Here is a 1,153,433-nt window from a genome sequence, read left to right on the forward strand (position 1 = left end):
TGTCATCAGCATATTTTTCACTTAGCTAGCCATACCTCATAGAGTGTGGATGTTAGAATGTGTTCTAACACTCCATGTTCAGTGTTTTCTGTAACAATACATTAAACAAGTATTTTCCAACCAGAGTGTCACAAAACTCAAAGGACTGCCTAAACAGGGATAACTGCTGTGACTGAACACCAGCTCATCCTTCTCTCCTGGAGTTGTTAAGTCTGAGACCTAAAAGTGGGAGAATAAAAGCTAGTATTAAATAATAGCTAATATATATGGAGTGCTTATTATGTATTTTATATAAATTCAATCTCACAACAACTTAATGGGGTTATTTCTCTATCATCAGTACATAGAATACAATGCACTAGGTCTCAACAAATGTCACATAAATCTTTACAACTCTATAAAAGAGTTAATATTATTCTCATTTTATAAATAAGGAAATGAGGTTAAAGAGTGGTAACGAATTTTCCAAATATGTGAAACCCATTTGTGGAAGAACAAAAATTGTGGTCCAAATTTGTCTGACTCCAACACTGAGTTCTGCTATATCCTAATGATTCTCAGAAAGAATTTCAGACAAAGTTTTTCAAACTTGGATTCCAGTGGGGGTTTACTGATTCAATTAACTTTTCTAATACCATCTTTTTTTTTTTTTTTTTTTTTTTGCATGACTTTTTCTTTATGACTCTCAACACCAAATTCCCTATTATGGACAATTACTGACCTGGGTCAAATTGTCTTTCTTTATATTATCTCCTTCTCTATTATTATTACTCAGATAAATCAATTCCTCCCTTTTCAGGCCAGGTCTATCACTGTCTATGTCTGTATTAGCTATGATGCCTATCCTTAATCTTTCCCATTAGTTCTTTATTGGAATAGCTGAAATTCTAGGGTCCCTCTGTACTAGTTTCCTAGAGCTGCCTTTCCTAGATTTTGAGGAACTTACACTCAAAATCTGACTAGAATCTTGAATCTGGTTATCTTTCATGTCTCTTCGCTCCTATACTGTGGTTTTCATTCTTAGTATGACCTCTGTTTTCTCACCCCCACCCCCCACCAGGTACTTTAATCCTTTTATTTATTTATTTATTTATTTATTTATTTATTTATTTATTTATTTATTTATTTTGCTGACTTTTTAACCTCTTTATTTTTCTGGAATCTATGATCAGACACTTGAGGAAACTTTTGTTTTCCTATATACAAAAGTTTGGTTTAAGCATTTCACTTGCTAAACATATCGTGAAAGTATAAGGATCAAATCATATGAAATAAAAACAAATCAAATTTAGTTAAATGTCAACTTCTATCATTTTGTCCCTCTGTAATCTTTAAACTCTGCTGAAAAGAAAGTATTCAAGTTGTTTTACACAGCTTCCATATTTTAAAAATAAATGTATTTCCAAAATTATTTCTACTTCTTGGAAGTAGAAAACTTCTTCCTAGGAATGTAAATGATGATCTTAATAAAAATACTAGTACAAAAGGCAAGTATATGTCTGTGCGCGTGTGTGTATATGAGAGAGAGGTTTATTATTTATAAAATGCATGAGTTTTTTAAGTTTCTCATGACTTTTATCAACATGCTTAATATTCTGAGTCCTAATTTTGCCTAAAATAGATAGCTGGCTTTAACTTTATAATTCAGCAGGTTTTAATTTTTTGGTATTGAGTTTTCTGAATAATACATCACAATATGTAATAAAATGAAATTTTAAAAGTTTTAATGTTTAAGTGGATTTTCAAACCCATTTAACTCTTATGCTCTTTTATAGGTTTTCAGAATAAACTGTCTTCTTCATTTTATCAGTTTTATAACTAAAACTGATCTATGTAACATAATTGCATGTATTAGTGTATTTATGACAACAAAAATAATAGTAAATAAAATCAAAGTAATTATAACACTAAATAACAATAGTAATAATATTTTATCAATACAACTTTCGGTATGTACTAAGGTTTTTATATATCCATAAATCTACACCAAAAAAACCCCCCAAAACCCACTGTAGAATGCCTTGTAATTTCCCAAGTATACAAATGAGAAAGTAGGTACAAGAAAATTAATTGCTCAAGATTACTAATAATTTAAGAAGTGGGGTTTGAGCTTCGGTTTGCACGACTATAAAGCGTAGACTGTTCATCATGATACCTCACAACAACCTAAATTTGTACTGATTTTTAATTTTTAAAGACAACGTTCAAATAAATAAGTTTCATGTCATCCTTCTATTAGTAAGTCACATCAATTTGGAGGTATGATCCTCAGATCAACTCTGAGAGAACCAAAACTCATTCCTTCGTGAAGCAGACTGATTAAAAAACATTCTTACAAATGTTCTTGTGAAATTCTTTTTGACACGGACGCACATGCACACAATCAAATTCATGTTCCTTTACCATTCATCAGACTATTGAGACAAGAAAGCGCTGTATTTATCTTATTCCGACATTTTTAATTAAATTTATTGAAATGAGATTAGTTAAGTTATATAAGTTTCAAGTGTACAGTACATTTCTATAATGCATCATATATATAGATGTATGTATATTGCATTGTGTATTCACTACCTAAAGCCAGGTCACCTTCCTTCACCATATGTTAGAGCCCCTTCACTCTCTGCTACCTTCCCCTCCTCCCCCTTTACCCTCTGATAACCACTAAAGTTTTGTCTGTGTCTACGAGTTTTTGCTTGTCTTGTTCCTTTATTGCTTTCAGTTTTATGTTCCACATATGAGTGGAATCATATGGTTCTCTACTTTTTCTGTCTGATTTATTTCATTTAGCATGATAATCTCAAGATCCATCCATGTTGTTGCAAATGGCAGTATTTCATCTTTTCTTACGGCTGAGTATTATTCCATTGTGTATATGTGCCACATCTTTTTTATCCAATCATCTATGGAAGGACACTTTGGTTGTTTCCATGTCTTGGCCACCATGAATAATGCTTCAATGAACATAGGCATACATATATGTTTTTAGATAAATGTTTTCAGATTTTGGGGGTGTATACCCAGAAGAGGGATTGCTGGTTGTATAGTAATTCTATTCTTAACTTTTGGAAGAACCCCCATACTGTTTCCCATAGTGACTCTATCAATTTACATTCCCACCAGCAGTGTATGAAGGTTCCTTCCCCCCACAAACTCTCCAACACTTGTTATTACTTGCCTTGTTGATAATAGTCATTCTAACAGGTGTGAGGTAATATCTCATTGTGGTTTTGACTTGCATTTCCTTAGTAGCTAAAACATTTGAAAATTTTTTCATATTTTTTTGGCAGTTTGTATGTCTTCTTGGAAGGAGTGTCTGTTCAGGTCCTCTGCCCATTTTTTAATTGGATTGTTTGTTTTTTTTAATGTTGAGTCGTATGAGTTCATTATATATTTTGGGTACTAGTCCCTTATCAGAGGTGTTTTTTTGGAAATATCTACTTCCATTTGGTTGTTTGCCTCTTTTTTTGTTGATGGTTTCTTTTTTGTTGATGGTAACCCTAGTGCTTACCAGAGGGTAAGGAGGGAGGGGGCAGGTGGAAGAGGAAAAAGGGGGTCAAATATATGCTCACATTTTTTAACAATTTAAACGTATTTCCAGGTGTAGCATTATAAATTACAGCCACCCCCTAAGTGTGATACTTCAAAGGATCTCCTTTTAGACTCCTGGGGGGTTGTAGCCTTACTCTCTGCCTCTGAAACCAGTTTCACAGGGATTTGATCACAGGCTACTTCAAATGAAAATAAGCACAATACCACAGCATTAGTGAGGTGGGATCTACCTTGGTTCAAATCAGAGTTTTTTTCATCGAAACTGTGTGATTTTAAATGAGTCACTCAATCTCTCTAATCATTTTTCTCAGTTGCAAAATCTAGTCTAATCATACAATTTAATATTTACCTCACAGAGTTTTTGTGCAATTAGCAATAAGAGAGATATGGCACCTAGCACACTCCTTTGAATGCATTATAGAATATTTCTCTTCCATAAATCCTATTTTAGTGATGACAGAAGAGCAAGCCATTTTTCTTTTTTCTTTCTTAAATCATTTCTCCCCATTGATACTGCAAACCATTTATTGAAAGGTGTTCCGTAAAACTTAAATTGTGGCACAAAATAAGAATCTGTTAAGTAGACATAAATTCATGCAAAACAGGTAAAATAGGATAAATATCATATACCTATTAGTGTACTTCATAAAATACATATCTCTGTATTGTTTCATTAATTCTAGTCATTCATTACCCTATTCAACTCTGACTTCCAAGCACAACCTCCAGAAGGGACCTCTATTAATTAAATAGAAATTTAATTATTTCAGAAATAAATTGATCCTTGTAAAGTTAGTGCTTATTGGTCTAGATTTTTTGGAAAAATAAAAGAAAGAAAAAGGGTTTAAGAATAAATGTGATTAAAAGGACAAACTGTGAGTTGCAGATTCATCATATACCTTGTGAACAAGATTTGGCTTGAAAAGATCTCCAGTTTTCTCCCCAAATCTTGTCAATCTCAAGGATGATTAGCCTTAAAATTTCGTATTTCCTTTTAGCTACCTGAAAGTTTGTGTTTAAGAAAAACACATATCTTTATAATTAGCATTTCTTTGTAATCACTTGATAAAATGTAAAACTTATTTTTTTTCTCCCAAATGAATAAAATTACTTTCCCTGGGATTATCTCAAATATTTTTGTTTGGATTTTATGCCTGGTAAAATGTAATTGATGAAAAATTATTTTTTCCAACAACTAGAAATTTTAAATCATGCTTTGTCAGATATTTCTTTTATAAAACTTAATTATGAGAATATAACCAACTATAAAAAATATTTCTTTTATGAAACAATTTTATGTATAATTTAACACCCACTTACCTCTTGAAAAAGAATCAAAAGCATTTAAGATCATCATTAAACTGCTCATCTTCAAATATGACTAATTAGTTTAACATTATCCTTCAGGTTTTTCATTATGTGATTCTGGAAAAGACCTTAATTGTGCATTTTCCAGGCAAGGGAACTGAAAAAATAATGTAAGACTAGCAGTGGGTATAATAAAATCATTTTGTTGATAATTTGACCTCAGTGCTAATAAGTAAGATGATGTGTTTTGTTTCACGTTCTTTCTTTCCTTTTCTTTCTTTTTTTTCTTTTTCTTTCCCTTTTTTTTTTTTTTGCCGTCACCAGTACTACAATTGTATTTCTAAAAACAATTTCTTAAAAAAACATACAAGAATTTTATTGCTTAGCTTTCTGAAAGACAATTTAATTGTGAACTTGGACTCTGAGAAATTGTCAGACGCCAAGAACTAAGTTTTTCAGTGAAGGGTGAAACCAGGGATCATTTGAACACCTTTATCCCTTTTCAGGTTGAGGGATGGTGGGTCCTAAGAGCTTTTCGCTAGAAGGACACTGAGTTGGCACAATTTTCCAGAGTTCCTGATCTCTTGTCAAATTGTAACCTTGTGATTATCTATTGATCCCATCTCAGATTCGCCTGTAAAAGTCTGCGTGGTGAGTATCCTCCAGAATTTTATCATTTAAACCAAACCAAGGAGCAGTTAAAACACTTTAGGGTCAATTCCTTGGGTCCATTTTTTTTTTTTTTTTTTCCTGCAGGGAAGGGGTCAATCTGAAGACCTATTAGCCTACTCTCTTCTTGTTCACTCTATTATACCGAACTGGCTTCTTCACTTTTTGTCATGAACACCAAGTTGGCTCCTGCCCTAAGGCTTCTGCATTTGCAGTTCCCTTTGACTAGAATGTTGTTCACCAAGAAAGCACTATGTTTCATCTCCTCCCCTCCTTCAGGTCTTTACTCATGTGTTGTTTTTACTAGAATATAAGTTCCAGGAGAATGTTAGATGTTGTTTACTTTTGTTGCACTAGTCCTTAGAATACCACCTAACACATATTAGATAGCAAATGTATGTTGAATGCACTGAATGAATTAATCTCAAATTTCCACATCGATCATGTCTTATTATTATTTCCTCCACTTTTATCATGAAGTCCCACTTCATGAAATTGAGAGTCTGAACATGGAAGAATGGGAAACTAAGAATGGGTGAAAGAGAATAAGAAACCCAAATCAAAACAAAAGAATTTCATTAAATTAAAATTCCTCTTCCAAACCGTATATCAACCTCTGACTTATAAATCTACTTCAAATATTGACCTTTTTCTACATAATAGTATTAAAACTATAAGTTTGGTTTATATCTTATATTAAACGATTAAATATTTAAGAAATATGGCTGACTGATTAAAGAATGACAGTAAAGTTTAAATCTAATCAAATTAAAGCATGTCCTTGTTAGAGTTTGGAGTTATAATGATGCATCATAAAATTCATGATTATCAAGGTTGAGCCAAATTCACAATTCAAAACAAATCTTTACTTTCGCTTATAAAATATAAGAAAGTATACAGTTTGTATTTTCATATTTTTTTTCTCATATTTTCAGGCCTAACATTACTGCCCTGTGTATAATATACATATAGAGGGTGCCAAAAAAAATGTATACACATTTTAAGAAAGGAAAAAACTGTATTAAAATTGTAATACTCATTATATACGGATAATAAAAGATGAATACAAATTACATTTAACTTCTGCAATTACAAGAGGTGCTCAAAGTGGTTACTATCAGCATATTTTTAATGTTTTTTTTTTCCTTTCTTAAAATGTGTATACTTTTTTTGGCACCCTCTGTATACAAGAGCTACAAAAGTCTAATACTCGATTTTCCTTGAGGGCACCATGGTTCTAAAGGTAATAAAACACCATTGTCTGCTATACGTAAGGCTGAAGTATTTTAGTTCCTGTGATTCATATTAATGCTGAATCAATTTATGATTAATAGTTTGTGGAGAACATCACTAGAAATGAAAGGATTGATGGATTTTACAGAGAATAGTTTTTTGTTTTTTTTTTTTAAATATCACTCTAGTGCATTTCACTTCATTTTTATTTGAATGCTGTATAATCATTAAAAACATGCTTATCTTGGAAGGAATACACAATACAACATCTTAATCAACTGAATTTTTAAAAATTCCATTTCTGGTTTTATTTTTTTCTTGTCATATATTGAAGGTAACAATCCAGGTACCCGGGAAATAAATATTAGTGTCATTTTGACTAATCATATAAATTGTTGCAAAAAATCCAAAAGTTGATTAATAGAAGGATTAAATATAATAGCTTACATACTTAGTCAAAATCATACTCTGTCTTTATAAACTAAGCTTGATGAGATTTTATGCCTCAGCAAATGGATAATTATCCTCAAGGATCTTTTTCTAATTCATTATGTATTTAAAATTTGTGTCAGTGTGTAATGACCAAAGTTGCCATTTCATTGATTGATGTTTCTAAGCAGAGTCATCAGCCACAATCATTGCAAGAGTTTAGCTTTTGTTTTTCAGTACCTGAGAAGTAGGAGATGTCAGTTGTCTAGGGGTGAGGTGATACTTTCAGGTTCAGTTCATATTCTCTTAAGATGGAGCATGAAGTCATGTTGCTGGTCACATACTCCGGTTACAGTTCTTATTACTAAAATATACAATTTTACCTTTTCTAACATTTTCAGATTTTTCATGTTTAAAATTATTTTAAAATAACTGAAACACTTCAATGGGAAAGGTAAAGATTTTCTATTTTCTATTGAAATGAAGATATGAAACTGTATTCTTAGAATCTAAGTACTGAATCAGCCACTCATCCTAAAAGACGAAAGTAGCTAGGCCACATGACAGAACAGCAATTTTTATGATGACATTGAACTTCCTGCATTCTCTGAACTGCTCTTTTTGACTCTTGAAATACCTACCACAAATTCTATCAATTCATTATTATCTAGTTCATTCTTTTGAGTTAATGTATCTATCTACTTGTGGAATTTTCACTTTCTGAAGACAAAGGCCATTTGTTTCTCTTCATACACCCAATTTATGCAATCATAATCTCTCCCTCTGTCTTCACTTGACAGTAAAATGGTAAAACATTTTCAGAAAAATTTCTTATGTTACATATCCGTATTATTGTTTATGTTATTACTTATTCTGATTACCTGAACATTAGACCTCTGTATTTCTTTATTGTATTTATAACAACGGTTTGACTTCTAGCAGAACGAGAAAGAATACTATTGGATGGTGGAACAGGCAGATAAATCACCAGACCAGATAAACAATTGCATGGTTGTTGAGTATGATTCCTTTTTCTTATATTTAAATATAGGTAGTATATTTTGAACATTGTTCAATTTAACAGAATTTTATTTATCCATTATTTATTGCTATTTCAAATGCTAAAAATAATTGGATGCTAAATATTTTCATAGAATGATATGCTAAAAGGGACCTCTACAATTTTACATTTCCCTTTGCATTCTGATGGATTTTATCTAAGCCACCCCAGGTAGATACACACTAAGATATATAACATGTAAACATATTTATATATATGTATTTGTACAAATACTACATTTAAAAAAAACAATATAATATTTATAATTCTAGTGAAAATACATTAAAATTTAAGCCTATTTCAATGGAAATTCTCATATATTGCTCAAAGGAGTCTAAGGTAATGTAATGGTTATGATCTCGTGGCTATGATGGTAGAACAACAAGTTATTTTGTTCCAAGATTAAAATATCTAGAAGTAATTACAAAAAATCCTTTGGAACTTCAGGCAACAGAACATTCACCTGTGAAACTTATAATGATTTCATAATACTTTCCCTTAACAGCTGATTTTTACTTACATTATTTTACTATAAGGTAGCTATTTTTTTGTTAAGATAATCTTTCTATAACATAAGTCTTATTTCATAAATATTATATGACCCTGAAAATGTTACCAAATTCCTCAAACATTATCTTTTTTAATCTACAAAGTGTAAATAATAAGGATCCCATTTAGAATTTTTAGTGATCTTGACAACCAAATCTAATTGTCTTCCATGGCACATGGTACGATTGCCCTTCCAGTCCCCTTGAAGTTAGTTGGGACTTATGTCTTCGATCGATAATCACATCCATCGGAAAGACTGAAGAGCTTGTGTGTAAATTGCTATTCTCAATGTTCCATACTGTACTTCTTCCATCAGCTTGGATTTAAGTGGATAGTGTAAACAGAGCCCCCAACCAAACAATCATATACATGTAGTAAGAACAAGATATAAATCTTTGTTGGTTTAAACCACTAAGATTTAGGGTTACTAAATAATGCAGTACATCTAGTAAAAGTATGAGGCAATGCGTATAAAGTGCAGAACACAGTGTTCACCACAGGTATTATTAATATTATTAATATGCAAGTTTCATATATGACTAATATAGAACAAATGAAATATAAACACTATTAACTAGTTGGCATGCATTAAACCTATCTACTAAGGGTTGATTATATTTCCCTAATACTACTTTATAATAAGGGAGACAGGCATATTTTCTTTCCTTATTGTGTGCTGTCTTTAATTATATTAATATATTAACATATAGCCTATAATTAATAATAGTTAATTATGAATATGAATTATTATAGTTAATATGATTATTATAAAAATATTTATGGGGGAACTTTTTTGAAAGAGTACTATATGTAAGGATACTGATACTCTAAGATAATATAGAAAACAGAATTATGAGAAAGACAATATATATGTTTGTTTACTGTCTGAAGAATCCATTAAAGCCATAGCTTCAGCATCTAGAAGACCCACTGATTCATATAAATTTGTTGAATGAATGAATGAATGAGTGAAAGAATGCATTGGACAATTCATACCAAAATAATATTCTTTTATCATCACTTTCAACTTTATATGCTTGTTTTTGTTAGTGGGATTCTGTATTATTTAGGTTTTTTTTTATTTCTTTATAGCAGGGCCATATCTTTTGCAGACATTAAAAAGATATCTTCCTTGATTGTGCATATACCTCGTATCTTTAGCTTAAGGATATATCCAAAAATTCTTATCAATGAAAACTGCAAAGGAATTTGTAACCCATCTGTTTAAGTGATACACTTTCATTACACCTGAAAGAGTTTTTGTTTTGTTTTGTTTTGTTTTTGTCATATGGGAACTGTAAAAGTTAGTAAGACAAGTAACTTCGGAAAACTTGACACATAGCATAGAATTAATTACACTAAATTAAACTCAGCTACTAATTGGGGCAGGGGTAAATACAAATAATAAAAATAAATCACAAAAATTGTCATCTTTAATCACTAATATGTCTTCAGTAAGAGTTTGGGAAAATAAAAATATAAATATCAGCATAGAGATTTGGAAAATGTTATCTTTTACCTCAGTCATAAGGACATGGTAATGGAAATCGATAAATCAAGAAAAAGAAATATGAGCTCATTTTCTGAAATTATGGGTTCACCATCAGAATTAATAATATTAAATTAAAAAAAAAAAAACAGAAATGGTTAGAAGAGTTTGCTCAAGGAGAGGGAAATAAGAGAATTGAAAACTATTGCTTTTAACCATATACTCTTCTGTACTACTTGATTTGATAACATGTGCGAGTATTGTTTTGATCTAACTGCCTACTTGATATCTCCATCTGGATGTCTCAAATGTACCTCAAATGAAAAAAATATCCAACACTGAATTAAATTCACAGGCCTGATCTTCTTCCAATGTCTCCTCTATCCGTTAGTGTCATGATCTGTTTATCCAGATATTTTATTCATCCTAGATATTTCTCTCTCCCTCATTCCCCTTGTCCCATTTTTCACTAAGCCTCATCAGTTTTGTCTCTTAAGTATCCCCTGAATACATAGGCATCTCTTTCCTCCCCCCCACCCCCACGGTCACCTTTATGCTCTGCTCTTTTCCATAAAGCTTCTTAATACTGTTCCCTAAATCCACTCATCAGAGCTTGAGTGATCCTTTCAAACTGCAAATATGATTGCGTTTCATACTTTGCTTAAAACACACAAATGACATCCAATTGCTCTTAGGATACAGAGTAATTTTTTCTCCTTAACACGATCTAGGAGGCTATGCATGGTGAAACCACAGCACCATGTTATACCACGGCGTCCTTCACTCTCTGTGCTCTGGTCCACTTTCACTTTTCAACACTCACATTGTCCATCTATTCACAGAACATTTGCACATGTCCTTTCTTCTACTTAGTGTAACTACCCTTACTGCAACCCTCTCTCACCCTGTTCAATCGTAGTCATTCTTCAAATCTTAGCGAAAGGGGAGCCAACCCTGCCACACCAGTTCCAATCATGTCCCTTCATTATATGCTCTTAAAGAACCTCATTTATTTGAATTATAATCTCTCTCTCTCTCTCTCTCTCTCTCTCTCTCTCTCTCTCTCTCTACCTCTCATTTATTTTCTATTCAATATCTACCATCTCTGAACACTTAACTTGAATAAGAAAGTAACAACATAGGTTTTGGCTCCTTATTACAAATCCCCTAATTAATATAGTGATTGACAAATTGTAGGGAATTAAAATTATTGGTTATGAATTACTGTATGGCCCACTGGTCACTTATTCAAACAATAATGTAAACTTTCTCAATCTTCTTTTCAATATTCCTCCAAGTTATAAGCTGTTTGCTACTCTATTTCTTGTTAGACCCTTGTTTCTATTCTTAATTGTTATCACAGTTTCATACAATGAGGAAACAGCAGATTACATGAAGTGTGCAATACACTGGAATACCTTCTGCTGCTTGAGATTTGCTACACCACTGTGGGTTTAAGGAGTAGAAATAATTTCTTCCATATTTAGTGCTGATTGTCATTTTTCTCTTTTTTCAAATGTTTTTAATTTTTGTTCATTTTCTCTGTATTATATATTTTTTGAAAAATAAATAACTAGTTATCTCCTGTAGATAATATTTAACCAATTAAACCAACTTTTAATAATTACATTTTTCTGATAATTATATGTAGGCTGTGTTCCCATGGACAGAAACTTTCACAGTTCACCTATAAACTGTACTTGGTGTCATTGTCAAAAGCAGAATATTATGTTCTGTGAGCTAAGAATTTATTATTTTGTAAATTCTGAAACAAATAAAGCACAAGGCTAAAGACAGCAGGTGATTAATGAAGATTTGCTTAATGGAAGAAAATTGTATCCTGTTTGGAGAGGAAAACCAAATAGAAGTGAACATTAGTAATGCTTGAGGGCTTGTGGTTGTATTTTGGAACAATAATGGTGCTGGACACCCTTAGCATCCCAAATAAGAGGTGGAAAGAAGATTTTTGAGTTTAACAATTGCCTCTCTATTTTCAGATGGGAAAAAAAAGAAAAAAAAAACCTCACAATATAAAGAGATTTTTAGTTGCCAAAGTTAGTAGTATAAATTTTAAGCATTTTTTAAAAAAATTCTTTTCTTCCTGTCTGCTCCCTATTACTGTCCCACATCAAGATTAATTCAGAAAAGAAGCAATCTCAACATTTTCTGTGTTACCAATTGGCAATCAATCTTTCTTTTTAATTCTGACACAAACTTATGGATTAATTTTGATTAAATAAAATTGTTCCCAGGAGATAACTTGGGAAATAAAACTAAATTATGCTATGTCAAGATTTTCAGTTAATTTGAAATTGAACAAATCACAAAAGAAATGACAAAGTTTCCCTCAATTTGAAAGATACGGTATTTTGATATGAAGAGATGAAAAAGATAAAAGAGACAGTGATAAATTTCCATTTTCTCTTGACTTCTTCATCAAATTGCAGTAGAGTTTGACAAAGCTTGTTTCTTTTACTAATTCCCTCCTAAATTTGAGCTGAGAATTCTCAATAAATGTCAAGGTAGGTGCAACTTGCTTAGTTTTCCTTGCATGAATGATCTAATGAGGCATTTTCCAAACTAAAGGAAAATGCTATAATCTAGCTATAAGTTAAAAGATTATTACATTGTCAAAATAGTTCCAAAATGAGTGCTAGAACCTGTTTTGAGTGTTGCTTTAATTCTCTGGAGATCTCAGTAGTTACCTTGCAGACAGATTTCATTCTCTGAAATATCATTAAAAGTTACAATTTTATGACAAATGTTCAGTGGTGTTCATGTATATAATGCTTCTTTATTACTTCTTTCTTTCATAAAGATGCTAGGATCAGACAACCTAAAAATTAATATCTAAATCTCAGTTACATATAAAATCATATTTCACTTGTTAATAAATGTAGACTGTCTTTACATCTGATCAAATAAAAATTCATTATATTTGATTTAGTAGTTCAGAAGGAAACACAGAAATGTTTTGCTTTATTTTTAATTGCCATCGTACTTGATTTTGGAGTTCTGACCTTCATGACTGTATGATAATGTGTTGTTTTAAGCTGCTAAGTTTGTGGTGATCTGTGACAGCAGCAACAGGAAACTAATACAAATACTATAAATGGAGTTATACCTATACATGTAGTGTATAAACTTCTCCTGAGAAATGAGTCATGTATAGTTTAAAAACTAATTCAAGTCATCTTCAGGTTCCTTTTTAAGGAGGCTTGTTGCTACCTACTCCTCTTCCAATTCTTATAAGAATCAGAGGTAGAGTAAAACAGAGATAGAGAGTATAAGCTTTACATATATATACTCAGTGCTTTACATATTCTTCCTGTTGCTTCAAGATCTTGAGTAAAATGACTTAGGAGCCTTCTGGGAACTATTAGTAGGGCTTGAAACTATCTTCATCATCACTAGTAAATACAACTCCGAACAGGATTTTCTTTGCCAAAGTACTCTAAATTAGTTGAATTCTATAGACTTTAAATTTAAAGCTGGATGATGTAATGTAGTTCAAATTTAGGCATCATCGCAATATTTGAAATGCAGAAATGTGGTTGATGGGTATTTTGTGCCTGAACAGTCCAATACCCGAATTCATGATCACTCTGAGAAGAACTGAACTTACAGATAGACCCTCATGGCCATAACTCCAGGATAACCTGAGGCAATAGACATAGTATGTATTCTCTTATTGGACAAAGAAAATCTTTTTTAAAAAATGTTTTCAACTCGCAGGCTTTTTAAACAACCCCACTCACCTTCTTCTTCACCATTTACACAACTCTATCATGCCAAGAGTACTTGGACACCTTGACACTTACCTCCCTCTTTGACTAAGGATTCTACCTCCCTCCCCGATATTTATTTCTATCTTCTTCTGAATATAAAAGCTACATTACATATCAGAAATTTTCTGTAGAAGTGAGAAAAATAACAAAACCTGCTTTGTACTCCACCTCTCAAACTGAGAGGATTCCTTTAATCACACAAATTCAGATTTCAGTGATTTGTTTCTTAAAGCATAACTGGATAGTTTGGAAAATCAAATTGATGCAGTATAATCATCTGCCTGGATGGATTGATTCTAGACTTTAAGATCCATAAATCTCATGTATGTATGAGGTGTGATCACAAATTACTGTGAATGCTGCTGCCAAGTGCCATCCAATGGAAAGGTACGGATCTTCAATACGGGAAGCAGTGCATCGAACCTTAGTAACAGTGTGTGATAACTTTCATTTTGTTCCATGGAGTCAGTCAGGTGTGAGCTACGGTTGAGAGAAGGTGTGTTTTAAAGTGTGCAATAAATCATCCTCCATCATGATCACGCTTCGTGTCACACATCATTTCTGGCATACAGCAATTTCTGTCAAATAAAAACATTATGATGTGTCCTCTTTCACTTTATTCACCGGATCTGGCACTGTGTGACTTCTGGCTCTTCCTCAAAGTCAAAATGAGTCAGGACATCGAGGCAGCCAGGACAGTACAACTAAAGACACTCACGAAAGAGGACTTCCAGAACTGCTTCAGAAAGTGGCAAGAACGATGGGACAAGTGTGTTTGAAATGAGGGAGAGTGTTTTGAGAGGGATTAATGGCAATGTGTCTTTCACTGTAATAAATTTTTAAAATTAAACATTCACCATATATTGTGATCACATCTCGTGCCCTGAGGACAAATTACTTAACTTAATATTTGGTGTTCCATTTCATGCTTAAAAAAGGGGCAAGGCAAAGTTCATGGATTTGTACAATATAGAGAGGGAAAAATCCTGAGAAAAGGTTTATTCCATGAGCAGAAGTACTCATCCTGATGTTAGGAAGTACTGATCAGCAGAAAATTGTTCAAATTTCCAAACTAGAAAAAATTAACTCCTAGATTTTTTTTCATTTAAAACAAATAGAAATAAACCTGATATACAAAAATTAAAAAAAAAGGATGTTTTTAAAAGTCAATAAAAACAACAGGAGAGAGAAGGACATTATTTTTAAAGGATTTTTCACCAACCAAGCTCTGTGAAGAAGAAAGAGCCTCACTATAGCGAAAATAGTTAATGTTTAAACCTACGTAATTTTACTAACCAATGTCATCCCAATAAATTTAATAAAGATAAAAAATTAAAAAATGATAAGAATTATGAAACCAGATACTTTGAAAATAAACACGATTTTAGAAAAGAATAGAATCAGGATGTACACTGGGATTCAATAAGTGGACAAAACACAATTTAGATTATAGCCATAGAGGTTGGATTGAATGTAAAAGAATCAGAAGTCTTGTATGAATGAACAGTTATAGCAACTGTAAGTTTTCTAAATTCAAAATAATAACTAGAGACTTTTTATTGTTCAATGGAAATGGATAATAAGGTGTGCTTCAGTGGATTTTAGCAGGCCAGACTGGAAAAACAAACAAACAAACAAACAAAAATATGTCTCTCGATGCCAATCTCAAAAGCACATAACTTAAGGTAAATTCCTGCTGCTATCAAGTAAAAGACCAGAAAGTATTTCTTCTTCAGTGGTGGTGAACTTAAAAGTCCTGGGGAACTTTATTTTAATAATCATTGTTCAGAAAAATGTTGATAATGGGGGCTTCTCTGATACTTGCTGGTACCAGTGATATCCGCTGCATCACAATACTTGCTGTATCTGTTTTAAAGAAAACAACATTTTGAATACAAATTGGGATCTAAATTATATACAGACCAGATTGTGCATGTGACGTATAGCGCTCAGGGAAGAGTGAATAATGGGTCTGAGTAGAGGAAACACCTCGTACAACATATAACTTATTTGACTGCTTAGTAAATTTGTGTACTGGATTGATTTATTGGTTTGGTCCTAATTTTACACTCACCTATAGTTGTCTTATAAATCCACATTCAAGTTCACCTTCCCACCTTTTGACTTAGAGCATGGCCATGTGATTTGCTTTGGCTAATGTTAGCAGATGTGATACAGAGGTTTAAACTTTCTTGCACATTTTTGTTTTCCCTCTTGTACTTTTGCTATTGCCAGGAAAATATATTCCAGTAACCCTGGGTGGGTTCTCTTCTACCATCCCTAAAAATGACCCATGGAGCAGAGTTCCCCCAACAAGCCCTCAAAGCTACAGCCTGAAACAGAGCTTTCCAATTGACCTGTGAGTGTGAGAATGCATGATTACTTTTTTAAGCCACTGAATTTTGCAGTGGTTTGTTATTATACAAAGCAATCATGTGCCGCTGACCCATATAGCATGCATGGTGCTCATGACATGTGTCATCCTTTAGAAATTCTGAGTTATTAAAAGAGCACTTTGGATAAATTAAAAGATAGGACTACTGAAACTGAGAGAACCCAGCTGATTCCATGGTCATTATCTAACATTATCCTGATGTCTACTCTTAAGTACTAATTTTAATTTAGTAGCTGGGACATTGGGTTAGAAAATCAGTGCACTGATACAAACCTGTCTTGCATGAATTCTTGCAGAAACAATTCTTATTCTTTTTTCTCTCTGTATTATTATTTATTTTATTAATGTAATATTTTATGCTTTGCATAAAAAGTATTTTATGCTTTTATACTGTGCATCCAGAGTTGTATATTATACTTATAAAATAATATTTGACATGTATGTAGGATGTATGCATAGAAGTATAATTCTATGGAACCCTTTTCCCAATGCACGTACTAGTCTTCCCATAACAATATTATGTATTGTTAATACATAATGCACTAATATTGTCTTCGCATAACAATATTATGTTAAACATAGTCTCCAGGTACTTCAAAAAAATATATGTTTCTAAGATATATTTATACGGTTTCTTGTTGCTCTACTTCATTCATTTTCATCGTTGTATAGTGTTTAATTATATTTGTACACCATAGTTTATTTAATAGTTTTCTTGAGAATGGATATTTCCAAACTTTGCTTTCCTTGGGCACAATCTTGTATGAATGGATGTAATCATATGGCAAAAAAGGTAGTATAATTAAACTCACTGATTTGTATCATCCCCTCATGATGTGTGGGATCATGATTACCATCTCTAGAAAATGTGAGTTATTCTAAGAGTTCTTGGACTACTATGATATAGATTTTGAGTCCCATAGTCTCTCCGATTATAATGAGTTTAATAAGATTTCTATGAGAAACAGATAACAAATCTGGCCCTTGAGAAATTAGCTATGTCTATCTAAGGAAATAAACTAGCATTTATTTAACACTTACTAGGTACACAGGATATTGAAGTGACTTATACTACAAGTGTGATGAAGAACTCTTAACGGGTACAGAATACATGTTGATTTTTATACAATAGAAGAAGCTATTTTTTGCTTGTATCCCCAGAAAGGAAAGTGATCCTTTCCATAAAAGCAGCTTAAAACATCCCTAATCATTGCCACAGTGCCTAAAACTACAATGAAAAGAAAAATGTACTTTGCAGAAAGCTCAAGCTCAGTTCAGAAAAAGAGACAATGACCACCCACAAAATTTATCCATTTGTATTAACCATCAAGCGTATGTTAGAGGAAGACAAAAATCTTCCTGTAGAAATCAACTGACAAGAATTCAGAAACAAAGACTGCATGAGATCACACATAAAAATCTTTCTGTGATTAACAAAAAGAGCCCAAAAATAAGTGGCTCTCCTAACTATGGTAGTTTGGGACAAGATAATGTGGGATCTCAGGAGAGAATATTTTTATGTTCATTAATAAGAAAATACAAAGTTTACAAAATGAGTTATCAATAGTTTTTTATCTGATGGAAATGAGATTGACATCATATTCCCTCTATGTATTTTTTATCCTTTATACTGTCATTCATGTGGATATGCTTTAATTCCAAAAATCAGGTTCAATCACTATCAGAAAACACTTCAGTCACTTTTATAAAGCTTCAAGTAACAACAAAAAAGGCTCTAGACATAAAACACACACACACACACACACAAAAACAAAAAAACAAAACAACAACAACAACAAATCATATATAGGGCCGTGGATGGACTGGGTGAAAACATTCTGATAATTAGAGTGAAGTTCTAGTGCTCAGTGCTGGGCATACTAAGGTAGGTATCCCCTTCTGACACAGTGCTATGCCTCTCTCTAATGTGCTAGAGAACAGTCACATAATTAGCCAGGAGCAGAAGCTACAGAGCTTTGAACCATTGGTTTAGTTCTCTTTCTGCCACATCTTGCTGCCTAAGTGCCTTTCCCGATAGTTAACAACATTTCCTAAAAGTACAATGTTGAGACACTTTCATCCTAAAGCTGTATGTCTATTTAACTTAGATAGCTTGAATAACCACCATGATAATTAAGATAAAGTCCCCTCCAAAGAGAAAGACTGTACTTTAACCCTAACTAGCTATCTCTAAATTTTATGCCATTGGTCACAGCATAGATGGAGTGAGAGATTATGAATGAATGAAAGCACATCCACAATCATTAAAGGTAAACCAACTCTAATGCAAGTTATATTGCTGATAGACAATCTGTAACATCTTTGTGTCCAGAGTTGTGCACTACATTATATGGCATCCTTGCCAAGAACAAATAAGAGTATTAAGTATATAAGGGATTATTATACCAAGTAAGAATGCTGTTTAACTGCCAGCCATCTGGAGATGAGCTTAAATTTTACCTGATGGGATTTAAGATGCTCATGATCACTTCTATTACTATTGATGAAACATTCCTGGAGTATGGGTCATTGGACAAGGGTTGTTTGACATGTTGATGTGAGATTACGACCACTGGCAGTATAACAGGTTTCCAAGGGAGACTTGTAAGTCTCCTTTCCGAGAAATGGTTGACAGACGCCTGACAGTCTGGCATAGTGAAAATCTGTAATGCCTCAGTTAGAGCCGATGATCTAATGTCTAGAGGTCCCTTCCAAACCTTTGACAGAGAACTAAATTGAAGACAATACAAAGAACAAAGCATATGTCAAATTAATTTTTTGTATTCTTCTTAAAGCCTCTCTATTAGCTGTAGCCACAGATGAATCTGAACACCAGTTTTATGAATACAATAAATCATCTCAAAATTATTAGGGTTCATATTGCACGTCATTAACCTGACGGCTAGCCTCTTTATCATTTAATCATAATTTAAACATTTAAAAAGAAAAAGCAACAGATCTGGTAGTAAAAGTCTTGTTATAACAATTACAGTGACTTTCTGCGGGGTATTGTAGGATGTGCGTGATGATTTTACAAGATAAAATACTACCTGTGAGGAGCTCTTGGCACCTGTAAGAGTAAGACTTCTCTAGCAAAGCTTCCCCTTCCCTATCCTTGATTTGAACACAAGGGCCTAGTTCTACTCTATTTTTGGCGTCATGTTTCACACACTATAGAAACTTTTAACAGCAGCTGCTTTAAAAAAGCATTCATACCACAAGCTCTCCTACTGCTTCCACCCCAACTCAGAGCTTTCATCATTTCCTTTCCTTTGACTTCTTTGGTTCAACGGTTGTTTTATCACCTGCAAAGCACATTATATCATTTGGAAAACAGGTACCATGCTGATTCCGCTTCTGCTGAAATATGCTATATTGTAGTCGCTCCATCAGCTCTTCAACAAGACACAATGCTATGAAACCACCTTTGCTCTCACAGTTTCAAACAAACCTTTGCAACTACACATCAAGACTTTTAAAGTTCACTTCCTGAGTTGCAGCAGTTCGTTTAATGTTTTGGGAGCTTAAAACATCCTGTTGCAAAGGAACAGTGAAGCTTTTAATGTTTGAAAAGCAGCAAGGATTCACTTCTTTCATGGAACAAAAATTCAAATTTACAGTTCGAAGCTGACAATGTGGGGTGTCACATTGCCTACAATCTGTCGTGAGGCCTGCAGGTGTAATAACCCTGCCACATGTCTCAATGAGCATAATTGCTCCTCCTATATGCTGCAGAGTTCAGAATTTATCTCCTCATGTTGCATTTGCTTGCTACAAATAATTTTCAGAAACCCACTTAGAAGGATGCCCTGTAATCCAGCATTTGTGCTGTTTTTGTTTTTCTCGTTGTGAATCTCCTGATATCCCTGACCATTAATAGGTATTATTAAATTAAGTATAATTCCCATGCATTCAATAAAACTGCATCACATTAAACACAGACCAGAAATCAAATCTCTACTTTCAAAAGAACACTACAGATACAGCTTCTTTTCATTCACTACTACCTCATCTTTTAGCTCTCCTCTAAGCTTATACAGGGGATAGTAAGGCAGTAGTAATATGAATAGTAATAGCTTGGTCAGCTATTTTATTCGTGATCTTGCCTAAGCCTTCTAACTTGTCAAAGCTTCTATGTTCTTCTCTACAATAAGGAGAAAATTGGGTTAGTATGAGGAATAAATGGGATTACATCATCTATCTATACAGTGAGCCACGCAGCCAACATTTCTCAAGGACTGATTTATTCTATGGCTAAGAATAAAGAGTATGATAAAATGCTGGTCCCAAGTGAAAAGCAGTATGTTAATCATAACACATACTTTTCTCAGACACTGTGGTTACAACTTAAGGTGGGAGTTCAGAAGTAGCTAGTCAAGGAGTATTGATAATCTTATTATTTGTAATTATAGAGAGTAAACATGTAGTGACATACTTGTAGGTATCAGAAAGTATGAAATTTGGCGAAAATTATATATTGTAGTAGAGATTCTGGGGAAAAAATAGTATGATTTTTTAATTGTTTTAATCCTGGAAAATATAAAAAGCAGTTTGTGGGAGTCAAATTATTGTTTATAATGACAGATAATAGCTACAAAGTTATATTGTTGCTTTATTTCCAATCCTGTTATATAAATATAAAACTGCCTAAATTTGTCAAATAAATGGAAAGGAATATGTTTTCAATCTTCAATTGTAGCAAAAGAAAATTTAATGAAATTTCATCTTTTTTTCTTCACAGTGAAGGTATAATTCATGAAATTCAAAGGAAAATTATTAAACAGTAGTTGGGTCCAGCCTGTACTCGGCCTTGTGGGAGGTATTAAAGTACGTAAAGGCACAAATTTATTTTTAGACAGTTTATAATGTCTTTGAAAGAAATAGTCCCGATATGAAACAACTTAATACTTTGTTACATTTAGGATAGGGCACAAACTTTACTAGATTACAAGCTCTGAAATACTTACACGATAAAAAATTATCCTTGTAAATTAGAAATTGCAAGGAAGACTACTCTGAACTACTCTGCTTATATATTCTATAAGCAACTCACAAAGAGGGACAATGTTTTAGTTTCCTTTGTATCTCCCTAGTACTTAGAAAACAATCACATCTGTGTATGTACTATGTAAATGTTGAATGGAATGTATTGTCACTCATTGTTCACATGTAAATTGACTCATTTGCTATGAATTAGGTTATGAGGATATCAAGGCAAAGAAGTTACAGTCCAGATGGGAAGAGAGACACATAAACAAATAATCATGGCAAACCTGTGTGAAGGCTGTCAGACTAGTGTTATATATAAGGAATAGCAATGACACAATGGAGAAAACAAGCTCTTCTGTTCTGCAAAGACTCTCCAAGGCGGAGATCTTGTGAGATGCTGGGATTTCTCCTGGAGAGTCAGTAACAGAATTTCTAAATAAGTAAATAGGTAGATAGATGATAGATAGATAGATAGATAGATAGATAGATAGATAGATAGATAGATAGATAGATAGATAGATAAAGTGGCCCAGAAATGTGAAATAGTAATGTCACATTTATGGGATATAAGTAACTCAATATGACCAGGATATTGAGCAAGTTTACTATATTTCAGGATGAGACCCAAAGTTGCAGAGTTCAGCAGTACAGCAACGGTTTCAAATACACAAAAAAGCATTTCGTGTCTGGCAACAACATGGGTGAAGCATTCAAGTGATCATGATGAGGAAGGGAGTGGGACAGGAGCAGGGAGGTATCAGGAAAGAGCAGGTACCACCATGGAAAATATCAGTGGTTCTCAAACGTTAGTGTGCATCAAAATCCCCTTGTTTAAGCAGATATTGTTTGGCTCTCATTCCCAAAGTTTCTGATATAGTAGGTCAGGGGTGGAGCCCAAACACACATTGCATTTCTAAGATGTTCCCAGGTGATGCTGATACTGCTGGTCCAGGAACCGCAACTGAGAAGCCCTCGTATAGAAAAATAAAATTGCATAAGCGATCTACAACCAGCTGATGAAAGGTTTCAATTCTGAGATCAGGAGGGTGAGCTGAATCTTACAAATGCTGATCAGCCTCGTGGTTTCTTAAACTCTATAATCTTCAGAATTAAAATATAAAAATATAAGGCAAGAATGAGTTTGCATTTCAGAAACAACAACTGTCAAAAATATAAAAGCCCACATGTTCAAATTTCAGAGAGGGTATGGAAAAATGGAAACTTTCATACACTGCTATATAGAAATGTAATTGACATAACCCTTTGGAAAGAGATTTGGCAACACGTAGGAAACTTGAATATGCTCATAGCTTAAGATCAGGAATTCTACTCCCAGACATATTCCCCAGAGGAACTCTCACAATTGTGCTCATGGAGACCTGAGCAAGAAAATTTATTATGGTGTTGTAATAACTATCTATATATCCACCCATCTATCTAGGTAGAGCTATCACATGTCATGTGAATGTGTTTGTGTGTGTGAAAAACATTCTATTCAACAAGAAAATGAATGAATACGTTATTATATATGGGATTCCATTGAATGAATTTTTAGTTAAAATTAATTAAAGATGTATACATTACCATGGATAAACCTCAAAAACAGTGTTAAACAAAGAATACATACAATATGGTACCTTCTCATAACATATAAATGCGTAAAGAAATTGTACATATTAGTTGTGAATGCATACACATATTGTCAGTGTATAAAAGTACATGAAATGACAAATTTCAAATTGAGAAGAGTGAATGGCTCTGCTGCCAATGGGGAATTAAATTGGAGACAAGTAGTGCATTATATTTTGTCAGTAATTATTTTTTCTTCAGCTAGGTGGTAGATACATTTTTTATAGTGTTTTCATTTATTTATTTATATTAATTTTATTGGGGTGAAATTGGTTAGTAAAATTATATAGGTTACAAGTGTACAATTCTGTAGCACATCATCTGTATATCACGTTGTGTGTTCACCACCCAGAGTCAGCTCTCCTTCCATCACCAAATATTAGACCCCCTTTTCCCTTTTCTGCTACCTGCCTCCCCCCTTACCCTCTGGTAACCACTAAACTGTTGTCTGTGCCTATAGTTTATGTTTCTTTGCTTGTTTTCTTGTTCCTTTGTTGTATGTAAGAATTAATTTACGATTCCAGTAATGAGAATATCGCAATAAAAATGATGCTTTAAAAACAACAATATAATAAATTGAACCTATTATATAGAATGGATTGAAGGGAGTGACAGGATAATAAACAGGCAATAGAGATACCTGTTGAGAGGTTATTGTTCAGATTTCCTTTATAGCCACTGGATTACTGGTTATTTTTATGACCTTTCTAAACAATGTTTAGCACAGCACTCCATTTGAAGTTAATTGTCAGTAGAGTATTTTTCAACCGTATATACAAAGTTAAAATTCATTGACCTTTTTATTAGTAATTAGCCCCATTCAATTGAAATTGTGTTTGCTTGCTTGATAAAACTAGCAACGCTTAATGTATGAGGCAGGATGGAAGGGTAAGGGTTGGGTAGAGGGAGAAACTCAATCACACTTGACTCTATAAAGTTTTCTGCAGCTAATAAGTTAAATATTATCTTTGAACACTCAATAATTTTCCTCCGTATAGGCACATCTGGCCAACATTGTCAAAAAATGTCTTCACATGTACAGTTAATTTTATTTTTATTGTTTGGGTTATATTATTATCCTGATAGCTGTCTTTGATGAAATAAGCAAGCCATGTAAGAATCACTAGGAAGAAATGAAGAAAATATTTCAGTCAATGAATTCAGTATATGTTTTCAGGTGTTTCTGCTCTTATGCCTTCCTATCGGTCTCATTATTTGCAGTTCTCAATGGTTTAGTCATATTAAGAATGGTAAATATTACACAGTCAATTATCAGAATTCAATGATTTAAGTCTTGCCAACCATTAATCAATAATGATGTCAAACATAGAGATAATTCTTGAATAACTAGTTTATATTCTGGATTAATGTCACTGAGGCTTTCTTACCTGTATCAATTTTTCCACGTTAAACCAACTTCCACATTAGAGAAAACAACTTCTTCTGATTAGTTATTGTTGAAGTTGGTGGTGGAGTAATTTTTATTTTAAGCCTAGCAAGTGGAACACTGGGGAAAAAAAAGTAAATTTCGTGTAACATAATCACATAATGCATTTCTACATCTAACAAAATTACTTTGGAACCAGCAACTATTTGGGAGTAATTGCAGAGTTGCTTCCTTACTTGAATTTCCTCTATGCTTTTAGAGAAAGTTCAAAGTGATGATGATACATGTCAAAGTAATTTCAGTGCTTAGCAGCTAGTGAATGTGTGAAAACTCTTACTTTAATAGGACCAACTGAAATACACTTAAGATGTTATGAAAAATGATGATGATGATGATTTGAATGCTGAAACTGGAATTGGTAACTGAATATCTAGGCCAAATTAAAGACAAATTGAAGTGCAGACTTTTATTTGACCAAATGTTCAATAATTGAGAATGAATAATGAGAAGCAAATCCTAATACATGGTAGCATAATGTGGAGGTTAAAGAGCATGGACATAGGGACCAAACTCCCAGGGTTCAAACCTTGATTCTGCCATTTAAGCTGTATGACCCTAGGCATATAACATAGCCTTCTCATGCCTCAGTTTCCTCTTATGTAAATATGAGAATAATGATAGGGTTGATTTGAAAGTTAAATGACTCAATGTCTGAAAATTACTTTACAACAGTGTCTGTCAGGTAGTAATTACCCGATATATATTTTCTAAATAAGTAAATGCACATTTAATAAACCAGTATGGATAAAATTAGTGCTGAGATTATAAGTCCTGTTGAGGAGCAGTTTATTGAAGTCCCTATACGCATTTTTCATTTGCTTTCATAACCCCCCTCTAGTTCCAGCTTTTTCTCCAAATTTGGACATAAACTCTGTAGATTGATAACAGAGGGAATTAAAGGGTAAATAATTAACATAGCAAAATATTTCTTGCCTGATAATTATTCCAACATTGGCTTCTAGGAAGTGTAAATAATAAACTGTGATTCTCTCTCCATCATAAAATATGTAATGTTGGTATATAAACATTTCATGTTAAGTGGGAACACTAGTCAGTCACCTGCTTAATTTTTTGTAAATGAAGAAATCATTAAAATTGTGTTGTCTTTAACAAAATTCCTCCCTCTATAAATAGGAGTTTATCAAATTTTAGAGTTCCATATCCCCTCTTATCCAAGGTACAGCAAGGGGAATTGTGCTAACAATCAGGTGCAATGTCCTCTGTACGGCTGAGTCTATGCTCAGAAACGGACCTTTTATATGGCATCATGGACACTTCATACAAACCAGGTCTTGACTCTTAGGATTTGTAGGAATGGTGTCTAAGAGTTTCTCCCATGGCTTCTTCAGCTTTCCCATCTGCACATGTTATCGGGACTAACAAGTATTTGGTCATGGTTATGTGCTGATTAGTGTTTAAAATATTTTGCATATATTAAATCATGTCTATCTCCCCAAAACCTTTTGAAATACCTATTATCGTTGTTCCAATTTCACTAGTGAAAAATAGTGACAAAGAACAAGTTCAGTAACTTGTTCAAAAGCATGAAGAAAGTGGCAAACGCGATATTTTTAATCAGGGCAGTTTAACTTCAGAAAGCATGCATTTTAACCAGTAGAACACATTAATACTATTCTCTGCCACATTTCATGAATGGACTTAAGATGCAACCAACAATAGTTAGCTTTTGAAGTGGTTGCTTCAAAGTCCATCTTTAGGAGCTGTCATGAGATAACATGTTTGAAAGTACGTGTACAACTATTAATACCCCTAACATCGTAAGGGAATAAAAGTTCAATTTTGTAGTCAATGTATTTTAGTTTTTCATATGAAATAGTAACTCAGGCGAAAAAGAAGGTAGATTTACTCACATGATATTATTTTCTTTCGGTATCTTATAAATCTCACATTATTGATCCCTAAGATATTATGCCTTCTTTTAACAACCTAACTTTATTTCTTTAAAGACTTAAGGGTATATACTTTATTGTATTACCAACCGATATTAAAAGTCATAAAAGTGTTTTCTTTAAATAAGTAAAGCCGTCAAGTATCTATAATGAGAAAAATGTGAGAGACTGTGGTTTAAGGTTTTTTCTTTCTTTTTTAGCTTTTTACAAACATCTTTACTACATATTTTTTAAACACTTCACTGCACATACTACAGAATGGTTATCACCTGTAAGCTTCTGTCAGCAACTGGCTGTCCTTTTAATATGTCTCATCTGTCTTTTCTTCAACTGATATTCTTCACTATTTCTTCAGTCTTGACATATGTCAAGGTATAACATGGCAAAAGAACTAAGATTTCTTATAACTTATTTTTGTTCTTTCAAAGAACTCCATTATATGAAAGAATATATTATCATTTCAAAATATTTCAAATATATGCCATACCAAAAAATTTTGAGAAACATTGCTATTTTCCCTTTTATGGGATATGAATAAGAAACTATATACTTTTAAAACTGAAAGTGAACAGAATTACCTAGTCCAATCTCCTGATTTTTTTTTTAAAGGAAACTAAATTCCAAATAGATCAGGTTATTTCCCATTGCTATTATCCCAGTTTGTGATACAAACGAGAGATTTAACTAAAAGATGTCATTTTGCATTCACATCTGGTTGATATTTTTACTCCAATATTTGAGAAGACATCATGAATACATTTTCCATGATGAAATATATAATTGTGTAATCTTCTCTAAGAGTTAAAACAAAAACATGCTTTGGAATAAGATGAAAACAATTTAGATTAATTGAGTTTTCCCGGTAGTCCTGGGAACAGCTCGAAGATGTTAATCTTAAAATATTTTACCGCAGGTACTGCTGTGTTATAGGAAACACTGTCCTTATATACCACAAAACAGTATCTATTATAGAATACTTTTCATGTGAAATACACATCCAGAAGGAAAATTATTCACATTAGTGAGCACAAATAAACACATTATTTAATTTTGATATTTTGAGACATTGTGGTTTTCCTTTAAGTTTTAGGATGCCCGTTTTGTTTATGAAGATAAAACAAAATTATAAGTTACTAATAGTGTTTCACAGAAACAAATTTTAGTGTGTATTCTGTTTTTATGGACTTTAAACTTCTACTGAGGAGAGACCCAAAACAAATAAAGTTCCATAATAATATATCTCGTATGTCTGCACTTAGGCATTATAGAAAGTATTTGAAGAAAGATTACAATGACAGTCTTTCATTTTTGGCTTTGTAGGATACATAACTTATGTTGGAGTCATATAAAAATATCAAGAAAAGAGTCAGAAGAAATCAGAAGTAAATGTGAAAATTCTACCTGGTGCATAAAAATCACAAGATTATAAAGGGATTACCCGAACATAACACTCAGGAAGATTAATCTCATCAATCAGATTGCTGCACCATAAAATTTACATCAACCAAAATTACCGAGTAAAACTATAATTATACTTAAGTCAAAGAAAAACAGCCCTTAAGAATACTTTTAGAAGTAGATGACATTTATAATCAGGATGAAAATATTGTTTCTTTGAATAAAAATCTAAAAACAGTACTGGTTGCATTGTAACTCTTTTATTGGCAGAGGCTAATAAAAATATATGACCAGAAAAGTCAACATAGACCATAAGGCCATTAGAAGGAGACACAGCATAATTTTGTATCGTGTGCTCTAAAGTATATTTTAAACTACATAGAAGATTATAATACATTTTTTTCTGCTAGTGAAGATGCCATTTTGCTTTAAATGTTCAGTAATAGTCCAGTGATTTATCAAATTTAAACTATAATTGGAAGTAAGGAAGCTTAACTACAAGCTGAAGAAGTAGACAGTAAATTTATTATGTAGAAATTAGTAAAAATGAAATGACCTGTTTCTTATCTTTTATCAGCTAAATAGTATTATGCCTATCATCTCCATGTGTTAAAGTGTTATGCCTTATGAAGATAATTTAATTTTCTTTACCTAAGCTAAACGGACATATAAAGTTAAGCTGATGTATTTTTTTTTCTTTCTCAGAGACCGAAATCATTACGTACTACGTTGTTCTTTTGAGTAGATATAGTTTGAGTGACTAGAAAGACTAGACAATGCTTGATTCATACATAAGTATTTTAAATGGCTGTCTTTTTCTTGTAAGGAGAGAAACTTTTGCACAAGAGACATTCTTGTTAAGTCATTGTAACAAGTGAGTGCAAAATTTAAGGGCATTTATCTGGGAAACATCAATAATAATGAAAACAACCCCACTAATGTTGTGTATAAATTCTTTAGTGTACACTTCAACAACTTGGCACACGTGAATTGAAAACATAGAAGCTAAAAGACTCAAATATGTACAGTCATACACAGTTAGAGATCAGATCAGATAAATGTGGTGATGGCCTAAATTATTTCAGAATGCAGTCAGCCTAGCTTCATCCAGAGAGGAATATAGGTTTTTCAGGAAGTTCAAGATGAACAGATTATAAGACAGTCACTTAATGTGAAATGTGTCATACTTAGCCTGGAGAACAGGGAGTATTCACTGAATGAAGAAGAAAACAAATATTAGAAGATAAATAATAGTGGGATATTAAAGCCCATTTCTTTGAAGTGTTTTCCCTTTGAATTTTCCTCACTTTTAGAGACATCTCATTCGTCATTATCTATTAATATGACACTTTGTCCTCTTTATCAAAAATGTTTGGGATTTGGAGAATTTCATATTTAAGATCTAGCCAGTATGTTTATCATCATACACTAATTCACAATTTAGCCCTGGGCTTTTTCAGTTATTATGAAAGCTCTGATGGATAGAATAATGGTTTTATGTTCTGTTATTAAACTGCAAGTGGTCACATTATACTCAGTATATAATATGAGAGATTCCATTTACAGTTTCACTTTCGACAGTAATATTGAAACCAAGCTAGTTAATTCATGAGAGTTGAGTAAGACAATCATGACTAAATGTTTTTCAATATGATAGAAAGAAGATGTCCTAGAACAGATAGTTGTAGTCTAATTTCCAGGTATTTCTATTTAAAATGATCTGATTCCCATTTTTTTCTATTATAGGATATACTGTTTTTTTGTTTTTTTTACCTTGTATTTGACACTACTCCTGATTCTAGTAATAGAACACTGATTTTCCTTTACATGTAGTGTTGTTGGCAATGTCTTCCCCAAGTTTGTATATATGAATGGCACTGCCAGAGATCATGTTCCCTAACCAAGGTGTAGTCAGATTATTTCACCTGGAAATATGAACTTTGATCCAAATGTAGATGTAAGATTAACCATTTTGTTTCAATGAGATTATCCGATGGTTCCTGCCACCAAGATCTCAAGAACCGTTCTAATTCCTATCCTCTCCAAAGCTAGTTCTTTAACTTCTTTTATGATATAATCTGTTTCATTGCAATAATTTCTTTTTTGCTGAATTTAGCCAGAGTTGATTTACTTTGCGGTCAACTACGAAACAAACAAGCAAAAAAAAACAAGAAAAAAAAACAAAAAAACAACCAAAAAAACAACAAAAAAAAACACCATTCACTTTGATCACGGTACACTCATTTATTATTTTTTCATTAGTTCACTCATTCATCTACTAATCATATATGTTTGAAGAAACGTACTTCCTCCCTTAAGGAATGTGTCATATGAGATACACTAGCAGTTGGCAAACCTTTTTGTAAAGCATCAGATAGTAAATATTTCAGGTTTTATGGGCCATATTATCTTTGTTGCAACTACTCTATGGGTGTAGTATAAAAGCTGTAATAGACAATATGTAAATGAATGGGAGTGGATGTATTCAATAAACTATTTAAAGATAGTGAAATGTGTATTGCATAAAATGTTCATAAGTCCTGAAATAAAAATTTTCTTCTGATTTTTTTCAACTATTTTAAAAAGTTAAGAAACATTCTAAGCTTGTGCGCCAAATGAAAGCAGGCAGTAGTCCAGATCTTGCTACTCCTTGAGATGGACAGTAAAGAAATCGGTTACTTGCAAGTAAGTAGTATAGTTAAGTAGTAAAAGTTGGATAAGGAGGGCTGTACAAGGCAGCATGAAGTTGTAGAGGTATGACCCTGGCTCAGTATTTGAAGGAATAAAAGGTGGGGAAAGTCTTTCTAGAGGAAATGCACTAAGCTGTGACTTGAGAGTAGAGCAGAAATAGGCTAATAAAAGAGGAGATAAATGAGTATTCAAATCAGAGCAAACAGTAATTATGAATGCCCATAGGAAAGGCAGACAATTGCAATCTAAAATGGCTGGGCACATAGCCTGGAGAGTGTGGGGGAAGCAGCTGGAAGAAGGACTTAAAAATAAAACCAGAGTCTCAGGAATGGCCGTGGTGGTTAGTTATCTTACAGGTATATTGCACCAAAAGGAGAGGCAATTTCAGAATGAGGGGGAGAGAGAGAAAGAGAGACTGCTTTTGAAGGGAAGCTATTAGGAATTAAATAATAAGAATAAAATAAATATAGTTACATTTCCTAACATTTCATGTTTTCATTTTATACACTATTTATTTTAAATTCTTATGGGAAAGAACATAAACGTTTTGGTGCCTCTAAAATTTAATTTAAATCAATTTGTGACTTAGGTAAACTGCTTTGCATTTTCATTTAAGAGTAATGGGGAGCCGTTGAAAGCCTTAAGCAGGGAAAACACATGATCTGATCTTCATTTCTTAAAAAACACTTCAGTTTCCGTGTAAATATGAATTAAGAGACTATTTCTCTTACTTTCCATTAGAGAGACAATGATGGCTTAAAAGAAAGGAATGACAGTGGAAATAGAGAGAAATAGACACACCTCAACTGCTATTAAATCGATAGATTAGCAAGCCTTTCATGAGTCAATGGATATGGACAGTAATTATGAGGGCTGAGGCAAGAATGACACCTGGGTTTCTGATTAGAATAAATTTTATGAACAACTTCACTACCTAGGAAACATAGGAGGAAAAAAAGCAGATTTTGGAGGGAAAGAGTTTGGATATGTTCGTATTACGTCTGGTGTGCGTTGAGACTTCCAAATAAAGATAACAAGTAGGTTGTTGTATATATAAAAAAAGACATCTGGATTACTGAAGTTGCTGTGACACACAGTATTTTGGAAATTCTTTATAATTAAATTTGCTAAACATATTATTTGTCAAGTATTTTACTAAGAGCTTTGCATACATCTTTAATTTTCACAAAACCTACAGGATATTATTATTATTACTATTATTGCTATATTATTAATGAAGTTTTACAGGTTATGCGACTTGCCATAATTATTGAAGTTAGAATTAAATGGCAAAGATGTGATTCAGGTGTTCTATTTGTTAGTTTCCAGAAGTAACACTCTTAATTACTATGCTGAATCAAGCAAGGAAGGAGAATATGACAAATGGTGTCCTTCCAGATCAAAGGAAATAATTCAGGGGAGAAAAATCAGGCAATATTTTCTCACTTCTGGGAGACAACTTTTCTAATTGTCTTCCCCATAGTGATGCAACTTGTCAAGTCTTTTAAACAGTTCTAGTAGGTGAAGTACACAATACAATAATTATAAATGTAATCCCGTAAATCTCCCTAAAGGTTGTCATTTTAGATTCCATGAAATGTTAATGTACTTGTGAGTACTTTCACACATTGTCCATGAATTTGTCCAAATTCATTAGTATGCCTAATAGACTTTCTCAACCTAAATCATGACTGATAATAGATATTTGACAATTTGTGAGCACCCATATTTCATAGTCTACAATTAGGAGATAGGTGTAGTAAGTGTATGACGTAATGATGATGAAGTAGCTATAATAAATTATATTCTCTTGGGTTAGTATGACAGATCAGCTTAGACAAAGATTTCCCACAGAAACAAGAAAATGTATTTAAACAGAGTAAGAGGAAAATAACCATCCCTCATTTTTGCCATTAAAATTGAAGCAAAATGTGTTGGATGCTAAGTACCACATTAATGTGCGAATTATACGGTCTATACTCATCTTTCCTGTTTGCCCACTGATATCATTTATAATGCAGTAATAGCTATCATTTATTACAGATATGATGCCTGTAAATGCTTCCCATCCTTTTCACTCTGTAGATACTTTAGAGTGGTCCATGCCATTAGGTAATAGACAGCTTTCTTGTTGTATATACTTCATACAGTACATGATGTGACTAAGTGGAGAACTGTGCACCTCAATTTGGGCTAATGTATAAAGGAGGTATTGGAACTAAAAACCAAACGTAGGACTTTTGATTAAGGAAAAAATAGCAATTTGACAAATGATGAAAATTATAAATTCCCTCTATATCAGGGTTTCTCAATTTGACATTATTATTAACATTTTGGACTGGGTAATTCTTTGTTTGGAGGATTCTCATGTTGGTTACAGCACACACACATACACACGCACACACACACATTGAAGGATATTTAGCAGCATCCTTGGACTCTACTCACTAGATTCTAGTAGTATTTCCTCAGTTGTGAGTATAAAAAATGCCTCCAGGAATTACCAAACATCCCCTAGGAAGCAAAATTGTTACTGTCTGAGACCTACTGTTTATAGAAAATATCTTAAATTATAATAGTGCCTGTAATGTATTTACTTACATATATTGCCTCATTTATTAATTAGCACCATTATCTAGTCAGATGATAAGGACATATACAATATTTATGGGGCACATTTTGTAGGTAAATAGGATGGAATTAGTTAGTGAATATGAGATACAACTATATCAAGCTACATTAAGATACTGGGAATTCTGCCATAATGAAATTTGGTGTGTGTATCTGATTTAATGCAATTACTTATGAGAATTTTTTTTCCTTCCTGCATAAATGTTAAACTTCAAATGGATAAAGTGAGAGGATATATTTACAGAAAATGAAGGAAGAATAAAAATAAAATGGAACTAAAGTTTAAAGTAATTACTATGCAAAGGAACAAGGAAAATGATTGGAAGTTTGAGAAAGCAATTCTCAAAAGCTCTTTCTTCCAAGAAACAATTGTCTCAGAGCTCACTTCAGAGAAAAATTTAAGTCGTATATGGTAGAATAGACTTTTTTTTTGTCATACAGATTGAGTATTCTACTCTAGATCAGACAGGAAAATTATGCAATCTTGTTGAGCATTTAGAATACTTGGAGAAAATAGCAGTAAAGTTTTACTAAGATAGTAAATTGCTAACATGAGAGATAGTTGTAGTTCTTTTATGTAAAAAAAAACTCTCTGAAAAACTATTCGGTGCTGAAAAACCTTCAAATTTTAGATGAATTTTTTTTCGAGATGAAAGGAAATATGTAGTTGGAATGATATGATCACATTTTTTAACAGACTGAAATTAAATTAAAGCTGATATCACAGTTTTAAATTCTCAAATGAAAATCTCTGCATTTCAAAAAACTAAAATCCAGTGGCTAATGGACATCATTGTGTCGCATTACTTATTAAAGGCATATTAATTTCAAACATGCTTTTTATGCGTGTCCAACCATTTTCCATGATAGTTTGGAGCAACTAAAAAGAGTTTTTACCTGAACATGATTTAATCTTCTTTATGAAAATCCACTTGCAAAGGTACTTTTCTAGGCTCTAGTGAATTCATTTTCAGAATTGGAAACTGACAACATTCCACAGGGAAGGAATAAGCCAGAAACGCTGATTACTTCACTTGCACGTTCATAAAAACTTCTATTGCTTTTAAATTGTGTCTTTGTACATTATTTTGATTTCTCTATTTAAAAAATTGAATATGTGTATATGAAAACACAATTTAGAATTAATACGTAATAGCTTACCTTTTTAGTATTATACACTCAAATTATGATTATGGCATAGAGAACATTTTTATGTGTAGTCTTATATAACTCTCACAAATTACCTTAGCAAAGGAAAACAAAATTACTGCAATTTTGCAGATGAATGAATATGAATATGTGTTTATTTATTCACCTTAAAGTCCAACTCAAATGAAAGTTCAGCACAATAATAATTGTACTCCAACAAACTTCTAAAGAAAATATAGGAGTCTTTTCCTAATTTTTAAAATACAAGATAATACATGCTCATGAAGAAGGCCCAAGCTGTTTCCTAACTACCTAGATAATAATATGTTACATGATGCCTGAGGTTTTATTCAAAAGATTGCCTGTCATTTTCCAGAAATGATCATCACTATTGTCACTAAAAAAATAATATATTCTCATTTTTTGAGTTCTCTCAGGGAATATAATATTACTTATAGGAAGATACAAATTAAAAGCAACCTTAGTTCTATTTTATATTATAACCAGCTTTTACAATAAAATAACATGCACATAATAATTAAAAGATCATAAATACATAAAGTGTTACTTTTTAAAAAATACTGACTCTTCCCTTGGTCTCTAACATATATATTACTTTTTACCCATAAGTTGTTCTAGTAATAGAAAGTGAAAATGTGCATTTAAATTCAATATGAATTACTATTTTTCTTTTGGAATTGCTACAGTAATATATGTTCATGGTAGAAAATAAAAGTGAAATTTAAGATATAATTTGAAAGGTAAATGTTATTTGGCAAAGTCCAGGTTCAGAAAGAATGTTTCAAGCAGAGGGAACAACATGGATGAAAACCTGATGTGAGATTGCATGGAGCACCTGAAGGACTTAAAGCAACAGGATGCTGCTGCATGGTTTGGTGGAAGGCAGGGATTGATCCCACATGGGAATGGTAAATAAGTAGAACCACTTATTCTGGGTCTCAGCAGTCATTTAATATCAGCGTTTGCCATAATTTTGCTTCTGTGTGGACATAGATTGGAATAAAACAAGTCATGAAGCCACGTGACAAGCTAAGAGGACATTGCAATAAAACATAATGAAGAAAACATGTTTCTTTGTTTTACATGAAGCTCAGAGATGAAGCCCAAGTTTTTTATTTGGACAATAGTATGGCTTTCCCTGACATTTCCTATGATAGAACGCAGAGGTGCAGACCTCTATTGGCAGTGTTGAAGGGACAAGGTGTGGGGACAGAGCCCCAGAGAGCAGTTTCCAGGCGCTTGGCCTCACGTGGAAAGGTGCTAACTTAGGTAGTAGATGGTCATCAGCTGTGACTAGTTGGCCATCGGCTGTTACTGGTTAGCTATTAGCCATGGATATAACTGCCGTGGCTAAGCTAGCAAGTCGTCGTGGTGTGGTGGTGTAGTGGCATGGTGGTGTGGCATCCTGGCATGGCATGGCATGACGGAGTGTGGATTGCAGATTACAGAGAGGCGGATTGCAGTTAGCATGTGAGGTCGTTTGGCAGAGACAAGTGGACGGAGGGTTGCAGATCGTGTGGCTCCTGGTTCCTGTGTCTCCAACCCAGCCGCCAGTGAGACTATAGTGGTATCACTCCCCTATCTATGGCTCCGTGGGTGTTCCTTTTTGGCCTCGCCATATCCTGCGTTCTTATGCTTGGAGCAGGACTAGAAACCTCAGAAGAGACCTCACCTGACACCTTGTGTGACACAAGGATTGGGAACAGAATGGGTTTGGGAGTTTGCTAGTTTGAATTACCTTTGAGAAAACAAATTATTGATGTTCAAAGGCAATAGGTACCATTTCGAGTACAAGAAACCAGGGCTCCTTGAAGAAATGATTGATTCTAGCACTAAGGCATATTATGCATATAGTGCCAGACAGTAAGGTAAAGCTAAAAAAAAAAAAAAGAAGAAAAAGTATGGAAGCATCTCAGAGCATCACAGGAGACAATTTGAAATCACTCTCAATGACCAAAACTGGAATAATTCTAGCAACAAACTGAGCAAAGTAGAATTAAATTGTAACTCAAAATATAAACGAAATAGACAGGAATACATATTTATGTAAATAGATTATTGATTAAATAAATAGACATAAGAAACATACCATCCTTAAAGAAGAGTCTCAAATTATACATACACAAACATATATGTTTCAGATTAATTATTTAGAAATATAATTGTACATCCAGAGCTCTTGATTCTCATGCAACAATTTTTCTAAAAAGATTTAACTTAGTACAAATTAATTTCACACAACTGAATTTAATTTTAAATTTAAATTTACACAATGATATTTTAATGCTTCCTCTGACATTTCCTGTAATTTAAGAGTCAATTTAAGAAACCAAAAGTAGATTCATGATGTGTATGTAATTCAAAATACCTGTTAATGCGTTTTATCTCTGTATCAACAATTATAAGGGAAAATTAAATTTAAATTTGACTCCCTTATTAATAATTGATTTATCTAAAGCTTATATGGAAATCATGTCCTTTTCTGTCCAATGTGATGATCCTAGGCTTAATTTTTATTTTTAATGCTGTGGATATTTGCTTTCTAGTATCACAGCAGTTTTCAAAATTGGATATTCTAAACTCTTTGAAGAATTCTAATCACTTCCTGATAAGCTTTGTTGAAATGTCTATGCATACCCTGTTATTTTATTGTAATCTACTGGCATCATAGAGAACCCAAGTACGTCATAAGGTTAATATTTGTGCATATGCACGGGATGGGCTCTGGGAAGAGATGGCCAAACCATGCTCCTTACATCTGATCCTCCCAGTGCTGCCTACAGGTGGGGTGTCTCCTCTCTTTTGTGTCTGTGGCCACTGCTGTTGCCCTGCTGCTTCTCATTATGGCTGCCAGTCTAGACCCAGGTCCCCCCTCTCCACTTTGGGACCCGAAGTGTCCCAAACTTCCCTAAGGCTGGCTCCTGTGTGCTGGGCCACCAGGCCAATTGCTCAGTTCCCCTTTTCCTGTCAGGACCACGACCCGAGCCAGAACTTGCGCGTGCACCTTCTAGGCCCATCTCCACTGCTTACATGTAAGCTCCATGGACGCATAGACTTCACTTGAAGTTTCAAGACAAAATTAAGAGTTTCCAAGTTCAGGATGGTAACAGTAGAACTGTAAGCCAAATACAGGGGCCTATTGAGAGTTGAGGCCCTTTGTCTCCCCAGTCTGTGTTTGCTTACTAAACTGAAAGATTAGAATTATAATATAGGGTGGTGCAGAAGTAATTGCAGTTTGAAAGGTTAAAAATAATCGCAAAAATCGCAATTACTTTTGCACCAACCTATTACTTCCTTTATAGTGCTGATGATGATACTAAATGAAGAACTTACATCAGGGTCTGTTCCATAGGGAATATTCAATAGATATTAGTCTTTGTATTATAATGACATAGAAGAGTCAGTTACCTACTTGGATGTGTACATAATCCAGTTAGAGACACAGGCATGTAAATAACTTATTACAACCATAGAATAAATAAATACCACTAGGCACCGGGAATATAAAAATGCCCTATTTATAAGGGATTTATAGAGATGAAACTGACATGTACATAATTATAGTTGAATATGATTAATGTGATTTCCACTTCTACTCAAAATGTAGATCTCAAGAGAATGTTGAGAATGTCTACTCTAACATTCGAAGAAAGATGAAAGGATGATCTACAAAATCATAACTTGTCTTGAGCCCATCAGACAGCCAACGTCGTAAGGTCACTACGTGAACTGAATTCCAAAGGGTGACAAGTGCCTCCAAAGACACATCGAACATGCACACTATTGTGCCTTTGACAGAGTATGGGAGGGAAAATGAAGAGACATAAACATGACACAACAGAAATTTTAATGAATTTTTTAAAAGCTAAGTGTGCATTATCAAGAGAAGTTAGCATCCCTAGAAACCCCAAACACAAAGGTCATCTGTACTTCCTCACTGGCCTTTTAACACTGGGTATTATACCCAGGCCTCTGCTGGGTATATGAGAAAGATTTGGATTAGGAAAAGACCTGAAGAAGCAGTTGCTGGAGGATAGGTGTAGAATACAGACTCTTCTCTCATAGGAAGCAAACTCTTTCCACTGCTGTGGCAGAGGCAAAAATGCTCAGGGCCAGGCTTCTGAACTTTTGTAGAGATACAAAGCAAAGCTGCTGGGGAGGGGCAGGAATCTCACTCTTGCCCAAGGACACCCACTCCCACCCTCCATTCCCCATCCGTACAAGGCAGAGGGAGATGAAGGAAAGCTGAAAATTTCTACCCAGTAGGTGAAGTGCATTGTGTTTACCTAAGACTGAGTGAGACTGGAGCAAGAGAGCTGAGAAATCTCTCTGCCCCCAATATGAGGTTTGCACCAAATAATAAGCAGCCACAGTTAACTTTTGGGGTAGCAGCACGAGTACAGAGACCCTTTCTGTGTCACTCACACACAGGGTCTGCTCGAGGCTGAGGGAGGAGGTGCAAATAAGGTTAGGAAAGAAACTCCTGCACTCTGGGCTTCACACTAAGCAGGAGGTAGGAACGGTCCTCAACACGAGGACCCAGAATCATGTCTATTGGTATTTAGGCCACTAAATACCAATTGGTATTTCCATTGGTATTTAGAAAACTGCCACTAGATGGCACCACACCTTAACCAGGCCCTAAACAGTCTGGATGACTCCGCTGGACTCATGCTAGATGGGCAGGCAAGCCCTAGTTATTTCGTTAACCTTATCCTATTGCAACCCTGTATTTAATATTAATGTTTTTTCTTAATTACCACTTGCCATTGTGACAGTATCTTTTTTGTCTCTTCTGTTTCCAAGACCATGTATTACTTTAGGGGTATTCTAGATATGCAACTGCTTGGGAGGTAGTGATTTCACACAGACACACACACACACCATTCTAGGATTAAATAAATGTCCTAGTTTGAGTTGTCAAAAATAATTTTTTTTTTTGAAATACTGTGGAACACAGGAAAGGAGAGATGTGACATGTTTTTGTGTTGTTTCTCTTGATCCTTGGGGATTCTAATGGAATACGGAGCAATCATTGACAACATATGCATGATAGTATTGGCTGGATCTGGAAAATCAATTCTTGCTATTCTGTGGATAACCAAGGGAGGGTGCCTGCCAGATTTCTCCAATGTAACAGTGTTTTTTTTTGTTTTTGTTTTGTTTTGTTTTTCTTTCTATTTGAACAACATTTTACTTAGCATGCATTGATGGTCTTGCCTAAATCAGTTATTACAGTGGGGAGTGTAAAATGGTGATTTGCTATTTCTAGGTTTATGCCTTTTAATTTCCTGTTACTTTATTTTGGTTCCAAGAGAGAAAACATAACTGCAACATCAGCGCACTGGTTTAGTCCAATGACAGATCAGTTTGGAAGTCATTAGGAGAAAGAATGAAAAGAGAAATTTGAATTGAAATATATTAAAAAACAAAACAAAAATGTTTCTCATTGTATTTTTAACGAGTTTCCAATAGGCAAGAGTTTATCTTTCTTATTCTCTTCATCATTTAGTTAGGAGTTGGGTGCCTTAAATAAAATTCAGCAGGCATATGTTTTATTTATTGCATTTCTTACCCTGACCTCCAATGTTTGACATGAATTTGCCTGTACTTGGCCTTCCAACCTCTTCTACAATTCTCTTCTGTGATTCACAGAGTATAGATGCACTTGCTTCTTCTTCTTTCTCAAAAATATCCAACTTTGCTCAGCTTTTCAAGTGAGATTTGTCAAATGATTTGTTTCATCTTGTCTTTCATTTCTTAGCTTAAGTGTCCTCTCCACATAGAATACTTCCCTGAAGATTCAAAATAAAGTAGCCACTACCTGCTCTAGATTATAGGACCCTTTTTAAAATCCGTCATAGTACTGGTGATATCTGAGTTATGTTGGTCTTTTCTGTCTTCCTCCAGTACAGTGTAAGTTTCGGGAGTGTAGGTATCTTGGCTATTTGTCTCCTGTTATATCCCACCAACTAGAATTGGATTGAAAACAATATTTTTGAGTAAAAGAAACACCTCAGTTTATGCACTAGGTAAACTTCTATCTTTCTACCTTCTTATTAGTATTAGGTATAAAATATGGATTTAAAGCTGCTTTAAGAATATAACAGCTCAGGAGTTTTGCTTCCAGTAGTGGCAATGGTAATTTGGTTCAACTCTAGTACTAAAATGGATTAAGAAAGGGTGTAATTGTGTGTGTCTGTGATATTCCACCGGGATGCTAACTAAGCAATTACAGTGCCAAATTCCAAAGAAAAAGAAGTAAAACTCAGCGATGTGAGCCTGGTATTTACCTCCACTTTTCCTGTAGGGCATTCTACCAGTTCTGAAAGAGGTGATTGACCGGTCAGGAAGCTGATGAGAGTTTATGAAAATTTTGCAAGAATAAAAATTAAAAATGGGTACAAGCTCACCAGAGGGTATTGGTAAATCACCCAAGCTTTTGGTTAAGATCCTAACAGTCCATATCCCTAAAATAAGAGTGAAACACACTGGCAGGGATTAAAGTGTGACTTCTAATTTCAATCCTTGATAGTGTTAAGGTCATTCTAGCTTGCTGATGACTCTAGCTACCTGCATAAGCAGATCTAAATCCTCCTTGACCTTAAATCCTCTTTCGGTGTATTTGTATATGAAACCTAGCAAACACTAAAGAACAGCCAGGCAAAAGAAGAAACAGATACTGTGGCAGAAAAGCAAGAACACCAGAAAAATAACAGCGGTAAACGAGAGCTTCAACCAACACCTGCTACAATGGTTTTAGAAAGTAATGCATATATTAAATGCTGAATAATCATTTCAACGTCACAGGTATAAAAGTGAACTCTGACTTAGTCATTTCCCCTAAACCTGTTCGGCCCTGGCCTCCCTTAGCACTGTCAATGGCAACCTCATGGCTCAGTGCTGAGTCCAAGGCATTTTGTTACACCACATATACAACCGGTGAGGGCATCTTCACTCATCTAAAAATACCGGGAAACACAGAATCTGATCATTTCTCATCACATCCACAGCTACAAGCTTGCCACTCTGTACATCCTGACTTGCTTGTGTCTCTGTTGTCTCAACACCGCTGTCAGAATGATTCTATTAGAGCAAGCACCAAACCAGATTCTCTTCTGCTCACAATTTCGCAACAGTTCACCCTCGGACTCAGATTACCAGACAAAGTCTTCACGATAGCTTACAGTGTTCTATCCCTTTTTAAATCTATTGAAGGCCTTAGAGTCAGTTTTATATCTGTACCATAAAATACATAATCTCACCCCAATTTTTACTTATGGCATATGACGTCAACTTCTGCATTTTCCTATAATATACCTGTTTACATTTTGCCAACAAGTACTCTGTTGGCACAGGAAAACTGCAATGAAAACTTCACTAGAAGCTTATATTAATCATTTAAAACAACACACAACAAAACAACTCATTATTTTGGTAGCAGAGCGAGGTTTCAATCCTCAATAATGAAGAGTATCTTATGTTGATTAATACACAACTGCTATTGTAAATAAGTGATGCTGTAAAAATATCTTGATCAAATAACATTTTTTTTGCATACGTTTGACTTACTACTTTTATCATTTCCCTTTCATATAATGCTTTCTGACTAAAGTAACCATCTTGAGCAACAGATGGCTCTTTTATTAACCTATTTAAATAAGCCTAAGGAAAAATAAAGTTGGATATGTAAGGCTATCAGTCTTTTTTGTTTGTTTGTTTGTTTTGTTTTGTTTTGCCTTTGTGTAATGTTTCATGACTAAAGCAACCTCCCACTGAAGTCCAGTTGTATCTTTGACTAATCTATTCCAATCTAATGATAGTTGAAAGTAAATAAACTTGGGTGTAAATAAACTTTGATTTTATTTACTGCATGGCGCAGAGATGCTAGAAACTAGCACACAGCCGTAGTCACCATATAGTTATTTCTTTTGTCCATAAAGTTAACTTTAGAGCTATGTTTCAATTCAAGATTGTTAAAATTTGAAAGTTGAAGTTTTACTACAACAGTTTCCACTGGCCTTTTACTGGCATCTATTTTCTTTTTCTTCTTCTTATTTTAATCTACCCAAATGCAAATTATAACTACTCTTTAACTATAATTTATTTCTTGGATTCAGTCAAATTAGATTACGTAATTGAAGTAAAACCAGAATAGTGAAATGGAAGTTAAGATAATGATATACGCCCATTTTGTGTAAAGTTTTTTAGCAAGATGACTAATACATTAATAAATCTAACAACTTTGGTTGCTGTCACTGTGACCTGGACCCTCCTAGTCCATATCCTGAATCAGGATCACGGACGTCACCCGGAGTGGAACTTGTGATACGCTAGTGGAAAAATGGAAACCATATTTTGATACTCAGTTCTGGGGAGGAAACTGTTTTGCCAAAAACAATTTGCTTTGTAATTTTTTTATTTCAATTATCTACAGCACGTTGGCTAAAATGTGTTTTCTTCTCTTTTGTTCTGATTTAGTAAGGAAGCACAGATCAGTCAACATAGCCACCTGAGCACAGCTGCCAAGACCATTCCTTATACATAGGATAATTTATGCACACGAAGAATGCAAGCACATTTCCTGCCCCTGGGAATAGGACTAAACCTCCCAATCCTGCTTTCCCAAATTAGATAATATTACATTTTTAAAAAGAAGGAAAATCATATCTTTAAATGTCAAGCATTATAAGAAAAAATATTTATAGTGGACATTGATAGCAATGTTTGATTTTAATCAAATGTTTTTAGACATAAGCACATCTTATGTCTAAAGACAGAGGATCTTATTATATCCTCTGTCTGTGTATTTCTCTTAATGATTACTTATCTGTGTACATGCCTATAAAGTTACTAACTTAGTTTCACAATTTATAATAATAAAATATTGTTTAACAATATTTTGAATATTTTGAATTCAATATTTTGAATTTTAGAAATATATATATATTTCTTTGCAAAATAAAGACACATGACAACATTTTATATAGAAAAATCTATGTTCTTATAACATTTACTAAAATTCTAATCTCTGTATACTTATAAAGCTTTAGATACTCAGTTTAGGGAGATATTGATACAAACTGCATTAGGCTGGATTCAAGATTCTAAAGTTTAGAAATACTTTGTCAATAGTATCTTTCATTTGCAATTTTTTTCTTACCAAGGAAAGCCACCTCAAACTCTTTACAACCACATGCTTGCTTAGTTTATTCTAAACAATCTTGATTGATTGCTGACTTTGTACTGGGCAAACTTCTTTTTTTTTAAATTAAAGTTTATTGGGGTGACAATTGTTAGTAAAGTTACATAGATTTCAGGTGTACAATTCTGAATTGCATCATCTATAAATCCCATTGTGTGTTCAACACCCAGAGTCAGTTCTCCTTCCATCACCATATATTTGATCCCCCTTACCCTCATCTCCCACACCCTGCACCCCTTACCCTCTGGTAACCACTAAACTATTGTCTGTGTCTATGTGTTTTTGTTTCTCATTTGTTTATCTTGTTCTTTTGTTGTTTTTGGTTTACATACCACATATCAGTGAAATCATATGGTTCTCTGCTTTTTCTGTCTGACTTATTTCGCTTAGCAAACTTCTTTAGTGCTAATGACACAGCAATAAAAAAAAGGAAGAAACATCCTGCCCTCAGGCGACTTAGGACAGTTGGATGTAATTATATGGAAGGTATTGATTGTTCTGGAAATGTATTGACTTTGCTGTGTACATTAGACTTTTTCTCAAAATGGTTAAATATAGTGTTTGTTTTTCTCCCCCCACACACCTTTTACCTACACATTAAGTTGATCTTTTTAAATTGAAAGCAAACAAGGATTTGTCGGAAATGGTTTCTTTTCTCATTATACAGACAAAACAGGTGATATACATTTATAATTCATAGAATTCTTATTCCCTTACCCCTTCCCTTGTGACACCACCTATTTTAAATAAGTCAGTGCACAATACCTAAACCATTCCCATAACCTGTGAGCAAATCTAGAAGTCAGATATGTGTAAAATCATAATTATTTTTGTATTGTCCAGAAATATTGATACAAGTTGCCAAAGACGATGCCAGGTTAAACCTCTAACATCGCTGAACCATCTTACTTTTTCAACATATGTTGTTCACGTATTTGCACTAGTTTGAATGGCTTGCTTGACAAGGATGGCAAAATCCTAACCCTCTAACTCATTTTCTTACTTATTTGGTTAGAATTTTCCTGAGGGCAAAGAGCATGCCTTATTCATCACTTTAAAATAAGAGAATCCAACAAAAGGAATTGCAGTAGTCGTTAAGAAATTCATATCGTATGTGTTTAATTACTTGTTGTTGACTACGTAAGTAAATTGCAGGGAGATGAAAACAGTGTTGTGCTTTCAGGTGAACTCACAAGAATTCCTTAAGTAATAAATCCTAGTGAAGAGTTGCCAGTTCCACGTATATGAAAGCTAAAGCAAGTGCATTTGGTACTCAGTCCAAGTATTAATTCCTTCAGTAATTACTCTCTGACCTATCTTTTCTCCTGGCCATACTGCTCACACTCTGTCCTGCCCTCAGACTGTACCTCCTCCATCCTCCCATAATATCCTATCATTGCATTTAACACATGGCTTATAGTTATGAGTCTTAGTCCCACAGAGACAATGAGCTTTTTGAGGGCAGGGAGTATGTTTTATTCTTCTTTGTGGAATTGTTGCTTAGCATTTGATAGTTTGAGTTAGCTACCATATCCCTATGCTTTGGAATATTATTTGAGTGAATTTAGTGACTAGATGAGTCAATGAGACGGTTTTGTCTGGGAAGTCCTTTCCCTCAGATAACCCAACCGATTCTCCAGCACAGTTCCCATTCTACTGCCTCCAAGATGGTTTTATTTTCCAGCCTGGTTATCTAACAGATAATATAAATCTGAAACACAGAGAAGTTAAGGATGTTGATAGAGAAGATCACTCAGTAGAGCTAAATCTGAAATTCCAGATGAATTGAATGAATGTGACAAGCGGCATAATGGCTAAATAGTTAGTCTTTTGTGTCAAAAATACACAGATTAGAATATGGGTCCTCTTATTGACAGGTATCCATAGGTAATATACATAAGTTTTCAAAGTATCTGCTTTTGAGTAATGCCTATTACACAGTATTGCTATAGCAAAATAATTTAATAATTTAATATATTTAATAATTATATATATAATTTAATAATTTTATATATGTATATATAAAATTATTGAATTATTTTGCCATAGTAGTATTGTAAAATATGCATTACTCAAAAGCAGATGCTTTGAAAATTTATGTATATTACCTAAGGATATCTGTATATATATATAAGGACTAAAAGGAATGCCGTAAGATAAAGGACACACAAATAAACCCAATGGACGTTCATATGACAGAGTGTATTAACAAACAGACTAAACAATAATAATTCATGTAGTTATGGATCGTGAAAGGTCATTTCATGATGGGGTAAACATATTTACAAAATAGCTGTGGCTATTGTGAGCAAATATACGTGGGACAGACCCACTTTATAATTCTTGTCTTACTTTAATTATTAATAGCTGTCCTTTTCACTCTTAAAATTGTCAGGGTTTGGACAAAGAACTGTATGGTTAGTACATGATGGGCCATGTGATAATCTGGAAAATTTTAAGAGGAACATTTTGAAATATCTAATAAGCATCATACAGTGAAAATATGCACAATTGTGTGTGGAAGAGTTTCATCTTGAGTACACTGAGATCTAGATTGGTCAACGTTTCTATTCTAGCCAAGTCATCAACTTTTATTCTCTCCAAATAATCAAGTTCATCTTGAATGCAAATGTCTTTTCAGCAATTCACCTTAGTGTTTTCTCACTACACATCTGATAAGAATGTAACTTGGATGGCTAGAAGTGAAATATGCCAAATGACTACTAGGGTTTCATTTTTATTGCCATTTTTTTTTCTTTCACCAGCATCTAATAGCTTACTTCCACATATACTCATTTAGAAAAGGGCTTTTTAAAATTTACTCTTATGATATGAGATTCAGGAAGTTGGAAGATGTAGTGAGAAACGTCCATTTTCTTTCTGTCTCCCCTTTCTATAGGAAATAACACCCTTTCCAACAATTATTTAATAAAGGAAAGGGTTCTGATAGGAAATTCTTTGTTTCATTTATCAAGCTTCTTTGTTAGCAACATGAAAACAGTTGTGTTACCTCAAGTGACTTCTACAATTCTTTTTCAGCCATCATATAAAAAACGGAACAAAGAGAATAAAACTAATATAAACAAACTGCAGTTATTCATCAATACAAAAATATTTGCTATGAAAGATAAAAAAATTAAGAAAGCAAATATGCAAATTATCTTTCTTAAATAGATCAGTTTCTGAAAGTACATTTCTTTAAAGTATTTGGTAGCATTTTTCTCGCTATAACTTTTAAAACATTGTAATAAAGAAAGTAATATCAGACTGATAATGTACAAAGGAATAGGATTTTAAAAATGTATTCATGGGAATACAGATACAGATTCAGATCACATTGTTAGAAATGTGATCATTTTCAGATAATTTGCACGTTATCAAAATTTTGCAATTGAAAGAGCTGTGGGGAATTTGCTTGAAAAGTTATAAACACAAATTTACAATTATTATAATTCTAAGAAAATTTAGAAGAGTCAATAGGATTTTAAAAGACATTTTAATTAGTGATGATGGCTTCTTGAAGAGTGAAAATGATTGTGATATATTAATGTACTAACCTATATCCCTAAGCACAATTAAAATTATACTAAGAGTTGAAAATTGAAAGATTTGATTTTCTTGTCTTGCAGCAACTACCTACATTCTGTTTAAGCACAAAACTCAGTAAAGATACAGGTTTACTTACTCATTAGTAACTATTTTATTATATTTTGACTAATTTTAATATTACAGGTATGCAGACCATTTGAAATTACAGCATTATCATAGAAATATACGTTAATTTGTTAGAAAATGTTACTTTTAGAGTTTTAATCAGTTATATTGAACAATGAAGTGAGATATTCTTATTTTAAAAGCTATCCATCTCTGACTACCTGGGTTGGTTTTCAGTTTTGGATCTTTAATGTCTCTCATATCACAAATTGGATCTAGGTCTGTTGACCATTTCTTAACCAAAGTGCAACTCTGGTTTATTCTATGTGGCACTGTGCTGAATAACCATTCTTGGCAGACCAACTCTCTATAGAGGATTAGAAAAATCTGAAATTCCCAACTGAAATTATCAAAGGGTTGAATTCAGTGGTGGGACAAAGTTTTCCAATATGGCTCCACATCCTTCTTTGGATTATTCAGGGCACTGAGTCTGAGTATACACAATGGGATAAGTAAAGATGGCTGTGAGGTACTAGCATGAGATAATAAGGGGACCCTCCCTTTCTTTCATTTGACCAATCATCCAAATAAATGTAATTCAAGGAAAAAATAATTAATTCTAAAATAAACCACCATTTCCAGTACACTTCATCATTTAAATGCTTTTATGGCAGTGAAAGGTAATTTTAGACTACTTGAAATATTTGAAGTAAGAGTTAAAATCCATATCTTCAGTCAGCTTAGTTTGCAATTTTGTATGTGTGAAAGATTTGCAACAGAATATGTAGAAATTTGTGATTTCTACTATCATCTTCTAAGGAGTGGGAATTCTAGTATCCTAGTAAATGTGGGAATTTTTATCTGTGGGTATACAAACTTGAGGACCTTGCACAAACTTGAATACACAGGTGGTTAAAGGGATGGATAGTTGGAGGGAACTGATGATGGCATGTTTTGTCAGTGTATGAAAGCAGAAGGATATATTTGTAGTAAGAATTCTCTCTGAAGGTCACATGGGGGAAAGGACCAGGAAGGAGGCAGGGAGGAAGAGAGAAAGAGAACTAAGGAAAGAAAGAGAGAGAGAGAAAAAGAAGAAAGATAGAGGTTATCTTTTAGAGAAAGATAAAACTTTGTGTTTAGAGTGAAAACCTGAATCATGGGAAACAATGGCCCTCTCCCTCTTCTGTCTTCTGTAAAAAATCTTCTCACAAATTGACTTTTAAAGTGGACTTTCTTCAGAGGAGAAGGAAAAGTGCTGGTCCGTCATCCAAAGTTGACCTAAGCAAAACTTATGGATATTCAGGGGATCTACTACATGTTTTTGTGTTTGTCTGCTTATCTATCTATCTATCTATCTATCTATCTATCTATCTATCTATCTATCTATCTATCTATCTTATCATCTATCTATCTATCTATCATCACCTATCATCTATCTATCAAAGGAGAGATTGAGAGGGAGAGAAACTAAAGCTAAAGTGGCATCTTTTCAAACTTGACTACAAAGCACATTTTTAAATAAAAGAGAATACTTGATTTCTATATTTTGTTATAATTACTGAAAAAGTCATGATTAGAGTTGAAATTTAAGTTAAATAAAATTTGTAGGCCATTATTTTATAGTGTACTGTATGCAACATACATATGAAAACAATTAAGAAAACAGGAAACAAAGAAAATTTAAAAAAATAATAATAATTGAAAGCCTGTATCAGTTAAGGAACTGAAGCGTTAATGTCCTGAGAGTGATCACTGTACATTTTATTTTCCGCTTTGATCTTGTTTTCATTCTACTGAGATGTCCATTCACCTAGCTTATATTTGGTCTACCTGTTTTTCTTCCTGAACATCCTCTACTCCTCCTTTATAGTGCTCACTACAATTGTGATTAACTAATATCTGCTGGCATCTCTTTCCTTCTATGGACTATTATCTGTGTGAAGGTATACCTAAGTTCAAAATAACATCCTCCTACTCCAAACATGCCCTTTTATAGTGTCCCCTTTCTTAGTAGATGGTGCCACCAAGCATCAAAAAGCAAAACTCAGAAACCTCGGGGTCATCATGGACATATTCCCCTCTCTCACTCTGTACATATAATCTATCATGTATTCTTGTTTTTAATTGCAAGGTGTTCTTTGAGTCTAGACATTTCTTCCACTTCATCACAACACCTCCTCGAACCCTCTCTTTGACTTCTAATTGGTTGGTTTGCAGCTGCACCCCCATCCCACAGTACCCAGGCAATTTCTACACTTTTAACCAGAGTCACCTTTACAGAATGCAACTCTTACTTGTATCTCCCTTTCCTAAAGTGAAAGCTGGTTCCCAGCTCCCTCTTTAATCTACTTTCACACCTTTGACATCCTCCAAACTTCTACTAGAGCCACATGAATTATTTTATTCCTCTATATTGCCGTGCTGCATCGAGACACCAACTTTACCAAAAGTGCTTTTCTCCCCCTCTTTCACCTTCTTATCTGCTACCCACCCTTCAGATCTCACCCCAAGTGGTACTTCCACAGGAAAGATGCCACTGACTTTCCATTCTAGGTCAACACCTCATTTTACAGATTTCCTAGCACTGTGTACCTCTCATTTATAATATTTGTCAGAGTCATTTGTATAATTTTTTTAATTGATGCCTAGTCCCCCCAGTAGAGAAGACTACAAATGAGCCGGGATGGTATTGGCGTTTGCAGCTCATGCAGTGCCTGGCTCAGTAAATACTTCGGGAAAAAATAAATGAATAAATTTAAGTCTACATGTTTTGCAGAGAAAGGAAAATTTAGGCTACAATATTTGCCTAGTTAAATTGGGATATTTTTTGATTCCAGAGGTGAAATGCTGGAGAAATAATGTATTGCCCCACATAAAACTTCAAAGTTGCTTGTATAGGTAAAAATAGAAAAGTGACAGACACACAAGACAAGAACTAACAATTGTACCTGCTCATGAAGAGAATCCTAGCCATACAGAATGGTTCGTGTTACATTCTGGGGTAGAATTAAAGTGTTCTTTTCTATTTTTCTCCTCAGAACTTCCATTAATTCTTTACAACCTGGTTGAGTCATGACATTTTCCCCAAATCCACCCCAAACTATGTAGTATTAATACTGTCACAATCTTTGAGCACAACTCTTTTCTACAAGAGTGTCTGTGTGTGTGCATTACGGTTAGCATGATTAGAAAATATTGTGTGAGAACAGTCCTTTAAAGTAGCTATCAAAATGAGGTAGACAGCTGTTTCAGAGTTGATAAGGCTGAACATATAGATGACACACAGGCATTGTGGTCAATGGTTAAAACAAGAGATCTCGAATATTATATTTTCAGAAAGATAATTAAAAATACCAGGCAGATCCATCTGTAAGGTGCACACTGCACACTAGCAATCCATGAGAGGAAGAGAAAGCATACCAAAATAATTATATTCAAATATAATAAAAGTCATTGAATATATAACAAGGGAGTTCAACGGATAAAGAGGAGGAGGGAATAGTGTGGAACAGAGGAAGAAAATGGAAAAATAGAGGAAAGGAAACTAAAATTAGAGGAAGATAAGAAAAAATGAAAAGAGGAAACATTCATGCCTTTAAAAGACTTCATGTCAAATTTTAAAAATAAATATGTGGTCACATCCCATCAGTGAAAGAATAAAATTGTATTGCCAAGTGCTATAATTATGCCTTGATTAAATCAGGCCCTACCCCTCTCTCTGGTGCAAAATTAATGACTAACCAGTTGCTAAAGGACCAAATGGTTGAAAGATTTGTAAAGCTTCACAGATTATGTAACTCCATATATTACAAATGTGCAACTTTCTAAAAAATTATAATGAACTTAGCCTTTTTTATTTTAAATTTTATAATCTTAATTCAGATATACATTTATAAATCAAATACTTCATATGGTAAACTAAACTAATCCCATCTCTTTCCTTTGTGTGGTCATGAGAAATTATTTACATATACATGTATACATGCACTAATTAAATTCCTTACACTTTGAATGTATTTAAAACTCCGACTTTTTTTTTTTTTTTTTTTTTTTTTGCCCTGAGATATTTAATATTCAGGAATCACTTGAATCTTTATAAGACAATTATATATATGGTTATGGACTGAATTGTATCCCCCCATATTTATATGTTGAAGCCCTACACCCTAATGTGACTGTATTTGGAGATAGGGCCTTTAAAGAGGTGATTAAGGTTAAATGAGGTCATAAGGGTGGGGTCCTAATCCCATAGAACTGGTGTCCTTATAAGAAAAGGAAGAGACAGCAGAGATATCTCCCTCTCATCTCATATATGAGTATACATGCACAGAGAAAAAGCATGTGCGGACACAGAGAGAAGGCAGCTGTCAGTTAGCCAGTAAGAGAGGTCTCACCAGAAAACTGACTTTTCCGGCATATTGATCTTCTAGTCTCCAGAACTATGAGAAAATTATTTTTTGTTGTTTAAACCACTTAATCTGTGGTATATTGTTATGGCAGCCCTAGTAGTCCAATATGTATAGCACTCTGTTTTATTTTATAAACACACTTGAACTTCAGCCCTTACATTAGATCTACCATATTTAGCACAGACATGCATACTTAATTAAAACAAATAGATAAATAAAATTTTGCAAATATAGCAATGGATTATATATCATAAAATAAGTATAGATAGATAGATAGATAGATAGATAGATAGATAGATAGATATAGATAGATGTATATATGCACATATATACACACATATATGGTGTTTAACATATTTTTAACCAAAAATTTTAGTTTCTTTGATGAAAATCTCTGGTATTTTTGCTTTAGAAATGTTTCCTATTAAATTGCTTTTAAGTGATATCTATGTATAACATATGAATGTCTTTCCTCATTCTTATTTTGGCCATATCCTTATGAAAGTGATGAGACAGAGCATCAAGGAGCAAGAAAATTAAGATTTATTGAGTATCTGCTATAATTTGATAAGATTTTCCTTAAAAAGAAAAAAAATATTATATCTTAGGAGAAATTATGATAGTTGCCATTCAATATTATTTATATTAATTTCAGGTGTACAGCATAGTGGTTAGACATTTATGTAATTTATGCAGTGATCCCCCCATTAGTCTAGTACCCACCTGGCACCATACATAGTTGTTGCAACATTATTAACTATATTCTCTGTGTTGTACTTTACATCCCAATGACTATTTTGTAACTACCAATTTGTATTTTTTAATCCCTTTACCTTTTTCACCCAGCTCCGCAACACCCTTCCTGTCTGGCAACCATTAGTTTGTTCTCTGTATCAATGAGTCTGTTTCTATTTTGTTTGTTCATTTATTTTGTTCTTTAGAGTCCACATGTAAGTGAGATCATATGGGATTTGTCTTTCTCTGTCTGACTTATTTCACTTAGCATAATACCCTCTAGTCCATCCGTGTTGTTGCAAATGGTAATATTTCATTCTTTTTAATGGCTATGTAATATTCCATTGTATATATGTACCGCAATTTCTTTACCCAATTGTCTATTATTGACAATTGGATTGCTTCCATATCTTGGCTATTGTAAACAGTGTTGCATTGAACATAGGGGTTCAATGCAACACTGTTGCATTGAATTAGTATTTTGGATTCCTTTGGGTAAATATCCAGAAGTGGAATTGCTGGGTCATAATGTAGTTCTATTTTTAAATTTTTCGGAACCTCCAAACCATTTTCCATAGTGGCTGCACCTATTTGCAATCCCACCAACAGTATACGAGGTTTCCCTTTGCTTCACATCCTCATCAACACTTATTGTTTATTGATTCCTTGATGATAACCATCCTAAGAGGTGTGAGGTGAGTTTTAATGCAGTACAAAAACTTATTTTCAAACAAGAGAAAATTCACTATGTTTGGCTTCCAATAAAAAAAAAAAATTACCAGACATGTAAAGAAACAGGAAAATGTAACATAATGAGAAAAAATCAGTCAATAAAAGTGGACACAGAGCTAACACAAATTATATAATTGGCAGAAAAAGACATTAAAACAATTATCGCTGTATTCAAAATGGTCAAAAAGTTAAGGAGAAGTTGAAATGGTAAATGGAAATATGGAAGATATAAAAAAGACTAAAAATCACACCTCTAGAGAGGAAAACTATAATGTGTGAAATGAAAAATGCACTGAATGGAAATAAAGTTAAATGAGATGTTGAAGAAGAAAGGATTTGTGAATTTGGAAAGTAGCAATTGAAACTATGTAAAATGATACACAGAACAAATACTTAAAAGGATGAAAATATCAGTGAGCTGTGGGAGAACTTAAAGTGGTCTGATACATATGTAATCTGAGTTCATGTAGGATAGGGGAGGGAGGAGGACAGAAAAAATTTGAAGAAATAATAGCTAAACATTTTGCAAATTTGATGAAAACTATAAATCTACATACCCAAGAAGTTCAATGAAGTGCAAGAATAAGAAACATGAAGGAAATTACACCAAGGCACATAAGCAATTACTCAAAACCAGTGAAAATCTTAAAACAACCAGAGGAAAAAAAGCATCAGAGGTACAAAGAGGTACAAAGACAAGGAAACACTGAAAGCAAAAAGAGAGTAAAGCAACATCTTTAACCTATTGAAATTAGAAACAAAAACAACTATCAACTTAGAATTCTACCAGAGAAATATCTTTCAAATATGAAGGCAATATATAGACATTTTAAGATACACAGCAGATGATAGAGTGTATCAGCAGTAGACATGCACAATAAATGTTAACAGAAGTCTTTCAGGCAGAAGAAAAATGATAACATGTGAAAATATGAATCTGCAGAAAGGAATGATGAGTACCAGAAGCAGTAACCATGTGTGTGTGTGTGTGTGTGTGTGTGTGTGTGTGTGTGTGTACCAAAACTCTTTAAGATCTAGTTGATTATTTAAATAAAATAATAACAATATAACATGGAGCTTTATTGTACATGTAGAAGTAAATTATTTGAAAACAAGTTCAGGAGAGGAGATACAGAAGAACATTTTTATACTCTTTGAATATATGTGATCTAGCATCATTTGAATATCAACTAAGTACTGGACATGTAGTAATGAATATGATAGACAATAACCCTTCGCTTATGGAGTTTAAAATCATGGATACATATTTACTTGAACCAGTTTAAAAAATAAATTCTCAAAACTAAAGGGTGATGAACATGATGAGAAGAAGGAAAATAAATACTATAACAAGTGATGTGGGCAAAAACATGAATTTAACTTTTTATTGTTAATGAAAGTCATTTTCTATTTTTATTACATATTTTATCTGTTACAATAGCTGTCATCAAAAAAACAAGAGCTAAGTGCTGGCAAGGATGTGGAGAAAAGGGAACTCTTGTACACTATTGGTGGGAATGTAAATTGGTGCAGCAAATATCAAAACAGTATGGAGATTATTCAAAATGTTTAAAATAGAACTACCTTATGATCCAGTAATTCCACGTCTGGATGTATATCCAGAGAAAATTAAGGCACTGTCCCAAACAGATATCTGTACCTCCATGTTCATTGCAACATTGTTTAGCCAAGACATGAAAACAAACTTAGTGTCCATTAATGGATGAATAGATACAGAAAATGTGATTATATACATATACTAGGGGTGCCAAAAAATGTATACACATTTTAAGAGATGTTATCTATGCTTAAGCAGTAGTTCACCATAATCAGAAGTGTCTGGACCCTGATGGTAACCACTTTGAGTACCTCTTGTAATTTGCAGAACTCAAACGTAACTTGTATTCGTATTTGTTATCAGTGTATATTATTACAATTTTAATACAGTTTTTTCCTTTCTTAAAATGTGTATACATTTTTTTGGTACTCTGTATACACACACACACGCACACACACACACTCACTCTCACACACATATATATAAATATAATGTGATGAAAATGAAACACTATTCAGCCATAAAAAAAGGTATCTTGCCATTTGTGACAACAGGGGTGGACCTTCAGAGCTTTATGGTAAGTAAAATAAATCAGAGAAAGACAAATACTGTATGATCTCATTTAAATGTGAAATCTAAAACAACAACAACAAACAAACAAAAAAACACACACAAAAAAAACACCTCACAGGAACTCATGGAAAACTCAAAGAAACAGAGATCAGATTTGCAGTTGGCAGAGACATAGGGTGGGGATTGGGGAAATTGGGTGAAGGTGGTCACAAAGTACCCATTTCCAGTTTTAAGATAAATAAGTGCTGGGGATGTAAAGTACAGCATGGTGACTATAGTTAACAATACTATATTGATATTTGAAAGTAGTTAAGAGAGTAAATCTTTAAAACGTTTCATCACAAGAAAAAAATGTAGCTATATGAGGTAATGGATGTTAACTAAACTTATTGCGGTAATCATTTCACAATACAGGCATATATCAAATCATTATGCTGTACACTTTAAACTTATGCAACATCATATGTCAATTACATCTCAATAAAACTAGAAAGAACATTATGGCTTTTAAAAATCAAAACTGACTTTATGCAGTGAATGACTAAATTAAGAATATGCTTGCATCCCTCTATACAATGCGGGGTGGCATCACCTGTTCACTCCCTGCCTGAATATAGGAGTAAGTATTTAATGATGATAATTTGGAAACTGTAATCCGTATTTATCTTTAGGATATTATGCCCTCTAGCCTAAAAAGATTGAAAGAACATTTTAAGGATCACTACATACAGATAAACCGCCCAGTTACAAGTTGTTGAATTTGTGGATTCTCTTTTCTTTGTTTATTCAGATAGTCAGTAGGAAGCCTGGATTTGATGGTCCGAAGAGACAGTTGTTCAGAATTTATTACCTCTTCAGAGAGAGAAATCCGGTTTTTATAGTCAGATACAGATGCCATGAAGACTTCAGTACACTTCATTTTCAGAGGGAGTAAACCGTAAACAGAGTAAGTGATTTTTATATTTCCTGTATTGATGTTTTAAAATATCACAAGAATATTATTGTAGAAAGTGAATTCATTCAGGCGAGTCCCTGAAATCTGTATAACCAGGAAGTTCATTCACTCATTGAAAACATATTTGCATTTTAGGTACAAGTCACTGACATAAAAAAGTCCCTAACTTTGCTTGTGCTGTGAAGGATAGCAAGATGAGTGAAATTCTTATCCTCAACAAATGCATAATCTACTAGGATTATTGAAAAGTCTCCATAGTAAACTATAGTGAAAGGTCAAAAGGAAGTAATGGCAATAAAAGAGGTATAACCAATAATTTAGAAAAGCCAAAGTGTTCCATTGGATTAAAAAATGATTTCATACTACAGGTGGCATTTGCATTAGATATGATAGATTAACCATGAACAGGAAGAGATCATTAGAAGCATTAAAGCTGAGAAAAAATGATCAAATTTAGGGAAGAATATTTGAGGGAAAGTACTTAGTTCCTATATAGCTGAAATATAAATGCTTTAAAAATGTTTAACATCTACAAGATCATGATTTATGAAAAACAGGGAAACATTATCTGTAAGGTACCTGAGATAGAGTTACAAACAATCCTTTAAGAACTAATAGTTAACAATGGAGCATGAATCAGTTCGAGAACCACCCCCCTCCCATAATTTTACTGCTCTCAAGCCCGACTTCTTCAGTTCAGTCCCACATGCTGATAAGTTCTGAGACAACACAGTCCAGTGTTAAAACATGAGGGAAATTGGAAGCTGACCGTTAGAGTAAAGAAGTAGACATATTTCCCCGAATTATTCTATGAGTAAATTACTTGGGAAACATGTACTATCTCTAAAAATATATCTCACAGGGAAGTATTTTTTAAATGTCATATTTCCTAAAAAAGGGCTCATGTGATCCTCTACCAAATCTATCATGAAAGTCTTCATCAATGGTCAACTGTAAATGGAGTGATACATTTTTTAAAGTTAAAAGTAAGAACGTGCCTCCTTAACAACTATTCCATACCTTTCTTGTGCCCCTTAAATTTTATACCCCTCTCCTTGCAACTGATAATACTCCACATCTTTTATTATAAACATATAAATCATCACAAAGGAATTTCTTTTTATTTCTATCAGCAAATCTATAAACTCAGTTGCATCTGAATCAATGCTCTCCAAGTGCCCATCTCTTCTGAGTGTCCATGCTGGTAGCAAAGGCTAATGCCCCCATTTGTGGCCTGTATCACATTGCCTCTCATCTACTCTAGAACTTTCTTCCACTGTTAAACACTTTTTCTCCAGTCTTCGAATCTATTCTTCTCAATTAATTATTCCTGTTAACATTCAACCAACCTCTAATATCTCCCATAAAAAATGTTTCTCTTGACTTCACATCTTCCTCTAGTTACTGTACCATGTCTCTGTTCCCTTGAATTTCTAAGCTTCTTGAAAAACAGTGTCTACATATGGAAAATGTATTTCCTTGTCTCCCATTCAGTCTTCAATCCTCCAGTCAAGACTCTGACTCACTCTCCATGTTGTCAAAGGCAATGGACACTTCCTCTCATCAGCACTCATCACAATTGTTCACTCCTTCCTTTAAATACTTCCTTTCTCCATCCATACATTCATCATATACTAGGTATGATCAAACAATATGGTGAATGTTAAATATATATACATATATATACATATATTTGTAATATATATATTACAGTGAAAGACACATTGCCATTAATCCCCCTCCAAATATTCCCCCTTGCTTCGAACAGACTTATCCCATCATTCTAGCCACTTTCTGAAGCAGTTCTAGAAGTCCTCTTTCGTGAGTGTCATTAGTTTGTCATTCAAGGTGTCAAGCAGAAGTTGCATGGTGATAGTTCATTGAATAAGGTGGATGAGGATACACTGTAATTTTTTTTTTTTTTTTTTTTTTGTGACACAGATTGCCATACCAGAAGCAATGTGTGACACGGAGCCTTTCCGTTGTATCACAAAATACGGTGAATGCTGCTGCCAAGTGCCATCCAGGATCTTCAATACAGGAAGTGCGCATCAAGGCTTAGTAATAGTGTGTGATAAGTTTCAACTTGTTTGGTGCAGTCAGTCTGGTGTGAGCTACAGTTGAGAGAAGGTGTTGTCATGCAGGGTATCATGCGGGGTCTCTGGTCCCGCTCCCAACATAAGAACGCAGGACATGGTGAGGCCAAAAAGGAACACCCACGGAGCCATAGATAGGGAAGTCATACCACTATATTCTTGCTGGTGGCTGGGTTGGAGACACAGACAGGAAGCAGGATCCACAAGATCCGCAACCCGCCGTCTGCTTCTCTGCCAACCCACCTCAGTTGCTAACTGCAATCCGCTCTTGCTAGCTCAGCCACCATCTTCTTGCTAGCCCCCATTTGCTGCTAGCATAGCCACGGCAGTTATATTAGTGGCCAATAGCTCACTGGTTACAGCTAATGGCCAACTAGCCACAGCTGACGGCCATCCAATCACAGTTAATGGCTGTGGGGACAGAGCCAGGAGTGCAGTTTCCAGGCTCTTGCTCTCACATGGAAAGGTGCTCACTCGGGTAGTAAATGGCCATCAACTGTGATTGGATGGCCATCATCTGTGGCTAGTTGGCCATCGGCTGTAACAGGTGAGCCATTGGCCACTAGTATAACTGCAGTGGCTACGCTAGCAGAAAATGGGGGCCAGCAAGGGCAGAGTGTGGATTGCGGATCGTGTGGCTCCTGCTTCCTGTGTCTCCAACCCAGTTGCCAGCAAGAATATAGCGGTATGACTCCCCTATCTATGGCTCCGTTGGTGTTCCTTTTTGGCTTCACCATGTCCTGCGTTCTAATGTGGGGAGTGGACCAGAGACCCCGCATGACAATGGCCATTTACTACCTGAGCCAGCACCTTTCCACGTGAGGGCGAGAGCCTAGAAACTGCACTCCTGGCTCTGTCCCCACAGGTGTGTTTTAAAGTGTGCTGTAAATCATCCTCCATCATGACAACGCTCCGTGTCACACATCTCTTCTGGTTTGGCAATTTCTATCAAAGAAAAGCATTATGGTGTGTCCTCATCCACCTTATTCACTGGATCTGGCACTGTTTGACTTCTGGCTCTTCCCCACAGTCAAAATGATTCAGGACATTGAGGCAGACACGACAGCCCAACTAAAGACACTCACGAAAGAGGACTTCCAGAACTGCTTCAAAAAGTGGCGAGAACGATGGGATGAGTGTGTTGGAAGAGAGAGGGAGTATTTTGAGGGAAATTAATGGCAATGTATCTTTTACTGTAATATTTTTTTCTTTTATTTAAGCATGCACCATATTGTTTCATCATATCTCATGCATCCACTTTCTCCCTTCCTACCCCAACCCTCAGTTCTTTTTTTCTCTCTGGCTTTGCCTTCTTACACTCCTTCACTAGCTCCTCTTGTCATAGCATCTTTGCTTGTGGCCCAGGGACAAGTGGACAATGCATAATTCTGCTACCACAATTGCTTTCCTAATAATCAGGGTGCTGAAATGTCTAAAATTTTAATGATACATGATTGAGTCTCCTTCCCTATGTAGACAAGGCTATCGTTTGTATCCCCTGAAAACCAGATGAATCGTTTAGTTGTAGGGTATCTTTTCTCAAATTCTTAGATTATTCACTCACTTTTTCATTCAATAAATATTATTTAGCACCTGCCACGTGTCTGGCATTGTTATAAATCCTGAGGATAAAACAATAAATAAGATTGACAAAACCACCCCCAGCCTTATTCATGAAGTGTGAAGGTGTAAAGGCTGGTTGAGGGGGCAGAGGCTGTTATGTAGAATTAAAAGCACCATCAATATGGATTAAATATTAATTTGCATTTTCTTCAAGTCACAGAGACTCTGAACTTTCCAGGACAGTGTACTGTTTTCACCTAGGAATTAGTATATACTCGTACAAAGACCTGATCGACTTGAACTTGCCATATCTCTGTATCTTAAGGAATTCTTGTAGTAAAAACCCCAGGGAAATCCCTGTTTGTTCATATTTAAATCTACCCTTTTAGATAGCCTTGGAAAGAACAGGACTTGATGATTGAAAAGAGACACCATCAGTAGGATAATTCATTTCATTGAAAATCTATTTAGAGCAAAAAATACGGTTCAAACTCCAGGATAAGCCCTCCCACCCCCATCATATTTACTGCTAAAAATAGAGGTGGATCATTCTGGTAATGAGAAATTGAGAAACAACTTGTATAAAATAAATGAATGCCAGGACTCCAAATACAGACTATTTATGGAATTAGGTGCTATTAGAGCATATCAGGAGTGTGAATGTGCCTGGTGTGTCCCACCACCGTCCATCTCTGGGCTTGTGGCATACATGTGAATGACACGATTTCTTTCAAATCAAAAGGTACCTTTAATTTTGAAAAAACTAAAGTATCAATATACATACAATGAAAGTTTTCCTTAGTGTGAACCTAGCTAGATCTTTCAATCTTTCTTTGCCTCTCTTTTTTAATTGAAAAATTTTGTGTAACTCATCAGATTGTCTTGAAAGAATTATGGGATAAGGATTAAACATATGAGTTCTTATTAAATTATAAAATATATTAAAATATGATTTACAACTATGACAATTTCTATTGTAATAGTATTAACAACAATATTACATGCCTTCCAGATAAAAAATATTTAAATTATTCAAAATGCCTTCATTTGTACTTATGCCTTGCTACTGTTTTTATGTATACTTGGAAACTGCCTTAAATCCTTTGTGTTATGACATCTTAAATTGGCTGAAACAGCTCATTTGAGCATGCATATATTGTGGAGAGTGAAAGTTAATTAAATATAACTATTTGATTGAGATTTTTGACTTCAAGTTGTCATGATAGTCAAATTAGATAGCCCTAATTTAAAAGATGTTATGTCTCTTTAAAAGTTTTTTTGTGAATTTCACAAATAGCAATTACTAGCACAACACCTACAGTGATAAATACTCCAATCGCAGTCTGTCAAAAACTAAAGACTGAGAGGAAACACATGATAGGAAACATCTGTTCCCTTTTCAGGCCTACATGCGGATACACCTTTTAACAATAAATCAAATTGGGGATTTTTTTTTTTTCACGTTGTTGAACTAAAGAGTGACTCTGTAATTAAAAAAAAAAAAAAAAAAAGAGATGGATGTTCCTCAACTGTTACAACTCACTAACAAATCTTTGAATAATTCCATCTCCATATTTTAATGAGAAACAGATTAATGAGAAACTGAATGTAGAACTTGAGTTTAAAGGCAAAATAAAATTGCTAAGTGATATCTATGAGGAGTAAGATTCTCACTCATTGTCTGGTGACTTCTTTATCTTTAATATTAGGAAATCTTTTATTTAAAAGTAAACTTAAACATTGAAATACCTTTTTACTGAAAATTCAGTTATTTTTAAGTATTCCATATTAAATAAGAAAATTATACACCATTGTTAGAATTGTGAAAAGTTAGAATTGTGAATTTGTTCCTTTGTGCCTCAATCAAATAAAGCTGCTGAAGGTTTTCCTTTCTACACCACCACTTGTCTTTTGTACCATCATTGCCTTTCTGGGTCTCCAGGCTCTCTGTTTGGTTGGAGGTGCAGGAGTGAGGGTGGGAGGGTTCAATAACATCCTGGGACATTGCTAGAGAAGGTGGATGACATCAGTGTTTCCCACAAGGTGGGGTTGGGCATCACTCTTGCTTAACTGATTAGCAGATGGTGCACAGCACTTCGAAGCACAAGAATTCTTATGTCCGTACCTGTACCTGGGATGATGTGCTATGCTCATTAGAATGATAACAGGATGGCCTCCTGAGGCAGGCTCAGTTTACACAGGAGTTCCTTTGCATGTCTGATGTGGAGACTTGACAGTTCTCAATGCTAACTCAGGATTTTCAGGTCTGGTCCCCTCACCACAAGCCCTTCTCCTCGATCTCATCTCTTCTTTTCTCTCCCTGCCTCAGCTTGGGCAGCCCTTAAGTTAGATGGTTTGGCTCTTTTGTTATTTTTTTAATAATTTGTCTTAATTTATCACAATCGTCACGCTCTGCTCCCATCAAGACTTGGCCTTTAGAATTTCAAAATACCCAGCTCTTGCAAATGAGAAATTTACTTTCAAGATTATTGTCTTTGCTCTAAGTTTTAAAAGACTATTTGGCACCCAAAGCTAGATTTTGAAAATTCTCTATATGTACTCCATGTGGAAACTCCATATATTCTACGCTTAAGGTCTATCTTTTAATAACTGGAGGGAATAATAGTAAAATAATAATAATAATAATAATAATAATAATAATAATAAATAATAATAATAAAACAGAAATAATAAAAGGGAGTAGAGTGATAAATTAGTTAATGTATCAAAAGTATTCTCCCACTACACATACTGGTTCACCTTAGGAAATGAAACAGGAAAAACAAAACAAACAAACAAACAAACATAAATCGGTTAGCAATAAGGCAGTGGATCATGTTACTATTATTAATTGCCACATTGACTTTTTTGAATTATATTTAGTTATCATTCCACTTTCTTTTAAGTGTATAACTCTCCTAAACTTCATTGTAAGTTACACACAATTAAAGATGAAAAAGATAAAAGGAATTTTGAACAGATAATGTTCAAAATGAGAAGAGTAATCTACACTATTTCACATGTTTAAATAATGTGAAAGAGTAGAGGTCCTTTTTCTTTAAATTGTCTAAATAATTCTCAGTAACCCAATTTTTGGCAAATTTGATGGTTATGAACATGGCAAATGTCACAATATTAACACTGTGAATGGATGTGCACAGACCAATCCAAGGATAACTGCTTCAGTGTTGGAGTGGGGTCCTGCGGCTCCAGAGGGGCCAAGTATTATTTACCTTTTTAGTTGCTGGATTGAGAAAAGTTTAGAGATTCCAGACAAGTGCAACCTGAACCCGGGAAGCTGAAACAGTGGGAAAATAAATTTGTGGGCTTGGAACTACAGCTGTTTACTAACAGGCCATGCCAATATCTACTGGTTGACCATAGCCTTGTTTGTCAGCCTGTGACAGTGAGGTTTTTCTCAGCCTCAGATGTTAGCACTGTCATATGTCCTCATTTTCTAAATCAGAAGTATCAGGCTCAATACCAGCAGTTCTAGGGATAGGCAGGAAGGTCATCTCAGTCTCTGCATGTGTGGGAAAAATACGCTCACACCATTCCTTCGTTTCTCCCCTATCCACTCCCCACCGTTCTTCTCTCTCTGGAGTCTATATGACTGTTGTGGGGTGGGCGGAGCTAATCCTCTTGAGATATCTCACCACTTTGAAAGCCATAGCATTGAATAGCGTTTTCATTGCTTCATTCCCTCTGTCCTGTGGATTTTAGCTCACAAGGTAGAGACTTGCCCATCCTTCACCTCAAAGCTTAGCATCTTTTCTAACCTTCAGGGAGTAGCCAGCTTTATTTCTCCTGCAGTGGGCCTGTAACAAAAGACTGTTACTCACTGGGGTAAGGGTTTGAGTTACTCAGTGTTTGGACCTTCAAGGAACTCAATACTGATAAATATGGGAAGAGTCTTTGGGTTTGTGAAAAGGAAAAACACAACACATAGAAAAAATGTCTTTATAATTCCCCCAAGTACAAAATAACCCCCTTTAGTCAATAAATTATTTGTCCTCAAGATCAAGGATTATATTTTATTTATGTGTATCTTCTCATAGAGTATTGCCTCATACATGTGGCATTCAGTAAATATTTGTTGAACTAATTAAATATAGAACCAATCTTACCCTAAAATTCCTAACTGGTTTATTTCCTGGCAATTGTGAACACTTGTTTTCTTTTAAATCAATTGTTAATTTTTAAATGCCATTCAATCAAAGATTAAAGTTGTTGCGATGAAGGATTATTTGATAAAAAGGAGTTAATAATTCTAAAACATTAGCATTATAATAAAAAAATTATTAAAGGCCCTTGTTCACCTAAGTCCTGAACTGGGTTTAAATGACTCAATTTCTCATAGTCAAAAGTATTTCTAAAAATAATATGTGAATATATATAGACACTATAATTGCCATGAGGGACTTTATGGTAGAATCAGGTAACAGTTAAATTCATAATAAATTACTATCACATGATTACATGATTTGCCTTTTTTCTTCTTTGATTGTCCTTATTATTTACCAAAATGAGAAGAAAACTGCACCAAGGAAAACTAAAATTTAAAACACAAGTAATTATTTTGATTTACTCAAATGCTAAAAGCTCTATCATTAATAACTCAATATATATATTCACTAATTCATTTATTCATCATCATTCACTTGATAAGAGTAATTGAGTTTTTATTCTACAAAAGACCTTAGAATGTTTGTAATATCCTTCCCTATCCCACTTATGATAGCTTAAATTGGGGTTCATGGTACTTATAATTAGAGCATCAACTATTAATAATATAAAAGGAATAGCATAGAGGGTTTTCTAGGTACAGACATGGATTTTGACTTTCCTTTAATGGAAATTAAAGGAGAGAGACGGAGGGAAATGATGGAAGTTGGAGAGGAGCGTGGGAATGCTCTAGGATGTGCAAAGTGACACAGGCTGAACCTAGAAAAGGCAAATCCACTGTCCAAAGAGAGTTGAGGAAGAGCCTTGAATATGTTAGGCCAGAAACATAAGTATGATTATAGAAATATAATTCAAGCCAACTAAAAGCATTTAAATATTTTAGTAGTTGAAAAGAAGCAAGTGAACTCAATTTTAATAATTTTTAACTCAATATGTAAAAAATGGTATCATTTCTCCATGTAATAAAAATAAAATTATTGAGATATTTTATATTTTTTCATACTAATTCTTTGACTCTGGAGTTTGTCTTTCACTTACAGACTATCTCAATTCAGACACTAACTTTTTATCAGAAATGTGTGTATTGATTATTTAAATGTCATAATCTTTACAGTTGAAAAGTAGTTATACATACCTAGGTTATTCCAAAAACCAAATTCAGTTTTCAAAAGCTGATTTGAGTATAACTATTTACCCCAAATTTAATTTGTTTGAATTATTAAATTAATAACTGAATAAAAAGTATTGACAAATAATAAGTTAAAGGTTAAATAATTCATTAAAAATTTAATTTAATTTAATTTGTGTTCAGTTGCACTAGCTGCATTTCAAGCAGGAAATAGGCACATGTGTCCACTGGTTCCCGTAACAGTTAGTGCAGCTCCAGACTGAGAAATTTGAAGTGACAAAGCAGGCTTGGACAACATGGATGGATCTTGAGATTATTATGGTAAGCAAAATAAGTCAGACAGAAAAAGTCGAGAACAATATGACTTCACTCGTATGTGGGATACAAAACTGAAAGCAACAAAAGAATAAGAAAAACAAATAAAGAAGCAAAAACTCATAGACACAGACAATAGTGATTACCAGAGGATAACGGGTGCGGGGGTGGTAGATGAGGATAAAGGGGATCAAATATGTGGTGATGGAAGGAGAACTGACTCTGGGTGGTTAACACACAATGTGAGATATAGACGATGTATTGCAGAACTGTACACTTGAAACCTATGTAATTTAACTAACCATTGTCATCCCAATAAATTTTAATTAACAACAACAAAAAAAGGCAGCCTTAGAAAGAAAAATGTGAGGAAATGCCAGGAAGATAGAGAAAAGGGCAGGATGTATAAAATTTACAAGCTAAATAATCAGAGGCTGAGTAATTCAGTGTTGACTGTTAAAATCCACTTACTCAACATTCAGCTCTTTCCAATTACAATGAGATTTATACCAATAATGGAATGTGATTTGAAGGAAGTTTGCAAATACATTTGTGAATCTACTCTCATTTCCTGAACGAAGCTAAGTGAGAAATGTAGTGTTTCCCTGCTTGACTTTACAGGTGAACTCTAGTCCCAGTGGATTGAATGCATACGTGATACAATTATAATTATTCCCCAATTACTTCCACACCTTGTAATGTACTAGACTAAAATGTCACAGTTATTATTTTTTTGACTTTAGAGAATAGTCATTGGTGTGTCTTCAATATGTGCCAAATTGAACATGTTCAAACAGTTTAATTATTGCTCATCGTTGAATCTACGCTCTGCTGTCTACATTATATACATAAATAAAGGTTATATAAGTTTAGAGTTCCATTGTAAATAAACTGTAGAATGGTTACATGTATTGAGCACTTATGGTTTGCATAGATTCAGCTGTTGGAAGTAAACTCAGAAAGAGCCACTAGTTTTAAGGAGTTCATCCTTGGTTTGCCTCTTTTCCTTGAAAAGTTTATATAAGAACAAGCAAAAGTTGTTTATTCAAAGCTTGCTAAAGCAAGATACTCAGCATCATCACTTGTGTTTAGCAGTGACTCAAAGGCCAACAGATGAGTGGGAAAGTTTTATGAAGGAGAATATTGAGGGTCTCAGGAGTGCCTTGATTACAGTCTGTTGGCTAACTCAAAGCTAGGAATCCTACGTGATTGGGTAAGGGAGCATTATTTGGCTTTCTCTGGTTGATCTTAAGTTGGAAGTGGGGACAAAAATTGAGGAAGCTGTCAGTGGTAAATCAACTCCTGACCGTTTTGAGCCAGTTGTTACAGGAGTTATTATTTAGCTTCCTAGATTGTTACTAGAGACTTCTTACAAGTCTAATAGATGGCAGGCTGGTTTCCTGAGCCAGTTCATGGAGAGAATTGGTTGGGTTCCTGGGCTTCTTGCTGCAGATTGTGGTCAGAATTTTATTTTTGTATATGGTCTGGCCATTGTCCATTTCTACATTCGGTCTCTCAGTATCTACACATAATGATGACTCACTGTGACACTTTTAACATGAATCACCTGGGAGATTTTGTTTTGTAATTAATAACATTGATTTTCTTATACTAATTAGATTTTCATTTATCTTGCTTTTGTTTTATTATCCTGTTACTCTGAGGTTATATCGACTGCTCAATTCTTGTTAAGTTTTCTTAAAGAATAAAAAGAACAAGATATGTGCTTGAACGTAATTTTCTAAAATCAACAATCATAACCAGATATTTATTTGCGTTATATATTACTATTTAAGACCAAGAAAGGAATTCAAAAGTAGAATAAAACACTTAAATAGAAGTACAATCAAATACTTGGTCAAGAAATTGACTGATAGTAATATTTCCAAATTTTAGTTTCTTTTTTTCACAAAACAGGAAATATTGTGATATAAATTTCTTTTTAAAAAAAAAATCTGATTTTTTTCATGGAATAATTCCTAGGGAATAAAAATGTATATGCAATGTTTGAAATTTAAGTAAAGTATGGTCTTCCTCTTTTGTTATCTAAACATGATTAAAAAGAGGACATAACTTAGATAATAAAGTGCATATAAGAATTAAGTCAGTTGAGAAGAATTTTTGTATCTTTCTTTTGCATCTATTTCAGTTGAGAATCATAGACTTCTAAGACTGGAGATTTTATTTATTTAGTTAGTTGGTTAGTTATTCATGTATTAATTAATTTATTTAAATGATTCGAAATTAAGTACTAAGTACCACAAACTGAGTGGCTTAAAACAACAGAAATTTATTATCTCACAGTTCTGGAGGCTGGAAGTCTGAAATGACAGTGTCCACAAGACCGTGATCCCTCTGAAGGATCTCAGGAAGGATATTTTCATGCTTCTTCTAGCTTCTGGTGGTTGCCAGTGAAGGGGTTCAGAACAAGTCTCCCCAGAAAGTGCCATTTTGACAGGGACTATTTTGAACTGAAGACAATCAGGGCCCAAAAGACTCAGGAAGAGTTTTGTTTGCTTATTTGTTTGTTTTTTTTAACTTCCCCTTTAACTGCATACAAGAATTCAGATAAGGTCCTGGTCCAGGATGAGAACTATCATTAGAGATAACTATGAAAAATGTAGGCCAGGTGTGGTAGCTAGAGTAAGCTTAGCAGGGCCTGGAGATCAAATTTCTCTCTGTGTTTCATTGTCTATGCATGGCACAGTAAACATTTGTTTACCAAACATTTGCTTTTCCCATCTTCCTGTACATTTTCTCACTACCCTGTGAAATCTCAGGCCCTTACCCCTTCTCCTAGGCTCAGGATGGTATATAAGCTTTAATTTCCTGACCAGCTGTGGGTTTCAGATTCTTATGGGGTTGCGGGATGTACATACGTTATTAATTTTTTAAAAAATTTCTCTCCAGTTAGTATGTCTTATGTCAATTTAATAGACCAGCAAAAACAAACAAACAAACAAACACACAAACAAAAAACTGAAAGGGTAGAGGGGAAAAAAATCCCTATATCTGCAATCATTATTCCTTTGTGGTACCATAGTTCCAATCTTTGCTTCAGTCTTTATATGATTTTTCCTCCCGTGTCTGTATATGCCACTATGTCCAAAATTACCTCTTCTTATAGGGACAGCAGTCTTTGGATTAGGGCCAACCCTAATCAGTGTAGTTTCATATTGATTTCATCTACAAAGACCCTATTTGCAAATAAAGTTACATTCACAGGTATAGGAAGTTAGGACTTCCACATATCTTTTTTAGAGGACGCAGTTCAACCTACAACACGGCCCAAAGTCTTAGCATCCGCTAATATTAGATTTCCTATATAGAGCTTTATCCTTTCAGCTTAAAGCTTTCATCCTGATTAGCTTTCTGACAGTTATAAAATTTTCACCCTGGAAGAGCCCTAAGAAATAAGTAGATAACTGTATCATCCTTTATTACACTTATCAAATGCCAAGCACTAGTTCAAGCAATACACACTGTTTTAAGCTGCCTAGTATTCCATAAATTATATATATATAATCTCCTTTAATCTTTACAAACTCTGTTCAGTACCATTATTACCCCCATCTTACATAGGAGGTAATTGAGTATTGTGAAATTAAATCAATTTGATTGTTCACAATTATTAGATTGTTTTAGGTAGCTATAGTTAAATATTGTTGAGAATCAAATTTGCTACAGGTGACATGAATTACAATGAACTCAAATCTCCAAGTGAATTTTGCCTCATAATTAATTGTAAGTAGGTACAAAAATAGGCATATCACCTGTTATGTTCCTTGATGAAATAGCAACTCGCTATTCTTTTAAGCACTCTCATAGCACATATCATGAAAGATTTATTCAAGGCAAGAGTAGCAATATTACAGAAAGAATAGAAATCAGCTAATGAGAAAATCCTCCAATAACTCTCTTAAGTCTATCAGAAGTCTTCCTAGACTGGGACATAATTCTGGTGGGCATAGACTCTTAGACATGCTATATCTTATATCTGTTCATGGGAAAACATGTATATTTATAAACTATTTCTACACAGTCTACATTCCTTAAACACTATTCATTCCACCAAAGAAACTCACTTCTAATCGATAATTATTTCTCTGATGTCAACAAAAGTAAAACAAAACAAAAAATGCACAGGATATTGTAAGCACTTATAAGAAACATGACCAATGTATAAAAAAATCAATTTTTGAGGACAAGATTTGAACCACTAAGCTACAGTGACTATTACAGAAATCAAAACACAATGATTATGGGAAGATAATTTATAAAAATACCTTTATTTATAACAGTCTTAAACTAGAAAAAAACTCTAAAAAAAGGTTTTAGAAAAAAGAAACTTCATCAGAAAGGTAAATAAATAAACAATATGTGGTAAGTGTCCACACAACGGAATACTAGGCATCAATAAAAAGGAAATAACCTATCAATGTTCTCAAAATATGGTGAATGTCAAGATCATTATGTTGGATGAAAAAGTAAGACAAACAAAAGAGGACTTACTCTATTATCTATTTACATAAAATTCTAGAAATCGCAAAGTAACCCATAATGACAAAAATGATCAATTATTGCCTGTATGACAAAAAGGGACCATAGTGAAGGAAGGGATGGATTACAAAGGGGCATGAGTGTACTTCCGGGAGTAATAGACATGATTGTTATTCTGATTGTGGTGATGCTTTTAAATACATACATATTGTACATGTGTAAGACTTCTTCAAATGGTACCCTTTAATATGTTCACTTTACTGTGTGTAAATTAACCCTCAGTAAGTTGTTAAAAAATGTAGTCATTATTAAGAGTGTTGTCTCTAAACCATAGAAGAGAGGGAGTACAGGAAAGAGATGGACCCCTGCGACTTTATTTGAACGTGAACTCCAGATGCACCTGGAAATGCTTCATGACTCCTGGATCTTAGAGTATGAGATAAGAAATTTCCCTCTTATTGCCAAAGAATTTGGGACAGGTATTCTGTTGGTTGTAACAGAGAGAACCCCAGTTAACACAGATAAATAAAATTGGATACACTGAACGTGGGCATAAAATAAGTTTAAAAAATAACTATTTCAATGATTAGTATGTCATGTAGCACTTTTTCACTTACTGAGTGAAAACATTTAGCCCAAAGCAATAGCTCTTTTAAGGGTATTGATGATCCTTGGAGATTTGTTTATTCTCTGGTAGGTTCTGACCAATATAGGTTCTACTAGAGGTTCTACTAGATTTTGGGATGAGTCCCATAACCTAAATCTCCTTTGTCCCAGAACAATAGGACTTGTGTCTCAGTAGGTATGAATTTTAATAGACTGGGTCTCAGTATATATTACGGCTTGAATGACAACAGTTAGCAGTTTTGCCTAACAAAAACAGAAAAATAGAATATCCCCAAGGTCCAAACGTCAGTTCTCCCATGAAGCCTTTATTATTTCTTCCTTTCCATCTACTTCTAGAGAATGTAATTGCTGTTGATAGTGATATTTATGTTTCCTTACTTCTGCCCAGACTCTATATTTTCTAGAGCCTTAGTTACTTAGTAATGTAAGGATCGATTTAAATGTACTCTAACCAATTACATTAGTTTGTTAGGGCAGCCATAAAAAAAAAAATACCACAGTCTGGGTGGCTTAAATAGCAGAAGTGCATTTTCTCATAATTCTGGAGGCTAGAAATCCAAGATGAAGGTGTCAACATGTTTGGTGTCTCCTGAGGTCTCTCTCCTTGGATTGCAGATGGCCAGCTATTTTCTGTGTCCTCACACCGTTGTCCCTCTGTCGTTGTTGTCTGTGTTCTAAGCTCTTCTTTTAAGGAAGTCATACTGAATTAGGGCCCACACGAATACCAACATTTTAACTTAATTATCTCTTTAAAGGCTCTATCTCCAAATACAGTCACATTCTAAAGTATTGGGGGTTAGGACTTCAACATATGTATTTTGGAAACAATTCAATCCATAAAAGAGGTAATAATACATGTTTTCTGCTTCTTCCTTATTCTTCTCTCAGAAAGTGAAAGCTTTGAGAGAATGATCCTCAACAATCACCATATACATGATGTAATAAATATTTTTGAATTTCTAATAATATCAGGTATTATTTTAGAATTAGGTAATGATGCTATCATCAATAATCATATGTCAAGTTGAAATGCCTAAACAGATATATCTTATCAATTATACTCCATTACACACATCAAAGTCATTTGATTGAACTGAATTATCAATGCTTGCTTTCATATTTTCCCAGCATAACAAGTTATCAACCTGATCTAATAAAATATCCCTACAGGGGATTTCCTCTTTTAATACGCCTCCACTCTCAAATATTTAAGCTAATGTATGCATATTTCCAACTACCTGGTGCTTTTCTGCCTTATGTTACTTCTTGTGCAACCACACATTATCTCATCTGGTATTTCCCTTGGCTTTAGGATCGCCTTTGCAAAATGCAACATGAAACTCCCTTGAACTCCCCTTTTACAGTTTTCTTTGCTGAATGTGTACGCTGCCCTCTGATTTCTACTCTTCTCCTCAAGTGAGAAAATATCCTTGGCTCCTATTTATATAAGAGTATAATCCGTGGACAATCCTTATTAAGCCACTGCCATTACTGCCTCTGAGAAAATTCCGTAACTACTGGGGTACTATGACACAAAAGCATGTGCGCGCACACTCTCTCCCTGAAACTGTGCATTTAGATAAACTCTGAGTCATTTTTTGCTGTTGTTCAGCACATGTCACCCTGTCATTTGCCTGACTGACATGTCAAGCTGTCCTGAGGCCAGAATTCTCAGAGACATTTATAGAATAATCTCAGTATGTCCAAAGACTAAGGGTTTTTTCTAAAATATCTCAATGCCTTAGAAAAAGAGCATGAGTAAAAGATAGAGGATTAGTAGAGATAAAATAAGTCTCAAAAATTATTTTGTACTGGAATCAAGATTGCAAAACTAAACTGTTATTTGCTTTTTCCTTTGCCGCTCACTACCTCAACATGTTTTATGCCTCAGTTTCCTGAAATGATTTATTGACATTCCTGAAAGAGTATATCACACATAACTAATGATGGTAATGACCTTGGACATATGAAAGTTTATTATAAATCCTATGTGGAAAATAATAATTAATTCCCCATTAACGTTTCTATCACATAGAATCTCAAAGAATTTCAGTTCTTGTAGTCAGAAGCTACCAGTGGCAATTTTATTCCAGGTTTATAAATTAAGCTAGGAGGTGAGAGCTGAAATATGTTCAACTGTCAAGTTCTCTATCTCTGAAATTTGGCTTACTATATTTACTTTCTTACAGTTCCCCAAATTTCATAAAATAATTTTGAGCAGATAAGAAAAGCTTTATGGTTGATATTTTACGTAACAAGACATAAAATAATTCACTATACATAAAATTTTACGTATGCGTATAAAGGATTTTATTTAGCCATATTCTTCGCCTTTTTCCCCTTTGGTTTTCTTAGATGCTAAGAGGAGTGAACCAATAAGACTTTGATGAAAACACCTCAGGAAAATAAGTTAATTCACTATTAGAAGTCCAAGACACCCAAACATCTACTGTTTCTAGATTTTGTTTTTCTTGTTGCTATTTTTTAAAACTTTATCTTTCATATTCACAAAAAGATACTAAAATCAGAATGTAGACTATTCTAAGTGTCCAAAATTTCAAATTTATTTATTAATTTAATTCATTCATTCATTCATTCAGTTATTTATTTATTAAATTTATTGGAGTGACATTGGTTAGTGAAATTATATAGGTTTCAAGTGTACAGTTCTGTAATACATCATCTATATATTGCGTTCTGTGCTCACCACCCAGATTTAGTTTTTCTCCCATCACCATAGTTTTGATCCCCTTTTCCGTCTTCAAATTGATACCACACTATTACCCAAAGGAGGTGTGATTGATTTGAATGGAAGTGTATATAGCATTTCACTTATTTATGTGTATGAAGTCAAGGTAAAGTCCTGATTCTGAGAGCAGCCGCACATCTATAGGAATGTTGCTAACACAAAGTTTAACTATATATATATATCTATTCAATTATATGCATGAAGGATTGAATATGATTGAGAAAGGTTAGAGTGGCATCGCTCCCCCAAAATGTATAACTTTTAAGCATTACCAGTCGAAAATGTCATGATTTTTTTTTTCTTACAGAGTAAAAGTGTTTCATTGTAAACTTAGTTTCGAGTTCTAAATAAACCTAGGGGATAGGGAGCATCAGAAAGGAATTTTTAAAGAAGAATCTGAAAATTTGTTAGTGCTGCCTAGCAATTTCAGTGTATTTCTGTAGTCCATTCAATCTCCCATTTTCCAGACTATTTCATACCCCCTTTTGTTCCCCTTAAACCTGAAATACTTCTTACCTCTTATTCTTTGCTGAAGCTATTGATTACTTTTCCATTTAGAAAATGGAAGGAATCAAAAAAGAGCTATTTTACACTCCAGCATCTGCTGCTTCCATCTCCTGGATGCATATACTGCATCCATCTCCTTCCGTATACTCCTGACTTCCCTGAAACCAGTGGGTGAAGAAAGGACCAGAGCTCTGACCTAAGACTAGCCTCTTCTTGTTCGTGGCTGCACTTCTCCCCCACTGAAGGATGTTGTTCCGTGACCTTCTCCTTCTCTCTCTTCCACTTAATTTTCCACTCTTCACTGGTTCAAAACACACACATTCTACAGGATATCCAATCCTAAAAGACAAACAATTTATTTCAATAAAATCAAATTCACCCTACTTTCATCTTGTGCCCCTGTCCCATTTTTCCTACACTTTTACACCAAACCTCTTGAACAGTATTGGCTCCTTTGTTCTCTCCCCTTCCCTTCTTTTTGTTCTCTAACTCACTGCAATCAGGTCTTCATACCCACCACTCCTTTGAAACAGCTCTCTACACCACCTGGCATATGTATTCATTTAATTCACTTACTATGTGTCACATCTCTCAAAGGTAATGAGTAGAGAGCTTCAGAATCACATTTTTCTTTCCTTCTGCCCTGAGAATAAAATGTTAAACTCTCCAAGGGAGCATAACTGGATAAATCGTGGTATACTTTCAGCAAAATTGCACAGAGGAGCAAAGCTTGCGCCTCTCAACTTCTTGTTTATCAGATAACATGGGAAACACAGCCATTCCAAAACAGACCCAGAGTATCTTGACCAGTGAGTACACGCAGTTGTGCAGTTCTTCCCTTGGATTGGACGAAGCAGTCACACTTTTAAGTCTGGGCCTCACACTCTAATTTTCTTTTAATTACACAGAATTCAAACATGCAAAAATTCTCAATGTACAGATTTCTTTTAATCAATTTTATCTTTATCACTGTCCCAACCTCCAAGACAGAATAATTAAACGCTAAATGGCTTCTAGACATTTACTGTTCCATATTATGTAACATTGTTTTTCTTCCCATTTCTCCTTTCAAGTGCATTGATCATATAGACTCCAAAAGATCCCTTGATGATTATGGCTTCACTTCTTTTCATCACCTTTTATTCCTTTTCCAGAAAGTGCTTATCGAAAACCTTTCAGTGGTTGATCTAGAGAAAGGAATGCTGACTTCAGCATCAGAATTTTGCTTTAGAAGATACTTATTTTCTTTGTCAAAGACTGACTTTGCCAAGGAATTTGCAAGGTGAAAGATAGAAGGGCATTATTTCCCCTTCTGCTTCTCAAAGGGATATCTCTTTCCCAAATATATTTTATAAAATCTTTTGTAACAAGTCAGTTGAGTCCTAAGTCTCAAATAATCTATAAAATAAAATGTAATGATTACTTTTGTACTCTACCCTCAATTGATAAGTGGTTTGTAGTATCAGTGACAGAAGTATAATCTGATGTATTTTAGTTTCCTAAGAAAGATACTCTGTTCAATAGTAGTTCAGCAGTCCAGTCAACTTCACGAGAATAGCCCTATTTAGATTTTGCCCTGAAAAATTTGTCTGAAGAACATCCTCTTTTTAAATATTCCAAATTCAAACCACTTATTTGGCCAACTGGTTGTCTCTAGCTATTAAGTAAGAACATAAGGTGGAAGCTTCTCAGGAGATATGATAATGAACCAAACACATACAATGTAATAAGATGATACGTGAAACAATCAAGAAACACTGCTTTGATTAGTTGAACCACACACAAAAATAAAAAAAAAAACTATTACAGAGTTCCTTCTATTGTATAACCTCAATGCCATAGACCCCCATTAACAATACACTTTCCAGTTCGGTACTTATCTCTAGGCTGGATGCCTATAGGTATACTCTCAGTGCTGTTTAATCTTAGTTCTTTTTTAACTTCCTCAAATGGAAACAAGTTAAGCATTTGATATTAAGCAAACTTTAGGAATGTGAATGTTTAAAACAGCTTTTCTCCGCTGCAGGGTAGTAACATATTTGAATCTTCCTAACATACCTCTAACAGTTTATGCTGGCAACAATGCAATTTTAAACAGCAGATGGTTCCTTGCATAGCATAGATAAAGGGGGTGAGGGAAGCTAGTGATACACCAACTGGGATTGCAGCTCTGGGAAAACTTGCAAATTTCAGCAGAGCTTATGGAGATTGAAAGTTTATGAGCAATAAGGAAAAGAAAAACTGAACAGGAAGCAGAAACCTTAATACAAAAAAAAAAAAGAAGAAGAAAGGTTAATGTGGCAGATGGTGTGGTGCTTTTATTCTTCCCTGAGGAGAGCATAAATGCATTTGATAATTTTGTTGCTGCATAAGGCGTACACCATCAGAAGAGTGCAACATGGACACAAAGTTCTGTAATGAGGCAGGTAAGACTCATCACATGTTCACTGCTGAGAATACCTTCACAGTGCCTTCCGTGATGGCTCCCCTCTGCATATACAACTAAGCCCATACTTCTCATCCAAGTTGCCCTTTCTTCTCTGGTGTCCCAGTGGCTTTTCCCCCATCTTCTCATTAATCTACACCAATGATACAAACTTATTAATAAATAGTTCACCTCTGCAGTTTGGGGCTAATGGTCTAATTTGCGCACAGCTTTCACTGACATCCTAATATGTGAATAAGATTTGGAACTGATTATAGAGGCTGTAGAGTTCATTATATTTCAGCGCAGGGCAGAATACTCTTTTATAGCTCATTTGATATCTGATGCTCATGAAGATAATTACAGTACCTTCCTTGCAGGTTTGTTGTGAGGATGTAATGAGTGAACACAAAGCACCTGGAGAGGAAGCACTCTGTTGGTTAATCAGTGTCATTTTTAGTGTTATTGTGTTAATATGATTTACTGTGATAACACTGCAGAGAAGTCACTGCAGACTTCACTCTGTCTTTAAAAATTCTAATTTCCCTCCTTCTAACCTCTCAGTGCAGCAGATGACTTTTAAAAATAATTATAGCTAACATTTAGTGTTTATCATGTACTAGACACTACTCTGAGTTCTTTACATATATTAACACATTTAATTGTCATAGCAATGCTATGATAAAGATCCTAGTATTAGTCCTATTTTATATGATGGAGGCACAGAGAAATGAAAACTATTGTTGGAGAGCAACGTAGTTAAAAATGGGTAGAGCTCAGCTTCAGACCCAGGCTAGCTGGCTCCAAGTCCACACATTTCACTGCCTCACTACCTGGCCATCTATGTTTATTCTCACATTACCCACCTCTGTGTCTCAGCGCTCTCATGCTGGTCACTAACATAACTGAGCTTCTCACCTTCTGTTTGATTTGATTACCTCCCAGGGGCTCTGGCCCTATAATTCTCTTCTTCCTTTCAAGTATTTTGAATGTCTCCCGTTCCACTGACTTTTCAGCGGCTTTCCAAACAATCAGCTTTGTTTTTGTCTTTAAAATCAATACATGCAACCCTTTGATTAATGCCATCATGTTTTAGGAATACTCCCGTTTCTCCGTTTTCTATCCTTATTGAAATCCATGAAAACAGGTCTGCACCTGCTGTCAGTGATTGCAGCCACGTTCTACGTGCTCTTTCCTCATCTCCTGCCACTACTCCACAGGAACCTTGCTCTGGCAGGTACTGTGTCCCCGGCAAATCAAAAGATCTCCCTTGCTTCGCCCCTCCCTGGGAGTTGGAGGGGGCCTTTGGAAATAGAGCCCACAGAAACAGTTATCCCAGACAACAAGTGAAGTAGGACAAATACTAAGGAAAGTAGTATAACGGACTTCCGTAAACATTTGTGTTCCTTGCTTCACTTCTATTTATTAGCTCTTCCGGAGTCACTCTTGATTATGTAGGATTTCGACAGTCCATTCTTTTATATAAATTTTATCAATATCTCTGAAATAACTAATTACTTTTCTATATTTAAGGATATATTTTCTGTTCATTCTTTTGGCATTTTATAGCATTATTCCGTTGCCTTAAACTCTAACAATCTTACAAAAAAAAAAAACTTTACAAATCAACTAGATAATTAGCATAATATCTGTGACCATCCATTTGTTAAAGCAATTGACGTTTAAGAACTAGTAACACAGGTGGCCATTAAACTGTAATTAATAATTATGTATGGGCTTTTTCAGATAATTGCTAATTTAAAAATATCTATGGTTTGATACTGTGTATTGTTTAAAAGTACATACTTCTTTTCTTTTTTAAAGTCCCTAATGACTTAAATCCCGAGTTAAATTCAGCATCTATGAAAGAATATTTTTTGATTGAACTGGCATTCATGCAATGTCATTTCCTGACTGTCCTTTAGGCTCAGCTTTCTAAGGGCATCGTTTTATCCCTCACAGCACATAGCACAATGTCTGATACAGAATAAGTCCTCGATAACTGTTTGTTGAATGGACACATAAATCCATGGTGGGTTGAAAAGGAATAGGACAGCACTTTCAGAGCCTCTCTTGCTTCTCATCCTTGTGTTTCGTTTAATAACGATGTGGCATTCCAAGAGAAGAATCCAGAAAGTTGAAATAAAAAGAGGGAAGAACAGAAAGTCTGTATACACAGTGTTTACACAATGGTAATATTCCCCTCTCTCACCAAGCTCTATTCCAGCCAAACTTTAGCAGGAAACAATAGTTACATAGCATATGGGCTAGAACTACATTGGATTCTGTATTAGGGTTCTCTAGAGAAATAGAACCAATAGGAGGGATATATCTATATCTGTACACACGCATAGACAGAGACACATATAAATAAATAGTTTTTTTTAATGAGACACATATAAATAAATAGTTGTTTGCTTTTTTTTAATAAGAAATTGGCTTACACTATTATAGCGACTGATGAGTCTCAAGATATGCAGAGTTGGCAAGCTGGAGACTCAGGAGAGCCAGTGGTGTCGTTCCAATGCAAAGGCTGACAGGTTCAAGACCCAGGAATAGCTAAATTCTCAGTTCAAATATGAAAACCAAAAAAAAAAAAAAAATCCAATGCCCCAGTTTGAAAGCAGTCAAACAGGGAGAATTCCTTCCTGCTCGAGGGGTTCAGCCTTTTTGTTCTATCCAGGCCTTCAACTGACTGGAAGACACTCACCCTTATTAGGGAGAACAACCTGCTTTGCTCAGTCTACCGATTTAAAGGTCAATTTCATTCAAAAACACCTTTACAGAAATACCCAGAATAATGTTTCACCAAACATCTGGAAATCCCATGGCCCAGTCGAGTTGACACATAAAATTAACCATCATAGAGTCTATCAGAGTGTAGAATATGATGTAGAGGAGCTAAATACAGGGGATGGGGTGAGGGGAGTTAGAAATTCGAATAGTTGTTAAGCAAATAGATAATTCCAACAAATATGCATCAGAAGTTAGCAGTATAAACATTTTTGAAACTCTGTATTAGAATAGTTTGCAAATATGAGATAGTATAAGTTTAGAACAGTGCCTTGCATACCATAAGCACTCAATACATGTCAGTTACTATTTCTCATATATTAGCATGCTCAATTATTTTAATTTGTCCTTTATTTTAATTATGTCTTTATATTTTATATATAAATGACTCAAAAGTCCTCAGTTTTTAATATTAAATAATTGATATTTCATATAAACTGAGAATAAATTGTGTATGGGGTTCTATGAAGAGGATTAAAAAAACAACACAAAAACGACTTATTGTCAGTTCCTGCAAAACACCATGGTGAATTTTGAAAATGTGAATTTTGAGATCATAAAGAACTAGTTCAAATACTAGACATCTCTTACTAATGCTGAGATCTTATTTGTGTTATTACACATGTAGTAGTCTCACTTTATGAAATCAAATAGTAACACCTACCTCAGAAGTTGTGATACAGTCATACGGCTTTAATGAATTTTGTATGTATACCCAGCTTATAGATACAAAATGTTTTCAAAGAGTACTAATTCTTTTTATTTCTTCTGAGGCCCAGAGAGGCTAATTAGGAATATACATATTCCTAATATATATATTAGGTCCAGGGCAAATTACTTAGCCTCTCTGTGCCTGTTTTCTCATCTATGATGTGAGAATAATCATAGTAGTTGTCATGAGTGCTGTGAGAATTAACTAAGTGAATATCTGTAATGTATATAATGCTTTTAAAGCAGTCCTCCCATTAGTCCCACTAATGGGAGCATTTAAGTATGATAATAATAGTAATAATAGTACCACAGTAATAACCATTATTATTGTGGTATTGTTTGCCTCCAGAAACACTATTATTAGCCACAACTAAAGGAAATCACAGCTTCTATATTTTGCATCTGACGTTGTAAATAAGTCATTTACAGACCAGTCTTTTCCACTTTCAGACGAGGCACTAGAAGAGATCAGAAGACATGAGTCTATTATAAGAAATGCCTAAGAAAATGTAATTGGACATTGGATGCTGATAGTGAGGGATTTTTACGGAAAGATTTGTCATGATGTGTATATTCTATTTCCTTTCCCACTTTCCCAAAGCGAGGAACTCTTTAAGAGAAGAATTCTGAAAGTTTATATTATGGTCTTAAAGTCAAGAGACAAAGACTGGTTCATAAAATCACTCCTCAAAAGCACTTTTAAACAAAAGGCCATCTGAAGAGGCCTGATGAAGCAATATGTAAAGTGGTGTGCTGGTACATATTTAACAATTGCCAGGCCTTCTTCCTTGAAAAAAAATATATTTAAAAGACCTGATTTGCAGTATTTTCCAATTGCCATTATGTAAATATTCCTACTGTGGTAGATGTCAAGTTGCCAACATGAATTGCAAATTTCTGCTATCAGTTTTCATGAGCCCTAGAAGCATGCTGCATTTCTATAACAAGCGTTACCTTTTAACAGTTAAAATTCCAGCAGAGGAGGCTACAGATGAAACCACAAAAGCATCTCATAAGCAAAAAAAAAAAAAAAAAAGAGACAGAAAGAAAGAAAGCCAGCATCCAATACAAAAACCCAGCATTAAGTTGTAACTGAACCCAAGACCTTTTTTGTCCCTTTACCACTTCTCTATTCCCCTATACATGACACTGTAGAGAACAGAAATGTGAGGTAAGAAGTGCCAGAGAGTAAGGTAGGAAGTGGATCAAGATAAAAAAAGTCAGCCATAACTTTCTTCCCCATTAAAGCCTGTGACAGGTGTGAGCCGAGGTAGAGAAATAGCTTTAAATTGAATATAATATTTTGTTGTTGTTGTTGTTGTTATTTGAAAATTTGCTAAAAGCTGTCAAATCTACCCAATTTCATCTAGGAAAAACAAACTAATAACAAATCTATAGATACAATCCAAAAAATAGAGGTGAAAAAGAATAAAGTTGCATTCTACTTGTGCCCAAGCTAGTCTATCTGGGTCAATAAATTGGTTCTATAAATGAGATCGGAAGTCAAACAAGAATAAATGTCTAACAGAGATATTATTTTAATAAACAAAAATAATCAACAACTAAGCCCATCCTTACCTGGGCTACTTAGCCTCTGCTACCGTAATCGCATTATCAGAATTAATCACTCCCTCAGACCCACGATGAAACATATTCTTTCTATAAAGCTCTTATTTAGCAGGTCTTTCTTGGGTTTCCTCTCAACTACCTAATCTCTGACTGTGAGCATTTGGAGGATGGAATCATGGTGTGTCTATTTTTGGTATTATCGCATTGCTTAGAACAAGGTACACTTTTTACCTGTATGTAGTGGTGCAGCAGTACTACAATAATGTACTTGGGAAACATTCGTTCACTTTAGCTGATCAAAAAGGTTATTTGTTTTATTTTTTTTAATTAAAATTTATCTGGGTGACAATGGTTAGTAAAATTACACAGGTTTCAAGTGCACAATTCTGTAATACATCATGCGTATATCATATTGTATGTTCACCACCCAGAGTCAGTTCTCCTTCCATCATCATATATTTGACTCCGTGTACTCTCATCTACCAGCCCCCAACCCCCTTACCCTCTGGTAACCACTAAACTATTGTCTGTGTCTGTGAGTTTTTGTTTCTTTATTTGTTTGTCTTGTTCCTTTGTTGCTTTCAGTTTTATATCACAAATATCAGTGAAATCATTTGGTTCTCAACTTTTCTGTCTGACTTATTTCACTTAGCTTAATAATCTCAAGATCCATTGACAGATGATTGGATAAAGAAGATGTGGTATATACACACAATGGAATACTACTCTGCCACAAGAAAAGATGAAATAGTGTCATTTGTGACAACATGGATGGATCTTGAGGTCATCTGTTCTTTGTATAGGATTCATTTGCTCAACTGGTCATTTATATATTAGCGGTGTAAAAGTCAGTTTAATCCCAATTTCAGTTAATAAAATAATAAACTCTACTGAATGAAAATGAAAACTAATGGCACTTTATTATCCAGTGGGGAAGATTCACAGCTCATACAAACCTGATAAAGCAGCATCAGTTGGAAAGAGCATAGTCAAATGGTGGACACACTGAATCCTTAACTGCAACACCAATAAGTATTCAACCCTTTGAAGAGTTCCTTCCCTTAGGAATTTAATGCCATAAAAAGGATAAATTCTTAATTGCATGTATGATACTATTGTTAAGAAAGATACAGAAAAAAAATGTTGTCAGACATCCTATAATTTATGTGAATTATTATAAAATATATGTTAATTACCATTTTGTGATAACTAAGGAGAAAAATATCATTATTTTCCAATTCATTTGAACAAAGTCTGTTAGTTCTTGTTCAGACTCATTCTGTGGTCTGAAATCTATGAATCATTTCACCCATGTAATGGGCTTATCCTTGGTCATTCTTTTGGAATTTCCTAATTTCTGCTCTTGACATACTTCCCAAACTTGCTACATGCACAGCTTTCCACAACTGAGTTGTCTAACACTTTATAGTAATTCTGGCTCAGAACCTTAGCATTATTCATGACTCCTTCTTGTTTCTCACACTTCATACCTCTTCTGTCAGGAATCCTGTTAACCTCAAAAAATGTACATTGAATCTAACCCTTGTCCTTGGTCCAAACTACAGTCTGAAATAGTCACCAAACTGGTATGCCTGTTTGTACCTTGCCCCTTTATTCTTTTTTCTTCCATAGTGAACATTACCTTCTCACGAAAAATATTAAGCACTTTTTAAAATGTATATTTATTGTTCAATGGCTATTTCCTCTACTACAATGTAAGCTCCACTAGGACAAGCATCTTTATTTTCTTTTCATTCACTGATGTATCAAAGGCACTTAAAACAGTACCTGGTAAGCAGTAAGCACTCCTTAAATATTTGTTGAATGAATAAATGATTGGTCTAACAAATATATATATATATATATATATATATATATATATATATGGATAATGAGCTGTATTTTACATATGTATGTGTATATCATGCTTTTTACATAAACATATATATATATATATATATATCAACACACACATATATGTGTGTTTCTGTATATTTGTATAGGAAATGTGTGTACTATTTGTATAGGAATATATATTTTTTGGTGAAATTATTACACGTATATTTATTTTAGATCTCATTAAACATAATACTTGTTCATTCACAACTTCATTCTACAAAAAAAAAATCATAGCTTAACGTTTATGTATAAATTTTAAATCAACGCTGTGAACGATGACCACAGAAAAGGAGCACCTCAGACTATGGGGAAAATAGTAGAGTAATGGCTGATATCATTTATGGATGCATCCACAAAAACAGCATGTCACTCGTTTTATTTAACAGAAAAGGCTGAACTAACTCCCTCATTCAAAAATATTTATTTAATATGTACCACGGGAATGTTATTGTAAATAGTTTTGTGTGTGCACAAAAGTGACATTGTTTTTAAGGATCCAATAAGTAGTAGAATTTTAGTTAATGTAAAAATAATTATAACATGTGAGTCATAATGTAATTATCAGCATACCAGGAACATACACATACATAATTTTGTAGGTACTCAAAGAGAAAAGAGATAAATATGGAGTTTTGTGTTTTTATTTCCTTATTGTGCTGTTGTGATGGAGAGTAGAAAGGAAAATTTTCACATTGGAAAAGTTTCCCTTCCTCATTGAAATGAAGTATCTATAAAAGTTTATTAAAATTTCACATAGCAATTACCTTTTTTTTATTTCAAAACTATCACAGTTTGAAATGTGGGATGGTTAATTCATTATTACTATTATCATTATTTTTAACATGAAGGGCTACGAGAGCTTTGTTTTCACAGAACATTTTAATGTGGCTATTTCAGCAAAAACATTCAAGTCAGGCACTAATTAAGTATATATCAAAAGGGCCACCCATATGAAAAGAATCTTAAATACCCCTGGAATTAAGATAATTTATGTTTATGATTAAATGTAGGAATAATTAGCCCATCTCTAAATTATAGAATGAAGAATATAAATTCATGTTACAGAAGCAGTGATCTCATGTAGCGTTTACATTTAACTCTGAAAAACACAGTGAAAGTATATTTTCGTTTTTGGAAGATAGTCTCATTTCTTAGATTCGAAATATGTAGTTAATGCATTTGGCAATTTCTGGATATAATTTTATCATTTGCTCCTTAATATATCTATCTCTAAAAGAAAAAAGAACAGATATTATATCTTCCTCCCAACAAGGAAGCACATTTCACAATCGCCTAATTCAAAATATTTAGAAAGTTCTCCCTCATTCTTTTTTTCCCCTATTCACACAGAACATAATCCACTGCCCTAGTGTTTATTTTTCATTTATTCTTGCCATTTTACTCCTTCACTAATTCCCCTGACTTTATTACTCGTATTATATCCTTCTTTTTTTTTTAAATTTTAAAGTCAACTTATATTCTGCTACTTATATATTAATATAACCATAGGTTTTTAGATTTGGAATGATGAAAACTCTGTCCATTGCCCTCACCTCATCTGTAACAATCCAGTTGCGTGATAGTGCTTGCCAATGTCTCTAGTGTAAATATTCCCATAGTTTGCTGATTTCAGGCATATACAGCTGGCAAAATTCCTAAATATTTAACAGTTGGCTTTCATAAGCTGGTAGTAGCTGAGTCAGGCACATATTCCTGATCTCCAGCTATCTCTATCTGGAATATATTTAGTGACCTGCAACTGCTTCGTGAAGTAGCCCATGCATTGATAGTTCAAATTTTAAAAAGACCTCCCGTATATAAACCCAGCATCTTTTTCCCTGAAATGTTTCTCTAAATTGGCATTAATCACAATTCAAAAGCTACTTGTCAAAAATAGAAACTCTACCTCATGACTGTCATTCAAAAACTTGAAGGCAGCATCTATAAAGAATGTCTTCTTGCCCAAGTGAAGCACAACAATTTTTTTTCCAACTGTACCTCATATGCCATGGTTTCCATAGTACTTAACAACTGATTATATTCCTGGGAATATACTATAATTACCTGTCATTGGGGTCTGGAAATTAACACATAGCTTCAGTTGTGGTCTGGGCAAAGCAGAGAGCCAGAGAATTATTACTTTGCTTTCTCTGGCCTCTATAATTTTGCTAATGCAGTTTGAGGATTTGTTAGATATTTTGGCTGCCACATCACACAGTTGGCTTATATAGAATTGTAAAATCAACTTTATCCACCCAGGTGGTTTCTTTTTTTCTTTTTTTTTTTACCCCAAAAGCGGTTACGCCAATTTTCTATCATCCCGTACTTGTCAAACTAATTTCTGTACCTAAGTGTAGGAATTTACATTAATACTGCTTGTATTTCATTCTATTTATTTGGCTCTTCTTTTAAAATAGCAATACAATTGAATTCCTAAATTATCAACCCCTCCTATATTTATGTTTGTGATATTTTAATATATAAAAGTGTGCTTTCTCTCTTTTCATCCAAAGAAAAAATAATCTAAAATGAGAAAGGTGACAAGAATGAATAGAAAGCCTTCCTATGGGAAGCAGCAGATGAAAAAAAACCTTAACTTTAGTTCCTTTCATTTTCTCCTGAAATGTTCCATTTTCCTTCTCTGACATCCATCATTCTGAAATGAGGAGCAGTAGCTCAGAAAATACAATCACTCTTTTTTACTTTTTTTTTTTTTTTTGTATCATCTGCATGGCCTGAAATCCAAATGCTTCTTTGTCTCCAAAATGCACTTTTCAATTAGATAAAGATATTACTTGATCTGTACAATCCAACTTCTCTGCCCTGAATCCTTCAGACATCAACCTAAGACTTCAAAGTAACTAGAGATGTAATTCACGTTCCCTCCTGAGATATTACTCATTTTCTCAGGAATCAATGGAAGAAAGAAAGAAGCTGTCAGGGCTTTTTATTGGTTTTGGCAGATTCCTCCTTATCTTATCTCAGATAAGAATTTCTTGGAAGGTAACACCTTTCCCAGTTAGCTCTGGGGAATGTAACTCTATGTACTTCAAGAGAAGAATCACTATTGCTTACTATACATCTTTCCTCCAGGGAACAGTACTGCTTTCTCTGCACTTATTTGTGCTTTCTATTTATTTTGTATATGTCAATGTAAATATAGACTTGTATCAGCAAATGTTGTCACATACTTCTATGTGTGGTAAGCTTATCTCCTTTACTCACTTCTAAAATCAAAGTCTGTTTTAATTATTTTATGTCTCACAAAACACTGAAATTTCTTACCAAGTTTTTGTTAATATGTTTACACATGTGTATCTTAAGTGAGAATTTTCTCAAGGGGTTAATTGATATAGCCACATGATTATAAAATTGATTAAAATCTCTGAAAACATTACTGTTTCTTTATCAAAATAATGACACAGATTTTTTTCCCTATCATTCCTGAATGAATTACATAATAGAAATAATTTCATCTTTCGTTCTCATACAACCCCACTCCTTGTCTCCCAATAGAACTTCTTCCTCTTGCTTCTTGGTTTTATTGCTTCTACTTATGATGCTTCTTTCTGTCCTTATTTTATTTCTCCACGTCTCTCTCATATCAAACCTGGACTCCAAACAAACCTCTTCCAGGTAGCCTTTCCTTATTAACCATACCTGACCTTCATCACTCTTTTCTATGCTTTTTCTCAAGCACTGATGTACCCAGCACACTAAATCAAACTTATTTATACGTTGTTGCTATATCAGTGCTTATTATTTTCCAGTCTTTGTATATGCCTCCCCACTTCTGTGACGGCTTCTTACTGGGCAGAGACGTTGTCAATCTCATCATATAACTCCCTGCTCAGAGTCCTTCCAGGGCCTTTGAGATAAAACCAAAGCCCCTTAGAACAGGATGTGAAGCTCTTCATCTTCCAGGCTCAATCGATACACAGTTTCTCTAACCCTAGTCTCCTGAGTTGCTCCATAAAATTCCCAGAAGCTGCTGTACTCTTCCACACCTAGCGTACTCCTGCTGCTTTCCAGAATGCCTGAAACCTCTGCCCCTTCAGGAGAAAATTTCTTTTAAGTGTCAGGCAGCTCAAGTATCCCTCTTAATGAAATCCATCCTCTGCCCATAACCTCTGTGTCCCACTTTCCCACTCAACTGTCTTTCCCACCACTTATGGGTTTCTGTAGATGGTAATCAATAGAGGCCAAGCTTTAAAGTACATAGACTCGGCATGAATCTAGTTCCACCACTTTCAAGTCACGTGAGTTCTGTCAAGCTATTTATCATCTTCAACCTCAGTCTCCTCATGTATCTGTGGATATAGTTTCTCCTTCCTAGGGTAGTTGTAAGGATTGACTATGTGAGGCATATTCAGTGCTAAGCACTTAGATTGGCACAGAGTGAGCCCTCAATGAATGGTAGCTCCTATTGGACGTAAGGTCCCGAGGCCAGGTCATCATTGAAATCAAGGGTCTAACACTTAAGGGTTTGATTTCAGGCTTAGCAAACCAGCTGGCAAAATTCCTAAATATTTAACAGCTGGCTTTCATAAGCTGCGAGTAGCTGATTCACTTATATGTTGCAGTGCTCAGTAAGTGTTTACTGAATGACTGAAGTGAACACCTCTGCCACAGGGATGCAAAGTGTCCCTGAGAATAAAATAAAGAAAAAGTAAAAGTCAGATTATTTAAACATCTGATTTATAATATGACCTCCAGATTTTTACTAGGCCTTCAGCACATTCACTAGAATTTATATAAAGAACAGTGGAAAAATTAGTATTAAAAAGAAAATTCTAGGTATGACTATTTTTAGAGTTCTAAGGAAACCAAAGCTTTTTTTCAGAGCAATTATTTTTTTTATTAATTTTCAGATCTATGAAATGGTAGAAGGGAAGCATTATTATGCTTACATTACAAGTTTCTTAGTTAAAACACATGACCATTGCAATTTCAAAAGGCCATAATATAAATCAGCACAGTTGTTTAGAACCACACATGGCAAACTCATTGTCATGTTACAAATTGAATGAGGCTTAAGTTAAAAGTAACAGCAAATAAAAATAGTTTACTCTGGGATAATGTCTATAGGTAAAAACTAACCAATTATATTTCATTATGAAAGACAAAAATACTGCCACCTATAAGTTCAGAAATATGTCTATTTCATTTCCACAGAAACTATTGTAGAGCAATCTTCATCTTTCCCTTATTCATTGAAAAGCCTTCTAATGGTTCCTTCCACTTCAGTCTTGACCTCCAATAATGACTCCTTTGAAAATTTGGTCAATGTAATCTACCTAAACCATAGTCCTGATCGTATCCCATTGCCACTCAATAAATTTAAAAGTGAACTGAGAGTAAAATTTTAACAGTTAAGTGTGACATTTGATGCTCTTTACAATCAGGCCCCAAACCCAATTTACTGTGCTTTCTTCTATGTATTCTTCACTAGAAAAGCAAGCAAAACTATTAACTATTAACTATCCTGAGTTCCTTCTAGTATTCCATTCACTCTCATCTCTACCATTGTTTTGTAGGCAAGCTATGAAGCCATTCCTGGTGGAGTTATTCACACCCTTCTTTTTCTTTCCATAATATATAATTTGTGTCTCTATTAAGATCACCATTTAATTTTCATATGAAGGATATTCTTAAAAATTGAAACATGATTTAAAAATGTAAATTGAGTTGAATTTTCTCAAAAGAAATTTTAAAATGGTAGCAGAATAAGAGAACAGCATTTTGTGTTATTTTTCCGATATCACATTACCTGATTAACAGAAACATTTATAGCGAAAAGTAAAACTTCATATGGCACCAGTCTATAGCCATGGATTTATTATCCTGTTTCCCCTTTATAAAAATTTTTCTGTCCAGGTTTTGTCATGCACATGGGTGTTGCAGATTTAGCTTTTTCTTCAGCTGTACCACACATTGTCATGTACTGTTCTGATTGCATTTTCACTATGGTGAACCAAGATGAGAGCAACAGCAGTATATTCTCGTTTGCTTTCTTTCCTATGAATCCCAGTTTTCCTGTGTGGTGATGACCTTCTAACAATTATTATTCCTTTAAAATGATTAGATTTTTTTTTTTTTAGTTTTGATATAACTTAAAATAAAAATAAAAGAAAAAATTCACTTGGGACAACTCTAACTTAACAGATTATATTATCAAACATTTGAATTCAGTGTCATCTAGGAAGGTCATTGTCACTCAGGAGATCAGCTGCCATCTTAGTAAGTAGATATGCCGTTCCTTTTCTTCACTGTGGCGCTGCGGTGGGTTCCTAGAAAGTGCTGATGCTCAGTTATCAAGATGTTGGTGGGGTCTCTTATTATCATATTAATCTGAATGTACATTTGAAGGAAAGGAATAAATCCCAGCACCATATTATTTCACAAAGCATAACAATCATCTATACGTGGCAAGCTGATGTGTTAGGATTTCATTCTTTTCTACTTGATTTGGAGCTCCATTGAAAAATGAGTTCTTTTAGCACTGCACGGACCCAATACATTGCCATGTTCACCAAAGTAGATGCATTAAAAAAAAAAAATGTTTGTAGAATCAAACTGCATTTGATTACATATAAGGACAGAAGAGACATTTTGAGGAGGGAAAATTTTATTTATTTGTTTTTATCATTGTTTTGTGATTATACACTGTAACGTTCATTAAAAAGCCCAAGCAATTTAACTTCAGAGACGTTTACTCCAATCTACATTCGTCTGCATCACAAAGATCCTTTTACCAGTTCCACACCTCTAGTCACAAATGCAAGAAACATTCACATAGAAACAAATCATAAGAAATATCCAGCACCTGGTGCCGTGCCTTTAGGCAAAATCTAAATGAAAGATTTCTATGTTTAGAAATACTACACATCTAGCTAGCAGAGTATAAAATCATTTTGTTTGGCAAGATTTTCCTACTTCATCTTCTTGATGTGTAGAATCTATGTGAAATAAGTCAGTCACTTTCAGTGACTATGCAACAAAATCTTTGTACCTTCCAATCAGAGGGTTCACCGAATTTATTGATTAGACTTACTAGAGTTTTCTTTTGAAAGCTTCTAAGTTATAATTTTCAAAAAAGGTAAAATGTCTCTCACATAAAATAAACATGGGTCAAAGATTTTATTTAACTCATTAATTAAGGGAACCAGTAAGATGTTATAAGCAATTCAAAGGAGAATTGGGACTCCAGAATGCTGAAATTAATTTGCTAATAAATGCAAAACTGCTGGATTTTCTATATAACAGCATTAGGTAATATTTGGTATCATCTCTTCTACAGGGCAGAAATCAATTTTAGCTTTTCTTACTGGGCCATATTGATTTGGACTGCTGCCATTTTTTAATAAGCTACCTTCTACTCTTACAGAGCTGTAAAATGGCCTAATCAACAGAAAGCCGGTTAAAGCTACACACACTTGGAGAATCAGATAAAAGCCAGAGTGCCCACTAAAAGGGTATCCAGTAATCAATCTCCTTTCCCAATTTGGGCAATTTTCTTTCTTTTTTCTTTTTTTTTCCCCTGAAAGGGTATCCGATTTTGGAATGGAATCTTGACATTTAACCTTTTCCAGGATTTTTTCTCAATAGTGGAACTTATTACCATTTATTAAAAAATATCATTTAACAGTATGATAAATGTTTTAAGAGTATATATTTTTGATGGGCAGCAGATTGGTCCAGTAGTTAATTAGATACCAGAATCATTCAATTTAGGAGGGAACTCTTTTAGAAATGTCTCACTCTGTGGCTTTGCGGAGCTCAGTCCTTTTAAGTCAAAGCTATACCTTGCTTTCTCTATCCACTAAGGATTCATGATCTGGTTTAAACTACAGGCCCAATGTCCAGATTACATTCAAAGCTATTTCCAGTGTCCAAAATCAGAAACTTATTCTATTTCCTCCTTAACTTCCATATTCAAAAGTTATTTTAGTCCTGTTGTTCTTGGGCCAGGGTAAATGTCTTTGTTGTCAAAAGGAGCCAAGCGCAGTAGTGAAACAGAAGTTTAAACAGATTTTCTCTGACAGTGTATGTCAATGGATCATTTATTCCCTTATGAAAGCCAGTCGTAGTTCCACTTGTTGTGATGGTGGTAGTGGGTGGCTATATTGCATTACAACCATATGTGAGGAACTTAAAAATTTTTTTACAGACTAATCTTATTCTATAATTAGCAACCTGAAGAACAACATGCCAGATCATTCACCAAGTATAGAAATAATGTTAATTGCTCTTTGAAGCTACTTTCAAATATAGTTAAATCAGACTCTGTTTATGTAAATCAAACATGCTTTCATGTTCTGTTACTTAGCAGTATAATCAAAGGTAGATTAAAGGCAGGTAAGAATGAAGGTAAGCAACCCAATTAAATGGTTAATTCAGTAGTTCAAGTAATATATAATAATAGCTTGGAACTTTAGCAGTTGCTATAGGAAAGGAAAGCAGAGACAGTTAGAAAGCATAATTAGCAGGATTTCATTAATTAGGTGTGAGAGGTAAAGCAGGGTCTAAGTTTTCTCAAAGGTGTCAGGAATCAGAATCTCTGTAGACAAAAGTTTCGTTAACTGAGGTTTTCTACATAAATAGTAGGTATGGGACCTGGAGATGATACAAAATTTGGCATTGATCATATTGTGTTTAAGATACTACTAACTATTCTGGAAGGTAGGTTCAGGGTCTAACATGGAAATACCCAGTTTGGGCTAATGAATTTATATGTTTTTGTTAAAATGATGAGTGATGATATTGCCAAAGAGGCTGTGAGCATGGAACTAAAAGACTGATCATTCAAGGACAGAAATCTTATGACAGAGCCGAAAGAGAGACTAGGAAGCATAAATTAAGAGACCATTGCAGAACTGTGAAAAGATAGGTTGGTATCAATTGAGTCATTGGAAAGACTGCTTAGAATTGAGAACCTTGAAAATTACATGTATATATATATATATACATATATATATATACACACATATATATATACATACACACACACACACACACACACACACACATATGGAAAGAGAGAGAGAGAGAAGAACCAATAGAAATGGGAAAAGTTAAATATATAAGAGAGAGAAGGTAAACTTGAAGGATAAAGATCCTAGAAGAGACTGAAGATGATGGGTAGAGATAAGTTGTTTAACTTGTACAGGATGAGCACAACCTCATATTGTGATCCTGGAAGAAGAAAATAAAAGCATGTGCAGATATAAATCATTTTGTACAAATGATTTGTAGCTGAGTTAGAACCTCAATTTTATATAAAAATGCATGTGAAGTTGTTAAACATGTGGAGATGGACATTGTGTATAAAGTGCAAAAATAAAGGTGCTGAAGAAAAAGGAAAAAGTAACTGACCAAGAAAAATATAATGGTTAAGTGTTCCTGTAGTCCAGCTGAAATTGGATTTAATTAATTTATAATGCCCTAAATCTAGGCAAGTCCATGTTTTTCTCTAGTAGTAGAAGACATGTGTATCAAGAGGTTGAGAGTACTTGTGAGAATGAGGCTCAGTGATTAACTAAGTATCTAGATAATTCAAGATCAGGCTAATATAATGGGTTATAAAAGATTAGAGAACTCTGTGAGGTCAAAGATCAGGTGAGTGTATGAAAGATATAGAATGTTAGGAGATGCAGATTTTGAGGTTTAGAATTTCTGTTGAGAAACACGTGCATGCGTGCGTGTGTGTGTGTGTGTGTGTGTGTGTGTGTGAAAAAGGTTCTGAATGAAATCTTTGACACAAAAGAAAAGTAGATTTGAACTGAAGCTGACTGGGTTCAAAGCAGTAAGAATCTATGAAATCATATAAGTAGGTTTTTCTTCTGGATTTCGAAATTGCCATAGTTGATTATAGAACATAGGATAGATAAAAATATTGATTCAAATGCCAAAATTTTTTATCAGTGTGAGAGAGTGGCTAAACTGTTTTCCGATGATTATAAAGAGGAAAAATAGAGAATGACATGTTCAGAGGTTGTAAACTTCCCTTAAGAGAGATTATTACATGAGAACCAAGAGTAAGCGTTTGGAAAGTAATAATGGTAATCACCCTTCCAGGCCTTATATAGCATATGAGGAAAATATTTTCTTCTTGGGAAAGATTTAAGAGAAGAGTTTCATTCCAGCAAGGCAGTTAGATAACAAGAATTGGGACTATTGTTAAGAAAGAGGTGGCTTTTTGTTTTACTTTGTTTTGTGAATATTTTTTAACATTAGACTAGAAATTCATTGGGCATATTTGAAAGGTATGGGGAGTGGGGAGGAGGGTGAGAGAAAGAACAGTCCTGTGTGAGAGTGAGGTTGGGTAGACAGTATGTAAAAGAGAGGTTTCCATAATGAATGATGGTCAAGCTGTAAGGAAGAAGGTTACAAAGCATATTGCAATGAATTTGACTGTAGAGTTTGCAACTCTAGTGTCAACGTGGGCAGTTTCCTGGTGTCACAGCAAAAGAAGCTTGGATGGTGGCTTCGAAAGGCTTATGGAGTCTCAGGTAAAGGGAATTGTTGTTCGAGGTCTACAGCATAGTGTTTGCCCTTACGTAAAGCTTTTAGAGGTTCCCCTTTTCTCTACAGAACGTCTTCATATAGCATGGTTTTCATTTTATCCCAGATCTCTTTTGAGACACCTCTGGCTTTTTCAGTGCCCTTCTCGGTATGGTGTTATTTGGCATCATAAATCCACTGTACCAATTTTCCTTCCCAATATTGTGTTTTCAAAAATTTTGGTAAGCTGGGATCACTAAAATTAATTACCAATGTGAAATAAGACACAGTCAAAGATAAAGGCTGTGGCATATTAGAGATCGCTTTTCAAGTCAACATCCATTATGTGTAGGGGTTTGTTCACTTCCAAAACATTTCATTACACTATCATCTTTTGCACATTTCTGTGTTATCTGTGAGTATACCATGAAAATGTTGCAGGTAGCTCAATGAGTGCTGCACAGTCTCTTCACTTGAGTCCAATAAACCCACAAAGCCATCTTCCAAGAATTTTTAGGATTTTATGAATATAATTTGCTAAATCCATCCTCCAAAGACTCTTGTTTCCGTATTTCCCCAATCCTCCTCAACACCTTATACAACTCTAAATCTTTAGTGAGTTAGTTTTCTTGAGAAAAGTATTTTCAACTAAAGATTTTTTTTTAGTACAGGTTTCTATAGTGTCTGTGACTGAAGAGACTTTGGAAGATTTGGATAATAATAGAAGCACGTACCTAACTTATAAATGACCTAGGCAATAAATATATTTCATCCCTCAAGACTCAATCAAGTCATTTATTCAACAAACAGAGGACTCACTATGTCCTATTTATATTAAGATCACTTTTTGTTAAATATTTTATATACCAAGCACAGGACAGATATTGGCTATACAAAGATAAATAAAATTCGGTTTTTCTCCTTGATGAGCCCACAGTCTAATAATGGGTATTTAAATGAATAATATTGCCTGGTAGGAGGTGTAAATACAATAACATGAGAATAGAAGACGTGAAACGTGCCAGCTGGAACCTAAGTCTAAAGAAACTCACCATTAATGCTGTTTATATAGTTTTATCTGAAACTTTCTTCACTATGTAAATATTCTGTTTTTAGGCAAACTGTTCAATGAAGCATTTCGTCAGACCAGTCTTGGCTCACCAACATGAAACTGACACCCACACCTATATTCATCAACCAATTCTTTTAAATGTATATATTTTTGCTGTGTACTTGGGCTCAGTATAACACAGTCAGAACATCCAGGGCAGATGAATCTGCCCTGGAACATCCCATAAGTCAGAATGCTGATTAGCAATCCATTCAGTCTCTATTTCACATGAACCTGGGGTCTATTTCTCCACATCTATTGTTCATCACAAAGGAAAAGAAAATAAATTCATTGCTTTCAGGATGAGAAAGCAGGCCTAGGCTTGTTGACACCTGTCTGTGGCTCCTTTTCAAGGGCTTATTTTCAAAAGCCAGACCTCTTTCCTTTTGTTGAGTTTAAAAATCAAAGACAAATAAAAAGCTATAGGAACTTCCTTTGTGGAGGAAGAAGCCATGTGTGAAGAATTTTCATCCACCGTGAACTGCCAATGTTATTCAGTCCAAATATCTAGAGCATCGCCTCGTGATTAAATTTGCCTATAAGTGATTAAGGCCATAAATTACACAAAGAAAATGAGCATACTGCTAACAATAATTGCTCCAGCACTAATTCTACCCTGTTACGTCTTGCTAAGAATCCTTTGCCATCCATGCAGCCCCATCATGTTTATTACCATTTTCAAGCCTGACTAATTAAGATTTTTTTTTTTTTCACTGAAACCTACTCCTTTATTACCTTGAAGAATCATGAGGACTGGTTAATGAAAACTTTCAAATTACCCCATTTGTAATGCCGTTGCTTACAAGGTAGTCAAAAGCTACCCAATTTTATTGGTACATTAAAAAAACCCATATGAAAGAATTAAATTTAAATGGATTTTTTGCTAGCAGCTCTACTATAATGTCTTTTTCAGTTTCTATAGAAAGACCTTTCATCCATAGAACTACGAATTTAAGAGACATTCTTCAGTGAAATAAATTCCTTTTATGTTTTAAGTACTAGACTGATTTACAGCTCCCCATTGAGACGAAGGTGCTCAAATTATCCCCCCACCCATCTTTCTTTTCAAGTTTAAAATGAACTAAGCAAATTTGCTTTGGTGTTTTATAATGCCAATGAACTTTAAATAGTTTTGAACAAATGGATTGCCTAGATAGCCACAGGGACTAGATCATCATTTTCTTTGTGTTTCTATCCAGTTGAAACTGTCTCACTGATTCAGGCTAGGGTTCCCCTGACCTGTGTGCGTAGGTACTTCAGGGTATCACTAACATTGTGAAACTTGCCCAACTGGCCTGTCCTTGGAGATTAACTCTCTTGCACTCCTCTCTTGTGAAGAAAGATTACTACCAGCAAAGTAAGTCAGACAGAAAAAGTCGAGAACCATGTGACTTCACTCATGTGGGATATAAAACTGAAAGCAACAAACGAACAGGACAATTAAAACTCATAGATACAGACAACAGTTTCGTGGTTACTAGAGGATAAGGGGAGAGGGGAGATGGTAGAAGAGAGAAAAGGGGATCAAATATATGGTGATAGAAAGAGAACTGACTCTGGGTGGACAACACACAATGCGATATATATATATATATATATATAGATGATATATTATAGAATTGTACACTTGAAACTTATATAATTTTTCTAAATACTGTCATCCCCAATAAATTTAATAAAAAAAAAATAAAAAAAAAAGAGATTAGCACCAGAAGATAGGGTTACTACTACACGGGTAATTTGTCCCGTCCTTCAGGTTAAGTCTCTACCCTTCTCAAGCAAATCTCTTACTAAGGCTCCTGTTGTGTACTTGAAGTTTTCACAAGAGCTCTTCTAAGCCCTGTCTTTTCACAGTAGCATGCGTGCCCACCACCCACGTCCCATTCAAATTAGCAACTGTCTCATTCTCTTTCTTTCCTCAGGCATCAACAGATTTATGGACTACCACTGCTACTTGAGTTTCTCTGCAGCTAAATTGCTTTTAATAACCAAAAAGTGAGCTTGCTCATGAAGCAAGACTTTGAAAGCTTGAGCCTTAATTCACCAAATAGAAACAGGGCATAGCTAATATAAAAATAATAGTTCTTTTCAATTCTGGGATATTATTAACTGTCACAAACAAAGCAGGCTAGGGCCTGTATCTCTCAGGAATGAGAGACCTTGAAGTAAACACATGCTACTTCATGAATATGTTGTTGAATATTGAGAAACATTTTTTTTTTTTGGAAGAAACTAGGTAGCACTCTCTTGAAAGTTTTAGCTATTTATAGGCATGTTACTTTAAAAGGTTATTTTCATAAGAAAGCCTATAATAAGCGTCTCTGAAAAGGTACAGGCTTCTCTAAACAATTATACTTCAAAAAGTTTCTTAAAAGTAACATAGAATTTATTCTTTAACACACTATTCAAATGTTTCACTCTGGTTTTCTCCAACATAATCAAATGCAAGTTCCCTTGCTCACCTATAGAATATGTGTTTTTTAGCCTCTATTATACCTTTTATTGTATTCAATTTTTTTGATGCCAATAATCATTTATGCTGAATAGAATCTGATACAAATTGGATTTGTATCCTGGATATTTGAATAAATAATTGAATTGTATTTTATTATAAATAACTACATTTCACCATTTGGCAAATTGTTTTTTTATGCCCCTAGCTGTTTATATACTAATTTGTGGAAGCTTTAGAATGCTCTGACAGTAAGTTTTTGAATTTAATGTAACTATAAGTAAAGCTATAATGGTCTGTTAATCTGTTTTCATGCATATCTTATTAAGCATGTCATATTTTCACAAATAAATGTTTCTTCCTGAATCCAAATGTGTGCTAAACATATAACGAGCCTGAAATCTACATTGTTATGGCTGAATTCCTAAATTACAGTTTTTAAGAACTGAGCTTGAATGGCAAAGTATTTCAATTAAGAAAAGGTCACAACATATCCCTAAATGAATATGCTAGTATACACCATAGATTTAAAAGTTGTTTCTTACTACAAAGGCTGACAGACATGATGAAAATGGCCTAGACAAGTGGAATTTCAGTAAGCTCCTAAATGGCTCTGATCCTTATATTTACCTTTTCATATTTTCAACACACTGAATCGGCTGATGGCATTTTAATTCAGGCTGACAGTGTTATTGTCTTCTGAGATTATATGCGTATTTTATAGGGATTTTTTTTTATTTATTTATTTCAGGGCAGCCCATTAGCAAATTGAATTGGGTTACAGGTTATTACCACTGGGAAAACAGGGAATGTTAGCTTCAAACTTGTTTTCTTCTCTATACTAGAGAACATATGTGTGCTTGTAAAAATATCATTAATCCCTGAAAACATTTATTCAGCTAAAAAAGAGTTCTTCTCATGTTACAATATGCAGATTATAGCTTACTAAACAGACATCAGGATATTCACAAGTAAACATTAAAAGTACACAATCTTTAGGGAATGAAAACAAAAACACATCAACCAAAAAAAAAAAAAAAAACACTCAATTGAGTTAGATATTTCTGTCAACCAAGAAATATATATATATATATATATATATATATATATATATATAATTAAAAATTCTAAATATAAATATGTCATTATATTCGCATTGATCCTCTTTGTATGTGGCGTGGCATTATGAATTCTGTCCAAATATGTATATTTTTATTTAAAGTGTGGTTGAAAACACTAAATATGAGACTTCCAGATTTCTCAATACAAGGTAATAATTTAATCTGATCCATGAAAAATTTAATATAAGAAAATTCAGAACAAAGAAAAATATTGACTCTACTTTTTTTTTAAAAAATTATATCTAAATTATCAACGTAGCGTGATTATTGCTGACTCTTCAATTAATTTTTCTATAGAGACAGATATACCAATGTCAGTAAGTTCTATCTATTTTATTATTGGTTTAATTTTTAGCCAATTATCAAACACTTTAGGCCTTTAGTTTAGTATATCCTAGACTTGACCATCAACTCACTTTGTGCTAATTTTATTCTAAATAATGACAGCAAATTTTCTTAATGTATTTTCCACACCATGTATGTGAACTCATTCGTGCAGACTAGGCCTACGTGAAGGCGAGTGGGTATATTTTATTTAGAATAAAATATATTTTTGTTCTTCATAATAAGAAATTGTAAGGTGCTATACTTAATACAAATAACCTATTCACTCATTAATTTATTAATTCCTTCGACAGATATTTATTGTTTTTAATTTTCTGAACATGTAATAATTAATAAATAATTATTCCAACTTCAATTTCAAATCATATTAAAAGAGATCTACAAATCCCTCTCCTTGGTAAACCAGATTACACAATTCAATCTAGATGTATTTATTAGTCGTATATTAAAAAATGGTCTCTCTGTCTCAGCAATCCAATAATCCCTACGAAAGCAAATTTCTGGTTCTCTTCTAAATCTTATTTAACCTTAATTATCCATAATGTACACCTATAAAAAATATCATGATTATTTATTATGTATTACATTACTATAATTGATACGTTAGTTTTGTTTAATATGACAGCTTGAATAAAGATTTGAGGTGTTATATCTATGTTTATAGTTGAACTTATTTTATTCTGAGAGTTTGTAAATATCTCTTCTAATCACCGAAACCATCATGTAACTAAAGTTTTTATACATTATTGTAGGGCCAAGCTTCATATGTTTTTATATTTACTATTATTTTAATTAGGAATAATATTCAAATAATAAATATTCTGATATATCAGATAACTAATACCTGCATCATTGTAGGCTCTAACATTTCCTAAAACATTTAACTATAATAATATCAAATGTGTTCTCACCACCAACATCTTGTTTATAATTTCTGTTATTGTTACACTTTAAAAAAAAAACCCAGATATTTATTATTGTTTTAAAATAAAAGTAACATAAATCACTCAAATGGCTCAAAAATCATAAATGGAAAGTTAAAGTACTTCACCCCTCTGGCACCACACTGTCTTCTCTCAAAAATAAACCATTATCAACAACAAGTGCTGGCGCGGATGTGGAGAAAAGGGAACGCTTGTGCACTGTTGGTGGGATTGCAGATTGGTGCAGCCACTATGGAAAACAGTATGGAGGTATCTCAAAAATCTGAAAATGGAACTACCCTATGATCCAGTAATCCCACTCCTAGGTATCTATCCGGAGAAATCCAAAACTCCAATTCAAAAATCTTTATGCACTCCTATGTTTATTGCAGCACTATACACAATAGCCAATACATGGAAACAACCAAAATGCCCATCGGTAGATGACTGGATTAAGAAACTGTGGTACATTTATACAATGGAGTATTACGCAGCCATAAAGAAGAAAGAAATCTTACCATTTGCAACAACATGGATGGACCTAGAGAACATTATGTTAAGTGAAATAAGTCAGACAGAGAAAGATAAGTACCATATGATCTCACTTATTTGCGGAATCTAAAGAAAAGAATAAGTGAATGAACTAACCAGAAACAGTGTTGGAGACAAAGAGGAAAAACTGAGGATTGCTAGATGGGTGGGGGGGGGGGTGGGTAAAGGGATTGAAGGGCAGTCGGTGACCACAGGATGGCCACGGGGTTTGAAAATTAATCTGGGGAACGTAATTTAGCGGTTGCCAGAGGGTAAAGGGGTTGGGGGTGGGTGATGAGAGTAAGGGGGATCAAATATACGGTGATGGAAGGAGAACTGACTCTGGGTGGTGAACACACAATGTAATTTATAGATGATGTGATATAGAATTGCACACCTGAAATCTATGTAATTTTAATAACAATTGTCACCCCAATAAATTTAAATAAAAAAAAAAGAATATATGAAAATGCAAAAAAAAAAAAATGAATTATTAAGTTTCCAAGTGGGAACTCCCTGCCAATAAAGAACAATACCTTAAAAAAAAAAATAAATAAACCATTATCAAATTTCTTATGCATTCTTCCAGAAGAATGTAACTAATATTTTTTAAAAAGTATACCAATATGTTTGCAATGATTCAATTATAATTTTGTATGAGATCTGACTATATCAACAACACAGACGTTGTTGATAATATAATATTTATATAGCTATATAATATTATATTTATATATTTATTTATATATTATATAATATTATATTTATATATATATATTATATATTTAATATATAATATTATATTTAGCTATATAATATTTCATTATATGGGCACATTATAAATCATTTAATCAGTTACCTATTTATTGGTCATTGATTTTATTTCCAGTTTGCTCTTAATTATAATGTTGCAGTGAGTAACTTTGAACATATGTTTTGATATATTCTTGTGTGTCTATCCAAGATCATATTAACAGATGTGATATAGTGGAATAAAGAGTACATGCTTTATACATTTTGTAGATATGGCCAAATTCCCCTCAAAACATTTGCCTCCATTTACATCCCCACCAAAAATTTGTGACAGTGCTTATTTCCTTACCCTCTTACCAATACTGGATGTTATCTAATTTTTCATATTTGTCAATCTCATGGGCAAAACATAAAATCTCATGTTTTATTTGCATATCTTTATGTATGAATGAGATTGACAATCTTTATATATTTGTACTTTTTCTTCTGAAAGCTACGCTTTTTAGTATTTTCTGATTTTAATTGCTATATTTTTCATATTATTTTACTGTGATTTTTGTATACATATCATTTAATCTGAGGAAATTAGCTATTTGCTCTTAGGGTTACTGTGGGTGCTATATGTCCTGCCAATACAAGTTCACATTTTGTCCATTTGTTAACTGTATATTTTTCCGATACAGAATTTTTAACTTTTACGTATCAAAGTTTATTAAGTTTTAAAAATTATACATGGTTTTGTTTTGCCTGGCAAGCTAATACTTACTCGAGAATCATATTAATTCAACAAATTATTATTCTATAATTTTATTTTTTCATTAGTAACATTTAATTATCTGATAAGTTTATTTAATATTTTGACTTAATAAGGTAGCAATACACTTTATCCACATTTTAATGAAGTGCTCAATAGCAATATGTGGCTGTTTCTATATTATAGAACATTTCTGTCATTACAAGTGTCTTATTGAACAGTGGAGGTATAGAGAGTGCCCTAATTTAATATTCAGATTTCTCTTTCTGGCTAGTCCATTAGATTTATTTTACAAATAAATAGAAGCACACTGTGATGAGAGAAGAATATATACCTGCATTTCCAAACTTTTCTAGAGCTAAATGGAATGTTGGAACCTAAAAGGACTAGAGCAATTGTGCTGCCTGAGCCACTGAGTTTGCAGACTGATATAAACATATTATTGGGCTTGTTGTGAATAGAGCTAAAGAATTCTTAGAGATTGGCTAGTTCAAGTGTCTTATTTGTGCGGATGTTGAGACAAAAGCCTTCAGAGATTAAGTACTTTTCCTACCCAGTTTGAAAAAGAACAATGGAAAGATTTCAGGTCTGCTCCCTCTCAATCTAACCCAGCAGTGCACATTTGTTATTAATGTATATCAATGTAGAAAAAAATAATTTAGTGTACTCAAGGAATAATCAAGTATAAACACACAGAGACAAAAGAAATGGCATTAACACCTAACAGTCTACATTTAAGTATGTTTGTATCCTAAGTGTAAACTGCCGAGTGTGCTCTCGGTATCGTCCCTTGCCATATACAACGCAGAAATCAGTACGTTTTCACACTCCTAAAAAAAAAAGTAACCCACTCCACAACATGAGTGAGCAATGTGTATTTTTACCAATGATTCCATAGCAGAAGAGGAGGTAGTTTAGATCACATCTTGCACAACAAATGCCTTAAAATTCCTCAGCATGTGTCTGCTGTTCAGTCTCTTCTTCCTTTTCCTGTAGCAGTGAAGATTCCTGTTCTGTTTTTTTCCACATAGCTTCCAGCTCTCCAGTTGCTGTCTCCTTCTTTCTAAACACTCCTCATCTTAAATGTTCCCCCCTTTTTCTGCAGTACAATCCTTTCTACAATTGTTTCTATATTCAAACATGCAACCACACCTTTCAAGGTGATCACCAAGAGAAGAAGCTCTGTGAAAAACTGACCCAAGCCAAAAAGGTCATCAACAGCTCTTAGGTCTTTCATTAACAGCACTCTAAAAAGTTTGTGGTAGTCAGAGTTCAGTTTACTGTGTAACATCACTACCAGCTTTCAATGAAAGTAAACAAGTTCTCAGACCATCTCTGCCACATATATAGACATGTACTAAATAATCATTCATTGGTAAGCAGGCATAAAACGCTTTCATACAGACTGGTAAGATTTGCGATATACTCCTGGCTGTTTGGGACTATCTCCCTGACATTTTCACTTACCATTCTTCTAAAAAGCTCACTTGGAATTATGCCAGAAGCACAAATCTTTTAGCTTAGCTGTCATCAGCAACCAGAAGTTATTTCAATGATGTCAGGACATAGAATCATTTGGAAAATCAAATCTTGGGCTCTATTCCCAGACAATGGCTACAGACCTGGCTGCGGTCTTACACACTGTTCATGGAAAGGAAGTGTCTCTGAAAAATTTTAGCAAATCCACAGATCTTGAATACCTTTAATTTCACCCATGAGAACCCATTTCTAATATTCATCATGCTAATCAGTTAAAAAATCAATTATCATTTGTTGTTCTAATTATCAAAGCATCTGGTTTACATCAAGATATGAATAATGTGGGATCAAAATATGAATAATTTGTGGATTAAGATCTTTCTGATATAATGCTAATCCATCACCCCTGGGTGCAAATTCTCCACTAGAATATTCACTGCATCAGTTTGTCATTTTAACTAACTAGCCATACATTACACCTACTTCTTCAAATTCTTTTAATAGGATGGGTGTTGTAAAGACTGAAATTTAAGTACTTCAGCCTTTGTAACACCCATCCAATTAAAAGAATCTATTTAGGAACAATGAAGAATAAGTAACAGCAATGAGTAACAATTACAATTTTTCTGTTACGTATTTTATATATGAAATTACCTTAGGTTTTATAAATTGAAATTGAGAAATGTAAAGGTCTGAGTTCAGTGAGGAGTGAATGTTAACTGTATTGTGTTGTGTTAAATGTGACACGGAAATTAAACTCCAGGAAATTACTGAAGCCAGGAAACATGATTCTTCACAATTTAGAGGGTGAGGATTTTTATGTTATTCGGTAATCTGTGAAAAAAAGTAGTAGTTCATGAGGTAAGATAATCAGCTGCAGTAGATTCACTTGGGTAAAGAGAGTTTTATTTAACAGTTGCCAGGACAGGCAGGAGAATAGCCCTATTTGCTGATAACTCAATGTCTTTATTGAAAAAATAATTTTAAAGGATTTAAAAGTAATTTAGCTTCTCGATTTAAATAAAAATGGAAGATGGCAGAGTTTTGGTAAGATGAATCTAAATAGCCACATTATATACATATATATATTCGAATATATATATATTCGAATATATTCAAAAATATTAAATATCAACTGTAATCAAGAAGCTAAAAAAGAGGGGAGAAAGTAAAGGGGAATAAGAGGTTCAAATCTCCAGGAGTCAAACAAATAAGTCATGGGGATGACATATACAGCATAAAGAATATAGTCAGTAATATTGTGATAGCGTAGTACAGTGTCAAATGGTTGCTGGACTTCTGGTGATCACTTCTTTAGGTATATAAATGTTGAATAACTATGGTGTACACCTGAAACTAATATAATGTATCGTAGCTATATTTTAATAAAAGTCTTTAAAAAATAAAATAAATTGGAAAATAAAAAGTAAAAGTTTAGGACAGAAGTCTAGTGGGGACTTTGTTTTATTCACCATCTCAGAAAGGAGTAGAGAATGATATAGATCACTTATTGCTATGCTTATAAGTACTTTATAATCATTGTTATGTATTTATGTTTGTAAGTTATGTAACTTAATATCCATGCCCCTGCAGTTTTTGTAGTATAGTCCTTAAAACAAAAGGGGATTTTATATTTATTTTCTAGAGTCCCAAAGAGAGGCATTAAGTAAACAGGAATCTAAAGAGGCAACTCATTCCAGAGCCATGCATAATGTAGGGACCTGGGGGACGAAGGAAGAATTTGGGAGTCAGAAAAAGAGAAAAGCAGAATGCCTATCGCAGAAAGACAGTGGGATATAAATAACTTATCTAGGCCTTCCAAGAGGTGCTATAGAAAAAACTACCTGAAAAGAGGCTTCCCATTTAGGCAGGCACATCACTACTGATGGTAAGTACATTAGGCACGCCTGAGGCCATGTAATTTTTCCACCTCCACAAATCTTACTGAAAAATTTAATGTGGGAATCATTAATCTACATAATATTTCTTGCAAAAAGATTAAAGCAAGTTAGAGTTTCAGAAGTCTGGAAACTAAATGACATTCTGAATCTTTCATGATGGACTCATTGTTGTGAAAGAATAAGTAACAAACAGCTCCAGTCATTCTGATGAAAACGGGGCGAGGGGAGGTAAGAGGAGATTCAGTGACTAAGAGAACTGTGATAGCAGAAAGAGGGTGGCAGCAAATTCACGTGCAAACTTTGGCTTTGTAATAAGTGTAGTCTATTTTTGTACTGTGGGAAGGTATTTGACATTGGAGTAGGGGCAGAGCCTCATCTTTATGGTAAGAAAAATAATATTATCTTCACAGTGTTGATTTACTAAATAATGAAATGACCTCTCTAATGGGTCATTTTCAAAATGGGAGCTTTTCAAATTTGTCTACCTTTTTATTTATGAGTTTTGAACCTATTGTTTATGGGTTAGTAATTTCAGATCTCCCTCTTAGGGTGCAGTTATTTGATATCTACTGAAATATAAATGTAAACTATTTATGGAAATGTAAGACATTTGAAAAGTTTATAGAGATCCAATAGATTCTAAGCTATAGTATCTCTTCATGTATCTCCTCTGAGCCATTCTTTCTATCTGGCCCACACCACCCACTCTCTGCCCTTCTCCCCCAGGACTCCCTGAGGTAAAAAAAATATTATCCCTATGTATCACCAGTCTCAATTTTTTAATTTTTTTTTATTTACAAGTAAGATGTAAGATTTGTACAAGATGTGTACAAATGTCAGTAAGATACCATTGCCTCAGAGGGACACATACATCTTTCATTGTAGTTATTCTGAGTTAATCATCTCTTATATTATGTTTTTGGTGGTTTGCCTATATTCTACCTCATGGGAACCACACATATAATAGAACAACCATATAATTTATCATGGCAAATGTTGCTTAAGTAGATTACAACATTCTACTTTGAGATTTTTAAAACATTCTCAAATTAAGGTAGATCATTATTTTAGTTGCCTAAGATAAAGAATTCTTGCCAGAACTCCAAGACACTTGTTTTCGATGAGGTTCTGTTCTTTAGACTCATAATTAGCTCACAGTTTAAATAGAGTAAAAATGGGGTCTTTTTCTTAAGATTACAGACTCCTGGTTCTTCTCTGAACACTTTTTCTAAAAATACAAAAAAAGCAAAACCAACAAAGCAATTTTGGACCTATTGCAACTTTTATGCAATTTATTTTTTTTTAAATCTTATAGTACTGAAATGGTAAAATAGAATTATTTTTTGCTTTTTTGAATTCACTGTCATTGTTGAAATAAAGATCGAGGAGGAAATAATTTTCTAAACTAAATGCCTTGTTTTTTAATGATCAGTGATTAGTTTTTTTTCCCTTGTTCTAAATTCTTTTTTTAAAAGATACTTTTTTTAAAAGTATCAATGATTATTTTGTTGCCTGTCTACAACTTTTAAAGTATTGTACTTTATTAGTGCTACAAATAATTAATCGTTATAAAACTATATTGTCCCAATTTTAAAATAAACTTTAAAGTACCAACTGAATGGTTTATGATTTTCAATAATGTGCACCCAAGTATAGTGTTATTGTAGCTTTAAATTAGTCGAACTTTACAACGATTTCTGTAATACCATGTTTGTTTTATCAGACCAAATTTAGGTCGTTATTACCACCTATCAAATGAAATAATTATGGTTGTTAAATACTAAAAATAATATTTCCTATAAGTTGATTAGTTCTTATTTTGAAGGAACCATCTTTTTATTCTCAACATGCTTAAGTTTTGTAAATATGATGTCTTTATTTTTTAACAGATCAGTCAATAAATGAATAATTGATAACAATATTGGACAAGCAGGTAATTTAGTTATTAAATTCAATTAGATTTTTTTTTGATGGACCCTTATGCTTTCGTAGTTTTAGTACATAAAGCTCCATTCTCTACATAAAGCTTTAGTACATAAAGCTCCGTTCCACATTGGACTTTCCCTTTCTTCCTTAGATAATTTCCATATCTCATTTTGCATAGAGACCATTTTGACTTAGACTTTTCTCTGATTCTTAGGTTTAACTTTCCACTGACTGCTTAACGCTTACTTCTTCTTATTTTCTGAACTGGGAATTTCATTACCTTTCATGTTCTAATAGCTTTCCCTTCCGTCAGACTCTGCTTTTATTTTCTTCTTAGTCAGCTTAGTCATCTTTGTAATTTGGTGCAGAAAAATGCCAATCGTGATGATTTTACTGTAGAACTTGCACTCCACAGAAAGTTCATAGATCTGATTTGCACCCACTGCTTTCATTAAACTCTGGTTGGTTGGGAGATCATATACCCTTTCAGGGACTTAGCACTGTCCCTGTTAGATGGAGACTCTAAAATAGGTTGTCTTTGAAATCTTTGCAGCTTTCAATATTCTCAGACTACGAATACTAATACTCTTCAATACATTCCTGCTTGCTCAAAGTAAATGTAATGGATCAAAAAATCATTTATTCTTTGAACAACTGTGATGCTACTATATTATAGGAGTCCGTTAGGAAAATTCTTTAAATAGGATGTGAGAACTGCTCTCCAGCCCTAGTAACTAGTATCGATTCAGCTAATATTCTTGAGCACTATTCTCTCCAAAGTATGCCAATGTCACTGGGCCCTAGGGGAAGATTGACTGAAGTCAGCAAATCAATTGTTTAAAGTCCCTTTGCTTAAAATATATATGTTGCCATAGATACCTTGGGGAGAATTTTAACCTTTGTGTCCAAGATTAAGCAGAAGGAAATGTACCTAGATTTCATCAAGAACTTTAATTTCTACCACAGTTCAATTAATTGCAAACATCAAAATACTTAATCTTTTTGTTGGAACAGTCAACTGGTATTTCTTACCATGACTTTTTAACTTTTTAATAAGTGTGGCAAATCCTCTCTGATTTATGCCTCAATGCTGAAGAATCCAGCTTTGGGTTAAGAACTATTAAAAGAGTTAGAGTAAGGAGTGCCTCCTTTTGGGGCAGAGGTCAACTATCAAAACAAATAAAATCTAAATATGTCTTACCTTTTTATTTGATAGGAGAATAAAAGCTGAATACCTTGATTGTTCTCGAACCTTTAGGATAGAATAGGATTGAAGAAAATTGTCCGGTTTAGGAAGGGGAAACACCCCTGAATGTATATATATACATTCACACACACACACACACACACACACACACACACACACACTCACACACACACACATGCACACACAAGTATGTATAAAATACCCTACTACATCCTCTCAAAATATCTAAAATTGATTTTCTTCTACCTCACTGATGGTAATAGGAAAAAATACACACACACACACACACAGAGATAAAAATTATGCCTGATTTAGAGTTTGGTATTGTACTGAGAAACCAGGGAAGACTTTTCTGATAATAATCAAAGGTTATTAAGATAATTTATGGAATGTTATGATGAATAATGTATACCTGAATATTATTGTAAGAATTATATAAGACAAGCTGTATAAAGAACCAGGAAGAATGAGTGACACATGAGACTGATTTCTTCGCCCTGAATCAATACTTGAATATATATATATATTTTTTTCATCTGAATATTTTCGTCTTATGAATATATATTTATACATCTAAAGAAGCGATCACCATAAATCCAGCAACCATCTGACACCATACTATGCTGTCACAATATTATTGACTATATTCTCTATGCCGTACATGCTATCCCCATGACTTATTAGATTTATAACTGGAAATTTAAACCTCTATTCCCCTTTATTCTCTTCCCCCTTTTTAACTTTTTTATTACAGTTGACATTCAATATTTTTTATATTAGTTTCAGGTGTACAGCATAATGATTAGACATTTGTATAATTTAAGAAATGACCCCCTAACTAGTCCAGTACTTACCTGGCACTATACATAGTTATTACCATATTATTGACTATATTCCCAGTGATTTATTTTACATTCCCATGACTATTTTGTAAGTATCAGTTTGTGCTTCTTACTCCCTTCACTTTTTATACCCTGCCTCCCAACACCCTTCCATCTATCACCCCAACCAATCTAGTATCCATCTGACATCATACATAGTTATTACTATATTATTTACTATATTCCTTACAAAATACCCTACACCCCTATGACTACTGTGTAACAACAAATTTGTACTTCTAAATCCCTTCACCTTTCTCAGTCATCCCCAACTCCCCTCCCATGTGGTAACGATCAAAATGTTCTTAGTGTGTATAAGTTTGTTACTCTTTTGTTTATTTTGTACTTTAGATTCCAGATATAAGCAAAATCTCATTACATCTATCTAACACTCCATTCAGCACAATAACCCCCAGGCCCATCCATGCCACCATGGATGGCAAGAACCCATTCCCTTCCATGCCTGAGCAATATTCCATTGTATATATGTACCACCTTCTCTTTATCCATTCTTCCATTGATGGACACCCAGGCTGCCTCCATATCTTTGCCGTTTTGAACAATGTTGCAATGAACATAGGGATGCACACATCCCCGTGAAGTAGCATTTTTGGTTTCTTTGGATAAATACACAGAAATGGGATTACTGGGTCCTTCTTTGTCTCTTGTTATAGCCTTTGTTTTAAAGTCTATTTTGACTGGTATAAATATTGCGTCCATTCTAGCCTGCAAAGTTTCTGTTGAGAAATCAGCTGACAATGTATGGGATCTCCCTTATAATTTACTAGTTGCCTTTCTCTTGCTACTTTTAGAATTATCTGTCTTTAACCTTTGCCATTCTAATTATAATGTATCTTGGTGTGGGGCTATTTAGGTTCATCTTGTTTGGGACTCTCTACACCTTCTCTACTTGCACGTATATTTTCTTTGATAGGTTAGGAAAATTTTCGATCATTATTTCTTTGAATAGATTCTCAATCTCTTGCATTTTCTCTTCTCCTTCTGGTACCCCTATGACGGGAATGTTGTTACATTTGATGTTGTCCCAGAGGTCTCTTAGACTCTCCTCATTTTTTGGATTCTTTTTCTTTTTGCTGTTCCAATTGGGTGTTTTCTGCTACCTTGTCTTCTAAATCACTCATTCGATCCTTTTCTTCATCTAGTCTGCTGGTGATTCCCATAGTGAATTCTCCATTTCAGTTATTATATTCTTCACTTCTGACTGGTTCTTTTTTATGGTTTCTATGTCGTTTTTTATGCTTGCTATCTCTTTTTTTAAGCTCTCTCTAAGTTCTGTGAGCATCCTTATAACCATTGTCTTGAACTCTATCTGGTAGGCTGCTTACCTCCATTTTGTTCAGTTTTTTTTCTGGAGTTTTCGTCTGTTCTTTCACTTAGGGTGTATTTCTTTGTTTCTTCATTTTGGCTGCCTCTCAGTATTTGTTTCTACTGATATGTATTAGGTAGATCTGCTATGCCTCCCACTCTTATGTAGTGGGTGCCCTGTAAGCCCCAGTGGCACAGTCTCGCTAGTCACCTGCACCAGGTGCTCCAGGAGTGTCCCTTGTGTGGGTTTTGTGTTCTTTTCTGTTATAGTTGAGCCTTGATTGGCGTGTCAGTGGGTGTTATTGACCCTCATGCTGACTGGCTGGGGGTTTGACAACATCCACAGCTTACAGGCTGCTATGCAGGGGGCTTACCCCACTGAGTGCCATTCACCTCAGCAGACTCTGGTACCATCCCTGTTGAGACCATCCCTTTTGTGTGCCACTTATAGGGCTAATGGGGAGTGCTCTATTGTGGTCTGAAGCCAACCTCCAAGTATGTTGATTCTGGGGCCTCTTGTGAAGGGCTCCAGTGCAGGCCCAGGTCACCTACTTCCTGTGACCAGCCGAGGGCTACCTGATAAGAGCTACAAAGTGATCTGCAGTTGTTCACTGCCTATGCTAACCCTGGAGGCCATGGGAGAGGCCACACTGTGAACCGAGGGTATCTGCTACCCAGGTACCAGGCCTGGGGTAGCTCTGCAAAATGACAGGACACTGAAAGGCCTGCTGCTCTCTGCGAGGTCTTTTAAGGTTCAGCCACTGATAAAGCCTCGTGCGCTATGTAAGTTGGATAAAGCATGGTCTCAGTGAGTCACTAGAGTAGGAAGAGTTATGGCCACCAGGTTAATGTAGACTCTGGTTTAGTGCCAGTGCTCAGCCTGAAGCTACTCAGCAAAAGTCTCAGAGCACACCAATGCCAGTTACCACCTGCCTGGGGCCCCTAGACCCTGATAGTTTTCCAAGAAAGAGTTCAATGCACGTGGGACTGGCTGTTCTTGGAGAAAATGCCTTTGGTCTTAGGGGAGTTGGGTGGAGTGGGGTCCTAGTGAGTAAGCAGGATGGAGCTGTGGAGCTCAGCAGACCAATCAGATTCAAATTTGGCTATAAGTGTAGGGGGAAGGCTCAATACAGGAAAGATGGTGTCAGCCTGCTGGCTACATGGGAGAAGGACCCATCACAGGGAAAATGCCAAATATCCTCCAACACCCAACCCTTCAACCCTCTTTGCAAAGCCACACAGCTCAGTCTGCCCCACCCCACTTGTATGTCTCAGACATCCCCCAAGTTATCGTCCCTCTGCTGGAGCGCAAGATGAGTGCCTGGGAGTGAGAGAGTCTGTGTGAGGGCCCTTTAAGATGACACCTGCTTTTCTACTGCCTTCCATCCCACCCAGATGGTTGGAACCCCCATTATTTTTCAAAGCCAGATGTTATGGGGCTCCTATTCGCAGCACCGGTACTCTGGGCTGGGAAAGCTGGTGTGGATCTGGGGTCCCTCACTCCTCTGGGGGAAACCTCCACAGCCAAGATATCCTTCCCTGTTCTGAACCGCCACACGTTCTGGCTAACTGATGTTAGCCAGTTCCACGTCTCCGCCCCTGCTTCCAGTCTCAACGTGACTTATTTATACATATCCTTAGTTATAAAACTTCTGTTCTCCAGATTGATTGTTCATGCAGTTCTCCAGGTTGATTGTTCTATAATGTAATTGAAGTTTTAATTTTTTTCATGGAAGGAAGCAGTCACCATATTGATCTATTCTGCCATCTTGGATCTCCCTCCTAAACGTTCACTTTGAAGGGTGGGGTTCAGCTCTGCCTTGCCATTGTCCACCCTGTGCCCATAGCCACCACTGTCCAACCGCCACTTCTTACCACTTACCACTTGCTGCCACCAATCACTTCCTACCACCAACCACTGCTGTCTTCTGTGTCATAGTGGGCTTCATAGATGTTTCTCTCCAGATCAGCCCATCTTAACAGACTAATGCTATAAATCAGCACATACAAATTAAGATGCCTCCTTGTGAAAAGAGAAAAAATGCAGATTCTGAAGGCAACCATTTCCCATAACTGATGTTGCCAGAAAGGATTTTATTTGTGATTTTTTTTCTCATGGTTCCTAGGCCTTATCAGCAGGGACAGCTGAATTTTACTCAGGTACAAAAATTGGGAAGAGGCATGGTATTTGCCAACATACTTTTAAAAATTCAACCTAGTTCTCCTTGGTACAGCTGAGATTAACATGCTATTTTGTTGCTTCAAATTAGTCATACATTTAGATATATTAATTACATAGTCTAACTTGATTTAGATAAGGTGATAAAATATTTAGCAATTTACTGCCAGGAATAAAAATATAAGAAGACATATATTACAAAAATTTTTTCATTTTGTATTGTTTTTCATTTATATGTTTAAAAATGTTTCCTGAGTTTCTATCTTTTCTGTAAGTAACTTTTCACTTCTCTTAAAGCCTATAAACTTCTTGATCATTCAGATTATATCCCATCCAATTTATCTTTGCATCAGTTTCCTGGGGTTTATTCAACATCCCATCAACATTTAGATAGTTATCACATAGAGTCTAGCTCCAATGCAATAATATCTAAATGTGTATTAATTATTACAGTTCTTTATTATTATATATGTCCAAATATATCTGTGTTTCCTACATACACACACTTATTTTTTTGGTGGGTGTGTGTGGTGGGGGTGTTGACAGACAATTTGCTTTGTAGCTGAGCATGGATTTCAAAGAGACTGCTGTTTTTATAGCTTCTCATACTACATAACTGAATGGATGTAGAGGCATTCAATCATCATTCCATTACTTCTCTTAATGTGTATTCAAAAAGCACACTTCTCTTCATTAGTAGCAATGTTAAACATTAAGCTGGCACAACTTTTGTACAAAACTGTCTCACAGGAATTTTATATTACATATTTTACTTGCACTAATGTGGTATTTTATCTTTATGAGAAAAAAAGCGCACATCTTACTTGAAATGTATTGAAAACAATTTTTAAGACCCCTTTTTTTTCAGCTTGAGGTATAATTGACAAATAAAATCATATTTAAAGTGTGCAAAGTGGCGATCTGATATACATTATGAAAAGATTCCCCCCATCTAGTTAATTCACACATCTGTCACCTCACATATTTCTTTTTTCTTTTTTGGTGAGAATGTTTATGTTCTGCTGTATTAGCAAATTTCAAATATGCAATAGTGTTATCAACTGTAGTCACCATATTATTCATTATATCCTCAGACCTTTTTTCATCTTACAACTGAAAGCCTGCACACGTCTACCAACCTCTCTTTCTTTCCCCTACCCTTCAGTCCCTGGCAACTACTTTTCTACTCTCTATGAGTTTGACCTTTTTTTTTTAAAGATTCCACATATAAGTGATACCATACAGTACTCATATTTGTCTTCTCTGTCTGCCTTATTTCATTTAGCATGATGCCCTCTAGGTTCACACATGTTGTCACAAATGGCAGGATTTCTTTCTTTCTCATGGCTGAATAATATTCAATTATATCTCACATTTCCTTGATTCATTTATCCATTGATGGACACTTAAGTTGCCATTGTTTTCATACATTGGCTGTTGTGAATAATGCTGCACTGAATACAGTAGTACAGATATCTCTTTGAGATAATGGTTTCATTTTCTTTAGATAAATACCCAAAAATGAGATTGCTTGGTCATATGGTAGTCTTCTTTTTTTTTTTTATAACCCATCTATAAATTTTAAAAAACCTGCAAATTGTGAAAAGAGCTATGAAGGAAAAGTAACAGTTTTATAAGTGCTAATAACAGAAGGACAAGACCCTGTCTGGAAGGTGAGGGGTTTTCCCTGAAGAAGTGATGAGAACTGAAGGATCAATTGATAGAGGTGGATGAAGGGTGGGTGGAGGAAATGAACTGCGTGTGCAGAGACCTGAAACTAGAACATGCTAGAGCTGAGAGGTGTCTCTTATGAGAAGAGCATATTACACAATGCAGAGAATATTGTGAGCTGAGGCTGGACGGCAGGCTCACTCCCTTAATAATTTTGGGTTTTACCTTAGGAGCAATGGGGATACTCTTATTAAAGGGTTTTGATTAAGTGAATGACATGATCAGATTTCTATGTATTTGTGTGTTTATTTCTTTTCCCCTAGTTTAGACACAATTGATATAAGACATTGTATAAGTTCAAGGCATAAAGCATAATGATTTGATATATGTATATATTACAAAATGATTACCACAATATTTCTTAAGTAATGCATAGTTATATGTTCATTACAAAAATAAAAAACACGAAAGTATATAAATTGTGAAAGTCCAGTTTGTATCTTTGTGTGTGTACATTATAATGTATATTGCATATTATAATGTATATGTACACACATATATAACTCATAGATGTATACATTATTATGTATGTATACAATATAATTATATTATATATACAATATGGCAACTAGCTTTTTTTACAATGTGTCTGACTTTTTCCATGTCTTTATTTCTTAATTACTCAATAATATATAAGTATTTTCACAGTAAAAGATTGAAACATTATATTTTTATGAATTTTTAGTGTTTTGTATTTCTTTAGATAAATACCCACACGTGGAATTGTTGGGTCATAAGGTAGTTCTATTTTTGATTTCTTGAGGAAACTCCATTCTCTTTTCCATAACAGCTGTGCCAATTTACATTTTCATCAATAGTGCACAGAGGTCCCTTTTTTCTCCACATTCTCACCACCAATTGTTATCTCTTAGCTTAAAATTTTTTTTTCAGTTATAGTTGACATAAAATATTATATTAGTTGCACATGTACAACATAGTGATTAGATATTTACATACCTTACGACATGATTACTCTGATAGTACCCACATGGCACCATATATAGTTATTACAATATTATTGACTATATTCCATATGCTGCATCTTACATTCCGGTGATTATTTTTATAATTAGCAATTTGTAGTTCTTTTTTTCACTAGTTTTATTTTATTTTATTTTTTTAATTTATTGGGATGACAATTGTTAGTAAAATTACATAGATTAAAGATATACAATTCTGTATTAAATCTTCTATAAATTCCATTGTGTGTTCACCACCCAGAGTCAGTTCTCCTTCCATCACCATATATTTGATCCCCCTTACCCTCATTTCCCACCCTCCACCCCCCTCATAGACATAGACAATTTGTAGTTCTTAACCCCTTTTTCCTCTTTCACACTTTTCCAAACATTTTTGGTGTTTTGATAATAGCCATTCTAGCTACTGTGTGAGATATCTTATTGTGGTTTTGTTTTGCATTGTGATGATTTAGTGATGTTGAGCCCCTTTTCATGTACCTGTTGGTCATTTGTATGTCTTCTTTGGAAAAATGTCTATTTAGGCACTTTGCCCATGTTTTTTTTCTGGGTTATTTGTTTATTTGTTATTTTTACTATTGAGTTGTATGATTGTCTTTTATATTTTGGATGTTAATTCTTTTTTCTGAATATATGGTTTGCAAATATTTTCTCTTATTCCATAAGTTACCTTTTTATTTTACTGACAGTTTCTTTTGTTGTACAGAAGCCTTCTAGTTTGATATAGTACTGCTCTTTTAGTTTATGTTGCTTTTGCTTTTGGTGTAATATTTTAAAATATCATTGTCAAGATCAGTCAAAGAGCATACCCACTATGTTTTCTTCTAGGAGTTTTATGGTTTCAAGTCTTATGTTCAAGTCTTTAATGAAATTTGAGTTGATTTTTGTGTATGGTGTAACATAAAGGTCCAATTTCATTCTTTTACATGTGGCTGTCCAATTTTCCCAATACTATTTATTGAAGAGACTATTCTTTTCCCATTGTGTATTCTTGGCTCCTTTGTCAAGAAATAATCGATCATTTATACATGGATTTATATCTAGGTTCTGCATTCTGTTCCGTTGATCTACGCATCTGTCTTTATGCCAATACCATATTGTTTTGATTACCATCGTTTTGTAATATATAGTTTGAAATCAGGATATGTGATGCTTCTTGCTTTGTTCTTTTTTCTAAAGATTGCTTTACCTATTTAAGTTTGTGATTTCATACAAATTTTAGATTCTTTTTTAAATTTTTGTGGAAAATACCATTCAAGTTACAGTGAATTTGTAGATCTCTTTGGATAGTATAGACATTCTAACAATATTAATTATTTTAACCCATGGGCATGAAATATCTCTTCATGTATTTTTTTTAAATTTCTTTTATTAATGTGTCATAGTTTCCAGTGTGTAGATTTTTCACTTTCTTAGTTAAATTTATTCCTAAGTATTTTACTCTTTGATACTATTGTAAGTGGGATGTTTTCTTAATTTATCTTTCTGTTTGTTTGTTGTTAGTGTATAGAAATGCAATTAGTTTTGAATATTGATTTTGTATAATGCAACTTTACTGAATTTGTGTTTTAGTTCCAACAGTTCCCCAGCCCCACCCCGCCAATGGAGTCTTTAGGTTTTTGTGTATATCATGTCATGACATCTGCAAATAGAGAAAAGGTTACTTATTTTCTGATTTGAATGTCGTTTAATCATTTTTCTTGACTAATTGCTCTGGTTAAGATATCCAGTGTTATGCTGAATAAAAGTGGTGAGAGTGGGCATTCTTGTCTTGTTCCTCATCTTAGAGGAATAAATATCAGTTTTCACCATTCAGTATGATGTTAGATTTTCACATATGGCCTTTATCATGTTGAGGTACTTTGCCTCTCTACCCAGTTTATTGAGAGATTTACGATGAAAGAATGCTGAATTTGTCAAATTATTTTTTGCATTTATGAGAAAAGTATATGATTTTCATTCTTCATTTTGTTAATATGATATATCACATTTATTTATTGAATTTTGGATGTTGAACCTTGCATCCTTGAAATAAATTCCATTTGATCGTGGTGTATGAGTTTGTGCCAAGACCTGTCAAAGGCCCAAAAGAGAGGACCGCATTCAGTACATAGAGACAGGCTGCTTGGAACCCTGACCCTCAGGCTGTGGCTGGAAAAGTATATAATTAAGCCCCTTCTAAGGAGAAATGGGGAGATAGGTGCTTTTGCATTCTTGCTTTGTTCTGGGCCCAGGCATATAGCCACAGAGGAGAGGGGGTGCTCCTGCACCCATTATGAACTTCTACTTTGTTTGCTAAGGATCTGTGGGACTTATGAATGTAAGTACCATTGGCTATCAGAGTTGTATGATCTGGGATCTATCTCTAAGGCAGCAGTGGAAAAGCTAGGATATAGACATATGCATAAGTTCCTTCTGGGGAGGACCTTATGACTCCTACTAGTGACTGGTAACAGGCTAGAGGGAGACAGCAGTGGGGAGGTCTACCAGCTGATATCCCCATTCTCAAGAGAAGGACTACTGCCACCCCTAAATGTGTGCTATATCAGAAGCCTGACCCTGAGGCAGCAGCTTTCAAAGTGCGCAGATGGGCCTCTTTCAGGGAAGTACTAGGAGATGCCCTTTATGCCTATTCCCACTGTAATGAGCCCTAAATCCGTAGCTATGATGAGTGCTTGCACGCACTTTAACAACTGCTGCGTTGTTTGCTAGAGTCTTGTGTGTCTCATGAACACAAGCCTCATTGGCTTTCATAGCTAGGTGTTTTGGGGATCCATACCTTGAGTGGGAGTCTTAAATGTTGAGGTACTAAATGTAGGATGCACACCATTCGCTCCTTAGGGAGTAGCTGAGAGTTGGGAGTTCTCTCCTGATTGTATGGCATTGTGCTGGGGGTGGGGTTTCTGGAAAGAGTATGTCACACCCTTTCCTACCACTTTCAATGTGGGTATTTTCTCATTTGCTCGAAGTGTAGGAGTCACTCAGCTACTTTGTGGATTTCTTTCAGAAATAATCACTCCCTGCATAGGTATCCATTTGGTGTGTCAGTGGAAATAGGGGAATTCAAGAGCCTCCCATGTCACCATCTTGATCAACACACCTTCACAATTTCTTATTTATATCCTTTTCCCTAAGGGAGAGAAAATAAATCATTAGTTTAGTGTGGGTTATAACTGTAAAGGGAATTTGACTAAGAATTTCTTGGAAATATATAATCATCAATAAAATTACTAATCAACTTATTGCTTCCTGCACACACACGCAACACACATAAATACAAAAGCAAAAATAAAACAGAGCAAAACAAAACAAAATATAGATTTAATTTAAATATAAAATCTAATGTAATATATTATCTATGAAACATCCAAATAAAATCAGTAACCTCAATTACACCTTTATTTACATGTACAAAAAATGAATATCTCTCTTAATGAAGATTCCAGTATGTTATGTAGGTAACAAGGAAGGTATCACCTTATCCAGATATTGGGCATATTAACCGAAGTTATCAATCTTAAAAAAAATTATCTACATCTGTTGGACAATAGGGATTATCTTTTAACAGTTTAAAGTACCATTTTATTTAGCACATTTTATTTTAAATCATGTTTTGCCACAAAATATTTTGAAGTTATTTCAACTTGTTTGTTTCAATAGCTTTCTGAGAAATACAGAGGATGTGTATGAAGAAATCCAATTGATAATAATGTGTGTACATTTTTCTATTCATTATTAAAAATTTAATTGCAATATATTAACTTCCGTGTTTATTTTCTTATAGAAAACTGCCTGTTTTAATAATGTCTTACAGATTTTCTTTCCTCTGTATCTTTGCTCTGACAGTAGTGAGCCAATCCTCTTGAAAATATACATTCACACACATAATCAGGACAAATGTTTATTTTTTAACTGAAGGAGTTAATAGCCAAGATTATGGACATTTCAAATGTTATTTATAGGTGTTGAAATCCAAACTTAATTTGTGATTTTGAAATTAATTTACTAAGATCACCACAATTGATATGTTTGAAGTATATTATCAATTCATTTTTCAGAGAAAATTATTTCTGAGGCATATAAAGTTTTTTTTGTGTGACAACCTCATAAAAGGCAAAGTCTCCTTTGTATTTTTCTAATACTGTAATGTTGTATTTTTCTAATACTGTAATGCTCTGTACAGCTGAACTTGTGGTAATTACATCAATTGCTCAGTGACCTCGGCTGGTTTTCCATTGCAGTGCATTTTGAAAGAAACTTACTGACCTGGTTTCAGAAAGGGGTAAATTGATCATGCTGTTTCAGTCACTTTGCTCTTGAAGGTGGGAGATTCATAACAGAAACCAGTCTAAATTAAAGTCATTACACTTTCACTTTACTAGTCTCACCAGATCCTTTTTACTTGCTGAGTTCTCACACCAAGGAATTTTTCTGAGTGATAAATAAAACTTTTATTTGCCTTTCCCATAACTTACCTCCAAGTATCCCTCTAATTATCTTGTTTCCTTACCCAGGAAATAACCTGTCCATAATTAGTGTTAATAATTTTATTTGGAAACTTTCATTTATTTTTTGTTTATACAGGAGTGGTGCACAAAAAATATTGGGAAGTGATTTCCTATGTATTCATTATGGGAAATGGTAAAGAAGGTGCTCTAAGGTTTTACATATTTACTTTTGATGCCATAATGTTTTTTCTGGACATTGTATTTCCATAACAATTTTTGCTTTTATCTTATGAAAAATATAGTTACAATTTCAGTTTGTGATTTACTGCAACTCACAGTCTTTAATTAGATGTAAAATGGAATGACATACAGATTTTGAAGTTTGTGGGAGTTAAAACTATTAAAGCAAAGTGATTGCGTATATGCAGGGGGTATATACAACATTTGACAATTAAGTTCGCGAACTTGTTGCAACGATGTTGCTAAACTTTTTTGATATCAGAGGGATTATTCGTTATGAATTTGTACCAACTGGGCAAACATTTAACCAAGTTTACTATTTGGGAGTTCTGAAAAGGCTGCGTGAAAACTTAGATGACCTGCACTTTTCGCCAACAATTCATGGCTCTTGCATCATAATAATGCACCAGCTCACATGGCACTGTCCGAGAGGTAGTTTTTAGCCAGTAAACAAGTACCGCATTGGAACACCCTCCCTACTCACCTGATGTGGCCCCACTGACTTCTTTCTTTACCCAAAGATAAAGGAAATATTGAAAAGCAGACATTTTAATGGCATTCAGGACATCAAGGGTAATGCAAGGGCAGCTCTGATGGCCATTCCAGAAAAAGAGTTCCAAAATTGCTTCAAAGGGTAGACTAAGCTTTGGCATCAGTGCACAGCTTCCCAAGGGGAGTACTTGGAAGTTGACCAGAGTGGTATTCAGCAGTGAGGTATGTAACACTTTTCCTAGGATGAGCTCATGAACTTAATTGTCCCACCTTTCACATATGCATGCATTCCAAATAATTCAGTATGACATCTGTTTTCATAGGAAATCCAGATACGAAATAGGTCTCACACAAAGTGGCAACCCATTTTAGGGGCTCCTTAAGATATTGCTCCCCACCCAAAAAAAGTACATGTCAGTGCATTAAATGTAAATGTCTTTATTCTCAGAGAAATTTCATAAGAGTTCATTTAATTGTGTTATATATCCTTGATCTATATGATAATTGTATTAAACAGTAATCATATTAAAGGGCAGAAGAAATTGGTTTTAGAATATGCAGAAAGCAATACTAAATAATTTTGATTGAAATGATCCATTTCATAACTCAGTTATATTGATTAACAATGATTTTAAGTAATATCACACTAAAATTGAAATTTTTGCTGTCATTTAATTGGAATTAAAATGAAAACTTCAGGGAATTTTATTGTACACTAGTTATTGTATCTGGATATACAATATAAATTGAATAACCAAATTGTCATAAAATATTAATATCTGTTACATTTAAATTTTGCTTTCTCTGGTTAAGATCTTATCTGAAGAGATTTTCCCGAACGTCCCCAGCTATTAAATTAGTTTAAAACATTTAAATCAAAAATACTTTTGGAAGCAAAAGAGCATGTTATTTTTGGAACAGAATTCTGCTCGCATAGAGCTGTATATGTTGAGTCTCTACTGACATCTTTTCAATAGAATCACTTAAAATACAATGCCAATTACTAACAAAAGCTTATTGATAAAAACTAATAAAGAACTGTCTGACTTTCTGCTATTCTTTTAAAAGACATCCATTGAAGGCCATCCAAAAGGTATTATACAGCTAATCCTTCAGTCAGCCAGCATTTCTTGCTTCCTCAGGTTTCCTGGCCTTTGGAAAATAGTGCTTGTGTTTACACCATTCACACTGAGTTGAAATTCTTATCTGTACTCTATTTATATAAACTACAATCCCTCTCCCCTGCCCCCAAATTGTATTGATCAGAGTTAAGTCATCTTTGTAAAATTAAATGTTTTTGCAAGTGCAGCAATAAACAAACAAAAAGACTTTAAAATGGTCAATTATTTTAATTTGAGAAAATTTAGCCACATAAATTGTCTTTCAAACTTAATAACAAAGATAAAAAGCTAGAAACACTTTAAAAATTGGCCTCTATAGGATCAAAATATGATTCTGGTACTCACTGCATGGCTGAGTTAAAATATTGATATTTTGAAAGCTGAACAAATAAGAGATGATTGTAATTGACATTTAAAAGTCTCTGGCTGAATAGGTTTTATAATTGGCTATGTATAAATAAGGTAGTTTTCTTCTTTCTTTGTCTTGAATAATATAATTTACCTATCAGGTTAAAGGTTATCATCAGGTAGGAAAAGAAAAACATGTATTCGATCTGTTAATCAATTAATATCTACAGTTTTCTACGACAAAGTATATTTAAATACAGAATTCAAAAATTAAGGATTTAAATAGTACAGTAATACTACTGGGGATAATAGAGTGACAAAGAAACTCATGGGTAAAGTGAGGAAATGCCAGAAAAAGAAAAAGACAAGATGCAGCTGCAAGTTATTATTTTACAACTTGTTGAAACTATAAAACTAAATGCCTAGGTCAGTAGCTGGCATATAATAGGTATTAAAAAACCTTCACTGGATAAATGACAATCTGAACTTGTTTGAATATTCAGTGTGATGTGGAACTCTTCACATACACATGCAATTACAGAGTATGTGTTTTTATGTGACTTTTTTTTTTCATTCAAAATTGTATTTATGTGATTTATCCATACTGTTTTATATATGAGCAGTTCAGTCATCGTTATTGCTCAGTTGCATTCCATTGTATGAATATATCACAATTTATCTATTTCCCAGTTGATAAATATTGAAATGTTTTCAGTTTTTATTTATTATTAATAAAGCTGCAATGTGCATTCTTGTACAAGTATTTTTATGAATATGAGAGTTTGTTTTTTGGGGGTGAATTCCTAGAGGTAGAATTACTAGAATTTTTTTTTTAACTTTACAAGAAACTTAGCAACTTTTTTTCAAAGTGTTCACACCATTTTATGCTCCCAATATTAAACTTTGAGAGTTCTAATTTTTCGTACTCTTACAGATAACTTTAATCTTAGCCATTCTAATGGCTGGGAAGTGGTATACAACGGCAGCTTTGTTTTTGTTTTTCTACATGGCTATCTAGTTGTTCAGGAAATTTTCTTTCCCCTATTGAATTATATTTTTGCCTTCATCAAAAATTAATTGACTGTATATGTATACTATATTTTTAGACTTTCCATCCCGTTTCATTGAACAATTTGTCTATGCTTATTTAATACCATACCGTCCTAACTACGGTTGCCTTAAAGTAAGTTGAAATCAGGAAGTGAATGTCAACCGTCTTTGTTCTTCATATTGTTTTGATTATTTTAGGATCTTGCATTTTCTTATAAATTCTAAAGCCAGGCTCCGATTTTATAAAAATACTACTTGGCCTTTGATGAGAATTGCACGGAATCTATACAAATCATTAAGAACTGATTTCTTAATAATTTGTCTTCTGATACATTATATATTTCTCCATATATTTAGGTCTTCTCTTGTTTTTTCTCTCAGCCATGTTTTATAGTATAAATATTTGCATATATTTTCTTAAATATGTCATATCCTTGAATGGTATTTTTAAATTTGATTTTCTACTTTTCAGTCGCTAGCTAATGCAAAGAAATACAATTAGTTTTTATATATTTACTTTGTATTCTGTAATCTTGCTAAATTCACTGTTTAGTTCTAGTAGGTTTGCTCTGAAGAGTCCTTGGAGTTTTATACATAATGTCATCTGTGAATGAAGACAATTTTGCTTCTTCCATTACAATCTTAATTCTTTTGTTTCTTTTTTCTTGCTTCACACTGGTAAGGATTTCCAGTTAAATGTTGACTAGAACTAACACCGGTGAATATATTTTCCATATTTCTCAGTCTTAAAGGTGAATGTTTCATTTTTTACCATTAAGTATATTAGCCCTAGGATTTTCATATATGTGTTTCATGAGATTGAAAATCTTTTTTCTTTCTTATGTCTGAGTACATTTATCATCGATAGAAGTTGATATTTTTCCTAATACTTTTTCTGCATCTATTGAGATGCTCGTGTATTTTACTTTGATATGTTAATATAGAGAAGTTAATTTGATTGACTTTCAAATGTTAAACTGACCATGTATTCATGAAACATATCTCACCAGTTCATAATATGCTTTTGTGTATGTATATAGGTATTGCTTAATTCAATTTGTTGACACTTGGTTAAATATTTTTGCATCTATATTCATAAGGAATATGAGTCTGTAATAGTATGTTTTATGATGTTCTTGTCATCAGAATTCATTATCAAGTTTGTGCTAATGTCACAGACAAGTTGGAAAATGTTACTTTCTCTTGTATAAAATAGTATATACAAAGGAAATATTTGTGGTGAGGATTTAATGTGTGAATTAATTTTTCTTTAATATATAGGGCTATTTTATTTAGTTTTCCTGTTTTTCTTGTGAAATGAATCAATTCAGAAATTCTATTTCCCTGATAGCTGCTAAAATAGTTTGAAAAGTGACAATGTGGAGGCTACAGATAACTTAGCACTTTTTAGAAGGACTCTTTATATTGGTTGGATGTTTGAGAGCTACAGCTCCTGAGGAGGAGGTAGGAGAAGGCAAGAAAGAAGTGATCAGGATCTCAGACACACAGCTGCTTTTTGGGGTAAGCTCTCATTCCCTATGGGGAGACCAAAGCTGATTAAAGAAACAGTGGGAATCTCAGTTACCCACTGAATGAGAAAACACAGCAGAGATTAAGAAAACAAAAGTTATATCGTGGTGATTGTATCAATTGGATCACAGGTGGTGGTGATACAAAATCTAAACTGGCTTTACTATAAAGGGGAATCAATCTCAAAAAGTTACGCAGTGCCTCCATACCCAGTTGATGGTTTTCCAGAATAAAGAGACGGGGCGGGGGTTCCCTTAAAAAAAAAAGTTATACACTGTATGATTCCACTTAAATAATATTCTCAAAATGATAAAATTATAGAGAAAAAGAATGAACGAGTGGTTGCCAGGGGTTAAGGAAATGGGGGATGAGAAGGGGTGACCATGAAGAGGCAGTACAAGAGAGTTCCTTTGTAAGAATGTAACAAAGTAATGACAGTGCTTTATCATGATATTAATGATGGTTGTATAAATTTATACACATGAAAATATACCATAGACTTATACACAATAGCATAAAAATGAGTACATGCAAATTATGATAAAACTTTAGTAGGGTCTATAATCTAGTCAATTTCTCAGTTTTGATAATGCACTACAATTTCGCAAGATGTCACCACTGGAAGAAGTTGGGTGATAGATACAAGGAAACTCTCTGTACAATTTTTGCAATTTGCATGAATCTATCATTATTTCAACATAAAAGTTTAAACAAATTAAAAAATAAAAAGGAAAATTTGTTGGCTCTCCCAAATTAAATGTCCAAGGTTATACTGGTACCAGGGTTTCAAATTATATTACCCGAACCCATTCTAAGAATATGTCTTAATTATGCTCTTTCATGTTGGCTTCTGTCTAAGATTTAATGCGACGGCAGTAGCTTCCCAGTGTCAAGTACATTTTGTGAATATGAATGTGTTTGTGTGCCAGGAGTCAGGGGTGGGCAAGAATCTTTTTCTAACAATTCAAACAACTATCCCATGTTTAAGTGTCATTGGACGAAATTTGGATATATGATTGTTCTTAAGCCAATTACAGTGCCCACTGAGTATGTTGTTGAGTCAATGCTATAAAAACCATTGTGATTTGAGTGATTTGAGACTGTGGGAAAGGTAATTAAAAAACAATTCAGGATATTGTTATCAAAACAGAGAACAGATTCAGGGTGCCCTTCAAAACCACTAAAAGGGTATGAAATTACTCAGGGCTCATTCCAAGAATTCCAGACACTTAATAGAAATGGTGGGTCACTATTCTAGAATGCATTTGGCATTTAAATAGAAATTCATTTTTTTCGGGGTTGGAAAATTATTTTATTTTTTTTATTCATGATCACTATATCTTTTTAAAATTAAATTTATCCGTGTGACATTGATTGGTAAAAGTATATAGGTTTCAAGTGTACAATTCTATAATACATCATCTATATATTACATTGTATGTTCACCACACAGAATCAGTTTTCCTTCTATCACCAAATATTTAACCCCTTTTACCCTCTTCTACCACCCGCCTACACCTTTACCCTCTGGTAACCACTAAATTGTTGTCTGTGTTGACGAGTTTTTATTTATTTGTTTCTTTCCATTTTATATCCCACATGTGAGGGAAATCTGGTTTTCAACTTTTTCTGTCTGACATTATTTTGCTTAGTATGATAATCTCAAGATCCATCCATGTTCTTGCAAATGGCACTATTTCATCTTTTCTTATGGCCAAATAATATTCCATTGTGCATATGTACCATATCTTCTTCGTTCAATCATCTATCAAAGGATACTTTGGTTGTTTCCATGTCTTGGCTGCTGTGAATAATGCTGCAGTAAACTTAGGGGTACATGTATCTTTATGGATAAATGTTTTCAATTTTTTTGGTAGATACACAGAAGATTGATTGCTGGTTCATGTGGTATTCTCTGACTTAAACAAAACAGGTTTAGAAACTCAGTGGTATTTGAGATGGCAGGAACTGACACTCTGTGATGGAAAATAGTTCCCTCTAATTCTCATTCATTAAGCACATATAAAATATGCTCTCTACATAAAATAAGTCTAATATTTATTCCATTTAGAGTTCTTTAAGTTAGACAATTATCATTTTACCTTGAAGTCTCCTTTTTACAAGGCTACATTTCATTAACTTTTATAGGAATCTCTTACATGTTATGGCTTCCAAATGTATCCCTTCTTTAAGAACTGTGTGTATTATTCTAGATGTGTTCTGACAAGCAGAGAGTAAAGCAAAACTTTTACATTCCCTGTTCTGGACACTGTGTCTATGTTAATAAGTTAATTTTGTTGGTATATTCACCATGTCATTGACTCATATTTGCCGTCAATGAAAACATTGAAGTCTTTCCTAAATATACTTTTGTTTAGTTGTACCTTTCCAATATTGGACTCGAATGGTTTTTTTGTTTTGTTTTGTTTGTTTGTTTGTTTGTAATAATTTGTCCTTTTATTTTAGTGTTGGACTTTATTTCTATTTTAAATTTCACCCTTTCAGATATTTTTCCTGGAATTTTTAACCAAGTAGGACTATTTTGCCGTCAGACTCTCCAATTTTGGATAACACCTTTATTCCCAGTGTTTTCTCATCAAAAACTTTTAATTAGCATGATAGACAGAGCTAGAGATAGAGGTAGAGATAGAGATAGATAGGTATAGATATATCTCATAACTCTAATTATTCCTATGTATCTTGAACATGAAACAGAACTTTCATGTAGATTTAATGTTGTTGAGATCTGGCCATTAAGTCCATCTAAGAATTTAATTGTCAAAATAACTTGAACTCACTTTGTGTTGAAGACAGCTCCAAGGACTCTGTGTTGCTTTACTTAGTGATCACAACAATCTATGAGAATGTATCATCTCCATTTCACAGATTAGAAAACTGAGTCAGAGTTGTAGTGACTTCCCCGAAGTCATACCACTAGTAAGTAACTGAGCCAGTCCTTTAACTAAGGCAATCTGACTCCAGAACCTGTGCTCTTCCCTCCTTACCATTTTCCCTCCCTACTTATGCCTTCAAGAATATCATCAGACATTCTCCAAAGGCCATTTGAAATTCAAACATCATATTAGAATTCTGGAATCCAAGTCTGAACCACTAGGAATGTGACTGCTTTCCCAATTGATTATAGTTCTTCATGACTGCAAACAAAAGAGTGTGAGTAGAGAAGTACAAATAAACCATGTGCTGTTATAAGACTAAAGGGATGCAGAGGACATTCTTGTTGAATACTTACTCTTTATCATCACCAATGCATTTAAGCTGCATTGTTGAATATAAGAATATAAATGCATTATCAACAATGCATTTAAGCTGCGTTGTTGAATGCAAGATCTTCCATTCTATCGTGAGCTGGAAAACCCTAAAATTTTTACTTTAGAAAATCTTTAAAATTTTTACTTTAGATTACTTTAGAAAATCTCAAGCCAAGTCTACAGTCTTGTTTTCACTACAATTCTGATAGCAATATTTGCTTAACCATTTAGGTCCAATGTTTCTTTGACCTTTTCTACTATTTCTTCTCCAAAAAGATCTGCCTCAGAATTGTGTTCTTATATTCTTTAAATCAAAAATCCCTGTTTACTAGAGGAGATTCTTCCTTTCACCTCACATTTGTCCCAGGAAGGGAAATTCCCCTCATCTTCCACTTCCACCAGTAAAAGGAATTTTAACTAGAGCTGTTATTTTCAGCAGTAACTACCAATACTATGGCTTCAAGGACCCCAAAAGAGTATATTCTCAGGGTTCTCAAAATCTTCACATTTAATCAAGGCATTGACAATGATATAATGAGAAAAGTAAACTGGAGTCATTAAAACGATATGGCAACAAATCCAAAGACCTCTCCCCACCACCACCACCTACCCACCTGGGTCTCCTTGTCCTTTGTCCTTGCGTCTCTGGGCAGGTCCCAGGAGGTATCTGTGATCTGCACCTCCTGGGCTTCCTAGCCACTGCATAAGCTGGCCTGAGACTGAGCATTTATTGAAAAATAAAATTATGGCAGTGTTTAAAACAAGGGAGGAGGAGCTTATCATGAGTAGCTCTCACCATCTATTTTGCTTTGCATTCTAGTCTCTCCTTCCCTCCATTATTTTGGAGGAATGCTAATCATGTTAGCCTAGTATTGGGTAGAAGTCTATTGGTAAAAGCATCAGAAACTCAAAGTCAACTCAGAAAAAAAGAACAAGGTAAGTTCACTAGCTTGCTTAAAAAAACCCAGAAGTACAAAACAAACAGAGATTGTGCTAAAACTAAAACAGAAAACTCTATTGCTACCATAACTCAAATCTTTCTCTTATTTTCTTCTTCTCTCTTATTATTTTCCTTCTCTCTCTCTCTCTCTCTCTCTCTCTCTCTCTCTCTCTCGCTCTCTCGCTCTCTCGCTCTCTCTGGGTTGGCTTCATCCTTTCAAAGCTAATTTCTTTAATATATCTGAGGCTTGGACTGGCAGTTCAAAGAATCTCCTTAATTTTACCATCAGAGAGTAACTGCCCCTTTTTCTTTAATTCTAGTTACAAAGATCCTTAGGCAGAAAATGTGGAAAACGGATTATGTTTCCATAATGGAAAGATCCCACCACTACCTTAGGGTGGACTGGAGGAGAAGCTATTCACACCAAAAAGGGGAGAGTTGCTTCTGAATAAGGGAGCTGTGTTCAAGGAATAAACAGTTATTGCCTGGTGCGTGCTCTCTTATGTCCATTCCTTTATTTCCCTTTTCTAGCCCATCCTAATGCACACATTCCTCTGATATACAATATTCTCTACACTGATATGAGTAAAAACATTTTCCAATTCTGGAATTTATCTGTAAAATAGGCATTTTGCACTATCAAGATTTTTCTCTCAAGATCTTTGTACTATCATTCATTCAAGTCCCAGAGCACTCATTCTTTCTTTTTATGTTTTAAACTTTTTATTATGAAAAATTCAACTCTATAGAACATTTCAAGACTGGTAGAATAAACCCTTCCCCTAGCTTCATTAATTGTTAATATCTTGCAAAGGTGCTTTACCTTCTGTATGGGTATATATAATTGGGGGACGTGGCTGAATCATGTGAAAGTTAGTTGCAGACATTATAGTACTTCATCCCTAAATACCTCAGCGTGCAACTCCTAAGAGCGAGGGCATTCTCCTACATCACCACAATCCCATCATCACACTCAAGAAATTTAACACTGGTGCAATATTATTATCTAATACTGACACCATGCTGTTATTTAATGTATAGGCCATATAAACAAGGCATTCATCCTTTACACTTGCACCTAGCTCACAAGCTTAACAGACAAATACAATACCTGCCAATGAAACTACCCATGGCTACTTATACAGACCCAGATGCACCTAAGTATTCAATATAGACACAGCTTAGACCCTAGCTCTAGGACCTTTGCTATATAAAATTAAAAGATGATGTAGCATTCCCATACACTAAAATATCAGTTTGGAGAAGTTTTAAAAGGATTAGGTGTAATCCACATAATCCGTCAAAAATGCCTAGTTAGTTCAAATTAAGATTTCAGGTACTTCAAAAAGTTAATTACTTTTAAGGTAATCCAAGATCACAGGTTACAGACCTAATTCCTGCAGCTGGCCCGAACACCATACATGAAAAAGATTCAAGTTATTCAACTCCAAAACAAGAAAAGCAATAGAAAGCATTTTCTTTCCTTTGATATATTAAAACCCCAGTTCTCAATGTCATTTTCTTTATGCATTTTTAAGTTGCCATGAGTGATGATGTATATCATAAATGTTTTGTACTAAAAAGAACTACAGCATCAACATTTGGAAATAATTCCTTTTTCAGTAAGTTTATGTGGATGCAAGTTTATCCCATGCTATAATACATTACTCTCATTTATATCTTTTCATATTCCTCTTTGAACGGGAAGAAAACTAGTGACTTTAGAGTGAGAACATAGCATGAAGCCCACTAAGGCATATTCAGTAGAGATGGACATGACCACATTTGCATCTGGAAAAGATCACACTGGCTACACTATGACAAGTAACGAAATATGAAGGAGAAAAATGACAAGTAAGCTGATGTATTTCTTTAGAGATGATGGTAAGGCATGTTAGGAGGTAGATGGATAAGATCTGACACAAGTCCCACAGGCAGACCATGCTTTAAAAATCACTCAGAGAAGTTCACTTTAGATGAATAAGAAATTAAATATTTATCGTGCAGGTATCCCATGCAGGGCACTTCTGTGGACACTGGAGATACAATTTCATACGTCATTAAAAAATCTCTGCTTTTGTGAAGCTTACATTCCAGATGGGGTGTGAAGAAGACAAATAATAGTCATTAAGTATTGTATACTGCATTTAATACTGATAAATACTATAGGGTATAATAAAGCAAGGAAGAAGGGGTTAAAGGTATCTGAGATCTAAAAATGTAGGTGTTACCAGAGAAGGCCACTGAGAAAGTGGACTCAAGAGTAAAGTCCTGAATGAAATAAAGGAGCCAAGCAAGTAAAATGGAAAGAAAATTTTGGGCAAAAGAAGTATCTCTGAGGTGGACGAAAGCTCACCAATAGGAAGCTGTTGGAACAATACAGGTGAGGGATGATGGTGGATTAAACCAGAAAGATAGCAGTGGGGTGGTGAGAAGTGATTAGATTCTCAATATAGGTATTCTGAAGGTAGAGTTAATAGGATTTGCTGATAGACCAGAGTAAGAGTTGTTTTAGTTTGATGTAGTCCCATTTGTTTAGTTTTTTGTGTGTTTCCCTTGCCCAAGAAAATATACCAGAAAAAAATATTATTAAGAACAATGTCAGAGAAAGAGATGGGAAAATAATTTTGCTAAGGATTTTGGGTTAAGCAATTGGAAAACAGGATTTGGAGGCTATCATTCAGCCATTATAAATGTATATCATTTGTAGTACAAGAATCAAGCAAATCATTTCTGAAAACTATACTGGAATTACTAAACTACATCTGTTAGACAGTATTACTTTGAATCTGTGGAGAATATGATTGACAAAGGAAAAGTAATGAGTCTGGGTGGAGAATATGATATTTTTGCCACTAATTGAATTTTCCTGGTTTTAACTGTAAAATAATAAACAGATCATTTACTTTGCCTTGTTGTTTAGGCTAGGAATAAAAATGTCATTCATAATTACTAGTGTATCCTCAAGAAACTGTATTACACATATGCAAAAAATACAAAATTTTAAACAGAAAAATAATGCAATATTTTTGTTAATATATTATTACACAATACTACAGAATATTCCTCTTTATATACTTTTTTACTTTTTCCAGCATAGTATTTTATCTCTTCATATAACCACAATTTTGAAACATAGTTTTCTTATTTTTGCTGTTATTATCATTACTATTTTTGTTTTTTTATTTTTAATTATAGTTGACATTCAGTATTATTTTATATTAGTTTAAGGTGTTCAGCACAGTGATTAGACATTTATATAATTCACCAAATGATTCCCCTGATTAGTATGGCACCCACCTGGCACTATACATAATTATAATATTGTTAACTATATTCCCTATACTGTACTTTACATTCCCGTGATTATTTTGTAACTACCAATCTGTACTTTACTTCCTTCATATTTTTCACCCAATCACCCTCTCCCCTCCCATCTGACAACCATCAGTTTGTTCTGTTTCTATGAGTCTGTTTCTGTTTTGTTTGTTTATTTTGTTCTTTACATTCCACATATAAGTGAGATCATATGGTATTTGTCTTTTTCTGTCTGACTTATTTCACTTAGCATAATACCCTCTAGGTCCACCTATCTTGTCACAAATGGTAAGATTTCATTCTTTTTATGACTGAGTAGTATTCCATTAAACATATGTGTGTGTATATATATGTGTGTGTGTGTGTGTGTGTGTGTGTGTGTATACACACACACATATATGTATATATGTATATATATATATATAATTTCTTAGCCCTCTATTTTGTTCCCTTGACCCATGTGTCTGTTTTTGTACCAATACCATGCTGTTTTGTTTATATAGCCTTGTAGTATAATTTGATATCATGTATTGTGATGCCTCCAACTTTGTTCTTCTTTCTCAAGATTGCTATCGCTCTTCAGGGTCTTTTGTGCTTCCATATAAATTTTAGGATTATTTGTATTTTCTTCAATTTTTTTCTTAAATATCTTATAATTTTCTGAGTATAGTCTTTTACTTCCTTAGTTAAATTTATCCCTAGGTATTTATTTTTTTGATGCAATTGTAAACGGGATTGTTTTCTTAATTTCTCTTTCTGATAGTTCATTATTGGTTAATAAAAATGTGACCGTTTTCTGAATATTAATTTTGTATCCTGATACCTTACTGAATTCATTTGTCAGTTCTAATAGTTTATTGGTGGAGTCTTTAGGGTTCTCTTTCTATATATAGTATCATGTCATCTGCAAATAATGGCAGTTTTACTTCTTCCTTTCCAATTGGGATGCTTTTTAGTTATTTCTATTGTCTGGTTGCTGTGGCTAGGAATTCCTGAAACATCATTTTCTATAGGGTCAATATAAAAGTAACTGAGTCTTTTTCCTAGTTAGTTAATCAAATTTTATATTTTATACTTGAGAATTTAGAGTAATTTCTTTGTGAATTTAACCAGCAGCAGTTTTAAGTTCCACTGTGATGTAATAAAATAGTTTTGACATTTTGAAAATTTGCTGGGATTTGTTGTTGTTGTTGTTGTTGTTTTTCAGTTGGAATGTCTGGCTTTCACAGGAATGTTTTCTATCTGTTATATTTAAATTTTAGCAAGATAAAATAATTCTGAAAAAAATGCAAACAAATAATGTGAAATTAAGGCCTACATAAGAGCACTTCGAATGCATACGTCAATTATCTCTTTGTTGCATTGAGCTATTCAATGTTGTAGACAAATCACTCTTACACAACACATTTTGAATTATTGACACAAGTGTTTAAGAGTTTTGCCCCTGAAACACTTGTTTCTTCAGGCTGTTTGCAGCATAGGTGTCGATTTTACACATTTTTATCTGAAACTAAGAGACTGTATCAAACAAAATGTGTTAGATATGATAAGACATAATCCCTCTACATAAAGCATGAGATTTCACCTACAGATGTATTCAGGATTTGTACTGCTGCTATATGTCTGCACTTACTCTACAAACACAGTAATTCCGATCATTTCTATTTTGTACAATTTCCATTAAAAATAAGGTGCATATAAAATTGTATTTGCTACTTAAGTGAATATATTCTTGATAGAAGAGGACTTCTGTTATTGCTAGGCATTGAAGCAACTAAAATCTCCGTATATTTTGCACATATAATGACTAGAAGAATTTTCCACAGCCTTGTTCTGGTTCTGGTTCTGTATATTTTAAACCTCGTTTCTCCTCCACTGCCCTCCTCGCCACATACTCGTATGTCTGGTGCTAGGAGATCCAGGACACATTCATATGGCAGTATTACCTCAGGCATGCATCTTTATTCGTCAATGTGTTGTACCTGGTGCGTAAATGTGGTGAGTGGTAGGAATCTTTCTGAAGTCCTTTCTAACTGTCGCTAGCAATAACTTTAATTATACATAGAAATGACTGTAAATCAAATAATAATGTTCTACTAAACCACATTAACTGCCATTTCCACTCAATTTCCCTTTATCCAGATCCAAATATGCCTGTGACCACTCCAAAGCCAACGATCATTAGGGAAGTATAACAAAACCAAGGCCAAAATAATAAAATGTATGAAATTGTAAGCCTATTATGTATCAGCTATACTCGGATATAATTATAATGCATTAAAAAAATGAGTTCACACACAGAGGAGCTCAACTTTTGTAGCACTGCTATAGATTTATGCCCTACAAGTACAGGAATTGTATAATTACATAAAAAAGGGGGGAAAAGGCGGTGGGTGCATTTATAATTATAGAACTGCATATACAGCAAATGCTCATATTGTGGCATTTTTCTGGCCCTATATCTCACAATGCCAGGTGAATCAGCATGGTGGAAGGAAAGAGTCCACCTGGAGGTGTCTACATCTTCTTTTAGTGCTTGGAACTATCTAGAGTCAGTAGTGTCGTCTGGGTAGCGTGCCCCAAGCCAAAAACACTGGTGTCACCGTTCTCTTCTCACACAAAATCCCCTTCCTCCCACCCCAGCCCCTCTTACACTTATGTGGTAAGGCAGATATCTCATGCAGCTCTGGAAGTCATGCTTATTGGGTCACTCTCATGTATTTTGGCAAACCCCACTTCTAGGAGTAGGGCTGGCAATGGCAACTGCTGGCTACAATAATATTTCTGTCGTAGGATTACATGAGAGAAAGCCACTAGAATGGTGCTGATGTGCTGAGTTTTGGTGCCTCTCACTCACATCACACATAGGACCAGTCACGGGCTCTGGATTCCCAACAGTGCACCTCTGAACCGTGGGCTTCAGCTCTGTCTATGGGCCTGTATGTCAGTTTCTGTGTTCGACTCTAGATTACAACCATGACCTCTGGTTTATGGAACATTTTTGATATTTACTGTTTCATATAAATATTTTAATCGATTCATCAAATTTCTTTTTTTTTAACAAATTGGTTTTGTAACTGCCTTTTTTTTTAAAGTAGATTTTTTTTGTTGTTTAAATTCTTTATTGGGGAATATTGGGGAACAGTGTGTTTCTCCAGGGCCCATCAGCTCCAAGTCGTTATCCTTCAATATAGTTGTGGAGGGTGCAGCTCAGCTCTAAGTCCAGTCGCCGTTTGCAATCTTAGTTGCAGGGGGCTCAGCCCACCATCCCATGTGGGAATTGAACCGGCAACCTTGTTGTTGAGAATTCGTGCTCTAACCAACTGAGTCATCAGGCTGCTCTCAAATTTCATTTTAAGAATTCTGTTAGAATTCTTAATTGTAATTGCCTTGAATTTATTGGATTTTAAAAGAATGAGTGATACCACCCATGAATATATCTTTCCATTTATTCAGATCTCCCTTTATGTCCTTTAAGACAGTTTTGGAATTGTTTTCATTTTCTTAACAAATTTACATTACATACTGTGAATGGCATGTTTAAACTATTGTATTTTCTAGTTGGTTATTCTGGTAACTAAAAGGACTATTGATTTTTGTGTGGTGATTTTGTATCTAACCACTTTGTGGAAATGCTTAAATGATTCTAATATCATGTCATTTAATTAATTTGATTTTATATGCTAATGAGTATTATCTACAAATAACGATGGTTTTATCTCATTTCTTCTGCTTATTACATTGGCTGGGACCTCAAATACAATGTTCAGTAATGACAATGAAAGCGAATGTCTTCTTCTTCCCTTTGACTTTATATCTAATGCTTGCAGTACAACATTTTGTTATCTCTGGTTTATCAAATTAGAAACATTCTGACAAATGTTTTCCTGGTTTATCAAATTAGAAACATTCTGACAAATGTTTTCCTGGGCATCTAGGAAGTTCCTTTTCACTTCTCAGTTATGACATAGTCAATTTAGGATTTCTTCCCCAGGGTTAGGTTTTCCCAATGCTGTGATTATAAAGCATGATTTTAGAGCAAGAACTTCAAGTTGGAAAAATTGAGGAAGAGCCTTGGAAAAAAGAAAGCACAATGCAAAAATTAAAAAAAGTGTCATTTGTCATAATAATTCTGAAATTTATAATCAGAAAAAGTATAAAACTATAAATGTTACAACATGACATCTTTCACAACATGTGGCACTCCAGATATTAAATCCAAATGTCATTCTTTTTTTTTCTCTAAATAGTATCAGAATCCAGATGAAATTCATGTCAAATAACATATTTCAACCTATTTTTAATAATTTGATAAAGATTAATGTCAATATTTATGAAGCTCGAGTTTATTTTTTCAGTATATTGTTCATAGACCTAATTTTTTTGTATGACTAAAAATCATAGGAAGAAAATCAAGGATCATAATTTTATCCACTATTATTTACTAAGCCCTAAAAAGAACTATTTTTTTATAAAAAGATGTTTTGTATTATGGACAATTGTTAAATGAGGTAAATTGACTTAAACGTTCTAAGTACCTTGATTGGCTTAGTCAGTTTGGGGTACTTCATAGACTTGGTGGCTTAAACAACAAGCATTTATTTCTCACCGCTCTGGAGGGAGAGAAATTCAAAATAAAGAAGCCAGGAGATTCAGTGTCTGGTGAGAGTTCACTTCTTGGTTCATAGACAGAATTTGGACTTAAAAATCTTTCTTTTCTTTGTGTCTTCACATGACTGAAAAGGGACGAGAGCTCTCCGGGGTCTCTTTTACAAGGGCACTAATGCCATTCATGAGGGCTCACCTTCATGACCTAATCACCTCCCACCCCCTAATGCCATCACATGTGGGGTTAGGATTTCAACACGTGAACATTTCAACACGAATATTCAGTCCGTTACATTTATTTTTATTTGTGATGCATCTTCTCCACACATGATACGCACTTATTAATTTGATTTTTTGTTCAAATTTTGAATCATTTATAGATGTTTGGCTTTAACAAATATAAACTTCCCCACACCAACATGCAAAAATCACCAAGCATTTAATACAATTTTGTTATAAATGTTTTGACCACAAGCCAATCTGCTTGCCAGAACCAGAAATGTTACAGGATCCATGTTTGATAATGATCATTTTTGGACTACAAAGTATGTCGCTCTCATTATGATCCAAATGTTTTCATTCTCTGGCCAATATCATGTTTTTGAAGTTTTATCTTTCAACATGAAATATAGATAAGACGAATGTGAGAGGCTGGCAGAAGAAAGAAGTTTAATCTTAGTGGATTTCACTCTTTCCCATAGCGTATCCATATCAGTCAAAGTGCCAAAATCTAAGGATAACATAATATTAATACCCATCCTTAATGGACTGTGTACCAGGTTACACATACTGGGCAAAGCGCTTCATACACTTCATTCATTTCTTACTCAAAAACCACTAGAAAATAGGTTTTGTTACTCTCTTTTATAGTTGAAGAGTTTGATTTATACTAAATGTTCAGCATGAAGCAGGTCCTCGTTTAACTTTTGCTTTCAAGTTCCGGAGTCTGTTTCGCATTCTTATTACAGAAGTGTTACTGGTATGGAAGACAATTAGCAAACAGTTAGTAGTGTATTTGAACTAAAGAAATGAAATGAGTCCAGATAAGAAGACTACCACTAGGAATTTATTTACTTTTGTATTTATGAATGTAGGTAATGTATGATATCCTCGTGAGTTTATGTATTTACCGAACATGATATAACACTGATCTTCTAAGCCCTTTGCAAACAAACATTAACTCATTTAGTTCTCATACCAACTTTCTGAGGAAGTTTTCATTATTATCACCATTTTCAAAGTCAGGAAAGTTAGCTAGAGAAGTTAATAATTTGCCGAAGTCACATTGCTGATTAAGTGGCAGAATTGGAATACCAAACCAGGTAATCTGGCTCCTGCACTTTGTTTTTTCCTTACCTGGTGGTCCCCCTGATAGATATGGAGGGAGCCCCATAGATTCTCATGTCCTCATCTCCTTTTTACTAGGCTTAAGTTCCACAGTGAATCATTGTAACCAATCTCACGCATATCAGTTTTTCCCTACTTGATCTTTCACATCGACTTACAAACATGTTTTCATATATCCTCAGAATTAAAAAAATATTTTAAAAAACACCTTACATTACTCCCATTTCGTTTGCAAATCCTGTCCCATTATCCTACTGGTCTTTATAGTAAAATTCTGCTAAGGCATTTTTCTATATTCATAGTGATGATAAATGGTGATTCGTAATCACCATTTTTTTTTTTAATCCAAGTCAGGCCTTTGGCACCAGTTCTCCATCACAACTGCAAATACCAGCATCACCACTGACTTTTGTATTGCTCAATCCAGAGACTCTTACTTATCATACTTTTTGACTCATCAACAGTTTTTAATATTTAAATAATTGATTTTTCACTTTTTCTTTTTTTTCAGGGGAACTACCCTCACTTGGTTTTCCACGTAACTTTCTGGTAGCTCTATCTTAGTCTATTTTTTCACCCCTCCACATCTCCTCCCACCTTTAAACAGTGAAATGTCCCAAGGCTCAGTCCTTGGATATCTTCTCCTTATATTTATATTTTTCCAGTTATATTTATGCCCTATGTTAGTCTCATTTCGTACTGACATCTCTATACACATTATTCCCAAATTTTATTTCCAACTCATACCTCTCCTCTGAACTGCAAACATATGCATCCAATTGTTTACTCTATATCTGCACTTGAACATCTAATAGGCTTCTCAAACTTAACAGGTTCAAAACTGAGTCCTTGGTTCTTTTCCCTCTGTATCCTGTTCCCACTTCTCCCCCCACAACTTTCCTCTTCCACCCTATCTCCCTTAACCCCACCCCCACTCCACTGTCAACCTACTCTACCCATTGTTGTCCCATCTTATATGGAAACTCCATCATTCCTTGTCTGATTTTTTTTTCCCAAGCCTCCCACAGAATATCTTGTTTGCCTCAAAATATAGCCATAAACACACCATTCTTCATGACCTCCCACTTCCACCCTGATCCATTGGATTGTGCAATTTTCCTGATTGTGTCCATTCTTCTTTCTTTGCCAATGTAGTCTGTTTTCCACTTCAAAACTGGTTATCCTTTTAAAACACAGTTAGGTACTCTGCTAAATGTTTCCATTGGCATCCTGACTCATGAAAAATTTAATTTCCTGTAAGGTTTATGAGCCCTATGTGACTTCTTTGACTTCCTCTCCCATGACTCTCCACCTGGTTCCCTCTTCTCCCACAATGACTCATTTTGCTGTTTCTTAAACATGTCATACATTCTCCCACAGCAGAGTCTGTTTACCTGCTGTTTACTCAGATGAAACAACTCTATATTTATGGCTCATTTTTTTACCTCGTTCAGTTCTTAATTCAACAGCTATCTCTTCTCAGTGACTCCTTTCTAGGAACCAAGTCAGACATTCCAATTCTTCCTCATCTTCAGGCACTCACTGTACCCCTTTTCTACTTTAGTCTTTCCCTTAAGGCTTATCACTAGTGAGCATATTATATATTTTATATATTTATCTTTTTAAAAAGTATCACAAAGGAATATAAAAAAAAGACACCAAGGGTAATGCTTTAAGAAAATTAATAATTATTATGCTTCAATCAAGGATATTGGTAAGTGACACTGGCCACCCAATGAGTGCCTAGAGGTGAAGAGTCCAATGACAACCATTATAGTTTTGGGCCACTGCCTTGATTCCTGCGAAGGTACCGCCCTCCCATTGCTTTTGTGGTATCAGTGGAAGTGTCAGTACAATGAAAAGACAAACAGTATCTTAATAGGATTAGAAAAATAGCTTTGACTCTGTGGATGTTCTGAAAAGTTCCCTGGAAACCACAGGGTTCTGCAAACCACACTTTGAGAACTGTTACTCTAAGTGCTTTGGACATTCAGAATAAATGTAAGGCAATATAAATATAGTAAGCTTATAATTATAACAACTAGGTTGATACAACCAACAAATTTAACAAATATTCAACACAAAATTCAATTAAGTAATAAACATTGTCAGATGCAATGTTATTATATAAACACAAAATGTCAGAAAGTAAAGAACAGAATGTCAGAATTTCAAAAACAAAACAAAGACATTTCTCAATTCATGGAAAAGGTTATTGTAGAGGGCAAAGTTTAAAAAGTTTGCATGCATAAGAATCTGTCACTATGTATATAATTTTGCTATTTATCATCCATTCTTAACTATTACTCTGGGATTACATGAAGTTTTGCATATCACCACTGCCCTGGAACATTTGATGAAAGGATCAAAGTAGTCAAACTTCTCTTTTTTTCTCTAACAATCTGTTTTCCCAAAAGTTCTACCTACTACTGTGTTTTCCCGAAAGTAAGACCGGGTCTTATATTAATTTTTGCTCCAAAAGACTCATTAGGGCTTATATTCAGGGGATGTCATCCTGAAAAATCATGCTAGGGATTATTTTCCGGTTAGGTCTTATTTTCGGGGGAACATGGTAATAAATACTGTGTATTTGGGTCTGCCATATGTATCGCTAGTCCTAAGTACACTATAGAATATGATGTGTACTATGCCATGTCATATTTTGCAGTAAATATGCAAAATATGTAAATACTCAGAAATAACTACCATTAGTTCCAACTTAAAAGTTTGGAAAAGCATAAGACATTTTTGTAGTTTGAATGTAGGTTTGCTAGCACAGATTAGCTAACACTGGAACGAACACATCCAAAGTCAAAGAAGGCAAATACTTATCAAATATTCAATTGTTGACTAGAATTTAAACATAGTTCAGTAATAAAAGTTATCTGTAATGTGCGGGTAATAATTAGCAAATTTGTGGATTTTAATAGTTTATATACTTTTGCTTTTCTTTGTTTTAGTGATGGGATTAACTTTTTTAAAAAAAAAAAACTTGTTATAGTGGACAAAGAACATGCTTTTGGTGATTCCCCATGGTCTACAATCCACAGAAGCACACAAAAATAAGGCCACTTGAAGAGCAATTCTATCAGAGATGATGAAACAGTGAGAATTGGAAAAATTTTGAAATCTAACAATGCAAAAAGCACAAGGTTTTGCACCAGTTAAATCTACAGTGATTCTAGCATTTATATCACTATCATCTTAGATCCATAATTAATTATCTGTGCAACATTTCAAAAGTTATTTCATCATTTGGGCACTTCGGTTAAATCACCTTTTAAGATAAAAATCAAATCTCTCTGATCTTAAAAGTTGCATTTTGCATTGTTAGATTTGTATTATTCTGTCAATGTTTATACCAATGTTTATGAAAGAGTGGTGATATTTATATTCTTAGTTAATAAGAAACTCTTTGGGACATTTTTGAATAACATTTAATAGTTTTTTAAATATTAAATAATTTCTGTATCTAGAGAGAACTTTAACATTTTTTTCTTTTTTAAACAATACAAACTATTCATCTTAATTACTTTCAATTTTGTGAAAATGAATCACTATACTAAATCTCTCATATCAAAGCAAAAACATTTGTAACATCTAGCACAGTAATTAGTAAGCAAATAGTGCATTACCACATTTGCATCAAATATGTTAAAAGATACAACTGTATTCTATTTCACTGAAAGCTTTAGGGAATCTGAGGGGACTGCTCCATTATTTTAAATTTAAACTATATAGCAGGTGATATTGTGATGAGATGCCCACATCGTTGTTCAGTTCAAAGGCAACTATAGCCCCAGTCGTCCAGTGTTCACTGCAGATGGCTCAAAAGTTGCGATGCTCTTCAAGACCTATTCTCAATCAGAGGATTTGTCTTGCCCAAGTTTGTGCCCCCTCTTGGAGATAATCTATATCCAATAACTTATTGATATGAGGTCCAATGGACCTGCACCCTTTCCTTCATTCAAAACAACACTAAAGGGTCACCTCAGCTTCAGAGCTCCTCATGGTATCAAACAAGGTCCCGATTAAACTGCATGGTGGTTCAGCTTCTTCCTCTGCCTAATCCTACTCCTCTCACTCTTTTACAGTATGTTTCTGAGAGAACACCTCAAAAACCTTTTGCACGCAAATATCCAACTCAGAATTTGATTCCTTGGAAACCTGACATAAGATGGTTCATTTCAGGAATGTTCCTGAAAGGCAGACACAAAAATGGAGTTTTGGAGATGGAAGATCAGCTGGAAATGAGGATGCCATCACTGATGATAGCTGACAGCTCCTAGCAGTCTGTTGTGGTATAATTGCTAGAAATGCCACTGATGACAAACTAGAATGAGATATGCATGGAGGGGACAGGCTTTGGCTGTTGAATTACCTCATATGACTCTTGGGGAAAAAATGAAATCACCTCCTAATGTCTTTTTCTTTCTCTCATCTTACTTCACTGGCTAGGATCTTCAGTGTGATGTTGAATAAAAGTGGTGAGAGTTGACATCTTTATGTTGTTCCTGATCTTTGAGGAAATCTTTCAGTCTTTAATCATTAAGTAAGATGTTGGCTTTAGATATTCCTGTAAATGCCATTCTTCATGCTGAGTCAGTTCCATCCTGTTCCTAGTTTCCTGAAAGTTTTTATTATGAATAGATATTAAATCAGATATCTACATGCAAAAATAAAACCTGGATCATACCTTGTACTTTATAAAACATAAAATAAAAATAGATGGTAGACTTAAATGAAAACTTAAAACTCTAAAACTAGAAGAAAGTATAGAAGTAAATCTTTGTGACCTTGAGTTGGGCAAAGATTTCTTAGATAAAGCACCAAAAGCAGGGTCCATAAAAGAAATGATGATGGAATAGATTTCATCAAAATTAAGAATTTCTGCTCTTTGAAAGACCTAACAGAATAAAAATACAAGCTATTGTCTGGAAAAAAACATATTTCAAATCACATGCCAGGTAAAGTATTTTCATTAAATATATATAATGATCAAAACATAATATTAAGAAGAAAACAATCTGATAACAAATGGGCAAAGGATTTGAACAATTTATCAAAGAAGATATACAGATAATAGATAAGCACATTCAAAGAACTTTAACATCATTAATGATTAGGTAAATACAAGTTAAACAAGAGCTACTACTAGGTATGTAACTATTAGAATAGGTAAGAGTTCTTTTTTAATTGACAATATTATATGCTGAAGAAGGTGCAAAATCCTGGAATTCTCGTATACTAGTGGTTTGAATGTAAAATGCAACAACTAATTTTGAAAACAATGTGGTGTTTTTTTTCTAATAAGTTTTTTCCTAATATGGTAAAAACTTATCATATGACTCAGTCATCTCAGTCATAGGTACCCAAGTGAAAAGCGAACTTACATTCACTCAAAACCCAGTATGTAAATGTTTATTTATAATCATCAAGAACTGGAACAACTCAAACAATCCCTTAACTGGAGAAAAGATAAACTGTACCATAATCATACGATGCAGTAGTACGTGGCAAGAAAAAAAGAAACAGGCTACTGATACACTCAATAATTTGGGGTAAATCAGAAATGCATTATGCAAAGTGAAATAAGCCATCTTTAAAAATTCCATACTACACGATTCCATTTATATGACATATTGGGACAGGTAAACTATCCCGAGATTACAGGGTAGTGGTCAACAGAAGCAGAGAGGGAGAAGGTTGCGTTGACTTCCAAGGGGCCCAACGTATGTAGGAGAATGATAGAAATGTTCTTTGTCATGTTTGTCACAACCTGCAGAACTGTACACTGGAAAAATAAAATTTACTACAGGCAAATTATACCTTAATGTAAAACTCTAAACTGGGCCTCTGAAATCAGAAATAACAAACAACTGAAGAAAGGTTTTCAAGCTATTGAGAATAAATACACAATTGTGCATTTATGAACAATTGAAAAATAATGACATTCATTCAAGAATTCCTCATTCAGAAGATAAATTCGTTTGAACATTATTGTATTAGTCAGTTAGGGCTGCAAAAACAAATTAGTACACAGACTGGGTGGCAGAATTTCTTTCTTTCTTCCTTTCTTCCTTCTTCTCTCTCTCTCTCTCTCTTTTTTTTTTTTTTTTTTTTTTTTTTTTTTTTTTTACCTTGCAGAAGTTTAGAAGTCTGAATTCAAGGTGTTTGCAGGATTGTGCGTTCTGAGTCCTCTCTGCTTGGCTTGTACATAGTCACTTTCTCCCTATATCTTCAAATCGTCATCCTTCTGTACATTTCTATGTCCAAATCTCCTCTTCCCATAAGGATACTAGTGATACTGGATTATAGTCCCCCAATGACCTAATTTTAACAAAATTACCTCTTTAAATACCCTATCTGCAAATACAGTAACATTCTGAAGTACTGGGAATATTAGGACTTAAACTATGAATTTAGAGAGGGCGCAATTCAGTCTATAACAAACATTAATTTTTCAATTATCTATATTATGCATTTTATGCAAATAATACTAATTAATGATCAAAGCTTAAATGAATAAACACAAATTTATTAATTCCAAATGTTTTTAAATATTCCAATTCCAATGTCAACTTAAATCACTTTATTTATCTGATTCTTTATCAGATGATGGTTTTTATAAATACATACAAATATCTTCCAGATCACTTTATTTCTCTGCTGAAATTGAAGGTAAGCCCCAGTGCAGTTAATAATTGATAGTATGATTATTGTGAGTCCAAATTATCCATCATCAAAACTTCCTTCTCTTCCTGAGAGAATATAAGTGGTTCATATTTTATCATGAGTTCCCTGGAATTCACTGTTTCTGGTATTTTTCCGTTTATTACTTTGTTACATTGTGAGCTAGTTCTGTCTTTTAAAAAGATTTTTATTAAAACATAGCTAGCATACAATATGATATTAGTTTCAAGTGTACACAATAGTTATTCAATATTTATATACCTAAAGAAGTGATCACCATAAGTTCAGCAACCATCTGACACCATAACATACTATCACAATATTATTGATATAGTCCCTAAGCTATACATTACACACCCATGAAATTTGAACCTCTTTTTCTTTTTCCCCTCCTCCATTTTTTAATTTTTCAATTACAGTTGACATTCAGTATTATTTTATATTAATTTCAGGTCTACAGAATAGTGCTTATACATTTATATAATTTAAGAAGTGATCCCCCTGACTAGTCAAGTACCCACTTGGTGCTATATATTATTACCACATCATTGACTGTATTCCCTATGCTTTACTGTACACGAATATTTTGTAACAACCAACCTGTACTTCTTAATCTCTTCCTCTTTTTTCACCCACCTATCAAACCCTCTCCCATATGGCAACCATCAAATTGTTTTCTGTATCTACCGGTATGAGTTTGTTTCTGTTTTGTTTGTTTATGTTGTTCTTTACATTCCACATACAAGCAAAGTCACATTTCATCTGTGTTTCTCTGTCTTACACTCCACTCAGCACGATACCCTCCAGGTCCATCCATGCCACCTCAGCTGGCAAGAACCCATTTTCTTCCATGGCCAAGCAATATTCCATTGTATATATGTACCACCTACTCTTTATCCATTCATCCATCAAAGGACACCCAGGTGGCCTCCATATCTTTTCTATTGTAAACAATGCTGCAGTGACCATATGGGTGCACATGTCCCCTTAAAGTAGTGTTTGGGTTTCTTTGGATAAATACCCTGAAGTGGGATTACTGGGTCCTTCTTTGTCTCTTGTTATAGCCGTTGTTTTAAAGTCTATTTTGTCTAGTATAAGTATTGCTACCCCAGATTTTTTTGTTTTTGTTTGTTTTGTTTCCATTTTCATGAAATATCTTTTTCCATTCTTTTACTATCAGTCTGTGTGTGTCTTTCTATCTGAAGTGAATCTCCTGTAGAACGCATATGTGTGGGTCTTGATTTCTTATCCATTCAGCCACCCTATGTCTTTTGATTAGAGGATTTAATTAAATTACATTTAAAGTGTTATTGATAGGTATGTAGTTACTGACATTTTATTATTCATATTTTTTTTCTTTTTCTTCTTAAAGTAGTCTTTAACATTTCTTATACTGCTGGTTTGGCGGTGATGAATTCCTTTAACCTTTTCTTGCCTGGGGATCTCTTTCTCTGTACTTTGATTTCAAATGATAGCCTTGCTGGGTAGAGTAATCTTGGTTTAGGTCCTTGTTTTCTATCACTTTGAATATTTTGTACTAATATCTTGTGACCTGCAAATTTTCTGTTAAGGAATCGGCTGATTGTCTTATGGGAGCCCCCTCAGTAGGTAACTAACTGCTTTTCTCTTGCTACTTTTAAGCCTCACTTTGTCTTTGACCTTTGGCATTTTAATTATGATGTGTCTTGGTGCAGGGCTCTTTCAATTCATTTTATTTGTGACTCTGCACTTCCTGGGTTTGTGTGGCTATTTCCTTCACCATGTTAAGGAAGTTTTCCATCATTATTTCTTCAAATAGGTTTTCAAATCCTTGTTCTCTCCTTCTTCTGCTGCCCCTATGATGCAAATGTTGGTACTTTTGACATTGTCCTGGAGGCCCCTTAAATTATCCTCATTTTTTTGGATTCATTTTTTTTTCTTTTCTTTTTGCTGTTCTGATTGGTGTTTTCTGCTACCTTATCTTCTAAATCTGTGGTTTGATTCTCTGTGTCATCTAATCTACCGTTGATTCCCTCTAATATTTTCTTCATTTCTGACTGGTTCCTTTTTATATTTTCTATCTCCATTTTTACATTTCCTATCTCTTTGTTGAACTTTTCCTGAGATCATTCATCATTTTATAATCAATGTTTTGAACTCTGCATATGGTAGATTGCTTCTCTCCATTTTGTTTAGTTCTCTTTCTGGAGCTTTGTTTTGTTCTTTTATTTGGGACATTGTGGGGACAGAGCCCCAAAAAGCAGTTTCCAGGCTCTCGGCCTCACATAGAAAGGTGCTGGCTCAGATAGTAAATGGCCATCGACTGTGATCAAATGGCCAGCAGCTGTGGCTAGTTGGCCGTCAGCTGTAACCAGTGAGCCATTGGCCACAAATATAACTGCTGTGGTTACGCTAGCAGAAAAAAAGGGGGAGCTAGCAAGAAGATGGTGGCTGAGTCTGCAAGTGGCACGGTGAGGGTTGAGAATTGTGTGGCTCCTGGTTCCTCTGTCTCCAACCCAGCCGCCAGTGAGAGTATAGTGGTGTGACTCCCCTACCTGTGGCTCCGTGGGTGTTCCTTTTTGGCCTCACCATGTCCTGCATTCTTATGTGGGGAGTGGGACCAGAGACTCCACCTGACACCCTGCATGACACATGGCGAAGTCGGCAGGATCCCCTGCACTACAGACATGTTTGTTTGTTTTTTGTCTCCCTATTTTGGCTGCCTCCCTGTGTTTATTACTATGTATTAGGTAGGGCTGCTATGTCGCCCAGTGTTAGTAAAGTGGCCTTATGTAGTAGGTGTCCTACGGGGCCCTGTGGCCCAGTCTCCCTGGTCTCCTAAATTTGATGCAGGTATGTCCCTTTTGTGCGTTGTGTGTGCCCTCCTGTTGCAATTGAGCCTTGGTTGCTGTTTGCATGTCAGTGGGAGGGATTGACTCTCAGGCTGATTGGTTATGAAGATTGGTGTGACTACAGTGAAAGAACTGTTGTGCAGGGATTGATCCTATGGAGCAGGATTCATTTTGGCAGGATGCTGGTGCCTGTCCTGTCTTCCTTTTGGTGTGTCACCCTCAAAAGCAGCCAGGTGATGTTCTGGCTCAGTCTGAAGCTAACCACCAGGTAAGCCAGACTGAGGCCTCCTGGAAGTGAACCTGCCAAAGGCCAAGTTCAGCTTCAGCTTGTGCTTTACCAGACACCACCTGGCATGAGCCTCAAAGCAATCTGCAGATGTCTACCACCTGTGCTGGGCTTGGAGATGCCTCAAAAGGCCAAGCCTCTATCTGAGGTTGGCTGCTGCTAGTGCTGGGCTTGGCACTGCTCAGCAAGGAGTACTGGACATGCTAAAACCAGGGGTTGCTTGTTTGTGTTTTGTGAACCTTTCAGAGATTTTAGGAACATTTGCAGCATAAGCCAACACAGGCCATTTGTATGGAAAAGCCACTGGAAGTCGCTTGGGTATGCCAGCATGTTGGGTGGGGCAGGGTTTCAGGGAATCACCAAGGAGGGGCCAGTGGTGTTAACCAGGTTGATGGAGACTCAGATATGGCAGCCACCTATGTCTGTATGTCATGAGGGGGGAAGGCTCAACAAAGAAACAATGTACTCTGCCAGCAATTCTGTCTGGGGGAAAAGCTGCCACTCCAGTACTTGTCCTGAGGCCAGACAACTAAGTTTCTCCCCATAAGTCCCTGGTGCCTTTGAGCTGCTATCCCAGTGCTGGAGCTCATAGTGAGTGAGTCTATCAGAGAGTAAGTCTGTGCACTGGCTCTTTATGGAGAATACCTAGGACTCCACCAACCCTCTGTCTCACTCAGATGCAATCTCTGCTGGTTTTCACACCCAGAAATTATGGAGACTTCTCCTCACCCCCCAATCCCCAGCCCTGGAACCGTGGGCTGGGGAGCCTGGTGTGGGGCTTGGACCCCTTGCTTTTCTAGGAGGACCGCCACAGCTAAGAAATCCTTCCCAATTTTTAACTGTCACACATGGGTGTGTGACTAGCCTGTTCCACATCTCTGCCTCTCCTACCAGTTTTGATGTAGCTTCTTCTGTAATCTTTAGTTACAGAACTTCTGTTCAGCTAGACTTCACGTGATTCTCAATGTTGGTTGTTCTGTAGTTTAGTTGTAATTCTGATGTGATCATGAGAGGGGGCAGCACGACATTTGCCTAATCTACCATCTTGACTGAAAATCGATCTGTCTGAACTAGTGCTGTTAAAAAGGCAGTGAACCATTTATTATTATAAGGAAAAAGAAACAAGGACAGCACTACTCCACTTCTGGTTTGATTTCTCTGACCTACTGTTTTACTGTTGTCCACTGGCACTGCTCCTGTGAGTCACAGTGTCTATTCCTTTAGAATCAAGACGACAGGAGCTTTTTTACATTGAATGTTTAGCAAGAAGATTGTTGATTTAAAATAAGATTTTGTTTTGGTTTCAGTGTTTGTTTGTTTTAAGAATACTTACATGTTTTTCTCCATATTATTATGAGTTCTTTTCTAAAGCCAGGAAAATAGAATCCATGACATGTTAAATTAATGCAGTGACTCTGACTCTTTGTGTAGACTGCACTCAAATGTATGTATATGTGTATTTTACTTCATCTTACATTATATCCTTTCTTCACAGCCAAATAATTAAGGTAATTTTCAGGTACAATATTTTTTTTAAAGAATGTTTGGCAAGAACTCTGCCATTCAAATCTACTTAACTACCAATTGTTGCTTTGTTGATCCCTTGGATATAAAACCAATTTCCTTTTAAAGTCTGCATAAGTACTCTGGAAATATAAGTAGAAAATAATGCCACAGGAAAGATCATACGGCAAATGAAATATTTCTTTAACTGAATGCAAATGTATTCATAAAGAAAGTAAGATTTACATCGGGAAATCAGAGCTGAGGCCAGCACTTTTCAAGTGGGAAATTTCTTAATGACCATTTAGCTATTCAGAGAATAATCTTTGTGAAAGCTTGATAATATCCATAAGTATAGAGGCCCTCTGAGAAAAATTTACCAAGAATTAAAAAAAAAAAAATGTGTTTCTTTTCTTTGGATACAATATTACCTGAATCATCATCTAAATCAGAGTTTCTCAACCATAGCAGTATTGCCATCTTGGACTAGATAATTCTTTGTTGGTGGAGGGAGGAGGTTTTTCTGTACATTGAGAGATGTTTATCAGCATCTCTACCCACTAGATGCTTGTAGCAAATCCTCTTACTCTAGTCATGACAATCAAAAATATCAGCTAACATTGCCAAGTGTCCCCTTGGGGGACAAAACTGTCCCCAGTTAAGAACTACTGTTTTAAATATATGTCTACCCTATTCTTCTTATAATATGCCAATGGTATTTATTTTCAAACCTGGGTACCAAAGTCAATCATTTTCTGGAACTTTAGAGCATTTCTGGATGCTGAAATGGTAAATCAACTTCAAACAAAGTAATGCAAATCATCATTGATGAAAGTGGCTATTATTAGGTAAAGTGTCTTTAGTAATTTTTATTTATTCAGTTATTACTTAAGCTACTCATTCTTAATATTCATTGATTACATATTGCCTTATGTTGTGAATTACCAGATCATGTTTTGTGTAAATTTTACTATTGTGGTATTTGAATTTTCTTATTAATTTGTAAGAGCCCTTGGTACAGGAAGGCCATTAACTTTTGCCTGTTATATATAGTACATATATTATTACTATATTTTTTATGTCTCATTTATTTTTATTTTTCATATAGAGCTTTCCTCAAAAAAGTGTGTACTCCACAACATTAATTTATTGCTGTTATTTCAATAAGTCTGGTAGCTCTTCCCTATAATTAAAAAAAATGAACAATCCAATTAAAAAATGGGGAGAGGACCTGAACAGACACTTCTCCCAAGAAGACATACAAATGGCCAACAGATATATGAAAAGATGCTCACTAGCTATAAGGGAAATGCAAATCAAAACCACAGTGAGATATCACTGCATAACTGTTAGAATGGCTGTTATCAACAAGACAAGGAAAAACAAGTGTTGGAGAGGCTGTGGAGAAAAAGGAACCCTCATTCACTACTGGTGGGAATGTATATTGGTACAGCCACTGTGGAAAACAGTATGGAGAGTCCTCAAAAAATTAAGAATAGAATTATCATACAAACCAGCAATCCCTCTTCTGACTATCTACCAAAATAAATTTAAAAACATTTATTCATAAAGATATATGTACCCCTCTGTTCATTGCAGCATTATTCATGGTGACCAAGACATGGAAACAAGAGAAATGTCCTTTAATAGATGGTTGGATAAAGAAGAGGTGGTACATATATACAATGGAATATTATTTGTCCCTAAGAAAAGATGAAATACTGCCATTTGCAACAATATGGATAAATCTTGAGATTATGCTAAGCTAAATGAATCGCTAAATGAATCAGAGTGAGAACCAAATGATTTCACTCATATGTGGAATATAAAGCAAGAAACAAACAACAAAAAACTCAGACACAGACAACAGTTTAGTGGTCAGTAGAGGGAAAATGGGGAGGACAGGAGGTAGAAGAGTGTAAGGAGGGTCAAATATATGGTAATAGAAGGAGAAATGACTCTGGGTGGTGAATACAAAATGCAATATACAGATGATATAGTATAGAATCATATAATTTTATTAACCAATGTCACCCCAATACATTTAATAAAAAAATTTAAGTATAAAAAAACACTCATATATGTGTGTGTGTGTGTGTGTGTGTGTGTACATATATACATGTATATATAATCTGTTTGTTTTTAACTTGTACAGTAACTTTTAATATTCTTCTGTAAATTCTGTAGGATGCCACGCTGATGAATCTTGGAAAAAGAGGGGAAAAAAGTCTAACTGAATTGTTAGAGCATCAGTAAACTAAAGTTTACTGTCTGCCTACAACATGTCTGACATAATGCTGAGTGGTTTCAGGTTGTGCAATACATTACCTTATTTCATATAACATCACTTTTAACATGGTATCATTATGCTCAGTTCATAGATGAGGAAATTGAAGTACACAAAGTACAATATTTAGATCAAACACACAAAGTTGTTAAGTAATATGGCAGAAATTTAGACCAGTTCTGTTTGACCTCAAACTCGTGTAGTTTCTATTAGCAATATTCTATAAGCAATAGGGAGTCTCTTTGGATTTTCAAGTGGAAAATGACATGATCAGAACTGTGCTTTAAGAAAATCAATTTAGCAGTAGCTGACATGGGAATTTTTATTTATTTATTTATTTATTTTTGTAGTAGAGTCTGGAAGTTATTGAAGTAGACCAAGGCAAGGATAATGAAATTTGTGTATCTGAGTGAAAATGGTAGCTAGAAATTGAAGAGTAAAAGCTAGCGAAGAGATAGTATTGAGAAAGAATTGACAGGACAGGATAATTGATTGAATGTGGCGAGAAGAAAATAGGTGTGGTAAAGATGACTGGAAATTTTCTGACAATTTAACTTGAAAGAATATATGAGTAATTTTTCAAATATGAAGTTTATCTAAGGAAGATTATGAGGTCAATATTGGCCATCCTGTGGAGCCAAATGAAGAGAGATGGGCCAGCTGATGGTTTAAAGTGTAAGATTGTAACTTGAGAAAGGAAAAAAAATGGTTTTTAAACCAATGGTTATTAAAATCGAGTTACAGATGTGGGGATCATCTGCACTGATATAATAGAAACCATGAAATTGCCAAGAGTAAGAATTGAAATGAGAAGAATCATGGGCAAATTTGGGGGAAATCTTTATGTCTAAATAGTGGGGATAGGAGAAGAATATAGGCATAAAAATAAAGAAGTGAGTAGACAAGTAAAAAGAAAAACAAGGTGCTCTTAATCAAAAGAAAATAGTCATCAGATGCAACACTAAATATTTTCAAATATTTAACATCTTTAAACATATAACATACACTGTTAATACCATACCATTACTGCCTCACACTTATCAGATTAGTACGTGGCTTCAATTCCCAGTACCTGCATTACTTTGCCTGAGAGCTTTCTGTGATCAATAGACCCTGCTTGCTCACAACACAGGCTAATAGTGTTAGAAAATATTCCCTTAACACCAGCGGCCCTAAACGAATTGGTGTGGATTAGAATATAAGTATCTTGGCCCGCTGGTCCCTTGAGCAAGGTTAACTGGGCACATCTATGCCAGTTTCTGAGCATGCTTAACTTTAAGTTATTCTCTGGGGAAACTTGCCTGATAACAAAGCTTTATTTACTGTCTTCTCTTTTATCATTGCCCTGATTGTGTTTCCTGGAATCATTTACAAAATAAATCTCTTGTGCTCTTAAACTCAAGTCTGCCACAGGATCCTCTGGAAGAACACAAATGAAAGCAGAACATGCAGAATGATAAAATATATTGGTATTAGGCACGGACAGAGACATCATTGCTGACTCAGGGACAGCCCTCACAGGTGAGTGGCAGATAAGCTGAGTATAAGAAAAGTGGAAATGAGAGTGCTTGGAGATGCCAGGTAATTTGAGGTGATGTAGGGAGAAGTTGAGAATAGAATGTAATCTTGGTCTGACCCTAGAGTGAGTTTGAGCCTTTCTTCTTGCCTGGAGGAAGAACATCTGAGAAGAATAAATGAATTTTGGGCAATTGCTGCAAAAAACATGATAAGCTATCAATCAAGGTTAAGAATAGTTTAAGATACTGTTAGGTAATGAAAATAACTTTTTTTTTTTTTTTAAGGAATGCTGGCCTTACTTCATTAACTATGTGACCATAGGCAGGGTAGTTAACCTCGCTGGCCTCATTTTCTACATCTGTGAAATGGGGATAACAACATTCATCAATTGAGAATCCATGGATTAAATGCAACAACAAGTAGGGCTGCCTGGCACATAGTAAATAATAAATGTGAGCTGTTACCCTATCTGAGGGACAAAAAAAATATCCAGTTGAAATTTGACTGCATAAGTTCAGAGTGGCAATATTTAGCTTGGTATTATGTACCTTAAGGAAAAATCAGAATGTTCGTTTCTATTACAGAAATCTTGAGATAAGAAATACCTATTTGTTCCAAGTTTTTCCTTTCCCAGGGGTTCTAACGAACTCACAAGTCCTATTTTGATAACCTCCTACATTTGTCTCAGCAAGCACTTAAAAAGCTAACAAAAAATAATAGTTACTTCAGTTTCAGCCTGTGAATGTTTTACATGGGTATTATTTTTCAGACAATGAATTGTATCTGATTATTCTGAGACAATCAGACTTGACTTGAGGTTTCCTTCTCAGCTTTTATTTGCAAATTAAAACAATGTACTGAATAACAAATTGAGAAGAATTTTTCAATCACATTGTTATGTTCCCAAAAGGAGAAGCTACAACCTCAAGTGAACTTCCTTACTCTTAATACATATTCTAATTTTTTACAAAGTTTTTGTCTCTTAAAATTAGATTTGCCATTATACTTTTTAACATTCTTTTTATTAGAGTTCATTAGACATGGTGCTGCAGTAGCAAACACCATTTTATTATTATTTCTGTAACTGTGAATCCTGTGAATTTTCTATGTACTGTATTTCCTAAGCAACATGGAAGGAAAACATTCACATCATCATTATACGCCAAAGTTTATGGGGGGTCAATTACACATAATAGACACTAGCAAGGAGGAAGCAAAATGTTTGAGTGTCAGCTATGATGCTTTTGGCCTTTGAACAGGAATATTCTGATCTACGTACAGATCGCAAGTTTCTTATTTTTACAAATCCAGATTGAAGTAAATTTCAATGTAGAAAAAAATTAAAAGGCTATAGAAAAGGCATTGAATTTCACAAGAAATTATATAAAAATTATGCAAAGAAAGTTCTGCTTTTGGCAATCATAATAGAATGTGGATTTATACCATTGCATTCACTTAAATTATTCAACATTGACTTTTTGAAACTTATTATTTAATATGTTCTATATAGGACACAAAAGTCCCAAAAAATAAACACTCACGGTGCCTTCTCTCAAGTGTTTAACCATCCAGGAAGGTTATTAACCAGTCCACTTCCCTCTCTGAATATTAATTATAAAAATAAATTTTCCTTAGCCAGAATCCAATCAGCATTAAAAATATTTTTGTTTCTTTCTCTGATTTTCTGACATCCAGAATTGTGTCATCAAGCTAAGTCTTGACCTTAGCCACCTTATATGTAGCCCAGACTACTAAAATAACCTAATTGATATCACCACTGGAATAATTTTAGACCTTTTAAACTTAATGTTCTCCACAAAACCTTTTCCTAACCAAGATTTTTCTATTCAATTCAACATTGTGCTCAGGCTCAAAACCTAGGAATCATTCTTTATCCCTTTTTTAACTTCCCTAATCCAACCCATCAGCAAGTGTGTCAGTTCTAACCACTTCTCATCATGTCTGCCATTTACCTAGTCCAAACAGTATCGGTTCACACCTTGGCTAATATAATAGCTTCACAACAGTTGTCTTTGTTTTCACTCTCATTCCTACATCAACTCAAACACTAGAATAACTTTTCAATCATATAAATCAGTCATATCCCACAAAATATTATCCTATATCATTGGCCATATCCGCCCCCAACTCCAGCCTGCTTTAAATATTCCAGTGGCTTCTATCGAAATTAGTATAAAATTTAAACTCCTTATTACATCCCACAATCTATGACTTCACCCATCTCTTAATGGCCTCTCCTCTCACTCTTACATTTGTTTACTCTGCCACTGGTCTTATTTTTCTTAAGAATGCCATTGATTTTCTTCTTTTTTGATATAGGCTTTTCAGCTGTGATTTTTATTCTCTAGCACTACTTTAGCAGTGTCCCATACAATTTGGTATATTTTGTTTTCACTTCCAAGCATCTCGAAATATTTTCTTATTTCCCTTGTGATTTCTTCTTTGGCTTAATGGTTATTTAAGAGTGTGTTGGCTAATTTCCACATATTGTGACTTTTGTTAAATTTTCTTCTGTTATTAGTTTCTAACATTATCCTATTGTGATCACATACTTTGTACAATTTTATCCCTCTTAAACTTATTGAAACTTGTTTTATAGTCTCTGATGAAGAATGTTTCATGTGCAATTGTAAAGAATGTGTAGTCTACTTAGTTGGATGGAATGTTCTAAGATGTCTACTAAGTCTACTAGCTTACAGTATTGTTTAAGTCTTATTTTTCCTTTGAATATTCTTTGTGGTTGTTCTATTCACTACTGAAAGTGGGGTATTAAGCTATTATTCTTAAATGTTTCTATTTATCCTCTTAATTCTGTCAGTTTCTGCTTCATATATTTTGGGGCTTTTTGGTTAGTAATTGCTAATAACAATTTTTGTCTTAAAATCTACTTTCTGTAATACTACTTTGTCCCATATTAGTATAGCTGCTCCACTTCTCTTTTGATTATTCCTTGTATGGTATGTCTTTTTCCACCCTTTTACTTTCGACCTCATATACACCTTTGAAGTGAGATAATTTTTATAAATCCATTCTGTCAATCTACCTTTGATTGGAATGTTTAACCCATTTTCATTTAAAGCAGTTAATGATAAAGTAGAATTTACATCTTTCATGTTTGCTCTTTGTTAATAAAGTACTTACAAGGATACAACATTAATTCCCTTAACGTTTCTTATACAACATTTTTTTTTTTCTTAATGGTTGACTTGGAGAGTACAATGAAAACTTCAATTTATAATAATCTAGTTTGGATTGATAACAACTAATTTCAGTATTATACTAAAACTTGGCTCTTATATAGATTTATTTTCTATCCATTCCTTTGTGATCTTATTGTCAAACAAAGTACATCTTTATGTATTGTATGTCCATGAATATAGATTTATAATTATTACTTTATGCAGTTGTTTTTAAAACTTAGGAGAAAAAGGAGTTACAAAACAGAAATACATTTATACTATCTTTTACATTTTTCTATGCCATTACTTCCTGGTGCTTTTAATTTTTTTCATATCAATTTGAAACATTGCATTGTTTCCTGTCATTTCAACCTGAAGATATCCCTTTAGTATTTCTTATAGATCAGCTCTACTAGTGATAAACTATGTTTTTCTTTTTCTTCCTAATCTGGCAATGTCTTATTTCTCCTTCATTTTTGAAGAGAAATTTTCCTAGATATAGAATTCTTGATTGACAGTCTTTCTTTCAGCACTTTGAATACGTCATCCTAATGCCTCTGCATTCAAGTTGCTGATGAGAAACCATCTATTAATCTTATTTAGTATCTCCTTTATGTGATGAATCACTTCTCCCTTGCTACTTACAAGACCTTCTCTTTTTCTTTGCCTTTTACAATTGGATTTTGATATGTCTATGTGTTGACCTCCTTTAATTTATCTTCATTGGTGTTTGTAAAGCTTCTTGGATGTGTATATTGTTTTTCACCAAATTAGAGGGTTTTTTTTTTGCCATTTATTCTTCAAATACTCTTCTGCCCTTCTTTCTTTCCTCTCTTTCGGCGACTTCCATTATCCAAAGGTCTCTGGGCCTCTGCTCTTTTCCTCTTTTCTTTTTTCCTTCCTTCCTTCCTTCCTTCCTTCCTTCCTTCCTTCCTTCCTTCCTTCCTTCCTTCCTTCCTTCCTTCCTTCCTCCCTCCCTCCCTCCCTCCCTCCCTCCCTCTCTCTCTCTCTCTCTCTCTCTCTCTCTCTCTCTCTCTCTCTCTCTCTCTCTTCTCTTTATTTCTATCTTCATTTGTTCCTTAGGCTTGATAATCTCACTTAACCTATTTTCAATTTCACCGATGTTTTCTTCCGGCTCATATCTGCTGTTGAGTTTCTGTAGTATAAATTAATCTGGTTATTATATTTTTCAATTCCTGAATTTCTATTTGTGTGTGTGTGTGTGTTTCCTAAAGTGTTTGCCCAATTTATGTATTTATTTATTTTTGTCCCCCTCACCCCCCCATTTTAAGCCATTGTTTCTCAGTCTAGTTGTAGGGCGAAGCTCCCTGGCCCATGCTGATATTATGAGCCTTTGTGCTCCACTTGGCTGAAGCAGTAGGTCACCGGTAGTTGGTCGTCTGCTCACAGCAGCTCACGGCAGCTCTTGTCAGCTGCTGGCCCCTCACGATGGCTGCCAGCCACTCACGCTGCCTGCCTGCCACTCCTGGCAGCACACAGCAGCCCAGGCAGTACACAGCAGCTCATACCGATCTCCAACTGTTCACAGCAGCCCAGCCGCAGGGGGAGCCATTGTTCACAGTCTCAGTTGTAGAGGGTGCAGCTCACTGGCCCATGTGGGAATCGAACCAGTGGACTTTGGCTCAGTGCTCCAACCACCTGAGCCACCCTCTATTTGCTTTTTTTTTTAAATGATGTCTATCCCCTTATTGACAGTCTTGATTTGGTAAGATACTGTTCTCATACTTTCTCTTAGTTTTTAACTATGCTTAATTTAGAGTGTTTTTCTAGCAGTGGAAACAAATGTGCTTTCTCAGGGTCTCTGGGACAGTTTCTATGGATTGCTTTCTTGTTTCTGAGTATGTGCCTAACTTTCATGTTGCTTTGCATGTCATAAATTTTGTAAAAAACTGGATATTTTTAATCACACAATGTGGCAACTCTAGAAATCAGATTCCTTTTCCCAAGGTTTATTTGTATTGCTATTTTCTATTATTGTTATTGTTGCTATTTATTTGCTTAATGATTTTCTTGAACTAATTTTATAAAGTCAGTATTTATTGTCATATGTAGCCATTGAAGTCTCTGTTTGGTTAATTTAGATATCAACTAATAATTAGACAGAGATTTCTTTAAATGCCATGTGCCAATATGTCTTCTAAGCTTTTCCATGGGGCTCAATGTACGTTGAGGCATGCATTTGATGTTCAAGTAGTCAGTTTACAAATGTAACTCAATCTTTACTTTCTGTTTACCCAGTGCCTTATAGTCATCCAGAGGTGAGAGTTTAAGACGTTCTCAGGTCTTTCCTGGGCACTTGCATAGTCCCATGCATGAGTGTGCCTTCCAGATTCCTAGGAATATATTTTCACTTCTCAAATCCCCTATGGACATGATACCCATCAGATTTTTCTTTTAAATTTTCTCATCAGCTTGTTTGCCCCATATTACTGCTGCCACAGACAGCTGCAATGTTAAACAGTCACTGCTACCTAATTATTTTCCATGAATGCCCAAAGGGGAAGGTTTTTCAACTTGGGTGAGTTCTCAATCAAATCAAGTAGAGACATGGCCTATGTCTGCAACTTTCAGGGAACTAAAAGCAGATGTCTGGAAGTGGGGCTTTAGATGAAGTCCAATCCTATTCTGTCCTCTGTAATTGATATTAGGCTGTGGTTTTCATTCTGATTGTACAGTAGTGCGGTCCAAGTCTAGTATAGAGCTGGAGAGAGGAGAGTGGGAATAAGGTAAGTTACAAACACCACATAATTTGATCTACTCACCTAGATTTAGCCATTAATGTTAAATAAATTCTCAAGGATTATTGCAAGTTTGTTGTTATCTTCCAGAGTTCGCAAAAAGTTGATTTTGACTATTTTTTACTAAATTTATTGGGGTGACACTGGTTACTAAAATTACATAGGTTTCAAGTGTACAGTTCTATAATGCATCACCTGTACATTGCATTGTGTGTTTACCATCCAGAGTCAATTCTGTATATTTTATTTCAATTCATATATTTCAACCTCTTCACCCTCTTCTACCTCTCCATTTTCCCTCTGGTAACCACTAAACTGCTGTCTGTGTCTATGAGTTTTGCTTTTTTGTTTTGTTTTGTTTATTTGTGGCTTTCAGTTTTCTATCCCAAATATGAGTGCAATCATTTTGTTCTCGACTTTTTCTATCTGACTTATATTGCTAAGCATGATAATCTCAAGATCTATCCATGTTGTCACAAATGGCAATATTTCATCTTTTCTTATTTCTGAGCAATATTTCATTTTATATACATACAATATTTTCTTTATCCAATCATCTATCAAAGGACAATTCGATTATTTCCATGTCTTGGTCATTGTGAATAATGCTGCAATGAACATAGGGGTACATATATCTTTACGGATAAATGTTTTCAGGTTTTTGAGTTAGATACCCAGAAGAGGGACTGGTGGGTCATACAGTAATTATTCTATTCTTAATTTGTTGAGGAACCTTGATACTCTTTCCTATAGTGTCTGCACCAATCTACATTCTCATCAGCAGTGTATGAGGGTTCTTTTTTCTCTACAGTCTCTCCAACACTTGTTATTCCTTGTATCTTGTTGATAACATTCATTCTAACAGATACGAGGTGGTATCTCATTGTGTTTTTGAATTGTATTTCCCCAATAGCTAGGGAAAGTTGAACATTTTTCCATATATCCGTTGGCCCTTTGTGTATCTTTTCATGTCTTCTGTCCATTTTTTAATTGTATTTTTTGTTTTCTGTTGTGAGTTGTGTGACTTCTTTATATATTTTGCATATTAGCCCCTTATCAGAGGTGTTGTTTGCAATTATCTTCTTCCATTCAGTTAGTTGCCTCTTTGTTTCATTGATGGTTTCTTTTGCTGTGCAGAAGCTTTTTAGTTTGATATAGTCCCATTCATTCATTATTGCTTTTCCTTCACTTGTCTTTGAGGTCAAATTCATAAAATCCTCTCTAAAACCAAGATAATAAGTTTGATACCTGTGATTTTTTCTCTATACTATTTATCGCTTCAAGTCTTATATTTAGGTCTTTGATCTATTTTGAATTGATTTTGGTATGTAGTGACAGCAGTCTAGTTTTATTCTTTTGCTGGTGGCTTTCCAATTTTCCCTGCACCCTTTATTGAATAGTTATTTTTTATCCATTGTATGCTTTTGGCTCCTTTGTTGAAACTTACCTGGCCATATATATGTGGTTTTACTTCTGGGTTCTCAGTTTTATTCCATTGGTCTGTGTCTATTTTGCTGCCCATTCCATACTGTTTTGATTATTGTCACTTTGTAGTATAATTTGTAGTGTGATACCTCTGGCCTTGTTTTCTTAGCCCCCGCCCCCTTAGGATTGCTTTTGCTATTCAGGGTTTTTTGTGATTCCTTATAAATATGATGATTTTTTTGTTCTATTCCTTTAAAAATGTCATTGAGATTTTGAATGGGATTGCTTTAAATCTGTATATTGCTTTAGATAATATGACCATTTTAATGATGTTGATTCTGCCAACCCATGAACATGGAATATCTTTCCATTTCTTTGTGTCTATTTTAATTTATTTTAATAACGTCTTATATTTTGCAGTATATAGGTCCTTCACAACTTTTGCTATGTTTATTCCTAGGTATTTTATTGTTTTCTTACAATTGTAAAAGGAATTGCTTTTTTTTCTTTTTTGTTTCTTTTTCTGAAATTTCATTGCTGGTATGTAGGAACAGAATGGATTTTTATATATTGAATTTGTATCCTGCAACTTTACTGTATTTGTTTATTATAACTAATAGTTTTTTGGTAGAGACTTCAGGGTTTTCTATATAAAAGATCATGTCATCTGCAAAAGTGGCAATTTAACTTCTTCATTCCCAATTTGGATGCCTTTCTTTCTTTCTCTTATTGGATTGCTCTGGCTATGACTCCCAATATTATGTTGAATAACAGTGGTGAGAAGGGGCATCCTAGTCTTGTTCCTTATCTTCGGGGAAAAGCTTTCGTTTTTTCACCATTAAGTATGACATTAGCTGAGGGTTATTGTGTATGCCCTTTATTTTGTTGAGGTACTTTCCTTCTATACTTATTTTATTAAGTGTTTTAATCATAAATGGATGTTTTATCTTGTGAAATGCTTTTTCTTCATGCATTGATATAATCATGATTTTTATCTTTTATTTTATATATGCGTGTACTACATTGACCAATTTGCATATGTTGAGTTATGATTGTGCCCCTGGGATGAACCTCACTTGATCGTGATGTATAATCTTTTTAATTCATTGTTGTATTCGATTTGCTAGAATTTTGTTTATGATTTTTGCATCTGTATTCTTCAGCATTATGGGTCTATAATATTCTTTTTCTATGTTATTCTCACCAGGTTTTGGTGCCAGGATAATGTTGGTGTCATAAAATGAGTTAGGAAGTATTGTTTCTACTTCAGTTTTTTGGAAGAGTTTGAGATGACAAATATTAAATTATCTTTGAATGTTTGGAAGAATTCACTAGTGAAGCCACCTGGTCCTAGACTTTTACTATTGCATATATGAAACTTTCTTTTCCATAAACTTAATGGTAACCACTCAGAAAAAAAAAAAAAAATCCAGAACCTTAGACACATACCGAAAAAAAAGAGGAAAATGTTATAGAATACCACCGAACTAAAATAACAGACAGAAACACAAAGGCAGAGAAACAATGGAGACACCAAGCTACCAGAAAATGAAAGATAAAATGGCTATAGGAAATCCTCATATATCATTTCAAGGATAGACCATATACAAAGTAGCCTCAGCAAATTTAAAAAGATTGAAATCATACCAAGCATATTCTCTGACTACAAGGCTTTGAAATTGGAGATCAACTGCAGAAAGAAAGTGGGAAATTTCACAATCATGTGGAGATTTAACAACATACTACCAAAGAATGATTGGATCAAAGAAAAAAATAAAAGGAGAGATCAAAAACACATAGAAATAAATGAAAGTACAAATACAGCCAATCAAAATTTGGGGGATATAGCCAAAGTGGTAATAAGAGGGAAGTTTATATCATTACAGGCCTATCTCAAGAAACAAGAAAAATCCCAAATAAACAACCTACATTGCAGCTTAAAGAACCAGAGAAAAAAGAACAAATGAAGCCCAAAGTCAGAAGAAGGGAGGAAATGATAAAAATTAGAGCAGAATTAAATGAAATAGAGAACAAAAGGACAGTAGAAAATATTAATGCAACAAAGAGCTGGTTCTTTGAAAAGATTAATAAAATTGATAAAGCCTTGGCTAGACTCACTAAGGAAAAAAAAAAGAAAAGACACACAAAAAATCAGAAATGAAAGAGTAGAAGTTATGACAAATACCACAGAAATATGAAAGATCATACAGTAATACTATGAAAGACTATATGTCACCAAATTCAACAATCTAGGAGAAATGGGCAAGTTCTTAGAAATATATAATCTTCCTATGTTGAATCACGAAGTGGAAAATCTGAATAGACAGATCAACAGCAGGGAAATTGAAACAATCATCAAATACCTCCCAAAAAGATTTTGACTATTTGTGCCAATGCTTTTACTAAGTGAATAGACCAATTTTGAGTCTTAACACAAATTACAAAAATTACAGTAAGTTCATTGTTTAATCTTCTTTTGCTTTGAAAAGAACTTTACAGCGATCTATAAAAGTTTTAATGTGATCTGTCTCAGACACATTAAACTACTATTAATATGGTTGAGCAAAAAGAGAAAAAATATCAGGTCTAGGAAGAGGTCCAAAGGAGAAGAATACATATAGTTCTGAAATCAAAGTAAACTGTCTCCAGTGAAAGAGAGAACATATATTAATTGAAATAAATTTTTAAAATAAAAATTTAATAAAAAAGACGTCAAAGTGTTTCAAAAAAGAGCACATGATAAATGGTATCAAGACACTGCTTAGAGGTGCAATTAGACTTCATATTTGTCAAGGACACATTGCCACATGAGATTTTTACTGTTTGACTTTCTCTGGACATACACGCATTATCGTCATTTAGAGTTTTTTAAGTGAAGATATACAATAACTAAATTCAGTAGGCATAAGGATAAAAATGGAATAGGCACTCTGTGTGCAAATCTCTTCACTTGCTGAATCATTTTTAAATGCTGGGACTTAGGAGCACAGACTTTAGAAAGACATAAAACTGAATTCAAATCCTGCCTTCTCTACTAAATAGTTCTGTGACATTAATCAAATTGCTTATTATTTGGAAACCTCACTTTCCTTGTATGTAAAATGTAGTTTATGAAAAATAAATTAAATATTGTAAATATAGCTCTTAGCTTAGTTTCTAGTTCATAATGAGTGCTAAATAATTGACAGCTGTGGTTAGTATATTGTCTATATTAAATATCTGTGCATATAAATGAGTTCTCCCAATTTAGCAGTTTTCATAATAACTGAATTTTAAGTAGGTTGATCCACATTTGAATGTGAACCCACAAACAACTTGATTAATAGTTAATGTATATAATTAATAAGTGAGCATTATGAAAATATGGTTCTATCATGCCTACTTTCATGTGTTATTGGAGAAGACAATGCAGAGTTGTTTAAAATAAAAGGCAAAATAATTGTGTTCGTTATCTTGCTTTATTGCTGTTTCATGTCCCCAGGATAAGTTGAATTGTTTTCTAATACAGCATAGTTCTTTCCTTCTTTTTATATGATGCTTGGTTTCGTTTGGTACTTTTGTTTGGTACTGTGGAAAAGTATTGCCATAATTCAACTTGACTTCTGAATCATTCATCATTCAAATTCAAATACATAATTTACATCTATAGCTATTGCTATTTCTTCCCAATTTCAATTTCATAGATCCATGAAATGCATTTTCTCTTCTACAATAACCACAATAATAATCATCACTACCATTCATTGAAGATTCTCTATTCCTAAGAACAGTCTCAGGAATAATAATAGCAATATCTACTGTTTATTAAGAAAGTCCTTATGCATGGCTCATTAATCTTCATAACAAATTTTTTACAAAATTATTATTCTTATTTTATGGATGAGAATACTGATATTCAGAAAGGTATACAGGTATAAAATTGGACAGCTTTAATTTGAATTTTCTGTCTAGTTCTAAATACATGTTCTTTCTATCTTACCATATAGCCACTCCATATAAATACTGCCGAAAATTTTTCCATTTAAATCATGACTGTTACAAAGAAATTCTCCAGTGATGTTCAATTGACATTATAGGTTATTGTTAAATGTAAAAAAAAAAAAAAAAAAAAAAAGTTTTAAAATTATGGATTGTCACTAAAATTTCCCTGTTCTCATTGATTGATTTTTGCTTCCTCCTCTCAAGCATACCTTGCCTTTCCTACAATGATCCTTTAGCCACAACATCTGAGGTTGAATATATTTAATGATTTTATGGTCATTAACATAGAAATTACACTATTTTTCTTTCTTATTTTTTTGTTTTGTTTGTTTTATAAGTTCTCAAATCATTTCCAGTCCTATTTTGGTATAGACACACACACACACACACACACACACACACACACACACACACACACACACGCAGACCACACACATAAATACATGAAATGCTACTGAACAAACCACCCCCAAACTCAATGGGTTAGATGATATTTTCTCACAGTCTGGGGGTCAACTGAAGATAAGTAAGCTTGGCTGGACTCAGCTGCAATGCTGCGTTGATCTCAGCTAATCATATCCATGCATCTGAAGACAGGCTGATGTATGTTGGACTCCACTGTACTCGTCTGCCTTCCTTTTTCTACAATAGTTGACTTGCTGGGCATATTGTGATAGAATATTCACAAGAGTGGGGTATCAATGACACAAACACTTTTAAAACCTATACTTATATCACTTCTACTAAAATTCTATTGGACGAAGCAAGTCACATAGCTGAGTCCATGGAAGTAAGAGGGAAGAGAGAGGATAATTTTTGAGGGTCAATCTACCACCAGCCAGATATGCTGGCTGGCTAATTAATATATCTCTAAAACCTACCCTAGATGGTCTGAGTTTTAGCTAAAAATTTAGACTGCTATGGTTGGCATTACATTTCTCCTACCTGGATGATACCTGACATACAAATCTACTCTGGGGCCCATTTACCCTTGGCATAGTCCAGGAAGACTGACTTTCAGCCTCATCTATCAAGAAAGAAATATGTTCAGATAATTCAGCCTTCTTCCCTATTAATTAACGATGAAAAAAGATAGGAGTAGCTCATTAGTTTATTTGTTTACCACACAAACAAATAGACCATCTCTTTCCAGTCCACACCTTTGATGTGGGTTTGACATAAAGAGTACTTACTTCAGTCTAAAGTCATAGATGGACTAAAGATATTTGAAATTATCAGTCATCAAATTACTCTGGCTAGTGCAGAAGTACTTCTTCAACTGTATGGAAGGTGTTTTCTAACTATCTTATGTTTTCTGTCCCCAAATAATTTATACTTCTGTATTTTCTGCCTATCAGGAACCATAAAAAGGTAGTAAAATAAGACAAAATGGTAAAGTGTCACTACAGAAAATTTGTGGTGATAATTTGACTTAAGATAAAGTTTAAATAATTGTGTTTATAAAACAGACAAAGTGGATACTTTTCCTTTTGGGATAATATGAATCTAATCTTCTAAATTTATTTGGCCTAGAATTAGACTATGCTTTCACAAGGTCAATCATTATCAATTATATACGCTTAGGATCATGTAACAATAAAATCATTCAATCATTTATATATTCCTAGGTTATGTATACATTCAACTTTAAAGCATTTATGTGGAGATTTTATGACACACTGAATAGTTTTACATCTCTTTCCATATGCTAAATATGTCAATAACACACATACCAAAAATATATCATTAATAACCTTATGCATGTATAATTTAAATAACTTTAAGTAATTAGTCATTCTTCCATTTGCTAATATCTCTTCAAATACATAATTATCAGGTTGATGCTGTAGTCTCTGTCAGTGTTACCAATGGCAACCAAGAAAAGCAGTCTTCAGGTTCAGCAATAAAAAATAGACTCAATAGAAAAAACTGGAAAAAACAGCACATCAGATTACTTCTACAATATTACGAAAAATGGCAGAGAGAACATCTTGGAAATAAGCAAATCGTGTATCAATTTGTTAACATGGTCAATTTTCTCAAAGAAAACTGAGTCAGAGAAATTACTGAAATACATTTTAATTTTTATCCCAATGTAGTTGTTCATTCATAATTTACATCATCAGAAGCAAGACTACATAATTTTTGATGGTTTATTTCATTTTGTAAATTATGTGTGTTTCTCTTACAGTAGAAACACATTTCATTTTGTAATAAAATCAATTAATGCTGAATACAAATTATACCTTTGATTTAAACCATGCAGTTTATTTCTAAGAACATATAAGAACTTATTTCAGTTAATAAAATTTGCATTGTAAAATATTTTAATTTAATTAAAAGATAAGGAACATTATTTGTTCAATTTCTAGATCCACTGTTTGAAAATTTTAAATGTGTTTGGAACTGGAATCAGAGTACAATGAAACCTGCCTATCTATCTATAGGCTAAGAAGAGAAGACAGTGGTGACTGGTGATGTCATAGTCGTTGTGTGTATATGAAGGTCGAACAATTAAGTTTGCAAACTTTCCACCGTGCACTTAACACATGTGTGAGTGGGTGTGTGAGTGGTGGTGAATGGTGTGTGAGTGTGTGTGAATGTGCACAGATGAATTAGTTGAGAACAGTGCTGAAAACATATATTCATCCAATTGTCCTCAGCTGAATTACTTGCAGAGGTGGTAAAATTTAGTTTAAATTATGTTCGAATCCCTGATTATCCCTGAAAATGTATTCCAGATTAGGCTATGGTGCATGCTTAGAAAAAAATTACTGTGTATAACAGTGATTTTCTGCCACAAGCCCAGCAAGTCAGTTTACAGAGTAGAAATAGCCAAGCCCCTTCAGAACATAAGGGAATTTTCAAAGCTTAGAAAGATTGAAGATTCATCGATGTGTCACAAAAAGCTATCACTTGGATATTGAGGAGGTCTGCCAAACGTTTTCAGATGATTTTTGAAGAGAAAGTGTTTAACTTCCAGCATTGAAAGGAAAAGTATTGGGTTGGGGGGTGGTTATTACCAAAGAGAACATACATATAAAATTCTCGAATTCATTGATATGCTGTAAACTGAAAGTCAGTTCAAAATGCAGATAATTTCGACATCATGAGCACGGTCTAGCAAAGCAGCAGTCACCTGATATTGTGTGTACATGTAGCAGTGAATCATAAAACCATTTAGACTGAATAAGGAAGCTATTTTATGGTTAATAAAGATTAAAATGGTCTGTAGTTATGTGGAAACAAATATCTACTATAGTTGTCTTTTAAAATGTATTGTATATTTAATGCTGTGCTTTGTTTTTTACATAGAGCTTCCAGGAAATGGGTGATGTGTTTTACAACTGATACTCTCCATGAATTGAGAAAATATGGTACTTATACTTCACAAAGCAAACTACCAGCCCAAATTATATATATATATATATATATTTTTTTTTGGTAAATGCTCTTTCTAAAATGATGAAAATCACAATTTGCTATCTTAAGAAGGCAGAAATTTTTCATATGATTCTGTTTTTATCTATTCATGTGTAGAGCAAAACTTCTTTTATCATAGATAAGTACTGGTTAAATGTTATTGAATTTTATTTTTATGTTACTATTACTAATTCAGTAATATATTCCTTTTCCTACTACTTTGTATTCATCCCTCAACTTATAAGGCCTTCAGTACTATCTGTTACTTTATATTTCTTATTGTAGTAAAACTACAACCATTCCAGGGCTTCTCAACCTTAGCACTAATGATATTAGGGGTCAGATGATTATTTGTTATGGAGGACTGTCGTGTGCTTTGTAGGATATTTAGCAACATCTCTTGTCTCTTACCTGCTAGATGTCAGTAGCAATCCCCACTTCTCCCAGCTGTTGACAGCCAAAATTATTTCCAGACGTTGCCAAATGTTCTCTGGAGAGCAAAGTCACTCTGCGTGAGAACTGCTGATCTATCATAATGCTTAAGTGATTTAATGAAGTTCACCAATGGAACTTTGATTCAAAACCCAAGTTTATCCATTATGTACAGTTTGTGTGATCTTGGGCCTCAGTTTTATAACTTCTGAAATATTAATATAATAACACATTTCTTATATCATTGTTAGTAGAATTAAATGGAATAATGTATGTTTTGGAATAACAATTGATACCTTTAACCATAAAGCAGATTTGAAAGTAGCATTAAGAGACATAAAGAAGAGAGATCATATTAGAATATATGTATATATTATTATTTCAGCTCTAATATTGAAAATTGTTTGTTATATCTTATAAAGTCATTATCATCATATTTTTTCTCTCACCTCTTGCTCTTTTCATGCATTTCCTTAGATCTAATATTTTGTAAAGGTACAGAACATTTGATCACTTTTTTGTTATAATTCCTTATGTAATTAAATAGAATTCTTATGTCATACCTTGCATCTACCATAATTATACTCATTGAGGCCTGTTATTTTATTATCCATCCCAACTACTAATCCTAACTTTTAATCTGATGTATTTCTCTTCATGTATTGGCCACTGAAATTTGTTTCTGTTTATTAGGGAATTGGTTATACACTGGAAGTGGTTTCTATTTGGTTATATCTTAGCTTTTATTGATCAGTATAACTAAAACCTATCCAAGTTCTTGTTTTCACCACTCTTAAATATTAGTCAACCTTTGGTAGCCTGGTCTGACTCAAGTGGCATGGAAAGAATGGAAGTAAGGAGAACTATTAGGAGAACATTTCAGTAATCTATGCAAATAATATTGCAATGAAGAATAGATGGCTATAAGATATGTAGATATAAATATGACTGAATGTTGGTGATGAACAAGATAGTGGCATCTGAGGTCATCGAAGGTTGTGGAATGTCTCTGTCTTGTAAGATTGGGGAATTATGGGGGTAATGAATAGCCAGAAAGGATGAGGCGATTAGTTTTGAACAAGCTAAGTTTGATGATTAAATAGAAAGTCCAGGCCAAATATCCAGTAGGTAGGTAGACTAGACATACATAATATATAGAACTTAGAGAGTTTTCAGCCTAAGCTAAATATTGGCATATATATATATATATATATATATATATATATATATATATATATATGAAAGAGAGAATATAGTGTGTTATGTAGGTATGTATGTATATCTATGTATTCATATATACATGTGTATGTTTATGTAAATATAGTAGTTAACACTTTAAGATGATTCATAAAAACACCAAATCCTCAGGCATTGGAATTATTAGCATCATGTTAGTCTTCTGAAATACTCCCCTAAGTACTTAAGTGAATGTTCCTTGTGAAAAAATAACAGCCATCACATGATTGGTAATGGCAAGAAGATGACACTGTACTCTTAGCACATGTTATTGCAATCTACAGACCATGACTTTGTGACAGCTGTATAATTTTCGTGAAAATATGAAGTAGAAGAAAGCATTGTAATGTTGAAAAAAATGCTTCAAAATCAGCCTTTGAACTGAAAGACATTACATAATAGCACAGTTGCTACTGACAAACACCTTCCTCTCATTTTCTTTTTTTACAGTTGGAGGAACTGTCATGTATTTAATCTCTAACATTAATTTTTAACTTCATGCTAACATAATTAATCATATTTGAATGGATGACCAGAATTCATTGTACCTCCTTTCATACTTCTCAAAATGTATTTCTAATAGTTTCATTGAAATTTTGGATCCTTCTACAAAACTTAAAATTTAATCCATCATCTTTCAAATATTTTTACTTGTGTTGGTCTCTTTCACCAATTTGATAAGAGCTTATGAAAGAAACTGTCACAAAAGTTTAAAATAATACTTACCTTAGGTGAACTAACAAAATGAAATTTCAAATTACAGTAGGATAAGTTAGCTTTCAAAAGAAAGCAAAGAATATGATAGTTTGAAACATTCTTTTAAATTAAAGGAGATTTGCTAATTCCATGATATTTATAGCTTCCCTTCACATAATGTGATCATACAGTTTTTGAATTAATACTATGGAAAAAATCTATTAAGTAAAATAAAATTAAAATATGCTGTTGTAATGCAATGTATAGATAGACACACATATATGATAAATTTATAGTAACCATTGGGTGAATTATAAAAAAAAAAAAAAAAAAAAAAACAGTTTATTTTTAAATCTCACAGAACTTTGAGTCAACCTATCAGGGAGAGTTTTTCCCTTGCCATGGATAAAAAGTGGGATATTTCCATGACTTTTGGTTTTGGTAATTAAAGTGCCCAGTCCCAGGTCACAGTACAAACTTTAAACTTGCTGTAAAGTTAAAACTTCTCTCTCATCTACAAGGAGCTTCTGCTAATGGAAACAAGGAAGACAGAGTACTTCTTTTACTTTGTCTTACTTTAACCTTCCATCCTTCCTTTTCTATCTGGTTCACTTCGATGTCTGACTTTTCTGTAGATAAAGTAAGTAAAGGGCAACTGAAAAGCATAGGATAAACGTTTTTACTGTCTGTATAGTGTTTACAAAATGGCTTAATGTTCTCAGAGTCTGGTAAGTGTTTGAAATGGCTTCATTTCACGGAACATATTTTTCCTTTTTTCTCCTTTTGCTCATTCTTTATTTTATTTAAAATAGCAGATTAATGTAATTGTAGTACTTAATAGATATTCTGTGTACAACTGCTTTTTCAAAAGTATCTTTTCTACCTCTTAATTTTTAGACAAGCACATTCCTCTTTTGCTTAGAAGTGCTCGATTGCATTCCTAGACTTTCTTTATCCCAAACCTAGAAATTACGTCTGTGAATTAGACAACTGAAAAATGTTACCTGCTACTTACTTCTCCAGCCCTAAATACTCTATGTAGATAACTCAGCAATGTTCTAGGCTATGATTCATTTTCTCCAACCCTTTGTTCCTTTCACTGGGAACATTTTGGTGCATTTTCTTTGGGGTAGTGATGCATTTTCTTCCTGATGGATGCCCCATATCAACATCACAAAGAGTCTTTCTTATTGCCAGGATGCCATTACCCTCCAAATGATGTTCTTGGGCACAACTTTAAACGGCTAGGAGACAGTTCTTTCACATAGCTCATATTTGGTCAGTGGAAAACACTCATGCATTCTTTCCTCCCATCATTGTATGAGTAGTTTACCAAAATGCTACAGACCATTTTCTGCTTTCTGGATTTTTCCAGGCACAAGCTAAACAGCAGTTCACTGTGTCTTCCTCATTGCAAAATGTCAAGCACTCTAATATTCAAACTTTGCTCCCTTACCTATAAAAAGGTGAGCACTTTCACTTCCGGTCCCTCAGTCGAAGGAGATAGCCATCACGGCACAGATATCTCCAAAGAATTCCTCCTCACAGATCCTCTCTCAATTCCCATTTGTTGGCCCTTTTGTTGGTATTTTTATCTGGATGAAAGATCAAAAGTAGTGAAGCCAATCATTGGCCTTCCCTTTGGAGATATGCTTCTTGTTCTCAGTGGTAATCTGATATCTGGGATCACATATCACTTGGTATATCATTCAATTTCTAATTCAACATCCTGTTGCATAGGTTACACAATGAGACCATGGCTAACAGACACCAAGACGAGACTTGTACCTTATAAAGTAGGAAATTATTGATGTGGGATCTGAAAGAAATGTTCTTCACGATACCTTAGCATCTGAGCTTAAAAAAACATCTGAACTTCACTCACAATAATTTAAGTATCCTTTTAGTTTAAGTCAGTAAAAATACCTGTTAAAATATAAGCACAAAATTTATCTGCAAATAATAATATAAAAAATTATTGTTACCCACATGATTTTGCATTACATTTATTTTGTATATTATCCATCAGTAATTTGTTGTAAAAAATGGTTAATATGGTAATAATAATAGTTAAAATAATTAGAATCCAGGGAAGAACACCCTGCATGGGAGCAAGAGAATAATGAAACACCCAAAGTTGGAGCAGTGTCTCAGTCACTATAATAAAGTAAGATGTCCCTATAAAGAGCTTCGGATTGACAACCTGCATCGTGAAGGCACTCTTATATAAGAGGATGTCAAATCAGAAAGAATGATAGAAAAGATGATGGACACAGTGAATTTCATTAAGGATAATCTGTACTTCCCCAACAAAAGACAAGATTATAAACAAGGTATATTTTAGAAAATACGTTTTTTCTCATAAAATATTTCTAACAGGGACAACTCCATTATATTTAGGAAATTCTATACTAAATAAGAGTATGGGGAAAAGTTAACTATTGTTCTGGAATATCCACCAGATATATATCCATTAGAATACAACTTGTGATATCTATATCTATATATCTATATCTATAGATATAGATATATATCTATAAATATATATAGATATATATATATATCTATAGATATAGATATAGTGGTACAGATAGCATATATATATATACACACATATATAAGTGAGTATATATATATATATATATATATATATATATATATACACATGTATAGTTATGTTAGAATCATGAACTGAACTTGGTCTGAAGGTTTGAATATATATATGTATGTGTATATATATATATATATATATATCCGGACAATTAACTTTGCAAACTTTCCACTGTGTAAGCGCACCGTGTGTGTGTGTGTGTGTGTGTGTGTGTGTGTGTGCATCAATCATTTATCTATCTATCTATCTATCTATCTATCTATCTATCCTCTATCTATCTATCTATCTCCAAAATTCCCAAAATGAACTTATTAGGCAGTTCAGCCTAAATCCTATAATAGCAATTGCAATTCCCAATGTTTTAACAAAGCACAGTTTATAGCTCACTCATGTGATTACTGGGGCTCTGCTTGGCACAGCTATTCGGGTCCCAGGCTCCTTTCTTCTGATGACTCCATCATTCCACAGGGTTATTTAATCCTCCATTGGATTAGATTGGGATCCTCAGTAACTGGTTGGCACAGGATGGAAGAGAGAGAATAAAGACAGTTTGAAATACTTAAGGAACTATGTCTACAGATGATGTACATCAATTCTACCCACATTCTATTAGCTAAAGCTCACATATATGAATATAGCCTTCCCGTGTCCAGGAAGAAAATTAAATTAGGTGTAGTAAACACATAGTATTCCCTCTGCCATAATGAATATTGACTCCATTGTTTGCAAAAACAGTAAATTAACACTTAGAAAACAATTATTAAGGAAATGTTATAACTATGTTAAATGATTTTATTAAATTTTCATTATAAAAGGAAGGTAAAAGTGCTTTAAATTGACTTGGAAAATATTAGGGGCTTTTAAATATTTTACTGATGTTGAAAATACAACAGAGTATATATGTAAAAATAGAAATTAAGGATAGTTTTCCATTTTCCTACATTCTATGTTTTCTGTTAAGTGATTATATTACTTTTCTGATAAAAAGTAATTTTGTTTTTAAAATTCCGAAAAAGAGAAAGTACAATATTTTCACTCTACCAAAAAAAAAAAAAAAGCAGTCCTTTTTTTTTAATTTTCGAAAGACTTAGGGGTTTTCCGTTTTTTTAAAATTTATTATTAAATTTATTAGCATGACATTGGTTAATAAAATTGTATAGGTTTCAAGTGTACAGTTCTATACTGCATCATTTATATATTGCATTGTGCTTTTCTTTTTTATTGCTATGTGAATGAGGGTTTTTTAAAGCTCAATGTCATGACTGAACATTTGTCCCACATATCTTGTCATCATGTCAAACTCCACAAAATGAGACGAGTCAGAATTTCTATCAAATTAGCTCTTACTACTAAATTACTTCTTTTGTGTTAATGATTCCATCATTCTCTCATACATTCAATAATTTTCATATGTTGGTCTGTCTTATTTTATTCCATTATTTTATGCCTGGAGCCCAGCTGTTATGGAGGATACAAAAAACAGATGAACTTTGAGCCTTGCTTTAAAGGGGGAGAATTTGATGATTAACCAAACATGCAATGCTAAATTATAAATTCTCTGGTCATGGTATGGAAAACATGCTTAAAGAGTACATCTAACAGTGTGTATACATCTAAGAGGAAACTAATATAAAGGGTCAGAAGATCCTTCTAAACTCAATCCGGATGATCTTAGACAACTTGGTTTTGAAGTTTGTTAGTGTGTCATCAAAAAGGGATATGGGAAAAGAAAGAGGTTCCCTGTAATAAGGAATAGAATTTCTAAAGACATGGAGTCGCTTGAACATGAAACATTCTTGATTCAACTTCTACTCTTCCCTTTCCTCCCATAATCAATTTGTCACAGAGTCCTTTACTCTGACTTCAAAACATTCCTCTCACCTTTTCCATTTTCTTTGCCACCACTGGGTTTAGACTTTCATTAACTCCAATCTGTACTTATCTCTTGGATTTCTAGCTGATCTTTCTGCCTTTCCTCTCTTCTGATTCTCACTATCCTACACACCAAAGTCAAATAATCATAGTTATGTTAGAAACATGAACTGAACTTGGTCTGAAAGTTTGAATTACAGCTTGTCATTTTTCCAATTCAAGAATCATTGTATGTTTGAGTCCTTCTCTAAAATACAAGAGATAAGAAAAATAAAACTTGGTACTTGGTGAATGTAATATAATTTGATGAGACATAGCTAGATAGATACAACCAGACAGAAAGATAGAGATAGATATAGAAGAGAGGACTGTATCATTCAGCAAAATGAGAAGGGAAAGTTTCTCCTAGAGTGTTCAGCAAAAGGCACAGAATGGAACTGCCATCTGAAGGAGATTTAACGACTGGGCAAAAAAAAAAAAAAAAAAAGGAAATAAGAAAAATAAAACCCAGACAGGATTAAAAGCATATGAAACATCACGGAGCTATAAATATCTTATATATAAATATTTTATATGAGTGTCTTATCTATAAAATATTTGAGGATGATGAATGACCTGCTTATGTTAGAAAAAATGTGGAAACCTGAATGTTTGGAAACGATTTTCAAAGCTCCTAAAGTGAATGCTGAGCTTTTTTTTCCTTTTTAATTAGTTTCAGGTGTACAAAACAATGTAATAGTTAGACATTTATACCCCTCACACAAAGTGATAACCCCTCTCCCCTAATCTACTGCCCCTCTGACATCATATATAGCTGTTACAGTTCCATTGACTCTGTTGCTATGCTGTACTCCACATCTCATGACTATATATATACATATATATATATAAAATTATAGTTGACATTCAATATTATTCAGCTTCAGCTTCAGATGTACAGTGCAGTGGTCAGGCATCTACACCGTCCTTGGATGCTGAGCTTCTTAACTTGAAATCAAAGGTACTTGCAACAGTATTAGTGACTTTCAGTTATCTCTTCCTACTTCTTTATATATATATCATTGTATTACTTAGGGTTTTCCAGAGAAATAGAACCAATAGGTTCTATTATATGATCTCCCTGTCTCTCTGAGGGAGGGAGGAGGAGAGAGAGATTTTCAGGAGTTGGCTCACGTGACTATGGGGTCTGGCAAATCCAAAATCTGCAGGCTTAGCACAGGATGGAGACCCAGGGAAGAGCCAGTGTTGCAGTTCAAGTCCAAAGGCTGTAAAGCTGAAGGCCTGATTTATTAGTCAGCTGAGAAAACCATAACAAAATACCAAAAACTGGGTATCTTAAGCAATAAATATTTATTTCTTCATAGTTAGGGATGCTGAAAATTCCAAGATCAAGGTATGGCAGCATATAGTGAGGCCTCCCTTCCTGGCTTGTATATGCCTACCTTCTTGCTAAGTTGAAGAGAGAGAGACAGACAGACAGAAACAGAGAGAGACAGAAAGATAGATCTCTCTCTCTCTCTCTCTCTCTCTCTCTCTCTCTCTCTCTCTCTCTCTCTCTCTCTCCCCCTCTTTTATAAGGCCACCACTCCTATCAGATTAGGGCCACGCCCTTATGACTTCATTACCTCTTAAAAGTGCTATCTTCAATTACCGTAATTACATCTTAGAATTACCCTAATTACCTCCTAAAATCCCTATCTCCAAATACAGTCACCTTGAGGTTTACAGCTTTAACAGATAAATTTTGAGGGTACAAATTTCAGTCCATAGAATCTGGAAAGAGCTGATGCGGCAGCTCAAGTCTGAAGGCTGGCAGAATTTCTTTTTGCTCAGGCAAGTAACTCTTTTGCTCTATTCAAGTCTTCAACTGATTGGACAAGGTCCACCCTCATTATGGAGGGAAACCGCTTTACTCAAAGCCTGCTGAGTTACAGGGTAGCTTCATCCAAACACACCTTCACAGAAACATCCAGAATAATTTTTGACCAAATATCTGGCGCTGTAGCCAAATCAAGTTGACACATTAAATTAACCATCACACCCATGTTTCCTCCCAAACTGTTTTCCTCTTTTCTTTGACATGTTTCAAAACATCATTCCCCCAAATGTTTACTCACCTGGAATATGTTATTTTCTTACCTCTAACTAGGAAATTTTCACCCATTTGGTAAGACAGAGATCAAATACGATCGCTTTCATAAAGGTTCCCTTGATTACCAGAACTGATTACCATATCTTTTTGTTTTAAAGTCTCTAGTAGTTTGTGTTCTTCACGTATTTCTTACCACAAACAGACTTACATTATTTGTGTGCATATATGAGTTTCACTACTAGATGTTCACTAAGTTTGTCATTAGAGTCTCTCAAAAGCAATATAATATCTTCTGCTATTTTATATCTACTCATATTTCTTATTTCTTTCTATTGCCTCATGTTGCTAACACAGGGATCCTATGATTGAATTGGGTTCAGGTCTTTTAACCTGGTGTAGAATAATTAGAGAGAAAATAAAAGAAAGAGTTGGTGAAGAATCAAATGTATGGTGGGACTATATTATAATGTTTGAAATCTTTAAAATTACACAATTATATATACTTGCATTAGAATATGAGTTAATGAACATTAAATCATCGTGTATGAGATTAGAAATGGGTTTTAGCAATATTTAGACTTTTTTTTGAAAGAATGATATTTCTGCATTCTAGAAGCAAGGGAGAAATACTCTATAACATCACATCTTTAATAATGTAAACATTTAAAAAGTAATTTAAACATGATATATTAGTTTCCTAAGACTCCCTTAACAAAGAATCATGAAATGAGTGGCTTTAAATGGTGTAATTTATTTCCTCACCATTCTGAAAGCCAGAAGTCCAAAACCAAGATATCCAAGCTCTTTCAAGACTGTATGAGAAATCTGTTCCAAGCCTTCTCTTTGCTTCTGACATCACCAGTGATCATTGGCGTTACTTGATTTACAGTCATGCAACCCCAGTCTTTGCCTCTGTGGTCAAATGGTGTTCTTTTCCTTTATCTTCTCCTCATCCTCTTATATTGACACCAGTAATATTTGATTAAGGTATCAGCCCGTTCCAGGATGACCTCATCTTAACTAATTACATGTTCAAAAACCCTATTTCCAAATAAAGTCACAATCTGAGCTCCTGAGGATTAAGACTTCAACATATGTTTTCAAGGGACACAATTCAACCCATAAAAATGATCAACCACAGATGTTTGTTTTTACATTCAGAAATATCCTAAAACGTTAATAAGCCACATTTTAAAATGACTATCTCAATAGACCTAAAAATTATTTGTTCAAGGTTAAGATCCAGTCCTGATTGTAAAAACAAAACCAAACTAACAAAAGACCAAAAAACAACTGTTAAAAACTAGAAATTAAAATATATCAATATTTGCAAAAAATTATTCTGTTAGATTGACTAAAACAATTAATTAAAAAACTATTTGAATTCATAATGATGCTGAGTATACCTTGGACATAAGATAAGTATAGACAAATTGAACATTTCCATGTATAGCCCAGAAAACATTTGGAAAATATGTAAAAATAACTTTCACATCTAAAGAATAGGCAACTTCATACTTTACTAATATATATGCAAGCAGATTTGAATAAATTCAGTTATAGATCCTATTTCTTGATAGGGAGGCTGATGTCAATATTTAGAAGCTGATGTCACCTCTTCATAAATCACACTTTAAGCTCAATACAAAGCAAACTTGACAAAATGATTCTGCAATGGACTAAATGTTTATGATTAAAATAAACAAACAAACAAATACATACATAAATACACACATAAATAAATAACGCTCCCAAAATGATCTCCAACATTTTTCTGATGGTTTCTCAGGATCAAAAATGCTTAGTACAGTTTCTTCCTCCCAAGCCTCCTTGGTGTTTTCATGCTGACTCTGTTGCAAATGATTCTTATAAAATCATCCCTTTTCCAGACACAGCTAAACTAAACACCACTGTTACCATCACTCTGAACTACATGCTCATCCTTTTTCTGTCTGTTCCAAGAAGACAGGAACTTGCTTTAAAGTGAATGACTTACAACTGCTTCTTGTCCTAAAGTCAGGCTTCTGTTCCTTTACCAAGAGAAATATTCCACATCTCCACACTGTAGAGTCCAGAATAAACATCCTCTGACCTTAAAGAGAGAAAGATAGTGGATTAGTTTTATTAATTTCAAATGAATAGTAATCACCTACTAATCAATAAGTAATATTTTAACTTATGCTCAGCTAGTATTCTGCAAAGCACTTTGAGGAATACAAAAATCAAAGTTAAGATCCTGTCTTTAAAGAATGGAAAGGATGAGACTGACATATAATTACACCTAGAGAAAAAATGCAAATTGTATATAATTAGCTGCTAAATTGCATGGTTTAGAATATAACTGTAATAAAAGGAGAGCTTACGCAGGATGATTTCTAAGCGCCTTGACAATCCTTAAATGTTGGGCTCCTGCCATTTGTGTATAGATATTTCAAGGGACAGAAATTACTTATGTAGTTTGAGCACCCCATGCTAATGGAACCATACTTTTCTAAATCTGTTTCAAAATGGAACTTCATTTTGGGCTCTACATTTTCATTAAAATGGTGTTTATGGAAATCCAATTGATTATTCCCATCTTTTGCTGTACAGTGTGAAGAATCCATGGTAATGTTTATCATTTGTTAATGCACTATCTATTATCTCATATAATACTACCCACAATCTTATAATGTGGGAATTACTATCTTTTGTCACAAATGTTGAAAATGAATCCAGGGAGTTGAAGTAGTTTGCCTGATGCCTGGAACTGGTTCCTAGAGTAAATGTTACAGAACGGAACGCTGGTCTGGGTGGAAGCAGGGAGCAGCGAAGGCTTGTTTTCAAATAGGAAATATTTTTTGGAGAGTAGGTCAAGTACACCAGAAATAAATCTGAGTTTGGGGAAGTAGAAAAAAAAAGTTTCTTATTAAGTTTTAAGAAAAGATAACAGACGTGAGAAATCTGTTTATGACAAAGAAACAAAACATGATCGAAGATAAGTCAACCGAAAAACCTTAGAAGGTAGTCATATAAGAGAGAAGAGCTCATTCAGTATCTGGCCACATCTTATCTCTTCATCTCCATTTCTTACCACTTCTTTTCCCAGGTACTCTAGTCAAAATGAACATTTTCACGTCTTGCAAGTTACAAACTCTCTTGATGCTGAGTCTTTGTACCTGTTTTGTTTTGTTTAATGCAATTATCTTCCCAGTTATAACTGTCTGTAGTATATTTCTACCATGAAAGGAATAGGCCATGAAAAGAGAAAAGTCAGATTAAAAGAAAGAATTTTTATACATTAAGAATACACTCAAATAAATTTGTAAACAATAACAATCTAACTTTAATGCTTACGCATACATGGTCTGACAAGTAACTTTGCAAACTCATCCTAGAAAAAGTGCTACATACCTTATTGCTGAATATCACTATGGTCACCTTTGAAGTACACCTCTTGGGAAGCTATGCACCAATACCAATGCCTAGTCCACCCTTCAAAGCAATTTTGGAACTTTTTCTGGAATGGCCATCAGAGCTGTCATCGTATTATTCTTGATGTCCTGAATGTCATCAAAATGTCTTCCTTTCAATATTTCCTTTATCTTTGGGTAAAGAAAGAACTCATTGGGGGCTAGATCAGGTGAGAAGGGAGGGTGTTCCAATACAGTTATTTGTTGACTGTCTAAAAACTCCCTCACAAATAGTCCTGTGTGAGCTGGTGCATCGTCCTGATGCAAGAGCCATGAATTGTTGGCGAAAAGTTCAGGTCGTCTAACTTTTTCCCACAGCCTTTTCAGCACTTTCAAACAGTAAACTTGATTAACTGTTTGTCCAGTTGGTACAAATTCATAATGAATAATATCATTGATATCAAAAAAGGTTAGCAACATCGTTGAAACAAGTTCACAAACATAATTGTCAGACCTCCTATAAGTACTACTCCATGCTTCCTCAAAGACACAAAAAACATTGTCCAGGAAAACCTGAATTTCAAAGTTAAAAGGAACTACTGAGTACTCAGTAGCATCTGAAATTTTATCCTGGGGAAAAAAAGAAGTCTCTAAAAGCTCCAAAGAGAGAAAGAGAATTTTCAAAAGGTGATGTACAAAGGTGTGTGGATGGGAAAGATATAAGGTTTCTGATCTGCTGGAAATCCATGAAACGGTGCCTTTCAAAATGCTGAAAGAAAATGAATTGCAACCTAAAATTTTCTACCCTGTCTAACTATCAATTTAGTAGGGGACTATAACAAAGACATTTTGAAATATGTGTTGAATTTTTTTTTTAAGATAAAAATATAACTTTTATGAATATATGTCAAATATTTTATTTTAACCATTAATTGTTAGAAAAGGTTCAATGTAGAACTTTAATATGTATTTAATAGGAAGGCAACAATTAATGTACAGTTATGAAAATTGTTAATAACAATACCAATATGATGTAATGTTTGAGATTATTTCTCCAAGGCAAAATCAATTATATCTCTACTGCTAGACAAAACTCATTTGCATTACTATGGAGAAGATCATTTGAATGACTATCAGTTTTATACACCTTGACTTATACCCCTACCCAGTTATATAGTTTAGTTAGTGGGAAGATTATCAAAAGAGCACACTCCTATAAATCAGGCCATCCCTGCGTGGTCTCCTAAATAATGCTCGGAGCTCCACTGAAAAGTCAACTCGGTAATCTCTTTGTCCATTTCCAAGTCTGTGACATTTTTCCTGACATAAGAGAGGTTTCCCATCTTTAAACTTGTAAGCACTTAGGAAGCCATTGAAAGATAATCTTCAACACAACAGGAAGTAACCCAAGATAGAATAATATGAAATTTCTGGAGGATAGGTGATCCATCCAGATCCCTTGCTTAAGTACCGCAGGAGAGCAAAAGAAAACTCCATGGTAGCTAAGCATCAGTCACAGAACCATTCAGAAAGAGGAACATGAAAAATTTTAAAGTGCAATTATATATTATCTATATATGGAATCACTTGAGATAATTATTCCAATGCTTTGATCGATTTGTTGGTGTATTTAGAAAAATAAAAAAGCAGTAGATAGCAAGCTAAACAAATGAGAAAATACAGTAATAATGTAAGGAAGAAAACACTATTTTATATAGAGAAAAATAAATGCAATACAATGTTTGCATTAATAATAAGCCATATTTATATAGCATGATAAAATAAGCACTGTGTATCAATTTAATGAGTACATATGATGTAACAAAATTGGGTGACTGGGTGGTGGGGCTTGATATAAGAGGCCTAAACCATCACATACAATAACAGGAAATTAATAGGTGATGTCTTAATTTGATATTGTGTGAAATAGAACTTGAAGAATAATTTTAAAATATATCTTTTAATACATAAAAAATAGATTGAAAAATGAATATAGTTGTCTCTGGGAAGGTCTAGGTCAAGTGAACACTGAACAGTATGTTCTTAGTGTTTATTAAAACTTTTTTTAGTTTTATTTGATTTCTCAATTTTGTGCATTGATAATATTGACAGAGGAAAAAAGTGAGTGGCTGTAGTAGAAACAGGGTTAATACAGGTGGGTGAAGTCGGAGAATTATTTTTGGTTGAGATGATAGATATTTGATTTGGTACCTATAGTAAGATTCAACATTTCCTTGATGAAAAAGAGAAACAAAGGCATTTCACCAGAGATAATATTACGTGAGCCGGTCTCTACCATTCAAATGAGTAATTTTATTGCATTATAGATATAACTGAGTTAGGAATATAATTTTGTATTCAGTTATCTCTAACATTTCCAGACTACTTACATAAAATTTAAATCTATATATAATGAATGCATAAACATTACATAAATTTAATTCTTTGTATCTTTGCTTTATGTGTGTCACATAGATTTGTCAGTGTCCTTATTTTTCTGATGTTCTAGTATTTTAACTGCTATTGTTTAGGAGAGAACAGAAAGAATGAAGAATGAATTACATATGGATTGCAGTAAAGAACTTTCACATTCTTGTATGGACAGCAAATCTTTAATATATGCAAGCATATATTTTCTTATAAGCAGATGTTGACATTACAAAATAACAAGTAATTGAGCGCAGATGGTGTGTTTGACATACTAAGAAGCATTAGCACGTAGCAGAACGAGCAGATTTCTTTTTCAGTTAGGATTCTTTTGGTTTTAAATATTCCAGATATCTTTCTTACTTAATGATTGTTGTAAAAGGAGTATTCTGTGCCAGTATGAAAATAATAATATACCAAATATTAATGATAGATATAAAAGTGATTATTACTTCAAATCAACCTTAAAGGAGCAATGCTACATAACAAGTGCAAATGATACTTTACATTTGTATTATGTATGAATTACATTTATGTCTACTGTATCTTTTGTTTCCAATTTTTATTTTAGTGATATGATTACTACTCTCATTTCTATTAGTCATTGAGTAAATTAAGCTTAAACTTGCTGCAGTGATGACATAGTATTTGAGATCATTGCAGTGAATGAGACCCACTGCAGAATAAAATAGTGTCTACTTTTTCCTACTCATGTTTCCTATCGAACTGTTTTGAACTACTTTACCAAAATACTAATGATGATAATTGAGGGAGCAGATGGGGGAAAAAGTACTCTGAATTCTAGCTAATGTTTTAAAATTAGCATTTGTGTAGCAAAATAACATCAACTTTCTTTCTTTCTTTTTTAATATAACACTAAGACATTCACACCATGCTCACAGCATTGACTAAAAATGTTAAAGATTAAAGTTTCTGTTTTCTTTTTTTATAAAAGAGGTGAAAGGGCAGATTATATCTCAAATTTCTGGGCTGTGCCCAATTTTTTTCTGTTCAATTGAGAAAAGACTTGAATTACTTTATCCCTCAGAGGCATCTCTTCCACACAACGGTGTTCCCATTGACTTCAAAGTAGGAACCACAGGAGTGCATATTAATATTGAATTAGATGAAAAACAGATTCAAATTTTTGAATGAGCATAGCAAATTGAAAGGCAGGTAGTAGATATCGTAGATCCGGCAGGCCGACAGACCATTTGAATTTCTACTGTATTAAAGTAAAATGTAAAGGTGAAGATAATTTTTGCTGTGAAGGTGGAAATTTTCAGACAGTGGCAATGCACATTCGCAAAAGGGGAAAGAAGGAAGCATTTTACTCCTTACTTACAATGAAATATTACTATGACTTAAGAAAGAGGGCAGAATAATTTACTCTTGGCATTTCCTGCTAAATCTCAGGATAAACAGGGAGTTTGGTGACTTAACAGTTCTTAATAATTCCTACAAAGATTTTTTTTTTTTTAATTAAAGATCCTAGAAGAGTTAGATAACTCTGGTATTCTCCTCTTGAGTATATGTTACTTTTTGGAGAAGAGTGTGACTCATATAAATCTTTTGAGAGGCAAGGGGATAGTATTATTCTTTCTATATATTTCACAATTTCCTTTTAACTCTAGGGTAGAGGATTACTGGTTAACTTGATTCATTAAATATTTATGAACATGATTCATTAAATATTTATCTCCATGAACATATTTCATGGAGAAAGACATTTTGACTCTGTTTTGCTTTTGGCTGGTCTAATAAATTAAATTGACATGAGACAAATTAACAAGAGAAAGTAACCAAATTTAATTATATATGTACGTATGGGAACACCACATACATAAGAGGTTCTGAGACAGAAAATTCAAATGAGGTATATATGGCATCCTGAACCTAGGAATGAGGTAAGATGCCTGAGGCTTCAGAGGGCAGGAGGAGAATTCACAAGATGATAAGAAGAGCAGATGTTCAGTAATTAAATGCTTGCCCTGTCGTATAGATAGGTCATAAAAAGTTATATCTGGTGATAACTCTTATTATGGGCAAGGCCCCCAATTGAAAGTCTTTAAAGGAGAGGTAAAAGTTTCTGTTGAGCCCACAGGGTCTTTATTGCCTTCAGCTCAGAATAATCCATATGCCAAAGTAACACTTTGTGGGGAGGCCTGTTCTGAACCCCTGCAATAGTGAACTAGTTGCTGCAGAATAGTTAGTGGAAAGTCCACGCAACAAAGTCTGAGGCTGTTATAATACTGGAGAACAGAAAGTGTTCCATCAACAGAACAAAAAATTTGAAAAATTCCAAAGAGATAGCTAATGGGTTGCATGAACTCTTAAATCAGAACAGAAGAATCTTCAGTGGAAGACTCCAGGAGTAAGTGAGGGATTTCACCCAAGGGAGTTAGTTCCAGAAAGCTCCAAGTTGAGTATCAACAAATACCACTTGCAGAAACAGCAATTATTAAAGTTTTCATTAAAAAATTCCATTCTGAAGAGTTGTTATCCTTTTCCTCCTTACTGTCATGGAAAACGAAACAAACGCTGTTTTTGAGGTATAGATTATAGAGCAATGTGGCTCACTACTCTTTTAACAGTGGTTCTCAACTATAGGGGCACATTAGGATTAGATTTGGGGAGCCTTCACAAAGTACTAATTCTCAGTCTGCACTCCCCAAATATTTATTTATTTATTTATTTATTTATTTATTTATTTATTTATTTATTTATTTATTTTTCTGATTCAATGTCCTTGCAGAATCCAGAAGTCAGTATTTTTAATAAAACTTCCAGATAGAAGGTTTTTACTGTTTGGTCACTGTTGAATCTCCAATATCTAGAATAGTTCCTAACACATAGTAGGAACTCAATAAATGTTTCAGAGTGAATGAATAAATGAATGAGTATCAGATTGTCTTTTGGAAAAATATCAATAACTAGATAGTTGTATATAATTGAAAGATAAGATCACAACTCTGAAGGAAAAAAAACAAGTGATCCTAGAATTTTATTACACACTTAAATTATCGATAACATGTTAAGAAAAATAAGCAGGCTTTGATATATGCATACATAATTTACTAACAAAGCAAAGTATATGACAATGTGATTCAAGTCCATACCATAAGCAAAAAAAAATCCAAGAAATAGAGCACAGAATATAAAAAGTCACATTTGAGTACAACACAGACATTGTAAATAAAATCTAATATAAGTAAGGGAACCTGGTAAACCTCACTATTGAAAGATGATCACTACTGCAGGAAATATTATTAAGATCACATTTCCTTTATTTGATCTCCAATCACACTATTGGTTTCATAGTGAAAAAATGTTATAAATAAATTTTAAATGCTGTTTATTGCTTTTGAGTTCTTTAATCAAATCAAGCCATACATTCTTAATAAAATTACCAAATTGTTAATAAATTGTTAATAAATGTATAAGAAATATATTCGGTCTTTGTCCCTAGTTCCTGGCACAGAGCTCCTAAAACCCTTGGAATTTTCTGGAAATGTCTTTTGTTATTCATAAGAAGACCCATTTGATCACACTTTAATTTATGCTAATGAGGTGATTTAGGGTGGGGTCCTTAGGTTCCCTCAGGATGGCTTTGGTTACTATAAAGACCAAGTGATCAGAGGACTGGAACTTTCAGTGCCACCCACCAACCTCCAGGAAGAAAGGTGAAAGAAAGTGGCAATTAAGCCCTATAAAATCTCTTTTTTAACAATGAGATTTTTCTGAGCTTCCAAATTGATGAACACATTCATATTATGGCAGAATGAGGCACCTAAATTCATGGGGAAATAAGACTCCTGCGCTCAGGACCCTTCCAGACCTTGTGTATGAACCTCTTCATCTGGCTGTTCATTTGCATCCTTTCATAGTAAATCAGTAAATGTCATAAAGTGCCTTTCTGAATTCTGTGAGCCATTCTGAGATAGGATGTGGGGCAGAGCCTCCAAAAAAACCATTGACCACCAGTTGGAGACAAAAGATGAGATGAGACAAGGAGACCAACCAGAACTGGCCAAAACAAAGATGGCCACAAAACCCACCTCCAAGTAACCTCTAGATATTTTATATGGTCATCATAATACATCTCCTTGCTAAGGACACTCCCACCATCCCCATGACCCTTCCAGAGAGGACCATATGAGAACGAAAAAAGGAGTGTATCTCTAATTCCTGGAAAATCCCACCCTTTCCAGGAATTAATAGGAATATTCCTCCCCCTCATTCCCATAGTAAAAAGCTTCACTAATAATAAAACACAGCCTCAGGAAAGATCATGGCTTTCATTCACTCAGAGGCAACCTCTGCTCTGCCTATGGAGTACATACTTTTTCAATAAACTACTTTCAATTTATTTCCTGCTCATACTTGAATTCTTTCTTACCTGAAGCCAAGGACCCTCTTTTCCTTTAACAATTCTAGCAAATTATTAAACCTTAGGAGGGAATTGTGGGAACACACAATTTATAGTGGAGTTATAGCAGTATTTCTGTCAGAACTTGGGGCCCAGAACTGGTGACTGGCATCTGAAGGTGGGAGCAGTATGTGGGACCAAGCCCTTAAATTTTGTAGTTTGTGCTAACTCCAGGTAGTTAGTGTCAGAATTGAACTGAATTGTTGAACATCCATTTGGTATCAGGAGAATCAGAGAATTGGTTGCTGGTTTTGGAACCATAAACTTAAAATGTTTAAAGTAAGGAAAATTGGAATAGTGAAAGGAAGGTGGATAGAGTATTGGAAAAGATAAACATAATAACAGTATCAAATTTTATATTAGGGACTTAATGTATACTGATTAAAATTGTTATCATATGGGTGTAAGTGCAGTATTTAAATTCATAAACGTTACCACAAGAAAACAAAATGTAAAAATAACCATAACCTAAATTTGTGAGGGGAAGGATGGTGAAAGATAATATATCAATTATTCAGCTTCCATAGTAGACAGCCAATAGATATAAAATTTGAAACAATGAAAGTATTTCATTTAAAGTTATATAGGGAATTATCTAATATAATAAAAGCAGAAACTGTCTTCTTGTGAAAAGTAATAACCCTTATGGAGTTGGGTGATCAGAGAGAGTATATTTTGTTCAACATTCTTATGTTCTAATTGTTTTCATGTGTCACTTCTACAATATAAATGCTTAATTTAAACTATCTTGTGAACCGCCAGAGAAAGTATCATTATCTACAATAACATAAAATCCAGAGAAACATCTAATTCTTAATATTTTATGATTATGCCTTTATAGGATGAACACATTTGAAAACAAAATATATATCCCCATGTGTGTTTTTTTAAATTCCATTACACTATATATACATTACATTTTATACCTTTTATGTATTATAGGTCTCTCTGTTTACTTACTGTTAAAGCAATACCTTCCTATTTTAAGTTTACAGATAGACACTTTGACCTACTTTTTTCAAATATATTGGGGAAGATAAAATTTATTAAAATCTTTCAGATTTTGTTCTGATTCATCCACGTGAATGTTTTCTTTGGATTACAGAATTATTCATAGAATATTATATAGTATAATGCTATTGATCCTTGAAATATCTCCCTTTTATAATTCATTTTGTTGCATTTGAAGAGTTTTTTTGTGTGTGAATGTAGCTTTAAGAAAGTTACACAGTGTGTAATTAAGTTAATCAAGGGCCATCAATGTGGTACAGTGAGTTACTGAATAAGAGAGCTTTAAAACGTACTTAGAACTCGGTTAATTTTAATTAAAGATGCATCTCTATCAAATAGAGTGACTAAAGTACTCACTGTCATGAATAAAATATGAAAACTTCAGGGAAAGAAGATTGCAAAGTACTCTGAAAAACAGTGTGTTCCCATTTGTATTTGCATGTACGCGTATGTCCAAGCTAGAACCTGTCTTTGCAATTTGTGCTCTGTCTATGTAGGCACCAGCATCCAGACAGAAGTTTCCCTTTCATGAGCTCTAATGTGCAGTGGGGTACAAGGAAACACCCCAATACAGATTTATGAGAATGGTCTCACTTGGATATAGAAGTTGCTCTTCTACAAAGGATCTTTGTGTCTAAAACAGACTCTTTAAGAATATGAGACCAACGTGAGAAAAAAAAACACAACAACTAATTTTATAAATAAATAAATTATACTAATTATATACATAAATGATAGGAGTTTCCTTGATTGTACTTCAGTGGTAATAGTTCATTAATCTGGGAAGGTTATGTGTTTATCAAGCATTTTTTTTTTAATCTGCAGGGTTTTTTTTTTTTAGGTAAATTACAAAAATCTTATATATTCCCTTTGAAACTTAATATCATTTATCTTATAATTAAAATTTGTTGCTCACTCCTCACTTCTACTCTTTAAATGCATTGCTATACTTCGCTCTTTTGCACGACTTCATATTGAGTGAGCCCTCCATGGCCTGCTATTTTGATTATTATAGTTCTTTTTCTTTCTCTGCAAATAGCTTTCTATTTTTCTTCTCAGCCTTATTCGTGCTACTATTATTTCCTAGGACTAGATGATCACTCCAAGTCTGCTTTTTAAATTTTATTTCTGGCTTCTGACTCTATATTCTTGGGAGGTTTTATTTACTTCCCATAGAAAACCCTGCAGATGATCACAAGATCCCACTGTCATCCCAGAATACAACATGAATATTCTTTTTTTTTCTTTATTAAATGTATTGGGGTGACATTGGTTAGTAAAATTATATAGGTTTCAAATGTACAATTCTGTAATACATCATCTGTATATTGCATTGTGTGTTCACGACCCAGAGTCAGTTCTTCCATCACCACATATTTGACCCCCCTTTACCCTCTGGTAACCACTAAACTGTTGTCAGTGTCAATGAATTTTTGTTTCTTTGTCTTGTTCCTTTCAGTTTTTATTTCAATACGAGTGAAGTCATATGGGTCTCAACTTTTTCTGTCTGACTTATTTCACTTAGCATGATAATCTCAAAATCCATCCATATTGTCGCAAACGGCAGTATTTCATCTTTCCTTATGGCCAAGTAATATTCCATTATATAGTATATGTACCACTTTGTCTTTTCCAATCATCTATCGAAGGGCACTTTGGTTGTTTCCATGTCTTGGCCACTGTGAATAATGCTGCAATGAACATAGGGGTACATATATCTTTACAGATAAATGTTTTCGGATTAGATACCCAGAAAAGGGATTGCTGATATTTGTTATAATCTTTTGGGAATTCTATTCTTAACCTCCATACTGTTTTCTATAGTGGTTGTAACAATTTATATTCGCACCAGCAGTGTAAGAGGGTTTCTTTTTTCTCGACAGCCTCTGCAACACTTGTTATTACTTTCCTTGTTGATGGTAGCCATTCTAACAGGTCTGACGTCATATCTCGTTATGATTTTGATTTGCATTTTCCTAATTGCTAGTGGACTGGAGCACTTTTTCATATATCTGTTGGCCATTTGTATGTTTTCTTGGGAGGTGTCTGTTCAGGTCCTCTGCCGATATTTTAATTAAATTGTTTGTTTTTTTGTTGTTTAGTTGTATGAGTTCTTTATATATTTTAAATATTACCTCCTTATCTGAGTTGTTGTTAACAAATATCTTTTTGGTTGCCTCTGTTTTGTTGATGGTTTCTTTTGTTGTGCAAAAGCTTTTCATTTGATATAGTCCCATTCATTTATTTTTGCTTTTATTTCACTTGCCTTTGAGGTCAAATTAGAAGAATCAACATAGTTAAAATGGCCATATTACCCAAAACAATATGCATATATTGCAATCCCCATCAAAATATCAATGACATTTTTTAAAGAAATAGAACAAAATCATCAGATCTGAATGGAATCACAAAAGACGCTGAATAGCCAAAGAAATCCTAAGAAAATAAAAAAAGGCCAGAGATACCATATTCCTTGACTTCAATTTATACTTCAGAGTAGCAATAATCAAAACAGCATGGTATTAGCAGAAAAACAGACACACAGACCAATGGAATAGAATTGAGAACCCAACAATAAACCCACCTATACATGGGCAGATAATTTTTTTCAACAAGCCAAAAACATCCAGTGTAGAAAAGAAAACCTCTTCAATAAATGGTCCTGGGTGAATTGGAAAGCCATGAGCAAAAGCATGAAACTAGACTGCTATCTGTCACCATATTCCAAAATTAACTCAAAATGGGTCAAAGACCTAAACATAAGACCTAAAACAATAAACTGCATAGAGGAAAGCATAGGTACTAAACTTATGGACCTTTGGTTCAGAAAGGATTTTATGAATAAACATTCTTTTAATGGTGCTCCCGGTCTTCCTCCCTTTAAAGCATTCACTAAAAATACTAAAACGTAGTCAAAGCTTTGACCCCCCACTAGAGTGATAAAACCTTTGGACTCTTTCTGTCCGGTGTTATAGGCTATATCTCCATGCATAATCTGGTTTCTCTCTTAGTACTTCACTTTCTCATCATCAAAAATGAGAGTAATAGTCCTTACTTTTATAGTTTAAGGATGAAATAAAATCAACACACATTAAAAACTCCTAGCACAGAGTCTGATGTACTGAAGAGTTCTTTGGGAATCTTGAAAACCTTTGACTAATAAGTATTTATAAAAGGCCTTTTGTTCTGTTCTTTTAATACTGAGAAAGAGAATTTATGAGTTGCTGAACAATCTTTGGATGCTTTTTCATTTCACTTTAATTGACGCTATGATATAGTGCTAGGTACATCTGCCGTCCTATACTTTGCACTTTAGAAAAATAAACAAAAACAATAAAATTAAAAACAATCCCAAGTATCGTACCGAGGACCTTGGTTGATCAAGTTTAACTGAAATGATGTGGTCTAAATGCAAAAGCTCTATTGGGTGTGGAGAGAGGCCCATCACCAGCATCACGTGCACACACACCGATTTCTCCTTTTGAGTTGTAACTTTTGCATAACTCCGTTATGTGAGGATAGCCTTAGAAAATTCAACAGCAATAAATCCAGCCAGACTTTTATGTTATACCTCTGGTAAAATCAATAAAGTAATTTTTTAAAAAAATTCAGCTGCTTGGCTTTCCCTACAGCGTAGTATGGGTTTTTATACCACACATGACTCAATAGACAAAGCCCAGGACGTGGAGAAATAGAAGTATATTATTTTAAGGATTTTATACTATGTAACAGGGAAACTCTTTAAAAGTTAAATTGGCATCTAACGTTACCCAGTTGAAAATATGTTTGTACAAAACTTACACACAAATGCTCATAGCAGCTTTACCCATAATAATTAAACCTGAAAACCACCAAATGCCCTTTACCAGGTAAATCAATAAATACGTTGTACTATATTCACACAATGAAATACTACTCTGCGGATAAATAAGTAAATAAGCAAATGATTAATTCACCGAAAACATAATTAAATCCCAAAATATTTATGCTGATGGAAAGAAACCAGCACAAAAAGAGTAAATATCCTATGATTTTATTTTTATTTCATTTGTATAAACTTCTAGACAATATACATTAATTGATAGTGACAGAAAATAGACAACTGGTTGCCTGATGATGGGGTGGGGAGAAGCTCTGGCAAGGTCAAGAGGGAGGAATTATAATGAAGCACTAAGAGACTTTTGCATGGGTGTGAATATGAGCATTATCTTGACTGTGCACAGGGTCAGGGGTGTGCAATAGACCCCTCCCATCCTTAGTTTCACTTTCTGAGGTTTCAGTTATCTTCAGTCAACTGCAGTCCAAAAATATTAAATAGAAAAATCTAGAAATAAGCTATTCATAAGTTTTAAATTGTGTGCAGTTCTGAGTAGCATGATGAAATGTCAAGCAGCCCTGCTCCATCCCATCCAAGACATGAATCATCCCTTTGTCTGGAATACAACTATATATATGATCCACTCTTCAGTCACTCAGTAGCCATCTTTATTATCAGATCCACTGTGGAGATATTGCTTGTGTTCAAATAACCTTGACTTTAGTTAATAATGGCCCCAAAGTGCAAGATGCTGGCAATTTAGATATGCCAAAAAGAAGCCATAAAGTACTTCCTTTGAGTGAAATATTTTTAGATGAATTATGGTCCAAAAAAATAATCACTGTATATATAAAAAATATAATGGAGAAATCATTTTTTTTACCCAAACAAACAATAATAAATTTCACTGGAGTAACACAACAAGTTATTGGTTTGTAATATTTTACTTCATATTTATATGACATGTTTTATATCCCTAGGTATTAAAATTCATGAAAGACATATTCTCCATTTTTAATTCTTGAAAATAAATACAGAAAATGATAGTAATAAGTTAATCCATTAGATTTATTTCTCAAGAATTTAAAAATGCTAATTAAAAGAGAATAATATTATGAAGGATTTTACAAGAGTTTTTTACATTTATAAAATTAGCATAGTACATTTATCTTGTAGTGAATGAAGATTAATTTTGTCCTAATGTTTATTTTCAAGAGCACTTAAAATTCTAAATAGCTAAATTACATAAAGTACTTTCTTAATAAAAATGAGTAACTTTCTCATTATGAAGATGATAAAAGAGCTATCACTCATCATCGTTACATGTATTATGATAATGGTACTCTCTGAAATGCTTGACTGATTTAAAGTGGTGTTTTCATTCTTTGGAAAATTAAAATAAAATCCAAAAATTTTATCCATCTCAGAAAGTTATAGCTCTTAATACCCACCTGTACTAAGTTGGAACACTTTTTTATGTTTCATCAATTGAGCGTGTCATAGGTCTTTCAAAAGGTAATTATGACTAAGAATGATTTAGTAAAAGCATCTTAGTTACAGCCTAGAATATTAAATTATAAAAAACCCTCCTCTGCTTTTGGAAATATTTTTAAAAGGCAAGAAATCATTATCATTTTTTTAAAATAAAATGTCTTTTGTATAAAAATAATCAGTAAGACACTTTTTGCCAATATTTAATATTCCCATTTATCATGATGGCACCAAATATCTTCTTTCTCACCAAGTAATTTTCAACTTTTTCTTTCTTCATTACTCACATTGAACTATAAGATGGATAGTGTTTCTCATTTAAGACAGAAAAAGGATGAAATTCAGAAGTGAAATTGGTAGAAACATATTAATCATAGGATAAGGGAAATAAGATAAGGGAGAATTTTGTAAATCATCATAACTTTGTTCATTCATTCATCCATTCATTCATTTTACAATTATATATTTAATGTTAGATGGATGCTATGCTAGATGCTGATGAAACGAAGATAAAATACGACATGAACTTTGACTTTGTAGAACTTTTCTGACATGCATACTGGATATGTGTAAAATATATTTTCAAGCTACACTGTATGTGTGGATGTATCTGACTAGATGAGTCCCCTGTTTGCATTATCAAGGAAAGAAGTAGTAGAGTCATCTTTTTGCTTTGCCTAGAGATTGGAATTTCGATTCATTGTAGACTTATCTAGAGTCCACTAGGAATTTCAAGGACACTTAGCAACAATTAAGAGGTATGAAATTATTTGATTAGGATCACACATTTATTTGCAATAACAAAATTTTACTGTACTTCTCATCAACCAAGACAGTATAGTTTCCTATGTCGTGGCATAAAAGAATGGACTTAGCTGATTATATTACTGTTTATACACCTTTTTTTCCTGATATGTTTTAAAGGAAAACAGGAAAAAAACCTTTTTTTTGTTATATTTATGCAGGCAAAAGTTGATGGATTATGAATTTTGGATAGGCTTCATAAATATTCTCACCTCTCTTCAGCTTTCCCTGTGTTGTTTGACTTAAAAAAACAAAACAAAACAAAAAAAACCCTCAATTTCATATTCTAACAATAAAGAAGTTGGACCCAATACTCTCTACATTTAAAACTTTAAATAACAATATCTGAGGAATCTTCGACATTACGTATAGTGTATATGTCATTCATAATAGAAATTTAATTTCATTGATTTTATTAGAATCTAGTAAATTGCCTTTCATAAATCACTTTCATTTTTATACGCTCCTTTATTTATTTATATTGTTTTCTTAAGCTTAAAGTTTAAAAATATGTCTTATTATATTCTGCAGTTCTTTGTTTTACTTTGCTATCTTATCTATGTTTAAATTTACGAGCTATTTCAGACAAAATGAAGCAACATGCTATGGCCTCTATTTAGTTTACACTATTGTTAAAATAAATATTATATCCTAATATGACCTATATGCCTCTCGTAGTTGTTCAAAACTGGAAGGACGCCTTATTCCTTATTACTTCACACTGCCCTACATTTCTTCTATCATTAATACCCAGCCTTCATTTTATCATTTCTTGTTTCAACAGGTTGCCTAACTACCCCTTTTACAGTTGCCTTTGTGTTCTCTGACACATTTATTTAATTCCCAGTATAGTACCCATTTTTCTTATTAACTACTTTGTTGTTCAAATGTCAAAATGGTTATTTCTAATGATTTTCCAGTCCCACCCACAATTTTGAGAATTATTATGAATTTAAACTTATTAGTTTGTGCTCATTTTGAACAGAATATTTTTGAGATTCTTTTAAAAAAATGTACAATATTTAATAAAGCTACACTAAAGCATATCAGATACTTTCTATCATAATTATTGTACCCTTAATGAGAAGTTGCTATTTTGTAAAATATACAAAAACTGCATCTAGAGGAAATCCACTAAAATTACTAAAATTTATGGAGAATAAATTTCCACTTAATAGAGTACATCAAATTGGTATGGAAAGTTTATAGAAAGGAGGCAAAGCATAAGCAATTTATATTTTGATCTCAACAAAATATAAGTACCTCTGTATAACAGAAATAATAGCATATACAGCCATTTATATCACATTTAAAAAAATGTACTAGTTTTTTGAGGAAACCACTTGTGTTTGTCCAGAAAATTTCACTATAGGGCATTTCATAAAGCTTTCTAACTTTATTCAAAAGATCAGAATACTGACTCCTCTCTTACTACTCTCTGCTTTTTAACTGTTTTGCTCTCCATGCAGCTTTATTGCACAATGCTTAACATTCCTTAACTATATTTTGTGATTTCACATACTGTATCTCAAACTAGATTAAATAATGTAATGTCATCTTATATTTTTCTTTTTCATATAAATGTAGGTCCAATATCGATACTTATGGGTTGAGATCTACTGGACATCCAGTAACATATTGGGAAGGGACAAAAGTATCAGATTGGTGGAAAAGTAATTGCGGTTTAAAAGGTTAAAAATAAACGCAAAAACCGCAATCACTTTTGCACCAACCTAGATGAATTGGGAGAAACATAGATAGGAGCAATACAGGCATTCCTCATTTTATTGCACTTCATTTTATTGCACTTTGCAGATACTATGTTTTTTACAAATTGAACGTGAGATCCTCCACCAGCAAAACGATTACAACTCGCTGACGGCTCAGATGACAGCATTTTTTTAGCACTAAAGTATTTTTAATTAAGGTATGCACATTTTTTTTAGGTACAATGCTATTGCACACTTAATGGACTACAGTATAGTGTAAACATAACTTTTATATGAAATGAAAACCAAAAACATTCTGTGATCCGCTATATTGTGATATTTGCTTTATTGTGGCGGTCTGAAACTGTACACTCAATTATTTTCAAGGGATGTGATAAATTTACAGGTGAAAATAATGGGAGTAGACTTGTATTGTTAAGGTTCAGGTGCTTGCATTACTATTAGGTGGTAATGACTAATAGGTAGTAGGAAATACAGGTGTAGCAATGAGAGGAAGTGATGAAATAGATTTGGTAAGACCTAGTGTTTGAAGCTATTACCCTGGATTAAATTCATTGGGAGAATCTTAACAAGAAAGAGGGAGGGAGGGAGAGAAAGAAAGAAATGACTTAGGAATCTGACTGTAAGATTAGGAGTCAATTATTTTAAGGTCAGATTAGTAGGCATAAAACTAAAGGAGGGCACAAAATAAGAAGTGTAATCCATGAATAAGAGAAAAGGCAGTATATGAACATGATTTATAACTTGTGTGGAGTCTGATACTTGAAGTTTCTATCCAAAACGTAGGAGAAGCAATTTACAGAAGTTCTGATGATCAACTAGAACGATCAAGTTTATCTTACAACAATTAATAGTATCCTAGCTACGAAACATTTTGAATTCAGGAATGAAATATTTCAGCTAATGAATGGACTTAGGAAGGAGATAGGAAACAATGAAAACTGAGTTCAGATAATAAAGAATATTAAAATAGTTATCAGAGATATTGAATTTCACCTAAGGGGCTTAGTTAATAAAAGAAAAACAAAACTGTCGTGCAGGGTGTCATGCTGGGTCTCTGGTCCTGCTCCCCACATAAGAACGCAGGACATGGTGAGGCCAAAAAGGAACACCCACGGAGCCATAGGTAGGGGAGTCATACTACTATATTCTTGCTGGCGGCTGGGTTGGAGACACAGGAAGCAGGAGCCACACTGTTCACAACCCTCACTGTGCCGCTTGCAGGCTCAGCCACCATCTTCTTGCTAGCCCCCATTTTCTGCTAGCAAAGCCATGGCAGTTATATTAGTGGCCAATGGCTCACTGGTTACAGCTGACAGCCATCTACTACCTGAGCCAGCACCCCTCCACGTGAGGCCAAGAGCCTGGAAACTGCTCTCTGGGGCTCTGTCTCCACACAAACAAACTCCACTGTAAATGCAAAGACAGAACTCAGCAGGAGTGCCTATAGAAACCCCTCTATAGTTCTCTTTGTGTCGGTAGTGCGGCTCATTAAGGCAGAGATGAATATAGTTAAGTCATTTCAGTTGACAGTTCTATGGAAGTAGGAAACCAAGCTTACCCACCTAGTCACAGTCAGAGGGGCACACACGCCTCCCCAAAAGGAGAAGAGTAGACCCAAAGGCGGTGTAGGGTCAGGCTCAGCTCCTTTCAGGTTCTCCACTTGAATTAGTCACTCTTCCATGGGTAGGACAGAAAGGCAAGTAACCCAACTCCAGGGAAGTCCTTCCACATGAAAATGTGAGTATTGAGCACAAATCATTTCCCCCTAACTCACACTTGAGGCTTGTAGTCTCTCTGTTCTTCTTCCAGGAGTTACTGCTAAAGATAATGAGGACTTTCTATTATTTCTCCATATCCTTCTTTTAAAAGTTTCCCCCTTTTCCCCACAAAAGCAACTACATGTGATCCAACAAAGATTCCCCCTGTTTTGGTGCTGTTCTAGAGTGAGGTTCATGCTATCTTCCACACCAGAGCTAAGAAACAGACCAAGGCAGTTAGGATTTGAATAACAGGAAGCTAAATCTTGCTATCCTTAAGTCACTAGAGTATGCCCAAAGAAAGATTAGTATTAGCAAGAGAACTGTTCCTCTTAACAGTTGTTTCATTCTGATAGTAGAACAGGATGTTTCTCTTCTTCACCACCATCTAGGCATTAAAAATCTAAAGAAAGTGATAGATTTTCCTCAATAAAGGGGGGGTGGGGTACAAGTAGATGACTGAGGACCTGCTTCAGAGGAAAATTGGGCTGCAGATTTCCTGTTTTTTCCAAACTTCCAGCATATAGTTCAGTTGTTTACGTTTACATCTATAAAGTATCCTCTCACCAGAAAAAAATGTTAAGTCTACTCCCTATCCTCTAGGTATGCTTTTTTTTTAATTCTCAATTTTGGATTGAGACACCACTGTAGCCCTTTTGCTGGCATAGGTCTCAGAGCTTTGAATAGTTCCATCCCACTGTGTTTGAGGTATTTACCATACCAATTTCTGTGAGTTCCTTCAGAGCCCTCTCAACAACTGTGTTCATTTTAAGGTGTATCAGGAAAATTACAGAGAATTTTTTTTTAATACAAAAGAATATTGTGAAGAGATTTTGAAAAATAAATTTATTGGATTTCAATCCAATATTGTACATTGATTATTTTTTAGTTTCCGTATGCAGCACTGTACTCAAAAATCTCTGATAAAGTAAATTGCATTGTCTATTCATACTTCAAGATATTACCATGTTTCCCCAAAAATAAGACCTAGCTGGACCATCAGCTCTAATGCGTCTTTTGGAGCAAAAATTAATATAAGACCTAGTATTATATTATAAGACCAGTCTTATATTAAAAATACTGGGTATTATATTATATTATTTTATATTATATTATAGTAAAGACCTGGTCTTATTTTAATATAATATAAGAGCCGGTCCAAATTTTTGCTCCAAAAGACACATTAGAGCTAATGGTGAAATCAATCAAAATCTGGACCTACCTTGTTTTCAATTTCATTCAACATTAAAAAAAAAAAAAAAAAAAAAAAGAGAGAGGAAAATATGAATTGGAGTCTGAAGATCTGAAATAGAATTCTTCTTAATAAAATAAAAATAAAAGAAAATTTCAATATGATAACTAGTTTCTGCTTAAAAGTTCTTGGTTACATTAAAATTGTTTTACTCATCCTTCTCCAAATAAACAATCCAGGTATTTTCATCAAAGGATGGGATGGGCCACAGGGAAGAAAGGTGTGGAATAGCTCTAGAACAAAATGAGTCATGTGAACTATTTACCATGTTTTGTAGAACACAGATCGTGGGTTGCTGAGATCATCACGATGGAAAATATTGATTTGCTTATAAGAAAGTAGAAGGTCAGAATGAGTCAACCCTCAAAGAATACTACAGAGTGATGCCCTATAAAATCCTACAAAGAAAAACTGCATTGTTAGGCAGCCTTCACACCACCTGGTTTTGCAAGATGCCCTTGACTGATACATAGAGTCAGCTATTCTAAATCAACAGAGTATGTTAATAGTGAAGAAATAATTTTGTAACTGCTTTTGTTTGTAGCAATTCCATAGAAATCACATACTGCAAAATGGGATGAACTATTAAATCATACTCCAATGACCTATAGGTCATTGCTAAATGACATACAAAGTTTCTATTTTGCAAGTCAATGTAAATAGTATGGCATGCCACATAAGGGATGCAGAAAGTTCTCAACTAAGGATATGAGCTTTGGAAAGACAGACATACCAAAAGACATTGGGGAAAAAAAATGCTGTCACCATCCTTTCCAAAATAATCCAAATTTGTGTGGTGTGAGCAGGTGCATTGTTGTGATACAAGAGGCATGAATTGTTGGCGAAAAGTTCAGGTCATTTTCATCTAACTTTTTCATGCAGCCTTTTCAGTACTTCCAAATAGTAAACTTGGTTAACTGCTTGTCCAGTTGGTACAAATTCAAAATGAATAATCCCTCTGATATCAAACAATCAACATCATTTTGACTCTTGGTTTGGACTGACAGAACTCTTTTGGTCATGGAGAGTTGACTGACGTTCATTGTGCACTTTGATGTTTGGTTTCAGGGTCGTATTGGTACACCTGTGTTTTGTCACCATTGATAACATGGACCAAAACATTGTCTTGCTTCTCCAAAAGTTCTTGGCAAACTTTGACTTTCCTTTGCTTTTGTGTATTGGTGAGCTCCTTCTGTACCATTTTTGCACACACGTTTCTCATGCCAAGATTTTCAGTTAAGATTTCTGTAACTGTTTCTCTATTGATGTTTAGTTGGTCTGCTACACTTCTCACAGTTAGCTGATGATTTTGATGCATAATTCAATGAATTTTTGCAATGTTTTCTTCAGTTCTGCTTGTTACTGGCTGCGCTGATCTTTTCATCAGTGATGCATTCTCTTCACTCAGAAAAACGTTTAATCCATTTGTAAACTGCCATTTTCTTCATGGCATTATCCAGATAAACATATCCCTGATTTCACTTCCACTCTTGCCAAGTTTAACAAGAAAATTAATGTTTGTTTGTTGTTGTAATTCAAGATCAGACATTCTCACAATGGCACACAAAAACACGCAACAACAATCATGAACACCACTCAACAAGACACCGCCACATGTCGACATGAACACAGGGAGACACTGATATACCAAGGTTATGGAACCTAACCGAGCTGTTTATGCAGTGCTACCAATGTAAGTGCATGGTGGCAAGTTCACAAACTTAATTATCAGGCCTCGTAATTCGAAGTAAATGTATTTTAAAAATGGTCAATTGCACAGGAACTGAGAAGAACAGGTGTGAAGGTGACAGAGTTATAAGAGTGGATCTAGGGCTTACATATTATCTCTAGAAATTTTGCTCCCTACTCACTCTGTTTCTCTCTGTATTTTGACCATACTCTGTTAATACGGACAGGCTTCCTCCATGTGTTGGAGAATATGGACAATGATAGTGCTTAGTTAACATACTTCCTACACTGAATCAAGAAGCAAGAGAGTAACTTTTAACCCTCCAAACAAAGAAAGCATGTCCCAGTCTAGTTTAAATTATGTGCCCATCTTTTAAACCAAACACTGTGGACAAGACAATGAGTCAGTTTGAAGGAGTAAATGAGGGCCTAAATCTGGGAGTAGTTGAGATGATATGATTGACAGCCTCACTATTACATTAAGAAATGGAAATTTAAATACTTTCCAAACAAGGAGGGTTAGTTGGCAGACCAAATTAAGAGATGATCACTATACCATGTAGCAAAGTATGCAGATTTGATTTCTGGTACTCTTTGCTTTTCTACAAATGTAAGCACAATTTTAAAATTATTTTCCAATTTACACAGGAATAGCTGATGAATATAGACATCATATTTGCTTCAAGAGATTTAAATAGGTTTTTGTCACTTGTTGCTGAGATACCTAATTCACAAGGGTGTAGTGGACTTAGTTTTCTACATTTAGTTCAATAATTATGATTATTCCAAATGAGAATACTAAGATTTAGAGATATTTGTCATGTACCCATGATGGATGAGAAGTATTCTATTTCAGAATTTCAGATAGAAATTAATGTTTTTTTCCTCTTCTTTTTTTCCCAAATTTTGAATGAAATTGAAAACAAAGCTGGTCCAGATTTCAATTGATTTCACCAAGTCTTAATTCACCGAGTCTGTAGGATCAATCATTAGCCTGCGTTTTGAGAGCAATCATGTGCCAAAGCAAGTAAGAATCTAAGTGTTGCATTCATTTCAATAAATACTTATAAATTACTTTTTGGTGAATTAGAAACAATGACTCCATTTGCACTACAAGACTTCCTTGTTTTTGATTAACTTTCAATTTGTGTCAATAGAAAGTCATCCTGATTCTCACAACACTGTTAGGTGAACATATTGCTCAAATTTTGTCTATTTTGTCGAAGAACATCAGAATGCTATCAGCTTAAGACTTTATTCAAAAAAGCTGGGAACAAGAATGCTCACTAAGAACATTTTGTCCTGGAGAAAAGAATTCTACAGCGTTTTAACAAGAGGGGTTGTACAAAATGGAGCTAAATTTGGGAATGGTTAATCAAAATCAGTTCTTGGAAGAGGGAGTAAATGTTTGTCGATTAGTTGTTATTTGTCGGTCATTTTGAATATATGAAGAAGGGTGGAGGAGGAAGATTTAGGGGCTACCTTCATGTGCAAGGAAGGTGGGAAAAAAATAGCTTTAAGAGACAAGGACAAGCAGAGGACACAGTGGGAAGTTATGTCTTTCAAGGTCTGTTACAGTTTTGTTCTAAATTATGGAGTATGGACTCACCTCCTCTCACTTACGTTGGGTAACATTGTTTTGGCTGCATGTGAATAGAACTCTGTTAATGCATCTCCTTATTTACATACAAGAAGATCTAGCCTTTTGGATTCCTTTTTAAAATAAGTTATTTGTATTCAACCTGGTCAAAGCCTAAGACCTAACCAAAACAAAACAAACACTAAAGACCCGTATATTTTTTGTCAGTAATAAATAAATAAATAAATCCCTCGGTAGCAGTGATCTGTATTCTAATATAATCTATAATTTGATAATAAGAGGTTTGAATATAATATATATATATATAATGCAATACAATAGTTAAAATATGATTTAATATACTAGATTAATGCAAATTCATTTGAAATTTATGTTACCTCTAAAATACATTATGTGAAAAATAGTATTAGTAATTCTATTCACTGGACACCATATAACAGGACCCCTGAAAATGTATGAGTTGAATTACATTTATTTTGCAAATTCATTTTTTAAAATAATGAATCAATGCAGTGCTGTCTGTCATATACTATGCTTAACTGGTGTACAGTAGGCCTCCTTCTATAACAGTTATCCAGTAATACATAGATAATAAATATATCAGCCTAATTTGAAACTACTGATTATTTAACAACGTAGTTAAAGTATGTCCAATCTGTTGGGTAATTAAATGTATTAATATGGTGGCAAATAGGTTTAGCCAAAACAACGTGGAAGTAAAAGCCAAAAAAACAAAACAAACACACAAACAAAAAACCAAGAGCTACCTGTATGCACAATGTGTTCATCTGACCTATTTACTTTGGGGTGAGGCTGGTTTTTAAAACAGAGTGTCTGTATAAATAATAAATAAGTACACTCACTACAACAGAAAATCTCTTCGTTATGAGAATAGCAAAAAATTTAAACTATGTCTGTTATCCTATTTCTCCAGAAAGCACTGGACTAATCTGGGAAGCATAAATGTTTCACCTTGTCAATATTTCATTGTCAAAACATATTTTAAACAAGCATTCATATAATGCCATAGTGCCATTGTGCCTATAATGCATAGGAAAGCATTTTCATAATTCCACTCATTAAGGTTTACACAAACACAACTGCCTGCCATTGGATTAAATTGAAAATGTACAGTAAAAATTATCTGAAGGAGGAAGTGTGTGACCACATAGTTAATTCCTTGCGAGAATAAATTTAAATATTATTGTCTCTCCTGGTGGGGCGCCTCCCAGGAATAAATGCAGCAAGTATATTAATTGCCTCACTCCAAAATAATAATTTTAAATGTATCAAAGCCAGTGGGCACCTTAGCGCACAGCTTTCCCCATCCTGAAGAAAGAAACCGAGTGGCATTAAAGTCTGTCCTGTCAAGGGGCAGAATTCCACTGTGGTTAGGCAAATAGATTCCAGATATAGCTACCTGGATTCAAACCTCAACTTTGCCACTCACTGCCTTCGAGACTTAAAATATCTACCTTTGTGTATTTCCCTTTCAAAGGACAGAAATAAGAAATGAAAACCTACCTCATAGAATTGCTGCGATGGTTAAATATTTGGATATGTGCAAAACACTTTCAAACGGTGCCTGGTTCAGAGTGTAAACTGTGTGTGAGTTCATACTGTTTATCCCTGTTCTGGGTGCCCCAGGCATCTTTCTATGGAGGAAAGTCTTTAAATAAAGTGTAAGGCATAAGCCTGGAGTGGACACAAGTAATTTGGGTGACTAATGACCAATTTGAGGATCTCCATGGAGTAGACTCCATCAGTGTGGTGAATCCCATCAAAATCCAGCCTTCCAGGGACATGAAAGAAGATAGCAATTAAGGGTCAGACTTTTATTTTCTAGCTCTTTTTCCTCTTTCCCTGAGTGTTATTAGAGTATTCTGAGTCCACTTTCAATGCCATTTTGGTTAACAGTACCAGTTCTCAGTCTGCTCCAAGCAAATATTCAGAACATGTTTGAATTTTGAAGGTAATTTTAGTTATCACTTTACAGGTAAAATAATTTAAAGAGAATTGTTTGTTTTTCTTAGGTCACACAACAAAACATAACAGTTAATCCCATATTAGAATCAACTAGTAAGCCTTCTGCTATTAATTTCGTGTCCTGTCCGCTGTTCTAAGATGAATAATAAAATTCAGAGATAGAAATACTTCCATTTGGAATACCTCTATATCAAACCAATCAAGTATAAATTCAATAAAAAGATAATGAAATGTATAAACTACAGAAACATGTAATATATTAGTACTTAGAAACCTACTATGCTGTCCAAGTTGAAATCAGAAGGCAAGACTTATGATCCAAATGTTTAATAAAATTTCATATTCTGAAGTCATCAAAAAGGATGTTTTCCTAAGTCAGTTATGTTTGCTCCTCTGATGTTCTATTTCTCCATGTCAGTTGTACCATTCTCTCAATGTGAATGGCAATCTGGGAATCCATCCTAGATTTTACCTTCTCTCTTGTCCCTACTTCTTTGTGAAAATCCCAGTCATTATACTTCAAAATCCCTTTTCATTTCCTCTTTAGCTCTTTTTCTTACACAACCTCAGATATCACTTCAAACTCTCACCAGTTTAGCCTCAATTGTTTCCTGGTCTCCTTTCTCAATTGTCTCCCATCAGTCAGGGAATTCCAAAACAATAGCTTGAAATATACAGGCCCTGTATAATATGACTCAATCCATATTTCCAATCCGATTTCTTACTATTTCTCACCAGCATCCAAACTGCTTCACTGCAGCCCTACATAACTGTTTTGCTGTGCTCCAGAAGTGCTAACATGCCCTCATGTTTCTATGCCTTCAATACCCTTTCTTCCTTCTCCTCGTCGTTTCTTAGGATGAGATTCAAATATTTTCTCTCCTGAATTTGCATATTCTGGGTTATCCGTGGGGGTAATTATTGTTTTGTTACTATCTGTTCGGATTTATTTCCTCTCGTAAGTAATAGAACAGATGGCTTCAACTTTGCCAGTCACAACACCCCACTCCACTGGTAATAGTTTTTGGTTTAGGACAGATTTGGTTTAGTCTGTCCAGTCATAGTCCCTTTCTGATATTTTTCTTACTGTATTAACAAGGAAACTCTCTATTCTTCCTGGAACATGGAATAGGAAACACATGAACCTAGGTCAGCTAGTGGCCACGTTCTCCATCACATGAAAAAGCCTGTCTGTCGGATAAAGAATGCTTCCAGGTAGAGAGGAAAGACAGGTAGAAAGGCAGAGTGGATTTCCTCTTCTAAACACTCAGATTCCCAGAGATGCCAGGGTTGCTATAGAACTTCTTTAATTGTGAAATCTTCTTCTTTGTTTTTTTTCTATCTTTTCAATGTATCTCCTTTTTTTATATAAGCAAATTAGTTGGGTTTCTGTCACAAAAAACCACAGAATCCTGACTAATGAAAGTACCTACCCTGGACCACATATATCAGAGCACTCTCATTTTATACTGTATTTTATTTGCTTATTTTATTCCCCAAGCAGTCTGAAAATTTGAGGGGAAAGGAGAGGGTGGTGCTTCATGGCTGATTCAGCAAAATATTAGCACAATAAATAATACATAATTGTTAATAAACATGTTAAGAGCAAAGCTTTTAAAATAAAGCAAATTTAACATCATAAACAATTATTAACTTTGAAATTATTTTTTATAAATTATTCTTAAATTTTTTCTCAAAATAAAATAATAAATTATAATACCAAGGGTGCCAAAAAAGTGTATACGAGTGAACACTTTGGTCAGCGTTGCTCAAACAGTATTTTGCCTTAATCAGACGTGTCTCAATGCTGATGGTAACCACTTTGAGCACCTCTTGTAATTGCAGAAGTCAGACATGACTTGTATTCATCTTTTGTTATTGGTATATATTGAGTATTACAATTTTAATACAGTTTTCTTTTCTTAAAATATGTATACTTTTTTTGGCACCCTCTGTATTTGACTGCAGTGGTCATATAGCCCAATTATATCATTTTGCAGATGAAAAATATAGACCCCCAAATGAAGAGATTTTACTAATCTTACAATCTTCTCTAGCTCACTGTGGAAAGAGGAAAAAAAATGGTAAAAAAAAAAAAAGAATATCTAAGAGAAAATAAATTAATGAGTTCAAGTAGATAAAATTACTTAGTTATCTCTATTAGTGTCTTGCTTTCATTTACTTAGAGCTTCTTTTATTTATATTTATTGTTTCTGCTTCCTTTATTTGTATTTACAATAAATTTCTCAAAAATTAAAATTCTAGTCACTATAAGAAAATTGATGGTTTTCTCTTGTATATGTTTGTCCAACAAAGAGGAATCAATAAAAAATAAGGAGTGAGTCTGTCAATATGACGCTCCAGGATACATGATTAATTCTTTGGCCTTTGACGTTTGCCCTAAGTATGTACTGTGAGAATCATCCATCAAGACTTTTTAAAGTTTTTTTTTCTTTATTAGAAATAAACAATGAAAATTAATGTGAATCAGTCTTACAAAATTTTCCCTGAAATAGGCTTCTCACAGAGTACTTAGTGAGAAAATAAATCTTTTAAAAATATGCATAAATGTTTCAGCTTTAAAGTTATGAAGCATTCTAAATCAGATAAGCAGCATGTGAAATGTAAAAAGGCAATATTCATTTTTTTCGGTAAAAAATATTATTTTTTTTAAGAAACATCTAGTTTAAGCTCTTTATATGAAAATTCCATTAGCAAATGTAGGGATTAATTTCATCTCTTTAGTATCAGCAAAAAGCAAAAGAAAACAAACAAAACAAAAAAACCCTGACTTTGCTTAATTCAGACACCACATCCAATTTTTCAGTAAAAAGTTCATCATAACATCAAAGTTCATCCCAATTTGATGACTCAAAACCTCCACTGCTCCCACCTTCATTCAAGCCACTGTCATTTTTCTTCCTGAATTGTTTCAATAGATTCTTAACTAGTATCTCTGTTTTCCTGTCCTATATATTCCACCTCCTGCTTTCTGTTCTGTTCTACATATCATATCCATAGGCATTCTATTAAAACATACCCTGTTTCCCTGAAAATATGACCTAGCCAGACCATCAGCTCTAATGTGTCTTTTGGAGCAAAAATTAATATAAGACCCAGTATTATATTATTATATTATATTATATTATATTAGACACAGTCTTATATTATAATAAAATAAGACCGGGTCTTATATTAATTTTTGCTCCGAAAGACACATTTGAGCTGATGGTCTGTCTAGGTCTTATTTTTGGGGAAACATGGTAGCTTAGATTTTGTCCTTCCTCTGTCTTTCTAGCCTACCCAGAGAAATGGTAGCCCATATGATGACCTACCAGGCCTACACAATCCAGAAGTTACCTCTCATAATTCCAACTACTGAGTACTCTGATCGTGCTTCAAACCACCCTGTCTTCTTTACTGTTCTTTGATCATATCACATATGCCCACAATTCAGGATAAGCACATTCTCTTCATCCTGAAATGCTGTTATTTATATATCTTGTATATTTACTTCCTTCAAGTATCTGCACAAATGTTATCTGTTTAGAGTGACCTTGAGTGACCATTGTATATAAAATTAGCCACACTTCTGTAACATCCTTTGCTTTCTCATCACAACTATAATTGGTTAACATGTTGAATGTTTTTTTTGTTTATTTTCTATCTCCGTTCATATAAGGTGCATGAAGGCAAGGACATTATTTGGTTCATAGCCATATCTTAAGAAATAAGTAAGAAATAAGTGAGGGCTCAAAAATATTTACTGGATGAAAGAATAAAAGAGAGTAAATAGAACAGCAACATCAATAATCTACACTTATGCATTCAAGAATATTTATAATTCTTTGAAAAGATTACCATTACTTCAGTGATTTTCATTTCAAAGTTTGTGGTTTTCACTTTAAATAATTTTGACAAATTCTGCAATTAAAATTAGATTTGTGACTTTAAGTAAATACAATATTTTACCCCTTATATTCGGTTTCACTTTCCATGGTTTCAGTTACCTACTGTCAACCATTGTCCAAAAATATTAGATGGAAAATTCCAAAAGTAAAAAATCCTAAGTTTTAAATTGCCTGCCATTCTGTGCAGGGTGATGAAATCTCTTGCCATCGCATTCCCTCTTGCACAGGACAGTAATCATTCCTTTGTCCAGCATACACATGCTGTGTACACTCCCCACCTGTTAGCAGCAGTTGGTAGCCATCTTGGTTATCAGATTGACTATTGGTATCACAGTATGTGTATTCAAATAATCCTGATTTTTCTTAATAATGCCACATTCACTAGTTTTTTATTACTGTGTATTGTTATAATCATTCTATTGTATTCTAAGTTGTTACTGTTAATCTCTCAAACTGTGTCTAAGATAAATTAAACTTTATTATATGTATATATATATAGAAGAAAAAACAAAACATAGCCTGTTCAGAGTTTGTTAATATTTGTGGCTTCAGGCATCCACTGGGGTTCTTGGAACATATTCTCCAAGAATAAGGAGGGCTATTGTATGACATATATTTATATTTCTTCCAGGTTAGTAAGCTTAAGATTGTATCCTTCCCAATTTGAGCCTTTAGATGAGACCACATTGATTAGTCTTCTGAGAGCTTTTGAAGGAGAGGATCCAGTTCGGCTGTTTCCAAATTGCTAATCCACAGAAACTGTGAAATAATAAATTCGTATTGATTTTAGGTTGCTGAATTTTGGGATCATTTGTTATGCAGCAATAGATAACTAATTAGATTAGGTAATTTTCCATGAATTTATCTGTGCATAGAACTTGAAAGATACATTTTTCTGGTGTATCCTAAAGACATTTATTCTTTTTTTTCCCAGTGCAATAATTTATCATCAGCAAGGTATGAGTTCTTCCAAAATAAAATGTTTTTAACCCTCAAAGGCATCATCATCATATGTAAGAATAATCAAAACTTTTTTAAAACTTGTTTTATTTTTTTGATATAAGGAAATGTTAGAGAAATTATTCCATCACATATTATATGTAAAGGTTAAATATGATTTGATTTTTTTTTAATTGTGCTCCGTTGGTTTCCACATACTCTATTTTACTGTTTCTAAAATAAGTTGTTTATCTATGTAACTTCCCATTTCCTATTTCTTGGAAAGCTTTTTTGATTGTTTATTCTGTTTCTGTTTTTGGCATCCCTGAGATTGTTCTTTGCCTACATATAATCTTTCTAATTTTATGACCACTTTTTTTTGTGTCACTCATTATTGTTTTCTTTTGATTTACTAGCTTCCTCATGGTAATATATCAAGTTTTCTACTTTAGGTAATTAAGATATTGTATTCCAAAGCAAACGAAAAACCAATACTAGAGACCACCAAGGCTTTAGGGGTTACTATTATACTTCAACAAAATCACCTTAGCACATTTGTGTTACAACACAAAAGTAGATCATTTATAAAAGCGAGAAACTCAAGAGGAGCTTTCCTTAAGGGGAAAAGAATTGGCTGTAGCTAAATATAATAGAATTTAGAAGTCACGAAACTGGAATCATTAACTTCAAATTTCTGTCTCTAAACCTCCATGAAAGAAGTAGGTGGTCAAGATCTTGACTAGTAAGAGAATCGTGGGATCAAGTAAAGTATACTCAGTGTTTAAAAGGTGAAAATTGAAACAGTCTTATTACTTTAAGATAATTTCATCATAGGAAGAAAGCAATCACTGTAACTTTTCTCCTATTAGTGAGTTGCATTTCATCTCTATATAATTAAATATTTACTGTAATCTGGCCTACACCCTTTATCTCATTAGAATCCTGGAAGAAATCTACTGGATTTCTTCCTCCCATCACTTCTGCCTCTTTCTATAACTGTGACAACCTGGAGCTTAATTATGTGTCTTCAATATAATGCAACTCAAGCTATGAATTATTCATCCTTAGAAGTCCTTATCATCAGATATCAAAAAATATGAAAGGGAAACAACAGAAGGGCTTTTCAATCCTGAATAACAAAAGCACATATTTTCCTCTTTCAAGTTATTTTCTACTCAGGAACTAGTCCTCAGTTCAAAAGATACATTCTACAAGATGCGATAAAAAATACAATAAAAGTAAAAACTTGACCACATGTTCCACTGATCACAAGAGAAGTTCTGTCCTGGATTAAAAAAACTGATTCATGTTTCATAGCAAATTACAAACAGACAACTGAAACACAAATGTGAACCTGCACCAGCTACAGGTACACACCTCGGTCAAGAGGTAATTTATTTGGTTTTATATATAATACTGTGCTATCTCAATTCTGAATATATGCTGAAAAATGTCATTATGATTGAATTTGGAAATGATAATATCTTGTATGCAAAGGTGTTCAATGGGTTTTAAAAATAGTGCGGGAAACAAATATTCCTTTCAAGTAGACAATAATCCAAATGTAGGTTAACATTTCTTAAGAGAATCATTGGAAATCAGGTATCCTGTTAGGTTGAGAAATATAAAATTACTGCTATTAAATCTTTTTTCACTTAAGAAACTATTTCATTTAGCTCAAACTAGAACTTGAACTTGCATGTGATTAGGATATCAACCACTCACTGTATGAGGTATGATCAAAAAATATGGTGAATGTTTAAATATATATATATATATATATATATATAAACTTATTACAGTAAAAGACACATTGACATTAATCCCCTTCAAAATACTCCCCCTCAGTTAGAACACACACACTTATCCCATGGTTCTTCTCACTTTCTGAAGCAGTTCTGGAAGTCCTCTTTCATGAGTGTCTTTACTTCTTCCTTCACCATGACAACGCTTCGTGTCACACATTGCTTCTTGTATATGGCAATTTCTGTCCTATATTATGTTGTGTCCTCACCCACATGATTCACTGGATCTGGCACTGTGCGGCTCCTGGCTCTTCCCCAAAGTCAAAATGACCATGAAAGGAGAATGTTTTGAATCAATTCAGGACATCGATGCAGTCATGACAGTGCAACTGAAGACACTCATGAAAGAGGACTTCCAGAACTGCTTCAGAAAGTGAGAAGAACCATGGAACAAGTGTGTTCGAACTGAGGGGAAATATTTTGAGGGGGATTAATGTCAATGTGTCTTTTACTGTAATAATTTTTTTTTATATTTAAACATTCATCATATTTTTTTTATCATACCTCATATAGTGAGTGGTTGATATCCTGAGGCAGTGCGAGTCTGGCCTCAGGATCTCACCAGCAGCGATCCTTCCCCATCTACCTCCTCTCGCAAGAGCCTCCTCCTGCCCCCAAACTACATGTTAATTTGAATTGTAGGCCAATGTTTTCCGAAATGTTTTGTGAAATGCTATTTTAGTGGATCTGTTACCAGAGTAGTAGCTCAATCCTTTTGCCCAAGCAGAAGAGAATTAAAGATCAGCAAATGTGAAGATATAGAGTAAAGGAAGTTTATTAGGATGTGTTCTTAGAGTAGAATGGGCCAAGTCAAGAGAGACAATGGAGCAGAAGGGTTTGAGGTTTGAGCTTTATATTGTTGGCTCCAGGCCAGCTCTGCCTGTACAGACTTGGGTCATTTGATTGACATGTGTAGGTTAGATAACCCATTCCTTTCTCTGCATGTTCTTACCTATAATGCACACAGAAATACCCATGGGAGCGGGGTAAATGTGGTGGGGTTGGTTAAAATCGCTATGCTAATTTATTGTACCCTTAGTATAATAAGGCTAAGGTTAAACCAAGGGTAAGTTTTAACATTCTGCTCAGGCATCAAAAAACAGATAATTCTAGATGGATTTTATTTCCCTCTTTTCAGGATGTTCTAACCATAGAATTAGTCCCCTGGGAGTTGGACCTGGGTGATCCCTGGGAAGTGGCCCTGGGTAGTGCAAAGCACCGGTTACATTATGGCCCACCCTTCCTGTCACTCATGCCTACTTTCTGCCCAACAGTTTCAGGGATAGGAGTGGATCTTATGCAGATGTAAAAACTTCTTTCAATTCATTGAACCAGGTATGCACCTGTCGGGAAGTAAATAGAATCATCAAAACTGGTATGCATAGTAAACAGAACCACTGAAACTGGTATGCATAGTAAATCTATGGTAAACAGAGTCAATAAGGTTTGGGGGGACACTGAAATGAAAAACTTTCAAAAAGTCCCAAGCAAAACTACTCTGTTAAATTGAATTACAGGAGAGACTGAAGTCTCAAAATAGAGAATATAGTGTCACAATTATAGATCTTTTTACATGTAACAGAAAGAAGTTCTGTAACCAAATAAGTTTGAACATACTGAAAAGAAGCAGGTTTTTGGTTGTTGTCATTGTTGATTATTATTGTATATTTATTTTTGCTTGTTCTTAACACATTCTCAGATCTTTTAATGTGCTAATGTACATTGCAAATATCCATAATAGAAAGTAGGATACGATGTTTACCAAAAATTTTGCCCTTGAACTCCTTCACTTCTTTTATTTAAAAAAAATCTGACTAGTATTTCAATAAACGATTTCTGACAAATGCTTATATAAAAATATCAGAAGTGATTTTCCTTGAATGCTTAGCATGTTGTTTTTATTGTAGCTTCTATTTAGTGGTCTTTGTAGACTAAATTTTACATCTTATGCAAATTTTCTAACATGTGTCATAGCCTCACTTGCCTTTAAATTCTTTAAATGTAGTGACCTTTACTCCTCTGACTCTTTAGTGCTCCAAGTTTGTTAACATCAATTTCTACTGCTTATTCTTACACTCTGAAATATTTCTCTTTTACCACCTCCTCTATCCTACTTCTTTTTTTTTTCTGATAAATCAGCTTGATATCTTTAATGTTAAGTGTACATATACTACTATGGTTGCACTTTTCTTTTTTTTCTTTTTTTCTTTTTTCTTTTTTTATTTTTTTAAATTTATTGGGGTGACAATTGTTAGTAAAATTACATAGATTTCAGGTGTACAATTCTGTATCACATCATCTATAAATTACATTGTGTGTTCATCACCCAGAGTCAATTCTCCTTCCATCACCACATATTTGATCCCCCTTACCCTCATCTCCCACCCCCAACTCCCCTTACCCTCTGGTAACCACTAAATTACGTTCCCCAGATTAATTTTAAAACCCTGTGGCCATCTTGTGGTTACTGATTGTTTTCTAATCCCCTCACCTTCCCCCTTACCCCCACCCCCCCGCCCATCTAGCAACCCTCAGTGTTTCCTCTTTGTCTCCAAAACTGTTCCTGATTAGTTCATTCACTTATTCTTTTCTTTAGATTCCACATATATATCCTACTTCTTGACTTGATTGAACAAATTCCCAACCAATAGACAGCACAATCAGTATTTCAGTGCATCTCTTTCTTCTCCCCCCCACTTTGACTTCATCAATGTAACCAACTGGAACTGTAGGTTTAACCATTTTTGTAATATGCTTACAGTGTTTCCCTGAAAATAAGACCTAGCCAGACCATCAGCTCTAATGTGGAGCAAAAATTAATATAAGACCCATTCTTATTTTATTATAAGACCCAGTCTATAATATAATATAATATAATATAATATAATATAATATAATATAATATAATACCAAGTCTTATATTAATTTTTGCTCCAAAAGACACATTCGAGCTGATGGTCTGGCTCAGTCTTGTTTTCGGGGAAACACAGTATTACTATAAAATCTCTCAGAATATGTTGACCTTCTATTCGTTTCGCCTTGTCAATTTTTAAACAAGTGTGAGTCATATAAGTAGCAAACTTATTTCACAATCACCCTACACACAACTTCTCTAAGTACTGAGCTTTACTGAAAGATATCTCAACTGTGCTAACAAGATTTACCACAAATTCCTGTTATGTGTCCTCACTAAGCCTCCACTGCTACTCTGCAATGTGTGTGTGTATGTGTGTGTGCGTATTATTGATAGCATTACAAAAAATCGCACATAACATATTCCATGGCTTCTTTAGTCTCTTGAAGGTGCCTATCATAACTTGAAACCTTAAGAAAATGATCTTGTCTCCTCATTTTCAAAGAATCCTGCCATTCTTCCTGTATAATATCATTCCCTAAGAACAGAACTTCTCTATTTGCCAGGCCTAATAATCTGCATGTATTTTGCTTCTCTTTGCTTCTTATTTTCTCCAGGACCCTATTTCATAAGTATTTTACACGCATCTCCAATTTTTCTCAAAATCCTACTTCTTTTCCTTTAGTTTAAAATGTTCATAGGTCTACCATAATATAAATTACCACATTCCTGCAATTCATTTTTTCTCTTCCTCAGCTCCCAGACCATTTCTTTTCCAAAGACTTGTTTATATGAACTAAATCCTTTTCTCAACATCTCTTCTCTCACTCTATTGTTATATGACCCCTGGATTCCTGAAGTATTCTCTAATGGGAGATAATTTTCTTATCATCAAACTTGAAACCTTCTTTCAGTCTTTATTTTAATTGTGTCTGAAGAATAATTGGCCCATTGACTATCCTCTTCTTATGTGACTTCTTTAGTTGGCCTTTGAGATCTTGTACTATCCACTTTTTCCTACCTATCTGTGGCCTCTTCTTCTCTGTCTCCTCTGCTGACTCAGATTTCTCCTGTGAGTATTCATCCATTCCCACAACTTCAAACCTCACACTCTATAGCTGTGTTTCTCACCTTTGGTGAACATGGAAAGATTTAAAAATGATTGAAGATGATGCCCACCCCCAATTATTCTGTTTTAATTGGTCTGGGCACAACCTGGATATTGGGATATTTATAATCTTCTGAAACTCGTTAAGAGAACATCCAAGCCAAGGCTTAATGCCACTGCTCTGAGGGTTTTCTCTTAGTTATCGTAACCAATTAAAAAAAAAAAAAATTATAGCAATCCCTCAAAATCAGCAAATCAGAATCTTTCATCCTTTATCCATTCTTGATTGTACTAAGTCCCAATTGATTTATAATATTATTTATTTTTTGTCATCTTCTTCAATCGTAACCCACACTTTCAAACACTTTCTTTGAGATAATGTTGCTAAGCATCTTCATAACTTTCCTTGTGTAATCCTTACTACACCTTCCCTTTAGTGCTTCATTGTCTCCTGCCTAAACTTTTGTAATAGCAGCTATTCAATATAACCTTCCAGAATAATATTCTCAAGAAACTTTTGAACATGTTATTGAAATGTATTGCCTATTCAAATTCAATACAGGCGAACACAATATTTATTACCTTTCTTGTCTGTTTCCGTTAGCCAGACTATACTCCTCAGATCTTTTGCTTCTTCATTCATTATTTTATTCCTTTGCTTATGATGGTCTTTTCCCCTTTACTTATAACTTTCTGAGTCATTCAGCGTCCAAAATAAGCTCCTTGACATCATTCATTTAGTTTCAAATGTGACTACTATTATGGGAAATTTGCTTATCCACTTTTTGTATGTTTTTAAAATCTGTATGATTGAAGTGACAATATCTCTCAGAGTTGTAATTGAAATAAATTATTGCACATTCCTTAGGTAAATATAGATTCTCAAAAGTATTAGGTTTCATTCCTAGCTGATTTTCCTTTCCATTTAAGCCTTCTTTAAACTTCTGTCATGTTACTTTTTATTATAGTCATCACTTAACTCTTCTATGGCTATATGTCTTGATTTCTTAATAAGCTCTTAAAGACTGCACCCCTTTCTTGAATCATACTTCTTTTGTGTTCACCACAGTACTTAACATGTATTATATTCATTGTTGGCATCATCAAATATTCAATGGATTTTGCTAAATAAATTATGAAATCTTCTATTGAAGTACAAACCAAAATCTTGCAGGTTTAAATTGTGAAAGATTTCATGGGAACTCCTAATATATAGGTTAAAAAAAAAAACTACCTTTTGGTATTTAAAAAGAAAGGGGGGGGGAGAGAAAGAGAGAAAGACGAAAGAAAGAAAGAAAAAATAAGTATTTTTTTGAAAACAAGATTTGTATACAGTTTAAGACAAGATATTGATAGGAGCACGGCAGAAAACTAGTTTTATTCTCTGCCTACAATTTAATCACAGGTATTGCTGTGAGGAAAATGCTTCGATGTGCCTCAGTTTCAACATCTCTAAAATGTAGAACGTTCACTTTTAACTCTTGTCAATGTAAATAAGGATAACAGGATAATATCATACATGGAAATATTTTGAGGTTTTGTACAGGTTCCAAGAGCTACATATATGAAGTGAGATCATCATTATCTATACTGTAAATATTGTGTAGGTGTGTTTCTTCCCAGATTTAGAATGTTTGATTTATTCTTACAATTTCTTCTTATTAGTCATGATTTTGTGTTAACATATCATTCCCTGTACATGATATGATCTACTCTTTCTTCCCTGCCTCTCTGCTGAATATACTACCTGAAGTTCTTCCTCACTCATCCCAAGGGTTGTGTACATCGAATTTCAGACTAACACCCAAAGCATCTTTATTATAATTAGACTACAGTAAACTCTCAATTATCTATGATAATGAATTAGTGGGAGAGCCTGGATAAACAGATTGGTTTGGAGATTTGTCACCCTGAACTCTCCATGCTGTCCCTTGGGAATGGCAGAAAGGCAATGGCAAGAGAAACAGGCAGGTTGACTCCTCGCAGTGATTGAAGCTTCAGAGGTAATTCTGGAATACCCCTGTCATTCTCTTCTCAAAGATAAAAAGACTGACAAAACTGAAGGCCTCTAGCTACAAATATTTGTTGAGGAAATGAATGAATGTGAGGATTTACTTCAGTCGAGGAAAGCTGTCCTCTTTCACGTCCATCACAAGCTTGGAGTAAATAAATGCATTCACAGAAGAAACACTGTGGTGGTGCAAACTCTTAATAAGGAAGCTATACTTAGATGAGAGACATATCTCTCAAGTGTTCTATAAAATATATTCAAAATATATTACAATAGAGCAACAAACAACAGTGCAACATTTAAAAATCAATACTAAATATAGAATAATACTTCCTTAAAGATTGCCACATACTTATGACATTCAGAAACAACTCCTTTTCTGCTCCTTTGGAAACTGCTGATTTTCCTGTAGAAGATACAGAAAAACATAAACTGTGTGCTGAGATAGGTGAGAAAGTACATGCCTTCTGATTGTGCAGCTGGTTGTCAAATGACTGATATAATTTGAATTCAACCAATATTCATTAAATACTTGTTGGTTCTAGGCATTTTTCTAATGACTAAGGATGAAAAGACAAACAAGATACACCTGTCCATTTGTTGTTTCGATGTAGATGTTGGGTGAGTTAGAAAAGCTCTTCTGGGTCTACATGATAAATTTTCTATCAGTTCTGTTGTTTTTTTCCAAAGAGGGAAATGACAGTAAGAAATGCTGCAACTAAATTAGAATATTAAAATTAGAACATCAAGTGTTACCTTAACACAGAGATTGTGGGGAATCCACTTTCCTAGAGATATGCGGAAAGAGAGAAAAGAATACTCTATTGGGAGCTCAAAGGCCTGATTCTCAGTCCCAAGTCTACAATAGTAAAATTCCACAATTTTATCTATCTATAAAATTTCAGCTGTCTGGGACTCTCTTCCCTCTTTTGTAATACGAGTGATTTGGACTACATAAACTCTTAAAGTTCTCTCAGACTCCAGGTGCCATAAGACCATGATGAAGACAGATGAGACTTTTGAAAAATACATGGATGGCAAAAGTAATGAGACTTGGAGACATTGAATATAAAGATTTGGTGTGAGGAATCTAAGGAGATTCTGAGGACTCCATTTTGGATAATTCATGTCTAGGTTACAGTTTTAGAGCAATTTGTTAACTTTTAACTCCCTCAAAATGCAGGCAAAACAAGGTGAAAGCCGCAGCCAGGGTGATTCATATATTTGACAATTCAGCACGTTTGCCTGGGAAAGCTATAACCTTTTTTTTTTTTTTTCCTTCTTCCCCTAACTTGTATATTCTTGTTCTACCCATCTGGAAAAATTCCCCTGGCATTATGCATAAAAACTCGTCACTCACTTAGCATGGAGACAGCATACACACTTCAAGCCTCGTTTAATTTGTATGTACAAGGAATGATGAATACTAAGCATGGGTTCTAATTATGATTTTAAGATAGTGGAGTAAAGCATAAAGTGGTGACCACCCATGATCCCAGCTAATGGTAGTATTAAATGCAATAAGGTGGAGATGGAGACTTACAGAGCCAGTTTCAGCTGAGCTTCCATGGTGACAGAGTCCTACACAAAATGCTGTATTAGTTTACTTGGAATGACACATCTCTCCATCAAGGCTTCAAGTATTTAATTCATATTACATACTCCAATTCCATTACATATGGAAAGTTGCTTATTTATTGGTATGTCTATATTTGGATAATTTTAAGTTCAAAATAAGCTGATGATTTTATCTTTTTGTAGAAATTTGGAAATTCTTCATTCTCAATCACTGTAAATGATATGAAATATAATAGCCATGAAATTTGTTTTTCCTATGGTATGTTTATCACTTGTATCTCCAACACACTGATTGTTAAAACAATCTTTTCAAAATTGTAACATTAAGATTAAGGTCAGATCTGATATTTTCCCAGTTGTATCATGACCTTCGTGTAATTCTTTACACACCAAGTTCAGCCGCAGATGAGCTCCTTTCTAGCTCAACTAAAGTAAGGTAAAATTACAGGAAGATAGCCAACAATCTCTTGCTTCTTTTGGAAATTGGGATCTTGATTTTGTCATATTTGATGCTATTTGTTATAAAATATTTGCTATAAAATAAAATGTACTATACATATAATAATGCATATTTGCTCAATAATAGTTTCTTTTAGAAATAAAAAAACCTCTACATGCTGTAGCATGCTTAGCCAACAATTATATCACTTTCTTTTTCTGGTATAACAGGAGTTTAGGTTGAAGTCTTCACATTAAGAATCCCTAAATTATTCTGCATCATTTCTGAGCACTGGTAATTATGACTAGTTCATATGTATATAAAATACTGATCTACAAACTTGATCTCTTTATTTTGAGAAAAATCCCAGAATATAAATAATCAGCACCTCTCTTCTGCTATAACTTGATTCCTTAACATAATTAAATTATATATTGCTGGAAATTATTTTTTTCCTGAAAATAAGTCAGATGTTTTTGACAAATTGTCATTTGGTAACTGAGAGGTACTTTTCATGACACACAAATAGTTCACTCCAACATCTCTTTAAAAATTCTGTGGTCTGTTCTGAGATGCTTGGCATTTTTACTGCCTTTAATTGCATCATCTGTTTTGTGAATAAGTAATCCCTTTAGAATGTGTTTCAATAACCAAATCTAGTGCACCTTTGTCTTATTACGTTTTACAAAACTTTTGGTCCTTATCTCAAATTAGTACAAACACATAGTCATTCTCCAAAGAAGAATGCATGCATTGCTTGTAAAACTTGTATTATATCTAATTTTATAGTTATTTGTGTCCTCTTTTATTCCACACACATGAATTTTTAATTTCAATGATGGATGGTGGTAAAATATGTTAAGTTAATTTTTATGATGTAGTACAAATTGTATAAATACCCAGCTGAAATGGCAATGGGATGAAAAGATTGATATTCTAAATAATCCCACAACACTGACAATAAAAACAAGAGCATAACTTATGCTTCAACCTGATGAGCATTTAATATTTTTAAAATATAAATGGAATGATGCATGCTTCTTTTATTATCATTAACATACTAAAAAGTAATAAGATCAAGAAAGTATTGCAATAGCAGCTGCTATAATAACAGCCTACTCAATGCCAGGTGTGATGCTAGATCTCTTATCTACATCTTATCATACTTTTTATGCTACATCTCTTATCTTTAAAGAATTTTAAAAAATCAGATATCATTATCTCAGTTTTCCAGTTGAGGAAATTCAGACACAGGGTGGTTGAATCATTTTCTAAAATCACAGAGGTAAAAAATGCTGGAATCTAAATTTGAACGGAATCTGCTGAGCTTCTTGAATGAGAGCTGCCCTTGGTATTTTGTAGAAGTCACATTTAATTTGTCAAGAAATGGCAACACTTTGGGACAGTTTATTATTCTCAACATGCAAACGCTCTTTATGACATATTTGAGGAAAAGAGTGTAGGAAACATCAAAAATATCTGCAGTACTCATATGGCCACGGTAGTCCCCATAACTCATCATTTCTTCTATCATATTCACCTCAGATTAAGCACTATCTAGAAATGGGACAATAAACCTTCTGTACCCGGGCAGAAGTTTGCAGTCTCCAGAGCTGCCTTTTCACAAATTTCTGTCTGTTTCCAGATGGTCTTTGGCTTCAGAGACCCTGGAAGCATTTAGGTCTTTTCGAAGCCAGTGACCTCTGTCGGTTGTGAGAACACTGGCTTTTCACATCTATTCATGTTTGCTTCGTCAAGTCTTCAGTTACCCCTCTGCTGGAATTAGTAAACCACACTTGAATGTCATTGCATCAGAAATAGTTGGGTAGCTATTTAAAAGCATAAAAGTTGGGGCCACAATCCAGACTTCCTCAGTCAAATTCTCCAGGGTGCAGTTTAGGAATCTGTATCTTTAATAAGAACTCTTTGTGATTCTGTTGTGGAGACAAGTTGGGAACTAGCGCTGAAAGGCTCATGGCTCAGGATGGCCTAAAAGTTAAATCTCCAACGCAGGGCATTTTCCTCTTGTAGTCTGTCCTACTTTAGAATTATAAATCCCAGTGAGTGTTACCCCCACACCCCATTCCCCGGTGAAATTGCTGTTCCTATCAGCGTTTGAGCTTTGTGTATTTTATAAGCATTTCAAAAATGACCTCAGGAGTGAGTGGTGTGGGTAGATGCTGAAAAAAGGATATATAGCCTTCTTGTCCATCTTTTGGCTTTTTCCCCTTCAGGTAATTTAGTTTTTTGGTCAATGATCTATACTTGAAAAGGAGAAAAACATAATTGACAATCACTATGTCAGATGCCTGCCCTTACTAGAGGAGAATGATTCATGAAAATTTCACGTACCTAAAATGTAACGCTACGAAACATTTAAAAAATCTTTCGGTTCTGAAAAAGTATAAAACTTTCTCTATTCTTTTGTCTGGGTTATAACAAATGCTACTTAGAGTGAAAAAAAAAAAACAAACAAAAAAACACACCTTTAAAAATAGGATTTAGAATGGAAAACCTTATCTTGAACATGGATGTGTATGAGTGCCATGGTGTTTGTTCTGAGTGATAGAACTTTCAAAGATACTTAAATTATAATTAAATAATTTTCAGTCAGGGAAAGGGGTAGCATTCGTTTTCAATACAGTTGTACACACATTTGAATCAAGGTTAGGAGCTCTGCTTTTCTTTCATTACTTAAAATAATAACAGTTAACATTTATAGAATAACTTCTAATGTTCCAGGAACTGTGTTAGTCCTTTAGTTGCATATCAGATTTTATTAATATTTTTTGGCAACTACTAAGTGCTAATCTCTGTTAGACACTGGAGAGGTATAAAAATAACAAATACAGGTTACTTTCCTCCCCACCTCTATTTCCAGAATAGTTTTTCTGTTCTGGAAACACAAATGATGTTCTTTTTTCCTGGCCATATATTGTTTGGCTCACATAATCATGACTCCTTTGTGTGTCAAGGCCCATTCTAACAGCTCTACAGCCCTGCCCTAATTTGGAAAGAAATGAGAGATAAGAGTGAAAATGTTGGGAAAGGCAGGGTTTTGAGTTTCAATTTCCTCTTTGTCAGTTACTAGGCTACTTCAATTTAACCTTGTGTAGGTTTAACCACAGATAAAATGAGGAAAAGAGAGAGAGACAAGACCAGTAAGTATCTAATATCTGTTGTGCATGTTCCAAATCCGTTGAATGCATTACTTTACATAATTTAACCAAGCTAAAAGGACCTTAAGTATTTTTTTTTTTTTTTTTTTTTTTTTGCAGGTGAGAATCTGGCATAGTCGATTCAAATGGGTTTGTTAACAACATTTAGGCTTCCAGTTCCCAGGTGATCTTGTCATTATTCATCACTCTCTAGCTGTTTGATATTCATGAAAGTCTTTTGAGAGCTTCAGCAAAGAAATAAGAGAATCAGAGGGATCTCATATACAGGAACATTTTTTAATATGTTTAAATTATAAAGATGCTATATTTTGAAATATATTTATGGTAAAAAGAAATATTATGTCTCAAATTACTACTTTAAAGCAAAAACTTAGCAAAAATTATGCATTCCATCTACATATGCATTTGCTTTTTGCTATTCTTGGGTTTTCATAAACACATTTTTAATTCCTTTCTTTTATCTAGAATCACTGTCGTATGGTTTCATAAACATCAGTATTAATATTTACACATTTCTCACACAAATAATACCTCAGAATTTACTGAACAATTCCTCTATTATCAGGCTCTTAATTTGCTATTGTACATAAAACTATGATAAATTCCCAAATTCTTTTGGGTTTTCATAAATCTTGGAATATTTTCTTGCCATATATTATAAATGATGGGAATATCGACTGAAAGCTGTGAATTACTGAGGTTATTGATAGATACCAAGACTATTTCCAAGTTACTTTCCAATGTGTTATATCAATCTCCATAACTAAATCTAGGTGTCTATCAGGGAAAACCATTTCTTTTGTTTTATTTTCAAAGTGGGAAGTCGTTCAGTGATGTGAATGGTGGGGGTGGCATGGTACCAGCACAAATTCTAATAATGTCAAGAAACATAAGAGCTAAATACCTGGAATCCCAATACAGAACAGTGTCATTGAAGATATATTTAGTAACCGTGATACCTAGTTTTTTAATCTTTATATTTTTACTTTTCTGTCTGGCCATTGTCTGTTATCTTAAAGCCTTATAATATTCCAATGTGATCAATTACCCAATATCAATGGACATTCTGTTTTTATTTATCTTGTAGTCATGGTCATTACAAATATTGCCAGTTACACTTCACATACTCTCTTACATAAATGAGTAGAAATGTTAGACTTCTTCCATTCAGACTTTCTTTGTTCATACTAGTTTTGGTCACAGAAAGTGTTTTTCAGGGATCAAATATACTGCCAAGTCAATGGAATGGTACAGAAAGTCCAGAAATAAATCCCAAAGTTATGCCAGTGTTTGATTCACAAAAAAAGTGGCATTTTAAAACAGTGGGACAAAATTATTTGGTTAAGTGATGTGGGATAACTGTATCAAAAAGAAATTGTCTCCTTACTTTTGAACACTGTAATAAAATAAACTACAGATAGTTTAAGTGTTTAAATGTAAAACACAAAACCAATGCAGTATAAAGAAAGCATGAGAGAACTTTATTTTTGAAATTAGTTATTGTGCAGTGAGAAGACCTTTTTAGGAATATGAAATAAACTCATGAGTTGTTAATGAGAAAAATCCACAAATTTAAATTCATAAAATTAAAAAAATAATGTTGCATTCAAATAAAAAAATTAAAAACAAAAAGAGCACATGCTGTGGAGGGAGGAATATATTTCTAACTCAAATCATAAAAGGAAAATTTACATAAAGAATAATTCGCAATGTTGATTAAACTTTAAAAAGTCCATTTGACACAGCATTTTACATCTAGCAATCTAACCTCACAGATATGCAGTGATACGATAACATTGTTTATAATAGTAAATAACTGAAAAGCACTTAAATGCCCATCTGGAGAGGACTAGTGAGATAAATTATGATAATTAATGCAATGAAATACCCTGATACCATCAAACAGAATAAGGAATTTCTATATTATTAATAATAATATAGGACCATTTATACATATATACCTTTATATGTATATGTATAGAATAACTCATGAATAATACTAACAATGATATTTCTGAGGCGGTTACCTGGGTAGTTACGATATGGGGTAGAAGAGAGACTTCCTTTTCATGGTGCGTATTTCTTTAGTAATTTATTTAGAGTAACAATATAAATAATAATGTATATTTATAGTAATAAATAAATAAACTCAATGGTTATATATATATTCATATTAAATGTAGGAAAATACTTAATATCTCTCTGTAAAAATGTGTCTGATATTTCTATTTAAGAAAAATATATGAACTGACTTTTTAAATAATCAAGGTAATCCTGTTTTTACTTTCTGATCGACGCTATTAATTATGGAACTTACAAATTGTGATTCAAGATTCTCAATTCTAACAGTTGTTGGAAACAAATTAGTTTTTAATTAATAAAATATTGTATGTGAGACATACACTGTTGAGACAGGTTGGCTAAGAAAATAGTGTTATTTCAATGTGTTATTGGACATTATACACAATCTTTTAATAGAGTAATTTCAGGGTCATTTATAGAATAACCAATTAACTTTATTTTCCAAATGATTTAGTTATTAAAGACAGTCAAAATTAAAGTCCTAGTTTAAAAAATAAAGGTAGTGACAAACTGAATAATAGCAGGGGAGATTTACACTTGAATATTTTTACATTAAAATGGATTTCACTTTAGAAAGCAAGACACCAGGCCATAAAACCAGTCATCCAGTATAGTAGGCCCTCATTATCCATGGTTTCTTTTCCAAGGTTTCAGCTACCTACAGTCAACTGTGTTCCCAAAATATTAAATAAAGAATTCCAGAAATAAACAATACATACATTTTAAGTTGCACACAATTCTGAGTAGCATGATGAAATTTCACACTGTTTTGCTCTGTCCTGTCCTGGACTTGAATCAATCCTTTGTCCAGGATATCCACGATGTACGTATATGCTACCTGCCCGTTAGTCACTTAGTAGCTGTCTTGGTTATTAGATCAATCATTTTGGTATTACAGTGCTTGTGTACAAGTAACCCTTATTTTACTTAATAGCCCCAAAGTCATTCACATAACTTTAATTACAGTATATTGTTACACTTGTTGTATTTTATAAGTAGTAATTGTTGTCAATTTCTTACTGTACCAAATCATAAATTAAACTTTATTCTAGGTATGTATATTTATGAAAAAAAATACACACACACACACACACGCACTAACACACAGAGGGTGCCAAAAAATGTATACATATTTTAAGAAAGGAAAAAACTATATTAAAATTGTAATACTCAACACATACTAATAACAAAAGATAAATACAAATTAGGTTTGACTTCTCCAAGAGGCGCTCAAAGTGGTTACTATCAGCATAATTTTAATACAATATCTTCTTTTCTTAAAATGTGTATACATTTTTTGGCACCTTCTGTGTGTGAGTGAGTGTGTGTGTGTGTCTGTGTATGTGGTTTGGTAACATCCACAGTTTTAGGTATCCACTGTGGGTCTTGGAATGTATCCCCCATGGATAAGGGAGGGCTACTGTATAAAAGTGAGGAAATTTTTTATCTTCAATGACAAATTGAAACAAATATTTGTGAAACCTAATAAAAAGTCTTGTTAGAGCCCATTTGCTATGTGTTTATATTATCACAAAATAATATCTGATTTTCAATTGTGTGCATTATGTCATAAATTAGGTAATTCCAACTGCTATAAAAATTCTTTTCTGTAATAGCCAAGGAACACACCCAGAAAGATAAACAATATCACATGAAAGGGTATAACTATTCTTTTTTTAAATTCTGAATCAGTTACACTTGAAGAAATAATATATACTTTATATTTGTCACATCAATTTTGTTAAACCAATCAGGAAGTATGAAAAGAAATAGCCTAATATTAAAAAAAAAAAAAAAAAGAAAAAAAAAACAGAAAAAAACAAACACCTATATCTGGATTAAAATGCATTCTTTTTGTCACTAGAAAAATACATTTTAAATAAAACAATAATCCTACTCTGAAAATTACAAAATGCAACCACAGAAATATAGTGTGTCATAAACAGTAGATGTTTAAATAAATATAAAAATAAATTTTAATGAGTTACATAGAACAGCTTCTACCATTCACAAGGGGCCATTTTTTTTAATAAAAAGAAAAAAATAAAAGTTATTTTATTTAGGATATTGATAGTTATTTTGTCTACCATTTAAAATTCAACTCTATAAAATACAGTTTTTACATCCATACAACGCAGGGAAAAATACCATAATTTAACTATAGATAAGTTTTTCAAAAGACAATATTTGCATTGCTTTAAACCAGTAACTTTGCCAATTAAAAATAAAATAAAAAATTTATACCACATTAAATTCTTTTTTCACAATAACATGAAGATTTAGTGCTCCCTTAAATAATTTGTAAGTAGAATTACTATTAATATTTTAAGGCTGTTAAATGCATATTTATGTATAAAATACACAAGCATCATTTACCATGCTTAAAAATAATTTTTTAAAAATAAGATTGTGAATAAGTTCACAATCTTCAAAAATTTAGCAATTCAGTTCAAAAATTGAGTAGACCAAAGAGGTTGATTGGAGGAAATGAAGTTAACACAATAAAAGACAAAGTAATAAGAAATAAAAAATACATTGAAGGAGGGAAGTCAGATAAGTATATAAATAAATATAAGCTAAGCCAAAATGTAAATGTTCCTCTATGAAAAGTACACCTAAAATATTGTGGGTTCAGAGATAAGATACTAGAACTGGTTGAATGGAACGATAAACATTTCATAGAAGAGATAACACTAAAGACTGAAAATGGGTAGAATTTTAATGTATCGCAGATGGAGGAAAAGAGATATATCAACTAGAATGATGAACAAGGCACAATCTGTGAAAATCTGTCTTGTTAGAAGAAGGAAGACTAATCAGCTTTGGTTTGCTATTTCTAGCTGCATATAGCAATTGCATAGTTAACCTGGCAGGTTACTCGATAATTTATAAACACTTTATTTTAAAGCTTCTATAAATAATTAAAACATTAAAGTTTATATCAAGTTCTATATTCATAATTCAAATTTTCACTTAATTTAATAATGACTAGCTCAGTTTCCAGAGATGAGGACATTGTATTTTAGTATTTTTATTTGTATTAATGTATTACTCTAAATTAGAAACTCACCATGGTAACTCATTATTTAACATTGTAATGAATCAAATGCTCAAATAACTAAAGAACAATTAGAAATCCTAATGTGAATTCAATAATCAGTGGTCCCACTTTCAGACAAGAGTTTTTAACATTGTTTACTGTAAAAATATGGAAGAATTGGCCCCTTAGAATGTATCACTATGATGATCAGTATAAACACCATGGTTAACTGTATAAAAGCAGAAGTTAATGCAGTCTGTAAAATAAAATTATCTGTCTGGTCCTATTTTTTATCAGAGCCCCCTATGAATTCAGATAGTTAAGCAAATTATATAGCAGATAAGCAGTTTTTTTTAAGTATTATTATTTTCTCACTAAAGAGTAATCCAAAGAGATTTTCACTTACAGAAAATAATATTGTAATTGGTTTGTCCTTGATGATCTTCTGAATTTAATGCCCAGAAGTAGCAATGAATATGCCAATTCAATGGCTTACCATATTGCCGAGTAATTTAATAGTATACTAGGCAGATAAACTCCCCTTTCTTAGAGTACTATTCAGTTCCCTCATTTTATTTTTTTAAATAAACCCATATTAACATTATTACTTGGTCTATATCACTGTACTTGCCCTGGAATGGAAATTTCTATTTTTCTTACCAGCCGACTTCAATTAAGGTCTTCAGCAATATGTTGGTGCACGAAATAACATAGATGGTTCACTAAAGTGAAATACTAAGAAAATTCTAAATATCTTCCCAAAGATTGGTAAAAAGTATGGGGGATGGGGGAATGGAAAAATAGTTTAAGAAACGGAATTAAAACATGAGCTATAATAAGCATAAGAATAAAAGGGAAGAAATGAGAAATATTAGGGATCTTAACCAATATCCACATATTAAAACGAATTAAAATAATATTTCTACTTACATGTACTCTGACATATAGGAGAGATGTCAGCTAAAGAAAAATAAACTACAGCAGTATTCATTTAACAGGACAATAAAATTGTTTTCAATATGATTGTATCATGTGTTCACTGGCAAGAAGAAAGGGAGAGGAAGAGGAGGAGAGAAGGGAGAGGGAGGAGGAAAGGAATTCCTAACTAAAAATCAAGTAAAACCAAGCATAGACTGGCACTTTGATTGTCAGTCAGGGTAGGATATAAATAATCCATTTGATTTGTTGGATATTTACTAGCATGCTCGGGGAGACGAGGTGCAGCTAGTATTTTTTTTTTTTTAGTTTGCACCTCAGGTAAATACTACTGTACAAAGACATTCTGAATTACAGCAGAATAAAAGTTCTTTTGTCCATGTGAGTTCCTCTCTGTATGTTCAAATACAAAATGCTAATACTTATGGCATCTAGAACTCTATTTTCCCCACACAAAGGACTCCGAGTCTCATCCTTTCAACTTTTATATGTTGATAGGGCATGAACTAACAGGACTATGACCCAGATATTTCCTCAGTAACCCGCACCACACCTCATTCAAAGAGTGAACCTGCACAGACCATTGGTTTGATCCAAATATTTGGGTTGTCAGATAGAGAAAGCCCATACATATCTCTTGATAATTGTAGGCTTCTTCAGAAAAGATGCTGTTGTATGCAGCATTTGGCCCTTCCTCATTTATACCACCTTTTGTTGGTATTTGTACACGTCCCTTCTCACCTCCTGCTGTCCAGGCATAGACAGATAGAGGGGTTCAGGAAGTGACAGAGGTGATGTACATTCTAAGTATAATGAGAAAAATAATCTTAAATTAATACAATTACAATAGAGTAGCTGTCATGTAATTCACAAATTTAAAAATTTCAATGATACAGCACTGAAAAATATATTACAGCACATTTTAATTTTAGTTGTTCATCTGTATTGTTTCCATATATTGACTGTCTAATATTAAGAATTAGTTTTAAATTTGTATAAATCATTTCTTGCAGAAGCTATGGGAGACTGTAATTCCCACCAAATTATTTCTGTTACACACCTGCAAGCTATTGTGCCGCATTCCTAAACACAATTCTTCTTTTGAATTTGTCATAATTAGGTCACATTGGAAATCTTAAAACAAAAACAAACTTACAAATTTCTATAGTTTTTATTAACTACTGAATACTTTAACATGATTTACATTATTTTTAGAATGTAATATTTAGAATAAAGTTTCCTATTAAATTAAACAAACATGAACGACACTCAAGTAGGTCAGAAAGAAGTCATTCGAATTATGTTGACAACAGCACCACATCTCCGACAGTTGTTTCTGAGTCCTGACTGTGGTTAGAACTGATACCAGTGTCCGAGTCTGTGTCATTTGTATATATGTTAAATACTCTTTGAGTACAGGAAGGACCCTCCCCACTGTTGTTGGGGACCTCAGACTCCTTCCCTCTGTTTTCCTTTAGCTGGCATCCATCTTTGTTACTAATATGAAGTGAACCGAACTCCTTGGCCAGGAGCTCATATTCTTTTGCTTTCATCTGAAGCAATGAGTCACTATATTTAATCTCTTTCTGGACGCCACTCAAGTGAGAGTGGATTTTCAAACCAGCTTTCATGCTTTTCTCCAAATCACACTTAACACTTTCTAAATTAGAGCTTTCAAGGTCACTTGCAGCTGCCCCTTCTGCATCTTCATTTATCTGAGTGCAAACACTTTTGACCTCTTTTTCTATTTCAGCAGAGAGCTTATCAATGAGCATTCTGTAATACGTTAGTCGTTCCTCCAGCTGTATGATTCCACCACTTTCACTCAGGTCCTCCAGAATCTGGGTTTCATCACACTGTAAGTCTAGCTTTTGCTCAACTTCACTGAAACTGGGCATTAAATATGCATTCTGGACATAATTTTCTCCATCATTTTCTACCCGATCAAGATGGAATTTGGCCTCACACTTTTCGATTTCCAGATCCAGCTCTTTCATTCTCTTGACTTGTTGATGGATAGTATGGTCCTGGGAAATAATCAGATGAACTAAGGTCTCCATACTATCTCGATCATGGGAAACTGTGTCCTGCTTAATTTTAGCCAATTTTCGGAAAGTTTTTCTGACTATTCTTTTTTGCTTATCTGGTGGTAATGTCTTCATGTAATTTGCTGGGCTGAGCTCCCACAGTTTTTCTGTGTTTTGCACTAATTTAGCTTCAGCTGTCCGCCACAAGGGAACTGGTAGAAAAGCATCCGCTTTAACCAAAACAAATTGCATATTGGGCTGCTCATCCCCCCATGCTTTCCAAAGCTTCAGAATTCTAGTTAGTGGAGGAAGAACCCGTTCTGAGCCTCTCCACTTTTCTATGATACAGTAATCACTGGTCTTCCCCAGAAGAAATCGTTTCTCTCCAAATGTAGTCTCGTGTTCCTCAAGCAAAGCCTGGATGACATCAGCAGAGGTGGTGCGTTTAGTTAAACCACAGACAATCTTCTCTTCTTGGCAAACCCAAACCACAATTTCCTTCTCTTCTGAATCCATGTCTTTAGTTGGAGATCTGAAAGAAAAACAAAGCACATTATATTTCTGTCATCGCCTGTGTAAACTCAGAAAGATGGTTTAACTTTAATACCCTTAAAGAAAGATGCATCTGAGGTTGACACTAGGTAAGAATCAGAAGTTTTACTGCAAGAAAAGAAAAAATCTCAAAACCATGGGAAATATCTTAATTTCCTTTTTATTTCCTAGTGGGCTCCAGAAAGAGCAAATTGTCTTCAAAGACACCTGAGGCTAATTTATCTTTAGAAGGCAGACAGAATAAAACTACAGTTAGAACTGTTAGAGTTAAGACAATAATCAACGTGGAGATGAATAAGAGGAGACAAAATAAGACTTTTATTGCTGGAGACTTAGGACTAGAGAAGCATTTGGTAGCATAGGTAGGAATGGTGAAATGATATTGGAGTCATAGAATCAAAAATAGTCCATCATTAAAAACTGTCATTCTTTCACTCGACAAATGTTTATCGCATGCCAACCATGTACCAGATACGTCTGAAGATTCGAAAGATACCACAATAAAGGAGATGAAAACACAGACACAAATGTGTAATTAACATAATATCAGAGAGTGGTAAATGCTAGAAAGAATATTAAACCATATAAAGGGATAGAGAATGACTTGGAAGAAGGAGAAGTCAGTTTTATTTCGGGTGTTTAGGAAAGGCTTTTCTAAGAAGGTGACATTTGAATAGGGACATAAATTATGAAAAAACAATCAGAGGCCTAAGGGAAGAATCCCCAAAGGAAAGAATGTGACTGTAATCAGAGGCTGAGGAGAGTGGAGTTGGGAGTTGTTGCTGGTTTAAGTTTTAAGCAGAGGGTGGATATGATCTAATCTATGATTTACGTATCTATGCTTTACGTGATCTAATCTATGTTTTCTGTTTAGGGAATGGACTGGAAAAAGGGCAAAAAGTAATGGCAGGGAGGCTCAGTTGAAAATGAGCAAAATTGAGTAATTGTCATAATTATCAATTTTATGAGATAATGGGAATAGCTATGACACTAAAACTAAGGACATCTTTATTTTATAGTATGTTTTAGCGTTAAACTTTAAAACAAATCCTTTTAAAAAAGAAGCACCAATAAAGATAATAAACATCAATTATAAAACATTAAATATGTACCAGGCACTGTTCTAAGCTCTTACATATATTAAGTCATTCGATCCTCACAATTCTGTAAGGTAGGGAATAATATTATCACCAATTTACAGGTAAAGAAACCAAAGCACAGGGAGTTTTAGTAACTTTCCTAAGGTCACACAGTTACTAGTGCAGTGAGGATTCAAACCTTAGCAAGAAAGCTGGCTCCAGGTGCAGTTCTAACCATTACACTATAAACACAAGTTTACAAGTTTGATGATTTAGACATATGGATTAAATTGGAAAAAAAATTGTAAAATATACTATATTTTTAAGAACTTCATCACATAAATTAGTCTTTGAAAACAATGGGAACATAGTGCCCCATGTGAGCAGTCAACTGGTCAAGGAAGGACTTTTCCCAATGGAAAAGTGTGTGGAAATGTGTTATTTCCTATGCCTTTTCTTTATTCATCCTGTCCCTGCTCTGATGTAATAAAAGAGATTTCTGATCGACCTGGGTGCTGACAAAACTCTCATATATATATATATATATATATATATATATATATATATACACACACACACACTTCATAGAGTGTCATAGAGTGGTCTCTATATCCTGTTCCATTTTCTGGCTGGGAAAGATCAATTCTGGGTCTGTAGCTAAGGATGACACATGACCTATAAAATCTTCACCCCTACACGATAACTGTAAAGAAGACTGGGAGGCAGAGATCAAGGAATTCTTTAGTATAGAATAATAGTAATTGTGTATATGGAAATTCTCCCACGATCCCTTCTCCAATTGGAATCCTTCTTGTTTTGGAAGGATCACGTTCTTGTATATTATGACTTTCCCTAGAGATCTGTTTGTTTTTAGCTTATGTGGATAATGTGGCACTAATGGTCACTAGGCATGATCCAGGAATATAATTTTATTTCCATATCACATATGAGAAAGTTAGTGCCTCTATTAGTAACCTCACAGTCTAGTTGCAAACCGTTTTTGTTATTTATTTATGTGTGCATGTATGCATGTATGTATGTATGTATGTAAGTATTTTAGGTCTACACTAAATGTACTTGTATTTTCTTGTCTCAGTTATTTCTAAATATTTTGAGAAATTTTCATAACCATCATTCAAACCAGATAATTTTTAAAAAATTCAGCCACTTGACTAAACATGTTTAAGTAATGACCCTTCATTACTGAATTTAGACAATAAATCTTTCATACCTAGTATAAGCTTGATCAATGTTTAAGTTCTACTTTGTAGCAGGCTGAAGATTTCGAAAACTGTATTTATTTTGTCATATGGCTTCAATTGAGTTTCTGTATATTAATTGGACATATTTCCTGAGCACTTTCTCTGTGTCTGGGACTGTCATGGACATGTGGGTGATATAAAGACATATATGATATATAAGACAATGTCCCTGGCCTATTGTGGGAAAGAGTGCTAGAGTTGGGAAGGGAATACTTGAGTGTCAATTCCAGCGTCAACTTTCTTATTACATCAGTGGTTTCCAGAAGCTCGACTGATGACTCTCAGCTTCATTTCATTTTTTAAAACAGAACATTCAAATAAAAAATATAGTAAGGATGTAAAATAAATATTCATCAAAATTAAACCAATTTAGAAATCTTAATCATTACTTTTTAGAAATAATTACTTTCATTTGGTCATAGACCCATGCAAACCTAGTTATCTGATGTAAAGGATTTAACATTAGAACTGACACTAAATAAAATGTTTCCTTCTCAACCGTTGGAAATTTACTATATACAAACACATACACAAAAAAGATTAAAAATACAAATTTAGACTAGATAAATTGGTTTGTCATGTAACATAATGAAACAAGCAGTTCTTACCTAATTATTTAAATCTACTAGTTAAGACATATAACCTCCAATTCTGATGCAACAAAATAAAAATACATACATTGCTGGCTTAAGAGTATAATTGGTTTTGCTTTGCTTTGCTTTGTTTTCTGTATGTTTCTTAGGGGTAAGCTGAATAAGATTATGGTTTTGTTTCGACTTGATTTGAACTAGTTTGTCTCGTTCAAGAATAGTTCATAAGAAAACAAATAATGCTCTTAATATCTAAATTATACTCCCATCAACACATAACTGTTTCACACAATCATCTTTTACTATGTTTCACTCGTTTGAGACTGTGTTAAAAGTAATTTGAAACACTATTCAACAGATTTTACTACAGATTCTAAATATATATTACTCTATCTCTATAATTATGTAGTATATATTTATGACATTGTTCATGCACATACTTTTTTAGTTATATATATATTTTAATACTTTATTAAATTTGATAATATTTGTGTACAAGGTTTTCTGCATTATTCATAATTGCCCAAAGTAGAAATGACTCAAACATCCATCAACTAATGAATAAATAAACCAAATGTAGTACAGTCATACAATGGAATATTAGTCAGTCATAAAAGGAATAAAGCACTGATATATAATACAACCTGGATGAGTCTTGAAAATTTCATTCTAAGTGAAAAAATCTAGTCACAAAGGACCTCATGTTATATGATTCTACTTGTGCGAAAGGTCCAGAAAAGGTAAAATTACAGAGAAAGCAGATTAGTGGTTGCTTAGGGCTGGAAAGGATGAGGGATTTGGGGATTACAGTTAAAGGATGGTGGGTTTCTTTCTGAGGCAATAAAAATGTTCTAAAATTGACTGTGGTGATGGTTGCACAACTCTGTGAATATAATAAAAAACAGTGAACTGTACACTTTAAATGAGGAATTGTAGGGTATGTGAATTATATTCAAATAAAGTCACACACACAAAAAAAATAGTTTAAAAACACATACAAAAAAAACCCCTGATAATATTGAATATATCCTAAGGTTCTCATGGAAATATTTTTTGTTGCTTAGCAATAAAATTACTGTTATTATTATTTAATGCAGAGCAGGGTGTAGTCTTTTTTGTATTGTTATTCAGTAACATTATTGAACTTGCTACAATAGCTAATAATATTATTTTATAAATACTTTCCAACCTACCCCACAATATTTTTTCACCTGTTTCAACTAGTCAATATTTTTGCATGTACACTTCAATAAAACTCTTGAGCTAATAAGAGACATTTAAAAACATCATTAATATAATCTGAGAATTATTTTAATCTTCTTCTGATTTATAATTAATTTAATTAACATTGTGCTAATGAAGCTCATTGTACCAATATATATATGATTATTCTTCTACAATTATCTCATTACTCAGTTTTTCCTTTTTATAATATCCTCATCAAAAATTTAAGAAAATTTACATGATAAATAAAACACTTTAACAGCATGTGTTACCCTCACTTCAAGTACTTTTCCATATTCACTCTGAAATAATAGTGAAAATTAAATATGATACTTTTTGATTTACTCTACTGTCAATCAGAAACTTAAAAATATTTCCCCATTGATAAACAATTTTAACACCTCAAAAACAATTACAGAGAATTAAGATGAACTGGCTTGTAAGTACAAATGAAACATTAATACAAATATTTCTTCAACAAACTTCCACTGACTATTTTGTACAAAGGATTAGGGAATAAGTAAGCCATTTATGTCTGGAAGTTAAGATGAAATATTAAATATAATATTTCAATGCCAAATTGAAGATCCCATAACACATATGCGTCAGATATTTACAGGAAAACGATTCTGGCAGAGATAAATGGGTAATATTGGACCATCTTTATTCAGTTGTCCAGAGGAAAAAGACGTTGAAGTTGGGATGCAGGAGAATAAATCAAGAGCAACATTTCTTCCTATATATAATAGACATTAAAGTTCCATTGAAATTTGATGGATAAACTTATCAGGACAAATACTTCACATTAAGTCTTATTTTCAAACAAAAATCATTAAAATGATAAATTACTAATTAAGAATAAATACTGCATGCTTCTAAAACCAAGTATATGAATACCAGAATGCAAGCTATAGATATTTATAGAAAATATTTGGACCTCTGAATGTATTTTTCCAGACAACCTGATACAATCATGTCCTAGGCCAGCCTGGGAAGTATGATACTGGCACTATCTAGCTGCCATGTGTAGGAGTGATTTGATGGGAAATGTGTTTTTTTAGGGTTTTTTTTTTTTTTATTGCTTGACTGCACTCTATGCTTGAAATCAAAAGGTGGAGCTTTTCCATGTCTAAGTTATTGGTGGCACATCTGCCTGGAGATTTAATGGAACGATACATCAAATCGAAGAAGAAAATAACTGTGAATTTCTGGGAAATTATGTGTCTTGACTCACTGCCCAAAGACTTCCCTGTTTCTTTTTCACTACCATTACTTATTCATTAAACTGAAGATTCTCTCCTTCTAAACCAGTGCTTCTCTACCAGGGGTGAGTTTTGCCCCCCCAGGAAACATTTTGCAATGTGTAGACACAGTTTTGATTTTCACATTAGAGTCTGAGGGTGCTACTAGCATCCAGTGGGTAGAAGCCAGGAACATAAACATCCTACAGTCCACAGAACAGCAGCCTCATGGCAAAGAATTATCCAGCCGAAAATGTCGCTAGTGGTGCTGTTGAGAAATTCTGTTCCAGATTTCCAACAAAATATACTTTCATTGCAGCTTCACCTTTATGCTTTTTTCTTTACATCTCTGGAGCAACTATATGAAAGCAAAAATTACAAACAAGGGAAACACTTCCAATCTCAAGTAGTCTAAAATAAATGATGAAAGTTGGCATTCGACTTCATGCAATACAAATGGAACTTTTTTATTCGTCCTTCAAGCCATAGGCAATCCTTATACTTGTTATCACTAATCCTGCCCAACTGGATTTCTCTCTATTAATCCCAGAGCTGGTCCTAATGAACACTGATAATTGTATTTAGATGCTACAGAATGCAAACCTTATTTAGATTAGAATAGGGTTGATTTTAGCTCAGAAAAGAACTTAGATTCATGGCCTAGTAAATCTTCCTTTTTCTTTAATAATCAGTATTTGAACACCTGGCTGCCACATATGGGGAGGGGATTTTGGGGTAAAAAGATGTGTAGATGAAATGACATGATGGGAATCGTCAAGGAGACCAACGCCATGCCAGGGGCGTGGTGGGGGTCTGGAGTCAACAGAAGGGGTTTTCATTTATTTATCTCTTATTCCTTCTTTATAATCTATTCAGCTCTCCACAGAGGGGGCAAACAAAGACCAGAATTAGGAATGGAGTTTTCTAAACACCTACAATTTGGGGTAAGAGGAAGCCAAGACAATACCTGCAGTCTTTACAAGATGAAAACGGAAGTTCACCGGAGACAACTATGGGAAATGAGAGAAAAATCTCAGCTAGTTAAGGCTGGGGAAGTTACAGGCATGTAAGATATGCCTAGATAAGTCAGGAACAGCCTTTAAAAATACCTCGTCAATAAAAGTACACTGAATATGATATTATCATGTTTTGGTTATTCAGAAGGCAATCTGTACTCTAATACTGTCCTGAAGTCACTATTCTGCAAATGAATTGGCATATAACACAATATAAAAAACAAACAAACGAACAAAAATCCTGGTTATTGGTGCTTTCTGATTGCTGAATACAAAGCAAGGGCTACTAACTGTTTTATATTTTATCAGCCTTTTGGCCAAGTTAAGATATTGTCATGTTTTTTCCATGAAGTTGCAAGTAAATAAATGTTTTTCAGTCAAAATTCTCATTCCACAGGGAAATGAGAGTTGTGTCCCTAATATTTTCTTAACATACAATAAATTCCCTTCAAAATTTTTATTAAACCTCAGAACACATTTATATTCCTCAAAAGATAGAAGTTTATTTTATTCTAATATCAGTATGCAATTCAAAGCCATAGCAAGGAACACAACCAGAATACAACATGCTATTTATAAGTTTTCACTAAACACAAACCATTTATATTTTATTAAAATATTTTTAAAATTGGAGTCCTTCAGAAAATTAATTGTCCTATGAAAAACTGGGAGAGTTAATAATTAATTAAAATTAACCTGAAAATACTATATATAGATAGATGTAGATATAAGATATCTATATCTATCTATCTATCTATCTATCTATCTATCTATCTATCTGTAGTTTTATTCTCTATTGATGCCAGTTTAATTTTCTAGAAAGTAATAATATATGCCAGTCATAGAGGATAAGAAAAATCCTAAATATTCCATAATTGCAGGGTAGCTATAATACATAATTCCCATAAACAGAGAGAAGGGAAGGAGATGTGTAAAGAATGTGAATTGGAGACTACTGGTGGTTAAGTAAACGAAGTTCATAGTTCAGATTCCGGAAATTGATTATAATCAAAATGCAAATATTTAACATGTGGTTTTTACCAGATCAAATGCTAAGAAAATATCTAATCTCATTGGAAAGTCTAGTGCTTCCTTCCCAGTGTTACCTGGGCCTGGTAAATACCTAAAGTTTCCTTATTGATGTGTACTTTGTAGACAAATATTTCATGACAACAAAGCATAAGTATATTTATTAAAGGAAAGTTACCTAGCCTGAAATTTAGTTTAATGATAGCTGTAGTTATGTCAACAATTAACATTTGTTTTCCTTTTGGCAGCTAAGTCCATAATTGGTTTTGACTTCTTAGTGGAAGATATTTCCTAATGATGGTGATTTTCAGCTTGTATCTGCCTGCAGCTACCTACTCTTTCCTCTCTAGATGTGTTCTGAGATATGTTGGCATATTTGAATATCATAGAAATATGTTAAGAATTTGAATTATCTGTGGGATAGCGGGAAATGCAAGATGAGCTCCTTTATCCCTGACTTTTGATTTTTCTGAACATACTTTATAATACACTGTAATAAAATGTGACCTCCAATTGGAATATGCTCTGAATTTCACTGCTTCCCCCTCCTCTAGGACTTTGCTTCATAATTCATCCTTTCTCAAACTCTTTATCTTCTACATGTTCCTCTGGTCCTTCCTATGATCCTGTCACATTATATTAATAATAACCATCATTTGATCACATATTCACCTTAACTACCTTTCCTTCACAAACACGAATAGCAATCCACGGTCACTTTCACTAGTTCAGCACTTTACAATAACAACAATCCACCATCCCCACCCACGCCCAACAAATACATTTTTTCTTAGGTTTATCAGAGACTTCCTAATTGCCAAACCCAATAGCCATTTTGGCGCGGATCTGATTTGACCTTTCTGTAATATGATGCACTGTGACCCTTCCCCTCCTATTCTTGCAGCAAGTCATTGCTTGAATTCTTGATTTCACTTTCCATGGTTCTTCCTTTATCTTTCCAGTTTCTTCTCAGTTCCCACACGAGTCTTCCTTCCTTTGCATATTCAATAAATGTAGGTGTCATGTAGACATGGTCAAAAATTCCTCACACAGCTCCTTCCATCAAGAGATGGAGTCTATTTCTTCCCCCTTGAATAGACCTTGGGACGTGCTATGTATAGCCTATAGAATGTGGTGAAAAACGTGTATTAGTTCTGGAGTCCAGGCTTCAAGAAGTCTTGCAGCTTCTGCTTTCTTCCTCTTGGAATGCTGTTCTGAGACTAATGTTTGATGAAGAAGCCTGAGAGGAAAGACCATACAGAGACAGAGACCCAGCCATCCCAGTTGTCCTGTCTGAACCTAGCCCTCAGCCAATCCACAGCTCATGAGAGCCCAGGTAAAGCCAGCAGAACCACCCAGTTTACCCACAAAATCATGACAAATAATAAATTTTTGTTTTCAGCCATTGATTATTAAGATGTTTTATTATGCAGTAAAGAATAATTGATATGACTGGCATCCCCCAAGGTTTCTATGACTCATTTCTTGTCTCACTATACATATTTTATGGGTGACTGTAATAGCTCCCACACTTTTATCAACCAACTACATGATGATAGATCCCAAATCTAAGTATTTGCCCTTGAACTCTAGACCATATTCCCAACTTCCTTTGTTTTGCATTTACTTGATATATTTGTATAACCCACAGTCAGTTCAAATTTGACCTATCAAAACTAATTCATCATCCAATCCTCTCATCTCCCAAACTATTCCATCTCTTGATTTCTCATCTTACTGATTGTAATCACTATCCCCCTTTCTCTCAAGCTTGAAAATTGGCAGTCTTCTTAGATTCTTTTTTCTATCATTCCTGTTTTATTCTTCCTCCCAAATGTCTCTAATATGTGCCCTCATATCTGTCGCCATTACTACAATTCAGACAACTCTAAGTTTTACAACAGATTACTCTAGTAGGCTATTACATATTGTATTATAAACTCTTGCCCACTTCACATTTGTGCTCCATAATATTGCCAGACTGCCCTTTTAAACTGCAATCTAATTGTCTACCTTCCTTGATTAAAATCTTTAAATGGCTCCCAAGTCCTTCATTTTAAGTCTGTTTACTCTCTTCCTCTCCATCTCACCCCTTCTCCTCTCCTCCTTCCCTCTCTCTATCTCTCTCTCTCCCCCTCCACCCCCCACCTATCTCTCCTGCCTGATGCCTGATCTAGGGTTCCTTCCATGATTTGGTTCTTCCAGCTCATATCCAAGCACTTTTTAATATGCATTCATCTAGCATTCCTAACTTCTTGCTGATCTCTGACAGATCTAATATGAGGATAACGTGACTGACACATATATCACACTGTTTATTCCTAGACTGGATTAAACTATATCTGCCATGCTTTTGTTTTCACACTGGGCTTTTCCATAATCTGTTTCCTTGGCCTGAAACACCCTTTTCCTCCTTCTCCATCTGATTAACTCTTATTCTGCTTCAAATATTGCTTCCTCTAGGAAAATTTCCTTACCTTCTCTGAATAACCCCACTTTCATCATTCCAGATGGAAATGGGTGTCTATTTTCGACACTTCTACAGAACCCAGTAACATTCAGTAATAGCGTGCTACTTTGTTTTTTGCTAGTTTTCCAGTCAGGTCCTTGACTGAGTCTTTCATCTTTGAAGTCTAAGTGCCTAACATATAGATGTTAAAAGTTTAAGTTTTGGAGTAGGGGTGGGGTGGGAGTAGGGAGGTAGGATTATAAAAGGGGTGGGAGGTAAATGAAGGGAATGCCTCAGTTAACGAGGGCCTGGTGTTTACAACTGTCTCACCACCTCTTTTTGTAAATAAAGTTTTTTTGTAATATAGTCATGCCCACTTACTTATGTATTGTCTACAGCTGTTTACACACTACACTGACAGAGCTGAGTAGTTGAGAAGGTGACAATAGGGCCCCAAAAAACCTAAAATATTTATTATGTGGCCTTTTACACACACAAAAAAATATATTGCCAATTTTTGACCTAGATATATTATTGCCACTAAAGATCTAGATTTTATTTATTTAAATACGAAAATATTCTTTGAACTCCAATATCTAAACAATGACTCTGTGTCAGATTCTCTAGGGGATAAAAACGTAATTATAATATGGTCTTTAAATAGAATAAATTTACACTCCGTGGAAGTGATGGCCACGTTTGGAAGCCATTTCAACCAAAGGTGATGATTAAAGGGTCACTGAAAGGATGGCTGCTAAATGCTTCATGGAGATTGAGTGGGTTTAACATCGGATTAGTCAGTTTGAAGGCCCTGACTGGAAAACCAGTATGTTTTGCCTTTAAAGACCCATTCCAGGTGCAGTACGTCCCTTATTAATCAGCCCCACATGGATGTCAGGAGGCATCAGAGTAGGTTGGATGAAAGGCTGCTTTCACCAAGTTCCATCTCAGGTGCAGCATGTTCAAACACCAGGTGTTTGGAGGTGGAGTATTTGGTGTTTGGAGGTGGACTATTTGGAAACAGTCAAATGATAACCTTGAATTTTTTTCACTCTTCACCTTGATGTCCTTCCCTCCCCAAATTTCCCTTACCATTTTTTCTGTTCTTTATGATGATACACTATATTCCCATGCAGACCCAAAATTGTAGTTTTCATTGATTCTTTTTTCCATCCTGATATTTTCTACTGCCCTGTTCACTCAGTTTTGAATTCCTATAAATTTGGCCTCCATAGTGACTCGTAACAGTAGTTGGTATCCACAATTTCCTGTTTGAAACAATACTTGAAAAAAATAAATTGTTTCACTTATTGTTTGTTTATTATCTGCCTGTCCACCACTGCACTCTAAGCTCATGCTACTATAGCATTTCCAGACTTCAGAAAGTATTATATAGCACAAGCTGCCATTGTATTTAATCCTCTAAACTGTGATTACAGCAAGTTCTCCTAAGTAAAAGTAGAAGCACTAAAAATAATCAACATTCTTTTTTAAAGTAACTTAGTCTAAGTCTCATGCGTGTTATCAATAGTTCTAGAAAGAATTTTGACTTTCAATGCTAGAGTAGAAGAGCAGGCAGTCAAAAAACCAAGGCTAATACTTTAAGGTCCACTGCTATAAAATGCCTAACTTACTGTACAATTAAAAACGATGGAATCTCAAAGGTCCACGGTGATTTCATAAGTGCTTTTTCTAATTGTGGACAACTCTTTTCTTCATATGAGATTGTAGTATTATATGTCTACCCCATGGAAATACCCACATTTGTTTTTTAATAGCACCTCTCAGAGCCTCCAGGCAAATGTAAGGTCCTATGTGCAAAACTAAAAATAGGTATCCTCAGGCTGTCCTATGGAAAACTGTGGTCTCCCCAAACTAATGTACTGCTATTAAATCATAAATACCCTCAGTTAACCATAATGTAGGGGATTTCCCAAGGGTTTGAAAAAAAGGTCGGAGTAAATAAGGAGCATTAGAGTAACTAACGGTATTTGTGATGGCTATAAAATGTCCTAGTCAGTGGTCAAGAACAACAAGCATACACTGTGCAGAATACCAATAAGCCTCAGACACAAAACTACTATCCATTACACACCATAATTAATGAGCATGAAAATTTGCTGCAGTTGGACCACTATCTGCATTAATAAAATTAAAATGTAAAAGAGCCACAAAATAGAATAACTCAATTCTACGAAATGATTAAACTGACCAATTTAATGATTATGAGAATGAACATCAGTCAACTACAGTTGACTAAGTCTAATAATGTTATATAAACACATCCTTAACATTTTTCATACACTTCCAGATTCTTCTCTTTTGATTATCCTGAGTCAGTCTTAGCTTTGTGTGTTTCAGCCCCCTCCTACATCTTTTTATGTATCTTATTGTGTTCCCTCCTCTTGTCCAAACTTGTCACCTAACTGTGGGAGTTTAATAAATGCTATCTAATTATGATTATGCTCTCTTTATTTTCCTTTACCTCCATTTGCTTCTCTCTTATATACTACTACTTAGAGTCAATCAAAAACATTTATTGAGCACCTACTCTAGAGAGAAACAGCTTTCCTCAACTCCCAGAGAGTATGTTCTCATTTTAATGGTAGCATAAAACTGTGCTTTTATCTACCCTGTCAAAGATAGTTTCCCATGGAAGAGTGATTTAAAAATAAGTTCGTGCGTGCGATATTTAACTATAATGCTGTTTTCTCAACTAGGAGTTTAATTTCTTAGGAATGGGGTTGTGTCTTTGCATGTCTGGTACAATACCAAATCCAGAGAAAAGATAGCTACTCATAACATTCATATATTCGTATTACTAAAATTAAATAATGCTTAGCAAATAGTAAACACTCCATAATTCTTAGATATTATATTTTATAACTTAATCATATCTGTTTATAAGTAGAAATAAACACAGTTGACTTTTACCATAATGCTACCTTTCATGATGGATGTTATGTGACAATACATCATGTTTTAGGTAAAATAAAATCACACACAAAAACATCCTTCTTGTAATTCTATTTTTTTAAAGTTATCTTGAAAAGGTAAACAAGCAGAACAAAAGAATTAAATTACACTCTGCAGAGTATAGAAGCTTTAGAATTACAGAAACTTAGACATGAAAGAGATCTTAAATAGCTAATTCAATCTCTCACTTTATTAGACAAAAATAAGGTTAAAACATTTAAATTATGTATCTCTTCTTTTTATCAAAACTCCACAAAGACATGTAAGGAAATATCTTTTAAACTATCCTATGCTATGCATTGCTAAATCACTAATGGTCTCACAATTTGGCTCAAAAAAAGTGTGAGAATTAAACGTAAAAGCTGTTAGAATTCATATGTTTCATCAAGATCCAAAGTAATTTTGTATAACATTTCTAATTTTATTCAGTAATTTACTTCTTTATATCCAGGGAGGAAAGGAGATTAGTGGTGATACAGAAGTTCTAGTGTGTCAAAGTTGAGATTTCGAAATCCAAAATACCACAGCATGTTTAAGTATTAAAAACTTAGATTTCTTCATAGCATTTTTAATCAAACAGGGCTGAACAAGGAGGATATATTCACTGAAATTTTATTATGTCCTAGCACTCTGTTAAGTCTTTTACATAAAATCAGATTACTGGATGGGTTAGGATTAAGTCTACTTTAGAGATGACAAAATTTAGTCCTAAAAAGCCATACACAGTAATGGTTAAGAGCATGAATTTAAATCCTGTTTCTACCACTTAATAATTGTTGCACTCCTCTGTGTCTTAAATGCCTCAGATGTAGAATAAGGAAAATAATAGGACTTTCTTCACAGCATTATTTTAAGTATTATATAAATAACTTAAAACAGTGCTTGGCACATAGTGTTATAAAAAGTGTTAGCAGAGGTGGATTTACCCTGAAGCTAATGAAACAAGCATAAGAGCTGCCTCATTTGCACAATCAGCTACTTAAGAATGACCTTCCCCAGAATGACCTTAGCAATATTTTTATGCATAATTGTGCATTCTTTTACTTAAAGAGCACCCCCTCCAATTGTCAAACTTGGATTTATCCTTGCATGTTATTATTACTGTTGTTGTATTAGGAAGATTAAGTATGTGCCCGAGGGCACACAACTAAGAATGACATAGCTCATTTTGACCTCAGAGCAATGTGACTAAGGAGCTGGAATTCTTAATCAAGATATTTTTCTGCCTATTTCTAGCATATTTCCTTTGTCTCCTAACTGTAATTATTTTATACAAGAGGATAAATCCTTTTTTCATGTGAGAAAACAAATATTTCACCATCATGTTGGGGTGGCCCCAAAAATGTATATACACATGACTTGTATTCATCTTTTATTATTGGTATATATTGAGTATTAAAATTTTAATACAATTTTTCCCTTTCTTAAAATATGTATACTGGGGCTGCCAGATGGCTCAGTTGGTTAGAGTGTGAGCTCTGAGCAACAGGGTTGCTGGTTCGATTCCCACATGAGCCAGTGAGCTGTGCCCTGCACAGCTAGATTGAAGACAATGAGCTGCCACTAAGCTTCCAGAGGGGTGGCCGGATGGCTCAGCTGGTTAGAGTGCGAGCTCTTAACACAAGGTTGCCAGTTCAATCCCAGCATAAGATGCCGCAACTAAAGATTGAAAATGGCAACTGGACTTGGAGCTGAGCTGTGCCCTCCACAACTAGATTGAAGGACGACTTGGAGCAGATGGGCCCTGGAGAAATACACTGTCCCCCAATATTCCCCAATAAAGTTTATTTTTTTAAAAAAATGCATTTTTTTGGCATCCCCAGTATTTCCATTATATCAAAAGGAGGAAATGCTACACAATCAGCAATGGGGTGTATAGAGTAGCCATCTACCATTCTCCACCAAACCTTACTGGTTTACATACTTGGTTGTCTTCAAGGAGTATTAAGGGAAGAGTATCCCTAGTAAAGAATGAGTTACCTTGGTTTGCTTTCTACAAGAAAAGCTCAGTAAAGTCTCTTATAGTACAGTGGTACCTCGGTTTTCAAACCATTCTGGTAATCCATTCTGGAAGACTGTTGGAGTTCTGAAATGTTCGAATACAGACGACAGCTAGGCCTCAGGATCTTGCACTGAGTGGAAACCGCATGACATGTTCGACTTCTGAGGCATGTTTGAAAACCGAAGCATTTACTTCCAGGTTTACAGCGTTCGTAAACCGAAATGTTTGTCAACAGAGACGTTCAAAAACCGAGGTACTACTGTATCTATTTGTCAGATGTGGCTCTTCACTGTTTGAAAGCAAGGAGCAGTTAAGCCTAGGATCAGGGATGGTAAGAGATCAACCTTGAACTTCTGGATTCATGCTTTAAGCTACCCATGCATCTATTCAACGCAAATGTACTGATTTATTATTCTGATCCAAGTCCTGTATGGGGGCCAGCTGTATTTGGAAAGTATATGTTGAATTTATTTATTCAATCAACAAATATTTATTGAGCACATACTCACTTTACAAAGAAAGGAACAAGAAAGGTAAGACCCTGGCTCTCAATAAGCCTATATCAAATAAGAATTTTTTTATAACTACTTTAAGTCACTTTATAAAAAAAAAATCAGAGGGTACTCTAGCCTGCATACATAAACCTTTGAGAAAAAATTTTCTTTGTTTGTCAGCATATTTAATACCCACTGATTTTTTCTTTTTAAGCACAAAGTTGTTTATAGCAACATTTTTCACAGTACTGTAGAATTTAAAATCAGCTTATATTTCTAACAGTTTGGGAACAGTTACATAAATTATGATAGCAAATTGAAATATTGTCTAGCCATAAAAAATTATTTTATACAAACTATTTCATCACAAGGTTAAATAGTTATGACCCATTGATAATTTTTATCCTTGAAATATCTTGCTTATCACTGCCAGTGCTAAACATATTCCTAAGACTACTGAATTCACATAAAGTAATTACTTCACCCTTCACCATTCACATTTGTAATGGCTTTAAATTACAATCAACAAGTATGCAGACTTTCTCTAGAAAGTGTAATATTACAACAAGTTCCACAGGAGTAGAATCAAAATCTGTTTAAAAGTAAATAATTGACTTAAGAAATCAGTGTCATATGTGCTGTGTGTGTTTAGACAAAAGGAAGTCTTTAAAAACTTCTAAGCAAATATACATTAAAGAATATTAGGACACAGAAAGAAGCTGAACTTTTTCCTTTCAGATATACATGGTGCAGATAACATGTTGCCTCACTGTAGAAAACCAGTATGCTAGACAAAGAAACTTCTTTTCAAGAACTGGCATCCACACGTGCATAGAAGAGGTAAACGCATACACCTACTTCAACTTTCTTCCACTGTGAGAACTCAAATAGGAAGAAGAGAACCGCATTTATGTAAATTATTGGAAGCTGCTAACAAATCTCCTGAAATTACATACCAATAAAAACTTTCCAAGTTATGTCATCCAACTAATAATGACATTACATAAAACAAAATTATTAACAAGCTACAAACATTTTAAAACTCTTTTTTTTTTCCAAAAAAAATCCACTAGAGAGCTTTTCATGTTGACATGTGTCATGAATTGGCACAGTGCACAATAAAATATCTTATGTAGTGGATTTTAAGTTGCCTTAGAGTTGTTTGAGTAACAATTTGAGGTTTAACCTAGAGCTCAATTTCATAGCTGCCACTGCTCCGAGGATATTTTTGCCAGAAATGAAGCATTCCAGTCATTGTTCCTAATAAGCTGTCTGCTGCCAACTAGTAACTACTTAAGTTACCAGGTATCCTCAAGGGAAATCTCTTTCAGGAACTCCTGGGAACTAAGAAGATATGCATACTAAAATATCTGGTATTTCTCAATCCACTTTTGGGAACATTTTAAATATTTATCGAAGGTTAAACAAAATGGTACATAAAAACTTTCTATTCTGAAGAATTCATAAATTGCCATATTTCTAATGACAAAAAGAAAACATCCATCTTGCCAGAAACTTTTACTCTAACCACAAATCTTAATTCTTCCTTTTGATGAAGTGTCTGCGGCATGATGTACTTACAGGAGTAATATAAAGCCCCTGGTTAAAAAAAAAAAAAAAAAAAAAAAAAAAAAAAAAAAAAAACTTGGCCAGATAAGTTCTAATTGATTTAAAGCAAATTTTAGTGCAAAATTTATGTATCAATTTTAAACAACAGAACAGTGTTTTTACTTCTAACATATTTATTACAAATATGTTTTTGGAGTCTTTTAATTTCAAGGTAACATTATGACAAAGTTTGTTATCACCTATGATGGATAGACATATGTCCACAGGTATAGGAAAAGCTAACGGAAAGCCAAGAGTTGACCGAATAGTACTTATCAATAATTATAAAGGCCTTATTAACTAGAGTAGATCTTTTCATATCCGTTGTTAATTTTCTGTTCTTTTACAAATTACCTAAATGAACTCTTCTATTTTATATTTCCAATAAATGCATTGCTACTTTATTATGACAATTTTCTGCTTCTAGCAAGGTTTGATAAAAGGTCCAACCAATTCTTTGCCCATTTTTTTTTTTAATTCAAACACCAAAGAATCACAATTCACAACTAAGTATCCTCAAAAACTTTAGAGTGACATTCTACTGTCCTGAACTTTTAAAAAAGTTGCTGGTTGCTATTTTGTAGCACTAGCTTTTAAAACAATCATTATTTTGAAAATAGAATCTAATATAAAGATGATCACATTCACAAGTGGAACCTCTGTGAATATTTGAATATATTAATAATCTAAAACCAATTATTAAATGTCCACATGAATACCAAGTGAAGTTATGCTTCATTATTTGCTTCTTTGGCTTTTATATGAGAAACAATATCCACCTAGTAACTTTTAGAAAATATTTTCAGAAACTTGAATAGTTTACTGAAAAGAAAATATTAGATTTTCCAATGGTTTTATTCTTCTTGTTGAACAATAAGTTGCATAAGAAGATACTCATCAATCTTTGGGATCCAGTAACAGAACATCGTATTATTCTGGAATCAAAGTAAACAATCCATCTCCTGCAATTAAATGGTCTTCTGAAAACTATACTCTTCATATTAAATGCTACTACAATTAGAAAATTGTAAAAGATTAATTGTGATAGTAAACACAAAGGATTTTAGACTGGCTCCATTTGTTATATTTATATGAAAGTTAGAAATTTAAAAGCTTGAAAATGTTGTGTGATCTAGTACAATCATTTTGTGATCATGTATTGTTCTCAAATTTCCTGAAGACTGCTTCCAAAATTTTTGAATTAAATACATTCTAAAATTTAGAAAAGATTATCTGGTAGGGTAAGATTAACCTGGGGTTGAAATCCATATAATTATTTGTCTAACTCCTTGGGTTTGGATTATATTAAATGTCAACCAAAACTGTATAAAATATTCAGTTATATAATACCAGCTGACATCAGATAATGCATAGAGAGTAAAATAATTATTATAGGTCTACTTTGGGTATGAATTATAATTTTAGTTATCAAAATTACCTAAACAACTGTATTACAGGTCCATCACATGCCAGTCCTGTGTGTAACAACACAATGATGACTAGACAGATACGGCCTTGGCCTCTCCAAGCTGTACAGGTTGTGTTCTTTTAAAAGTTTTTATGCCTCATATTTTGAAGTTTCATTTGTGTCCCATTTGTCTCTAAAACTCTCAACTATCCATGTATTATGGAATATTTACAGAACTATCTCAGGATGTTCAATCTTGGATTGAACATCCAAGTAACAATCTTTAATATTACTCTAAGAGTGAATAAAAATGAACAGAGAATAAGGTGAAGAAAGTTCAATAAACAAATTTCTCAAAATTTTATTATCTCAAATTCCTAATATTCCTTCTAATAATCCACATTTTTTCCTGCTGATAAAGATGCAATTATGCTCAAGGGGTTCTTTTGGTTGTATAAATTATACACCACAAGATATAGAAATATATTGCTCAAATCCTTCCTTTACTTGCTACAAGAAGTTTTATACGATATGTTTGAGGAAGGTAGTGGCTGTTATCAGAATACTATTTTATAATCCATCATATTTTCTATTATAGGATGAATTACTCATCATTTAACAAAAGATAATTTGGTTTCTATATGTCCGAGTAGGATTGTTTAAATCATTATAGAATCCGGTAAAAGGAATACCGGTAAATACACTTAATTATGTAACTAAGTTTCACCTGTAGTTTCACCTTTGAGAAGCTGAAAAAATAAAACAGAACAAAACAAAAATGCCTCATCCATAGCAATACTAAACACACACACACACGCACACACAAGTTCTATTTCAATATACCATATTACTTATTAACTGCTTAGTTTGAAATACCCATATTTTTATGTCCTTGACTACCCCGCTGGTTTACATTTTTCTCAAGGATTGGAAAACTACAAATCTGTAAAGGGAAGCCCTCAGTTATTACAGGAACTTAAACATATCCTCACTATGAGCACCTTTGCCCAAGCATGCTTCTAATAAAGTGTCACTTTTGGGAGCACCATTCCATTTTCTCCGAGTAACTTGAAATACTATGAAACTCATTCTTTATTGTTTTTTTCTTTCCACTTTTTCATAATTTTGCACAGAAAATGTCGTATAAAAAATGTATGAGTACTCACCTCCTTGAATGAAAGCTAGTTTTATAGGCGGAGTAGATGGTGCAGCGGCAAAATTGAGGTAATGAAACTGGACTAGTACTCCCCTGAGGGAAACTCACAGGGGTGCATGCCAAGTTTTATTGCACTGCTATTTGGCATACCAATGACAAAATTCTTGAATTAATAGTACTAAGAAACAAAAAACAAACACACACGTAACAACCCTGAACTAATCAGAAAGATCAGTATATCAGAAATATAACTTGTTTTATAAAATCATAAACTTTCCCAAAGTAATTTTCAAATATATTTTGACAGCATTTAAACAAACATATTCAAAAATAATGTTACTGAATAATCATTTAAAAAATAGTAAGGATCTTCTTTTGGCAAGGGGAGTCTTCTGGAATATTTTTTTAATGCACTGACACCGCTAAGATGAAAATCTATTTGTAATAATTATCACTAATGTATTTTTTAAGAATGCACAATTTCTTTTACCAGTTTCACTAATTACCAGAACTACCATATGTGTAATATATTATCAAGTTATTAGCAAATAAAGCTAGACAGTTTGATAGTATTATTACTGCTGTTTTAGTTTCTTAAGCAAACTTAGTCTAACTTAATGTTTCTACTTGAAGCATTATTTTTAACTCATGAGTTAAAAATAATGCTTCAAGTAGATATTCGTGCACAAAATAAAGTGTGGAGATGTACTTTAAAGTTGTACCACTCTCTATGGTCATGAAGACACTCTAAAATAACTGTATCATTTCCTACCATGTAATTGTATATTTTTAAATGTATACTTAGTAAATTATGACAAGTACAAACAGGCATGACTGAGAGAAGAGTTGTGGAAAAGCCCTTACGCCAAAATAAATGTATTAAAAAACTGAAGACCATGTCTAAAATTATCCTCACTTTTTTTCTGCAGGAAAATGTAACATTGGAGATGTTAATAAAATATTTAATAGGATTAAAACACACATACTGACTCAAGAAAAATCTGTGTGTGTGAGAGAGAGAAAGAGAGACAGACAGAGAGAAAGGGAGAAAAATGTACTTATTTATACTATGGGCATTGCAAGGTTGAAATAACAAATCAAATCAAATCAAAATAAAATGTTAATAATAAGGATTAAGGAGGGCAGCTGGTTGAATCCTCCTTTAATGCCTAAAACCACCTGAAGTTCTCAAAGATTTTTGAAAGAACCAGTTCACAAAAAGTATCTCTACAGGTTATTTTCACTTCAGGAACTTTCCGTTTCAGGAATGCCCCACTCTAAGGGGTGCCAAAGCATCTTTGCAGGATTGTATCAGCAGTTGTCTTTTTCATTTTAATTAGTGGCTGATGCATTTTACTTGTATCTTCATCAGAAATTTAAGTCTTCCTATAATACACTAAAATTCTGTCTGAAGCAAAATGAAACTTGCCATCCCACACTCTCAAATACGCAAAGCAACACAAAAGAGAGATTTTGGTGATGCCAGTTTTGGAACAAGGATTGGCCAAAAGAAACAAAACAAAAAAGTCAAAGTAATCATTATTTTAAGCAATCTTTGCTCTGGCCACAGCGGTCATTGTTGCTTGAACAATATCCTCCCCTCCCCGACTGAGTATAAATAAAAGACCTAACTCCCTACAGCTTTGTTCCCCAAGAACAGTTTTGATCAGAATCTAAACGCCACAGAACACATGCCTTCACACAGAAAGTCGGGAGCACACACACGCTGGACTTTACCTGTTTTTATGCCGAGTCTTTAGCAAGTTCCTTCCAAAGGGAGCCATGGTCCTCCAGGCACTGGAACAGCAGCAGCGGCCTTATCTCCAAGTTATCTGAGGGGTGGGGGTGGGGATATCTGGATTTCTAGGGTGAAAGCAGGAGGACTGGAAGCTTCTTCTTCACCTCCTCAGATGTTCCTGGCTTCCAGCTCATTAGTAGCCGGCTAAGAGAGTTGTTGGAAGTTGTGCAACTGCTGCTTCACTTTGAACTGCGGGATTGTTGTGGCTGCTACACCTTTGGAGACCTGCCCAGCTTCAGGCTCGAAGAAGGCGTTTGGAAGCAGGAAAAGAAAAAAGAAAAAAAGAGAGAGAGAGAGGAAGGGAGGGGGACTCTATTGTTTTCTGTACTTATTTGCAGACTTGCTAAACTTTAAGGACTGCCAACCCCACAGGCATGGTAATACCCATGGAATGGGAATTTCACTGGATTTGGAAACCACCCCTCTCCCCTTCTTTCCACACCCAGCCACACAGGGTGAACTGAGCACACATGAAAGGATCTCAAAGTAAATACCCCCACTTCCCAGGCAGCTCCAGTCTGTGCAAAGTAACCTGATCACCGCTAGCAGGAGCGAGGGCCCAGAACCCTTGCCCACGGATTCGACACAAACATCCCCAACCCAGGCAGTCTGTGCTGTAAAATTGAGGGGGAGGAGCGAAGCTGGAGCCCGGATCCAGGTGGTCACAGACCATTTGGGAATCTGAGCCCCGACTTGATGATCCTAAGAACTTCCCCCAGCTCCATTCCTCCACACTCTTGAAGTTCATCTTCCAAAAGTTGACGGACCTGAAGAACCACAGGGCTCCAGATCACAGCATTGGCATAGGAACCAGCGTGCGTTGGGGGTCCGGCTCCCGCGGCGTTTACACCGACTCTTGCTGCATCTTTGGCATTTACTGTGCCTTTCGGGGAGTAAGAGTTTGAGGGAAGAGCCAACTGTTTGCTCCCGCCCCTCACTCAACTTAGTAAAGTCGGAGGTAGTAAGCACCTGGAGGACGTCAGGCAATGACAAGCGTGCAACAGAGGTCGAAGGGTGGGCGGGCATCACTGGGTCCCACATAAACTCGAACCCACGACCCGAGCTACCAGGGCAGAGCAGGGCGAGGGGACTCCGGTGCCGGCGGCCCGCCCAGCGAGGACCAAGCTTCCCCAAGCCCGCGAGGCCGTGGGAAAGCTCTATCCACGGGCGAAGGCCCGGGGAGGGGTTCCCAGGACGTTTTAGCCTAGGATATCGACCCCCTAACTCCTTTCCTTCCTGCCCCTCCTCCCCCTCCCGCAGCCAAGCTTTGAATCTTTGGCTTCCGCGGCAAAGGGAGGGAGGGAAAACTAATCAAAGGACTGTGGGTTCATTCTGAATCACACTTCAAGCTAGTGGATGTCTGGGCCTTGGCAGAAAACATGAATGGCTCACACTTTCTTTGGGAGCCCACCCTCTACCCCAGCAACATCAAACAAAAAAAGTAATCTCAAAGGTTACTATAATTTTATATGCACGGATATACTCAGAATTCTACAGAACTCAAAAAAAAAATCATTTTTCCAATATTTACTATCGTAATTTTTCTCTTGTGCTCTATATTGCATATTTCTATAGCTATATGTATTTTATATAGCATATATTTATTATTTAAAATATTTATTGTTTATAATTGCACATAAATATTATATATAAGCCATATATATATCTCAAATTGTTACAAATTAGAAGACATTACAATAGCCAATTCTTTTTATTCAGTTACCTTTTTTCTAGTCCTGGAAGATAGGATAATTAAAAAAGATATATAACCATATTTTAAATGGATCTATGGTAGTGGTAACAAAGAAAACCTTTAAAACACCGAAAGTAGTAATGATATATTTTGTTTTACATGTTTAACATGCTTTGTTTGTGTGTGTATATACATGTCATATATATATGATCATATACACTTTACATGCAACATAAATAACAATCTTGGGTATACTTTAGTTTCAGTTCTTGATTTTATTTTACAAGCACATCACAAAAATGATTTGAACTATTATGGAAGATTGCCCAGTTATTCTAAGTTGTATAAGATATAATCCCCTAAAGCTATACTGTTTACTTAACAGTATAATGACTGCAGTCAATTTGCAAAGTATTATGCATTTACAAATATCCCTGTTTCCTGTAGTTTCGGTTCTCCACCCTTATTAACATTATTGTATATAGAATTTTCATATAAAACATTTTTCAATAAAGGAGTTTTAATGGATCAAGAGGAAACATTACGTCTTTATTAGTATAATCTTATGTTTCAAGTTAGCACAAATGAGTCTCATTTATGATATTGTTATTCCTCACATAAAATATTCTATTAATACTATTCATGACAAGCTCTTTGATGTGCAAGAATTAAATACAAAGGGTTAATGTTCCTCCCATAGTAAAAGCTAAAAGGACTCAAAAAATGGGCGCTAATATTTAAATTAAAAAAATAAGCAAATAACAATTATAAAAGAAAATAACCAAAGAACGTTTATTTTTACATGAACTTTACTGGTAATCAGATATTACATAGGCAAATTGAAATGAGGTTTTGTTTTGCATCTACCAAATTGCCTGATTTTTAAAACTCTCTCATACGATGGTCAAAGTATACAGAATATACTATTCTACATGAGTAGTATAGATTGAAATATCCCTTGTAGAAATGAATTTGACTATGTATATCAAAAACCTTCAAAAAATTTTAAACTCTTTTATTTAAGACTATTCTCCTAAGACTTTTTTCCAAGGAAATAATCCATTTCATAAAAAGGTTTATGCTTATTGATATTCATTTGAGAACTAAATGAAATATTGCACACAAAGTGTTTATACGAAATATTAGACAAAGTGCTACGTTTTTATTACAGGGTAGAGAGTAGTAGGAAAAATTATCTCAACCTAACTTACAATTAAAGCAAACTAATGATTGTGTGTCTTGTCAATGATAAAATAGAACTGAATAACCTCCCAAAAGTTATCCAGTGTTCTGGAAGAATGCATTTTTAAAAACCTTTTTTAAACTAATTTTTATTAAATTTATTGGGGTGATATTGGTTAGTAAAATTATATGAGTTTCAAGAGTACAATTCTATAATACATCATCTATATATTGCATTGTGTGTTCACAACCCAGAGTCAGTTCTCCTTCCATCATCATATATTTATCCCGCATTACCCTCTTCTACCATCCCCGTTCCCCCCTACCCCTCTGTTAACCATTAACCTGTTGTCTAAACTAACTCTTTACTGTTGGTTAGGCCTATACTCTGAAAAATTTGATGTTAAATTGTAAAACACAAAAACAGGTAAGTTGCAAATTATTTTTATTCAGGAGCGATACAAATGATTTTTCTCTATTAGAAAGATAACTCAAAAGGTTATGGTTTTATTATCCTGTAGGACGTCAGACAATTTTATATCTAATGTAATTTTATTTCAGTGTTCTTTCTTTAATTCACTAACTATATGTAGTATTCTTCTCTATCACATTTTGGACCAGCTTTATAATTCTGCTGGATCCTTCATTATTAAATTAAGCCAATATTTGACACTACCTCACTATATATTTGTATGAGATTCATACATTTTAGTTTTTTGGAAAATTATAATTTGAAAAACTCTGAGAATTCATCAGTTCTTTTCTCAACCAATAAGAAATCTTCATAGAAAAAAATATGGTTACTTACATACACAATCCCTACCTTTCTTAAAAGATAAAGTGTGTAAAGTGAGTTTTGATGGTAAAAAATAGTTTAAATGTCCTTTTGCTCATCCATGAGTATGAAGCTCAACCAAAATAGATAGAAAAGGTATAGTTTCTTATTTATTTAGACTGACATGAAAAATCAACATGGAAGATGGTACATTACACTTGATAATGAAAAAAATGAATGAATATTCTCCTAAATCAAATGAAAATTATTTAATCTGTGGTTGAGTGGATCTCAAAAGGGAAATAGTATTAAAGCATGTACTCATATTCTGACAGAAACCCCTGTTTTTGAAGGCGATATCACAAAGAAAAGAACAAACCTCTCTTTATATTAGGACATCTTTTTTTTAGGAGGGCACAGCTCACAATGGCCCAAGTGGGGATCGAACCAGCAACCTTGGTGTTATTAGCACCATGCTCTAACCAACTGACCTAACCAGCCACCCCCAGGAAATCGTTTTTTTATTATTAATTTTTTTCCCGTTTTATTGAGATCTAATTGACATACATCATTATGTAAGTTTAAGGTGTACATCATAATGGTTTGACTTACATATATTGTAAAATGATTACCACGGATGCTGACAAAACTTACAACAGTAAGTTTAGTCAGCATTTATTAACTCATATAAATATACTAAAAAAGACAAAGCAAACAAATTAGAAGCATAATGTTTTTCACTTTTGATGGGAACACTTAGGATTTACTCTTTTAACAACTTTCATACATATTATACAGCAGTGTTAACTATAGTCATCATGCTGTAGATTACATCCCTAGAACTTATTTATCTTGTAACTTGGGAAGATGTACCTTTTGACCACCTTTCTTCAATTCCTCCTCCTCCCACTTACCAACTCTGGTAATCACATTCAAGGCCTTTTATTGTCTGAACTTTTAGCTTTAGCGTATATGACTTCACTAAATGGGTAACAGATATAATACACAAGTTAAAAGCATGAGTTTGAAGCTATGTAGACTGGATGCGTGTCACAGCTCTACCACCTCCTAGTAGAGATCTTGGATAAATTCTCAGTTTTCTGATCTTCAAAATAAATTAATAAATACATAAATAATAATAATAATAATAATGCATTCTCTTTTTCCATTTAAAGTAAGTTTAAGAGGATTTTTTTTTAAATACTGTCTTGTACAGATGTGTTGCATTCTTATTACTAGAAACTTGCTCTTCACATTTAAATGAATAAATTGGCTTACTGGTATAATTATTATATGTGTCTGTGCTGGTTAGAGTCTGTTTACCCCAGAGCCTGCAAATCTGAAGTTCTAGATCTTTGACTCTGAGCTAATCTGTCACTACCCGTATGGTAATCTGTGAGGGAATAACATACTACATAGTTTGTTATAATCAATCTGATTTACTCAAAACCCCATTCTCAATTAAGAGAAAAATAACAAGATACAGAACCTGTTTTGTTGGGGTAACAGAGAAGAACTCATAAATAAATCAAACTGTCCAGAAGGGTGGGATCAGAACTTAGGTGAGAATCTTTGGACAATTAAGATATAGCTAAAGGGCACCGTGTAGAACAGAGGTATTTGTTTATAGAAGAAGGTAGAAAACCTCAACAAAGTTAGTAGAGTACAAAAGGTTAAATTGAATTTCAGAGTTGCTATATTATTATTATTATTATTATTCCAATGAGTATCTATCTTCTGAAATTTTTTTCTGACTTAAGTTTGCTCATGGTAAAAGAAATCATGTCTAAAAATTGGGATGGATGTGCCTTTTCTCATAGGATTTTTTAAATAATGGATGTATTTATCATAGGTGGTGAAATACCCTCTCTAAGAAGTTTGAGCATAGAAGAAATAACTACTATCTTGACTGTTAGGAAAAGCCCAGTAGCAGAGATTCTATTTGAGTTCTAGGATTTTATGGTGGCAATGTTCTTCTGATTTTCAAAACAAGGTTTAGAGTGATACTCCTAAGCTTTTGTAGGACTCACATAATCATGTATCTAATTAGTCATACAGCTTCAATAGGCTTTTAATTAACTAAACAGTATTTGAATAGCTCAGTGGTTGGGTGTTGGCTAGATACCTGTGTCCTAAATAAAAGGCCAACGTGTTCACTTAGAAGCCATGGCTTTTATTAACTAGGGAGATAAAGTGGCAGATCCCTATAAGAGTTGCTGCTACTATAAATTGCTCAACTTCAAAGAAAGTGTTGTGGAACACAGATACTTTAATAAATTAAATGTGCGCATATGAATATATGAACACCCTCAAACATACAGTCATCTGCTATGCTAAATAATAGAACCATGTATTATACTGTAGTATTTTACACAAGGCATTTTCATGTGTGATATCTCTTTTGATCCCAATATGGTCAGCAAAAAATAAAATGTTATTTCAATTTTATGAATAAGAAAATGGAGGTTTAGAGCCATGGGATAATTTAACTATTATACAAAAAAACAAAACAGTCGAACTAGAACCAAAGGTGATTTTAGAGTAAGTAAGAAACTTCCGTATTCTGTATTTCAAATCTCTCATTATATAAATGAACCTGAGACTCAGAGATAACTACACTTTCTCAAAGGTATGTGTTAATATGGAGTAGAACCAAGAACAGATCTTGTAGACTATGTGAATGACTCAGATATAGCTTTTCACTTAAGATGGAACAAAATAAAAACCTAGGGACTAAAAGAGACCTTAGAATGCACTCATGCAAGGACTCACTTTACTGCTAGGCACAGCAAAGGATAAATTAATTTCCAAACTCTGCACAATAGTAGGCTTGAAACACTATTTCTCCAATTTAGTATTACTTTTAAATTATGTAACTGTATATGCTCAATCTATTTACCAGCATTTAAATGATTTGGGTGCAAATCTCACAGGCCTACATGACCTCTATTTCACGTAAAGAAAGAAAGTAGTTTTAATTCAGTGACAAGGAATTTCATGAACTCATGGAGCGCAAGCAGAATTTCTCTTGCAACAGGAGTTAAGTCTCACAGAGATGTGTGATGTGGTTAGTACCAGAAATTTAGTCTTCACGTATTAGTGTGCCAAAGACTAATAATTTTAAAATTCAGCACTCTCCTTTAACAAAAATGGAATGGATAGGAAAAGAAAAGCTGAACCCACGTTTCCAGTCTTGATATTAAACCCCACTTTTGGCAGTTCAAGCCAAGCAAGGTTTGAGAATTGGTTACAAAGGTGCTGGCAATAATAGAGAACACAAACACAGAGCACCAGAAAGCCGCTACCATGCTTGTTCTGGAACCATGAGCCAGCAACAGATTCTCAGCTACTGGAGAAGCTTCTTTGAGCAACCACACCTGTGAGAACTTCAGGGCTGCTGTTGGCAAAAACCCTGAAGTATGCACTCTAGTGGTGCTGGGTCAATATTTGCAAACCTCCTGTCTCCTCCCGCTTTCCAAACGTCTGCCCATATTTCTTAATGTCAGAACTTAAGAGAAAGTTGGCACTTAAGCTACTACCTTGGCAAAGGGTCTCAGAAATACCGTTTGCAGGCTTCTCCCTTGTCGGCACCGTGGAAAATATAGAAGGATGTGGACTCGAGAACAATTGAATCATGCACGATTTGACATTACATAGTTTGTCAATGTACAGATAGCGACCTGGAAGATTGCAGAGACAAAAGATACATTTACTGTGTATAAACTAAATGTGGGGGGATAAATGAATTCAGGGACATGATACATAATGTCGAGAGAGAGTCTGAGTAAAGGCAAAGCTGCTGAATCAGTCCTATCTTATGACCGACGTAAATATGTATATATATATATATATATATATATGTAAATATGTATGTATATGTATGTGTATATATATATATTTTATATATATATAAATATTGTATTTTTATACAATATGTATGTATATTTATATACAATATGTATATATATACATATTATATATATTTATATATATGGGTGTGTGTGTATATATATATATATATATAATATGTATATATATATAAAACAATGAGTGTTCAGGACTTGGCTCATAATAGTGATAGAAAACTCCCAGTTCATATCTCCTTCCCTTAGAAAAAGATCAAATGCTCTAAGAAAGTTAGGTAACTACTGCCATGTAATATATTCCTACTAACCTAGACCGTGAGTTCTGGAATCAAACATATCTGAATTTGAATTTGGCCTCTCCTGTTTACTAGTTGTGTGACATTGGGACATTGATTTCTTTAAACTCTCTGAACTTTAATTTCCTACCTAAACTCAAATGGATAGAAGCCATGCCTAGCATGATTGTTTTGAAAAGTACAGTACGTACCATATACAACATTCCAAGTACATGGTACATTGTCAGTAAATGTTAGCTCCATCTCCTAGTAGTCCCTGCCACTTGGGCTATGTATGATTCAGGTAAAAAGTATTATGCTAGAATGGATTGTTCCTAGAAGAATTAGGACAATTTCTTTTTTTCCCATCTTCTCAACTACTCAACATAAAATCGTTAGAATTATTACTTGTAAGGAATTGAAGTTGGTGGTCAGTGTTCAGGTCTGACTAGGTTATAGATATTATTAGTAAATATTAAAAAGGAGTCAACATGTAGAAGAAAATAATTAGAATATTCTTCAATTCAGAACATTTAAAAATGTTACAAAGGACAATCATTTATTTGTTTAAATTGCTAGGTTTACCTTAAATATTATTAATACCAAAAATAAAAACCTTAAATTTAGTTTCTACCTTTGAAATGCATTATGTGAGCGATTTAAACTAATCTGTGGTTATTTGAGGAAAATTTTTTGTAACAACAAATGTTGATGATTTCTAATAAAGGTAAAACTAGTTAAATTATCAGTGTTAAAAAGACACGTACATAATCTTAAAAGTTTGCTAATCATATTCTTTACCGTTTATGTTTGGTTCGTGTTTAACAAACACATTGACTTGAAGCTAATTAATTCTTTGATACAATAAAGTTTTTTGGATGCCTAGATTATGCAAGGCACTGAATTAAAAGCCTACTATTCAAAGATTAAAAGGTACAGTTCTGGCTTTCAAAGAGATTGAGTTTAATGGAAAAAATAATTATAATATAAAGTATTATTCCTCGAATTAAGCTACACATAAAGTACAGTGGAGATATGGAAGAAAAGCAATTAAATCTACCAAGGATAGTTGAAGAAAATCATAATAACTCTGGGAAATAGCTATTATTGCCATTTTATAGATGTTAACAACAATAATGGTTTAGAATTATAATATAATCACTTACATGCACTTTAAGTGATAATTGATATTAAATTAAGTAGATTTGGAATTGTTCCCTTTTTAAAACATATTTTACCTGTATTCAAAGAATATATTAGCCTCATATGTATCAAAGCACTAAAACCGATTATTGTGGATTCAGTTGTGTCCCACCAAAATTAATATGTTGAAGCTCTAACCCCCAAGGTTACTGTATTTGAACAGAGGGCTTCTAAGGAGTTATCTAGCTGAGTGCAAATGAGGTCATAAGGGCAGGGTCCTAGTCCCATAGGGCTTGTATCCTTATAAGAAGAGGAAGAGACACCAGAGATCTCTCTCACTAAGGACACACAGAGGAAAGGTCACGTGGCCACAGACAGAAGGTGGCAGTTTACAAGCCAGGATGACTCCTCACCAGGAACCGCATTTGCCAGTACCTTGATGTATGACTTCTGGCCTCCAGAACTTTGAGAAAATGAGTTTCTGTTGCTGAAGCCATCCAGTCTGTGGTCTTTTGTTATGACAGCCCGAGCAGACTGATATACCACTAATATAAAGCAAATGAACTCGGACTAATTTTCCTTGGATGGGAACATCACAATACCTTTTGCTCTTTGGGAAAAAAGCTACTTCCCTCAACCCCTTTATGTTCTGGGAGAAGAGGTGGGTGAGTTTGCACCTGGATCTGGGAAACTTCTGGGAAGTTCGCAGGGTCTTGGTCCACATCCTCCATCTGAAATTCAATGGTATAGAATTTCTCAGTGAATACAGGTGCCATTCTGAACTGAAAGGGTATCCAGGTTGCTAAGGTTATTCAAATCCAATCGTAAGGAGCTTTGCAGGTTGCATCTTTCTCCCTATATAAGGTTCGATAGAAAAACCTATAGCCTTGTGAGGGAGGACTCATTGTGGAAAACTTTCAAGACACAGCCATCACACATTTTCATATTCTAGCAAAGTTTGTTAGTGTAGCTGAGGAAGAAATGTGTGACCCTCAAGTGCCTTTTCTGCACTTGCTGGGATCTGAGCTTCTTAGGGCAGTGGGTACAGATCTGACTTTGTGGATCTAGTTTTTGAGACTGAACCCATGTGAAAGCAATAAAAACAAGGGCAGCTCAAAAGCTAGAACTGCAAGTAAGCTGTTCATATTTTCAAAATTTCCCTCCCCATATTCTCTGTAAGCAGGACTGCTTCATGTTATTGATAAAGAGGAGGGAGATGAAGAAGCAAGGGAGAGGTAATATGAGATTTCCTGATGAATACAATAGTCCCCCTCCTCCCCTTACCCACGGTTATGCTTTCCAACGTTTCATTTACCCTCAGTCAACCATAGTCTGAAAATATGCAATGGAAAATTCCAGAAATAAACAATTCAGAAGTGGTAAATTGTCCTGTTCTGAGTAGTTGCTCTCATGCTGTCCTGTTTCATCCTGCCTGGGGTATGAACCATCCCTTTGTCCAGAATATCAGTGCTGTATATACTACCTGCTCGTTTGTCACTTGGTAGCCATCTGTTATCAGATTGACTGCTCTGGTATCGCAGTACTGGTGTTCAACTAACCCTTATTTGACTCAATGATGGCCCCAAAGGACAAGAATGTGATACTGGCAATTTGGATATGTCCCAGAGAAGCCATAAAGTGTTTCCTTTATGTGGATATAGGGGGGGAAAAAGCCCAGTATACTCGTTTATAGGGTTCGGTTTTATCTGCATTTCAGGCATCTACTGGGAGACATAATAGACATTTACTCTGTGACTGATGGGAGAAACATTGAAAATATTAAAAATATACCTCAATATAGTGGCCTTAGATCTTGTAGATTTTCATATGTAGTGGAGCCCTAACATCTACAGTTTAAAAATGGTCACACTTATGAACAGGCAATTCACAAAAAGATTAAAGAACCTCAGTGCTGAAGTGTTAAAACTATGTCCACAGATTATTTGAGCTCTTCCCTTCTGTAGGTGAAGTTTATTTCCCCACTCCTGGAGTATAGACAGGTCTTAGTGACACTCTTCTAATGAGTAACTAGCACTAGGGTAGACTTAGTAACTTGCTTCTAACGAATAACAGCAGAAGTGATGGCGTGTCTTTTTAAATATTAGGTTATAAAAAGACTGTAGGCTTCTCTATTGTTCTGGGGGAAGTCATAGTATGAGCAGTCCTATGGAAAGTCCCACATGCTGAGGGACTGAAGCCAAATGCCAGGCGCCCCACGAGTGAGCTTAGAAGCAGACACCCAGCCCCTTTAGATATTGCAGCCCTGGTTGACAGCTTGACTGGAACCTCCTGAGAGACCTTGAGACAGAACCACCCAACAAAGCTGCTCCCAGATTCTTGAATCTTACATAGTGGCTGAGTTAATAAATGTTTTCAGCTGCTCAGTTTTGGGGTCAATTGTTACACTAAGTATTTGTGTCCTAGTCATAATTCCAATGTGTGAGATAAGGGGGTTTTCCCGAACACCACCAACCATTGCACCAGATTCCAGCTGGTGTCCTAACAAGTTAACTCAATTCTGACAATATCTAGCTGGAGATAGCATCAGATTCCGCCGCTTAAGGGCGTAGGTCCTACAAGACTGCTGTCCCCACCATCTTCAGCCTCCAATAGCAAGTTCAGGTGGTTACCTGTGCTTCTGACTGACTGGCTATCAATCAGAGGTTCCCATGGCCCTGTCCTCAGGTTTGATTAATTTGCTAGGGTGGCTCAGAGAAACATTTTACTTAACAGATCTCTAGTTTATTATAAAAGATGTAACTCAGGAACAGCTAAATGGAAGAGATGCACAGAGGAAGTTTGGGGAAAAGGTGCAGAACTAGAATGTTCTCTGAGAATGCACCCCTTGCCCCACATCTCCATGTGTTCACCAAGCTGGAAGTTCTCTGAACTCTGTCCTTTGGGGTTTTATGGAAGCTTTTTTGCATACGCATGATTGATGAAATCATTAGCCATTGGTGAGTGAACTCAATCTTCAGAACCTCCCCCACCCTCTTTCCCGAGGGGAGAGGGCCTGGACACTGAAAGTTCCAATTCTCACATGATTGGTTTTTTTGGCAACCAGACCCCATCCTTAGGTTGGGGTCAAAAGCCACCTCATCAACATGACAAAAGACAATTTTATTACTCTCTTACTTAGGAAATTCCAAGAGTTTTAGGACCTCTGTGCCAGAAATGGGGACAAAGACCAAATATATATTTCTTATTATAAAACACAGTATAACACAGAATTAAATAACTATTACAATCAGACTCACTCGAGGTCAGAGAAATGCAAATAAAATAACAAAGTCAAATCACTTCTCAAACATTAGATTTGCCAAATTAAAAAATAATAGTAATTCCTGGTATTTATCAGGGCATACACTATTGATTGGTATTTAACTGAAGCACACTGTTTGGTGGATAATTCCTCAATATACTGTTTATAAATATTTAAAGCACAAATATCTTTAACTCAGTGGTTCTACTTCAAAAGAAAAAGAAAAAAAAGTGTTTCCCTGAAAATAAGACCTAGCCAAACCATCAGCTCTAATAATGTCTTTTGGAGCAAAAATTAATATAAGACCTGGTATAATATTATATTAAATTATATTATATTATATTATATTATATTATATTATATTATATTATATTATATAATATAAGACCGGGTCTTATATTAGACCTGTTATTATATGATATGGTATTATACCCGGTCTTATGTTATATTAAAATAAGACCGGGTCTTATATTAATTTTTGCTCCAAAAGACGCATTAGAGCTGATGGTCCGGCTAGGTCTTATTTTCAGGGAAACACGGAATTAATGAAACAGTAATTATAAACATCCAAAAAGGTGCACTTTGTTCATTGTGTGCAACAGTAAAGAACAAATTATCTAACAGCCACTTATTATATGTCAGGCACTTTCCTTAATCCTTATGAGAATCTATGAGAAGAGTTCATTTTTAAATCACCATTTTATAGATAAGGGAAACTGGGATACAGAGAAGTGAAATAACTCCCTTGAGGTCACAGAGCTACTAAGTAGCAGGTCAGATCTGAAAGCTTTGCTTTAACAATTACAGTAGGCTGCCTCTCATAAAAAGAAACATTTTGAATGTATTTTAATAGGACAATGTTTAAATATATAATGCACTCCAATTATAGACAACTCTAATAGTATTAAAAACAATAAGTTAGATCCATAGACAACTTGATGAAATGATATCAGTCATTATTTTCCTTCAAGGTAAACTACATATCAAGGATTGCTAATGAAAATATCTGAAGTTGTTAAGCAGTTGATGCTAATGAATATAGTGGTGTGGACAGCTCTAGCGGATTGCGGCTATGTGGAACGTGGCTCTATTATTTCTAATTTTCTGATTTTTTTCCCAAGACAACACATGAAAATCTGAATTTTTTAAAATGTGAAATTGTGCCCTATTAAATGCATGGTGTCAAATTAAATTAAAACATATATATATTAAAACCAAATACAATATTCCTGAATACCAACACTGCCACAGTGCTCCAGGTTCATATCTCTCTATTAATTTACAATAATGGATTATGAATAATTATTCAAAGCCACCTGACAAACTTCACAAAAATACGATCTCATTCATTATTATATCTAAAGAAATTATGTTTTAATCAGAGATTTTAGCCAGCCACTGAAACAGAAAAATAAACAGAAAGAAGTGATGTTTTCAAGCAATCCCAACATATGTACTATCCATCTCAAAAACCGATATCTGAGATCTTGCTGTGTGGAATTCTGCATAGCCTTGTAGTAGAGCAGTTGAGAATGAGACTCTTAAGCCAGACTTCCTGTGTTTGCATCACAGCTCTACCACTTACTAGTTATTTTACTTCTCTGTGCCTCAGTGTTTCAACTTGTAAAACAGGGATTAAAATTTCCTGTACTACATTGAAATGCTGTGGGAAAGTAATGGCTCAATAAATATTAGCTATTAGTACTGTGGAGATGAAGCTTTAGTTTTCCAGAGTCTGGTGCCAGAAACCATTCTTATCATTTAACAGTCTTTGTGCTGATGTTATTCTCACAAAACAATACCTAATTGTAATAGTCTTGTATACAGTGAAAGAATGTCTTGGCCTGAGGGCGTGAGAGCAGACAATGTGGTAGTTAGAGATCTTAGTATAAATTAGGAAATTGCTAATCTGATTAAAGTACTTTATACTCTGTTGAGTTCAGTTATAAATTAGTTGCTGAGGACTTGATTGCATGAAGGCTAAGACCTAATTAGCTTTCTGGATCCTAAACCATGGTGAATTCACCAAGATAAATCCCAACTAACCAGAAGTCTTGGCATCTAGGTCATTCAAATGTTTATTTCACATCAGACAGTTCTCTCTCCAAACCATAATAAAAGAACTATGTCTCTCTTATTCAGTGTCAAATCCTCAATCTTTAGCTCTGTGTTTTACAAAAAGCAAGTGTTCAATGTAGACGAATAGAATGAATGAATTAAAAATGTATGCATAAAAGAAAAACAGATTCCTTTATAGTTTGTTTGTGGCCATTTATCTAGTTTCAAAGTGTTGCTCAAAGAGTCATTTCTGGTTCACTGATGTTACCCTTTAACTGAGTTCCAAATATTAAATATTTTGCTGTGTGTTTTGCAATTGAAACAGGAATTGGAGAGTGGGAAATGAGAATAGAAAAAGCAAGTAGCTTTTTTTCTTTCTTTAAATTAGTTTCTGGTGTACAAAACAATGTAGTAGTTAGACATTTATACCCCTCACAGAGTGATAACTCCCCTCCCCCAGTCTTTGGTAAACACAAGACTGCTACCAGGATACACAAGTAGCTTTTGAAAGACCATCATTCATTCAGTTGAGGGTAAGAAGCTACAATAATTATGGCTATAAACTGCCAGTTCTGGACACAGCAGAGTATTGGATACCTGCTTTATCTCCCTGCCATAACAAAATAAGATGAAATATATGAAATGACTTTTTTCAGGCTTTTGGAAAAACACAGCCTATAGCTATAACTCCTGAAAGAGGGATAACACATGAGCTGAGTCCCATGTCCTCCCTGTTTTTCTGCCTGGGTACTTCTCAAGCTGCAGCACAAGGAAGAACAGACCCAGAAGATGACAGCAGCCTAGCTGGGCAAAAAAACAGTGATCTTATTTTGGAGCTGCTGTGTCTGCTGTATCCTGTGTCACACAGTAGCAGAGAGGAGGGAGTCGCGCAGAGAAGGAGCCTCAGAAATCTGCATAATGGTCCTTTCTGATATTTGGATGAACACAGATCAGTACAGTGCAAGACTGGACTCCACAAGCCTAGAATAACTGTTGGAATGATGAGAGCAGAACAAAGATTCTAGAAGTAGCCAGGGGTTGGAAGAAATTGGATTTCTAAACTGCTAGAGTGAAAAAGCTCAGAAAGGCCACACCTTGAGAATAAGAACCATGCCTGAGAACAGAGGTCCCTCGAGTCCGGTCCTCAGAAAAGCAGAATTTAGCAAGATTCCAGTATACAATGACAATATACAAATATCTACCTGGTGTCTATAAGCTAGCAATAAGCAATTAAAAAATAAAATTTAATAAAATAGACCTCTATCTGAAAGTTTGTGCAATGTTGAACTTCTTCAACATTGCTGAAAGAAGTTAAGTTTAAAAAGAACTAGATAAATGGAGAATATATAATATTGAAGATATTTTGAAGATCTCATTTATCCCCAATTTGGTCTCGAGATTCAATGCAATCCCAAACAAATGATGCTGGAGCAACTGAATATCAGAAGGCAAATTTGAATTTTGACCTCTATAGCGTTCACAAAAAATAATTTAAGATGTTTTATAGATCAAAATTCAGAAACTAAAATTATAAAGCTTCTAAATGCAAACAAAGGAATACTTTCATGACATTGGGGTAGGCAAACATTTCTTAGGATAATAAGAGCACTAACCAGACTAGATAAAAGGACAAATTATATTTCATCAAATTTACAAACTTTTGCTTACTGAAAGACAATCTTTTAAAAATACGCAAGTTGCAAACTGGGAGAAAATATTTGCGGTACATATATTTGCAAACAAACAAACAAAAAACAAAACAAGACCAAAAAACCCCACAACAACCTTGTAATGCAACAATTAGAAAGACAAGCAATTTCATTAAACAATGAGTAAAGACCCGAACAAACACTTCCCAAAGAAAAATATAAGAATGTTTGCTATACACATAAAAGAATTAAACATAATTAGTCATCAAGGAAAAGCAAATTAAAATCAGAAGATGCTTTACACCTAATATAATGAACAAATTTCAAAGGAATGGTAACACTAATTGTTAGCAAAGATATCACTGGTGGGATTTTAAAATAGCACAACCACGTAAGAAACCTGCAATTCCTTTTTATATTAAGCACACACCAACCCTATAACCCAGCAGTTTCATTCCAGTTATTTATATAAGGACAATGAAAATATATGTGCAGGAAAATACTTACATCTGAATGTTCATAAGATCTTTCACAGGAGAATGTATAAACAAATTATACTATATTTCTGCAACAGAATAATACTCGGAAATAAAAAGATACAAACTGCTGATAACATAATGTGCAATAACACAAATCAATCTCCAAAACATTCTGTTGAGCAATAGTAGACATCGCAAAACAGTACACAATGTTTGATTCCATTTATATGAAGATCAAGAATAGTATAATTAAGTGTCTGAAATGTCAGAGGAATTCACAGAGAAGGTGCATGAGAAAATTTTGGAGTGTGAAGGAATTGATCTTCATCTTTACTGGGTTTTGAAATGCACAGATTCAAATATTTGTTGAAATTCATCAGTCTTTATACTTAGGATCTATGCTTTTCATTGTCTGTAAATTACACCTCAATTTAAAAAGCAAGCCACAAAGGGACAAAGGTTATATGTTGGACTACCATAAAGCGACCTTGAAATTGGTAAGCAAAGAGCATTCAACAGAGCATTCAACTTTGGAAAGAAGGAAGAAGAATGATGTCCACGTAGAATCTCTGAGATGGAGTCTAATTTAATATTCTGTGAACAGATAACTGAAATGATTTAAAAACATTAAGATATATAAATGTAAAGTAGAAAGAAGACGAGGGAAATAAGAATAAATGGGAGAACGTAAATACAAAGAACAAACTGATGGCTTCCAGGTAGAAGGGAGTTGGGGAGCTAGGTGAGAAAAGGGGAAGGGAAAAGAAGTACAAATTGGTAGTTACAAAATAGTCATGAGATGTAAACTATAGGATAGAGAATATAGTCAATGATATTTTAATAACTATATGTCGTGCCAGGTGAGTACTAGACTTATTGGGGGGATCAGTTCGTAAGTTATGTAAATGTCTAACCACTATGCTGTAAATCTGAAACTAATATAATATTGAATGTCAATTGTGATTGAAAAATGTAAAAATATAAAAAAGAATAAATGGGAGGAGTATGAGTAGCTTACAATCGGATACACAAGCTAATATTTATTGAGTGCCTGTTATACAAACACTTTGTGATATATGTGTACTGTATAGAAACAAATATAATCCACATTACCATCTTTTAGACAGTAATTATTATTTTATTTTACAGATGACGAAAGAGGCCTAGAGAGTTAAAATCTAGAGCCACAAAGTAGAGAGTTATAGGAATGGGATTTAAACCAGGAGCGAGCAAAAGGTTGCATCTTCAGGCTGAATCCAGTACACAGACATTTCAATTTGTTTGTGAGTGTTGCAAAAAAGAAAACTGAACTGATTATTTGCGTCTAAAGACTATGATGTTTTCATAAAAATCTGAATTTCTGGAAAATGTTGAAAAATTGGAAGATCTGCAATCTTGGGTCTCTGCTTCCACATGAAAAAAAAAAAAGAAAAGAAACATCTGAAGCTTGGTAGCAAGCAGGTGGCCCTTTAACTAGGACTTAAATAGAACATGTTACCTGCCTGGTCCTTGAGTATAGGATTCTGATTTGTAACCACGTTTATCTGACTTCAGGGCCAAAGAAGACAGAAAAAAAGGTGATAATATTATACAGTAAAAGGGGGACAAAATATCATCTGAGTAAGGAATCCATGATTTAGGAGCTAAAAGATTTATGTTTACTGAAAGGCAGCAATGAAAACTGATAATTCCAAAAGCAAGACATTATATAACAGAGAAAGACAAAAAAGAGAGGGCTGTCTAAAAAGAAAGTCCATTTTATAGTGATTAATACCCTTTGGAAATATTCTAATTTGTGGGGATGCTATACTAATAATTGAGAAACTCCCCGAAGATAAATTAATTTCTCAAAATAGCTTGACATGTTAGCGAATAACCTTCCTCTAATATAAGCAGTGAGGTTAGACTTGGAGTAGTTAGTACTAATGTGATGAAAAGTTGGAAGGCGGAGGAAATTTGTAACCCACTTAGCGTTTCTAGGTCTGTGTTTCCATCTCTGTAAAATTAAAGTACAAGACTAGTTCTTTCTTACAGCCCCTCTCAGCTCCAATAATTTTTGGCTTAATGAATTAGGATGGCAATAAAATGTGACCTAGTACCTCAAAAGTGCTTGTCTGGTATTTTCTTTCTATACATACTAGTGCCTCCAGCTGGAGTACAAAGTGGGAAGGGTTCTCTTTCCCAGGCCACTCTGATTCCCCTTGGGCTGCAATCTCACTTTCTTCCTGAGTCTTCTCTCATATTTTCTAATTGTCCACCCCAGTTAAAACAATTCAGTGCATGCAGAGCCCATTTAAGTTCCGCATAATCTTTATAATAAGAAGGGGGATTCTGAGATAAATACTTTATTTATTTTTTTAATAATATAATATGCCTAAGCATGTGAAGGGAGAAACAAACAAACAAACAAACAAACAAACAAACAAACAAAACAACAGCATAAGGTTAAACTGGTGAATTGAGATCAATTTGAAAATAGAATCCAATCTGATTTTTAATTAAATGTACTTTTAGGTTAAAAGTATTGACCTGTGTTTTACTTGCCATAATGTTTTCTATAACATGTTAATGCAAGATTTTCTTGGACTTGTTCTTGGATCAGTATTAATATTACAAAGACTAACTGTTGCTTTAGAAACAAAAGCACTGTTTAGTCCTATCCAAGCTCTGCTTAATAAGTCCACTCACCCTTATTTAAACTCTCTGCACTTCTTTTTATTTATTTATTTTTTTATTTACACAATGGGAATAGTATGAGTCTGTGAACTCTGCTTCACAGTATGTTATGCTACATGAGATCAAATTAATCTGGCACCATGCCTGTCATAGAGTAGGTTTTCAATAAATAAATTTCAGGTTCAATCTTTAGATTACTCTGAAGCCTGTGGTGTTGGTTACAGCGGCTGTTTCTGGACTCAGAATGCTGTATTGTTCACTCTACTCTTCTGCCTCTAACAACTTGCCCCTACCTATTCATTCTGCACTAATTAGCTCACCAAAATGGCAACACCAACATGTGCCTTAAGGACCACCACACTTCCACGTTTCCTTAATAGTAACTTATGTAATGTCAATTGCAATTTAAAATAATATTCAAGACTCCCTTGAAGAAAAGCATTCTCTCATGCTATTTGACCAGGAATCTCTCCAAAAGAGATTTGCTTCCTGGGTTTCACTGTTCACAGATTGGGCAATAAAAATGTCCTTGTGAGAGGTGAGGGAGAGATAACTACCCTAAAACCATCAGGGAGGGGCACTTAGAATTTCATTAGTTCATTAATTTATTCAGTTAACGATACTTACCAAGTGCCTACTATGGAGAAGCATTATTTTGTGTTTTCTGAGAATAGAAGAACTGAGGAAAAAAAATATCCTGATTTACTTAGAAAATGTAAAAAATAAATGCACAAATAAAAGCTACCGAGATTGAAAGAAGTAACAGTGGGAGGAGTTTTAAAATAATGGCTGTATCAGTCAACTATTGCTACCAAAAAAAAAAAAAAATGCGGCATAACATGTCAATCTAAAACTAAGTTACTTAAAACAAATCATTTAATCTTCTTCATATATCTTAACTCACAGCCAGGGTGAGCCTGCTTTAAGCTGAGCAAGTTTGCTTCACACTGCTGGTTTGCAAGACAGCTAGTTCATCTCCAATTCATGTTTCCCTTCATTTTAAGACCACCTTGAAAAAGTTCTTGTGGCAGTGGCAGAAGAACAAGACGGTAATTCCCATGCAGCAAACACATATCACATCTCTGTGTTCCTTATCTCTGCTCACATCCCATTGGCTGAAGCAAGCCTCATGGCCAAAATCATGGTCAAAGAATTGAGGAGCATATTCCACCCACAATGGGAGGAAAAAGGGAATGAGTATTTAGTGAATAGTAATCTAATTATAGTGTTTATCTCTGAGAAAAATGTTGGCATGTTTGAGGAAAACCCAGAAAGCTAGAGTGCTTGAAATATACAGACAAGAGGAAAAACAATGGTAGGATATGACCGTAGAGATGGAGGCAGAGACCCACTCAGGATAACATAGGCCATGATCAGGAATTTGTTCTAAGTATAATAGAAAGCCTTTAGAGAGTTTTAAGCAGACACTAACAAGAATAGATTTACATTTTAAAAATAACCTTTCTGGCTACTGTATGGTAACTGTACTAAAATGGACCGGGACTGCTGGTCGGGATGCAATTCAAGTGGTTCCTGTTGCAACTCAGGGGAGCGATGGTGGCTTGGAACTGGTTGATGGTAATGGAATAAGAAAAAGTACTTAGATTTGGAATATACTTGCTCCCCAGAGGGTTTTGATAGCTTAGAAGTAGTGGGTGAAGAGAAAAAAAAAAAAAAAGTAAATTGTTCTAGTCTTTGGATCTGTGCAGCTCAGTGAATTGAATTTGCAACTCACTGAAATGGAGAACACTAGAGGAGGAGAATGTTTTTAGAAAAGGTGTTTGGAGGAATCTAAAGTTTTATTTTGGCCAGTAAGTTTGCCCAATGATTTTTCAAGTAAAGCTGCCGAAAGATGCGATTGGTTATACAATTTGGGTAATCAGAGATGAAAATTGGGAGGTGGTTAGGGAATAGATAAAATTCAAAGGGAAAATACTAGGGAAAATTTCTAAGTTAAAAAAATAATAAGACAAATGAGCACTAATAATATGAATTATTCTGTTCTAAATTCAACATCTAATATGTTGTTAAGGTAAAGAAAGAGTGTTTCATTTAATCTGCCTCTGGTAAATCGTAGCTCAATGCATCTGTTCTGTTTTGGTATATAGGTGCTACAGAACTTTTCTTAGATTTTTGTAACATAAAAAGGGAGGAAAATTTTTTTTTCAATGAAAACTCATCTCAGTTTTTACTCTATATACAAATTGGAATACTAGTCTGCCTTAAGAAAAGATTAAATAGTGTCATTTGTGACAACATGGATCGATCTTGAGATTATTATGCTAAGCGAAATAAGTCACACAGAAAAAGTCAAGAACCATAGGATTTCACTGATATATGGGATATAAAACTGACAGCAACAAAGGAACCAGACAAATAAAGAAACAAAAACTCATAGACACACTGGTTACCAGAGGGTAAGGGGGGCGGGGATGGTAGATAAGGATAAATGGGGACAAATATATGGTGATAGAAGGAGAACTGACTCTGGGTGGTAAGCACACAGTATGATATATAGATGATGTATTAGAGAATTGTACACTTGAAACCTATACAACTTTATTAACCATTGTTACCCCAATAAACTTTAATTAACATATACATATATACATATGTATGTGTGTGTGTGTGTATATATATATATATATATACACACACACACTCTAATTTGTAAAACTAAGAAAAAGAAAACTGTTAGGGACTTTTTTTTTCCCTGTAATGCTTTCATGTTGTTCTTACACAAAAGTGAGGCTTATAAGGACAATTACTTGAGCATTACACACAGTGGGTAGTAATTTTGTGGACATCACATTCTTTTTTAGATAGACATGAGAAACAAGATTATAAGTGAGATCAGCAGTAACTACAATGTGGATCAGCTTTCCTTAAATATGGCAACTCGTTACCATGTGAATCCCAGGCAAAGCTTGTGCTATAATTGGAGTTTAAGTTACAAAATATGTTTTGACTACAGAAATCTATGACTAATTTTTCCAAGTTAATTACCTATAAAGATGCAAAGCAGAGACAGGAAGAGGCAAAGGGAAATGAACTGGGAATTTACAGGTATTATGGGCAGATTATGGTTTCATATAGATAGGGAAATTGGACATTTGGTTTACATTTACCTAAGTCTCCAAGGTCAGGGTCATATGCATTTTGTGTGGAAGATAATATATATGTGGGTGTGTGCATGCAGATCATTATTTCTATGTCTAGAAATAGTGAACAGAAATTAATTGAACAGAAAAATCAATTGAGTTTACAAAGAGATTTACATCGCTGTTTGTTCAGATGAATCAGAGGTACATTTCCAAACCAGAGACTCATTTAGAGGAATGGAGTAAACCCACAATTTATCCTAAGCACTCAGCTGATGAATGGATATAATCTTAGGGCACTGTTGTTAAATAACTTTTTAAGGTTGACTTTCCAGTCATGGAGGAAAAGAATGACTGGAGGAAAGACTGAGAAAACTGATTTGGTTAAAGGCTGACATCAAATATTAAGATTAATTATAAAAAGGAGTTTTAAATAATTGAAATTAAAGTAGAGATGTGGCTAAAAGAAATGTTACAAATGGAAACATGGGAAAACATGTTATAAATTTAAAATGATTAGTATTCCATTGGATTTGTTCAATACGTACTGACCACTTAAGGATTATAACCTTGGAAGAAAAGGACCTACAACGGTGAGTGAGAGTCCTTTCCTTCCAGAGGTTTACAGTTGTAGGGGAGGAAAACTAATTTTCCCTCTATCATTCTAAGTTTTTGGCTGAGACCCTCCCATAATAAAAAAGACAGATTAACAGGAGAAAAACAACACAGAAAGTTTAATAACATGTATACCTCTGTATACACGGGAGATACGCAGGAAAACTGAGTAACTCTCCAAAACGGCCCAAATCACCACCTTAAATACCATCTCCAGCAAAGGCAAAAGAAGATGTTGGGGCTGGGGGAAAGCTAGTTATGGGAGGTCACCAGGAAAAGTACAGTAAACTAAGCTATGGTTATTATGCAGATTTAAGTCCTTGCCTTCTCCATGAGAGTTTCTAGATAGCTAGTCATCCTTCTCTTCCTGGTACAGAGAGGTTGGCACCCTTACAAATGGAGATTTCCTTATTGATGTAAGTGATCCTTATAAAAGGGTAATTTCCAGCTTCTCCTGTGTTTTCTGTTTCTTAAAAATAACCAGCTCAAGATAATCAATATGCCAAAGAGGTATATTGGGGGTGGCAAATTCTGTTCCTCTTCATAGTTCACCAGAAATGAATGAGCATTTAGCAGAAATGGGACATAATAGAAGTAGATGAGACAACTTTTCAGGATTCAAACTTAGAAAAGTTTCCTTTGATTAAGCTATAAAACACAATCTTTTAAAAATGAGAGATAACGTCAGAAAGTGAGAGACAGGGAAGATGGAGGGCAGATTCCAGATGGTAGAAACGCCATAGGTTAAGATTTAGGTATTAAGGCAAAAAAAAGGTTGGAGAGCCCAGGAATCTGTTAATGGGGAGAGAAAGACTCTAGAGGTATACGGAGAAATCTGGGACTGAAGAACCAGTAACATGGAATAGTTGTTGAGCTTCCAACAATTGGTTGGAATTGTTAACCAATTTCCAACTCAATTGGAAAGGAGTTCACCGAGCACTCTTTCCAATTGTCAATACTTAAGGTGTCTCATTTTTATTATTTAATCAATAATCTCTCGATTATTTTAAGTCTTACCTAATAAATGTCTTAATTAAGTCACAGTAGAAGCTCAGAAACCTATATGGTAGAGATGCTGCAATCTACAGATAACCAGATAAATCTTAGATAGATGAAGGCCTATATAAGACCTGGAATTAGCCACTCCGTGGTGGCTTCAGACTGGAAAGCCGACAAATGAAGCCTATCGAAAAGTAATGTTCAAACTCTTTATTAGTTATTTTAAGAATTAAGTAACTATTAGAAGGCTTTTAGGCATAAAACCTTTAGAAAAAATATAGTTCTCCCACCTTCGTAGAAAGGTGCCTAAAATCGTACATTAAAGACATAATTTGGGTACTTCTCAGAAAACTTTTTAAAGGCAAATATCCACACATAACCTATCTTCTTTTTTTTTTATTAATTTATTTTTAATTTATTGGGGTGACAATTGTTAGTAAAATTACATAGATTTCAGGTGTACAATTCTGTATCACATCATCCATAAATCACACTGTGTGTTCACCACCCAGAGACAGCTCCCCTTCCATCACCATACATTTGATCCCCCTCACCCTCATCCCCACCCCCCAACCCCCTTACGCTCTGGTAACCACCAAATTACGTTCCCCAGATTAATTTTCAAACCCCGTGGCCATCCTGTGGTCACCGACTGCCCTCCAATCCCCTCACCCTCCCCCCCACCCCCCACCCCTCCCACCCATCTAGCAACCCTCAGTTTTTCCTCTTTGTCTCCCAAACTGTTTCTGATTAGTTCATTCACTTATTCTTAAAAAATGTGTTTAATTGTTTTTTTCTATAGCTTGAAGGCATTGGGGGTAAAAAGGAAACGAATAATAGCTTTTTTTTTTTGATACCAGTTAGAAAACAAATAAGGTTTATATACATATCGTAACTTTATTCCCAAAAGTTACACATAGTGCATACAATCCATTTGATTTTGAGTCATTTGACATTTCCCCCCACTTTTTTTCAGATTTGTCATATATTTAAAGCAATGTTTACACTGACAGCTAATATCCACGTGATATACTTAAAACAAAATAAATTTCCTTATTCAGTCTCCCACTATTTTCTAATTAATTAGGAATAAATTTTGTCAACGTGTCCCTGAGCTTCATGTATTAAAGAAATAACTTGAGGAAAATAGGAATCACACTTCCTTTTTACTGTTCGAACTCTATCACACATTTAAAAAGATTATTCTTTGTATTTCAATTCAAAAGCAGATAAAACAACTAATTTAAATACCGTGTAAAGAATATATAATTGGTTACAAGTGGCTTTAAAAGGATTCTATCACAAAAATGCTCTGACAGAAGAAATTAAGTATAATCCTCAGAATTCTACAGTGATCAGTTAAAGGAAAACAAAGCCTTTTTAAACTTCTATTGCGCCACCTCGTGGCAGGAAAGCAAAAAAAAATTTAGACATATTTCACGTTTCTTTGTCAATTACCCTTTATATAAAACTTTCCTCAAGTGAGTAATGTTCAATATTGTATTCTATGTAAGTTTGTAAAACAAACTGAAAGTAATGAAAACATCAGCTATTGTTAAATTTCTGAACATTAAATTATATGAGTGACTGCTAATTTAAATAATTCTTAAATGTTTCAAGTCAACTCATTTCCTTAAGTTCCGGGCAAAATGCAGACGTTAATCTCATAGACATATATCATAAATACAAATCAACTCTATAAACACCAATCCGTTTAATATAATAAGTCACCTCTATAGAAATCAATCTTTTCTTGATTGATACTACATGATTGGCATATGTAAAAGTGAACAAGTCTCAGGCACTTTTATCTTCAAATATTCACATCCCTGACAGCATACTCTTTTCAGATCATTCCATGTATCATGAAATAGTTAATATGAGAAGAAAGCTTCATTCCAAAAGACATTATAAGCAATTTTCTTCTGAGAATTCACAGAGGGAATGAGTATCATTTTAACTTCCGAAATACTCAAACATAATGTCTGAGAGATGTCACTTTGGTGAATGTTGCTTATTTAAGATTGTCTCATTTCCGGCAGTACAGTCTCATTTTTATGACTATAACAGGGAAAGAAATCTAGTGCAATGGTGAAAAACAGTGAGAAGGAAACAACAGTGAATAGGATATAACATCAAGAATGACAGAAAAAGAAGAAACTATCAAGAAAACAGCAAACAGTGACACAATAATACATTTTCCACCTGCTAATACATAAATAATTTATAATTGGACTTTATAAACCTGAAATTGTTTTTCTACGACATTTAATCAAAGGTCAGCATACATATTTCAGTCATTCTCCCAGTTAGTTAAAATAAAAACTTTTCAAGTTGTTAGGAGAAGAATGTCCTATTCCTTAGAGCTGCTAGTACTTTTTAATTGTTTTTTTTCTTTATCAAAGTTATTTGCTTAACCCCAATATTATAACCAATTCCCTGCTTATCTTTCACTTTCTTCCTTCTTTTAGCATATATTATCTAAGACCTGTATTAGCCCCGAAACTACAAATTATTTGCTCAAAAGTGTGAGTTATCAGAAAGGAACCCTAACTCTTTAAGAACTTTCAAACCTACAGAATCACTGAGTTCATGCATTCATCCTGGAGATGTTGCTTATATTAGAAATAATAGATCCCATGCTTCACAAAATCAAAATGACTTCTTGGAGTCAAGGAACGAGAGGAAATAGAGAGAATGGTACTGCAAGTTCTTTTCCAGTATGCTCTCTATGGAATTGCTTTTGAATGACTCTTTCTGTGAGTCAGAAATCTGGAGTAGCAATGGCAATTAGGGAAGATGTTACTTTCAGTCCAGGTTCAGAAGTGGGAGAGGAGAGAGGGGGCAAAGGAAAAGGGGAGGAGGAAGTGGGGAGAGGAGGAGAGGGATGAGGATGAAGGGAGGGTACATCCTGAAAAGGTAATCCCTGTACTATCATGACATCATCCTCCTGCATATATACACACATATATATAGAGGATGGCCAGAGCATCTCTCATAGTTCAGTCAAAGTCAGCTGAAGGCAGGAGGAAGCACTAGAGAGAGCCCCCCTGTTCAGCGAGTCTCTGACGTTTATGGACTTGGCTCGCTAGAAATCTCAAGGAGATGATGGCAGGAATGAAACTCCAGCTGGTATGCATGATGCTCCTGGCTTTCAGCTCCTGGAGTCTGTGCTCAGGTAAGCGCAGCAGCTGCTTTTCACAACTCCCTCAAGTGGTTTATTTTTCCTTTTTTTTTTTTTTTTTTTGCAGTGTGTTGCTACTTACATTAATGTATCCAGGGAGAAGCGTTTCTTCCTTAGTCTAGATTTGCATTTTAGTGATAGACGCTGAATATTTCTTTTTCTGTCTTTAAGATTACATAAACTGAGAGATTTGTTTTCTGTTTTTAAATCTGCAAGGCAATCAAAGAGATTTCAATGAAACACTTTACGTCCTGCTATAGAATGTAACTACTAGAGGGGGAAAACAAACAAACAAACCAAAAACAGGAAACTTCAACTAGATGGGTCACTATGTATCTAAGCAGGAGTACAGAGGTGATCTCTGTCAAAATACAAACCCATAATTAAAACTCATTTCTTTCAAAGTGGCTTTTTCCTCCTCCAAATTATTTTTCTTAACTGTGTGTTAAGATAGCAATGCAAAAATTGATGATTAATGAATAAATGAATGAAGAATTATTTATAGAAAATTATTTCTATAAAAATATGAAAATATCCCATCTTTCTTGAGAATATATTTTATATATAGTCTTTCTATGTGAAAAATACACATCTCATTAATTTAATTATTTTATTTGGTTGCATGTCATTTAAGTTGATACAAAATGCATTTGGAAAATTGGCATTTTGATATTAATGAAAATTATCTGTAGACTGTTTTCCATGTGATAATTAAGGAGAAAGCATTTATTGCTAAATACCTAGCAATTTTTCATGCTGAAAATAAGATTGAAATTTAGAAGAGTAACATGAAATACAATGACTGTAATATACTTTAATTGATGTTTAAAAATAATTAAATGTTCACATCAAAATTAAAAAGAAAACATAGGGAATAAATGCAGGAAAAATCATTTAACTTATTTTATACTTTTTTATTTTATAAATATGACTTTGAAATGTTTAATTCAAACTCCTGCTGTAATTTGTTTAAATTATGAAATTAAATCTATCAGAAGATACGTTATTTAGCAAAATTTTAAATTTCTTTTGATCTTTTAAAAAATACCTTGAACTTCTAACTTTGCAAATATTTTTTATGAAATAAATACCAAATTTTTTACAGTTATGGGTTTATCTAATAGTTACATGAGGTTATAAGTATGCTTAAAACATGTGAGAAAAACTGGGTTATAGATTAAATACTTTATTAAATCTTGAAACTTCTTGCTGTGATAAGCCAAAATTTCTGAGGATTTTGGTATACTTTTTTTATAAATGGCTAAAGGAATTTTTTATTCCTTTTGTAAAAAAGATTGGACCCCTAAAAATAGGAGAAAAAGATCTCTGGTGTAACTTGGTTCCTAGATACAATTTGACAAATGGTTTCTCCAAGTGTGACATTTCCTTTTAATAAGAGTGTGTTGTGCAAGGACAAGTGAGTCATTTTAACTTCTGCTTTTTTTTTTTTTTATGACATATAGATCAGTGAGTTTGAATTAAATCATCTTATTACAATATTCTGTAACTGTATTTTTACCACCTTATAGTATTTTCTTAATTTTTCTTCTCTATAGAATATCTATTAGAGGAAACTGGAAAGGATATTCTAAAACAAATCATAAATCCATTTTCAACACTATTATACATGTATTGATGGACATCTCCACTTTTGCTTAAATGATTTCCTTAAAGGACTGTGATAAAAATCACTAAATACACATACTTCTAAATTCTTGGTTAAAGTAGAAAACAAATTCTTCAAAGTCTGTTTTGTAAAATAGCAGCTCAACTTAAATAAATCTAAATGTCTTATTCTAAAATTATCACTAAGCAATCCTCTTTGTTTTTTTGTTGGTTTCTTAAAAAGTCTGTAGTACACACCTTTTCATTATGTTGTGTTTTTAAATATCACTATGCATATATTCTACATATGTAAACTGTTGCTGAAAATTTACCAGCATATTTGATGACTTCGATTATATGATCTAATCTTTCTTTTTTTTTAATTCTGAGATTTAAAGATTAAACAACTTTAAATTGTCAACAGCCCTTGTGGCATATAATCATGTGTTTATTTTCTTAGAAGTGCTCCTTAGTTAGCCTGAAGTAAAACTACATATATTATTTTTCTGAATACTATTTTAAGTTGAATAGAGGAAAGACAATAAGCCTCTAAGACTAAATTTATTTTTGAGATTAATCTAAAATCTCCAGGTTACAATATAATTATATGATATGTGATTGTATAGTAAACATATGGTTTTGATTTTACTCAGATTCAGAAGAGGAAATGAAAGCGTTAGAAGGAGATTTATTGACCAATATGCACACATCAAAGGTAACTTTTTCTTTTCTTTAACCAGGATTGAAAAACATATGAACTCTCATTATAAACATGGTGTCCTTTTCCTCTAGTAATAACTTCCCATCATGACTGAAAAGTTCATTGGGAGGCATTTCCTTTCTTGAGAAACTTTTCCTTGAGTTCAAAGGAGCTAAGGGTGTTGATGTGACAGGGAAAGAAATTATAGTGACTATCAATCAGTGTATTGTAACTTTAATTAAATAGTCACATATTATTTATGTGGACATGTACATGTGTTTAAAAGAATCCCATTTCCATTCTTATCAAATTGTGTATGATGAAAGATATATTGCCCTCATGTTAAATACATAAATGAAAACTAAGTGACATTTTTTCCTTTTTTTTATTACATTGGGGAGAGTGAAATAGAGTTCCTAAACGAAAAATGAAAGTTCATGACAATACATGAAAGAAATGTGGTAGAGTGTAAATAGCAGTAGACTGACAAACAGAAGCTTTGAGATCTAATCCAACAACTGTGACTTAAGAATTATTTGCTTTTAAGCAAGTGCTTGCCTCCATTTCTTTATTATTTTTTAAAGATTTTTATTAAAAATATTGCTAACATACAATATTAGTTTCAGGTGTACACCATAGTTATTCAACATCTATCTATCTAAAGAAGGGATCTCTGTGATAAGTCCAGAAACAATCCGATATTGAATTATGCTGTCACAGTATCATTGATTATATTCTCTATTCTGTACATTACATCCCCATGACTTATTTGCTTTATACCTGGAAATTTGGACTTCTTATTACCCCTCACCTTTTTCCCCACTTTTAAAACTTTTCAATTACAGTTGACATTCAATATTACTTTATGTTAATTTCAGGTGTACAACATAGTAATTAGACATTTATATAATTTAAAAATTGATCCCCAGACTAGTCTAGTATCCACCTGGCACTATACATAATTATTACCATATTATTTACTCTATTCCCTATGCTTTACTTTATATTCTGATGACTATTTTGTAATAACCAATTTGTACTTCTTAATTCTTTCCCCCTTTTTAACCTGTCCCCCAACACCCCTCCCATCTAACAACCATCAAAATGTTCTCTGTATCTATGAGTTTGTTTCTGTTTTGTTTGTTTATTTTGTTCTTTAGATTCCACATATAAGCAAAATCACATTGCATCTGTGTTTCTCTGTCTGACACACTCCACTCAGCACTATACCTTCCAGGGCCATCCATGCCAACTCAGGTGACAAGAACCCATTATATATTCCATTGTATATATATATACCAGCTCCTCTCCATCCATTCATCCATCGATGGACAAATGCTGGTATTGGATTAATGACCTCCAAGACATTTACATTAAATCCATGCCTGGATTTAAATTATTCCTATAACAAGAGTATTATCTGGACCTGCTCATTGTTTTTATTGAATCAAATGAAACGTTGTGTACTGGACCCTATTATTTCTTGCTTAGAGGTCTTGAAAGCAAGATTCCTAAATCCCAACCTGTACTAGGGGAAAAAAAAAATCTCAATTAGGTATATACCTGTTACCATGCTATCAGACTATACTGATTTGTCCAGAGTGAGTCAATCAATGTTATCTAAATGTAGAGTTAGGGAACAAGGTTTTCAACCAAAAGATGTTTCTCAAAGAAAAAACAAATCTTGAAGCGAGGCAGTCACCTGGTGAAATCATTGTTATAACTCTGGGAGACCAAGGCTGACGACTCAACAGTTGTTAAGGTAAGAAAGCAGTGCTCAAAGCTCCTGCTAATTTCTGAAGCAAAGCACCAACTCAGGTCTTGACACTTTAGGTTTCTCTTCCTTAATTGGACGAGCTTGTTATTGGTGCAACTATCTTTACTATATAAGTAGAATTATGTTTGCTTGAGTTTGGTATAGTTTATTAAGAAAAAGAACCTAACACTCTATGTTTGGTTAAGGCTCTGAAAAACTGCTGGAATATTTTAATTTTCTATGATCAAAGTCAATGCCTTGTAAACAGTAGGAATTTAATAAATATTTATGAATTAGCAGTAGACATCTAGGATTCATTACTAACCCTCACCTTTTGTATTCAACTATAAAACCTGTAGGGCTCCACCCCAGATGACTTTATTTTCAATTTACTGAAATGTTCGAATTTACCATTTGCTGAACTCATTTGAGTTCAGTATATTACAGGTAGTGATTATTAGTCATATTGATTAGTTAAAGCAATCGAAATTTGACTGGGACCTTATTCAGTATTAGAAAGTTAAATCAAATAATGGTAAGTGGGAACCACAGATATTCTTGTTTTCTTCATCTTAAAAACAAGAGGAGACAATATTCTAACTTTCTTATCTACAGGCTTAGGTCTGTTATAAACATTTGTATACAATAATAAGAATGTTTATTGTTAAAGAAAAAATTCATAACACTTGTTAAAGATAGTAAGGAAGACTACTGCACTGCGGATTTTGCAGAGATTGGACTCAACTCTGAATACAACAAAGACAAATGTGGATTTACAGCTAAGGAGGGCATGGGGTGGGGCGGGGGGTGGCGGGTGGGTCAGTGGATGGAAAATTACTAAGAGGAAACATTAAGGCTAGGAGGATTTTTCCAAGACAACTCAACAGGATTCTGATATTGAGGGTGGAAAATTGATCCAGTATCGGATATTTCTAAGTGATCAGATACCAAGGGTGAGGCATTGTCACTAATTCTAAGCAGGATTTTTGCTAAAACATGACTAAATAGAACAAGGACAGAATCCAAGGTTCAGACCTAATCAAGAAGAGGGCTCAGAGGAGTCTGACTCAGATTTAGTTGAGGAGAGAGTCTTGGTTATTTTCCTGAGTGAAATAGTTTAAACCTTATACAAAATGTTTTCAAATACATGTCTACTCAGACATCTTTTGGTCAAGAATGCTTTCTCTGCTGTGCTTCCTAGATATGGCAGGGGTGAGTTCGTGACATTAAACAGTTGGGTGATGTAGTGCCTATTTTAACTGGCAGAAGGGAACAAGTTTTCTCATCCAAAAATAATCAGATAACACTAGTCCTGACAGGTACTTTATGAATAAAGCCGTCTGTGCTCAAATTAGTTTGGGAAACATTGGGACTGTGTTGGCACCACTGAAAAGTTACAATGAATATGTGCAAGTAAAAAGCCTTCAAATTTTCTTTAAACTCAAGTTTTCCAATTTACTTGACAATGGAACTGCTTTTCTCAACAAAATGGTGAGTGTAGAACTAGTGTTCTAAGGAATACACCTTAGAAAACTACTCAGTTAGATGATCTCTAAAGAGCTTTCCCAATGAAATATTATAGTACCCCATTCGTTGGAGGGACATTAGATATTGCTGTCACACAATATTTCCTCTCAGTTTTCATGGCAGAAAAATTCAAACAATGGCTAGAAAATCACATGCAAGGAGAGTAGTTGAAAGGATTTCCAAACTGTTGGAAACATTATAGTGAACATCTTTGTACTTACAGATTTGCCTGTCTTTAGGATAATATCATAATCAAAGGATATGTACATTTACAATTTTAATACATGTTGCCAAAACACCCTTCCAGAAATTATGCCAATCTGCACCCAGACCAACAAACATTTAGGAAAGGAAGTGTCTGTGTCCACATATTCCCATAAGTACACCACTGAGTGTACTTGTACTTTTTAAAGTCTTCAGATCTAATGGTAGCCAAGCTGAACATCATTTCACATGTTTCTTTTATATATTTCTTCTTTGATAAGAGATTCTGTGACTTGTCTTTTCATATTACTTATCCAATTTTTAAAATGTTTAGTTTAGTTTTTTGTTTTTTGTTTTTAATTTGGGTATTCACCATCTTCTTTTTGAAGTGTTCCATCAGTGTTAAGGATATTAACATTTAGTGGCCGCTTTTACATTATAGGTTGCTTTTGATTTTAGTTCCGGCTGTTATTTTTCCAGAGGGATAATTTACATATTTATGTATTTAGAGTTACCTTTTTGTTTATGGATTCTAGTTTGGGTATTTGCTCAATGATATCTTTTGGGGTTGATAAAATAAATTCTACATATTTACACACTATTTTATTTTTATTCATATTAATCCATCTGAATATTATTAGAATATAATATGTTAAGAAAAGTTATAACTAGCTCTAAATCCAGATTTAAGTTCCAAGGATTTCAAATGCAAACTTTGCTGTATGTTACACACTCATATGTACTTGGATCTATTTTTGAACATTATATTCTCTTCTGTTGAGATTTATGTTTATTCTTGCTCTATTAATTCATTCCTTTGATTAGTGAAGCATTAAAATACATTTTAATTTCTAGTAGAGTAAGTTCCTGCTCTTTACCTTTCTATTTTTCTCTCTCTTCTTGGTTATTCTCACACATTCATACTTCCAAATTAACTTAAAATTATTTTGCCAAGTCCCCTCCTCTAACTTTCAATCTCCCCATAGTTTGCAAATTGGAACTTTGATTTGCAATTGCATTACATTTGGAGAGTAATTCGGAGAGAATTGACACCTGATACTATTGTTATTTAGTCTTCCCATCATGCCTTTGTGATCCTCCAAAATTTTTTTTGTGGCCTCTAGGAAAAATTTATGCTTTCTTTCATTGATGCCCTTTGACATTTTTGTTAATTTTGGCTAATTATTTCACATTTAGTTTATCCTAAGTCCTTATGTTTTCTCATTGATTATTGTTGGCACATAGGAAAGTTGCAGATTACGGTAATAATGGTTTCTGACAAGATCTTATTAGAAAAGAATGGTAAGTCTAGAAAACATTATAATTTGTAAATAAATGGGTGAGCTGTGACACTGCTTATGACACCTCTTATGTCTGAAATAGATTAGTGGTCTCTTACTACTGTAATTGTCCAAATCTATTATTATCATCTTAGTCCTTGCTCCATTAGACACTACACCGAGGTGCAATAAAAAGAGAATGGCATTTTTAATATTTTCATCTGTGATGTATACATATATATTTATATATTTCTACTTATTGTCATTTATATTTTCCTTCTGCCTTTGTTCATGTAGGTGTGCATGTGTGCGTATAACTTCATTGCATTTTTTAAAATAGATAATATGAGGTCTTCAAATTTGATATGAAGTTCAAATTTGAAAGGCACTATTCAAATTTGTGATATGAAGTTACTAAATTAAAGACAGTATATTTATTAGTCTAGGGTAACAATTAGGCTGGAAAATGTAATGGCTTATCACAACATAGATTTATTTCTTATTCATATCAGTTGTAAATGCATTTTTTTAAATATATGTATTTCAGACCAGTAAGGCAAGTGTTCCCTCTTGGAAAATGACACTGCTGAATGTTTGCAGTCTTGTAAATAACCTGAACAGCCAAGATGAGGAAGCAGGAGAGTTTCGTGACGAAGAACTTATGACAAGAAGGAAATTTCCTGCTGCCTTAGATGGCTTTAGCTTGGAAGCAATGTTGACAATATACCAGATCCGGAGTATCTGTCGCAGCAGGGCCTTTCAACACTGGGAGGTAAAACAAAAACAAAATATAATATAATTATGGTTAGCTCTCATTTGTACCAATTTTTTGTATCCTGATCATTATCATAACAGAAAGATTTATAAATATTAAAGAAGAATAAACCGTATGTTGAAGTTAACATTTTTTCAGATCTTCAGAGCGTCTTTCAAATATTTGGAGTTTAGCAAAATATTTTTTTCTTTAACCTTAAAAGGGAGATATGTCTTAAGGAAGATTTCATCCACATGCTTTTATTGTACTGAAACGGATGACATGCTGAGGCAAGTTTTGGTGGTGGTGATGGTACCGTGCCTAAGCAAATTAGGGAACTCAAAATGTTTTCTTAGAAAGACTAAGTCATGTGTTTTATCTATAAACAAACACAAAACACTAAAGATTCCATTTGTATTTGAATATACTAGGCAGAAAGATAGGGATATATAAATATAAATATACATCCTTATCTTTCTGCCTAATATATTCAAATGCATGTATTAATCCATAAAATTTAATATATATTATATATTAAAATATGTTATATAATATATTACATTAAAATAATATATTGAAACTGTTTTATATTATATGCATATATAATGCATCATGTATAATACATAATATGTCATATGTCATATATCATAAATATACATATATTCAAATATATGTAAAATATCCATATATTTTATTTCAATTTCAATGACTGTGTGGATTTCAGGAATCCTTAGCAGCTAAACCCGGGCCACCATAGCCAAGACAGCCAAATCCCGTTATACAGAACTACAGTGAAGGACTGGATGAATCTGTTGTATTAAATATGACACTGGTGACTCACCACCTTTGGTTTGGGAATGTTTGTTTGGAAGAGTGAAAGTTACTTTGAAGTAAAAAAATAAAAAATAAAAACAAAAAACGAAAAAAACAAAGAAAAGAAATTAAAAAAGATTTGCCCAACAAGGGAAACATTTCTTTCAGATTAACCTCTAAGAGAAATGTGCTTAATGATTTATATTCTGGGCTTACACTGACACTGGGGACTTGAGGGTGCCTACCCCTGGTAAATAACAATCTCTGTAACTATCACAGATACCCTGTGGAGAAGAGGAAATGCAAAACAGAACTTCTAGTGTTTATTTTAACTTATAAACAAAAGATGTTTTCTAGGTGAAAAACCAAAAACCTAGTTTTAATTTTTACATGTTGGACTATTCATCCCTAAATTCCAGTTCCAGCTAAATTGTTAGTCTTTAAAATATTAAGTCATTAACACTTGAACAATACTGACTTTTACATTAGGGAATGTTAATTACGTTCTATTTATCCAGGAAAAAAAAAATAACTCAATGAAGTATTATACGGACAAATCACATAAGATTAGAATTTTTGCTATTTGAAATGTTACTGAGTGATTTAAAATAAAATGATAATATCATTCAGAGCACAGTACAAGTAATTACAGACTGACTATGCAGGGAGAAACAAAAGATTAAGAAATTAGATTGTCTGACAGTAGCTATTTTTCCTTCTCTCAAATTGAATAGCTGTGGGTTGAAATAAAGTACTACTTTGTGTTACGATTCAATGCATATGCATTAAGATTAAAAACTTAGTCTTCTGTCAGTATTAGTTATAGTCACCCCAACATTTAAAAGACAATAACAAATAATGAATCTAATTCTTATCTTAAGTATTTATTTTTTTAATTTCACATAAAGTATGTGCAAAACTCTAAAAGGAATTCTTAAATATTTTATGCTACCTGAAAGTTTTGAATAAGAACAGTATTATCAGAAAAAGTGTTTGAAACTAATTTTAGAATGGGATATACTCCATGAGATATTAAGCAAGATTTTACCTGGAGAGTAACACTCTTGAATTACTGAATCGGAACTGGCTTTTAATTATTAAGCACCACAGTCTAAAGAGACCCATACCATTTATACCTAGCTTTCACGAACGTTAATTTCTATGGCTAAGTTAGCAAGGTATCCTCTCTATGACTGAGAAATTGATCTTGGGATGGCTTTCAAGTCAAGTCAGTAAATAATTTAATTGAATTTAAAATCTTGTTGACCTTTGACGCCAATTTTGTTTTACTAGAGTCAAAACTATTCGTTTTGATTTATAATATATTTTTACAACATTTTGGTCTAACATAAATTGAAATACTCAAAGTTTTATTAAGTGTTTTCCTTTAGTTGGAGGTATTAGTGTATAATCTTGACATATAAAGAAAATGTTTAAAAAGGCCACCCTGATGAATTAGGAAGAACACTGAACAGAGAATCAGAAAAATCACGTTCTCATTCTTTCTCAGCCACTTGATAGTCATCTCTGTCCTTGGACAGAACACTTCATTGCTTTGGACCTCATGTATCTCATTCACAAAGGTTTTACTGTCAGAATAGCAAATGAGATAAAATGTAGAAAAATACTCTGAAATGGAAGACTTCATGCATGTAAGTTTCGTTCATATTTTGTCTATCTTGCAGTTAGTTCAAGAAGATATTCTTGATGGAAATGACAAAAATGAAAAGGAAGAAGTAATAAAGAGAAAAATTCCTTACATTCTGAAACGCCAGCTATATGAGAATAAACCCAGAAGGCCCTACATACTCAAAAGAGGTTCTTACTACTACTGAGATGGATAAATATTTTATTTACTTGTGATTGTGACTTATCGTTCTTTAATTAAATATCAAATTACATTTGTGTGGAAATGTGTCAGGATACAATTATTTTGTCTCCTCTACAATTGTGGTTTATTGGATGTGATTTTTCTGCATTAATGTAAATTGGACTAAATGTTTTCAAATAAATTTAGATCTTGAGCATGATGTGTTGTGTATAATTGGAGTGGATGTTCAGTCACACATAGAATTTTTTTGTAATTTTGTAAAGCAGTTAATGGGTTATTTAAACAGTCAAAATGTTTGACATTTTAAACCAAATTGTAAGAGATTTTAGCAGAGTCCTATGGCAAAGTCTAGCTTACATATCATTAACGCCAGACAAAATAATAGTACTTCTTTTATTATTTGACTGACTTTTTTTTTTTTTTTGAATTGAGAGAAATACATGCTCTTTTCTAGACTCACTCCTGAATCTCTCAGCTATGTGGAGGTAATAGTGAATAGGATCATATTAAAAGAATGATTAATGAACTATCGATAATTATGCCTATCTTAATGAATGATTTTCAACTGAATTTCTTTTTCTGTTAAATGAACTTAATGGTTAATAAAAAGATAATAAGCCATCAAAACCACATGCTTCTCCACAGATTTACATCTATTAGAAGAGTTACCCTTTATTGACTTTTCTCCCCTCACACTTGATTCAGTAAATGTTTATGTTTAACTTCACTGAGGAATATATGTGACTAATATATTTCCCAACTGGGAGGAAATTTTTGAGGCAAAAGGAATACTTAAAATAACTCCTCATATATTCTGTTTAAGACTAGCCATACTTACGGTGGGTCTCATAGCCTGTACGTTCCATTAGCAGTGGCATCCTAGCCTCTCATTCTTACAGGGATCTAAGAATACCTCTTGTCACAGAGCTGCCACTCAGTCCATAGTCATCTATGAAATAAAATATCCGGGTATGAATTATTCTGGAATTAAGAAGCCTTTAGAACTCCATGTTCTTTTGATGAGATTACCCTCTCCCTTAGGCTAAACCCCACTCCATAGGATTTAAGAGAAGCCCATTGATCTCTGAGTTTTCCTGATAAAACCATGCCTTCTCACAACCACCACACCACCATCTTTCACCATCATATTAGTTTCAACGTTAAAAAAGTGCCCAAAGCAGTGATCCTAAGAAGGAAACTATATCAGAGTGATTGATTATGAGTGTGTACTCTGGGGTCAAAATGTCTGGATTTAGCTCCAATATTCACTAGCAACCTTAGTCACCTTATATAACCTCTGTTACCTCAGCCACAAAATGTGGAAAATAATGGGATTTGGAGGAGGATTAAATGGTCCAATATATGTAAAATGTTTAAATGATGCATGGAACATATTAATAGCATAAATTTAATAGTTCTTCTGGCCATGTTCATACCATTTTTCCTTTTTCTTTCAAAAACTACAGAGAATAATGCAATTTCACACTAACCCTCTGTGTTTTGAGCAACTACAGATCTCCTAATTGCTTCCTTCCTCCATTATCCTTGAAGAATTCCACATACATGTACAAGATCCATTCAATAATGTTCCTTCTCGGTTCCTGACATTTTCACTTCCAATAATAAACGTTTTATCCATTTCATCTCATCCATTAACTTCCATGGTCATACCATAGAACTTTCCACTACCAATGACTTAAACCTCTCCAAAATCTCAATTTTAAGCACTCTACTCTTTAACCAATCTTTTCTTTCCAGGTAACGTAATCTAGCACGCCTACTCCAACATTTATTATCTCACCTCTCTCATCCCGTTGCCCTCCCCACCATCTCTTTTCACTCCTTAACCTTCTACTCACGCCCTCACTTTGATATTTACTCGGCCTAGAGTCTATGACCCAAAATTAAAATCACTCACTTGTGACCATGAACTCACTGTCCTATCTTATATGAGCCTATGAAAAAACACTGTTAAAGTGAAATCTCCCTCTGATTCTGACCTCACCGGAGAAGCTAAACATAGCTGGAAAAAAGCAACCAACCTTGTTGAAGAGTCCCACTTAAAACTCATCACACGTACCAAGTGGGTTCTTTGTGCTTCCCAGGACTCTTACTACATTTGACTAATCATTTTTTTCCCTCTAATTTTCACTGAAGGTTGTTTATACCTTCTCTTCTTTGAAATGCAACACTTGTCATTCTCCTCATTTTCATCAGATGACTTTCCAATTACTTCACTAGAAATGAAAAGAAATAAGAAAATTATATCTTTTCCCTACAACCAAATATAACACCCACCCTGCGTTTACCCCTCTCTTCCATTTCAATAGAGAAAGTGTCTCTTCTCTTCTGAGGCTTATGCCTTCACTGCCCCATCTCAGCAAATGGTCAGGCTGAAAATCTAGTAGTCATTCTTAACTCTTCTCTTTAACACAAACCCACCATTTCATCAAGTAAGAACTTTTGTTGGCTTTGCATTCAAAATACGTCTCAATCTACTTCTGGCCACATCCACCACTACTGCCCGAAGCTACAAGTTCTCTCCCTGGGACGATGGCAATTTCTTCCCAGCTGGTCTCCCTGTTATAATTTTTATCCATCTATATTCACCTTGCAGAATACAGTTTTTAAAAGTATTAATTAGATTATGCCACACACCTCTTCTCAACATCTAACCATATCTTTCCATTGCACTTTGAATAAAACCCAAATTCTATCTTACAAGGCCTTTAACCATCTGGCATTTGCCTATTTCTCAATTTAATTTCACTTACTCTGCTCCAGTCACATTGGCCTTCTTGCAATTCCTTTAACATATGTGGCTTGTTTCTGCTCCATAGCCTTTATAATTGCTGTAACCTCTTTTCTGGAAAGTTTTTCTGGCAGAAAATTATTTTTCCTGAGTATATAGGACATCCAGCTAGAGGCCATGTTTCTAGCCTTTCTTGTCACTAGGAATGACAAAGTTGGAGAAAATGGGACATGGAGTAGGAAAAAATGTGTACAACATGTGGCTGTTTTAAAACAAAGAGAAATCTAATGCCCCAAATTTTTACTTTTTCCTCATTTTTTGTCTTAAATTCCAATTTATCTTAACCACACAAATGGACATCATTCTCTTGAGGAGGGTACCGATAAATAGAGCTTAAGGCCTTGCGCAAAGCTCCCTTACTCTCCTGGACCAACCAGGCTGTCACTTGAAAGAGAAATGCATTTCTAACTTACTTAACACACTGTACTTTTCAGACTCATTGGTACAACATCTCAACCATTATTTTAATTGTTACCATCTTCTCTAGGCCTTTGCATGGTTTATTTCTCCACATCATTCAGATCTCTGCAAATACATACGCACAATGAGGACTTTTCTTAACACCCTATCTTAAATAACTTTTATCCCTGAGTCAATATCTCCATTTAATTTGCTTTATTTTTCTTCAGATTTGAAAAACGAAAAGCCGCCATTGACAGCCATCACCTGGGAGCTGGCCTGGCACCACCAACAGCTAGTTCATGGTGTTCTCCTATAAACAAGACCACTCTGTAATCATGTCTGAGCAAAAACAGAAACAAAAACACTGCAAACCACAAAAATGATCAAACATGCTCCTTTTCCATGTAATGTGAGTGACTGCTACTTCTTTACTAACTACTGCTTTAACTCTGTTCCATTTCCACCTCCTGGATAAAAACGACTGTAATACCCAATCCTAGAATTGTCCTCATTGTCTTAAACCACTTAAGCCAGAGCAAAACCGCACTTCCTGGAATATGAGGTTGGACAATTAAGTTCACAAACTCATCCTAGAAAAAGTGCTACATACCTCATTGCTGAATATCACTATGGTCACCTTCTAAGTACTCCCCTTGGGAAGCTGTGCACTGATGCTAGTGTCTAGTCCACCCTTCAAAGCAATTTTGGAACTCTTTTCCTGGAATGGCCATTAGAGCTGTCGTCGTACTACCCTTGATGTCCTGAGTGTCATCAAAATGTCTTCCTTTCAATATTTCTTTTATCTTCATGGGAAGTCATTGGGGGCCAGATCAGGTGAGCAGGGAGGGTGTTTCAATACAGTTATTTGTTTACTGGCTAAAAACTCCCTCACAGACTGTGCCGTGTGAGCTGGTGCATTGTCGTGATGCAAGAGTCATGAATTGTTGGCAAAACGTTCAGGTCATCTAATTTTTTCATGCAGCCTTTTCAGCACTTCCAAATAATAAACTTGGTTAACTGTTTGTCCAGTTGGTACAAATTCATAATGAATAATCCCTCTGATATCCATAAAAGGTTAGCAACATCATTGCAACAAGTTCACGAACTTAATTGTCAGACCTCATATTCTCCAAATCATCTAACACAAGCCCAAATTCTGTACAAGGTCTCTACTTGTACCCTACTATTGAGAGGCCCCATGACTTCCCCCAGAATGAGATCTCCAGTACCAGTAAGCGCGACTTTGTGTGAGTGTGGACCTGGTGGTCTTTGGCTGGTAGCTATCGGTATAGCACACAGCGTAACTTGAAATTGTATAGTCATTTATTTACTTAATTGTTTGTAGTCTACCACCCCCTCCTAGAATGTGTAAGCTCTGTGAGGACAGAGATTTTGTCTTTCTTATTAATCATTGTATTCCCAAGGTTGAGCACAAGGCGTGGAAGGAGTCAGTAAGGATTTGTTTTAAGAATGAATGAATTAGCATCAGAAGGACTCTTTCTCTTACAATAAGAGGTACTAGACATACTTTCTACAAATTTTTAAGCCCCTACTCAGAGATTACATTTCACACGGTTTGGTATGAGCTTAGATATCTAGAAGATGTACCTGTTTTTTCTTTATGTGAAGCGACACAGAATCTGAGATCGTGAAGCTCATGTTCATTAACAGTGGCAGCTTGAGGAAATTATTTATTTTTTCTTTTCTTTCTTCCTTTTCTTTCTTCCTTCTTTCCTTCTTTTTTTCCTTCCTTCCTTCCTTCCTTCCTTCCTTCCTTCCTTCCTTCCTTCCTTCCTTCCTTCCTTCTTTCCTTCCTTTCTTTTTTTCCTTTCTTTCCTGTCTCTTAGATCCCTTGTGAGAAGAAAACAAACAAAAATGCCTAAGTGAAAATGGTACTAGTGGACATGGGAAGAAATGGATTTGTGACACATAAAAAGAACTAGCATAAACTGGTCCTTGAATATAGGAGGAAAGAAGGAAGAAATATTCCAAGGTGATTTTGAGATTTCAAGTCAAGGACCTTGTTTACTTGTAGTCATACTTTTTGAGATCCCCAGTCACTGCTGGGATAATTTGAGCTTGGGGAGACTTGGATTTAAATCCAGCCTTACTCTGGAGTTGACCAAGACGGTGCTATAGAAGACTCCTGATCTCCTCCTCCCATAGACACCCTGGATTATGCAACTACACATGGAGCAATGCCTTCCGAAGGAAATCCAGACAGTAGCTGAGCAACTCTTGCACCTCAAGTGAATGAGAAAATATCTAGTGAAAGAGGTAGGAAAGGCTGAGACACACTCTTGACATAAAACCCAGCCCTGGAATAATGTCATACCATTGGGAGGGAATGCCCAACTCCCAGTCACCCTGAGGAACAAATAATTTGGACTGAATATCTGGTGCCACTACTTTTAAGACTCCCATCGAAGGGATAGGGCCCCCAAAACACCTGACCCTGAAAGCCAACGTGACTTGTGTCCATGAGACCCATGAGACTATAGTAAACAGAGAAGCAGTCCTTCCCTTACCAGGATGAGAGCACTTTGCCTTGGCTGTAACCCCAGGGCTCAGTATAGAGAGTGCAGCCAATATGCCCATCTCCCAATCTGGCTCTGAAAGAGATCTAGTCTATCTGCATACTGTACAGCTGCTGGTTGAGCTCTGACTTCTAATTTTAGCACAGGGCTAGGCGCTGCTTGAATCCTTCCCAGAGACCAGGGAGACTTCTGGGATACTTCCTCCATCTTCAACCTCCAGCCTGCTCCAAAAATAAAACCAACTTGCCAACATCCTCCTGCAAAAAGCTTGGGGACATATCTGGTGCCTCAGCTTTTGCCGTTGCCACGTGGGGACAGGCTCCTGGATCTCTGTCTCCGATAGCCAATTGGGTTTGCATTCCTGAGTCCCAAAGGACCTTAGCAAACAAACATTTTCTAAAAGGTGTGAGCAGGGCCATGGCTATCACCCCAGGGCTCAGAGAAGAAGGAACAGGCAAAAACAACCATGTCCCTGTCTTTCTCTGAAAGGGATCTGACTGCATACTGTATAAACTGTTTCCTGAGGGTACAAAATCTAATTTTAGCACACATCTAGGGCCAGATACATCCTTCCTAGAGACCAGGGAAGCTGATGGACATTTCCCCAACTTCTCCTTCTGGCTTACTACAATAATAAAACTAACTTGTCAGTAGCTGCCTGGAAGGATCTTGTACACACATCTGGTAAGGGAAAAGGAGTCTCGTCCATAAATGGTGCTGGGAAGACTGCATATTCACATGCAAATAATGAAACTGGACTCCTATTTTACACCTCTCACAAACGTTAACTGAAGATGGATTCAAAACCTAAAATTAAGACCTGAAACCATAAATTTCCTCGAAGAAAACAGGGAAAGCTCCTTGACATTGGTCTTGGCTATAATTTTTTGGATATGGCACAAAGAACTAAAGCGAAATCACACAATTGGACTATATTTAACTAAAATGCTTCTGCAAAACAAAAGAAACAATCAACAAAATGAAAAGGCAACAAATGGAATAGGAAAAAAAATATTTGCGAATCATTTACCTGATAAGGGGTTAATAACCAAAATATATAAGGAAGTCTTACAGCTCAATAGCAAAAAACTAAATAACCCTATCTCAAAATGGGTTTGGGCCTGAATAAACATTTGTCCAAGGAAGGTATGCAAATGGACGACGGGTACATGAAAAAGTATTCAACATCACTAATCACTAGGGAAATGCAGATCAAAACCACAATATCATACTGCGTCTATTAGGATGGCTATTATCAAAAAGCCAAGGGATAAATACTGGTGAGGATGTGGAGAAAAGGAGACCCCTGTCCACTGTTAGTGGGAATGTAAACTAGTACAAAACTATGGAAAACACTGTTGTCTTACAGCTGCCCAATGGTTTGTTCCCCGTGCCTTTCCCAAGATATCACAAGGGAGTGCCTCAGCAAACTGAGGCCCGATGGAAAGATATCGGTAAAGCTTCCTTGAGGGGATGCCTCAGAAAACTGAGACCTGGTGGAATGATATTGGTCACTCGCCTTCAATGGATGGTTTCAGAACAATGACTCCATTCCCTGGGGTTGTGCGTGGGTGTGAAGGCACAGTACGGTGCTGGAGTGCAATGGGGACTTTAGGGAAGACAGCCAGCAGGCACGTAACTCACAGACCTTGAGATTAACCAGATTTACTTCCTCATTGTTAACTAATAAAAGCTATGCATTGGCTTCATTCGGGGCTCAGTCCTGGAGGCTTGAGTCCCTTGGCTCCGCTTACACTTTATTCTTGGCTACTGTCTTTCTTAACCCTGCACCGCCCTTCTTGCTCCCCACAGTTCTTGTTGTGCAGGACACAACAAAACACTATGGGGGTTCCTCAAGAAATTAAAAACAGAACTATCATAAGGTCCAGCAATTCCACTACTTGGTATATACAGAGGGTGCCAAAAAAATGTATACACAGTTTAAGCAAGGAAAACTATATTAAAATTGTAATACTCAATATATACCAATAACAAAAGATGAATACAAGTCATGTTTGACTTCTGCAATTACAAGAGGTGCTCAGAATGGTTACCATCAGTGTCCAGACCCTTCTGATTAGAGCAAACTACTGTTTGACCAACGTTGACCGAAGTGTCCACTTGTATACATTTTTTGGCACCCCCGGTATTCAAAGAAAACAAAACCATTACCTAGAAGAGGTATTTGCACTCCTGTGGGATATTTTGGGGTGACCTGCCTTGGGCCACAACAATAGTGTCACTTACATTTGGAATCTAAAAGCAAAAGTTGAACTCAGACACTGAGAGTAAAATAGTGGTTGCCAGAGGATGGGGCAAATTGGGAGAGGTTGGTAAATGGTACAAACTTTCAGTTATAGGATGAATACAGTTTGAGGATCTAATGTATAATATAGTAACTATAATTGATAACAGTATTATATAACTGAAACTTGCTAAAAAATAAACAGAGGTAAAAATATGAGGTGATGAACACATTAATTAGCTCAGTGGGGCCAATCCTTTTACAGAGTATAAGCATATCAAATCAACATGTTGTACACTTCAATTATCTTTTAGTTTTGTCAATTTTATCTCAACATAGCTGAAATGATTTGATCGAGTCCTTATGCCTCCTTTGGAGCCTGAATGCTACAAATCAAGTGTAAATTTTAATGCAAATTATATTGATAATTGTTCTATTGCATGAAATATGTGTTTTAGAAGCAATAACAATATTTACAATATAATTTACAAAATTAGAAGTCCAGTTATGTTTCTGGGATTTTATTTGTATGTTCTCCTATTGTAAATCTATATTTACAATATTACATAAAGGGTACAACTTTATATAAAAATATACAACACTACTTAAAGATAGATATTATTAATCCTATTTTACAGATAAGAAAACTAAGTCTCAGGGGAGATTAAATGACTTGCCTTATTAGAAGTGAATAATAGAATTAGGATTCAAACTTGAATTTGTTTAACTCCAAAGCCTGTGATCTTATTCTATCCCTGTGTGTTTCAGCAGGAACACACCATTTGGTGGATGAAGAAAATGAACATAATATTCCTGAATATGTTTTCCAATTTCATATTAACTTGTTAATTACATAAATTCTCAAATTAAACATTTCAATACACTCTAATCTTTTTATCATAAAAATATCACTAATTGAATGAAGAGTTGTTTGAATACTTTCTGCATTATCTTTTTAAGTATGTTTGCTACATTATGCATAAATATTTATTTTGCTGCTTTCTTCCGAATATGTTTCTATGTTTTCTGTGCAAACTATAATCATTAAATGGCCATAATGAAATTTTTTTGGTTTTGTTTTTGTTTAGTTAAAGTTTATTGGGGTGACGATGGTTAGTAAAGTTACGTAGGTTTCAAGTGTACAATTCTGTAATATATCATCTATATATCACATTGTGTGCTCACCACCCAGAGTCAGTTCTCCTTCCATCACCACGTGTTCAATCCCGTTGATCCTCATCTCCCACTCCCCTCCCCCCTTGCCCTCTGGTAACCACTAAACTATTGTCTGTGTCTATGAGTATTTGTTTCTTTATTTGTGTGTCTTGTTCCTTTGTTGCTGTCAATTTTATATCCCACATATCAGATAATTTTCAACAAAGGAGCCAAAAACATACAATGGAGAAAATACAGCCCCTTCAATACATGGTGCTGGGAGAATTGAAAAGCCATGAGCCAAAGAATGAAACTGGACTGCTATCTGTCACCATGTACAAAAACTAACTCCAAATGGATCAAAGACCTAAACATAAGACATGAAACAATAAACTACATAAAATAAAACATAAGTACTGAACTAATGGACGTTGGGTTCAAAGAGGATTTTGTGAATTTGACCTCAAAGGCAAGGGAAGTAAAAGCTAAAATAAATGAATGGGACTATATCAAACTAAAAACTTCTGCACAGCAAAAGAATCCATCAAAAAAGAAAGGCAACCAACAGAGTGGGAGAAGATATTTGCAAACAACGCCCCCAGTGAGGGGCTAATATCTAAAATATATAAGGAATTCATACAACTTAACAACAAAAAAACAAACAATCCAATTAAAAAATGGGCAGAGGACCTGAATAGACATTTCTCCAAAGAAGGCATACAGATGACCAATAGACATATGAGAGAATGCTCAACATCACTAATCATCAGAGAAATGCAAATAAAAACTACCATACCACCTCACACCAGTTAGAATGGCTACCATCAACAAGACAAATAACAAGTGTTAGAGAAGCTGTGGAGAAAAAGGAACCCTCATATACTGTTGGTGGGAATGCAGATTGGTGCAGCTGCTATGAAAAGCAGTGTGGAGCTGCCTCAAAAAGTTAAGAATAGAATTACCATATGACCCAGCAATCCTTCTCCTGGGTATCTACGCAAAAAATCTGAAAACATTTATCCATAAAGATATACGTACCCCTATGTTCATTGCAGCATTATTATGGTGACCAAGACATGGAAACAACCAAAATGTCCTTTGATAGATGATTGGATAAAGAAGATGTGGTACTTATACACAATGGAGTACTATTTTGCCATAAGAAAAGAAATAGCGCAATTTGTGACAACATGGATGGATCTTGTGATTATTATACTAAGCGAAATAAGTCAGACAGAAAAAGTCGAGAACCATAATGAAATGTTAACAAAATTCTTTTTTATATTTTTATACTTGTACTACAAGTATGTAAATCTTTTTGCCTTTTTAACAAATGAAAATGTTATTATTCATTCCCATTTATTTGCATATGAAAACATAATTCAGCTTTTTATCTATTTAATGCCTAAAAACAAGGTTCTTGAGAAGAAAAGCCATTTGTTTTCCCCAAGTATCCACTTTTGTTGTTCCAAAAAGTAATATAAAAATTAAACTGACCTTTTACCAACGGTTTTTATTAATTGTGAAATGTAACAGTTAGCATTATAAAACAAGTCTCTTTCGAAATCCTTTACTTAATTTAAAAATGTATTCAGAAAGTTTTCAAAAACTTTATACTCTTACTTGCATTTTATCACCTGTTAAGATGTACATGGCTGTAGTGTCCCGCGTGACGAGAGTTGTGGGGAGCGAGGAGGGCGGCGCAGGGTTAAGAAAAGACAGTTGTCAATAATAGATTATAAGTAAGGCCAAGGGACCTCCAGTCTCAAGGACTGGACTCCGAATTGGGCCTACGCATTAACTTCTATTAGTTCGGTGGGGAAGTAAAGGAGATAAAGCTTGTCAATCTCAAGATCTGTGGATCCTATACATCATACTAGGAAACTGATTCAAGCCAATCACCCTTGCCTGCAGGCAGCTGAACTGTAAGTCTCAGGATGTAGGTACATCCCCAAGGGACAAAACCTTTATGCATCTGAATAGATGGAGAGCACATCATTGAATCTCTTCCCTTGCAGGTTTTGGGAAGGAATTCAGCCACAGAGACAGAGGCTCTCCTTAGCCTGGGGAAGGTGGGGGGTTGTGCCCACCTCTATGAACCCCGTGGGTTCTCCTGTTGGTCCCCACTCGATGGTGCCTGGCGTGAGTTGTCCCCCCTGTGGGAAATCTTACTCGTCATTGGCTGACAAGCCATTTTTCTGGGGCCAAACAGGAACACATAAGGTGCAAGTACAAAAGTGAAGCAAAGTCCCTGAAAGGATCCGTCTCACAGACTCTCCTTTCTTTAGGGGCAGGTATGAGGAGACAGACGGGTAGGCTGCTGCGTGGCAACACATGGCAAATAAACAAACTCAGTTCTTTTCAGATTAGATCACTGGAATACAAAACACTTATAAAGACCAAGGCTACTGTGAGGCTAAATTGCCCATTGGACACAGCTGTGTGACTGGGTACAAAACCAGAACATGTGCCCACCTGGCTTCTCTTCTGGACTTCCTTGTACAGGACACATTCTTTCCATATGCAGACACTGGCCATGTTAAAGAACTTTGCTTGACAATTCAAACATCAACTGGATACTAATTTGATTCTTACTTTATAACTAACAGAGAAAAGAAGGCCTTTTCTAAAAGTCTGGCATTTAGTGTTTAATAAGTATTAACTTACTGGTTGACTAAAATGACAAATTAGATTTTAAGAAAGAAACTTAATTCCAAGTCTATCTCTATGCTATACTTATTTTGGGGAGTTAGAATTAATCCTGGACAACATTGGAAATAAGTAATTTTCCCTGATTTACTTTCCACTATCTATTTTTCATCACTTTTTCCACCTCTGAGTAACAAATTTATAATGAGGTTCTCAGATCTTTTTATTCTCTCTTAGTAAGTTTATTAATATAATTTTAATTATTTCCTTTTGGAATCAAACCTTAACCTTTAAGAAGGAATCTTACTTCGAAATCATTCATAGCAGCGAAAGAAATATTAAAACAAATTAGCCTCATTTATTCAGTTAGTAAACAAATATTTCCTGAGCTTATCCAAGTATTGGAGTAGGCACTGTGGACAAAGCTGTGAACAGGACAGTTTTCTCCACTTGGAGCTTGCGAGCTCTACTAAAAACTCCCTCTTCCCTGGCCTTTCAGGTTCTGCTTTTATTTCCCTGTCACTGATCCTGTATCACGACGTCTCTGATAAATAGTTCCTTCTGAAACAGCTTCTCCTCCTGTTGAGGAGGGATGTGTGGTGATAACTACTACCTATGTTCTCTTTGGTTGGCTGAAGAGGAAGGAGATCTGTGACCACTCCTACAATATATTTAACTTCTCAGACATATTTGAGGTACAGAGTAGTGAAATGATATACCTTAGGGCCACAGAGCTAATATATTACAGAACTGGAATTAGAAACAAGGTCTGTTTATTCCTTATGTAAGCTTTTCGCCAAGAAAGACTTCTTGGGACAAATAAAGCTACTCCATTACAAACTATCAAATGAGTTGGCTAGGTTGAGTCTACTTAGAAATAGAGAACAGAAGTCCAAAGTTGGACCAGGGAATTTGAGTGGAACTTTCTATTACGGTGGACCACAAACTCTATCCTAGCATTTCTCAAATGGGGGTTGGTATTTTTCATCTGCATTAAAAATATAGATTCTATGATATTATTGCAGATTTAGTAAATCAATCGATCTCTGAGAGTGAAGCTTGATAGTTTCATTTTTAATACACTACCCAGATGATTTGAATACACAGTCAAATTTGGAGACCACTTTGCTATTACCCATTTTTAGAGACTATTTTCCACACAATAATCCATGTTTGATTTACATAGATAATCTATGTTTGGTTTACATAGATTTACTTTGTATCAAGCTCTAGGCTAAAAAATTAAAATTCAGCATTAATTTGGATGAAGAAACAGATGAAGAAAATTAAAGGTATACTAAAATTTCCTAGTTTTTCTAACACTGTTTTGAAAAGATATATGTGAAAGTGCTAGAAATCTTAAAATCATTAAACAAAGTTTTAATATGTTGCCCTCTATTACCACTCATGAATGTAAATATATTGAGGAGAGAATGGGAAGACACCATTGCACTTTAATTTCTCTTGCCTGATTTCTTACTCCATGAACCCTTCATCCCACGCTGAGATGGAAAGTCTGCTGTGGTGCCACATCTGGGGCAAAACTTACTTCTGTTAACTGATTTTTCTGAATCAACTATCTGAATGATGGCTGAATGACTGTTGATGGTATGGAAGTGCACTTGAAGTTGTGGGAACTTGATATAAGGAAGCATTCAGACATTTTATTTTGCAGGAGCAGAATAGTACAAGGCTTTAAATCTGTGTACACTGATGAAACTTAAAACTGTAATGAAAATAAGCCTGAATTTGCCTTCTGCCCTGGATTTGTTTAAATATAAAAACATACCTGAACAAGCTGCTGTGAGGACAGAGTCCCAGAGAGCAGTTTCCAGGCTCTTGGCCTCACGTGGAAAGGTGCTGGCTCGGTTATTCGATGGCCATCAGTTGGAATCAGATGGCCATCCACTGTGGCTGGGTGCCCATCAGCTGCTACTGGTTAGCCATTAGCCACTAATATAACTTCCATGGCTATGCTAGGGGATTGGTTGGGTTGGTTGGTTGCCAGAGAAGCAGAGGGCGGATTGTGGCTAGCAATTGAGGTTAGCAAGCGTGGATGGCAGATGGATCGTGTGGATCCTGCTTCCTGTGTCTTGCCTGGTCACCAGCAAGTCTGGGGTGCAGGAAGACCACTTGTCAGGGTACTGGTGGATGTTTGCTTTTGTGTCTCAACCAGGCATCAGCGAGAATATGGTGGTATGACTCCCCTATCCATGGCTTCGTTGTTGTTCCTTTCTGGCCTCACCGTATCCTGTGTTCTAGTTCGGGGAGTGGGGCCAGAGTCCCTGCATGAGAGCTGCACAGTCTCTAGGAGGACACACACAATTATGTCGGATATGGCCTATCTCTCTGGCTTCATTTTTCCTTATTTTCACCCTGTGCATTTACAGCGATGTCTTTCTTGGGCTTTCTGCTCCGCCCCTTTTCTAATGCCATTTCTTCTATTTAGAAATTACTTCTATCCTTGTCTAATTGATCATGTCCTATTCTTTTTGAGACTAAGATGAAATGCCACTTCCTGGAAGCATTTTCTAACCTACCAACTCAACACTCAAAGCTCAGTTATGTCTCCTCTGTGTTTCTTCTCTGTGCTGCTGTGCTATCTTATGTATGTTCCTGTTAGCACATTCACCATGTGTTATAACAATAGGCTGCACGCTTCTCTGAAAATAGTTCAAAATTCACTGAGATAGATATTATGCCTTGCTCATCTCTATATCCCTTCACAGTTCCTGGCACACAGTACGCACTCATGAAGGTGTTTATTGAATGAATAGATCATCGCTTAGCTGAGGAAGGTGATGATTATTGCGTTTCACTCTCACCTTCCTCTTTTGTGGATAAGCCTCTAAAAGGTGCCCTCTAGAAAGAACCAGATCTACCTACTAGTTTATAGACTCATCTATAAGAGCCCCTGTGGATACAAAGAATCTGCTTATAACAGTTCTCAGATTCTTATTTCAGAATGGCTATGGAGTTCTCCCAACACTTGGAGTGCCATCAGCATCTTAATGAGCTTGTGGCTTCAGGGATTCACTTATCCAGCTCAGTGTGTGATCGGTAGCATACACAGCAAAATCTTTCTCAAGAGAGAGTAGTCCTAGCTGTCTGATATCCATCCAGGAAGCATTCAAAGCTTAATATCTTTTTATAAAGCCTAACTACCACAGTCAACAAATTGATTGCTTCCACCAGGCATTGTTGACCAGGACTAACAGAAACCAGTTTTTGTCTGATGAAGAACAACAACCTAAATACAGTTAGGCTTTCTGTGACAGGAAATCTTTCAGGGCTTCAAAGCATTTTACAAATGATGACATTTGATTTTCACCTTGTTCCAATTTAAATTACTTCAGACTTTTTCATAGGGCATTCAATATATGGATTTTTCACTTTAGGAGAATTCAGATGAATACTGAAATACTGTCAGTTGTACTTATGTGCAAATGAACCTAAAGAAGAGTTTGTAAGTGTTCTCAGTAAGGTCCTGGAGAAAAATAAAGTAAGGGAAATTAAGCCATGTCTTGCAGTCTTGTTGGTAACTTTTAAAAGGAGGTGTGAAGTAACATAATGTACAGCTGTGTTTATCACATCACAGCCTAATGAAAGAGAAGACAGCTGACATTTACGAGAAAGCCTTCATGTTGCTGGCTTTTTATTCAATGAGTGTTAAAACATTGTCAGTGCAGTGCTTGTAAAGCCAATTCCTGCTTACTTAATAACTTACTGCTCTCTAGTAGATACCATGTTTCCCCGAAAATAAGACCTTACCGGAAAATAAGCCCTAGAATGATTTTTCAGGATGACGTCCCCTGAACATAAGCCCTAATGCATCTTTTGGAGCAAACCTTAATAGAAGGCCAGGTCTTATTTTTGGGGAAACACAGTAGAAGCCTGCGGTATAACTGTCTTCAAGGAAGCAATCTGACTCATTTACTGCCCCTAACCAGTTTTTAATCAAGAGAAAGCTGCCTACAGACAGAGCAGTTTAGACCTGTTCAATTTATTTCTTCCTGAAATTTTTCCTGATATCTAAAATGTGCCGAAGTAAAATCGACAAAGGACTTCCAAAATATTTTCATGCAATCTCTGGGAAACAGTCACAAAGACAGGAGAGTGAGTTCCAAGGCTACATTAGCTTTCTGAGAATATTCTTTTGGGTTCAAAGTCTTGGAATTGTGTTTCATTTTCAGAAATTTTTCTAAGAATTCTGATCCCATTTCATCAATATAGAAGACAGTGTAGTTTTAAAAATTAATTTATTATTTTAGATAACAAATAGTTCTTGTGTACATACTCTTTGAGGCACCATACATACTATTGGGAAGACCAAGTTAAAGACATACTTCTTATTGTGTACAAATAATATCTTTCCAAATCACACGCTATGTCCATGTGACTAAATTTTGGCAACAGGGATATAAATAGTGTTAACATGGCAGCTTCCTAATATTTCCTTGAACTAGACAACTAAAACATATTCTTTGTACCTTATGGTTGATCTTTCCTACATCCTGCCTCCTGGAACACAGATACCGTTTCAGACTTTAACGTCTAGAGAAACATACCAAGTATGGCAAAACAGTGAACTTGAAGGAGTCTAGGTCCCTGAGAAACAGCCAATTTACCAGCCCTGGATCATGTACTTCTAGGTTTTTACTTGAGGAAGAAATAAATATTTATCTTTTGTAAAGCTGCTTGTAATTTTAATGTTTTCTGTTACTCCAGCTAAAATCAACTATGATCCAATCTCCTTTTGCCTTATAAATCCTTTGTGGAGTAGATCAGAAATTACCCTGTTTCCCCGAAAATAAGACCTAGCCGATCATCAGCTCTACTGCGTCTTTTGGAGCAAACATTAATATAAAACCCGGTCTTATAGTAAAATAAAACTGGGTCTTATATTTTTGCTCCAAAAGACGCAGTAGAGCTGAAGGTCGGCTAGGTCTTATTTTCGGGGAAACACAGTATTTCTCCAGAAAACTTTTCCAACAAAATCAACTAAAATTTAAAGAAATAAAGATTATCCGTCATGCAGAATAGAGAGAAAATTTGACAGAGAAATTAAGAAACATGGAGTATTGAAAAAATGGGGAAAGACTGAAATATTTGAAGAGATTTCCAAAACTTACCAAAAAGTTCAATGATTCTCAAGTAGGATAAATAAAAAGTTATGTAGACAATTATTAGTGAGACTTCAGAGCACAAAGAGAAGACCTTAGAGGTAGTAAATAATTTCTACTTCATGAAAATAAAAATCGCCTAAGAAATGGCAAAAAGACTGAGCTGAATTCCCAATAGCAATGATAGAAGTCAGTGTATCAAAAGAAATAATCGTCAATAATATCGTCAATGTATCAAAAGAAATAATCCTCAGCTTAGATATCCATGTCCAATAATAGAACATTTCAGGAGCAAGTGTGAAATAAAGATAATTTATTTAATTTAGAGGTTTTGATGCCATGAAAATAATTTTGGAAAGACAGTAACCCCATACAAAAGGTCTGAGGTGGAAGAAGGAGTGGTGAGTAGAGATATTGGTAAATATGAAAGTAAATCAAACCACCAGCTAAAACTACTAATGTCCTAAATGCAAAATAAAAGGGATACTTACTTTACTTAATTCTTATATCACTTTTGAAACTCAACTTTTGTTTTTATTTTGCTCTTTGGAGTTGTCTCTTCTCTTGTCTTACTTAATATCAATCTCTGGCATTTCTATTATTCCTCCTCAGTTCTATTCATTATCTCCTTCTTCTCTATGTGCTCTAATGTTTCCATCTTTGGTCTTTTTCTTTTCTTTTTTTTTTTTTTTAATTCTAGTTAGTCTTCTAGAATTAAAGAAGGGTATTCTCATCTGCTATGATTGGGTATTCTCATCTGCTATGATTCTACTGAGACCTATTATGCTCACGATCCCAATCCTACCTCTCTAGCCCAGACTGTGTCCAGTTCTCTGTGGTGTCTGAGGACTTAGGGACTGATCAAGGAAGAAATAGGATGACAAGAGGGCAGTGATACCCAAGCTTATTGGGAAGTGTTGGGCAGGGTTGCACATAAGGGAAGGGCCCTTCCAGAAGGCCCTCCAGCCACGATCTCACACAGCAAGGAAACTCCACAAGAGGGAAATTGGAGAGAATATTCATGTTTTTAGGTGATGTGCAGCAGAAAGGTGGAGACTGTCTGGGTCAGAGAGCTCTGAAGGGTAGTAGCAGGTTGAGACCCAATACACAGGGACCATCTTTGGTCCATTTACATAACAGGTTCTAGACCCATAGTTTTAACTGTTTATGGGATCTTTCCATCCCAAATATCAAACAGATATCAGCAACAAAAATTTCTCCAAACAGACCACACAAGCTTTTCCTGAAACACCTGTTATTGTTGTTTATCTATCTCTAATGAAATGGTATCATTATAGTGACAGACAAGCTAAAAAGGTAGGCATCATTTTATATTCATCTTTCATACTCTTTCATCTTTTCTTAATTTTTACAACTAGGTAAGCCTGTATCTTTTTCCTCCAAATTTTTTCTTGCATATTTCTTTTCTCATCCCATTGTCTGTTTCCCATTCCATTATCATCCCATTTCTCATCCCATTGTCTGTTTCCCATCCCATTGTCACTGCATTTGGGTCATTCCCTCTTTATTCGTCACTGCTAAATAACTCCTTGTTTCCAGTCACACTTCCATCCAATTGATTCTTCATATTTTTGAAATGAGATCTTCCTAAAAGACAGTTCATATTATTTCTCTGTTCAAAGTTCTTGAATATTTTGCTTAATTAATTTGAAGGGAAAAAAAGCTAAAGCAAAAACAAAAACAAAACCAATCCATAGTACATGGCAGCTTCGCCTAAGCCTACTATTTTTATATTACTTTGTGTTGTTTCATGAATGGACCATATCCTCTGTGCCTCAATCCCATTAAATGTGTCCTTTATCACATGCTCTTAACCTTTATCTGACCCTTACATGTTACTCTTTGTAATTCCACTTAGGTTCCACTATCCCCACGAGCCTTGTATTAGCGACACTGTTTAAATACAGTACACTTTCTCTGGACACTCAGATACTCTGTTCACATCTTATTGACAGAATCTTTCATACTGTGAAATTATAAAATATGTAAAGAAAACCTAACTGGGATTAGGTCTTCAATGTAGGATTTCGTAAGGGGTAAGGGAAACATTTCAAACCATAAACAGTAGGAACGTTATGGTTCAGGAGTTAACATTGATTCATATTCGGTTTTGTATATGCCTGAGACATCCTTTGATATTAAAAAATGTCAGTTGTCTGGTAAGTGGTTGAATATAGGAGATAGTGCTTCCAGGAGAGATCAAGCTGGAGGTACAAATTATAAAAGTAAGAATCATAATCATATAGATAGTAACTGATGCCAGATGCATTGCTGATGTTAATTAAGGAATGATAATAAAGAGAACTTAAAAACTGCACATTGAGCTTTATTGAAGGAAAATGAGTAGAATCACATACATTCATAATAAAATTATTCAACTCTGTAAGAGTATGTTGGGAAGTACTATGTGAAGAAAGAAACATACAAATTATTAAGCACATTACCTTTTAGAACAAAATAGGATGTAATATAGACACCATGAGATATTGTCAGTCTTTCTCATTCTAATAACAATCCATTTAAAAATTAGTTTCCTACATCATGTGCATATTTATGTGTCAGATGGCTAGTTATAGAGGGGAAGGTTTGGAATGAGGGTATTCTGAACGGAAACTTAAAACAAAACAAACAAACAACAACAACAACAACAACAAAACAACTGGAGGTTGGAGAATTGCTAGTTTTTCCAAACTAATTTTGTTTTCCACTAGCCATCCGATGACCTTTTCAATTTTTGTTCAGTTTTTCAATCCTATTTTGAGAAATAACAAAATAAGCAAACGTGCTGAGACCAAAGTCAGAATCTCTATGTATTTATGAACAAAGAACCAACATGTATTTTGGAAACTTATATGAACTACAAAGACACATGACAACTTAAAAAAAAAGTCATGATTTGATGCAGGGAGACTATTGTGAATCTTATTTTGCCTTCTTCCCAGGAACCCAGTCTTTGATAAGTACACAGCTTTATTTGGATCCTTCAGCAAGATGCAAAGATGAGAAGTACCTAATACATGGTTGTCTATCTCTTTGAAAATAATCTCTTCATCTCTTTGTGGTGGGCTGTGCTTCAATCTAGATCATCCCTATGCTTTCGGAAATAGGTGATTTCTGAGAATTATTCTCACCATAGCTCTTTATTGAAGCTATCAGCATGCTGCATCAAACTAGAGTTTTCAGTAATGATGCAAAACCTTCTGTTGCCTCCATTATTTGTGGCTAAAAGCTAGAGAAACAGTTCCTAGAAGTGTCCTGCCTCTGCAACAAGGCCACTTTCATTAACTGATGAAAAGGCGTAGAATTGTACATTTCTCCAAATGGGTCAGAAAGATTGTCATAAATATGTAAAGGAAAATAGCCTCCGATTTTACAAGGGAGTAGGAAAATTTATGCCAATTCAAGAGTGGAGAACAAAAGCTTTTCTCCTTTCTATAGCTCAGTGACAGGAAGTGATGAAATTGCTCAACTTTACAAATATATGAGAGTTGCTAAGATAATAATAAATATAGTAAATGTCAACTAACTTGATATTTCTCAGGCCATCCCAACTTAGAGGTTAATCTTGATTAGTTTAGGGAAAAAAAATAAAAAGCAAAAAAGCTTCCAAATATACTGATCTTTGTATTTATTTCAATTTTCTCATATATTTGCAGTAGCATGAATTTTTGTTTTTAACTTATATCTCCATGATGACTAATGAAGTTGAACACTTTTCATATCTTTAATGGCCATGCAAAATATCCTCATTTTGACATTTATAATCTGGAAATCAATAATAAATATAAATAATTATAGCAGCAAGGTGGTTTGTTTTAAGTGCCCACAGAATTTGGGTGTCGAATACTCATTCACCATGTACATTGAGACGGAGTTGAGGCAGCAAAACACTATTTATTAAGTGAGGCAATAAGTAAGATAGACAGACTTAAGCAAAGTAACACAAAGAGCAACAGTGAGTTCTCACCACCTGAAGAGTGTTTCCAAGGCGCTGGAGAACCGAGACAGCATCTTGGCTTCAGGTGTGTCTGGAGAGTGTCCCTGTCAGAGAGCTCCAACTAGGGCTCCCCCAGGACACTATTATATAGGGAATTTTCTAATAGACTACCAGTTGGGAAAGAATGCTAGGCCATAGCGATTACAATCAGCAAGCATGGGGACAATGAATCACAAGTTTCAGAGTAATTATTTAGGGTAGAAGGCAGCGGGACATGATTCTGGCAGTTTCACAATGTACATGAAGTTACTATGGCCACAGGGCAACCTACGTCATCCTATTCACGCGTTTCACCGGAGGGTCAGCTATTGTTCAACCAACGGGGCTGGCGAGGCCTCCCCAAGTTTACTCCTGCTGACTGAGAAGTCAATGTCCAGGTGCCACCTGGACAGAGCATTCCCCGATGCAACAAGTGGAAGGTACAAAGGGACACCTAACTCACATTATATTTAATTTACAATATATAGCCCTAACTAGATATATACACATACACACATACACTATAATGCACTGCAATGTAAATATATCTTAATACCATTTGTGTTGTCTTACTTTCTCATAATGGTGTTTCTAAAGAAATAATTATTTATAATGATATTATAGTGTTATAGTCACATTTGTAAATATTTCTTTATGATTCTTCCTGTGTTTAAGAAATCATTCATTGTCTTGTGATTGTTATTTTTTATAATTTTCTAAAAACTTTAGTATTTTACCTTTCCTATTGAGATCCAAATCCATCTTTAAATGATTTTTGTATAAATGTGGAGAAAACAATGAATTTCCTTTTTTGTCATGTGAGTATTCATTTTTCCCAGCATCATTTATCTTTCCCCAGTACTCTAAAGTGCCAAACTTATCAAGAATTAAGTGTTCCTTTATCCTTGGATTACAGTCTAGAATCTCTATTCCATTCCATTGGTCAGTTTTCTCTCCTTGAAGAAATATCAACGTCGTAATCACTGTGACTTTGTAATATCTAATTAAGCAAGTCATCCTACCTTTTTTCCTTCTGCAAAAGTGTTAGTCATTGTTGGGCCTTTGAATTTCATTAAAAATTTAGAATTAGCTTGTCAAGTACTACACACACACACACACACACACACACACACCTGTAATAATTTTTTATAGGGATTGTGTCAAATCTAGGTCAATTTGGGAAAAAATGACAACTTTATAATATCGAGTCTTCCAATCCTTTTATCTAATTATCCTTTAATCCCTCTTGTTGTTTATTTAACAAAATTTTTACATAAAGGTCTTGCAAAGTTTTGTAAATTTATTCTTAAATATTTGCTAGACTATTGCTCTTATAATAACTTTTTTATTGTTTTACTGCTTCATAGAAATATAATTTTTGAAATTATATGGACCTATTCAAGTTTTTTGTCATTTTTGTATCAGATTGCTTTTTGTGAGTTTGAGTTCTCTATAAGTTCTGATATTAATCCCTTATGAAATATGTGATGGGATTCTCTTATATCCCATTGAGCTATATATCTCTGTCTTTATGCCAGTGCCATACTGTTTTGATTACTGTATTTTTTAAGTAAGTTTTGAAATCAGGAAGTGTATATATACTCAAATTTTGTTCTTCTTTATCAGGATTGTTTTGCCTATTCAGTGCTCCTTGAAATTCCATAAAAAGTTTAGGAAGTGTTTTTCTATTTCAGCAAAAAATGTTGATATTTTGGTAGGATTTGCATTGAATATGTAGATTATTTTGGGTAGTATTGACATCTTAATAATATTAAGTCTTTCAGTCCATGAATATGGATATCTTTTCATTTATTTATGTCTTCTTTAATTTTTTTGAAATGTTCTGTAGTTTTCAACGTACAAGTCTTTTACCTCCTTGATAAGTTAATTCCTAAGTATTTTATTCTTTTTGATATTATTGTAAATAGAATTGTCTTAATTTCCTTCTTTGTAGAAACAACAGATTTTTTGAGTTAATTTTGTGCCCTGACTCTTTGCTAAATTTCTTTATTAGTCCTAACAGGTTTTGTCTTTCTTTTCTTTTCTTTCTTTCTTTCTTTCTTTCTTTCTTCTTTCTTTCTTTCTTTCTTTCTTTCTTTCTTTCTTCTTTCTTCTTTCTTCTTTCTTTCTTCCTTCCTTCCTTCCTTCCTTCCTTCCTTCCTTCCTTTTTCCTTTCCTTTCCTTTCCTTTCCTTTCCTTTCCTTTCCTTTCCTTTTCTTTTTTCTTTCTTTTCTTTTGAAATCATTGGGGTTTTCTATGTTTAAAATAATATAATCTGCAACAGGATTGTGGAGCCCAACAATTTACCCTGAATGAGTTTCCACTTTCTCCAGTACTTTTATAGTAGTGAAACTGGGTTAAATGAATATTCATAGGCAATTTTAAAGGAATAATAAATAATTTAAAATAGTTTGAGGTATGTTGGGTAAGTGTGACACATTATCTAAACACATCTGCCTTGTAGGTTAAGGGGCTTAATGTCAGTCACTTTAAAATCCTTGAGCTCCCTGACTGACTGTGGAGTATCTGTGTTCCTCAGACGGCTGCTGCTCTGAGTCACTGTGACTCCTGGGCCTAATTCACATGTATCCTGCAGGGTTCCTAAGATGAGTTAAAAGAGATAATATACTTATAGCTTTTTAAATTATTTTGAAAAACAGTCTTATGTGATTAATCTCTTAAAAACCAAGACAAGATTATATACTGCCATTTGTGACAACATGGATGGATTTTAAGATTATCATCTGAACAAAATAAATCAACAGAAAAAGTCAAGAACCACATGACCTCACTCATATATGACATATAAACAGAAAGCAACATACAGGAACAAAAACTCATAGACGTACAGCAGTTTAGTGATTAGCAGAGGGTAAGCAGGGGATGGTAGAGAAGGGTAAAGGAGGTCAAATATGTGGTGATCGAAGGAGAATTTACTCTGGGTGGTAAACACGCAATGCAATATCCAGATTATAATAGAATTGTACACTTGAAAAGTATATAATTTTATTAATCAAATTCACCCCCATAAATTTAATAAAGATAAAAAAAATAGAAATACAAACTCCATTTCTTAATCTTACCAGAAAAGACAACTTGTAAGTTATCTTTACACATTCTAGTATTCTTTGTTACATTATTATTATTACATCTTAAAATCATCATTAGTATAACTTTCTGTTGTTATTTAAGTATCTGAAAATAATTTCAGGGTATGAGGCAGATGGTTTTTCTGACACTTTGCATAATTTTAAGGATTTGGCAGGAAGAAATAGCAATGCAAAAATGAGTGTATAGATTGTTTATAGGATGCTATTCTTGAATTAAAAGTAAACTTCAGAGAAGCACAGAAAATACTCATAAGACTGAAGAAAAGCACAGCTAGAAATACCTTATTAATACTTTATTTTTTGCATTATACTGCCATCTAATGGTTACAAGTGGTATGAAAAGCCAAACTTTTATTACTCTGATGTCAGGACGTCTCATTCATAGTCAATAAATTGGAAAGAGTCAAAAGATAAGTATAATATTCATATTCTTTTTGGCAGATCATGCTAACCTTAAGCAAAGAGTGGTAACATATTTGCACATTGGTTGGACAAACTCAATTTTAGGTCCCACACATATTTATGAATATGTTATTATATGCTCACTCTTAACTGTTTATTTTAGAACTAGATCCCCAGAATCTTGGCCAGATCCAGGAAGGGGATAGAGACAGAGATTAGAGGAGCCTGAAAACATGGTGATACCACATTTGAGGTTTAAGGCTTTCCTAACACTTCTGAAAAACTTGCTTTACTGAAAGATGAGTGGATTGCTGTGAAGTCTTTCTTGTTATGGCAGAGAATGAAATGGATTTTCAGATAAATTGAAGCTTTCCAGTTGGAAAGCTTATTATTAGAATTAAAAGCTTGATTAATCAACATTCTGGTTAACTAATTGTGTATTTTCCTTCCTTTAACTTCTTTTTTGCCTAGCATCTTAAAAATATCTTATTTTAAATATGTCATGTTATTGAGTTTTACATTTTTAAATAGAGTTGACCTTAATCCAAAGTTTTAAGACACATCTTTGTGCCACACAGAGCTTTGCTCACTTACCTTCAGAACAGACAAAAAGGAACATTAAAGAATGGGACTTACATTATCCCAGGCAAGGGATTCTGTCCTTCTCCATGGGGATATCTGAGCCCCACCATGTTCCAATAGGGAAGGGGTCAGCCCCAGTGGTCCACCAACTGATGAGAGGGAGCTCTGACTCTGTTCTAAGTACCTCATCCTCACACACAAACTCAACTCAGACAGAGACATGAGAAGTTCTTAAACGAAGGGTTAATGTGAGCGCTCAATAACTGCATAGAATAGATTTTCCAGTCCAGATGGTGTAGTAGGTAAACGCTGTGCTTGGTTCCTCTAATGACCACATCAAAATTACAACTAAACTACAGAACAACCATCAGTGAGAATCACCTGAAGTCTAGCTAAAGCAAAGCCCTACAACTAAGGACATACAGAAAAAGCTACCTCCAGACTGTTGGGCAGGGTAGAGATGCAAATAGGCTGGTCCCACAGCTGTGTGTGACCATTACAAATTGGGAGGAATATCTCAGATGCAGAGCTCCACTGGAGCAGGGTGAGGGGTCCCAGCACTGCAGCCCAGGTTTCAGTGCCAAGGAGAGAAGTCCTCATAATTGTGAAAACCAGTGGAGATTGTGGTTGAGTGAGATGAGGGTGGTTTGCTGTCCCAGATGCTCCTCTTAAAGGAACCGCACACAGACTTACTCACTGATAGACTCACCCTCTCTGAGATCCAGCTCTGGAGCAGCAGCTTTAAAGGTGCCAGGGACATACGGGGAGGAACTGAATTATCTAGCTTCAGGGTGAGGGATGGATGGGCAGCTTTGTCCCAGACAGAGGAGTTGTCAGAAGACATTGTTTCTTTGTTGAGTCCTCCCCCTTCCTAGCGTGCAGACGCAGGTGGCTGCCATATCTGAGTCTCCATTAACCTTGCTAACAACATTGGCTCCATCCTCAAGATTCTGAGACCACACCCCACCCAACTTTTGGGCACACCAAAGCCATTTACAATGGCATTTTCGTACAAATCACCTGTCTTACCTTATGCTACAGACTTTCTTAAAGTCTCTCAAAAGTTCACAAAACCCAAACAAGCAGTATCTGGCTTCAGTGTGTCTCATACCTTTCTCTGAGCAGCCCTAAGTCTGGACTAACGACAGCCGGCCTTGGTTCCCAGTTTGGATTCTCAAGGCACCTCCAAGCACAGCATGGGTAATGGCCATCTGAAAATTGCTTTGTGGCTCATGCCAGATGGCCCCAGGCAGGGCACAGGCTGTGGCTGATCATGGCCCGCAGCAGGTCCCCTCCCAGGTGGCCCTGGGGCTGACAGGCCCAATTGCTAGCACACCCAGTGGCCACCTTCAGACCAAGATGGAGCATCACTTGGCTGCCTCCAAGGACCACACACCCAAAAGGCAGACTGGGCAAGCACCAGATCCCTGCTGTACCAAATCCTGCTCTGTAGGGTCAGCCCCTCAACAACAGCTCCTCCACTGTAGTCACAACCAGTCCTCACAACCAATGAGTCTGAGGGTCAATCCCTCCCATTTATGCATAAACAGCAGCCAAGGCTTATCTACAATAGGAGGATACACACAAACCACACAAGGGACACACCTGGAGCACCCAGTTCTGGTGAGCAGGGAGACTGCACTACTGGGCCTCACAGGACACCTACTGTATAAGGCCACTATACTAACACTGGGAAACATAGCAGCCCTACTTCATACATAGAAACAAACACAGGGAGACAGCCAAAATGGGGAGGTAGAGAATCATGTCTCAAATAAAACATAGAACACAGCTACAGAAAAAGCACTTGAAAAAATGGAGAAATCAACCTATCAGATGCAGAATTCACAACATTGTTTATAAGGATGTTCAATGATCTCAGGAAGAACTTCAACAAAGAGGTAGAAAACATAAAATAGAACCAGTCAGAAATAAAGAATACAATAACTGAAAGGAAGAACACATTACAAGGAATCAATAATAGATTAGATGAAGCAGAGGATCGAATCAGCATCTTAGAAGATAAAATAGCAGAAAACACCCAATCAAAACAGACCAACAACAACAAAAATAATTCAAAAAAATGAGGACAGTTTAAGGGGCATCTGAGACAATATAAAGTATACCAACATTTGCATCATAGAAGTATCAGAGGAGAAGAGAGAGAACAAGGAATTGAAGAAATGATGACAGAGAACTTCCCTAATCTGGTAAAGGAAATGGATACTCAAACCCTGGAAACACAGAGATCCCCACACAAGATGAACCCAAAAAGGACCACACCAAGATACATCATAATTAAAATGCCAAAGAAAGAATCTCAAAAGCAGAAAGAGAAAAACAGTTGCCTACAAGGGAGTTCCCTTAAGCTGATTTATCAACAGAAGCTTTGCAGGCCAGAAGGGATTGGCAGGAAACGTTCAAAGTGATGAAAAGGACTTAAAACCAATATTACTCTACCCAGCAAAGCTATCATTTAGAATCAGATGACAGATAAAGAGCTTCCCTGACATAAAAGAGCTAAAGCAGTTCATCACCACTAAAACACTACTACGAGGAATCTTAGGGGTACTTCTTTAAGACAAATACATACAAAGACACACACACACACACACACACACACACACGAAGGACTGACAATTAAGTTAGCAAACTTGTTGCAGTGATGCTGCTAACTTTTTTTTTAATATCAGAGGGATTATTCATTATGAATTTGTACCAACTGGACAGACAGTTAACCAAACTTACTATTTGGAAGTGCTGAAAAGGCTACGTGAAAATGTTAGATGACCTGAACTTTTCACCAACAATTTATGGCTCTTGCATCATGACAATGCACCAGGTCACACAGCACTGTCTGTGAGGAGTTTTTAGCCAGCAAACAAATAACCGTACTGGAACATCCATTCTACTCACCTGATTTGGCCCACAATGACTTCTTTCTTTACCCAAAGATAAAGGAAATATTGAAAGGAAGACATTTGGATGACATTCAGGATATCAAGGGTAATAAGATGACAGCTCTGATGGCCATTCCAGGAAAAGAGTTCCAAAATTGCGCTGAAGGGTGGACTAGGCATGGGTGTTGGTGCATAGCTTCCCAAGGGGAGTATTTTGAAGGCAACTGTAGTGATATTCAGCAATGAGTTATGTAGCACTTTTTCTAGAATGAATTCATTAACTTAATTGTCTGACTTTGTGGGTATACATATATGAAAATAATAAAATGGTAACAATGACATATCTATCAACAATTACTTTAAATGTAAACAGATTAAATATTCCAATCAAAAGACATGGTGGCTGAATGGATAAAAAAAGACCCATACATATGCTTCCTACAAGAGATTCACTTCTGATCAAAAGATACACACAGATTGAAAGTAAAGAGATGGAAAATGTTATTTCAGGAAAATTGAAACAAACCAACCAACAAAAAAAACTGGGTAGCAATACTTACACCAGACAAAATAAACTTTAAAATAAATGCTATATCAATAGATAAAACAGATCCAGTAATCCCACTTCTGGGTATTTATCCAAAGAAACCCAAAATGCTACCTGGAGGGGACGTGTCCATCCATACATTCATTGCAGCGTAATTTACAATAACCAGGGTATGAAGGAAACCTGGGTATCCTGAATGGATGAATGGAATAAAAAGAGATGTACATATATGCAATAGAATATTACTCAGCTGTAAAAAAATAATGCAATCTGCCATCTGCGACAGCATGGATGGACCTAGAGGGTACTATGTTGAGTGTAGTAAGTCAGACAGCAAAAGACAAATGTCATATGATTTCACTAATAAGAGGAATTGAAAGAATAAATTAAACAAACAAACAAAGCAGAAACAAACTCATAGATACAGAAAACATTTTGGTGCTTGCCAGATGGGAGGAGAGTTTGGGATGGGTGAAAAATGGGAAAGGATTAAGAAGAGGGGTGTCAACTCATCCTGTCACATTGTGAACCACCATTTCTTGTGTAATATTATAGGTAATAAACTTTGAGTTGAACGTGTACTGACCACAAATCACATGATATAGCTTGAATTTTAAAATAAAAATATTGTTTTTTGCATCTTCAATTGTATCTTTACCTCAAATTTGGAATAAAAATAAGGATTTCCACTTAATAAAATCTTAATTGTACAAATCACACTATAAAATCACCATCTTGCATTTGCTTAACTCCTTATTCGGTAGTATAGAAAATTTCTGTATTATATGTATGATTTTCTGATGCTTAGAAGAGAAAGAAACCTTGGGAATTATAATATACTCAGTAAACCTGGTATGTGTCCAAAGAAGATTTTGATAATACATAATAAGGCTTTATTAAATATTTAACAAATAAGTGAAAAAAGTTACTAAATGAATAAATGAATCGATGGATGGATGGATGGAGTGGCCAACACCTATAAAGAGGCTTTTTCCCTACATGAGTTCAAATAGTAGGCATAAAAAAAATTAATTTGCCCATGAATGGAATAGTTTTGTTTGTTTGTTTGTTTGTTTGTTTATGTCCCTGCTTCTTTAAAAGCCCAGTGTTGCTTCTCAAAGGAATTCTTTGGGGAAGAGTTGCCGCTTAAAATGGCTGCAGTCCCTAATTGCATCTGGACAATTCCCTGCATATTTATATCTATATATCTGTAACTGTATCTATAATACATCTGCATCTATCATCTCTATCTCTGTCTCTATCTCTATCTCTATTTATCTCTATCTCTATCTGTTTCTCTATATCTATAGCTATCAGGTGTTCAGCTGAGAGACATAGAAAGAAAAGTGGTGCAAAGGTCTCTAGTTTCCTCAAGTGTGAGTAGTGGTGGTGGTGGTGATGTGTGTGCATCAATGTATTTATAGGCTTCTTACGTCTTTCATAAGACCATTTCACAAGACCTTCCAAATTTATCATATTTTCTACTTCTAGTAAGCAGATGCAATATGCGGTTGTTCTCTGCAGTGTAGGGTTTCCTAAAGCCTCTACTGATTAACTCCTTGTTAACCTGGACACTGTCTAACAAGATGGACTATGGTACACAATAAGGGAAGGACAATTGGTATTTTTGGGATGCAAGGTGGGCCCAGGGCCAGTGAGTCATTTCCAGTGGAAACATGCTAAGAGAACATTCGGAGGCACATACTAATGAAGAACTTCTAACTAGAACATGTAAAGATAACTAACAATAAGAGGAAGTGGAATTCTACCAACATTTGCTCTCAATCACATCAATAGAGAACTTACAATTTCAAGATAAAAAAACTTTTAAGTTTAAATGCTTTGTAAGCATTTCTTTTTTTTTTTCCTAATGGAATAAAATGACTAAACAGCAAAATCATTGCAGAACTAAACTCCTCAGTGAAATATCAGGGCTATTTTGGCTCTAATGAAAACAGTCATTTCTCTATAAATAGTGAACTCATGATTTGTAGCAAAGGACTTGTATAAGTTTTCTATTGCTGCGGGAGCAAATTACTGCACATTTAGTGGTTTAAAACAACACAAATCTATTTTTTCATTGTGCTGAAGGCCAAATGTCTGAAATCAATTTTACTAGGCTAAGTCAAGTTGTCTGCAAGCTGGTTCCTTCTGGAGGCTGTGAGGATCACTCTGTTTCTTTGTCCTTTACAGTTTTTTAGAACGCAGTTGCCTATGTTCCTGTGTGTAGCCCTGCATCCCTTCTCTGCATCTTCAAAGCTCATCACTCCACTTTCTGCGTCCATCATCAAATCACTTATTCCTTTGCCTTCTACTCCTTCTGTCTCCCTCGTATGAGGACTTCTGCAATCACATTGAATCCAGACAGATAATGCCAGATAGTCTCTCTACCACACAATCTTTAATTTACTCCCATCTGGAAAGTCCCTTTTGCTGTGTAACAGTCACAGATTCTGGGGAGTAGGATGTGTACATATTTGAGTGCCATTATTCAGCTCACGATAGTCCCTATTTTGCTGAAGTAGATATCTATGATTATTTATTTAGAAGGCAATAATTCTTTGTCAGTTAGCAAATTAAATAATCATAGAGATATTTGTGAACGTTAATAATTTTCAATATCAATCTCCTATTCAAATGTTAAAAATATCAACTAATAGAGTGTGAACACTTACGTTTACTACATTTTTGTTCAATTCTGACTCTCTTTCACATTTCATTTTTTATTACATCAAAATTAATTCATCTAAACTAGAAGTGAAAATTAAAAATATGTATTGTAAAACGAAAGAGCTCTTCGCATCAATTTGTTTTATATATTCTCATATATTTCTGCCATTTTCTTTTCAAGTAAACAGGTCCTCATTGTCTTTGAAGATGTTTCCTTTACTTTGATTAAAAATTGTAAGTTGTGGAGGAAGTAAGAATATAAAGAAAGAAATAAAATGAACAAGGAGTTCAAGATATGAGGCAGCTACAATTAAGGAACAATTAGGGAAGCATAAATATTTTTGACCAGTAGGTGGCCTTCCTAATCCATAAAACTATATAAAGATGATTTCTGAAGATCTCATTTCTTTTGGAAGTTTAGCCATTTTATTATTTTTGACCTAATTTTTTATGTAAGGTTTAAATGAGTCAATCAGTGGTTTCTGACACAAATAGGTAGGCATTGAATTTCAATATTACATACATATATTTAATACTACGCAACCATGCTTTTCAACATGCAAGAATTAAACCAATATATAGGTGATATTTCCTGAGGTTTTTTTTTTTTAATTTTAAGTTCCTGTTTTGAAGTAACATAAAGTTATAGCAAACTAAAGATAATTATCCATACTCCTTTTTTTGAAGGTGTAAATATTAATAGAGAAAAATCAATATTTTAAAAAAAACCTCTAATGCTGCTAATTTTCCATAATATTGAACGACATCTATTTTGTTGTTCCAAATGGATAATTTTAAATCAGATAGAAAAACACATAGTACCTTACTCCAATATTTCCTCAGCTTTAAAATAATACATTTAAAATAATAAAACAATACATGTTTACAATAGATCTTTGTGCTACTGTTAGAGCATTAATTATCACATTTTTTATACATTTACATTGCCAAAAAGAATTTTGGACAGTAATATCAGCAGAGCTTCATTTTTTAGGCCACAGCTAGTCTTATCATCTCTGCCAGGAATAAATCCTTTTGCAAATACAGTTATGGGTATTTTTTTCTACTTATTATTTAAAGTATGTTTTCTGCAAATTCAGATTAATGAAAAAGAGAAGCAGGTGGAATATCCTGAGTGACCACGGGATGAATCCAACTGGTTTGTAGTTTTGAAAGATTTTACTATTTATTTATTTATTTATTTATTTATTTATTTATTTATTTATTTTAATTTAGGCAAAGCCTTTAAATTTGTGAGAGGAAGATCGATGGAAATTGCACTAATTTTCAATTGAAACTTTATTTCTGCTTAGGGCTATTTGTGAGATACAAATTTTAATCAAGCTACTGTGACTGACTGAAAAAGAACTGAGAAAAAATAGATTTCTTCATTATAAATTTGTTTGGAAGAATTGCAGATGAACTGCTGAAACACATGTTGGAAACAATCCTTTCTTTGGTGTGGATCGTAAAGAACAATACCTAGCTATGATCTGTAATATATTTCTATTTCAAAATAAGTTTAAAGAAAGAGTCTTGAATATAGAAAAAGTCTTGATATAAGTTGCTAAACCAAATTTCAGTGATGTTGGGACATGTAATTCAAAGATATGAGAAAATGTATGCACTATGTTTTCTGATTCAGTTTCGTTTTTCAACAACATTGAAAGGTTTTCAGCTCCAGTGTCAGGCAATTCTGATTGTCCCTCCACTGAAAATAGTTAGAAACATGGGAGCATAAAAACCAAAGGTCTAGAAGGGCTAATATTACAATGAATATTGAGCAAAGATCCAGGAAAAATAAGTAAATAAATAAGCCCAGAAAAGTGAGTGTGGTTTGGGAATTATTTTATTCTGGGATTTTTTCCCCTAGGTGCTACACAATGCCAGGTTAAGTACCCTGGACGTTTGTTTCACACCCTGATGGACTACGCACTAGGAGAAAAGATGAAACAGACAGACTCTCACAGGGACTGAAGCTGAGTTTTCATACTTCTTGATCTCTTGTAAGTCTGCGATCTGGGATTCATAGAGCTTTTATTAACATGCTAGAAGTAAATATAAATCCTCTTTCAGGGAAAATAACATTATTCCAGGACTCAAAACATCTCTGGATTTTTTCTTTCTTAATGCCTAGTATGTAACACATTACCTTGGGAAATACAGACAGGAGAGACCTGAATGATAACTAAGAGAAGCAGAGACAGTTGAAAGAGACCCACAACAGAACTGATGATGGAGCCAACATGGAGAGTTTGAAATAAATGTACTGTATATGTGTAAGGAAATGTTAAATGAGATTGAGAAATTCAACAGAGGTCTGTTATAAAAAAAAAAAAGAAAAAACCTATAACTCAGATTAAAATACGTGAAATAATACAATGGATTTTTTTTAAGTAGATGAGAAACAGCTTTATCAGTAAAATTAAATACAGCTCAGAAAAAAAAATATCCAAATTAAAGTACAGAGAAACAAGAGCTTGAAAATTGAAGGAAAGAACAAAAGAGACACAGGAAATACAATGGATGTGTCTAGATGTATATAATAGGAGTCTTAGGAAGAGAGTACAGGAGAGGGAAAAAAAATGATCAAGAGTACAATACACATGGGAACGCTCAGTATGGCTTTATGACATTTTGTTTCTCCTTTATCTGTTTGCTAAGTATTCTCTGCATTGAGACCGTGTATGGTATTCTGGATCTTTAAAAACAAAACAAAAGAAACTGAGAACTGTTCTATTAGATTATGACATTCACAGTGGCAGAGCCTAGATTTGTTTGAAATATATTAAGTTTTCATTCCTCTTGGCAGCACTTATGCAGGAAAAATTTCTCAGTGAACCAAAGCGATTTTTAAAATTCCTTGAACATGAGGAAGTGGGCAATAATAACATCAGGAAGGTCCTTTGCCTATCCTGTAAAATAAATTCTAAATGGAATACAATTTAAACGTTACCTTGATTAATAACTTCATGTATAACAACTTTATCCTAATTACAATAATTTGTAATACATGCTAAAGAGGTATTTCAAGTGTTACTTTAGCAGCAGGATAGGCATCTTCAGACACTTTCATTGCACAGATTTATTATTTGGCCTTGCGGGGATGGGGGAGGCGGGTGTGTTCCTGATAATCAGCAGGCTGAGTGAATAACAAAATCCCGTTGCTTAGTGGTATCTGCTACTGAACTCCAAGTCAATCACTCCCAATCTTGAATAACTCATAAAACTGTAGGTGTGGGTTTTCCCTGCATTATGTGTTTCAGAGTTATAGGCATTGGACGTTATCAAAAAGATTAGAAGTAGTCAAAATTGGATTGTCCTTTCAATGACAGAACTTTTTTGACCTTGGTTAACCAACATGTCATATGGTGGATCTATTCCCAGAAATCACTCCTTGATATGTTCACACGATTTAACTTCTAGGTCCACTCTAGCTGCTCACCACAACTGAAAAAGGTACTCATGATTGTCTGGGTCCAGTACTTTTTCCTCCCTGATGCTCCCTTTAGCCAGGACACCTCTGACCCCAATTCTCCACAGAAGATTCCACGCGGTATCCACTTACCTCATTCCCCTATATCCCTCCCTGTCTATTTGTAACTGACCCCTTCAGCTAGGACCTTGCAGGCACTGTCTAGTTTCCTAGAGCCATCTCTAGACTTTTAACTGTTCATGAGTTTCTGGATTTTCTATGTCAACGTACTAAACTTGGGTGTAAAAGTTTTTATTTTCTTCAAGATCTATGTTTTAAGTATAAGCATGTTAACTTACAGTTTGTAATTTTATGATACTCTTTTTACAAAAAGTACTGTCACTGTCATTGTCTTCATTGGATTTGTGGATTTGTGACTGCTTAAGAATTGAAATTAATTTCTAAATATGATTAGGGAAACAAAGATGTCTTCCATCGAATGGAGATAATGTCTAGCTGTCTTTATTTATAGAGTACTTGCAAAATGCTGTTTATAAGGGCTTCGGCAACCATAATTTTATGAAAGTATAGAATTTCTATAACTATAGTAATTATAGAAGTACTATTACTATGTAACTTGATCTGAGACTGGAGTTAATGAAAAATAGCTTGTTGATCAATAAGTGTTTCTATCTTCTTTCAAAACTCAATACTTTCCCTAGCTAGTCCCAAGTAGGACCACAGAATGATATAGCTAGAGCAGATGTTACTTTACAGATGGAAAGTGAGGCCCAAGGAGATAATACAGCTTGTCCCATAAGTGGCACAGACAGAATTGGACTCAGATCATTAAACACTGGAATGGGGGTGGTGGGGGCGGAGGGAATAGTTCAGAATTCTAAGATTCCCAGCTCTGTTATTTAGTACTGGTGACACTCAGGACTAGATTTCTTGTTTGTAATGTAAAAATACCAATATCTCACAGTCTTGTGTCGAGCATTAAACAACAGACAGGTTAAAAATCAGAACACTACACATACAGAAAACTAAAACATCATCACCGTATAGTGGGCCTTCAGTGAATCAAATAGCCTCTCTTCTCCCCCTTTCCTCTTTTTCTCTCTCACCTTTCTTTCCTTCCTCCTGCCTTCCTTTTTCCTGTCCCCTTTATTCTTTACTCTTTAACTAGTAGTAGCTTCCCGTTTAATTCACCACTTTATAGGTAGAACATGTTTCTTTCTGCTGAAAACACTTTCCGAAGTGATAGGAATTTATTCTTAAGCTGTCATGAAAGAACTTGAACCAAACATTTCTGACTTGGGTGGGTTTCCTTCATTGTGATATGAACGTGACCACCCCCTAAGGTCTGTCAAGCAAAGGTAGTGAAATAGAAATAAAAATAATAATAATGATGACAATACTTGGAAGCAATAGCAAGCAGTGCAGCAATCCTCTCACTGGTTTGATTGGTAACAAACCTGTCAGTTTTAATATAATAGGAAGCTGTGGTACTCCTTCGCATAATACTATATTTTATTTATCAGCAAAGTGTGTACTCATTTTTGAAGTACAGAAATAACTTCAGAAGTACTCCAATGAATTTCTTATTATAAACTGGAAAACATTATTTTTATGCTTTCATACATGCCACAAGGCTTAGAATTAAAAACTGGGAGCTGATAGGCCTTATTATTACTTTCATTAGTATTCTAGGCCTGTTAAAGCCATATTTAAAAAATGTGATATGCAGCATCTAATTCCATTGTTTTTCAGTCATTTTTGAGGCCAACAACTATATGGAAAATGAAAAAAAAAATTCTCAGGTATTAATTTATGCAAAGGTATACAATGAATATTCACGAATCTGCTGAGTTTTTTTTCTTCATTTGTTAAAGAATGAAAGAACTAAGGGCTCACTACTATGAAGACTGTCAGTGGATACTGGGTGTAGTGGTCATTGCTGGGGACTTCACCAGATCATTACCTCATCTCCCAGCAGCTGGGAGCATTGGCAAATACTGACTCACAAGTGCCCCCTGTCAGAGAGAATTGCTGTTGGCCAAATGAAGCCTTGCTTGTTTTGGGGGCACCCTTACACCTGGCAGCCTGCAAGCAATAAGTCATTGACATCCAGAAAAGCAGAGGACAGATGGAAGCACTTGCTTCAACGTGGGACCAACTCCCAGGTGTAATTTTTGCCCTAGATCTCCTAACGGGATCAAGCTGAAGCGAATCTCCACTTTAAATCATATCCTTGCTTAGCTTTCTTTCCCTGCCCTAGATTTCTTTCCTCCTTTTTTAAAAAAATTAATTATTATTATTTTTTTTTATTGAGACTAATTCCCCAATGAGTCACTTGCTTAAGAATGCCTATTTCTGCTTCTAGGAAACCTGATCTAAGACAGTGAGTACCAGCAATCATTCTAAGAAGCAGACTAAGGACAGGATCCTGGAGATGAATCATGAGATGGCCAGATGGTAGTTTTGCTAAAAAGAGATGAAATAACAGATTCAGATTTATTAATTAACAATTTAAAGCCGACTTTCAGAGTCAGAAAACCTCCTTCAATGCATTGAAGAAAATTTTCTTCTGAAGCCGAAGGACAGAAAGAGTAAAGGCCTAGTGGTGATAGTGGCAGAATTTCAGCTAAGAATGCATTCTCACTCTTGGCAAGAAGTCTCCTATGCCAGAATGAGTGCCCTGAAGGGAAAGGATTTGAACCCTGAAACCTGGGTTAGATAGATACGTTTGAGATCCCCCAAATGCTTTTGAATTGTCTTGCCTACAGAAGCATCCATCTTCCTTTTCAGAAACATACTACTGCTCCTTGCTTTTATTAGGTTGGTGCAAAAGTAATTGTGGTTTTTACAATGATTTTTATCCTTTTAAACCGCAATTATGTTTGCAACCTAATAGTTTATGCAGAGGCCCTAAAAGTAGCATGTGCCTTAGAAGCTAATGCTTGCGTTTTGTCCTAACCTCTCTTCCAACAATCAGGCCCATAGCTAGACTTCACACTAAGCAAGGTCTCATGGGAAGAATGCTGAGCCTGCTACAGGAGGACAGGGAAATCATGCCAAAGGGGCTAACAGTGCATATGCAGAAATCAGAGGATATGATTAGATGTAGAGCTTGGGGGTGCTGGACAAAGAGGGCAAAATAAACTATGATGAGAGAGCTCATCATTACATGGGACTACATGCATGAGACTTAATAGCCTGCCAAGGGACCAGGAGTTGTTTCTAATTTTCTGCTGGGATAATTCTTGGAAGCATGGAAAAAGTAATAGCTCACCTAAATGACATACAGATGCCAGGACTGCCGTGGCATATTAGCACACAAGGGATGAAAAGGCTCAAAGAAAGGAGCATGCTAGAATCAATCTACTATACAAGACCAAAAATCTCACCAGATGCAATGTTCCTTAAGATGGTGCAGAAAAGGACACACATTAATTGAGGAGATAAGGAATATTCTGGGGAGGGGCAGAACATTCTAGCAGAATCATTGTAAAGCTCAGTGTCCATTGTCTGCTATAATCTGGGGTTGAAGGTAGAAGATGTTGTTATCATATCTAGGACCATAAATAGCAATAATGATGAGAGGATCCGGGAACAATAGAGGCCAAGTGGTACCACTTAAACATCAGCAAAACGTGGATGAAATTCTCATAATAATCAGCAAATTGGAGTGGTTAGAGGGACATATATGCCCATATATGGAACACATATAGGATACATACTGTGTTCCTGAGTACAAGATTAAGAAGCAGTCTACAAAGTGTAACTTAAAATATATTATTAAAAGAGATTCAAGAATAGGTGAACAAAAACCTGAGAAAAAATTCCACAATAAAATGTCCTGATCTCATGCCTAGTTTCCAGACCTGAGTCAGTTATCAGATCCAGAATCTGTCCACTGAACAAGAACCCTGCAGCAAAAGGCAAGTCTACGTTCCTTTCCATCTTTCCCTAAAGGTTTTCCAGACATCTACTCAGATAATCCTACATTGAGGAAATAGAAATACCTGTCTTCTGATTTTGATATGTTTTGATAAGTTTTGATATGATTTTGTTAAGTTTTGATATGATTATGTACTGAAGGTATCCAAAGTACTATTATAACCGCTCTTGTTAGATAAAAGATGTGTAGAGGCCAAGTATTATTGGATAACTGGCCCAATACTCTGACACAGTAGGTCCAATGGTTCTACAGAGCTACCTGGTGGGAATTTCACCAATAGCCAAATGATATTATCAATAGACGTACTTTACAGTTGACAGAATTCTCACATTGATTTCTTGCTTTATAGAGTAAGAGCTATGGTAGCAGTGAAGTGCAAACTCCTGAATCTGCAACCTCAAGGCAAGATGGCAAATCAAAAATAACATTGTAACTCAATAGAAATGACAAAAAGTAGTACTAATTTCAAAATAATAAAGAATACATGGGGTGGCGGTTTTCATAAAAACTTCAATTTAATTCACCAGTTAAGTCCCTCTAAGAACTCAATGAATTTTGAATTTTGGCAGATAACATTGGACCACCACAAATTCAACCAAGGGGTAGCCTCAATTGCAACTGCAGCACTGGATGTGGTATCTGTATTAAAACACATTAAAACAATCTTTGAGACATATGGTAAAGATATTAACCTGGCAAATGTGTTCTTCTCAATACTCATCAGAAAGGAAAATCAGAAGTAGATCACATTCACTTAGAATGGACAAGTATATATTTACGGTCTTGCCTTTGGGCTGTGTTAATTCATCTAATCTCTGTCAAAATATAGTCTACAAGACATTGGCAATCTGTATAGTTCCTTGATTATTAGGTTTATTGAACAAGAAGTGTTCAATAAGGAAAAAGAAGTCATAAATACTCTGGGTGCTGAGAAAATACTTGCACTCCAGTGGGTAAGAGATAAACATTTGAAAGATTCAAGAGTCTACCACATACGTGAAATTTTTAGGGTTCAGTAGCCTGGGACATTCTGAGACCTCTTTTCTAAATTAAAAAGTGAATTATTGAACTTTAAAACCTATAAGAACAGAGATGCACAATGATTGGTAGATTTATTTAACTTTGGAATAAGTGTACTCCTCTGACCTGTTCATCAGGTAATGTGGAAAGCTAATACATCTGAACTGGACCCAAAACAACAAAAGGGTTCTGTAGCAGGCCCGGGATGCTGTATACGCAGCTAGGCTACTTGAGCCGTACAACTAGGCAGATCTCATGGTACTAGACATATTAATGGTAAGTTGCCATCCAAAACCTTTGGAAAACTCCATTAGGAAAATTTCATTGTAGATCCTTAGGTTTCAGGAGGAAGGCAAAGTCAAATACAGAAGGGAAATATGCATTATACAAATAGCAGCCCCTTGTATGCTACTAGATCTCGATAGGTATAGAGCATCTAACCACGGGTTGTTAACTGACCATATGTTCATAACTGCTCTTTATAAGCCAGACATTTTCAGACTTACTAAGTCAAAAGAAATAGGCATCAATAAACTGTCATACACACTGTAAAATGGACATGGCATATCTGGGACCAAGCTTAAAAAGATCTACAGGGGACATGTAAACTTCACAAGAAAGGATCCCAGACTCCCATGTGACATACCATTCATGGCCATTATATAGTACTGTGTTATCAACAGGCATGTCCGGGATCCTAGGGTTGATACTCCTTCTCATGATTACTTCCAGTTACCCATTTTTAACTTGGGCAATTTATGCTTTCCATTCCTGCATAGATATCTTTTGGTCAAGAAGTCCTGATCTCAGAAGGAAGAATGTTTCCAACATGCAACACAGTAAGACTGATACTAAAGTTCAAGTTCTGAATTGTACGCTTGAAACCTATATAATTTTACTAATCAATGTCACCCCAATAAATTTGGTAATTTCTTATTTTTTTTTATTTTTTACGTGAACGTTCTGGATAACACTGGTAACTTTGGGATCCTGGTAGCAGTAATCAGCAGGCAAAGTTATGACATTGCCGAGGGAGATAACGACTCAGTTTTATGAGGCAGGAGGACTGCGTCTACCTAACGAATGTGCTCCATTGGTGCTCCATTGGGGCATCTCTTGGTATTAATACTTGCCCACTACAACTTCAGCAACCACGAACTGACAAGAACATGGGGATAAGGGCCTCAGTCCCCTCAGAGAAGGTTTGGGTCATCCCACCAGGCAACCTAGACTACCCAGTCTAGTAGAATTGCTGGTCAAAGGGGAAAAGGGCATTTATCATAGGTGGTAGAAAAAGTAGTTAAAAATCAGTAACCGCTCTGAGAGCTAAGTGGAAAATTAATTCATATCTTTAACATTTGGATGCGTAGTCTCATTTATTGGTGGTTAAAAATAAATTAATACTATGAAATGTTTTAAGTAGAGCAGAAATGGATATATTTCAAAGTGAGGGGATATTATGTGAATCATTAGAAAATGGGAACACAAGACTCAGATGAGATATTTGAGTGGATGAATAACATTTAATCTGGAAAAAAATGTTGTCTTTTAAAAATAAGAATTTCAGGGATTTCCTTATGGAACCTGTCATATAATTATTCAATAACTCAACCAAAGGCACCTAATGAATGGGTTTGGAGCATAGGTCATTCAATAATAGTCTTAAAATCTGGAACATCACCAAGGTCATGTACATACTTTATATTCAAGCCTTTGATGGGAGGCGAGTCAGTAGGGGAGAGCAGGAAGAGATGGAATCTCTATGTTCCTGTCAATCCTTTGAACATACAGTATGTTAAATATATCTTTGTCATTTCTCAGTTGAATTTAGATATATTATGTGGTCCCTATCAAGATTATTTGCTTCCATTCACTTTGTTTTAATTTTCACAGTTTACAATTGTGTCTTTTCAGGTGGCTAATCATTATGGTTATTTCTTTGTTTAGTTACAAAGGTAAAAACTGCAGTCACATAAGTTGAAATTATAAAGTAAAAATCTTGATTTTATTCACTATCATAATCCATTACTAAATTCTAGTAATTATAATTCAATAATTTGCAGTTTTAAAATGCAACGAGAATATGTTTCATGTAAATTACCATTTAATAGAAAAAATACTGAGAATTGTATTACTACAATACAATAAGGGCTTAAGTATTTAAAACAATGATAACTAAAACAAATTTATTATTTTTTTCTTTCCTAGGGTGAGACATGAATATTTGAACGTGCTCTTTTCTTGACAGGAACATAATTTCATATGGATGTATAATTTACAATGTCATTTCCTCATGTAATGAATTTGTCTTTTGTTTAAAATTTCAAAGGGAGTTTCTAGAGAGAACATAATTAAAAAAGTGCAATCATTCAAATCGAAAGTATGTTAGCTTCAATTATCTACACTTTCAGAATAAATGTCTACTACATGGTCTCAATTCTCTACTTTAATTTCATGTGAAAAAGAGAGTAAATTCTCTCAGAAGATTTAAGCAGTAATGAAGTAGAATGCTGTTATATTATTTATTCTCAAGTGTGCTTTATCTCCCTTATTCATAATTTAAAACTGTGTCCCCTGACTCCCTTTGTTGACTGGCTTCCTGTTGGACTTAGCCAAAGAATATTAAAAATAACAATAACATTATAAAATAAATTTTTGTTTTCCAGATTAACTCTGCTGTGATCAGAGAGTAAATTTTGCACTATTTCAGTCCTTTAAATTCAGTGAGACTTGATTTATTGTCAGTCTACTGTGAGTAAGATAAATGTTCTACAGAATGTTCCATTCCAAGAAATGTTTGTTCTACATTTGTTAGTGGGCAGTTTTTGTCAATATAATCATGGGTCAAAAGAAACAAGATGGAATTTTCTAACCAGTGATGTGAAGTGTTATAATCCGACAAAATGATTTTTAGCAGCAATGTTTTTTAGTCCTTGTCTATATTGTAAGAAACATGTTAACAAATTAGAAAATACGCAGAAAAAGATGAGGCTCTAGAAAACCATGTGCTTTCTCTTCTACACATATATCATGGAACTTAAAGGTATGTTTCACTTATATAATTTATTTATTGTCCTTTATATTTGTGAATGATACAATTATATATTTTGAGTATTTCATGAATAACATTGGTATCATAAAAGAGTGGCACAGTATTATACATGTAGATACATTTTTATCTTCTGGAAAACATAAACTTCAGAAATTATAGAGTACAAATTCTAAAATATTTGCATTATCATTTTTAAAATTTATACTATCTACCCAGTCATTGTAACTAAAACTACATACACTAATATATATTATAATTTTCTTTGACATATACATGATTACTGAAGACTCACTTTTAAAAGTAATGATTTTAAACATGAGTTATTCTTGTCAGTTTCATTATGAAAGCTGAGATTATTTTACAATTGAAATCTCTCTCATATACATCTTTCAAATAGATGACAACGATTTATGTGTACGATGTCATTCTAAAGTCCTGTTAAAATTAATATTTTAAAAGTTAAAATATTATGCAAGGAAATAGAAAACAATACAAATTCCAGTATTTTTATTAACATGGTGAGGATCCCTAAGCCAAATAAACTTTTTTTGCTACGTAGGTTGAAAGTGACAAAACTGGGTTTGAAATTCAGGCATTTCAAACAGAGAAAATACAAGTTTACGTCAAATTCACAACACTTAATCTGATTTGGCTGTTCTCATAAAGGAAAAGCCTTAATTATCAGGGGTTTCTATTTATCGAGTTGAGAGAATCAATTTAAACAAAAAACACAGAAGCACCCTTAGGTATTTTTGTTTTTAATTCATCTGTTAAAAGTAAATTTCATTATAATGAAGGAATTAAACTTATGAAGAAATATTTTCCATGTGGAAATTAAGGACGTTGTGTTGTAAATATTCAGTTATTCTTGTATACATTCAGAATACACATTTTCTTGTAACATTCATTTTGATGCAACTATCTAAGGTTTACTAGATGTAATAGTAGTTGTCTAAATGTATACGCAAAAACTCATAAAACCATGGGTCATATCATGAAGTCTGCATTATGACAAGGATTCACGCTTTGGATGGTTAGTTGTATAGGCAAATTTATTGACAGTATAATAAAACTGCCATGTAAAATTTCTGCTACATGTGTAGAACACTGTATAATAAAAATAATTAAGAGGTAGAAGACTAAACAAAAGACAATGGTTTTAAAAGTGTAAAGGTCTGGTTCAGGTATAATGAGAAATATTCTCCAAATAAAAATGAAAGCTAACAGTCAATAGTAACTTTGATAAGAAGGTATGCCAGTCATTAATATCTATTCTCTAGAAACAAGTCCCCGCGTGTCTTCGTACCAACAAAACAGTTGGTTCTAAGGTGGTATTCATATGCGTATGTTTGCTCTTAAAATAGAACATCAAGATATTTAAAGGACTTCTCATTGGGAATGTCCAATAAACATTTCATTGGTTTGTTCTGTGGTATTTTGAGTATTACTATTTTAAAATCTGTTTTGGAGTGTGAAAAATCTGTGGATATAAGGAATTATTGAAAGTATGAAGGAGAAAAGCAGACTAGAACTGTGTAACACAATATTATGGGTCTAGTCTCAGTCACTAAATATGGCATATGCATTTATTCATTCACCAAAACATGTTTGAGTGGAAAGTCTATCCATTATCCTTACTTACCTTCAACCTTGCTCTCTCAATCCACAATTAGGACAGATACGAAACAAGTAGCACATTATGAAGCCATTGTCTTTATGATTTACTAAGTCTCCTGAATTATAATCTGGGAAATAATATGGTTGAGATAACTTTAGACACTCAAAATCAATTTAGTTAGGCTTGATTCTTATCTGACTTAATATACGCCACAGTGCATCATTTAGAACTTCTGGGATTAATACAATAACCAACACCATGATTCACTGAAGATTTATACTTCTGCTTCCTGAAACTCTAACTTATTGCCTGAGACTAATGAAGTGAGCAAAGAACACAAATCATTCTTGTCTATAGAGAGTGATTAAAATATAAGGAAAGCAGGCTTGACTACTGTTTTCTACAAAAGCAGTGGATTCCCTAAGCTTCGGGTTCCTCAGCTGCTGTACAAACCTACTACATAAGCAACGTCGATGGGGGTCCTTCTATGTCATCATCACGGAAATTGAGGGGCATAGCACAAGATGTTTACATGCTAATATTCATGCTATTAGCAATGTCTTGTGTTATAGGTTCTTTATCTCTGAACCAAGAATCTCATGCTTTCTGCCATCATACACGAAACGATAATTAGCTAAAATCATTAACCTAGCTTGTAAGGAAGATAAAATAAAATCTCATCCCTGGAAAACATAAGACATTTTTTTAAAATCCCCAAATCTAAACTTCTTTATATTTTCAGAATAACTAAATAATGTAGTTATTATCTTTCTAAAGATTTCTACCTGAACAACCAGAATCTCCCTGGATACATTCCTTTTCTAACTAATATTAATATTTGTTGTACGAGGTTGGACAATTAAATTCGCAAACTTGTCCTAGAAAAAGTGCTACATACCTCATTGCTGAATATCACTACAGTCACCTTTGAAGTACTCCCCTTGGGAAGCTATGTACTTATACCAGCACCTAGTCCACCTTCTAAAGCAATTTTGGAACTTTTTCTGGAATGGCCATCACAGCTGTCATTGTATTACCCTTGATGTCCTGAATGTCATCAAAATGTCTTCCTTTCAATTTCCTCTATCTCTGGGTAAAGAAAGAGGTCATTGGGAGCCAGATCAGGTGAGTAGGGAGGATGTTCCAATACAGTTATTTGTTTACTGGCTAAAAACTCCCTCCCAGACAGTGCCGCATGAGCTGGTGCGTTGTCGTGATGCAAGAGCCATGAATTGTTGGCAAAAAGTTCACGTCGTCTAACTTTTTCATGCAGCCTTTTCAGCACTTCCAAAGAGTAAACTCGGTTAACTGTTTGTCTAGTTGGTACAAATTCATAATTAATAATCCCTCTGATATCAAAAAACGTTAGCAACATCATTGCAACATGTTGGCAAACTTAATTGGCAGACCTTGTATATGTCTCAGCAACACAGAAGTACCGTATAACAACATATTCTTGATGGGAAGGCGATTCAAGAGACTACTTTTAACTTAAATATATACTATAGGGTAATTTCAGGTTGAGGCTAAGATGATAAGAAATTAAGTATCTCAACTACTTATTTTGTCATATAATGTTGCTTATTTTTTCCAGTAGCTTCAGTTTCTTTTCCAAAAAGAGGCACATATGTCACTAATATGTAAGCAAATCCATTGAGTTTATTAATATGACAGTAACTGCAACCTCACATAGGTTTTATACATGTTCAGTAACGCCTGGTTATTTTGTGATAGTAAAATTAGTTAATCGTAATCCGGCAACATAGAGTATGGTGACATGTGGACATCTTAAGTGGTGCTTAAATAATTTCTATGAATATTAAGCATTTGACAAAAATGTAAAAAGGACAGAAAAAATGGTTTCTTCCTTTGGTGCTTAAAACATGGCATGGCTAGTAGAATTCTGAATGCAGATAGCATTTTGTTAAAAATATAAAACAAAATAATACAGCAAAGGGAGTTGAGGGAAAGGAGTACATAAAAACAATGCATTAGATTATATAAGGTGGCCATTTTTATTATGAAAAGTAAATATTTTAATATATTTCTATTTAAGGTAATTCGTAAACATATTAATATATTTTAAGAAATATTTATTAAATATTACACATTAATTATTGAAATGAAAATTTAATACAGACTAAAATAGAGTAATTTCTCAAATAATACAGAATAAATCGACCCTCTTTTAGAAAATCTACTTCTTTTATCTTACTTTGCAATTTAGTAGAAACATACTAAACTGAATCTACTTTTTAAAGACCAGAAATATACTTTCTGGTTGAATAGTTTTTTGTGTTTTTTTTTTTTAATCTGCTAATTTACAAATATGATGAGCTATATAGTCAGGGATTCATCATTCAGAACGAACTCTATCAGAATAAAAGTTACATCATTAAAGTTCACTTTATACAAGGATACAGGCTATACCTTATACACCATTGTATAAAACTTCAAAATAAAGAATAATAGCATTTACTTTTCTCATGGATAGTTTCTCCATGATGTTTTATATACTCTACCCACAGTGACTTTGAAGGAATAAATATTCCAGAAAGAAGTCAACACCGAGCTTTTTCTCTAAATAAAGAGTCTTTGTGACTTAAAAATGTCTCATACTATAGAAATGATCCCTGAAAGTATAGTCTTACTGGACTTATCAAGGGGATCATGTCATAGACTGTGTTGATGCATGACCAATGCTCTGTACAACTGAAGCTGAAGCAGAATAATATTGTATGTCAACTATTATATGTGTACATGTGTGTGAGTGTACGTGTGTGTAGTCATGGGAGGTGGAGTACAGCATAAGGGAATACAGTCAATGGTATTATAACAGTTATATAAGATGTCAGAGGGGTAGTATTGGGGGGGTTTATCACTTTATAAGGTGTATAAATTTCTAACTATTTTGTTGCTTTGTACACCTGAAACAAAAAAATAAAAAAGAAATTAAAGTTTTGTTTTTAATTGTGGTAGAAAAAAACACATCACAAAAATTTATAGACAAAAATAATAGTTTAGTGGTTACCAGAGATTAATGGAGAAGAGGGTAGTAGATGAGAGTAAAAGGGGTCAAATATATAGTGATGGAAGGAGAACTGACTCTGGATGGTGAGCACACAATGTGATATGTAGATGATGTATTACAGAATTGTACATTTGAAACCTATGCAATTTTACTAATGATTGTAACCCCAATAAATTTCAATGAAAAGAAAAAAAAATAACATGAAAAAAAAGTGTCCCATAAAACTAAGTTGTAGGACTCCTACCTGTCTGACGAGTTTCTGTTCGATTTATACACCACATGTTAATGTCATTTTTATCTATATACATAGCCTTCAATAATTTTTTTCCAAAAATAAGATTTTTAAAAAAATCAAGATTGCCTCTTGATCATGTATCATGCTTTACATTAGACAAAGAAAGAAGCACACTGATTGACCACATTGATCCTTGCTTATTTACCTGGTGGACTTTCCATAGTACATACCTGGATTAGAAAAAAATGGAAAAAAATAGAAATAAAAAAGAATCTTTGATTGATGTATTTTCAGTGTTTTGAGGAAACTCCACACTGTTTTCCATAGTGGCTGCACCAATTTGCACTCCCACCAACAGTGCAGAAGTGTTCCCTTTTCTACACATCTTTGCCAACACATGTTATTTGTTGACTTTTTATAGTCATTCTGACTGATGTGAGGTGGTATATAATTGTGGTTTTGATTTGTATCTTTGATCAGTTGCTCTAATGTGCTGCTATCAGTGTCCGTTAATCATGGCTAGTAAAATCCTTTGCACCTGTGTTAATTTTAGTAGCCACGAAATAACTGACTTCTGGTAATACCTTGTAGGAGTCTTAAGATCAGTGTCAACACATGGAAATTACAAGTACCATATAAGTATTATTCAATAGACAGGCCTAGGTTTTAAGATTAAGGAATCTCAGAATTTACACTAACTTAAGTGTCTAGCTTGAAGCAACCTTTCAGCCAGCAACTGTGATCTTCTGGAAAGAGCATGAGGATTGTGATTAGATGGTATTAAAAATTTATCATATTAACACTTAAGTGGAGCAAAGGGTGCCAAATGGTAAGCCTCCATTCATACACACAAAAAAGATAAGTAGAGAATTTTATTTTTCACAGGTCCTGGAGGAAATACCTGTCACACCTCAAGGGGTCACATGGGGAGGTGAAGTCCAAGCAAAGAGAGAGAGAGAGAGACAGAGAGAGAGAGACAGAGAGAGAGAGAGAGAGAGAGAGAGAGAGAGAGAGAGAGAGAGAGAGAGAGAGAGATACAGAGAGACAGAGAGACAGAGAGAGAGAGATCCTGGGCACATAGGGAGGGTCTGTGGGTGCAGTCCTTTGGGGTTCCTAGGCTAAGATTGGTCAATTCAAATCAAGGCCAGATTGGTCAATTCAAATGAAAGAGGGTCTTTTGATAAGCTTCACAGGTTACCTAAGTGGCACATATGGGGAAGGTGCTGGTCAGGGGAGACTATTCATCACAGGGTTGTTTGAAAAGGCGTATCAGAAATTTATTTACTTGTGACTCTGTGTGCTGCTTTCTAGGGCATGAGCTTGCATAAGGGACTAGTTAGTAACCTATTGATTACATTCAGTGCAGGCAGCTTGGCAAAATAGAATGGATGCCAAAGTAACAGTATCATGGAGTAACATAGCAAAACTCTTGACAGAGGAGTAGTAGGAATGGCTCTGTGGTGCTGTAATTGTTATTCCTGATTGAGAGGCATGGTATATATATGACTGTGCTTACTTTGAGAAAATTAATCCAACTCTAATGATTTATGTACTTTTCTGTTCATATGTTAAACTTTAATTTTTTAAAAAATTGCATGAATTTATGAAATGATTATTATTCAATTAGTAAGCCTATAAGTTTTTCACTGTATAAAATGTTAAATGCATTTGAAATGGACATTGTTAGGTTGGTACAGAGTGGATATTTTTGTTTCTGTTTTTATTTTTCATGAATCATTGATGTCCTGTTCTTGTTTTAACGAAGTCTCCTTAACCTTAGTTTACTGAATAATTCAATGAATAAACATGCTGAGATTGGAGGCAGAAACTTTCTTTTTCTATAGACAAAGAATTGACAAGTTTTCTGAATATTTCTGATGATCAACAAAGAAGCATGACAGCTTCAAAAAGATCTTTGAGTGTTGATGCAAGTGGGGGTGGGTATTCTAAGTCTTTTCTTTCTTTCTTTCTTTTTTTCTCCCCATCTTCAAGGCAAACTCAAGCAGTCTTTGAAATAAGTATGCTGCTTTATTTGGATCTCTCAGCAAGATACAAAGATGAACTACGCTGGAACACCATTGTTTGGTCGATTTGAAAGGAATCCCTTCATGTTTTCTTCATGTACTGTGCAGTGAACTAGGTCATCTCATCACCTTTTAAGCAGGCAAATTCTAAGAGTTGCATGAATAACTCCTAGAATCATTCTAGCTCTTCATCTATGTCAGATGAACCAGAATGAAAACAGTTAATTCATTTTATGTCCTTAAGAACAGAAAGGTGACCCTGAATCTAAAGAAAAATGGACTTCTATTTGGTTTTACAAAGTAGATGGAGGAATTTATACCAGTTCAGAAGTGTTAAAAGAAAGCTGCTCTTACCTTCACTTCTACATAGCTTTCAATAAGAGAATCTTTATGTAAATATCAATTTTTTTATTAACAAAAGGAGAATTGAAAGAATGTAGTTGGGAATATTTTGAATATTCCTTGTAATAAAAAAAAGTAACTCAAATTTTACTTATAGATTTGTTTGATCTGATAAATAATTTGCTGCTATTGACTACAGTTGTAGGATGGCAAAATAATTATGTGAAGAGTATAATATTTTATGAAGTTTATTTTTATTTTTGTCAGTCAAAAACAGAGAGCCCCACATGCTCATTGCTCATAGTGCCTAATTTACAGTTCCCATATTTTTCATAAAACTCTAATTTTTTGAAATATTGTGTGCTCTTTTTCTACACACCATTTTACACATTCTCTCTCACATATATGCACCACACACACACACACACACACACACAAACTTTTACATACATTCTCACACACATGCTCTTTTATAAACACACATTTGCATGTAAACACATGTGCATACACCCAATTTTCCTGATGGAGTAGATCCTGCTCTAGTCTCTTAAAACAGTATATATAACCGATTGTACATTTCCTTAGACTGGTAGCAGTTACATTCATCCTTATATAGCTCTAATGTTATTAAACATGTGTGGTGCTCACTCATCAATATATTAATACATTGTGGGTAACAGTTGGTGCCATTGAAGAAGTAACTTGTAACTTGAATCTTCCTTCAGATCCAAGTAATGTCATTTACTAAAGGCAGTTTTAGAAACCATAAAAAATAGTTAAACTGGAGTTTGTGCATGAGATGGTAGGGGTATAATAGAATCTATAAGGTCCTGTTGAGTTAATACACCTTTTCAGAACTTACTCTACACAGGCAGAACACCACAGCTGCTAATCTGGTCTTAAAAATCACTTTCAGAGCATATCTTCAGGCCTGGTAACTCCTGTTTTACTTTGCTGGAAATATATAAATTCATGCTTATTTTCACAGTAAACTCTGTCATAAAATTTACAGGTTAGTGACTTCCTTTTCCAAGACTCCAATTCAGTGCTCTATCTACTATACGTGATAAAATCAGTTGAAAAAACCTGGGCTAAACAAAGTCTAGCAAGCCTCTTTTACTGTAGGGCTTCTTAGAGCTTTTAATATATGAATGGGCATCATGAAATTCCAAGCAGAGTATGTAGCATGTAGCATTAGCCAAACTCACTTGCCAACATATCTTTTCTTTAATGGTCTCCTTCCAACACTAATGTATGGTTAAACACATTTTGAGAACCAGGAGACTATACAGTTATTAATTCATCAAGTATCGTCAAAATGGAGTTCTTTAATCTTAAAAAGAATAAGAAATTTGCCCCAACTCTAATGTCTAGTATGTTTTAATTTGAGTGAAATAAAGTTACAAAAACATACTAACAATTCTGCCAAATTATCCAGGTAGTACGTAATTTGACTAAATGTATAATACATTGATATTATTTACTTATTGATAAACAACTTAAGGTCATTTGAAAAAGTAATATTTAATTTGTTTAAATGCTGAAAAATAGTATGTGTGCATTATAGATGCTATTGACAAAATATTCTTGTCAAGTTGTATTGAATAAGCTATCAATTTAGAGTAAGTAAATGAAACAGAATTACAAGAATGCACAGGTCTCACAATAAATGTGAATTTATCATTTATCCTTTCAAATGTGACTCTTTGTTACTGCTTTTGCTTTATCTGCTTCCATTGTCTAAAGTCAATTATGTTTACCAGCATGATTTTGAGAAGAACCATTGCAATGGGGGCAGCTGCTGGTAATACCCTGAATGAGTCTCCTCCATTTTTTTGCATACTCTTAAACCAATAAAGTAAGATTAAAATAAACATTCACAGAATAGTTTGAAGAGAGAAGTAAAAACAAACAAACAAACAAACAACAAAAAACACACATAGGTATACTTTTAAGAATATGTGGGGAAACCAGGAAAGTTGTCCAAACCTTGCTGTATGTGATAGGGTGGAGATGGGATCTATGGAATGAGAAGGTCAAAGAACTCTGCAGACCTTCTTCCCAGGCTACAGCCTGAATTATTGTCCATCCTGAGATCCAAACCCACAATTCTTAGAGTGTTTGTGTCATACCAAGTTCCTTGGAATTAGCAAAGATGAGATCCTACTTAAGAAAATGATATTCTTATTGCCTTTTAATTCTTTTGAAAAATAAACTATATGTGGTAACACAATTATAAAAATGCATTTCCTTATTCTAGAAAAGAGCAATATGTATATATACATATATGTAATTCAATAGTACATATTTCAACTATTCTTTGGATTACAACATTTGACGTTGAAATTAAAAATTACAATGAGTATATTGTTGTGATCAAATAGCAAGAAAAGAATTAATTGTACCTACTTGTATACAAACCATTTTTTTTATAATCTACAATAACATAAATGACTTGATAGGATGATGGTGAATATAAATAACAGGGTCCCATTTATGAATCAAATATATAGAATTAAAAATATATACTTGTGAGAAAATGAAAGCTAGAGAAACAATCTACCAAGTAAAATTAGTTCCTTAATTTTTCCTGGCTTATAATTTGCATTACATTGCCATCTAATGGTTAAACGGATATTTAAAATAAATATTATAACAACTTGGTATCCAAGAAATAAAAATATAATGTATTATATTATTTTAAGCCCAGAATCCTAAAATCATATTTAAAGATTAGGAGAAGGAAGAAATCCTTAGACACAAATACAGCAGAGCTGCAAGCAAGGACCCCAATCAGTCTATCAAGTACTTTATTTTTACTGATTCTATATTGGTACTCAGTGCTTACTGTTTATTCACAAGCTGCCTTCCATTGCTTGGAAATGTGGCCAGATCTAAGCTGTGCCTGCTTAGACTGAATAGAATTTTTTGACATGATGATGTTTTAGTGCTTCATAGTTTAGCTAACTCCATGAAAGCCTCACGTCTGGCAAATAAAGAAAAAAAAAAGAAGAACACAGAAGAAAAACAGTTGTCTACATTGGACTTTTCTAAGTTATTGTGTGGTTGCATAATATCACAAAATTTATTAGACAAGTTAATAAGAGATATTCTTAGAGTTAAACTTAGTAATCTTCTTTCTAGGGAAAATTTTGAGAAAAGGCAATCTAGTTATCCAATTTTGTTTTACTTACATTAAATTCATTTTGTGGGGTACACCTTGTTTAAAATAAAATTTTATATCAACTATGTGAGAACTCAAATATCACTGAGTGTAGTAATTCATCAAATTTTGGTTGAGTGTGCAAACCAAAAACCATATAATAAAAACTGAATGTATAAAGGATATTCTGACTATTAGCAACACATTTGTATTTTCCTTCTGAAATTTGGATTGAAATATGGAAGTTTAAATTTGACTAATATTTTATTTCATTACTAGTGGTAGCATCACTCCAGCTTATCTCCTTATTTATGTGTATGTAAAAAATCAGGATTTTTCAGACATGAAATAGAGTTTGTGGGGACAGAGCCCCAAAAAGCAGTTTCCAGGCTGTCGGCCTCACATAGAAAGGTGCTGGCTCAGGTAGTAAATGGCCATCGACTGTGATCAGATGGCCAGCAGCTGTGGCTAGTTGGCCGTCAGCTGTAACCAGTGAGCCATTAGCCATGAATATAACTGCCGTGGCTAGGCTAGCAGAAAATGGGGGCTAGCAAGGAGATGGGTGCTGAGCCTGCAAGCGGCGCAGTGAGGGTTGAGAATTGTGTGGCTCCTGCTTCCTGTGTCTCCAACCCAGCCGCCAGCGAGAATATAGTGGTATGACTCCCCTACCTATGGCTCCGTGGGTGTTCCTTTTTGGCCTCACCATGTCCTGCGTTCTTATGTGGGGAGCGGGACCAGAGATCCTACATGACACCCCACACGACACCAGCCCCACCCCAGCCCAGGGTTCCAGTGCTGGGGAGAGAGGTCCCTATAATTTTTGGTTATGAAAAACAGTGGAGATTGTGACTGAGTGAGACTGAATGTGGCTGCACTCCCAGATGCTCCTCTTAAAAGGGACTGCATGTGGACTTACCCAATAGTGGAATAACTCGCTCTGAGCTCCAGTGCTGGGGCAGCACCTGGAAAGGCAGCAGGGACAAATTGTGGGGAATTGAGTTGTCTGGGTTGGGAGGGGGGCTGGAGAGGCAGCTTTCTTCTGGACAGGGGGAGCTGGTGGAGGCCATTGTTTCTTTGTTGAGCCCCTCCTCCCCTTCCTGGAGTGGGAACACAGGTGGCCGTCATTTCTGAATTTCTACCGATCGTTCGCCCTGCCTAACTTTTGGGCACACCCAGACCATTCTGGCAGCTCTTTTATGCAGACAGCTTGTCTTGGCTCAAGTTGCACTTTCCTAGGATCTCTAAAATTTGTTGAACCCAGACAAGCAGCATCTGGCTTGAGCATATCCTGTACTTTTAACTGATCAGCCCTAAGCCGGCACTAGTGGCAGCCGGCCTTGGTTCACGGCTTGGCCTCTCAAAGGCGCTTCCAAGCACAGACCAGGTGGCAGCCATCTGCAGATTTCTTTCTGACTTCCGCTAGGTGGCCCCAGGTGGGGCACGGGCTGTGGTGAAGTAGACCTACAGCAGATCCCCTCTAACGTGGTCCTGAGTCTGGCACCCCCAGTGGCCAGCTTCAAAACAAGCTGTAGCTTCCCCCAGCCACCTCCAAGTACAACACACTGAAAGGGCAGATTGGGCAGGCATTAGAGTCTTGCTCAGGCAGATCCTGCTCTGTAGGATCAGCCCCTGCACAACAACACTTCCCCTATAGTCAAGGCCAGTCCTCACAACAAACGAGCCCAAGGGTCAGTCCCCTTTGGTTGATAATTGATGTGCAATTATCAACCAAGTCTCAACTACAAGAGGAAGGCATGTACAACCCACACAAAAGAATGGACCTGGAGCACATAGCTCAGGTGACCAAAAAGACTGTGGCACTGAACCCCACAGCACACCTATTACATAAGGCCACTCTACTAAGACCGGAAGACATAGCAGCCCTACCTAATACATACAAACAAACACAGGGAGGAAGCCAAAATGTGGAGACAAAGAAACATGTCCAAATGAAAGGACAAAGAAAGCCCCAGAAAAAGAACTAAGCAAAACAGTGATAAGCAATCTATCAGATGCAGAGTTACAAACACTGGTTATAAGATGCTCAATGATCTCATAAAAATGGAGATGGAACTATGAAAAAGAGCCAGTCAGAAATAAAGGCTACAATAATGGAAACGAAGAATATATTACAAGGAATCAACAGTAGATTACATGAAGCAGAGGATCCAACCAGCAATGTAGTAGATAAGATAGCAGAAAACACCCAACCAGAACAGCAAAAAGAAAAAAAGAATCCAAAATAATTGAGGAGAGGTTAAGGGGCCTCCAGGACAATAGGGGTACCAGAAGGAGAAGAGAGAGAGCAGGGAATTGAAAACCTATTTAAATAAATAATGACAGAAAACTTCCCTAACCTGGTGAAAGAAATGGACGTACAAACCCAGGAAGCACAGAGAGTCTTAAATAAGATAAACCAAAGAGGCCCACACCAAGACACATCATTATTGAAATGCCAAAGGTTAAATACAAACAGAGAATCTTAAAAGCAGCAAGAGAAAAGCATTTAGTTACTTACAAGGGAGCCCCCATAAAACTGTCAGCTGATTTCTCAACAGAAACTTTGCAGGCAAGAAGGGAGTGGCAGGAAATATTCCAAGTGATGAAAAGCAACAATATACAACCAAGATTGCTCTACCCAGCAAGGCTGTCATTTAGAATTGAAGGACAAATAAGGAGATTTCCAGACAAGAAAAAGCTGAAGAAGTTCATCACCACCGAACCAGTATTACAAGGAATCTTATAGGGACTTCTTTAAGACACAGAGAAGAAAAAAAAAAGATCAAATTTATGAATAATAACATGGCAATAATTACATATCTATCAACAAATATTTTCAATGTAAATGGATTAAATGCTCCAATCAAAAGATAGGGGAATATAATGGATAAGAAAACAAGACTCTTACATGTGCTGCCTACAAGAGACTCATTTCAGATAGAAAAACACACAGAGACTGAAAGTAAAGGAATAGAAAAAGATATCTCATGAAAATGGAAACAAACAAACAAACAGAAAGCTGGAGTAGCAATACTTATACCAGACAAAATAGACTTTAAAACAGAGACTATAACAAGAGAAAAAGAAGGACCCAATAATCTCACTTCTGGGTATTTATCTGAACAAACCCAAAATGCTACTTTGAGGGGATGTGCTCATCCATATGTTCATTGCAGCAATATTTACAACAGCCAAGGTATGAAGGGAACCTGGGTATCCCTCAATTGATGATAAAGAAGAGGTGGTACACATATGCAATGGAATAACTGCCATAAAAAATAATGTAATCTGCCATCTGTGACAACATGGATGGACCTAGAGGGTATTGTGTTGAGTGTAGTAAGTCAGACAGTGAAAGGCAAATGTCATATGATTTCACTGATAAAGGGATTCTAAGGAATACATTAAGCAAAGGAAATAGAAACAAACTCATAGATACAGAGAACATTTTGGCACTTGCCAGATAGGAGGGTATTTTGGGGAGGGGGAAGAATGGGAAGAGATTAAGAATTGGTTGTTACAGCAGTCATGAGGTTGTTACAGCAGTCATGAGGATGTAGGGTATAGCATAAGGAATATAGTCAATACTACTGTAATAACTATGTATGGTGTCAGATGGGTACTAAATCTATCAGGGTGGTAGATGGGAGAGGGTTAGGGGGCAGGGTGACAAAGGTGAAGAGATTAAGAAATACAAATTGATAGTTATAAAGGAGTCATGGGGATGTAAAGCATAAAGAATATAGTCAATAATATGGTAATAACTATGCATAATGCCAGATGAGTACTAGTCATGGGATCACTTCGTAAATTGTATAAATGGCTAACCATAAAATAGAATTTATTGAACTCGAGGTTACCGGATTGAGCTAATAACTATTAATCTTTATTGGATAGATTGAAAAGAAAAATGAGTGGTTAAGTGAATTAATGAACATTATTCTCTGAGTCTATGACAAAACTAATAGTTCAACCCATGTGATTAGATTTTATACATAATGTTTTTCTCCTAAATCAAATGTGAAATATTTCAATGAATTTTCATCATTCATCCTTGCAATAATTTGTTAAGAATGAAAAACACTATGTCTGGGCTACCACCATAATATGTACATATAATTAACAATATATTATTTTTTAATAAACTGGCTTTGCAATATGTGGAATTGAAATCGAATTAAAAATATGTTATTTTTATTAAAATTTAGTAATTAAAACCAAACATTCATAAATATGTTAATAAATGACAATAAAAGATTGTATAAACAAAAAAAAGAGAGCTAAATTGATCATTCTGTAGTCATTTCATATAAGAATAAATAATTGGAATTTCTTAGTAGAAATTTCTTTGTTCACATCCATATGGACGTATACTTTTTCTTCTGCAATATTAGTGGTGCAATTTAACCTTCAATTTAAAATTTGAGATATTGCTAAAATTTCCAGTTCAAATTTGTCTTCTCCTATACCTACCCAGGGCTATTTCAATTCAAACAAAAAACAGCCATAGCTTCACAAATGTTTGGTCCACGACTTTCAAGAAAAGTCACTACATACATTAAATAAGATTACTTAATATCATTATCTAAATAAAAATGCTTTATGAGTCAGCTTACTCTTCATGAAGCATAATTACCTTTATAAAATTTGTTGAATAGTACTTTTTGATATCAAGCTTCACTAGAGTTTTCATTTAAACTTTAGTGGCATTGACCAGAATTTTGTATGCTTTTACCTTTTAATATGCTATTTTTTTCAGATCATACTCTTTTTCACATTTTTGTGATTTAAAAAAAAATTAATACTAAAATGGTAAAACTGGAAATGTAATAGAACAAAATCTTTGTTTCACATGAAGCAATTGTTGATTTACATATTTATACTTTTCTTTTTTACGTATGTATGTGTTTATAGAGTTAGAATATTTTTCAGACTCTTTTCTTAAAAAATTCAAAACTTCTGAAACAATAAACTAAAAATATATTCAGAGTAAAACACTAAAAATATTATTCAGAGGTGTTTGGGATATTTTTCATAGTGGGAGGTGTGAAATTTGACCACTAGATGGTGGACTAACCCAACTATCTATTATTGAATAGTCCTCACAAGATCTTCCCATTTCTTTAGGAAGTTCAGTTATTTACTTATTTTGAGCCAACTTGTGCTTTTTATGTCATATAACATTCAATGAAACATATTAGCCATTTCTGGTTATATATATATATGTGTGTGTGTGTGTGTGTGTGTGTGTGTGTGTGTGTGTGTGTGTATACATATATAAATAAATCACTTTTACTCTCATGTAGGAATGTTTGGATTTATATATCTACATGAATTAAAAGAATATAGATATATTCTTCCCATTGGGATTCATTAGATTCTCTCACGGATCACCTTTAAAGTTTTGCTTAAGATAAATAAATGTCACCTTCTTTTTTGTTTGTTTGTTTTTCCTTTGGGGGCAAGTAAAAGATTCAGTTGATGAAAACAAGCATTTATCAAAAGTCAACATTTGTTTTTTTGTGCTGTTTAGTCTTCACAATTTTGAACAATTTTAAATTGTTGTTTCAAATAAATAATAAATTGCAAGCACAGGTATGAAAACAGCAAGCATACTACCACACCATGTTACAACAGACTTTCAATTACAGGACCAAGAGTTACAATAACTATTTGTGCTATCTAATGAAAAAACATCTAGATCATTAGTTTATACATATTTTATACAATTCAATCAGTAAATGTTGACCATGAGATCAGTATAATGACATTCTTTAAAGCACAATGATTAATTCTGTTTTTGATGAAATTACGTCCATGAACACATATATGAGTATATGAGTAGTAAAAAGGAGAGATTTTCAAATACCTTAACAAAAGGCTGATTTTTACAAAACCAGTTTCATGAAAAAAAAGCATACACACAACTAAAATCTTTCAAATAACAAATGATAGATCTAATAGTAGGTAGTTCTGATGAATTGGATTTGTTTAAAAATTGGACATAACCTTTAATTTTGTGTGGAGAGTAGAGGGAATTGCAGTAATTTCCTGAAAACCCTCTTTGGCTATGCAAACATACAAACATCAGATTTTCAATCAAACCAATTGGCTTCCACCTGTGACACTGGCAGAGAACTGAAATTATAGATTGCCCTGTTAATCACTTTTGTTGAAGAACCTTGATGAGCTGTTGAACATGAGAATCCCTTCTCAATAGCTTTGGTATTTTGTTTGTGCTGAGATAACAGAAATAATATATGCAATATGTTTGTATTTCAGATATCTCAAGGTACAGTTTTTTAAATCATTGACTTGGAGAAAATTCACAGAACACTGGATAATGTTTAGCCTTTAGAAAAGATCTAATTCAATCATACAGAAATAGTTTGTATAATGTGGAGAAAACGAAGGGTCATTAAAATTTTCAGTTTTCAATGTGTGTAAAGTTTAACCCAAACCACTGGGACAACTTACATAATTAGAAAATGAATCATGAAGCCAAGTTCTATCATCAGCCAATGCTAATCATGCAAATATGAAACACAGTCAAAGACTAGGGAAACATAATATATGACATAAGATTGAAAATGAATCTGAAGCCAGAGAATCATGTTTTTCTTTTATCACTGCCCAAATTATGTTTAGAATGATCTTACTTAGTAAGCTTTGTTGAGTTGACACAAAACAAGTGCACATATATAACCATAGGAAATACTAAAGTCAATTTTGAAACAAGTTGCAAACTGCTCAATGGAGGTCTTCCTATTGTGAAAGCTGATTTCATGGATACAGGTTTTTCAAGGGAACATGAAGTCTCTGGTCAGTCATGAAAAATGATAACAGAATATAGGTGAAAGCATTTTGCCAGTGTCAAAGCTTAAAAAAAAAAAAAAAGCACGTAAGCAGCTATTTTGTTCTCATGTACATTTATTTATAGTAGATCACTTAAAGTCTATTATTCAGAATTCAGGTAGTTATCAAGGAAATAGTGATAACATTCTTCCTGGTTTGAGGCAGAGAGATGAGCTATGTTTATGCTGAATGTATTTTTGTTTTCTGAGTTATATTTATGATTAATCTTATTTATTTATTTGTTTGTTTACTTACTTAATTATTTTTCACCTGTTTTTTGTGAAAGACCAAGATCAAGGATATTGCAGGTTTTTCTGCATTGAGGCCATGCCACTTTATTAATTGCGAAAATTCCAGAAATTAGTTAAACTTAGTTTTTTTTGAAGAGCATAAGTCAGAGTTATATGTAGAAAAATTGTCCTTCCAGCCTTTCTCTCACCACACATATGAATTCCAGTAGCAGCTAGAAGGGAATTAAGAGTTTTGGAGGTTGAGCAACAGGCCTTAAGAGGTACTTTTAAGTATACTGCAAATATCAGTTAGCTACAAAAGAAGAAGAAAATGGACTTTTTTACTGGAGAATCCTTACTTTAAATATAGCTGCAGATAGCTCTGTTGTGTCAAAGATAACCATGAATTTTCCTTTTATTGCAGAGTTGAACGAGAAAGCAAAAAACCTATCAGTCACGAAAAGAGTGAGTCCAGAGAGATCACATGGTAAAAGTACAAACTGAAATCTTTCAGCTAAAGATTTCATCAGTTCGGGGGAGTGCAGATGGTGCAAGGACTTTCAACATAGTTTACGATATTAAAGAATTTCATAGGTAATGGAGGCCACCATTGTTTATCGGGTTCTGTTGCTTTTTTTTCTATGTAAATTTGGAACTTATTCACTTGGCCTCAATCATTTCACTGGATTATGTTTATTCAAATGAAGGACTTGCCATTAACCTATAGCAAAATCAACAACTCACCAGTCTTCCAAATATGAGACTGAACTGAGTGTACAATTTTTTTGTTGTTTCATATCACGTAAGTTTAAGTCAAACCTACTCATGTCTCAAATTCATTTAACTTCTCTATGGATCAATTTTCTTATTTCCTCAGAGATAGAAATTGTCATAATATTTCACATTGAGTGTCTACAATGGAATATATACTGTGAAGAACAGAATTATATGTAAGGGACAATTGATTGATATTTAAAAACTAACTGGGAAACAAGTCATTTGTTAAATAAGCAAGGATAATTCTATTTAATTGTCCAGCGACTGTTGGCAAGTATTAATTAATCTTCGAAAATTTTATTTAGAATTAACAATTTTATAGTAATTTATTACTACATTGAACCTCCTTCAAAAACTGACAAATGTACTTTTGGGCTTAAAACCAAGTGGCAAGTAGTATAAATATTCAATTTAGCTAGGTTTAATTAACTAATGCCCAAATCCACTTCAGATTGTCAAATTGTACAATTTTACAAAATAATCTTACAAAATCTATGTTTTAGTATGCACCTACCCTCACATTTTGAAATAATAAAAATGCAAACAAACGGGATAGAGGAAAATGTTCAGTTACTTTTGCTATGTCATTACATCTCTACTAACCATTTAATATAATATATGTAGACTCAGTATGCAAATTATATTCTTATTCTTCAAGTTCTACCTGATAATGTAGTAGAATAAAGAGAAACTTCTCTACAACTTTGTTTAATTAAAATCACATGATTCATACCCAAGCAATGAAAATACTTAAGCAAACTGAATTATTAATATAGAAGTCAGAAAAGCTGGAAAATCTCATTAGGACTAAAGACTTACACTTCTAAGAAATTCTTTTAATTACTTTAGGTATGCTAATAAAAGAACAGGTATGAAATCTAAGGTTTGGCAAATGTAATTAAAATTTTTGCTTTTCAGGCTTCAGATTGCTTTTCATTTTTCCTTTTCACACTTCCTCCCGCCTGCCTGCCAACCTTCCTCAATCTCATTCTGTCTCTGTCTCTCTCTCTTTTTATTCATATATATATTATGTATATATGTGTATATAATTTATATAATATATATTATACATTATTTTTTTCTCTGTCCTTCCTTTCTTCCTTCCTATTTATTTTTGCCATTTCTTTGGGAGATCTTATAATTTTAAACCCTGAACGTTAGATTGAATTTAAGGAGGGAAATCCATATGCAGCACTGCTAAATTTATTTTACTATTTTAGACAAATGGAGAAAACTGTATTGGAACATTTCATTGAAACCATGTTTTTAAATATGACACAGGCTTTTGAATACACATTTTAAGTTGTGCTTTAGTTTCTCAAAGTAACATCTGCCTGCCGTTCAGTCACCTTAACCATTTCTCATAGTGTCTGGATTTTTCTATTTTTTGCTTGCTGAATTTGAAATTGGAATTTATTATCTTCAAGTTTAACTCTCTTTGATGTTAACTGAAACAATTTTGGTTTTGTTACTTTATGAAATTACTTTTAAATAAAGTATTGATGTTGATTTATTGATTATATTATGTCTTGTGCTTATCAAAGATTAAAATTTACCTCTAAACCCCTTTAGGTCAGGGCCAATATTTTACTCCTCTATAAAATTGTAAAAGTAATATCCTTCTCTCCTTATCTTGAAGTTTTATTGCAATAGGTGTAATATTGCTTTATGAGCTACAATTCAGTATCAAGGGAAATTGCTGCATTGACTACATTCATGGGAGTTTGATGTGAGATACAACTTGTTGTTTCACTTATTTTATTTTGCTGTCTCTGGCGATCACAGCCTATCCCTAGGTAGACCCAGGCAGACTTACAAAGGGCTACCCATTCAGAACAGAAACATAATACAACTGGAAGATATTTTCATCAAGCGTCTTTATACTATCCTCTGTTTACACAGACGAAGATAGTGAGGACCAAAAAAGAAGTGACTTTCTCATAAGTGACACAATTAGAACGAGTATCCAGGATATCTCTCTTTACAGGAGAAAATGACAGAGATAAGAGGTAGATTCTTAAGTCTGAATCCCAACTCCACTACTAAGTGCTGTGTGCTCCTTGGTAGAATAAGGACAATACTTACCATACAGATTTGTGATTTGAATCAGGGAGAAGACATAGATGAAAAATGTAGAACAAGAATTAGCATAAGGCAAACTCTCAGCAAATCAAACTTTCATTCCTTCCTCTCTCCCTTCTTCTTTAACTTTCAAATTAATTTAGATAATGATTATTGTTCTGTGTGCAGCCCATGATTCACACACAGATTGAGATGTATTATCCATATTTGGAAATACTTTGCAAAGCGAATAATAGAAAACCTACTTTGAAACCTGTCCTGAATGATTTGGATGGACAACTTTCAATAGTTGGTGTTTCTTTGCATCTGACTTGAATAGGCCTATAACGTGAATGTTTATTAAACTGAATTGCAAAAAAATAATAATTTGATGTAAAAGTCATATATTGGGAAACAAATTCCCTTCTACCACTGGTTTGCCTTTTCCTGAACCTCTAAGTTTATATTTACATTTACATGTATTATAATTTATATAAGATATGTGACTTGATTTTAAAAAACTACACTTAGCTTAAAAAGAAATAACTTTATTCACACAACTTTCCAGGGCGATATGCATTTTTGAATAATATAATATACTTACCTTCTAGTTAAAAAAAAGAGTCATAGTCACTCCAATGACTTTCTGATTATAAATTAAAAGACGATATTTTTTCTGTAATATATGTGCTGTCAGGGTGAAAATCACAAGTGGAGAGCAGGTAAGGAAATGGTTGCTGACTTTCATTAGGATTCTACTTCTGCTTCAGTCAGATTTACAAAGTGTGACCTAGAGCATCTAATTCCATCATTTTACAATCATTCTTGGGAGTGTCACCTGTATGGGCTTTGGTTAGCAGCCTCAAAACACCGAGAATTTTACTGTCTTATTACAGAGAAGAGACAATTAAATGATAAAATAAACTTTTATGACCTCAGAAAAAAAATGCCTAACATGAACATTTAGCCATCTCCTTTGTTTTGTTAGTCTCATGTCAGAGAGTGAGCAAAGTTAGGAAACAAAGGGGACATGTGTGGGGATGATACTAGCAAACAATAGAATTGTATGATTTAGATTACTATCAGAAGAATTTTGTCTATATAGTTTAATTTTTAATTTACAGTCATGCTCTACCAAATGATTCCTCCTATATTCTCTTTTTTCTGTCTTAGTATTTCACAAATATGTCATCTGCTGGTCTCTATACAAACTGTACCCTAAGAAAGTTTCTATGCCAGCTACAATAAAAGCAATTAAAGAAACCAGCAAAACACAGTATCTTATTTTCCTGCATATTTTTTGTTTTGTTTTTCTATTTTTTTTTGCCTGACTTTGCTTATGTGAGAGTTCCCGCTTCATATTAAAACATATTCAAATTGATATGAATACTATTATGTAATATAAAGTAATGATTAAATGCTGTCAGGAGACTTGGATTGGTAGCATTAAATGCAATTTAAAGCCCCAGGAGTTCATTAGGACCTTAAGGTTATTTTGAAATGATAGAGCTCATGAAGTAAGAATTGATGAGCTATTCTCAAAATCATTCCCTATTATCAAAACAGAGTAGTAAGACTGTGAGCTATGTTCAGTTTTATTCATTCTTTTAGATACCTGAATGAGACATGTGGAAAGCACAGCAATGGAATATACATACAGTCCCCTTAGAAACTTTTAAAACTGTAGTCTATAAAAGTCATCCAAGGACAGTAAGAATTGTTTAGGAAAGAATAAGTTTCTAAGTCAATGAGCTTCATATGGTCCAGGTGGTATCAAAGAGAATATTGAAGACTTTCCAGGGTTACGATAGTAATGTAGTGTGCTGTCTTAAGAGAAGTGGAAAATACCTTCTTATCTGTGGTACCAACATATATTTTCTTGTCTAAATTCCCACCGTATCTTTTGTTTTTGAGATCTGCAGATCAAAGTCAACATCTGAACTTAGATAAGACTTCTTTGACTATTTTAAGTTAAACATGTAATTACTAACCAAATGGTTTAAATAATCAAAACAATTTGCAAGGGCCAATGAAATAAAATTGCATTATGTAATTACTTAGGTAATGAAGTATTCACAATAATTAAATATTGACAGTTTGCTTTTTTATCACAAAGATTCAACATTATATGCATGATTATTATTATACCAATTTTACAAATCATATTTGTCAAGTAAGTAATGAGTGGATTAAGAGGTTGAATGAAAGAAGTAGTGAAAGATGATAGATTGTGTAAATATAATCAATTTGGAATAAACTGTAAGTTGTACTTGTAACTTATTCATTTTGTGTGCCATCAGCTACATTTTACATAGGATAAAAATAAAATATCATTACGCTAAATAATTAGCGTATAGAAATGAAATAACTTATCATTTCTTTATAGAAATGAAATAACTTATCCATTTTAAAGACCTTCACTTTTACTCAATTTACTGAAAAACATACTATTGTGTAATTGACCAAATAATTAAATCAAAATATTTAGCTGTTATATTAATATGGTGGAATATTTGTTAATTAAGCTTTTTTTAACCCCTTACCTTTGTTCACAGAAACATTGTGAACAAAGCTGAGTATTTGTTAGAGTTAAAACATTGGTCTTTTCCTATAGCAAACTGACTTATAAAATTAAAGTAATGTACACTTAATAAATTCTTTAAAACAGCTGTCCATACACTAAAGTAATATTTATTTTGTATTGTTATTGAAAAAATAATTGTGCTTTCTCGGTTGTAGACCACTTTTATTAGTATAATTATTTGTGTACTTCCAAATGGCTTTTGGAGGGAGTTACAAAACCAAATCCTAAAATTTTAAAGTGGGAGAATTGTACAAATTGAATTTTTGATTTTTCATAATTATTTGAAAAGTAGAGATTGTTTCATGTCTTCTCTTTGTGGAATAAATATATTTTTGTGTAGAAAAATATTCTTGTAACATGACTGACAATATACTCAGTGGTTTTTAACGATTTTGGAGTCCTGAAACTTTTGATAGATAATGTGATGAAAGCACAGACATTCTATTCAAACACACACACACCCACCCACACACACACACACACACACACACACACACACACACACACAGTTTGTCATAAGTTCAAGAAGTTTAAAGTTCCACTAAAAACTGTGCTTCAATTTACCTTGAGACATAAGCACCAAATAAAAGACCTTAGAATTTGACTCTCAACAAATACTTGTGGTTGACAGAAAAAGACATTATTAGTGGCCTACCAGTCCTGATATGCTTTAAAACATAGTTATCAATGAAAAAGTGTCCATTAAAAAGATTTGAATAGATATTACCAAGGTTCAAAATTGTTTAAGGTAGAGTAAACCTTGCTTTAATGTATACGTGGGTGCTGCGAAGCAAATATGAAATAAATAAAATGCGTTAAATCATCTAAACAATAAAACCAACAAAAGCAGTAAAAAAAAGAAAAGGAGAAAGTGGAAAGGTAGTAGGAGGAAATTTGTTTAAAATAACAATGCATACAAAAATGAGATTGAAAGCCACTGGATATACTAACATAAATTGAATGCATATTACACTAGATACATAGTATTCATACAATTGCCCTGATGTGATGTAATACTCCTAAAGTACCAGTGTTTTGTGTAGTTCTCAAGTTGTAACTAAGATTATGGTTTAGCAAAATCAAAGAATCAGAAAATAAAATTATGGGATAAAGTCAAAGTGATATAAAATAATTACTGGTGTTGCAATAACACAAAAGCAACATTAATATTTACAAAATACATGGAAATTAGGAAAATATAAAATTAATGATCAGACTGTGATTATAAAGATGGTACAAATAGATATTAAGTGATACTACCCTTCTTGTCTGTTGTGCCAGTGACAAAATTCCTCATAGAAATGTGCAGATTTAAAAATTAATTTAACTCCAGAATATTCAATCAATTTTGTAAAATTGTAAGACAAATTTGTACTATATTTTCTGTATGGTTACATAAGGATTTAATGGTCACATTGGCCATAGAATCATAGAATCCTAGTTTTGGAGGAAGTTTTCGAGATTTTTTTATAGGGGTGGACTCATAGTACCATTCTATTTCAGAACCTTAAGCAACATCGCTAAGACTGGCCACTTATTTTGACTAAACTATTGTTTTAATCACAAGAGACTCCAGGTGAAGGGAATTGACTAGATTAGGGCAAATGTATTTACTGATGAATATAACATTATTTATGGAAGACAATGTATCCTTACCTGATATACAGACCAGAAAAACTACAGCTTCTCTGAAAACTACAATTATTTTTTCCCAATATTGTAGCTTGGTGTTAAACTTTCACCTACTGTTTCTTCTGACACTTCTATAGTAAAGGAGAACAATTATCAGCAGTAATATATATTTTTTCCCTACAAAGTCAATCATATGGAGAAGTAGAATTAGTTGCCTGCTAGGTAATATTATTTGTTAAAAGTCCTCCATTCCAAAATAGACACCCCACATGTGGGTTGAAATTCCTATTATTATACTTGCTGTTCAGGTAAGCGATTGAGGCTCCAGAAAGCCCGTGAGAAATGCAGAACAACTATCACTGATCCTCCTCGGATTATTATATAGAGCTTGGGCATTTTATTCTCTGTCAAATGTAGACGTCACAAATCCTTCCTGGGACCTAGGGGGAAAGCTCATGAAATGTGCATTAATCGCGGTAGATAATACATTTTCTTCCATTTAAGAGAGTTGTTGAACATTGAGAAAGAAAATTCTTCATATTGCTTTTAAATTTCTTTTTGCTTTCTTACTTTGATGAGAACCACAAACTTAGCAAAAGGACGCTCTGAACAAACGGACAAGAACCATACTGAGAACCAGAGAAAGAATACTTAAGAACAAATGTGACTTTCATGAGTGAAAACTTGAATCTGAAACAAAACTTGTGTAGTCTGGAACATTAGAACTTTCAGCTATGTATTAACGTAAATTCATTTAAAATTGACAAAATTTGCCCATTTGTTTGAGCTATGGTTCATGCCAAATCTACAAATAGAAAATTATCAATCACCTTTTCATTTATCTGAATTGTTTCTGCATTTAAAAATAGATATTTTATAGAATATCTCTATTTAATAAAGGTGCACAAAATTGACTTGTAAGGCTATGGTAAGAAAGGGACATGCCTGGAACATAGAGGCCACTCACTAAATAGCTGCTAAATAAATCAGATTTAATTGTTTTGAGCAATTGAAAGTATTGCTGCATATTTTTCCAATTATCCAGAAAAAATTTTATTATGGTTGTATTATCTATGATTGTGCCCAAAATAATTTGTAAAACACTTATTTTCATATTATCAAAAATCTAAATAATCATATCATGATAGAAAAAAGTTGTATCTTAAAATGTAATTATTAATGTGAAGGTCATTCTCTATTCCCACATATTTACCTAAATAGGATGTGTTCTCTCACTTTGGTTTTTTTGTTTTTGTTTTTGTTTTTGTTCTTTGTTAAACTTATGGGTAGAGCTGCTGGTTTTTATTTTTCCAAAACTGACAAATAGCTATATCTATCTGTCTATTAACTATCTACCGTCTATTTATCATCTGTCATCTATCTATCTATCTATCTATCTATCTATCTATCTATCTATCTATCTATCTATCTATCTATCTATCTATCTATCTAATCTATGATCACCCACTACCTACCATCTACCTAGCTTGAAACTTCTGGGGTTGCATGAGAATATATGGATATTTAATCAAAGTAATCTTTTTATTATTTGTTAGTGAAACTATTAAACCCAGTGTTTCATTCTTCTGTGCAACCTAATCACATAACCAAAAGTAATTGTTTGTTCTTTTTTCTAATCTTAGTTCTTTGAATGAGGTCTTTCCATTTGCATAATAAACACACAAACAAAAACAAAAATCTTCATTTTAGCTAGAGATCCTGTGCAGAAAAAAATTACATTTTGGAATAAGACAAAACATCAAAATATGAACGTAATTTTTGAGCTCACAAAGAATGTGACCAGTGTTTTACAAAATTAATTTAATTAGATAGACATGTTTCTCTTTAGCCAGATAATATTGAAAATTTGTCAGCTGGAATTGATGTAGGGGCTCCTTTGAACTGTGTGTGAATGTGTGTGTTAATGTCTGTATGTGTGTGAGCGTGATTTATTCTGTTCATTGCCTTTATTCTTTCTGACTCAGATAGCTATCAGTAAGGTTTCTGACACTTTACAGGTATTTAGGTAAACACTTTAATTTCTCTGTTGGATTATATATCAAGGCATGTATAAATAATCTCAAACTCTCTAAACACTCAGAACAAGTCAGTGTGTTCTTTGTTATCTGAATTTTGAAAACTTGACAAATGCATTTTTAAAGTACCCAGTTCCAGGGGAAAAAAAACAAAAACAAACAAACAATGCATTTGTATAATATGGGCTATGATGGCATTAGGAAATTACATATGTGTGTGTGTGTGTGTGTGTGTGTGTGTGTGTGTGTATAGAGAGAGAGACAGAGACGAGAGAGAGTGACAGAGAGAGACTTAGAGTTATGAAAAAAAAAATCTACCAAAGTTGAAACAAAGCTAAACTAAGTCTTAGTTTTTCTCCCATTTTCTTGAATAAGTTTAGTTAACTTAATGGTGACAGGAAGGTAATTTAGCTTACACAGTAGTGGGTTGAAAAGCATTGCTATTTACATTCTTGTATTTTAACAAACTAAAGGTGGCACCATTAGGTTTTATATATTAAAATGAAGACTGCTAGTTTTTCATTGATAAGACGTATATGTCAAGACTTATTAAAATAAAAGATTACTTATGCAGTTTTCCAAAAACTAGAACCCCAGATTTAATAAGAAGGCATGTATGATGACTAACAAGGCAATAGGAAGTTGGCTGAAGCTTTTATTTTTCAATCCAACTATAATAATATTGAAATAACAAGTGCAAGAACAATAAAGGAAAATCTACACCTTCCATCTTTTTCCTAATCTATGGCCTTTGCAACTTGGATAAGTTTGGAATTTTACTGTTGTACAGTGACTCTCAATTATACAGTGGGTCCCAATTCTGGTTGCATATTAGAATCACTTAAGGAAAAAAAATACTGAAACCTGGAAACACCAGAACACTTATGATAGACTCAGGAATGGATAAAATGCTTCCCTGGTGAAGCTAACAAGCAACCAGACTTAAAAAAAACCACAAAAACAAACAAACAAAACTACTAATTTAAATAAATACAAATAGAAAATAATAGTGTTCAGAAAAAACTGGGTTTAGGATATCACTAACAATATCAGAGTTTGATCTATCTCTACTGTGTGACCGTGAGTGGATTTCTTATCTCTAACTCTGATATACCTCATCTGTGAAGTATATTTCTACTTGATATAGTTGATGTAAGGATTTAATGCAGTAGTTTTGAAAAGGAGTTTATGAACCACCTGTATCAGTGTTAACTGGAATACATTAAAAATACCAACTTCTAGACCCATCCCAGATTTATTGGTAAGAATCCAGTAGTCTGATCTATAAACTATCCAGGTGATTCTTTTGCATTTTGAGTTGTGATTACCATTATTTCATAGGTAATGACAGTAGCCATGAGGAGAATACCCAGTACATATTAAGCACTCAGTGCATGTAAGCTACAGGCTGATAAATGCAGCTTTATAGAGTTTGTTGATACATTCCAAACTTTACAAAATATTAGCTGAAAAACAATTTGTTTTTAAATATCAGTTAGTCAACCAAAAATACTTTGTACATATTGCTAAACTACCAATTTGGCACTTTTGGGGCTGGAGTTATGAAGGACCATCATATAATGCATTAACTCAAATTTACAACTTTTGGAATCCTTCAGTGTATTCAGAACCCACGAGTTTTGTTTATTTCTTAAATAACTAAAATTAGAAGAAAATAAATTTCAAGGTGTAGTTGAATTCAGTGAAATAAATTATAGAAGCAAGTATCTTAGATGGTCACATTTTTTAAAAAATTGAGAAAAATATTTCACGTGAAAGAACTTCTAACAATCGAAATTCATTTTTAGACTTTTTATATTATTTTTAACATAGTCACATCTTTTAGATAAACACTTCATAGCCAAATGCGTTATCAATGAACTCATCATAATTAGGAAGTGGTAGACACTTGTGGTTAGGAGCATGGATGGACTTTTGAATTACACTGACCTGAGATAGAATCCCCTCTAAATCCCCCATTAGTTCATATGACCTTGCACAAATTACTGAACACCAGTTTCCTCATATGCTGCTAGGTTTACTGATATACTGATTTCATATGATTGTTTCACTTATTAAATAAGATAATAAAATGAACACAAAGTCTTGGCATTGTGTCTCACAGTTGCTCAGAATATGTCATTTACTTGTTAGGACTATTTTAGATGCTGAGTCTACATAAAGTTATCTACAAATTAGAGATTTGTTAGTTTTGTGTCTTTTTCTTATCAGCCCAAATGCCTTTGCTTTGGAATTTGATAACAGTCTAGCTCTGTGGCCTCCTCTTTTACTCTCCAATAAATATGAATTATTAATATTGTTATTTAGTAACTCAATGTGTAAGGAAATATTAATTCATTAACATTAATTAAGTGTCACTAGGTGGAACTGAATGTCTTTCATAGGTCACTGAAACTAATTAAATGGGATAAAAGTCAATAATTCCTCTAGTGGTTTTGCTTGCATAATGACTGGTATCTGACTTTTTATATTTTACTTCTTTTTAATAGATTGACAGTCACTTTCATTAAGGAGTAAATCAACTGGTAAATTTGAGTCATCTAGTAGATTTGTTAGCATAATCAATACTATAACTTGAATATTTCACAAAATTAACAAAATTTGTTTTTTTCTTGTATTTCTTAAAAGTATAGCTAAATTGTTGGGTCAAGTCAGTGAAAGTGTTCAAGCCATTTTGTAAGTAGACACATTATTTAAAAATCCTCCTAGGCTACTTTAAAGTCTAAAATTGTTAGTCAACATAATCCAGCCATAACACTACCATATATTTTTTTTATTTTAAAGTCTGTGTGGACATACCTCACTTCCTCATGTGCACTCCTTTGACTATATTATTTGTTCTAAATATACTAAGAAAATTAGTAATTTAACTAATTGGATTTACTGTATTTGTACTACTCCAAATTTCCAGTGCTTTAATAATCCAGATATTATTTTGCTTTGAAATCGAAGGGAGAAATTGTAAGCAATTTAAATAAAAAGTGATTAACATTTCCATTATATTTTATATGGTAAGACCAATAAATTCACTAATCAAGAATGTTGACATAATATGTAGATCTAATTTTGTAACTTCCTAAAAATGTATTTTTCTGTATAAATGTATAAAAATGTGTTTTTGAATAAATGCCTATTTCTATGACTTATAAAAACATGAGTGGCTAAAAAGCAAAATTAATCACATAAATTATGAAATTAAAATAAAATGAAGTAGAGGTGTGGGGATTGCTCTTTTTGTTAAGTAAAATTTTGCCTTATAAAATTTTATATTGTCAGAGCAATGTGTAAATGTCATTGCAATAATTATTAAATTTACTAATAAAAATTAGAAAAGAGGTGAAATTTTACATATTTATAATAAATTCAACTAGTCATACAATAAAATTTACATTATTATTAATACAAATATATTTGTAAGAATAAAATAGGTATTATCAAAATAATTTAATGAATGTCACTTCTGATAAAACAAAATACTAAATATTAGGGTGACACTGTATGAATGGTATTTATGATAGCTATTTTTAGTGGTGTATCAGGTTACTATTTATTAAGAACTTATTTGGTGATATGTTGCTTGATAATATGTAGATTTATCCACATTAAATTGATGGCCAATAGAGAGATTTTTCAGAAAAAAATATTACAAAATATCTTTTTACATTTCAAAGATGATGATCAATTTAGATTGCTTAACTAGGACACATACATTTTTTTACTGGTTTTATAGGAAACACGTAACTCAGATGTATCACTTCTCAAATTAATTCAGACATCTCGTTGTAGTATTCCATGGCAGAAAACAGTTTATCCATTTAGTAAAATTGTGTAACAAAATAGAACTTCTGGTCTAATCTGGAATTCTGATTTCTATAGGAATAAACTTAATCTATTTGGTCAGGTAAGTAAAAGCAATAGATTTTCACCTAAATTGTATTTTGACACTCATAAGAATCACATTTTGATTGGAATAAATCTTGAGGAGTAGTACAGACTAAAAAAAGTTAAGCCATGTTAAACTGTAATGCTGAGAGGAAAGGTAACTTCCTCTAGGCAAAAATCATGAAGTAAAGTTTTTCCTTCTGAATCCTTCCAGCTTATGTATTTAACATTTCCCTTGTTGTAATTTCTACACTTCCTGGGCGCTCAGCAAACTCTCCTTACCACAATATTTGAAAGGTGCATCCCTTCAACAGAGTCAAATTAGTGATATATTGTTATCATTAATTTGATAGCTATGTATGTAATAGGGAATATTTTGAGTGACTGTTTTTTGCCTAATCTGACTATGGTTAGGAATGGTTACAGTAGATCAGCAGAAAGTTAAAGGCTAGAAATTTATAATTCGGTTTATAGATTTAACTGAAGATATCCACAACCATTAAGTATAAATACTTCGAAGATACACTTAAGCCTCAGAAATCTTTCTGGCTGTTAGTGAAAATTTTTCCAAATGCTTTCCCAAAATAATTGGTTCTTCTAAGTGATCTATAAAGACATTAATGATTTTATCATTGATGGCCAAATTATAGTGGATAACGATCACACACAGAATAAACAAAAGTTTTGTGCCCAGTTCCATACAATTTAGAGCTCAAGAAATGTTGAGAATATAAGTTAAAATTGTATTAACAGGATTTACAAAATTTTAATTTGGATATTTACTTCAAATGGGAACACTTTTTTATTGTAATTCTATACGAAGTTAAGGATATAGAGATTTTCATTTAGGGAAAAACCATCATTCATTCTATTAGTAGAGATCAGTTTGTCCTTTTAAAAATAACTGATTTAGGCTAACTTATAAATCAAGTACATGACTTTCTAGGGAATTTTATTCTTCTTATGTTTATCCCTTTCCTAATAGAACAATTAATTGTAGGTAAGGAATTATACTTAATGAATAGATCCAATGTGATACAAAAAAAAAGATATAAACCTTCAATACCTTTCAATAGGACTAAATGTTAAAGTATAAGATGTAGCTTAAGTTATTAAGTTTATTTAGTAGTGAATAACTTCTGCCAACTATTAATACCATCTCATGTGGTCCCATAATGACCAATAACACTCAATTGTAAGATTATAAATGTAACTTACTGTCAAAACTAGATTACTTTAAAAGATGGGCAGTGGTAAAGGAATCAAGATCATTATAACTTTTTGGAAATGTACTCTCACTCACTGATAAAGTAAAAAATGTGGGATACAGTGTTTATGGTGTGATCAAAAGATATGGTAAATGTTTAAATACAAAAAAAAATATTACAGGAAAAGACACGTTGCCATTAATCCCCCTCAAACTACTCTGCCTTACTTCAAACACACTCATCCCATCATTCATGCCACTTCCTGAAGCAGTTCTGAAAGTCCTCTTTCGTGTCTTTACTTCATCCTCCATCATGACAACACTCCTTGTCACACATCACTTCTGGTATGTCAATTTCTGTCAAATAAAAACATTATGGTGTGTTCTCAACCACCTATTCTCCTGATCTGGCACCGTACGACTTCTGGCTCTTTCCCAAAGTCAAAATGATTCAGGACATCGAGGCAGCCACGACAGTGCAACTAAAGACACTCACAAAAGAGGACTTCCAGAACTGCTTCAGAAAGTGGCAAGAATGATGGGATAAATGTATTTGAAGTGAGGGGGAGTATTTTGATAGGGATTAATGGCAATATGTCTTTTACTGTAACCATTTAAAAAAAATAAACATTCACCATATTTGTTGATCACATTCTGTATATATTTAAAAGTATGAGGGAAGTATATAGATTATTTAAAGATGGAAAAATAAAACATGTCAAATAGTTAAACAAATATGGGGTAGTTCTTGGGGATACAGATACATGTAATATTTTAAGAGCTTTTGTCAAATAGGTATGGACATACTGCAGAGAAAATGATAGATTATGCAATAAGAAAATTGACTCAGATGAAATTGCAATAAAACATTTTTTAAATGCCTGGTGTATAATAGAGTTTAAAATCTGGTGAATGAAAAGGGGGTTGCCGTTATATTTTTGCAGAACTGCAAGAACTGTGTTTCCTTGGTGACTGATGGTTAAGTGAGGGAGGAAGTAGAAGAGAAAAATTCTCTTCATCTCTTCCAGAGCTTTGATCATAAATTAAAGATTTTAAATATTTTTGCAATAGTTATGATAGGTTTCCATTATGACTGCTAACAGCCTCCTTTGCTTTATTTATACATTGATGTTTGATGACTTTTATACATCAAAATTGTATTTATCTTCAGCTAGGCAGAATTATTTTAGGTTACATTGGCTATTGTGGTTTAACCTATAGTAACACATAATATATTGAAAGTATAGACTAAGATTCTGAACTTTGTTTATTCACTGTCATTGTGCACCCTTTAGCAGCCATTAAATAAGGTGACAATTTTCTGCATATTAAATTTAATGAGGGTATGCCTCATGGAAATTTTAGGACAAAAAATATTGAGAATCTTATTAGTTATCTTTGATTCATCTATTTTAAAGAAATAGCTATTTAGGGTATTCCTTTTCCTCCTATAAGACATGAAATTTGAACATACTATATTCTTAATATGATTGTATTTTGTATGAGCATATAAAATTTACATATTTTCTTTTATAATGAATTTAGCTTTGGAGTAGATCTCTGAAGACAATATCTAGAGAGAGTGAAAGGGGAAGCTGAAGCAATAGTTCAAATAAAAAACTACTTTGGTCTCACTATGTATGTCTTTTCAGAATAAATAAATGTTCAGGTCCAATTATTTAGAAAATGGTCTCAAATCTCCATTTAAATTTCAATGTTCAAAATAGAACATTAAAACATCTAAGGAGATTTTAGATTTAATAAAATACATTCTACTCTGGACTTAAATCATAGTAATTATGATAAGCAGATTAATGAGGTAGAAGGGACTGGAATTTGTGGAAAGTGTGACCTTATTATCATAGTATCTTTAAAATCTAGACAAAGAATGCCTTGCAACTCATATTTTAACCTTCAAATGTTAAGGTTTTCAAATAAAATAAATATAAACCTGAAATTCTAAAAAGGCAAGTCCTATTCTCAAAGATATGGAATTCTCTAATAAATTCATAAGCTTTTAAGGGATTTAAGGAAACTAAAAGGACACAAAAATGTCTAATGAGATGATTTTCAGAGAATGTCATGTCTAATGTGAGCAAGGACACATGTAAAATATGTAACCCAAAGCCAGGTTAGAAGGAGGACCACCAGGAGGACAGAGTGCCTAGAAAGTTAAAGCCAAGAATAAGCTGAGGTGTGAAAGTTTAAAAAATAATGTTAAGGACACGTCTCTCTGTCTCTCTCTCTCCCTTTCTCTCTCCCCCACTTCCTTTTTCTCTCTCATAAATAAATATACATATACACAATACATATATGAACACACACACAGATATAGCCGTGCACAGACATATATACATATATGTATATACAGAGGGTGCCAAAAAATGTATACACATTTTAAGAAAGGAAAAACTGTATAAAATTGTAATACTCAACATATACTGATAACAAAAGATGATTCCAAGTCATGTGTATACATTTTTTTGGCATCCTGGTATCTGTACACACACACACACACACACACACACACACACACACACACAGAGGGACAGAGACAAACAGAGAGAAAGAGATGCACACACACCTATATGTAATGATGCACTGAATGTGGAGCAATATTAAAAATATTTTTTAAAAAATGATGTTTCTTCAGTTTGGGGTAAATAAAAAAAAATGTTAAAAACAAACAAAAAACAAAGAGCGAGAACTAATCAAATTACATTTTGTTATAACCTTTTTCCTCCTAACAAGAATAATCCCAAAATGAACAGAGACAAAATTCAAAGCAGTAGAAATCTAAACATCAAAGGTAGAAAAAAGATAAGCTGCTTATTTTCAAATTTGAACATCATGGCCCAGGTAATTTCTAAGCCAGTGCACTGATAGCTTTACTAGTAATGGAAAAGATAGCAGAGAACAGGAAGTTGATATTTTCCAAAAAAGAAAAAATAAATAAATAAATAAAAACAAGATTCTGATCTGTGAATTTAATATAGATTCTGAGGAACATTTTAGAATTTACGAAAAGCCTTTCTTTTTCTTTATTTTTCAAAGTAAATTGATTTAGATTTCTTAAAAAACAGAAAAGATCATTCATATTTACAATGGGAACATTAGGAAAAATTTTATAAATTTTGGATAAGATTTCTAGAGTTATGGATTAAAATAACAGGAATATATTGTATCTTGATTTTAGGAAGACATTTTCATAATTCTATATGACATTCTTTAGAACAAAATATAACAAGTTTGGTTAGATGACATTTCTAATGGGTAGTGAAGTTTATGATTGCCTTTGACCATGGGAAAAGCTTCTGGTAGTGTTTTGAAGGGTCATATCCTATTACATATCACTAAGATGGCATTGATTGCTGATTTTGTTATCTCATTTCTAGTCTAACAGGCTACAAAAGTAAAATTATTCCAATTTCACAAATGAGGGAACTGAGTTTCAAAGAAGCTAAATAACTTTCTTAATATCTGGAGGCTAGTAATTGCAGAACTGGGTTTCAAACTCAGGTCTGCATGATCCTTTCACTGTATCTCCTATGAGGACAAAAGGTATCATACTATCAAAATATTTGGTAACGTAAAGCTGGGAAGCTAGGTTAAAACGGTGAATGACAGGATCAAGAGATGGAAAGTGGGGATCATGGAATTCTCTTGAAATTATAGAAATGTACACTTGAAACCTATATAATTTTACTAACCAATGTCACGCCAATAAATTTAATTAAAAAAATAAGAAAATTTAAATAAGAAAAAAAAATCAGTTGAACATGTACAGAATGGCAAATCATGTTTTATCAAGAGACCATGTAACCTAACAAAGTCTGATTATAGGCTTTATTAGTCAATAGTATGGTGATAAAAATAAATATAATCTTAGATTGAATTGATGGATATATTGACAAGGAAAAAAGGGAAATTTTTCTGTTTTCTTCAATTGTTTGAGGACACTGAAAATAATGTTTACAATGTTAATCCTGGATGCCATGTTCTAAAAAAACATGTTGACAAACTGGCAAATGATGAGGGATGTGTTTGTTTTCATTTATACATTATTATTGTGCAGCACAGTTTCTCTATGAGAGCTTTATACAAATTCCCAAAGACTACTGGCTCAGTTAGAAATGAATTGTCTCAGTCTCATAGATGTAGCTATATTAGAGAAATGTTCTAAATGACACTTTGGTTTCCAAATTATATTTTTATACCTAGAAAATATCTACTTTATAAATTGCACAATGTTATAGTTTTTCAATGAGAATGCAAAGGTGCTTGCATTAACACTTTTTATATCCATACCTGTTCTTGCTAAAATGTGTATTTTCCAAAAATGTATATATTTTTCAAAATTGTATTGTGCTTTAACAAAATGCTTTTCTTTGATGGCCATAAATGCTGAAATGGTTTCCTTAAGGAGAAGAATTTTAAGTGTAAGTAAGCTTTTTAGTCAGTTTAATGTATACAAATAGAGACATTGTTTAAGGTATATACCACATTTTGTGCTTCAAATCTGTCAGCATCTTATTTTTATAGCAATTAAATAACTATTCATGAGATATTACTGCCTTTTTCAATGGATATTTATAACAAAGAAAATAATGTATTTTTTAAACTTACTGCAGAGAGATCACATAATGCTTACTTAATAATAGATTGAATGTTATTAAACCTAATAACTGTCTTTTTGTTCTATGCCTATAGGGAAAGATTCTGAGAGTCTCATTCAGAATTTTTTCACATAAGAAACACAACATTAAGCCATGAAAAGCATGTTTGGTCAGATTTTCTTTTGGGCAGAAAATACACATTTGAATGACAAAGGTTATTTGCCCCCTGTGGCCTCTAATGGAAAAGCTTTCTTTTTCAAAGACTTTTCTTTAGAAACCTGACTCACCTTTAACCTATAAAGAAAATACAGAGACATTCTTAGGTGATCGACCAACTTCTTCAAAACCAATTTCAGTAATGAAAGGATCCAATTTATGATGAAATTGTGACCTGTTTAGATCACATTTACATTTATCATTCTCTAGCAAACATCCAATTTCACTGCTATTCTCAGCAATCTTTCTTGAAACATTTTCTAGCAGTTGGTGTCAATGGCTGGTCTTTGTAATCCAGCCATCTTTGGAATTCTTCCAGAAGAATATGTAAAAGTTTCACACATCACTTCATAAAGTCTGCCAAGGGCTTGATATTATACATCTTTGTTGTGTATATTTTATTATTGGTAGTGCAGGAAAAGGACTTTTTTGTAATTTGTAATTTCTGACACACACACACACACACACACAGGGTGCCAAATAAAGTATACAAATTTTTAAGAAAGGAAAAAAAAAACTGTATTAAAATTATACTACTCAATATATACCGATAACAAAAGATGAATACAAGTCACATTTGACTTCTGCAATTACAAGAGGTGCTTAAAGTAGTTACCATCAGTGTCCAGACACTTCTGATTATGGCAAACTACTGCTTGAGCAATGTTGTCCGAAGTGTCCACTTGTATACATTCTTTGACACCCTGGATATATATTTGGTATTGCTATATATAATGATATATGCTATATATATCCGGGGTGATATATATATATATATATATGATATATATATGGTACTATACAACTAGCCAGTTGTTAAAAAATAGTAAGGAAAGCCAATAAAACAGAACATCTTTAGGTATCTGGCAAGTATTCTCCAAATCAAGGTAAAGATAATAGTTTAGTGGCAGTGTTCATCTTTTCTATGAGTTTAAGATTTAGATGTACCACAAAATATTAATATTTATAGGTTCACATTTTCTCTAACACTATAGCAACTGGGTGCAAAAAAATACACAGTAGTTATTGTATCCATAAAAGAAAAATATTTCCCAATTTATTTATCTGAGTTTCTAGTTTAATCAAGTTGAATAGAATGAATGGATTTTTTTTGGACTGTAATCTTTTTTTGGACTGTAGTATACCAGTGAGTCCTAAGGATTCTGTTTCAGGATGAAAGGAAGAACAAGAATAATTTATCTTTTCTTTTCAGTATTACAAGTCTAGTCTTCACACACACACACACACACACACACACACAGACACACACAGATTCATATTCATCTATATAAACATATATTTAAGTCCCTCCATAAACACACATGAAGTACTCTTCATTTCTATTTATCATAAACCCCTTCACCGTTGCTTTTTGTCAAAAATAGAAGGGATGAGACAATTTCAGGACACCGAGGTGCCTAGAATTGCTTTAATGGACAAATGGTGTAGTCACAATTGTCCAGTCTCTTGTAGTAAAATTTACTTAAAGTCCGCTTACCATTTGGGTGCATATACCACAGGAGTATTATTTAGGATACTTTAGGATTACTCCATAGAATGTTAATATGACTTATGGAAGAATTACACCAACTATTTCCAGCTAGCATAACTTATTGTCTAAGCCTCATATAGCAGACAACAGAAAGCATAAATTATGTGAGGAGCCATCTCTACACAATGGAAAAGGTATGGTCTGGATGTCAGAACACCTGATCTCTTATTCTGGCTTTGCTATGAACTAGCTCAGAGTTTAGGAAAGTCAACTGATTCCTATGTTTTTTACTTTTATCCTTTATAATATGTCCATTTAAACTCCAAAAAAGTATATGATAAATCACAATGATTTCAATCACATGAATTTTAATACAAAACATATAAAATCAACTTCAAAAAGTTTTTGCATATACTGAAAATGTTAGTAAGAATGAACTAACTATAGACCTTGTCTAACTTCTTCGATTAAATGCAGGTATCCAATGTAACCTGAAAATATTGGGCATAACTATTATTTTTTTTTCGAAAGGGAAACTAGAAAAAGACTGCTTCCCACCAAAATTGTATTAATATTAAGTGCTCAGTCAATTGTTTTTTATACAATGACCAGTGTTCCCTTTCACATAAATAATCAGGGGAGAGATATTTCTTAAAGCCTTTTTTTTTTCTTTTTAATCGTTCCACCTACACACAAATTCTGTTGTAAAGACATCATTTCTCTGAGAAGGTATTCATTATAGACGTATAGAAGTCTATGGAAACCTAAGTAACAAGAAAAAAGCACAGATTATCATTCTAACCAACTGCATATTCACACAGATGCTTAATAAAAGCTATCTGATGATACAATGAATTATCAATTCTTGAGGAAGTGTATACAGTTGGCAACTATTTTTCAAGACTCACCATCCAACAAACAAATTTTTCTCATTTTAAGTCTTTCACGTCACCTTTTTGACATTCAGTTGAAATTTTGAAACTAACATAACATTAAAAATAGAAATGAAAGTAGCATTAAATATAGACTGATATTCAACTTCAGAATTTGAAATAAATACAAGTGTATATTAGAGTAAAAGTATGATGAAAATGTATAAATCAAAACTGCCAACGCGATTGACTTTTCTTTTAAAATATCACATCTGTTGTTTTACCTCCATAGGACAAAGGTAGCAAAAGAGGTTGTTAACAAAAAAGTAAACAGGAAGACCTGTTTCAATGACTGGACATGTTGATTTAATTGGTTAAGAAGTCCAAATGCTAATACTCTTAATAATGAGCCATTCCTTTTGTGTTTTGGTAACGTATATCCTCATACACTGTATATCAAATGGAATTTTTTGATTCACAGCTGACATTTCAAAGTTTCCATTTTTGAATTCCCCTAGTCTTACATAAGTATCACATTGTCTACTGTGTTTGAAAAGTATAACATTTTCTCCAACATCCAGGACTCCATGATGTAAAATGTCATTTTGCCGATCTTCTGTTCCAGTACTGACTTTAATTTTTTTAATTACAATCGGATTTTCAAATACAATCACAAAGCTGTCTCCTGTTGAAGGTGACTTTCCCCAAAAGTATTCATCAACGCTACTATAAGCCTTGCTTGCTTCATAATTCTCAAAAACATTCATGTTAGTATATAGACTTGCAGGAGGGTTATCAGGAATGTCAGGTGACTCCTCTTCAAAATCATCATCCTTCAACTTATTCTCAGTACCTTTATATGATGAATAATAACCCATATGCTGAAAGAGAGATGGTTTAAAACGGATCACATTTTTCTGAGCCAAGAGACCCCTGAAGTGAGTCAATAACCAATCACAAGGCATTTCTTGATAAAACATTAATAAAAAATGTGCCAAACGTGGGAGGTCATGTGAATGATAAAGTTTTCCAATGTAGCCAAGTTTAGAAAACTCAAGAGTTACCCAGTAAGTTCCTTCTAGGGATGTAATGACTTTCTTGATGGCAGTTAAGAAGTTTTTTGAACATCGAACATCATCTTCAAGCATTACATAATAGTCTGAAGTATTGGCACAAAAATTAAGCAGAAAAGCATAATCTACATTTTGCTTGGAACGAAATTTGACTCTATCTTCTGGATCATTGTAATTTCTTTTAAGGCCATCCAGGATTGGGTAATATTCCTCTGGTGCATGTATAACGATTAATCTTCCTGCAATAATATGATGGGCAAATTTCTGTGTAATATCCTGGACCATGACCTCACGCCAGGATGAATTAAAGTCTGCGAGATGAACAACCACTGAGATTTCCTTCAGCTCTTCATAGCTGGATTGCTCAAAAATTGACTTAATTGTCTCAAGTAAATAGTTTCCTTTTTTTCTTTTCACAGATGAAAGTCCAATTGTAAGAAACCCTGAACAAAAGAATTCAGAAGGAAGACAAATTAAATGTGAAATAGGTTTTTAATAACACAGAAAAAAGAAGTTATTTCCCCCCTTAGGCCTGCTACTATATTAAGTAAAGCTAGTGAGTGATTATGTTCAGAATATTTTGTGATTAAAATGTTATGTTGAACACATAAATGCTAGAGTATTTTATACATAATTGATATTTTCTATGGTAAAAAAAAAGTATCTTAACCGCAATGATGTATGAGTTCTATTGCTGTAAACATTTGTTTATGAAATGAAAAATATGGTTTAAAGTGTTCTGCAGCTTAATGTTCTCATATATACCCTTTAGAGAAGATAGATATTTAGATAATATCCATGCTATTTAAAGAAAGAAAAACTGCAAAAGGAAAAGGAAATTCACAGTTAAGGATGACAAACTGGTCTCAAATGATCAAAAAAAATAAGGATAACTCATTCTTTTAACAATCTTTAAATTTTTTATAGGACACATGTCATATTTTCATTTTTTGTTGATCACTGTCATTATCTTGTGTCAGAAGAGTTCAAAATTGGACTTTAAAACTTTATTTTGAAATTTATCTAGTATATTAATTAGAATGCAAACAATATCATAAGCTATTTTTCAAAAACTGCATTATTGCTCAAATGTATGGTACATTATTCCCAGACATATATATCAGTTTTCTTTATTTTGAAACACATTTATATTAATTTTGTCTGGAGAAATTTTTATTCAGATACTAAAAATCTGAACTTAAAAATTAGATATTTTTAAGGAATAAAATAAAACCCAGTGAAGTGGCAGTTTGCCTTTGAGAAGTGTTCGATGTCTTTGTATAGAATTATTTTCAGTCTTTAAAGTTCTCATTCTCACCATGACTAAGAACTGAAGAAAATTTCATAACCACCATTTGGAAAATAGGAAAATATTTATATTAACCGAGATCACTGTTTTAGTACAGACACCTATGGTATGATTTGCTTAATAATGAAAAAGTCCCTTCCAAGAAAATTTCTTCTCACTTGTCTACATATTTTGCTTAACTACCTGGGCTTACAACCTTGTCTTCTATTGAAAACCTACTATGTTATCCAGTACCATTAAACTCAAGCCACTAGCCTTCATTATGCTTAGTAATGGCTATGTTTATAGAACAGTTTCCACATAAAAGACAGAAGTCTATACATTTTACCTATGTATAATACTCATACAGTCTTTGGGATACCTTTGCACTTTTCATCCGTCCTATTTTATAGATGAAGACGCTAAATCAGTAAGATGAGCTAACTTGTGCAAAGAGCAACACATGGTAAGTAACGTGATACGAAGATTCAAACTGTCCTGTTCTTAACCTCCATTTTACATTGCCTCTTCAGTATAAAGCAATTTTCATATGCACTAATATACATTAGTAAACTTAGCATGGAAAGGGAAAATTATTAATGTTTGAATAAAGGTGGTGTAACAGATGTAGATAAAAAATAATGTCAGTCTTAAGCAATTAGAAGGAAGCTGAAGAGCAGTAAACCTTAATGAAAAAAAAAAAAAGAAAAGAAAGATCTAAAGAAACCTGAATTGAGTTACAATTTCTTCAATCTGGTGATCACAAAGTAACTTGCATAAACACTTCTTAACAGAAGACTCAATTTTTGTGTTCTCCGCACAATCTACCATGTTTCCCCAAAAATAAGACCTAGCAGGACAATCACCTCTAATGCATCTTTTGGAGAAAAAATAATATAAGACCTGGTCGGTCTTATTTTATTATAATGTAAGACTGGGTCTTTAATATAATATAATATAATATACATAATATAATATGGGTCTTATATTAATTTTTACTTCAAAAGATGCATTAGAGCTGATTGTCCAGGTAGGTCTTATTTTCGGGGAAATACGGTATTAAAAATTTTATGACAGTGTATTTTTACAGTCGATGACAACTTACAATTAAAACTGATAAATACTTACATTTTCTTAGTACTTAGTACAGTACTTAGATCATGATACTTTCTGTAATCTATTGTGTCTTGAAATTCATGAAATGTAGTATGTTACTTCTTGGATTCAAACTACCTGTGGTGAGTTGAATAATCTATTCCAAAAATTCAAGTCTACCTGAAACCTCAGAATGTGACCGTATTTGGAAGCAGAATCTTTGCAGATGTATGTAGTTAAAGATCTTGAGGTGAAGTTAAATTAGATTTAGTGTGGTCCCTAAATTCAATGACTGATGTTATTATAAGAATATGAGAGGACACAGAGAGACAAAGGGAAGGAGGCTGTGGAAAGACAGAGGAGGGTTTGTGATTAAACTACCACAAACCACAGAACACCACGGGCGATCAGAAGCCGGAAGAGTCAGGGAAGGATTCTCCCCCTGACTCCTCTAGAGTGTGGCACTGCCAGCACCTTGATTTCAGACTTCTGGCCTCCAACAATGTGAGAGCATAAATTTCTGTTGTTTTAAACCACCTAGTTTGTGATTAATTTGTCATAGAACCTTAGGAAACTAACACAATAACTTCCACAACTTCAAAACTGGTGGCAAGTCACAGCAACCAAACCATTAAGGTTTTAAAATGTATCAATATGGGAATAGCTATTTTTAAAAGCTAACTTTTAAAATTTAAAATAAACTGAATTTTCCTAGTCCCTCTACACGGTCCTACAGCAAACTGTTAATGCTAAGTGAAATAAGTCAGACAGAAAGTTGAGAACCGCATGATTTCACTCATATGTGGCATTTAAAACTGAAAGCAACAAACAAACAAGACAAGCAAATAAACAAACAAAAAACTCATAGACATGGCCAACAGTTTAGTGGTTACCAGAGGGTGAGGGTGAGGGGGTGGTAGATGAAGGTAAAGGGGGTTAAATATATGGTGATGGAAGGAGAACTGACGCTGGGTGGTGAACACACAGTGTGAAATATAGATGATGTGTTACAGAACTGTGCACTTGAAACTTATATAATTTTACTAACCAATGTCACCTAATAAATTTAATAAAAAAAAAATAAAATGAAACCAGTCAAAAAAGTTCATATTCCAATTAAGCCTTTATTTATTTTTTGTTATTAATAGATTTGGATCAGTGAGCAATTGTAATCTGTGAAGAAACATTGAAATATTTCCCCTAAAATATATTGTATGAATAAAACCGATAAACTTTTGTTGCTATATGAATGAAGCAAGAAATCATTATTTTGAAACAAAATACTTTATGTATTTTTGATTTAAAAATGTAAGGATACTTACGCTTCCTTTGTAAAGGTGTAGAAGCTAAGTAGCGATAGGTGACATTGATGGCTCCTGAGAAATTAGATAAATCTTTGAAAGTGTGCACATAGCGTTCTGAATTCAGTTGATGTGTGGATGTTTCCCTTATAAGTTGTTTGTCTCCTTCCTGAATGCCAAGAAAAAGGGCAGAGAAAATAAATAAATAATATATTGCCGTAGATTAAGTAAAGTTTCTATTTATACAATGAATATATGAGCCTGATATATAATGAGTATCATATACACCTCTATTACTGGCAACAAGGTATAGATCATTATCTCTCACCTGGGTCCCTACCTAGAATCTCTGCTTCAGTCTCTCTCTATGCTATTCTACTCTATACCATACTTATATTTGCTTTTTTACAGCAGACATAATAAAGGCATTCTCTTGATTTTAAAAAAATATAGCTACATGAAAACCCCCACTGCCTTTATGTTAAAAATCAAATCCTTTACAATATTTCACCGATCTTAAAATTTTAAGTCATTAATCTGTTCTTATTTCATGTAAAGTAATTGCCACTTAATTCCTCATATTTAAATCGTATTAAGATATTTACTCTTATTCAAGTACTGTCAAATACAAGACCACACATTATTTCTGATGGGGGAAACTTTAGGAATGCTGAGGAAGATGCAGCACTGGCCATAATAGTTGGATTTTGTATAATATTTTAATCAAGAAGTTTTAATCAGTCACCTATATGGCCACTATAATTGAAGACTTGAGAATGGAGAGCCATGGTCCTTGTGACAGGGCAGTGTTTTCCTCAAATGTCTCTGAGAACCTCAATTAGAATACATTTGTACCAAGTCAAGGAAATGTCTTCAGACCTTGCACTAGTCTTTCTCATGATATGTGTGCTGTTGTGTGCTCTCGTGCTCTCGGCTCTCGTGTGTGTATGTGTGTGTGTGTGTGTGTGTGTGTGTGTGGTATTCTGTTGGAGGTGAATTCTGGTCTCTTTATGTGTATATTTAAGATCCCTTTTATCTATTTGGCAATGGACTTAAGTCATTCAATTTGCAAGAATGTTTATATTCAGAAGACATATTCATACTCAAGTAAAATATATCCTGTTAAGGATTAATTGCTTCCTTTTTCCTCTCTTCTTTGATATAAGTTCAATTGTAGATTTTGATTCATTATCTAATTACCATTTGATCAAGCCTTTATTGGTTATATATTATGAGCAAAATGACAACTTGTTTGGCTTTTGTATATGGTTTACTACCATTGGTAGAATATGTTTGGGGACACTAATTAGAAAACAATGTTTCTTTTATGGCAAGGTGTCTACTGTACTATATGGTGTTATGTAGATCTAATTTGACTATTTAATATAGAACGAAAGGTCAGTCATGTGCAAGCAATTAAGACTATAGAGAAAGTGAATGCATTAAATAAATTTGGTCCTCGTATTATTTGTCTGTGATCAATAAAATTTTAATTAAACCCCTGTTGGATCTTGAGATATCACACAAAATAAGTCAGACAGAAAAAAATCGAGAACCACATAATTTCACTTGTATGTGAGATATAAAACAAAGCCAAAAACAAACAAGACAAACAAGCAAAAACTCAGACACAGACAACAGTTTAGTGGTTACCAGAGGGTAAAGGGACAGGGGAAGAAGAAGAGGGTAAAGGGGGTCAAATATATGGTGATGGAAGGAGAACTGACTCTAGGTGGTGAACACACAATGTAAATATTCAGATGAGTATTATAGAATTGTACACTTGAAACCTATATTATATTATTAACCAATGTCATATCAATAAATTTAATAAAAAACATTAAAGTAAAAGATTAGAAAGGATTCAAATACAAAACTTACCTCAACTGCAATGTTGACTATTTTGTGTCAAATTCAAATGCCAATGGAAAAGGTGACTAACTCATACTTTTGAATCTATGGCCAGACTAGAAATGGTTTAAGATTAAAATTTAAATAGTAAACCATGACTGGAAAGAGCTTTCGATCTGGTCATTGCTAAATCAAGATTTATTCTGATTATTGTTTCTATATTTGGTTCCGTTTATTAACCTACATTTAGTGTTTAACACCCTATTTCTGTATTTTATATAGTCTTGATAATTTGGACAAAGAAAAATAATTTAGTCTTTTACAAGATTTACAATATATTTGCCAACTGTAAGATATAGATTTTCAAAATATATGCAATTATACCTCAGATGCTAGATTTCTTATAGATATGACTATACAAGTTAAATATCTATTAAAGCTAATTATTTAAAATTCTTTAAATATAAATATTTTCATCATTGTCTTTATGAAAACTTATAAAACATTATTAAAGTTTTTAAATGAACTAATTTAGGATGCCAAAATGTAACTGGTACTCAGTTTAGCATCAACTACTTTAATAGTGATGTGATGGTGTTCATAACTAACAAGGTCTAGAAGATGCAGCAATAAACATTATAGTGGTCGCAATACTGAATTCCTTTTACCATTCTGTTCTTAGGTGGTGTCACATTCTAAAGGAAGTGCAGGATATTGAGTATCTCTTTAAGAATTCTATCTTGAACACGTAAAAATCCAGATATTTTTCCTGTGATAAGGTAGAATACATGCATCCTCATTGAAGGACATAACAGAATATAAAATAAAATGGAACTTACATGAAATCACTTTATTGAATTTTCAAGAATAAGCTTTACACTTTTCAGTATAAATAATGCAACTTCCTCCTGAGTCGTCACGTTGGCTGCTTTCCAGAGGCATATACCTAAAAGGCCAGGCTCTTCCCTTCTTTCTGTAGCTACTATGCTACAGAGTGTTTCACAGTAATAAGACAAAGCTTTATGACAATCATTTTCTGGATGGGAATGCAATTCAGGGGACTAGCTACAGACTAAATATATACTCTAGTGGCTACTTTGAAAATGCTCACAGCCCAGAGGCTAAGTTGATTGCAGCGTCTCTTCTACTTTGTTTACCTTGGAATACTATGTCTCTTATACTGATCTTGGCTTCCTTTCCCATTAAAAAGGCACATATGTCCCTAATATGTAAGCAATACATTAAACTGTTATATGTCCTGGATCTCGAGGCACCAATGGATTTTCTAGCAAAAAGGACAGCATAGAATGTGCTTGGTAATTCAAGAGAACTTACTACTTCTAATTGTTTACCTGATTTCTCTGAATCATAACTGTTATTTCCCCTGAAATAAGGAAGACAGAAAAAGAAAGACTAATGTCTAAGCTTAAAAAGTCATATGCATTATGGCATTCTGGAGTTAAAAAAAATCAAGTCAGACGATTTTATGAAAAATGAAATAAATACAGATAAAAAGGTCAAAGGGAGAATTGTTAAAAAGAAACTGTTATATCCTAGTAGGGGACAAGTTTCCCAAGAATATTTAACAATTTTAGAAGAACAATTTTAATGTAAGTTTACATTAATGATTTAAAGAACGTTTCAAATTTTTATACATATTAAGCAGTGGGATAAAATTTAGCTCAAAATACAAATTAGGTAGAGAATATCATCTAGTAAATAGTTAAAAATATAATTAATAAAATACTTTCATTGAATTTTCAATAAGGAGGGCTTCCTATACTTAATCATCTTAACTTGTTTTTCCTAACTTAATACAGTTAAAAATAATTTCAGTGTTTAAAGCTAAGAAACAATCTCTGCTGTGCTCCTGTGTTAATTTGCAAATTTGACTAGATACATTCTTAATATAGCCAGAGAAAATTCCATTGAGAAAGTACTCTTTAGTAAGAGCTAATTCATTAAATCATACCCTTCACATTAGGTAGCTAGGACTGATGCATAGATAGGAATGCATAAAAATTCATAAAACAGGGCAATAGTATTTGATCTTATGGGTATATAGCCAATTATTTCTTACACATTTTGCAGTGAATTTAAAGAGCTTTTATTCCAAAACGATATAAGGATGCTTGTTGCATACAGTGGTCTTTTGTCTGGTTAAAGTGAAACATTGAAAGTGTACTTGATAGTGTCTCATAAATACAGCAAGTCATTGAATAAACAAGAATCCTGCCAATACCATGTGTTTGATTTACAAGATGTGATTTCCTTCTGCCAGTAGCGATGCAAGAAATAGATTGTTATTCCAAAATTAAATCATTAATCAAGAGCTCCTCTACTTAATTGATGACCATTAATTCTATTAAAAATAATTGCTGGATCACATGGGCCTTGCTCTATCTATTGTCCTTAAATCTTATAAACCGAATAATCAGGTTTTAAAAAAATCCGAAAAGGGCATTATTAGTAAGGTTCTCCAGTGCTATATTTACCTACATCATGCCTGGTCAAATTCTATTAACCTATGGTGATTTCAGCCTTTGTGAATTGACTGTGGATGGTAGAATGAAGGGTCTACAAGATCAGGACCTCTACAAGAAGGTAAAAGGCCTAGGAAGAGTCAAGACATAGGAATCTGGCATAATTTCACCATTACAGAGCAATGCTAAAGAAAGCAAAGTGCTTTACAGAAGACCTTCTAGGGATCTATACCCATGTAAGATCTTATAGTTGGCTCATATACAGTAGTGTCTGGAAAATAGCAGGTAGTTAATAATTCATGTTTAATTAATAAAATAAAACATTTTGAGGGTTAAATGCTCTTTGTAGTTATTGTCAGATTCTCTCTTGCTAAGATGTTAATTCAAACTTTCAGCATGGTCGCATGATGGAAAGTACTTTTCAGTCCTCTGTATGTCAAAGGTTTTGATTTTCTGAAATATGTGAACAGGTATAATAACGTAAAGATTAGGATTTTTCCAGATATCTTAAGCTCAGTGCAGAGAGAAAAAATGAATAAGCAATAATATCCTTATTATTCTCATCACACATCAAATGATGTGACAATTACAATAAATAATAGAAACAAATTGAGTTCTCATAATTTGCCAGAATAAGTCCTTTTGATTTCTGTAATTCATTTAAAATTCATCATATATTAACTACTAATTCTATCTTTTTAAATTACTAAATAGTTTTCACATCAATATCTTTAGTTCTTGAGGTTCTATGTTACTTTTCAGTGAATATAATTATATAACCCGTGGACCTTTAGGGTTATTCAAAGTCCAAATGAGGTGTCACACATTGCAATAAAATATTATTTCTCAGCACAATAACACAATTAGTATCATTAATTATACAGAGAGAATTTGGAAACTTTGATAATATAGAAAAGCAGAGAAAGTAAGGAGTACTGCCATTAAGCAAATGATGTTTATTCTATATATTTCAAATTAAAGCTCAAATATTGAAATAGTTTTCACAATATTAATTCAGCATAGTGATGAGAGTTAACTTATTTATAATTAGATGTACATATATGAATATATCTAGATCTAGATCTAGAGAGAGCATTAAAGAAAACATTGCAATATAAATTAATTGTAAAGTTGGTAATATAAAATTAATACAAAAATAAGTATATGTATAATACTTACAAATATCATATATATAAAACAAGTGTGTGTGTGTGTGTGTGTGTGTGTGTATATATATATATATATATATATATTTATATATATATAACAATTTTGCTCAAACTAGTTCTATTCCAATAGCCTGAAGTTCACGTGAACTAAGTCTAGTTTGATTTAGGTTTATTTTGAACAAAAATAATCAACCTCCAAAACTTACCAGAACATAGCTATCTTCGATGTACAAGTTCATAAATAGAAGGAAAATGACAAGAACTCCCAAGAATGACACTGTAGAACGTTTTCGCAGGCATCTCATTTTATCTAGTATTTCAAAAATATGTTTCACTTGATGAAATTTAAACATTCTCTCCTGTGGAAAAGAGGCACGGAATTACTAACAATTAATTTGGATGCAAATATTTCATATATATTTCATATATTTCATATATATATATCTCGAGAGCCAGTCCTTTATGAAATCTCACTCATCAAATGTCTGAGCTAAAATTGTTTCCAATTTTACACATAAGATTGGAACAAACTATTAATACAGCAGCATAGGTCAATGAAGAGATTTATATTGATGTTAAGTAAATCAAACTGAAAAGCAAATGTCAGTTATTTATGAACAAATGAACATTGGTAACAATAATGTAAGAAAAATATGCTTTTACCAAGAAACAAAATAAAAATAAGAGGAAAAAAGGCACGTCAACTTTCATTAGTGAGGTATATAACATTAAGGTGATATCTATCTCCATATGTTATAATGTAATAAAAATGAAAGAAGCCAGAGAAATATGCATCCAATATTCATTCCAGATGCATTGAAGGTGCACTGAAAAGAACAACTGGGAGGGAATCTGAATGAAAGAAAGACAAGCCACAAGGGAAGTTAAAGTTTTGGGGATCAGTCAAAACATATATTTGAGAACTTCTGAGTTGTAATTGCTCTGCTTACCTAACCAGAAGTGGGAAGCTGGTTTTGGAAGTTTTGCTCCTAAACCAGAAGATCCACTCTAGAGACACCAGGTTGAGTTTCCAGCCTGCACAGAGCTCAATGAAAAGGTCCATTTAGACCTGGAGGACTTTCCCTGCCATGTGGACCCCAAGATGAATGCAGTGAAAACTGTATACTGTGTTTCCCCGAAAATAAGTCCAGGTCTTATATTAAGTTTTGCTCCAAAAGATGCATCCGGGCTTATGTTCAGGGGATGTCCTCCTGAAAAATCAAGCTAGGGCTCATTTTCCAGTTAGGTCTTATTTTCAGGGAAACATGGTAGTAGCCAAATCCATTTGGTCTGTTTCAGTCCTGCTCTTCGTGCAAAAATTGGGGGAAAGGAAACTAATGCCACTTGAAAAGTATTTTAGTTACTTATTTTTCACATTCTGGAATTAGTTGCACTTCTATTTGTACTCAGCATTTCATGCGAAAGTGACACTCGAAGGAGAACTTAGGTGTACTTGGACAGGTACACCTAAGAGAGGAGGCAGAGAGCCTGAACAATTGTTTTGAATCAAAACTACAATTTCTTCATTCTGTGTCTTACTTCTACTTACCGCTTCAGAGGTGAAATAACCAAAGCTTGTTTTGTAATAATAAGAGCAGTTCTATATTAAATTTTATATATATATATATATATATATATATATATATATATATATATATATATATATATATATATATATATATTACAGGAAATAATAATACAAAAGCCTGGGCCCACTGTGGTAGGAGCCCCATTGCTTCAGGCACTTTCTCCCTTTGCTGCCTCCCTACAAACTGTGGGTGCTGTAGCCATGCCAATCAGCTGGACTTAGAGGAGGAGACAAAGGACCAGCATAGAATATATCTCAGGACTTTTAGGCTGTATGGAAGGCGGAGGTCTGGAATCTTCTGTTTGAAGACAGTGAAGTTTATAGAGCTGTGTTTATGCCTAACGTCACCTAACTGGAAGAAGCACATTGCAAAGTTGCCACCACAATGAAGCTTGGATTGCTTGAGGCAGGAGTTCCAGTAATTGTTTCAATAACTGGAGAAAGGAATATGAAGCGTTAGCAGTTTCATCTAGACAGTTTCAAGGTGGCAACTCAGCAGATATGAGCTGCCGACTCCAATGGTCTCCCTCTGACCTTTCATGCTGTTAAAGTGCTGTCTCCTAATGTTTTGCTTGTATACAATTACACATTTTTAAAATGCAAAGCTAGTTATCACAATCAAAGGCTATTGCTCAACTAACTTTATCACTTTAAAGTTCTACAAGATTGACCAGTAATTTGTTTTGGATACATCAGAGTGTGAGTGGTTGTAGGGACATAACTCCACAGAAATGGGGGACACCCTCCCTCATACATGCAACCCTTACACTACTGTAATTCTATACTCAGGGCCAGTGGATTTACAATTTCCCAGGCAGAAATCCAGAAAAAAAAAAAAAAAGAAACAAATAAGAAATTAGATTTGCTTGAAGGATAGACAGATGAAAAGAAAGGATCAAACAAAACTTAAAAACAGTAACTCTTTCTAGAATTGGGTCCAAAATCTTTGACGAGCTTCTATCCACAAATCAACCAAATGCAGAAGAGCCAGTCTCGTCAGACAATACTATTTTAAGAAACAATTGTCCATATGGTGTATTGGAACTCTCTATTCTAAATGTCTGATGCTCCTGCGTCATCAAGTTTTGTCACAGAGTTGAAGTCACCTATGTCTGAATAATTTTAAAATCTGAGGATTTTTTAATATTCTGGTTGAACCACAGAAAGATGGCCTGGTATCGCCAGGGCTTGGACTTACTTGGCAAAACCTCTAGTTGAGGCCTGGCCCAAGCTATGGAAACTAACATTGCATGAAGATGGGGTAGTTCTAGGGGAACCAAGAAATTTCCCAAAGCTACCATTAGCATTCCTGTGCCTGGATTTAACCTCTGGGGAAATGCAGTAGGTCTCTATGAAAGCTCTGTTGGATACTCCTTGAAACTCAACCGTTGACTAGAGTCAGGCCTGTATTAGAGGTAAAACTGAGTAACATGAAAGTCAAAAATAATCTGCCTATTAGATCTGGGATCCCTACCCCTAGAGAAATTTATGAACTGAAGTACTTAGAAGTACATAGGACAAAAAGGAAGTAATTTTGTGCAACAGCATTCATTTTATTTCTCAAAGGAATAACTATAAATTGTTTTTTGTGTGGACATGTTTTCCTACATAATTCCTTTCCTTCTTAGGCTCAGTATAATCTGTGCATAAGTTTAAGAAAAGCATTATTCTCCACATCTGCCTTGCATGTCATCTCCATGGATTTGCTTTCTTCTATTACTTATTATGGATTTGGGGATTTTAATTTTTAGGTCACCAAAATGCTACCATCTTGTTGGAGATTTTTCTGAACCCATTTTCAGTCAAAAATTGTTTTGCACTTTTTTGAACTCTTACCACTTTGTCTATACTTTCCTTTTGTATTTATATGTCTTATTTCCTTTTGGGTTCTAAGCTTCTTATATATAGAATTAAAAAAAAACAACTTATCATATCACTTAAGTACTTAATGAAGTGTTTTTAAAAAAGAGAGTAAATAACTACTTCCCTTGCTGTGTGTGTGTGTGTGTGCACATTTTGCATTGCAGAAATCTTGAACTTGGGGTTACACGAAAACTACCAGCTGATGAATAGTTGTATTTTTTTCCTACAGCATTCTTAGATCTTGCCTAAGAATTACCTTGCCATGACCCGGACCTACCATGTAATTAATCTCTAGGCTCTTGTTGCAAAAAAAGCAAATGAGCATATCAAACTTAACTTTGTCCCTTATCAAAGCAACATAGATTCTTTTCTGTTTATTTTAGAATTTGTTTAAGTGTAAGTAAGAATGAGTGAGGCCACTTCTTAGTTTTTATTTTATTTTGAGGGATTGAAGTACTTTATAACTAAGAGAACGGGAAATCTTTTAGGATATTTAAGAAATGCAGCATAAAAAAAAATAATGTTGACACTGCGGACACTTAGAGGACCCGTAGCAAAATAGAGTAATTAGTTTATGCCAGGGAAGCCTCAGATAGATATAATCTGATCTGTCAAATATCAAAATTCAGATATGGTGTAAAATTTTAGAAGACATGCAATTTGCGGACAGATATTCTTTGATCTGGTGGATCATCTACTTGTCTTTGCTACCTCATACATATGCATATATATATATATAAATAAAGATTCTGTCATTGTAACACTATGAATATGCATTATTTGTCTCAAATTTTTGCTCATCGAGGCAGATAAAGTATTAGTTGTACACACATTTGATTACATTTCTTCTTGGGAAGACACTGAGAATTTGTGTATTAGTTTTTATCAACTCAAGAAAAATGCTCATTTATTAAAGAATTGATGCTGATATGAAGTGACAAGTGAATTACTACACTGTAGAGCTGTTTGCTTAGTGTGCACATGTTTCAGCATGTTATCACAAAATCATCATGTTTCAGGAATATTACTTGTACTATATACAACAAACCACCAAATGTGGATGAGCTTAGCTCTCTAGCCCTTCCATTCTTTCGGGTAAAATCACTTTTCCCCAGTGGAAACTATCCCATGGCTGTTTAAAAGATGGAAAAAAGGAAAACCATATTTCTACCCATCTGAATGAATGTGGCCACATTGATCTCTCTCTAGACACTAAGCTGTAACTTTTATTTTATTTAATAGTCTATTTTAAAATCAACAATCAGAATGCAAAAGTAAATGATAGTGCCCAAAACACATGCACTATATTCAATCTCCCATCAGGGAGAACATGAAAGAAGTCTTACAGTCAACTGTTCATCCGTCGGACATGTACCACTCTATGTACCTGACTTGCCTTTTTAAATTCTTGCTCAATTTGTTTTTCTACTTTGCTTTGTGGAAGGCTGCACATGCCCTCAGGGCAATAATAAATACATTCTGATGAACAGAATGAATGTTGCTGACATAGCAAAAGCTTCAGGAAACCACAAAAATAAAAAGGGTTTTACAAAACATGATTATCATTACATTTTGTACAAAAGGTTCAGATATTGATAGGAGCAGATGTAATTGTTTTTCCATTGAAGATTTTTTTTTTTTTAGTCTCAAGTTGTACTGTCTATTTGTAGCTATCAGAGGTAGCGAAGTGGAAAATTATAGCGACTAGACTATTCCAGTGTTCACAGTGATGACCAGCAAGATTTCTTTTCTGGTTCATTCTAATCTTCAACACAGATAGAAAATGTGTAGCATTGACAGGCTGGAGGTTTCCTGCCACTGATTATAAAAACAAGAAAACTTAAGATAAGAACTGGGAAGAAAGAGCAATCTTTTTGAACACCGAAACTAAGACAAGAAATGTACTTTATTCACTAACTTCTCTTTTAGACTATCATTCTCTTACAGATTTCGAGTTTCTTTTTAGTGAAAGTGGCTAGAGGGGAAACAATAACAGCAAACTTGGAACTAACTGCTTTAGCAAGAATACAGGAGTCAGCACTAAGGAAAGTTACAGTCAGGAAAGCTGTTTCAAGTTGTGATGGGGAAGAAAGGAACCATGATGATAATGATGATAACTAGCTCATTCAGAGAGCTGTAAAATACTTTTTGCTAAATCTTCCACAAAACTCATGAGGTAGATGAAAATATATGTAGAATTATTCTCTAATTACCAATAAAGAAACTGAAGATCAGCTAGGTAAAGTGATAGATTAAGTACCCCTGTATAGTATATAGCAAGAACGCTATATAGGTATAATAAATGACACTTAGATCTTCTTTCTAAATCTCTGACTTTTTAATGCATTTCAGTTTACTCAGTTTATTAGGAAAATATACAAATTAGATGCTTCCAAATCATATTTAGTAACCATATTTCTATCACTAATGTGAAGAGACGATATATAAAATGATTATATCTCCCCAAAGTGATTGTGCAAGTATTTACACACAGTTACTGGTACATTATACATGACTATAATAGATATTCTCAATAAAATCACCACATATTTTTGTAAAGTTATAAATCAGGTAAACTTTAACTTGGAATCAGTAATACCAACTACCAATTTGAGTAGATAAATATGATACATGCATAAATATATTTCATTATTTAAATAATATGCTTCGTTAGAATACTGTTTTCTTCTTTAAGTAAGAATTGTACTTTTTAAGCTTGCCATTAGATTCTTCTATAAACAGAATGAATGAGTCTGTTACAGATACGTCATTACCACGTATATCTCCTCTCATTCCAACATAAGAGTTCACACTAACAACCAGGTACTTATGCCAGGAACAATGACCGCAATTTTTTATCCAGCTTAACTAAAACTTACTGATAGACACAGACAATAGTTTAGTGGCTACCAGAGGGTAAAGGGAGAGAGGGGATGGTAGAAAAGGGAAAAAGGGGTCAAATATACGGTGATGGAAGGAGAACTGACTCTGGGTGGTGAACACACAATGAGATATATAGATGATGTATTACAGAATTGTACTCTTGAAATGTATGTAACTTTATTAACCATTGTCACCCCAATAAAGTTTAATTAAAAAAAGAGAAAACTTACAGAGGAAGTTTAATAAAAACAAATGTTGTAGTTAGAAATACTTTCCTGGTGTCTGTTATATAATTTTTAGAAACTTCACTAGTGATTGTTTAATCTGGGTTGCCCTAGATGTTAAACACTCCTTTTTTCTTTCAATGTTTCTTGAAGCTTCACAATGCATATGATATTATACTAGGAAGAAAAGATTGATAAGTCCATGTTCTTGTACTACTGTTTAGTGCAAGGTAAATGGAAGGTAAAAATGTCAAAATTAGATCCATGAAGTGTTACAAGTATGGCTTTAGAAGTGTGCACAGATTACAACAGAAACACCAACTAGAGAAAGAAAGAAGTTGTTCTATCTACTTGGGAGTGGATGTCTTCAGGAAATAATCCTTAGAGGAGGTGATGGCAGACAGGAAGTGGAGTAAGGGTGGGGAGTTTCCAAACAGAGGGTACAGAGGAAAGCAGCATGTACAGTGCAACATTTCTGCATTATGAAGTTGTGTTTTTTTTTCCCTTCTTTCCTTAAAAATCTTACCACATTCTTAGCAAAAATAGTACAAATTCATATAATACAAAGATCTTGACAAACAATGAGCATGCTGGTTTCAAATTTCTACTCCATAAATTATTATTAAAAAGGAAGATAATTAGAAAATTTCTTGAGACTTTTGAAGGGAAATGTTACTGTTCCATAACTGCAGTTACGAAAGTTCTCCTTAATTTCCAGAGGCAAAGTAAAATATTTTATTCTGACATGTAAGGACTTGGGAAACAAACACTGAAGTATTTTTGTTAAAAAAAAAAAAAATACTTAAAGATATCCACTAAGTCATTTTAGACATGAATTAAGAACCAAGAATGGAGAGACATGGTGATAAAGGACTGCAGTTCTTCTTTTATTTAGTTTTGATTCCAAATCCAATAAGTCAATAGGACTTAGGTATTCTCATGTAGATTCTGAATCTGAACAGTGAAGCTGGACTTCTTATTAAGTACTACAAAGCTCAGTTTCTCTTTTGTACCTTCAAATTTTCTGAAATCAAGAAATATGTTAAGAAAACTGTATATGATATTCAAATAGAAGGTACTGTCCATTGTTTACAGTCACTTGGAACAGTGACTGGATTTCTTCTATTCACAAATTGCTTACAATGGCTATGATATTTATACAGTTTGGAGTTCTCAAGGATAATTGTCAACAAATTTTGGTTCTTGTTTATTCTCCTCAGAAAGGTGAGTTGATTTGGGTAACTTAAAGGTCATTTCTGTGTCAAGAAACTTGAGTAATGATTTTGTTCCCCCTGTATCTTTAAAACTCTTCCTGAAGGAAAAAATCCAGTATCATTCGTCAATAAATTACCTCTGCATATTATCTTGTTTCAGAGACCTGTGCATGTTCTTATATGTTTACTATTTTAAGTACACATACAAATGCAACTGTGTGAAAATGCATAGGACAAAAACGTTCAAGAACTACAATAACAATATTGGTTGTATGGCTTTAATACAAGTATGGATAGTTGTTTCTTCTTTATATACTTCTGTATTTCCTCGTTTTCTTTAATAGGCCATATTAAACAATTAAAAACATAGATTTGTTAAAAAGGACCTAAATTTGACATATATTGTCAAAATTATGCAAAAAAGTGTGATGCAGAAATCCTAGAAGGGATTAGTTCTAAAGGTATAAATTGGTTCTGAGCCTGAGTATTTCAATTCTTCTTTCTCTTTTTATATTTTGTAAAATGATTGCTCATATATTAATTTTATGGAAGATAATTTTCATTTCTAAAAATTATTTTATAACTTTATGTACTCCAATATCTAAATGGACGATTTAGGCCATAAAATTCTATCATAGAGCTTGATTGATAAATAATTTGAGGTTTACTATAGGTAGTAATTCAGATATAAGAAGACGAAATATCATTAAAAATCCTACAACTTGCTCTTGGTGAAACTGAAACATTCATTTCCATACTTAAGTGTTGAAATGGGAAGCCTGTAAGCCTCTGTGGCCTAAGAATATTTATAGCAGTGGTATAATTGACACTCAAAAAATGTATTTTAAAGTCTCAATTACTTTATTCACCTTGTTATCAGAAATATTAAAATTTTCTAGTATGTCAGTTTAACTTTTTTTTCATTTCTCAGACTCTTAAGGTCAGAATGAAGCCTAGTAATCCTAGTAATATTAAGTTTTCTGACAATTTTAGATCACTGGGTTTACCCTCAAGTGCAAACAAAATCGAGACTTTGTCTTTTTCCTCTGAATGCCAATTTCTTAAACTCTATTGTTAAGTGGATTTGAAGAAAAAATAAATGAATTTTAAAATATACATATTAACTTGGATTTATTACCAGTTCTTTAAGCATAATTTTTATACCAAATTCTCAGTCTCCCCTCTTTTTGAGTCTCCCATGATATGAGTTACTTTATTGATTAGGAAGCTATGGTCTGAGTGCACGATGAAAAGCTGTAAAGGAAAACTCATTTCAAAAAGAAATTAATAATTTCAATGGTGAAAAACAATTTTCCTATGTTCAATCTGTAATCTATTTTGCATTATTTCCCACATGTACTCCAAACATCACTATATCATGGCACTGTGTAGATAATCAATTAAAATGAGAGAATTACATAAAATATATTTCTCCAAGGCTAATATCCAGGTCTCTCAAACCAAAAGAGTCATATTTCTATATTCAATAGCTACAGATGTTATTAGACAATTAAAAAGTTTTGCAAATACATTACATGTTGAAAATTCATAGAATGATATTTCCATATGTTGTTCCAGGAATTACATAATTTATTGAGAAAAACAGGCTATTAATATAAACTACAAAAAAAATCACAAAAAAATTCTAAGTGTGAGGGGAACTTATCATATGATAGACACTATGCTACAGGACTTCTACGTGCATTATCTGTTTTAATCATCCTCAGACTACAATAAGCAGGTATTATGATATCCATGTTTTAATTAAGGAAAAAAATGAGGTTTTAGGGAACAGTTAACAAATTTGTCCAAGGTCTAATAACTGTTGAGATTCAAAACAAAGGTCTATTCTGACTTTACATACTGTACTCTTAAACATTATACGATCTTGTCTGTCTTCATATATGAAACTAACTCATCAACTCAATCCTAAGGTTTAGGCTTCTTTTATAATATGGTAAGTGCACAGTGATAAAATAGGGGATTACTGCTTATAGTACCATAGATATGTTCTCCAGTTGTGATGGCACGTTTATGTCACCAGCCCTGAAATCTCATGTTTTTGTTAAATATAAAAATAAAAACAAATGCTGTAATCAACAAAGGAGTGTACAACTCCCTTTCATAGGGAGTGGGTATAGAAAGAGGAACTATGTTGCTTTCATCTTTAATTACACAAGTAAAGCAAGAATATATCAAAAATAGAAGCAGTGAATATTCCCCTCTAGACGACCCCTAAGTTCCTACTAGAGATAACCAGGTTCTCCCATAAATTAATTTCCCGGAGCCTATTACACACACACACACACACCTGCGTAAAGTAATACACACATTGAACTACATTATGTGTATTGCTTTGTGTCTCTCTGTCTCTATATATGTCGGAAATCTCTCCATGTCAATACAAATAGGGTACTTTATTCCTTTAAATTGTTGGAGTGCCTAGTTGAAAGACTTATTTATTTGACTCTCTTATAAATAGATATGTAAGTGGTTTTCTAACATTCTCTATTACAAAGAAATGTTACAGTGAAAATTCTTGTAACATCCCTTTGTGCATAAATTTGGATATAATCCTACAAGGCAAATTGCTGGGTCAAAGGATAGTGCATTTATGATAGCTACTGTCAACTCCCTACACACTTGTAATGTATCTCTGTGTATTAAATGTAACACTATTAGAACTGGTTCCCTGTTTATTGTCAGCATTTCAAATAGAGCTCCACACCTTCCAATAAATTTAAGCAGATCAGAGAGATTGTTGTTGACAGCTTAGTTAAATTAGCTTTCTTAGCTCTTCTATTTTGTGTTTATAATTCCTCCAGAGCCAGAGACATTGCTAAAAGGGGTCCTTTCTAATTAAAGTGCAATAGCAATTGCCTTTGTGTATAGCACCATTTAGTAAGTACCATGTTCCCCCCAAAATAAGACCAGGTCTTATGTTAATTTTTGCTTCAAAAGACGCATTAGGGCTTATGCTCAGGGGATGTCATCCTGAACAATCATACTAGGGTTTATTTTCCGATTAGGTGTTATTTTCGGGGAAACACGGTAGAAGGCGATCTCTATAGACATGTCTGTGTTTCAATCGGCATTGGATTTGGTTTCTAAAATCAGTTCTCAGTATATTTTAAATAAATGTTATCTGCATTCTTAAAAGAAAGATAGTAACAAAACAAAGCTACAATGAACCATTATTAGGAAACCTTCAGGAAAGAATTTTTAACTCTGACAGGACACCTCACCTCATAAACAGATCATATAGCATCATCACAGAAGGTGAAAGGGGATGCAAGGAGACCCTTGAGAAGCATTTGCATGGTTATTTTTCAGACTGTTGCCCTTCTTATAACTAAGCATTAAAAGAAGACTTTTCCTGTCTTCCATGTATCCTCAAAAACCATTGACAGTAAGTTGAACTATCCTAGCAAAAGGCATTATTTAAGGATAATTAGGAGTTTTTGAATTTTTCAATAATTTTCTTTTTATTTAGCTTTTATTTTGAAAAATTATACTTTTAAAATCTCCAGTTTTTCACGTGTCCTTCTTTGGCTACTCTCATATTTACTATTTAATTAATCTCTTAGATAAAATATTATAGCATAATATATTTCTTACCCAGAATTTTTAAATGTACCTGATTTTCCATGAAATTCATATGATGAAAAACATTAACTGAGAATATAGGTCTTTACAGACTGCATGTTTTAACTGTTTTCTATCTAGTTAAGAATTCTGGCCCAGGAATATAATATTCTGGTTAAAGGGGAATTATCCATTTCAACTATTAGTCAAAATTTTGGAACTTATGTGAATACATGTAACACCAAAACTATGTTAAACATAACTTAATATTTCATGATTCATAAAAGAGTTTATAATCTTTCAATGTTCCATGGCCATCGTTATAGCTTTGGTAAAATTTTCCAGAGATTTGACTAATTCTAAAATTCACTTCATTTTGCTAAACCCATATTTGAAACAACAGTTTAGACTATGTACTTACTCCTTTTTTTTCCTAGAAAAATATTGTATATGCGCAGTAATAATTCATCAAAATAAAATATTATATAGTTTGTAATGACTTATAATCAATATAATATTTGCTTATATACATTCTCCTTGACCCAAGATATTTAAATTTTCCAGCCTTTTGAAAGTAAATGTATCTAGTCCAGAAAGTATCAAATACATGCTGTTAAAACTGTTCCATCAACTGCTGTCTCTAAAGAATACCTTGCTTCTTTCAGATCCCTCTGCCACACACCCTTCTGCATAGTCTTTCTTAAAACAAATCTACATCACACCCATACATGAGACATTGCATAATTCCATTTGCGGATGGCACAAAGTTTTAATTCTTTTGCATGTCATTATAGGCTCTTGTCACCGTCTCTTGCTCTACTAGTTGACAACATTCCACCCCAATACCACATTCTATGTTTGCTCTAATACTCCACACTCTTCACCTCAGCAGTTCACATGATGCTCCCCCTTGGAAACGTTGCCTGACTTTTCCCTCCTGTAGGTAGACGTGACCAGTACTTTCTTTGGGTCCCATATGTGGGACATGTAACTTATCCATCATATCACCTTTCACACTTTATTGTAATTATTTATTTACACAATTTCCCCCCTTAAAAACTAGGGCCTCATTGAAGGAAAGAAAACTGTCTTTATATTTACTTTATTTAGGAAAATGTACACCTCAGAGACGTTCAGGCCACCAGTGATTTCCTAGCAAAAAGAGCAGAATAGAATGTGTTAGGTAACTCAAGAGAACTTGTTCTATAGGCAACCACTATTCTGCCGGGGGTTGGAGACAGATGCAGAACCAAGACTGAATTGTTTCTGCTCTAACAAAGCACACCATCTATAGAAATCAATTTCCTAAGCCCACTGTCTCTACCTGGACTTATAGATATCTGTAATTTGGCATGTTCTCAATCAAATTCATTTTCTGCCCTTCTCCTCAGCTGTACCCACATGTGTCTTGGGCCCACTTTCTTTCTTTGGCCAATGACAACACAAAGCCCTGCATTGCCTCCTAAAATCACCAGAAATCTCAGCATCACCCCTGACTCTTCTTTCCTCTGTTGCCCTCGGTGTGACACGCTCCATCCCACATACAATATGTAATCAAGTTCTGTTGAGTCTATCTCGGAAATGTATCTGCCATTTTTCTGTTAATCTTTTTTACCAATATTTTTTGATTCTCCTTCCCCCTCTAGAATATAAGCCCTTTGAGAGCAAGAACTTTATCTGTTTTGTTCACTGCAGTATTTCTAGTTCCTAGAAGAGTTCCTGGCACATAATAAGCCCTCAAAAAATGTTTGCTAAGTGAACAAATTGATTCTTATTTTGAAATCACATAACAATAATTAATATTTTTGGAGGATCACTAGGCACATGTGCTTTTAAAAAAATTATATTCAGTCCTCAAAATTACTTTAGAATGGATCAGTATAACAAGGCTGTTTAGACTCAGGAGCCCGTGTTCTTAGCTATAGGGTTTTACTTATTTGCGCCACCCAAATCTACTCATTCCTAAAGTTCTTCATAATTTATTAGCATTATCTTTCTAAATGTCTATTATAATTCTATTTGCCTATTAAAATCTTTCTGTGGCCTATAGCTTCTTGTCATTTCATGTTAGGTGTTTTAGAACTTGGCTACAGTCGATATTTCCAGTGTATTTTTCAGAGATTTCATTAGGAGCATCAATATTATAGCCATGAGGGTCTACTCACTTCCCAAATGATGCCATTTACTTCATCAACTGTGCTTTTATTACTATTGTTTTTTGTACCTGAAATTATTTGTTTTTTACCTGCTTAATTAATACCTATTCATTTTTTAAAAATTTATTTATTTATTTATTATTAGTTTCAGATGTGCAAAGCAACATAATAGTTAGACATTAGCTTATCCTGTATCTACTTTAAAGAGAGAATGTGGAAGCCAGATACATTTTAATTTGTATCCCGAATTTTCTACCTACTGTCTGTATGATTTTAGGCCAGACCTTAATCCTCAGGTTCTTCATTTTGTTTTATTTTTATTTATTTATTTTTCGTTAAAGTGAAGTTGGCATACAATATTATATTAGTTTGAAGTGTGTAAGATAGTTCAGATTCTTCATTTTAAAGTGGGCACACCAATACCTGACTTCAAGGGTTATTTCTTTGATTAAATGAGATAACAAAGCAACTAATCACAACTTGGTACACACTCAAAAAAAAGTATATCAGATCAATTTCTTACCCTGGCATCATCAGTTGCATAAACGGCTCTCATTTAGTTCCCATTTGTATTTCAAAACTTGTAGGAATAACGTATTTTTGAATTTCCTAATATGCCAGTCACCAAATGCATTGCAAATAAGTAAGTGTTGACTTTATTGATGAATCTGGGATACAAGTAATAAAATATACCACACTTTCCTAAGTCAAATGCAAATTCTGTGGATTATTTTTATTACACTTTACTGTTAGTAATGAAGAGCTGACTGACTCTGTGCTCACATAAGTTTTCTACACCTTTCACATTAATAGTACCAACAGTTTTATTTGTTCAGCATTACAGTTAAACAATGGATTCAATAGAAAGAATCAATAGGTTAGTAAAGGTCTGCAGCCCTATCAGGAATTGTCATGGTTTAAGGCCAACATAAATGTCAATGTCAGGTCAAAAAAGAGACTTGTAAAGTAAAGTGAATCATGGGAAAGCAAGGAGTCTAAAAGCCAGTGCACAGCCAATGTAAGTATGGGACTGGATCTGTTATCACTTATGAGGACAGCTACAATGGAAACACTGCTGATAAGATGCTAATTTTAGTATGCTTTGTAAATAGCCTATTTGAATACACACAAACTGCTTTTCAACTACTTGGGCAGAGATCTGGCCTGGTAAAAATCAGCAGTGTCTCCTACCAGTGTGAGAACATAAAATTTCCCTTCTGCTTCTTGTGGCAATCATAATTTCCTGCTTTATAAAATGTCAGGAGGCTGAGTCTCAAAAGAAAAGCGGAGAAGGAAACTTGTGGAAATATTTTTTGAAGATTATTAATTAGTGTATTGTCTTCTTTGGATTCATTTTGTTCCGAGAAGACAGAGCTACTTGTCTAATTGAAAACTTTCGCCCATGATATTCATGATGACATGTTATTTACACTTTATAAGGAACTTTACAAGATAGCAATATTGCAATTTGATTCTGGCTCAGAGTTTTTCTTTTATTCACTGATGACTGTGTGTAACTCTCATTTACATTAAAAAGAACCGTGAACATGTAATGACTACAGATTAGAACGTGTCTAGGGATTAATTTTATTTGTGTATAACTGTATTTGAATGGACAGTTTAGAAACAATCATTTAATAATGGTAATAACCAAATTTCTTAATTATAAGTAGCAATTGACTTGGGCAAACCTTTTTCTTGCTTGTAATTCTATTAAAAATATCATTTTGGAAATCCAAGTTTATTTTTCCCTGTGTTGGAAATATCATCTTTCATGACAACTATTTGTAAATAAGGGAAGGAAGGAGGTGGTAATAAATGTAAGTCATGTACCAACTTACAGAAAAGACAAAGGAGGCCAAGAGATTTAAATAATTTGTCCTCGTTCACACATCTATTAAGTTAGAGAATACAAAGTCATACTTAGGTTTGTATATTTTGAAATCCTACGCTAACTGGTGAAAAGACAAATTGCTTGTGAACAATTTGGATGATATTTGTGTACTGTGGTCTAAATGTCTGTGTTTCCCCAAAATGCTCAAGGTGATGATGGTACGAGGAGGTGGAGCCTTTGGGAGCTGAGTAAGTCATGACAGTGGAGTCCTCACGAGTGGCATTGGAGCCCCTAAAATTGATGTCTCAGAGAGCTAGCTTGTTCCTTCTGCAATGGCAGGATCTGACGAGAAGTTTGCAACCCTAGTTAGGATCGTCACTTTTGCCCATATTGACACTTCGGTCTCAGACTTCTGACCTTCGGAACTGTGAGAAATAAATGCTGTTGTTTATAAGCTAGCCAGTCTGTGGTATTTCGTTACAGCAGCCTGAATGGGCTAAGGCATGCCTGTAGGTCTGTACTAAGCTGAAACCAATATGATTGTAGAATAAAAAAGATGATAGTCTATGCTAGAGATCCTTCACTTGGCTATGTATTAATGAGATGAGGATTGCAATGTGTCGTAATACAGAGGGTCCCAAAAAATGTGTATACATTTTAAAAAGGAAAAAAAAGTGTTAGAATTGTAATAATATATACTGATAACAAAAGATGAATACAAGTCATGTGTATACTTTTTTTTTGGCACCTCCAGTGTTAGTGAGTATGACTACCTGTACAGAAAGTGTTACACAGGGTAAAGTGTTTGAAATGGAAGAGTTCACTGGTATCAGTGACCAAAAAACACTTGTTGAGAAATCTACTATGCACAAAGCATTGGGTTGTTTCTTTTTGAAAGAATGTTGAAGAGTCAAGACTAAAAATTAACTTGACGCAATAAGTACTTATGAATTGCTTTCTAAAAGAATATCAGTTATATAATAATCTTAAAAAATGTTTATTATTTACTCAGTGGTTCAAAACATACTTTTTTATTAAACTATGAAAAAATGAACTAAGAGTCACATTAATAATCATAATTCAAGCTACCAAAAAATGTGAAGATCATTTGTCCAACCATAATTTTATGACAAAAGAAAAAAAATCAGTACTAGAGAGTACAGGTGACTGATTTAACTTGTTATTGATAGAACAAAGACTGGCTGGCCTGAGGTTTCCAGATAATCAATGTAACACATTGAAAGGATTCAAAATTAACCTTTGAATCTAAAATATAGTCTCATGTAGCCATTAAATTCAAATTCTATTAACTAAAGCATAAAACACGTATAATTAAAAACGAGACAAGTAGAACTTTCATGCCAAGCTTAAGACTGATACTCTACCTAAAACTGGATTCACCACAGTCAGTGGTTTTCCTCACATCTTAAATGACTGCGCTTTTTCTATTGAGTACCAATGGAATCTATTTGGGTTAGGCCTCATGTATGAAACACATGCATCTTAAACATTAAGATCACATCCTGTCTGGTGAGTAAGATGCTCACACATAATGAACTAATAACTGAGAGAAGAGCAGCAGGATTAGATCTCCCATTTCATTCTCAGGTGCACAGTGGGGTACACCAAGTGAAATGGTGGGGAAAGCTGCCTACATGCAAATTTATACACATTGTTATTTCTGTTTCTCTCCCATCGTCTCTCTCACTCTCTGGTTTTTGGTGACCTTTTACAGTTTTATTTAAGTTTGCTTAAGATGTCTCTACACTTTAATACATAAGAGCAAAATATTGCATATAGTTTTAAAGAGAGATCAAGACTAAATTATAAATATAAATATCAATATTCATACATTAATAACAATGTGTGTGAACATCCATAACAAAGCAATATATCAATAGAAACAGGTCTAAAATGCAGGAATTGTATGATAACACCTGCAATGTTCAAATGATGTAGGTTTCACAACAATAGTCGACTGAGAGAGAATCTAGATTCTAAGAGGATTGGTTTAGTCCATGAAATGTGTAAAACAAAAAGAATTTCAGATAAATACCCAGTTCTTTAATATATGTATATATATATATATATATATATATATATATATATATATATATATGTTAGACTATGCAGTAATAAGGGCTTTCATCCTTATACTGTAACAATTGGCTGGACCTAAGTAATAGCTAATTCCGTTTAGATGGGGAAAGCTCTCTCCAGTGTCCTACAATTTCTCCTCCCCTTAATTGCTTCATATTTTATTACTGAACTGCATTACTCATTTATGATACCTATATAATTCTAGACAGTTGAGTATGCAACATCTGATCCAGGGGAAAGGGAATGCAACCTGTAAAAAAATTTGGTACTTTTATTCTTAATGGTATGGTTATCCTTGGGGTGGAGAAAGATACAAACAAAAATCTTATCATTAGATGCGGCTTTCTTTGCTATTATAGATATCATTAGATTTTTACTCATCTGACCTCCTATTGTATATTTTAATAATCAGAGAACATTCTGATTTATATATTCTTATAAAGAGGAAGTGTGCTCAAATTATGTGTTTTGGCTATTCTAGTCTCTGTGAAAGTGAATGTTTGATGGCATTCATATTTTGCTTAATATTACTTGGCTATAGTAAGAGATTTTGCTAATTATTCCCACACATATATTTCCAGCTTGTAAAATATTTGTATTTCTTATTATAAATTAAGAAATTAGTAAAGTTATCATCTATTTCAATGTCTTACACATTATAGTTAGTCTGAGCTCATCTCTCAGGGCCAGGTTATGTCGTAGGCCTTGGTCACACATGAGCATTAACAGTGTAGGGCCAGAACTAACGGATTGCAGATGACAGCACTATTACTTCTAAATTTGTTCTTACATTCCATATGTAAGCAAAATCACATCGCATCTGTCTTTCTCTGTCTGACACTCCACTCAGCACACTACCATCCTGATCTACCCACGCGGCCACAGATGGCAAGCACAAAATAAACAGACAAACAAACAAACAAAAAACAAACAGAAACAAAGTCATAGATACAGGAAACATTTTGATGGTTGCCAGATGGAAGGGGGTTTGGGAGTGTGGGTGAAAAAAGGGGAAGAGAGTGAGAAGTACAAATTGGTAGTTACAAAGCAGTCATGAGGATGTAAAGTAAAGCACAGAGAATATAGTCGATAATATGGTAATAACTATGTATAGTGCCAGGTGGATACTAGACTAGTCAGGGGGATTGCTTCTTAAATTCTACAAATGTCTAACCAATATGCTGTATACCTGAAATTAATACAAAATAATATGGAATGTCAGCTGTAATTGAAAAAATTAAAAAGGGGGAAGGGAAGGTGACGGGGAATAAGAGATTCAATTCCAGGTATGAAACACATAATTCATGGGGAGGTAACGTACAGCACGGGGAATATAGTCAATCTTATTGTGACAGCATGGTTTAGTGTCAGGTGGTTGCTGGACTTATATAGTCAATCTTATCGTGACAGCATGGTATAGTGTCAGGTGGTTGCTGGACTTATATAGTCAATCTTATCGTGACAGCATGGTATAGTGTCAGGTGGTTGCTGGACTTATATAGTCAATCTTATCGTGACAGCATGGTATAGTGTCAGGTGGTTGCTGGACTTATATAGTCAATCTTATCGTGACAGCATGGTATAGTGTCAGGTGGTTGCTGGACTTATATAGTCAATCTTATTGTGACAGCATGGTATAGTGTCAGGTGGTTGATGGACTTATCATGGCAATCACTTCTTAGGCATATAAATGTTGAATAATTATGGTGTACCCCTGAAACAAATATGATATCGAACAATTGAACAGACAGAAGTCTGTTTCCCACACTTGGATGTAGGTTAACTTTTAAATATATTTTGGCCAAAAAAAAAAAAAGCTGTAGAATTATTAGTGTGCAATTCTAAGCCTAGAACTCAAGAGTCCTTCCATGCGTCAGCTCTTCCTCCTGGAACCCTCATTGCCATGGAAACAGCCAGGCTCTTGCCAGAGAGGTAGATTCTAGGTGGAGAAAGGCGCCGTCGTTTCATCCAAGACTCTCTTAGAACAGCCAATTTCCAGACAACCCATCAGCTGACTATAGAGAGCTTAGAGAACCCCAGCCCAGACTGGTAGAATTGCCCAGGCGACTAGTAGACTGGTAGGGAAAATATATATCTATATTACTTTTTTAAGCCACTAAGTCACGAGTTTTTAAGGTGTGGCCTGGGGTCACCTGAGAATCTCCAACACCTTTCCTGGGGAACTGTAATATCAAAATTACTTTCATAATTATATTAAGACACTATTTGTCTTTTAATTCTAATTCTGTCAAGAGTATACAGTGGAGTTTTCCAAAGGCTATATAATGTTTCATATTAAAACAGAGTGAATACAGAAGTGGATATGAGAATCCTTCAGTCTTCTATTGAACCATACATAAAGACATTAGCCAAAATGTGAAACGATGCTACCTTTCTCACTAAATTTTGCTTTGTTTGGAAATGCAGTCATTTTTCATTAAAAACGATGATATTTATGTTATATTTTTGTTAATGTCAAAGGAAATTATAAATGTCTTGAAATTTATATTTTAGTTTCAAATACTGTAAATGTCAATATAAAATCCAACTAAACAAATCTGTTTGGAGTTCTCAATATGTTTTAAAAAAGTAAAGGATTCTGAGAACACAAAGTCTGAGGACCTTTTGACTCTTTTTTATTTCTGCGTTATGAGAATAGCATTTGTTCCTCAGATAAAAATCACATACTTTGTGCCACATGACATAATTCCCCTAATACGTACTATACAGTTCTAAGCCTTGAAATCCATAGACCATGGATATACTTTCCTTTCTTGAGTGTTACCAAGTCATTCTCAGCTTTATTATGTTATACTTGAAAATGGGGTTTATTCTCTTTCTAAAACACATGCAGTGATATTGATCAATATTGATTTATCTAATATGTAAGCAAATATTTACTTGATGATTTTATACAAAGCAATAATTTCCATGAAACATGGAAATGTAGAAGCTGGCCAATTCAACTGTATTTGAATAAAATAGTTTCTTTTGCTAAATGCTTTGGTATTCACTCTTTGGCTTAGTGTTAGGTAGCTGGAGTAGTGGAAATGCAAGAAGTACAAAATATAATTAAAGAGGCTTACCCTTCAATGCATTAACAGGAAATACAAACCATATACACAGTAAGTATTTGGGAAAACTGAAGTTACTGTGGATTCTATCTAATTCCTACTGGACACTGTTGAAAAATAAAAATTAAATAATAAAACAGCTTATGAAAATAAGCTCAGTCCTGATGGACTGAAATTTAAGTTTGTAAATCTCCTTTATCCTCACTCAAAAGACAGCCTCTTATAAATTGAATGTTTTTGTAATGACACTTTCACATGATCTTTTTTGAATTAAAAAGCAAAAACAAACAAATAAACAAAAACAACCCAGGAAAATAGCATGTGATGTATTTCAAAGGAAAAAAAGGTGGATTTGATGTTAAGAAAACATAGCAATGAACAATATAATACTATTTTCTATAATTAAAACTGTCTGATTTAAACAAATGAGAAAGTGTCATCTTCCAAAAGGAATAAACCAAATTTTTTTTTTTGGGGGGGATGTTTATGCCAGAAAATGCCAACGACAGCTGTTTTATATACACATCTTTTACATGAGTAAAGAGAAGAATAGACTTATATACATAGTGTATCCAATTTTAGCTTCCTTTCCCAACTACTATATGGGTAACTTCACTAGTGAGCCCGAATGGTCATTTTATGAATTGCCCACTTAACCAGTAAGCGTTAATGATAATTACAAGAATCCCAAAGGCAATAAAATTAATATTGTATGTTTGGGAAGTCTACAAGATTAGAACACAGATTATGCTTTTTTACTTTATTCAAAAGCAGAATCAAAGACTAAACCCATTTACTCTGTTGACAGGGCTTAATAGTTTAGCAAGATTAATGTGATAAAGTCCTTGCTTTAGGGAAGAGAAAGACATAACAGAAGCATATCAGAATTGTAGAAGGAAAAGGTTGAAGAGGTACAGAGATAGGAAATCAGTTTGAATTAAAGTTTTAGCAGAGGTCAGTTATTTACAATGAGTCAACAGAACAATGTCACTGTTTACACTGTCTGTAAAATGTAAAGAATTAAGTAAGTGTTAGTGTCTTTATAGACCCAAGACACTTTATTTTCTGCTTCAAGCCAATATATTGGGTCTGTATTGTCAGAATAAACTTCCTGATGAAAAGATGAAAACAATTACAATAAAATTATGTGCATATATGCATGTAGGTACTTTTAAAGAATTTTGATCCGACATGAAAGAAAGAAATCTGCAAAGACTAAGATCAAAGTAAAAGCAGGAACCCTAAAAGTGATCACCAAGCCAGCTTTCAAGATGAGAACGGCTAGTGATCCTTGGAAGCTCGGGTTTCTCTCCTGACTGCTTCATGAGGCACAGAGTAGAGAGTGGAATAGAAGACCTTTCTCATAACATGAGAAACAATCCGTTAAATGTTATAAACACTATGATTTGTTCGTACTAATTTTACTCTAAAAAGTCAGTTATCTTTTTTAAAAAGTCTAAATAATAATAAAAAAGAAAGAAATGTCATGCAGATAAAGGGTCCTAAAGAAAATATACAGTAGTGTTCTTAGTGCTGTCTGAAGCGGAACAAAAAGAACTTACAATAACAAGATGGTCCTCTTCACAGATCTGAAATCTGAGTTAATGGTATTTCTTTGCTCAAAAACCTATAACATTTATCAATAATATTCTACATGTGTGAGATCATAGTCAAAACCAAAAACACACAAGGGAAATAAGATTTTATGAGTGAAAATAAGTAGGAGCAACAGAGAGTGCAACCAGAACCACAAAATTAAAACAGAGGCTGAGATGGAACATAAGGATAAGAGAGTAGAGACTGTTAAATTTGTAAAGTACTCAAATGGAATTTCTTAATATAAAAATTAAAAGAATAAAAATAGATTAATTTAAAATAAGTCACAAATGCAGATCAAATTAGTGAACTGGTGGAGAGTCAAAGAATGTGGCACTAAGAAACTATGAAATTATTGGGAAAAAAGTGACAAAGATAGAGAAAAACAGAGGAAGTCACAATAAGAGAGATGACTATGGAGTTCCAGCATTGCTGGAAAACATCTATCCTCAAATTCAGGAAGACCAACAAATCTAAAGAGGGATACATGAAAACTATATCTGTATCGAGACAATCATAACCAACTTCAAAACACCAAGGATCAAGAGAAGATTTTAAAAGCAGTCAAAGAGAAATAGTAAATCATCCAGACAGGTGTAGCAACTAGCCAGACAATTGATGTTCCATTAATAAATGGAATCCAGAAAACAACAGAATAAAATCTTCAATGGTATCAGAAAAGTTGCTGACAATCTAGACTCACAGTCCAGGGAAATAAATTTTAAGAACAAGAGGAAAATAAAAATACTTTCAGACAAAGAAAAACTGAGAAGTCTTGACTAAAGTAAAGTCTAAAGAATATACAGAGGGAGCCAAAAAAAATGTATACACATTTTAAGAAAGGAAAAAAAACTGTATTAAAATTGTAATAATATATACCGATAACAAAAGATGGATACAAGTCATGTTTGACTTCTGCAATTACAAGAGGTGCTCAAAGTGATTACCATCAGCGTCCAGACACTTTCGAATATGATGAACTACTACTTAAGCATAGACAACATCTCTTAAAATATGTATACATCTTTTGGCACCCCGGTATATACTTCAAGCAGAGGATAAGGTGGAAGGCCTGATAATAAGGAACAGCAAAAAGAAATTATAAATATGTGAATAAATGTAATATAATATTAATTTATAATATAATAGTTTTGATTTCTAACTCTTGGAATAATAGAGCAAAAAAATCCACAGCATTAACACAAAAATGTGGATGGATCTTGAGAATTAAGATAGTCTAACATACTTGTATTTTAGAAAGAAGCTAAAGATATTAACATGTGTGTGTATGTGTGTGTCTGTGTGTGTGTGTGTGTTTGTGTGTGTACATTCACTCTGGAGATATCTTAATTGAATTAGTCACATTGATATGTTTTTGTTCAATGACTTGTTTTTTCTACTAGCATTAAGAAACTTCCAAGTTTTAATCAAAATATCAAGTTACATGCTTTCTTAAACTCAGAAATTTCCAATATCCTCTATAGTTCACTATGAAAGTAGTATTGTTGAACAAAGAGATGTATGTAAAACTAATGAGCAAATACACTCAATTTGGGTACGTGTAGCTACCCTGAATAATTTGACTTCTGGAATATCTTTGGTAATATATAAAAAAAAATGTATATCCCCTCAAAATTCTGCTGTGAATGACACACAATCTCACCTTAAGAAAGAAGCTGTCATTATTTGTCCTGTACAGAAAATATTGATACACTGGAAAAAAGAAAGTCCAATATGGCTAATAAAAGCCTCTGGTTTATTATTGATAAAATTAAAATAAGTATTCTAGATAATTTAATTCCAAGCAATTGCATTATGCTCATATTTATTAAAATTTTCTTAATTGGCAGAAAAATATAGAATAAACATTTTAATGTACTTTATTATATATACATGTATATATATACTATATATATCACAGAACATTCCTTCATATTTAGTTAAATTATTCTTAAGAATAGTCAAATTAAATGTTTGAAGTGTATATTATACAATGTAAAGATATGTACACTAATATTTTAATATTACCATTGATTTTCTTTGTGCTAATAAATAAATTTGATATATTTTATCATATTCCACTTAAGACCTTAGGAAGTAATTTCAAGTCCAATTACCTAGATTTACTTCACCCATAAGCTAGTTTGTTACATGTTTACCCATGTAACTGATTTTTCCATCATATATAAAGGCTTACAACATTCAAGAGATTGTTCCTGCTACAACATTATAATTTTATTGCCTGGAACAGTTTGCTGTTGAATGTCTGCAAGACTATGTTAACAAAAGTATTCAGGAGAAAACTGTGCCTCTATAACACAATAGATACATGAAGAAAAGTCTCTGAGGATAATGTCTTTAAAGTCCTGTGTGTATTCTTTAAGCAAAGATAGTTTGAGGATTAAATATGTAAATATGTTGTCATTTTGCATTGATTTTCTCCACTATATTTAAAAGTACTATTTATATTTTTAAAAATTAAGTGTTATTCTGGGGTATTTACGTGCCTGTAAGGAACCAACAGTGCTATATTCTGAAGTTTGATGCTATGTAAACATTTATTCTTTTAGACACTGGTTAATTGTGAAAATTCATATGCTCTTCAGTCACAGATTTCTCTGCCCCTCCCAAGATATACATCAGCTTTTTTAAAAAAATTACAGTTGACATTTAATATTATTTTATGTTAGTTCCAGGTGTACAGCATAATGGTTAGACATTTAGATAATATACAAATTGATCCCCCTGACTAGTCTAGTACCCATCTGGCACTATGCATAATTATTACAATATTATTGACTATATTCCTTATGCTGTACTTTACATCCCCATGACTGTTTTGTAACTATCAATTCATACTTCTTAATCCCTTCACATTTTTCACCGACACCTCCCTCCCTCAATCTGGCAATCATCAGTTTGTTCTCTGAATCTATGAGTCTGTTTCTGTTTTGTCTGTTCATTTATTTTGTTATTTATATTTCACATATACTAAGTGAGATCATATGGTATTTCTCTTTCTCTACCTGACATTATTTCAAATAGCATAATGCCCTCTAGGTCCACACACACTGTTGCAAATAGTAAGATTTCATTTTTTTTATAGGTTGAGTAATATTCCATTGTATGTATTCCATTGTATGTATAGGTTGAGCAATATTCCATATATATATATATATGTATACCACATCTTCTTTATGCAATCGTCTATTGATAGGCAATTAGGTTTGCTTCCATATCTTGGCTATTGTGAATAATGCTGCAATGAACATAAGGGGGCATATATCTTTTTGAATTACTATTTTGGATTTCTTCAGATAAATACCCAGAAGTGGAATTGCTGTGTCTTAAGGTAGTCTACTTTCAATCTTTTGAGGAAGCTCCATATTGTTTTCCACAGTGGCTGCACCAATTTGCAATCCCATCAACAGGGCACAAGGGTTCCCTTTTCTTCATATCCTCACCAACACTTGTTTTTTGTTAATTTATGGGTGATAGCCATTCTGAAAGGGGTGAGTGATATCTCACTGTGGTTTTAATTTGCATTTATCTGATGATTAGTCATGTTGACATCTTTCCATGCCTATTGGGCAGCTATAGGTCACTTTTCACATCCATCAGCTTTTATTATCTCTACTTAGATGCCCTGTGGTCTGCTTTTGTGATCAACAATATCTTCACTGTGATTCTGTATTATTTCTCTATTTTCTTCTGTAGCTTCCACATATAGCAAGAATAGTTGAAATTGGAGATTGATATTTTAAAATGGTAGTAGTCATTTGGAATTCTCATTTTAAATAAATTCATTTCTCAATGTGGAGCTATTAACTTTTAACTAATTGGTTATACTCATCACACAGAAGTCAGGGTGACAACCAGACTCAATCATTGGGGTAGCACAGAAAGGGGGTTGGCTAAAGGAGGTCTAGCTGTGGATTCCAAGACATTTAATACACAGAAGGCTGTAGCAAGAATGAGTCCAAGCTTTGGTGTTCGGCCACTAGGCAAGCTTTGGTGTTTGGCCACAACAAGGTGTTTAGTCTATGGAGTTTATGTTTTCAACCTTATGGATGGAACACAGTGATGAAGGGAGTCCAGACACTAGAGTAGGTAAGCAGATGATCAGGCAGTCATGAAAGAACTGTATGGATCTCAATAACATTATAACATCCTTCAAGAATAGGTGTCTTGTAATTGACCTGTGTCTTCTGAGTTTTCCAACTTACTAGTGAGGTAAATTTACATATACTTTAAAATATGTTTTTATAACACATCTGATCTTTTTTTTACCATAGTGTTGATAAATTTCTGAAAGACTGATTAACAAAATCAGTCTTATCCTGATTTTTAGGTCTCCAGTTGGTGATATGCATACCAGGCTGATTTATCCTTGTATGCATATCACCAACTGGAGACTTAAGCACATTCTGTAAGCACAGGATATTAGGAACCCATTAGTGGTTCACAGAATTATATTTGGCTCATAAGTGTGCATGTACACTTATGCACCTGAGAAAAAATATCATAGGTGTGTACCTGAGAAAAGATACATGGAACAAGATACTCATTTAAGTAAAGGGTAATTAAGCAAAGATACATTTATCTGTTAAGTCATATATTTTATTTTTATAAATATTATTTTGATATAAAATTAGTATTATAAGAATTTTTCCTATTTAGGCAGAGAAGTCAAGATTACAAATGAAAAAGGATTATTTTCTGATTATTAATATTTAGTAAATTAGATGGCATTTCAATGTGAAAAATTCTAGTAGGTATGATCTAGTTTTATTTACTTATATTTTGGGTGATTTTCTTTCTAAGACATTATTATGAACAATGGTTAATTTTATATATTTCTTTTCTTTGCATCATTAAAAATAGTTTGAATTACACTGCAAACAAGTGTTAGCATAAAATGTTCAAAGAATTTAAAAATAATTGGCTGATGTAATTATTATTTTCAAAAAACTTCTAATATCCAAACTTCAAATATTCAAATATTTAATATTATAGATACTTTAATATAATATATAAATATATGTTTATAAACATATATAATTACTCAGATCACTATAGGAAGAAAATGATAAATTTCTACGATCTTAAAATTTTATGTAAATTTTGTTTCTGTATAAAATGAAAACATATGCTAGAAAAGAATCTCAGGATAATGGTAATTGACTAAGCATTCTACAAAGAGATAATAAACCTAGAAATAATTATAAATTTTTAATAGTTATAGAAGGATTTTTCAAGATAAAATCTCAGCAGGTGAAAAATATCTGTACATTGGCTTTCTGAAGAATACAGAGTCCTTTGTTAATGGCACATATTTGAATTACACATTCAGTACATCCCTAAATTTTGGATACATGAATTGCTCCCATCACATAAATGTCAACTATTACACTATTGTATGTCAAATTAAATAATAAGAAATTTCTATTTTCTGTATTATTCTCAAGCAATTTCCTTTATGAACACACGGAGAGCCTTAAGAACCAAATCAACAACGTTACATCAATCACTGAAATATATGGCAGATAAGGAACACAAAACAGTAGAGAAAATGAATAACATGAAAATTACCTTTCTCAAAAAAATCTATGCTCATCTGAATCTTAAACATGTATTCTTTTCCCTTCCTACCATTCTTGATGAAAATCTTCCAGAAAAAAAAAAAATAGGGGGTTAAATTGACTGTGCTTCACTGTCAAGAGAAACCTATGGCCAGGGATATATCTAATTCCCAAAGCTTTCATCATTAATATTTTATGAGTCTCACTGATCTGTCCTATCTAGAAGAAAAAATTATTTTTCATTTGTGCAAGCACTGCCTGCTGAGTAATAGATTTCATCTTTGTAAGCTGAGTGATGAAATGCAAACAGCCACAAAGGTAAAAGGAGGCGAAGCGTTCACTTTATTTCCTTCACTGGAGTCTGGCTGCACTTTCCTGGAGTTGCAGCGTCAGCTCAGCAACGTGATAAAGACCTTTGGGGACCTAGGAAGAGTGTCGGTTCTGTGCCAACATGCTTTGTTTTACACATGTGAATGCCCACATGTTTAAGCGGAGTTCTAAATGATGAACTACGGTGACCTTTTTAAACTTAAATATTTATAAAGAAATTTGGCGTCTACAACAGTGCAAAATCATTAGTTCAGCCTTGAACATTCCTGTCATAATAGATGAGAAGACTAAAATGCAAATGAATGATCTTTGAACATTTCAAACTGAGAAGGCAGGACATCTTGCCCCTTGAGCGTGGCTTGCCTTAGCTGAACATAGGATAATGCTGGAGCTGAATATTCACTGGGCACTATCCATCCCCAGAAAATTGAAACAGACAAAGAGGGTCCAGGACTCTCCTACAGTCAAGAATGCATTCGGCATCCGTCTGTTAGGTCCACCTAGACCACAGGGTCCCTCTGGGTTCACAGCAAGTGGAGTGGGGTTCCCTCATGTGGTTGAAAAGATAATTTCTACAGAAATGTATTTAGTAGTGTATAATCAGAAGAAAAAAAAAGTCCTGTTTTCAAATGCGTATTTTCCTTTGCTAGAGAATATAGAATTCAAAACTATATAAAGCAATCGTGTTTCTTTTCTTCAGAGCTCTTAACTTGATGTGTAATTATGTATTAACCAGTATGATTAGTTAACATCTTTCTGATCTCAGAGAACACAAATCAGATCCTATTTAATTTGGTGAACAGTTATATCCCTGGAGCCTTGTACACTGTTGACAAACGTGAGGTGTTCAATAAGTTTTTGTTAAAAGATTTGCATGTTTTTATTTTCATCCGTGTCTACTAGCATGCTCTACATAATAACAATTTTGTGGTAAGATGATGATTTATTCAAACTACTGATCATAAATTTACATAAAACACTGTTAGAAATTGGGTTTTATTATAACACTGTTAAAATGTTTAAGATTAATTTTGGGGCCTCAAAAAGTTGACCATCTATCTGAGGGAATAAATTATATGTATAAGAACTATAAAAACATGAAATATTAAGTAATAAGAGAGCATATTAGTTAAAATTGTACATAGGTATTAGACACACAGATATGAAAAGACATTTCTGATAAAGAGAGCTATGTGAATAAATGCATTGAAATTAAAAGAATATTAATCACAGATATTAACGATGTTAAGAATGATATAGCTTAGAATAACTGACAGTAGGACACCACCTATGTCTTAAGAACCATATGATTTCACTCATATGTGGGATGTAAAACTGAAAGCAACAAAGGAACAAGACAAAGAAACAAAAACTCATAAACACAGACAACAGTTTAGTGGTTACCAGAGGGTAAGTTTGGAGGGGGGATGGTAGATGAAGGTAAAGGGGATCAAATACATAGTGATGGAAGAAGAACTGACTCTGGGTGGTGAACACACAATGCAATATATACACAGATGATGCATTATAGAAAAGTACACTTGAAAACCTATATAATTTTACTAACCAATGTCACCCCAATACATTTAATAAAAAATATTTTAAAAGTATCAGGGAAAAAAATCTAAATCTAGCTCTCTCACTGAATTGTCTATCTAATTTTTGTAGTAAGAACACACGTTTCTCATGAAATGAAAGGATCAACATTTAACACTCATGCTAATAAAATACTACCAGAACTTTATGAGAATGTTTTTCTCACACTCTAGCTGGCAGCTAAGTGACTTCAAATTTTAAAAATCTTTGCCAAAATAGAATGAATGGGGCAGAGGGAGAATGATATCTTATTTTTATTTGATCTTTACTTATGATTTAAGTTATATATATATATATATATATATATATATATATATATATATATTTTCTCTTCTCTAAACTTCAGTTCTTTTTCTATTCCCCATTTCCCTAATTTGTTTGTCCAAGCCCCAGCATCTCATTCAGGCTATAGAAATGGTAGTGGAGAAGACAGTTACTTTTAGAAAAAAGTAGCCATTTGCAGATATTGTTTAGCTAAGCAAAATGATTGCTAGTTGTTACCCATCAATGGTTTTGCTAAAACACTAGCTTCAACAAATAAGTTTTTTTCTTTAAAATTATTTCAGGCATATTTCTGGATAATTTTAATTAATTCAGTACTAATTTAAGGCTTTGTTTTGCCAGTAACTCACAAGCTCTATTATGTCATATCTATTCTTAGTTAAATTTAATGTCACTTTGTGAAAACAATTTTTAACCAAAAAAATATCCAGTGAGATGAATAATCTATTTAAAGCAATAATATAAAAGAATTAAATTTAAATAAGCAAATATGACATTCTAAGATTGAGAATAAATTTCCAATGTCTTTGATTTTCAAATAAAAGTATAATAGTTTTCCTTACAACTAATATTAAACTAATTAAATGTATATAATTTTATTAAAAACAGAATGTGCTTTATATTCTCATTGCTTTTTGGTGATTCCATAATAATTTTTCTCTGAAACTATGTAAACTCTTTCACTAGTTGTTTTTGTTATTTTTCCATGAAAATTATTCCATGGCTTTTGTATGGATATAACCACTTGTAATCCCCATAATCTTCTTTTATTCCAAACATCAATCACCTGGATTTAGTTTATAAACCTATTCACTTTTTTTTCTTTCATCATCTCTATCACTACTGCATGACTTTTTAAAAAAAATCATAGTTTACTAAATAACAGAATGCTTTTTGTTATTTGTTTCTGTGCTCATTGATTCATTTTTCTTGACTTTTAGGTATTATTTAACAATATCTATTTTCAAAGACCAGCAGAACTTTTTTTTTTAAGTTAAATTGAAGTATGAAAACTGGGGACTTGACTAGGTATATTCTTCTCATGACTTATTTTTGTCCATCAGCCAAAAGCCTTTAAAATGTGTGTACAAAATTACTGCAAAATGTGAACTTTCACAGTCTTTCAATTACTACTGAAAAACCGAGAATATTAAAATCACAAATTCCAGAGAGGAACCACAGAGTCAAGCCCAGGGAAGGGCAGGGAGGTCCCTGGTGAATCAGGAACGGAAGAAAAGGGATTAACATCCGAAACTACTCTTTTGTGACATAATGGCATATAACAATGACATTGGGGAAAGGTTATGAATTAAGGAAGGCATATCTCACTATAACATTTGAGAGCTGTCTTTTCCAAAGCATTCAGGCTCCACGTAATGTCAGCAGCTACCCTTTTGGCTGTTCAGTATATCCTTATCTAAATGATGTCTATTGTCCCTTCCAGCCAACTAGATAAGTGAATCAGATAACTCTGCTGCCAAAATAATGTCCTAAAATGCAAATGTGGTCAGATCACTGTTAACTCTGATTCCTTTATGGGTTTTTCATTGTCTGTTTGGTTAAATAAATTTCTTCACCATATATTTTACTCACACCAAGAATCTTATGCCTCAGACACACTGACCTACCTGCCATTTTTCAAACATATTTCATGTGAACTTTCAAGCTTCAGTGCTTTTGAACATATATCCCATTTTCCTAGACAAAACCCTGATCAAGTGTCACCTCTGTTAGAAGGTCTGTAATCTCTGCAGCAATGTCATCCTCTTCTTGAGACTACAATTAGAGGACTCCTAGACATGTTACTGCATTCTTTCTGTGAATATCTGTATATTCCTAATGCTGTAAATGCAAGAACAGAAATCATGTCATGTCAGGTTTGTGTTGGGAATATAAAAATATGCAACAGTTGCCAAATGGCTAATATAATGAATTAATATGAATTCATATGGCATTTTCCCCACTAATTGGAGCTTCAGGGAAAATACTTTAATGCAACAAGCTTTCTCTAACAGACATTATCTTGAATTTTACGCATTGAAATTTGAGAAAGTATTTTTGATTTGGCAGGTATTTCTGGACCTCTTAAATAATAGATTATTATAGATTTCTTTAATGTAAGGGCTTTTAAAAATCTAGATTTTTAACCTACATTACCTCACTTTGCTTAGTCGTTAACTAAAGCTTTGCTTGGATAGGTATTTTTATAAGAGAAAAGAGTGTATAAATGAAAATCCACATTTAATTAACAGTGTGTATTTCTTATATCTATATATTTTAGTTAATAGTAGCATGTTGGGGTCTAAATTATCCAGAAAACTATAATATCTCCTCACAGTAACTGACATAAATATTATAATAAATCTGCTAGAAAAATAGTGCAAACTAAATACCCTCATTAGAAAGATGGCAGCTCCCTTTCTCACCATTCCTTTGAGTTGTTTTAATAACATAAGTCCCTCCAAAATCTATACAAATATTTTGTATCATGTTTAAACTCTTCTCATAACCTCTTTCAGTAAAACAAAAACAAAATCAACAACAACAAAAAACATTAAACTCAAGAGTCTAATAGTGAGAAATATTTTCTTCAGTACTTTATATAACAATTAATAAGACAATTAAATTATGCTTTAAAATTTACAGTGTTTTAAGTCTGAAAAATGCTTTAAGCATATTATTATCAACTATTTTTCAAACAGTCTTATTGTGCAAACTTGAGAACTTTTGATATTACCTTTAATTTTCATATTAGAAAAGTGAGGCCACAAGATACTTGGTAACTTTCCCAAGGCAATATAGAAAATGTGTCTTGTAGGTTTGCATTAAAATTAATTCATTAAATATTATGTGGGAGAATGTTTCTCTGAAATATTTTGGATAGTCTTTCCAAAATTTTAATAAAAAGGTAAGAGTTCATTCAAATCTAACAAAACATGTTTAGGCATCTAATTTAATATTTTATTTACTTTTTAGACATAAAAAGACATATTTTTATGTTTTCCCCTCAAATTCTTCTTAATTGCAATTTCATTAATAAACAGTCAAGTTTACACAATGCATTTATAAAGATATGCACATTGTTTTCTATGAATACCATTGAATTTAAAAACTAATATTGTACACAAACATTCATTCAATTCATATGACACAGAATTCCAATTTTCCTGGAAAATTGAACATCTTTCCCTAATTTTCACACTAGCTCTTTCTTCATGGTCTGTTCACCCTTTGCTCACATTTCTTCATCCCTCTGTTGATTTTTTCTCCCTTCAGAAGGAATCATAATTTTTTTGAGGACCTGGGCTGAGACCAGTGTTTGTAGTTGCCATTCCTATGGTTGGAAACACTTGTCCGCTCTGTTCTCTGTGAGATGCAGACAGCCCCACCCCCTTCATCCCCACCTCCTAAAAGACACAGCTATACTGCAGGGGGCAAACATAGGATAGTTAAAGTTTCAATCTTATATGGTCTATATAGTTCTTAAAGGCTATTCTACCTAGGCTGTAGTAGCACATGCGTTTACCTCTTTGACACTGAGTCACAGTGTGAATCTTCGATTTGAGCTGATTACAATAAACTAAAATGAGAAGGCTTCTGTCCCTTTCGTTCTTGCTCTTCTGACTTGACCATCTCTCTGTGTTAAAAGCAGCAGGCCCTGAACAGGACTCTAACACTCATAGAATAAGTTATCACTCTACACTGTCTACCTTGTGATACAAATCAGCAGACTGAAACTGACCACAAAAATGGGAGACAGAGGTCTTACATGACATGACAACAGAAATAAAGCAGGAAGCAAGAGAATGGACATGAAGCATTGTCTCTGAAAGCTATCTAAAACCCAAGAAGTTTTTAGATAGTTATAGTTGTATGTTTCCCTCTCCAACTTGAAACATGCAACTATGGCTCTCTACTTTGAATCTTAGTTCAGTATAACATAAAATGAGACCTACAGCTTCAGTTTTCTTCCAAAGGAATTAGACATCTCTGAGTATGGCAGACCCATTAGTGGCTCAAGGCCTCTAATCAGATTTTTCATACACAGAGGGAGGTATCTAGAGAGACAGACTCTTCTAAGTTAAGTCACCTCGTTGAAAAACATAAAGCATTGTTTTTCCCTTATTGCTTTTTCCCATAGGTCTAAGTATTTTTGTTTATTTGCTTGTTTTCACCATACAAATTATTTAGACAAAGTTTAGAGAACATTCACAATTGTCTTATAAATTTGTAGGAAACAAAAATGGTCTATGAAGTTTAAAATCTATCTAGGTGTTTAACTACTCATGTTAAAGGCCTATTATAGTTTATGTTACGGTTGGGTATTTTATCACATCATAATGTAATATTTACCAATCTAGAGAGTCCTATAAATTGCAAATAATTCATGCAAATAATTTTATTTAACAAATCACCTGTAACTATGAAATTCTGTCCTAAGAATTACAATTCTATCAAACCTCAAATTAAGCAAATGTATAAACACCAAATATATAGCTGTTAAAGTAAACAAAAGAGAAGCAAGATGATAGAAACATTTTTTTTTGCTCAAATTCTGGATTTCAGAAGAGATTCACCTGAAAAAAATTACCTCAACAAGGGACTCATTCTCTCAGGAAACAATTGTATGGAGTGAAACCCTGGGTTTGGATAAAACTGCCCAGGAAACCATCTTGGTGAACAGACATTTCTCAATGCCAGTGGGGAATGGGGTTGGCTAGGAAACCCTCCCTGTAGAATGTAATGGGAGGGGGAGAGCAGTCTTTATATGCTTCCTGGAGGAAGAGTGAGGGAGAACGGAGGTCATCTCTCATCAATTTCCCCCATTGTTCCATTTTCAATATGGGCTTCCAACTTGGTGATGGTGTTGAGGAAGAAAGCCTGGGTCAGGTATTTCACTTTCAAGTAAAGAGACAGTGAAAATGCAAATTTCCAAAAGCTTCTTTAGTATCTGCTCTACGGATTCTGTTTTTAAGGATACTGAACCATCTGTGCCATCGACAGAAGGCATGTAATAGATTATGAGTCCTGCTGGTCCAGGTTGACGAGCAGAAGCAAAAACAGGAGTGAACTTTCTTGTGAAGAAGGCCAGAGCAGGAGCGGAAGAGAAATGTTCGCTGGTTGACGCAGGACATAGATCCTCGATCCATAAGTCTCCTCAGATTGACATGTTCCTTACTAATAATTCAGAGGATACCCTGGTCCTCTTGGACCTCTACCAAATGCCACAATGGGATTGCCTCTCTAAAATTTCAAATTTAACATCCACTTTAGTTAATTTTGGTCTTCTATGTGTGTTTGTGTGTTTTTTGGTCTTAAGTCATTGAAGTTTCTCAGACGAGCCTGTGCTATTGACCATATTTCATATATTTTCTTACCAAGGACAGCTGTGCTGATTTTTAAGGAACAATTTATTCTTTTTTTTCTTTAAGTTTGATTTTCTGTAGGTGTTCTACACTTCAGGGTTACAGTTCAAGTCTCAATATGCTTTGCAACATTATTATTCCTCTCTCTAAACTGTCCCTTCCCTCTACAATTAGATTCCTGGGGAAATAATTTTTTTTTTTTTGGTTAATCTTTTTTTTTTTTTTCCATTTAATGGTATAGTTCAATCATTAATTTAAATTTCCAATGAACCTTTCAACCTCACTTTCAATCTCTGCATTTTCTGATTTCAAAGGTTCATTCTTATTTTGCAGTTTTGATGGGTGTCATATTTAGTATTTTTTTTTTAATTTCTCCATCAAAACACACACACCCCCCCCCACACACACACACACACATTCCCTGAAAAATATGCTCCTTCCTCTGTTGGACTGGCTATGTGAGAGCTTGAGCCAATCTAATCCATAGTTGAGCTGGTTATCTGGGATTTGTGGGTTATTGAGGCATTCTATTTGCTATCCTAATTTTCCATGAATCTGAAGATCTCTCTCCACTGTGCTCTTCTACCACTAACCAAGCATAACAGTGCAGTAGATGAAAGGTCTGTTGTCCTTGGGGTGGGCTTTCTTAGCTTTCCTACGTTACCCCAATATTCATCAGGTCATGGCCTTGTACTTGGTAAATCCCCTCTGTGGAAAAATTGGTCAATGCTACAGAATTGGTTTGTGATGGAGACTCCTTGGAATTCTAATTCTTTTCACTCCAACCCACACATGTTTATTAATAACTTATTAAAAATTGTGCTGCTTTTTTCTTATTCTTTTCTATGGCTGAAAGTCCTCTGCTACAGTGCCCTTAGGGATGAAAGCGTCATGAGATTCTTTTATTCTGGAAAAGGCCATCTTTTTCTGCAATTTGGTCATTTAATTTTGTGTCTGCAATTCTCTGAGAAGTTATAAAAAATATGACTTGATAGGTTATCTGTCTTATTTTCAAGTATTCTTTTCATAAGCTTCTCCCCACAAAACTCCTCTTTCTCTTGATTAGGCAACCCTACCTACAAAGATTTAATTCAAGGCAAAGTTGAGATAATGTAGATTTACTTCTCCATCACTTAAGCCATCAGCATTGCTGATCCTTCAATAAATAAATGAGTCAATGACAGCACTCCAAATTAGAAAATACTTAAAGTATACGTATGAGTTTTAGATTTTACTTTGTCTGAAATCTAATACATGTAGAAGAAAAACTCCGATTTCAATATTCCACATATAATGTGGCACTGAGAGGAGGAAGTGAATATTATAAACTATGGGATGTTGAGTAAGCAAATTAATCTATACAATATTTTCATTCTCAGTGATGTCTATTCTATCCTTCCAGTTCTCCAGGTCAATTAGAGTCATTCTTCACACTATCTTATAACCCATATCCAATTCATCAGGAAGCCCTGCTGGCTCTAGTTTCAATAAACATCCATTTTATAACCATGGCTCAACAAAACTACTGCTATCACCGTGGTCCAAGCTACTATAATTTCTTGCCTGGGTTTAACTTAATGGTTTTAGCTCATCTCCGTTCTTTCATTCTTGCAAACTTGCCTACCCCTAACCCATTTTTAGGGTAACTAGAGTAACCTTATTAAAACGAGAGTCAGGCGATCTAATTCCTCTACACAAAACCTTATAATATCTTCTCATATCTTTTGAAATAAATACCAATTACAGTGTTCTAAAGGGCCCTCACTGACCCCCTATTCCTCCCTTTTCTTCCTTCAGCTGCGGCTACACTGTTTTTCTTATTCTGTGCACATGCTTTTGAAACTCCTAATGTAGGAGCTATGCACTGGATGTTCCTTTTTTTTTTTTTTTTCCCAATCTCTTCTAAATATTTTCATGGCTCTGACACTTACCCTCCTTCAAATCACTGTTCAAATATAACCTGCTCAAAAAGGTCTATCCTAACCTTTAAACTGCAAATTCGTCTCTCCAAATGGTCATTCTAATACCTCTCAACTTGTCCTATTTTCTATTTTTTTCTATAACATCTATCATATTCTCATATACTATGTAATTTACTTATTTATTTATTATTTATTATTTTTCTTCTCAGATAAGTTTGCAAACTTTATAAGAATAGAACTTTTTTTCCCCCTCTGATGGCTTGCAAGTACCTGGGAAATAATAGATGTAATAAATATTTGTTGAAAATATTAACCAAGAGGAAAAAGTTTGTAAATCAATCTCTTTCTTGTGCGTAGATTCATCAAGATATTCACCAACAGATATTTTTCTCAAATTTCAACTTTAGTATAAATTAATGATCTGTAGTGAAAATTACCTTAAATAGTATTTATTCACATAAATTACAATATTTTTAAGGGTTATAGTTCTCTCTCTCTCTCTCTCTCTCTCTCTCTCTCTCTCTCTCTCTCAATAAAAGTATCTACTAGGCTTATGCAATTATGGAATTTGAGACTTTCTATGATCTTCTGTCTGAAAGCTAAAAGACCAAGAAAACCATGGTATAGTTTCACTCTAAGTCCAAAGACCCAAAATCAGGAGGGCCAATCCCTAAAGAGATTTTTTGAAAAATAATAAAACATTGCTGGACATACAGAGTTATAATTATCAGGACACACATAGAGTAGTTACCTTTTATCAGTGTCAGAAACAATTAGATTTAGAATTATATTTTTGTACTGAGTTCTAATAATGCAGTTAATTAACTTTTTTTTTTTTAACATTAACCAACCAAAAAGCAAACTCATCATTTGGCCAAACCCATGGGAAAACATGTACCTAATTTCCATATTCAGGGATATGCTAGCGTTTATAAACAAGTATGAAATTTAGATGATCATGCAGAATATTGCCATTTCCTCTAAATTGTAGCTAAAGAAGAAGTTCAAAACTTATGAAATAATACAGATAGCCCCAAGGTAAAATTTCAAAGTAATATACTTTTAAATGCAGTGGCAGGTAATGGAGAATATGACATGACAAAGCACAAAGAGTATAGAGAAGTGCACTTAATCATTTTAAGTGCATAATGAAAATAGCACAGCAAAAAGCTATTTGACTTTTGGAGGTAAGTACCAAAACATCATGGGAATATATGGACATGGGGAAAATACAGACCCAAAAGAAAGTCAAAGCTAAAACAGTCAATCTCTTTTAGAGAGGAAAAAAAATCAAATACGCACTATAAAGCAAAATTCAGAGGATCAAACAAGGCAGAAAAAATTCATAGAGAAAGCCCCAATTCTTTTGGAATAATAATACAGCTATATAAATAATTTAGAAAACATGCTTTGCAATTGGCTTTTAACGGTTTCAGTTAGGCCATGCAATATTTATTAACTTAACTATTGGTTATCAATAGCAGCGATAATGGTTAACATTTCTATAGCTCTCAAAAGAAGGGCTGCTGGGTTATGCAACTCTAGGGAGCATATCCTATCACATATAATACCACATAAATGATTTCCCTTAGCATCAGGTGATGTACCATATTTTCCCGAAAATAAGACTGGGGCTTATATTAATTTTTCCTCCAAAAGACGCATTAGGACTTATGTTTAGGGGATGTGATTCTGAAAAATCATGCTAGGGCTTATTTTCTGGTTAGGTCTTATTTTCAGGGAAACGTGGTACTAGCAATAGCACTATGTGCTAGGGATTTATATATGTCATTAATTAATTTAATCTTCTAAATAACTGTACAAGTTAAAAATTTTTATTATTAACGCTTATTAGATTCTCTCCAGAAAAACAGGGCCAACAGAAAATTTCTCTCTCCTTCTCTCTCTCTCTCTCTCTCTCTCTCTCTCTCATCTCTCTCTCAATAAAAGTATCTTATGCAATTATGGAATTTGAGAATTTCTATGATCTTCTGTCTGAAAGCTAGAAGACCAAAAAAATCATGGTATAGTTTCACTCTAAGTCCAAAGACCCAAAACCAGGAGGGCCAATTCGTGTAAATGCTGCTACCGTGTTTCTTCTAAAATAAGATCTAGCTGGACAAACAGCTCTAATGAGTCTTTTGGAGCAAAAATTAATATAAGACCTGTTATTATGTTATGTTAGGTTACGTTACCTTATGTTACGTTACATTACATTACATTACACTATATTAAGACCTTGTCTTATATTATAGTAAAATAAGACTGGGTCTTATATTAATTTTTGCTCCAAAAGATGCATTAGAGCTGATTGTCCAGCTAGGCCTTATTTTCAGGGAAACACGGTATGAGGGTAGGAGAAGATGGATGCTCCAACTCAGTCATTCATTTCAGGCCCCCAAAGAATTGAATGAGGCCCACCCATGTTGGTGAGGGCAATCAACTTTACTTATTCTACCAATTCAAATGCTAATCTTATCTGGAAACATCTTCACTGCACTCCCAGAAACAACGTTTTGCAAAATATCTGGGCAGTCATGATCTGTCAAGCTGACAAAGAAAATTAACTAACACATCTCAATTTTTACAGATTTGAGGACTAAACAACAGAGTCAAATAACTCACACAAAAAATAGCTAATGATTTGGAGCCTGGATTTTAATGTAGGGAGTCTGTCTTCATGACTACTGTTCTTAACTAGGATACTATACTTCCTCTTCAAAACAAGACTCATTTCATATCTTCAAAGTTTCGGGCACTATTTTTAGTGCTAGGAATTAGCAATGAACAAAAAAGCAAGTCTCTTGCTCTCGTGAGCTTTCATTTCGGTTAAGTGTATTCAGACAATAAGTAACAGCTAACACATAGGGTGTTTATTGTGTGCCAACCACTGTTCAAAGCTCTTTATAAGTATTAACACACTCAATCCTCACAACAGCCCTATGAAATAATTACAATTATTATCCCTCTTTTACAGATGATAGAACTGAGGACAAAAGGATTAAGTGGCTTGTCCAAGGTTATGAAGCTGGCAAACGGTATTTCCTCCACTCTTCAATACTTTGCTACACTCTCTTAGTTCTATTTCAACCACCTAAGAACACTCATGTCATTACACTAACTATTCAAAAAAGACTTTCTGAAGTAAATACAAATGCCTAAAAATTTCTGATTTTCTCTTATCTGTTTTTGTTTCCCACCAAACATTTAAAAATCTCAGGTCAGACCAATGCTCTCGTTATTGTTGTCCATGTGAAGGAGGAGGAGAAAATGGTATCATTGCAAATAAATAATAATGAAAGTAAAGAGCTAAATTGAGTCATAGATAGATAGACAGCCACAGAGAATGACGCGTATTTATACACACACATTATTTTCTCTTTTTCACTTCATAGATCTCACCGTATATAAAGCAAAGGGTGTTTGGAAGGATGTTTGGATACATGGGCAAATAGTGATGGGTTGATTAGATGGGTAAAAAGAAGTAGGTAGGTAGGTTGGGGAGAGAGAGACAGACAGAGAAACAGAGAGAGAAAGAGGGAGACAGGGATTTACATATACTAACAAACTGAATAAAATAAATATGTAACTGGAGAGAATTAAAATTGAATTTGGAAAAGAGAATACTGTGCCAATATATTTACCACTTTTTTTCCTGAAAATGGATTTAAAAGAATTACCTAGTTTCCTAAGCCTTTATTCAAGTAGTTTTCGTCTCTGGGGAGTAAAAATATCTAAGACTCCTTAACCTTTACCTGAAGTCTCATATCATTAATAGTATTATGGTATTGAAACATCAGAGAGAACAAGGAGCTGCATTTCTATTCCCTTATGTAAAGCATACTTCAAAACAAGTCCATATAAAAGGTTAAAAAATTAGTCCATAATTCCATTTTTGAGGGCTATGAAGAATCTTAAGAGACCCACGGAACACCCGTATACTCAAATTGCAACACTGACTTTTTTTATAAAAAGGTGGATTATTCCACAAAGTACAAATTGCACTTACCGATTATGACATACTATTCAGTAATGGAGAGGGAAAAACAAGTATGTTGAATAGGTACTTTTGCTAATGAAGTTCTTGAGGTTTATCTGAGTGATTCTAGTTGATTAGGAAATATTTTCTCATTTAATTATTTAATGCATTGAGAAATGTGCATTCTATTACTAGAATAAAAAATGGATCAAATGAAAATGTAAACACATAATCCGGAACTCTTATTTCTGTTACCATTTCTGTCTAAAATCATGAAGGGAAGAATAACCTTGTGTATTGCAGTTTCTGAAAAATAGGAATGTATATATCTACTAAGTTGAAACTTCCAACTCGTGTTCCCTAGTGGAGGTCAGTGCAGATCTATATCTTCCTTCTGGAAACTATTATACAATTAAATAGAGGAAAAAGGCAAATTTCTTAGTAGTGAACATCAGTTCTTTTGATTTTAAGGTTTAATTTGGCATTCAAATATATATATTTGTGTGTGTGTGTGTGTGTGTGTGTGTGTGTGTATTGTATGTGTATATATTAGGTTGGTGCAAAATATTTGCGGTTTAGAAAGTTACTTGTAAAAAACGCAATTACTTTTGCACCAACAAACATGTTTACTATATATATATATATATATATATATATATATAGATAGATAGATAGATAGATAGATAGATTAAGTAGATTTAATATATATTAAATAGATTAAATATCAATGGTCTTTTATATTTTTTTCGGCAGACTGAAGAGCACCCAAAGGAAGTTGAATGATGTATTATTAATTCACCAGAAAATAACCTGATTGTCTTATTGTCCTTACTTCTTCACCCTGACTCTATCACACTTATTAATAGTAAAATAATAAGGTATGATTTTAACTGTTCTCCCAATGAGTGCCTTTATCAAAATTATTTCCCAAATGACATGAAGACTTTACACTGAAACTACGAAGGGGACCAGTTCTTAAATTTATTTCCACCCAACATATCTGAAAGATAGTACACACCACTCTCAGTAATAATGCCAAAGCAAGGATTTTCCAAAGAGTGAGAAGCACATACACTGAAGAGTAAGGTTTGAAATCCTTGAGGAATAGCTGACATTCATATTATCCTTAGTTTATCACCACTATTAAGTACAGAAGATTTTTTTTTTTAATTTAAGCAAGCACTATAACTGATTTTATTAAAATTTTTAGTAAGTGATTCTTTTTCTAAATTAGTTCTACAGGAGACCAGTGCTCCAAAGGAAGATTCCACAATATACCAGAGGTTTAATAAGAAAAAATATGTATGAAGAACTTTTTTCATTATTGTTCCGGAGAAGAGGAGATTTATGTCAGTACAGTGGTATGAACAGATGGGAACCCCTTGCTGACAAGGGTAGCATTTGTATATTGTGTATCTATCTAAATTGTGGCAAGAGATGGTACTTGCTAATCTTTTTTTTAAATAAATGGGATTAAGAAGAATTCACTCAGGGAGATTAAAGAACACAGAAAACAACCTTAGTGTCTCTTATAATTGTAAAGGAATTGAGAGACTGCCTCTCTTATTCCATTTAAGAATTTTTTCTAAGTATAACCAACAATAAGGCAAAAATGAGGAACTCATAGGTGACTTGCTGAGAGTTCAGGTAGTAGAAATGCTGAACTAAAAAAGCAAAAGGAAAATGTCAAGCAGTGATGAAAGAATGGTACATTCAGCAGTCTCCTCTTTAAAATATCTAAGAACACCCAATAGTCATTACTAAATATTACTATATAGTATGGTCTTGTCTAATAGAGTTTAGGGGTTAGAATATAAAGACAGCAAAAAAAAATAATAAATTGATGGATAATTACCCTTAAAACATTCCTGTTTACTTAAAAAATATAGTATACACACACACACACACACACACACACACACACACATACTGTTTAAACATTGTGAATAAACTGAAATGGAAACTACTGAAAATATGTTCACAGCTGTCAACTCACTCACTGTCAGCTCATTCTTACTCTGACTCTGTGTATGTGCTCATTAAATGGAATGGCTAAGTCATGAGCTTTCTCTCTTTTTCTCTCCCCCTTTGGTTCTCTTAATTTTTCTTTTTCTTTTTAGTTGATTTTCTATCCCATTACCACCCAAAAGATGCTTTGAAACTTTTCTTGCCATGTTTTCAGTTCTATTACACTAAGTGGCCATACCTAAGACACCCCATGCCTTGAGCCTTGGATATGACTACTCCTTTGAGCATCAAAATGCTTCTTTATTAAGAATGACTCATGAGAGATCCAAGATGGCAGAGTAGTTAACACTGTGTCTTCCTTCCATAAGCACATTAAAATAACAACGAAATTACAGTAAAATCATCCTGGAGAATCATCTGAAGTCTAGCTGAATATTTGCTTTCTAATTAAGAATATAAAGAAGAAGCCACAAAAAGACTGGTAAGAAGGGTGGGGAAGTGAAACAGGCTGGCCTCAAACCTCTGTGTAGCAGTTGAGAATCAGGAGGGCTATGTCTGCTGCGGATGTTCCACCCAGAGGAGTGAGCAACACCAGCCCCACATCAGATTCTCTGGACCAGAGTATTGGTGCTAGGAAGAGGAGCTCCCACAACTTCTGGCTGTGAAGAGCAATGGAAATTCTGACCATTCAGGTGGGGTGGAGGGCTATGGGAAACTCAGGCATCCTTTTAAAGGACCCAAAAAGACTTACTTGCAGGCACTCAACCTGGGCTCCAGTGAAGGGGGAATGACTTGAGGGCATCGGAGGCACATGGAGGGGCAGACTGAGGTGTGTGACTTCAGAGCAAGGGATGCAGGACAGTCACAATTTCCGCTGTGTGGGATACTTCTGTGCAGCCAGGAGGTAGGCACCATTTTTCCTGTGTTGAACCCGCCCACACAGGCCAAATCTGAATCTGATTGGCTTGATGATTTCTACTGGGACCTTGCCCCACACAATTCTCTCAATGCCCAGTGCACTTTCTCAGGAAGCAGCCAGCCCAGTTCTCATTGCACTTTTTCTCAGAAAACTATCAAAATCCATGGGTCCCAGGTAGGTGGCAACTGGCCTTGATGTGCTATGAGACATTTGCTGAGTAGCTCCGGACTCAAATTGGCACCAAACCAGAATCTACATTAACCTGGTGACCACAAATCTTCCCATTCTAGTGACTCCCTGAGGACTTGCCTCATCCAACTTGTGGACTGCACAGGCTTTATCCGTGGCTGAACCTTAAGGGAGGCAGCAGGTAGCAGCAGGCCTCGGGGTGTTCTGGCTTTTTGAGGAGCTATCCCAGACCAGGAACTGGTAGAAGATGTCTTTGGTTCCCAGGATGGCTTCTCCCATGCACCTCCAGGTTTAGCACAGGCAGTGAACAACTACAGATCATTTTGTAGCTCCTACCATGTACTCTCTGGCTGGTAACAGGCAGGGCGTGGCCTGGGACTGCAACAGTGACCTTCCCAAAAGGCCACAGAACCAAGATATTGGAGGTTGGCTTCAGACTACAGCAGAGCACCACCCAATTAGTCCCACAAGCAGCACACACAAAGGGTGGTCTCAACAAGCACCAGAGCCTGCAGGGGTGAATCCCACTCAGTGGAGTAAGCCCCTCTCACAGCAGCCATTAATCTGCGGTCATGGCCAAACCCCACAGCCAGTCAGGCTGAGGGTCAATCTCACACACTGATGTGCTAATAGCAATCAAGGCTCAGATATAACAGGAGTGCCCACACAACCCACAAAAGCGACACTCCTGGAGCACCCAGTGTAGGTGACCAGGGAGACTGTGCCAGGGCCCTATAGGGCACCTACTTCAAAAAGTTACCGAGCCAAGGCTGGGAGACATCAGATATACCTAATATATAGAAACAAACACAGAGAGACAGCCAAAATGAGGAAACAAAGAAATGCATCCTAAATGAAAGAACAGGAGAAAACTCAAGAAAAAGAACTAAATGAAATGGAGGCAAGCAACCTACCAGATACAGAGTTCAAAACACTGGTTATAAGGATGCTCAAGGAACTTAGTGAGAACTTCAACAAAAGATAGCATGCATAAAACATGGCATAGAAACCATAGAAAAGAACCAGTCAGAAGTGAAGAATACAATACTTGAAATAAAGAATACACTAGAAGGAATCACCAGTAGCCTAGATGAAGCAGAGGATTGAATCAAAGATTTGGAGAACAAGATAGCAGAAAACACCCAATCAGAACAAGAACAAGAAAAAAAATAATCCGAAAATTGAGGAGATTTTAAGAGACCACTGGAACAACATAAAGGGTAACAGCATTCAAATCATAGGGGTACCAGAAGGAGATGAGAGAAAGCAAGGAATTGAGAACCTATTTGACATAATAATGACTGAAAAATTTCCTAACCTGCTGAAAGAAATAGATATAAAAGTCCAGGAAGTGCAGAGAGTTCCAAACAAGATGAACTCAAATAGACCCATACCGAGACACATTATTATTTAAAAAAAAAAAAAAAAAAGGTTAAAGACAAAGATAGAATTCTAAAAGCAGCAACAGAAAAGCAACTACTAACTTATAAAGGAGCTCCCATAAGATTTTTAGGTGATTTCTCAACAGAAACTTCACTACCAGACGGGATTGGCATGAAATATTCAAAATAATGAAAAGCAAGGACCTATGAGGTCTGACAATTAAGTTCGCAACCGCATCCTCGAAAAACTGCTACTACCTCATTACTGAATATCACTATGGTCACCTTTGAAGTACTCCCTGTGGAAGCTATGCACTGACGCCAGCATGCAGTCCACCCTTCAAAGAAATTTTGGAACTCTGTTTCTGGAATGGCCATCAGAACTGTCGTCATATTACCCTTGATGTCCTGAATGTCTTCAAACCATCTTCCTTTCAATATTTCTTTTATCTTCGGATACAGAAAGAAGTCATTGGGGGCCAGATCAGGTGAGTATGGAAGGTGTTTCAATACAGTTTACTGGCTAAAAACTCCCTCACAGACAATGCCGCATGAGCTGGTGCATTGTCATGATGCAAGAGCTCCTTCAGGACCATTTTTACATACACCTTTCTCATACCAAGATTTTCAGTTAAGATTTTCCTTTTTCTCTATCAATGTTTACTGGGTCTGTTATGCTTCTCACAGTCAGCCAACAATTTTGATGCACAATTCAGCCAGTTTTTGCAATGTTTTCATCAATTCAGCTTGTTACTAGCCTCCCTGATCTCTCCATCAGTGACACATTCTCTCCCCTCAGAAAAATATTTAATCCATTTGTACACTGCCATTTTCCTCATGGCAACACCCCCATAAACTTGGACTAACATGTCGCTGATTTCACTTCCATTCTTGTCAAGTTTAACAAGAAATTTAATGTTTGTTCATTGTACTAATTCAAGCTTAGATATTCTTGTGATGGCACACAAAACTTGTAACGGCAATAATGAACATCTCTCAGCAAGACACCACAACATGTCAACACAAACACAATTGTGAGACACTGATATACAAAGGTTATGAAACCTTCCAGCGCTGTTTGTACAGTGTTGCCAATGTAAGTGCATGGTGGCAATTTCTGGAACTTAATTGTCCAACCTCGTGTAGTCAATAATATCATAATACTTATGTATGGTGTCAGATGGGTACTATATTTGCTAGAGGGATAGATGGGAGAGGGCAGAGTGAAAAAGGTGAAGGAATTAAGAAGTACAAATTGGTAGTTACAAAATTGTCATGGGATGTAAAGTATAGCATAGGGAATATAATCAATAATATAATAATAACTATGTATAGTACAGGTGGACATCAGACAGGGAATCACTTCTTAAATTGTATAAATGTCTAATCACTATGCTGTACACCTGAAATTAATATAAAATAATATTGAATGTCAAGAAACTTAAATTAAATTAAATTTTAAAATTAAGAAAAAAACAAACCAAAAGAATGATACACAGTGTCCATTGCCACACTGCCATGTCACTGTTTGACTCTCATATGGGCAGATGCGGTTGACCAGGCATCTTTTCTTTTTCTAAGCAGAGTGTAAACTGTATTTGTCATCTCTCCACTCTCTAATCTTCCTGTCTGGATTTCTCTCTCTCTCTCTCTCTCTCTCTCTCTCTCTCTCTCTCTCTCTTTCTCTCTCTCTCTCTCTCCTTTTTTGCCTGATATATCTAAATATTCTGGCGTTATCTAAAGTTACTGCTTTGTTTTGCCTGATCAAGTTCCTTTCCTTTGGCTGGGAAAGCAGAGGCACTCACACTTATGGGCCATTTATTTGGGCTCACTTAACACGTAGAGACTGACTCAAGCTTTATCATATACTTAGGTTTCCTTTTTCTGTTTTTAAATTTTAATTTATATTTTTGTTACCATGCTAAAAATATTTGGAAATATATGAAGTGTTATTAAAGCATCAGAAGGAGCTTAAAGAATTACCACACCTGTCTAATGCCTTAATCTGGTTATAAACATATGTTAGTGAACACACACACACACACACACACACACACACACACACACACACACTTCAAATGTACCATGAATTTAATAGGAACCAAGACATTGCAACCAGAGTTTCATGTCTACTGCTGTAATAATGGCAGGTGGTTAGAGTTATATATCCTACCCAAAATTATTAGATATGGATAAAAAGAAAGGGGAGCTTATTAATAAGAGTGAGGACATATAAAAATAAATATTCTGTCCCATAAAGTTAGCTTCCCAGTGTGAGTATGATTAAGAACACAATTATGGTTTTCACCACAAAAATTTTTGTTTCACAAAATGGAAGTATTTAATTTTTAGGATAGGCTTATGCAGTCAGCATGGACATATCTGCCTTTTAAAGAAATTATACACAAAATCAAGGCTATACATGGTGTAGATGTTTTCTGGACCTTCAACTTAAGTAAAGAAAAGAAATTAAAAGTGAATGAAATTTAGTTGAAGTGAATAGAAATCACCATTGCTACTATGTCATTCAATAGAATAAGGACAGAGGGAGTCTGTGCTGTAATGTAAGTTTTAGTACACCACATGAAAGAAAATACACACAGTTATTGTGGGTAAGAAAGCATTAATAATGAAATATAAATAAATAAATAAACAAACATTTGAAAGTCTCCCAGATGACAAATTATGTTTCAAATACACATCCTAAAAATCTATAGATGTTAAAAAACAATAATATATTGTTTTCATTTTTATTGATTTCTTGCTATGGTGACTTCTGGCAATGATGGGAAGGCAATATAGTCCAAGTGATTTAAATCTGAGAGTCTGTGACCCAAACAAAAGATGAGTTTTTATTGGACTGAAATTAGGGATCCCATTTTATATATACTACCTATTATGGTTTTATACTTATTTGATAGCTTTTTTTTTGTCTACACAAATTTGCAAATTCACCACGAATCCAGTTATCTGTAATAGTCAAGAGATAGTGTTCATTCAGCACAACTGATAACACTAAGGAACAATGCTTGCAATGCAAAATGGAGACTATTTGCTATGGGGATTGAATGAAGTCTGAGAGTGACATCTCAGTGATATTACCACTATTGGTGTGAATTCAGCTTTTACATTTAAGCTTTGCTCAATTGCTCAGTTACAGAAAGGGCCAGAGAGACCATGCTGATTTCTAATAGGAAAAAGAAAAAGAAAAAAAAGGGCTCTACAGAAATAAGGCCAACTATTTTGAAACATCTCTTTCCTGTTGTCCTAAAACAACATGGTTGAGTGTGAAAGGCAATAGGCTCTGTCTCATGGGATGTAGTATAGAGAGTTAGACAACTGAGAAGCTTACTTACATTTTTCATTTAAAAAAGTTCATATTGTGAAGCTTACATGTCACTAGAGAATGCAGACATTATATAGCCTATTACGGTTTGTGCAGTGTACTGTCTAGGGACCCTTACCCAGTGGGATCTCTTTGTAGCAGAATCCTCACCAAGCATTTTTCTGCAGGCAAAGCATTTCTGTTGAAAATGCTGTGAGTCATGCACAAACACTTTATGAAAACTCTCTTTCAGAGATGTCACAAAGTAGACCCCAGAAACAATATAATAAAAAGAGCACTAGACTGAGAACCAAAAGACAGTATATGTAATTCTGGTAATGCCATTAAACTAGTCATGTAACTTTATGCTGGCCTCAATTTCCCTTCTGCAAAATGACTATTTTAGACTAAATCATCTCCAAGGTCTTTTCAACTCTAAAATCCAATGATTCCTTTCAACATTGCTATGTGTCTTTATTTTCTATGTGTTAATCAAAGGATGATTCCTTTGACTAACTGGAAATAAAGTAAAAGCTTATGCTGGAAAATGTAACTGGTAGGCTGTTCCCTCATCTGTCTTACTATATATCTTCGAAGATATTCTGGAGCATATTATTTTTGTCAAATATTAGATTAAAAGAGATTTGGTACTAACATATATCAACCACAGTTTATGCATCTTGTCAGAAAAAAACACACAATTGTAAATGGTAAATCGTAAGTTTCAGTACACAATTATCAAAAAGTAAAGTTTAATATAAGTATCCCATTGTAACAAATGATACAAAATATATTTAAAACTCTCCATTTCACCAAGTCAAGATGGCAGAGAAGTTAAATGCTATGCTTGCCTCCTCTCACAATGACATCAAAATTACAACTAAACTACACAGCAGCCATCATTGAGAATTGCATGAAACATAGGTCAACTGAAGCCCTACAACTAAGAACATACAGAAGAAGCCACCTCGAGACTGGTAGGAGGGGCAGAGACGCAGAACAGGCCAGTCCCAGGCCTGCGTGTGGTCATTTAATATAATAGCTATAATTCCTATAATATAATAGGAATAATAGCTCGGCTGCAGAGATCTTCCCTGAAAGACAGAGGGGTCCCAATCCCACAATAGGTTTCCACAGCCAGGGAGAGAAGTCCCCACAACTTCTGGCTGTGAAAACCTGCAGAGATTGTGTCTGAATGAGAGGGAGGGTGGCTGCAGTCCCAGGCACTCCTCTTAAAGGGCCCACACAATGACTTACTTGCTGATGGACTCACTTGTTCTGAGCTCCAGCACTGGGGCAGCAACTCAAAAGGTTCCAGAGATATACAGGGAGGTACTGAGTTGTCTGGCTTCAGGGCAAGGGCAACATTGTCCCTGATAGAGGAGCTGGCAGAAGCCATTTTTTTTGTTGTTGTTTAGCCCTCATACTCCCTGGTGCACAGAAGTGGGTGGCTACCATATCTGAGTCTCTATCAACCAGGACAACACCATCTGCCCAACCCTGGTGATTTCCTGAGACCCTGCCCCATCCAAATGGCAGGCCTACTCAAGTTGCTCCGGTGGCTTTTCTGTACAAATGACCTGTCTTGGCTTTCTAAAATCTCTCAAAAGTTCACAAAGCACAAACAAGCAGTATCTGGCTTTGGCATGTCCTGTACCTCTGGCTGAGCAGCCCTAAGACAAGCACTAGTGAAATTCAGCCTTGGTTGATGGCTTGGCTTCTCAAGATACCTCCAAGCCCAGTGCAGATGGTAGCCATCTGCATTTGCTTTGGGCTCTTGCCACGTGACCCTGAGCAGGGCATAGGCTGTGGCTCAACTTGGTCTGAAGGGGGTCATCCTTCAGACCCCAGGTCTGGCATATTAGGTAGGCAACATGGGACCAAACCAGAGCATCACCTGGGCACTGCCAAAGATGAAACACCCAAAGGACAGACTGGGTATGCACCAGAGTCCCACTAAAGTGAACCCTGTTCTGTAGGGTCATCCCCTGCATGTATCCCCTCCACTGTAGTCATAGCCATTCCTCACAACCAATCAGTCTGAGGGTCAATTTCCCCCTTGGCATGCAAACAGCAACTGAGGCTCAACCACAACAGGAAGGCACACACAGCCCACACAAGGGACACTTCTGGAGCACCCAGCTCTGGTAATCTGGGAGACTACGCCCCTGGGTCTCACTAAACAGTACATAAAGTCACTCTACTAAGACTGGGAGGCATAGGAGCCCTACTGAATACATAGAAACAAACAGAGGGAGGCAGCCAAAATGGGGAGACAAAGAAACATGTCCCAAATGAGAGAATAGTACAAAGCTCCAGAAAAATAACTAAGCAAAATGAAGACAAGCAATATACCAAATACAGAGTTCTAAACACTGATTATAAGGACACTCAATTTTCTCAGGGAGAACTTCAAGAAAGAGATAGAAAACATAAAATTGGAGATAGAAAACATAAAAAGGAACCAGTCAGAAATAAAGAATAAAATAACTGCAATGAAGAATACATTACAGTTTGTACACTTGTTTGCAATGATCTACCTGAAAAGTTAAGTATGTATCATCTCCCTTTCCTTTCTTTTGTAAAATGTCACAAAAGTAACACATCACATAAACAATCCATAAAAATATCAAAAAAACCAAAAGGAAATAATTTAAAATAAATTAAAATGCCATATAAGGGATTATTCTAATTCTTTGTTCTTAAATAGGAATATTTTATAAGAAAAACACAGAAAATATTGCCTCACATTTTTTAAAAAAAGATTTAGTATGCAGGCAAGAAGAAAAGCAATAGCCTTGAATAACAGCTATTTCCTAAGAATTGAGTAAATGAGGCAGAAACACAAAATTTTGATGTGTAATCCTAGAAACTTCTTAACATGAATATAGTGATGGGTTGTTAACCATTCTCCCCTCTCCCCCCACTGACTCCAAATATTAGCATTACTGTGAGAATCCTTAGGATATTTTGTTTTATATGAAGGATTAACACATTTTATATCACTAGTCAAATGCGAAAGAAAGCATAGCATAAAATGGCTAATCAGGCAGGAGGAATTTAAGTATCAATGATAGTATCTAGAGACTAGTGATCTTGTCCTGAAATGGCTGAAAGGATAAGGCAAATAATATATAGCAAACTCAAAGCAATAATGAGAGCTTGGAACTCATAGTTTTAAATTCCTCCCTTATTTTATGTGATTCAGCTGAAAGGTGACTTAAACATAGAATTGCAAAAAATAAAGTGATATTCCTTGACACAAAGATATGTTTCTGGGTATCTCTTAACTCAATGGAGAGCCCTTGAAGTGTATCATATCTCTGTGCTACCACAGAAGCTTTACATAACCTGCTAGTGCCTATCTCTGGCATTCACCAGGCATACAAAGCCATTATGAGAAGGAAGGTAGCCTTTCCTTTATCTAGTAACAGCTCCCCAGAGAGAATCCAAAAGGCATTAATGCATGCTCACTGGTATCACAGGAAGAAGCAGAAATTGTCTATCCTTTCCTTTTTAACTCCATTCTCTGTAGCAAAAAAATAAGCAGTTTTTTCCTTGTCATGTTACAATAATCCTTGGCCCTGTATTTTCTCTGATGTATGAGAGGATTAAATACTTACATGAATGAAAAGGGACCTTTGTTTTTTTTCACCGAAAATCATAACTCTCTCAAATAACTCTATAACCACCTCATGGACACATAAAAAAGTGATCATAGTCCCTCTTTACCCTCTCCTACCACCCCCTACACCCCTCCCCCTCTGATAATGACTAAACTGCTGTCTATGTCGATGAGTTGTTTCGTTTGCCTTGTTCATTTGTTGCTTTCGGTTTTATATCCCACATATGAGTGAAGTCATATGGTTCTTGATTTTTTTCTGTCTGACCTATTTCGCTTAGTTTGATAATCTCAAGTTCCGTCATTATTGTCACAAATGGCAGTTTTTCATCTTTTCTTATGGCTAAGTAATAGTCCATTGTATGTATGTGCCACATCTTTATCCAATCATCTATCGAAGGACAGTTCCCATGCCTTGGCCACTATGAGTACCGTGTTTCCCCGAAAATAAGACCTAACCGGAAAATAAGGTCTAGCATGATTTTTCAGGATGACATCCCTTGAACATAAGCCCTATGCATCTTTTGGAGCAAACCTTAATATAAGACCCGGTCTTATTTTGGGGGAAACAAAGTAATGCTGCAGTGAACATAGGGGTACATATATCTTTCTGGATAAAGATTTTCAGATTTTTTGGGTAGATACCCAGAAGAGAGATTGCTGGGTCATTTGGTAATTCTATTCTTAAGTTTTTGAGGAATCTCCATACTGTTTTCCACAGTGGCTGTATCAATTTACATTCCCACTGGCAGTGTGTGAGGTTTCTTTTTTCTCTGCAACCTCTCCAACACTTCTTATTACTTGTCTTGATAATAGCCATTCTAATAGGTGTGAGGTGGTATCTCATTGTGGTTTTAATTTGCATTTCCCTAATAGCTAGTGAAGTTGAGTCTTTTTTCATATATCTGTTGGCTATTTGTATGTCTTCTTGGGAGAAGTGTCTGTCTAGGTCCACTGCCCATTTTTAATTGGATTGTTTGTTATTTGTTTGTTGACTTGTAGGAATTCTTTATATATTTTGGATATTAGCCATTTATCAGAGATGTTGTCCATAAATATCTTTCCCCATTTGATTGGTTGCCTCTTTGTTTTGTTCATGGTTTCTTTACAGTGCATAAGCTTTTTAGTTTGATATAGTCCCATTCATTTATTTTTGCTTTCACTCCCCTTGCCTTTGAGGTCAAATTCATAAAATTCTTTCTGAAACCCAAGGTCCATACATTTATATCTATGTTTTCTTTGGTGTAATTTATTGTTTCAGTTCTTATGTTTAAGTCTTTTTTCTATTTTGAGTTAATTTTGGTGTATGGAAACAGATAGCAGTCTAGTTTCGTTCTCTTACATGTGGCTTTCCAATTTTCCCAGCACCATTTATTAAAAAGGCATTTTTTCCCCTCCATTGCATGTCTTTGGCTCCTTTGTCGAGAATCCAGAAATAAGCCCATATATAGATGGACAGATAATTTTCGAGAGTCAACTTTTCAATTTCTGACAACCTGAGTTACAAAATGTTATTGCAGAATGGTTTTAAAATTCTTTTGTAGTAACTTTCCAATTGATCTTTTCACTCCTCTTGAAATTCTTCTTAAAAATTCCTGATTGTACTCCATTGCTTGCCTATATATAAAGTCCAAACTGGCATATAAAACTCTTCCAAATTTTGCCCCAGTATTCCCATCTCATTTCATCACTTGTGATAATCCCCCATGAATAGTACAGCTCCAGTCTTCTCCAAAGCTACCATGACTTTTCATAAATTTCTAAATTTGTGTTTTTGTTTCTCTCCATGAAATACCTTTAGCAACACCTCTTATTTACCTGGGAAATATCTACTTATACTTTCTGAATACTATATCACCTCTTTAAAGTTAGTCTTCTTGAATTCCTCAGGCAAAGTTAGTTGCTCATATTTGTGTGCTTCTTTGATAGCCTGTGAATTTTACACTTATTTGATACTCTTATAATTATCATTTTACTGTTATGTTTAACTCATAGATTGTGAAGTTTCATTTGATTCAATATGCTTATTAACTTCTATTTCCAAGGTGAATAAGGTAGTGCTTACTTTAAAGACGTTGTGTAAGAAAATGTTCAATGAAAGGAATGAGAAAGGAAAATAGGTAATTTATTGGCATGGGTGAAATTTCACACAGTAATAATGGGTGAATGATGAAAGAACAAATGAACAAATGGGCGAAATGATACACACACGTACACACACACACACACACACACACACACACACAAAGTCAAAGGAGAAAATGAAGTTGTAAAACTATACTGGGTAAGAGAATCTTGAATATTGGCCAACAGAATGAACTATGATGTCAGTATACTATGACTTTTTATCCTAGCAATTGACAAAGAAGGTCAGTACATAAATTACTTTTAAATGCACTCATTTGGTAGGGAGGAAAGGTAGTATGCAGCATAATTTTCCTCAACTGAAAAAAAAATATGCTTGAAAATGACTGTGCTCTATCTTTGTAAATACCAAATATATGTTACACTGATATTGGTAATTGTGAACATGTACACACACAGATATGCATGTCTTATACTAAATATTTTAAATACTATCCTTTTAGAAATAAATGTATATGTTTGAAACTAAGTTATTCACTAATTCATTGTCAGGTATCCCCATCTTTTTCATTCCTTTTATTATATAAAAAAATAATAAGGTTGTTACAAAGCTGTCTGCTCTGCTAAATTTTACAATAACATTTTCTTGACTATGATTTTTATAATCATTGGTCTTTTACTTTCCCTTTCTCTCTGTTCTTCTCTGTTCCTTTCTTTTCTGAATATGACACCCTGGAATTTGTTGTTGCTTGTTTGGTAAAATATTATGTACTTCCTGTGAAGAATGACAGGGATTTGTTCTTATAAAGGCTCAAAGAGCTGACCACCTCTAAATCCGTTTAAGTTTCCTTGCACATTAAACTGTAAATTAAAGGATTAGATAACCATTCCTTTCCTGACACCCAGGCAAGACAGGAAGCCCAAGTTACCTGCTCACTGCCACAGCGGGTACTCAAAAGTCGGGGTGGAAGAAAATGGTAGCTATATCCCCAGTATCCATTCTCCCCTCTTTCCTTTTCCTGCAGTTTCAGAATTCCTATTTGGAGAGGTAGTGAAATTCTGCTCAGATTTAAGAACAGTATATTAGCTAGATTTACATACTGATAGAAATGACACATGTTGAAGTTCTGACCAATGAGATATAAGTGGAAGTTGTTGGGTGCAGTTTAAGGAAAAGGTTTATTTATTTATTTGTTTTTGAGACTTAATAGCTAGTACATCGTCTTTTAATAGTGAAGTGATGGTTTGAGTTCCAGCAGAAATCTTGAGAACATAAGCACAAATATTCTACTTTAAAGAGATTGGAGGGAAATCCTAGCCCTTTGTGTATGTAGCAATATGGATATTTAAGATCACTTGGAATGATTTCTTCTGGTGTAAATATACATTTAAGTTAACTTTTGTCTTACTTTTGATTTGACAAATGTTTTTTAATTGCTTTTTTCATAATAATGTACAAAATTTACCTGGTTTCAAAGTGTTAGATGCTATTCTAACCCTTTAAACCTATTTCTTCTTATTGGCAACTGTTTTTAGAATTTTATATATAAGCAAATACATTATTTAGGAATGGTTGTATTTTGTTCCAGATGTTACCTATATACTATACTAATAATTTTAGAATACTCTACTTTTAGTTTCTTTTTTTGGTGGAGTTTTTATGAAAACATCATAAGGAATTTGACTAAGATAAAATACTACAACTTCAGTTCCTCTATAGAGTGGATTCTTCTGTCTAAATCCCAAATAATGTATTTATGCTTCTCAGTATCCACAATCATATTTTGGAAACAGTTTTCTCTGCCTTCCCAGGCTCTTAATTGTCTTTGTGGTATCTTTGACTTGTCTTTGTTCATCTTTCATTACTTTTCCAATTTTCTACTAACCTTCAGAATCATATATCCATGTACCAGCCCTTGTAAAAGCAAACCAATCAAATATTAGTTATCTCCAGCTGACATATTGATCTTAAAATTTCATAGTCTAAATAGTTTTGCCACCAAATCAGTCTTGATTGAAACAGTCCTTTGCTATATATGGTGTTACAGTTTTTTATGTGGATATTTAAAGATTTTATTTAAAAAGTCATAGATAGGAGGAAAGTGTATGGAGAAGTAGAACATATGTAAGTTTTATAGAAAGTAATTGGCTTAAATTGATCATTTATTTACTAGAAAAGCTTCACATTGACTTTAGAATAATAATAATGCAATTGACATCATTGCTACTAACATAACGTGTAGTTTTACTGTTATCCACATCCCTTCAACATCTTACTCTTTTTCACATCACAATGCACAGAATTCTATTATATTTTTACTTCGTTTATTATAAATAGCTATGACATTAAGATATTGCATTTACAAATTAAAAAAAAAAAATCTCCATACAAATGCACACTGAAAATACAATAAGGATAGAGAGTATATATTTTTGACACATTACTTGCCATGGATCCAGACATTTCATTAAGTTTCTGTATTTAACTCATCAGAGATAGGAAATTAGATAGATGTTCTTAAGTACTTTTGATTCATTTAAAACCACCCTATTATTCTTTGACAGCAGTCTTAGCAATGTGGTTTTGAATATGTCTCCTGGAGCAAAGATAACAAAAGCAAAAATAAATAAATGGGACTCTATCAAACTAAAAACTTGATAGAACAAAAAGTTCTATAGAACAAAACAAAAAGGCAGCCTACTGAATGGAAGAAAATATTTGCAAATAATATGTCTGTTAAGGCATTAATATACAAAATATATAAAGAACTCATATAGCTCAACAACAACAATCTGATTAAAAAATGGGCAAAGGATCTGAATAAACATTTCTCTAAAAAGGTCATACAGGTAATATATGAAAATATGCTCAACGTCTTTAATGATCAGAGAAATTCAAGTTAAAACCACAATGAGGTAATGAGATATCAGCACACACCTATTAGAATGGCTATCATCAATAAATCAACAAACAGCAAATGTTGGCAATGATGTGAAGAAAAGGGAAGCCTCGTGCAAAAATAAATAGAAGGGAAGCCTGTTGGTCGGATTGCCAACTGGTACAGCCATTACGGAAAATGATTTGGAGGTTCCTCAAGAAATTAAAAATAGAACTACCATACGATCCAGCAATTCTCCTTCTGGTAGTTTTTCTGAAGAAATCCAATGCACTAATTTGAAAAGATATATGCACCCCTAATTTAACTGCAGCATTATTTACAGTACATGAGATATGGAAGGAACCTTAGTGTCCATTGATAAACAATTGTACAAAGAAGATGTGATACATGTATACAATGGAATATTAGCAAAAAAACCCCCAAAAACCAAAACAAAACACCAAACAACAATGAAATCACGTCATTTGTGACAACATGGATGGACCTAGAGGGTAGTATGCTAAATGAAATAAGTCAGACAGAGAAACACAAATACCATGTGATTTCACTCTTATGTGGAATCTTAAAACAAACAAACAAACAAACAAACAAACAGGCAAACAAAGCAGAAACAAACACCTAGATATAGAGAACAAACTGATGGTTGCCAGATGGTGGAGGTGGTGCGGTGGGGAGATGGCTGAAAATGATGAACGGGATTAAGATGTACAAATTGCCAGTTATAAAAGTAGTCATGGGCATGTAAAGGATGTAAAGTACAGCATAGAGAATATAGTCAATGGCATCGTAATAGCTATGTATGGTGTCAGATGGGTACTAGACTTACTTGGGCGAGCACATTGTAAGTTATATAAATGTCTAATCACTATCTTGCACACCTGAAACTAATATAATATTGCATTTCAACTGTAATTAGAAAATGATTTAAAAATAAAAAAATAAAACGAGCCTATTATTTTCATTATGAGTAATTTCATGAGAAGTCTTACTCAAACTAATTTCTACAACAAAGGAAAACCCAAGGTATCTATTAAGTAAGAAATATTTCTTCCTTGAACTGCTTGTATTATATGTCACTACTGCATAATTCCTTTTAAAAACTCTCATTTCAAGCATATTTAAAAATTATAAGTATTGATAAATAGAGAAAATATTAAACAATAGGCATTTAAAAATTTACATCTTTTTTCTTTTTTGAAGTAGAATTTATGAACATCTTTCTGTGAATTTTTTCCTAGTTTTAAAGAACAAGATGATAATCCAGATGTAATGCTGACATGCATTTATCACTATAGAACACAAATAAATCAACTACATTATTTTTAGTAAACCAACTATGATAGAACAAAGCACAAGATTTATACTCTTAGTTTTTTCAGTATTTATATTTTTAGAACAGATGGCACAATGGATGTGATTATAAATATTTATTTTTCTTTCTTATGCTCTGTAATCTGTCCCTCCTCTACTAAGAGAACAAAGTACTGAATGGCATCTCATATATTTCTGATTTGGTAGTTATCACTGCTGATATTGCTAAATTACCGGAGTTTTACTTAAAATTGCTCTTAGTAAATGGATCATCATTTCTGGTTCCTGGCAAAACCAATTGAAGCTGATGACAGATTTCTTGATGAAGTCATTAATGCAAATTATATACTAGGGGATTTCCAATAAAATCCTCTAGTATGCAATTTGCATTAATTTTATCTTTATTAATAGAGAAACTACTTCTTTTAGATGTCTAAAAACGTTATGCATCATTAAAATTGTCATATATATATATTTTTTACAAAATTCAAAGGTCATATATATGTATTATATATGTAATATATATATATTATATATATATATATATATATACATATATATATATTTGAATTTTGGAATTCTCTCAGATGTAATTGAGGAAATATTGTTATGATCGGATTCTATTGAACAAATTAATTCTAGGGCAAGCCAAATACAATGTTTGGTAAAAGTGAAGAAGTAATCAGTTGATGATAGATTTTTTTCTGTGTGCGAAATTTAAAGAGTTTAACCCCCTGTGGCCACTTACACTTTTCAAGTGGAGAGCCTGGCACCACACAGATGACTGTCCAGGGTGACTGACTTCTAAGGATGAGCAGAGCCTGGGGGTCTGCAAATCTACAACATTAGATCAGAACACCGCTGCTGATCAACTGTAGAGTAGCAGAGGCCTTAAACTAGACAAATGTTCTTCCTATGAACTATTCTTAAAGGAAACACTCGTCATTAGACATTAACACCAATTTTTTGTTTGTTTGTGTCTTCTTCTATCTTGTATTGTAAGACAATTTTTTAACAAAAAATTTTAACCCATTTATGCTGAATTCACAGAGACCTGGAATATTATATTATAAATTAATGAAATCTTTTCATAAAGTAATTTGTGGCAATACAAAAATGTCATACTGCTATACTAGCTGTTATTTCTGGAAGTACTCTTAAACAATCAACAGAACAAAACAGCAATATACATGAAAACATCCATATCAATGTTATCTATATGTTCAAATATTTAATTAAACTTTTTTATTACATAGTAGATTGTTACTATATAATGATACATTACTAGTGTTATTATCATTATTATTGTTAGTTGTGCATGTTAAAGTGATGAAAACTCTTTCGAAATATAGGAAAATATTTATGGTATAATTCTAACTAGAATATAATAGAATATAAATTATATTCATTTACTCGTTTATTTCCACAAATCTTTATTACATGTCTAATGTGTGGCCAGTCATTTGAAAAAAACAGTTGGCAAGATGTGTAAATTTTTTTACGTCATGGAGCTTTTAGGCTAGTGAAGGATGCATATGAGAAAGAAATTATCACACAAATAGCTAATTTCAAAAGTATTAAGTAATACGGGGGAAAACGACAGGGAGCTCTGAGTGGTGAAACAGGATGAACTAACTGAGCCTAGGATACAGATAGGTCTTTTGTAGGAAGGGAGTTAAAATAAAGAATTAATAGAAGTTAGCCAGATGAAGAAGTGTGAAATTTTCCAGATAGAAGAAAAATCATGGGCAAAGGCTCAGTAACAGTGAGAATTTCAGAAATTTTGAGGACAGGAAGATGGTCAGATGACCACAGTATATTCATTATGATTGCATCTATATAAAAAATAAACACAGCACGTATATAGTCAAGGAGTGGGAAATGAAATTCACAAAAACTCTGAAGGTAGAATTTTGGGAAATCTCTCTTTAAAACAGGAAACTAAGCATAATAGATCATGCTACTTTAACTCTTTAATTATATCTACATATGATTGAGAAAACCCAGTCTTTTAACATATATTAAATCATTTTTAAAGTTTGCTATTTTCATTTTTAGGACATTGAGCATTAAGATAAATTATTAAAAAATAACACTTTCTACAACATAATCCTTAAACCTTATAGTCTATTTTCTTAGTTTAACAAAACTTTTATCTAAAAAGTATACATTTTATATATACAAGGTCGGAATATTAAGTCTGTGAACTCATCCTAGAAAAAGTGCTACATACCTCATTGCTGAATATCACTATGGTCACCTTTGAAGTACTAACCACACAAGCACCTAGTCTACCCTTCAAAGCAATTTTGGAACTCTTTTTTCTGGAATGGCCATCAGAGCTGTCATTGTATTACCCTTGATATTCTGAATGTCATCAAAATGTCTTCCTTTCAATATTTCCTTTATCTTTGGGTAAAGAAAGAAGTCATTGGGGCCAGATCAGGTGAGTAGAGACGGTGTTTTAATACAGTTATTTGTTTACTGGCTAAAAACTCCCTCACAGCCTGTGCCATGTTAGCTGGTGCATTGTCATGATGCAGGAGCCATGAATTGTTGGCGAAAAGTTCAGGTCATCTAACTTTTTCACGCCTCCTTTTCAGCACTTCCAAATAGTAAACTTGGTTAACTGTTTGTCTAGTTGGTACAAATTCTATTGAATAATCCCTCTGATATCAAAAAAGGTTAGCAACATTGTCACAAAAAGTTCACGAACTTAATTGTCTGATCTTACATTTATAACAAAAAGTATGCTTATGGAATGTTTGAAAACTCTAAAGTCACCTTGAAATGAAATCTTTCTTCATAGAATATGGGACACAGTTGACGATAAGGGTTCTGATTTTATTGGCCTACTATAAACTTAAGATATATGAGTACAGGCTTTGTGCAGTAAGACTATTGTTCTTTTTCTTAGTCTACATCCTCTTTAAAGTTTAAAGACACTAAAGATACTTATTTTTATGTATTTCAGATGCATTATTTTTATTTTATTTAAAAATATAAGCAGTACAACACTTTGCTTTATGAAATACTAATTTATTCTATAAATTGGATAAAATGTCATAGTAACTGTTATTTTTAAACTATAGAAAGTTTATGGAATTTTTAAGAAGACTAATTTTTTAAATTTATATATGAAAAGCAGTAATGTTGCTGCATTGCACAAGAAACTTTATTACATGGGTATAAAAATATAAATGTATCACTAAATTAACCTAGAAGTAAATGGCACTACGACTGAAGAAAATGAGGACAGAAATTTTCAGAGTTTATCAAATGGTTGTCAGGATTCTGTAATCATGTAAGATTGGTATTTGTATCTCTGCAAATGAAGTCAAGTCTCACTTCATTGTTTATTTGCAAAAAACCCCCACAAACATTTGTATATGTAACGTAAGACTATGGAACAAGAATTTGGCTCTTTATATTTGAAGTTATATAAAGTCAGATTTAGTTTCTAGATTTTCCAGAGACATGGCAAATATTTCTAATAGTCTTCTATTTAACTATTTTAGAAAAAGGGACTTTAGAAAATCTTTCGAACAAAAGAACTAAAGATGACTCTTCCTTGTATATATGTATTTAATTCCATTTAAGATTAGTGGGAGTTATGTTTGTGCATTAAGGAATGAATATAACCTAAGCCTCAATTTCAAACATTTTCTTAAAGCACTTTTTAAAAGCTTTATTACAGTGGCTACTTGTTTTTCGCCCACACATATGTGCAAACACTTCCAAGGGGACTGCACTTACTTTAAAAATCTAAAATCACAGAAGCATGTTACATTAACCAAGTTCAATAAAAGACAACCATAAATGGAATGTAAAATATCTTTTCAATCTTTCTGTAATCACGTCTGAATAGGAAAGAGAGCCACCTGGGGCTGAAAGTGTATTACTAGTCATTTTACTAATGTAATTATTTGGAAAATATAACTACTGAAAAATGTCATTGACACAAAATACCAAATATATTCACACATATATATTCTGTACAAGTATGTGTGTGTGTTTGTGTATGTATATATATATATATATATATATATATATATATATATATATATCTCCATACTTTCAAGCATACGTACAGGTAAATATTTTGTAAATACAATGGAAGAGATGAAGACTGAAGTGCATATCACCTACATATTATTCATGCATGAAAAATTTTATAATCAGGGGCAATAGAGAAGTGAGCTTCTGATTTATGGCAAATTTAGTTCTCTAGCTGACATCTCTATCACCTTGAAAGGGTAGACGCCATTTCAATATTCCCTTAGTGGGTCTATGCAATTTTTCCTTTCTTTCCAACTTCCAGAATTTTCTTTTTGTTGTTGTTGTTACATTTAAAGCTATAGATGTTCTTAATGTCCTTGTAGAGCCCATTGTTCCCTATAGAAATCGTTGAAAAATTTCATGACATCTTGAAAAAGACCAACACTGAGAGAGTGCTATCCCCTTCTTTATTCACATTTGCAGGGGATATTGAAATTGATTTGTTATACTGATGTTATTAATTGAACATCTCTTAATACCTTCTACTCTTCTAGCCACTGAAGGCAGTACAAAATAAATAGCTTTTAGTACATCGTTTCTGCTGTATACTATTTATTTGTAGCAAATGCATATGCATAACATAATGACTAATGATTAAGCCAGGTCATAAAGACGATAAAGACAACAAATGTTTGACAATTAGGGATATGATTGTTGATTTAGTAGTAAAGAAATAATGCATGGATTAGATGGCTCTCCTCAAATAGGACAAAACAGTGAGTAATTGTGTAAGAAAGGAATAACCGATTTATGAGTTATTGGTCTTTATGAAACAAAGCCTATGTTGGGGAGCATCGTATGGTGGGAAATACAGAGAAAGGTAAGAATAGCAATGATTATAAAGAGTCTTGGAAAGCAGAGGTATTGGAGAGAAAATAGAGAGCCAATGGAAACACCCTACATTGTGTTTTATAATCATTCATCTAGGAGTGTAAGAGAAAATATAATTGAGCATGGTGAGCTTGGAAACAAGAAAATCAAGACCATTCTTATAATCTGGACATGATACAGTGAGATCCTGGACTTAGGTAGAACTAATGGTAATTGTTAATGTATGGAAAATATATACACTTGATTGGCTGATAAGCAAATACTTCATTAAGCAAGATAACTAATTTTTAAAAATTTAATTTAGATTCAGAAACATGATGAAATAAATACATCCAAAAGAGTTTTCAGAAGAAATTTTAAGAAATTTAAGGATTATCAAGTATTTTCAGTGATTTAAGTAATATTAATGCACAGGTTATAGCGTCACAAACTCTGGGCATACTGCACTATTTGCTTTGCTACCTCAGTTGATTATTAGTCTCATGTGTAAATATTGTGATTATTAGTCACAAGAGCAAATTGTTATTTTGGCTAGAGGAGATTTGTAGGATTTTTTTTTCATGCTAAAATTTAAACTCGAGGATGGGAACTCTTTAGATAAGATGGAAGAAATATTACATAATAAAATGTTAAAACATAAAAAAAGGAAGATCAAAATTAAAAGAAGCAGCAGCATATGAAAATCAAGAGAGCAATGGAATTTTTACTTTAGGTGGATGCTTTAGACATTGTGAAGGAAAAAGGGAACAAGAAGCTAGAGCAGAAAGAGCCCTGAATGAGAACAGAAAGCAGTTTTAGCAATACCTGTGTCCAAGCAATGGGGTAATCAGGGGTAGAAGCAACTGCACATCAGTAAACTAAGAAGCATAAATTAGTTGAATTTTTCAAATCTATTTAAATCTTTTTTTTTAAATTGACATATAATTGACATGCAACATTATTAGTTGATTTGTAATTGTTCTGTTTTCATTGAGACCTATCACACTACTAGACACAGAAATGCATCCAGGTTAGTTCAGATAATGGATTAAAAATAAACATCCAGGGAAGTAAGAGAAACATGAAAATCTCATCACTGAGTCTTAGGACATTGTGAACTATCTATCACTCCTTCATCATTCAAAACACAACAGGCATTTTCGTTGCCCAAAGCATGCTCTTGAGTCTCCAACATGCCAGAGGGTTGCTAGGCTTCTGAGTTAGCTTCTCCTTATATGCGTCTGGGTCTATCCATTTTCCCTTCGCATCTGATTAGCAACTAAGTCTTATTTATTTATTTAAAATTTATTGGGCTGACAATGATTAGTAAAATGACATCGGTTTCAAGTGCACCATTCTGTAATACATCATCTACATATCACACTGTGTGTTCACCACCCAATCAGTTGTCCTTCCATCACCATATGTTTGATCTTTATCCTCATCTATCAGCCCCCTCTCACCTTACAAGTCTTTTAATTTAATTTAAATTTTAATTTTTTTTTAAGTTGGGGCACTCTGCTTCTCTGCTGAATTATGGCAACTACTCTATGGTATCAATCCATGATTTACTTTTTACAAATATGTCCTACTGTGCATCCCCCTTTGCTGGCCTTTAGTATAGCCTCCCTTTCTTTTGGTATTCCTTGATTTCAAAATCCAAAGAAGAGATGACTGGTTTGGTCAGTCATCATGATTCACTATGAAGTACCACTGTTGGATTGTGGTATACATCTCACAGATTGATGGGTTATTTTATGGGTGTCAATCCTTATTGTGACCAGGGTGGAGAGGCCACGTTCTACAAAGTAACCAAAATGTGCAAACTTTTCAACAGAGATTTGTAATCAGGACTGCAACATGCGATTTATGAGAAAAATGTGGTTATAACAAACATATCATATGACCTGTCCAGTATGGGCCCCTTAGATCTTATTCTAAATAAGAAAGTCATAACAAGTACAATGTATTAGGCCTTTATCATTTTTCAGACAATATGTTAAATCATTCAAGCATATTATCCATGTTTTCATAGTAATTCCTATGACAGTTTATTTTCTTTATGCTACATTTGAAATATAGAAACAGGCAAATGAGCTGTAATTACAGAGAGCTAAGAGTTGAAGCCCCATTTCTCTGATCCTAAAAACCTACATATCTACTTCTCTCACCCTCCCACCACCTCTCCATCTTCCCCTTCCTTGTCATGGTTTTTAAAGATACTAGTAGAAATTATGAAGTCTATTATCTACCCTAAGGACATATTGTGATATTTGGTGACAAGAAAGCTACTGAGATTTATGAAGGTAGAAGGGAATAACCAGACATTATAAATCATCTTTGAGCACACTTCAGCAGATAACCTCACAGAATTTATCCATTTTACTGTTTGCTAACATGCCTGTTTTATGGAGAAAATAATACAACCAGAAAAAAATAAGAAATGTCATGGCAACAGTCTTAAATATTGGGGAATATGTGGCATTTTAGTAAAATTTTTCTGATACCAGTAGACAACTGAAGGTTAAGATATAAATGTAGCATATATCTGCCAAATTTCTAAGATAGTTGAAGACAAGGGAGTTAAAGAATTTGCCACAAAATATCATATAAATAAAGGAATTAACACTTCTTAGTGTTAATTGGAATAATGGCTGAGTGTTGGACAACACTATTCCAAGCAGTAAAAACAACTCTAGGGAAAAAAAAAAAATGCTTAGCATCTCAAAGGAATAGCAAGAAGGCTGTTGTGACCAGAGCATAGCAGAAGAATGGCAGATAAAGAGACGGAATTGGCTGCCAGGAGCCAAATCACGTAAGGGTCTTAAAGAGCATGGTAAGGAGTTTGCGTTTCACTTTCTTTACCGTGGGAAGCAAGTGTAGGTGTAGAAGCAAGACATAATACCTTAATCTGATTTATGCATTAATGGGCCTTCTGGGTGCTCTGTGGACAATAATGCACAGGGCAACAGAAAGGGCAAGGAGATCTTTTAGAAGTTACTTCAGTAAGTGGTCCAGGCAAAAAGATGCTGTGTTGAAGTAAGCAGCTGTAAACTTGGTGAAAGGTGGTCAGATTATGCATTTAAAAGAAAATAAATAACTGGAGGTATAGCCAATGATACATACAATAGATTAGATATTGAGTGGGATGGAAATGGAAGAATTAAAATTAGCTGTTCAGTTTTGACTCATCTTTTAAATTGGAGACATTCTGGATCACTGTAGAAAACAAGGGGAAGTGTGTAAATTGTATAAAAATAGATTTAATAAGAGTTTAGGAAATTTTTTTTGAACTCAAATTTTCCAACATCACAGTATGTTGTCTTATGGGAAAATAGTAACTGTCGCCTGAATTGAGAACATTTAACAAGGTGGAAGATGAGATGAAATCTAACCCTTTCCAACTTTAGGACTATATGATGGAAGTAAGTCTTTCTAGGGATAAAATCAGTAATGACTTATAGGTTTATGGTTATAAACATTCATTATGATGTAACCATAACAAACTAGTGATGCTAGTACTTTGGGGGAACAAATTCCAATGGACAAATAGCATCAATGCAATTGAATTTCAGAAGATCAAAAATTTAATTTCTAAAACACATTATAGAAATAGTTGTAATTAAACCATTATTGAGTAAATCCATTTGTATTTTCTATCAGTGTAAGGGGAGTAGGTTTATTTATCTAAGTAATATTAATAGTAAATTATTTATTGAGAACTCTGAGTCTCTATAGATAATAATCTCACTTTAATCACTATTAAAACTTGCATCCGGTGTCATTAATTAATGAACTTGGCTGAAAAAATTAAGCTTCATTGTGGCCCCAACGTGGAATGTTAGAGTTTCATTAGTACTTGAGATTCAAGACTGGATGGCACTGTTTGGGGCAACCATCATAAAATCATTCATTATGACCACAGTCTTTCTATCTAGCATAATAGAAATACAGGATATGCCATAGATAATATCAGGGAGTATTTGAACAATTAATTTACCTGTGGTGTCCAAACATAAAAACTCAAAATGCAAATTTTGACTGCTTTTTGTGATTGCTTTCTATTTGGCACATCAGAAGGTCCCCGTGGAAGCAAACCTCAGTTACCTAGTGTGGCATTAACTTACTAGTAATGTACCTTTGCATTGGCCTTTATTCCACTATTTTCTTCTCTTATAGTTTTCTCATGCGTCCTTGGATCAATTTTAAGAATGTTAGTGGCCCACAAACAGTTGCTTTGCAATGGTGTGGAGGGAAAGATAAGAAACTCAGGTTAAGAGCTATTGTACCGGAAGTGGCCATAGGGGGTGGGGAAACCCTCAGAATGAAATTCTGGAACTGAATTACTCACCATTCAGGCAGCAATATGGACCTCGTTGCTGATGGTAAGTGAGGTAGTATTAACTCCCTCAACAATAGCATCAAAATTACTAAGAAAATACCCAAAATACGTAGGGATACAGTGTAGATACAGTATGACACACTGATGAAGGAAAATTAGACTGTATTTATTATGTGAAATTGGTGAACCATCATTCAATGTTCACTAAAGGGCCCACAGAAAACTCATTTCAGCATAACAATAAGAAATGTTCTGGTCATAAGAATACCAGCCTTCTTGAGAAGGCTTCTGATTCCTAGAAACCAGGGTTGAAAATACATTTTCCTAATATCAAAGAGGTTGACAGGATATCTGAATGGCAGTAATCACGTGACACTACTTCTCTATCAGAGCTAAGGTGCACTTAATCACCATAATAGCCATCATGGTTAGAATGGCAATCAAAGTGTCTTGAGCAACAGAAATCTGAAGTGATGCATAATTGGTCATAATGTTCCTAGTGATGAGAGAGATGGCAGCTGTCTGGAGTGATTCTGACTTGTGTAACTAGGAAAAATCACAAACCAACAAGCAGAAATCAAACTTTAGCCACCTAAATGGAATGTTACAATTCGTCACCAGTTTTCAGATCTAACAAGTTTAGATAAATAGAACCTATTGATTGAAGCAAAGGCTACAGATCTAGTACCAGTATATGTGGTCAATATTTTCCCAATCATTTCTCAGTGGGACCTAGTGCCTTTCCTAATGTAGCTGTGCAATGAAACAAGGAAAATATTTAGATCTTTGGAGAGATGTACGGGTCATGTTTGTATATACATGATTTCTGTGAAGTACCAATGGCTTGTGCTGTTGTTCAGGATCCTGCAAAGAAGAAAATTAGAATATAGTAGATGAGAGATTGGGAAAGAGACATTGGAGGAGGCACAAAGGATGTGAATGTTCGAGTGTGTCTTACGTGTATGTTAGTGTCCGTCAGACAGAATCTACCTCAGAACACTTGTTCAGTAAATATATGGACAGAATGATATCATCTTGTAAATACCAGCCAGACATTTTCCTTGACTAAGGAAAAAGTGCTTTTGCAATAGGCCCATGAAAAGATTAGGGATGTGTGAGACAGGAATACAAACGGCTTCTTCTCACCAAGTTCAGCCTTCTCACCAAGCCACTGTTAATGCTGAATGCCATCACTGAGCCTTTTTCTATCATTAAAAAAAAAAGAAGATATGATATTTATGAACCAGGGGCTTGTAACGTTAACGTTAGATAAGTTTCTGTAACAGATTGTTTAAAGGATGGTCTGTACAGACTTTGAAATTAAGTAAAGATCATTATGAACCATCATCGATCATGAACATGAAATCATACCAAATGAAATTAATTCCCTTTATTTTGGTAAAATTATTAGAACTGGAAAGCAACATAATTCTGTTATATGCCTCTGAGAAGAATATTTTCACCTGTTCCTAATATTTTCTGCATATCCTAAATAGTAACTTAGTAGTCAAAAATGTGTATGATTTCAGTGTATGAGCCATTTTCAATAACAAAATTGGACTCATCATAAACAAAAATTTACTCTGAAAAGTAAGGTGATTGTTAAATAAGGTCACTTTAATAATAGGACCCAATAAAGGCTAAATGATATGATGAAAAGCAAAGAGAGTGCAGTTTTTCTTTCTTTAAGTAAACTTGATATGAAAAGATATTTAAAAGAGTAAATGAAAACTAAATTTAAAATGATAACAATTTGTTAACAAAAATTTGAGCCTGAAAAAACACTTTTTTTCTTTCTTTCTGTACAAGTGATGCTTATACAGGCGTGGGAGATGGGGTCTAGGCACCCAGAGGAAAAGATACACTCTCCAGAGCAAAATCATTAAAGAATAAGATTTGAGCCATATACGTTTACTAACATTTATTACTAAAATGTCTTAGACAGGATTTACTCTAAACTATCTTCTGAAAGAATTTACAAACTCATTATCTTTAAGCATTCCTTTAAAAATGTGTTACCGTGAGAAAAATTGGGTTCTAGGGTAATGTCAAAAAGCAATACAATTTGAATGATAACAGTGTGGTAATATTTTTATTTGGCTGCATTTAATGATTCAAATAGTTGAAAAATTTTCAAATACATGAAAGGTTTTGAGAGTGTTTTGCTTTTGTTTGACCATGCAAATAATCACTATAAGCTCTACCTGAAGGGACTCACTCTTAAAATTAAATACGTTATCTTTACCGAAAAAAAGTAGGGAAGAGATACTAATAAACTACGTTTGTAAAGAGAAAAATTTACTTGTTAAAAGTGGGTCACATTTTAACTTCCTATGTACATATAAACAATTGGTCTCACTTAATGAAGCCATCTACAACTTTGCGACAGAATTTCCCTCCCAAGAGTTATACGAATTACTAATTTTAACAACATTGTATAATTGTGATTATAAACATCCTGTTGAAAAACAAATGAATAATGTATTCAGGAACAAAACACACTAATACAAATGTATTCTTTTTAAATTCTTTGTTAGCCAATTTTATTGAAATAGCTCAGAAATAATTAAAATTTTGGTAAAAAAGCTACATTTTTAAATTATAGTTGCTATTATATAATAATAAAATGTTGAGGTACCACGTCATTGTTCATAGCTATTAGAAAATCAGTACCATATTTCCCAAAAGACAATATAAATGCTATAATAATTTTGAAACTCAATTTTATAAATTATGAATCATGAAGATTTAATTAAATGCATTTATTTTTTAAAATAAATGCCATTTGTTAGCAAAAATACATATTTTACTGTTTTTCATGTAAAATAAAGAAAAATTTAGGAATTGAATTAGGTACTATAGAAAAATGATCGCATTTTTTTGCTATTTTTTTCTTTCAACATCTTGAGATGTAAAATATAATAAATGTCTGTTATTATTTTCTATATTTTTATGTGACAACTTCATATTTTCCTTATACCTTCCTTCTTTTATAATTAGGTATGCAAGAACGTATTGTAACTGAAGTGTTTAAAATTTATATGGTGCTTTCATCTTATCTGAGTTATACTAATTAAATAAGTAATTAATCCATAACGTCTCTAAAGTAGTGTGTAAGCATTTCATCTAAGTTAATTACATACATTTAGAAAGTAAACATTGTACTACGGAAATGTAAACACTGCAAGATGATCTAGTCAGATGGAAGTGGTTCCATTACGCTTCTAATTAATCTGCTAGGAGATGCTGTAAAGTATGTAACAGAAATAAACAAAACCATAAACAGGGATAAACAAAAATGGTTGAAAGTTCCCTTCTTGTGTCTGTATGTTTGTGTGTACAAATTTATACAAAATGGTAGTATTCTCACTTGGAAATAATTATCTTCATCATAATTGTAGCAGTAAAACAGTTATAGCTGTCCAATTACTGAAAAGGGAAGTCACACAATATGTCAGTCTTGAATGGGACACAGGTAATTCAATATTGAAAAAAAGTCAATCTTTAATTCAACATCTCTTATATGATAATATTTACTCAAGGGTACACTGTCCTTAGCACCCTTTAACATTGCTCTGTGTAATTGAATTTTGGTAATATGTAATGAGAAAACCCTGATTTCTAGCACTGATGTCTCAAAGTACCTGAAACAATGGCAAAATACTCTGGCATGATCACAAAATGTGCAAAGAGAAATGAAACAATGTTTCGACTATACCTTGTTTTATGTTATCACTTTGTCAGAGTGGACCCATGGTGACAATCCGTGAAATTTACAGATATAATCAGCAGAAGGTAGTATTCAGACATTATGCAGCATCAAAAGTTGTATAATTTATGTCAACACAAATATATTTTTATTTTACATATTTCAAGCTAATTGCAAAAAGAAAGTGAGATTCATAATGACTTGATAGCTGCATTAACATATGCTTTGGTTAAGGTGTCCAGTAAGATCTCACTGCTGTTGTTGGTTATATCCAGGGAATCAGTATTGTGGCCTGATCAGGGCATTTTTTCTACAAATACTTAATGACACCATGTACTGTATGCGAGGCTGTAGAAAGGCAAAGTATGTGTGCTCACAGTAATTCTTTGTTAAATCATCTTATCTTTGTTATCTTCCTAAATTTTTGAACTACTTCAACCAGTTCATTTTAAAATATGCAGAGGAAGGCTAGACTTACTACCTATTACAACATTACTAGAAAGTCCTTTCCTATGTGCATTTTACTTATTTAATCCAATGATGAACTGAAATAAAGTGAAAGAAAAGTCCCATTATTACCTTAAATTCTACTTTGAATCACTCCAAAACTTGTTCTCTACAGCCCCTCAGATAGAAAGGCCAGAGCCACAGTAAAATTAGCCAAAAGAAACTGAGTGTAAGCCTTTCCCTAGGTCCTAGGGATCTGAGAGTGATTTAAATAATTTTTCAAGATAATTTAGATTACACGTATCTTAAAATCGTGTGTAGATTTAAAAATATACCCTCTGAATTGTATGCTATCTCATTGTAATACCTTCAGTGTCATAAGCATCTGTTGCTCTCAAAAACAGATTTATATTTTCCTGTATTTTCCACATTTCATTCTCCTGTGATGGGCACTATAATTTTGTTATAACATGTAAAAATATTAATAGTGATTATTTACTAGTATTTTCACTACTTAATAAATGTCAAGTGTTGTCCAAAGTGCAGGAAAGATCAAGAAAGATGCTGAATAATGGAAAAAACCTTAAAAGCATTGTATATTAATGAAAGGTATGTTTCACATTCTAGCAATTTTGAAGAAATTTAGAATTAAAAATAATGGAACAAGTGTGAAATATAGGGGATTTTAAAAAAATAAAATTTCCCATCTCATAAAGCAACAGCGTCACTGAGAAACAAATCCTATTCTGGCAGTGCTCACAAACAATCCTAATTTGTAGGAGGTGTGCTAACATCCAAGGGAACAGAAGTGGCTCATAAAATTTGGGCTGCATATCACGTTGTTGATTACCTTTTGAAAATGATAGCCTTCGTGGTCTGACAGCAGATATGCTATTCAGAAAGTTGGAAGGGGTTGTTTCAGGCACTAGGATGGAATTTTGAAAGACTTGCAGTTTCTACCTGGCATAGAGACAGGGTCATAAAGCAAATCTGGTGTATTCCCCTTAGTACAATGTCTTTACCAGACATGGAAAAGACATACGCTGAAACAAATCTCTTTAGGAATGAGGGCATCTCTCTGGCACCATTCCTATTCTCTTTCAGTTTTTGAAAAATAAAACTGTTAGCTCTAAAAAGTGGGAAAAGATGATGTTTATATTCTATACCTTTTAAGGAAATTTACAAAATAATTTAGATGTGAGCAGAATGACAAATGGGCTTAACCCACAACTCTCTGTATATGACATTGTTCTTATGGGTAAAGTGAGCCAAATTCTCACTAAAACTCTAACTACCTTACTTGGAAGAATGAAAACTGGTTATGACGGAGTTCTTGGTATGAGAGGGGTTGTGGAAGTAAGTTGTCGGATGACAAATCTGAGTCTTATCAGCACCTCTGGAACACACATTAGATATTGGAAATCATACCAAGCAGGATTATTCCTAAGTACACTAGACATAGACAGCTGCAGTTATCAAAGGACAAAGAGCATTTGCTTGTGGAAGTTCTAGGCTACTACAAGTTACCCAGAGAATAATTTTAACAAAAAGTAAAAGCTCTCTGTTTGTGGTGACTTTGGGTCTTATTCATTTCCTTGTGGTGCATCTCTGTATTGATGAGTTTCAACCAAGTAAAACAACAATTCTCACTTTTCCTTTCTTGACCCATATAGAGTATTACAGAACATGTTAATACTTTAGATTACTTAGTAAACAAGGAAAAGGATATGCAACAGAGAAAGGTAAACAGATAGGGTAAAATGACCAGGTATATAAAAACAAAGGGACAACTCTGTGGAAGGAAAATAAACTACTTCATATGAAATAGAATTATTACAAGGAACAGGAAGGCATTTTAGAAAACACCTAAGTGTTTTGGAAAACATAGTTGGAGAGAACAATATACCAAGAAACATAGAGCAAAGTATAAGTAATGAACCAGAATTTTAAAATAGAAAAGACTTCGGGGAGGCAGAAAAGTAATGCCAAATTAAAAGAAAAAAAGATAATATTAATCCAAAATAAGATGATGAAAGACAGCTACAAAGATTAAAACAGAAGTTGATATGAGTCTGAAAATTTCTGTTTGAAATCAGGGAAAATATTTCTTTTATTCATTGAAGAAAAACATGTAAATTATTTGAAACAAAAGAATGAGAAAATAAAGCTAAAAATAGAAATTGTTAAATAGGACAGAAGATTGAATCTATTAATTAAGACTACTCAGGAATCAGGTAAAATTACCCATGAAAACACAAAGGTTTCCATATTGGAGCACGAAGCAAAAAATACTTAGAGACAAAGTGGAATAACATGTTTAAAAATTAACTTTAAAAAAATCCTTCGAAAAAATCCCTATGTAACTCAGTATTAATATTTAATATAGAAATATAATAATTTAAGGAAAAGTAAATACAGCAAAATGCCTTGCAATTTTAATGAAGAAAACACATGAAAGCTATAACAAATGATAAAGGCACAGTAAGGCACAGCCTATGATATTTTTTAAAAAAGAAAATTTAACAAAAGCAATTATAGTGAAGAAAGCTTCACAATTTATCAGCCCTTGACAGATTAAAACAGGATATATACAGAGAATTTTGCATTATGTAATTCATAAAGGCCACTTAATGGTTGTATTAAATTTGGCATGCTACACACCAAGAATAATTATTTTTTTCAGAAGCCAAGAAACATTTTCAAAAATTGATCATAATGAGTCAAATGTAGAAATGACATATTGCAGTTTCTGTCATTGTAATAAAGTTGGACAATAATGCAATTTTAAACAATCAAAATGAAACTACAAATATTGACTAGTCTATGCATATGTATATATATTACTAGTTGAAGTAACTCAGGTCAAAGAGAATCTCAAAGCTGCAGTTGCAAACTACTTAGAAATAATGGGAAAGACAAACAAATTAAAATTATGGAGCTGTATTCAAGAATAAGAAAGAATGAAAACTCAACTCAATAAACCATAGAAACCAAATCAACACACTGCATTCTATAAAATATAAGTCAGAGGTTAGTGTCTCTGCTGTATTTTTAAAAGGACTATGATAAAGGAATGCAAAGAACTTTGAATGATGTCAGTTATATATTAAACTAATTAAAAGCGAGTAGATCAGAAGTTTACTAATTTTTTAAAGATTTATTGCTAAGAAAACCACAAGAATGATCCAACATTTCTTTTACTTCTGAACGTTAAATTGATAAATTATTTTTCTATTTTGTTGTTAAATGTGACCATGTGATTGAGTGTTACCTATTGCGATTGGGGCAGAAGTTAAACTTGGCAAGAGTGGAAGTGAGGCTGGCCCATGAAACTTTCTGTGGGCCTCCCCTATTTGCTTTGCCCTTCCTCATCTGGATGCAGTTTGATAAGGACCAAAATAATGATTTGAGCAAATACAACACAGAAGGAGCTTGAGCCACTGAATAAAGCCCACTTTATTGGGCTTTAGTTGGTAGGAGACTCATCCTACCAAATTCAATACCCACTTAAACTCCAAAAAAATCCCGTAATGTTTGGCTAGTACATATTTGGATCTGTATTTGTTATAAGTTCTTGGTATACCTTAAATACTGGACTAGGCAAAGAGAAACAAAATAATACATGGACTGATAAAATAATAATCTTTATTTAGGAATACAAAATTTGAAATTCTAAATTAAATACCACTATATTAAATACGGCACTAAGTAATACAATCATAGGCAATAAGCAAGTAAAGTTTATTCCAGGAGTATTTTTGTTTCATATATGTAAATATTGAAGTGAAAACTCCTCTTCGAATTCTAAGCAGCATTATTAGTTAAAATACTAATAATGTCCTCAACTAAACTCTATTTCTCCTAATATCTGGGCCTTCTTCCAGTTTTCCCTTTCTTTGTTTGTTAATCTTCATTTCTTCAATTGCTCAAGGAAAAATGATGGCTGTCATCTTTGCCTCCTCTAGTTCTTTTACGTTTCACATCTATCAAAAAGTAATCAGGTCTATTCACAAAACACATCTTAATTCTGACCATTTCTCACAACTCTTTAGTCACCACTCTGTACCAAGATACTCACCTATATTATTATTATTATTATTATTATTATTATTATTATTATTATCTATTAACTGGCTTTCATGTTTCATCTCTTGCTTCCTAGAGCCTGTATAGCTTTCAGAATAATCTTCTAAATATACATTAGAATGTCATTCATCAGTGCAATGTTTCATCATCTCAGAATGAAAGTAAAAATACTCTAATGGCCTACAAGGACCTATCTGATCTGCACCACTCTTTAACCATCTCTCAGACCTCTTCTCCTTCCTCTTTTGTTTGCTCAATAGGTTACAGTAACTCTGCTTTCATTGCTATTTCAGATAATCATTCTCCTTCTCTAGAACATTTGAATTTGCTTCTCTCTCTGTATTGAATGTTCTTGTTCCACATATGAACATTTCTTACTCCTTTACTTCTTTCACATCTCTAGTAAACTGTATAGAATAGACACTATTTTCTTTATATTGCTGTCATTATGCCTTGTTTTCTTCATAACAATTGTCAGCACCTGACACATTTATTACTTAGTTACATGTCCTCTTCACCATTACAGTGTAAGTTCCACAAGGCTAAGGGCTTTAGTTTGTGCACTTGACTAAATGATTGAGTAAAAAGCTTAATTTTAGGAAATCTATTAATATAATTTATCACAATTGACCAATAGATCAAAGGATAAAAACCTTATGAAAATTTTGAAAACTGGAAAGATATTAGATAAAATTGAATTCAATATTAGCAATAAAGACTCAATAAGTGAAGGTATCATAAATATTCCTTAATATAATATGATAAAGAACATCAATCTTAAAATAGAAACTAATGTAGGGAGGATCCAAGATGGTAGAGTAGGTAAAAACTCGGCTTGCCTCCTCTCAGGACATTAAAATTACAACTAAATTATAAAACAATCGACCTGGAGAGCCATCTGAAGTCTAGCTGAACAGAAGTCTTATATAAGAATATAAAGAAGAAATCATGTCGAGGCTGGTAGATAGGGCAGAGATGCAAAATGGCCAACCCCTACACCATGGTTGAGAACTGGGAGAGATATCTTGACCATGGGGGTGCCCCCCAGAGGAGTGAGGGACCCCAGCCCTACACTTGTCTCCCCAGCCTGGAGTACCGGTGCTGGGAAGAGGAGTGCCCACATCTGGCTGTGAAAAACTGGGGATTCCACCATTCAGGTGAGATGAAAGGCTGCAGGGAAACCCAGATGTCCGTTTGAAAGGGCCCACATACAGCATCACATGCTCACAGGCATCACCCTGACTTGGGTGGAAGGGTAGTTACTCAAAAGGAGTCAGAGACATACTGGGAGAGACTGAGTTGTATGGCTTCAGGCAAGGACTGGAAGAACAGTTGTCATTTTTCCTGTGCATCCTCCCATGCAGCCAGAAGGCAGGTATCATCTTTCCTCTGTTGAGTTCTCCCCCCATGCCCATGGCCAAATCTGTATCTGAATTTCCCTGGTGAACTCTGCACATTTCACCCTGGTGACTCACTGGGACCCACTCCACCCAATTCTCACAACACGAGGGACACTTTCTCACTGAGCAGCCATTGTCACCTGCATTGCATTCTTTCTTGGACAACTCTCAGGGGTCTGCAGGCATCAGAGGAAGGGTGGCTGGCCTCAGTGTTGCTCTGAGACTTTTGCTGAGAAGCTCCAGGCTCTTCAATGGCACCAAACAAGAGTCTACATTAAACTGCTGAAAACCACTCGTACCACCCTGGTGATTCCGAGATACTGCCTCACCCAACTCACATACTGCATGAGGTTCTATCAGTGGCTGAGAGCCATAAGGGAGCCAGCATGCAACAGCAGGCCTTGAGTGCCCTGAGCTTTTTGTGGAGCTACCTCAGACATGGTACTGGTATGAGCTATCCTTGGTTCACAGTGTGGCATCTCCCATGCATATCCAGGTCCAGCACAGGGAGCAAACAACTGTGGATGGCTTTGTAACTCCTACCAGGTGGTTCCCAGGCAGTCACAGGCAGTAGCTGACCTAGGCTTGCACCTCATCCTGTCGTAAGAGGCCCCGGAACCAATATACCAGGGGGTCAGCTTCAAACCATAGCAGAGCACCACTCAGCCCCACAAGTGGCATACCTAAAAGGTGGTCTTGGCAGGCACCAGAGTGCCCAGAGTTCACACTGGGGTGAATCCTAGTACTTGGGTTAATACCCCATACATCACTCCATAAGCTGTGGACATGCAGCACTATTTGCAATAGCTAAGATATGGAAACAACCCAAGGGCCTGTTAATAGATGACTGGATAAAGAAGCAGTGGTACATATATACAAAGGAATATTACTCAGCCATAAAAAAGAATGAAATCTTACCATGTGTAACAACATGGATGGGTCTAGAGGGTATTACACTAAGTGAAATATGTCAGACTGAGAAAGCCAAATACCATATGATCTCAATTTATGTGGAATCTAAAGAACAAAATAAAACAGAAACAGACCCATAGATACAGAGGGAAAAAAAAAAAAAAAACTGATGGTTGCCAGAGAGAAGAGATATGGGGGAGCTGGGTGAAAAAGATGAAGGGAGTAAGAAATCCAAATTGATAGTTACAAAATAGTCATGGGGACGTAAAGTATAGAACAGACAATATAGTCAATGATGTCGCAACAATTATATATAGTGCCAGGTGGGTACTAGAGTAATTGGGGGAATCACTGCATAAATTACATAAATGTCTAACCACTATGCCGTACACCTGAAACTGATATAAAATAATACTGAATGTCAACTGTAAGTGAAAATAAATAAATAAATAAATAAATAGATAAATAAATAAATACTTTTAGAAAACCTAATGCATTAAGAAATACTGAAATAGAAAAGACATTCACTTTAATTTCATACGCTAGGTAAAAGTGTCCCATTCAATACTATCTTTGATTTTTATCTGAAAGTTCGAACCAATACAATATGGATCAAGAAACATAAAAACTGCCATAATGTATTATTTGTGCATGCTATGTTTGTTAAGCTAGGAAAATCCAAAAGAATTAACTGAAAATATTAGCTATTTTGGGAAGGCAGTTGAAATTTCTCTATTGTCTTTCTTCTTTTTCTCTGCTGATCAACATTTTTTTCACCAAAACTTTGCTTAACTTATGCTGCTTGTCAGGGTCACCAACATCATTTGCAATTCCAGTTAAACGGCTGCAGCAATTTCAGACCTTATAACTACATTCCATGCCATCTAGAGAGAGAAAGTGTCTCTCCAGTTAGAGTCTGAGTTTCCTACAAATATTGCTTCATTGGCATGCCGTGGGTCATGAAATGGTTTCTGGACAAATTCTTGTATCAAACTACATGGGATATGCTAATTGGTTTAAGCAAGTTGGAATCCACTAGTGGAACTGAAAGCACATGTGCTATGTTGCAAAAGGGTTGAGCACTCTGGAGTTAGATAGAGTGCTTTAATTAAAAAAAAAGGGATATTAGGCTGAAGGCTATGCAAATCAGTGACCTCATATGCTGTATTGAAGTGAAAGTCACTTAGTGACTTTAATCAGTTGCCTGTAATGACAAAATTATAGCCTCCAAAGCAGAAATATCATTGCATTTTATTCCTATAGCTAGGGGACAGATGACTTCTGAGCTTGTAAGTTTCCTTAATGAATATATTTCATCAAAAATGTCAAACACTGAACATTAGTCTTCAGTATGACTTTCCTTGACAATTCTAGCTAGATCTGGTGAGTGAATATTAGAAATTGTTATAACAATATCAACAACAAAAATTATAGAAATCCATATTGCATATGAAGTATTAGAAATGTGAGAATGATAATGTTTAGGCCAAATAAATTAGCTTAAAGTAAAATTTTACAAGGATAAATAATATTTTATATCCAAAGATTTGCTTAAAACTCTGAATATCTCAGGGTAATTATATCAAAGAAAAATAATATCTCTATATTATAAAATTGGGAATTACAAGCCAGTGAATTCCTCACTCAATATAAATGGCTTACTTGCACATGGTATCCAAATGGGAAAATTCTCCAGGGTTGCCGTTGTCTTTATTAAGAAAGCTGATAGGAATTCATATATAAAAAGAGTAAATATAAGATCATCATATTAATTTAGACTCTAGCAGAAGTAATGTTTTTAATTATTTTTCTTTTAAATAGATATTGAGTTTATAACAATACATGCATTATTTAATATTAAAATGCATATTAATATCTGTATATAATATTGATTTTACATTTATAAAACTCCAGTAAAACTGGTTAAAATATTCCCCACCTATTTAAACTTATCATTGAACTAAAACTATATGTTACTAGTTTGAATATATGTTAATACAATCAGTGCTACCTATTGTTCTTACTACCACAATCTTAACCATCACATCTTTACTATAGTTACTATTACCAATACCACTACTATTATACTATTTACTACTTTTGCTACAACTATGAAAATTGTGATTATACAAAAATAATTTATAATTTTTGCTAGTTCTATAGTGATTTCACTCCAGTTTCCCAGATCTCATCATTCATCCTTTTCGGTGGTAGAGGGGTAGAGAGGGAAAAGCAGAGTGTTAAAAACACACAGATGTTAATTATTAGCTATTTAACTTTTTGAGAAATAGACAAAGAATAAATTTTCTCTGTGCCTCAGTTTATTCCTCCATAAAATGTGATAAGATGCATCATTTAGTTTGTGAAAAATAGTAGAATAATATATATGGAATACTTAGATCAAGAAAATGATAATGTATATATTATGCTTGAAGATCAATAAATACTAATTATTTTTTACTTATTCAGGCAATTGATCTTTATCTTTCTGTCCCTGTTTTAAGATGTTCTTGATATGGTGAGTTTTCCCTTTCTTTCATAATTTTATATACCCACATTTGGGCATTCTCTAGGTTCAATATATTTTTCTTGAAGCAAAGAATCTGAATAATAGCTAATAGCTAATGTATATGTATTTATCAATGGTAAAACGTTGTGCAATAATTCAAAATTATAATACATTTAGCATTTTTTCTTTTGTTATATATAATTTTTTTCAATAGAAATCACTTTTAATAATCTCCAGAAAAAAAGGTGTTGAAATATTTTAGGGAAGTTTTACTGGCTTCATGTCACTAGTCAGATTTTGATGTTTATCTTCCTAGACTCCTAATTCTTTAATGATAATTTACTGATAAGCAAGACAGTAGTACCAAAGTAAAGAGGTGATACATGTAACAATTAACATTTTTTTCCAATCTGTACAACACAACTATTAAGAGAACACTCAATTTATTTTGAAAAATAAGCAATGTGGGCTGTATACTATATGCAAACAACACCTCTGATAAGGGGCTAATATCCAAAATATATAAGGAACTCATACAACTCAACAACAAAAAGATGAACAGTCCAATTAAAAAATGGGCAGAGGACATGAACAGAACTTCTCCCAAGAAGATATACAAAGGACAACAGATATAGGGAAAAAATGCTCAACTTCACCACCTATTAGATAAATGCAAATCAAAACCACAATGAGATATCACCTCACACCTGTTAGAATGACTATCATCAACAAGACAAATAGTACATGTTAGAGAGGCTGTAGAGAAAAAGGAGCTCTCATACACTGATGGTGGGGATGTAGATTGGAACAGCTGCTATGGAAGGCAGTGTGGAGGTTCCTCAAAAAATTAAGACTAGAATTACCATTTTCTCCTGGGTATATTGCCAAAAAAATCGGAAAACATTTATCTGTAAAGATATATGTACCCCTATGTTCATTGCAACATTATTCACTGTGGCCAAGATATGGAAACAACATAAGTGCCCTTTGATAGATGATTAGATGAAGAAGATGTGGTATATATACACAATGGAATATTACTCTGCCACAAGAGATGAAATGCTGTCATCTGTGACAACACGGATGGATCTTGAAATTATGCTAAGCTAAATAAGTCAGACAGAAGAAGTCGAGAACCGTATGACTTCACTCATACTCAGTATGTGGGATATGAAACTGAAAGCAACAAAGGAAGAAAACAAACAAATAAAGAAACAAAAACTCATGGACACAGACAACAATTTAGTGGTTACAAGAGAATAAAAGGGAGGGGAAATGGTAGAAGAGGTTAAAGGGGATCAAATATATGGTGACAGAAGGAGAACTGACTCTGGGGGGTGAGCACACAATATATAGATTGTATTGTGATATAAAGATTATGTATCATATAATTGTACACTTGAAACCTATGTAATTTTACTAACCATTGTCATCCCAATAAATATATTTAAAAATTTGATAAATTAATCTAGTAGCTATAATTCACAGTATTCTTGAAATATAAACTATCGTGCGTCCTGTTTAACTCAATTATAAGAATCAAAGCACATGTTCAAAGCAGGATAATACCAAATGCAGTAAAATTGTATGTGGTATACATTATTAAAATAAATAAGTCCATAATTTATTTCAATTGTAAGAAGTTGATCTCTCTGGATGACATTCAACACCAAGTTATTTTAGGAACTGCCAGACTGTGTAGGTTCATGAATTTTTATTGTAATACTGAATTAAAAAAAAATCTGTTTATCCTGAAACTAGTATCAATGTATTCAGTGAATACCCAATAAATACTTTCTGATTGACTGGCTGGAACAGCTGAACCAGTTGCTTTATGTGGAAGCAAATATAACAAATAACTTTTAATGGAATGGATTGAGCAGCTTCATGCTAAGTAGGATATAAACTTTCTTTTTGTCAATATAAATTGATTCTAAAATTCAATAACGTTAGGACATTTTTGTCTAAAGTTTTGTATTGAAGGTTTATTCTAGAATAACTCTTCCTCTCACCAGTTCTTCCCGACTCTAATGAAATGTATAAAAAAAAATCACACTATTTGTAAAAACTTACTTGAAATTAAAACACAAATGAAAATTGACAGTGTTAAATGTTATTTCTTCTCTCAAAAGGATTCCAAACTGATATGTCAAATTTAGTCAAAATATATATTTACCATTGATTTTTTATTATCTTGATAGACTCAGTTTCTTTAATGAATCTACATGTTTTCTTAGCCGGGAACAGAATGAACTGTTTTCTACAATTCTCTGTTTGGAAGAATCATCTGTTGACTCTTTGAGTTTCGATTATTTTTCAGAGTGTGTGAAAAAATGTCTATGTTAATAGTTTGTTCCATAGCTATGTTGCAACTTTGTTTAAAAGAGATACAGAAATGCATAAATACCAATTGCTTTCTGTTCAATCAAAGCTATGGCAGACAATATGAATAGTGATAAGTTGGGAGAAGCTATTTAATATGACATGAATCAATATTGGAATATATAAAATACTCAAAAAATAAAACAAATGTAATACTAATAGCATTTAGGAATAGGAAATACAAGAGCTAAATGGAAGAAAGGTGTTAATATAAAATCCCCTGAAGGGGAAAACTGAACGGCTAATAAGAATGCAAAGAGATATTTAGCTGAATAATAAACTGAAAATGAAAACCATGATAGCATTACACTGAGTAAATCACTACACATTTTTAAAACTCCAATATTGCCCAATTTTGGTAATGGTTAGAAACTGCTGGCAAATATACATACTGGTATAGATTTCTTGTAGAAAATTTGGTGATCTTTAATTAAATTCTGTATATGTACACCCCACGACTAAGAAGCCTCCTGCGTGTTCTTCAGAGATGCTTAGATTAGGCCCTTGAAGCGGTGTTCACGCGCATTGTTTTCTGTAGCAGGGAGCGGGATTAGACATAGCCTAGGTATCCATATAAAAGGGTACTGATAAATGTTGTACATGCATGCATGCTTTGCAGCAAAATTGTTCCTTAAAAACATATTACAGGATGTATTTATATAAAAATGCCCCCCAAATGGAAATATAAACATAACATAGAATAGTGGTTGCCTAAGGACATGGAAATAGAGAGTGACTATAAATGGGTATATCATTTCTTTCAGGGTTGATGAACATGTTCTAAAATTATATTGTGGTGATGGTTGTACAGCTGTAGAAATAGGCTAAAGTTTGTTGACCTGCACAATGAGAATATGTGAATTTTATGGTATATAAATTGTATCTCAGTAAGGCTGGTAAAATATGGAACAAAAGACAATGAGATTATAACCATATTATTTATCTTTGCTAAGTAAATATATCCAACATTCATATCAATCCAACGTGTACACCAACTACTTTAGTGGGTTCTTGTAAACAGAAGGACAAGAGAGATGATGTAAGGCCCATAGGAGAGTACACGTGTTACAGGAAGAAGCCTCTCATGTACAAATGACCGGAGTACTGTACAAATGACGGGGCACCTAAAACTGACAATGGTTAATGCAACTCTGTTCCTTGGGGGAAATAAATAAAGAGACTATCAATGATGGTGTTTCATGAAAACCCAGGAGAGGATAAAATTTTACTAACATAAGATTTTGAGAATTCAAAGTGCTGCGCTGCTTAACACAATTTCCAGAAAGGTTTAAAAGGGAAGGGAATGATCGTCTATATACTGGAGATCAGAATGGCACAACGAACAAGGAGACTCAGGGGCTTGGGGTGAGGTACAGACTAGTCATTCTGTGTGAAACTGTATATTCTTCAGGTTTGTTATCATAATTACGTCCTCTTTAAATTGTTACCAAAAAGCCAGAAAGATTCAAAAGTATGCAACTATTTAAATGACTTTTTAAAAATTTCTCAGAAAATAGCCTTTAACCATGAAGCTCACCATGATGACTGCTTTTTAAAACTATGTTATGATAGAAATTTGATTTTCATCCTTTGGCTATAGGATGTGTTTGGCATAAAAAATTGTTTGTAAATACATTTATGGATATTATGGTAATAATGTTATACCATAAATTTTCTATAAAGAAAATTCACATATTTCAATCAGTTAGCCTACTACTCCTCTAGGCACTTTGTTTTCATACATAAAGCACCTGAATCTTTGGTTTAGCATCTACATGTAATACTGCTAGAAATAAACCTCCAATAGACTCTGACACAAACATACTGCAAAGTGTCTTTCTTTTATAATTATTATCTATTTGAAAATAATAGTAGATTATATGTACTTAGAAAGTATGGACTAATTGATTTACTCATTTTTATTTGATTAGGTTGCTCTTTAATTGTATCTGATAGAGTTTAGAGCAGAAAGATTGGGGATACTTAAGCATTACAGTTGTATGCCTATGGCATCCATCAAATCAAGTCACTTCTTAAACTGCTGGGCCCCTTATTTGTAAATGAAGACATTACTGCCTTCCAAACTTTTGGAAGCATTTGGGAAAAAATGACCTGGTGCAATAGAGCATTGGAAAATTTTTGTCTTAACTGGAAATGTGCAATAGTCTAGATAGAAAAAATCTTTTCCTTATATACTCTTAAATTCCCTAAGCATAGTCAGGGTTGTTCTAATAGAGTCATAAATATAATTGTCAGTGCTTATTACAACTTATTACATATATTGTAATGCAAGTTATGTTGTAACTCCCTATGTTACCTGCTCCTCTTGTAAATGGATTCAAAATCCTTTCATGTGTAGAGAAAAAAAAAAAGTTGGAATTCACAAGGAAAAACAAAGTTTGGGTTTTAATAAATCTCTAGTAAACATTCAAATAATTTAAAAAGGTGAAATCTTCCTAAGTAGAGAAAAATCAGAAAGAAGTTTATTAATGGTCTTGACCCAGCTTTTTTGGAAGATACATATTCAATGAGGAAAAAAATAAAAAACAAAGTAAATATTTTATTCTGTAGAGAACTTAGTGATAGGCAATTTAGCTCCTATATCTAGATTTTATTCCAAACTAAAAAGATTGTATGCCCAATTTTAAAAGAAACATATACATTTAAATGCTGTGCTTGAAGTTTTCATATTCTTAAATTCAAGAAGAGAAAGCAACATATAATAGATAAAATAATCCTAGTTATGTTGTATATAACTCTGTATAACTCAAAAATTTGTGACCATTTTTGTTTTAATTATGATAGCATCTCACTTAGATTCAAGTAATAGTTTTTCTTTCTTAATATTCTTGCTGAAATTATTCACAAATGTAATTCCCCAAATTAATATTTTATTTGATTAACCAGTAATTTTTATATCATATACTTTGTCAAAATATTATGAAAATGTAAACTGTTATTACTTATATTAGCTTCAAAATTTAGCTAACATAAATTTAAAGTTTTCATTTCTTGCAGAATCCCTAAAAGATGTAGATGGAAAAATAAATAATTTTTTATGTTTTGTTTTGTAATTAATGGTTATAAATTCAATGACCCTCCTACCCCCCTAAAAAATAAAGTTGTTTTATATTTTTTGTTTAATTTTTCTTGGACCCTTGTGCTGTAAAGGAGGAAAAGAATCACTGTCACCTAGGCAGTTGTGACCCAGAAAATTTACTATATAGGCACTATATTAGTATTTGTGAGTCAACGTAAAGGTTAGGTGTGGTTGCTGGAGTTTTATGGTTTCTCCTATATTTTCTTAATCAAAGGTTTTGTGTGGTGAACACACAATGTAATATACAGTTGATGTATTACAGAATTGTACACTTGAAACCTATGTAACTTTACTAACCATTGTCACACCAATAAACTTTAATTAAAAAAAGAAAAAGGTTTCTTGTGTCTGGTAGTAATATACCTTATTTTTCTCTATTATTTTCCTGTCTTACCCTTACAAATGAAACTGGTAATAGTTTTGGACCCCATCCCATTTCATCATGTAGTAATAGCTTGTCCTTTTATGAAAGAAAATTAGAAACTGGCTGAGTGTTATAGATATTAATAGTTGTTAGAAAATTATAATAAAAGGCTCTCTTTATAGAGCATTGCTAAGCTTTTATGTCATTATTCATGAATGACTAATGAATTCAAAGGAGAAGCGTGCTGATCTCCAAGGCTAAGATGATGGACAGTAGAGAGGCTAAGAGTGGCTAAGAGAAGAGTGGCTAAGAGAAAAGCCGTTTGTCATATGTGAAGATCTAATAACAGGCTTCCCTACAATGAGATATTTCATCTGAACTTAGATAAAGAAACTTCTATTACATGGGAAGTTATTATTCATGGCAACTCAAATCACCAAGGACAAACCTTCTAGACACCTTTGAATAACTGAATATTTTTAAGGCATATTAACAATCAAAAACTCCAGAAAGCAATAAATCGGACCCTAAGTAATGTCATGCAACTACACCTTTTATTATTTCCTTCCTCCTACCAGGCCACATATACAGAGAGTGCCAAAAAAAAAAAAAATGTATACACATTTTAAGAAAGGAAAATCTATATTAATATTGTAATACTCAACATATACCATTAACAAAAGATGAATATAAGTCACGTTTGACTTCTGCAGTTACAAGAGGTGCTCAAAGTGGTTACCATCAGTGTCCAGACATTCTGATTACGGTGAATTAGTGCTTGAGCAGTGATGACCAAAGTGTCCACTTGTATACATTTTTGGGGCATCTCTGGTATATTTCTCAAGTTGTGGGAAGCTAAAATAAGCATAAATAGGGCCTCTGCATTTGCTGTTATTCTTTGGTTATAAGCAATGGAAACAACCTCTGGGTTAATAAAATAATAACATGAGTTTATTAGTACGATATGGACTAGTTTCCTGAATCCCAAGACACACTGAAGAGCTGGAAGAACAGGATACAAAGAAGTTTGTGGAATCATGGTAAGAGGAACAAATGGATAGTCTCATCAGAGTAACACCATTAGTAAGAATCAGCTCTAAACAGATTTTTGTCTTCAATGTTTTTCAGTTCAAAACTCAAGTTCTGGAGAGAAACAGCCATGTGACCATCAGAAGAGAGTGTGTGCATGATCCTATTTGTAACATTGCATGAACATTGAGAGAGTATTATCAAAAAAAGCAGGGGGATGAACGTTGGGAGGGTGAAAATACATAAAGTTATGAACTATACCTGAACATCCTTGTGGGTGCAATAATTACGAAAGTACACTGACTAGTATTTACATAATGCTACGTGCCTCACAGTGAGACTGATTAGAACGCGGATTTGATAGACTGTCTCTATTGACTTTGATTCAGCAGTAACTTATTATCATGTAGAAATATACTAATTTACCAGGAAAGAGTATATGCTTTTCAGATCAAGGTGATTTATCAATACACTAATCCCAAGTACTTCATTGCAAAACTAAGAACAGTGTGGAACCAGGACACAAATTAGTTACCTAGCAAATACTTGATGAATCTTTGCCATGACTTTCTTGGCTTAGAGGTATAGTCTAACTATGGAAAGATTATAGGAAAAAAATCAATTTTGTTCTTTGGAACTAAAATTGTCATCCTGGCTCCTTTAGACTAATTTAGAAATTTGCATAATGATTGGAGAATCAATTTTGGCTTTCCCCCACCCCATAAATTTGTAATATATAGAGAGAATTTGATTCTACAAACAGTTATTGGTTATAATGGCTAAAAGTAGCATCCATAAAATAATCACCCTGTAAGCCTCTTGGGTGTATCAATGGGTGTATTAAATGAATCTATGTATTTAAAATTATTGAGTCTTTTTCATGTTCCAAGCAAGATGCCCTCTGATCGCTTTTACCATTTCTGTGCACCATCCTTCACCTCCTGCTATTCCTGCACCTGCAATTATATTTTGAGACCTGCCTGCCGACAACTGCAGCCCTTTATTAGAGAATAGGAAATACCTGGGAGTCAATAACCTCATAAAGCAGACTGGCAAATTCTCAATGCGAGTATTGAATCAGGCTATAGTTGACACTTTGCCTGAAATCACACATTTGTTTTGGTTTCTGCCCTACTCTGTCACCAATTTCTCCAGGAGCACTTTTCTAATAAATCTCAAGAGCATAAATCAATATCTCACGGTCTGCTTCTGAATACATGACCTAAGACACTATTTTCTCCCATTGTCCCTCATACCTTCTGGCTCCTCTTCATTGCACTCTTTTGTCACCTTTTCCTTCTCTGTCCAACATATGAATGATCGAGTTCCTCAGCACTTAATCGCAGACACTTTTCTCATTGTACTCTATACCCTGTCCCTAGGCAATGCCATCTATTCCTACAGCTAATGTTACAATCAAGCTTTCCTCCCTCACCTAAACATTCCTCTAAGCTTAAGACAATATATCTTACACTCTCCTCAATAGTCCTACTTGGATTTGTCACTGGCAACTCCAACTCAGTGTATCTGTTATAGAATGAAATAATAATCTATCTCACCTCCCATTGCATACATAAGGCGATCACATTGTGGAAGAAATCAACCACATAATGGTCAGCATCAGAATCCATTTTAAACAATAGGTATGAGGTGACTCTCAAGAAGTAGTGAAACTTGGGGGAACAGGGTGGAAAGGTTTACTGGGCTAGTTTCAGGAATAGATGAACATTTCACATACATTAGCAGGCATTGGACAATCTAGTCTGTATCAAGAGGGGACAAGAGGAACAGATAGAAGCTAATGTTATGTGTGAGAGGATATGGGCAAGAAGAGCTAAAAGACCAAGTCTATGCATAGAGTACAATGGAAAATTCTCAATCCTTCAGCCTCTCACAGAATCCTCCTCCTAGGTCATCTGACTTCTCTCCATCACATTTGCCTAACTCTAGAGCAATTCCTTCAGTCTCTTCTGCGTTATTCTAGTAACCTTCAAGACGATCTTTATATACTCTGACCCTTCTGTGATCTATGTTATGTTTTGTTAAACACTTAGTAATTATAAGACTATGAAAGGCTATAAATGGTAAAAGACTAAAATAGTTAAATATGCATTTATCCATCAGCTAGTTTAAGAAACCCCATATGTGCTTTTCCCTATTGGATTTTGTCTTCACTCAGATATGACCATTAACCTGACTTTTACTTTTAACATTTATTCCCTTATTCTTTTTATACGTCATCATTTAGGTCTGTATATCTAAAATATGTTGTTCATTTTTCCTGTGTTTAAAGTGTTTAACTATAAAATAGCAATGTATTATTCTATGACTTGCATTTTTCAATCAAAATTATATTCTTAATATTAATGTATTCATGTAAAACTACTGTTTTTAAATTTTCATTGCTATATAATATTCCCCTGCACATAAATATAATACAACTTATCTATTCATTCTAACGTTAGCAAATTTTTGGGATTGTCCCTTTATAAAAATTAATTATTGACATTTATTAAAGTCATTTCAATAAACATTTCTATATATTTCTTCTTATGTGTATGTGCAATGGTTTCTTCAAACTATTAAGAGGAGAAATACCAGATCTTTACTAGAGAATGTCAAATAATTTTTCAAAGCATTTGTACCATGTTTATATTCATAGGTTAGTGTATGAGAAATTCAGCTGTTCTGCATTTCCTTGAAGACTTGACAGTGTGGTCTAATCCATTCCTCCCTCAGCAGTTACTACCAGTATGACCTTTTACAAATGGGAATCTGATTAAGTTACCCAAACCCTGCCTAAAATCCTTTAATGGTTTCTCACTGATCCTAAAATAAATTTCAAAATTTTAACATTGTCAAAAGATTCTGCATGCTCTGATTTCTCCATCATTTAATATTTTATAACACTCTCCTTGCTTTCTATCTCCACACTAGCCTTTGGTTTCTCTTTTCTGCCCCAAGCACTTCATACATAAACTTTTTCCTAGAACTCCTTTCCTCTATCTTTTTTCCTGATTAACTTTGCTTCGTTAGTCTCATGTTAAATGCCACTACCTCAAGGAAGCTTTCCTTAACTCCTTAGAATTTATTAGGACCCCTCATTAACTGCCATGATTGTACACTGTATTTTTACATAAAATGTTAATCACAAAAATAATTAAGAAATGATGTGTGTTTTAATGTGTTTATTAATAACCTTTATGCACAAATTGGGTCAGTTACAGTTTCCGGTCTGTGTTGTTTACAAATTTATTTTGAACAAATAGCAAATAATTGGCTAATAGTCAATGATCATTATATATGTTCAATGGGAATGATTAGTCTTGATACACAACCACAAGCACACATTATACTTCATATTTATTTTCATTTCAGAAATGGTAGATGATTATTTACCAAACACTTATGTCCACCCTACACTCCTAATTCTCCCAACTTATAAGGGAGGGGTATAGTTTTCTGTGCCATTGATATGAATGTTAGCTATGACCTGCTTTGACCAGTGGGATGTGGAAGGTACAGTGAAAGCAGACACTTGGAATACGCTTGTCCTTTTAGGCATGCTGTCTTGCCTTCCACCATCACTGTGACAATGTGCTCTAGCTAGCTTGCTGTTCCCTTAAGAATAAGGGAATCATATGAGGCCAAACTGGGGCCAGTGCAGATCAGGCAAATAACATCTGATCCAGAGATTGAGCTGTAACTGCTTCTTTTCATAAGCCACTGAGATTTGGTGGTTAATTGTAGGCAGCAAAAGTTAATGACTCTCTAGATAGATTTAGAAAGAGATGCAATTCTTGAAAGAAAACAATTAACAAATTTAAGTTTCCTCTAGTAATTACCAATAAAATAAAATGAATATAACTTAAGTTTAACTATAAACAGCTGCTCAAACCCATGTTTTCCCCAAAATAACTTAGATGAGAATAGAATATAGATTTAAACATAAAAAAATTGGAGCGGAGGACTTCTTTATTGAAACTCTGACTATAATCCGTTTACCTCATAAATCCATTGAGTGTCTGGATATAAATCAATAAGGGCCATGGCGATTATGAACTATAACTGACAATTTTCTTAACATTTTAAGGGCCCGCTTTAAACTGAATATTTTCTGTTAGCTGCACACAAAGTGTTTTATAATATTTTGTTGTAATGACCTCTAATTTTAAATGCTAAAATACAAAATACTCTTAACCAATTACCAGCTATACCCAATTTTCAAGTTTAGCTTGTTAGTCATAAAGAAAAAACACATTTAAGTTTCAGAGGTAGCGAATATATCAAAACTAACAGCATATAATTTAAATCATACAGATAACAAAATTCAAATGCAAGATATACCTGCTAAATCTATTCTTGGTTAAATTAGCTTTCACAATCCGGAAGTATCTCTAAACTACTAGGTCAAGGAGAGTGAGACTAAAAAAAGTAGTCTTTCTAGTTTACCACAATATAAGGTTGATGCCAGAGTTTACCTCCTTTATTAGGAAAGTCAGCATCTACTTCTTACAACAGGGTGGTGGTCTTATGCTCAGATCCAAATAATATTCACATGCAGAAACAAGGATTCTAAGGGAACCTCATCAACATTTCCCTTGGCTATAGTCAATCCTACTAGTGACAAACTCCTGACTGAAGTCAGATTGATTCTCTTCCTAAAAAAGAGAATTGGAATACAGGGTTAGAAAATTAGATTTACTGCATATGCTTAGAAGTCAAGTGGTGTAAATATGAGCACTTTATGTTAGCCATGTAGATGCTGAAGATAGAAACAGTAACCATGCACAAAAAAGAAAATCAAGGCGATAGAGCAGATATGCTGAGATTGAAGATGGAGCTTCCTGTCTGGGTTCCAAACAGCTTTTCAGTTCCTCTTTCTCCTTTGCCAAGAGGTCTATGTATGCATATTTCTTTTCATGCAATTGAAAGTAGAAAAGACTGAGATACTAGGTTGCCAATTTGCCTGTCACACTTACCTATAAGCAAATGAAATATTTCATATCAAAACCTAATATCTGGAATCTCAACAACCAGCTGCTAGGATGTGTTGTGTATATTTCAATTCTGCTTTCTCTTTACTGCTAGCTGAAGTTCCCTGTGCAAAATCTAACCTTTCTCAGGTGAATATACATAGGAGACTGTACATATATTGATGGTTATAACTATGTTGATAGAGATGAACAGAGGCATTGTAGTACATTCTATGTCTTTGTAGATGGGAGAGGTTATTGAGACTTAAATTGTTATTTTTTTCTATTTTATCACCAGAGGATATTGCTATGGACTGAACTGTGCCCTCCCCAAACCAAATTGATATGTTGAAGCCCTAACCCTCAATGTGAGTGTATTTGGAGATAGACCTAGCGGAAGGTAATTAAGGAGATAGGACCTACTCAGAAGTCAAGGGCAGGGTATGAATTAGATATATTAGTGTCCTTGTAGAAAGAGACATCAGGTAAGCTTTCTCTCTCTCTCTGTACACCCAAAGAGGAAAGGCCATGTAAGGACACCAAAAAGAAGTGTCCACCTACCATCCAATAAGAAAGCTCTGTCACCAGAAACCAAACATGCTGTTATGTAGATCACGGAATTTCCAAATTCCACAATTGTTTAAGAGAAAATGTATTTTTGTTCTTTAAGCCACCCACTCTACTATATTTTGTTATGGCAGCCTGAGCTGACTAATACAAATATTTAACAAATCCCATGCATGAAGGGGGCCTATTTCTAGTCAGGAGTTCCAAAATTTATAATGAAGCTAACAGAGAAATTTGTAAGCTGCTATAGTTAATGGAACATCTCCACTGGGAGACCTTCCATAAAACACACATTGCTTCCATGGCATCCTTAATGATGACATTTTCTTGGATAAAATCTATTTATATTTAATATATTACTACCCAGAATTATATTTGCCTTTCTAACCAGGAAGATGTTGCCATGCAAAAAGAGGGGGAAACTCATAAACAGCAAACTATAATGAATAATGGGTACTCTAATAGATAACTTGCTATGGGAGAACATAAAAAGAATTAATTAGAAATAAAGGTATATTTTATAGTTAGAGGTGGATTTTCTTTTGGAAAAAAAACAACCTCTCTCACCTAAAAGGTAGAAGTCGTTGGCATTTTAATCCTTTGCTATTAATAGATTTTTATTATATTTTATTGCATCACTACTAATTTGCTAGAGAGAAGAACCAAAGAACAAATCAAGGTAATCCAATAAAAACCAAAACAAAACAAAACAAAAAAACAGATATCTGATAGCCTAGGTAGAAGAAAATAGAGGTAAGAAGAAAAGGAAGAAAAAGAAAGTATCTTTGTCAGAAAATTTAATTACTAGACATATTACATCACATCTTAGGTAAGGTTGAGCCCAGAAATTAATAGAGACCTCAGAAATTAATGTGAGGAGGGCAGAGAAATAAATAACAACAACAAAACTCATACACTAAGGATCTCATTGCGATAGTAAGTGATTTATGTGGCTTGCTCCCATGGTAGCCCTTTTCAGGATGGGAAACATTGACTTTTCTTTTGTGATCTCAACCCCTAGGACAGTGCCTGGCACATAATATGTGTTCAATCAATTCCAGTGACAAGAATAATGGGTATGATAAAGTCCAACTATGGGGGTTGTTGAAGAAGAAGTCACTAAAGTACGCTGGGCATCAAGGTGAGACCATCAGGGCAAAAGCAAGTAGAAGAGATCTCAGATGCATTTCAGACTTTTTACATAATACTAGATGTCCTGGTCCATGGTATGTCTTACAATTCATATTTTTTCATTTCAGCTCTAATATATAGACGCTGTAGTTCATGTGAATAAATGCTCTTCTATTTCAGCAACTGAAATGTTCTTGTAACCAGGAAAGCTATATGAAGTGAAAGTGCTGATAGCTTCCTCTAATTGAAATTACACTGCTGGTTATACCCTCAAGTACAGGCCTTATATCTACTTATTCTACGATGCTAAGAATCATGATGCTATTATTAAAATAGAGACAAAGTATTCGTCAGTTTAGAAAAAAATGGTGTGTGTGACCAAGGAGATTATACATTACATTTCATCACAGAGTGGTCACACTTGCGATATACTGAAGAGTACTAAAAGCTATTGTTCTGATAAATTATAACCCAGATACTTTCACGCTAAAGATTCATTTTATCAGGGATCTCCGTATTATACATCACCACTGTAATGTGTAACATATTTTCAGTGACATATCTTTAGGATATGCTATAGGATAAATAGAGTAATTACTATTGTAAGAAGGTTTTACAAGCGATTTTATGCTTTAATTCCTATGCTCAAAGTTATTTAAGGTATTTTTCTGTAACTAGAATGTTAAAAATACTCGTAGGTTATATTATGAAATCAGTCGTTAGTGATTTTAAATTATTTTAAATTTTTAAGAGGTCCTTTTATGAGAAAAAAATATTTCATCAATAAGACAGTAAAAACATTCAATGCATGCTCTTCATTTTACATTGTTTCAGCTTGTGCCAAGTGGCTGTTTTGCAGGAAAACAAAATAAAGGAAGAAAACCATTAAAGACTCAATTTTGCAATACTAAAGTAAATCATAAGTAACTAAAGAAACAGAAAGCTATTTAAATGCAAAAATCTTGCTAAATTTTCTGTCAGGCCATACAACATTTACGTGGTAGCTAAATATTTTAAACATAATAAGAAATAGAACTCTATAGCTTATATGGTCATCCACCTCTAGCGTCTGAGTTAAATTCTGGCCTGCTTAGCCATTAGCAGATAATTAGAAATGACAGGAGAGATCCAACATTCAACACAGACTTGCTTTTTCCAGCTTTTGAGCCTAGTTACTTTATGCAAATTAGTAGAAGGCCATTATCATGCAGCCCTGACAATCAGTGTTTAATTTATTGATAGCCCTGATAGTTGTGGCCAGAATATAATTGGTATGGGCCGGGTGCAAAAAAAATAATAGTAATAATAATAAATTGGGTTGTGCACAAAACTAAACAACATAATTACCAACAATTAGACATTAATTATGAGGTAGCAGATTCAAACTCTTCTGAATTTGGCCAAAGCTAGGCCTAATTATATTTTAATGTTGTGAAAACATCCATGTTCCTGAGCTGATCAGTTACTCAGAAGGTGCTTCCTGTTGATGTTGTGTTATAATGGATTATATCATGTCAGGATATTAAATATATTGATATTTTAGGATAATCTAATAATTACAGAAAAATTAGTCAGGTGGGATTTATGCTAACTTGGTAGTAATTTACCTACTTCACCTATTTTATTTGATAACTTGTTACAACACTGACATACAAAGAAATGAAAAATGATTTTAGGGGTATATAAAACAAGTCAAGTCTCATTGACGATTACATTAAGAAGAGAGAAATAGAGATGCTCAGGGCAAAAATATAGTTCACTAAGTATCTTCCACCATAACAAAGAAATGCTGTCTAATATTAGATCCCAGAGGGGAATTGCCACAACACTCTGCCAGCCACCGCCTTGATAATAGTTTTGCACAAGCAGGTGGAGCATGAAAATGTATTCATGTGAAAAATATTTTAGCACATTAAATATTTCAGTGTAATTATTAATGAAAAAAATCTGTGGCTACCCTTGGAAACATGAAAAATGTGTTACATTCTTTCTGATTAGAAATATAGACGAAGAATACTATCAAATTTCAACAGCTTAGCAATATCTGAATAAACATTTCCTTTCTCTATTTTCTATGATCTTAAGACCTGAGGTTGTGGTCTACGAGTTCCCTACCAGCCAGTCATGATACGATCCATCTATTCTTTTAATTGTATGCGTATATTCTAACTACTTGTGACTGACAGGTTATTCTGTACAGAAGATCACAGGTAAAATGAAAATCCATGCTTGCTTGGAGGAACCCACCCGTTCTATCCTATCTTTCACCTCAAAGCATATTAATTTCTTCAATTAGCTACAAATATGCATTCTGTTTTCTAAGGAAAGTAAGATACTTATATTTTTAAATTAGTCCTACTGATTTCTATACCTCACATTCACTCCTCTGGATTGAAAATTAGAAGTTATCTATCTGTCTATCTATCCATCCATCTATCTATCTATCTATCTATCTATCTATCTATCTATCTATCTATCTATCTATCATCTATCTATCTTTCTAATTATTTGGTGAAGCTATTTTTAAAACTATTTCTAAGAAGCTATTATTTTCTGACTTCTGCTCCAGGTTCTTTTATTCTTTTTAAATCTCTCAAAAAATTTGCAAGTTATCCAACCCAATGGCCCCTCCTGAATCTTTCGGAGACAATGCAGCACTAGAAATTTCTGAGAACTCCCTATTTCTTGAAAGCTTCTCTTTCCATAAAATCCACACACTATTTTATTCATTGGTTAACATTTTGCTGCTTTTATAGGCTACCGATATAGGATGATGGAAAGGAAAGCCTGATTTCTTTAATAAAGTATAAATGAGAATCTCTAGGATTTAACGCTGCCAGATTTTCTAGGGGAGAGAGTTAATGCTGAAGTAATTATAACACTGTACTGAGTTTTACCTTCACCATGGTTCTCACAATTTGGTCCCTATCATTATCACTTTGCTTGGTGAGATAGCAACCTGTGATAATGCTATTTATAATAAATATATATTTGGTAAAAAAAAATACTTTGGTGGTTTCTCAATGGTTATCAACATAGTTTAAAAGTCATTACCATTGAGATTCAGAGCCTTTAAATTTGACTCTACCTTATTTGAAACTTCCTTTGTACACACTAATCTTATTTTTTTCCATATTATAACATATACTTTTATATCCATTTGCTCTTATCCGTGCTGTTTCCATGTCTGGAAATACCTTAATTATCTTAAACTTGATCTACTTTGTAAAATTGTAAAGCATTCCCTATTACACAACACTCAGCAGACAGACTAAACCATTAGCCCATCTAATACCTTTTGCAAATGCCTAGCAAAGGTTTGGAAATTAGAAAGTTTTGATTGTGGGTATATGTGTGCTGGAGTGATTTTTACTTATTTGTTTTCAAATTGAAGGGCATAGGTGTCTTGGACCCAGAGAAAAGTGGATATAAATATTGAAGTGTCTGAGACTGGGTAAGATGAGGGTTAAGAAGCAGGATAGCAAAAACAAATAAAATAAAAAATTTAAATAATTCAATTGTCCCTATTATTCAGGATAGGTGCTCCCACCCCCACCCCGATCTAGTGTAAGCTTCATTTGAATGTGGAATCAAAGATGTTTACAGAAGAAAACTTGGTCCTCTTCCTTCAAAGTTAAAGAAATTACCAAAGGATGGTGAATCACTAGAGAAGGGGAAAAGATGAAAATCATATTGAGTGAAATTTTTCATTCTCAAGGACTTAACTCACTAGTACAATTAATTTATGACTACACTGAAATTAGCAATTTACAGAGAAAGCTCTGTGGATTGTAATACATAGGTAGGCTACCACCATTTGGATAATTAGAAGTACATACAGAAAAATAAAATGATCTCTCAAAACAATATTTAAGAGACAAAACTATGATTAAATGGCAAGCCTCTGGATTTCAGAGCTTTATTTCCAAATAGAATATTTACTGGGTTCCAGTGAGAGAAAAATCAAAAGAAAGAGAAATACTTGAAGAACCAAAACAAAAGAATATAAACAATGTCAATAAAATCTATCTTGAAGTATTACATATGGAACCACCAATTTGAAGAGAAAAATAAATGACTAATTAAAGAATCCATGTTTTAAAGACTTCTTACAAACTTTATTTTCATCTTCAAAATTTATATCCTTAACAAAATTTCTTGAAAGAAATTGTATATGCAAATCAGTATCTCGGTAATTGTTTAAAATCAGCAAGACTGACCACTTACATCCCCAGAGAGAATGACATGGAGTTAATTGACCCTGCCAGAGACTAAATGTACCCACTGCGTTTCAATTCAGGGTGCAATTATATGTCTGTGAGAGTTTTCACATGAAAATTATTGCACTTCAAAAAAATCTGCATATTACTAATATCTCTGCAATTGAAGAAGAAGAACAGAGGCTACTCTCTAAACAATGAAATTAGAGCAGTATAGGAAATTAACTTTACTATTTAGTATAAAGTTGAGAGCACTAAAGACTGAAGTAATAAATATTCACGAACACTTCATCATTATACAGAATTGCCCGACAGCCACACATTTTTAATACACAATGCAGGCAGTCATATTATTAAACTTAATGGTATCTGAGAAATGATAAAACACTCACAGCCTTGAGCTTGTAATGAGATAAGCTTGTAGCCTCATCAGCTTGCATACAAATCATCTCATCTGAATAAATTTAATGTTTGAATTTTATGTCTCTCCTCAAGCACTGCTGAGACCCTCCCCCCCCTTTCGTTATGAACAATTATAGAAAGGAAAATAAAAGTATGGCTGTGATGTGCTATATCAGTGGGGGGGGTCTATAATACATGACATTTTAACTTCTCATTTCTAGTGCTGTACATAAGATTTTATATATATTAGAGAAATAAACAATGAATTTGTGATGCTAAATACAATATGAGAAATATTTTAAAGCTTTTACATTAGTATAAAAATGTTTATGTTTTCAGTGTGTTTTAACATTCCAAAATAATAATAGCATGCTTGTCTTTAATATTAAAATGATTGAGATTCATAGATTTAATTGAATTTTCTTCTGAGAATTTGATATCCCTTCTAATCCTTCTTTTAAAATCATAATATTAAAGGAGATGAATGTGTCAAGGATGTGTCCTTTCAAGATCAATCAAAAGAAACCATCAAAAAAAAACAATAACCAAAAAAAAAAAAAAAAAAGCAAGGAGGCAACCAACAGAATGGGGTCAATAAGGGGCTAATATCCAAAATATATAAAGAACTCATTGAACTCAACAGCAAAAAACCCCAAAAATCCAATTAAACAATGGACAAAGGAACTGAACAGATGTTACTGCCGAGAAGACAAACAAACGGCCTACAGATATATGAAAAAATGCTTAACTTCACTAGCTATTAGGGAAATACAAATCAAAACCACAATGAGATACCACCTCACACCTGTTAGAATGGCTATTATCAACAAGACAGGTAGTAACAAGTGTTGGAGAAGCTGTGGAGAAAAAGGAAACATCATACACTGCTGGTAGGAATGTAAATGGTACAGCCACTATGGTAAACAATATGGAGGTTCCTCAAAACATTAAGAATATAATTATCGTATGTCCCAGCAATCCCTATTCTGGATATCTACCCCCAAAATCTGAAAACATGTAAATGTAAAGATATATGTACCCTTGTATTCACTGCAGCATTATTTGCGGTGGCCAAGACATGGAAACAACCGAAGTTTCCTTTGATAGATGACTGGATAAAGAAAGAAGCCGTGGTACATATATACAATGGAATTGCTTAGACATAAAAAAGGGGAAATGCTGCAATTTGCAACAACATGGATGGATCTTGAGGTTATCATACTAAGCGAAATAAGTGAGACAGAAAACGTCGAGAACCATATGACTTCACTCATATGTGGGATAGAAAACTGAACGCAGCAAATAAAAAAATCATAGACACAGACAATAGTTTAGTGGTTACCAGAGGGTAATAGAAGAGGGAAAGTGGTATATGGGAGTATATGATAATGGAAGAAGAACTGACTCGGGGTGGTGAACACACAATGCAAAATACGGATGATGTATTACAGAATTGTACACTTGAAACCTATATAATTTTACTAACCAACATCATCCTAAAAAATTAAAGAAAAATTTGTAAACATATGAAAATTATATACTGCATTTTTGTTTATATGACTGAGTTTATGTTCAATTTTTAAATTCCAAAGTCAGTCATTTCCTTATATACTTTTAGAAGTGAGTTAGTTGTCACAGGTTTTACTTAAAACAGATTGCAATCATCTTAAGGTAGGAGAGTATCCTCTTCCCTGAACACTTTATACAATGTCTAGTTATATTTAGCATCCAAGCTATAAAAGAGTATAAAGCACAAAATTAATTTCCATTTCAAATTTGTACTGGGGAAGAAAACTGTAAAGAAATCATTTAAATTAGAAACTCCTTGGGAAATGATATCTTAGACCATAATTCTTGAGTAGAGTCTCAGGTTATATTACATTTTCTCTATACATGATTTGTAGTTATTAAGAACATCGACATCAAAGTTTATCTCCATGGTTCTAAAAAAAAAAAAAAAAAAGGACATTTAAGCCATTTATAAGTTAAAAAGAGTGCTTAGGAAAAATATTTAGATAATAACTAATTTGAAAATTCAAGCTTTCCTTCTTTACTCACCATAGCTAACTAATAGATATTCATTTCATTGCATTCATGTAGACATCTCCTAAGTGACGTAATTGAGGATTAAGGGAGTTAAAACATGAAGCACATACAATGAGTCCTGGCAAATAATATATGCTCAATAAGTGTTATTACTCAAGAAGTATCCCGACACTTCAACTCCTAGTTCTATTGTATGCCCACCAAGATTCAATTGTGTTCATTCTCATACAAGTTGTACAACTTGAACTTTTTCTTTAATTAAAAAATCATAATATTTGGAAAGAAACTGCAATCAGATTCCAAGTGCTACCAAGTTGTCCTTCTCCTTCAAAGAAACAAAACCCAGAAATCATAGATATTGCATAATGGATATGGCTTATATAGGAAATTGTCAGAGGCCCCCAAGATAATCTTCTGGTTCAATAAATCTCTAGATGGGCTTACAGGATTCATAAAAGCTATGACACTTATAGTTAATGTTTGTTACTGAGAAAATATACAGATTAAATTTAACAAAGTAGAAAAGAACATCAGATGACGTCCAGGAGAAATCAGATGGTACCCCCAGCTGCCCCTCCCAGCGCAGTCACATGGAGACACATGAATTCTCCCATCAATAATGTGTGACAACACATGCAGAGTGCTGTCAATCAGGGAAGCTCACCTGAGCATTGGTATCCAGAGATTTTATCGGAGGTCAGTAACACCGGCATGTGTTGCCTATGGACTGACCTCAACTACTCAAGTCTCTGGCCTCCCTCAGAGCAAAAACCGGCATTCTCACCATACATCACATTGTTAGCTTAGACTTATCTGGTGAAACTGGTACAGCGTGGCCCAAACAGGCATTCACTTTAAATACAGAGAGGCCCAAGACCTCAGGCATGTAAAAATACTCTTATCAAGCAGAATATCTCAAGGGCTCAAAGTTATTTCCTGAGAGCCAGACAAAACAGACCCTTCTTTGGAATGTTCAGGATTTGAGCAACCCAAATCTGCTGAGTTTGAAATATGAAATAGATTCAAATATGAAATGGATTCAAATCCGTTGACCGACATACAGAGGAAAAAAGATATTAGTATTATATGAAAAGATTGGTGAATTAATACTCCTGTGTATTTTATGCAAATAAAATCTTGTTACATAATTATAAATTTATAAAATACTGTTCTCTTTTAAATTACTTTTCTGATTAACTGACCAATTTCCCTAATTCAGGTGCCTCCTTCAATATCAGTCATGAGTGATAATTGTAGCTTGTCCCCTGGTTTATAGCTTCATGTCCTGGTACCTTAAATGGAACCTCACCTTGTTCCATGCTACTAAGTCTATTCTGTAACCTCGTTTTCCCCAATTTCCCAAATTCAAGTTCTAGGCCCTGGAGTCAGACCCCCAGCTCTGTGACCTGACTCATATGATGCAGCCTCCCTTCCTAGGCTCGCACCTATCACCAGGTTCATACCTGTCAGGTTAAGCATCCTGCCAGCACCCTGACCTCCTGCTGGGGCTCCCTGAGACTGCCTGCCTGAACTGCCACTCTAACTTTAGCCTCTCAATTTGCCATGACAGATGAGTCTTTATTCCATCTCCTGGAGTTTTCCCTGAAGCATTTCCCTACAATAGTATATACTGTTTTCCAGTCTTTCTAAGGGTTCCTCTTCTCACATGGTAGATCTCATAGGCTACTCTGTTCAGACAGACATTTATCTCTTATTCACACAACATGCATTCAATAAGTATTTAGAGATTTAGTGAGTGGCCATTAAATACTAGGCACTCTTCCAGTGCCAAGAATTATGTGAATATGTAGTTCAAGTAATCGAATGTCTATTTTGACATATGCATTTTCATTAACACATATATACACGTAAGGTGCCAGTCTTTTACTTAATAAATTAAAAAAAAAAAGATCAGTATATAGAATATATAGAACTGACTTTCAAATTAGCCCCTCGTTATCATTCTTCTTTCCTTTCCCAGTCTCCCCTGGGTCTTTTACTGCTTTGCTAATGTGTTCAATCCTGTTCAGATCACTTTTCAATCCTGTTAAGGATACTATCCTGTTATCCTGTTAAGGATAACCTGATCCTGAAAGTACAAACTATTATATTTTTCACTCTACAGATTCTAATCTTCACCTATGATTGTAAAACTAATACTCTGTGCCCTTGCCTGTTCCTAAATGTGGTGGAGAATGACAAAGGGTAAACAGCCTCTCTCACACACAAAAACAAAGGATAAAAAAATTGATTTGTCTCTCTCAATATAAACAGCTGTAAATCAAATAAGTACATGATTTGTCATTCTTCTGTTCCTGAAGGGAATCTTCTGAATTCACTGATATTCAGACTATTAGAGAAAAATAAAATCTACTCTCAAATTAATAGATCAGCACACACTAGTCAAATATAAAAAAATGAACATTTAATAAATTGTTCATGAGGCAAAACAAGGAAATATAACCCTAAAGACCACAAAACAGCCATAATTGACTATATGTTTCAACACTGAATCCTCTGAAGACTCGGTTTACATTCCATCTCATATGTTCAGTTACAAGTCACAAAGAGTTGCTCAAGAGTCCAAACACTCTACATGCTTTGTTCTCATTGTGAACATAAACTTTACAGTAAAGAACAGATTCTTATGTTATAGACAAAAATGTTTTAGTAATGGAGAATACGATGATCAAATCATGTTGAAAAGAAAAAGGAAAGGTATAGGGATTCATATTTATACAAGATATATTACATTTAGTACCACACAGTGTACTAATTTGATGTTGAATATTCTTGAGTAAATTCCAAATTCCATTATCACAAATGGTAATTGAGAAAATGACCTGTTAGTAATGACAATATATTTAAATTTAATTATGTGCTCAAAAAAATGAAATGAGCTTCTGATATCTTCATTTTTCCATTAGGTAAATTATAGATCAGAAAGCCTAAGTACTGCTACCAGAGTCTCACAACTAAAAAAGGTTAGACCTCTTTTACCCCTCTTCTACCACTCCCACTTACCCTCTGGTAATCATTAAACTGTTTTCTGTGTCTATGAGTTGTTGTTTCTGGTTTATCTCTTTCCTTTGTTACTATTAGCTTTCTATCACACATGTGAGTGAAGTCATATGGTATTCGACTTATTCTGTTAGACTTATATCACTTAACATGATAATTTCATGATCCATCCATGTTGTCGCAAATGGCACCATTTCATCTTTTCTTAGGGCTGAGTGTATTCCATTGTGTATATATACTACATCTTCTTTATCCAATTTTCTATTGAAGGACACATTGGTTTTCATGTGTTGGCCACTGTGAATAATGCTGCAATGAACATAGGAGTACATATATCTTTACATTTAAATGTTTTCAGATTTTTTTGGTAGATATCCAGAACAGGGATTGCTGGGACATACGATAATTATATTCTTAATGTTTTGAGGAACCTCTATATTGTTTTCCATAGTGCCTGTACCAATTTACATTCCCACCAGCAGTGTATGATGGTTCCTTTTACTCCACAGCTTCTCCAACACTTGTTACTACCTGTCTTGTTGATAATAGCCATTCTAACAGGTGTGAGATGGCATCTTATTGTGGTTTTGATTTGCATTTCCATAATAGCTAGTGAAGTTGAGAATATTTTATATATCTGTTGGCTATTTGTATATATTCTTGGGAGAAGGGTCTGCTTAAGTCCACTGCCCATTTTTTAACTGGAATGTTTGTTGTTGTTGTTGTTGTTGTTGTTGTTGAGTTGTATGGGTTCTTTATATATTTTGGATATTAGCCCCTTATTGGAGGTGTTGCTTGCAAATATCTTTTCCCATTTTGCTGGTTGCCTCTTTGTTTTCTTGATGGTTTCCTTTACTGTGCAGATTTTTAGTTTGATATAGTCCCATTCATTTATTTTTACTTTCATTTCCCTTGCATTTAATTTATAAAGTCCTCCCCAAACCCCAAGTCCATAAGTTTAGTACCTATGTTTTCTTCTATGCAATTTATGGTTTCAAGTCTTATATTTAAGTCTTTGATCCATTTTGAGATAATTTTGATATAAGGTCACAGATAGACTAGTTTCATTCTTTTGCACGTGGCTTTCCAATTTTCCCAGCATCATTTATTGAAGAGGCTCTCTTTTCTCCATTGTATGTTTCTGGCTCATTTGTCAAAAATTATCTGCCCATATATATGTGGGGTTATTTCTGGGTTCTCAATTCTATTCCATTGGTCTCTGTGTCTGTTTATCTGTCAATACCATGCTGTTTTGATTATTGTCACTTTGTAGTATAAATTGAAGTCAAGGAGTATGACACCTCCAGCCTTGTTCTTTTCCTCAGGATTGCTTTGGCTATTCAGTGTGTGATTCCATAAAAATCTGATGATTTTTCATTCTATTTCTTGAAAAAAATGTTATTGAGATTTTGATGGAAGTTGCACTAAATCTGTATAATGCTTTGGGTAATATGGCCATTTTAATTATGTTGATTCTTCCAATCCATGAACACATAATACCTGTCCATTTCTTTGAGTCTTCTTTAATTTCCCTTAATAATGTCTTAATAGTTTTCAGTGTATGGATCCTTCACCTCCTGTTAAGTTTATTCCTAGGTATTTTATTCTTTTTGTTGCAATAGCAAAAGGAATTACTTTTTCATTAATTTTTCTGAAATTTCACTGTGAGTGTATAGGAACACAATGGATTTTTGTACATTGATTTTGTATCCTGCAGCTTTACTGTATTTTTTTTTTATTGTTTCTAATAGTTTTCTGTCGGAGTCTAGGTTTTCTATGTAAAGAATCATGTCGTCTGAAAAAAGTGACAATTTTACCTCTTCTCTTCCTATTTGGATGCCTTTTATTTCTTTCTCTTGCCTGATTGCTCTGGCTAGGACTTCCCATACTACTGTGTTTCCCCCAAAATAAAACCTAGCCAGACCATCAGCTCTAATGCATCTTTTGGAGCAAAAATTAATATAAGAACTGTTCTTATTTTAATATAAGACCGTGTATAATATAGTGTAATATAATATAATATAATACTGAGCATAATATAATATAATATAATATAATACTGAGCACAACATAATATAATAAAATATAATATAATACCGGGTCTAATATAATATAATACCGGATCTTATATTATTTTTTGCTCCAAAAGATGCATTAGAGCTGATGGTCTGGCTAGGTCTTATTTTCAGGGAAACACAGTATGTTGAATAACAATGGTGAGAGCTGGCATCTGTGTCTTTTTCCTGATCATAAAGGAAAAGCTTTCAGTTTTTCACTATTAAGTATGATACTAGTTGAGGGTTTGTCATATATGGCCTTTATTATATTGAGGTACTTTCCTTCTATACTTGTTTTTTTCAGTGTTTTCATCACAAATGGATGTTGTATCTTGTGAAATACTTTTTCTGCATCTATTGACAGGATTATATGATTTTTATCCTTTATTTTGTTTATGTGGTGCATCACATTGAGTGATTTGCATATGTTGAAACATTTTTGCACCCCTGGAATGAAACCCAATTGATCGTCATGTATAATCTGTTTAATGTATTATATTTAATTTGCTAGTATTTTGTTAAGCATTTTTGCATCTATATTCATCAGAGATATTGGTAATAGAAAATGGTACATAAGGGTGCTGGAAGGAGAACTGACTTTAGGTGGTGGACACACAATGCAATATATAAATGATGTACTATAAAATTGTACACTTGAAATTTTACTAACCAACGTCACTAAATAAATTTAATAAAAATAAGATAAATAAAATAAAATAAAAAATACTAGAATGAAAATATAACCATGGTCAGTCTGACTCAAGATTTCATTTTGTTTTTTGTACATTATTGTCCAGATGAAAATAGCTTAACCTGTTGTAAAACTATTGGGCAACTTAGTCAATCTACCTTCCCTTTATTCCCATCCCCCTCCTTATGTTTGTTTGATTGTTGTAATTTAGACTCTGCATATTGTGAAACTATCTCTTAACCTGTATCTGACTGAAAGTAGTTACTTCAAAATTTGTAACTACAGATCATGTAAAAAATGTAAATACTCTCATGGTATGAGACATCTTAGCACATGCAAAATATGAAAAACAAGTTCACATATACTGTGAGATTTTTAACGTGTATAATTGTAAGTCTTTTATCTGAAATAGTACTCATGCAGTCAGTTGATGAGCAAATGTCCCTCTTTTTAACTTATGATTTTCCATTATATAATTATAAGGATATGCATAATGACTATTGATTAAACCTGAATTTAAAATTATAATCAATTATATCCATGTAGAATTTATAATACGATAAGTATAAAGTGTTACCTCTTCAACTGAAAAAAAATAATTCACAATGAGGTTAAAGGTAATGCATAAAGAATGTATTATGTAATGCAAATTAAACACTCTTTAATATGCATGTTCTTGTTATGCATGTAGACAAAAATATATTTTTAGGAGCTTAGGAAAATGATAAATCCGCTTATATGACTTCAATAAGTCAGTGATAAAGAATATTAACTAGAATACAATATATCTTTCTTAAAGGTCCAGCAATAGTTAAACATGATAGAAAATGACAAAAAACTCATAATATTGCCCAAATGAAAGTTTAAAATATAATACTAATTTCATTGACAATGATACATTTATGGTAGATGCTGGATCATTGACTTTACATATATGTGTTTCCTTCTGGTAAACTACAACCGCTTAAAGGCAGAGATCAAAATAATGTTTGCACATTTCCAGAGCACATGATGAGTCCCTCATGCAGATATATTAATATATTCATTTAGTGTGTATGTCTCATATATCATTGCCCCTGACTTCCAAATCTTATTAGAAATCTTAAAATATAAAAGTCCTAACACAATAAAATTAAAATTTTGACCATTTTTACCTGTTAGAGATGTCTACCAACTGATTTTTTTAAATGAACGATAGAAATCATCCCTGAAAGTATGGTCTTCTTTATTAGAAAAATAAATTGTTACTGTTGGAATTTTGCTGGCTTAACCTAGGAACAAAATACTGAAATGTAATTGTTAAAAATATTTAAGAAGTAAATGTTCACAACAATAAGTAATAAAATAGAAAAATTATATAACTTCACCTCTGCACAGAAATATTTTATGTTAAAAGAATCAACAACATAGAACAAGATACTGAGGGTCTGCAATTTTTATGCCCATTTAAGAGAATTTTAAATAATTATATGAATTATTAAAAATAAAAATTAGAAAATTTTAGAAAAACAATGAATGCAGTATATAAAACTATATCATTAAAGAATATTAAATATTACAGTTTATTACAATCATTCACAAAAATATAATTAAAGGTCATCAGGACTTTAATACATGATGCTAGGTCAATGAATATTTATGGACAGCCAATCATGTGTGTTAGATTACTATTATGAACTGGGAAAGGAATTATTTGTAAAGACAAATAAATTGAAATTGCATAAAGTAGAGCCTAATAAATTATTTGTTTAAATAGCTTTTTCATTCTAAAAATATTTGTCCTACATCTCCATTAATTTGTGTGATATTCTATTCAGATTCCCCACAAATGTGGAAACCAAACTTCCTATGTTATTTTTAAGTACTCTTAATTCTCAGGTTAAAAATTTTATAGCTACTATAAATGGCTTCACATCTGCTATCCACTCATAGAAATTCTGATTGAGTAAAACTGAGATAGGCCCTAGAAATCTGCATTTCAAAAAGTGTGTCAGGCAAATTTGATTCAGATATTGTGTGGAGAGCTCTGTGAGTAAAATCTCTACAATCAGTGCTTAAATCCCATCAATCTTCCTCTGCAATACTTTTTCATTTCTAGCTGATAGCCAGTATCTTCACTACATAACTTCACTTATATGCCATAATTATCTACTTTTACCATAACTTCTGCATATAGTCTTTCCCCATGACATTCTAAAAACTGATATTAGTTACCTTTAAGTCTAAAAATTCTTAGAGATGCAGACCCTGTCTATCTCACAAACGTCACATTCTCAGCATTGAATCTTTGCCTGGAAAATAACAGATTTATTTGTTAAATTATTAAATAAATCCATGTTATTACTAGATCAATCCTGGAAATTCACTGTTTTAATCAGATCACCTTCTGTGTAAGAATGCTTAATGACTGTCAATCAGAAAAATTAAACCTTTCTGAAAACCTTACTTGAGAGTATGAAATATTTTTTAATTAGATAAGACTCAGACATCATATAAAACCATTGAACTCACATTGGTACCAAGAGTATATTTCATAACTTCTTAATATCAACCCTTAATTCCTTAATTTTATCCCATCAACAAATCAATTAATTGATAATATTTTTGCAAATTCTTATTAGGCATACGAGGTCCAGACAATTAAGTTCGCAAACTCATCCTAAAAAAAGTGCTACATACCTCATTGCTACGGTCCCTTTGAAGCACTTCCCGTGGGAAGCTATGCAGCAATGCCAGCACCTACTCCACCCTTCAAAGCAATTTTGGAACTCTTTCTCTGGAATGGCCATCAGAACTATCGTCACATTATCTTTGAAGTCCTGAATGTCATCAAAATGTCTTCCTTTCAATATTTTCTTTATCTTCAGGTAAAGAAAGAAGTCATTGGGGGCCAGATCAGGTGAGTTCCAATACAGTTATTTGTTTACTGGCTAAAAACTTCCTCACAGACAGTGCGGTGTGAGCTGGTGCATTGTCCTGATGCAAGAGCCGTGAATTACTGGTGAAATGTTCAGGTGGTCTTTTTCATGCAGCCTTTTCAGCACTTCCAAATAGTAAACTTGGTTAACTGTTTGTCCAGTTGGTAGAAATTCATAATGAATAATGCCACTGATATCAAAAACTGGTTAGCAACATTGTTGCAACAAGTTCGCAAATATAATTGTCAGACCTCATATAATTTTATATAAAACATGATTCTTGCTTATGTGGTACTTTGTAATCTAATTGCAAAAGACATATATACACATAAAGATATGAAAGTATGCATGACCATAAACAGAAAATTCTCAATTATATATATATATATGTTTGTGTGTATATATATATAAAATTATTATATATATATTATTATATGTGTATATATATATGTGTTTATTTATTTGTATTTATACACACATACAGAAGACAATTAACACTCCCCTTGGGTAAAGCTTTCTAGACCTGAAGGGACTGGAGAAGTTTCTAAAGCATAGTTAGGAATTAAATTAGCAAAGTAGTGAAAGGGTTTTATAAGCATGTGAAATAAAAGAATGTAGGTTGCCTTTGGGGGATAAAGAGTAATTAATTTGGCAGAAGCAGAGGGTTTATAGAGAGTTAATGTGTGAAATAAGTTTTAAGATGTAGCTTGTTTTAAGAGACTACATCTGCCAGGCCAAAGTATTCGGAGTTTATCCTGTAGGCTCTGTGTTAACTTGATGATTCTGGTGAAGGGAAGTGACTAGCAAAATGATTTGAATTAGATGATATCCACTGTCTTTAAATTGAAAATAAAACACTTAGAAAACCAAAATTCATGTATTTTGATATTTAATTATATATTCAATCAATGAATACTTACTCTATGCCAGGCCCTCTGCTAGTAATTAGAATACAATGCTTAGCAAAAACACACATATAATAAAGGTTAAAGTCTAATGGGAAAGACAGACACTATAACTAAATAGTCACACAACTACCGCAAGCTGACAACTTCTATGGAAAAGTAAACGGTGTTTTGTGAGCACATATTGGGATTACAGGGATGGTTTTGCTGAGTAAGTGACTTTAAGCTGAGTTCTGACAGATTTATAGAAGTGGAAGGACCAGCTTGGGGAGAGAGCGTTATAGGCAGACGAAAGGACAAATATTGTGGTCCTGATATGCCGAGAACAGATTTGGAAATTTGAAAGAATATTAATATAACAGAGAGGGAGGGGATTAGACAGGTAAACCATGTAGCTGGAGAAGGCGGCAGGAGATGGATTAAGCGGCTAAGACATTTTTATAGCACTGGTCTTGAAAAGAGCAATAGTTCTATATTTTTTTTAAATTATGTATAATCTAAGCATACTTTTATAACTGTCCATTATTTTTCCACATATTTTTCATCTATTATTTTATAGTAAATGAATACCAAATGGGCGGAATACAAAGGATCAAACACTTTGCTCCTTTATGAGTAAATTTCCATTTGTGCATTAGTTCACAAAGTGAACTGTTTAATTGAAGCTTCACAATGTTTTTAACTGTGTGGTAGAGTAATTTTTCCTTCATTATTCCTCCTCAAAATATTTTGCTTTCTTAAACAGGTGCATTATTTGAATCACTTTTAGAATTTTAGAATTATATTCTCAAGTGCTATAAAATCCCCTATGGGATTTTGATTCAAATCAAATTAAAACTGTGATCCAAATCAGAAATATTTTATACTTTTGTTAATATTCCACTTTTTAAACTCATTTTGCTACCAAAAATACTATAATTGCAAAATACAGTGATAAATACATTATATCCATTATTGATGGATTATCTAATTAATACATTAGATAGCTGTTTCATCTATTTTTCTAAGTGTCTGGTATTGCAGCATAGAAAGAAGTTTATTGGCCATAGTAAAGTTGATTGTAACCTCATCAGTATGGGGTTTGAAACAACTAAGCTAAGTGTTTACAGAGTATTATATATGTCAAAATTAGTAAATTTGAAAATTACATAATATTTAATTATGCACTTATATTTAATGGTGCACCATGCATGCAAGGAAAAATAATATGCTTAAAGAACCTGTATGCTGCTTTGCTGTCTGTAACTTCCTTATTTTTATTACCTTTGTACCTCAGCCAAAATTATCTAAATATATTGGAGGTTGAGAAGCCAAGGCACATAGACATAGAATTACAGTCAACTGTAATGGATTAGGTGCTCAGCTGAGGATAAGTATATCTTTTGACAGGCTGCAAACCATTTACAAAAGTATTAAAGTAATAAAAGGCAACTTAAACCCCAAACTATTACTTATTCCAAACATGATATAGCATTTTCAAGGACGAATTTTACTTTTGAGGAAAAAAAAAATAACTCTGTACTTGAGATAAAATTTGACTAAGTGGCCTTAAATTACTGTTAGGTCCTTCATAAACATGGTATAATGATATTTGGAAATGTAGGTAACCCTTACAGTTCTATCTTTTACTGTATAGCAGCAATATATTATATAAAATGCAAGAAAAATTACTCAAAATAATAAACAAATCAAAATACCTCAAATGTTTAAAATAATAATCCAGGCCAAGATAACCAATCTCATATTAATTAAGAGTATAAAATAAAAACCAGGTATCTTGAAATGTTAAACACATCTTTGGCAAATGCATATAATTATTAAATAATCAATTGAACTTCACTTGCCCAATCTGAATCAAAATTATATATCTTTTATGTTGGTGCATTATCTAATTTACATTAGTCTTCCTAACCATCCTGTTTATGAAGATACTAAGGTTTATGAATTTGTGTTAAGTGCTTAAAGTGAAATTTCTAGGAATAAATAAATCCACAAACTGAAACTAGGCTTTTTATTCTAATATCAAAACCCTTATTATTAATACTCACTTTATGGCAAGCTTGGTGTTGAAAAACACATTTCCACTAAGGGATATTAAAATTGAAATTATAAAATATGACAACCAGTACTATAATAGAATAATCATGATGTTACATCCATACAAAATTGTACACTTTTTTAAGTTAGGGATCATGTCTTATTTTTGAGTTCATAATGTTTATCACAAGTATTTTGACAAGAACTGATATGGATGATGGTTAATAATTATTTACTGAATTAGTCAACACAATGAAACCTCATTAATACGAACTAATTGAAGAAAGCTTTATTTGAATTGGTGAACATTCAGAATTCAAGATTATAATTTATAACTATAACTAAACTATACTAGAAATTTATTTAGAAATGTGTATGAGCTAGATCTTGGTCAAACAGTGAATAAGGTCTATTGCCCGCTGTCTGTGAGCTTATAGTCTTTCTAAATATGTTAAGTGCTTTGATAAAGAATCGCACAAGAAGCTATCAAAACTGGGATGGCTCTTTATGATGAAATTGTAATTGGATTTAAATAGTCAAAACTCAGTGGCTACTTTGTCAAATATCATTTGTAGCAATGAATTTGGAATTTATTCAAGAACTATTCAACATTAGAATTCCATTCCAATTCAACAGTAGAATTCCAGTTCTACTTCATAGCTATAAACACGTTTTTCTTTAAGTAAAAATCCCTATAAGTTGTCTCTTTATCGTGTGTGTGCCCAGAACAACACAAATTAGTTCAAATTTAGCCTCACTAACTGTAAAATTTAAACTTCTCAGACACAGGTTTATCATGTTAAATTATTTTGCTGGTGTATTGAATTCTTTCTTGAGTAATTATCACCAGTAATGAAACAAATCCATAGCATGTGCCTTCCTATATAATGCACACCATTCCACCACTCGTATGAAGTATTTCTGCCAAAAGATGAACAGAGAGAAAGGAGTAATGTTGTCCATGTCTTGGCTCTTCATAGTTTTGGTCCTGCTTAATTTCTGGTTGGGTCACACCTTTCCCCTTATCCTATTCTCTCTGCCCTGAGCCACTTCCATTTCTCTGAATACACCAAAATGTTGTATAACTCCCATATGGTTCTCTCTGACTAGGGATGATAATGTTTACTCCCCAAACCATTTTCAATTGAAAAATATGTATTTATTTATTTATTATTTATTTAATCAAACCTCATTTTATTAAAATGAGGTTTTAAAATTTTATTAAAAGTTATTCAGAAAAGACTTATAGACTTCAATTTTCTAATAACCTCATAACTTTTAAATGTCTAACCTTAATTCTTTTTAATTGTTTTATTTTTTATTAAATTTATTGGGGTGACATTGGCTAGTAAAATTACATCGGTTCCAAGTGTACAATTCTATAATACATCATCTATAATTTGCATTGTGTGTCCACCACCCAGAGTCAAGATCAAGCTTCACTCCACATAAAGCCTCTCTTTTTATTATCCATACATAGGCAGACTCTATCCTAACAATGTATTCTATTTTTGTTTTTGTTGTTGTTTGCCTATTGCTATCCTCATTGGTAAGGTTTCTTTGTTAGCTCCTCTTGATACCTACACTTAATAAAGAGCCAAGTACATAGCAGATGCTCAATAAAAAGTTAAATAATGAAGGTGAGAGGCATAGCATCTATAGAGAAGTAGAGATAAAATGCACATAAGCAATACTGATCAACATTTTCTGGACTACTCTTACGATTGGCAGGGGGTGGAAGGAGATGTGTGTGTGATTGGAGTGTAGTTTATACTCAGAAAACACCAACGATAAGAAACAAAAAGGAAAGCAGAGTGAAGAAAAGTTTACATGAAAATACATTAAAAAGATAAATAAAAGGGTTTGTATACCTAATCTCCCAATTTCACAACATTTTCTCATATCTGAACCTAGCAAAGGAGATGCAGAGATTAAAAGCTTCTGTAATTATTATTAAGTTAGAAGTGTCCCGTGTGAGTTTTGTTTTTCCAACCAAAACCATATGGTTTAGAAGTGAAGAGATGGAGGACTTTTCACTATTGGATGTGTTACAGAAAGCAGAAGACATAGAATCTTTTCTAACTTGGTTAGAGAATTCCTGTGTGACTAGTGCTATGAGCACTGGTGACTGCTGTCACATTTTGCCTAGGTTTGAGGGGTTTCCTATAATGAGGACTTTCAATGCTGAAACTGTGACAGTCCGGAGAAAACCGGGATGATTGGTCATGCTACAAGAATCCTCATAAGAGGGGCTAGACTACAAACTTGGTGTCTTTACAGAGTTTCTAAAAATGTCCTTTTAACCCCCAAATCATGCCATTTAAATTTAGATGATTTTAGGAAATCTTCTATTTGAGATTTGCCCTATGTTAAAGCGTAGATTTCCCTGGAAAGCCACTATTTCTATACCATGAATATGTTAATAAATTAACTCTTAATGAATACTTATTGCACTATCTATATAATTAATTATGCATTTATTATGTGTCACTGGTCTGCAAACATTCTTTCAATGTCTCACTTAAAAACCTGATGAAGTCACTGATCTTATTGATATATATATATATGTATGTATATTTTATATTTATATTGATATTTTAAATGAGCAATGTAAAGTCAAAAACATTAAGTGATTTGCCCAAGCTGGCAGAGCTACTGAATGATCCAAGCAGAATATTTACCTATGTTGGAACTTGAATACTTGGACATTCTGTTCTCTGGTCAATCAACTAAGTAGGAAGCATTTTGCTGGATATTCTGAGACCTTTCAAGATGTACGAGGCACCGTTCTTAAGATGTTTACTAACATGGAAGTTAAACATAATTAAAGTATTACTGAATTATGCATAGTTTACTAACATGGGAGTTAAACATAAATAAATAGTGAAGGTATTACTGAAAATTTGCATGACATTTGCTGTACACCGCCTTTTCACAAACATTAAGTCAAACAACTATCATACCAAAGCGTTACAGCAAGCATGCCAGGAGTTTACAATCTCCATGCAACAGATCAGTTATCTGAGGTTCAGAAAAACTAAAAGACTGTTCAATGGCTATTGATACTGTAGCTGGGAGATGGAATCCAAGACTTTCCTGTTTATAACCTCGTCTTTATTTACTTTACCATGCTGCTGCACACACACATTACCAAATAGTAATGACTTAATGGAAATTGCTCTTAGGATCATGAATTTAAGTAACCTTTGTGATCTGCCTACCCCAGTCTCGTCATGTTGTTGAAACATCGTAATTGTTTGCTGGATGAATAAATCCGCATTGCTAGAATATTTCTCACCCCTAGAATGTAGTTATGTACTCCATATCTGGTAATTATTTAGAGTATTCTCACACAGGGACCAAGTTGTTTCATAAACAAAAATAGCTATCCCCAAAAGCTTAAAGCTTAGTGTCTAAAAGAAAGACTCTGGAGCCAGACTGGCTTTATATTTCTATCTACCTTATCAACTCTCTACCTCTTTGACCATGTTGAGGTAACTTATCATAACCTCTCTCTCTGTGACTCTTTTTCTCCTCTTGTAAAATGAGAGTAATATCCTCCCTATCTCAGAGGTTGTTATATGGATTAAATGAGTTGATATGAGTAAGGCCTTAGAAAAGGGTCTGGCATTTAGTAAGCATTATATTTCCTAGCTACTATTATTATCATGGCATTATTATTTTACTCAGAAAGCTTTGATTAAATACAGGCCCAGTGACTTGTTTGATCCTGGGAATATTATTTTCTGTAAGTGAGCTGAATTTCTTCACCTGTGATAGTTGATATTATCAAATTAACATACCAAAAATATTCAGTGTTTAACACAATATAATTGCCCAATAAAATGTAAATATTTTATTTTATTTTGTTTAACAAACATTGTGTGACTAAAGTATATCAGGCCCTTTGTTAGTTTCTGAGGCTAAAAACTATTTAAAATAGATAGAGTTCTTATTTTCTGATATTTTAATAGGGGATATAGACATAATAAACTATTTTTACAAATATGTAATTACACATAGTGAATCCATACTCAGCCAGAAGAATACTCAAATAGTACTAATATATGCAATACATAATTCATCATCCACTTACCTTTTAAAGAGTTTATTCAATTCTCTGCACATTTTGTAAGTTTGATAAGGGCACATCTTAGATTTTCAACCGAGGGCGAAAAAGACCACCCCCGTATATACCACAGCTCATATTCTTTTTTAATGACTAAGACTTTTCTAAGATTAGTGGGTAATAAAGCAAATGAAAATGAGATCACCTCTAATGATGTTGACAGAGTCCCAAATCCAGGTGTTCGGACTCAATGTATTCTACATATATTTTCAATAATTAATATTAATGGTTCAATTTATTAAAGGTATTAGAGCCATCGATGACTTTTTCAGGTATAAAATTATGGGGCCATTACATTTTAAAATATAATCATAAAACTATATGCATTGAGGGTCATACATATACAATTTTGAACATGAAACTGTCACAGAGAAAAATGTTAGCTAGCAAAGTCTACATTAATGCAAGCATTAACGTTCTGTGGGAGACTTCCAGTTCAGGCTGGGATAAATTGTGATCACGGTGGTAAATTGCTTAGTATAAGGGAGTGAATAACCTAAACAGGCGTTCATATATTTCTTAGAAGAGCTTACTGTTACCCCTCACCTACTAGTGATTTTTATTACTTATGAGCATTTAGTTTAACTCTGCATCAGCAGTTTTCAGATTGGGCAACTAAATTTATTATATGTGAACATTTACATATCCTGAAGCTCACTAAAACAATATGACTGACTCTCTCATAAATTTACAACATTGGGAGGATATATTTTTAGAAATGCTGATGTGAGTTTTCTAATTATTATCATACCTCAAGCAGTAATGCCTACAATAGAACAATTATTTAAGGATATTCCAATTAGCTACTTTATTTTTATTCAAAATGCTGTTTCTTTTTTTTTAATAACATGCAACAGATCAGCAGAAATTGGGCACAGTGACCTACAATATTTTACATAATTATGAGTATATCAAATTTATTCTCATTTCCAAAAATACGTTTTTACTGAAAATACTAATCCAATGTTTTGTTTGGCATTTCACAATATTGTTTCAGAACAGTGCAATATTTCACTATTCATTTGATAGGAAAATGTTAATAGATAATTTACCAATATTTTATACAAATGTAGGAGAATATAGATACCAGGACAAATTTTTTACAAATATAGTCAGCCGGAGAAAAATCAAAATACATAAAAAGGGGAAATTTTATTAATATTTCCTGTTTGTGCCCTTTTCTATTTATGACTTCTCTACTTTATTTTTTAAAGGCTTCACTGTATTTTATGATCTATAATATTGCATTCATCTTTCCCCTTCTTTCTCCATTTTTTGTGTTTTTGTGTGCTTGCACTGTGGTACAATTATTTTTTGTCTCCAGTAAACAAGGTTTTCATTGTATCTCTAGCTAAAGCAATGCCGTCACATTCATATACAAGAAGGAAAATAGTCAGTAGCATAATATTTAATAACACCCGAGATGCAGTGGTCCACGCTTTTCTACAATAAAAATCAGTTTGTTATGCTCACTAAATAAAACACATACACACACACACACACACGCACACGCACACACAAATAAACAACTGTCTTCATAAGTTTATCTTCATTTTGGATATTTCTATATTCTTTGTTTCATTATTGCACTGGATTTACCTAGGTCTTTAGGTACTTCTCCAGTCACTTCTTTTCCTTTTTCTTTTGTACAAGATGGTAAAGAATAGTTAAGAACCCAGAAGCAAAAACATTTTGGAAATACATTCTGGTGTTTTTATCTTACCAGTTCTGTAAAATGAGTAAGTTACTTAAGCCTTGATTTTGTCATCTGCAAAATTTAGATAATAAATATCTCATAATTCATAGCTCAGTGGAAGGTTAATTGAAATAATACATATGACTTTCTGACAGTACTTAGCAAGAAAGATATGTCACTGGATGTGTCTGTTATCATTGACTTGTGTTCCTTCTGCCTTGGTTAAAACCAAATATTCCTTAAGATTCTGCCCTTCATTACTCTTTTGCACTTCCATGGCTCAACTAGGTGGCTTTACTTATTCTGAAAGCGTTGGTAATTCCTATCACCTAAACATTTCTGATGAAGTGGTATTAAAATAAGCTTTTTACATCTCCTTCAGATAAAAATCTGAATTGATTTTAAAAGGTTGAGAAATGAGAACAAATTTATTTTAGAAATAAATAAAAAAGAAAATGCATTTTCTAGTCCTCACTGTTATTTACATTTTCTGCAATAAGCTTAGGATTCATATTATCACACTTACTTTAAAAGAATATTAACATTTGACTACAAGGTAATTAAAATTAGTTTTATCCAAATAATGATTCCAAGGTATATCAGCTAAGTACAATTTGCTACAGTATAAGTCCCTACAAATAGGAAATTCAATTGTCACTTAAATTATTGTAGATACAGTTGGCTTAAACTGTATTTTACATAGAGTTGGCTTAAAATAAAGAATGCACAAAAATTTAGATGGAGTATAATTATGTTATTAAATAAAGACCTCATAAGTAAGTAAAGTGTAAATTGATAATATACACAAATAGTACTTGGCAGTACATTAAATACTTTTGTATATTATATGGTTTACTTAGTTCACAAAGCAAGAAAACCAGAAATCAATCAAAATTCATCCCTTTACCTTATGCTTCTGTATCATCTTGTTCATATCCCAATTTTAAACCCTGCTTTTCTCTTAAGTCTATTCCATCCCCTCTATCACCATGTCTCGTATTTCAGAAACTCATCAGTTCTGAACTCATCAGTTCCTAAACTGCCAAAATGTTATTAAATCCATATTCTTGCTTTTATTCATGTTTCCTTCTAATGAATCTGCCAACAAATAATTTTAAAGTACTTATCCAGGCTTCTCTCTCAGCTTTATAAGCACATGGCTTTGTCATGCTAGATAAATACCAAATATCTTAGTACAGTTGTTCTCAAATCTTAAAGTTCATTGGGATCATCTGAAGGGCTTGTCAATAATAGTAATGATAATCATTAATGATAACAAGTAATGTTTCGCAGGACATTACCTCAGAGTTTCTGATTCAGAATTTTTGAGCGACCTTTACAATTGGTCATGCTAACAAATTTCCCGGTGATGCTGGTCTTGGGACCACAGTACGAGAACCACTGCTTTAATGGGACCTAAAATGTTCACCATGACTTCGTCTGCTTCATCCTCAAACCTGATCTCTCACCATATTCTCAAAATTACTCATATTCCCTATAGACCTAAATACTGTGGGCTCTCTTACATTTCCATACAGGGTCATATGTCCATTCTTTCTGGAACATTCTTTATTTCACTACTCCATTGTTCTGCAACCTTGTCTCCTTGGCTTGTTGATGATAACATTCAATTTTCAGCTGAAACATAGTTTGGGCTTGGAAGCACTCCCACACTTTTTATATTTTTTGTATGATCTCATAGGTCAGAGAGTACATGTGCATAACTTTTCATTCTATTTACCATAATGTAATTAGCAATTCTTTTTCTGTTTTACATATTATTTTTGTGAGCTCCTCATTTTATTTGTCTAAATTCAGAAATGTGTCTGGCATGCCAGGTGTATAAATATTTACCATAAAATAAAACATGCACAGGCCAACTATTGAAAAATAATATGAAAACAGCAAAGAAAATGTCTATTAGATTAATAGTATTCTTGGGTGTTTTCTATTTTAAAGCTCTTTTAAGGCTATTCATATATATATATTATAAATAAGGATACTTTCTTGTGCATTGAGCATTTTAACAATGACATGAAATATTGGTTAAGTTATACATTATACCCTATGTAATCCTTTTTTAGGGTGAAACAATGTATTTTTTGCTTTTTATTTTCCTTATCTAGTATGTGCTACATTAAGTGAACATTCATTATTACATTAAGGAATATGTATTGAGAACTTACTATGTGGCAAGCCCTGTTCAAATTTATATAATTTCTCATAACTCAGAGCTCACAGTGAAGCAGCAGGTAATATGTCTGACCCATTTACTATTTTGTCATTTCTTCTTCATCCCATGTAGAGTGGTTGGTTACACTTGTGTAAGACGACCAGCTTACTATTCAACAATATTGACCTACAGCTCTTCCAAAACATATTTGTACCAAGTGTACGTTCTAGCAAAAAGATGCAGTTGTTGAGGAATTCTTATTAAAAGAGTAGAAGTTGATGGGAAATGGAAGACATAATGGGCTGCCTGATTAGAAAAAGTCACCATGATACTTAGCATGATGGTAGATATTATAACGAGATTAACTGCCCTGGGATAGTCCCCAAGACTAACCCATTATATTCCACCCCCTAGTTTTATTGAGGTATAATTACCAAATGAAAACTGTATATATTTAAGGTGTACAACGTGATGGTTTGATATGCCTATACATCATGAAAAGATTCCCACAATTAGGCTAATTAACACATCCATCACCCTACGTAGTTACCTCGGTGTATATATCTTGTGACAACAGTTAAAGGGCTACTCTCTTAAATTTCAAGTGTATGATATAATATTATTAAATCTAATCACCATACTGTTCATTAGACCTCCGGAACTTATTCATCTTTGACCTGAAAATGTACCTGTTAACTGACATCTCCTTCCCCGACCCCCCTGCCCCCTGCCCCTGGCAACCACATTCTAGTCTCAGCTTCTGACTTCAACATTTTTTTTTTAGATTCCACATATGAATGAGATCATACAGTATATTTGTCTTATTTCACTTAGCATAGTGACATCCAGATTTATAAATGTTATCATAAATGGCAGGATTTACTTTTTTATGGATGAACGATATTCCATTAACTTTTTCTGTTCATCCATTGGCAGATTCTTAGGTTGTTTCCATGTCTTCTCGATTTGAATAATGCAGTAATGAATGTGAACATGCAGATATCACTTTGAGACACTGATTTTATTTCCTTTGGATATATACTGAGAAGTGGTATTGCTATATCATATGGCAGTCTTATTTTTAATTTTTTGAGGAAACTATATTTTTTCCATAATGGCTGTACCAATTTACATTCTCAAGAATACTGTATAAGCAAACCATAATATTTCCAAAGATGAATTGGTTTTTCTTTTAACTTTCTTTACTGTAAATCGATGCATAAATCCTTTAATAAGAGACCAATTTCAATGTGTATTTTAAAAAACATGTTGAAAAAGGAACTATTTTGAAATATGCAGGTAATTTTGTTTAAGTATACCTACGAACTAGAACAGACTTAATCTAATGAATATTAGATTTCCGCCAATATCTAAGAAATAGAGGTGGGCATAAAATCTTCATGCATTTTGAATTCATAAAAATAAAACGTTTCTTCACTATGTCACCAAAGCCCTAGTATTTAATATAGAATATATGCAAAAATATATCTTGGAGAAAGAAGAATTATTCATAAAATAATTAAAATATGGCAAATGGATTTTCAAAAACATATCCTATGATTACAGTGTCTAATATAATATATTTTGGGATAAGTCTTTTTTAATTATTCATTTACATATGAATCTTAGCCTTCCATTCTCATGCTGATAAGGACAGATTCTCATTGTATTATGATTATCCCATTAGGGTGAAATTTATTATTTAATATTGAATAATAATTCTAGCCTATTAGGACCAGTCATTTAAAAAATATATTTAGTTGCTAGCACTAAGGTAGAAGGCAGTTTGTTTATACTTATCATTGAATAAGAACTTCATATTTATTTAACATGATTTTCAGAATATTGAAATAAAAAGTACAATAGATATATTGATGAGAAGGAGATTAAGTTAAAAATTTGAACAGAGTATGTTGGCTGGGAGAGCATTCGTAATGCCTGCACTCCTTTGTTGAGGGCACGGATATTCACAGTGATGCTGAGAATTTGACTACCATCAGAATGTTGACTCTTCTCCTTGTTTTTGCCTTTCTCAGAAGATTAACATAGCATTTCTTACCCTACTGCATTTTATTTACTCATCACATTTTTATTGCTACTGTTTTTGTTTAAACTTACGTAACTTTAGCAGAAATTTCCCTCCAGACCTGCTATCCCTTAATCAAAAATGCCTGCTTATTCCCATTATGGTGAATATTTAAGCCAATGGCTGCCTGTCACTAGATTTGAACCGAGAGAAACTTATGTAAAACTCTTGTTCTAAAACCATTAAATTCATATGTATTAAGATACTTGCATTAACATTAAGACTAGCTTGTTATTTCATTGCTAGACATGTTGAGCTACTTTGTTGTGTTGTGTTTTGTTTTGTTTAGCCAGGATATCTCTCAACAATGCCTAGTTAAACCAACTCATAGATTCTTGTCTTCTTGACCCAACCCCCAAATTCTGCTGTGGCCTTTCTGATCTCACCCGTGTTATGATACTGCTCTCTGATTTTCTTCTGGGATCCTTTGATCAAAACTGTTTCCTTGCTACTTGTTTTTCCAATACACTTCACATCCTAGGGTAATTCTTGTTTCTAGATTGAGTGCTCTTTTGATAGTAACTTGAAACTTACCCTGTCTCACCAGAGATAGCTACCCAGTTCTATCATAGCATTGATAATGATATCAATATCAGATTTGGAGGAGACATGGAGTTATAGTAATACTTTGAGATAAAAAATGGCAACACACCTGGACAAAAGTCAACAGAGAAGCAGTTAAACTATACCACACATATAATAATATTAATTAATATTATGAATGAAATACCCATGGAATCTTTCAGATGTTGTGTGCTTCATGAGTCCTAACAATATTAACCTATATAATGCTGATTTTAACTGATCTGAATAATTCTACTTCTAATTATCAAGAAGTTTGTACATTTGAAACCTATATAATTTTACTAATCAATATCACTCCAATAAATTTAGTAAAAATCAAAAAAAATTCTATCATGACTAATAGAACTTCTGTTATAAACATTAGAGTTAGCTAAACTATAAGTAATTGATGAATAGAGTGTGGCAGAAATCTTAGTAACAAAACCAGCTGTTTTGGAATTTTGCTGTTACATTTTTCTTTGTAGCAAATGAGAGCAATGTGTCTTCCTTTTTCTTTTCAATGTTCAATGTTTAAATGAATTTGATGTGTTATGAATTATTTTTCTAATGAAAAGGACTTTCTTAAAGCATTGTCAACATTTCAATTATATTTCTAGAGTTTAACCAACCACCATTTGAGTATATTTAAAAATAGAAATGACAGTCTTCCTACTTCATTGTACTGCAATGAATTTCATGTTGAAAACTATTAATCCATATGCCAAACTGATTCATACAATTGAATTCTCCTAAAGATTCTCCCTGTGGTTCTATTTTAATTCTGTACAGCTGAAGCCCTCTATTAATATGAATTTAATGCTTTGTAAATCTTTTCTTTTCTGTTTATTGAGATAATATTTATATATAGTAAAACACATCCTTTCTGGGGTATACAATACAGTAAACTTGACAAACATTTGTAGTGTTATAACCACCACCACAGTCAAAATAAAGAATATCCTCATTGTCCAAAAGATGTCAGCATCACCCTTTGTAGCCTTTCCTTTTTTACTACCCTATAGGTCCTGGTAATTACTGATATGATTACCATTTCTATGGTAATCATAGATTTGCTTTTTCCAGAAGGTCATATAATAAATCTTTTTTTCTTTTTTCTACAAGTACTTCAATGGTATTTAAAGAGAACTTATAATGTGCAAAAAATAATAATATTGTTACAAGACAGAGTATTACTACTTTGACCCTAGGCATTGTATTTTTCTGCAAAGAGAATGTTTTCAGGGCTCCAGGCTTGAATATATTAAAAGGGGGTTGTTTGTCTAAGTTGTACTTCATTATTTCACACAATTTGAGAATGAGGGACTCTTCAGAAATCCAAAGATATTTTTGAATTTGGAGAAAACTACTTTCAAAAATCAAATGGCTTTTTTTTTTTTTTTTTTCTGATGGTTTCCAAATGACACAACCCAAAGATGCTGTAAAGAAAGACGGGGCATGCGCCCTGCTGAGATCAGAACATACTGGACTTAGGCTTGTCTTCAAGCACATTTCTCTGAGTGAGCAGAGATTGGATTTCTCTTTTCTGTTTCAACTTTTCTGCTTATGTTATGCTGGAGAAGTATTTTTCAAAAAGGAGCATAAAACAACTAAATAGAAGGACAATGAGAAATTATAGAAAATTCTAGTGATTTTAGGAGAACAGAATTGAAGTTGCCCACTGAAGCAGAGATGATTTTCTCATGGGAAAAATAGGTCTGGAAGTTGCATGTGCTGTGATAAATAGTTTGGTGGCAAAATACAAAATACGTTCTTTGTAACAGCATTTAAAATTCCCTTAGGTGTATAAACATTATATCATCTTTGCCTGTGGGCAACAGGACTTAGCATAAGGAACATGCATACAAGTATGTATGAAGGGAAACTGCCAAACAGAAGGGATACGGTTGTTCAGTCTCTGGGGTACCAATTTGCTCTGTAAATTCTTAGGCACTATTCTTACTCTAGACACGCTGAGGAAGACCTGGAATGATGCATAAACATGTGCATTAGAGAAATACCCACGGGGAGAATCTGAAAGTTCAAAAGAAATAAATTAAGGAACCTCGATTCTACTAAGAAGAAAAATAATATTCTCTACTATTTGTTGTAGATGTTACATCTGGGAAGTTTGCAACAAATGGTTTGTGCATTGTAGTACATAATTATGGCCCGATGGGGAATTCATTAACTAATATAACTTTAAGATCCCACAGCCAGTTAAAAGAGGAAAGGACTGAAGACTTGCCATTCACTTGCAATTATTGGAAGGGAAAAAAAGGTCATTAAAACTTCCTTATAATGAAATTATTTAATGAATATTTCATATAATAATTATTAAATTATAAATATTAAATAAATAATATAAATAAGTAAATTTATAAATAACTAATAGCTTTTAAATAAATTTTAAAGAATGTAATTTTAAAAAAGTTAGGTTAGGGAGACTGAACAGTATTTGATGGGCTTTATGCGAAGATAGAGGAAAACATTTTAGAGACCACCAGTGACTTACTCTCAACTTGAGTCCGGTAATGATTTCAATTTTTTCCCTTTTTGACTAAGACTTGTACTCTTCTATTTCTAGACTCAGGGGTGATTTTAACTGTCTTTTCTATTTGAAAAATAACACTCCAAAGAGAACACTTGACTTCCCACATCGTTATTCAACTTTCCAACCCATTTTAGAGAGAATTGGTGTGGGAAAATAGCTTTGGTTCATATTTATTGTTCATATATTGTCACTGTTGCAATGTCATGAATACATTTTAAATATAAATAATTTATTAAGGTAACTGAAATTTCTAAGGGTGTAATGTATTTCCAACCTGCAGCCCTTCATAGGCAGTAATAACATATTACAGTAGCCACACATGTGAAAAAACATAACGATAAGCTGTACAAAAAGCATAAGGAAGTATTATCACAGTGAGGACAAGGAATACTAAGAAAAATTAGAAATCAGAACACAGTAAAAAATTTTGCAATATTTTCTTTTGTATTTAAAGATTTTCCCCTTCTAACACTTCCTAGCATAAGTAGAAATTCAATTAAAGGAAAATAGTCTTTTCTAAGAGCTACTGCCAACTGAAAAAAAAAAAAATTCTTAAAAACTCATCCGATTTGAAAACACCTTCATACGTAAGCATGCAGATCCCACATTTGAAATCGTAGCTCCTATTCTTTTCTTTGAAAGCAAAAAAAACAAATAGAGTAGTCAGGTTGTGGAAAAGCACTTGCAGTTCACTTTCCAAGTCCTTTTGTAGTTTCGCCAAAGCCATTCTTTGTGTTTATGGAAAGATTGTACATTTGGCAGCCAATCACATGTGCCTTCTGACAGTGCAGTGTAGTGATCCTCAGAGAATTTCATCTCCTCCTTCTCCATACTTGCATTTATGCAATACCTGGTCCTTTAAATGCTTAACACATTGAAAAGAAAGACAAATTGACTCTCAGAGAATTTCACTTGGTGGTAATTCTGATTCTGCAGGACATTTGATGACACATTTCCTTTTCATGTCCAAATTAGTTTACCAGTAGGTTAATTCTATTTAGCTCTCACTGTATTGGGGGGAAATGCAGAAATAAGGACAAAAGCAAAGGAAATAAAAAGTCCTACAAATCTTATAAGATTGATATTCGCTTTTTTGTTACACCAGGGATTATTGAAAGATACATCTATTCTCCATTTTACATGTCTTTATTTGCTGCAGTGGTTTGAGGAAGTTCACTCCTACACTAGAAAATACAACATACTTCCTTGACTTAATGTATTTAATATAAAGCAGTACTTTTACTATCTTAAACAACATAAGGCCCTTAGAACCTCTATCTCTCCTTATCCTTACTACTCACCTTTTCCATTTCCTCCTACTCAAAACCTATTATCAGAAAAGTATTGAATTAAATTGCTTTTAGTTAATGAAATGTTTTTTGAACTTCCTGACATCAGATGTTTCATGAGTGCTAGATGCACTTTTGTGAATACGAGCAGGGGAGCACCAGCTTCAGTGATATATTGTCAGGACTTTTAATTCTCTCTATATTTATTCTTCTCAATAATATCTATTCCCTCCTGTATTTCTGTGTGGCAGGCTGTATGTATTCCCCATTGCATGAAAAACTCACTTTAGCTGAAACAGGAAATAATAAGTTCTCTATTTCTGTTTTTATAAAAATCTTTTATTATATCTTCACTTTTTAAGGGTATTTTCACTGAGTACAGAGTCTATGTTGAACATAATCCTTTTCAGTTTTTAAAAACATATTATTGTCTTCTAGTTTCTATTGTTTGCTATAAAGTCTACTGTAAGTGATATTGTTTGCTCTTTGACGGACAGCATATTTAAAAAAATAATGAGGCATTCTTTCTGTCTTTGGTTTTTAGAAATTTGAGGTTTTATTTCTATATATTCAACTTGAGATACAAAGTTTTTCTTAACTTTAGGATTTCTTTTCTTTTTTTAAATTTTTTTGGGGAATATTGGGGAACAGTGTGTTTTTTCCAGGACCCATCTGCTCCACTCAAGTCATTGTTTTGTTTTTTTTCAATTTAGTTGTGGATGGTACAGCTCAGCTCCAAGTCAAGCTATTGTTTTCACTCTACTTGTGGGCGAGCGTACAAGCACACTGACCCATATGGGGATAGATCCGGCGACCTGGGCATTGTGAGCACTTCACTCTAACCTACTGAGCCAACCAGCTGCCCAGGTAACTTTGGGATTTCTTGTCTTTCTTTCCTATGAGAAAATTCTCAGCCATGGTTTTAACTTACTGCTTTTGTTTTGTTTCTTCTCTTCTCTTCCCTGAGATTGCCTCATCTCACCACAAATCACCTTTTCTTACCTCTTCTCTTTCCCTCCTTCTCTCTCCTTTCATTCTGGTGATCTGGAAGTTATGCTAGAATTTTTCATCACGTATACATTTTAAATGCTCTTTACTAGTATATTTTCAGTATAACTTTCTAAATATGGCTGTCTATTTTTTAATGACCTATCTTTCTGTTCACTACCCTTACCTTACACTAGCTATACCTTAAATCGTGTTCTTAAAGTTACCACATGATACTTGTACAGATTTTAATTTTCTGCTGACATTATATATCTCATCTATTCTTGTGTGTAATATTGTTATTTAAATATCTACATTTTATAATTCCAATAATGATTGTTTTAATCCATTTATTTTCAATCATTTAGTCTTGCTTCTTATAAATCTGCTGATATTTGATACAATGTTGAACATTGTATATGCAAAATTATAAAGGTAATTTCAGGTTCTAATGCCATTATTTTTAGCCAGAGAGGTTTTTTGTTTGTGTGTTTGTTTGTTTGTTTGTTTTGTTTTTAATATCTGGCCAGCAGTAAAGTAGGGGCAGGTCAATTTAATCAGTTTGGGATAGAATTGATTCAAAGTTGGTTTTCTGCCTTTCTAAGAGGGTTTATTTGGGTTTGTTCTTACGCCAGTTGTAGCGTAAAGTACTTACCTGAGCCCATCTTCTTTGGCAAGTCCTGAATGAACTATATGTTTGTCTCCACTGCCCATGAAATTGGCAAAAGTTCCCTTCAGCTTTTTAACATTTTGGCTGAAGTTTAAAAATCAGCAAATGCTTGGGAAGGTGTGAAGTATTATTAGGCTCCCCTTTTCTGCATTCCTCTCTCTCTGTGATTGTGGCACCTCAAGTTCTGGCTGCCCTGATTTTCACAATGTATATTTTCACAATATACACAATATACATATTTTCACAAATATACATCCTGATTTTCACATCACAGTTCTTCTCCCATTTCAATATGTTGCTTGTTTTTTTGTTTTGCTTTGTTTTGTTTAATTGATGGTTTCCTTTGCTGTAAAAAATCTTTTAGTTTGATGTAATCCTACATGTTTATTTTTTCTTTTCCTTCCCTTGCCTGAGGGAATATATCAGTAAAAATATTACTAAGGATAATGTCTGCATTTGGAAAGTACAAATTAGTAGTCATATTATAGTCCTGGGGATATGAAATACAGTATGGGAAATATAATCATAAACGTAAAGATTATGTAGGGCGCCAGATGAGAACTGGACTTATCAGGGGATCACTTCATGGACTGTGTAGATGTCTGACCAATATGTTATACATTTGAAGTTGAAGTAGAATAATATTGACTATCAACTAGAATTAATATATATGTAACATTATAATTATATATATGTATTTTATATATATATATAATATATATATAAATATATATAATATATATATAATATATATATATTATATATATATATATATGTATATGCTGGAGGTGCCAAAAAAATGTATATAAGTGGGCACTTTGGTCAACATTGCTCAAGCAGTAGTTCGCTGTAATCAGAAGTGTCTGGACGCTGATGGTAACCACTTTGAGCAGCTCTTGTAGTTGCAGAAGTCAAACGTGACTTGTATTCATCTTTTGTTCTCGGTATATATTGAGCATTATAATTTTAATACAGTTTTCTTTTCTTAAAAATGTGTATACATTTTTTTTTGAGATATATATATTACAGCATAGGGAATAGAGTCAATGGAATTGTAACAGCTGTATACGATGTCAGAGGGGTAGTAGATTGGTGGGGGTTATCACTTTGTGAGGGGTGTAAATGTCTAACTATGACATTGCTTTGATACCTGAAACTAAAGAAAAAAAACAACCCCCCACAAAACTCTGATCAATTTCTCAGCACCTTCATTTTTTGCACACATCAGTAATGAAAAAGTGGCACAGAAAGTAGTCAGTGCTCAGTACCGCTCCCTTCTCTTCAGAATCCTGGTTCCTCAAGTGCTGGCTGTCAAAATAGTTCTCCAATATTTTAAAATAGATTTAAATTTAAAAAATAGTTCTCATAATTGCTTTTCATGATCCGTTTGTTCTCCCATAAGCTAGTTCTTCCTTATTAGATTATAATGATTTTATTAGTATATTAAAATAAAATGTTAATACAAGGGATATTGGACATTTGAAATTATAAAAGTAAGTTTTTGGCTCACTCATTTTTTATGACTTAATATCTTTCAGTTCTTAGCACGATAGTCACCTTAGACTATGACAATAGGTATTTTTAAATGTAAAAATACTAAAATATTCAAGATTTATCAGTTCTATCTTCTAAAAAGACATCAGTTATTCTACCATACACAGATATAGGTAACTATATTCATCTGTATATGAGATAGTTGACAGTTATAACAGAAAATAAATATCTGAAACTGCTCTCGCTTTTGAACCGTACATTACTATAGGCAGATACAAATATTTTTGCTGTCTCCCATCTCTTTGTCTCTCTTTCTATATACGGCTGTGTCAATATAAACACACATACACACACAAACACACATACATAAACACAGTTTGTATATGTGTGTGTATAGAAACTACGTCTCCCCCCCCACACACGAAGCACAGAAAGGACAAAGAAGAAGTTGTTGCTTGCAATAATCTTTTTAATGTGAATAAAGTCTCCTCAAACCAATATTGCCCGTTTTTTTCCAGTTTCTGGATTCCAGGCTACCTGCTTAATGTGAGGAATTTTTCTTTTAGTTACTGATGCCAGGTTCCCATACTTCATGTTTTGATAGTATATGTTACTTTTACCTGTATCACCAAGAGCCCTAATTTCATACTGTATAAATGGCTCCATTGTTAATTCTATTTCTATTACTTAAAACACTCCAAAAGCTTAGAGCTTAAGCCAAAAAATAAAAATGGAATTCTGAGAACATATTTGGCAATTTAGAACATTTTCAAGTATATGAGCATTAGGGAAGAAAGATCCCAGAATAGTTTCAGGTGTTTAAATAAATAATTTTGACATGCAAGTCTGATCACATATGTTTATTGACCATGATCTTGTCTAACACAGGAATGGGAAGAAATCTGGAGGTGACATTTTGACTAAGTCACACACAATTCAATCAATAGTACGGCAACGGTCTGCCAATTATTTTATTAAATAAGTTGTCTGACAGATTATAAACACTTTCTGATAAGTTAATTGTTCTATCCATGTAATCATTTCTAATTACTTCAATTCATGGAACATTTCAGCTGATTTTTAAAAGAATAACTCAAGATGTCCAAACTTTAGCATTTTGTCCACATAAATGTTTAGTAAAAAGCAAAATAATAAAATGATTTGATAAATAGGTAAATTAAAATGTTGTTAGAATAAACAACTCAGTAAATGGGAAATGTGAAGCTCAGAGCACGGATTCATATGTTTCATTTAAATTGGATCAGAATTTTATGGAAAATTTCATTTTCAGTGAGGAATATTCAGAACACTGGCCAATGAACTTAGGTTTAATAAAATATTTTAAACATAAAGTCCCGCAGTATGTTGTCATGGTGATACTCAAACATACTCAAAACCAACAAGCATTTAATTGGAGTATACAGTCTAAGTACATATATAAATACATAATACATCACAATATCCTGAAAACACAATTTTTCCTTTTGTCAGGAGAGTCTAAAAGCCACTGAGTCACTATATATACATATATTCCTTATTAAAAACTCAAAATAAATATTTTCCCAATCTAATTTTCTATTTGCCATGACCATGGTATTTGACTCTCTGACGTCTTTTACTATTTTTTTGTAAATAGCTTTTTCTACAGTTATAAAGCATTATGTCTTTTTAGATGAGTTTATAGGAAAATGATTTTCATGGATTTGTGTATCTTTTTCACATTTTCATTGTTCATGTGCACAGAAATTACTTCCTATTCCATTAATTCTTCTAATTTACGTGGGTATTTTTGAGTTATTTTCAGTAGCAGTTTATGTACTTTTATTTTATCAGTTGAGATGCTCTTGTGGGTAGAATTTATACTTTGATTAGGAATGGAATGATGATTTTATGACATACCATATTTCCCTGAAAATAAGACCTACCTGGACAATCAACTCTAATGCATCTTTTGGAGCAAAAATGATTATGAGTGGCTCTTATTTTACTATAAGACTGGGTCTTATATTCATTTTTGCTCCAAAAGACGAATTAGAGTTGATTGTCTGACTAATTCTTATTTTCAGGGAAATACGGTATGTCATAAAATCATCATTAGGGTAGTTATAATTTGAGAGCATTTCTCTGAGTATTAGCTGTAATGCCACCCATTTGTTCCCCGATAATCAATGCTCAGCACATCAGCACGTCTTCATTCTCTGGTTGAAATGTCCTGTTTCCAAGGCACCAAGAGTGTACTACAGAATATTCCACAAAGAATATGGGACTTCTGTCAGCTTGGGTATCCCATATGGCTCAACATTGTGTTTCAATGAATTTCTAGATTTACAGGGTGATTTACTTCACGAAACTCAGCAAATTTGGAGACATTTGTTTCTTCGAATATTTTGCTGTCCTATTTTTTTCTCTCCTGTCTTAGAACCACAGTTACTCAGTTATGTTACTTGATTTTTTCCCACATATCACTAATTCTCCATTTAACTTAATTTTTCTTTTCTGAATCTTCAATTTAGACAATTTCTATTGATCTGTCATTAACTTTACTAATTATTGTTTCCAATGTCTAGAATGCCTTTTAGCCCATCTAATCAATTTTTTTCATTTATTGCATTTTTTTGTTCTAGTATTTCCACTTGATTTTTATAATTTCAATTTATTTGTATCTTTGTCAACTGTTCCCTAATATTTCCATGTTTTAACTCCTTAAACTTATTTTAATAGCTCTGTTACAATAAGTTTTGCTAATTCAAAACCTATCTCATCTAGCAATCTGTTTTTACTGACTGTTTTTTGCTGCTAATTATGTAACACACGTTCCTGTTTTCCTACAAATCTAGGACTTTTGGCAGGGTTGTATTTTGTCAATGTTACTTTGAATGGAGAGATTCCATTTTCTTTCTTTAAATGGCACAGATTTTTGTTCTGATAGATATTAAAATTTCTGACATATCTTCCTGACTTTGTTAGGCTTTTTTTTTTTTTTTACCACTTTATCGAGATATGATTGACACACAAAAAGCTGAATATATTTAATGTATATAACTTGATGGGTTTGGAGGTAAATATGAGTCTATAAAACCATCACCACAAGCTATGACGTAAGTATATCCATTATGTTAGGCTTTATTTTATGCTTTGTTAGTGTGGGCCTATTTCTGTCGTCTCCTTAATTCAGGGATTATATACTGATAAAAAGGTGATGTCTTTATTGCAGTAAGAAAGATCTGGATTCTCAAATGAATTCCCAAGCCTAGACAGGAACTCCAGTACTATATGATCTCTGATATTTCCATTCATATCTTTGCTGAACAGTAGCTACTCTCTTCTAGGTTTAGCAGAGAATCACTATGAACATGTGAATCCCAGATCTCAGTTAAAGACCCTCAAACACTTCTAGGAAAAATCCTAGAGTCCTTTGGCAGAATGATGTCCCCTCTGTTACCCTCAAAATTCTAGTTGCTTCAGCAGCTGTAAACCCCAATTTTTGCCTTATTATCTTTCTATATAAGTCAAAAAAATGTCCCCAGGCAAAATGCCAGGTTAAATAGAGGACTTGCCTCTATATATTCCTTCTTTTCAAGGATGTTGTTCCCCCCAAAAAGGAATACGTATAAGTAAATTCTTTAATGCATTATAGCTAACCTCTAGACTAACAGAGACCTTAGAATCATCGACAAAGAAAACAAATTTAATTCAAAGAATCAAGATATGATAGCATACTTCTCAACAAAAATATATTTCAAGAAATAGATTAAAATTTGAAAAAAATGTTCAAACAAACAAAAATTGAGTTTTTCCACCACCACACCCTGTCTAAGGAAATTTTTGATGACAGGAGATATTTATTCAGAAGGAAATTTTTGCTAGAAAAGCTGAGATTAAATAATAATAATAATAATAATAATAATAATAATAATAATAATAAAAAACACAAAAGAGAGTAATAGGTGAGTAAATTTAAATGAATATTGATGATATAAAACAATACTCATTGTATCTTTTGAGATTTAAGAAAAAGCAAATAAAAAATGAATTAAGAAAGAAGTAAAGTTAGTTATATGTTATGTATCATACATAATAGAAAATAATTGAAAAAATTTATATACTGGCACAGGCATGAAAATGTTGATCTTTGTACATATTACAAAGCACAAACTCTATTCTAGAAGAGTATAAAAATCAAAATGTAAAAATTAGAATTCAACAATTTTCATGAAAGCAATAAATATTCTTGAGAAGTAAGTTTATATAGCAACAGTTTGTATAACCCATGGTGAAATTATAATGAAAGATAAATAATTAATGAGTATTTGAGATGCATATATTAAATGTGCTTAAAATATTTCAGATATAGCCGACAATTACTATCTTATATGTACTAAAATAATATTTTTTGTTTGATTATTGGGAATTATAATTTATGTTATTTAAATTATTTTCAAAGTGATTTTACATATTAAAATTTCTCCCTTGAAAATTGCTTTTTAAAAATGCAATATTTTAATATAGAATTTGAGGAGTAATAAATAATTTGTCTTTTAATCTGTGAAAAAATGTATATGTTATTCAACATTCCCTTAGTGTCTATATGCATTTTAATAATCTAAAAAGAATACTTCCATTTTAACTAAAAAATTAGATACTCATAATGCTAATGATTTTTATTCTAGAGATCATGCTACGTTTTTACCATTTTTTAAAGTAAAGTATGTTTGGCATACAATGTTATATTAGCTTTAGTTGTACAACATGGTGATTTGACATTTATATGCCTTGCAAAGTGACCACCATAAGTCAAGTAACCATCTGTCACTGTACAAAGTTATTACAATATTATTGACTATATTTCCTGTGCTCTACATTGTGTCCTCATCAAAATGAGTTATTTATTTCATAACTGGGGGTTAGTACCTCTTCATCCCCTTTCTTTTTCACCTATTCCCCCAACCCTCTCCGCTCTGTCATCCTTAAGTTTGTTCTCTGTTTCTGTGAGTCTGTTTCGGTTTTTTTTTTGTTTGTTCATATGTTTTGTTTTTCAGATTTCACATATAGGTGAAATTGTATGGTATTTGTCTTTCTCTGACTTATTTTACTTAGCATAATACCCTTTAGGTCCATCCATGTTGTTGCAAATAGCAAGATTTCATTCTTCTTTTATGACTGAGTGATATTCCAATATACATTTATTTATATTATTTATCCATTAACCTATTGCTGGACACTAGATTGCTTCTATATAAATGACTATTATAAATAACACTTCAATAAACATAGGGGCACATCTATCTTTTCAAATTAGTGTTTAGGATTTCTTCAGATAAATATCCAGAAATGGAATTTCTGATTTGTATGGTAGTTCTGTTTTTATTTGTTAAGAACTCTTCATACCTTTTTCCATAGTGGCTGTACCAATTTTCAACCCAACAACAGTGCATGTGGGTTCCCTTTTCTCTACATCCTCAACAACACTTGTTATTTGTTGGCTTTTTATAATAACCATTCTGACAGGTGTACGAGGTGATATCTTACTGTGGTTTCAATTTCATTTCCCTGATGATTAATGATACTGAACATTTTTTCATGTGTCTGTTAGCTATCTCTATGTCTTTTCTGTTTGTTTGTTTGTTTTTGGGAAAATGTCTATTTATGTCCTTCACCCATTTTTCTTTTTTTTTTTTTTTTTTTTTCCCTTGCCACTTTCTTTATTTCTTTTTTTTTTAATTAAAGTTTATAGCGGTGACAATTGTTAGTAAAGTTACATAGATTTCAGGTGTACAATTCTGTATTACATCATCAATAAATCCCATTGTGTGTTCACCACCCAGAGTCAGTTCTCCTTCGATCACCATATATTTGATCCCCTTTGCCCTCATCTGCCACCCTCCTTCCCCCTTAACCTCTGGTTACCACTAAACTATTGTCTGTGTCTATGAATTTTTGTTTCTCATTTGTTTTTTTTTTGTTTTGTTTTGTTGTTTTTTTTGTCTTCTTTTTTTTTTTTTTTTTTATTTTTTAATTTATTGGGGCTTCACCCATTTTTCAATCGGATTGTTTATCGATGTTGAGTTTTATGAGTTCATTATGTTTTGGATATTTACGTCTTTTAGGATATATCATTTGCAAATGTCTTCACACGGTGCTTTTCCTTTTTCTTGATCATTTCCTTTGCTGTACAAAAGCTTTTTATTAGTTTGATTTAGTCCCATTTGTTTCTTTATGCATTTGTTGCCCTTTTCTGAGGAGACATATGCAAAATATTACTTCTATTGTATTTTGATTATAAAAAGACTTCACAATTCATTGAGACGTTTTTGAACAAGGATTTGTCAGAAACAGATGGCGTAACAATAGATATTCTTCTCAGCCATGAAAGAGAATGAAATTTTGCCATCTGCAACAAAGGGATGACCCTAAAGGATGTTTTGCTAAATGAAATAAGTCACAAAAGAAAATCAAATACCATATGATTTCACTTATATGTGGAATCTGAAAAGCAAAACAAATGAACAACAACAACAACAAAAAAAAAATCAGGAACAAACTCATAGATAGGAAACGTTTTGTTGGTTGCCAGAAGCGAGCGGGATTGCAAGGATGGGTGACAAAGGGGAAAGGATTAGGAAGTACAAAGTAGTAGTTACAAAACTCATGGGGACGTAAAGTACAGCATAGAAAATATAGTCAATAATATTATAATAACTATGTATGGTACCATATGGGTACTAAATTTATTGGGGTGATCATTTCATAAGGTACATCTCTAATCACTATGTTGTACACCTGAAACTAATATAATATTGTATGTCAATTGTAACTGAAAAGTAAAACAAAATATTTAAAATAGATGTAAGAAAATTGGACAGCTCTAAGAAGAAAGAACTAAGTTAGGCAGGTAAGGAAAACAATAGTTACCAAATGGCTCCTTTATCTCTATATTCTATGCTACATTGCCGCTTGTCCAATAGTAATAACAAGCTGAAGTGCTGACAGGGTTATAGCATGCATCAGGCTTTTGGGGCACAAATATTGGAAGAACACACTGAGTTTTTATGAGAGAGGAAGGTGATATTTAAGTGGAAACTGCCTGATTTGTCTTTCTTTTTTCTTTCCTTCCCCTCAATTCTTCATCCTTCACTATTCCTTTCTCTCTTCCGGACTTTCTTCTCTTTTCCTTTTATTCCTTTGTTCTCATCTCTCTCTCTCTCTCTCAATAATTGTTTCAAGAGAGAGAAGTGAGAAGAAATAATATATATATTAATACAATAATATATGTTAATAAAATAATATACATAAATAAATATATATTATTAAAATATGTTTATGTTTTATTAATATATGTTATTTATATATATATTTACACTCTCTCCCTCCTTCCCTTTACTTAGTTTATCCCACCTCCTTAAGGAACCATTATTAATTGTATATTATGTGAAGGGCATACAATCCACAGACACTTTATTTTAAATGTCATATTGGCATATCCAATATTAATCTCAAGAATCTGACAAAGAACTCCAAAAAAAAATATGGTCAAAGCATAAATTTAAAAGTAAATGTTCCCATTATTTCAGTTTCTTTTTCTTTTTTAAAAACACACATTTACCAATTGTCTTCCACAAGTCAGGCACTTTTCCATGGCAATGATAACCCAATCAAGTGAGAAAGGCAAAGATATTAAACCAAAGTTTAAAAAAAAAGTTAAATTTTGAGTATTTACTAGTAAGGAGGACTAAATATTAATGTGGAATCTGGAAAAATATTCAAAGGTATGAAAAAAATGGAGAGCCAGCATTTGTACAGAACCCCTACTGGATTCTTTCTTTGTCTTCTTTAGCTCATTTAATGCTCAGCACTCTGTAAAGTAATTACTATTATCTTCAAATTAGATGTGAGAAAAGAGAAACTCAGAGATTAATTTACCTTTTTCAATGAGAATTCACATTTATCAAATGCCAAAGACTACTTCCTTATACCACTTTGTGTTGAGAAGTTTCAGCATCAGTGTGTAGAAGAAGAGGATGGTGATGAAAATGATTATGATATTTACAGTAATGACACTACTACCACTACTACTACTACTAGTGAAGGAGGAAGACAGGAACAATGGCACACATGAGAATAACAAGAACACTTATATAGTCATACCAAATGCCAGTTCTAAGTACTCTGTAGCGGACCAGCCGTTACGAGTCGAACAGTTCCTGACAAGAGGAGTGGGAATGAAAAAGAGACACTCACACAAATGATGATGCGGCCGGTCTTCAGTGATCCTGAAGCACCGTCTTTATTCACTACCACCGTTTATATACCCTTTGAGTATGTGCAGTTTAACAATCACGAGTGTGCATTACCTCACAGAAAGTAAATTTTTAACTTCTACCCAGAAACTTACAAAATCACTAAAGAACTCCCCAAAAGCAATTATCCCATGACAGAATCTATCCATTATCCTGATAGCCATCAGTGATCTGTGTCCGAGAAACTGGCCGTTCCCACCGCATACCTCAGCAGTGTGCAAGCACCCTCCAGGTGCAGGCAAGACAATGCCTCAGGAGCAGAAACAAGTTAATCATAAACTGAGCCAGTTCTCAAAGTTCCAAAGCATCAAGAAATCATGGCTCCCCACATCTCCCCCTTTTTTATTTGATTGAAGCAAGATTCAAACAGCAGAAAAAGCAAGGCGACGGCGCCTGTCTTAGGCGTCCCAGGATGTCCTTATCAACTTGCTCGTCTCTGGCGCCTGTATTGTATAATACAAGCCCTGTCTTAGGTGTTGAAAGGCTCCTCAGGACTTACCCGTCTTTGGCTAACCCGTCCCTTCAAAGCTCAAGGGGGAGAAGGGTTTAAGGCTTTGTCTTAAGTTCCAGGTGATGAATGTCAGCACACAAATCCAACATTCTATTGATGAAAGCTCTAATGAGGATAGGGAGCAGGCACAGAATCACACAGACACAGATGCCCAATGTAAGAAATACTAAAACAGAATGAAGGAGACCGGGCACAGAAGGCATAACATTTCTGAGAACATCAACAAAGTCAGAAGCAGCTTGGGCAGCATCGAATTTCAAGGGCTCAGCTTCTTTCATATTTTTGAATTTCATCATGAAGCCGAAACATATCTAAAGACACATTAGCATCATGCCAAATTCCTTGAAGATGTAAACGAACCCGATTCCAATCATATTGACTATTATTATACCTTTTAGAAGTAACACATATCCAATGATATTCTGAATGACATTCTAAATAAGATTTAACTTTTATACTCTGAATCACATCTCCCATATACTGAACTCCTACAAAATGTACATTAATATTTCCAATCAAAAGTGTATAAGGGGAAGGAACACAAGCAGATACATTAACAGATTTCTTAGACCAGTCTCTAGTCCCGTCTTGTAAATCAGTCACTTGACTGCAGGGAGTGCCTGATTTACAAAACTTTTCAAATGTTGTTTTATGTGTCCATCAGAAGGCAATCCTAGGGCGTGAGTGTCATTGACATAGACTGGAATCTCAGGACCATCCCATACAGCAGGGTGGAGGATTGGTGGATCAGGAACATAGGCCCAATACGTCTGGTCTTCTTCTGCATTGCTGAGGGTCATCAATGTCATCAGCAGGTAGAGGGTCCACATGTCGCACCGATCATTCTAGCAGCCACCGAGGGCCTTCTGCATCCTGTGGAAAAACACAAACATGCCCTCGGCCCCATATGAGGACTGGGTCTGGGCCTTGCCATGATCCAGTAAGTGGATCTTTCCATCTGACCAAAGCCTGAGTGGCAGTGGAAGGATGCCAAAAGTGCTCTGCAGCACTCTTACCATGGGCATCCAAGGTCAAAAAATTTTGAATAAAGAGAGAATGAGACAAGTAATTATGGGGCGTTAGGGGATAAAACTCCCCCTTTTTTATTTTTTGTAAAATGACTTTTAATGTGCCATGAGTACGTTCAACAATCCCTTGCCCCTGGGGATTGTAAGGAATGCCAGTAACATGATTAATTAAAAATTGTTGACAAAATAAAGCAAATCTTTTAAACTGCATCAAGCCTTGAATCTGCATTTTTGTAAAAGGAACAACAATCAAATCTGGCTCCTTTCCGTAATATTTTCGAGCTTCCAAACGACTTTCTTGAATTAGGCTGGCCACAAATTCATGATATGGAGTGAGATTTCTTTGAGCAGCCACATGAAGATGTATCCATCTAAGTGGCCCTTCTTGCCATAACACCGCTGTAGGCGTGTGTTTGGTCTCTAAAATATAGGCATGTAAAGGCTTAGAGTAATCTAAAAAGGAGACATGCTGTTGTTGAATGGCTTTCTCAACCTTAGAGAGAGCTTCTCTTGCGGGCTCAGTAAGAGACCTAGGGGAAGTTGGATCAGAGTCCCCTTTTAGAATTTCAAACAGTGGTTTTAGATCTCCAGTAGTTAATCCCAAAGAAGGGCGCAGCCAATTAATGTCTCCCAACAGTTTTTGAAAATCATTAAGAGATTTGAGATGATCTTTTTTAAGCTCTATCTTTTGTGAAGCAAAATATTGAGAAGTATCTTTAGGAATAGCAGAAGGGTGTGGTAAACCTGGCTGGAGGGCACCCATAACTTCCATAGTTTCATTTACTTTTCTCAAGTCCTGTAACAATCTCCATTTTTCTGATTTCTTCTTGATTACAAAAATAGGTGAATTCCAAGGTGAATTAGATTCAACCACATGGCCTTTTTCAAGCTGCTCCTGTACAAGCGCTTGAGCGGCCAATATTTTTTCTTGAGTGAGGGGCCATTGATCTATCCACACAGGCGTATCAGATTTCCAAACTATAGCCTCTGCCGTTTTTTGGTGGAGTACAGGTAAATCTATGACCCCTGGGGAAAATATCCTAAGCCTGTTCTCTGAAAGTTAGGATTTGGAGAAAGGGGTTCCTGTCGGCCTTGTCCTTCAACACCTAGACCTTGTCCAGGAAGAAGTCCTTGATCAAACATCTGTTGAGTCACTTGGGTACTAGGACTAAAGAGATAAACTCCCATATTACTCATAATGTCTCTTCCCCAAAGGTTGACAGGGAGGCCAGGGATAATATATGGCTGAAAAGTTTCCTGATGGCCTTCTTCATCTTGCCATGATAAAAGATTACTGCTCTGCTGAGGAGAATGAGACTGACCTATGCCCTGTAAATCTGTATTAGTAAGATGTGTCGGCCAACTAGATGGCCAATGCTCAGCAGCTATGCAGGACACATCAGCCCCAGTGTCCAAAATTCCTTGAAAACTTTTTCCATTTACTTTAATGTGTAAAATCAGCCTATCTCTCTTAATCTCTTGTATCCAGTACGCATCTGAGGAACCAAATCCTTGATCTCCCCTTTCTTGATTTTGTTTATTTTTTCCTATCTTAATGCGAGGCAAAACAATCAATTGAGCAATACGAGCGCCAGCAGATATAGCAGAAATATTTAATGGTGAATGAGCCATAATCTTAATTTCACCAGTAAAATCCTCATCAATAACTCCTGGGGACACATGAATTCCCTTCATAGTTGTACTACTTCTTCCTAGTAATAACCCTACAGTTTTTGGTGGTAAAGGTCCAAAAATCCCCGTGGGCAACGTCTGCATGCCCATTTCAGGAGTTAATACGACGTCGGTGGTGGAACACAAGTCCAATCCTGCGCTGCCTGCGGTGGCCCTGAATAAATCTGTGATGTGTTTCCTTTCGGGGGCCCGCTCTCTTTCGGACCCTGAGCTTGTTCCTGAACTTGCAGTGCCTCATAACATTGTTGAATCGGGGCCTGGGGCTGGCCCCTCACCCAGTTTCCCTGAATCGGATTGCCATCTTTATCTGTTTTAGATTTACACTCATTAGCCCAATGCTTTCCTCTCCTACATTTAGGGCATATATCTGGCGGCTTTTTTGTGGGAGTCGCTGAATTCTCGGGCTCGGCTTTGCGAGGGCATTGAGCCGCTCGATGTCCCAATTTTCCACAAGTAAAACAAGCCCCAGAACGACTCCCTGCATGGAGTTTTGCCTGTTGATACATTACTTCTTTTATAGATTTTCCTTGTAAAGCTGCAGCTAGGGCTATACCTTGAGAAAAAGACGGTCCCACATCTGAGCACAAACGGATAAAATCAGATAAAGTTCCCTTTTTTCTAAATGGTATGATAACTGCTTGACAGGCAGAGTTAGCATTCTCATAAGCAAGCTGTTTAATAAAAGCCTGAGTGGCCACCGTTGAACCAAAAGTCCGCCCTGCAGCTGTACTAAGGCGAGACACAAATTCCTGAAAAGGCTCATCTGCCCCCTGCCTTATTTGAGTAACCTGTTCTTCCTTATGGGAGGAATCAGGCAACATTCGCCAGGCGTCCTTAGCTGCTGCGGCAATTTGACCATAGGCACCAGGCATATAGCCCATCTGATTTCTTAACTCAGCGTATAAGCCTTCTCCTGCTAACATATCGAAAGTAACAGGAATTTGTCTCAATGTATTCTCATTAGCCTTTGTTTTACAATTTTCATAAAATTCTGATTTCCATAAAAGATAATCGCCTCCGGAAAGGCAAGCATGAGCGATGTGCTTCCAATCTTCTGGGGGAGTAGCCTCGCTGGTCAGCGCGTCCAGAATGGCCATGGTAAAAGGAGCAATGGGGCTGTACTGAGCACACGCCTCTTTTAACTCTTTCACTTGTTTCCATTGAAAAGGTCTCCATTCCCTGACTTGATTTCCTGCCTGATCCGTTCTTACAAAAAGAGGATATACACCAAAGTTTTCCGTAGACTCCCCCTGCTTGTGAGCCTCCTCACAAGCCATTTGGAGAGGGGAGCGCACAACAGAATCTGAACCTGGCTTAACATAACCTGGCGGAGGCTTAGTAAACATGTCCCAAATCAGTGGCTGTGGTGGTGGCAGCGGAGGGTCCCACACGCGGGGTCCCTCTGGAGGTGGTGCAGTGGGGTTAATTACAGGGGATTCGCCACCCCCTGGATTTCCCAGATCTCTATAAGGAATCTGGGGAGGCCTGGGACAATCCTCCTCTCTATAAGGAATCTGGGGAGGCCTGGGACAATTTTTCCCTTCCCTAGTAATCTTGAGTTCTACTAATTGTCCTTGAAGCATCTTTATTTGTTCTGTAAGCGTAAAGATACGATCTACAAACCGCCTGCTTTCTTTAGCTGCTGCTATCACGGGAAAATATCTTTCCCTGTCATATTTTGCTGCAGCTTCTTCTAAATCTTTCTGATTTTGAGGGCCTAAATTTTTCCATTGATCATCTGGAGGTCCCTGGCTAGCAGGTTCTTTATTATGCATAGGAGCTTCCTCTGCGTAATCAGCCCCCTCCCTTTCTCCCAGCTCTTTATTATGCTTAGCAAGTCCCTCTGCATATCTGACTTTCTCCCCCTCCTCTTTCTCCTCTGGAGAGGCGGCAGATGGAAGAATTTTTTCATTTCCAGCCTGTTTTATTTTCTCTAGTCTACAGCTCTCACGCTTAAAATTTAAGCAATCTCTGATCAGAGTCCATAACCCGAATGTTTCTATAGGTCCTTGGACAATATAATAGCCTTGTAATTGTTCTCCAACCTTTTTCCCAGTTTCCAAGCTGACGGTACCTTTATTTGGAAACTTAGGGCAAACTTCCTTTACAAATTCTAAAAATTTTCCTAATTGTTCTCTGCTCACCCTGCTGCCACGGGCGGCAAGTAGTTTCTTAAGTCCTCTAACATACAGGTCCTTGCTGCTAGCGTGACCCATTTCTTTGTTCCCTAACTCGGCCCTTCTTTCACACAAATTTCACTCAGATGCCCGTCTGGCCGTGCCCCTCTCGGGACCAAATCTGTCGTAGCTAGAGGCGTTTCGGTATAATCCCCCGAACTGGTGGGACGGAGCCCCAATCGCCGTTATGCCATATGACAGAACCGGAACCTCAGATTAGGGCCCAAACAAGCTCCGTAACACGAAGTCGTGGAGCTACCATTCACTCACACACACATTCGACCGAGGGGACTGTGCCTCACTCACCGCGCATCCATGAACTAAGCCCCACAATCTGAGCCGGATCCTAACCACGCGGTGTTCCTCACCGTTACCCCTATATTCAGGTCCCTGTTCGGGCGCCAAGTGTAGCGGACCAGCCGTTACGAGTCGAACAGTTCCTGACAAGGGGAGTGGGAATGAAAAAGAGACACTCACACAAATGATGATGCGGCCGGTCTTCAGTGATCCTGAAGCACCGTCTTTATTCACTACCACCGTTTATATACCCTTTGAGTATGTGCAGTTTAACAATCACGAGTGTGCATTACCTCACAGAAAGTAAATTTTTAACTTCTACCCAGAAACTTACAAAATCACTAAAGAACTCCCCAAAAGCAATTATCCCATGACAGAATCTATCCATTATCCTGATAGCCATCAGTGATCTGTGTCCGAGAAACTGGCCGTTCCCACCGCATACCTCAGCAGTGTGCAAGCACCCTCCAGGTGCAGGCAAGACAATGCCTCAGGAGCAGAAACAAGTTAATCATAAACTGAGCCAGTTCTCAAAGTTCCAAAGCATCAAGAAATCATGGCTCCCCACAGTACTCGAAACACAGTAGCTCATTTCAGTCTCCCAATCCGACAATAATCTTATGCAGCAAGTAGGTGGTGGTGATAAAATTAGGATATGTCAAGTTTTGGAAAAAAGTAATAAGAACATCATCTTTGTCCTCCATGAAATGAAGAATTAATGAACATCACAGCTCATCAAATGCACTAGCAAATATTTTTAAAAAATAACATTTATATGGACTATAAGAACACATGTGTGTGGTAAGAATCACATTATTCAAGTTAAAAATGTATATTCTCAACTGTTACTAAAAAAAATAAATAAATTGAATTACCTAAAGTTAAATCAATGATGAAGTACATTCTGGGCTTTTCCTACAAATCTTATAATTGACCAAGATGACCTGAATGTCTCCCTCTGCTTGACTAAACTTTTAGAAAGGCCTCTATCTGCTTCTATGCCTAACTGTAGAGATCTCTTTTCTTAGAGAATTTACTTTAGAAAACTTGTCATTGTAAATCCTTTCTTTTTCCCTTTGAGATGTAAATCTTTTTAAAAAGACACTTGCCAAGTTTATAGTCCAAGATTATCTTTCTGAAAGACCTGGGTGGCATCCCTTTGAAAGGTCCAATCATAAGGAGAAAGTACTCTCAGCTCCCAGTCTCTGCAAAGGTAGGAGACTAATGAACTTCAATAGGCCAGAGCCTCATTCTAAATTGAAAAACTACCTTTTGTTATGAAGATATAAGAAAGATTACTTTTACTTTGGGTTGGACCAATTAGAAACCACACATGGACTTTATCCCTGCACCACAGATCTTAAAACTGCCTAGCCTTTAGTTTCATCAGAGTTAGGTTCAGACAATTAGCAGACATGTGCTCCACGCCAAAAGGTACTTGGTATTTGGTCATGTCCAAAACAGCCACGAGCATATTTAGTCCATGGCAAATAGTCTTTGGCATTTGTACCTGTCCAAGATGTTCATGCTTAGAAGATATCCATCAGTTCATATAGCTCAGAGTGCTTATTTCTTCTTTTGGTTTACTGGATTAATAGATAACAACTACTATCATATTTTATTTGCCCAATAATTGTATTGTGGCTGTATTGCCAATAAGAACCCTTCTTGTTTCCATAGTCTAGCTGTTAATGGCTCATGGGTCTTGGCAGGTGAGTTTTTCAATCTTTCATAAGAGCAGGATTTATATTAATTATGGATCAAATTTCAAGAACCATTTGGCATGGACCAAATGTCTCTGTGAACATTTGGACAGGACCAAATGTCCTGCAAGGGTTCACACTGCATTCTGAACTATATCCATTACAGCAATGGCCTAGAACAAAGTCCTCTCTGCCTATTTAGCTTTACCCAGTAAAATATTTGCTCTGACATATAATAATCCTCACAACTCCGAACATACTAATATTTTGGAGAGTAAATCTCTGGATTCGATTTAATTCAAAAATTTTAAATTCCAACTGTGCACTTAATGCTCTTAAGTAGTAGATTAGTTACCTCCCAAAACTAATTCTATTCAGTTAGCTAATAAGAAGCTATGTAAGAACAAAATAAATTTGATAAGTACCTAGAAATTCACTATTTTCATCTTTAACAACTTTATGTATTAATTTCAAAACTGACTTTCAATTTTTAATTTATGTGAATCTTTTCATCTAAATCTTACATTAAAAGTGACATTACATTTTCCCAACGAGAATATTACTATCCGGGTGCATAAGAATCCTGCATTAACAGATTTTTATTAGATCCTTCCTTTTTGAAAAAAATATGGCTTAATAAAAGCTGGTGGCATTCTGTGCATATAATTGTTACAGAAGCTCATATTTTATATTCACCAATATGAGACAATATTAACATTTACATTTTTTCCCTCTAAATATAGATAGGACGTAATGGAAGTTGCAAGGATTATATAATTAAAAATTACATTGTGTTACTGTCAGTATCCTTCTGTAAAAGAAAATCTGTAAAGTACAGTGAAGATAATTCTACACTGTGATTTATCATTAGTACTACTTTCAAAGCCACAATCTTATCAGTAATCATTAGGCTTTGGAATTATTTTCTTTAAAGGAAAATATGAATAGAAGGCTATTACAAATTTTTACACAGTTATTTTTCATTTGATTCCTATATTTAGTTCTAAACTGCAATAATTTTAGCAGCTTTCAACCTTCTTAATATGCTTAGCATCAGCATCGGGTTTTAGGATACATGACATTCTTTCCAAATTCATGTTTAATTAATTTAACCAATCTTAAGGAAATCAATTTTATTTCTGAACTTGATTGTAATAAAAATTATCTGTATTTTCCATCTCCCTGTGGACAGAGATTTAGACAGTAGCAAGAATGATAGGCCTGGGAATAAGGACTCAAGCTTGGCACAAATGACAAGGTGAATTTTTCTTCACAGTTCCATAATTACCACAAGTCTCAGTTCTCATTCCACAGTCACCCAGATGAAGGTGAGAAAGTACTTTCAAATTCTATGAACAACACCAGAACAATTCTTTGGGTAAAAGTTTTGGAATATCATCTCTGTGCTGAAGAAAGAAATTCTAAATAGTCTTACTCATCTGCCTTCTATCTTGCCTCTTAATAATTACATAGATCACAAATCTGTTATTCTCTTAAAGATGAAGCCTGAAAATTTTGGCTCCATTTTATTTTCTTCTCTTGAAACCCTGTTGCTCCCCACTTTATCTACCTCGCCCATTAATCATGATGTCCTATCAATTTCAAAATATTCTGAGTCAGTGATTTCATACACAAATACTCTTGAGATAAGCACGTAGGCAATTGGTTTAACTTAGGTTTTTCTTCAACAGATATGTCCTAATCAAGTAGTGATATTAATATTTACCTTTAATATAAATCCCTTTTAAATGTCTGGATTTATACTGTGGCAAAGACTGACTTGCAAGGGCAACGTTCAGCAACTCTGACAACAATATGCAGAAGTATAGTGAACAGAGCTGTTAGTAATACATCAGTTAACTATAAAGAACTGTGATGTGAGATGACATCTTTGTCTTGTTTCCCCATTCACTTCCAACGAGGAATCAATAAAGTTACCTGGAGCATTCATCAACTCTTTTTAAAATAATGTACAGTCACCACTTATCTTTAAAGCATAATTTACCTGTAGGCTAAACAGTATTAAATGCCTTGGCATTTGATTGGAATTCTGTCAAGTATGTGTATTTCCATTTTACCTGAGATTTTAGTCTAGAGCAACACTTATTTCGATTTTGCACATTTACTTGATACTTTATCTTTATCAGGATAATATAGTATTAAACTTGACTCATTCACTTGACAAATAGTTGATAAACAATTAATATATTCCAGATCTTGTGCTAGGCACTGAGGGTAAGCAAGAGTAGACTTCGTGTTGCTTTCAGTCTGTTCCTAACCTGATTAGAGAGGGAAGTAAGCGAACAATTACATCACAAAGTGATTAGTATATCAACGCAGTTCTATAAGAACGTAGAGAACAGACAGCTAACTCAGAATGAGTAGAGAGATTGGGAGTAACTCATGGCAATATGACTCTTTGCTTTCATCTGTCTTTGAAAGAAAAAAAAGTATTGTAGCTATTTACATTCTACTTGCTATCCTTGTCTTTAATTGTTTGTCTCTTTAGTATTTTTCTGATTCCTACTAGTTTCCTTTGCTGTTTGTACCCTGCCAACAGAGGAGCTGACCCAGACAAGAGTGTCTTGCTTTCTGACATGACTTTATTTTTGTATCTGTTGAAAAGTGAGTCTGGTTGATGTGATCTCAGCCATTTTCTTTGTCTACTAAGGCAGAATCCTTTCAGACTATCCCCAGATCCATGTTTAATCCCCGAAATTTTGAGCTGCTGTGTGTCTTAGGAGTTAACAGTAGTCCAGGTATTTTCTCAGAGCTGTCCTCTTCTTAGAAGAGGAAAACATCTTATGCTAGCTACCTCCTACAATTTTCATCAAAGAAAGACACTAACTGCCTTCCTTTATTCAAAGATTGTAGCCCTGTAAATCTCATTCTATTATGGCTAGATGGAGGTGAGAAAAATAAAAGGAAGAATAGCCATTTCATTTGCATATGCATGAAGCCATACTTTCTGCTTAAGTATAGGTTTTTCTCTAACAAAATAGTGTTTCATCAAACTCCCTATAAAACAACCCTAATAACAGTCTAATCTACTCCACCGAAGAACAGTGATTATTTCATTAAATTTCTTAAAACACTTTTTTTTGTATCACAGTTTTTGGATACAAAGCATATGTGTCTTTGAACAAAACAGAATCAGTGAAAAGTAAATATAGCCATTATCCAACAGTAGAAAAAAAGTCACTGAGATATTATTATGCCAGAACCCCAATGTAAAAACAGAAAAAAATAGGGACAGTAGAAATTTAATAACTGTATTTACTTATTGGATTTTACTTTCCACCAAATTGATATTTTCATATCAATTCCTATTGTAGATATTTATATGAAAGCTTTAAATAGTTAACAAAAGAAAGGTAAGGAAAGACACTCATTGTTTGTGAGTGAGATTTTTGTTTCTGTAAGTTACAGCAAAAGTTCCTTCCATGGGTTGTGCCTTTAAAAATAAGCATTAAACAGTATGTTCTGCGGATTCAGCTTGGCATGTTTCCCCATAGACTTCAGGGTGTGACATCTCCTTTACCAGCTCAATAGCTAAACTCCTAGAACATTAGCTTTGTGTGCTGAAGGATAAGAGAATTTGTGGCTGGAGGATATCTTTTTAATTTACTTGAGATTTCCTGATAACTTTGCCTTTCCAGTTTTTGGCATCAGTGATCTAAATTAATAAATCAATTGGAGACAGAAACATGCACGTATTCTTTCCAAATGTGAGTCTGAGACCTAACGCTGCTTCCCAAGAATTGTTACTACCCTTCCTGTTCAAGGTCACCACGACTGGTTATCACTGCAGTACACTGATTGGGTCACAGATATGGGGCAAAGTGACTGCACAGTTGTAAAGTCATGGTGGTACCATATGTTAAGTCAAGATACCTTTTCTGACATTTAATAAAGCAGTTTTAAACTTCACAGTGGAAAAAAAAAGTGGATGATACCACACTGTTCTTTCACTGTTATATATAGTAGTTATGTCATCAGTCTCCAAAATTAAAAGAACCACCACCATTGTAAGAGTTTATGTTTAATGATGCTCTAACATAGATTCATTAAAAGAAACTAGGATATCAGTATAAAATGCATGAAGCTTCTAGACATGTTTACTCAAAAATTACATATACCAATCAATATTCATACATTCCATATCCATGTTGGAAAATTATATGGCGTGTGCTTAACAAGGGTTTTTACACATCCAAAGCAAAGTTAAGAGTAAAGAAGACCCACTGAGGCAGTTTGAAAATTAGATCAATGAAGTTATATGGAGATAGGGAAAGAAGGATTTTAAATTAAGTTTTAACTTTCTCCATTTCTGTGACTGTCTAAAGTCAAATTCTCCATTACCCCGTTGTTAGACTATTGCAAGTGGTCTTCCTGCTTCCACGAGGTGCCCCTGCAATCCATTCTCCTCCTCGGGGTCTATGTGACTTTTGTAAAAATGAATCAGGTTATGTTGCATCCCTCCTGAGTTCCCATTGCACTCCACAGAGTACTCCACTTCTACATGCTACAGGGCTCTACAACCGACATCTTTTCTTGGCACCACCTCTGTGACCTCATTTCTGACGACTCTGAAAATTACTCTCTATAATCCAGATATACTGAGTTTCTCCGTGCTTCTGTAACTCTCCAAGCTCACTCTCGTTTCTATGTCTTTGCATCTCTTGGGTCCTCTGCACAGACCTTTATCCTTCTGGATTATGTCTGTCATTCTCTCTTCAGATCAAATCACCAGAGACCTTCCCCTATCAGCTCTCATTTAGGTCACCTATGCTAATCATTTCCTGTCACATTATCCTGTTTTATTTCCTTCAGAATATTTGTCACTATCTGACTTTTGTTTATAGTCTATCTCCACCACCTTTAGAAATTTTTATGTAGGTAGGGATCTTGTGTAATTCATTGCTTTATTCCCAATGTCTAGAGCAAAATTTCAAACATGGTACATGTACAATGAATATTTGCTGGCTAATACATTTGCGTTTCTTTCATTCAGACCCAATGTTCTGATTCTAAAGTCAGGTCAAATTGCATCATATTTATTTCTTGTAGATTCTGTTCTCAGATTCTGTGACCTAAAAGGGTCTTCATGACTTGTCTCTATTTTCTAATCCTAGAAGAACTCCACACTGGATTTTGAGTAATGGGGTAGGGATTATTTGTTATGAGAATGCTATGATTTATAAGATCCTTCCACAATACATTCTGGAGTAAGTTAGGGTATAAATATATTTCAATTAAAAATAATTCATAGATACATGAATGCCATCCTGACATTCCTTTTCCCACAGACTATGCATTTTCTATATGCAAGTTTGTATGACTTAATTTATATCATTTTAAAAATAACTTTCTGGCCTTTTTAATGGTTCTATCATAAGGAAAAACACAAGATCCTTCAATAAAAAATGGGATATCTTTGCATCTTCCACCTTGCTCAACAGTATACACACACACACACACACACACACACACAAATACACACACACCCCTGAAGACAGTATTTACAATAAACTTACCTCATTAGAGACTGTTGTCATATATAAATTTGTGATTGATAATGTATAAGTCAGAAATAGGAAATCTCAAAGAAACTCTGTTCTAGTACACATCACACAGGCATAATCCACTGTATAAAAAATAAATGCAAGCTCTCTGAGAAAGGAAAATAAGAGGTAAACAATACATGTCTCCTTTTATAAACAGAATCAGCTCTAATTTAAGGAAACATATAATGCAGATTATATAAAAATAAAACTATATTTGAAAATCAGATGTGGTACTTTAAATGTACCCCTTTGTGCAGATAAGAAAACCAAATTTGTAAACTTTTAAACTAAACAGTGAGCTTTGGTTAACTGAAAATAAAATTGAAACAAAAGAGTCAATTAAAATAAATTAAATTACATTCTGTTCTCCATCAAAAGTGACAGATTTTTTCTATTACATTTTCCTGACATTGAGTAAGAAAAAGTCTCTTATTGTCACATTGTTTTATTGTAAAGCCTGTTTCTATCCATCTAAATTATACCTTTATAATTGTATGGAAGTCAAAATTTAAATAGCATTTTGGGTTAATTATAGAATAACATAAAAAAAAATCTGTGATATCTAGGAGACAAATTGTACTTAATTTTAATCTTTTCAGAAATAATTAAACTCAAAATGAGATTTGGGAATTTTATTATCATTATTATTCCTTTCTTACTTCCTAGTTTTATGTTGTTGTTTTTTTCCCCCTAAAATCTAGACATACCTCAGTGGAAACTTGTATTTTTTGAACCACCACTCTCCTTTGTGCAAATGTTAACAGGAAGTTTAAATAAAATAAAAGTGCTTCTAATAATTTGTAATTCTAAATACAGCATAAAATTTTAAATGCAAATTTACTATGCAATTTTGTTGGTATTCACTGAATACTCACTGAATTAAATTTTGGTGAGAGGGAGAAAACAAAACCAAGCAAACTCACCTGCGTGTAATAATGGATCTTTTTAAAAAAATGTATAATATACAATATTTTACCCATAGCTACTAGAGATATACAATCATGTGAGGAATACACAGTGTGTTGTTAGAAAGGAAAGAAATGTATACACTACAATATGATAAGTACCATGATTGGAGTAAGTTTCGGATTTGTACAAGGAAGGTTTCTTGGAATTTACATTGAGGTTTAAAGAATGATTAAAAGTTTTATTGTTCTCATATCAAAACAACAAAATTTTCCAAGACCTCAGATGTGAGATATATTTGAAGAGTAAGAAAAAAACATGGGCCTGAAATATGGTATATGAAGAGGGATTCCTGGGAATTTGCTCATTTCCCTTTCTTCCTAACACCTGGAAATAACTCAATTCTGGTTAAAGTTATGTCTCTATCTCCATAAGCCTTTAAATTTCCTCTCTCTCTTCTCAGTCTCACCTGAACTCCTTGTTCCCTAGTTCACTGAAAAATAGGAGACATCAGATGAGAAGTTTTAAATTACTGTCCCCAACCTCTACCCAAATCACCAAATCTACAAACTGACTAACATGCAACCACATATCCATCTTCCCTTCTGATAAAGCAAAGGGAGCATGTGTCTAAGATCAACCCTTCTTCTACTTCATGGTCTGGGTTTCACCCCCTTATACATACTCTTGGACATCTATGTTGTCATTGGTTTCACTCTTTCTCTTCACTGTTATTGGCAATATTTTCCACCTCTACTGTAATTTTCACATCAGAATATAGATATTATGTATTGTCCCCCCTTTCAAAAAAGAACTTCTGACTCCACAATCCACTCCAACTATTGCTCCATTTCTTTGCTCCTATTTGCAGAAACACATACACACATGTGGTCTATATTCATTATTTTGTTTAGTCTTTTCCCACTCTTTTGCACCTCCCTCCAAATAAGCTTTGTTTCCATTACATCAGTGAAAATTCTCTTGTCAAAGTCACTATTTGCCTCCCGGCTGCCAAATCCAATGGTATGTTTCTAGTTCTTGATAAACTCCTCAGATTCCGATACATTTGATCACTGTTCCCTCCTCTTGTGTTCTTTATTCATTATCAAAGATTCCATCCTATTCTTTCTGTTCCCCTCTCAATGAATACTTCTTAGTCTCCTTTCCTGGTCTTCCTTTTCATCCAAACTCCAAATAAGGGAGGGGCCAGTACTGACTCTTCAATTAGAATCTGTCTCGACATACTATATCTCGAATTGCAGCCCTTCGCATCATCTCCCTTTCTACAATCTTAGTCCACACCACCACCTCTCACCTGATCTACCTTTGCCCTAGGTCTTTTCATCCGATGACCTTCTTTTATGTCAGAATGTGCCTACCCCAAGGTATTTGCTCTCCGTGTCTGGAACATTCTTACTTACTGTGTTTCCCTGAAAATAAGACCTAGCCAGATAATCAGCTCTAATGTGTCTTTTGAAGCAAAAATTAACATAAGACCAAGTCTTATATTATATTACATAAGACCCAGTCTTATCATAAAATAAGACAGGGTATTATATTATATTATATTATATTATATTATATTATATTATATCATATACCCGGTCTTATAGTAAAACAGACCAGATCTTATATTAATTTTTGTTCCAAAAGACACATTAGAGCTGATTGTCCAGATAGGTCTTATTTTGGGGGAAACACGGGAGATGTTTGGATATCGCTTCTTTCACATCTCTGATCAAAATCCCATGCCAGAGTGCTCTCAATATAACATATTACGCCAAAGAGCCATTCTCTCCACTTATTATGCTTTATTTCCTTTCCAGCACTTGTCATGGCCTGATGTAATTATTTGTTTTTATTTTTCACCTATATTCACTAGAATGCAAAGCATCCCAAGAGCAGACTTTGTTTTGTTTCCTGCTATATCCCCAGAGTGTAGAACTCTGCCTAGAACAGAGTTGCTACTGAAAAAATTCTTATTAAAGTATCATGCCAGTCTCACAAAATGAGATGGAGAGATGGAGAGGACAGAAGACAGAAAGATGATTTGGTACTCCAAAAGAGGCCAAAAAAAAAAAAAAAAAGGACAATTAAGTTTAAATAAAAAAATCTTCTGTATATAGAGTTGAGTTTTGTGTTCTGGGATTCTAATCAAGTATTCAAGACTTCAGTTTTTTCATAGAGACTATGTTGGATTTACCTACTTTTTCTTTTGTTAAACTGAGTTCTCCTTGAACTGTGACAGGGATAGCAAATAGAACCTTACTATTTCTGAAAATAAACATACTCCTGATGGTACATCGTTTTAGGTGTAAAATATAACCTCTTCAATACCTATTTCCTTAAATCCCCATCACTCTCCCATTGCACATACACAATTCCAATCCTCTGACACACACACAATACAAATGGCTGAAAATGTTCTGAATCACTTGATGATAGCATTCAAGCACTCATGTTAAATCTCCTGCATCATTACCTTCACCAGGTAGGCATTGCTTCCTTTGTATTATACAAAAGAGTCATTTGCTTAGCTTCCTGGATTTTAAAACAAATCAAATTATTTCAGACCATACATTTAAAAATTAAAATAAGAGTGAGCAAATTCAGTATAAGTATTGAAAACTAAATCCACCTTTGTAGAAAAGGGGGTGGGAGTTCAAATAAGGGATCTTAGAGAGAAATCTATGTTCTTACAGGAGCCCAAGGCATACAGTCATGTGTCACTTAACGACAAGATATATTCTGAGAAATGCATCATTAAGCAATTTCATCTTCTGCGAATATCACAGAGTGCAGTGACACAAGCCTAAATAGTATAGACTACTACACACCTCGGCTAACTGATCCTAGGCAACCGACCCATACAGCTAGTTGTACTGAATACTATAAGCAATTATAACAAATGGTATTTGTATATCTAAACATATTAAACATAGAAAACACACAGTAAAACATGGTATAAAAGATTAAAAATGGTACATTTACATAGAACACATAATTGGAGCTTGCAGGACTAGAAGTTCTGGGTGAGTCAGTGAGTGAGTGATGAGTGAATGTGAAGGCCTAGGACATTCCTATATACTACTGTAAACTTTATAAACACTCTACACTTAGGCTACAGAAAATTTATAAGACAACAGGAGTTTAAATCAAGCACAAGAAAATGACGCAATCAAGAGCTGTGGGGAAACACAACAGGTATACTGCTGCTGCTGGCATAACGTGGCATACTCTTTTACAGCAAACAATTTTATATAAGTACACTCTAAAAAATAAGTATGATATAGTAAGCACATAAACAACTTGTTCATAATAATTATCAAGTATCATATACTGCACATAATTGTATCTACTTTACAGTACTTTTTAAAAAATATTTTTTGATTTTTCAATAAAATACATATTTCTTTTGTTTTTCAATAGAGTTGACATACAATATTGCATTACTAGTTTCAAGTGTACGACATGGTGATTAAACATTTATGTAACTTATGAAGTGATCACCCCAATAAATCTAGTACCCATTGACACCATGCATAGTTATTACAATATTATTTTTTTAATTAAAATTTATTGGGGTGACAAGGGTTAGTAATATTACATAGGTTTCAAGTGTACAATTCTGTAATACATCATCTATATATCACATTGTGTGTTCACCTGCTATCACCGGAGTCAGTTCTCCTTCTACCATCATATATTTGACCCCGTTTTCCTTATGCTATAATTTACATCCCTATGACAATTTTGTAGCTACCAATTTGTACTTCTTAATCCCTTCTTCTTTTTCACCCATCCTCTTAACTCCCCTCCCATCTGGCAACCATTAAAATTCTCTCTATATCTATTAGTTTATTTGGTTTTGTTTATTTTACTTTTTAAATTCCACATATAAGTGAAATCATATGGTACTTTTTTTTCCTCTGTCCGACTTATTTCACTCAGCAGAATACCCTCTAGGTCCATCCATGTTGTTGCAGATAGCAAAATTTCATTAATTTTGTGGCTGAGTAATATTCCATTTTATGTATGTACCACTTCTTCTTTATTCAATCATCTATGGATAGATACATAGGTTACTTCCATATCTTGGTTATAGATACATAGGTTACTTCCATATCTTGGTTACTACAAATAATGTGGCAATGAAGATATGGATGCATATTTCTTTTTGAATTACTGTTTTTAATTTCTTCAGATACATTTCCAGTAGTGGAATTACTGCGTTCTTCTCTGTCTCCTATTATATAGCCTTTGTTTTTTTCTGTTTTTTTTTTTTTTTTTTTTTTTTTTTTTTTTTTCCAGGAGAGTGTGAACGCAGTCCCCCACTACCACAAATTATACAGTCGAGTTTCCCACATTTGGGGGAATTGCAGTGGTCACCACATCCGGAGTGCAATGGATAAGCCTCGCCCTGGGAAAACCACCTTCGTGATCATGGTATCTCCCCTGCCAGGTAAGTATAGCCTTTGTTTTAAAGTCTGTTTTGTCTGGTATAAATATTGGTACTCCAGTTTTTTGTTTATTTCCATTTTCATGAAATATCTTTTTCTATCTCTTTGCTTTGTCTGCATGTTTGTTTCAATCTGAAAAGAGTCTCTTGTAGGCAGCATATGTAAGGAAGGGTCTTGTTTCCTCACCATTCAATCACTCTATGTCTTTTGATTAGAGTATTTAATCTTTTCACATTTAAAGTAATTATTGATAGGTATGTAGTTATTGACATTTTATTATTCATATTTTTTCTTTTTTCTTTTTTTTTTCCCCTTCTTCTTCTTAAGGAAGCCCCTTTAACATTTTTTCTTGTAATATTAGTTTGGTGGTAGTAAACTCCTTTAGCTTTTTCTTTTGTGGGGAGCTCTTTATCTGTCCTTCGATTCTAAATGATAGTTTTGCTGGGTAGAGTCATCCTGGTTTTGGGTCCTTGATTTTCATTACTTTGACTATTTTGTGCCTATTCCTTCTAGCCTGCAAAGTTTCTGTTGAGAAATCAACTGATAGTCTTATGGGAGCTCCCTTGTAAATAACTCACTGCCTTTCTCTTGCTGCTTTTAACCTTTGGCATTTTTATTATGATAATCTCTTGGTGTGGGCTCCATTAGTTTTATCTTATTTGGAACTCTCTGCACTTGCTGGGCTTGTATATCTATTTCCTTTGCCAGGTTAGGGAAATTTTTCCATCATTATTTCTTCAAATAGGTTTTAATTCCTTTCTGATACCTCTATGATGTGAATGTTGGTGTACTTGGCCCCTTAAACTATAATCGTATCCTTGGATTCCTTTTACTTCTTGCTGTTCTGCTGCCTTATCTTCCAAATCACTGATTTAATCCTCTGCTTCATCTAATCTACTATTGATTCCGTCTAATTATTCTTTATTTTAGCTATTGTATTAATCATCTCTGACTCGTTCTTTTTTTTTAAATTTTTTCTATCTCCATTTTTATGTTTTCTGCCTCTATGTTGAAGTTCTCATTGAGATCATTGAGCATCCTAACAACCAGTGCTTTGATCTCTGCATCTGGTGGATTGCTTGTCTTCATTTTGTTTAGTTCTTTTTCTGGAGCTTTGTTCTGTTCTTTCATTTGAGACATATTTCTTTGTCTCCTCATTTTGGCTGCCTCCCTATGTCTGTTTCTATATAGAGCTATTACGTCTCCTGGTCTTCATAGAGTAGTCTTATGTAGTTGGTCTCCTGTGGTGCTGAGTGGCAGAGTCTCCCTGCTCACCTGGGCCAAGTGCTCTAGGCATGTTCCTTGTGGGACTTCCTGTTGTAGTTGAGCCTTGATTGTTATTGGCACATCAGTGGGAGGGATTGGTTGTGAGGACTGGCCATGACTACAATGGAGGAGCTGTTGTGCAGGGGCTGACCCTACAGAGCAGGATTTACTAAAGCAGGGCTCTGGGCGGCCTGCCCAGTCTGCCCTTTCGGTGTGTCATTTGTGGAGGGAGGCTGTGTCATGCTCTGGTGTGATCAGAAGCTGGCTATCGAGTGTTGGTTCTGGGGCCTTTTGGGAGGGGTTCTGTTGCAGAGCAAGGTCAGCAACTGCCTGTATCTGGCCTAGAGCCACTTGGTATGAGCTACAAAGTGATTTGCAGACAGTTACCACTTGTACTGGTCTTGCAGGTGCCTGGAAAAGGCTAAGCTGTGAACTGAGGCTGGCTGCCACTAGTGGCAGTCATTCGGCTGCTTAGCAAGAGGTACAGGGCATGCCAAAGCCAGATGCTACTTGTTTGGGGTTTGTAAACCTTAAGCGATTTTATGTAAGTCTACAACATGAGTTAATGTGGGTCATTTGAATGGAAAACACACTGGAAGCAGCTTGGGTGGGCACATGAGTTGGGTGAGGCAGGGCTTCAAGGAATCACCAGGTCGAGGCCAATGGTGTTAGCCAGGTTGATGGAGACTCAGATATGGTGGCCACCTGTTTATGTAGGCAGGATTGGTGGAGGGGCTTAACCATGGAACAATGGCTTCTGTCAGCACTTCTGAGAAAGAGCTGTTCCTTCAGCCCTTGTTCTGAAGCCAGACAATTTAATTCCTCTTTGTATGTCCCTGGAACTTTTCAAGCTGCTGCCCCAAGGCTAAAAGTTCAGAATGAGTGAGTTCATGAGCGAGTAAGTCGATGTGCGGGCCCTTTAAGAGTAGCACCTGGGGATCTAGTTGCCCTCCATCTCACTCAGCCTCAATCTTAGCTGGTTTTCACAGCCAGAGGTTATGGAGACTTCTCTTTCTGGCATTGGAACTATGGGTTAGGGAGCCTGGTGTGAGGCTGAGACCCCTTACTTCTAGGGTGGGGACCTCCAAAGCTGAAATATCCCTCCTAATTTTTAACAAGCACATGTGGGTGTGATACCATCACGTTCTGGTTATCCACCCCTCCTACCTGTCTCGAAGTGGTTTCATCTGTGTATCCTTAGTTGTATCCTGTATCCTTCTTGTCAGCTATACAACAAGACACAGTTGTATCTTGTATCCCTCTTGTCAGCTAGACTTCAAGAGATTCTCAATGATGGTTGTTCTGTAGTTTAGTGAGATGTCATCCTGGGAGGAAGTGAGCACAGTGTTTACCCACTCTGCCAACTTGAATCAGAACTCTGCCATACAGTACTTTTATATGACTTGTAGCATAGGTTTACACCAGCATCACCACAGACAAGTGAGTAATGCATTGCACTATGACATCACAACAGCTACGATGTCACTAGGCAATAGAAATTTTTGAATTCCACTATAATCTTATAGGATCGCCATTGTATAAATAATCTGTCATTGATCAAAATATCATTATGTAGCACATGCCTGTATTTAGTGGTTGGACAGAAGTTTGAGTACCTGAGAAGTAGTGATTTCCCTACCATCAATCAAAAAGAAAAAAAGAAAAAAAGAATTGATACAGTGTATATTAAATCTGTTCTAAATATTCATACTTAGAATTTCAGAGCCATCATGAGCTCAGGAATCATCCCATTGAGGAAAATGAGATAAATAAACATAAATGAGATGAAGAAGTGGTGAAGGCATAAATTATCTGTATCAGGGCAGTTTTGACTACCTTCACTGGGTTCTTTAAAAAATATATTACAAGAAGGTGCACACATTTTTTTAGTGAGAAAAACATTCTAACTACAATACAGAAAATTTGCAAAATATAAAAAAAAGTATGAAATTTCAGCATCATGACAAAAGCATTGTGATTGTTTTAGGGTAAATAATTACCAATTTTCATTTTCCCCAGGCATTTAAAAAACATATATAACTTATGTTCCCACTTATCATGCTAATGTCAGAGTAATATATCAAAATATCTTTCTCTGGATCACCTTGCCTACTCATTTTATGAATCACTTAAATCACCTTGAATCACTTTCCATCTTGTTTTGTTTTCTTCAGGAAAAGTTTCAAGTGTATTTATGAAATAGTCTTCTTTCCATTTGGCTTTTATCATTTTCTTCCTTACAAATATTGGCTCATAATTTTGATACCTTCTGAGACTCTTATGCCACTGTTCTTTCCATTCACATGACTTCTGAAACCTGCCTCAGGCACTAATAAAGCTGAAATGCTGCTGTGATATCATCTAAATGCATCTCTCCCAGGAACAATTCCCTCACACAGCTCAGAGAGTATCTATTTCATATTCCAAAGACCACCAATAGTAACTCTAGAAGGCGATGTAACATCTTGGTCATAATCACTGCTGCCACACTCTTCTAAATGTTTACATATGCTCCCAATGACTCATTAGAAGATTTCACAAATACTTCTGTTTTATTATAGTATCTTTCCATTTGGACTCAGGCACAGTTTCTTCAGGATAGAGTAATTGATACTGCAAATGACCAAGCCCCTCATGTAAATGAATTATTGATATGTCCACTATGACTATTGTACTATCATGTATCAGCTTTCAGTATTTTAACATGTGTATAGAATTGATTTTCAAATTTTATTCTTTGCTAAATAGATCTATGATCACAGCATGTTATCCTGATTGCTTTTACTTAACATTTCATAATTAGTATCTTTCATGAGTCTGCATTTAAATATAATTTTCATAATTTTAATAGTTCAGCATATGTATTTGAGAGAAGTCAGTGCAAAAACAGGGGTATCTGATCCAAAGGATTCTCTCTTCTGATGTGAAAACATTACCATATTTCCCTGAAAATAAGACCTAGCTGGACCATCAACTCCAATGCATCTTTTGGAATAAAAATTAATATAAGTCCCAGTCTTATTTTAATATAATATAAGACTGGGTCTAATATAATACAATGTAATATAATACCGGATCTTATATTAATTTTTGCTCCAAAAGACATATTAGAGCTGATGGTCCAGCTAGGTCTTATTTTTGGGGAAACACGGTATATTGGGTGCATAGTAGGAGAAACGCGTGATATAATAAAAACTTTGGTGTTACTATTCTATAATGGAATTAAATTATGTAGTAGTGCAACTCGGAACATGAGCCAGAATCGTTTCCCATTTTAATATTAGATGATAACTTCACATTCCAAGTTTCTGACTCATGACTCTATTATATCCCGTGTGCCTCTCTCTTAAATTACAGTAATATGTTGTTTCAGTAGATCTTGCCCTTGACCTCCTTTTACAACTTATTCACTTCAATTAATATTTATTGAACTACACTATGTGCCCAGCACTGTGCTAGATGTTAGGGGTACAAAGGATGAATAACACTTGGACCCTGCTCTGAGCCACATGGCTCCAGTTTTCTCTGGAAACTGCACATCCACACCCATCACTCTATCTATTGCCGGTCTTACAGTCAAGGAAAGAGAAATCTAATAGAAAAGGAGACTAAAACCAAAGGAAATCAACTAAATTTTCCTCAGGGAAGCTCATGTGAATGAACTTGAAGAAACAACATGAAGATTAAAAAATTCCATAAAAGTATACCTGAGTGCACTGTCATTCTAACTATAAGTACAAATCTAAAATGCATATGATAGATGATTTTTGTAAAAATATTTCTTTAAATAATGGAATAAATATCTTTGGCTTGAAGTAAGAGAATTTTGAACCCCCAAAGATATGTTCTTGAGACTTTAATTAATCAAAGGAAGCATTTAAAATCAGTTTGGGGTGAGAAAAAAACAAACAAAAAAACAAACAAACAAACAAAACAAACAAGAATAACCTTACATTCAGAGAATTTGTCTGTACTCCAGTAGAGTGAACACTGTATTAGTCCCAAAATTTTGTCTCTGAAACTAAAGGAATAAAGATGGCATTTTTGAATCATACTCTTTTTGCCAATAAATCCTAATGTTTTATTTTTATGTATGTAAGATTCCTATTTAAAACAACAGAAAACACTTAGTCAGCAATTAGATGTACGCCATTACAATTCTTAAATGTTCACCACAGCTAGGAGAATTAATTCTTATTAAGATCAGCAAAGTCAAACTAAGCAGACAGAGCCTGTCAACGGACAACTCCTCAGGGAACCAATTTCCACTAACCAGTGAATGTTATCAGGAATTATCAAAGCCATTGTGGAGAAAATGTGAACTTGTGGCTTCTTATGTCTAGAGACATCGTGAGATGTATCCAGATGGAAAAGAGAAAATCATTACCTTGATGCTTTTCCTAATTTTGCTTTATATACTATAACTGATATTATCTGTAAATTAATGAGCAAACTGAATAATAAAAACCTAAGAAATTTAAGTATATTGGAAAGTAAATGAATAATAAAGTTATAAATAATGAATAATTATATTATAGACCCTCTCATACAATGATATAGGTTCATGTGTTCATAAAATACAATACAGATGACTTTAGAAATGCACATTTTAAAAACCTGAATTATAGAAGTGATGCTAAAAACATTTATATCAATACAATAAATAAAATTTTAATCTGATATTTTTTTTCTTTCTTCGTGGGGAAAATAGTTCAGTTACAGAAATCAGAAACTAAAGTTTTGTGTCTAATATAGTGGGAGAATTGGGGAATATTAAGATATGGACACAAACACAGCATTCAAAATTACACTGAAATTCAAAATGGGAATTAGAGACAAACAATGAAAAATATTGTGCATGCATGTGTGTTCTTTTGTTTAATGCTTTATTTAGATTGGCTATATGTCAACTTAATACAGCAAATATCCATTTGGTATGAGCCATAACCTGTATTACATCGCAGAGATAATGGGATCATGAGTACTGTATAGTTTCTGCCTGTAAGTAGCTTGACATTTAGGAATGGTATGAAAAACCACATAATTAAACTCAAAATGGGCATCATTAAAGTGATTTTTTAAAGGGTTAAGAGTTTATAGGATAGAGTGAATAAAGTTCTGTCTAAAACAGTCAGGAGTTTAACGGTGAAAGTAATGATAGAGAATGTGGTTTACACAGTATGATACAGTATTATACTTTACTTACATTAATATAAGCAAAATATAAACTTATAATTTGTAGCAAAAACAGTATTTCAAAAAGTATAAAATGATTATCTAGAAGTCTTTTCAACTTGAGCAATACAAAATATTGTCCTTATTGCAGAGATGAGAAAATACTTGGTCTACCTCCTCTGCCCACCTGTGCCCCGGCAAGCTCCCATGGGAAGAGATGATGTGAATCTTATTGAGCAGAATCTAAAACATTTAATTGCTTCTCCTTAGCACAAAAGCTCCCTATGAAGTCAGGGAATTGTGTAGGTTTTATTTACTGATGTACACCTAGATCCTAGAACAGTGCTTGGTATATAATAAATAAGCTTTATAAATGTGTATTGAACGAATGAAAATGGTGGTACTAAACATGGTGGTTATTATACTTTTTAAGTGGTTGTTTCCATCCATGAGATTGTGTGCTATTTGAAGGTAGGAACAACTTCTTAACTGACTTTGATAAATGCATAGATGTACTGGGAGATGTTTAATGTTTTGCAATGAATGGATGTCAGAAAAAAAAATTAATGAAGAGCCCTACAATCTACATGAAAAGGGCAAATGTCTTGGCATTTCAAATAGAATAAATTCAAGTAAACAAGCTATCAGGCATTTAAAGAAAGTCAAATAGATTTTGACCTTTTCAATTTCATTCATTCTTTAACGCAAAGACGTTATTAGCACTTAAACAACAATGCTTGTATAAATCAATTTCAGTTCAACTAGTTATCTTTGGGAGAAAACAAAATGTGTCCCTCGTAAGTTATCTAATTATATAGTAGAACATCATAATTTATCACAAAGGAGAAGCTGATGATGCCAAAATATTGTTATTCTAATCAGGAATAGGAACTGAACATACAATGATAAATTTTGCTTTCAAGTATTTATGTGAGAACACTCCAAAAGAAAAAATTCTGAGCAACAACAAAAGGAATTTTACTTCTGCAGGATGCAGCAAAGGCTTTTGAATAATTTCTTTCCCCAGATACGTGGCAAAGATGTCTCTGGAAATCTGACCTTTAAAAGATGACTGTTTCAAACACTCCCCCTTTTTTTAAACTTTCTGTCTAATTTATGTGCCAGACAGGAAAAGTAATTTCCATTACATTATGAACAGGTCGTCCCCTCCCTTACTGCATTTTCTCAGGGTCAACACAATCATGAGCAGTAATGGATATCTACTACAGTTGTGGTGGTTGAGGAGCCTGCTCAAATTGAAATAAAAAGCTATCTAAAAATTTATGCCTGAAGTTTCGTATCATTGATGGTTCTGATACTCAGACATAAAGAGTATAAATCAGATTTTTCCCACTAATAAAAACTATCTAAACCATGCCCTTTAGCAAAGTATTTGCTTAAGAAGTAGCCCAGATGATAGTAGGCACGTAGTTGAGAGAGAATATTTCTGGCACCAAGCAATGTTTATGCTAAAAGACATAACTTATCCTTAGGCAAGACCCTTTAAACATATTTTGATTTATTTTTGTGAATTCTCATATGCTTGGGGTATATGCAAAACTCTGCTTTATTAGATATGTGTAGCTTACTGGTTGGTTATGTTCTGACTTTCTAATTTTCTGCCTATGTAATTACCTATGTAATATTTAGAAGGAAATATTATTATGAGTTATTATGAAGCAGAATGTTTAATTAACCAAAGAATAATCTAGTTCTGGAAACCAAATATGTACAAGAATCATCATAATCTCAATGCTAATAAATAATGTCTTTATGTTAGTAAGTCCAATTGAAAACCCTCAGAATTTCTGTATCTGATTTCTTCTGAACATGCACTAAGTAATTTAAAGGGTACTAGAATTTAAATAGGGTAATTTAAATAGAGACTAGAATTCTACATTGGTAACATTATAATCATGATATTTTACATTTGTATAGGAATTCATAGTTGACATTAAACATGTACACTAATTGTATTATTTAATCTCAAACAACAATCTTGTAACAAAGGCAAATATTAGAAGTTAAGAAATTGAATCTCAAAGCAGTTAATTGATTTGCTAAAGTTTGCCAGTTTCAGAAGATGGCCCCACTTCTCCGGTTATTTTTCTTTGTAGAAAAATTGTAAAGTTAAAAATTTCACATTTATTTAAAAAAATATTAGCTCAATATCTGTGTGTGCATGTGTGTGTGTTGTTGTTGTTGCTTGACTAAGACAGAATTACAAAAGGGCTTAAGAAATTTCTTCTCAAATACATTCACATAAGAGGTATCACAAGTGCTTCAAATGTGGTCAGATGTGGAAGGGAGAATAGCCGAGTATTGTAGTGCAAAGGATCTGAGTCCAGTGAATCTTGATTTCAACTCTGACTAGGTTACTGACCATATATACGTTCTTGGCCTGTTTATTCTTTCTATACTTCAGATACACACACACACACACACACACACACACACAAACACACACACGGAAAATTACACCCACCCCCGAAGGCTGTAGTACGGATGAATGAAGTAAAACATGCACAGAGTTTAGAAGAGTGGCACCTGTTTGATATTTTAATCTAACGAAAAGGAACACCAAATAAAAGTGGTCCCCTGCCCATCTGTATTGAGTCAGTGAAAATAATACGCATATTTATGTATATCAAAGCAGGAAGCAAAATAAATAATTGGATAAGCTGGATAAGAGAAACCAATGAGTTTCACAAGTGAGAGGTGAGAATTTGGGGAGGAGGGACAATGCCACCATTCGCTAATACAGAACATCTGTGACTGGCCCTGTGCGATGTTGTTTGATGTTATGTAGAGAAACATTCCCTGGTCCCACATAGACATCAGTACAGGGTATTGCCTATATGTTAAATGATAGATAACGATCTAATAAACTGTAGGAAAAACAGCTGCAATTGCCAACAATGAAGTAGGGACTCAGTGATGTCATCAGTGACCAAGAAATCTACATTATTCTTTTCTAGATATTTAGATCTAGATTTACTCTGTTGTAACATATGTGATGTAATCTTAGGAATCTTGCACGATAGATGCCCTTGCTGTTCAAGGTGAATTAAACATACTTTAGAAAAGGAAGTGATATTTTGCAGGAAACAAGTTTTCTACTAAACCGCATATAGGCAAGTCTGTTTTCAAAGAGCTAAGTTGCTGTGATAAAGTTTCAGATCTTACCCTGTAAGCAACTAAGAATCTGGAAGCAAGCCAGGTGGTTGGTGCTCAACATGTTTAAAGTAAAACCAATAATTGTAGGCTGGCAGACACTTTGATGTTAATGGCACATTAGATTATCCCTCAGACCTTTATTACAAGGACTCCAAAGGTGCAGCCTTTGATAGGTGACAGTCTTGCTGTGTTTCACTGAGTGGAACCTTTAATCTCCCTCTGAATTGTTAGGTTTCACCATGGCCTTGATGGTTTATTTGTGAATTCCAGGACATTTTCTTTCTGCTATGACTAAAGAGAAGGATGAATTAGCTGTCCTTAATAATAATAAAGCAGAAGAACTCAATTTCATTTATTTTATAGTTTGTTCTTTTTATTACAATTAGGAATTTCCTTTCTAAATATGTATGGTATGAGCATCGAATGATATTCATAAATTTTGTTTATTAAAATAACTTTTTTCCCCTTTGAGCTATATAATCTTTCCAAAGTTTTCCCTGTGAAATAAAATTCTTGTAAGTATATGCATAAATTATATTTCTAGCATGTCTTACTATCAAAACCAGTTAAAGAATAACTCAGCTATGTTCTTTTTTATTCCATTATGGCTTCAACAGTTTATGATTTATTTTCTAACAAATACAGGTTCACTATATATGTTTTGTAATTAATAAAGTGCTGTTATCTGAAACTAGGCATTCTACTCTCACTTGATACTTGAAAATAATTATTTTCAGTATTTGAAATTGTGTGTTTGTGTTATGGTACAAATAGTAATAAAAAGGCATGAAAGTGTGCTATGATGAAAATTTCTTACTTAATACATACAATTCACTTTGAAAAGCTATTCTTACTTAGTACATACAATTCACTTTGAAAAGCTATCTGATTTTTTTTAACTACGTGTGCATTTCTCTAATGATGTGTTCTAAAGAACATGCAAAAATAATATATTTAAACTGAATCATTTCAAATAGAAAGTGACAGAACCTCACCTTACACCGATATAGGACCAGCGTTTGGGGGGAAAAATTACAAACAAAGAAAACCAAAGATTTGAATTGATTTTCACAAAGTCATAGGCAATGCAAGATTAATAGATGCAATCTTTTAACCGCATCACACGGATGCTCACTGAAGAATAACTGTATGCCGAACACTGCACTTTGCATGCACACTGGAGAGAAACTCTCCATCAAGTATGAATCAGTCTGCTGAGTCAGCATACTGTTGTGACTTAAGTATCATTCTAAATGCAAAACAGGTACCAATCTGTGTCTGGTAAATAGCATATGTACACATAAGTCCCAGTTTGCACTGACAGTTCTTGGGTACATAGTCGACAAACCATACATCAGTGCAGAGTTCTTGGCCAACACTAGTTGTCCCCTCTGCTTAAGGGCCGCTCCTTTCCCCTTCACATTAGGTGCTTGAGTTTTGCCTCTCCTAATTTACCTCTAATTCATTCCTAAACCCATCCTAATTTGTATTCTTTCCACACTACTCCATGGAAACTGCTATTCCCAAGGTCACCAATGACCTCATTTTTGCTAAAACCATTGTACACTTCCCAGTTTTTGTTTCCCCCTCACATAAACCAGTACCGCATCTGACACTATTGCTTCCTCCTACCTTCATGAAACACGCTTTTCTCTGAATTCATAGTATATTATTTTGCTCTTAGTTTTTCTTGTCTACTTATTCAGGCTGTCTATATTTCTTTCTGCTTTTCCTAATTTTGATATTTTTCAAAGACCTAGCCTTAGTTCTTTTCTACTTTTTAAAAAATAAATTGTTCTATTCTTACATTGCTGGGATATTTCATGCATTTTCATATCTTTATTTGTATTCTTATGATTCCCAAGACAGCTCTCATGAACTCCTATTCAGTTGCATAATGCATATTCTTTTGACTTTACTTACTCAAATTCATCTTCTTGTTTGTCCCCATGCCACAATCTCTGTTCAGTCCACATCATTTCTTTCTTCAATAACTCTTAACAAACCCTTGACTGACATCTCTGTCCTAAAATTGTCTACTTCCATTCCATCAACATACAATCAAAAGGGATTTTTTCCCCACTAAAATACAAATATATGCCTGCCACTCCTTTAAGAAAACTAAAGCTCTCCAGTGATTTTCTCCTTCATACAGATAACAACACACATTTCATACTAAGTATTTAGAGATTTACTTTTGCAATATTTTTTCTCCTCCCTGCCAACTTCTCTAACCTGATCTTTCCCCATGCCACCTTGTTCCCAGCATGTGTCACCTAACTTTATGATTTTGGTATACTACTTTTTTGTATATAGGTCAATATAAATAGCTGTCTCTTACCTCTGAGTATATGCATATGTGATCTGAAATGCCATATTATTTTACTTGGCTATCTTCTGCTCAGGTTTTTTTGTTGTTGTTGTTTTGTTTTGTTTTGTTTTATCTAAGCTTAGAAAGCATTCCTCTTGGAAATCTCCCCTTAATGCTGTAGACCAGGTTAATAACCTTTACTGTGAACCTCACAGTACCTTATACACACTCCTAAGTAAGTACTTGCCTCCTTCCCTAAAGAGTGACCCTGAAGGCCAGTGCTGGATCTTATTTATTTCAATTTTCCTTAGAGTGCCTTGAATAAAGTTGCTGTTAAATAAACATGTGTGATGTGAGGTAAAAACAACCACCACCACCAACAATTACTACAAAAACCTGAGTCAAGGCTATGCAACAAAAAGTAAGAATATATTAAGATATATTCTCTGCTCTAGATAAAAATTGATTATGTCTTTGCAGCAGGCTGAAAGGTCTAATTTATGTCCATTCAAGATGTGAGCATAGATGTGGTACTGACGTCCTAGGCACATAGTAGATATGCTTTCAGTGCACATGTATAATACAAAAAATAATGAAATGAAAGAAATACAAAAAAATACAAACAATAATGAAAGGTACAGTCTCACCTAATAGTCTAAAGGGAAGAAGTTTTCAGGGTTGGTTGAAAGACCTCATTCAAAGACCTGAAATATTTCCAGCTCTCAAGCCTCCTCTATTAATTGGTTTGACCCTCTGATTACTTGAAGTTAGCAAGACATCTGCAGCAGTTCCACAAAAGGGGTTGCATCATCTCTATGTCTCCATTTTAGGAAAAAGAAGTTTCCACAACTCTTCTCTAATCCTAGTAGGATTCTACTCAGACAATGTAGGCAAAGTCTAGGTTTCAGTTCCATTTCTAAATCTCTGCAAGGTAAAGGGGATTGCAAAGATAGCCTAAATTAATAATGGGGAAGTAGAAATAAATGTCAGGGAGTCAACTCTCATAACCAATACAAACCCAAAGATGAACAAAGCTACCAGTGTTATGGTTTTGAAATCAATGGAGTGTAGGATGCTTCTTTATTACACAAACATATCATATGATGCTCAGTATCATGGATGGAAACGGGGCTGAGAGCTCTTACACGGTTCATTAACATGTTGTATTGGAAGCAGACTTGCTGACTCAATCATTCAAGAACCATCTTAAGCTTGACTTGAAAGAACTTAAAAGTTGACTCTAGAGATAACAGAATTGGGCAGTTTAATAATGAGCAAAAATATTCTGCAGCCATGAGTCTAAGAAGCAGTTATTCATTGTGACTATCCTAGTAAATAATTGCTAGGGATGGTTTCAAAAAATCACCTCTCAGTCTGTATACCTGGGGTACATTTAAAAAGATAAGTATGTTACATGTCCCATTACCAGTCTTTAAAATATATACATGTATGTATATATATATATATATATATATATATATATATATATATATATGGAGAGAGCCAAGGAGAAAAAGTGTGGATATATAGTTTAATATAAACATAATAAGGATGTGGAAAATGCAGACACATCCATACATCAATATACACACACAAATGAATAAAATGACAATGTATCTGTTAATAAAAGTTCTGGACATAAATGACCAACTTTCACTTTGTTTCTCCATTCTATCACTCACTAGCAGTGTGATCTTCCTAACTAATCCTAGGTTTCCTTATCAATAAAACTGTGATAATAAATCATTTCCAATTCTTAGGACTGTTGTGGGGTTGAGGTGAAAAAAACTCCTGCAATATGCTTAACACAGTGCCTAGCACACTGTAAGTACGATATAAATACTAGCCATAGTAATAATATTAAATAATTATTTACAATATTAAGCCACAGTAAAATAAGCAAATCATTTTTATCATGCATCTATTTAAACAATTATTGATTAAAATCTTTCATTTTAATCAGTTTTTATAAGCAGACAAAAGCCACTGTTACAATAGGTTCAATCTCTTCCCCTTATTTATATCTCTGTGGAAATTAAGTTGAAGAGGTAACATCATGCATAAAGTTATATTAGGAGAAAACTTATCTTCATTTAAGTTTTCTGAGGCTCACAATCCACTTATAATTAAATAAAATTTCATGAAAACATGAATCAGGAGATACGACATTAAGGAAGATAAACAAGATACCTAAGAGAACACATTGGAAAGTGACATCATAAAATTAACTATTAAAGAGAAAAATCACAAGCCCAAAATGGCATCACTTATGAGTATTCTAAAGCCCATGATACTAAACCTAGATGTAATACCTGACCTGACTGCTGTTTTAACCTCTCCCAGAAATATAATTTTAGTCAATCACTCTGAAATTTTCTGTTCAACATCAATGAGGTAATTTGTCACATGGGCCCTGTCCATTCCCTATAGATAGAAGAAATAATCTGCATTATAAAAACCCTTACTGTCTTCCCAAAAGATGTCCTAGTCTAAAAATAATCCTCGCTTCTATTTTGTTTACTGCTCCCTTCCCTCACCCTTCTTCCTATAATAACCTTCTATGTTGTACAACCCCTTGGAACACCCTTCTACTAGCTAGATGGCATGCTGCCCCATTCATGAATCATTTAACAAAGCCAATTAAATCACTAAATTTACTTGGTTGAATTTCATTCATTAACAACTGTAAGAGTTAATCCATAAATAATTTGATGTTGCTATCCCAAAGGACAGGGCACTTGTTTTTCCATATTTTATGAAGCCAGCCTAGTTTACATCAGGTGGTTACCACATCTAGGTAGTTCATAATAGAGTTTTAGCTGATGACTACAAATAATGCTTTTATGATTTTTCATATCCTATACATGAAAGTTTATTCCACAGTTTTCTTCCTCTGTATTCTATGGGTTTGGCATCTTGTAAAAGTGAGTTTAAAATATGCATTCAAATTTTCAGTTGTAAAATAAATAAGTCATGGGGATATATGATGTACAACATAGGGAATATAGTCAATAATATTGTAAGAACATTGTACGGTGTCAGATGGCTACTAAATTTATCATGGTGATATAAATGTTGAATAACTATGGTATACACCTGAAACTAATATAATATTGTATCTTTAGCTACTATATTGTAATAAAAATATTTTCAAAAGAAAATAATTAAAACAATTAAAAAATAAAATTTGTATTCTGTGGTTGTAGAGTTATTTGAAATATTCAGAATTATTTTGCAAACTTAGGTTGCTTTTAATTATCATTTACTACCAAATCAATATTTAGGCAGTAATAATATAATAACTAAGTTGCAGTTTAGTCATTTCTCTTTGCTATTTGAAAGCTATGTCAACCCATGATAAAATTAGGAAGTCATTATTGAAATGCAGTAGTGGTTTTTTCCTCTCTAATAGAATCCCAATTAAGGGGTCTCCAAGTCCTAAATATTAGAGTTTGCAGAGCTCATCTTCTTCCAGTACATTGTATAGTCAAGTAATGCAAAAGCCTGAAAACATACAAGATTATTTGAGCTGTCTGCAAAGAATGATCCGTGGTTGAAATAAGTTAGTTGTCTTGAGTGTTACCTTGTTCTATTTAATACAATTTTATAGCGTTCATGTATATTATGCTACCGTATTTGATGTTTTCTATTACAATCTTCAAGTTTACCAAAACATGAAAAAAATTTTAAAAATATATTACCAGATAAATGTGAGCACTTGTATACACTGGTATTGAATTTATTTGAATTCAGCTTACTTGGTTTCAGGGTCAGAAGATACAAAGCTGTTGCTAAAGGACAGCTCTAATGTGATAGAAAACCTGGACAGCACACATACAGCTTTGAAGAAAGAAGGTCTAACTTTGTATTGTGTGCCTTCATCCAACTGTTAAGCCTTTTTACTCAATAATCAATATTCCATCCAGCACAATAATAAAACATAGAATTATTTATGGTTCCCATTAAGGTGTACTTTTCAGTCACAAGAGGAATGAAAAAGAGGAGAGGTGATGTGATTTAATGAAAAGGCCATTGAACAAGCTGCAAAGACTCTCAAATGAGATCATGTGAAATTTCGCCTTTGGAAAAAAGGTAAAGTATTATGCAAACATAGTATTAATATTAAGAATCTAAAATGTGCCTTTGTAGCAGACCTCATGTGTTCTGGGTTTAGCAGAATAACATTAAAAATTGTTCAATACAAACAGTAATAGATGGTACCATGAGAAACTCTAAGACCTATGTTTCAACCTCAGACTTGGAATTTATTGCTTTTGTGATCTTAAAGGTTGACCCTTAACATCCTTTCTACACACAATTTTTTAACTTTGTTTTTATATAGTGGTATTCTGCTGATGTCCTTGTCTTTTTCCTTTAGGAAATGTTCCCCAGCAACTGCATTATTAAAACAGGACGGGTTTCAAAAGAGTTGTCTGAAACCATGGCAAACTTTGATTCAATCTCAGTGGAATAACTGCAAGGTAATTGTTCCAAAGTCATCACTTTCTGGATGTCTCAATAAAACGGTTTTCATAACATGAGACTTTGCCTTTTGGAAGCCTGTGGAGGAAGGGACATGAATATTTTGCTGTAAAATGCCAGCATATTAAGAAGTTAATTAAAGAAGGCTTATCTCTCTTTATCTTCTACATCCTAATGTTAAAAAAAAAAAAAAGATAAATTCTTCCCCAGGTATTTATTATTTGTTATTCATATGGACACACGACTTGTCATTTTGTTCAATAACATACATTTCATGACTGTGCTTAATTATTTGGGTCTTCACATTTTCCCCGGTTGGGTGGAGACTCTGGGACAGAGCGGTCCTTCCCAAGAGGCAGCGGGAAATCAGCCATGAGTACTTTAGCGGTTGTTGCCCCAGCACTGTCCTAGATGCCAGACCCGCTTAGCTGCTCTGTGTGGGAAAACACTTTATAAAGTATCACCCAGATGCCAAGGAAACCTCCTCCATCCCTAACTGACGGTGGGTAACCACATGTCACAGCGGCTTTGTCAGACAGTGCTGATGAGCCTTGTGCTTCTCTGTCTCATCTGTTGTCTAACTTGGTCCCACCATGCCACCCTTCCTGAGCCACACCTGAACCTGCATGGCTAACACCATCCTCATGTCATCTGAGATTAAGGAAGGAGAGAAAACTGAGAAGAGATAATTTGTGGCATCTAGGGTGTCCTCCCAGGGTCTTGAAAGTTATCCCCACTCCACTGCCCACCCCCTTTTACTTCTATCCTATCAAATCAGTCAGGTATCTCCCATTGCCTGGGCCTCTCACACAGCTTCCTGAGACTCAGGGAAGAGCATTGAAGAGCCACTTAGTAAAATTTCAGTTTTCCCCAGGGCCTCAGCATCAAATATGTCAAGTTCCCCTTTATGCTGTGAACAGGCCAAAATTGGTCATAGCCATGCACTCGGTCCTACGTAAGTGAATGCTGGCAAAACTCTCCAGTTGCAGAAGCCTGCAAGATTAATGCAAAGAAACACAGCATTCCCTGTCAGCTCACTGGCCAGAAAGCTGTTTTTGCTAAACAGTGATGCTGCTTCAGGCTCAGCCTCTTGTTCATTTGAAATTGCACCATTCCTCATATTTAACTGACTGAGTGATGCACTGATGGTCCTCTCAGATTCCCAAGTTTAAATGTTTTGTCCCCGTGTGAATAGGCATGGGACCTAAGACAAGGCTCTTTTTCGCTATTTCTCCTACTGAATATTCCACCTGTACTTACTTCTTTTTTCATCCTGTAGTTTCTGGGTATCTGGACACTTGACTTTGGATTACAAGTTTCAAGAGGCTTACTGATTTGGTTTGCTTGTCAGGGACAGTATTTTAGAATAGAATATTAGGGTGTTTTGAGACATACAGAAAGGAGAGAAGAGGAAATATATGTGAGGCGTGGGGCTGCTGAAAGACTAGCTGTGCCATCCGACCTCACCTGTGCACAGCCCCTCAGCAGTTGCTTCTGGCGGGCAGCAAGCTCCCCACCTCCCCTCCCCACCTCCATACATGCACACATCTCCAAGCTCCTTACGGGCTCTGCTGGCTCCTCAGAGCTTCCATCAATGCAAGAGGAGGGGGAGCTGACTGCAGCTGCTAAAGGGGCCCAGGGGCAGGAGACCTCTGATACTCTGCCTTATTAAGCCACTAACAGGAATGGTGACCCCAAGTGATAATATCAGCAATGTGACTCAATTGCCCTCCTGCTGAGAACAGGGCTCCTTAATCCAAAATGTCTAATGAGAGTCAAACCCTACATACAGAACCTCGCCCCAGCTCTCCAAACCTACAATAAGTACCGTTGACTATAGCTTTTCCTGGTTGAGAGGTTAGGAGGCAGCTGGCCATCTTTCTGACCCCAATTATCACTGTCTCTTGGTTTCTGATTCCTTTTTCTCATTCAAAACGAGCATTTCCCCTGGGAGCTCTGCCACTTGCAAGTTTGGAGATTTGTAGAAAGTTCTACAAATGGATAGGGAGTGGTCTCAAAATATGCTGTGATCACTCCTTGTGGCAGACACACCATAACGTGTGACCCGCACATCTTTGTGTGATTTCCTCCCCCTGAGCGTGGGCAGAACCTTGACTGAATTATAGCCAAAAGAACGTGACAAAAGTGATGAGATGTCACTCCCATGATTATATTGTTATATGACTCCATATTATCAAACTCGAGCAAGAGACTCCACTCCTGGCTTTGAAAAAGGAAGCTGGATGTTGAGAGAGGGCCTGAGAGAACATTCTGGCAAGAAACTGAGGCACATGTAGGAACTCAGAGCAATCCCCAGCTGATAGCCCGCGAGAAAAGGGGGACTTCACTTCTACAACCACAATTCTGACAGCCAGAATTCTGCCAGCAACCACAAGGCCTGAAAGAGAACTCAAACTCCAGAACAAAACGCAGCTTGATAAGCACATTTACTGCAGCCTCTTGAGACTCAGAGCAAGAGACTTCCCAAGCTGCGCCTGTATCACTGACCAGTGGGAATGGTGAGATAAGGTCTATTGTTTTAGGCATCTAAATTTGTGATAATTTGATACAGCGCACAAGAAAACGAAAACATCCCCCATGCTGTGAGAAGAGCCAGGCGGAGCAAAGAGGCATCACATTCCACTGTAGCCTCTGTGACTTCTAATTCTAGCTCTTCAGGTCCCTGCAGACTTCAAACGCCCAAGCCGATTCCCGCAGATACCACTGCTGGTAAAGTTTATGTATTGTTTTTCTCACAAAGACAAAAACGTTAAAAGAAAAGACAAGTAGGAGAAGAGCTTCTGAATACTCAGATGAGCAGTATCCTGAGTGAGGCATGCCCACACGCGCACACACACAGGATCACATGTACTGACTCTCCTTAGAATGCTTTGCTGCCATTGGGGAAGATGGTGATGCCGCAGCAGCCTGGGGGCTGTACAAGATACCCTCGAAATGAAAGCTGTTTCTAACAATGCTATTGCGGCAGGAGGTAGACAGGGATTAACAGAGGAGTGAGTTGCTCTGCCACCTTCTGAAAGACACCTCAGATCTTCCAGTTCTGGCTCTCAATTGCAAGACCCAAATTAAGCTGTAACAGAAAACCTGTCAGATTATGGCTCTCCAAAGGGAACTAAGTCTCAGGTCTCTCACCATATATTCATTTAATCAACATTTAATGAGTGTCTACTCCTTGCTAGCACTGCTGACACAGCAGTGAATATGAAATCCCAAAACATAGGGAGCTTTGAATCTAATAGTAGATGCAGAGATGGAAATTACAATTAAAATGCACGATAGGGAAAGCGCAGGTGCTGTCTGAGCACAATAGAGGGACACCTCACCATTCCAAAAAGGTGTGGGACAGAATCACCACTACACCACCAGTAAAGACATCCGACCTGAGATGTGAAGGATGAAAAGGAACTGACACCACAGAGTGCCCTGAGCAGAGGGAACATGTACCAACACCCAAAGGTGAGTCTAAGGGCAGCGGGACATAAGCATGGTGTTTGCAGGTTAGGCATAATAATAAGATAGAACATTTATCTGGCATGAATTGAGTGTGTTGTGCTAAGAGGATGGTACACACCATTTCACCGGTCCTCATAACATTCCTCAGATGAGGAAACTGAGACACAGAGAGGTTAAGTGTCTTATCATGGTCATCCCACCGGTAAGGGCGGAATACAGGAATTAATGCCCAGCTGACTGGCTCCAGGGTCCACACCCATTCCCATGCCTGAGTCTATAATGCAAATGAATAAACCTAATGGTGTGGCTCCAAGTCAGGCCACCTGTCTTTCACCAATAGAGCCACCAATGAAAACCAAAGGTCCAAATCCACCCCAGATTCTGAAACTTGTCTCACCTCAGAATCTCTGTATAGTTCTTGAGTTCTTGAAAGTAACTGGGGCTCAGTCATGCCTCTTCCAGTTTCGCGATCTCTTATTAGCTAGCCAGGTTCCACTTGAGTCTCTGCCTCCCTAGAGCTTCCGGAAACTCGAATCTTGCCTCTGAATCCAGTCCCCTTGGCTAGAACTCTCTTATCAGACCACAGCCACCATGTTTGCCTCCTGTTTTGGCCTTCTTCATATTTTGGTTCCATGAGTATTCTTAGATTGCTTCTGAGTCCCTGTGCCTCCATCTATTCTCTGGGGTCTAGTCCTCGGTACAGCCTGACTACAAAACACTGCTGAGACAATATCTTTATCACATGGTGGCGGCCATTATTTTCCCTAGACACAGTGCTGTGGTCAACTCTTTGAATTTCAAAATCCCTCTTTGACTTCACTTTTCTCTGAATCCATGGTGTATCACACTCCTCCTTCCATGCCAGCTGCTAGAGTTGGTGATCAAATATTGTTGCTTTGTTATTCAGACTATTTTGGAGGGATATAATTTCTCTCCTGACTCTTTAGAAATGTCTTGCCCTTCCCAACAACAAGAACAAATAAATTAATCAAAGTATTTTTTCCTAAACAAATTAGAAATATCTTAAGAATAATTTTATAATCATTGTAGAGTTACCAGAATAAATAGCTCACTGTGCAGGCAACTTTGACAACAAAATTTTCTATCACTGTGTCTATATTTTCACATATGCAAAGTTACATAATTTTATATGTACATACATTTATTCTGCATTCCTACTTGGATATTATAGTGTAGTATGCTCTCTAATCATAGAGATTTTTAATCCTTATCTGCTGCATATCTTTCTATCTTTGGGTTTCAGTTAATTTTTCCAACCTCTTAAGATATGGGAGATCTTTTATTTAGCACGCCATGAATATTTCCTGGCACAGCATCACTTGCTTAAAATGTATTGTGGCCTTCTGGAGGGTCCAAGTCTTAATGTCAGGAGGTATATTTGTTCATTTGCTTACAAAGCAAGGGCAGCTTATTGTCTAAAAAGATGCTTATACATGGTTTCAATTGAAACATAATCATTTTTATGAGAATAAATTAACTGCCGATTAAATCATCCCCACAATTTAAAAAAAAAATTGGATATGTGTTGTGCTTTCTTTTAATCATGACGATGTTTTAAACATAATGACTAGATATTTAATATCTACTTATTTGTTATAAGTATGTTTGGTACAAGATATAAAGACCAATTTAAAATAGTAAATTTTACTTAATATTTCACATAGCCATCCAATAATTTTTTTTCCATTTATGAAGGAGTCGACATTTGACAGTTCTGTCCAGCAGGTCTTTATTCCTTTCCAGTTCTAAAGTGCTTGGACATGATTTCAGAGCTTAACAATCAATTTCCTGCTGGACTCCTTGCAGTCTAGCATGTCAGACTACTTTCTTTAAGCTACCAGTGACCTTCCCTTCAATTTAAAGTGTTCCTATATTTTGAGACTTTCTGCTACCTTTCATATGGTTGGCCACCACATTTTCAAGTATACTTTTTCTGGTTTCAATAACATTAGTTATATATATATATATATATATATATATATATATATATATATATATATATATATATATTCAGTTTCTATCCTCTTTACTGAGTCTACACCTCTTTATATTCTTCAATTATCTGTCTGTTCCAAAGGACCCTTGCTTTATTTATATCAAAAGTTACAAGCAGATACTGATAGTATTTTTTGTTGTTTGGCATGCAACTCAATGTGCACAACCTATAATCTTATTTTATGTACTTACATATTATGATTAGTTATGGGGTCATCCACATATTAGTGCCAAGGAGGCTGCAGAGATGGGCAAGTATTTAGTACTCCAGAAAAGTCCATTTAATTCTTATTTCTTTGATTAAAATTCACTAGCATCTCAGTGCTTTTACTTTTTCCTCTGTGCTTTTGCCAGCTTCTGCTTACCTATACCATTGATTTAGCTGTTACCCTTACTCCAGACATTTTGCCAGGTGCTAGAGACTCAATAGTGGATGCAAAACAGACTCCACCATCACTTTCATGAAGTTTAAAGTCTAGTGGTGAAGATTGGAATTAATAATTTAATCAACCAAGGAACCCTCCAATTGCAACTTTTGTAAGTGTTAAATAAGTTGTAAGAGCCGGTGATTGGAAGATTTCGTCTGGTCAAAGAGATCAAAAAGGACTTCTTTAAGGATGCACTTCTTTAACTGAGATATGAATGCTGAGTTAAGAGTTCAGTATGTGAAGAATATTGCAAGGAACCTGCTAACCAGAAGGAATGGAATGAGCTAAATCTCAGTGATGAGACAGAGAAGACATTGTAAGAGAGATGACAAAATAGCAAATGTTGGTGGAACACACAAACCATTTTGGACCTTGTAAACTATATCAGTTTTGTCATCCTACAATGGAAATTTCATCCTAATGGAAAACTATTACAGAGTTTTAGTGACAAGGGGGTGAAGAGAGGCTATGAGAGAAAGGAAAAAGGGATGCCATGTTCAGATATATTTTTCATGGATAAAGGTTTGCTTGGATTGCCTACCCCCAGCACAATCTTTTCCTTCCTCATTTAATGTTAAGAAGCAGTTCTAATAGTTTAGATTGAGTTCTCCTGCTGAATCAAAGGCCTCTGATTCTTAATATCCTTTATTTCTTGGGCTCCCTCTTCACAACCTCTAAATAATGGACTTCCCTAGAGCTTCTTCTCTATTCTCTAGTTGATATCCTTCAGTCATTGTTTTTACATGTCAATAATTTGAAGATGGTTACTAAATGTATTCATTCCAGTCTTGTATATCCAATAGCTACAAAGCATATCATCTTTGCTCCCGAATGAGCATCTCAAACATAGCATATCCAAAGTATACAAAGAGAAAGAAAACCAGTTTCTATCCTTCCTTCCTTCCTTCCTTCCTTCCTTCCTTCCTTCCTTCCTTCCTTCCTTCCTTCTTTCCCTCAGGTAGTCAGGCATTCTTTTAATAAGCATCTGCTAAACCTTTTTCCACGTCATGGGTAGTCAAAGAAGAATTAGGCAAAATCCTTGACTTCAAGGGAATAAACTATTCTATATAATTACTTATCATATCCCCTATGCTTAAGTATCAAAATCCTATATGCTAGTAATTTTTTTTTCATTTACTTTCCCAAAAATATTTACTTTTTTGGTGATAATCTCCATCTCTTAATGCCTCACAGTTCCTGCCTATCTTCTACTGTCAAGAGCATTTCTCTTTCTTAAAGTTATCACTTAAACCCCGTTATGTGATGTTGCTCTGAAAGTTTATATTAAAATCTAGGCAAAGAAGGAGTACTAGATACAGACAGACAGTTGTCTTGTCTTTCCTGGAGTGACCTTTCCTATCGTCTTTTGTGCTTGGCCATGACACCCATATTCTTGATACACATCAACACCACACTTATCTCTGTATCTCTTCTACCTACCAGAGTACCTACAGCATAATAGATGTAGGAGGCTACAGACAAACCTACTTAATTATGCCCTCATTTGATGCCATCTATTTCTCCATATTGGAGACTCATCCTTATTGTATAAGTGAATACATTTAGAATAACAGTTTTGGGAACTGTCCTATGAAACAATTGTGAAACTAAACGGTCTTCACTAATGCTCCTTCTGATCCTCTTCCCTCATTACTGATTTGTGTTTACCATGAATCATATGCCACCTAAATCACAGCAAGAAGGAAATAGGATGATGCTATCTTTTCCTTTTAAGATAAATTTTTAATAAATCGCTTTTATATATGTCGTTCAAGTAATTGAACAATATATATAACTACAATGAATTGAATCATCTGATAAGAAGGATGTGTATTCCTCTGGATCTTCCAGCTGACCCTAGCCTAATAATGAACCATTGGGTCATTCAGGATCAGATGTTTCCTCTCATCAGCTAATGTGTGGTCAAGATCATCAAGAGTGAATAATTACTGACTCAAGGACTCTATCCCAAACTCTGATATTCTCCTCAATTGTGTTATAGGTTGTTGCCTCCCTCTGTATTCTTGAGTAATTAGCCATTCCATTGGGTAGCATCCATTATTTGAAATAAATTAATAGAATGGGGAATCTGATAATGCTATTTGAAATCTAATGAAGTGGATTCTCTTGGCCATTTTGCTCCTTAGATGGGTCAGTCTACTTTAAATTGTCTTGGTTAATCTTGCTTTCTGTTTTTTTTAGGAAGCTTTCCACAATTACTCGAAACCACAGTGCTCTATCTCATTACAGACTTTCCATAGTGTATACATTTAGAAAAATTCAATTTAACCTTCCAACCAAGGCCTATAGTTATACAATTATGACCAGGTTGTCCCTCCTGGTTTTGTACAACTAGCATCTCTTCTGATACTTTGGCTCCCTCTCATCCCTGCCTCCAGTTATAAACACCAATCCTTACCTGAACAAACTGTTTTCTCTCGTCCCATTTTGACTTTGTACATACTGGAGGCCGCTCTGTCTGAAATATCCTTTGCTGGTCTCAAATTGGAAAAGTTTCTACTCATTTTTAAAAACTCTACTGACAGCTTATTGTGGAAAAAATGTTCTGATTTTTACAGATAGAATAAGTCATTCCTTGTCTATGATTCCTCAGCACTCTGTGTAAACCTCTAATATAAAACTTATCTCAACATATTATAATTATTTATGTTCAACTTTGTGTTGATCTCTAGACCATGAGCCCTTTGAGATCAGCAACAGTGCTTTGTTCGTTGGTGGCATGTCATAGGTGCTCAATAATCATGTGCCTATGTTTGAAATAATTTATGGATGAGTCAGAGCATTTATAAGATAAGAAAGATTATGTTAGTGAAATGATAGGTAGGATTGTTCTGTTATGTTTTACATTTACACTAACACCTTGATTTTACAAGATTATAAACTATAAGGAAGAAAATTTTATTTATTCCTTTTTTGTTTGTTTCTTTTGATATAAGACTGGGCACATGATAGATGATGCACTAAAAAACAAAAACAAAAACAAACAAACAAACAAAAACTTACACACACACACACAGATTTTAGAAATCAAAAGACTCTTATTTTGCCTTTCAGAGTGTGTTAGGGACAGAGAACAGCACGGATTAGAGAAGCACAGTAGTCTTATCTCCACTTCACCACCCATGTGAAAAAATGAGCTATTGTTGAAAAGCAGGAGAGGATTGATCTCTACATGTATAAGAACAAATAAAGCCTTTTAGCACTACACATTTCAAACTCGCATCAAATCATAAAAAAATGGAATAAAAGATAAAGCAAGTAAAGTAAATTGAGTAAAATATAAAGGAGAAAACTACAGGACTTTCCATTTGAGATATATATATATATATATATATATATATATATATATATATCATATATATATTTGACATTTGCAAAACAACCCTATGAGGTAGGTACTTTTACTTCCGCCAGTTTTTATATGAAAAAATAAGGCCTGAATGGAGTGGGATAGAAATTAACTTCAGGTAGTCTGTTCTCAGAAACCATATTTTTACCATAGTGCATATATATATATATATATATATATACATATATATATATATAAAATAATCCCTATATATATATATATATATATATATATATATATATATATAAATAAATAAAATCCTGGGGGTGCCAAAGAAATTTATACAAGTGGACACTTTGGTCAACGTTGCTCAAGCAGTAGTTCGCTGTAATCAGAAGTGTCTGGACGCTGATGGTAACCACTCTGAGCACCTCTTGTAATTGCAAAAGTCAAACGTGACTTGTATTCATCTTTTGTTATTGGTATACGTTGAGTATTACAATTTTGATACACTTTTACTTTCTTAAGATGTGTATACATTTTTCCGGCACCATTTGTATATAGACACACACACATGCATACATATTTCCCATATTATATTATTTTAAAGTTGGGAATAGCTCCTAAAAGTTATTTAATCCAATTTTATTTAATTCATTTTTCACATTTAAAATGTGAAATCTAAGACATATCAGAAATCTTATATGCAGTAACTGATAAGGCTAGATCTAGTACTCAAAACTCCTGAAATCAACATCAAGTTTTAAAGAGTAATTAGTGTGACTGTTTCCCAAAGGTTTTGTGTTCATGGTATATCAGATTTTTTATATTTGTAAATAGGGTTTTTAATGAAACTCCTGAATTGATTAAAACACACACACACACACACACACAATGCTAAGCAAGTCAGGAACAGTGAAAACACTAAAAGAGGGAAGCACTGACTGGGCACAGTATAATATATGTCAGTCCCTGTTCTCTGCACTGATAAGCTCACAAAATTTGCACAACAACCCTATGAGGTAGGTATTTTTACTTCCGTCAGTTTTTACATGAAAAAATAGGGCCTGAATGGGGTGGGAAAGAAATTAACCTCAGGTAGTCTGTTCTCAGAAACCATATTTCTACCATAGTGCATGCAAACAAACCAAAAACACCTTTGAAAGCATGTGCTCTTTATTGCTCTACAGGTCAGAACGTTTGCCCAGCCGATCACCCTCTATTATGCACTTACATTTAAGAAAAGTTGCTGGAACTTATCTTGGCACCCTGCTTCTCCATCAATCACAGCGGATGTTATCATGCTCTACCCCACATTATAAATTTCACCCAGCTCAATATTTCATCTGACTGACTACAGTAGCAATATGTGTCATCTTAGCAAAACTGCACTTTTCACATTGACTCAAACGCTATGGTCCACTGCTGAGAGTTTCACAGTGTGGCATATGGCATACGGGTAGAGAGTCACTCTGAATGAGGACTGTCACCAAAAATGCCTTACACTGTATTCAGTTCCTTGCTTCTGAAATCAGAATCACAGAACAAGCAACCAATCCTCCGCTTGTAGTAGATTTTGCATTTAAAAAATCCACTCTGATGTCAGTTTATAGTTTTCATTACAAACACTATCGAAATTAATTCTGGAATATTATTAGGTAAAAGTGGCTAAATTCAAGTCTTAGTATCTTGTAAAACTTTTTGTCAAAACACCATGGCTTAATATCCCTTGAATTTAACTAATTCATACCCTTAATTATTGCATTCTAATTTTACCCCTTCGTTCTGCTCATTTCAAAGGCATATTAGTCAAAGGTCTTAATTCCGGGACATAATTTTATTATTATGTAATATTATAGGAGTAAATTTGTGCTGAATCAAGTGTGTGTAGGCAACTTTGAATTGTTTTACAATTTATATACGTGTCACAAGATAGATTCTTCATTGGCTAATTAAATGATACCATCTAAAAATGGTTTATCTTCAACTGATAGGTTCTATGTACAGATTGATTTTCTCTGAGGAGGTTAGACTTCAGGCTTCCTTTTTTTTTTTTTTTTCCTTTTAAGTCTCTGGGCATGTGTGAATAAATTCAATGGGTAGTAAATATCCTTTCAGTTCAATGATCCTAAGACTAGTATTAATTTATGCCAAACTACTGAAAAAGTGGGTGTTAAATTTCAGTTTATTTCTGTTTTATTTCTTTCAGATACAAACTACTATCATTTGGAAGACATTGTCAATTTTTTTAAAAGAAAAGATAAAATTCATCCATTTCTCACTCTTCTATTTATACTACCTAAACACTATGTAATGCCAACCAACTGTAAATTCAATGCGTTATGACTGTCAAAGACATATTATAAAGTAGAGGATAAATATGTAGCTAGATTGCTTGAATATACAAGATCACTTTGTCCAAAAACATTTTTTCAATCCATTGTAATTCAAGCATTTCATTTTGGTAAATTGGAATGGTCACATTCGGAACCAAAGATGAGTTATAAATTAATCAATAGACATTTTTGTAATATCCAAATGTAAAGTATTTACAAATCCATTTTCAGGTTAGGACATACCTGAGAACTGAAAGATATATAGAAATACAAGAAATGCAAATAAACCTATCTCTCAACTCCTATTCCTAGCAAGTTCTCTGTTTTATTCAGTTACACCTTGAGATACATTTTATGTTTAGTTAATTTAAAGATCAGAGTTTGTCAGATAGAAAAAACATATATAACATACACCAGAGCAAGGATCTTTTATACTGTTTAGTTAAAAATAAATCCAAGTACCTAGAAGAGTGCTTGGCACAGAGTACACAAGTGAAAAAAGAAAAACCAACAACAACAACAAAAACAACGAGATAGATAGCCAGATATATGGAGGACGATGGGAGTAGGGGAAGAGAGAAAAGGGATTGATTGATTAATTGATTGACTGACTTGGGGCATTAAAATTTGAAAGCTTGTTTCTGATTCTGACTTCTCCATTTACTGATTTACTGATGAGGTGATCTTTGGCAACAAATTAAAAAGTCTGCATTTCCTTAGCAGCATAATATCAATTACTTTACCACAGACCAATTGTTACAAATGAATGATATTATGTCTATGAGACACCTTTGGAATTTTAAAATACATATAAACATTATGTTTATTCACACAAAATATACATCTAAATATCCATGCATTAACATACAATTATAAGCCCAAACTAAAATGATATCATGTCTGCTATATTCTTGATTTAACTTAAAAGTTGGCCGTGACAGTCTAGAATTTCACACTGTTAAGATAAGCATAGAATTTATGACATACCCAAGTACTTCAACTGACAAAGTAGAAAACTAAATGGTATCATGCATTCAAATAATTAAAAGAAGCTAACGAAGGTGCTTATCTAAACTAAGCTCTAGGAGAGCACACAAGAGGGAAAAAAAGTTATTTTGGAAGAAATGATGTTATAATTTGAGGAACAATTTTCAAAAGAAAATAATATATCACCCTCAGCCTCTGGGAGATGCAAAGAACTTCAGAAGGGTTAATATAAATATTTTCCTCACTGCAAATTTTCCATTGCTTTAAAAGACCTGTAAAACCAGTCACTTAGTAACATTTAACTTGGTGCACCCCATGCAAATAACTGGATAAGATAATACAGAGAACAAAAATGCAAAAGAAAAAAAATGCTTCTCAGACAAAGGACATATGTATTAGAAAGGGAACAAGGAACACAGTGATACATGTAGCATAATGCATCTTCTACCTATGGCTCCCTGAACTAAGAATTCCTCCTAGGGAGTGTGTGGATGAGCAATTGCTATGATTCCACTGATGTCCTCTCTTTAAAATAAATAAATAAATAAATAAAATAGTGAAAACTTTCTATCAGTGAAGTCCACCATCCAGGTAGATCATATCATGCATATCCATGTTGTGCAAAGTTGTTCAAAGGAAAACAAAGAGATAAGCAACTCTAACCCTGTAATCACTACCAAAGCAGTAAATTTTTGTGATTAGAGAAACTAAGACTGAGGGAAGCATTTGTACACTGCAGAAAATGCAATCTTAAGTGTCTGGACTGTCCGTTGCCTGAGTAAGGTTTTCTTCATTGCTGACAGAATGATATACATAGATTTTTACAGAGCTAATTGTTGGAAAACAAACGCTTTCCCCTGGTCAAGATTGATCACCTGTGAAAACGACAGTCAATACCTTTGGGTTGTTCAACTCCACTTTAAAGTACTTAAAGGAAAAAAAAAAAAACATTTCAAAATGGCGAATCATTATGCTTTCAAGTTCGTATTACCAAACTTTTGGATTCCCACTTTCAGATTTTGAAATTCACAGAATAACCAACACATATCTCCCTGCAAAAAATGAATTCCAGATACGTATGTGTAAGCTTCTGAGGTTTAGTGGATTATTATGTTGTCTTGCTTGAGACAACAAAGCTCAATCCCTTAGATTTCATTAATACACATCTGACGCTTTCTATAAAATCAGTTTTGTTCAGACCTGAATTGACTGAAGTAGACAAATTGAACAACAGTAATGTCAAACACTGCCAAACAGGACTGGGCTGGTTTAAAGACAGAGAAGTGTGACATAGCTGACAAAACCCTGCTGTCTTCAAGCACAACTTAAACATCTCCAAACCCTCATTTCTAATTATCTAAATTACTGGTTTGCACAGGCAAAAATAGCAGGGATGCCCAAAAAAGTACACACATTTTAAGAGATGTTATCTATATTCCAGCAGTAGTTTGCCATATTCAGAAGTGTCTGGACTCTGATGGTCACCACTTTGAGCACCTCTTTAATTACAGAAGTCAAATGTGACTTGTATTCATCTTTTGTTCTTGGTATATATTGAGTATTGCAATTAATACAGTTTTTTTTTTCCTTTCTTAAAATGTGTATACATTTTTTTTGGTACTCTGTGTATTTGATGTTAAAGCAGAGTAAAAATAAAGCTGGAAAGCATGAGCATATCAAAGCCTGCTAGACAAGTCATTATTCAAAAGTTTTATTACCCTAGAAGAGATGGAGATGATGCTAGAATAAGAGGACATGTTATAAATACAGCTATTTATACTTTTTTGTGTCTTCATGTCATAAATAACTGCATGCTAATTTAAAACAAGTCTACTATGTTATATTGTGATAATAAACAATATTTGAGGAGATAAAAGTGTTTTTGAATTCTTCATTCGATAGCACGTGAACATTCTTAGTCAATTAAAAGCTTGCATTGTATCTGATTTTTCTGGATCCCTGTCAGATTCAGTCCCTATATCCACAGCAACTCAACAGCTATAAGTACATTTGTTTTGCTGCAATACTATAAGGATCCTCAGGTATAAATATTTCTCATAATAATTAAATAATTGAAAACTTTATTTTCAGCATTTCAATATTCTGCAGATACATAAAACACAGTATTCTGTTATACATTTAAAAGCATTCAGTGTAATAAGTGATTTTAATGTCTCTTAATTCCAGAGAAAAAGGTAAAAACAAAAACAAAAAAAAAAACAATGTTCCATAAAACTATTTGTTATTGTCATTTTAAAATGATGAATATGCATACAAAATACTACAACTTTATTTCAGAAGCTAAAGTCTTTGCTCACTTGGTAAAATGTGTTTTCCTGTATAGATCCAACTTCGGAAAACTGTCCCAAAGAACTATCATTTAACAATTAGAAACTTTGACTCATTTTCAATTTATAGCAATACTACTTGGTTGACCATTTCTACCTGTACTCTTTGCTACTAACAGGAAAACATACAGAGATGAAGCAAAGTGCTATACATATCCATATACATTTAAAAAAAACAAATTAAAAATAACAATCCTCTAATAGCAGTTACTTTCCTTTTTCTAAAGAAACGCTGAATGTGCCTGATTTTCATTTTCTACTATAAATGAGTTTGCCAGGTACATGTTAGCAAGCTCTTTTTCAATTCATTTTACTAAATCCACACTTCCTTTTAATAACGCTAAACATTCCTTTCATTCAAAGCCTAGATAGTAATCCTGTTCGACCCTGACACCAGTTTCTTATATTGCCTCCTCTGTTACATCTACCGTTATTTGGAAAGAGAAGGTAAAACAGAAGAGGCTCTTACCAGAGACAGGGAAAACAATTCATTCAGTTAGATCCAACAGTGCTGTGTGCAGCCTGGCAGCATGAGTGATCCTTGGGCCTCACACAAAAGCGAGATAATTGGCTCTCAATGAAGAGATGTAAACATCCATCATAATGGCTCTGGGGCTGAAACTGAACGCTACCTCAGCTGTTCTGTGTACTCCGACTGGAAGATGATGTCACAAACATCAACTGGGTGTACTCTCATTGGCTTCTTTTACCTGGAATCATATCTTAACCCTAAACTGTCAGCTGCAAATTGTAATGCTTATCTCTGACTATAATTTTTGCTGAAAGGGAAGTGAAAGTGACGTTGAGCTACTGAAGGACAGCAAACTGAAAATACTGTCCCAAATACGCTAAGACCCATTGACATAATTAATTAATTAGGATCCGTGAGAATTTTATCTTTCAAATATGCTTATTAAAGAACAGTATTTATAGAAGATATTCCACAGAATGGATATTAAAGGAAGAGATTCATGTAATTACAACATCCAGAATTTAAAATTTTCTAATTACTTTGCATTGATTTTACAGAACTACCCCCATGAAATTAAGAAAGTCGAGTTGAGGAAAATTACAATGTAGACAACTGTGCAGTGGAGTTTTCAATTACTTTGGTCAGAGCAGCCATCTGTATTTTTAAATCTTCTAAAATAAATAAAAAAATGAAAATGCATTTTCCTTCCTGAATGTTAAATAGTATGGCCAAAGTTTTGTGTAATAAAGCTTAAAGTATGAGATATTAAAAGCATAACATCACTAAAAAAAAAATAATGTTAAATAGTGGTTTACACATAGAGTAATTTGTAAGTCACTAGAACTATAGAGAAACCCATTTCAGTAATTGAAGTCTACTTTATAATATAGTGCTGTTCAGTTTCAGTACAAACATGGAATAATTATCCGTCCCTTACCCTCTATCCTGACAAAAGCCCCAGACTTCTCCCCAAGATTAAATCCAGTGGGAGTGGACGATAATGGGCTAAGCTGGTTACAGCACTTTGCTGCCAGAGGGCCAAAACGACAATCACCTTGAAATATATCCAAGCTTTCCCCACCAAAAGGAGCTGTCAGCCACATAACCGTGAGATGCAAAAATTAGCAGAGCTATTCAATGACCAGCTCCTTCTAAATTCAGCCAAGTCATATCCCAGGGCAAGCCCTTTCAAAACTGTGCAGCTTAGCATACAAACAGTAGAACCACCTGGAGAGAGGGAGAGCAATTTGCTTCACCCATCTTCACTTTTAGGGAAAGGAGGTCAAACAGTGTCCTTGTATGCCTTTATGTTGGTTCATGTCCTGAATAATGGATTCGGGACAAATAGTTATTATAATCCCTCCACATTTCCAATGACAGAAAATTGGTTTTATTGTACAGCTCAATGAAAGTTCTAAAAGTTGAAAGTATATGAAAAGATACTTTCATAGAGCATATGGACAAAATTTCTTCCCAAGTTCTAACTTTCGTGAACATAGATTTGATTATTTATTGGTCTTAGTAATAAGTTAGTGTGTGATCTAGGGACAAGATTTCTAGATTTGGGTTCAAAGATCCAGCCTCTAATTCTCACTGTATCACCTACTCTCGGTAAGAACTTTGAAAAAATTAATAACTTTCAGGTATAGAATGAGAATGAAAATGTTACCTGGAGGGAAAAAAAGTTGAAGTAGGGATTAAATGAAATGAGACAATGTACAAATATATAAAATTTAAAATAAACATAAATATAAAATGCAGTTAAGATTGCTGTTATGCAGAAGTTCAAACATGTTTATTTTAAAGGCATTTGGATAATTTAAAAGAGTTGATCCAGTGCCTTCAAAATAATGAAGAACTATTATTATCCTAAACCCTTAAAATTTCTACTACAAAACTCTATTGCAAGTTGATTTATAAAATTGATTAATAACTTGATTTATAAAATTGACTCATTTAGTGTTTTTTTTTTAATTTGTTGCCCCTCCCAGTATTATTTGTAATTTAATTATATTAGTCAAGTGCAAGAATCTAGACTCAAGCAGACTATTTGTCAAAATGTACTTTGGTGGGAAAGACACTGTTCATTTATTTCTGCCTAAAACATGGGAGTTTAGATGGCACTATGTATAAAAAAAGAGTCATTGCTGTTCAAAATGCTATAAATTTGAATTACAGATCAGAAAGATGAATTTGGACAATGGGAATGTCAACGGTATTTCAGGTAAACAAATGATAAAGCTAAGACATTGTAATTGCTAAAAAGATATGTCATGGAGAAAATAATTACTTATAAAATAAAATATGCTCCTGTCTGTCATACATTATATAAAATTTAAAAGGCGTAAATATGAAATGGCAGAGATAAATAACTAACCAAATTAGATAATATTTTGTTGCATGTAGAAATCATGCTGCTATATAATTAATTGAAACATATATATGTGCATACATGTTTCAGTTAAATTTTTTTCCCAACTACTAAGCAACTGAGTTACTTCTTAAGATAAATGTATATTCTGGTGATTTTAATAAACACAGATCGTAACCTTTCTCATTTTGTTTCGTGTTTGGGGACTGCCCTGCCACACAGACACAGGGCATGATGAGGACTGGGGAGTATGAATACTCCTATGCCCGGCAGGCACTGTATATCAAACACCCACAGCCTTCACATGCTTCATTCATGAGTGGATGCCTTGGTAGAAGACCCTAATTTTGTGTTATTAAAATATGTAAATATAATTTTTAAGAATATAGATTGTAATGCTTAATATTACACAAATTCAAGACTAATCAATGCATCAGTAAAATTTTAAGGGAGTTCACTTATAAAATATGAAAACATAAGTACTTCAGTTGTGTACAAAATAGGAAAATTAATGTAATATAATTTAATTCCTAGGAGAAGGAATAGAAGAGAAGGAAAATAGAGTAGAAACATTTTAAATTAATGATGCCTTATAATAGTGAATGACTTTTTACTCCATACACTGTCAATTTCAAATTTTATTATAATTCATTAGGACAGAATGTATATTTTAGTTTTAAATAATTACATCTATACACTCAAAAAAGTTTCAGATAAATACAGCATATAATATACTGAGTGTGCCAAAAAATAATGTATACAAGTTGACAGTTTGGTCAACATTACTCAAGCAGTAGTTTGCCATCATCAGAAGTGTCTGGACGCTGATTGGTAACCACTTTGAGCACCTCTTGTAATAACAGAAGTCAAACGTGACTTGTATTCATCTTTTGTTATCAGTATGTATTGAGTATTACAATTTTAATACAGTTTTCATTTCTTAAAATGTGTATACTTTTTTTGGCACCTCCTGTATTACGTAGAGAACTCAGTGTGATTATTCTAGTAAAGTATTTTACACATAACAACAGAAAACTTATATTTCTTTATGGTGGGCAGTAATCATCTGAAATTACTGATGAGTGGAAGTTATGAAGTTTTTAGTAATTCTTTGAAATGGCTCTGTAGGAAGAGAAGAGATATTTAAGATCAGGGCCTTCCAGTAATCTATTTGCCATATGTCCTTTTAAGTGTCTAATGATACTCAGTCTGCGCATGCATATGAGTTAAAGCTGAGAATAAGATGTGAATATGTAACGTGAATACTGATGATAAGAAAGGAAAATCCTTATTATTATCATAAACTTCTATTATTAGGTTGCTGCAAAAGTTGGTGCAAAAAATTGTGGTTTTTGCAATTATTTTAAACCTTTAAAAACGCAATAACTTTTGCACCAACTTAATGATAAAAAGTCCAACCTAATTACATACTGCAAAAAAAAATCCTAAATGTAAAAATGTTGCAACATTAAGAAACTGCAAGAAAATGAAAGAATGATGCCATTCTTTGAATATACTATTTATTATATACTAGTAGAGAAATAAAATACATTTTTGTCAGGATTCTAAAAATATCTCCAATTTCAAAACAAAAAGGTAAAATGAAAAACACTACATTTTATAATGAATTTATCGACATTGTTTCATTTCTTTTTTTTACATTCCTTCATGTAAAATGGACAGGAAACACTTGTGAGTTCTAGAGAACTGACCAATATTTTAACTATAGCAGCTACGTACAGTCTTAATATAAGGGGAATATATAAGAGGAAAGGAAGAAAAAAATTATAGGAATTAATCTAGGCATTATTCTGAGTAAATTTATATTAGTAAATGTTGCCTGATATGAAGAACATGAAGTCTATAAAAATATTTTTGACAAATGAAGTAGATGTTTTGAGTTTCAACCAAGCATATACCTTTTTTTAAAAAAAATTTATTAAATTTATTGGGGTGACATTGGTTAGAGAAATTATGTAGGTTTCAAGTGTACATTTCTATAATACATTGTTTATATATTGCATTATTTGTTCACCACCCAGAGTCAATTTTATTACAATACTTATATACTATATATTTCCCAGGAGCTGAAATCATTGCAGTATTTAATTGCCTGACAATTATTTCTGTTACATCAATTTTGTGGTTAAATTAATATTTATATTAGCAAAACAAATCAGCACTAGAGGCTAATTAAACTGGAGAAACCGGCCTTCAATGTTTCCCAACGTACTCACTAATAAATTAGGGTATTGTGTTAGGTTAATACTAACTTTAGAAGAAATAAACATGTCTTTCAGGTGATAAATTTATAGGCAGGACTTAGGAATTTAAAGAGGTTTTACAATCTTCTGAACATTATTACTTATGCTGAGAAGTTAGGAATATTAGAATATAGCATTTTACTACATCTTGCACCATCAACCGTCCTATTGCTGAGTTATCCACAAGATGGCAACTCTGTTTATATGGCCGCTAATACTCTTACTACACTATTTTGTCCTTTCATCATTATTATTTAAAGAGATATATTATGCCAAGTTAATAAGGAACTTATATTCAGCAATGCTCATATTAGGTAACTTTAGAGTTTAAGAAGAATAAATGCTTAAAGGTATTTATTAAAACTTCTTGAAAAGCAGGAATTATTTAAATCATCTTAAAATGTCTGACTTCAAAATATTATCTGTTGCTAACACAATTCTCAAATGCTTCATCCCGGACTTATTTTAGAGGTTAATTTATTTATAAGAAATGGTTTTATTTTGTATCATAAAGACTTTTATATTGCTTTTTGAAAAATGCAAACAGTACTCAAAATAACTGTGACTAAATCAATGATAACTCACTTGTACAGTAAGAGATATGTGAGAATTATATTTTCTATCCACTAAATTCTAGGCATAACTAAATCTGAAAAGATATCTATTTATTGACCTTGCTTATATTCCTTTTTTTATACTTTGTCATATTCACTGTCATTTTTTTTTTCTTTATGTCAACCTTAAATCTACTGTGTGGCAGCTTTAGTATATTATCTTTATTTCTCTTTCCTGTGCAGATAAATTTTTGAAAATACTTAGAATTATTAGGTCATATCACCTTTATTTTCTGAGAATAAATATCTCCAAGATGTTTGACTATGTTTATGTTTCAATAAATTTTACTCTAGAGAAGGAGAAAGTGACTAAATAAGGGTAAAGAAAGATCTACCCTCTTGTATGTTAAATAAATATTAATTCTCCAAAATGAAGGCAAAAGCTCATGCAATTTTAGTGACTTAGAGTGCTGTTTTTAAGTATAAACTGAAAACACTAACTTATCATGGAAGATATCTTGATTTAATACATACGCTAATTTATTTTACCAGGTTCCCTTTTGAAGTTCATGGTTAATCTCTGTATGAGACCTAAAGATCAGTGGGCAAAAGGTTTTGTTTTTCACCATCTTCTCTGAAACACTACATTTTTGTTGTTGTTGTTGTTGTTGTTTTTAAACTACATCTTAATTAAGGATATTTCACTTGCTTTCTTATAAATATATTTTGATTGGTCCCGCCTATAAAATTTTATAAATTCACTGTGACTTTTTTCTTCCACCTCAATTTCGTCACCTTTTGTGTCATATTACCCAAATCAGATCCCATCAAGGCCTTCTATTCCCATCTTGACAAATATGGCACAGCATTAATCTCATAGAAACTTAGAATTGAATTTAGATCTTGATGAGGAAAAACTGAACACAACTGCCTTATATTTGACAAGGGAAAAGAGTTATTCATGTAAAACCTTCTATGCTCAAAACACTGCTTTATACATATGATGTTTATATGCAAAATATAGTGAGAAACAGATTACTAATTGTTGTCACACAGCAGCCGACCTGTCTGTCCCCTCGTACCTGCCCCTAAAGAAAGGAGAGTCTGTGAGACGGATCCTTTCAGGGACTTTGCTTCACCTTTGTGCTTATACCTTATGTCTCCCTGTTTGGCCCCAAATGATGGCTGGTTAATCAATGACAGGTAAGATTCATCAAGGAAGGAACAACCTAAGACAGACACAGTTGCATAGGGGCCATCTGGAGAACTCACGGCATTGATAGAGGTGGGTACAGAACCCCACCTTCCCCCGGCTAAGGAGAGCTTCTGCCTCTGTGGCTATATTCCTTCCCACAACCTGCTTGGGAAGTAATTCAATGATGTGATAACATCAGTTCTACATCTACTCATATCACTAAGTTTCATCATAAAGATTTTTTCCCTTGGGGAGGAATATACAACAATTACTGAGACATTCTGGGACTTTCTGTTCTGGCCGCTTGCAGGCAAAGGTGATTGGTTTGAATCAGTTTCCTAGTACAATGTATGAAATTCACAGACCGTGGAGAAAACAATGTTACTTCCTTGTAAAGCCACAAGGTGGCCCGATTCGGGGCTCTCAGGATCCTTTGAGGCTGTGAGACCCTTGGCCCCTATAGCATACATCTCTTGACTTCTGTTTCTTTCTTAACCCTTTGCTGCCCCTTCTCGTTCTCTCACTGCCCATGTCATGCTGGACACGACAACTAATTATGTACAGTATTTTATGCCATATTATAACTTTGTAGCAGGAGTCTTCAAATCATTCTGAAAAATCCACTTTACCACAAGAAGAATTAGGATTATTATAATAGTAAAAATATATATACACATCACCATCACCATCACTGGTTTGAGTATTTAATTTGTGCTAGGCACAGTGCCAAATAGTTTATATTTACTACCTAATTGTTTGTTTACAACAGCTCTTCAAGGCAGGTCAATGTTAAGACTTTCAAAAGGGCTCTTACATTTACACTATACACCAGTTATTTTTCAGTCATAGTTGCTTATTTGAATCTCAAACTTGGAAATGACAGAATACAGGGTCCTGCTATGGACTGAATATTTGTATGATCCCCACACCCCACAATTCCTATGTTGAAACCTAATGCCCAATGTGATGATATTAGGATGTGGGACTTTTGGGATTATTATTAGTTTCCTTACAATAGAAAGGACCCCTGAGAGTTACCTACCCCTTACCCCCTTACAATAAAAAGATAGAATAGTTGTCTACGAACTAGGAAGTTTGTCCTTGACAAACACTGAATGAGCCAGTGTCTTGATTTGGGCTTCCAAGCCTCCAAGACTATGAGAAATAAATTTATATTGTTTATAAACTACCTCGTTTATGGTATTTTTGTTATAGCATATTAAACAAACTAAGATAAGCCCCAATCAAACTACTTGCCTGAGAATCTGAGTATGGCGGCACTGGTGTATGTTCCTCCTTAATGATTGTCTCTCTAGCCAGGCTTACACATCATTGCCCAAAATATTTGGATATGTGAGTCAAAGGTTTTAATGTACATCATCAAATTTCACTAAAATAAGTAACAAGTGTTCCAAAAATCTAAAGTGAAGTCTGTGAAGGAAACAGGGAATAGTTTGTTTGTCAAATGGTACTTTGGAACATGAATAAAGGCAAATCTAGATTACTTTGCATCACCAAGGTAAAGAGATGGACATCACCTGCCTAGTAAGTCCAAGGAGGAAAGTGCATGATCAGTGGGGGTTGAGGAAGACAAGAGGGATAGAAGTAGGGGAACAATGTGAGGAGGAGCTGGTTCAGCATTCAGAGACTGCCCAGCAACTTTGGGTGTTAGAGCTGGCATACTCTGATCTGCTAAGACAACATCTACAGATCAATCCACTTGTGACACAAAATTTCTCCTGCCCATAATGGTGTACAAGTGATGCCTTTTCTTACCACAAGACAATACTGAAACTCGCCGTAAATGTCCTATACTGATACTCTTTTTCAAAGATCCAGGATGCATACAAGCCCACTGAGAGGATGCTACCTAAATGGATAGTAGCTGCGGGGAATAAAAAATCCCAGTATCTGTGTTTGGGTGGGAATAGATTCTGTGAAAACCAATCCTAAGACAGATATAACAGACTAATTTTTCTACAGACCTCATGATTTCATAGAAATATATTCATAAATATGCATTGATGTAATTGTACTTGCTCAAATGTATAGCAGAACTCATATCTTCAGAATTAAGCATTAAGCATCATCTGTAATAAAGCTGGATTATAACATACACTTCTGAAGTTGCAAGTGAGGATAAAATCCTTTGTTATAGTTTCTATAATGAAGTGCATATATTTGTTTATCTGTGTATATAATTAAATACATATAATGAAAAGTTTTAAATAATTGACAATTAGTAGGAAGCTAGTTATAGACACTCTAAAGAATTCTAAGAATTGTTTTAAATGTCTAATTTAGTACTATACCTGTAACATACACGTTCCTCTCTCCTTACATTTGACATCATTAGTACATATATATTAATGACGAAACAGATCATCATGAAACAAAGATTTTAAAGTATGTATGTATATATATGTGTGTATGATGAAACAAAGATTTTAAAGTATATATGTATATATATGTGTGTATACATATATATGTATATATGTATGTGTGTGTATATATATATATATATATATATATATATACTTTAAAATCTTTATTTCATGATGATCTGTTTCAAATCTTTCTTTGTTTCATGATGAACTGTCAGCAGAAGTTGTTTCCAACTATTCATTTAAATCTGACATAATTTCAGCCTTTTTTCAATGCTTCCTTGTCTTCATCATTGTAGGACAAGAATAACTTTCTAATTAAAATTTATTGTTTTGTCATGCTTTGTTAGGTAACCTCTTTTGTAGTCATGTACATTTTTTACTATTTTTGCTATTATCTCATATTACAAAAAGTATCTCTCATGATACAGTAACAGAGTACTTCTACAACCATGGTCACCACAATAGAAAAAACCTGCTGCTGTCTCTAGCCATTTTTTTAAAAAGTGATTAAATTACAGCCATTGTTTCAGGACACTGTAGAGAGGCAACGTAAATTAATGACCTTCGACCAGATCTTGGATGATCATGGTACAGGAGCTCATTATTCAACTTAATCCATGAACTCACCAAAGGTAAATGATTGCTATAAAGGCTATAGGAATCTTATACCTTGTCAAAATAAATGACAAGTAGATGTGACTTAAGCCTCTGTGATATAACTGGCTTATTAATCTATTATCTCCAACAGTCCATCTTTGAAATTGTAGATATGGATACCATCCTAGCTCATTCCAGGTTAAATCATACAAAAATTCACTAAGTGAACAGTGTGAAAACATAGGAGATAACAATGAAATATTTTCTGCCAGAAATGTTTTCTGCTCTTGCTTTTGGCTGTGACTAACAGAAAATCAGCACTGCCTGTAGGTTAGAAGGGAGATGTCACCACCTCTCCACAATCCTGAACTCAGAATCAATTAAGAAGATGCTGGAAATAGACACATGACTAAAAATATGTAACATTGTTTTTTACTGTAGACCACACTGAGGTACACAGTCTGACTTGTGGCCAGGCTGCTAAATGACCCCCAAATTCTAGATCTCAGAATGAGCCAGCTAATGGCTATCTCCTGTGGGTCACAGTTGTGGCCCATAACGTAGAGGACAGATGTGGCCTTAGAGTCCATCCTTTTTGAGGCCAGGCTGCATCAGCCCTGCTAAGATTATTTCATGCTCAATTAACTCACTCATCCTCCTATACTGTCCCTGATACAGAATTAAGTCCTTCATTAATTCCCAATTACTCTAATTAAAACCTCATATTTGCCTCTGTTTAGTCTGCCCATACAGTGTGGAAAAAAAAAATTGCCTCCATATTTCACTTCACACAAGTTATGCCTAAGGACCTTAAAAGTAAAATCATGGCATTGACAAAAATGTCCCTAGGGACCCCGGGCTCTTCCACAATAATTCTTCCCCAAATGGAGACAGAGTCATTTTTCAGTCTTATGTAATTAATGAAGTAAAAGTCCTGGAAGGACTCATATTTCTAAGTTGAAAGGACCCATGAGTACCCAGCAAAATGAATGAAAAAGAGTCACATTAAAACACATTTCCATGAAATTTAAAATCACTGGTGATATAGAGATGATCCTACAATTCTGAAAAAAGAAAAGAAAAACTAGTCTCATAAAAAAAAAAAAAATCAGGAATCAGATCAGCACCAGACTTCTCAATAGCAAAACAGAGAAAGAAAACAATGGAATGGTAGATGTTTACAATGTTATTTTCAACACAGAAATTTCTACCCATCAACATTACCACTTAAGTCTGAAGCAATAAGACAGGACATCTTCAGACATGCAAACTCATAAAAAAACCTTCCACAGATTTTCTCAGGAGTGCTGCAGGATGTGCTCTATCAGAGCAATGAGTAAAGCAAGAAAGAGGAAACTGTGAATTGAGGAAATTGATGAACTAACACTTGAAAGAGGCCATGGAAACTTTCCAGATGATGATCATTAAGGGAACTCTTAGGATGACAACTAGGTAGCAGGCCCAGATGGTAATCATGTACAAATTACAACAAAAAAAGACAGCATTCTCCAGGAGGGCTATTTTAATAAAAAGTAATTAAAAATAAAACTGAAATATTATTTGATGGTGCTTGAACGTATTGAAGGGAAGTGGAGTTTTCTGAGAAAGTTGACGTCCAAATTAGAGAAAGGTGGTAGAAAACTAAGGCGAAAAAAAGAAAAAAGAAAAAAAAAAGAGGGCGCTTATTAAGGCAAGGAAAACTAAGTTATTTAAATGGAAGGAAATTATTGCTAAAACTCCTCCAACTACTACTACTACTTATTTGTTTTAAATATGATATAACTATATTGGAATTGTAGGAGACACCAAAGGCAAAAACACTACATTTAGGTTTTTAAGAAAACAACTGAAGGACTTCTGGTTTCCAGTCCAGCCTGTAGAAACCTTGGAAGAAACCACTCCGCCCTAATAAGTGAAGAGTCAAACAAACTGGAAAATCAACAACTCTTCTTAGATTTATCAGAGAAGTGAGGTCTCAGAGCACACTGCTGCCTCCAAAACTGGAGAGAATGATATGCGGATATAGAGAATCACAACTTACCAGAGCAGAAATCTACAGCCTGAAACATCCACAGGAATCAGTACTGGCAGGAAAACCTGAATTGTAACAGGAATTTCAGGAGGCTCAGAATAAACAAGTCTGCGCGATAAAAACTACAGTCGAACCCAGTGAATTTTATCTCCTGGAGTTCTACCAGGTTCTCACAGTGAATATGGGTTGGGATGGGGGGCGGGGGATCTGCTTGTGCTTCTGGCAGGGGGAAGGGCAAATAAGCCATTTAAAACACACCAGAGAATTCTGTTCTTCATAACAAGGTCTGCCCTCTGGAGAAAGTAGCTAATCAGAGCCTAACCCGTGGTGGTCTCATCAGAGCCTAATTGATCTGGGAGAAGGGAAAATAACCCACCCTAGCTCCCTCTAGCCAGGTTTTCCCACTTTAGTGGGGGAAACAAACACATGAGAAGCTCACAGTCAAGAGGCACAAGCCCACTAAGACTGAGACCTAACTATAAGGACACAGAATGGTTCCCTGCCTATGTACCTTATGACCACAATACTAAAAGGTTATTTATAGAATTTCCTTTTACATCATGTCTGACTATGAATAAAAATTACAAGACATACTAAACGGAAAGCAAACAAACAACAACAACAAAAAAACAGTTTTGAAGAGGCAGAGAAAGCATCAAAACTAGATGCAGATATAGCAAAGATGTTAGAATTAAAGGACCAGAAATGTAAACAACTATGATTAATATAAAAGGCTCTAATAGATAACTAGACACATGGAAGAATAGATGGCGATGTAAGGAGAGAGTTGGGAATTCTAAGAAAGAACCAAAGAGAGGAAAGAACAAAAATAAACAAATAAACAAAATAACACTAACAGAAATGAAGAATGTCTTTGATGGGTTTATTCATAGACTGGACACGGCTGAGGAAAGAATCTCTGAACTTGAGGTTATCTCAATACAAACCCACAAAACCAAAAAGCAATCAGAAAATGATGGAAAACGAACGAACAGAATATCTAAACACTTTGGAATAACTATATAAGGTGTAACATGCACAATAGGAATGTCAGAAGGAGAAAACAACAAAATAAATATTTGAAACAATTATAATTGAAATTTTCCCCACATTAATGTCACATACTAAACCACAGATCCAGGAACACAAAGTGAGATGAATGAAAACAACAACAAAAGCACTACATTTAGGCATCATTTTAAAACTACAGATAAACATGTAAGAAGCCAGCGTGGGGTGGAACACTTATCTACAGAGGAACAAGGATGAGAATTACATCTAACTTATCCTTAGAAACCATGCAAGAAAGGAGAGAGTAGAGAGTAATATTTAAAATGCTAGAGAACAAAAAACAAATAACAACAAGAAAAAACAACCTAGAATTCTCTACCCAGCAAAATTAGTCTTCAAAAATGAAGGAGAAATAAAAAGATTCACAAACAAGTATTGGGGGAATTTGTTGCCAGCAGACCTGCTTTTCAAGAAATGTTAAAACTAATTCTTTAGAGACAAGGGAAATGATATAGGTCACAAGCTCAGATCTACATGTACAAAGGAAAACATCAAAGAAGAAATAAGAGAAGGTAAAATAAAAACTTCTACTTGTCTTATTCTGAATTGATCTGACAGATAACAGTTTGTTCAAAATAATAGCAACAATATATCTGATTATGCATATATATATACACACCCATATATATGTATACATATACACACACACATATATATGTATACATGTGTGTATATACATATATACACACATGTATACATATATATATACACATGTATACATATGTATATGTATATAAGTTTTGACAGTTAAGTTCACAAACTGATCCTACAAAAAGTGCTGCATACCTCATTGCTGAATATCACTATTGTCACTTTTGAAGTATTCCCCTTGGGAAGCTATGCATCGATGCCAGAGCCTAGTACACCCTTCAAAGCAATTTTGAAACTCTTTCAGAAATGGCCATCAGAGCTGTCGTCCTATTACTCTTCATGTCCTGAAGGTCATCAAAATGTCTTCCTTTCAATATTTCCTTTATCTTTGGGTAAAGAAAGAAGTCATTAGGGGCCAGATCAGGTGAGTGGGGAAGTGTTCCAATACAGATATTTGTTGACTAGCTAAAAACTCCCTTACAAGCAGTGCCGTGTGAGCTGGTGCATTGTCGTGATGGCAAAAACCAGGAATCACTGGCAACAAGTTCAGGTCAATTTCATCTAACTTTTCAGCACTTCCAAATAGTAAACTTGTTTAACTGTTTGTCCAGTTGGTACAAATTCATAATGAATGATCCCTCTGATATCAACACAGGTTAGCAACATCGTTTTGACTCTTGATTTGGATTGACAGAATATTTTTGCTTGTGGAGAACTGGCTGACTTCCATTGTACACTTTGACACTTTGTTTCAGAGGCATATTGGTACACCCATGTTTCATCACCTGTGATATCACGGCCCAAAACATTGTCTTGCTTCTTCCAAAGGTCTTGGCAAACTTCGACTCCTCTTTGCTTTTGTTCATCAGTGAGCTCCTTCAGAACCATTTTTGCACAGACCTTTCTCATGCCATGATTTTCTTAACTGTTTCTCTATCAATGTTTACTTGGTCTGCTGTGCTTCTCACAGTCAGTCAATGATTTTGACACACAATTCGATGAATTTTTGCAATGTTTTCCTCAGTTCTGCTCATTACTGACTGCCCCGACCTCTCTTCATCAGTGATGCATTATCTCCCCTTAGAAAAAGGTTTAACCCATTTCTACACTGCCGTTTTCTTCATGGCATTATCCCCATAAACTTGGACTAACATGTCCCTGATTTCACTTCCACTGTTGCCAAGTTTAACAAGAAATTTAATGTTTGTGCATTCCTCTAATTCAAGCTCAGACATTCTCCTGACAGCACATAACAACACTCAACAACAATAATGAATGTCACTCAGCAAGACACCACCACATGTCGAACAAACACAGCTGTGATACACTGATATACCAAGGTTATGAAACCTTACTGAGCTGTTTGTACAATGCTGCCAATGTAAGCACATGGTAGCAAGTTCACAAACTTAATACTCAGCCCCATAAATGTTGTCTACAAAATACATATTTTAAAATAAATACCCATATAGGTTAAAAATAAAGGAACAGAGAAAGACATACCATGCTAACACTAGGAGAACGACTCTGGGTGGTGAACACACAATGGGATTTATAAATGATGTAATACAGAATTGTGCACCTGAAATCTATGTAATTTCACTAACAATTGTCACCCCAATAAATTAAAAAAAAAAAAGAAAGTGAGAGTAACTATATTAATTTCAGACAAAGCAGACTTCAGAACAAAAAAGTTATCAGGGTTAAAGAAGGATATTGCATAATGATAAAGGGGAGAATTCACAAAGAAAATATTACAATCTTAATGGTATGTGCCTAATATCATAGCATCAAAATGTGTGAGACGAAAACTGAAAGAACTGCAAGGAGGAAAGCTATTTTAAAAAGAAATAAGTTATACAAAGTGTTCAGGTCATTATTTAGCACATGCTAATTGTTCAAACAAGAGATACCTTTATTACTCTAAATCATATTATGCTTTGATATAATAAATTATCTTTGAAACAGCAAAACAAATTATAGACCATATATGTATACATACTGTTTGTTTGCTTGTTTGCATTATAGAGGAAAGCTTATTCATTAAACAGCATTTATAGCTACTCAACAGAACCAGAGAGTCAACGGGGAAAGTGGTAAAACTCATACTTCTCAACAAAACTCTGTCTATGGAAGTAACATCTGAAAACAATTGTGAGGCACCTATAAATACTTAACAGTTTCTTGTGCAAGTTACAGGCTCATTAAATAATTATTGAATTGATTTCACATTTTAAGAATTAGTGAAACATTATAGCAGAACACATATAAAACAAATTGTGTCAATTTCTTTTCCATTCATTCAACAAATATTGATGACCTGACGTTGCATTAATTGCTATAAGACAAACATAAATATGACTTATATTTTGGTCTCAAAGAACTCTCAGTCAAGGGAGAGTTTGAAACATTAAAAAAAATAGAGCAGACCAATTTTCTTATTAGTTAGTTAAGATAAAAATAAGTTTACCTAAATGGATGAAATGTCAAATATTTGCTTCATACTTATAATAATAGGGGGAAAATCAGCGAGCTTTTAGAAACAATATCTGGAGGAAAGCAACTTTTAAGATATATAATGAAGTGACTGATTCGGACCAATATTTTGCAACCTGTGTGTCTATACGACTATATTGATTTTCAATATGTATAACCAAGGCCAAGAAGCATATCAACACTCAAGTACCTCTTTAATCATCTTGGATTGATTAAATATGATAGAGTTTGTGATTAATTGAGAGACATACCAGAAGTGTGTTGGAGCTGCACTGGAGGGGAGTGAGAATCACAGTAAATGGGGCTTGTAATGTATCAAATCCTTAATATCCCAACCCCACTACCTCCATGCCTTGTTTAAAATCCTTAGGGATTCTTGTTCTTAAAATAAAAGTTGGTGGGTTCTTCCTAGCATGATTTATGCCTTCTGATCTGACCCCAATCACTCTAGCCTCACCTTCCACCGGCCTTCTTAACCTCATTTTTTTCTCTCTCTTCTCTATCTCAAATGACATATTTTTTAATCCCATTTCTTTTTGCTACAGGGCTTGTTTGTACACCCAAATAGCTCCTTGTGATTGCAAAGCCCTTCACCCATTCTTCTCTTCATATTACTCCTTGTTTTCTTTTCATATCACTCCTTGTTATGACACTTAAAGCCATTTGAACCTTCTATTAGTCACATAATTATGTTGCATCTTATGGCCACAGGCCATTGTACATGCTTTTTATTCTGTCTAAATACTCTTTGCCTACTTCATTTCCATCTTCCTCTAGTTGTCGCTGCTCATCCCGCATCACCCATTCCTTTCGTAAGTAGTCTTCCCTGACCTCGTTATTTAAGTCAACGTCCTATTATAGTATGTCCTTATAGTCCAGGTATCTTTCTGTGTTGCATTTATCATTGCAATAAATAAATGTATTGCTGTGACTTTCTAAATGATCGTATATTCCACTAAAATATAAGGTCCTTGAAAGCAAATATTCTGTCTGCTTTTGCTTAATACGTTAGACATTCAACATGTTTTTGTAGATTAAATGCAAGTGTAGATATTTCCGTGTACTGTTCAAAATATGAATATAAGCTAAAACATTTGTCATGACATAGCTATTTATTTTTAATTTCCCAATTTTCCACATAATTTGCATTTTGAAATCCTTTTGGAAAAAAATTTTACCTAATGTCAGAATTAGAGGAAAGATAAGTTGTTTTAATATATTTATAACATTTGATAAGTTGTTTTATTTATTATTTATGCTTTGAAAATTTTGTATTTCCATATGTGCTAGTTGTTCACTTTATTCCCAAATGGTTATATTGTTTGAAAAATTCACTATTGACTTAAAAATTTGGTTTTATATAATATTATTGGTTAAAATATTGGATTTTACCTTGCCATTCATAGGTGACTTTTTTTTTTAAAGTAACTTGAGGTTGTGTAACGATGCATAAATTAGCAGGTATAACCAAAACCCAGAAATATGTGCCTAGATCTATGTGTTTTGAGAGAGCCAAATAAGTGTCATATTGTGTTTTAAATACAATTTTATATTTTTTTAACTTTTGACTTTTGAGCTGTCTTCTCAAACATTTGTATATGCATTAGAATGCAATAACTCAATGAAGGGGAATAAATAAATTCTGAAACTGAGTCAAAAGACATAAAGACATCCAAAGGCACTATAAGTCAGTATTAGTTTTGGTTAGAAAACAACTGATTAGAGGCAGAGCAGAGATGAATGTTTTTTTTTAAAGATAATATTTGGATTTTTCTTTGTCTTGGAAGAGAAGTTGTTCAGGCCTTAGAACTGAGATTTTAATTGTGGAATTCATAGAATTACACAAACATATGTATTGAAAACAGACAATGGAGTCCTAAATATCTGGAGTGATTTATCTCACCAAATATGAGTAACATAGTCAGAGTTGAACAGATACAATGTTTGGTGGGATTAGAATATGTTGTAACCCAAATGATATTTCCAGATTATTCTGGAGAGGTTAGCTCTGAAGTATCAAGGGATATCTTTAGAGAAGATTCTTAGAAAGACGGCTGTATACCTCAGACTTCAATATAATTACTTTTTATCATAGGAGAATGTTTATATTACTCATATAGAATTAAAGAATTATAGAGCCGTTAGTGCCCTTAGAAAAAATTAATTTCACCAACTCATTCAGACAACACATATTATATATGTAAAGATAAAATTCAGAATTTCTGGTCACTAGCTCAAAGTCTTACAGCTACAGACATTTTTATTAGGAAGCTAAACTTCCTAACTGAGTCTCCAGCTCTTGTTTCTTTATAGCACACTTTTTCCTATCTTAGATTCAAAGAGTCCATCACAAAACAACTATTTACCATGTCAAAATATTGCTCACATAAATAGGCAAAACTGTATTTGCAAAGTACTTGATATACAAAGTATTTCTTTCCACTTCAGTGAATATGTATTAAGATAGTTTTTTGTTTGTTTGTTTATTTGTTTTTGTTTTCCCTTTTAAACCTAATATCTACAATACTTTTAGTTAGGCCTTCAGTGATTTTTGAAATATCTGTTAAAAACATTAGTAAAAATGAAGTACAATCTTACTAAATATCTTGTATCTAGTTGTATTTTGTTGTATTTAGTTGGTATTATTGCTCAAAAAATTTTTAACTACACATACACATATGTGTCCTTGTTCTCTACCACTAACAAATTTATCTGTATTGTTTAGATCATTTACTATTTATATGTGTTATTTTTGTGGATAAATATGTGGTACATATGTACAATGGAATATTACTCAGTCATAAGAAAATATGAAATTCTGCCATTTATGATAACATAAATGGAACTTGAGATTATCATGCTAAGTAAATAAGTCAGACAGAAAAAGTCAAAAACAACATGATTTCACTCATATTGGGATATAAAACTGAAAGCAACAAATGAATAAGACAAACAAACAAGCAGAGACTCATAGACACAGACAACAGTTTAGTGTTTACCAGAGGGTAAGGCAAAAGTTAAAAGACGGTAAAGGGGATCAACTATATATTTATGGAAGGAGAACTGACTCTGGGTAGTGAACAAACAATGCATACATCTGATGTATTATAGAATTGTACATTTGAAACCTGTATAATTTTGTTAACCAATGTCACACCAATACATTTAATAAGAAAAGGTTAACAGAGAAAAACAAAACAAAACAAAAAAATATTTAAAGAAAAATAAAGTGATGAAGTTTCTTCTTAAAAATTATATATAATAGAGATCAAAGATGATGGAGTAGATAAATACTATGGTTGCCTCTTCTCATGAACACACTACAATTACAAATATTACAGTTGACCTGCAGAACCAACTGAAATCTAGCTAGAAGAACACAAATTTTATAATTAAGGATATAAAGAAAAAGCCATGTCAAGACTGGTAGGAGAGGCAGAAATGCGAAATAGGCCAGACCCACACCTCTATGTGGCAGTTGAGAATTAGGAGCGATATCTCTACTGTGGAGGGCCCACCCAGTGGGGCATGGGACCCCAGCCCCACACTGGGTTCCCCATCCCTGAGTACCAGTGCCAAGAAGAGGAGCCCACACAACATCAGGCTGTGAAAAACAGTGGGGTTTTCTACCATCCAGGTGGGACAAAAGTCTGCGGGAAACACAGAAGTCCTCTTAGAGGGCCTCACACAGACTCACTCAGAGGCACTCCCCCTGGGAGTGTCTCCAACAGAGGGACAGTGACTCTGGGGGTGTTATAGACATACGGAGAGAGACTGAGTATTGTGGCATTGGTGTAAGACTGGAGGGACAGTCACCATTTCCCCTGGGTGGGGTCCTCCTCTTGTGCAGTTGGGGCAGGCACCATGTTTCCTGTGCCGAGCCCTCCCCTCATGCCCATAGCCAAATCTGAATCTGAATTGGCCTGGTGAGCTCTGCTCATTCCACCCTGGTGACTCCCTAGAACCCTGTCCCACCCAACTTATGCAATGCCAGAGGCACTTTTGTGGCCAGAAGCCAGCCCTGCCCATTTTGCATTCTTTCTTGGACAACTCTCAGGTATCCACAGGTCCCAGGTCAGCGGCAGCTGGCATCAGTGTGCTCTGAGACTTTTGCTGTGTAGCTCCAGGCTTAGCAATGGCACCAAACCAGAATCTCCTTAACCTGGTGAACACCACTCATCACACCCTGGTGACTCCGTAAGACCCCGCCTCACCTAGTTCACTTTATCTGTGGCTGAACCTTATAGGAGGCGGCAGATGACAGCATGAATTGGGGTGTCCTGGCTTTTTGCAGGACTACCCTAGGCCCAGTACTGGTGGCAGCAATCTTCATTTCACAGAGTGGCTTCTCCCATGCAAATCCAGTAACATAAGCAGTTACTGACCAGGGATCACTTTATAGCTCCTACCAGGTATTCCTTGGCCAGTCATAGGAAGTGGGTGACCTGGGCCTGCACCAGAGCCCATCCCAAGGGGCCCCAGAACAAACATATCAGGAGGTTGGCTTCAGACCAGAGCAGAGCACCACCCAATTAAGCCCCACAAGAAAAACCTAAAGCAATTCATCACCACCAATCTAGTATTACAAGGAATGTTAGAGGGTCTTCTTTCGGATACAGGAAATAAGTAAATAAATAAATAAATAAATAAATAATAAAATGACAATAACTGCATATCTGTCAACAATTACTTTAAATACAAATGGGTTAAATATTCCAATCAAAAGATATAGGGTGGCTGAATGGATTTAAAAAAAAAGTCTATATATGCTGTCTGTAAGAGATTCATTTCAGATTGAAAGACACACGCAGACTGAAAGTAAAGGGATGGAAACAGTTATTTCACGAAAACGGAAATGAAATAAAAATAGCTGGGGTAGCGATACTTATACTAGACAAAATAGACTGACTGTAATTGAAAGGCTGTAACAAGAGACAAAGAAGGACCTAGTAAGTCCATTTAAGGGTATTTATTTCAAGAAACCCAAAATGCTACTTCGAGGGGACCTGTGCATCCATATGTTCTTCACAGCATTGTTTACAATGGCCAAGATGTAGAGGCAGCCTGGGTGTTTGTCAATGGAAGAATGGATAAATAGGAGGTAGTACATATATACAATGGAATATTGCTCGGCCAGGGAAGGGAATGGGTTCTAACCACCTCTGGCAGCATGGATGGACCTGGAGGGTACTGTGCTGAGTGGAGTGTAAGAAAGAGAAAGGCAGATGCAATGTGATTTCCCTGATGTGAGGTCTCACAACTAAGTTCGTGAACTTGTTACAATGATGTGCTAACCTTTTTTGATATTAGAGGGATTATTCATGATTAATTTGTATCAGCTGGACAAACAGTTAACCAAGTTTACTATTGGTTAGTAAGTGCTGAAAATGCTGCATGAAAAAGTTAGATGACCTGAAATTTTTGCCAACAATTGCATCATGACAATGCATCAGCTCACATGGCATCGTCTGCAAGGACGTTTTTAGACAATAAATAAATAACTGTATTGGAACACCCTCCCTACTCACATAATCTGGCACCCAGTGACTTCTTTTTTTACCTGATAAAGGAAATATTGAAAGGAAGACATTTTGATGACATTCAGAACATCAAGTCTAATATGATGACAGCTCTGATGTTCCATTCCAGACAACGAGTCCCAAAACTGCTTTGAAGGGTGGACTAGGTTCTGGCGTCGGTGCATAGCTTCCCAAAGGGAATACTTTGAAGGTGTCAGCAATGACATATGTAGCACTTTTTGTAGGATGAGTGTGCGAACTTCATTGTTGTCCTTGTATGCGGAGTCCAATGAAGAAAATAAAGAAATGAAACAGAAACAAATTCATAGATACAGAGAACATATTGATGGTTGTCAGATGGGAGAGGGGTTGGGGGTGAGTGAAAAAGGGGAAGGGATTATGGAGTACAAATTTGTTGTTACACAGTAGTCATGGGGATGTAGGGTATAGCATAAGGAATATAGTCAATAATATTGTAATAATAATGTACAGATTTGTTGGAGTGATAGATGGGAGGGGATTTGGAGGTAGGCTAAAAAGATAAAGGGATTAAGAAGAACAAATTTGTAGTTACAAAATACTCATGGTGATGTAAAGTAAGGCTTAAGTAATATAGTCAGTAATATGGTAATAACTATGTATAGTGCCAGGTGGGTAATAGACTAGTCAGGGGGATCACTTCTTAAATTATATAAATATATAACCACTATGTTTTACACCTGAAATTAAAATAAAATACTACTGAATGTCAAACGTAATTGGAAATTTAAAAAAAAAGGGGGGGGAACGTGAAGGGGAATAAAATGTTCAAATTTCCAGATATAAAACAAATGAGTCATGGGGATATAATGTACAGCATAAGGAATATAGTCACTAATATTGTGACAGTGTGGTACAGTGTCAGATGGTTGCTGAACTTGTCATAGTGATCAGTTCTTTAGGTATATAAATGTTGAACAACTATGGTGTACCCCTGAAACTAATATAACATTGTATGTTAACTATATTTTAATAAAAATCTTAATATATATGATAAAATAATAAAATGGAAAATAAAATAAGAATTATATATATATATATATATATATATATATATATATATATATATATATATGATAAAGAGCATTGTGTATGTGTATGTTTTGTTTGTTTTTACCTATCAAACAAGAGGAGGAAACATTATGGTCACCCCACCCAAACACCACTCCCCACACAAACACACCACACTTGCCTTTTGCGTATACTTTGCCCTTTGCCATATATATATGTATATTTTTGTATACGAGTATATATATATTTTATATGTAAATATGTATTTTCATTCTCACTCCATATTAAGTTTTTACTTGCTACAAGTCATTTTGTTTTAATTGTGAGTCTTTAGCAATCATGAGCTCTTCAAAGGATGAATAAAAAAATTGTAAAGCACAAAGTTCTTATACAATATGCATGAAAAGAACATGGTTAAAAATTTTTATATAATTAAGTGACTAAAATATCTTTGAATAGGTCTTATCTGATCTACATTTTCTCTTTATTTTAATATTGACATACAGGGCTTATTTCTAGTTATTTCCAAGGCATATTTATATAAGTTTTTCTGCATTTTTTTTTCTGATAGTCAGTTGGATAAGTGTAGTTTTGAACCCTAAGCTCTATTGACATTTTTTCACAGCAGTCAAAAAATCCCAGTGAACTACAATCATAAAATGTAACTGTCAGTACATTCCAGTCAGGGTTACGTAGGATAGAGGCAGTTCCTTAGTGTTAACTCAATGATAAACTCTCTAACTCAGTCCTCCCCCCACCCCAGTTTCCAGTTTATTAGGGATCTCCATTATTTTTTGCTTAATCCCACATTTATTCCTTAGAGAAACTGTCCTGCAAAGGGCTCTACCTCCTTCATGCTAAATGGCCCTTGTGAAGACTTATTGGCCCCAGGTGGATATCTGGATATTTTAAATAAGAGCTGGTGGGATCTAGGTTATAGTAATGGGGGACAGACCGCACTGAAGGTCAGGAAGTTCTGCTCTGTATGTTTTTTGGGGCTGCCTTCGTTTCCAATTTTTTTGAAAGTGTTAGTCAACTAATTTTGTACAAAAAAAGTGTTAGTTGACTAATACTTTCAAAAAAATTTATATATATACATATAAAATAAATATATATAACATAAATATGTATATGTATATGTGTATATATATATATATATATATATATAGAGAGAGAGAGAGAGAGAGAGAGAGAGAATGTTGAATTTTATGAATGGATGTGAAATACATAATTGGAAATCTTGAGTAAAATTAATAATGTATGTGTATGAAACTCAGAGGAAGGAGATTAAAGTTAGAGTCTACATTTGGAGTTTCATCATCATATAAATTACATACCATAATCTAGAGTGAATACATAATTCAGAGAAAAGAGGACCTAGTAATGAGATCCCAATAATTCTAAAATATCATGATAACCACAAATCGTTTCAATTCAACAAAAAGTTTATGTACTCTAAAGCTCAAAATTGTCAATAACTTTTTGTACCTAAGATATTCTATTTAGTCTTTAAAAGAGGATTTCATCTATATGACAGTATATATATATATATATATATATATATATATATATATATATATATATATATATATAAAAGCCTTTCATTGATAAAACTGGCATTGTGCTAGAATTTAACATTAAATGTGAATATGAGTTCAACATAATGTAGAGTAATGTGGGCAGTTTCCAAACTACATCAATGTCATACAATAAATACTCGAGAGGTTGCTGGCTACTACTGAGGTTCTGCACCATATATATGCAGGCTAGCCAACTGTAAGTGAGTATTCAGGGACTGAATGAGAAACAAGTGTTTACATAAGAATGTTTAGCCATTCTCTGTCCATATCATATACCCAAACTTGCTGGAGTCATTCTATTATATTAAGGTGAAAAATAACATTGGCATCAGTTGTTTGCCTCTGAACTTGCCAGGGTAGAATATAAAAGTGGGCTGAAAATCAATTTCCGCCTGAGTTAACAGCAGTCTGTGAAAAGAAGAATGTGAGAAAAGTGAACAGTTACAGAATAACAAAATGTCCTCTTAGCAGAAAACCCTTGATTCATCAGACAGCATAGATTGTCTAAAGTATAGCCTATGTGGCAAGGGACTCACAGACATTTTCATATGTCCCCTTGGATGGATAGTGGGGAACTGAAGTTGTTTCAAGGATTTGATAAGTTTGTTCAAGGTAAACAAAGCTAACTTATTGTCAACAGTTCATACATCTTGATTTAATTTAATATGATAACCATGTGTACTATTGAGAACAAGTAAAAGTGTCAACTGAAAATTAAAATGGCATCCAATATGTAATGTCACAAATTATCCATGCCTAAAAGCAGTGTGATAATATTGATGAAAGTATATAATATTTTGCAAATGTTATTAAGTCATTTTAATAGTCCAGTATTCTGGATTATCTTGGTGAGCCCAGTATAGTGACAAGGTGCTGAGAAGAGGGAAGAAGAAGGCTCAGAGTCGGGGGAGATAGAGTCAGGATGGAAGCAGAGGTAAGAGCAATGCAAACCACTAGCCAAGCCTTGCAGGCAACCTCTAGAAGCTTGGAAAGGTGAGAAATTCTCCCACAGAATCTAAGAAGTAGCACAGCTGTGCAGACATATTTTAAACTTCTGACATTTAGAACTAAAAGTTAAGAAATTTGTGTTGTTTTCAGCCACTAAGTTTGTGATAATTTGGTATAGCAATGATAAAAAAAATAATACAGTTGCACATAGCGCCATAATAAATATTAGTTGACAATATTGAGAAAGGAAAAAAAATTAAAAAAAAATTAAAAAAAAACTTGGTCAGTTTAAGATAAGATATATATATATATATATATATATATATATATATATACACACACACACACACACACACATATACATATATATATATATTTTAGGGGAAGAAATTATTTTTATTTAACTATATTTATATTATAAATATAAATATGTTTATATTCACATTGTCAAATATTTGAAAAATATAAAACTATATATAGTAAAAATTAAAACAGTCCTTTCTATTCAGGACCCATAGCCTGCCATTCCAGAAATAAATCTTTGTTGATTCTTGTGTATTCCTTTAAAAATGTTCCTATATAAAAACATTTAGAACCATATTTTTCTTGATTTATGGTTGTTAGATTTTATTGTATAGGTTTGTCTATTTCTCTCTTTTTAAAGTTTCTATTAAATTTATTGGTTATTAAAATTATATAGGTTTCAAGTACACATTTCCATAATACATCATCTATATATTGCATTGTGTGCTCACCACCCAGAGACAGTTCTCCTTCCATCACCATATATTTGACCCCTTTTTCCCTCTTTTACCATCTCGCCTCCCCTTACCCTCTGGTAACCACTGAGCTGTTGTCTGTGTCTCGGAGTTTTTGTTTCTTTGTCTTGTTCTTTTGTTGTTTTTAGTTTTCTATCCCACATATGAGAGAAGTCATATGGCTCTAGACGTTTTTCTGTCTGATTTATTTCACTTAGCATGATAATCTCAGGATCCATCCATATTGTCACAAATGGCAGTATTTCATCTTTTCTTATGGCTGATAATATTCCATTGTATATATGTACCACATCTTATTTATCTAATAACCTATCTAAGGACACTTTTGTTGTTTCCATGTCTTGCCCACGGTGGACAATGCTACAATAAACATAGGGGTACATATATATTTATGAATAAATGTTTTCAGATTTTTTGGGTAGCTATCCAGAAGAGGGATTGCTTATTTTGTCTATTACTGCAACTTATATTTTTAACCTATGTTACTATTTTACACAGTTGAGAGTTTTAAGCCTTTTTGATAAATTGGCCCTTTATCATTATAAGATTACTTTTAAAAAATCTTTGTTAACACTCTATATTTGAGTCAAACTTGTTTGACATTAAAGCCACTTCAGCTTTGTTATGATTTGTGTTTATAAAATATATCTTTTCCCATCTTATTAATTTTAACTTTTTTATGCCTTTATATTTAGTGTGTGTTTACTATAAAGAGCATATGGTTGGGTCATTCTTTAACCATGTTGACCATCTTTGTCTTTTAATTAGTCCATTTACCTTAAGCATAATTATCTATAGTTGTATGGCTACTATCTTACTATTTGTTTTTCGTTTGTCCTATAATTTCTTACGGCACTCCTTTCCTGCCTATTTTTTGGGGGGAGGGGTGGTTTGAGTACATTTTATTATTTCATTTTATCTTGTCTATTGGTGTTTTCACTCTGTCTCTCCCTGCTTTTTGTGGTTTCTATATGAATTATAACATGCATCCTCTACCTATCACAGTAGTCTATCTTGAAGACTCTTTCATGCATAAATTAAGGAATACACATTGGATGCTTCCAATGATGTGTCATTGTTTTAATTTTTTAATGAAAAGTATGAGTCCACAGTTATAATTGTGTTTCATGTAGATAGTATGTTTTTCCCACCTATCTGCTTTTAAAATTTTTTTTATATAATCGTATAATGAGTTTTAGCAATTCGACTATGTTGTGTTTATGTGTGGCTTTGGCGTTTTTTTTGTTTGTTTGTTTGTTTGTTTTCACTTAATCTGATTTAGGGTTTGCTGCGCTTCTTTAATCTACAGATTGATTTTTTTTTCTCAAATTAAAAAATAAATATTCAGCCACTATTTATTTATTTGATCCATATACTTTTCTTTCCCTTCTGGAATTCCAATGACACATACTATATTAGACTGCTTGATACTGTCTCACAGATCCCTGAGTCCCCGAATGTCTTTTAATATTTTTTGTGTTCTGTGTGCATTGGTTTCAATGATTTCTATTTTCCAATTTCAAGATAATGATGTATTTTACAATACATTGTCTTCTGTTTAGCCCATCTAGTGTTTTTTATTTGTTTGTTTGTATTAATTTGGATATATTTTAGCTTTCAGTTCTAGAATCTTCATTTAATTCTTTTTTTTAATAGTTACCATTTCTCCACTGAGATTTCCCTTCTATTCATTCATTACATTTAAATTTGTTATGTATAGAAAACTAACATATTGAACAAGGGTGCTTTTATGTGTTTTGTGAAGACTGAGCTGCACATGCATCAGATGATATTCTAAAGGGCATTGCCTAGAAAACATAGTGAGAATCTGGAGAATGTGCCAGGCATAACAAACCAAATTTTATCTGGACACCCTAGTCATTTTGCAGAGACTTCAGAAAAGACACACAATCCAGAAGAGCCTCTGGAGAAGGACATTTCTTGCCCTAGAATGATGGTTACTTGTGAACTCCACCAAAAAAAGTTGAAAAACAAGACTGGACATAATCAAGGTAATGCATCGGTAGATTAGCTGCTTGCCAGAAAAAAATCTCAATACTTGAAAGGAACACAAAAAATCAGATTCTCAACAATAGACTATCCACAATGTATAATATCCAGTAAATATTTACTGGTATGTGAAGAAACAGGAAAATGTGATTCAAAAGCAAACAAGAATATAAATCATTAGGAAAAAAAACACAGAGAGATGACATGTCAGAATTAGCTGCTTTAATATCTTAGTTTGCTATTATAAATGAGGATGTGGTGACAAATGTAAATATATATATATATATATACATACATATATATGTATATATATATATTCAATTTCCATTATCCTTTTCAGAAATCATTCTTCTCTGGAATCCTATATGAATTTGGCAATTTTAAACACTGATTATATTTTCTACAGGAGTGAGACAGGAAATGGGAGAATAAATAAAAATATTTTTTAAAAGCCATAATGGAAGAAACTTGATTTCTTTTTAATTACTCTGTTGTTAATAATGCTTAAATGTGAAATCAAAGAAAAATAAGAACTATTAGTATTTCACGTTTATGCTAATCCTGATACACTGACTATTGGCAATGTACTGTTTGTTGGTTGGTTTACATTTTTTAACTTCCCAGCTACAAATGCATTCTGTTTTCAACTATCTGCCAAAAGCATAAATAGTTGAGCTTTAAAATGACACCTAGCTATGCTTCTATTTGTCTGAATAAATGTCTGTATGTGATATGTTTATAACTGTTGCAACACTCCTTTTCTTCACCCTGACAATTCTGTAGAGATAAGGTGTATCACTATACAGATTTCAAAGCGTGTTCAACATTTTGTGCTAAGGCATTCCTACTTCAGAATGTATACAGTTTGATCCCCTCTGCACCTGCTGAATCTACTGTAACCAACACTACATATTCCATTAAACTATATGGCTGAATTAAAGGTAAACACAAAGTTTTCAAAAGATTTAAGTGGTATCAAACATAATTGTGTTTGTGTCATCTAAGCAAAATGCAGTGACGAAAAGGTAAAAAAAATGTTTATGTGAATGAAGTAAATGCAACATAGATACACAAACATACATTATCCAGGGTTGGGAAACAAACCAATAATTATATATTGTTCATTATAAAAACACTTTTTAAAATGTAGAACGGAAAGGGACACAAATAATAATACTGAAAAATAAAAATGTCCATTAGTTTTCTGATTTGGATATATATATATATGTAAACATATATATATGTATATATACACACACGTATAAGTTTATATATATACACACATATATACATAAATATATACGTGTGTGTGTGTGTGTGTATATATATATATATATATATATATATATATATATATGTCAATTTGGTGAAGAAATGTATATTTTGACAGTGATGAGTCATTCTTAACTTAGGACCACAACCAGTACTTTAATATGGTATGAAGCCACGAAAGGCCTGAGCTTCCAGTAAAATCTGGACCCAGTCTTTGTTTTGCGGTCACACTGTATATGAAAGCTTGGGACTTCCACAATATCTGTGGAGCATATACATATTTCTCTTTAAGACAATTAAAAAAAAATTAATGTGGTCCTTGCAAACCTTTTCTGGAAGCACTTCTTTTACTAGTGTTGATTTCACCTATTTCTAAGATTTAGTCCCAAATCTTCCTATTTATTAGAAGCTGAAGTTTAAACTAGTCTGAGAAAATCTGCCAAAAATCATATCACAAAACAAAACATATCACAAAACAAATCGTATTTCCTAGGGAAAAGTATTTCATAATTCTCCCTATCTCTCATGCTGATCATCATTTAAGTACAATAGAAACTCTTTTTATCAAACACTTTGATTAATTAAAAATTAAACACTAGAATAACGCAGGAAACCATGAGCAATTACTTATGTGTGTATTTGGCACTTGTTTTGACATAAATCATACAAATGTACATGACAGGTTTTGTTTTGTTTTTTCTTCAATTTATCGCTAAGGGTTTTTCTTTTGGTAATCGTCCGCTGATTAGAGTTCTGTGCACTCTTTATCAACTATAAACATCCATCGTGAATATATACACTAGAACTTCCAGTTTCTTTTAATTTAGGGGGAAGAAAATTTAATCAGAAAATCCTGAGTACATATGCTTTCTAAACATACACTAGTTTTTAAACATTTTTACATAATGTATTGGTAATAATTATAGCAACTGAGCTCTAAGTTTTTCTAAATATTAGACAAAATTTTCATAGAAACAAAAACATAAATATTCAATAATATTTAAAGTATTATTTTTTAAACATAAAAATAATCATATTTTCTTAGTCAACATAAATTCATGAAAGTTCAAAATTAATGTAACAAGAAGATCTTGGAAAAATAAATTTGTGATAACACTTGTTTGAGTGTTGGTAGTCATATAACCCAAGTGAAGGGAGTGGAAATGCACATTCTTGGGTGACCGGTTGGTACAGTGGTTAGAGCACAGTGCGCGTAACACTAACACTGCAGTTCCATTCCTACATGGGTCAGTGAGATCCAATGGCTTGAGCATGGAGCTGAGCTACACCCCCCGTAACTAGATTGAAAATAATGACTTGACATGGAGCTGATGGGTCTGGAAAAATACACTGTTACCCAATATTCCCCAATAAAAAATTAAAAAATAAATTAAAAAGAAATGTACATTCTTGCCAGATGCTAGCCTCCTAGCCACGGATGTTCTGCCTCCTATAGATACAGGTTGCTATGTTTTGCTGTAGGAATGGTGTTGATCAAGTTGGAGAGTCATTTATGTGGAGGCATGTTAAGAGAGCTTCTATGATACATGTTTAATGTCATTTCTCCTATTCATTGTAAGTTTATAAAGGCAAGCATCTTGCCGGTCTTATTCACCACTGTGTTTCCAGATTGTAGCACTGTGCCTTCTGATTAAAAAAAAAGTCAATATATATTTAATGACAAAGTGCTATGATCCAGCCATTTATATAACACACACACACACACAGAGCAGATAGCTTACAGCAATATTCAACATCACAGGAAATCAAATAATCATTTTAAGAGCAATCATATTGACAAAATTTAGACTATGATAACAATTGAAACAAAAATGATGGAACAAGCATACTTGTACATTGTTGGAGAAAGTGTAAATTGACATATAGATTCAGAAGGATACAATTTTATAGTATGTGTACAAAAGCCTCAAAAATACTCTCCATGTATATGTATATGTATATGCATATATATACATATACCAGAAGCAATGCGTGACACGAGGTGATGTCATGATGGAGGATGATTTATGGCACACTTTAAAACTCACCTTCTCTCAACCATAGGTCACACCTGACTGACTGCACCTAACAAGTTGAAACTTGTCACACACTGTTACTAAGGTTCAACGTGCTGCTTCTGTTGCCTTCTGTTGGATGGCACTTGGCGGCAGCATTCACCATATTTTGTGATCACAGTGGAAAGGCTCCCTGTCACACATTGCTTCTGGTACAGCGATTTCTGTCAAATAAAAACATTATGGGTGTGTCCTTATCCACCTTAATCACCTTATCTGGCACTGTGCAAATTCTTATTCTTTCCCAACTAAAAACACTCACGAAAGAGGACTTTCAGAACTGCTTCAGAAAGTGGCAAGAATGATGGAATAAGTATATTTGAAGTGAGGGGGAGTATTTTGAGGGGGATTAATAGCAATGTGTCTTTCACTGTAATAATTTTTTTATTTAAACATGTACCATATTTTTTATCATACCTCATACATATACACACATACACATGTATATGTATAAAGATTTATGCATCAAGATATTTTTATGGATATATTCATGCCAATAAAAAATTGCAAATTGTCTAAACATCTAATAGAAAATTGATGAAGTAAATAATTTGACATCTATTTGATGTAGTATCATGTAGGAATTTAAATCATGGATTTATAGACTAATGTGGAAATAATTAATAGAAATGAAAAACTGTACTTAGAAAATAACATTTATTATAAAATATACACAAAAGAAACACATAAAAATACAAAACAAATGGTCTATTTTGGGGGTGATAAGATCTTTGAAGATTTTTCTTTTCTTTAACTTCTTTTAATTTCTCATTTTTTTCTATAATGAGCATACTGTTTACAAATCAGGACAAAAAAAGCCTTTTAATTTTAATTGTTATATCAATTTTTTGTTCTTTCAAAATATGAGAAAACTAATCTTGATTATTATATTTAGTGAGCAGGAGAAAGTTTGCGAAGTTTCATATACATTAAAATGTGAGCCTATCATGACTGTTGCTTAAATTCAAGGGTGTCACATTTGATAAAATGTTAGCAGTAAAAAGAACATTAGAGATACCTTAATTAAACCTCTACCTTTAGCAGTAAGTGATGAGACAATATTTCCACATTAAGCTTTCCATGAAAATGTGTTTCAAAATTGGCACATACCTATATGTATTTGGGAAAAACTGGAATGTGCAAATAATACAACTAATGGGCCAGTATTCTTTACTCTAACAAGCATTTACATTTTAAAAGTGGCAGTAAACTGAATATGTATTAGCCATAAAAACCTTACAAATTGACCATTCATGACAGTTTGACAATAGTTTCCAAGTGGAAAGTGAATTTTTTCAAAGTAAGTTAAATTACAGAAAACTAAAATAAAATAAACACATTTTCCACTGGATTATTAAAATTTTATTTTACTTTATTATGTCTTTATTTGAGGTATTTACTGTTAAGGTACTTGTTTTCCTGGGTCCATAGTTAACCTACTTTTCATAGCCTCCTCTGCATTTGCATTGAAAACATACGACTGGAAAATGAAATGTAGACTTCCAGGCCCCTTATTTAGACTCTGTGGCAATTCCTCCATTCTTTCTTTTCTCCTTAAAAAGAGTCATTATAAGCCACATTTAAAGATGGTGGGGTTATTACTAGATGCAAGGATGCTGAATCTCTTAGACACTTTTTGTATAAAATCTTCTTAGGAAAGTTATGGTATCAGGAACATCTACGACAGATTTTACATGATTGAGGATAGCAGAAAGGTTTTGAGACCATTTATTGCAGCAGCTAGCATTAATTTCACTGATTAATACAAGAACCAGTACATTGAAGTGAGATGCTGACATAACAAAAAATATGTCACATTAGCTTAGCAGGGGGGCAACAGATTGGTAAGAATACAAACAAAGTAGGTTGGTCAATTGGTGACTGCAATGAAAAGATGTTTAAAAACTTTTACCTGCAGTAGCTTGGAAGCCCATCCAACGCTTAGTGAACTTATAGTTCTAGAGATGTTTGGAAAATGGATGTTAGTAGTGTGTATTATTGTTACAGGTGATTTCAGCAAAATATTACAGGAAAGAGATTAAGCTCAGAAAATAACTGCCAGATTTAAAGTAGAATTGAAAAGGAATAGAGGAGTTCAAAAAATAACTAAATAAGGTTGTATTTGGAAGATTTTGAGCAACCAAGACCCAGTGAGGTTTCTCAGCTGCACAGATTTGTGCCAAAGATCAAATGAAGAGCATACTCTCGCCCACTCAAGCTTGACAGTTTCAAGATTATCTGACTTTAAGTCAAGATGGAGAGGTTTGACTGCAAGGTAGCAAAGAAATGAAACATTTAAAAACAAAGTCTGGTAGTTTTGACTACTTGTATCTGGAACTTGACTGAAAGCAAATAGTTTGCCACATTTTAAAAATAGTTATACTGACAAGTAGCCTTAAGTCCATATTAAAAAGTCTTTGACTGCAATTTTTAAAACCACTTTTGTACACTCAGATTTCTATGAGCATGAGGTGGGTTTTTTAAGTTGGATAGCCAAAAAAGACATATTCTTTAAAATGCACTTTAGATATGACCATGGAGAAGAAGAAGAAACAACTTTCATTGAATTTGGTTTTCTTAACAATAGATTTCTTCCCAGGGAAGACAATCAGGCCTAACAGCACCTTCCTTTTCTCCAGGGAATGGGACTTTACAATATTTGTCTAGCTGTATTCCATAAATGCCGTGGATCAAAGAATTCTGTGTACCTCCTATTCTCCCATTTTCTAAACAAGAGTTGTTTATTTTATTTTGTGTCTATCTGTTAGTATGTGTATATGGAGGATGGGGAGGGTAGAAAACATTTTTAATTTTCAAATTTCAGAACCATGAGTATGGTTCTACACATGGATCTGACGATAACTGTCATCAACCAAAGATCCCAGAACCTACACCAGATGCTGTGACGGGATGGGATTTTGGGTTGTTAACTTGGAGAAATTGAGAATATAGGAGATGTTGTTAAGTGAATATTTGGTGACCAGAAGGGTAGATTGTAAAAATGATACTGCTACTTACTTATCAAACAGTTTCTGTTTCCTCTTGGATGCATAGCTGACGTTACATTTTCCAGCCCCCTTTTAATTTAGTTTTGGATAATAGGACTAACTTTGTCCATAAATTCTCCTGCCTGACCCTTCACACTTACTCCTTTAAGATGAAGATGTAGGCATTGGAAGATGGTTGGAGCCTAATGTAATTGCTTGGAGGAAGAGTACTCAGAAAGGATGAGCAACAGATAAACTTAAATGTGTGAAGCTATGGAGACTTCTGGACGTTTGCTGTTGTTGCAGCAATTAGCATTATTGACCCGGACTATAGAGAAAATTTTTAGCAAAAGCAATTCCATTTTATAATCAAAAATTAAAAATATTATTTTTAAACAAGAATATATAGAATATTTTAGATATACAAATATACATTTAGATATATAAATATAACTATTATTTTAATTTATTACAAAGAGGTTGAACCTTGGTAATTTTGCGACAACATGAATGGATCTTGAGATTATAATGCTAAGCGAAATAAGGCAGACAGAAAAAGTAGAGAACCATATGATCTCACCGATATGTGGCATATAAAACTGAAAACAACAAAAGAAAAAGATAAGCAAATGAAGAAACAAAAACTCATAGACACAGACAATAGTTTAGTGGTTACCAGAAGGTAAGGAGGAGGGATTTCTAGAAGAGGGTAAACAGGGTCAAATAGATGGTGATCAAAGGAGAATTGACTCTGGGTGGTGACCAGACAATGTGATATATAGATGATGTATTACAGAATTGTACACCTGAAATCTATGTAACATTACTAACAGTTGTCACCCCAATAAACTTCAAAACAAAACAAACAAAAAACATTAACATTCATAGTTTTTCAAAGTATGTTATTATACAAGTAAGAAATGCACTACTCCTTTTTTAGCAAAGACATTTAGGAGATCTATTCCACTTGGCAAACAGTGGTTTTCACTAGGGACTATTTTTTGCCCACAACTCATGGAATACAACATGACACTGTGGTTTTTGAAGATATGGCTATAGGTGACTGTCTAGAAATAATTCATGATAACTTCTGAAGTAGTCATAGTGCATATGATACCTTTAAATTAATAACAATTTATATAGAGCACGTTGTTTTCCACAAAGACTTCTGTTCCATTCTATTTGACCTTAATTGGTATAATTGATAGCAGAGCTTGGAGTGTCATTTTAATCATGTGGGCACAGCTTTCCAGCAGAAGGAAATAAAATAGTTGCTGTGAGTTATCTATTATTAGTGAGGAGACAGAAAATTAAAAAAAAAAAAAAAACAAAAAAAAAAACTGTTATTTTAACTTGAGCTGTTGAGACTCCAGATCACAACTGGCAATTTACTAATGGTTTTAAAGAGTCTGTGCTAATATATAAATAATTAATGAAAGCTAGTAGGTGTGCAATTTAACATGAAGGAAAAAATGAGAAAATTAGTTAGATACTAATTTGGATATACAGACGTAATCCAAGAACAGCACGTTTGAAGATGTTCTAAGCATTAGTGCAACCCCTAGTACACAAGATTTTTATGACAAACAAGCTACCAAGCTCTTGTTATTTAAATATTTAATTTTTAGTTTGAAGTAAAGACTGAAAGTGATCTTAGTTATAAATGTGATTACCTCAATTCTCACTGATTTGAATGGGTTGTTCAGTATATGTGGGGGTGGGGAGGTTTAGAGCTGAAAAGAAAATTTATAGATACTGCTAATTTAATATTGTTTAATTTGTATGAGATAATGAGCTGGTAATTCCAAAAAAAGCATGTGCCTTTCACCTTTATCACCATTTTTTGGTATATTCCCTTTTCCTCTTAAATAATAGGGAGAAAGAAATTACTTCTATTATAGTAATTCCAGGAACTTAGGGTTTTCGCTCTTTGGTGATAAAACAATGTTTATCTTCCCATTGAGGAATTTTGAATTCTGTGGCAGGATTTCCTATTCCTTTGTTTGTTTGTTTGCTTTTAATTTGTGAAAGTCTTACTCTCTAAACCAAACTTTTAACAATTGGGTCACTTTTCTTTATGATATATTTGTAGTTCAGTGCAGAAAAGGGTAAGAAATCCATATCCTCAATACTGTCTTGCTTTTCTTTTTTAATTCTTCTGCTCTAATTCCTGGTACGTTTCCCACCATGTAGTGTTAACTATACTAAGATAGACAGAGACCATGACAAACACTGCGAGACCAGGGAGTGCGTTTGGCATATGGCACTTCAGAACTCATATATATATATATACACACACATCTATACCCACATACACACACATATACTGGGGATGTCAAAAAAGTGTATACACATGACTTGCATTTTATTGGTGTATATTGAGTATTACAATTTGAATATAGTTTTTTTTCCTTTCTTAAAATGTGTATACAATTTGTTGGCACCCTCTGTAAATATAATGCACCTCAACCTTGTCTGAGTCTTTTCTGGAAGCTCTTTTATTTAGCTAACTATTAGCTAGTCAAATCACTATAGGAGTTCATATTTTCCTTGGGATCCTGTCCCATCCCTTACCTGGCTTATTTCTAATAAAAATCTTGCTTAGCTTTATCTGTAGTTTCCTAACTTTTTTTCTTTTATCATAAGGAAAAAATGTGTTATGTCTACTCATTAAAGTTGCTTTTTCTTCCTAAGTCCTTGTTTTCATCACTTTCTCATTCCAGAACTTCGCTTCTAAATTTATTCCCTTCCTGTCTAGCACCACTTACCTCTTACCACACTCATGCTCCTTCCTTGCCTGCAAATACACACAGGGCTTGACTATTCTGAAAAACCAAAGGAGCAAAAAGTACTTAGTTGTATCCTATTGTGCTTTCTCCCAATCTGTTCTTCTCCTTTGAGTGATGGTGCAAAACCTTTACAATGACATTACAATTAGTAACCTTTACAATTAGCAACCAGAGTCACCCTATTGTTTCTACCCCTTCCTTGCTTAACTATGTAAACTGACTTCCAGGCCAATCACTCAAATGAAATTGCCCTTTCAAAGTTTCCAGCAATTTCCTAATTATAAAATCTCATGGTGATTTCTGTATTCTTGTTTTTAAGGCTTCCTACTATAGTTTCTGTTTTATTAATCCTCACTTACGTATTGAAACATACACCTTCATTCTGTGGACAAAAAAGGGAGGTTCTGTGGGAATCAGATCTCACAGGTGATCTGATTGTAAATTCCACAGTCGGTAGTCACACCCTGGGCATATATCTTTTTTACCGAGACTCGTATCTCTGCCTTAGGCAAGCCCTGTCCATGGTTTCTGTGCATCTAGGTTAACACACCTTTGAAATGTCCCCTTCACACTCCTTCTTCTAATACCTGAACACACTTTCAGACCCTTCCTCCTAATATGTGACCAATCTTTCAAACCATGTCTTTCTTCCTCCCACTCTCATGTAATCTTTGTTTTCTCTCCTTAATCTCAAACGCATACAAGAAACTACAAGCTATTATTTGTGGATGAATTTATCTCAGTCTGTTGAGATCTTGCTTCCAGGTATATCTTCTGTTTGGCTCAAATAAAATTTTATGAAAATTCTCTACAGGTTTGGATGCTCCTATGTTGACAATTTTACAGTTGTGTCCTATCCTGGTTCATTACCTTTCTGTTAACTTTTTCCCCCCAGGTCTTCCTTTGCTGTCTAGCCTTTTCTCCATTTCACTCTGATCTCCAAAAACACTGTTTTGGACTTTTGCTATAATACTTGTCATTTTATAATATTGTTCCCAAGACTTCACAGATTATTCTGATTTGAAGTAAGTATAATCCAAAACATATATCATTATTCATGTTCTCTTATCAGAACTCTAAAAACATATTCCCAATTTCTATTTGAACTGTTTTTTCCATAGAAGACACATTTCTAAAACATAGTTTTCCCCTCTTATCTATTTATACCATTATGCTAATCATTTCCCAGGCTCAAACATTTTTTAACTCATCCCTTTCTTTACCATATTAGGCAAGATGACAAATTTTCAAATTTTTTCTTAAAATATTTCTTTTAGATTAGACATAACTGAGGAACAGTTATGCCAGTACAGGGTTGAAAGCAAAACCTGAAGACTGAAGACACTCCCTAACCCCCTAAAATTGATATACGAGTAAATAGCTTTGTGTGCAAAAGTGGCTTCAGAAAGACATTGATGATCTGAATGCATTATTCTTTGCAAGGCAATGGACAATATCTAGTAATCTTTTATTATCTCTGGTTTATGGTTAACCACATGTTGGCAAAAAGTAATTAATACGTTCTATTCTCCGCTTGTCTCAAGCCAATGCCTGTTTCAACTCTTGTTTGTTTGTTTGGTTAATCTGCTCACTCTGAGCAGATCATTTTAATTCTGATTTTACAGATGAACAATTCTTAGTCACAAGAAGTCCCTTAACTTATTGCCTCCAAGATTGAAAATATACCTGTATCTGCTCCCATTCGTTTCTCCTCGTTTTCTGTTACAATGGAAGATATAACTTTTTTTCCTCATGACTAAGGTTCATTTTTTATATCTATACTTAGATATTTTTCTTTCCCTACTCTACCAATTAATCGTAGGCAGGATTTTAATAAACTCAAGTTTTTACTGTATTTCTAAGAAGCAAACCAAAATAAGTAAAACAATCAAACAAAAATCTCTCCTTAGATATCACATTTTCAACTTTCATTTCCTCTTATACATATTCTTTATAAGATAAATATATACTCACTGTCACCACTTCCTCACTTCCACTCTCTCAATTATTTCAACTTGGATTTATTTTCCTATTCATGGGTTTTCTCTTACATTTAAATTTCTTCTTTTTAATGTTATATCCTTTTCTTCTGCCCATCTATCAAGAAACAGTGTCATCATTTTTCTATCCCAGGCCCTCTTCTTTCCTCTTTCAGCACTCCCTGGTTATCTAGTCTTTTCCTATAACCAGATGTAGATTCTTTCATTCAACAAAAGCATATTGCATCCAGGTATTACTTTAATAAACAGCAATATAAAGTAAGCAAATTATTTAAATGTAGGTGGTGAAATACATAGGAAGAGAGGCACAAATTATCTTTTATATGGACAACTATACTGAAGAAGCAGTTATGGCAAAAACACTAAGTTAAAAAAACAAACTTGCTATAGTCTAAGGTGGAAAGAAACCTGGAGTAGTTTGGCCCTAGTGACAGAAATTAAGAACAGTGTGAGATGATGTCAGAGATCTAGACAGCTGTTAGATCACGGAAAAGGTGCTTGAAATATTGTAGGTAAGAAACAATGGTGGGTTCCTCCCAAATATTCTGGCTTTATGCCACACTTACTTCCTGGCACATTACATTTCCAACTGCTTAGTGGCTATCTCACTTGGGTTGTAATAAGATTAACTCAAACAGTAGGAAAGACAACTCAACAACTTAACCCCTAAGATGCTGCTTTCCCTCTTCTGTATCTTTGAACACGGAACCCAAAACACTTCGCTACCTAATCCAGAAACCTGTGAGTTTCCATCATTTACTCCTATTTCTTCCTCACTCATCCCTTCCAACTAAAGCAACCATAAGTGCTATCAACGATGCTTCCTAGATATCTTCATCCACTTCTCACTCTCATCCCCACTCCAACAACACTTGTCACCAAATCTCATTCTTCAATCATTTCATAATTTCTCATTTGGCCTTGCTCACGTCCAACCAAATCACCATATTGCTAGGAGAATGATTATAAGATCATATGATCCTATAATAACAATATTATATGATCTTATAATAACAATCTTGCTTATAATAACAATCTTATAATAACAATCCTTAACTACTTGCTAGGAATACTTTTATCCTGCTTATCTCTCTATTCCTTGATTTCGAAGATCTAGCCATATTGGTTCTCCGAAGCATATAACAGTTCCCTGAAAAATAATAATTTATTTAAAAAAATAAAATATACATATATATATGTATATATATATTTCACTACATATATATATATGTGTGTATATATATATTTCACCAAATACATGGGTATTTGGTTCTAATTTTAGTATTTTTAAAAACTCAATATCTAAAATTGTAATATTTTTGATGACTTTTATTTTATAAAAGTACCAGTCAAGGATTAAAATATTTTCTTACAAAGAAGTCAGATGAAGACAAATTGAAATCGTAGATTTCCATTTCCTCTGGAAAAGAGAACATTTCCCAAATGAAGAAAAGAAAGGTTAAATATATAGTGAAAAACTTGACAGAAAATACAACCCCAATGAAATGAATAGAAAAGATATCCACAGGGAGACAAAGCAATACTTTATGTTCACCATTGACAAGGTGACCTGGGTTTTCAAATACTTCACAAAAGCTCTGAGTTTTCAGTATGTAAGAATGGTGACATTAGCTTGTGAATATTTAACAATCATGATGCTTATGTCCTGGAGAGTTTATTCTTGTAAAAAAAAAAAAGAAGCAGAGGTGTGTGTGGTAAATAAATGATGCAAGCAATATATAGATAAATAGATACATACATGCTGAAGTACAGACATACATACAACTAATAGAAGAGAACATAGGGCAGTATATTTGTGGTCATGATTTGGAGAAAAGTTTTATAAAGCCCAAAAGAGTACAAAACAAACATTAAAAAACAAACAAAAACAAATGGGCTTAATTATATTAAAACAATGATTTCTATTCAACAGGGACAAAATTATGTGAAGACACATTTGCAACACAAAAACTGGCAAGAACGTATTATTTAGTACATTATTATAGTATCTCTGGTAAATAAGGCAGAAAAAGAGAAACTAATAAAAATGGTGAAAGGCTATAAAACAACAAATTCACAGAAGTAACTTAGAATGCAAACTCACTGGAAACTAGAAATATTAGAAAGCTTAATAGAATTAAATATTGTGAGGATTTAATGAAGAAATATTGTGAAGAAATGGAAATTTTCAAACATTGCTAGTAGGTGTGTACATAGCCTGGTGAGATTTGGTTTCAAAGTGCAAAGTCTGAAATCACTATGTTGTAGGTTACTTTCAGGGAGAGACTGGAGTGAGTTGCCAAAGTGGAGATCCAAATGGTTAATAACCATGAAATATTCCACTTAATTAGTCATAGAGAAAAAACCACAATGGAACTTTTTTTTTCATGTATTAAATAAATAAATATTATAAAATAGGATCATATTCAATATTTGCACGTGTTTGATGAATGGGAAAGTGTATAGAGCATTAAAAGTCTTGTAAATTTGCTGGAACATTTCTGAAAATCAACTTGACCTTGTGCATCAGGAGCTTTAAAATGTTTACAAGTGTGATGATTAATTTCATGTGTCAGTTTGACAGGCCAGGGGTGATCCAGATTAAACATGATTTTGGGGTGTGTCCATGAGGGTGATTCTGGGAGAATTGAGCATTTGAATGAATGGATTCTATAAAGTAGATGGTCCTCCTCAATGTGGGTGGGCACCATCCAATCCTTTGAGAGCCAGAATAGAGCAAAGTACAAAAGAGGAATCTTGCCCCCGCCCCCTTTTTCTTCTGCTTCATGATTGAGCTGGGACATCTCATGTGTCACTCATGCTCTAGGAAAGGGAGTTACACCATCTTCTCCACTGTTTCTCAAGCCTTTGGATTCTGACGGAATTACTCCACTGCTTTCCTAGGTCTCCAGCTTGCAGAGGTAGACTGTGGGAGTTCTCAGCATCCATACTCATGTGAGATAAGTCCTCAAAATAAATCTCTCTCTATGTATTCATACATAAAAAATATATGTATATAATTTTTTTTCTGATTCACCAGAGAAATAGAATCAGTAGGAGATATATATATATATATATATATATACACACACACATATACATATATATATGTATATGTGTATATATATGTATATGTGTATATATATTGGTGTATATATATATATATATATATATATATATATATATATATACCTATATATATATATACATACAAACACACACATACATAATACATAATATACACACACACACATACACAATACATCATATGATACAATAACCTATGCTTTAGGAATTCTACTTATATTTATCAGAAGGGGCAATCAAAACATACATTAATGCATAACTATATTGTTCATAGTATTGTTTATTTTTTATAGTGAAAACTGGAGAAAAATACAAAACCTCAACATCATGGCAAAGGTTTTAGAAAGCATAATTTATGACACTCTATCAGATGCAGCCATGAAAAATTATCTTTTGGGGAAATCTTAATGAATTAAGAAAATCTTTATATTGAGGGGAAAAAACATATTGAGAAATTCTACTATGTTGAAAAAAATTAAATAAAATATTAATAGTGTTTATCTATACATTGGCAATTAACCACTAAATATAAGAAGTGAAAATATTGTACTTTATTTACCTCTAAATGCTCAACACTTAGTCTAGTACTTGGTACATGTTAGAAACACAATGAACACTTGTTAAAAGATCAACATTGAATTTTATTTAATTTATTTGTTTTTCTTTCACTTCTATGCAATTTGGAAATTTTCACCAATGAGTGTATATTCTTTTTATAATGATAACATATAAATATTTAAAATATATATCTCTGTTGCTATCTCCTATACGTTTTAGTAATAAATATGTTATTTTATTTCTTCTCCTGGGGTGTGGATAAAGAATCCAAAAATTTATACAGTACTCTGAGTTTTGGCAGTAAAGTTCTACATGAAAAAAAGTTTCTCCCGAATGTTGGTAAATGATAATGTCAATCAAAATTTAGAAATGGAGATAGCTATCTATGCTTTAAGTAGGGTCACAAAGGATAAATAATTTTAAATATATTATTAACTTTAGTTTTTCTTTTGATTTTGTCAATTAAATTTTATCCCTCCTCCTATATTAAATTTAATTTTTACATTACAAAATACTTTCACATTCATGAACTTAATATTCAGGTCAAATAATGAAATTACACAGTCTTTAATTTAAAGGTTTTCCAATTTATACCTAAACTATTTTACTAAACATATTATACAATGATATAAAAGGTATTTGCTTTGAGACAATAATGTCAAATTATATTTTCCATATTGAGCTATAATGACATAGACGAGCATATTTTACTTCTGTGAGCAAACTTCTGTGAAATTGTTCAAATGTTTAGCATTGTTTTTATTCCCATTTACCTGAATGTTAATTACTATGTTAAAAATTTAAGTGGATGGCAAGGCTGGAAATATGCAAATAAGCTGCAACAAAAATCAATAATTAATAAACTTTGCATTTTAAGAAAAAAATGAGTAAAGGATTAAATGTGCCCTTTTCAGTAGATTAAACTGAAACTTTTCAATTTCAGGCTTGAATTTCAATTTGCTGAGCAAACTCTCTCTATTTGGACATGTTTTCTTCTATTCTGGCTCAGCTCCATTTCTACTGAAGCCTAAAGGATTTGTATGAGTTGGCTCACATTTACAAGGCACCCAGTGTGAAATGGCATTTTACTCCCTGTGCATTCATTTCTTTCTATTCTTTTCCTTTGTTGTCAGTTAGGAATTCACACAGGAGCTTCACATTGAGATACAAGCCATCAAGAATACCTATCATAGAAGAAAAGCATACTTTCTTTATTCTATTAAAAATTAAATTATAGCAGAAACTAGCTATCTGTTCTAGACATCAAGACGTGGTCCTCAGGTTAAAAAAAAAGTATATATGTATATGTAAAGTATATATGTATTATGTAAATTATAAATATAAATTAAAATAATGAAATTGAACATAGCTATTCAAATCAGTTAACCAGAAACTGATGAAAACCTGTATATGTATGTATAGAGTGTGTATTTAGAAACGGGGTGGGAAAGACAGAGAAGAGTGGTTTTTCTTTATGACAAGGACAGATTTGAAGTGATTGTTTTATCCAAGAAGTAACAGCACTACTGAGTAACTTCAAATTTTATATACAGTCAGCTTGTCAACATTCTGTCATTGAAAAGAAACAGCTTGAATTTTACAGTTTTTATTTAGTATAACCTGTGAAGTAGCGACAGCCCTCTCCCTCTCTGAATCCCTCTGAAAACTGGGTTTCACTTGCATTTCATGGACTGAGTATAAAATAAAATTGCACTGCATAACACTATATATGAAATCAAGTCAAGTGGGAGGTTCTACTGTCTCTGTCCATAATATTGAGGTCTCAATAAAACCGCAAAACAGATGATTTGAGTTTCTTATAGGCAAAAGTTGGAAATTCCATCCAGATGAATATATCATATATAGGATGCAGAACTTATTTCTTCTCCATGTCCAGGATAGAACAGAGCTATTATCTGCTTCATGTGAGAAAGTCACTAATTTTGTAGATAACATTTTGTATTACTTTTAAACATATAAATGGTTTTAATGACAAAAAAATTAATGTACTTTTCCAAATTACAAAAAAACAAAATATTTAAAAGTATTCTTTGTTTTTTAATTTCTTTCATGGTTTCAATTTACTTTATTACCAGTATCAACTAGCATGATCATTAACCACAATGAAATATATAATGATGGAAGAAGATTTGACTTTGGGTGGTGAAACCACAATGCAATATATAAATGGTATATTACAGAGTTGTACACTTGAAACCTATGTAATTTTATTAATCAATGTCGCCTCAACAAATTTAATAAAAATGAAAGTCACTCTTGAACGTCACTCTTTTTTTTTTCCCAAACCACCCAAAACTCACCTGAAGCATGCACCCCTTCATAAATAATCCAAAATCACACTTATTTAAGTCACCTCAAGACTTTCTAGATACCTACAATACTCCAGGAAGTCACCATTCACTGATAGACAGAAGTTATGTTAGATATGATCTGAAAATAGAGATGTTTACAGTGTAAGGAGGGAGATCTAAGAAAAACCCAATGAATTCCAAACAATTGGCCAATTGCTGTAAAGGAAATATTTGCTGTGTGGCTATCAGGACTCAGAGGAGAAACACCAAATAGAATTTAGGAAAGGCAGGAGAGAGCATTGAGACATTAACTCTTTGTAATTCTACTCCTCATTCCCTTACATATTATCAAATGGTAGTACGATGTTAAGTTCTCATTAGCTCAGCCACACTCAACGTCTCCCTAACTATGAGATCTGCCATACAAACCATCTCAAACCATTACTAAAGGAAACATATAATGAACTTGATATCTCAGGGAATCTTGTAAGTATTTTTAAAGTTGAGAACCATGTATCATGAGCTCATCTATTTATTTAGAGGTACTGTTTCCAAGTCTTGTAAAGTTTGCTGATTTTCACTCTTAAGTAGGATAAATTTCTGTGTTTACATTATCAACTTGCTTGGAAAACCTTTTCTTTTTTTTTTTTTTTTTTTTTTTTTTTAATTTTTCAATGTAGAAATTAAATTTCACCTCCAATATACTGCAATTATTTTGGATTACAGATTAGTACCACTTTAGCATGCATTGTACTTAATGAGTGATATATTTCTTGGTACACAACATTTTCTGGTTTTACATGTATGTACTTTCTCTCACCAAATTAGATGGCACAGTATTTCCATGAATATTTCTTTTATTTTCTGAAAAACAGAGTATCCTCTAATTTCATCTGCTCAGTCTCTATTGATGGATAGTGTGCTACACTGTGGGATTACTTTACCATCCCGTTGCAGTGTTTCCACTTTAATAAATAAATTTAAAAAAAAATTCTAAAATATCACACTCTATTTTTTTTCCCCTCGAAATATTTTTTTTCTCATTTGATATACCTAAAATCAAGGTTCATCATAAATTGCTACGTGCATTGATGCAATTTTCCATGCAAAAGGTACAATCAAGGTTATTAACCTAAAAATAAAAGGTCAAAGTGAGAGGCAACAAGGATTTATCCAAAAGAATAGCTACAAGTGAGGCACTGATTCAGGCAGAAACCCAAATATTGTTCTGATTATAGGAGGTGAAGACAAGGGGTATTTATGAGAAAGGAAAGGGGAATAATTACATGAATAGAAAGAAGGCATTTCTATGTGTGTTCATAAGCTGGGGAAGAAATATCTATAGATGCTGATAAGCTAACATAGTGATGCTAATTATAAAGAAGCGCCTTTAATTTTCACCTTGGTGGTCATTATGTGTGACTTCTGGTTATCTTTGTGAGCCATTATTTGGGATACAGTGCTACCTTAGGCCCAATCCAAACGTTATTTTGCCGAGTTTTAACATTCCAAATGTTTGAGGAGTCAGGAGTGCAAGATAGTTCCTCTGGATTGCTACTCTGACTCCATTTTAGTTTTTCTTATTTTTCAGTTTTTCTTATTTTTCACAAGATTTATGGTATATCTTCTGATGAATGTGATCTTAAAATTGATAACATACAGTATTCCTAAGAATAGTTAGGTTGTTTACCAATAGGTGAAAAGTCAACATCAACTCCCATCACCCCCTAAAGAGAAAATGTTTTATGTTTTGTATTACTGTAATATTTTATAAACCTATTTTACTCATTTATGAAACTTTAGAATAAATCCATATCTGAATAAAATCTGTTTTGTGTCTCAATCCAATGTACCATTAATATTCAGTCATTGAAATCATTCTTTCTTAAATCAGTGTTTTGTCCCAATGTGTAAAACGTGCATGGATTCTAATTTTCTAATAATGAAAAAAAGTTTATATATGCAGATTTTCTAAAAATACTTCAAATAAATCTAAGCTTTGACACATTTTATTTCAATAAACAGTTGAAATGAAAACCGATAGTCAAGTTGTAAATAAACCTTAGGAGAATTTGATTGCCTCTGCTGTTCTTGGATCTTTATTTTGTAAGAAATTGCCAATGAGATAAAGGCAACAGCTTCAGTCTTTTTCATTTGTTTGTTTAGCTATTTATTTCTCTAAGCTGACCCATTTTCTGCCTTAAGAAGATTAGGAAGCCTAAGACTACAAGCCAACTAGTGATTTCAAACTTGACACACTTTTGCTACCTCTGTTTGAATTGAGTGATGGTGGTAGAGGGGATGAAAGCTAGGGGACTAAGATTCTAAGAAGCCAAGATGAGTTTTATGACAAAGGGAACTGAGGGCTTAACTCTTCCTTCACACTTTGTGAAGATGCAAGCTTAAATTTTACTTTTCTGATATTAATTTTACTTCCATTTCTTTTCTCACAGCTTTTGCCAGTACTCACCTTGTAACTCCTAACATTTTAACCCCCTTCTTTTTTTGGAACGAATTTCAGTTCTATTGCCGTGATAAAAAATGAAAGCAGATTTGATCAAGTGTTCTCTCAGCCCTTATCCGGGATTCCAATTTGCCATAGACACTTCAAGCACCAGTGGAAATGTAGGGTCATTGGACCATGCAGCAGAACTGTTTGTACTGCAGATGGACCATATGGAGAGTCTGCTCTTCCTTTGGGCTGTCTAGAAGCTGGCCTCCATGGCACCCTAATCTGATTGGCCTTCTCCCAATAAACCCCTCAAACAGACAAATATGGAAAACCCTGAGTCTTGAAGCACAGGTACAGATAAAGGGGAGTTGGCATTGGTGTTATAACAATAAAACTTTTAAGGCTGGGTACCCAGACATTAGGCCTTGATGACATAGATTAGAGAAGTCTTTGCCTCATATGGTATAGTGGTATAGATATTGACTTGATATCCCATAGCATGTGCTGCAGAGATCACTACTTACAATCTGTTTCTATGAATACAACCTGTGTCCCCACCTGCATTAAAAAAAAAAAAAAAAAAAAAAAAAAAAACATTCTTTGTACTAATTATTTCTTGAATCAAGAAATAGAAGCAAACTTGACCTCCAATTTGGATCAGATTCTGTCGCCTGTCTGTCCAGGCAGAAGAGCACATGCTGCTACTCGGTCCTTCTCCTGAGATGAAATGATTAGGCTAAATGCTCCTCAGTACTTACTCACAGGCATGATTTCAGACTTCTTACTATTGAGGCCTTTCTTCTATGGGCTTTGAATATTCTAAAGATTTCTTTTAGATTATAGAGGTGTGAATTGAACACATGACCTCAAGTGCAGCCTAATCAAGTCTGAGACTAATACATGTAGCAGAAATTAGCCAGGTGACTATCAATCTCATTTCCTTTTCTTCCTGGTACACAATTAGGCTAAAGGTAAGCCTCCCTTGCAGTGAAGTGTGTCCATGAGACCAATTTCTAACTTCTGTATTGTGGATGCAAAGAAAATATGCCACCTCCAGGCCTGGCCTTTGAAATCACCTAAGCACTCGCCTCTACTGCTCACAGTCTTGCTCTGAAGTCATCAGGATGCAGGGAATCTAGCACAGGATGCTGGGAGCTCAGAGGGTGGAGGACACCTGTGTCCTGAGTCACTGACTGGATGAGAAATAACACAGAAGAGCCATCCCACCAGTGTCATCCATATGGGAATTTGTGTAAATGAGAAATATTTTTTTTAATGTGTTAAGCCAAAGGAAAAAAAAAAAAGAAAAAAGATAAAAGGAGAATTTATAATCTGATTTAGACTTACCTACCTATTCCTGGAAGGAAACTTTTCTAAGTTGTTATTATTGATTGATTTTGTCTGTATTCTGCCCTTTCAGCCTCCAAGCCATGCTGGCTTCTCTTTGAATTTTCTAATTGAAATACAAGAATTAGAATCTAATAGAATTACTTACACTCACTTATAAACCTTTAAATCTTTAAAGGAGATCATTGGCTGCATTGTGCCCAGAGGAACAGATAAAATCAGAATCTTATGATAGCATTTGGAGATGTTATTAATAGCTCTCTCTAGCTGTACTCAGTTCCTTCCATAGCTGGGATTTAAATCAAACTTTTGCAGGTAAACCCTGGAGGATGGTTAAATCAAGGTATTTTAAAAAGACACATAAAATTACGGAACAATAGAGTTTTAAAAGAAATGAATCAAATTCTGTTCTCTGATCTCATCTAGCTATGTAACCTTAGATAACTGACCTTCAGTTTCTGCATATTGCAATGGAGGTTATTACATTTTACTTTCTGTATACAGAACATTTAAAAAAATGCTGTCAAATTTATAACGTTGTCCAAGAGTCATAGCTAATTAGCTCTTTTTTTTGTTACTTTTGCATTCATTTTCAAAGGATTAAATACCTAAGAATTTTGCAGTTTTCACTATTATATTGCCTGAAACCAGTTTCTCTCTTCTTTCTTGGTCTCTCTATCTCTGTCATGTTTCTTCTATCTGCTAGAATAGAGTGGGACATTGCAAATAAAAACTTAAATTGATAATAGGTAAATGTCTCAAAATGACACAAGATGAGGAAGTCCTATTTCCTCATGGAATTTAAATACAGTAAGTCCTCATTTTACATCATAGGAAGTTTCTTGAAAACTGCAATTTTAAGTGAACTGATGTATAATATAAGCTAACCAATTTTACCTAAGGCTAATTGATATAAACAAGAGATAAGCTTTCACAGCATATATCCCATCAAAAAACCTCACAAAACTTCCAGATAAAGACCCACAACTCATAACATTAAACATTGGAATAAATGTGAGCTAGGCATACATTTAAGAAAAAGTAATAATAGCTAGTAAAAAAATTATTTTTCAAATTGTCTACTACAATTCAGGGTAGCAGGTCGCTGGAGCCTCTCCCAGAAGCTCAGGACAAAAGGTCAGACTCCAACCTGGACAGGACACCCTTCCATCGCAGGGCACACTCAGACACACCCACACTTATTCAGACTGGGATAATTTAGACACCCAATTCTCACATGAACATCTTTGGGATGTAGGAGGAAACCAAAGTATCGAGAAAACTCACACAGACATGGAGAGAACGTGCAAACTCTACACAGATAGTAGTCCTGGCTGGGAATATTTTTTTTCCTTATCAATTTCATAATAAAACGACATTGAACCAGCCTATGTTTATCGAGGACCTGTGTATTTCTAGCAGCTTTCATAACTTCCGTTACTCTGAAGCAAGAGAGAATGTGAGTTACTATGCTAGAATTACCTATAATAAGCAAAATCTTTGAGTATATTATATTGGTGTTTTCTTTTAATAAATATAAGCTGTTTTTAGCTATTCCAAATAGTTTTTGGTGGTAGATAGGCCTTTTGGATGCAATTGTAGAAGCTCACTCTTTAAGTTGTTTTCTTTCAGTCAGTAATGTCTTGCTGATTTTGTGAAACAAGTTGTTATTGGTTTGGGTATTTTTATGTAAGAACTTGAAGAAAACAGTCATTTACATACTCTATTTTTATATGATTATTTCTAAAAGCTATTAGACTAAAAAGATGAAAAAAATTTCTAACAAGATCCAAAATATATACTTATTCTAACAGTTAAATCATTTCTACATCATCGAACATCTTAATATTATGTAAGAAGGAAATGACTAAAAATTTAATCTCGTCATCACCTCACACCTGTTCATAATGGGAAATAAGTCAAATATCATGGTGTAGATTATGGGCTGAACTGTCTCCACTGAACAGGTAGGTATGTTAGTCTGTGATGGTTACCTTATTGCAGAAATGAAGTCTTTGTAATCAAGCTAAGATGTAATCAAGCTAAGATGTGGTTAGTAGGGTGAGCCATAACACCACATTACTGGTGTCCTTAGAAGAAGAGACATACACATAGAAGAGGAGAAAACCATCAATCAGCAGAGGCAGAGACTGAAGTGCTAAAGCTGCAATCCAAGGGGTGCTGAGGACTGCCAGCAAACAGCCAGGAAGGAAAGAGAGGCCAGGCTGAGTGTTCCCCTAGGATTCAGAAGGAGCATGATCCTGCCATCACCTTGATTTCAAATGTCTAGCTTTCAGAACTGTGAGACAATAGATTACAATTAAGTTATGTAGTTTCTAGTAGTTTGGCAGGGCAGCCCTAGGAAACTGATATATACCATTGGGGCTAGTAATACATTTAGTTTTCATCATGGTTTAGATTAGGTTTGGTTCAAAATAGTATACAATGATGTCAAACACTTCAATGAAATTAATTAAAGAAATGCTGTTATATTTTGATTGTTTATATTTGTAGGAATAAAGGCTGTATTATTTTAACAAAATTCTTCAATATTCCTTATAGTGATTTTAAATTAAATACCTCTTAAAAATAATACGTACTTAGTTTTTATAAAGTTTTCCACTTTCAGTCTTTATGCACCTTTAAAAGAACCTGCTTTACTTCCAGAGTCACCCTGCCAAGCCATATATTACAAATTTCTTTTGATATGAAGATTTATTATAAAACAATAGTAATTAAGGCAGTGTAGTGTTTGTTCAAGGATAGACCAGTAGGCCAAGGGAATAGAAAAAAAAGCCCAGGAAAAAACCCAAATATACATGATTGAGAAGAATATGTAGGATGTGGCATTATAAACCAGAGAGGAAAAATATCAAATAACCAACAAAAGATTGGGCTTTCCATGTTGAATAAAGATAAAATTAGGTCCTTCCTCTTTTCATAAGCAAAACTATATTCTAAGTTGAGCAAACCAGTATAACTTTGGACTTCCTGTCAAGTTGGAGAAGGAGGTAAATGCCATGCTCACCTCCTCCCATGACCACATCAAAATTGCAACTAAATTATAGAAAAACCTCCCCTGAGAATCACCTGGACACTAGCTAAACAGAATACTTAAAACTAAGGATATAAAGAAGACGCCACTTCGAGACTGGTAGGAGGGTCAGAGATTCTAAACAGGCTGGTCCAATACCCACTTGTGGCAGTTAAGAATTGGGAGGGATATAGTGGCTGTGGAGCTTCTCCTTGAGGATCAAGGGGTCCCAGCCTCCCACACCAGGCTCCCCAGCCTGGATCACTAGTGTCAAGATAGGAGTCCCCACAAAATATCTGCCTATGAAAATCAGTGGGGATTCTGTCCAGGTGAGACAGAGGACTACTGAAGTCCCAGGTACTCCTCTTAAGGGGTGCACACGTGGACTTATTAGCTGATGCTGATGGACTCACTTCCTCTGAGCTTCAGTGCTGGGGCAGCAGCTGGAAAAGCACCAGGAACATATAGGGAGGAACTGAATTGTCTGGCTGCAGGTTGAGGACAGGAGAGACAGCTCTCTCCCAGACTAAAGTGCTGACAGGTGCCATTGTTCCTTTGCTGAGCCTTCCCCCACTCAGCCAGCAGGTGCAGGTAGGCACTAAATCTGAGTCTCCATCAAACTCACCCTACCCTGGTGGTTTTCTGAGAAACCATCACACCCAATTAACTTACAGGCTGGATATCTTTCTGTGGCTGTTACTCACAAGTGGCCAGCCTTGGCCCATGCTGTGGGCTTTCCTAAAATCTCTGAAAGGTTCACAAACACCCCAAAACAGTGTCTATACCTTTTGGTAAGTGGCCCCAAGCTTGGCACTAGTGGCAGCTGTAGCGGACCAGCCGTTACAAGTCGAACAGTTCCTGACAAGGGGAGTGGGAATGAAAAAGAGACACTCACACAATTGATGATGTGGCCGGTCTTCAGTGATCCTAAAGCACGGAGTTTACTTTTCTTTACCAATATATACCACCTGTGTACGTGCAGCTTAACAATCACGAGTGTGCATTACCTCATTGAGAGTAAATTTTTAACTTCTACATAGAAACTACAAAATCACTGAAACTTTCCCAAAGTCATTTTCTCAATGACAAAGCCCACCAATTACCCTGATAATCATCAGTCCTCAGTGTCCGGGAACCGGCCACTCCCACCTCATTCCTCAGCAGCTTGCAAGCACCCTCCAGGTGTAGGCAGAGACAATGCCTTAAGAGCTAAAACAAGTTAACCATAAACTGAGCCAGTCTGCAAGGCTACAGAATAACAAGAAATTATGGCTCCCCACAGGCAGCAGACCTCCATTTACAGCATAACCTCACCCAGATGCCTTCAAGCACAGGAGAGGCATCTGCCATTCACAGATCACTTTGTAACTCCTACCAGATGGCCTTAGGCTGGCACAGGCAAAAGCTGACCAGGGCCACACTAGAGACCCTATTAAGAGGTCTCTAAATGAATGCACCTAGTGGTGAACTTCAGACCACACCTGATCATCAGCCAATTAGCTTCAAATACGACATACCTAGGGGTGGACTCAGCAGGATCCAGAACCCTGCTACAGCTAATTGTACTCTGTGAGTTCAGCCTCTGCACAACAACTTGTCTGTTTTAGTCATGAGCAGTCCTCACAGCCAGTCATCTTGGAGGTCAATATTTCCCACTGACACGCCAACAACCAACGCTCAACTACAACAGGAAAGTGCACACAACCCACACAAGAGACTCCCCTGGAGCACCCAGCTCAGGTGACTAGGGAGACTGTGCCATTGGGCCCCAGAAGAGATCTACTATGTAAGGCTACCATGCCAAGACTGGAGGACACAGCAACAAAAACAGGGAAGCAGCCAAAATGAGGAGAAAAAGAAACATGTCACAAAGGAAAGAATGGGACAAAACTACAGAAAAAGACCTAACTGAAATGGAGGCAAGTTGATTAACCAGATACAGAGTTTAAAACACTGTATATAAAGATACTCAATGAACTTAGGGGAAGAATTGGTAAACTTAATGAGATCGTCCACAAACAGATAGGAAACATAAAGAAGAACCAGTCATATATGAAAAATACAATAAAGTAAATTAGAGTGGCTGTACAAAAACTTTTTTGACTTTCCTCTTGCCACAATTGGTGGATAAATAAACAAAAATAAATACTTCTGTAAAAAAACTGAAAATGCAGTGATCAAAAAGCAATGTCATCCTCAGCTGGAGAACCGCAGATAATGGTGTGTCAAACCAGTGTTCATGCTGGCACTAAAAGAGGATGAGAAGCAGGCACCATTCAGCTCTCGTCCATAGAAGCAAAACTTCTGATTTTTAAGAAGCTGAAATCCAAATTTTATTAAAAATCTGAAATAGTGACAACTCATGCAAAATATGGTTAAATCTATGTGAATACTCTCATCACTCTTTACTGACTCCATCCCTGCAGGTTACGGGTTTGGCCCAGCAGCTACCTGATTTTACACTTACGATTAAAAAGTTAAGGGGCACGGGAGAAAATAGTGTTCCTAACTTTACCTCTATCTATCTCCAAGGCCTGATAGGCCGTGCTGTTGGCTGTTCTCTAGGTTACTTTCATATCTGTGAGATTAATGCGCCATTCTCCACACATGGTGTGAGCGGTAGCTCTATGATCTTGCCCATTTTCTGCTTCCATCAGTTAGTTGGTGTGTCAAGGGCTTTAGTATTTTCCTTTGGTCTAAATTCATTTATTAATGGGAGCCTCCCGGTGTCCAATTCTGGTTTATTTGTTGTCATGTATTATCTAGGACCAGGCAAGTGAACCAAAGGAACCTGGCCACTATAGCCTGTTTGCAAGCATCCGTCCTACCTGCAGGGCTGGCTTCACGGTTATGGGATCACCAGAGTGCAGAAGGTTCCGCACTCAGGAGTCCCCGTGTTAAGTGGATGCTCTGTGGCTGCCGCCTGGGAGTTATTAGTAGTTTTATATTTGGATATGTGTTGTGTAAGAGAAGTTTGAGGGGACAATTGATCGCAAGCCAGGGGCTAAGAGCCCCTGCACACATGCCATCCTGCCTCTTGTCTCCCACTGTCTCCATCCTTCTCCAGCATGGGCTCATGGCCAGCAGCTCTCCCACTCCTGGGCACAGTTGTGACACGAGGTAGCGTTAGGCACGCGAACCATAGGAACGGAATCGCAGGGCTGGCCCCAGGCCCCTGGGCCGCATTAGGCTCACCCTGATGGTATCCCAATACTCGAGGAGTATGACATTAAGTAAAAAATAAAAAAAATAAAAAAAGAACACCATGACAATTCAAGAGAGACCACAGAAGAAAAGGGAAATGACTTTTCCTGCCTTTTGAGCATCGAGTCCCACAGTTTTATTTTATACTGGGCCCTGAAACTTCCATAGTCTGTCCTGCTTACTGGAATATTACTGCTGAGCTCCACTTTCCCTTGCACCCACAAACCTCTTCTCCTCTGCCTAATACTTGCCATATCAAACGAAAAAGTCTAGGAAAACCTGAGAATTAAAAAAAAAAATGTTTAGTTAAGAGAAATGGGAGGCAATTCCTTTTAGAAGCAGGCGTTGTTCTATGGAAAGTGTGAAAAGCAAGTACTTGTTAAATAGCCATCGCTTTTTTTTTGCAACACACTTGCTTGTTCCCTTTAGTTTCCTCACACGTACAGTGTGTATAAGGCAGAGAACTGCGATGTCCTTTGCCACCTTATGCAAATTCTAATTCTGCCGCTTGCTAAGTGGGTGAACTTGGGCAACTTACTTAACCTTTCTTAGCCAGTTTCACTCTTCTATAGAATGATAATAATAATGGATTTGCAGTGTTGTTCAGATTGAATAGTGTAATATGAAACAGATACATAACATAATGCTTCGAATGTAGTAGACACACTCTTATAAAACTACATATACAATTTAGAGAATATTTAATATTTTTAATATTTTAATGAATACAGGGTAAACTCATTTGTGTCAAATACAAAGAACCCATGATTTTAGTTGAAATGATCAAAAGTTACATAGTGTTTCTAAGGCTGTGGCAAATCTGGATACGCCTATTGACTGTCATGTACACGAACTGAAATGGGAAACAGCGTTTTTCAGTGGCATAGTTAATTGAAAGACTTTGGTAACCCTGAGCCCCAAGCAAAGTATTTAGTTTTTCACATGCCAAAACTTTTTTTTCTTAGATATTGAGAATTTTCTTGATTGCTTTGATATGTGAGAGTATAGCTCTATAATAGAATTAGAGTAGTGACTTATGTCTGTGATAAGCCATAATTAGCAAAAACATGAATCTGGATATCTTTTTCACTTCTATCATGCAGTAAGCAATATTTGTTAAATTACAACAGTTTAAAATATAATTAAATTAAATTCCAAATAAGGCATAATTTCTTATCAGGGGCCCTTTAATTAGTTTCAGAGAAATTCTGGAGGTTATTGACACATGCAGCACCTAATTTCTTTGGTCTGATAATGGAAATTCACAATTTAGGTCAGAGCTGTGGGAAAACAATTTGTACAGAGACAAATTTTACTTGCATTAACATTTTACGATCCTCTTTTCAAGATCATGAAATCAGCATCTTTAGCCTTCAATAATATGTATCCTGCTTACTAAAAGATATCTTGTAAGTCAGTTGATAATAAGTACAATATATACACCCACTAAAAGTGAGGACAAGTAGTGATTAACAAAAGGCAGCAAAAAGATCTCTAAGGCAGCTAACTAAAGGCAGAGCAAATCACATTCTTACAGATGAGAAAAGCCAAGGGAAAAATGTTAATTACTCTCTCATGAAGTTGTGAAAACTTATGCAATCAACAGAGAACAGAGCTTATTTGAAAAGATGGGCAAAATAGTTTTAAAATAATGTATTCACTATTTGCATGTGACTAGGTTAACTAAATTGCATCTTAGCAAAGAAACTAATATGATAAAGATAACCAGTTTCTAATTACCAAGACTATTAGAAATGACCATTTGGTTGGTGATAAATACTAGAAATAAATGGTTAAAGCTTAAGAATTTCTAAAAACATTTTCCAAATGATCTACAATATCTATGGAAGGAGAACTAACACCATGAAATGAAATGCACAATTGTGAAACAAGTTTAAATCATTGTTGAAATTGTAGGGACCAAAGTAGTAGTTAGAATTAATTCCCATTAAAGTAACTAAATTAATCACTTCTGTTTCAATGAATTAAACCAAACCATATTTGCTCTAATTTAGATCTTTGTTCTCTATTCTGTATCCAATGGAAACGGGCAAATATTTTCTTTATTTATTATTTCAGGAGAGCCATAAACTGACACTCAGCTTTCTGACATATGTTTTTCTATCATTTGGCCCCATTCACTGCACCTTCTTGTATATGTCACTAAAAGCTTAGCACTATAGAATGAAGTTTATAGGATGCTTTAACATCATAGAATGCAGTAGCTAAAAATAGGAAGGTAGAGAGTGAGATAAGAAATAGAGTAAGAAATGCCATTGAAATGTTCAGATGGAATCAATGAAAAATTTTAAAACTATTAGATGTCTATTATATGAAACCCATTGTGTTTGAATTCATAAAACCCTCTATACACTGATTCAAATAATAAGGAAAAGGATAATTATTTTACTTCTTTTTCAGGGCTTTCGTTTATAAAGTTAACAAATACCTTAACAAAATGTTTTTCTTTTTACTCTTTCTTCTCCCACTAACAACATGCGCTATCCAATAATGATCCAGTATCCTTGGGAATTACAAAGTAAATATTCAACAGAGATAAGGTGAGATTTACTTGGGAAAGTTTGCGAGAAATAAAGCTTGTCATCTAGAATTCATTATAGTGAAGAAGGCACGCTATCATTCATAGCACTTTAAAGGAAATGCTAAGGAAAGAGGACTGCAAAACTCTCAAGAAAAAATCTTCTAAGTTGACATCAAAGGATAAATTTTTTAAAAATTATGATACCATTTACCAGACTCTATTTACAATAACCACAATAAAACTATAAAGTTCCCATGAATTAATCAACAAAAGAGATATAAGACTTGTGTGCAGACAATTATAAACTATTAAACAAATAAATTATAGATCTGAACAAAATTTTTTAAAAATCTAATTTTCATGAACTAGGAAGGCACGGTATTATAAAGACGTCTATTCATCTGAATTTGAACTATAGAGTCGATGAAATTCCAATCAAATACAAACATCCTTTCATTGAACATGAAAATCCAATAAAAAATTAGAGAAATGCAAATTAAAACCACAATAAGATACCAATATTGTGTTAGTCAGCTTGGGCTGCCAGAACAAAATACCACAGACTAAGTGGCTTAACCAATAGAAATGTATTTTTCTGCATTTCTGGAGGCTAAAAGTTCACGTACAAGGTGCTAGCATGGTTGGTTTCTGGTGAGAACACTCTGGCTTATAGATGGCTACCATTTATTTCTCTGTGTCCTCACATGGCTAAAGAGAGAGCACAAGCTCTCTGGTATCTCTTCTTATATGGATATCAATGCCACCATGAGGGGCTCATCTAAACCTAAGTACTCTATCCAAAGGCCCCATCTCCAAATACCATACATTGAGGGTTAGGGTTTCCACATGTGGATTTTGAGGGGACAAAATTTAGTCCGTAGCAATCACAGAATTGTTAAGAAAGAAAGACCACCTCACAGGACTGCGGTACAACATTGTCCTCATAATTAACAATATTGCACTGTACACGTAAAATTTTGTTAAAAAGGTAAACTTCATGTTATGTTTTTTAACATGCACACACACACACACACTGGAAAAGAAGAGAAAAGGAAAGACAAGAAAGACCATACTAGGGTGCTGGTAAGGATGTGGAGAAACTGGAACACTCACACATTTTGTATAAGTACTTTGCAAGTTTCTTAAAATGTTAAACATACACCTGTCTTTAATCCAGCCATTCTATTCCTAGGAATTTACTTAAGAGAAATGAAAGTATATGTCTATACCAAGACTTGTACATGAATGTTCATAACATCGTTATTTGAAATAGCCAATAATGGGAAGTAACCTAATGTTTACCGACAGGGGAATAAATGAACAAATTACATTGTGTCCATATAGCCAAACACTACCCAGCAGTAAAGAATGAGCTATTGATACACACACGGCATGGATGAATATCACAATTATGCTGTGTGAAAGAAGTCAAACAAAAAAGAGATTATACTGTATGAGTCAATTTATATGAAATCACAGAATAATTCAAATTAAAATCGACAAAACCATAAGTCAGACCTGTGAGTGTTTGCCTGTGGATAAGAAGAGGGGGTGGAAAGGAGCGAGAGAGGGGGAAAGGGATTACAAAGGAGTATGGGGTAATAAATATTTTCATTGTCTTGATGTTAGTGATGATTTCAGAGGTGCACATACATCAATAATTATCAAATTGTACAATTTAAATATATGCAGTTTATTGTAAGTCCATCTTACCTCAAAGCTGTTTTAAAAAGATATATAAGGATTCTCCCTTCTAGCCCTGATTCCAGCTACTGAACTAGTCCTCTTCTGTAAACAGTTAGAAAACAGCACATAATAATTAACACAATAGATTCCAGACATTAGACAAAGGGAGTGTGATCCCTGAGGAATGAAAAACCAATGACTTGACCCCTACACATGTTGAGGATTTCTGCCTGGAAGTCCAACCAAGGATTGAACACAAAGAAAAGGGATCAAAAGCAGAGCATAGCAGCCTGGCTAACGTGAGAAAATGGAAATTAGAACTCAAGGAGGCTGAAGACAGATAATCAAAGGAAAAAAGTCTGTACAGTTAAAGAACTACTACTGAAAGAATAACAACTGGGGACAATCAACTGAACAAGTCTCTTGGGTGACACAGCACAGAGAGATACTTGGGGTTCAACTATCCATGGGACAAAGATTTCCTGACTATGAGAACATTCAGTGAAGATACCAGAGAGACTAAACCTTAAGGAAAGGGTTACCCTAGCCTTACAGTGAAGGCTATGGAATAACTAGCAAATTTTAAAAACAAACCTTGAAAGAATCAAGTGATTTGAAAAGAACTGCCTCCCAGAACAAAATTTAATAACTTTTAAAAGGAAAACAACAAAATGCAGACACGCACAATGTGCCTCATGCAAACATGGAATTACTAGAAGAATCAGGAAATATGACTCATAACAAAAGAAAAATCGGTTATTAAAAAGAGACCCCAAAATGACAGGAATATTAAATTTACCATTCTATAGATTTTATGTATACTGTGTGGATTTAACATCAGATTAGACATTGCATAGAAGAATATAAGTACACACCAACACCTAGAAATTGAAACCATTCCAACTGAAAAAAACAGACTTAAAATATATTGATAAGCATATACCTATGGGATAATATCCAGCCATCTAACATTGACATAATTGGAGTTCCTTTCTAGGGGATTGAAGAAATAATGCTTTCCTAGATTTTAATTTAAAAAATCAGTTCATAGATTGAAAAGCTCAGAGCATCCTAAATAATATACAAAACATAGACAAATACAAAAAAAATACTTAGACAAATCCTTAGAATAAACAATTAATAATATACTTAGAAATCTCATAATGATTAACATGTTAAAGGTTCTACTTGAAAAAGAAAACAAGTGAATAAATAGGTGAGGAAACTCATCAGACAGATGAAAACAACAGGGAAGAGCCAAATGAAAGTAGGTGTTTCTACACATTCTGGAAGGAGAATGTTTCTGCCAGGAGACCCAGGCAGAGTCTTACTGCTGTCAGACCCTACTTGGCAGGGGTAACTGACCTGATCTTTAGGAAACAGGGATGCTCTTACACAGTACAGGTGGGAAGGACTATTTTTGGGTGGTGGGCACGTCTTGTGAGTCCCTTTCTCCATATTGACAATAAACAGACACATGCAACAATGCTGGCTAAGGAAAGTATGATGTTCAAGGACTCAGACCTTGAAGGATGAGGGTCTGGGTCAAGTGACCAAGTTCACCGAGACCAGCAGAGGTGCCAGTAGAATGAGGGAATTCAGAATGTGCAGTAGAGGTAGAATGTAAGTAATAGTCACAATTGGAGACCTGCTGCAGTGATGAGTGCTTCCTCTCCCAAGGTTCCCTCAGGAAGGGAATGCATTTGAGATCCCACTGGGTCCCGGTTGCTTGGTAGGAATTGAGGTGGACACTGGACTGTACTGCCCAGGACTTACTTTGGAACAGAGTTTAGATTCCTCAGCTGCTGAGAGTGCTGCTGGCAGAAAGCCCTTGTCTGTTATCTCTTTACTGGGACTGTGATGGTGAAAGCCCCAAGGTGATGTCCCCTTTCTAGGGTGGTACATATCCACTGAATGATAAATGTGGGGGTATAAAGACAACCCCCCAACTCGGGAAGATGCTAAGGGATCATCCCAACTGAAACTTTCACTAAGATGGCATCTGCTTTCAACTTCTCCCTCAGTTCCGCCCTATTTCCTGCTCTTGTTTTTCAGATGTGTTGATTATAAGAGCACATTTCCAGTCTTCCTAAATGTTAATCCCAGAGTCTCCTTTCTAGGGCACCCAGCCAGGTTAGAGGGCACATCCAAAAAAAAAAAAACCATAATTAATCTGGGAAAGAATGGCTTTAGAAACAAAAAAGAAAGGGAATTTATACACTATCACTTGTGGTTCACGCACGGAAATAATCAATTCCAGATTGGAGCAAGAGGATGGAAACTCTAAAGCAAAAGCAGTTGCAATTAAATGGAAAAAAAAAAAAGTTTGAGCTGAAAAATCAAACAAATGTAAGACAATGTTTAAGACAAAAGAGAAAAAAAAAAAAGAAACAGAAAATTCAAGAAAAACACAGCTTTATGGGAAGAAAAATGAAATGGTTATAACTGCACATGAACTTCATTTCTTTAGGTTGGATTAATGAATTCTACTTTAATCCAAACTAGCTTTGCTTTATCCTGATAGAACTATGACTCACCTGCATTCTTTCCCCAGATTCTCCTACCTGTGCATGTACTATGTGTCCACTCCTTTAAATCATTAAGCCCTTAAGACATTAGGTTCTGGTCAACACCAAATTCATTTAAGAATAAAGCTTAAGGTCTATCAACCATGACCAAGATGCAACAACCAAACCTCCAACTAGAATAAGGTTTTAGTCAAACAAAGACAACACCTTGGCCTCAGTTATGTTTCAGCTCAGGACTCTGAAAGCACAACAACTCCACGGGTCCCACCCCTTGGAAACCAGACCAAAAGCAGAACCGCCCCATGGATGGCATCGCCTCGAAACCGGACAGAACAATGCCAGGACTGACACCAGGACTTGAAGCCATGATCAATTGCTCCCTGCGTTAGCCCTGACCAATCAGTGGAGCTTACGACCCCAACTCCCATATTAACCACGATTAATGATCTAGACATTAGGCACCATCAGGAGCCAGGTTTTGGAAAGCGTTAGCTCACCTGCCTCTCTGAGCGTGGCGCCACATCCTTAAATAAACCTTTACTTTCTTTGCTGCAAACTTGTGCTCGTGTTTTCTTTTAGCGTGGAATAACACAGGCAGGCAGACCCCTTTGAGTCTGCTGTAACATGGTCACTGACTACAGTGAATAAATTTACATAAAACTAATTTATGTAGTAATTTTCCACTGTTGTAATCAATCTATTTGCAAAGGATAGGAGACAGGAATGGTTTCAAAAGACTATTTGAATGCTATTAACAAAGCAAAAATGTAACTACAGATGCCAGAAATTGTAAGTCAGAAGGGAAGGGAGAGTTCAAGGAAGAAAGAGGATATCATTTTAAAGTGGAAAGTCAAACAAGAAATGCAAGTTTGGGGCTAAAAATTAGGCATATAAATGTCTGGGATGGCAATAAATTCCTGGTAGAAGAAAGGCAGATGTTGTCTAAAAAATGATAAATAAAGATACAATATACACATTTTCTTAAGGGACTTTAATACGTCAGAAGAAAAAAAAATAAGACAAGTGTAAGGCAGAATGTTTTCTTCTCGGGAATAGGATTGAGAGTGGGAAGAAAGTGTGCCTGGGATCGAAGTTTTGATGTTGGGAATATATTCTGTAGATAACAATACAAACTTTTTGCTTATTTGTTTGAAGAATTAGAATACTTAGTCTGAGAAGTTGGAGTGTGGGGTATAAGTCAACTTTGGTGGAACATATAGATGTCTTTTCTAATGAATAATATTAGAATAAACCACCTAATAAAGGAGCAGATTTTCAATAACTGAGGATGTTTCATACATGTAAGAGACATTACAATCTGACAGTCTATAGTTTAATGTGCCTTTAGGAGAAAGATTTTCAAAGAACCGCTACTTGATGCCCAAACCAAATTATTTTAAAAATAATATTTAACTGCATTTTGTAATATGAAATCTCACAATTTTTCCTCTTCCATGTACATTTTATGTTAAAATAACTTCAGCTTTTAGAAATAAAACAGCAAATTTAACGTAACTCAAGGCAAAATAAAGCCTTATATTAAATTTTCATTGCAGATAGTTTTCTGAAAACCTCTTAGAGAAATCAAAGGGAAGAGAAGCTCGAAGTGCATAAACAAGTTATGAAGGAGAAATTGGTTCTGTGAGGATAGATTTATTTGGTTTAGCTTTCTCTGGGTCGCATAAAATGCATAATACATTTTGTGAGGAGTTTCTTATTGTCCATACTCAGTTTGAATTCACACCTCGGAGAAAAAGATCATGTTGTTTCTTGCTGGTTAGCCTGAACGTTATTTTCCAACGCTTTTCAAAGAATTAGAATAATAATATTAAACAGCACTGCAGATGCTTGAGGGAGCAGTCAGAACACAGTTGGGGGACCAATCATTGCTCCTGAGTCTCACAATATCTAAAAAGCAAGCTGGCCCTCTCAAAGGCATGGTGACAGCCCACTTCATCCTTCCACCACTCTAATTGTGGAAACACGCTTCTTCAAATTGATCCCAATTTCTAGACCACATAAATTAAATGTATGGCTTTTCTTTCAAATATTCTGGTGTTTACTATATAATTGGATTAAGAAAATGCTTCTAGATCCAAGCCACCACCAAAAAGTCCTTGGCTATTATTATGCTATGGTACGTTATGTTTTGTTATATTATGTCACATCACGTCACGTCACATTGTATCATATCATCCTTTAAAACAGAATATATTTCCTCTCTTCATCCATTCCACTCTGATTGCACATCTTCCTCATGAATGACACACACTTCCACTGTAACATTCATTGTTCAGAATCTTTCCAGGTTCCTACTATTAATGACTCTTAGGCTATTGTTTATCACTCTTGAGATGAGACTGCCAGTTTTATCTCTGACCTTTATCTCTGCAGTCTTATGCCTTAGCTATAAAGTGTTAGTGATCAAGATACGTTTGCCACGTCTGTGTTCTTTCTTATTCTTTCCATTTTGCTTTGGCTTTCAACTTCTACCACCTGACCCCTGTTTTTCCAAGATGCCACAAATCCTAGTCCTTTCAAGAAACTCAGGTTAAACATTTTCTGTAAAGAAGAGTTTTTGACCCACCACAGACACAATTTACTACCGTTTGTGCTCCCACGGAAACCCACACAGATATCTATGAAGAACTTAATAGAGCAGACTCCTCCTACATGACCTTGCATCTCCCCACATATCAAATAATTCACCACAATGTTCTTCAAATTCCACCCACATAAAATGATTATTTGCCTAAAGATGATCTAGATTAAGAACAACCAAAAAAATTTATTAAGACACGTTTCCTTTTAACACTATTAGCTTATTAATAGTCAATGTTCTAATGGTAATAATAATACCTAACATTTATTCAGAACATAGTACGTACCAAACACTGTGCTTTTCAAACATATTTCATTTACTGTAGTATTAAGGAAAATAATTTTTATTCTAAATTTACAGGTGAAAAATAGGCTTTTAAAAAGCTTAAATAGCATGCTTAATGTCTGACTGCTGGTGGGTGGTAGGGCTGGGACTCACATTTAATCTGTATGATTCCAAAACAATGTTGTACAGCCTCTCACAGAAAAATAAACATGTATTTCTGAAAGATTCAGAGAAATAAAGTTTTATAATTGGGTTATATCTTACTTTTCATAAAGTTTATGTATAAAAGCCCTACTAACAGTCCTGAACCATGGCATAGTCCCTTCTTTGTGGACAGTGGAAAAGTCATGACATCATTAAGGGCAACTTATATTTTTATTTAGCTCTAATTGTTACCACATCATTTTCCATCCTAGATCCAAATCTAGTACCTATATAATATACAGCCTCTTCTCTTGCTCAAAACTAACACACGTATAATCAAGTAGAGGATACCCAAAGACTAAAAATATCTCCTAATTTGACATTTGAGAAGTTTGTGTAAATCTTTTAATAGATATTTAAAACCTAGATAAATTTTGAAATTTATACATTTTTAAATTTACTAAAAGTTACTATGCCTTTTTTTTTAAACTAAAAGGGCCTAAGTTATCAATCCTTCTCTCTTATTTTTCAACATTCTCTAAAACTTATGTGTGAAAAATTATTTTAAAAATTTGATGATTAAAAAAATAAGACAAAATTATGTGATAGTTTTTATTTTAAAATACAAGGCCATTTCAGTTTTATCAGCAAACATTATGATCTAAGATGTATTGACTACTTACATAGGTTATTTCAATTTCTTAAAATATAATTTAATTCTGACTTTAATTAAGATTGAGTCTAAACATGCTTTCTTTGCTACAGAGCTCAACATTTTACAATCAAATAACTAATAAATAACTAAAATCAAATAATTAAATTATCTGCATACCTAGTTATCTAAACTATGCTTTCTAAAGAGTTCACTATCTTGTATCTAAGATACAACATTTATATTTTTGTCCTCCTAGCTTCTTATTTTGATTTAATTTGAAATATACTAAAACATAAAATATATCATTTTCTCTTGGATATAGATATAATAACTTTTTATTTTATTTTTCAGACTAAATGAAACTTTCTATTTGACTTTTACTGAGTTTTTGAAAGTAATTTGATGGTTTGGAATTTTTTTTAATTATAAAAGTTAATGAGAAAATTGGAAGATATCACTGAAAAATACTAGATGAATGTTTTAATGAAATACTGGAAATGGCTTTTACAAAGTATATTTATTCAAGTACCACTGAGTTCTCTTTAAAAAAAAAAAATCTTAAATTGTACTTTTTAGTTCAGACAGCTGCTTACATATTTCTTTATTCTAAACCACAGCTTTAGAGATTGAACTAACATGATTACCAATCCTTTTTTAGAGTAATAATCTTATCAACAGCTCTTATCTTTTCCTTTATTTTTAAAAGAAGGAAATACGATCAGTATTATATTGAATTTGTTTAGAACAAAAGAACAAAAGAAATTTAGAGGTTTCTTTTTACTCTTTTTTTTTTTTTTTAACTGAAGCTCCTGCTGTTAGAGTTGTCATTATTGCTACTTTGTTAAAATTCAGTGGAGTGATCTACAAGACGCCCAATTCAGTTATTTGACTTGAAAACACAAATTATATTCCCCCAGACACTACCTTCTGTCATTTCTGGTAGCTCAGGAATGTGTTCGTATATGAGTCATAGAGTATCATCATTTTATTAATTGCAAAATTGTAGTAGCATGAGATAAGGCACTTTAGATTTAGATTGCGAATATATCAGTTTCAAATTTGTAATAATGCCTGATTCAGTTTCTGTGTACATAGTTAAAGTTTATTACTAGGAAAGAGGTGGTGGTTAATTGCATATTTTATTTATGATACAAGTAACTATTAAAATATTATTAAATCACAAATAGTGTACTTTTTATTAGCTTTACATCAGAACTTAAAATGCTATTGTAAAATTCAGCAACGCGTGAGGTTCCATGGGTACCATAATTTTAAAGGGATTCAAAAGACTTAATAAAGCCTACAGGGATATTCTCATGAAAGTTGTCTTTTATGTTAACTATATACAATGAAACAAAGAAAAAGGACTTGTAAAATTTTTAAATATCTCAATGAAATCATAAATAAAGTACATGTAATATTGAAGTTTTCTATTAAAAAAATTAAGGTAAATATTTAGAAAAATAATTAAACTAATGGGAACTTAATTCTCCTGTTTTTATTACCTATCAAATCTTCAAGATTTTCATGTGTTTTTTCCTGATAGAGAAGAGATAGCAAGAGATGAAAATGGTAGTTTACAGAATGTTCTCACTAAATAAAATTATAAAGAAAAATTATCTGAGATAGTCCTTAATAAATAACCTTTTCCTCACATCATTTCCCTTTGTCGCTCTTATCTTCAATGTCTCCCATTCCTTTTTTTCCATAGGATTAGAGCACAAAGCACTTATAAAATGTACATAGCATCCAGTCTTTACTTTACATTCAGAGTCGTCATTTATTTTAATCCCTAGTACATTCATTTAAATCCCTAGTAATCTGTTTTTAACCTCAAATAATTGATTAATTCATTCAGCAAATATTTATTTTTTTCAGACACAATTCTAAGAGCTTATAATATCTATCAAGAAATAAAATCAAATAAAAATTCCTGCTTTTATGGGATTTATGTTCTAATGGAGAGGACAAATAAAAAACAAATATAAATAAATGAATTAGATAATAATAGAAAATGCTAGTATATACTGTGGAAAGTAGAATAAGCTAAAAGGATCAAAAATGGAAGAATCTGGAATTTCTATTTTATTAGGTGGTAAGGAGGGTTCTTCACTATCATTCAAGCAAAGATTTTAAAGATGTGAGGAAATTAACTGCGCAGATACATATCAAAGCAAACTGCATATGTATAGAGGAAACAGCCTTGCAAGAGCTCTAAGATAAATGGAACCCTATATATGGCATATGTATTACTTTCCTATTTCTGCTATAACAAATTACAATAAATTTAATCTATTACAACAAAGATATATTATCTTAGAGTTTGAGATACTAGAAGTCTAAAGTAAATTTCACTGGATTGAAATCAATTGTGCTCCCTCTGATGGTTCTAAGGGAGAGTCTGTTTTCTTGCTTTTTTCAGATTTGAGAGATGCATTCTCTGTATTCCTTTGCGCATGGCCCTTTCCAAGTCAACATCTTGTTTCAGTTTTCCTATCACCTTCTCTTGTAATAAGGGCACATGTGATTTAAATCAAGACCCTCTCAAATAATCTAGGATAATCTTCCATTTCAAGGTGCTTAGCTTAATCTCATCTACACAATCCATTTTGTCATATAAAGTAACCATAATTTAGGTGTCTGATATCTTTGATGGTCATTATTCAACCTACCATGGTAGCCATGAGGATCAGGAATACTAATTAACAATGATGATCAAAATCACGCCAAGATGAGTGTTGAAAAAAAAATCTGTCCCATGATCCTAAGTAATAGATCTGACATCATTTTTATACCAGAGGTCCTAGGGGAAAAAATCCAGATGTATTTCTGAAAGATTCTGTTTTTATTTTACATAATACAGTATAAATTTACAGTCTATGCACATAATAGAAAAATAATAAAGCCAATATGATATGCTAAAAACCCATAGTGTGTGTGTGTGTGTATATATATATATATATATATATATTTTTTTTTTTTTTCCCCTAACCTCAAATACTTGGAAACTGTTTTCTGTACACATATAAGGGAAAAAAAAACAGGAAATAAATAAAAGCGATTATTAATAAAGGCTTTCTTGCACTCTCCTTTTACATCATCTAATTTTGCTTTTTCCTAATTTGTAGTAAATCATATAAGTACCAATACAGTTTTTAAAAACTGTGTCAAGAATTGTTAGAAACTAAAGGTATACCATTTCAACAGCCTTCTACAGTGCTTTTTTTCTTTAATATCCATACCTATTTAATTTGCTAAAGTTCAACAAAATATTTAGAATTGCATTTTAACAATACTTCTGCTTAGAAGCACAGATATCACAGGCATCTATGCTCACACACCTTGATATGATTTTTTTTTATTACTATCAAGGAGGAAATTTTTAAATTAAAATGGTCACAGTGAATTCACTTCTAACAAGTTCTTTGAGACATTCTCAAATATGGTTTTGTCTCTTGCCATTTTTGTATTGTCCTTGCTCAAGATTCTCTATAAAGACAGAACAAGCCCTTTAGAGTACTGCCATCTCTCTTCCCATTCCATGTTTCCTTTAGACTGAGAAAAATCTTACTGTAGGCCGTGGTATCTGGTTGTTTCTGATTACAAAGGATTCCAAGATCAGAAAGTATATATCTCATTTAACACGATTACACTTTCATTATTGTTGTACGATGTTTTACAAATTTTAGAAAATTATACCTGACGTTAAAATACAACAGATAAATAAGTATATAATTTCATATAAAAATGCAATTCCAAATATTTCTTTTTTCTGGTGATGTTTATTGAGGAAATAATAAAAGAAGAGGAAAAAAACATGGTAAATAAAAAAGTATAGAAGTCGAGAAGTAAAACAAAATATTGGTATTCACTGTCAACTCTGATAGGATAAATTGAGAAATAGTAGGGAGTTCATGATAAGCAAAAGATTAATAGCAAAAAGTTAACGGACCAATATCAATATTATTAGAGAGCTTAAAGTACTGAATTAACAGAGGTGAACATTACTAACCTGCACGTTCCTTCATATGTATGTTTCTATGGAGATGTTCAACTATAAAAGCTTATTTGTAAAGAGAAGAGCATTGTAATTGGACCACAATTTCAGTTTGCTTCAATATTGTGATATAGTTTCCAGAGATGCAGGTCCTTCTCGCTGTGATTCCTTCAGTCTCTTCCTTCTTCATGGGTTGGCTTTATCCTTATGCTGGCCTTTTTCAGAGTGATAGCCTGTTGCAGGGGTCTACATGTTTTATTATCCATGTCAAGTGAGGAGTAAAATGTGCCTCTTCCTCCAACAATAAAAATAAGGCCAGCTACTCACTTTGATTAGATAATCCCTGAACAAGTCATAAATTGGCTCAAACTGCTGGTTTTAAAATTTTTAGTCAAAACCTGTTTACTGATTCAGATGGTAAACATGTATTATCTATTAGTAGAGAGAATTCAGAGTTCCGATTTTATTATCAGATTCTCAGATTGAACTCAGACTCTGTCTCTTGGTAGCTCTGTGACTTTGGGCAAGTTACTTTACCTAGATTTCAACGTCCTTATCTCTAAAATGGGAATAGTAGCTACCTCAAAGAGTATATTATCCAATCTTTATGTAACTGAGATAAAATATTACATATATAAAAATTGCTTAATAATGTATCTAGCCATCAAATCCTAATTAATTGTATGTGCTCATATGTTGATTCATGTATATGAGCAGAAAAACAATATTGATAGTCATGATTTCCTAGGTTATAGATGATTTGACTGTTGATCATGTCAAAAAATACTGGTTTTTATAACATATTTTGTTTTAGTTAGTTTCTTCCATTTAAACAAGAAAGAAATCAAGTCTAAGACAACCATAATTTAAGTATATGAAAGATTTGAAAAGTTAACTAATTTTAGATACTATTTATGAATATCAACAGTTGTGCATACACTTGAAAAAAGAGGATGGTTTTAATATATTCCATGTTAATATTCTAAAATAAGACTAAAGGAATGACAATATGAAAGGAACCAATAGTCTTTTAGGATCATAAAATTATTAAGGCAGTTTTTAATATGCAATAGGCAAAGAAAACATTAAGTATGTGAAACAATAATAATATAGTTAATACAGTTTAAGAAAAGTATAATATTGTCTTTATAGATGTGTGTTTTACATTACTCAAAGGAATTTCCCAGCAATAAAAAAGCATGACTATAATAGAAAGAAAAGCTAAATTCACAATATATCTTCTTTTTCTAGATTATTCATTAAAATGATAAAAATAAATACTCATACTTCATGCTTTCTGACTGAATAATGTCCCAATACAATTGTTAATGCTTTCCACAATCCCTTTCAGATCAATTTGATATTTAAAATAATAAAAAAATCACCAAAATCTACTAAATCTTATGTATAAGACTAAATGTATCAACATAGTTTCATTCCCAGGAATCACTCAGAGTTATAAAATGCAGAAATCAGTATAAGACAAAATGTTGTATTTGAATAGAGACAGTGTTAAGTTTCTTATATAGTCAAAGGAAAACTGGAAATAAAAATTGGACTTCAGGGGTGGCTGGTTAGCTCAGATGGTTAGAGCGTGGTGCTAGTAACACCAAGTTTACCAGTTCGATCCCCACAGGGAGCAATGTGAGCTGTGCCCTCTCTAAAAAAAAAAAAAAAAAAAAATTGGACTTCGACTAGTTTTATTCTTTAGTTTATTTATTAATGGAAGCAGAATTTCTTTCATTTTAATGGAATACGGTGATGTAAATATTGTTCCTTTACTTTATCTACATCTCATAAATTTTGCAGATTCTCATGGGTGGCAAAGAGTGGTAGATGCTTCTATGCAATCCATCTGCATATTAAGAAAATCTGTATTGTGTTGTATTAGGAACCACAAGTGTGCTTGGTTTCATCATGATAGGTTTCTAATACATATTTCCAGTAGTTACTCACTGAGTTTTATTGTACATTCATTTTTTGTTTGATTTTAATGTATTTATTTCCGTTTTTGTTTTAATTTCTTTTAGTTGTAGATATTATTGCTAAACATGTAATTTTAATCCAGGAGTAATTAGAACATATTTCAAATATGCCACTTTATTAAGTGTGAATTCTAAAGGGGAAATTAAATGAACAGCATAGTAATCGTTCCATTTAAAATATTCTAGTTTTGTATTAGGAAGTAAAGTGGTAAGAATGTAAATACATTGGTAACAAATCCATAAAAAAACAAGGTCATTTGTTTGTTTGTTTGTTTGTTTGTTTGTTTGTTCTGCCTGTGCAAAGCAAATTAGGAAAATAGTCAATATTTCCTTCCCAAAAACATTTGCTCTCTGTCCCAGATTTATGTCTGGATGTTTACTTCGTTTATGTCATTCTCAAGAAATATGGCTTATTAGGGCCACTTAGAAGTCTTAGAAATCAAATGGCAGTTGTTTGTATTTCCCAAAGAATCACTTCCTAATGATTTTTTTAATCTTTATTGTGGTAACATTGGTTAGTAAAATTATATAGGTTTCAAGTGTAATTTTTATTCAGCCATGCAGTATTAAAATGACATGTTCAGTTCCAAATGATCGTTTTAAAATTATTTCAGCTATTCTGTTACCTGTTATAAAACAAATGTCAATTTTTCTGACCTATAGTAGTTGTTTAGAAACAGATCAATTGTTTTAATATAAATGTTGCCTACTTCACTGATGCTTTACACAAGCACAAATAACATTTGAAACTGCCAGATCAATACCATGCATGTTTATTTACAGTAGGTAGATATTCAAACACAAACATTTATTTTGTTGATACTTTAGATTTGATTATCTCTAATATAATTTAGTTCCTCATAACTGCTAATACTGAGATGTACGAAAAGTGGTTTTTCATTCCATGTAGCCATGTATTGACCCTCTTCCATGTCTATCTTTCTTTTTTTTCTATTCTTTTTCTTTCTTTCTTTTCTTTCTTCCTTCCTTCCTTCCTTCCTTCCTTCCTTCCTTCCTTCCTTCCTTCCTTCCTTCCTTCCTTTCTTTCTGTATTAAGTAGAGTTTTAATAGTGTATTATAATCCTAAAGGGGAAAATTTATACTTTATATTTTTGATATTTTGTGCATTAGTGTATTTTAATAAACATGAAGATTTGTGAAATTTAATTTTAATTAGTCATTTCCTTTATGAGATCAAATCATTGTATTGTGTTCATTTTTGTTACAGCTGTTTCTTTCCATATGGAGTTCTTGTTACTCATTACATATTCCAAAGACATACAAAACAATTAGTAATTATTTAGAACTTACTATAGTTTTGTGACTCAGGTTGCACAAACATCCTTAACCAAATTCACAAATAAATGTATTAAGGAATAGTGGCAAAGTTTCTCAGTTCTAACTGTGCGGTTAGAAAGGCATGAGATTCAGTCCTGAATTCACTGCATTGATTCTGGACCTGGGCAAATCCAAACCTCTCTATAGCTTAGTTTATTTCTCTGTAAAGTGAGTAAAGGAAGAGGATCTAATGCAAGTACGGTATTAAAAGCAATGAAATGGGTTCTCAATTCTATTCCATTGGTCTATGTGTCTGTTTTTCTGCCAGTACCATGCTGTTTTGATTATTGTTGCCCTGTAGTACAAGCTAAAGTCAGGAAGTATGATACCTCCAGCATTGTTCTTTTTTCTTAGGATTGTTTTGGCCATTCTGGGTCTTTTGTGGTTCCCTACAAATCTGATGATTTTTGTTCTATTTCTTTAAAAAATGCCATTGGGAGCTTGATGGGGATTGCATTAAATATGTATATTGCTTTAGGTAATAAGGCCATTTTAACTCTGTTGACTCTTCCAATCCATGAGCATGGAATATCTTTTCATTTCTTTGTGTCTTCAATTTCTTTTAAAAATGTCCTATAGTTTTCAGCATACAGGTCTTTCACATCCGTGGTTAAGTTTATTCCTAGGTATTTTATTATTTAAATATGGACAGATGATTTTTGACAAAAAAGCAAAAAAAACATAACAATGGAGAACAGACAGCCTCTTCAATAAATGGTGCTGGCAGAATTGGAGAGCCACACGCAAAAGAATGAAACTGGTCACCATGTACCAATATTAATTCAAAATGGATCAAAGACTTAAGCATAAGACCTGACACAATAAACTGCGTAGAAGAAAACATAGGTACTAAGCTTACGGACCTTGAGTTCAAAGAGCATTTTATGAATTTGACACCAAAGCAAGGGAAGTAAAAGCTAAAATAAATGAATGGGACTATATCAAACTTAAAAGCTTCTGCACAGCAAAAGAAACCATCGACAAAATAAAGAGGCAACCAACTGAATGGGAGAAGATTTTTGCAAACAGTGCCTCAGACAATAGGCTAATATCCAAAATATACAAGGAACTCATACAACTCAACAACAAAAAAACAAACAATCCAATTGAAAAATGGGCAGAGGACCTGAAAAGACATTTCTCCAAAGAGAACATACAAATGGCAGGTAGACATATGAAAAAGTGGTCAACATCACTAATCATCGGAGAAATGCAAATAAAAACCACAATATCACCTCACCCGTCAGAATGGCTATTATCAACAAGACAAATAGTAACATGTGTTGGAGAGGCTGTGGAGAAAAAGGAAACCTCATACACTGTTGGTGGGAATGCAGACTGGTGCAGCCGCTATGGAAGACAGTGTGGAGGTTCCTCAAAAAATTACGAATAGAATTACCATATGACCCAGCAATCCCTCTCCTGGGTATCTACCCAAAAAAACTGAAAATGTTAATCCATAAAGACAAGTGTTCTTCAGTGTTCATTGCAGCTTTATTTACGGTAGCCAAGACATGGAAACAACCAAAATGTTTTTCCGTAGATGAATAGATAAAGAAGTTGTGGTATGTATACACAGTGGAATACTATTCGGCGGGAAGAAAATATGAAACAGGACCATTTGCAACAACATGAATGGATCTTGAGAGTATAATGCTAAGTGAAATAAGTCAGACAGAAAAAGCAGAGAACCATATGATTTCACTGCTATGTGGTATATAAACCAAAAACAACAAAAGAACAAGACAAACAACTGAAAGAACAAAAATTCATCGCCATAGACAATAGGGGGTTACCAGAGAGTAAGGGGGGAGGGAGGCTCTAGAAGAGGGTAAACAGGGTCTAATATATAGTGAAGGAAAGAGAACTGACTCTGGGTGGTGAACACACAATGTGAGATATAGATAATGTATTACAGAATTGTACATCTGAAATCTATGTAACCTTACTAACAATTGTTGCCCCAATAAACTTTTTAATTTAAAGAAAAGGAAAAAAGTAAATAAATAAATAAATAAATAAACAATAAAATGAGTGCCTGACATGTGGCTTTCTATGCAGTCTTTTTGATTCCCATCAAGGGGATTAGATTCTCTTTGTTCTCCAATTTTATTTATGTATTTGTTTGTTTATAATATGTTTTTAAAATGTTTCAATTACAGAACATATAATATTATATTAGTTTCAGGTATACAACATAGTGATTAGACATCCATATAACTTCCAAGGTGATGTGGTGAGTATTGCACAAGCTTTGAAGTTAGGAAGACTATCTTGACTCTGCTAACGGGCTGTGTGACTATGAGCAAATTATATTACTGGCATGAATCTGCTTATTATTTATAAAAATGAGGATCATATTTTTTTTTACAAAATGTTTTTGGATGACTAAATGAGAGGAATCCTATATTTTTCATAGTAAGTATCCAATAAATATATGTTTTATTCTCTACCTGTCACTCAGCTGAAGAAAGAATCAGAAATCTTAAATCCATTAGGTTTTATAATAAAATGGTAAAATTTGTATTAGAGAAAAACTAGATGGAATTACTAAAGAGTAAGTAACTCTCTTCATTTGTACATACAGGTGGGTAATATTTTATGTCACTACAGGAAATTGTTGTTGTGTTTGTAGAACCGACTTATCTAACCATTTAAAAAAATCAAGAAAACCATTTGTACTTTTACATCTCTGGTAATGTGTAAATATTGTATCAGTTTTACTTGTTCAAACAAACAACAAATCAACAGAATATGAACAATGAGAAATGAAAGCAGTTAACAAATAAAGCCAAAATATTGTAACTAACAAAAGTCACTCTAAAAGAGCCTGTCCACACTCCCCCTTAAACAACAGCAGCAAAAATAAAGTAGTAAGGCAGTTAAAGAGGATGATTTAAACAAGCTGTATTTTGATGTCAGGAAGCTTTTTGTATGACTGCCTCAAATATCAGTACACTGCTCAGGCAGTTCCGGCTCCCATTACTAAATTTGTTTCCCTAAAGTAACTAGGACCATATCACTAAAATTATTATAATCAGATATATAAGCACACTAAGATAAAAAAAATGCAAGTATTAATATAAAAAGACTACAAAACGTGCTTTTGCCATTACTTTACTATCTTTTTACAAAAAAACATAATATCGTTTCACCATCACCTTAAGGTCTGGGGATGCCCCATATTATAAAATGCCCACAAAATGTTTTCATCATGGATATGCAAGGATTAGGAACTTTTTTCAAATAAAGAGCGAGGTTCTTTTTCTGTAAGTTCTCCATTTGGTGTCTACTCCAACTGGTGTTGAAGTTAAAGATATGTTCACTTTTAGTCAGCGGTTGATTTAGGCAGAATGCTATGGTAAGGAGAGGAGAGGAATGAGAAAAGAAATTTTCCTCAAGAATTTAACATCTGCAGGGGAGGTCCTGCAGGAAGGAGTTGTGGATAATGTTTGGAATTATGTTTTGTTTGTTTGTTTGAATTATATTTTCTATATCACCATCCATTTTTAATGAGGGTAACCTATAAAAATAGGAAGATCTTTCTGGAAACCTGTATATATTTGTGCTGCAGACTATTCTAATAGGTGCCTCAACTTTTTTCAAAATTCTTGATCTTCATCTCAGGAGCTCATGTGGATTTGTTGAAACTTAAGGACCAAAGCTAGGTATTAAAATCCCTTGGGACACTCATACTCACCACTTTACATAATGCATTTGACATGAGTAATAGATTCCAAGATTCAGAAAAACAAGTTCGACTTTGGTAACTTTATTATCAGAGAAACCCTAAGAGTTCTTGTTTATTTTTAAAGATATTTGTGGAGATTTACTGACAAATTTCTAGGTACAATTTTATGGCATAACAGTGTTCCTGACATTTCTCCGGAACTTAGGAGAAAATGTGTGCGTGTGTGTGTGTGTGTGTGCGTGTGTGCACATTTACATACATTTTAAATGAGTAGTCATACCTGCATATTCTAAATGATGTAATTTTAAATATATCCCCAGAAAATGAAGCTAATTATGCTATGAGGGTCTAAAAATACAGTTATGTAACAACATATTACACACAATGAATATACAGTTGAAAAGATGCGTTTACTTGAAAGCCTTTCTAAAGTCAGCTTCTGTTTAACCACTGTCTGAAATATTTCCGTGCAGGCCATTGCTGACTTGTCGTATTTTTTCTAAGACAGATTTCACATCTTCCATGTTGTGGTTAGAACCTGTATAAGATGGGATGGGGACCAAGCAGTTAATATTTATTGAATTGCTTACATCTCTGCCAGAGTACCATAGATGACAATAATTATGTTTGTTTATTTTCCAAATAAGGAAAAATAATCATGCGCATTCACATACGAGGATTACATTAGATAATCCATATAAAGGAACTCCGGCACATAAAAAAACGCTCAATAAAAACTAGCCATTATTATTATTATCATTATTATTATTATTGTCATTATTATTATTACATTATCCAATAGTGCCTAAACATACCGATGTTTAAAAATAAAATGTTTAGTTGTTGCTTTCAATATGCGTCATATCATTGCATTTATCTGTATGTTATTCTCCATGCTTATCGCTGTGAGTGGCTCAATACCTCTATGTCTATATCCATACATATATACATATACATATGATTATATACAATCACCTAAAGAATGAGTATCAGTGGTAAAATAATACTTACAAAACTATGTAATTAGGCTTAGTTGTATGTGTAAAGGCATATGCATTTGTGTGTATTTTGTATTTGAATGTACGACTTTGTAAAGCATATTTAAATAAGGTATCACTAATTAGTCACCAAGAACTGGATGCTATTTTCAAAATATGAAGTATGCAAAGAACTAACATTCTTTACTTTTAACGAATCTTTCTTTCTTTCTTTCTTTCTTTCTTTCTTTCTTTCTTTCTTTCTTTCTTTCCTTCCTTCCTTCCTTCCTTCCTTCCTTCCTTCCTTCCTTCCTTCCTTCCTTCCTTCCTTCCTTCCTTCTTTCCTTCCTTCTTTCTTTTTCTTTTCTTTGCCTTCACTCTATTCCATCATTTATTCGCAGAACCAGAAGCATGTTGTACTGCAAATAACTTAGACTTTGGGGAATTCTTCAGTGTGCTATCCATTACATTATTCCTTATGTTCCTCCACTGGTAGTTTGGGGTTTATTTTTCTCCTGTGCTGATTATTTACCTCGAATCTAGAGACTTCCCAGCTTGCAAAATGCTGTTGCATTGTTCTTAACTCCCAATGTCCCGTAACTTGGAAGTCTGTGTTTGAAGTGCAAACAAAATACTCTTTAGTGTCATTTTAGTAGATTTTTGAGGATGGAGGAGAGGAGAGGTAAGCATTCAGTCTACCACGTTGACCTGAAATTTGGCTTTTTAAATGTTTATTGTTTTCATATGACACCATCACCTCTATCAGCACAAAACTGGAATGGCGTGAGTCAAAACTGCTGCAATAAGATTCAAGATGTGTAAAATATATCCATTCTTTAATAGAGGCTTTTAACCAGCTACTGTGTACCAGATACTATACTTTCTATCAAAAATATACTTTTTTTTTTTTTTTTTTAGGAAAATCGACATGTAAGGGGACATTGTCTATAGTCTGAAATGTGGTATATTAGTCAAAACCTCAAGGTGTTATGAATACAACCAGGAGGAAGTTTGTCCATGGTCCAGGAACTCAGGGAAAGTTCCCCAGAAAAGACAACTTCTAAGTTAAGTAATTAAAACAATTAAAACTAAGTAATAAAAGAATGACAGGGAATGGAGAGGGACTTCTTCAGTAAAAAATACCAGCAATGTATGTGAAATTCTGGAAGGATAAGAGAGCATGGCAAAGAGGGATGCTTGAAATAGTTCATTCAGCATAGTATTTGGAGCTTGGAATGAAAGACAGGAAGGGTGAGAACTGTTAAGATAGTTCCTCAACTGGATAGGTCACCTAGTCTTAACATGATTGAGTTAACGAGGTCTTCACTAAATAGGAACACTACATATTGAAAATAGAAATGTAAGTAAGATTTAAATGGATGAATTTGTTACTTGACCTGACAAGCAATGAGTTTGGTTTCTAGGTTTATTTAGGAAGAGAATAATATTTATAATATTTCTACTCCAGATGCCAGAAACTTAACATTTTAAGACTTATGAGGGAAACATGAAAAACAAATGCTAAACAAAACTCTATTTTATCTTTTGTGGATGTAATCTTAAGATACATTATGTGTGAGAAAGAAACACTGAGAGCATGAACGGATTCTCGGTATTCCATTAAGATACTAAGGTTAGAGTCCTGACAGAGCTTTTTAACAAACCTAAATGACCTTTCATTCCGATGAGTATCTCTCAGTACTTTAAATTTGTCATCATGGAAAACACAATCAACAAAAGGAATTAGCAGCCAATAGAATTTTTAAAAGCATCTTGATTTTCATAAAGTTAAAAAGTGTACTTGCACGCAGGTACTAAGTGCTTTGCCTCTGCTCCTTTTTGTTAGACAACGAACTGACTCAGAGTTCACATTTCTAAAGGGTTTAACTTTACCTTCATTGCCACATTCCTAATGCACTGCTGAAAATGACATTTCAACCTAATTGTTTTCTGCCAAGAAATTGTCCCTGGCATTTCTTTGTCTATGTATTCATGATTGATTAACCCTTCACTAGTTCCATTAAAACAATTAATATAATGGAGATTTTGACATGCAATTCGTAAATTATTAAAGGGCATGGAAGTCAGATTCTAAGGTATTCAAGGTAAGTATAATTACTTTGGGAGTACACATGCAAGGACAGGGACATGGGCTAAACAGTTTTGTCTTTTCTCCCAGAAGAATATTTTGGTATTTATTTTAGCATGAACAGTATTTATTCAGGCTATTCTCTTCTCACCGTTCTATTATACAAGTAAACATTCACTCATATACTCTTGAGAATATTTTATTCATGGTACAGTGGACTCAAACCGAAACTACAGTTGTGTTTTTTTTGTTTTTTTCCTTCAAGGGAGAAGGAAACACAAAGAGATATATTTTAACTGTTATGAATTATGATCATTTTTTTACAGCTGAATAAATGATGGATAGAGTCTCAAAGTCATTAATAGTTCTATAAAAATTCACACTGATTCCTCCTCTAATCTGCTTTGTAAAGTAAAGCCAGGTTAAGTGATATATATATACATCAATACACACACACAAACGTATGTGGATATACACACACACACACACACATATGTAAATATATGTATATATATATGCCATATGTATATATGCCATTTGTATGTGCCATATACATATATATATATATGTGCTATATCTATGGCATATATATATATATATATATATATATATATATATATATATATATGGCACATACATAAGGAAAATCCTATAGTCCCCAGTGCCAGATTTTTTCTTGACTATTATTCAAAATAATGACATTGTTATTTTCTATGCTTTTGAAACAAGAAGAGATTGGACATATTCAGGGGACAAGGCTACATTCCAACAGAATCCCAATTTCTTAACTAATATTAAATCTTCCACAATTTTGTCCTAATCTACTTTCAAGTATAATTTCCATCCATAGTAGGCGCCAAACACAGTATGTCCTCCTACATATGTTGATACACCTGTGAAGCAAAACCACTGATTCTTGCTTAAACAACTTCTTCATGCCTTTCCCTGTGCCATTCCCTGTGCCAAGAATTCCTTCAGCTTTCTTCAAAGCTTAGTGTCAATGACTCTCGGCAATGTTCTGTTGCTCTACCCTATATATGGAAATGCACTCCATTTTTGCTAAAAATTAGTAATATTTTTGACTTCTGCTTTATAGTTAAAGCTTCACTGTATTTTTCAAAATGTATTTTGAATTTCCTTATTATATATTGATTTCATCGGGTGAGAGTTAAAACAATTTACAACTGTAAATCCTCTATAGGTTATTGCAGTTTCACACATAGTCAACTCTCAATAAATGCTTCTAAAATAAATGGATGTTTTCTTAGTAATCATAGACATTTTTGTTTTTCTTTAAACTAGTTAGAAAATATCCACAGAAAAAATCCTAATTACTTTTAGGTAATACTAATTTATGTATTCCATGGCACTTAATATCTAACAAGTTTTGGTAGACTTCAGTTGTGTAAGGAAGAAACTACTGAAGTGTGAAGCTTGCTGACTTCTCTATTTGTATACAATGTGTACTTGCAATTATTTTGCTAAATAAATTAGTGATTATATAATTTTTGGTACTATGCAATCAACATATACATTATACTTCTTATGTTCTTATTTATGGAATTATTTGGTTCTCATTATCTAATTTCATTCACTCAACAAATTTATTGACTATTCATTATATTTCAGGTACTACGCTAAGCACTGGATATTATACTTAAGTTTTGTAGAAGAAACACATAAATAGACATGTTAATTCTCTCTCTGTCTCTCTCTGTCTCTCTCTGTCATATATATATATATATACATATATATACACATATATACATGTATATATACACATATATATATACACATATATGGCATATATATGTATATATATATATATATATATATATATATATATATATATATATGGCTTAAACATTATGGTAAATGCTATGAGGTCCAAGAAATCTGTAAGAGGTAATTATTAGATTGGATGGTTAGAAAAGACTTTTTGAAGAGGTAACATTTAAGGTTTTTAAGCAGATTCTGAAAGGTGGGGAGTTACTCATGTAAAGAACAGAGGAAAATTCATATTATAGAGAACTGTTTAATAATATCATTATATCTCAAACAGCAAAATACTTGTTAAATTCTTTAAATGTCTGTAACAAACTGTCTTTTGTTTCAATAACTCTAAAGATAATATGAATTTAGTCTTTTAAATGTTTTCCTAAAAGAAAAAAAACGAGAGAAAGAGAGAGAGAGAGAGAGAGAGAGAGAGAGAGAGAGAGAGAGAGAATACCTCATAGTGAGTTACTTAATAGGTTTTTATAAACATGGAAAATTCAAAGTTCAGATATTTTTCATTCTTTATGAAAAAAATAGAATGGAGAGAAAAGGGCAGAAATATGCCTAATCATGTATACTTTGCATTTGGTGTAATAGTATTTTTTGTTCTTAGTTTCATGAACAGGTTCTCTTCCTTCCTTCCTTCTTTCCTTCCTTCCTTCCTTCCTTCCTTCCTTCCTTCCTTCCTTCCTTCCTTCCTTCCTTCCTTCCTTCCTTCTTCCTTCCTTTCTTTCTTTTTTAGAGAAGTGCTCACCAGAACATTGTGAAACTATAAAATAGTATTATTAAATATACTTATATTTATATTTATAGTGCTGATTTACTCATAGTTAGACTGCTGTCATACATGCTAAAAAAACAAACAAACAAACAAACAAACTTTACCAAGATTTCGCTGATTGTTCTTATTTAACTACCTCTTTGTCATTTATTCGCTTCATTTTACACAAAATGGAACACACTTAAAACTCAAGGGAAGATTAGGTTTTAGTTTTACATATCCCATCATGAAAATAATAAAACGAAGAAGGTTTTTTTGCATTTGCTAAATATCCCACATCCAAAAAAAAAATGAATCTGTTCTGAAGTATCTCAGCATAATTTTAACACACAAAAATAAGCATCTCTTTCTTTTATAGTCCTTTCAAATTTGAACCAGTATCTGTCGCATTTTCCAAGTATGCCCTTTTCTTTTAAATTATATAGATTAATAAAGTGCAATTTCCACAGTGGAAAACTTATTACAATGGGGAAAGTCTTTATTTTTCTAAAGCTTTTCCTTTGGTGAGACCTGTTTTAAATCAGTTGTGCATTTTTTCATTAAGTTATAAATTGGAGCAGTTAAGTATACATCTTCTTGCTTAAATAAATAAGAAAACATAAAATGCATTAATCAAGAGCTAGGCCATTATTGGGAAACATATCTATAATTACTTAATTGTCAAAATAAATGATTTGCCAACTGCAGAAGTATTGATTATTATTTTTTTGTTACAAACTCTTGTATATTGATAGACAGTTAAACTTTTGTCAGTCTCTTTGCTGTTGAAATGTTCCAAGAGATCACCTAACATATGTTCCAGTTACCAGTCTTCTAATAGAAATTCAGTAGCAAGAGCATGCACCATCCTACAGCATAGATCTGAAGACCCTTGAATGTGACCTGCTCCCAGAGGAAACCAATTTAATGCTTCATTGCACACAGAACAGTATGTATGAATCACAAAACCTCCAGATAAATTAGTGACAGGTACATCTGAATAGAATTCCTTCTAAGTCGCTTATCTGCAGCTAGGCAAGCTTGTTTCACCCTCACTTTCAAAGATAAAGCCACATGGTATGTCGCCTTGGCAGATTCTCACAAAGAATCCTCCATTAGTGGGGGGGGGGGATCCCCTTATTATTTCAGGTACTATGACAGCAAATAGGATAAAGTGCGAACTATCTGCCAGTGGAAAATTTAGCAGTCGATACCAAGCCTTATGTCTTCTCTAACTTTCATAAGCTCTGTGCCTCTTTCTCTCTTATATTTATTTTTGACAGTTCTGATACCCTAGAGTTGTAGCCATGACAAAGTTCAGAACAAAACATCAGGTTATGAAGGACAGTTTATCAGACGCCAAACAGGGACAAGAGATGCCAACAATTAACCGATTACTCATCTTATTTGAAAAACAAAAAACAAAATAGAGAAAAACTGAGATGGTAAATATATGCTCTAAACATTGAGAGATATTGGTAATACAAAAGACCAAAAAAACTGAATTATGTACAAAATAACACAGCAAGTGTTTACTTGTAAGGAATCTTATTTACTTACCAACCATAAATAAATCGGAATACCAAAATTATTTAAAACTATGTTTTAAACTGAATATCAATGAATAGCACAAATGTAAGTACCTATCAATTACTAGAATTCTTTTAAACTGTACAATAAAACAGACACATCAATTCTCACTTCCAGTGTTTCTTACCGTCTACACTTACACTTAATCAAGTCTTTCATTATATATCTTAATAAAGGTCAGGTCATATCACTAAGTCGATTACTTAGCATAGTAGAATTCAATAGAACAAATCAAAATGACTCACGTTTTAGGTTCTGTTGGTAGTCCTTCTCATGCAAAAAACAGGGCTGTGCTTTCTGGGTGAGTCTATATTAAAGCAAAATGACAAAAATCTTAGTTTCCCGTGTGACATTGGTATTTAGCATGCATGAAAATAAATCACCACTTAGTCAAGGAGGAAAAAAATTGCATTAAAGTGTACTGATTTGTAAATTTGGTCCTTTCAAATGTAGAAAGCATTTCCTCTACCCTCTTCCTCCCAATCTGCAAAATGCCCAATGAACTCATTACTATAGGAACTCAAGTATGGCTATAGTCAGTTAATGAAATTCAGGTCTGGGAATAACTGCCATGAACATGCACAATGGTTGGGCATCTAGAATTGGGAGAGGCAAGGGTGATACTGGGAAGAAACAAACAAACAAAGGAAAAATACACACCATAATTTAGAGAATGCACATTATGATAGATTTAGCTAAATTAATGGCTGTGCTATATATACGAGGTTATTCATAGGATTGTAAATGTGTAAAAAATGTAAACAAAAATACTTTGAACACATTACCAATACCAAACCCAACGACACTTTGGGGAATATAAATATAGCTACTATATTTACTTTCTTTGAAATAACACAAGTGTAATTAGATTGGATATATGTCCTTTACAGCCACAATAATTTTAGCAACAATAAACATCACTTAAAATATGCAGGACCTTCAGTTAGCAGGCAGCACAATTATTCTTCCTGCTTTCTCTAGCTACTGTATTTATATTGAGTTATTTATATATAATGCACTTTAACATCATCAGTAATTTCTTAGACGCTTCAGTAAATGGAGACCTAAAACATTCGATTATCACATTAAACTTTACTTGTGAAGCACCATATTATAATAATGTTATTTTACTTTTTTGTGCATTAGAAAAATGTGAAAATATAATTAGAACAATTAATTTGAATATGTAAAAAGCAAAATGTCATGTGTGTATTACTCAATACATTAAATTATATAAATACAAAGCCAGATAGTAGTTCTTAATTACTATATGTCAAGAGTTTTTTACTGTATAATGAAAGAAGTGTTCAAATTTTCTGATTAATTATTCATTAATTCAACAAACAAATATTGACGAAGATGGTCTTACAATTCCCTTCAGCTTGACTAAATTTTTGACATATTTCTTCCTGATTCTGGGATCAGTTACTTTCACCTTGGAATTGTAAATTATTTTTCTTCCCCTTTGCGATGTAAATCTTCTCCCAACTCCCTGTCAGTTGTACAACCCAGGAGTGTCTTTCTTCAGGATTTGGGAGCCATCCCTTTGTGATGTAATCATCAAGAAAGATAGTGCCTCTATTTTTTAATCTTTATGTCAGGGTAGGAGCCTAACTTTAATAAGCACTGTTCACAAATACAGATCACCTAACCACATTGACCAACCAACCTCTCACCTAACATCCTCTAGGATTTTTACACTTAACTCAGCTCTTAAAAAATGTCCCACCTTGTATTTCAACAGAATTAAGTTCAATATCCCCAGCTCCCCCACCTCTTTGCAATAGTCTTGAATAAAATTTTCCCTTGCGTGTTTAACTCCATCTGGTGCATTTTTTTCTTTTCACACTCTCAAGTGTCTACTATGCATTGGCACACTAGTAATTCAGTGGTAGAGAAGGTAAACACTGTAGTTGCCTCCATAGTATGTACAATCTAGTAGGAGACTGAGACATGTATGACTGACATTTAAAAGAAAATGTGATCGATACCATGACTGCAAGAACAGAATGAGGTACCTACGAAAAGTAGCCTAGGTAATGGAAAGTATAATAGAATAAGTGTCATTGAATCAATCATTTCACTGATGATGAGGTATCATCCCAGTAAATTGGAACAGGAAAAATGTTCCAGGAAAAGTGTCCAACATGTGTGAACATACAGGGTAAAATAAGCATTTCAGTGCAAAGAAACGTCAGATCAGAATAGCTGGATTCTAAACAATAATGTAGGTGAGTGGCAGGAAATGAGGCTGAGATATAACCGGAGGGAGATAGGAAACAAAGCAATTCTTCAGTCATGTGGTGTTTCATTTTTCTTTTAATCAACACATTTATAATGGAAGGGATAACAAAAGGTTCAATGCCAAAAGCTCTGGTATCAGACTATCAGGCTTTGAAATCCCACTCTGTCTCTCACATATTGCTGTGGTATTAGGCAAGTAGTCTAACCTCTCTTAACCTCAGTTTCTCCATTGCACAAATGGGGATAATAACCACACCTAGTGAGGTTTCATGAGTTTTAAAAAGAAAATTCTACATAAAATATTCAGCGTAAGTCTTGGTCCACAGAAAGTGATGGATGATGATGATGATAGAGAGTGATCTGTGATAATATTGATGAAGTACATATTCTATACCCAACCATGAGAGTCATGGTGAAGAGTATGAAGGAAAGAGAAACTGCTGAAGCAGTTTTAAAATGGAGAAATATTATCAACTTTACATTTTTGGAATAGCATTCTGATTACAGTACGAATATTTTGAAAGTTAAGTAGTGAATACTGTAAATCAAGCCTCAGAACTGGTAGTACTAGTGAAAACTCAATGTCTGACAAGGTCTGTAAATACAAGGTCTGACAATTGAGTTCACGAACTCATCCTAGAAAGAGTTCTACATACGTCATTGCTGAATCACTACGGTTACTTTTGAAGTACTTCCCTTGGGAAGCTGTGCACTGATTTCAGTGTCTAGTCCACCCTTCAAAGCAATTTTGGAACTCTCTTTTTGGAATGGCCATCAGAGCTGTCATCATATTACCCTTGATGTCCTGAATGCCATCAAAATATCTTCCTTTCAATATTCCCTTTATCTTCGGGTAAAGAAAGAAGTCATTGGGGACCAGATCAGGTGAGTTGGGAGGGTGTTCCAATATAGTTATTTGTTGAGTGGCTAAAAACTCCTTCTCAGACAGTGTGGTGTGAGCTGGTGAATTGTTGTGATGCAAGAGCCATAAATTTTTGGTGAAAAGTCCAGGTCATCTAACTTTTTCATGCAGCCTTTTCAGCATTTCCAAATTATAAACTTGGTTAACTGTTTGTCCAGTTGCTACAAATTCAAAATGAATAATCCCTCTGATATCAAAAAAGGCTAGCAACATCACTGCAACAAGTTTGCGAACCTAGTTGTCAGACCATATCTGCAAGTATATTAATTAAAAGTCGATCTGTGCAGAAGTGATGCATTTATAACAGAATGGTAAACAAATCCCTGTGTCTGATTGTAATTATTAATAGCACAGACTTTCACTCATAAATGTATCCTCGTCTGGATGATAAACTATGTAGTAGATGTCTTTGTGGGCATCAACCAGTATGTTTTATGTGAAGAGTTTTGTTTCATCAAGCAAATCAATTGACTGGATGTCATCTCCAATATACAATATGACAGTAATCATGAGAGATAGAGCTAATATTTATGTTAGCATATTTATTTGTCAGACACTGCCTTATGCTCATTACATGTATTAACTAATTTAGTCCTAACAACAACCATATGGATATTGTTATTCCTATCTTACACGTGAGAAAATTGGAGCACATAGAAGATAAATAATTTTCCCAATTCACACAGCATGTTGAAAAGCATAGATTCCAACCAGACAGTTTGAATCCAGATCCTGTATTCTTAACCCTATGTGAAAAGTGCCATACAGTAGTCCTCCCTTTTCTATGGTTTCATGTTCTGTGGTTTTAGTTACCCATGGTCAACCATGATCCAAAAATATTACATGGAAAATTCCACATAAACAATCCATAAGTTTCAAATTGCCTGCTGTCTGAGGAGCATGAAGAAATCACGCACCGACCCACTTCATCCCACCTAGGATGTGAATTAACCTTTTGTCCAGTATTTCCATGCTGTATATGCTCTCCACCTGTTAGTCACTTAGTAGCCATCTCAGTTATCAGATTGACTGTCATGGTATCTCAGTACTTGTGTTCAGGTAATCCTTATTTTACTTAATAATGGCCCCAAAGTGCAAGATTAATGATGCTGGCAACTGGGATATGCCAAAGAGAAGCTGTAAAGTGCTTCCTTTATGGGGAAAAGTGAGTATAGTACAATAAGGTATTGTATGAGAGACTACATTCACATAACTTATATTACAGTATATTATTATAATTGTCCTATTTCATTTAGTTACTGTTGCGAATCTTTTACTGTGCCTAATTTACAAAGTAAACTTTATCATAGGTTTGTATGTATAGGATAAAACATTATATATATGTATATATTATATATATACATACACACACACATATATATACACACACACATATACATGTATATATATACATATATATACACACACACGTGGTTATATATATATATATATATATATATATATATATATATATATATATATATATGGTTTAGTACTATCTAGTTTCAGGAATCCCCTGGGGGTCTTGGCATATATCCCCCTGAATAAGAGGGTACTACTGTAATAGAAGTGTTTTTGGAGTATCTGAAGCTGAGAGTGGGTTACTATAATCTAAGAGGATATTAAAGAATCAAACAAAGAACTTTGGGGCAATAGGAGAATAAACTATTTCAAAAATTGAAAGCACAAAGAGGATAAAGTAGATTAGTTTCAAAAAGGAAAGGATATTTCAGGTAGATTATAAAGAATGAACAGGATGCTTGCCTCCTTGAAAAACAAACATAGTCAACTTTCTGATGAATTTCCATTTTACTTAAATGAAATTCTAATATTCAAACTCTTTACTACAGCCTCTCTGATTATATCCTTTCTTATAGTGTACATACACACACACACACACACGCATGCACACACCAAATTTACATATACAGCACATGCCAATATCCAGATTCTCCTGCCACAATAATTTTGTTTTTCTCAAATGCACCAGTCTTCCACTGTTTCTTTTGCTGACATAATTTTCACCCAAATCTTACATTATCATATCTATCTCATGTGTTTCTTTTACCAGTTTATTCTCCACTTTAGAACATCCTTTAAATATATATATATATATATATATATATATATATATATATATATATATTACATATATGTATATATATGGCACATTTTGTTAGGGAAAATATTTATTCTTTTAAGGGTAAAGATATGTCATTAAAGACCAAGGCTAAAGTCACCCACATCCTTATATTTCCATTTATTATGTAAGGTTCAAAAGCTGGACAATGAAGAAGGCTGAGAGGAAAAAAAAAAAGATTCATTTAAAAAATTGTTGGAGGAGAGCTCTATGGATATCGTGGACACCCAGAAAGAAAAACAATTGACTTCTATGGCAAACTAAGCCTGAAACATTGATGGAGGCCAAAATGACAAAACTGAAGTTGTCCTACTTTGGGCACATCATGAAAAGGCAGGGTTCTTTGGAAAAGACAATAATGGTAGAAAAAATAGAAAGCAGCAGGAAAAAAGAAAGACCAAATATGAGATGGACTGACTCCATTAAGGAAGGCATAGGCTTAGTCTACAGGAGCTGATCAGGGCTGTGAGAACAGGACAATGTGGATGTCACTCATTCATAGGGTCGCCAGGAGTTGGAGCCAACTCAATGGCATGTAACACACGTAACATATTCTTTGCTAATTTTTCTTCACTATCAAGATGGCAGAGTAAGTTTGCTAGTATTTTGTTAAGGATTTTTGCATCTATGTTTATGAGGGAATACTGTCCTATAGTTTTCTTTTCTTGTAGTGTTCTTACCTGGCTTAGTTATGAGGATGATCCTGGCCTTGTGAAATTAGTTTGGAAGTTTCCCTCCTCGTCAATTTTAGGAAGAACCTGAGAAGGATTACTCTCAATTTTTCTTTAAATGTTTGGTAAAATTCACCAATGAAGCCGTCTGGTCCTGGACTTTTATATTTTGGGAGGTTTTTAATTATTGATTTAATCTCCATACTTGTTATTGTTTTGTTCAAATTTTCTGTTTCTTCCTGATTTGGTCTTGTTATGTTGCATGTTTCTAGAAATATATCCATTTCTGCTAGGTTATCCAATTTGTTGGCATAAATTTGTTCATAGAGGTCTCTTACAATACTTTGTATTTCTGTGTATTTATCATTTTTCTTTAGATTTATTATAAGTGTGTTATTATGAAACATTTGCATTATTATGAAAATACACATACAAATTTACGTTATTATGCAAATACACACACATATATAAATGATTAATTGTAGATAATAATCATGTGTGCAAATTGTTTATTTACATTCAGTTTAGTTTCACAACCCATGCACCAATTAAAAAAAAAAATCCTACTATTTAGATGAAATAAATTGTTTCATTTATACTTCAGAAGTTAAAAATTATTCCACATTTTAATTTACCTCAGATTTCAGCAATAAATGTACTGTTTAGTTGCCTTGCTTCTTGAGAGAGAATCCAAGTGCTTTTCTCATTATGTTAATGATAGCATTCACTGCTTACTCATTGTTTCCATTGTTTTAAATGTAGTTCCTTCTTTTTTTAAAAGATAGTAACCATTGAAACTACTGTTGCCCTTATTTAATTTAAACTAATTGTTTTCTAGATCTGCTATATAGCTTGATTTTTTTTTTTTTTACCTTAATCTTAGAAAGCTCCATCATTTCTTGTAGCTATGAATTTCTCTTCCTTGGATCTTACCCTAGTTTTGCTGGGTTACATATTTAACTAATTTCCCAAGAAAATGGTTTATTTGGAAGTTAATTTTATGTGTTATTGTTGTTACTTAAAATTATACTTGTGTGGCTCAGGCACTTGAATAATAGCTTGTCTGCATATGGAATTTCAGAGTTTTGAAGTTGTTGTATCAATGTATATATTTAGTGTTGTAGCTATCTGTACGAGGTTAATTCTATTTAGATGGCCACTGTTATTATTATTATTATTTTCTCCTGGAAAACATTTGGATCTTCCAGTCATTCTTGGGATTCACAGACATTACAATAATGTCTATTTAGATGAGTTGTTACCATTTTTCACTTTTGGTGTCTGACAACTTTAAAAAATCTTGGCATGACTGTTGCTCTTCAAATTTAAAAAATTAAAATTAGACTCTATTAACATTTTTTGAACAAGTAAGATCAATTCTTTCAATTTTTATACTAAATAATTTTTACTATTATATTACTCATTTTAAAAAGATGAAACCATAGTACTGACTAAAATAAAGTATTATTTAGAATTATTTGGTTAGCATCCAATAGCAATCCCTTGAGACTGAATTTATTGTTATTTGCTTTTATTTCCATTTGTTTTACACATACGTGGTCACCATTCCCTCAAAGTCTTATGAAAAATTGAAACACGGAGAACTAGGGTATATTTTCACACATAATTGCTAGATATTATATATGGAAAACTGGAAAGACTACATGATTTTATCTTCCTGAAGAGAAGATTAGCCTTACCTTTTGGTGGGAATTTAAGGTAGGGCATATCACCTTAATCCAATAAGGCCTCCAATAATTTGAGGCTGGGTTTCAGACTTTGTACATCTGATTCCTTTCTACTCCTGGTAAATCAAATATCAATTTTGAACACATTTTTGAAATGGATTGAAATATTTGATATTTAATCTTCATAAGGTAATGGTGAAACTTACTGGTGAGAATATAAATTGACAAAATATCTTTTTTTAGGGAGTCTTTGATTATTTTGTTTATTTATATATTATTGTTGTTGTTATTTATTCCCATATTCATTATGGCTCCACTGAAGACCATTTCCATTTATCCTTACAAGGTCTCTTGTTTTTAAAATAGTTTTGTTTTGATATATATGTATATATATGTATGTGTGTGTATATGTATATATACACATACCTTGTAAGGTCTTGATATGTATGTGTGCGTGTACACTTACACACATATATATATATATATATATATATATATATATTTATACACACATACATATCAAGACCTTACAAGGTCTTTTGTTTTTAAAATATTTTTGTTTTCATATATATATATATACACACACACACACACACACACACACATATGTCAAAAAAGACTACATATATATATATATATATATATATATATATATATATATATACACACACACATACATAAACATATACAGTGTTGCCCTGAAAATAAGACCTAGCTGGACCATCAGCTCTAATGTGTCCTTTGGAGCAAAAATTAATATAAGATCCGGTCTTGTATAAGACCGGGTCTGATATTATGTTATATAAGACCAGGTCTTATAGTATATTAAAATGATGTTTTATTTTAATACTATATTTTATTTTAATAAAATATTCTTATATTTTATATAATATATGTAATATATATTATATAGTATAATATGTATATATATTGTAATTGTATATATATATATAGTAATTGTAATATATATATAGTATATATATTGTACATATAATATATATATATAAAACAAAAGTTTTATATATATCAGTATTATATATATACAAAGAAGCATTTTGGGGCCAAGAGTTTTCTGTCAAACTCTTCCAATATTATGATTTTATTTTGTGGAGTTGTTTCTCTAAGTTCTGACTCTAATTTCACAAACAAATAAAAGCCTGGATGCTTGTGGTGAAAAAATTTTGGTTGTCTTTGGGTAACCAACTTGATATATATGGTTGAATGTAATATACACATCCAACCAAGGTGATTTTTAAAACCTTTTTCACATTTATTTTTATCCTTAGTTTTCGGCAGTTGCATTAAGATGTGGGTTTTTTTGTGTTTGTTCTGTTTGTCGTTCTCTGCATTTCTTAAATGTATAAATATATGTCCTTTACCAAATCTGGAAAGTATTCAGACTTTGTTTCTTAAAAAAAAATTTTTTTATTAATCTTTTTTTCCCCTCACTTTCTGGGACATTGACACCTTGGGGTATTGTATCATAAGGAGATTATATCACAGTAGTAAATTACATGTATTTCAAGTAAAATGTATTCATGCCCAAGCATATCTCTGGTCTGCAAGTAGAGAGCGGTCCTCTCAATACTGGAAGTTGTTTAATACTAAACAACGGCCAAATTCACCTCACATTCTTTTTTTTTTTCTCTTGTGAATGTCATATAAAATATTTAGTTTAACCATGATATTTAACAATGCCTGCATTCTTCATATTTTTCAGTTTCTAACAGATCTAAATACAGTAGATATGGTATTTGATTAAATAATCCTGTGAGGCAGACATGATGTGCAGAATAATCAAGAATAATAAAATGTTACCTCAAGTAGAATCAAAGTAGCACAGAGATTGTTGGATACATTTCTCATTTGTAACAAAACAAATAAAAATTAAAAAATTAAAATGAAATCACACATAATCTTATTATCCTAACAATTATTGCCAGCAAGATGATTTTGAAAAGCAGTTTATGAAGAATCACCAAAGACTACAAATTCTCATCTGTTTTCACTCAATAATTTTATTTCTGGTAATTAATTCTGAGGAAATAAATCAAAAGAAAGTGCAGCTTTATGCATTGAGATGTTCATTTTAACATTAATTTTAATGACAAATGTTTTAAACAATCTGTCTGACTAAGATGATATTATTGTACACCAACTTAATCCTTAAGATTGTAATAACAATAGCTACATGGGACCTCCATTTGATATAATGTAGAAAAATGATGTCAAGATCATAATAGTAAAAAGTGAAATTATTCATTTATATAGCCAAGAAATGAAAGGAACCTAACACAATATGAAATAGTTGCTTTAGGATAATTGGATAGCTGTGAGTTTCCTTTTATTTTGCCTTATTACTGTTATAATTAAAATGGAGAAATCATGGGAAAAATTGAAAGTAGAAAATTAGAAGTAAATAAGAAGTCAGTTTAATTATATAATACCTATTGAATAAGCAGCTATGGGCACTTATTAATTGATACTGATTTGAAATCGTGTTTAGTCTACCAATTACTTTTTTTAAGCATTTGTTATATGAAGCTTTGTTTTATTAAACTTTTGTTATAATAAGACAGTTAAAAAAAACTCTCCCACAATTTAATTTTTAAAAGTAAGTTCTGTCAGTGTCTTATTCAATTACTCATGAGCTAATGGATGGCTTAAACATGACATGTTCTTGATGAATATCTGTTGATTAAATTCCAGGCTATAAAACTTTGACAGTTTTCAAAAATTTAATTTTGAGTAGATAATGCATGCACATGGATCAAATAATGGAAAAAGAATACACAATGAAAAAATTCTCCTCATACTTAATCTTCCAGCCACTTTTCTCTTCCTACATATACAAAGATCTACATATATTATTTCTCTTTTATACAATCATAACCTATATACATAATTTACTGCAGGTTGATTTTTTAAATCAACAATATATCATCTTTCCATATCACTACAAATTTGACCTTCATTTCCTTTTATGACCTCATAGCATTCCATTGCATAACCGGATCATAGCTCACACCTGGTCCTCATTCATCAGCATCTTTTCTTTTTGTTTTTTAATCCAAGATTTTTCAGTTGTATTTGCTGGTCTGCTAGAAGACATCAGAGTTAAAAGTGATATTTCTTATTGTTTTAAAACCTGCTCTCACACACTGTATCAATTTGTTAGGAAAACCTACTGGTTTTACCTGAGAAATATAACCAGAATCAAACTCATTCCTGTCATCTCCATTGAGCTATCACCATCTCTCACCTGGATTAATATATAATAATTGCTTCTTAAATGGTCTTCCATTTTCAGTGCTTGCCTCCTAGTTTCCAAATAATACGTCATAGGAATTATCCTTTTACAATATAAAGTAGGACTTCTAGAATAGTCTAAGATAGAGTAAATACATATCACTCTATCCCTCCCACTGAATAAAATTAAAAACCCTGGGCAGAATACAAAACTAACTCTGAAAAAATAAGTAGCAGCAGGTAGAATGGGAGGGAAGTCAAACCTCAAAGAAGAAGGACCTATCTATATTGGAGGGAGGTCTCTGTTTTATTTATTTTTCTCCCATTTCTTCTGGCCTAGATTATTGAGCAGCCTGAATCCTAAAACTGTAGCAGAAGACAGCAAAAGCTCAAAGAAAACCTGTCTTCTGCTGATGCAGGAAGCGAGATATCGGGACCATGTGGGATGGAGAACACAGGAGGAAATTCTTATGTGTTTTTTTTTAATGAAATTTATTGGGGTGACATTGGTTAGTAAAATTGTATAGGTTTCAATTGTACATTTCTATAATTATTCATCTATATATTGCATTGTGTGTCACCACCCAGAGTCAGTTCTCCTTCCATCACCATATATTTGACCCTTAACCCTTTTCTGCTACACCCCTTCCCCATTACCCTCTGCATTTATCTGTTTTTTTGTGTGTGAGTGAGATTATATATACTGTGTTTCCCCAAAAATATGACCTAGCTGGACCATCAGGTTTAATGCATCTCTTGGAGCAAAATTAATATAATTATATATATATATATATATATATATATATATATATATATATATATATATATATAAACAGATTTCCACCCTCTTAAAACAGATTTCCAAACTGATAGTAATTTTCCTTTAGGCATTTCAGATACTGGATCTTAAGGATTCTGTTTCACATGAGAAGTCAGCTGTTGTTAAAATTCTAACATCTTTTAAAATAGCATGTTATTTTTCTTCTGATATTCTGTGATTTTGCATGTTTTTCAGTTTTATCATGTGTTTATATGTGGCTCTATTATTTTTGTGTTCTGGGCAGGGGAATATTTGATTCTTCAACCTGAAAATTAATGACTTTTACCTATTCTGGGAGATTCTCTGCAGGAACACCATTAAATATTTCTTCTCACATATTATCTCTTAATGGAAATTACCTTATTTGTATATTGGCACTTATAATTATATTTTTCATGTTTTCTAACCTTTCTTTCATATTTTTCATGTTTTCTCCATGCTAAATCTTTTAAATTTTCTAAAATCTTAAATACATCTAAACAATCTTTCTATTTAGATATGTCATCTGCTATTTAACCTATGAATTAAGGTTTTATTTTATTGGCTATATAAGTCATTGCTAAAAGTTCTATTTGATTGTTTCTTCACATGTGTTACCCTCTCTTCAATCAAAATACCTTATCATTATGTGTTTTTTTAATTTCCTTAATGATTTTATGCATTCTTATTTTATTGCCTCTTTCAGACTACTTTACGATTTTAGAAGATGTAGATCTCCTTTATTCATTTTTTTTTAATTAAAGTTTATTGGGGTGACAGTGGTTAGTGAAGTTACATAGGTTTCAGGTGTACAATTCTGTAATCCATCATCTATATATCACATTGTGTGTTCACCACCCAGTCAGTTCTTCTTCTATCACCATATATTTGATCCCGTTTGCCCTCATCTACCACCCCCCTACACCCTTACCCTCTGGTAACTACTAAACTATTGTCTATGCTTTAATCTCATTCTCTCTTTTGATTTGGAACTTCCTGTTTATAATGCATCTTCATTGGGTTGTGGGAGCTACATGAACCTGAGGGTTACCTGAGGAGTGGCTCTTCAGATTCATTTTGCATTTGCTTCTGTCCTGCATTTCAGGGGTTTCACTAAATGAAGACCAGTTATTGTCGTTACTTGTTTTGTTGTTCTATTGATGCTGTTTATCTCTTGGCTTCAAATTCTCACATCATATATATAATGCACATTTGAACTCTGTACCAAGGATATGCTATGTACTTGTGTTTCAAGTTTTCACAAAAGTTTTGCTTTTCCTAGAAAGCCTTGAGGAGAGTTAAACTTTCTTGCTTCTGTCCTGTGGTACACTTACAAGGTCTTCTAAATCACAAGCCCATTTCTCCATTCCCTTGGGGACTTTATAATCCTATCTCATTCATGAAGTACATCTGATTTACTATACCTGGCTATCAGCTGCAACTGTATCAGCTCAAAATGTTACTGGTCTAGCCACAAGTTCCTTCTCTGTTTGTGGCACCTGGGGATTTCCCTTTCATTAGTTCATTTGCACCTAACTATGCATTTACTATTTAGTTTGCTATCGTTTATCCAATATTTTCAAGTATTTATGAGAAAAGTGGGAAGTCTATATTGAAGGAGAGTATCATTTTGTCAGGATAAGAATTACACATGGTTCCAAGTCATCCCTTTCTTCTCTCTTCCATAATTATAAGCTGATGTTCCTTAATTCACCTTATATAAAATCAAGTTATGTATTATCATTTTACAACAACATTGACTAAATATAAAATAGAGTGTTTTATGCATTCCTATAGTTCCATCTTACATAATACATTGCTTTATTTTTCTTGCCGGTTTGAAAAATAAATATCAAATCTGCTGTTGAATTTAAAATGCTACTTCTTTTAATCCTCAATAGATTGTCTGTTAGATTATTTTATGGTATTTAATTCACTTTGCAAACAGATTTAGTACTATTGTCTTTTATCTCAACTGAACAAGATTGCTAATAGGTATTGTTTTAGATCCTACTTAAAAGCTTATTTATTTTCTATTTTTTGAGTCCTAACAAATCTTTTTAGTACTCTGTTTTTGTGTATTTCCTATTTCTCTGTTGGAAAACAGGAGTGGCATATATGATACATAAATAGTTGTTTTATTAGAAAGTAGTTGAATCAGGAAATTGATAGAAACTTAGTTTTCTGTTTATTCAAAAGTGTGATTATTGAGTGCCAATTTCATAAGATTCACTGAGCTAGGAATGAGGTGCACTTTAAATAAAAGTGAGGGGTTAATGATATGGTGTACTGGATGTTGGAACACAGGTACATTATGGGACCAAATGGCAGGACATTTCACTCAGACAGAAGTGACTGCAAAGTCTTATAACGGGATGACACTTTCAACACTGAGACTTGAAAGATAGATATTACCAGCTTGAGAAAGCAACATATCAAGGAGTGAGTAAACCTGATGTGTAAGGGAAACGCAAGCATTTTGGTATATGACACATGTGAAAACTTGTCTGGTGATGAGTTTCAATGAGCTCCCAGATGTAAGCATTACCAGATCTTGAATGAGTTTTTTTCTTTACCAAGGAAGTTGAATCTCCTTTGGCAAGTGATGGAGAAGTATAGATGGGTGCTAACAAAGTAAATAACCTGACTAGATTTACAGAGTTGAAAGATCACTGTGGGAACAGCATAGAATACTGAGGGCAAAATGTCTGTACTATTCTCATTACTCAGTAAAGTACCTCTACTGTTAATCAGTTTTTGTTTTTCTGCTTGTCTTTGTTTGCCTATTAATTCTCCAAAGCTTTATGAGACAATATGTATGCATAATTCCCTAGGTGTATTTATTTCAATAGTGTTGACTATGTCCTATGTCCTATGACACACATTGTACTAAGTCCTAGAAATGCTCTTATAAATAAGACAGGATTTCTGCCTTCTCTAAGTTCACTATGTTATTGGTGGAAAGCAGTCACTTTCATTTGCGTATCAAAATGATTTCCCAAAACTATGCAAAGTTCATATATATATATATGAATATATATATATATATATATATATATATATATATATATATATATATTGGGATCTTAGACCAGCCAAATTAGAAATTATTTCCTGCAGGAAATAAAATACACACTGAGATTTACAAGATTAATAAAATTGCAAAAGGTGCTTACTCCCCTTGGGCTAGTATTAGTTATTGCTCCAGCTAAAGAGGACCAGATATTCCAAAAGTCTTCTTCCTTTCCTTCTTGCCCTTCACCATCAACATCCTGGATGTTATTAATTACTAAGATTTGCGGTCCGCTAGTGTGCACTGTGAAAGGAGAAGATTAAACTCAGATATTTCTCTTGAATTCTGATCCTCATTTCCTTCCTACTGTTTCTAGTCTCTCACCAACTCTCACTTAAACTTTGGTAATTATCTAACTCTGGGACAATCAATCTTCCATACTGCCGTTAGAGAGATCTTTCCAAAAGATAAATTTGCTCTTATGATTCTCTTGCTTAAAAACAATAATAACAACCACAACAGTAATAAAACAATAACAAAAGCGTTTGACAGTCTTCTACTGCCTGCTGGGAGGAGTCCAAAACTCTGAGCAGGTCACAGAACACCCCACACTAGGTGAGGGTTATGCCCATCATCAAGCCTCCCGCTGCGTTTCCCTTACTCACAAATCTTTTCTTTTCTTTTCTTTTTTTTTAGTTGTCGCTGTAAAGTCTCTCTATCCTGAAGGCAGAAGTAGAGAGGGGTCGGAATGACAGTGCTTTTCTCTTTGTATGAAATTATTTATATGTTATTTTCGCATCTAGCCTGAAAAATTGCATCTTTGAATCCTCATGCTTGGCCCAGTTCCTGACCCAGTTCTTGTCATATCGAAAGTATGCATACATTTTAAAGTGGATTAAAGAAAACTAAATTACCATAGAGTTGAGAACAAGACCTAGATGTTAAATAAGGTAATAAATCCTGAAGAAAACATACTTTGGAAAGCAGAGATGTTAAGAATATTCCTGTAGAATACCTCTGCATTAAGTATTCAACATTTGCCTTTAGGTCCTTCAACGTTAACCCAAAAAAAAAAAAAAAAAATAAAGCCTATTAAATGATTTTTAGAAAAAAATAAGAAAACATACCAAGTAGCATAAAGTTCTATGAATAGTAACCTTATTATTAGGCTTTTACAAAGTGTCGATTTAATTCAATTCAAAGTCCTGAATGTTTGCATAGCTAACTTTTTCTTTATTTGAATTCAGAATATATCAGCTCATGTATTTTATTATTTTTAATATGACATCAAGACACTCCAGGGTACATTTTATTATTCCATTTATTCATACCTTGGGTACATTATGAACTACAAACCTAAAGGCTAAGAGCTTTAACCACCCAAATCATGTATTAGTGGATCAATAAAACACACCCTGGAGTACCTTAATCCTATAATATGTCTCCTACTTCTTCTTAAAAGGGAAAAAAAGCAATTAATCTCCAACAAAATTAATACTTTAAAATCACCTCATTCTACTGCTACATATTTCATACAAGGTGCGAATGAAAAACAATGGCAGTTTCTTGTTAGGACATTACTAAAGAAATGAATTATGCAGTCCATCTACTGAAGGGATAAGAAGTATTTCTGCTCTAAAAGCTTTTATGCTTTCCTACAGATAGCCCAAATCTGTGAGAAGTCATATATATTTAGATCTGGTGTTTCCTTATATAGTAGCAATCCAAAACAAAGCAATTAGACAAAGGAGTGTTGCATATAATTAAATATAGAGGATAAACTGTCACTTGCCATGTATTTCAAACACTTACATTAAATAACAATAGTTTTCATCAACTACACTTACTTATTTTAACTTTTCCCTTTGTTTAGTTCTGAGATTTTCCTTTATCACACCCAACATATCAATTTGCATGCTGTATGTAGAAGTTCAACAAATTTAAATGAAGGAATAGTTATATTACTAAACAAATTGAAACTGCGTTTTAGAGGCAATTGAATTATAACAGAAATTAAATACATATACAACACACAAATACATAATATTAATAACCAATTGTCATCATAAAATTATAATATGAAGGCAACAATTATTTATATAACCTCTAATGTTAACAGTATTTTCCCACATTAGTTCATTCAATTTTCACTGTAAAACTAAGCACAAAGCCTTACTGTACCTTTGTAAGTGATGAGAAGTCTGAGGCCCAGTAATATTAAAAACATTGTTCGAGCTAGTAACTGATAGCACTAATTTGGTAGTCTAGGTGTGAATTAATAAGTCACTCTGCTTGTGGGATAACATTTTTTTAAATTCTTTATTGTTTTAAAGCATTTTCATGTTCACAGAGAAATTGAGGGAAAGGTACAGACATTTTCCAAATGCCTCCTGCCCTCAACATATATAACCTCACCTATTATCAATATCCCCCAGCAGAGTGGGACATTTGTTACAATTGATGAACCTACACTGACTGACACATTGTTTTCACCCAAGCCCATAGTTGATTTAGGGTTTACACTTGGTATTATACATTCCATGGATTTGGACAAATGTATAATGACACATAGCCACCATTGTGTTATCATACAGAATATTTTCACTGCCTTAATAATCTCTTGTGCTTTCCCTATTCATCCCTACCTGCCCCAGCTCCTGACAATCAGTAATCTTTTACTGTCTCCATAGTTGCCTTTTCCAGAGTGTTATATAGTTGGTATCATATAGTATGCAGTCTTTTCAGATTTGCTTCTTTCCCTTAGTAACACACATTTAAGTTTCCTCCATGTCTTTTCATGTCTTGATAGCTCAGTTCTTTTTAGTGCTGAATAATATTTCATTGTCTAGATATACACACCGTTTTCTACACACATCATTTCTTAAACACTCTAATAAACCCTTATAAAATTCAGAGTTCATCATACTATTCCTGGATACAAACTCAGCTCACACAATTCCATCAAGATCAAAAAACCCAGTTAACATCACGTTGATGTTACTTGTACTCATAGAAAATGGCCTGAGAAATGGGCAAAAGGTTTCATCCTCCATCGAGACAATGCTCCGTGTCACACATGGCTTCTGGTATGGCAATTTCTGTCAAATAAAAACATTATGTGTGTCTTCATCCACCTTATTCACCGGATCTGGCACCATGTGACTTCTAGCTCTTCCCCAAAGTCAAAATGCTTCAGGACACCCAGACAGCCTCAACAGTACAACTAAAGACACTCACAAAAGAGGACTTCCAAAGTTGCTTCAGAAAATGGCAAGAACAATGGGATAAGTGTGTTCGAAGTGAGTGGGAATATTTTGAGGAGGATCAATAGCAAACGCAGTGTCTCTTACTGTACTAATTTCTTTATTTAAACAGTAACTGTATTTTTTATTGCACCTCATACCAGTTTATCCATTCATCTACTGAAGCACACCTTGGTTGCTTCAAAGTTTTGGGGAATTATCTATAAAGCTGCTGTAAACATCCACATGCAGGTTTTTGTGTGGACATAAATTTTAAAATCATTTGAGTAAATACCAAGAAATGCAACTGCTGGATTGCATGTGAAGAGTACATTTAGTTTTGCAAGAAACCACCAGACTGTCTTCCAAAGTGGCTGTACCATTTTACACTCTCACTAGCAATGAATGATAGTTCCTATTGCTCCACATCCTTGCCAGGGTTTGGTGTTTTCAGTGTTCTGGATGTTGGCCTTTCTAATAAGTGTGCATTCTCATAAAGTGATCTCATTCTAATTTGTATTTCCCTGATGACATATGATGTGGAACATCTTCTTCTGTGTGTCTTATGTTGTCCGTATATCTTCTTGGTGAGGTTTCTGTTAATGTAGTTTGTCCATTTTTAAATTAAATTGTTTGTTTTTTTATTGTTGCATTTTAATAATTCTTTGTGTTTTTTTGGATGACAGTCCTTTATCAGATGGGTCTTTTGCAAATATTTTCTCCTAGTCTATGGCTTTTCTTCTAATTATCTTGACAATGTCTTTTGCAGGGGGTACATTTTTAATTTTAATGAAGTTCAAATTATCAATTATTTCATGGATCATGTCTTTGGTGTTGTATCTAAAAAGTCATTGCCATGCCCAAGGATACCTAGATTTTCTCCTACATTTTCTTCTGGGAGTTTTATAGCTTTGCATTTTAAGTTTAAGTCTGCGATTCATTTTGAGCTAATTTTGTGAACTGTGCAATGTCTATGTCTAGATTCATTTTTCTTTTCTTTTTTATGCATGCAGATGTTCAATTGTTCCAGCCCCATTTGTGAAAAGGCTATCTTTGCTGTATTGTATTGCCCTTGCCACTTTTCAAAGGTCAGTTGAGTACATTTATGTACATCTGTTTCTGGGCTCTCCATTTTGTTTCATTGATCTATTTGTCTGTTCTTTCACCAATACCTCAGTGTCTTGTTATGATGATTTATAGTGAATCTTGAAGTTGGGTAGTGTCAATTCTCCAACTTTGTTCTTCTTTAATACTGCTGTCGTCTACTCTGCATCTTTTACCCCTCCATATAAACTTTAAAATAAGTTTCTCAATATCCACAGAATAATTTGCTCAGATTTTGATTGAAATTGCATTGAATCTATAGACTGAGAAGAACAGACATTTTAAAAATATTGAGTCTTCCTATATATGAACACAGAATACTTCTCCATTTATGTATGTAGGTATATATGTATGTATGTATGTATTATGTATGTATGTATGTATGTATGTATGTATTTATTTATTTATTTTTGGTTTATTAGAGTTTTGTAGCTTTCCTCAAATACATCTTGTACACATGTTGTTAGATTTATACCTAAATATTTCTCTTTTTTGGTGCTAATGTAAATGGTATTGCATTTCTAATTTCAAATCTTCCTTGGTAAATGCTATAGTATAGGAAAGTGACTGACTCTTTATTATTAACCTTATGTCCTGAAACCTTGCTATAATCTCTTATTAGTTCCTTCCGAATCTGTAATACCTTTTATACCTTTTATTCTATTTTCTCATCTTATTGTATTAGAACTTACACTACTGTATTGGAAGGAAGTGGTGGTGGGAGGGCACATCCTTGCCTTGCACCTGATCTTAATTCAAGCTTCAAATCTCTTATCACTAAGTATGATGTTAGCTGTAGTTTGTTGTTGTTTATAGATATTCTTTATCAATTTGAGGAAGTTCCCCTCTATTCTTAGTTTACTGATTGTTTATATAATAAATTAGTTTTTTCAAGCGCTTTTTCTGTATCTATTGATATTATCATGTGATTTTCCTTTTTGTAGCCTGTTGATGTGATAGATCACATTAGTTTTTGAACATTGTACCAAACTTGCATACCTGAGATAAATCTCACTTGGTTGTGTGTTGCACAATTCCATTTATACATTGTTCGATTCAATTTGCTAATATTTTGTTGAATATTTTGCATCTATATTCATGAGAGACATTGGTGTGTAGCTTTTTTTGTGTTTTGTTTTGTTTTTCTTCTTCTTATGTCTTTGCCTTGCTTTGCTGTTAGGGTAATGCTGGCTTCACAGAATAGGTTAGGAAATATTCCTTCTAATCTTTCCTGTGAGATGTTTAACATATATTTCTTCCTTAAATGTTTGGTATAATTCACCAGATAACCTACCTATGCCTTGTTCTTTCTGTTTTAGAAGGCTATTAATTATTGTTTCATTTTTTTTTAAATAAATATAGGCCTATTCAAACCATCTATTTCTGCTTGTGTGAATTTTGGTAGATTGTGTCTTTCAAAGAATTGGTCTATTTCACTTAGGTTATAAAATTTATTTGCATGGAATTGTTCAAATAATTCCTTTATTATTCTTTTAACTTTCATGTGATCTGTAATATGTCCTCTCTTTCATTACTGATATTAGTAATTTGTACCTTCTCTCTTTTTTGTATTAGTTATCCTGGGCAGAAATTTATTTTTATTGATCTTTTCAAAGAACTCACTTTTGGTTTGATTTTCTCTATTGATTTTCTGTTTTCAATTTCACTGATTTCTGCTATAACATTTCTTTCCTTCTGCTTACTTTGGATTTAATTGCTCTTCTCTTCCTAATTTCCTAGAGTGAAACCTAGATTACTGATTTTAGATATTTATTCTTTTCTAATATATGCATTCAATGATACAAATGTCCTACAATTTACTATTTTTCTTGCATCCCATGAATTGTGATAATTGTATTTTCATTTAGTTTAAATATTTTAAAAGTTCTATTTAGATTTCTTCTTAGACCCATATATTAATTAGAAGTGTGTTACTTAATTTCCATGCATTTGGGGATTTTCTAGTTCTTTATTTGTTATTGACATCCAGTTTAATTCCAGTGAAATCTGAAAATAGACATTGTATGATTTCTATTTATTTAGCTTGTTAAGGTGTTGGTAAATGTTCCATATGAGCTTGTAAAGAATGTATATTTTGCTGCCATTGGGTAAAGTAGTCAATAGATAACAATTATGTTCAGTTTATTGTTAGTATTGTTGGGATCAACAATGTCCTTACTGATTTTCTGCCTGCTGGATTTATCCATTTTTAATAAAGGCGTGTTGAGGTCTCCAACTTTGATAGTAAATTCCTCTATTTTTCTTTGCAATTCTAGTAGTGTTTTTCTCACATATTTCAATATCTGGTGTTAGGCACATATAAATTAAGAATTGTTATGAATTCTAAAGAAATGACCCCTTTATCATTATGTAGTGCCCTTCTTTACCCCTGATAATTTTATTTTCTTTGAAGTCTTTTGTGTCTGAAATTAATATAACCAGTTATACGTCCTTTTGATTGGTATTAAGATGGTATATTTCTCCCTATCAACTTACATTTAATCTATATATGTCATTACATTTAAAGTGGATTTCTTCTTGAGAACATATACTTGGATCTTATTATTTGATGTATTCTGACAATCTCTGTCTTTTAATTGGTGCATTTAGACCACTGACTAAAGTGATTATTGATATGTTTGAATGAATATCTACCATATTCATTACTGTTTTCTATTTTTACCCTGGTCTTTGTTCCTATTTTTGTCTTCCACTCTTTTGTCCCTTTTGTGATTTTAATTGAACATTTTTATATGGTTCCATTTTCTCTCTTTTCTTAGCAAATCATGTATATGTCTTCCTTTTTAAAAACGTTTTTAGTAGTTGTCCTAGATTTTGCAGTAAACATTTACAACTAATACAAGTCTAGTTTCAAATAACACAATACCATTTCATCAGTAGTATAAGTAGTCTAAAATAACAAAATAATCCTAATTTCTTCATCTCTTCCCTTGTATTATTGATGTCATTTTTTTCACTTATATAAGCATAAACAAACAAACAGAGAAGATTTACACATAAACAGATATAATAAAATACAGTTTTGGTGTTATGCATACTAATATTTTACTATATACTAACAGACCTTCAGAAGGATGCACTGGAACTTGTGAACAAATGATCTCCAGAACATGATAACTAAGGGAAAAACAATAGTATTTTCAGTGCTGGGAATTATATCCATTTCTCTTGACAACACTATCCTATGTTTAGAACTCCCTACTTCCAGAATATGTCCCTTACAGCTAAAATAAATTATTTTAAGTGTTGTTTTTGTTATTCAATTATGGCTTCTCATGAATAGAATGGAGAAAAGAGTGATTGCTGACTAGTTTCAGAGAATAAACCAATATTTCTAAGGCCCCTTTTCAAGCAGCCTTGCATACAGAGACACAGAAATAGGGACTGCAAAATAAAAAATAGTGCACTGAAGTTGCTATATTCACCAGTGGAGCTACTAGTAGAGAGAGCACGGAGAAGTGTCATGGAAATTCTATACTAAAAATGTTGTTTGTTCTCATTACTGTGCTTCAGGGATTCTCCTTTTAGATCACCTTAAAAATATAAAAACAGAAAAATAAGAGTTAAATAGATGTGCTGCCTACTGATATTAGGTTGGCTATAATTTGTGGTAATTGTCCACATTTTATTTTCTTTATCAACAACCTGGTTAATCTATTTCCTAAAGTTTTAGAATTTTCAGAGACGAAAGAGGAATTTGCAAAAGCATAAGTTAACATTTGACTGATTTCTACCAATTTATGGTACATCACTTTAGGCACTTGAGAAATATGTGTATCAATGCATATATTTTATTTTCAAATTTCACTTTTTAAAATTTAAGCTAAATAATACAACTGAAAATTGACAATCTCATATAAACCTTGAAGCCAAAAGAAAATCAAGATTGTCATCAATGAGAACCTTGCATGTTAACATTTCTATAATATGTTCTGCTAATAGAACAATAAATATGCTTTTAGCAATGCTACTCAAAAAGAAATTCAAAATGTATGCTATTTTGAGTGAAAGATATAAATGTAGATCAATGCAAAATATTGAAAGTAAATGAACACACTACTTTATTATCATTTTTATTAAATCACTGCAAATAGATTTAAAGTTAAAGCAAATTGTTTTGTGATGACTATGTAATTTTTTTTGGGGGAAATAAAATTATATATTTACATTATACTAATTCCCTCCCCCTAAATTTGAAAATTATAATTTTAAAAAAGAGTCAAAATTTTATTCCATATTAGTTTAATTTTTGAGTTGGAATCTAAAGATATTTCTGTACATTGCTATATTTCCCTGTGCCTAGAACAACCCTCAAAATATAGTAAGATCTCAATAAATCTTTCTGGAATGACCAAATGAGATAGGCCTTACTATATATGGTAAATACAAATAAAATTAAGTCATAATAATGAATAAATGGAAGAGATAACGATAAATTTAGAACGATAGCTAGCTTATGAGTCTTTAATTTACTCATTACAACCCACTAGGAAAAAGATAAATAGGACATGAATAGGTAATGTGATCACCCATGCCCCACCCCATACACACATATTCCACAAAGGCATAGAGAGAGACCAATCCAATCAAACACTCCAATAAGAAAGGATACTCTGTTTTGAGACTGATTTGAAAAATTGCAAATTAACATACAGGTTCAAATCATTTCCACTTCTCAGATTGTCAATGACATTTTGCAATGTTGACAAATTTTTTGGAAATAGATACTTTTATATTGCTTATATTTTATCTCCTAAATATAAAGTAACAATATGATCCAATATCTTAAACACGTATATACAATTTGACTCATTAGTTCTGTTTTTAAGTGTTCATCCCATGAGGGGCTAATTAAGAATTTGAACATAGATTTATCTACAAGAATATTCATTGTGGCATAGTTAAAACTGCAGAAAACCTGTAAAAACTTTACAACTCTGCAATAGGGAGATTGGTCAGATTATTTAGAAAAGGTACGTATTTGTGTGTGTGTGTGTGTGCATTTATTTGCCCAAGTCAATTTGCATGAATAGTGACAAAGTGGATAAGATACAGTATCTATCTTTAAGTGAAAAAGCAAATTACAGATATCTTCTAATATGACTATATCTATACATTATACCTGTACATAATTATGTGTGTGTATACATATATACCAATAATGTGTGTATATATGGATAAACCCTTGTGTGTATGCTATATCTATATAGTATGCATATAGAGGTATATATCTATATAGTATACATATAAATCAATGTGTATATGTCTATCTATATAGTATACGTATAGAGGTAAATAGATTCCACCCTATATAAAATTATGAGCTTCATTTAGTTAAAAATAGGTGAAAATTAAAATTTTATTTGAACCATCATGATTTAAAGAGTGTTTACTTCTACTACAATTTTCAAGGATCTCATTTTGTCATTGCGTCTCTTTCAATTTCTGCCACTCTCTAATTCAGAACTCCATTTTTCCCCCTGAATTAGCACACACGGTTCTTCTTAAACATACTCCTTTAACATTCCAAAGCAAATTCACAAATAAATGAATGATTCAATGCATGGAAAAATTTGTGGGGATTTACAGTGGGCATTGTGTAGAAGATATTACAGTCAAACGTTATTCTAATCTTTTACTCAATGACTTCTGAATGTGCTGATGTCTCAGATATTATTGAATGGGCCAAAGACTAGAAATGTATAGGCCTAGTACAACTATTTCTTACATGATTCATTTTTCTTCCTTTTTTAAAAAATGAAAACACTAATGTGCTGTAACACTGGAATACATTTAAGTCTGTTCTGCTTAATAATTCTTGATCTACATCACAATACATATTCTTCCTGTAAAGCAGAAAATGCTAAGAAATAGAGCCACTACAGAAAGTTTTCACTGATATTATAAACTACATTAAAAAAATGAGGAAATTCATCAGTTTTGTAAAACGCTCTTGTATCTAACTTCCCTTTCTCTTTTATTAAATAAAGTACTTTCTCTCTAAATAATTCTCAAGATAAAAAACAGAACTTTGGTGCTTTGTGGCGTTATGGCCTAAGCAATCATTCCATATACATTGGGATATTGCTAACATGTCCATGATGAAAAACATTATTAATGCTAAAATAAGGTAATGACTATGATGATTTCATTCAGTAGGAGGTAAGCTCCATGAATGCATGATTTTTTTTTTCCTTTGTTTTAATCAGAGCTGTCTCTTTGGCACCTAAAAGAGTAAACAGATAAAAAATCATGTGACTAAAGCTAAACAATGAAACAGATACTGTGCTAAGTCAATTATATATATGATTTCATTTAATTCCCATGAGAACAAAATAAGGTAGTCCCTATTATTGTTCTATAATGAGGCTTACAAGAAATCAAATATCTCACTCAAATTTATAAACTCGCATGTTGCAGAGCAAGAAATCAAATGAAAATTGTAAAAATGGTCTGCCTTCAAGAGGATAAGATTTACTTAATTGTTTGCCTTTATCTGATTTATGTTGAAGTATAATAAAATATCCACTGATTCTCATTTCCTTTCAATATTGGCATAATCAAGGCAACAGCCACATTAACTAGATTAATGTAGAACGAGCTTCCTCTTTCATGTCCAGTGCTCTGGATAGGACAGAATCTCAGCCTCTATGTAAATGTATAGCTACTACTTCCTTTTCATATGGCCTCTTCTTTGCTGCTTCTCCCAACCTGCTCCCCTGCTCCTATGCCAGTGGCGATACCTGTTCATTGCTCTCCTGAGGAATCTGCTCTCTTTTAGGTTGTTGATTTGTAGTATCAACTTCTATCAATTTCTGATCTAGTTCAATTTCTCCGATCCCCTGTCCTTCTCATGGGTACTCCCACATGCCAACTAAGAAAAGTTTTTGAAAATTGTATGTTACCATTTAAAACACAACCAGAGAAAATATTTTAACTCAGTGTAGTTTCCTGCAATTTCCACAGCATGGCATAGTATCTCTTACCCAATAGGTGCTCAGTAAACACTTGCCGAAGCCATGGATCTGGCAGAGCTACATCATTTTTAATTGGTAACTGGCATGATGATGTAAAATAATTAAAACAGAATGAGATGCAATAATTAATAATAAAAAAGTAATATTTGTATCTTAGTTCATTTGGGCCTCTTTCATACTAGAATGTTTTTCTTGAGAGTGAATCCTATTCCTTCCATCTCCTCAATTACTACTTTCAAGTTTATCTTCTATCTTCTCTTACCACCTGTCCTTTATTACAGTTCCTGCCGTGTCATGCCACAACCAGTGCAATAGACTCCTACCCGTTGTCTGGCTCAACTTCTCCCCTCCCAGATACAACCGCGATTTTATAAAAAGAGAATATTAGCCTTCAAATCTCTTGCTGAAAGTCTTTCAAGGTCTCCTTGCCATCTGTAGGATCAATGTAATGGCTCATGCAGGGCATGTTTGACCTCTCATGTTCTGATCCCTCACCTCTTGCAGTCTCATCTCTTGCTACTCGCCCCTAAACGCAGTCCACTTCAGCCACAGGACATTGCGTAAAATGCACCATGTACTTTATGGGATTGGGCCTGTTTACCTGTTGCTTCTCTTGCCTATACGCCATGTCCTCTCTACTGATACCTGTCTCATCTAGGTCCATTCATTCACTTGACTAATCCCTCCACGTTGTTGAAAGTTAAATCCAAATGATACCTCCCCAGAGTATCTTTTTCTGTCTTCCAATTAGGACCTAGATGTGCATCCTCTATGCTCCCTCTCAGACTTGTATAACGATACCATCACTCTTACTCATCAACTCATTCTGGAGAATCAATGATATGCCAGGTGCTGTGCTAGTTCCAGGCAACCCAAGGGATACAGTGGCGAACAAAACGGATTCCCACATTACCTGTCTTCATAGAAGATGGAGTCTCGCTGGGAGCAGTATTGAATGTGCTGACTTCCTTCCACTGTGCAGTAAACTCTTGAAGAAATGGAACCTGCCTTTGATTCCTATGCTCCTAGTCACTAGCTCATAATAGTGCTCCTGAGGTCCTGTGTGGAGAAGTCTATGTTCATTCTCAGGACTTCACCATCAAGTGAAACTTTTATTTTGAAAGGTCACCTCAGGTGCATATTGTGAAACAGAATTGTGTGCATCTTGTATGTGTCTCCTTTGCAATTACTTGTTTCCGCTTATTTCAAAGTTTTTTTTTTTTCTTTTCCAGGCAGTGACTAAAGGTAAAAAATTATAAGAAATTGCTTAAACTCAAACAACTTAATATTTTGGGCTACTATTTTCAATGGAAAACCAATCACTCGAGGATAAAGTTGATAATGATTCAAAGATCTCAGTGAGATTATCATGCTAAACCAAATAAATCAGACAGAAAAAGTTGAGAACCATATTATTTCACTGATATGTGGGATATAAAACTGAAAGTAACAAAGGAACAAGACAAACAAATCAAGAAACGAAAACTCATAGACACAGACAACAGTTTAGTGGTTACCAGAGGGCAGGGGGAAGGAGGATGGTAGAAGAGGGTAAAAAGGTCAAATATATGGTGATGGAAGTAGAACTGATTCTGGGTGGTGAACACACAATGTGATATATAGATGATGTATTAATATTACAGAATTATACACTTGAAACCTTTGGAATTGTACTAACCATTGGTCACCCCAATAATCTTTAATTAAAAAAAAAATCTCAGTGGATTTCAGTGAAATGTTACTAAAATTGAATTGCATAATTTGTATATCTAAAGTGCTGATAGGAATTGTTTCTTTTTCTAATTGACTTGTTAACTATACAGCACAAATATATTCATACAATGCTCAATTTAGCTACTGTGTTTGTATAACTGACTAATGGGACATATCACTTTAAACAATTATCCTCTCAGAAGTCTAAGCTACCAAGTGAATAAAACTTTAAGCAAGTAACATGGATATAATCTGTCATATTTGCTTGTCATTTCATATAAATTGGCATAAATATTGCTACAATTTTACGAATATTATATTTCTAATGTAAATATTTCAGGCAGTGTAATGATTTTCTCTCCCTCTAACAGACTCCTTTCAAATACAAAAAGTAAATAGTTGTCAGAATTAATCCCTTTCTTTTTGATGAATTTCGAAATGGTTGTGAGCTTAGAGCATTAAACATTTCACTGCCTACTTACTTACTAGTGCTAATATCCCTGGAGATAATGATTTTGCACCTTCTGACTTCAAGATTCACCTAAGTTAATGTTCAGGGCATCCACCCTTTTCTTACTGTTATTGCAATCCATATGTAAGTGTGTGTACATATATAGAGAGGGTTCCAAAAAATGTATACACATTTTAAGAAAGGAAAAAAACTGTATTAAGAGTGTAATACAAGGAATGACACTAGCATTCATTTGATTAACACCAGCTTTTGAGCGAACATCATACTGCAAATTGCTACCATAATTCAATTCAACTTCGAAAAGTAATATGTGTAATATCTACACTATAATTATCCATCTAAAATTGAATATATAATATTTATAAACACATTTTAATGGCTTTTTCAGTTAAAGGAATTGTGGAAATATTTGTTTAGATTATTTATTGTATATATTTCTATTCTACATTTATAATCATTTATACGTATTTACAAATGAATCCATGAGCCACACACAAAGAACAACTGATGGAGGAAGCATAGTAAAATTTCATTTAGTGAATGTTCAATTACATTATTTATAAATGGTGTCAACCTGTTATTGTATCAAGAATGTGCAATAAAGTACAAAAATATTAACTTAATGGATTCAATAACAAGCTTGTTATTCCTGGAGCTGTGGTGTGACTTCTGGAGCCCTAAAGATTATAGCTGAGCAACAGAAGGGGAAAAACAGTAGATCATCCATTACATCGAGCAGTTAATGATGTTTTATTGCATTATTTATCCAACACTGTGGATGTTATTTGTAGCTGCAAGCTTGACCTTAGCTAATCATAATTTGATGAATGTATATATCTTAAAGGCACTATGAAAAAATGCCCTATTGTTTTACGGAGCAGGAACATGAACTAGTATGAAATTCAGTTAGAGTGTAGTTTCAAGATATTAATGATCAGGCACTTACGTGCAAGACAGAATAGATGCTTATAATTCAGACACAGCTTGCTGATATTTCTTTCTCCTTCCATAATATAAGTAGTCAAACCATCTATCTTATATGGTTCCTACAAAACAATTTTAATAACAGGAAGGCTGTAATGACAATATATTATTAAAATATTGGAGTTCTCATTCTATCAGGAAGATGTGAAAAAAATCAGAACCTTTTCACAATGTTATTTATGAGTTTTTATGTTTTTATGAGTTTTTATGAGTATTTATGTTATTTATGAGTATTTAATTAGATTTGACTACATATTTTGGAGACAAAATATAAATGTGATAAAGAAAGCAATACCAATTGTATAATTTTCAATTTTGTCATCCTTCTAGGAAAAGAAAATGCACTATGATTTCCAAGATGAGAACGATTACTTCATTGTGTATGTATTTTAAAGAGATTTCGAATGAGAAGTTACCTCATTAGGACTCTTTCTTTACATATGAAACATATGGTAGCAATTAAGCAATATTTTTAAAGCAAAAATACAATTTTTAAAGCAGTTCTTAGATATCAAACCATGAAACTTACTTTACACATGGGCCACCTAGATTTATCAAAGGAGGACATAATAGAAATTGAATAAGAACTGCCTCCCAATTACGAGATCTTCCCATTGAACCACACTGCCTTTGAATGAAATTTAATGATTAATAAACTCCTTCGCTTCATTCCTAAACACAGATTTAATTTTTCTTCTGTAGTATGTGGAAAGAACTTGTAAATTATAAGATGAACTTCCCTGAACTACTGAGTCTAAGTATCAAATTATTATGTTTCATAACTTGTTACGTGTAATACCGAGGGCTTTTTCCCCCAAAAAAATATGGCTGCCAAAATTTTATATTATTTCCAAATGAGTGCTATAAGTGATACTTTGAATTATTGTTTTGCAAATGTTCACTTTCTCTCCTCTCTCTCTTGAGGTACAGTGACTTTGGGTGTGCCCCGGTGACTTGCTTTGTCCACATGAAAAAACATGAGACTACAGAAGTCTTCAACATGTTTGTGCGGTTTGATTTGGCTTATGTCTTCCTGGTATCTTCTGTGAGAGAGCACTCCACTAACAGCTTTATATTCAGCCTGGCTGCAGATCAGTACTCAGGAAGTGGACTAGCACACAACTGAGATCCCAGACCATTCTCAATTGAACCACAGCCTAAAATGAATCCAGCAGAGTCGCTATCGACTCATAGATTTGTCAGTTTTTTGTAAGCCAGAGTTTAAAGTATTTGTTTGTTTTTCAATGCAGCATTATTGTTGCATAGCTCACAAATACATATATGACTTCCTGTAGTATTATTTTTAAGAGACTAGTACATTTTCTAAGTACCATATAGTTAAGAAGTAAATTTATTTTTAAGCTAGATCAAATTCATATGTTAAAGATCTAATATTTTATATTTTATTGTTGGGTAGTGAGCTAGTATTTACAGTCTAATCTGGGCAAATATTTATGAGGAATAAATAACAGTAGCAGAAATACTTCTTATTATGATGTATAAATTTCATTTAACATTTCTAAGTCAGATAGCATAATTTATCTTCATCTTATCAATTCTGTCTACAAAGGGTAATGCATTTGAGAACACACTTAAGATCATACCTATACAGAAACGGCAAACATTTTGGAACACCAACTTCTATCCGAAAATTTGAATCACTTCCTAATAAAGATATCCGAAATACATTTGGGACCAATATTCACAATTTTTTCTTTATATGTCTTTCTTAATTGACAGATAAATGAACCCAATTGTGCACCTTTAGAATTTTAGTTGTAAGTAGCAAAAATTAGTTCTAGAACAAGGGATTAGAACTTCATATGAGAAACTGAGGCTCAGGAAGACTGATGTCAGACCCCCAGACACAGGCTTTCACATGTTAAATCCAAGAGTTGATCCCAATTCCCTCTATACTATCCATGCTTTAACCACGTAGAACTGTTTTTTGTTTTGTTTTGTCTTTTAAAAAAACTACAGTATATCTATTTTCCAGAAAGGATTTAAAAGGTTACAGAATGTAGGGTTACTAAATCATTGAATATTTTTTTCTTATTTCTTATTTTATGGGACTGGGTATTCAAACTTTGTTTTCTCTATAAAATCTCTTGAAATTGGGCCACTGTCAATGAAGTTGGTCTTGAGTTTCCAGAAGCTTTATGCAAGAGTTTTTTGGATAATAGGAAAGACAGTTGAAGCGTCTGAAATGACTGCAGACTGGAAATATCTCTATCTGGAGAAATCGACATACGGGAAACATCAAGTGAAAGTTGATTTATTTTTTTAGAGTAAAACATTGCTGCTTATCTTATTGGCACTAAGTATGGAACTCAGGATGAGAATTAAGCCAAGGGATTCTTGCTGCTTGAACAGTAAGAGGCTGATCAGAATGTAAAAGGGTAGTGTATGCATATAGTAATAATGGGCAAATATATGTATAAAGATGATAGTCTTTCTAGATAGGAAAAATAGCCCTGATTTCTAGGTGAAATGAAGTCATGTGTGTGACTGATAAGGTCCAGTAGTAATACTCACTGAGCAAGTGGGCAGCTGACTTTGTTCAATCAAAAAGTTGGCATTTATAAAGGAGTGTGGAGCAAAGCTGATTTGGGCTCAACTCTGAGTTCTGCTACATATTAGCAGCATATAATGAGTAGGTTGTCTATCCTTTTTATATTCTCTTTTTCTTCCCAATAGAATGAGGATGATAATATCCTGTTGTATAGGATTATGGTGATGATTAAATAATATGTATCTAAATGGTAACTTTATTCTTATGACTATTGGCAAAACTTTGACCGTATAACAGGACAGCACTGGAGATACCAAGATAAAAGTCTCCTGGAGGAAGAGCGAGGAATTAGGTAATTTAAGTGGTTAAGGACTCTAAAAGCCTAGAAGCGTAGAATGCAATAGAAACCACAAAGGAGAATATTTAATCAAGTCAAGGTGGTGAGGGAAGGGTTTTCGAGCAAGTGATACTTTAGCTGAGTATTGAAGGATGTGTAGGAGTTAGACACGCAAAACAGTGGATGTGGGGAAATCAAATTGTTCAATCTTAAGCATATGCCTTAAGTAGTAAGTGTTTGATTGATAGATATGTGAGTGAATGATTGAATGAATACTGACAAAATTTATTTTCCTATGATAATTGTTGGAAGAAAATTATCATTGTTGGCAATACAATTTGTATAGTATAAACAATCATATTATTAATCATTTTACTATTACCAGAATTTGAAAAATAGATCAAATTTTTCAACAGTTTCCCGGCTATTAAGAAGTGTTTCAACATATAATAAACTTAGAAAAAAAATATCTATTTAAAAAAGTTAAAGTAATTACGTGTACACACAAACACATGAATTTAACAAAGCCTAGAAGGTTAATTTTCCCAGGCAAAGCATTGTTATTTTTCCAGATTTTGGGGAAATTAGTTCATAAAAACACTTATTTAAACATTATTTTTTCTTATGTTGACAATTATGTAGTGTTTTCTAAATTTCTTTTATGCCAACTGATATGTAAATATTCTTATTCTTCAGAGACTGCTTTGCCAAGCGTCCTTTTATGGAACGCTATGGAATCTCATAGAAAAACTCTAAATTATTACATGCATCACTTCTCAGTAACAATATACTCAATCCACAGTGCTTGAAGTAAAAATAAATACACACACCTGAATGTGTGTGTATATATATATATATATATATATATATATATATATATATATATATTTGAAAGCAATGCAAGATATACAGTTTAAAACCATCATTTCAGAGATGAGAAAATTGATGTTTGAAGAGTTGAAACAATTTTCCCAATAAAACACAGCCAACAGAAGTTGGAACTAAAGAGCTATTAGGTTGGTGAAAAGTAATTGCAGTTTTTGCATTTATTTTTAACGTTTTAAACCGCAATTACTTTTGCACCAACCTAATATCTTTTCCTATATTACCTGTTACAAAGGGAATATGCAAGTAAACATGATATAATTAAACCATTAAGTGATTACCTTTCAGAGTTGTGACAGACACTGCTGGTCACCCAAGTGAGACCAATATCCTGTTCCCATGCTAAACACAAAATGAATTTATTCTCTTGGCAACTTGGCAACATACCCAGCCTGGGAGGATGGATCATGGATGTTCTAATTACTGATTCTTAACAGATGGCAATGGAGTTCCTCCAGGAAGTAGGAAGGGTGATTTGGCCATCAGGACTAGCCACAGGCATTTAGTGCTTAGGGATCATGGGACCGTCCTACACTGTGAAGAATTGCCTCATCCAAAATGCCAACACTGCCAGTTGGAAACACTGGCTTAACTAATCATGGTGACCTTGTCCCACTGTGCCAGGAATGAGAGTAGGGATGGTTCATTACCCAGTTCAGGACAAATGAAGTGTGTTGTAGACTTTAGGGATTTTCCTCCCTGGTACAAAGAGGTAGTCCTATGAAATGAGCTCAGGCTTGCTCTTGGATTCTTTCTCATTGCCGTCTGTGTGCAATCTCCTCATGAGACATGGTAGTTGGAGTGAGCAGCTGCCATATGATGTTGAGGTCACTCACATGATCACCAAAACAACAGGGTGACAGAGAGGATTGAAAAGTCACTGAATCAACTCAGGGAATGCATACCTCCATATTTCTCAGTGAGCAAACAGTACATAGACATACAGGTTAAATACTGTCTGCCAGGGTCTCTGTCATTTGCTCTTCAAGGCACGGTAACTGATAAAATAGGTATCTTGAGTAAATTTGGTCATTATGAAGAAGACATATGAATACTGTTTAGCTACTATGAAGCCATTCTATAGTTAATACTTGTTTTAAAGAAGCTGTATGCTCCCTCCATTGATCTAAGGCCATTGACTATTTTAACGGTTCTTAAAAATTATTAGAATATGGTTGGGTCATTTTATATTTTGAGAAATATTGTATGTGAAGAGATAAAACGTTATGTCACTATTTAAAGGATATTTCGGAGTACATTCATGAGTTCTCTCCTCCTCACTTCCATGAATGTTCTCTTGCCAAGAAAAAAAACATGTCTAAGAGCTTTAAAAAAAGAAAAGTTCTTTCAATAACAGAGACCTTAAATAATTTAGCAAAGTAATGTAACATTAGGGAAAAAAAAAGAACATAATAAAACAGACAGTATAACTAATTTGGATAGTAAAGCTTTGTAATTTGAATTCTAACAAGTTTCTTTTCCAAGTATTGGAAATGTTGCTAAATTTTACAATTGGAAAAGAAGAGATAATCTTTTGTGCTATACAGAAGTTTTGGCATATTTTTAACAATATTTTTGATTAATACTATTCATGGTTTACTTATCTTTCCAATCTATTTAAATGTCCATAGGAAAATATTTTAATAGCTAAACCAATGCACACTCAGCACATTTTAAAAGCATGCTTTTACCATCTGACTCTGGGTGGTGAACACACAATGTGATATATAGATGATGTATTACAAAATTGTACACCTGAACCTATGTAGCTTTACTAACAATTGTCACCCCAATAAACTTTAATTAAAAAAAAAATCATGCTTTTAAATGAGCACAGAAAAATGGAAACTATGTACTTGCCCAACAAGTGAGAGAGAACTGAGCTGAATTATTAAGCTTAGGTTACATACTCCAAAACTATATTCATGGAAAACTCCAGTAAATCTGTGCTTTGTAATGCATAGTGAACAAAAGTATGTTTTTGATGTGTAGCACTGAGCTCTTACATTTTAAAAGTGCAGTGGCCTTTAGGATTTACAATTCACTGCACAGTAACTATAATATAACAAGTCCTTCATTTTCTTTCCCTTGAGATGTACAACAGAATTTTTAAATGAGTGCTTTCACATCCAGACCCATCTGTTTTTGTGTGTGTGCTCGTTGGTGGTGATGTATTATCTCACTTGTGCCAACAGTAAGTCTGAGTTTCATAAAAAATAATTAAATTAGTATCATAAATAGATAGTTAACAAAAATGCTATAAAATATTATATAGAAATATAGCTTAACCATAATTTTACGTTTTCTAAGCTGGACAGTTTTATTTCATTTTTTTAAAATGAAAACAGTTTTTCAAAGAAAGAAACAGAAAACCTATCCAAAGTAGTAGAAAGTGAAAAATAAAATAAGTGAGCTTTCAGCACTAGCTTTTCTAGCAAAGGGAGCAGTATAGCAAAGGCTAAGTTCATAGGGTTTGCGTTGATGCTCTGTATAAATTTTAGCTCTATGATTCACTAACCAAATAATATTTATTCATATCTTAAATGAGATGATATTGTCAGCTTCTCAGGATATTGTCAGCTTTCTCTCTACAAATGTTTTTAGCCCACATGTAAATATTATTGGGATTTATTATTCATTCATTCATTCATTCGTTCATTTATTTAACTACTTTTTTTTTTCTCTATAGATTACTTCTTCCAGATAATCAATAGTAGTAAACAATAATGTTTTGGATTTTATGAAGAACTGATAAAAGTACAATGAAGAGTAAACAGTAAAATGAATCAAAGAGTAAAACGTAAACCTTTATATTCAATTGATGGACCTAAAAGCTGGATGCATGTTAGGCTCACTCGGGATATGTTTTAAAATACAGATGCCTAGTTACTGTTCTGGGGTGAAGCATTTGTATCTATCATTACTTTTAAAAAGCATTCCTGATGATTCTTATATATTGCCAAATTGAAAACCTTTAACCAAAAATTTATTTAGTTACATAAATAAATGCTTAGAATCAAATAATTTTTTAGCATAAAATACTTGGAAGATTATCAAGTTCCATACATTTTAAAAGACTGCTTTCTCACCACATCTGTAGACTAAAAAAATGGTTACATTTGACCACCTACAGGAAATTAACTCTACTGGCAATTATCTAGATGTCCACCTATCATTTGGGTGCTCACATTACTACTAGAAGAATTTTATCCATGTTTAAGCATAATTTCTTGAAAAACAAAAAAAGAAGACGAAGAAGAAAAAAACAAAGAAAGAGAAAAACAAAGATGCGTTTCTCAGCGGAGAATGCAGAAAAGCAGGAGGTGGCAGATGGACAGAAACAGACAGATACAATGGAAGTCATGCTACATGTTTTACTTTTATATCATTTTTTTTCCCCTCAGAGTAAATGAGACTAGAATTGGCTATATTCACGAGAAGGATTAGAGTACATCTGCAGCGATTTGTAACGGCCTTAACAGTTACAATAAAAACAATTCTGTGACACTGCATTCTGTGGTTTTTCCAGCAATAGTTTTGCCTGTTTTGTATCATTTCTAGCCAGTCTTCCCTCTCTTCCCTTTTGTTTTCCTTTTAATGTAGATGTCCGTTAGCAGGTACTCATCAACCACCTCTCTAGAAACATTTGTCAAAATGTATTTTGAAGGCCGCTTATATTATGACTACAAAAAACTATACATTTCAAAGCCTCATTCAGACACAGTGAACACAAATCCTTAGAGATTGATGACTGCATTTATTATTATTATTATTATATTGATTATTATACTCAATGTTTTAATACACTATTTGCCTTAATAGTATTAAAGTCCCCATTATTACTTCTGCTTTACTCATTATAACAATTGACATATTCTCTTGAAATTGCAAAATACAAAGGAATTTCTTGGAGAACAGAAAATAGGTTCTTTCCTTTGTGTCCCTAGAAACTAGCACGGTTCTCAGCACATTTTATATATTAATATACTTGTATGAAATACAGCAATGGCTCAATAAAACAATTCATTTTTATGAATGTTCAAAAGATAACTCAAATGTCTTTGCCTCCAAAATTCTGTTTTTTAACCAACTTGACCTTAACTGGTTTCTCCTGTTTATATGCCTTTGCCTCATACCTACATCTTTCTGGGGTTTTTCCCCTGGATGATAGGTCATTGATTAAAGACTCAAAAAGCAGTGCATGGGGGCAGCCCGGTGGTGCAGGCGGTTAGAGCTCCATGCTCCTAACTCCGAAGACTGCTGGTTGGATTCCCACATGCGTCAGTGGGTTCTTAACCACAAGGTTGCCAGTTCGATTCCTTGATTCCTGCAAGGGATGGTGGGCTCTGCCCCCTGAAACTAAAATTGAACACGGCACCTCGAGCTGAGCTGCCGCTGAGCTCCCGGATGGCTCAGTTGGTTGGAGTGCTTCCTCTCAACCACAAGGTTGCCGGTTCGACTCCTGCAAGGGATGGTGGGCTGCGCCCCGTGCAACTAGCAACGGCAACTGGACCTGGAGCTGAGCTGCGCCTTCCACAACTAAGACCGAAAGGACAACAACTTGAAGCTGAACAGCACCCTCCACAACTAAGATTGAAAGGACAACTTGACTTGGAAAAAAGTCCTGGAAGTACACACTGTTCCCCAATAAAGTCCTGTTGCCCTTCCCCAATAAAATCTTAAAAAAAAAAAAAAAAAAAAAAAAAGCAGTGCATGGACCAACTCAAATCTATTTCTATACCTGGTATCTGTTTTTGTCTATTAGAAAGAAAATAAAGTATGAAATAAAACTGTCCGTATGTATAGATAGTGTGATTATTTATGTAGAAAATCCAAAGAAATCTACAAAACATTCTTCAGACTAAAAAGTAAGCTCAGAATAATCACAAAATATAAGATAAACATACATAAATCAATTGTATTTCTATACGTTAGCAATAAACATGTGGACACTAAAATGAAAATGCATTATCACTGATAATGGAGGAGGCTATGCAAGGGTGGGACAGTTTGATATATAGAAAAATCTCAACTCAAATTTTAAAAATATTTGTCCTATGCAATTACCTGTTATAAGGATGAAAAGACAAGTTGAAAAGTGAAAGAAAATGCTTGCAAACCACGTATCTGACACAAGGCTAGTGTCTAAAATAATAAACAACTCTTAAAACTTAGCAGTAAAAAGGAAACAATCAAATTAGAGCATGAGCCAAAGACATGAGGGCACATTTCACTGGAGGTTATGTATACATGACAAATAAGCACACAAAAAGATGCTTCACATCATTAGCAATTAGATAAATGTGAATTAAATTACTACACTTCTATCAGAATGGCTAAAATAAAAAATAAAAAAGTAACAGAACCAAATGCTGGTCAGAATATAGTAAAACTGGTATTCATACAATGCTGATTAGAATGTAAAATGGTATACCCACTCTGAAAATGAGTTTGTCAAGTTCTTCAAAAACTAGGTATACAGTTACTCTACAACCCAGCACTTGAAGTCTTAGACATTTACTTAGAGAAATGAAGATCTGTGTTTAGCAAAACAAAGAAAATGAAACAAATGTACATAAATGTTTATATCAGCTTTAATCACAACAGTTTAACCTAATGGTCATAAATGAGAGAATAGTTAAACTGTGGTGCAGCCATAACATGGATTACTACTCAGCAATAAAAAGAAGTGAACTATCAATACACGGAACAACTTTGTTGAATCCCTAGAGAGTTAAATGCTGAATGGAAAAAGCCAAGCCCAAAGGATACAAGCCCAAATACATAGTGTATTATTTAATTTGCACAACATTATTGAAATGACAAAATTATAGAAATGAGAATAGATTAGTGGTTGTCAGAAGTTAAAGAGAAAGTGGGGATAGGAGGGACGTGGATTTGGTTATAAAGGGCAATGGAAATTGCCTAGAGGTGATGGAAAATGTTCAGTATCTTAACTGTATCAATATCAATAGTCTGTTTGTAATATTGTACTACAGTTTTGTAAGATATAACCATGGGATCTCGGTATTATTGTGCAACTCCATGTGAAACTACAATTCTCTCAAAATAAACATTGCAATGAGATTTATCGGGGTGACATTGGTTAATAACAATATATAAGTTTCAAATGTACAATTCTATTATGCATCATCTGCATGTTGTATTGTGTGTGCACCACCCGTAAACTAGTCTCCCTCTGTCACCATATATTTGATGCCCTTTACCCTCTTCAACCTACCCTTACCCCCACCCGTCTGGTAACTACCCTTCTGTGTTCTGTGTCTTTGAGTTTGCTTAATTTGTTCATTTGTTGTTTTCTGTTTTATATCCCATATATAAAATAACATGGTGCATGTCCTTTTTCACCTGACCTAATTCACTTAGCGTAATAATCTCAAGTTCCATCCATGTTGTTGCGAATGGTAATATTTCATCCTTTCTTATGGCTGATATTATTCTATTGTATATAAGTACAGCATCTTCTTTATCCGATTATCCATCAAAGGATGCTTTGGTTGTTTACATGTCTTAGCTAACATGTATAATGCTTTTATGAGCATGGGGGTACATATATCATTACAAATGAATATTTTCATATTTGGAGGGGAGATACCCAGAAGAGGAATTTCTGGATCATATGGTAGCTCTATTCTTAATTTTATGAGGAAACTCCCTACTGTTTTCCATAGCAGCTTAGTCTCAGAGAGGATTTTATGAAGCTGGCCCCAAAAGCAAAAATAAATTAATGGGTCTATATCAAACTGAAAAGCTTTTGCACAACAAAATAAACCATCAACAAAACAAAAATGTAACCAAACAATTGGGAGAAGATATTTGCAAACAATAGATCCCAAAGGCACCAATATCCAAAATACATAAAGAACTCATACAACTCAACAACCACAAATAAACAAACAAACAATCCTATTAAAAAATGGGCATAGGATCTGAACAGACACTTCTTCCAAGAAGACAAACAAATGGCCAACAGATATATGAAAAAATGCTCAACTTCACTAGCTATAAGAGAAATACAATTCAAAACCACAATGGGCTTTTCACCTCACACCAGTTAGAATGGCTATTACACAAAACAAGTAGTAAGTGTTAGGGAAAAAGAAACCCTCATACATTGCAGGGGGATGGAAATTGGTACAGCCACTATAGAAAACATATGGAGTTTTCTAAAAATAAATAAATAAATAAATTTTAATTAAAAAACATGCATCAGAGGCTTAGTTCTAGGGGGAAAAAAACAAAACCAAAAAAACCACTTTCAAGCCTTCAAGAAAATACAGTCCACTGTCAAGATTTATAGGCTAAACAGGTGAAGGTATCCCAAATTCACTTAGACTTTGACGATCCCTCCAGCAAAGTGGTGAGGAATTTTTAAACATGAAAACAGTTTTTTTTAGAAAGAAACAGAAAACCTATCCAAAGTAGTAGAAAGTGAAAAATAAAATAAGTGAGCTTTCAGCACTAGCTTTTCTAGCAAAGGGAGCAGTATAGCAAAGGCTAAATTCATAGGGATTGCGTTGATGCTCTGTATAAATTTTAGCTCTATGATACACTAACCAAATAATATTTATTCATCTCTTAAATGAGATGATATTGTCAGCTTCTCAGGATCAGTAAAATATTCAGCGCTTTGATGTTTATCAGTGCCTTGTATGGCATCAGTTTCATGATAGTTATTTAAGAAATCTAAACCATCACCACTTTGCCAGACTCCAAATGGCAAATTAAGAAATCAAGAATATCACAGAATGAACCAAAGTAATAAAACATTTCTTATCTTTATAGTTTAGATAGAGTAAAATTCAAGATTATGTCAAACCATTAGCACAATACTCGAGCTGCTGTGATATTTCAGAAATTCATACTTCTCCATTCAACTGAATGAAATGTCAAGGTTTCCTAGGCTTCACAAAGTATCTGAATTTAGGTATAATACAAAAGAAAGATGCTGTATGCAAATACATGTTTCATTTTAAGCTACATTTTAAATATTAGCAAAATGTGACTTTATTACAATTTCACTATTTCTCAGTAAGAATATTTTCTCCCCTGATATAACAAAATATGTTCATTATGAAAAAAAAATACATGATCTTTAATGGATAGTAAAACTTAAACAACTTCATACTATTATCAGAGAAGAGGCAAGACAAGTATATATGTCGACTTGATTATACTTTTATTTGGTCTTGTTAATTAAAAACTCAGACATAAAAAACAGTCTATGCAATAATGTCTTTATTTGCCTGCAATTAACTAGGTTAAAGTTTTTTGTTTTTTTCAATTTCAGTGAGGTTCATTCCAAAGTAGACTAAAGTTTTCTAAACTATTATCATTATTTTGTAAAGTAATTTACCATAACATACTTTTGACATTTTGTAGTTTAAAGACAATCAAAGAAATTAGTGTTTAAATTTGCAAATGAATGGCACATATTTTTATTAAGCATGGAAACCAAACTCATTTCCCTTATTACACAAAATAAGAAAAAGTGCTTTATTTAAGTAAAGGGATTGCCTTTGTCTTCATTTATGATATATTCAACATGTAAATATTGTTAAAAATAGGATTTTCATTTTATTTACTAGTTTATTCTTGTATTTCCTAATAAATCCATTATCTATAATAAAATATGTTGCTTATAACTAAAGAACAAATTTAGTTTTCATTCATTCAATATTGTGCTTTAAAATACATGGTAAAAATAATGTATTTATTAAAATATTCTTTTAGGCGCATAATAAAGCATCTTTTCTCAGTATTATATGTTTGGTGCTATATAGCAAAATTTAATGGATGATGTCATTTAAGATTACACATGCTGTTAGGATATAACTAAACGGAGTCTAGAGGAAATGATTATATCACATATGACAATTCTTATTTATTCTAAAATTATGAGAATATTGGGTATGCAGAGTTCAGCATTTACGAGGAAGAAAAGAAAGTCTGGGTGAAGTTTTTATTTGCTTAAAATGTATAATCTATTGTGGTTTAGTAGTATTAATGTCATTTTAAAGTGGAGGTACTAGAACTGGATATTACTGTTTGTTTGTTTTTAAGTTTAATCAGTTTGCCATTTGGTTCAACAATCTCCTTGGGTGCAATTTGATTCAGTGTCATAAAACTGTTTATCCTGTATAAATTTGTGAATAAATTACACCCTCACTACTCTATAAGGTCCGTTTAATACACACTTGGTAGAAAGACAACGTTTTTCCAATAAGCTGAAGACATATTGCAGCCTTATGTCTGCCATAAGGTTGAAATCCAACATAGAAATTTATAGCTACTTTTTTCTTTTTGCAAGAACAGTGTAGTCAAGCATTAAATAAATAGTTAACAGATATCCAATAGTCACGAGAGAGTTGACAACTGAAATTACTTAATTATAATGAAGATAAATAGCAATCTAAACATGGGCATATATTGTACCATGCAATGCAACTCACTCTAATGTCGTTGCCAGGCAACTTCCCAGGACCAATTACAAATACTTCCTGTAATTTGATGGTATCAGGACACACACACACACACACACACACACACACACACACGCAGGAATGACCAAAGCTCTTGTGTTTTAAACAATAGAGTGACCATAAAATGTATATGAATGCATACATGGGTGTCATCAATATGAAATTCTGTTTCGCAGAATGTATGCTTCACGTGTGTGCATTTAATCGAAATATGACGTGTCATAGAGTTGCAATTACTCACAATATATTTAAGGAGAGAAACCCTTTATTTTATGGGATGAATTGAGTATTTTTAACGGATTTCTACCATTGTTTGAGATTTCTGTGAATCAAAGTTAACTGAAACAAAATGAAATAACTTTTTTTCTTGGTCATTTATATAACTGGAATATGCAAAATGGAATTATACAGTAAACAATATATACATGTCTTCTTGTATAGTTGAGATTTTTAAATGTTTACTTATTTTATTTTATATGTAAATATTTTTGTTTTGCTTTCCTAATTGGTTTATCATAGCTATATTTTATCTCTGATATTCACCTACAGTATATACTATATTATTGAAGGAAGAATTGTAACAATTTTTGGTAGTCAGAGACATATAAAACAATTCTGCAATATTTATCACTCAGCAAATCGAGCCTGCTAAATTATTTTTTTCTCTTTGAAAAAAACAACTAAATTGATTTTACTATTTACTTTGTTATTCAAAAGAAGATAAAACTTGAATTCCCATCTTTTGAGAATAAAATGTCCATCATTTTTGCTGTCTTTTAAATAATATCTAGTTTATTATTTTCCACAATGGTTGTGGTTATTTAGGTTCAGTTATTCAATGGCATTTTGCAAAGACTGAAACAATATTTCAGAAATTTCCATTCTGATATTATTTCCTTTGATGATCACAATTGTGTTGGCTGATTGGGTTATAGCAGTGTAAGAAAAGCAAGATTAAGCTTATGAATAGATGAACTAAACATCTAAGAAGTGGAATTAGGAAGAGCAGAAGATTCCACTCATTACATTGCTCTGTAATAAATTTTAAATTCTACACTACACGTTCCACTAAGTTATTTTATTTCTGGAAATCAATTAATGCAAATATTGATGAAAAATAAATATAAATTCATTCATTGAACAAACCAAATTTTGCCTAAGAAATACTATGTTCTTGGTATGGTGCTAAGCACTAGAAATAATAATAATAATAACAACAACAACAACAATAACAATATACCATGATAGAAGGACCTAAACAATCCAAAGTCAAGAGAGTAATGAAGATACTTCAAATTAGCATTGATAGCATTTGTGTGCTTTGGGCATTAAGATCTTTATGCGCATCATATTATTTCATCATTAGAACAACCCTTTAAATTATTCCTAATTTATAGACAAGGAAACTGGGCTTAAAAACTTTAAATTTTAATCAAAACCCTAGAGTGGCAGAGCTGTTACTTAAATTTGTTATTTTACTTCAGTGTATCCTGCTAGGAAATGAACTTTTAAAGTGCCTTGCTGTAAAGTGTTTTAGTCATGAACTTTGCCTGTTCATATTGGTGTTTGGATCGAAAACTGTTTACACTGATGTGCAAAATGTATTGAAGATGCAGAATAGAGGCGTGAAGGTCAGCTGTGGAACCATGCTAATCCCTGTAAGATAATATAAGGTACAGCATTTAACAAAAGGACTTTTAATAAGAACAGAGAGATTGTAGACCAACTGTAGACGTTTCATAGATAGAACTGAAATAATCTGGGTGGTGCTGTTTAGGAAAAGGAAAGAGTGAAAGTTGGCTTCAGTTTTTTTAGGTTTTGGCTAAAGCACTAAGTAAAAAGGTAAAGAGGTAAAGACGATTCTTCAGAGGAAAATTAATGAAATGGAAAGCTGAGCCTGGAAATGAGATGCCTAGTACACTGAGCTCAAGACTTTGGGACTCAGAGGAGTATACATAGTCAGAAATGTAAGTTTGCAAGTGACAAATTGGTGGAATTCTTTTCTAAATTTGATAGTAAAGGATGGGATCTATTGCTCAAGAGGTATGGATGGTAGAGGGAAATGGCGTGGAAATTCTCTTCCAAGAACTTACAGTGAAACAGAAAAAGAAGAGGCATGAGCAGAGATGTTATAAAATAAAAGATTCGTGAGAGTAATTTTTCAAGGGAAATTTAGTAGGATTGTGACATGGCACCAAGGGGTTCACCTAAATTACTGCTCATTAATTGACCATGAAACCAGCCAGCAAGTTTGTGGGTTTTCTTTTGCCATCTTCAGCTTCCCGGGTATAGATATGAGGTTTGGATTTAACCTGGTTGGGGTTGGTCAAGTTAGTATAGTATGGAGGTGTGGGAAGGGACATACAAAGGAGGAAGAGGTGGAGGGAGGAGAGGAGAGACAGAGGGAGGAAGAGAAGGAGCCAGGAAGAGAGAGGGAGAGAAAGAAAAAAAGAGAGACAGAGAGAGACTGTTTTGTTTAGTAACTGTTCTGTTTCTTACCAGAATTGTCTGTGCAGAATATATAATTAATAGTAGGTTTTGATTCTCTAGAACAAGAAAGCATTTCAAGGAAGAAAATGCTCAAGTAAAGTAAGAGCATTTAAAAAAAATATTTTCTTTATAAGTATATAAGGAACAATTTGAATAAAGCATGAAGAGAAATCAGAAAAGGTAAAATGAATAATATGATAGTTTCTATGAATCTAAATTAACTTCAAGACCTTGAATTAAATTGACTATTGTGGGAAATACACCTGAAGATTGGATTTTAATTAGTGTAAAACAAATTCTCAGACTAGGAGATCATACACATCAATCGATACACCATACAGAAAAATAGATTCTTACTTTTTCATTATTCCCCTCACGAATATAGTGTTTACGATATTATACTTGTTCAGCAAAATGTAGCAAGTTAATCCTATTCTCATAAGAATAAATTCAAACCCAAGAGCCTCCATTATAAAATGCTGGGCACATATTAGCTACTTTTTTATTGATTTAGACAATATGTGGGTTGTCCGAAAAATCCTATTTTTTAGAGCTATAACAAGATTTTCTTAACTGTAAATGGTTTAAAACAATCATTAGTTACTTTTTGTTGTGCCAAAATAAATTTATTTCATGTAGAAGATCTATAATCCTAATCATTGTGTCTTTTCTGGTTTTTCTAACTATGCACCTTAATGGTTGACCGCTCGATAGGACATTAGATGTCCTGCTACAAGTGTACTTGTTACAGGGCTGTTTTACTTTGAACCAGATGGGGAAAACTGCTTATTAATTCAAGCCACTTTCCCCAAACTGACGTTTTTCTAATTCCATCAGTAGAAGTAGTAGCTATTTGCAGCTGCTGCATTCTGTGTTAGAAATGATTGCTTATTTTATAGGCCAACTGTCCCTCCTCCCTGTAAAGCAAATTTAACCCACAATGCGGCTGAGCCTTATTGGTATTGCATCACATAATAATTTATAACCATGATCTACAGCAACTTTCAATTGATGATGCTAGATAAGTCTCCTTTCTTTGCTCTGCACCCCAACACCAGAAGCTATAACAGACAGGTAATCTATAAGAAATTTTTTGGGCGGTAAAGAATGGGTGAGAGGCAGGGTGACACCTGGACCCCAATGACTTGTTTATTCTGCATATCTAGCAAAATAGAATTGCATTACAACATCAGCAAACCTGAATTACAGAAGAGAGCTCAGTCATTTTCGAGTGCTTTAATTAGGGCATCTCGGGATACGTTTTTGAAAGCCATGGATATCAGGCTCCTTTTTCTCAACTATTATTTAGTCTACATTTATTAACATCCATGGTACACTAGTTGTTATGCTAATAACTACACATACAAAAATAATTACAGAATTATGCCTGTAAGGGGAAGAGGTGAGAATGGAGAGAAGTGATGATTAGGTGGAAGGCATATGAATATTTAGGAATATTTATGAAGAAGTGATGGGACATGAGTTTGGGGTGGTAGACAAGGTCCTTAATGTAAAGGATCTTGATGCCCGCCTAAGTCTGGATTTTTTTTTTCTAACTAGACAATGGAGGATCATAAATAATTTTTAAAAATAAAGCTAGGGAATGATATCTTAATATTTCAATTTTAGAAAACTCATCCTGGCAAGACTGTGCGAGGATTGATGGAGACAAAACTTTGAGACAGGGAAACTATTACAATATTTAATAAAGAATAGAGAAAAGAAGGGAGAGAGAGAGAGAACAAGTTAAGGAGGGAGGGAGGAAGATTGAATTAAATTCTGAGAATAAGGACAATAGAGAAAAGGAGATGAATTTAAGAGATACTTGGAAGTAAAAGCAATATGTAAAGGGAACTAATACAAAGAATCTGATGTTAAGAGAATAGTTGGGGTCTGGAGAAAACTTGGAATGGCTATGACTACTTAAGCAAATTGTACAGAATGATGGAAGAAGGGAACAAAGATTATAACTCTAACATACCTTAATATATTTTTTAAAAAATCAGAGGAGACTTCATAGGATTCTTGGAGGAATGTCCAGAGAGGCAAAATGGAAACTGACAAAAGAATGAACGTGTCAGTATGACAAATGTGCAAAATCCTATACAGATGTGTACTGAAATGTAGCAAATGGCAATCACTAGTGATCTTTGTCATAGCAGCTTCAATGGTGTGTTGGAGGTAAAACTCCAATTATACAAATAAGATTTGAAGAAATATTATCTGGTGACAAATACTGTTAAAAAAAGAATAGCAGACTGAGGAAGAGAATGAGATGGAACACTATTTAGAGTGAAACATAGGCTTACAGGAAGGGCACTTTCAGTTTTTTTGTTTGTTTGTTGTTTTTGATTTTTTTTTTTTTTGTATTGAGGGTTATGTGTACAAATATGTAGGTGGAAGGCAAAGAAATCCAATAGAGATTGAGACTGACAATGGACTAAAAGGGAAAATATTAACTAAATCAAGATTGCTAATCAAGGATAGACAGGATGTAAATACAGTTGGAAGTATATCTTATTGGGAGAAAAAAAATGTCTTCTGCTGAGGTGTAAAAAAATGTGGTACAACTTTTCAAGGTACATTACCCATGGGGTGGAAACCTTCCAAGAGTCAAATTTTTACTTAGTAATCAGTCATTCATTTGATTATGAATGAGGTTTATGTTGAAGTGGTAGAGGGCTTAGAGAGAAGGCTTAAGTTTTTAAAATATCTATCATAGAAACCAGAAGAGAGGCTAGCTGTGACAGTAAGTAATATTAACAAACAGCACTGATCATCCAGTTAAGGACTGATCCTACACTCAGGTGGTGGTGACAGTCTTATCAGTTTCAACATTTCCTCCAGAATTATACAGTCACGTATGTGCAGAAGAAAAGAAAGCATTTTGCAAGGTTTGGGTTCCAGAAGGTTACCAGGTTGAACTGTGTAGAATAACGAACAAAATGTATCGGTATTGTTGACACCATGCTTATTGAATAGACAAGAAAATGCAGCCAGAGAGAGGCTGTACAAAGCTGGGAGAAGGAAGGAACAAGAAATAACACATTCAACATGATGGGTTAGATTGTATTTCCCGAAGTGGTATGCTGAAATCCTACTTTCTGGTTCCTGCGAATGTGACCTTATTTAGAAGTAGAGATCTTGCAGATGGAATCAAGTTAAGATGAAGTAGTTAGAGTGGGCCCTAGTCCAATCTGACTGGTGTCATTATAAGGAGAAATGCAGTCACACAGACACTCCACACCAGAAAGACCTTGGGACAATGGAGACAACCCGGAGAAGATGACCATGTGACAACAGAGGCTGAGACTGGAGCAATATGTCTACAAACCAAGGAGTGCAGAGACTGCGAGCAGACACTAGGGGCCTGAAAACGCAAAGGATTCTCTGCTGCAGGTTCCAGAGGAAGTATGACCCTACCAATATCTCGATTTCAGATTGTCTAACCCTCAGAACAGTGAGGCAATATACTTCTGTTGAGTTAAGCTACCTAATTTGTGGTATTTTGTTACAGTAATCTAAGAATTATCATGAAAAATCTGTATTGATCAATTAGTTTTTAGAATATAGAGAAAAGTGATTAGCTACATATCCATAGATGGTTTTCATTTTTGTTTTTCATAATTGATTGTTTTATGATACATTTGACAAGACTATAAATAAGTAGACTGGAAAACCCTTTGCACAGCTCAATCTTAAATCTTACATGGTGGAAAGTTTGCGAACTTAATTGTCTGACCGTGTGTGTGTGTGTGTGTGTGTGTGTGTGTGTGTGTATTTTTTAATGATTTTTATTAAGCTATTCAATGACAATAATGTTCTCAAATGTTGAGAGAGCCTGAATTTTCACTGCTTTTTCAGGCTAAAATATAATTTGTTAAAATAAAGTAAAGCATAAGTATAAGGCTATTATATATTTAAATGTTGCGAAATCTATTGATGGTGAAGATTTATTTACATTTTCTATCCCATATAGAAAATCCCATTCTATCCCATATATCCCATTAGGGACATAGAACTAATGATTTTATCTACCTGCTTTTACATAACATTTAATTAAATTATAATTTATATAAATTAAAATAAACAAAATATATTATAATTAAACATTTATTCTGACTTTGATTATGGATAACTATACATTTTTTGACTAATACCTGCAGAATCTTAAAAAAATATTTAATTATTTGTGCATTCATATTATTTCATGGGAAATATTTACAGATAGTATTTGCAATCAGGGATCATATTGCCATCTTAGAGTACGTACAGTGCAGAGAGGAAGAAAGATGAATCGTTTCTTTTTGTAACACTAATAAGTAGGATGATGCTGATGATAATCAGACCTATAGGAGTGCTTTCTATATCAGAGACTTTACAGGGACTATCCCACTTATTTTTCAAAAACAAACAAAACTATGAAGTAGCTGCCATTATTATGTTCATTTTACAGATGAGACAAAATGGTGGTTAATAGCATGTGTGTCTTACCCAAGATCGTACAACTAAGAAATGGTGGATTCAGGTTGGAGCCCAGTCATATCCCAGAACTTTTATGATTAATCACTATATTGCTTGAGTAAATTTCATAATTATATATTCAAAGAGTATGAATTCATTGCAGTAACTTTCTTGTCATTTTTAATTAAAATAGCCACAGCCAATTCTAAGGACTATTGATGAAATATTTTGTAGTCTTAATTTTCTCATTTCCAACCCTACTTATAACTAAGTGCAGATAAGTGAATGCACAGAACATGATGTGGTCACACAACAGCCTAGACAGCTCTCCCTCACCCCCCGTGCCTTTCCCTAGGAAAGGAAGGATTTGTGGAACTGTGCCTCTCTGGGATTGACTTTGTTACACCTTGTGTCTCTCCGCCTGGTCTTCAGACTAAGGGTTTGCAATCAAAGACGGGTAAGATTTCTTACAGGAGAAACAACCTAAGCTGGACGGGACCCCGGTGAGACCCAGGATGAGCTTTATGAAGATTGATGGGAAGAGGCTTTGTCATTCCTTCCCCCAGCTTGAGAAAAGCTACTGCTGACTCTTGCCTCTCCCTCTCACCTAATTGTGAGAGAGGATCATTAGAGTGATAAGATCAAGCTCTTTCTGCTCAGCTCAAGGCATTGTTTTACCTCCAGAGACTTTCCCCACCCCAGGGAGGTACATACTACACCTTAGTTATCATGGGACTGGATGCCTCGGCTGTTTTGGGGCAAATAATTGGATTTTGAGATCATTCTTTCTATGTGGTGTAAGAGTTTCACAGACCATTCCTTAAATCCTTAAATCCTTAAATCATGTGACTTATTTGTCTAAAATCAATAAATACCGACAGTCAGCCTGATTCGGGTCCCCAGTCTCTGATACTGCGGATCCCCTGATCCTCTGTAATTTAACTGTATTGAGTGTCTGTCTCTTTATTATAGCTTAACCCAAAGCCGCCCCTTCTCGTCTCCCTACAGCCTTTGTTGAGCAGGAAGAGACACATATGACTTGTGAGTTACACGTATAAGCATAAGTCTTGTTATGCCAGAGTGGTTTATGGATTGACTGAGTATTTAACACAAAATACGCAATGAATAATTATTCATTTTTGTAGATAAAAATAAATGAGTGAATGTATGAATTAATGTTTATAGAATATTGCAAAGAACTGAGCTTATCAGCAACTGATTATAAAAAGAAGAGCTAGTAAGGAGAAATAAAGTTACAAAAAAAAACAACAGTAAAGCTTTAGGTAAGAAAAAGGAGAAAAGAGTTTTAAAACGATTGCAAATACAACCTGGAAAAGGAAGAAAATTGAAGAAAGTTGATTGGATTTTGCCAAGAAATCATTTATGACTCTGTAAAATGATGCTTGTAGAAGGTTGAGGTCAAATATTTTGCTGAAATGAGTTCCTAGAGAAATCCCAGTTTTAAAAAACCCACAACAATTTTCAGAACTTTCTCCAAGTCTTAGAAGTTATTATGGTTATTTCAAAAGGTTTATATTAGAGAACAGTAAAACAAAACATTTTCAAAAATTTTCACCTACAAGATAATGTGTTTCAATCATATGTTTTCAAAGGATGTATGAAGGAAACAATATAACATTATTTCTCTCTTCATATTTCATAACTTCAGGATCTGTTATATAAATTATTTTCTAAATATGGGGAATTAATATAGATTTTAATAAGTTGCAGTATTTCTTATACCTAAATTTAAAAGATTTCTCAAGCCTCAGAGGTCTATTAAAAATTCCTCCTGAAAGTCTTCAGTCCCAAAACCCTAATCCTCAAGGGTTTGAACCCAATAATATTAAAAAAGGAACAAAGAATCCTGGATTTCTTTCAGCCTCTTTTTGTTATATTTATTTTTATGTATTATATATTACATATAGTATATACTTAAGTATATATAAATATGTTAAATATATAAATATAAATTTGCATCAATGTTGTTGCAGCTCAGCTGGTTTTCTGAGAAATAGAATCAGACAGTTAAGTTTGCAAACTTTCTGCCCTGTAAGTGCACAGCAGAAAATTCGCAAGCTTAATTGCCCATATATGCAAAGGGAGTAGGAAGGTCATAATGCACAGAGTAATGAGAGTAATATTTTGGTATTTAAGTAGAGATGAAGGGATGACGCCATTTTACTTCCCAAAGTCATCTGTGGTAGTTGGATAATGAAAAGAAAATGAGCCCAAGGAATCAGGATGATTGTGATAGTGGGAGGGGTGTGTGTGGTGGCATTGGGAGAAGGAACGTTAATTTTGATTCTGCTTATTAAGGGAGTCATGGTGGGACTTGGAAAAAAAAAAAACATAAGGAGAGATCAGTGTGTATGTATATGTTGAGTGGAGAGGTAAATGTGAGGGAAAAAAGCGATAGAAAAAAAGCTTCCTAAGTTGGCATAACTATGACTAGTTCCCTTTAGCGAAGGAATTGACAATAAAACCTCTCTTTTTTTTTTTTTTAAGTTAACTATTTTAAGTTTGGTTCTGAAATTCTGGATTATTCAAGTAGACTTTGATTAAAAAATACATATTTTACAAGGGTTTACTGTTTAAGTTAATTCATAAGTAGCAAGTCTATCCATAAATCCTCTAAATTCGATCAAAATTTATAGTTCTACAAAGTAAACTGGGCCAAATTTTAGCACATTATAATATGAAGTCACTGTCTAGGGGAATTCCAAACATTATCAGTTTCTCCTGAGAAATAAACCACAGAAAAAATGTGCAGTGCTCTCCAAACCACATTGCGCTTTGGGGCACATAATGACTTGCATTCTAAGTCACCTACAGTTTTGTAACGCTAGTTTAGGGATATGATCCAGCCCCATGTGGCCTAACACTTGAACTATTTGGCTATAAAAAGCCTATGTGTAAATCATTACTTAATACACTTTTTCTGGTAGAATCTGAATCAGGTTGAAGTTCTGAATATCCCTTCAAATTGGTACACATTTCTTTTCTTTTTCTTTCTTTCTTTCTTTCTTTTTCTTTCTTTTTTTTTTCTCATAGTGAACCGAACAAAGCGTAATTTGGGTCAGAATCTAAACAGCTCCTCTGGATAAAAACATCTTAAACTTGGGTCTTTTTTTGCCCTTCTTTTATTTTGAGTATCTCCACACAGCAGAAGTAAGACAAAACATTTTTATATAACAGTATTACTAGTCAGATGCTCAATCATACTAAGTGAGTTTAGGACATAACTATATTTAAGATTACTGCTCTAAATTCTTGCTGAAATAGTGACTATAACATTTAGGTTTCCAGAAATGTGGTCCTTGATACATTTATCAAATCTATCATTAGACTCTAAATGTTGAATTCAATTGGGGCTTATTACTTTGCCTCTCTAAACGTATCTACTATATATAGTAATTTTACCCTGAATAGCCTTACAGAAAGATATTATTCAAAAAAACCATATTTCACAATTGTCAAGAAGACTTATACTTTTAATAAGACCTTAGACTCTAAAATACAAGGAGAAACATATAAGTCCCATACAACATCAATCCCATGCAACATCCTATAATGTTAAGCATACCTGGTATTGATTCAAGGAAATGCAAAATATATAAATATGAAGCATAAGCAGAAATCATTTGTCTTAATCTGTAAGTCATTCACAAGAATCACCCAATTTAGTGTATGGACAAGATCACTATAGTAAAAGAACCTAAGTTACTCATGTTTTGGTGCAAGATACGATTTTTCTTGAATCAGGGCTTAGAATTGGGGTTTCCTTTGGAAACAGAATGATATAAAGTAACAGAAGGATGGCCATCAAGGAGACTCAGCACTATGATAAACAGAGAGAGAGTTTGTAGTAATCATTCTACAAACCAAACACCCTTCTGCTCAGATCTGCCTATGCCTCTTTTCTCCCCCTCTCATGCTGGCCTAAACACAGTTAACTGAAGTACAAAATTCTATAAACCTTGGAATTGTGAGAAGCCCTGGCCAGCTGCCTTAACCATTAAAAACAGAATTTAAGAGAAACCAATTTCTTTTCAAAATTTACTCACAGATCAGCTCAAAGAACATCAATATCTTGAAAGAGTCATACATTTAGAAAAATTTTCATTTTTCTACTCTTGACAATCTTAAAAATTGTCATAGCCTGTAAAAACACAAACTTGCCAATAGCTCCGGTTGTAGAGTGCAATAGAGCCTAAACATTCAGGCCAAGAAGCAACTTCAGTGTCACACAAGTAGTATTTCAAGATCAATTTATATGCCCATGGTAACTCCCATTTTGAAACAAAATATAAAATCTGTATTTTTTTTTTTTTTTAATAAAATGATGTGGGTCAGTATTTTAGCTAATGCCACGAAACTCAACAAGGGAACTGCAAAATAACAAAATTTAAATGTGCAGGCAATTAGGTTCCTTTCAATACACTATTCTGAAAAATGTTACCTTGGTTACAATGACAAACCAGCTATTTTGCAGTGGATCCCTCCAGCAAAGGCTTAATATGTCTGATTTGTCAAAGTCAACACTCCTGCTAATCTTTCCACCAGTGTCAAATGCTGAGAGCTATCACCTGTTCATTTTGTTGTGCAGTGTAGGGAGAAAGATGGACAATGGGCAGAAAGTAATCAGCACAAACATCAGAATAAAATGGTCTCTTTGAGCGCAGCTACAGGAAAGATGCAAGAAGAATTAGCAAGTCAGCTGTGTTTTACGAGGTTTCTTTTGCAACTCTCTCTTTGCCTGTACTATTTGCTTGAATGCAAATTATTCCTAACTTTACTACATTACTTACTTAATGAATGTTTTAAGACTATAAAAATGTTTTATATTAGTGTCAAAATGTTATATGTTTCACTGCACTATATAGTCATGATGAAATGAATAAAATAATATTAAATATGAAATGCTTTGAAAGCTTTAAAGTAATATTATTATTACTGCCATTTAACCTGAAATAAAAATATTTAAGACATGGTGTTATTATTATATCAGTCTATAAATATTTTATTTAAATAAAAAATTTGTCTTTGGGAAGTTTCAGAAAATATGTAGAAACTGTATTTATTTTTAATTCTACCAATACAAATATAATTTTCTATAATGGAACAACCAAGAATTTGACTATCAGTTTGACTATCATGTAATATATGATATCTTCCTCTATTGAATACATATATGCATAAATGTGTGTGCGTGTGTGTGTGTGTGTGTGTGTGTGTGTAGGGGACATAATGTATTTGAATTACATTTTAATGTAAATATAACTTCAATATTCTGGAAATGTCTCCCAGTCGAACAGACTGAAAGTAAAAACCAGAGAAATAGAAATCTTGATGTGTTAAAACAGCCATCTTTATTGTATTGAAAATTATTAGCATGATTCTTCAAAATTTCAATAAAGGGAAAGGCAAGGTGAGAAACTTTGTTGTAAATATGTCCATTTAGGTCCATAAATGATAAAAGGTAGATATTTAGAAAAGTAGTGTCAAAGATGTAGAGCACAGGAAAAATAAGGAGGCCTATGTTTTCCGAATCTTTCACTTTTACTAGAATGATATGTAAATCAAAATTATTTGTTTAGATTAGCAACTTATGAAAAATTGACCTGAATAAATTTGTGTTAGTGTGTAAATAATGAAAATTAAAGTGAGGTTTCTCTTAACAACTTAGACTCGGTTAATTGATATATGTAATAAAATATACAGTAGAAGAAAATAAGTGTTAGGAGTATTGGGTTTAAGTCAGAAAACCCTGGGTTCCAGGACCATGTCTTCCACATATTAACATACTTAAATCTCTATTTCATTGCCTATAAAAGGGAACTAATAATCGTGTTTCTTATGGTTGTCAAGAGGTTTTAACTGTTGTCTTTAAATTCTTTGCGCTTTTTCCTCCAGCATCACTGGACGTGCACTGTGCTTTCTCCAGATGGTTAGAACTTCTCTTATGTTGTATACAGTGTTCTGTTTTTAGCTTGGAGTAAAAGTCAATATTTTTCTTTGGGTATGTAAGGAGCGTTTGGGCTATAACATTTGTTGTCTGTTGCCATTGTTGTTATATTCAGTGATTAGCTTTCTAGCTTACCTATCCTCTAACTGATTCACCAAACAAACTTGACAGTCAGCCCTGAGAAATGGCTCAGTGTTCCGCTCAGTCCCCGAAGCACTGAAATGCACTGACTCGTGACGAAGGATGGCTGCCCATGAACTTCATTGTCATCACCACAAAATCTTGTATAAAGCTTAACCTCTTACGCCAGGCACTATTCGAAGAACAGATTAAATCTTTTAATGCATCTACTACCTCAGTGAAGTAGGTACTATTACTTTATCCATTTTATAGAGGATAAGCCTGAGGCACAGTAACAGAGGATAACATACTAAAAGCCATACAGTCATTAAGTGACAGCACCAGAATTAAGGGACAGCACTCAGGCAGCAAGGCTGTGGCTCCAGATCTCCTGGTCTAAGCTTTACACTATGCGGAGTTTCATCATAATTTAGGAATAATGAGAAATATATGGTTTGAGATTTTCCCCACTGTTATCCACATTATACCTGTATTTGCTGGTCTGTATACTGACAAATTCTAGCATTAAGTCCATTAAGCATTAAGTCCATTGTCTTACCCTTTTGCTCCAAGATCTAGAGTGTCTTGCACCAACCATCAAAGAACATTACATGATGATACCTCTTCCAATGAGAATATTGAAGTATTGCGTGTGCCTAACTGCATCCATACCTTGGGGTTTATGCCAAGGTCCACGGATAAGTATTAAACTTGCATCTATATAACAAAGTTTCCTTCTGATTATAGAGGGGACTACAAGTGACTTTCTGTTTCTTTCTGTATAAATAGTGTTAGTAAAATTAATAATAGTAATAATACTAATCTATACCTATATCAAGTATCTATTCTATGGTATACTCTGTATATTTTAATGTTAATCAATTAAATTAAAACATTTCCCTCTTCCCATAATAAAAGTTACTATGTAAATGAAATACACATATCTAAATATCTAATGAGAATCTTTCATTTTAAACGTATATGTTCGGTATATTAGAGGGACACCATCTATTTGATATTCATCTAGAAAAGCAATATATTATGGCACCTGCCCCCTGACAACTCTGAATGTGTGGTCCACCATAGCCAATGACTTTCTGGGTATTTCCCATTTCAGCAATGTCTGTAGAGCATTAGTATATGTTTTCACCTCAAGAAAATGGAGAATCTTAGGCTTTCACCTCTTCTCCCTTTAGATCAAAGCCTGCTACCTTAGTACTAGATACTGAAAAGAGTACAAGAGAAAATATATCATAATAAAACAATTTTAATAATTACAGTATATTGATCATGTTTAAGGCACCGGGTACTATACTAAATAAATATATCATCTCAGCTAATTTTCATATTTAAAGTATAAAAATCATATGTAGGATTAACAAGTATCAGTGACCATATACAGATAAGGACACAAAGTTGCAAATTAGGCAGCTTGTATAGGGTTTTACAGCTAACTTATGGCAGAAATGGTTCTGGAACCAATGCATGCTTCCTCCAGGGCTGTATGGGGACATGGGGACACACCTACAGCTGTAAGTTATAAAGAGAAACCACACCTAAGTACACCTCTCTGACATTCTCACATCATTGTCCTGTTCACATACCCATGACTTAATTTTTTTTGGAATAGCTTCATTGTGGTGTAATTAATATGCAAAGAACTATACATATTTAATGGACCCATGCCTTGTCAACTAACGGGCATGAGGTATTGGGAAAAGAAAGGCAATCACAGGTTTGGGGTACTACTCAAAGCTTTGTTCTATATACATGTAGGAAAGAGGTCTGTTTCTTAAGGAGGGGTCACTTTCCCTTCTCCCTTTAGTGTGCAGCTCTGATGCTTGCGTTTTACATTTCATCATGGAAAGATGTGGACCATAAATGGATATGTACTTCATACTTATAGTAATCACTTTGACAATTCACTTACTGGAGAGGTAGGGAACACTATGCACAACATCATTATAATGTTACATGAATACAGTTACAAATGTTGTAACACATTAAGGTATACATTTTCCGTTTTTCCCTTTCTATCCCTTCAAAGTGAAGAGTTTCTAATATTATAGAACCTGCACTTGGCCAGTTGAAGCATTCTTTTTGATGAAATTATTTAAATTTTTTGTTTGTTTGTTTTCTCAAACCCCTCACACACACACACACACACACACACACACACACAATTGCACATGTGTGTGCAATTGCAGGTCCTCTTACAGATTCAGAGAAGAAAGTTTTCATATATTTAGTAGCCATATTTTTAATTTTCCAGTAATAGAAAATCTGTTCCCTTTATATCTGTGCAAGTGAAATATGTAATCACCATGTTTTCTAAAATATCACACAATGTGAACTTTTCACTCACATAGAATATTTAAAAGCTGATATAATATAAAATCTCTTTGTCAATTACTTTATATCAGGTGACAGAAATAGGAAATGAGTGTATTATATATAATTCATGACTAAATTCTTTACTTAGATTATCTCAGTTAATCCTATAAAATATATGTTATCTCCATGGTAGGGATGAGAAAATACAGTTGTATAGAGTTTAGGTTAATTGCTTAAGTGCTTACAACTGGTGGGTGATGTAACAAGGATTTGAACTAAGGGTGTATGATTTGAATGTACTTACTTTTTTTTTTCTTTTTTTTTTTAGCCATGCATCTATAAAGAGCAGGCATGGGGAGCATAAAAAAAAATAATCTGAGTGCTGAGTGTTAGGGTTCAGTTCCATTGCTCCATTGCTGGCTTATTCACAAAAGTGTGCTGGAAAGTTTTGTTATCTTGGTACAGTAAAGAACAAGGCATCAAAATCCTGATACTAAAAAAAAAAATATATGATTTTTTAAAAAAATTAGTGGTAAATCTAATCTGAGCAAAAAAGGAGGTAATATTCTGCTTTTTCAGTCATCTGCTTTTCAGGGTATAAAATCAGTGATATTTTATCAAAAGTTTATCTAATATAAGAGTCTATCTATCTATCTATATATCTATCTATCATCTATCTATCATTCTGTTTATGTGTGTAACTAAATAATTGCTAGATTTTATTTCAGATCATAAGAAGTAATAGGCAATGATAAGATAAATTAAAAATCCTACACTTGATATACTAGGTTCTGTCTTCTCCAGCCTATGGAATATAAAATTTAATTCATGACCTAAGTTTAGGATTTAAGAAATGTATTATTAAAAATAAAAAAGGACATGGAATTTCAAAACCTATATGCAACTATTTATCTATCTCTTAACTTTTTTAGGTCTAATTCATTTTGGACTAACTTTTGTTGATTACCTCAAACCCTCACTTCTACTTGTATGTATGGTTTTTCATGTTACACTTGGTAGAAGAAGAAATGACCTGATGTACTTAGTATTCAACAGAATTTAAGATTTAACTATCAACTTGAAAGAAAAGTCATAGTTCCCTTGCTACTAAATTCCAAATATCTGCAAACATAGTATCTCTACCTTTCCACACAGTTTCATTTGAGATCCTACTAACATTTTTGAACAGCTATCAAAAATCTTTGTGTACCCTAGGACCTTACACCATCACTGGTGTAACCAGTAAGACAATAATTATTCTTCATATTTTTCAACTTCATAAACTGAGATCTAGTGAATGTGAGTAACTTTATCAAGATTACAAAATTAGTGAGAGTGAAAGATATGAGCTGGTATAAAAATTAAGGTCTTCTCATGTCTCTTCCCATGAGTCTCTACAGCATGGATGCTTTTTGGCCTTTATTGACTTCAGTGTCCAAAGAGAATATCAGCAAGGACCTCCAGTTTTAGCTCTCACTGAATGCTACCTACAGTCTGACCTCCAGTAGGCATTTTGAATGCTTCTTTGCATTATCTAATTGATCATGAAAGCACTTCATCTGTCTTTCATACCGGTGCCATAGGGGTTTTCAAACTGTCTTCCATGGAGCTTGGGGTTATATTTGGAATCTACTACAATTACATTTGAAAATCAAAGTTGTGTTTTTTTAAATGTGTATGTCACCTCTAAATATTCATGAATATAAACTTTCATTGCAATGAATCAGACATTTCTAAGTTTTTCTCATCCACAAAACCAATTGATGAATACAAAATTATTTTATGCTGGTACCATGTAGGTATTTTGGGGAGAAAAAAAAAAAAAACATACATGACTCTTTCCTAAAGTTGCATTTACCTGGGGAAACTTTAAACTGTATGAGGTATTGTGCAAATGATATTCCATACACGTTACTAGTGCCACTTCATTTCACCTTAGAGACGTCATGGTGTCAACGTCCCATTTCTGATAAAGAACCTGACACCATCCATTCTTGTTCTATTTCAGATTCTCTTTAGCTGTAGTTTGCATTTTCCACTCTCTGCTACAACTCCCTTAAGGTAAATGGTCTTTTATAAATATAAAAGCCTCCCTTGTTTCTGTTCCGAAACCTCTTTGAAAATATTTTCCAAGGCTATTTCTTTAAATCGTTGCATCTTAAACTTACACTACTGTTACAAATATATAATCATGTCTTTCTTTAAGCAGAACATATGTAGATGATAACTCTGGATTTTAGGGAACTGGAAAGCAAATCTTGAATAATTTGTACTTAATATACTCTTCAATGAAATGTTTGTGAGTGTGTAGGTATGTGTTTTATTTTGTAGTCAATAAATTGTTTAAATAAAGATAAAAGTTAATATTTAAAAGAGCTAATTTCCTCCACCCTTTAGAATGTATAATAACATAAACTGGAACCCTTAATCTACTGAAGTAAGTATACATTATAGAAAATGTGAAATTAATGAAAACAACAAATGTGAGGCGAACAAGAAAACAAAACCACAGCATGAAACCATATGGTTAAGAAAACATAAAGAAATTAGTAATAAATCAGAATAAATCTCACTTGTTAATAGGAAAAGCCTGAGGTCAATTTTGTAATAAAGTTTAAAAATGTATATACACAAGTATGCAACTCCTTGCATGCATGGGCTATCTTACAAATTTTTCTTCCTTAAAAAATAGACTATCTTGTGGTTCTCTACTTTTTTCTGTCTGACTTATTTATTTTAGCATAATAATACTTCCAAGCCCTTGACTTTGAGCTTGGTTATGTGACTTGCTTTGGCCAATGCAGTGTTGGTAACTACGAAAGCAACTTGAGAAGGCTTGAGAAGTTCTTGGGCTTGTTTTCTCATGTCTGCCCTCACTGTGAGAAGCAAAGTGTATATTCTGGCTAGTTTGGTGGTCCTAAAGGAGCTTGAAATATGAGGAGAAGAGATGACAAATTTCAATATATATGTTGCTATTATGTGGAACTTGATTTTTTTGTTTTATTTTGTTTTGTTCTTTGTTTTACATATATTCCAGGAAACAAAATCCTAGGTCGTTGTTTTTGAAACTGTGCTCTGAGAGACCCTGGTATTTTCTGGAGCTTCTTTTGTTTTGCAAGGGGTAGTGGTACAGGCAGTGGCACTTGGAAATCTTGCCTCCAAATTAAAACATTTAAGATTTCATTTGAACAAAGGCTCATCTTGATTAAAAAAATAAATCAATCTAATGATACAGGAAAATAGGCTACCATGTTCTTTTAGCAAAGATTTTTTTGTTCTGTTCTGCTTTCACTTTAGGAAGTTTATTTAGTTTATGGCTAATTAGTTAGCTAATTTACAGATCCTATAAGACTGAAGTCTTTCAGAATTGGCTAACTTGACTAGATAAAGGTAGGACACAACTCTAATTATAGCTACGCATTTTTCTTCTCTGTACCGTTGATTATAACAATCAGATAAAAGAATAAAGTTTGGAAGCCAGATTATATGATTTGTAATATCCCATTAATTATGGACTGGAGGAATCTCATTGTTGCTATTAAAAGATGAATACTGTACAAAATAAATGAACATACAAAACAAAACAAACGCACAAATTCATAGATACAGAGAACATTTTGATGGTAAGGGAGATGCCAGACGGGAAGGGGTGTAGGGATGAGTAAAAATGGGGAAGGGATTAAGATTTACAAATTGTTAGTTACAAAATGTAAAGTGAAGCATAGGGAATATAGTCAATAGTATTGTAACAACTATGAATGGTGTCAGATGGATGCTAGATTTATCTGGGCAATCAGTTAATAAGTTACACAAATGCGCAACTACTCTATTGTACACCTGAAACTAATGTGATATTATGTGTCAAGTGTAATAAAAAAATTAAAAATATATATATTTAAAAACATGGACTTTGCAAGAAGATAAAATAAAATGCACACAATAATTTAATCTTTACATATCGAGTATACAGATCAGAATTATTTATTGAAGTTTTTAATCCTAAGGTATTTTGAGAGAAACGACATATTTGTATGAGTTTTTAATTTACAAAGCCTTCTATATTTGCTCTTTCATATTTTTCCCATCAAATTTGTTGCCTTTTATATAGATGATGATTTTTAGAGCAGTTTTAAGATCACAGCAAAACTGAACAGAAAGTATAAAGAGGACCCATGCATCTCCTGTCCCCACACATGCACGACCTCCCCTAACATCAATGCCCTGCACCAGAGTGGTGCATTTGCTACCATCGATAAACCTGCCTTGATACGTTATCACTCAAAGCCCATAGTTTACATAATGGTTCACTGTTAGTGTTGTACATTCTATGGGTTTTAACAAATGTATAATGATATGTATCTACCATTACAGTATCATGAAAAGCAGTTTCACTGCCCTAAAAATGCCTGTGCTCTGCCTTTGCATTCCTCCTTCCCCCAAACACCTGGCAAGCACTAATCTTTCAACTGTCTCCACAGTTTTGCCTTTTCTGAAATGTCAATTTGAAACCATACAGTATAGAGCCTTTTCAGATTGGCCTCTTTCACTTAATAACATGCATTTAAGGTTCCTCCATGTCATTTTCATAGTTTGATAATTCATTTCATTATAGCACTAAATAATATTCCATTGTCCAGATGTAGCACAGTTGACTTATCCGTTTACCTACTTATCCATGTACATCTTGGTTGTATCCAAGTTTGGGAAATTATAAATAAGGCTGTTATTGATATCTGTGTACTGGTTTTGTATACCAAGAAGCACAATTGCTGGATTACATGGTAAGAGTATGCTTAGTTTTATAAAAAATTGCCAAACTGTCTTCTAAAAGTGACCATATATATATATGTGTGTGTGTATATATATATATATATATATATATATATATATATATATACACATATATACATATATGTGTGTGTGTGTGTGTGTGTATATATATATATATTATTTCTACTAGAAATAAATGAGAGTTTCTGTTTTTCCACATCTTTGTCAGCATCTGGTGTTGTCAGGGCTCCAGATTTTGGCCATTCAAATAGTTGTATAGTAATATCTTGCTTTAATTTGTAATTTCCTAATGATGTATGATGTCAAGTACCTTTTCATATGCTTATGTGCCATCTGTGTATCTTCTTTGGTGAGATGTTTGTTCAGTCCTTTTGCCTATTTTTATTGTGATGTTACATTTGTTATTGCCAAGTTTTAAGAATTATTTGTATATTTGCATAATAGTCTGTCTTATTATGTCCAGGCTGCTACAACAAAATACCATATACTGGGTGGCTTATAAACAATAGAAAGTACTTGTTACGAATCCAGAGACTGGGAAGTCCAAGGTCAAGTGTCCAGTAGATTTTGTTTTTAATTTCAAATTCCAATTGTTCATCACTGGTAAACAGGAAACTGATGGACTTTTTTTATGTTAACCTTGTATCCTGCAACCTTGCTATAACTGTTGATTAGTCCAGGAATTTTACTGTCAATTATTCTGGAATTCTACAAAGAAAATCATGTCATCTGCAAACAAAAAGTTTTATTTCTTAGTTCCCAGTCTGTATATCTCTTATTTCCTTTTTCATTGTGTTAAATAGGAATTGGAGTACGAAGTGAAAAATAAGTTGTGAAAGGGGACATCCTTGACTTTCCCTTGATCTCAGTGGGAAAGTTTTGAATTTTTCACCATTAAGAATGATGTTAGCTGTACTTTTTCTGTTTTTTGTAATTTTTTTTTTATTCACTTGAGGAATTTCTTTTCCATTGGTGTTTGATGGGATCTTATATTTTGTCTATAATATACCTTTAGATAGGTAGGTCATACATTTTGTACAGATAAAGAAACTGAGCCTTACGATTGTGACAGCTTATTTAGATGAAAAAGGTTAAAATGTAAAGAAAATACAAGGAAACTAGGAAAAAACAATACAGTGATCATTAACTTGTTAGCACATTAATATAATGTGATGATCTTTTGCAATGAGATCTGGTGATGGATGTATCTCATATTGTTTTATTTTTCAGGCTTAAATTATTCTCTATATGATTGATGTCAAATCTGTGTGTGTCTCTCTCTCTGACCATTAACTACATACATATGTAATATGTAATATATATATCTCAACACATTAAACACATTATATGTATAGTATATGTGTATTTGCTGTGGTGTTAGTGCTTGTTAAAAAAGTTAGGAGGGTAAAATGTTTCAAAAAGGATTAAATAGACAACTCTTACATACTGTGGGAAATTAAGATGAGAACTGAAAAGTGTATAATGGATTTATTAACCAGAAAATCAAGTGGCTACCTGAGGAAGTTTGGAAGAATCATGAAGGCAGAGAAATACTGAAGAGAAAGAGAGGTAAGGTCATGGAAATGGTGTCTGGAAAAATAAACTCTGAGAAGTTTGTGAAGAGTAGCAGAATTGCAGATGGCACCTAGAGGGGACATGCAATTCCAGCCATGGATTGGTAAATATGTGTAGTTAATGCAGAGAGACTTCCAAGTGGAAAAATTTAATGAGAAAATAGAAATGATGATTAGAAATGAAGAAGAAGTGATGATTAAGGTGGTTACCTGAGAATTGAGAAGTAGAGACTGAATACTGATAAAAGTATGGGTGCTTCCTCCAATCACAAAAGGTAGAAAGGAAAGAGTGGTGGGTGAATGCTGAGTAAGCTTTTTAGATTTGGAGGCAAAAGCACATGGGGGAACCCACCAGATGATTTGAGATGAAAGGTAAGATTATCAGCTGTAACAAAAGCAGGGGGGCAAAGAATGCAAAGGAGGTTTGAAGAGTAATGAAAATATTAATCATGTAAAAAGCAGCTTTCTAAAAAAAAAAGACTTCTCAAACAATGTCTCGAAGGAGAAATTGTTGCCAAAAATGTCTTACTGCTGTTTATAAAATTAGTCTGCTCTCCACAACAATAAAGTGATAAGAATATTCCAAGATGGAAGAGATCATTTTACCCGAAGTGAGCATAAGGTTTGCTGGGAAGATATCATGATATAAAGTAGTTTTTACTCTAAGCCGTAAGGACAGATAGAACCTGGACAGGAGGCAATAGAAAAAGCAGTGTTCTCGGCATGAATAGCAAAAGTAAAAGCTTGAAAGTAAAACAATTCTGGGAGATCCTGCGGTGCCACATGCATTGGGTGTCAAAAGTGCTATATTTTCTTTTCCTTTCTATCTTCTCAAATAGCGAGTGTGGTAACAATTTTAGTTTCTAAAGGCAAAAATAATTATATGTGTAATTAACACAGAGAGACTTCCAATGGGACATATTTTATGGAGAAAATAGAAATGATTAGATGTACACATATAGACATACATATGTGTGTATATGTATACATTTATACATATGTGTATGTATATGTATATGCATATGTATTCTCATTACATTCATTGTTATCCCTGACTATTCCTGAATCTGTGTGTAGGATACTCTTACCTATTTTTTTCCTTAGCCAAAACCTCAATATAAATTAGTTGTTTTCAAACACATTTGTTGAATCATTACATCTGTACAGATGTTACATATTCCACTTTTTTTTATAAAATACATATTTTCTCAGATAGACAAATACCATATTATTTCACTTGTATGTGGAATCTAAAAAAATAAATAAATAAATGAACTAACAAAAAAAAACACAAACAAATTCACAGATACAGAGCACATTTTGATGGTTGCCACATGGGAGGGGTGTTGGGGAGAATGGGTGAGAAATGGGAAGGGATTAAGAAGTACAAATGGGTGTTACAAAGTACTTATAGAGATGTAAAGTATAAAGTATAGCACAGGGAATATAGTCAATAATAGTGTAATAATTATGTACGGTGTCAGATGGGAACTAGATTTATATAACTTTGTAAGTTATATAAATGTGTAATACTATGCTATACATTTGGAACTAATAAAATTGCATGGAAGTTGTAATTGAAAAATAAAAAAAAAGACATATTTCCTCTCTTTGAAACATTTAGCAAGGTAGGTAGTCAATAAATACCATTGAAATGATCAAAATAACGAATATTTATTAGTAACTTATTAGACTGACATTGTGAGTTGCTTATAACTTTGAACCTGGGGTAAATCTGGGGTAACTCTGGGGTAAATCTCTAAATGAATTTATAGTCAAATCTCATGGATATATATATAATCACTCATGTAACTCAGGTACTGAAAAGAAGAAAAACTACAGACAACTATCTTCACTTTAAAAAGTTTACTTTAAAAATGGATTTAGCTTTAAATGCATCTGATTGATTTTAAAGTCTTTTTGATATTTACACTATTGTTTTCTGAATGAATGCTAACCAAGAAAATAAACAGTTAAATAAATGCAATTCAGCTATTTTCTTGCCATATTAGAGAGATGAATTCAGGTTGAGTTTATAACAAGTAGAAATTTTTGTGGAAATGTTGACTTTTGAAGCACACACTACAGGTTGAAGAAATTTATGTGAAAAACAAAATCTTACATTGTGTATATATGTGCACAGTTACATTACGTAGAGCTAATGTGGCAAAAGCCATATGCAGACTCACCCAGAATTACTATCTCCAGCTTTTCCACTTTTTAAAATGAAAGGAGGTCAGAAATGTCTACAAGCAAACCCAAAGGCCACATTTGGTTGGGTTCTGGAAGCTTTATGGCACTGAGCTGTTGGGCATTAATAGGATCGGTGGTCGGGGGAAAACTTAAACACAAGAATTCACTGTCAGGCATGGATCAGAATACTGAGTCTTTTCCCCTTTGTCCTAACCAGGAGTTCTACAATATAAAACATAAAACAACACCACATTTCATTCAACAGAAGAGTAGTTTAAGACTCCCCTACCTCCAATACAAATTTAACATGTGCTGTATGACCTACTCTTTCACTTTTATTTTTCTATATAACGCACAGGCAAAAAGCATTATGAAAAAAAAAATAGTTCAAAAGAAAATAAAACATTTTATGACTTGTAACATAGAACAGCTTCTCTGCTCCCTGACCACATTATGGTTTAAAAGGATTTCTTAGCAAACTCTCACCATAGCAAAGAAAAAGAAAGCTTCTCTTACCAGAGAGGAATAAAGCTTCAACCCTGCTATAACGTTTTCTGCAGCTCTTGTTTGAAAAGACGGATCCAAAGCAGCTTTGTGCATACAACTGATCTGGCTGATCTCCAGTCCCTGCACAAAAAAACAGTATAATTGGCTCTCAAAAAAGTGTTGTAAACATTCATCGTGATGGCACTTGCTTGTTGAATGTAGTCGCTGTTACCCGAGTAGACTATTTCCAAACAGGCCAATTGCTACTTTGATACTTACTGTTTGGTTTTCTCTATTCAATGCTGACATCGATATCTTTAAAGAAACCACGAATTTGTGAGTGTCAACTCTACTACTATGACAAGATCTTTGTGTTCTGAAAGTGTGGTTCGAGACTTAAAAATAAAAACATGTTAAATCAAGACAATGTTGATAAATACATTTACTTGGCATCTGCGTGTTTTTATTTTCAGCTTGACAGTATTCAGTCCATTACTTATATGTTAATGAGTATCAGCATTATTAATTCTCTTTTATTCACTATTTGATAAAAGTCAAATGAACATTCCACATCTTTGTTTTTCACAGAAGCCATATCAGTAATGCCTACAACATACCCTGGAGTTCGAGACCAACTGTGTTGGATTTCTAAGTCTTGTTAAATATTCCACTGTTCTTTTGCCCAAACCTTCCAAAGGGTTGAAATGCAATCACATTCTTTAATTTTTATGGGAGCAATGCTGGAGTCACATAGCCTAGGTTTTTTTTTCTTCTTATTTTTAAACATTCAAGTTTTATGGAGGCATTAACTGATTTTCAGTGGCACAGTCCTGTTATGAAGAAAATGTGAACACTAGATCAAAAAATAAGCCTCAGTAAAAAACAGTCTCAAAGTGTACTACTTCGTATAATGATCTAAGTAGTACATTGATCTTGGAACTACATGTAATCTTTGTCTTGCCACCCATGTGTATACAGCCTGGTTAACAGTTATCAGCAGTGCTACAGTTTCAAAATATGAATTAAATGCAGGGAAGGTTTTCTTTTGTGCATTTTATATGTGGTAGTTTATTTTTATTATACAAATTAAGTTTAACAAAAGAATTTATGACTATGGACATTATGATTGTATAAATGTCTAAAAATTACAACTGATAACAATTTATAAGATATGTCTCCTAGAAGCAAGGAAAAATTTAGGTACTCTACAAGTGTGAAATTCTATATACTGGGGAGTCTTTTTAAGTAACGTGTAAGTTAAAATAACCTAAAACCTTGAAAGGAAAATACTCCTTATTTATATTTGTGGATATCATTGCCAATTAAAGATTTTGGTTATAATTCAGAGTATCATAGACAGATGTATACCACTCTTCTAAGGGAATAGATAACTAATCTTTGCATGATGTTAGAGAGGCAGAGTGTGGAGGAATAAATCCTACATACTGTTTTTTACAAGGTTCGTAGCAGTGAACTATCATCTCCCTTATTATATAACATTTGCCTTTATAAAACTTTTCACTAACATTTTTAATTTATTTCTCTCATCAGAATAGCAGAGAGGGCATTAATTAGCTAAACACCATAAGTATACACTGTGTGATTTCATTCATATAAAATTCTAAAACTGCAAACTAATTTATAGTGACAGAAAACAGATCAGTTGTCACCTGGAAACTAAAAAGAGAAAGTTGTAGAATTGGTGTAAAAGATAGCCAAGGGTCGTAAGGAAACTTTTGTTGGTAACAGGTGAGTTCACTATCTTGGCTGTCTTGATTTTTTCATGAGTGTATACATATGTCAAACCCAATCAAGTTGCACACTTTAAACATGTATAATTCAAGTTATGTCAATTATGCTGCAATAACATTTACAACAAACTTGTAAATAAACTCCTAAAAGTAATTTCTAAAATGACGATTTAATGTTTAACAGCAAAAATATTTGTGCAGGTACTGTACAAAAGATATTATCTAAAAGGAAAACCATATAAGAGAGTGTTCAACTCTCTCTTCCGGGAAATGCATGTTAGAGTAGAACGTCTAACACACTGTTTCAAGATTTGGGGACAAGGTGGAACAATTGGAACACATATATAGCTCTAAGGTTAGGAAACTTGCACATGCACTTTTAAAAACTGATAGCATACACTGAAGCTAAAAATGTACTTACTCTGTGATCCAACAACTACACTCCTAATTTCATACTCACAAAGTACATGTACATGGATGGCATCAAAAGGTGTACATGAGACTGTTTACAGGTGTCTTCTTTGTAATAGTCCAAACTGAAAACTATCCAAATGTCCATCAGCAGTAAAATGGATAAATATGCTTTGGAATATTCACATGATATAATAAAATATATCAACGAGAAATAAACTATTGTCATACATGACAAAATGGGTGAGTCTCTTAAGCATAATGTTGAGAAAATATGTTACAAATAAAGAGCATATCTTGTATGATTCCATTTATGGAGGCTTCAAAAACAGTCGAAACTAATTTACAGTAATAGATGTCAGTCTACTGATTAGTTTTGGGTAGACCGGGAATAATAAATGGAAAGAAGTACTAGACAGTTTCCTGAGAAGTTGATATTATCTTTTTTGTTAGGGTTATACTTAATCAAAGAGATATGTTCACTCTGAATATTCACTGCGAGTTATTTACTTAAGAGTTTGCATTTTTCTGAATATGTATGTTTCAATCAAACGTTTTACACACATATACAAAAATATACAATAATATTATTGTGATGTATGCTCTTTAGAACAAAATTCAAAATTCTTGTGAAACATATGGCTGAGGCAATAGATCATCTGTCCTGATAATGAAAACAAATCACACAGATGAGGTTAAAACGTTCCTGCAGGAAAACAGCCATTTCAATAATTACTTATCCCAGGAAGGTTGCTCTGGATGACATTGCCAATGTAAATAATGCATTTACTTTCTGAAAATAATATGCCATTATAGCCAGGTATTATTCTGCATTCATTTTGCATTATCTGTTTATGAAAATTCTTGAGGTTCTGACTTCCAGAAAACAATTTGCTTTTTTTTGTGCGTATTTACAAAAGCAATGTCTTAAAAGAAAAAAAAATGAATATAAAATAGTATCTTATTATTTATACTATCTTATTGATTTTCCCTCACATTACAAATATGGATTCTATGTACTGTTTTCTATCTACTATTCACCTAAACTTCTATCAAAGCTTAAAGTTAATTATGTAACTCATTCTTCTAATATATATGGATGTGATTAGCCATGGTAGAAGAGTATGGATTTCATAGTGATACAAAAACAGACTTGAATATATGTAAATTTATGCAAGTTGAATATTGTTGCTATGCCTCCATTTCCTCACCCATGAAAGGGAGATGTTAATACTCAGCTTCCTGAGTGATTGTGAGGAGACAATAAGATAATTAATGCGAAGTGCCTAGGATAGACGTTTACACAGTAAATGAAAGCAGTGTACACAGACATACAATAAATGTTATAATCTAAATACCATTAACACATCATGCACAAGTAATAAGATGGCTTGCTTGGCCATACATCACTATTTTTTTCTATAATAGATAGGCTTACAATATAATGATATAAAATAGATAAAAAGATGAATAATGCCAAGGAGAAAAGACATGGTAGCATAGAGTCCCTTTTGCAGAAACAAATATTCTAAAAGGGCGCCCTGTCTCTGAATGAGAAACTGTGACTGCACACTTCAGTCTAAATGAAAAAAAGTGACAGGGAACACCCTGACTACAATTGAAAGTCACGAGAACTGTGTCAATAAACTTATAAATGTTTAGAGATTATTATTTACCACTAAATAAAATCATTGTATTGCATAAGCATCAATTATGTTTTTAAAAAATAAACAAGTTTAATGGAATTGCTTTCAATAAGAAGCCCATGGATTGACCAGAGTGTAATCTCATTGTAAGTTTTATCATTTTAAGTTGGCTTGGTTTATGATATCCCTAATATTTCTTTAGAGAAAAAAAATGGAATCTCTAAATAGTGAGGAGACCAAGTGTAAACAGAAGAGAGAAGAGAAAATACATAAAAATGAATGGCAATTAAAAGCAAGAAAATACAATACAAAAATAAATAAAATCCCATTGACAGTCATATCTTTACTCATTTTTTTTTTGCCATGACATGCACATACCAAGATATGTCAACTAACCTCATATTTCATAATATGAATGTATGCATATGACTTATCATCTTGAATTTGTCATTTATCATTGTTTTTCCTCATTTAAGAGCAAAATTGTTTTTAAAATGTTTAATGTAATTTTATAAAAATGACTGGATTCTGTCAGAAATTAGAGCAACGATTAGCTGGCAATGGGAGTGATGGCAGAGGTGTTGACTGATAAGGGCGCTGTTTAAGATAAGGAAATTTCAGTTTATGATGTGGTGGTAGTTACATGGTGGTGTATGTTTATGAAAACTCATCAAAATGTGTACTTGAAATGGTTGTATTTTACTGTTTGTAAAATAAATTTCAATAGAAACTATTAATACTAAGAAATACTAGGAAAAATTACAAGTGCTAGGCCAAAAAAAATAATAATAATAGAAGTTGAATTTCAGATGAACCAGAGCACAACTCTAAAAAATGACTATTCACAAATGTAGATGGTGCCCTTGGAGGTATACAATAAAAATGGTCCTCCATGGCTTGCCTTATCTTTTGTATATTATTTAGAACTTCACCTTCTCTGTGAAGTGCTAATCAAATACACACTCTCTTCTTCTTATCTCATCAACACAGATTTCACAACTTAATAAAATTAAGTATGCACAAAACTGTCCTTATATAAAAGGCATATAGTTTTTAACAGAGTATAATAAACTCCACATGATAAATAAGCTGGTCTTCATATTAGTTTTTAAAGATTTTACATAAACATAAAATAGGATATAATACCATTGAATATTACCATAAAATAAAACCTTAAAAACTGGCATGCAAAAAATAAATGAAGATTAAATTAAAATTGAATTTGAAGGGCAATACCCATAGTTAGTACAACCTCTTTTTTTTGTCTTGTTCTTTTTCTCTCCTTACTTTTTCCCCTCTCAATCCTGCCCTCCTCCTTGCCCCATTCTCTTCTTTCTTCTACTTTGCCTCATTATTATAGTAGCTAATACACTGAATATATATCCTTTCTGTGTGTGTCAGCTGCTAGCTTGAGTACTTTATGTATTGCACAAGTTACTTTATTTTATCTACCATATTCCCTTATTTCTTAGGTCCTTCAGCTTCTACTTTCAAAGTAATTTATCTCCTTATTTTCAGTTCCACCTTGAGGTACCAACCAATATTCATGTGCATTGTTTTACTAATAAACTCTTTAGAAGATTACCACCTGTTGATATGTTTTCGACATATATTTTCACTTGGGTTCGGCCCTCAGCATTTCCATAAAAACAAACTGCTATTAGGCTGTATTATACATTCTTGAAATATGAGTTATTTGACATTGTTTATAATTTCAATTTAAACTTCTAACAGCTCTCCAAATTAAGCATAAATGAAATATTTCTTCCTTATGTATTCTGAGTTTCCTTACTGAAATCTCAAATTGTCTATATAACCACTCTGTATCTCAGACTTTGATTCAGAATCTTCCTTTCTGGCATTAACAGTTTTCAAATCAATCACTCACCATCCTAAGCCAACGTAATGCTGTGGTTTTAAATTATATTTGGGAGATATTTTGCTAAGAATTGTAATTAATAGCTACATAAAGTAACATAACCCAGAAAACTTAAAACAATATTGAGGAGAACAAAATTGAAGGACTAACACTATCTGACTTTAATACTTACTATAAACCTACAGTATTTAAGAGTGTGGTGTTGGTGAAAGAGTAGACAAGTAGATAAATGAGTATACAAATAAAATAGAGAGCCCAGAAACACGTCTATATAAATGTAGTCAACTCACGTTTGACAAACAGAAAAGACAATACAATGAAGAAAATGGCCATCCACATGCAAAAAAAAAAAAAAAAATTAATCTAGACACAGACTTTACATTCTTCACAAATTTTAATTCCAAATGGATGCCAGAATTAAACGTAAAACACTTAACTATAAAACTCCCAGAAGATAATGAAGGAGAAAATCAAGATGGCATTGTGTATAGCGATTACTTTTTAGGTAGAATACCAAAGGTATGATCCATGAAATGAATCATGATAAGAATCCATGAAATGAATCATGATAAAAACCATGATAAGATGAAGTTTATTAAAACTAAAACCTTCTGCTCTGCAAAAGACAATGTAGATACAATGAAAAGAGAAGCCACATACAGGGAGAAAATAATTGCAAAAGACAAATCTGGCAAAGGACTATTATACAAAATATACAAAGAACTCTTAAAATTCAACAACAAAGCACTAACCTGATTAAAAAATGGGCCAAAGACGTTAACAGACACCACATCAGAAAAAATAGACAGATGGCAAATAAGCATAGGAAAAAATGTTCCACATCATATGTCAGCAGGAAAATGCAAGGTAAAACAACAACGAGATATCGCTACACACCTATTAGAATGGCCAAAATTTGGAACACTAACAATACCATATGTTGATGATGGTTTAAAGTAATAGGAATTTTCATATAGTGCCCGTGGAAATGCAAAATTGTATTGCAACTTTGGAAGGCAGATATTTTCTTACAAATCGAAGCATACTCTTACCATGTTATCCAGCAATCATGCTCATTTACCTAAAGGAGTTAAAAACATATATTCATGCAAAAACCTGCACATAGATATTTATAGCAGCTTTATTTGTTACTGATAAACATTAGAAGCAAGGAAGAAGCCCTTCAGTAGCTGAATGGATAAAATTATAGTACATTCAGACAATGGAATATTATTCAGCATTAAAAAGAAATGAGCTGTCGAGCCATAAAAAGACATGCAGAGACTATAAACGCACATTATTAAGTAAAATCTGGCAATCTGACAAGTCTATATACTATATAATTCTAACCATATGACATTCTTGAACATTCATGGAGACAGTAAAACTATAGAGACAATAAAAAGATCAGTGATCGGGGAAAGAAGGAAGGGTGAATGAGTGGAGCATAGAGAAATTTTAGGGCAGTGAAAATATTTGGTATGATACTGTAATGGTGGGTACATGGCATTATACATTTGTCCAACCCACAGAATGTACAAGAAACGTGAACCATCAGGTTAAACTGTGAACTTCGGGTGATTATGTTGTGTCCATGTAGGTTTATCCATTGTAACAAATGTAAAACTCTGGTGGGACATGTTACTAATGTGGAAAGCTAGGCGTACGTAGGACACAGGGTACATGGGAAATTTCTTTACCATCTTATCAATTGCTGTGAACCTAAAACTGCTGTAAAAGAAATAAAATCTTAATTTTAAAAAGATAAACGACAACAAAATACTCCACATAAGATAAAGTGCAGAGCTCTTAACTGTACAGCTTGATAAATTTTTATGAAGTTAATGAATTTATGGATCCAATTTTTTAACAAATTGAATTAAAGAACATTTGGAAGCAGATAGAGGTGGCGTTTGTACAATTCTGTGAATGTGCTAGATGTCACTGAATTGTACACTTTAAAATAGTTAGTTTATGTTAAGTAAATGTCACCTCAATAAAAAGAATTATTTTGCCTTGGACATTTTATCACATTTTTAGCCTACGTGTATTGTAGGGTATTTATATGTTCCGCTTTAATAGACATTGCCAAGTTTCCAAGGAAGCTGTGACAGTTTGCTGTAATCACAGTAAATGCCATTACTAGTTCCCCTAATCCTCGCCAACTCTGTTGGTTTTCCCCACACTCATAGTGGTTTTCATCAGCATTTCCCTGAAGACGAATTGATGTTAAGGACCTATAAATAGGCTTACAGGTAATTTGGGAAGCTTTTCTTAGTAAACTACCTATTTTTTCTTTAGGCAGCTATATCTCATAAGGTTGCCATTTCTCAATGATTTGTGGGAATTCCTTATGTATTTTAGACACAAGTTTTTCATCATATAAAAATGTTCCCACACACTTCTTCAAATCGTCAAAAAATTTTCTCATTCTGTGACTTCATTTTTACTCTTCCTAACAGTGAACAGAGTTCTTTTAAAATAATGCAATTATCTATTTTTCCTTTATAGTTACTTCTTCTTGAGTCCTGTTAACATGTGTTTGCTGACAACAAAGTCATGAAAATATTTTATATTATCTTCAAAAATTTTGTTTTATTATATTTTACATTTGGGTCTAAAATGTTTTGGAACTACTTATTCTGGGTTATGTGAGGTAGTGACCCATCTTTTTTCCCTTCCTTCCTTTCAATTATTTGGTGTGTATGTATATACATACATTTATTTAGGTATACGTATGCAAAAACAATATACAGTATGTGTGTGTGTATGTATATGTGTGTGTACAAGTCTACATGAATATATATACACACATACACACGAATGTGTGCACACATGCACAATGAGCATTTACATATGTATATGTACATCTATATATGTATGCACACACATAGATATATACCATATATATCTATGTGTGTGTGTGTGTATATATATATATATATATATATATATATATATATATATATATATATATATTAAGAATTTAATCCTGTGCAGGATAAGTATGAGTAAATGTGTGGGACACATTTGGTTTGAGAAGGCATTGTGCCTGGTTGAAAAGCTCCCTTTCCCAACAGTCCTTACAGTGACGGATAAAGTTCTGGTAAGAGTCCGATAAGCAGAAGTCCATTCATATTTTCTGGGAAAGTTTACTTCCCTCACAGAGGAATGACCATCTCATTCTCGCAGCCAACATCCCATTGTTGTCTGTAATGCATGTGGCTGAAAGAGGACTGGTTATATTTATTCCCGTTTAAAAAAAAGAAGGCCAAGAATTACAGAAGTTAAATAACTTGACCGATTTTCATTTCAGGCTACAATGCAATAATGATATCATCAGTCTTAATCTCTCATAGAGCAGTAATAAGAACGTGAGCTAAATTAAAAAAAAAAAAGAAAAAGTAGAAAACAGCTGTTCAAGGATAAAACACAAAACAGAACTTGGCAGTCACACAGCACTAGGAAGTCAACAATTGGAATTCAGAAAATAATATAGAAGAGTGAATGGTTAGTACCCTACACTTTTAGTGGAGACCCGAGAAGAGTTCCACCTAGCATAAAAGCAAACAAGAAATAGATCAGCCTCAGCTGAATCAGGTGATTTGCCCATTAATTTCTGCCTGCCATTTATTAAACAGAAGTAGTATATACACATACACACATACACACACCCCTATATATGTATACCGGGGGTGCCGAAAAATGTATACACATGACTTGTACTCATTTTTTGTTATCGGTATATATTGAGTATTACAATTTTAATACAGTTTTTTCCTTTCTTAAAATGTGTATACATTTTTTAGGCAAATACATATATGTATGGATATCTGTGTCTGTGTATGGAGATATATATCTGGCAGGTATTGAAAACACAATCTTGTTCTTTTTGTTTTGTTTTATTTTTTAACTAGATTGAGTGTTATATTTGTTGTATATCTGATGATCATCAAAGAAGGGGGGTCAGCTGTCAGTTTCATTTAGTTCCTTTGAAGGCAATATGTCTTTCCCTCGGATTTCTTTTAAAGATTTTCTCTGTGTTTTTCAAGTTTTACTAAAAGTGGCTAGATTTTCATTGCATTTGAGCTTCTGTAGCTTTTACAATCTTTGTTATTATATCTTTTGTCAGATTTGGAAAACTATTGGTCAATATCTCTTTGAATTTTGCTTTGACCTATTCTTTTCTCTTTATGATTCTATATAAATTTACCTTCCTTTTGTTTCTGTCTCAGTCTTTCAAGAGAAATAGTCTTTGCATACTTCAATAGATAGCTTTAAAATAAGATTGGACAGTAATTCTGTCTTCTGTAATGTGAATTCTTTATTCAATTATCAAAATTCTCAGTTCTAGGATTTTTTATCATACACACAGAGACACACACAGACAGACACATACACATGAATTTTTAATTCCAGCTCTGTTGAATTTTTTTATATGCTATTCATTTTTGTATGTAACAATCCTAATCATATTAAAGTCAGTATATAATAATTCTAATATCTACATAACCTGTGAGTTTATTCTATTGTTTAATTTTTGTCTTTTCAATCATTAGGTCCTATTTTCTATCAGGACCAATTACCTCTGTTTAATCAATGGCATTCACTCTTCTATATTATTTTCTGAATTCCAATTGTTGACTTCCTAGTGCTGCGTGACTGCCAAGTTCTGTTTTGTGTTTTATCCTTGAACAGTTGTTTTCTACTTTTTCTTTTTCTTTTTTAATTTAGCTCAAGTTCTTATTATTGCTCTATGAGAGATTAAGACTGATGATATCATTATTGCATTCTAGCCTGAAATGAAAATCGGTCAAGTTATTTAACTTCTGTAATTCTTGGCCTTCTTTTTTTTAAACGGGAATAAATATAACCAGTCCTCTTTCAGCCACATGCATTACAGACAACAATGGGATGTTGGCTGCGAGAATGAGATGGTCATTCCTCTGTGAGGGAAGTAAACTTTCCCAGAAAATATGAATGGACTTCTGCTTATCGGACTCTTACCAGAACTTTATCCATTACTGTAAGGACTGTTGGGAAAGGGAGCTTTTCAACCAGGCACAATGCCTTCTCAAACCCAATGTGTCCCACACATTTACGCATACTTATCCTGCACAGGGTTAAATTCTTATTATCCATTGTTCTTCAAATTATGACGAATCATGAAAAACAAACAAAAAAGACTTCACGACCAAATATATTTGACGGTTACCTTTTTAAAAAGCCAATAAAAGTGTCTGAACACGAAAAACAGTTCATTATTTTTTCACAATTTATTTTTTAGAGAACAGGTTTCTTTTTGATAATTTATTGATAAATATAGAAAACTAATCTTTAGGAGATATTTTGAGAAACTATGACGTAGCATAGTTTATATATAATTATATACATACTTATATATATATAAACCTAAAGATAGACGATAGATGAACATATTGCTATATAAAAGTCACATTGATTGTATTTGCTTATCAATTCAAGCATAGATTTTATATATCAGCAATGGAATTAATAAATCATTCATTGAAAACCTAGTGTTTCCAGCACTGAGGAAGTAAGCAAAGAGAAAATTCAATGACATGGAGAAAAATTTTAAAGTTAGAATTTTGGTATTTTAAAATCACAAATTCATAAAAGCAATATAATTTTCCATAGTTTGAAGGAATTCATGTTAAATATATTATAAAGAACTTTAAGTACTGACATTGAGATATTTTATGTTGTTTCTGTCTCTTAACATTATTTTGTCTATTTTCTCTTTTCTCTTAATACATCTTTTCTTGTATATTCCTAGACCAATAAATAGTGCAAAGGGGCTTGTGCTGCCTTTGAGATGATAACTGAGTTATTTTATTATGCTGATTTTAATTCCATTATCAGGTTACCTGCTAGGGCTGATCTTGTTAGCCATTATTTAACTAATAATAATAATAATAATAATAATAATAATAATAATAATATCATTTCTTATATCATATCATCCATATCATTTTGTCTACAGCTTTAGCAAAAATAATATAAAATAAAAAATAAATAAAGGAGGGGATAATAAATATTTTTGGATGAAAAGGGATTACTTTCTGTTACATTTCAGTATGAAATAATCCAGCCGTAAAAGTAGGACATCCTTCAAAGGTATGCCCTAACTATTCAAAACTATTCCCTGTCTCTCCAACAGTGCAGGGGTATATATACTAATACAATAATTGAATCACTCTTTGTGTGAGGAATATCTATTTGAAAAAAAGTTTGTGCTCCTCTGGATGAGGTTGATACGTATACAATTCTTATTACAGAATATGTCTCTTTTTAAATAACTGAAAGTTTTATTTCTTTCATATTATTTTACTGGAATAAATGGGACTATTTAAACCTCTTACTATTTCTGAAAATACAAAAATTTAAAAATATATAGTACACAAGACTCTTCATTCACACAGACAATGAAGTCTTTCTAAACATAATTTTCTGAAAATCAGATTTTCAGGAAAAGAACCTGATAACACATATCACATAGAGTCTCCCACTCTTACCTCCGACAATGTGTCCAAATAAAATTACAGAAATAGTATAGTTTGAAAATTGGAAAATGTGCAAATCATGCAATGTGCCATGTTTATAGGCAAAAATAGAGGCCAACTTTACAAATTCAAATTATATTTGAAGTGGTGTTTTGAACTCCTCAAATTAATAACATCTAGACTTCAAAGATGCGGGCATGTTTCTGTCCTTATCAGCAAGGCCTGGCATTTTTCTCTTATCAGCACCCTGCCAGGAACAACAACAGGAGAGGCTGTAGCGAAAAAGAATCCTTATACACTGCTGGTCGGTATGTAAATTGGTACAGCCACTACAGAAAACAGTATAGAAGCTCCTCAAAAACTTCAGAATAGAATTACTATATGACTCAGCAATCCCTCTTCTGGGTATCTATCCCAAATATCTGAAAACATTTATCCATAAATATATATAAACCCCCATATTCATTGCAGTGTTATTCATGGTGGCCAAGACGTGGAAACAGCCAGTGTGCAATAAAACATGTGAACATCTATCGCCGTAACATATTTTTTTAAATAATATTTTATTTTTCTTTTTAATCATTTTTTTTTATTTTTCAATTACAGTTGACATACAATATTATATTAGTTTCAGGTGTACAATATAGTGATTAGACATTTATATAACAAACCATTACCCTGATTAATACCCATCTGATACCATATAGTTATTAAAAGTTATTGACTGTATACCTTATCATATATACATTACATCCCCATGACTGTTCTGTAACTACCGATCTGTACTTCTTAATCCTTTCACCTTTTTCACTCATCCCCCCAACTCCTCTCCCATCTGGTAACCATCAAAATGTTTTCTGTATATATGAGCTTCTTTCTGTTTTGTTTGCTTCATTATTTTGTTCTTCAGATTCCACAAAGCATTTGTATTTTTCTGTCTGACTTAGTCCACTCAGCCTATATAATACTTTCTAGGTCATTATATGTTGTTGCAGATGGCAACATTTCATTCTTTTCTATGACTGAGTAATATTCCATTATATGTATATATGTACATATATGTAATATATGTACATTATATGTATATATGTACATTATATGTATATGTATATATATATATACATATAATGGAATATTATATATACACACACATATATATATATATAACCTCTTCTTTATCCGTTTATCTGTTGATGGATACCCAGGTTACCTCCATGTATTGGTTGTTGTAAATAATGCTACAATGAACATATGGATGCACATGTCCCTTCAAAGTAGTAGTGTTTATTTAGATAATTTATTTAGATAGTTATTTAGATAACTAGTAGTAGAGTTTATTTAGATAATTACCATGTTTCCCCAAAAATAAGACCTAGCTGGTCTTATATTAATTTTTGCTCCAAAAGACACATTAGAGCTGATGGTCCGGCTAGGTCTTATTTTCAGGGAAACACAGTAACTAGAAGTGGGCTTACTGGGGCCTTCTTTGTCTCCTCTTATAGCCTTTGTTTTAAAGTATATTTTGTCTGATATTGGTATTGTTACTCCAGATTTTTTTGTTTGTTTCTAGTTTCATGAAACATATTTTTGCATTCCTTTATTTTATGTCTCTGTGTGTCTTTTTATCTGAAATGAGTCTTATAAGCTGCATATATAAGGATCTCGTTTCTTATCATTCAGCTACCCTATGTCTTTTGATTGGGGCATTTAATTCATTTACATTTAAAGTAACTGCTGATAGATATGTAGTTATTGCCATTTTAGTATTCATATTTTAATTTTATTATTATTATTTTTTTATTATTTATTTATTTATTTTTCTTAAAGAAGTCCCTTTCACGTTTTTTGTAACACTGGCTTGATGGTGATGAACTCTTAGATTTTTCTTGCCTGTGAAGCTCTTTATCTGTCCTTCGATTCTAAATGACAGCTTTGCTGGCTGGAGGAATCTTAGTTGTATGTCCTTGCTTTTCATCACTTTGAATATTTCCTGCCAATCCCTTCTGGCCTGCAAAGTTTCTGTTCAGAAATCAGCTGATGGTCAAATGGGGGCTCCCTTGTAGGTAACTAACTGCTTTTCTCTTGCTGTTTTTAGGATTCTCTCTTTGTTTTTAACCTTTGGTATTTTAAGTATGATGTGTCATGGTGTGGGCCTCTTTGGATTCATCTTGTTTGGAACTTTCTGTGCCTCCTGGGCCTGTATGTCTACTTCCTTTGCCAGGTTACGGATGTTTTCAGTCATTATTTATTCAAATAGGTTTTCAATTCCTTGCTCACTCTCTTCTCCTTCTGGTGCCCCACTGATGTGAATGTTGATATTGTCCCAGAATGTTCATGTTGTCCCAGAGGCCTCTTTAACCGTCCTCATTTTTTTGGATTTCTTTTTTTCTTTTTGCTCTTCTATTTAGGTGTTTCCTGTTACCTTACCTTCTAAATTGCTGATTCGATCCTCTACTTGATGCATCCTATTGTTGATGTTATGTATTTTTTTGTTTCAGTTATTGTATGCTTCAATCTAACTGGGTCTTTATTATGCTTTCTATCTCCATTTTAATGTTTCCTATCTCTTTGTTGAAGTTCTCCCTGAGATCACTGAGTATCCGTATAACCAGTGTTTTGAACTCTGCATCTGGTAGATTGTTTGTCTCTGTTTTGTTTAGTTCTTTTTCTGGAGCTTTGTTCTGTTTTTTTGTTGTTGTTGTTGTTTTCCATTTGGGACATGTTTCTTTGTCTCCTCATTTTGGCTGCTTCCCTGTATTTGTTGCTATGTATTAGGTAGAGTCACTACGTCTCCTTGTCTTAGTAGGGTGGTCTTATGTAATGGACGTTCTGTGGGGCTCAGTGGTGCAGTCTCCTTGTTTACCTGAGTTGGGTGCTCCAAGCATATTCCTTGTGTGAGTTCCGTGTGCCTTCCTGTTGTAGTTGAGCCTTGGTAGCTGTTTGCACATCAGTGGGAAGGATTGATCCTTGGTCTGATTTGTTGTGAGGACTGGCCATGACGACAGTAGAGGAGCTACTGTGTAGGGACTGAACTTACAGAGCAAGAGTAGCTTAAGCAGGGCTCTGCTGCTTGCCCAATTTCCTCTGTTGGTGGGTCATCTCTGGGTGTGCTGGCCCTGGGGCCACCTAAGAGTAGCCCTTCATCAAGCCAAGGTCAGTTGCATCCTATGCCTTGCCCCAGGTCTTCTATGACCCAGAAAGCAATCCGTAGATGGCTTCTCTAACCCATGCTGGGCTTAGAGGTGCCTCGGAGAATCCATGCCTTGAAACAAGGCTGGCTGCCACCAATGCCAGGCTTATGGCTGCTCAGCAAGTGGTATGGGGTACCCAAAGCTAGACGCTGCTTGTTTGGGTTTTGTGAGCCTTTCAGAGATTTTAGAAGAATCTGCAGCATGAGCCAAGACAAGCCATTGGTATAGAAAAAACTTATAGTGGCCTGGGTGGGCCCATAAGTTGGGTGTCATGGGGTCTCCGGGAATCACCATGATGAGATGTATTGTGTTAGCCATTCCGAAGAAGACTGAGATATGGTGGCCACCTGTGTGTGTGCATGTTGGGAGTGGGGAGGGTCAACAAAGGAACAATGCCTTCTGCCAGCACTTCTGTCTGGGAGAAAGCAGCCCTCACCCTGCAGTCAGACAAGTCAGTTCCTCCCCTATGTCCGTGGCACCTTTCGAGCTATTGTCACAGCACTGGTGCTCAGAGTGAGTAAGTCCATTAATGAGTAAATCTGCATGGGCCCTTGAAGAAAAATGCTTGGGAGTCCAGCAGGCCTCCATCTCACTCAGCCAAATCTCCACTGGTTTTCACAGCCAGACGTTGTGGTCTGGGGAGCTTTGTGTGGGGCTGGGACTGCTTGCTCCTCAGGAGTGACCTCCAAGCTGAGATATCCCTCCCAATTTTTAACCACCACACTTGGGTGTGGGACCAGCCTATTCACATCTCTGCCCCTCCTACTAATCTCGATATGGCTTCTGTATGTCCTTAGTTGTTGGACTTCTGTTCAGCTAGAATTCAGGTGATTCTAAAAGATGGTTGTTCTGTAGTTTAGTTGTAATTTTGATTTGGTATTGAGAAGATGCAAGCACATTGTTCAGTGTTTACATACTCCACCATCTTGACTGGAACTAAATTGATCATTTTAAAAAGCTTAAGATTTAAAGTCAGGAAATCAAATGCTATATATATATATATATATTTTTTTTTTTTCAATATAAAGCAAAATTAAAAGAAAAGAAAAACACTACCAATAGCAAAGTTAGAAAATAACTCATAAATCTATGAATTAACTATTACTTTTAAAGGTGAGTATTAGCTATGTATTTTAGCATCTTAGATTAATTTTAGAAAAGCAGCTATGAATACCTTTAAAAATCCTTAAAATCTTTAAAGATGGTGACACTAAAGAATGCCTCATTTTTAAGTGTTTATTTTATTCCACATCCTCATCTAGATTTCTAGTCTTCACTGCATTAATTGTCTAAATAGTCTCTAAAAGTTCTCAAAAGTGACACCACGCTTTTCCTTGGTAACATCAGATTCCCACAGTTTCTCAGTTTTCATTATGATATCACTCTGAATCTATTTTAACATGTTTTTAGGCTCTGTTTACATTTAATACTCATATACTTGCAAACAGCCATAAATCTCCACTTGGAGGTATTGAACAGGAAGGAAGGAAATGATTATCCACTGGGTGCACAATGTGTTCTCGTCACTATATCAGGTGATTTCACACATATTCAATCTACTCATTTTTCTGACAGTCCATACTTAAGAGTGTAGAGAAACCATAAACACGTGGAATGAATATCACAGAGTCCTTTCAGATTGAGTAAAATGTAAGCAGGAAGAAAAACGTGATCATCTCACAGTATTGTTAATTCCATCAGGCATTATTTTTCTTCTCTTTCTGTGAAAGCTATTTATGAGAACACCTATTATAACATGATGAATCCTTTTGGAATGTATAAACAACAAATCCTGGCTATTTAACTTTGTCTCCAGTTTTAGAGATAGTAATGACAGAAGGAGGGAGATAAGTTTTCAGATGTCATTTCCAATGACTTGATTTTTAGCTTTTCAAAAATAATATTTTCGCATAGTACCACAACCTCATCATTGCACTCAATTCTTAGAGAAGTGATCTAACTGTAAAATATTTTGAGAACTTATCCCAATATATCCATCTTTATGGATCATAAGAGTATTATTATACTAATAGAATATGTACATTATAATACATACACAAAGTAGAACTTTTAAAATAATGAGATGAAGATAAGAAAAAAGAAATTAATAAAGATGGCTTCATGTTACATTAGTGTGATAGGTAGGTTTCTAAAATGGTCCCCGATATCCCTGTTCCTGATGCGGCACACTGTGTAATCCCATCCCCTCGAATATGGGCAGAATCTGTGACAAGATGAACTTACCACTTTGTGATTAGGTTACAAATCAGTTGACTTTGAATTAAACAAAAGGGAGATTATTCTGAATGGTTCTTGCTCAATCAGCTGAGTCTTATAAAGATAATGAAGTCTCAAATAGATTTTCTCCTACTTCTCTGGAGAAAACAATAGTCATGTTGTAAACTGCCTATGGGCCCCATGGAAAGAAACTGCAGGCAACCTCTAGATTTTGAGAACAGTCTCTGATCAACAGCTAGAAAGAAAATGAGGGCCCGACTTATACAGTCTGCCAACCACCAGTTATGTTTGAAGAAGATCTCAAGTCCCCAGTTGAATATCACCCCTTGATGACTTTATGTCAGCCTGGTAACAAATGAGCAGAGGATTCTATCATCTATCTATCTATCTATCTATCTGTCTGTCTGTCTGTCTGTCTGTCTGTCTGTCTGTCTATCTATCTACCTACCTACCTACCTATGTGCCTATTGGCCCACATGGTCCTGAGTCTGAGTAAATCGAATTTGAGTTAAGCAGAAGTATCCACAACCTTATCCATGGGGGCGAGGGGACTTTTCTTGCCCCCCTCTTTGTTCCAGGATAGAAAGGAAACCAAGGCTTAAATAAATTAATAATTTATTTGAATAAATAATATATAGCACCAATTATTATATGAAGAACTGAGTCTTCAGTATCTTCTTATTTTAAAATGTTTATTTTTTTATAATTTATGGTTTTCAGACATTTTTATTTAGTGATATATTGGCATTAGATTGATTTTGAAGACTTGTAAGTCAAGTTTTCAATTCTAGAAACATCTTGAGTTATAAAGCAGATAGGTTTGTATGAAATGCACAAGGTCTCTAAATAATTGAGTCTCCTGGGCAGAAGTCACAGCAGGAGACTAGACAAACTCTGTGCTATATTCAGTCTATGTTGCCTAATTCAATAGAGCTACATTTTAAGGTTTTGATTTGGGAAACTGGAAAAAGCAAAAATACACCAGTAAAGTAGTAGGTAGTTAATCTAACATGTTTAAGATTTAAATAGAAGATAATACCTTACAAATGGCACATTTAAACTTAATATTAACAGTTCTTCTGGTAGAATTTCTGTGGCCTTTTTCTGAACTATTTCTTATGGTCAGATATTTTTGCCACATTACAGGATTGTGTGTGTTTGTATGTGCAAGGCTTATCTTTAATAATAGATAACAGCATGTTTAAGATAGTCTGCAAATCTGAAGCTAACTTAGAATTAATTAAAAATACAGTTAGTTTTTTCCTCTCTTGAGGACAGTATTTTGTAAACAGAGTTTGAGAGACACTAGTCTAATGCACAGAAATTAAACTGTTACTTTTTTTATCCTTGCCATTTAAAAAAAAATATCATCACTAAATGTCAATAGTAAACCAGGTCATGGTAGAAATAGAATGCTTTCTCAATTACTTCCCAATGACGATTATGTGATATTCTATTCAGGAGGTGAGGAGAAACATGTTATCCCAACACAATGCAAAACAGTTCTAAAGTCTTGGCAAATGTTTCCTGCCAATTCTCATTTCCTATACCCCTTAAAATACAAAATATATTTATCATGCTTCATCTCCTTTCCATGAATATAGCTTTCTGGAAAATCATAGTTCTCAGAGCCATTCACGTGTTTATCATGGTGAATGGATAGAGGTATGACAAATGGCATAAAGTACACATTATATTTTTCTTTTCTGATTATTTTTGCTGCAAGCTTCCTATGTAGGTAGATCAAATAAAGTATGTTTGAAAAAATTTAAAATGTCTTTTTGCCAATGCTTATATGGATATCTATACTTTAATTGGTCGCAGTAAACAATTCTTTTGGTGGGACTTTATGTCTCAATGCAAACCATCCACAGCAAAATCAATAAAGCCTCACAACATGCACTCAGAATTCCAATAGGGACACAAATGTTCATTATTTGAAGACTTCACAGAATTCTGTTAATTTCTTAGATTAATTAAAATACACTCATGAAGAGACAGCTTAACAAAATGGGGACGGGAAGAATTATAGTTTGTAAATGACATTCATTACTGAGAAAAATCAATTTTATGCTATGGTGAAGACTTGACCTTCCAAGGCCATTATAAAGGCCATTATAAAAAGTCACACAGCATGAAACTCTGTGTCAGGGATAAGAAGGCTCTCTCCTTTATTATTTCTGTTTGTAACATAAGGGAGACCCACACCAGCTGCATGCAGCATTATTTCATGACTATATAACTGTATTTAAATAATTTATATATTGCATTTTACAAATGTCATAAGGAAATGTGTTTTGGGGTGTTTTTTTAATTTTGTTTTTTGCATTCACTGTTAAGAGTTGAAACAGATGGTGAAAGGCTTGGTTTAAACTAATACGGACATAAAATAACTGATACTGCACGCATTCCTTGATATAACAGAAGTTTAGTTCACTATAAAATGGGCTTGTGACTATCTGGAATATATTAAGCCTAATGTGTCTTTAGCAATTGTTTTCCTACATGAGGAAATACACTATTACCATTTACTTATGAGACTCCTTCAAACTCAAGAAAAATGTAGCCATTCAGTCAATAAATATTTACTGAGCACCTGTTATTTTCAGGCACTGCAGTGAGTTGCTTATAAAGATGAGTAAGATGTGATCCCTGCCTTCAAGATAGGTCTGTGACGTGGTGGAAGCTGGAGACTACAGAGAATACTGACAACATACGGGGCATTTGGAGAACCTCTATTTGCAGTGACTCTGGTATTTTCATGCCCATCAGGAACTAGGCCTGCACTTCTCATAGTTACAATAGGTTGGCAATAGAGCCAACTCCATTAGGGCTGGCGCCAAGCTGAGACACATGGATAACTGAGAAGAAATTAATATTCATATATTCAAAATAATTGCAATTAAGTTAAAGATTCTTTTAAAAAAAATGCAATAGTCAGTGACCATTTTTAAAAATAAGAAAACCTTGCCACATAATGGAATTCTATATCTGTCTTAGTATTGGCTTGGGCTTGCCTGTTATCTTGCCCAAAGTAGATGATTTCTGCGATATCTTTGAACAATTTTGTACTAGGTTCAAGTTCGTTAAAATTTTCTATAGTCCCTGGAATGAATCTGGAATTTCTTTTGCCACCAGATTTTTCTGTGTGCTGTCGCCCTTGCCAAACACAACCCATCCGTAATATCCTTTTCAGACTTTCTTTTTGCAAGTTCCCATTTATCCATCAGGACTTGACTTAAAGATCACACTGTCAGGCATATCCTGCCTGATCTTACATTAGGTTAGATTCACCTGGAATATCTTCATTTAGAAGTTTAAAGTTTCTTTTAAGAACATTCATTTTTGTTCATTTTCATTCCTGGCTTAATATTCACCAAATATAGTAATGAGGTGCTTAAGGAATATAATTTAAAAAAAAGAAAAAAAAAAACAACTAACATATACTTTCCCTTTTGTGTTAAGTAAATACTTCCTTACTTGACTAATTTTTCTTGTATCTGTATCTACTGGAAATATGGTCTGCAGGCACTAATAGGTAGAAATAAATGCAAAACCTAACATTTAAATTTCATTCTAAAATACTTTATTTAAATCAACACATTATAATCTTCCTTGTGATTCACTAGTTGCATTCAGTGCTTTACGTTATTTCAGAAATGGTGTTACTTAGGAAGGCAGCGTGACAGAGTTAATGTGATTTTAACTTAGCCAGCCTTCTCTCTGGGCACTTATTAAGTTTGGTTCATCATCTAGTTCCTTCCCAGGTGTTGCCATACTGGAAGAGGATATGACTTGGGAAGTAGCTTTACATTCTTTTTTCCTTGAAACTTCACTGATGATTTCAAGCAAAGTTTACTGGTGATTTGGAGAATATGTGGCAGTTTAACCACATAGAATATCATTTAGGGCTGCTGCTGCTCTTCTGCTAATCTAATGAAACACGCTCAAGTTAGAGGCAAATTGCTTACTTAAAACATTAAAGAAGCATTTTGCAGTATTTAAGTAAGAAAGACTATGCAGTGGGAATAGAGACAATTACATCTGTACTTCTGAAATGATTTCATATTGAAATCACTGAAAATGGAAGTCATGATCATTCAAACACGCACCTGCTTATATTTGATTGTACCATCAGTCTTTCAAATAGCCATACATATTCTCAATATACACCTTATTCATCTGCACTAAAATTTTACTTTAATGATTGCACATTCAAATTCTGCAGATGTTCCCTGAGAAAATTTCTATGAAATTAAGTTCCTCAAGATCTGATCTTTCAAAATTTCAAACAAAATAAGCCTACCTAACTATATTGTTTTTCTCCAAATAAGTAATTATTTGTTTATTCAATTCAATTCTCTACAGAGAACATATCATAAAATATTAATACTGAATTAATATTCACATATTATTATTATTCCTTTTATCTAAAGAAAAGGAATTAATCAATTATTTACTGACTACTTCTATCATATCACTTACTTTTGGCAAACATATTTACGAGTTGGATGTGAGAATGACCTTACTATTCAGATACAATAATACATTTTATTTACATTATACATTTTACTATATTTTGCTATATGAAATGCTTTAATGTCCACAATATTTTGTTGGATCATCTAGTAACTCTTTGAGATGGGCAGTAGAGTTACTGTTAACCCTATACTGCAGGTGAAGAAGCAGAGGCTCACAATGATTAGCCCAAAGACCAACTCTGGGTTTTCTGATCAGTGGCCTGTGTTCTTTCTACTGAGAAACACTTTCATGTCTACATGATGTCAAATATTTGGAGATTCACATAATTTCTATAAATTTTCAAGTTGTATAATTTTCAACCATCTTCCAATATTTATGTGAATATGCCTCATTGAATACAAGAAATCAGTATTTTTATATATTTTACTCTCATATAAAGAAAAGGCTTTGCTATGGCTAAGGCTTCACAAGTTGATAGAGAAAATTGGTAATTACCCCTAAATTTATTTATGAAGCTACAAATTATATTTCCCATCATTCCTTGAAGCCCCATGTGACCAAAGACCAGCTTAGAGTCCATGAAAGATGAATGAAAGCAACATGTTCAACTTCCCATCTACGTCCTCCAAAGAAAAAAAACAAAAACAAAAAACTTTTTCTTTCTTTCTCCTCCCCAAAAGTTTAGTGTCTACATATTTGTCAGAGTCAGAGCAGCTGTCTTAGACACAGAGAAGGACGTTCTGTCGAGGATGGCAAAACAACTAATTTAAAGATCATAAGACCAGAACATAATGGAGTAGTATCACATTGGCCTTTGGCCCTATATACTTTCACACTGTAATACAAGAGAGAAATAAACATCTGTCTTTTATAATCAATGTTATAGTTGGACCTTTAAAATAGCATTCAGAGTCTGTATTTTAAATTATACACATACATGCACATAATAACTCAGAGTTAATTCAGATGTTTATTTTCGATTTTATAATTTCTAATGTATAATTTATATATAATATTTATATATAATTTAAATATGTACTTTGTAAAAATAAATGCATATTTTAGGTAGATAATTTAATAAGTGGATAGTAACTGAAAATATCTCTGTTCAATTGAAAAATATTTATCTTTTCTACTACCAACTTAAATAATGTTTCCAAACTTCTTTGTAGCATTTGAGAAAAAGGGAAATAGTCTCTGTTAACTCAAAAAAATCTAAATATATCATGGTTCTTGAGCTAAAACCCATTATTTGGTAGATTGGCTAAGATAAAATTAATTTAAGTAAAAATATCTTAGTTTGTTATTTAATCTGAATTAGCTGTTGCCTGTCTCCACATTGTCTATAATGTTGGAATGGTCCATGGTTATATCTTTGTGCTTCTTCTATTATCTCGCTATACTCATTTCTATTTTCCAACTATATAATGACATGTCTGAAATATATACACACAGCCAAGAATCATTTCCTTAACTCAAATTCATATACCCTACTCTCTACTTGCCACTTATACTAAACATATCCAAAATTAAACTGCTGAATCCCTCCGCCTATAAATAAAATCTACTACAAATCCACTTCCCCAAGGCAATTGATGAATACTCTATTTTTAGTTTTACTGTGCAAGAACTGTGTAGTCCAAAAACTTTGGAATCATTTTTGATCCTCTGTTTCCCTTATATTGCACATTTAGTCTATCAGAAAATCCTCTTGACTCAGAATACAACCACTTCTTAATTCATTAACGGCTAGCGTTGTGCCCAATAAGCCGTCACATCTTCCTGGGTTTCTTCTGTAGCCTTTTAACTTATCTCCTTGCTCCCCACCCCCAATGACACATACAAATGCAGGGGCCTGAGTGGTCTTTCAAAAGTGCAATTTGCATTGTATCAACCCTCTATTCAAAACACTGATTACTTCCTCCTTCACTTAAATAATAGTCAAAGTCTTCTAAGTAGCCTATGCTGCCTTATGTGATTGCGTCCCTTGTTATTTCTCCAATCTCCTTTCCTACAACTTTCCCTTCTTTAGTTCTAGCCACACTTGCTGTTTCACAGACACATCAGGCACATTGTCATCTTAATGTCTTTACCACCACTTTGTTTCTGTCTGGGGTGTTTTCCCGCCAGGTATCCATTTTACTAAATTCGTCAAGTCTTTGCTTGAACCTTAACTTTTTAATAAATAATATTTTTAATATTATAACTTATCCCCAAATCCCTATCTGCACTTCAGACCTTATCAATCTTCCTTAGTTTCTTCTTTTTACCCTTGTTTCTATAATAAACACCATCTTCTCACATGTTACCTAATTTAATTATTCATTTCATCATTGATTGTCTGTCTCCTTTCTGTCCCTTGCTTGCAGTGGATTTTTTTTGTTCCCATGTGCCTAGACCACACAGCACCTGCAAAAAATATATTTATTGAAATTCGAAATACCTGACGTGTTTCAGTTATAGTGCTGTACATTTTAACAATATTAATTAATTCTGAGTAGGCAACTTCAGAGATGGTTTTCAATGATACCTGCTTCCTGATATGCACACCCTTGTATAATGCCTCTTCTTGAGTGTAGCCTGGACCTAGAGACTCCACTCTAATGAATAGAATAAAGTCAAAGTGTTGGGCTGTCTCTTCTGTGATTAAGTTACAAAAGATTGCACCTTCTGTCTTTTAGCATTCTCTACCTTTTTGGCACTCTCACTCTCTCGCTTAATCTCTCTGATGAATTCAGTTGCTGTGTCAGGTGATGCTCTGTGGAAAGGCACACGTGGCATGAAACTAAAGGAGCAAGTCCTCTGGCCAACAATCAGGGACTGACCCTCAGAACAGCTAGCAAGGAACTGAATTCTGCCAACAACCATGTGCATGAGCTAAGAAACTGTTTTTCCCAGTTGAGCGTTGGGTTGACTGCCGCCTGATTAAATCATTTTTGATCCTCTTTCTGACCAAAGATCTGGCTGAGCAGCATCTGGTTTCCGGACCCACAGAAACAGTAAGATAATAAATGGTGTTGTTTGAAACCATTCATCTTTGAGATTATTTGTTACACAGGAGTAGATTACAAAAATAATTCTCAACACAAAACCACACGTTTGCATGAAGACCAAATCCTCTTATAGGAACTGTGGAAGCAAATAGTGCTGTTTTTCTCCCAATGTAAAGTTTACATCTAGTAAAGACATATCAGAGTTTTTAATACACATCAATATAAAGCCAACTCACATCTACCATCTTCTCTTATACTTTTTTTCTGCAAATCAGTCCTAAACATAAATCTTAAAAGTTAAACATATGATTTAAGTTTTTAGTGTTCTATTAATTTTCTTATATTTGCCCACATGTATAAAATATATACAACATAAAACACTATGTAAAACTTAAAAATTATATTACTCCCCCCCTTCATTGTCCTTTAAAAATTGTGATGAGGTGTTCCATTAGTGACACAACACTTAAGATAGGTAACCACATGCAAGCGTGCCCCAACACTACTTACTTTGAAATTAAATCCTCTGTTTATGTATGTCATTAAGATCAATTTATTTATTTTTAATGTCCCTGTGTTATACAACACATTTTTTATAAAGGAAAAAGACTTCAGGAAAAACTTCTGGGCAACAATTTCATAATAACAATGCTACCTAAATTATTCCTTACATCAAAATGCATATTTTAAGAGACAAAATGCAGTGAATTTTCAATTAAATATAGTGTTCTGAAAATTCCACTGGACTTGGATAAGGTGATGGTGATTGTTTCCAGCTCTGACACCGAGAGAGGTTGGCCAATCCAAAGTCTTTGTGGGCCTCCATTCCTCATCTATTCAACAAACATCTGGTTTTCACTGTCTCTGGGGTCCTTTCAAATACCAGTCCTATGGTTTATGAAACCATGAAATAAGTGTTTAAAACTGATATTTCTATAGGTTATAAAATTCTGGAGCACATGGATAATTTCTCAATGCTTTTTGTAATGTTTAACACATCTAAATTATCTAAATTAAAGCTAATTGAACATGACTACTAGTTAATTACCTTTATCCATTCTGCCCTGCTTTCTTACTAATTGAACTCCAATTATATTTCTCCAAAAAAAATTACATGCCTACTTAAAGGACTATAATTTACAGTCTTCCTTACATCTAGAGGCAGCCAATAGGTGTCTCCCAGGAACAGTTCTTAAATATGGCTTTAAATATGGCTGACCTTGGGAATAGTACTCTTTGGTTCTCCTCTTTTTTATTTTTTTTTTACTTCGTTAAATTTAGATATGATGATTAGATTTCATCTTGGGTGACAGGTAAACTTGAGGAGGCTGGACTTTCATACCAAGAATGATAGAGAAGTATGGTCCTATCATATGGACCATGACAGAGTTTTCATAAGTGAGAGAGAAATGAACCTCTAATGTATTCATGGCATTTACTAGATTTTTAAAATTTTTGAAGTGAACCTTACTCTAAACTATACAGTTTTTCTATCTACTGTAAATACTTTCGTGTCCAGTGCAGAAAATATACAAACTATTTAGACATAATGCAATAGTCAAAGGGTATAATTTATATCATGTTATAGATGTTTGACAATTTACAGTTTTTGTTTTTATGGCACATATTTTTCCATAGTTATTATTCTTGATAATGATGTATTAAAAAATTTATATAATTTTCATCCATATATTCATACCAAAATAATAACATAACATCATTCTCTTTTCTTGCTCTGTGTCTAGCTCAACTCCCCTGCTCCCCCACACAAATAGATGATACACAGATAGATAGATAGATAGATAGATATAAATATATAGATATAGATATAGATGACTTTATTTGTATCTTCTTAACTTCTTGGGAAGGAAAATATTATTAAAGTGTTCATGGATTATTCACCAGACACTAAAGACAGCCAGAAAGCAATGAAACAGCATCTTTAAGATACTGAATTAAAAGACCCATCCTACCAGAATTCTATACCCAACAAAACATCTTTAAAAACTGAAGGAAAATTGTGTATAGTCTCAGATGAAGGAAAACTAAAAGTATTTATTTCCAGAAGACCTAATCTAAAAGAGATGCTAAAGGAAATTCTTCAGGTGAAAGGTATATAACACCAGAGGGAAATTTGAATCCTCAGAAATAAAGTAAGAATAACAGAAATGATAAACATCCTGATAAACATAAACCTATTTTTCTACTCGTGGATTTTTTAAAACATGTATAACTGGTGAGATGACAAATTCTTATCTAGTGGAGTTTTCAATTTATGTGCATGTAATATATATGACTGCTACAACGTAGAAGTCAGTAGGGTGAGGGAGTAAAGTGACCTATATAGTTATGTCTTCCACATTTTATTTGAAATAGTAAATATTAACCCTATATAAACTGTAATATTTTATATTTGCATATTTTAAGCCATTGAGGAAACACTGGGAAAAATAAATATAAAGCCATACAGCTAGAAAGTCAATGAATTAATTAAAATAGTATATTAAATAGATCCAAATAAAAGAAGAAAGAAGAAAGGCAAACAGAGGAACAAAATTAGAATATACACTGTACAAAATATAAATAATGAGCTACCAAGTCTAGTCTCTAATATAAATAAATGAAGTGAGAAAATTTTGGAGGAAATAAAGTAAGCCACACAGTAGAAACCTTAGTGCAGATGAGTGAGCTCTTAATATAATATAGGAGACACAAACTGAGTTGTGTGGATAGCAAATTATGTTGAAAAACATACTGTCTTTTATTTACTGTTGTTCAAATGTATTATAATTTATCTACTATTATTTGAAAATGCTATAAACCATAGCAGTGGTTTTCCAGATACCATTATTCACTATTTAATTTAATTGTGATATTTCTAAACTATTTATAGTATTAGCCAACACTTTTTACATAGCATTATTCAGTGCTTACATTTTGGTATATATTATCTTTCTTTAAGTGCCAATAGGTTTTGTAATTTTTTTTTTTTTTTGTATTTTATCTATATCTAGTAGAAATTATTTTTAAAAGTATTTTACCTTTTGGTAAAGTTAATTTAAAGTTCTGATTTTTTTCTTTATATTCCCCTTAGGGCAACTAATTATGTGACTAAACTGAAATAAAGTGATGACCTCAGGAGCTTTTGATTCTATACGTTCTCTCCAGTCTATGTGTTTGAGCCCAGCAATTACAGGCATCTTGAACTATTACTGCTGCTATTCCAGCTTCCTAGGAAATTGGATCACCGGGCCTATGAAAAGATATAACTTTGTTTACATAGAATTTTCAGTAAATTGGCTGAAGGCAATTGCCAAAGGAAGTCTAGCATTTTTAGAAACTATATTCATGGGTGGTGAGATAACTTTGTTGCTTTACTTCTGAATTCACAGCTGTTTCCCAGACACAGAGATTGTGGAAGTCTAATCTTCAGCTAAACATGAGGTCCGAGAATTAAGTTCGTGAACTCATCCTAGAAAAAGTCCTATACACCTCATTGCTGAGTATGAGCAAGTAGTGTCCTTAAGAAGCTATGCACCTGAATGTCCAGAATGTCATCCAAATGTCTTCCTTTCAATACCTACTTTATCTTTAAATAAAGAAAGAAGTCACAGAGGGCAAGATCAGGTGAGTAGGGAGAGTGTTCCAATATAGTTATCTGTTTACTGGCTAAAAACTCCCTCACAAACAGTGCCATGTGAACTGGTGCATTGTTGTGATGCAAGAGCCATGAATTGTTGGTAAAAAGTTTAGGTTGTCTAATGTTTTCATGCAGCCTTATCAGCACTTTCAAATAGTAAACTTGGTTAACTGTCCAGTTGGTACAAATTCATAATGAATAATCCTTCTGATATCAAAAAAGGTTAACAACAATGTTGCAACAAATTCACAAACTTAATTGACAGACCTCATATGGTATTAAACTCAATTAAAACTCTCTATTTATTCATGAAAGCTTTCATAAAGAAAATTAAATTTTAATTTATTTCCATCCATTACTATGTACATTATTTTGATGTTTTCATAGCTAAAATCTAATTTTAATAGATTTTTTTTCTAACTTAAAAGTTCTAAGTGTTTGAAAGAGAAGGTCCAAGATGATGGATTAGGTAAGTGCTATGTCTGCTGCCTCCCAGGATCACACTAAAATTACAACTAAATTATAGAACAATCAACCTCAAAAATCACCTGAAACCTAGCTGAATAGAACCTCTATAACTAAGGATATAAAGAAGAGGTCACACTGAGACTGGTAGGGGGGCAGAGATCCAAAACAGGCTGACTTCAAACCTACTGGTAATATCTGATCACTGGAAGGGTCACCTTGGTTGTAGAGGTCCCCCTTGAAAAGTGAGGTGGTCACAGTCCCACACCAGGCTCCCTAGCCCAAGGGACCTGTTCCAGTGAAAAGCAACAAGGATTCAGTTTGCCCATCCCAGGGAGATGTAAGGTGGCTGGAAACAGATGCACTCTTGAAGGCCCCACACACAGACTCACTGGATTGCAAATATTCACCAGAGCTCCAGTGGAAAGACAGCAACTTGAGAGGCACCTGAGACATATGGGGAAAGACTGAGCTGAGTGGCTTCAGGGCAAGGGCTGGAGGGGCAGCTGCCATTGCCCCTGTGTGGACCCCACCTTATGTATAGCATACAGGAGGGCACCATCCTTCCTATGTTGAACTCCTCCCTAACGAACCAAATCTGAGACCCTATTATCTGGTAAAATTCACATCGATGCTCTACCTTGGATGTTATGAGTACCCACCCATCTAGTGCACATCGCTCCAGGCATGCTCTGGCTCCTGGGGGTATGGCCCATCCCACAAGCTGCAGAAGACTTTTGCAGCAGCAGACAATCCATGGTGGCCTAGAGAAGTTTCGGTGGTGGGCAGTTAGCCACAACTTGTGCTGCAGCTTCTCTTGGGCAGCTCTTGGGAATCTGTGGGCCCGAGGCAAATACTGGCTGGCTGCAGTATTCTCAGGTTGTTTTGCAAAGTGGTCTCAGGCTGAGCCCTGACCCAAGAACCAAATCTGCATTAACTCTGTAAAAACTACCAGCCATGCCTCATGATTCCCTGGGACCCTGCCCTGACCAGTAGTGCTGCATTGCCAGGGGCACTCTCAACACTTGGTCAACCAGACTGATCTGGACACCTAAAGAGGTTCTTTCAATGGCTGAGACTTACGGGCAGCTGGCCAGTGACAACAGGCTTTTGGGGGCCCTGGGCCTTTTGTGAAGTTGCCCCAGACCCACTACTGGTGGCAGCCAGGCTTGGTTCACAACGAGGCCACCCACACACATCTCCAGGTCCAGCACAGGCAGCAGCCAGCCCCATATAGCTTTGTACTTTCTATCAGGTAGCCCAAGCTGGACACAGGCAAGGCTGAAATTGGCCCGCATGAGAACCCCTCCCAAAAGACACAGAAACAACACACCGAGAGGCTGACTTAAGACCACGCCAGAGCACTACCCAGTCAGCCTCACAAGTGGCACACTGAAAGGTGGTCTCAACAGGCACAAGAGTATTCTGGGTTGCACACTCCTCGGAGGGGTCAGCCTCCACACAGCAACTCATACACTGTGTATGTAGCCAATCCTCACAGCCAGTCAGCCTGAGAGTCAATCCCAACCACAGACATGCAAAAAACAATCAAGGCTCAATTACAACAGGAGAACAAACAATACACACGAGAGACACTTCTGGAACCACGCAAGGGAGACGAGGGAGACTGAGCCAGTGGACCATATAATACATAACACCACCCTGAAAAGACTGGGAAACACAGGAGATCTACCTAATACATTGAAGTAAACACAGACAGGCAGCCAGAATGTGGAAACAAAGAATCATGTCCCAAATAAAAGAACAGGAGAAACCTCCAGAAAAACAACCAAATGAAATGGAGGTAATGAACCTATCAGAGACAGAGTTTAAAACACTGGTTGTAAGAATACTTAAGAAACTTAGTGAGAACTTCAACAAAGAGATAGTAAACATAGCAAACATAAAAAAAGCACATAAAAATGATAAATTCAGAAATAAATAATATAATAACCAAAATGAAGAGTAACCTAGAAGGAATCAATACCACATTAGATGAAACAGAGGATTGAATCAGTCATTTAGACAAGGTTGCAGAAAACATTCAACTGGAACAACAACCAAAAAAAAAAAAAAAAAAAAGAAAAAAAAGAGCATGAAGATATTTTAAGGGACTTTTGGAGAAACATCAAGCATAACAACATTCACATAATAGGAGTACCAGAAGGAGAAAAGAGGGAACAAGGGATTAAGAACCTATTTGAAGAAATAATGACTGAAAACTTCCCCAACAAATGGAAAATAATAGATATACAAGCCCAGGAAGTACAGAGAGTCCCAAACAAGGTGAGCCCAAACAAGCCCACACCAAGATACATCATACTTAAAATGCCAAAGGTTAAAATCAAAAAGAGTCCTAATAGCAGTAAGAGAAAGACAACTAGTTACTTACAAGGGAGCTCTCATAAGATTATCAGCCGATTCTCAACAGAAACTTTGCAGGTCAGAAGTGAGTGGCAGGAAATATTCAAAGTGATGAAAATTAGGGCCTACAACCAAGACTACTTTACCCAGCAAGGCTATCATTTAGAACTGAAGGTCATAAAGAGCTTCCCAGACAAGACAAAGCTAAAGGAATTCTTTACCATCAAGTCATTATACAAGAAATGTGTTAAAAGGACACTTAAAAAGAACTAAAAAAAAAATTTAAAAAAAATAGAAAAAGAGGGGGGAATACAAATAAACAAAAGATACAAAAATCTGAATAATAAAACAGCAATATCTATGAACCTATCAATAATCACCTTAAATGTACATGGATTAAAAGCTCCAACCAAAAGACACAGGGCAGCTGAATGATTCAGAAAAGAAGACGCATGCATATGTTGTCTAAAAAAGACTCACTTCTGATCAAGACACACATACACTGAAAGTAAAGGGATGGAAAAAGATATTTCATGAAAATGAAAATGAGAAATAAAGCTGGGGTGGCAATACTTATGTCAGACAAAATAGATTTTAAAACAACTCATTCTAGAAAAAGTGCTACCTACATACCTCATTGCTGAATATCACTTCGATCACCTTAGAAGTACACCCCTTGGGAAGTTATGCACCGATGCCAGCGCCTAGTCCATGCTTCAAAGCAATTTTGAAACTTTTTTTCTGGAATGGCCGTCAGAGCTCTCCTCTTATTACTATTGATGTCTGACTGTTATCGAAATATCTTCCTTTCAAAATTTCCTTTATCTTCGGGTAAAGAAAGAAGTCACTGGGGGCCAGATCAGGTGAGTAGGCAGAGTGTTCCAATACAGTTATTTGTTTACTGGCTAAAAACTCCCTTTGCTTATGCTCATCGGTAAGTTCCTTCAGGATCATTTTTGCCACACCGTTCTCATGCCAAGATTTTCAGTTAAGATTTTCTAACTGTTTCACTATCAATGTTTACTTAGTCAGTTGTGTTTCTCATGGTCAGCTGATGATTTTGATGCACAATTCAATGAATTTCTGCAATGTTTTTGTCAGTTCTGCTCGTTACTGGCTGCCCTGGCCTCTCTTCATCAGTGACCTGTTCTCTCCTGTCAGAAAAACATTTAATCCATTTGTACACTGCCATTTTCTTCATGGCATTATCTCCATAAACTTGGACTAACATGTCTCTGATTTCACTTCCACTCTTGCCAAGTTTAACAAGAAGTTTAACGTTTGTTGGTTGCTCTAATTCAATTTCAGACATTCTCGGGATGGCACACAAAAACATGCAACAATAATGAACACCACTCACCAAGACATTGCCACACATTGACATGTACACAGCTGTGAGACACTGATATACCAAGGTTATAAAAATTACCAACCTGTTTGTACAGTGCTGCCAATGTAAGAGCATGGTGGCAAGTTTGTGAATGTAATTATCAGACCTTGTAAATCCTCTGCATATGCATATCTATATTAGAACAGTTATCACTGGTAATTACTTTTTTAATAAATAAATTGACATGTCCAGAAATTGATGGAGAAAATAATGTTATAACTAAGAAAAAATTGTTGAGCCTATCAAATGTAAAGGGACACGATTTGTAATAAAAAGTCCAAGAATCTTCCATTTACTGGCTTCAAGAGTACTGAGAAATTGTGTAAAGCAGTGTTATGAGGATTAATCAAAATAACAGGATAGTGCTTAATAATATTATTTTTAAAAGATTAGAAATTCTGCTCACTAAATCAGCTATTATTAAACTCGAGCTTAAGACTTTCTAAATTTGTTTCCCTAAGATAGGGTCATATTCAGTTCTTTCTGGTTTAATGAGTAAAGTCTACTTTTAACAAGTAATTACAAGTGGAAAGAAATGCTAGACATTTCAGATGTGATAATGGGCCTTTTCATACCAAATATACTTGAAGCATGGTAGTTCACAAAATCTGTTTCAGACTACAAAGAATTTGTATAATAGAATCTATTGTGCAACCGAAACCAGAAATTTCTACCAATGGATAAATTGAAAAACAAGATTGTATCATAGTTCTTTTCTTTCCCCTTTTGCTTCTAAACAATTTCATAATCCTTTCTGATCCTCTCCCAAAGTCTTCCCAGGATAGACTATAATAATGACGTCTCTTTCTTTAGCAAACAGAAAGTCAGGGGCTGAAATTTTTAAGCCTCCCTCTTGACTGGAAGTAATTAAGTATCTAAATTAAAAATACACACTCATGTCTGGGGATGTTAAGATGATTTTGTGAGCTGCACAAATGACAAAAGCTCTCCATTTTACTGAAGAAAATTCATACTTGGGCTATTAATATTGCTTTTCTTCTTATATGAAGACCCATTGTTTAATATCAAATGGAGATTTTTCACTGAGGCAAATGAGGATATGGTAAGGTTAATGCTGAATTCAAAATTGCACATATTTTGTACCCCATATATTTACATTTTCCAGGATGTGGACAACTTCATAAATGTATTAACTTATTCCTGTATTGTAAAAAGTAAATAAAAAGGGGTTCTGTAATTTCTAAGTAGTCAGTAATTGGAATATATGCATGAAAATTATCTGTACAAACACATATGTTAATTGAGCAAACATCTTAAAAGAACATTAAAAATATAAATTCAGTTAGAAATTCAGCTTCTAATCACATATATGTCATGATACATTTTGAAAACAATAGACCATATAATCCGGATAGTGTAACTTGGAAATGAACAAACCTGAAAGTGAGAATGCTTGTTTTAAACATCAATACTACTTACTTGCTGTGTAACCTTTGATAAACATCTTAGGCATTATAAAGTTTAGCTTCCTCATCTGAAAAATGTAAGAAATATTCACCAACTCAAAGTTTAGTTTTAGTGATTAAATGAAATAAAGTAAACAAACAAACAAACAAACAATATGCTTAGCATGATCCTCAGGACACTCTAAATCATTAGTGAATGGAATTTGGATGGAAAATTATCACATGAAATAAGTATGGAGCATTGCAAACATAATAATTGACAAGAAATTTATATATTCCTTCAAAGCAGATTCAAGTTTAAAATGCACAGAGAATAATTGGGCATTATAAAATTGATGTCTTCATGTTATTACTACTAGAATGTTTATATTGTGTAATTTCAAATATGCAATATATATATGTAAAACTGTAAATGTACATATAAATACATATGCATATTTATTACTAAATAATGGTGTATGCTCTATATTATATATCATATAATAATACAGAATAATAAATTGTTCATCATAATTTGGAAATATTTTATGGAACAAGGTATGATTGCATGAGACAGAGTCTATATAATGTACAGAATGCATTTTTGTTCAATTTATCTCTGGTCATACATTTCATGAAATAATATTGTAAAATGTTTTGTATAATATATTGCTCAATGTACCTATAAGTACTCTATTTTAACAGAAAAGTAACAGATAAAAAATTGAAAAAAAAGAAATGGGGGAGCTGATATTTTGGGCATAGTAACTTTCATGGATATCTCTTTTGAGCAGGTATGTTATAAATACAAACTGGCACAAAATAACTATGTTAAAGTAAACTGTTATTTTCACACTATTGATTCATCATCATCATCATCCTCAGAAATTATTGGATAGTTACTATATGCTGGGCATTTTAAATTATATCCAATGCCTCAACTAATTCAATTTTCAAAAAATAGTATGTTATTATTACAATAATTTTAAAGAAACTGAGGAATAAGGATTGAAGTAGTTTCTCAAAGCTATCCAGATATTAAGTAATGGGAAAAAGAATTAAACCCATGGTGTATAGCGAATCTAATTAATTTTAATTTTAAAATTCAATGATGGATTATTTTTTAATAAATTATTCTATAATACTACCCTAAAATTTAAAATTTAAAGTTTTGAAATCTTTAAAGTTTGAAATCTTATTTGAAGGGCTGGGGTATACTATACACAATATCTCCAGTCTCCTAGTTTGAAAAGTAGAGTTCTGTCTGAATGAATATGCAAATATATTCTAAATAAATTAATAGTATGATCAAATAGCCAACACATTTTTATCTCAAATAAATTCTGCAAACCGAGTAAATTATGAAACATTTAACATTCATCATTCAACAAACTTATTCTATACCAGTGACTATTCCAGGTACTTAGATACATCAATATATGAAAATAAACATCCCGTTTTTAGAGCTTATGTAGAAAAAGAGAATCAGTCAAAAAAATAAATGAATAAATAAAAATAAATAAGTAAAGTTTGTGGTATATGAGAAATTAATAAATGCCATAAAGAAAGAGTAGAGCAAGCAAACTAGTTTAATACTACATAATATTTTTAATTCTTCACCATACATCAAGCTTAAGATTATATAAATTTAATCACGTTAATTCCTGAAGAATTCTGTGCTTTCAAGTAAAACAATCGTCTGTTTAAACTTTTTTTGTTTTTAACTGTGGCAAGAACACTTAACATGAGATCAATCCTCAATACATTTTTAAGAGTATAATACAATATTGTTCACTTTAGGAACAATGTTGTATAGATATCTGAAAATAATTCATCTTGCCTGAATGAAAATTTTTGCTCATAGATTAGTAACCCCAATTCTTTCTCCCTCCAGTCCCTGCTAACTACCATTCCACTCTCTGATTCTATAAATTTGACAATTTTAGAGAACTCATTCATATAAGTGGAATTGTGCAGTATTTGTCTTTTATGTGACTGGCTTTTGTCACTTAGAATAATGTCATGAAAGTACATCCATGTTTCACATACTGCAGAATTTTCTTCTTTTTAAGGCTGAATAGTATTCCGTAGTATGCATGTAGCACAATTTCTTCATCCATTCATCTGTTAATGGACATTGAGGTTGTTTATATATCTTGACTATTGTGAATAGAGCTACAATGAACAGAAGAGTGTTAATATCTCTTCAAGTTCTGGATTTCAGTCTATTGCATAAATACCCCAAAATAAGATTGCTTGATCATATAGTAGTTCTATTTTAATTTTTTTTGAGGAACTTCCATACTGTTTTCCACAGCAACTGTACTATTTTCCATTCTTAGCAACAGTTGCAAGTGTTTCAATTTCCCACATCTTTGTTATTACTTTTTTAAAGATGGTTACTACAAATTTTAAAATCACATATGTGGCTTGCATTTGTGGTTTTCTATTGGACAGTGCTGGTACAAACAATTAGAAGCAACATGTTTTAAAAAAAAGAAAAATATGTATACATACATATATATACATACATATATATATATATATATATATATATATATATTTCTCATAGAGAAATGAACACATCTGTGCTTTTCCATTGATTAGCTACATAACTCTGAACAAATAATTTAAATACTATGAGTTTTGGTGTCCTATGTTTATTTCAGGATAATCTCTGAAACAAGGGCCTTCTTCTAGCCCTATGAATCAGATTTAAGACATATAGGGTGAAGTCCTTGGTCAGATACTAACTTACTTTTTGAACTACATAAAATAAAATGTTGTTTTTCAGCCTCAGGTTTCTCATCTGGAAAAAAATCATAATTATATGATACCTATTATTATAAGAAATAAATTATAGAATTTATGTGCTAATGTTTAATGATATAAAATGCAATAAATACATATTACTGTAACTGATTATGTCTCTTACCCTTAATGCAGCAATTAAAACCCAGTAGGTGATTTTTGCTTCTGTTGATGCTCTCTGCCCTTCTACACTAGAAAACAAGATTTTGGTTTTATTTTTGCTTTCTTTTTTTTTCTTTCTAAATTTGAAAAGATGCCCTTTGTTCTTCCTTAATCCCATTAACTCTCTCATACACATCAAAATATCCAGCGACCTTGAACTAAAACCAAGTAAATATTATTGTGAGAATGCCAGAATGTGAGAAATGAAATCTCTCAACAGTAAATAACATTACAAAATAAAACATCACAGACTCTGAACTTAACAACTCCAAGGAGACAATGGAGGAGGGCATCTGGTCCTCAAAACAAAAGTTATATTTAATAAATCATCCAGTATTTTAAAATGTTATGCATTTTAATGTTTTATATGACAAGCATTTACATTTAACATATTTTTATAAACATCTTGGTGTAAAGGGTATAGCTTTCTTCTATAGCTTGGATAAGAAGGTAAAATGGTGGTTGGGAATAATTGTGTTCTAGATTTACTAATACCCAGAACAGACTGAATTGACAAAGATTTTTTAAATGTTACAAAACTTAGTAGTGAGGTGAGGAAAATGATTGTTCTCATATGTTGTTGATGGGAATATACATTGGTACAAACTTTTTGTAGTTCAATCTAACACAAGATTAATAGCAAAAAATGTGTCTAGATTTTGCTCTGACACAGTATTTCTATTTCTGGAATTCATAGTAAAGGAAAATACCAGAAAATTTGCACAATATGTAAAGGCAAGGCTGCATAGCAATAGTATCTGCATATGCACAGCGACACAAAGAATTAGAAGCAAACTGTGTGCCCGGAAACATGGATATGATTAAGTATATGATGGTACATATATGGGATAGAATGCTAGTTAGCCATCTAAAATGATTTTGAAAAAGAATATTTAATCATGTTAAAAGATATTCAAAGTTTATTCTTAAGTGAAAATCTTTACACGATATGTTTATATAAAACATTTTTAAAATACACAATAAAATTATTAAATAGTAGAAGGGCATGTTTTAAAATATTCTTGATAGTGATACTCTCTAGATTATGGAAGAAATTCCTTTTAATTAATTACATTTCTTAAGTTTCTCACTCTACACACACTCTCATGCATGCGTGCACATGTCTTCTCTTTTAGGGAACAAAATAAATCAATGTATGAGTTGTAATCAATGAATACGGTGAATGTTGAAACAAACAAAAAAAATATTACAGTAAAAGCACCTTGCCATTAATCCCCCTCAAAATACTTCTGCTCCCTTTGAACACACTCATCCCATCATTCTTGCCACTTTCCGAAGCAGTTCTGGAAGGCCTCTTTCATGGGTGTCTTCATCCTCTGTCATTACAACACTCCACGTCACACATTGCTTCTGGAACAGCAACTGCTGTCAAATAAAAACATTATGATGTGTTCTCACCCACCTTATTCACCAGATCTGGCACCACTCACCTTTGGCTTTTCCCGAAAGTCTCAATGACCATGAAAATAACGTTTTTAATCGATTCAGGACATCGAGACAGCAACGACCACGCAACTAAAGATACTCATGAATGAGGATTTCCAGAACTGCTTCAGAAAGTGGCAAGAATGATGGCATGAGTGTGTTTGAAGCAAGGTAGAATATTTTGAGGTGGATTAATGGCAATATGTCTATTACTGTAATATATATATTTTTTATTTAAACATTCATCATACTCGTATTATTTGATCACACCTTGTAAGTTGCATTTTCACTCCAAAAGTTTCCTAGAGCATTACGAAAGTGGATGAAGATATTTTTACTCCGACATATACACATTAGAGCAACCCTATTCTAATTTTATATAAAATTTTAATCAACTACATGAAAATAACAGTCTATAAATATGCTTGTGTAAGAAAATTTATATATGTTATCACATTCCAGTAAAGTTACCCTTCAAAAAGAGAATCTAAATGATGCTATCAATTCAGTCTTTAATTCTCAGCAGATAGTCAGGTTATAACATTTTCTATAATAATCAACTTGATAAAGTGCATGCATCTTTATTTTTAATTACAAATAAACACTTGGGATAAGCATAATCTCATAAAAATTGATGAAATAGTCAAAGCATTGAAGTTTACATGAGTATGCTGTTAGTAATTTTCATTCTACCTTCTTGATTTATATATATATTTTTTTGATTTATATACTAGTTCAAAAGAATTCCAAACATTTATTTTCAAGAAAGTATTAAAGAAGAAAGATGTTGTTTGCAAATATAGAATTTTCAGAGTGTTTTCTTATTTATAAGGGATCATATTTTCAGAACTAATTTTCTCCAGTTCTTAAAGTAAATATATTTTCTGATGAAGTTGCAAAGTATGGCAGAGATTAATGCAGAAGTCTGATGAAATAATAGTAACAAATGATAAAATTCATATTTTAGTTATTCCACAGAGTTTATAATTTTAGTGTATGTTTATTTATTAGAGCATGCACATTTTTATGCTAATTTTGACTTTACTAATCGTATTTGTTTAGGAATTTCAAAGGAGAAAACCTGAATCAAATACTAATATTTCATTCAAGTGTTTATCCATACATATATTGATATTTACATAAAAGTTTAAGGCATTCTGTTTACTGTGAGTGAGTAGGAACAAAAAAAGAATAGGTTATGATTCCTCCTTAATAGCGGCTATCATTTAATAAAGATTGCATTCTAAAAATAATGTTAAAGCGTCATTTGATTAATGTGTGGTGCCCATATTTTACAGGGAAAAAAACACACAAAAACCTAAGTTTCTTGAGGGGAAAATCAAAAGGTTATATGGAGCCCAAGTATTGTTAGAAGTACTTTAGTTTAACTAAAAATTATGCTAAGAGAGGTAAGTGAAGGGTTTTGAGTGTGAAGGTAAAGATAGATACTTTATTCATTAAACGGCAAGGACTTATTCACAATATGGAGAATGATTCTATTATTTTCTGAATCAATCGACTCTCCCATTCTCATATGGAACTTCCTTATTTTAGAGAATTCAGTCTTTAGCAGAGATTATACGTCTCCTACTTGATTTCATTTTTGTCTTACTCACCTATGCCTCTCCAGCCATTCTCTGTGGTATCATGAGTGATCTTTCTGAAATGTAAATCTAACCAATCCATTTCTCTGCTTAAAATTCTAAATAGCCTTTCCCTGCATACAAAATAAAATCAACTGTCTGTGGTCCTGTCTGTTCTTTTCAGCTTACCTCTCACTGCCCTGCACTCTATGCTTATAAACAAACCAGATACCATGGTTTTATAAACACATCTTATAAGCATTCGTTTAACAGGCCATTTGCAACAGTTAAAAACTTTCCCACTCTACTTCCTCATTTGCCTCCTCTACTCATTCTTCTTTTCAGATTTGGCAAAAACTTTATTTCTCCTGAAAAACCTTTCCTAAACTTTCTCCTCATTCTAGAACAATTGGCAATTCATTGATTCATATTCCCACAGAACTTTCTTTAGACTTCAAAGGTAAACTTTAACATTTTAATTAGGCATTTACTTTTCTGTTTCCCATAGAAGACTGAGGAATTTTGTCTTGACTGTCATTGTACTTCCCAGTAATTTATACAGTTTCTGGATAGCAGATATTCAGTAAATGGTGAATGAATCAATAAAAAGAAAAATAATGAAATAGATTATAATTATTGGAAGCTTTTTGTGGTAGCACTTCATATGGAATTGATCAGACAGAAGGGTTACTTAAAATATCTTAGCCACACTGATTTACCTTTCTTTTTTCTACCCTGACTTTCTTCTTTCAAGGAATGTTAGCTCATGATGTTATTTCATTTCAATATCATTTCAGTTATTATTTTTTAGAGCACTCTATCTAACCCTATCTTTTCAAAGTATTACACTAAACAGTTCAAATGGTATTACCTACTCAACTGAGCAAATTTCTCCTTATCTTTTCCCCAGATAAAGCAATGATAGGACCAAGATTGACTAAAATACATTAAAGAACAAATGACCTAATTTAAATTTGTGTCTTGCCACTCTGAAGTCTATGCATAGGCTATGAGCACAAAACATTCCATTCATTCATTCATTCATTCATTCATTCATTCATTCAGCAAATACTAACGGCAAGGGACTTGGGTGTGGCAGCCATTGTGCAATTTAACATACTGGAAATTTAACATTTAGTAAAATACTTTACATGTCTGTAAATGTATGTCAGGTAGTTTAGAGTATAATATTTGAAGGAAAAAAGTAAATGATTAATAATCATTGAAGACCCATTGCTTGGAATTTTCTTAAAACCTTATTTTTTCAAATATTAAATACTAGATTAATTAATTATTTAAAATTCCTAGGGTAGTGTCTAGAACTGAGAATACTGCTTCCTATGTTTATTTGGTAGATAAAATCTCCTGAAATAGGTCCATTTGTTAACAATGAGAGTTCTGGGATCACACAATCATACCAGAATTTTGAGAATTTTTTAACAGAATTGAAGGCACTAAAATAAGTCACAATTTGTAATAGAAAAGCACATAGTCAACTATTGCTTTACATTTTAACTGAAAAGATCATTATGAATTTAAATACTGCACTTATTTGCTCAAGCAGATCATTAATTCTAATAGTCATCATATTGTTTGATTTTTATAAAAACAAAAATTAAAATAGCATAGATATAAAGTACGACTACATACAAGGCAGCATAGATTTGTGGGCTTCGAGATAAAAATCCACTGTAACAAGAAAACTTGGTAACAGAAGAATGATGTACTTGAAGTCAGAAGACCTGTCCTAGATCTGACTAAGAATGAGTCAGAGAATAAATAATTACCTGTTTGTCCATTTATCATGGGAATAATAAAACCTCACAGGTATATTGTCAATCATTAAATGACAAAATATCTACGTTATGGAGAAAATCAACTTAAAGAAAATCCCTTATTTTTCATCCTATGATATTGCTTCATTTGGGGAATCTGATAAAGTATCTAAAAACTAATGTTATGGCCTCTAATAACTTACTTTATACATTTAAAAGAGAGTCAGTTAAAGTAAGCATGCTGTTAGTTCTGCCCAGTCGGTGAACACTGCGAGTCTTTGCCAAGAGACCTCGATACTGCGGAATTGATCAATCTTCAAATAGGGCTCAGCAAAACAGTTTTGTCTTAATGTATAAAACAGGTACATCTCTCAGAGGGAGGACTGACATCAATCAAATGTTCATAAGATTCTTGGGTATAAACTGAAGTTCCAAATTATATTTTAACCTATAACAAGAACTATGATAGAAGATTCAGAATACTTATGAATAACAGCCAAGCATTTTTCTCCCTATAGGATGATCAGAGGATGATTTCTTGAAAAGTAATGGTGTCAGCCTGTTGGTTGCAGAGTTAAAAAGCATCATTCCTCTCTGTGAACGGGAGCTGTTATCACAGACCCAGAGCATTCTTTTTCCTAAGTAGTGCATCGTTTGATACTAACACACAACCCCTGCCTGTTTTCCATTGCTCTTTGGATACACGTATGTGCCTCTTATATATCCAGTTAAGTCTTACTCAGCCCTGGAAATTATTTTCCCCTGAAAGGTGACTCTGCATACCAGATTTAATCCTCTACATTGCTTGAACTCATAGGAGGTGGTCTTTATTTCTTATTTTTAAGTTTTGGAATTGGTTATTCACTTTTGCTATTATAAACTTACCAAATAATTATTTCTGAACTTTGATGTTTATAGTTATACTTATCTAGGCGTTCTGGACTTCTCTAAAGCTGAATAAGTTAATATGTGGCTTAAGAAATGAATAGAGAATTTCTAATTTCTAATTATCAAGGGTTAAGTTTCCATAAATATCAATAATGTTATATATCTTTTTTAAGATGATTTATTTTTATGACATTTGAAATTGCTAACACAATTACAAGCAAAACAAATTGAATCAAGCATCCTGTATTATTTTTATTTTTTACTTATCTATGAAATTTATTGGGGTGACATTGGTTACTAAATTTATATAGGTTTCAAATGTACATTTCTATAACACATCGTTTATATATTGCATTGTGTGTTCACCACCCAGAGTTGGTTTTCCTTCCCACACCATACATTTACCCTCTTCTACCACCACCCTCCCCCATTATGCTCTGGTAACCACTAAACTGTTGTCGGCGTCAATGAGTTTTTGTTTGTTTCTTTGTCTTGTTCATTTGTTGATTTCAGTTTTATATGCTACATATGAGTGAAGTCATATGGTTCTCCACTTTTCCTGTCTGATTTATTTCTCTTAGCATGATAATCTCAAGAACCTTTCATGCTGTCACAAGTGGCAGCATTTCATCTTTTCTTATGGCCAAATAATATTCCATTGTGTATATGTACCACATCTTCTTTATTCAATCATCTGTAGAAGGACACTTCTGTTCTTTGCATTACTTGTCCACCATGAATAATCCTTCAATCAACATAGTGGTACATACATCTTTGTGAATAAATGTTTTCAGACTATTTGGTAGATACCCAGGAGAGGGACTGCTGGGTCGTATGGTAATTCTATTCTTAATTTTGTGAGGAACCTCCACACTGACTTTCATAGTGGATGCATCAATCTGATTTCCCACCAACAGTGTGTGAGGGTTCTTTTTTCTCCACAGCCTCTCCAACATTTGCTTTTACTTGTCTTGTTGATAATAGCCATGCAGAAAGATGTGAGATGGTATCTTATTGGGGTTTTGATTTGCATTTCCTTAATAGCTAGTGAAGTTGAGCATTTTTTCATATATCTATTGGCCATTTATTTGTCTTCTTGACAGAAGTTCCTGTTCAGGTTCTCTGCACATTTTTTTAATTGGACTTTTTGTTTTAGAGTTGTATGAGTTTGTTTTTTTTTTTAATATATTTTGTATATTAACCCTTTATTAGAGATGTTGTTTGTAAATATCTGTGCCCGTGAAGTTGAATTTGTTCATTTTTTTTTGCTGAGCAGAAGCTTTTGAGTTTGATATAGTCCCATTCATTTATTTCTGCTTTTATTTCCCTGGCCTTTGAGGTCAAATTCATATTATCCTCTCTAAACCCAAGGTTCATAAGTTTAGTTCCTATGCTTTCTTCTATGCAATTTATTGTTTCAGGTCTTATGTTTATGTTTTTGATCCATTTTAAGTTAATCTTTTGAGTGCATGGTGACAGATAGCAGCCTAGTTTCATTCTCTTGCATGTGGCTTTACAATTTTCCCAGCACCATTTACTGAAGCGTCTTTCTTTTCCCCTTGTATGTTTTTGGCTCCTTTGTTAAAAATTATGTGCCCATATATTGTAGATTTATTTCTGGGTTAATTCCATTCCATTGGTCTGTATGTTTTTTTTTCTGCCAACAGCATGCTATTTTGATTATTGTCACCTTGTAGTATAGATCGAGATAAGGGTGTATGATACCTCCAGCCTTGTTCTTTCTTTTTAGGATTGCTTTGACTATTCAGGGTCTTTTGTGATTCCATACAAATATGATGATTTTTTGGCCTATCTCTTGAAAAAATGCTATTGGGATCTTGATATGGATTGCATTAAATAAGTATATCGCTTTGGGTAATATGGCCATTTTTAATTCTGCATTATTTTGATTATAACTCTTAATGAAGCAGTTCCTTTTAAGATTTACTTTAGCTAAGTCAAACTTCTCAACTTTTAGTAACGATGTATATTGTTAGTTAATATATACACATATCAGTCTATTTACATATGCATTAAGACTAAATTTCACTTGTTTAAAATCATCAGCTTTGTAACAAATAAAACAAAACAAATATATTTTGAATGTTAAAATTATTTGTAAGCTATAGAAATCAGTTAGGAATGAACTCAGAACTGAAACTATTATAATGTCTGCTCTAATTCATAACTCCAAAGCTACAGATTAAGAATGACAATTAACTATATGCTATTCGTGGTAACTTTGGTACAACATAAATGCAATATTCAAAACATATTGAGAAATTCACCTAAAGTAGATTCTAACAGATTCCTAGATTTTGTTCTCTCTCTTGAATTATCCAATAGGTAAGAAAATTTTATTTATCCTGACTTTTAAACATTTAATTTCCAATGACATGGCTTCAATAGTTTCAAGTTTCTAGTCTTTGCTTTTTCTCCTAACAGAATCACAATTCTAAAATCCATGAGTAATCATGTCACTTCTCTTTTGAATATTATTCTCAACAATAGCATTGCTTCCACACTTCTTGCAAATATGAGAACTCTTTTTAATATTAAGAAATATCAAGGTCCACCACACCACAGTTATGTAGTTATACTAGCTATTATAAATGGAAAACAATTAGTAATACTTTAAAATGGGTACTATAAAATATGTTCATTGTATTAGAAATATTGAAGTTTTTAATATTTTAAAATTAGTAACACTCTAAGAAATTCTTATTGTATTTTAACAACACAATAGTATAAATATATATATATTTTAAAATAGCAGCATCTGTACATATGGAACAAAATTTGTTTTGGCTACAAGTAACATTTGTGTTTTTTTTGTTTTGGTCCTGATTTATTGAGTTACGCTGATATACAATAAAATTCACCCACTGTAAGTGTACAACTGACATATTTTGGTAAAACAAACAAACAAATAAAACAAACAAACAAACAAACAAAACATGTAACCACTAAACAATCAAGATATAAATTGATCTAATTCACCTAATGAAGTTCCTTTGTGCCCCTTTGCAGTCACTGACACCCCCTAAGCCCTGAAGCATTTGTCAGGCATGTTTTGCAAATATTTTCTTTCAAAAGGCTCATATATTTTGCTAATTGTGTCTTCTAAGGATCGAAAGTTGTAATTTTGATGAAGTACAGTTTACGAATAAACAAAAATTTTTGCCTAACCCAACATTACCCTCCAAAGATTTTCACCCATATGTTTGAAAGCACTAACATACAAGATAAAATCTAAGTACTTAGCACAGAAATTAAGACGCTTCTAGCTTTTGATTCATTTCTATCTTTTTAGTTTTATCATTTCCTCTCTTTATCATACAAAAAATGTCTACTGTTTATATACCATATCTTCTTTATCCAGTCATCTATTGCAGGACACTTTGGTTGTTTCCATCTCTTAGCCACCATAAATAAAGGTACCATAAAAAAAAAGATGAAATAATGCCATTTGTGACAACATGGATGGATCTTGAGATTATTATGCTAAGTGAAATAAGTCAGACAGAAAAACTAGAGAACCAAATGATTTCACTCATATGTGGTATATAAAACTGAAAACAACAAAGGAACAAGACAAACAAATGAAGAAACAAAAACTCATAGATGCAGACAATAGTTTAGTGGTTACCAGAGAGTAAGTGGGGAGAGGGATGGTAGATGAGGGTAAAAGGGATCAAATATATGATGATGGAAGGAGAACTGCCTCTGGGTGATATATAGATGATGTATTACAGAATGGTACACCTGAAACCTATGTAACTTTACTAACAATTGTCACCCCAAGAAACATTAACTAAAAACAAAGAAACAAACCAAAAACTCTAGTATTATTAAACTAAATTATTACACTACCATTAGGTCAAAATAATAAAAATTACTGATAATTTTAAAAATTGGACTGTTAAAAATATTTTAGAAAATTTTGGGATGTCAGGATAAAAATGTATTTGATAAACAATGAACAAAAAGAACAAATCATAAAAGACAAAAGTGAAAAATAAACGAGTTGAAATTAAAATCTTCTAAAAACTATAATAGAAAATTAAAGCACAAGGAGAGATAAGAAGAAACTATTTTAACATAAAGTTTTAGTCAGAAAATGTAAAGTATTTTGATATACGATTAATAAAAATACAACTGAAATAGAAAAATGGGAAAGCAGTAATAACATCCAGTTCATAGAAGCAAAATATTGAATTACAAGTAAAATTAAACTATGCTCAACTCCATGATAGTCAAGGAAATATAACTGGAAACAGTGAGATATGACTGCAGAACCATCAGATAATAAAAGTAGAAAAATCTAATACTACAAGAGTTGGAGAGAATGAAGTTGGGACTGCAATCTATTTCTAATCAAGTTGAATATGTTTACATTGGGTGATCTAGTGATTACACTTTTAAGAATATGCACTAGAGTTACTCTTGAACAATGCTCAGTCTAAACATTAGAAATACCATAAATGTCTTTATAAACTGTATCATGTCAGCATGCATAGACCATAGAGATATTCTCTTGAGGGGGAAAATAAGAAGTATGCCACACATTAAAATGTATGTAGTAAAATACTAGAAAATATAAATGAAGGCCCCATTATTTGTATATCAATGGTTACTGTGGGGAGAAAAGTAAATAAATGGGACCTGAATGAGGAACAAAATGGAGTTTAGCATTATCAGAAATATTTGTCTTTCTATAAATATGAGCATTGTATATCTCAGTTATTATATGTTACAAACAATCATACTTTCTTTGATGAATAAAAAATAAGAACTAATTTCTCATATCTATGAGTGGCTCTGTGTTTCTCAGTTGTGCTCACTCATGTGTTTGAGGATTGGCTGGTATTCTGTGAATCTAAGTTGGGCTCAGCTACTGTGGCTCTGCTTCAAGTGGCAGTTCAGCCTGGTTCAGTTCTACCTTAAGTGGTATGAAATTTGGGTCTCGCTAAAGGAGCATCAGGTACCCAAAGGAAATAGCAGAAGAACAAGAGGATACATCCAACCCTACAAGTACATTTCAAGTCCCCTGCTAGTATCATTTTGATAAAATCCTTTCCGTCAAAGGAATTCACATCCCCAAATCCAAAGTCAAAAAGTTGCCGGGGAAGGAGGGAATGGTCATACTTTGTCTGTATGGGAAGAACTAAAATGTAACATGCTAAAGTTAGAAGGGGAAGTGAATAATTCACCCTATCACATATGAACCAAATAGGAGAAATGTCAGTATTTGTTTGTGGGTGTATGGGTGTCTGTATTACTTTTCTTTTTGCTTTTTCTGTATTTTTAAATGACTTCTAAATTTTGAAATGAAGTGCAGTATAATTAACTAGTTTTTAATGTTTTTTTAAGTTTTCAGTTATACTTGACATTCAATATGATATTATTTTCAGGTGTACAGCATAGTGGTTAATATTAAGCTGGTTTAGCTTTCATAATCCAATACACTTCTTTAAAGATTCTCTGACTCTGATGAATTTATGCCCGTCTTTTAAAACAAAACTAAATCACCACCTTCTCTGTGAAACTGAATTTCCCTTTCTCATTGTGGTCAGTTAGCCACTTCCTTGTTATTTTTAAAGAACTTTGTGTATACCTTATTTCTAATTCAGCACTTATCTCATTTTGTTCTAGTTATTTAATAATTCAACTGTCTCCTTCACCTATAGCAGGAAGTGGTTCTTATATAAAATAGTAAACATATTTGAATATATTTACCAATGATGGTCAAGCTTACTAACTCTTCACCAACATAGATCCCCTCTTAATCTTAGGCACACAAATAAATAGGCTATGTTCCCCAACCTTGCTTGCATATAGGATGGCATATAGGTATGGCTGAGTTAGAAAGTGAGTAAAAATCATGTGAGGCTCTTCCAAACTGGGTCCTTAAAAATCCCCCAGTTGGTCGTTCCTCTAACAGATGCATCTGATTATAAGACCTATGGAGTGGTAAAGGGAGAAGTGGGAAGGAGCCTGGGTCCTGAATAGTTCTCCTGCTAACTATCACATGAACAAAAGAAAATTTTGTTTGGCTTGATCTCTCAGATAGTCAAGCCCATTTGCTATGCAACTTATCCTACCTAATAGATCTTGCTTAGTGATTATCTTATAGAAACCATCCAATAAATTAATGTATACAACAAAAAATAATTAGATTGGTTACTGGCATTATCTCTAAAGGAAAAAACGAGCTCTCTAAAAATGAGAAAATATTAAAATTCACTTCCTCATTTTTTTTTTAGAGTAAGGTATAAGGTACATGATAAAGAGACATGAATGCCAATAACTACAATTATGTGATAATATTTAATTAATTTTTTTCAGGATTTTGAAAATACTTATGAAAATGAGGTAAATGTATTTTCATTCTTTACTTATTAAAAATGTATTGTGTTTAAGAAATGAAAGCTGCAGGTTTGAAAAATTGTTTACAAATGTGATTGAATTGAAAATCACACAATAAATATTTGTATATACATGAACTTCTATTTAAAGGTAAACACTGATTACAGAAAAACACTTCTTCAGCTACTTTGGTTCAGTGCAACTGAGGTCACCATTTGGCCATTTAAAAATGTTCATCACTGAATGCTTTTAAATATTTTATGAATCATATAATAGCTCTGAGTATTTTTGTAAGCACTGTAGTTTATGCTAGAAAATGTACGTGTTACCATATGGGTTTCTCATAAAGTCATATTGATGAAGCTTTTAAAATAGCCTTAGCTGATAGATCTAATTCAAGAGTAGATACCAGTAGGCTTACTCTCAGAAGAAAAAAATAATCAAACTTTATTTCCTCTAATTAGTCTCAGATTAAAGGTGAAAAGGCATTAAAATGTTAAACACGTATTACATAGCTTTTTAAATATCAGATAGTATGAAAATTTAAATATTTCTGATAAAATCCAGATGGCTACGACTGCTGAGAATTTAGTTAATTACAATTATTTTGAATCAAAAATGTGCACTTTCTTATAATTGATTTTAAATTACTTGATTCCTTCCTGCATTATTTATGTCATTAACAAAACCAAGTTGACACTAAGAAAATAATCCAAAGAATTAAGCATTGATGAATTAGCCTCTTAGGAGTATATACCTACGAATAATGTCATTTCAAAATTAATGCAGCCTTTTTAATGCTTTGACCAGGAGAGGAGAAATCAGGTATAAAATACGACTTTATCAATGTTTTACACTACAGTAATTGAATAATAACGTTAAAAATAAGTAAATGATTACTTTTATTATTCTCATTGACAGATTTGCAATACTTAGTGCTAGTGCATAGAGACCTAATCAAATCCCTGTTTTCCAAAAAGGGACTCTGATCCCCTACTCTTAAGCATATTAAACACCTTTTTATAAGAGAAGTAAAACTAGAAGCTATAAGACATCAAAGTTTCAGGATACTCCTATCATATGCTGCGACCATTCTCATAATACCAGCTAACTTCACAGAGCTTCCACGATGTACATGATTCAAGTTATCATGGTTGGACTGTATAAGTGCATGTTTTTTCCACAAAATACATTTTCATGAGGGTTGACCTAATGTGGCCAACTATTCCTAATTAGCATGGTGATATTCATTTTTAGCTTTCAACTCTTGTACTTCTCCTATGTGAATTCTCTGTCTCACAAAACTGGCCCTCTCATCATTACCAGCTTTTTGTTTGTTTGTTTTGTTTTGTTTTGTTTTGTTTTCTCATGAAATCCCCAGGATGCAAACATCAAATCATTTTCTGTTTTTGAATAATCTTTTCTCTAACCTCTGCTTATGAACATCTTATTCATCATCATGCTAATAGTTTGTGGTCATGGTTTGTTTTGCTTTGTTGCATTTGGTTGAAAGCATGAGTTCCTTTTCTTAATACAATAATACCATAACTTTTTTGGGGACTGTATTTCTTCTTTTTCCTAGGTATTGTGTGTGTTCTGGAAGAGACTTAAAAAAGATACAAAATAAATAAAATAAAAACCCTGATTTTGATGATTGCCTTAGGAGAAGAAGCCAATTTAAATTTACACACACACACACACACACACACACACACACACACACACGAGGTCTGACAATTGAGTTTGTGAAATTGTTGCAATAATGTTACTAAAGTTTTTTTGATATCAGAGAGATGATTCATTATGCATTTGTACAAAATAAACAAACAGTTAACCAACTTTATTATTTGGAAGTGCTGAAAAGGCTGTGTGAAAAAGTTAGATGAAATTGACCTGAACATTTTGCCAACAATTCAAAGCTCTTGCATCATGACAATGTACCAGCTCACATAGCACTGTCTGTGAGTTTTTAGCCAGTAAACAAATAACTGCATTGTAATACCCTCTCTACTCACCTGATCTGGTCCCCAATGACTTCTTTCTTTACCCAAAGATAAAGGAAATATTGACAGGAAGATATTTTGATGACATTCAAGACATCAAGAGTAATACGACAACAGCTCTGATGACCATTCCAGAAAAAGAGTTTCAAAATCGTTTGAAGGATGGACTAGGTGCTTGTGTTGGTGCATAGTTTCCCAAGGGGAGTACCTCAAAGGTGACCATAGTGATATTCAGCAATGAAGTATGTAGCACTTTTTCTAGGATTAGTTCATGAACTTAATTGTCTGACCTCATATATGACGTACATACATGTATACACATACAATTAACTTCAGCATGGAAAAGAAAGAAAGCTATTGCTAAGTGAAAGAAGTAAGTCTGAAAAGGCTATATGCTTTATGATTCCAATTATATGACATCTGGAAAAAAACAAGCTAAAGACAGAATAAAAACATCAGTGGCTGCTAGGAGCTTGGGGAGGGAAGGAAGGAACAATAGGTAGAACAAAAGACTTTTAGGGCAATGAAACTATTCTGTATCATACTGTAAGGACAGACACATGACATTATGCATTTGACAAAATCCACAGACGTGTAAAACACAAAGATTGACCCCTAATGTAAACTACAGATTTTAGTTAATAATACAAGTGTATTAATATTGGTTCATCAATTACAACAAGGAATACTCTGTAGTTTCTGCTTAATTTTCCTACAAACCTTTAACTGCCAAAAACTAAAAAAAATAAAAATAAAGCAGCCTTATTTACAAATGAAATCCGAAGAAGAAGAAAAGAGGAGATCCAAGATGGTAGAGTAGATAAAGGCTGTGCTTGCCTCATGCTATGAACACATCAAACTTACAACTAAGTATCGAACATTCAACCTGGAGAACCATCTGAAGTCTAGCCAAAGAGAAGTTTTATAACCAAGGATAAAAAAGAAGCCATGTGGAGACTAGTGGGAGGGGCAAAGACATGAAACGAAATGAGCTAGTCCTACAACCATGTGTGGCAGTTGAAAATTGGGAGAGATGTCTTGGCCACACAGGTTCCCCATGAAGGAGCGAGGGACCCCAGTGCCCCACACACCAGGCTCCCCAGCCTGGAGTACTGGTGCCAGGAAGAGGAACCCCACAACTTCTAGCTGTGAAAAACAGTAGAGATTCTGAACACCCAGTTTAGACAAAAGGCGGTGGGAAACCCAGCCATCCTCTTAAAGGTCCCTCACAGGCACTCACCCTGGGCTTCAGCAGAGGGACGGTGAGTCTGGGGGTTTTGAAGACATATGAGAAGAGACTGAGTTGTGTAACTTTGGGGCTACAACTTGTAGGACAGTCTCCGTTTCCCTGTGTGGGGCCCTTCTCCCGTGTAGCCAGTAGGGGAGTGCCATCTTTCCTGTATTGAGCCCACCCCCACAGGCCAAATCAGAATCTGATTGGCCTATGAGCTCCAGTGTTCCATCCTGCTGACACCCTGAGACCCTGCATCACCCAACTTGCACACAGTAGGAGGCTTTATTGGTGGCTGAACCTTTTGGGAGCCAAGAGGAGGCAGCAGGCCTCAGAGTGTCCTGGCTTTTTCAGGAGCTAAGCCCAGATCCGGTGCTCGTGGCAGCCATCCTCGGCTCATGGCAAGGCTTCTCCTATGCACCACCATGTTTAGCACAGGCAGCGACCAACCATGGATCACTTTGTACCTCCAACAAGGTACTCTCCACCAGTCACAGGCAGTGGCTGACCTGGGTCTGCACCACCAGAGTCCTTCCTACGAGGCCCCAGAACCAAGATACTTGGCTTCAGACCACAGCAGAGCACTACCCAATTATCACCACAAGCAGCACACACAAAGGTTGGTCTCAGCAGGCATCAGAGCCCACTGGGGTGAATCCCCCTCCATGGCGTAAGCCCTGGTACAGCAGCCCATAAGCTGTGGATGTAACCAAACACCACAGCCAAACAGCCTGAGGAACAATACCATCCACTAACATGCCAACAGCAATCAATACTCAACTATAACAGGAGGGCACAGACAACCCATACAAGGGACACTCCTGCAGAATTTGGCTCAAGGGACCAGGAAGATTGTGCCACTGGGCCCCACAAGACCCTTATTATATAAGGCCACCAGGCAAGACTGAGAGATGTAGCAGCCCTACATAATTCATGGAAACAAACACAGAGAGGAAGCCGAAATGAGGAAACAAAGGAATACGTCCCTAAGGAAAGAACAAGAGAAAACTCCAGAAAAAGAACTAAACAAAATGGAAGTAAGCGACACACCAGATATAGAGTCAAAACAATATTTATAAGGATGGTCAAGTAACTTAGTGAGAACTTCAAAAAAAGATAGCAAGCATCAAAAGGGATACAGAAACCACACACACACACACACACACACACACACACACACACACACACACACAAAATCAGTCAGACGTGAAGAATACAATAAATAACTGAAGAATGCACTATAAGGAATTAGTAGCAGACTAAATGAAGCATAGAATCAAATAGGAATTTGGAAGACAGAGTAACAGAAAACACCCAATTGAAACAGCAAAAAGAAAACAGAATCAAACAAACAAACAGACAGGCAAACAAAGATGATAGATTAAGAGACTCTTGGATAACATTAATCATCAAAATGTTTGCATCATAGGGGTACCAGAAGGAAGAGAGAGAAAGTGAGGAATTGAGAAGTATTTGAAGAAATAGTAACTGAAAAGTTTCCTAGCCTGGGGAAGGAAATAGACATACAAGCCCAGGAAGTGCAGAGAGCCCAAATAAGATGAACCCAAAGAGAGCCCCAACAAGAAACATTATAATTAAAATGGCAAAGGTTAAAGACAAAGAGAGAATTCTAAAAGCAGTAAGAGAAAGGCAACTAGTAACTTATAAGGGAGCTCCCATAAGATTGTCAGCTGATTACTCAACAAAAACTTTGCAGTCTATAAGAGATTGACACAAAATATTCAAAGTGATGAAAAACAAGAACATACAACGAAGGATACTCTGTCCAGCAAGGCTATGATTTAAAATAGAGGAACAGATAAAGATCTTCCCAGACAAGAAAAACCTAAAGGAATACATCACTATCAAACCAGTATTACAATAAATCTTAGAGGAACTTCTTTAAGATGGGAAAAAAATAGAATCAAAATATGAATAATAAAATGGCAATAACTACGTATCTATCAACAATTGCTTTCAATGTAAGTGGATTAAATGCTCCAATTTAAAACATAGGGTGGTTGAATGGATAAGAAAACAAATCCCTTACATATTCCATATTCTGCCTGCAAGAGAGTTACTTCAAATTGAAAGTAACTCAAAGTACTTCAAATTGAAATTCCACAGATTGGAAGTAAAGGGATGGAAAATATTATTTCATGAAAATGAAAATGAAAAAAGCTGAAGTAGCAATACTTATACCAGACGAAAGAGACTTTAAAACAAAGGTTATAACAAGAAACAAAGAAGGACCCAGTAATCCCACTTCCTGGTATTTATCTGAAGAAACCCAAAATGCTACTTCAAGGGGACATGTGCATCCCTATGTTTACAATGGTAAAAATGTGGAGGCAGCCTAGTTGTCTGTCAATGAAAAAAATGGATAAAGAGGAGGTGGTAACATCTATACAACAGAATATTGTTTGGCCATGGAAGGGAATGGGTTCTTGCCATCTGCAGTGGCATCAATGGACCTGAACGGTATTGTGCTGAGTGGATTATGTCAGACAGTGAAAGACAGATTTCACTTTTGTGATTTCGCTTTTATGTGGAATTTAAAGAAGAAAATAAACAAACAAAACAGAAACAGATTCATAGATACAGAGAACATTTTGATGGTTGTCAGAAGGGGGTGGGTGAAAAAGGAGAAGGGATGAAGAAGTACAAAATGGTTGTTATAAAGTAGTCATGGGGATGTAGTATATAGCACAGGGATATAGTCAACAATATTGTAATAACTACCTATGGTGTCAAATGGGTACTAGGTTCATTGTGGTGATAGACTGGAGGAGGCATTGGGGTACAAGGTGAAAATGGTGAATGGGATAAAGAAATAAAAATTGGTAGTTATATTGGTACCTCGGTTTTCGAACATAATTCGTTCTGGAAGACCATTTGAGTTCTGAAACATTTGAAAACCAAGGCACAGTTTCCCCATAGAAAGTAATGCAAAATGGATTAATCCATTCCAGACCTTTAAAATCAACCCCTAAAACTGCAAATTCAGTATGAATTTTACTATCTAATGATACCATCGATCCATGAAATTTACGGTGTTCATAAACCAAAATGTTCGTCAACAGAGACATTTGAAACCCGAGGTACTACTGTACAAGATAATCAGGGGGATGTAAAGCATAGGAAATATAGTTGATAATACAGTAATAACTATGTATAGTGCCAGGTGGGTGCTAGACTTGTCAGGGGGATCACTTCTTATATTAAAAAATGTCTAACCATAGGCTGTACACCTGAAATTAATATAAAATGATATTAAATGTCAACTGTAATTGAAAACCTAAAAAGGCAGGAGGAGGTGAAGGATAATAAGTGGGCCAAATTTCCAGGCACAAAACAAATAAGGCATGGGGATGTAATGTATAGCATAGGGACTATAGTCAATAATATTGTGGTAGCATGGTACTGTGTCAGGTGGTTGCTGGACTTATCATGGTGATCACTTCTTTAGGTATATTAAATGTTACATAAAGGCTGAATAACTATTGTGTACACCTGAAACTAAGATAATATTGTATGCTAACTTTATTTTTAAATAAAAATATTTTAAAAATCCACAGAGTGGAAAAATATATTTGCAATGTATATATTCAACAAAGAACTCCTACCTTAAAAACTCCCACAAATTAGTGATAAAAGAATAAACAACTAATTTCAAAAGAAGAAAGTATGAAAAGGTACTTTCAAATCTAGGCTATCTACTTCAAAAGCACATGAAAAATGTGCTCAAACTCATCAGCTAGAGAGTCAATTAAATTTAAATCATAAAGAGACTCTACTACATACTTTTGAATGGCTGAAATTAAAAACCTGACAATGCTTAGTGAGGATATAGAATAATTATCACTCTTATACATTGTTGGTATGTTTGAAAACTCATGATTTACTGAAATTGAAACTGTATTGCCCTATGACCCAGAAATTCCATACCTGAGTATATAACCAAAAGGAATGGGTACAAATATATGCCAAAAAAGTCTGCAGAAATATCCATAGCAGCTTTATTCATAATAGATCAAAACTGGAATCAACCCAAATGTCCATCTATAGTGGAATGTATACATAAATTTGGGTATGATCACGTGATCAAATACTTTATGCAGCAATGAAAAATGAACAAGCTGCTTGCTGCCTGTGTATATAGACTTCATAAAATGTTTACTTAGAAACAAAACTAATTCAGATCAGATTTTTCCTCTGCTTCAAAACTTTGAATGAAATACCAGTTCTTTACAATGCTTTACAAGGTCCCTCAGGACCCCTCTTTCTTTATCTTTTTACCCATTCTCTTCCAGACACCCAGGCTTCCATTGTTCTTGTAACATACCAAGAACACTCCTCTCTCTGACTCTTAGTATTTTTTGTTCCTTCTTCTGGAACATTCTTCCCACAAATATCTGAATAGCCTACCCTTTTTTTCTTTCAAGCTTGTGATTACACATTATCAACTCATAGTGGAGTTTCTTAACAATCTTATTTAAAATAGTATCCCATACTAAATTTATATCTCCTTATTTGCTTCATTTTTTATAGCTCTTATTATTTCTTGGTATATTTTAAATAATTTGTTTACTGTTATAATCCCAGCTTCCTGAAGAGTGAATAGTATGTATTTGGACTTCAATAAATTTAAGCCAAATGAATCAATGAATCAATCACTCAATAAAGGCAGTGTAAATTGGGTTTACTGTCACTTCCAAACTGGGTGTTAGTAAAAAGAGTGATAAAGTAATAATAAAGAATAAATTGAAATAATGATATGTGAATAATAATAATAATAGCTGGTGCATGTAGTGCTTATTATAACAATTATTTTACTTATATTATCTCATTTCATCCTCACAACAATTCTGAGAGAGGTAAAAATATTTCCCTGTTTTCTCATAAGAACTGAGGCAAAAGAATAGTAGACTCCTTCCATAAGGCTATTAAATGGGAAAGGCAGTATAAAAATCTAATCTCTTAATCATTAGGATACATTGCCTTTTCCTATAATAAAGGCATAAATTAACATAAGGACAATACATAGAGGAATGATCTATTTTTTTGCTACTCATTTAAAGGACAGGCAATATCTAATCTGTACATATATAGTTACATAGAAGAGTAAACAAGTGACAAACTCCCACTTCAATATGTGGCTCCCTAGCTTGTGAGTGCTCATTATGGGTCAAATATCTGCCACTGATAATGCCTGACTGAGAATGGGGATTATGCCAAATCCTAGAGAACTTAATCTGTTTCCTTCTTAGAGAATATTTATGCCTCCATGGCTATTTTCAATTGCTTGGACAAACAAAAATCTTGCTAGATGTTTGCCTTCTGCCCTGTTGCAAATAGATGCAGGTCATAATAAATTATGTAAAATTATTAGCAGGCACTAGAGTTTTTCACACCCATTATCTTTGTCAACCCAGATGTTAAATAAAGCTCTGGCACATTACCAAGGAAATTCCATAGTTGAATTTAACATCCAATTTACAAATGTAATTAGGATATATCAAGTGAAGTAAACTGGTCTCAGTCCTACCTGAAATGTTATTTTTATATAAACTAGAACCAGCACAAATGCCATCTTTCCAGGATAACCACTACTCTTTCCCTGAATAATTTCTTTTCTTTTCTTTACTTGTTCACACTAAATATTTATAAAAGCAATCATGGAGCACAGAATAAGAAATGTTAAATGATTAAACATACCTAATAGGTTTTGTAGGTATTGGAGTTATTTAATATATTTAATAAGGTTAAGGAAGGTCAGTAAAAGTCTTTGTCTTAATTGAGAGAGCAATTTTATTCCTATACATTGTTAAATTTCACACATACATAATTCAGGCCTAACAGGGCAACCTGAAATTTTTTCAGACTCAGGAACCTTCCAAGTTTCTCTTTCATTATCCCTATGGAGAAGCCCTTGTACAAATGATCCAAGGTGGGGCTCTAGTCATGAATCCAGATTACAAACAAAAGAAGTCACAAAAAGGAAAAACAAAATGTCATGTCACTTCCTGTCAATGACATATCCAGGATGTTTGACAAATCACTTACCCCTGGACACCTGGCCAGAAATTAGTCACATAGTGATATGTAACTTTGAGGAAATATGGTAAATGTAATCTGCATCTTGATGACCATGTATCCAGCAAAAGATCAGGAGTTTTATTATCTTAGAAAAAAAGGATAAACAGATTCTGTGGGAGAACAAGCAGCTCCTGTCATGGTTGCCATGATGCAGTTCGATGAGAATCTATTTTAAAATCACACCTCAAATGAAGTGACGTTTTCTCTGAAGAGGAGTGTACTTTCCTGTACTAGATACAAATAGAAAGATATTTATTACAGGGAAAGAGGTAAATTCCAGTTTTCCTATTTTTGTTTATAAATGTGTATAAAGATATTATTTTTAAAGACTAGGAAATTAAAGAAAATGAGCAGTTACTGGCAGAGCTTGAGAATTTCTGAAGCTGATTGTAGTAAAGAATGTATTGGGACTCTCAGAACAGGATCAGCAGAAATTGATTAAAAAAAAAATAGAGCATTTCATAAAAAATCACTTAGAAAAGAGAAGAAGATATCACTTCAAATGCGCTCACACCAATTACTTATCAGTTTAACCACATAGATGTATGTGTTTCTTGTGTATTAAGAAGTCCAGAATTAGATAGTCTAATAACTCCAAGATGTTATTAATATTCAGACCCTTTTTATTTTAGCTCAGTCATATTCGTCATGCAGCTACCATCACCCCGGTTCAAAGATGGTTATTGATTTCTCAAGTATGACATTTTAGTCAGATAAAGGAAGAAAAAATGGTACAGGTAAGAAAAGAGAGCAAGGCTCCCTTGTTAGGTTTTTTTTTAACGTTATTATTACAAAATGGGTCAGTTACATTTTTGTTGATCAGAATCATACAATATAGACATCCTAGTAAAACGGAAGGTTGAAAGAATGGAAATTAGAGAAAGACAAAGGAAATCAAAGCTGTCTTGGATGTTGGGTGACCAACATACAATGTCTTTTATGTTACGAGCACTCTTTTTAAATTACGATTATAGCAAACTACATATTTCTACTTCTTTTCCAATAAAACCATTTTGGTTTTTACAAAATAGTGAGATTAAAGAATCTCTGTGGGTTTTGACAGTAAAACTACCAAACACAATAAACCTCATCTGATAAATACAGATTGTGATAAATACATCTGATAAATAAAGATGCTGAGATTGGATGTGGCCTATTACTGTTCAATTAATATCCACTTCCTAGTCCCCCATGCCACACTCACACATGCACTTTCATGGGAAGAGTATATTTCCCAAACCAGAAACACTGAGCTTTGTTATACGGCTTTTCTTTAATCTGATGCTAAGTAAAGTGCAGTTTCATGGGCTTTGACTAGAGACTTGGACATTTGACTTGCTTTTCCTAGTGGGATTTTAGTGGATGCAAAGTGACCCAAAGATGGATATGAGATGAGTGGTTGGTCTTGTTCTGTAGTGTCATTTACAATTAGAAATAAATGTTTATTTTTGAGAGCCATAGACAATTTTAGGTTGTCTGCCTTGCATCATTATTGTGACAACAAATGATTGGTTCTTTAGGCAAAACAATTAAAGCAATCCTCCTTAAAAATTGGGTTAGCTGACTCGGGATCCTAAACTTTGTGATAACATTTGTCATATAATGATCTGCATTATATCCATCTATAATGTTATTTCTCTTAACAGAATATTAAGTTGCTGAGCTCTGTTAAAGTGACATTATGCATATCTATACTCTTTAATCCTTAATAATTATTTAAAATCATAATACTTACAAAATAAGGTTAACTACAAAACCAAGGAATAAAACAGCAACTACTTTATTTAAAAATAATGAGATAGTCATTGAAAGTATCTGGATTTCAAATATGGCAAGTGGCAACAAGTAGTTATTCAATATCATATGATTCAAATTCATGTTAAATATAAGGGAAATATAGGTCTTCTCCAAGGGAGACACTCAGGTGATGTTCCCAGAATAACTTTTCCATGTCAAGAAATAAGAAAGGTCTGAAAATTTTCCCCACTTGCAAAATAACATGTTAGTCTGCCACCATTTCATGGATGCTGGCAGAAAACAAGAGACTGCTGGGGCAGTGTGGTATTAGCATTAGGATATAGATTTATGGAACAGAACAGAGTCCAGACATAAAGACACACATATATAATTGATTTTTAAGCAATGTGCTGAATAATAAAGAAAGAATAGTTTAAAAAAAAAATTTTACCAGAACAACTGAATAGCTTTATAGAGAAAAATAATCAACCTAGAATGATGTCTGTGGGAATGGTAAAGACTTCTAAATATCTTCTTCATAAAAGCAATGATAATATTGAAAAAAAAAATGGTCAAATGAAAATTTTTAGAACTTTGGAAACAAACCAGATTCTCAGTGTATACTCAGAAAAACAGCAGAATATTGGTAAGAAAGGGGAGCTCTATGACATTTTAATTTATTATATTTACAACTCTGTCTCTCCAGCTCCAGAGTAGCTTTAAAAGCCAACAATCTTACATTCACAGTAGCTGTGAAAACCATCAGCCTGAAAGTGACTGGAAGGAACAGAAATGCTTTAATGTAGAGAGCTATCATTATCTTACTAACAGAAAGTGCAAGCAAGAAGTGAAAGCTAAGGGAGAGTTGTCAACTATCTCACTGAGTGCGGAAGACATGTCCCAACAACATATATACACAGAACACTGTAGTAAAGGTTGGGAGAATTACTAGTTTAAGGCATTTAAAGAATCTGTCTAATTATTAGCTTTACCACTAAGCTAACTGAGTAGAGACTTTGTGGGCATACAGGACAAACAAATACATACTTAACGGAATTAGTTCAATAAAGTCACTAAATATATAAAAAGCAACAACAGCAAAAACAATAACCACAAAAATATCAATGACAACAAATCCTGGGGAGGAGAAATCTAATTTGCAAAGTTGACACATTATGCTATTCTAAAAGTCCAGTTTTTAATAATAAAATTATCATATATGCAAAGAAACAAGAAAGTATGGTACATACGCATGAAAACAGCAGTTAATAGAAATTGTCCCTGAGGAAATCAGACTTTAGACTTACTATATAAGTTTCTTATGTAAGCTATTTTAATGATGTTTAAATAACTAAAGGAAACTATATATAAAGTACTAAAGGAAAGTATGACAATAATGTCTCACCAAATTAAAGAATGTCAATAAAGAGAGGAAATTATATTTAAAAAACAGAAATTATGAAGTTTAAAAGTACAATAAAAGAAAAATAATCTCTGGCATGGCTCAAAAGCAGATTTGACATGGCACAAAAAAGAATCAGTGAACTTAAAGGTAAATTAATTGAGATTACCCAGCTGAGAAACAAAAGACCAAAATAATAATAAAAATAAACATAGCCATGGCAACCATTGGGACACTATAAAGTATATGAATATATGCATAGTGTGAGTCCCAGAAGAAGACAGAGAAAAGATCAGAAAGAATAATTAAAGATATAGTGGCTGATATCCATCCAAATCTTATTTAAAAATCATCAATCTATAAAATAAAGCAAACTCAAAAAACACTAGGTAGGATAAACTAAAAGAAATCCATAACTAGACCCATTGCATTTAAACTTTCTAAGGACAAGGACAAAGAGGGGAACTCAGTGCATAAAGTGATCCACAATATATTATTTTTCTATTGTGGCTACAGAATAAATAACAAACTTAGTGACTTAAAAAAACACAAATATATTGCCTTATATTTATAGAAGTCAGAAATCTTAAATTGATCTCAACTGCTAAAATCAAGGTGCCTACAGCCCGAATGTCTTCCAGAGGCTCTAGGGGAGAATATGTTTCTTTGCTATTTTTAGCTTTTGGATGACACCTGGATTCCTTGCTTCCTGGCACCATTCCTCCATTTTCAAAGCCAGCAAAATCAGTTCAAATCCTTCCTATACTTCTGTATCTCTCTGACTGTCTTCCACTTCCTTTTTCTACTTGTAAGGACCTTTATGAGTATACACCCTGATAATGCTGTATAATCTATCCATTTCAAGTCAGCTGGTAAGTAATCCTAATTCCACCTGCATCTTTAATTCCCTTTTCCCATATAACTATATTTTCCCCCATATAATCCTATATATAACCACTTCCCATATAATCCATCTTCATGGATTCCAGAGATTAGAAAGTGAACATCTTTGGAGGTCCATTATTCTGCCTATTGCATTTTATAAGATTAAAAGCTTGTATCTTATCATAAACCATAAGCAACCAGAAAGCAATGAGATGATATACTCAAAGTACTGATAGATACAGCAATCAACCAAGAATTCTACTTCTGCAAAACTGTCTTTCAAACATGACAGAAAAATTAAGACATTTACAGTTAAAAAAAAAAAAAAAAAAGAACACATTGCTAGCAAACCTGTACTACAAGATATATAAAGGAGGCAGAAATGAAAGAAAATAAAGGATATTCACAGGTTTTGGGGATTAGGGTGTGGACATCTTTGGCGGCAATTATTCTGCCTCTCACAGAAGGAACCTTATTCAACCTCATAAATGCTATCTACAAACAACATTATATTTAACATGAAAAGACGGACAGCTTTCCCTCTAAGATCAGGGACAAGACAAAGATGTCATCCCTCACCCCTTTTACTGAACATTGTACTGAAAATTCTAGCTAGAGTCATTAAGCTATAAAAAGAAATAAAATGCATCCGGAATAGAAAGGAAGAAATAAAATTATATCTATTGCCAGAAGATTTGATCTTGTATATATGATATCCTATGAAATGCACAAAAAAATTATAAGAACTCATAAACAAATTCACCATGTTAGCCACATACAAGATCATTTTAAAGGAATCAATTGTATTTCTATACAATAGCAAAACAAAAATACAAAAAATGAAATTGAATAAAACAAACGGACTCCATCTAAATAGCATCACAAAGAATAGAATAACGAGGAATATAATTAAGTAAATTAGCATGACTTTTATAGTGAAAATTATAATGGAATAGTATTCAGCAATAAAAAGAAAACTTGTAAAGCAGAAATCAAAATGACTGAATCAAAAACATATTATGCTGTTCAAAATAAACCAGACATCAAATAATAAATAATAAATGAGTCCAGCTCATATAACATTTTGGAAAAGACAAATCTAGACAGGAAGGAGAGTAAATAGATGGTTGACGGGTCCTAGGGCAGGACAGAAGGCAGGGATTGCCTGTGAGGGGATACAAGAAAACTTGTTGGTGGATAACTACAACGTGGTTGTTCCTCAGGTATGTGAATTGGTTAAACCTCATCAAAATATTTAGTTAAAATCCATGTATTTCACCACATATAAACTATACTTCATTAAAGTTACTAAACATAACACGACCCCGCATAATATAATTTTATTGTATTTTCTATAAAGTATTAACTTTATTACTAGGAGAATGACACGGAAGGAATGCATTTAAAAACATTTTAAAATATAATAATTAATGTATATGTTTTTATAAAATCAAAAGACAAAATTACTATATTGAATGAGGTCATTACAATGTTAGCTTGAAGAATGTATGACCAACAAAATGATCATTAATTTAAAACAGACATGGCTTTATTATACTGAGAATTTCACACTGCTTCTCAGAAATAGAAAATTTTATATTTTTAAGTATTTAATAATCCCATTATATGTAATATTTGCAGTTTTAGGAAATATGAGTTCTCAACAGACAGATTTAGACATTAGCTTCTGTTTTTAGCTAAAAAAACAGTACAAAATAAGAATACACAGTATTAAAATGTGATTTCTCCTTAGCTTAAAAAGTTTGTTGAAAATATAATTGTTTTATAGTGGTATTAAATTTTTGGTATTAAATTATTTTTCATTTTGCTAATGACAGGTAGGAATTAAATTTAATCAATAGTTGAAACATAAAAATTAAAACACAAGTATTATGGTGGGTATTTATGTTTGTTATTTTTAGAGAAATATAATCATAAATCATCCATCTATGGTCTCTAAGAGACGCTCAATGATTTAAGACTTTTGTGCATGCTTCAGCCCTTGCAGTCATATATATATATATATATATATATATATATATATATATTGCAGTTATATATATATATGACTATATATAGACTACATATATATTTTGCAGTCATATATATAGTCATATATATATAGTCAAATATATATATATATGACTGCAAAATATGTATATATATATATATATGACTGCAAAATATATATATATGAGACTGCCATATATATATATATATATATATATATATATATATATATTTTTTTTTTTTTTTTTTTTTTAATTGGGGAAAATAGGGGAACAGTGTGTTTTTCCAGGGCCCATTAGTTCCAAGTCAAGCTATTGTTTTTCAATCTAGCTGTGGAGGGCGCAGCTCAGCTCCAAGTCCAGTCACCATTTCCCATCTTAGGTGCAGGGGGCGTAGCCCACCATCCCATATGGGACTTGAACCGGCAACCTTGTTGTTGAGAGCTCGCGCTCTAACCAACTGAGCCATCTGGCCACCCCATATTCATATATTTATTCTCCTTTTCACTAGTCATTTAACTCTATACTGACTTGTGATTCTGCCAATCAGCTTTTGACAGTTGATAATGGAAGCTATCACATCAAAGCAATGTGAGCTACATTAATTAGTATTAAAAGCAAGTTCAAAGTAAAAGGCATAAAACTTTCCTATAGTTTAACAGAAACAAACACATGGAGTATTAGGGTAGCACACAAATTGTTTTCCTTCTCCTTTTTTTGTATTATAACCTTGATAGTGACTCAAGGAAAAAGTGCCTTACATATACCAACTTCCACTTGGCTCCATAAAATACTTTTTTCAATTTTAGATTCTGTGCTTGCTGAGAAATGGCTTCCCTCATGAAGTTTGTGTGCAGTTGAATAAAGTCTACTTTGAGAATGAATGCCATTGTTATTTTTGGATAAAAAGCGATTTCCTACATCTGAAGACCATACAATTATTATTAGAGAAATGAGTAGGCGCAGTGTGAGCAGCCACTTTCTTCTTACCTGGGGTCATTGTACATAATGTAGTACACTCTTTGGAAACTAATTCCTTGCCTATTTAATCAATATTTCCAGACACTCAGACTTGCTCCAATATCTGGTAAAAATCATTTGCCTTTAAGAGAAAATGTAAGGACTATGAGCCAATGATTTATCACCTCAGTATCAAGTCAGCTGCACTGCCAACCTTCTCTTAAATGATACTTCAACCTTATTTTCATCATTTATTTTGCTGTTTGTAATCATTCCAACATCTTGCCTCCTAGATCCAGTAACTTGATTCTTTATGAATGTTCCTATGGCAGACTCTTCCAAATTAAAGGTCATATTCGAAGTAAGACAATTAAGTTCGCAAACTCATTCTAGAAAAAGTGCAACATATCTCGTTGCTGAATATCACTATGTTCACCTTTGAAGGACTCCCATTGGGAATCTATGCACCCACATCAGCTCCTGGTCCACCCTTCAAAGCAATTTTGGAACTCTTTTTCTGGAATGGCCATCAACGCTGTCATCGTATTATCCTTCATGTCCTGAATGTCATCAAAATGTCTTCTTTCAATATTTCTTTTAACTTTAGGTAAAGAAAGAGGTTACTGGGGGCCAGATCAGGTGAGTAGGGAGGGTGTTCCAATACAGTTATTTGTTTACTGGTTAAAAACTCCCTCACAGACAGTGCCGTGTGAGCTGGTGCCTTGTCGTGATGCAAGAGCCGTGAATTGTTGGCAAAAAGTTCAGGTCGTATATGTTTTTCACACTGCCTTTTCAGCACTTCCAAACAGTAAACTTGGTTAACTGTTTGTCCAGTTGGTACAAATTCATAATGAATAATCCCTCTGATATCAAAAAGGGTTAGCAACATCATTGCAACAAGTTTACAAACTGAATTCACACCTCAAATATTTGTGTTAGTTTTTTTTTTTTTTTTTTTTTTTGCTTTGTACATGATGTGTAGAATTGCTTTTGGAACATATATTGAATTACATAGCTGCCTATATAAATACGTTCTTTCTTTTAGAACTGGTCATTACTGCGCTAGTTCCATTATTTCTCATGACTAGAGAACTATCCTGAAATCTAAACCTTTCTCATCTCTGGTATTAGCAACCAAATCTCACTTTTATCTAATAATTTAGATTTCCATGTTGTAGGGTTCTATTTTTCATTCAAACAGCTAAACTTAATACATATTTCAGCATCCACCTTGGAAAATGGCCTCTCACAACCCTCTGGACATGCATAGACTCTTATTTCTCTCTCACTTCTGCCCCAGTAGATATGCTACTGGCCAAGTTCTTATATCATTAATGATGAGCCAAAGAAATACTATGCATTTCTTAGAAATACATTTAAAAAAATAATATACTTTTATTAACAAAACAAACTCTGTAAGGAAGCTCAGTGAACTAAATAATACCTTGTTTATTGTACCCTTTAATTTTCTAAGTTCTCCTACTTTTCTAGAATATTAAATATTTAAATGTATGTGGTAGGTAGTACTTCATTTCAAAGCATTTATTTGGGCATATACAGAGGGTGCCAAAAAATGTATAGACATTTTAAGAAAGGAAAACTGTATTAAAATTGGAATACTCAATATATACTGATAACAAAAGATGAATACAAGTCACTTTTGACTTCTGCAATTACCAGAGGTGCTCAAAGTGGTTACCATCAGTATTCAGACACTTCTGATTATGGTGAACTACTGCTTGAGCAACGTTGACCAAACTGTCCACTTGTATACATTTTTTTGGCACCCCCGGTATTAGTTCAACAAATACTCGTGTTTCAAGAGGCAATTTAGTAGCCTCAACAGGTTCATATAACAAACGTTTTGCTTACTTTTCTCCTTTCAAGGACACCATCCCTAGGAATCTTCTAAAAGGAGGAAACATTGCTCTGTTAAAGGTTTAAACATGACTTCTTTTCCAATCATTTTAAAGAAACAAATTGCATTCTATAAAGGTTAAGACTAGGTTTACTAGGCATGATATGCAGCTCCTAATATGAGTTCCATAAATATTTCTTACACAACTACAACCAGCCAACTCCTATAGATAATTAATACATGAGGATTTGTAAATGTTCAACCTTTTAATTTCTGGAATCCCTTTGATGCTCTTAAAGATAACAATAGCAGAGCCTTTAATAATTTTCAAAAAGAAAGGGTGACCTTTCAAGTAGTTAAGAAAGAGCTAAACTCATCTTCAGATAAAAGAGCAGAGCACTGAAAATTTATGTTTGTACTATGTTAAATAGCTTATGCAACACTTTTTTTGGTTTGTTTTTTAAAAATGCATCATCAATTATTTCAGATATGAGAGCTCTTCTATTGTAATTTAAGGAATGGTACCAGTTAGCATGTGACACATCCATCATTTCCCCCACCTTTAGAGCTCCAAATTACATTACTCAAATGTACTCACAGAAAGGTTACCCCTGGTAACCACTCAGGCTTGCAGGGTTACAGGATAGCCTGGCTGTTGTTTGGTTTTAGCCTCAGGATATGTCACAGCAATGCACTGCAGTCGCCAATGACTACCAATTTGCTTCCCAGTGTGATGTTAGGTATCCCCTGGAGTCATTAATGCCATATTTGGTAAAGGGCTTCATCGTTTACTGATCACCCTTTCCTCCATTCATAGTCAAGACAATGAAGACAACCATTTGCAGATTTAAATGTTAACTCTCAAACTTCTCAAGTTTGAGATTTTTACATTGAAGACACTTTTCTCTGAGACTTTCTACACATTCAGTTATGAATGTGTAGAAATCAGGACAGAAGCATTTCCTTTTCTTTCTTTCTTTTTTTTTTCCTTCAGATTTCTCTCTTCAGGGAGCATAAAAGAGAAAATGAGGAAATGCTCTCTATTTTATTCACGTCATTTAATTTTATTTTTTGTTTTAATTGCTTCTTAAATTAAATATTTTATTATGAGTTTTATTCTTACAGTTTTTCATAAAAAGCTCAAACTTTAAAATTAAGACAATAATAAATTTTCTCATAAATGTGAAACTCATGCTGGCATATTAGTTAATGGAACTTAAACAACTGGCTTTATAGATTAGTTAATGGATTATTTAACCCTGTGGAACATCTAATTGGTGAATGACAAATTAAAACTTTCTTAATATTTGAACTTCTATTTAAATATAATAATGTCAGTCAAGATAGTACAGTTATTTTTATGGGATCCTTAACTTAAAAATATGATTTTTTTTTTTTTTTTTTTTTTTATTTTTAGCCATAGAATAAGTGACCCAAGTTCCTATACTCCAGATGAGACTAAGGGAAAAGAAGGTACAAACTATCTTTATGGGAATGGAATGACAATAACTAGTAGTAATAATTGGTTGTTAGACAACCAGTCGATTCAGTCATACAAGATCTTGATAAGTTACAGGTAATTTGTCCACCAAAATATTTGTAACTTTACGAGCACAACTATTGAAATATTTGTAAATTTAAGCAATAGTATGGATTTGGTAACTAGACATTGAGCACGGTCCTGATAAGGCTGCATCATAAAGGCTGGCTGTCTTTGGACAACTACACTAGGTGGATCAAAACATACAGTGAGTGTTTAAATAAAAAAAAAAAAATATGACAGTAAAAGACACATTACATTAACCCTCCTCAAAATACTCCCCCTTGCTTCAAACACGCTTATCCCATCATTCTTGCCACTTTGTGAAGCAGTTCTGGAAGTCCTCTTTCATGAGTGTCTTTACTTCATCCTCTATCATGACAATACTCCATGTCACATATTTTTTCTGGTACAGCAATTTCTGCCCAAATTAAAACATTACAGTGTGTCCTCATCGATCTTATTCACCAGATCTGGCACTGTGAGACCAATGTCTCTTCCCCAAATTCAAAATGACCATCAAAGGTAAACGTTTTGAATCAATTCAGGACATGGAGGCAGCTATGACAGAGCAAATAAAGACATTCGTGAAAGAGGTCTTCTAGAACTGCTTCAGAAAGTGGTAAGAATGATGGGATAAGTCTATTCGAAGTGAGGGGGAGTATTTTGAGGCTGATCAGTGGCAATGTGTCTTTTACTTAATTCTTTTTTATTTAAACACACACTGTATTTTTTGATCACATCTCGTATTTTGTATAATATGATTGACCTTTTATATATTTATTTTTTATAAACAACTGATTGCTCGATCTTGCCTCATTATTCAAATAATCATTTATATTTTGATGCATTACTTTCTCAATTTTCCTCACGTAGAGATTAGAATTAGCTTTGGCATGTCAGTCCCACCAAACTGATAGATTAATAATGATAAAACACTGATAAATTATGAAGTTAATTTACTATGTTCTAACTACTCCGCTGAGCCTTTAACATATACTATTTCATTTTATTTTCACATCAGTCATTTGAAATAGAAATTTTCACCATGTTTTGGATAAAAAAGCTGAAACTCAGAGGGATTACATAATTTTCCCAAATGTATACAATCATGAAGGAACTGTGTCAGAATATTAACTCAATCAATTTGTGTTCCAGAGCCCCAACATTTAAGCACTGTGCTCTATTGCTACTTTCTAGTAGAAAAAAATGTTTATCTGCAAAATAGTCAGACTAATGTTTTCATAAACCATTGAATCTGAGGACTAAAGGGGACCTTGATAACCCTCCAGCCTGATGTCCAATTATTTTTCTCTATAATATCAACAAGGTTGTCAAGCAACCTTCTTTCAATACTCCAGTGAAGATCTCACTAGCTCAAAATACCCCTTTTATGGAGAAACAGTCAAATGAACTGTTTGAAAGCTATTTCTCATAATGCACTTTTTGGTCTACTTGTACCTGTCTCTAAATAATTCCATTTTGCATCCTTCAACTCTGAAACAGCACTTTTTCCAGTCTTAGATTCTCTTAACATTCACTAAATATCTATGATAAAGTATATTAACATTTTATTTTGAATGTTTGATATCTCATTTAACCCTCACCCTATTTGTGTGAAGTAGACCTTACTATTTCTTTGAAAAGACTAAGAGGAGTTGAATAATTTGCCAGTGGTTACAGAACAAATAAATGATAGAGGTCAGATAGTACCTATTATCTTCTGATGCCAAATCCATATTGTTCCAGAGAATCATTCTTCCAAATTTAAAATTCAGTTAGTTTTGATTCACAATAGATGTAATTAAAACACCCATTCATTTCCCACTTCTACTTATTTTGTTAATGTTTTGGTATTAATTTTAGGAACTCAGATGTTTTCCTTGCTCTATTCACATGATTTTCTATTCTGTTTTATGTTTGCAAATAAGTTAGGTCTTCCTGACTCCTAGACTGAATTATGACCATTCAAATAATTTCTCTGTTCAATTGATTTCCTTCTTTCTTATCTTTAGAAGTAAAAGTCATACTGAGGGAATAACTAGGAAAAGACTGATGCAGGACAAACTCTAAATAGGATATGTTCACCCTCAACTAAAAGGACATCTGTGAAGACAAAGTAAACAATAAATGAGGAAATATTTTGAAAATATATTTTAGAGGGGAAATATTTTCAGTATAATTATTTATTAATAGTAATTATGTTACCTTGGAAACATTTTTAAATGTTTATGTAAACTAATATAATTTGCCAATCACCCATGTATTTTATGGATAAAATGGATGACCTATTTGAACTCAATAAAAGCAACATATATCATTATGGAAGTTTAACCAATATTAATTTCCATGATTATAATTATAATTTTATAATTCTTGATTATGACTTAATTTAGCTAAAGAATTGTATTTATCCATAATTTCCTTTTCAAAACCTTCCTGCAGAAAAGGGTAATACAATTTCATGTCTGATTTCCAGTAGAAGAATCAACACATTATATGTTAAAATTTTTAATATCCTTTGTTCACTATTTATAGGTATAGATCTCACACAATGAGGTGTAATGGCTAATTCATTCAGCTTCTCCATCCTCCTATCTTGAGAACAACAAATTGGAAGTAATTGTTAGATTCAAGGCATGTAATTAGACAACATAATATCTAAAATACTTTTTGTCAGCTTGCCAAAAACAGAATTTTGGTAAGTGATACATTACTCTATAAAAATCCTCCTTCAACAGACCTTTTAATGATGATAAATGAAGAACTTGTAAAACGCAGGCAATTAATCCTTTTGAAACATTCCACTGAAATCACTTAATAAGGCACCCAGAAACGCAAATACATACATAAATTATTCCTTTAGGAATTCAAGTTTGGTATTACCACATTTTCTCCTTTTATCCTTAAGAACAGTTTGTTTCATTAGTAATTGCAGTCTTTTAAGCATTTGTCTAAATGAAAGTTTCGATTCTAAAGAGATACATAAATAAAATCATATTACATACGTTAAAAAATTGATATGGATTTATTTTAGATATTTTCATTGAGTTTTTTGTTTGTTTGTTTTAGTGCTTTTTTATCTTCTTCTTTAGATTTTTCTTTGGTAAACACCTATGAAGTCATATTCTCAATAAAAATGGAATTCATTTATATACAACTACAGTTAAATATCTGAACCCTTAAAAACAAAAATGAGTACAATGCACATGAAATGCAAGTATTATATGACTACATTAAAAGGACATTCTTCTTAAGTATAAACAATCTCATGAAAATGGAGGCATACACACTCTGCTGACCTATAAATAGTTCACCATGTTAAGAATGTACCTTTTCATACTCTCAGTGGTGTCTTTCAGTGAGGAAACTGTTAGGCAAAGAAAAAAGGAAACACATTGCTAGATACTACAACAGACACCGATATTACAATATTCATTACACACCTATTGTGAATCCTTAAGTTTATAAAGGACATTGAACTTGGGTCTAACCTTTGGAGGTGGAAGTGTCATGTGTTCCTGTTGAAACGTGAATCCTTAGTGGAGGCATAGTAACATGCTCATAGATAGGCTTTCAACACATATTTTGAAAGAAAATAATATTTTATAAGGTATGATAACATAAAAATATATATATTTAACTAGAAGTGAGTCTTTAGTTAAGGGGATTCATTGTATATTAAACAAAATCAAGAAGTGATGAACCACGTATACTGAAGATTATAAATAAGAAAATTTATTTAAATATTTAGGTAGTGAAAAACAGGTTACCAATAGAGAAAAATCTAGCTGAGGACAATAGGACAATCTCTGAACAGTTTCAAGCAAAAAAGATGATGATTCAATAATTTTCTACCCAGCAGGGCTGCCAGTCACAGACAAATTTACAGAAAATATACCTCCCACGTTCCCTTCCTTGAGCGTAAAATCAAAATGAACAACTCAAAGATGATACATACAGTATAGAAGATAATCAACAGTTAAGACTTTCTTAATATCTCATAACATGATTATGAAAATAAATGTCTCTTTAATAGTAAATGATACACAGTATACTGATAACACTCACCAGAAGATTAAACACTAATTTGTCAATCAAAAAATAGAAAATGGAATAAATATAATAAATAGAAATAATGGTACTTAATTTGTTTTCTAGACCTAATGAGGGTGTGGATCCTTTCTAACTTGATTGCCCTTGCATTTCTACTGTCCAGAACAACATCCAGAGCATAGTAGACACTTAATGACTATTTTAGATTTAATGAAAAGTGAACAAAAATATAAAAATATATTGTAATTGCATAGATATTTAACACTATATTTGTAAAATACATAAAATATAAATAATGACCCTGATGAATGACTTTGATATGGAGGAATAAAGGAGTAAATAAATATCACAATTTCTGACATTGACGATTTTGGACATAAGTACATGAGTATATATAATACTTAAAGATAAGTATCGGTAGATCAAAACAATCCTTTGTTTTTGATAGCCTCCTTTTAAGAGAGTCTTCCTTTGAAGTCTGAGATGAGGATGGGTCTGAGGTGGTATGATACTGCCAAAGCACTATTTAGACATCCAGGATGTTGCTGGATTTCCAGAATTAAAGAAAAAAACAAGAGTTGGTGATTCCATGGGGGACACTTGAATCTTTTGAAATACATTATGCTTGAGGTGGCAGAAATCTAGGAAAAGAAAGATAGCATGAGTGGCTAGGAGAAGTGTACGGGCTGGACACGAGTTACCATAGTACAGAGGATCTCATGATAGAGTGGACCTGGGGTGACCAGAACTCCCAATAGTGCCTGATGACCTTAAATGCATCAGCTTTATGCTGGGTAAGGAGTTATGGCATCTGTGGTCACCAGAAACTATAAACCAGGGCCTTACACATTTTCCTTTACTGATAAAATATTTCATACCAAAATTAGGGAGCGGGCACAATTACATAAATAATTAAATGTTTTGCTTCTTAAAGTTACAGTACATGCATAATGTTATAAATTATTGCACTTTATTTATATTTTATATATTTTACAAATATAGTGTTAAATATCTATGCAATTACAATATATTTTTACATTTTTGTTTACTTTTCATTAAATCTAAAAATAATACAAAATTTAGAGTTATCAGTGTTATAATAAAATAGAAGAAAAAAGCTTCAAAATATTTGTTGAAAAATATCATGTTTTCCATAGAGAATATTTATTTAAGTTTTCTCTGGCTCCTTGGTGTTTCTTTCTTTCTCTCTCTCTCCTTCCATCTTTTCTCCTTTCCTTTCCTTTTTCTTCTTTGTTTCTGATTAACATGATACAGCTACTTGAGTTCCCCATATCCCTTTTCGTGTGAAATTGAAGTTTAAAAATCTCTAAAACCACCTAAAGCTCATCACACCCACTACATGGATACTTACTATTGGTGTAAATCTAAGAGAGTTGCTATTAAAAAAAATGATAATAATCAAACCCTGATAACTGAATGTTGAATGTTAAAAAATACAAAATGCTACCTCATTTTAATTAGAAATATTAAAAGAAAGTGCTTGGTATTTCTATAAGAGTGCATTTCCTTCAAGAGATAAGCAATAATCATTATCTACCATTTAAATTGAATTTGAAATTCAATAAGAAATAAAAGGCTTAACATATCATTAAAGAGAGGCAAAGACAAATGATTATTTCCTGCGACTTGGATATATATTGTCTTATTAGAGAACAGTAACGTGTGGTCAGGTAACTAATTGTTATATTCACACAGCTATGTTAGCTGTTTCTGCTTTTATATTCACTATGCAACCCTTTTAAAATTTAATAGTGATTGCTTTATAATCACTGTTAACTTATTTAAACTCATTTTCAGTCTTTTATATTTTTAAAGTGAACCTTCAAAAACTCTACATCTAGAAAGTGCTTTGAACTAAGAAAGATTAGCAAATATTTCTTTATCTGGATCCAAAGGCATAAATTAGGTAATGATCATATAATTTACAAATCGATTTACCACAGTATTCCTTTCAATAGGAAGGAATACTGTGCCACCCTCTGGCATATTAAAATAAGAATTGATTTATAAATTATGATTTATATACTTGCTCAGAGAGTAATACAATTATTGACATGAAGACTGCCTTATAAAACTCATTAAATATGAATCCATTTTTCTAAAATAGATGCAGTAGCAATTTAGATAATACATTATAATGTTTTTTTTCTAAAATGATTAATATGAAATTGGTAACTTCGACAACCTCAAGTACATGAAACATCATTAAACTTTTATTTCAACTAGAACTTAGTCTATAATTCTATAGGACAATATAGGTTGAATAATGTTAGATAACCACAGGCTGTGTCTCTTCTAAAGCACATATTTGATATTACATCTTTTTGCCAGATTAGATGATAAACGATATTCAAATCACAAAATCCTCTTGTATAAATAGGCTGTTACTATAGTGCCAGATTATGACTTTTCAATTACCATATGTTTCTAAATATTTATTTAGGATTTTAGAAACAGTGTGGCTTTTTCCTGCAAACGATCAAATAAAATAAACCTTTATTTTGATAATATTTGAAAGCATAAGTGCTGGAAAGTAGAAGAAAAATGATCTTTAAATCTCAGTTTGACAGAATAGAATTTTAGTATTTGACCTAGAAAATACTGCAATTAACTCGAAAAACCACTCAGGCTCACAATTAACATCAAAAATAAATAAATAAATAAATAAATAAATAAATAAATAAATAAATAAATAAATAAATAAATGAAGTTAGTAAGAATGTCACAGAAACATTCTGTCAACAGAAACATTCTGTCAACAGAAACAAATTTCTGTTTCTTTTATGAAAGTGTCAGTGAATAGCAAAAATATTTGAAGGTTTAAACTGCTTTCACTAAAAAAATAAAAATTCTCAGAGAACTTCTTTTTCTCAGAGCATAATATAAATTTGTCAAAACATATTCTCTTAAGTTATGAGTTATGTTTTCTACAATGAAATTAATTAAAGAAATAGATCCCAGCACTCATCGCATTGACCTCATTGATTCAGGGTTATATTCTTATTTTGGTCACATCTTAAGTACAGAATTCTAGAATAGTATACATCTGTATAACTGAATTTCAGTTTGAAGATTGTTTATGTAATTTGTTCTCTTCTTCCATATTGTTGTATCTAACATTCAACACACACGTTCCATCATTTACTTCTAAAAACTTTACCTTTTTTTTTGCTAAGATTGTAAAATAATTCACTGTATCCTAACGTGGAACAGAACAAATGACTAAATGTTCATTTATCACTTCATATATCTGGTAATCATAGACATGGGACACAGAAAACAAAGCTCAATTTTCCTATAGCATTTCTGTACAGGCACTTGTAAAACTTAGTAGGAGAAAAAAATTTCTATTAATTGCTGAGGAAACAAATGGAAACACATTTCCCAAAATATTTTTGAATTTACAAAAGTCTTTATTTATAGGCTTCAAATTAAACTAGGCTTTGACTTAAAAATCAGACAATTAAGCAGCGGCAAATTAAAAAAAAATTTTTTTGAAAAACAACTTATATGATTAAATTTTACCTGCCATGAAAAGTGTATTTATTTGAAAATTTTAAAAATTGTGTTTTTTTTTCCTAACCTGTAAGTACATGGATGCATGCACAAGTACATTTATCTGAAAAAATATATTGGGTTTGGAAGCTGAAACGTCATGGAAGTCTTCCAAACAATGTGTGGCTATAGTAATAACTAAGAAGGCATCTCCCAAAATCTAGTGTCTAGATTCTACATCAAAATGATACAGTAAGAACAGAAATGATAGAGAAAAAATATCAAGACAGCAGGGTATTTGATTTCATGGCTTTATGTCTGCAATTTTAAGTTCAAGAGTGATGTGAGCACGTTTCAGTAACTAAAAGTCATTTAGTCACTATTAAGTCAGCATCGATTTATTTTCTGAAAAAATTAATTTTCCCAGAGGATATTAATTAGTACAACTTCTAGATTAATTTTCCATAAACCAGTTTTTTTTATTTTCTGTATTTTTAGTTTATTATAATTATTTTCATCAAGGTTTTTTTATTTCCTGTCAATTTTAGAATAAAGTTTAACACGTCAGTACTTTTTTTTGTGTATGTCAAATTTTAATAATTTTAACCTTTTCCAAAGTGAGGTTGTTTTCCTTCTAGTTCCTCTTCTTTTTCTCCCTATCCTCCATACCTTCCTTTTATTCTTATCAAGTTCAATATGCCTGAGTCATTTCTAACAAATACAAATGTTCCAAAACTTTATAATCTCCATGAAGGCAGGCCTTTCTGAACATTTTGTTCATTAAACATTACTTGTGCTTCTAAAAATGTCCGAGTCATAGAAAACACTCAAATATTCAGACCAATTTTAGCTAAATAATACAGATGGCAACATATAGTTTAATTTTGTATCAATTCCATGTTATTTCCTGATAAAATTAAATACATGTTTGATAATTTTTGTTTATTCCTGATTTAGAGCAGAATTAAAGGATTTGAATATATGATACAGTCAGAACATCATAATCAAAGTGATGAAATCAAATACCTGGGATCAAAACATCCTGAGTTTTGCCAAGTCTTGTCTGATCAGGCCAATCTAACCACACACTGAAGATTTCTCTGTTTGCAGGGTATGAGGTACTTCTAAACTGTTTCAGAATACACAAATGTATTTCAAGATATAGGCCAGTTTTTCTGTGTAAAATGCTCCCTATCCAACATTTTAGTTGGCTTCTTCTTGTATTTCAGGTCTCATTCAAATGTCAGTTTTGAGAGAAGTTTATTCCCATCAACTGATCTAAATAAGTTTCCTCACTTCCCTGTGATTTTCTATTTTTCAGTATCTTCAGGCCACTATATGTGCATATATACATATCCACAATGCATGCATGTGTATGTTGTCTGCGTCCCAAATTAGAAGTTAAATTCACAGAGGGCTGGATACAGGATCATCTTCTGTCTATTCCAATTATATCATCAGGATCTATACAATGGATAGTAAAAAGAAATCACAGTAAAATATCGGAGATTTCTCCCTGTGTTAAAACTTAAGCTCCATACTAGCAAAGTTGTCTTTTATTGATTTTTTAAGAAAAATACCAAGGATGTAGAAGGTGTTTAATTAATATTTATAGATGTTCACAATAGGATCATCTCTTAAGGTGTCTATTTCTTTGCTATCTTTCTCTTGAGGAAAATATAACAGCTTCCTGCTTCAAAGTTATTCTCCTTTCTTACAATTGCATTTAGTTAGCCCCCAATTCCCTAATGCTTTAGCAAATTCCCAAATAATTATGCAGATTCAGATCCATAAAATGAACTGTGGCCTGTCATAATGGCCCATTGTGGAGAACATGAAACAAAGGGCATCGGCCAACTGGACATTTCAGCCACATTGAGTTGAATTCAAATTCCAGCTCTTCCCATCATTAGGTGTGTGATTTTGGGTAACTTAACTTGATCACTCACTGTGCCATAATCTTATCTGTAAAATATTATATATGATACTCATACATTTTTGTGCAGATTAAATATCTTACCTCCACATATGTAAAAGTTTTAGAACTGTGTGTAGCATGCTATAAACAATATGTGTATTATTTACTATTTTAAAATATATACTACAAGAAGGGAACTTCTAGAGAAGAATTAGAGGAGGGTAACTCCAAAAAACATGTCCAACCATCTTAAAAGGTTAGCTTTACCATATGTAAAATATTCAGGTTATTAACTTCTCTGTATCTTAATTAGCTTATCTATGAAATTGGCATTATAGTAATACTGTCTACCTCATAGTGATTTCATGAGTTACAATTTGAAAAATATTAAAACAGGGCCACGTTCATAGTAACTCTAAACTGGTGTGCTATTTTGACAATGACGATGACATTGATGGTGATGATTTTATAAAGATATTCAAAATACACAGCAATATTTTAAGGGTAGCATGGTAAGATTATTGGTAACTTTTATTTTCTACTTTATGTGCACTTAACATGTATTGTTTATAAAACACTTTTTTCTGGATAAATAAAAAAAATATTCGTGTTTTTTGAAGTTCATCTGACTACCAATATTTCATTAGAAAGAGTCATACGAAGTTATGCACCAATGTATGTTATTAGATTCCTGTCAAATGCATGAAATTATTAAGTCATTGGACAAGTTCAATTACCAGTTGTACCTGTTGGCTTATGGTTAGAAGTACAATGTGGCTTTCTTTTGAATTTAAAGATACTAATTTGCAGCACATTTATTATATTTTTAGGTTGACACTTTATTTCCCTATTAGAAAACTCATTTGTTTCTCATGTCCCCAAATTTCAGTAGTGTTTCTAGTTAGAGCTTTAAATGACGAATGACAACTTCAAACTAGAATAGGGTGAAGAGAGTTATAAATTAAGCTATTGATTGCCTAAGGGTTGCTAGGCAACTATTGTGCAGTAAATTGCATAAATACTTCTCTTGATTTTAATGAGTTGCATCAAAAATATGTATGTAAAAGTACAGTGCATACTCTAGTTTGATATTAACCATGATCTTTTTACTTAGTGATAAACCATACTAAGCTAATAAATATTTGTTTTTATCGATATCATCATATTATCTTGGTAAGTATTTCTACAAGGTAATTTGAAAGCTGTGTACCAGCACATAATTATCAGGAAAATTACTTAAGGTCATTTTTATATCTAATCCACGGCAATAAAATTGTAGCTCAGTCAGCAAAACCTTGTCACAACCTTTATTCCATTCAGAAAATTCTATTAATTCTAATTGTTGCAGGCTTAATGAAAGTGTGATTCAATATTCTCTAACTGACCTTGGGTCATTTCCTTTGAGAGGTGGCCATGTGACCAATAGAGGTGCATAAGTCATTTTGACTTTAAATATTTAAATTCACACATACCCTAAATTCTAAGCCAAAAATATCCTATATGAATAAAGTTTTATAATAAGAAACTTAACGTAGATTTCTAAAACATAGATTTAAGTAACAATATCAGATCCTGTCTAAGTAGTTTGTGCCCACCCTCCTCACTACTTTGTTATTATTCCCATTGAACTAGCTTCACATTCCCCTAGAAACTTGTTTTATTGTCCTCTGTGTCTTTAAATTTGTATCCTCCAGTTCTTTGTTTTACCTGAAAACTTGCTTCTTCCTGATGACACCAGTTAGCCTGAAGCTCTTTGAAACAGACTATATATTTTCATCAAAATGATTTTGAGAATCTAAACCATTACCCCATGAACAGTTCATTTTTAGAAACGCCAATTTGAAGTGTGTCTTCCGGTTTTACTACCCTTCACCATTTCACTCATCAAAGCATAAATCTAAGAGAATCCACCTCCAAGTTTACAAGCAAATGAAGAAAACCAGTCAGAAATTTCCAAAACTTCTTGCTCTCATACTCATTTATAAAATCCATTCAATTAATATCCATGCTTCCATTCTTAGTTTCCATTTCAGAACAGAACTGCCCCCTTTCTTTTAATGTAACTCACACCTCAGGGAATTTCTATTTGTTTCCTCCTTTGTTATTCATGTTTTTCAACCTCTTTCTCTCTTTACCTTCAACATGCCCAAAGTTCACTTATCTTAATAACTCACTGCACACACACAAATACACATACACACGTTCCAGCAACCCCATGCACCTATCAAATATTTCTGTTCTCATATTTCTTGCAAGTGAAAAAAAAAAAAAAATCCTTGTCTCCACCATTGATCTTTGGTTGACGTGTTGAGCCACTGCTGCATGCTCTCTGTCCCTGATAGGTCAGTGAAGTTGCTTTGGATGAGGTCACAAGTAATCGCCAAACCCTTTTGATCCTTATTTTACTTTTAAGCACACATTATCTAGTATGTCTTCCCACGTGGGATTCTCTCCTCCTCTGCCTCTCATAGTGCTTCTTTCTCCTGCTTCTCATCACCATATCTGTCTCTCTGTGTAGTTTTTTCACAAGAACATCTTCTGTTCTCACATTAATTGGGAATATTTTCAGGACTTCTACTTGATCCTATATTCTTTTCCACCTGCGCATTATTCATGGGGAAGGTCTTATTAATACTGGTAGTTTTATCTCTATGTATTGGCGACTCCCGAAAAATATAGCTAGCCAACTTCTGTCTTTCTCACTAATGAGTATCTCTACTTAGTGTCCAACTCAAACTCAACATTTCTGTATTAATTTCCGAATGCCGTTATAACAAATTATCACAAACTTAGTGGTTTGAAAACAAAAGGTATCATCTTACAATTCTAAGATTTATCATCTTAAAATTCAGAGGCTGAAATGGTGCTGGCATGTTTGCATTTCTTCTGGAGATTCTAGGAGAGAATCTATTTCCTTGCATTTTTCCTTTTTGTGGTGGTCACCTGAATTTCTTAGCTTATGGCCCCTTCCTCATATTCAAAGACAGCAGTGTAAAATCTTCAAATTCCGCCCCCCCCCGTCTCTCTCTCTCTCTTTCTCTCATATCTGCTGCCATTGTCACATTTTCTTCTCTGACTCTCCTTCTTCCCTCTTTCTCTCATAAAGGCCTTTGTGATTATGTTGGATCTACCTGAACTAATCTAAGATAAATGCCCTCATTTTAGGATTCTTAATTTAATCACAGCTGCAAATACATGTTTGCCGTGTAAAATAACATATTCACAAGTCCAGGGATTAGTATGTAGACATACTTATGAAATCATTATTCTACCTGTCACCATAACACAGAACACTCATTATTTATTTATTTATTTATTTATTTATTTATTTATTTATTCATTCATTCATTCATTTATTTTCCATGTACCAGTGTTTCTCAACCTCCTATTGACATTTTGGGCTGATAACTCTTTGTTGTGAGATCCGGGAGAAGATGTTGTCCTGTGTATTGTAGAATGTTTAAGATCATCTCTAGTTCCTACTTAAAATGTCAGTAGCATTCTTTCTTCCCTAGCTATGACAACCAAAAGTGTTTCCAGATATTGCCAAATATTCCCTGGCCCCAGTTTAAAATCACCATTCTAGACTCTTTTCTTTCTTTTCCTTCTTTTCCATAACTTGGTGTAATGGACCAGCATCTATTCAGTGCTAAATTAGGAACCGTAGGAGTTAATCTTAACTCCTCCTGTCTCTTACACTCTACAGCCAATGGTCACCAGGACTGTCAACCCCATCTCTTTACTCTCTTTATATCATACTTTCCATTGATGTTTTAGTCTATTTTTTTGTTTCCATCACCAGGATGATAAAATAGTCTTCTAAGCACTGTTCTCGACTCAGCCACCCTCTGCTTTTCATTTCTGATTCGTCCTTAATGGTCTCACTCAGCTGTTGCTTGCTAACTCCAACCATACTCTCTAGTGCTTTCGGTATCAAAGTGGTTAATGCTATCTGTGGTAGTTGAATTGGATGCCGGCCTACTCTTTAGTATAAATTACTGTCAAATAGACAAAGTTGTCACCATGAATTCCAATTTTTCAGAATAATTATTGCTTTTTTCTCTTATTTTATCTGAGTACTGCATGTAAAAAATATATTGCTTCCAATTTATAAGTAATATATTAATTTTAAAGATTATAGTTTCAATCAGGTTAGAAAAATTATAAATGTGACTTCTGATAAATAAATATAATGGGATGTTTAAACTATTGGAAAATATACTTCCACTGACACATACATAACGCCTATGCAAATTTCATGTACAGATGATATTTCAAGTCTATGATTATTTTTGATCTATCTAAAGAAGACAAATTTTGCACTCAAAAACTGTTACATGAGTGTATTTTTAAATGTTAGTGTTGCTCTTATATCCACTTATAGAGCCTTGGGTGATCATTTTTAAATTTCTAGGCATTAAAATAAAATACTTACTCAAACATGAAGTAATACAAGCAACGCAGTGTATTTCTCCATGAAGGAAGGAAGTATATAATAACATTGCAAGAATAAAACTTGAGAATTGTTTTAAGCCAAACAATCATTTGTATCATTATCATCTTTCTGTCAAAAACCTTTTCATCATAATGACCTAGAATTATTTCACATATACTTCACTAAAATATATTAACAGACATTTTTTCTTGTCACCCAATCATTCACATTCTTGCTCTACAAATATCAGTCTAAAGACTAAAAAGATCATCATTGTTTAAAAGCTTTTTAGTAAACAAATGTTTCTGTATTTCAGTGGGATTCATAGATGACAGTTTTACTGTTTTTTTGCTAGACAACAAACATAATACTAAAGTTTAAAAATAAAAAATACCAATAAGGTACACTTTAATCATGGCTTATATTTGTTCTTTAATACCTTTTAAGTATATATTTTTTCAGTTTATTATGATTTTAGAATGTTGTCTAAACCGACTATATTTATTTAAGCCACTGCATTAACTAATTCTTAATTATTATTGATGGGGGTGGTAGTTTCTGAAGTACCTGGTTGTTTTCTAATGAATAAATAAGTGTATAACTGCAGCGAAATAATAAAATTTAATTATTCAAGAACAAATATTACAGGTTGCATTAATAAGATCTGTATATTTCCAACTCTTTAATTAGTTTTATTGTAGTAAGTATTGTCTTAAAAATAAAACCACGTTCAGCTAAAAAGAGAAAACTAGAGGAAGACAAATGGAAATAAAAGGAAAAGGAAAGGAGAAAAGGGAGAGATGATAGTTTGAGAGATTAAATATGAAAGGATATTTCCATTAATTTTTCAAGCAATTTTCTTCAGCTCATGGTTTTCCTTAAAATAATTCATAAATGTCCTAACTAACAAAATGCATCTTCTGTTCCTGGATATTTCTCACAACATTATTTTATATTAAAAATTTGGGAGTTAGAGTACCTTGTTGGAAACATTGTTTTTCTAAAAGCAGAAGAGTTTTCCCTAGGCAAAATAAATAACAGTTTTGATCCTTGAATGGCTATTAACTAAAAGAATAAAATATTTTTCTATTCTGATGAGTATTTACAGACTAAAAGTTTCACACATTATAGGCAAGTCTTAGCAGGAAGATAAAAACAGCTTCATTATTTAAATCTCAAAACAAACTTTTCTGTCTAAAAGACTTGTTCAAATGCAAGATATAGTAAACTTTAGTCCAGATATAACTCCTTAAGTTTTAGACATATCCACATATTACTCCAATGTGATTTACTTAATATTTTCCTTTAGCTCAAATCCTTTAGCTTAATTTTAATAATATCATTAATTCATGAGTTTGATATGCTATATTTTTTCAATATACTTTAAAGTAAAATAATTTCTAATTTTAAAATACATTTTATACTTTCAATGTTGTCTACAGTGGTATATTTAGGAAGCCAGTTTTGGTGGGAAAAAAGTTAATAAAACCTACTATGCACATAGGTAAAATCAAAGGTGTATGTGACATGCAGGTCTTTTACCAGCAGGAAAGAGATGTGTATACTAAAACATGCATTAAAGAAAACCTTGTATAGGTGCCAAAATTTGAATTCAAAGTAATGGAACTGGTAGAGTAGGGTTGCTTACGTATTCTCTGAAGAAATCCCTAACAGATTAGGAATATGTGGTAAATTCTTCATGAGGACAGTACCAGCGTGTATGTGTGTGTGTGTGTGTGTGTGTGTGTGTGTGTGTGTGTCTTTATGTGTGTGTGCACATGTGCACATGCGTGCATGGGTACATGGGTGCACACGTGAATCACTTGTATTATCGGCTTTAATCCTACATTAGCATAGATAATAAAGAGTTAACTATAAAAGACTTTAATCTTACCTGAACAAGAAACGCATAGATAATGCCCACATTGCTGCTACAATCTTAAAAATTATATAAATTTATGGTCTAAGAGATGAAACATAGATTAGGCATTTACGTTTCTACCTACATTATTAGAAGCTCTTGTAAAAAGACAGTTCACATTAAATACACGGTTATAAATCCTATTTAAAATAACTCACTTTAAGTTGTATTTTATATCTAGTTTTTTTCAAACTTTTATTAATAAAATAATGTTCCTTTCAGAAACGTATTGCGATCATTTGTGGCATTTTATGATGTCATTTAAACCATATCTTAGCTTTACTTGTTTCAACCTGGTAGGGATAGGTAAAAAAATGTATTATTTTGCATGTTTTCCACAACAAACTAGATAGAAAGTCTTTCTTAACTTGAAGAATATTTTTATTAACTAAAGATTAGCTTCCACCACTTGAACAAAGTATTAAACAAAAAATGGGGAGATATTTAAATAGTATATATCTATATCTACATCTTTCTCTCTCTCTCTCTCTCTCTCTCTCTCTCTCTCTCTCTCTCTCTATATATATATATATATATATACACACACACACATATATGTATATGCCTATATGTATATGTATATGTATATCTATCTATATATGCATATTTAGATCAAAATAAAATGCACATATCAACTTAATTAGTCAATCTCTAACTAGGAAAATACTTCTATAAATTTTGGGAAAAAACTTTCTTTCTCTCATATTCTATCCCATTTGCATTTAAACATTCATGCAATCCTATAATTTCTATAATAAATGCATCCCTAAATAGTCCTGATTATGTCACTCTGTTGTTCAAAATCTGTTAAGGATACCATGGAAGGACACCCTTTTTATTACTATGTCTGCATCTCCCACAAGTCGCCCAGATAACTCCTATGTTCGTGCAGACATACTATACTCTGCTCTCTCATGCAGTATCTGTGTTTTTATAGGCCATCCTCTTGATTTATAATGTTCTTTCCCTCGTTTGTTTTGTTTGCTTGAATAAATTTATAATTATTGTACAAGCCAACTCAAAATTCAACTCCTCTATTACGTTGAATGGCACAACGCTGGCACACCCACCCTTAATCAAAAAGTGTCCTATGCTCTTTTCTATAGAGCCTAATTTAAGATATTTGTCAACAAATCACTTCTCTCTGTCTCTCTCTCTTTCTCTTCCTCTTTCCTAAAAAATAGTGGGTACATTTAGGGCAAGGGTATTATTTCCTAATTTAACCATCAAAAGCATGAGAAAGGTAGATGTGTAGATACTTGCAAGTTCATTTAAACTAGAATGTTATTTTTTGTATAGATAGGATGAATGTGTGTATCTTTCCCTCAGCCTATTCTCTATAAGAGCAGAGGTATTTACTTATTATTTAATTTACATACCTCTGTTTCTTTTTTTTTTCCTCAAAAATTTTTATCGTTGTGGTAAAATACACAAAACATAAATGTATATCTTAACCATTTTAAGTAACCATCATCCATCTCTAGAATTAGTTTCATTTTGCAAGTCTGAAACTCATATCCATTAAACAAAACTCCCCATTGTTGCCCCTACCTCCTCAGTGGCCATGGTAACTGCCATTCTACTTTCTGTTTCTGTGAATTTGGCTACACTAGTGAGTGGAATCATACAGTATTTGTCTTTTTGTGTCTGGCTTATTTCACTTAATGTAATGTTCTTAAGGTTTATTCATGCTATAGCACATGTCAGAATTTCCTTCCTTTTTAAAGCTGAATAATATTCCATTGTATGCATATAGCACACTTTGTTTATCCATTCATCTGTCAATGGACACTTAGCTTGCTTCCACCATTTGGCTATTTTGAAATGAGCACAGGTGTACAGATACCTCTTTGAATCCCTGTCTTCAATGGTTTGGGGTAAATACCCAGAAATGGAAGTGTTGTATTCTATATTAATACTATGTTTAATTTTTTGAGAAACAACCAAACTGATTTTCACAGCAGCTACACCATTTTAAATTCCCACCAACAGTACACAGAGTTCCATTTTCTCTATATACTCTCAAACATCTTGCAAACACTTGTTATTTTCTGGGTTTTGTTTATTTGTTTTTTTAATATTTTAAAAAATTTTTATGTGTTATTTATTTTATACTAGTCATCCTAATGGGTATGGGATGGTATCTCACTGTGGTTTTGATTTGCAATTCACTAATAATTAGTGATATTGAACATGTTTTCATGTGCTTTTTGGCCATTTGTATATTGTCTTTGGAGAAATGTCTACTCAAGTCCTTTACCTTTTTAAAATCAGGTTCTTTGATTTTGTTGTTACTGAGTTTTAGGTGTTCTCTATATACCCTGTATATTAATACCCTATCAGATAATGATTTGCAGATATTTTCTCCCATTACATGAGTTTCCTTTTTTCCTCTACCAATAGTGTCCTTTTTTATCTATTAAATTTATTGGGGTGACATTGGTTATCAGTACCTAATAGTACTGATAACTATTTGACATTGTTGGAATGAATAAATAAAACATCACAGAGGCTGACACATGGTAAGGGTGAAAAAAAATCCTAGCTATTTTATTATTTTTTATACTTACCAAAGTGTTTACATGTGGTCATAATATCACATACTTTTAATATACAGAATACAATTAGAGAATAAGAGACAAAATGAACCAATGATATAATCTGAATGTTGTGTGCTTCTTTCATTTTATCTATAAGAAAACTGAGGCACAGGGAAGTGAAGTAACCTGCCTATCATCCTACAGTTCAGGTTATGAAATTGGGAGAACTAGAGTCCATTTTATTTAGTCATCTTTTGATTTCATTTACTGTCACACATTAAAAATATACTCATTGAACTAATTTTGATGGTTACATATAAGCCCATTTTAAATACAACTGTAGGACTTCCCTACGACCCCCACTACCACCATCACCATCACTAGAATCTGAGCGTCATGAGGACAGGGATGATGTGAGCTATCGTGAACGCTGTAAAGTTTCTTGGCAATTGGTACGTGTCACTAAAGATCGTTGAATAAATATCTTTATTCATTTCAGTTTTCTTGAAAAGAGTTCCTCACATGCACATCTGAACTAGCTTTTTAGTATTTATTATTAAATTTTCTAATAGCTTGGCTTTAACATAATTTGCCTTTCAAAATTCTCACTATCGTCATTAATATCCAGAACTGATTGACTGTTCCTGTAAAATTAAACACATTTAACATGATACATTTCCTTTGCACCTTTTTTTCTTATGTAAGTTCCTCAGATATCTTCAAATTCTTTTAAATGTAGCTATGAGGAACCAAGAAACTCCTCTCACATGATTCTCTTAAAGAATCTACTCTGAGACTAGATCCTATACAGGCTCTTATAGGGTAAATTGAATCATGTTTTCCTAGCAACTGTACTTTAGAATTACTTTTTTTTTTTCATTTCTTAATAATCAACCATACGGTAATTAGCATTTCTCCTTTCCTCCCTTTCTTTTTGTTTCTTTCTCCCACCTTCCAAACATGATTAGGATACAGATATTTGTGTATTAAGATATCTATATCTAGACAGATAGTCAGATAGATAGATAGATAGATAGATAGATAGATAGATAGATAGATAGATAGACAGATAGATAGAACCCACCTCTTCAGAAAAAAAACAAAAACCTCTATCTATAAGTCTTTAGTTCTAGATTAACATAGAGAAGTTTCCTTGTGCTCCCAAAGCACCCAATGAGATTTTCAAGTTTATCACCTAACATATTAACAAGTGATAATTATTTATTAATTATACTTACTGATTGATATATACTTATTGATTTTTGCAATATCAGCTCTTGGCACAGAGACTCAGATATATATATATAATTTTTTTCTCTGAACTACAGAATAAATTTTCTAACCACAAACGATTTTGTAATTTATTTTGCAATAAGTCATTCTATCTATCTTATAGTAATATTGTCAGCCATTATATTTGGAACCAGTGAATTCCTCTACTGTACATGTTAAAATGTTTATGGCTAGTGATGTACATACACAAGGTCTGACAATTAAGTTTGTGAACTTTTTGCAACGATGCTGCTAAACTTTTTGATATCAGAGGGATTATTCATTATGAATTTTTATCAAATAGACAAACAGTTAACCATGTTTACTATTTGGAAGTGCTAAAAAGGCTCTGTGGAAAACTTAGATGACCTGAACTTTTCTAGAATTCATGGCTCTAGCATAACGACGATGCACCAGTTCACACAGCACTGTTTGTGAGGGAGTTTTTAGCAGGTCAACAAATAACTGTATTGGAATATCCTACGTACTCATTTGATCTGGCCCCCCCAATGACTTCTTTCTTCACCCGAAGGTAAAGGAAATATTGAAAGGAAGACATTTTGATGACATTCAGGACGTCAAGAGTAATATGACAGCTCTGGTGGCCATTCCAGTAAAAGAGTTCCAAAACTGCTTTGAAGGGTGGACTTAGGTACTGGCATTGGTGGATAGCTTCCCAAGGGAAGTACTTTGAAAGTGACCATAGTGATATTCAGCAATGATGTATATAACACTTTTTCTAAGATGATTTCATGAACTTAATTGTCAGACCTCCTATATGGATGCATGATTAAATGTCATATAAGATTTAATAATTTTCTTATATGGTTCATAAACAGCAAAGTGAATGCAGTTAGCAGTATATGCTGCGCACATGATTAAAAATTATTTCTCATTTAAGCTAATAATGATTACTTTCACTGACTGAGCAATTAGCATGTGCTAGGCAAATGCATTTTATAATTGCACTGAATCTTTGACACAATATTTTTATTATGTTATTTTTATTGGTGAGGAATTTGAACATTAAATAAGTTAGATAACATGCCTAATATTACCTATTTGTTTTCTAAATCGTATCGTTGAGTAATACTCTTTTAGTAAGGTGATAAAATGACTACATCTACAGTTGACTGAAATATGCTAAATCGGTACACTAGTTTCCTATCTCCCTTCAAAGCCAAAGCCTTAGTATACTCAGGGCTGTTATCTTGCTTTCAGTCTCTCTCTCTCTCTCTCTCTCTCTCTCTCTCTCTCTCTCTCTCACACACACACACACACATACACACATACACACAATATGCTGACTTAACCTCCTCCTATTTATGCCCCCATTCATCCATGGCACCTAAACTGACCCCTTTGTCTTTCTCCAAACTCACCAAACTCACCATTGTCAAATTTTTTACTTTTTTTTTTTTTAATTTTAAGTGTTCTTACATAGATATCTTCATGATGATTTGACCTATTTCATGTCTAATGTAACTTTATGGACTGTCCAAATATAAATAGCAACCCTCACCCTCATCTTTCCCTATCACGCCTATCTTCTGTATTTTCCTAGCACTTTTTATTACTTGACACATTTAACCACTTTTTTTCTTTTATATCTCCTCTCCTGAGATTTTAGGCTTGATATGGGTAAGGATTTTTGTCTGTTTGGACTTATACTATATCCCTAGGGCACAGGTCAATGTTTGGCTCATAGTAGGTGCTCAAATAATACTTGGGGAATGAATTGATAAACAAATGAATAATGTGGTAAAATGAAATGCTTGAAGTCTATAATAAATTTGACAGAAAAATAGTTATCAGCCCAGAATTGATTATAGTTAAAGCTATAAAATTAACCAAGAATCATGTTATTTGAGATCAGATAGGCTTAAATTGAAATTCATCTCTTATTTACTCTGTGACCATGAAGGGCTAGTTAGTATGTTCTTCAAGCCTTATATCTCTCAGGTAAAATACTAATCATGCCTTCACAGCTTTATTTTGAGTGTTGAATAAGAAGACGTGAACCACTTAGTGGCATTTCCCTTTCTTCCCCATACCCTGTAGGGTAAGACACACATGCATTAAAGTGATATAAAATTTATCTTTAAAAGCAGAACTCCTTAAGAGTGAAAGAGGGCACTAGTTATAATTACAGTTAGATGACACACATCAGGACTGCCCCAAGCAAACCAGAACATATGATTAGCTTACCTAATAGGTACACATACATTCAGATGTCAAAAGGAATTAAAAGCACACCAATCGTGCTGGCCATAGTGGATTAGCAGTTAGCATTATTTGCATTATTTCTAGAGGCTGGGAAGCTAAAAGAATTTCCCAAGACTCTCTTTCACAAGTTTCTGACTACGCATTAGGTTTTGACAGTTAAATGCATAATGTGAGATCTAGGAGGTGAAAGTACAGGAGAGACTATTCCTTCTCTGTTTCATCACTGCGGAGAAGAACAGTGACGAGATTTTCAGAAAGAGAAGTCTGTATCTACTGCTCACTAACTGTGTGGTTCTGGAGAGGAAGCTGCCGCACTGTTGGCTTCCTGGTCCTTGGATCTCAGCCACAGTATTTTCTGAGTCATACAGAGATAGCAGCTCCCTGGCAACCTAGTTCTGCATGGAGTGGTTCTGAATGTTAGGCCTAGAGGCCCTGGAAGTGATGGGTAAACAGTGAAGTTCTTGTACAAAATCTCTCCCTGCTAGTAATTGCCTAGGCAGCTTTCTGTTCCCTGAAACTGAAAGCTAACCAACACATCAAGATGTATCAAGAGCCTCTGGATTCACCGTGCTGCTTCTCCACTTAATGCTAATATAATCTTTTCATAAGTGGTTTTCACTGATCTGCTAAAACAGTATACTAGGGAATGTTGAAATATATCTTCACTTCAGGCATGGATCTAGAAGAATTATCACTCTAATTAGTTGTTCTTCAAGAGGTTTTACTTCAAATATATCTGTTATGAATAAATATTTCTGTGAAAAACAATATTACCTATTCAATTACATGGAAAAGCCATAAAAAATCTTTAACATTCTTATCTAACCTAAAGTTTTTCTCTTTTTTTGTTTTAACTTTTATTAAATATATTGGGGTGACATCAGTTACTAAAATTATATGTTTCAAGTGTACAATTCTGTAATACATCATCTATGTATTGCATTGTGTGTGCACTAACCACAGTCAGTTCTCCTTCCATCGCCATGTATTCAATCCCCTTTTCCATCTTCTACCACCCTTACCCTCTGGTATCCACTAAACTGTTGTCTGTGTCTACAAGTTTTTATTTATTTGTCTTGTTCATTTGCTGCTTTCAGTTTTATATTCCAAATATGAGTGAAATCATATAGTTCTCAACTTTTTCTGTCTGACTTATTTCACTTAGCATGATTATCTCAAGATCCATCCACGTTGTCGCAAAAGGCAGTATTTCACCTTTTATTATGGCTGAGTAATAGTCTATTGTATATATACCAGATCTTCTTGATCCAATCATCTATCAAGGAACACTTTGGTTGTTTCCATGTTTTGGCCACTGTGAATAACGTTGCAATGAAAATAGGGGTGCATATATCTTTAAGGATAAATGTTTTCAGATTTTTTGGGAGACACGCAGAAAAGGGATTGCTGGGTCATTTGGTAATTCTACGAGTATTCTTAATTCTTAAGGAACCTCCATACTGTTTTCCAAAGTGGCTTTACCAATTTACAATCCCACCAACAGTGTATGAGGGTTTCTCTTTGTCCACAACCTCTCCAACACTTGTTATTACTTGTCTTGTTAATAATAGCCATTCTCACAGGTGTGAGGTGGTATCTCATTGTGGTTTTGATTTGTATTTCCCTAATAGCTAGTGAGGTTGACATTTTTTTATACATCTGTTGGCCATTTGTTTGCCTCCTTGGGAAGACTGTCTGTTCAGGTCCTTAGTCAATTTTTTAATTGGATTGTTTGCTTTTGTTGTTGTTGAGTTGTGTGAGTTCTTAACATATTTTGGATACTACTCCTTTACCAAAGGTGTTGTTTGCAAATCTCTTCTCCTATTCGGTTGGTTGCCTCTTTGTTTTGTTCATGATTTCTTTTGCTTTGTAAGAGCATTTAAGTTTGATATAGTCGCATTCATTTTAGCTTTTATTTACCTTTCTTTTGAGGTCAAATTCATAATATCCTCTCTAAATCCAATGTCCACAAATTTAATCCCTATGCTTTCTTCTATGCCATTTATTGCTTCAGGTCTTATGTTTAGGTATTTGATTAATTTTGAGTTAATTTTGTTATATGGTGACAATGAGCATTTTAGTTTCATTTGTTTGCACGTGGCTGTCCAATTATGACAAATCTTCAGCTAATAACATGCTTAATGGTGAGAAACAGAAAGCTTTTTAAGACGGGGATGCCCCCTCTTACCAGTGTTATTCAACATAGTATTACAAGTCCTAGCCAGAGCAATCAGACAAGAGAAAGAAATAAAAGGTGCCCAATTGGGAATCAAAAAAGTCAAATTGTCATGATGAATTTACAGATGACATGATTCTTTATATAGAAAACCCTAAAGACTCCACCAAAAAACTTTTAGAAACAATAAACAAATACAATAAAGCTTCAGGATACAAAACTGATGTTATTTTACGTTCTTATATACTACAGGGAAATTTCAGAAAAATAAATGAAAAAAGCAATGCTTTTTGCAATTTCAACAAAAAGAATAAAATACCTAGGAAAGAACTTATGAAAGGATATGAAGGACCTATACTCTGAAAACTATAAGACATTGTTAAAAAAAATTGAAGAAGACACAATAAAATGAAAAGATATTCCATGTTCGTGGATTGAAAAATCAATATAGTTAAAATGGCTGTATTACCCAAAGCCTTATACAGATTTAATGTAATTCCCATCAAAACCTTACTGGCATTTTTTAAAGAAATGGAACAAAAAATCATCAGATTTGTATGGAATCACCAAAGACCTCAAATAACCAAAGCAATTCAGAGAAAAAGAAATAAGGCTGGAGGTATCACACTCTCTGACTTATGCTGCAAAGCAACAACAATCAAAACAGCATTACATTAGCAGAAAAATGGACACACAGACCAATGGATAGAATTGAGAATGCAGAAATAAATCCATATGTATATATATATGGGCAGACAATCTTTGAGAAAGGAGCCAAAAACATACAATGAAGAAAAGACAGCCTCTTCAATAAATGGTGCTGAGAAAATTAAACAGTTTTTCTGATGTTGAAAATACATCAGTGTAAATTAAATCAAGTTTCTAACAATTAATGTTGATGTAATGTGATGTGCTATGCTTACTTTCTAAAAGGTTAACATTATGTATCCACAGGAACAATCTTTCATCTTTCACTAAAGCTGAAATCTGCAGTCCTCCACCTTCATTAATAGGAAAAGATATACTCAATGTCTTAATAGATTATTTGGGAATAGGTATTGAAGGAGTTCAGAAAGTTTTCCCCAAAATGTGCAACATTGCTATGTGGGTTATTTTAAGCTGAAGGCAATCATTTTCAAGAAAAACTTTTACCTCCTCTTTAACTTCCTAAAGACCTCAGATATGGGGGCTTGCCCAGGAAGAGAGCTATTCTCTCTTATCTGTATGGCAGGGCAAACATCTGCTCAACTTATCATTTTTCAATACCCTCCTGCCATTGGCAGCCCCAGGCCCCTATCCCATTCCTTACTTCAGGATGGCATATAAGCCCTACCTAACTGACTGCTGTTGGGTCTCATATTTTTATGTCACTCCCGTATGTATGTATTTTTTTTTCCCGTTAATCTGTCTTATGTGAATTTAATTATCAGGCCAGCTAAAGAACCTAGAGGAATAGAAGGAAAATATTTCCTCTCCAATAGTATTTATGATAAACATAAGTTTTTGTTATATCCTCAAATTTATAATGTACATTAGTTAAGGTCTTCATATATATATATATATATATATATATATATATATATATATATATATATATATATATATATGAGAGATTTTGTTTATCTCAGAGGTCCTCAGAAAGCCTTATTGTTAATTGTGATACACGGTTAAAATATACATACAAAGATCATACATATATTTTCAGATTTTCATGTTTGCGATAAGTGTTATATCTGCTGATGAAACAACAGGGTCTTCATGAAATTTTTTATACTTTTGTGAATTTTATAACTCTGAATGTAAAATGATGAGCAGTACTTTTTAATAATTCAATATTTGAGTAAACTATTTTAGCTTTAGGTGAAGCTGAGTCAATAAGAACTTAGTATGGCCTATGTTACGATCCCACAATCAGGAGAATAAAGCTGTATAGCGTCAGTTTGCTTCAAGATTGCATGCAATCCAGTTGTGCCTATACTATGATTACAAATATGTGAAATTTATGAATGGAAATAGACAACAGTTGGAAGAGACTGGAAATGTCACTGTAGTTGATTTGATAGAATGGTTAGATTTGGAATATTTTGTTTTCAGGTTTGTTATTGGTATGATAAACACCAATAAAAATTGTAGTGAATTAACTTCTCTCTAGTGTTTTATCCCAGAAGGTACCTTTGATTATATCTGTATATTTACTATGTCCTAGAGCGAACACCTGAGGTATACAGTCTAATCAAGCATCCTGCTGATACCCAAAGGACTAAATCTATTATGGTTAACTTAGGAATGGAGAAGTGAAGTCTTACAGACACGGGGGCTTACATAGACCGAATGGTTCTCTGACTGTACCTAGTAGGAGGAAAATTAATTAATGTAATGCCACCACCAGCAAATTATTTTGGGTTAACTGAGCAAATCTATTAAAAAGAGGTATTCTAAGTATAGAACTTTTTTCTTTACAGTTAAAGACTATGTAAAAAACAACAACATACTATTTCTCTTGGCATATAAACACAGATAAGAAAATGGCACAAACTGGGCAAGAATACAGAAGTGAAAACAAGGTCATTAAAGTTGCATTTTATTGCCTCTGGCTTACACAACTATTTCAAAGATGCAATGACCTCTTTCATATAAAATGTTAGAAAATCAAAATCAGAATATTTCCTCTCTAAAAGTTTCAGAAAGTTTGTGTTTCAAATAGCATTATGCCTTTAGGACTACATATTTTACAGAAGATACTAAGAAACTAGAGAACAAAGTAAAAAATAAAAAATAAAAAACCCCAGGGACATCAAATCTCTTAAATTTATTTTAAAATGTTTTTTGGGAGAAATGAGTTTCCCATAAAGAGACACTAGTGCTATCAAAACATCTACTGAAAATAAAAAGAATGAAATATTCAATGACTTTTCCCTCAATAACAAAAGTAATAAAGAAAACCATTGGCAACAGGAACCCGTTTTAAAGGCAAAACTCCATTCTGAGCTCTTTACTTTTCCTCTGTCTTCGTTTCAGTGCTGATATCTGCTATGGAATAACTGAACTCTATCAGGGTCAACACATCTGCCAATAAATACCAACATCAGCTTCCAAACTTTGCATTTTCAAATTTAATACTATACTTTAACAGTACTAAAAAGTTTCACTATTCCTTAATTTCATTTTGAAAGCAGTTTTAGCTTACTTAAGCAGTCTTTTTGTGAAAATACATACTATACATGAGTTCAATAATTCTTTATGAATATATTGTTCAAAATCACGAGAATGAAAATTAAAATAAAATTATTTGCATAAAATTGTTCAGTGCTCTCCAATATAAAAAAATATATATTTTAAAATGTATTATATTCTTAGAAAAAGCCACAAACTTTCTTAGCGCTATTCAATCTTCAATATTCAGAAATCATTTAAAATTATTTAGAAGCTATATTTCACATTTCTTCCTTTACCTTATACTATCAATGAAGTGGCAGTACAGATTTAATGTATATTATTTTGAGATATTCAAAAAATACAAGTCAAGGATTCTCAGTAGCTAAGTTGGTACATGTCATAGACAGGAAATTACAAAGAAATATGCAACTAAAATATTTTTATAAACCAAATTAAAGAATGGATATCATTATAATCCAATGGATATCCATTCACAGATTGAGTGCTAAATATTTGTCGAGCATGTGAAACACAAATAAGATATAGAGGAATAAAATATTGCCTGTTAGATTGAAAAAGGATTTTTTTGTTTGTCTGTTTTTTAGAGACAACACTAAATGGTGGGTTTATGAAGAATTTGAAATCTCAAATAATGTCAATTACATTATAAAATGGTACAATATTTTAAAGGAACTTGGCCATATAATTATTTAAATTGCACCTTCCTTAACTCAGCATTCAGAATCCTAGGAATTTTTCTATGAAGATCAGTTTCACGCTTTTTAAAAGACAGGTAAAACATAAGAGTTCTTTGCAATTTTTTTTCTTAAATTGATATATCTATGCATTTATTTTCAGCAATATTTGCACATTGTATCAATGTCAATAATACAGAAGTATTAAATGAATTCAAATTCTTATCATATATTGAAATCACATTTCTTACTATAAGCTGAGTAATAATTTGGAAAATATCACATTTTTCATATAAGCATATACAAGTTTTTTTCAGGAAACATTATTATAGAAAATAATATTATTCTGCACTTTGTTTTTCTCACTTAATGCATATTTCTCAAAATAAATATATTAAAATTGACCCCAGAGAATTGTTCACCATAATTTCTTCATTATTTCCATATTGACAGATATTCAGATTATTTTTGCTTTTATTTTTTCCATTTCTAACACAGTAGAATAAAAATCCTTGTAGCATATTATTTCTATGTGACAATACTTCAATTTCTATTTTGGATCAAGTCCCAGATGAGATTACTGGTTGAATGGGTTGTGTACATTAATGTTTAAAATGTTGCTAGACAAATTCCACAAGTTTGGAGTGATGTCCAATTCCATTTGATGGAGGCTATGGTTGTGCTACATCCTTGGCCACACTAAATATGATCAATCTTTCTTATTTCCGTCAATTTGATTTTTTAAAAATAGATCTCATTGATTCAATCATCTTGTCCTTGATATCTAGTGAAGTGGAACCTCTTTTCATTAGAAGGCCATTTGCACTTTCTCTTATGTGAATTTCCTGATAATATTCCTTGCTCATTTTTCTTGTGACTGTTTTCTTCATTTCATTAACATGTATAATTTTTGATGTTAAGTAGAAATATTAACTCCTTATGCATCAAATATTATAAATATTGGGTTGAACCATATGCATTCATCAATTTGTGACAATTTTTGATATACCAAATTGCAATTAAGTATAGTCCATGTAAATATTTTATTTCAGACTTTCATTTGTCATTTGACTTTGCTTATAGTTTTTTTACCAAATAAAAAATGTAATTTCATGTAACCCGTACTATACATATTTTTCTTATACTTTAATATTATAGTTTTTTTTTTAGTTTCCTGTGTACTACAAAATGGGACTGTTTCTTTGTCTTTCAAATAAATAGTTGTTTTCAGTTCTAAGTGAATTCCTTATGAAGAGGTTTCAGTTTATCTACAGAACTGAAAAAATGATTGTAAATGAAAATTATTTCATACTACTAAAGTTAATTTAACATTGAAAAATTATTTAAATATTTAAAATTCATAAAACTAGTTATTCAATTTTTCTTAAGATTATGCTCCTAAATAATGTGAAATGAAAGATAATCAATTATTAAATTTAAATTTTATAAAACAGTAATATTAATACAAAATACATAAATTAAATCACAATTGATGGTTTGGCTTGTAGCTAAAGTGCCATTTGCAGTGGGAAAAGGGTACTATGGCTATGGTTTCTTTCATATGGTACTAATTTCTTTATGTATCAGTGGATCATTTAATGACTCAATAATCTCAGCCTCTTTGACTTATGAAACATTTACACAATCTATAACATATTGTGATATCACTGTCACTTGTCTCTGAGGCAGCATGAAGAACATCTTTGTAATTTTGCAAATAGCCTGCATGTTTTAAAATAATACTAACTTGGAAATAACATGTTTAAAAGCACAAACAAAGGTCCAGGCCCTAAAATCAGATGGTCATTCAAGGATTTATAATATGGTTCTGTATTTTATTATTCATCTTAAAACCAAAAAATGCAAAGTGTAAAAATAATACAAAAACAAAACTTCTAGAAGCATGGAATAAGCCCAGGGAACACTTTGTAGAATATTGATACATGGGCTTCTCTCTTTCCCTTTACAAAGGCATACAGTACAGCTGTAAAGATAAAAACCAGAGTGAAAACAGACCGCATGCATTTTCCACCAGCAATATGCAGACACTACACTCGGTACTGTCTGGCCATAATCTCACAAACCCTATGGAAGCACATGAATCATGGCTGTTTACCAAAAATGAAACTGAAGCTCAGAGAAATTTAGTAATTCCCCTGAACCACATAATTATTAGGCAGGAGACTTGGGCTGCATCCCTAAGCGTAGCTTTTCCAAAGCCCCTTTCTCTCTGCTCCCACCCCTGGAAAATAACTCTCAACTGAGCCTCTGCTATTGAACTGGTTCCCGCTCACTACATATGGCTTCATTTCACTGCTCTCATATTTGCTGAAAAATGTTAGAAGAGGCAAACAACTTATTGAAAAAATGAGCCTATGGCAGTCAATTTAATTCCAAAGTTCTTTCAAAACCCTGCCAATAATTTTAACTGTTTTTCCCCCATATGGGTATGGCACTGTATTTGTGAAAAACATTTTTGAAAACATACTTTATCATAATTAACAGCAATATGATTATGCAGATGGTCTAAACCTACACAGGCGTACAACAAAATGACATAAATGCAGACACAAACAAAAAATGGGGAGATCAGACTGGCATGTTTAGTTCCCTGAATTTTAACCTAAATTGGATTTGGTGGTACTTTCAGCTAAACTCCCTCCTGCTTTACACCTGAAAGCAGATGGAGGCAGAATGCATCATGAGTTCAGTCCTTTCAAATTACAATAGTTTATGATGCTCATCTGCATTTTAATCAGATACAAAGGATTTGTTCCTGAAATGCATTAAGAAAGTCTATTTTCAGCACCTGGAAATGTATCAGAGAGTTTATAGCCATCCAGTAAAATATGTTGCTCGTTTTTTCTTTGTATCTCTTTCTCCTGAGTATATAATATTACATGGGTAGAGGTGTCAGTAATTTTATTAAAAGATGCCTATAATCCTTTCAAATAGGGACAAGGGATGATTTAATGCTCAAAAATAATTTTTATTAGGATTTAACTCCTATTTTAAAGAGAGTTTAACAATTTAATAAAATAATTTAAAGTGTATTTATTCTAATTACAAAGAATGTATTCAGTAAATTGAGACTTACATCTGCTATAACCTTCATTAGATCAAATAATAATTGATCAGCATGCATCCAGCTTCTGGAAACTAAATGAGGAACGTGAATAGCATTTTTGTGGCCAAACAATATTTGTGGTAGTATTTTTGTGGCATAGTATTTTGTGTCATGTCTATGATAGAATCTTTTCATTTCACTTTTCAGAGAATGCTGTCTAAATATTCAGTTTTCTTAATTTTCTTGGTAACCCAAATTATTTACTTATCCATACTTTTTATAATGGAAAATGAATATATTACCTTTTTTCACCTTTTTGGTTTCTACTACTTTATTATTAAAAATAGCAAAAAGAGAATTTTGTCAACAAATTAGTAATACCATAGTTCAGTCTTTCAATATACAAATTTACTTTTTTTTTTAATTAAAGTTTATTGGGGTGACGACAAAAGAACAAGGCAAACAAATGAAGAAACAAAAACTCATAGACACCGACAATAGTTTAGTGGTTACCAGAGGGTAAGGGGGGAGGGGGGTAGTAGATGAGGGAAAGGGGGATCAAATATGTGGTGATGGAAGGAGAACTGACTCTGGGTAGTGAGCACACAATGTGATATATAGATGATGTATTATAGAATTGTACATCTGAAATCTCTGTAATTTATTTTTAAATAAAATTATCTTTATCTTTTTATAACAGTATGTAAAAGACAAAGTAGGAGTTTAGTTGCATAGAAAAGAAAACATGTAAGGGACAACAAATTAATGTAAAAAGAGCTTTTTAATTATAAGTCTAACATTTATTTTACCAGTAGAAGTTGATTGAAGCAAATCTCAAATCAAGTATAGACCTCACTCTTAGTTAAAATACAACATAAGGGATTTTGTTAGCACAATAGAAGGAATTATGATAGAATATAATCCATATTTTACATTAGAAGACTTGAAAGACTTGAATTTCCTTTTTGGCTTACTCACTGTGTGATTTTGAACATGTCATTTAGCTTCATTGAGACACAATATTCTTAGCTATGATATAAATATTATATTTACCTCCAAAAATAGTTGTGTTTACATATATATGTGTGTGTATATATGTATATACACACACATATATATACATATATACAAATATATATGCATTTAAAACTGTTCAGTTAAACAGAAATATTAAGTATTACATTATTTTGCCTTTCCTTGGAGGTGGGGTTACTACCAACACATTCTAAGGTCTCCTGTATATTTCTGAGAATTCACTTACTACAGGTTCCTAATCATATTTGTCAATGAGAGGTACATGCACAAGATTTGGAAGGTCGAAGGGGAGTTAACAATAAATCTGTAGCCAGAGGTAGCTGTAGCCAGATGTGTGAGTAAAGGTGAAATTCACAGCAGACTCCTAGGAACCACTGGCCTTGATTCTTCAGGCTAAGATATTTGCTCTTAACTCACCACTAAATTTATTGACTTCTTCACAATCTTTGCTCCCCAGTTCTTGCAAAGATTGTATATGGTGTTTTTTTGTTGTTGTTGTTTTTGTTTGTTTGTTTTGTTTTGCTTTTCCGATATTAAATACTGTTACCTAAAATATGTTGAACAACTTCTCTTTTCCTGGCCAAATCATAAATGACATATCAACATTTACTCTTTTTTGTCTATATCAAATTTTAGTTACTAAGTAAATTGAACAGCAGTCATTTGTGAATGCAAAGTAATCAGTGATATCAAAATAATTTAAATTATATAATACCATAATTAAGTATTAATTTTGGCACTATTTATTTCCACTATGATGTTAATTTCTTCCTTTTCTTCTTTTAATTCTCAACATTTATTCTGTGTGTGTGTGTGTGTGTGTGTGTGTGTGTGTGTGTGTGTGTGTGTCTGGTTCCCTAGATTTTATAGGAATTTTTTCATTGCACCTAAATTTTCTAATTTATTGGCATATACTTTTTATAGTATCCCTTTATAACTCTTTTTATTTTAGCAAGTGAGCATACTGTTCCCTCTTTTATATCTGATTCTAGGGATTTGAATATTCTCTCTTCATTTCTTGGTCAATTAGCTACAGGTTTTTCATTTTTAAAAATCTTTTCAAAGAACCAACTTTTGGTTTCACTGATTTTTCTCTATTGTTTTCCTATTTTTATTTCAGTAGGTACACTCTAATATTTATTCTTTTCTTCTTTCTGCTAGCTTTAGAGTTAATTAGCTCTTCTTTTCCTAGTGTCATATGTTGAAGTGTAGGTTTTTGATTTGATATCTTCCTTCTTTTCCACTATAGATATTTACAGCTACAATTTTTCCTATAAGTACTACTTTAGCTGCACCTCATAAGTTTTGATATGCTGTGTCTTCATTTTCATCCATCTCAAATAATTTTCTAATTTCTCTTGTGATTTCTTTTTTGACTCATCAGTTATTTGGAAGTATGTTGTTTAATTTCCACATAATTGTAAGTTTCTCAAATTTATTTCTAATAATTGATTTTTAATTCCATTCCATTGCTGTCAGATACTGTGTTTCCCCCAAAATAAACCTAGCCAGACCATCAGCTCGGATACATCTTTTGGAGAAAAAAATTAATATAATATATTAATTATATTATTATATTATATATATAGACCGGGTCTTATATTATATTAAAATGTTCAGGGAAACACGGTATCATACTTTTTTATTATTTCTATTTCTTAAAATATATTGAGGTGTTTTTTTTTGTTGTTGTTATTGTTTTTTTGTTGTTGTTGTGTTTTTGGCTTAGGACATGGCTACTGTTGGTGAATATTTCATGTGCTCTTGAGAAGAATGTACATTCTGCTCTTGCGCAATGGAGTGTTCTATAAATTTCCCTTCGGTCTAGTAGGTAGGTATTTGAAGTCTCTGTTCTACATCCTGCTTCTTTCCCTGGGACAAAATCTTCAAACCATACCTCTTATGTTGAGGGTGGTAGCTGGATTCTGTCTGAGTGACACTTTCATTTTAGAATCTCAGAACTTGGTATACAGGGATGTAATAGCCACAGATCTTCTTGGTTTGCTTCTCTCAGCATGGAACCACTACCACAAAAGCTGGGGCAAGAATGCTTGGAGCCTCAGTTTACTCAGCAGTGCCATACCCAAGGTAGAGCTTTTGTCCCATGAGTATGGACTGGGCAGAAGAAGGAAGCCCCCCTCTCAGCTGTACTCACCCAGAACTTATCCTTCGTAATAGGTAACTAATGGAAAAATGAGAAATTATGATGTCTAGCCAAATTTGGTACAGGGGGATTTTGGTACAGGGAGATTTTGGTATAGGGAGACTTGTATTTTTGATTATTTTAGTCTGGAGTAAAGTTTACATTCACTAAGCTGGAAAAAATAGGATTCACATAGGCCATAGTTAAAATACCACAGAATCACAGCTCTCACTAAATTTTAGATTTCCTTAAATTAATGTTTCTCCATTGGCTGTAATCCCATAGAGCCACTTCCATAGAATGTAATACTTTTTTAACGTTGTATTTTGTACACTTGCATATGTCCTTTAGCAATAGTGCTGGCACTGTCCTTGGAAAAGAACATTGTTTTGTTTTTTTATTCTATTTTGAATTTATATATTATGAGTCACGATATAAATTATCTCAAATAATAATGATACTATTACTAGGGAATAAAAAAATACCTAGTTTAAAACATTTCTCAGATTAAAATGAATCAATACAGAAACAAACAAACAACAACAACAACAACAAACTTTGTAGTTTGGGATGCTATTAACTATTTATGATTCTTTCTACTACTGATTCACAGACTCCATTAGGAAGTTTTCCCATAAGCATTGCTTGTGGAGACCCTACTGGCCCATGGGCATATTCAACACTCCATATGTCCCATCCCCCTTCATGGCTGGCTCCTGGCACGTGTTCCTGGGGACAGTGAGAGAGAGTCTTTTCATATAACTAGTGAACAGATAGACAACTCAATAAAATCAAGAAAACAATTTGTGAACAAAAGAAGATGTTCAACAGAGACAGAAATCATAAAAAAATTCTAGATCTGAAGAATATTATTCATCAAAATGGAAAATGCATCAACAAGTAGAAGCATCAACAACAGTCTTGAACAAATAACAGAAAGAATCTGTGAACTGAAAGATAAAATATTTGAAATTATCCATTCAGAGAAGAAAAGAATAAAAACAAACAAACAAAAGAGCTTAGCTGAATTATGGGACACATTCACAAGAAACAATATCCTCGTTATGAAAGCCCAGAAGTAGAAAATAGTGAAAACAGTAGAAAACTTATTTAAAGATAAAATGGTTGAATAAACATGCAATTACATGATAACATAAGACCTGATACAAATCTGACCAAAAGAAGATTTCAGTGAGACACATAAAACTTGAAAATCAAAGAAAAAACCCAGTTTTTATTTTGTTTTGTTTTTTAATTCAGCAAGAGAAAAAAAAGAAGTATTCTATAAAATGAAATCCCTTATGGCTATCAGTAGGTTTTTCAGGCAAAACCTTGTGGCCCTGGAGAAAATATCTCAAATATAACAGCCTATTTTTACATCTCACTAAACTAGAAAGAGAAGAACAAATTAAGCTCAAATTTAGTAGAAGGAAGGAAATAACAAAAATCAAAGCAGAAGTAAATGAAATAAAGACTAGGAAAAAAATAGAAAAGAGCAATGAAACTAAAAGATGGTTTCAAAAAATAAACTTAACAAACCATAAATAAATAAAATAACAGAGAAGATGCAAATAAATAAAATCAGAAATAAAAGAGACAGTATAACTGATGTCACAGAAATTAAAAGGTACTTAAGAGACTACTACGAACAACTATATGCCAACCAACTGGGCAACAACAAGAATGGATACATTTCTAGAACATACAACCTACCCAGACTGAATCATAAGGGAATGGAAAATATGAATAGACATATAACTGGTAAGATGATTGACTCAGTAATAAAAATCTCCTAACAAAGAAAAGCCAAGGACTAGATGACTTCACTGGTAAATTCTACCAAGCATTTAAAGAATTACCGTAATGGGAATCTTTCTCAAAGTCTATCAAACATTGAAGAGGAGAGAATACTTCCAAACTCGTTTTAGGAGATCAGCATTAGTCTTATACAAAACTAGATAAGTAATTACAAGACGCTACAAGAAACCACAAAACACATGCAAGATATTATAAGAAAAAAAAATTACAAGCCAATATCCCTGATGAACATAAATACAAATATCCTGGACAAAATACTAGCACACCAAATTCCACAACACATTAAAATGATCATACACCATGTCCAAGTGGTATTTATCCCAGTGATACAAAGACGGTAAAATACACACAAGTCAATTAACATGATCTACCACATTAACAGAATAAAGGATAAAAATCATATGGTCATCTAAATAGTTGCAGAAAAAGCATTTGACAAAATTCGACATCCTTTCATGATAAAAACTTTCAACAAGTTAAGTATAGAAGGAATATATTTCAACATAATAAACACCATATATGGCAAGCACACAGCTAATATACTCAACGGTGAAAAACTAAAATCTTTTTCTCTAATATTAGGAAGAAAACAAGGACGCACACTTTTTGGGAAGAAGAAGTCTTGACACTTCTATTCAGCAAAGTACTGGAAGTCTTTATTTATCAGAACAATTATGCAAGAAAAAGAAGTAAAAAGCATTTAAATTGGAAAAGAAGTTATATTGTCTCTTTTTACATATGATCTGATCTTATATATCTACATATCACATTAAATATATAATAATACTTCTTCCAGGGTTCATAAAAAAGTATAAATGCAAAGTGTATTTGTTATGAATTAGCCATGAATTTGATTCCTTATAAGACTAGGAAGATTTAGTCTTTAAGAATTCAAAAAAAAAAAAAAAATGCCGTTCCTTTTTCTAATTATGCAGGTAAAAATGGCCAAAAAGTCATTTTCATCACAAAACTTAAACAGGTAGCATTGTGATTAGTCCCAGATGTGCTGCAAAGATTATCATGCAAGCTTACCAAAAAATGTTATTTTGTTTAATTCTCTCTAAATCTTTCTACATAGTTTGACTATAGTGATTTTTAAAAAACACAAATTTAGTTATGTTAGTAAGAAGACTAAGTCTCTTGTTTAGTGCCTTGTGTGGTTCAGTGCCTCCACAGTGTCTAGTGGATAACTCTTAAGACCCTGACTACCTTTTTTGATTTCCTTAGTGATGATCAAAGAGATTCACATGATAAAATAAATGATGTTTTTTCTGTGTACAGAATTTTTTTATCCAGGGAATAATTAACATTCTAAAATAAGTAAATAAAAATTCACTGAAGGAATGAAGAAATCTATGAATAGAGGGAAAAACAGATACATTTCATTTGAGGAATATACAGTACATAAAAATAGTATACGTGCACCTTTCCTTCTTCCTGGCATATAAATTGCTAAAACTAGCAAAGGGAGAGTGCTGTCTCTCCATTTCCGTCCATAAACCTAGCCTTAAAATCTAGTTTTCACATTTTCCAGCCTTAGGAACTTGGTTAAAACCCATAGATCCATAAACCCATTTTCTTGCCTGTAAGATCCAAATAATAAAAGTATATATTTCTCAAGCTAGTTGATTAATTTAAAAGAGGTAAGATATGCAATTTACTCACATAGTGCCTGGTGCATTATATGTATTCAAATATATCAACTACTATGATTTTCATTTTGCTGTGAACATTGTAATTTAAGTTCTAGCTCTTCAATGGAAACACCCATTTGCACAAATAAATGCCTGTCTACACATGTATGATAAAGCAATCCAAAAGAAGTTTTGAAACATTTTAAACCATTATGAATGCTGTACTTTATTTGATTTATCCTGAAAGACAAATAAATAACACTAAGTGAGAAATAAGTATGGTTGCTAAATGTTGCTATTTGCCGAATAGTAGGACCTTACATTGTTATAGTGTTTTAATGTTTACAGATTAGTATCACAAAACTGAGCTTAAGGAGGGGTTCATGGCATGGATATTTTCTGATTTTAAAACTGAGGAAATGGGGGCAAAGGGAAGTTAAATTATTTCCCAAATTCACAGCGCTAGAAAGTGGTTATTTCCATTACAGAATATTGGTAAAGTCTTAGAAAAATAGAATTAAGAATATCAGGAGGTAATTTTGAGGAGAAATAAAGAAAAATGCATAGTTTCAGATAATGTCTACTACATATATTTATTCATTCAAAAATATTTGTCAAACACTGGACACTATTATATGGACTTGCTGTGTCTGTGAACAATGCAGACAGGCTTTCTTTCGAAACAAAACAAACAAACAAAATCCATAAATTCATCTTACATGTTACAAATTCAATGAAGTCAGCAAACATTGAGTCAGGTGCCATGAAAAGAAGAAGAAAAAAAAAAGCACACAGTTGAATGGGTGGAGCTTATTCTAGAGAGGATGATCAGGAAATGCTCCCTGTTATCAGTGAATTTAAGCTAAGATAGGAAGAAGACAAAGAAGGATAAGCAATAAAAAATATTTCAGCAGAGAGAGACAGTGCAAATGTTTTGTGGTGGGAAACACATGTATACTGGCCAGTTGTGAGAAACTGAAAGCTTGTTAGCATGACCAGAATACAATGAATGAGGAGAGGATCAACTTGAGCCTGAGTGAGTAGGAAGAAAAGGTAGCAAGTAGATCATTGCAAGAAGTTTAGATTTTGTTTTCAGTTTGATGGAGACCAGTTAATGGTTTTAAACAAGGCATTGGCATGATCTCATTTACGTTATCAAAGATCATTTTGAAAAGAACCAATTTGAGTTGTGAAAGAATGTCAGCAGAGAAATCAATTAGGAGGCTTTTGTGGTTATTTGAGTGTTAGATTCTTATCTGACCTGGACTAAGAGTAGGCAAAAGAGAATTTTTAGAAGAAAGAATTGACAAACTAACTTGACAGATTGGAGCTACAGGATGAGGAATGTATGATGACTACCTTTTTATTTCTTTTTTTTTTTTTTAATTTGAGGATAATGTCATGTATTGATTAGAGCAAATGGGGATGAACAGATTCATGGCATGGAGAGGACTTAAACTGAGATGGCAAAGGCAGTGTATAATTGATCATCCAAACAGGCATAGTTTTGAGAGGGATGGAAAAACTTTCAATAATTACTGCAGGGCAACTGGAACAAACTAGGGTTGTCACCTTAGTGATGTGGATGGAAAAGAGGCCACATATTAAACTTGACAAGCCCAGGAGACTGAAAATAACCACATAAGATGGCGTGAGCATAAAAAAATTTCATAACTAAGTGGGCCATGGTAGGAAGTCACATCTTTAGCTTCCTTCATAAAGTTAATCTGTGCCTTTAAGTGACCCTGTATTATCCTTTTGCACCTAAGATGACCTCCTTGGAATGTGAGTAATCCCTTTTTCGGGACCAGAGCAGGAAAGTACAGAATCTCTCATTATTATTCTTGTCCCTTGATTAACATCTCTCTATGAACTATTAACTATCCTGTACTCACCTATGCGAAAGAAGTACTTGTCTCTCCAATTTACTTTTATCCAATCCCAGAGATTTCCCCACTTTGCTTTCTCCCACCCCCTTAATCTATTGCCAGTGGATTTCATGTAACCCTCCTCCTTCGATTCTATGTATAAAATAAGCTGCAAGCCTCCATTTTGTGGAAATTTTTTTCAATCCTTTGAGATATTGCTTCCTGGCAATTGTCGCCAGTTTGGCTCAAATAAACTGATAAATTTTCTCTCAGGCTGGATGTTTTTCGTTGACAGTGTAACTGATATAAATAGGTTAAAAGAATAGTAGCAAATATTTATGAAGTGCTATATGCCAAACTCATACTTTATTGTTTAAACATTTACTAGTATATTTCTCCTCAAAACTCATCGTTACTACAGACGTTTTGTAGCTCAGAATACTGAGAGAGAAAATGAAGTAATTTGTACAGGTCACAAAGCTAGTGGCTGGCACTAGGTTGTTATTTCCAGCAGCGCATCTCTGGAGTCTACACTTAACCAGTAAATATTATGATCCCTCACAGGAAGCATTTTCATCATAAAGTGCTGCCTCTTGTTCAAGAATGAAAATTGGCTTCCTAAAGTGACAGAGCATACACACAAAGAACATGATCTGTGCATTTTGAGATGTGCTTCTAAGCATTGGATATTATATCAGAGAACATCCTTATTGTTATCTTTACAAAAATGTCCTGATTTTACATTTAGAGATAGACACCTGGCTAGACAAACCATAAGTCTGACATGAGAAAATCATTAATGAGTCAGTAAGCATTTTTGTTTTAAAAATATCTCAAAGGTAGCTTTCAGCCCTCCAAATTATTCAAATTGTATTGAAATTACTTTTTTTAAATGTCTTTTCAACCTCCCAGGCTTCCCTTACAATCCTTCTACTCATTTTTGTAGGAAGGAAATTAGGTTTTTTGTTCCAGAAAATATACTTCAAAGTCTTAATAAAGAGACATAATGTTTCTTTGGTGTTATTTTACTACTTGTAATGAGTTGATTTAATTAAGATTGCTGCAGTCGTAAACAACAGACTGACTCTACCTAACTGAATGAAAAAGGGACTCTATGGGAGAGATAGCTTGGCTATTCACAGAATCCCAGGAACAGCTAAGAAAATGAAAACCAGCTGGAAGATTAGAGACGACGACAGCTGAAGGAACTATAGGAACTGGCATTGAGAGACTTTCTTTCTTCAGTGCTACCATTACTAAAGCTAAACTCTAATGATTTCCAGTTTCTAGATCTCTCCATTCAAGATTTAATATTCTCAGGAGAGATGATATGATGGCCCAGCTTTGGTCTACCCCTGGATCACTCAGCTAGGTGTAGGGTGTAAGATGCTAAACGGGGACTAGGTCTTTAAACCGGGGTCTTTTCCATGAAATGAGTGGTTTTTGTATGCCAGAAGTTCAACTCAATTGGCATCTTCTAATATTCTCCCATATGCATGTTGTTCACACATGCACACATACACAGACACACATTATTCTCCTTTATCCAAAATACACCAGCCTAACACAATCCAACCATATTACACAGGCACTCTTCTTCCCCAAAAGAAATAACTGGAAGATATATCCAGCTTATCTAGTCAGAGATGATATAAAGAGAGTGTCCCATGGAACCAAATGTCCTCAAATTCCATCTCAATATTCAAAAATTTTAGAAACCTTCCCTATATTATATAGTAAAAAAAAAAAGAGAAGAAATACGTATTTTTTTCTTTACTCAAAGTAGAATAAAATAGGAAAATTATTCCATTCAGCAAACAAAAAATATATTTCAGTTCTTATCTTTGCAAGTGTCACAAGACTCTAGGGAGCATACATTACTTCTCAACTTTTTGGCCTTCAGCTCTTATTTTAGCTGACTAGAGTGGAAGTATTTCTCCCTTGGGAATGCCTTTCTAAGATCACTAGTTAACTATGTAGTCATAGTACAGGAAATAAAAGTTTATAGACTATTAAGAGTGAGGCTAAGAAATGTTACTACATGGATTATGGTCCATTTAATTTGATTAAGGGATAATGTTTCACAGAATATTCTGAATCCTGCAAGACACCTGCCAATTCTCCCAAGATATGATCTACTTATAATTGACCATATAGCTGGACGTACAATATGGTATTCTATTATTATATAAGCCTAGAGGCTTCTGGATTAAAAGTAATTGGTAAAAATGGTGAATAATTGTGTAGCTGGTTCCACTTTTTTTTTTTTTTTTTTTTTGGTCAGACACAGACCTTGGACAGTTTTAGGAGTGGGAGTTCCATGTATTTCCTTCATCTTTGAAATTATAATCAACATTTTTACACCTGTAATAAGTACTTAATTTTTTGATAGGTAAATGCCATGATCACTGACATTTACTGAATTAGGTTACCCTGTCCATAAGATTGTTGATTGTAGTGATAATCTTTTGGTGATCAATTAAAAATATTTCTACTCTCTGTGTTTTTCTGCGAATTCCATTTCCAGAGCTGACTCTAAGTTTTCCATTTGAACCATCTCACTATCCAAGTAATTTATATGTAACAATTGCTACCCTGAACATGATATGGATCTTGCATTAGGGCTATCCATCCAGGAAAACTGGACTATGATAAATACTTTTAGAAATTCTGACCACTTGGAGGAATTCCTTTTTTGATTGCAACTCAGGAACATTCCATTCCCAGAAAGTGCTGGCGTAACATGGAGATCCATTGTCAACTTAAACCAAGTTATTTTTTCACTTTGGTTGGCTAGATAAAATTTCCTGAGATTACACTGGCGGGCTAAGAGAGTGCATATGTGGCAAGCACTAAGTGGAGAAACTACTGAAATATTAACTCTGAATATTACTCAATCACTAATCTCCTATATTTCTGAACCACTGGATTAGTGCAGTATGGGCATACTGAAAATATATTTCCATTTTTTAACCTCAAGTCAATATTATGCTTTTATATCATCTTAAATGCCATATGGTATGCAAATCTGTGAAATAACAAAACTATGTTTTTCCGTACTCTTTTATCACTCCTTTGTAATTAGCAATGACTACATAAAGTGCCAGGCATTTGGGACCTCATTTGGCTTGTGTGGCTCCCTTCAGGAGCTAGAGCAGAGCATAAGCAGCTTGCCCTGCTGATTGAGAATTTCTGAGCTTCAGTCCCTGTTAACTCACTGAGAAAACACAGCTGTGCATGTTACCTCTGAATGCCCATCTCAAAAAGATGCATTTTTAACACTCACTGTCCTCATTGGAATTCAGTGTTACACGATAAAAGCAAACAACTACCAGGATTGCTGGCAAGAAATAGATCATATTACGTTTCATAAAGCAGATCTTTTGGCATTGAATGTCTACTCAGAGATCAGTCTAATTCATGGTTTCTATACAGATTTCCTCTCCATAAAATGACAGGGAATGCACATATTAGATTTAGGATATTGCTTAATTTGAAACTCTACCTATTAGCATTCTAATACTTAAATGATTCATAACATGTTTTCATAGAAAACACACTGAATTTTTTAACACTTCTGCTGGGTAATGAGATTAGTCATCTGTATTTTGGAAACCATATGATGCATTAAAACTAAAAAGATGCTGAATCTTTTTAGATAATTTATAAAGAGTAAGTAATAATTGAGGAAAAGGGAAATTCTCATGCATACTTCCCTTTTCATTAGAAATACATACCAGTTAGCTCTTTTAAAAGGTAATAAGAACTGAAATGAAAATTCCTACCATTCATGATGTATGAGTATACATGATCTTATTAAAAACTTACAGATTAAAAATTATAGAGGACAACCAAGATTGTGCAGTAGGTAAATTCTGTGTTTACCTTCTCTCACAACCACTTCAAAATTACAACTAATCTACAAAACAACCGTTATTGAGAATCGCCTAAAATCAAGCTGAACTGAAGACTTTCAACTAAGCATGCTCAGAAGAAGCCAGCTCCAGACAGGTAGGGAAGTCAGAGACGCGGAACAGGCTGGTGCCATACTCATGTGTGACCATTAAAGATCAGGAGGGCTATTTCGACTGTGGGGGGTCCCCTCTCACCCCTTAGAGGAGCGAGAGGTCTTCACACCATCCCAGCCAAGGGTTCCAGGGCCGGAGAGAGAAGTCTCCTTTATATTTGTTTGTGTAAAGCAGTAGAAATTTTGACTGAATAAGACTGAGGGTGGCTGAACTCCCAGATGCTCCTCTTAAAGGGACCGTGCAGGGACTTCCCCACTGATTGAATCACTAGCTCTGAGCTCCAGCACTGGTGGAGCAGCTGGAAAGGCATCAGGGACAGATAAGGGAATTGAGTTGTCTGGCTTGGGACAGGGGCTGGAAAGGCGGCTTTCTTCTGGACAGGGGAGCTGGCAGAGGCCACCCTTCCTTTGTTGAGCCCTCCTCCTTACCAGCGCTCGAACACACATGGCCATGATTTCTGAGTCTTCACCATTAGTTCGCCACACCAAGTGATTTGAGACCTGGCCCTGCCCAACTTTTGGTCACACCCAGACCACTTTCAGTGGCTTTTTTCATGCAAACTGCCTGCCTTGGCTCAAACTGCAGACTTTTCTAGGGTCTTTCAAAGGTTCCTGTAATCCAGACAAGTAGCATCTGGCTTGAGCATGTCTTGAACCTCTGGCTGAGAAGCCCTATGCTCGGCACTAGTGGCAGCTAGCGTAGGTTTGCAGCTTGGCTTCTCAAGGAGCTTCCAAGCACAGCATGGATGGCAGCCATCTGTGGATTTCTTTCTGTCTTCCCCTGGGTGGCTGTGGGTGGGGCACTGGCTGTGACTGAAGTAGACCTATAGCAGATCCCCTCCAAGCTGCTCCTGGGGCTTGTGCGCCCCCTGGCCAGCTTCAAAATGAGCTGTAGGATTCCTCAGCCACCTCCAAGTATGGCACACCCAAGGAGCAGATTGGGCAAGCACCAGAGTCCTGCTGAGGCAGATCTTGCTCCGTAGAATCAGTCCCTGAACAAAACCTGTTCCACTGTAGTCAAGGTCAGTCCTCACAACCAGGAACCCAAAGGTTAGTCCCTCACATTGATGTGCAATTATCCACCAAGTTTCAACTACAAGAGGAGGGCACACATAACCCACACAAAGGACACACCTGGAGCACGTGGCTCATGTGACCAGAAAGACTGCATCACTGAACCCCATAGCACACCTACTACATAAGATCACTCTACTAAGACCGGAAGACATAGTAGCCCTACCTAATACATACAAATACAAAGAGGAAGCCAAAATGAGGAGACAAAGAAACATGTCCCGGATAAAAGAACAAAACAAAGCTCCAGAAAAAGAACTAAGCAAAATGGAGATAAGCAATCTATCAGATGCAGAGTTCTAAACACTGGTTATAAGAATGCTCAATGATCCCAGGGAGAACTTTAACAGAGAGATAGGAAGCATAAAAATAGAGATGGAAACCATAAAAAAGAATCAGTCATAAATAAAGGATACAATAATGGAAACAAAGACTATATTACAGGGAATCAACAGATTAGATTAAGCAGAGGATCCAACCCCAGTAATATAGAAGATAAGGTAGCAGAAAACACCAAACCAGAACAGCAAAAAGAAAAAAAGAGTCCAAAAAAAATTGAGGAGAGGTTAAGGGGACTCCTGGACAATATCAAGCATATCAACATTCTCATTATAGGGGTGCCAGAAGGAGAAGAGCGATAGAAAGTAATTGAAAACCTGTTTGAAGAAATAGTGACAGAAAGCTTTCCTAATCTGGTGAAAGAAATAGACAGGCAAGCCCAGGAAGCACCGAGACTTCCATATACGATTAATCCAAAGAGACCCACACCAAGAAACATCGTGATTAAAATGCCAGAGGTAAAAGACAAAGAGAGAATCTTAAAAGCAGCAAGAGAAAAGCAGTTAGTTACCTGCAAGGCAGCCCCCTTAAGATTTTCAGTTGATTTCTCAACAGAAATTTTTCAGGCAAAAAGGGAGTGGCAGGAAATATTCCAAGTGATTAAAAGCAAGGACATACAACCAAGATTGGTCTACCCAGCAAGGCTGTCATTTAGAATTGAAGGACAAATAAGGAGTTTCCCAGACAAGAAAGAGATGAAGGAGTTCATCACCACCAAATCAGTATTATAAGGAATATTAGAGGGACCTCTTTAAGATGGGAGAGTGGTTAAGGGTGGGTGAAAGAGGAAGGGATTAAAAAGTACAAATTGGTTGTATACAGTAATCATGGGCATGTAGGGTATAGCATAAGTAATATAGTCAATAATACTGTAGTAACTAGTTATGGTGCCAGATAGGTACTAGATCAGAGTGACAGATGAGAATGGGGTTGGGGGCAGGGTGAAAAAGGCATTAAAAAAATACAAATTGATAGTTAATACTGTATGGGGAATATAATCAACAATGTTGTAAAGATCATGTAAGGTGCCTGACGGGCACTGGACTTAGCAGGGGGATCACGTCATAGACGGTGTAGATGCCTGACCAATGTGCTATACACCTGAGAGCTGAGGTAGAATAATATTGAATGCCAATTATAACTAAATATATAGGTGTATATAGTCACGGGATGTGGAGTATAACATAGGGAAGATAGTCAATGGTATTGTAACAGCTACATAAGATGTCAGAGGGGTAGTAGCTTGGGGGTGGGCTATTACTTTATGAGGGGTTTAAATGTCTAACTATGACATTACTTTGTACAACTGAAACTAATTAAAATTTTTTTAAAAAGTTACAATATTGTTTTTTTATGTAGAACATGATTTAATAGTTTTAAATAAATTAAACAAAATATTTTTAGGGGAAATTCATTTTGATAACACTATAACAAAAAATAAAGAAATACAGGATAATAGTTATCTTGTAGGAGAAGAAAGTAGAGAGGTTGGGGTGGGATATAGAGGAATTTTAAAAGTCTTAGGACTTCTATAAATTAAATTGTGGATATAGGGGTCTCTTTTAATATTACTATTTATAATTATTTTTAGAACATACTTTAAATTATATCTTTTATATGTGTAAAAATGTTTAATAATATTGTTTTTTTTTTAATTTTGTTTGTCATTATAGATTTCTGCCATTAGGGAAGTTGGTAATTTTTATGTAGTCAAATCTGTTAGTCTGTTCATTTATAACTTTTAATTATGCTTGGTTAGGAAGATCTTTTGCACCACAAGATTATAAAAAAATATTCTATATTTTCTTCCACCAGTTCTATATGTTTTATTGTTGTAAAGACATTATTTTTAGAGAAGATAAAACAGTTCACAGCAATTTGAGAAAAAGGCACAGATTTCTGCACCCACACATGGATAGCCTCATTATCATCATTATTTTCTTAAATGGTGAATTTTTTATCAATGATGAACCTACACTGACAACTTATAATCACTCAAAGTCCATAGTTTATCAGTACATTAGGGTTCACTCCTAGTGTTGTGTATTCTATAAATATGGACAAATAATCACATGTACTTATTATAATATCATAAAGTATATATTTCCACTGTTCTGTGTTCTACCTATTCATTCTCCCTAGCATATAGAATTTTTTAAAATCACATTTACCTTTAGTTTTTTGAACTAATCTTTGTCCCTATAGATATGAGGCAATCATCATAAAAATAAGTGTTAAAAATACTGCTAAATGTTTGAACTTGTATTCTCTCCCATCACAAAAAATTTCTTTTAAAGTATATATGATGTACTAAATTAAATTAATCCTTATTAAATAAAATGTGTAATGAATATATTTCATGTCTCTTTGGTGTTTGCATCTCTTTTTGTCATGTCAGTAACGCAATTTACACTAGCATGAAACATTGTTCTTAATCACACAGGGCCTCTTCTTTGCAAAACTTTATTTCAAGGTCAAAGAAAAAAATATAAATGGTGGTGACTTGAGTTATGCTAAATGAAACTTACTAACATCTGTACTCTCTATTCTGCAAACAATACATTTGGAGGAGAATACATAAGGGTGAAAGAGATAGGGCTAGTCTTTGAGAATCTACTGAAATCAAAAGGATTGGTTCTATTTAACATAATCCATCCTTCTTATTTCTCTTTAGATACTCTTTCTCAATCTATGACTTTTGCCTGATATGAAAGCTTAGTAGAATAAGAGTCATGGCACCTGTTCCACAGCCTAAGCCATTAATGTTTTATGATGCACCCCATATTCAATTCTGAAACCATTAATCTGAGATTAATATGTTTTCCATGATTTTTTATGACAAAAAGCGAGAATGTGATGAATAATAAGACATAATTCCTGCCTTGATTGCATTAGTAATCTGATAAGGAATACAAATAATGGAACCTAACTATCATGTGATATGATAAGATCAATAATAGAAAGAGGTTCCCAAAAATGGATCATGTGGAGTGTAAAGGAATTCTGCACAAAAGATCTAGTATCACAGGGAAAAAATTAAAGAATAGGATTTGACATTTTGGTCTACTAAAATATGCTTGTTGCTCATAAGCATATTTTATGTTTTGAGCAAACATATATTGCTCAAAACTCTTCATCAAAATTTACATAGGAAAAAAATTATATTTACTTTCCCAAAATTTGATGCAATATATAAATAAGCCAACTTGTGCAGAAAGGAGACCAATTTGAGGTCTATTCTCAGTACAACTTGTAGACTTTCGGAATGACATGGAGACCATTTGAAATATGCTTTAAGTGTTCTGATGTTGATGGAAATCTGACAGACATCATCACAGTGTTGAACTTCCTTAGTCTCTCTTGGCCTTTCTGCACTTTTCTCAGTTTATTTTCTACAGTGTCCTTTATATTTAGCCCGGAATCATAAAACAGTTACAGATGTTATGAAGAAAAATGTGGAAATGAAAGGAATAAAGTGAGAAAGTAATTTCAATGAAATGAAGCTATGATGTTTGACAAAGAAGAACATGGTAAAGAAATTGCATGCATGCCAAAGAATGCATTATCAGGGTGTGCACCAGAATGATAATAATGAAATTAATAAACCAAAATTTATAAATTAGCATTCACATGTATGATATGACAATAATAGAGCATTGTCTGTTGGAAAAACATGAAAAATAATTGGCAAAATGGATAGAGGGACAGAGTATGCATAGGGCTCAGATGTTTTTTACCATTGTTGATTCAGAATAAGACAATAATGTCTGAGACATTAAAGGGGAAAGCAATGACAGAGGGAAATTAGTCTGTAAAGTTGTCTTTTAAAGCAAATCTGAGAAATTCAACAGAATCACGATTCAAGCTATGTTCAAGCTATGGATGGAATGTTTGTGCCTTCCAAACTTCATAATATTGAAATCTTAATCCCTAATGTGATAGTTTTTGGATGCGGGGTCATTGGGAATAATGAGATCCGGATGAGGGTATGAGGGTATTGCCTTCAATGATGGGCATAGTGCCCTTATGACAAAAAAAAAAAAAAAAAAAAAAAAAAGGATGAGAGACCAGAGCACAAGATTTGCTCTCACTCTTGCTCTTAGTCCCCACATGCACAAACAGGAGGTCATGTGATCATGTGAACACACTCAAGGAATGGCAACTTGTCGATATATCCTTAAAGCCTGCTTGACAAAGGATGCTTTTTGAGAATCATGTGCAATCTTATCTCTGTCCCTTAATCAACAAAAATCTTGCAAAAATGGCCCTAAACATTTTGACCCCTTACCATTTAGCCAGGCATATAGAGCACAGCCCTAACAGCCATGTGATTTTCTTCCCTCCAAATATGACATTGCATGTATAACCCATGGACAATGAGTTTATAGTCTACGGTTTATTAAAGTCAGTAAGACTTATTATTTTCGATTACTTTTGCAAAACCTGAATGAAGATGTCACACAAGAAGTTTTAGCAAAAAAAAATTTGAAACATTTTGACTTATAAATCGTCTCTAGAATGTACCAAACAGGCATGGCAAAAAAAAAAAAAAAAAAAAAAAAAAAAGTGTATGTCAGCAGCAAGGAATCTGTACAAGTAATAACAAACTAAGTCCATAATTTGTGGTTGACTTGAAAGATTTTGTAGAGGTGGTAGAGGATAGAGTGAAAATTGTTCTTGAGGGGGAATATTAACTTTTAAAAAGTTGATGAAAAAGATGCTGAAAAACTTGAAATCTCATGCAGAACAATTAATAACCTTACTTGTTCAGGAGTCTATATATAACCCTCACTTGGAGAAGACGGAGATGGTGACAACTCCAAGCACAGTCAAACCACAGGTGAAGGGCTGTATGGGCCATGCAAATATCATCCTAAATATTATCCTTAAATATGTCAGCCAAATGATGAAAAATCCTCTTTTAAATATTATCTGATGTCTTTTACTGTGATAGTTCAGATTCTCCCAGAAGCAGACACCAAGGCAGAATTACAAGGACAACAGATTTACTGAGAGAAACACCTGTGAAAATAAAGGAGCGAAGGAGCAGGCATAGGTGGGTATCACCTTCAGACCACAATGCAGATCTGAAATCTGAGTAAGAAGAGGATGGGAAGGAAGGAAGATTGTGTAGAAAAATCCTCAGACTCTGAGAAAGGTTTGGGCACCTGATGAGGAGGCTCAGAACAGAGATTTCCAATGGGAAGAATCCTATGTTGGTCAGATATTGCTGACTCAGCTAAGTACCCTTGCTGTGCTCACTCTTCGGCTGGTAACAGCATGAAGCCATGCAGTCTGAGTGTGAACGTGGTAGTAGACCCTGAAGGAACAGCAAATGGATGCTGTAAGCTAATTTATCTCTGTAACAGATTCCCTGTTGAAGGGAGATTTGAAAGGAACTTTTTCATATGTGCAGAATCAAGCAAAATCATTTAAAGATATAAACTGAGTGAAAACTAATTTCCATTTTGCAGTAATTTCCATCTCAAAGTACTGTGCACCTTCCCTGAAGCTTGCTGTTCTGGAGTCTCTGTAGAAGTAACAGGATGATAGGGAAACTATGTCAGTTCCTCAGGGTCTGATAGTTTGTGTGAAGTTTCCCCTTCATTACCTGACTTCTCTGCATGTCACCTTCAGCAATATATCCCTGACTGCTTCAACATCCCCTGCCTCCCATCTCAACTGATTTTACTATCAATCTCAATTAATAATGGCTCAACACAGGAAATTGCTTTTGTTATGTTTTTCTGAAGGCTATCATAATACATTTATTTATTGTTATTTTACTTATAGTGTTTACTTTAAATGTACATTTTATGTTACAGCATGCAATGTATAAAGTGTACTATTTAGAATGCAATTGTTTGCTAACAACCAGAAGCAATATTTTAAGTGCTTAATGTCTTATTATCATAGTTTGACACATATGTGGATATTTTAAATGTTTTAATTACATTTTAAGAAATTAACTTGGGATTCTGGAGTTATGTGGAAAGTTGTTGGGAAAAAAAATGCCAATATTTGAAAGTCTTTAGTAACTTGGAGTATCATTAAGTTTTAGGGACTTTTGACCCCAGGACATATTTCAAACTCATAAAAATCTCATTCTAGCACCTTTATCTACTTCTCCAGTCAACCTCATCTTCCACTACTTTACATCTCACACTTTATCCTGTAGTAATACTGAAAGCTTGTTGACACCGGGATGCATTTTCTACTTCTGATTTGCATTTATTTAGTTATGCTATTCTCCATGACTAGAATGTCCCATTTACATCCATCTTCTTCAACCTGGTTAAATCACACACATGTTCAATGTGTGAAATGATGGGCTTCACTATCAAGTTAATTAATGGTTAGTAATTAAGAAATGATTGGTTTAACTCTCATTTTCCCCTGTTGCTACATATTTTCTTTTTTTCTTCACGCTCCAAAGATGCCTGCTTTATGTGTATCTTATCCCTCTGTTTTTGAGGTCAAGAATGAGGACTTACATTTATGTTCTAAAGAAGACAAACAATGAATCAAAAGGGTAGATATGCCATATCAGAAAAAAAAAAAAAAAGAAATGAAGCTTTTTCTCAAGTAGAGCTTAATTTTAAAACAAATTCTGCTAAAAAAACAAAACAAAAAGCACTACTGTTCTTGTATTATAATTCTAAAAAGGTCTTATGTAACTACAAATACTGTTACAACTAATGTTCTTTCCATTCTAAATGAATTAGAAAATATGAATCAACGCATTTACATTTATTTCATAATAGCATGATCAAACTTATTACTGCATGACTTCATTTTTATTAAATTTCCTTTTTATCTAAAATGATTAATTACATAAACCTTTTCCCTATAAATGATATATAAGTTAATAACTTGAATTTACATAGTTATATATCTACATTAAAAGAGTCATTTGGGAATAACTGAAAGCTTTTTAATTAATATTGGAGGATGAGTCTACGAACTTGTATGAAATCTCTGCTATCTACAATTGTTAATGAAAAAAGAAAAATGTTAACTATCAAAATGGCTTATTATAAAATAACATACATTGTCTATATACAGTGTCTCCCAACATGTAAATACAAAAGAAAGTATAGCTGTATTTTTCAAACTACCTACTTCCATTTTATATATTTAATCTGCTTATCTCAACTTTTGGATAAGGTGGCAATGGATCTGACAAGGTGGATAGAGGGACTTAATCAGGAAATATGGGATGCCCTGAAGCTGTTGTATACATGTCAGAATTGGCAAAATATCCACTTTTTACAAGCAAGAAGAAGTCATATTTCACAGTTATGATGCAATTACATTGTTATTTCACAGCTGTCAAAAAGCATAGTCTTGAAAAATGACCTTTTAAAGTACATACTTAAAAACTTTCTCAACATTTTAACTGAGAATATTTCATAGACACTAGGCATATTGTAACTAAAAGCATCTTAAAGAGAATGAGATAAGCCAATAGGATATTTAAATTATTTTCAGCAGAATAAAAAATCCTACATTCTAGATTCAGTGAGTATCAAACAGTTCAATATGCGTGTGTGTGTGTGTGTGTGTGTGTGTGTGTAAGAGAGACAGAGAGAGAGAGAGAGAGAGAGAGAGAGAGAGAGAGAGAGAGAGAGGAAGAAACAGAGAATATAAAGTAGGGTTACAAAATTATAAACACTAACAAAGACAAACCTAAATGTCATTCAACATAAGAAATAAATTGAAAATATAGTAATATTTTTTTAACTTTCTTTTAAAGCCCTCACCCATTTAGACATAAAGCGAAAGACATATAGAAATACAACATAAACTGATACATGAGGAGATTGGAGCAAAGGGATATATGAGTACAGTAAGGAATAAAAATCAAGCTGATTTTAGTACACAAAATGTATGCCATGGCATCTTCTCCTATTATTAAAAAATGGACAGCAAACTAAGCTTTGAATTTCCAAATAAACAATAGAAAGAAGCATAATTAGATAAAAGATTTACATGGCCCATGATGTAAAATATAGACCAGATTATTAGACACCAGCAGTATTTGCTGGTTCTGAATTGACACAGAAATAATTTGAGTGGGTTATTATCATAGCCCACTCTGTAATGAGTGGATATTTTCATACCTGAAATAATGCTGTTGTGGTAAACTGCCTCTAAGATGAAATCAAAGTTAAAAGGAAATTTAAAAAAGAAAAGAAAAAAATAGAAGAAGGGAGACTAAAATCATTCCTATTTTACCACCTTAAAATTATTCAATTTGTGGAAAAATTATTTACACTTAACAATAATAATGCTATACTAAAGCGTAATACTGACAAAGAGTCAATGTATGTGAGTATAATGGACTAATGCAGTATAGCCCACAGCCTGTTCCCTTTTCACTAAATCTAAGTCTAATACTGAACAGATGACATTGAAGACTCTATTCTCATCTTGCACTATTTCCTTGAGGTGCTAAAAAGAACTAACAATACAAGAACAACACTCAACCTCAATTGCTCATTTTCTGCCATGTTGTCCTGAGAAGACCTTACACGCATTTTATTAACAGGAAATTAGCTTAATATTTTTGAGTATTGAAAGAATGTTTAATAAAGTAAGTTGAGTCTTTTGAACAGATATGAAACATCACTAACCAAAGTGCATTCCAAAGAACACTAATGCTGTGAGATATGCAATTTTAAGAAACAAACAAACAAAAAAATGGAGAATCACAAGTTATATTATCAAATGTATGGTTCTGTGAAAGACTGGGAGATTGAAATCTAGCATTTCCCCAAAGTAGTATAATGTCAGCATTAAATATAGTGCAATACACTATAACCAACACTGGAACAGATTAGGCTCGGTTTGATCAGATAGAAAAACAGCTGAACAATTAATAAACATAATAAAAAAGCATTAGTTAATGAAGAAATCCACCACTGAAAGAGATTCTTGCACAACTCTATAAGTATATAATACTCTGGGAATATTTTATTTAGCTTGATCTTTTAAACCAATGTTCAGCAAGGAATTTGTAAAATGTCTAGAAAATACTTATTACTCCTATTATTTAAGCTCATAGTCCTTATTTACTTCACGAATAAAGATATGCACCACATACCTTAGATGGTGCTGCTTTAGATCTGGAAATTGCATTCATAGAGAACTAGAGTAATGATTTGATATAATTTAGGGTACAGTATCAGTGTTTGTTACTACCAGCTTGAGAAACTTAGGTGCCTGATTTACAATTTCTAGGTCTAGTCAACTACACTGTACTTGAAACAAATTGCTTCTTTTCCTTTATACCGGGATTGAGTAGAAAGCTATTGTTTGCAAAACTAAGAATTCTGAATTAGAAAAATCCAAAAATTTTTTTAGAATGGTCCTTATAATGAAATTTTTGTTAAAAGTGAAAACAGCATAAATATAATTAAACATAGATAAATGTAAGTAACCATTAAATTAAAAACCTGGTAGCCATGAGAACAAGGAGAATGGGAAGAGGCAATTTTGACATTTGTGTGGATATTTCCCAAATTTAGGTCATGAAGACTTACTATTTCATGACCAGAAAGTGCAACATTTCAATTTTGACCTTGTTGGAATATTAAACACAATAACAATCCTCATAAAAAAAAGATTTATACAGAACGTGTAACTCATTTATTTTTGTATGCTCTATGCTCTAAATGTGAACTGACTTTTATTACAGTTGACAGAGACTACTTTTTCCTCCCTTAAGTTCGATGAAAACAGTTTTCTCTCATAAGGTTTGTCACAACCTTTGGACATGAAAAGCCCTGGGAGAGAGTGGTAAACAGAAGTGTACCACATCTATCAGTCTTCTGATATTACAAACCATTTGTGCAGGGGAATAAGTGTTTAAAAGACAAGCAGAGGGACATTAGTCTTTCTTTTCTAGGTCACCTGCACAAAGCTTATTTCTCAAAAACATGTACCGAACTTGTGTTCAACTGATGGTGACACGCCAGTGGAGAAAACGGAAACCAGCAAGAAATAATTTTAGCAATTAATAAAACAAAATTCATTAATTAAATAACTATACTAATGGACTGTATTTTAAAATATTTAATAATCTTTTTACTTAAAGCATCTGTTTCATTGTGGACTGAAACAAATTGGCTTAGTTGGCTAAACACCTGGGTTCAAGGTCCAAGCACATTTTGAGAGCAACTTAATATTTCTCATTTTTCCTACAATCTGCTTCAATTTTGGCCAGTTGTCTAATAGTTTTTCATCCCTGTTTAGGTGAATGTAGTACTTACACAATTATTTGAATAATGTAACATTATTTTCTCAGTAGCTATGAATTAGCTCTTTATGTCTCGTTTTCACTGTCACTAAACTGTGAAAACCTTTCTTCACCTCCTGTAGACTACTAACAATGTCATTGCTACCACAGTAACCCCAGAGTGATATCCTTAAGAAATCTTAATTGATTTCTCAGTTGGTATTTCTGTTATGGACATATCCCATACTATATAGGTAGGACAAAGTACTTGCACCAAAGTTTAATTCTGATTGTCTCTCAACTTTCCATGGTCTGCACTGTTCACAAATGTAGTCCCAACATCAAAGAGTGCTATTCAATACTTTCGTACTATTTTGCATTCCATCCCCATCCCCAGTCCCATATTTTTGTTGGTTTGTTTGTTTTTAACTCTTTTTGTACAGCTTTCCTTTTTCTGTTAAAAGAATCTCTTCACATTTTTCACCTGTCAAAATCCTACTAGTCAGTGGGAGGAAAAATAAGCAGCATATTTATAGTCTAGACATATTCTGTTTCCCCAGGCAGGAGCCACCTAAAGACATTGTTGTAAACGTGTCCAATTTTTATTATTGTGCAAACTGATTAAGGGAAAGAAGCTTTTAAGAATCTTATGGCAGACACTTAACAATAAGCATAAATCTTAAAAAGTGATTATATATATATATATATATATATATATATATATATATATATATATTATTTTTCTTGAAGGAATAATCAAATTAAAAATATGATTTCTACAGTGCCCAGTAATTTACTACATGAAATAAATGATTAGATACATAGTAAATATCCAAAGATATTTTTATAGGAATAAAAAACGAGGTGAAACTAGGTGAAAATGTAACTCTAGGGAAGAGATGTTTGTTTCTGGCCAAGATGGTGCAGTGTAAACTGGATTTACCTTCTACTTGAGATAATAAAAATCTGGACAAAATATATGAAACAAAGATTTTCAGATACTGCAACAGTGCACTATACAGGACACCAAACTCTGAACAAAAGGAAATCAAAGAGGTGAACCTTACAAGTGCCCTCTTGGAGAATGTATCCATGCCATAATGCAGGAAAAGGGAAAGGAAGTCAAGCCTGGGGCTCTCTCTCAGATGAGGAGATCAATGTAGGGATCCAGGGAGTGAAGGCAGCAAAGATTTTCTGGGAAGAGTACTAGCTATGAGAGATCTACATAGAGAGAGCTCTGGAGCTCTGCAGAGGGCCCCCTTGAGTCTCCACTAATTTCTGATTAACACATCCGTTTAAAGAAACTCCACGAGGCCATGGAAAGAACCAACTCAAAGAAGTAGAGAGAATAAGCCTAAGAGCTTATACAGGACTGGAAATAATTTCTACCCCTAGTAGTAAGACTGAAAAACAGGGTAAATAATTAGGCATCGGGTAGAGCACTAAACAATATTTTGTCTCAGTAGTGGGACACAACTAGCCCATGACTAAAGGCTGCATTGGTACCATAGAGCAAATCTTAATGGCAAGACTCAAGGGTGGGGGGGCAAACAATTTAAAATAATATAATACTAATATTCCAGGACAAAGCTCAAGATTATTGATAAACGTACAAAAAAATCCACCGCAAACAAATTAAGAATTATAACACCTGACAGCTAATTAAAAAAAAAAAAATAGCAGGAATTCAAAAAAATAAGTAAATACAACTCATAATGAGGAGAAAAATAAATCAACAGAAACATATCTATAAGTAATAGGGAGAAAATAATTAGTAAACAAGGATATTAAATCAGCTATTATTACTATAGCTTAATCATAAAGTTAGAGAAAAGAACAAGAACTCTAAATTGAGACAAGAAAGATATGAAGAACAAAATCACACTTCTACAGTTGAAACTACAATATCTAATAATGCCGATATGATTAATAATAAATTAGATACTGCAGAACAAAAGGTTAATGAACCTGATGCATAGCAACAAAACTATTAAATATTTAAAAAACAGAGAAAAAATAGGAAAAGAAACAAAGCATCAGTGAACTATGAAACAACTTCACTTGGTCTAATGAATATGTAATTGGAGTCCCTGAAAAAGGGGGTACAGGAAGAAATCTATTTCAGTCACTAACTAAATCTGTTTCAAATGAATAAAAAATATTAACCTACTGATTCAAAGTGCTCAATGAACCCAACCAAAACAAACATGAGAAACACTAAACTAAATAACATTATAGCCCAACTTAAAATTGGTGATATTTGGGGGAAAAAATAGTAAAAGTCCCTAGTTAAATAAAGAGACATAAATCAGTGAGCAAAAATGAAAATGACAGCAGATTTCTCATTGGAAACAATAAAAACCAAAAGACAGTTGCCCAACATTTTAAAGTACTGAAGTAAAATTAATACTGTTTTTATAAATGCCACCAAGAATTCTGTATCTAGTCAGAATATCTTTCATAAATCAATGTAAGCAGAAGCATTTCCACAATAACAGAGTACGGTCCTCTAAAATCTGTCCCTCTAAAAAGCAAGGAGAGCATTGATAAAAACTGTCAAAAACAGCTGTTATAAAACTCTCAAAATTAATACCAGGATTGCAATAATCTGAGAACTTATTCAACAAAATTAGATCTCTCGGTAAGAACAGTGAGTTTTGTGATGTTTTAATTTATTCTATCCTTATCCCTCTCTCTAGCTCTGTGAAACCTTGAAAAACAACATTCTTGCAATCCTGTAACTCTGACTAAAAGCAGCCCAGCAGCTAATGGAGGCAACAAAATGGGTTAAGAGCTCCTTCAAAAATTTTATCACCAGAGGATTTTTTTCTACTTGACCTGCCTGGCAGATCCCTATACAAGTGCCATCCATTTATAGGGCTCATTCTCATGGAACCTGACACAGAGTTCACATAGGGTAAAAAGCACTAAACCTTGGGAATATGTTGTAAATAATCTGTGGTAATTGTTTAAAATGGTAGCCGAGGCAATAATATAAGCTGAGACAAACAAGAGCCTAGCCACAAACTTAAAATTATGATCTGAACAATGAGACATATATCAATGGCTTTGAGGAGCTCTATTCTTTCACCTCTGGCTGACCCTGAGTTTCTATGCAAGCAAGAAGTGAAGGCGAAGGCATAGCTGTAAACCACTAGACAGTTGAAGACATGTCCCAACATACAAACATACCTGAGGCAAAGAGTGGGAGACTGGTTGGATTAAGGTGTTTAATAAAATCTCGAAAATCACTAGGTGGCCACAAAACTAATTAAGCTGACATTTCAGAGGCCACACACAACCAAACACATACTTAAAAAAAAAAAAAGTTAGGCCAGAAAAGTCATGAGACAATCAAACAGTAGCTGCACCCAGAAATAAAGACAATAAAACCAAGAGAATATTCGTAGCAAAGGGGAGAGGAGGAAGAAATCTGAGTTCCAAAGTTACTGCATTATATTTATTTTTAATTTCCAGCTCACAACAACAAAAAAGTTATGAAACATGAAAAGGATGAGTAAAATATGACCCACACATAGGAACAAAAAATACAATACAGAAGCTGTTCATAAAGCAGTATATATGTTGGGTTTAATGACAACAACAGAAAAATATAAATCCATTAAAATTTTGTTCAAAGTACTAAAGGGTGTCTAAAGAATTAAAGGAATGCATGAGATCAATATTGTATCATACCGATAGTATTACTATATTAATAGTGAGAAATTATAAAAAAAGAACCAAGTTAAAATTATGGAATTAAAAAGGAGAATAACAGAAATGAATGAAAAGTTCACAAAAGGAACTAAGGATAGGTGTGAGCTGGCAGACAAAAGTATCAGCAAACTTGAAGATAGGCCAACTGAGATAATTCAATATGACCACTACATTTAAAAAATAATAAAGACAAAAATGGGGACCTGAGGCCTGTTGAATGCTATCAAGCATGCCAACATAGACTAATGGGAGTCCAAAGGGAAAGGAGAGAGGAGCAATAAAACATATTTTAAGATTTTCTTAGTCTGTTCACACTGCTATAGCAAAATACCATGGAATAAGTAGCATAAACAAAATAAATTTATTTCTCACAGTTCTGGAGGCTGAGACATGCTGAAAGATCAAGGCATGCAGATTCTGTCTGGTGAGAACTCACTTCCTAGTTCATAGACATCCATGTATAACTGAGTCCTCATAAAGTAGAAGAAGCAAGTGAGATTTCTGAGGTCTCTTTTATAAGGGCACTCATCTCATTCCTGAGAGCTCTGCCCTCATGACCTAATCACCCTCCAAAGGCCCCACCTCCACTCCAACTATGATTACATTGGGGATTATGTTCCAACACATGAATTTTGAGGGGACATAATCAACATATGGAAAAAATACAATGATTGAAAACTTTTCAAATTTGATGATAAACATTAATCTACATATCCAGGAAGCACAAGAAATTCCATGAGAGCCATAGCTTGACATATCAGTCAAATGTCAAAAGTCAAAATTAAAAAAAAATAACTAAATAAATTGAGTCTTACGAATCATAATATAGAGAGAAGTAAAATATGGCAACAATAGCAAAATTTTGGGAAGGTAGTTATAGAAAGATAGCTTAAGATTTATGTAATATATTTGAAGCAGTAAATTTTACTCTAAGTTGAGTGTGCTAAGACAAATATTTTATAAGTCATAAACCGCTAAAAATAATAAAACAAAAATTATATATAATAAGCTAATATTGAAAGTAAAATTGAATTATAAAAAATCCTCAATTAATCAAAAATATATAAAAACAGAAAAAAAAACATGACAAAATATAAAACTAATAGAAAGGTGATAAATATAAATACACTCATATAAATAATGACATTAGATTTCAGGACTTCCAAGATGACAGAATAGATAAACACTGTGCCTGTTTCCTTCCATGAATATGTTAAAATTATAACTAAAATACAGAACAATCAGCCTGGAGAACCGTCTGAAGTCTAGCTGAACAGATAAATCCTATAACTAAAAATATAAAGAAGGAGCCACGTCAAGACTGATAGGAGGAATGGAGACATGGAACAATCCTCAACCTCTGTGTGGTGGTTGAGAATCAAGAGGGATATCTCTGCTTCAGAGCTTCCCCCCAGTGGAGTGAGGAACCCCCGCCCCACACCAGTCTCCTCACCCCAGAGTACTGGTGCCAGGAAGACAAGACTCCACACTTCCGGCTGTGAAAAACAGTGGGGATTCCAACCATATGGGGGGGGGGGTAGAAAGCTCCAGGAAACCTAGCCATTCTCCTGAACGGCCCACACACAGACTCTCTCATAGCAGGCACTCACCTTGGGTTCCAGCAGAGGGACAGTAACTCGGATAGTGTCGGAGACGTACAGGAGGAGACTGAGGTGTGAGACTTTGGAGCAAGGTCTGAGGGACAGTCTGTATTTTCCCTGTGAGTGGTCCTTCTTCCGTGCAGCTGGCAGCCAGGAGCCATCTTTCCGGTGTTGAACCCACCCCCAGAGGCCAAATCTGAATCTGATTGGTCTGCTGAGCTCCTCTGCCTCCTCCTGCTGACTCACTGAGATCCCACTATACCCATCTCCCCCAACAGCAGAAGCACTTTCTCAGTGAGCAGGCAGCCCTGCCCACATTGCACTCTTTCTTGTAAACCTATCAGACGTGGGGCAGGCAATGACTGGACCCAGTGTGCCCTGAAACTTTTGCTGAGTAGCTCCAGGTTCAGCACTGGCACCAAACCAGAATCTACACTAACCTGGTGACCACAATTCTTCCTACATTAGTAACTCCCTGAGACCCTGCCTCACCCAACTTGCAGACCCTACAAGGCTTGATCAGTGGCTGAACATTACAGGAGGGAGCCAGCAGGCCTGGGGGTGTCCTGGCATTTTGCAGAGCTACCCCAGGTCCAGAACTGGTGGCAGTACCCCTGGGTCCTCAGTGTGTCCTCTCGCATGCACCTCCAGATTTGGCACAGGCAGCCAACAACTGCAGATCATTTAGTAGCTCCTACCAGGTAGTCCCTGGCAGGTCATAGGCAGTGAGTGACTGGGGCCTGCACCTGAGCCCTTTACAAAAGGCCCCATAACGAACATACTTGGAGGTTGGCTTCAGACCACAACAGAGCACTGCCCATTAGGCCTACAAGCAGTACAAGCAAAAGGTGGTCTCAATAGGTACCAGAGCCTGCTGGGGTGAATGGCACACAGTGGGGTAAATCCCCGGCACAGCAGCTCATAAATTGTGAATGTGGCCAAACTTCACAGCCAATCATCCTGAGGGTCAATCCCATCCACTGATGTGTCAATAGCAACCACTGCTCAACTGTAACAAGAGGGCACACAAAACCACACAAGGGACACTAGACTAATCAGGAGGATCACTTCTTAAATTACATAAACTATATAAATGTCTAACTACTATGCTGCACACCTGAAATTAATATAATATTAAATGCTAACTGTAATTGAAAAATTTAGAAAAGGGAGGGAAGGAAGGTAAAGGGGAATAAGAGGTCCAAATTTCCAGGTATAAAAAAGTAAGTCATGGGGATGTAATGTACAGCATGGGGAATATAGTCAACAATGTCGTGATAATGTGGTATGGTGCCAGATGGTTTCTGAACTTATAGGGATCACTACTTCAGGTATGTAAATGTTGAATAACTATGATGTACCCCTGAAACTAATATACTGTTGTGTGTTAACTATATTTTTAATAAAAATCTTAAATAAATAAAAAAAGACATTAAATTTAAATGAATTAAATATCTCAACAGAAAGAGTGTCAGATTAAATACACATCTATATGCTACCTTCAAGAAATATGTTTTAAATATAAAGATACAGATAGTTAAACGTAAAAGATGCAAAAATGAATTAAAGGAAAGCAGGATGGCTATATTAATACAAACCAGACACTACACCAGATAAAGTAATTAATTAAAATTGTTACACAATGCAGTTCTTGTCCTGAAGGAGAATATATGTTATCTAGGAATATAAGAATTGAATAAACATAAAAGTATAAGTAGAAGAAAAATATATGCAATTGTGCATGTAAAGTAAATAACCAAATTATCTTTTTGAATTGTTTCTTAAATTTAAAATAAACAGCAGAATCTTATTTTAAAGCACTTTCCTGGTAAGAAATAAAGTGCTTCTCACTCTCTCCAAAGTAAACAACTTTAATATGTCCTTATTTTATTATCCAACTTGTTGTGTTGTAATTATGTGGGTTTTAGTCTATCAAAGAGAAAACTACTCTATAAGGCAGCATAGATCAGAACAAAGACATGAATCTGAAGTAATCCATGCCAGAGTTTGAATTGCTGTTATATAACTCAATTTTTTAGGCAAATTATTGAAACTTTCTGATATTTCCTAGTGTTATTGCTAGGATTATAGTTAGTAAACAGTTAGTAAAACATGTGGGATATAGTCCTAAATGGATAGTAACCAGTATGTCATGACACATTGGAAAATTATACAAGAGAAATAACTATGGGGATTTAATGTCCGAGGTACAGTTCTTAGACACAGAAATAATTTAATCACTGTATTGTATACTGGAGATTTATTTTCTTATTTTACCTTATATTTATATATACCAAATATTCATTTAAAAACCTTGGAGAAACAGTGTAAGAAACATCACATTTTATGAAGGTAATGATTTTATATTCTATCACGCATGACTATAATAAAAGGTAAATATATTAAAAAATAATGTGTGGTTGCAGGTTTTTAGCTAAGAGGCCTGGAGACATAGTGGAATTTTGAAGATAAACCATATGATTATTTCTCTTTTCACTCATATTCTTATTTTAAAATATTTTTAATTGTATGACCATAAAAATATTCTAATATTAGCTAATTCTAAAATATATAATTAGGTTATGTTTCCTATCTCTTTGTTTACAGTCATTTCAAATATCATAGATGATTTGAAAATTAACAACAGAACTGCCTTTTCTTTTTAGACTTGTAAGAAAACTTAAATATTATTATCTCAGCATTTCCTGAATCTCAAAGCTAGTGGCACATTTTGGAACGAATAGAAAGATGCTTTCAAATACTCATTATTAACAAAACAACGCAATTTAATATGATGTTTCCCCTTTAGGATTCAATAAAAATGCCAGTAATATGAATTATAATTAAATGTAGTTAATTAGTGCATATACCTGTCAATAGTTTGGTTTTGTGACTAAAGAATAATGTGTCGGTTTAGTTGCATTCAAAAAAATTTAAGTGGGTCTCTAAACTAATATAACTTGGTTACATTCTTATTATACTTAACATGTTAGCCTCACCTAAAACCTAACAGGTAAACTAGACATTAAATCAAATCATGTTGTTTTATTTATCCATAATACAGGAGTTTATCTTAGAAGCTCAGGGATGAAACGAAATTCTTAGATCATTATGTTCTCCATAATTCCATATGCATTATGTGTATGTCTTTACTTTACCCAGGGTGTTTCTTACTGTAGTAATAGGCAATAGGCAAAACATTAATTTATATTCCCATAGATGTTCATAGCTCACCAAGGTGGGGTGAAAAATAAACAGAGAAGAAACACATTTTCTGGCTAATCTAATTAAAAGGAGCTTATTGCAAGTGTATATGGGGATGCAAAAAATAACATTCTCAACAGGCTTGTTGAGAATTAGAAAAGAAGTCACAGTCGTTTAGAGGACATTAGTAACCTAACAGCAGTTCTGGTTATTTAACAGTGCATTTTCTATTTTATATATGTGAACTCAAGATTATAGACAGCCATTCTCATCTTATTTTTGTACTAGATGTTACCTGAGTTCAGACTGATGAAGCTATTTAATCAATCTATATTTCAGTCTTCATACCTGAAATAGTCACAAATACTAGTAATAAATTCATGGGATTGTTTTTAAATGTATTAATTATCTATTGTTTTGTAACACATTACCGCCGTGCTTTTAGCAGGTTAAGACAATACATATTTATTATCTTATAGTTTCTGTGAGTCAGGAGTCTGGACATAGGTCCTCTGTTGAGGTTGTCATCAGGCTGCAGTAAAAATTTTGGCCAGGCTGCATTCCTTTCTGGAGTTTGAAGTCTTCTTCAAAGCTCATGTGACTGTAGCTGAATTCAATGTCTGTCTTTGTGAGACTGAGGTCCTTTCCTTTCTCTCTCTCTCTCTCTCTCTCTCTCTCTCTCTCTCTTTCCCTCTCTCTCTCCCTCTCTCTATCTCTTTCCCGCCCTCCCTCCCTCCCTTCCTCCCTGTTTGTTTCTTTGTTTCTTTCATCTTCCTTTTTCTTCTTTTTTCTTTTTCCCCCGACTGTCATCCTGGAACTTCTCTCAGCTACTGGCGGCCACCTTGGGCAATTCCTTGCCAGGAAGCCATCTCATAGGCTCTCTGATAATATGGCAACTTCTTCAAGACCAGCTAGAGAATCTCTTATTTCCTGTCTGCTAAAACACAATCTCATCTAGGCTAAAATAATCATAGGAGTAACTATGCTTTACTGTATTCTATTGGCTGGCAACTAGCCACAGGCTCTGTCCCCCTAAAGGGAAGGAGACTCTGCGGGGTGGTCACCTTAGGGTGTGTCTAATGCATAAGAATTAAATTAACTAATGCAGGTAAAAAAGTTTTATAATCCTGTTTAGCAAAACACATCTCAATAATTTTAGCCCCTACTGCTGTTGTTACCTAGTAAAATTCTCTATTTTCTATTATATGCTTTTGGTTGCTTTAGGAATTCAGTTCCTTCAACAGTTAGGCTGCCTTAAAAAGTTTTCTTATAGTCTTTTCTTGAAGACTCTCTTTTTCTATACCTCTAGTCACTGAGTCTCTATGCATTTAAACTCTTTTAACAAAGGTGATAACTGATGAAAAGACATCAATAAATAAATAAAACAAGTGGAAAGAGAGGGTTAAATCCCTGTGGTCACTCCCAAAGAAGTGAAGTCATAGAGCAATTGCATCTGTACATCGATTACAATAATACCTTATGAATATGTATTTCTCTAGGATTATTCACATCCAACACTCTTATGAGCATGGTAAGTTGTCTGTACAGCAATTAGCACCATTCTGATCAGATATTTTAGGCTAGGTTGGATTGTAGACGAGTGCCTCAGTGGTTTCCCCTGAGATTCCTTCATAAGTAGGATGGTGTCTTACATTCTGTTACCCTGAAATGCAATATTTTAACTGCATCTTTTGGTCAGCAATTTCCTATAGTCATCTTATTAACTCATCATCTGTCTTTTTTGTAAACCTTCCACAATAATGATTACAACCCTGATAACATCCTGGACTTGTTTTATTATTATTATTATTATTATTATTATTATTATTATTATTATTATTATTATGTCAATACTTACATGAACTATCCAATGGGGTATTAGATTGGGAAAAACAGTATCAGATAAATAAACTACAGTTTTCCGCATTCTTTTAGAGAATTCCCTATTGTTTAAACAACTGCATAATCTTGTCTTCGCTTTTTTGGAAGAACATGTATTGCTTTACACGTAAATTGATTTGCTGATTTGTGCCTTATCTTCAATCAGATATTTGTTTTCTGTATTTTGGAGAACACCAGGGATTATCATTGCAAGTTACCAATATAAATCAGTTACATAGTCAATATTACCAGAATATTCATTCTGCATGCATTCATGGTGTCCTATACTACATCAATAGTTATACCACTGTTGGTATAATTGAACATACAAGTAATTTGTCCACATCAAGGATCGGTCATTATTAAGGACACTGCCTCTCCAGAAATATCCTGTTTTTGATGCCTATACCACATAGAAAGAATATTATAAACAAGAAACCAAGTTTTGGTGATTACATTTCAAAATATTACTGGGGTCATAACAACTCAGTGATTATAAAAGGAGAGAGCTGTATAGAAGTGAGCTGCAAAGGAGCTTTCATTAATTGCAGATCATTGATTGTCCATGGACATTAGCCTCTGATCTTTTACAATCTGGATCATTCCTACTATTTGCATATTCAACATACATATTTATTCAGGTTACTTAAGTGAGGAAGCTGTGATATGCATTATACTTTTATTTTATATTTTCCAGTACTCTGAGTTCCATATTTTCCATAATTTTTTTCTTTACTTTGGTATTCTATGATTTCAGACTATACAATTCTTATTTCATTTGTGTTAACATAAGGAAATATCTCTCCCAGGGGAGGATAGTGCATGAAAACTATTTCAGGTTGTTGGCAGAATTCCATTTAATGCGATCATAGGGCCGAAGTTTATTTCCTTGCTGGTCCTCAGCCAGGGAATGTTCTTAGCTTGTAGAGGTTGCCCACATTCCTTGGCTCTTGTTCCCTTACCTTCATCTTCAAAGTAAACAACTGTATGTAGAAATCTCCTTATGATTTGAATCTCTCTGACCTGACCTTCTGCCTCTTCTCTCCTCTGTTTTCCTTTTCTGCTAATAGTCTCTGATTGCTTCCTTTGCTTTCCTCTTCTGCTTTGAGGGACTCATATGATTACACGAGGCCCACATAGGTAATCCAGGATAATTCCCCTATTCTAATATCAGCTGATTAGTGACTCCAAATGCAGCTGCAAAATCCCTTCACATCACAACCTAGATTACCTAGATTAGCGTTTGATTGAAAAAACTAGGGGGTGTGAATGTTGGAAAACATCTTTAGAATTCTGTCTACCACAGCATCATTGTAATTCAAATATTAACTATATTGCTTCCCCCAAAGACCCATATCACATAATGCCTCATCATGGGTATTGAAAGAAGCCCCCTTATTCCCCAAAGACAGAAGGAACCCCAGAGTCTTAATCTTCTCTTTTGTGCATAACAGAATGCATTCACTTTGATCCTACCAGTTTAAAGAAGGAAGAACTTATTTCAGTTCTCTCCTCATCAGGGTTTTTTCATTCACCTTCTCATTCTCATTTTCTTCTGGGCATCATTTAGTGTCTTCTTTAATTCTTGTAATTCAAGATAATATCTTACAAATTTACTTGAGTAGGACTACTGCAATTTCTGTGTTTTTATATCCTTTGTGCCTTTGCTCAGGTTTTACTTACCATGTTTCCCCAAAAATAAGACCTAGCCAGACCATCAGCTCTAATGTGTCTTTAGGAGCAAAAATTAATATAAGATCTGATATTATTATATTATTATATAATATAATGTAATATGACATATTATATTATATCAAAAATATATTATAGTAAAATAAGACCGGGTCTTATATTAATTTTTGCTCCAAAAAACACATTAGAGCTGATGGTCTGGCTAGGTCTATTTTTGGGAAAACATGGTATATTTGTTTTACAGGTCCTAGAACATTAATCATCCAAGGCAATGTCTACAAATGTACAAATGAAAAATTGAACAAATCTATCAAAATTTTGTATCTTTTACAATTGAATTACATTTAGCAGACATTCATTTTTTAAAAATCTGCCCAGAAGCCATTCTTTCTTCCAAACTTCTAATGACCCTCTTGATGTCAGAACACAATTCCTTCACCCACTATAGTCATGTTATTTTAGCAGGTGGTCACCAATTATACTACTTCACCACCCTTTTCATACTTGCTTTTTCAAGGGCTTAACCATTGTGTATAATACTTTTAATTGATATAGCCAACTATTTTTCACTCAATTTATGTTACCTCCTCCACTTTAGGGGATGTAAAAGTTGCATAACTCTTTTTAAATATGAAAACTCCAATGAAGGTCAAATTTTATAGGTCAGTACGTTGCTTGTCAGGTAACATTTTGGTAGATATTATATTAGAGCCACTTAGGATGGATATAACACATAGATTAAGGGTGGTGGTTACAGAAGTTCCTGAGTAGATAAGTCCAGTGGCTAAAAAGCGACAGAAGTTTAAAAATGATACTGATATTGGTGATTTGGTTTAATTAGAGTCAAGTAGATGTTAAACTTTCTATACTTCAAAATTTCAGTTTTGACCATCCATTCATTTTATTTGCTTTATCAGTATGTGTTAAATGAGCATCTACTTTGTACAAATCACTGTTTTATGGTCTGGGGACACATGTTAAGTAGGACAGACTTCCAACATGTACAGAGTGCTCGTTACGTACCAGGCTATTCTCATGCTTTCCATATGTCAATAAAATAAATCCTCACACATTTCAATGATAGGTAAAAAGTTTATACCCTTTTTATATATGAAGAAATTAATTAAGAGTTTAGTTATTTGAATCAAGTAACAGCTCTATAAGTGAGGGAATTATGATTACACCCAAGACATCTGACCATAGAAACATGAACATGAACAATATTTTATACGGATTAAATACAATGACCCTACTAATTCAATAAGGTTTTTCCTTGAACATATTGTGTTTCATGAAAATGTGTTTTGCTCTAAGGCCTGAAGCCATATTTCATTTTATTTCTGTGCTGTTGCCATGCCTCTATTATAACATTCATCATGTAGGATTCAATTATTTATTTTCTTTTTCCAAATCTTCATGATAAATTCTTGGAGAGCCCTAAAAGTCTCCCAATAATCATTTCGACCCTTTTTGTCTCTGATTAAGTTCCAGTCCCTATACGTTTGGTGTGGTCTGCTCTGTATTATACAGTGTTACCCACCAAAAGTATTTTGCTTTACTTTGTATACAATGATGTTTTGGTTCCTTAAGAAAATTTATCTGATAATGAAAGAAAAATTTCCCAACAATTAAAGTAGGCTTATTTTATTGTTTCTAGGTGTCAATGTACATTTTACATCAAGCAATGGATTCTTCAGTTTAATACTAATGTTAGTTTTTCACAAAACTCTCAAAGGATCATCTAAAGCCAATGAATCTGAAATATATATATATACTCACATATATATATATGTGAGTACTTTGTAGAAATATTTTCTATTATTGTTTTGGGGCCATCATTGATGGATAGAAAAGCATAACTTTTGTGTGGATTACCAATGCAATAAAGGTGAAACAGAAAGTGAGAAAATACAAAGTCAACCTATTAAAGATTTAGGAAAATACAAATGGAGGCAGCCAGAACCATATCAACAATATATTTGTTTGATCTGATGAAATAAAAGATTAAAAAGTTATCTACATTTTTGAACATCAAAAATGGTCCATCCCTTTATCATTTAGTGCAACGGACTGAATGTTTATGTCCCCCAAAGATTCATATATTGAAATCCTAATGCCTAATATGATGATATTAGAATACAGGGACTTTGGAAGGTAATTAGATCATGAGGGTAGAGCCCTCATGAATGAGATTAGTGCCCTTATAAAAGAGACCCCAAAGTATTCTCTTGCTCCCCCCACTTCCATGTGAAGATACAAGGAGAAGAAGGACATATGCACACCAGATAGTGGACTTTCAACAGATACCAGATCTGCCAGGAGCTTCTGGGCTTCCCAGCATCTAAGACAGCAAGGGAAATAAATGTTTGTTGTTTAAGCCACCTAGTCTATGTTTTTGTTTTGCTATTGTTGTTGTTGTTTTAGTAGCAGACCAAACTGACTGATACACTTATACAGAATTATTTTATTATCATTTGGCATAAGGATTAGTCATAATGTATGTTACACATTATGTGCTCATATAAAAATTTCCAACATGTGTGGGGAAAATCAGTTAAATAATATTTTATAGTACGGATTCAATAGCTGTTAATATTTTCTAAATGTTGAATTTTAGTTTTGACTAGAATCAATACCTCAAAATATTCCAACACTGAAATATCCCAAAACACCATGTAGCAACACTAAAACAGTCTCAGAGACATAGAGGAAAAACTGAGGGTTGCTGGATGGGAGGGGGTTGGGGATAAGAGGGAAGGTGAGGGGATTAGAAAGCACAGTCGGTAACCACAAGATTGCCACGGGGATACGAAAGCCAATTTGGGGAATGTAATCAATAATGTTGTAAAGATTTTGTAGGGAATCCGATGGACACTTGTCTCATTAGGGAGACCACCTCAGGGATGATGTAGATGCCTGATCACTGCGCTGTACACCTGAAGCTGAAGCTGAACAATAATGAATGTCAACTACAAGTTTATATCTATCTATAGATAGATAGATATAAAATTGTAGTATATATATATATAGATATAACATATATATATATAATTAAATATATATATACACATATATATGTGTGTGTGTGTGTGTGTGTGTGTGTGTGTATGTATGTACTTACAAGAAGCGAGTACAGCATCAGGAATAGAGACAGTGGAAATGTAATGGCTGTGTGCGATGTCAGAGGGATAGTGGATGGGGGCAGGGGGGTTGTCACTGTGTGAGGGATGTAAATGAGAAATGTCTAACTATTACATTGTTTTGTGCACCTGAAACCAATAAAAAATGTTAAAAATAAAAGACTATAAAGATTATTTGATCACTTTTCTAACTGGCGTCCTGTGCTGATTACTGGACCAACTAGTGATAGATCTTGTTAGATATATGACTTTTGACATTCTATTCAATATATATAATATATAAATAAATATATATGTATGTATACACATGTAGTTATAATAATTTTCTTCAAATAAATCTCTATTATCATTAACCTGTTTTTATTTTTACCTGCTCAGTTTTGTCTCATTTATAATTATTCAAAAGAAAGCTTTAGTACCATACGTAAGTATTTTACATCTCAGTAGAAATGCTTTGAATAACCATGATTTACCATTTATTCTCAATTTAAACCCATTAACAGTATAACTAACTATGGAAATACACACTGGAGTTATTTTGATTCAATAAAGCTTAAATAGAAACATGTAGAGCTTCTTTAAAAGTGGAAGTCCTAAAATAAGTGGAGAGTTATCTCAAACTGCCTATAACACTGAGTGTCAAGAATTCTAAAGTGAGGTACTAACCTCTATGAGAATGTATGAGGAGAGAGGGCAATAGCACTGATTTTGATTGCTTTCCTTTAGCTGACAGGAGAAAATAGAACAAAGAAGTATTTCAAAACTATAGGCAACCATGCTTAGCTGGGAATACATTGCTATGATAAATCAAAAAAATAGGCAGGTAATCAGCAAATCAGCAGACGTCTGGTGAGAGCAAAGGAAAACAAATAATTCCCACAAGAAAAATTATTTATAGTTCAAAGATATCCATGATTGGTAAGGAAGTTTAATATTTAAATAAGAAGAAATCATGAGGTTAAATAATATGTAGAAAAAGAAACTTGACAGTTTTATACATGGTTCTATACATTAAAACAATTTAATTATTTTTAATTAAAAACATTCAAATATTTCCAAAGAAACATGACAATGTATAGAACCATCAAGTTTCTTTTCCTACATGTTATTTAACCTCATGATTTCTTCTTACGTAAATATTAACTTTCCTTTAATAAAAAAAGATATGTATTCAGTCAGTTAAGATATTCTGTCAACAAGAACTTGTTTGGGTCAGAAAGAACATACCTTATAGTACAAACTACTTAAGAAGAATAACATGGGAATAACAAAGAAAGAAAATGTGTAGTTCTGTCATTATTGTGACTATAAAAGAGAGGAATAATTGATATGGAGATAAAGAGAAATGAGTGCTGTGAACAAAATTTGAGAGTATACAGACAAGAATTTGAGATATGGATGAAAAGATTTATTGCACCTATTAGCTAAATAACATCTTGGCCATTCGTCTCTCATGTGGATTCTCTTGCTGCTATGCTTATGATCAGTATACATGACCAAGTATACGTGTATCTACACTGCCTCTTCAGTCTTGCCCATGGAAAGAAACTCTAAAGGAAGAGAGTTAGAGAGCTGTGTGCGCATTAGGAGAATACATAACTCATCAACATTGAAATCTTTTTGGTTAGAGTATAACATGAAAGAAAATTATTCTGATTGTTGGGAAGTTAGAGGTTGTGAAATGTAGCATTTGATCTAAGACAAAGAGGATTTTTCAAATTAACTTGAAATTAATGGTATTATTGCAGGTTGTCTGTAAAGAGTTAGGAGTCCTAATGATGCCAGTTAATACAAATTTGACATTAGGGATGCCACTCAAACTTATTAGACATTCAACTTTATGGTTTTGTCCTTATTTCTTTCCCTTTCTATATTAGATGACATTGCTCATCACATCACTTTTGTCTTGACAACAGTACAATGTTTCATGTTTTCTACTTAATGTATGTGTATATGTATATCCATATCCATATCCATATCTATATCACCTATATCTGTATCTATATGAGGTATCACACACCCACTGGGATGACTATAATAAAAAAGACAGAGAATAACATATATTGGTGAAGACATAGAAAAATTGCAACCTTCATACATTGTGTTAAGAATGTAAAATGGTGTAGCTGCTTTGAAAATGCTTTGGCAGTCTTAAAAAAGTTAAACGTACAGTTACTATATGACCCAGCGATTCTACTTCTAGGTGTATAACCAGAAGAATTGAAAACATATGTAAACAAAAAACTTATGCAGGGATGTTGACAGCCACATTATTCGTCATAGCCAAAAGTATAAAGAATAATCAATGTCCATTAATCGGTGAGTGGATAAACAATATGTGGTATATCCATACAATACATACAACTGAACAACTACAACAACAAAAGAATGAAATACTGAGACATGCCAAAATATGGATTAACTTTGAAATCATTATGATAAAATAAAAGAACCTGAATACAAAAGGCCATTTATTGTGTGATTCCATTTATATGGAATGTCCAAAATAGAGAAATCCACAGAAACAGAGAGTAGTTTAGGGATGCACGGGGGTGGGTAGGTGTGGGAAATGAGTGACAGCTACTGCGTACCTGGTTTCTTTCTGGGTTGGTGAAAATATTCTGGAATTAGGTATATAATGGTTGTACAACTTTGGGAATATACTAAAAGTCACTGAACTGTACACTTTCAAAGATAATTTTTGTCATGTACATTTTATGTAAATAAAAATAAAATTAAGTATATGTTAAAGTTAAATGCAAATAATTCAGATTGCCGATGTTTTCTAAAAAGTTATGTTTATGAACTTGGATTACAAAAAGATAACTTACACAGAAAATCACTTTGGTTATATTAGAGTTAAGATGTCTGTTAATCAAAAGAAATCATGTATAAATGAGAAATAGTCCCTAAAATGGAAGAAGATATTCATAACTAATGAGGGTTCATATTCAGAATTAAATAAGTTCCCACAAATCAATAATAAGCAAATAACCTTATTAAAAATTGGTAAACAGACTTGCAGAGAAATTTCATAAAAAGATATACAGATGACCAATAAATACATTTTAAAATTCTCAATCTCATTAGCAAATGTTTACTTCTTATTAGAAAATTAAAATGAAAATAATGTACTATTTTGTACCTATATGAATGAATAGAATTAAAAGGAATGGCAATATCAAATGGTGGCAACAATGCAGAGCATTATCATATCTCCTGTATTGTTGGTGGAAGTTCAAATTGGTACTTCTGCTTTGGAAAACTCTTGGACATTCTCTACTACAGATGAGCATATGCGTATAACCCAGCTTTCTACTCCTAAGTATCAATCAACAAAATGCAAGCCTGTGTGCATCAAACAAGAATGTTCATAGCATTATTCTTTCAACCCGAAATTCAACAATTACAGTATGAGTAGATTATGTTATGCGTTCATTATCAATGAAAATAATAAATGGCACACAAAAATGAGACTAGTCGAAAACCATATGATTTCACTGACCTGTGGGATATAAAACTGAAAACAACAAAGGAACAAGACAAAGAAACAAAAACTCATAGACACAGACAATAGTTTAGTGGTTACCAGCGGGTAAGGGGGTAAGAGGTGGTAGATGAGGGTAAAAGAGATCAAATATGTGGTGATAGAAAGAGAATTGACTCTGGGTGGTGAACACATATTGTGATATATAAATGATGTATTACAGAATTGTACACTTGAAACTTACGTAACTTTACTAACAATTGTCACCCCCATAAACTTGAATTTTAAAAAAATGAGACTTAATCTCACCTATATATTATCTATGAATGTGATCAGATGCAAAATTATCAATTTAATTAAAAATACATGCAAATGAATCTAACCTATGCCATTAGAAGTCATGGTCTTGATTAAATTTAAGAAGAAGGAAGCATGGATCCATTGTTAGAGGACATAGATAAGAACTTCTCACATGCTAGTTATGTTCTATATCTTGAGTTGCGTGGTGGTTGCACAGTCACTGAGCTCACCAGTTACAAATTCTGTATTCTTCTGTGTTGTACCTCAATATGATAGTTTTAAAAATGTAAGTCTCTGAATAATATACACATATGGTCCTTTATATGCAAATACAAACAAAACCATATCCATTATTTATATATTATATATTTATAGCTTATTAATGCATAATATATATATATATATATGATATAGGATATATAGATATTTATTGCTTATAAATACAATGGAAATACTTGATTGGACAAAACACAATCGTTAGCAGTGTTTACCTCCGAATATTGGCTTAGGATGGAGGATACAAACAGGGATTCTCACTATTTACTCCTGAAATATTAAAATTATATTTTACTGAGATCACTCACGTATTTCTTATATAATTTTTAAATGTGAAATTATAAGCAATATTAAATACATTTTTTCCTCATTATGTTTTCAGAATTATAATGTTTAAATCATTTCAGTGTAACTTGAGACCATTATTGAAGAAATGCTCAGTGGTAAAAATTAGCCATCGGCAGAGTCAAGGCATTTTCAAACAGTGAACAATATTCAGCGTGCAATAAAGTGATATCTTGGTAATACGATATATTCTTATCCTCTATATCCCCTTAAATCTGCAAACTTTAAAATCTCAACAAATTTTTAAGGTATTTAGGGCAGTGGAATTATATGGAAGTATTTCTCTCATAAATCTGTTTTAAAATTTTAGAGTTTAATATTTTAGGATTCTACACAAAATCTACATGGCAGATACTTTTCATATTCCATGCTTCTTTACAGCAGTGGCCTTTTACACTTATTTTCAAAAGTTAAATCTAATCACATCAGAAAGTTCAAAACAACATTTTTTGGTGAGAATCTACTTAGTTTTTTTCTACTTAAATTGGTGATGCCTACAGTTAACATGCTCCCTGGCCATATTCTACAACTATTAGAATTTCCTTTAAAAAAAAAAAGAATTCCAGTTGTCCAATACATTGTCATGTTCCAATAAGTTTTATATAAAACGACATGGATAACTATAAATTTTGGAGTCTCATGAGTTAAGTTTAGAAGCAAGATCAAAGAGGAAAGAAAAGTATTTATTTTGCTTGAGTGTAGCATTAGTTCTAGGATGTCCTCGCAAAATAATTGGGATAAGAGGAAAACAAACAAACAAACGAAGAAACTTCAAGATCATTAAGATTACTGCTAAGAAAAAAGTGACGGTGGGCAATATTCAGTCAAATTTTATTAGCCAAGCAGCATTGCCAAGAAATGTGGTAAATGGCTATGGTTAAAAATCAGGATAAGTGGGTTTTCATTTGAATAAATTATAATTTTGGTGTTCTTGTATATTGCCTGTCCCCCGCCAATCACCTGGCTTATTTAATAAATATTCATTGGCATGCATTATATTCCAGACACGTAATAGAGTTATGGAAAGAAGATGAGTAATGTTGGATGTCTACTTATCTTATACTATGAGAACATGGCTATGTGAAATCTGTTTTCTATGAGATCTCAAAAATCCAGAAACTGTTATTATTCAGGAGGAGTACTGGTCAGTCATTTAAGGTAACATAAGTGGACTTCAAATATTCTTGAGAAAAGGAAATCTAAGATGTCAATAAAAGCATCTCATTTCTATTTCCTCTTGAGTCTAGCAAACAACACATTTTGTATTGCTTTGGTCATTTCATATTCTATTTTCTTTTACATTCTGTAAATATTTTCTCCTCTTCACTTCTGTTATTCACCCTAAAACCCACTGGGGTAGATTGCAAACATGGTTTCTCCCATGCCCGTATGTACATTCTTTACAATGACTTTGCAACTTCTGTAATCAAGAGGTGAAATTTATATCTCCACCTCTCAAATTTGGACTTAACCACGTAAATTGGTTTGGCTAGTGGGAATTTAGCCAAGGTGACATGAGCAGAGGATTTCAAAGCAATCATTGAGGCTTGTCCATTCTTGCTGTTAACAAGCGTGGGCTATAATATGATGAAGCAAGAGTTAGCCTTATGGAACATGACAGACCTGTGGCCCAGCCTAACCAAACATCCCAACCATTCCATTGAAGACAAGTTCTCTGATGACCCACCAGCTGACATGAGTAAACCAAGATGAGAACAGAGAACTGTCCAGCCACCCAAAGAAGCATGAGGAACAATAAAATAGTTCTGGTTTTAGGCCACTAAATTTCAGGGTGATTTATGTGTAGCGAAAACCAACTGACATTTACTTTGATTATTGCATGTATCATCAAATAGGATTTTGTTGTTGTTTTTTAAACCAAGGCAAACCTAAACCAAACTTGCTCAAGGAAACAGGTAAATTTTTGCTTCACAAAATCCATACATAAATCCAGAGGCAATTAGGTTTTTACATAAATTAATCAAGGTTTAAAATAATACTGATCAATGGACCTGATTTTTTTCTTTTCTCAGTTCTGCACTCTGTCATATATATTCAATTTTTAATTAAGTCTATGCTTACCTTTAGGAGAATTTTTTTTTTTGGATTCCTAGAAAATTCTACTTGGGCCTAATTAACTACAGGGTGCATCCATTAACTGCAGTCTAGGTCATGTAGTACAATCTTTAGTTGAATTAGGGTCCTTACCTGACACATACGATTACCCAGAATCATAAAATATATTTTTACTGAATAAAGCATGAATAAATTCTAAATGGGAAGAACATCACATATTCAATATATGAAAAAATAGCTGACTCTAATGAACCTTTATCAATATAATGATAAATTATATGAATGACTAAATTAAATTACCATTTCCCCCCAGAATTCTCTCTTAATCCCCCATAATAAGGTGGGTCTCCAAGTTATATGGACATTCCTGTAATAGTTTGACTGTTGTCATTGTTATTGTTTTTAAATGAACTTGGTTGATTTCTATTTTATTCTACTGACAGTAAATTTCACAAGGACAATTTCACAAAGACAATTTTACAAGGCCATATTTTTCTCGTTCACAACTGTGACCTCAGGATCTAGCATTGTGATTGGCAAATAAATCTTTTCTCAATGAATGAAAGCAAACTTAACATTTTCCAAATTTCAGGTTCTATTTAACACAAGAAGTTTCCAAATTAAGTTTATATTTTAGGGTTATTTCCTCAAATGTTTTTATTACATATAAAGATGTAAATTTAGTCTAGATATGTAAAAGCCATTATGGTATTGTGGGGGAAAAATATTGTTTCGAATTCAACACCATTTGGTATTCATTTGAATACTCAAGTTTTTGATCAACTTAGTTTGACAATTTTGGTGCTTTAACACTGTAGCTCCCCATAATTTTGAAACAGATTTTCACACTATAGTTTCACTTAATACTTTGGTCAGCGAATACGGTGATCATGATACTGATTCTTTGAAATGTGTGGAAACTTCCTTAGTTATTTTGCACATGGTCAATTTTCATAATTGTTCCCTGAACATTACAAAAGATATAGTCTTCAACTGCTTCCTGTAATATTGCATATATTATTATTATTATTAGAAGTTTAAATTTTCCACTATGAGGGTGGATTTTTCCATTTCTCCTTATTTTGATCGGGTTTAACTTCTTTAAAATAATACCATCTGTGCATTATAGTTTATGATTTTAAATTTTTCAGATGAAATTTTACCTATATACATGTATAATTCTTATTTTAAAATCTGTTTTCTGATATTAATACAGTTATTTCATTTAAATGGGATTTTGAGAATGTAGTAGAAGATGGCCTGAATTAGTCTTTTTATCCAATAAAGAGAAGAATACACAATTTTCAATAAGAGAAGAATATAGAGGGGGCAAGAGGGAGAGGGAATTGTTCAGCGATATCAACAAGCCCTGTAAGACCCTGTGGTGTAAAAGACTCATCCACTTGATATGTTCTGAGTACTCACTGTTAAGACATTGTCTTGTGAACTGGGGATACTGAAACAAAGACACGTATATTTGCTGCTTTTTTGTCATTGTAACCCAATCATGAATGATACTGCGATGTTTAAGATAAATCATTTACATAACCTTTTAAATTAGTTTTTGTAGTGATTAATGCCACTCCTCAAAATTTTTATGTAGTTGTAAATACTACCCATTTCTTCTATTTTAAAATTGTTCTCTATAGTCTTTTTTTTCCTATTCATATGCTGAAATTTGGAGTGCTTGATTTTAATGCATGATTTTTTTTTTATTCTAATCTGTTACAAAAATTTTATTTGGGGCCTTCTTATGGTAAAACCTGATATATCTATACAAGGAATTAAACATATGTAAAGTTTTTCAGTAGTTGTAATAAAGACAACATTCAAAATGTATTAGGTGGCCTTTTCTAGATAACTGCATGCTCCTCACAAACCTAATACTCACACTTAAGCATCTTTTGACAGCCAGCAAAAGTGTAACTTCCTGTTCAAAACGTCTGTATTTTCAGACTGTTTTGGGTGTCCTTCATCTCTGAGTTTATAAATCTCAGGGAATACCTTTAGTACAATAGTTTTATATTCTCTTGAAATGATCTAGTTATAGATTCGGTTCACTCAACAGTCTCTAAGATCCTTGATGGGGAGCAGGGGGCAAAATAAGATTGAATATTTAATTTTTAGTAATACATAATCTTTCATGTAGTGTGTGTTTGTAACAAATATTTTGAACTCAACCAGTTTATACACTGAATAATGTTTTCTGACTTAAGGCAATATAGGACAGAATTTAAAATCTCAATAGAATGTATGTGTGCACAGATACAAGTACACAACATATATACAAGATCAGACGATTCAATTTGCAATCTTATCGCAACGATGTTGTTAACCTTTTTTTGATATCAGAGAGATTATTTACTATGGATTTGTACCAACTGGACAAACAGTTAACGAAGTTTACCATTTGGAAGTGCTGAAAAGGCTGTGTGAAAAATTTAGCCAATCTGAATGTTTCTTCAACAATTTATGGCTCTTTTATTATGACAATGGACCAGCTCACACGGCACTGTGAGAGAGCTTTTACCCAGTAAACAAATAACTGTGTTGGAACACCCTACCTACTCACCAGTTCTGGCTCCCAGTGACTCTTTCTTTACTGGAAGATAAAGGAAATATTGAAAGGAAGACATTTTGATGACACTGAAGACATCAAGGGTAATAGACCAACAGCTCTGACAGCTATTCCAGAAAAAGAATTTCAAAATTGCTTTGAAGGAAGGACGAAGCATTGGCATTGGTGCATAGCTTTCCAAGGGGAGTACTTCAAAGGTGACCATCATGATATTCAGCAATCAGGTATGTAGCACTTTTTCTAGAATGAGTTTGCGAACCTAATTGCCCAGCCTCATATGTGTATATATATGCTGTATGCTACATATCACTTTGCATAAGAAGACAACAAACCATGTAGATGCTGGTGTGAGTCCACTTAACATGTATTTTGTACATATAATTAGGCTGGATATCCTAAGCTTATCCTTGACCAATAACCAATTAAAGGAAGAAGTAATATTTAACTGAAGATATGGTCTCATTTAAATCTATATGTCATTATTTAATAGATTCTTTTTAAACATGAAAAAGGTATTATAACAAGATATTAATAATATGCTTTTAAGTAGTTGATAATTTACACATATCAAAATGTCTGCCTAGTATATATTTGATCATGCGTTTTGAAGCCCTATACTGGCATGACGTCAGAACATGACAAAAATCCTAAACAAAATACTAGCATATCGAATACAACAATACATTGAAAAGATTATACATCATGATAAACTAGGGTACAATCCAGGGCCACAAGGATGGTTCATTATATGAAAATCAATTAATGTGATACACCACATAAACAAAATAAAGGATAAAAATCATATGATTATATTAATAGATGCAGAAAAAAATATTTGACAGATAAATCATCCATTTATGATTAAAATAGTGAATACAATAGGTATAGAAGGAAAGTACCTCAACATAATAAAGTCCACATATGACAAACAGTCAGCTAATATCACACTTAATTGTGACAAACTTAAAACCTTTCCTCTATGATCAGGAACAAAATACAGATGTCCCCCTGTCATCACTGTTATTCAAAATAATATTGGTAGTCCTAGCCAGAACAATCAGATAAGAGAAAGAAATAAAAGGCATCCAAATTGGGAATAGAAGTTAAATTGTCACTTTTTGCAGATGACATGATTCTTTATATAGACAACCCTAAAGACTCCACTAGAAAACTATTAGAAACAACAAACAAATACAGTAAAGTAGCAAGATGCAAAATCAATGGACAGAAATTCTTTGCATTCATATATACTAACAACGAAATTTCAGAAAAATAAATGGAAAAAAAGTCTTTGCAATTGCAATAAAAGTATAAAATACCTAGCACTAAACTTAAAGAATGTGAAAGATCTATACACTAAAAATTAGAAGATATTAAAAGAAACTGAAGATGACACAAAAAAAGAAAGATATTCCGCATTTATGGATTGGAAGAATCAACATACTTAAACTGGCCAATTACCCAAAGCTATATATATATTTAATAAAATCCTCATCAAAATCCTAATTGCATTTTTTAAGAACTAGAACCAAAAAAAAAAAAAAAAATCAGATTTGTATGGAATCGCAAAAGACCCCAAATAAACAAAGCAATCCTGAGAAAAAAGAAGGCTAGAGTCACACTTCCTGACTTCTGCTACAAAGCAATAAGAATCAAAATAGCATATTGGCAGAAAAATAGACACACAGACTGATGCAATAGAATTAAGAACCCAGCAATAAACCCACATATATATGGGCAGGAAATTTTTGACAAAGGAGTCAAAAACATACAATGGAGAAATGAAAGACTCTTCAATAAATGGTGCTGGGAAAATTTAAAAGCCATGTGCAAAATAATGAAACTAGACTTATATCTGTCACCATATACCAAAATTAACTCAAAATGGATCAAAGGCCTAAACATAAGACCTGAAACAATAAATTGTATAGAAGAAAGCATAGGTACTAAATTTATGGAACTTTGGTTCAGAGAGGATTTTATGAATTTGACCTCAAAGGCAAGGGGAATAAAAGCAAAAATAAATGAATTGGACCATGTCAGATTAAAAAGTTTCTGTACAGCAAAAGAAACCATCAAGGAAACAAAGAGGTAACAGACCAAGTGGGGGAAGATATTTGCAAATAACCCCCAGATAAGGGGTAGTATCCAAAATACATGGAAATCTCATTCAACTCAACAACAACAACAATTCAATTGAAAAATGAGGAGTGGACCTGAACAGACACTTCTCCCAAGAAGATGAACAAATGGCTAACAGATATATGAAAAGATGCTCAAATTCACTGGCTATTAGGGAAATCCAAATCAAAACCACAATGAGATACCACTTCATACCTGTTAGAATGGCTATTATCAATAAGACAAGTAATAACAAGTGTTGTAGAGATTGTGGAGAAAACGGAACCATCATACACTGTTGGTGGGAATGTAAATTGGCACAGCCACTATTGAAAACAGTGTGGATGTTTCTCAAAATATTAAAAATAGAACTACCACATGACCCACCAATCTTTCTCCTGGGTATCTACCCAAAACATCTGAAAACATTTATCCATAAAGGTATGCACCTATATGTCATTGCAGCATTCTTCATGGTGGCAAAGACATGGACATAATCTAAGTGTCCTTCGATGGAGGATTGGATAAAGAAGGTGTGGTACATATATACAATGGAATATGACTCAGTCATAATAAAGATGAAATACTGCCATTTGCGACAACAAAAATGGATCTTGAGATGATCATGCTATGTGAAATAAGTCAGACAGAAAAAGTCAAGCACCATATGACTTCACTCATATGTGGGATATAAAACTGAAAGCAAGAAATGAACAAGGCAAATATATAAGCAGAACCTCATAGACATAGACAACAGTTTAGTGGTTACCAGAGGGTAAGGAGGTACAAGGGGGTAGTAGAAGAGGGTAAATATATGGTGATGGAAGAAGAACTGACTCTGACTGGTGAACACATAAAGTAATATACAGATGATGTATTATAGAAATGTACACTTGAAACATATATTTTACTAACCAATGTCACCCCAATAAATTTAATAAAAGATAATAATAAATAAAAATTCCCTATACTGTTTTAGAAATTTGGAATATTTAAAAAAATTTAAATGTTATAAGAATTTCAAACTCAGTAGGACGACCCTTGCAAGGCTTTCCCTATTGCAATGCACCGTCAATCTGGAAAATTGAAAAAAAGTCAAGGTTTGCTGCAGACTACAATACTTAATTAAGTCATGCTTGTGGAGTTACAAACTTTAATGTACTTCTTCATGGCATTCTATATCTTAAAATAGATGCTCTCCTCAGAATATATTTTTCTGCCAACAGTGTGTATATTTGTCACTAGTAAACGGGTTCATGTTTAGGAAAAAAATAAATCTAAGTAACCCTCCACTTACCTCACAACAGAAAATTATACCGTAGAACAGGTGTAAGCTTAGAGTTCTACCAAGTGTATTCTGTCTGAGTGTCCATTTGTAATGGTGCTTCTGCTTCAATTGAATTTTATGCTGCAGACTCTGATATAGACTTAAAAAATCAACCTCCTTATTACAAAAGCTTTACTGATAAAGCAAGAGGATTGTGATGCATCCCTTTGAACAACAACACAACAAATGTGTCATGAGTATTCTTTTACATATACAGGCATACGCAGTGCAGCAATGACACATTTAAATACAGAATGCTGCAGTAAAAAGTACCACTAGCATTTTAAGGGAGTGAAAATGGGTGGCTCGGATTTAAACTGTTGTTTCACTGTGAATTATTATCCTCTTGTCCTTTAGTGGCTCCCGAAGTTGAAAATGGATGTCTGTGTTATTATACACTATCTGAGATTCTTCTGGAGACTGAACTGGAGAAGAAAAATCCTCAGTGCTCAATCACAGCAAAGCCCTCATTGACTTAAGAGGAATTTATCAATGGAAAGAGATTGGTTTATTACTGCTTTAAGCTCCTCATGCATCACAAAAGGATCTGCTAAATACTTTCCTGGGGACTGCCTCTGTGCTGCCAACGGGTTTCAGAAAAGCACTGAACCTTTTGGTGATTGAAATGTACAGACCCACTGCAATGAATTAACGTAATTGGAAGCAGGGCTAAATGTTTTTATAGGAGCTGATTATGTGCAGTTCCAGCAGTATCATTACTTTAGCCTGTCTTTTCCTTAATGGCATAAGAAGACTTGGAAACAGGCTTTAAACATGATGGCTGCTCTGCAGGTGAGCAACTCTTTGGTGAAAGATTCATTAGCTACAATTTATAAAGTGCAGTTGGTGGCGTTTAACATTCTAATTATATGTAATATCAAGATGTGTTAATAGGTTGTATCTACCTTAGAAAAAAGTTCCAACACATCTATATTACTGTGATCTTCTGGAGAAGCACAATATTATTCTTCATAATATACTAACCAAATGAAATGTTAGGGTAATTGAGGCCAGAATCTATATAATTGTAGATTTATTTATCCAAAAAAAAAAATGTCATCAACAAAAACTAAATGTCACATATCGAAAGTCAAACAAACCACCAACCAAACAATCCAACCATTTAAGTTTCATCTTTAGCAGTTCAGTCATTAATGTCCTCCTTTAATTGTTTAATTTGAAAGATTCATATAACATCTAACTGCATTATATTGTTTTAAAAATTTACAATATAAAATTCATCACAAGTATAGGTTTGTTTATTATTTAAAATTATTTCTTTCCCTCTCCACAAGACGTTAAATAGTGTAAAATATAGTCCCATAAATACAACTTTCCAGCCCAACAACCAGCAACTTTATTTATTTAATGATCCCACTTTTTCTTAGATGGTAAATTGATAGTTAAAATAAATGAAGTCACTGATTTCATTTAGATTAACATTGCTATCATTGAGTAGATAAATGTTTAATTATGGAACAGAATATGATAAGAGCTGAGTAATTTAGATTCATAGAAGAAAACTATAGGAAGTATAGAAAATATGTTAAGGCTTTTTTTTTTTTTTGGTAAAAAGTAGATATAGTAAATCAAGTAAAGCTCTAAAAAATATTATCTATTTGAGTCTGTGACTTAATTATTAGGTGAAAATGGCTAAAGATGAGTTTATCAGAGAGGTCAAGCCAAGCCAGTCTGTTTCAATACACACATGATTGGTCCTGAAATATTTTCAAAGAGTTGGAACTCCTCAGTAAATACTTTTCTTGCAAAACATTTTCAGTTCTCACCTTTATAGTAACCACTACCTCATCCTCCAAACATTCTCTTTCCAACTTCATTTAATCATAATTAGTACAATGGCAATGCATACAGGAGAAACACAAACCTAATTCTTCTTTTAAATAATAAGTCAGACTGGAAAAGCAGAGAACCATATGATTTCACTGATATGTGGTATATAAACCAAAAACAACAAAAGAACAAGACAAACAAATGAGAAACAAGAACTCATAGACACAGACAATAGTTTAGTGGTTACCAGGGGGTAAGGGGGGTGGGGGGTGGGAGATGAGGGTGAAGGGGATCAAATATATGGTGATGGAAGGAGAACTGAGTCTGGGGGGTGAACACACAATGGGATTTATAGATGATGTAATACAGAATTGTACACCTGAAACTTATGTAATTTTATTAACAATTGTCACCCCAATAAATTAAAAAGAAAATGACAGTGGACAGAAATAATTGACATGTGTATTCCTTAGCCCACCCCCACCCCCCTCACACACACACACACACACACACACACACACACACACACACACACATTTTATGCTTCAGAACACCTAAAATTTAACTAAGAATCTTCAGAGAGGAAAACTGAACAAATATATATGGAGAGGTGAGAGGAAAAGACTTGCATCCCCACAAAGAGTTGGAGAGACTGCACCCTTACACAATGGCCAGTGAATCCCTTCATATTTTCCATGTTACATTTCATTCCTATCTTACTATACGCATTTGAATGGGTACTTATTATTTTATAGTAAAAGTATCTATAATTATAATCTTGCAATAACAAAAACAATCATATCTAAATTTATGTCATTTTTATTAGTTTCAGGTGTACAAAACAACACAGTGATTAGACACATGCTTCACAAATTGATAAACTCAATAAGTCTATTATCCATCTAACACTGTACACAGTTATTACAATATTATTGACTTTATTCCCTATGCTATACTTTATATACACATGACTATTATTTTTTAAATCATAGTTGACATTCGGTGTAATTTTATATTAGTTTCAGGTGTATGTTATTTTGGTGTACTCACAACTAATTACTCTTTGCTATAAAGATAAAAGTTATATGGACTTTTACTTTTGACATTTTAAATTAGAAGCTCATTGATATTTTGCTCATGTAGGGTAGACTGATTTTAGAGGCAAAATATTATAATGTTTAACTTTGTCATTTGCAATGTGATTATATTCATTGTAATATTGTTTTCAGTATATGAGGTTTCAGTGATATAGAAGTTTATTTCTATTTCACACAATTTTCCAGGTGGGCAAGTTGTCAAGGACAGCTCTACTTCATGCCTTCATCCAAAGATTCAAACTGGCAGTGACTTGTACTCCTCAAAAAAATGGTTTCCCATTCTGGGTCTAAAGTAGCAGTTATCGGAATCTCCAGACCACAATCAGTCGAAAGGAATAAAGGGAAAGGAGGAAATGAATGACAAGCAGTTTAAGTTTAATGGAATAACGTGAAAGTTGCAAACATCACATCGCTCACATTCCTGTATCAAGGGTTTCATCACTAACTGTATGGTAGGTGTTTCAATTTTAGCCATAACCTGCTAAAATTTGGATGTGCATGGTTCTATTACTAAAATGGAGAAAGAGATAACAATCAGAGGAAAAATTAGAGTCTCTGCCAAGGAACAATCTTCAGTTGTAATCTTTTTGTACTTATCTTTCCTGCATAACAAAAATACTGAGAACTCATAGGTTGGCAGGATCAATCATAACAGAGATTTTTATCAATTCTTACTCGAATATTTTTTTACTCATTAAAAGATTCTGGTCAATATGTAAGTATTAACAAGCATAGAACTTATTTGGAAATATATATTTTTGTTTTTATTTTTTATACCTATATTTATTTTTTTATATTAGTTTCAGGTGTCTAAAACAACATAATGATTAGACATTTACACTCCTCACAAAGTGATAACCTCCTCTCACCGCAAGTCTACTACCCTTCTGACATCATATATAACTGTTACTATACCATTGACTATATTCCCTATGCTGTACTTTACATTCCATGACTATATATATATATATATATATATATATATATACATATACATATATGTGTATATACCATGTTTCCCTGAAAATAAGCCCCCATTAAGATAATCAGCCAGATGGGCACATTTAGTACGCTATGACGATGTTCCAAAAAAAGATGACATGACTGTATTTGAATAAATGTAGATTGTTGTACATGAAAACATAAGAGATCCTCTGAAAAGAAGCTCTAACGGAGCAAAAATTAATATAAGACTCAGTCTTATTTTCAGGGAAACATGGTATATATATACACACACATATATATGTATATATATATACACATATATGTATATATTGGTTGACATTCAATATTATTCTACTTCAGCTTCAGGTTTCCATTCATTTTAAAGGCCAATTCCTCTCATTATGCAGTTTTAAAAAAATATAACACCATTGTAATTTTCTGTTTGAATAAATAATGCAAGTTTTTAAATGGAAAATATAACCAAACTAATATTATACAAAATTGAGGTTCCATTTTTGCCACAGTGTTCTAATAAAACTTAGATGTTGGAGAGCATTAAGCAGGAAAATAAACCATAGTTTTAAAATCACCATGGTTCTACATTTATGGCTTAGGGAAAATTGGAGAAAGTAAAAATGAGATTGTGTTTTCTGGATTAGAAAGGTATTGACCTTTCAATTCTCCATTTCATTTACACTGATTGTATCAGACAAGAAGAGTAAAGTCTACAAATTGTGGCTGATGCGAGAAAGATAAGAAAAACCTAATATAGAACTTAGAAACTAATGGAAAACAAGTTTGAGGTATTATTTTTAAAGCAAGGGAAGTCAGCTTTATTTTCACAGTGGTGGACAAACAACGATATAAAATGCATTAAAACAGGAAAATATACAGAATTTATATACCAGCGGTCATATGTCTTATTTTAGTCCAAGAGAAAGTTTTAGTTTTAACTTCCAAAGTTTACAAGGAAAATGAAATTCTCCATTTAGATTTTAGGGTCAATATCAGGAGATTACTTTTCAAATCAGTGTAGTTACATCTCCTTCTAAACAGCCTCTTTGTAGAATCATTATTTTAACTATAAGAACATGTCTTGAGAATCCTAGATTCTCATTCAGAAATGTCAGTACAGTTACATGATATGAGGCAAAGCCTTATTTCTATGTATCCATTTTTTCTACCTTTAAATGATATATTAATATATTATCTGACTTTCTCTCTGGGATTTTTATTGAAGAAGCTGCAATATATTATAGATGAGTTTTGCAGTGGAGATAGGAAAACCCTCAGGATAAACAGAACATATTTTCATGACCATCAATTATTTGAAGTTTTTGTGGGAGGAAGGACCATTATTGACATATCAACACCTAATTTATGGAAAGTAAGTCAATGTTATCTTAACGATAAAGAAAGGTAATAAATATGTGGCTGTGCCCATTTGGGTAGCTATTGCTCTTGACCTACACACACCTTATAATACTATTCACTTATTAATTATTTATCTTCCCCATTCAACACCAAAAGCTCTGGTAAATAATGTAGGCTTTACTGTACATTTCATGTGGAGACTGAAGACATTGCACACTACTGATTTTTTAATACTTTTTTGACTTTGTTGTTTTATTTTATTTTTAAAATTTAAGTACAATTGGTATACAATCTTATATTTGTTATATTAGTTTCAGGTGTACAATATACTGATTCAATGTTTTTATACCTTACAATGTGATCACTCCACTAATTCAGTAATCATCTGTCACTGCAAACTTATCACAATATTATTGACTATATTCCCCTTCCACTTTTGACTCATCCTGCCACTCCCTCTCTCTTCCTTTTGGTAAACATCTCTTTGGTCTCTGTTTCTATGAATCTTTTTGCTTGTTTGTTTGTTTTGTCCTTTTTATATTCCACATATAAGTGAAACCATGTGGTATTTGTTTTTCCCTGTCTGACTTATTTCACTTAGCATAATACCCTCTAGATTTATTCATGTTGTTGCAAAAGGCAATATTTCATTATTTTTTGTTGCTGCATTATATTCCATTGCATATGCACACGCAGGTGTACCTATAGATAGATAGATAGATAGATAGATAGATAGATAGATAGATAGATAGATAAATGATAGATGATAGATAGATATCATGTATATCACATCTTCTTTATCCATTCATCGTCTATCGATAGACACTAGGTTGCTTCCATATCTTGTCTATTGTTCATAATATTGCAATGAATAGATGGATGCATATATATTTTTGAATTAGTGTTTTCATTTTCTTTGGGTAAATATAAAAATAAACTCAAAATGGGTTACAGGCATAAATATAAGACCTGAAGCCATAAAACTCCTAGAAAAAAATTAAGAAGCGAACTATTTGACATCAGTCTAAGTAATACCTTTTTGGATATGTCCCTTCAAACAAGGGAAATAAAGGCAAAAATAAACAAACAGGATTTTTGAAATTAAAAATTTTCTGTACAGCAAAGAAAACCTTCAATAAAACTGAAAGACAACCTACTGATTGGGAGAATATATTTGCAAGTGATATACCCAATAAGAGTTTGGTATACAAAACGTATAGGAAACTCATACAACTCAATAACAAAAAAAACAAACAATTGTATTGAAAAATGGTCAGAGGACATAAAAATATACATCTCCAAAGAAGACATATAGATGACCAATAGGCATATGAAAAGATGCTCAACATCACTAATCATCAGAGAAATGCAAATCAAAACCACAATGAAATATCATCTCACACCAGTCAGAATGGCTACTATCAAAAAATCAACAAATAACATGCTGGTGAAGATGTTAAGAAATGGAAACCCTTGTTCACTGTTGATGGAACTGCAAACTGGTGCAGCTCCCATGGAAAACAGTATGGAGATTCCTTAAAAAAAAAAAAAAAAAAAAAAAAAAAAAGAAAAGAAAAAAAAGGATATACCATACTACAGAGCAACTATCTTTTTGCCTTCTAAATCTTTCCCTCCTCAATATACCTCCACAGAACTCTACGTATGTTTTCTTCTGTCTTTCCCTCACATCCATCATTCACCACATATCAGCTTCATTCCCACAACGTGAACGCCACATTCTATGACCCAAGAATTTGTTCAGCCAAACTTTTTGTCTAACATTCCTCAAACATTCTCTGACAGTAGAAGTGGAAGGATGTGTGGCTTTGTTCATCATACCATCAGTCAAACATTAAATCATCTACTTTCACTGGGTTATTCATGCTCATACTCTGAGTTTAGAAAGAATGGTTAAGAGACAAATTCTAAAGCCATACTGCTTGGTTTCAAATCCTGTATCTGCCACTTATCATTACGTAAAATAACATAAATGTCTTCTAGTATTAGTGGTACTTGAGTTGAAACATTTTAGAGGCAGAGGACTTTGAAAACAGTCAAGTAGAAATAAGTTTTCATTCTGGCTCTAATTCTAATTAGTTGTGTGACTTGGGAAAAAATCGCTTGCTATCACTGATAGTTTCTTTGTATGAAAATTTGGGGAAATATAAACCTAGGAAACACACGTGCTCACACACACGCACTGCTGAACAAATGGTAGTTACTACTCTCTTCAGCATGTACCGAAAATAAAGAAGGAAGGAGATGCAAAATGATTTTAAGTAAAAATTAGTACAAAAAATACAAGGATGTTTATGTCAATATTCATTTAACAAATATTTTTTTGTTTGCTTATTATGGCCCAGGCACAGAGCTAAGCGTGAGAAATGAGCAACATCAGACATTGCTCTTTATTCTTATTCACCTCATTCTGTGTGTTCTCTGGGAGTGGTCAAAAAAAGCAAAATGAAAAGTGGTCTTTTATTGCTTATAAAAGCAATCTGGAAAGGAGATAAAGGAGGATAGTGCAGTCCCATTAATAGGGGATACATTAATCTGATACTCTGATACATTAACCTGACGAATCATTAATATGACTGAGTAGCTTAATGAAAAATAATAAATGGCCTTGCAATGGTCAATCACATTACTAATGAGTTTATTATTACATATACTTTGGAAAATAAGTCAGAAGAGTATTTCAACATGAAGAAAGTGAGCATATATAACTATAGAAGCATTTTTAAAAGCAACAAGTTTATGCGTGTTTTGCCTGTTGGGGGATTAGGATCAATGCTAAAGAGAAAATGAGCTGTCAACAAAGGATAGATACTGGAAACATGATAGCCTAACAAATCTATGACAGATTTTTCTTAAAGCCCTATTCTTTATTTCTGAATCAATATTTTTGTCAATCTCAGAAAAAAACATTACAACATGCCACACCAGGGTTGTGTCCATAAACTGGAATATTTCAAATATGTATTTTGGATCTTTGCATAATATTTAACCATTTCTTTAACATTCAAAATTGACGTAACAGTTTCAGAAAACATTTTAGGAATACACATCAATGTGAAACATACTTTGCAAGTTGAGAATAGACTGCCTGAAATGTTGTATTTTTTGTAGAGTAATGCAGTAAGCACATCTTTTGATACTCAGGTAAAAATATGCTATCAGCCAAAGGTGTCTTTACTTTTCAAATTCAATACCTTCCTAATTAATTGATTTCCACATAAATAGAGCTTTTGTAAAGATTTAGGATCACCTATGAAATTATTTTTCTTCTTTTTGATTTCAGTATCCGAAAATATTTTCAAGTACTTGCACTTTAAGCTAGAACCACATAATACTAGAAATCTTGATTTATTTTAATATTCTGAAATCATATATATGTATAAATTATACCGTGTGTCCCTGAAAATAAGACCTAACTGGAAAATAAGCCCTAGCATGATTTTTCAGGATGACATCCCCTGAACATAAGCACTAATGTGTCTTTTGGAGCAAAACTTTATATAAGACCCTGTCTTATTTTCAGGGAAACAATATCTATGTGTGTGTGTGTGTGTGTGTGTGTGTGTGTGTGTGTGTGTGTGTGTGTGTATATATATATATATATATATATATATATACTGACTTCAAAGAAAAAATCCAATATACCAACTTTTGAGTCACGGAAAGTGAGGAGTAGAAAGCTAGAAGGCTTTCTTTATCTTCTATATTTTCATTGTGATTATGTAAAGATGGAATCTGGGCATATACTCGTAAGTCAATAAGCTGGAAAAGACTACAAGAAATCTTTGTGAAACAAAAAGATGAAATTTTGAGTTAAAACAATACACCAAGTTGGGCAAAAGTGACTGGCTCTTCTTTGTACCATTCTTATGTCACTATCTTAAGCTGAAATGCTTTATAAGAAAAAGGAATGCCTCCATGACCATAGGTAAAACTGCTATCTCTATAAAAAGAAAGAAAATAGTGAAGGGAATGGACCAGTAATGAAAATGCCTTTGGAGCCTTCAGTATCACACCCAAGCATTTAACTTGAAGATGCAGAAAAGGAATCAATGAAAAACCACAGAAACTGGGAGAAATTTAAAAGCAGAAATTAAGTGCTAAGAAAAGTGGATAAAATAAAATTGATCAAACCAAAATTTAGCTTTTTAAAATCTATCACATGAATAAGCTGGTGAGATCTCTAACCAAGAAATAAAACAAATTTATGGAGTTTGGAATGAAAGTAATTATAACCACAATTGGAGCAATTAAAGATATTAGAATGTTATGAGCAATGCTGCACTAGTAAACTTACAGAAAAATGTAGCTGAAAAGCATAAATCTTAGAAGAATTCTAAAGAAAATTAAATATTGTGAAACATTATCAGTAAAAGAGCACCATGCTCAAGATTTTTATTAAAATAAGAACACATCATAACCTATAAAGAGTGGTTCCCCAGATTTGCAGTGATATTTTATAAACTATTCATTATTTTAAAAATATTCAATATACAGTCTACTTTTAAAGTCAAGAATAAAACATTAAAACTTATTTCTAGAAAAGCTTGGAAGTTAGTACATAGATAAATGAAACATCACATTTATTCACATAACCAAAGCAGAATATTAGCATGTCAAACATGATATTATATATATATATATAATATATATATATTATATATACATATATATAATGTATTACATTGTATTATATTACATGTAATCTCATATTTATATATAAATATACATTATTTTCACTAAACAATTTATACAGTATTTAATGTTTGTATGTTAAATTCAGTTTATATTAATTCATAAATTCTGTCTATACATAATCAAACAAATTTATCTTACAAAAGACTAAATTGAAAAACCAGGATTTGAATAAGAATTTATCAGTGGCAAAAATCAGATAGATCTGATAAAGTGTTTTACAAAAATAATTTTAGGATTTTTTGTTTAAAGCACAAAACTTTCATTACATTTCAAAAGAAATAAGCACTTAAGAGTGCTCCTATCTTTTGTCGTTTTGAATCATCATCACTAGAATAATTATTATTAGGAAATGTGCCTGCTTCATTTCCTGCATATGCTAACTATACATGGCATGACATATTACAGCAATTACTGTCAAGAGAATTACTATTAAAAAATCATTTCTTTTGCAGTTACAGTGTTTTCACTTAAAACAAAAAAAGAATTATATTAATCAGCCTATGCCAATTATTGGAGTGATCTACCCCTAGATATCCTCACAGCTCCCTCTTTTACTTCTTTTAGGTCTTGCTGATCAAGTATCACTTTCTCATGAAATATTTTTTTTATCACATGTGTTAGATTTATATTTGTTCACAATTATTCACTCTTCCTGGAGGATTGTACATTCTTGCTGAGTTCACTTTAGGTTCAGCCATGTGACTTGATTTGTTAACTAATATGTGAAGATAAGTGACACATGTTCTTCCAGGCAGAAGCTTCCAGAACTTTCACATTTTTGCTCACATCTCATTTCCCTCTGCCCTGAGACTTGTAATGGTCTCCATAGGAGACACTCTGTCAACCTGGGCTTCACAGGAAAGACAATGGAAAAGAGCCATTCTTTCCCTGAGATTGCCATGTTGCGTCAGCAACATAACTAAACTTGTATTATATGTAGTAAACCTCTGAGATTTGGAAGTTGATAGATATCACAATATAACCAAGCCTATTCTCAGGGATATACTACCCCACAAAGCTGCAGGTACACCTCCTGAAACTTTTTTTTTTTGGTAGTATTTTTTTTTTTTTTTTGTCCCTTAACATGTACATCTATATTTACGAGTATTCACTATCTGTTTTCATCTATAAGAATATAAGCTCCATGAAGGCAGAGACTTTATTCTTTCAATTGCCAAAAGCCCAGTGCCTAATTTAGGGACTGTGGTAATTTTTAGCAAGATGGAAATATGGTACATGGAAGGAGAAAGGACACTTCAGGCTAAGGTAGCAATCTTCCCAAAATGCCAGAGGAAAGATGCAGTTGCTGAATTGTATCACTTCATTTAGTTTTTCCAGCAGAAGGGAGAAAATAAACCAACGTGGAAAGGACAGGAAATTGGAGGACTATATTATTGTTGTTATCCATGAAGTCTGGACGTAATCAGAAGAGAGAAACCACACAGCAATTTGAACCAAGGAAGTTTAATATACAGAAATATTGACTATAACAAAAGACTGCAGTAGTGGGAAATAGGCTAACAAAAGTTAAATTGAACGCTAAAAAAATATAGGAATTGAAGATGTAAGAAACATACACAAATACAAAAAAAAAACAAACAAACAAACCAAAAAACAAAGGTGCTGTTATAGAAGAACAAAGAAGAGACCCAAGTGCTTCAGAACCATGTCTCCTAAGGTGCTAAGACAGTGGTTGCCTTGGCAGTGGGTTAATGAGGCACTCTGCTACAAAACTACCCAAGGAAGTGGGCTGAGGAATATGCTGGTCGTTATTGGCTGCAAGATTGGGTGATGAAGAATCACCTATGCCAGCACATCAGAACAAGGAGAAAAGTCCCTTTCCTCTTGTACTGTTGGTCTTACATCCTCTACTGGAAGAACTTAAAATCATGTCAACTTGCAAAAGAAAATAACATAAAGGTCCCAGACACATTTTCACAGATCAGGAAATGTAGGATGAATGTGACGTTGAGAGGCAATAATTTGATAACTGACATTCCAAGTCAGAGATTTTGGTGATTGTTCTAAGAGAGCCGAAAAGGGGGTATGATACTTTAGACAGATACAGAGCCATTAACAAGTAGATTTGACAGGGTTTGATAACAGATTAAATGTAGAACTGAAAAAGAAGGAGGAGTCAAGAACCCTCAGTTCTACTGTGGATGACTAATTTCCCTAAGATGTGGAATTCAAGAATAAATGACCTTTGGAGATTCACTGTGAAGATTGGTGGGGAAAGAAGTTAGTAAGTAAAGTTTTAGACACATTGAATTAAAGATATTCACTAAATATCTAGGTGAAGATATCCTCTGCATCATTGAATATAAAGATCTGGAGCTCAGGAGAGAGATACAAACTGGAATATGGATATTATACTTTTTATATAAAATGAAGATCAAATACTTGATGTAGATATCAGCAGAAAATTGCTAGGTAATATGATAGGAATTGGATTTTATCAACCAAGAATGAAAAGATAACTCTGCCAAAGGCAGGTATCCTAGTGTGTAACGGTTCACTCTTTTTCCTTGGCTTCACATCATTAGGGATGTTTAATACCAAGTATTCCCTTCCAAGTTCAGGCCTCGTGTAGCACATGGAGGATTTATGCCCAGTTGGGACATTTCATGTACCATGTTTTTCTGAATTATGGTACACAATATTAATGTGTGTCTTTTACACTTAAACTCCAATAATTCTCCACATTGTAGACAATTTTTCAAATTATTTCTCATAAAATGATTGAATGATATGAGCTATCCGGAAGCAGAATCATGTTAATAAGTCAAGAGTGACATTTGCATGGTGAACTAGCTCTCTCAGGGTGAGTTTTATTGCAAAACTATTTTCAAATGAGTTAGAAGATCTCCTGCAGAATTCAGAGGGCTATTGTTGGAAAATCTATGAGTAAAAAGTCACCCCTTGATGATTTGGGCTCTTTTCATATTACTGATACCATCACTGTAATGACAGTCCTGTCAGTAATTATAAAAGCAGATCTTGTGCAGTAAGAAAAAAGAAGAAGCTAAGAAAAAGGTAAGAAGCAAATGAAAATTAGAATAAAACAATTAGATAAAATTAAAACTAATTTTTCACAGTAAAATAGAAGAAAAATGAACATAATTAATTTTAAACAAATAAACATCAGTAGAAAATAAAATACAGATTCAAAGTTAAAAATTAAAGCAATGAGATTTAAAATAAGATTATAGAAAAAGAGATGCATATATAAAAATATGAAAGATGAAAAATCCTCAGGCAAAATATGAATATGAGCACATGAAATTAATAACCAAATAATTATAAAGTATAAATATATATTTCTTTAAAGTTAGGAAAACACAAGATTTACTTTAAAAAAAGGAAGAAAAAATGGCAGTTCATGAAATAAATACCAAATATATAGAGGGTAGTCCAAGGTAAGTTAATGAAGTATATTTGAATGGGAGGTCAACAAGGTAGAAATTAAAAAAAAACATCAAATGTAAGCAGAGCAGAGATGTGAACTCTACCTAATATCTTCTGTGGATCTTACTTCTGGTGTACAGTCCACAACCTTGGACTAACCTGGCCTACTCACCCTAAAACATGGCCTGTGGGTATTTGATCTTTTCTTCACTCTAGCTTTCAAGTCCAAGAGAGACAAGACCTCCAATGACCTATTAAGACCCAGACACTAATGAGTTCAGTGATCTCAGAAACACCAACAATCTCAGAAAATGAGAGAAACAGGAGAATCACTCATGCATACTGTAAGTTATTGTTCTATAGTAAGCATCATCACCGATTTGCCTTGTGGGAAAGAAAAAATGAAAACATAAGGAATGAAAAAAATGAAAACTTGGCAAATAGTCTTGACACAGCTTATAGTGGATAATTCCTATTTGTATATTATATATTTATTTCAGAATGACTTGTAGAATAATTTCCCTATGGAAAGTATAATTAGAGAAGAATGACCTATTCGTAGTTTCAAGCCTTAGCTCATTGTTTTGCCATGATTTAATAAATCATTAAAGTATTTATATTGTAGAGTGAAACAAAAAGTTTTGATATTATAGAGTTGTGGGTTTGAATCTTAATTTTGCCCCTCAGTGTTTATGAGATTTTTTCCCCCTAATATCTCAAATCCCATAGACTTTTACTGTGTAATTGAGAATAGACTTGTAGAACTATTTGAAGATTAGAAATAGTGCATACAAAACCTTTGGCACAGTGTGTGGCAAAGAGTAAATAATACCTCTCATTTTTGTTGTTATACTTACAGCTACTAAGTACTATTCTGAATCAGTATTAATCTTCAATCACAAACTAACGATCACTAGAAAGGTTTTATGGCTTGTCACAAGCAAGCCAATTAACTTTATTAATTGGTGTCAAAAAATTAACGTTGCTATTCCTTTTAACATTTCAGTGACTTTCCCTTCAGATGATGTAGTCATCGTACAATAAAATGCATAACTGATATTTGCAGTTCATTTCTGTGCTAATTTATTTATCCAAGTGTCTTTCATATTAGTGTATTCTTATTCAGTAACTAGTGCTGTCAAAATAAATTGGTCAAATGATCATTCACATAAAAATAAGGGGACAAGGAAAATCAGACACGACAGGGTCATAGCACGTGTGGAACTTAATTATTTACTACAATAGGTTTTGGCTCTAAGGAAAGAAAAGTTGCTGTAAGTATTATTGATTTTTACTTGGAAAATGTGTCCTATTGATTTTTCCATCTAGACCCTTAACTATGACTTTTAATATACTATTCTTGTCTATAATGACAACTGATGGGTAAACAGGAACAGAAAATGCACAGGTGGGGACAGGGCAAAACGGGGCTTTAAGAAATACTATCTAAGTTTTTAAATTTGTTTTTCTCTCTCTCTAAACATATAGTATTTCAAAGTACTACTGAATTTTGAAATGGGAAAACAGGCTCTTAGCTTTTTGAGTGAAACCATGTGGCTAGTTTAAAAAGAAGCACTTAATTTGTGGTTTCAAAGCTTCTATGATTTTGGGCAAAGAATTCCTGGATTTCTCCCAAAAATGAAGTTCAAATTATTTGGTGGGGTTGTTTAGTTTTGTGTTTTTTGTTTGTTTGTTTGTTTGGGTTTCTTTTTTTTGGGGGGGGTTTTAGTATTTCTTTTAATCAGGTTTTGTTTTTCACAGTAGTCATTAGTTAATTATATTTTATTACCTTTGGGATTTGGCATTCAAGGATTTGGGAATGTATTTATTCAGTCACTGTTAGAAACCGACAAACAACAAAACTGCTGGAATTATGAAGAAAGTTTTTATGATCTGGCATTTCACAGTCAATACTCTCTATGCTTCAAAGACCCTACTTTTTCACAGCTACCCAAAATAGCCTCTGTAGATAATAACTCCATTTCCCTTTTATTCTCTCCATGCATCTTTTCTTCTTTCCTCTCTTGTTCTCTCTCACTCACTCTCTTTCCTTTTCTTTCTTCCTTTTACTTCACTGTATCCTCTCTTCTTTCCCTTTCTTCCTTCCTCTTTCCCAAGTGCCTTTTTTCATGTAAAAGCTCAAAATAAATAATTCAGTTTAAATGTTTAATATTTGTGCTGTTTTTGTTTTTTGTTTTTTTCAGGAAACAGAGTTATTATTTAATTTGTACCAAATTTTTAGCTGAATAGAATGAAATTGCAACGAAGACAATTCTGTTAACCTGTTAGTAGATACTACCCTTCACCTCAACAGTATATGATTTTAGTGCATGTGCCATGTAACAATCACTTAATCTAATTCACATAAGTGCTCTGGGAATTTTCAGACTCATTTAGAATCTTTTAGTTAAGAGTGCTACATCGATATATTTTTTTATGGCTCCACAGGGAAATTTGATTTCTAGACATTAATTAATGCCTGAAAGAAGCAAAGGTTAAAAGAACACACAATAATAGTACCTAATAACAAGTTATTAGCTTATAGAACATTTGCTTTATCATTCAAATTATTAAACATTTTTAACGATATGGTTTAAGGAATCCCACAAAAATGTATTCCTATTCAAAAAAATCCCAAGATTCTGTTTTCACACTTTAGTTAACTAAACAATAATATTCATACAAACTAATATTTTTGATAAAACCAGACAGATTATTCATATATGGTTGGCCATTTAAAACATTCTAACATTTTATCTGATTTATTTGTATCCCTCATTTTATGCATGATGATCACTGAGACTATGTAAACTGCCTGTAGTCACACAGAGTAAAACTCAATAATCTGGTCCCCTTGATCTATTCAGCCTATATTGCACTTTATTATTATTATTTTTTTAATTAGCTAAACTGTCTTCAAGAAGATGGCATACAGAAATACAGAATTGGTTCACTTTAGTTAAGAGTCAAGTAGCAAAGTTAGGCAACGGGATCAGCGCCCTATACAAGAAGTAGTTAGCTATGGATTACAGTTGTCTGCGGGAGGCACACCTCAGGTGAAAAGAGAAAACTTGAATGAATTTGCAAAGCAGGTCTCTGCTACAATTTCCTTCTGACTAACTCTGGGAAAATGGTTAGACGACTTGAAACCCTTATAGAGAAGTGATTATGTTAGAAATTTTATACAAGCTTGATTTTTCTGTTTAGAATCATGAGGATAAGAGAGTGTCAAAAAGAATGATGTTCAAAGAACGGCTCATTTTCCCCAGGCAAAACTGAGGATGATTAATTATGTTGCCTAAGGTTGAAGTTATTTGTGCTTACGTTTTATTTAAAAACAAAGTACTAGAAGTAGTTCCAAAAGGCAAATAAAATAACAGAACAATAATTCTTTATATCTCTGGTTATTTCCTTTAGTCTTCTGCAGCCTTCCAATTCTAGGAAACAAGTACATTTTAAAAAGTGAGTTGTACAAAGTGGTCTTCTTTTTTTACTTGTCCAGTGAAACTGGAAAACTGACAATCAAAACTGCAGCTCTTCAGACAAGCTTGAGGCAATTTTTTGGATTCATGCGTTTAAAAAAAAAAAAACAACAGACTTTCTTCCTTACTCACATTGTGCTTCTATTTTTGCTGACAATGTCACAAAGGTACTGCACATCAAAGAAGGCCTCTAGAGCAGACCTTAAGGTCACGTTACAAACCTCCAATTTTTAACTATTCTATTGAAGACCTGCACTCTGGCACCATTAGCCTAATTATTTTTTTTTACAGCTCCAGATCAGTATTGTCATTTAAATTAAAATAACACACTTAAATATAATATAATATCAATCCTCAAAAAGCCTCATAATTAAGAACAGACCACTGCTAAATCCCCAAATCTGCAACCATATAAATCCTCTTCTAAAGCAAGCCAGTAATCCATTCAGCTTTGAAATATTATTGATGCATCATGTCACATTTACAAAAGCATTCTATTTTTCTACAATACTTTTTTCATACCACTTTCTGGCATTGTATTCCTTGCTCTCTTTCAAAAGAAAAATTGCAGAAAATTGGAATCTATTTGTACTGAGAATTACTGTGTGATTAATCTGTATTAATCTGACTCATCTTCTCTGATGTTCATAAAGTTATTATTTTATGAAAAACAACAAAAATCCTAGTAAGAAACATTTTTGTTTCTCCACAAGTGTTTTGGTAATTAGAAACACAAAGACAGCTTTGTGATTTAATACCTCTGAGAAAAAAGGTTTCAGGTATTTTCTCAGGTGTTATGAGTTGAGCACACTGACCAGTCCTTCTGATACACTTGAATCAAACGTCCCTAAGTAATGAAGCATCAGCTTTTGCTCCAAACTAACATTTGGTGAGGGTATTATCAATCTAATAAACATTATACAGATCATGCTGGATCGTGCGAACAAAAAAATAAATAAATAAATAATAATAAAAAAAAAAGCAGTTCTGAAAATATGTCATCTGCATTCAAATTCACTTTTACAGAGCTAATGTCCAACTAGGTTTCTCCTGTCCGACACAGTTGTCAGTAGAACCAACAGTAGCTTGTGCTGAATCATTAGTTACCTAGCGGTAAAGGGATATGCCGTGTATGCATTTGGGAAGCGTTTTGATCAGGGAACATGTAGAAATTGCTCTGTGCCACTGCGTGATGTCTGTTTCTTATGTTTTATTAAACTTCCATAGTACAAAAGAGATGGAGCCATTTAAGTACAGCCATAAAATACACACAGTAGAAATTTTGTTGCAAAATATAAAATAAAATTTTAAGAGGAAAGAGAGTGTATGCACGAAGAGTAAAATCAGGTGTAAGAGTTAAGAGCAGAATCACTTGAAGCCACAGGAAAGACTTATAGGAGAAGGGATCGTGGAATGCATCTGTCACAGAGCAGACTCCTGCTAGATTTGGTAGAACCAACACAGGAGCCAAGGAAAATTCAGCCCAATGTGTAAATCTTTGTGTTTTAATGATCCAGTAGAACACATTGTCAGAAATACAAAAACCTAGATTGAAAAATCCCGCAAATCACTAGAATTCATTCTCTTCTGAATAAGCAAGCAAACTGGATCACGGCTTAACCTAAGAAAAGAAGATTTCAATGTTTAAAGTAGGTCTCAGCAAATGTTCTCCTTAAATGTTCAGATAGCAAATATTTCAGGCGTTGCACGCTACTCAGTGTCTACTACTATTTCTCAACTCTGTCCTGACAGTGGGGATGCAACGTAATATGTAAACCGATGAATATGACACTGTTTCAACGTAACGTATAGACCCTGAAATTTGAATTCCCATATGATACAAATATTCTTTTTATAAAATTATTTTTCAGACATTTCAAACCATGTAAAAACCTTTCATAGTTCATCGATCGGACAAAAATAGGCAGAGGCCAGCTTTTACCTGTGCGTTGTAGTTTGCTGACTCATGGTCTTGAGAAATAAAACCGAGGTAATAAGTGAGCATTATCTGATGCGGGAATCTGAAAAATTGGGGTTGTTTGTTTTGAATTTTCTAGTCTGAAATTGATTTCCAAGGATCGATGGCATCAGCAGCTTGCAGTATTCTAACTGAATTTTCCTGACACAAGAGTCTATGGCTTTATTTAGTGACAAATAAAAGAGCCTAACTACATTTGGCAGATAGTGCCTAGGATTGTTTCTATTTCTTCGTATCTTGCTCCTGCTACTATAACAAATCTATCTTAGAAACGTGAAGGATATTTTAAAATAATTAGCAGTATTTCTTTTTCCTGTGAAATACGTATAATTCTAATATGTGTCTAAATATACAGTAAAATGTGTATCTTATCACATGGTATTCATTTGAATTTCCACCTGTAATGCTAGAATGATAAGTAGCATATCTAATTTGAAAGAGGACATTTACATTTTCAAGGTGATATGCTCAGTGGCTACGGGAATGGTTCAGAGAAGCAGACTGGGTGCAATCAGAGCTAAGTCACTGAGGACTGTATGATTTTGGACAGTTATCTAAACTCTGTATCTGAGTTCATTCATCTACAAAGTGGAGATATTCCATACAATTGTTTTGAGTTGATTTATATAAAATACTTAGAAACAGACTGACACAAAGTAAGCTTTACAAAGCTTTACAAAGATGTTTACAAAGATGTTTACAAAGACTGACACAAAGTAAGCTTTACAAAGCTTTACAAAGATGTTTAGTTTGCTATCATTATCAGAAAGCATCTTTTCATGTACCATTTCCTCTTTCTCACAAACTCCCTTTGAGTAAGCAAAATAACACACACACACACACACACACGCGCACAAATTCACATGATTTGGGTTAGTACGATAAAGTAGGTGATCCATATAAACTTCCTTTAGGTGAACTTCAACACATATTGATTAACTTTCAATATTACAATAAGTTTCGATCTGAAAACTCGACCTTATTTAAAAATATACAGGAATATCTCACCTTTAGAGGGTACAAGAAGATAAAAGTTATATCTTACACTAAATAAATTCTTAAATATTATTTCAAGTGTATGGATTTGAGGAAAAAGGAAATTATCAATCAGCTACCTTTAATCATACTGAAAAGTTTGCTTAAAATAATAGGATAATTATTTCATTAACAGGTAATTCTTCTTATTATTTAATTGACTCTGTATCTTTAATTAACCTTTATGTATACATTTCTAATTTTAGCACTATATCTGTATTGTGCTACATGGAAATTCAATAAGAGAGATTAAGAATAGAAGCAACTGCTCCCCAACTTCTATACTTGTAAGTTAGTTGTACAGAAAGATATTTCAACAATCTGGTTGTTGTTTTCAAATTAACAATTTGATGTATGATAACTGACAGCATTGCCATTAAAGTATAAAACATTATATTACCTTGTCTTTACAATCTTATAAAAAATAAATTCTAAAATGAATACTTACAAGTTTAACATCGTACAAACCCTTATTTTTGACATGCAAAAAATAGTACAACCACAAAAACAAAGCGCTGTAAAAAATTTGAATAGGTTATGTATAAAATGCATGTGTGTGTGTGTGTGTGTGTGTGTGTGTGTGTGTGTATCACATTCTTTTGTCGAGCATTATCATATCCTTTTCAGGATAGGAACAGATAAAAATGTTTACACAAAACACACATTTTCCTTTCAGTATAACCTATTAGATATTTGTTACTCTTTCTGTCCTTAAGTGAGAGAACTTAAAAGACTTAAAATAAAAAATATATACCATGTCTTTAAGAGTGGGCTGCAAATACACACAATAGTCAGATTTGGAATGGAGGTTTTGAATGCTTGTCCCAGTCTCTTCCCACAACACACCAAAGATGACCTGTACTAAATTACAGTACAGTATAATCTGATAATGCCATTTTTGTCTGGAGTGAAAATTGCCTTTTGGGTCCCAAGGAAACATTTATTTTAATCATTTTTGATAGAAATCTTCTGGAGGTCTAATAACACTTCTTGTCTTTTTAAAAAGAGGCCACAACAGGAAATTTACTCTTATCTTGATGATTCACAGCCTGCATCTTGAACATCCATTACCATACTCTGTGGTACTGACTCTCCTGTCAAGCTGTCAGCTGTCATCATGTGCCATCACTCTGCTTGCATCTAACAGCCTTCTGCTTTGATTCCTCTCAATGGCTCTAGGTCAGGAAACCAGATGACTAAGGCTTTTAAAGATTATATATAAAGATTCTCAGTTTTCTCAACTGTAAAATGAGGTTGCTATGCAAGACCGGTGGTTCTCAACACTGACTGCATATTTGAATCACTCAGGGAGTTTTTTACAAATATTGGTATTTAGGTTCCACTCCAGGAGATTTGGGCAAAATGGATCTGAAATAGAGGTCCACTATGATATTTCTTCAAATGCTGCTAAAGTGTTTCGTCTTGTTTTTCAGCCAGATTTGCAAAATATAGCATTATATGCTATCTAAAGCATTTTTAAATCTGAAACATACTGTTTTCATGATTAAAAGTATCAATAAGTCTCTAAATGATGGTCTACACCCCACAGTCTTCAAATGTACTCATATATATTCCTCACTTTATCATTTGAAGCTGGTGCACAGTTCTGTATACTTAGGCAAAGGCTTCCTATTCGTCACCAAACATACTCAGTATTTCCTCTCATTTTTCTCAACTTCCTTCTACATTTTCCCAGCCAAATTCTTAGATTAGGTTGTAAGTACCTAAATAATGAATGTAGCAATTATGTTCGTGTATATTGTGAGTCCACATAATTTTATATCATACAACAGGTTATTATAACTAGTATCTTTCTTCTTTTGCTTCTGTAACTTTTTATTCATATTACTACATGTTTTATATTCACAGAAATGGGGACAAAAAGAACTCTATTCCAATGGAGCACAGAGGAGAAAATGAAAATCTAACAAATGAACAAACAGTTGTAAGCAATGTAATAGAGATATTGCAAATTCCTATAATGGTGCAGATTGGGTGCAACTGAGCCAACCTTGGAAGAGGTTATATAAGGATTCCTAGAGCAAGTGAAGGTGGAGACTAATCTTGAAAAAAATCGTCTAGGTAAAAAAGGAAAGTGTCAGAGGAAAGATACTCCCTCTGGAAAATATGTGTACATTTAAAAAGATGTTAACTGTAGAATGCTCGGGAGGATTTCAAGTATGCAGTCCAGTATGAGTGTTGGATGGAAAAATGGAAGAAAGCATTGAGAGTTGAGTCTTAAATAATCAGCTTGGAGCTTGTTTATGGAAGAACTTAAATGTACTGTCAAGGATGTTACATTTTTACTATAAAGACAACAGGAAGGCATTGGAGAATCTCAATGTGCAAACCAACACATAACTAATCTGCATTTCACATTCATGACTGAGACATTAGAACATGATTATACTTTAGCAATATTGCTGTTTATGAATTTTAAGAAAATAATGATGATATATCTTGATTGGAGATTGACAGATTAGACATCATTGCAATAATCAAGAATAATTATTTTATCCATGTTAACTTTTAATAAAAGTTTCTTCATGCTTTAAAAAATAAATGATTAAATTGTTATACAGAAGACTACCGGTCCTCTTCTTGATAATGCTAGATATTGAAGTTCTCCAGGGTTCAACTCTCGAACCTCTTCCTTCTGTCTTTGTACTCTCTTCCTCAGAAATATCACCCTGTCCACTTGCTTTAAATACTAAATGTGTGGTGCTAACTCAAATTTATATCACCAGTCCTGAACTCACTTTGAGTTCCAGATTTGCTTATATTTCAGCCAACTTGATTCTTCTGCTTAGATAGATATCTCTGATAAGAATTTCAAACATTAAAGCAGAACCGTTGATTTCCAACCCACTCAAAAAGGGGAACAAAGCAAAACAAACAACCCATTCCTCCATTTTGTTGACCCATTTCAGTAAATGATACTACCATCTCACAACTGCTTGGCCTAAAGCATGGCCAACCCATGCTTTCTTCCTCTACTTCCCCTACACAACCCCCAAATGCAATGGCTCAGTAAGTCTATTGGCTTATCACTTCTATCATCATTGCCTAGTACTGGTTACATCATCCATCACCTACGGAATTCAAATTTAAAACTACCCTTTTTTCTCTCACTTTCCCTAAGGCTTTTATAAATAAATTAACCAGCATGATCTTTATAACACCAAACATAGCATGTCTTCTTTTTAGTCAAAATTCTCCAATCGCTTCCTTTAGTACCCAGCATAAAATGCAAACACTCAACTTTGACCTACAAGGCACAACTTTGTGGCCTTTTTATTATTCTTGAAATATGAAAATATTATTTCTTCTTTAGAGACTTTGAAATCAAGGTTCCTTTTATATAGATTACCCTGATCTCATTCAGGTCTTTGATAAAATGTCACTGATTCAGATAGGTCTTTGTTCTTGCTATCTCTTGCTACACTCTAACTTTGAAGTTATGTATATTATATATATTTTACATATATTATATATATATATATAACTTCTTTCTTTTTGATTCATTTTTATCTTTTCAATTATAGTTGGCATTCAATACTATTTTACATTAGTGTCATGTGTACAGAATAGAACTTAGACATTTATATAATTTACAAAGTGATCCCCTGATAATTCTAGTACCCACCTGGCACCATACATAGTTATTACAATATTATTGACTATATTCCTTATGCTGTACTTTATATCCAGACATGGAGAAACTTCCAATGACCTGGATTAAAGATTAGAAACAGAAGCATTATCACTCTCAGCTCCGTGGCAATCATGGGCAACGTAAAAAGTTTGGTTGAAATATTAAAAGAAAAAGCCAGAACAGATTGCATTGTTGACTTTACTGCTAACTCTGGGTGGTTTAACGATTCAGGAATCATTATTCATTAGAAAATGTGAAAGCAAGTGGTGCGTCTGAGGTGCTGATGTGAAGGCAGCTGAAGAATATTTGGAAACTCTTGATAGGGTAATTTGGGAGGAAAATTCCTTGTCAGAGCATATATTTAATATGGATGAAACTCCTCTCTTCTGGAAATGGATGCCTGAAAGGACTTTTATCCACAAGGAGGCCAAGAGAATGCCAAGTTTCAAAGCTTTTAAGAATAAGATAACAGGCTTGCTTTGGGGGGCAATGTTTCATGCTACATTTTGAAACCCTTTGTGATCTGGCACAGTGAGAACCCCAGGGCCTTCAAGCATATCAGTACGCACACACTGCCAGTGTAGCATAGGAGCAGTAAGTGATGGATGACCCAGCTCTTCCAACATACCATCCTGAATCATTATGCCAAAGAAATGGAGAAACATGGTTTGGTGAATAACATAGCTTTCAAGATTTTGCTCATTGTTGATAATGCTGCCAGACATCCTCCTTTTAATGGCAACATCAATGTGGTCTTTCTCCTCCCAAATATCACCACTTTGATCCAACCAATAGATGAAGGAATTATGGCAGTTTTTAAGTCCTACCATCAGAAGATGACCTTTGCACAGGCTATTGCTGCAACATAAGGAAGACAGTGAGAAGATGCTGATGCAATTCTGGAAGGACTACATCTATGAAAGTATCAAAAACCTTGCTTGGGTTTGCCATGTGACCAAGGAGTATATGAATGGCATCCGGAAGAAGACACCAAAGAAGTTCATCCGTGACTTCAAAGAATATGCCACGGATGAGGAGGTTGCAAGAATCCACAAGGCTGTAGTTGAGATGGCAAACAATTTTAACGTGAGTGTGGATGAGGATGGCATTTAGGAATTGACTGAAGAGTTGTTGGAATTTGAACAGGAATGCACATCTGAAGAAAAGTCAAGAGAAAAGGAAACTACAGGAGAAGAAAAAGAACCCCCAAGAAAATTCACAGAGAAAAGTTTAGCAGAAGATTTTGCAGATCTTAACAAGCGCCTTAACAAATTATGATATTTCAAAAGAACACTTTAAACTTGCATATTTTGTTGATGTCCAAAAGACACCCAAATTATGGTATTTCAAAAGAACACTTTAACAAGCACCTTAAAAACTTTACAAACATGGTCCCCAACACTGAAAGGTTTTCATTAATAGAGAGGCATGTTCATGGTGCATTATCTGCTTGCAAGCAAATCTATGATCACAAAAATAAATACATGAAAACTTAGCAAATCAACATGGACATATTTCTGAAAAAAGTGATGCATGAATTGGAGGGCACATATTAAAGAGACTACCTAATTAACATTGCCCGATGACTGGTGAATGAGAAAGAAAAAAAAAAGTGACACCTTCTCAAGAAGAGCCTCGGGCAGGTCCTTCAGGAGGTCTGCCAAAAGAAGACATCGTTATAATAGGAGATGACAGCTCCATGTCTGTTACTGCCCCTGAAGAGCTCCCCATGGGACAAGATGTGGAGTTGGAAGTCAATGATGATGATAATCTTGACCTTGTGTAGACCTAGGCTAATAAATGTGTTTGTGTCTTAGGTTTTAACAAAAATGTTTAAAAAGTAAAAAAAAATAAAAATAGAAAAGAGCTAATAAGAATATAAAGAAAATATTTTTGTACAGCTTTACAAAAGTTATTACAAAAGAGTTGGAAAGTTTTTAAAAAATTAAGGTTTAAAAAATAAAAAATTACAATAAGCTAATGCTAACTTATTATTGAAGAATGATATTTATAAATTTAGTGTAGCCTAAGTGTACAGTGTTTATATAGTCTTCAGTGTGTGCAGTAATGCCCTAGGCCTTCACATCCACTCACCACCGCTCACTCACTGACTCACCCAGAGCAACTTCCAGTCCTCCAAGCTCTACTCATCATAAGTGCTCTATACTGGTATACCTTTTCTTCCCCTTGCATTTTTTATTAGTTTCAGGTGTACAAAACAATGTAATAGTTAGACATTTACACACCTCACAAAGTGATAACTCCCCTCCCCCAATCTCCTACCCCTCTGGCATCCTATAGAGCTGTTACTATACCATTGACTATATTCCCTATGCTGTACTCCATATCCTGTGATGATATATATATATATATATATATATATATATATATATATATATTTAATATGGATGTATATATATTATATATATGTATATATATATGTGTGTGTGTGTGTGTGTGTATATATATATATATATATATATATAAAATTATAGTTGACATACAATATTATTCTACCTCAGCTTCAGGTGTACAGTGTATTGGTCAGGCATCAACACGTTCTATGACGTGATCCCCCTGATAAGTCCAGTGCCCACCTGGCACTTTACATGATCTTTACAATATTATTGGTTATACTCCCACACTGTATTTCATGTCCCTGTGACTATATTCTGACTACTAATTTGTACTTTCTAATCCCTTCACCTTTTTCCCCATCCCCACTCCCCTCCCATCTAGCAACCATCAGTTTTTTTCTCTGTATCTCTCAGTCTGTTTTTGTTTTGTTTGCTCGTTTATTCTGTTCTTTAGATTCCACATATAAGTGAGATCATATGGTAAGTGTCTTTCTCAGTCTGACTTATTTCACTTAGCATAATATTCTCTAGGCCCGTCCATGTTGTTGCAAATGGTAACATTTCACTCTTTTTTATGGCCGAGTACCATTTTTTAATCTTTTGTATCATATTTTCACTGTACTTTTTTCTACTTTTAGATATATTTAGATATAGATACTATAGAGTTACAATTGCCTACAGTTTTCTATACAGTAGCATGCTGTACAAGTTTTTAGCTTAGAAGCAATAGGCTACACCATATATCCTAGGTGTGTAGTTGGTTGCATCGTCTAGGATTGTATAGGTGCCCTCTGTGATGCTCACACAAAGAAAAGTTACCTGATGCATTTCTCCTTGCTGTTAAGCGATGCATGACTGTATTTTTAATAATATGTAGGTGGTTGAATGATAGCATTTATAATTAACCAATGAACATTTATAATGCATTGCATTTTATAAGTAGTTTCACAGTAATATTCATAAGATATCATAATTTAATAGATTTAAGTATCCTCACTTTACAAATGAGGAGAATGGGGCTAAGAGAGATTAAGGAACTTTTTGTTGGACCTACATGCATTCAGTTGTTTGGACCAAGGAGGAAACGCAACTCCAATGGACTTCTTAATGTTATACTACCTCTTACCTGTCTGAGCTTCAGGAGTAATATGTATTTTTTTGTGTGTTCACTGCAATATAAAAAAATATGTAAAGTGCGATTCTTAGCCATATGGTTACAGAGTTTCACAGACAAGACTGTAATTTAAAAAAAAAAAAGTTCTTCAAAAAACCTACCCTCTAAGTAAACAATGACTTAGTGACAAAATGGCAATTAACTTATCTAATTTTTCTGGTGTAGAAAAAAAAAAAAGCATTCATTGCGAGGGTGTACTGAACTTAAATTAATAACGATGCACTTGAGTTAGAATGAGATTGATATTGCTGAATGTGGTGGGAAAATCATTGCATGTAATTTGTAACTTTTCAAATTCTATATTGTGTTTCTATTAATTTCTTCTTTGTATGGCTGTGAATTTAGAGCTGTTTGAATCCAAGACTTCAGGAAGAAACAGTAAAAGGAAGCAACTTTATATGTTATACATCTTCAAGCACTGTTTTTCTGGTGTGTGATACATCATGCTGATGGGAATATTTGCACATTCTGTTTCCAAGATGTTGGTAATTTATTTCAAAACCTCCTTAGCATATTTATTTAAATGAAAATTATGAGAAAGATCTATTTCTTATCAAGGAAAAAATATACTTTACTACAAAGTCCTGTGATATATGTAGTTTGCTCATATACAGGTAATATATTATTACGCATGGAATATTCTAGCATTATATCTTTTAGAATTTAGATTTCATTGTGAATGCAGCAGTAATAGCCTCTATAATAGCCGTGTCAGATCTAACTAGATTGCCATTCATGTGATTAAAAACTATACACTATATATCAGAAAAGGAGCAAATTATAGAGCTTGATTTAAAAGACACAGGTCTCCTACAACAATTACTTTACAAGCTATGGCATTTTCAATTTTGGTGAAATATGAGATTGTCCTCTCTGCATAGTATATTTACATGGAAATCTCACATTTATCATACCCTGAAAATTTAATTAGCTAGATATTCTTTTAATTGTAAATGATGATTTAAGATAGCATTATCTAAATTCAGTCACTCACTTGTTCATCAAACACTTGTATGCTTAGTGAGTGCCATGCTAGTTGCTAGGAATAAAAAGATGAATAGTAAATTATCAATTCTCTAATAAAATCTATAGCCTAGTAGGACAAGCAAAGAAACACAAAATCATCATGTTGTTTTTCATACACCTAATGACTGCTGAGAACACAGGTATATTCTGGTGCATTTAACAATAATAGTTTTTATTATAGATTAATACATTAGAATTCTGATATATAAAATTTGTATGAGGTTAATGTAAGCCTAAAAATGAAAGACTGATTTCCCCTTAGACTGGAAGCAAAAATCAAGTTTCTGAGTTGTCATAACTTAGTTCTAGAAGTTGGAAAGTGGAAATTTACTGCAGAAAGATAACTCTTAAAATCCAGGCAATCCCTGCTAATGATGTTATTCACATTACTGTCTTTAGAGCACTTTCAACATGTATCCATGGTATAGTTTATAAGGAGAGAATGCACTAATATTAGTTAGAGAACCCAAAAAGAGTCTTCAGTTCACTTAAAACACAGATTTCCGATTTCTAAATTTAAGTCTGCATGTACGTGTATGCTTGTATATGTAAACCAGAATGAAAAATATTAGTTGTTGAGGTACTGTTTTAATGATTCAAAAAACAAACAAAAATCTTTATGGTATGAGCAAGTAATATAGGTGTGTTTAATTATTAATTTCACATTTTAGTAGGGGTAAAACCTGGCAATCCATAGGACCTAGCATTTATCAAATGGTATGAAATATGATTTTTTTTGAAATGCACTATTTCATTTAATCTTAAAAAATTCATGTTTGAGGCTCAAAATAAAGAGGTAACTTGCTTAAGAAATAAGCTAAGAGAGTCACCTCATATTTGTTGATATAATAAATTCAGTGAGAGAATGGCCTGGTTCTTACTTTTCTTTATATTTCTTTATATTTCTATATATTCATTGAATATAAATATTTGAATGACAAATTTCTGAGGTTAGAGATAATTAACTTACAATCATATTTTTCTAATACCAGAGTTCTTGAATAGATATCTGTCAATCTTACAGAGAAATAAGAGGAAGGTTTAAAGCACACCCTTCTGAAAATCATCGTAATAGGACAAAACATTTTCCCTTATACTTTCTATTACTCAAGTCCTTACACTTTAGGGACATTTGGAATGTTTTCCATGCAGTTCAAGAAAGAATATTTGCTTTAATCATAATAAAAACCTCAGATAATTAATGGTTATATAAGTCAGTTTGTGCTTCTATAACAAATCACCACAGAGTGGGTGGCTTATAAACATGCATATATATATATATATATTTCTCACAGTTCTGGAGGCTGGGAAGTCCAAGATCAAGACTCTGGCTATTTGTTGTCTGATGAAAACCCACTTCCTAGTTCACAGATGATCATCTCCCCATGTCCTCACATGGCAAAAAGGCCTAGAGGGTTCCCTGGGGTCTCTTTTATAAGGGTACAAATTCTATTCATGAGGGCTCCATCTTCATTCAAAAAACAAAACTGAAGGAGAGAAGAATATGCCACCCTGAAACATGCCACCTTTCCACCCTTTGCTTAGAAATGTTAATTCAGATGTCTTAGTCTACTTTTCCCTGATCTTAGGTACCACCTCTTCAATTACTCTTTTCAAGATAGGCAAGTTTTTTCTGCTTCTATTGTACTACTTATAAATGGTTTTTCCTATATTTTAAAGTATCTTTTGAACATGACAAAACATGGAAGACCATCATCATGGAAGGCCATTAAAACTCTAGTTGCCTTAAAATAAATTTCCTTTAGAATTTCCATATGATTATGCCTGTCTTGACATGATGTAATTAGAGCTGCAAAAATATTTAGAATGAGGTGTTAGAAAATGGGAACTTAGCTTACTTTTTTAACTCCTGTAGTAATAGTGCATTGCCAGTATTTAAAGGGTTTGATGATATTTTCCCTTGTTTGAGGATTAATAAAATGAAGTACTTCTTTCAAAATGTATTTTTAATATCAATGCACAGAACAATCAAAGCATGCAAAGCCAGAGTCACTTTCAGAAGTGATTGCAATGTTTCTATTCTAGTAGGAGTTGAATTCTTAAGAGTATTTACATATCAAAAAAGTCTTTAATCAAAATAACAAAATTAGTTAACCAAAATTCTATAAGATAATTATAATAATTAAATAAAACCCAGAACAGATCTCTCAAGTACTAGTCCACCATAAGTGAACTTTAAGCAAAGGCTTTTGAGAAACATGGTCTTGGGGGCAAGTCCAGCGTTTTTCCATTTTCTGTTTTTTTTTGTTTGTTTTTTTTTTAATTAGTTTCAGGTGTATGAAACAATGATGGGATTAAAAAGCACAAATTGGTAACCACAAGATTGTCATGGGAATATAATCAATAATGTAGATTTTGTAGGGTTTCAGATGGGCACTGGTCTTATCAGGGAGACAACTTCATGGATGGCGTAGATGCCTGATCACTGCGCTGTACACCTGAAGCTGAAGCTGAATAACATGGAGTGTCAACTATAATTTAATATACATATAGTCATGGGATGTGGAGTACAGCATAGGAAAGTCCAGCCTTATTTGAAGGTGGGCACAAAAGCTACAGTGCAAGGAATTTGCAAATCCCAGTGCTATTTGTGTGACCATCCCATTTGTAAGAAAGTAAAGTAACAGGATATTTTAGTTACCACATTAAGCCTAAATTCACTTTATTTCAAAGCTGTGGTCTCCATGCAATCTTCCGTTTTATTTAGCTTCCCCTGTGGGTCTGCTGAGATGAAAATAAAACCAATCATGTTGTGTTCTGATTAATTAACATCATTCTCATTATGAGTTTAGCATACAGAGAGAAATCTGTTTGCACTGTGCAAAACAAAACAGACTTTGAGACTCAAAGGAAGAAGATTATATTCTTAACTGTGATGTATTTACCAAATAACTGTTAGGAGACAAACTGTGATATCTCTCTCTCTCTCTCTCTCTCTCTCTCTCTCTCTCTCTCTCTCTCTCTCTCTCTTAGTCTCTCTCTCTGACTCATTATTATATTTCCTCAGATTTTACAGTAGGCAGTTGATAAAACCTTATTGTACTAAATTAAAACCATATAGGGATTAATGTAATAATCCCTGTATACAAGAGAGAATATCTACTTTTGTTTCCAATTCAGCCATTCCTGTGGGAAGTCCCATGCAGTCTACATAGGTGCTTGGTAACATAACAATCATGACCTGATGTGAAATATGAGTCAGCACTTCCCACATATCTGATCTAGAGTGTATCTGCAACTTCCCCCGCTATTTGTAGTCTCATGAACTCCTCAAACTCTTCAGGCAGTTTACCTTTGTGATCTTGGCATTTTATCATTCACATATGCTGAGTATTTCCACAATCTTGATTGTATGATATGATGATATGATGATATTAAAATGGAACAGCCAGGGAATCATAGACAGTTGGAGAAAATGGTAATCTAAAGTTCACAAAGTCCAAATTTCTCATTTTATATCTACACTATGATTGTGTACCTTGGGAATAGAAATAAGATTTCCCTATTCCCATAACATGAGATAAAGTCACACCTAGAAGAATAAAAATGAGAATTTATATTCCAAGGAGGTACACACATTATACATCATCATCCAAAATGTCTCCCACTCATCCATATCTTTCAATACTAATTGTAATTGCGGATATTTTCCTTTGTATAAACAAGCAAACAAAAACGAAATAACCTAGGAAAAGGAGATTCACAAGATATAGTATATTATGTTTAAATGTAAATAAGTTGCTAAAAGCTAAACAAAAATAATTCTGTACTTCAATAATTATGATAATAACAACTACAAAGATGATGATAAAAGTAATGCAAATTCATGTTACTACAGTGACACTAAAGTTCACATAGTAAGATATAAAACTCTCAGCCCTGCCCCTAAATTCCATGTGTCACATAAAATCACTTTTCATTATTGTTTTTCTCCCATAGTATATCCTCTATATCGAAAATAGGTCTGTTTCATTTTTAACTTAATATTCTATTGAAGAGATCTATCATAATTTATCCTATCAGTCCTCTACTCAGCACATTATGTGAGTTTTAGTCTTAGCTTTCGCCAAAAATGCAACAATGAATGTAAAATCTTCCCAATATATTTGGTGTATAATTGCCCATGAATGATATGTCTGTGTCACAGATAATCGGAGGGGTGGGGTGGGGGAGAGACCTGCAACACGTGGTAAAAGACTCAGTTCTTTAAATGGAAATGAGCTTTTTTTAATCTACTTGAAAAATGTAAAATGGGCACGGATAGATTCCCCCAAAATTCATAAATAAATGACCATAAAACATGTGAAAATTATTTAACTTCACTAATCCTAAAATAAGCGCAAGATGAAATAATGCCATTTGTGACAACATGAATGAATCTTGAGATTATTATGCTAAGCGAAGTAAGTCAGAGAGAAAAACTGGAGAACCATATGATTTCATTGATATGCGGTACATAAAACTGAAAATAACAAAGGAACAAGACAAATGAAGAAACAAAAACTCCTAGACACAGACAATAGTTTAGTGGTTACCAGAGGGTAAGGGGGAGGGCTGTGGTAGATGAGGGTAAAAGGGGTCAAATATATAGTTATGGAAAGAAAAGTGACTCTGGGTGGTGAGCACACAATGTGATATACAGATGATGTGTTACAGAACTGTACACCTGAAACCTATGTAACTTTACTAGGTTTAAAGTTGTCACCACAATAAACTTTAATTTAACAAAAATTCAAAAATGTTTCATTTTCCTTCCCCTAACAATCTGGCAAAGATAAGAACATGTGTTACCACTGAGCTTTGGTAAAGTTGTGTGGTCACAGTGGCACTCTTACACTGACTGTTAAAGAGCATGTAAAATAATACAGACTCTTTGCAGTATGATATGGCAATATCTCTACATAATTATAATTTTGCATTTGTATTAAACTTTCCTGGGACTTAAAAAAATAAAAGTGAAAAAAGTTTAAAGTTGCTGGAATATGAAACATGCCATAAGTATGTACAGTCGGGATATGTGCGGGGGTAGTGTGTTGATTTATGTATGAGTGCCACCTAAATTCATTTCAATCACATTTAGTTTATTCACTTGGTTACATTCTGAAAGAATGAATTCATTCTGATCATTTTGTCTGTGGTTGAGAAAATTGAACTCTAACAGATTGCAGTCCCAGAAAAAATTGCTTAGTGTTAGAGCTGCAAGTAATTGCTAAACTCCCACGTGCCTCAGGGGAGAAAGTGTGTCCTTGATTAGAAAAACATGCAAGGAAATAGAGGCAGTAAGCTCATAGCTGCTCTCAGTTAATGGACAAGATAGCATCCTCTGTTAAGTGCTTTAGAGCAACACGGCACATTCATGTCCATTTGCACTAGAGGATTAATTCATATTCTGAGAGAAATGTGAAAATTCTAATCATTCTTCATCATTAAGTAAGGATTCTATATCTTCTCATTACCATATAGAGGGGCAGTTTAATTCAAATGAAGTAGATAAATAAATCCAAGGGATTTATTTAAATTCATTTAATATATAATTCTAAATTACATACTTCTGACAACATTGCCACAAATTAAATAGGATAGTTTACTGTTCAATTATAATGGATCCTACAGTCAAAAATAAATATGGTACAGCAATATAAAAACTTAGATTGTTTATAGTACACCAGAGAGTATTACATTATTTCTCTGTCTTTCAAGAAGAAAAAAATGTATTTTTTCACCTATTCACATTATTTCTGAGTAGATTTTTACCATAAATTGATATATAATTTATATATCAACTTGGATCATCAAAGGATATATATATTATATATAAAGAATATATATGTATATATATATATAATATATATTCAAAATCACTTAATATATTGAACAATATGGAGTTATTTCACAATATATATATTCTTTATATATGCTTTGTTGTTTACTTATGATCCAAAACACAATTGTCTCTAATATCTACTAATAACTTAAAGAAACACTGAAGAGAGCTGAAAAAAAAAGATAATAAACATTAAATGAAAAAATTGAAGTGTATACACATAAATGTGCCCATAATGGTACCAAATCAATTGTACCTGACAAGAATGTATTTAAATTAATTCCATATTTAGAAAAGTGTGTATCACATAAATATTTATATGCATATCTACGGTTTATGTATGAAGTGTTAGGTGTGTCAATAATTCTCTCAAAGAAAAAGCAAATTGTTCCTAGAAGAATGAAAATTTTCTATGGTGAATAGTCAAACTACTCTTCCAATTCCCTCAAATTAAAAACAAATAAGAAAAAAAATGACTGATTACTACAACCAAAACAACAATTGCAACAACTATAACAAACACACTTAAAGATATAGAAATTAAAGTGCTAACAAATTTTATCCTTGGTCTATTAGGTAAGATATATATATATATATGGATTTCATATATATATGAAGCACAGTGATGCTTTTCACAGGCATGTCATTGTACCTTAATTTAGAACCTCTTAAAGAAAATAATGGAAATTATTTAAGTGAAATGGCATTCTAATCTATTGTGTCTAGGTACAAATCAAGAAAAAATGACAAAAATTTAATAACAAATTAATATGGAGAGAGTTACATCTACATCCACAGAGAGAGAAATGAAAGTGATATTTTGAGCTTTTATTTATTCATTGAATTATTTAAGTATAGTTGGTATGTAATATTATACTATTTTTATTAGTTTCAGGTGTACGATATAGTGATTCAACATTTTTATATCTTACAATGTGATCACCCCGCTAATTCTAATAATCATCTGTCACTGTGCAAATTTATCACAATATTATTAACTATATTCCCCTTCACGTTTTTCACCCATCTCTTCCGTCTCCCCTCTGCTTTAAACTAGAAACTATGAGTAACATTGCAGCTTAGCCTGAGTCAATAAATAATAAAGCTACAACTTTTCTTGTTATTTAAATATTGATCATTCAACTTGTTTGCTTAAACAAACTTAATATTATTTAGTGCACTGTATATATCTAAAGTTATTCTTAGCAAACAACATCTTATGAAGAAAGAGTATTATTTTCCTTTTCCACAAGTGAGAAAAACAAGCTTTATTGTTATTAGAGAACTTTCTCAATAAGATGCAAGGAAAAGACAGAACTAAGTTTATTAAGAAATAATTGAAAATCTTTCAAGGAATTTAACACATTTTAAATGAAATAAGAAATGGTCAGTATGATACAGGAATGTTCTATTGTTTCAGGATTTTAAAGCGAGGTCAAGTCCTGTTATCGTATTCTTTAATGCCTTCTGTCCATTTTGGTCATGGGCAGATTAACTGCTTTAAAACAAAAAATGCACGTAATTCAACTATTTCAAGTCCCTGAAGAAACTCAAAATGCTATTTTGAGGGACGTGTGCATCCACATGTTCAACGTAGCATTGTTTACAATGGTCAAGATGTGGAGGAGCCTGGTGGTCTGTCAAAGGAAAAATGGATAAAGAAGTGGTGCGTATGTAAAATAGAATGTTGCTCAGCCATGGAAAGGAATGGGTTCTTGCCAGCTGCAGCGGCATGGGTGGACTTGGAGGGCACTGTGCTGAGTGGAGTACGTCAGACAGAGAAAGACAGATGCAATGTGATTTCAATTATATGTGGAAAATAAAGAACAAAATAAACAAACAAAACAGAAACAAACTCATAGATAAAGACAACATTTTGATGGTTGCCAGACAGGAAGGTTGTTGGGAGGTGTGGATGAAAAAGGGGAAAGGATTAAGAAGTACAAATTAGGTTGTACAAAGTAGTCAGGAGGATGTAGGGCACAGCATAAGGAACAGTCAATTGTAATAACTATTCATGGTGTCGTATGGATAATAGATTTATCAGGGTGATAGATGGGAGTGGTGTTGGGAGGCAAAGTAAAAAAGTTGAATGGGTTAAGAAGTATAAACTGGTAGTTACATAATAATCATGAATTGTGAAGTATAGCACAGGGAATATAGTCAACGATATGATAATAACTGTGTATTGTGCCAGGTGGGTACTAGATTCATCAGGAGGATCCTTCTTAAGGTATTAGGTTGGTGCAAAAGTAATTGCGGTTTAAAAGGTTAAAAATAATTGCAAAAACTGCAATCACTTTTGCACACATATCTAAATGTCTAACCATTATGCTGCACACCTGAAATTAATATAAAATAATATTGAATGTCAACTGTAATTGAGAAATTAAAAAAGGGGGGAAACAGTGACGAGGAATAAGAGGTTTAAATTTCCAGGTATAAAAATGTAAGTCACAGGGATGTGATACACTGATAGGAAATATAGTTAATAATATCATGATAGTGTGGTACAGGGTCAGATGGTTGCTGGATTTATCATGCTGATAACTTCTTTAGGTATATAAATGTTGAAAAACAATGATGTTCACCTGAAACTAACATAACATTGTATGTTAGCTATATTTTAATAAAAATATTACACTGCTGATAAGAATGTAAATTGGTACAGGCACTTTGGAAAACTGTATGGAGTTTCCCCAAAAAATTAAGAATAGAATTAACATATGACTCAGCAATCCCTCTTCTGGGTATCTACCCAAAAACTCTGAAAACATTTATCCATAAAGATATATGTACCCCTATGTTCACTGAAGTATTATTACTATGACCAAGACATGGAAACAACCAAAGTGTCCTTCAATAGATGACTGGATAAAGAAGATATGTGGTATATATACACAATGGAATACTATTCTGCCATAAGAAAAGATGAAATAATGCCATTTGCGACAACATGGATGGATCTTGAGATTATTATGTTCATTTAAATAAGTCAGACAGAAAAAGTCGAGAATCACATGATTTCACTGATATGTGGGATATAAAACAGAAAGCAACAAAGGAACAAGACAAACAAGCAAGCAAAACCTCATAGACACAGAAAATAGTTTAGTGATTACCATAGAGTAAGAGGGGAATTGGTGTTGTAAAGAGGGTAACGGGGTTCAACTATATGGTGATGGAAGGAGAACTGAATCTGGGTGGTGAACACACAATGTGATATAGAGATGATAGAAATGTACACTTGAAACCTATATAATTTTACTAATCAATGCCACCCTATAAATTTAATAAAAATTTTAAAAAATCTTAAGAAATGAAAAGAAAGCTCCAGAAGGAACTGTTTTAGCTAACAGTTTGGTCAAACAACCTCAAGGGTAATGTGACCTTTCCTAATAACAACAAAACAACAATGGCAACAATAAGAGTTGTTTTGTTCATTTTTAAATTGTATTCATGGCTCTCTCATAAGTGCTCTGCTTAAATTACTTCATTTCATTTTTAAAGAAAACTATTAAAACATAATTATTATTATTCTCCCATTGAATAACTTCTCTGTGTTCTTGGAAAACAAGCGCCGTTATTCTGTTAGGAGAGAATATCTTTCCCAACTTAAGTTTTGGGTCAGCCCTCTGACTCGGTCAGGCTACAGTGGTAGGAATGACCATTCTCTTTTCCATTTTAGTAAGATAGGTTTTGCTTCCTACCACAACACAAAATGGAAAGGCTGAATACTATTAGAAATGAGTTTTTCTATAAGGGAAAATAAAACATATGTTTACTACAACGAACTTCCAAATTCTTCTGTAATTTTTATTAATGAATCTATAAAGCAAAAAATAAAGCAAGTATTTCAATAAACTTTATGTCCTCATTACTGTATTAATAAATACTTATAGAATAATATATAAAGAAGAAAGAAAGAGAATAAGCCAAGGTTATAAGGCATCTAATATTTTTACTGGGCACTCAAGTGATTTCCTTCAGTACTAACAATCATTCTATGAGACAGATTTTACTATCCAACATTCGTTGAAAAGTTAACTTGATTAGAGATAGTGACATTAATTTTCTTGCCCTAAGTCACACTAATGGGACAGAGTTTTGAATCCAGATAAGTAGGACTCCAGCTCTATATGAAGTATGACACATAAAGTATTACTTTTATGACTTAAATGCTTTTACGAATAACAAAATAAACTCATGTCATATCAACTATATCCCTGGAGTGAATACTTTTTCATATTTTGTGTTCTTTCATTCACGCTGAGCAGCTTCATGTTTAAGGTCACTTCCTGTGGCTGTGCCCCCCCCTTATTAAATTATAAATAAAATCACTATTGAAAACTTTTCTCACAGCAAAGAACAGACATAGCCTCTAGAACCACCAATCAGATTCAAACACAAGAGAACTTTAATTTGGTTGTGGAAGTTGTTTGGGGCTGAAGCAGATAATCGTTGCCTTTTCCAAAACTGTTTCAGTGTTTTTGAAGTATTGTACTGACAACATAGAGTTAGAAGAGTGATGCTTCTGTCTTCCAAGATTTTGTAAATTGCCTAATCTACCTTAACTATCTATCATCTATCTATCTATCTATCTATCTATCTATCTATCTATCTATCTATCTATCTATCATCATCATCTAATGTGTGTGTATATATAATGTGTGTATATATACATTTTTTGTATATGTATATATACATATACATAAAATGTATGTACACGTACACACATTTTTTTCTGCTTAAACTAGCTAGAATGGATTGTTTCATTTGCCACCAAGAAGCTGGATTAGTTCAAGTGACAGCATATAATTAAGTGTTGAACTTTAGGATAAACATTATTAAGAATGGTCATACTTCACAGGAATGTGGGAAGGGAATTCTCATAAGAGAATTTGAAATAGGGATCTCTGAAATATGGGTCGGGTTTAGGATGGATTTAGAATGGAAAAGGAATTCCAGCTAAGAGAAATAATACGAAAGGCAAAAATGTAGAATTTTTAAGACTCATCAGTGAGATGAGCAGATACAACCGAATGAAATTTGTGAGGATCAGACTGGGGTATGATCTAGGACTAAGCTTCGTAGGTGTTGTGCACCAAATTTGAAAGGCTCTTGGGATATTTTAGCACTGATGTTTTGTAAGTGGGAAGTTACTATAGAGAAACTGGCAAGTTATAAAACAGGCACAATGTAGTGGTAAAATAATAATGGAATTCAGAAGATTTTGGCACCAGACCAAACGTCTGTCATTACCGCATGGGGGACATTGGACCAGTTGTTTCACTTTTGTGAGGTACTATAGGAGAGGATATTACGTTACATAATCTCTAGAATGCCTTTCATTATATGATGCTGTGATGAAAGTTCTTTAAAAAGAGTAGTAGTATAATAGGATAAATGTAAATAGAGAGAGGCCAGAATCATTGAATCTTTATGTTTATTGTGATGATCCAAGCATGAGACAAGGATAGGTACAGAGGAATTAAAAAGAATGTAATGAAAGGAAAACCCTTACAGTTTTATGTTGCTGCATATTGGGATAAATAGAAAAGTATGATTTTATTGAAAGACAGAAAACTTGAAGGAGAAAACCAATTTGTATAAAGTTTGTAAGTTTTCATATAGGAATAATATTTATGCAAACACAGTTTGATATTTTCTATAATTTTATTACTCTTTCTCAGGGACAGAAACCCTATTTAAATGGCCCAGGGCAAAATAAAAATGTGGGGCCTCTTGTTAAAGATTATTAAGAATTTCAACATAGCAACAGCAGAGCCAGAAACCAAGAATTGGGTCCTTTTCAATGTGGGACCCTGTTCGTCTCCATAGATCAAGTTCCTGAAGCCTACCCTTCTCTAGGAACTGAAACCCAGTTTTAAATGTAGAACTTTCTATTTTGATATATTGTCACATGCTAGAGATAGTTTTTCACATTATATATAAATATCTATTTACAAAATAGAGTCCTTTAGATTTCAATTTTATGACAGTGCCTATTTCATCCATATATAAAATGAGAAAAATCATATTTAAGATTGTAGTATAAGAAACATGCGGGAAATTAAGAGATAACCCAAAAACACATTATATATTGAAAAGACATAAAAATTTTTTAAAAGTTTAAATATTTTTGAAATATATAAATATAAAATCTCACCTACTTTATCCTACATCAATAAAATATAATATCCTAACTCAAGAAAAAATAAAAGGGTAGAATAGGAAAAATGTGTTTTTCAAAATTGAGATGTTAACCACTTCTTGAGCCATGAAAAAAACAATCAATGCCTAACCATAAAAAAAAAAAAAAAGGAAAGAAAAATCTTCATAGTGTATATACCGTGTATCCCTGAAATTAACACCTAACTGGAAAATAAGCCCTAGCATGATTTTTCAGGATGACATCCCCTGAACATAAGCCCTAATGCATCTTTTGAAGCAAAACTTAATATAAGACCCAGTCTTATTTTCGGGGAAATACGGTAAGTCAAAAGCAAAACCTCATTAAACCTGAGTGTATTCAATGTTCCAGGCTATATTATCAGCACAGGATAAATAAATCCTTTGGGGGATGCAGGAAACACCTGAGTTGTGTCCAACATTTCATGAGTTCAGAGGCCACTTGACAAAGCTTCTGTTTCATCTGATGACACTATGACTCATGACAAAATTATTCTTTTTGAAAATTGGATTTTCCTTTGAGCATTAATGATTAAATTGTGCATAGCACAGCATTTTATTTTATTTTTTGTTTTTGTTTTTCTTTCATATTTTCAACTTCTACCACAACACACACACAATTAATTTTGAAGGAAATAAAAATGGAGAATCTTGGTCTTTGTATCCCTGTATCAAGAAGGAAAAACTCCATTGAGTCTACACATAAAAGGTAGCTACCAACTGCAGACAATATTTTTCTCTTTTGATTCCCTTCCCTAACAAAGTCTGTATTTTTTCACAACCCAATACTTATTGACATATAGCCATTAAGTCAGAAAATGTAAAGGCACCCTCTCACCCTGAGAATTATAATAAGCATTGATAAAATTGTTTCATGGCAAGGGATTTTGTTAAAAGGTTAGCAGTGCAAAAGTTTAGTCCATCTACCATTGCTAACTATTTATTCTGAAAATCTCTACAGACCAAATTTGTATTTAATTTTTGTAAAATTGTTCCACTCAAATATATATATATAGGGCTATACACACACATACACACACACACACAATATGTCATTCATAGTATTACATTCAACAGTCTGTTTCTGTTGAAGATAAAAATGTTGTCGTTAACTAATGTCTTCTTATGTACAACAGATGTTTTAAATGCTGGGTTCTTTTTAACTAGATTTAATATAAAGATAGCTATGAGACTGTACAACTCCCTCTGTGAATATTATTGATTTTGATGAAGTGGTTCTGTTTTCCTCTCCCAAATGACAATATGTTCAAACAGCTGTCAAACATTTTAACCAACAAGTATTAGGTTGACCCTACCCTCTGAGGATGCATCATCCTTTTCTGAAAACTTTAATTCATCTTCTTGGGTTATCACATCATAATAAATGCAATTGTTATGGTGAAAGGCTTATAAGGGATAATATCTATTAAATCTATTAACATTTATGAGATTGAAAGGGCTTGTGCCTCCATTGTAAAGGTGTGTGAAGTGTGTGTGTGTGTGTGTAAATTTTTGGAAGACTACGCTTTAGGAAAGGATAGTTTCTTTCTAATTTCATATTGCAAAATATGCCTAATGACATCCACATAAAAATAGATTTTTAAAATTAAGCCACAATTTTTATTGACTATGGTGTTATCAAATTATGCCATGATTTTTTTTTAAAGGTGAAAACTAATGGCATCTTTGTTCAGGGTCTTATTTCAATTGAAATAACTGTGTTTCAGCCTTAAGTATGACGTCTGTTTTTGATAGAGTCTCCTTATAAGGTTAAGAAAATACATTTCTCCTACTAATTTACTAAGATAATTTTGTTTGAAAATGTGTGTTGAATTTTATCAAATATCTTTTGGCATCTATAGAAGTGATTATATAGTTTTTTATCCTTTAATCAGTCAATATGTTGAAATAAATGAATACCATTTTTAGTAATGAAATATCCCTAAATTCCTGCTGTAAATACTACTTAAAATTATATATTATTTTTGTAACTTTTCTCTGCATGTTAGCAATCTAGGAGAGTATAGAGCTGGTACAAAGAAACACTGTCATAAGATGTGCCAAAAAGGATTTCATATAAGGATGTTTAACATAAATGATAACTTATTAGGATAATGATACCAACTGAATAAATCAAAAGAGGATGGAATAGCAGGAAACTGAAACCTGGGAGATATGCATAGATAAAGAAAGGGGAAAAAAGACATTCTAATCTAAGACAACACCAGGAAAAACATATCTTATGGCACTCATTCAGTCAGTCAGTCATTCAGTTCATCAGTCGTGTCTGCTCTTTCATTTTACCATTTATTGTTTCATCTATTAAGGTACTGAGTATTATTTGTTAAAGGTATTGTGATTTATGATAGGAGGTGAGAATAAAATATAAGCCAAACATAAATAAAAATAAAAATATTTTTGGTATACAAAGTAACTTTAAACAGTTATGGTAGTAGCAGACTGGAAAATACAGATAGTGAGTACACATAGTGAGTAGGTTATACTGTATCATGTGTGTCATCATAGTAAGCATTGGAGAAATTTCATATTTAGAATAACGGAACTAAATTTCTACTAGAGGAATAAACCTGGTAGGCATTCATTAAAAAAAGTAACAGTACCTCTTTCAGATATGGAAAAGTCAGGGAATGATTTATTTGCCATAGCACAGGTTAACCATTTAATTGTTGTTTGTCTTTAATTTTCTGCTTCTATTGGGGGCACTGCACCTTGTGAACTAGTGTTCCAATGTTCTCAGTGCTATGTTTGCAGAGTCTATCTCTGTATCTGACACATTAAGTCCTCAGTAAATATTTAGAAAGAAGAGAGAGTTGGAGGGAGTAAGGAAAGCAGATATAGGAAGGAAAGAAGGAAGGAAGGAAGGAATGAAGGAAGGAAGGAAGGAAGGAAGGAAGGAAGGAAGGAAGGAAGGAAGGAAGGAAAGAAGGAAGGAAGGAATTAAAGAAAGAGAAAGATAGAGACATTGTTTGATAATCTGTTAAAATAATACAGATAAGATATGAGTTAGGATAAGATAGCTTCAAGCAAAAATGAACAAAAACATAATCAGTATTAAGATTATTTAATATCATCTGACATATCTAAGGAATTAGTGTTAAGTAAGAATTCACCATTAAACACATGAAAATTTATCTCATTATCTGAATCAACCCATATATAGTTATATATAAATATATCTAATTAACTTCTCTATTTAAAAGAAAGTATGACAATAGTTTAGTGGTTACCAGAGGGTAAGGGGGCGGGGGTTGATGAGGGTAAAAGAGATCAAATATATCCTGATGGAAGGAGAACTGACTCTGGGTGATGAACACACAATATCATATATAGAAGATGTATTGCAGAATTGCACACATGAAACCTATGTAACTTGACTAACAGTTGTCACCCCAATAAATTTTAACTTTAAAAAAAGTATAATAATAATAACAGTATTGTTGTAATTGATTAAGAGAAGTTATAACCAACACATAAAAATTTTTCAAAAGATGCTCATGTTCCTTTTTGGGATATATGTAAACATGAAAGCATTGGAGAAGTGAATGACCTATCAAAGAACCATAAAAGTGCAGATCCATTTTCAAATATGCCACATTTCAGCACTTAGATTCTTAGGTATTATTCCTGTGTTCACTTATTTATTTTTGTAATCAATATTTATTGTATATATATTCAAATAAGTTTATTCTTTTCCCTTTTGAATTATAGTATATTTTCTCTAGAGTTAATTGATGTTTTAAATCAACATTAGTATGTTGATGTATGAAAGCTTTAAGTTTACTAGTAATGACATTATCTAAATTTCAAAAGAGAAAATGCTGGTCTTTTATGAAAAATACTTTCAAATCAAGTAGTTTTAATATATTTCTGATAGAGAAATGGTGAACAAAAGTAAGTACTGTGTTCTTATCTTTTTGTTTCATTTATCCACCTGCAGGTAATTGATTCATTTATAATCTAAGACCTATTGTTTTTGGCAAATAACAATATAATGTGTTAGTATAACATATTTTGTTTGTTGCCATTATAAAATAAATGTTTTATTGGTTTTCTAAAAGATGTGAAGTAAATTGCTTCCTAATTGCCAAAAACATTTATAAACCATTATTTGTCTGTTAGAGAAGGTAAATATAGATATTAAATAGGACAATATGTACCAATTAAGCTAGATAAACATGAAAATTAAGAAACCATTTTGATAAACAACATGCACTCTAATTTGGCTTGTAGAGAGTAACTTACTACCTTTGCTTCATAATTTGGCTCTAAGTAATATCACCTTTCTGATGCCTCTTGTTGGTATACATTAATATTTGAAAAGAAATGTGACAAAATATAAATTAACTCATCTCATTCAGCATTTTGCACTTGCAGAAAAGAAAGTGACATTAAAATGATAATCAGTTATAGAAGCACAAATGTACTGGCATGACAGGTCTGTCTAGTTTTACTATTCCTTTACTTCCTGAAAAACGAAAGGGGTAAACCCATCTAGAAGCTACAAATAGTTTACAAGTCAATTTATATGTCATCGCATTATGGAAAGTTTATAAAAAGAAGAAAAATGAATTTAATCTATTTGAATGTTCTATGCAATGAATGTCTTATTCTACTGGTAGGTGGTAACTGTCAACTCATGACAGACATATGCTTTGTAACCGTGACATGCCAATTACCAAGAAAAAGATGTCTTTGTGTATTTAAATGTTAAGTTCAGAATGTTAGGAGGCATTCGCTTACCTAGACTTCCAGAGGAACATTATGCAAGTATTGGGAGCATGGGGGAATCTCTTGTCCATTAAACGTATGCTTACCTCCTAGCAGTATATACCATACTCTGAGCTATTTTTATTGCTCTGATGATAGAATTGCACTGTCCAATAGTGAAGATCAATTTGCACTAATCCTGTCATGGTTCCTCACTGTTTGTGGCAACCAGGATTTGAAACAGAATTGTTAAGAAATAATGGAACAATCAGCGACTCCAAGATGGAAACAAAATCAACTCATTCACTCTCTTCTTGGCCAACCAACCTACTCTGGATTATTATACAAATTTAAAAAAAGAAAAAGAAAGAACAAGAAAAAAACCCCAAAAAACTAGTAATTACAGCTATCACAACAACCCTAGCTCAGAAAGAAAAGTTTGAAACAAATCTAACCAATTACAACAAAATTAACAGAACCCATTCTTAAATGGCTTACATAAGAATATGGATTCAACCAAAATAAATAATGAAGAATACTATGTCAACAGTTTAACATATTCATACTGCAGGAGAAAACAACATTCTTATTAAAATCTAAGGTCCCCTCACTTACTCTGAAGTCTAACCCTTTTGTTCCTTTTTCGCGACTAAAACTTCTGAGAGTGTTTTCTTTCTGAATTGTAAGTTGCCATGTAATTGTTATCATCAAAATCTGAAGAGGTACATTATGCTGTCAGAAATGTACAGCATATTCCATTAGTCTCAATTAGTAATTGCTTTTTTTTTTTAGTAATTGTTTCTTCATAAGTATTTTTAAAAGCCCAAAATGCTAAATCCTGGGGTTATCTGAGGGACAAATTCATCTCTTGGAAAGCTATTAATTTATAAAAGTGTTTTTATTGGAACAATAGAAAACAACATGAAAAATCAGCTTAAGCATGAATTAAGAGAAATAAAAGTGCTAGAAACAAATCAAACAATTAGTTAAGGTGAACCTCAATAATCCCGTAACTTAATGGAACTCTAGGTCTATGTATTTACAAAAGTATGGGTAGCATGGACGTTTTGATGATTTGCAAAGAGAACATCTAATTTTAAAATATGCTTATTTCCTTAGTATGTCCACTTCATGTTTTATTATCACGGGACTTGATATAAATTATTGGTTACTTAGGTTATAAAGTTTTATGCTCTTTTCTTTTCCAGGGTTTTTCTTTCTCCTACCATCTTTCCTTAAATTTATCTAAACCAATAATCCTCAACCAGGAGTGATTTATGTCCCCTGATGACATTTGGAAATATCTAGAGACAGTTTTGGTAGTCACAACTAAAACAATCATGTGACACTGGCAGTTAGTGGAAACAGGGCAGGGATGCTGCTAAACATTCAACAGAAATGATCTGGCCCCAAATGCCAATCGTGCTGCTTTGAGGAATCCTGATCTAAAACATAATAATCTAATAAATTCTATCCATTTCTCATATATTTTCTAAAGAAGAAATGTTCTAAATATTTCATAGTTCTTGTTCTGGTTACTTATTGTTGTGTAACGGTCCATGAGAGTAGCCGAAAACAACTGCATAGTTAGTTTTGTTCATGAATTCAGCACTCGAGTGGGCTCAGCTAATAAGTGCTAGCCTGACGTGGGTCTCTCAGGCAGCATTCTGGCCACAGGGATGGGGCTATTTTGAAGACTTCATCATATGCATAGCTGATATCTGGCTTGCAAAGACTCAGACAGCTAGTGCCAGAGCAGATGTTCCATAAAAGTCTCGCAGGAATTGCACAGGTTTTTATCTGAGGTCTCACAGTATGCTTTCTACTACTTTTTATTTTACAAGGCAGTGGCAATGTCCTTGTCCAGATTCAAGGAGTATGAACACTAACCCCACCTCTTGAATTAATGAGTGTTAAAGAACTTGCAGGCACAGTCCACCTTTTTGTCACAAAGTACTTACATTCTTTTCACAAGCAAAACACACTAACTCCTTTCTAAGACCCCACAATGTATCATATATTGCAGTATCAGACTCAGGTCCAAGTTTTGGCATCTTGTTGTCTAAATGAGGTTCATGTACACAGGGGGCTACTTGGGTTTTGTAGTTATTCCAGTGCAGCTCCTTCAGTATTTTCTCTCTCAATCCGAAGGCTGTGAGCTGAAGAGACTGGTTATCTTTCCACCCTAGAGCCAAGATATAATGGCGACTCAGGCATAGGATGACTGTTCTATATACTCCTCTTCAAAATATGTAAAATGGGAGCCAAACACTCACTGATTCATAGCATCTCTGCAATCCATCTGGGTACATGTTGCCAGGTTCTTAAAATGACTTAACCTTATTGCCTGTGAATGTTTTTCCATAGTTCTTGGGTCTACCTCCTGGGTCTTGATTTGGCTTTCTGAGTCATTCTTCCTTTTTCATATAAGTTATTGGAGTTTGCAGCTGAGTTCTCAGCCTATGTGCTGCCCATAGAAATTCTGCCGTCAAAGTGCTCTTTTAATTTGATGCTCTCTCTGTCTTTTTCAGTCCCATCTGATAAAATTTCTTAAAAACTATGGAGTTTTTTTTTTTTTTTTTTTTTTAGGTACTGATTTACAATTTTGCTATTAGAGAAAACACATGATCACAAATAATTTTGGGGAAAGCTCTTTTCTATATTGCGGTTTTTTTAAGGCTCCTGGGGGGAATCCCTTAAAATTCTATGATATCCTATTGTTTACCAGAGAGTAGTAAGACACACAGTGTTAGCATGCTTAGAAGGCTTTTTGTCTCTATGAGAGGATGTACAAAATATGACCTTAGTTTTTTTGTTTGTTTTTTAAATTTTTATTAAATTTATTGGGGTGACATTGGTTAGGAAAGCTTTCAAGTGTACAATTCTTAATACATCATCTATATATCACATTTTGTTCACCACCCAGAGTCAGTTCTTCCATCACCATATATTTGATCTCCTTTACACTCTTTTACTATCCCCTGCCCTTACCCTCTGGTAACCACTAAACTGTTGTCTGTGTCTAAGAGTTTTGTTTGTTTGTCTTGTTCATTGGTTGCTTTCAGTTTAATATCCCAAATATGACTGAAATCATATAGTGCTCAGCTTTTTCTGTCTAACTTATTTAGCTTAGCGTGATAATCTTAAAATCCATCCAGGTTGTTGCAAGTGGCAGTATTTTATCTTTTCTTATGGCTGAGTAATATTCCATTATATAAAGTCTGACAAGTAAGTTCACAAACTTCTTGCAATGGTGTCACTAACCTTTTCTGATATCAGAGGGATTATTCTTTATGAATTTGTACCAACTGGACAAACAGTTAACCAAATTTACTATTTGGTAGTGCTGAAAATGCTGCATGAAATAGTTAGACAACCTGAACTTTTTACCAACAATTAATTCATGGTTCTTGCATTACAACAGTGTACCAGCTCACACAGCACTGCCTGAGAGGGAGTTTTTAGCAAGTAAACGAATAACTATATTGGAACACCCTCCTTATTCACCTAATCTGTCCCCCAATGACTTCTTTCTTTACACAAAGATAAAGGAAATATTCAAAGGAAGACATTTTGATGACATTCAGGACATCAAAGGGAATACGACGACAGCTCTGATGCCCATTCTGAAGGAAAAGGGTTTCAAAATTGCTTTGAAGGGTGGTCTAGGAACTGGCGTCAGTGCATAGCTTCCCAAGGGGAGTACTTTGAAGGTGACCATAGTGGTATTCAGCACTGAGGTATGTAGTACTTTTTCTAGGATGAGTTCTTGAACTTAATTATCAGACCACATCTTATTTATCCAATCATCTATCCAAGGACACTTTGGTTGTTTCCACGTCTTGGCTACTGTGAATAATGCTGCATTGAACTTAGGGGTACATGTATCTTTACTGATAAATGCTTTCAGATATTTTGGGTAGATACCCAGAAGAGGGATTGATGGGTCGTGATGATTCTATTCTTAATTTTGTGAGGAAACTCCATACTATTTTCCATAGTGGCTGCACCAGTTTACGTTCCCACCAGCCGTGTATGAGGGTTCCTTTTACTCCACAACCTTTTCAACACTCATTATTACTTGTTTTGTTGATGATAGCCATTCTAACAGGTCTCAGGTGGTATCTCATTGTGGTTTTGATTTGCATTACCCTAACAGCTAGTGAAGTTGAGCATTTTTTCGCATATCTGTTGGCCGTTTGTATGTATTCTTGGGAGAAGTGTCTGTTCAGGTCCTCAGCCAATTTTTTAATTGGATTGTTTATTTTTCTGTTTTTGAATTGTATGAGTTCTTCATAAATTTTGGATATTAGCCCCTTATCAGAGGTGTTGTTTGCAAATATCCTCTCTCATTTGGTTGGTTGCCTCTTTGTTATATTGTTGTTTTCATTTGCTGTGCAGAAGCTTTTTAGTTTGATACAGTCCCATTCATTTATATTTGCTTTTACTTCACTTGTCTTTGAGGTGAAATTTATAAAATCCTCTCTGAACCCAATATCCATAAGTTTAGTACCTATGCATTCTTTTACATAGCTTATTCTTTCAGGTCTTATGTTTAGGTCTTTGATCCATTTTGAGTTAATTTTGATATATGGTGACAGATAGCAATCTAGGTTTTTCCTTTTTCAAGTGGCTTTCAAATTTTCCCAGCACTATTTATTGAAGAGAATTTCTTTCCTCCATTGTATATTTTTGGCTGTTTTTTCCAAAATTATCTGCTCATACATATGTGGGTTTATTTCTGCTTCTCAATTCTATTCCATTGGTCTGTGTGTCTGTTTTTCTGCCAATGCCATGCTGTTTCGATTACTTTTGCATTGTAGCATAAATTGAGTCATGTAGTATGATACATCAGCCTCCAGCCTTGTTCTTTTTCCTCAGAATTGCTTTGGCTATTTGGGGTCTTTTATAATTCCATATACATCTGATGATTTTTTTTTTTCTATTTCTTAAAAAAAAAATCCACTGGGGTTTTGATGGGTAGTGCATTAAATCTGTATATTGCTTTAGGTAATATGGTTATTATAACAATGTCGATGCTTCCAATCTATGAACACAAAATATCTTTCAATTTCTTTGAGTCTTCTTTAATTTATTTTAATAATATCTTACAGTTTTCAGTGTATGGGTCCTTCACACCCTTTGCCAAATTTATTCCTAAGTCATTTATTTATTCTTTTTGTTATAATTGCAAAAGGATTTTTTAAAATTTTGTTTTCTGAAATTTCATTGTAAATTTGTAGGAATGCAGTGGATTTTTACAGTGGTTTTCTATCCTGCAACTTTACAGTATTTGTGTATTGTTTCTAGTAGTTTTTTGGTCAAGCCTTTAAGGTTTTCTATATAAGAACCATGTTATCTGCAAAAAGTGACAATTTTACGTCTTCATTCCCAATTTGGATGCCTTTTATTTTTTTCTCTTCCCTTATTGCTCTGGCTAGGACTTCCAATACCATGTTGAATAACAGTCGGGAAAGAGGACATCCCTGTCATGTTCCTGATCACTGAGTTTTCAAAAGCTCAGAAAAGCTTTCAGTTTTTCACCATTAAGTATGATACTAGCTCGGTGTTTGTTGCATGTGACCTTTATTATGTTGAGGTGGTTTCCTTCTATACCTATTTTATTATGTGTTTTGATCATAAATGGATGTTGTATCTTGTCAAATGCTTTTCCTGCATTACTGATATGATTATATCCTTTTTTACCCTTTATTTTATGTGGTATGTTACATTGATTGATTTGCTTATGTTGAACCATCCTTGCTCCCTGGGATGAACCTCACTTGATTGTGATGTATAATAATTTTAATGTATTATTGTATTCAATTTGCTAATATTTTTGACCTTAGGTCTTTCTTACTTGTTAAGAAAGGCCCATCTTGAATTTGATCTGTGACTGGAATTCCTCTCTTAACACTTTCATGGCACTCATTGATTTCAAATTTGTTCTCCAAAATGTGTCAAAAATTCACAACAACATAATCATAATATTTATTTATTTTAAATAATTAAAGTTAATGTGCTACATTTTATTGAAATAAATGATTATTTTAAAATATAAAAATTCCCTCTTGTTATTCCTTCTTGAAAAACACAAAAATATAGAAAAATGTACATCTGCTTTCCTATGTAAGCTTCCTTTCTGGAACACTGAGCTTGTGGGGTAAACTCTAATGTCACAGTCAGTGGCATGGAAATATCATTTGACTATAGTCAATCGTCACAGTAAACTTGAAAATACTTAGTGGTCTATAGAGTTAGGGAATGAAAAACCCTTATTTTTTGAAACAAGAAAATATCAACAGCTTTATATATCCTCTAATTTTGGCTTAAAATTAAACATTTTCTTTTCAAAATCTCTTGCTTCATCTCTCTACACAGTGTTCTCAGGATAGCTGGATTTCTTGATTGCTGAAGGCTCTCAAAGCAAGAGGCTCAAGAGAGATCTACAAAAGCTACATGAACTCCTTAAATCTAGCCTTAGACAGAGTGATGCGATATCACTTTTTCTGCAATCTATTCAAAGAGGCAATCATAAAGGCCACCCTGGTTCAAACAAAATGGTCAGACTTGACCTGATGAGAGAATTGTGACATGTTTTCATGTCTATGAAAAGCTTTATATGTTATCTTTCCTTTGAACTAGTACTCCAATTAAGTCCTATTAATGTCAACATTCATATCTTCTGTCTACGATTTTGTTTTTCCCCACCATGATCTGGCTTCCAACTCTCTTTAGTCTCTTGAAAATTTGAATCAATTATCCATCCAAAAAGAATTAGTGAAGATTTATTTGTTTAAGGAGCAATAGGGAAAAAATAAATGGAATAAAAGACATTGATCATGACATAAGGGCACTCACTGGTTAGTTGAAGGAAATTCTAAAGTACGAAATACAATTCTAGGATATAAATTAATATAACAGCCTTTAAAAATAATTTTTTACTAGTTCACCAATGTAAAATACATGGGTCATTTATAGAAATTCAAGCTGATAATTAAATCCCCTTATTGACATCAAGGATACAGATGGTTGAAGGCTGGAAAATGAAAAGAGATTATTTAAAGAATATTTTTTGCAGAGAGCTAAACAGGAAGTTCTATATTCCGTCCTCCCCATAACCCCTTCTACAACCACATTTCAAAAGTGTAGGGCAAGGCTAATCCCAAATTGTTAGAAGAACTTTAACAGGCCAACCGGGATCTGGTATGTGTGACAATGTGGAATAGCTCTTGATCCATGCTTGAGAAAGCTAATGGGGAAAAATAGAAGGTTTCAGGTGCAAAAATCACACTACTTGCCCCGATGATGGATCAAAAGTGCAAGAATCTGCTGTCCCAGGTGTGGGTCTAGCAGTAGGTGCACTGGCCTGCAATCATTTAAAAAGGCATCTGATTGACCAAAAGAATGATCTTCCAAGGCCTCAGCCATAGCTCCTGGTATGCACTATGTCACCAATTGAGGGCTATTAGGGAAAAAAAAAGGAAAGAAAAAAAAGCACAATGAAGAGAGACCCTGACCAAACTGAGGAAGGGAAATAGCAACAAGAGGGCCACAGAAACGCTCCATGAGGAGAATTAAATTTTTGACAAGAGCAATGCATCCAGCCTAGAGAGTGTGGATTTATCTTTAAAATGATCTTAGCTGTTTCCTTACCTTCCTTTCCTACTTTGGTCATGGAGACTGAAGAATCCTTGGCTAAAACGCTGAAAGTGGATGGGGCAATGTTAGTAGGGAATAATGAAGAACTACTGACTGCTCTGCCTTATGTCACAAGTTCCCAAAACAGGAAGGGGAGAATATTTAACTTTAGGGTCAGCATCTGATTATACGTGTTTAATCGTTTAAATTTTACTAAATCAGCATTGTGTTTCTGTTGTAAAGTCACCACAAGGCATTTGCTCACATAAGATTAGAAACACAAAAAGATGTGGGGTCTCCTAGCAGGTCCAAACTGTATCCCCAGTTGTGTGAGTCCATGATACTGGTAATATGCAGCCTACAACACTTCGATAGCACCTTTTATTGTATATTGTAAAATAGTAGATGTTATGGCGTTTAGTGTGAGTAGAATCTTAGGCCAGATATATTAGTCTCAGGTAATTCAATGAAAAAGAACTGTGGATAATATTTATTTTCATGGTCTTTCTAAATCACCCCATATGTTAAGAGGATACATCATACATTAAGCAAATATCAATACATATAACAAGGACAGTAAATAGAAGATTCTTATTGCTGAGTTAGAACTTTAGCACTAGTAGTCATCCTTTAGTATTTTTTTATTTTGAGTTTTTTCTCCCCCATCAGTGATCTCAAGAATTAGGGAAAAGAGGATAACGGCAGGAGAGAAGGCACTGGTAGCTAGCTAGGCATACCAGGATATAAGCATGGTATGAACTGAAAGAGAAGGAAATCTAGCATCATTGCAGGTCTTGTAAGACTCTATGCACGCAGCCTCTACAACGATCCTAAAAGACACTGAAAAACAGTGCCAGTGTCTTTAGTGTCCTTAGAACAATTGAACTTCTGAAACAGAGGTCCGTTCTTTATATACCAACAAAAGATTGAAAACTTATAATTCTGCCATAGGGTCTTTTCTTAGAAATTAACTTCCTGAAAAATAAAACACACATGTGTATACACCACACACACAAACACACACTGTAACAACTTATGTAAATGCCTCATTTTCCTCTACTTTAAAAAATTTTGTGGGAAGTCTAAATCTTGGTCACACAACAACTTAGGAATTCTACTTATATATTGTTATCAAGGCCACCTCAGAGAATAATCTAGAACTCTTAGTATATCATATTGTACCAAGTCAATATTTTTTAGTAGGTTTATCAAGAATCAATCTCAAAATAATAATGCCTTTTTTTTTAAAAAAAAGTTAATATATTGGCAGATGTTACTTAAAAGATTCTAGGTCTCAAGGCATGACATAAGGTTTCTGTTTCTATTCGTATCTCAGATTTGTTTTACTCTGTTCCCTCAGAGTAGCAAACAGGGACAAAGCAGAGACCTAACTTGTTTTATTCACACACTCCTAAACCGATCTGTCTGACCAATGGTAGAGTGACCCAAATTTTATAGACCTGAGTCATATATGTTCATCCTTCATTCTGGTGTTGTGGGTTATGAGGGATGGGAGATGGATCCCCACTAATTAGTGCACAGTAGTATGTTGAATAAACTGGGTTATTTTAGTGGGAGAGATATGGTGTTTATATGAAAAAACATATGTTTACCATATTCCTAAATATGCTAAACTCATAGGAATTTCTGAACATTTTTTCTGTTTCTTGAGAAGAATATGGAGACATATGCTGCATTAGAATTGAATTTCAAGGCTATACAACAATTTTATACATTGATAGCCCATCACACAATGCTTAGTAATATGTACAATTGGCTAAGAAGCTGGCTGTTATTACTCTTTGAATTTTGAGAATCTCAACTAACTAATGTTGACCAGTTCATTACTGCTTTTTAAAAAATACAAAATTAAATACTTTGTAAAATGCTATGATAATCTTTTTCAATTGTCCGGAGATTTAATAAAGAATAAAATGCACCAACTACAATAAGATTCACTGGTAAATATGTAAGAAGCATGTAATTACATTTCTAATTTCTGAAAATATTTCTGAAATTGCATGTTTGCAAATTATATACTCGTATGTCCTAACTTGTTTAAGTAACAATTGAAAGAGGAAAGCAAAAGAGAGTCAAGGCACTTTGGGACTTTGGGGATATGAGGTTTCTGTGTAATCATACATAAATGTTTCCTATATTTGGACATGTATTTGCTCTACATAATATCTATGCATTACAAATTTGAATTCTATAAGATGCTGAAAAACATTCAAATCTGAAATAAAATATATTTTATAAATTATTGCTATATATAATTTTTTTAAATATAAAACACTTGCATTATGATTCAAAACTAATGCTATTTCATTAATTATGATTCAAATGATGAAAGGCCAATTAGCAACCCAACAATTGATCATTCTCTTAAAATCTTGATTTCACAATGTAAAGTGCAAGATGCAACAATCTTTTAGACCTCTTCAACACCGCTGCCACTCCCCAAATTATGAAGAATTATATACTTAAACTTTGATGGAATTATAAACATCCCTAATAATTTTCTGAAGTTTGTTCATTAATAAGTGTTTCAAAAACCAGGTAATCCAATGCTTTAAATTTATTATTATCACTTCTAGAACTATCTTTTGGGGCCTCTGTTTTCTTTGGTCTAATACCTTATAAGGAGTGTTTAAGCAGTAATTTTATATATACATTGATTATTATATGTATTATGTATGTATATATATAAATAATAGTGGCCTAAACTTCTCGACTATATATCAGTAACAACAATCAGAAATTAATTCATTCATTCATGGGATTTCAGAAAGAATAAAATATGCTATTTTGGGGAAATAGAGTTGCTTTTAATGGAATGTCATAATAACGTTAACATAAATAAATTTTTTGTGAGATTACTGAATGTTTAAAAACCAATACTGACTTTAAACAGATATTCATTAATAAAGACTACTGACGTAAAAATCAAATTTTCTGAATCTTATGGCATTATCTAGTACTTTACATTATTATATATCATAAAAGAACAGATCGAAACTGAGAAATCTATTTAAAAATTGAAAGAATACCAGATTTTCCTGTTTTCCCCAATTTTTTAATGAATGAGAAGCTATGTAAAAAAGAATTATTATTTAATTGGTTCCTCATTGGTTATTTACCAGTTCTCTGAATCTCAGGGAATGTAAACAAATTGGGTATAAATGACAATGACTTTGGTTAGACTAGATCAGACAAAGACTCCCCAGGAAATTGCATACACAGAGATTAAAGTAACCAACACTCCCTTCTATACCTGTGTACCCTCATGCAATTGTCACACCTGTGTTTAAAATACTTTAGTCAAATATATGACTTTCTAATAATATGGTGAAAAATTATGGCATCTTAAACAAGCTCCTTTCCAAGGTTGAAACAGATTCTAAATTGCATTATGGTTGCATTTGTAGGACTTAATACTTTGTTTCACTTCTCTGAAGGAATATAATAGAAAACATCTACAATGTAGGATAGTATAGGAAATATATGATCACTCTCCATAACTCTCACAGAAGAATAACAATGTCTAAAGATTATGAATCCTTCTCTAACAATCAACACCAGACAATATAGTCCTTTAGATGCTCATTTCAAAATTTCACATAATCATGACACAAAGATCATTTATAACTTGACAAAAGACAGTTTGAAACATCTGAAATTTGAGTGAGATCACTCAGGACATAACTATATCTTCCTCTTAAAATGTAAGCTAAATGTATCAAATTAAATCATGGTAGTATGAACCAACATTATCTTCATTTTCTATAGGAGATTTTTACTAACCTAAGATGTAAAAGTATAAAGACAGGTTATCAGTATCCAGGCAACAGATCATATAGAAATATATATATATATATTACCAATCTGAATAAAATTTCTTTGTAAATTTACAGTTGACAATATGATATTACCTAATGTGTTTTACATGCCCGAATTGCTTCTGGATTCACTGTCATGAAGAAATGTGTCCACATTAAACAAAAATACTTCATTTCTTTTACTAGACAAAGAGAACTACACAATTCAAATATTTTTCTCTTTCTTGCTAAAGATTCTAGCAACACAACTTTGTTTAGAGTTTAGCCTTAAAAGATTACTAATTTGGATATATATATATATATATATATATATGAAGTAAGTGTATATATATACATATGAATTAATAAAATTAAGATTGTCTATAATTCTATCTCCTGGAATTAGTCATTGTTAATATGTGGATGGATATACACGCTTCTCACTTTTCTCCATGTTTTATTACAAAGAAAACAAATTAAAACAGCGTGTATGTATATATGCATATATACACATTTTCTTCAAATAATTTTGTCCTTTTTTATTGTTTGTGTTTAATACATATAATATGTAAGTAATATCAAATCTAATTTGATAGTAATTAAATAAAATGTAATAGATACATAAATGGAGAGACAAATATGACCTTGAATTGGTGGTTTTAGCCAACTGTCAATTATTTGAAATTAATTTAAAAATGAAAAAATATAGTTAAAAGTTGTAAACTTCTAAATATTATAGCAAAAATATTCTTGAATCAAAACATTTGAGTATTCATGAGACTGTAGCAGTCTTAAAAGTATATATTTCCATTTGGAGTAGAATATTACAATCTGCCTGTAAAAACTGAAATGAGAGTTATATTTTAACCCGCTCTGAATTTAAAATATTGAAATGTTTCGTTCATTACAATCACATCTCCAAATTCATTTTTTTTTCATTTTCACTTCTCTTAAACCCTTAAACTATCTTTAACTGTTAAATCCAAGTTCTTCTGCATTAGTAGACAAAGTGCCTAAAACAAATAGTCTCAACATATTCAATTGAGTCACAGTTTCTTGATAGTATAGTACTTACCCATTCAAGAAGGATGCAACAGCAGTTGAGAAGCTGTCAGGGAGAAAAATGCCAGGAGGATTAATAAATCATATTCTTAGAACATGACGATGAGAATTATAAACAGCTACCAGTACGTAAAAATTAAGTCACTAGCAGTCAGATGGCTTGGCTTATTTTAGCCTTGGTGTAGAGTAGTGTACATTTATCTTCTGTTATGCACTGTAAGTAGCTGGCAAGCTTGGTATGTACAAACATTACTTAAAGATATTATGTTTGGTCTGGATCCAGAAAATGTCCTCTGACATTACCATTAGCTATCAGAGATCTTAAATATTTCTGGAAAGGCAGAAGCCAAAGGATGACAATAACAGTAAGAAAAATTGAGAGGATAATTCGGATGAAAACATGAATACTTAATGATATAAGAATTTTAAAACTAGTTAATGAAACCTAAATATCCACGTGGTTCATAAGAAAGAGTTATTTAGTACATTAAAGCATAAGGGAGACAAATATCTCAGACAAGCGTTTACTGAAACTATTTTTTACTTTTTTAAAAAAAATTATTTTAAAGTTTCTTATAACTACAAAGAACCTTCCTAATGAGGTTTTCCTCTGATATATGAAAGGAAACATGTTATTAATCCATTGTTATTACCTGTGACGCTATATTAAAAAATGATATAAACACCAGAAAAAAAGAAAATAAATAAAAAATAAAGTAAAAACAAAAATAAAACCCAACTCTTTTAATTACCAATTCCCATACAATCAATTGGAGAAGCTTTTAAGAAAGTCAAGTAATAACTTAGTTGTGATGGATGACATTGGGTTTGGGGAATTTAAGATGCTCACACAATCAAGGTAATTTATTGATTAACAAATTTCACTGAATTAAAAGTTAAACATATTTATAAAATCATATTTCCAAAGAAAAAGTCTATGAGGAATGAGATGTTTTAATGAGTGCCGTGAATGAGGGAATTTTTGAATTTCAGTCCACTAATACAAGTCTACCTTGCTTTGCCTAAATTTATAATTATAATAATTGACATATATTTCAAATATAGTCAAGTGAGAACATTAAGATCACCTGTAATTCTGTCTCCTGGAGTTAGTAATTGTTAATATGTAGATTTATATATGCTTCTGCTCTTTTCCTTGTTTTGTTACAAAAAACAAACCAAAATAGAAAAAATAACAATAAAAAAAACAACAAAAAAACCCCTCTCTTGCTGAATATAACATATAAAGATATAGGAATGAATGTTTACTATAATCCCATTCAAGAAATAAATACTATTGAGTTTGCTGCATATTATGCCAGATTTTTTACTGTGTATGTACCAACGTATTTTAATATTATCTCATGTACCAATATATTTATACATATGACTATATAATAAAAATTGTATTTTCTAATTCACTTTTTTGTCTTAACAGTGTATGTTAAATACCTTTCAATTCTGCACTTAACAAGAACTATCCAATATTAAGTTAGTTTTTATAGTTAAAACAAGACTAAATTGGTTTTGGAGGAAAACAAGAGGAAAGACCTGAAGGAGAATGTAGATCAAGTGCAATTTGCAATGATTGATGTTATCATTAAGAAAATAAAATTGTGTAAGTAAGGAAGCCAAGGACTTACTCAGCAGAAGGCAGGTCTAAGAGGTTTAGTTCTGAAAAGAGTACAGCTGAAAAGTGAGAAGACATTAATTCTAAAGTAGATTTTTTTCTAAATTGATGCTAAGAACTAAAGGAAGTCATTTGCCAAAATCAAGTGTCAGAGCATTTGAAACACACGAGCTATTGCAACATTTTGAATTTTCATTTCAACCAATTTATTTTTGTCAAGTTTATTATAAAGATAACCACAATCTGTATTAATTTTGTGTGTGTGTTAAAAGGACTCAACAGAATAACATGCATTTGAAAAAGAGAAGCTTAATCTCACAATAAAAACCCTGAAAAGATATTATACATCACTTCCATCCTCCTAACATCCATGAATCATTCCCCAAAATGGCAGTAGAGTGTCTGTATCACTTTCTCCTCAGGTGTTGCCTTTTATTATTCTTTGAAATTTAAAATAGTTACTCTATGCAATTCAATAGATGTTGTGCTATTGTTTTTCCTAATAATATCTTTAGAAACAACATGTTTTTGCTGGTCAACCAAAATTTGTAGAAGTAAATTACTTCTCATTTTTGGGGGTGTTAAACATGGTATAGTTTTCTTGTTAAATCTTAGGTGATTGAAAAATAAATCACATGTGTTGTAAATATCCTTTGAACTACAAGCATTGCAAACTGAAATTACGGTGTGGATTTTTCTTCTTGACATTTTACTGTGGGAATCAAATTGCCACAGATTTTCTTTAAAGGACAGGATAAATCTGGTCAAACATAAAGACAAAAACAAAGTACTTGTTTAGTGCTGTACTCGAATGAACTAGTGGATCAGATTCCATACGAGATTTATTCCAATTGCTACTGAACAGATTGAAATTTTAAACCATAAAAATTAGCAGTTATTTTGCTCTTTTCAAAAGACCAGGATAAAGAAAGTTTCTTAATGAAACAAATGCACTTGGCTTGTTCTAAGGACAGGAAAAAAGCAAAACAGCACAGGAAAAAAAAAATACATATACATATATATATATATACATATATATATATATATATACACATATATAGTCATTTCAGGGCACAGATGAACAGATGAAAACATATTTTTTCAATGTTGTTTCATTAACAGGGAATGCTTCTCCTAATAAAAATCTCAATGCTGTAATTTTTACTTGTCAATATAATACTAAGATGAAAGGAATCAGCCTAACATATCCTAAAATGCTTAGCCCAAGAAACAGTGTCTCTACTCAAATATGTGAGTGATACATTGACATTAAAAAAGTAAGATAGGCAATTTCATTCTCCTATAAATGTATACAAAGTGTTAGAGAAAGAGTCAGTACCTAGTGCTGTTGCAGAATACATAGATTTCAGTAAGGTGAATGCCAGTAAAATAGTATTTTGCTTTGGGAGTGAGAAATAGGCTCTGCGTGAACTACGGTCATAAAATGTCTTATGCACAGGTGGTTAAAGAGCATCTCAAAGTAAATATAAGAAAAGTGAGGTAGATGCTAAATTAGGGATCATGATCCTCTTCTCCCTTTGTAAAAGTATGTTTATTATATTAGATAATATGTAATAAACTATTGTTCTATAATAGGTGCTATTTTTAAAAATATTTTTTTAAACTTTTTTTATTGGGGAATATTGGGGAACAGTGTTTTTCTCCAGGGCCCATCAGCTCGAAGTTGTTGTCCTTCAATCTAGTTATAAAGGGCACAGCTCACTGGCCCATGTGGGAATCGAACCGGCAACCCTGCTGTTCAGAGCTTGCACTTTAAGTAACTGAGCCATATGGCTGCCCAGTAGGTGCCATTCTTATTCTTCAGCTATATTCATTTTATTTAATCCTCCAAAGCAATACTACAAAGTACTTTTATTATTATTATTTTCATTCTAGATATGAGAAAAATGAGGCATGGAGATGCTTAGTAATTTGTTTTTGGTCCACTAGCTACTGTCAATCAGAAGTGAACTGAGATTATCTGCCACCAGTGGCTGTGCTTTTGATTCCTGGGCAGTCATAATAATCCATTTGTATCGAACTTTCAGAGTTCTTAAAGAGTTTTCACGCCTGTGACCTTATTCTCCCCTTATAAATATTATACTCAGTTTGAGGGATGGTTGCTGTTCTGTATAATGGACATAAATACTAAAAATACGTCTGATGTCTGATTTTGAGTAGTAATTTTAGGAGTGATTAGGTCCAGAGTTTATAACAAGATGAGTCTTCTGTTGCAATACATCTCCCTTGCCTCTGCTGAATCTGGCTTTCCTGACTGACCCAGTGGTGGTTTTTTGTTGTTGTTGTTGTTGTTTATTTTATTTTGTTTCCTCCCCCCAAAAAAACCCAAATCAACTTCCTGCATGCAAATGTATATCTCAGAGTCTATTTACAGGGACCCTGACCTAAAACAATAGTTTCAATATCAAACCATTCTCTTGAGTCTTTTGTCAACTCTTCTTGGTCTCTTCAATATTCTCTTGCTTCTTTCTTTTTCTCAGGCTTTTCATTTATTTATGCAACTTATGAAGTATATTTATTTTATATATTCAATTTTGATATTCTGTCTCTTTATTCTGGATAATTTAGCTCGGGGGTGCCTTATTTCTTTGGGTGGTTTGTAAATTTTATTATGAACATATTTCTTTTTTTTTCTTTTTTTTAATTAAAGTTTATTGGAGTGACAATTGTTAGTAAAGTTACATAGATTTCAGGTGTACGATTCTGTAGCACATCATCTATAAATCCCATTGTGTGTTCACCACCCAGAGTCAGTTCTCCTTCCATCACCATATATTTGATCCTGTTTACCCTCATCTACTACACTCCTTCCCACTTACCCTTTGGTAACCATTAAACTATTGTCTGTGTCTATGAGTTTTGTTTCTTCATTTGTGGGAGTTACTTGTGGTTTGGACTGAAGGTGTGTTCTATAGAAAATTTGTAATTTTTTTCTGCCAGGTGACAGGGGGAGCTATACCAACTTAGCACCATGTGAAATGGTAGTATTACGTTGACATTTATCACATCACATCAGTAGGGTAAATTCAGGCTACAATCCAAAATAAAGGTTGTTTATTTAGTTACAGGGAATATTTTTCCCCATCATTCAGCACTAGGATTCCAGATAGGAATGTCTTGTTGTAAAATAATCATTGAATGTACATTTATATCTATTTTACTTACATAGAGGAGTTAGCCAACATGGTGGACTTAGCTTTATGATAGAATTATATTCCTTCAGCCTTTCTAACTTAAGTAACTACTGGACTCATCTCCCTGTTCTCCAGGCTCTGTAAATCTATGAAAACTAAAATTCAACTTCACTAGAATTTACAAATGATCTCATGACAGAAGCTAATATCAGCATTCTGCTACCATATTCCATTTTCTCCTTTTGTTTAGTTTTACCTTAAGTTATTTGTTACTTTCTATTTAGCTCATCAATGTGTTTAAATGTTAATTTATTCAGTATTTATAATTTCCCCCAGCCAAATAGATAGGCAGATTACCCATTCTGCCATAATGCAGAAATATATGCTTCTCCCTCTAATCTTCACCAGATTTCTTCACCATTAACAGGGTGCCTTTTTTGCCTAGCCAACCACCTGGGAGGAAGTGAAAATAGAGGCGTAAGTGCAATGATGCTCAATTTTTGGTTTTAATTTTATTGAAAACTATGTTACTGATATAACAGAAAAGAGTTGGAAGCAGGAAATAATTAAATCCCTCTCTCCTCATTAGAATAAAAAGGATAGTCACTCCCTTTGGTACAGAGAGATGTTGAACAATGTGTTGTAGAGAATCATTTTGACCCTGGTGGGATCTCAGAAGGGGTTCTGTGCACTGTCTTTCTACTCTTAAAATGAGGATTAAAGGGGATATCGACAAGAACTATAGAACAGTTTGGAGTTCCAAGAATATATGACAGATTTGCCCTTAATACTTTCTGGAATGATGTCAAGATATATCCCTTTAGGATTCCCTAGTAACTGGATGAAATGGGAGCAGAAGGGCTGAATATCTTTTTGCTGCCAGAAAGGGAGAAGCCACAAGCAGCCACACCAAGAGTTCTGTGGTCCGTAGGTCACAAGAGAAAGCAACAGGATTTCTTTTGGCCTCTGACAAGAAAGTGGGCTGAGAGAGAGAAAGCAGGCAGATGTGGAAGGGATCTGTGGTTATAATGAGAGGAAATTCTAACAAAGAGCAGTGTATGATACATGACACGAAACCAGGTGGGAACATAGAAACCTGAACAGATGCCAGTATGGTGGGGAGATGGGGCATGAGTGTACATTGCTACAGATGTCAGCCTAGGACAAAGGAAGGCGGAAGCCCAGATGCCTCTGCATCTGATAGGTTTGTACTATATAAACTTTTCAGAAATTAAACCAACTCAGTAAGACAGAAAGAAGAAAATGGAAGGTCAGTTCTGATTGTAGTGAATCAAATCCTGACACTGAGAATATTTTTAAGCAACTGAATCTACTTAGAATGGATTCAGTTTTTTTATTAATTAATTAATTTATTTATTAATTGATTTATTTATTGTTACCAAGCAGAATGGGAACTCACAACCTAACTCTGGTTATGAGAAAAAAAAAATCAAAGTAAACATAACCACATATTGTCACCACTCGAATTTTAGAGACTGAGAATATGTATTCACAATACACACGCCTAACCTTTTATAGAGACCAAGAAGATAGAGCTCTCAGGAAAAAAGCTGCAGTCAAATACTGCTAACAAGCAAAGTAGGATGAAAATATGGTGAGTGTAGCCACAAGTCACTAATCAGTGACCCTGCAAGCAGAACTTTAGAATGGCAATGGTGAAAAAACAACTGGAAAGTGAGAATGTTCGAGTAGCAGTGAATGTAAAAAAACAAAAAAATAAACAACACCTCCCCACCAAACCAACTGTCTTGAAAAGCTGGTTATGAAAGGAAATGGTAAACATAAGACATAAAAGTAATAGCTAAAAGGATATATGTGGTCAAAACAAGGTTTCTTTTTTGTTGTTTGTTTGTCTTTTTAAGATTATAGGTACTAGATCATGTTTGACTGATCAGAGTATGTGGTAGAAATGCAAGATGGTAAAGATGCAAGAAACAACAAAGCTAGAAGTGCATGGGAGCAAAGGAGCAGATGTAAAGGGATTGGACTTGTATTGGAATAGTGCCTTTTTCATTGTAATGGGAAGGGAGGCAGCAAGTCAGTTTTTAGATACGGAAGCGAAAAGTTTAAATAATTATGACCTGATGTATTCTATTTGATAAAAAGTGAAGCCATAGACTGATATTAGTAGAGGGAAGAAAGAAGTAGCAAAATTTTTAAGTAGAGTGGATAAGATGTGATTTCATTGTAGAAATAGGTACAGTAAACTCTCTGGATAAAAATTATTTCTTGAACCCCCTGTGGAAAGGCCACCTGTGGTTGGTAAAAACGTATCCTCAGTGTCTCCAATCTACTGTTTAATGTTTAGCTGTTGGGGTACCAACACAGAGAGGGGTTTGTCTATAGTTGTGTTGACAGATGAGCAGGAGATTAAAACGAGGGAGTCAAGAATACTTTTTAGAGAGTAATAGTAAATATGCTACAAGCATAAACAGAACTTGGGTGTGGAGGAAGAATGTGAGCGTAGAGGGCAGCTGATCGGCACTGCGAAAATGGGCATAAGTGAATTGGGCACCTCCTCACTGGAGTTGCTAGTGATGTTGGTAGCTTTGAGGGTGGTCAGCTGAGGAAATCATCTGTGATCTGAAACAGTAAGTAGGAGGTCTGTAAATATCCAGTCTCAGAAAAGGAAGAGGCTGTTTCTGATTAGTTCATTCATTTATTCTTTTCTTTAGATTCCACATATAAGTGAGATCATATGGTATTTGTCTTTCTCTGCCTGACTTATTTCACTTAACATAATGTTCTCTAGGTCCATCCATATTGTTGCAAATGGTAACATTCCATTCTTCTTTATGGCTGCATAATACTCCATTTTATAAATATACCACAGTTTCGTAATCCAGTTGTCTACTGATGGGCATTTCCATTGTTTCCATGTCTTGGCTATTGTTTTACTAGATGGGAGTGGGGTTGGGGATAAAAGGGAAGGTGAGGGGATTAAAAAGGACAATTGGTAACCATAAGATTGCCACTGGGATACTAAAGTCAATTTGGGGAATGCAATCAATAATGCTGCAAAGATTTTGTATCTGATGGATACCCTACACTTGTCTCATTAGGGAGACCATCTCAGGGTTGATGTAGATGCCTGATTACTGCTCTGTACACCTGAAGCTGAAACTGAACAATAATGAACGTCAACTACAATTATATACATACATATATGTGTATATGTGTATATATATATGTATATGTATGTATATGTATATACATACATATATATGTGTGTGTGTATATATATATATATATATATATATATATTTACAAGAAGTTGAGTACAGCATTAGGAGTAGAGACAGTGGAAATGTAATGGCTGTGTGCGATGTCAGAGGGGATAGTAGATGGGGACAGGGATGTTATCACTATGTGAGGGATATAAATGATAAATGTTTAACTATTACATTGTTTTGTACACTTTAAACTAATAAAAAAAGTGTTTAAAAAAAAGAAAGGGATGAGGGAAGAGAATAGGCAACCCAGAGAGTTTGAATCTAATGATCAAAAGAGGGATTGGATATAATAGGGGAGCACAAACGGGAAGCAAGGGAGAGTCCTCATTATAAGGAAACTGTGCTGTATAGATTTTATTTGATTTTCAGGCAAATGGAAGTATTTTTAAACACATAAAAATGTCTCAGTTTTCAATGGATGCCTTGTAAGGAGCCAGTCACAGGAAATAGTCAAATAGAGACTGAATGTGTATTAGTTATATTGTGAAGAGGCTTCAAAATATAAATGATTAGATTATATCATCTTGGAAGTTTCTTCCTGCCAAGATCTCTTCTGGATCTGAATGTTTATTCATCCATCATCCATAGTTTCTTTTTCTCTCAAGTTCAGTTATTAGCAAAATTGACCATATCCTCAACCTCTTCCTTGAATGTGTCTTGAATGTGTCTCCCACGTGCACCTGCACCCCTATACCAGCCTGGAGGAAACCCCAAACCATCTGGACTGGGCTAACTTTAAGTTCATGAATGCTAACACATACTATATTTTCCCAGTTCACTTTTTTTTAACTGTACAATAGGACAATTTTATACGTGTATTTTTAACTCAAACTTCTCTACTTCCACTCTCAGTTTATGACCATTCCTCCTATTTCACTAAAGAAAATAAAGTGGTAAAGAGATAAAGTCCATTCACCACCTACCCTTTCCCATCTATTTTTCTACATTTGTTTTTGAATATTCTAAGTTCTGTTATTAGGATGAACTGCACTCCAAGTAAATACTGAGTTTCCATTGTGCACTGAGATCCATCCTTTTTCTTTCTCAAGGACATTGCTCTAGCAATTTTGTCTTCTCTCTTTCGTTAATTATAAAATATTCCTCATAAATGGATCATACCATTCAGCATCAAAATAGCATGCAGTTATGTAGCTCACCACGTGAAAATAAAATATCTTGACCACACTTTCCTTTCCAGATATCACCTCATTTTTCTGATAACTATAAAGTTAAACTCCTTGAAATAGTTACCTATGTTTGGTTCTTTCAATGTTTTTCTCCCCATTTTTTTCTCAAGCGCACTATCATCAAAGTTTTATCACCACAGCTCAACCAAAACTGTTGATTTTGCTGTCACTATTGATCTCCATATTATTAAGTCCAATGGTCAATTTTCAGTCCTTGCCTTTTCTGACCTATCAAAAGCAATTGACACTTTTTATATATCTGTTGACCATTTGTGTGTCTTCTTGGGAGAAGGGTCTGTTCAGGTCTTCTGCCTATTTTTTTTTTTTTTTAACTGGGTTGTTTTGTTGTTGTTGTTGTTGTTGAGATGTATGAGTTTTTCAAAATATTCTGATGTTAGTCCCACTATCAAACACCTTGTTTGTAAATATTTTCTCCCACTTGGTTGGTTGCCTCTTTGTTTCATTGATGATATATTTTGCTGTGCAGAAGTTTTTCAGTTTGATATAGTCCCATTCATTTATTTTTGCTTTCACTTCCCTTGCCCTTGAGATCAAATTCATAAACCTTCCCTGAACCGAAGGTCCATAAGTTCAATACCTGTGTTTTCTTCTATGCAATTTATTGTTTCAGGTCTTATGTTTATGTCTTTGATCCATTTTGGGTTAATTTTGATATATAGTTACAGATAGCAGCCCAGTTTTTTTGTTTGTTTGTTTGTTTTCCTTTTCATGTGGCTTTCCAATTTTCCCAGCACCATTTATTAAAGAGGTTTTCTTTTCTCCATTGTATGTTTTTGGATCCTTTGTTGAAAATTAACTGCCCATATACAGAGGGTGACAAAAATACATATACACATTTTAAGAAAGGAAAACATATCTGTACTAAACATATACCAATAAAAATTGGTATATATTTAACTCAATATGTACCAATTACAAATATATACCAATAACTCAATATATATCAATAACAAAAAGATGAATACAAGTCCCGTTTGACTTCTGCAATTATAAGAGGTGCTCGAAGTGGTTACTGTCAGTGTCCAGACACTTCAGATTACAGTGAACTACTGCTTGAGCAACACTGACCAAAGTGTCCACTTGTATACATTTTTTTGGCACTCCGGGTCTATGTGGGTTTATTTCTTGGTTCTCAATTCTATCCCATTGGTCTGTGTGTCTGTTTCTTTGCTAATACCATGATGTTTTGATTACTGTCACACTGTAGTATAGTTTGAAGTCAGGGAGAGTGATGCCTACAGTTTTGATTTTTTTTTTTCCTTAGAATTACTTTTATGATTTGTGGTGTGCTGTGATTCCATACACATCTGATGATTTTAGATTCTATTTCTTTAAAAAATGCCATTGGGATTTTGATGGGGATTGCATGAAATCTGTATATTGCTCTGGGTAATATGGCCATTTTAACTATGTTGATTCTTCTAATCCATGAACACAAAATATGTTTACATTTCTTGGTGTCTTCTTCAATTTCTTTTAATAATGTCTTATGCTTTTCAGTGTGTGGGTTATTCACATCCTTTGCTAAATTTATTGCTAGGTATTTTATTCTTTTTGTTGCAATTGCAAAAGGATTTTTCTTTTTCTGAAATTTCATTGTTAGTACATAGGAGTGCAATGGATTTTGTACACTGATTTTGTATCCTGCAAATTTACTGTACTTGTTTATTGTTTCTAATAGTTTTCTGGTTGAGTCATTAAAGTTTTTATATATAAGAATCATGTCATTTCCAAAAAGTAACAATTTAAATTCTTCATTTCCTATTTGGATGCCTTTTATTTCTTTCCCTTGCCTAATTGCTCTAGCTAGGACTTCCAATATTATGTTGAATAACAGTGATAAGAGAGGACATCGCTGACATGTTTCTGATCCTAGAGGAAAAACTTGCACTTTACCATTATAAATATGATATTAGTTGAGTGTTTGTTGTATATGGCCTTTATTATGTTGAGGCATTTTTTTCTATACCCATTTTATTAAGTGTTTTAATCATAAATGGATGTTTATCTTGTCAAATGGTTTTCCTGCATCTATTGCTCAAATGATTTTTATCTTTTATTTTGTTTAAGTAATGTATCACATTGATTCATTTGTATATGCTGAGAGATCAAAAATGGCGGTGTGAGGTGAGCCTCTGAAAATCTCCCCTGCAATTTACAACAAATTGAAAAACTATAACTCCACAAAGGACTCCCTGAACATCAGACAGGCAAGACGAAGAGTCTCACAACTGAATTCACCTGAAGGTGGGCAAACTGCACGAGGAGGGGAGGGGGGAAGGGAGAAGTATGGAGACAGATCCCCGCGGGCACAGGACATAGACCTAACTCGGTGCTCCGAGCTCGCTGCATCCCGGAGCTACTACAGCTGTGGGAGAGGGAAGAGCTAGGAATGCTAGGGCTCCATTTATGGCCCACAGGGCTGAGGGGACAGCATATATCACGGCTGAACCCAGTGCTCACGACAGAGACCTTGGAGCAAAGACTGAGGGAAGAAGGTTAAAAATGGTGATTTTAGCCCTCATTGCTGCAGAGAACGGAAGCCTTAGGCACTGAATCTAGCTGCTTCCTCCCTACCTTCCCAGAGTGTGATCCGCCCCCACCTTCCCAGTGCTAGAAGCAGAACAGTAGCAATGTCAAATCAAAAGAACAGAATATTTGCAGTTCTGAAAACTGTGGTCTGCAGACACAGATTTGCAGCCCAACTAGTTACGGCAAAGGGGAGGGAGCTGTGGAAGCAGGACTGGCTGTGGTGGTGGTCACCATCATTGCTCTGGGCCACCGCTTACAATGCACCCCGCCCCTGTCCCCACCTATCTGAGAGGATCCAAGCAGGAGTAAACAGAACTGCTGAAACACATGGGCTCTAAATCTGGTGCAGGAAGAGCTTTGGAACTTCAATAGTGCTCCACATCCCTAATGGGACGCGGTGCCTTATGACCCAGGCGAACTGTTAACAGAGGAGCAGCCGGTCTTCCAGGGAACCTCCCCATTGTGTGAGAAGCTGGAATAGTGCAGAGAAAACATAATACTACAGTGCGAGAGAGAAAAAAAGGCTGCAATCGAAGAGAAAATAAAACATTCTACCAACACGTACTGGAAAACAAAAGAAAGACCTCTTCTTACCAACCTGTTGCAGAACCCACTCCTGTAGATATCTAGGAAGAGAAATGATAAATCATTAATTACCATGAATAATGAGGCAACAAGACAGCTCAGAAAGAAAGTTAAAAGTCTCCAGAAAATGAACTCGGAAAGATGTGACTTAAATGACAAAGAATTCAAGATTGCAGTTCTGAAAAAGCTCAACGAGATGCAAGAAAACACAGAAGACAGTTTAATAAACTCAGAAACACAATCAAAAAACAACATGAATATTTTATCAAAGAGATTAAAATTTAGAAAAGAACCAAATAGAATTTCTGGAGATTAAGAACTCAATAGAAGAAATGAAGAATGAAGTAGCCAGCTTAGGTGGTAGAGTTGACCAGATGGAGGAAAGAATCAGTGACATCGAAGATAAAAACCTGGAAATGACATGGATGGAAGAAGAAAGAGACTTGAGACTTAAAAGAAATGAAAGAACTCTACAAGAAATTTCTGACTCCATCAGAAAGAGCAATATAAGAATAATGGACATACCAGAAGGAGAAGAAAGAGGAAAGGGAACAGAGAATATATTCAAACAAATAGTCTATGAGAACTTCCCAAACTTGTGGAAACTACTGGATCTTTGAATTCAAGAAGCAAATAGAACACCTAATTAACTCGATCCCAACAGGCCTTCTCCAAGGCACATTGTATTGAAGCTGTCAAAAATCAATGACAAAGAAAGAATCCTCAAGGCAGCCAGGGAAAAGAAGACGGTAACCTACAAAGGAAAGCCCATTAGATTATCATCAGATTTCTCAGCAGAAACTCTACAAGCCAGGAGGGAGTGGAACCGAATATTCAAACTATTGAAAGAGAGAAGTTATCAGCCAAGGATAATATACCCAGCAAATATATCCTTTAGATATGAAAAGGAATAAAGACCTTTCCAGACATACAGAAGCTGAGGGAATTTTCTAATACACGACCTGCACTACAAGAAATACTAAAGGGGGCTGTTTGACCACCATCAACAGGGACAATTTGTGGCAACCAAAACATAAAAAGGGGGAGAGTATAGGCCTGAACCAGAATATGGGAGTGGAGAAAGTAAGCATGCTGAAGAAAATACAATACTCTCAATATCAAACTTTCTTTTACATAAACTTAAGGGTGACCACTCAAAAAAAAAAAAAAATCCACAACTGAAATATGTACTGTAATAAAAGAATATACAAAGGGAAACATCATAGAATACCACCACACAGAAATATTAGACAGCAACAAAAGGCAAAGGAATAATGGAGACACAGTCTTACCAGAAAGCTAAAGATAGAATGATAGGAAATCCTAACATATCAATAATCACCCTAAATGTAAATGGACTGAACTCACCAATAAAAACACAGAGTAGCAGACTGGATCAGAAAACTAAACCCAACCATGTGCTGTCTCCAAGAGACACTCTCATCTACAAGGACAAGCATAGACTCAAAGTGAAAAGGTGGAAATTGAGACTCCAAGTCCAATTTGGGGTCCAGAGAATTGAGACTCCAAGTCCAAATGGGGTCCAGAGAAAATCAGATGTAGCTATATTGATATCAGATGAAACGGACTTCAGGGTGAAAAAGGTAACAAGAGACAAAGATGGACATTTCATAATGATAAAGAAGACTATAAAACAAGAAGACATAACAGTTATCAATATTCATGCACCGAATCAGGGAGCACTAGAATATACCAAGAAACTACTAACAGAAATAAAGGGAGAAATTGACCAAAACACAATTATACTAGGCGACCTAAATGCATCATTGACAGCTATGCATAGATCATCCAAACAGAAAATAAATAAAGAAATAGCAGCCTAAATGACACATCAGATGAAATGGACATAATTGACATTTATAGAGTACTTCATCCTAAAACATCATATTATTCATTTTTTTCTAGTGCACATCAAACATTCTCAAGGATAGACCATATATTGGGACATAAAACTAATCTCGGCAAATTTAAGAAGATTGAAATAATACCAAGCATATTCTCTGATCACAAAGCTTTCAAATTGGATATCAACTGCAAAAAGAAAGCAGGAAAAACCACAAATACATAGAGATTAAACAACATTTAAAGAACGACCGGGTCAAAGAAGAAATAAGAGGAGAGATCAAAAGATACATAGAAACAAATGAGAATGAAAATACATCCTACTAAAATTTTTGGGATGAAGCAAAGCAATTATAAGAGGGAAATTTATATCATTACAGGCCTATCTCAAGAAATAAGAAAAATCCCAAATAAATAACCTCACCTTAAAGAACTAGAAAAGGAAGAACAAATGAAACCCAAGGTCAGCAGAAGAAAGGAAATAATAAAAATCAGAGCAGAACTAAATAAAATAGAGAACAAAAAGACAATAGAAAAAAAAAAATAATGTGACAAAGAGCTGGTTCTTTGAAAAGACTAACAAAATTGACAAACCCTTGTTTAGGCTCACTAAAATAAAAAGAGAGAAGACACTGATAAACAAAATCAGAAATGAAAGAGGGGAAGTTATCATAGATGCCACAGAAATACAAAGGATCATCCAAGAATACTATGAAGGACTATTTGCCACCAAATTCAATAACATAGAAGAAATGGACAAGTTCTTAGAAACATATAGCCTTCCTAGGCTTAACAATGAAGAACTGGAAAATCTAAACAGACTGATCACCAGTAATGTAATTGAATCAGTCATCCAAAACCTTCCCAAAAGCAAATGTCCGAGACCAGATAGTTTCACTAATGAATTCTACCAAACCTTCAAAGAGGATCTAATACCAGTCCTGCTCAAACTCTTCCAAAAAATTGAAGAAGAGACAGTACTCCCTAACTCATTTTATGAGGCCAACGTTACCCTGATACCAAAACCTGGTAAGGACAACACAAAAAAGAGAAATACAGACCAATATCTCTGATGAATACAGATGCAAAAATCATAAACAAAATTCTAGCAAATCGAACGCAACAATGCATTAAAAATATTATTCATCACGACAAAGTGGGGTTCATCCCAAGGACATAAAGATGGTTCAACATATGCAAATCCATCAATGTGATACATCTCATAAACAAAATAAAGGACAAAAATCATATGATTATATCAATTGATGCAGAAAAAGCATTTGACAAGATACAACATCTATTTATAATTAAAACACTTAATAAAATAGGTATAGAAGGAAAACACCTTAACATAATAAACGCCATATATGACAAACCCTCAGCTAATCTCATAATTAATGGTGAAAAACTGAAGCCCTTTGCTCTACGTTCAGGAACACAACAAGGCTGTCCCCTTTCACCTCTGCTTTTCAACATAGTGTTGGAAGTCCTCGCCACAGCAATCAGGCAAGAGAAAGAAATAAAAGGCATCCAAATATGGGAATAAGAAGTTAAACTGTCACTCTTTGCAGATGACATGATGCTATATATAGAAAACCCTAAAGACTCCACAAAAAGCTCTTAGAAACAATCAGTGAATACAGTGACCTTGTCAGCTACAAAATCAACGAACAAAAGTCCATTGCATTCCTGTATACCAAGGATGAAATTTCAGAAAAAGAAATAAAAAAAAAAAAATTCCTTTTGAAATTGAAGTAAAAAGAGTAAAATACCAAGGAATAAAATTAACCAAGGATGTGAAAGATCTATATGCTGAAAAGCATAAGACATTTTTAAAAGAAATTGAAGAAGACACAAAGAAATGGAAAGACATTCTGTGCTTATGGATTGGAAGAATCAACACAGTTAAAATGGCCATATTATCCAAAGCAATATACAGATTCAATGCAATCCCCATCAAAATCCCAATGGCATTTTTTAAAGAAATAGAACAAAAAAATCATCAGATTTTTATGGAACTGCAAAAGACCCCGAATAGCCAAAGCAATCTTAAGAAAAAAAAAAACAATGCTGGAGATATCACACTCCCTGACTTTAGCTTGTACTACAGGGTAACAATAATCAAAACAGCATGGCACTGGCAGAAAAACAGACATGTAGACCAATGGAGTAGAATTGAGAACTCAGAAATAAACTCACATAAATATGGACAGATAATTTTTGACAAAGAAGCAAAAAACATACAATGGAGAAAGACAGCCTCTTCAATAAATGGTGCTGGGCAAATTGGAAAGCCACATGCAAAAGAATGAAACTGGATTGCTATCTGTCACCATGTACCAAAATTAATTCAAAATGGATCAAATACTTAAGCATAAGACCTGACACAATAAACTGCATAGAAGAAAACATAGGTACTAAACTTATGGACCTTGGGTTCAAAGAGCATTTTATGAATTTGACTCCAAAGGCAAGGGAAGTAAAAGCTAAAATAAATGAATGGGACTATATGAAACTTAAAAGCTTCTGCACAGCAAAGGAAACCATCGACAAAATAAAGCGGCAACCAATTGAATGGGAGAAGATTTTTGCAAACAGTGCCTTCGATAAGGGGCTAATATCCAAAATATACTCATGCCACTCAACAACAAAAAAGCAAACACCCCAATTGAAAAATGGGCAGACGACCTGAAGAGGCATTTCTCCAAAGAGGACATACAAATAGCAATTAGACATATGAAAAAATGCTCAACATCTCTAAACAGCAGAGAAATGAAAATAAAAACCACAATGAGATATCACCTCACCCCAGTTAGAATGGCTGTCATCAACAAGACAAATAGTAACAAGTGTTGGAGAGGCTGTGGAGAAAAAGGAAACCTCATACATTGTTGGTGGGAATGCAGACTGGTACAGCCGCTATGGAAGGCAGTGTGGAAGTTCCTCAAAAAATTACAATAGAATTACTCAGCAATCCCTTTCTTGGGTACCTACCCAAAAAATCTGAAAACCTTTTATCCATAAAGACACGTGTGCTCCAATGTTCATTGCAGCTTTATTTATGGTGGTCAAGACATGGAAACAACCAAAATGTCCTTTGATAGATGAATGGATAAAGAAGTTGTAGTATATATACACAGTGGAATACTATTCAGCGGTAAGAAAAATAATAGGACCATGTGACAACATGGATGGATCTTGAGATTATAATGCTAAGTGAAATAAGTCAGACAGAAAAAGCAGAGAACCATATGATTTCACTGATATGTGGTATATAAACCAAAAACAACAAAAGAAAAAGACAAACAAATGAGAAACAAAAACTCATAGACATAGATATAGTTTAGTGGTTACCAGAGGGTAAGGGGGTGGGGGGTGGGAGATGAGGGTAAGGGGGATCAAATATATGGTGATGGAAGGAGAACTGACTCTGGGTGGTGAACACACAAAGGGATTTATAGATGATGTAATACAGAATTGTACACCTGAAATCTGTGTAACTTAACCAACAATTGTCACCCCAATAAACTTTAATTAAAAAAATAAAAATTAAGAATGAAATTACTATATGACCCAGAAATCCCTCTTCTGGGTATCTGCACAATGAATCTGAAAACATTTATCAATAAAGTTATATGTACCCCTATATTCATAACAACATTAATGGCCAAGACATGAAATCAAGCAAAGGGTCCTTCGACAGATGATTGGATAAAGAAGATGTGGTACATATACATGATGGAATATCACTCAGCCATAAGGAAAGATGAAATATTGCCATTTGCAACATGTTTGGATCTCGAGTATTATTACGCTAAGCGAAATAAGTCAGACAGAAAAAGTTGAGAACCATATGACTTCACTCATATGTGGGATATAAAACTGAAAGCAACAAGTGAACCAACCAAACAAACAAAGAAACAAAAATCTCATAGACACAGAAAACAGTTTAGTGGTTCCCAGAGGATAAAGTGGGAGGGGGCATGGTAGAATAGGGAACAGGGGTTTAAATGCATGGTGATAGAAGGAGAACTGACTCTGGGTTGTGAACACATAATGCAAAATATAAATGATGTGTTATAGAAATATGCACTTGAAACTTATATAATTTTACTAACCAATGTCACCCCATCAAATTAAGTAAATAAAAAAAAAAGAAGAAGCAATTTACACCATTGTTCATTTTCTTTAAATTACAATACTCCTTCACTTGGGCTCTTTCTTAGTAACATACAGGTGTGGTTTTTCTTCCATTTTGCTGGCTATCATTCTTCAGTCTACTTTCCTTCTTTTTTTTTTTTTTTTAATCATCTAACAATAAAAACAAACAAATAGTAAGGTACCCTAATATTTAGTCTTTGAACCATATCTCTATATTGATTCCTTCAAGTTATTTTTTACTAGTTTGAAAGGCTTAAATCCTGTGTTAATTTTGATATCTTTCAAAGTTATATCTCCAGCTTATAATTCTTTCTAAACTTCAGATTTATTTTTCCAACTGCATAATCTAGGCATATCAAATTTAACACGTCAAAAACTGAGCCCCTTACATCCTCCCTTAAATCCGTGTCTTCACCAACATAAGCAATGACTTCCAGTTGCATACTTAAAAAAAAAAAAAGAAGAAAAAAGAAAAGAAAAACAAATAATGAGCCTTCCTTTAGTCGTTTTCTCTTTCACAATAAGCGCCTGTCATCAACATTCCTATCACCACTTATTTCAAAATATAACTCAGAAATTATTGCTTTTCCTTACCTAGTCTAAGCTATCATCATATCTTGGCTAGATTTTGGGGAAAAAATGAATACAATTTTTAATATTTTCCTTTTCACCTCTTGCACTTTTCAATCTATTTTAAATGAGTAGCCAGAATAATCTGTGGGAAACCTAGGTCAGATCACAACACTCCTTTACTGAAATCCTTCAATTGATCATTTTTTTCCCTCTCAAAGTTAATGTTAAAATCTTCAGTTTCGTATGTAAAACTGTTTATGATCTGAATCCCTGCTCCTTCATGAACCTCATCAACCACAACATATATCTTTTATCATCCTTTATTTCTCCTCCAAAACTTTTAAACCTGCCAGTTACACACCCACCTTAATGTCTTTTCCCTTGTTATTCCCTTTCCCTGGGATGCTCTTCCTACACACTTATGCATTTCCTTCATATCTTTACTTAAAAAAAAAAAAAATCACATTTTCAGTGAAACATTCCATCCCACCCTAACTGGAACATTTATCACATCTCCTACACTTAATATCGTTTTACTCTGCTTTTTTTTTTTCTTTAGCACTTACCACTATTTAATATAAGAGATATTTTATATTTGTCTTGTTTATTTTCAGTTCTTCACTAGAATTTCTTCATTAAGGCAGGAAGTTTTGCCTGTTTTTTTTTCCTCTAATTGATCACAGCCTATACACACACTGGATGTACAATAAATATTTGTGGGATGAATAAATGAATAGTGCCACTTGCTCAATTTTATAATCAGTTTCTAGTATAAAATTCAGTTTAATCAAACTCCTACTAGCAGGGTATTATGTATTTTCAATAATGTTACTGATTTTAAAAATCAGGTTCTAGAGAGTAAGGGGGGAGGGGAGTGGTAAATGAGGGTAAAGGGGGTCAAATATATGGTGACAGAAAGAGAACTGACTCTGGGTGGTGATGACACAATGCGATATATAGATGATGTATTACAGAATTGTACACCTTAAATATATATAACTTTACTAACAACTGTCACCCCAATAAACTTGAATTTAAAAAATAATTTATAAATATGAAATCAGGTTCTATATCAATAAAATTTCAAGTTAGATTATTAATAGAACTAGCATTAAAATATGATACATGCTTATATATACCCCAATTATAAAATAACAATAATATAAGACTGAACTTATTAATTAGGACTATAGAGCTGAATTTCCAGGCTGCCACCAAATTAGCTGATACAGTTCTTACCTTAAAAATGAAGAGGTTAATGAAGGATTGTGAAAGCCAGTTCATCACAAAATTCTGCCAATTTTGTGATGAACTAGCTTAAAAAATAAAACAAAAAATATATACTTAATTTTGTATTAATCAAAGGTGTCTATGTATAAAGTGTCAGAGGTGATACCTGGGACCTTCTAAACTTTAATAAATGTCAGTTATTATTGTCACCAGGATAGTCACTTTCATTTATTGTTACTTTCTTTCATTTACTGTTTGTTTTATTACTGTCCTTAAGACAGAGAAAAATGATATTTAACTGAGCTACACTCCCTATGTAGAAAGAAAATAAAGCCTATGTTATTACTGAGGCAAAACCTTTCTGGAAAACAAACAAATAACTTGTAAATGGTATAAACTTAAGTACAAAGCAAACATTTGCAAATTATTGTACTGTTTTTCAGAATATGATAGTATAACTATAAGTATATATTTTATCGATGGTTAAAGAGTAAACTTTCAAATTCAAATATATATTTTAATTAAACTTTAAATTAAAAATTATATATTCAGATATGAAACTTTTTAAAGTTATGCTTTAATAACATTCAAATTGTATAAACTTTATTTTCTTATGTTATAAATGTAACTAATAGACATATATTTCCTTAATTTGAAAATCTATTTATCATATTCCTTATGAAATATCCAGAGCTAAAGGACTTCTCTAAGGAACACCAAGAAGGACCATTTTTATCCTAAAATACAAACTTTTGCTGATTCGTAACAATTATTTTTGAAATGACACACGTATTTGAAGGAAAATGCTTATTTTCATTTTAGTATGAGTCCTTCATTATTTTAATCCCTTTCAAAAGCTTTCAGACAATGTTGAAAACTATGTTCCTTTATGAGGACAACAGAATTATTTTTATTACAGATTATTATAAAAACGTGGAATTTTTTTAATCTTAAATTTTTCCTTTGAGAAAAGAAATACTACTTTTGTGGTAATCAAAAGTTACAGAATAATTTGAATTTGAGGGTAAGATTCAATATATACTTATAATGCTTTTTTATTTGTATTGTAGATTTTTTCCAATAGAAAGTATTATTGTTTTTTAATTTCCTTCTCCAGTTTTACTGAGGTATATTTGACAAATATAATTGTAATATAATTCCAAAGCACAATATGATGATTTGATATATGTATACATTATGAAATTGTTCTCAAAAATAAATAATTAACTCATCCATCATCTCACATACTTTTTAATTTTTTTGGTGAGAACACTTAAGGTCTACTCTTTTAGCAAGTTTTAAGTATATAATACAGTATAATTAACTATAGTCACCATGTTATGCTTTATGATGCAGCAATTCCACTTCTAGGAATACATATTTTTTTAAAAAAATCACTATCTCGAAAAGATATCTGCATTCCCATGTGCATGGCAGCATTATAAAACAGATAAATATGGAAACATCTTAAGTGTTAGTTGATGAATGAATAAAAAAAATGTGGTATTTACATACAATGAAACACTTACTATTTAACCTCAATAAAGAAGGAAATCCTATATAATTTTACTAATGAATTTCACCTCAATAGATTTAATTAAAAAAGAGAAAGGAAGAAAAAAGGAAAGAAAGGAAGAAAGAAAGAAATCCTGCTAATTTTAACAACTATTTTTAATTGTGGTAAGGGAAATAAACCAGACAGAGAAATAAAAATATTCCATGGTACCACTTATATTTGTAATCTGTCACCTTAAAAAAAAGTCAAAATTATAGAAACAGAAAGTAGACTGATGGTTCCATGTGCTGGAGAATAGGGAAATGGGGAGAGATAGGTAAAAGAGTATAAGCTTCCAGTAGAAAAATCTAAAACCTATTTGAAGAAAGGGATCCTGTAAAAAAGATTTCATAATTCTGAAAAATGTATTAAATGAAAGACCAAATATAACCTTTCACTAACAAGGAAGAAAGTAGAGGATGCACTTATTAGCATAGTATTAAATTGAAAAACTGTACATTTTGAAACTTTAATATTCCCCCACCCAATTTCCTAGTTTATGTGCATAAAACATACCTGCCCACTGTATCTCCTGGAGTATTTTGTCTGTACAGAGGAATGTCAATGCATGTTTTATTAACATTTCTGTTAGGCTTCTAGGCTTTCAGAAGTTTTCAGAAAAACCTTGAAGTTTTAATGGTCTTCAAAAGAGCGATTTTCCTTCGAAAATAAATAGCAATCTGGTTTTATTGTTAATTGCATTTATTTGAAGCAAGTAATTTTGACATGTAAGTGTGGGATTCATTGTTTGGATTCACACTGTACTTGAGCAAAGATTATTGCCTCCAAAAACCATTTAATGTACGTGATATTTAAAATAGTTTCATAATATATTTTAATATTTGATTTGATTTTAATTTTTTTTGAACAATCATACATAGAAATTTCAAGTAAAAGTTGCATGAACTTTTTTGAAATTTTAAAATGTACTACTTTTTTATGATAACAACACATTGAATGCAATAATTTGCTCACTCTTTGCAAACCAATAACTAAAAAAAGCAAATATCGAATAGATTAACAAACACAAAAAGCTCTCCTGCAATCAGTTTCCCAAGGATGTAACTGTCAAATTTCTGTCTTGTTCTTAAGTGATGTCTTAGAAACATTAACACCTGGCAAGCCAATTAAAATATCCAGAGTAAAGGATGATTAAGTATTGTGTGATATAATTGGTGAGAGGCAAAATTAAACTTACTTTTAACTCAGAATACAAAATGACTACCCCGGTACAATCCCTGAACCCAAGCATAGAAAGTATCCCTGAAGATTTCAGAAATTTAATACAAGAATGGCTTTGTGTGTGCACAATGCTTCATCTTGCTTTTATTCCTACATAACTGCCTGAGGTTTTTATGTCATTTAAGGGTTTCTCCAACCCTGAATTTTACTTTTCAATAGAATGTCTCTTTAGATTACTAAATATAATATAATAGGAAACCAATCATGAACAATAGTATTGACTTAATTCTTCCATAGTTTTTCAAGTATATATTTAAATGTAAACTAGTATAACGGTTCCCCCCAATTTTTTTCCAATATTCCATTTAAACAAAATGATCTTCACATCTTTGAATACTTATATTTGTAAGTTGTATCCAATTATTTAGGCATTGATAATTAATAAAGAACAATTAATCTATAGTTCTCAGCCATCTCATGTACTTACATTAATTTATTGCTATCTGTTTTGTATACTTGGGTTTCCTTCTAGTCTTACAGTTAAGAATTCACACATGATCTCAAACTGTATACTCCTTGTATGTATTTTTTGAATTGTAAAAAACCATAATACTGGTTGATTAGCTAAAACCAACTAAGAATACATGTCTGTTTGCAAGGCTTATTTGGCACAATGCATTATTTCCCAATAAATGTTTCCTTTCCTCTGAGTACCTGCCAAGGCTCAGTATTTGTAGAGTATACTCCCATAAATAATTAATGTTATGGAGATGTGACTTGATTTAGTCAATGGAAAAGTGACAGAGTGCCGTTTTTGAGTTGATACCTTTACAGAGTTGCATTATGTTTTCCGCTTCCAAGTCGTTCCTAAGTGTGCCATACCACAGTTAGCCATTGCTGCTTCAGCCAGAGTGGCATAATGAAAACACATGGACCAAAATCAGGAGGTCTAGTTTAGCTTAGAGTATTTCACCTGAGCTTAACTGAATTACAGACTGCTGAGGTATAACGAAAATAACTGTTATTTTAAGTTATGGAGGTTGGGGAATGGAAGGGGTTGTTTGTTATGCAGCATTATCCTAGCAGAAAACTAATACTCTCTAGCATAGAAAATGAACACTTTATTCAGAGTCTTTATACAACTGTAAGGAAATACAGAACAATAGAAACCACTTTACAAGGTTACTGATAGTAAAAATAGCAACATATTTTAAATCTCCCATCTTAATTAACTAGTGTTCACAGGTGATGAGGTACTCTAAAAATCATGGCTGTGAAATATTAAAGGCATTCTAAGACTACCTCAAGGACTGAAAGGTGTAACATTTTATGTATGGACACACAGATAACCACCTAAGGGAAGAGCTCAGTTATACCAAAAAATAAAAATAAATACATATAATAAACACACACACACACACACACACACACACACACACACACACACACACATACACAAATATATCCATATATATGTGAAGTTAATTTAAGTTTCATTCTCAGATCACATTATGGTTTCCATTCATAAACCTTGAGTACTATAAAGTTAATATAAGTATTTCTTCTACTTAAAAGAAATATAAAAATAGCTATACTGTGTAACTTTACAAATTTTAATATTAGACATGTGCTATGTACAAAGAAAACATAATATTCAACTATATATTGCCTAAAATAGTAACACATATTTCAGTGACGTAATAACTTGTGGTGTGTATGCAGTCTATGTTTGAAGACTTAATATACCTCAGGGGAAGATGAGCTTCCCCTTGAAGAGACTATTTTACATTTGATGTAAATAGTTGGAAAGCATTGACACAAACTAAGACATTTCAGCTTTCACATAAGTCTTCTGGCTATGATAGATTTCTGGGTCTCACAAGTTCCTGCTTTTCTAATTAGTTCTATAGTGTAAAATAAGGCTCACAGAGATGGAATCACAGATAAAATAACCAATAAATTTCTTTAATTTTATAGATTGCTTAATGAAGTCAGATTTTTTTTAAGTTCATAAAGTTCATTAGATCTCCAAATTAAATATCCAGCCTAGATACCTCTTTACATTGTCATTCCTATAGGAATACTAGTCAGACATCTGAAACTTGACAGGCCTAAAATTGAATTCACCTCTATTTTTGCCCATCTAAGTGCGATCCTCTTATTTTTTACTCTATTAAACAGTTGTTCAGTAGTATGAACATCAGTATCAGCAAGGATAGCAACAGGAAAAGATGACACACTCAAATGTAGTAATTTAGGAGACTCTGATGCAGGGCAGTTAATAAATATGAAAACAGGTCCAAAGAGGGCCAAGAAGGCATGTTTGAGCACCGTGAGTTTATCAACAACAGGGAGTTATCAACATCCCTTGGCTTAAAGAGGAAAGGGAGGACGTACTTATAAGTCAGAGGGCTGAAGCTGGTCTGTAGCTACAACTATAAAAAAGGAGCGCTCAACAGGAATTGTAGACTTTGGTAGAGAAACGCAGAGAAGGGAAATCCAGACTAGGCAGGGAGACAATCAGGGAACTAGATACATCAACGTCACTCTCCCCTTCCATATACTTTCCACAATGGCTTCCATCAACAAGACCCAACAGGAAGCTAGGGAAAAACAAAACTCCATTGATAAAGTTAGTAAAGCTTACTTCTGGTGCCAGAGCAGGGTGGAGAGAATGAAACCTGACCTGGAGCGACAAACAGAGTGTATCTAACACACTTATCCAGTGTTTAAAGACAGAAACGAGAGAATCTTTCTAAATCTCTCCCTCTCCCTCACCCCATCCAGATTAAAGGACATTTTGGTTCATCTAAAACCCAAAGGGAATTCCGTCTTTCTGTGGAATTGTACAATGGACTGAAGCAATGACTGGTGGTGAATAACCCACCAGCTCTCATTTTTATTTCTTAAAATGAGGTGAAAAATCAGAAGTGATTTAGACATCTCATTATTTATTTTTTACTATTTTGAGTAGCTTTATTATGAAACCCAGGGCATTTGGAGCATAACAAGAACTGGATTTATTAATCTATAAATATGGATGACAGTGTGCTTTCATTGGACCCTTCTGAGAGCCTATATGTGAAAACTTTCCTCCACTTGTGTCATTGAGAACAAAATAGCTATGTCACGGCACCAAATCTGAGGCCCCTCCTCTGGTATATGTAAAATTTCATGACAGTGACTGGAATCCTTCAATTGAAAAGAAACATAATCAGCTTCACATGTACATAAAGTTTGAGGAAGGGGCTAAAATGACTCATAGAAGAACTGTGATACAAGCCCATTCTGTTTGCACCAGCTTGCACTTTCCTCAACAACCCCTGGGCAGTGAAGAGAATGTAAGAGAATCTGCAGGTAATTACTGAGCTGGAGAAATAGTAAGGCTGTTCACCCAACCTTCTCTTCCCTAGAGGGTAGTTAGAGCTACACCCTATGGGGCAGAGAGGAAAGGGTGTACCACCTGTATTACACCTGTGTAAAATAAAAATGGTTTTAGAGAGGTACTTCACCACCTACTGAAGACTTCCCATCTTTTGAAATGGCACAGAAGGCTTAGGATAACTAAATTATAGAGGGAAAAGTATATGTATTCAGATTCAAAATCGTCATGTAATTGAAACAGTTTGCACATTTCTGTGTAAGCAAAGTATTATATTTTGAAGACTAAAAAGGTATTTGGTAAAAATGAAGTAACAAATTCAGAAGACGTTCGCATATTTCTCTGACTGTAATTTATGCTTTGCATTTATACTTCTGATTTTGGCACCCAAACTTCATAATATAGTAGGCATGGGTTCTTACAGTGTGGATGTCTGAACGACAAAATGATACAATTATCCTTGGAAACATGGAGAAAAATATGTGAATTCCAGAGAATCTGCCTAGTAAGACCAGATTTTGAGCAGCATATTTTTCTATCGCGAGCTTAATCAATGCCTACAATGTGTATTTTTTAAATAATGAAGAATGAATGAAAGGATGCCCACACTCATAGATGAATTAATGAAAGGAGTAATCAATCTGGTTTCATGAAAACATCTTTTCTCATAAAACTGCTAAAATATAAATTGACACTGATAATGTGTGAGAATCAACATACACCATGTCTGAATACTCCGTGTGAATCAATCCAAATATTTTTCAGTTTTGCAGAAACAGACATATAACTTCAGAAATTTCATATAAATATTTGAGGTATCTTATTAATATTTGTTTAATGAGGCAGAATTTTCGAATTGTCAGGCTATATCTGGAGAAGAGAATGTTACTGTTCTCTGGAGTGGCTTTTGTGCTAGTCTCCGGTAGGGAATATCATGGGGGTTGATTCTTCTAGACCACGTCACCCCTCTCCTTCACTCTGCTCAATGGAGGCTAGTAGCCACATTTTCTAGCGGGAAGACTCAGCACAGCGAAATTCTCTCAGTGCTAGACAAATTCCTCTTGCTTTCTTAGCCTTGCCTCTTCCAAAGTAGAGTATGCACTGGTGGTGTCAGTGTCTACTTGCAAACTCTCTAACTCACATTTCATGAGGAAACTAAATAAATCTTTTTCAAACAGTAATTTTACCAAGTCCACCCTTTGCTTAAAACCCTTTAGTGGCCTGGAATAAGACTGTTAATGATACGTAATCTGTGTTTCTCAGGAGACCACAATTATTATTTCAGGTTGAGAAAATTATCCCCTGTACTAGACTGGCCCTGCAATGACATCTTGTCCCACACCCATTAGATCTTGGTAATATTTCTCCTCAGTCATTCTGACATACAAAAATACCTCCAGAAATTTTCAAATGTCCATGTGAAGGCTGAAGAATATCTTCAGTTAAGACTATTTCTCAGTGAAATACTAAATGTAGGTCACAGTGAATTATTTACAGTTCATTTAGTAAGCGATGTTTTCTCTTACCTCGGATATGTCTACATGCTCCTCATTCTTCTAGAATAATCCTTCATCTCCATAAGTTTGCTAATAACAAATATCACTTTATGTATCTTCTCTGGCCCCCCTTCAAAATATCAATTACATTTCCTTCGTAGATCCCATCAAGACGAGTTATAGTTACCCTGGCTATGATACTTTAAAAATATCACATAGCTTAATTACGTGTCTGTCTCACCTGCTACATTCAAAGCTGCTTGAAAGCAAATCTATTGACCTATTCCGAATCGTGCCCTCCGTTCCCGGCCTATGATGTATTTACCAGGTATGAGCATATACTGAGTATTTAAGTGTTCATGAGTTGATGAGGTTGGCACTAACCTTGAAATTAGGCGACCTGATTTTGAATCTATGCTCCAACACCATTGTGTGATCATGGCCAAACTGCTAATAAATTCACAGCATCCTCTGATGCTTGCTACCCTGCAGGATTTCAGTACGGATTAAGTGAGACAATATTTGTAAAAATCTCTTTAAATACTGATTTACAGCTATAATCATTTTAAATTTGAACTGTGATTTTCTAAATATTCACAGAAATGCTGCTGACCCATTAGGTTCATTTTCCTAAATGGATTTAAAACTTTCTGACCTATGTACCTTGTTAGAGAATTTAAATGGCTGTCCAACTGGGCATATATTTAAAACCAATTGTCAATTCAACTATTTAATCAGGCCTGCATTTGTGTGCAGGTTAATTCACATCAAAGTAGCTACTCATGATGTTCACAGGTACCTATTTGCCAATTATTTCTCCTTAAACTACATTTTTTCCCAAGTCTTCTGAAAATTTTTGTTTTAAAATTGGACAAAATATGGCTAACCTATGAGAAATGCAATAGCTTGTGGACAGCTGTGTGTTAATAAAGGTTTTAGGGCTATACTTTTTTCCTCCCTCAGAGCAAATTTTGCTATAATTTTCACTTAATTAATATAATTGATAACAGTCATAGAGATATCTGGTATTTTAATCATGCAGATATGTCTTTTGCTTCCTAAAGTAAAATTAAAAATTGCCAGCAGTCTTTTATTTTCATTGGTAACTGGAAAGGAAATTAAAATAGAGCTAGTAATAAATGACTGATACATTCAATTTGAAAGATCACAGACCTAGGTCACATACATGGGGAAGGGAGACAACAAATTACAGTGACAAATGCATAAGAGAAACTGCCTCACACACAATGAATTGGGAATTCTGAAGTCTTAAATAATAAGCTCTGCAACACATAAGTCAGCCCTTACAATTAAGGTCAATATGTTTAACTTGATTGGCTTTAATTTTTGTGTAGATTTATCATAAGAACAAACAAAACCCAAACCCTGCTTTACTCTCTGCTATTTCATTTATCAGTTTAACAGTGGATATTTGGGTAAGGGGATCTAAATATATACAAAATTCCTTTGATCATGCATTCTGTAGCTCATCAGAGTGTTAAACTTTGATTTATTAATATGCTCAAAAGTAACTCTGAATGGATGACTGTCAGGCACTCTCATCTAGACGTTGTCATAGGCTGACTTTCAAATAACATAGGCAGTCAGAAATGTTACAAAGAGTTCTAATTATAGAATTTCCTCTGACATTGCAGATGGTCTCTGGGTAATATTAGGAATTTAACATTATAGATCCTGGAAGGATGACAAAGAACCAGGAATTTAACATTTGATTTCCAGGTCTATAGTCCTCAATGAAAGCTGCATCTCTGGGGATTTTGGTTCCTGTTCTTAACATGCCATCTCTTTGAACATAATTGCCTTTAACATTTGGGAATCATATGAGCAAGGATAATTGATGAGACTACAACTGAATGTGCGTACTAAGGAGTAATGTACAGAAAGAAGAGAGAGGAGTCCTGAGAATTGAACTAGAGGGAATGTCTATTTTTGGATATCAGAATAGGAGGAGGAGTAGTCAGGGTCAGAAATATGTTGTACAACTTCATGTAAACCAAAGAAAAATATCAAAGGGAATGGTACTCAACCAGTGAGTATCCATAAAGACCTCAATGGGTGTAGGATGTGAATTTTAATGTGATACTAGGGTCAGGATATTTTTTCTTAATATTTACAAAACCATATCTTACAAAATAATCAAGAAATGGAGGGAATTAAAACTTCTGAGGATATCAGTACAAATTTTAGTCAAAGCAAGATATCAGTTGTTCACATTAATTTATTAATAATTAAAATTCTTGACTGTTACTTATGAACTTCAAGTTGAAGAACGTATATTTTCCTTCAACTGTTTCATCTTTGATTACATCCAAATTTCTTTTAAAATAGCTGACAATTACTGCTTTCTTTTCTTTCTACCCACTCATTCTGGTACTCATCCAATTGGGCTTACACATCATAAATCTGCCTCAGTTCTCTTCTCTCAATTTGGATGATCTAGTCAGCAAAAGTAGCTGCAAACAAATGTATTTAGAGTAACTTTAACATCAATCAGATATCTTTAAATGGCAATTTTTCTCAATATTTAGATAGGTTATCCTTATCTTCCATTCTTCCAAATAATATATTTGCCCTATATTTTATTTTATTTTTAAAGTTATATGGATATAACCTAAGACAATGTACAACCTTCTGAGTATTTTAACAAATGATTGGTATTTGTCATGTTATTTATTTATTTATTTATTTATTTTATCATATTACTTTGCATATAATAATGTTCACTTTGGTAAGGTTTCTAATGCACAATCTACATCATTATTTAATTATTTTATAAAGAAATAGTAGGTCATTGAGTGCAAAGCACCACCTCTTCCTCTGATGTGATTTTTCTTTTTAAAGATAAATCATTATACTCAAAGGATCACAAAATTGGTAACAAAAAGAATAGCAACGAAAAAATAGTGCAATGTTTCCAATTTCAAAAACACTTCCTGATTTTAAGAACTGGTTCTCTGAAGTGTTTTAATCAACAAAATAATGCAAAACAAACAGTGCTCCTATATCAAACATTTTGGCTAAGGAGGTTGGGAAAACTTGGTGCACGGCAAGGAATGTCATGTAACTTTCAGAGATTGCACAGTGTGAAACTCAAAACTCATGACTCTTCCTACATAAAATCAAAGGTATCTACTTGTTTGAGGAAAGATCTACTTCAGTAATTAGATTCCCATTTTTCTGGAACAGAGATTCAAGTTGAGGTCATTCTCATTGTATAACATGTATGTTAAGAGCCAATGAGACTATACATTTACCTGGATTGAATGCTAATGATGCAGGTGTATTCAGTTTGATTAGGGAACAACTTTGCTCATCTTCAACCCTATGTAGTAGCTAGCATACAGTTCAAACATAGTAGGAATCAACATATTTGTTGGATTGTTGATTTTAGCTCCCTGATTCCCATGTGAGTAAATTGAGATGGAGTATATATTGTCAAAATCTGATAAATGGGAAATGACCTCCTTGAGAAAAGTCTATTGAGAGATAAGAAAAATAATTTGGTGTAAGTAAGGTTCTAGTAACTCTATACAAATGCAGTCAGTTCTTATACAAGAGCTGAAGTAGAGCCTCCTAAGATAGGGATCTATTTCCTAATAAGTTAAGAGCTCAGGTGAAAAAGCTTGAGAACTGTAGGAGCACTGTGGAAACTTGGTTATTGTAATATTCCAGTTACAACACATTAAATCATTCCCCAAAACCACAAAACCTACAAGCTGCATGGTGATACTTTTCTTTCAATTTACTCTTTTTCTTAATTTTTTGTGGCTATTAACTTGTGGAAACATTTCCATACACTTAAGAAATATTAATCAGTTAAGTGTGCAGAGTTATTGTCAAAGAGATCCAATATTATAATAAGATGTAAAATTAGAACAATATCAATGAGGACTAAGACTAGCTGGAAACTATTGAATAGTTAGCTTTGCCTGCCCACTTGACCAACCTCACCCCCACCCTCAACTAGACTAGTTTTGAGCATCTCAAGGCAGAATAGTTTTCAGTTACAAAATGCCTTATTTTTGTTTTCTGAGATTTTTATTTCTATCATTCTAATTAATAGCTTTAGGATTACTACTATTTTTCCTGAACTTCTTTCCAGGAATCCATTTTGATGGCTTGGGAAATTCAAGGCACACTGCTTAATTTATTGATGATTTGGGGTAAATCATGTCATATCAATAGGTAAATTAAAGCCTAACGAAAGAAAAAAAACTAACACCACCAACCTATTTTTCTTCAGCTTCTTTAATGTGGGTTGCCAAAAGTAGTAGAGTACAATTATAAGGAAGAAGTAGAAGACTATAATACAAATTCAGGCTTACAAAATCTCAAAAGATTTATTTTTAGGATCAAGCTTGCCTCAGAACTTAACTGATGGAATCCATGCATTCAATAATGTGTTCAAATTTTTCAGTATAAATATAATTTGTTTTATTTTCATGTAATATAAGGCACACAGAGAAAAGGCTCCATAAATGTCCTTAATATAATAATGAAAACATTAAAAAAATTGAATGAAATCATTGAAGTACAATGATTACCAATCAGTCTGTAGATGTTTCATACAGAAAAGTTCTACAAAGAGGTATTACTTGGAAAGTCCTGTTGACTTTGTAACTTGTCACTAGAAAATGTTTATATTGCTGAATTAAGGAAATCTCGAATCTAGCCCTCATTCTTGAAATCAGACATACTTCTCCAACCTTTTTTTCCTTCAAATTTGCTTTGGCTATTCTAAGTATTTTGGATTTTCATATTAGTTCTAGAATTAGCTTTCCAGTTTCTACAAATATCCTTGCTAGTGTTCAGATTTGGACTATATAAATTTATAGACTGAGATCATGAGAATGATAACTTAATATCAAATCTTCCAACAGCATCTACATAGTATATCTCTCCATTTATTTAGCTCTTTCTTAATTATTTTATTTTATTTTTTTAGTAGTCAACGTAGTTAAATAGTTAAGACAGACCGATAGAAAAAAGAGAAGTCTAGAAGACACATACATATCAGACTTTTGACAAAGGTGTAAAGGCAACTTATTGGAAAGTGACAGCCTTTTCAACAAATGTTTCAACAATTGCGTAACCATATGAAAATGTAAAATTCATTTCATACTTCTCATCATATTCAACAATTGACACAAAATATATCACAGACCTAAATGTAAAACCTAAAATGATAAAACATCTACAGGGAAACATTGGAGAATATGTGTAAGATCTAGGGATAGGAAAATATTTATTAGATACAATGCTATAAGCATGATACATAAAGAATAAATTGATAAACTAGACTGCCTCCATGTTAAAATTACTACGTTACAAAAGACACTAGTAAGAGAATGAGAAGTCACAGAATGGAACACATTATCTGCAAAGCATATATCTGACAAAGGGCTCGTATAAAAAATATATATAAACATTTCTCAAAATCCAATCAGAAGATAACAACCTAATTTTTTTTTAAACGGGCAAAAAGTTTTCATACATATTTCATAAAAAGATACATGAATAGCAAATAAACACGAATTGATGTTTGATAACATTAGTCATAGGGGAAATACTAATTAAACTAGATGCTATTACAGTAGGATAACACTATACACTTATTAGAATGTCAAAGATTTATAAAGATTGCACATACCAAGTTGCTATAAACTGAATGTCTGTGTCCCCCCAAAATGCCTATGTTGAAATCCTAACCTCCAGTGTGATGGTACTAGGTACTTTGGGAGTACTAGGTACTAGGTACTAGGATGGTACTTTGGGAGGTGATGCCAAGGCCATGGGACCAGAGCCGTCATGACTGGGACCAGTGCCCCTGAGGACTCTCTTGTCCTTTCTGTCCTCTAAGGACACGGTAAGAAGACAGCCATCTATGAACTAGAAAGTGGACCCTCTCCCGACACCAAATCTTCTAGAGCCTTAATTGTGAACTTAGCCTCCAGAGATGTGAGAAATAATTTCCTGTTGTTTATAAACCACTCATTCTTTGGCAGTCTGTTATAGGAGCCTATTGGGTTAAGACACTAGCATTGCTGAGAATGGGGAACTGGAGCTCTCATACATTGTTGCTACGGATGTAAAATGGCACAACAGCTTTGGAAAACAATTTAACCATTTCTTAAAAGCTTAAATATATGCCTACTACATGATCCAGCTCCTAAACATTTACACCAGGAAAAGGAAAACATATTTATATACAAAACTTGTATATAAATATTTATAGGAGCTCTATTTTGAATAGAGCTCTAGACAGAAAATCACCAACAGGTGATTGGATAAAGAAATTGTATTTTCTAGCAATGAAATTATGATTAAGCAATAAAAGGGAATGGATTCTTGTTACATGTAACTCACGGATGAATCTCAAAATAATTATGCTAAGACAAACTAAAGAAGACAAACTAAAAGTGTATATACTGTATATTATTTATATAAATCTCTAGAAAAGGCAAACTCATATTTAGACAGATAGCAGATTAGTGGTTGCCAGGGGATAGGAGAGATGGGAGGAGAGGATTACAAAGAGGCATGAGGTAACCTTTTGGGGTTAACTACATATTCATTATCTTGATTGTGATGTTAATTTTATGGGCATGTACATATGGCAAAACATCAAATTGTAGACTTTAAATATGTGTAGTTTATGTTATGTCAATTATGTTTAAATAAAACTGTTTAAAAATGCACACAGTCAGAATGGTGATTTTGTCAAGTACATGAAAAAGAAAACTACCACATGGATTGGAGCCTGAGAAACAAATATTTTCTTCTCTAAACAATCTACTTAAAAAGCCAAATTACTACCCAGTCATGTGTCACTTAGCAATGGGGAAACATTCTGAAATATATGTTGTTAGGCTACTTGGTTTTTGTGTGAACATCACAGAGTGCACTTATACAAACCTGGATAGTACAGCCTACCACACACCTGGGCTAAACGGTTCCTATTGTTCTTGGGCTATAAGCCTGTACAGCAGGTTACTGTACTGAATATTGCAGGTAATTGTAACACAGTGGTAAGTATTTCTGTATCTAAACAAATCAACACATAGAAAAAGTAGAGTAAAAGTAATGTATAAAGATTTAGAAATGGTACCTCTGTATAGGGTGCTTACCATGAATAGTTTCTCAGAACTGGAAGTTGCTCTGTGTGAATCAGGGAGTCAGTGGTGAGTGAATGTGAAGGCCTGGGACGTTACTGTACTACTGTGGATTTTATAAACACTGTCTCACAAGCCCTCCCCCTGCTTCCTTTTGATAGGGTCAGAAATAAAACATCAAAGGTGTTAATGCTGCTCCATGAAAAAGTATGTTCATGGACTGGATGGATTGGAAATATCGGGGAGAAACTGGATGGGTGAAGAAGCATAGATCACTGTAATAGTGCTTTCCAGGAGCCTCTGAACAGTGGCCTGAGGATCAGCAGGGATAAGAAATTAAGATGGAGAGATAAAGGAACACAGGGCATTGTCATGGCAATGTGGGTTTGGCTATTGCATGGTAGAACAGTGGTCAGAATAAGGAATTTCAACTTTTCTTTAGAATTCATTTTTTTCATGCAAGAACAAAAGCATATTTAAAGGGAGAAGGTGTAGAATTGAGGATGCAATATTTTTACTTTGTAAATTTGTTTTTGGTGCCATTTATCCTATCTGGTACAAAGGGCTCTCTCTGGCATTGAATTGATAGAAGAACTAAAACGAATCTATGCTTTACATCATTACAACCTGAAACTATTTCCAAAGTACAGGGAAAGTCTGGCTTCACAATACCACATAAAGCTTTTGCTAAAGGGGCAGTAGAACTTAATACTTGTTAAGGTAGCTCCTATGGACCTTTTTCCAGGCATTTTGGTCCTCAACAAACAATTTATAGCAATGCAATCTGGATTCTGACGACTATCAAGAAAGATCTGGGAGGTCAGGGCTGTAGCACCTTCTGAACATGGAGTGCTGGGGGTATAGACTCCTTCCTGTGTGTGGAAACGAGTCAGTGGCTGACTGATTGGGATGTCATCTGTACACTCAAAATTGAGATGCGATGAGTGAGAGGGAATATCTTGCCAACCCCCATAGATAATGTGGCCATCAGAGAAAAAAACAATTCTTCCTGAACCGCATACTATCCTTCCATTTCTTATAGGAAATTCAGCTCCATTATAGTCTTATGGGATCACCATTGTATATGCGAACTGTTGTTTACTAAAACAACAGTGCCTGACTTTTTTTTGCAGTGCATGACTTTATTGGTGAGCAAGAACTTAGAACAAGAAGAGATGGGCAAAGCATGTCACTGTTTCATGGAATTAGGCTACATGAGCCTGACATATCCATTTCTATTTTAGGGGGGCCTTCATACAGAGGATTTGAAAATTAGTGATCTTTTGCTCAAACTCCTTTTCCCTATACAGTACTGAAAAGACTATTGTTAATATTGTTCTCCAGACTCACCTTCTTTGCTTCCATGTTATCCTGAACTGCAACTGGCACATTTTTTTTTTCTTTAGCTATATTAATGTATCCAATCAGACAGTATTCTAGCCCTTCATTTACAGTGTGTCTCTTTTTTTTTTTTTTAAAGTTTATCGGGGTGACAATTGTTAGTAAAGTTACATAAATTTCAGGTGTACAATTCTGAATTACATCATCTATAAATCCCATTGTGTGTTCACCACCCAGAGTCAGTTCTCCTTCCATCACCATATATTTGATCCCCCTTACCCTCATCTACCACCCCCCACCTTGCCCTCTGGTAACCACTAAACTATTGTCTGTGTCTATGAGTTTTTATTTCTCATTTGTTTGTCTTGTTCTTTTGCTGTTTTTGGTTTATATACTAAATGTCAGTGAAATCATATGGTTCTCTGTTTTTTTTTTTGACTGACTTATTTCTCTTAGCATTATAATCTCAAGTTCCATCCATGTTGTCACAAATGGTCCTATTACTTTTCTTACCACTGAATAGTATTCCATTGTGTATATATACTACAACTTCTTTATCCATTCATCTATCGAAGGACATTTTGGTTGTTTCCATGTCTTGACCACCATAAATAAAGCTGCAATGAACATTGAAGCACATGTGTCTTTATGGATAAAGGTTTTCAGATTTTTTGGGTAGATACCCAGGAGAGGGATTGCTGGGTCATATGGTAATACTATTGTAATTTTTTGAGGAACCTCCACACTGCCTTCCATAATGGCTGCATCAGTCTGCATTCCCACCAACAGTGTATGAGGGTTCCTTTTTCTCCACGGCCTCTCCAACACTTGTTACTATTTGTCTTGTTGATGATGGCCATTCTAACTGGGGTGAGGTGATATCTCATTGTGGTTTTTATTTGCATTTCTCTGATGAACAGTAATGTTGGGCATTTTTTTCATATGTCTAATTGCTATTTGTATGTCCTCTTTGGAGAAATGCCTCTTCAGGGCGTCTGCCCATTTCTCAACTGGGTTGTTTGCTTTTTTGTTGTTGAGTGGCATGAGTCCCTTGTACATTTTGGATATTAGCCCCTTATCGGAGGCACTGTTTGCAAAAATATTCTCCCATTCAGTTGGTTGCCGCTTTATTTTGTCGATGGTTTCCTTTGCTGTGCAGAAGCTTTTAAGTTTCATATAGTCCCATTCATTTATTTTAGCTTTTACTTCCCTTGCCTTTGGAGTCAAATTCATAAAATGCTCTTTGAACCCAAGGTCCATAAGTTTAGTACCTATGTTTTCTTCTATGCAGTTTATTGTGTCAGGTCTTATGCTTAAGTATTTGATCCATTTTGAATTAATTTTGGCACATGGTGATAGATAGCAGTCCAGTTTCATTCTTTTGCATGTGGCTTTCCAATTCTCCCAGCACCATTTATTGAAGAGGCTGTATTTTCTCCATTGTATGATATTTTGCTTGTTTGTCAAAAATTATCTGTCCATATTTATGTGGATTTATTTCTGAGTTCTCAATTATATTCCATTGGTCTATGTGTCTGTTTTTCTGCCAATACCATTCTGTTTTGATTATTATTACCCTGTAGTACAAGCTAAAGTCAGGGAGTGTGATACCTCCAGCATTGTTTTTTTTTTCCTTAAGATTGCTTTGGCTATTCGGGGTCTTTTGCAGTTCCATAAAAATCTGATGATTTTTTGTTCTATTTCTTTAAAAAATGCCATTGGGATTTTGATGGGGATTGCATTAAATCTGTATATTGCTTTAGGTAATATGACCATTTTAACTATGTTGATTCTTCCAATCCATGAGCATGGAATATCTTTCCATTTCTTTGTTGTCTTCTTCAATTTCTTTTAAAAATGTCTTGTAGTTTTTAGCATATAGGTCTTTCACATCCTTGGTTAAGTTTATTCCTAGGTATTTTATTCTTTTTGCTGCAATTGCAAAAGGAATTGTTGGGGTTTTTGTAAATTTATTTTTCTGAGATTTCACTGTTAGTATATAGGAATGTAGTGGACTTTTGTACGTTGATTTTGTAGCTGGCACCTTGACTGTATTTGTTGATTGTTTCTAATAGCTTTTTGGTGGAGTCTTTAGGGTTTTCTATATATAGCATCATGTCATCTGCAAAGAGTGACAATTTAACTTCTTCATTCCCAATTTGGATGTCTTTTATTTCTTTCTCTTGCCTGATTGCTCTGGCGAGTACTTCCAACACAATGTTGAAAAGCAGAGGTGATAGGGGACAGCCCTGTTGTGTTCCTGAATGTAGAGCAAAGGGCTTCAGTTTTTCAAACGGTGTGTCTCTTTAAAGAGATTTTGTACAGCACTGTGATGGTTACCGTAATTATATGATTCAACTTGGTGAAGTGATAGTAACCAGTTATTTAATCAAGTGTGAATCCACATAGATGTGTTTAACAACCACAATATGTCGTGTTGACTTTAAATTGGTTTCAGTAAAGAAGATTATACTTGATAATATGGATAGGGCTTGTCCACCCAGTTGAAAGCCTTAAAAGTGAAAACGGGTTTCTCAAAGAAGTAATTCTGCCTCAAGACTGTAACATCATCCCCTCCCTGATTTTCCTGTCAGCTGCCCAAGGCCCCCAATTTGAGCCAATTCATTAAAATAAATCTCTTAATATTTATATCTATAAATATCGCATTGATGTTTGTTCCCCGGAGAATGCTGACTGATACAATTACGAATATGTACTGATTTTGTAGTCTTACTACGAGGAGAAATATTGTTCTTTATTTCATGTATTTGTGTGACTATTATTTTTTCACACTAAACCTTATAATATATATCTTAACATTTTATGAATTACATTCAAGATAATTTTTTACATACTAATCACTAAAATGTAAAGATTGATTTATAATTTTGAAACATTTTTTAAATTTATTTTTTCATCTAACCTCGAACTATATGTAGTATTTCAGGATGCCATGACATACCATTTACTGGGTGTCTTGGCTACATTTTTTTTTAACTGTGTTTTTGTAGGACACATCAGTTCCAAGTCAAGCAGTTATTTCAATCTAGTTGTGGAGGGTTCAGCTCACAGTGGCCCATGTGGGGACTGAAACTGCAACTTTGTTGTTAAGAGCACCGCGCTCTAACCAACTGAGCTAACCGGCCGCCCCTTGGGTGTCTTAATGGTAAAAGTAGTTCTCATCGTTCTGAAGGCTAGCTAGTCTAAAGTTAAAGTGCCAGCTGCTTAGGTCCCTGGTGAAAGCTCTCTTCTTGGCTTGCAGAAAGCCATCATCTTGCTGTATGGTTATATGACCTTTCCTCAGCATGTGTGTGTACCCTGAGAAAGAACAAAATCAAGCTCTCTGGTGTCTGTACTTACAAGGACACCAATCCCATCATGAAGACACTAACCTTATGACCTCATCTAAACCTAATTACCTCTCAGATGACCCCTCTTCAAGTACCATTATATTGGGATTCAGAGCTTCAACATATGAATTTTGGGGAGAACACAATTTAGTTCATAGCAATATATAAATACCTTCAAATCACACTAATGACTTATTTTCTTTGGAATTCTATATTCCTTCAAATATTATCATGTATTTTCTTTCATTTGATTCAAACAGCCACTATATCAAGATACAAACTAAGAAGTATATCATTATTTTTCAAGGGAAGAAATTTTAGAAATTAAAACTTAAAATGCTAAAGGACTTGCCAGCTATCAAACACAGTCATAACAGAAACAGATACAATTTTGTTCTACTTTATCATACTATTCTTATTTTGCTATACCACACTGTTTCAAAATAGCTTCAAATCCATAAAAAGAAAGCACTATATATTGGTATGGAATATACAGTATAGGGATAGCCACAATAAAAACTCTGTGATTCTTACATTTGTACTGACTTATCCTCAAAGCACTGAAAGATAACTCTTCTACAATCTAAGTAGTAATTAGGATTCCAGTGAACCACAGTGTTGTTTCAATTCAATTTTATAATAATGTAATCATAATCGACTTTTGCCAGACTGAATTAAATTATATTAAGATCGATGTTGCTGATTGATTTATCTAAAAGTTTTGATTAGTAGAGTTCTCAAAAAGTCTATAGGAAGTATACACAAAATAGCCTAAAATGTACTTGTGCATTACACTAGTGTATATTTTTCCCACCTGAAAGAGAAAATGATGTAAAGCAGAAACTGAAACTTAGTTTAAACAAGAACATTACTTTAAAAATAAATACTTGCAATGAAATGTGGTAGGTTAAGCAGATTGAAGAGGTGCGTCGAATTTAAGTGGTGTGTGCAGGCATCTACTCCTTTCCCTTCTCACTGTTACCATTGGAACCTTTGTTCCTTCATACTAGAATGCTTTGAAAATGCTGGTTTCAGGTGATACCTATATACAATATAATATGTTTAATATCTGGATTATTCTTCCTCTTAAAATAGATTTTTGCATAAAAATGGAACTGTACAGCTGCCCCGAAAGAGACAGCTCCCTACAATATAATGTAACCCCTGGATTCTTCTCTTTTCATTGACTTTAACCTCAAGTCACTAAAAATATTAATTCTGTATAATAGTAAGTAGTAACTCAGTTTCCACTTCAGCTAAAACCATATCCTCATTTCACTTTTAACAGCTGAAATTCTTATGTCCTCTATGGTTCATATATGGTCATTTTTGAAACCACTTAAATTCAGTTACTATGGAATCAACAGGTATTACATATAGTATCCCCAGGGTGAACTGAAAAGTGAGTGAGCAAATACCTTGCTCTAACAGCTTCCTTTCAAAATTGTCCAAATCACATTTTATAGTGAGCGCAATTTATTGGACACTTTACATTTTCCTTATTCTCATAAGGAAATGTGGCAGAGCTCTTGATGGAGATCATACATCATGAGCTTCTACTGAAATTCAACAACTGCATTTCAATTACTCAGCATTCCTTTGGTCCTTACATCAGTGTCACAAAAATAAATTGCTATAAAACTTTGCAATCATATACCGCTAAAGGTTTTGCTTGACAAAGTTGGCAGGTTTTCACAGAAATACATATTTGGATAAAGATGAATTAAAGGAAGTTTGATAAGCCACAAAACCTTAGAAAAGGAAGCTAGTATACTTTTTCATTTCTAAGTGCTTTTTTTTTTAAAAAAAGTAACTAACTTTTACTTAGCACAATTCTTAAATACATGTGTTTACTTTGTTATTAACTCAACAAATTCTTATGCAACTTTTTGAAATAAGTACATTTATTAACCTTCTCTTCTCTGTAGATATAAGGAAACTTAGAAACAGAGAGACTTAGTAAATTGTAAACATTCTTTCAGATGGAGACTAAACCAAGATTTAAATAGAGGCACTATCTGGTTCTGGAGATCTCTGCATGTAATCATATTCACATACCACTAAAATTTTTAAATAGAAATGAATGCAATGGGTCAAATACAAAGAAGTTGAATCATATTAAAATTAAAAGATTTTTTTTATTAGGTAAAATTGGTTAACTCTAAGAATCAAATGATAAACTTCCCCAGGAGCTCATTTTCTTTGCACAACCTATGTGTTTCCAATTCCATGGCCCAAGTTTTCCTGAAGAAAGACATGAATGGATCACCGGAGATATTTGTAGAATGAAGTATAAGAACTTATTTATATTTCTTAGCTTGTAAATGAAAAGGTAAGCATTTTTTCAAAAATACCAAATAGCCAACGTAAAGTAAATGATTTCAGTAATAAATTCTGAGAATTCAGAACTGTTTAGGGCTTCCACTTCCCTCCAAGATGGGACAATAAGGATTCTCTTACCTGAAACAACCAAGAGGGAAAAAAAATCTATACAAAATAAATGACACAGTTTTCAAAACAATCATGCAAGGAAGGACAATGATTCTTCCAGAGAAATAAGAAACCAAATGCTGAGTCCCACAAAGTCCCAGCTTCCTGAGAGTATGTTCAGGTCATAGAAAAAAAGAGGATCCAGATGGAACCCCAAAGATTCCCTGAAGCAAGGACATTTTGCTGTAAGTACTCTTAGCTTAGGGGAGAGAACTGCAATGCAGCACCATGGATGAATTCCAAAGTAATTATGTGGAGTAAAAGAAATCAGACCCTCCACACCCACCCCTCCAATAAAAGTTTGGGATATACTTCCACTTATATGAAACTCTGGAAAATGAAAACTAATTATATTGACAGCAGATCTGTGATTGCCTGGGGAGATTCAGTGCAAAGAAGACTTGTAGGGGAAGGAATGAAGGGCATGAAGCAACTTTTGAGGGTGATGCATATGTTCACTATCTTAATTTTGGCAATCTTTGCACAAGATATATAAACATATCAAAATTTATCTAATTGTATACTTGACATACAATAGTCCCCCTTTATCCACAGTTTTGCTTTCTGGGTTTTTAGTTACCCATGGTCAAACATGGTCCAAATTTATTAAATGGAAAATTCCAGACATTTAGAGAGGGGGTGAGAGATTGAGATGGAGAGAAATCACATTCATATAATTTTTATTACATTAGATTGGTATAATTATTATACTTTATTATTAGTGTGCCTTACTGTGTCTAATTTATTAATTAAACTTCATCATAGTTGTACACTGTTAACCTTAGAAATATAAAAAGCCAAAGCGAGAGGCAACAATATTCATTTGAGACCAAACAATAGCTATCTGGGAAGCACTGATTCAGGCAGAAACCTAAACAGTGTTCCAGTTATGGGGTGAAGACAAGGGTTTTTGATGAGAAACGGAAGAACACATGAATAGAAGGAAGGAATTTCTATTGGTGATAGTATAGCTAAGTGATTCCTTAGCTATGCATGGTACTCTTAATTCTAATTAATGTCCTTAATTTTCAGTCCTTGTAGACAGGAGGTCTGCTTTGCTATTAACTTTACAAAGAGTTGTTTGAAATATGGTGCTGGTTTGGCTGTCCAAAGGTTCTATTGTCCAGCTCAAACATTCTAAAGGTTTGAGGTGTGAGATGTCTGCTCTAGGTCTATTTTAAAATGACTGCACTATGTCCACCCTTCATAGGATGTACGGGAAAAAGTCACAGTATATTAAAAGGTTGAGTGCTATCCGTGGCTTCAGACATCCACTGTGGGATAAGGGGTAACTACTATATGTGTCATTTGCTGCATTCAATTGTACCTTAATAAAACTATAAAAAGAAAATCTGGTTTGGGCATCCCATTTTAGGAAAGTTGGATTTTAGGATCGGTCTTTGTTATAGACATCGTGCTTGTGTCCCCAGAAATTCTTAAGTTAAAACCCTAACCCCTAATAAACTGGTGTTAGGATGTGGGGACTTTGGGAGATGATTAGGTCACGAGGAGGCAGCACCACGATGGCGTTAGCATCCTTATACAAAGAGAAAGACACCCAGTCCTGTCTCTCTCTCTCCTCTACATGAGGATACAGCAGAAGACAGCCATTTGTAAACCAGTAAGAGGGCATTCACTGGAATCTGATCATATGGGCACCCCGATCTTGGACCTCCAGCCTCCAGAACTGTGAGAAATAAATGTTTGTTATTTAATTCACTCAGTTTATGGTAATTTGTTATAGCGGTCTGAACTGACTAAGACAGTCTTCACAGAATGATAGCATTTAATGGAAGAAAATAAAAGGAAGGGCTACACTCAGCTACATGAACGGTACAAGTAGAGAGCAGCAGTATATTGTTTTTAGAGGTCTGTAACTTGATTACGTTGGGTTGAATAGTAGTTATATTTTGTCATATGAGAGAGAATACATGGGTAGTTTGGGATTAAATATTGTTGGGGTCAACTTCAATTACCTACAAAGGCATTGCATTTGTTTTCTATTGCTGCATAACAATATCACAAATCTAATGGCTTAAAACAATGCAAATTTATTATTTCACAGTTTCTATGGATCAAGAGTCAGCATGGGTATATTAGTTCCCTGTTATTGCTATAATAAATAAACACAAACTCAGTTGCTTGAAACAACACAAATGTATTCTGTTATATTTTTGGAGGCTGGAAATCTGAAATCAAATCCACAAAACTAAAGCTGAGGTGCCAGGCGTCGACGAGGCTGGTTCCTTCTGGAGGCTTTCTGGGAAGATCCCATTACCTTGCCCTTTGAAACTTCCAGTGGCCACTGACATTCCTTGGCTTGTGGCTCCTTCCTTCATCTTCCAAGAGCATCACTCAAATCTCTGCTTCCACATCCACATTTCCTTATAGCTCTTCATTTTCTTGCCTTTCTATTATAAGGACGTTTGTGATCGCATCTACTGTCCACCAGATAATTCGAGCTCATATACCCTCTTAAGATCCTAAACTGAATCCCATCTGGAAAGTCTCTTTGCCCTTTAAGGTGATACTCATGGGATCTAAGATTAAGACTTGGCTATCTTTTGGGAGCTGTTATTCAGCCTACTACAGTGATTAGCTGGGTACTGTGCTCAGGTCTCAGTGGACTGAAATCGTGGTGATGACTAGGGCTGTTCTCTGAGAGGTCCTCTTCCAACCTCACTCAGATTGTTAACAGAATTAAGATTGGAGACTTTCTCACTGGCTGCCATCTGTGGTAGTCACCGTCAGCTTCTGGAGGCCATCGTCAGGATCTATTCATATGTGTATCTCTTATCATGTAGCTCACTTTTTCAAACCAGCCAGAGAAAATTTCTCCTGTTATGATGGTTGGAGTCTTATATGATCTTAGTTTTGTGTTGTTTGGCATTAATCCCCAGTTAAGTAAGCAACAAAAAACTCATTGAGTGTTTTCATTATATATTTTAGGAAAAAGCAGAATACTTTTGTACAGTACTTTTGACATTTCAATATATTTTATCATTTTTTTGAAGGCTTCAACTACCACATGTTAACAAATAAACACTGAACATATTTTTTTAAGTAGAAAAACATGTCACCACATAGCAATAGCAGGTTCAAAGCAGACAAATAAAGTAGTCACATTGATGATGCTTAGTGCTCTTTTCTGCCATTTTTAAATAAAAGCCAATAGAAAATGTTCTAGTCTGCTGGCGTTCAATATAAATCAGAGACTGAGTTATGACATATTTCTGCTTTTTGTGGAATTTATGCTTCTTTAAGACCTTTTGTTACAAAATGTACTTTACTGAATTTTCTGATACTTTGAGAAGAATGGAACAAAGTACAACAAAAGAAGCATATCTTAACTCTTTGTCATTATTTTAAAAAGAACATAATAAAGTACATCCTCTTGTCCATGTTTAATTTTAGTGAAACCACAAAGAGAATTGTCAAAAGAAAAACTTTAAATGTGATTCAAAACATAGATTTGTATTTAAATCATATGGGAGAAAAAAGGCAAAAGTGATCTTTACCTCTCTGGCTTCAAATACATTTTTTTAAAATCTGTTCTGTCACTCTTAATTAACTTTTTCCTTTACAAGGGTTTATCAGAAGCTAGGGAGGGTAATAACTCTACAGGTTGCTCCTTTCAGAGTTCCATTCATACATAGTATTAGTTTGCATTTTATCACAACCATTCTGAAATATATACTGATTGAATATAGTGCTGACTTGATATCCCATTAATATTCTCTATTGTTCTTTTATTAATATTTTGCATATATATAATACAAGTCAAAGTAAACTATAAACCAAAGGGTTGAAATTATTTATTTCTTTTTTGAATATTACCAGAAACAATGTATAATGATTCTGTAGACAATTTTAATAATTCTGCTTTATATTGTGTCAGAAAATTTTAAGCATTTTGCAATCTAATCATACATTTTTATTGATAGATGGACAGCCATACTAACTTGCACTCAATAATACAGGTATGTGTGTGTGTGTTGTATATGGTGCATTTGCCAAATGCCTGGAACATAGTAGTTGCTCAGTAACTGGTAACTATAATTACATTTATAGACCAACTCACCAAGGATTTAGTTCAGATTTCTATATCTAGAGTACAGTTAAGAATAATGGCATTATTGGCTCTTCATTATTAGATATTGTGTAATAGAAAGTTTAGAATTTGGTGTTAATATTTATCATCTAAAGAGAATCCTTTAGCCTATATTCAGAAGCAGACAAAATTGTGCATAAAATATTAGCCTTCCCAAGCAAGTAGAAAAAGCAAACTTTTATTATAAATAAGTTATGGTCATGACAATAGTGTGACCATTGAGCAGTAACTGCTGTACAAAATTTCTATCAATACAGACTTTAAACTCTCTGAGAAAGTATGTATGGTTTACAATAATTTATCCTTTTATTTCCCAAGATTAGTACAATTCTGAAAAAATATGTCAATTATATACCTATATCTAATTAATGTCATTTTGTTATTATGTTTGATTATTCAAGTTCTTAAAGAAATGTTCTATAATGGTTCTTTATGATTTTTGCTTTATATTGATTTTTAGGCATCTCAAAACTATGTCAAAAATTGCATATACTGCATAGAACTGGGATTGCAGAAAACAGTTCAAAAATAATTTAAAATGAATTGTTGGTTTTGTTTCTACATAAAACATAGCACTGATCCAAAGAGAATTATTTTAGAGACTTAAAATATAATGGAATTTGCCCTGATACTTTTGGATTTGTTTTATACCCTTAGTCCCCACCTCATTCCTTTTTTTTCCTTTTTGATTTCTCCCATTTGAATGTAAAATGTCTATCCTATGCCTGACACACCATTGTATTTTGATAACATATATCTTATCTGATGTATCAGGACCACAGCCGAAGAGGGATTTTTCAACTGCAGAACGAATCTTGCCTCAAGTCTCACCCATACCTGATGTAGATGATATTTAGAGGAGAATTTGGATTTAGATTTGTTGCTGGTATCGGTTAAGACTTTAGGGTTTGTTGGGATGGGGGAAATGTGTTTTGAATATGAGAAAGACATGTCTGTTTTGCAGGTCAAAGGGTGGAATATTATGGACTTAATTGTGTCACTCCAAAATTCATGTTACTAGTACTTCAGGATGTAACTCTATTTGGAGATTACTTTACAGCACTAATTAAGTTAAAATGAAGTAATTGTGGTAGGCCCTAATCCCATATGATTGGTGCCCTTAGAAGAGGAAATTTCAACACGGCCATGTACAGAGAAAGACAACGTGAAGACACAGTAAGAAGATAGCAATCCACAAGCCAAGAAAAGAGGCTTGGAATAAACCTGTCCCTTATGCACCTCAGAAAGAACCAGACCAGTTGACAGTTGAGTCTTGGACTTATAACCTCCAGAACTGTGAACAAAATACATGCCTGTTGTTTAATACACTCAGTCTGTTGTATTAAGTTGGTGCAAAAGTATTTGCGGTTTTTGCAATTATTTTTAACCTTTTAAACAGCAATTACTTAGGCACCAACCTAATATTTTGTTGTGGCAGCATCAGCAAACTAATAGAGAAGACAACTGAATAAAACAATTATTTTTTTTTCCATTATTAAATAGGAAAATAGACAATTTGATTATTTACAGGCATTGTAGGCCTTATAATGTTATTGTATAGTCAATCTATTTGTATTCATACATTTTAACTACTTATTTATAAAAGAAATGGTATATATGTATATATACAACATATACGTATACAAATATATCCACATTATAGCCTTATAAGTTGATTTTAAGCTGCTTCAGGGAAAGCATTTTTAAACTCCTATTTATATTTTTATATATAACATAGCATATTATCTAATGCATCAATAGTGTTTCTTAAGTTTGAATAAAATAATTAATTAAGTATAATTATTTAATTTTCATTAGATAGTTAACTCTACTTTGGCCAAAACATAGCAGTTTAACATGATCAAGTTAAATAAAAGTAAATTCTAAGATGTTTTGTTTTTTAACTCATCCACGCAATTAAACATAAGTAAAAGGAAACAAGCAAATATGGATGCAGTTGAAACATTTCTTTAAAAAGTTATTTGCTTCACAGTTGGGCTTGGCTATATTGTCAAACAATTATAATTATGCTATTCTCATACTTTTTTCCTTTTGAAAATAAATCATGTTTACATCATTTCAATTTATAGATAAAGTAAGGCACTACATTTATCAAATTAATTCCAGTTAGCTTTCCTTAACCTAAAAATATAATTCTCTATTATTAAAAAAAGATTTTCATTTTCCATTCTACAGTGTTTTAAATATTTTAAGAAGAATTTTCCAGAAAGCAACGATCCAAGTAGTTTCATACCTTATCTTAATAAGAGCACTAATTTAATGATTGAAAATAGAGTTGGATCTGTAATGAGGTCTCATGAGCACTTTATTATGTAATAAAGTAACACCCCAAAGACAAGTGATTCTGGGAAGTAAGAGAGACTATTGATGAGAAAAGAATCGATATAATGGATTATGCATATGTGAAATAAACTTAAACAGAAACAATTGGTTAGTGGTTAATTTTTGTAAATATACCAAAGCCTTGTCTTTTAAAAATCCATATATTTTAATATGAAAGGCTATAGGACCTTAGTAAATGAATGCTTCTGTTTAATGAAACAAGTCAATAGGTGTTGCGAATCACTCTAAAATGCTTTGCACAGACACAAACTCCCCTCCTGTGGATTAGAGACTCATCAGTCACCTCTGTTTCATTAAGTGGGAAATGTTTAGAATGAACTTGTCATTGTACTGAACATACCATAAAATTCTATAGTTTAACACAAAGCTAAGTGGATAATAGTAAGTATATGCATTCATTTAAAAAAATGCATATGTATAATTAACATATATAATTATAAATATTATATAAGTAATACATATATGATACAGAGCAATATATGATGTAACATAAAATTAATATATTCATACATTAGTATATATAATTAACAATTTAACAAAAATTATATTTGTTGAGTATGTATTACAAACACAGATGCAAAAAGGAGGTGAATGCCTCGTGCAGATGTCAGACATACAAGCAAATAAATTAACTAAAATTGGATAAGTTCTATTACATAGGTCTGTAAAAGTGCTATAAGAAGGAAGAAGGGAAAGCTTATCTTTTTGAAGGGGTTTAAAGAAGATCTTACAGTTACTGACATTTAATATGTAGACAGCAACCCTTGAAAGAAAAAGGGCAGGATGACCTCTAAGTTACACAATGCACAATTGTCATATCATTTGCTAGATCATGTACCATATTTTTTGTCATGTATAATGTGCACCCATGATTTTGGCCCAAACTTTCAGGGAAAAAATATTTTGTTCTAATTTTTTAAATCAAATTTTTATTTGTTTACATTTAGGTACTTATTTATGATAAAGGAAATTTAGCATTTATTTTTTAACATTATGGTACAAGAAATATTATGTAACACATAATTACAAAACACAAAAACAGATACATGTTACAAGAAATTTTATGCATCAGTAACAAATTTATGATACTTATGCATCACAGAAAGCCAAGAACTCTTCATCGTTCAAGTTCATTGCAAGTGGCACAAAACAGATTATTGTATCCCAGGGTATTATTTTGCATACGGATATTGTTATTCATTTCTAGAGTTACAATTTTAACTCATATACATCAATGAAAGAATTAAAAACATTTATATAGATAAGGAATTTGTACTATCCATGAATAACGTGCATCCTTATTTTTCCCTCACAAATTTGGGCAAAAAGTGTGCAATATACAGGACAAAAATACGGTAATTTACTCCTAGTTTGGTGCAAAAGTCATCATGGTTTAGAAGGTTAAAAATAACTGCAAAATATGCAATTACTTTTGCACCAACCTAATATTTCTGAATCATCAATTATTCTTATTTTCCAACGTGATGGAGTTTTCAGTGTTGTAGTTTCAGATTCAGAAATTTATATACAATTGCAATTACCTGAGCCACTGTTATTATCTTATCAAGCACAAGGTCTCTTTCCTTTCTATTGCACAACAGATTCCTGTATGCAAAACAATTCAAGGGAACAGTCCATAAGAATGTGACTGAATATATTGTTAACTATGACTATTAAAAATGTAGAACTTTGCATTTAGAAATATCATGTGTTGATAAACACACTTGAACTAAGGTGATGAGAGTGAGGATGTGAGAAAGATTTGAAAGACATTAATAGGGTATAATATGTAGAACTCAATGACCAATTAGATACAAGAGTTGAGCAAAAGGAGAAAGTGAAGTATAATTAAAGTGTTTTGTTTTGTTTTTTGCTTGTTTGTTTTGCACAGGGATCCAAGTAGACAATGGAAAATAGCTTCCACAGTAGGAAATATTAAGGGTCAGTTCCAGAGGGCAGAAATAGAGATTAAAAAAAAAAATCAATTTTGAATACATTGAATTTGATGGATACTTATAAAATTTATACTAAATAAATGTTACTAACAGTTATGGATATGTAAGAACACTTATACTAACTTATTTTTACTTTGAACTTAAATTCAGTTAACAATTTTCAGGTATGAGTTCTTTATTAATTAATGTGGAGTACACATTGGTTTAAGATGTCAGATCATCCCTCAAGTTGTTTACAGATTAACAGTAAGTAACAGGGAAGTAAACTTGTTCAAAAATAACTAAATACCTTTTCTCAATAGCCATTTAAATTAGTATCCTTAGCGGAGCCTTATATGAGATGGAAGAGAATTCAAACTACTGAAGAATAATATCTACTTGCTAAATTGTATCCATGTACATTTATAAGCCTCTATTTTGCCATCTATAAAATATAGATAGCAGTTATTTTCCAGAGTTCTTTTAAGGATTAATTAGCTAAAATACATGGAACTACTTAGTGCAGTGTTTTACACATTAGATTATTTCCTTCCCACACTTTTTAGTTGTCTAAATCACGTTAGATTTACAAATAGCACATTTTTTAAAGAATGATTATCAAAACACATCCAAGAATATCAATTATGAAAAGATTCTATTTCTTTCTGATTGGTCATTATCCATCTAACACATAAGAAAATTACGTTCTTGAAACTAAAAATATATAGTCAACTAAAATTGCACCTAGGAGGTATTTAAGTCTCCACAAAGTAAGATTAATGTATGAAATTCAGTGGCAAATTGCTAAATCACAATGTTTTATTGTATTTAGTCATGTGGCCCAGTCATTCTTCTTAAATCCAAGTATAAGCACAGCCGAATGCTGGGAAAATGGTTTAGTATATTTGCCATGGTTACAAAAATGTTATCTCTGATTTACTCAGTGATGAAACAGCTTGTGAATTCTGTCATCTCTACTTGGTTAGAGTACTGACACTTTTTGCCAGAAGAATATCTAATTTGCTCACAGATAATTTATCAGAATTGGACTGCTTTACCTCTTTCACAAGTTGCTTTGGCAGATCAAACAGTGTCCTAGCCTAGTCAGTCCTTGGCTTGAGTCACTGATGGATATATAGGAGAGGCAGCCAGAGCCTGTGAATCTTGTGGCTGGAAAAGTTCCAAGTTGTCTGTGGCATGGATTTCTTCTTATTCAAGGGTGTTAGTTTTGGAAAGCTAGGGAACTGGGATTGAGGAACATGAGACGTGAAAATATACAGCAAAGGAAGCTTGTGTCTTTCACTTTAGGAGGAAATATACGAGTCTGAGTTGACTGCCTGCTGCTAGTCCCTTTAAGAGCTGCTTTAAAATCTATTTTGAAATGATTTCTGCATATTTGGAATAGGCAGACAACCTTAAGTCATAAAAGAAACATTGATAAAGTTAGAAAAAGTAACTATACATGGGATGTTAGTCTCCTATATACATTTAAATTCTTTATGTGGAACCCCAAATTTTGAATCTTGAATAAAACTTATCAATTAGCCTTTACAGTAATAATTTCTTTGAAAAATCACCTCATTTTTTTTTTCTTTTTCCTTTCCCTCTAAAGGGAGGGAGGTAAGATGAGGATAGCATGTACTCATTTCAAATGAACTGAGATTCAAATCCCAGCTCCTTAGCTTACTTATCAGGGGGCCTGCACCACACCACTGCCCTCTCAAAGCAGCCTTCTATCATATGAAATTGAGGATCATGCCATCCTCGCAGGAGAGTTGAACGGTAATGAAAATGTCTGTAAAGCCTCAAGCTCAATGTCAAAGGTCCTAATATTGAAGAGTATTTTCAATTTTCCATCTTCACTCAAAGGTGAGTATGTGTGTATGTGTGTATGCATGAAAGAGAGAAAAAGAGAGACTGAGGGAGGCTGAGAGAGTAAAAAACAGAGAGGATAAGTGGTATAAAGACAGAGAAGGTACATATTTCAGAAAATTCATTTATATCATTTACATTTATTCTACAAAGCATACTATGATGACGATGGGGAAAGGAAGAGGACACACTAGAGAGGGGCTAATTAATTATTTATTTAGAAATAGCTAAATCAATTTATTTAGCAATCTTCACCCAATCCAATTAGCAGTATACAATAGTAAAAGTCAAAGGCAATTAATAGACTATGTTAATGTCACAAAGTAAAGGTGGTGAAGACTAAACTATATACATTGATAACAATGTCATGTCAAAGAAGTGCACATACATATAAGTTTAAGAGATCCCAACATACCTTTACTATTGATCAAAATTCACTTGGCTAAATGCACAGATAACATCAGTAAGGAGTACCCAAAAGCAGTAATAAGCTCTATAGGATAGTAACTATTACAGTAGATGTCAAAAGCTCACCAAATCGGGAGAACAACACTGGAAAAGTCGTAAATCAAAACCTTGCCAAGTCTGCAGCTGAGAGAAATCTTAGGTGTCTCCCACACCACTGCTTGTTAGTTCCCAAGAATGCTGTTGCTGTTACTGTTATTGTTATTATTGTTGTTAGAAGTCAAGGCATCTTCTGATGCTGTAAGCTGCAAGCTGCATATAAGTTTTCAAGGTGTTAACAATCTGAGAACGTTGTTGTTATCACTGTTGTTGCTGCTGTTGTTGATGTTTTTAGAAGTCAAGACGTCTTCTGATGCTGTAAACTGCAAGCTGCATACAAGTTTTCAAGATGCTCCCAAGTTCTTAAGAAGGCTAACCAAGGGGAACAACACTGGAGAGGTCGGAACCAGCCAGACCTCACCAGATTCATAGCTGAAAGTCAGGACATTCCCTGGTGTTCTAAACTGCATGTTGCTGGAAGTCTTCAAAATATTAGAATGATGAAGAAATACCAATGACAAATGACCAAATGATGAAATAATAAATACACTGCCAACTGAGTTCTGTCTTATATATTTTCTTAGATGTACCTTAGAGTCAGGCTCTTCGTTCCTGCCTCCCGCTCTGGGAATAGCCAGTTCTGGGAGGGTCCAGTAGTCAATGATAAAAAAAGAAAATATATTACTTATCCAGCTGATGGGCTAGTTTATCCAGACAAGCAATATCTATTGTTCTTGTTTGGGACCATCAGCCCAAGGTCTCCCAAAGCCTGGCAACGTGCCTGTCATGTGGTCCTGATATAATTTAGCTACTTCTTTACTTCATCTATTGATGTGGGTGAAATACAAAGGACGAAGCGGCAATTCTCTCAACCCCTGATCAAGAATTTCTTTAACCCTAAACTAACCATCACCTCACAGCACAGACAGAACAGCAAACATCATCGCATATCTCCCCTGATCGGGAGAACGAGACCAAAGGGGGATTTATTCAACCCCTGTTCACAGCACAGAAATCGCCTCCCATGCAGGAACAGATAAAAGCTAATAGACAAAAACTCACATCAACCAGTGAAGGCAAATTTTCTTCAACATCTACCCTAGACATACCAAAGAATGCAAGTACACTTTTTATTGAGGAATTTGTCATTTCTGAAATTTCAATTGAATAATAAAAGCTGGTAGAAGAGAGACTTTAAAGAATTTAAGGAAAAAACATGTTCTATTCTAGTACTAAATTTGTTAGCATCAAAATAAAGCCAAACATCTACACACAGATATTTTAATGTAGTAGACTTGGCAATCTGAAAACATTCCCAGGGTTAATTTGATAACCACATAGAAAAGGGGTATCTACTAGATTCAAAATGAGCAAAGATGACGTCTTTTCATACATTCGTCACTAACATCCTTAGTGCCGCCAAGCTTGCTAATGACAAAAAACAATAAGAGAAAGTTCATAACCTTATGTGATAGGAATCAGCCCGGTTTTGAAAATACACATTTATTAATGTTGAGGACAGGATCTAGGAAGTGGCTTTCCTACCAAATATATAACTTTTATTTTTATGTTTTTAAACTCTTTTATATTCTCCTGCATAATATGCAACTACTTGTATTACTTACAGAGACATATGAAGTCAGACAATTAAGTTCGCAAACTCATCCTAGAAAAAATGCTACCTATCTCATTGCTGAATATCACTATGGTCACCTTTGAAGTATTCCCCTTGGGAAGCTATGCACCAATGCCAGCACCTAGTCCACCCGTCAAAACAATTTTGGAAATGTTTTTCTGGAATGACCATGAGAGCTGTCATTGTATTACCCTTGATGTCCTGAATGTCACCAAAATATCTTCCTTTCAATATTTCCTTTATTTTTGGGTAAAGAAAGTAGTCATTGGAGGCCAGATCAGGTGAGAAGGGAGGGTGTTCCAACAGTTATTTGTTTACTGGGTAAAAACTCCCTCACAGACAGTGCCATGTGAGCTGGTGCACGGTCGTAATGCACAAGCCATGAATTGCTGGCAAAAAGTTCAGGTCATTTTTGTCTTTTTCATGCAGCCTTTTCAGCTCTTCTAAATAGGCAATTTGGTTAACTGTCCAGTTGGTACAAATTCATAATGAATAATTCTTCTGATTCAAAAAAGGTTAGCAACATTGTTGCAATAAAGTTGACAAACTTAATTTTCAGACCTCATAGAGCCTCAAAACTTCTAAATGAGTTTATTAAATCATAATTTATTCATTTATATCGACTTAAACTTCAATATTAATTTTAAAATTAAAGCTAGGATACATTAACACTAATCACAATTCTCTAAAAAGTTATGGGTCTTGGGTCTTGGGGTCAACATCAGTAATTTTTAAGTGGGTAGATAGAGAGTATTGAGATAACACAGCACTGCCAGAACAACAACAAAAGTGACAGTACAAAAACATCTACCCAATAAACTTTAGGCTTTCAAAACCATAACCTCATGATGTTATTGTAAGGATTCAGGTAAGCTGTAAGTGCTTTAGGGAATTAAATTAGTTTTACTATATGATATGTTATTTATTTATTTGACAAACATTTCTAGAGTGCTTATTTTGAGCAAGGTGCTGTGTTAGACTCAGGATACAGTGGCAAAGAAAACCAGACAACATCCGTGTCCTCCCATTCTTGTGCTATTATTTTAGAGAACAATTGTCTCAATATTCAGTATTTCCATCCCAGATTTCTTTCTTCCTATGACATAACAACTCTAGAGTTGGACACAGAAAATTTTTAAATTATCATATATATGGATGCTTTAACATAAAATTGTCTATATTGATATAGAATCATTTGATTAACTCTCTAGCACACAATAAAATTTTTATGCACAAATTAAAACATTTTATTTTCTGTTTATGTTACTTAAAAATAAATATATTTTTTATCAAAGTTCACTGATAGATGATGATTTTGAAATTATTATTTGTATGGAATAAGATTAATAAAAATGGCATGTCCAAAAATATTAAGAGGGGCTTTAAAGAGGTAATTAGGGTTAAACAACATCATAAGGGTAGGCCCCTTATCTGGTAGGTCTAGTGTCCTCCTTAGGAGAGGAAAGGGCACCAGAAATATCTTTCTCTGCGTGCACACAAAGTCACCATGAGCACACAAAGAGAAAGCGACCGTCTGAAAGCCAGTATGCAGGGTCTCACCAGAAACCTGAACCTTGATCTTGGACTTTCAGCTTCCAGAATTGTGGGGGGAAAAATTCTGTCATTTAAATTATCCAGTCTCTAACCCAGGAGACAAATATAATTTATAACAGACCAGCTAATGACTGTGCTTTTTTATTGTATCCTTCTAAATAATATCATGTCTTAATAGTATTTATTTTAGATGTGAAATAGGGAGAAACTCAATGCATTTTGCTAAGATATCAACTGTAATTTTAAGAATGATAATATATCAACAATTTAGAGAACACTGTATTAACCAGAGAAGCCTACGATTTCATGATCAGAAAAAAGCAAAAATTTGGCTTTCCCACAAAACTGAGGACACTAGTGTTTTGTGATGTCTTAGTAACAATATATGCATATTTTTGTATATATTAAATGTGTAAAGAAAGCTATCAAGAGTTAAATTACAATATAAATCCAAAAGTAGGCACATAAAGTTTGATTGACAAAAAAAAATATATTATGTTGAATGTCACATACCACTTACAAAGTTTAATGTAATTGACAAGTTATTTCACGTTCATTTCCTCAATTACCTGCAAAGCCCACACTACGTCATAGAAATATTGACAGAAATATCACATTAAGTATTATTAGAGAGTTTCTTATATATCTTCCCTTCAAGAAAATTACAATTGCAATTTTATCATTATACATGTGATTCTTTGATTAATGCTGGCCCCCCCATTAGACTATAAGATAGAGATTTCTGTTTTCCCTTTTCATTATATATAATTGTTTTTAACTCTTTAAAATTTAAATTACATGTAAAAAACTTCTAAATGCCTAAGGTCTCTTTCTTCCTGATCCTGATATGTTTTGTTTTAGAGAACCAACTGGGAAGCTTTATTCACTTTCTTTTTTTTTAATGAAAGTAAGATGAAATTTTATTCACCCTAATCATTTTATGAAAAAAAAATGATATACTCATGAAATTCAAATACTAAGTTAATGTAAACACAATCAATTTAGCCTTCAAACTCTCTAGGAATAAAATAGTACGACTGATTGACAAATTCTTTTGGGAATCGAGTTCTTTTGAATATTCTAAAGGGGGAAAACTTTGTCAACCTTCCTTCATGCTCTGAAATATTCCTTGAGATGATTCTATGGCTTATCTAATTTTAGGACAATTTGGTGCTATGGTGACTGCCAACATGTATTGTTATGGTTTTGATCTTTGTCTCAACATCCACCTCATCTCATACTCATGTGCAGGATTCCTGATAGTGCCTAATGCTCATCAGGAAAACCACTGGAATTAAGCACTGTCCACCTAGTGTGGCAGTAGTAATATTTCCTACCATCTAAAGATCAAAAGACCTGTCTCTGAGGAAATGTGGATAGGAGGGTGCAAAAGAAAATGTCTATGACTAGATTAGAAAACATTCTCTCATACCTAGCAAACAGAGCACATGGAACCCAAAGCGTTTATTCATCCATTCATTATACTTGAAAACATATCTTAAGTGTGAATTGATAATTGGGTTCAGCACAGAGAATACAAAATTGGTAAGCAAAAAGGTGCTATGCACAATTTAATGAAATTCACAGTCTAACCAGGAAGGGAAACATTGATCACGTACTTCCAAATATCAGTGAAATTACAACCATGACAACATTTATGACAGAGGCAACATCATGGGCAAAAACTTCCGGTAAATGAATTAATGAATGAATGAATGAATGAATGAATGAATGAATGTCACAATGGGTAAAAGAGACTGAAAGACTAGTCTAGCTGCAGCAGAGATTAGCTCTGCAGATGGCAACAACAGGAAGTAGAGGCAGATTTTTCTCACACAGGAACTTGCTAATTTTAACCTTAGAAAAAAGTTCAGTGTCTGTGCCTACACTTTCAAAATATAAGGGTTAGAGAAGAGGAAATATAAAACTTGTGTCTTGAAAACATAATTTATGTAGCATTGTCGACAAAGGGAAATGATTGTAGGGACCCTTGGGTGGATATGGGAAAACAGTTATTAAACACTTGGAATTAGACACATCTGGACTTTCTACTCAATGCATGATACAAATTTGGAAGAACAGATGTTTGTTAACTGCTAAAATAATTCTTCTTTATACCTTCCTTCTTTACATGGAAGGTAGAATTAGCTGCCAGGAATAAATTTATAAATACAGTGGCTAAACTGTACAGCTATTTTATATACTATTTATCATTCAAGTATGAGAAAAGTAAGCTATCATAAATATCTCTGTCTATTTGCTGGAAAAATGAATGCAGTACAGTGGTACCTCGGTTTTCGAACATCTCCGTTGACAAACATTTTGGTTTACGAACGCCGTAAACCCAGAAGTAAATGCTTCAGTCTTCGAACACAACTCAGAAGTCGGACATGTCACACGGCTTCCGCTGAGTGCAAGATCCTGAGGCCCAGCTGTCAGCTGTTTTCGAACGTTTCAGAACTCGTGGATTATGTTCGAAAACCGATGTGCCACTGTATATTGATTCCAAGATGATGAACAGTATCTCTTGCTCTGACACTGAAATAGCTATTTTTATTTCTGAGCATTTTCTCTATTATTAAATAACTACTCAATTGAATGAGAAACATTGCAGTATTTCAAAAAGTAAAATCTATGGAAAATATTAATTGCCATGAACTGTATGCTTGTGTCTCCCTAAAATTCATTGTTGAAGCTCTAATCCCCAAGGTGATGGTCTTTGGGGAAAAGGGTGTTTGGGGGGTGATTAAGTCACAAATCTGAGCCCTCCTGGAACTGCTGGTGCCTAGAACTGTGACACATAAGTTTCTCATCTAAACCACTCAATCTACGGTGTATGTTTTACAGCAGCCCAGGTTGATTGTGATAACATATACGTACATACAATCAATATTTAGAAAGTGTATACATGAACATTAAATAATTACATTAATGGATTAATTTCCAATTTTGAGGAAAAAATCTAATTCCATTCAGTACTGTGTAGAGGTTATGAAAACTATATATATAGTCACCTCTGTCACTTTTTATTGAATACTGGATAGTATTTCAATTAAAAACATAAAAATAAATTTTAATAGGTTTTACATTTGATACTCCATTAAATAACACACAGTTTCACTGTAATATAAACTGAAGGTATTATTCTTGTATCTTTGATACTAAAATTCTCTACTAGGATGAAAAGAATATAATTTAGTTTTATATTACCATGATGTAATATAGCAGTGAGAAAAGGTTAGATTATTTGAGGTACTCCAAATTTCCCCCTTTTTCTGGAGATTTAAAGTATATTACAAAATGGCTAAAGAGTATTAATACCTCAAGTAAAGAACCAGTGTGCAACTTAAATTCTTATATTTTTCAGCTTTCTCAGATCATTTAGTGAGTCCTCCAAAATGTGACAAACTTGTCCTTAGCTTGCTTTGTCTGAAGCACTGTAATTCCCCCTTAAAGCCCTTTAAGTTCACCCCTGCTATATGGCAATGCTACACATTATGGGGAATAAAGATGAATAGAACATCATTCTTGCACTCTAAATTTTCAGAATAGCAGCAGGTGAAGGCTGGAAGGCAAATAGCTAATTCAGTTCAATGTAGTAAATACTATGAAAAATTATGTAGGAAGTGTTATACGAACACAGATAGGGGAGTGATTGATTTTGTAGAAAATGCTCTGTATAGTCAAGAATGGCTTCTAACAAAAGAAGTACCTAAGAATTGAGTTTTGATATTAAATGACTTAATTGTTTTGTTTGTTTCAGGAAATAGCAAGAAAAAGTCAAACTTGCCAGGAAACTAAATATATTGGTGTGATTAAAACATTGTTCCCATTGATCAGGGGTTTCACCTTTCACAGAATACACTATCTTTTCTTTTAACTCCAATCCTCTTCACAAACTTTTATTTTTTTCTGAAATATTACGCAGTATCCTTTAAAAAAAAATCTCAGTCTCAAATCCAAACCACAATGGCTAGAAAAATGTGTTGGCCTGATGTCCCTGTGAAGACATGTCTTCTAGATGGTGGGTGCTCCATTGCCCACTCCATCTCTGAATTTCTAAGCAGTAGTTCCCTGGATTACTAATATTTGCCTCATCCGCATGCTGCTGAGCTTGTTCTCTATCTTAGCTCCCTAATTAGTCAGTAAATATTTTAACAGGAAATTTTTTTCTGATGACTTAAAAAAATATGATTTATAATCTTATGCACAGAGAAGTTCTAAATAAATATTTGCTTTATTAACGGAATTCAGTAATTTTCCATTTTTTTTTCATAAGCAGTATGCTCATCTTAGAATTATGTTCCTCAATTCTACACTTCAGACCTACCAAATGATACTCTTTTCAAAAGAAGTCACTCTCTTGCCATGTGTTCCTGTCGTGGCTTTCAACACCTTTACTTCCAACAGTCTAACATATTCCTAGGAGTCTATCAAAAAATACATTTAGACATTGTTTCTTTCTGGAAACCTCATCTATCCCCTAATATCCACCATATATCACTCTTCAATGTTGGTGTATAACTGTTAATAACATACCTCTATAAGGGTGCTTAAGATCCCGTGTGGTAATTCTCTCCTTACTTTCTTCCCTCTATTAAACTGGAGAAAGAGACTAGAGGTTATTCATCCTTGTATCCCTAAATGTTAGTTTATAGAGATAATTTGACTTAAAAAACTAAATAAACTGTAATTTCAAGGAAGACCTTGAAATGCATGGGTAGATATGAACATGCTTATTTGTAAGCTATTCCAGATACAGGAAACATGTGGTTGGAAATGGAGGCAAATCTGGTTTATCATAGAGGAAAGAAAGCAGTTGTACTATGCTGGAATGCAGGCTTAATAACAATAAATAAATAAGAAATGAGTGAAAGAAGTTATGAATGGATGCTTTGTTGAATTAGTCAATGAGTAAATAGGACCAGAAATTCAGTCTGTAACTAGAACAGCAAATTCTATAAAATTGTGTGATTAAAATCAATTTCTCAATCAATAAGCAAGAGGATGATAACAAAAGTATAATAGGGTATTAATTTGTTTAGTTAAGACTAGAATGCCTAGAATTTATGGGCATAGAGACTAACAGGATATTATTAATTACTAGAGAAATAATAACAGAAACTGAACTGGTAAGGGAGGACTGGGAAATCATAGAAAACAGATGTAGGAGGGAGTATCCAGGAGGACTTGCCAGAATGTGGCAAGTATTATTTCAACCACTAATTCACTATTCATTCAATACTATATTTGTTCTAGGCATAGCACTATTCACTGTAAAAAATGTTCATATAAACGTGGATCCAGCCCTTGAGGACTTTATGTTTAAGTAAGGATGGAGAAAGAATTCTGAAGAAGGAATTAGAGCTAGACCATGATAGGAAGAATTTCAATAGATCATGTGGCTCACTTCAAGGGAGAGGAAAATCCTGCAACAGCCATCTAAGTTAGGCAGGTGAGAAATGTGTTTAGAAGAAAGGTCTGATTTGGCTGGAGAATGTGTCATGAACAGATAAATAAAAGAACATGAGGCAGAAAAGAAAAATTAGGATTATGAAGGAGAGCAATTTGAATATCCAGCTAAAGAGTTTAGGTTAAGTATTAGAGGTGGCATCTCTTATTTTGGTCATTTTGCATCTCTTATCTGTTTTGATTGACTTTTATTCTTGTTTATTTATATTGTGTAAAATCATCCAGAATTATTCTTTGAAAATACCCATTTTCACTAAGGGCCATTGCAACTCTCATTCCCAGGAATTTGAATCTCAATCATTGACACAGGACAGACAACGGGAGGAGCTAAAGCACAGGGCTTGCAGTGTCATGGACAGATGTCTCTTTTTCCTGCAAATTTTCCTGTTTCCTGTCCTTTGCGAAAGCTAGTTGTTTCACTTTTCCTTTTGATGTATGAATTCTCTCAATAAATTCCTTTTGTTCCCTTTAAGTAGGCTGGAATTGATTCTTCTTGCTTAAAACCAAAGTATTTATTCAGAAACAAACAGAAGTACATTACATGACATTTTCACATGGATGGTGGGAATCAGAATAAAACAATACCTTGTTTCACATATGTAGTTTTCAAAGAAGGAATGGAAAATCAAAATATCTGTCCAGTGAGAGAATTATTATAGTACAGATGTTATTCTAAGTCATCTTTTATAGAAAATGTTGTGCTACCTTTAGGAGGAAATCATACATCAATGCACAAAATAACTGTGATTTAAGATGGGTTTTCACAAAAAATAACTTTCCCATACTTTTGCAGTAAATCCATCAAATCAACAATTTATATTGAGAAAACAAGGATTACATTATTCTTGGAGAGCTTGAAGAAGACACTTTCAATTACTTGAAAATGTGTAGCTGGCAAGAAATGTATTCATGTTCAAGTAATTTTTGTATAAAAGATAAAAGGTTACATGTAAACTGAAAGTGGGACAGACTCAGGATGAAAACAACAAAAGCAAGAAATTAATTTTCATCATTTAAAATGTCACCTGATTCATATGTCAGGTATTCAAATCTACTGCTAACATTAAGCAACAACTTTTGCTACCGTGTTTCCCCCAAAATAAAACCTAGCCGGACCATCAGCTGTAACGCGTCTTTTGGAGCAAAAATTAATATTAGACCCAGCCTTATATTAAAATAAGGATGATTTTACCCAATATAAATAAACAAGAATAAAAGTAAATAAAAACAGATAAGAAATGCAAGATGGCCAAAATACCACCTATTATACTTAATCTAAACTCTTTAGCTATTCAAATCACTCTCCTTCATAACCCTAATTTTTCTTTTCTGCCTCATATTCTTTTATTATCATCTATTCATGACACATTCTCCAGGCAAATCAGACCTTTCTTCTAAGCACATTTCTCACCTGCCTAACTTAGATGGCTGTTGCAGGATTTTCCTCTCCCTTGAAGTGAGCCACATGATCTATTGAAATTCTTCCTATCATGGCGTAGCTCTAATTCCTTCTTCAGAATTCTTTCTCCATCCTTACTTAAACATAAAGTCCTCGAGGGCAGGATACACGTTTTTATGAACATTTTTTACAGTGAATAGTGCTATGCCTAGAACAAATATAGTATTGAATGAATAGTGAATCAGTGGTTGAAATAATACTTGCCACATTCTGGCAAGTCCTCCTGGATACTTCCTCCTACATCTGTCTTCTATGATTTCCCAGTAAATTAGACCGGGTCTTATATTTTAATATATATAAGAACGGGTATAATACAATATAATATAATACTGGGTCTTATATTAATTTTTGCTCCAAAAGATGCATTACAGCTGATGGTCCAGCTAGGTCTTATTTTTGGGAAAACACGGTAAAAATAATAGCTGAAAAGTTTATAACTAACTGGCCGAGTGTATCTCGGACACTATGTAGACTATCTCACTTAAGTTTCAAAAGATTGCCATAGGACAGACTCTAATTATTAGACAGACTCTAATTCTTTGATGACACAGGAAAAGGAAATCCAATCCACATTGGCTTATGCAAATAGGATATGTATTGACTCATATGAATTACGTTTTCTGGAAGACGGTTGTTGTAAACGGCAGCTTAATGGACTTAAATGTTACAAACAAGATTTATAGTTTCAGCTTCTCTCTTTTAATCTCTCCTTTTTCATGAGTTGTCATTATCTAACCCCCTGGTGATCACAGAATCATTCTACCAACTCAAAGTCCACATGAATGAGAAATTTCTACCCCTTCAACATGTTGAAGTCTTGGCTTGATTCTCATTGTCTAAATGAATGGTACTCATTCATGACAATACCAGGCTGACATGTGTTCATGGACTTGCAATAGTTATAACAAAAACCTGTGTGTGTAGTACTAATAAAGATGATAATCATAATAATATCAGTGAACCCTCATAGACCTTACTTTCAAAATTGTATAGACTAACTTGGAATAGAATAACTTATACATCTTCAAAATAACCGTAAAACATAATGCACAATTAGTCTCCACATTATATTGATAATAAAGCTGAAGCACAGAGAAGTTACAACATTCACACAGATGTCAAGAGGAAGAGCTGGGGTTTGATCCTAAGTTGTGTGGTTCTAAGGTCTACAAAGTACAATGGTTATTGTACTATACTGTCATTTATTACTTGAGAAGATAATAAAGACATTCCCTTCCTAACCACATGTGCTAAAAGTACTCATAACAGAAAATGTGAGGTGCTATTTCCCAGAAGATAAGGAAACTGAGGTACAAAATATTAAATAGCTCTTCCAAAGTAATTAACTTGTGAACGGTTGAGCTAGAATTCAAACTAGGCCTTTTTGATGGCAGAATTAGAAGTTCTAATTACTGGAATATGTGAATGCATGTGATTGACTTACTGAATATATTTATAGACAGATAAAGTAACCAGAATTATATTTGGAATGTATTAACTTGATGAATTTTCCTTTCTCCTATTAATCAAGTTCCCTGAGAGTCTAGGAGCTGTCATAAGTCTTAGGTTTTGTCCTCTAATTTTGAAGGGATATTTCTGACACCATTAATACTGACTCACAGGAATGAAGTGTCATATGATGTAAGGAAAACTATGCCAAAGGGAAAGAGGTAATGGCAAGCCCAAGACTTTGTCCATACAAAGACCCTACTGCACACCAATTGCATTCAATCTCTGGTGATGGGACCTAGGCATCCATATTTTTAAAACAGTTATCAAGTGTTTTTTAATGCTCTCAGTTAGTGCTGAGAAACACGGTTCTAGAAAAAAATAATACTGCACAGGCAATCCCCACACCATGTAGACAATAGCATCACTAGCCTAATGGGAAGTTGCCAAGGAGAAGAACCTGAGGAAGCTCTTCCAACTCTCTCTGGCCTAAACAAAGCCTATGATAAATACATCAGGGGACAAGTAGATTCTGAGAGGGCTAAAGAAAAAGGCAAGGGTTAGGGTTAGGACCAGAGATCCCTGTTTTGCTTTGGTTTTGTAAGTGGCAAAAATGACCAGGACCATAGACACCAGCAACAGGTGATGAAAAATCTCTCTGAAAAGCCAGAGAGGTAAGTCTCCTTCCAAAGTCACCAATCCAGGACCAAGAGCAAAGGGGCCACTTCACAACAAACATCTAAAACGTCACGTGCATCTGAGATCGAATACAATCTTAAAAGGAACAGAGAGTCTTTTATTATTCTCCCAGAACTTTTCACTTTTTCTTCTTCCATTCAAGCAGTTAGCAGTGTCTATGCTTCCTTGCCTGTAAATAGGTTTGTGACAGGAAAGAAAGCACACTTGCCAACCACACATCCTTTTCTCGGATATGATTTCCAGAAGTGTAAACTAACTAAAGAAATTTTACAAAGTGCCTCTAAGGAAATTCTGAGAAAGAAATACCTTTGAAAGAAACATGAAAAGGGATATAATTTATCTAATAGATGTACAGGAGCCCAACCTCCCAGCTGGTGAAAAGAGTGAACTGTGAGCCAAGAAGCCAGAGTGAGAGAGGAATGAGGCATTTGCATGGAAAGAAAAGCCCATCCACATTAGTCTTTACTAGGTAATGGGGTACTATCATGGATTTCATCAGAAAAAAGTAAATCTCCTAGTATATCCACATAAACATATACTCCTGTTATATCCACATAAACATATAACGTGTTTCCCTGAAAATAAAACTGGGTCTTATATTAATTTTTGCTCCAAAAGACGCATTAGGGCTTACGTTGAGGGTATGTTATCCTGAAAAATCATGCTAGGGCTTATTTTCTTGTAAGGTCTTATTTTCGGGGAAACATGGTATGTATTACCCCAAATATATCTACATCTAGAATTCAAGCCATTGACAGAATACTAAGCCCCCAATTGAAAAAGTCTTGAGCTACTATACGGACTCATACAAAGTGCTTCATGTTTGTGCATTTGAGAACAAGAATTGAAATAAACACTTTCGTCTCACTAAAATTTAATTGCCCAGAAAATCTAATAAATAAGGATATTCTAATGACATTCCATTTCTCTAACTTTGAAGTTACTTCAGGTCTTACAACATCCTATCATTTATCTAATAGAAAATAGTAACTTATCCCAATGCTTCAAACATTGGGATCTGGCATATTTAATTATCTAGTAAATTTTGGTGTTGATTAACACTTGCTGTAAAGATAATTATGCTGGGATCCATTTTTTAGTTTATCTTGCTCAACGCTATCTTAATGGCCATTGCTGTTCAGAGGAGTGTCTCAAAAAGAAAGTGATTTATTGAGTAATTAAAGCAAACTAAATCTACACCAACTCAGTGCAAATTAAATTTGATTTTTTAAAAAGATTTTTATTAAATATAGGTAACATTGTATTAGTTTCAAGTGTATACCATGCTTATTCAACATTTATATGTATATTATATTTATATTTAAATATAAATATTACACTGACTAAAGAAGTGATCACCATGTTAAGTCCAGCAACCATCTGACTCCGTACCACACTATCACAATATTATTGACTATATTCCCTATGCTGTACATTACATCAGGTATACAGCATAGTGGTTGGACATTTATATAATTTAAGAAGTGATCCCCCTGACTAATTTAGTAGCCACTTGGCGTTATACATAGCTATTACCATATTATTGACTATATTCCTTAAACTTTATTTTACATCGCCACGACTATTATGTAACTACTAATTTGTACTTGTTAATCCTTTCCCCTTTTTCACCATTCTCACCCCAGGCCCATCTGGAAGTGGGATCACTGGGTCCTTCATTGTCTCTTGTTATAGCCTTTGTTTTAAAGTCTATTTTGTCTAAGTATTGAAAACACAGCTTTTCTTTCTTTTTTTTTTCAGTTTCATTAAATACTTTTTCCCCATCCCATTACTTTCAATCAGTGTCTTTTGATATGAAGAGTTTTTGTAGCCAGCATACGTAAGGTTCTTGTTTTTTTATTCATTCAGCCAACAATATTTTGATTGTATCATTTAATCCATTTACATTCAAAGTGATTGTTGATAGATATGTAGTTATTGTCATTTTACTATTCATATATATATTCATATATATATACATATATACACATACACATATATATATACATACACACACACATAAATATGTGTGTGTGTGTGTATATATATATATATATATATATATATATATATATATTCATCTTAAAGAATAACTATTAAGATTCCTTATAATACTGGTTTGTTGTTGGTGAACTCTGTAGCTTTTTCTTGTCTGGGAAGCTCTTTTTATCTGAGTTTCATTCTAAATGATCGCTTTGCTGGGTAGAGTAGTCTTGGTTGTAGGTCCTTGCTTTTCAGAAGGGATTTCATGCCAACCCCTTCTGGTCCACAAAGTTTCTGTTGAGAAATCAGCTGAGTCTTATGGGGAGCTCCCTTGTAGGTAACTGCTTTTCTCTTTCTGCTTTTAAGATTCTCTCTTTGTCTTTAACCATTGGCATTTTAATTATGATTTGTCTTCTTGTGGGCCTCTTTGGGTTCATCTTGTTTGGTACTCTGGGTGCTTCCTGAGCTTGTATGTATGACTATTTCCTTTGCCAGGTTAGGGAAGTTTTTTTCTGTCATTATTTCTTCAAATAGGCTTTCAATTCCTTTTTCTATCTCTTCTCCTTGTGGTATCCCATGACAAGAATGTTGGTATGCTTGATGTTGTTCCAGAGGCCTCTTAAACTATCCTCATTTTTTTTCTTTTCCAATTCTTTTTTCTTGTCGCTGTCCTGTTTAGGTGTTTTCTGCTACCTCATCTTCTAAATCACTGATTTGATCCTCTGCTTCATCTATTCTACTGTTGATTCTCTCTAATGAATTCTTCATTTCAGTTATTGTAGTCTTCATCCTTACTGGTCCTTCTTTATGCTTTCTATCTCCATATTTACATTTCCTATCTATTTCTTGAAGTTCTCCCCCAGATCATTGAGCATCATTATAACTTGTGTTTTGAATGCTGCATCTGATAGATTGCTTGTCTCCATTTGGTTTAGTTTTGTGTTTTTTTTGTTTTTTTGTTTTTTTTTTTGGTTGTTGTTATTGTTGTTTTTCTTTTTCCCAGAACTTGTTCTGTTCTTTTATTTGGGATATGTTTCTTTGTCTACCCATTTTGGCTGCCTCCCTGTGTTTGTTTCCATTTATCAGGCAGAGCTGCTGTGTATCCTCATCTTAGTAGAGTTGCCTTATGTAGTATGGTCCCTGTAGGTGCCAGGGGTGCCATCTTCCTTGTCACCTGAGCCAGGTATTCCAGGTGTGCCCCTTGTGTGGGTTGTGTGTGCTGTCCTGTTGTAGTTGAGCCTTGGATACTATTTGTACATCAATGGAAGGAACTAAACCTCAGACTGACTGGTTGTCAGGACTGACTGTGACTACAGTGGAGAAGGTGTTATGCAGGGGCTGACCCTACAGAACAGGATTCACTATAGCAGTGCTCTGGTACCTGCCCAGTCCCCTTTGTGTGTATTGTCCCTGGAGGTGGTTACGTAATGCTCAGGCTAGGTCCAAAACTGGCCACTATGTGTGCCAGTCCTGGGGCTTCCTGGGAGGAACCCCATTGCAGGCCACATTCAGTTGCACTCTGTGCTGTGTCCAGGCCCACCTGGCATGAGCCACAAAGCAATCTGCAGATAGCCGCTACCCATGCTGGGCTTGGAGTTTCCTCGAGAGGTCAGCCTGTGAACCAAGGCTGCTGTCATTTGTGCTGGGCTTAGGGCTGCTTAGCCAGAGGTATGGGACATACCAAAGCCAAATGCTGCTTGTTTGCATTTTGTGAACCTTTGAGAGACTTTAGGAAGATCTACATCATGAGCCGAGGTAGGCTGTTTATACAGAAAAGCTACTGAAAGTGGCTTGGGTGGGCCCTAAAGTTGGGTAAGGAAGGGTTTCAGGGAGAATGAATGGTGTTAGCCAGGTTGACAGAGACTCAGATATGGCTACCACTTCCTTCTACACATTAAGTCAGGGAAGGGCTCTAATAAGAAACAATAGCTTCCACCTGCAACTCCATCTGGGAGAAATCGACCACTCCATCCCTCACCCTGAAACCAGACAGCACAGTTCCTCTCCATATTTCCTTGCTGCTTTTTGAGCTGCTACCCCAGAGCTGGAGCTCAGAGTATGTGATTCCATCAGCGAGTAAGATCATGCATGGGCCCTTTAAGAGGAGAACCTGGGAGTGTAGCCACCCTCATCTCACTTAGGCACAATCTCAGCTGGTTTTCACAGACAGAAATTATAGGGACTCCTCCCTATGGCACTGAAACTCTGGGCTGTGGATCCTGGTGTGGGGTTGGGACTCCTCACTCCTCCAGGGGGGACCTCCACAGCCAAGATATCCCTCCCTGTTTTTAACGGTCACATGAGGGTGTGGGACAAGCCCCTCCTATCAGTCTCAAGGTGGATTCTTCTGTATGTCTATAGTTGTAGGGCTTTCGTTCAGCTAGACTTTAGATGATTCTCAGTGATGATTGTTCTGTGGTTTAGTTGTAATTTTGATGTGGTCGTGATAGGATGTCTGCACAGTGTTTACCTATTTCGCCATCTTAAATGGATCCCTAAGTGAATGGTAATTTAGTCTGAACTCTGGACTTTTTTTCAGATGTAAAATACTATTTATACTGTTGCTATTAGTTTAAAACAGTTGGGTTTTAGTAATATTTTCTATTTAGTTTTAATTTTGTTTTCTAAGAAAAGAGACACTAAAAATGAGTATGTATATTTTTACTGAAAGTAAGCACAGTGAGAGAAGCAAGCTTGGGTGATTTTAAAACTATGAATAAAATAATGATTTAAAATCACATATGCACTAATTTACTTTCAGTTAACAATTTCTGAGTACTTTTTTATGTACCTGGCTAGCAATGCTTTATGTAAATATATAATAATAAATTTGTTTTGACATAGCCCATAAAATTTCTTCTCATAATTTTATTAATTCCATTTATGTATTCATTAAATTGTGAACAGTGTAAATAATCATTGAATCCCCTTTCACCTGCTGTGATTGCATTCTCAGTTGGTGTCAATTTTTTAATAGATTAAGTTAATTGAAAACTAAAACATGAATTTGGGTAAATGTTGTAAAATGTCGAACTCTTCCACATATTACTAATAAAAAACAACATGAAAAAATTAAATCAATAGGCCAAGAGTATGGAAATGAGTAATAAATAAATGCATGTTTAGGTTTATATTTTCATAAACTGTATATACAACACTCTAAAATTCATACATATATTAAAGAATGCGTATATATTTATACAGATAAAAATTACAGAAATTCTGCAATTATGGTGGCATAATACAGTGAATATAATTGCAACAGTAATAAATTGATATTTTTGGATACTTAGAGTTATAATAGAATTTTGTACAAACAGTATATTCAAATATCAGAATGCTTTATTTAAGTGTCTGTGTTGAGTGTGACAGTGTGAATGTCCTTCTTAACTTTTACATAGAAATTGAGACCTTTTAATACGGTTTTAAAATATTCCACAAATAAACTAGAAATTAGTTCATGTATTCATTTATATCATCATAAATTTTAACAAAATTAAGTTTCAGCAATATTTTGCTTTCTGTTTATTTATATTTATTTTCTATGGAAAAGTGAAAGTGATTAAATTTTTCCACAACTCGCTTCATTGTTAAGTGTTAATATACTTTTCAAATTGGGAATCTGACCCAATGGTAATATTTAGTAAGCTGTTAATATCTAGAATACATGTCTACAATACTGAGAATTTTGATTCCCCTTTAAAATACTACTTTTTAAATCATGGCTAATATTAAGAATGTTATTGATAGCAAGTAGCACCAAAATAAGTTATATTCTTATATGAAAAATTCCTCTAAAATGCATGCTTACAAGAACTCTCTGAGGTACCTCTGAGATTTTCTTTCATAGCTCTAAAGTCTAATAAGTTAAGCTGAATAAGTTAAGGCAAAATTAACTGAGCACCAAAATCAAAAATTATGTTTGGCTTGATATGATAAAATGTAGCATCAGATTCATAAAGTTTTGTTGTGGTTGGAGCTATGTTTTTGTGATAGAAAAGCCATTGTGAATATTAGAAATATTCAATAAAATTAGAACCACTCCTCCCAATGGTGCTATGAACCACTGCTTCAACAATATATTCGACCTAATATTGATTCTACAGTAATGACAGAAAAATAAAAATAAAATCATTTAAAATAAATCTGTTATAAGTATGATGCTCAATTTAAAAACTTACTTATTGTGATTTTCATGAATAGCAGCATTTAATAATAAAAGCTGAACTTTAAAAATATATAAACCACTCGATATTTTTTAAAGTCTGTGTTTTTCTTTATATAGATACAGAATTATTTATAGAAATAGATAATTAGTTTCTACTAGAAACTGCTCTTTGATTATTTTCTAATTATAATTATATTATTCTGGTTCACTGTTCCCTAGAAAGTCTTGATTAATATTAGGACAATAATGAATTTGTCCTGTGACATAACTAAGATGGAGAAGAAATAAATTGTGTGCCTTTGAACAGTTAAACATTTACTGCACTTAAATTTGTGAAATTCTGACACACTGGTACTCAAAAACATCCTAGTGCTTCTTCCACAAAAAAGCCCTGGTGATATCTACAATATCAGGTATATTATAATGAAGTTTCTTCCATCTGTTCTTTAGCATTGTGCTAAACTCCACAACTGATTTCAAATTTTTAAAATTCAACTATTTTTTTTTGTTGTTAAATTTGTGGACCCAAGCCATATACATACGGCTGAGGAATCCCTGATTATTTTAAATTATTACTTGTATAAGCCAACTTCTATTCCTTCACTGCCTCCACAACCATTTCCCAGAAATTCCTGGATTTGTCTAGAAAAATTTGGTGCCACTTGTTCTGAATCTTTTGGCCGTACAGAATGGCACAGGTGTTCCTGCCTTACCAGATTTTAAATCCCACTGTCTGCAGGAAATCTTCACACAAAGCCTCCAAAACTCCTCAAAAGCAGGTTTCAAAGCAGAATCATACACTGCCATGTGGGAAATTATAAAGAGAATCATGCCAGACCTTGTGATTGTTAAGAGCATTGAAAAATAATTTTCATGTGAACTTTTTGTTTTTTAATTGCATGCTGGCTCAAGTATATTTTGCTGACCCCGAGCATGGGGAAAAAAATCAAAAAAAGGAAATGAGCAAGCTGAAATATTGGGTCATGAGTATACTCACTGTGGTATAGGAACAAATCTCTGGCACCTAACCTGACCTTTAAGATCTTCTGTAACTTGCATTTTTTTCCACCTCCGCAGTCTCCTACTTAGTGTGCTAACAGCCACAGTGAATTACTGCTGGACATGCTGGTAACTCTGTCATCCTGTGCTCTATCTTCTTTTCCTCTTCTTCACTAATACTTATTGAGCATCTACTAAGTGCAAGACCTGGTACTCATGGTACAGTGAAAAATAGATCTGCAATAAATATGCTTTCACAGAACTTGCAGAAAGAGGATTCATGGTCTACCCATGAAGAATATGGAAAGAAAATGATAAGGTGCTCTGTCCGGTTCTGGGCAGGTGGGAAGATGTATCTTTTTGACTAACAAAGTGAGTGAAAAATCCAATCAGTATCATTACTTGATTTCCCTTTTGGACAAAGAGAAATACAGTTCAGCTTGAGAAAAACTACAGCTATTAAAACCATGGCTTCCCTTTCTCCATCAGTCATCTCATTTTTGCTTTTCATTTATCTCCTTTTTTATTTATTGGCTTCTCCCACAGGCCCTGAACATTCTCAAGTATCTTCCATAATGAAAAAAATAAAATAAAAATAAAAATAAAAAGCTTCCCCTGTGATCCTTCAAGCCCTACAACTATTACACAATCTTTCCCTTCTGTGTTTCTCATATTGTTATTTGTTTCTTACTATTTCCACTACCTTAGACCCCATTCCATTATCATTATACTATCTATATTTATCACATAATTATATCTACACATATGAAAGTCAACAACTGCCAAACAACAGGTACTTTTGTTTCAGTTGAGTTTATCAAATATCCCAGATGCATTTGCTACATTTTCTACATATTTTTTTTTGTATACCTGCAGCACCCATGTACTCATTACAGGCTGTTATTACTTCCTAGTCTATCTACTTTTCTTTGACTATTTCTTATCTTTAATTTATATGGCATGTAAATATGTCCTATAACTTTATTGTAATTCTTTAGATAATTTAAACAAGTCTCTTGATTTCAATTAATGAAACAAGCCTATAGCATATCTTTAAATGACATAAAGCACTTCATCGGCAAAATGTTCAAGTCTAAAGTCCTTATTCCTTATAATGTCGTTCCCCTCTTATGTTTTTATTGTAGTTACTGATACCAAGTCACCCAAGCTACCCTCAGCAGGAATCAAGATGCTGCAATCTATGGAAGTCTTTCTTTCTTCAATCTTACAACCTATTGATTGGTAAGTACACATACATTTATCTCCTACATACTCTTGAATAGATTTCCTCATCTTTACTGCCATGTTATTTATCTGTAATAAATAATTTCCTTATCATCTAACTCTGTATACTTATTTACATTTCTTAACCATAAGTATCTATAACTATCTCTAATTGCCGCCAAGGTACAAATCACATCATATCTGTCTTAGTCCATTTGGGCTGCTGTAATAAAAAAACATAGATTGGGTGACTGATAAACAATAGATATTTATTTCTCACAGTTCTGGAAGCTGGGAGTTTGAGGTCAGAGTGACCGCGTGGTCAGGTGAGAGCCCTCATATGTATATCAGACTTCTCCTTATATCTTAACATGACAGCAAGAGCAAGGATTCTCTGTGGGATCTGCCTTATAAGAACACTAACTCCACTCCTTGGGGCTCCACTCTCACAGCGTAAGCACCTCCCTAACGCCCCACCCCCATACCATCACACTGGGCATGAGGATTTCCACATACAAATTCGGAGGAAACACAAACATTCCAACCACAGAAATATCCTTTCCCTATACAATAGCAATTGAGTAGCTTCCTCTGGCTGTCAGAATAACTGACTAGATCCTTTCCATGGCATTTAAAGACATCACAGGCAGCATGCCCCTGAAGCCAACTGTGTTATATGTTACAATCAAACACAAAACTGCTTATATGAACTGTAATTCCCACATCATACTTAATCTTCTTAACTTGTATTCATAATTCTCATTGTAGCCCATCTCTTCATTTGTGGTGTTTTCTCTGCCAGGAATGTTCTTCCCACCCTCCTTGATGAGCAAAACTTAATGTTCTAGATTAATATCTGGTTAGGTGCTATTGCCTGAGGAACCATTCCATGCCCCCCTCCCCCACACACACACACAAAGACTGAATAAACCTAGATAGTCCTCAGGCTTAATTATGAACATTTCCCCTTTTGACTCACTTCTAAATTGTATAACACAATTTTATATGAGAGTCTTTCCTAGTACACTCTGAACTCCATTGGGGATAGTAATTTAATATTATTTATTGTTATGTCTTCTCTACATAACATTTTATTGGTGCCTAATACATGGAGGGCTCCTAAATCTAAGTAATATATATAGAAAAGCAGGCATACTTAGTTTTCTTTTCTCTAGAGAAAATGAAAAAAAATGAATGAAGTAGATAACTCTGTAATAAAGGCTGAGTGGTGGGAGTTTAGAACATGTTCATTGGCATTTAAAAATGTATATGTTATGTCTGTTTCAACTGGTCATCATGCTGTCACTGGTTATCACGAATATAAAGTCTTGAAGAAGTATCAAGGTAAATTAAATGTTATATTTTGTCAAAGTCAACTTATTTTATTAACTTAAATATAGTGAGGTGTTATTTTTTTCATGTATACGAACCAAGTGATCTAAGTGTTGCGACAACTTGAGAGCAAGTTTCAATCAGGAGTAGCACAAGCTATTAAACAAGAGTCACTTTATAGGAGGGACTTTTGCCAGCATAATTTGCCCATCGATTAAAAGAAGCAGTGACAAATGAATTAACAAAGTCTGAAGTATACTAAGGAGAAGATCAGAGTATGAAGTCATTAGAAACAGAAGAATTTTATTTAGTTGTCATAAACGTAGCCTAGATATTTGGGATAATTAATCACCCTGACAGCTTATCTTCTTTTGTCCTTACCAGTACAATCACCATGACTCTTGCTCTTTGACATCTTTTTTCTACATATTTCTGCTTGCTATAATCAGTATATAATCAATGCATCATGTAAGTTATCTGAACTCAAATTTCAATATAATATTAGCAATAATTTGGCAAATGTCTCTTAGGCTGTTTGACACAAACTTTTTAAAAGATTGCTTTGTTGAGTCTCCACAATATGAGATAATTTTTAAAAAAGAGATCCTGCTGGTAATTAAATCCAAATATAGTAATTCTGGCAAGATCCTTAACACATGTATCCACAGTATGGGCAAACATGAAGAGCCATAGGAAAGATCACATAGCACAAAATATGAAATATGCTTCACCTTTATGTAGCTTCTAGTATTGTTCTCTCATCTGAGATACTCTTTTTAAAATTATAAAACGTACACCTGCATCATAAATAATGGTTTAAAAGAAAGTTGAGAGAATGATAGCTTAAAGAAAAGTCTTGAGGTGTCAAGGATTTTTAGCTAAAACCTCTGCAATCTCCACATAGGAAATGCATTTCAGAGAATATTCTTTCTAAGACTAAGGTTTTGAAGCTCTATTTAAAACTGAAGAATTTGTGTTATTATTGTTCAAAGCAATTTTCAATATGAGAAGCTGGAGATATTAGAGTGCCCCTATGTCCATATTCCCTGGTTTACTTATTGAATTCTATTATACTTCATTTATATTTGGTGCATGCTTTAATATTATATTGGAAGTAAATATGTCCGACAAGGTTCAATTCCAGTTTCTTTTTTCTCTTAGATTATTATATTTAAATTACCAGCATGGTATCTTTCACTTTAGATTATCTCATACTGTGGAGAGTCAACAAAGCAATCTTCTTAAAAGATTGTATCAAATATAACAGACATTTCCCAAACCATTGCTAATGTTCGTTCTAGTCAAATTTTAATTCAGATAATTTCATGATGTAATAGTTATATGCAGATTATTACTCTTCTTTCTGTGGCATACAAAGAGGGAGAACTCAGACAATCTATATCAGAAACAAGACTCAGAAGGAAAAGTGAACCATTTACTTACTCTATGAGTATTTACTGAACAACTAGTATTGAGTGCTTTCTGAAAATACAGCAGTGGCAAAAACAAGCAAGGAAAAACAATCCAAAAAAAAATTGAGTAAGCTCCCTGGTAAATGGAGAAAGGGACACAGACAATTAATTAAAAAAATAATAACAGGTAAAATATACAGCATTAGAGGTGTAAATGTTGTGGAGAAAAATACGGCCAGGGAAGAGGTATGAATTATAGGGGTGGGCTGTGTGTTGCTATTTTAACTAGGTAGTCAGGAAAGACATCACAGAGACGATATTGTAGGAGCAGTGCCTCCATGGGTATGAGGTAGTAAGTCACATACATATTGAGGGAAGACTGGTACAGATAAAGAACAAGTTACAAGACTTGTAAGATCATATTTGGTGTATTTGAGGAACATAAAACAGATCTTTATAGCTGGATGGGCGTGAAAGACATGAAAGTAGAAGAGAAGGCGATAAAAGTTCTACATTTCAAAAGCAGCTCTGGCTTACTCCTGGCAATAGGAGAGACCAAACACTTAATCATGGGGCAGTAAGCGACTATACAACATGAGAAGATTATCATGTACCGGGTATAATATAATCCATGAAACCATAAGGCTAGGCATAAGTATCAGCAATTTATCATCAAATGGAAATGCTATATGTCAGCTAAGGGACATCTGTTGTTTGTCACCAGGAGGAGATGTCTGGACACTTCTGTGCTCGTCATCTTAGCACCCGAGTCACCTTGGAAAGCAAAGAACAGTCCAGCACTGCATGGAACAACGTTCTACTCACATAGAAAAGAAACAGAGCAAAATCAACATCAGTAGTAAGTGTAGGTCCCCCAGAGCCAGTGGATCCCTCAGGCAGCCCACACAACGTAATTGTCCGGTATGTATCCCTTTGCTGCCGCAGAATGAAGGACCTCGTCTCTTACCCTCAGAGGAAAGATATAGTGGTAGGGTTGATCAGGTATCACATGGCACACATGCTTAAGCAAAACAAAGGAGTATACAATGAGTCTGAAATGGGGAAAAATATTCCCACATGAGGTGATGAGCCCAGCACAGGAAATGAGGTCTCTTCGTCTCTTGGTAAGACAGCGTTCCTTAGGCTCCTATTCTTATGTGGTCAAGAGGGGGTTGAATGACTCTGAACAATACTGCCTTTCCCAACAATGTATATGAAATCTTGCTGAAGTCGAGTTAGAGGGCATAGTCTGATAAGTGAATGCTACAATATCTATGTCTGCTGTATTTCCAGTCTTTCTGAACCTCATGGGAAAATACCTTTTTTGATGGAGAAGGAATTCAGGCATAATTTATAGATGAATACTCATGGTGACACTAGCAGAAAGTGGATTGTTATTGTTTATATCCTCACTGAGTGGTGTCTTTTAAGGACTATGCTGAAAGGAAACAGTACTCCTAGCTGACAAATATCAGACACTATATTTCACTGTCCTCTTAGGTGAAAGGAGGAAAAGTCTGACACATGAATGTATGCTAATTCAAAGTTAACATTTTAAACAGATGATCAGAAATTGGAAAAGATCGAAATCAGAAGTTGGTTACAAAGAAATCTGAGGAACAGAATCCACCAAAATAGTAGACAGATATCTGCATGAACTAAAAAACATGGACTTGCCGTCAGGCTCATTTGATTACAACTGTGCAGCGCTGACTTTGCAACCAGTTAAGGCCAGTGCTGAGCACCCAATGTGGCAGCATTCTCCAGAGCCATGAGTCTTCCTTTCATCTGGGGGCAAGCTGTTCACATGCGGCCCCTTAATCATTGAGGATTATACTCAATGGAATAGAAGTCTTTCCCTCAAGACTTCAGGTAGCCCAATCTTGTATTAACTTGCAAAATGCCTTATTCACAACACTACTTCATTAGAAGAGATATGTGGAAATGTATTCATACCCATGCAATTCACTAAACTTACCACCAACCCCTTCATTCAGAAGCAGTTGGCGTCACAGAATCATAAATAACCTATTCAATTTTCAATTACAGCATTAGCTGAAAGTCAATCCTATATAATTTGGCGTTCTCTACAGGTAACATTATGCGCTTTGATTTAGCAAGCCACATATGAAACTATTTAATTCATATCCAGGAACAATACCAGGATTAGGCCAGTGAGACTGGGTTAAGTGTAGAATTAGATATAGATTTTACTTAAAATTTTAACATTTTGCCCATGATGTTTCACATTGTGATTTTTAAAAATATTTACTTAAAATAGTCTTTGTTTCAATCACTGAGTTTTTCAGCTCTCTCTTAAATCCTTTAGTCTAGGTGAGTGTCTCACCTCTTCCTTGCCCCAGATGTGCCAGAGACCAAGTGGGGAGACAGGACTAGCCACCCACTATTACAAAAAAATCCACGAGAGTTTTTGCTTTCTACCCTCACAACCTTGAACTCTGTTCATCTAGACATTTTTTTTTTAAATTAAAGCTTATTCGGGTGACAATTGTTAGTAAAGTTACATAGGTTTCAAGTGTACACTTCTGTAATACATCATTGATATACCACATAGTGTTTCCAAGGAAAATGACTTTCATTGGGAAACTCAACAAGAATACCATTAGACTAGCACTTTTGGGCTTCTTGAAGTATTTATATAAGTAACCATAGAGAGCAAAATATATAATAAAACTAGCTGAGATAATTGCCCATAATTACTAAGTGGATTACTAAGTAACTGCTACAACATGGTTTCATCAAAGACGGTGTCTGGATTTCACAAGGTTCATTGGAGTCCTGTTAGGATATACACATCCTACTGCAAAGGTCAGCAGGAGACAGTACTAAATCAATAAAGGGAAGACTTTTAAGGACTTATAACTTTTAAGAAACAAAGTTTAGGGAACCCACCAGAGAAAAAGAAATACCAGTCAAACACCAGACACTGATCGATATAGGAAGAGACAACAAGATACTAGGATCAATGTATATAGGTCTTTCTGGTACAGAAAAACTACTGCAGTCAAGTATCAAAGGAAGTAAACCAGAAGAAAAGAAGGGGTGATCAGACAGTGAGATGTTCGAAATTGAGATTAGGGGAAATTTTAATTATTGATAATGACTATCAAGTTTAAGCATAGATATTAATTTTAGATATGCTTGGAGAAAAGAGTCATTGTGGGAGAAGAGGAATCAGAACTGAGAAGTCAGAGTATTGGAAAGAACATTTTGATGGACAGTGAAATCACTAAGAATTTTGACAGGAATAGTGTTGGTGAGAATACATGAAACCCTCAAGGGATGAGGACTAGAGACATGAGTGACTTTAATTTAAGTGGGGAGGTAGTGTGAAGACACTGGATTTAATGGTGGGGAGGTGGTTGTTTGGGAAAAAGAGGAAAAATGGTCTAGAAGCAGTAATGGGGAGTATTGAAGACAACTCTTCTCTAAACTCTTTAGTAACAGAAACGTGGGGTAACAAAACAACAAAAACCACTTGAGAAACCTGCAAGGAAAGCAGTGTTTTCAAGGTAGAGCTGGTTTTCATTAGAAGAAGAGAACTATTAGAGTGTGTTGAGAATATATGAGATTCTACTGGTATATTTACTATGAATTCCAAAGGACTCAGTGGAAGGGTTTCAGATTTAGGAAACAGTGGGAAATGTGGGTCAGAAAATCAGATGCACTGAGACATATAAGAAAGATAGTCCAGGGGATGGGTGATAAACTGAAGTTTTGTGTTTCTTGACGGGAGTTAGTTATAGTTAGATGGCGTAAATGGATTTTTACCTATTGGTCACAAAGTAGATAGTGGAGTTATGACCGTGAGTGCTGATGGAGGATGGGTTGAGGAAGAGTGAAAATGGGTGATTAGTAAAGAACACTGAAGTTCTCTCTTCAGTTCTCCCAGTGGCACTATGGAAGTTGGAAGAAGGGTGATTCTAAACCCAAAGTATAGAACTCCTTAACCTTGTCCATATATATATATATATGTATGTGTATGTGTGTGTGTGTGTGTGTGTGTATATATATATATATATGTATATGTGTGTATATGTATATATATACACACACATACATATATAACATATATAATATATACACATACTATATGCATATAATATATACATAATATATAATATATATACATATATTATACATATTACATATATATAATTACATTATATATAATTATGTATATATAATTACTCCTTTTTATGGAGTTGGGGTGAATAACTTCTGCCTCCCAATTCCCTGGCATTTCCTTTGCTGTGATCTGACATACATTACCTACTGAGTGGAAGTCTTTTCCTATTCCCACATGTGATCAATGTCTTACTATTTATGAGTTTCTCAGAAAAACTGGCAATGTCCATCATATTTAACCTGACCCTTTCAGAAATAAGTAATGCAAAATATTGAAGGTTTTTTTTATTTTTTAATTTTATCATCTAATGCAGCATCTGATTTTAATGATTTACCACTGGAATTTTAAAAGTCACGTTTATATCAAACTCATCCCCTGTTTTTTATCATTCACTAACTTCAAATTTTTTCTGATCTCTTTTTACTCCCAGATACTGCCACCTACACACAGAGACTCATTAACTTGGAATCCTGATGACACCAGGACAATACGCCACTCACTAAAATATTCTGATTGACAACTCATGATCAGCACCTATGTGAACCTGTAATTAGTCTCATTCCCACCAAGATGACTTCTCACCATAGATTTAGAATTGTTGAAAGATTAGTGCATGGGTAGGTGTTTTAGAAACTTTATAATGGTCAGCCTTCTGTCAGCAACTGAATAAGCAGAGTATCTGTAGATACGCTACTCTATGATTTTGTTTGATTCATTTTATTCAATCTGTGATTACTGAATTCATACTGTGCCAGACACGTGGGATACAAAGATGAAATAAACATTTTTTTTGCCTATAAAATATATCAATAATAGCTTTTAAAACTTTTAAAATGCTATCAATATTACTAGGTCCTCAGATTTCTTCTCTGAAAAAAACATTCATTAATTCATTCACTAATTCTTTCAAACACCCTATGTCCTTAGTAATGTCACAATACATAGATACCAGAGATAAAAATGTTATATTATGTCTTACAAACCTATTTTTCCCTTTACAACTTTTACCTGCATCATTTTATTCTTTTTTGGCTCATTATGTGGTGCTACACTATAATTGAAATGAAATTTGACATGAATGACAAACAAAATATAGTACCTCATATCCACCTCAAAGCATAAATGAGAATATTATTTGAATAAACAATGTTGATTTCAACAACCTACATTTACAGTAATTTCTGAATCAATTAGTAAAACAAATGATGGGTTTCTAAATTATGCAAGCAGTCAGAGACACCTTCCCCAAAAGTTCAGCTGCTTCACATGTATTAAAAGACATACTATAACTTATTGTACAATTTTAAAGAAAATTTTCTGAATAAATTTACCATTTCAACTTCTTTAAGAAAATCCATGCTTACAGAACTCTGGTAAGTAATACAAGAGCTAGATGCCTGGGCCTTAGCACATGATACAAATTTTGGTCAAGAATTTAATTAGTTGGATGTGAACCAAATTTACTTTTGCAGAAGTGAGGTTATCAACCCTTATGGTACACACATTTTAACACTCATAGGAGTTGTCAAATTTCTCTGCAATGTGACTGTTACCAATTATATTATTATCAGAAACATATATTTTTCCTTTACCTGTATCCACAGTAATACTTTTATTGAATATTTTTTTCCAATTGTAGGATATGAAATGTTGCTTTAATTTTAATTTTCTTGATTATTAATGAGGTTGCACAACTTTTCCTGCGTTTATTAGGAATCCTGATTTCTTCTCCTTATTATCTATAAAATATTTCTTAAATGCTATATATCCAAATAAAGGTATACAAGTGGACACTTTGGTCAACGTTGCTCAGGCAGTATTTCGCCACAATCAGAAGTGTGTGGATGCTGATGGTTACCACTTTGAGCACCTCTTGTAAATGCAGAAGTCAAATGTGACTTGTGTTCATCTTTTGTTATCAGTATATATTGAGTGTCACAATTTTTATAGTTTTTTCCTTTCTTAAAATGTGTATACATTATTTTGGCACCCATACAGAGGGTGCCAAAAAATGTGTGTGTATATATATACACATACATAAATGTGTGTGTATATATATACACATATAAATATATATGTACACACACAGATACGTATATACCCATGCATATATATATATATGTATATGTATGTGTGTGTGTGTGTATATATATATATATATATATTAGTAGAGCGAACATGTACAACACTCCTATCAATTGATAAGGAAAAGAACAAAACTCTAGTAGGAAAAACATCCAGGGATGATTTATATATATGTATATATACATATACGCACATGCATATATATAAATCATCCCTGTTTTTTCCTATTAGAATTTTGTTCTTTCCCTTATCATTGATAAGAGTCTTGTACATATTCGCTCTACTAATTCCTTGTTAGTTATATGGATTGGAAATATTTTTTCCTAGATTGTGGATTGCATTTTTTCTTTATATATTCTGTGTCTAATAGGAATATTTATTGAGATAATTGTAGCATTACATACAGTTGTAAGAAATAATACAGAGAAGTCCTGTGTACACTTTACCCAGTTTGTCACAATGGTAATATTTTGTAAAACTATGGTATATCACTATAGTTTTGACACAAAATATTGACACTGATATACTTCACAGCTCTTATTCAATATTCTTTAATTTTACTTATTTATACTTGTGTGTTTGTATAGCTTTATACAATTTTATCACATGTGTAAACTCTTATGTCCGTCATCACAGTCAAAATACTGAACACTGCCATCACAATGATCCACCATGATTATATTAAAAGTATGAAAGAAAACAAGTAAAATTCCCAAGACTTACAAAGAACCATAATGTTCGAGACCATAGAAAATATGTTTTATAAATAATCAAACTTATAAAATAACAAACCAAAACAAATATAACAAATGTTTATAAGTCATAAGGACACAAATTAGACAGATTAAAAAAAATAATAAATGGGTAAAGCCACAGTTTAGTGCAGCTTGAAAAGATAATTAATTACAAACTAAATAATTATGAAAAAGTATAGAGAGATAAAAAATGAGAAGGCCTAACAAAATATGTATGAGAAAAAAATGGAGCAAGGTAATTTCAATGAAGGTAATGCTGTGGATATACCAGAATTGATAAAATTCTTGCCTATTCAGCTTAAAAAAATACAATATCTCCTGAGCAGAATAAATCTACGTATAGATGTATGATAGGAAAAAACAAAACCCAAACAAATACAAAAAATCTCAAAGTTTCTGAAGACAAAAACATACTATATTGAAAATATTAATAACAATTAAATTTTCAGAAGTCATATGAAATACTAGAACAAAAACTGGAAACAGATTAAACAATTATCTTAAGGAGTTGAATGAAACTAAGAGCCAATCTAAAATTTAAAACCTATGTTATCATTGAAAAAAAAGAGCAAAATATGACAGAAAAAACATTAGCAAAATATGTATCTGATAAATGTCTTGAATCTAGAATATATATATAGAACTCTTACAACACAATAAGAATAATATGAATTCAAACAAAAAATGGATAAAATAATTTAACAGACACTTCACCAAAATAATTATATAAATGGCAAATAAACATGAATAAATGCTCACTGAGAAAATGCAAATTAACACCACAGTCAGAACCAACTACACATCCACTAGAATGGCTGAAACTCAAATGTCTAAAAATAAAGTGTTGGCAAGAATATGTTGGAACTGCAAATCCCACAAATTGCTAGTGTGAATGGAAAGTGGTACAACTGCTTTGGAAAATAGCAAACTAAGATGGACACAATTATTCTCTTAGATGAAAAAAATGCATATTTTGTATTTTAGACTCACAAGACAGTGAAATAGGAGATTTACACAAACACCTCAAATGTTTATTATCTCAATGTATGAAGTATCTTATTACCACCAGCAACTCCTATTAAAAAGAAAAAATAAAAAAATACAGCTAAAATAACTTGTCCAGATCCTTGCAGATGTGTAAGTGCTGCAGACAACAGAAACTCTCCTTTTCTCTAAACTGTGGTGTGATGTGGAGTGCTGTATCTAATCAAATTCCCAACAATTGCCATTTTTTAGCCTTCAATATCAAACCCGCTACACATTACACATAATTTATTCTTTCTCTATAAATTTATAATAGTAGATTTTCCCAAATTGTCCAGTCAAATACTAGTTTCTTTTTTTAAATTTTTTATTAAATTTAATGGATGACATTGGGTAGTAAAATTACATAGGTTTCAGGTATACAATTGAATTCAGATGATACAAAACATCATCTATGTATCACCACCAATCAGTTCTCTTTCAATCAATACTAGTTTCTTAGGATGTCAGCAGGTGATGTGTGAGAAAAAGTTATCATGATCAAATATATTGGGGAAAAGCCAAGGTAAACAGCATAATATATATTTCTTTATTGCAAGATTTTAAAAACTTATCTTTTGCCAATTAATGTACATTACTGAAAATATACAGTGGGTAGCAATACATATTTTACTACAAATAATACATTTTTCATGAACCACCCTGCAGAGCTTAGAGCTAGTTTATAATATCTTTAATATTTTTGTAACATATAATTATAATAAAAATTAATTAAATGTTCACTATTAAAGCTTAGGATTTATGAAGGTATTTAACAAATAACAAAACGTTTCCAGTTCTCCAGCATAGAGAATAGTTTTAATAACAGAGTTTAACAAATATAATAATTAAGTAAAACTGTCTCCTAAGTTTTATTTAAAACACACACACACACACACACACCAAGCATCATTTGAGCATCATTTTTTGTTGCATCATTTTTGTTGTAATAATATTTTTGTTGGGAGAATCTGCCATGTGCTAAAGAGGACCTGAGTAAAGATTTTTTTTCATTCCTTCCTTCTCATTTTTGGTTTACAACTTAGAAAAGCAATTACTAGGAAATATGAAGAGCTTCATCTAGCAAGCTTTAATCAGAGCTTCATCTAGCAACATTTTAAGAATAAATCTAAACCATAAGAAACTTTAAATCCTTTATAATCTGTCTCTAATTCAATATACAAATATTTATCACTTCTTTTTCTTACTGTATTGTAATGAGCAAGGTTATAGTTCCATAAAAAAGAACACAAAGTTTGGATCAATATTTCAAAGATGATTTCTTGTTCATAATATGTCCATTAGGGGTTGCCAGGAGGCCCCCAATTTATAATGGACATTCAGGGAGTCAACACAGCATGGCAAAGATTTCATTTGTACACATACAGGATTTCTGCAGCAAGGAAAGATCGAAATCTGACACTATCAATCAACCCTTCTACCTTTAATTGATGTATGAGACTTTATGTCCTATTTCATTGACCAAAGCAAATCTAGTGGCCCTGATTGTCTTTAAGTGCTAGGAAATTGCAATCTAATCATTTGCCTGGAAGGATAACCACAAGATATGTGAACATACCTAATAACCATGATTGACAGCTCTTTAAAACTATATGATGAGTTTTAAGATGTTATTCCAAGTTTAATTTTTTCAAATAATTTAATAAAATAATATAAACATTTTTCCAAAATTCCCATCACAGATTGGTTTGTGACGGTACACAAAAGAGATATAATGTCTTAAATTTAATAAGGTGGGTTTGTGGTTTGAAAATGTAGGCTGTATCTAAGAAAATAGATATATAGTGTTGAAAATTTTAATATTAGGTCATGGCGGAATTCTTTTGGTGACCACTTTTAAGTAATTGTTATAAATATCCACCATTTTCCATGCACAGAAAAAGAACTCCAATGTGTTCGGTGCAATGAATAAAAATCTTGAAAGTATCCAATGGTGGATTATGCTCAAATATGTTAGAGAATTATATGAGATGTGAAATAAGAAGGAATTCTCAGACCATATGGGAAATCTTTATTTAAAGCATGTATTCCCTTTGGCAAATCTTAACTGAAATTAAACATGAAGAAATAAGACATTTGAGAAAAATATCATTATTTAACTTAGTCATAAAGGAATGAGTGTATATGTAATACATGAAAAAAAAATGGTAGGAAAAGACCAAACGAAATATCAGCACTCGGAGAGTTTGAAATTTGTTCTTATAAAGTGATATAGTTCCAGCAAGTATAAATGTGCCTGTTTAGGCACTTTGTAAACATAAATAGCCTGTGCTGATGAATGAATGAAAAAATGGGTGAATCACTGAGCACAAAATAAGGTGACATTTTTTAATTGCAGTAGGAGAGATTATATTATTTCTCTGTTCACAACAGTTGAGAAAAAATGAAATATTAGCAAGTGGTTTGAGTCACTGGACATTTAAGTCTAGCAGTACCTAATCAATATTTTCATAAGAGTTAGAAAAAAAAACATTGAAAAAAATTTAAAATTGCTGCCTTCTTTGATTTTCAAATATATGAAAAAGACAACTGATACATGCTTGCAATTATATTATCTACTCAATACTTCAGTTATCATATATAAACACAAACAGCAGAGCAGTATCACTTATATATAAATAAGAGAGGCAAATAGAATTAAATGCCAGTAAGAAAGTCCTTATTATTTTTGATCATACGCATTGAGAAAAGCAATCAGAAAAATGAAAATGGCTCTGACATTCATACACCTATAATTCATACACCTGACATTCATACACCTGATACTTCATACACCTGAATTATCTATACATTGTTTTTCACCATGGGGCACCTGGCTCAGTCAATGCTGTTATTTAAAGCTCAGAAAATTTTAATTATTATACTCATTTTGGGAAGTTTAGACATGTGGTAGGATCCAATTAAGTTGCAAGCAGAGGGCAAGGTTTTAGCCTGGGTATGTAGTTCTACAAGAAGAGACAGATCTCTGCCTAAGGTATTAGTTATATAGTGATGGTAACAGAATTAGTTTTAAGATAATGTAAGCCCCGGATGATCAAAATCTTCCTCCGCTCTTCTCATACCCTGTCTGTTCCCTCTTACTGATACAGCTCAGTGCTCTGCTTATTTTAGAATAAAAAAAGATGTCTGTTGAATAAGTATATATGAAAATAATGTGTTAGTCTGTAAACTCACATTTTGCCAAGCAGATAGAGCTTGCATTTTCTGGTATTTTCCATATATCTCCCTTGAGTTTGATACTGGACTCTGTGGTATTTTCCTTCCTATGAAACCTTTCTCACACAGTTTTATTTAAAGTTTCTTATAGAGCACTAAAATTTGAAGTCACTATATAGGAAAAACAAACTTTCAACTGCAGTTTATAAATCATGTGAGGAAATAAAGAGAAAAGAAAATGTTGTTGTTGTTGTTTTTATAAAGAGCTAAATAGATCAAACATTGAGTAGGAATATAAACTGATACAACTTTGGAGTAAACAGTACATTGAAAAACCATATACCTTTTTCTCACTGTTGTAATTCCAAATATCCTTCTCAGCAATACATTTTGAAAAGAAGAAACATGTCAGAATATTTAAAGAAACTTTACTGAAACATTGCTTATAATAATAAAAACCAAGATACAACCTAAATGTTCATAGGTAGAGGAATAGATAAAGAATATATGGAATATTTATTATCTAAAAAATTATATAGCAATTAAAGGAACTAAATCTATATGTAATAAAATTGAAGAATCTCTGTAAAATTGTTAAATAGAAAAAATGTAATGTAGTCCTGTCTCAATACCATTTAAGTAAAACTGAAAAAAATAAAAATAAACCCACAAATGCTAAAAATCTACTGCCATTCCTGAATAAGTATGAATGCTTAAAAACGGACTAAATGTATGTACATTAAACCTATATCTGGAAAAGTAGGAGTGGATCTAATTGTGCTTTACGTGCAAGGGATAATTCAGTTTCTTGAATAATTTTGTACATTTTAAGGGAATATACATTCATATACCATTGATTCAATATGAATGCATACACGGGAAACATATGCCAAAACATTAATAGTGGATAATTCTTGAAAACTGAAATACGAATACATGTTTTTATTTCTACTGTTTTTGTATTTCTCAAAATTCTTAAAATAAAATTGAAGAGAGACAAAAGGAGTAGTTACTGAAATTACTTGATGACCTCCCTCATCTGCCTTCGAAGGATTCATTGATGGTTGGACTCCTGAAAGACAGACTTCCCTGTTGAGATAAATAAAGGTGATTTCAAAAAAAAGGGGGGGGCGGGGATGTTAGAGAAGTAAAAGGCAAAAATAAAAGTGTATGCCCTTAGAATTTGTAAGAACGTGCAACACTTTTGAGTAAATAATGAGAATATGTCCTAGAAAATAATACATTTACATTATTCCAAACACTCTTCTAGGTAGTTACGATGCCAAGTGGGTGGGTAGGGTAAAATACAGAAACATGTAACATGTAAAACAGAGAAAGATGATGATTATAGGCGATGGGGGCCGATGATGTCTGCTGCACGTGGAGTTCCTCACTCAGTCTGATGTGTGGAGGGAGATGGGGACATCAACAAAAACTTTAAACACAAGGAGATCCGGGAGCTGAGACCGAAAGAGCCAGTGAGAAATTAGTCCAGTGATCCTCAGATATCCAGAACGTATAAAGTGACTGAAGAAAAACTGAGTTTCCTGAGACAAGGAATTGAGTCTTGTTGATTTTTTATGACACAGTTGCAAATCTAACAGAATAGAAACTATTTTTATTTTATGAATAAATCAAAGAACTAGATGCCCATCTCTTCCATTTTGTTTTCTATTTGTAAAATGAAAATGGCATGGTTTGTGTCAACCTAAGAGTGATAAAATTAGATATTTCTTAATGTGAAAGGACTATCCTATTTCAAATTTAACTTACTATATATAAATTTTAATTATGTATTAAAATTGCTAGAAATTTCAATGCTTTCAGTACAGCCAGATTTTAAATTTATATTTGCTTTACATGTTCCTTGATAAAATCTATCACAAAGTGAATTTCAAGATTTTTTTTATTATTTATGAAATTTATTGGGATGACATTAGTTAGTAACATTATATAGACTTCAAGTATACAATTCTATAATCCATCATCTCCATATTGCATTGTGTGTTCACCACCCAGTCAGTTTAACTTTAGTTATTTTAACATTAATGAAATAATTTCTAAAATACTATTAAACTATATTATTTATTAACTATTGACCTTTTAATAATATGTTCATTTGCATGAAGTTTCGCAACTGCAAAATGATGTGGAAGATCACAAAATAGATAAGAATAATACTGATATTTTGAAAATGAATTAAGTGAAAAAATAAAAAATGAGATAATCGAATTACTTGTTTACTTATAGTAAAAATATTAGAATTTAACTTTTTAATTATTTAAATATCCTATGTTTTAGATCATTTTAGCAAGGCTAATTCTTATTCTGTAGTACTATTAATGGAATTCTGTGTTTACAGAATCATGGTTACAATTATTCTTCATATATAAATCATTAATATATATTAAATTTTTAAAAGGCTTTTCTTCATTGAATTCACCTGCAATAACCAGTAAGGATTTTAAAAGTCTTTAAAGTACTACTTTTATTTACTAGAAAGGAGTTAGATAATACTACAAGTGTCTTTTTTAAGAGATCTATTATTCTTACACATTTCAAATAACTGTTTTGGATTTGGGAAAATGAATAAAATCTGAACCAGATACATACAACAGAAGTAAAAAGTAATGCGAAACTATGTACCTTTACTAACAATTGTCACCCCAACAAACTTTAATAAAAAAAAGGAAGAAACCACACCATAGGTAGGCATTTTATTATTTCATTTTATATTCAGAGTAGCTTGCATGTATTCTGAAATCTGCTTTTTACCACAACTACATCCTGGCAATTTTTGTTTAAATATAGGCTTATATTGTCACTTTCAGTGACTGCATATTATTCAAGCTATGTTAAGTACATAATTTACTTAACTTCTATTATACTAATGAACACTTGGGTTGATTCCAAAGTTTCTGTTAAAATATAGCAATGAAACTACTTGGACATGTATTTTTCCATATTTGTGTACCTCCTGAGGATAAAATCTAAGTGGAGTTGCTATTTTAAAGGAAGTTGGCCTAACCTCAGTCATAATTTGCATAATGAAACTTCAGCTGATTCACTCTCTCACAGTCTGAATTACTTGTCCCTGTTTTGTGCTTCTATTGTGCCTATATAACTATTTATATCTCTGCACTACTATGTTAGGTGTGTGATTCCTAATAGACTTCTAGAAGGGGAGAGGCTGTACACTACTTTATACCCTCAAAAACAGTATTTAATAAATATTTCTCGATTTGAGTCATTGTTGCTGATGCAATACAAATAAATAACTTAGATCTGTTAAATGTTAGAATCATCATAAATACACTTGGATCATAGAAGAGCTATGAGATACCATTAGGGCTCCAATGATTATCTGGGATACACCTGAGATGAAGCTATCCCATCTTGGGGAGATTTTAACTGTTCTACCTAACAGGCATGAAGCAACAACTAAATAAGTGGTAACAATATGAATATTAGTGGATCGTTACAGCCAGAATTTCTCTCTATATAATATCTAGTATGATATTCTACCCTACTTATAGAAATACAGATGCAATTGAATCTCTTGTAATATATTCATAGGAGTTTTTGTTCCTTTGATTGCCTTTCTTGAACTTCTGTATTTGGGGCAAAGTTAGGTCCTTTGGACTGAATTTGCCCCCAGTATTTATATGTGATGGTATTTAAAGACGGGGTTTGGGAGGACATTGGATTTAGTTGAAGTCATGGGGGTGGGGCACTTATCATGGGATTTGTCCCTTTATAAAAATAAACTTTATGAAATAAACTTTCTCCCTCTCTCCCTTCCATGTGATGACACAGTAAGAAGGCAGCCATCTACAGCCTAGGAAAGGAGTTCTCACCAAAACCCATCCATGCTGGCATCCTGATCTTCGACTTCAATTTCCAAACTCTGAGAAATAAGTTTTTGTTGTTTAAGCCACTCAGTTAATGGCACTGTGTTACAGAGTCTGAGGCTAAGACACTAGGCAAAATAGAGCACTGACATAAACCTTTTCACTGATCCACAAACCTAAGCTGACACAGTGTTTTTGGATAGCTCTTTAATACTTAAAAATAAAAGTAAGTACACAGGATATGGAATTACTATTCCAGGAGAAGGTTGGAAATATTTGATTTTTTTTCTTGACATTTTAGTTTAAATTTTAATTCCATAAATATCTAAAGAGGACTAAGGTGTGCCAGATAGTATAAAAATTACAAAGAAGTACCTATAAAGCACCACTTTCTCTAAAAGATTTTTAAATATAGTGAGTTAAATTTATTTCATTCAACTAATAAAATGTTTATTGTTTATTATGCATAAGATCCCGTGCTAAACATACTCCCCACCAATCAGACCTAATAATTTAATGGGAAGACAGACTTAATGACATAAACAATCCATAATTATAAATTGTAGACAGTGTCATAAATAAAATGTATAATGACAGATTGGGTCATATGTAAATTGAGAAATCAAAATATATCTTTCTGATGAAGGAAGATAAGAGTAAGATGAATAGCATTAGTATAACAAAAAAATGAAATGACACAAGTAACAAAGGAGAGACATATAAAAAAATGATACCATTTTAAAGGAGGGAGATACCAAATTCAGTGAGGTTCCATGCTGTAAAGAAACATTTGTGTAAATTTGATAGAAACCGTCATACTCGACAAGAATCTTGAAGTATGCATATCATTTTCATAAGATGGAGGAAAGAATATTCTAAAAGAATGAGTCTGCATAGACAAAACAACTTAATTGGAAAATGTGAAACACATTTCAAAGATATCAGGCAGTTGAAATGTAATTTATGTAAAGGAATAATGGCATCTTGGACAGGTCCAGAGCAGATTGCTGAGAACAAGGTACATTATGATACAGTTTTGTAAATCAGTGTGAAAAAAGATCAGTTAACATAAATGAATAAAAATAGCAATATTGTCATGAACAGAAAAGAAAATCTGTGAAAGAGAATCTGACATGGCTTATTGGAGATGTATCAATGACATGCACTTTGAAAGATAGTAGGATATTTGCAGAAATGTGAGAAGACAAAGCAAAATAAAAAACAACAACAACAAAAAATGCCATTCTACATGGATTCAAAAAGTTTTTTAAAAAGCGAAAAAGTGCAGGCTATGTTTAATTAAGATACATATGTCTATATATCTATATATCTATATCTACATAGGTAGATGTAGATATAAATAGAGATACACACACACGCACACACAGATATACATGTATATATCAAACTGGTTTAGCGCCACAGAACTGAATTAAAACATTTTCCATCACTTATAAACAGTATTTACCCTACCCTATCGGTCCCCAATTCCTTTATCTGTAAAGTAAACATAATTATAAAATTTATCCCACAGTTTTGTTTGAAAATTAATAAATTGGTAACCTTAACAATCTTAGAAGAGTCCCTAGAAAATAGTAAATGCTCAAAATTCATTAGTTTCTAGTATGGCATAATTGTTACTTATTATGTCAGAATGAATTCCATTTTAATCAATAGAAAACATTAAGGAAAATTCCTGTGACATTTCTTAATTCCAACATCTATATATATAGCATACTTATTTATATATGTCAGACACTGCTCTAAATATGGCAATTAAGCAGTTATAGGAAGGAAACATCATTGTCCTCATAGAGCTTATACTGAAGTAAGGGAGATAGTAAAAACCAACATAAAAACAAGCATTTTAATGTCACAGAGTTTTAAAAAATATTTAAAAATGCAATAGACTATTGTGGTGATGTTAACAATAAAATTGTCTGTGAATGAATCTCTGCAGAAGAGATTTTTAAGCAGGGACATAAATGAAATGAGAGCACTATGTGTTTAAATATTTTACTACAAAATATTGTAGACACAAGAAACAAAAGGTACAAATGTCTAGAGTGGGAAAATAAAAAAATGCAAGATTGGCATAGCTAAATGACGACGAGGAGGCCTGAAGAACTAGAGCACTGTGGAGAAGAGGAAGAGAGATAGAAGGTGAAAGTAGAGACATGGCCAGGGTCCGGATTATTATATGATAGTGTGGATCATTTTAAGGATTTAATATGTTTGATAAGGATTATAGAACATCATTGGAATATTTTGAGAAGTGGTGTCTCATGATCTGATTTATAGTTCTAAAACAGATTATTGAGAATTACAGTTTGAACACAGAAGAATTGAGTTGGCATTTTTCTCTTTTTTTCTCCCTCCTAGAAATTGTCCTATGTCAATAATGGGACAGAAATCAAACACAAAAACTTCCATTTTTTTAAGGGAAACTAAGCAATAGCTAAAACCCCAAACTACATAACAGTAGAAAGGCTTCCAAAATATAGTGAATAGCAAAACAGTATATGAACCAAAGGGCAAAAAGAAAACTACAAGGCTAGAAATTTCATAGAGTCGATAAAATAACTACAAACATGAGTAAAAATATTTAGGTGTTAAAATCTATTTCATGTTTGCAAAAGCAGGAATGGGGGAAGGACGTGTCAGAGGTAGGAGATATTGTGGAACCAGCTTAATTCTAAGAAGCAAAGAGGTGTTTTTAGATAAGAAATCACATAGAAAAGTCATATTTCCAAAGAGTAGTCTTCATGGTTCTGTGAAAAAGAGAAACTTTGCTACATAAAAAATCTTACAGCTGCCTATCTCTATTAACTGAGGAAAAGAAAAGACTAAATACACTCACTCTTTAAAATCTTGGGTCATAAGCAAATTTCCACCAAATGTGAGATACAACCTTGGTCAATTGCCTTCTTGCAAATTAATGTCTCTCGGTAATTAAACTATTAAAAATATAAAATAAGTAAACAAAAACTAGCACAATATAACCTATAATATGTTTTAAAAGAAGGGAAACTATTAATTATGATGTTAGCTGAGGATTTGTCATACATGGCCTTTATTATATCGAGGTGCTTGACTTCTATACCCATTTTATTAAGTGTTTTAACTATAAAGGGATGTTGTACCTTGTCAAGCTTTTCCTCTATGATCAGGAACAAAACAGGGATGACCTATCTCACTACTGTTATCCAACACAGTATTGGAAGTCCTAGCCAAAGTTATCAGGCAAGAGAGAGAAAAGATTTCCAAATTGGGAATGAAGAAGTTAAATTGCCACTTTTTTCAAATTACATGATTCTTTATATAGAAACCCCTAAAGACTCCACCAAGAAACTATTAGAAAGCATAAATAAATGCAGTAAAGTAGGAGGATATAAAATCAATGCACTAAAACCACTGTGTTCCTATAAACTAACAATGAAATTTCAGAAAAAGAAATTCAGAAAACAAACAACAAACAAAAAAAAATTCCTTTTTTCAATTGCAACAAAAAGAATAAATACCTAGGAATAAACTTAACAAAGGATGTGAAGGACCTATACACTGAAAACTACAAGACATTATAAAAAGAAATTAAAGAAGATACAAAGAAATTGAAAGAAATTCCGTGTTCATGGATTAGAAGAATCGACATAGTTAAAATACCCATATTACCCAAAGCAAAATACAGAATTAATGCAATCCCTATCAAAATCTCAATGGTAGTTTTTAAAGAATAGAACAAACAAACAAACAAAAAATCATCAGATTTGTATGCAAACACAATAGACCCAAATAGCCAATGCAACCCTAAGGAAAAAGAAGAAGGCCATTGGTATTAACTCCCTGATGTCAATTTTGTACTACAAAGTGACAATAATTAAAATGTCATGGAACTGGCAGAAAAAAACAGACACAGATAAATGGAATAGAATTGAAAACCATGACATAAATCCACATATATATGGGCAGATAATTTTGGACAAAGGCGCTAAAAACATACAGTGGAAAAAATAAAGCCTCTTCAATAAATGGTGCTAGGAAAATTGAAAAGCCACATGCGAAAGAATGAAACTAAGCTGCTATCTGTCACCATAAATGGATTAAAGACCTAAACATAAGACCTGAAACTATAAATCGCATAGAAGAAATCTAGGTAGTAAACTTATGGATCTTGGGTTCAGAGAGGATTTTGTAAATTTGACCTCAAAGGCAAGGGAGGTAAAAGCAAAAATAAATAATTGGGACTCTATCAAATTAAAAAAGGTTTTACATAGAAAAAGAAAACATCAACAAAACAAAAAGGCAACAAACTAAATGGGAGAAGATATTTGCAAACAACACCTCTGATAGGGGGCTTATATTCAAAATATATAAAGAACTCATAAAACTCAAAAACAAACAACAACAACAACAACAAAAACCAAAAACTCCAATTAAAAAATGGGCAAAGGACCTGAATAGACACTTCTCCCAAGACATACAAACAACCAACATATATATGAAAAAAATGTTCAACTCCACTAGCTATTAGGGAAATGCAAATCAAAACCACAATAAGATACCACCTCACACCTGTTAGAACGGTTATTATCAACAAGACCAGTATTAACAAGTGTTGGAAAAGCTATTGAGAAAAAGAAACCCTCATATACTACTGGTGGGAATGTAAATTGGTACAACCACTGTGGAAAACAGTATGGAGGTTCCTCAAAAAATTAAGAATAGAATTACCATATGACCCAGCAATCTCTTTTCTGGGTATCTACCCAAAAATCTGAAAACATTTATCCATAAAGATGTGTATATACACACACACACACACACACACACATACATATACATATACATACCTCTATGTTGATTGTAGCATTGTTAACTGTGGCCAGGAGATGAAATCAACCAAAGTGTCCTTTAATAAATGATTGGATAAAGAAAATGTGGTATATATGTGTGTGTGTGTGTGTGTGTGTGTATATATATATATATATATATATATACACACACACACACACACACACAATGGAATATTACATGGCCATAAAAAAGATGAAATACTGCCATTTTCAACAACATGGATGGATCTTGAGATTATCATGCTAAGTGAAGTAAGTCAGAGAGAAGAAGTTGAGAATCGTGTGACTTCACTCATATGTGGCATATAAAACTGAAAGCAACAAATGAAGAATACAGAGAAACAAAAACTCATAAACAGAGACAACCATTTAGTGGTTACCAGAGGGTAAGGGGGAAGAGAGATGGCAGAAGATGATAAAGGGGGTCAAATATATGGTGACTGAAGGAGATTTGAAGTTAGGTGTTGAACACACAATGCAATATGTAGATGATGTATTATAGAATTCTAAACTGGAAACCTATATAATTTTACCAACCAGTCTTATACCAATAAATGAAAAATTTCAAAGGGAGACTAAAGGAAGAGAACAAGAAAAAAAAAATAATACATAAACCACTCTATATAATTATTGCATCAGAATAGATAATCAAACATATTCCATGAATTGTAATAATGACCAGGTAAGTACATCCATGGAGCATACTCTTAATTCAGAATTCTACCATCTCAAGGAAGAAATGGTAAGGCAATGGAAGGAAGTATAAGGTTATCTGGCAAGGCTTAAAAAAAAAGAGTAGAACAAAATGATAAACCTGTCAAAAGGTATATGCAGGAGAGAAAATGGGCAAAAATAAATTTTAAAATGAGTTTAAAATGACTTAAAAGAATTATGAAAAACAATGACAGGCATAAAAGATAAAGATAAAACAAAAGGAATATAGATAATAGGAAATAGGCAAAAGAAATGTAAATTTTTGAAGTCTTAACAAGGACTATGGAGAAAACAACAGATGTGAAAGACAGAGAGTCAATAGTTGTAGAAGTGGATTCCCACTGAACAAAATAGAAATAATGGAACAAAGCTAACATTTTATAGTAAAAAGAGGACCTGAATCTTCATATTGAAAAGAAGTAATCATATTCCATCACCCCAAACTATCAACACTGGTGTACCATAGTAAATTTACTCAATAGCAAACATAAAATCCTATAAAAAAGATGCTATAGGCATCTAGGCAGGAAAAAAAAATGTTATTTAAATGAGATTAAATGGGAAAAAAGGACTAATTATTCTGATAACTCTTCCTTGTGAGAAAAAAACGGGGAAAAAAGATCAAGGGAAGGAATTATGCTTCAAGGATTTTATATTGAGTCAAATAACTTCAAAATATAAGCCATAACGTATTTTAAATATACAAAAATGTGTCTGTGAAACCTGTCTGATATAAATACTAAAAGATGAACACCAGAAACAGAAGACTATTAGAAAACCTTCTTGTAAGAAAGGAACTGTGGAAGCATTTAATACGTTTATTTATAGATGTAAGATTAAAATAATGTGAAGCTTTGGGTAAAGAAATAGAAGGTATGTGGTACATACCTTAATGTAGATATAATATAAATACCCAGGTTAGAGGAAACAGAGTACAGAAAACAGGAAGTATGCTCATTCCTCACCTTTCTAATAATAGCTAACATCAAAAAAAGAGAAAGATTGTCACAATGGATTTCAAAATATCCTCTTTGCTATGTATAAGAGATAAATCTGAAGATGATTCATAAAGAATTTTTTAAATGTATGGAGAGACATAAGCAATTCAAACAAAAAGAAGCACAGTTCACTGTATCAATAACAAACACAGGTGAATTCAGGCCAAAAAGCATTATCGACAATGAATCAGGGCTCTTTATAACGTTAAGGTGTAAAAACAACATTGCAGATAAAATAGTTATGAATATCTACACATCAAATGGGGCTTCAACATACATAAACAAAACTATAGGAAACGTAAGGAGGAAAAAAGCATATTAGTAGAGAATATTTAATACTTTACCTCTTTGGACACTTAACATATCAAGAAAGCACAGAACACTTAAAGACACGAAGTATGTCTGGTTGTAGTAAATGGTGGAGCTAGGTCTGAAAATTATCATCATTGGCTCCATAGACTAAACTCTTTACCAGCTTCCTACATGGTGACACTAGAGGGTCTTATGGCTGAGGCATGTGAATATATATATTTATATATGTGGAGAGGAGATGAAAAATCTCTCTTCTAATTAAAACCAAAAAGCAAGTGAAATAAGGGTTGTTAGAGGATTAAGAAAAAAGCTGTTGAAATAATTTTCTGAGACAGTAATAAATATGAAGGGTTAGGGTTACTGGTAATAGTGCTAAGAGCCTACTTTAGGTCAATTGTAATGACACTGGATGGTTCCCAGAATACCCGAGCAGAAAGTGAGTGCAGCCAGGACCCAGAAAAGCTACTCAGATCACCACTATGTCTGCCTCCCAGCTCTGTGACTACAGGGTGTCTCTGCCCTCCTTTCCTGAGCTTCATTCTACTGTATCCTATCGTATTGCTCTCTGCAGACTGCCTTTTTCTGTCTCATTGGCACGGGGCCTGGTAATGGCTGATAAATGTCTGCTATACTGGACTACCCAGTTTAGTCACCAAATTAAGACTGATTAGAGTTTCTATAACCCTAATCTAGATTCCAGGGAAAGAGAATCAAATTACTGTAGTTTAGGACATGAGGTAAAAGTTGTTATCTCGTGCTAATCTGGTGGGATACAGGGCAGGATCAGGTAAAAAACAAAAAGCTGGCTGCAACTAAGGAACCCCAGAAATCTACTGTTAAGTATGAGTCCCATTTTGCATACACTATTTATGTATTCAAGTTCAATTGAACAATTATACCCAAAGTTTTCTGGGTATGTCCACACTTTTAATGATGTCATCACAATCTTTTTTTTTTTATTATTTAAATGTCACCAGTGGAGGAAAAGCTAAGAGAACATTTATTTTTACCCAAAACAATTAATCACATTTCTCATCCGTGGATGTGTAAGACTCATGATAAAAAATGAAAACTCACAGAAATATTGTTGTGGCTGGGGGGCACGTGTCAGAATGGGATAGTTCGTGTGAGAGAGTGTGTAGTTCTCCTCAGGCCGACATATTGCAGCATTCCTAGGTTGCTTCTGGGAATAATCGACTGAGTTCATTTGAAACAGAGTGGGGATAGGGGGATGTTCTGTCAAATCTCTAGTGAAATGTTAACTTTGCAGTTTTATAATTATAACTGATGTCTATTTTTTCTAAAATATAAGGCACAATAAAATTACTATTCCAGTTCAACACAAAATATTCCCAAACCAAATAAACTCATTAGTTACCTCTGTTACTAATCCCCTATAATTCTAAGATAACATAGAGAATATGGAACACTATTTGGAAAAGTAGTGCAAATTATATAGATGGCAAAATTGAATATCATTTATAGAATTAAAACAAATTATTTCATGGTGATAAAAGATAATTAAAAGATATGACATTTATTTCTGTTTATTGGAAAACTGTTTCAATATGAGACTCCCCCAAATAATTTCAATTGAACCAAGGAAAGACTGGGCCATGTTAGCAGCAGAAAGAGACTAAACTGGTTTTGTAGCATTGTGAGAATAATGATGGAAAACAGCATTTAATTAAACCCAAAATCTCTGTGTCTCTGGTACAACAAAGGACTTATTCCAAAACCTTCTAAAATAGGAAAATATTTGTATTATCTTAAAAAATGTAGTGACTATTTTTTAATGCTTTCTTGAATAAATATTTTTATAGTGTTTTTTGTTTTTTGTTTTGTTTTTTTTCATTGTTAACAGAAGTTTCTATTGGATATTGGAGATTAAACTACCAGGTCAGAATCAAAAGAAAAAAGTCATGACTAGAGTTGTACACTTAGAGGTGGAGATGTAGCAATGGATGAAACCACCCAACTTGAGCAAATATAGAAAAAAAAAAAAAACAGAAAAGAAAGCAAACAATAAAATTTAGAGGAATGTATACTTAATAATGAACAAAAGAAATGTATCTTGGAAAGATGTGTATTTCTCACTCTTAAACTAATCAAAAGAGAGTATTGCAGTTAAATCATATGTTTGATTTTCTAATACACATTGTGTAGCAGAAAAAAATCCATTTAAAACTCAAATAAATTTTGCTTCATATGCAAGTTACTTATTTAAAAAAAAACTATGAATACAGACAGGATTTCATGTCAGTTAATCACAAGTAAATGAAGTAGAAAGATTATCATGAAGTATAAACCTTGTAAAAATGTTTGCAAGCTGCCTGATACATCCATAAATTTAGGGAAGGATAGGAACCATCATTATGGTTAGTCCCAGCCATCCATATGATTTGAAAATTGATACCTAAACTGTTTTCATTAAGTTAGCAAGCTCTGAATATCAAAACCTAAACATTTCTCATGTAGTAATTCATTGTAGAAAGTATGATTAAGCACATAGACAATTTCTAGAAATAGAAAAATGCATTTGAAGTAGAAAATTTGTTACAACCAAAAGGGTTTAGTAAAAGTAAATTATCTGCAGCTTTTATATTTCTTTGATAGTTTATTCAAGCAGAAAACTTAAAATCTTTTACAAAAACATGTTTTTTCTATCTTAAATAAGAATACAAAAAACAGAATAATAAAGGTTTTAAATAGTGTGTGTATTTGTCATTTATATTTCTATTTTGATATGTATTTTATGTGTAAAACAAGTAAATAAGATTATTTATATTTAAAACAAGTAACCTAAGCTTGTTAGGCTAGACTATATCATTATACATCACCTTAATACTTCCATACACAAACTATTTTTTTGGTTTTTGTTTTTGTTTTTGTTGTTTTTTGCTTTTAGTTACCTTTGCTTCATTTTTAACTCTTAGAAAAGGAGTTTTACAAACCTCAACACAGAGTAATTTGACCATTAGTTTCCAAATACACATTCATGCTGTGGACTGAGAAAATGTAGAAATAGAAACACAATCTTCATTTTTTGAGAGTGAGTAGATATAACAATCTGTATCTGCGTTAATTGATTAATAGGTAAAGAAAATTTGGTATGACCCAAGAATGAGATATTATTTGGCAATGAAAATACGCTACAACCTGATGAACCTCCCAAACAGTATGCAAAGTGAAAGAAGCCAACTCAAAAACTACATCTTACATGGTTATATTTACATGAAATGTCCAGCAAGGCAAATATAGAAAGACAGAAGGGAGATTAGTGTTTGCCTTGGGTAGGGGTGAGAAATGTGTGACTACATGCCGACACAAGATTTCTCTTTGTGGTGATGGACATGTTCTAAAACTGGATTGTGGTTATAGTTGCACAGACAGTAAATGTGCTAAAAGTCACTAAACTTAGAAGTGATGAATGTTATGGTATGTAAGTTATATCTCAACAGATCTGTTTAAAAAGGGGGTTCGTCTTATAACCATGTATGCTTTTCAGAAATTAAAATAAAAAGGAAAATACTCTCCCCCTCAAAAAAGTAACCTCATAGGAAAACACATACGAGTATCTCAATTCTCAGTTTGTGTTAATTTGTAAAATTACCAGATGTGATGAACAATATAGACTTAAAATAATATGAAAGACTGTTTAAAGTTTCAAGCTGGTTGATGATGTCCAACTAAAATTTAAAATAAAGGATGGTTACAAGTACTAGCAAAACACTATATACAAAATACTTACTTAATGATAATAATTTAACAAGCACATTTAATTATATCATTTCAAACCTTTAAAAGCATCTCCTAAACAACTACTAGACTTTGCCATCCTTTAAACAATTTTACATTTTTAAAAACTTTTAAAGCACTAGCTATCTCAAATAAATCAACAGTTAAATGTAATGCAATAGTCCAAACTTTCTATTAGATTTTTAAAGTTTGATATATGTTCACCTAAACTGTTAGGCACTACTCAATCACAGCAGCAATGTATTTCCCCTGCTTTTCTCCTCTGATTGTAGCCAAAAAATAAAATAAAATAAAAATCAAGTGCATTTATAACTTAGAAATGATTTCAGTGACCCACAGCTAAAGACAAAGGGCTGAAATAATTGTTTTGACATTGATGATGTTTTTAAGCCACAAGTGTTCTGTTCTTTTGTTTGTTTTATAATTGCTGTTGCTTCTCCTGGAGAAAGAAAATTGATCGTTTTCTTGTCTGAATTCTGACTTGTGTCTTACATTATGGAGCTTGAAAAGACCTTCAGGTACATTTCAACAGCAACCTCTCAATAACTTGACTGTTTTCATTTGTTGCTCTTACCCAAAGATAGAAGCACTAGATAAAATCAAAGAAAATGACAAAGCATGTTTACATATATATCCATGGTTCTTTTTACTGCATCTATGTAATGAAGAAAAAAAATGCACAGATAAATTTACCTTATAAATGATCTTTTAATAAGCAATAAAGATAGTTTATTACTGAATTTTGCCACCTGAATGTATTAGGCAAAATTCTAGTATTTAATGCATGTACACAAATATACACTTGCATGTCTATGTTTATATCTATGCTGGGCTGCTGATCAGTGTCCAGATCTGCCCATCCATGTACCGTGTTTCCCCAAAAATATGACCTAGCCGGACAATCAGCTCTAATGCAACTTTTGGAGCAAAAATTAATATAAGACCTGGTATTATATTATATTTATTATATTATATTATATTATATTATATTATATTATATTATATTATATTATATTACATTATATAATAAAGACCTGGTCTTATATTATAGTAAAATAAGATCGGGTATTATACTCATGTTTGCTCCAAAAGACGCATTACAGCTGATTGTCCAGCTAAGTCTTATTTTTGGGGAAACACGGTAAGAGCGTGGGTCTGCGCCTCACTGTCTCTCCTTGTCTGTTCATCAGTATCTCTGTGTCTGTGTTTATCTGTCTGTTTAGTCTCCCATATCTCTCTGTGGTATGTTTGTGGCTGTTGTTTGCCTTTCCCTGTATATTAGCCTGGCCGTCCCTGTCCAACTATTTTTATCTGTCAATCTGTGTCCACATGTGTTTCTCTGTTAGCCTGTCCCTGTTTGCGTATCTATTGGGCTGTATGTATTAGTTTGTAGATATGTGTGTTGCATATCCATGATTCTATCTGTATGTACATATGTACTGATCAAGATTTTTCCTTTAGTGTAGATTTATCCTATACTCTACCCCCACGGTCAATGTGGATGTTTACCAAAACTTTGGAGGTAGCAAGAAGAGGTTACAAAATTAAAACAAGACTTGAAACTAATGCCAAATACAACTGTTCTCAGAGTCGTAAAAGAATATATAATGACACACACACGTCTGGGAACTGTCTTTATGGGCACTTCCCAGTCAGCAGCATTATTCTCAGGTCCAGCCCACTCCTATCCCCACTGAAGACCTAGAAATAATCATCTTTGAGAATCTAATCTTCATCCCTTCATGTACACTCCACCAATTCTCATAAAGGTATTCCTATTTCTAGAATATTCCCAATTTTGACCTTACAAGGATAATCCAAAGGAGAAAAAAATATATCCGTGGCAGAACATTTCCGAAAGCCTGAATTACTTCATGAGGATTAACACTAAGTAAAAGGAGAGCGGGAGAGTTCCAAGACAACCCAGGGTGGCATTTAATGCTCTAATTCCTATGTATTTCAGGGTTCATTTGCTAGTGTGATGAGAAGATTCCTCTCAATATTCTGCCTGTGAACTAAAGATCTGCTTTTCAAATCTTCAGTGGGTAACACTTGGAAAAAAACACAAACACACATGACAGTCAAAAACATATATGCAAACACTTTCAGACACAACATTCATATACATATTCACATTCCTCTTAAAGACAAATAGAAACATTTTTAGAGAGCTCGTTCCAATGAAAATAGCCAAAGAAAGTTTGCTTTGGTTTTGCTCTACAATGTCCAGAAACCTACTAGAGCCTAAAATAACAGGGCTCATCACAAGAATTTCCCAAATAATAATAGTGTTTTATGAAGGTCATCCATATACACAAGCATGTATTTTAATTATTAGAAATCATAATTAAATCTAAATCAATAAAGACTGGCTATTTACATTGATCAATCTTGGCAGGAGACTGAAAATCTTCTACTTTATGATTACCATATTTCTTATATACAGACATCTGACAGTATCACAAGGATTCAATTGAGCAAATAAGGTGACAGAAGAATCATTTATGAAATAGGTCAACTGTACTTACATCACATGGCAGTGCTGCACTATTGTTCTTTTCAGACATGTTCTACCAAATTCAAATTTGGTTAGAAAATACAATTCAGCTCCACAAAAATACTGAAGGCATATCCAATGTATTGATACAATTACAAAGGACACCCCACGAATTCATACAACACACAACATATGCTTTTTAGAATTGCAGCAGAATTGCCACCTGACAAAGTTGGCATTTAAACAGGTCCTTCTAAAATCACATTCAAACCTTCTACTCGCTCATAGTGCGATATGATAAAATGAGAGGAACAACATAATATTTACACACAGTTGCCAGTTTGGTTATTCATTATTTCCCCTATGTATCATGAATTATTACATTAAGTAGTACCTTACTTACATGAAAAGTTAAATATAAAATTCCTGTGAGTTTCAAAATTATACCATTTTGGTTTTTAGGTTTTCTATGATAAATCTAAAATCTTTATCCAAACTCATTTACTATATGATATTTTGTAGAGAAAAAAAGTTCTGAGAAGACAAATCACATCCTTTATAAAAAAGAAAACAGAAATTATGTCATTAACTAGAAAACTATCATACCTACTACATTCACATAAAAATGTGGGATTAAAGTAAACACTATGCTTTCCTTTCTCTTTCATGTGATTTACTATTGAGATATATTACTTTTTTTTTTTAACATTTTCATAGGTGTTCTTATAGTAAACATAAAACTCCACCATAATCTGAGAGCCATAGTATATGGTTAAATGTCAGACTCTGGCACAAAGATTCTGTATTCAATCCTTGGCTAATCACCTAAGCTACTTATGCTATATAACCATGTACAGTTGTTTCATCTCTCTATACCTGGATTTCCATGTATATATAGTTATAATATATACATGTAAAATAGTTATATTATATATAGTTATATAATATTATATATATATATTATATATAGTTATATAATATTATATATAGTTATATAATGTAATATTATAGTTATATAATATTTCCAGTAAAATAGTTATAATAGCAGTTACCTCAAAGTTTGAAGATAGGATTAACATGAGAAAAGATGTTAGGTGTTTAGATAGCCTTTAGCTTCAATCAATGCAAACTACTATTACCACTACATATTTTTCCAGATGCCATTCTAATATTAGGCTCCATTAAGAATGAAGATGAAATAATAAGATATCTGCATCAAATCGAGGTATTAAGAAGGATCTGGGCAGAGAAAAGTGTCAAGTTATAATTATGGGCTACAAATCAGTGGTGTCATCTGCAAAGTAGACTATTTTATGCAAGAACATGGAAGTTTAGGACTCTCTATTGCTCAGACTTTGGAAGGCTTGGAAAATCTTTCATATTCTAGTATAAGAGTTGGTAAACTGTACTCATGGCCAAATATGACCCCTAAGAACATTTGTTTTCTTGGGTTTTTGTATGTTTGCTTTGCTTTGCTTTACAAGTTTAAAGGGTGAATAAGGAGGAGAAAGAATATGTGATAGAAACCTTCACAGAAAAGGTTTACAGCCTCTTTTCTAGAAGCCTGAGGAGGTTCTATCTGACAAGTGAACCAGTATTTTGTCTCCTTTACGATTTGTTTATCAGTATGCACAAATTGAGACATAAAGAGAGAATCACTAAGCTTAGAGATACCTCCTTTCCCATTAAAAATTTGCTGAAGAAAAACAACTAAAGGGATTGGTTGTTAAAGTTTTTAAGATTAGATCAAAAGGGCATAGATAAATAAATGAAACCATTTACCTGCTGGAAGCCATAGGCCAAAGAAGAATAGATATGCAAACAAAAATCTGGGGCCCCCAAAGGAGATTTTATAATCAAACTGAATAACATGAAATCCAGTATTGCGGGTGGGTCAGGAGACGGCCATGTCATGATAGAAACAATACTCATTATCATTTTTAATTACTTACAGGAACCAGCCCCTGTAATAATATTTTACTATATTTTGTCATTCATTCCACACTATCATATGAATATTATTATTATCCCACATACAGTTTCACAGAATAGAAGACAAAGTTGGAATTAAAATATAAATTCTAATCTCCGTAAGAAATGGGTCAAAATCCAAAGTTGGGAATCAAAAAGCAATAGAAGAAGAACTTCAAGGATCTTTTGAGAATTGAAGTTAGATGCCTAAACCTGCCTCTTATTGGTGAATAGTCAGATTCATAGGTTGGAGGTAGAATTAGCACTGACAAAGAAAACTGACTCAAAAACAAAAACAAAAAACAGAATGGCTTTTCAGCAGGTACTTGCTTTTTGTGGCTACATTTTTATTGCATTAGAATGTACTAGATACTTCCCTGTAACATGCTATCAAAATAATTATTTGGTGGCTCCCTTTTATAAAGAGGACTTTTGTATATCTACTTCCAAAGTCCAATACAAAGATATATAAAACAGATGTGTGTTATGCTTAATTTACCTCCTCAAATAACTGAGAATATTAAAGTTGTTTCTTTTTTTTTCTTTTTTTTTTTTTCTGTATATGCTTAACTCAGTCTGACATGCATATCAGAATTTCTCAGCATTTTTGGAACTAAAGAAAGCATCTTTTAGTTTGGATTTGCTTACTATTTTTGTAAAGATTCAAACTTACAGTTAAGGTCAACATCTGGCTGGATTTAACAGTCACATTTGGCACTTTCACTCTCATTACAAAGTGTTTAAAATTGTTTTCAGAGCAAAAGCTGTCTTTTACTTTAATAAAAGTGTCCCTATATTTGTTTTTTTTCTCCCCTTAGGGGTGGATCTGTGTGCTTGAACTACACTGTGCAGTTGGAATCTGAGGACATCTCACTAGACAAGCCACTGCAGCAAAATAAAATGCAAATGAAAGGGGCAAAGGGCACAGTATAATGAGCAAGAGGATTTACTGTCTCATCTTCGATTTCCATATCCTTTGGGAGAAGAGAAAAGTGAGAAAATGAGATATAGTTCTATCTGCTTTCCCTGATAAGTTATGGTTGATAATTTAGCTATTTGAAAGTCATGGAGAATATGCCAACTAATTTCTCAAACTAATCTTAATTTCTAGTTTTATCCGTGCATGGTCAATGTGTTAGTATTTCTACAGATTGCTTTAGTGCCACACAATAACTATGTGCTCAATACATTATTCATATTACTAAAACTGTTAAATGGATATGGATATGATAATTCACATGTGTATACACACACACACACACACACACAAATGCATCATTGAAGAAAGATGAGTCAAGATAGTTCTATTGAAACATTCTGTATGTGAAACTGTGATAAAATACATTAAAAAATTGGTACTATTTCTTGAGCACATGTTGTGCACAAACTATGTGTTTGTTATTTAATGTGCATGATCTCTAGTATCCACAAGAATCTAAAAAGCAGGTACCATTATCATCATTATACATCTAATGGGATAAACATATGCAGATCAACTAACTTACACAAACTTGCTTAACAGATTTAAACCTAGTTTGTCTTACCCCGATTCAATGTTCTGTCTACAATGACACTTTGACATAAGGAAGAGAGTTGAGGGAGAATTTGGAAACCATTGGATGATCACTCTGAGATTCTCAGTAAAGTTACCTGCAAATCATTGACTGAATATAGCACATTTCATGCCTTATATGCACATAAATAGCCACTAAAGAGTCAGTCTTAATTGCCTTCCTCTGTGGGTATCAATTAGAAGTCCTGAAATATTTATTAATAAACTGGCCGATTTACGAGAATATACTATAACGTGTTTTCTTCCTGCATATTGCTTTGAAGCACCCAACATACCATGGGCACTCAATAAATATTAAATATTTAACAGCAACTAATAAAACGAAATTATGGTAATATATTTTGCAATGAACTCACCCTGAGATGAAATAAAACATGTTTTAGTACTAGACCTGGAAGCTGAGCCGAGTTAGATAGCTGGATAAGTGAATGAATGAACTGTATAGTGAGAAGGCAAGAGACACTAATGATTGTGGTCGAAAAGGTTAACAAAAGGTCAGAGTGATAAAAAATTTTTAGTGGAATTTGGCAGCTGAAATTGCCCCTCCTGACTTACACATTTGTTCAGGACTTCTAACATCCAAAATGCAAATTAAAAGATATATTACTAAGCTGCTGTCGTATATTCCCCATGCCCAAACACGAAGTGACTATATTTCATTATCCATTGGTATTATCTTATTTTGAAAGAACATAAAATATGTTCCCTGAAGTTATTCTCTTTTTGTTCCTTACTTGTGCCCTCTTTTACACATAGTCTGAAATTTTCAGAAGAGCCAGGTATGATAATAAAAAAATAGATAATAAGTCACTTATAAGTCACTGAATTGTAAAACTCTGAGACAGTCAGGAGTGTTTGCAGTTTCAGAGAGCATACTTCCATCGTTTTAAATTAGAGCTGCAAGTTATTGGGAGAGAAGCCAGGCTGGGAGTAAGCTCACTTTTTCTTTTTCTTTTCCCTTAAGTGAGTGGAGAGAAAATGTCTTATAAAGGAGAGAAAAAGCTTGCCAAATGGAGGAATCCATAGGGAAACCTTAATTTAAACACTTGTTCCTCAGTTCTTGTAAGATTCGTGAAAAAAAGAAGCTCTTCAAAGTACTCTTACAGAACTCTATTCTCCTTCCTCTTTTCCTTTTTTTTTTTTTCTTTTTACAATACCTCTGAGAATAAGAGAGAATGCACTTAAAGTTACTATTTGGGTGACTAAGTCCTTCTTCTCCTTCTCCTTTATTCTTCTAATAGTCTCTCAAATGCTCCAAAGAAATTAGATCATGTTTAACAAGTGCTCTGCTGAAGCTAAGCCACCATTTCCTCTCCCAGGCCTGTGATTAACCCACTGATGGGTCCACAAACTCTTGTGTTCCAGTTGAAATACAGCAGCAGGTACATCATGCTCAAGGTCAAATACACCTGCTATTCCACCCATTCTAAGTCATTTTTAACATGAAAAAAATATCAACACCATGGCAGGTTTCACTGTGCCTATTTACACATAATAAGACACTTAAAAGCATCAAAATACCCTACCATCACATTTGAAATATTTCTTTAGTTTTCATACACTCACTGTGATTGCTAGCTACTTGTTTTCTATCCTACACCCCCACTCACAGAACAGCCCTCTACTCACACACTTTTAACTTTTAGGGAACAGGCACAGAAGTCACCCCTCCCTGTTCTATTATAATACATCATAGGTATAATAAGCTAACTTTCACGTTAGGACAAGCCTGTCTTCATTTTTATAGATTTCGTTGATATTCAGAAGTTTGTCAGCTTTTAACATGTTACTTTGAGAAAGTGTTTTGCATACTTCTATAGATGTATTCAAGTTTTTACTTCACAGAACAAAGTTGAATAATAATTGTTATAATATGTACATTTAACTAAAACTGCAGAAATTAATGCTAGTAAGATTCTTCTGAACTCGTAAACAAAAATCTGTATAGCCAACAAAGTACAGTGGTATAGTATTCTCAAGAAGACTCCTACTGGAATTTTTAAATTAAATACATTTATGATTCATATATTCATACAACATAAACAGCAATGACACCAAAATTAATAACAGCATTTGAGGCAAAGTTTGTATTTGAGAATATGTGGAGAAAATATCATGATTATGTGAAAGGATTCAAAAAGATACTGGACTAACCGAGTTTCCAAAGTATGCATTTCTCTTCTTTATATATTGCAGCTACAAAAGAAAATCCTCAAGGGAATTAATATGAACTTATGATAATGCAGTCTGCAGCACGGTTTTGTTTTGGTTTTGCCTGATTTTGCTGACAATGCAATACAAACTCTACTCTACTAATCTTTAGTAAAGAAATTAGATTATTTACCTAGAAACATGCAGCAATACAGTGTCATTAGTCAATACTGACTACTTAACATCTTTCCCTTTTTACAGGTTTGGATCCCCAGCTCATCAGATCATTACCTGATAAATAGGAGAGGATAATGAATTGAGAAAATAACCACGTACCTTCAGAGAAAACCTGCCCGATACCAATAATCCATTAGAAAACTGGCAATATCCTCTGATCTATTGCCCGCAAAGCTGTGACTTGATGAAGAGTTTTCATTCCCTGGGCTCAGTTCTCCAGAAGAAAATCAGCACAATTTAAATATTTCTTGGAATGTGACAGCTCTCTAGATCCCCGGTTGCATTCTGTCCCCCAGGAATGGCAATCTGGTGTTCTTGTGTGCATAGAGCAGTGAAGATGAATTGAAAATGCTTGAGATAAATTAGGAATGGCTAAGTTAAAATTGTCTCTGCTCCTGACTCTCTCATCTGCAGTCTGTAAGCCTGTTTTTCTGTGAAAAAGCTAGATGGCAGGCTGCCTCAGTAAGTTCTTCTTAAGCGACACAGAGCATTTTCAATGAAGAAAAATTTTCCCATTATCTAAGCTAATGTGACTGCTGTTAAATCTAGTTTTTAAAGTGTCTACTGGCATGAAATTTATTTTCACTATTAGTTTCTTTCAAACTACAGTCTACAATCCATACTATCATGCGATACATTTCTATCTAAGGGGATCATTTCAAGTTTTCAGCTAACATATTAAAACGTATCCCTTTTTGCAGTTTTAACCATTATTTATGTATAGGAAATTTCCACATTAGGTCCTAAAGTAATTTTATAACATGTAGAGATTTTGTTTTAAATTTCAGCACCTCAATATGAATAGCCATGTTTTGTGAACAATCATTTATTTTAATGAAGTTCCACACACAATTACATCATCTTTAAAAATCAGTTAAAATGTAAAAATTGTATAAAAATAGAAAAAGTGATGTAGAATCCTAATATGTGACCACAGAAGTAAATATTGAATACCTTCTTAAAAAAATTAAGATGTTTCAAATAAAACCAAGCATCATAAAATATCCCCCTTCTAAATAACAAGCTATTTTTGATCTGTTGATTTCAACTGAATGATAAGTTGTGATATGACAGTTTTTCCTACTAAATTAGAAAATTATTTTAGAATTTTAATAATATTTCAGATTTGAAATATAGTACCCTTGGTGTATTAGCAACACAAAAAACATAGCAGGGCTGTCAATATTTTCAGTTTCATTTCTTTACTTGTATTTTCCATATGAAACAAGTTTTATATTATCAGAAAAGACACTCAAACACTTCATGATCCATGAGTATATGTACATTATTTTTAAAATGCTAGATAAAAAAATAAATAAATAAAAGAAACAAACTTTGCTTTCCATAATTTTCCATATAGCATTCTGCTCTATGTCTGATTATCTGATGTGTAACAGTGTGACTGCTTCCATGACAAAAATGGGGTGCACACATTCTGAGGGAAGCAAAAACAATATAATTGCCTGGGAGCTCACAGAAGAAGTAAATCAACATTTCGGTCTTTTCTCCATCCACCCTGTAGCTGTAGCTGATCACTTTACTCAGAGAAGTGGAGGAGAGAAGAAATAGGAGAGACAAAATGAAACATCACAGCAAATGCCTCCAGCCCCTCTTGCTTTTCACAAGTGGCAGCGCTATAGCTATTGCTGAGGAAAAAAAACACAAGGTAATTGGAAAGAAGTAGCTTCAACATCACAGTTGGAAGCTATAGTAAATCTAGCAAAATGTCAAAGACCTCCAAAGGAAAAGAAAGGAAAGTGTGGGGGGGTATTTAGCAATATCAATTGCCATTTTTAAAATAACTGTGGTGTTTAGCACTAAAGATACATAAAGCAAACAAAAAGAGATAAAAGTTAACATATATAAGAACTGAGAATTGACTGAATATTCAACTGCATTGCAGAAATTTGTACAGACCATCCCAGTTACTGTAACAGGTAATTACAGAAGTGAGCATACTTTCTTTAAGAATCTCAGATGTATATCTTCACTCAGAAACTGCCAATTTTACTAACATTAAATTGCAGGGATAAATTCAGGGCCACATGTAATTGCACGTGAGTGATACCTAAACTATTCTTGGAGTATTTAGGAATTATTTCTTGTAGGAAGTAACATTTAAGAAAAGGTCAACTAAGCCTTGGTTAAAAGGATGAGGAATATTTCCAGGCAGTGGGAACAAAACCCCAAGGGAAATATTCATATTGCATTTGGCTAAGTGAAAGGAGTTCAGTGTGGCTGACATGTAGAATAAGGGCATGAGAAGAGATGAGTCTCGAGAGATAATTAGTCATTTATGCTACATGTAAAGGAGTTTGGGCTTTACCTTAGAATAGGGAATTACTGAGGACTGTTAAATAAAGAAGACAAATAATTTGATTTGCATTTTAGAAAGATCACTCTTCATGTTTGCTAATCAGGTAAAAAGCATCACCACAAATCTCGTTAGCTAAGCCAGATACTTAGTAGTCATACTACTATATGCCTTGTTCCTTTACTCCTAGTATCCAGTTTGTTATCTATTGATTCTACCTTCTTTGAATATCTTTTGTTATTTCTAGCTTTCACGGCATTATTTCTAGCTTCATCATCTCTTACCTACATATATAATGACAAGAATCTTTTATTTAAGCTCCCTGTTTCAAGTAAATTTCCTCCATCAATACCTATTATGTAGCTGCCAATTATCTTTCTAAAGTATACATAATCATTTCACTCTCTTGCTAACAATTTATTTACTCATCATTACCTAGAGAATAATGCCCAACAGCTTTAAAATAATCTATAATCGTTGGTCTGAAACATCGGGAGCTTCCCAGGTCAAATCTGAAAAGCCCCCAAACATGGATGACAAGGAGAGACTGAAGAAAAGACAGATCACTCCAGATTGGTAGGTGGCAGGTTTAATAAGCAAGAGAGTATACATATCAGGCTTGATTGAGGCAGGCACAAGACAAGTATGTACATACAATGGAATATTATTCAGACATAAAAATGGAGGAAATTCTGACACATGCTAAAGCATTGGATGAATTTTGAAGACATGCTAAGCAAATAAGGTAGGCACAAAAGGACAAATACTGCTTGATTCTACTTATATGAGTACTTAAACTACATGAATTCCTAGAGACAGAAAGTCTAATAGTGGTTATCAGGGACTAGGAAGAGAAAAATGAGGAGATATTGTTTAACATACAGAAGTTTTATTTTGGAAAGATGAAAAAAGTTCTGGAGATGAACAATGGTAATGATTGCACAATAATATGATAGTACTAATACTGCTAAACTGTAAATAAGTCAGACAGAAAAAGTCGAGAACCATATGACTTCACTCATATGTGGGATATAAAACTGAAAGCAACAAAGGAACAAAACAAACAAACAAACAAAACTCGTAGACACAGACAACAATTTAGTGGTTACCAGAGGGTAAGGAGGAGGGAAGATGGTAGAAGAGGGTAAAGGGGGTCAAATATATGGTGATAGAAGGAGAACTGACTCTAGGTGGTGAGCACATCATGTGATGCATAGATGAAGTATTATGGAATTTAACACTTGAAACTTATGTAATTTTAGGAACCACTGTCACCCCAATAAATTTATTTTAAAAAGTGACTAAAATAATAAATTTTGTGTTATGTATATTTTGTCACAATAAAAAATGTCCCTAGGTAAATATTAAATTATTACTGATCTCTGGTGAAAAAAAATCAGTTTAAAAAAATTTTAAGCATCTTCTAAGTATGAGACAAGTTGTTAAGCATTGGACATATATGCTATTTTCTGTATGATATAGTAAATAACCTGAAAAAAAAGTGCCTTATTTTTGAGTTATAGGATATCCACTATTACTATTTATTACCATTCCTTCTTAAAATAATGGGTTAAAATATTTAGTGTCTTGGGTTAGGGATGTATATGTCTAAAAACAAACATGAGCTGTCTTACTTCTTTTAACAAAAAGCGTTCCATATTCATTGAAGAAAAATCGGATTATAAGAAAAAGAAGGAAAAATGCATACGCATACATTTCACCACATTTCACAATCTTAAGGATGCTTCTCCCTCCAAAATCTCTCTCTCATTCATAGATATAGATATAGGTAGATATACAATATGTTTATATAATATGTATACTCATATATGCGTATGCATATAAGGAATTATATATATAATTTCTCAGTATAAAATCACACACACACATATATGTTTAAATACATATACACACACATACACATACATACATCTATACATACAACGAAAGAGAGAGAAAGCATTTAACTTTTGTATTATGAAAAGAGTTCTAGGGCCGGCCGGTGGCTCAGGCGGTTAGAGCTTCGTGCTCCTAACTCCGAAGGCTGCCGGTTTGATTCCCACATGGGCCAGTGGGCTCTCAACCACAAGGTTGCCGGTTCAATTCCTCGGAGTCCCATAAGGGATGGTGGGCAGAGCTCCCTGAAACTAAGATTGAATATAGCACCTTGAGCTGAGCTGCTGCAGAACTCCTGGATGGCTTAGTTGGTTGGAGCATGTCCTCTCAACCACAAGATTGCGGGTTCGACTCCCGCAAGGGATGGTGGGCTGCGCCCCCTGCAACTAGCAACAGCAACTGGACCTGGAGCTGAGCTGAGCCCTCCACAACTAAGACTGAAAGGACAACAACTTGAAGCTGAACGGACTCTCCACAACTAAGAGTGAAGGGACAACAAATTGACTTGGAAAAAAGTCTTGGAAGTACACACTGTTCCCCAATAAAGTCCTGTTCTCCCTTCCCAATAAAATCTTAAAAAAAAAAAAAAAGTACAATAACACTACTCTTTAAAAAAAAAAAGAGTTCTAGAGACTGGTTGCACAACAATACGATGTACCAAGAACAACTTACCTGTATTCTTAAAAATGATCAAGATGATATATTAATTGTACATCATTTTATAATAATTTTAAAAAACATGAAAATATATGTACTCAATCTAATATATGTGTATATATTCATTCATTCATTATTCACATAACTATTGAGTGCCTACCATGTCAGGTACTCTGCAAGGTGCTGGGCATAAAGCACAATTCACACCCAATGCACGTTCTCATGGGGCTTCCAGTCTAGATCAGCACTATCTAATGACACTTTCTGTGATGACACAAGTTTTCCACATCTGTACTGTCTAATATAGTAGTCACTAGCCACACATGTCTATTGAGCACTTAAAATAGGGCTAGTGACAGGAAGTGAAAATTAAATCCAATTACAGTTGTTTTCAATTGATTTAAATTTAAATAGCCCTATGTTATGATTGGCTAGTCTATTATTGCAGGTCTAGAGGATACATGTAAAAATGTTTAGCACAGGACCTGGCACAAAGTCAGTACTCAGTAAGTTCACATTTCCTTTCCTTCCCCCCACTGTGTGGCACCTGGTACCTTGTACGGATCTCCTCTGCTGATTTCACATCTTAGGGAAGAGTGAAATCATCCAAATAGACTCTAACAAGGCAGACACCAGTTCAAATTTTATGTATGCTTCACCGGATTTTGCATATACTAGGTGTCCTTTAAATGCCTATTAAGTTAAAGAGACAATGTGGTCTAGGGGAGGGAACATGCATCGGTGCCAAGTAGAAATGAATTTAAATCTTGGGGGGAAGGAGGACAAGGAAAGAGTCTAACAAATAATGAATAACAGGACATGTACTGTCACCTAGTCTGTGTGGAATCCTATTCAGAGTGTGAGTAATATGAGGGCTGGATATGACCTGCCTAACAACCACCTAGTGTGTGGGTAAAACGTCCCAACATTTTACATTCAAGTGATCCAAGGCTATGGCTGAATCCCAGCACTCAACATGGCTACTGTTAGTATTTGTGCTACGACTTTATTTTTATTTTAGTAAAAACCAAACCAAACCAAAAACTCTCTTTGAGGGAAACAGCATATACAGGATGATTAAGGTCAACATCAGCAATCATAAATCATATAGATAGTAAATACCTTAGGATCCTTAGAATTACATAAAGCTTCCATAAAAAATTGGCTCCATCATTCATCAGCTATAGGACAGAAGTTACTTAACCGTTTTGGGTCTCAACAGTCTTCTGTGAATTGGAGTGATGGCAGCTACTTCATGGGGGTGGTTTGAAAACCGATGAGTCATGTAGGAAATGAGCCCAGCATTAAGTCATCATACAAATGGTCTTCAACAATGAGAAACACAAGAGGAAGCCAAATATAGTCAACCCATGATGATGCTTCCTCTCTGGACATCCCCAGCCTTACAAATATGTGCGCTGTAGTGTGACTCTATGTCCTGGCCTTGTGGAATGGCCTAGGAAAGGAACACCTGATTCCGCATTAAGCGAGTTATGTCTCTTACCAGGAATTTAAAAAAAAAAAAAAATGACTAGACCTAAGGGCGCAGTTCATAGCTTCTCTGGTAGTGGTATTGAGAGAAGTGAGGTCAGAAAACTCGCAGCAGCAAAATCCCCCCCAACAGATGGAGGAAGCTGGTCTGCAATGGGAATGAATCAACATAAGACATGCAAAGAGAAACTGAAATAAAAAGTGGGTAAAGAGAATTAATATATCTTAAAAGATGCTTTCAGTGAAAAACGAGTTTAAAAGACCATTGCAAAAATATGTGAGAATATATTTTTAAAAAAGTAAATTATAAGCTTTGAAATCCATATTAATACTACAAATTAAAATCTTTATGAAATAAATTTCATTCAGTTATTTTCTAATTTTTTATTGTTTATATGTATTTTAAAAGTTATTTTATCAGGAGAAAGAATAGTAACTTTTTTTTTTGGTTTGTTTCACTCAAGGTAAAATATTCCTGATAATTATATGGAAAATGTGGAACATTTCATGTTATACATTATAACCTGGACTAAAGAGCATAAGTATAAATATCTGATGTATTCAAGAAAGTTGAAATATTAATACTTCAAAGACTACATCAATAGATCCAATAATTGAAACCCTGAGGCAAAAGAAATTAAAAATATCTTGTTTCTCTAAACACGTGAACCCTTCGACCTTGATGAAAAGATTCAATAGAATTAGCAAACTGTAGTTTGCTCTTCCAAAATAAATGTTTCTTACTTATACCTTATATTCAAATCCTAAAGAGCTCGAGCCCAGTTACCTATTCATAAATTATTACTGATTTCCATGAAAATAAAGTACATACTTATAAATGGCTTTAGAAAAATTGAATACTAATCCTATAAGAATTGACATCTTTGATTATAAATAATAAACTTGTACCAAAAATATTATTTTTAAAACTATTAAGCTACTTACAAGTATTTCTAATTGATGTTAAGAATTTTATGAGGTAAGTAAACAGGATTTAAAAGATCATTAAACTTCATCCCTGGAATAATACTTTACATATATGCACACAAGCTATTAAAACAACATATAAATAATAAATGAGACACTTCCTCAATTAAAATAATTATATATATATATGATTATATATATATAAAATCATGTCAACAAGCTTCCAATCTAAATTTCCAATCCAAATGTTTTGAGTTGATCCTGGCTTTCAAATCACTGTCTGCTATGTATGTCATATATGTACACTTTGATACATTTCTAGGTACAAATAAAGTAGTTTAAATAGTGTATATGTCAACAAGGTTTATGGAAATGTGTTTAAGCCAGTTACAATAATATTTAAGTAAACAATATTTTTAATTCGAAAGTGATAATTACAGCAAATATGCCTTCAAATTTGTTGTCAAAACTCTAAACACTTGAGTGTAAACCTTAAACATTGGGTATTTTTATGATCCATGTTCTTCCATGAATCAAAAAAAATATTTGAATTACTTCAATATTTGAATATAGAATTTCAAAATTAAAATATACAAATGTATAAAGGAAATATGAACTTAATGTGCACAAAATAATACAATTTCAAATAATAGTATGTCATACCAAAGGCCACACTTGGAATAATTTCTTGTTATACATGACAGGAATTCTTAGGAATATACAGAGGTTTTATTTTACTATAAAATATTAAAATTATATACCAATAGCCAACTTTATTGGATCTTCTCTTCATTTGGTGAGAAAGCTAAGTGTGACAATCATGAAAACAATATATTCTTCCCTATTGTCAAAAAACTTAGTGGAGAGCTTCTGGACAACAATTTCATAGTATTTTCTAATTTTGTTTTGCATGTGTTTAGGCTCCAATGAAATACAGAACATATGATATCTTTTTTGGGAGGTGTTCTAAAGTTATACAAATTTAAATTTATATAAGGACTTTAGATAAATAAATATCCTTTTATTTATTTCCTCATTTGCCGTCTTCCCCAAAATCAATGACATAAGTTCTAAAACCAACATTCTTAGTTTAGTACTGCTTTTATTATACCATACTATGCTTTCATCTCTGGAGAAAGACTGGCAATATCAGCATCATTACTGAGTATTATCCTGACACATACAAATTTTAATAATTAAATCACTGTGTTAGGCATCTCAGGTGATAAATTAATGAAGAAAAATGCTAACTATTCCTATAAGATCTTAGAAACAATTCAGTGGAGAGCTTAAAATCAATCAAATAAGAAAAAAATGTGCACATGGTAAAATGTGATATGGCATAAGAGTTAAAAACAAAGTACAATTAATAAGACTGATGACAAATAAACATACCCGACACAGGAAATTAAAATTCAAAGCAGGAACTTGGTAGTCACTAAATCTGCTCTGGAGTAGCAAATTTGACAAGAAAATAAAATTACGTCATAATAATAGCTGGCTATATCCTACTTAAAAGAGCAAGGTCAATCTGGTTCATTCTTCAGCACCGGTGCACTGAAGAAGCCTCGTATATTAGGAAAAGTCAAATTCAATCTTTGAAAATAGCCATGCAAAACACACAAGGGACATAGAAACTATTAAAATGCTTGTAGTTCTCTAGAATATTATAGTTCTCTATCATATGCAATCTGCATATCTGCTAAATCAGTTAAATAAGATGCAAAAAGCATGGTCATTTTAAGGAAACTATTTTATGGAACTATCAGACATGCTTGTTTTCCGCATTTCATTTCATGGTGAGTATCAGCCACCAAGCGCAGGCGCTAGCACAGCGTACTATACATAGTGCACAAAGTTTGTTCAAATAGTTAAGACACTAATGTGATTTGCTACCATCATCACCAACAATGCGAATAATGGTATACCAAAAAATCTCTGCTCATCTAACATTAGCCTTTTTCAAATTGCAGACGTTCTTTGTTTCCAACTAATTTCTGGTATCCAGTCATTCTGCAGAACAAATGTGAGGACGATGGCAACCTTGCCTACAGGCCACCTTTCCATGAATATATAAAGGTTTTGGAGCAAAATGTTCAATTCTTGAATGGCTAAGGCAGAGTGTGACCAGTGTTTCCATGGTTGCAAAAAAAAAAAAGCAACTTTGTTTTATATTTAAAAAGATGATGTTTTTGCTGATAAGGACAGCCACACACACCCCACCCCACCCCCGTTCCCCCCCAAAAAAAATCACTGTAACATTTAAAGCAAGTGGAAAGAGACGATTACACTCCGATGGTATCCTATGCACCTAGTTTTTCTATAGAGCACATGTACATATGTGTACACAAAGGAACTGTGTACTGTGGATTTGCTGGTGGCCTCCTGGGGCTTAAGGCGGATACAGTGCCTAGCACCCTGAAATAGCCATATTTTTGGACTTTGAAACTGAAGAGTAATTGCCAAGAACAAAATTTAATGAAATAGTAGATTTGCACTAAAGACAACACAAATAAACCCAAATGAAGAGACAGTATTAAGATGGAAAGAGGAGTTTCCAAGTGAAGAGAAGGTGGGCTAGCCAGCAGTAATTTCTTCTTACTCTCCTGCTTGCCACGTCCAGCTTGAATGGATGCAAGTCTTAAAGGAGTTAAAAGGAGTAAACAGTAACTAATCCTCACTCATTTTCTACACTCATTCTGAAGCAGCTGCATAATAATCTTTAAATCCTTGACATTACTTGATTATGCAGTTTAATTAGCACACCACTCATGGCTGAATATTAGATTTTTTATTTCATATCTCATCCCACTTTTCAAATCACAACTCTGAATGCTCTAATTTTGAATAACAATCCATTAAGCATAATACTCATAATTTACATAAAATATCATTATTTATTTTTAAAGCATATTAATTTTATTTCGCAATTTCACCAGAATCTTCATTCAAAATTTGATATTATTCTGCTCAGATTTACTTTTTTTATTAAAAATAAGCATATTTCATGTAATATGTTTAATATATATGAGGATATCAATCACATAATCACATGATTATGATTTAAATACATAAACATAATTTACATGGGTCACAAGATTATGAAACTTCTTGCAAGATTTTGAGATCATATGCCAGAAAAAAAAATACATTTCTATTAAATACTAGATTTTACTTAGAAAGAGATTGTAATATATAGACTCATGTGTTACTTTAACAAAAGAGAATAACTATCAATATTATATGTGAACATGTAGGGGTGCATTTATATATATATGCATTATATATGTATGTGTGTGTGTGTGTATATATATATACACTGTATATACATTGTATATATATATACAATGACATTGTCAATGACATGACACACACACACACACACATAATTATGTGATTATTGAATGTGTCCTATAACTTCAGTGTCTATCCCTAGTTCATTTATAGAAAGTTCTAAAGAGAATCTATTTACTTAAATAGATGAAAAAAACTCATCAAATTAATATCAAATTTCTTTTCATGACTTATACTCCCAAGTTTCTGAAAGGAACTTCCCATTAGTTATAATGTTAATGTTTGGTGGTAAGTTTAACTTGTATTTTAAATAATTGAAATTTCATTTCAAACCAATAATTACTATAGTCTTTGAGTATATGTTGTTGTGCATTTCACCACGTATGCCTCCACTGCTCAAAATACTGTTTCTTTTACAATCTGGTTCGTTGATTTTTAAGGATATATTCATGTGCATCAAAACTTACGTCCCATATTCTCACACTTCATAAATTATGAAGTATTCTCCCTTTGAACTACTTTAATTAAAACCATTTAAAAAGCCTGTGCTGGTGAGAAAGACCCTCATAAACACTGTTTTTGTTCTTGATCCTTTCTTTCAGAGACATTTTTCTACCACCCACTTGTGAGAAAAGGCTGGATTGTCCTTCTCCACTGGGTCTGTAGATACAGAGTTGCTTTTCCTAGCAGAGCCTCTAATAGCTTAGAGAAACATTGAGGAATATAAGGTAAAAATTGGGGTGCTACAAAATAGGATTTACAGAGTAACAGAGATATGCTATGTTTAGAAGCTTCTTTCAACAAGCTGCACCACACGAACATACTCCCTTGTTAAACATGGTTTATAGCAACCTGGAAAATTTTCACAGGCATAAAGTATTGTCAATGACATGAAAATCCTAAATTAATCACCCAAATCCTAATACTATACTCTGCATGCATATTGCAAGCACAGTCCTGCTACTGCTACGTGACGGAACAACCACACAGAAGGGAACCAGAATACAGTGAGTCTTATTTTCTCCACTAGTGAAATGGCATACATTTGCACATTTTAAAAACGTTCTCATATGGCAGTGCAGATATATAACATCTATGTTTTCTAACAATTATTACCCAGGTATCAGTCTAACGAAACAACACTGAAGGGCTGCATGAGCATGTATGTGTATGCATTCATTCTCATGCTCAACATTTTTTTAGAACCAAGTGACATAATCATACCCAAAAGGACTTCTTAGCACTTATCTAACAATTTTATTGGGAAAACATGTAATATTGTGAAAATTGTTTTTCTATTCAACCCACAACTGTCACCCACAAATCCCAGATTACTTCTTTCATGAAAGTTAGCGTGACTTGTTTTGCGAAAGTTCACATAGTGGTTTCCTCAAACGATAGGTTAGTCTATCTGATTTGTCTGGCCTCCATATCTAAAAATGTCTCTGTACCCATGTCAGATTTTTACTTCTAAATTCATTTTGTAGGATGTTTTAGCTAAACCTACACCTTTCAGACTATTTCACTAGAAAAAATAAATGCGTTTGAGAATTGGATACTAGTTTTTCATAACCAACACATATTTATAATAATAATCAATTTCCAAAATGACAATGAATAAGTGTATATAATTAAAATGCTAAGATCTCAACATAAAATTGTTCCATGCCTTAAGGAAAATAATGGATATGAGTCTCTTTATTATTAATACGATTACATTAAGATAACGTGTATTAAAAGTGCCTTTGCTCAGATGCTATTAATTAAATATATTTAATTATTTTAATTATTATATTTTGAGGGAAGCATTTCATATTTGCAATTGTAATGTAAACTTAATGTCATGTGCCTATATACCAATATATACTAATATTCCTTGAACTTACACTCTCAATCGTTATAATTTAACTATAAAAGAATGTCTATATAAAGTCATATATTTATATAAATTTTATTTTATATATAAGTATAGTTTATATAAGTACTCTTTACTACACTAAATATATTTTTTTATTTACTTAAGCAGATATTTGAAAATTCATAAAGACATAATGATACATGAATTTATAGCTAAAGTATTGTATGAATATGTAAATAAGTGATTTAATTTATGTAATAAATATATATGTAAGCAAACATATATGATATGAAATAATTTCCAAATACAATTAATTTTTTTTAAAACTATGTCACAAATATACAAAGAATATCTGAAAATGTATATGTACTGTTAAAAGATGTATAGTATAATAAAATAAAGCATTAGAAAATTAGCTTTATGGTGGGATCCAGGTCAAGAAAGAGCTGTTCAAGTTTAGAGCTAAGACAAACACATATAAGCTGATATTACATTCATATATATTACATATATATGAATATATACATAATAAATAGTACATACATAGTACAGAGGTATAGGAGTTCTCTGGCTTGGTATCTAGAAGTGGAATCACTAGGTTTTAAGGTAAGTGCATTCAATTTTTCAAAGTAGTTGCATCAGCTCACACTCCATTTGCAGTGACTAAGAGTGCTTGCTACTCCACATCTAGATATTACCAACATCTGTTTTCTAAAAGATGCTCATTTCATGAGTAGAAAATAGTGCCTTCTCTTAACACAAGTTTCATTTTATCTTATCCTGATAATGACTATATCTATCTTGATATGTATATACATCTATCTGTCTATCTATCTATCTACCTATCTATCTATCCATCCATCATCCTCCCTTCCTTCCTTCCTTGTATCTATCAATCTGTTTAATCTATCTATCTATCTCTACCTGTTTACCAAAGTTCATAGGTAATTTGTGCTTTCTCATTGAAATTATTTTTATTATGTTTTAGTGTTTATTTTCTTCTCATGTGGATTATAAATATATATATTTTTTTACATTTTATAAGTAATCTTTCAACAGTTAAATGTGTTCCAAGAGTTTGTGGTGTTTCTTTTCACTAATGTTAAATAATTTTCAAAATACATTTACGTCTGTAATGTGAATGTTGGGTAATTTGTCAATAGTTTCTTCTTTTTAAAATTTATGTAAGAAATCCTTGTAAACATCACAAATAGGTTTTCTTGTATTTTATTTTGGAAATGTAATATACTATATATTTATGTATTTTATTTGAATTTTTAAATGTATATTGTATGAGGTGTGGATTCAATTCCATTTTCTCCCACAAATTGCCAGATACTTGCAGCAACAACAATAACAAAGAAATGATCTCTTCTTCATCTGCTCAATCCATCTCTGTCTTATCTGTCTTATCAAGTGTCACTTGGCTATTTTTGGACATTTGTATTTGTGTTAAAATTTTACAAATGCCATGTCAAATGTTATAAAATACATTTGTGATTTTAATATGATTTCATTGAATCTATCCATCAAGTTGGGGAGAATTAAATTCTGATATAATATTAATCTTTTTGACCTAACTAAATGGTACATCTCTACGTTTAGGAATATCCTCTTTAATATGTTTTATGAAGTCTTAAAATTTTATCCATGAAGGTTTTGCATATTCTTATTTATTCCTTTTCACCACATATTATTATAATGTTCTATCATATGAGGTAAATAGAATTTATACCTCAGAACGGGTATGCCTCCTCTTCTGTTTGTACATTCTTATGGGTATTGAGAAAACAAATAGTTAAGTTGGATTTGGGGTTGTTGTTGGTTTAGACTCTTCAGTGTACCTTAGGTTTTAAATTCCTCCAGCAACTGGTTAATTGTGTGTGTGTGCACTTTATGTTGGGTCTGGGTTACTAGGATCATGTTCTCAGTGTTTCTGCTCCATTTTTAGCAGTACCTGTCTGAAGGGGATCCCTCCCGACTACTTGACTGGTTTTGAGAACAGAGAAAATTTTTCAATTCTCCTGCTAAAATTTTAATCTTAGGTAAGCCCTGTGCAAAGGGAACTCAATGGTTTTACATACTAGGGTTGATGATATTCAACCTCATTTTCTTAATCTTTATTTAGTTGGCTGTTCATAGTAGAAACTCAGTAATTTCTCGTTAACAAATATGAAACTATTGACACCAGTCTTTATATAGTATAAAGTAAAATGGAGTAAATATGATTTTAAAAATCATATTATGACCTCATTCTTAAGTGAAAAAATACAAAAAATTAGTTAAAGATTCCAAACTTCAACTTACATATGAGCTTACCATTTTCAACTTTCTTCATCTAATAGCATCTTTGCTAGCAAAGGAAATAAAGGTATAGAACTCTCTACAAAGAAGAAAACAGCATCCTTAAAACATTCTTTTGGATATAAAATTATATATTCTCCTTCCAAGACAGCAGACATAGGCACAATAAACATCAACTGTGAAGGACATAACATGTAGATGCAAACAATCCTAAGTCTTATTTATAAGTGACTATTCTACAGATAATACAATTTGATTTGAATACTTAGGAATTAGAATCAAATATTCATATTCTGCATTCATATAAGCTTTTCAAGGCTAATTATCTGTACTATTGTCTAATTAGGAATTTAAAGATATTCCACTTCATAATATAGTTGAATGTAGTACAGTCAAATGAGCCCTCATTAAATCCAAGAAGGATCAAAGCATTTTAAGTTCTGAACATAGTTAAATGAATATCGAATTAATTATTTCTTCAAATAAAATCCCAAAGGATCTATAAAACACTCTAAATATCTTTTCTTTCTCCATTATCCACTTGAAACTTGGAAAATGTTTCACATTTAGTTGTACAGTACCAAGTTATAAGCTACTCTTTGAAATTCAATGAGATAAGTAGTTACTTGGAAGTATTTAATTAACTTAATGTGATTAGTTAATAAACTATAGAACAAAATATATGACTTCTAAATGTTCCAAAGAAGGTCATTTTCAAATCTAAAGCCCCCCCCCTTAAAAGCCTTAATAATAACAGCAACAACAAAAGTAACACTAATAGGTAAGGATAAAATTAATTGACTGCTCCTCTATGACAGACATTGTTCAAATGCTATACATATTGTCAAACATATCACATTCTGCTTTCAGAGGTTACAATCTGATACACACAGTCATTTGGCCAAGGTTACTAAATTTGCTATTGGTAAATCAGCATTCAAACACAGACAGCCTGATTCTGGACTCTTAACCATTAACCATTATATTCTACGGGTTCCGAACTGATTCTCTGCTTTTGAAATAGGAACTCATACAAACTAAATGCTAAATGTTCAAAACAGAATGTTTTTGTGGAGGTCAGGGCAAATTCCAATTACTGAGGGCCATGATTATGGCAATATAGGTAACTCTTTCCAACTGAATCTATCCACTATATGCCTAATCCCAGATGAGAAGAAAATACTTTTTGAGGAACTTTGTTATAGGTATTTAATATAGAAATCATTTTTCCATTTTTACAGCCTTGAACTGTAAAGCCCTTTATGCTTCACTATCATCTTGATTATCACATTTTCTTCACCATGATACGATGAGGATTAATATATACAGTGACTTGTCTAAAGTCACAAAACTAATAAGAAATCAGGAAAAAATGCTATCATGAATCACATGGTTTCTCCACCCACCACAGTGCTTTTTTCCATGTATGCAAATTTTCAGCAGTATTCTTTACATTCACTATCAAAATTAATCACAATCATGGTTCATTTCAGTTGAAAATCTTTTAAATCACCAAGTAAAAAGAAGAGATAGGGAAAGGTCACAGAAAATAATGTGCAATTAGTAGTATAACATAACTAACTTAAGAAATATTTAAATCAAAAGAGACTGAGAAAGTAGGCATAATGTAAAATAACTTCAAAGCATTGGTTTGAAATATAGTGACATTGTGATAATGATGATGGTGAAACGAATAAGTAAATTTAAATTGATGATTCTAACTACAACTTTATAAATAATCCAATATAATGACCAAAATAATCTCAACTGAGTTAGAGCACATTTAGGAGAGGGGCAGTCATGTGTGTATTATGTAATTAGAATCCAAATGTAGACTATACTAAAAAAAAAGAAAAAAAGTGTTCAAATACAAAGCCAGGATATAGTGCAGATCTTCTTTTTAAAACACAAATAAAAATTATAAACTACTGGACATTCTTACTGCATCTAGGAATTTAACTCACAATAGTTTTAAATTGTCAACTTTAGAAAAGTCTTCTGAAGCTATTATGGTCTAGTTTCAACACATGTTATACGATGAATAATATTTTTGATCTATTAAACTGACATAAACTCATAGAGATTATAGCAAAAATTCTGCCTGTCTTTAGTATTAAGAGGATAGTATCATAAGGTGATAACAGTTCCATATAATAAGAGGAAATCAGGGTCAAAGAATTTTAAATCCAAAGCCATGTTTATTTGGGCACCACTTATTTTCAAACAAACAAAAAAAATTCTAATACAAATGCAGAATTAAATATAATTGACCTTTGAATAACATGAATTTGAACTACACGGGTCCCCTCATATGTGGGTTCTTTCGATAAACACCGTAAATGTATTTTCTTTTCCTTATGATTTTTTTTAAATAACACTTTATTTTCTTTAGTTTACTTCATTGAAACAATATAGTATATTTTATAGATACATATATAATATATATATATATATATTACATATATATATATCACATACAAAATATATATGTATATAAATATATATCACATACAAAATATTTGTAATTGACCATTTAATCTATTGTTAAGGCTTCCATTCAACAGGAGTCTATTAGTGGTAAAGGTTTTAGGGAGTCAAAAGTTATACTGGGATTTTCAACTGTGCAGAGGTTGGCACCACTAACCACTGACTTGTTCAAGGATTTAAGCAGACAGTTTTTCTGTTTTCCTGTCAGGGAATGGCAAGTGGAGGAACATGTTCATATTCTTTTTTCTCTTCATTGTTTTAAAATTGGCTATAAAAAGAAAAGCCATAGATTCTTTCTCCCCTTTTCACCTTGCGGTTTTCAATTCCATTTCCTCTCTTACATCCTTATAGTTCTTACTAAGTTTTTAATTGCTACATGTAATTATTTACTTGATATGTTTCCTCATCTAGGAAAAAGCAAAATAGTTCTTACTGATCTGAGTCAATGTTCACAAATATATTTAGAAGAAATGAATAAATTAATTTAATATTTCCATTCTCCTGTCAAAGGTTATGTAGGAGGGTAGTAAAGTGTATTAGACGGCTGAGCCTTGACAAAAGCTCATGATACTTCAAAAAAATGTGAGTGACAAAAGTAACAAATCGATCGCAGAACCCTGTATTGCCTCTACCATAGACAGAATACCACAATAGCTGAGCATTTTCTCCGCACTGATTTAGGTAACTATTTCTTCCTGTGTTAACGGGATGTGGTTAAAATACAAAGTGAAACTGTCAGAAAGAAAGCTTGAGTGCATGCCCTGGGGTTCTAGTAAAAAACAATTCAGATCTTAGATACAAAATCTCAATTCATGCTATTAGTTTTGTCTAATGCTTAAAGTCAATTTTAAAAACAGATGACTGATGAATTTACTTTTGGGACTATTATCTTTAAGAAAAATTAATCATTTTAATCCAGTTTGCTTTCCTTATTAAAACCGAGTTTTCATTATTAAAACTAAGCTCCTTCTTTAAAAAAAATAAATGATTCAAAAATATAATCATTAAAATTCATTTAAATCAAATCATTACAATAGTGACTTGGAAAATATGTTGGTGACAATTAGAATTCAATCAATTCTGCGGATGTTAACAGTCTGAGTTCATTCTACTCTTTCAAACAAGAGGAGAACTAGGTATGTATGCATACGTATGGAGCAACTAACATTTTCCCACAAATTCTGTAGTAATTGTGCCACGGTCTTTTGTTAAAACAAAACAAAAGAATAAGAAAAAAACTTGAGATAAGCCTAATATTGGATCCTTTGTAAAAACACGTTTTCTGGCTAGATGCTCCTAACAAAATTTCTGTATTTTTTTAATAAAAAGAAAAAAGAAAAGAATTGTGTATAGATATTAACGCTGTTTTCATTAATTTCATCTATAAAATGAAACATTACATTTATAGTAATCAAATGAACATAACTTAGGAATGATCAAATTATTAGTAACGCAATTTAAGTGTACTGAAGCATACCACTCGTGGTTTATTTTCTGATATTCTAATAGCATAAAATAATATGAACCACTTACAAAAAATTCAAATAGATGGTAATAAGGGGGAAAAAACTATTTGAATCTCTTAGGCAGTGATTCTGAAATGAATTATCTTTAAAAAGTGTGCTAAGTTGTTACCCTTTAAAAATATTTGTGAAATTATTTTACGTATTTCCTTTGAAAGGAAGAACTCAGGAGAAGAATAAGAAATGCTCTATTTGACTTCTTTCTCCTGATTTATTATATATTATTTATTTCCTTTTTATGAAAAAAAGTTAGAGATTTGAAGGAACATTGATTAGCTTGAATAAGTGTGACCAAAAGGTAATATAAGAGACTTTCCTTTTTTCCTTGTTTGGAGGGATGCTATGTTCTCTTCTTCTTTTACACCCACACTATCCCTCCACCACAAAAATTAGTTATTCTACTCTTTCCTCTGACTATGTCTGGAAGTGTAATCAGGGATTGAGATCAAATTGGGTCTTTGTAATCTAGGTACTTTTTTTCTATAAAGCAGGCCATCTAGCATTGTTATTTTTCTATTTTAATACCCTACACAGGAATACCTTTATCATTTGCTAACAAACTTTTCACTAAAGTCCAACATCACTTACAAAATGCGCTAAGGCTTAATTTAAAAGAGACAAAATGCTCTGGCCATAGCATACAAATAAAAATATTGATTTATTTATAGCACTATATATATCTTCCCAGCTATAAAAGTCTAGCTGTTGTGATTCATCACTCATTGATAGAATTCTTGCTCTTTAGAGATGTAAATGAGAACACATTGAGTTATAGTTCTGGAGCAAGTTCTATGTGTCTGAATTATAAAAGTCCATAAAAATGAACATAGATATTCACACCAAAGTGGGTATTAAACAAATGGTTTATTAAACCATTCTTTTGCTTTCAGTTTACCATAATTTACCTAATCATAGGATCATGATTAATTAAGGCACTATACTATGGTAGAATTAGAATTGGACTAAAAATGAGAAAATTTGTTTTCTGAGTATTGCTTTACTCATGACTATTATTAGTTGTATGAGCTTTTTTTCCCTCTTGTAAACAGCCAGAAACCAATGATGCTGCCCTTGTCATCACACTCACCATCTTCACTCCCTTGTTATTCATTCATTTAAATACTGTTCAACAAATATCGGCCTATTATCACGAGATGCTGTTCTGGGCAGAGGGGAAAGAGGTGCAGGGATAAGGAAAACCCCAGGCTTTACAAGTTATCAAAAGTGAAACTGACAATCACACACACACAGAAACACACACACACACATACACACTTAAACAAATAGAGAAAAACACAGGGTGAAATAGAAACATAAAATAGGAAGCAATAATCTAAGAGCTCTGTCAGACTTTTAGGATGATGTGATTTCTAATGTATTTTAAAATCAAAAGTCGGGGGAAATTGTCTATAGAATTGAAGAGACCACAAAATAAGAACTAGACATGAAAAAGAGCATGGTCCCTGCATGCCGCTAAAATAAGCTTCGTTAAGTTCAGAGTGTAGAAATCTTCGACTGTGAGCTTATCTAAAAATTTAACTTTCCCCCTTGTACACTTAGGCTACTAGAGACCTTAAAATAATATTTGGGGTTCATACAATTCAGAAGCATGCTTTCTTCTATTACAACTGAAGAAGATTATCATAGACAATTTTGTATGTTTTCTATTTTCTTAGGATTCAAAGATAAATCCTAAAGAGAATTGAAGAGTAAAGAATAAGACAAACATTGTACATGAAAGAATCCCTTGCCTTATTAATACAATATTATCGCCAATGATTGTGAAATAATAGGCATTCATTTATCCTCTGAACATTTTGTTCTCTAAATATCATTTCTTTGGAAGCTATAATCTTGCTGTAGGTTAGGAAAATATACCATTTCACAGTATTCCTTTCCAACAATGGCTCTTTCAATTGTTTCTGTGTCTTGTAACTAAGGGTGGCCAACTCCCAAATCAAGAGCCTAACTTTCATTTTCTATGGCAGTGGCACATAGATTACTAAATGGCACATAGATTGTAAGAAGGCTTTACAGTAGTATGGTAGTTAAGAACAGAATTAACAATCAAAGAAAAGCAACCCGGTTTCAAGAAGAGTTGTTTAAGCTCAGTGAATAGTGTCAAAAATGTGTTGGGTGCACTTAGGAATATATCAAGTATGCATCACACTGCATTTCAGTGAAGACTGGACTGGATCTATGAAGAAGTGGACATATGAAAAGATCTGCTCAGATACTTAGATTCATCAACCCTTAAAAGTGAGAAATGTTAATATAAAACTGAAAGCAACAAAGGAACAAGACACACAAATAAAGAAACAAAACTCATAGACACAGACAATAGTTTGGTGGTTACCACGGGGTAAGAGGGGAGGAGGGTGGTAGATGAGGGAAAAGGGAGTCAAATATATGGTGATGGAAGGAGAACTGAGTCTGGGTGGTGAACACACAATGCAATAGATAGATGATGTATTATAGAATTGTACACTTGAAATCTATATTTTGCTAACCATTGTCACCCCAATAAATTTAATTAAATAAACAAACAAACAAATAAATAAATAGAATTTGGAATAAAAAAAGAAAATGAGAAATATATCTAAAGAATGAGTTGTTGATAAAAATGGATTGTGGCCTACATGGCAGAGTTTACGCTGATTAAATCAAGTGCATGTTTTGATATAGTGTAGAATCTGTTGAAAGTTAATAATGCTCAGAACAATAATGACACTAATGGCTACCATTTTACAACTTTTATCAAGGGCCAGTCATTCTATTTGGTTATTTTAAACAATTTTAAACAATGTAATAAAATACTCTTCCACGAGAAAAGCTTTTGCCAGTTTCAGTTAAAAAAAAAAATAATTGTGGGTACAGTCAATTTAAAACACACACACACACACACACACACACACACACACGCACAAACAAATATATATATCATTCCAATGTACATATTTTATCATCTGTCCTTTATTAAATATCATATACTACATGGAATTTAATTCAGAGACCCTCCCCCCCACCCTAGTTATAAATTCAGCCCTCGACACCAGTAGACTCAAATAGCCATTCTTTTCTAGAGTAAGTCTGTAATCATTTGAATTCCATTTGGATATAGTATATTTCTCCAACAAATGTTACTATGTTTCAAAGATAGACACAAATAAACTGTGATAGTGCAATGAATGTATAGATGAACAAATGGAACTTGAATTATTTCAACTCTGTCATTCCACATGACTGCTGGAAGTTTTGGTTTTTATCCTAAAACTTAATAGAGTGAAATAACGTATGAACTGGGGAGGGTACAATTTTTATTCGATAAACTTAAATTAGTTCACATATACAATATTTTTATTGATTTTAATAATATAGTTAAAATTGGATTTTATTCTATTTTAATTGCTCATTTTTGTTTTAAAACAGAACACATATTATGAAAATAATATGTCACAGCAATGGAACAAATCGTTACTTACCTAAATTAAACATCTTATATTTTGCTAGTGATAAAATATACTTATTAACTTATGGTAATAATATAAATCATTATATCAAATGGTAACCAAACGATCAAAGTTCATGATGTTCACTTAATCACTTGATATAAAACTGTTGACTACATAGTTATACTTTTTTTTGTGTGTACAGGAATTTGGAAGACCCTAAAGTCATTTGCTATATTATTATGAAACCAGTAACTGGTTCATAATTATTCCAAGTTTTGCAAAGAATTTTGAAGTGGAGGTACTCTTATCAACATGAAATGATTCCATTCTAGTGGAGTAAACAAAGAAAAAAAAAAGCAATAGATGAGGTACTGAATCATTGTCTGAATCTAATTTTGAAAAGTGTAACACATGAAATATTGCATACAATTCTTGAAAATTTGTAGGAAATTCAGGTTTCCACATTCAAAGTATCCATATAAGAAATAAGATAATATTCAAAAAATACAGGTAAAAGATGAAAATGAATCACTTTCTCTAAACCTTAATAATGTTGAAGAGAAAGGAAGTACTATCAAGAGTCAACACTAGTAACAGTAATAATAATAAAGAAAAAGATTCTTGAAAAGGTCAAGACTAAGACTTTGATGAAGAGATATGATAAATGAAACTTTAATGTGTTATGATGTCACTACTTGATTGATAGTTTCAGATGATTGAGAGTTAACCTGGTTAAAAAGTGAACCACAGGAGTGACTGGATGGCTCAGTTGGTTAGAGTGTGAGCTCTGAACAACAGGATTGTTGGTTGACTCCCACATGGGCCAGTGAGCTGCACCCTCCACAACAAGATTGAAGACAACAGCTGCTGCTGAGCTTCCAGAGAAGTGGCAGGATGGCTCAGTTGGTTAGAGCGTGAACTCTCAACTACAATGTTGCTGGTTCAATTCCCACATGGGATGGTGGGCTGCGCCCCCTGCAACTAAAGACTGAAGATGGCGATAGGACTTGCAGCTGAGCTGCACCCTCCACAACTAGATTGAAGAACAACTACTTGGAGCTGATGGCCCCTGGAGAAACACACTGTTCCCCCATATTCCCAAATAAAATTTATTAAAAAAAACCTAAAAAGTGAACCAAATCATAATTAATATTGTTATGCAGTTGGGGAGAATGATAAAGTATGAAAGAGGAAGTCAATTCTTGTCAACTTCATGGTTTTATGGTCTTTACATATTTCCACAAAGTGGAAAAGTGCTGAGAGTTTATGTGAGTTGTTTGAAATGAAATAGTTGTTTATTTTATCTAGTTGCAGGTAATGAGACAAAAGCAGAAATGCCCAACTTAATAAATCAGTTTAAAACCTGATGGGAAGCACACCGTACAATCTCTGATCTTGAACAATACCTATCTTTTCTAAAATAGAAGACTTTGGCAGCAGAACTAAAAAACAACATATATTTACATATAAAGGACAAGGAAAAATGACTTTTGACTCATACTTAGATTTAATTATGCTTTCAGCCAAACAAAAGTTTCCTTTCCCTGATCAGGATAACTATGCCATCAGTAAATAAAATATAGTGTGTAAAAAAAAAAAAAAAAAAAAAAAAAAAAAAAGATATTGTGCCAAAGGAAGTACTCTCAAATTATGACCCCAAGTTGAAAGAACATTTTGTAAGAATTACTATGTTATTTGTTTCTGAAGAGAGATTGACCCAAATAATTGCATTTACCTTCTGGGAAATTACCTCAAAGAACAAATAGTTACAGATATTAAAAAGGCAAAGTAGTTTGAAATTCTTAGCAACATCTCCAAAGCTTTATACTCTCATCATTTATACAAATTGATCAAGGACATCAATCTTTGAAGATAGTCATGATGAAATAAAGAAACTAATTTTGAGCTTTTGCTCTATTTGCCAGAAAACTGCCTGAAACAACTTCACAATGGTCAATAGCCAGAGTAGAACTCTGGCCAACAGGCATGATGATATTGAGGCAAAATGTTAAATTAATTAATCTTAAATTTTCATTTCTTCCTTAAACACATTATTCTCTAAAGTTTAACAGAATTTAGAAGGTTTTCCTTGGTGTAATATAGTTCTGGAATTTTAGAAAACATAAACCCATAACAGCTGTACCAATTTACATTTTCACTAACAGTGTATGAGGGTTCCTTTTTCTTCACAGCCTCTCCAACACTTGTTATTATTTGTCTTGTTGATAATAGCCATTCTGACTGGGGTGAGGTGATATCTCATTGTGGTTTTGATTTGCATCTCTCTGATTGCTAGTGAAGTTGAACAGAGGGTAAGGAGGTGGGGGAGATGGTAGAAGAGGGTAAATGGGGTCAAACAGTGGTGATGGAAGGAGAACTGACTCTGGGTGGTGAACACATAATGCAATATATAGATGATGTATCATAGAATTGTACACTTAAAACCTATGTAGTTTTGTTTACCATTGTCACCCCAATAAATTTTAATAATAAATAAATAAATAAATCCTTTTCAGTCTCACCTCATCAGGGGAAGGTGCTGCAGAATGTAGAATTTATCACTAAAGACTTTCTTAAAAGCTGGTGTTTGTGATAAAGCTGTGCATACAGGAAAGGCAAGTTCTGAAAGTTAATTCAACCTATGAAGCACTCGCTGATCCAAAGGAAAATGTGGTCACATGAAGATCAGCTCACATGTTTTCTTCTATACACATCTTTTCTGAATTACCCTTCATTTGAAGGTGAAATATGAAATATAAATATTAACAAGACACAAATATCACAAACAGCCAGAATAAGACTTGAAATATTTACAGTGAAATACCAAGCTTTGAAATTAATCTTTGAAGATTGACTAACAGAACAAAAAAATGGAGTCTGTTAACTTTGCAACAAGAATATGTAAGGAAATGAATATTTGTGCAGAAAAAAAACAGTTAAAATTAGTAGAAAAATGATGCTCCAAATGATGTAAGACAGTGGTGTTATGTCATCAGAAAATATTGAATAGACAGTGTCTGAATGCTTCAATTGTTCAACTGGATAATTGTTCGAAATTAGTGGACAAATGAAGTCAGAGTACAGTAACATTCAGTTATTTTTCTCTGAGAAAGAAAACTTCAAACATATTTTCATCAAATATAATAGAAATGTATGATAAATTACTTGGTGAAGATATTTTTGGACTACAGAAATATTGAAAATCTGCTAGAATCACCCCTGAAGAAACAAACACATGGACATTATGGGAATGTGGATTTTTATTAGAAATTTATTTTTTAAGAATGCTTGCCAAACTAATTATTATATTTAGGAATTTTTTCTTTTGAATGATGGTCACATCAAAATAAACTTTTTGAAAAAAATATTTTAAAAATATCAATTATGAACGAAAAATTGAACAATCAGGTTGTGTTATTTATTAAAGATTAATATGTGGAGCATATACATTTTAACAAAGCCATTGAACTTTGCAGAACTCAAGGTTCAAAACTAAAATGCAATGTTATCATTTATTACTATGATAGTCCAGTATGTAGATATAAAATTGTGGGTTCTTAATGTTTTATAAAATCATATCTTTAATTAAAATTTACCTATATTTTACTTTTTTTTCAGTGGTGCTTATATTATTGTACTGGCATTATTAAAAGTACAAAATTCAATAAAATAATAAATTTATTGCGTGCTTTCTTTTTTGAGCATTATTATTACATATTTAACACCATGATTTTTCCTGAAAATAATTTCATCACATAAAGGAAAAGAGTAATAAAAAGAGATGGGTTCTAGGAGTCAAATACACTAGTATGCCACTGCCTTTTGAATCATTAAAATCATTAAATCTCCCTCCAAACTGTCTTCATCAGACAACATTGAACCCTAGCCTAGACTCAACATTGCATTATTGTTCTGACTGGACACAACTTGTGCACATTTTGAAAAACCTCTGGTTGCAACCACTAGAGAGCCATGCAAGCTTCAAGAAGCTTTTGCAGGTACAATCTCACAGAGCCATGCCTCAAGCTGAGGATCTTGCAGTGTGATTCCTGCTTTGAGACTTCTCTGTGACCTAAGTGGGGATGTCAGCTAGTCTGACTGCCTTGGTGACCTGGGTATAAGGAATTAATGTTGATAGAGCCACCCTGGAGCAATGTGGACGAAGACTGTTCAACAAAACTTCCCTGTTTTGTATTTGGGTAAGAAATTCTATGGTCCATTTTATTTATTTATTTATTTATTTATTTATTTATTTATTTATTTATTTATTTATTTATTTATTTATTTATTTATTACTGAATTCCCTGGTAAATATATTTCATTTTCTTTCTTTCTTTTTATTTAATCAAAATTTATTGGGGTGACAATGGTTAGTAAAATTACATAAGTTTCAAGTATATAATTCTGTAATACATCATCTATATATCCCATTATGTGTTCACTACCAGAGTCAGTTCTCCACAGACAATAGTTTAGTGGTTACCGGTGGGTAAGGCGGGTAAGGAGGGATAGATGAGGTTAAGTAGGGTCAAATATATGGTAATGAAGGAGTTCTGTGGTCCATTTTATAAGGCTCCTCAGAAAGTCCCAATAGGCATGGGTTACACTGACCTGGAAGGCTTCCAACTCAAGAACACTTCCTTGTATTATGGGCTTTTCCTGTTTCCCTATTTCACTCTCCCTGTCCTGCATTCCACGTCTACCTGGGATCACGTTCTGAAATCAACTAGCCTCACACAAGCCTTGATTCACGTTCCGTTATCTGGGTGGACCTTAAGCTAATGAACATTTAATGTGTCCTCTTGGCTGTGTCTTCCCTTAGAGGTTAAATTGTATTAATTTATCCAGCATATTTCATGATGAAACAGGCAGGACCTGTGTCTTTATGTAGAGTAACAGTTCACCTTGGAACTCACATCATAATGTTTAAGTTTTTACATTGATCTGTCCAATTATCCACTTGAAAGTCTGTCCAGATTTTCTGTGACAACTCAATACAGCTGTCACCATATTTTAATGATTGGTCCTCAATTGCTATTGTTACCGGCTCTTAATCTGCTACTTTAGGAGGTCACATCTCAAACTTCCACTAGATCTGAGCTCCCTCTGAAGGATCCATTCCAGTTTTCTCTCTCACCTCTGTGTCCTCCTTTGTTAGATGTTGCATTTTTTTTACCATGTCCAAATTCAGAAACACGTTTGACAGCAAAAAGGGTCAGAATGATGGAGATGAAATGTCATGTTTATTGCAGGTAGAGGTGGGTTTGGAGAATGCAGCCTTGGTGTCTTTTAATCATGGTTTTCTTACTAATACACCCAATGCAAATCTTCCATAGAGCAATTGAAATAAATAACAGAATATAAGAAAAAGAAGCCCACCAAACTGTATGAACAGATGACAATTATCCATTCAGAAAAAAACTGAAACTAAATGCTTTACATGAATACCTAGTAATGCTCTCTTTTCTCATATTTTAGTAATTATCTCTGGAAAGTAGAAGGTCACTGACTATAGAACTCTAATTTTGTCATATGCAACAGAAAGTATTTTTCAAATCTGAAAGTTTGTTTTTCAGAAACAGTGTTATTTTCTAGCCAGCCTGCTCTGAGAGGCTTGGGGAATTCTTATTGGAACACAAAAATGACTTTTGTTTTCTCAAGTGGTTTCGCTCTTATTGCTTCTCTTGAACTCTATCCTAATCTTGAAGACTCTCTTTGCTTATAAACCATTCTTTAGTTACAGAAATTTATGCAACTTTTGACTTTAGAAAAATCAGATCTGTACAAAGACAAAGTAGGGAAAGAAAAATGGAAACCTGGAGAGACATGAATTAACTCTCAGCTGGCTGCAAATTGTGAATCATTGTAATCATCTTCTAAAAATACTACTCAATCAAGTATTTTCTACATAAGATTAAGTAAGTACATGTATATACTTAGAACATCAAGTACATAATTGGAATTGTTTCTCTCCAACTTCCGAAATGAGAGAAAGATTCCTTTATATACCTATATAGAATTTTTAAGGTGATTCTGTTCTTATATTCATCCTTACAGAAGATCCTAGAGTCTGTTAGGATTTTATTCTGTGTTTAATACTTCTTCCCTGTTTATTTCTCTCTATATATGCTTATCTTAAATTGGTTATTTGCTGACACTATGGTCAATTATTTTATTTTCCCACTTGGTATATTCCATGATTTGCCCCCTTTTCCCTACCATTGTCTTCAAGATATAAAAATAAACTACTGGACCCCTCCCTGCCACCACTGCAGTTTCATATCAAATAATGGCAGACTTTGGCTTTGTAGAATTTAAATCACCTGTACTCACATAACATAATTTCTATATTATCATGACTTCACTGATCTTACACTTACTCTGGCTGTTCCAGAAAACCCTGGCCAGAAAGATAAAAGATACAAATAGCATTACTGTTCCTTTCAGGAACTTTTGAAAAACTTCTTTTTAAATGACATCAGATGGCTTACTTTTAATAAATACTACTCACTTGGGAACCTTTTTTCTCAAAACTTTAGCCTTGCCCTGTCCATGTCTTTATATCTGGGGTAATTCTTAACTATTAAATCATTGCACCAATTCTAATCAAGCCCTTGCAGAGAAATATATGCCTTTAACTATACCCCAAAACCTCATAAATAGCACAATTTTTTTTGTCCCGTCTCTGAGACACTAATAAGGCATCTATAAGTAAATGATCTCCTTTATCATGCCTAGGAACCACTGTTTTGGTAGAATTCAGAACTTTGAATAATTTACACAACTGTAAATTAAAATTGTATATATTAAACTTTTCCCTTGATTTTTATATTAGAAGGGCCAAAGTTACCATTATTCTGCTGTAAGGAGACAATTCGACTTGAGTTTCTTGCCTGTCTCTGTCTTCTGAGCAGAGGCATTAACATGTTTTTGTTGTATATTATCTTTCAAAATTGCTTATAAAGCAAATAGCCTGGGGAATTAGAGAGTGTCTTCTAGAAAAGAGGACATACTGGTTTTCTGTTCACATTAATAACGACAATGTCTTTCTCCAGGTTTCTTAGCAGTTTCCTTTTAAAAGATCAGTGTTTCCTGAACCCAGCTTTTTTTGTTTGTTTGCCTCTAGCACAACACACTGTGTGTACAGGTATTACCGGGACCTTGTCATGTCACCATGTGGGAATTAGGGCTTGGGGAACGAGGGCAAATGATGTAATGCTGCCTACTGCTATTGCTATGAGTCATAAGCTGTCCTTTGGCACTTGTTCAGGAGTCTTGTGTTTTGCTGGTGTACATGAATTTGTGGCAGGATAACTTAGTAGCTTACACTTAGGGTAAAATCTCAGAATTTCACAGACCCTGACATCTTAAGGAAGATGGCAAATTTAAAATTCTTTGCACTAGTGAGCTTTAAAGTAAAATCTGTTTAAGAAGCTATACGTAATATCAGTTATGAATCATTTTACCCTAGCATGTATAAGGTTATTTTAATAAATTAACTAATCACAACCACAATTTAATAACCACTGTCTATGAGTTAGGTACTTGAAAATGTACTTTCGAGATATGAACTGATTTTATTTTCCAACAGATTGGTATGGTATGTTTGGTTACCCCAGATATAAAGACATGGAAACTCATATTGAAAATTAAGTAACGTGTTCAAAGTCATATAGGTGGTGACTGGGAGAGTCAGATTGGTACCTAGGTCTAACACTATAACCCAAGTGCTTTCCACTAGGATACATTGTCACTTCAGGGTCTCAGTTGATACTGAACATTGATATTGGCCTCAAGGGTCAGGCTAGCTGACATTTCATTGACTCTTTCCTATATAAACAACATGTTGAACTTGTTATTATTATCCAATAAGAAGAAGAATTAAAAGCCAACTTAATAAACACACTGGGCTGGGGAGAAAACAAAAACACAATCTATAATAGATCAGAAAAGAAACAAATAGACAGTTGGGATGATGTCATAAAAATGGCGACGTGAGCATCTTGATATCTATACTGGAATTTACAACAAATTGAACAACTATAACTCCACAAAGGACTCCCTGCACAGCAGACAGGCAAGACTAAGGGGCGCACTACTGAAATCACCTAAAGGTGGGCAAATTGCATGGGAGAAGTGCAGGGACGGAGCCGCGTGGGCTCAGTATGCATGTGTAGCTCTATGCTCAGAGCTCGTTGCATCTCGGAACTACCACAGCTGTGGGAGAGGGAAGAACTCGGACTGCTAGGGGTCCGCTTGTGGCCCTCAGGGCTGAGGGGAAAGCATATAACACGGCTGAACCCAACGCTCACGGCAGAGACCTCGGAGCAAAGACTGAGGGAAGAAGGCTGAAAACGGTGGTTTAAGCCCTCACTTCTGCAGAGAACAGAAGCCTTAGGGACTGAGCCTAGCCGCCCCCTCCCTACCCTCCCAGAGCTCGCCCCGCCCCCACCTGCCCATTGCTAGAAGTGGAACAGTAGCAGAGTCAGATCAAAAGAACACAATATTTGCAGTTCTGAGAACTGTGGTCTGCAGACACGGACTCACAGTCTAACTAGTTCCAGCAAAGGGGAGGGAGCTGTGGAAGCAGGACTGGCTGGGGTGATGGTTGCCTCCATTGCTCTGGACCACCTCTCACAACCCATCCGGCCCTTGTCCCCACCTATCTGGGCGGATCCCTGCAGGAGTAAACAGAGCTGTTGAAACACAGGGGATCTAAATCTCTTATAGGAAGAGCTTTGGAACTTCAGAAGCTCTCCACATCCCCCCACAGAGGTGGTGCCGTATGACTCAAGCGAACTGTGCACAGAGGAGCAGCCCACATTCCAGGGAATCTCCTGATTGTGTCAGAAGCCAGAATAGTGCAGAGAAAATATAACACTCTAGTGTGAGAGAGAATAAAGCATTCAACCAACACTTACAGAAAAACAAAAGAAAGATCTCTTTCTATCAACCTGTTGCAGAACCCACTTCTGTACATGTCTAGGAGGAGAAATAATAAATCATTAATTGCCATGAATAACCAAGGTAACAAGACAGCTCAGGAAGAAAATGAAAAGTCTCCAAAAAATGAACTTAAAGACATGGAAATATGTGACTTAAATGACAGAGAATTCAAGATTGTAGCTCTTAAAAAACTCAACGAGATGCAAGAAAACACAGACAGGCAGTTTAATGAACTCAGAAACACAATCAAAGAACAAAATGAACATTTTACCAAAGATATTGAAATTTTAAAAAATAACCAAATAGAATTTCTGGAGATTAAGAACTCAAAAAAAGAAATGAAGAATGAAATAGGAGTTTAGGTAGTAGAGTTGACCAGATGGAGGAAAGAATCAGTGACATTGAAGATAGAAATCTGGAAATGATATGGATGGAAGAAGAAAGAGATTTGAGACTTAAAAGAAATGAAAGAATTCTACAAGAACTTTCTGACTCATCAGAAAGAGCAATACAGTAGTACCTTGGTTTTCGAACATCTCAGTTGACAAATATTTCAGTTTATAAATGCCGTAAACCCAGAAGTAAATGCTTTGGTTTTCGAACATGCCTCAGAAGTTGAACAAGCCACGCAGATTCTGCTGAGTGCAAGATCCTAAGGCCTAGCTCTTGGCTGTTTTTGAACATTTCAGAACTCGAATTGTCTTTCGGAATGGATTATATTTGAAAACCAAGGTACCTCTGTATAACAATAATGGGCATACCAGAAGGAGAAAGAGAGAAGGGAACTGAGAGCATATTCAAACAAATAGTCAATGAGAATTTCCCAAACTGGTGGAAAGAACTGGATCCTCGAATCCAAGAAACAAATAGAACACCTAATTACGTCAATCCTTCTCCAAGGCACAATGTAATGAAATTGTCAAAAATTAATGACAAAGAAAGAATCCTCAAGGCAACCAGGGAAAAGAAGATTGTAACCTACAAAGGAAAGCTAGTTAAATTATCATCAGATTTTTCAGCAGACACTCCACAAGCCAGGGGGGAGTGGAACCAAATATGCAAACTATTGAAAAATAGAAATTATGAGCCAAGAATATTATATCCAGCAAAGATATCCTTTAGATATAAAGGAGGAATAAAGACCTTTCCAGACATACAAAAGAAGAGGGAATTTTTTAACACACGAACTGCACTACAAGAAATACTAAAGGATGTTATTTGACCAGCATAAATAGGGATAATTAGTGACAACCAAAACATAAAAGAGGGAAGAGTAAAGTCCTGAACCACATATGGGAATGGAGACAGTAAGCATGCTGAAGAAAATGGAATACTCTAAATATCAAATTTTCTTTTACATAAACCTAATGGTAACCACTCAAAAAAAAAATCCAGAACTGAAATATATAACATAACAAAGAAGAAACAGAGGGAGAAATCATAGAATACCACCACACAGAAATAACAGACAACAACAAAAAGGCAAAGAAATAATGGAGACACACTTTTAATAGAAAACTAAAGACAGAATGATAGGAAATCCTCACATATCAATAATCACCCTAAATTTAAATGGATTGAATTCACCAATAAAAAGGCACAGAGTAGCAGATTGGATCAAAAAACTAAACCCAACCATATGCTGCCTCCAAGAGACACATCTCAGCTACAAGGACAAGCATAGACTCAAAGTGAAAGGGTGGAAATTGACACTCCAAGCAAACGGTATCCAGAGAAAATCAGGTGTACCTATACTGATATCAGATGAAACAGACGTCAGGGTAAAAAAGGTAACAAGAGGCAAAGATGGACATTTCATAATGATAAAGAGGATGACACAACAAGAAGACATAACAGTCATCAATATTTATGCCCGAAATCAGGGACCACTGATATATACCAAGCAACTACTAACGAAACTAAAGGGAGAAATTGACCAAAACACAATTATAGTAGGGGACCTAAATACATTATTGACAGCTATGGATAGATCGTCTAAATAGAAAATAAATAAAGAAATAGCAGCCTTAAAAGACACATTAGATAAAATGGACATAATTGACATTTATAGAGCACTTCAACCTAGAACATCAGACTATACATTTTTTTTCTAGTGCACATGGAACATTCTCAAAGATAGACCATATATTGGGACATAAAACTAGCCTCAGCAAATTTAAGAAGATTGAAATCATGCCAAGAATATTCTCTGATCACAAGGCTTTGAAATTGGATATCAACTACAAAAAGAAAGCAGGAAAAACATAAACATGTGGATATTAAACCACATACTTTTAAAGAACGACGGGGTCAAAGAAGAAATAAGAGGAGAGATCGAAAAATACACAGAAACAAATGAGAATGAAATTACATCCTACCAAAATTTTGGGATGCAGGGAAAGCACTTTTAAGAAGGAAATTTATATCATTATAGGCCTATCTCAAGAAACAAGAAAAATCCCAGAAAAATAACCTCACGTTACACCTTAAAACACTAGAAAAAGAAGAACAAATGAAACACAAAGTCAGCAGAAGAAAAGAAATAATAAATATCAGAGCAGAACTAAATGAAATAGAGATCGAAAAGACAATCGAAAAAATTAATGTGACAAAGAGCTGGTTCTAAGAAAAGATTAATAAAACTGACAAACACTGTACTAGACTTACTAAGATAAAAAGAGAAAAGACACTAAAAAACAAAATCAGAAATGAAAGAGGGAAAGTTATCACGGATGCCACAGAAATACAAAGCATTATCCAAGAATAATATGAAGGACTATATGCCACCAAATTTAATAACCTAGAAGAAATCGACAAGTTCTTAGAAACATATAGCCTTCCAAGGCTGAATCACAAAAACTGGAAAATCTAAATGGCCTATCACCAGTAAGAAAATTGAATCAGTCATCCAAAACCTTCCCAAAAACAAAAGTCCAGGACAATAAGGCTTCACTAGTGAATTCTACCAAATCTTCAAAGAAGATCTAATACCTGTCCTACTCAAACTCTCCCAGAAAACTGAAGAAGAGACAATACTCCCTAACTCCTTTTATGAGGTCAACATTACCCTGATACCAAAACCTGGTAAGGACAACACAAAAAAAGAAAACTACAGACCAATATCTCTGATGAATACAGATGCAAAAATTCTAAACAAAATGCTAGCAAACTGAATGCAACAATGCATTAAAAGGATTATTCATCACGACTGAGTGGGGTTCATCCCAGGAGCACAAGGATCATTCAATATATGCAAATCCATCAATGTGGTACATCACATAAACAAAATAAAGGACAAAAATCATATGTTTATATCAATTGATGCAGAAAAAGCATTGACAAGATACAACATCAATTTATGATTAACACTCTTAATAAAATAGGCATAGAAGGAAAATACCTTAACATAATAAAGGTCATTGATGACAAATATTCAGCTAATATCATAATTAACGGTGAAAAATTAAAGCCCTTTGCTCTAAGTTCAGGAACACAAGAGGGCTGTTCCCTATCACCTCTGTTTTTCAACATAGTGTTGGAAGTCCTCGCCAGAGCAATCAGGCAAGATAAAGAAATGAAAGGCATCCAAATTGGGAATGAAGAAGTCATTTGCAGATGACATGATGCTATATATAGAACACCCTAAAGACTCTACCAAAAAGCTATCAGAATCAATCAACGAGTACAGTCAAGTTGCTGGCTACAAAATCAACGTGCAAAAGTCCTTTGCATTCCTATATAGTAACAATGAAATCTCAGAAAAAGGATTAAAAAAAAATTCCTTTTACAATTGCAACAAAAAGAATAAAATACCTAGGAATAAACTTAGCCAAGGATGTGAAAGACCTATACACTGAAAACTATCAGACATTTTTAAAATAAATAAGCAATATACACATTTAAGGCAACCCCCACAAAATCCCAATGGCATTTTTTAAAGAAATAGGACAAAAAATCATCAGATTTTTATGGAACCACAAAAGACCTCGAATAGCCAAAACAATCCTAAGAAAAAAGAACAATGCTGGAGGTATCACAATCCCTGACTACAGGGCAACAATAATCAAAACAGCATGGTATTGGCAGAAAAACAGACTCACAGACCAATGAAATAGAATTGAGAACCCAGAAACAAACCCACATAAATATGGACAGATAATTTTTGACAAATAAGCCAAAAACATACAGCGAAAAGACAGCCTCTTCAATAAATTGTGCTGGGAGAATTGGAAAGCCATGTGCAAAAGAATGAAACTAGACTGCTATTCGTTACCATGTACCAAAATTAATTGAAAGGATCGAAGACCTTAGTGTAAGACCTGAAACAATAAACTGCATACAAGACAACATAGGTGCTAAATTTATGGACCTTAGGTTCAAAGAGCATTTTATGAATTTGACTCCAAAGGCAAGGGAAGTAAAAGTTAAATAAATGAATGGGAGTATATCAAACACTAAAGCTTCTGCACAGCAAAAGAAACCAACCATCTACAAAATAAAGAAGCAACCAACTGAATGGGAGAAGGTTTTTGCAAACAACGCCTCCGATAAGGGGCTAATATCCAAAATATATGAGGAACACATACAACTCAACAAAAAACAAACAACCCAATTGAAAAATGGGCAGACGACCTGAAGAGACATTTCTCAAAAGAGGACATACAAATGGCAAATAGACAATGAAACAATGCTCAACATCATTAATCATCAGAGAAATGCAAATAAAAACCACAATGAGATATCACCTCACACGAGTTAGAATGGCTATCATCAAGAAGACAGACAAATAGTAACAAGTGTTGGAAAGGTTGCGGAGAAAAAGGAACCCTTATACACTGTTGGCGGGAATGCAGACTGGTGCAGCGGCTATGGAACGTAGTGTGGAGGTTCCTCAAAAAATTAAGAATAGAATTACCATATGACCCAGCAATCCCTCTCCTGGTTATCTACCCAAAAAATGTGAAAACATTTATCCATAAAGACATGTGTGCTCCAATGTTCATTGCAACTTTGTTTACGGTGGCCAAGACATGGAAACAACCAAAATGCCCTTAGATAGATGAATGGATAAAGAAGTTGTGGTATATATACACAATGTAATACTATTCGGCAGTAAGAAAAGATGAAATAGGACCATTTGTGACAACATGGATGGATCTTGAGAGTATAATGCTAAGCGAAACAAGTCAGACAGAAGAAGTAGAGAACCATATGATTTCACTGATATGTGGTATATAAAACTGAAAACAACAAAAGAACAAGACAAACAAATGGAGGAACAAAAACTCATAGACAGAGACAATAGTTTAGGCGTTACCAGAGGGTAAGGGGGCAAAGGGGATCCAGAAGAAGGTAAAAGGGATCTACTATATGGTGATGGAAAGAGAACTGACTCTGGGTGGTGAACACACAATGTGAGATATAGATAATGTATTACAGAATTATTGTATACCTAAAATCTATGTAACTTTACTAACAATTGTCACCCAATAAACTTTAATTTAAAAAAAAAAAAGAAAAAAGAAAGGAAAAGAAGCAAATAACCGCTCTTCTTTTCTGGTACTCAAAAATTTCCATCTTTTTTGTTTCTGAAATATCATTAAACCTGACATCTGAATTACAGATACAGAAGACAAAGATAGGTGAAGAATTTTGAAATCCAATGGATGTCATTAAATCATATTTAGAATCGTGGCAATGTTAGAGAATATATTCAAATGTCTTCAGTATTGTAGCCTGAGAAAATCATGGGAAGAAAGCAGAATTTAATTAGGCAGTAAATAGAAGGGAGCAGGAAATTACATCCACCAAACTAGGCACCTTTAAAAATGGTCCCATCTGTCTAATCAGTGCCTTGGGAGAAACCCAGGGTATATACCCAATACTTGTAAAGTGACTTCAAACTTATTAATGATAAACAAATATACCAATAATTACAGCAAACTTACTATAGCAAATAGTACAGTGGTTTTTCATTTTCCACCAAGTAACCTCAGCATGCCCATTAGTAAGTTAAGAGATAATTAAGATATAATGAAAGACACCAAGTTTAAATCACTAATGCTTTATTATTAGGTTTAGAATTATCAGTGTTGGTTTTTTTTTCTTTTTTTTATGAAAGTGCTTGCAATATTTAGAAGAATGTGGTATATTTGAATGTGATATATACTTTATTTTTAGTCAAAATATCTCAGATGATTTGAATTTCTGTTAACAGTATTATAATATTAAGGGAACTTGCCAATTTATAAGTCTGGACTTGTTTAATTCTTTAATTCGTTAATTGTTTAAGAGGTTTAGGGAGAGATTTTCCTGTTAAAGTTGTGAATTTTCTCTGTCATGCCTGTGAAATGCCTAAAGAAAACTAAATATATCTAATTTATAAATGCAGGTAAAAATTTTAAAGAAACTTTGTAATTTTAGGTAGAATTATTTAAGGTGTTTTATTCTTTTCAGTTAATTTATATTATTCAAAGACCTTGCTGGAAGTATTTATTAGCTTCCTATTAAATCTACAAAACAAATTTTATAAGTTACATTTAAAGATTCATACAATATTTATAAGTTAACAACTTGAATAACAAATTTAAAATACAAAGTTCTTATAGTTTTCCATAAACATTCAAATGACACCATTAAATAAACTTAGAAAAATTCGTATGTAGAATTTTATGCATTTTATTTTGCATTGAAATATTTGAATATGCAAAATCATGTTCATGCTATCCAGTACATACAATTTTAGCATTAGAATATCTTCCTAAACATTGTTTACCTTTTATCAATAAGTAGTGGTTCTCTTTATCACTGATAATGCTGTGCTTCAAAATCTTTTTGACAGTCTAAAAATATAATACAAATCTTTAGAAAATATCTTTTAACTCTTCCCTTTAGTGTTTTGTATTTATTAATATCTGATGTATTTAGTTCTATTAATTTATTTTGTTTTCAAATTATCCTGCTTTTTTATAGTTTTATAGTTTTTAAAGTTTTTTTCTTTTTTGTCTTATATTGGCTGCATTGAGATTTCTGGGTACCTATATTTCCCTCTTGTTTGTTTTACCATAGTGATTTGGATATATTCTACAATTTCATAACTACCCTTAACATTTTTAAATGAATATTTAATATAAAATCTAAAACAGATAAAGAAACAAAAACTCATAGACACAGTTAACAGTTTAGTGATTACCAGAGGGTAAAGGGGGGAGGGCGGAAGGTAGAACAGGGTAAAGGGGTCAAATATATGGTGATGGAAGGAGAACTGACTCTGGGTGGTGAGCACACAATGTGATTTATAGATGATGTATTACAGAATTGTACACTTGAAACCTATGTAATTTTGTCGACCATTGTCACCCCAATAAATTTTAATAAAAAGACATAATATAAAAATATTTTTAAAATACAAACTGATCAACAGGTAATCAAATTAATACGGAAAGACAGACTGCCTTATATGTTGCTTTACATTGCTGGGATGACGGGCTCCTAGACAATATAAAATTATCGAGGAGTTGAGCAATAAAAAAGTATTACAAATGTAGAGAAAGAAATAAAAATCAAACACTAATAATGACAAAAAAATCTGAAACAAATCAAGACTTCCACTCATACTCATGAGAAATACAAGGAAGTTAGAATCCTAAAACTCTAATGGAGCTCTTCCGTCCGCAGTTTGTGGCGTCTTAAATTTCTATAGATCACAAGTGAGCGCTTATGGTTTTTTTTTGTACTTTCAATCTCTGCTTACATCTACACATTGACCTATATGCTTACTTGTTTCTATTCATACACATTCTTTTTTATATTTCACAATTTGTTGTAAATTTTTGTTGTTGAAACATATTCATTGTTATCATTACTACCACTACGACTATTACTACTACTACTCTTACGACTCTTTTAATTTCAGCAGTTATCGTTTGGGTATGTACTTATTTCAGTCCTGAATAATAGGTTAGGTAGGAATACATTTCAGGCTGACTGTCATTTTCTCTCAAAACTTTATAATATATTGTATTTTCACTGTTTGTTCCTGTGAAGAAGTTTGCTATCAAATCAATTGTTTTTCCTTTCTATCTGAAGGCATTTACCAATATTCAAGGATGACTTCATTCTTCTTCATTCTCACTATCATTTGCCTAAGTATGGACATAGATGCAGCCACACCAATACTTGCCAGTGACAATATTTATAATTCTATGCAATTTTTTAGGTGAGTGGTAGTATCTTTTTGTGGTTTTATTTGCATTTCTATGATAATTAATTAAGTTCTGTATCTTTTCATATGTTTATAAAGTCACTTGGTTATCCTCTCTTATGAAGTGTCTATGCATGTTTCTTTGTCAATTTTATTGCTGAGTTGTCATTTTTTTCCAAACGATTATCTTCTAGTTAACTCAGTAAAATTTACTGAAATGGTAATTCTGCCCTTTACCTTTGTCATAAGTCTACGTAAATATATAAGTATGAGCCTATTTCTGAACTCCTTCCTTTCCAGTGCTTCCAAATAGTAGCCCAGACCAGTTGCACAAATATCCCCTGAGAATGTCATGAAAATGGGACCTCCTCCCCTAGTTCTACTGAATCACACTCCAGGTAATTCTGATGTACAATAAAGGTTGGAAACCATTCTTTTGTTCCTTCATTGGTCTACTTGGCTACACTTGCATTAATACCAACTGAATACATTACTATAACTCTACATCAGTGTTTCATTTTTCCTTTGACACACATCTGTTGGGACACAGACCTGATTTAATGTTTCTCAATGTTTTGTGACTTTCTGTTTAGAAGTCTAGTACATCATTTGTGACTATATATATATATATATATATGTGTGTGTGTGTGTATGTGTGTGTGTGTGTATATATATATATATATATATATATGTATATTCAAATTTATTTCAAAATTTTGTTGGTGGCTTATAGAAAAACAAGTAATTTTTATATTTGATCTTGCATTTTGTGACCTTTAATTTCTTTATTAATTTTAATAATTTAAATATGGACACTATAATTGCTATGAACCTAATTAGGAAGTCTTATAAAAATGATAATTTTACTTCTGTATCAATCTTTATTTTTTTCTTACCTTGCCCTCTTAACTTGGTATTTTAATGTTATTTTTAATGAAAACAGTTTTAGCTAGCATGCCTACCTTTTCTCAATCTCAGGAGTAAACATGTCCATATTTTACTATTAACTACATATTGCTATCCAATTTGAAACCCTGAAGTATTTTCTAATACTTTACTGCCTTTGAAAATTCTAAACTCAAGGTTTTTTGTTTTATTTTGTTTTTTTTGCTGTTGCTGTTGTTTTTGTTTTTGTTTTTGGTTTAGTTTGGTTTTCAGCTCTGTGAAACTGCTATTAGGTTGGTGCAAAAGTAATTGAGGTTTAAAAGTCTGAAAAAAATTGCAAAAACCACAATCACTTTTGCTCCAACCTAATACAACCTTTAATAGGTTCTCTGTGTTTTTCGAAACTACTGTCCTGTCAATTTAATCAGTACACGTCTTAATAAGAATATAGTTGTTAAGTGTCATGATCATTTCTCTGAGTTCTCTTCTCTCCCAAATATTGTGCTCTTAAGTTCAGATGCCTTTAAAGCTTAGAATTCTAAATTCTGTACAGTGAGTCCTGTGAAATTTACATGATCTATATACTGCTTTTTCCGCAACTAAACAGATACTCATTCCATGAGCATGGAGATGACATGGAAAGGAATTCTCACTTCAATACATGTCCATCTCTGCAGGTTTTGACCTTACAACATGATGGCCATAGCAGCTCTCCAATTATCTTCAAAACATTGTTTTAAATTTTCTTTTTAATCTAGATAATGTCATCTGGAACATTGGTCTACTACAATCAAATTATGGTAAAATTTGTGTTTGTATGACCATAAGGAAAATATTTATCTTGTTGTTATATTTACTTATTATAACTTAATGTTATTACTTAGGAAGTTTTTAACATGCATATGTTATAGTTCCTATTTGAAAAGTGTATTATATGAAGTTCCCCAAGGTCAAATACTCCTTTTCTATCTTTTCCTGCTATATTTCCTGAATGGTTGTATCTTCAATTACACGGTTTTAAGTTTTGAATTATGAGCTAGTGATAAATACTTTATGTTTAATGTCTGGAAATGCTAGGTAATGTTGCATTCGAGTTAAAAAATCTAACTAGATTTTAACGTTTTTTTCCTGGCTGGGCACTCAGTACATCACTAGCTAGGGAACAGTCATCTTAATATTTCTACTTGCATTTTCAAGCACTCAAATAGCTAAGCCCACTTGACAGGGGGCCAATGTTATGAGGGGATTCATTTATTTTTTATCCTTTTAAACAAAGGCCAAGTCAACTTGTAAAAGTTTTCCTGATATCTCTTGGCTTTGGTGAATTTGATTTCTGGTCCAGCCTTTCTTTGCGGTCATAGCCTTTAGAAGCACCTGGCTATATAGAGAATCCCCTTTCTACGTCTCTCATCATACACGGGCTCTTTATCAAGGCCATGTTTATATCTCTGCATGGGCAATAAACACAAATCTTACTCTCATCCATCCCTCAAAACACACATCCCTGGGAATTCTGGGACTTTTGCACAATTGTTTCATTTGATAATGTTCTTTATTGTTTCACATAGTACTACTCAATAATTTACTAAAAAGTTGCTACCGTGTTTCCCTGAAACTAAGACCTAGCCAGACCATCAGCTCTAATGCGTCTTTTGGAGCAAAAATTAATATAAGACCCGGTCTTATATTAACATATATTTTATTATATAATTATATTATATAAGACCGGGTATATAAGACCAGTTATAATATGATATATTATATGATATAATGTAATATAATATAATACCAGGTATAATAGAATACAATACCAGGTCTTATATTAATTTTTGCTGCAAAAGACACATTAGAGCTGATGGTCTGGCTAGGTCTTATTTTGGGGGAAACACGATACTTATTTTTGGTCCCTATAGTTTTGCTACTTTTCTCTGAATTTCGATGTACATTAACACTTTATTTTTGATATTCTTTCCTTCATTTCTAGCTATTTGAACCAGGGCAATGTCAATGTGCCTACAAAATACCAGAAATGAATGTTCCAAGGGATGTCTCTACACACGTTAAAAAAATGGTTGATAGCCCAACCAATGTATTCGTTTCTCATGCTGAAAGGATTTGCAGTGAAACCGCACCAGGCCATCATGTAGACTAAAATAATCACTGTAGTGCTGCAGAATTTGAAATGAGTTGACCAACATATCACAAATGAGTTTACCTCCACAGTAGCTTGGAAACTCTATGAATCCCTACATTTAAGCGACATATAGTCGAATACAGAAATTGTAGTTTATCCCTTAAAAAATTAATTTTCTGCAGTAGTCAGAAACTTCATTGTTGTTCAATTTAGAATTAAATACCAAGTTCATATTAACAAGTAAAATAAGTCAAAACATTAAAGACAGAACCATTAGGATTGCAAGTACAATTTCTGAAGAAAGTCAAGCATCAGAAGTTTTCAAATGGAACACTGTAACAAGAGAGTTCTTTCTGCAGCAGAGTCAAGTCAGCAAGGCTGCCCATAACTGTACTTTATCACAAAACACAGACCTGCATGGCTGAAAAAGATAGTGCTTCAATGCCAGACAGAAACTGCGTGGTGAGCTTGGCAGAGCAGGCAAGCACTTTCAGCAGGAAAACAGACAAGGAGTGTGGCAGCCCATTACTTCCATAGGGAATGGATAAATAGCTAGGAGACTAAAAATAGACAATACCGTGGTTTGCTATTAATTGAAAATAAAATGATTGCCTCTCTTCCCAATTCTTTTTGATGAATATTAATCACTTCATGCTATTTTAAAATTGGGAGCTGCACCGAAATTTCTATGGTCAATTAGAAAGCAAGGTCATAATTTTCTACATTTGAATTATTTAAAACACAAGTTGCAAAACATTTTCATGTTTTTATATATTTTTCATGTTTTTTGTGTCATTCTAAATCAATTTGTCTAAATATATACAAATATATCTATCCATGAAAAAAACATTTTATATCCACTTCAGTTATCAAAATTATTACATACTTCAAAATCTGCTAATTTAAAATATAATTTTACTGGGATAATTATTTAGATGCATAAGCCACTGAGAAAATTCTAAATCATGATATCCTTTCCCAAATGAGAAATCAATTTTTAAGAAGAGAGAAATGTTATTTTAAATACTGTCAATTGTTTGCTTTTCATTGTTAATTTATTCAGTTCTAATGAAATAGCACAGGAAATAAACAATTAGCATTAGTGACAATATTAAATAGACAAAACTAATTTCAGTGTTATATTATAAGTTATGATGAGAAGGATATATTTTCAAAAACCTTAATCTGTTCTAATGAAAGTGGTTTTAAGAAGAGTCATTTAATAGTATTTTAACATGTTTATGATTATTTCAATAGTATTTTCATATCTATAAAGCATACAGTGAAAAAGTAGTGACTGAAATAAATTAGGAAAGATCATATCATAATGCTAGACATTTTAGGTTCATCATGAAAAGATGATGCTCAATGAAGTGATTATATTTTCACAGTGCAAGCCTTTCCAGTGTCTTGTGAAAACACTCTAATTTATATGCACCGTAAAACAAAAATCCCAGGACATGGAAAATGAGATTTTGTCTTTTCATTACTGAAAAATGGACTGTAACATTTAGCTCTATATTTGTCAGTATTAACTTTTCTATTCAGAGACACATGATTATTGGCTGAAAAATAAAAATAGGAACTTGGGTTATGTAACATACTGACTGTCCTTGCAGGAAAAGGATAAATATCTAGAATCTCATTCATACTTTTAAAAAATAAAAAAGACTGATTATAATCAAGGCATAGGTTCTCTATGCCTAAAGACCCCAGCTATTTTATTAAACCACAGTCCTTGGAGATGCTGCTTTCGGTCTGGCCAGGGGCAGCTTATAGCAATGGTTTTCTGAGTCTCCAATCACTCAGTTTCACTGTGACTTCGTTGAAGAGAAGCGTGACGACAGTATTCAGTAGCTGACAGTCAATCTCTCTGGTTTCCCTTCCTACTCTGATCTTGTGCGTGTGTATCCTTAACTGATTGTTTGTCTGAGTTGGAGCTTCATGGGATCAGTTACAACTTAGGAGGAAGGATACAGAGAAAGTAAAGAAGCAAATACATCTTTATAACCGAAAATCAACTGAATTAATATCTAATTAGCTTTTCAGGCCAAAGAGACTTTTTCTACTCCTCCAAAAACCACATTAATCTAGAGTAGATTTTTGAGGTGTCACATCACTATGGTAGTTTCCAGTTTTTGACCTGTGTTTCTGCATATCGAACGGAAAGGTTAACAATGATGGTGATACTGAATATGCGGAACTGACTGAGAAGCTACCTATAGATGACCAAAGCCAATAACACAAATACTAGCTAATACGAGTTAAATTATGTGCTAGTTGCATTATCTTATTGAATCTTTAAGGATCATTAGTACTCCCATATTACAGTTAAAGGAACTGTGGGTTAAAGCTACTAATATGTTGTCCAATGCCACACAGCTGGTAAATGGCAGTTTAAACACAGGCATCCTGAGCTACACTGCACTTTCCATCCCTGAGCTACACTACTAGTTGGAATGAGTATATCACCAGTAAGTATTTGAAAAAATAGGTGATTTAACAAGGAGTAGATAATGTTGCCCAGAAGAAACAAAATGCTGGTGATAGATACAAGTAGTGGAGCTGACAATTTGTGAAGAATAAGGGCTCCCACTAGAGAGGCAGGAAATAATAAAGCCATTAAGACAGGAGCCCATGAATTTGATTAAGGTAGAGGATTTGGGTTGAGATCTCTGAAAGTATGGTACAGAGTTGTAACACAAATTGATGAACTGGAGAGCATACTAGAGCTGAATAAAAACAGGCAGAAGTAACGTGCTGTTATAAGATGAGTGATACCAATAAAAGAGCTCCAAAGAAAGGCTTCTTAAACTGAGACCATCCTCCTGGGCTTTAAGAAGAACCATCCCTCTGAATACGAGGTCAGACAATTAAGTTCACGAACTCATCATAGAAAAAGTGCTACATACCTTATTGCTGAATTTCACTATGTTCACTTTTGAAGGACTCCCCTTGGGAATCTATGCACCCACATCAGCTCCTGGTCCACCCTTCAAAGCAATTTTAGAATTCTTTTTCTGGAATGGCCATCAGAACTGTCATTGTACTATCCTTGATGTCCTGAATGTCATCAAAATGTCTTTCTTGCAATATTTCTTTTAACTTTAAGTAAAGAGAGAAGTTACTGGGGGCCAGATCAGGTGAGTAGAGAGGGTGTTCCAATACAGTTATTTGTTTACTGGCTGAAAACTCCCTCACAGACGGTGCCCTGTGAGCTGGTGCATTGTTGTGATGCAAGAGCCATGAATTGTTGGAGAAAAGTTCAGGTCGTCTAATTTTGTCACGCAGCCTTTTCAGCACTTCCAAATAGTAAACTTGGTTAACTGTTTGTCTAGTTTGTGCAAATTCGTAATGAATAATCACTCTGATATCAAAAATGTTAGCAATATCATTGCAACAAGTTCATGAACTTGATTGTCAGACTTCATTAAAAGAAACACCAACATAGCAATTGTTAGTTTAAAATAAAATTTTATATTTATAGTCGTTTAAGTTATTCATACTCTTATGTTCACTGCATGGTATTAAACAATAAATCCACAAATTTAGAATGACAAAATTATCCATCTGTATTTATATGGAAAAGTTGACTAGAAGAAATTTTATTATCTTCTGAATACTGTGATTAACTTTTAAATCACAGTGTGTGTTTTTAATAGGCAAATGCACAAAAATTGCCAATAGTTCAATTTAATTAACCCTAATTAGCTTTCAGCATGTTTCTAAATGTAATTGCTGTGCATTTTTCATGGGGTTACATTTTATAATGTATCAAATGTTATTATTGGTTGTGAGCATTTTATCCTTAGTAAGTAAGTTGATATTTATTTATGGTGTTTTTATGTGTTAATGTACAACTACTAAATCTTTTCTAACATAATTTATTGGGATTGGTTTCAAAAAGAGTTTTTATTGTGATATAATATCTCCAATGGCAGGAATATTATATAAAGAAATATCTATGTTATTAGGTACAGTCAAGTTTGCTTCTGGAATAATTGCATCATTGAAACACTTGAGAATCCTGTAGCTTTCCCAAATCTAATTTAACCTTAGAGATATTAGGCCTTTTATAGCTTCTCACCACCACCTCTACCCAAGGAGTGGGTATGTGTGTATTGTAGGCAAGCAGAGATTAAACAGTTCTAAAAAAAATTTAAACTCCCTGAATTAGATTACTCTTGTATTTTTAGACCAAGCAACATTTCCATTTTTACAATTTTATTGTACAGTCATCAATGCCCTATGAAATTTGCAATAAGCTTAGCTGTCACTTATTTACTATCTATGTGACATAAAGCATTGTCTCATACCTAGGAAAATCAAGAATATTTAAATTTTAACATTGGGATGGAGAGGTGATTATTCTGACCAAAAATATGGCACCCATTGGTCAGCCATGGCAGTTGATTTGATAATTAATTTGAGCTAAGCCATTGAAAAATACTAGTTAAAATGCAAATGTCTTTTAGGTAAGAGGACACTTCAGACTTAATAATAGTAACAACAGCATTCCTTTTTGACCAATCTTATACTTGCATCTTGCAAATGAAAACAGACTAAATAACAAAGGACTAAGTTTATACAACACTTAAAAAATAAACCATTTAACATGACATTTGCCCAGTAGGCTATGTTATGCTGCCTCTCACAATTTAATGGCATCAACTAATTTTATGTATTAGCACTCTTTGCTAATGATGGTGATACTGAATATGCAGAACTGACTGAGAAGCTACCTATAGATGACCAAGGCCAATAACACACATATTAGCTAATATGAGTTAAATTATGTGCTAGTTGAATTATCTTATTGAATCTTTAAGTATCATTAATACTCCCATATTACAGTTAAAGGAACTGTGGGTTAAAGCTACTAGAGATTTAAATAGATTTAATCCAGTTCAATTCATTTCATATTTACAAAACTTACCATAGACATTTTTAAATATATTAAAATGAATATACCAAAAATACAGTGGAGCATAGAGAAGGGAGTGATTAACTTGCTTTGAGAGTGGGGTCAAGAAAGTCATTTTTAGAGAGCAAATTAAATAGAGGAGAGGAACCATGCTCTGATTAAGGAAAAATACTTCTAATCAGGAAGAAAGAGTACTTAGGAATGATTATTGCAATTTAGTAAGGAACCTATCAGACTATAACAAGTCTCCAAGAGGGCAGTCTCAAGTAGGACGATGCTTTATGTCAGGGGTTGGCAAACTATAGCCCATGGGACAAATCCAGTCTGAGACCTGTTTTTGCATTGGCCCATGAACTAAGTATGATTTTTCCAATTTTAATGGCTGTCAAAAAAAAAAAAAATCGAACAGAGACAGTCTGTGGCCCAAATGTTTAAAATATTTTCTCATTTTTTTTGTTTTTTTTTTGTTTGTTTTTGTTTTTAAACTTGCCAAATCTTGCATTATTACAAGACTAAGGGCACTAAGAAAGTCAGTAAGGGAATAGAACAGGAGGTAAAGGAAAGAATGGAAAAGGTAAATTCAGGAAAAAGGGTTAGGACAAAATTAACCTATTTTGTGTTTTCTAAAAAGCAGGGATAAGAAGAATAAAAAGAGTTTTAAACATGAGCTCCATTAAGGCAAAAGGAGATGCAAAAGAGAAAAAATAAATAACAGTATGCATTGTTTGCATCAAAGCTTTATTTTCCCTTTATTAATTATGTCAATAATTCTCAAAATGTTATACTGACTTACTTCTCACCTGAACTCCAGACATATGTAGCTAATGGCCCATTTCACATTTCTACTAAGACATACACCCCATATGTCCAAACCCGTATATATGCCTTCCACCATCCACTCCCCAGTTATCCTCTAGTGTTTAACTTAGACTGGTCCTAACTGTTACATTAAAAATGTGCTCAACAATTACTTCTCCTCTTTGCCCACATTCTCAAACAATCACCAAATCTTATTGACTTTACTTATTAATATCCTTGAAACCAATTCATGTCTCTTCATCTCCTCAAATATTTTCTTAGGCAAACAAAGGATATTTTATCTTAACCACTGCATTTACCTCTTAAGCATTATTTCTGCTTCCACTTGTGTTGTGTACTCCCCAACCCATTTGCCAAATAAATTAATTAATTAAATTGAAAATCACACCCCTGATAAAGGATTGTATATATTTTTTAAAAATCTCAAAACTCATTAATAACAAAACAACCTACCTAACTTAAAAGGAGCAATCAGTTTGAATAGACACTTAACAATAAAAGCTATAAGGCTGATAAATAAGCCACCTTCTCCCTTTGTCTTTACATGGTCTTTCTTCTTTGCTTCTCTGTCTTAATCATGTCTTCTTGCAAGGACACCAGTCATATTTGATTAGGGCCCATGTATGTGACCTCATTTTAATCTAATTACCATTTTAAAGAACTTACCCCCAATACAGTCACATTCTGAGACTTCAACATATGAATTTGAGGGGATGTGATTTAAAAAGCCCAACACAGTGGCAAATCAATTTCAGAGGGACAGGGTAAAACTTTTTAGGGTGATAAGACTTCTATAACATGTTCGCAATGGAGGGTATATGGTGGATTGCGAACATGTTATATATGTAATGGATTGGATACGATAATCAGAATTAACTTGACAGTTAAAAAGGGTGAATTTCACTTTATGTACAATGTACCTCTGAAAGCTAAAAAATTTCAGACCTCAAACTTCATAGTTTTACCACTTTGGGTTAAGCTTTAATATCTACTAAAATAAAGGTATGTCTGAAAAATAAATGTAAAATTAAAAGTAAAAATATGGTATTTAGACTAATATATAGGTATTATGTGCATTCCCCCTGCTCTCTCTCTCCAAAATTTAATACAGCACCATTCATTCTAATTGTATTGGTTCACTCTATGAAAACTTAACTGTTTTCATGAACAGTTAATATGATCCTCTGGTCAAGACAAAACTTGTTGACATGCAACTTCCTGCCACTGTATGTGGCATCTCACTGGTGGCTTGGAAGAGTCATAAGTTTGTTTAGGAAACTCTGATATTTCTTTCATTTGCCCCACATTTTTTGCCATTTAAAAAAATTCATAACGGAATAAAATAGCTTAAATATTCATTAAAAAGAAAATAGCATGAAAGTCAAGGAACTCGGGGGAGAGAATTCTGAATCTCAGCTCACTAGGCTAAAATAATTAAAAAGATAATAAAAGGATTTAAACTTCAAAGGGTTGCTATATCTCTACTTTTTTTGCTGTTGTTGAAGAGCATTTTTTAAATTTGTTTTCTAACAAGAATATAAGCATATTTAAACAAATGTTACATATATGTAACATTTACGTATTTTACATATATGTAACATTTACATATATGTTACATATTTTTAATTCTAAGACCAATGCCTGTATATATACATATATGTGTGTGTGTGTGTGTGTATATATATGTATATGTTTAAAATATTATATTTTCATCTCTTTTGACAAGAAGAGGAAGAATTTAGTTTTATTTTACTAAATATTAATCTTATTTTAACATTACAAAAAGAAAAGCTAGTCTGAATATAAATGAAGCTTTCTTAAGTCTTTCATAATTTTCTAGTGTCTAGGTTTTTCAGGAAAGATTCTATATTAAAAGATCGAAAGCAAAAGCAAGCAAATCCACGTTTACCAGAAAGCTCTAGACTTCCTTCTATTTAGTTTACCACCAATTACTGTTTGTATTTAGTTTCTATTATAATACATAACAGGAAGGCACTTAGAAAATGCTTAGTACATATGGACTAAGTGAACACAAAGTTTGTCACTTGAAGCAGGTGTGATTCTAGGGCTTCCAGTTTGGAGTATAATTTGGTAGCAAAATAAACAAACAAAAAACAAAACAAACAAAATATAGATTTCTCTAGATTATCACTTTCAAAAACATAGGAAATATAAATCCAACAACATTAATTTTTATTTCAGAGAAGGGTGAATATCACTGGGATGTTTTATAAACTTGTCTGTCCTCCATGTACCTTCTGGCTTTGAGGTCATGGAGATGGTACTCTGATCATTCCAGTGCTGGCAGGACAGTCAGGAATATTCTCAGGACACTTATCAGTCCATCACACTTAGGATGGAAATCTACAAGTCAAAGTTCCACTATCAACAATGCCTATCTTCACTCCTTCTGAGACACTGTTACTAAAACTCCTGCATTGTTCTACTTGGCTGAGGTTCCCACTTTTATCTGATTTGATTTTTTTATTTATTTTATTTTGTTTTTTTAACTTAAAGTATGGTTGACCTATCCTGCTTTGATTTTAAATCTTGGTAGGGCTGTAACTTGTCTCCCAATTGTAAGTTGGACTATAGTGATACTATTTTCTCTCAGCTTCATGAGATATGCAAAGCTCTATTCCCAGGTAACATGCCCCACTTTGCTGAAAGCATGGATTAGTTCCTCTTTTTAACACTGAAACTGTTTTTCCACTTTCTTCTTCTCTATTACCAGCTCCCCCTAGTCCATGCCCCAAGAATATAGCCACATTTCTTACATGATTACATTTAGGTAATAGTCTGCTTATGGGTTTCCTGCAAAACCCAAGGAGAGGAACTGTCAGACTGGGGCTTAGAGCTTAGTAAGCAATGAAATGGGTCATCCAGAAATTGGATATGTTGATGAGTATGAGACAGATGTTTATAAACAATTCATCCCCAGGTTACAGGAGGAAGTTTATATATGAAAATAAAGTCTAGAATACAGACACTGTGTTTATAAGTAATTAAGAAATAGCAAAGTAGATTTTAGTGTCCAGAAGTAGTGAAACACTGTGGTACATTTATACAATGGAGTATTATGCAGCCATAAGGAAGAAAGAAATCTTACCATTTGCAACAACATGGATGGATCTAGAGAACATTATGTTAAGTGAAATAAGTCAGACAGAGAAAGATAAGTTCCATATGATCTCACTTATTTGCGGATTCTAAAGAAAAGAATAAGTGAATGAACTAATCAGAAACTGGGAGACAATGAGGAAAAACTGAGGGTTGCTAGATGGGCGGGGGGAGTGGGGGGTGGGGGGGAGGGTGAGGGGATTGGAGGGCAGTCGGTGACCACAGGATGGCCACGGGGTTTGAAAATTAATCTGGGGAACGTAATTTGGTGGTTACCAGAGCGTAAGGGGGTTGGGGGGTGGGGGATGAGGGTGAGGGGGATCAAATGTACGGTGATGGAAGGGGAGCTGTCTCTGGGTGGTGAACACACAGTGTGATTTATGGATGATGTGATTCAGAATTGCACAACTGAAATCTATGTAATTCTACTAACAATTGTCACCCCAATAAATTAAAAAAAAAAAAAAAAAAAAAAAAAAAAAAAAAAAAAAAAAAAAAAAAGAAGTAGTGAAACAAATACACACACACACGAGATGAGACAATTAAGTTTGCAAACCCCTCATAGAAAAAGTGCTACATAACTCATTGCTAAATATCACTATGGTCACCTTTGAAGTACTCCACCCTTGGGAAGCTATGCACCAACGTCAGTGCCTAGGCCACCCTTCAAACCAATTTCGGAACTCTTTTTCTGGAATGGCCATTAGAGCCATCGTTGTATTACCCTTGATATCCCGAATGTCATTAAAATGCTTTTGTTTCAATATTTCCGTTATCTTTGGGTAAAGAGAGAAGTCATTGAGGGCCAGATCGGCTGAGTAGGGAGTGGGATCCAATACGGTTATTTGTTTACTGGCTAAAAACTCCCTCACAGACAGTGCCATGTGAGCTGGTGCATTGCCATGATGCAAGAGCCATGAATTGTTCGTGAAAAGTTCAGGTCGTCTAACTTTTTCACACAGCCTTTTTGGCACTTTCAAATAGTAACTTGGTTAACTCTTTGTCTAGTTGATGCAAATTCATAATGAATAATCCCTCTGATATCATAAAAGAATAGCAATATTGTTGCACCAAGTTTGCAAACTTAATTGTCAGACTTTGTGTGCGTGTTTGTATTTTATATATATCTCTATCAATCTCTCTCTCTCTATTTATAGAGAGAGAGAGATAGATAGATAGATCGATAGATAGAGATAGATAGACAGATAGATAGATAGACAGATAGATATAAATGTGTAGGTTTCCAATAAGTAGGACAAGACTGGGGACTCTTAAAGGAAATCTAAGAGCAAATATGAGGTGTGATCAAACAATATGATGAATGCTTAAATAAAAAAAAATTACAGTAAAAGACACATTGCCATTAATCCCCCTCAAAATACTCCCTCCCACTCTTGCCACTTTCTGAAGCAGTTCTAAAAGTCTTCTTTCTTGAGTGTCTTTAGTTTTGCTATTGTAGCTGCCTCGAGGTCCTGAATTGATTCAAAATGTTTACCTTTCATGGTCATTTTTACTTTGGGGAAGAGCAAGAAGTAACGTTTCCAGATCTGGTGAATAACATTGATGAGGACATACCATAATGTTTTTATTTGACAGAAATTGCTGTACCAGAAGCGATGTGTGACACACAGCATTGTCACGATGGAGGATGAAACTGTTTGCCCATTTCATGTTAGTGTGTTGTTGGCGGTCCATAGCTTACAGCACACTTTAAAACACTCCTTCTTTCAACCGTAGCTCACAACCAACTGACTGCACCAAACAAGTTGAAACTTGTCACACCCTGTTGCTAAAGCTCAACACACCGCTTCCCGTATTGAAGATCCCTGCCTTTCCGTTGGATGGTACTCGGCAGCAGCATTCACTGTATTTTGTGATCACGAGGCTCTGCACAGTACAACTAAAGACACTCACAAAAGAGGACTTCTAGCACTGCTTCAGAAAGTGACAAGAATGAAGTGAGGGGGAGTGTTTTCAGGGAGAACGGCAACGTGTCTTTTACTGTAATATATATTTTAATTTAAACTTTCGCTGTATTGTTTGATCACACCTCATACCATGCAGAGATCCAGACATTTAACACTGAAGTCCTGTCTTCAGGAAAACGCCAAGTCACTGAGCCGGATTTAGGAAACAAACTCTGCTCTGTATGGATTAGTTAAAGGAAAGCAAAATCCCTGATCTCAAAGAAACTAGGAAGCCAGGAGTTAGTCTCCTCAGTTACCCTCAGCCACACATTCTGAGAGAGATAATTTAAACTATTGGAATAGGATAGGGGTGCACTATAAAAGGTTCTTTAAAATAGCTGAATATTTATTTATTAAGATCATTTTAAAGTACTTCAAGGATGTTCTTCCACATATACTAATAAAATCCCCCTGTTAGAGTCATACATTAATGTTAGGTAAAGTAAGAAATCAGGGGGTTTCTATATTTGCAATATCTTTACCTACAATTAAACCTTTACTTAATGCAGTTAAATAACTCAATTTGTTTTCAATTCTTCTGTGTTACATCCCCTACATCTTTCCCCGCAAAGTTTTAAAAGATGGAATAAATGATTACTTTAGGGTGATTTCATATACCTGTTTGCCTGTGTGCATTTCTGTGTGTGACTATATTCATACTGGGATATATTTTTCTGTGAATAGAGGACTTTAAGATGTACCAACTCAGTCTTCTAATGCCATTTTTTGTCTCATCTAAAATTTTTTCTATCATAAAAGCTATTAATTCATGTAAGAAAAATGTTGAAAGTTAATATTTAAAATTTCTATGTGTAAATATACATTTCTTTGTCACTGAAGAGTACAATTAAACATGTCTTTATGTGTGTGTGTTATTACTTTGTTGTTTGTACAACTATTTCTTCCACAGTTTGTATGAATATATGTCATATTCCTTCAACTCACTACATTTTTTAAAGATACTCTTTCAAATAATATTAATTCAATATCAAAAGTTTCTAATTTTTAGTTCCATTACTTAAAAGGTAAAAGAAATTGCATTCAAATTACCCAGGAGTATAAGATCCTGACTCTATGTAATTACTTTTAAATAATTTCTGTCAAACATGAATTTAAAGTGAGTTAATTCTTTATGTATTTTTAAATATTATCAAATATGAGTGTTACCTAGAATTTTACAAAAAATTGGTCTATTTTCTCAAAAGAGTGTTTGAGTTATAATTTTCAGGTCAAAAATGTCATCACGCTGATTATAGACTATAATTTATACAACTTTCGTATTGTAGATATAATTTAAATATTTTTAAATTTTTAAATATTATATTTTGCTACAAATACGTATTTTTTATTTCACTATTTGTAAGCACTTTAAATAATTTGAAATTTTAGATGGCATGACTTTATGTGAGTTTGTTAACACAGTTTTAATACATTATATTAATCTATTACCATTTATAAGACTTAGCAACAAATACTTGATATAGTAATAATGATCAAATAAGGAATGCCTGACTTTATCTTTTGATCTCTAAGAGTTGTATTCAAACAATTAGGACCCATGGGATGTAATCATAGCAGAAACTTTATTTTTATTCTATCGCATTTTTTAAAACTATTCTGTAGATACATCCTCTGCCCCTGGATAAAATTTGGGAAAATTTCATAATTTTCCCGAATCCTCTTAAGTGATAGAGAATCCTAAATTACTTATGTCAGAAAACACAGCCTTGATTTAGAAATATTATTTTATGCATTCCAATATATTACTCAACACTTCAATCTAAATTAAAGAGTAAGCCTTTTTTTTTTTTTCTTTTCACTTCCCCTACTAGTGTAGGTCCTCCTCCTTTTAAGAAAAGCAAATAGTTGGAGCCTTCATTCTTTCTTGCTGGCTTCATTTGCTACTTCCTAGCTGCTGTTTCTGACCCTTCCAGAATGAACTGTAGTTTTAATTTGCATTAATCTCATGACTAGTGACATTCAGTTTCTTTTCATATACACATTGGCAATCAGTACATCTATTTTTGTCAAGTGTTTGTTCAAAATATTTGCCTAATTATAACTGGGTTACTTGTGTTATTAATGAGTTGCAAGATTAAAAATTACTATATATACTTATATGGATGTATGTGCATATATATGTATATATATATATATATATATATATATATATATATATATATCTTCATATACATATAATTTGTCTCATTTCCTTAAGAGTGTTTTTCAAAGAGCATATGCTTTAAATACTGATGCCTTTAGCCATAGGTCTGTGATCTATTTTCTGGCTAACTTTGGCATGTAATGTGATGTTTGGTTCAAGTTTATTTTGATCCAGCACACTTTGTTGAAAAGTATAGCCTTTCCCCAATGAATTACTTCCATACATTTGTTTAAAATCAAATGACTGTGTAAGCATTGTCTATTTCTAGACTCCATTGATCCATATGTCAATTCTTATTCCAATACGGCATTGTCTTGACTGCTGTAGTTTTACAGTTCGCCCGTGAATTAGCTAGTTGTTCTCTAAATCTGTTCTTTGCTTTCAAAATTGTTATGTCTATACTATGTCCTTAGAATTTCCAAATACATTTTGAATTAGCCTTGTCAATTTCTACAGAAGTTTGCTGGGATTTCGATTGGCATTTTAAGGACTCTATAGATTAATGTGAGGATAAATTATATTTAACCATACTGAGGCTTCCAATCCAATAACAACATATATCTCTTAGTTTATTTTTGTATTTGTTACTTTCTCTCCACAGCATTTTGTAGTTTTCATTTTGTAAAACTTGCACATATACAAATTTATTCATAAGTATTTTATGTCATTAAAATCTACTTGTGATAGTTTATAAAAAAATTCAATTTCCAGTTTGTGTATATAATTATTTTTCGTATATTAATCTAGCATTTTATGGCCCGCTAAATTCATACTAGAGTTTATTAGATCCAGTAATTTTTTTGTAGATTCTTTAGGATTTTCCACTTACTTGATCATATTCCCTGCACACAAAATAGGTTCACTGCTTTGGCTAATCGGCATGTTCTGTCTTCCTTTCTATTTTTCCCATTCTGTCTCCTTCTCTCTACCATTCTTCACCTCCCTTCCCATTCTTTCTTCCTCCTCCTCCTATTCTCTCCTTTCCCTGGATCCCTGTCTCTCCCTCTCTGGTTTATTTCACTATGTAGGACCATAGTACAACACTGACTAGACATAGTGAAAATGCTTTTCCTTGATTTGTTCCTGATCTTCAAGCCAAAGCATTTCCTATTTATCATTAAGTATAATGTTAGCGCTCTCTCTCTCTCTCTCTCTCTCTCTCTCTCTCTCTCTCTCTCTATATATATATATATATATATATATATATATATTTTTTTTTTTTTTACCTACGCTTTATTACATTGAGGGAACTCCTTTTTTATCCCAGTTTTCTGAGAATTCTTATCATAAACATTGTTGAATTTTGTCAGATTTATTTGCATTTACTGAAATGATTATTTTTTTCTGATTTATTAATACGATGGATAGCATTGACTGGTTTTCAAAGTTAAAATAGTCTCGAATTCCAGGGATAACCTCAACGTGGCCATAATGTAATATCATTTTTATACACTGGTGGATTCTAAATATCAATACATTTAATGGATATGCTCATATATATGTTTATGCACACACATATAAACATGCATACTCGTAATTTTATTTTCTGTTTTGTTCTATCAGTAAATGTAGGGAGAATAATTAAATCTCCGTGATTGTAGATTTTTCTATTTCTTTTCAATTTGTCAGTTTTTATTTTAAACTCTTTATATGTTTATTATACAATATTACCAAACATATTGCCAACTAGCATAAATACTTTTTAGAGTTTAATATTTATCATTAGGAGTTTCTCAGTTAAATATTTATCAATAAAAAACAAGAAAAGTAATTTCGTAATATTCTTCCATCAAACAAAATGTATTTATTAAAGTTATATGGAAATATAAGATAGAGTTTGTCACCACAAAGAGTATTGTCTATAATACTAAATAAGCCATTTGATAGGCGAAAGTCACAGACAGCCTGGTATGGGAGTAATAGGAAAACAACATGGGGTTGAGCTTAGGAAATTGAAATTAATTTTCACAGTTTAGCTGCCAGGTGGTCTCAGAAGACATGGCTGTATAATCTTAGCGAGTACAGGTGTGAAAGTCATAATATGAAAATGGACACATTCAAATAAAAAAAAGAGACAATATTATAATTAGGCTTCATATTCATCATAAAGTGTGAAAGCAAAAGCTTTTCTACAAAATGTCTCTGAATTATAGAACTACACAACTTTTTGTAAGATAAATATGGAGATTATGTAGCTTTTACTCTTTGCATTATGAGTAACAAAAGCTACTTTTGGCTGATGTTTATGTTGAAGAATTTTTATTTTACCAGTTGCTGAGATCAATTTTCAGTCATTCCAGGAATGGAAATATGCCTAACTGCCTGGTACATGATCCTCTTATTTTTCCCCCATGGAGAGTGTTGTTTTTAAATTAAAGCACGTTCTGTCTCTTTTCCTATCTAATTAAGACACAAATATGATTTGGCCTGCTCACCACAAAATTGGCTGGAGAAATAATTCATTAGTTAATTTTCATAAGTCTTTAAAGAAGATTGTTTGTGCGATATGTATAATTGATAACATATATTGAGCAATATATATATATATACACACATGGCATGTAATATGTAGCTGAGTAGATTACACTGCACCTAATAAACATGCGTAGCATTATGGCCTGGAGTATGTATACAACTGTGTTGGTAGTTTTTCTATAAATGAAGTAACATTATAAAATTAAAAATATATTTTATTCCATTGATGACAACTACACATGCAGAATTACTGTGACAACAATCACATTTACGAATTCTACCGAAAACAAAATCTCTACTGAACTTACTAGTGCTTCACTACCATGAAAACCATTGTTTTCACCCACCTCTGATTAATTTACAAACATACAATGCATGGTGACCTTATTATTTCTCAGAGTAAACACCCACAATATATAACTCCCTAAATCATAAATTAAATAATTTCTTAAATCAAAGCTCTATCAACATTAAGTATGAATTACGTTTGATTCACTAGTAAGACTCATTTATGCTAATTAAATAAGTAAGCTAAAGATAACATTCAGTTATACAAAGTAATTATAATTCTTCATTATTGAAGATGTTAAACTTTGAAAATATACTAAAATGTTTCCAAGGCTGCATATAATGATTTAATTAATTTATAAAAATTGCGGGAGTAAGAGAAAGATTTATATTTACTGTTTATTTTATATAATCCATAAACTAACCTCTCCTGGTCTGTTAAAATTTAAGCAGACCAGCAAACTCAATCTGCATTTATCTCTGAGTTATACATATTGAGAGTTTTTATAAGCATGCAATGTCTGCACAGTTTATCTATGTATGTAACAAATATAAGTAATACTATAGTTATAAGATAGCATGCATTTTTGTGTTATAGTATTAAATAAAAATGCATTACATTAACAAAAGTAGATTTTTACACTCACTAAGCTTTCCTTAAAATATCATAAAATTAAAGTTCAATTTCAATTATGTCTCTTAAACACACTAAATGAATAACATTCTGTTGTACTGTATATAAAATCTTAATGCAAATAAAATGAGGTTATACAAGCTTTGGGTACATAATGCTATCTGTTGTATTAAAAAAAAATACAAATTCTCCGTGAACTAATACTGAAAGTTGATTACTCAAGTATCAATATTACTCAAAATCCAATATGGTTGCAACTAAGAAGTCAAACCCTGTCAATTTGTTGATCCTATGAAGCTGATCGCCATAACACATGGCCGACAAAATATCAGTAGGGGCAGGAAGACAGAAAAGGGAGGATTGTGAGAGGGAGAGATCATGATACAAATTTGGTTGTGGTGTATAACTCTTCTGATATTCTCTTACGTGAAATTGGTCATATAGTACCACCTAACACAATGAGAAAAAAGGGTAAATGCTGGAAAATATAATGTTTCTGTACCCAGAGGAAAACAAAACAGGCTTGGAGAAAATACTTCTCTCCTTACAAACACTAAACAAAAGAAACAGAAAGCTGAAAACCATATACATAAAGTGTATACATACATTTTTCTGGGATTTCCAGGGCAGCAGTGCTGTTGAAAATACTGAATAGGTTTGGCAAAAGCAAGAATAATAATGTAATTGATAAACCACAAGTGCTCTATTCACATAGACTTTCCTTATTTCAGGAAATCAAAATTAATTACTCAAAGAGCTTCCTCTTCTACATTTCAAAATGGTGTTAAATATTCATTAACACTACAAGTAATTCATAGTATAATATTTCCTTTTTTATTAACTTAGTTTGGTAGTTCTTCAATAACAAATTATCTTTTTAAATGGAAAATATAATATTATTTTACTATGGATAAAAATCTGGGAAAAAAGGAACATATTTCACTGAAACACTAAAGTGTTCTAATAAAGTGTCACTAAACAATTATAGTTACAGATACAGTGTTAAACATTTTCATACATCTTTAATTAACATGAAATATTACTCTAAAATTGATTTTTATTCTTAAAGAAACCAAAAGATAATTTTGCATTTAATAGAGTCCTACTTTATGAGTTAATACTGAGTCACAGACCACAGGAATAAAACAATAATTATTCTTCATTGTAAAATTATATTCTGCTATGTAATTAATTTGCTATAATTGTCCCTGGTGACATATTATGTTCTTGGCTCAGAGTAGTTGAGTCTTGAGTTATAGTTATTTGTTCAATAATCACCACAGCATTCCAAAGTATGACAATGCTTTTTGCCATTATTTAATATACTGCTTTAATTTTATAAAACCTTGAAACTGAACAACATACTAAAACTCACTAGATGCACTCTTATACTATGTATAGCTACCATTAGAGATATTTATACAAAATGTTAATGATATGTTTACATGAATGACAAAAATTTTTATGTTGTCCTAGCACTAAAATAAAGTACCGTCTCCATAAACCAAATGGAAGCTAGAACTCCAAAGAGGATGACACTTTTTGAAATGGACTTTCAAGTTACTGAAGCCACGTGAAAACTAAAAATAAATCATTGGTTGTTATAGTATCCTTCTACAGTCAACATTTGGCTACCAAAACTTTAAGTTTTCTGGAAATTATATGGGTAAGATTGCACTGAATTCTATTTGATTCAGAATACAGAAAGCATACGTATTTAAAAAAAAGTTTCTCTGGAAATTCTCTGTCTACATCTGGGATTCTAAGGTCTGTAGGCCAACCAGAGTTTTTCCAATCACCTATTAGCAAAATGTATCTCAACAAAAGATTGCTCTAAGGTGCTACAGAAAATGCAAATGGATATTGAAGTGATTGTTTCACAGAGTAAGGAATTCTTTTTCACTGTGAACAGCTCCTAACTTGTGACCATACTCTGGATTTCTTTTTCTCAATTATCTTGAATGATATGTTTATACTTTGATTTAAAAATTAAAATAGTAGGTTATCTCAAAAATGCCCATGAATTACACCTAACTTTAATTGCAAGTGAATTCCATGCATTTTGTTACTGAATTTTAAAGCTGATAACTAATTTCCAATTCATCACTTCATTACACATGACTAAAGTCAGTGCTATTAATACTCTTATAAGAAATATTATTATCTAAAAGTCATGTTTCATTCTGAAAAGATGATTAAATAATTTGAGGTAATGCAAGAAAGCTTGTGTTCTTTGAATGCTCTTACAGTTATACCAGGAGAACAAACACTTTTTATTTAAATCATATTTGTACATGGTCTACATCACTGAATACAATGATGGCTTTTAGAAGTGTGATATTGCTGTAAAGTGTGGTTAGGTGAATTTAAAAGTGTATCAGTTTAATTTGTAGTCATCAATTAGGATGATAAATTACTCAATTTCTTTGAGACTTCAATTGGCTTTATATACCCAATACTCTTCTCTCATTTTCATTACCATAATTGCTCAAAATAATAAAAGCAATAATATATTACATGATTATAGCCTATGGATAAGTGAAATGAATGACACCAATTTTAAAAGGACTGGAGAAATTATTTTACTGTTGTAAAATAATTTCACTACTAGTGAAACAGTATAGTGATTTCTAAAAGTGGAATTAGTAGTTGTCAATGTACCTTTCATACTCTAAAAAAACCAATAAACATTTTTGTGAAATATATATATTTGATATGCTAAGGAGAAAATATGGAGGCCTATAAAATATTAAATTAAAACCAGAGAAGGCAGAAAAATAAAAATAGTGAAAGAACAAAAAAGGGCAAGGATTAGAATATAGTTTAAAAACATAGCAAAAACTAATTATATTAATAATCATTTAAATGTGAGTGGCATATGTTCACCAATTAAAAGACAGAGGTCATCACAGTGGATTTAAAAAACAAAAGAAAACAAAAAATCCAGATACAACTACATGTTTTTTATAACATCTACCATAAATATAAGGACAAAGATTAAAAAGTTAAGGAATAGAGAAAGATATACCACACTAAGACTAATCAAGGAAAGCTGAAGAAAATATATTAATTTTTATAAATCCACCTTCACAGCGAGGAAGGTTATCCAAGATAGAAAGGGGCACTAGATAATAATAAAATAGTCAAATCTCCAAGAAGACATAATGAGCCATAATGTGTATGTGCCTAAGAGCAGAGCATTAAAACACATGAGGCCTCAAAAACAAGAAGTGCAAGGAGAAATAGGTGAATCCACTATTATAGTTGGTAACTTCAACACCAATCAGTAATTCACAGATGTAGCAAGTAATAAATCATAAGGCTATAAATGAACTGAACAGCACCATCAGCAACTGAATCTATTTGACGTTTCAAGACTATCTGATCCAACAATAGCATAATGTGCATCCTTCCCAACATCACATGAACCATTCACCAAGACAAACCAAATTTGGATTTATAAAATGCCTCTTATAAATTTTGAAAGAATAGAAACCACACAGTTTGCCCTTAGACCATATTGGAATTAAGTTGGAAATCACTAAGAGAAATATAACTGGAAAACACTGAAATATTTGTAGATTAAACAGTATACTTCTCTATAACACTTGGATTAAATAAATTTAAAAAGAGCTTGAACTAAATAAAAATGAAAATAAGTCATATCAAAATTTGGGGGATGCAAAGTAAACTGCTTAAATGAAAATTTATAACATTGAATGTATATATTATAAAATAAAGATCTAATACCAAAAATTTAAGCTTCTTCCTTTAAAAAAATCTTTATAAAAGATAATATCATATTCAAATTAAGCCACATATAAAAAATAATAAAATATAGAACATAAATCTATGAAATTAAAAACAAATTATCTATAGAAGAGAATTCATAAAATGTAAAGCTGATTATTTGAAAATATAATAAAATTGACAACCTCTAACCAGACCTAACCAAGAAAAAAAGAAAGAAAACATAGATTATCAGGAATAAAAGAGTGGCCATCACTATTAGACTGATAGACATTAAAAGAAAAATAAAGGAATATTATGGACCACTCTATGCCTACAATATTGATAAGTTTGATGAAATGGACAATTTCTTGAAATATAGTCAACAGAAAAAAAAACAGGTCATTTTAACAGGTCTGTATTTCTTTAAAAAGTTTATTCCATAAGTAATAAATCCAAACAGAAGACATAAGGCCCTCATGCCATTAGCTAGTAAATTCTAAGAAAGCAATGATACTAATTCTCTATAATCACTTCAAGAAGATAGAAGCAAAGGGAATACTTTCTAACTATGGAGCCAATACCAAACACCCTAATACCAAAACCAAACATTACAAGAAAGAAATATTAAACACCAATATTTTTCATAAACATAAAAGCAAAAATCTTCAAAAATATTAGCAAAACAAACCCAACAATGTGTAAAAACTACTATACTGCATGAGCAAGTGGAATTTATGTCAGGTATGCAAGACTTGTTTAACATTCAAAAATGAATTAATTTATCCATTACATCAATGGGCTTAAGAATAGATATCTGTACAAACAAACCTTGTTAAACTAAATTTTGTCTTCCTATTGACCTTCTTCACCTTCGACAATCACTAGCCCAAACCTCTATGTCTCATCAATTCTTCATCAATTTAGTTTTCGTGTAAAAGACATAAAATCTGCTCTTGTCATTTTTCCAGGTCTTCATTCTCTTATGAAGGGAATGTACATGTACATTGTAAAAATTTAATAAAGTTTGTTTACTTTTCTCATAAAAAAAGAAAAAAGAGACTTAAGAAGAAAAACCACATTATCATATCAATAGATGTAGAAAAAGCATTTGATAAAATGTAACACCACTTTATGATAAAAGTTTTCAGCAAATAAGGAACAGAACTTCCTCAACTTAATAAAAAAAAAAAGGTCTTACAGCTAACATGGAACTTAATGATGAGAAACTAGATGCTTTCACACTAAGATTGGAAGAATGCACAAACGTCCCCTCTCAACATTCCCATTCAACACTGAACTGCGAGTCCTAGTTAAAAGTCACAAAACGGAAATAAATGATTACAGATTGGGAAGTAATAAATAAAAGTACCTGTGTCTGCAGATGATCAAATGAAACAAGTGTTTATGTAGAAAATCACAAAGAGTCAAATAAAACACAAATAAATAAATAAGTAAATAAATAAATAATAACTGGATCTAAGAAATCATAGCAAGGTTACCGGATACTAGATTAATATAAAGTCAACTGCCTTGCTATGTACTAGCTTGAAACTAAAGCCATAATACCATTTATATTCACACCAAGAAAATTCAAATGCTTAGGTAAAAATTTCACAAAATACGTACCAGACCTGTATGAAGAATACTACCATTTTAGTCTGTGAGGCTGCTACACCAAAATACTACAGACTGGGTAATTTATGAACAACAGAAATTTATTTCTCACAGTACTTGAGTCTGGAAATCTGAGATCAAGTTACCAGTATGGTCAGGAGGGGCTCTCTTCTCACTATGTGCAGACTTCTTTCTCACTTTGTGCTCATATAGTAGGAGGGGTAAAGGAACTCACTGGTATCTCACCTATGAGAGCACTAATCCCTTATGGCAAATCACCTCCCAAAGATCCCACCAACTAACACCCTCACCTTTGAGGATTAGGATTTCAATATATGAGTTTTGGGATGACCCAAATATTCAAATCACAGTAACTACAAAATTCTGGTGAAATAAATCAAATAAGGTCTGAAAAAATAGAGATATTTCATGTTCATGAATACAAAGACTCGATATTGTTAACGTGCAGTTCATCTCAACATGGTCTAAAGATTCAATGCAATACCAAAGCAGCCCCAATCAAGATCCCAGCAAATTAGTTTGTGGCTATCAACAACCTGATTTTGAAGTTTATACAGAGAAGCAAAATACCCTGAATAACCAACAGAATACTGTAGAACCAAATCAGAGAACTGAAACTATCTGACTTTGACACTTTCTATAAGGCTATAATAATATAACACTCTGGTATTTGTAAAACAGTAGACAAATAGATCAATGGAACAGAATGGAGCCCAACGGTATGTCCATACATAACGCTGTCAATTAAGTTCACGAACTTGTTGCAACAATGTTGCTAACCGTTTTTTGATATCAGAGAGATTATTCATTATGAATTTGTACTAACCGGACAAATAGTTAACCAAGTTTATTATTTAGAAGTGCTGAAAAGGCTGCATGAAAAAGTTAGACAGCTTGTGCTTTTTCACCAACAATTCATGGCTTTTGCATCACAACAACGCACCAGCTCACCAGGCACTGTCTGTGAGGGAGTTTTTACCCAGAAAACAAATAACTCTATTGGAACGCCCACCCTACTCACCTGATCTGACCCCCAATGACTTCTTTCTTTACCCAAAGATAAAGGCCCAAACGTTGAAAGGAATACATTTTGATGACATTCAGGACATCAAGGGTAATACGACGACAGCTCTGATGGCCATTCCAGAAAAGCAATTTCAAAATTGTTTTGAAGGGTGGACCAGGTGCTGGCATCAGTGCATAGCTTACCAAGGGAAGTGCTTCAAAGATGACCGTAGTGATATTCAGCAATGAGATATGTGGCACTTTTCTAGGATGAGTTCGCGAACTTAATTGTCTGAACTTATGTATAGTTAAATGAAATATGATGAAAGAGGAAAGACAATTCAATGTAAAAAGAAGTCTAATAGGAAAAAAAATATATGATTAGAGACAACTGAACATACACATGAGGAAAAAAAACATCTAGACAGAGAACTTACATATTTCACAAATTAACTCAAAATGGTTCATAGATTTACATTTAAAGTGCAAAATTTTTAAATTCCAAGAAGATAGTGGAGAAAAATCTAAGTTATCTTGTGTTTGGAGGTTACTTTTTATATACAGCACTAAAAGCACTATACATGGAAGAAAAAATTGATAAGCTGGACTTTATTAAAAGTAAACACATCTTCTCCACAAATACAGTGTAGAGAATTCATAGACAAGCCACAGGCTGGGGTAAAATATTTGCAAAACTTATCTAATAAAGGACTGGAATCCAAATATGCAAAGAACTCTTAAAACTCTATAATGAGAAAACAATCAACCAAATAATAATGGGCAAATGATGGACACATACACCTCATTTAAGAAGATATATGGGTGCCAAACAAGCATATTAAAAGGTATTTAACACCATATGTCATTAGGGAATTGTAAATTAAAACAGTAATGAGATACCACCATACACTTGTTAGAATGGCTAAAATCCAAAACACTAACAAGATCAATCGCTGGCAAGATGTGGAACAACAGGAAATCTCATGGATTGCTGGTAGGAATGCAGAAAGGTACAAACACTTTGGAAGACAGTCTGGCAGTTTCTTACAAAGCTAAACAGTCTTATTATATCATCCAGCAATAACACAACAGGCTATGCATCCAAATGAGTTGAAAAGTAGTGTTCACACAAAAACCTGCACCCAAATGTTCAAAGCATCTTTATTCATAATTGCTAAAACTTGGAAGCAACCAAAATGTCCTTCCAGAGGTTAATGGACAAACTATTATGCATTAATACAATAGAAAATCATTCAACAATAAATAAACTATTAGCATGAAAAGAAAAGAGAAACTTTAAATGCATATTGCTGATGAAAGTAGCCAATGTGAAAAGGCTGTATACTGTAGGATTCCAACTATATAACCTTCTGGAAAGGGCAAACTTTAGAGACAGTAAGAAGATTAGTGGTTGCTAGGGGTTTGAACAAATGACAGGAAGATGAATAGGCAGAGCACAGAGGGTTTTAGGGCATTGAAACTATTCTGTATGATACCATAATGGCATTATATATTTGTCAAAATCCAAATCCTAATGTAAACTATAGATTTTAGTTAATAATGACATATTAACATTAGTCCATCAATTGTAAGAAATGTACAACACTAATGGAAGATGTTACTAATAAGATAAATTCTGGGTGGTAGAGAGAGACATATGAAAACTTTCTGTATTTTCTGTTCAATTTTTCTATAAATCTAAAATTTCTCTAAACCAAAGTCCATTGATCTAAAGAAGTATAGATTTTTCATGCTGTTTTTATTTAAAAACAGCATAATGCATTTAGATCATCCTGTCTGAAAGAGAAATTAGGACCTATGCGTGGAGTGCTGCCTCAAAAATTGAAATCCATGTCATTGTTTTAGAAGGTCAGGCAGCAAGCAGTGAGGGGATAAAAAATGTTATCAGATTATGGGACAGTATCCATATTAGTAGTGGAAAATATTCCATACAAAATACACCAGCAATAAATTGGAAGACACATAACACAGCCAATTTACCCCACAGTGATGGGTGATGGAAGGTTAAAAACAGCTTATGGGCTGTATGGGTTGTTTTGCTGTTAGTTGTGTTTGACAAGGCAGCATAAGAGAACTATAACTAAGCAAATAATTGGCTATTTCGCAACCAAGAATGAAAGGGAATAGACAAAATCAATAAATTCAGGCATTAAGCTGGAAAAGAAAACTGACACTTGGTCAAAAATTAAATGATAAAAATGAGAACTTCTTTTTAGTAAAGCCTGTGAAATAAAATCTAGCTTTCCTACAAGGATTAAAACATGGTTACAGCCCTCACACGATCTAATGTTTCAAACCAGGAATGGATTAAGACTGTGCCTGACAATTATACTCTCATTTGGCTCTGATCCCTGGTACCATGATCATATTAAGAAGACATTGCTCAAAAATGAGTACACATTATAGGGAAGGACTCAAGAACCCAACACTAACAATATGTGGACTCTGGTTTAAAATAAGTATATATTGCCGATATGAGAGAATATGCTGCATTGCACTTATTGTGCATATCTACACAGATAATATCCTCAGTGTATTTGTTCACTTTGAGAAATACAGGTCATCGATCACTCCAATTCCATTTCGATTCTATATTTGAATGTATCATATAAAATCCATGGCTTTATACTAGAGTTCTAAGCAAAATGAGAAAGTTTACAAATATTTTCTTACCTTTTTTTCTGGTAAACTTTCCTACGGTAGAGAAATGTCATGCAAATAGGTTCCATTCTCAATAAAGGTTTTAAGCAACTTCCTTCAAGTGAACATCTCATACTGATCTGAATTTTACCCCATAGGTAATTTTTGTGGATGAACAAAATAACTATAATTATAGAATAACATTCGAACCTACACAGGAAATAAATGAGACCTACAACACAAGAAAACAAGCTTTGGGTCCTTTACATAATACCTTTGAATCAGGGTAGCAAGATATTTTCTCTTAGGTTACTTTAATAGTACAGGGGAGCAGATACAGTCATATCAGTCTAAACTTACATCAAATGCTAGAGATAAAAGTAACAATTTTGAGTTTAAGAATTTTATATGAAAGTTAAAGTGAATTAGCACAAAATCATATGTCAACTTCCATTTTATAATTTGAAAGAAACTTTTATTTTAAATAGTGATATATTCGCTCTATTGCTGAAAGGGATAGTTCATTCTGGCAAAAATAAATTCATTAAGGATGTTTTAACTTTTTCTTCTTCGGGATCTTTTATCTTGCTTTTAATCTGATACCCTTGCTTTATGGTATCAGAGCCTCACAACCTTATTCACTTCAGCAGGGAGTATAACATAAAAGAAATGCTTGAAAGGGTAATAGCATTCTCTGCATTACTAATCTATTCCTTCAACTGCTGATTAGCATTGAAATTGATTTTGAACTTCTTGTGACTAAAATGACATTAATCTAGCATTTGCTGTTAGAAACATGACACCTATTTCATGTTAGCAGGCGATGGCACATCATTAATTTGATAACTTGATGTGGCAACTCTTTCTAAGCCATCAAGAACATTAGTTCAAAAGAACTCTAGAAGAGAAACTAACTGTAAATAGCTTTAAATACTTAAGACTGAAGATGTCATTCTCTTTTCTAAAGTATTTGGATTAGGCAGTTTCAGTGTATGAACCCAAATCTAGAATTCATATTAATATCTTCTTTATTATATCTCAGTGGTTCTCAACCCTGTGTTAGAGTCACCTAAAGAATTTTTTTTTAATTAAAGTTTATTGGGGTGACAATTGTTAGTAAAGTTACATGGGTTCCAGGTGTACAATTCTGTAAATATATCATCTATATATCACATTGTGTGTTCACCACCCAGAGTCAGTTCTCTTTCCATCACCATATATTTGATCCCTTTTACCCTCACCTACTACCCCTCCACCCCCTTTACCTTCTGGTAAATATCAATACCTTGACAGCAACTACAAAGTTTCTGATTTATTTAGTCAGGTAAGGGGCAAGTTATCAATATCATTTAAAACTCCCCAGGTTAATTCTACATAGAAGCCAGTGATGAGAAACAGTTTGAACCCAACAATTAATCAAATACCCACACTGATGTATGCCTATTATCCTGTAATTATTCATCATGTTCAAAGCTTTCTATGAATAGTAAGTATAAATAATAAATATTTATGTTCTTGGCAACCATCAGGCAATTTTGTATAAGTGAAAAGTACAGTAATACCCTGTTTCCCCGAAAATAAGACCTAGCTGAACAATCAGCTCTAATATGTCTTCTGAAGCAAAAATTAATATAGGACCCAGTTTTACTTTACTATAAGACCAGGTATAATATAATATAATATAATACCGGGTCTTATATTAATTTTTGCTCCAAAAGATGTATTGGAGCAGATTGTCTGGCTAGGTCTTATTTTCGGGAAAACATGGTACCTATATGCCTCTTGTAATATCTATAACCAATAGTGTTTTGTTTTAATGCCAAAGGTTTCCAACACTTTTCAACAATGTTTTTATTCATATAGGGAAAGTATTTTATTTTATTTTTTTTTTAGAAAATAGAACTATAAACACACACTCACACACAACCAAAAAATAATATAGTGCTATATAAAATACTCAGTCCCACTATTTAATCTATTGGTCTTTTACAACTATTAATTTTTCTATTAGAAAGAAAATATTCAAAAGAAAATAAATCTAGGACTTAAAACAACTATCTTTCCTTTTTAAAACGTTGGCCTAGATATCAGAGTGGTCAGTATTCTAGGGATGACTCTGACACTCGCTTGCTGTTTGATCTATGTAAACTTTTACTGCCTCTCTCCACTTTTATACAACATGAGGTTTGCATTAGGTTACTTCTAACATTCCTTTGAGGCATTTATTCCCCCCAAACCCATTCCTAACACATAAGGAAAATTAAACTCACTTGAGATGTATAATTGAGCCACCCTTCGTTTGATTAGCATTGCAAAGGTGCTTAAAAATATTGGTGAAATCAATGTTTCCCACATTCTACTGAACATTTTATTTTTTTAAAGATTTTTAGTTAAAAATATAGCTAACATACAACATTATATCAGTTTCAAGTGTACACCACAGTTGTTCAACATTTACATAACTAAAGAAGTGATTAGCACTAAGTCCAGCAACCATCTGACACCGTACCACGCTATCACTATATTATTGACTATATTCCCCGTGCTGTACATTACATCCCCATGACTTCTTTAGTTTATACCTGGAAATTTGAACCTTTTATTTCCTTTCACTTTTGTCCCCTCTTTTTTAATCTTTCAATTACAGTTAATTATTACAGTCAATTATTTTATATTAATTTCAGGTGTACAGCATATGGTTGACATTTATATAATTTAAGAAATGATCCCACTGACTAGTCTAGTACCCACCTGGCACTGTACACAGTTATTACCGTATTATAGACTATATGCCCTGTGCTTTATTTTACATCCCATGACTACTATGTAACAACCAATTTGTACTTCTTAATCCGTTCCCATTTTTCACCCACTGCCCCCAAACCCCTCCTATCTTGCAACCAGCAAAAGTTTCAATGAGTGTGTTTCTGTTTTGTTTGTTTGTTTATTTTATCCTTTAAATTCCACATATAAGTGAAATCACATTGCATCTGTCTTACGCTGTCTGACATACTGCACTCAGCATAATACCCTCCAGGTCCATCCATGCCCCTGCAGAAGAAAAGAACCCATTCCCTTCCAAGGTCAAGCACTATTTCATTGTGAACATTTTATTTTAAAACCTTCACATTTTTCCAAAAATTATGGTTTTACCTCTAGTTTCTGCTACTATCACAAAGATTATTTTGTAGGTTCTTTATTCAAACCCCATCCCATAAATGTCACCTCAATAACACCGCTATTAGATCATTTTTAATTATGCCACGACTACTACTGACAACAATAACAGCAATGCAATTTCTGCGTACACAGTCTCTAATGCTTCTAACATGCTTCCATCACAGACACAACCCGCCATGGCTCTTACACCCTCCGTAAAATAGCCGTGCTCTCTGGAAGTTGAAAACTAGTCACATCTGTCTCTCTTCTCTCTTCTCTCTAATCACTTGCTTGCTCTGATAAAGCAAGGCACCCTGTTGTGAGCTACCTTCTGAAGAGTCCCTCTTGGCACAAAATGAAAAGCAATCTTTGGCCAACAGGAAGCAAATAATCGAGGCCCTTAACGTGATAGCATGTGAAACGAGTCGTGCCAACAACCCGGTGTGTGAGCTTGGAAGCAGAAACTTCCTCAGCCAAGACTGAAGATAACTGGAGCCCCAACTGACACTTTGAGGTCTTGTGAGAGACTCTGAGCCACAGGACCTCGCTAAGCCATGCACAGGTTTTTAAAAAAAACACAAACTGGAGCAACACAGACTGTTTTATGACACTAAGCTTTGGGGTAATTTGATACACAGAAATACATAACTAATACAACTGAGCTTCTGAATCTGAGTTTGAATTATTCTTACACTGTAGCTCCTATTTCTGCAAGTCATCCAGCTGCTCGCATGACTCTCTTCAACTATTATTTTCTTTGCTGTCAATTTTTTATTACATACACATGGCACACAATTATCAAAGCTGGAAATAACAGAAAATAGGAGTAGCATTAAGAAATTATGTTCTCTGTAAAGTTAAGGAGAATTACAATTCCCCCCAACCTCCTGCCACTTTACCTTTGAACATAAGAATTATCAAAAGGATAACTCTGCATCTCTTTCTCTTTGCAACTTTCTCTTTACCATTATACCTTCTCTAAGGTGGAAGAGTGGTCAACTTAATCAGTGAAAGCCTAATCGCATTGGATTACATTATCACTAGTGTCACTGAACTGCTACAGGGATAGCACTCTGGATCTGACACTCTGACTCTGGGCTGTGCTATGTGACAGATAGGTGGATAAGTTACAAAAACATCGTTTTCTACCCCCTGTACCAGGTGGTCTGAACACATAGGTGATTTGAGGCAGTCTCAGGCCTCAAAACCTATCTTCTTGGTGTAGACACGCCATTCTTCACTACATACTCTTTTTGGAAGGTAACTGAGTTGGCAAAGCAAAATTGAGATGCTACATGAAGACATCTTGTTAAATGAAAATGGAAACTACATACAGAAGCAAGTTCTTCCTCACACAGATTTCAATCATCAATTTGGGGTTTCTGTTAAGAAAACCTCATTTGACCCCAGCTTGCATTTGTGTTCTGAATCTTACATTAAATGAAGAGGAAGGATTTTTCACTTACTGGGTCACCATAAATAAAGCTAAAAATGATACCAGTTTGGTTCTCTGAACATCATTCTAAATAGTAGAAGCCAGTGATAAAGAGAGTTAAGTTATTGTATAAAGAATTCCAAAATTCATCACTTATCTGTTTATATTAGACAAGTCATAACTCATTTGGTTCAACTGTCACATTCACTGATACATTTGCTCTGATAATCTCACAGAGATATCGTGATGACCAAATAAGAGAATACTAGTATAATACATGTTAGTTGCTAAGCTTAAATTATTACATGCTGCTCCAAGCAAAATCTGATAAATATGAATTAATATATAGCATCTGTCCAGTGTTTCAAAAGACATCAAACTCACATCTCTAAAATGGGAATAAAAAATAGTAGTTACAGATATAACTCTCATTTCAGTCCCTTTCTTCTCGCTTTTACCAATTTCTACTCAATCCCACCAGTCTCTATTTTATATTACAAACAACAGCCTTCATGCCTACTTCAGTCCTTTGTTCTTTCTCTTCCTTCTGTGGAAATGTTCTTCAATTTGACTGGATACAGTTCTTTGCAAAAAACAAATTTACCCTTTGTCCATCTGGGGCAAGCTCATCTTTAGAGAGGAATCACGTGACTATACTTCATAAACATTAGCTTGTCCCCTTTCCATCCCTCTCTGTCCCTTCACCCTGCCTTACACTATCATATTGCATGTATCACTACTGTGTACTATATGAGTTGTGCTTTCATTCATTTTCTTTGTTCTCCCTCAAAGGAGAGCTTCACCTTTATAAGAGTAATAACATTATCAAATTCAATGGGTATTTCTATCAAAAAATCCAGAGCCTATAATCTTAACAAAGTTGCTGGAAATGTCCAAAGTGAACAAACGAACAAACTACATTTATTAGTAGATAAGGGATGACTAAAGTATATCTTATCTCCAACTTCCAAGTGACTGTGAACTTCAAGGTCAAACCAGGAAGAGGGAGTTGGTACATCAATTAGTAGGTGGAGATGTAGTTTACACACTGGCACCAGAAAAGTCAAAATAAGCATTGTAATTTTATGTCCAAATACACTGATACATTTTCAATAAAATAAGTCAAAGGTTAAGACAGTGTTATTAATCAACACACAAACTGTCAAGAAGACTATAAAGATATTGTAGATTAACATAAGATAGAGAATTTAAAACAGCACAATACATGGGTAAGCAAGAGGGTCCAGAAGGCAAGGTAATCCAAAATTCCTCTGAAGAAACAAGAAAGACTTCATCAAACAACTGCCAAAGGAAAGGGCAGGGAAAACAAAAGTGGAGGGCAGAAGACAAGGGAAGGAAAGCTATTAATACCAGGTAAAATCTATGTACCACTGGCAGCTACTGAAAAAAGAAGTCCCTATCTCCTATTAACTCACTACAAATGGTATATTTTCACACCCAGAATACCAAATGAATTGCTTCTGATGTGATGTTATTTTAAACCAAAAATATTTTCTCCATCTAACGTCAAGCTGATCAAAGGCACTTTTATCCCTTCATTATCCAAGGTTGTTGACATAATATCTGACATATGGTAGACACTCAAAGAAATGGTGACTTGATTGATAAGCCCAATTTTTTTTTTTTACTTCTGATGCTAAAGAAATTTAATTTTGTTTTCTGAGTGTTGCTTAAAAGACATAGAATAGAGGAGTTAACAAAATGAAAAAGTACAAAATTTAAATTCTGTTTAGAAAAAAATTTAATGAGGTTTTCAAATGAACTATCAGAAAAGTTTAATAATGTTTCACTACATTTTATCGTTAATCTTCTACTATAATCCAGAAATTTCAGAAGAACAATATGTGTTCCACTTGAAAATAAAATAAAAATGACTTACTGTAAAAATGATTACTCTGAAGATGCTTTTGCCACATTCTAAGTGAAAATAATAGCAAGGATCTATGGTACTGCTATTTTAAAATAAGTAAACTAGTAAAAAATAATGAAAGAATCCCACGGAACAACCTGAGGACCATAAAAATTGAAAAGCAACTATAAAAATCTCAGGAAGACAAACATGCAAGATAGATTTCACTAAAGTGAAAGAAAATAGAATTCAAAAAAAATCTCTGCAGTATGGCTATGACCTTTAAAAGTAGCTATTATATAAAAGGAATACAATAAAAACAAGTACATATGCCATTAAGTACTTGATTCCCCTCCAGAAAGTCAGAAAGTGTGTGTGTGTGTGTGTGTGTGTGTGTGTGTGTGTGTACAAGTGGAGGTTACTGGAAAATATCTTCCCAGTTATCTCTGTATGGTTCAATATTCAGTACAGTGGCTCATCACAGCAGGAGTCTGGCATGGCTGGAAGTTTCATCATTATGAAAATGAAGGGTTGATATAGAACATACAGCTAAATATACCATTCTCTTGATGACAGTATGCATTTGCTTCCTGATACAGAGCATATACACTAAGGCCAAGATGTCAGGTTTCATATACTGAGTGTCTAGTTTAGTTTTTGGAACATTAATTAAGTGTATAATAATGCTAGTTTAATGGAATTAAAAAAAATAAGTAACTTCACCAACAGTTGTACTGATGTGTATCTTGACTATGGCACCAGGCTTGGCCCTAAAAAGTTATGATCTCGATCATCTTGCCAACAGTTACTCAACACATGCTGCTTGATTATCATGTATTTGAAAAACTGAGAAGGTTATCCAATAATTTTCAAAGTCAGGGCAAAAGATAGAGAGAAAATAGAAAAGTGTTCTCAATAAAACATATCTTTTTCCTTGAAATGGAAGGGAAATATTAATAAAATATTTTTTAAATAATAAAAGATGCAAAATGTGTGAATGCAGAATATATAGACTATTATTCATCAATTCAAGAAAATATAATTCAATTAAATGTGAGGTGAAATCAAGAGCTAGCTGTGAAAAGCAAAGATTACTGTTCAATATTGAGACCAGAAAAATGTGGAGGTCACTAAGCTTTGATTTTATGCACACAGTCCTTAAGAGCTTAAGTTTATTCATGTGTTATCATTTTAGTAAAAAATGAGAATAAATTTTCCTTGAGATTCTGGAAAGTAAAGGTTTATAATAAGTTATGTTTTCCTTTATGATTGTTTTTGCCAATTTTTTTTAATGAAATTGAATTCCTATATTTCCTATTCATGCTGGATTTCGAGTTGCGCTGGGAGAAGTTTCCCTACTTCTTGATTAGAGAAATTCATCCATTTTTTTTTCATAGTTGTATAGTACACTTGGTATTTTTACATATTTGATCCAAACAGGAAAAATTTCAAAGTAAATTTGGCATATAATGGGGGAATGGATCCAATATTATATTTTTTCCCAATATTGTTTAAAATGCCATTCCTTTTTTTTTCTGCTAATTTAAGATATTGTATTTATGGTAGATTATTTCCATTATTCTCTGTTTATGAGCCAGTCTCCTTGTTCTTCTTTTCCTGGGACTTTCTGGATAATCTCACTTATTCTTTCAAGTGCATTTTCTAACCAACTTGTGTAGCTCAGAGTTGGAAGCAGAGAGTTGACACTATTTTAATTGAAAGTTTAAAACAGTCATAAATTATTTCAGGAATAGCTGAGCTTTTTGCCCTTTGCTTTTGAGTCTCCCTATCCAAGTAAATAATGTTTTTCCATTTGTAAGTCTACTTTTGTGTCTTTAAAAATGGGTTTTACAGGTATTTGTGTAGGTTCTTTGATATTGCATACGTTTACACACAAGAATATTTCATTTTATTACCAAAACATTTTATCTTTCAGTATTTCCTTTTGTCTTTTTTTTGTTTGCATAAATGAAGATTATTTGCTTTTGGTATGTTAATTATAAAACCAGTCATTTCACTGTATTATTTTAATATTAGTTTTCATTTTATAATTGATTTTGGGGCAGATTCCAGCTGTATATTCAGGCTATAAGCTAACAGAGGTAATGTTATGTTTTCCTTTCCTATTCTAACCATGCTCATTGTTTTGTCATGCCTTATTGTAATTGCTAATATCTTTAAAACTCTGTATCACAAACTATGAACAGTGGTCCAATATTTCACCCTACTTGCAAGCTAGCAAATTAGATTGCCACAGTTCTAGGGAAGCTGCAGAAGACATGAGACTCCTGGGTCAGACACAAAGGATGCGATTACTCACAATAAAACAGGCAGCATAAGTTTTGTATTTCTATTGGTCTCCTTGCTCTCCAAGTTCTACACAGATGATGTGGAACTGCTTATGTAAATAATATGCACAAATAATGGGTTTGTGTCACAACCAATAAACTCCCAATTAAGGACACCCCCAATTGACCATATAAGGAGAAAACATGCAAAGCTGTTCAAACTTTGTCCCAGAGACAGACATATTATCTTTACTATCCCTGGTTAATAAACAAACCTGTCCTCGGCTCTGCAGGGAGACATTATATCTGTATATGTTCCAATAGCTGTTTACTATACAAAGACAATTGAAAATATATTCTGGAACAAAAGTTGATACAAGACCTGCAGAAAGACCATGGAGAATGTTCTCCCAACAAAATGATAAGTAGTAGTAAAGATAAATAATATCCTTTTCTTGTTTCTGACTAAGTAGAAAAGCTCTTAACATTTCTCCATTAAATAAGCGACTGGCTTCAGTGCCGAGATATATTAATTTTAACATGTTAAATGCATATCAATTGATCCCAAATTACTAACTGCCTTTTTAACAAGAGTGCCGGTAATACTTTATCAAATTATTTTAAAGAAGATAAAGAGAAATTGTATGCTATTTTTCTTTTATTTCTATTAATATATAGTAATGGATAAAAGAGTGCTCAATGGACATATTAACGGATTTTTCAAATACATTTCATTATATACTGTAAGAAGAATTCTAAGATGATACACAATGGCCCATGCCCATGTGCTTTCCCCTCAATCTGAGTGTATGCAGGACTTGTAACTTCATTTTAACCAACAGAATATGGCAAGGTGATGGATGTTACTCTAGTGATGCATTACATTATATGAAATTTAAAAATAATTGCTTTGCAGAGACAATAACAGCCATTAATCAGTTTATTTTAAGTTAATGAAAAGGGAGATTACTCTGAATGGGCTTGAACTAATCAGACTAGCCATTTAAAAGAAGGTCTGGAGGTCAGAGAATGAAGTCATAGACTACAGGCAGGCAGCAGAGATATTTTCTTTCTGGCCTTGAACAAGCGAACATCCTAGTGATGAATTGTCAATTGAGAGAGGTGGTCTTCTGGAACTGAGAACGTCAGTTCTATCACTGCAGGGACATGAATAATGAAAACACAATGTGATCTTGGGAGAGAACCCCAGACCTCAACTGAGGCATTTTGAGTGCAGTCTTGAGAGATCCTGAACAGAGCAAACTGTTAAGCTTTGTTTGAATTTCTGAGCCATGAAAACTGAGATAATAAACATACAGTGTTTTAAGATGCTTAGCTTGTGATAATTTGTTGTACAGAAATATATTATATTAGGTAGATGTATTAATGGCTATATTAACATATAATGGATTTCCATGAATCCTGCAATAAATTGCACTTGAAATTATTTTTTGAGATATAGTTGGATTTGTTTGCTAATATTTTATTTAAGGCTTTCACATAAATATTCATAAGCGAATTAGTTTTACCCAACAGAAACAGCTAGTTAATTCCTTTTTATTCAAGAGAAAAATATAAGATTGCATGTTAACTTGAAAAGATACTTTAAATGTCTCCATTGACTTTTCCCCCCTTCTCTCCCATTTTTTGTGGTTACATTTTGATTTGTCTGAATATATCTTATAATTCTTTCATCTTAGATTGTGGTTCATAAATCCCTGCATCTCTGAATGTTGAAAATATATTTTACCCTGCTACTTGAATGCATATTTAGCCATTGGCATTTAGATTCAAAATGATTGATGATAGAGGGCAGGGAGGGACATTTTTTCTGTTTTCTTCATGGATATATTTCAAGCACATAAAGTCATGACTGAAATGTAGTAGTTGCTCCATTAAATTTGCTAATAAATAAAAGAATAACTCTTTTATCATTGCTTTCAACAAGCATTGATCATGAGTTGACTGTGGCTCTCTTTATTCTCCTATCTTTATAGGTTCTCCATTTAACATGTGCATATGTATATACGCAGGTATGTATGTATTTACTTATTTGTTTGTTTTTATTACAGTTTGTTTTGTTGTTTTGTAGAAATATGTTTAGAGTTGTATCCATAGTTTTTGTATTTCTTCCATTCAGCACTTGGATGTTACTCTTCTATTTGAAATTTACATCTTTCCTCATCTCTGAAAAATGATTTTTTTATTGTTTCTTTGATAACTGGCTATTTTTTTTTAGTTTTGTTCCTATTATTGTAGCTTATATTTATATCTTAAATTTTAACTTTTCCTTCATATTCTTTTCCATTTCTTTGGCCTGAATTTTACTACTATTTAAAAAAGAAAACCCCAGTTTTGTCTTCTAGCTCATTATTTCTATTGTATTCCTTCTGTTATTAAGCCCAACAATCTAGTTTTAATATATAATTGTTAGATGTATTTTAACAAACTCTAATAGTCTCATCTTTGCTTTGAACTACTCTAGTTTTTAAGATGAGATGTCCACCATATACATAGTATCCATTTAACCATATATCACCTATCAATACTAATTCAAGAATTACATATCAGTAAAGTACTACATTTCAGATTTCCCTAGCACTTGAAGTTACTGTAGTGCACTAGAAAACAGATCTTTCTAGTGTTTGTATTATGAAGCTTAATTCCAGTGAGAGAATTTTTTTAAAGAAATTATACATTTGTGTGTGTGTATCAGAGAGAGAGAGAGAGAAAGAGAGAGAGAGAGAGAGAGAGAGAGAGAGAGAGAGAGAGAGAGGTTTGAAGGGAATATTACATTGTTAAATGGTAAGGAAAAATAGAGCAGGTAAAGGAAATAGGGACTGCAATAGGCATCAGGATGGGCTATTTAAATAGATTGGTCAGAAAAATATCTGATTAGGTGACCCTTTAGCAGGAATCAGAGAAAGTAAAAGAGCAAGTCATGTAGAAATTAGTGAAGAGATTTTCAGGGAGAGGGAACAACATATGAAAAGGTCTTTTTAGTGTACACAGCTTTAATGTTTATGAAACTTCCTCATGTGTCCTGTACAGGAAATATTATGAATATTTTCGCTTGGTATACCAATTAGCTATTTCTAAGTAACAATCCACTCTGATACATAATGGTTTAAAACATCAACTATTATTTTTTTCTCCTGAGTCTATGTTAATTAGATTGTTCTACTGATCTGGATGAGTCTCAGTCAGTTTATCTTGTTTGGGTTTATGTTTGCGATAAACTGGTAGGTGAGTTAGAGGCTGGCTACCTTAGGATATCTTCAGTTGGGATATTGTTCCATGTTGTTCCTGATTTTACTTCAGTCTAGCCTGTTTTGTTTGTTTTTATGGTAGTTTCAGAGTTTGAAGAGAGAATAGAAAAAAGTAAAAAGTATAATCTACTTGAACCAAATTTTCTACTGTCTTTGTCTATGAGTTTTTGTTTATTCATTTGTTTGCCTTGTTCTTTTGTTGTTTTCAATTTTATATACCACACATCCACTGAAATCATATGGTTCTCAACTCTTTCTTTCTGACTTTTTTCACTTAGCATAATAATCTCAAGATCCATCCATATCGTCACAAATGGAACTATTTCATCTTTTCTTATGGCAGAATAGTACCTGAAACCTATGCAACTTTACTAACAATTATCACCCCAATAAACCTTAATAAAAAAAACAATGTTTTTTCTACTGCCATTGGGAGTTACGTGGCTGAACCCAAAGTCAAAGTGAAAGTATGCTGCAAAGTTATAGAAGAAAGGAAATAAATACAGGGAGACTCCTTAATTGCAATTAATCAATTGATTAGTGTAATCAATTAAACCAAACTGAGTATTACTTTGAGAACTAGAAATCTTTTCTACTGTCATTCATTTGGTTGCTCCAGGTTTTGTATCTCAGATCATTTGTTTATTGATGTGTATATGCTATTTCTGTATATCATGGTCAAACTGTGTTAATTCCAGAGAAAACTTACTGCATTATATTAATAATGTGAATGCATTCTAGATCTTGAGTTAATTTTTTAAATAGTTTTATTTTCAAAATCTACCAGCTTCAGCCAATGGATTAACTTGTAGTAGACTGAATTTCCTTTAAAAATAACTATGGATGTAGACAAAATATGTAAAATATTTTGGAAAGATTTAGAGAACAATTTAAGCATCTATAATCATTGAGAAAAGTGAAGCATGTGAAGTAAGCTATCCATGCACCTTATGTTTTTCACTGAGGGTATTTTTTTCTAAATCACTTTGCACAGAAATGGAGTATAAGATGAGAACAGCAGTATTACTGGCCTGAAGAGACAGATGTTGGAGCTCTGGGTGACCAAAGCCACTTTGGAAAGAGGCAATTATGCCTAAGAGTCACAACTTACGAATTAGAACTACCTCCTATAAGTAAGATCAAAACTAAAATAAATCAGATGCAGCAAAGCCTTGAGAATGAAAATGTTCCCACACACTTAAGCAAAGACTGATTATTTTGTAGTCATGATTATAAGTAGCCATCAGACCTGTTGTTTAATCAATTAATGTCAACTCAGGGAACACAGTTTACAAACCAACCAATCAGTGTCAGTCTCCAACTTATGATTATACAGCCAATCAAGAACAGATGATTCCAATAAATAGTTCTCTTTTTAGTAACTAGTATCCTGTTTTTGAGTAATTGCACTTAAATATTTGATGTTATCATACTCACTCTTCTGAACGTCTACTAATCCATAAATTCTACTCTCAGCTCTATTTGAATAGAATGTGCCTCTCAGGCAAAATTCTCCCTTAACAGCGTAAGTAATAGTTTCATTTTGTATTTTTAATTCAGATATCAATGTTGGTCTAATGTTACTATGATAATCTAAAACCAAGCCAAGATAGTATCAAAGTGATTCACTGGTATGCTATTTACCTGGCAGAAGAAAATGTAGTCCTGCATTAACAATTTTAATGTATCATCCAGACCTCGTAAAATGTTTTCATTCACAATTGCTGGGGATACTTTTGAAAAATCAGAGGTATAAATCAAAATATAACCAAATGACTGAAAAACATTCAAAAACAGATTATGGAAATTGATTCTCAAGTGATTCATATATTAAAGTTATCAAAGTGTTACTTAAAAAACAAAACATAAATAAAATAAAGGTACCAGCAAGAAACTATTCTTTTCCCCTCACTTTAATTTTATTTAGTGTTTAATGTCTTCTGACTCCAAGAACCCAATTAAGTGAGTGTTTAAAGGTATACTTAGACTATAATATTCTGGCTATGAAAAAAAAAAATCTATGTTTGAATTTCATTTTATATGTTTCCAGAGTGTCCATAAAAGACTTTGTCTAATGCTGTTTTATTTCTTACAATGAATTTGCTGCAAATGATGTTTAAGAGTTCTGACAACAGTGATTTCATCTAAACAGCTGAGAAGGTGGTAATGTCCCAAGTGTCATCACAAAGAGACAAAAAAAAAAAAAAAAAGAGCAGACAATGTTTCCCATTATCACCCACCTTTGAAATACAAGTGACATTCTTTCACCATTCAAAGGTCTAAGTCACTAATTAGATGGTGCATTATTTTTCCTTTTATCAAAGACTCCACAACCTATACAGAGGACTGATTCAAGCTTATTAATTATATTACTTCCAGCTACTAATGTGGCAAAATGTTTACTTTCTGAAATGATTTATTATACATCTGGCTTTGGCAGATTAAAATGTAAATTCATTTAAATTTGTATGCATTAATTAGCACTATTGAGAGATGAGACTGCAGCCTTAAAAAAATTTAGTTTTTGTTTCTACGAAAATTTTTTTGATAAAAAAATTACAAACTGTAAATAACTTAAAATAAATTGACATTAAAATAGTTGCCATTCCAGTGAGATCACTCAGACTATACTGATAGTTAATTAAAGGTGTCTATATGTTGTATTAAAATTAAGAAAATAAATTATATTTGTTTTATATCAGTCACTTTTATATGTAAAAAGAGTATAAAATCCATCTTTTCAAAAAAAAAAAAAACTTTGGAAAAAGAGTTCTAAAATCATCCTCTAAATATGATATTTTATATGTATTGAAGCAATAAGAGTGTATTTTTTTGAGTATTTTGGTTAATCGTAAGAAACAACCTCTTCAAATAGAAATTTGATATTTATGTTCCTTAAAAAGCTGAGGGACATTTATATCAGTTGGTGATGCTACTCTTTCTTTACTTGAAAATATTTTCCTCACGTGCATGTGGTTTTTAAAAATTTCCACTTAAAAGCTTTTTATCTCTAAAACAATTTAAAAGTTATGTTTGGTTATGGTAGATATCCTGTAAATGTAAGCTTTCAAGTGGCATTTTTAGGGAACAGTATCACCTATCCATAGCTCTAATGTATAGGTAAGAATTTTGATAGGTTCGCATTTTACTTACTATTCAAGAGCTAGATGTTTTATAAGTCATTTTCAAACAAAGATATCAAAAGGAAAGAAGTAGTTTCTGAGGACTGATCATTTTCAGGCTGGTCTGTTAGAAAAGGTGATTTCCTTCCTCAAAATGTTATGGAAACTGGCTTAGGCTAATGACTTAAAATCATTCAACCTGGTCAATTGCAAGGCTTGGACACTAAGACTGCACTCTCACCTCTGTTATCAAAGTGAAGGTTTGGTTCTTCCCCAAGCAAAAAATCTGATACGGGGAAGTCTGCCACTTGATGGCTCCAACATAGAGTTGCAACCAATCCTCCCAATAATGCCACAGAAAGGATTGATTCTTCTACGAAGCACCAATGCTGACCTATCTGGCTGAAGCTGGAGCCAACATCTGACAAGTCACATCGCTGTTGTTGTGTCCTGGCGCCTGATCACAGGAGCCGAAGATCCATTCTTCCTTAATCAGGCAGCTTAAAGCTCCTTAGCTCACAAGTTAGATAGAGCAATTTAAGAGTCTTAGAATGCAAAGAGCAACCTTGGTTATTATTTTTCCTTTTCCAAGATATATATCATATATCTTGACATTAAAAAATATTAGAAGTTCTTTATGCAAATAGCTCTGCAAAATTACAACATAAACTCTTAAACTTGAAGGACCATATTCAAGAAAAAATAATGAGACCAATTAATAACATATCAAATGATAAATGTAGTTTTGTTTTATCAATGTGAATTAATTATAATTTTAATAATGAATACTGTGTTCCCTAATGCCCTATTGTTCTGCCAGGTCATCTTAAAATTATATATATATATATATATATATATATATATATATATATATATATATATATATATATATTTGTATATATATATTTGTATGTATGTATATATATTTGTCTTTATCAACAGAGTAGGTTTAGCTTTTATTGAGCTAGGTCAGATACTTCCACAACACCTCACTAAAAGAAGAAAAAAAGTAAAATAGATTTTTTCCAGCCAAGGGCTATTTCATTATTCCAGACAACACTTTGTATTGATCCTCCTCTATTTATTTCTAATTTTGTTGCCACTGATTGAGTTGAGCTCTAAATCCTGTGACGACTTACACGCTCTTAGGATGCTATATTGCTACCACAAGAACAGGGTAGCAATGTTCTCATTTTAAACTCTAATTTAGTCTTATTTGCAGCAAATTAAGATGCCTGATGTAGCATTTTAGCACCAAAATACTTTATTATATGTCTTTCGTAAGTCACCCTCACAGAAAACACAGTACACATGGTAAATACAAATTTGTACATTGGATACCCAGCATGGGAATTGTGCACCAGATAAACTAACAGAAATTATTTGACAATCTACCAGTACACATGGCAGATAATGTATGCCTTTACGGTATGTTTTGAATTTTCTCCGTTTAAACTTGACAGCATAGCAAAGTGTGATATGAAAAGGGCTGAAAGACACACCTACCTAAAAATTTTTATTCCATTATACACCTTAAATTTTCATGTTTGGATAAGGTTTTGTTCTAAAAAGCTCTCTCAATGAAAGAGTATGTATGTGGTACACTTACTCTTGGACAAACATTGAGAGGTACTGATTTATTACATGAACAAGTTTTAGAATATAAATTTGAAGTAGTATAACTTATAAAAATAACAATTTAATGAGAAAAAAATGGAATCTAGAAAGAGGACAGAATATGGACTATTACCATAAGTATTTAGGTAACTATAAGCAAAAAATATGGTATAGGTACTTGCTAGAGAGGACACTCAATAGGGGAAAAATTGTAGACTTTTAGAACTATAGAAAATATCATTAAAAACATATTATGAAAAACTGCTTTTACATTTTGCCTTTTGGTGTGAAATATTGTAAGGACTGCATTAACATTTTTTTAAAAAAATCTCACTTCTTAGTTTTCTTTTGGTATGTCCTTGTATATCTTTTATATAACCTTTATCATTGAGGCTAGGAGGCATACCTTAATAATTTTGTATCTTTAAACTTAGCAAAAAATCATTATGCCAAATCCTCTCTCTCTCTCCCCATATATATATATATGTATGTGTGTGTGTATATATATATGTATGTATATATATATACACATATACGTATATTATATACATATACATATATTACTATATATGTATATATATACACATATATACATATACATATACATATACATATATATATACATATATATATATATATGTATATATATATATATACACACATACATACATATACATATATTACTGGTCTACTTGAGGAAAAAACAAAAAACAAAAAAACTAACATTGGTAGTTTGTTAAAATTCCAGTTACATTTAATAAGTGTCTCAATCCAATAAGAGAATCTCACATTCATTAATCCAGGATAGTGATGAAAAATTATTTTTGCCATAAAAAAATAACATATAATAACAACTTTCAGCAACAGAAGCCTTCCTATTGCTCTTTTGTGGCCCTCATTATAGCTTTAGTCATCATGTCACATTACAGTTGTGGGAACTCAAGCCAGGAGAAGGCCAAACCCCAAAACTAATTAACCTTTCTCTTTCTATCAACCTTATTGCTACCCCAAATCTCATATCCACTTCTACCACCACTGTTTTACCTTCACTATGCCTACTGGACAATTCCAGTTGATCAAATGTATGGTAGTAAAGACAGCCTCTTCAATAAATGGTACTGGGAAAACTGGAAAGCCACATGCCAAAGACTGAAACTAGACTGTTACCTGTCACCATATACCAAAATTAACTCAAAATAGATCAAAGACCTAAACAGAAGACCTGAAACAATAAACTGTGCAAAGAAAACATACGTACTAAACTAATGGACCTTGGGTTCAGAGAGGATTTTATGAGTTTGATCTCAAAGGCAAGGAAAGTTAAAGCAAAAATAAATGCATGGGACTCTATCAAACTAAAAAGCTTCTGCACAGCAAAAGAAACCAACTAAACCAAGAGGCAAAAAACTGAATGGGAGAAGATATTTGCAAACAATGCCTCCAATAAGGCATTAATATCCAAAAAATATAAAAAACTTGTACAATTCAACCACAAAAAACACACAATCCAATTAAAAATGGGCAGAGGACCTGAACATACACTTTTCGCAAGAAGACATACAAATGGCCAACAGATATATGAAAAAAATGTTCAACTTAAGTAGCTATTAGGGAAATTCAAATCAAAACCACAGTTAGATACCACCTCACAGCTGTAAGAATGGCTATTATTAACAAGACTAGTAATAATAAGGGTTGAAGAGATTGTGGAGAAAAAGGAGCGCTCATACTCTGCCAGTAAAAATGCAAATTTGTATAGTTACTATGGAAAACGGTATGGAGGTTCCTTAAAATATTAAGAATAGAATTACCATATGAACCAGCAATCCCTCTTTTGGGTTTCTACGCAAAAAAAATCTGAAAAGATTTATCCTTAAAGATATATGAACCCCTATGTTCACTGTAGCATTATTCATGGTGGCTAAGACAAGGAAACAACCAGTGTCCTTCAACAGATGGTTGGATAAAGGAGTTGTGGTACATATATACAATGGAATACTACTCAGCCATAAGAAAAGATGGAATACTGCCATTTGTGACAATACAGATGGATCTTGAGATTATCATGTTAAGCAAAATAAGTCAGACAGAAAAAGTCAAGAACCACATGATTTCACTCATATGTGGGAAATAAAACTGAAAGGAACAAACAAACAAGAAAAACAGACAGACAAGCAAAAACTCATAGACACAGACAAGTTTAGTGGTTACCAGAGTGTAAAGAGGGAAGGGGGTAAAGGTGGTCAAATATATGGTGATGGAAGGAGAACTTACTCTGGGTGGTGAACACACAATGCAATATATAGATGATGTATTATAGAATTGTATACTTGAAACCTAAACTCATATATAATTTAATGAACCAATTTCAACCCAATAAATTTAATAAAAAAAGGAAAAAGAAAAAAGAACTATGGTGAATTCGTATGGTATCTGGCAATCCTTGGAGTGGATGGTAGATAAAAAATAAATGCCTAGGCTCTTGTATGATGATTACCTTAGACCATTTACAAAACACAATTAGAAACTCAACTATAGCTGTTGTCAACAAGAAAAAAATGGTTGAAATATTTGTGAAATGTTTAATTAAAATGAGATATTGCAAATTCAGCAAAAGTTCTCTAATCATTCTTCATTCCATAAGCAATAAATAAAAAAACTGGTTTTAAAGTATGTGATATGAAGAAGCATTATAAGACTATTTGCATTTTGCATGTTCTTAAATTTAAAAAAAAAAGAGAGAAGATAATCTCATTTAACAACAAAATTGTGTTCTTGGATGTAACTTTTCAATTGCTGTTGTGTTCTAGTTAGATTTTCTGAAAATGTAGTCAAAAGACAAAAGCATTTAGTGCAGGAAGTAAATGAATAGTGAATTATAGCTATATGTCCAAATCCTAATGAATTTGATGCATAATGTTATATTAAGAACTGAGAAACACAGGCAAACCATTGTTTATAGGTTTTCCAGCACACGTGTGCATTTAAAATAATGTTGATGCTATTTCTTATTCCTACAATATATACATTCACTAATACCAAAAAGTTCAAAATTGGTGTGTATATACTTCTGTCAGGAGAAGAAATGAAATCAGCAGAAAACTTCAGTTGTTTTTTGTGGCAATATTTTTTCATTTTGGCTTTTTATCAACCTTAGAAATATTTTTATTTCATGAAAAGTTATCTGCTATTTATTGCTTTGCTTAAACTGTCAGTTTCAAAATGACCCATAATTGTAAAATATAGTATGCACAGTATATTTTATAACATGACATAACATAAAGTGCTCTAATTTTCAAGTAAACTAACTTTTTTCTGTCTTCATAAAATAGAAAAAATAAGTTAAAGAAAAGAAAAAAACGTAATCTTTCAGCTTTTTAGCACATGTTCCAAGTGTGGACCCAGCATACTCTTTTAGGGACCTGACAAATTCAAGTACCACAGTCTTTCCTGAGACATACCCAATAACCAAGCATCAATTCTTAAAGAGAAATAAGGTTTTAAAAGCATCTTTTCAGATAAAAACATTTAGACTCACCTGTGCTTTCAGTTAGACAATTAAATATTAAATGATATGAAGAAAACTGCTAAATAAATACAAGCATTCAAAATAAAAAAAGATGATAAATTTACATAAGTCAGACTTACAAAAATAAAAAGAGCTGTAAGATTTATTTGTGGCAAGAATGTAGACATAATGGCCCATAGATAATAGTCTGTAAAAATGTGAACTTATATAGCTTGTTTGGAAAGCTAATTTGTGACTCTCACTCATTCTTCCGGTTATAGCACATCAAAATAGAAGCCAGTGAAAGTTTCCAGGATGTGTACTGAAGAATTGATTGTAGTGCTAAAATATGGAAATAGAGCTCATGCCCATAAATACAGAAAATGCTCTAAAATGATGGTACAGCTGTACCATATATTCTCAGTTGACTATTAAGAAGATTAAGTTAGACCTATAACAGTTGATTATTCTACAAGGTCTTATTGAGTAAGAAAACATCACTAAGCATATATTATATGATATGATCCCATATGTTTGATTATAATTATACAAGCATGGATAAAAATATTAAATACACATTCTAGGAGTGGACAGAGTGGTAATATTGATAGAGAAAAAGCAGAGACTAATAGAAAAAGATAAGCCAAAAAAAATACAAAGGATAACGAAAACTGTATACTGCACATTATAAACTGTATAGTCTAATCACATTTATGGAATATGAAGTCTGGCTCATGCAGAAAATTGAAAATTATAATTACGTGAACACTTATTCTTTCCAGACATTTTAGTTTATTCAATAAGGTTCATTGAGGTACTACTGTGTACTATGTGCCAAGTTCAGTATCACATATTCATGATATAGCAGTGAACTGTAGAGGCAGGATCCTCTCCTTAAGACAAGTACAGGGAATAAATGAAACAAATAAATAAGCAAAATAGTCACAGTATAAAGGAAATAAACATGATTACTGGGATATGTAAGTGGACAAGGTGTATTAGACAGGGCAGTCCAAAAACAATCTACCTAGGTCTGCAGTCTGCAGATACATGAAGATCAAGGGAAAATGTTCTAGGCAGTGAGTTAAGGAGTCGGTTGCAATGGTCAGTTTTATGGGTCAATTTGGTTAGGCTATTCAATCCAACACCAGTTATTTGACCAATCACTAATCTAGGTCTCCCTGTGAAGATCTTTGGTACATGTAATCAATGTCTACAATTAGCTGACTTTAAGTAAAAGGAAAATATCCTCAATTATCTGAGTGAGTTTGATCCAGACAGTTCAAAGACTTTAAGAACTGAGTTTTTTTGTTTGTTTGTGGGGTTTTTTTGCTACAAAGAAGAAATTCCACCTATGGACTACAGCTTTGGCACATACAGGAGAGTTTCCAGTCTACCGTTCCTGATGACCTGCCCTGTAGATTTTGGATTTGTTTAGCCAGCCTTCACAGTCTACAGTTTTTGCAAGAACTGTAAACCAAGTTCTTGCAAAAAACCATAGATACAGAAAAGGAAAACGAACATAGTATACTGAATATACTATACTATATAGATATATAGATATAGATGATATAGAAATAGATATAGATATTCTATATATCTCTATATTCCAGTATAATGAACATAGTATACTATAACTATATATAGATATAAATATATATATCATCTATATTTCTGTATATACCGGGGGTGCCAAAAAATGCATACAAACGACTTGTATTCATCTTTTGTTATCGGTATATAATGAGTACGACAATTTTAATACAGTTTTTCCTTTTCTTAAAATGTGTAAACTTTTTTTGGCACCCTTGGTATTTTGTGTGTGTGTGTGTGTGTGTGTGTGTGTGTGTGTATATATATATGTATGTATATATAATATATATATTATATATGTATATATATATACATACACACACACACACATATATATATATATATATATATATATATATATATATATATATATAGAGAGAGAGAGAGAGAGAGAGAGAGAGAGAGAGAAAGGGATCTTCTACTAATTGTTTCTCTGATGAAACCCTAGCTGATACAGTAATTCAAAGGCTGTGACATAAAAAATGAACATGGTACGTTCAATAAACTGAAATCAAGCATATGGCTGGAGCACAAGTGGGTAAAAGGAGAGGGCTAAGTAGGAGATGGGACTGTGTATCATTTTGTTAAATCCATATGATTCTCTTTGTGCTAATTATTACAACTCCCATTTCAAAGAGAAAGAAATGTATTTATTAAAGTTACAATATTACCACAAGTGAAATGTCAAGTAAATGGTATAGGACTGGGATTTGGAACCCAGGTTTATCTAACTCCACAGCTTCTCATTCACATGTATGGAAAATAATAATAATATGACAGTGATAGAGTAAAACAGAACCAGTGTGGTTGGTTCATAAATCTAACGTTAGGTTCCAATCCATGTTTCTTCATCTCTATTTCTTCAAGGGTCATTGTCACGTGGTTATATCACTCCTATTCTTCTTCATTTCTGTCATTTACCAAACAGTTTTCCTATGCATGACAAACCTATAATCTTCTTATGTGACTTCAGCATCCACATGAGTTTATCTGTCCAGGACCATACTTCCTTGATTCTCCGATCCCCAATGAGTCAGCAACAAATTCATTCCATTCCCACCATACCCTGAGCTTTGTCTTCTTGATTCCAAATGTGAAATCTTAAAATTATTTCACTGACAACTTCCCAGCTCATTCACTCTGTGCCTTAGGGTCATCAAATACCACAGTCCCAGGTCCTTCTAAGTGTCCTTTCACTTATGTATCAATCTTTCCTATACTTCTTGTCTTTTTATATGCAGATTAGGCTTCCCCAAACACCCTGTTGTTTTGTTTTAGCATTAGTTTCCTATTCTACCCAAGTAAGCATAATAGCAGTTCTGGAACCATTTAACTGTATGCACTCTCAGCTGTTGCCCCTGGGCTGATGTACATTATTGCAGACAAATTACCCAACTCTCTAGTCTAGACTACTCAATAGAATTTTCTGCGCTAATAGAATTTTCCTATATCTGTACTGTCTAATGTAGTACACACCAGTCACTGTGGAGCGCTAAAAAAATGTGACGAGTGCATCTAAGGAACTGAATTATTATTTTAATTACTGTAAATTTTAATTTAATAGACACATGAATAGTGGTTACTGTTTTGGACAGTATATGTCTAGGCTGATGTTATCACACATTTATGCTTCCAACCTAAGTGGGATTTCAATGGAGGCCAGAAACCGTGGCATTTCCCTTCTTAGCTTTCTCTCCCAACCTTCACAGCTCTAGCTTAAAGTTGGGCTTTCCCACGTTCTTTAAATTTAACCTCCAATTTCTTCCTCACTTTCAGTAAATGACTTTAACCTTTTAACAAATACTGCATTAAGTTATTACCGCAAACACCATGAACTTCACACACACCAATTATTTTTTTTTCTATCAAGTCACACTGGATAAAATGTTCCTAAATACTGAAAAAATAATTATTCCATATGTGACCTGGGCTCTTTCAAGATTTCTCATTACCAATTAGTTCCCTTTCCCCCTAAATGTTTAACTTATTGTTTCTCTCAGGAGCTTTTTCCTAATATTTTCCATACTCAATTTTCTTGAAAACAACTTTTTTTAAACTTCAACCCACACTGCACTCTAACATTATTTCTCATTTTAAAATGCACCGTCAAAATTTGCAAAGTAAATTACTTGCCAAAGAAATCAATCGTTTTCAATCCTTATTACGTATCCCTAGATATTTGACAAACCTCCAAAACTTACCTTAACTTCTCATGTTCTTCTCACTCTGCTTTTCAGACTCTCCTCCCTCTGCTTGTCCATTAAAAGTTCCTCTGGGCTCTGTTATTAGCTCTCTCCTGTTCTGACTCTTAGCTTTTTTGAGGAGCTTCAGATAAAGATTCCCACTGTGGTAAACGTACACCTCTCAAATCCCTTTTCACTGAGGAACTTGTAGCCCAGCTGTGATGAGTCAACTCTTAAGACCTTCAGAATGTATCTCAGCTGCGAAGAATCACCTCTCCTGAGGTCATATCCTGGGCGGTCCTTGCTGTAGAGCTCCCCACCAGGTAGGATGAAGCTTTGTCAGGCCTGAATCATCATGCAGCTTCTTCTTCTATTCAAGCCTACTGCCTTCGTATTTACAAAGAGCTACAAGTTATAATGGAAAACTCCCTACAGAAGAACAAAAAATGTATATATACAATGCTAGGGAATTAGTTTTTTTAAAATGTTCTACATCTGTATGAGGAAAATAAAAACACTGCTGAGAGGCTCATTAGTATTATTTAAATTAATGGAAAGTTATCCTTTGCATCCTGTGTTCACAAATATGTTTACTCAACATCATAAAGAAGTAAAGATGCCTTGGTGATTTTCTTCTCTGAAATATATACCCCAATACAACTTAAATAAAATTTGCTTAAGGAAATACCGTAAGAATTTATCAAAATCACCAACACAATCCCAGTGCAAAAATCTCTTGCTTCATTGAGGAATGTTTTTATACATAATACAACCTCAATGTATTATAATTGTCAACAAGCTAGTTTTCATTTTTTTCTCTTACAACAAATATTAATAATGAAATTCCCATGGAAAAATAAACAATCAAGAAAATTTTAATAAATTCCTAAAACAAAAGTCATAAGGGGTACTAGACCGTCTAGACATGAAAACATGCTATTGATGTCCTTACAGGACTCTGGCTATGCTATCGATTTGACTTTGTATCCTAAGTAAACACATTTAAATGCATGAACTTTTGTCAATTCTTTGGGTTCTCTATATTTAGAAAAAGAAGATCTGTGAATAGATTCATTTTAATTTTTTCCTTTACAATCTATAGCTTATTGTTTTGCCTCATCGCAGTGATTTGAACTTCTAGCATGATGCTGAATAGTGGTGATGATTTCTCATCACTCATCCTTGGGGTCTTCCTGAATTTAGAGAAAAAGTACACTCTTCATTACATTAAGGTCATTCTCTTCTAGGCATTGTTTGCTAAGAATATTTGTCATGAATGAGTGCTGATTTTTTCAAATGTTTATTTTGCTTTAATTGAGCTGATCACATGGCATTTCTTCTTTAGTCTATTAAAACAGAAAATTACATTGATTGTTGAATATTGAACCAGTTTTGCATTCTTGAGATAAATCCTACTTGGTGGTGAGGTACTATCCCATGTGTATATCGATAAATTTAATATGTTAATATTTTGGTGAGGACTTTTGCATGTTTCCTTTTATTTTAATGGTTCTGTCTGGTTTTGGTAATAAGGAAATGTTGGCTTTTTAAAGTGAGTTGGGAATTGTTTACTCCCTTTCTAGTTCTGGAAAATATTGTTAAGAATTGGTATCATTTCTTCCCTCTCATCATCTGCAATGAGTTTACCAGTGTTTTAAGACAACAGTTTTTATTGTTTATTGTTTTAGTGTGATCTGCACAAAGTTTCAGGAGTTAATGCTGTTCTACTGCCCCACTCAATATTAGAAGAGCGTTCTTTAATACCCCCTGATTTTTTCTCTGTTATCTCTCGGCCAGGTTCTGGAGGGACAGCCTGCAAAAGCTGTGCACCCCTCACGTCTGCAGCCCCGTAGTAGTCTAGCCCATACTTGATCTTTCACAGTTTGTTAAAAAAAAAACAAAAAACGTAACCTGTATTTCTTGTCTACTCCAGGTATGAGAGAGGCCTGTGTCTTCTGCATGTGGCTTTTTTCCCCAAAGTGTCAGGTTATTTAATTCCACTGCAATCTCAGTTCTATCATGCGTTTGAGAAAACTAATGTGTAGTTTGTACAGGTTTATCAATGTTGAATAGATAAGAGTAAGCCTCTTTCTAGCTCTCTATATCTCTGAGTTGAAATTTGGCTCTTTAAAGAAAAGAAATCTGGCCTTTAATTTTTTCTTGACATTTTATTTATGGATTTATGTTAAGACCTCATAAAAATCATCAAAACAAACTCCGTGCAAAACTATTTTGCTTCTCTAATTAATCCTATACAAAATCAACAAAATCAACTTTTCTCTATCACTGAAGTAGGTTTCCAATCTATTACATTTTAAGTTAACTGAAAGAATAAAAGTTTAAGTGTTTTTAAAACTATTTTTATTATACTTAATGCTTATATTTTAACATTTTGTAAGACATGACACGTGTATCGCATATAACACTAATTCAAAAGTCCTGAACATTAAAGCATGATTAAAGATAGTAGAATAGTTTTGGTTCTTTAGAAACAGAAACTGTCCATTAAATATGTAAGTCTTTAGTTTATAATTCACTTTCTTAAATTTCTTAGTTTATTATTTATAAAAATTGAGAACTGCCTATTACATGTCTATTAAAATGTTTTTAGTCACATAACCTAGTGTGGACAATATTTTAAGACATTGATTTATTTATTTCTAATTATATCATGCCATATTTATTACATTATAATATACTATATTAACATTTTCCTTTCCCCATTTCAAGAATTTAAGTGACAAGATAGAAAGCAAAAATAACTTGTGATTCTTCCTTGCTTTTTTAAATCTAAAAGCCAAAACTAGTATCTAGGAAGAGGCATTTGAGTAGCAAAGAATATCTCTATCTGCATCTCCATCTTCTATCTATCTATTCATCTATATATCTATCTATGTATCTATCTATGTATCTATCTATCTACCTATCTGTCTATCTGTCCCATGAGCAGGCATAGCAAGTATAGGTTTCCCAGTCTGGGTTTGGGTAAAACAAAGAGCTATGGAGCAAGCAGGAATGTAGGGTGAAAAGGAGGGTAAAAGGGAGTGAGAGAAACTGAACCATGCTCCCTGGCAGTGCTAAGTGAATGCTGCACGTTTCCTGGATGAGGTGGAGTTTCACAATGCCAGTGACTCAAAAGAGTTTATAGAGAAATGCCCCATGTTATACACGAGACAGAACCACAGGTTGTCTTATGAAGTTTCCCTCATGGCCACTTGAAACAGGAGCCTCGACAGGTGCTGGATCTGAGCATTCATATCGACTATTATGATCTTTTAAATGATATCCTTTGTAATACATCATCTATATATCACATGGTATGTTCACCAACCAGAGTTAGTTCTTCTGCCATCATCATATATTTGACCAAATGGTACACTTAAAACTTTTACAATTTTACTAACCAATGTCACCCCAGTAAATGGAGTAAAAATGTAAATAAATAAATGAGTAAACACATAAATAAATAAATAAATAAATAAATAAATAAATAAATAAATAAATAAATAAATAAATAATATTCTCTATAGATAAATGGCCTTTACCTGTGTCTCAGCTCTTTGAAATATATCTCTGAATTTTGACACCAGCCTGTCAGTGGAAACCGGACACCCTGAAGTTATGTAGTAGGGTAAGTTTTCAAAATAGATATTAATTTGCGTTTTATAAAATATAATTTTTACATGGAGATTCATATGGTCCATGTGAGGTGGCTTATTCTAAACTATTAAAATCCTAATGCTTGGATTGACTCTATCCTTTGAAGAGAATAGAGGACATTTACAAATGACTGACACTATGTTTCTTAGAAGCATGAAACGATGTGAGCTTAAAATTAAATTTATTTTGAGTTTTAGGAAATCAAGTTACAGTTTATGCTTCTCTGTTCCTAAACTATTGCTCTATTAAAACAAATTAAAACACTATTATTTATTTTGATTTATATTATTCAGTTGTCTCATTCTTCTATTTTTCCCCCCACAGGCTTTCCTTTTGTCCCTCCAAAATAATACTTTAAAATAATAGAGAGAGAATGAAAGAAAAATTAAATATTTGTCATCTTTCCAATGATATTGTTGTTTTTCTTTAGCCGCATTACTAAAGATTTTCAACAGTTTTCTAATCTGCTTGCAATGACAGAAATTGTTACTTTAAAACTGTCATTGCTTTTCCTAATATAAATTAATAGCCATGATTTTTATTCATTTTCACATTTTAAACAGCATTTTATTTTTGTATCTTGTAATGCACGCACTTTAACTGGCAGTTTGGAAAATATAAATATTAATAATGGTGGTTGATTTGCACTTTCTATGGTCCAATAGAATATCAGAAAAATGTAGATTAGAGAACGTAACTTAAGCACGTCATTTATAACTAATTTTAAAAATGTCAGTTATCAATAAAATAGGAACATAAACCCAGACTATTAGTTGAAAAGGCATTTACATTTATGTGCAATATTTTATTTCTGTTATGTATTAAAACAAATTGGATCGGGTAACAAGAGGTCCAAATTTACAGGTATAAAATAAATAAGTCATGGGGATGTAATGTACAGCATAGGAAATATAGTCAATAATATTGTGATAGCGTGGTACAGTGTCAAATGGTTGTTGGACTTAATAGTGATCACTTCTTAGATGTATAAATGTTGAACCACTATGGTGTATACCTGAAATTGATACTAGGTTGGTACAAAAGTAATTGCAGTTTTTTGCAATTATTTTTAACCTTTCAAACTGCAATTACTTTTGCACCAACCTAATATATGTTGTATGATACATATATATATGTGATTATATATATATATAAATATATATATATGATTTTTTAAAAATAAATATCTTAAAGAAAGCAAAATAGGACAAGTTGGAAATAGTCTTTTCATCATGGCATGGTAATAGGAGCATAGAGCTTTTGATATATTATTCTGTGAAATATTCTGTATATTTAAAAAATGAATTAAAATGAAGAGGGCATCATAAACTAATACAGAGACATATAGAACTTTGGATACTACCTGTTACATATTTTCCAAAGGAGTCCTCATTTTAACTTGTTGTTCTATTGTCTGATCATGCATTAAGCTGCTTTCCCAAATTTTTATAACAGCTTTATTGAGGTATAATTCATATATCGCACATTCATCCTTTAAAAGTGTACAATTCAATGTTGTTGTTGTTTTTTTATGCATCCACAGTAATTTAACCATCACCTCTATCTATTTTAGAACATCATTTATCACTCTCTTCCTTCAGCAACCATTCATCTATTGTCAGTCTACATGCAATATTCTGTGGGCTTTCTATGATTGGCTTCTTTAAATTAGCATGTTTTATGGGTTAATTCATGTTGTAGCATGTGTCAATAATTCTCCCCTGACCTTTGTTGATTTAGGATTCATAGCCCTAGTATAGACACTCAAACTAGGACATAATCAAATGTGTGAGTAAGTTTACCTTCAGTATTAGAGGAACTGTGCTATGTTTATTAATCTCAAGATCCATCCATGTTGTCGCAAATGGCAGTATTTCATCTTTTCTTATGGCAGAATAGCATTCCATTATATACATCGCCTTTATTATGCTAAGCAAAATAAGTCAGAAAAAGTAGAGAACCAAATGAATTCACTTATATGTGGTACATAAAATTGAAAACAACAAAGGAACAAGACAGACAAATGAAGAAACAAAAACTCATAGACACAGACAATAGTTTAGTGGTTACCAGAGGGTAAGGGAGGAGGTAGGTGGTAGATGATGGTAAAAGGAATAAAATATATGGTGACAGAAGGAGAACTGACTCTGGGTGGTGAAGACACAATGTGATATATAGATGAGGTATTACAGAATTGTACACCTGAAACGTATGTAACTTCGCTAACAATTGTCACCCCAATAAACTTTAATTAAAAAAATTAAAAATGATATACAGTTACATTATATCATGTCATCATATAATTCAACAGTAATTTTCAAAACTACCAACACAAATGTCAAAGGGAGGGTGTAATTCACAGTTGGACATATTATAAAAACTTTATTCACTTGTATTCTTTTAATAATTTATCTAACATTGCAAAGTTTTTTTTTCCACAAAAATAAATGGATATGTTCTTTTATGGCCCCAGTGGTTCCATTAATGATGTAGTAACTATTTTAAAGTAATTTTGAGTGTTTACTATAAAACAGTCCTTGTACCATCTCTATAATGAGAAAACTCAATGTAACTACTCATGTAACTTTATAATATAATTCAAGCTATTCTCTTTTAGTCATTTTCTCATTTCAATATGGATATGATTGGCTACTTTCCATTTTTGATACTAGAATATCACGTCATATAAGACATTTTACTCCCAATTATGAAAATATTATAATTTTTGCAATGAAACTTCCAAGTTTAAAGTAATAATTTTGAATCACCACGTTAGAAAGGCCACAGGTATAAAAAAGATATATTGTTCTGAAATAGAAAATAGATTATGTTTATACACAAAGTTGTTTTTAAAGAAGAAATTGATCCTGACAGATTGATTTAGAAAAATATTACCTGCTTTTGAAAGAGTCATGTGAGTATAGTGATTTTTCTTATTTTATGATTCTCTTATGAAATAAAATCTCAGAAAAAAATGAATAGGAAAACAAGTAAACAGGAAAATAAAGTACCATGCAGGTGTCATAAACTTAAAGGGATTTTTGCTAGAGTGGAGATTATACCAAACAGAAAGGCATTTCAGGGTGACTCATATTCCTGATTTTGAAAAAGTAGTACTTCTGAAAAATGACATAAATCTAGAAAAATCTCTATTAATAGCTGCTTATATAGAGACATGAAGATAGATTAGAATCAGGCAAGCAGAAATACAGGAATGTTTTCCTGAATGTGACTTGCATCTGGAGTGAACAGTGAAATAATTTGGAAACAAATGTAGCAAGGATTTCTCTAGGGCTAGTTGAGCGGGAAAAGTGAAAGTCTGGAAGCAGGGCATCAAGGGAAAAAGAATCCTCAGGACGCCAGGATACAGTGTTTGCTTCTGACAGAAATTAAAAGCAACAGCTCATCTGGGAAACATATGTAATAAAAGAAGATCTATTCAGCATATATCAAATCCATATTATATATATATGTGTGTATATATATATATATATATATATATATATATATATATATATAAATTTATTCATCCAAGGCTTCTGAAAGTTAGACTCCTTTTTAGATTTTATTTATTTATTTATTTATTTTTCATCAGTATGGTTGAAAACAACCCACGTATTCTTAACCAGATGTCAACCATGAAATAAGTATAGAAAATAGTGAAAGTATTTAGAAATGTTTATAGCAAATTAACACTCCTATGATATTATTACATTTTATATTTATGGATTGAATTCTGTGCCCCCCAAATTCATAAACTGGAAGCCATAACCACCAGATACTCAGAATGTAACCTTATTTTGAAATAGACCATTGTAGATATATTTACTTAAGTTGGGGTCAGTGGGCCCTACTATAATATGACTGGTAAACGTATAAGAAGGGGAAATTTGGACACAGAGACATGCACACAGGAAAAATGCCCATGTAAGGATGAAGGCGGAGATAAAGCTGGACTTCTACACACTAAGGGCCACCCAAGACTGGCAGCAAGCCACCTGAAGCCAGGGGAGTGGCATAAAACTGATTCTCCCTCACAGCCCTCACAAGGAACCAATTCTGCTAACACCTTGATCTCAGACTTCTAGCTTTCAGAATTGAGATAAAAATTTTCTCTTGTTTAAGCCACTCAATTTTTGTACTTTTTACAGCAGCCTTATTAAACTAATATAAGGTCTGATCAACAATGTTTAAATAAAAAATTAAAATGTTTAAATAAAAAAATTATTACAGTAAAAGACACAGTGCCACAAATCCCCCTCAAAATACTCCCCCTCACTTCCAACACACTTATCCCGTCATTCTTGCCACTTTCTGAAGCAGTTCTGGAAGTCCTCTTTCGTGAATGTCTTTAGTTGCACTGTCATGCTGCCTAGATGCCCTGAATCGATTCAAAACACTTAACTTTCATGGTCATTTTGACTTTGGGGAAGAGCCAGAAGTCACATGGTGCCTGATCTGGTAAGGTAGATGAGGACACACAATAATGTTTTTATTTGACAGAAAATGCCATGTACCAGAAACAATGTGTGACACAGTACCTTTCCATTGTGATCACAAAATATGATGATTGTCGCGGCCGAGTGACATCCAATGGAAAGGAAGGGACCTTCAATACTGGAAGCGGTGCAACGAACCTTAGTAACAGTGTGTGACAAGTTTCAACTTGTTTGGTGCAGTCAGTCGGGTGTGAACTACGGTTGTGAGAAGGTGTGTTTTAAAGTGGCCATAAATCATGGATCATGAACAATGCATGAAATTGTGTGTCAAACTGCAAAAAGAGTTCTAAAGAAACATGTGAAATATTAAAATTAGTTAGTATGGTGATGCTTCAGTGACCATGATCTGGCACCAGGAGACTTGTGTCTCTTCCACAAAGTTAAAATGATTCAGGACATCTACACAGCCATGACAGCACAACTAAAGACACTCACAAAAGAGGACTTCAGAACTGCTTCAGAAAGTGGCAAGAATGATGGGATAAGTGCATTTGAAGTGTGTGTGGGGGGAATATTTTGAGGATGATTAATGGCAATGTGTCTTTTACTATAATATATATTTTTATTTAAACATTTACTATATTGTTTGATCACACCTCATATAGGTATAAAAGTGTCAGTCCTTAATGTGTTGATATTTTTTTTAATTTAAAAAATTGTAAAATACATAATAAAAGTGAGGCCTGGTCTATAACCAAAGCTATTTTGATAAGATTTGTTCTAGAACACATAATTCACAAATCCAGTGTATACAATTTGAGTTTCCCAATGCTAAAGCCTATTTTTCTCTCTCTCTCTCTTTTTTTTTTTTTTTTTTTTTTTTAAGTCTTATATAAGGCTTAATGCCTTCTGGAGAACTGCAGATAATATAAGTCAGTGAAGGCACTCATGGTGAGACAAAATAAATGGAGGGGAAATTTGCCTCACTGTAGAATATAAGTATTAACTAGAATCATATATGTTGATACACTGGCTGTTGTGCGGGGCAGCCTGCGGGGCCTGTGGTCCCGCTCCCCACATAAGAATGCAGGACATGGTCAGGCCAAAAAGGAACACCCACGGAGCCATAGAGAGGGGAGTCATACCACTATAGTCTCTCTGGCAGCCAGGCGAGACACATGGAGTAGTAGCCACACAATCCACAGTCCGCCATTCACTTCTCTGCCTGCCAACCAACCAACCAATCAACGCAGCCCCGCAGTTACATCAGTAGCCAATTGGCTAACCAGTTACAACTGATGGCCAACCAATCACAGTTGATGGTCACTCCTTACCCGAGCCAGCACCTCCCCACGAGGCCAAGAGCCTGGAAACTGCTCTCTGGGACTCTGTCCCCACACTGGCCTAATAAAACACATCTATAGACCCACCAGTCAATCATTACTCAATATTTTTCCCTTGGTCAAGCACAACCATTATTTCATTTATTTTCTATTCTCAAGTAGTTACCTAAGTGCAGAATTCTCCTATGAACTACAGTCCTATATATTCAACTATGTATTCAACTTCTTCATTCAGTTGTCTCAGAGGTACAGAATGCTCAATATGTCCAAAATGAAAACAATGTTTAACTCCATAAAATCAGTTGGTATCCAGTGACTGACACCCAGTGTGGAAGCCATGAAGCTGCCATAGTGATAATCTCACCTCTCGTTACACAGTATTGAATCCACTATGTTTGTTCTATTATACATACATACATTTCTGAAGGTCTGGTGAAGAGTGATATTTTTTTCATGCAAAATATACAAAACATTTATATTCTGTCATATGATTGTGAAATAAAGGGTGTCTGAGATATATTTATATATATGTATATTATATATATTTTTATATATACGTATATTTATATATGTATATATATTTATATATATATATATATATATATATATAACATTGAAGACAGGTTGCTAAATATTAATAGTGAATTATGTCTTTACTAAAGATGAAATTATCTTTTTCCCATTTAATGCTAATGCAGTGGTGTTACCTTTTTTCCTATTTAGCATTCCTATTCCTCACTTCACTGTGTGTGTGTTTGATAGAGTGATGTCCATTACTTGGCTTATGGACTATCTCTTGCATGTTATTTTATGATCTGTTATAAACAGAAAGGCAGTATAGTCCAATTCAGTAGCAAAAGGGCCAGTCTCTGGAGCTAGAATTTTTGCATCCTAATATAATAGAAAGTTGCAATATCAATAACAAAGTGACCAAATATGATCAAATAACTAATGCCTGTTTGAGAAATATTTAACATGAATTAAAATGAACATTGCCAACATTAAAATGAACATTAATTAATATGGAATTCAAGTCCTCACATATTATTTAGGTTATAGTAAGGAAAAAAAAGAATTCTGATGCTGAAAATATTTTTTTTAAACTTTCCCATCATTAAAACAACAAAACAAGCAAACAAAAAATATTTCCCATCATATTTACTAAGAGAAATGTGAAATTAAAACTTTTCATGGTGCTAATTTATAAATATATGGCAAATTTTCATTTTCATATTCTTTGACATATGCTTTCTTTGTTGGCATTTTTTTCTCCTTTGGAAACAATCAGAAATTCCCAGCTAAAATTATATTCAAATATTCTTATTTCAATTTCATTTATAATACTGAAAATGTAAACCTAAATTAAATCATCAAATTTTGTCATAATTATATTATGGAAAATAATATTTTCAATAAATTTTAAGTGAAAAATGAAAGATATAAAGTGGTTTATACCTGGTCTATGAAAGGCTTTACCATCCTGTTGAGTCATAATATTTTTTTTTAATGTCAAAATTATACCAGCCTTCCAAACTGCATTTTAACAGAATTGCCTCTTTTCCTGGAGAGTTTCCTTCAACAAATCCTTATGAGAATCTCAAGGGTGAAATTTAGTTTTGATCATCCTTGGGCATGTTAGTAGTAAGGGCCAGAAAGAAATATGAAAACATGATAATGATTATTTTCACTGGGTTTTATGTTTGTTGGTAATTGTTATTTAGCATTTATTCTTTTGCATATTCACAACCTTTAAAATTAAATGTTTAATGTATACATTTAAACATTTCTAATGTCAATAGAAATAAAACGATGCTATTTAAAACACATCATTAAATACATATAGTAGATGAAATATCATTTTTGTATACATATCTATTTCATAAAACTTGTTAAATTTATACACCTAGTTTAAGTTTCTGGACTTTCATTGTGTTACTTTTCCTTTAATATTCTGTTAGTTGTCCTAAAATTAATATTGCAAGAAAGAACAATTGCTGTGTGACACATATTTGGGTTTGGCAAGACTCTTGTTTGAATGGACCTACCCTTATTATAAGGAAAAAGCTTATCTCTGACATGAGAACTGATCATGTTAAACTTTCAGGTTACTGAAGATTAACACTGAACTGTTTTATCAGAGGGATAGCTGTAAACAGACATCTATTTTATGAACAACACAACTGCAATTCATGCATCATTCTCTCCCCTTTAGAATGAAAAATTGGAAATTAAGAAAATACTTATATAGGATTTTTTAACTTAATAAAAATCATTTAAATGACATATGGCAAATGTGTCTATTTAATAAGACCACAAAAATAGTGTTATGTTCAATAATTGCTTGTATTCAGGGGAAGGTGTATTTATTTCTAGAATCATTATTTAACACAGTATCATATTAAAAGTTGTGTCATATACTGTACTTTTGAACATATGTATTCATTCATGGACAGAGTAATAAAATGTGTAACCTAAGCAAGTTCAAGAATCACATAAGATTTATATAGCAAAAAGGAAGTGGTAATTATAATAGTGCTGTCACAACATATATTTTACAATATACTTCATTGATTCATTCTGTTTAACTCAACCAATATTTATCCAGTGACTATTGTGCATGTGATACATGCTAGGGGCTCTGGACACATGCAAAGGATAAAGACAGAAAAATGGTCCTTATCTTCATGGAACTAATTTTCTAGACAAGGAGAGAAAACTAATCTAGAATCTAGAATCCAGAAAACATATCACCTGTAAATTGTTTTAGACAATTAGAAAAAAATAAAAAATAAACAGAATATATAAGCAGAAAATGAGGGGTCGTCTACCTTTGATAATCTGGCCAGTCACAGCTTTTTTGAGGATGTGATAAGCAAGGCTGAGAATAAGGAAGTCATATCAAAGTAGGGGGAAAGCCCTGTAGGTCAAGTGAACAGCAAGTTTTGAGAAATTAACGGAGAAAATAATTCTACTTTCACATCAAACAGAGCTTTGTGTCTGTTTGTGGCTCATTTGCCTTCTATTGGCCTCCAAGCTAGGTGCAAGGTGAGAACTTCAGTGATTCATGTGCTCTGTGCAAAACAGAACTTCAAAATTATTTGGAAATATTTGAAAAACGACAGTCACAGTCCAAAGTCTACTTTCATTATCATTAGAAATATAAAACTGATATATGCACCAATGAAAGAAAGGGATAACTCGGAAGTTTTTTAAAATAAGACTTCCAGCTCTGCCTTCAGAATTTCCCAGCCATGCTTCATATTCTCCCTCTCAAAATCTGGCAAATATCTTTAAGGGATTCCAGCCATGTGCTAAAGTCCAGCTGCTTTGCCCTGCATGGTTTTGTTTTTTAACCACCGTAGATGCTAGGACATTTCAGTCTATCTATCAGAAAATTTCTCTGAACTCCCAGACTGCCACATTGTCCCAGAACTTAGAAAATGTCCTACGGAGAGAATTAGGCAAGTATTTGTCACTTCAGTTTTCTGCTCTGTTATTTCAGCACTGTATGTCAACTAAAATCCTCCTGGTTTCTCCTCTCCCCAGCAGAGTCTCTGCTTGGGCTAAGCCTGATAGCAGCCTGTTCCCAGAATCAGCAAATATTCAGTCTCTTACAAAGACATGAACTTGAGGCAAAACTTCATTTATCACCTTATCCCCAGAAAGCACTTTTTCTCCCTTTGGCATTTTGATTCAACAGGGACTTGTGTCAGCTCTGGACCAGTATTCCATAATCTGAGAAATGACCAGGCATTTTGCTTTCCCTAATGCAGTATTACTCTGTTTAATGTCTATGAGTTCTCCTCGGGGACAAAAAAAGGAAAATAGACACTATATACTTATAATAGGTCTTCCTATAATGTATCAGCCTTACCCTTGATAAAGAGGCCCTAGCTCTCTGAACTGACCCAAATCTAGGAATTAGTCAGGTACCATAAGTATAGATGGCTCAGTTCAACCTTTTTGTTCACATTACAGATATTGTTGTTGTTGTTGTACTGTTATTGTTGATGACAATGATGTTGTTTCAGTTATTTAGTTCAAGCAAGGCTTTAATTTATGGCCCATCTACTTTGTTCCTGGAGACCTCATAATCAACTAACTACAATTATAACCAGATCTGTGTTGGTCAAACCCTTCAGATTACCAGATTTAACAGAATGTTATTGCAAGAGCTGTCAGCTTGGTTTAGCAGTGGAAGAGAAAAAAAACAAGAGCAGTGGTCATTAAACAGAGTGAGTGCTATGCCAAGCTGTAGATGTGGGAGGCAGGGGGGCACATAAATATACGGACCATGAAAACTCTGTAGTTTTCTCTAACTTGTGAGTGGGAAGAGGACTGAACTTTGTATTACTGTGGAAGCTGGAAGAGACAAATAGGAAACTTCCATGACTATTCCTACAACAGCTCTGTCATTTATTTGTCCCTAGAAAAGCAAGAGGACATAAATGATTAATAATGTAGAAGCCTGAGGTCACATCCTTTTCCCATCATCTGTACTCTGTTGCAGACACCAGTTCTTTATTGAAAAGTTACAGAAGGGGATAAGACAAAGACAATAAAATTTTACCATGACTCTTCCTTCAAGAGAAAGTGGAAGGATTCTTTGTAGGTAAATGGTAGAAGGGTACACAATTAAACAATTAGAAGGTAGAAGGGTACACGATTAGACAATTAAACAAGGGTAAGAAAATACTTATCAAAAATGTGACTGGGAAGAGACTGTTAGCAAAAATAAGACAATCTATGTCTTCACTGACCTTCCTCAAAGGTGCCCAAGGGGGAAACTGGTTCCAAGCTAAGATTTGTAACGGTGAATAAATTTGTTTTAAAATCTGTGCTTTGTCTATTTCCTTGCAGGTAGCATTGACCTTGAGATTCTTCCATTTATGCATATATGTTAGGAACAAATGGAGTTAAAATAAATGTTCAAATGTTGAAGTGTTTGCATAATATTTCCACTGGCAAATTGGTAAGCAACTCATATATGATGCATCAAACATTATAACAGGTTTGTGTGTTTGAGGCCTCATTTACATTTTTAAACTAAGTTTTATTATTTCCAAGGCAGTCTATCATTTCTTAGTGAATAAAATTAAAACAGACTTATGTCAATTAAAGTAAACAATTACCATAAACTTAATGACATTGTTGTAGCAGATTACATTATGGTTCCCAATTATGCATGCCTTCTCGTATCCCCATTTTTTACTGTATGAATTGTTTTCAGATGAGATGCAACAGGAGCAGCTTTAAATGTGTTTGAATAGATAGGTTGGGGTCTTTGCATTCTGACATTGCCGTAAGAGCTTCTCTCAGGTAGCTAAGAACATTTTAGCCACAGCCTCGGAATAAATACTTGTGGGGCCTAGCTGAGCCCAACCCACAGCGACTAGCTAAGCCCTTTCAGACCCACAGCATGAAGAAGCACTCTGCCAATGCTACCCTTGATTAGCTGGTTCACAACAGAATTGGAGACCTGTGAATATGGGGAGACAGTCTTATTATTATTGTATGTAACTGAGGTTTGAGTGGATTGTTACTAAGCATTATCGAGTCAGTAGCTGACAGAACAAGATACCAGCATGAGAACTGGAGTGCTGCCATAACAAAAACCTAAAATATGTGGCATGAACTTTGGGAATGGAGAACAGGAGTTATGAAAACTATTATAGGGACACAAAAAACAAACAAACAAAAAAACAGAACATGCTAGTTTACAAATAGAATGAAGAACGATTGTGGAAAACCTAGAAATGCCAGGAAATACTGGACTTGGAATAAAACTTTCCTTCTTTCTTTCTTTCTTTTTTTTTTCTATCTTTGGTCTCTCCAGCCAGCAATAATTCAAAAGTTAAGACACAGCCTTAGAGTGGAGCCCAAAAACCTATGTAGTCTTTAAAATACTGCCTGTAGATATAAATAAACAAAACCAAAGCGCTGGAAACCTCAACATTTGTTAAGACTTCTGAAATGAGCATGTTTGCACCTTTAGATCAGACTCCAATAAGGTGAAGCACACCGTCCCACAAAGCATAATAAGGATAATTTCTATAAAGACTTGTGGATGAGGCTGTTAGCATCTGTAATTGACTGGAATTGAGTAAATTTGGTCATCCACTTACTGTAGGCAGAGAATAAGTAGAATAAATAGAAAATTCCCAAGAAGCAAATGCAAAGATTTGTAGAGCAGGACCTCTTCCAGAAAGTGGAACCAATGTCTGGTCAAGAAAAATTTTTAGCCCAAGGTTAGGACTACACGACAATGTTTGCCTGGCAGGATTTCAGACTTACTAGAGATTTGTATCTCCAATATTTCTCCCATTTCTCCTATTTTAAAATGAGAGTGTTTATTGAACTTACCCTGTCCCTATTCCACAGCTTTTGTGAATGTGGAAAGAGAATAAGTTGTCTTTTAGTTAGTAGAACTCCATACAAAAATAATTGATACCATACCTGATGTAGATCATGAGATCCTAAGTAACAATTAATAAGTCTGGGGCAGCAGGTGAGTGAATGTTGTGTATGGAGCAATCACAAAAAACTGTGACTAAGGGACTGAACTGTGGTAGACATGATTATTTTTTGCCACTTTTAACCCCTCCCTGCATCGATGCCTCATGCCATGTGACCTGCTTTGGCCAATTGGATATTAATATGCATAATAGAGTAAAGGGGTTGAAATACAGTTGCATGAACAGGCTTTCTGTCTTGTTCTACTGGTTCTCCTTTAGGTATTATAATATTAACACACCCGAAGTAGAACTTAGCTGAACTTGCAGGGAGAAGCCAAGCCCCACAGACGTGCAGCCTGAGGAAAAGCTTCACAACTGTATCCAGCCTAAGTGTGCTAACCTGGAGCTGCATTCAGAACAATGAAAGAGGAACAGATGCTTATTGATGTGTGTCCCTGAGCTTTGGAGTGAATTTTATGTAACTATTTGTGATGATACTGTACTGATACAGTTATAAACCACAGATTTCATACTAGAGGCAAACTACCCTGAGAGAGAGAACTTTCTTGACTTAAACTAATACAGATAAAGGATGATACTTTTATTCATGTTAATAAAATCAAAAATGATAAGCAAAATATTTTTCCCCAGAACACTTGGAAAAACAATTTCCTCCTTCCTGTGTTATTTCAGAAAATTAAATTTAGTCCATAGCTGGAAAGGAGAGCTCAGAGAATCCATCTTTCTAGAAATATAATTTGCCTCTTAGTACTTTCAATATCACGTTTTTTAAAATAAAAGTTTAATGATAGATGTAAAGTCCATAACATAAAATTGAGGAAATTAATATATCCTAGTTTTTTGTTCCTTTTCCTGATACTACAATTTGAAATGAAGAGATGCCTTTTTTGGCATAGTATGTTATTGTAGGAAGTTTAAATTTTTAAATTTGGCTTTGTAATCTAAATTTCATGTTCTTGAAATTATCTCAGAAAGCAAATTATCATCATCATCATTACCATCATCTTTACGTATTTCTCTTGACATTTTCTATAACACTATTAAATTTGTTCTATATTCATGAGGATTATACCAAAAATGTAAGGATATTTACTTTTCTGGTATGGGTGGTTATGCAGATATAATGTAGGTATGGAATTGAAACTGCTACAAGCTGTAATCTAGTTGTACTTTTATGTTTCAAGGATGTGTTCTTTTAAAGTAAATACTATCAATTTGTATAAGTTACATTAGACTATAATTCTCTAAATATTGGTATAATATTTCAAATTGTAATTGGCATATTTCTTTCAATTTTGGATGTGATTTTGATGTTATTTTCTAAGACTTCTGACTAGTTTTAGAAAGTTAAAATTGTACAAGGTAGACGTGAATAGGTATATTCATAGGACCTCAAAACTGCCATCAGACATGCCTTCCAAGACATTTATTTTTAATGTATTCAGTCAGGAAAAAACATTCTATTGGTTACTGTAGTGAATTAAATAATGTCATCCAAATGATATGTTCAAATCCTAACTCTAAGTACATGTGAATGAGGCCTTATTTGAAAATAGGATCTTTGCTGATGTAATTAAGGATGTTGAGATGAGAGCATTCTATGAGCCCTGTATATATCTAACGACTTGTGCTCTTATTAAAAAAAGAAAACAGAAACTGAAATGATGTATCTATAAGCCAAGGAAAACCAAGACTTGCTGGTAGCCACCAGCAAGGGGACTACCAGAAGGCATCAGCCCTGATGATATCTTGATTTTGAACTTATAGCCTCCAAAACAAAAAAGAATGATTTTTTGTTGTATTAAGCTACCAAGTCTGTGGTAATTTTTTATGGCTGCCATAGAAAACTAATACATATTCTGATATTGGAGAGTCGAGTGCTTCTGTAATAAATACCTACATATCCTGAAGTGGCTTTGGCATTGGATAATAAGTAGAGACTGAAGGAATTTAGATGCACATGATAGAATAGGCCTGATTGTTCTGAAAAAATAATTGGTAGAAATGTAATGTATAAAGGCAACTGTCGACAATTCACAAGGAAATGAAGAATATATTATTAGAGAGTGGAAGAATAGCAGTTCTTGTTATAAAGCTCCAATAAACTAGCTTGAATTTATTCTACTGTCGAATAAAAAGCAGAATTTGTAATGGATGTAAGTAGCTGAGGAGATTTCCATGCAAAATGTTGAAACTATAACCTGGTTTCTCCTTGTAGTTTATAGCAAAATGTGAGAGGAAAGAGATAGACTGAAGAAAGAATTGCTAAGCAACAATGAATCAACATTTGATGATGTGGGAAATTCTCAGTTTATCCAGATTGCAAAGGAAGCTAAAATTAGGAAATCCACACTTGCAAAAGTATGCTATTGAAAGACGGTCAAAGGAGTGGCTAGAAAATCTTTTGCTGAATAGATTAAGTATTTGCATGGATCTAATTAAACTTCTCAGCAGAAACCAGCTTTAGACATGAGTTTATCAAGGAAAAATCTATAGAGAACTCTTTTCTAATGGGGAGACTCTCCAGAATTACATGGGAGACCTACAAGTTTTCTGGGAATGTTATACCAGCAGAAAGACTACCAGAAGGGAACAGAGACTGGACAAATGAAAGAAGGTTTTGGACTCCCACATTTCAACAACTCTGTGAAAGATACTGTTAAGAAAATGAAAATGACAAGCACAGACTGGGAGAAAACATTTTCAAAACAGATATTTGATAAAGGATTTGTCTCCAAAATGTACAAAAAACTCTTAAAACTCAACAATGAGGAAACAAATGACCCATTTTAAAAATGCGGAAATATTAGAACAGATATCTCACCAAATAAAATACACAGATGTCAAATAATCATATGAAATACCAGTCAACATTTTTCAATGGAAATTTTAAATCCAAACAACATTGAAATACCACCACACACTTATTACAAAAGCTAAAATCCAAGGAGGGGTTAGGACCTGATAATACCAATTGCTAGCAAGGATGCAGAAGAACAAGAACTGTCATTATTGCTGGGTGAAGTGCAAAAAGATACCAACACTTTGGGAAATAGTTTGGTAGCTTCTTGCAAAGATAAACATAGTACTGCCATATAATTCGGCAATTGCACTCCTAAGTATTTACACAATTATTTTGGAAAACTCAATGTTCACATAAAAACATTCACAGGAATGTTTATAGCAACTTTATAATTGCCCCAAACGGAAGCAACCACATGCCCTTTAATAGGTAAATGGATAAATAAACCATGGTACATCCATACAATAGAACATTATTTAGCAATAAAAATAAATGAGCTATCAAGCCACAAAAATTCATACATAAATATTATATACATATTATGAAGTGAAAAAAACATATGAAAAGACTAAATACTACATGATTCTAATTATGTGATATTCTGGAAAAGGTGAAACTAAAAACATGGTAAAAAGATACGTAGGATTCAGGTGTACAATTCTGCAATACAAAAAAAAAAAAAAAAAAACATGGTAAAATGATGAGAAGTCGCCAAGCTTGTGGGTAGATGAGCGAATGATAAGTAGGTGATGTAGAGATAATGTACACTATCTCCACTATTATATTAAATAATGCTGATCTAATTCCCAAACCTCAAATGCTCTTTCTCCCATGCTTCCTGTTGCTCACGCTAAAATACTTAAAGCTATCCTTTATGTTTTACTTTTATTATATTGCACATTCATTGCTTGTAAGATCCGGTAAAGATGGCAGAGTAGGTAAATGCTGTGCTTACTCCCTTTCATGACTACATCAAAATTACAGCTAAACTAGAAAAGAACCATCATTGAGAATCACCTGAAATCTTGCTGAACCAAAGCCCTACAACTAAGGACATACAGAAGAAGCCACCCTGAGACTTGTAGGAGAACGGAGACAAGGAACAGGCCGGTCTTACACCCGTGTGTGACTATTAAAAATCAGGAGGGATATCTCAGCTGTGAAGGTGCCCCCACCACCACCCCAAGGAATGAGAGGTTACTGAGACACACGAGGCTCCCCAGCCCAGGGTTTCAGAGCCAGGGTAAGAAGTCCCCATAACTTCTGGCTATGAAAACCAGAGGAGATTGTGTCTGGGTAAAATGGAGGGTGGTTGCACTTCTCTTAAAGGGCCCATGCATGGACTTACTTGGTGACAGACTAACTCACTTTGAGCTCCAGTTCTGGAAAAGCTGAAAGGTACCAGGGGCATATGGGGAGGATTTAAATTGTGTAGCTTCTGGGAGAATGCTAGAGGGACAGCTTTCTCCCAGAGGGAGGAGCTGGCAAAAGCTATCTTTTCTTTGAGCATCCCCCCCACCCCGCCTTCCCTGCATGCAGACCGAGGTGGATGCTATATCTGAGTCTCCATCTATCTGACTAACACTGTTCATTCACCCAGATTCCCTGAGACCCAACTTTCGGGCCCACCCAAGCCACTTCCAGTGGCTTTTATATATAAACAGCTTATTTTGGTGCATGCTGTGGACTTTCCTAAATATCCTCAGAGGTTCACAAAACTGAAACAAGCAACACCTGGCTTTGGTGTGTCCCATACCTCTGGCTAAGCAGCCCTAACCCCAGCACTTGTGACAGCCGACCATGGTTTGGGGTTTGGCTTTTTGAGGCACCTCCCAGGCCAGCACAGGTGGTGGCCATTTGTGGATTGCTTTGTGGCTCATGTCAGGTGGGCCTGAGCAGGGCATAGACAGCAGCTGAACTTGGCTTGCAGTGGGGTCCTTCACAGGAGGCCCTAGTGCAGCACACCCAGTGGCCAGCCTTGGACCCATCCAGAGCAATATCTAGCCACCTTCTGGGACAACACACCTAACGGGGACAGTGGGCCGGCACCAGAGCCTGCTAAAGCAAATCCTGCTCCATAGGGTCAGCTCTTCTACAATAGCTCCTTCATTGTAGTCACAGCCAGTCCTCACAACCAATCAGCCTGAGGGCCAATCCCTCCCATTTATGAGCAAACAGCAACCAATGTTCAACTACAACAGGAAGGCACACACAACCTACACAAGGGACTATGCCATTGAGCCCCACGGTACACGTACAATAAAGCCACTCTTCTAAGGCTGGGAGACATTGCAGCGCAACCTAGTACATAGAAACAGAGAGAGGCAACCAAAATGCAGGACAAAGCAAAATGTTCCAAACAAAAGAAAAGAACAGAGCTCCAGAAAAAGAACTAAACAAAGTGGAGACAAGCAATCTACTAGATGCAAAATTCAAAACACTGGTTATAAGGATGTTCACTGAACTCAAAGACAACTTCAACAAAGATATAGAAAACATAAAAATGGAGATAGAAAACATAAAAAAAAAGAACCAGTCAGAAATGAATACAATAACTGAAATGAAGAATATGTTAGAGGGAATCAACAGTAGATTAGATGAAACAGAGGACTGAATCAGTGATTCAGATGATAAGGTAGTAGAAAACCTCAAACATAACAGCAAAAATAATCCAAAAAATTAAGAATAGTATAAGGAATATCAGGGACAACATCAAGTGCACCAACATTC

The 1,153,433-nt window shown here is 33.6% G+C and overlaps 3 protein-coding genes, 1 long non-coding RNA gene, 1 other non-coding gene and 1 pseudogene across 7 annotated transcripts; 2 read left to right on the plus strand and 4 right to left on the minus strand.

Annotated features, from left to right (window-relative positions):
* Positions 1–229,293: 229,293 nt before the first annotated feature.
* On the minus strand, positions 229,294–252,583 carry RASSF9 (Ras association domain family member 9). The gene is made up of 2 exons (XM_033116254.1): positions 252,003–252,583; positions 229,294–230,711 (listed from the first exon to the last, which is right to left on the minus strand). Exons 1-2 carry the CDS (start codon positions 252,047–252,049, stop codon positions 229,451–229,453), a joined length of 1,308 nt encoding a protein of 435 aa, XP_032972145.1. The 5' UTR covers positions 252,050–252,583; the 3' UTR covers positions 229,294–229,450.
* Positions 252,584–278,833: 26,250 nt separating this feature from the next.
* NTS (neurotensin) lies at positions 278,834–289,683 on the plus strand. The gene is made up of 4 exons (XM_033118080.1): positions 278,834–279,014; positions 281,279–281,340; positions 286,640–286,864; positions 289,345–289,683. Exons 1-4 carry the CDS (start codon positions 278,942–278,944, stop codon positions 289,492–289,494), a joined length of 510 nt encoding a protein of 169 aa, XP_032973971.1. The 5' UTR covers positions 278,834–278,941; the 3' UTR covers positions 289,495–289,683.
* A 46,570-nt stretch (positions 289,684–336,253) lies between these two features.
* On the minus strand, positions 336,254–336,339 carry LOC117029507 (uncharacterized; annotated as a pseudogene).
* Positions 336,340–371,317: 34,978 nt separating this feature from the next.
* On the minus strand, positions 371,318–929,793 carry MGAT4C (MGAT4 family member C). The gene is made up of 6 exons (XM_033116167.1): positions 929,759–929,793; positions 720,413–720,523; positions 653,732–653,793; positions 381,433–381,585; positions 375,745–375,892; positions 371,318–372,482 (listed from the first exon to the last, which is right to left on the minus strand). Exons 4-6 carry the CDS (start codon positions 381,577–381,579, stop codon positions 371,341–371,343), a joined length of 1,437 nt encoding a protein of 478 aa, XP_032972058.1. The 5' UTR covers positions 381,580–381,585; positions 653,732–653,793; positions 720,413–720,523; positions 929,759–929,793; the 3' UTR covers positions 371,318–371,340.
* On the minus strand, positions 538,347–538,508 carry LOC117029530 (U1 spliceosomal RNA). Its single transcript, XR_004424266.1, has one exon. It is a non-coding gene; the product is annotated as a U1 spliceosomal RNA (small nuclear RNA).
* LOC117028038 (uncharacterized) lies at positions 538,380–597,710 on the plus strand. Of its 3 annotated transcripts, none has more exons than XR_004424055.1 (4): positions 538,380–538,500; positions 554,395–554,519; positions 554,806–554,908; positions 597,593–597,710. It is a non-coding gene; the product is annotated as an uncharacterized LOC117028038 (long non-coding RNA). The 3 variants fall into 3 exon arrangements; XR_004424056.1 differs by lacking the exon at positions 597,593–597,710 and adding an exon at positions 566,347–569,280; XR_004424054.1 differs by lacking the exon at positions 597,593–597,710 and having other exon boundaries at positions 554,806–555,107.
* Positions 929,794–1,153,433: the final 223,640 nt, after the last annotated feature.

This window comes from Rhinolophus ferrumequinum, chromosome 10 (genome assembly GCF_004115265.2).
Source record: "Rhinolophus ferrumequinum isolate MPI-CBG mRhiFer1 chromosome 10, mRhiFer1_v1.p, whole genome shotgun sequence".
NCBI classification, from domain to species: Eukaryota; Metazoa; Chordata; class Mammalia; order Chiroptera; family Rhinolophidae; genus Rhinolophus; species Rhinolophus ferrumequinum.

Bases quoted from the DNA above. Each gene is read 5' to 3' on its own strand.
- RASSF9 (XM_033116254.1), bottom strand. From the start codon at position 252,049: ATGGCTCCCTTTGGAAGGAACTTGCTAAAGACTCGGCATAAAAACAG. The intron at 230,712-252,002 runs GTAAAGTCCAGC...TTTTTCTTTCAG, and splicing joins AAGACTCGGCATAAAAACAG to ATCTCCAACTAAAGACATGG.
- NTS (XM_033118080.1), top strand. From the start codon at position 278,942: ATGATGGCAGGAATGAAACTCCAGCTGGTATGCATGATGCTCCTGGCT. The intron at 279,015-281,278 runs GTAAGCGCAGCA...GATTTTACTCAG, and splicing joins CTCCTGGAGTCTGTGCTCAG to ATTCAGAAGAGGAAATGAAA. The intron at 286,865-289,344 runs GTAAAACAAAAA...TCTATCTTGCAG, and splicing joins GGGCCTTTCAACACTGGGAG to TTAGTTCAAGAAGATATTCT.
- MGAT4C (XM_033116167.1), bottom strand. From the start codon at position 381,579: ATGTTTAAATTTCATCAAGTGAAACATATTTTTGAAATACTAGATAAA. The intron at 375,893-381,432 runs GTAAGTTTTGGA...CTTGGCATTCAG, and splicing joins TCGAAGATAGCTATGTTCTG to GAAGGAGACAAACAACTTAT. The intron at 372,483-375,744 runs GTAAGTATCCTT...TCTTTTGTTCAG, and splicing joins TACACCTTTACAAAGGAAGC to GGTTTCTTACAATTGGACTT.